Source organism: Staurois parvus, unplaced genomic scaffold (assembly GCF_062004578.1).
Source record: "Staurois parvus isolate SC_StPar_1 unplaced genomic scaffold, SC_StPar_1.0 ptg000172l, whole genome shotgun sequence".
In the NCBI taxonomy this organism is placed as follows: Eukaryota; Metazoa; Chordata; class Amphibia; order Anura; family Ranidae; genus Staurois; species Staurois parvus.
The window spans coordinates 2,758,716-3,890,227 of record NW_028317968.1 but is presented as its reverse complement, the minus strand read 5'-3'; the positions used below and the strand labels follow the sequence as shown (position 1 = coordinate 3,890,227).

The 1,131,512-nt window shown below is 41.6% G+C and overlaps 4 protein-coding genes and 1 long non-coding RNA gene across 5 annotated transcripts; 4 read left to right on the top strand and 1 right to left on the bottom strand.

Annotated features, from left to right (window-relative positions):
* Positions 1-6,431: 6,431 nt before the first annotated feature.
* On the bottom strand, positions 6,432-55,052 carry STYXL1 (serine/threonine/tyrosine interacting like 1). Its single transcript, XM_089676586.1, has 9 exons — positions 54,745-55,052; positions 41,320-41,426; positions 38,433-38,494; positions 32,434-32,533; positions 32,213-32,346; positions 26,358-26,503; positions 21,064-21,149; positions 13,440-13,552; positions 6,432-8,306 (listed from the first exon to the last, which is right to left on the bottom strand). Exons 2-9 carry the CDS (start codon positions 41,420-41,422, stop codon positions 8,175-8,177), a joined length of 876 nt encoding a protein of 291 aa, XP_089532712.1. The 5' UTR covers positions 41,423-41,426; positions 54,745-55,052; the 3' UTR covers positions 6,432-8,174.
* Positions 27,046-32,004, top strand: LOC149462595 (uncharacterized). Its single transcript, XR_016312636.1, has 2 exons — positions 27,046-27,106; positions 31,792-32,004. It is a non-coding gene; the product is annotated as an uncharacterized LOC149462595 (long non-coding RNA).
* A 125-nt stretch (positions 55,053-55,177) lies between the features above and the next one.
* On the top strand, positions 55,178-80,289 carry MDH2 (malate dehydrogenase 2). Its single transcript, XM_089676585.1, has 9 exons — positions 55,178-55,344; positions 63,257-63,425; positions 65,164-65,247; positions 65,914-66,023; positions 67,787-67,912; positions 69,998-70,075; positions 73,323-73,422; positions 79,151-79,302; positions 79,891-80,289. The coding sequence occupies exons 1-9, from the start codon at positions 55,279-55,281 to the stop codon at positions 80,020-80,022; spliced, it is 1,017 nt and encodes a 338-aa protein (XP_089532711.1). The 5' UTR covers positions 55,178-55,278; the 3' UTR covers positions 80,023-80,289.
* Positions 80,290-106,322: 26,033 nt separating this feature from the next.
* Positions 106,323-137,706, top strand: LOC149462592 (N-acyl-aromatic-L-amino acid amidohydrolase (carboxylate-forming)-like). The gene is made up of 7 exons (XM_089676584.1): positions 106,323-106,481; positions 122,144-122,405; positions 124,370-124,559; positions 125,581-125,680; positions 126,776-126,883; positions 133,560-133,669; positions 137,294-137,706. Exons 2-7 carry the CDS (start codon positions 122,173-122,175, stop codon positions 137,486-137,488), a joined length of 936 nt encoding a protein of 311 aa, XP_089532710.1. The 5' UTR covers positions 106,323-106,481; positions 122,144-122,172; the 3' UTR covers positions 137,489-137,706.
* A 369,334-nt stretch (positions 137,707-507,040) lies between these two features.
* SRRM3 (serine/arginine repetitive matrix 3) lies at positions 507,041-1,078,052 on the top strand. Its single transcript, XM_089676583.1, has 16 exons — positions 507,041-507,262; positions 552,167-552,363; positions 684,834-684,922; positions 747,694-747,947; positions 889,270-889,371; positions 912,506-912,640; positions 968,096-968,176; positions 996,697-996,765; positions 1,006,851-1,006,886; positions 1,025,244-1,025,294; positions 1,027,918-1,028,022; positions 1,028,397-1,028,580; positions 1,057,851-1,058,182; positions 1,058,365-1,058,586; positions 1,059,894-1,060,031; positions 1,069,856-1,078,052. Exons 4-16 carry the CDS (start codon positions 747,724-747,726, stop codon positions 1,070,049-1,070,051), a joined length of 1,875 nt encoding a protein of 624 aa, XP_089532709.1. The 5' UTR covers positions 507,041-507,262; positions 552,167-552,363; positions 684,834-684,922; positions 747,694-747,723; the 3' UTR covers positions 1,070,052-1,078,052.
* The last annotated feature ends 53,460 nt before the right edge of the window (positions 1,078,053-1,131,512 follow it).

Below are 1,131,512 nucleotides of genomic sequence, written 5' to 3'. Positions count from 1 at the left end.
GAGAGTGAGAGAGAGAAAGGGAGAGAAAGAAAAAAAAGAGAGAGCAAGAGAAAAAAGAGAGAAGAAAAAGCGAAATAAAGAATGAGAGAAAAAAAGAGAGAAAGAATGAGAGAAAAATAAAGACAGAAAAAGAGAGACAGAAAAAAAGAGAGAGAAAATGTGAGAAAAAGAGAAAGAATGAGAGAGAGAGAGAAAAAGAGAAATAGAGAAAAAGAAAGAGAGAGAAAGAGAGCAAGAGAGAGAAAGAAAATAGAGAAAGAAGAGAGAAAGAAAGAACGAGAGAAAGAAAGCAAGAGAAAAAGAAAGAGAATGAAAGAGGGAGAGAAATAAAGAAAGAGAAGGAAGGAAAGAAAGAAAGAAAGAAAGAAAGAAGGGGGAGAGAAGACACAAGACTTCCGGGAGTGTGGGTGGGGCAGACACAGGAGGAGAGGGCAGAACTAGCTTTCTCTTTCCTCTTCCGTCTGTGGGGGGGGGGGGGGGGGGACCGTCAGCATTGGCTCTGGGCTGTGGGAGAGATACTCTCTCAGCTCAGAGCCCCAGGGGACAGTCCATCCTGACATATCCCCCGTAGCAGCTGCAGGGAGGGGGGAACCCAGCAGAGCTGATAGGGATGGGGAGGGCCGGCCACCTGGGGAGTATACCCAGGAGCTGGGGCAGCAGGAGATAGATAGGAGGGGCAGCCAGGCAGCATATAGAGGAACCAATCTGTGCCGTCACTGAATGCCTGCAGGTGGAAGAGGAGGAGGAGCGGACATTCAGTGGCAGCAGGAGAGAAATGCATGGACCGATTCCTCTATGTGCCACCCAGCTGCTCCTCCTATCCAGGCGGCCCCGGCCCACCGGGCAAATGCCTGGTGTGCCCTATGGCCAGTCCAAGTCTGATAAGATTAATTTTCTGCATTCTGAAAAAAAAACCTGACTGATCTTGCTGTTCTCTATCGCCACTTTCTGTTCATGTCCCCAATCCAGCTAGGGATTTTGCAGCTGAAATGGCAACTCCTGCTCAGTTTTCAGTGAGTTTCTATGCTGAGCATTTCCTCCCTATCACATCAGAGCAGCCCATGTACAGTAACTATAGAGTCACACATGTGGGCGTATACTCAGTGGTACATGACAGCCCACTCCTCCTCCTCCATGCCCACTAACCAGCTAAACACAATGGGGGTAGGATATTACATGTAGATTGATGGAGGCTTCATCTCCGTTATTCACAGTCTGGAGGGGTGTGACACAGGCTCTGACTCGCAGAAATCTGCAAAATAATACAGATTTTATTTAAAATCCAGTATGCCAGTTTAAAATAGTTTGATATAATTTATTTTTACTCAGTATTCCAAAGGCTGTTTTTCTTTTTTTCTTGGATAATTTTGAACATGTGACCAGCAGCAGAGGACTAGAAACTTGTCCTGCTTATGTTTCCCTGCAGACAGGCTGGGAAAAAGCTGGGTCATGTGACAGCTGTACATCGATTTTATTTAATATTACAAATAATTACAGTGCCATCATGCACATACAGAAATAGAAGGGACAATATAAATTAAACAGTGCACATTTAAAATCATTTTAATAGGAAGTCAGTGCTAAAGTAACTAAGTCTGCTTGTAATAGGTCAGTATACAAAATCCACACATGTGATGTGAATAATGGTGCAGTGCCTAAATAACGGCAAATAATCTCTAACTAATGGTTACAAAAATATATTTTTTTTTAATCCAATAAGTAAATAACATGAATCAAATGCAAGAAATAAATTAAATAAACTGAAGTGAATAAAGTCCACTAATATCAAACGTGTCCTCTGATGTCACAAAGTTTCCACCTTTCAAAGGTCCACACCACCAGCTGTGAACACCACCACTTCCTCACTCACCAGCTCCAAAGCTGCCAAGGATTAGCAGCAGACAATGCATTTGTTCTGAGAATCCCCAGCTCTTCACACCTGGTCATAAATCTCCACCAATACATTAAAGTTGCCTGACAATACCACCTCTCTCCACCAGAGACAGTCACATAGCCCATTCAATGCTGTATGGGAGAGAAGCGCTAACCACATGGATCCAGACCAGGGAAGAAAAAGGCTGCCAGTACTAGTGTCCCCTGAAGACGTGCAGGCACGAAACGTGTTGGGGCAGACCTATATGCTGACGTCACACTACCACTTCTGGTATCAGAAGTGGCAACCATTTTTCTCACTAGAGTGGCTGTATGCGGTGAGCACATAAAGCATTGAATAGGCTATGTGACTGTCTCTGGTGGTGAGAGGTTGTATAGCTAGGCAACTTCAACGTAGTGGTGGAGCTGTAAGATCGGGTGTGAAGAGCTGGGTACCATGACATGTACCATGACTCCGTACAATTGCATTGTCTACTGCTAATCCTTGGCAGTTTTGGAGCTGGTGAGTGCAGCAGTGGTAAGAACCTTCTAAGGGTGGAAGCTTTTTTAAAAGAATTGTTTGATATTAGTGGACTTTACTCGCTTTACTTTATTTCATTTACTTGTATTTGATTCATGTTATTCACTTATTGGAATTTTATTTAATTTTTTCTTCGTAACCATTGGTTAGAGATTATTTGCTGTTATTTAGGCACTGCACAATTATTTACAATAAAATAAATAATACAATAAAAAACTGGTATTGGATGTTAATTGTATATAGAACTGCAGCCTATGATTTGCTGATTTATATGGGAAAACTGATCCTCTTTACAATAAAATCCAGTTAAATCGTAATTAAAGGCAAAAAATAAAGAATTATGACTATTTACTGTAGAAGAGACATGCAGTGCATGTGCAGCTCTGTTTACAATTCTTGCACAGAGCACGCGAGTAACGTTATCCCACACAAGCCAATCAGGACTGGCACCTGGAAGAAACCCTTTGAGAAGTTGCTGGCTAGGGGACCTCATAGGCATCGCACCGTTGGAGCATAGGTGAGTATTTCTAGCCTCTAGTTCCACTTTAACCTTGCATCAATTTTTTTATTTGCATATACAGTACTGTGCAAACGTTTTATGCAGGTGTGAAGTAATGCTGTAAAGTACGAATGCTTTAAAAAAAATATATTTAATTGTTTATTTTTTCAATTTACAAAAGGCAAAGTGAGCAAACAGAAGAAAAATCTAAATTAAATCAATATTTGGTGTGACTAACCTTTATCTTCAAACCAGCGAGGTTTCAAAATGTGCGGTTCAAGCTCTTTTGAAGAAGCACAAAGCAACGGGCAATGACACATCATGCTTACTTCCCTTTGACATCATAGGATGTCGAGCAGTGCCATCAGCACAGAACTGGTGGAAACCAGTGGGACCCAGGTACACCCATCTGCTTTCTGGAGAAGTCTGGCCAGAAGTGGTCTTCAAGGAAGCGTTGCAGCCAAAAAGCCATACCTCCAACATAACAACAAGGCTAAGTGGATCAAGTATGCACAAAACCAGCAATGGCAGCAGGTGCTCTGAACTGATAAGTCAAAATGTGAAATATTAGGCTTTATCAGGAGGCAGTTTGTTCGCCGAAGGGCTGGATAGCAGTACAATAATGAGTGTCTGCAGGCAACAGTGAAGCATGGTGGAGGTTCCTTGCAAGTTTAGGGCTGCATTTCAGCAAATGGAGTTGGAGGTTTGGCCAGGATCAATGGTGTCCACAATGCTGAGAAATACAGGCAGATACTTATACTGTACATCATGCCATACCACAAGGGAGGTGTGTGATTGGCCTCAAATTTATTCAGCAGCAGGACAACAACCACAAACATGCGGCCAATATCATTAAGAACTATCTTCAGTGTAAAGAAGAACAAGGAGTCCTGGAAGTAATGGTTTGACCCCCACAGAACCCTGATTTTAACATTAACAAGTCTGGGATTACATGAAGAGACAAAAGGATCTGAGGTAGCCTACATCCACAGAAGATCTGTTCTCCAAGATGTTTGGAATTAACTACCTGCCAAGTTCCTTCAAAAACTGTGTGCAAGTGTACCTAGAAGATTTGATGCTGTTTTGAAGGAAAAGGGTGATCATACCAAATATTGATTTGATTTGGATTCATCTTCTGTTCATTTATTTTCTATTTTGCAATGAATAAAAATAAACTATTTACACTTCTATTTCTGAAAGCATTCTTAATTTACAGCATTTTTCATACCTGCCAAAAACCTTTGCGCAGCAGTGTATGTCAAAGCTGAAATATAAGGAGATATAAAGAGACAAATTAATCTGACCTGGTATCAGCCTCTTGTATCCTGTACAACCAGGCTGGAGTGTGGGAGGAGAAGACAGTGGAGAGAGCCAATCAGTGCATGTACTGACAAAGAAGCATGCTGACAGAGAAGAAAACAGGGTAACAGAGAGTTCAACTCATCACTGTGCTGCTTTTAATTTCACGGTCACAGGTTGGGGTGGATGAAGGATAATGTGGGCTCAGAGGAAGTAGTTTACATACTAGTCATCAGACTGAGGATATCTAAAAAAGTATTGTGGGGGAAATATAGCGGTTCAAACTGAATATGCAGCGAAAGTTAGTTGTGTTATTTTTATATCTTTTAATAAGCTATTCTTTTTTAACTTTTTTTTTTTTGCTAAAGTTCCGCTTTGAGGAAAACTCAAGTTTATTATATTGAAAGTTCATTTTGCAGAGACTTTCATATTTACTTCTTTTCTGTTTCATATTCTGTAAATGTTTTTCTTTTACAGACCAGTAATTCCCTTATCTAGTGGCTATCTATATATCAGCCAAAGAGGTTAGTACTTTGTACAAAAACATATGCAGCACATCTTTACAATACAATACATGCACATTCACCCATGTTTTATTCCTTTAAAGATGCTGCATATACAGAAAAATACATGTTGATCATGGCAAAAATGTATTCAGACACTCATTTTTTGTTGTGGGATAAAATTGCAAGGAATGTTGTCAGACCTGCCCAGTTCTGTTTTACTGATCTACAGCAAAATACCCCACCCCTTATCTCCACAACATTGGATGAGGTGTTCTGTAGTCCATGGGAAGAAGTAGAGGGGTAATTAGATTCTGGATAACACAGACAAGAGTGAACATTTCACAATTTTCATTTCTGACAGGATTAACAGATATTTTTATGCACCTACTGAACAGATATAACCAAAAGCCTTTCAACAGTGTAATATACACAAAACAGGAAATATGATGGAGCTACTCCTATATGTGCTGCAAACCAACAAACCTAAATAAACTGAGGAGGTGTCTCCAAAATATAATCTGATAGCAACTGAAAAATTAATAATATTAAAACATATCACATGTGGAAATCTGGACATATGCCCAGGTTTCCACACTGGATAGGTTATATTATTATTAATAAACAATTTATTGTATTAGCCATAAGTAGGTGTCACATCTGCTTTTTTTTCAGTTGATATAATTTCAGTGGTAATCCAGCCTTTTTCAACCAGGGTGCCTGGGAACTCTGGGGTGCCTTCAGGTGTGCCTTGAAAAAATGCCTAAAAATTACCCAAAAATTGTATACAAGCCAGTGAGTTAATCAAGCCTGCCTTTTAGTGATACAAAGCCACAGGTTTTCATTGTGCACCATTATAACCTTCTAGCCACCAGCGTCTTAACAACCAATGATATAGTTGGTTGATAAGGAGGACGTTGGGTGTCTGCACACCATCTTTGTTTGCCCCTCCTCTGCCCCTCTCCATCAACACTGGGGTCACATTAGCTGAGTGAGGGAAAGAAACTGAGGGGGAGTAGAAACAATGCAATATTAGTCAGTACCAGTGTGCAAAGGTGCAGGATTAATTTACCTCTAATGTTGGGTGGCCCACATGTGTGGATGTTGCTGCATTGTGCAAACCTATTAGTTTCATTCTTTACATTTTAGAATGGTCTGCTTCGAGATTGTGCAGAATTTTAAAGGGTAGCTTAACTGAAGCAAGGTTGAGAAACACTGGTCTAATCCAGTGTTTTTCAAACTTTTTTCAGTCAAGGCACCCTTTAAAAATATGGACACCCTCGAAACACCCTTTAAAATTATGGACAGTCTTGAGGCACCCCATTCTAAAATCTAGACTGTCCATAATTTTAAAAGAGCACCCCATTCTAAAATGTAAAAAACTATTCTAATAGTTTTATATAACACAGCAAATTCCACGCACGTAGGACTTCCAACATTAGAGGTGGTTTATTCTTCCAAAGCAAATACACCTTTGCACACAGGTACTGACTAGTACTCCAATGTTTCTCTTCTCACTCAGTTTTTCTCCATCACTGAGATGCTGTGTAGGCAACTAACATCCTCCTTATCAATGGAAGATATCATTGGTTGTCAGGATGCCAGTGGCTAGAAGGCCATAATGGCGCACAATGAAAACCTGTGGCTTTGTGTAACTAAACGGCGGGCTTGTTTTACCTGCTGGCTTGTATACAAGTTTTGGGCAATTTTTAGACATTTTACCAAGGCACCCCTTAAGAAACCTGGGGGCAGTACAGCGGCTAAATGGTTAGCACTTCCACCTGGCAGTACTAGGGTCGTTGGTTCGAATCCCAGCCAGGGCAACTCCTGCCTGGAGTTTGCATGTTCTCCCTGTGCCTGTGTGGGTTTCCCCCGGGTACTCCGGTTTCCTCCCACACTCCAAGGACATGCTGGTAGGTTAATTGGATCCTGTCTAAATTGGCCCTTGTATATCAATGTAAGTTAGGGACCTTAGATTGTACGCCCCTTGAGGGTTAGGGACTGATGTGAATGTACAATATATATGTAAAGCGCTGTGTAAATTGACAGCGCTATATAAGTACCTGAAATAAATAAATAAATAAGGCACCCCAGGGTGCCTGGGCACCCTGATTGAGAAAGGCTGGTCTAATCTAACAGACCAAAAAGGGAGCAAATAAGAGACATTGGGGGGAATTTACTAAAAGCGGTGCACTCAGAATCCGATGCAGCTGTGCATGGTAGCCAATCAGCTTCTAACTTCACCTTGTTCAATTAAGCTTTGGCAATACAACCTGGAAGGTGATTCTATGCAGAGCGACACCAGATTTTTCACTCTCCAGTTTTAGTAAATAACCCCCATTATTTTAGGGGTTTACATAGCCTTTAATAATGTCAATCATCTACCTTAACAATTTTTAAATGCACTCTTATAAAAGTCTGTTAAAGTGGAACTAGTGTTCCGCTGTTACATACTGTGAGCAGGTAGTTTTTTATTGCAATACACTACATCTACAGTACCTGCCTGCTCACAGTGATCCCAGTGTAAACTGAGATGCGCATCAGCAGCTCAGCTCACAGCGGCTGGCCCGATCCCTGTGTGCCAGAATGGCTAGCTCCTGTGCATGCGTTAGTGAGGGACCATTGAAATGGTCAGTATTTACCCCTTTAGTTCTTTTTGAATACATGTGTTTTTTAAATGTGGATGTCACTGACATTAAAGTGTTACTAAACCCAGGACCCTGCATTCACCACATCTGGTCTCCCACAGTACACAGAACACGGAAATGCAATTATTTTAGTAAATATAAACTGCTAAATACCTTTTCTCATCAGCAGTTAGAGCAGTCTTGTGACTTATATCAGTGTTCAGCAGAGCACTGGTTAAAGCTTCTAGGAGTTTTCATTTTGCTCTAGGATGATGCAGAATCCCTGGCCTCTGTCTGGACAGTGCTGATTGGCCCTGTGCTGATCACATGCACTCTCCCAAAAAAGCAAAAAACTATCTAGCAATACACACCAAACTAAGCATGTGCAGTTTACCCTAAGGCTCTGTTCTATCAGATTAGTCGGGGACAGTGAAAGAAGGGGAGGAACAGAGAAGACAAGATCAAACATGCTGATCACATGCATTCTCCCAAAATTAAAAAAAAAACTCTATCACAATACACATCAAACTGAGCATGTGCAGAATAGCTCCACATGATATGTCTTATCAGGAAATAAGAGGGGGACACTGGAAGAAGGGGAGGATCAGAGAAGTCAGGATCACACAGCATTTTTACACAATGCAAAGGATTAACCCCTTAGGTTCCACAGTGAGTATAACTAGAATGCTTTACTGCATATACAGACTGATTTTACTGTTGTGGGTTTACTAACACTCTAACTCCTGTCTGGTGGTTGAAATCTCATGGTGAATAATATACTACAGTGACTAAATGTTTAGAGTTGTTGATGATTATAAATAACACTTTGGCCGTTAAAACTTTGGATCTGCTATATCTGTAAACTGATGTCCTAGAATTGTCTTTTCCCATTCTGAGAGCTGCTGCACAAATCCTCTGTTTGGTCTCATGTTGTTTTTACATTTATGAACATGGTTCCAAGCTTCCTGCAAAGAGAAACAAATGAAATTAGTTCATTGGGGTAGATCAACTAATGATAATGCAGTTTGCACTTGGTAAGAATATTAAATACAATGTGCATGTCAGAATATATAATATTTATGCATTTAAAATAAGAAAAGGTTCCTGGAATGTCATTCAACAGTATGATAAAGCAACATAAGTCCATAGCTTTGGGTAATGTTAGTGCCATGCCCCAGATTTTGTTTGGACTCAGAAAGCTGGAATGACAGTATTTAAGGATCACTGCAGCAGCACTGACAGCCATGGCTGAACCTCTCTTTATGAAAGTCACTGGCTGGCACACAGCTTTTTAACATGCACCTCTGTCATGATCTGTCCCAAAACAAAAGCAAGCAACAGGCATACTGCACAATGTCCATGGGCACGGGCACCTACATAAATGGGCAGATTTACTAAAGGAGTTGAAAATCTTCATGCAAAGAAAACACTTAAATCATCAAATCTTTGAAAAGCAAATTTCTGTTTAAAGTGAACAGATGTTTTCTTTTTACACAACTGGATAATTCGAAGTGAATATTCACAACATTTTGTGAGTGAAGATTCTCAACTCCTTAAGTAAATCTGCCTCAAAGTCTTTATTTTCCAGCAAAATATACAGTTTCCACTTGGTCTGTCCCTCTGCTATTCTTTAAAGCTTTTAACAACATTCCAGTGGCACATTGGCAAATGCTATGTACTTATTTTAAATCAAAGACAATAGCCTGTGATATTAAAATGAACTCTATTGGAAAATCTAAAGTTTGCCAAATTTGTTGGGTTCAACAGCGGTCAGATGAATTTTGATCTATCTATGACCATTCCCGCTAGAGAGAAGTCAATCTAATGATCAGTTTCTCTTAAATGGGAATGTTGGAAAGGCAGTCAATCAGCTGCAGCACTGATCAGTGTATTCTGACAGAGTCCCTGCTGTTAGAATACAATAGTGCAGAGGATTCCTCCATTCACCTCAAATGTGGATGGAGAAATAAGCTCTTTTTTTTTTGGCTGCCTGATAAAAAAAAAAAGATCCATCTAAGGCCATGCTTTAAACAAAGCCAGCCAGTAGGTGTCAGTATCTTACAGAGGTGATTGTAGCCATATTAGTGCACTTGCAGCAGAAACAATTGAGTACTGTCTGTGATACTTTTTTTTAATTTGTACTAACATACAATTTTCAGGACAAGCGTTCGGGGTATGTCCCCTTCTTCAAGGTCTAAGCAGTACTCCTGATTGGACCTTGAAGAAGGAGACATACCCAAAAGCTTGTCCTGAAAATTGTATGTTAGTGCAAATAAAAAAGTATCACAGACAGTACTCAATTGTTTCTGTATCTTACAGAAATGCTGGCTGTTTAGACATATTTGTCCATTTTGTATATAGCCATTTTCTGCTTTTTGGAACTTCTTTTTACACAAAAAAACATACTTTTATGCCTTTTTAAATTCTCACTAAGACTTCATGTACACGGGACACTTCTGAACGATGGAAACTGACTGCTGGAAAACGTAGCTTAAAAAATGTCTGCTTAGCCGCGTTTGCATACCGCGTTTATGAGCGTTTGCGTTTAGAAGAGTTTTTTAAAGATAACCTCAGGAGACCTTCCAAATGCCCAGCATGCACTGAAAAATAGTAAAAAATTAACTATTTCCGACATTTTGAGAGAAATAGAGATAGCAGAAACAGGGAGAGCAGTATTTGTTGGGATTAGCTGTCTTTTTTTTGTGGTGTTTGGATGTGTTCCAGCTCATTTCTGTGCAGAAATGATTGCAGCAGTGTCTAACATATTTTCTTTCATGCAAAACCTCAAAGTATGGTGTACCAGGTCCATTTGAGTACCAGGAAAATGCTTTGCATGCATTTTTCATAATGAAAAAAGGCTCTGGACAGCATCTGGAAATGGAAGAGTTAAAAAAATGTTCCAAACGCAAACACTTCTAAATGCGGTTAGCCGCGTTTACAAGCGGTTGGAGTTTGAAACGCTGATAAAATCTACTCCTGAACGCAAGTTTGGTGCGTTCAAAAAAAGACTGTAAACTCAACTGCCTGTAAACGACTGTAAACGACATAGTGTACATGGACACATAGGAAAACATTAGGGAGAGTTCAGGGGCTGCTGAAAAAAATGCTGAACAGCTCCTAAACGTGAGTTTATCAGCTGTAGTGTACATGGTGCAGAAGCAAGTAGTCATCAAAATGCTATCATTTGTGACCCAACATCCTCATGACCTCCTCTACTAACATTGTCACTGTTATGGATTGGAGAGCCTCAAATTTGTTTTACTGCTACAGACTTTAATTTCAGAGAGGAAATTATAGAAAGGGAATGAAGGAGTATCTATAGATAGATATGATAGACAGATAGATAGATAGATAGATAATGTCAACAGTGCACAGCCCTGTATTGCTGGCCAAATACACTCACAGCAGTTTGCAATGTTCTAGACCAGTGGTCGGCAAGCCATGGCTCGTGAGCCACATGCGGCTCTTTACACACATTAATGCGGCTCTTCTGTGTGCCGGGCGCCCGCTCCCCTCCCTCCTCTCGGGCGGCCGCCCCAAAAGTCAGGACTCTGCAGCTAGCCCAGCAATGGGCAAACTACGGCCCGCATACGGCCCGGCGGACCTTTTAATCCGGCCCGCGGAGCGTGGCAAACATTGGCTGTCAGAATGTAGGCGGGGCAGCGTGACGAACTCCTCTCCTCTCACAGTCCGCCCTGAAGACCGGAACGGCGCGGGAACACGGCGAGAGGAACGCGCGGAGCAAAGGTAAGTGAATTGACACAATATGGGGAATGGATTACTATAGGGGGGATGAATTACTATAGGGGGGATGAATTACTATATGGGGGATGAATTACTATATGGGGGATGAATTACTATATGGGGGATGAATTACTATGGGGGATGAATTACTATATGAGGGATTAATTACTATATAAGGGATGAATTACTATGGGGGATGAATTACTATATGGGGGATGAATTACTATATGGGGGATGAATTACTATGGGGAATGAATTACTATATGGGGGATGAATTACTATGGGAGATGAATTACTATATGGGGGATGAATTACTATGGGGGATGAATTACTATGGGGGATAAATTACTATATGGGGGATGAATTACTATATGGGGGATGAATTGCTATGGGGGATGAATTACTATATGGGGGATGAATTACTATGGGGGATGAATTACTATATGGGGGATGAATTACTATGGGGGATGAATTACTATATGGGGGATGAATTACTATGGGGGATGAATTACTATATGGGGGATGAATTACTATATGGGGGATGAATTACTATATGGGGGATGTATTTTCAGTTTTAAAAATGTGGCTCTCAAAATAAATTTCAATCGTGGTTTTGGCGAGATTTGGCTCAGTTGAAAAAAAAGGTTGCCCACCACTGTTCTAGACCACATGAATCTGCCACCCATAGTTTCATCTGTATCCAAGTTTTGATTATCCAAATGTTTACAACTGATTAAAGTAATATTAAACCCTCATTGCCTTACTTACTATATGCAGCTTATTTTTCTTTTAATCACTAGTTTTCTGTTTCATGGTGGCACCTTTCTCTTGCAGCATCCTATGGAGCCACCCCAGTGTGCAGGGAATAAAACTATGGATGCACCAATACTTGTTTCTACCAGTGAGTATGAGTACCGATACAATAATTGTGCTCAAGTACTCGCTGATACTAATTACCAATACAATTGCAGCATGATTTGAGCCCATACAAAATGAATGGGCTCAAATCACATTGCTAAGAATCACATGTGGTTTGAACACCGCTCCTGTGTGTACCCAGGCTGAAGTCACTATGATAAGCCTGGGTTCACACAGCAGCGGTGGGGAAATCGCATGTGATTCGGACATTCCTTTCACATCCCATGCGATTCTTTGCAGTGCAATTTGAGCCCATTCATTTTGTATGGGCTCAAGTCGCACTGCAAAGGTATCAGAAATTGGTATCAGGGAGTATTTGAGCACATGTATTCTCATACTCGTACTCATTTTAGGTATCGGAGCATTTGCACGAGTACAAGTACTCATACAAATGCTTATTATCAGCAACGATATGATACCGGTATGGGTGCAACCCTAACTAAGGGCTAGTTCGCACTACAAAAATGCACTCTGGATGCATTCTGGATACATTTTTGCCTACAGTTCACACCACACGCAGTTCCGGTGCGTTTTTGATCCAGTTTGTCATGTTCCAGTATGGTTCTGTGCAGAAAAAATGCAGCATGTTCTACTTTTTTTTCTGCACCAGAAACTGACCGGAACTGATTGCACTAGTGTGAACCAGGGCCATTGGAATACATGGAAAACACTGTGCATGCATTTTTGATGCAGAAAAAAAAGCGCACTGAACTGCATCTAGTGTGAACTAGCCCTTAAACTGTCTCCTTAAGCTGTGTGCATTAATAGAAACACAGCCCCTGTAGCCTAGGTTGCTAAGGCACCCCCCTGTTCTTCCCTCCCCCTCTATTCTCCAAGCTAGCACACCAACTCTAGATTGCACTGACCACTGTGAACTATTTTCTGTGAAGACCAGAAGTTCAGGAAAGCAGCACTGAGAGAGTAGAAGCCAACAGCACTGAAATTGTAAACTGCAGGTGCTGGGGTAAGACTTTTACAAAATAGTTTACTGGAAAATGTTTATTTATTTTGCTCAATGTGTTAAACTAAAAAAACCCTGAGGGTTTAATACTATTATAACTGAAACCATGAAAGTGCTGGTAGAAAGTACTATTGGTCATTTGGTCACTCAAAACTGGGAAGGAACTGAAACCAGCAAGAGATTACTGTGGCTGAAGACTGAGAGAAAGAGCCAAGATTGCCTGTTGAAGGGGAGATTGTGGGTAGAGAAATTTAGTACCAGCTTTGCAACGTATCTCACAATCCCTGTGATCCCTGTTGCCATAGGCACTTGTGCAGCCAGACAAGCTTTTGCCCAGAGTTCAGAGATCCTGTCAAAAAGTGCAAGTTTTACCTACAAGAAATCATGATGACAGTAAGCAGAACACAGAGTTACACAAAGATCCTACATACCCTGACTGTCTTGAGGACCAATTCAACAATCATTTCCATATTACCTGCAGTGTCCATTTTCTGGCATGTATAAGATATGCTATGATCACAGTACTGCATCGACTGATCCCCAGTGTAGAGGAAACAAGAACAGCACAGTTTGGAGCCATGTAAGAATCTAGAAAAAAGAAAATGGGTAGCCTTCAGTCAATGAAACCATAATATTGCAACAATTTACATTATTTGTTATTTATAAATGTAACATCATCATTATACGTAAGGCCACATTCACACTGGGCATTTAGCCCGAGTGCATAAGGTTCTGGCATTTAGGTGTTGGTGGAAGGCACAGGCATTCTGCATTTTGCAGGGCAGTCGTCCCTGGGCACATATTGTAATACACGTATGTACTGCTAGGTGCACTATCCTGCCCCAATCAGCCGCAGCAGCTGTCAGCCTTTCATAGAGTTTGATGGACTGCCGACTGTGGGGCTGGACACTGTACCCATGCCCTCTGCCCACAGATAAATGTCAGAGCCTTATGCACTACAGCTAAATGCCCAGAGTATCTGGGGCCTAAACAAACTATATTTAAGACAGAACAGGGCCACAAAAAATACTAGTGGCCAGGAGGACCATGGCCACAAGAACCTGGTAATAGCTTCCCAAAGACGTCCCTTCCAGACAAAACACATAGAGGCTGGGTTACTGGACGCACACATCACTTCTGGTGGCGTCACATCCTGTTGGTGGAGTACACATCGGTTCCAGGTGCATGGTGCGACGTCATTGTCATTTGCCAAACTCTGGATAAACTGAGCGCTGTGATGTAACTGGCATACTTATTTTGTTATCTTGCTTTAAAGGATAAGTACAGCTACAGCTCCTTTGGCTGTACTTCTGCTGTGGATCACAGGATTGCAGTTCGTTCTGCAACCTGTGACCCATTTTCAGCTGACGGCAGGCTAAAGCCCACTGTTGGCAGATGTCACAGAGCTGGTGCAGGCTGGGGAAAGATCTCAACCATATGGTGGAGTGGCACCTGGCTCAGCCTCTCAGCAAGCAACTGAGAGCCTGAGCCAGCCGCTCCCTCCCCTCAACAGCCCAGTGGGGGCAGAGCAGACAGTCATCACTCTCTGCTCAGAGCAGCTGGGAGAGCTGAGCAATCAGCGTTGTTTGATTGCTCAGTTCTCACCCATAGAGCCAGTGGGAGACAAATGCAGCATCAGACCGATGCTACATCCACCTAGGTAAGTATGATTTAAAAAACATAAAAAAAAACAATACTTCTCTTTGAAGAAACCTGTTGGGCAATAATTTCTGCCTTACCGTCTTTCTACTCTCTTTCTGGAGTTGCATAACTAGGGCCCATTCAAGAACTGAGAGCCCCTTAGTGACTGAAGGGGAGACGTGATGGAGCCTTTATAGTGTACAGAGCACATCTGACCCATTCATTTACAAACGAGTCAAATTGTTTTGGTGAGTGCATAACTATATGTGGCATTGTGGAGAACAGCACTGGTTATTAAAGGTGGAGAGAAATGGCACCTGTATTCACCAGTTGGGAGCATTGACACTTTTGTCTATGGAAAAAATAAAATTTGTACAGCGAGTGCTCAACGAAAGATGTAAAAATGACAGTAATTATATAACCAGCTGCAAATGCACCGACATAGGAACCCTAAAACCTAGTAAAAATTCATCAATATAAAAGTGCAGAGCTAAAACATGCGAGATAACTTAATAGTTCAATAAATTAATAAATGATAAAGAACAGTATAATAAATTAAATACAAATTTCCAGGTGGGTATGGCGCTTAATCAGGCGCAAAAATGAAAAGTGATATTGCACAGTCTAGTGAATAAGAAGTGTTCAGAAGTGGTGCAGACTTGACTTGGTCAGGTCAGCAATAAAGTGCTTAACTTTCAAACTTCATAAGTGCTTCTTATAAAGAAATCCTCGTGATAAGAATCCGTGCAGCAATTTATAAAATGCGCACTCACCAGATGCACATAGGTTATGCGTATTAAACCAATATGACTCTGTATGGGCCCCGTTAAATGGAACAGGCAGCCAGCCTGGAGCAAGGATCCCTCATCTGGACACCAGCTTCATATGCAGCCACACTTCCTCTGGGGGTCTCTGTGAGCTTAGCTCAGAGCCTTGCAGCTCTCACCGACTTGTTTGTTCCCCAGGCTCAGACTTAGCTGCTGGGGTTGTTATTTAACATTTCGCCCATAGGGTACGTAACTACTTTGTCAATACCAAAGTCATGGCACTTCCTATTTTAAGATAACAACACTGATACGATGCTGTCACAAAGGATCGGATTGTAGTTATTGTGGATAAAAATGCATTGATTTGTTCTGTACAAATACAACCCCCTTGTAGAAAATAGGCTGATTTGACTTCTCTTTGAATAAAAGCATGGAGTGGCTATTGGAAATGATCAAGCTCACATTACTTCACAGAAAGACCAAAGGTTAGAAATGAATGTAGCAATTCCTTATCATATAAAGCAACATTATCTTTGTGAACATTTTATGACCTAATATATTTCCACTTTGAGAGGCAAAGTTTGTTTGACTAAACATTTTCTTTAAAAATGGTAGCTGATTACTTCTTCAAGTAGAAATCCAGCAAAATCTCCTTTAGCTTTGGGTTTTGCTGTCTGTATTTCAGTTAAAGAAACAGTTCTTTCCTGATATGTCACAGAGAGAGGAGCTGAAGAGAACCTGTTCAGCAGGGACACAGACTGCAATACACAATTCTTTTCGAAGTTTAGGGTAGGGTTTTTCGCTGTCTTTGTCCTCAGTAAAGACATTTCCCTATTTCTTGTTGTGCTACAAAGGCAGTAAGTAAGGAGAGACCTCCCCAACAGGAACAGAGACAGTTTTCCATTGCAGTGGGTTGAATGGCACCCCAAAGCACCTTGCTGCCAGATGTGCACTGCAGCAAGCAGTAACACACTAACATATATTGGGGTGCACTGTCAAAAATGTTACATGCACCTTTTTTGGTGCCTCTGAATGGGCAGTCTTACTGCAACGCATGGTAAAGTATGGCATAACGTGCGCTAACATGCTTGTGCTAATGCAACACATACACTATATTGGCAAAAGTATTGGGACGCCCTTCCAAATCATTGGATTCAGGTGTTCCAATCACCTCCATGGCCACATGTGTATAAAATCAAGCACTTAGGCATGCAGCTTCTAAAAACATTTGTGAAAGAATGGGTCGCTATCAGGAGCTAAGAGAATTCAAGCGTGGTACCGTGATAGGTTGCTAAGTCCATCCGTGAAATTTCCTTGCTACTAAATATTCCACAGTCAACTGTTAGTGGTATTATAACAAAGTGGAAGCAAATGGGAACAATAGCAACTCAGCCACGAAAAATGACAGAGTGGAGTCAGCGCATGCTGAAGCGCACAGTATGCATAAGTCGCCAACTCTGTACAGTGTCAATAGCTAAAGACCTCCAAACTTTGGGCGGCTTTCAGATTAGCACAACAACAGTGTGTAGAGAGCTTCATGGAATGGGTTTCCATGGTGGAGCAGCTGCATCCAAGCCTTACATCATCAAATGCAATGCAAAGCGTCAGATACAGTGCTGTAGAGCACGCTGCCACTGGACTCTAGAGCAGTGGAGACATGTTCTCTGGATTGATGAATCACGCTTCTTTGTCTGGCAATCCGATGGACGCGTCTGGGTTTGGCAGTTGCCAGGAGAACAATACTTGCCTGACTGCATTGTGCCAAGTGTAAAGTTTGGTGGAAGGGGGATTATGGTATGGGGTTGTTTTTCAGGGGTTGGGCTTGGCCCCTAAGTTCCAGTGAAGGGAACTCTTAAGGCATCAGCATACCAAGACATTTTGGACAATTTCATGCTCCCAACTTTGTGGGAACAGTTTGGGGATGGACTCTTCTTGTTCCAACATGACTGTGCACCAGTGCACAAAGCAAGGTCCATAAAGACAAAGATGAGCAAGTTTGGGGTGGAGGAACTTGAATGGCCTGCACCTTTGTGATAAATTAAGAGCAGAGACTGCGAGCCAGGCCTTCTCGTCTGACATCAGTGCCTGACCTCACAAATGCACTTCTGGAAGAATGGTCAAACATTCCCATAGACACACTCCTAAACTTTGTTGACAGCCTTCCCCGAAGAGTTGAAGCTGTTATAGCTGCAAAGAGTGGACCTACTCAATATTGAACCCTACGGGTGAAGGCTGGGATGCCATTAAAGTTCATGTGTGTTATGGCAGGTGCCCCAATACGTTTGGCAATATAATGTATGTGTGAATGGGCCCTTTAGGATGTCATTCTTTGTTTGATAAATCAGACAGAAGGGGGTGCCAATCTCAGTGTAGAGAGTTAACAATTTACAGGTAACAAACGGTGTAAAAACTACTCACAAACGTAAGAAGTAATGAGGCATGGTAAAAGAATTCCTTTAGTAAGCCATCAGTCTGCCAGCGATGTGTAAGTTGGTCCTGGTCATACAGGAAGAGATGCAGCCATCAGCTGTCAGCAGTGCAGAAAGTTTTGAAAATGGCGTTGAAACCAGCGTGGACCACGAGGAAGTCAGGACCCCGGCGGGCGACCAATGGCAATGCAGGAACAAGATCAGGTGATGCTTTTTGAAGAGCTTGCTTCTTCTTCTTCTTCATTGTATTTTTCTATATACTTATATATCCTCTGCTATATCCGCATTTTGTCTCTAACCTTATTTCGATTTTTACAAGTGTGGTCCCCTCCCAGCGCCGATTTGTTCTTTCTGTACATAGTTTGTTTGACAATTCCTAGTAATTTAGTACCTACCTAACCATACTTATGCAGGACAATTAGGACTTACTTCTGGCATCACATATAGCCCAGTCTGTAAAAGACTTTTAAAAAGACTTTTACACAGGCACAGCTACAGGAGGGGACTCTTATTATAGAGCTGTGTACAGCCAGTGTTGTGCTCGCCCTCTACCCAACAGGAAGGCACACAGGATTTGAACTGCAAGGATTGTGGGAGATGTAGTTCTGACAGACTGAGCTGGCTTGGTAACTTTGTAGGAGTAAACTGCAAATCACACAAGGCAGGTAAAGAGGAGAGGTGGTTTCCTGCTGTTTTTATAGACTGAGAAGAGGAAGTGTGGATTCTGTTCTGAAAGACTGAGTGCACATCAGGCTACTAACAGACTGCTTACCCCTGCACCTAAGAGGGAGAGGCGCAAAGTGGCAGACATAGAATATTGGAGAGTACCATATATGCTGTCAGAGCTTGCTGCCTAATCAACAGGGCAGGTCACTGTAGACACAGACCAGCTGTGTCCATTGACAGTATTGTCTGCAAGTATCACAGAGCCAGTGACTTTATTAGTACTTAAAAATAGCAGAGTCATTGTCATCCTCAGTACTTAAAGTTACATTATCCTGAGTGCTCCAACATAAAAGTTGGGCCCCAACCAGCAGGCTAGATGATGAAAGTATAGTAGAGACTGCTGAATTGTTAGAGTGGCGTAATTCTCCTTAGGATTTCCCCAGTATAGGGTTTAGGAGAAGATGCTCTCCACACCAATTGCTTGTTCTTACAGTATATTTCTTTCTACTGATCACCTAATTGCAAAATATTCCTTGTTACAGTTTGCTGTAGTATTGCTATTGTTTTTTATCTCTTTTGCTACCAGCATACTGCATATACGTTGTACATCTGCAATAGATATTCCCCACCCAGCCAGGTGTGTCAGAGTGTGTGGAATTTTTTTTTAGAGTTTTGGGCACATGAACAGAGACCCAATACATCCAGTGGCTCCTTTCAGGGTACATGCTACACATACAAATACAGATAATAGTTTTTTGTACAGAAAAGTATAGCCATATTTGTTAGAAATTATATTTTTCTAATAATCTATATAACATAAATAAATATATAACATAAAAAATAATTTGGCAAATGGAAGAAGGGTTCTAATTATATAGACTAGTTTTATTTATAAAGATCTTTCTGACTGAAGCTGTGCTTAGTAGCTAACACAGCGAGCACATGATCAAAAGCCATACGGATTTCCTCCTAGCCAATACTTCAATGATCAAAAGTTTTAAGTGTATACTTAAAAGATATTATATTTATGATCTATGAGAGGTATTAGCATCTTTTGTAGTTTGAGATCAAGGAAATAAACTCGCAGTATTTTTAGATTTTTATGCAAGCTGCTGTTTTGCAAGTGCAAGTTCCAGAGCTGTCAACTTTGTCCTTGTTTCACTGATGGGTACGTGACTCACTAAGGCTGTATTCACACCTGAGCATCGCGTTTTATTGGGCGTTTTGTCGTGCATTTGTATGCATGTTTTTTACAGCTTTTTTAAAGCGTTTTTGAGCTTTGGCATTTTTTTTAATATCCAATAAAGAAAAATATAATCTGTTTCATCATTTGTTGCTATTTGTTGTTCTATGAGAGGTATTAGCATTGTTTGTAGTTTGAGATCAAGCAAAAAAACTTGCTTGCAGTATTTTTTCGATTTTTATGCAAGCCGCTTGTTAAAGGTACAAGTTCCAGAGCTGTCAACTTCATCCTTGTTTCACTGATGGGTCAGTAACTCACTAAGGCTGCATTCACACCTGAGCATCGCGTTTTATCAGGTGTTTTATTGTGAATTTGTATGCGCGTTTTTGTACAGCGTTTTTAAAGCGTTTTTTTAATAGCCAATAAAGAAAAATGTCATCTGTTTCATCATTTGTTGCTAGATTTTTCAACTTTTCCATTAGCTTTTATTTTATATTATTATTCATTTACTATTATTATTTTTTTTGTTAGGGTAAAGGGGTTAGAGTTAGGTTAGGTGTTAAGGTTAAGATTAGGAGTCGAGGTTAGGGGTTAATATTTTATTTATTGTCTTCTTATTTATTTATTGTTAGAGTTAGGGTGTTATTATTATTATTATTATTAATAATAAAAATATTATTATTAATAATAATAATAATAATAATAATAATAATAATGTATTTATTTTTATTGGTGTTAATTTATGTATTATTGTATTATTATTATTATTATTATTATTATTAATAATAATAATAATAATAATAATAATAATAATAATAATAATTTACTTTTATTTATTTTTTATTTTTTAGGGTTAAGGGGTTAAGGTTAAGGGTTAATTATTATTCATTTATGTATTTATTATTACATATTACTTATTTATTTTATTTAACATTTGTTTATGATTATATTTATATACTTGTGCATTTATTTTATTTCACTTTTATTTATTCATTTAGTATTATTATTAATAATAATAATAATTAATGTATTTATTTATTTTAATTTTGTTTTCATTTGCGCAGAAAAACTTGCAAAAATCATGCATTTCCATTAATTTCTATTGAATCAAAAACACACAAATCTGCTCAATTGAATGACTTAAAAAGCTTCAGAACCTGTTTGAGCTTCAGGCAATTGGCTTCAGGGGACTTGGAGTGGAGATGTGAACCATCTCCATTAGGAATGATTGATTTTCTCTCCTAATAAGGCCTAAGAGTGTATGTATATTGGAATCCTTACTTCCCTGGCTGAAAAGATGGCAGTTAGAAATTGCGGCATCCATACTTCTGTTCTAAAAGATTTTCTTGTGTGTAGATGACCTATTTTAGTTTGAAGCTTGTGGGACATCAATCAAAAATTAGTAACACTTACCTATAAACTGACAAGCAGTTGGGAAGAATTGTAGAAGATCAGAATCCAATGAATCTGGCACTGCAGTGTGCAATATGGGCACAGACCTGATGATAAAATATTTATTAAAGTAAACTTGCTAAAGCATTTTGGGATTTTGTAATGACTTTGCTTTTTTTTCATTGCAATCCCCCTAGTATTGTCCTTTGTAGCATGTTGTTAAAGTGCATGTAAACACATTATCTTGTTTGCTCCCTTTTGGTCTGTTTAATATACTGTACCTTCCTCTTCTAGTGTGACAACGCTTTTTCTACATAGATACAGTGCAGTGAGTGAACTTTGTCGCCCTGGGCCAGGCACTATGTTACTGGCAGGATGATTGGGTATAAATAAAAGCAAAAAAGCCTGAAAAAGAAAACCAATGCAGCCACCACATCTAAGGAATGGCAATCTGCAATATATTACATTTTACTACAAAAAACGAGCAGCTGAGCTGCCCACCCAAGCTGTAAAATAACATCCAAGATTATTCACTTAGGGAACAGACTTTTGACAAGGAGGCCAGGAACGGCCAAAGGTCTGGATGGTCTGTTGTACAAGGTAAGGTAGTAAGGGACTAGGAAAGAACTTATCTTAACTAAATTCACAGAGTTCACAGAAAAAAGAGAGATCCTCAGAGTAGCAACGCAATGCACAAAGTTTTATTAACCTCCCTAGCGGTCTGATTATGTCAATATTTCTGTACATTTTTTTGCATGGAAATATGTAGTTTTTTATTGTAGGCCTGTAATTTTTAGGAATAACTCACTGAAATCTGTCCGAACAAGAGTCTAGTAAACATCACGCATATGTTAAAATTTGAAACACAAAATCATAAATTATAATTGAATAAATAATCATACAAAATAATAATATAATAATAATAAAAATTTTTATTAAATAATATAATCAAACCAAAAACACTGAAATTTGAAATATAGCGCCAAGTTCGCACATCACTGAGCAAAGTCGTAAAATCGTTTTCAGTGTCTGATGACGAATTTCCCCCACGAATCATTATCACTCAATTCTGCAAGTAGTTCTAATATACTATCGCTGTTCTCTAGCTGGTCTAAAACCGCTTTTGACCTAAAGGGACACTTTTTGGATGCCATGGACATTTCTCAGTTTCCAGGCAGAAAGAACAGTAAAAATGCAGGCAGGGCACAGGACAAAGCACTAGGGACAAAATGTATGTGAAATGGTTTGATACAGTAATGTTTTACTATGTGATTTTAGTGTATTTAGTGAATGTCACTTTTTGTCATTTTTTAATTTTCCGCCGTTCCATCCCCCGTACGTCCCGACATCGCAGGGGACGGAATCCAGAAGACAGATGCCGGCATCCGCCGGAGGACATTTCCGGGGACACTGCAGGGAGGGGACATCGCGGGAGCGCAGGACAAGGTAAGTGAAGAACAGATCCTGGAGCAACGCTGCAGTGTATTCCCGAGTGTAACTCAGGGTTACCGCTTGTGGTGCTGAAACTTTACCCAGAACTACACTCGGGAATGCCGCCAGGAAGGTTAAAGTATGAAGCACAAATACATTGGGTAACAGCAGCTAATAGGTTGATGTGATTCACACCAACAAGCAACTTAAACATATTACCTATTTGTGCTTTAGTGGCCGGTCACATCGGTGCGATTTGCGAATTGAAATCGCATCTAATGAATGTGAATGTCAGTGTCTTAACGTGTGATTTGCTGCAACGCGATTTCTAAAGTAGTTTTTACATTACTTTTTCTACAGTTTATTGTGATTTCACATACTGTAATGGAAATCGCAATGCAAATCGCAAGAAATAGTTGAAATCTTCACAAGTCGCAATGAAGCCTTGAGAAATCGCACCTCAAATCACGCTGAAATCGCACACAAATCGCAGCGGTGTAACTGATGACTCAATACGTACATCTCTGTGAACTACATTGCTGTTACTTTCCTTTATCTCTGGGTTGCCACATTTCCTTTTGCCTCTACTAGTTTGAAAAAGACAAAATTGTATTTTGACATAGGATCCAATATATTTATGTTGATGAAATATGTTTTGTTACCATCATATGCCTTTGAAGGATTTGGACATTTTTAACCATTTGGCTCATTATTTTGTAAACAAGTTCCAACACAAAACAACATTTCCCAGCTTGCTGGTATGTTCTGTGGATGTTGCCCCTCCCAACCATTATTGACATTTATATGCTTTATTTCATCCCTTACACATCTTACATTAGGCCTCTTTCACACAGGCGTTACGTTTTTTTCATCAGTTCAGTCACGCTTTTTCTAAGAAAAAAACGGATCAGTTCAAATTAGTTTTCATCAGTTCATGTTAGCTTTTCATCAGTTTACATCCATTTGTGGTCCATTTACATCTGTTTTCATCCATTTACATCTGTTTTTTGTCCGTTTACATCTGTTTTTGGCCGTTTACATCTGTTTTTCGTGCGTTTCGTTTTTTTTAACAGAAGAAAAAAAGGGTTTTCTTCCGTTCCAAAAAATTGATGCTAACGTATGTGGACATTAACGGATGTAAACAGATAATCATCCGTTTACATCCGCTAGTCCATAGAAATACATGGATGTTCATTTTTCATCTGTAAAGACAGATGAAAAACAGACATATGGATAGCCTGTGTGAAAGGGGCCTTAGTCTTTTTTTTTTTTTTTGCAGCTATGTAATCAGTGAAGTGATGGGCCTATTCATAATTTTATATTCTGATTTTTGTTCTTCTTTAAATCTATAGGGACTTCAGCAGAGGGAGGTCTGCATCTGACTTTCCAGCTTTCGTCATCTATTCTGATCATTGCAATGTGGCCTTTGTTCATCACCAGTGCCAGATTTATAAGGGGAAAAAGGCAAAAAAGCCCTGGGTCCCTTGACAGAGGGGGCCCTCCTCTTTACAAAAATAATATAAAACAATATAAAAAAGTATATAAATAATAAAATATAAATAATAATAATATTAATAAATAATAATAAAATATTATAAAATATATAATAAAAATTAGTTTTATTAAATGTAGCTAGGAAAGTAATATTTTGCCAGCTATCATCTGTTGAACTGTTTACTCTGGACTGGTATATTGTATTGTTTTCTAAAAACGAATTTTGGCAGCTCAAGCAAACCACACAATGGGGTTGATTTACTAAAGGCAAATATCCTGTGCACTTTGCGCACTGTACTGTGTCTGTAGTCTCTGGTCATCTCCTGTACTGTGTCTGTAGTCTCTGGTCATCGTGTGCTGTGTCCGCAGTCTCTGGTCATCTCTACTGTGTCTTCAGTCTCTGGTCATCTCCTGTACTATGTCCGCAGTCTCTGGTCATCTCCTGTACTATGTCCACAGTCTCTGGTCATCTCCTGTACTATGTCTGCAGTCTCTGGTCATCTCCTGTACTGTGTCCGCAGTCTCTGGTCATCTCCTGTACTGTGTCCACAGTCTCTGGTCATCTCCTGTACTGTGTCTGCAGTCTCTGGTCATCTCCTGTACTATGTCCGCAGTCTCTGGTCATATCCTGTACTGTGTCCGCAGTCTCTGGTCATCTCCTGTACTATGTCCGCAGTCTCTGGTCATATCCTGTACTGTGTCCGCAGTCTCTGGTCATCTCCTGTACTGTGTCCGCAGTCTCTGGTCATCTCCTGTACTGTGTCTGCAGTCTCTGGTCATCTCCTGTACTATGTCCGCAGTCTCTGGTCATATCCTGTACTGTGTCCGCAGTCTCTGGTCATCTCCTGTACTATGTCTGCAGTCTCTGGTCATCACCTGTACTGTGTCCGCAGTCTCTGGTCATCTCCTGTACTATGTCCGCAGTCACTGGTTATCTCCTGTACTATGTCTGCAGTCTCTGTTCATCTCCTGTACTTCGTCTGCAGTCTCTGGTCATCTCCTGTACTATGTCCGCAGTCTCTGGTCATCTCCTGTACTATGTCCGCAGTCTCTGGTCATCTCTTGTACTATGTCCGCAGTCTCTGGTCATCTCTTGTACTATGTCCGCAGTCTCTTGTCATCTCCTGTACTATGTCCGTAGTCTCTGTTCATATCCTGTACTATGTCCGCAGTCTCTGGTCATCTCCTGTACTATGTCCGCAGTCTCTGGTCATATCCTGTACTGTGTCCGCAGTCTCTGGTCATCTCCTGTACTATGTCTGCAGTCTCTGGTCATCACCTGTACTGTGTCCGCAGTCTCTGGTCATCTCCTGTACTATGTCCGCAGTCACTGGTTATCTCCTGTACTATGTCCGCAGTCTCTGTTCATCTCCTGTACTTCGTCTGCAGTCTCTGGTCATCTCCTGTACTATGTCCGCAGTCTCTGGTCATCTCCTGTACTATGTCCGCAGTCTCTGGTCATCTCTTGTACTATGTCCGCAGTCTCTGGTCATCTCTTGTACTATGTCCGCAGTCTCTTGTCATCTCCTGTACTATGTCCGTAGTCTCTGTTCATATCCTGTACTATGTTCACAGTCTCTGGTCATCTCCTGTACTATGTCTGTAGTCTCTGGTCATCTCCTGTACTATGTCTGCAGTCTATGGTCGTCTCCTGTACTATGTCCGTAGTCTCTGTTCATATCCTGTACTATGTCCGCAGTCTCTGGTCATCTCCTGTACTATGTCCGCAATCTCTGGTCATCTCCTGTAGTATGTCCACAGTCTCTGGTCATCCCCTGTACTATGTCTGCAGTCTCTGGTCATCTCCTGTACTATGTCTGCAGTCTCTGGTCATCTCCTGTAGTATGTCTGTAGTCTTGGTTCAGAATATTTTTTTTCTTGTTTTCCCCCTCTAAAACCTAGGTGCGTCTTATGGTCAAGTGTGTCTTATGGAGCAAAAAATACGGTAAAACTCAAGTGCTAAACGCACCCAGTGGCACTTTTACATGCATCAAGTGTTTTTTCTGCCAAAACGGTGCTGCTCCTGGATGAGTTGGCTGTGGGGTTTTTTTCTACCTCCAAATGCCCCTGCCTCTAAACTCCTATTTGTGCATGTGCATGAGCCCTTAACATTTAGGAAACCTGAGGGCAATTGATCTCAGTAGTGTCCACCCAAAATTGACATACCAATTGCCAGATCAACCTTTTAACATGCTGCAGCGGGCTCGTAAATGTACAAGTTTTACTGTACACTAAAACATTCTAAAACTGTTCTTCAGTGCCACATGATGTATATTCTGATGCAGAAGCTGCATAATCTGCTACATAATCAGTTCAGTTGAAGAACTGGTGAAATGAATTCAACATTGACAAATGGAGGTCCGCTAAATTTAGTGGGAATCTGTACTTACAGTTGTGTAGGCTCTAAAGAAACATTAACCTCAGACTTAATCTTAAGGTCCTTCTGAATGTGATGGTCAGTTGCTTGGCGATGATCTCCCATGTACAATAAACCTGGTATGATTTCAATGGGATGTGGCTGAAAGTCATCTATTTCCTAGAAGAAAACCAAATAATCTTACGCTGGTTCTACACATACATCCTTCATATCCACTGAAAGATTGATCATTTGGGATGGAAAATCAAATTACACAATGACTAGCTTACACACATATGCAGCAACTGCAAAAGCTTACTTTTTTGGGAGGAAGTTTAGCAGGCATATTGAAAAATTGGATCAATCAATGTTTTCTACATAAGTGTATGGCCACATATGCTATAGGATAACTGCACATTTAAAACATAGTAGCTCGATTAATACACACATACCAAGCAACACTGCAAGTATGACCTTCTCCCTGTATTTTGAGAGCAGTTATCATAAGCCCAGTGTCACTGAAAATGATTTATGGTGAATAATTTTTCCAGTCTCATTTCCTCCAGTTGTAAATAGGGCTGTTGCAAGAATTCAACAACTTACAAAATAAAGGGCAGCAGCAGGGGTTGGGCTGCTTGCGACAGCATATGTACACAGAGCAAAGGTCACTAAGGCTACAGTATGTGAACTGGGTTTTTAATGACTATCTTCTTTGGGTCAGGATCTAATTCCAGACAGTAGATGCTGTGTGGTGCCTGAACAAAGGGGACTGATCTTGGTGAGGTAACAAATACCTGTGTTATGCTTACAAATATCGCATGAATGCATGTCACATGCAAAGATTTTGTGGGTATTTATGTCCACTTTGGCACAAGTTTGTTTACAACTTAAAAAAAACCTATAAAGCATGTCTATCCACTCTTTATTCTAACCTTGGCTCAACCGTTCGATCTATACTATACTGGGCTCAACTGTTCAATATATTTTGATGTTCACGGCTGAAATGTTCAAACTAATTTTAGCTCCTGTGTCTCAGCTGTTCAATCTATCTTTAGATCCTGGGCTCAACCATTCAATTTATTTTTAAATCTTGGGCTCAACAGTTTGATATGTTGTTAACCACCTGCCCTCCAGAGTATTTACCCCCCTTCCTGACCAGGCCATTGTTTGCGCCACGGCGCTGCATTACTTTAACTGACAATTGCGCGGTCATGCACCGCTGCACCCAAATAAAATTGACATCCATTTTTTTCCCCACGAATAGAGCTTTATTTTGGTTGTAGTTGATCACCTGTGAGGTTTTTGTTTTTTTCACTATAAAAAAAAAGACTGACAATTTTGAGAAAAAAATATTATTTTTGGCTTTTTGCTATTAAACATGTCCAATAAAAAAATTTAAAAAATCAAATTTCATCATAAATTTAGGCCAAAATGTATTCTGCTACATGTCTTTGCTAAAAAAAATACCAATATGTGTAAATTAATTGGTTTATGTGAAAGTTATAGCGTTATTAATGGTGGTATATATACTGGGATTTTTTTTTTTTTTACTAGTAATGGCAGCGATCAGCAACTTATACTGGGACTGCAGGGGGGCATTCTGACACTGGGGGGAACTGATTTGGTGTCACTGACATCCCCAGTGACACCAATACAGTGATCAGTGCTAATAAAAAGCACTGACACTGTACTAATGGCACTGGGCAGGAAGGGGATAACATGTGGGGTGATCAATGGGTTAACTGTGTGCTATTTTACTGTGTGCTGTGTTAGTGCTTTCAACTGTAAGCACACTGCTTTGTATGGCTGTGCATAGCACAGCCATACAAAGCAGTGTGCAGGAGCTCACAGGGGAGAGAACTGTATTGTTTACATACAGTTCTCTCCCTTCATCAGTAATGCTCGACGATCACCAGGTGCTAGCGAGTAATCACCAGCCGGGACCCAATAATTGACAGCCAAGGCTGCGCCCCCTACCCGGAATGGAAAATCAAGTATATATACGTAATTTTGCACACCCCTGCAACCATGTAGCAGTATATCTGCTATATGGCGTTTGGAAAGCGGTTAAATTATGGGCACAACTGTTTGACCTATTTTTAGATCCTGGGTTCAACAGTCTGCTTTATTTTTAAATCCTGGGCTCAACTGTTTTATCTATTCTTAGATCCTGGATTCAACTAATCAGTCAATTTTTAGATCCAGGGTTCAACAGTTTGATCTGTTTTTAAATCCTGGGCTCAACTATTCAATCTATTTTTAGTTCTTGGACTTCACTGTTCCTTCTATTTTTAGATCCTGGGATCAACTGTTCGATCTATTTTCAGATGCTGGGTTCATCTGTTCAATCTATTTTTAGATTCTAAGTTCAACCATTCAATCTATTTTTAGATCCTGGGTTCAACAGGTCAATTTATTTTTAAATTCTGGGCTCAACTGTTTGATCTAATTTTAGATCTTGGATTCAACAGTTCAATTTATTTTTAATTCTTGGGCTCCACTGTTTGATCTATTTTTAGATCCTGGACTCAACAGTTTGATATTTTTTTTAAATTGTGGGCTCAACTGTTTGATCTATTTTTACAGCCTGGGTTCAAATGTTCGATCTGTTTTGTAATCCAGGGCTCAGTTGTTCAATCCATTTTTAGATCCTGGGCTCAACTGTTTGATCTATTTCTAGATCCTGAGCTCAACTATTCAATCTATTTTTTGATTCCTGGCTCAGCTGTTCAATCAATTTTAGATTCTGGGCTCATCTGTTCAATCTGTTTTTAGATCCTGAGCTAAACTGTTAGATTTATTTTAGTTTGTGGACTAAACTGTTCGATCTACTTTTACAGCGTGTGCTTAACAGTTCGATCAATTTTGTGATCCTTGGCAAAATAGTTTGATCTATTTTTAGATCCTGGGCTCAACAGTTTGATCAATTTTTAGATCCTGGGTTCAATAGTTTGATCTGCTTTTAAATTCTGTCTGTTTGATCTATTTTTAGATATTGAACTTAGCTGTTCGATATACTTTTAGACCTTGGGCTCAACAGTTTGATCAGTTTGTAGATCCTGGGCTCGACAGACCGATCTATTTTTAAATTCTGGGCTCAAATGTTTGATCTTTTGATCTATTTTTAGACCCTGAGTTCAACTGTTCAATCTACTTTTTGATCCTGGGCTCAATGTTTCGATTAATTTTTAAATCATTGACTCAATAGTTTGATCTATTTTCAGATCCTGCTTCCAAGGTTCAATCTATTTAAAAATTTTGAGCTCAACTGTTTAATCTATTTTTAGATCCTGAGCTCAACTATTCAATCTATTTTTAGATCCTGGGTTCAACAATTTGATCTATTTTTAAATCCTGGGCTCAACTGTCTGATGTATTCAAAATACTAACAACATACAAATGTATTCACAACTCTCGACAAAGTTATGTCTCCAATCTTGTTTCAAAATATCACCCAACCATAGCCCCCTCGTCTCCTCCTACCATATTTGTTTCCAGGACTTTTCCAGAGCCTCCATCATCCTCTGGAACTACTTACTACAATTTTTCCAGTTATCCCCTACTCTATCCACCTTTAGGCAGTTCCTGAAAACTCATCTCTTCAGGAAAACCTACATACAGGTATTAATTTGTTATACCACTTACCCCTCCCTTGTAAATTGTAAGCTCTCATGAGAAAGTCCCTTACCCTCTTTTTTTTTATCTGTACTTGCTCACTTTATATTGTAAGGTGCTGTGTAATCTGTGCTATACTATATAGGTCCTGTATAATAAAAATATTACCAATATAACCCTTCAAGCATATAATGCTTTGGCATTAATTAGTGGTGTCCACTGGATGTGGTACACATGACATTTTAAAAAAGTCAGCAAATTACACAGGGAATGTGTAGTACACCCAGTTCCTCTGCTTTGCTGCTATGCCCCCCAAACTCATCGGCATGCACACTGAGCATTAAAAACGCTACTTTTAGAGCAAATGGTGTGTTTTTTTTCTTTGTCTCTAAATGCGGCTACGTTAGCCTAGGGGGGTTATTTACTAAAACTGTATGGCGCAAAATCTGGTGCAGCTCTGCATAGAAACCAATCAGCTTGCAGGTTTTATTGTCATAGCTTCATTGAACAAGATTGAACAAGCTGAAGATAAAAGCTGATTGGCTACCATACACAGCTGCACCTATTTCTGAGTGCATAAATACAGAAGCTTTTTTTTACAGCAGTGTTGTTAACACTGTCAACACTGTTCAAAACAAAAAAGAGAGCTACAAAGTAACATTGTTACTTTGTATTTACACTACTTCATTTATCTTTAGATGAAACAAAGGAGCTTCAGCCTAAAGGTGATGTCAGTTAAAGCAGCCTGACAAGCATAAATAAAAGTTTGTTTCTTTTTGCTAAAAATTGTCTGTATTTCACTTAATATTAGAATTATATTAAAGTCATTTTTTTTCATAAATCTGATAATAATAGAACTTGGTAGTGACTCAGGAGCTGCTGTCAATCACCACTGTCAAGGAGCAGAGGTATGGATTGAGCTCCGTGTCCCTCATGTACTGCCCATGTATATGACGCTCTGAACAGCTGCATGTACAGTAATAGTTCCCAGTGGGAGCATGCACATACAGGTGCCTCCTACAGTACTCTATAAGTCCTGGTGGGCACCGGGTCACCAACACAACAGGAGTATGATAGCATGGTCAGGGGAAAGTTACAGAAACAAGCTCAGAGAAGAAAACTTAAATAAAGAAAAACAGCCTGTGGGTAATCTATGTAACATGGGACCCGCAGTGTTCTGCATATAGGTTTCCTCTTACAGTCACCTACGGATCACTTCTTTTGATATTTTTGTTAATTCTTCATTTTCCAAGCTTATTTATGAAGAATAAAGTTAGTTTACGCTCATTAGCCTCAATTAACTCCTTCCCCTTCTCTCTTCAACTATTATTTCCCTAATTATATATTTTTTATATCTATGGTATTAACCATTAATATTTAAACTTTTTTTGTTTTTACTTGGTTTGTCACATTAAAAAAAATTATGCAAAACTGGACCCAAAAATGTTTTTGATCTGTACATAACTTTGCAACGCTTTGTACTAGAATCACAATTATAGCGTCATTTTAAACAGGAAAAAAATATAGAATAAAATGTATACTTTTTATCTAAAGTAATCAATGCTGGTCACAAAAAGAAAAAAAAGTGGCTTTTTTTGGTTTGTTACTTTTTTGTATTAAAAATAATTTTTGCAAGACAATATTATGAAAGAAAGAATTGTGTGTCCTTTAAAAAAATATTTTATGTATTACTTGTTATCTTAAAGCAGAACTTCACTCTCTCAATCAACATGGACTATTTTTAATCCTTATGCTGCTAACATCAGTAAATGGATAGGAAAGTATATCATATTTAATTGTTTTAAACTTTTTTTTATACATTTCTTCAGTTACTTCCTGTTTTTTTTGCCTAGGCAAATGATGTCATACAACCCAGCAGTCTTCAGGGGAAGAGGGAAGGTTCTCAGCTCAGCCAATGCCTGTGCTAAGGGCAGATGGATTCCAGGAAGTAAATATCATCAAAAAGTAAAGAATCATCTGCCCTTACTCAAGATGGTCACTGCTAGAAATGCTAGGGGGTGTTTTTCAAAATGATTTCTCAGCAAAATAAAGCTTGCAGACATGGACTGATAGGTGAGTTTTCTTTGAATATTAACAATGAAATAAATAGAATTTTTTGTTTGTGGTGCTGAGATGCAGTGCAGTTCTACTTTAAGTAATGACAAAGTTACCGCTGAATAAACCAGTCAATATCAAAAATTTAAAAACTGATCTGGTTCATAGAGGGTATATATGTGTGAAAGCTGAAGTGGTTAAAGTTTGTTTGATATTTACCTGTGGCATCCAAAAGACCTTCTGTGATCTGAAGAAATTGTAGTATCCAGAGAATTCCTCATAGCCTCCTTTGAGCACCAGTACAGGGTTATGACAAACTTGTGAAATCAGCTTTGCACACTCTAAAGCTGGGCCTGTGGAAGGTTTGGAAGTTGACCCTTTAGCTTGAATATAACAATAGCAATACAACTAATCTAATTTAAATAGTTATATTTTCCTACCTTCTCCATCCAAGGAATTAGTCCGACTATCATACACAACACAGTGCTTCATGCAAGCCAGCTCAATAGACTCAGGTAATAAGAAATGCATGTCTTCATCCTATGAGAAATCAGATATAAAAATATAGAATTAGGCCAGCCATAGATGGATCTCTGCCGATTCAGCAGGGACCAGCCAAGATTCAATCCATCTATGGCTAGGCTGGTTGTACTGACGTCGATCCATTGAACGACTTCAGTATAACCAGCCAGTCAGATATTTTACATGCAATTACTGGTGATGGCATAGCCGCTAGCAATAATCACTGTGTTCTGCCAGCAGGGAAAGCTCCCTGCCGGGAGAACACAATAGCACTGTGAGAGGGATACCCCCATCAACACTGACTGTGTTGATGGGGGAATCGAGTGATTTTCTGCCCTGCAACGCATGGTTGCAGGAAAGAAAATCGCATCTTCTATGACTTGCATTACTTACAAAGGCCTTTGGTGTCAAAAGAACAAAACACAACTGATTGGGTAATTGAAGTGAATATTCAGATGGTTTACTGTATGAACATTGTCAACTCCTTTAGTAAATCGGCCTCACTGTCTACTGGGCAGACTGGAGGCATAGGAGTGACACAGGAAGCTGAAAAACATGACGGGGAAAGAAGGGCTGTCACTATCTTAGCTGTGCATGATGGTAGAAGTGTATGAATAAAAAGAATGGGTAGCCAGATTTAAACATTTTTTGGCAAGGTAAAAGCATTAATATACATGTAATCCAACTGTGCATTTAGTTATTTTACTGGAGATCATTTTTAGAATAGGGATGAGCAGAGTAATTTATTACTTCACTCTTTTTTCCCTTTTTTGACACAAGAGGTCCTGGAAAGTTAACCATATTTGGTCAATAACAATGCCAAGGTTCCTTGGCTGTTTGTTTATAGCAGCTTGGGATTGGGCAGTGTGTTCTGGCCAATTAAAACTTGTTTGGTGAAATGCAAATATGCTGTGTTAAGACTGAATGCAGGGGTCAAAACCAAATCTCATCCCTACTTTCAATTAGACCAATGAAACAGAAGCATTGTCTAAAAATAAGTTAACCACATATCTGATTCAATAAACCCCCACCAAAGTTCTGTAAAGTCGTACGTTCCTAAAGATTTGTATGAAACCAATGGAGTGTTTTAAGCAGCTATTGGATGATTCACTTTTTTTCATTCAACCCGCTGGTTGGACACAATTTCCAAAGTAACTCCCGCTGAGCTATTGTATTCTGACAAGGACACTTCCCCACCATCAGAACAAAGTGATCAGGCCTGCCAGCTATAGCCAATGGTACTAATCGAGTACTATTTATCTGACAGACTGGTTGTACAGAAGTCGAATGGTAGACCACCTTCTATACAACCACTGCCCCCATACATGGATCAAATTTATCCAGTCCCTGCCGAACTGGCCAGATTTCATGTATGGGTGGCTTTAGAGAAATGGTAGTCAAGAAACTAGTTTCACTATTTAATAAGAGTATATCTGTTATCTACAGTTATCAAATTTGGCTCTCAACATCAAACTATCTACAGTTTTTTACTGAAGCAATTAAAATGGTTGTAAAAGTTCAAGGTATACGTGAAGGTAAAAAACCTGTGTACAGCAGCCCCCCCCCTTAACTGGGCTCCCTCTTGATCCAGTGATGTGCACAAAGAGCTCCGGTTGCCTGGGTCTCTACCTCCTCATTTGCCAAGACAGCAGCAGGAGCCATTGGCTCCCACTACTGTCAATCACAGCTAGTAAGCCAATGAGGAGAGAGCGGGGAGTGGGGCTGAGCCACACTTTGTGTGAATGGTCACTCAGAACAGTGCCTATCGGGTACCCCCATAGCAAGTTGCTTGCACTGGAAGCACTCAGCAGGAGAGAGGGGCCAGGAGTGTCGATGTGGGACTCGAGAAAAGGACAATGCACAGAGCAGGTATGACATGGTTGTTATTTAAAAAACAAAATTGCCTTTAATATCATTTTAATTGTTGTCAGAAAAATTACCATGTTTTCTCTTGATGGTATTATCTATTTATGAACGAATAAGTTCACCTTTTGGACAAAAATAATATATGTACATTTTTTTGCAGGTAAAGTAGCGGGCGTGGCTGCGGCTATAGGAACATGTTACATCTTCCACCCTAAAAATGGGTGGAACATGTAACATGTTCCAAAAGTGAACTTATCTTTTAAGGAACATTACCTGCATTGCTAACCCCTACTAAGGACGTATTACAAAAGAGAACAAACAGTCTTCCAACTAAAGCTGACAATAGACTGACATTCAGCTGGTTCAGCAGGGACCTGTTCGATAGAACTTCATCGTCAGATTGACTTCTGTTGAACGTGAATGTTGGAAAACCTTTGCAGGTTAAAGGATAAGTTCACCTTTGGCACATATTACATGTTCCACCCGTTTTTAGGGTGGAGCATGTAAAGTGTTCACATAGCCGCAGCCGTGCATGCCACCCCCGCACTATCTGTCAGATTTGAAAACAGCGTGGCCATGCAAGGCTCCGCCCACACAGGCGTGTCAATCATTCACAGAGTTCTGTGAATGAGTGCCTACAAGTCCTGGCAACCTTAGCGGCTGTCAGCTTGTAGTTGTCAATGAACTACCACGGTACTGCGGAGCACTATGGTAGTTCATTCAAGCTTCCTGTCAGAATATCTGCTTGACTGGACATCCCGTACGGCTAGCAGATATTCTGACAGGTCTGCAGGAGACCTGCATGGCATCAGCGATCTACTGATCACTGGTGCAATGCTTTCCAGGCTCCTTTGGACAAAAATAATGAATGCACATGTCTTTACCTGCAAATAAATGTGGAGTTATTATTTTTTTGTCCAAAAGATGAACAGCTGCAGCTGCTGATCAGTGTATTCTGACAGTGGGGAATCCTGTTCTGGTGGGGGGATTCCACTAACCAACTTGTTTATGTGGATGAAGGAATCAATTTGCTTGTTTTTTTCATTCAGCCTGCTGTATGAACAAAAAAAAAAGAATCATCTATGGCCAGCTTTAAAACTGATATCCAAACAATCAGCCTAATAGACAGCTGAAATACAACACATGGGAGCTGTGCAAACAACTGTCCAAACCTTCCAAAGGGTTTTTACCGTATTTCTGTCCTGTCTGGACTTGACATATGCACAGCCTTGTCAGTTAGCAGAGCCAAGCTGATGACCTACCATTTTTCGACTGTAGTCAAAGTGTTACTAAACCCACAACAGTAAAATCAGTCTGTATATGCAGTAAAACATGCTTGTTATACTCACTGTGGAACCTAAGGGATTAATCCTCTGCACTGTTTAAAAATGCTGTTTGATCCTGACTTCTCTGATCCTCCCCTTCTTCCAGTGCCCCCCTCTTATCTCCTGATAAAACATGTGTAGAGACATGCTCAGTTTAGTGTGTATTGCTAGAGAGTTTTTTTTTCTTGGGAGACTGCATGTGATCAGCAAAGGGCCAATCATCACTGTCCAGACAGAGGGTTTGCACCCTCCTAGAGCAGAAAGAAAACTCCTCCTACAAGATTTAACCAGTGCTCTGCTGGACACTGATAGAAGTCACAAGACTGCTCTAACTGCTGATGAGAAAAGGTATTTAGTAGTTTATATTTATACTAAAATAATTGCATTTCCATGTAGTGTGTACTGTGGGAGACCAGACAGAGTAAATGCAGGGTCCTGGGTTTAGTAACACTTTAAGCAAAAAAAGCCTTGTTGCCTCCCCCCCCCCCCCAGGCTGTGACTGGACAATAAAGGCACAGCCTGGGGGGACGGGGAGGTGACACACTGTTACCTCTCTGCTTTCACCACCTGTTAGAATGTGCCAATGTATGTGCACTGCAGGACAACTGATGGTCCAGTAGTGCTGCCTCTCCCTCTGTCAGTCTGAGCATTGTACAATGGATTACAAGAGAATTATTCCAAGTAAAAATCAGGTACTTACACAAGTTACATTTAAAAGAATGATTTAGTCATTGGTAATAAACACATAGCAGCATTTTTTTTTATCTTCCAGGAATTTGGTTTTACACAGTAAATGTACAGTTATCTACATATACTGTATGTAAGATGGTGGACCAATATTTAGGACGGGAAAGGTAGTAGAGGGTTCCCATTTGACAAAAAAAAAAATTCTGACTACAGAATACATAATTACCAAACTGTAAGCCAGCAAAAAGTATGTAGAAAGAGCAGGTATGCCGGAATGTGACTGAGCTAGAATTGTGACTAGGAAGTGTTTGATCGACATTGGACAAATGTCTAACACATGTCCTTCACATTCTTCAAGCAGTTTAGAGGTCATATGGTGTTTTTATGAAGACTACTGTCAATGTTCTCTGCTACTGTCTCAAGCCACGTACTGTCAATAAACTCTAGTTGTGAACATATTACACATGTACTCTTTTGAAAATTTATAACGTTTTGGTTATTAAACTTTATGGGCTTGTGCATACTGCAGCTGTCAAACGCCTGTTTTACAGGTTTTGATGAGTATTTTTTCATTTCAACAGCTAAAATAAATTAATATTCTGGTCAAAGAAATGAACAAACGCCCATTCACTTGATGCACCTAAACACGCCTAAATGCATTTGAAAAAATGTGGTTTTTGTATCTGCTTTTCTGCTGCTATGAGAAAAGTGTTTAGAAAAGCCCCAGTGTGCATGAAGTCTATGTCTTTCCTTATCTCTTTTGTACCTTTTCCCATAATTGTGTGCAGTCTGATCGTAAACGGTGCTTGAGTACAGGACTGCAGTCTCCTGCCAGTAATTCTCACTCAGGTTGTGCTCTATGTGTGTAGCTCTATTAAACATTTTAGAGAATCCAAAGAACAATGTGTGGTCAAACTGTGGTCACCCACAACACCAAATCTGAATTTGACATTTTTCACCAAAACAAATTCTGTAATGTGAAGCCTTGTTACTAATGGATAGTGTACTTTGCTCTTACATTACATTACTGTACATTACTCTTACATTGGTCTTACATTATTATTACATTATTAAGTGTTCTTGCATGGCAAGACCACTTACTGTTATCTCACATATATATTATTATTATTATAGCCAAATTTACCACCCTAACTCCTCCCACTGTTTTTACACTACATAGACAGTAATATACCGAAACGTGCGGATTGTTCCCGATTGGTGTGCTGTTACTTTGTGGAACGTTTTGCCGAATGGTTCACAAAATATCGCCGTTTTTGTGGTGAAATTGGTCCCATAGGAATGAATGGTCGAATGTTCAAAACTAGAGTTGGAGCTGAAAAAAGCTAGAGTGTGAGCTGAAAAATCAGGACATGATTTCTAAACTGCCATCACTCCCTCATTTTCAAGCCCACCTACACAAATCTTAAATCAAAACGTTCAACTATCCCTGCTGCCACTTCAAATGTCCACGGCTAAGCCATAGTCCTGATAGTTTTCACAATATGACCATTTGTTTGCAACTCACGTCGCCCATTGACATTCATTGAAACTGTACTCTAGCCACCTCAAATTTGAAGGGCAATTTCTAAACTGCAACTATGCCTTCATTTTTAATATTTCAGAGACATACTATGCATCCAAATGTAGGTCTGGGTCTTGTGATTCTCACAATATAAAGTTCTTCGGTGTAGGATTTATAATTTTTTAACTACAACCGTTTGAAGATGGCAACCGCCAGTGAAGTGAGCAAGTTTGAGCAGTTTGTTTTTAACTGCTCTTCTCTGCCCTTGCTGTAGAGTGAGTTGCCATAGGAACCCAGGTGTGTGAGCAGGCAGCAGAGTGACAAAAGCTAGAGTGTGAGCTGTAGACTACTGGTGGAGGCAAGAACACTTCACACAATTTCCCCAGAAAATGTAGATTTTCTAGTTATTACATTGCTCTTACACTGTCTTTGTAAATTGGATCACATGATACAAATTCTGTAAAGACTATAAAATTGTAAACAGCATATTGTATGAATTATCATTTACTATCATTACCTGCTTCACTCTTCTTGCAGTTATAATGTGACTTTCATTATACTCTCGTTTAGAACGGGCATCTAGAAGGAAACAATGCACAATTATAAGTACGGGGTGTAAAAGTCAAGCCAGGACTTTTACTTTTACAGGTATAGAAAGGGATGCTAGCATGGCGGTACTACACACAGTAGTAAGTGGCAAGTGTGTCCTATTACTGATAGGTGGCACACATCACTCGCCAGTCCAGAGGCCGATAATCAAGATGGCACACAACAGTGTTAGTGCATGCATGGAACAGTGTGTGGGGATGAAGTTTCTTGTGAATGAAGGTGTAAAACCCACGGATATCTACAGAAGACTTCAAGCACACTATGGTGATGAGACGCTCAGCTGCAGTAAGACATTTGAATGGTGTAAACATTTCAAAGATGGCCGTACGTAAGTCAGTCATGACCCGGCCGTGGTGGTTCCCAGCCCAGAGCAGTCATTCCTGTGGACATTCATCGCGTGGAATGCCTGATCCTGGATAATCAATGCATAACCTGTTGTGAAATTGCACAAGAGAAGAATCTTTCTTTGGGAACAGTGAACACAATGATGACGAAGTGAAGCAGGTTGTCCTAGGATGGTTCAGGCGTACTGACAAATATTTCTATGCCGAAACTTTCCTGGCATTAGCTAAACTTTGCGCTAAGTGTATAAATGTAGCAGGGGAGTATGTAAAAAAAATAAATGCAGTTTCCACTCCGTGAAATTTGTTCTTTTATTATATAAACTCAAAAGTTCTGGTTTGACTTGAACGCCCCTCGTACAATGAAAGCAAAAGGTATTTCAGACTTCCTAAACATTTGCTCTCATCCAGGAATTTTTAAAACAGCATTCACGGCTAATAAATTGGACAGCTGTAAACATAAGGAGAGGGCAATTCAGAAATTTTTAACTGCATGTCTCAAGACCCTATCATTTCTATAAGTCACGTTGGCTGTGCTTTTTTCACTTTAAGGCCCCATGCAGACAGGGTGTTTGCCAACAATCTTAGATTGTAAGCTTCAAGGAACATGGCCCTCCTAACCATATTGTATTGAACTGTATTGTTGCTGTATTGTCTCCCGTTACATTGTAAAGTGCTGAGCAAACTGTTGGTGCTATATAAATCCTGTATAATAATAATAATAATCCTAAATGCCTTCCCCCCTGGCAGCAGCGTTTGGCAGAAAAAACTCTTACGTGCATCAAGTGCTTGAGCAATAATTCATTTCATTGGCCAGAATAATAATTTATCATTATTAAAATGAATTAACGCTCAAGCACTTGACATGCCTAGTGTTAATGTGCCTTTACAAATGTTAAGCTGTTTTTCTACCAAAACGCTGCTGCTCCTGGAGGCGCCATCAGAGAGTTTTGTTTCCTGCCTCTAAACAACTATCTCTGCACGGACACATAGGCTGAAATGGTAGGGCATTTAGAGGCAGAAAACAAAAATGCCATACTCCCCTAAAAGCACTGTTTTTAATGCTCACTGTGCATGAGACCTAAAATACCATCTGGGCCTTCTTTCCCATAATAAACCGCCACTATGATTAAATTCAATATAGAAAAATATGTAATTTTATACTTTTATTATTTTTTTACTTGTCTCATTTATTTTTTATATTCCAATATCTTAATGCTCCTTACACCCTGCCAGGAAGCCCACGCCAATATTTTAAAAGACCTCATTAGTGGTTGGTTTCTTCATTTATCTTTCTTTGCTGGCCCACCGATGACATCGGCATCAGATCCCACGTATGTTCTATACAAGATCTGCCGTTTCTTATTATTTATACATGGTGTTAGCAACACAAGTGTCATCACACCAGCTGACACTCACATTGCTGAAGCCACAGCATTGTATAAACAAAAAAATAAGGCCTTTCCCTGATATCTCATGAGACTTCAGAAATCTTGTTATCTCACAGTTTATACACAAGATCTCAGTGGAAGGCATGTAGTGACATCCCAGGAGGAAGCTGTGAGGCACTGACTATGTCACTAGTGCCTCAGAAGACAGAAAGTAATAAAAAAAAATTGTAATTTTTTGCTAAAAATCATATCTTTTATATTTGACTCTAAAGTGTTTATAGATGTGTCTGCACCTGTGATTTTTTTTTTTTAGCTGGGGGAGGTTTTTTTTTTTTTTAAAGTGTATGGAAAGGCAATTTTTTTTTGTTTTGTATAAAGTTGTTAGGCTCCATGCACACTGGGCATTTTTATAGCACTGGTAACATTAGCTGTGTAAAGTCACATTAAAAACGTGAGTTTTTCAACTTTTTTGTATTTTTGCATTAGCGTTTAGTGGTGTTTTGCCATATTTAGTGGTGTTTTTCTGCGTTTTAAAAAAAATATAATTTTTTTGGTCAAAAAAAGTCCAAAAACGCTGGTTTGCGGCATTTTACCGCGTTAGAACATTTTTTTTGTTAAAAAACTCCTTTAGAAGCCCACTTGTCCTGGGGCTTTTTTCCCAGCCAAAAAATGTCCCTGCCAATAAACACCGATTACAGTCTATGTGTGCATGGACACATAGGATAACATGTTGGGGGGTTTACTGGCTGTAGGAGAAAACATCAAAAGCCAAAAACAGTAGCTGTAAAAACATCCAGTGTGCACGAGGACCTAATGCAGTCTCCCCTCTACTTATCCTGTGGCCCATTGTCTCAGAAAGAGAAAATGATTGGAAATTAAACATTTTACAGTTGTCACCAAAAAGTGAGGTTATGTCTTCCAATGGGGACACCTATTCTGGTGACTGTAAAAGAAGGGATCTCTATTCCCTTCCTGTTGCGTCTCCAGAAAGTGTCTTTATCCAAAACTAAAAAAGAGTTTTGGCTATACATACACTTTAATAATAAACACATACAGTACTTACCCAAAAGACATAAATAGTTTGGTTCAGCAAGTCTAGAGAACTTGGTTGATTGGTTCAAGATGTTGTATAATTCTGTTGATGTACATAATACCAATTCGCCCATGTTTCTGGAACAGAGAAAAAAAGATTTCAGATTTTGTAAAGAGGTCTAAACTCTAATTTGCCCTGTGAAAGCACTGTGTATCATTAAGAACCCATTTACACTGTTGGGTTTTGAAGTTTTCTGTGTTTCAGTGCATTGGGAGGCCCATAGAAGTCAATACTGTATAACATATGTTTTAATGCATTGGCAACAGGAATTAACAAGTCTTTATAAATGGCTGTGAACACAATCGACTCCAAATTCTAAATAAAAAAAAATATTGAAAACACGCAACGGTGTTCATCAAAACACGTCAATGTCCAAAAAGACAAACATGCGTTGACGCATTACAATGCACCTATATAATGGTGCCAAAAATTGCATCTCTATGCACTTGCATAGATTTAAATAGACTCTAAACGATCACAAAACCAAAAAACATTTAAAATATTGCAGATTACCAGTTTTTAGATATGGAGGCTGTGTTTTCTTTTGCAGACTAAAACATTTTCTGCAAGTACAGAAACATCTGTTGAACTTGCCAGAAATTCTATGTACTCTTCATTTCCTGTGAGCTGAACTGGAAGAATAAAACAATGCTATTGTCCTTTTGTAGACTACTCATCTCCTCCTTCCCCCCATGTACTGGAGCTGAACAAATGCAGATATGTTTGAAGTCCAGCCTAGGAGATATCCATGGCTCTCTCCAGAGATACAATGGAGGAGTGAGCGTAGCCACCCAAGGACAGATGATATGTCACATTTAAAAATAAAGCAAAAATCCTGAAAAAAGGAAAATGAATGCAGTCTTAGATAGGTGGTAAGCTGCAATATATTATTGTTTTGTTTTGGGGTTTACATATGCTCTAACAATTGCCATGTTTTTTATTATTTTCATTTTTGTTTCCATCTCCTCTCCTCCAGACTTTTTACGGTGGTTCCAAAGCATAAACAATTTTTACCCTAATGCATTCCCTGCATCACCCCCCCCCCCCCCTTACTTACCTGAGCCTAACCTGTCTTGATCCAGCACTATGCCCGTCTCTAGTGGCTCTCTCCACTCTCACAGGTTTTGATGAGGCAGCAGGAGCCATTGGCCCCTGCTGCTGTCAGTCAAACCCTGTGACAAAGGAGCGGGGCCGAGCCGCGCTGCCTGTGTCTATAGACGCAGGCAGTGTAGCTCGAGATCGAGTCTGCAGGTGTGCCACGATAGGAGTCTGCTTCATATGGTGGCACAATGAAAAGAGGAGCCAGATGCACTGATGGGAGACCCCAGAAGAGGAGGATTGCAGCTGCTCTGTGCAATTTATTTGTATATATATATATATATATATATATATATATACAGTCATGGCCGAAATTGTTGGCACCCTTGATATTTTTCCTGAAAATCAAGTATTTCACACAAAAAAGGTATTGCATTAACACATGTTTTGCTATACACATGTTTATTCCCTTTGTATGTATTGGAACAAATATAAAACAGAGGCAGAAAAGCAAATATGACATAATGTCACACAAAACCCCAAAAATGGGCTGGACAAAAGTATTGGCACCCTTAACTTAATATTTGGTTGCACACCCTTTGGAAAACATAACTGAAATCAGTCGCTTCCTATAACCATCAATAAGCTTCTGACACCTCTCACCCGGAATTTTGGACCACTCTTCCTTTGCAAACAGCTCCAGGTCTCTCTTATTGGAAGGACACCTTTTCCCAACAGCAATTTTAAGATCTCTCCACAGGTGTTCAATGGGATTTAGATCTGGGCTCATTGCTGGCCACTTCAGAACTCTCCAGCGCTTCTTTGCCATCCATTTCTGAGTGCTTTTTGACGTATGTTTGGGGTCATTGTCCTGCTGGAAGACCCAGGATCTTGGACGCAAACCCAGCTTTCTGACACTGGGCCCTACAGTGCGACCCAAAATCCTTTGGTAATCCTCAGATTTCATGATGCCTTGCACACAGTCAAGGCACCCAGTGCCAGAGGCAGCAAAACAACCCCAAAACATCATTGAACCTCCACCATATTTTACCGTAGGTACTGTGTTTTGTTCTTTGTAGGCCTCATTCCGTTTTCGGTAAACAGTAGAATGATGTGCTTTACCGAAAAGCTCTATCTTGGTCTCATCTGTCCACAAGACGTTTTCCCAGAAGGCTTTTGGCTTACTCAAGTACATTTTGGCAAACTGTAGTCTTGCTTTTTTATGTCTCTGTGTCAGCAGTGGGGTCCTCCTGGGTCTCCTGCCATAGCGTTTCATTTCATTTAAATGTCGACGGATAGTTCGCGCTGACACTGATGCTCCCTGAGCCTGCAGGACAGCTTGAATGTCTTTGGAACATGTTTGGGGCTGCTTATCCACCATCCGGACTATTCTGCGTTGCAATCTTTCATCAATTTTCCTCATCCGTCCACGACCAGGGAGATTAGCTACAGTGCCATGGGTTGCAAACTTCTTGATAATGTTGCGCACTGTGGACAAAGGCAAATCTAGTTCTCTGGAGATGGACTTGTAACCTTGAGATTGTTGATATTTTGCCACAATTTTGGTTCTCAGGTCCTCAGACAGTTCTCGTCTCCTCTTTCTGTTGTCCATGCTTAGTGTGGCACAGACAGACACACAATGCAAAGGTTAAGTGAACGTCTCTCCTTTTTATCTGCTTTCAGGTGTGATTTCTATATTGCCCACACCTGTTACTTGCCCCAGGTGAGTTTACAGGAGCATCACATGCTTGTAACATTCTTATTTATCCGCAGTTGTGAAAGGGTGCCAATACTTTTGTCCAGCCCATTTTTGGAGGTTTGTGTGACATTATGTCGAATTTGCTTTCTTTCCTCCCTTTTTTTGTTTTGTCCCAATACACACAAAGGGAATAAACATGTGTATAGCAAAACATGTGTTAATGCAATACGTTTCGTGAGAAATACATGATTTCCTGGAGAAATATCAAGGGTGCCAACAATTTCGGCCATGACTGTATATATATATATATCTTGTTTGTTATGTAAATAAAAAAATTAAATTTTACTATCACTTTAAACCCTTACATATACCCAGAGAAATGCCTGACCTCAGGTGATACACAGAGATGAAACAAATTCTCCTACAGAAGTTGTACCTGTTTATCTGCAGCCACCTGCACCCTACATTCATTCAAACTGCAACATTTTCACAGGATCTCTCAGCTCTGAAAATTAGGGGGTTTGGAGCTAACGCTACATCAGTGAGGAGAGCTCTGAGAGTTGATGAGACGGAAGAGACACTCCCTCCTCCCTCCCTTCACACAGTTCACAGGAACATAGCTATGGCTGTCAATCACAGGCTATGCCCTATCCATCACCATTTTTCTCTCGGTGTCAGGAAAATGTCAGAAGTGACTGATGTTTATAGCAGAGGAATAAGGCAGCAGACAGAAATGACACTTAGTACTCTAGATTGAGACAAGCACACACTATAGAGGGATATACTTTGTTCATATTTTATGTCTGAGGTTTACAACCACTTCAAGCTACTTTCTGTATACATACACTAGCTAGAGTCAGTTGCACATTATTGCTTATCACTGACTACCCAATATCCATAAAAATGAATAAAGCTGCAGGAGACGTGCAAAGTAGTTGCCAGGCCCAACCAGGCCTTTGTGCATAGGCTGCGCAGTACTGGGCAGGCATGCATAGTAAAGATCTCTTGAGCATGACTAAAGGTAAGCACTACCTATGTACACCAGTGAGGGAAGCTTTGAATGACAACACCACTAAAGGTGAAATTCTCCTTTAAGGCTCAACTTCTTTCTTCTGGAAAGAAACTCGGTCTCCTTGCTGAAAAAAAAATGACAACCTGTAAAACAGAAACGATTACAGGCCCGTGTACATGGGAGTTTTTTTAACGGCATCAATCGTGTGCTTGAAAAGTACCGTATTTTCCGGCGTATAAGATGACTTATTATACTAAAAAAAATCCCCCAAAAATCGGGGATCGTCTTATACGCCGGGTATATGCCGGAAAACTGTCCATCCCGGGAGCTGAGGTAATATGGAGGGCATATCTTCAACTTTTTGTGTTCCAGCTTGTACATTCCAGGAGGTCCCTGACATATACTGGGAACACACCCACTGAATATACGGTTCACACAAATATTAAGCAGGAAACCTACGGAAATCCAGGATAACTATTCCATCATTACACTACTCTGCCTTATATGGTGCTCTGTTGGCTAAGATGACCCTAAATTGAAGACGCTAAGTGTTTTTAAACATGATTTTATTTTTTTCATATGTACACCGTGCTCATGTTTAACCTCCCCATGATCTATGTGATCAAATAAAGTATTGTTAAATTCATTTGAATTCATTCTACTCCGCGTGGATCCTTTAGAAACCTTCTTTTTCAGATAGGCGTGTTCTTGTCACACTATCATATTGTTTAGTATGCTGTCCCCTGGGTTTATGTATCCACACTTGTATAAGTGAGTCGGAGAGGTGCTTATGACATTAACAATTAGTGTCATTTTTGGTGGCTTGCTCTTGCTTTATTGTTGTGATATACTTCCTTAAAGGTTCTTATAACCTGTTCTGCCACCTTTGGAGGTCTGGACTCAGTCTTAAACATCTGCATGGTGTACAGTGATTGCTGGATTATTGATATTTTTTGACTATATCTATATGATACTGTGTAATTCCCTCCCCCTTTTGTGGAAGGGAAAATACCTAAGGAGGTAATGGCCTGCTTGATCAATGAGGAGATGGATGCGGAAATTAGATCTGCATTTACTAAGAACTTAGACCCCCAAGGAGAGGGAAATGAGGGAGACATCAAGACCAAGTTTAAGCTACATAAGAAACTAACTACTAAATATTTGAATAGAAAGTGGGATATAACATCCCTTGAATCATATATAGAGAGAGGGATTGTTCCCAGGGGATTAAGAGAAAGGGTAATTCCAGCAGAACATCTTCACACCCCCAGATTTCTGGAAAGGTGGAAAGAGGTCTGTATAAAACATGGCATAGAGATTATGCGATTAATTGTGGAAGAAGAGAAGGTTCAATTAAATGAACTCTCTAATGAAATTAATGAGAGCGCAAAATCACTTGATCCTCTGAAGAATGATCCTGAGTTTGATAAACATAATGATTTCCTTAGAAAAGAGATAGAAAAAATACAAAAAAATCTGAAATTTACGAAACAACAAAAATTTAGAAGAGACCTAGAGGACTGGGAGAAAGGTGAGATATTTGACCTAACTAATAGTAGAGGAAGGAGTCGATCAAAACGTAAAAAACATTTTTCTAGAAATAATAGAGGATATTCATCAATGAGTGAGGATGATGATGAAAGTAATAAGAGATCTGTCAGTTTTTTAGAGGAAAAAACAGATGGCGAGAACCATGGAATACTAAAACAAACAAACAAACAAATGAATGGGACAAAGGAAGAAAGAAACACCCCAATTGCCCTCAAACCATCCAATCAAAATCGAACCAGAAGTCACAAGAGATAAAAACTAACCAAGAGGGGGGAACGAATGACCTTAAGGTAATAAATCTATCTAACTTTGTATTGAAAAAAAGACACTATGATTTACTGCGGAAAGGTCTAACTTTTTCTCCTACGGACAAAATGGACTTGTTTGAGGTCTATAAAGACTTAAACTTGTTTCTGAGAAAGATCCTTTTAAGAATTCCATATGTATCTAGAGAAGAACAAAATCCCTGTGATCTGAATTCAGAGAGAGAACAACAGGCATTAAGAGATCTCATTAGTCTCCTTGATGAGACTCCCACAGACAGTGAATTTGGGGAGGGAGATGTTTCTAACAAGTGGAAAAGACATACTAGACTTAAAACTCCTTCCAGAAGAATGCCTAATATCAGGGAAAATAAATGGCTAAGTACTTTTTTAGATCTAGTACATGATGACCTTGGAAAAATAGACTGGACAATGAGGAATGCTGATAACCTCACTAGGGGTGAAAGAATAGCCCTTAGGGAACTTAGAAATGCTAAAAACATTGTGATTAAAAAGAGTGATAAAGGGGGGAATGTAGTACTACTAGAGAGTGTGGAATATGAGAAGGAGGTGTTTAGACAGCTGAGGAGTCTGGATACATATCGCAAACTACATAATAACCCGTTCCCAAAACTGGTGGTTGATCTAAATAAAAAAGTGGGATTGGCACGTGAAGCAAACCTATTAACCAAACGGGAATGTGATATGTTGACAGTTGATACATATAATATCCCCACCTTCTACGTAATCCCAAAAATACATAAAAATCCCTCTCAACCACCGGGACGCCCTATAGTATCTGCTATTGGTGGCCCTTTGGAACCAATAGGTAAATTTGTAGACGACTTGATCAAGGACTTGGTCTTGGAGCTCAAATCTTATGTAAGAGATACGGGGGATGTACTTAAAAAGATTCTAAATGTAAAAGTACCAGAAGGTGCACTCCTGGTGGGCATCGATGTGGAATCACTTTATACCTCCATACCACACGTTTGGGGACAAAAAGCGGTGGCCCATTTTCTCGAGATATATTTTCCTGAAATGGAGGCCCAAAATGAATTTATATTGGATTTGCTTGAGTTTATGTTGACCCATAACTGTTTTCAGTTTCTGGGCTTCTTCTATCAGCAAATATGTGGTACCTCCATGGGAGCACCTTGGGCCCCGGCATTCGCATGTCTACATCTAGGTATGTGGGAAGAGGAGCTAGTATATCCCTCCACTCCCTATAAACAATATGCAATAACCTGGTTGCGATACATTGATGATGTCCTAATGGTATGGGATGGAGGTATGGATGAGCTTAAAAGCTTTATGGAATTTTTGAACAAGAATGATAGAAATATCAAACTTACTTATACAGTGGATAGAGAGGTGATAACGTTTTTGGATTTGTCAATCTCTGTCCACGAAAATAAACTGGTCACTAAAACATTTAGAAAGGAAACAGCGGCCAATACACTTCTACATGCTAATAGCTACCATCCAAAGAGTCTAAAACAGGGAATCCCTATTGGTCAGTTCCAGAGAATAAAAAGAAACTGTACAGAAGAATTAGAATATAGACATGAATCTATCCAGCTCTACAAAAGGTTCAGAGAGAGGGGCTATTCACATAGAACCCTAAGAAGAGCAAAAAGAAGAGCCCTCGGTAAATCAAGAGAGGAACTAATTAATAAATCAAAACCAAAGGCAGCTGCGAATACTGAAAACCAACCGGTAAGATTCATAACTAAATTCGGACAACAATGGGATGAAGTCAAGAAGGCCCTGGACTCCCATTGGCATTTACTAATTCAAAATCCGCAGATAGCGAAAGTGGTAGGAGAGAGCCCCCATATGGTGGCAAAACGAACTCGGAATCTAAATGATATATTAGTACAATCAGAATTTCAGAGGGTACCACAGAGAAACTGGCTAACTAGGAAGACTGGTGTATATGGTATGTTTCCATGTGGTCATTGTCAGATTTGTCCATTTGTACATAAGTCTAATCAGTTCTTCAACAATGATAACTCTAGGATATTTCAAATACGAAGCTTCATTAACTGTTCTAGTAGTAAAATGATATACATGATAGAATGCCCATGTAAAAAGATTTATATAGGTAAAACCAAAAGAAGCCTTAGGACTAGGATTGGTGAACATCTGAGAGACATTAGAAATGAAAATAGGAATGTAAGAAAGGGAGAAAAAGTGAACCCATTGGCGCAACACTTTAAAGAAGTACACGGGGGCAAAACAGATGGTCTAAAAGTAAAAGGGATCTTTCTGCTGAACATTTCGGCTCGTCGGGGTGATTTTGATAAAGTCCTCCTACAAAAAGAAAAATTCTGGATTTATACCCTAGGGGCACTTGTCCCATCTGGACTAAACACAGAACTTAACTTTGGGGTGTTTTTGAAATAAATTCCCTTGAACTCTCTATATACCCTGAGTTATAATCTACATTGCGATACCTTATATATGAACTAAATATGGGCCTCTGTGGACAAAATATGAACCTAATGGTTCAATTCTTTCTACTCTTATTAGGTGGTGAGCATATAGAACAATAGGACTGTTTTTGAAATCTTGGTAGCTGGACTTGGTTTTGATGTTTCCCTATGTGAAAGTGAAATATGCTAATAATAATCTCCTGTTTATCATTCTCTTGGAAGATGATTTGATCCATAGTAATTAGGCTCCTCTTCCACATCCAGCAATCATTTTAAAATTCAAGATATATGTTTTAATTCACTTTTGGATATTCCCAATGTAGTGATATTCTTTCAACACAAGATGGCGAGGTGGAGACCTTTTGGTATGCAATTAGTGCACCATATAAGGCAAAGGATTGAAGTCCCCTCCCAGTTCTGACGAAGTCTGCGGTGATTGGCGGACGAAACGCGTCAACGTATTGACGTCACTACGCTCGGCGTCTTCACAGGGTGCGGCGCCCACGAGGCGGGAAGGAACGGCGGTGTCACAGCTCCCTGTTAGGTAGGCCCAAGACCTTTTGAGAACTACCAGTGGGCTATTATCACAGCGGTTCGCAAACGGCAATCCCTCAGGGAAACATATCTTCCACCGGTGGCAAGTTATTTAAAAGCTTACGGCTGTTGAGATTTACAGAGCCTACATGGTGTTCATAGGGCATGTTGTATGGGCCTAATTTACCCTGTATACTCGGGGAATTTTTTGGAAATCCTCTCAGGAGGAGAATCTACATATATATATATATATATATATACGCTATCCTATTCAGGTATTTTTTTGCTGTGACATAGCCACATCCCTATAAAACCGCAAATAACCTTCTCAAATTGAGCAATTTTTGGAAACCCTTTACTGGGTATATTAAACTCAGGTATCTACGGCCTGCTATATGCTATATACACACTATATGTGTTTGAAATCCATGCATCGTGTATACCTGGTCCCTCACCCCCATATGCATTTTTGGAAAAGCATCAAGGACCTGATCTTAGTTCAAGTCGACAGGAGTCTTCTTGATCCTCATTGATGGTAATATATCCACATCTCTATGTGTGTTTTGTTTTCGGGGTTACCTGATGCCCATGATCTACACATTTATTATCTTTTTCTATGTATATCCTCAGAATCATTTGGTACTGTGGACCTTGTTCCATTTGGGGTGGCTATCCAGGAAGTCCCTACATTTGAGAGGCGGGTATGATAGTCTCACCTCTGAGAAGGTAACAGCAGTATCCATTGACTATTGTGGAGGGAGGCCTGGTAAATTTTGGATGTGATTTGGTTTCCATATTGCTAGATACATACCATGTATTTTTGTGTTCCAGCTTGTACATTCCAGGAGGTCCCTGACATATACTGGGAACACACCCACTGAATATACGGTTCACACAAATATTAAGCAGGAAACCTACTGAAATCCAGGATAACTATTCCATCATTACACTACTCTGCCTTATATGGTGCTCTGTTGGCTAAGATGACCCTAAATTGAAGACGCTAAGTGTTTTTAAACATGATTTTATTTTTTTCATATGTACACCGTGCTCATGTTTAACCTCCCCATGATCTATGTGATCAAATAAAGTATTGTTAAATTCATTTGAATTCATACTACTCCGCGTGGATCCTTTAGAAACCTTCTTTTTCAGATAGGCGTGTTCTTGTCACACTATCATATTGTTTAGTATGCTGTCCCCTGGGTTTATGTATCCACACTTGTACAAGTGAGTCGGAGAGGTGCTTATGACATTAACAATTAGTGTCATTTTTGGTGGCTTGCTCTTGCTTTATTGTTGTCATATCTTCAACATCCCCAAGTGAAAGACTGCCAATAATTAATTTATTTAATCAATAAATAATTTACCCCGCTGGATGTAGCTTCTTTATCTTCAGCTGGATGTGCCGCTGGAAGCCCTATGTAGCTTCAGCTTCAGAACGTCTCTGTGCTGACACTGTCCTGCACTGAGCCAATCACGGCAAGCCTGCTCGGATTGGCAAAGGTTGAATAGACCGCCTCTCTAACTCAGCCAATCCGAGCAGTCTTTTTATGCATACGAATTATGAATACACCGCTTGCCGTGATTGGCTCAGCGCAGTTCATACAGTGTCAGCACAGGGACGTTCTGTAGCCGAAGCCACAGTATTATAGAGCACATTCAGCGGCTTCAAAAGGTAAATACGATCTTATATTCTGTATGTATCTGAATCTACAAGCATATCCAGTGGGTTAAAATGTAATAATGGGGACATTATGTACAGTATGTTTATACACTGTATTCTAGTAAAAAGCCTGCTCAGATTGGCCAGAGTCAGAGAGGCAGTCTATTACAACCTTTGCCAATCCAAGCAGGCTTGTTGTGATTGGCCTTCCATTTATCAATGTATGTTATGTTCGAAAAATGTCATTCAATAAAAATTTATTTAAAAAAAAAAACAACTGGTGTTGCCTCGGACGTGGGGGGGTAGTCTTATACAGCGAGTATAGGCCAAAACCTATGTTTTAACTGTAAAATTAGGGGGTCGTCTTATACACCCAGTCGCCGGAAAATACGGTACATAAAAACACAGGTTAGCAGATTCACATTACATTGTGTTTAGCAGTTCTGAGACTGTGTTTAATCTGCTTTGCATTGCATTTCTCTGGAGAAAACATGTTCAATAGTGGTGATGTTTTCACATTGTGGGCAAAGCAGGTCAAACACTCCCTTTTGTGCTAGAACACATGCATTTGAGATGTATTGCAATTGACTGTAAAAGCCAGTATTTTACAGCATTTACACAAGCCCTAATACTCGTTCTCTTTTCTTCAAAAGATCTCAATGCTGCTTTTAAAGACTTCTGGGTGTGTCGGGAACTGTGTCACTTGCTGCCTAATGTGGTTCCTTCCACTGGCCACAACATAAGTTCACTGTTCTGCAGCACTGCCTGCATTGCTTGAAGAAAACAAAGATTGACACGGTTGATTACAATTCAGCTTTTATCTGCAGATAGAGGAACTTACCGCAGCTAAATGCAGACAGTGCATTCCTATAGCCCCCTTCAGCAATTATTACAAAACAAATGGTTTTGTGCATTTTGAAAAAAATAGTTGACAGTGTCCAGGAGCGATGTATCACAACTCTCTGTCTAAACTGAACAGTTGAGCCCAGCATCAAAAAATAGATTGAATGTTTGAGCCTGCCATCTAAGCATAGATTGAACAGCTGAGCCCAGGATCTAAAAATGGATTGACCAGTTGAGTCCAGCACTTAAAAATAGATTAAACAATTGACCCCAGGATCTAAAAATAGATCGAACTGTTGAGCCCAGAATCTAAAAATAGACCAAACAGTTGAACCCATAATCTAAAAATAGATCGAACTGTTGAGCCCAGGATCTAAAAATAGATCATACTGTTGAGCCCAGCAATTAAACATAGATCAAACAGTTGAACTTGCCAGAAATTCTGTGCCCTTGTCATTTTCTGTGAGCTGAACTGGGAGAATAAAACAATGCTATCTTCATTTGTAGACTACTCATCTCTCCTTTCCCTATGCCCAGGATGTGAAAATAGATTGAACTGTTGAGCCCAGGATCTAAAAATAGATTAAACAATTGAGCCCAGGATTTAAAAATAGATCAAACTGTTGAACCCATATTCTAAAAATAGATCAAGCTGTTGTGCTCAGGATGTAAAAATAGATCAAACAGTTGAGCCTAAGATCAAAAAATAGATCAAAGAGTTGAGCTCAGGATCTAAAAATAAATCGAACAGTTGAGCCCAAGATTTAAAAATATATCAAACAGTTGAGCCCAGGATGAAAAAACAGATCGAACAGTTTGGCCTAGGATCTAAAAATAGATCGAACAGTTGAACGTAGGATCTAAAAATAGATTAAACAGTTGAGCCCAGGATTTAAAAATAGACTGAACTGTTGAACCCATGTTCTAAAAATAGATTAAACTGTTGAGCTCAGGATGTAAAAATAGATCAAACAGTTGAGCCTAGTTTCAAACAATGTTCTAAATGTTCTAAAAATAGATCAAACTGTTGAGCTCAGGATCTAAAAATAGATCAAACAGTTGAGCCCAGGATTTAAAAATAGATCAAACAGCTGAGCCCTGGATGAAAAAATAGATTGAACAGTTCAGCCTAGGATCTAAAAATAGATTGAACAGTTGAGCTTAGGATCTAAAAACAGATCAAGCAGTTGAACCCAGGATTTAAAAATTGATTGAACAGTTGAGCCCAGGATCTAAAATTAGATTGAACAGTTAGTTGAGCCCATGATTTAAAAATTGATCAAACAGTTGAACCCAGGATGAAAAAAAAAGATTGAACAGTTGAGTCCAGGATCCAAAAAACAGATCGAAACGTTGAGTCCAGGATCCAAAAATCAATCAACAGTTGAGCCCCGGATTTAAAAATTGATTGAACTGTTGAACCCAGGATCTAAAAATAGATCAAACAGTTGAGTCAAGAATTTAAGAATAGATTGAACAGTTGAACACAGGATCTAAAAACAGATCAAACAGTTGAGCCCAGGATTTAAAAATAGATTGAACAGTTGGGCCTAGAATCTAAAAATAGATTGAACACTTGAGCCCAGGATCTGAAAATAGATTGAACACTTGAGACCAGGATCTAAAAACAAATCCAACTATTCAACCCACCTAGGATCTAAAAATAGATTGAACAGTTGAACCTGGGATCTAAAAATAGATTGAACAGTTGAACTCAGGATTTTAAATAGATCAAACAGTTGAGGCCAGAATGTAAAAATAGATCAAACAGTTGAGGCTAGAATTTAAAAGTAGATCGGACAGCTGAGCCTAGGATCTAAAAATAGATTGCACAGTTGAGCCCAGTATCTATAAATAGATTGTACAAGGTTAATCACAAGACAATTGAATTGCTATATAAAATGCAAGTTGCAGAACAACTGAAAGAGGCCTTACAAGCTGCCTGATTTACTATTTTCATTAGAGAGGTGTGGGGGGGGGGGGCTAGAAAAGCTCATGGCTCATGACCAGGGGCGAACTGACAACTCATGGGGCCCCTGGGCAATAGGGGATCATGGGGCCCCTGTGTCCTCGCCCACACTCAAATCACACCCAAAAAACCCTATGAAAAGTACCAGGGACATCTCATGGGGCCCCCTACTGACCCCGGGCCCTTGGGCAGTGCCCGAGTTCCCCAATGGTCAGTCAGTTCCCCTGCTCATGACTGTGGACATATGTTGGGCAGATCAAACTGAGAGACACCCTGAGTGTAGATGAGTGTTGTGTAGGATGAGTGCTGTATACAGTGGATCTATGTCCTGATGTCTGTGACACAGACAGGGAACGTGGATGTGATGGTGGAGCGTACTTACTAGTGTAGGTGACAGGCTCCGAAAGACAAACACCACCAAGGCCGGGCTGCCTGCCCTGTTACTAGGGACGCTCTACTGGTATCCATGGAGACCCATTCTCCTCTACTCCGCCCCCTGTGCTCATCACTAGCTATTACACCCTACTACACGTCATACGTCTGTCTTCTATATACAGAGCGATTCCAAAATAGAACCCGATGTACTAAACAGGGCAGATTTCACTAACACGTAACCACAGCTGATTGTGCAGCCATCATAGGCTCCCTGCTCAGAAAAGAACTGGTGATAGAACACAAGGATCGCAGTAACCAACATCATTAATTCTACAACCCGTCCAAATTAGAAAGCCCGTCACCAATCAGCTCTGAGGCCGTGCGCATGTGCGGAGCCGGCCTTTATCCCTGACGGAGGAAGGTCACGGCAGACGTCTGACGCTCCAGGAAGCTCCGCCCCGTCGCATTGGCTCTATCTGTGCTGCTGGAGGTCGTTGGAGTCACCGCAAGGCTTGTGTAGTGTGTGAGCCCGTCATCCGAAATGTTCTCCCGTATCGCCAGACCCGCCGCCTGCGGCCTCGTCCGGGGACTGTCTACCAGCGCTCAGGTGTCTGTCCGGGGACGTGAGGCGGGTGGAGGGGGCTTGGGGCCGGGGTAGTGCCGAGCACAGGGAAGGCTTGCTGGCTGCTCGTCCTACCTTCACATACTACCAATAGTAATCTCAGGCTTGTCCATGACCGGCCATGGGAGAGTCAGGCTGCTGCATTCCCTGCACGTGCAAAGCCAAGCATCCACGAGGTTCCATTTATTATATTACTGCATGGGAACGGTGTATTCGTCTCTGTACGGTCCTATAGAAAACCCGACCGGGCCGTGCATTATATTACTGCACGGGAACAAGGTATTCGTCTCTGTATGGTCCTATAGAAACCACGACCGGGCCCTGCGTTATATTACTGCACGGGGACAGCGGATTCATCTCTGTACGATCCTATAGAAAATGCGACTGGGCCCTGCGTTATATTACTGCACGGGAACGGCGTATTCGTCTCTGTATGGTCCTATAGAAAATGCGACTGGGCCCTGCGTTATATTACTGCACGGGAACGGCGTATTCGTCTCTGTATGGTCCTATAGAAAATGCGACTGGGCCCTGCGTTATATTACTGCAGGGGAACGGCGTATTCGTCTCTGTATGGTCCTATAGAAAATGCGACTGGGCCCTGCGTTATATTACTGCACGGGAACGGCGTATTCGTCTCTGTATGGTCCTATAGAAAATGCGACTGGGCCCTGCGTTATATTACTGCAGGGGAACGGCGTATTCGTCTCTGTATGGTCCTATAGAAAACACGACCGGGCCGTGTGTTATATTACTGCACGGGAACGGCGTATTCGTCTCTGTATGGTCCTATAGAAAACCCGACCGGGCCGTGCATTATATTACTGCAGGGGAACGGTGTATTCGTCTCTGTACGGTCCTATAGAAAACCCGACCGGGCCGTGCATTATATTACTGCAGGGGAAAGGTGTATTCGTCTCTGTACGGTCCTATAGAAAACCCGACCGGGCCGTGCATTATATTACTGCACGGGAACAAGGTATTCGTCTCTGTACGGTCCTATAGAAACCACGACCGGGCCCTGCGTTATATTACTGCACGGGGACAGCGGATTCATCTCTGTACGATCCTATAGAAAATGCGACTGGGCCCTGCGTTATATTACTGCAGGGGAACGGCGTATTCGTCTCTGTATGGTCCTATAGAAAATGCGACTGGACCCTGCGTTATATTACTGCAGGGGAATGGCGTATTCGTCTCTGTATGGTCCTATAGAAAACCCGACCGGGCCGTGTGTTATATTACTGCACGGGAATGGCGTATTCGTCTCTGTATGGGTCTATAGAAAATGCGACTGGGCCGTGTGTTATATTACTGCACGGGAACGGCGTATTCGTCTCTGTATGGTCCTATAGAAAATGCGACTGGGCCCTGCGTTATATTACTGCACGGGAACGGCGTATTCGTCTCTGTATGGTCCTATAGAAAATGCGACTGGGCCCTGCGTTATATTACTACACGGGAACGACGTATTCGTCTCTGTATGGTCCTATAGAAAATGCGACTGGGCCCTGCGTTATATTACTGCAGGGGAACGGCGTATTCGTCTCTGTATGGTCCTATAGAAAACCCGACCGGGCCGTGCGTTATATTACTGCACGGGAACGGCGTATTCGTCTCTGTATGGTCCTATAGAAAACCCGACCGGGCCGTGTGTTATATTACTGCACGGGAACGGCGTATTCGTCTCTGTATGGTCCTATAGAAAACCCGACCGGGCCGTGTGTTATATTACTGCACGGGAACGGCGTATTCGTCTCTGTGTGGTCCTATAGAAAACCTGACTGGGCCATGCATCCAGCAAGAGGCTTCATCTCCAGCCTTGTCCCAGGAAACCCAGCTCAGAAAAATCAAGCAATTACCTCTGCATGACAGCCAGGCAGCTAGCATTTTTCGTAACACCCTCCATGTTTCTGTCAGCACAGTTTAGGTTCACACCTATGCACTTTGTGTTTGACCTGCTTCTGCAGTGTGTTTTTGATGTGGGTTTTTTTTTTTTTTTTTTTTTTTTTTTTTTTTTTTTATTTGTTAGGCAGATTAACCCCTTGGTGCCGTTGCCTCCTGGCCCTTTAAGGGTTTCAGAAGCCGGGAGGTGCGGTTTAGGATCATGTGACTGCTGTGACATGCGGTCACATGATCGGGAAAGGTCGCGATCGAAAGAGGAGATCGGGACCTTTTCGTGAGTACCAAACGTGTGGTGGGAGCGGGCAGGGCACGCGCTCTCAGCACATGATTTTTTTTTTTTTTTTATAGAACACAAATGTGCGGCCGCTCAGCATCTAGGCCCAGATGCCAAGAGGCCGCACATTCGCATTTGGCCAGCACGAAGCGGTTAAAAAGCAAAAAAAAACCGCACTACATGCTTTTCTACAGTGTCTCCATTGAAGTCTATAGAACCAAAGCTGTGACATTTCACTAGACCTAAAAGCAAATCTTTTTCATTGTGGATAGAGTAAGGGCCAGTTCACTCTATATGTGTTTTTTTTTTTTCAGTCTTTTTTTTTTTTTTTTCTTCATCCAAAACGCACAGAAAGTAGGTGATATGGTTGTCAATGTCATCGTTCATGTCAGTGCTTGCAGTTTCAGTGTGTTCTGGTTGCAGAAATAAGGCTGCATTTTTTTTCCTGCACAGAACTGTACTGGAATGCAGTAAAATGCATCAAAACCGTACTGGAACACACATGTATTTATTTAGATTGAAGACAGAGGGTAAAAATTAACTGGAACTAGTCAAACGCACATGTGCAAACGCATCTATACTGCGTTTCTATAGTGTAAATTGGCCTAAGGGAAGCTTATAGGACCATGTGTGTGTTTGGGTTTTTTTTTTCTTTGCCTTCTGTGTCTCATTGTGAAGATTTCCCTTTACTTCCTGAAACAGGAAGTGAGGACATCCATACACAATCCTTTAGGCTGCCATCACACTGATCTGTTTTCTTTCCTTTTTGCATTTAAAAAAAAAAAACACATGGCCATTCAATCCTATGGAACTCTTAAAGCAGAGTTCTAAACCCCCCCCCCCTTCCCCCCAAAAAAAATAAAAATTAAGCCAGCAGCTGCAGATACTGTAGCTGCTAACTTTTAATATTGGGGCACTTTACCTGTCCAGGGATGCAGCAGCGTCCTCACCCTGAGCTGATTCTTCAGTCGGCTATAAGCTGCTGGCGCTGCCATCTTAACTAAGCCTTTTGGCTTCACAGCTGATCTCCCACTGCACATGTGCGATGCCTGCTGCACTTTGTGAATGGGTTGCAGTCTTCTGAGACCTGTGATGTGTCATTGTTGTGTTATGGGAACTTAGAGAAGCTTTTGCTGGAACCAGTAAGCATCCTGACCTATACTTCCCTATGTTCAAATGCAGGACCAATCAGAAAATAAGGGGGGAAGCGATTATTAGGGTTTGACTCCAAATGACAAAAAAAAAAAATCAGACAAGTATCACTTGTTCCATGTTCTCCATGTGGAAGAGTTAGCGCTCATTCAATAGCAGTTGAAAGGTGAAAAAAAATCCTGCACTTGCGCTGCTTCCCCGTGCTCCCCTTTTAGCCACAGTATTATGGGGCTGCCCTGTGGTAGCATGGCGATTGAGGGGTTAAAGCAGGCAGTAAGGAAGCTGTACGCCTTCTCACCAACCGTCAAGTGTTCTCTGAAGTGCAAACTTCAGAGACCAAAGCATGTGTAAGAGCCCTTAGTGTATCTAATGTCTAATCACCTCCCCCCCCCCCCCCCCTCTCCCAACATGACGTCATCGTCTGGTTGGTTCACTTGAAGGATGGCTCCTCCACCTGCAGCGAGCCCTCCAGTAGCTCTTGTAACTCCTGCATGCATACTTCTGCATGGATCTGTTTGTTTCCTTAGGTGGTTTTTCTCGAGTTGGCAGAACCTAATGTGATTGGGGCATTGAGGGTCATGGGTTAAAGTCAAAGGGGGATGGTGAGGGTGCCACAACTTCCTTCCTCCATTTATGGTAGTGACTTCCAACCAGGTATTGGTGCTCTCCTTTCTCATGCTTCCTGGTCGAGGGAGCCCCTTCCTTCCGTACAGTGCAGGACTAATGGCCTTTCCTTGTCCTTGATGACCTCAGCACGTCTAGGAGCTGGTTCTACAGATGGAGGGAGACACATGGAGTGAGAAATAAGGTATTGCACCTTACTGCTCTACTGACTTAACCCTTGCACCCCCCCCCCCAAATCCCCATTCTAAAGGTATTTTTATTTTTTTGGGTTGTGATTTTCCTGATTTTTGGGCTTTAAGAGGTCCTATTGGGGAGATTCTTTGTGTCCAGCTCTGAAGACTGTACTGGAAGCTAGAGGGTATTGCTCTAAAGTGTAGAGTCCTCTTGGTTGCCCTTGAAACTGTTCCCACATTGAGAAACTTGTCATCCTGAATTGGATTTCCCATCATTTTTCTGTTCCCTATCACCAGGGAAGAGAGAGTAACAGTGACTGAATTCATTATGTCACACAAATGAAGCTAGTAAAACTTCGAAAAGTACTAGTTATGCTTGTGTTGGATCAACTAGTGTCAGTATAAAACGTAACTTTTTGTACGATGCCATTTAGTATCATTTGCCTGTGCTTTCTTTTCTGAGCGGCACAGCCATATCCGTGTACCACATACAAGATTTTATTTATAAAAAAAAAAAACCCCCAAATGCTTTATCTAGGGATGCACCAAAATTTCGGTGGCCGAAACGTTTCAGCTGAAAACACCCCTTTCGGCCTATTTGAAAAATAGCACCAATACAGGTACCGAGAAAACTCCGCCACCGGCCGCTGCTCGGTAGTTCTCAGCCTTGCCTGAGAAACCATTGAACGGTCCTGGCGCTGGGCATAGATTAGTGAAGGAAAGATGGCCTCCACTCATCTCTATGCCCTTGGAGGACTGGAGCGATGTCACTTTCGGTTCCAGTCATATTTTTTTTTTTTTTTTCTCAGCACTAGATCAATGCTTTTTTGATCTAATGCTTTACATTGCAGCGGAGAGATGTGGAGTCTTATTGACCCCATATCTCTCCATAAATAGGACCTGTCACTAATTATTTATATCACAAGGGATGCAGCATTTGTTGTGATGTGGTTAAACTTTTTTTTTTTTTTTTTTTTAAAAAGGGACAGTGCAAAAAACATTACCTACACTTTAACCTTTTTTTTTTTTTTTTTTTTTTTTTTAAGTGTAGTTAATGTTTTTTGCACTGTCCCTTATTTTTAAAAAAAAAAAAACTTTTTTTAAAGTTCTCTTTCCCCCCCCCTCGCACGTAGTGGTGAACACATACGTAGGCCATGTCCACATATATAAACGGTGTTTAAACCACACACGTGAGATATCGCCACGAATGTCAGAGCAATAATTCTCACACTAGACCTCCTCTGTAATGTTACACTACTAACCTGTAGAAGTTTTTAAAACCTCACCCATGGAGATTTTTAAGTACCGCAGTTGCACGCCATTCTACGAGCGTGCGTAATTTTAAAGTGTGACATGTTGGGTTTCTATTTACTTGCCATAACATCCTCTTTCATATTTTACAAAAACATTGGGGTATATATTGTGGGGTTTTTTTTTTTTTTCTTTTACAAAAAATATATATTCATTTTTAAAAACTGCACATTTGGGTTTTTGGCAAATTGCATTTTGAATTTTTGTTTTCGGCACAAGAATTTTTTCATTTCGGTTCAGGACTAGCTTTATCTATGTTGTACTGAAAATGGCAGCGTCAAGTTAGTGTGATGGGGTATGGGAAAATACCCTGTCGTGCCTACAGATGGGCATTTTTCCAAGAATGCTGCATGACTCCTGTTCTGTGGAAGATCACCTTTCATAAGCTAGAAGTTTCACAGCTTGCCATCAGGAAAGCCTGTCGTCCTGTTAGGGTCTATAAGTGTCTGCCTAGTTTGCCCACACTGAGATCTGTTCCTGTTCAGTGATCAATATATTTATTAATCCTTGTTAAATAACAGGGTTTTTTAAAATCTTTGTCAGTAGTTATCTGTAGTGAATTGTTCATGTGGTCAAATACTAAATGGGAAATCTGTTCTCTGAATCGTGCAAGGGTATAGCTTTCCTATTTGTTGGGTAGTGAGAATTGCTTCATCCACTTCTTCCTGCATAGAACATTGGTAAAGCCCCACCTGGCTTACCGTTTTGATGTTTTTCAAATAATGCCTCTAGTGGTCAGCTTTCTTTTATATTGAGGAAAAGTTGATTGACTGTGCAGTGGCATGGTAAATAATGATGGTAGGGTTGATAAGTGGGTTTTTTCTTTTTTTTTCTGGACAGAATCCAAGAGTGTCTGTACACCTGTGCATGTTTACATACGTACTGGGGCATGCATTGATTTCTTTGGCCAGCTGTACACAGCACCCATGGCTCCTGGGTGCAGAAACATGCCTGTATTTTACATAACAGGCCCCAAGCTCTTATCTGCACAAGGGCAGGGCAGAAATCTTGTTCTCTTGTCAAAGTCAATCAGATTCTTCCTGTCCTTTTTTAGATATGGTACTAGAATGATTTTAACTGGGGCATTTTGGAGTTGCTTTGGGTAAAAGGCTCCAAAAAGAGTATTTTCAGCCAAGTCAATTTTCATACATCCACCTAAATGTCAATTCTTGTGCTAAAGCTTTGTGAAGTCAGTATTAATAAAATGTGTACAAAAGGTTCATTTTAGCTAAGCTGTACAATGTCTACTTTTGGAAAGTTTTTGGGCCCTTACAAAAGTGTGAAACTGTAGTATACTGGCAACCTTGTGGTTACACTCTGGCCTCACGTTTGTTTTCATCATGGCAGTCAGAACACTGTATTGCTGCAAAAACGGATATGGCAGCATTCATTGTGTGGTCATTGATCCCGGTCACATGAATTTATGAATCGTGTAGTCTCTTGAAGCCAATTGGTGATAGTCAGGAAAAGTAGGTGTGGATACGGTGTGCTTTGGTATGACAAATGATCTGACCTTTATGGTGGCCAGATGTGAAATCTCCAATTGAATAGGTTTAATTTTCCTTCTGATCTATTCAGACTCTTTTTAGATTGGTATCACTATTGAGTCTATCAGCTAGGGTGGAAAAGGTATTGATCTTGTTGCTTCAGCAAGCAACGCTAAGATGCTTTGTTCATGAATTCGAACCTATTTGGATCGATCAGCATCTACCAAATATAGATCAAAATCCACTTCTTGGGTGGCACATGTTGACTATAATTAGACCATTCCTCTTGGAAAAGATCAATTGGAAAAGAAATTCAAAAATGTATCAAAGCCTGTATGGCCACTATTGGGCTGCATTCACACTAGCCTTGTTAGCAAGCAGCAGACAGGCATTTGGGAAGCGTGTTTACCGTTTTCCAGACGCCTTGGAAAATTCTGCACATTGCAGCACATAGTGCTGTTCAAACGGGAGTGTTAGCGTTGCGACAAAACTGACACCTCTGGTCCAGTCAGGAGGAGTTGAAGCCTCCTATTCAAGTCTATGGTGCCACTCCGCAAACGGCTGGCGTGTGCGGTTGTGACGCATTTGCAGGGCGTTAATACCATTCAAACTTCATTATAGGCGTTTGTGGGGCGTTTTTAATGCTTGGCAACCGCCGCTAAATCGCGCATGGGGTGTTTGTGGAGTGTTAAAACCGCTCCACAAACACTGGACCAACGCTTTTCAAGCGCTATAGAGTTGGAAAAAAAATTCAAGTGTGAACGAGCCCTTAAACAGATATAATGTCAGTCATATTCAGAACTGTAACGACAAAATTGAGAAACTTTTCTACACCTCCTAGGGGTGTGTGTCCGTCCGTCCGCCTCCCCATTGTGAGTCACTTTAAATGTGTAGTATTGGTCATGGTAGTTTTTATTACTTTTATCTTCGCTGTTTGAGTAGTATATTATTATGTTTTCTTATCTCCTTAGAACAATGCCAGGGTGGCAGTGCTTGGAGCTTCTGGGGGCATTGGCCAACCTCTTTCCTTGCTGCTGAAGAACAGTCCTTTAATCAGCAACCTTTCTCTCTATGATATTGCTCACACACCAGGGGTCGCTGCAGATCTGAGCCACATTGAAACCAGAGCCAAAGTGACAGGTAAAAGGAATCGGTTATGAACAATATCCATTTTTCTTTACTTCTAGCAATTAATTTGGGGCAGAACCTACTAATTTGCTATGGCACATGCTCTGTCCAATTTTTTGGAGAAGAAAAGTGAGAGGGTGCAAACACACAAAGCAAAATGCCTGGTGAGCTAGAAACACAGGGCAAACCCCTTTTTTTTTTTTTTTTTTTTTTTTTTATTCTCCCCTCTGTTCTGAAGTCATTTTTGTGTTTTTATATCCTCTCAAACTGATTTTATGAATTTTAGGGAGGCTGCCCTCATTACTAGTCAATCTTGTGTGTCTGTGTGTGTGTCTGTGTCTAGTGGGTTGAAGGAACAAATAAAATGATGTGGATGTGATCTCCACCACTGCGCTATTGGATTCTGATAGCAGGGACTTCCCCACCCTGTCTGAATACTCTAATTGGTGGTTTTTTCAACAGGACCATTTGATCTGTTAAGCAGAGGGGGTACATACATACCGAAATACCTAACCTTAAGAAAGGTGTCTCACTCAGAATAGAACTTCTGTTTCTGTAACTTGACCTCCTGTGCACTTCCCAGTTCAGAATGTTTGAGAAATTCAGTGAGCCAATCATGCAAGCAGGAAATCACACTTATGAAGTGAGTCTTGTATTCCTTTTGAGTTGCCATATTGCAAGGAATTGGAACCTTCCTTTAACCACTTCAAGTCCGGACACTTTCTCCCCCTTTCCTGTCCAGGCCAATTTTCAGCTTTCGGTGCTATCACACTTTGAATGATAATTGCGCAGTCATGCAACACTGTACCCATATGAATTTTTTTAGCATTTGTTTGCGACAGATGAAACTTTATTTTGGTGGTATTTATTCACCACTGGGATTTTTATTTTTTTGCTATATAAATGAAAAAGTCCAAACCTTTTGAAAAAAGTGTTTTTTCTTATAATGTTGCAAATAAAAAATCTTTCTTCATAAATCTTGCCCAAAATGTATTCTATCTTTTTAGTAAAATTTTTTTAACATACTGTCACCCTAGCAATACAGTGTTACCATAGTGACACTGTACTACTTGTGGGGGGTGATGGAAGATTTTTTTTTTTTTTTTTAACACTGATTGCTTTTACAGCCTTTATGGGTGTAAAATCAATCCTTTCTCCTTCTCTCTGGCTGCATTCTTGCAGCCATTGAGAAATACTGTGAGCTGTGATTGGTCACAGCTTGTCATATGGTACAAGGCTATTGTGAATAGCCTTGTACCTTGTGACCTCTGTGATTATTCACAGCTTTCAGAAGTAGTAAGCAATGTCAGAAGTGACGTCTTGCTTATTACTATTCATGTGATCACTGATTGGCATCGTGTGCACAGGCAGTGAATGTGGAGGCAGTTTATAAATGGCCACCTGCTCTGGTCGTTTATGTACATGAGCTGGACGGAAAGTGGTTAATGCATTCTTTGCCTTGAAGCCTGTATGTGATCTCTTCTCTTTGCCACCATGTATTCCTCTTATGCATTTCATTGTTCCCTGTATGTTAGACTTGGGTTGCCCTTACAAAATATTGATTCACTTGCTATTGGTTACTGTATGTGATCTCACCCCACCCCACTATGCAAAGTCAAATTTGTGGAACTCTTGTGTACAGCAGACTGTACTGTACACTGTATAGAAAAAGTATTTACAATAGGATGTCATTTTCTTTATGTCCCTCTGCATGCTTTTAACTACTTCAAATATATTGCACTTAATACAGGATACATTGGAACAGAGCAACTTCCAGAGAGCCTGAAAGGTGCTGATGTTGTAGTAATCCCTGCTGGTGTTCCCAGAAAACCTGGTATGTTCTTACGAATCTATTCTAAAATGTGACCAATATGATCTTAATTGCAAAGTGGTATGTTTAAAGTGTTCCTAAACCCACAACAGTAAAATCAGCCTGTATATGCAGTAAAGCATGTTTGTTATACTCACTGTGGATCCTTTGTGGTTAATCCTCTGCATTCTGTAAAAAGGCTGTTTTGATCCTTCTGTTACTCCCCTTTTTTAAGTGTTCACCTCTTTATCTCCTGATAAGACAGACTGAACCATAGGCATTTGCACATGCTCAGTTTGGGGTGTATTGCTAGAGAGATGGTGTGGTTTTGTTTTTTTTTGGTCTCCCCCCCCCCCCCCCCCCCCCCTTTCCCTTCCCTCTTGGGAGAGTGCATGTGATCAGCACATGGACAGTCAGTGTCCAGACAGAGGGTCAGGGGTTTTGCATCCTCCTAGAGCAGAAAGAAAACTTCTACAAGCTAGTGGTGGGCTGGACACAGAGCAGTCTTGTGACTTCTAACTGTTGATGAGAAAAGGTATTTAGCAGTCTATATTTACTAAAATAATTGCACTTCCATGTTGCGTGTACTGTGGGAGACCAGATACAGTGGATGCAGGGTCCTGGGTTTGGTAACATTTTAATATCACTTTAATATATTATTTATTTTTATTTTCTTTCTTTTGGTGACAGGCATGACCCGTGATGATCTGTTTAATACAAATGCATCTATTGTCGCCACACTGACTGATGCCTGTGCTAAACACTGCCCAGAAGCCATGATTTGCATCATCGCCAATCCTGTGAGTTTAGTGTTAATATTAATACAGTTCTGTGTAGGCAATCTTACTAGTGTTAAAGTGGTTGTAAAGCCTAAAAGTTTGGTGTGTTTTTCCTTCATGTATTCTATACTAATACGTACCTGCGCTCGATCCAGCAGTGTGCACATGAATAGAAGAGTAGCTGCTTTTCCATCTCTCTGCCTCCCCATTGGCACAGAGACTGCAGTGGGAGCCATTGGCTTTCCAGTCACGGCCAGTGAGGAGGGAGTGGGATCGATGCCCATTCTGTGGGTCTTATAGACAAACAAAGCGAGGCTTGGGAGCACATAAGTGCCCGAAGGTGGCTTGCTGTGGGGGGAGGAGCCCAGAGCACCAGTGGGGGACCCGAGGAGAGGAGCTGTTGCTCAGAGCAGGTATGTAAACGTGTGTTGCTTCAGAGGCAACCTGCATGCCCCCCTCTTCCTTTTTTTTTTTTTTTTTTTTTTTTTTTTTTTTTTTTCCACTTTGGGTGATTTTATTTCCTGTGTTTTTTGTTCTGGGGAGGAAGAAGTAATCTCCTTTTTATTTGGAGGGGGGGCTGTTTAGGAAGGTTTTAATGCTAGTTTTCCTGCTGGAGGGATTATCCTCACTTCCTGTCCTGGTGCTGCAACATGTGAAATTGCAGCAGGGGCACAGATGGTGATAACATTTGAAAGTGGTTGTATCCTTTCCCATTTTAACCAAAACTGAAGTGTATCTAAGCCAACATTTTATACAAAACTTAAAAAAAAACTGGATGCTTTGTTTGTTTTATTTATTTTTAAGCTGTCACCAGGAACAGAAGGGACGTTTTTCCAATGGGGAAATGTTAACATTAAAACACAAAATCAAAAATTGTCAGTTTACCTCATCTCATGTTCAAGAGAATTGGTGTTGTATCTACTAAGACTGGAAAGTGAAAGGAAATATCCTGAATGGGACACAAACTACATTTAAAACCTAACGGGGGGGGGGGGAAGTAACCATTTCATACGCTCTCCAAAATGGTTCTAAATCTAGGTGTATACCCAGTGTTTTGTTAATAACCAATCCATTTAGGGATGCACCTGTATGTGTTTAACGTATGTCACGCGGTTTATTCCATATGTGGGCTTTCCTTAGTGACCTGTTTAAAATGATCCTTTTTTTTTTTTTTTTTTTTTTTTTTTTTTTCTTCACCATATGCTCACTGTTGCCCAGATAAGTATACATGGTATGACAGATTTCCGTTGTCCTGATAAGTTATTTGCCTAGCTTATGGATTGCTTTTGGATTACCCAAGTAAAAGAAGCACTGTGTGCTACTTTCTATAGACTTTACAAAAATTCTCTTTTCAGCAGTCTTTGTCCAACCTGTTTCATGGGTTGTCACATAACTGTTTAATACATTTTATACCAGGGTCAGGTTTTCTCATTTGTTTCGGAGCCGTGTTCCTTCCCAGTATACAACTGTGCTGAGTCACTGCCTGTAGTTCCTTCTATGAAAATCAATTCACTAGCCAGTGTCTCTAGCAGCATGTTAGCAGATCAAAGTTTACTCTTTAGCAAAAAGCTTGGCTAAGAGTAAAAACACTTGCTTAAGATTCTGCACAATAGCCAAGAAAAGATATATTTTTCTTTTAGGTTGATCTATTGATATCATGTGTGGGTTCTGTAGAGTAGCACCCTTCTGCTGTCTAGAATTAACTATGATTGTAGCTTTTGCAAATTAAAAGTTTAATAAAGAAATTCACAAAGGACTTTTTTTTTTTTTTTTTTTTTTGTTAGGTAAACTCAACTATTCCTATTACTTCTGAAGTTTTCAAGAAACATGGTGTTTACAATCCTAACCGTATTTTTGGTGTTACTACCCTGGACATTGTTCGAGCCAACACATTTGTAGCTGAGCTGAAGGTAAGTGAAGCTTTTGTATGCAAACTTTTTGGCAGAATAGTTCAGCTCAGATTTTTTTAGGTTGCGTGTGCACTTGTGGACACAGTGCAAGAGATGACCAGAGACTGGACAGCACAAGAGATGACTGCTGACCTTTGGGGGGGGGGGGGGGGAGTGGGTACCTGAATTTGACAGGTACCCGCTCTTCCGCGGAGTTGTTCTTTGATCTTACCTGTTCCTCAATCCAGCTGTGCGCTGTCTTCCCAGCTTCTGTAGTGTGGGCACTCGGCATGACAGCCGGGTGCCCAGTGCGCATGAGCAAGAAGCACTTGCGCTTTGTGATTGGTCCGGTGGCTTCTGGGATCTGTCATGTGTCCCAAGTACCGCCTTACCATTCACAAAAAGCACCGCTTCTTGCACATGCGCACTTGGCACCCAGCTGTCAAGCCCAGTGCCCACTCTACTGAAGCACGGAAGACAGCGCGCCTCTGGATAGAGGAACTCCGCGGAAGTAAGAGCGGGTATCTGTCAAATTCAGGTACCCGCTCCCTACCTCCCCAAAGGTCAGCAGTCATCTCCATAAGGTCCCGCTGCAGAGCTGAGCGGCCGGCCCGGTATTCTGACACGGCGGCGCTGGAAATACCGGACCGGCCGCTCCATAAGACGCACTGACATTCCCCCCCCCCCCCCCCTTTTTTTGGGGGGAAAAAAAAGTCCATCTTATGGAGCGAAAAAGTGTGTGTGTGTGTGTGTGTGTGTGTGTGTGTGTGTGTGTGTGTGTGTGTGTGTGTGTGTGTGTGTGTGTGTGTGTGTGTGTGTACTGATATATTTGTGTGTTGGTAGCTTCATATGGGTTTAACTAATTTGGGAATGCTTTTGATGGACCCGGTTTCCATTGGCTTGAATGACCGAATTCAGGTCTTTGTACCCATAATGCAGCATATGAACCGTATTTCTGTTAATTTGCGGTGAGTTACACCTACCAAAAATCATGTATTTTATCTCTGCATGGTAGTGTATCTGGCGTGAACAAACCCTTAGTCATATTGCTTTAAAACATGGTGAGGGGTGCTTCTTATATTTCACATGCTAGTTACTTGGCAGGCATGGTGACCTGCCAGCTTAAAAAGTGGAATTTCACTCAATCAACATTGACTATTTTCAATGCTTATGCTGCTAGCCTTAGTAAATGGGTAGGGATGTATAGTCTATTTACTTATAAACTGTTTTTTACATTTCTTAGTTGGTTCCTACTTCTGTGCCTAAGCAAATGAATATGTACATTTCAGGAGGGAAGTAGGGGCTTTCTCAGCCAAGCACACCCTCCTGTCTGCATGCCTGAGCTAAGGGTAGATTGATTCCAGAAAGTGTTGCGTGAATCATTTTCCCTAGGGAATGTCTTGTTTTTCAGCAAAATAAAGCAAGGAGACATAGATTGGATGAATGAGATTTCTTTGAATATTTTAAAAATAAATTAAATGGCGCTTTTTGGTTTGTGGTGCTCAGATGCAGTGTAGCTCTGCTTTTAACCGCTTCCGTGCCGCCATATATAAACACAGATCTCTCCCCTGTCAGCTCCATACAAGAAAGTGTGCTTACAATGAAACGCAGCCTCATAGTAAAACAGCACTCCGTTAACCCTGCAGCCCTGTCTCTGAAGGGAGGGAATCATGCTCTGCTTCAGTATGTCACAGTACATGTTGGCATTTATGGTTCCCTCAACGAACTGTAGCTCCCCAGTGCCGGCAGACCCTGACACTCCCACCACTATGCTTGACTGTAGGCAAGACCCACTTGTCTTTGTATTCCTTACCTGGTTGCCGCCACGCACAATTGACACCATCTGAACCAAATACGTTTTATCTTGGTTTCATCATACCACAGGATATGGTTCCAGTAATCCATGTCCTTAGTCTGCTTGTCTTCAGCAAACTGTTTGCGGGCTTTCTTGTGCATAATCTTTAAAAGAGGCTTCCTTCACAAGCCAATTGTTCAGATACTTCTGGGTAGCGTTATGACGTCACTAGGCTCTGCGAATAGCCTATTAAGATGAATGAAAAAACAAAATTTATATATATAATATATATTTATTTTTTTTCCGCCCAGGGTCTGGATCCAGCACGTGTGAATGTTCCTGTAGTTGGCGGACATGCTGGCAAAACTATTATACCTCTGATTTCTCAGGTATCTTCTGCATCTGTCATACACCATCCTTTATGTGCATAAGGTTGTGGGTCTTTTTATTTTTTTTATTTATCTTTTTGTCTCCCCCACCGAGACTTGCTAGGTTAAATAATTCTGGCTGCCTGTTTTCAGTATGGTGGTACAAGACTAGCCTTTGTCTAGTAAAGGGTTAGACTTGCGCATTCTACATACTGTAGGGGATTATGCCATTACAAAGGGTTATACATTCTACTTTGCGTTTTTGTAAAGATCTTTTTATGTTTAGCTGTACAAAAGTAAGGAATATGGTAAGATCCCACCATTCAAAATTTTTTTTTTTTTTTTTTTTTCCCCAATATGTAAACCAAAGAGAACTGGAAATATTCCCCTGGGACTTTGGCAAAAAACACAATCCGTATACAAAAAAATATATAAAACAGTAATGTTTTTATTACAAAAAAATTTACATAAAACAAATCAGGAGATTTGGAGTGGTGTATATAAAATCAAATAATTGATGCATTACATATTAAACATATGCTATGTGCATATAACCTGACAGTCTGTATTACATCAACTGGCAAGTGGGTTCAAGGCCCAAAGAAGTTTGTACAGTTGTGATGTTCAGACAAATCCAATGTGTTGTTGGATTCCATGTTTCCTTCTTCAGGGACTAAATGTCAGGTCTAAAACATAACATCATATTGAGTAAGTAGACAATGTCATATCTTATATTATTATTATATTTTTTTTTTGGAAAAATGTGTAACAGAGCTAGTTACTCAAACACTTACAGATTGCACCACATTGAATGATCGAAAACCGACAATATTGAAGGATTAACCAAGGATGCTCCAAATGACATTTCAAGGAAAGGTCAATTGCAGGAACACCAGCGAGCCGTCCACTAGTAAGGACCACATTGCAGCAACCACTGAGGGGATCTGGCAAATGCAATAAAGGTCAACCGTGACAGAAGTATATAAGAATGAATATTATGGCACAAAAAAGGATGTGTGGCTAAAATAAGCAGGTTGTCCATATCGAGATTAAAAAAATATATATTGGTATGAAATAAGGTAGCAAAACAAATACAAAGAAAGGGTAATGATAGCGCCAATACATATATGGGCCCCATTTAAGAACATAACAGGTCCCCCATAAAGGAGGAGGGTGTAAAAAGTTAAATCAATATGAAATGCTTACTAGCCTTTGTATGTCTCACATGCAGTCACCTCAAGAGTCTCCAAGAGTAGTAGGAGTGCCAAAAAAAACTGATATAAATAATGGTGATCCAATACTAGGGAGCCAATCCACAACTGTCCCAGTTTGGATGCAGTTATCCTGGACACCTAGTGTCAGACGCGTACATCCCACCCCTGGTCACACTGAATCTCTTGATTCATTTTTTATTGTAATTTTTTGTAATAAAAATTTGTTTTTTTTGTATACTGATTGTGTTTATTTATTTATTTTTTTATTTGCCATTCAAAGTCCCTTGGGGAATATTTCCACTTTTCTTTGGTCTTTATGTTTTAGCTGTTGCCTTTTTTGAAATTGGTTCTAAATTTTGATATTTATTTTTTTTGCATGTTCATACATTAAAGGATAAGTTAACCTTTTTTAAGAAAAAATGAATGCATGTTTTTGCAGGAAGAAGTTGTGTAGCATTTTTTTTTCCTGCAAGAACCCAGGAAGCCTTGCACTTGTGAACAGGGGTGCAACCTCCGACTTCTGCAGGAAAGCCCTGCAGCTTTCAGTCTGAACCGTCATACAGGCTAAGTGCTTACAAGCTGCGAGGAATGTGAATGAACAAAGTGCTCACCAGTGCCCTTGCAGAACTACAAGCTGACGGTAGTTGTAGTTCATTTATTCATTCACAGGATTCTGTGAATGAATGATGTGGTTGCAGCCCTGCATGGCCATGCTGTCTTTGAATTGTGACCACAGGTGCAGAAAGGTGGTCTCTCACCCGCTGTCACATTGTGAGCAGCAACGTGGGAAATGGAACATGTTACATGTTCCACCCTAAATATGAGTGTAACATGTTCCAAAGGTGAATTTTATCCTTCAGGTTAAAAACCTTCTACTGCCTGTATGCTGCCCTAAACAGCCACCCTAACCACTTACCTCTTACTTAGTCCTGTCTCAATCCAGCAATGTCCCCACTGGCAGCCCTGCTCTCCTCTCTTCCTGTTTTCACAGGACACAGAGAAGCAGGAGTAATATGTTCCCTCTGCTATCCGTCAAATCCTGTGAGGAGGTAGCAGGGAGTACCCAGCTTGAGACCTCACCTGCATTTGTACCCCCCCCCCCCCCCCCCCAGCAGCCAGCTTGCTGAGAGGGCGCACGCATAGAGCATCAGCAGGGGACTCCATATGCGGTAAGGCAGGGCTTAAAATTTCGATTCTAGACCACCTAGCCAGGCACAAACCTTACTCTCCACCAGTTGCCCCACCCAACCATGCCCCCTTAAAGCTTATGACATTACATTTTTCTTTAGAATAAAGAGTCCAAAATAATCTGTACACAGTATGTATATCCCAGCTCCCCTGTAATCCATTATAGTGATTACATGTATACAGTAATCATTGCTGTATACATGTCGTCACTATAATGGAGTACAGGGGAGCTGGGATATACATTACCGAGTAATGTATATCCTAGCTCCCCTGTACTCAATTATAGTGATATGACATGGTGTCTACAGTACTTACTGCTAGTCCCTCCGAGTCCCCCATGGCGGTGGAGAGGGTGTCTCCTCTCCGGAGGAGAGCGGACCTCTCCTGCACCTGTCCCCTCAGCGGTGGTGCCGCAGAAGCCAGAAACCGGAAGTTGTAAACCGGAACTTGGCTTCACAATGAGGCTTGGAGCGCAAGGTGAAGTCACTCCATGCTTCATCTGTGCTCGCCACAGAGGAATTTCTCCTCGCATTTGGCGAGCAGCTTTTTCAAGCCCTGAGGTACCACTCTGCAATACCATTGCACAGAGCTTGTAAGTATAGTGTGGTGGGGTTTTCACTTGCCTGTTTGTGTGGTGTGGGTTTTTTTTTTTTCTTCCTCCCCCCCCCCCCCCCCCATATCTTGCTTTTGAGGCCCATAATGTTTACATCCTTCTGACACCTATCAGTCCCATAGAAGGTGTGTGTGTGTCAGAAAACATAGTAGCTGGCGAATGACTTGCCCAGTAGAAAACTGAAATCACATAACTTGTAAAGCTGAAATGGAACTTTTGCTTAACTGGTCCTTTTTTGTATTCCTTGTTTTAGTCTACCCCCAAAATAGAATTTCCTCAAAAAGAGTTGGAACCCCTTGTTCTTAGAATTCAAGAAGCAGGGACAGAAGTGGTTAAAGCCAAAGCTGGAGCAGGTACGTACTGATGTGTCACAAGGATTTCTTGTATGAACTGGTTTTATAGCGCATAAGCATAACTGTATGACTGATTTGTGTGATTCTGCAGCAACAATGGAAAGGACTATGCGTCTACTTTTTTTTTTTTTTTTTTTTTTTTTTTTTTTTTTTTTTTTCCCCCTACCGTCTTTCAGGCCAGCACTCTGAGAGACCTCGGCTCCTCCCCATCTGAGGAAACACCTCCACCTACAATAAAAAAGCTCCACTCCCCTCTGACCTCAGTTCAGGTGTTTCCCCCGGTGGGGAGACACGAGGAGGCGCAGGAGGACGATAGGGGAGCCGAGGGCCGGATAGCCGGCTGTGAGGCCCGACGCAGCCGGGAGTGAAGGCCGGAGTGTCCGGCTGCATATCCTCCCAGGGCAGGCTGCCAGCAGTGAGAGTGCATCCCGGGGGACGGGACAGGGCACTTACCTGCTCTTCGCCCCCCGACCCCCTCCGGCGAGGGGGAGTGTCGGGGTGGCCGTGGTGAGGTCTGGGGAGGATCGGGGGGAGTTCCGCTCCTTCCCATGCTGGCGGTCTGAGGGCTTTGCCGGGCCGGACGTCGGGAGACGGCGGTTTCCGGCGGAAGGGGCGGGGCTTCGCCCAGGGCCGCGACTTCCGCTTCCGGTCGCGGCCTTCACACCACGGCGGCGCGAAATTCGAATATGGCGGTGCGGTGCACAGCGGTCTGGGGGACAGACCTGCACCAGGCGACCACCCTCCGGTTCGGGATGTCGGAGGCACCGGGACCAGGAGATGCCAGCACCAGCCAGTCGCAGGTAAGGTGCCTCAGTGGAGGCCTCCCCTACCTGTGGGCCCCTAGCAGAAGGTAGGGCAAGGGGTCTGCGGTTTTTCAGGCCCTTGTTGCTCTGCCGGGAAGCGGGGGGGGGGGGGGGGGGGGGGGGGGGGTTTAGTGTCGGACTGATTGGGCTTCCCTCCTCCCCCCTTTTCTTTTGTGTCTTGCAGGGCAAGGCCCGAGCTAAACTTAGGCACCAGGAGCCCAAGCGGAGATGCCCTTCCTGTAAGGAAGTTCTAAAAGAATCTTGGCGAAAGGTTCTTTGTGGCCCATGTATACAGGGGTTGGTGAGGGAGGAGAAGCCGGAACAGGGGGACCTAGCTAGGTCAGTGAAGGAGTTGGCTACCACCTTCGACTCCTTCAAGTCCCTCATGGAGAGGTTTGCCCTCCCATTACCTACACTTCCCCCCCCCCCCAGGTGGCTTCGGTGAGTCGTCGGGAACCCCTTATGACTGGGGAGGAACCAGTGGGGGACTCCCAGTCTGAGGAGGAATCAGCGGGTGAGGGTCCCTCAGAGGAAGGGAGGGGCCCCTCCCGGTATAAGTTGAACCTAGAGGAGGTTGATGAGCTCCTGGGGGCTATATACGAAACCCTGGACATTAAGGAGGAGGTTAAGGCCTTATCTCTCCACGACCAAATGTATCAGGGATTGGAGGAGCACCAGCACAGAATGTTTCCTGTGCATGACATTTTGGTAGACACGATTAAGAAGGAGTGGCAAGACCCGGAAAGGAAACCGTTCTTCTCAAAAGCATTGAGGAGGAGGTTTCCGTTTTCGGAAGACCCGGAGGCGGTCTGGAACAAGAGCCCCAGGCTAGACGCGGCCTTTTCCCAAACAACCAGGAGAACTGACCTAGCGTTTGAGGACATGGGGGTCTTACCAGACTTATTGGACAGAAGGGCAGAGTCTCTCCTTAGGAAGGCCTGGGACTCGACCCTGTACAACCTGAAGCCGGCCATGGCTACGACAGTGGTGGCCAGGAACTTAGAGTATTGGCTTACGCAATTACAGGCCCATATTGTGGCAGACTCTCCCAAGGAAAAAATCTTGGCCTCTTTTGAGACCCTTTTGCAAGGAGTGGGGTATATTGCGGATGCTTCCGCAGAGTCGGTGAGATTGGGGGCCAGGTCTGCTGCCCTGACCAATTCAGCCAGAAGGGCGCTGTGGCTAAAGACATGGCAGGGGGACATCACTTCAAAAGTTAGGTTATGCGGCATCCCCCTCACAGGAGACTGTCTGTTCGGCCCGGGGTTGGAGGAATTATTGGACCGGACAGCTGATAGGAAAAAGTCCTTCCCCCTCAAGAGGAAAATGCAGGAGGGGGGGACACGGAAGGCCCGCCCGGCAAAGAGGCTGAGCCTGCGACCGCCTGGTCAGGGTAGGTCGGCGGGACAGAGAGGTAGGGGAAGAGGGGGAGCGATTTTTCGCCCTCCTGAGCAGCCCCAAAAACCAAGGTGACTTGGTTCCTCCTGTGGGGGGAAGATTGGCGGCATTCCTCCCACAGTGGGAAGCCGTGGTCACCAGCCCCTTCATTTTGGATGTCATCCGAAGGGGTTACCGGTTGGAATTTCTGAGACCGCCACCCGAGACTTTTTTGGTGACGACCCGTCCAAGGGATCCGACGAAGGACGCGGCTCTGGTGGGCGCTTTGGAGATTCTGGAGTCCCAGGGGGTCATCTCCAGGGTTCCGGTAGCGGAGCGAGGGAAGGGAGTTTATTCCCATGTGTTTGTGGTTCAAAAGCCGTCTGGGGCGTTCAGACTGATTTTGAACCTGAAACCCTTGAACAAGTCGGTGCGTTACCGGAGGTTCCGCATGGATTCCATTTTTACGATCAGGTCCCTAATCCCACCAGGTGCATTCATGGCATCCATAGACTTGAAGGACGCCTACCTGCACGTGCCCGTGGCGGAAGCCTCTCAGAGGTTCCTCAGGTTGGCAGTGGGGGGGGAGGAAGGGGTTCGACACTGGCAGTTCAGGGCTCTTCCATTCGGCCTTTCCTCCTCGCCAAGAGTATTCACCAAGGTTCTGTCGGAGGCACTGATTTCTATCCGCTTGAGGGGGATTTCAGTGGTGGCCTATCTGGACGATTTGCTGCTCTTCGCGGATTCAGAGGCTCACTTACGGCAAGACCTGGTTATAGTGAGGAACCATCTGGAAAGCTTGGGGTGGATTTTGAATCTGGAGAAGTCCTGCCTGGTGCCTTCTCAGAAGGTGATTTACTTGGGCTACACTCTAGACTCGGTAGACCAAAAGACCAGCCTGACTTTGGAAAAAGTCACCAAGTTGGAGGCCGGAGTCAGATTACTGCAGGGGAGCAGGTCAATGTCCATAAGACAGGCCATGTCGGTACTTGGATTGCTGACAGCGTCCATTCCGGCAGTTCAGTGGGCAGGTCTGCATATGCGTCCCCTCCAGTTGTGGATCCTGAGGGTTTGGGACAGGAAGGGTCACTCCCTAGAACGCAGGGTCTTGGTGCCCCCCAGTGTGAAAAGGTCTCTATGGTGGTGGAGGAGATCGTCCAGCATAACTCGGGCTGTTGTGGTGCTTTCCGATTTCCGCGGAGGTCACTACGGATGCCAGCGCCAGGGGCTGGGGTGCCCACCTGGGAAATTTGGTGACTCAGGGGGAATGGTCCTTAGGGCAGAAGGACAAATCCTCGAATTGGAAGGAATTGAGAGCAGTGTGGGAGGCTCTGCACTCCTTCCAGGCGGAGGTCACGGGCCAGCACGTGCGTGTCCTGACGGACAATGCCACGGCAGTGGCTTATATAAACAGGCAGGGAGGGACGCGGAGCAAGGCCCTCGGGGCCTTAGCGGCGACACTGTTGTCCTGGGCAGAGCTGAATTTGGCGTCCCTGTCTGCAATACACTTAAAGGGGGAGCGGAACCAGAAGGCAGACTTCCTGAGCAGGACTCGGCTCAGGGAGTCGGAATGGGCCTTGAACCCCGATGTCTTTCAGGAGATTGTGCGAAGGTGGGGATCCCCGGATGTGGACCTTTTTGCCTCCGGAAGGAACAACAAGGTCCCAAATTTCTTCTCTCTATCCCGCTGGGACGGGTCCAGAGCGGTGGACGCATTGGGTCAGAGGTGGGACTACCGGCTTTGTTACGCCTTTCCCCCGGTTCCTTTGCTCCCCCTGGTCCTGAGGAAATTCAGGACAGAGGGGACCTCGTTAATCCTGATAGCTCCCTTCTGGCCGCGGCGGGCGTGGTTTGCGACCCTGAAGAGTTTGGCCTCTCGTCCACCCTGGGAGCTGCCTCCAAGAGTGGATTTGTTAACACAGGGGCCGGTTCTTTGCCCCAGCGTAGGAAGATTGCGGTTAACGGCCTGGTTTCTGAGCAGCAGCTCCTCTTAGAAAAGGGGTTCTCGCCTAGGGTGGTGGCGACATTACTGGCCAGTAGGAAGGAGGAGACCCAGGCCATTTATGGTAGGGTCTGGGGTTGCTTTACAGCCTGGTGTGACCGGACAGCTGTGGCAACCCATAGTTTGGTTTCTGTGTTGGAATTCCTGCAGGCGGGAGCGGACAAGGGATTGTCTGTCAGCACGCTCAAGGGCCAGGTCTCGGCCCTCAGTGTGTTCTTGGAGACGCCCCTGGCCAGGGAGGCGTTGGTGAGTAGGTTTTTCAAAGCTCTGGTGAGGCAGAGGCCTCCGAGGTCCAGACCATTTCCAGTGTGGGATTTGGCCAAGGTGCTCGGGGGGATGACTAGGGCTCCGTTCGAGCCCTTGGAGTCCTGTCCGATAGGTGAGCTCACCATTAAGACTGCTTTTCTGGTGGCGATTACCACGGCGAGGAGGGTGTGTGAGATGGAGGCCCTCTCGATCAGAACACCCTATCTCCGTATTTTTTCAGACAGGATCGTTTTCAGACCAGACCCGTCCTTCATTCCGAAGGTAGCTCGGAGTTTCCAGAGGGAACAGGACATTGTCCTTCCCTCATTTTTCCCTAACCCGGTGGGGGTAGATCAGGAGAGGTATCATTGTTTAGATGTCAGAAGGTGCGTTCTCCAGTATCTAGAGAAATCTAGGGAGTTCAGAAGCACCGAATCCCTTTTTGTTTTTTTTCAAGGGGGCTAGAAGAGGCAAGAAGGCGTCTAGAAGGACGCTGGCCAGCTGGCTGCGGCTGGCGATTACAGGAGCATATCAGGCAGAAGGCCTGGAGGTCCCGGAGGGTATCAAGGCACATTCCACCCGAGCTGTGGCGGCTACCCAGGCAGAGTTAGCAGGGGTTTCCCCAGGGCAGATTTGCAGAGCGGCAACATGGTCCAGCTATGACACATTTGCCAAGCATTACAGACTGGACCTGGTCTCGGTGCAGGAGCAGGACTTTGGTCGTAAGGTCTTACAAGCAGTTAGCCCGCCCGAAGGGTGAGTACTCGCTTATCCTCTCAGAGTGCTGGCCTGAAAGACGGTAGGGGAAAAACCAAGTTACACTTACGGTAACGTCTTTTCCAGGAGTCTTTCAGGCCAGCACCGGTTTCCCACCCACTGTTGATATTGGTTATGTGAAGATGGCTTATTGTGATTATGTTGTCTCGCATTGTGTCTCCCCAGATGACCGGAGGATGCTTGGAGAACTGAGGTCAGAGGGGAGTGGAGCTTTTTTATTGTAGGTGGTGTTTCCTCAGATGGGGAGGAGCCGAGGTCTCTCAGAGTGCTGGCCTGAAAGACTCCTGGAAAAGACGTTACCGTAAGTGTAACTTGGTTTTTTTTTTTTTTTTTTTTTTTTTTCCTAATTTTTATGTTAATTATTTTTTTTGAGGGCTAAATAGATTTTCAACCTCAAAAAGGGATATGGGTGTGGTGCACTTGCCTGTAAAAGAATAAGCAAACTGGTAAAAAAAAAAAAAAGATGTTGGCTTCCTCCTTATTGTGAACCTAGAAATTGCTCATCTTACCATTTTCATTCTAGGATCTGCAACACTGTCCATGGCCTATGCTGGAGCAAGATTCGTCTTTTCACTGCTGGATGCTATGAATGGGAAGGAGGGTGTCGTGGAATGCTCTTTTGTTAGATCTGAAGAGACTGAAAGCCCATATTTCTCAACTCCTCTGCTGCTGGGGGTATGCATATTCTAAAAGTTGTTAAATTCATGCTCTGGTTACTATAACTGTTGGCAGCTAAAACCATTCACCAACCAGCCATTTATAGCAGCTCATAGTTATTGATTTATGTGAGTCTGGTAGAACCTTGGCTGGATGATGGTCAATGGTGGGCCCTGTTCACTGAATCTTGAAAATGCTACAACAAAATGGCTGGAGGGAGCTGTGTTTTTCTACAGTTGAAATTAGAATTTTTAATGTCACTTGCTGACCCAAACTAGTTCTGTTACTGAACTGTATAATTCCGGCAGCAGGCAGGAAGTAGCTCGTACTGCAGCAGGAACACGTTGCCGTTTAATGTATGAAGCCAGTGCTACTATAGTCCATTACAGCACATCCAGTGGCCACATTGTTCTCAAGTAGTTTTAGTTGGGCCAAGCAAACTAATAAAGTTGAATTATGGAATTCTAATTTAAGCACACATTTCCTGCTTTACATGCCATGCTGAGGCTGTTGTAAATTTAACATGTCTAATTTGTATGTGTGTGGGGGTGTTTTTTGTGTGTGAATTTTAAATCTGTTTCTACTGTTTTTTTTTTCCTTCTACAGAAAAATGGCATTGAGAAGAACTTTGGCTTGGGAAAATTGTCTCCGTATGAAGAGAAGCTTGTAACTGAAGCTATGGGAGAGTTAAAGGCCTCTATTAAGAAGGGGGAGGAATTTGTGAAGAGCTTCAAGTGAATGTAAAGTTTTTAGCTTGGAAGTTGGCTTCCCTAATTTATTGAAGCAAGGTGACACTTTAGAAATGGAGCCCTCAAAATATGCTGTGAAGAGACCTGTATTGCAAAGGCTTTGGCGGAATGTCTTTTGCAGTAAACCAGATATCCTTACAGCATATACAACGGGAACTCAGTAACAGCATCAATTACATTAATTGCTTTTCCCAGTGAAAGGCAAATTACTGTTGAGATTTAAGTCATGAATTAAACATCCTATTTTTCTTTCTAATGTCTGGGGTTTTTTTTTTTTTTTTTTTTTTTTTTTTTTTCCTTCTATTTCTTTCCCATTGTGGAGATTTCCCTTCACTTCCTGTCCCATAGCCAAACAGTAAGTGAGATTAAGGTAATTCCTTGTATCCCCCAGGTCACCAGAACTAGTGTCTTGATTGGAAGATTTCCCCTCCTATTGGGGACCCAAAATTTGGGTTTTACTTTCAAAGATGATGGTAAACATGACAAATACGGTGACTCAGACAACAGTAACAATCTGACAGGTGTTCTAATCAGTCTCCACCCCACCCAAAACAGAAATTTTTGCCTTTTAGTTATAGCTCATATTTTGATATAAAGGCCAAGATTTTCTAAATCGAATGCAGATGCATGACATGTTGACTGGTTTGGGTGACCTTCGTAGCAACTTTTAGCTGTGTTAGAGGGCCACATTTGGCTACTGGCCTGGGTTATGTAACCTCAGAGATGACCAGTAGTTTTTAAACACACAGATGGGAACTGGTCCCTCTCAAAACCACAGCTATTGGGACCCACTCCTCCTTTAGACTAGGTTCACCCTAGCCTGTGGGCTGATTGCAGATGTGCTTCTCTTGCGAGATGTGTGGGGCTGCTATTCATTTTGATTGGCACCCCCACACATCTCGGCCTGCAGCGTGATCATGGGTGTTAACTGCAGGCACAGTAGCACATTCAAATTAATGGATCACTGCCAATGCAATGTGGGTAGGGGGATTGGGTTTTGTGTAATGCCTTTAGGCACATTACCATTGAATGCTATAATTTTTTTTTTTTTTTTTGGCATAACCTTTTCCATCCATTTGAAGTGTACTGCAATAAGGCAGCTTATTAATTTTGAATTAATGCAGCGCAACACATGAAAATGCACCTGCACTATTTTTGCCATGAGTATTAAAAAAAAAAAAAACCAAAACATTTATTTCCCCAAAATTAAACCACAGTGGTACATCCACTCCAAACTAGCAGCAGTTAGACACTTGAAATACAGAGGTTGAACTAGGTGTGACCATAAGCATTGGGCAAAAACTGAGGCGGCAGGTGTGCAAAAGAATGCGTACACACTCAAAATGTGGTAACAGTGTACCCTTAACCCTGCCCAGTAACAGGGCTGAGAGCTGAAAAATCCTTAACCCACTATTGGCCTAGTTGGCAGGTTAGAGAAGGAAAGGGAGGGGGGGGGGGGATAGGCCTACTAAGGCAGCAAAGGGAATAAGCATAATAAGTGACCTTTTGGAAAGGGCAAAATCCACATACACTACATGGTCAACTGTCATGCCCTCACCAATTTTTGCCCATATTTATTTTTTAAATAAACTGGACAATTACATTCCAGATGGTCAATTTTATCAAGGGACAGGGCTGTAATAAAACAATACCCTCTATTGCTGTACAGTCAGTGGGCCATCCTTTTTTTTTTTTTTTTTTTAAGGATGGGAGGCCTCAACAGTATCGCATAATGACAGTAATAGGACAGGGTCTCGAATGACCTGTAGTTTCCCAATCAAATTAATATCAACACTGCATTTCAGAACTCCTATACTTGTGGGTATGACCAGATCATATGTATGAATGTGCCTGGGTCAGTGTTGTTTGGGGGGAAAACTACTTCCCTGGAGGCAAATGTTCTGGGTAACTGAACAGGGGAATAAGAAACTAGGTGTAAAAACTTTTTATGTTGGATAAATCTGTCTCTTGTGGAAATCATCAATGGTAAATATTGCTGGATGCTCTCTTCCCAGTTGTTGTCATCAACCAAGGTAGGAATATCAGTTTGCCAAATGGAAAAGAGCTGCACTGTAGAGGTGTTCAGCTAAGTGGGAGGGCTAAGAGGCTTATCCCCATCAGCAGACCCTGGGAGGCCTTCATGGACTGCCAGAGCTATGGTGGGGGCAATTGAGCCCCAAGGGTGTGGTGCAGCTGGAGAAATGTAAAATCATTGAATTGGGCAGGCTCAGTTGATTGTTTAAAGGTCATCAAAGTTGAGCACCTGTATGTGGGCTATAATATCTAGGCCATTTGACATGATCTGGAATGGATCTAAAATGTGGTAGATGGGTTGCCCCACAGTAGGGTATATGGGGACCAACAGTCAGCCATTGTTACATAGCACTAACCATTGCCAAAACCTAAAGGGTTGCCTTCATAGGAAGAGTAATATTGGGGTTGGAGGGTGGACTAAATTGCATAACTCAGAATAGGAGCCAAGCAAAGCCACCCCCCAAAGTAACCGCAGGGTTAGCTGGTGATGTCGAGAGCCACCATCAGACTGTAACTAGGACTGCGGCATAGTAATATTAATAAAGCGTGGAAGTGCAAGGCTTCCAACAGTCATTGATTGGTAATTGCAAAGCAGTTTTAGCTATTTTGGGCATAGTACCTGCCCATATAAATGAGGTAATGATGACACTATCCAGTTTATGGAAAAAATGCATTTGGTAAAGGTACTGGAGTGTCTAAACAAGTACAAAACTTGGGTAAGATGGTTGTATTAACCTTGTTAAAATGACAAATGGGTCAAGGGTAACCACTTCCACACAGCACCTCTTTGAGTCTGGAGGGTCACTGCCGGCTGTAAGTTTAGAGAGATACTGAGATGACTTTCAATACCCAAGTACCCTTGTAATTGGGTTGGCTGTAACCAGTGGGACAGCTAAGGGGTGAAGAGGAAAAAAGAATAGATGATGCGAATCCCTGAGTAGTCTCTAAAGTTACCAGTAACAGACAAGGCCACTAAGAGTTGTCTGCATCCCTGAGATATAACAAGGTATCGTCGGCATATGAGGAGACCTTTTTTCCTCTAGTGCAACCTTTCTTAACCAGGGTGCCTTGGAAAAATGTCTAAAAATTGCCCAAAACTTGTATAAAAGTCAGTAGGTGGAACAAGCCTGCCTTTTTAGTTATACAAAATCACAGGTTTTCATTGTGCATCATTACGACCTTCTAACCACCGGTGTTCTGACAACCAATGACATCATCACTTGATAAGGAGGATGTCAGCTGCCTGCACATCATCTTTGTTTGACCCTCCCCTGCCCCTCTCCGTCAGTGCTGGGTCCACATTAGCTCTGTGATGGAGTAAAACTGAGGGAGAAGAGAAACACTGGAAAACTAGTCAGTACCAGTGTGAAAAAGTATTTGCTTTGGAAGAATTAATCACCTCTAATGTTGGGTGTCCTACATGTGTGGAAGTTGCGGCATTATAATAACACTATTAGATTAGTTTTTCACATTTTAGAATGGGGTGCCTTAGGACTGTCCATAATATTAAAGGGTGCCTTGACTGAAAAAAGGGTGAGAAACACTGCTCTAGTGCACCTATAGCTATCCCATGAACATCTGGAGCAGAACAAGTCTCTGGAGGTTAATATCTGTGCTCTTACTAATAACTGCCATTCAATCACTTGGCAAGGACTTTGGTCAGTATCTTTACATCTGCATAAGGCAGGGAGATGAGTCCATAAGAAGCACACAGTTCTGGGTCCTTTCTGGGCTTGGGGACTAATTATTACAGTTACTTGTATAGCTCCGGCACTTTACGCAGCGCTTTACATGTTGCATTCACATCGGTCCCTAACCCTCAAGGGGTCTAAGGTCCCTAACTCACATTCATACATACACATACTAGAGCCAGTTTAGACAGGATCCAATTAACCTACCAGCATGTCTTTGGAGAGTGGGAGGAAACCCATGCAAGTACAGGGAGAACATGGAAACTCCAGGCAGGTGGTGCCATGGTTGGAATTCAAAGCAACGACCCTAGTGTTACCAGGTGGAAGTGCTAACCATTTAGCCACTGTGCTCACTAATGCAATGATTACCTGGGTCATAGTAGCTGGAAGGCTGATGTTCTCCAGGCCCTGAGCTAGCATATCATGGAGCTTAGGTGCCAGGATTTGCCCATGTTGCTTATAAAATTCGTAGGTATAGGCTTTCCATTCCTGGTGTTTTCCCAGATTGGAAAGCACAGATAGCCTGTTGGACCTCCCCTAGGGTAATTGGGGCATTTATCTGTTCCGTAAAGTGTTACTAAACCTGCAACAGTAAAATCAGTCTGTATAAGACGTAAAGCATGCTTGTTATACTCACTGTGGAACCTAAAGGGTGAATCCTCTGCATTGTATAAAAAGGCTGTTTGATCCTGACTTCTCTGCCCCTCCTCTTGTTCAAATGTCCACGCTGATAAGACGGACTGAACCTGTGCCCTTCTGCACATGCTCCGTTTAATGTGTATTGCTAGAGAGGGTTTTTTTTTCTTTTTTGGCAGAGTGCATGTGATCAGCACAGGGCCAATCAGCACTATCCAGACAGAGGTCAGGATTTGCATCCTCCTAGAGCAGAAAGAAGAAAACTCCTACAAGCTTTAACCAGTGCTCAGCTGAAGTCACAAGACTGCTCTAAGTACTGATGAGAAAATGTATTTAGCAGTTTATATTTACTAAACTAAAAGCACATCCATGTTCTGTGGGAGATCAGATATAGTGAATGCAGGGTCTTGGGTTTAGTTACACTTTAACTGCTCCCCCGACTGCCCTATAGCAGAAATACTGCTACAGTGCGGCATTGGTGTGCAAAAGCATGTATGTGTATATATACGTGATTAATTCTCCCAAGGTTTTTGCAGGCTGGAGGGGCTCACGGTGCCTCTGCCGACCCGCGGGTGCCGTGATTTGATCCCCAAGGGATTAATCATCCGATTTAGGCCAGTGATGGATGGCCTATCGGGGATCTTCCTGTACGTGTGTTTACAGTTACACAGGTACAGGAAATGATGGCATCTCTTTCTGGGCACATTCCATCCCAGAGTACAGTGTACATATTTTTTGCTGATCACTGTATTAGTGTCACTGGCTTCAGATAATGTTAGCATCAGTTAGAGCCCCTCCCAGATAGTGCCCGATTGCCTGTCAGTACACCTGTAATCATATTTAACCCTTTGATTGCCAGGGACACACAAACCTCCATTGTTAGTAAAGTGTCTGAACAGATCAATATTTTTGATCAGATCAGCACTATACCAGCATTAACATTAGTATAGCGTCCCCAAAAATGCAGCGTTGGTGGGATCAGCCCCGGCACCTGCCAGCACCTGTGTTTTAGCCCCTACACTTACCCCCCCCCCCCTTCTCCCCCAGCAAGTGCAGTGTCAGTAGATCACTGTCACTTGATACATTGCACACAAAACAGCAGTGTTCACAGATTCAGGCCTGATGTCTGTTAGCACTTGCAGGTAAATTTTTTTTTGTAGCGGTTCAAGCAGTCCCTGACAGCCAGATGCTGGGTTTTTTTTTTTTCTTCCACCCCATGAGTTGCACTAGGTACCTATAAATTTAGTTGCCAAATTGTCAAAGGAAAGGTACACTAGGGAAGAGGCCTACAGGATTCTGAGCATGTCAGGTAAGAGCAAAGGGTAAGACTCTGACACAATCAGCCTCAGAATACGAACCTGTAGCCAGCAGCTGCACCCTGACAGATAGCTCAGATGATGGAAAAGAGGTCCCTGCTAAGATCAGACCTACCTGACCTCATTCCCAGGTTTCTGAGATGTTCCAAATGTATGATGACTCTCATATGCAGCAGAGTGCCAGTACTAGTGCCGCTCTACCTTTTGGTGAATGGGCGAGCACCAGTGGCCTAGTACATCCTGGTCTTTCACATACCAGCACTGCAGTATCACTTGGTGATGTGGTGAGTCCCATAAGTTTAGTACAAGCTGGTGCGGTGGCGAACATAAGTAGTGTCCTGCAGCCACCAAGAATTTGCACACAGGTCCGTAGAGCCCATAGTATCCTTCCAGATGTGCTTGCAAATCCCGATTGGCAGCCCACAAATTCTGCAGCACCTGTTCTTCCCCCATTCACTGGCCAACCTGAAATTCAGGTGGAAACAGCAAATTTAATTACTCCCCTTGATTTTTTTGAGCTGTTTTTCACAGAAGATCTGTATGCATTGATTGCGGGTCAAAGCAATTTATATGCACAACAGTTTATCGCCGCTAACCCAAATTCAAACCTTGCCAGACCATTGGCATGGAAACCCATTACGGCTTCTGAATTAAAATTTTTTTTTTTTTTTTTTTTTTGGGCCTAACCCTCAACATTACTAAAAAAAATTTGTATTGGTCCACAGACCCGATTCATCATATGCCCATGTTCTCGGCTGCCATGGCCAGGCATAGATATGAGAGTATAATGTGTTTTTATGCATTTCAATGACAACACACTCTCTCGTCTTTGAGGTGACCCCTGAATTTGACCGGCTCCTTGTAAAACACCTTAACCAAAAATTTGCAGATGTCTATACTCCCCAGCAAAACATCTGCATTGATGAGTCCCTCATTAATTTTCTAGTCGCCTTGCATTCAAACAATTTCTCCCTAGCAAGCATGCCAGATATGGGGTCAAGATGTATAAGACCTGTGAGAGGGGAACAGGCTATACATATAAGTTTCGGATTTACAAGGGAAAAGATAGTCACCTGGAGCCCCCCCAGATGCCCAGAATACATGGGGAGCAGTGGCAAGATAGTTTGAGACTTGGGCCATGATTTACGAAGAATTAAGTCTACCAGCAGACACTGAACATTCAGGCAGACTCATTTCAATCAATTAAGACCTGTCAGTCTTCAGAAAAGAGTCTACTTTCTAGGCACAATTCCTTTAGTAAATACACAGTCCGGTTAGACACATTTCTAGGAGCAATGCTGGATATGGTCGCTAGATGGCTCACAAGCACAGGCTTTGTCCCGTTAGTGGTTGTATGTGCCAATATAATGATATAATCTTCATTCTCTTTAATTATGTAACTATATTCTACATTCCAGCTCAAACTGCTACAGTGGCTTAGTGGTTAGTACTCAGGACTTACAGCACTTGGGTCATGGGTTCTAATCCCAGTCATGGTTGCACCTGTCTGGAGTTTGCATGCTTTCTCTGCACAGGTGTGTTTCTGCCAACATTCCAAAGACATGCTGTTAGGTTAATTGGGCCTAGTATATGTCTGAGATTCTGGCCTTAGATTGTAAACTCCTTGACATTACAGACTTGTGAATAGACAAAATATGGAGGTCAATTTCCAGAGTTCTGTCAGTGCCAGGAATATTGATCAATCGGTTAAGATTTTGGCTACTGACTAGAAAATGGAAAGGGAATGAATCTTACCTGCGTCCTGTTCTTCTGACATGTTTGAAACTTTCAATTTTCCTTCTGTTTATATTTCATTGCAATTTTGTTTCTCTTCTCTTAAGCCTCTCTCCTTATACAACTTGACACCCCCCCCCCCCCCCCATATCACCTGTTCCCTCTGCAAATCTATGTATCACCGCCCCACTCTTTTTATTTAACTATTTACTGATCAAGTTAATGTGTCTCAATTCCTATCACCTACAGCTCAGATCTGGCATTATTATATGATTCCTGATTGTATCTCACCACTAGTCTGATTGAATTTACAATTCCTGGTCAGTCCCGTTCCCTTACCTATAGTAACCTTTAGGGCCAGTTCACACTACATGTGTTTCAGTTGCTTTTTTTTCTGCATCCAAAACGCACAGAAGGTTATATAGTTGTCAATGTCATAGTTCACATCAGTGCTTGCAGTTCCAGTACGTTGCAGGTGCTGCCACAAAAGTCGAAAAGGCTGCATTGTTTATGCACAGAACTGTACTGGAACGTGGTAAAACGCCCTGGAACACACTAAAACACACATGTCCCTAATTGAAGAAAAAGAGGGGAAAAAATTAACTAGAATGCATAAAAAAATGTACTGGAACACGTCAAAAATACATCCAAAATGCACTGGAACACGCTAAACATGCATCAAAAAAGTGCATGCAAAAACGCATCTGGAACACATCTAGACCGTGTTTTTATAGTGTGAACTGGCCCTTAGGACTTGTTCCCACCATTTGTGGTGCAGAAACGCATGCAAGAGCACACATTTTCCTGCACAGCAAAGAAATGCAATGCCCTCTGCAGATGTGTGCAGGTACCATGATGCAAACTTAATTGCACCGCCACACGTCTAGTAAACACAGATGCACTCACAGCCACCAAAACGCATGGCACCACACTACTGTGTGGTTAGGTGCAACACACTTTTATAATAATATGCCTGCAGTATTTTTGCATGTTACCACACGTTAGGCAGCCCATTGAAATTAATGAGCTGAGGGAAAAAAGTAAAAAATTTCACATTCACAGAGGTCCTCTGACCTGTACAGCATGAATGAGTGGGGTGTTCATGTGGCTTTAGCCATCTGTTACACTATAGGGACACAGCAGCTGTATGAACACAGGTTTTAATCTGACAGGTGTGCAGGCGTGGGGAAGTGGCCCTGAATGCTCACTGTCTGTGTTCACGGCTGTACATCTGCACCCATATGCTTGTCAATTAGGACCTGCAGCATTTCCATAGTGTAACATAGGTTGTCCGCAAACAGCGACAGCCACAAAAACAAACCACTGATTCACACTTTACAGGCCACAGCACCCATATGAATGAGCCCCAAGACCTCAATTACACACACAGCTTTATTTATTCACTCAGTACAGTTTTATCATTTAGATTTAACAGGAATTTGGTCGGGATTGTGTCCATTAATAATGTTTTTAGTGTATTTTTTCCATAAATATAATTTGGATATTTTCTCTGGCGGTGGGAGGCTGTCAGGTAGGCTGTACGGGGCTCCGTGATATCTAACAGTGGCCCTGGGTGTATGCTTGTGTATGTGCCACCTGTATAGTTAGTAGAAACAATAACTTCTTCTATAGAATACCTTGTACCTCTGCTATGTACCTCAATGTATCTAGGAATCGGACATGTTTTCAACTGTAAATACAACAATTATTAGTAATGTTTCCCCTGCAAATGAGGATCAGCTCCTCGGTCGAGAACAGCGATCACGCCATGTCCAGATGTGTTCTGGAATTCCACAAAAGGGAGATTCGCAAAGCCAAAAAATAGATTTGCAAATTACCACTAAACTCTAACTACACTCCCATCCACTAACCCTCCCCACTACCACTTCCAGGTGTGCGTGAACGTCCTTCCCCAAATGTGATGATGTATTTCCGGTATGACAGCTGCTCTAGCGCCTCCTCCAACAGCTGTCTTGGCGTTTATTTGTGCACCATAGCAATTTTCCACACGGCTCCATTGTGTATATGACATTCGCGACTATATGTTTGCAGCTCTATTGTGTATTTGGGATTTGCGAATATATGTTTGCTGGTAAAGGCCCAAAGTCAACATAAATTGGGGGCTTACTTTTACTGTTAAGAGGATTGTAGAAAAAGAATAGCTAGCTGCACATTGAATACGACCTATTCATTGGTACATAACATGGTCTTGTGGTGCAATAGGGGGCTTTTGGTTTTTTAGTTTGGACATACTTGCATATGTGCTCTCTTAACAAGCTAGATTTGGGCATATTATATAGATAGCAAAAAAAAGTGTTAAGGGTGCTAGTATATTGAACATGAAATAACCCCCCCAAAAAATATAGTTCAAACATTTATTGATCAAATATATATTCCACGTTTATTTGGACAGAAGCAACAAGTAGGTACAGTCAACTTCTTGGTGGGAAAAAAAAAAAAAAGCAGGATTGATGTTGCTAAAATAGAACAGTCCTGCTCATAAGAGTTTATAATCTAAAAGATGATACTTCTAATAAACAGTGCGTTCACAGGTTACAGCAGGAAACGAACGGTTAATATGAATCAAGCAACATTTTCAGGGCCATGAAATGAACGCACACCATCACTTTGTAGGATTATCTATCCACAAAACAGGCTCCAGATCAAAATATCAATCAAAAAATACATAAAGTACCAAAATAATAAATGCCTCCCACCTCCCCAAATCCCCCACACATACATTTCTGATCAGGTTTGTCCAAAAACTGTCTTTTAGTCTAAATAAGCAAGCAAACTATAGCCAAGTGCAGATTTGGAAGAGCAGAGCAATTGACAGGTGTTAGGATTACAATGCAGAGATAATAAACACACGATCATTGTACAATAATACACAAACACACCTTAGAAGGAAAAAAATGCAAAACATTTACAGCCCACATCAAAACACAGCCTGAGTGGGGTCTGGGACAATTTAGCACATTATCTCTTCTTCTTCCTCCCGCAAACCACCACAAGCAAGGACTTGCTGAAAATAACCCGGCCTATTACCAGGCCAAACCACCCACTACTGCAGGTCTTTAAATGACATAGGTTGGATTTGGAGCACTACAAACAAGGCCCCACCCACCACTGCCATTCATTTGGTCAGAGAAAGTGATTGCACCTGATTATCCGGCACCAATCCTCTTCCCACCTGCGTTAACCCTTGGTATACAGGCCCCACAAATCAGAGTCAGAAAAAAAGCAACAGTGAAGTGTACCTGTGCAGCATACAACAGAACATTGAACAGGGATGTGAAGGGGAACCCCATGGCAACATTTATTAGCACTATGGACACAATTCACTCTAGATTATCGCATGAGTTAAGGCAGTCACATGACCATATCTCGCATGCAATACTGAAAATGTCAATCCACTTTTGCTAGTATGCGGGATTTCCCATAAATTGGAAAAACACTCAGGAAATCAAAAGACTTTACACCCCGGTCACATCAAAGCCGATTTGGAAATCGTGTGACTTACAGTGAAATTGCTCATTTCCTTGTGATTTGCAAGACATCTGTGTCAGATGTCTATACAAATCACCACAAAAGTAGTACATGTACTACTTTAGAAATCGGTGTCGGAAACGCACCCATGTGACCACTCTAATAGCGGACAATAGGGTGACACTTGGCATACCATTTGCAAGTCGCATGTCATGCAAATTGCATGCCAAGTTGCACTCGATGTGACTGCTATTAGAGCGTTCATATTGGTGTGGTTCAAACTTGGTCAGAGCCACAACGATTTTAAAGTAGCAAATACACTACTTTTGGTGCGATTTGCAGAGAGATCTGTATCAGATGTCTTGCAAATCGCACTTGAAATCGGCATGTCCCCCAACTTTGAAATCATGCGACTTCACTGTAAGTCACATGTTTTAAAAGTTGGGCTTGATGTGACCATGGTGTAAGTCGCATGATTTCAAAATCCACTTTGATGTGACAAGGGTGGCCCCCAGTCACATTGGGTGCGATTTGGCATTCAAGTTGCATGCCAGACGACTTGCAAATTGTAGGCCAAGTCGCAACCTATTGTCCACTATAGGCTTTTTGTACATCCAATCTGATTTTAAAATTGTACGACTTCACTGCAAGTTGCCCGATTTCCAAATCGGATTAGATGTGACTGTGGTGTTAGCCCCCGGTCACATCGGGTGCAATTTGGCATGCGATTTGCAAGTCGCAGGGTATGCAAATCGCATGCCAAGTCGCATCCAGGGTGCGCAATTTCAGGTGCAATTTTGGAATTGAAATCGTACCTGATATCGGATCTAATGAATGTGGATGTGACTGTCTTAACATATGCGATTTGCTGCAGGACAATTTCAAAAGTAGTTCTTGTCTAACTTTTTCTGCATTTTGTAGTGATTTCACAAATAGACTACAATAGAAATCGCAATGCAAAACACAATTGAAAACTCAATAACTTGTTGGGAAAGCTACAGAAAACAAGGTGAAATTGCCAACAAAAAGCGCAATGTTAAATCGCATCTAGTGTGAACCAAGCAGGAAATTCAGCAAAGGAAATAAATCTTTGAAGGCATGTGGTATCTGCATGCACGGATAAGGGTCTGTCATGAATTTGGGCGGGGGACTCCACACCATTGTTTTATAAAATTTTGGTGTGGAGATTCCCCTTCAAATCCTTTTTCTCTTTCTCTCTCCCCCCTCCCCCATCGTTTGACATTAACATAAGGTGCAGCTTTGAAGGCCTCATTCTAATTCACATTCTAGGGATCATTTAGACAGAAAGTGAGGGCATGTGGCCTGGTATGGTTCAGGAGGGGGGGCACTCGCTGGTCCCCCCCCCCTTTCCTGACCTGCTGGGTTGCATGCTCGGATAAGGGTCTGGTATGGATTTTGGTAGGGACCCAACGCCATTTTTTTTTCATTTTGGCGTGGGGCTTCCCCTCTAAATCCATACCAGACCCGAAGGGCTTGGTGTGGATGGGAGGGGGGTCCCCACGCCATTTTTTAAAGTATTTTTTTAATTGCCAGTACTTTTTTTACATTCAGCTGTCAGTGGGGAACCCTCTGACAGCTAAAACATTAACACATGGTTGTCACTACTAAAATACAGCATGAGTTATTTTATCAAGTCATGCGGCCTTTTAATAGTGAAAACCAATGCAGCGTTCATGTTTCAGCTGTCAGCGGAGTTCCCCACTGACAGCTGAATGTAAAAGAATTGCCGGCAATTAAAAAAAATAATTAAAAACGTGTGGGGTCCCCCCTCCCATCCACACCAAGCCCTTCAGGTCTGGTATGGATTTAGAGGGGAACTTCCACACCAAAATAAAAAAAAATGGCGTGGGGTCCCCCCAAAATCCATGGTACTCAACTCATTCACAAAAAACAAAAAGTATAGTGTAAAAAAAGACAGGACATGGTCTTTGACAAGTCCTTTATTAAAAGAAAAATCTAAAAGAATGTCCCCTAAAGTAGATCCAACGTCAATCATGATGTAAGCCGCTGCCGACTCAAAAAAAGAAAGAGAAAAAAAAATGGTCATGTTCCTGACACTGGCTCCTGCAGTTTGACAGCTCCAGTGGTTTGACAGTTCTTAAATATGTAAGGGGCGGGGCCACCCAGGGACATCGTCCAAGTGACCCCGCCCCATGTGACATCATTGATGTCACATGGGGTAGGGTCACAAGTGTGATGTCCCCGGGTGGCCCCGCCCCGGAGGGGTTATAGTTAGTAGACTAAACATCATGGGTGACTAGATATACACTATATTGCCAAAAGTATTGTGAGACCTGTCCAATCATTGGATTCAGGTGCTCCAATCACCTCCATGGCCATGGGTGTATAAAATCAAGCACCTAGGCATGCAGACTGCTTCTACAAACATTTGTGAAAGAATGGGTCGCTCTCAGGAGCTCAGTGAATTCAAGCGTGCAACCGGGATAGATTGCCACCTGTGCAATAGGTCCATCTGTGAAATTTCCTTGAAACTAAATATTCCACGGTCAATTGCTAGTGGTATTATAACAAAGTGGAAGCAACTGGGAACAACAGCAACTCAGCCGCGTAAGGTAGGCCTAGTGGTAGGCCACGTAAAATAACAGAGCGAATGCTGGAGCCCACAGTGCGCAGAAGTCGCCAACTGTCTGCAGAGTAAATGGCTAAAGACCTCCAAACTTCATGTGCCCTTCAGGTAAGCATGACAACAGTGCATAGAGAGCTTCATGGAATGGGTTTCCATGACCGAGCAGCTACATCCAAGCCTTACATCACCAAGTGCAATGCAAAATGTTGGATGCAGTGGTGTAAAGCACGCCACCACTGAACTCTTGAGCACTGGAGACAAGTTCTCTGGAGTGACAAATCATACTTCTCTGTCTGGCACTCAATGGACATGCCTGGGTTTGGTACTTGCCTGACTGCATTGTGCCAAGTGTAAGGTTTGGTGGAGGGGGGATTATGATGTGGGGTTATTTTTATCAGGGGTTGGGCTTGGCCCCTTAGTTCCAGTGAAGGGAACTCTTAAGGCATCAGCATACCAAGACATTTTGGACAATTTCATGATCCCAACTTTGTGGGAACAGTTTGGGAATGGCCCCTTTCTGTTCCAACATGACTGTGCACCAGTGCATAAAGCAACATCCATAAAGACATGGATGAGTGAGTTTGGGGTGGAGGAACTTGACTGGCAATAGAACACCTTTGGGATGAATTAGAGCGGAGACTGCAAAGCGGGCTTTTCCCATCTGACATCAGTGCCTGACCTCACAAATGTGCTTCTAGAAGAATGGTTAAATATTTCCATAAATACACTCCTAACCCTTGTGGACAGCCTTCCCAAAAGAGTTGAAGCTGTTATAGTTGCAAAGGTTTGGCCAACTCAATATTGAACCCTACGGACTAAGACTGGGATACCATTAAAGTTCAATACTTTTGGCAATATAGTGTACCTCTGAGGAGCATGGATACCTCTTGGATCCTGGGAAGCAAACTGCCCCTAACATAAATCAGGTCTATTCAAGACATTACATTATAGGTGGTAGAATGGTAATTAAGGTCTAATATCCAGGTGTTTCCACCTCCATATATTGAATAGCCAGTAAAGATAGGCTCACCTAGAATTTGTAGCAACACCAGGATTCAATATATCCAAAGAAGGGTTCGGTAGCATATTGAAATCCCACACTATAACTAGATTATCATTAGGATATCCAGAGAGAAGGGAAGTCGATATATGTAAGTGGGAGGCAGTAGCTGGTGTATTTAAACCCAAGACAATAATTTCAACAGTGTCAATTAGTGCGTGTAACAGCACATACTTTCCTCTGGGTCCAACTTAAGATCTAACAAAGTATAGATGAGAGACCTATGGATTAACACACTAACCCCTTGAACATAAGCTGAATAAGTTGCCTGGTAATAGTGACCCACCAAGGGCTTCATTAAACTCAGGACCAGGGGCGGACTGACCATTTGGAAACTCGGGCACTGCCCGAGGGCCCGGGGTCAGTAGGGGGCCCCATGAGATGCCCCTGGAACCTTTTTCATAGACTTTTTTGAGTTTGGGCAAGGACACAGGGGCCCCATGATCCCCTATTGCCCGGGGGCCCCATGAGTTGTCAGTCCACCTCTGCTCAGGACCTTCCTGCCCTCCAAGTGGGTTTCTTGAAGTATACATGTGTGAGGGTTGTATTTCTTAAGATAAGCAAACACTAAAGAACACTTAACTTTAGCATTCAACCCTCTCACATTCCAGGATAGGAGCTTCAAAGAGGCCATAGTAGGAGATAGGACTATATATTGACCAGGGGGGAGTACCCCCTGAGGACCCAAGGGAAAGTACATCCCAGACAAAGCAGGTATACATAAAACACTCCCACCCACAAACCAGCACCCGAATATAGAAGAGAGAAACCCCAGCCCCTGAACCCCTGCAAAAAACATTCCCCAACATAGAACAGAAAATAACAAAACCCATCCCAAGTTCTCCCCACACATCCATCTATATCTTGGAGTGCTTACTATCCAAAACTCGATAATAGACATAGCTCCTATCGGAGCGATGCACAAAAGGTAGTGAAAAAAACCCCAAACAATTCCACTTAGTTTGACCATTCATAGTTTGCAAACAGTCCCTGAAGCAGCCTGAAGTATAAAGAGGTCCACAAAAAAATGCTTAGCCATGGCTAAGGGCACTGACTTGGTTGCACAGAAAACAAGACTCCAACTAATGGCAAACATTAACAAAAAGAGGTAAGGTGGAAAAGTCTCACTGATCCATCCTGCTGGAAATCTCTGACGATGGCCGCCTGGAAGCCCCATTGAATGAAGGGGCAGGTGCCCAATTGCAGGCTTACCCCCAGTCCATATAATCAATCAAGGCACAGTGGAAAGAAAAGGCAGCAACAGGTTAAGCCTTAATCATGCAGCATGCAGTAAAAGACAGCGAGGCAATTCCAGCAGGAATAATGGTGGAAGTCAAGCATGCAGGCCTGATCAATGAGCACGTGGTAAAGTATCAGGCATCCTCCAGCGAGGTGAAGTAGTGGGTAGACCATCCTACTCTCTTAGCTGGAGAGGGAATAACATCCTGTTCTTTATTCCCTGGTTACACAGTTGGGCTTCACGTTGTCAAATGTTCTGCGGAGCCTCTGAGTTTCCACTTAGTGGACAGGGAAAAACATAAATTGGTGTTCTCATAGTGCATCACCTCCAGCTTCTGTTCCTCTCGCAGCACCAGGTCCTGATCACGGAAGTTCAGCAGGTGGAAGATGAAGGTGTGCAGCGGAGCTCCTGCAGGGCCTCTGGTTGGCAGCATCCTGTGAGCCCACTCCACCATGAAGAATGAAGAAAGTAGCATCTGTGGGATGAGCATGCACAGTAATGCGCTCCGTGAAGCAATAAAAACTGACACTCCATCCAAATCTAAAAAAAAAGTTTTTCCTTTAGGTATACTTTAAACAGTTGAGCTCTATTATTTTGTATTTCAATGTTATTAGTTATAAGGTGCGCCCATGTAGGGGCTATCAACGGCACATAAATGACAAAAACATTGGTATAACATCGACAGTAACTCAAACCAAAGGCTGCTATCCACTGCCACACCAAAAACAAACAGAAATAGAAAAGGAAGGAGGAATATAAAAGGAAAAAAGATGACAAGACCATGAGCAGGGGTTCGGGAACATCAGTACCGAGCAACATCACAACCCCAGACTAGCCAGGGGGAGTGTGGGAAAGGTATATTGCAACCACGGCTCCCATATTTTAAATTTCCGTTGGGAGTTGTTACAAATACTCGACATCTGTGGTCATACGGTCCCGCAACCCCTGAAGAGAGACAAACGGGCGCTTCCATGCCTGAGCAATTGTTCTAGTGGCCGACAAAAAAAATAGGAAGCCAACTTCTGCTGGTGAGCCAAAAGGCCCAGTATGGGACAATGAAGCAAAGCGTACCGAGCATCCTGGCGTATGGGGAGATGGAACAAGGTAAAAAGGAGGCCAAACACACGAGACCAAAAAACAATCAGTCTTGGGCATGACCACCAGATATGCAGTACATCACCATGATGGCCACAACCCCAAAAGCATCAATCACTGCAGGCAGGTTTTGCCTGAGCCAAACGAGCCTGAACCCAATACTAGCGAAACAATACTTTGTATGCTGCCTCCACTGTGGTCGTATTAAAGGAATATTTAGCTATAAACAACCAGGTCCTCCAGATCCATGACTGCCCCCAGGTCGCGCTCTCATTGAACGACTTATGAGAGAAGTATGTGTCGAGCGTCTGTTCAAAGCTGCATAAAGAAGGGAAATAAAGCCCAGGGCGCCTGGACGCTGTTGGCAAAGCTGTTCAAAGGCAGATACAGGAAAGCGGAAGTGCCCCGCAGTGAGGTCAGCCAATGCCGCAGTTGAAGGTAATGAAAAAACTCCACCGGAAGTACATCCCGTGACTCGCGAAGAAAAATCCAGGTGGGAAAGAACCGAGAAGTCAAAAAGTGGCACACCTGCGAAAAACCTTGGCTACCCACCAAGAAAACGCCCTTGGTTGATCTAAACTTGGTGGGAAAAGAGGGTTGTTAACAATTGGGAGCAAAGGTAGGAAAAGTGACATCAGGTCACTGGAGTAGCGTAATGAGTCCTACACATGTAAACCATAGAGCAAAATCGGACTGAGTGTCATAGGGCGTAAGGCAGGTGGAAGCCATAGAAGTGTTGATGTTGCAATAGGGGCACAATTAGGTAGTTCCAGAAGAACCCAGAGAGGAACATCAGAGGAAGTGTGCAACATAGACAGTAGGGCAATTTGGCTTACCTGATAATACTTAGTTACATTAGGCACCCCAAGACCACCCTGGAGTCTATGAACAAAAAGCGTATTTCTGGAGACTCTGGGGTGCTTATTGGCCCAGATAAAATGTATAATCTTTGCCTGAATCAGCTGAAGGAAATGGGGAGGAACCCGCACTGGGAGTGTGCGAAAATAGTATAACAATTTCGGCAAGATGGTCATTTTCACTGAATTAACCCGTCCTATCCACGACAGGTGAGTGCATAAGAGAGGACACAGAGCGAAGCAATGCATAATAATTTGCAGCAAACAACGAGCCATAGGTAGGGGTCAAGCGAATGCCTAGGTATTCAAGAGAAGAGGAAGCCCATTTGTAAGGAAAGTGGGATTGTAGGCGTGAAATCAAATCTGAGGCCAAAGCAATATTGAGAGCGACAGTCTTATCCAAATTAATACAGAGACCCGAAATCAAGGCGAAGCGCACAAGAACCTGTTGCAAATTTGGAAGCGTTGTCAGGAGATTAGTGAGAGTCAAGAGGGCATCGTCCGCAAAAAGATTCAACTTAAACTCCTGCCCCGCGTATGGAACACTCAATACATTACAATCGGCCCAGAGCACTAAAGTCAGCGGCTCAAGCACCAGGACAAAGAGCGCCGGGCACAGGGGGCAGCCCTGTCTCGTCCCTCGCCAAATAGAAAAGGGATCTGAAAAATACCCAGTGTATTTAATGGAAGCTGAGGGGGAAGAATACAAGGCTTGAATCCAAGAAGGAATGGAATCCCCAAAACCCCAACGAGACAGCACAAACCGCAGATATTCCCAGGATAGAGAATCAAAGGCTTTATATATGTCTAAGGTCAGTAAGAATCCTGTGATTTTCCGCAGTTGTAGAAAGTGTATAAGATGGACCACCTTACGAACGTTATCACCCGCCTGCCTCCCAGGGACGAAACCTACTTGGTCCCTGTGGACCAGACTACGTAAGTATTTATTGATACGAAGACTAAGGATCTTGCCCAATACCTTCAGGTCTTCATTAAGAAGAGAAATGGGCCGAAAGGCTTGCGGTTCCTGCACATCATCGGTCGTCTTAGGAATCATGGAGATATGAGCTCTAAGCGCGTCCAGAGAGGGCAAAGAGCCCTGCCGTAACTTGTTGAAATAATCAGCCAAGAGGGGCGCCAACAGGGTTGCAAATTTCTTACAATAGAGACCGGAAAATCCATTGGGACCTGAGGCCGCGGTGGACCGTAGAGATTTGATACCTTGAAGCACTTCCGATATGGTGACTTCGGCGTTGAGGGCCATCTGCGCTACCTTGGATAATCCAGGAAGTCGGAGATCTTGGAAGAATGCCTCTGTCTGAGCCACAGGGAAGGGATCTGGTTTAGCATAAATGCGCGAAAGGAAGTCTGCGAAATGGGAAACAATCTGCTGGGGATTAGAAGTACAGCCACCCACGGGAAGTAGCAATCGGATCGGTTTGTGGGGTTTCCCCAGAGAATTGAGTTTCATGGTCAGCATCGAACCTGACTTATTGGCACATAAAATTTATATTTGGTCCAACGCAGGGCCCGTTCCGCCTCCGAAGAAGCAAGTAGGTCCAACTCTGCAGCCAGAGTGTCCAGTGCGCGTTTATGTGCAGCGGACGGAGATGACTTCCAACAAGCATCCACAGAGGCCAGTAGAGAATGAAGATCCAAAAGTCGGAACTCTCGCTCAAGCTTCTGAGCCTCCTCCAGCTGTATAACGTGTTCCCGTACCGTGGCTTTATGCGCCGAAGAGACAGATCCCACGTTTTCCGTAAAGTATGTACGTAAGAAAGATTCTATTTGCTGGCAGGTAACCTGAGTGGTCAATAAAGATTTATTAATGTGCCAGTGAAAGACCCAGAGAGGGCAAGGAGGAGTACCAGGGGATCGTGGTCCAACCAGGGCGAGGAGGGAATAGATATCCGCCTGACCAAGGGAAGCTGCTGGACATGCATGAATAAATGGTCAATTCTATAAAAACTGTATTGGAATAGAATGGTTGTAAAGTATCAAATTGTAAAGTATCAAATTGTTTACAATAATTTGGTTGCATCAGGTATATTGATATATATATATGTTTGTTATAGACGTCATGCCTTCTTGAGCACTTCTGAAGAAGAGATTTTTGTTGATCTCGAAACACGTCAAGTGAGAACCATGCATCTGAGGACACAGCCGCAATATGTATTGCAGCTTTATATTTATTTTTGAAGATTGTAAAAATAAAATTTCATACTGTTTTTATAAAAAATCTCTTTTGAATTGTTGAAATTTATCATACCATTAAATTGTGCTGTTAAAGTCCCACCAAAAAAGAGGATTCCCCCCCCCCCCCAGGATTAAAGGATAAATTCACCTTTTGGACAAAAATAATAAATGCACATTTTTTTGTAGGTAAAAAAATGTGCATTTATTATTTTTGTCCAAAGGAGCCTGGAAAGCATTGCACCAGCGATCAGTAGATCACAGATGCCATGCAGGTCTCCTGCAGACCTGTCAGAATATCTGCTTGCTGTATAGGATGTATGGCCAAGCAGATATACTGAGAGGAAGCTGTAATGAACTACCACGGCGCTCCACAGCGGTAGTGGTAGTTCATTGAAAACTATAAGGCCACAGCCACTAAGGCTGTCGGGACTTGCCGTTCATTCATTCACGGAAGTCCGTGAATGAATGACGTGGCCATGTGGGCAGAGCCCTGCACGGCCATGCTGTTTTCAAATCTGACAGATAGTATGGGGAAACTTCTCCCCGTACAATCCGCCAGAAGGAGGGGGCGGCAGGTGTAGCTGCAGCTATGGGAACATGTTACATGTTCCACCCTAAAAATGGGTGGAACATGTAACATGTTTCCAAAGGTGCACTAAGCCGGGGCCATACACATGCACATTTACATGCAGATAGTATGGGGGAAACTTCTCCCCGTACAATCCGCCAGAAGGAGGGGGCGGCAGGTGTAGCTGCAGCTATGGGAACATGTTACATGTTCCACCCTAAAAATGGGTGGAACATGTAACATGTTTCCAAAGGTGCACTAAGCCGGGGCCATACACTATACAATTGTCTGTCCAATTCCTGCCCAATTTCCTTTAGATTTACCTTCAACTATGTAGTGCAAGAGCCTGCCTAATTGGATACAAGTGAAAGTAATGTTAGGTTTAACCTCATATTATATGTTTTTTGGTAAATCTAAACCAAAAATCTCAAGAAAATTGTATAATGTATGGCCAGCCTTATCCTTTAAAAGTACAATTTCTTTTTTTGAGGATGACACCAAGCTATGCAGTGATTTAATATCCTTACAGGATGTCTCCAATTTAGAAGCTGATCTCAATGCACTGTTTAATTGGGCAACTATGTGGCAACTGAGGTTTAATATTGATAAATGTAAAGTTATGCACTTTGGGGGTAAAAAACATGCATGCATCATACATTCTAGGACAGTGGTTCTCAACCTTTCTAATGCCGCGACCCCTTAATACAGTTCCTCATGTTGTGGTGACCCCCAACCATAAAATTATTTTCGTTGCTACTTCATAACTGTAATTTTGCAGTGGGAGGAGTAGTGCCATGTCATTGGTGTCAGTGGAAGGAGTAGTGCCCCATCACTGATGTCAGTGGGATGAATAGTGCCCCATCGTTGGTATCAGTGGGAGGAATAGTGCCCCATCACTGATGTCAGTGGGATGAATAGTGCCCCATCATTGGTATCAGTGGGAGGAATAGTGCCCCATCGTTGGTATCAGTGGGAGGAATAGTGCCCCATCACTGATGTCAGTGGGAGGAATAGTGCCCCATCACTGGTGTCAGTGGGAGGAATAGTGCCCCATCATTGGTGTCAGTGGGAGGAATAGTGCCCCATCACTGATGTCAGTGGGATGCATAGTGCCCCATCGTTGGTATCAGTGGGAGGAATAGTGCCCCATCACTGATGTCAGTGGGATGAATAGTGCCCCATCACTGGTGTCAGTGGGAGGAATAGTGCCCCATCACTGGTGTCAGTGGGAGGAATAGTGCCCCATCACTGGTGTCAGTGGGAGGAATAGTGCCCCATCACTGGTGTCAGTGGGAGGAATAGTGCCCCATCGTTGGTGTCAGTGGGAGGAATAGTGCCCCATCGTTGGTGTCAGTGGGAGGAATAGTGCCCCATCGTTGGTATCAGTGGGAGGAATAGTGCCCCATCGTTGGTATCAGTGGGAGGAATAGTGCCCCATCGTTGGTGTCAGTGGGAGGAACAGTGCCCCATCGTTGGTGTCAGTGGGAGGAATAGTGCCCCATCGTTGGTGTCAGTGGGAGGAATAGTGCCCCATCGTTGGTGTCAGTGGGAGGAATAGTGCCCCATCGTTGGAGTCAGTGGGAGGAATAGTGCCCCATCATTGGTGTCAGTGGGAGGAATAGTGCCCCATCATTGGTGTCAGTGGGAGGAGTAGTGCCCCATCATTGGTGTCAGTGGGGGGAGTAGTGCCCCATCATTGGTGTCAGTGGGAGGAATAGTGCTCCATCACTGGTGTCAGTGGGGGGAGTAGTGCCCCATCACTGGTGTCAGTGGGAGGAGTAGTGCTCCATCACTGGTGTCAGTGGGAGGAATAGTGCCACATCATTGGTGTCAGTGGGAGGAATAGTGCCCCATCATTGGTGTCAGTGGGGGGAGTAGTGCCCCATCATTGGTGTCAGTGGGGGGAGTAGTGCCCCATCATTGGTGTCAGTGGGAGGAATAGTGCCCCATCACTGGTGTCAGTGGGGGGAGTAGTGCCCCATCACTGGTGTCAGTGGGAGTAGTGCCCCATCACTGGTGTCAGTGGGAGGAATAGTGCCACATCATTGGTGTCAGTGGGAGGAATAGTGCCCCATCATTGGTGTCAGTGGGAGGAATAGTGCCCCATCATTGATGTCAGTGTGGTGGAGGGGAGAATAGTGCCCCATCATTGGGGTCGGGGGGGGGGGGAAATAGTGTCCCATCGTTGGTGTCAGTGGGGGGAGGAATAGTGCCCCATCATTGGTGTCAGTGGGAGGAATAGTGCCCCATCATTGATGTCAGTGTGGTGGAGGGGAGAATAGTGCCCCATCATTGGGGTCAGGGGGGGGGGAAATAGTGCCCCATCGTTGGTGTCAGTGGGGGGAGGAATAGTGCCCCATCGTTGGTGTCAGTGGGGGGAGGAATAGTGCCCCATCGTTGGTGTCAGTGGGGGGAGGAATAGTGCCCCATCGTTGGTGTCAGTGGGGGGAGGAATACTGCCCCATCGTTGGTGTCAGTGGGGGGAGGAATAGTGCCCCATCGTTGGTGTCAGTGGGAGGAGGAATAGTGCCCCATCGTTGGTGTCAGTGGGGGGAGGAATAGTGCCCCATCGTTGGTGTCAGTGGGGGGAGGAAAAGTGCCCCATCGTTGGTGTCAGTGGGGGGAGGAATAGTGCCCCATCGTTGGTGTCAGTGGGGGGAGGAATAGTGCCCCATCGTTGGTGTCAGTGGGGGGAGGAATAGTGCCCCATCGTTGGTATTAGTGACACAAATGATGGGGCACTATTCCTCCCACTGACACCAATGATACTTACCTTGCTGACCCCTGCTCCAGCCTGGGCTCGCTCTCTCACTTACCTGTCAGCTGTCTTCCTTCTCTGGCCGCTCTCCTCTTCACTCGCTCCGGCAGCTCCCTCGATCTTCTTTGATGTACGCGCGCTGCCGCTCGGCTCCTCCTCCAAGCTCCACCTCCTCGCCGGTGATTGGCCGCCTGTGTGCCTCTCCTGAGCTACAGTTCCGGTGGCCAATCAGCGGCGAGGAGGCGGAGCTGCTGAGCGATCCCGGAGGTGTGGCCAGGTGACAGGAGCAGCGTATCATCCCGCCCACACATCGCCTGAGACGGAGGAGCGGTGTCTCGGTTCCTAAGACCATCGGAAATATGTGTTTTCCGATGGTCTTAGGCGACCCCTGGGAAATGGTCGTTCGACCCCCAAAGGGGTCGCGACCCCCAGGTTGAGAACCGCTGTTCTAGGAGTTTAACTGGTGAGTCAGTGGAGGGATCTGGGTGTTCTGGTAGGTCATAGACATAACGATAGCATGCAATGCCAAGCTGAAGTTGCAAAAGCTACCAAAATAGTTTTTTGTAGTAAAAAAGGTATAGACTCCAGAATAGACATAATTATGCCCCTGTCATTAGTGAGAACTCACCTGGCATATGCAGTTCAGTTTTGGGCACCAGTTCACGAAATTAATATTGGAGAACTGGAGAGAGTAAAAAGAAGGGCAACCAAACTGATAGGAGCCATGAAGGAGCTCAGCTATGAGGAAAGATTAGCTGAACTGAGCTTTTTCTCTCTTGAGAAGAGACAATTAAGGGGACATTTGTACACCATGTATATATAAGTGGTTCATATAGTGAATTTGGTGTTATTCACTAAGGCAATTTTGAATGGCACCCCAACAAACTAAGACAAGGTAACGCACCACAACGTATAGCAGTGCAGTGTATTGCAACAGTGATGCATGCTTGTTTTTTTGGACTTTTTTTTAATGGTCTTAATGCATAACATGTTAAAGAGCAAAAAGGTATGGGCTAACATACCATGCCAGGATGTCAGGATCTGAAAAGGCCCTTATTTGCGTCAACTCTGGGTGGCAATGCCACTGTTCACACCATATTGGGTCATACAATAATAGATGCTCAAACAAAAGTTCAGTACATTTGATGACAATTTAAGTGTCATTTGAATATACTTAAAAAATAATTCCTTTCAGCAATTGATTTTGGAGTGAATGGACTTTCTGGATCAAAAATCATATTCACGAAAAACAGTGGCCTTTTCCAGGCTAGACACTTTATCTCAGACAGATTTTGGGTTCCATGACAGGATCCTTCTGTTCACTTAAGACTGTACGCGGTAAACTGTCACTGAACCTCTGAATGAACATGCTGTTATTTTTAATGATTGTGTTGTATGATGTCTGAACTGCTGCTGTGTGATGAAAATACAGAATTGGAAAAAAAAAGAGAATTGAACATTCTTGAAAGAAAAATATTCTACCGTAATCCCGTAATCCCATTAGTGTATGGTTAGCTGTAGAATGTAAAAGTTGGCCATAAACTAGTGGAATTTCAGGAGAAAATGTTTGTTTTAAAAATGTTGATTTATTTTTTTTTTAATCATTAGTAGGAACAATGACCTCAAAGATGAGAACATTTGAAGGAGCAGAATGGAAATTTTTTTCTTGAACTAACAAGATTGAACATGGGTTTCATTTGGGAAGGTTCTTTCACTCTGAAAGTGAGTGTGAAAAGCAAACATTTGTTCAGAAATCTATTGAGGTATGGCCACCTTAAAAGTAACCCATTCCCTGGTACAGCCTACAGTGAAGTCTGACACAGGTGAAGTGATGGGATGAAGTTACTTTGTTAGTCCTTCCTTTAGCCCAGGGGTCTCCAAACTTTCTAAACAAAGGGCCTGTTCACTGTCTTTCAGACTTTAGAAAGGCCGGAGTGGCCAGTGGGAGTAGAAAATGTCCCAGGCTCAGTAGGAGTTAAAATAAACAAATTACATAGGAATAGTGTCCAGTCATTGGTATTAGCTGGAGGAATAGTGCCCTATCATTGGTATTAATAAAAGGAATATTGCTCCATCATTGGTGTCAGTGGAATGAATTGTGCCCCATCATTGGTGTCAGAGGAAGGAATAGTGCCCCATCATTGGTATCAAAAGAAGGAATAGTGCCCCATCCTTGATATTAGTTGGAGGAATAGTGCCCCATCCTCGGTATTAGTTGGAGGAATAGTGCCCCATCCTCGGTATTAGTTGGAGGAATAGTGCCCCATCCTCGGTATTAGTTGGAGGAATAGTGCCCCATCCTCGGTATTAGTTGGAGGAATAGTACCTAATTGTTTATATCAGTGGAAGGAATTGTTCCCCATCATTGGTGTAATTGGAAGGAAAAATGCCCCATAGTTGGGGCTAGTGGAAGAAATGGTGCCTCCTTGTTGGTATCAGTGGGAGGAAGAGTACTCTGAGGGCTGGATAGAGGAAAGCAAAGGACCTCATTTGGCCCACGGACCACAGTTTGGAGACCACTGCTTTAGCCCTATAAAGGTAAAGTAGGTTCAAGTGCACATATCAGTCATTTAGTCTGGTTTGGATTGGAAAGGTAGCAGCCTACATTGCTTTTACAACACATTGTGCGCAGTTATCACTGGAATAACCATTTTTTCTAATATTCCGGGGAGTGTGTTAAAGCAGGATTTTCCAACACAATACAAGTATGCCTCATAAATATACATTGTGTGTCCAGAAGACTGCTTTAATATGTTACATATTTACATTTAGTGCTGTAAACAGTTCCTTATTTTACAATAAAGTCCTTTTCTATTAGACACTTAGAATGAATGTGACTGGACCAAGGCCATAGCTGATTATTGATTGGTTTTCACATACACATAGCAGCCTACTGGCAGCAGGCTGCACTTGGAGGAACCCATTACTCCTCTGGCAGTAAGCATATGTGCATTACATAAACTGCAGTACTGACTCAGCATGTTTCAGCTTAGACGAAATGTGACCAAGGTTTAAAGGGGTGGGATGAGGAAGGCTAAAGCAGGAAGCTGTGTTCTTGAGCTAATCAGTTGTGTTGCTTTCATACAGACGGAAAGACCCTATAGCTCTAAAAGCACAGAAAACGCCGGCTGAAATGTAATCTTTGCAAGGGCTTGTAAAGTATTAGGTAAGTGAAATACATACTACAGGATCACATTAAAATACTTGGTCAATGCAGCATTGTAAAATGATTTGTGGCTGCAAATGAAACTGAGGTTTACAGCCTAAAGGCACACCGGCTCAAAGGTTATATTGCTAAGGAACTGTTATGATTATATAAAGTTGATTTTTTGAGCTTCACAATTTTGCTATGCTGAAAATTTTAGAGGGTTCCATTTAAATAGTTTACACACAGACTTATTATAGAGGTAAATGCAGTTATGATTTATTATGCACAGCAGCTTCTTTGCACATATCCCTGCTCAGTAGAGCAGAAGCTGCTATTTATGTCAAGGAGCACACTTCCCTGTGCTTGCAGCCTGCATTTACATCTGTGGTTAATTCAAGAGGGACGGGGGTCAGTAACGCCCTGGATTTACAGTGAAGGACTCTTTCATACCATACTGCACATAAAAGCTCACTGAAACACATCAAAATGAATGTGCCTTGATGAACACTAGGTGCAGAAAAAATGCCAGAACCTCTGGTGGAAAAATCAGCGTAAAAATGCTCATAGTGGCTCATATTGCAAAAAAGTTTATGAGCGTTTATGGGCATTTGCTTTTACAAGTATTTTTTTCCCAAAACATTCCCCTCTCCTCAATTTTCAATATAGAAGTGAAAACATAGAACTCCCCTAAATGACACGTTTAACCCCTTCACACCAAAGGGTAAAACAAATCTTAATGCCTAAGCACAATTTTGCAATGATGACATGTGTTAGTAAATCCGCCGTACATATCGTCACAACTACTTTGTACATCCAGGTGAATTATACCTTGTTTTTTTCAGGACAAATTGGGCTTTCATTTGGTAGTAAATGGTAATAGATATCTCCTGATTTCTTTTTTATTATCAAAGGAAAACTGACCCAAAATAGTAAAATAATTTTTTTTTATTTAGCTGTGTGTTTCTTGTTACTACTATAACCTACCACCAAAGAACAACCCAAAATAAATTCTCCAGCTCTTGATGATTGCAGCGATACCATATATGTGTACAGGGGCGGACTGACAACTCATGGGGCCCCTGGGCAATAGGGACTCATGGGGCCCCTGTGTCCTTGCCCAAACTCAAAAAAACCTATGAAAAAGGTACCAGGGGCATCTCATGGGTCCCCCTAATGACCTCGGGCCCTCGGGCAGTGCCCGAGTTTCCAAATGGTCAGTCCGTCCCTGTATGTGTATGTTATTTGTTGTTTGTACCCGTAGTACAGCCCAGAAACAATAGTGCACATTTTGTTTTTATCTTTCTTTTTTTTTTTACCTAAAACACACTGACACTGATACCATCTTTTTTTAAATCCTGACCTTTGACCCTGACCTTTTGACCATGACCTTTGACCCTGACCTTGACCCAGACACTTAACCTGGCACTAAACTAGATCAAACCTTGATCTAGGTAGTTTATCTTTATCTTTTCTTTTCTTTTTTAATATTTACTTATCTTTTTTTTTACAAAATGTTTTCCCCCTCTATGCCAGGAGTTAGAGATACAATGTATCTATCTCCTCCATTCATAGAGAGAAAAAAAAACAAGAGGGCTGGGCTGTACAGTGACTGATCACTGTGATAGCCAATCAGAGGCTATCACAGTGATCATGTGACCCAAAATCGGGAATCCCTGGTCCCGATTGTTAGAACGGGACCCGGTGCTCTCAGCTCAGTGACACCATGGTCTGTGCTGGGAGCATGCTGTGCAGCGTGCTCCCAGCTGAAAGACAGGTACGTTAATATGCGGCCCCACAGAAAAAAGCCCTGTTCTGTGAGGCCGCATATTTGTGTTACGTCGGCATCAGAGGTTAATCATATTAAGAGTTTTTTCTGAAGGGTTTTTTTTCTGCCTCTAAACATTTCTTTAAAAATATGCCTGTAAACTCTCTAATATACATGGAAACAAGGCTATCATAGAGCTACTTCTATAGGCTGAAGAAAAAAACGCAAAATGCCTATATAGGCAGCATTTTTGTGCCCAGTGTATATGGACCCTTAAGCTACATTTTCATGCCCATTGTGTTGCACTACATTATGTTTTTATGTGTGTTGGCCTGCATTTTCTTGTCATGTGTCCCTGTAATGCATGTAATGCACTGCATTGCATATGTACATATGTATGGTGTGAACGAGGCACATAGAAAACCACTGAATTTTACATGCCCTTGCATTGACCTGCATTGATCCAGTGCAGAAAAATGCACATCACTTCACATGAACAAGCCCTAAGTGGTTTAACAGTGAGCATCATTCAACCTGTAGGAGGACCAGTTCTACACTGTTCTAGACCAGTTCTAGACCAGTTTTAAGGGCAAAAAAGAGAAGGATTGCGGTGAGAGCTGGACAAATTATTTTTTAACTAGCATTAGGCTTTAAAATATATCTAAAACCAAGAACTGAAAAATTAAATATTGCAATTTACGAGTCCTTAGATGTGGTGGATGAATTTTTTTTTCTTAATCTATTCACCGCTTGCCCTCCAGAGAATTTACCCCCCCTTCCTGACCAGGCAATTTTTTGCGATACGGCACTGTGTTACTTTAACTGACAATTGCGTGGTCATGCAACGCTGTACATAAATTAAATTTATGTCCTTATTCTCCCCACAAATAGAGCTTTCTTTCGAGGGTATTTGATCACCTGTGCATTTTTATTTTTTGCGCTATAAACAAAAAAGAGGCAGACAATTTTTTTAAAAAGAAACAATATTTTTGACTTTTTGCTATAAAACATATCCAGTAGAAAATTTAAAAAAATCAAGTTAAGCCATAATTTAGGCCAAAATCCCAATACATATAGCATCTACAAATGGCGATATATATAGATATACTGCAAATTTTTTTTATACTAGTAATGGTGGCGATCAGCGACTTATAGCAGGACTGCGGCGGGCATTCTGACACTGGGTGGGAACTGACTGCCACTGACATCCCAATGACACTAATACAGTGATCAGTGCTGAAAAAAAAAGCACAGGCACTGTACTAATGACACTGGGCAGGAAGGGGTTAACATCTGGGGTGATCAAAGGGTGTGCTGTGCTGTGTGTGTGTTTTACTTGGGAAACATGCTGCTGTGTATTTCTCTGCTGTGCAGGGAAACATGCTGCTGTGTATTTCTCTGCTGTGCAGAGAAACACGCTGCTGTGTATTACTCTGCTGTGCAGGGATACATGCTGCTGTGTATTTCTCTGCTGTGCAGAGAAACACGCTGCTGTGTATTACTCTGCTGTGCAGGGATACATGCTGCTGTGTATTTCTCCGCTGTGCAGAGAAACACGCTGCTGTGTATTTCTCTGCACAGCAATACAGAAATACACAGCAGCATGTTATTGCTGGCAGGAGAGAGACCTGTGTTGTTTGCACACACGTCTCAACCCTGTCAGTGTTACTTGGCGATCGCCATGTGCTGGCGGGGAATCTCTGGCCGGGACCTGATGATTGACATCTGTAGCCTCCAATGGCGACGCAGGTAGGGCTACCCGGAAATGCAAATCACGTATATATATAAACGTGATTTTGCACAGTCCTGACACCCTGTAGCAGTAGTTCTACTATAGGGCAGCAGGGAGGTGGTCAAAGGATACAGGAAATCTTTAACCTTCAGGTTATACTGTCACCTACAGGAGAAATGGACATTGGAAACAAGGGAACTGTTAGCCAGCACATTATAATTCCGCCTACATATTTTTTGCTTGTGTCCTCAGGAGAGTGGGCATGTCTTCTTCTTCTTTTTTGTTCTCTGAATCCCTTCCATTGACATGTTAGAGCTCTCTGGCTCATTCTGGAACCTTCTGCAATTATCAGATGTGGTTTCTACACCCTCTTTGAAAGAAACATTTTTCTGATCAATTTCAAATTTCTTTCAGTCTTCGACTATCACATCCAATTCAGCGAAGTTGTTTTATCCTTGTGTAGCACTACCCCCTTATGATTCGCTAGAAGATTTGGATCCCCCTATAGTCCTGAGCAGCCAGGCAACACACATTTCCACATAGGCTTGCATCCACAGTCAGAAATCAGTCCTTGAACTTTGTTTTTTTTTTTGGGAAGGCCGCTCCTTCCTTGCCGTATAGGCAGGCCTCGCTCTGGGGGCCAGTGAGTTCTGAGCTTTCCTCCTTCCCAGCTCCAGGACTGAAGGTAGTTCCCTTCCCACTGGGCCTCCTTGCACCCTCCTGCCTTCTGCCTCATATCTTCCACACTATCCTCCACCTGAACTTTCCTAGAACTGAGCAGGCTCCAAAACGTTTAAGGGTGTTCCAGCCCCTTGCCAAGTCTTCTGTTGGGGATTGGCTAGGATCCCTCAAGAGTGCAAGCCAGCCACTCCTCAGATCCACCCACTGTCTCTAGGTCTTCGTCCAAAAACCTAGAGCAGAGGGAAATTCCAGAGGGGCTCGCCTGCAGCGTCTCTCAGCTCCTAACCACAATTTTACCCTCTGACTATCACACCCAGGCTGCTACTCAGCCCTCCTTGCTATCAATTGAACATTAGCTCCCCCTAGCTAACTAGGAGGGCGCTACACTAGATTACAATGATTATCCTTAATTATTCCTTATTATCACTTAGCTGTGATGGACTGTTAAAGGCTGTCCAGATTAGATCTTGCATTTCTCTCATGTCAGTACACATGTGTGGACACGGTGCTGGGCTGAGGAATTCTTGCATATCATTCTGCATGATCTTTGAGGGACAATGTCTCTTTATATAATTTCTGGATATTATTTACCTAGGATGCTACTGGTGATAAAAGTCCTTTTTTGCTTAGGGGAAGTAGCTTATTATGTAGACTGTGACAGTCATCCCATTTAGGGATAAGCTTCGGTTTCAGGTATTCCATGCTTTCCACCAGATTCAAAGTTCTGAAAACAGATAAACTGGCCATGTATGGCCAGTTCGCCTGCCTGAACCTCTGGAAGCAGTCGGAAGTTATTAATTTAGAAGTGGTATTACCTCTAATTAACAGATTCCCACTGGCTTGTTTCAAGTTGTAAACAAGCTGGCAAGTATCTGGGGTGACATAACTGAACAAATATGGTCCCTATTAAAATAAAAGGCCTCCCAGATATTCACACATATTTAGTCAATGTCACCCAGGATCTCCGAATGCTTTGTTTACAAACAGAATGAAGCAGGTTGGGGAACTGTCATTTAGCAGCAGTAGTTTTTTTAATCATTTTAATTTTTTTTTGCGAAACGTCCCTTTTGCAGGAATGTATTCTATTAGTGCGCAACTTCACATGCAGATTTAAAGTGGTTGTAAACCTCAGACTTAAAAAAATTAACAAGAAACATCCTTCTATAGTGTGTACTAGCCTGCATCCAAACTACTGAATGTGATTCCTCTCTGATCTCTCCTCTCTCGCTATCTGCATGGGTCACTGCAAAGCTGACAAAACAGCCTCCCAAGAGACATCCCACCCCTTTCAGCACACAGCAGGTGGCTCATAGCCTCAGCTCTGTACGAAAGAGAGAGCCAAGGGAGCCACCGTGAACTAAGCTGCCCTTCCAGCCCCAGGACCGCGGGTTACCCCCCTCCCCGGGTCAGCTGCAAGGAGTTTAAACCCTTCAACGAAGCCACCGGGGATGTGGAGGGGTTCTTTCAGGAGTGCCAGCTCATGGAGGTGCCAAGCACGGATTGGATACGGCACCTCGTGGGTCTGTTAGAAGGGGGTGCGGCCGCAGCTTACCGCACTCTGGATTACTTGGACAGCCGAGATTACGCCTGGGTCAAACAGACTGTGTTGGAGTATTACGCGGTGACCCCAGAAGCGCATCGGGCGTGCTTCCGCAACCTTCCCTGCCATGCTGAGACATCCTATCAAATATATGCACACAAGATGTCACAGTCCTGTCGGCGGTGGCTAGAAGGGAAGCAGGCCTGCACCGCAGAAGAAATCATTCAGGCCTTCCTGAAGGAGCAATTCTTCAACCAATGCCCGGCGGAGCTGCGCAAATGGGTAAGAGAAAGAGCCCCTACCACCCTTGCGAAGGCCGCTGCCCTGGCCGATGAGATCCTGGCCATCAAGCCCCATTGGAAACGGCGGGCCCCTGAGCCTCCAAGAGCCCCATCCGGCTACCTCTCCATCCTGCCACCACCTCTGCTAAGACGGCCGCCCCACCTACCACTGCCAACCCCGCAGGGCCACCACCCAGAGCCCGGTTCACAGGGCCACCCATGGACCGCCACTGCTACGGATGCAACCAGCCGGGGCACCTCCAAGCCAACTGCCCCACCTCCCAAAGCCGTCGCTTCAACCGTCCGGTCCACTACCTGGAACTACCCTGCCCTCACCTCACGGTGAGTGGATGACCCCCCAGAAGCCAACGACCCCCGGGGAGTCTACAGTGTCCACCCCCCGGGGGCTACCTACCCCGCCCAGAAGCAACGCCACCTGCAGGCTGTGCAGGTGGACAGACACCTCGCCACCGGTTTTGGAGATAATGGGGCCTTTTTGACCCCCGAGTGATCCAGCCGGAAGCTATCCAACCCGGCCCTGGATTTGCCATCGAGCTGGCAGGAGGAGCCAGACATCATATCCAGGGCATTCGTACACCTCGACTATGGATTCGGGGAGCAACAGTGCCAGATCGGCATCATGGGCGGCTTCCCGGCGGATGTTCTGCTCTGAAATGACCTAGGGGAGCTGCGATGCCAGTACGTCGGGGCGGTGTCCCAGAGCCAAGCAGGTCGAGGTCCTCCTACAGACGAAACCACCACGGGACCTTCCTCCCCGCATGGACTCGGTGAGTGACCCCCCACCTGACCCAGACATTTCCCTGACCTGGGACCGGGAGACCTTTAAGAGGGAGGTAGCCACAGACCCCACCTTGACCAAGTTTAGGGTGCAGGCCACAGCAGGCGGCAGCAGGGGGGTGGAGACCGACTTTGGTGGGAGCAGGGGCTGTTGTACCTCCATGCAGGACCAAGCCGCCCGGGACAACCCCCTGCTTTCTCCAAACAACTGGTAGTGCCTAGACGGTTCAGCTTCCCGCTACTCCAGATAGCCCATGACATTCCGGTAGCTGGCCACCTGGGTAAGAGGAGAACAGAGCAGCGGCTGACCCAAGCCTTCTACTGGCCAGGCATCTCCCAGGCCATCGCCCACTTCTGTCAAACCTGTGACACCTGTCAGAGGAAGGGACGCCCAGGGGACCACCCCAAGGCCCCGCTCCGCCCCTTACCCATCATTGAGGAGCCATTTCAGTGGGTAGCTGTAGATATCCTGGGACCCCTGGCCCGCCCCCGTAAGTCTGGGAAGCGGTACATCCTCACGGTGGTGGATTACGCCACCCGCTACCCAGAGGCTGTCCCCCTGTGCAGCATCTCCGCTCCTAAGGTGGCCGAGGCCCTAGTCACAGTTTTTTCCCGGGTGGGTTTCCCCAGCGAGATCTTGACTGACCAGGGTACCCAGTTCATCTCTGATGCTGCCAATCCCTCTGGCGCACGTGCGGGGTACGGGCGATCCGCATCACTCCCTATCAACCCCAAACCAATGGCCTCTGCGAGCGCTTCAATGGAACACTGAAGAGCATGCTGAGGTCCTTCGTTGATGAGGAGGCAGACTGGGAGAAGCTGTTTGCATACTAGGAGGTACCGCAAGAGTCAACGGGGTTCTCCCCTTTTGAACTCCTGTACGGGTGGAAGGTCCACAGTCCCCTATCCCTGTTCTGGGAGCATTGGGAAGGGCAGATAGAGGACACAGGTACAACCGTCGTCTCCTACGTCCTCAAGCTGCGGGAGCGACTGACCCGCCTGGCTGCCATGGCCCGCGGCCACCTCCGGGCGGCCCAGATGCGCCAGAAGGTATGGTACGACCGCAAGGCACGCGGTCGCGAGTTCAATGAAGGGCAGCAGGTGCTCAATATAGTCCCCAACCCCCAGAACAAGCTCCAGCACACCTGGGGAGGACTCTACAAGGTCCTTCGCAAGTTAGATGAGACTAGTTACGTCATTAGTCTCGACGCCCGCGACCGCCAGCAGTGCACGGTTCACATCAACATGTTGAAAGGGTACCATGACTGGATTCTGCCCGTGCTAGCCGTCTGCCCCACCTCCACAGGTGAGGCAGATGAGGGAGCCCTGCCCGACCTCTTACAAGCCACCAAGGTCACCACCCCCCTAGATGAGCCCCCGTCAAACGGCCCAGATGCGGACTGTGCTAGCGGACCGAGCTGTCGCATTTTCGGCCACCCCGGGCTGCAGAAGCCCATCTAGCAGGCCCCATACCGAGTCTCCGAATCCGTGAAGGCGGCCAACTGGGCAGAGCTCTCAGCTGGGCATCATCCGACCCTCCCGCAGTCCCTGGGCCTCCCCGGTGGTGCTTGTTCCGAAGAAGGATGGGAGCATCCGCTTTTGCATGGACTACCGGAGGTTGAATGACTACACCATCAGTGACGCCTATCCCATGCCCCGCATAGACGACCTGCCGGATCTCTCCGCGGAGAGGTGCGAACCTCCTGCGGGGATGTTCAGGGCCAGGGCGTCAGACTGATGCCACCCGGTCCTGTCATCCGCAGCGAGGGGAACGGAGAGTTCCCACGTTTGCGGATGTCCCTGGACAAAGGTCGCGCTCACAAGAAGCGCGGCCCGTGTCCAGGGGGTGTGCCTCGTTGCCGGGCAACGAGGCACGCCGGCCCCGGCCCACCCACAGTTGCCAGAATGACCAGAGAGCGTCCTGCATCAGCTTAAGAAGGCTGATGCCAGGCTCCCCAATCGTCCATTCGGCTGTGCAGTCACGGAGGGAGCCCAGCTGCGGCAGGACCCTCATGACCAGACTCTGCCAAAGACCCCCAGCCAGAGGGAGAGATAGCATACGCCAGCCTGATACCTCCAGCCAAAAGGGGAGATCACACGTGCCAGCCTGAGACCCCCAGCCCAAAGGGGGAAATTGCACACACCAGCCTGAGACCCTCAGCCAGAGGGGGAGATCGCACACACCAGCCTGAGACCCCCAGCCCAGAGGGGGAGATCGCACACGCCAGCCTGAAACCTCCAGCCAAAGGGGGAGATCGCACACGCCAGCCTGAGACCTCCAGCCCAAAAAGGGGAGACCGCACATCAGTCCAAGGGAGAGACCCCACACATACTCCGGATTCCAGCAGGTACCTGTGTCACACTATTTTGTCCCTTGGGAGACTGGGCACTCTGTTGGATCCGTGAGTACCTACTTCCCTGAATTGCTCCTCTATCTCCCTGTGGGATTACAACTGCTGCAGAGACTTTAAATTGGCCCCCGGGGCTGGACTACAAGTGTTTTAGCCCCTCCTTGCTGTCCCCCTAGTGACGAGGGCACCCTCCTTGCAATTCCCCCTATTGAGTGGCTGTCATTTTGCCTCAATAAAGCTTTGTCTGTTTGCTATCCGCCTTGTATGTTCTGTCCTGCCTACCCTCCGTCACACTGCCCTTAAAAATGTCCAAGAAAAAATAACTTTCAGTTCTCACTGGCTTCAATACGGTTCACCATTATGTTCAGGGTTTGCAGATTTCTGTTGGGTTTGATAAAAATTTGTTTTGCCAAATTCACTCATCACTAATCCCATTCTCTGATCGTTATGAAATATTCTTTTTGTTTCCTCCTTCAACACTCTCATTGAGACCCTTCTTGCCTGGTTCCCTATCCACCTGCAAGCCTTGGTGCTTACTCAGACCAGCTTTCCTCTGCATGAAGGTATGCCCCCACTTTCCAGGTGGAGGGACTTTAATAACCTTTTATGGTTGCTCACACATATTGCAGCTTGAGTTCAGGAAGTGGGTTGCAAAGACTACTGACTGGAGTTTTGCTCCTGCCTCCTCCTCAGTTTCCATCCCTTCTTTGTCAGAACACACTTTAACAGATCTTTTTCAAAAATGAGAAAAAGGGCAACCACCCCATCTTGAATCTCAAAATCCTGAATGTCCTCTTTTGAGTCCAGAGTTTATGGAAAGAATCCACGAGGTCTGTCTTTGCCTCTCTGCATCAGGAAGACTTTCTGGCTTCTGTGGACATCAAGGGCTCATAGATACATGTCCTCATTTTTTCCAGTGCAGCAGTGTGTGCTATACATTTCCCTGCTTTACCAATTGTGGTTCCACCCTTTGGTCTATCGTTTGCACCCCAGTGTTCTCCATGGTAATGACCCCAGTATTACCCCTACTGCACACTTGTGGCATTCCCATTGTGGAATACTTAGATGACCTCTTGTTAAGGTACGTTCAGCATGAGCTCTATTGGACAACATGGTTTGTATGTCCACACATTACAACAGTTTGAATGGACTGTGAACCTTCATAAATTGTCGCTGGAACCGATTCATCATTTCATCAGTCCTGAACAATCACCACAGTGTTTCATTCACATGGGAAACATCATACTGAATTTTCAGCTGTCCAGTTCAGGAGCTCTCTGACTCTCTGCTTTGCATAACACTGTTAGGCCTGATGGTAGCCTCATCTATTTGACACCGAGGACCAGATTGCTTCTGGCCTGGTGGCTCAGAAATTCAGCTCCAGTATCTAGAAAGTGCTTCCTTCCCATGAAGACAGATGCCAGTCTGCTGGACTGGAAAGGAGTACTGGGAAACTTGTCGGGGTAGAGGAATTCGTAAGGCACAATGAAACAGAAAAAGTGCCTCTAAGTACAGTATAAGGACTTTTTTTTTGAGGAACAATAGAAAAAAACTCACGTGGTGAAGGTTAAAAAAGCTCATCCATGATAAAGTGTCAGGAGAAATCCTCGTTGGGTGGGCCGTGATCTGCGCTTAGGGAGACTGTGGATGGAGGGAGCTGGCCGGCTTGTGCATCTCAGTAGATGGGCAATGAAATGCACCTTGGAGCACAATGTCGGTGTCAGCGTGATGACGTGGAGAGGGCCAGGATGCAATGCGACGCGTTTTGAAGCATGCGCAAAGCCAGTGGACAGCAAGCGTGCTCCCTTCGCAAGCATAGGCTGATATAATGGGAAGGGTATGTGCATATACAGTATATAGGTAGATTACTAATGAGCACTACAGATTAAGTAATAAAGCTTATGAATGAGGACATAAAACTATTGAGGAGATGAAATTAAAAAAAACTAGGAAAAATGTATATGAAAAATAAATGAAAAATAGAAAAATAGAAAAAATAAATAAAGATAAAATAATAATAATAATAATAATAATAATAATGATGAATACAAATAAAGATTGAAAAAAAAAACTTTTTAAAAAATGAAAAAAATGAAAAAATTTAAATAAAAATCTAAAATAAAAAAATAATAGAAATAGTAATAATAAAAATAAAAAAATATATAAAGAATAATAGTGGTTATTATAAAATGGTAGAAAATTGAAGAATTATGATAGGGATGTGCAAGCATATACATACATAAGATTATATAAATACATACATATATATATGTATAAAAAAGTATAAAAATATATGTAAATATATGTTTACATATTGAAGAAATTTGTTACCACATTTACATCATTTACAACAAATGCTAATGGTAAAAGTAACTATAATTAAAATAAATAGATTGGTTTTAATAATAATGAATAGTAGAATAACAAGAGTAATAAAATAATAATAAATCTGTACTAGTAATAAATCAGGTTGTAGTGATTCGTTAAACGAAGGATAATTAAAAATGAAAAATGAAAACAAGAGCATATTGCAAATAGCTCATTATAAGAAGATACTAACATCTAATTCTTCATTGAGTCCACCCGGGGATAATGTGTCTAACATAAAGATCCAGTATGTTTCTTGGGAACATAACTTTAGAAAACGTTCAGATTCAGAAAGATGTTTAGGTATAGCTTCTATAATCCAAACTTTTAACCACTTGCCTACCGGGCACTTATATCCCCTTTCGTGCTCAGGCAAATTTTCAGCTTTCAGCACTATCGCATTTTGAATGACAATTGCATGGTCATGCAACACTGTAACCATATGACATTTTTATAATTTTTTTTACACAAATAGAGCTTTCTTTTGGTGGTATTTAGTCACCACTGGGTGTTTAATTTTTTGCGCTATAAACAAAAAAAGAGCAAAAAAATTGGGAAACTTTTTTTTTTCTTTGTTTCTATTATAAAATTTAGCAAACAGGTAATTTGTCGCCTTCACTGATGTGCGTTGATGAGGCTGCACTGATAGGCAGCACTGATGAGGTGGCACTCATGATGCTGCACTGATATGCAACACTGATAGGTGGCACTGACTGACGGCACTGACTGGTGGCACTGCTGGGCACTGACTGGCGGCACTGCTGGGCAGCACTGATGGATGGCACTTATGGGGTCACTGCTGGGTGGCACTTATGGGGGCACTGGTGGGTGCCACTACTGGGCACAGGTGGGTGGCACTACTAGGCACTGATGGGCACAGGTGGGTGGCACTAATGAGCACAAGTGGGTGGCACTGCTGGGCACAGGTGGGCGGCACTGTTGGGTGGCACTGCTGGGCACTGATCATCAGGGCACTGATGGTCAGTGCCCTGATGATCAGTGCCAATCCATCCTCTGACAATTGCTGGTTATCGGCAGTACTTTCCTCATGCTGTGACAGCATGAGGAAAGTGCAGCCGATAACCGGCAACTGTATTTATCGGTGATCTGCTGTGTCACTGGACACAGTTGATCACGTGGTAAAAGGCCGCTGTGATTGGCCCTTTACCACATCACGTGATCAGCTGTGTTCTCCTGTTCTCTTTGTATCTCTTCCTTTGTGTGAAATCCCTGGTGTACCTGTAAGTCCCTCTGCTTTCCTATTAAACCTGACCACAGTAAGTAAGCCTTTCACTGGGAAGTCAGTGTGCTGCTGCTTCTCCTCCCCTAGCTCATATGCAGCTGAGAATAGAGGGAATGTGATCACTTATAAAAGGGGAGGGAAAGGTTGTTTTAATGTTTTTCATATCTATATACAAATGTTTTGCTTTTAATTTCTATTTTAAATTTAATGGGTTGTTTTACAAGGTGAGAGTTTCCAATCAGCTTTTTGATCTGTTGTGGCTATTCCTTCCACCAGTCAATTCAGGCCCATTATTGCTTCTGGAAAAATTATGTGTCGCATGAACACTTTTTCCAAGTTTAATGAATCACACTGGGTGGCTGCTGCTGTATTGAAGTCAATCTAAATAATAAAAAAATTATTTACACATTCAAAAAATGTGATTCCAGCATACGGTGCTGCTGACAATGACCGTGAAAATCATACTATTCTGTAATGTAAAGGATTGGTGTTTATTTGCTTTGTTCAACGTCTCCATAGCCCTTTTTTGACGGTAGTTTGCCTGTTGGCTCCATAAATGGACAGAATTTAGTAGAAGATTTTGACCCCACAGTCTTCAGTGGGATTTGCTGCAAAGTTCAGGTCCACTGAATTTCAAACCAGATTCGCTGAACCCTCGATGACTCAAACTCGTTTCGCCCCTCACTTCCAGTGACTTGTTTGCTTTACTTCTTTTTAGATTCCTTTTGGGGTGCAGGGCTAGAGGTGAAAGGAAACTTCCCTAATATGCACACACAAACGTAAAACACATTTTTTTAGAAATCCTTTGGAATATAAGACAGTTCACATATACAGTGGGGATCGAAAGTTTGGGCACCCCAGCTAAAAATTTGTATTAATGTGCATAAAGAAGCCAAGGAAAGATGGAAAAATCTCCAAAAGGCATCAAATTACAGATTAGACATTCTTATAATATGTCAACAAAAGTTAGATTTTATTTCCATCATTTACACTTTCAAAATAACAGAAAACAAAAAAATGGCGTCTGCAAAAGTTTGGGCACCCTGCAGAATTTATAGCATGCACTGCCCCCTTTGGCAAGTATCACAGCTTGTAAACGCTTTTTGTAGCCAGCCAAGAGTCTTTCAATTCTTGTTTGAGGTATCTTTGCCCATTCTTCCTTACAAAAGTCTTCCAGTTCTTTGAGATTTCTGGGCTGTCTGTCACGCACTGCTCTTTTAAGGTCTATCCATAGATTTTCAATTATGTTGAGGTCAGGAGATTGTGAAGGCCATGGCAAAACCTTCAGTTTACGCCTCTTGATGTAATCCCCCGTGGATTTCGAGGTGTGTTTAGGATCATGATCCATTTGTAGAAGCCATCCTCTCTTTAACTTCAGCTTTTTCACAGATGGCATCAAGTTACCATCCAAAATTTGCTGAAATTTTATTGAATCCATTTTTCCTTCTACTCGTGAGATGTTCCCTGTGCCACTGGCTGCAACACAACCCCAAAGCATGATTGATCCAACCCCATGGTTAACAGTTGGACAGAGGTTCTTTTCATTAAATTCTGTGCCCCTTCTTCTTCAAACGTACCTTTGCTCATTCCTGCCAAAAAGTTCAATTTTAACCTCATCGGTCCACAGAACTTGTTTCCAAAATGCATCAGGCTTGTCTATATGTTCATTTGCAAAGTTCAAACGATGATTTTTGTGGTGAGGACGTAGAAGAGGTTTTCTTCTGATGACTCTTCCATGAAGACCATATTTGTACAAGTATCTCTTTATAGTGGAATAGTGTACCACAACTCCAGAGTCTGCCAGATCTTTCTGGAGGGATCGTGCAGTCAAACGTGGGTTTTGAATTGTTTTTCTCACAATCCTGCGAGCTGTTCTGTCTGATATTTTTCTTGGTCTTCCAGATCTTGCTTTAACTTCCACTGTTCCTGATGACTGCCATTTCTTAATTACATTCCGAACAGAGGATATTGACATCTGAAAATGCTTTGCTATCTTCTTATAGTCTTCTCCAGCTTTGTGAGCGTCAACTATTTTCAGTTTCAGTTTTCTAGACAACTGCTTAGAAGAACCCATGGTGCTGATTGTTGGGGCAAGGTCAGATGAGTCTGGGCATTTAAAACCTTTGAGATTGACATAACCTGGTCTTCCCAGACGATGATTGAGAACAATCCATAACACTGGCAGGTCTCAGCTTTGCAAAGGGGGCAGTGCATGCTATAAATTCTGCAGGGTGCCCAAACTTTTGCAGATGCCATTTTTTTGTTTTCTGTTATTTTGAAAGTGTAAATGATGGAAATAAAATCTAACTTTTGTTGACATATTATAAGAATGTCTAATCTGTAATTTGATGCCTTTTGGAGATTTTTCCATCTTTCCTTGGCTTCTTTATGCACATTAATACAAATTTTTAGCTGGGGTGCCCAAACTTTCGATCCGCACTGTATGTATTTTACTTGTGTGTTTACTTGTTTGCCTCGAGTTCAGCTTAAATTTATGGTAGCACAAACATCTTAATAAAGAACTACTGTAAAACAGTTGTTGTGTCTGTTATATCTGTTTTCATGACAGGCCTCTTGCTTTTCCAGTGTATCTACTGTAGTTTAAAACACATTTTGTGATTGTTTTCAGGTTATGCTGGGAATCTTTTAAGGGTATGATGTGAATCAGTGTAACACATTCTTGACTTCGACCTCTTACATTTAGGATTTAATTATTTTTTAACACACTCATTTTCTCATTGAGCAAAATTTGTAAAATTGTAATATCCTGAATACTTTAAAAAATCTTAGTTAACTAGATGCATCCTAAAGCTGACCACATATTTTAATCCCATTTAAATTAATTTACTTACAATATTCTATGGAAGAAATGATCATGCATGTTGCAATATAAAGTGCATTTTCATGTTTTGTGAATTTCAGTGTCTTATGCTAAGCTGCTATAGGAAATCATGGGCTCAATTGTTCACTATGCACCTATTTCAAGAGTGGTGGTTTTTGGAGGTACTCATGGAAATGAGATGTCTGGAGTCACACTTGCTAAACACTGGCTGAAAGACCCTTCAGAGATACAGAGACAGACATTTACAACAGAGTCCTGCATAGCCAATCCATTAGCTGTGGAGAAATGTGTCCGATACTTAGACCAAGACCTCAATCGCTGTTTTTCAAATGAAATACTAAGGTAATGTTATGTATTTTATTACACTTTTTTTTTTACATGAATAGGGTACTATTTACTGAACATTTCAGCTGTACTCCTGCTTAGTTTTATAATGGCTGTAATCAGTTCCTTAAATCACTATCCTCCACATAGCAGTGTTCATATTGTGAAAGATAGAAAAATATGAGAATAGATATATCTGAAATAAATCTACTAAAATCGTAAGGTTTCTATTACATTTCACAATTTTGGAAAGATGAACTTGAGTCTATATGGAAGGTGAAATCAAGATGGTTTTTGGTAATTTTTAAGGGCAAAATTAGCTTTATAGGGCTCCTGAGCATTGCAGAAGTTCTGTTTAACTCTTCTGGACCTGTTCATGAAACAACCCTGATTAGCCTTATTTAATTTTTGTAACATAAAGTGAAAAAAAGAAACTACCCCTAGAAAAAAGAGTAAATTTCACCTAAACAGTTCAGTGAGCGAAATTTATATTTCCAGGATTTAAATTGACAATTTATCCCCAATCATTTTGCTTTTCTCTGGTTATTAGTTTGAAAATGAACTGACAGTTCTGCAGCCATGATGCTCCAATGCAGGGATCTTCAAACTTTATAAACAAAGGGCCAGTTTATTGTCCTTCAGACTGTAGGGGGGGCAGTATTTGGCCAACAGGAGTGGAAATTTTCCTGGTATTAGTGGGAGTAAACATTGACACATTTGGTATTGGGGGGACAGTGCCCTATCACTAGTATCATTGGGAAAAATTAGGCCTCTTTGTTGACTTTAGTTGGCAGAATAGTGTCTCATATCAGTGTTAGAAATAGTGCTCCAAGGGCTGGATAAAGGCAAGCAAAGGGCCGCATCCAGCCCAAGGGCTGACGTTTGGACACCACTGCTCTGACTTGTTCCTGATCTATTAAAAACATGTTTTGTCTGTGTTCTCATTAGGCAGATTACTGATCAATAAGGACATACAGTAGACAGCAATAAAAACTTGCAGGCAATAACTGTTCCCTGCTCTATCCAAAACAAAAAATGTTGGGGCTGGAGTTGGGCTTAAATGAACCTGAAAACCCATGAGTGCTTGATACTTGCAAATGAATAGTTTTTTCTGAGTGGTTATGTACTCCATTGGGGTAGACTAATGAATTGCAGCACTACTGTAAGGGATTTACTATTGTATGGTGCTGTATACGATAACAATATTGCATCGAGATGTGTTCATTTTGCCAATTAAGGCAACTAAAAAAAATATAAGGAGGTCCATCAAAGACATAACTAATTAAACATTGTATAAAAAAATTGCATGGCAAAAGCCCATGAACCAAGATAACATAGCTTGTATGTTTATGCTTAAAGCGTATGGGTAGGACAAAATAAAAAACAAAAGTACATATGCAGTATATCAATGCATTACATACTGTAAATACAGATGTTTTATTTCTTTTAAAAGGTCGCAAAAGCAAAAAAATACTTGTTAATCTCTCAAGATATAAATAGGTAAAATCCCATCCAACCAGTACCACTCAAATACCTATTTTTAGACAACATACTTTATCAATATTATTTCCCAGAAGAGGAAAAATAATGAGTGTTTCATAGCTATGCCTAGCTTTATGTTACACAGCTATCCCCATTCTAATATCAAATTGAAAATATTTGTCAAAATGTACAAAAACTGAAATGCCAGCTTTACTCTCCCACTGTGTTGACCCTGGGAACTCATATTTGTCTTGTGCAGAGATAAAGTAAAGGGCTTGTCTTTTCTGTCTGCCTTGCTACTGAATGCTCAACTGCTGTGGCAGATGTATGGACAAAAATGATCATAAGATAAGTGAAGTGCAAAAATAAATTGTGCATAAGTTGGAAAAAAGCCTGTTTTACAAGAAAAATAGTGACTACTCTAGGGGGTGGATATAACCCAAAATGAATGCCACTTGTCTGACATTACCCCGTCAACAACTTGTTTAATCTTGTTTCAGATCTCCGGAATCTGAAGGTGATCCATATGAAGTGAAACGAGCAAGAGAAATTAATCAGCAATATGTATCTGGAGTTCCTTCTTTTGATTTTGCTTTTGATCTACACAACACCACTTCAAACATGGGAGCCACATTGCTCCGCTGCTCAAAGGATGACCTCCTCTCACTGCACTTAGCAAACTATTTGCAGGTGAGTATACATATGCATTAAAACAGCAAGGACAATGCAATTTTTTTTTAGTATTAGTAGAGAATACCTGATCACTAGGTGTTACCATAAAAGAAATACCAGCATGCAGTGTCTGAAAATAAAAGCCATTTAAGAAACAGGTACAACTCTAGAGCTGCTCATACACATTATTGTTATTATTATTCTTGTTCTTCAGTAGTAACTGAGTATTGTACAAATTATTCAGCTATCACATTTGGTCATTTCCTATGACTATATTTGGTGGTACACACACATTAACAGCCTCCAGCTGCATTTTACACTTTTTGGGCCTTCCTTTTCTACAAACTTGCAGGAGATTTTTAGTTATTCCCACACAAACCTGATCTTAATCTATGTATTTTTGTATTATACTGTATATCCCAATGAGTTGCTGTCACTTCAACTAGTGTTCATTTCCCATAGATATTTGCAAATGTACAGTATGCAACTGAGACCAAGTAGACAGGTTTTCTTTGGTAAAGGTGCAGCTAAGTGTTGGGAAATTTTATGTTGTGTGTGTTTTTAATGGGCAGAACCTCTAAGCATCCATCGTCTACTGTGTGAAAACTTTAGATTGATTGAATGGTTGCCATTTTTTCTTTTTCTTTCTTTCCATTATTGTCCATGAGGGGACGATCACATTCAAATTTGTTCTACAGCTGTTATTGAATATTTAATTTCATATGGAGCACATTTATATATGATGCCCACTGTTAAAACAATGAATACATAGGATTGGATTCACATTACCTCTGTTTTTTATGATTTATTACTGTAATTTCTATTTAAGCTCCAACCCTATTAGACAGCAACTTTTAGAATAGTTTTAATAAATGTGGGACTTTTGAAGGGAAATATGAAGCTGGCTCCACTATGGAACAACTGATTCCTTGTACAGCTATTTGTGTGAATAACATACTAATGGAATACTGAACATTTACAGTAAATGCTGTGCTGCTGTGCAGAATAAATACAGAGTGTGTTCAATTGTCTGTTTTAGAGCAACAGTGAGGATCAGTCTATGCCATGCTACAACTACCTCATCGACATACCAGAGAAGGATAATGCATACCTGCAACATATAACAAAGCATGCACTGTGTAAGCCTTCTTCAACTACATCTTATATCCAGTCAGAAACAGCACTTATTAGGTTAATGAAATTAGACTGCTAAAGATGGATGTTTAGTTCACTAAATCAGCCTTTCTCATTCTTTTTTACCTCAGAGGAACCCATAAAATAATGTTTAGGTCTTAGGGAACCCCTACTAAAACCATTTTTTGAGTAAGTGGAAAATATGCCCCTTTTGATCTTCTACAGTGGTGATCAAAATGCCACCCTTTAAGGCAGAAAAAGAGTTTATTGGTGTCATGGCACTAGTTTGGTTCTGAAATGAAGTAGACACTATTGAACAGGGAGTCAGTCAACACAACTCAAGGAACCCTTAGCAACCTCTGAAGAAGCCATAGGGTTCCACCAAACCTTGGTTCAGAATGGCTGCTCTAAACACTGTCATCTTGCATAAATATTTGTAAAGTATAAGTGGTGTTAAAAGACATTTTGTAAAAGGCAGTTTGTGCAGGTTGACACATGTGCAGGTTAGGTTTTTCCACTGCTGGTAGCTGTTGCAGTCAGTGTGCCTTGCCTTACAACAAAAAAGACCCTTTTTTTCACCTCTACCGACAACCGAAGCTTTTAACTCATAGTAGACATGCCTCACAGGCCAGGCACTTGCTAAAACAGATTAGAAGTAAGTAATGATTTGCAGAGTTTTTAAATTGAATCCCTCTAATGTTGTCCTTTTGTAACATGTTGTTACATTTAAACCTCCAGTATGGTTTGTCTTTAGCCTTTCCTTTAAAGATGATTTACTGGCTAGTAACAATGTACATGTTTCTTGCCTCTCTGAATAATTATAGACACAGAAAAAAGAGCTTTATATGTCTGCTTTTGTACTGCTGGGCAAACTCAGGTCTTTTACTTTTGGATAGTGCACTATGATTTCTGAGAAGTCGCTTACAATAAGAAATTTCAGCTGCAGATTGGGTTGACGTATGGGAAAGGGACCCATCTGTGCTAGTAAATGGAAGTCAGAAGAAGAAAATTTATTTTAATGCTAGAAATCCTTCAGTTTCATTTATTTGTGTTCCAATGTAATACAACACATGTAGATGGTTATATGCAATTTCTTTTAGGTTTAGAACTTGGGCCACAGCCTCAAGGAGTGATCAGATCAGACATGCTTTCCAGAATGCGAGAGCTTGTAAACCAAGCTTTGGACTTCATCAATCTTTTCAATAAGGGTAAGTCAATCCCAAATTAGAACTAGAATGTATAGTCCCCACATTTTTCTCTAAAACAAAGCCTACTTAAAGCTGAGTTCCAGCCGTTTTTGTGTTTATTAAAAGTCAGCAGCTACAAAAACTGTCTGGGTGCCCACTGCGCATGCGTGAGTCATGCTGCGCATCCTGATTGGTCCAGCAGTCTTCTGGGACCTGTGAAGGTTCCCAGGAGACTGCGAGAGGAAGGAATGGGCTGAACTTCCGGCTCACTTTGCCGCGGCAAGTAAAAAAAAAAAGGTGCCAAGTATGGCAGTGTAGGGGGGGAGGAGGCAAACAAGCACTTCCACTTTTGGGTGTAACTCTGCTTTAATCAAACTTTCAGTATGCCCATGCAGTGCTAAGTAACAAACAAACTTTAGAGTAGTGAAGTTAGGGGGAGCAATTACCTCTCACATCCCTGTTCACCTGGCAGAGCTGAAGAAAAACACAGTACTTCCAAGTATTAGGCAATTGTGGCTACCCCAACCCAAACAACACAGCACTGGGTGCCTGGGCAACCAATTCCTAAGCCTACGATCTATATTGTGGGGATGGGGAAAGGGTACACTTTGATTCTGCAAGTGAATGGGAAGAAATATGAAGGTGAATATACAGTGGGGAAAATAATTATTTGATCCCCTGCAGATTTTGTAAGTTTGCCCACTTACAAAGAAATGAAGGGTCTATAATTTTTATTATAGGTGTATTTTAAATGATAGAGAGAGAATATCAACCAAAAATCCAGAAAAAACACATGTTATAAATTGAGTTGCAGTTCAGTGAGTAAAATAAATATTTGATTCCCAAGCAAAGCATGACTTAGTACTTGGTGGAGAAGCTCTTGTTGGCAAGCACAGAGGTAAGATGTTTCTTGTAGTTGGTTACCAGGTTTGCACACATGTCAGGTGGGATTTTGGTCCACTCTTCTTTACAGATCTTCTCTAAATCCTTAAGGTTTTTTTGGCTGTTGCTTGGCAACTCGAAGTTTCAGCTCCCTTCATAAATTTTCTATAGGATTAAGGTTTGGAGACTGGCTAGGCCATTCCATGACCTTAATGTGCTTCTTCTTGAACCACTCCTTTTTTGCCTTGGTGGTATGTTTTGGGTCATTGCCATGCTGGAAGACCCATCCACGACTCATTTTCAGTGTTCTGGCTGAGGGAAGAAGGTTCTCATCCAAGATTTTATATTACATAGCCCTGTCCATTGGTCCCTCAATACGGCAAAGTCGGCTTGTACTTTTAGCAGGGAAACAGCCCCAAATGTTTTCACCTCCATGCTTGACTTTAGAGATGGTGTTCTTAGGGTCATAGTCAGCATTTTTCTTCCTCCAAATACGGTGATTTCCGTTAATGCCAAAGAACTTAATTTTGGTCTCATCTGACCACAGAGCTTTCTCCTAATCCTTTCCTGAATCATTTAGATGTTCATTGGCAAACTTCAGACGGGCCTGTGCATGTGCCTTCTTGAGGAGGGGGACCTTGTGGGTGCTGCAGGATTTCAGTCCATGGTGGTGTATTGTGTTACCAATGGTTTATTTGGTGACTGTGGTCCCAACTGCCTTGAGATCATTCACAAGCTCCTCCTGTGTAATTCTGGGCTGATTCCTCACTTTTCGCATGATCATCCTTACCCCATGAGGTGAAATCTTGCATGGAGCTCCAGACCAAGGGCGTACGATGGTTATTTTGTCTTTCTTCCATTTGTGAATAATCGCTCCAACAGTTGTCTCCTCAACAAGTTTCTTGCTGATGGTCTTGTAAACCATTCCAGCCTTGTGCGGGTCTACAATCTTGTCCTTGATGTCCTTTGACAGCTCTTTGGACTTGCCCATGGTGGTGAGGTTTGAATCGAAGAAAGAGATTCTGTGGACAGGTGTCTGTTATACACATAACGGGTTATTGTTAGGAGCACCTTCTTAAATTGACAGGACTAATCTGTGTACCACATGAGCATATAGCCAGTCTGTGGGAACCAGAATTACCGTATTTTTCGCTCCATAAATCGCACCTGACCATAAGACGCACCTAGGTTTTAGAGGAGGAAAACAAGAAAAAAAATATTCTGAACCAATGGACTGCAGACATAGTACAGGAGATGACCAGAGACTGCAAACATAGTACAGGAGATGACCAGAGACTGCGGACATAGTACAGGAGATGACCAGAGACTGTGGACATAGTACAGGAGATGTCCAGAGACTGCGGACATAGTACAGGAGATGTCCAGAGACTGCGGACATAGTACAGGAGATGACCAGAGACTGCGGACATAGTACAGGAGATGATCAGAGACTGCGGACATAGTACAGGAGATGATCAGAGACTGCAGACATAGTACAGGAAATGACCAGAGACTGCGGATACAGTACAGGAGATGACCAGAGACTGCGGACACAGTACAGGAAATGACCAGAGACTGCGGACACAGTACAGGAAATGACCAGAGACTGCGGACATAGTGCAGGAAATGACCAGAGACTGCGGACACAGTGCAGGAAATGACCAGAGACTGCGGACACAGTACAGGAAATGACCAGAGACTGCGGACACAGTACAGGAGATGACCAGAGACTGCGGACATAGTACAGGAAATGACCAGAGACTGTGAACATAGTACAGGAGATGACCAGAGACTGTGGACATAGTACAGGAGATGATCAGAGACTGCAGACATAGTACAGGAGATGACCAGAGACTGTGGACAGAACAAAGGAGATGACCAGGGACTGCGGACACAGTACAGGAGATGACCAGAGACTGCGGACACAGTACATGAGATGACCAGGGACTGCGGACATAGTACAGGAGATGACCAGAAACTGAAGACATAGTACAGGAGATGACCAGAGACTGCGGACACAGTACAGGAGATGACCAGAGACTGCGGACATTGCACAGGAGATGACCAAGGACTGCGGACAAACTTTATAAGCCTTTACACAATTCTCACAGCTCTGAAAATGAGAAAGGGGAGGGCAGGAAAAACTGGGGGGGGAGAAAAAAAAAGGGGGAAACAATATAGACAGGTACAATTAGTCACAGAAAATACTTGTAAGATAGTACTTCATTCAGTCCTGGAGGTTTAGTCATATTGGTTCTTTCTATCCATAAAGTTTCTTTCTGTATGGTTTTCTTATCCCAATTTCCCGCTCTGGCGTTTTTCGGGATAACTTCCAACGTCCAAAAAGGATACTACCACAGTGTCAAAGCCATGGTAGAGATCTAAATGTCGGCTAACCGGAGTAATCATCTTCCCATTAGAGGAATAGTAAAAATTATAATTTATCTTTGCTAAGGTGTCGTATTGTTTTTCCTATATAAAATGCCCCACATTGGCATAACATTAGATATACAAGCCCTTTTGCATCTGCATAAAAATGGGGAATACATTTTTGACCATTTGGAAGCAGAAATTAATGTCCAGTAGCTATCCAAGGGCAAAAATTGCATTTTCCACATTGATGTATCCCCTTGGGATGTCTCACTCTTTGAGTATTTGGTAAATAGTGGCTAGTGATTAGGGTATCCCATGTGGAATTGGCCCTTCAGAATCTTAAATCTGGATATTCCCTTATATACTTAGAGATGATAGCATCGTCTCGTAGTTTATGCCAATGTTTCTGTAGTAAATCCTGTAAATCCAGGTGTTGTGAGGAGAGTTTAGTAATACATTTTACCATTGTAAAACTATTATCATCCTGTTTGTTTTTGAATAATAAGGCAGTCCTATCCGATATGAGTACCTTGTTATAGGTCTTGCGTAACAGTGATCGCCATAACGCATGATCTAAGTTGTGCGGCCTGTGTCTTAAAATCACAAAGTTGGGTACAATTGCACCTAAGGTGTATATATATTGTGTGTATGGAATACTGTGGTGTTCTTTGCCTGCAACTGCATCCGCAGAACTTTGCCCAAAAGGATTATGGACTCTGGCGGGAACGCAATGTCACGCTTCTTCCTGTTGCCTCTCTGGAGGTCCCTCAGATGGGACAATTGGGACAGTTCCATCCCCTACAACTGGGACACCCCTTGGTACTACTTGGATACCTTCAAGTTTATCAGGGGCTGCAGGGAGTCAAGCCTGACTTGTGGAAACCAAAGACCATTTACAAGCTCATCAGAGCAAGTGACATTTTGGAGTCGGTTCCAGGCCTGCCTTCAGACACCTGCAAGGTGGTCTGGAGGAATGTTTCTTCAAACATTCTCACCAACAGGCACAAAGACCTGGCATGGATGGCAATCCAAGGGGGGTTGCCTCTCAGGACATTTATGCATGCCAGGAACCTGAGCAGATACAGACACTGCCCCTTCTGCATCATCCATGAGGAAACGTCTCATCACGTTTTCTGGGAGTGCTCTTTTGCTCAGGCCCTGTTGAGGGCCCTGGAACCTGAACTCAAGGACTTTGTACCACAGACAGTCATCACACACTTTGGGGTGCTGAATGGACTATTCTGTGGAACTTTTTCTCTGGAGGACATTGACAGCGCCTGGCGGGTGCTGTGTTGTTTTAAGGACGCTTTATGGTGCGCCAGGAAGTGCCTCATCCACCAGCGGGAGAGGATGTCCATTGAGGACTGCCGCAGACTGATCCTCAGTCTGCTCAGAGACTATACCTTGATGGACTTTAAGGAGGAAGAGGACGTCTGAAGATCTCCCCTTCCCCCTACTCCCCCTTGCGTGTCTTTGTCCCTTCAATAAAGCTTCGGGCCTGTGTCCCCCTCTTTTTCCCCTTTCCCCCCCTCACACACCCGATGCTTATTGTAAAATGTAACATCCGGTTTTGTATTGCATGACTTAGTAACGTTGAGAAATGTACTTTGTTTTAGGATGCTATGGTCTCGGGGTAAGCGGCGTTATGCATGACGTGTTGGTCTGGGGATTTGTCCGCCACGCACATTCAGTCAGGCATCATACCGCTGAGTGAATGTATTTATTTATTGAATGTATTTATCGTATGCTTGGAACTGTATTGCAATGTGGTGCGCTGCGTCGCAGTATAGGGTGAGATGTACCCCGACAACAAGTATCATGTGTTTTTTATACTTATGTAATAAAGTATTTTTTCAATCAAAAATACTGTGGACCAGTGCCTATGGGTGTGCACTATCTGCGTGTAGTAGTGTGTTTTTACAATACAAGTTAGTGGCCAGACAACCATTATCATCCAGGAAAATTTATAAGTCCAAAAATGTAATGAGATATGGGTTAAGATTAACTGTAAATTTGAGGTTGTAGATGTTTATATTGATTTGGGCAACAATCTCGTTTAGGGCTGATACGGTGCCCCCCAAATTAGGAAGATATCATCAATATAGCAAAACCATCACAGCACAAATTCCTCCAACTCTGGGGATCGGTTTTGAGCGGCATCTGCTTCTTCAAATACTGCATCAGTTTCTGGAATAATCTGGGTTGCTGCTCCCCTCTTCTTTCTCTGCTGGTGAGGTGACTTTTACCTGTAGTGATCCTTGAGCGGCATTACAAGTCTCCCACTTGTAATTCTTTATGTTTAAAAGGAAAAAAAGTTTGCTGTACTCTTTGGTACTGGTGATTTGGTAAGTCCAAATCCATTGCACCAGGCTGTCCAAGCTCTCCTCATACAAATGAGCCTATCTCTGATGATCAGGGCTGGGACAAGGGATGGGCAGGAAGGACGGCTGCCCTGCGTGCAATGATGAAAGAGTTCCTTCTGTTACAAGGCTAACAGGAGTAGAGACAGCAGGATTGCTACTCTTGTCAGCCCAGCACTGGGAGTAGTGAGGAGAGAGCTAGAAGGAAGTTTAAGATGCGCCCTCCCAAGCAGATCCCCTTGCACATCATGAACGGGAAAAAGAGGGCACAGTTTGGCATCTTTGCCTTGGTTGATGGATTACCTTGTCCCTGCACTGCTGATGATCTTAGCTATCTGACCCATGTGAACTGTTATTTCATGTAAAGTGAAAGATCAAAGATAGCTTTTTGGCAAATTTAGGACTAGTATGTTTGTGAATAACCTTGACAGGAATACATTTTTCTTACTTGTTTCTCTTGTTACCCACTAATTTATAACTAATAAAGTCCCACAATTTCGCTTCATCTAACCCAGGAGTATTAAACTCAATTTCATCACAGGCCGCATCAGCATTATGGTTGCCCCTAAAGGAACGGTTGTATGTGTAAGACTATATGAATGTATCCAGGGCTTTTTTCTCATGGAATATGTGAAGGAATTCAACTGCTCTCCTCCTCATCAACCACATTAAATGGTCGGTGTAGCAAAATTGCAACAGTTGGAGCATCTTAAAGGGGCAAGAAATACCAGGAGTGCATTATGTGCAGAGTTCAGGGGTGCGTTATATACAGAGTGCAATTTCAGGGGCGTGCTACGTACAAAGTGCACCTTCTCCAGGTCTTCTTCAAAAGTTTTCCATGCTTAGCACGAGATGGCGGTTGAGGAAAAAACCCTGGATGCGAGGGCCTCTTGAAATGGCCTAGTGGGATGGATTTGGCCTGTGGGCCTTGTGTTTGACACGTGATCTAATCACTGCCATGTTGAGACACAATTATGTGTCTTTTTGTGTTATAAAATATTTTTGCATCTAATACTATAGTAACATAGCATTTCAACCCTTTTTCTTGCAAATCATAATCCTGTTTTCCGTCTCTTTTGCAGGTAAAGAGTTTCCAAGTTTTGAGACTGATATATACAAGTTTGTATCCAGAGTGGACTTTCCTCGAGACTCTACAGGAGAAATAGCAGCAGTCATCCATGCTGAGCTGCAGGTAGATTCACACATTTTCTAAACCAGCTGAATTTAGTAGAACCTTCTTCTACATTCACCCTTCCTCCAGTGGTTGAATCACCATATTTGTATTTTTTCTCCATGAATGAAAACTGCATATAGAGTTAAGCAAACCGTAAAATAGACTTTTTGCCTCAATGATTTATTATTATGTGGATCATTAGCCTTAAAGATGAAATACAGTTGCAAGAAAAAGTATGTGAACCCCTTGGGATTACGTGGAGTTTTGCATGAATTGGGCATAAAATGTGCTCTGAACGTCATCTAAGTCACAACAATAGAAGAACACAGTCTGCTGAACATAATACTACACAAACATTAGATGTTGCCATGGTTTAATTGCACATAACATGTAAACATTCACAGTGCAGGGAGGAAAAAGTATGTGAACCTTTGGACTTAATAACTGGTTGACCCTCCTTTGGCAGCAATAACCTCAACCAAACGTTTCCTGTAGTTGCAGATCAGACCTGCACAACGATCTGGAGTAATTTTGGACCACTCCTCTTCACAAAACTGTTTCAGTGTAGCAATATTCTTGGGATGTCTGGTGTGAATTCGATTTCTTAAGGTCATGCCGCAGCATTTCAATCAGGTTGAGGTCAGGACTCTGACTGGGCCACTCCAGAAGGCGTATTCTGTGCTGTTGCAGCCATTGTTTTGTTGAATTACTTGTATGCTTTGGGTCATTGTCTTCTTGCATCACCCATCCTCTGCGGAGCTTCAGTTGGCGGACAGATGGTCGTACGTTTTCCTGCAAAATGTCTTGATAAACTCTGGAATTCATTTTCCCATCAATGACAACAATCCGTCCAGGCCCTGAGGCAGCAAAGCAGCCCCAAACCATGATGCTCCCTCCGCCATGTTTTACAGTGGGGATGAGGTTTTGATGTTGGTGTGCTGTGCCTTTTTTTCTCCACACATAGTGTTGTGTGTTCTTCCCAAACAACTCAATCTTGGTTTCATCTGTCCACAGTATATTTTGCCAGTAGTGCTGTGGAACATCCAGGTGCTCTTTTGCAAACTTCAAACGTGCTGCAATATTCTTTTTGGACAGCAATGGCTTCCTCCGTGGTGTCCTCCCATGTACTCCATTCTTGTTTAATGTTTTCCTTATTGCAGATGTGTCAACAAAAGTGTTAGCATGTGGCAGATATTTCTGTAGGTCTTTAGCTGACACTCTGGGATTCTTCTTTACCTCATGCAGCATTCTGCGCTGTACTCTTGCAGTCATTTTTACAGGACGACCATGCCTAGGGAGAGTAGCAACAGTGCTAAACTTTCTCCATTTGTAGACAGTCTGTCTTACCGTGGACACATGAACATTAAGGCTTTTGGAGATACTTTTGTAACCCTTTCCAGCTTCATGCAAGTCAACAATTCTTGATCATAGGTCTTCTGAGAGCTCTTTTCTGCGAGGCATGGTTCACATTAGACAGTGCTTCTTGAAACCAGTAAATCCAAAACAGGTGTGTGTTTTTTAAGGGCAGGACAGCTGTCAGCAACACATCCAATATCATCACACTGATTGGAGTCAAGGTTGGCTCACTCCTGGCTCCAATTAGCTCTGGGAGAAGTCATTAAGCTAGGGCCTCACATACTTTTTCCTCCCTGCACTGTAAATGTTTACATGTTATGTGCAATGAAACCATGGCAACATCTAATGTTTGTGTAGTATTATGTTCAGCAGACTGTGTTCTTCTATTGTTGTGACTTCAGAGCACATTTTATGCCCAATTCATGCAAAACTCCACGTAATCCCAAGGGGTTCACATACTTTTTCTTGCAAATGTATGCTCACACTCTAGCAATGCAACATTCAAATGCCTCCTCATTGGCACTAACATCTTCTGCTGTACTTTTTCTGGGTTTGGGATCTTTGCACATTTTGATTGGCCAGTATGACATCACGTGTATGTATGTGGGAGTTCATTAAAGTGAATGTAAAGTAATTTTTTGAATATGAAATTAATACAAATGTAATACTTACTGGCTCTGTGCATTGGTATTGCATAGAATGGCCCTTTATCTCCTCTTTGGAGACCCCTGCTGGCGCTGTCCTCTCCTCTTCTCCTGTGCTTGCTCCCATAGCACTCCCAAGCTGAGCTTTATGTGTCTTTGAACACACAGCTCAGCTCGGTCCAGGGGCGGACGGACAACTCATGGGGCCCCCAGGCAATAGGGGATCATAGGGCCCCTGTGTCCTTGCCCACACTCAAAGCACACCCAAAAAAGCCTATAAAAGGTACCAGGAGCATTTCATGGGGCCCCCTACTGACTCCAAGCCCTCGGGCAGTGCCCGAGTGCTCAAATGGTCAGTCCGCCCCTGGCTCGGTTCCACTCCTGGCTCCTTCCCCACATGATTTGGCTGACAGTAGTGGGACCCAATGTCTCCTGCTGCTCTCAGTGTACCCTGTGAGAGTGAAAGTGAGGGAGTGGGAGAGAAGATCTGCAGCTAGGCACAGCACTGGATTGATAGAGGGTGTTTAGAGAGAACGGGGAAGGAACATCTAGTTAGCAAAGTTAGCATTAGGGTAAAAAGCCTAATGACTTTAGAACCACTTTAATCCGGACACCAAAGCACACTGGGATTTAACATTGAGTTGCACCTGCCCAGCTCATTGTACATTTTATAGAAGTTTTTTCAACCAACCAGGTAAGAATGTTTTATTGTAAAAGAGACATACTGCAGTACAGTACAGTACGTGTCTTCTGCAAAGAAAAAAAAAGCCGCCTGCACAAAAACCCTTTAATTTTAAATTCTACTCTAAATTGGAATCTTTGGACATATTTATATGCTGTTAATGATAATTTAACTTGGGCACATCATTCACTGTAGTTATAATGGGCAGCATAGTTGAGTTGCATTCAGAGGTGTTTAGCTATTATTTTCTGTATTGATAATATGGTGATTGTTACAGCCACCAGTTTCTAACGTGTTATTTGGAGGTAGCATATAATTGATCTTTAAGTGATTAGTATTAAATTTATGTGATTGTTCAAAACTATAAACATTCAGGGCCTGCTCACACCAGAATGCAGTGCAGGAAACCTGTGTTCCATGTGCGTTTCCTGCACCGTGTTAAAAACTTACTGACCTTACGATCTGCAGCGACAATCCAAACACCACCCACAAACACAGTGTGTTTTCTTACACCAAATCGCATGGTAGAGAGGTACGATGTGATCAAGATGCGGTGCATTTTTTCTAAAGTCTTTGTTTTTGGACTTGATGTCAACTGCCAATATTCCTTATGTGCATGAGATTCACCACCAAAGTTATATGCACTACTTTTGGTGCTGTGCAGTATGATTTTAGTGCATTCAAATCACTGGGCAAAAAATGCACTGCAATCAAATCAAATAGGATTGCAATTGCGTTCCTGTGCAATTCCTAGTGTGATTCGCCCCTCACTGTTTATTCGACATCCTACAAAGCAGGATTTCAGACTAAAACCTATATTTGGAGCTATCAGGATTCTGCAGTGTAAATGCCAGCAAAGGGCCAACTAATTCTGATGAATATGCCTTGGTCGGTCTGATGTTTATTAATATAATCAATGTGCTTGTTGGTAACTTGATGCTACATTTGTATTTTTTTCAGGACAAAGATTATATTCCTTTGAAGTGTGGAGATCCAATCTTTAAGACTTTGAGTGGAAAAGATGTGTATTATGAAGATGAGAAAGTCTTGTACCCCACATTTATCAATGAGGCAGCATATTATGAGAAAAAAGTGGCCTTCATATTAACTGAAAAAGTCAACTGGAAAGTCCCTGCTTTGAAAGTAGAACAGTAACTTGGATGTCTTTGGACTTGATGTCAACTGCCAATATTCCTTATGTGCCTGAGATTCAGCACCAAAGTTATTTAAAGTTTTATTTTTTTTCTCTTGAAAGAAAAGATCTAAAATAAACTGTAAAATGATATGTGTATCAAACCAGGGTACAGTTTAAGTTAACAAATATTATTTGGAGTTTTTACTACATTACGGGTAATAAAGTATTAAATATCTGATATGGCTGTTGTAAATTATGAAAATATATTTCCTCAGTCCCTATTCACTTCCAAACATTCATTAGCTTGGAAGTACATCATGGGCCTGGGATCCAAGAAAGCTCCTCAAAGACACAGGGATTTATTTGAAGGCTAAAAAGGTAACTTGTATGTATGATAAGGTGCCTGCACTTCAGCACTGTTTGAAATGTTTTAGACCAAGTCAGTTTGTGGCCTGTCTGTTAGTGATCTCTCTTCATGCAGTGAGTGGTCAACAGGTCAGCCATCGGAAATTTTGTTGCCCCTTATACAGCTTTAGGCCTTCCCCCCCTCCCGGGTTGACTATCAACATTCTTCAAGGCTTGCCCACTGGCTATCCCACCGAATCCACCCACTGGCTATCACACTGAGTCTTTCAGTGCAGCCACTTTTATTTTAACACTCTTACAACTTAATATATGCAAAAGAAAATTGTATTCCAAATCATCAGTGCTTTCAAGATTTAACCGTAAGAAATTATATTTTGGCAAAAAGAGCAGCAAAGAGACAGCCCAATATATTCAGCAAAGAGATGGCCCAATCCAGCAAAGAGACAGCCCCATATATTCAGCAAAGAGACATCCCCATATATTTATCAAAGAGATGGCCCAATCCAGTAAAGTGACATCCCCATATATTCAGCAAAGAGATGGCCCAATCCAGTAAAGAGACATCCAGATATATTCAGCAAAAAGACAGCCCAATCCTGCAAACAGACATCCCCATATATTCAGCAAAGAGACAGACCAATCCAGCAAACAGACATCCCCATATTCAGCAAAGAGACAGCCAAATCCACCAAAGAGACATTCCCATATATTCAGCAATGAGACCCTTCTCTTCTAGCACAAATCCTCTCCCCTTTCATATTGCCCTCAACCTTTCATATCCTCTTACTCCCCTGGCCAGATTACTCTTCTCTGCACAAATTTTTGTTACCTGCCCCCTCCCAAGGCCACTGTGACCCTCCAGTATGCTACTTCATTCCAGAATGTACTCTTCCCGAATATAATCCCCCAGTATAGATTCCCACAGTGTAAACTCTGCAGTGTACTCCCTCCAGTGTAATCCCTCTAGTGTAAATCTCCCCCAATGTGAATCTCCCTAGCATACTCCCACAAGTATAATTCTCCCAGTGTAAATCCCCTTCTCCCTATGTAAATCCCCTCAGTGTAACACTGTAATCCCCCGTATGTAAAATCCTCATAGTTTAATCCCCTAATGTTAATTCCTCTAGAGTAATCCCCCATGTTCTCCCAGCAGTGTAATCCCCCCACATAACTCCCCCCAGTGTAATCCCCCGTTTGTAATCCTCACAGTGTACTCTTTGCAGTGTACTCCCTCCAGTGTAATCCCATAATACTCCCAGTGTAAATCCCCTACGTAAACCCCCCCCCCAGTGTAATCCCATAATCCTCCCAGTGTAAATCCCCTATGTAAATCACCCCCAGTGTAACTCTGTAACTCACTCCTTGTAAATCCTACATAGTGTAACCCCCTAGTGTAAATTCCCCCATGTAAATCCTCCCAGTGTAATTCCCCTCTGTGTAACCCCCCCTCCCAGTGTACTCTCAGCAGTGTAATCCTTTTAGTGTAAATACCCCCATAACTCCCCCCAGTGTAATCCCCCCTGTGTAAATCCCCCAATGTAAATTCCCCCCTCCCCGTAACTCCCCCCCAGTGTAATCCCCCCCAGTGTATTTGCCCCTGCAGTAGGAGGTGAATTAGCAGAGCCAAGTGTCGGCACTGGGCTCTGGGACTCCAGCATGGTTCTGAAGGATGCTGGCAAAGGGGCCCCCTACTGGCCCTGGGCCCTTGGTCAGTGGCCAAGTGGTTTGTCTGCCCTTGCCCCCAGCCTGTCCTGATCCCCCCTCCCTCCCCTGTATACTCTCATTATCCAATGAATGACCCCATTAAACCCATCATCATTACTGATTAGTTTAATGGGGATGGATTTTACTGTCAATGAAATTGGGTAGTATATTCCAGCTTGGGTGAGGACTGGGAGCCTTTGGTCTGGAGGGCAGCGGTTACAGATTTCATTTTTATATCTACAGAAAAAAATGTATCTTTAAATAATCAGCAGTAAAGTTGAATAAGTTGTTTTGTGTTGTCAAGTAATGTTTCTTTCATCATGGCAATACAAAAATGCACATTGTTAGCCCTGGTTCACACTAGCATGTAAAGTTGCAGGTCAAGTGAGAACACATAGAATTGCTGCATCTTGGGTCGCTGCAACAAATAAAATACTTTTTGCTCTACTTTTGGGCAATTCTTGTGTGGCAGGACTCCCATAGACTGTAATGAGAAATCGCCAACAAGTCAGCCTATGTAATTATCAGCAGTGATTTCTAAGGCATTTTTTAACCCTATATTCTACTTACATTCATTTGTATGATGTATACCTCTGTACCTGGCCATCCCTGCTGTTGAATTCTCTTCCCAAGTGTCCCATTGTCAGCTACTATTGTCACCTCCTAACCATATGGGCACAGTATGCGCAGTGTGGCAGAAATGGCATCTAGATGCATGTGTAAAGCTCAGGACCATGAGCTACTAATCAGCCTAGTACATGAAAGTCTGCTGAATTATGATACATGAGACTTCACCTACAAGGACCAGGTAAAGATAGATTCTTCATGGTTGCAGGTGGTAAAACTGTACCATGACCAGTGGGACACCTTTTCAGCCGCTGAGTAATCCACAAAAAAAAAAACATTTTACAATACACCTCCCTCCTTTACAATATTTTTCAGTGCATGTGCTATGCAACCAATATCATACAGTACATGTATTCTGTAATGCCAATCAATGTGCAATTTGTAAAAAATTATAAAAAGCACTCAGTACTACAATATTGTAAAGGAGGGAGGTGTCTTGTAGCATTTTTTTTAACAGGTTTTAACATTTGATGACACTTTGCACAGTATTTCCAAATGTAGGTTATTGTGGTCCATGTGAAAAAGAGGGAGGTGCATTGTAGCCCCATACCAATAAAAGTTTGAATACCTTAGCGCAGTAACATCTATACATTATTCCAAATTTTTATATTTGCATTTCTTTGTGTTTGTTTGGCAGCTTCACGCAGCTTTCCCTGCGTTAATAGGGGTTGGACACACACAAAGAGTCCAGGTCACCCTGCATAAGCACATTTGTGAAAAATACATTTGTTGCATGTGTAAAGTAGGGTTATTATTATTATATAGGATTTATATAGCGCCAACAGTTTGCTCAGCGCTTCACAATATAACAGGAGACAATACAGCAACAATACAGTTCAATACAAAAGGGTTAGGAGGGCCCTGCTCCTTGGAGCTTACAATCTAAGAGGGAGCGGCTGGTGGTACAAAAGGTAGTAACTGTAGGGGATGAACTAGTAGGAGGAGTAGAAGATTCCATTATTAGCTGAGGGCAGGATAGGCTTCCCTGAAGAGATAGGTTTTTAGAGATCGCCTAAAAGTGAGCAGAGTAGGCAATAGTCTGATAAATTGGGGTAGAGAGTTCCAGAGGATGGGGTAAACTCTGGAGAAGTCCTGGAGACGAGCATGGTAGGAGGAGACGAGGGAGCTAGAGAGCAGGAGTTGCCATCTCATCCCTTTAAATCGGAACACATATTAATGACACAGGTTCTGTGGCTGATTAAGGCGGTAATTAAACTCACTTAGCGCCTTATCTGCATTAAATTAGACTCAGAACCTGTGGAATTAATATGCGTTTGGTTTTACAGGGATGAAGTGGCAACCCTATGTGTATGTTGATATACTGTCAGAACTGTCCTCTGTCTTTCCTATTGGCGATGACTGGATGGATCCAGTACCTATGCCTTCTCCTCCTCCTCTGCTGCTTCTGCTCTTCTTTATATATGGCTGCGACTACAGCCATAAGGACTGCTGCCGTGACATAGCATGCAGAGAACATAACTGCTAAGCTCCATACAGGGCTGATAAACTAGGAATTGAAAAGGAACAGGAAATCAGTGTACAAGGAAAAGGAATTGTGTTACACTCTGTATTGCCAAGATTGGCCACAACCAAAGTCTCAAAACATCATAGTTACATTGAAATTGCTTTAAAGTCACTTTGAAGTTGCACCTGGTTGCTAGGAAGTCATACAGTAAAATCGTGGTGGAAGTCGTGCAACTTTCATGTTGCTCTAGTGTGAACCAAGGCTTGGGCTGCCTGTTGTATCTCATGTATCACTAGATGGAAAATAAACTGTGCTTACATCATATATACTGCAGAATTAAACACTGCAAACGAAAATTTCACATTCGCTAAAACGTTATATAACACAAAAAATACAGCATGTGCCATTTTTTATTACAAATGGCCTTCCTTTTTCCAATCTGTGACCAGCTACAATTTAAGTGTCACTTCTTTGCAAGTATGGCAACTGGATGCACCTTGTACACTGTTTATATACAGGACACTTAGAGATCTTCTGTTTCCTGTAATTGGCTCACCTCTTTTCCCAGACTACAAATGCAAGTTACAGACATTCCCTGCAATTTAACTTTCTGGATTGAGACTTTGAAATAGTAAAGTGTATGTTGCCTGAAATATTTTTTTTTTTTTTATGCGCATGTTCACATATGTGTGCTTTATAAATCAAAATCTCTATCATTTTCATTTAATTCTGCCATCTGAAACAGCTTCCTTTGGTCATGCATGGAGAAGAGGTGGAACAGATAGCGCCGTTGAGGGATCCCAGAAGAGGAGGTTTGGAGCTACTTTGTGCAATACTGTTCCACAGAGCAGGTAACCATGACATCTTTTTTTATTTTAGTTTAAAAAATGTTTGACTTTAGAACCTCTTTAAGGCATACGTAAATAGGTGTATAGGTTGCAGGATTTCCCAACAGGTGGTTAAGATGAAAATCAATCCTTAATAAAAGTGTTGGCAATGGTTGCATCAATATCTCAAGAACTGCTGTGCAGAGAAATACACAGCAGCATGTTACTGCTGGCAGGAGAGAGACCTGTGCTGTATCATTACAAAAACATTTTCCTATACATATTTTACCCAATACCCTCCCTTCATGACCCCAACCTCCCTCACCCCCTCCCAAACCCCCCTTATCAACTCATATTTCCTTTTCCCTTTTCTTCCTATTCCTCCTGTCCCTCCTATACTCCCTGTGACTTCCTTCTCCTCCTTCCTTTCCTCCTACCTTTCGTTTCCCTACCTTTTAATATATTATTCTTTCTTCTCTTCATTCCCTATTCCTACCAGTTCAACGTATCTTTTTGAACTTTTAAACTCATTCCATCTTTCCCATGTTTTTTAAAATGTATCCATTTTATCTTCTACAATATGGTAGAGTTCCTCCATCCTATATGTGTAATCCACCCTATTTATCCAATATTTTATTTTTGGTGCCTCTTGAACTTGCTGAAATTTAGGTATCAATCCCTTTGCTGCGTTTATTAAATGGAATAGCATCATATTCCTATATTTTTCCACTGAAAACACATTATTATGGAATAAGCATACACATGGATCTTTCGCAATATTAGTCCCCATAATCTCCTGTATTTGATTAATTATTTCCTCCCACTACTCCCGTATCTTGGGGCAATCCCACCATATATGTGCCATTGTGCCCTTAATCCCATACCCCCTCCAATACATAGGTGATTTCTCTACTTGTTGCTTATGTGCTACATTAGGTGTAATATACCATCTTGCTAAACATTTATAATTCATTTCCACTACCTTCATGTCTACAGCCCCATGTGTTAATCTACAGTCAGGTCCATAAATATTGGGACATCGACACAAATCTAACATTTTTGGCTCTATACACCACCACAATGGATTTGAAATGAAACAAACAAGATGTGCTTTAACTGCAGACTGTCAGCTTTAATTTGAGGGTATTTACAGTTGCAAGAAAAAGTATGTGAACCCCTTGGGATTACGTGGAGTTTTGCATGAATTGGGCATAAAATGTGCTCTGAACGTCATCTAAGTTCAGCAATAGAAGAACACAGTCTGCTGAACATAATACTACACAAACATTAGATGTTGCCATGGTTTAATTGCACATAACATGTAAACATTCACAGTGCAGGGAGGAAAAGTATGTGAGGCCCTAGCTTAATGACTTCTCCCAGAGCTAATTGGAGCCAGGAGTGAGCCAACCTTGACTCCAATCAGTGTGATGATATTGGATGTGTTGCTGACAGCTGTCCTGCCCTTAAAAAACACACACCTGTTTTGGGTTTACTGGTTTCAAGAAGCACTGTCTGATGTGAACCATGCCTCACAGAAAAGAGCTCTCAGAAGACCTACGATCAAGAATTGTTGACTTGCATGAAGCTGGAAAGGGTTACAAAAGTATCTCCAAAAGCCTTGATGTTCATGTGTCCATGCTAAGACAGACTTTCTACAAATGGAGAAAGTTTAGCACTGTTGCTACTCTCCCTAGGCATGGTCGTCCTGTAAAAATGACTGCAAGAGCACAGCGCAGAATGCTGCATGAGGTAAAGAAGAATCCCAGAGTGTCAGCTAAAGACCTACAGAAATCTCTGGCACATGCTAACATTTTTGTTGACACATCTACAATAAGGAAAACATTAAACAAGAATGGAGTACATGGGAGGACACCACGGAGGAAGCCATTGCTGTCCAAAAAGAATATTGCAGCACGTTTGAAGTTTGCAAAAGAGCACCTGGATGTTCCACAGCACTACTGGCAAAATATACTGTGGACAGATGAAACCAAGATTGAGTTGTCTGGGAAGAACACACAACACTATCTGTGGAGAAAAAAAGGCACAGCACACCAACATCAAAACCTCATCCCCACTGTAAAACATGGCGGAGGGAGCATCATGGTTTGGGGCTGCTTTGCTGCCTCAGGGCCTGGACGGATTGTTGTCATTGATGGGAAAATGAATTCCAGAGTTTATCAAGACATTTTGCAGGAAAACATACGACCATCTGTCCGCCAACTGAAGCTCCGCAGAGGATGAGTTATGCAACAGGACAATGACCCAAAGCATACAAGTAATTCAACAAAACAATGGCTGCAACAGCACAGAATACGCCTTCTGGAGTGGCCCAGTCAGAGTCCTGACCTCAACCCGATTGAAATGCTGTGGCATGACCTTAAGAGAGCGATTCACACCAGACATCCCAAGAATATTGCTACACTGAAACAGTTTTGTGAAGAGGAGTGGTCCAAAATTACTCCAGATCGTTGTGCAGGTCTGATCTGCAACTACAGGAAACGTTTGGTTAAGGTTATTGCTGCCAAAGGAGGGTCAACCAGTTATTAAGTCCAAAGGTTCACATACTTTTTCCTCCCTGCACTGTGAATGTTTACATGTTATGTGCAATTAAACCATGGCAACATGTAATGTTTGTGTAGTATTATGTTCAGCAGACTGTGTTCTTCTATTGTTGTGACTTAGATGACGTTCAGAGCACATTTTATGCCCAATTCATGCAAAACTCCACTTAATCCCAAGGGGTTCACATACTTTTTCTTGCAACTGTACATCCAAATCAGGTCAACAGTGTAGGAATTACAACAGTTTGCATATGTACCTCCCACTTGTTAAGGGACCAAAAGTAATGGGACAATTGGCTTCTCAGCTGTTCCATGGCCAGGTGTGTGTTATTCCCTCATTATCCCAATTACAATGAGCAGATAAAAGGCCCAGAGTTCATTTCAAGTGTGATATTTGCATTTGGAATCTGTTGCTGTCAACTCTCAAGATGAGATCCAAAGAGCTGTCACTATCAGTGAAGCAAGCCATCATTAGGCTGAAAAAAAAAACCAAACCCATAAAAGAGATAGCAAAAATATTAGACGTGGCCAAAAACAACTGTTTGGAACATTCTTAAAAAGATGGAACGCACCGGTGAGCTCAGCAACACCAAAAGACCCGGAAGACCATGGAAAACAACTGTGGTGGATCACCGAAGAATTCTTTCCCTGGTGAAGAAAACACCCTTCACAACAGTTGGCCAGATCAAGAACACTCTCTAGGAGGTAGGTGTATGTGTGTCAAAGTCAACAATCAAGAGACGACTTCACCAGAGTGAATACAGAGGGTTCACCACAAGATGTAAACCATTGGTGAGCCTCAAAAACAGGAAGGCCAGATTAGAGTTTGCCAAACGACATCTAAGAAAGCCTTCACAGTTCTGGAACAACATCCTATGGACAGATGAGACCAAGATCAACTTGTACCAGAGTGATGGGAAGAGAAGAGTATGGAGAAGGAAAGGAACTGCTCATGATCCTAAGCATACCACCTCATCAGTGAAGCATGGTGGTGGTAGTGTCATGGCGTGGGCATGTATGGCTGCCAATGGAACTGGTTCTCTTGTATTTATTGATGATGTGACTGCTGACAAATGCAGCAGGATGAATTCTGAAGTGTTTCGGGCAATATTATCTGCTCATATTCAGCCAAATGCTTCAGAACTCATTAAACGCTGCTTCACAGTGCAGATGGACAATAACCCAAAGCATACTGCAAAAGCAACCAAAAAATTTTTTAAGGGAAAGAAGTGGAATGTTATGCAATGGCCAAGTCAATCACCTGACCTGAATCCGATTGAGCATGCATTTCACTTGCTGAAGACAAAACTGAAGGGAAAATGCCCCAAGAACAAGCCGGAACTGAAGACAGTTGCAGTAGAGGCCTGGCAGAGCATCACCAGGGATGAAACCCAGCGTCTGGTGATGTCTATGCGTTCCAGACTTCAGGCTGTAATTGACTGCAAAGGATTTGCAACCAAGTATTAAAAAGTGAAAGTTTGATTTATGATTATTATTCTGTCCCATAACTTTTGTTCCCTTAACAAGTGGGAGGCACATATGCAAACTGTTGTAATTCCTACACCATTCACCTGATTTGGATGTAAATACCCTCAAATTAAAGCTGACAGTCTGCAGTTAAAGCACATCTTGTTCGTTTCATTTCAAATCCATTGTGGTGGTGTATAGAGCCAAAAATGTTAGAATTGTGTCGATGTCCCAATATTTATGGACCTGACTGTAAATATTTTCTTTGCTGCTCATATGATATTTCAAGCTCCATTTCACACTTCTCCATATACGGTAGAGAAGTGGGTCCTACTAATGCAGTGAGGATCTTATAAATACAGGAAGTACTATGTTTCAGTGTCTTTCTTACACTAAACAATTGTTCGAATGGATTCAAATCCTCCATTATCCTTAGTGGCTGTGGGAGCATTGCAGCAAAGTGTCTTAGTTGAAAATATTGCCAATCATCTAACATAAAAAACAACTTTTTATTTTTTAATTCCGGAAAGGAGCATATTTCTCCTTTTTTTATTATATCTCTTATCTTTTCCCATTTTTTTTCCATTTACCAAAAATATTCTCTTTCCCTGGTGGGAAAAAATTTGTTCCCACCAGTGGTATTAATGGTGAATTATGCTCCCTTCTCATTTGTTTATAAATTACATCCCATATCCTAATTACGTTTTGTGTATAAGTGCTTGTGTTTTCAGCCAACATATGGTGCTGTTGTGGAAGCCAAATAATCTTATCTAATTGTGTCTCACGTAATGTGTTTTCTATTTAACCCAACTTTTCCCCAGTGCATTACATATCCAATCAAATATATTCATGACAATAAATAATAAAGTAATAATGTCTCTTAAATTTCAGGACATTTAGACACCTATTTTCTTTATCTCTACACAGCACTTCATATTTTATTCTCGGTTTTTTATTTCCCCATATATACCTCAGTATCATTTTTTAAACTATTTTAAAATAAGTTCCCGGTAGATATATTGGTAGCATATGAAATTTATATAGGATTTTTGGAACTATTAACATCTTTGCCTTATTAATACGTCCTATCCAAGAAAGTGATACTATAGAAATTCTCCTCAATTCATCTTTTAATCTTATTAATGGAATGTAGTTTATTATATAAACGCTTAAGGGATGGGGTCAGTTTTATTCCCAGATATTTTTGTATTTTTTCCCTCCATGTGAAAGAGAATTCTCTCTGTAAGGCCTTTTTTTCTATTATCGGACATTAATATTTAAAATCTCTGATTTTGACAGGTTAATTTTTAAATTTGATAGATCTCCAGAATATTTGAATATTCTCATTAAATTGCAACTTTGTGTTCTGTCTCTCCTATCTGTATTCCTCTTACATCAAGATTATTCCATACTGTCGCAAGAAGGGGCTCTAAGGATAAAACAAACAACAGGGGCAAAAGCGAGCACCCCGTCTTGTCTTATACATTTTAAAGAACTTTGATAATGAGCCATTAACTTTACCGCTGCTGAAGGCTGACTATAAAGCTTTCATATCCACTTTCTCATCTTGGGTCCAATTCCCAGGGCCTCTAATGTATCTATCATAAATTCCCAGTCTACCCTGTCAAAAGCTTTCTCAGCATCTATCGATAGAACCAATGTGGGGGATTTCTCTCCCTTACTTTTTTTTGTAGAAGGAGTAATGATCTTAACCCAGTATCTCTTTCTTCTCTCCCAGGGATGAACCCCACTTGATATAAATTAATCCATTCCGGCATTAAGTCTTTTACCCTAATTGCCAAGACCTTCACATATAGTTTCGTATTGATATTTAGCAGTGATATAGGCCTATAACTAGAACATTGGGACCTATCTTTCCCATCTTTACGTATGATTATAATGTGTTTTTGTAATGACTCCTCCCTCATTTCCATCTCATCTCCTAGTGCGTTCAGGTGAAAGATGTGAGGAAGTTGAGATGCAGGAGCCTTGTTAGGGGGCCCAGTGGGAAGAGGCCTACCTACAGGCAGGGTGCTGGAAAGGAGGATTGCTCAGCCTCACCGGGCCCCAGAGTGAGGACCACCTGTAGAGCCAGGAAAGGAGCCAGTCCAGTGGAAGGCCAGAAGGCAGCCACCTACCTAAATCTGCTCACAGGACTGAGACTGAGTGAGTAGTCTTACTCCCCTTTGGCCAGATAAGGGAAAAAGAGCACTCTGGTGGGAAACCTGATTAGTTCCTTACCTGGGACTGTTTTATTTAAGGTGGCAGGCACTGGATTCCCTTGCCCAGGGAGTCTCTCAGGCAGCTGGATAAGTAGAGGGTTATCTGGGGTCTGGGGTGGTTCACCAGGGGAGGCTGGAGAGCTCTACAAGAAGAGTTTCTGTTGTGTAAAGACTTGTACATAGTTCATCCTCGGTTTGAAGTTCCATTGGACAACCCTTACACCCCTTACCCCATCCAAGTTTAACAGCCCTTAATAAAACATAAAACCAAGCTCAAGGACACTCTGAATGAAAGTCTGTGGAAAATGCGTGATGCCTGGCTGTGCAGGACTATAGGGGGACCCAAATCTGCAGCAACTCCTACGGAGGTAGTGCTACACTTGGTTATATATTTTTTAAATGTGCAAATACCCAATCTGTGATGTGTTGCACCTTATGCTGTATACACTGAGCCATTCATGTATGTAGGAACCTATATTCACCAGTACAAATTGTTAGTACCTGAAAACAAACACATCTCTTCCAGCATGGTAAGCCCTGGTAATAGCTCTCAACTTCAGAGCACTAGACTGGGAGACCCTGGGATTGTGGGATATTCTTCCCAGGAAATGTTGGTTCTCCGATTACAGACAGAGATCACTCATTAACCTCCCTAGCGGTCTGATTATGTCCATATTTCTGTGCTCAAAGCGGTACATTTTTTTGCATGGAAATATGTATTTTTTTTATTGTAGGCCTGTAATTTTTAGGAATAACTCACTGAAATCTGTCCGAACAAGAGTCTAGTAAACATCCCGGGTAGGATAAAACTTGAAACACGAAATCATAAATTATAATTTAATAAATAATCATAAAAAATAATATAATAAATTTAATTCAATGATATAATCAAACAAAAAACACTGAAATTTGAAATAGAGCGCCAAGTTCGCACATCACTGAGCAAAGTCGCAAAATCGTTTTCAGTATCTGATGACGAATTTCCCCACAAATCATTATCACTCAATTCTGCAAGTGGTTCTAATTTACTATCGCTGTTCTCTAGCTGGTCTAAAACCGCTTTTGACCTAAAGGGACGCTTTTTGGATGCCATGGACATTTCTCAGTTTCCAGGCAGAAAGAACAGTAAAAATGCAGGCAGGGCACAGGACATAGCACTAGGGACAAAATGTATGTGAAATGGTTTGATACAGTAATGTTTTACTATGTGATTTTAGTGATTTTAGTGAATGTCACTTTTTGTCATTTTCAAATTTCCTGCCGTTCCGTCCCCTGTACGTCCCGACGCTCGCAGGGGACGGAACCCAGATGACAGATGCCGGCATCCACCGGATTACATTGCCGGGGACACTGCAGGAGGGACATTGCAGGAGCGCAGGACAAGGTAAGTGATCGAGGGATCGCAGAGCAGCGCCGCATGGTATTCCCGAGTGTAGCTCGGGGTTACCGCTTGTGGTACTGAAACTTTACCCCGAGCTACACTCGGGAGTACGGCCAGGGAGGGTAATCTGTGCAGTGACATGCCGCATGCCTCATTTCTCAAACAAACAGAAATTTCTGACACAGAGATTATAGTATTTACTTTACTATAGGCTGTGTGTTCAGGGCAACAAACAACACCTGAAACTATATGGTTAATGAACATCCTTTGCAGGTGAAAAACACAAGATACTTGGGAAGATTAATAATGCCTTTCAGGTGGTTTGCAGCAGTTTTTCTACAGTTTGTCTTTCCATAGTTATTTAAAGCTGAGCTCCAAGCAAACACATATACCAATAAAATACATTTTAAAAGATGTGTTATCTTCTAGAGCAGGGGTCTCCAAACTTTCCAAGCAAGGGGCCAGTTTACTGACTTTCTGGCTTTAGGAGTGCCGGACTGTGTCCAGTGGGAGTAGAAAATGCCCTGGCATCAGTGCCCCATAATTGATTTTAATGGGAAGAATAGTGTCCCATTGTTGATATCAGTGAGTTGGATAGTGCCCGATGATGGTGTCAGTAGGAGGAATGATGTCCCATGATTGGTGTCAGTTGGTGGAATAGTGCTGCAAGTGCCAGATAAAGGCAAGCAAAGGGCCACATCTAGCCCCCGGGCTGCAGTTGGAAGACCGCTGTGCTAGAGGATTTGCACGTCTGCCCATCCAATTTTGAAATTTTCAGAGCCCTTCCAGAAAGCCAAGTCAGGTTGGTGACCTACCTTTTCTTTGCCTCCCACCCAGCCAAGGTCACTCATTCACAGTATTAGTTCCTACAGCCTTTGTGGCTGTTGGCCTTTAGTTCTCAATAAACTACCAAAGGTTCTGTGGAGCACCATGGTAGTTCATTGAGTCTTCCTGTCAGTAAGTATCTGCCTGCCCGCGCGAGATGTACAGGCACACAGATACACTGACAGGTCTGCAGGAGATCTACATGGCACCAGCGATTTGCTGATTGCTGGTGCAATGCTTTAGATGCACAAGAAACAACAAATAATAAATGCACATTTTTTTACCTGCAAAATGCATTTAATATTTTGTGTTAAAATGAGAACTTATCCTTTAACTGCATATAAAAATAAAGTTAAACTTTTAAAGAATACATCACTGAATTATTCAGTGTTTTTTATATTTTTCTGGATGTTAAAAATATATAGAGCATAGAGTCATATTAAACAACTTTGGAACTTGCTTTGATATGGAAACATTTATAAATAGTTTATTTAACAAGAATAAAAAATTATCCTAAGCGTGAGAATAGCTAACGAGAATAACTAATTATGCACATTAACATTTGAGATGTATGGATTATGGTTTCTAGATAGGTATGTGTCCAGCTGTGCGTTCCATTTTGATGGGAGTTTCTTGATTGGATGGAATCTTTTGGTGTGTTCCTATTCTGTTTTTACTCCAGAGGCATGACTCCATATGTGCTTGTGTTATAGATATAGTCCATGCTAGAAACCAATGAAGTGACTTCAGGATTCTCATAGTCACATGACAATAGATCTGATGGAAGATATGGCAGTGAAAAACCCTGTTCATAAGACTTTGCCAAATTCTCTTTTATGTTACTACTGGAAAAGTCGTAAATAGTTTTGTACTGTACTTCTGTCTGTTGTATGAACACATTTTCAGAAGATTCAGATCTGTTCAGATCCACTAGATTCTCTAGTAAATTACCATTTAAAGTGGAACATTTCATTCTGATGTTATCTTCGGAGCAAATCCAAGAACTGTTTTCTTCACCACTGTTATCCCAATTAAAAAAGCTTTTTGTGTCAATGCCAGCATGAGACTCTTGAAAACTGGAAGATTGCTTGGTGATGCATGGGAACATTGTTTCATGGGTTTCTTGCATGGTAGCAGAATAGTGAAGCTCATTGGGATTCACTTGACCTTGTGGTGTTTGGTACCAGCAAGGAGGTTCTTGCAGTTGCATATCATAATAATAGCATTGGCATACATTCTGCTGGGTTGGTAAGTATATTGTGTGAAAGTGCCCATTTGTACATGCAAAGTCTTGAACCTGGTAATATGAACATATACAGTAAGGACATTCATAGATGCTGGAGTAACTGATCCCTAAAGGCTCCCCTGTTATGGAAAAAAATTAAGGAACGATAACTGGACTGCATGCAAAACAATATATAGGACAATGTATAGGATCAAATTAAAGGCATTTTATTAACAGTATAAACACTCATAGTAAAACAAATACAAATCAAATAGCTAAACTTACTGTATTAGGGTCAATACACAAAGCTGCATGAATTATTTTAACTGTGTTCTTTATGCTGTGTTATTATAATTTTCTCTTTAAAACACATAATTATTGCATGGTGTGGAATTATTAATTTCACATGAAGTAACAGTTATCTAAACAGTAAAAGCCTTTTTTTTTCTAATGGATTATGATTTTATTTTCAGCTTAAACATCTGAATTTTATGCTTTCATGATATATAAATTCAGGTAATGCCAGCCAGAAGTAAGCGGTATTTTTACATCTAAAAATCAACAATATATTTTAAAAAAAGGATAACAAATATGGTAGATAAAGTTGTTATACTAAACCTAAAATCTTTACTGTATTGAAAATATAATTTTGAATAGTGAAACTTAGTAAATAAAACATGTTAATGAAAACACTGCAGGTGCAGCTTTATTGAATTGACCCCTGTGGCATTACAATTTCTTGTCTTATAGACAACGTTTTAAAATAATTTCCAAGAATGCAACATGCTGTTTCAGAAAAACAGTAATTACTATGTATAGTTATGGCAGAATAAAAAATAATGAGTATGAATACTTTAGCATTCCATATTATGCTCTTCAATTAACTTCAACAGAATAAAACAATAATATGATTAACAGTACATTATTAAAATGCACATGAATGTGGGATATAAGATAGCTAAATTGGCATCATAAAGTGGTTGTAAACCCTTGCATATTCCCAACGAAATGACTGGCCTCAGGTGATACACAGGAATTAATCAAATCCTTCTACACAAGTTGTACCTGTTTATCTGTAGTCTTCTTTTCTCTACATCCGTTCATAGTCTAGAATTTATAACACTTATCTGAGAGTTCAGAAAAAGGGGGCGGGGAGCTGAAATTACACACTGTAGAGCTCAGTGAGGAGAACTCTAAGAGCTGATTGGAGGGAAGAGACACACCCTCCCTCCACACAGCATAAAGGAACAGAGCTGAAGATATAAATCTGTTGGAGTTCCCTTCCCTGTCACCATTTTTCTGTTGGTGTCAAGAAAACAGCAGCAGACATAAATGACACTTAATACCCTGGATTAAGCCAAGTACACACTAGAGAGGGATATGCTTTGTTCGTATTTCATGTCTGAAGTTTACAACCACTTAAGTGAAATGTGGGCACAAGAGTTAGCTACATATACTCCCACATAGCTTTTTCGTACCTCAAGAAAGCTGACATCTGGTTGGCCACTTCCTATAGCTTCCTGCTTTTGGTTAGCATGACACGGTCTCAATGACCAATAGGGAATTGCAGGAGTCAGGAAGGGTCAGGCACCTCTAAACATTTGAGATCTGCATATTAGAATGCCCAGAGGCTTCATAAGTTGAGAAGCTGTTTGAAGATTCATTTCATTTTTTATGCGAATATAGCTCATTTTTATCTGCCAATAGGTTTACCTAAAAGAAAGCCAGTCTACACCTTCCTAATGTAAGAATCTGAATATTGTAGCTTTACATATACAGATTTATTTTGCCTTCATACTTAAATGTACATACTTGCTTGTGCAGACAGGCCTTGTCAAATGTTGCCTCTTTGCATTTGAACACAATGCTGCTGAAATGCACGCTTTGAAATGTGAAATGCAGCAAAAGGCTGTGCCTGTTTTTTTTTGCGGAAAGCGTGTTGTGTCCAAAGAATGCAATGCAAAGCCAGGCATGCCAGTGCAGCCTCAGAATTATCATTCCACGCTACACCATGAAAGCGAATAGAAATCTGATGACCTGCGTTTGACAGGCCGTTCAAACTCACAGGAAATGCAGTAAAACAATACCCATCTACACAACCCTTACTTACTGTATTTAAAACTCATACTTTAGCATGGGTGCTCAACCTGTGGCCCTCCTGGTGTTGCAGAACTACAAATCCAATGAGGCATTGCAAGGCTGACAGTTACAACCATGACTCCTAAAGGCAGAGGCATGATGGGAGTTGTAGTTTCCAACAGATGGAGGGCCACAGGTTGAGCACCAATAAGAGGTTTGAGATCCCCTTACCCTAGGTTCACATCTGTGCGGGTGGTACTGCTGTGGATCCGCATGAAAATCACCCACACAGAGAAATGCGGACCCGCGGGCAGGTGCCATTAGTTCTAATGGCATGCCGCCCGCACTGGAAAACGCAACCGTACTGGGAACCGAGGTTCCTGTGTGGGCTGCGTTTTCCAAAGAAGTGCAGGAACTTCTTCCATGCGTGTCACAGGCACGGGAGTCCATTCAAATGAATGGGTTCTCGTTCCCACACAAAACGCGGCCCGCATGGCTGCATATATGTGAACCGGGGGTTAAATATGACAGCTAAAGAGCTGTCAACTGTGAAACAAATGAGACTACATAATGGCATCAAAATATGTCCTTAATTTTGTAGAAGTGTTGACAACTAAACAACTCTCAGGAGCTGCAAGACTGTGGGGTTGATTTACTAAAACTGGAGAGTGCAAAATCTGGTGTAGCTTTGCATAGAAACCAATCAGCTTCCAGGTTTCATTGTCAAAGCTTAACTGAACAAGCTAAAGTTAGAAGCTGATTGGCTACCATGCCTAACTGCACCGGATTTTGCACCCTCCAGTTTTAGTAAATCAAACTTTGTGTGTCATCCGTTCACCGGATAGCAACCATCACACTTCAGGTGACCTCTGACTCCTGAATCCTAAGCTGAATTATCAGGTTTTGATAAAGTAAATAAAGTTTTAAAAGGGGCAAATATATACATATATTTATCAGTAGAGGCATATATAAATTTAATCTAAGGCAATGCATTCCAATTGTTTGCATAGGCCTAAGTGCAACTGGTTCTCTTTAAAATTAGTATGTATTGCATTGATAGTGCTGACATTTCAGTAAACCCGCTGGGCTTTATTCATAAAAGTGTCTGAAATAAATATAAAAATAGACACGTGATACTTCATTCACTGATTATATTTAAGCTTGCATAACAGAAATTTAACATTGTAAATCTGGCTGCTGTGGGGTAAATAGGGGTATTTATTATTGAAGGTATTTAAAAAATTGGGCAGCACAGTTGCTAAATGGTTAGCACTCCCACCTGGCAGTACTAGGGTCGTGGGTTCAAATCCCAACCACGGCACTACCTGCCTGGAGTTTGCATGTTCTCCCTGTGCCTGCGTGGGTTTCCTCTGGGTACTCTGGTTTTCTCCCACACTCCAAAGGAATGCTGGTAGGTGAATTGGCTTCTGTCTAAACTGGCCCTAGTATGTGTATGAATATACATTAGGGACCTTAGATTGTATGCCCCTTGAGGGTTAGGAAGTGATGTGACTGTACAATATATACATAAAGGGTACCTCTAATAAATAAATAAATTGTAAGCCATTATTTTTATCCTGAAATTTAGTTTACTCCAGCCCAACATACCAATTGAGTGGTCCATCCTTATTTAGGGTTGACTCAAACTAACCCTTTTGATTTCCAAAAGCCTGAGGTCTAACGTGAGTCAGAGCAGGTCCAGCATTCATCTAGAGGAAAATATTGGCACATTATAGTAAAATAATTACCATAGAAAAGGAGAAATAGCAGAGCTTGAAACAAAGCAACTCACAAGAGACTCTAATGGGGCTGCAGCCAAACCACTGTCTCAATGGTCAGTTAAGCTCAACTGCCAACTGAAGGAGCTTACATGGCAGGCGGAACTGTTGTTAATTGAGAGGCAGTGGTATTATCAATCTGAATTATTAGCAGGGTGTCCAGGTAATATGAGATTCATAAAAAAAATATTTGCTTCAGAAAACAGTGATGTATGATGCCAAACATATTAAAATAGAATTTGAGTTTACATACACTTTGAAGGAAACCTGCCATGAGGGAAACTTAAAAGCTGACTTTTATTTTTTTTTAATGCTAGCCACATGGCTGTCATGTTGAACCTCTTGCTTCACCCTGAGTTACTGACCTGAAACAAATGTGCAGTTTAGGACATCTGACCATATTCTGACTGGGCCCATTAGCATAACAACCAACCTACTATAATTTTCAGACTGACATGCCCTAAATTTCCTTTATGACAGGTTTACTTTAAATAGAACCACTCATGGCTCAGATTATGCAGGAGTCTAAATATTCAGGGCTGAAATCAATGTAATTGTGTAGACTTACTGCTGCGTGCATGTTGGGCTTTTACCATAAAGTGCAGGTACGCATAGTGCAAAATTTAACTAACCCAGTGCCCTCCACCAGTAATGACAGGTCCAAGCTCCAGAAGCTGCTCTCATCTACTCCACTACTTTTTCTGGGTTCTGCAATGCACCTCTCGGCCCATCATTTATTTATTTATTTATTACAGGTACTTATATAGTGCCGTCAATTTATGCAGCACTTTACAGATATATTGTACATTCACATCGGTCCCTAACCCTCAAGGGGTGTACAATCTAAGGTCCCTAACTTCCATTCATACATACACATACTAGGGCCAATTTAGACAGGATCCAATTAACCTACCAGCATGTCTTTGTAGTGTGGGAGGAAACTGGAATACCCAGAGGAAACCCACGAAGGCACAGGGAGAACATGCAAACTCCAGGCAGGGGTTTCCGTGGTTGGGATTCAAACCAACGACCCTAGTACTGGCATTGGGTAGCCATGGGTGGAGAGAGTGCCTTTTATATGCCAGCTGTTGGTGGGGCACATGGGGTATGGGAGCAGGATACCCTCGAGCTGCAGAGATGTAGAGCTGAGTTGGAGCCTAAATAAAAGAGCCCTTTGCAGGGCTGAACTGGAAAGCTGAAAAAGGAACTTGTTCCCCCCATCCCTTCGCTTAGTGGCTCCCATGGCTTAGTTTAGTGTGGCCCCTGGCCTATGGAGGATCTCCACTGTGTGTGAGGGAGGAACACTGTGTGAGTAATATCTTGGCTAAGTAGATTGTAACATCTGGGGAAGATGGCTTTCCTGGTGTGGGTGACATTATGTGCTCTACACTGACCACTGCATAGTAAGGTATGAGAAAGAGGAGAGTGTTCTGCACTGTGGACTTCTATCAATGAGACATGTAATATGAACTGTACTGCAAAGTGTGTGTAACCGAAGAATTGCGCTGGAGTGATGTTTGTGTAATAAAGCAGTCTGGATCTTTGTAACAGGCCTCAGGCTGGGAATATGTGGGGGAGCAGGCTTCAGACCAACTGCAGGTGGCACAATATGGAGGAGTTTCTCTAAAACAACAGATGGGTGACTCCAGTGTAAGAAGAAGTGGGGTGGGTCCTGTGTCCACTTCTCCAATATGGGCCCTCATTACATATAAAAACTTAAAGTGTTACTAAACCCACAACAGTAAAATCAGTCTGTATATGTAGTAAAGCATGCTTGTTATACTCACTGTGGAACCTAAGGGGTTAATCCTCTGCATTGTTTAAAAAGGCTGTTTGATCCTTTCTTCTCTGCCCCTCCTCTTGTTGAAATGATCACCTGATACAGACTAAACCCGTGGTCACATGCACATGCTCAGTTTGGTGTGTATTGCAAAAGGGTTTTTTTTTTCTCTTCTAGGGAAGGTGCATGTGATCAGCACAGGGCCAATCAGCACTGTCCAGACAGAGGGTCAGAGGTTTCACATCCTCCTAGAGCAGAAAGAAAACTCCTCTTACTAGCTTTAACCAGAGCTCTGCTAAAGTCACAAGACTGCTCTAACTGCTGATGAGAAAAGGTATTTGGCAGTTTATATTTACTAAAATAATTACATTTCCATGTTGTGTGTACTGTGGGAGACCAGATACAGTGAATGCAGGGCCCTGATTTTAGTATCACTTTATAAACTGCCAGGAGTCGTGGGAAACTGTTTATTGGCAAATACAACTTAGCAGGTCTCTTCTTCCAAAAACCTCTCATTCTTAGCATTTTTATTGGGGGTCCTTAGTTCTTTTTTTAAGAGACTCTGTTATCAAAACATTTATTTCAGTAAAAATCTTCTAATATAATGTTATACAATTTTAATTTATTTTAGGTATATTATTTACCTGTAAAAGCCTGCCTTGTGTGATCCCATGCCAAATTCCTGAGGCTACTGCTGGGCAGTGCCATCTTGGATGTTCACCTTTACTTTAGCCTTGTCTGGTACTCAAAATGTCATGTTGGATAATGAGGGGTGCAGGAGCTGGGCCAACACATACATTAATTAGACACACACACAGATAAAGAAAGGTAATGATGTAGAAGGAGGGAGGGGCTGGGGCTGTGCTAGGAAACTGACTCTTACTGCAGTAACCAACTTTGCTAGCATGTTCAGAGGCATATTTCAAGTCAATAAAAAATATTTTATTGAAATCAAAAATTATGCAGAATTTAATATATGTATTACTACCCCCTTGAGGGCAACTGAGTTGTTTTTGGGTGCCCTGTCTCCCTGAGCCTGCTTTGGAAGCCCAACCCCTGCTGACACCACCATAAACCTTTGGCTGGGAGAACCGTCTGGCTTTTTATCATAAAAGAGACACACACAATAAAGCAGTCTGGATCTTTGTAACAGGCCTCAGGCTGGGAATATGTGGGGGAGCAGGCTTCAGACCAACTGCAGGTGGCACAATATGGAGGAGTTTCTCTAAAACAACAGATGGGTGACTCCAGTGTAAGAAGAAGTGGGGTGGGTCCTGTGTCCACTTCTCCAATATGGGCCCTCATTACATATAAAAACTTAAAGTGTTACTAAACCCACAACAGTAAAATCAGTCTGTATATGTAGTAAAGCATGCTTGTTATACTCACTGTGGAACCTAAGGGGTTAATCCTCTGCATTGTTTAAAAAGGCTGTTTGATCCTTTCTTCTCTGCCCCTCCTCTTGTTGAAATGATCACCTGATACAGACTAAACCCGTGGTCACATGCACATGCTCAGTTTGGTGTGTATTGCAAAAGGGTTTTTTTTTTCTCTTCTAGGGAAGGTGCATGTGATCAGCACAGGGCCAATCAGCACTGTCCAGACAGAGGGTCAGAGGTTTCACATCCTCCTAGAGCAGAAAGAAAACTCCTCTTACTAGCTTTAACCAGAGCTCTGCTAAAGTCACAAGACTGCTCTAACTGCTGATGAGAAAAGGTATTTGGCAGTTTATATTTACTAAAATAATTACATTTCCATGTTGTGTGTACTGTGGGAGACCAGATACAGTGAATGCAGGGCCCTGATTTTAGTATCACTTTATAAACTGCCAGGAGTCGTGGGAAACTGTTTATTGGCAAATACAACTTAGCAGGTCTCTTCTTCCAAAAACCTCTCATTCTTAGCATTTTTATTGGGGGTCCTTAGTTCTTTTTTTAAGAGACTCTGTTATCAAAACATTTATTTCAGTAAAAATCTTCTAATATAATGTTATACAATTTTAATTTATTTTAGGTATATTATTTACCTGTAAAAGCCTGCCTTGTGTGATCCCATGCCAAATTCCTGAGGCTACTGCTGGGCAGTGCCATCTTGGATGTTCACCTTTACTTTAGCCTTGTCTGGTACTCAAAATGTCATGTTGGATAATGAGGGGTGCAGGAGCTGGGCCAACACATACATTAATTAGACACACACACAGATAAAGAAAGGTAATGATGTAGAAGGAGGGAGGGGCTGGGGCTGTGCTAGGAAACTGACTCTTACTGCAGTAACCAACTTTGCTAGCATGTTCAGAGGCATATTTCAAGTCAATAAAAAATATTTTATTGAAATCAAAAATTATGCAGAATTTAATATATGTATTACTACCCCCTTGAGGGCAACTGAGTTGTTTTTGGGTGCCCTGTCTCCCTGAGCCTGCTTTGGAAGCCCAACCCCTGCTGACACCACCATAAACCTTTGGCTGGGAGAACCGTCTGGCTTTTTATCATAAAAGAGACACACACAAGTTAGAGTGAACTGGCACTTTGATGAATTTTTAGTTCAAATGGTTAGCACAGCAAAATTAAGCACATTAAGATGACAAGAAGGTATATGCAAGAGAAAGGGAGGCCCAGAGTAGAAGAAAAGAAGAAGACATGAACGAAGGACCTGCATGACAATGGTTAAAGGGGATTGGAAGGAGTCATCAGCGGATCCAGTAGAGAAATTTGTCTCTAAATGCGCAGTTACACTGTGCATCTGGTGAGTGCACAGCCTTCACTTTTTTTACTATCACGGCTTGGAAGAAGCACTCTGATGGAGAGGGAATTTCATCTCCCACGTTTTCACTAAGACTGCTATTTTGCAGTGCTTGTCACTCTGTTAGTGACGGAATACATGTGATCACACAAGTCACTTGATTTATGCTCACCATATATTTGTATTGACTATATTGGCACTTTTGTCATTAGACACTTTGTGATATGGTTTATAATTATTAATATTTTAGAATTTAGCGCCGCATCTTTTATGTACTCTGAGTCTTGTAAGGTTATTTGGTATCCTTTTTGATGCTGTGGCTGCTTTTTTGTTTTTAGCGCTCACAATTTTTATTAGAATCTTATGTTATACTGTGTTTTCGTTATTTAAATGTTACTTATTGATGGTTGTAATAAAAGGCTGTTTGGGCCATTAACTCCAGTTTTGTTGTCTGTGTGGTTACTTAAGGTAAAAGGGGGTAGGTAATGGTCAGGAGGGACTGGGACAAGCCATCTTTAGTCCCCTGGTCATGACAGTTAACACTTTTAACAAACTCAAACAAAGGGGTTGCAACATAGCACACTCAATTCAGTTCTTTTATATGTCCTGCAGTTCAGAATTCAGACAGTATCATCAGCCTGAGACGTTTTCTTTCAAAGGAGAAGAAGGAGAAGCAATCAGATTATTATTATTATACAGGATTTATATAGCGCCAACAGTTTATGCAGCACTTTACAACATAAGGGTGACCAGTACAAATACAATACAAATTACTACAGGAGGGATCAGAGAGCCCTGCTCCTTAGAGCTTACAATCAAAGAGGGAAGGTCAAAAGATATAAAAGGTAATAACTGTGGGGGATGGGCTGATGAATAAAATACATGTACAGTTGTTTTAGTGGGGGCAGGATAGGCCTCTCTGAAGAGGTGAGTTTTAGATAGACGGACTAGCTCACTTTGGGCACTTCGGTAACGGTGGCTGGGTTCAATTCTGAAAGATGAAGAGCTTTGTAGAAGGATGAATGAATGTCCTTTAAAACTTCAATGTTCAATCTTCTTCATGCTCAATGGGGACGTGGTTGGTGCACATAAAGATTCAAATTTCGATTGATGCAAAGGATGGAGTGTCCCTTTAATACTTCTGGGCAAAACCATAGAATTTGTCTGAGATTGAGAAAAAGGGGGGGGGGGGGGGGCAGAACACACTTCTGTAGTAGAATTGGAAGGTTTCCTGGTGAATGGTGTAAGCTGGCTCTGAGGCACCAAGGGAGCCTGCAGGGAGCAGATATTGCAGTAGGCTCTTGTGATTCAGTATGTTGAGAGTGTGTAATGATTAGTAGGCCATAAGGATAGATGGGCCAAACAATCTAGGCTGTAACACCTGTAACTTGTAGAAAGGTGAATGCTAAGTTGAGAAAAGAGTAACTGAGTTTAGCAATGTCTTTTGCAACTTAAATAATTTGGGGTATGGAGCTCTCTCACCCTATCCGTGGCTATGGTCAGGTAGCAGATTGTCTCTCTGCAGATGGGGTCCCCTATCCTCTCTGGATGTCTTCAACACAGATCACTCAAGATGACAGCACTCTGGTCCGTCTGCTTGTTCGCTAGGTTGCCAGCGGTCTCCAGTTCTTCACTCTCTCTCTCTCTCTCTCTCTCTCTCTCTCTCTCTCTCTCTGCAGTTCTGGCCCAGCCCAGACCTCACAGCATTCCTCTCCAACCCTCACTGTCCACCTCCCTTTCTGATTCCCAGGCGTCTGTATTTATCTGCCCCGCCCATCAGCTAGCTCCTCTGGTAAATGTAGTTTGTCATTTCCACAATAGACAATGAACTCCTGCTAGCAACCTACATGTCCCACAAAGCTTTTCTTTGGCTGAGCCTGTCTAACTGGGCTGCAGAACTCTGCCATCTTGTGTCCATTTGACATTCTGCACCCAATATTTCTGCAGGGTGTTACGATCATTGCAGCAGCAGATCCACGCAGCTCTGCGGAAGGATTTGCATGGGAGTGTCTTGTCATCTGGGCCGGTGCTAGACTATTTTGCACCCTGGGCAAGACCAGCTACTTGTGCCCCCCCCCCCCCAAAAAAAATGTTTTTCTTAATACAGTAGAAACTATTAAATAAAAGCATGAATCTGCTAAATTTCTTTTAATTTGCCAAAATAAGTGCCATAATATGCTTCCAGCACCAAATATTAAAGACAAAATCAGTGTCACAAATGGGCTGTTTCTGTGGCTGGCAGTGGCAGTGTGACAGGTGACTGGCAGTTTCAGAGTGGAGGATGATGGATCCACGCTCTGACAGATCCCAGGCTGGAATTCCCCAGGCAATAGTGGGAGATAAAACGCTGTGACAACAGGCAGCCCAGGCCATGTACACACAGAGAGGACACCTGAACTGAGTGATCCCACAGTGTGACAGATCTGACAGAACACACCAACACTGACACAGATCAGCAGTCCCAGCAGGTACTAGAAGAGCAGGCTGTGGGATCATGATGATGTCATCACTCACTGACACATTGCACATGTGATGGATGGCCGGCCGAGTCACACTCACACAGACATGAGACATCAGAATCAGACATCAGAATCAGGCACACCTCCGCCTCTACTGATGAATAGGAAGAAAAGGGATGAAACTCCACAGTGATCAGCAGCTGCCAGATGGCTTGCAGTAAGGGACTGAGTCTGAGAGGAACACTAGAAGGAGAGGCAGCTAAGCTGCTACACTGACCCTAGCCCCCCCTAGCATCTTCCTCTGTCCTTTCTTCCTCCCCTCTGCCACCCCTGTCCTCAGCTGAAGGATCTTTCAAGACATAGTGGTGTCCTGAACAGAGAGAGTGCCGGCCTGTGCTGTACCCAGGTGCCCCTAAGTGGCAATACGCCCTAGGTGGCTGCCTAGTTTGCCTGGTGGAAGCACCGGCCCTGCTTGTCATCCTAAGCTATGGGGCTTATATTAAAGCACACAGTGTAGGAATACACAACTCTAGTCTCCAATTGCAAGGGTGGCTCTATAGGAAGCTGCAAGCGAAAGGAACTAGAGAAATCTGTGGCAGCAGTCATGGCACCAGCTTAAACTGGAACACAGACAAGGAATAGAAGATTAATAAACTATATTCGATGAGAGATTACCTTTTCTACAATGTTACATGCTACACCCACATTCAGGGTGTAACATGTAACATGTTGCGAATAGACCAGCCTCAGCACCCCCCCACCCCGATCCCCATTGTGACAGCTAGCTGGGGATCTTCTCCTCCCCTCTAGTTGTCACAATTGTTTTAAAAAGTGACTGTGCGGTGCTCAGTCCGCCTGGCTGCATCACTCATTCACAGTATTTTGTGAATGAGAACACTAGAAGTCCCGACAGCTTTATTGGCTGTTGGCTTTTAGTTCTCAATGAACTACCAAAGCGCTGTGGAGCACTGTGGTAGTCCATTGAATCTTCCTATCTGTATATATGCTTGCTCGTACATCTTGTACAAACAAGCAGATATACCAACAGGTTTGCAGGAAACCTGCATTGCACCAGCAATCTGCTGATCAGTGGTGCAATGGTTTACAGGCTCCTGCAACAAAAAGTAATAAATGCACATTTTGTACCTACAAAACCTGTGCATTTATTATTTTTTGTTAAAAGGTGAACTTATCCTTATCAGTTGCCAAAGTGCTTAAAAACTGAAGGTTTAATTACTTAAAGCGTAGCTCCACCCAAAAGGGGAAGTTCCGCTTTAAGGACTGCTCCCCCGCACCCCATTAAGGATTGGCACCTTTGGGGGGGCGGGGGGGGGCTTAACGGGTACCCAAATTTGACAGGTACCCGCTCCCACTTTTGGTCCGATCACCTAGGCGATCAGAAATGGAAGATGTCCTCTCTCCCTCCCTATAGTCTTTTGGGACACGTGACAGATCCCAGAAGACTACAGGACCATTCAGAAAGCGCAGTACTACTCGCGCATGCGCAGGGGGTACCCAGCTGTGAAGCCGCAAGCTATCACACCCGGGTGCCCACACTGAAGATGCCGGCATCCTGGAATACAGGACAGCCGGGGAAACGGACTGTGGGGGACACACCACGGGGCCGAGGGACAGGTAAATGGCTGTTTTTTAAAAGTCAGCAGCTACAGTTTTTGTAGCTGCTGACTTTTATTTTTTGACAGGTGAGTGGAACTCCTTTTTAAGCTCCGGCAGATTTTACTCCCTTCATGACCATGCCCTTTTTTGCTATTCGGCACTGCACACTCACAAAAACCACCCAGTGATGTTGCTGAGCTCTGAGATGTTGGACCCTGTGTGTGATCCTGGGAGTCACAATCACTGGCGGGAGTGGAGGTCCATCATTTCTTTAAATCAGAAATGTGTATATCATGTTTAAACAACCTCAGTGGTTTAAAGTCAGTTTAAACATTTAAGCTCTGGAAAATTGTATACCCTTCTTGACCAGGCCATTTTTTTACTACTTTAACTGGCAATTGCGTGGTCATGCAAGTGAAATTTATATAGGCGGTCTGTTTCTATCCGACACCCCATAGAGGTCAGCAGGCTGTGTTTGTGTCCACTCTGCATAAGAGGAGTGAACACAGACCTGTCATCCACTTGCTCAGCAGGGAGCAGCGGGCAGATCCCTCGCTGGGTAAGCGGATCCACTGACGGGTCCTTACTGGCTGGTTCACTAGATGAAAATAGAAGGAAGAAATCCTAAAAAAGGAAACTAATGCAGCCATCACATCTAAGAATTGGTAAGCTGCAATATAATAAATCTTTTAATATTGCTTTAAGTTGGGAACACTCTGATACTGTAAGTGACTGCTATATGTATGCATTAAACATTGAAGTACCCTTCTGTAGACATTACAGTTCATGGAAGAACCCTGCAAGATGGCAGCTAAAGCTGCTTCATTTGTAGCTTCTCTGAAATTCTAGCAGCAGATCACCAGTTTAGAGATACATGCTGTATTTGTGGCAATACCAGGGACCTACTAGAAGAAGTAAAGGTAAGGGGCCATATTCAGTTGAGAAGTAAGATAAAAAGTGCGGTGAAAAGTGAGTGTGTCTTATCAGAAATGGGCTTAGTTACATAGACATGTATTAATGATGTAGCCTATTTTCTATGAGCATAATAAATATAGACTGTGAATTTTGTAATCCCCATAATTTTTTTTCTTGTTTTCTAGTAATGGGACATTTGACCCTGATGTTTCAAGACACTGCTAAAAAGTGTTCCAATATTCTGTAAGAGTATAAATGATAACAGACTGTTGGAGCCTGCTGATGTCACAAGATAAAACTTCCAAATGCACCGTGCTTCACTTGCACCTAGGCAAGACTGCCTATGTTTGCAAGCATCCGAGGTCCATATAGCTGAGCATGATAATAGGTCTTGATCAGGGGCGGACTGACAACTCATGGGGTCCCCGGGCAATAGGGGATCATGGGGCCCCTGTGTCCTTGCCCAAACTCAAAAAAGCCTATGAAAAAGGTACCAGGGGCATTTCATGGGGCCCTCTACTGACCCAGGGCCCTCGTACAGTGCCCGAGTTTCCAAATGGTCAGTCTGCCCCTTGTCCTGACCTTATTGTAAGTGCAGTGTTATCTTTTTATTCAATCGTTAAATTATTAAAACTTATGCGGCTGAAAAAAAAAATTGGCCGATTTTTGCACCGTTAATGGGTTAATTGGTCAGCCGTTTTTCGGGGTTTTGGCACATTTTTTTATCGGTAAAGTTGGAAATCGGCCGATCGTTTTACCGATAAAAAATCTGCGCATGAGCTGTGACCTGCAAGAAGAAGAAAAAGAAGAAAAAGAAGAAGAAGAAGAAAAAAAAGAATAATTTCAGTCCGCTATTATATTTGACATGAAAAAGTATTGTGGTTGCAACAATGTATCTATTTGTATCCGAATAAAAACATCTGTATCTGAAATGGATACAAATAGATACATTGTTGCAACCACAAGAGCTCTCTCCAAGGGACAAAAGTAATTAAATGTCGGCCATAGATGGCACGAAAATCAGCCGATTTTTTTTACCGTTGGTGGTCGGCCTATTGAACGACCGATTTTTCATTTCGTTTTCAACCCGTCTATGGCCTGCATAAAGAGAGTAAAATCTGGTGCAGCTCTGCCTAGGAGCCAATCAGCTTCCAGGTTTTTTTGTCAATGCTTAATTGAACAAGCTGAAGTTAGTAGCTGATTACTTTCACTACCTGGTGAACCCTGTCCTGCTTTTTCTTGACACTTCTCAAGAGAGCTTTACAAATTGCTCACATGTGCCTATTAAAATTTTTATATATTAACATATGCAATATTAATTTAAAATTGCCACAGTTTATAAAAAAATTAACTCTGTATTTATACTTGGTCTATTATAAAAACTGCAACCATTTATTTAAAAGCATTAAAGGGTACATAGCTAAGGCAAGTTATTATCATCAAAATATAATTTACCAGCATGCACCACACTAAAGAACTGATGAAACTCACTCTGGATATCATAAACATTCGCTCTGAAAGCACTGAAGGATGTGCACTTTGTTTATCGCAATTTAAATCTAAAGCAGATATTGAACTCCATAACATAATGCAGTATGATATAACCTGCCTATAAAAACAACTACAAACCTTAATTTAAAAGCATTAGCACTCTATAGCTCAATTGAAATATTACCACCAATATAATTCTTAGCATGCACCACATGAAAAACTGATTTAAACTCACTGCAGATATTGTAAATTATATTTGCTGTGGACCCATTAAATGCGTATTTTGTCCTTATTATTCTAAAGCAGACTCCATATAATGAAGCTGTGTGATACAACTGATTATTTACCTTTGTGTATTAATAAGGTATCCTTCACTTATTGGATTTGCTGGCTGATACACATTTATTGTGTTAGATGATTGCTATAAAGATTCAGGAGTCTTTACTGGACAAAAGCAACAGTTGTAGTGGGCAGTATACATTGTGTATGGGTAGCAGTGGGCAGTATACAGTGTGGGGGTGAGAAGTGAGCAGTATACAGTGGGGGGAGCAGTACGTATTATACAGTCGGGGGCAGTATACAGTAGGGGGGAGCAGTGAGCAGTATACAGGAGGGGTGGTGGGGGGGGGGCAGTAGGCAGCATACAGTCTGGGGGGGGGCAGTGAGCAGTATACAGTGGGGGGGAGCGGTGAGCAATATACAGGGGGATCAGTGAGGAGTATATGGGGGGGGCAGTGAGCAGTTTACAGTGGGGGGGAGTAGTATACGGGGGGCAGCAGTGACAGTATTTAGTGTGTGGAGGCAGTGGGCAGTATACAGTGGGGGGAGCAGTGGGCAGTATCCAGTGTGGGGGGAGCAGTATATGGGGGGCAGCAGTGGGCAGTATACAGTGGGGGGAGCGGTTTACAGTGGGGGGGAGCAGTATACGAGGTGCAGCAGTGGGCAGTAGGCAGTATGCAGTGTGGGGGGGGGTGCAGTAAGCAGTATACAGTTGGGGGGAGCAGTGAGCAGTATATAGAGTGGGGAGAGCAGTGAGCAGTTACGGGGGGGGGGGGGCAGTATGAAGGGAATTGCTGCAGGAGTCACTCACCATATGACTGGAGGTGAATACTCCCAGGGTTGCTAACTACAGTGAGGAACAGAAGTATTTGAACACCCTGCAATTTTGCAAGTTCTCCTACTTAGAAATCATGGACGGGGTCTGAAATTCACATTGTAGGTGCATTCCCACTCTGGAGACAGAATTTGAAAAAAAAATTCAGGAAATCACATTGTATGATTTTTAAAGAATTTATTTGTCCTGCACTGCTGAACATAAGTATTTGAACACCTGAGAAAATCAGTGTTAATATTTGGTACAGAAGCCTTTGTTTGCAATTACAGAGGTCAAACGTTTCCTGTAGTTCTTGACCACGTTTGCACACACTGCAACAGGGATTTTGGCCCACTCCTTCACATAGATCTACTCTAGATCTGTCAGGTTTTGGGGCTGTCGCTGAGCATGGAGTTTCAGCTCCCTCCAAAGATGTTCTATTGGATTTAGGTCTGGAGATTGGCTAGGCCACTCCATAACCTTGATATGCTTCTTACGGAGCCACTCCTTGGTTATCCTGGCTGTGTGCTTTGGGTCGTCATGTTGGAAGACCCAGCCACGACCCATCTTCAATGCTCTGACTGAGGGAAGGAGGTTGTTGCTCAAAATCTCACAATAATTGGCCCCATTCATCCTCTCCTTAATACAGTGCAGTCGTCCTGTCCCCTTCGCAGAAAAGCACCCCCAAAGCATGATGTTACCACCCCAATGCTTCACAGTAGGGATGGTGTTCTTAGGATGCGACTCATCCTTCTTTTTCCTCCAAACACGACGGGTGAAGTTTAGACCAAAAAGTTCTACTTTGGTCTCATCTGACCACATGACTTTCTCCCGTGCCTCCTCTGGATCATCCAGATGGTCATTGGCAAACTTCAGACGGGCCTGGACATGTGATGACTTGAGCAGGGGAACCTTCCGTGCAATGCATGATTTGAAACCATGAGGGCGTAGTGTTCTACCGACAGTGACCTTTGAAACTGTGGTTCCAGCTCTCTTCGTGTCATTGACCAGCTCCTCCCTTGTAGTTCTGGGCTGATTCCTCACCTTTCTTATCATCAGTGATACCCCATGAGGTGAGATCTTGCATGGAGCCCCAGTCTGAGGGAGACTGACAGTCGTCTTTAGCCTCTTCCATTTTCTAACAATTGCTTCAACAGTTGATCTATTTTCACCAAGCTGCTTGGCAATTGCCCCGTAGCCCTTTCCAGCCTTGTGGAGGTCCACAATTTTGTCTCTGGTGTCTTTTGACAGCTCTTTGGTCTTGCCCATGATAGTAGTTGGCGTCTGACTGACTGTGGGGTGGACAGGTGTCTTTAACCTCCTTGGCGGTATTCCCGAGTGTAGCTCGGGGTAACATTTCAGTACCAAAAGCGGTAACCCCGAGCTACACTCGGGCTTACCCTGCGGCACTGCTCCGGCAAGTGTTCTTCACTTACCTTACCCTGCGCTCCCACGATGTGTCCCCTGCAGCGTCCCCGGCCATCTCCTTCGGCCGATGCCGGCATCCGGCTTCTGTGTCCTGTCCCTGTGACGTCGGGACGTACGGGCGCCGCCGCCGGCGGCGGGAAATTTAAAAATTTTAAAAAATGTCATTTTTTTTTTTTACATTTTACATAGTAAAACATTGCTGTCTCAACCAATTTCACATACATATTGTCCCTAGTGCTTTGTCCTGCGCCCTGCCTGCATTTTGTCTGTTCTTTCTGCCTGGAAACTGAGAAATGTCCACGGCGTCCAAAAAGTGTCCCTTTAGGTCAAAAGCGGTTTAGATCAGCTAGAGAACAGCGATAGTAAATCAGAACCACTTGCAGAATTGAGTGATAATGATTTGTGGGGGAAATTTGTCATCAGACACTGAAAACGATTTTGCGACTGAGCTCAGCAATGTGCGAACTTGGCGCTCTATTTCACATTTCAGTGTTTTTGGTTTGATTATATTATTGAATTAAATTTTTTATTATTTTTATATTATTTTTATGATTATTTATTAAATTATAATTTATGATTTTGTGTTTCAAATTTTATCATACCCGGGATGCTTACTAGACTCTTGTTCGGACAGATTTCAGTGAGTTTTTCCTAAAAATTACAGCCTACAATAAAAAAAATACATATTTCCATGCAAAAAAATGGTACCGCTTTCAGCACCAAAAATCTGAAATAATCATACCGCCAGGGAGGTTAAAGAGCTCAGACAGGTGCTACTAAGTTAGATTAATGAGTGGAGTAGAGGTGGACTTTTTATAGGCACAGTAACAGGTTTTTGAGAGCCAGAATTCTTGCTGTTTCTTAGGTGTTCAAATACTTATGTTCAGCAGTGCAAGACAAATAAATTCTTTAAAAATCATACAATGTGATTTCCTGATTTTTTTTTAAATTCTGTCTCTCAGAGTGGGAATGCACCTACAATGTAAATTTCAGACCCCTCCATGATTTCTAAGTGGGAGAACTTGCAAAATCACAGGGTGTTCAAATACTTCTGTTCCTCACTGTATGCTGCTCTTCCCAGTCCTCTACCATCTTCAGCAAGAGCAGTCACTTGTGCATGTAAGTGAAGATGGCCACACTCCCGCCTCACCAACCAGCTCGGTCAGCCCGTGGAGAAGTTGCCGGCTGGGAGAGAGACCTTCGGGTCTGTCAGCCAGAGGAGGAGGAATAAAGCTGTACTGCAACGGACCCAGGGAAGAAACCACAGGCAGCTTGTAGCTCCCTATAGGCAGCCCTGGTTGCAGAGATAGATGTGCCCACTCGGGCCCTCTGCTGCATGGGCAGGGTCATAATTGCGACCCTTGAAAGTCTTCCAGTGGGTAGGGAGGACAGCATATAGAGGAACCAATCCTTCTGCTAAATGTAGGAGGGAAGGGAGGAGAAGCGAGCATTCAGTGGCTGCAGGAGAAAAATGGACTGAGTGGGCAGTATACAGTGTTGGGGGTAGCAGTGAGCAGTATGTAATGGGGGGGAGCAGCAAGCAGTATACATTGGGGGTTCCTTAGCGCCCCCACTGGTGCCGCCCCTAGTGATAAGGAGGTCGCACAGGCCCCCTGCAGTATGGACGGGGTTGCAATTACGACCCCGGAAGTTCTGCCAGTGAAGCATTATACAGTGAGGGGAGAGCAGTGAGCAGTATACAGTGTTTGGGGGCAATACACGGGGGGGAAGCAGTGAGCAGTATACGGGTAGAGCAGTGGGTAGTATACAGTCAGGGGGAGCAGTATGCAGTGGAGGAGCAGTGAGAAGTATATGGGGGGTGTGCAATGGGTAATATACAGTGTGCGGGAGAGCAGTGACCAGTATACGAGGGGGGGGGGGTGAGAAGTGAGCAGTATACAGTGGGGGGAGCAGTAAGCAGTACACAGTGGGGGGCAGTATACAGTAAGGGGGAGCAGTGAGCAGTATACAGGAGGGGTGGCAGGGGGGCAGTTGTCAGTATACAGGGGGAAGCAGTGAGCAGTAAACAGTGGGGGGGAGTGGTGAGCAGTATACAGGGGGAGCAGTGAGGAGTATATGGGCGGGCAGTGGGCAGTATACAGTGGGGGGGGAGCAGTGAGCAGTTTACTATGGGGGAGCAGTGAGCAGTTTTCCAGTGTGGGGGGGAGCAGTATATGGGGGGCAGCAGTGGGCAGTATTCAGTTTGAAGGGCAGTAGGCAGTATACAGTGTGGGGGGGGGGAGCAGTGAGCAGTATACAGTTGGGGGGAGCAGTGAGCAGTATATAGGGTGGGGAGAGCAATGAGCAGTTTACGGGGGGGGAGGGCAGTATGAAGGGAATTGCTGCAGGAGTCACTCACCATATGACTGGAGGTGAATACTCTCGGGATCGCTAACAATACTCCTCCTCCCAGTCCTCTACCATCTTCAGCAAGAGCAGCCTCCTGAAGATGGCCACACTCCTGCCCTGCCAACCAGCTCGGTCAGCCCGTGGAGAAGTTGCCGGCTGGGAGAGAGACCATTGGGTCTGTCAGTCAGAGGAGGGGAAATAAGGCTGTACTGCAACACACACAGGGAAGATACCACAGGCAGCTTGTGCCCACTCGGGCCCTCTGCTGCATGGGTAGGGTCATGATTGCAACCCTTGAAAGTCTCCAGTGGGTAGGGAGGACAGCATATAGAGGAACCAATCCTGCTGCTAAATGCCTGTAGGAGGGAAGGGAGGAGAAGCGGGCATTCAGTGGCTGCAGGAGAGAAATGGATGGATTGGCTCCTCTATATGCCGACCCTCCTACCCAGACAGCCCAGGCCCACCAAGCAAATGCCCAGTGTGCCCTATGGCCAGTGTGCAAGTATGCTACAACATACAGTATTTGCACATTATAACATATAAATAGTGCAATACTCCCTTATATCATAAATATACTAAAATGACAGTGACGTTTTGGCTCAGATTGCTGGAATTAAATGTAGCACCCTCCTATTTTAACTAGGGGTAGCTAGACCCTAATGGTTAGACAGGAGCTGAATAGCAGCTCAGGTAAGAGAGTCAGAGGGGTTGAATTCTGGTCAGAACTGAGAGATTCTGTGGGTCGGCTGCTCTGGAATTTTCCCTTGCTCTGAGGCTTTTGGAAGAGGGCCTTGGAGGCAGTGCATGGATCTGATGAGTGATTTGTTGCACTTTTAAGGGACCTCAGTCAATTATCAACAGGAAGCTTGGCAAGGGGCTGGACTCCCTTTAAAGTCTGCTCAGTAGCAGGAGTTGGAGTGTGGTGTGGGAGAGGAGTGTAAAGCAGGAAGATGTGAGGCTGGAGGAGGAAGGCTGCCAGGAGGCTTGGTGGTATGGGGCCTGCCTACGAGCCTGGAGCTGGAAAGGAGAAAAACTCAGGACTCACTGGTCCCCTGAGAGAGGACCACCTGTATGGCAGGAAAGGATCAGCCTAGCTGATAGGCCTAGTAGCAGCAGCCATCCCACAAGCGGTACAGGAGAGGATCTGAGTGAGAACATCTGCACCCCCTGGGTGGATAGGGGAAGGAACACTCTGGTGGGAAACCAGATTATCCCTCTGCTAGTGACTCTGCACCTTATTAAGGGAACAAGAGACAGATCTCCTGTTCAGGAAGAAAACCTGCAGATTGCTGGGTGAAAAGAGTACATCTAGAGTCTGTAAATGGAGTTGTTGGCTAGCACTCCAACAGAGACTGTGTTAGAGAGGAGAAGCTGTGAATAGTTCAAGAAGTTGTCCTCAGATTTCATCTCCCTTGGGCATCCTGTACATCCCTAAATCCTATCCAAGTTTAATCCCCTCAAGAAAAAAACAAAACCAACGCTCAAGGCCTGATTTCTGTCTGCGGATGAAAGCTGTGTGGAAAATGCTAACTGGCTGGCTGTGCAGGACTATAGGGGGCAGGGGCTGACTGACCATTTGGAAACTCGGGCACTGCCCGAGGGCCCGGGGTCAGTAGGGGGCCCCATGAGATGCCCCTGGTACCTTTTTCATAGGCTTTTTTGAGTTTGGGCAAGGATACAGGGGCCCCATGATCCCCTATTGCCCGGGAGCCTCATGAGTTGTCAGTCTGCCCCTGATATGGGGACCCAACTTCATCTGCAATCCCTTAGGGAGTAGTGCTACATAAAGAATATGTAAACCAAACATTTCATATTCCTGATATGTGCCTGCTGTACCATGTACACAGTACATATATGCTGCTGTTCCAAGTAACAGTACTTGTATGAAAAGTATCCTGTTTTCTTTGTGTTGCTTTCTTTGTGTGAAATCCCTGGTGTTCCTGCCAGTCCCTCTGCTTTCTTATTAAAAACTGACCACACTAGGAATGAGGGCACAGGGGTTTATTTACTAAAGCTGGACAGTGCAAAATCAGGTTCACTTCTGCATAGAAACCAATTAGCTTCCAGGTTTTTTTTGCCAAAGGCTAATTGAACAAGCTGAGGTTAGAAACCTGATTTTGCACTCTCCAGCTTTAGTAAATAAACCCCTAAGCATGGTCAGTTCTCTAGCTGTGCTTCTAGCTAATCCAATGATCATACTTATGTTGACATGTACAGCCATTCATTGGGAAGATCAGTGTGCTGCTTTGTTGCCTCCCCTAGCTCTCTGAGCTCTTTTTGCAGCTGAGAACAGAGGGTATGTGATCATTTATAAAAAGGGGAAAAAAGATATTTATATTTTTTTATACACTGTATAAGTACACAAATGTACCTCTTTAAGGGTCTGCTGACACCACCGTGCTTTGGTGACCCAAATAATTTACACCTGTAAAATGGACTCACACACAGAGTAGTATAAACCAAACTGAAGTTTGTATTGGAATTGGAGGTAACTAAGTCAAGGATAACAAAATAACACTAATATAGACAGCAAATATCACTCTTGGCAATTGTGAGCAAAAGTAACGGCATTCACAATGAAGCAACGGTGAATATATAGCAGGCCTGCTTTCAGAAATAATCCACTGCCTCCAATCTGAGGGGACTGTTGAATCCCCTGTGTGCAGGAATGACTATCAATCACAGATAAGCTCACTGTGGGTCCTCAGAGCTGGATAACAAGGATTACATGTGAAATAAAGAGAATTATCAGTCATAATTGGCAGTGTCCCATTTAAGAGCTCTATAAAGTCTTCTGTGTGCTTGTTGGGGCCCTATTGATCTGAAGTTGCGTCAAGGGGTGGATGGTAGTTCCTTAGGGTGGTCACATCAAAGATAGTGAAGAAAAAGGAGAAAATGTAACACTTCCCTGATTGATGGTAAAGAATTAGTGCAAGGTTCCCCTTAAGTAACCATGAATTTAGCTTGATGTAGTAAATATCGACGACTGGCATAGATGTCTACGGACAAAAGCAAAGGATGGACAGTAGTAAGAATCCTGTGCTGCAAAAAAGGGAAAAGGACTGGTTGATTCAGATGGCACTTCTGTATCTTGTAACTGTATATCCTGTGGTCAGCTAACTGTACTGCAGATGTATTCCAACAATGGCTCGGGTATAACTAGGCTGCAAACTAGGGCAACTGTATGTAATGTTCACCACTGTGTGCAGGTAGATAACTGAGGTGATGAACTATCAATGTTCACTTTGTTAGTGATGCATGGGTCTCTCTCCCCCGATCAATGTGGTTCGGCACATTGCCGCAATCCGTCTTTCACAATGGATAGGAAAAGTCCACATGCCCTCTGGTTCATACTTGGCGTTCCGCGTCTCCTGTTGTCAGAGTGGCCTGCTTGGTAGCGTGGTAGGCCGGGCGGTCAGTAAGTTCTTCTATCTCTCCAATCTTGGCTCCGTGGCCTAGTTTAGCACTTCAGCCATCGGCACACCTCCTTCTCCTTCAATATTCCTCCGCACTCTCCTCTCCAATCTATGGGGCTATTATATTTTTATGGCCTTTGCCTACATGCTACCTCTCCTGGGAAATGTAGTCCCAGGCACTCTGCTTATCAGCCAAGTCCTGCTGTTCAGAAATACAAGTTCCAGAGGGCTGTTCTGTCAATGTGAGTAACCCTGAATAGCAGGCCACCACCATCTAATGTCCACTTTAATGTATTGCAAGTAATAACATTTCAATGGGTGAAACAAATCTTTTGCCTTTCACTTCTATTTTAAACCAATAGGTTGTTTTACAAGGTGAAGTTTCTTTTATCTCTCGTTATTTCCCATTGGGAATAATAAAGTATTCTGGATCTTCAATAGATTAAACACTTATTCACTTTATTTTTGCATTGTTTTAGATACTAGTTAAAAAGTTTGGATTTGCAGCATACTGTATATACATATTTATATATAAATTAATAATAATATAAATAAATAGATATATATCTGTCTCCCCTGCGGACATCTTCACCCCGTCTCTGAGGTTCAGTAACTTTGGCCATCTTGATTAAGGCTAGGATCACATAACTCCTATACATACACAAACAATTTTCTTCATGGGTATGCCAAGAATGTACAGCGAGCTGCGCATGCTGGCATGTAAGGCAGATGTGTTTACAGCAGAAAAGACAGTCTCTTCTGCAGTAAAAGCTTTTTTGCCAGCAATGTTTTTCTTTTTTTAGTTAGACTTTAACACAGGGGTGTTCGAGCCAAGGGCGAACTGACCATTCGAGCACTCGGGCACTGCCCAAGGGCCCGGGGTCAGTAGGGGGCCCCATGAAATGCCCCTGGTACCTTTTTTATAGGTTTTTTTGAGTGTGGGCAAGGACACAGGGGCCCCATGATCCTTTATTGCCCGGGGCCCCATGAGTTGTCAGTCCGGCCCTGGTTCGAGCTTTATTTACCTGGGCCACATTGGAAGGAGAGGAATTGCCATGGCCCACACATAGAAGACACTGACAATAAGGGTAGCTGTTGAGCAGAAAAGGTCGGCAGATCACAAGTTAACGATCACTGATATAGGTAATGTACCTATCAGAGTAATAAGCCTTCATTTTATTAATATTTTTTATTGCAAGGGCCAATTCACACTGACTTGTGCTAAAATGTATGGAAAATAGATGTACATTTCCATCCATTTTAGTTGTGCGCTGACGTCTGTTGACACAAATTTTGACGTCCGTTGACATGCATTTTGACATCTGTTGGCATACATTTTGATGTCCGTTGATGTGTATTTTAGTGCACAATAAAACATACTGCAGTTTCAAAGAATATCCTGTGCATTGCATGGACATCCATTTACGTCTGCTTACATCCACTTATGTCCATTGCTTTGCGCTAAAATGCAAACATGTTGCATTTTAGTGCAACGCAGGTCAACAGAGTTATGGTGTGAATAGGACACATTGGAAATTATTGTTTTTCTGATGTCCTTCCATTGATCTGCATTTAATTGCAGTGCTAAAATGCAGATCAATGCACTGGTGTGAATTAGCCCTAAGGGCCAATTCACACTGTCTTGCGCTAAAATGTATAGAAAATGTATGTGCATTTCCATCCATTTTAGTCATGCGCTAACACCTGTTGACATACATTTTTTACATCGGATGACATGCATTTTAGCGTGCGTTAAAATGTACTGCATGTTCACAGGGTATTCTGTGCATTTTGTTGACATCCACTTATATCCATTGCATTGCGCTAAAATGCATGCATGTTACATTTTGTCATAACGCAGCTCAACGCAGCGTTATGGTGTAAATAGGACACATTGGAAATTAATGTTTTTCTGATGTCCTTCTGCTGATCTGTGTTTTACAGCTACGCTAAAATGCAGATCAAGGCAATGGTGTTAATTGGCCCTAGAGCAACATAAATCCAGTGTGATATTTGACACTGTTTTTGATAAACTAGCGCATCAATATCTGGTTTTACGGATGTAGTAGCAATTCTCACTGAATTCTCAAGGTGCTCATCAGATATTTGGTTCTAATTTTGCACTTCGTGTTCTTCATCCTTGAAAGTATTTGCTCACAAATCACACCTTTATCCTCATTGTACACAGCGCAATTAGTATGGGTTACTTTGGAAGCGTTCTCCCTCCACCCGATCTCCCTGACTTTGCTTTTGTGGCTTCCCCCAAAATCCAGACCCACATCTATCAGCCCCCTTATGGCCCATTCATTGTGAATATGGGACTCCACAAAATATACTAGCGGCTTAATTTCTCTTCATTTACCACTCCTTCCCCTCATGGGTATGTTCCCACCTGGTCTCGAATCTCCTACTGCATTCCAGTGGTGGATCTCTCACAATTTCCATTGTATCCATTTGTTTCTTACGGGTTGCTCAGTTTACACTTGGGCAGAGCTAAGAGACAAACATCAAGTCCCTCCCTCAGAACTTTTCTGATACTTACAAATTAAGAATTGGGTAAAGATAAAGCCCCGACCATACAATTTTCTATATTTGAACCAGGGGCGGACTGACAACTCATGGGGCCCCCGGGCAATAAGGGATCATGGGGCCCCTGTGTCCTTGCCCACATTCGAAGCACACCCAAAAAACCTATAAAAAAGGTAACAGGGGCATTTCATGGGGCCTCCTACTGACCCTGGGCCCTCGGGCAGTGTCCGAGTGCTCGAATGGTCAGTCCGCCCCTGATTTGAACACATCTGCCACCGGACACCTCTCTGTCCTAAACATATCTCTATCCTGTACTCACAATTAACTAACCTACAGAACCCTAACAATCACGCTTACATCTCCAGATGGGAAAGAGATCTTAACAGCACCAAAGATCGCGCATGCTGGTCACAAATATGGTTAATCCTGACTTCATGCTCTATCAATGTCCTCACCATGGAATCTGCATTTAAAACGGTCACACGGTGGTATCTGGTCTCATCTCGCTTAGCACTTCTTCATCCATCAGCCCCTAATATTTGTTTCCGAGGGTTTAACACACCAGGAGATGTTCTACACGTATGGTGGACATGCCCTATACTTTCCCGGTTGTGGTCAAGGGTTCTCAAACTACTGCAATCATTATTCATGAGCCCCTTCCCAAGAGATCCTTGGTATACTCTCTTACTCTTAAAGAATTGGTGTTTGTCTAAACACCAATTCATACTTACCATACATGTATTACTGGCGGCTAAACAAATCATAGCGAAAGCATGGAAACAGCAGTTCATGTCCAATACAGAAGTTCACAGCTGTCTTGATTTTTTCTTGATCAACAAAAAACTGTCCAGCATCCTCATAGACACCCATGAGAGATTCCTTAAAATTTGGACTTCATGGATCCAACATGCCCACCCCAAGACCTCAGCAGTGAGCTTCACCACGCTATAGCCGTATTATCTCTTACAATTTGAACCCAGGCTTTTCAGATGTTCACCACCTGATCTGTATCTTCTTTTTTACTGTCCTTCTTTTACTAGATTTTCTTCTTTTGGCCCTTCCACAGGGATGCCATATGAACCATGAGGTGTCCTATACACCTCCCGTTTGGATCACAAATTTACGTATCCTCCAATACGCACTTTATACCAATGTCTGCTGATGAATCATGAATACATAGTATCTTTTGTGCATCAGCTAACTAACCGACACATATAGTATGTTTTATTTCTGGTCATTTGACAATTTGTTTATAATGTTAATTATTTCAATTTTGTTCTACTCACATACGACCGCCATTAACAGCTGTTTACTTTTGTAACTTTGGGTTTATGTACTAGTATGCAGTCTCGTTTGATCTCTATTTAAAATGATCAAAAAACCTAATAAAAATTATTGAAAGGAAAATATTTGCTCACAAATATAGGTGTTGGCTTCAGGTTGGACACCCCTGCTTAGACATTTTTATTCAGTACTCACAGATTTTAGCTGGCACCAATATTGTCATGTAAATCTGGATAAAAACAGAAATAAAGAACTAGAATACTGCATTGTGTCATGGCAAATACCAACCACATAGTTATCAGAATACAATATTTTTCACTTTATTTTAAAAACTTGTTAACCACTTTGTAAAGGTTTGCTAAAACTGCTGTTAGCCTTTGCAAACTAAGGTTAAACATAGGGCCTTGGATGATCACTTTTTTTTTACTGTTGCAATTACACAATTACACACAATTGCACAAAATACCTATTAGGATCTGCAGTTTTATGTAGCCACCATTAGGAGGCATTATTGTCTTTTTTAAAGTATTTTGCAGAGTACAATCTCTCCATGTTAGGTATTAAGATGTGTAGAAACATATGTGAACTCAGTATTTCATGATTAGTCTTTTTTTACTTTGAAGAACTAAAACTGTTTTTAGGGACCCTTTTAGGTTTTGCTGCTTTGTGCATTTTTTTAAAACACAAAAAATAAAATGCTTTTATTCCTGCAGCTATAGTCTGCCAAAAGAGAAAATACAGACACATTTGTTTGAAAATAACTGAAGAGATCTACTTTGTAGAAAAATAAGACTACTGTGGCAAAAATACAGGTTTATCTGAAAAAGAATACTTATAGTGGAATAGTTCTGGATTATCCAGTATCATGTTCGGCAATACTGAAAGTAGAAGGATACAGACATATCAGATTGGATGTCACACCACTTCCTGAAAATCAATCTATCCAAAACCGAGCTCCTATTTCCTCCCCTATGTGCCCCTTCCCCTGACTTTGCTGTCAAGATAAATGGCTCAACCATCAACCCATCCCCGCAAGCCAAGGTTCTAGGTGTAATCCTGGACTCTGAACTACCCTTCCTGCCCCACATCCAATCGCTGTCCAAAGCTTGCTGCCACAACCTCCACAACATCTCCAAGATACGCCCCTTCCTAACCAATGACACCATAAAGCTTCTAACTCACTCTCTGGCCATCTCTTGCCTTGACTACTACAACTCCCTTCTCGCTGGCTTGCCTTTACATAGGCTATCCCCCCTCCAGTCTATCATGAATGCTGCTGCCAGACTTATCCACCTTACCAACCGCTCAGTGTCTGCCACCCCTCTCTGCCAATCGCTCCACTGGCTTCCGCTCACCCAACAAATAAAATTTCAACATACTTACAACATCTTATAAAGCAATCCACAACTCAGACCCTAGCTACATTAACACTAACCTGGTCTCAAAATACCAACCAAATTGTTCTCTTTATTCCTACCAAGACCTCCTGCTCTCTTAACTCCCTTGTCACGTCCTCCCATGCTCACATCCAGGACATCTCCAGAGCAGTTCCCATCCTCTGGAATTCCCTTCTCCAATGTGTCCGACTATCTCCATCTCTGTCCACTTTTAGACGATCCCTAAAAACTCATCTCTTCAGAGAGGCCTATCCTGCCCCCATCTAGCAACTGTACATGTATTTTCGGTCCATCCCCTACAGTTATTAATTTTTGTATCTCTTGACCCTCCCTCTTAGATTGTAAGCTCCAACAAGCAGGGCCATCTGATCCCTCCTGTATTCATTTGTATTGTAAATGTACTTATGTTGTAAAGCACTACATAAACTGTTGGCGCTATATAAATCCTGTATAATAATAATAATAATACAGATTAGGCAATATGGAGATGGTAGTCTCCTCTCCAGCCTGAACGAAATGTGCAGTGCCCCTGTCCAGGGCTCTGTTTACTATATGGCCCATTCACACCAGTAGGTGAACGCCAGCTGGTGTGTGCTGTGAAGGGGCGGTGCATTTACAACACATTGCACAGTTTACGATTATTTCTTTATTAAAATGCCACAAAATTACATTTCAGTAATCTTTTTTTGCACTGCTGCATGTTGGGATGTGGTGTAATGCATTGAAACACTGTGTAAAAATGCAGCAAGTCGTACTTTTTTCAGCACACACTACTATGGGCGCATTGGTGTGAACTGAACTAATAGGACATAAGAATAAATTGGCTTGTCTATGCATTGCCTATGCATTGGGACTGTGTTGGGCAAGTCGGCCCTGTGAAGACCAATGAATGGGCCTTAAGACAGTTATGTGCCAGGGCAGCAGCTAGAAGAGGCAACAGCAAATCTGATTGTCAGTACAGCTCAGGGGCGGACTGACAACTCATGGGGCCCCCGGGCAATAGGGGATCATGGGGCCCCTGTGTCCTTGCCCAAACTCCAAAAAACCTATGAAAAAGGTACCAGGGGCATCTCATGTGGCCCCCTACTGACCCCGGCCCTCGGGCAGTGCCCGAGTTTCCAAATGGTCAGTCTGCCCCTGGTACAGCTATAATATGGCTCATGCTTTCTGATGGCGCATTCTAACATCCAAGTGAATATGGCTGCTCTGCAACTTCATGCCATGCACATGGCTACAGTACGGTGCTGCTACATTTTCAGGTTTAAAACAGGCAGTGAGGAGGTGACATATCACTTCCTCACCACCTGTCATGTGCTCGGTGAATTGCTTTTCAGAGGATGAGTAAAAGAGTCCTAAAAGAAGAAAGTCCTGTTATGTTCTAATTGCTGCCAATTTTTCACGTTTCAGAGTGGCTCCTTTCTCTTGCAGTGTCCTATGGAGCCACCCTTGCATGCAGGGACTAGAGCTGTATACATCAATAGCAACACATAGCCCCATAGCCTAGGATGGCAGGACACTCTCTTGCTCGTCTCTCTTCCTCCTCCCTACGCCTAACCTAACAGTCTGAAGACTGCATTGTCAGCTGGTAATTCTTTCCTGCAAAGACCAAAAGTTCAGGGAAGCAGCACTGAGAGAACAGAAGGCAGCAGCACTGAAAGTTGTAAATTTCAAGTGCTGGGGTAAGATTTTTTACCAGCTTAAAGGAGAATGTTTTCTTTATGTTTTGAGCTAAAAAGCACTAAGAGTTTAAAATGATTCTAAAGGTTCTTTTTTTTTTTTTAATAACAAACATGTCTATATTTACCTGCTGTGTGTAGTGGTTTTGCACAGAGCAGCCTGGATCCACCTCTTCTTGGGTCCTCCACAGGCTCTCCTGGCTCCTCTTGTCTGTCGGGTGCCCCCAAAGCAAGCAGCTTGCTATGCGAGACACCTGCTGCTCTGTGTGTTCATTCACACACAGAGCCGCGGCTTGGCCCCACCCCTTCTCTCCTCATTGGCTGACTGGCTGTGATTGACAGCAGTGGGAGCCAATGGCTCCTGCTTGCTGTCTTAGCCAATGAGGAGGCAGAGACCTGGGACAGCTGAGGCTGTCATTCACATCGCTGGATCTCGATGGGGCTCAAGTAAGTATTGAGGGGTCTGGGGGCACTGCTGCACACAGAAGGTTTTTTACCTTCATGCATAGAATGTATGAAGGTAAAAAACCTTCAGTCTTTACAACCATTTAATACTAATTTAATCTTGATTCATTTTCCTGGCTTTCTTTTGCTCTTCTATTTGTTCTCTCTTTTTCCCCTGTTTATTCATAGTTCTCTTTGATGCACACATTTTCTGGAATGCTCCAGAAATGATAATTCAGGTAATGTACTCACCCCAGGTCTCATGAATTTCTAATTTGCTTTCATTAATATATACCATAAGGGAATATATATGCATCAATTTTTCTATGTAACACTTTATATATAAGTACATGGCCCGAAGGTCTGCATTTAGTTTGCTCACTATCCTGCCAGAACTCATATAGAAATGTTGATTTGTGGTTCATGGGCATGTGTGCCCTGTGTATTCTTAATGATCTTCTTACGAAAATCTGTGTTGTACATTTACATGTATGACAGTTTGTGTGTACCTTTTCTATTTGTATCAAAAATGTTGGTATATATACCACTGAACAAGAAAAATTTGGATCTTGCAGGCTCCTCAAGGACAGGGGCTAAGTGAGACTGCAGCAACACCTGTTCCGTAGGTCTGCAGAGAGGAAGAGACAAGGAAAGAACATTCTTGAGACTATGCAGCAAAGGCACATAACTGTTATCTGATCAATGGCTTGTGGGTGGGGCAGACTTGCCTGGAGCACATGGGGGCTTTTGCTCTCTCTGTTGCATACAGGTGCCTCCCAGTTCAACTTTACATATACCTGCTCAGAATGCAACATTTTGAAGGAGACACCACATTGCAGTGTCCCGTTCCACCAGTCCAGCTAGACTCCACTGCCCATCTCCCAATGACAGAGCGGGTCCCCTGGAAACCAGCGTGCACCCTATAATTAACTCTTCTATACCATACAGCTAGGTCCCTAGGGTCTCCGCAATACAGATCCGGTCCCGGTTGCTGGAGCACAAACCTCTTGGGAGGTAGGCTCTGAACCACTCCCCTCACTACACATGAGAACCATCACCGGTACTGTTCTTCTGCTTTCTGGCTGTCATATCCTCCCTCCCTTAGGCTTGTTGCCACTCCCAACGTCAGGCCGCCACTTCACCCTCATGTGCAATACAGCCATGTTCTTCATTATGCCAGTACCACCATGCACAATAATGCGAGATAACAGTTCAACATAAAGTGTAGTCTTTCAATACCATCCTTAGTCCCTAACTACAGGCTTGTGTACTGCCCCGGCATACCTGCTTAGGAAAGAGCCCATGGCTAACATCTTCTGGGAGGAATGCAAGTCCCAGCAATCTATGTGGAATGGTCCAGGACACAGATTTGTAGCAACTGTACTGGAATTGGGAACAGAAGCACTCTCCTACATGTTGATGACTGTATCTTTCCTTCCCATGCTGCAGGCTGTATATTGTGGGACTACAGGTCTCAGCAGCCCCAGGCATATCAGCAGGCTCCTCAGGTAGACAATCTCCAGTGAGGACAGTCAGAATGAGAAAGTAACCGAAGGAGAGCCAAGCAAGGGCCCTCCGGGTGGATGGTGTGCTGGAGGATCAGGTTACATGGTAGCTGTCAGCCTTCCTTGCTCCCATGTGGCTAGTCTCGTCTGGGAAGAGCTCTCTCCTGACTTTATATGCACAGGGAGCAGGAGAGAGCCCAGCAGCACGCTAAGTTAACAGATTGGGAAATAAGTTAACTCTTTCACTCCCTGTCGAGCCGCAGCTAACTAGCACTTTCCAACCTGCTTACAGGTTTACTGTAATTTCTGATGTATGCAACACTTTTTTTTTAAAGCTTAACTCAAAGCAACTTTCAAAACAAACAGCTACTGTAAATACAAAGTCAAAATTCATATACAGGAGCTGTTTTAACAAGCCCTACATTTACACAGCCCTTCCAATGTGGAGCTAGGCTTGTGCTATGATTTTTTCCTACTGCAGTTTGGTCAACTCCCCTACCCCCAACCTGTGATTGGACAATAACGGAGCAGCAGCATTCTGATGAGGTCATCCCTTTGCTCACACTGCTGTCCTCTTTTATCAGTATGTATTTTGTCATCAGATATGCACTGCAGCTTACCTGATTGACTCCTGGTGCTGCCCCTTCATCTTCCAGTCAGAGGTCTACTGTACAGGGGATTACAAGAGCCTAATACCAAGTTAAATGTAGATGCTTCCATTTAAAAATATATCTAAGGATTTTTATGGTTATATGACCATGTTATTTGCTGTTTTTTTTTTTATTTCGGCGTTACATTTTAAGATCGGTTTCTATGTAATTGTTTTATTTCTCTTAGGCAATTGCATTTTTCCACTGGATCAAAGAAAATGTGTACCAAGACCAAGATATTATGTTTGCTTATGAACTAAAGCAGAATTTCAGTCTGCAGAAAATGATGTATGCACTATATGTACCCCCCTTTCCTGCTTTGCAGCTTTCTGGCCTTATTTTGACTGGTATCTATACCTTCAAACTGGAAAGAGAAAATGGGCCACATGCTCATCCATTCTTCTTCTATTTTAATATATTAATTGGGATTGATTTACTAAAGACAAATAGGCTGTTCACGTTGCAAGGGAAGTTGCACTTTGCAAGAGAATTTTACCCAGAACTTAGAACTGAATGAAATGAAACTACTGAATTCCATCATCTAATCATGTGCAAGCGAAAATGCAGTTTCTTTTAAATTCTCTTTGCATGTGTGTGCGTATTGAGATATTACAGACATCTTGTTTATCTAAGCCAGCCTTTTTCAACCAGGGTACCATGCCACCCTTGGGTGCCTTCTGGGTTCTGCAAGGGTGCCTTGGCAAAATACATCAAGACACAGATTTGTCTTGTACAACCAACTACGTCAGTGTCACCGGGCTCATGCTAGCAGAGAGATGAGAGAAGCTGAGGGTGAAGAAAAACAGTGGAATACTGTTCAGGTACTATTCTGTTATAATATACTATACCAGACCACAGATGTTAGCCTCTATAAATGACACTTCATCCTCATTGGTTGCTTGATTGACTTTCAAATTTCGTTCCTAAGCTTTTTTGTTTTTGTTTTTTAAACTGCCCAGCATCAAGGTCAAGGACCTTCTGGCAATAGCTGTCTTCATGGTTGTAGGGGGTGACAAGTCCCATGGGGACATTTGGTTAGCCCTGTGTCCTTAGCAGTACCAGTTTGCGAAGGAGGATGAATAAATCATCTATAATGTTGGGTGGCCCAAGTGTGTGGATGCTGCTGTGTTATGTAAAACTTTTATTTTAGATTTTTTACATTTTAGAATGGGGTAGCTTGAGATTGTGCATAATTTTAAAGGGTGCCTTGAGTCAAAAAAGATTGAGAAACACTGATCTAAGCTGGTGAGAAAAGCCTTGCTTAAAAGTGAACAATAGAAGACAGTAAACCAAATGCTGTATGTTACATGTTTACAGCATTGATCACACTGCACACTAAAAGACACAATTCTGAGAAAAATGCCAACTGCTTCAGAGAAATTCGGAGGGTGGGGAGAAAATTTAAGAGTCATAGTTTTTCAATAAGCACTAATGAGAGAAACAGATAGGGCACAAAAAAGGTGAGGCTGGGGTTCTGCTTTAAACTTTTGTCCAACTTCTGCTGCTGACCTTTAGCTTGATCCTGTCAATCCTTACCTAGTAGTTTGATGCTATTTCCTGACCGGTGCTGATGAATTTAGCCCTGACTTATTACTGTGCTACTGTTCTAGTTCCACAAGCCCCACTAGCCTACCAGTGATGACTCTTCTTGTTTGGTGACTTCTTTTCCTGCCTGCTGCTTGATACCCTACTCACGGGTGTCAATTTGGCGGCCCTTCAGCTGTTGCCAAACTACAAGTCCCATGAGGCATTGCAAGATTGACAGTTACAAAGATGACTCCCAAAGGTAGAGGCATGATGGGACTTTTAGTTTTGCAACAGCTGGAGGGCCGCCAGTTTGACAGCCCTGCACCTGATAAGCATGCTCTGTTGTACTCCAAGCCACTCCATCATCTATGTAAGCATTTTCAATTCTTGGGTTTACTCAGTTTGAGGAGGTGTAATAGAAAGCGACTTCTTCGAAGCACTCTCCATGCCAGGTATACAATGATGTGTAGTGCTCTGAATGGCTTATTGACTGCAGCAAATACATCATTCTTCCAGTGTTTTTGTTGAAGCTCCCATTTTCTGTGCACAAGGGGAACTGCTGGGTTTGGGCATGTAATACAGATGTGCAGCAAGTACAGAAGCAAGAGCTTATCAGGAGCCTAGGGGCTTGTGCTCAGAATAGTCAAGATGCTATTCAGGAGATTACGCAGAGGTGCTCTTGTGGGTGAAATATAAGTACAGCATATATCCCTACACAGGGACATCATTTATCTTGATCTTTCTTGTGTATATTCAATTTATTTTCTGTAGAAGGTAGAAATAAAATTATGTTAGAATTATGGAGTAATACACATGCACAGCTCAATCTGATGATAAGGCTTACATTTTCTATCATTGCCTTGCTGCTGGAAGCCTACATATTTAACCATGTCAACTGTTTACCCCTTATAGACCAAATCAATTTTTACAGTTAGGCTAAGCTAGGGAAAAAATAAACTATGATGTAAAAAATGTGTGTGTAAATAGAGAAAGGTGATTAAAAAGAAATGGTTTTATGGAAAAAAAAATATTTTTTCCACTTAACAAGTCTGCTGCAGGTGAAAGAGCAGATTGCAAGACAAGCCTTTTATTAAAGTAGTATTAACCCCTCAGTGTGTATTGTTGTTATACACTGAGCACAATAAAGTAAATATTCTCCAGTAAACTATTTGTTAACATACCCCAGCACTTGTAGTTTACAACCTTCTTCTTTTTATACTTGCTGCTGGCTACTGCTCACTCAGTGCTCCTTCTCTTAACTTCTGGTCTTTGCAGGAAAGAGTTAATGGTAATTGCTTGGAGAAGTGAGGGGGAGAATGAGGGAGCAGCAGGGGTGAGCCTTGCCATTCTAGGCTACAGGGCTGTGTTTCTTTTGATGCACACAGCATAGTGAGACACAACTCTAGTCCCTGTATGCAAGTGTGGCTCGATAGTAAACTGCAAGAAAAAAAGCCACCCTGAAACAGGAAATCTGGAGCAGTAGTCATGGCACCAGCTTAAAGAGGAATATAGGTAAGAATTAAAAAATAAAGAAGCTGCATGCTCATAGCAAGGGGTTTAATATCATTCTAACTACTAACAGCAGCAGCTAATTACAGTGTAACAAAACAGAGTCTAGAGACATCCCGTGGGTTGGGCATCAGCTGGGAGTTTCTGGTGATGTCACATCTGGCCAGTGGAACGCACGTCGGTGCGCCAGTTCCGATCCGGCGAGTATAATATTATACATTACAGTTCACCTCCACTAGAGTGGTGCTGAGTATTCCCTTGTACACCATGATTGACAACTGTGTCCACTCTTCTTCTATTGTCTCACCAAGGTCTGACTCCTAAGCTGTTTGATTGGATGGTTTGGTGTGTTGGCTATTATCAATAAATCTTTCTAACATTTATGATGTATTTGGCGTGCAGCACTTTATGGAATTAAAGGACTGGCACATGTTCCTTCCTCTGGATCAACTGTGGGTATAAGATTATAACTAGTTTTTTTTAATGGTTGAAATGGATGGACTTTTGTCTTTTTTCAGCCATACTAACTATGTAACTATGTAACTATGTTCTCATCAAGTGAACCTAAATTCACGTGCCCTTTTCACCCAGCTGCTCCATTCATAGAAGCTGTACTACAACGTCTATGGATGAAACTGGATCTAGATCACATTTCATTCATAGAAGATGTAGTTACGGTTTCTATGAATGGAGCCACTCTGCAGAATGGGCGGGCATAGTCAGGCTCTCTTGATGAGATCCCGCAACAGCCCCCTGAATGTATTAACCTCGCAACACTGGGAGATTACAGCAGTGTGGGCAGGGTGACATTGATGGATGATTTCTATTAACAGAAGAGGCATCACAACAAGGGATATATCCTACTGACTGTAAGTTATGACCCTTGTGCTGATTTTTCCTTTTTTTAAAAATGATTTTGACTGCACTTATGCTTTAAGTATCTAGTACATTGTTGGACTTTATGTGGTAAATTATGATTTAATTGTTTAATAAACCATCATCACAAGTGTTGTCATAAAGTTTGCAAGATTATGATATTTTATGCCTTGTAGATCCATTGTTCAGTAATCCTATTAAAATATCTGCACAATAACTCACAGCATGTATACTCCGCTGTAATAAATATGATGAAACAGTATCGTGTCACATACTCTCTAAGATTTGATCAATAAACAGTAAATATATATGCAAATATAAAGATATATGCAATATGGTATGAAGCAATAGCAAAATATTAAGTCAACAAATTTTCTTTTTCCTAACCCAATCTATCATTTGTTTTCAGCTGACTGCTTTCTATTTTGGCAGGTTGGTGCTTTCAACTTTTGTGTCTGCTTTAGTGTAAAAATCCTATGAGACATAGTGTGCAACCCCTAGTTCTTCTAGGTGTGGGGAATTATAAATGACAAGTTCCCTAGTGGACCTGCTGTTGAGTGAACTTTTAGAGTTCTGCTGTGACAGCAAGGAGTTCTTGCTAAGGGTGAATAACGATAATGAAGTAAGAGCTAGGGAACAATGGTCTGGAATGAGGTGATGTGAACTAGATATTTTCTGGTCTCAGGAACTAAATATGTGAAATGGATTGGGTGTTAGAATTAAGGTAGAAAGCAAGCCTGAACGCTTTTTGTGGAAGCTGAAAATCACTGTAGCAGTCGGCGTTACTACAGCGACAGCAGCAGTCATCTTGGTGCAGTGCCGAGTGACTGCCTGACTGCTTGGTAACTACAGGGTTACTACTGCAATTTACGGAATTTTTTTTTTTCAATAAATACAAGGCGTTTTCTGTTTGAACAAGGTGGAGAAAGTGATGTTATGTCTCCTCTTTTTAACCTTATCCAGTCAGAAAATGCCTTTTATTCTGTGACAAAAATACAAGGAGTTCTGGAAATGTTGGCAGTGCTGATTAAACGACACCCCTGAGGTTACTATACAGAAGGGTAGTCACTCAGCACTGGACCCAGAAGACTGCTACTATTACTGAGTTTGCAGTTTTCATTAAAATATTACCTGGAGGTTCTGCCATGAAGGTTCTTTTTCAGGCATTTGTGTGATAGGGTGAAAGCACTCTATCCCTGTTTCCAAATTATGCTTCTGCATGGTTATCTCAAGCCTCCAAAGGAGTGTATTGGGGGCTTGTGGCAGGCGCAGCACCCTTTGGTGCCTAGTGCGCTGTGGCATTAGAAAAATTATGCAATTGCTGTTTCTTTGTTTGATTAGACTGACTTTACTCTGTAATTCCTCCAATGCCGCTCTATGGATGCAGTAGGTTTAAAGAGCACACCGAATACTTTAGTTAACTTCTTTAATAACTTCAATCTTCTTCATAAAACACTGCTTACAATGGCTTATTTCTTTCATATTACAATTACAATTCGTTCTGTATATTTCGATAGATTGATAAATTGACTTGGATTTATAAATTCGTTAGATTACTCTACAGTGACTTGATTCGTAAGTTCGTAAGTTCGTTATATTCGGTGGAACTATTTGGCTTTCTCTGCCTCCATAAAGCTTCTCTGATTGGAACCTTGCCTGTTTCCTCTTCTGTCTGGTGAGCATGTGTCTCTAGAAAATCCTAGCAGGGAGTTTTACACAGGCACAAATGTGAAACTGGCTGGGATTGGTTAAGGCTCTGTACAGTATGAGGCTGTCTGTGATTGGCTCATCTTTAACTAACTCTTAAAGGCATATTTTCCTTTTCTGCTTCTGCTAACACAATAAATATATAAATGTCATATAACAATCAAAGACATAAATTACAGCAATGATTTTGCTTTTGGCTTTAACATATGCACATATATACTATACTGAGGTTATTGGCAGGTTTGGTATACACATATTAACAACCTAGGACTGGTCTTAGCTGGCCAGCTACAGGGCTGTCTTAACAATAAATACATAAACGGTTCATATAGTGAACGTGGTGCAGTTATTCACTTTATCTCTAGACTAAATTAAGTTTAACCTCCACATACAGAAAGGCTTCTTCACAGTAAGAGCTGTGAAAATGTGGGCTAGACTCCTTCAGGAACTAGTTCTGGCCAGCTTAGTTGTTGTTTTTTTTAACCACTTGCCTACAGGGCACTTATACTCCCTTCCTGCACAGGCCAATTTTCAGCTTTCAGTGCTGCCACACTTTGAAATGAAATTTGTATCATTTTTTTGAGACAGAGCTTTCTTTTGGTCATATTTAATCACCTCTGGGTTTTTATTTTTTGCTAAACAAACCAAAAACAATCAAATTTTGTAAAAAATTGATTTCTCTCTTTCACTGATGTGCACTAATGAGGCTGCAGTGATGGGCACTGATAGGCTGCACCAGGGGCGGACTGACCATTTGGAAACTTGGGCACTGCCCGAGGGCCCGGGGTCAGTAGGGGGCCCCATGAGATGCCCCTGGTACCTTTTTCATAGGCTTTTTTGAGTTTGGGCAAGGACACAGGGGCCCCATGATCCCCTATTGCCCGGGGGCCCCATGAGTTGTCAGTCCACCCCTGGGCTGCACTGATGGTCACTGATAGGTGGCACTGATGGGCAGTGATGAGGAGGCACTGGTAGGTGGCACTGATGGGCATTGACAGGCATCACTAATGGGCACTGAAAGGCAGCTCTCATATATGGCACTGATAGGTGGCAATGATAGGCAGTACTGACTGGCACTGTTAAGTGGCACTGGCTGGCACTGTTAGGCGGCACTGATAGGCAGCACTGATAGGTGGCACTGACTGGCATTGATAGGTAGCACTGACTGGCACTGATAGGTGACATTGAAAGGCAGCTCAGATGGGCACTGATATGTTGCATTGATGTGGCACTGATGGGCACTGGCAGGTGGCATCGATGAGCACTTACAGCTGGCATTGATGGACACTGACAGGTGGAACTGCTGGGGCTACACTGATCATCGGGGCACACTGATCATCAGTGCCCTGATGATCAGTGTACATGTCCCCTCTGAGGAATGCCGATTAACGGCTCTCCCCTCCTCACAAGCTATCAGCGTGACAGCTCATGAGGAGAGAAATGCCGATAAACGGCATTTCCTTATTTACATGCGATCAGTTGTGCTTGGACACAGCTGATCACATGACCGAGCTGACCTCTTTCCATTGATCGGTGATCCGCTGTGTCCGAGGGACACAGTGCACCACCGATCGATTGCGCCCCCAGAGCTGCGCATTCACGGTTAGAGTTGGAGGACGTCATGTGACGTCCTCCCAGAACAAGAGAACCGCCTTGCGCCCATCATTTTCTTATATGGCTGGCGGGAGGCGGTTAAAAAAGGGCAGGATGCACTCCTAAATGCACAAAATATAACTGGATTTTAGCTTTTATAATTAACAACATCATAGAATGTTGATTCAGGGAAAATCCAATTACCTTTGGGAATCAGGAAGAATTTTTCTATCCTACTGTAGAAAATAATAACTTATCGCAACTTATTTATTTATTTATGATCCCATTTGCAAGTGTGAACGGGTCCTAAGACTGAGTAATTTAGTGCAGAATAATAACGGAATCGTTTACACTGGAAACTGTTGCACAGTGGCTCTGAGAGTATAACCAGCTAATGTCCATTAGTTAAATAAATTATTTTCAGTGAACTTAGAGAATGGTCTCAGTTAGACGCCCAATTGTTGCAGGCATATTAGATCCAATAGCTTCTTTCTGTGAACCGAAGAGTTTTGAATACATCATAATGTACAATCCACTAACCATGTCCCCAGATAAACAGACTGGTATTCAAAAAAATGTCATGTGCATGTCATAATATAAATTTAACTATTTTAAATGCTAATTATTTTGTTTGAAAAGGTTGTATAAACCCTTACAAATTCATTTGCCGTATTGTCACATGATCTGTGTTGTTTTAATTAGTCTTTGGAGATGTGGATCCCTGCAGTATTAGCTGTTTAACATAACATGCATAAATAAATGGTAAAAGAATTGTTCTGCAACATTTTAATATGGCATGTGCTAGCAGGTGGAATTTACACACAGGTGGTATGTCAAAGTTATGAAGTTTATTCATGCTGCAGTGGCATGCAAATGCAGAATCCTAAAGGAGTTTTCTAGTTTTTTTTTTTGTAAAGGACTTCTGAGTGTCAATGCTGCAGATTTAAGGGAAACATCCTTCCGTTATGATAAAAATAATAGAAAAACATATTGAAACAACTTGGTATTGCTTTATTTCTTTGGTAGTTGAAGAAGTCCATGCGTTGGTGAAAAAAAGCAGCACCTGCAGTTCCCAGCTGCTATAGTAATTAGCATCATTGGAGGTAGATGTGCCCACATTTCTCTCAGATAGCACAGTGTGCCCAAATCTGACATGCACCATTAATTTTATGTTTTGCCTATAGGCCCCATTTAGCATGAATCATTATGTTATTAAATAGTCCACAGTTGCATATTAAAATTTAAATTTTAATAGGTTCATGCACAAAATACTGTGTATCGAAAACTGACTATCCAGCATCCTCAAGAGGTCACAACCAAAATTTCACCCAAAACCCTCCTGCAGTCCAAAACTAGTCCTTCTGTCATGCTATTCTCATGTTTAGGAAGATAATAACATTTCCAGGTTGCTTCTGACAGCCTGCTGTCAGCTACTGTTGTTGTGAAATTTTTAACCTTCATTTTATCTTAAGTATTATTTGATTGCCATTTTGTGGGCAGATCTGGTATTAATACTTTGCTTTAAAAATAAATACAAATTATTGCTATGGAAAACTGACTTCCCATTGATTAATGTATGTAATTGTTAGAGCTGTGTTATGACATAATTAGACCACGGGCAAAGATTGCTCTATTGGGATCCTTCCATCTCAATCAATCACATTTTAAAGAACTAGCCTACTCAAAACTAATTTTTTTTTCATTTTGTCAGAATTTGAAATAAAAAGATTTCCACAAAGCAGTCTATGCCATAATAAAGGTATGGCTCTTGTTATTTTTTCTACATTTTGGCAAATTTATTGGTAAAGGGTAACAGGATTTGTTGCTATAAAAGGTATGGGAGAATTTAAAATTAGGCTGCAAAAGAACAGAAGAAGAATGTAATATTAGGACTAATAAAACATTTTTTATTTTTATTTCTGGTCCCCATTGTTAGCAAATGGTGCTGGTCATGATAATAATGGGTCAATGAAGCAAGAGCGGCAGGCTTGAGTGTTTAACCACAGGAGCTTATTAAAATTTGTGTAACAGGACATATTCCCTGATGCAGACATATTTTCTGAAAGTGCCTCTCATGAGTTCTAAAAGTGGTGAAGAATGCACCAAATTCACATACCTGTCCAAAACTTGTGCTTGAATTTGGCTCATGCTGCAATACTTTTAGAATGCACAAGAGACAGTTTTGCAAAACCTGTCTCCGCCAGTTTCGCTCTCTGTACATCAAAAGTGAGTTGGTTTTAATTAGCTCATCCTATACAATGTAAAAGTGGCACATTGTAGAACTAGCTGAATTTGGTGCACAAGTCACATATGCTTCATGAATTTTCCGCAATATATATTCACAAGTGAAATTAACTCCAGAAAAGTGGTGCAGCAGCTTTATTGAATTCACCCCATTGAGTGTTGGAGCTCTGAGCATAATCTACAAGGCAATTCATTGTCTAGTGATTCCATAAAATATGTAAATGGAACACAGGCCCACTTTAATAGAAAAAGACACGTATTTGAATGTAGCACATTTTTAAAAAGTTTTTTTTTTAATGTGCAAAACTCAGTGGGCGGACATCTCATGTTACAGAGATACCATAGAGGTACCACCAAATAACAGTCTAAGAACTTTCCATTTAACCTGATTTCTAAAAGTCTTCTAAATATGATGCCAATTCCGACTTTCTGTAATGTTGATACTCTGTGAAATGTCTGTTTGACTGTTCTAACTGTACTTCTGCAACCTGTTAATAAAAACATTGAAATAAATATGATGCCAACTTTAGTGTCTGTATTAACAAGAGTTACTGTAGTTATTCCCACAATACTGGATGACTTTCTATGTTTTAAGATCCTTTCAGGTAAGCTCTAATATCTGTAATATGTCAGTTGCCAAAAATATGCAGGTTCCAAAAATTACTTGTAGAAAATAAATACTTAGGTGAATACATTGTTATATTACCCTACTTTTGATTAAAGGAATTTAGTTGTAAATTGTAGGATTTTAGTCTAGCTATTCTCAACCAACAGCATTCTAAATTTGGGTATTGTATTTCTTCTTACCTGAGTAATTCTGTACAATCTCAGACATGTGACAATGGTAAAATGGAAAGGCCACATAAGACACCAAGGCCATGTCTATGAATAGATAGAATTTTTAACTGTGAAGCTCTAAGTGACCTGAAAGATATTGTCTAATACACTCCACCCCCATTTACCTCTATATTTGTGATTTTTTTTATATATACAGTATGATCATGCCATCTGGTATTAAGTCAATTTCTGCTGAAACACTGCCCAAGCAGGTTTATTTCCAAATGTTACCTCGTTAAACTTATGTGATTCCAAGCTGTAATAGGAGTACATGGTAGCGATGAGTGTTTATTGAGACTATCCTGCTATTAGTCATCTTTATCATCTGAGAATGTGACAAGTTCATAATGGGCTGTATATCCTTGGCCATGAGAACTGCTGTTGCCTAATTTTTTAAGATCTCTAGAGTTAAAGCAGATTTTCAGACAGTTTACCCTAGAGGTAGATACAATGAAAGAGTTCACATCTCTAGTCTCTTTGAGTACTATAAATATTTGTTTAAAGTGATTCTATCTTGAGGGTAGTGGCTGTCATTGTTGAGCTCCTTAAAATGTTTGATGCTTGACTCTTTCTAACTTAAGTACTTTTAAGTGACAGGCCTGCAACAATCATGCTGTAATTGAACTGTAGTGCCCTCTGGTGTACCTAGGTTTTGAGAGTAATTAGAGGCTTGCTGGAAGCCTAGGTTTAGATAGTGACTTCAGGCAAGCTGGATGGCTCTACAGGTCAGTCCTCTGGTAACACCCCCTTCTCTAGAAACAGGGAGAAGCTTCTAGAAGCCAGTAGGCGAAGGTGAGGAGGGGCTGATCTGCATATTTATGGGAGTCTGACCAATCCCAGGCTGAGGGGCCTGGCAGTGTGGCAGACCAACCCATAAATATGACAGAACCCAGCCAGAAGGGGAGTCAGGTGGAAGATAGAGTGCTGAGAGGTGCTGCTGCATAGCCTGGGAGGGGATCCCAGAGAAGGGGGCTGGAGGTTGAAAGCTGAAAGAGGAGAGCTGAAGGATGGAGCTCCACTGCCCTGCAGACCATCGGGGAAGGACAGCCTGCATAACTTGGAGAGGAACCAGACCAGCTACAAGGCCTGAAAGCAGTTCTACTCACACCTGACGGACAAGGGTTTTAATAGATCCACACCAGCAACAATTGATCTCCCAGCAGCCAGCAACAATAGACTCCTTCCTCAAAAGTAGATCCTTTCCAGCAACAATTGACCCCCCCAGCAACATAAGACCCCCCTAGCAAAAAATAAATCGACTACAAGCAACAATAGAGCCCCCAGCAGCCAGCAGCAATATACTCTCCCCACCCCAGCACCCCTTGCCATTACATACATTCAGTGCTGGAGGTGCCGGAACTGCGCTCACCTACGTTCCCACTGACAAAAATTCCTGCTCACATGCAATAAAAAGCTTAGCTATCTATATGATTCTTTGCTATTTTTTGAGCAAATTTGGAGCTAATGGCAAATTTTTCTTCTCTCTCGTCAGTTTTTCAGTGTTTCCTACCATACATGTTGATTACTATAAGGGATATAAATTATATTCCCTCTCTCCTAACATTATTAAAGTACTGTGACACTTGTACCCAATCTGTTTTATGCACTTTCAGTTTGTGATTTTGTTAACTCCAGCAGCCGACCAAGGCTACCGTCCTACTATGAAGCCTATGAAGAGACTGTGACACTTGTACCCAATCTGTTTTATGCACTTACCATGTCTGCTTGGATTACTGTTTGCAATGAGATTGCGTACGTTTCTATCATTCATCAAAAAAATGTCTTAAAAACAGGATAAAAACTCACTGAAACAGAAAAATGTATGCCGTCTTCTCTGCTATACTTTGGTCTGTATGACTTTGTTACCCCAATTGTTAGTCTGTTTTCCAAAGATTTCAACATGTACTTACTGAACTTTGGTTTGTCTCATCGTTACGAACATATGATTTTCAAAACCATTGTAGATTCTAGGATACCAATAATAATTAAAATGCATATGGCTGACATTTTTGCTGTTTTACATTATGGTATTAAGTTCACTGTTCAAAGGAGTAGACAGTGAATTAACGTAGATGTCATTTTAACAGTCTATACTGTATGTAATAGTTTTAGTCTTTTTATGCTCTCAACAGATACTTGTAATACAGCCTTGTATGTTATCTGCACTTCCTTTTCTTTGTCTCATCCGTCGCATACACTCTCAAATTGCACCAAAATTTAAAAAAACCCATATAGTGTAGTACGTTCAACACTTATATAAATATACAATAAATTATTGTGCTTACATCATAAGTGAAAAGACGTGGCAAAATTCATCACCACGTGATACCACAAATGATCCACTTTCTTTATTATGTACTCTTACCCTCAATAGAAAAATGCTTCACCTCAATGTATATCTATATACTGTATGTATGTCTCCTCACAGGTTCAACATATCAGTATCCTCTTCTTCCAAGATTTTTCTCCCCAAAAAGAAAAAACTATAGTGTAACACGTCTTTAACATTCACAAACTCCCCTTTGAAATGCCATTCACACGACCCTAAACCCTGCCTTCCGGTATCAGAAACCCCTTGAAGGGTTGGGAGGCTCCGGCATGAAGAGGTTAAATGTCATTCAAATCCACAGATTACAGAATAAAAATTACTTTTTGGTTTACAGAAGATACACTTGGACGCTCCAAACATCCCCTGAATACACTGTGTAACAGTCTGTCTACGTGTTTCGTGGATGTGCTGCTTCTTCAGGACTGGAAACGTCCTTTCACATTAATTCCTTTAATACAATGTGATCCATCTAAAAAAAATAAATAAACAATCAGATTACAAACAATATACAATAACCCGCTAATAATAAATCAGAAAAACAAATAACAAACTTATCAACATAATGCATGTCAAATTAGCTGTCCACCACACATTACTGTGAAAGAAAAAAGAAAGAAAAAGAAAAAAAATTTTTACTCACACATCCGAACATACTCTTACCTAAATGCAACACTATTAGCATGAATACAGCCATCCAATGGTTGGTCAAACTTCTCCTGGCCTGTGTGGAAGCTCTGAGGGAACAATACAGGGGTAAACTGACCTATTATACATAATATAAAGAATGTGCATATAAATATCCCAGGGCCAACTTCCAAAATTCAAAGAAAAAGGTGAAAAAACTCACTTAATTTGATAGAGATTTCACAAAGTGTGCTAAGCACCATATGGGTGCATTAAAGCTAAATAAATAGCCAAAGGTAATAAAACACATCACGCAAAGAACAGCCTCCCAAGTATTATCATCTAACTACAAATATTATACAAATAGTATATACATGTAATCCTCTAATTAATATACAACCCATAAATCCAAAGATTGTAGCCCAAAAAGGGGAGAGCATAAAGGGTCCATTTCTTACCAGCGTGAAGCCTCTTTGGAGCCTAGCACATCATGTGTGCCATAATGAGAGAGTCATCCCCATCCTATATATCCTGCTGTACATCCCAAGGTCTTCCCCCTAATACACCAAAACAGCAGGGTCTTACCACCAAAATCAGGGCCTAAAAAAGATCCCCAAGTAAAAGAAGGGGTCCCCTTCACACTGGTGTCAGGTCGAATTTAAACAAAATACCGGTGTCCTCCATCCTGGAACAAAGCCAGAAGAGACATGATCGCTGAGCCAGAACCTGTCACCCATCCAAAAAAGAGCGCAAGTGGAAATGCATATCCCCAACCGCTCCCCAGCATCAGATAAGAGTTTGAGGACAACTACAGTCAGTCACATGAGTGAGGACATAGGCCAGGAAGAAACCACACAAAATCAAGACAAACAACACACCCCAATCACCTCACCAACTACAATACAGACAATAACCACTTAAATCAGCCAAACAACACAACACGGTTATGGGCTCTTGCTATCTCAATTGCTGGTCCACAAGCCTGGAACAACAAGGGAGGAGAGAGCTAACATGCCTAATTACTGCTGTCCTATCAGTCATGGTATTTTTGAGCATCTGAGGATGTAAAAATGTGGGATTTATATCCTCTGCATGTGTCCAGGAACCCTGGGGATGGTGGGAGCACAGTGGTTTTTGGGAAAAGGAATAAGAGGGGCCTCTACTCACTGATGAACAAGGTCAGTAAAGAGGAACTCCACTACATTTCTACTTTGAACTGCAAACTTTATGTTCATTTGAAGATAAATGCAATGTGATGGAGAATATAGCAAAATGCAATCCAGCTAAGAACCATTTGCCTTGCGTCCATACATTTCTGTTGAGCACAGTGTCATTTTATACAGAAATGTGTTTTCAACCTGTACCAGAGATTCTGATAGAAATAAGTATAGTATAAAGTGAAATTTGTTTTTGTCATGCAGGGCAAAACAATAGTTTCATTTAAAGTCTAATTTCAAGCAGCAGAAAAAAAGTATCCTTGCAGGAAAAAATACCACCCCGGCACTGTACGGTTAAATCCTTGTTTAGTCTAGGGCAGTGTTTCTAAATCTTTTTTCAGTAAAGGCACCCTTTAAAATTATGGACAATCTGAAGGCACCCTCTGAAATTATGGTCAGTTTCCAGGCACCCCATTTTAAAATGTAAAAAACTATAATAGTTTTACATAATGAGCCAACATCCATACACGTAGGACACCCATAGTTAGAGGAGATTTATTCTTCCAAATCAAATACACTTTTGCACTGGTAGACTAGCATTTCAATGTTTTTCTCCATCACTCAGCAAAAGGTGACCCCATTGCTGACGGAGAGTGTCAGGGGAGGTTCATTCAAGAATGCTGTGCAGATGACCAACATCCTCCTTATCAACTGATGATGTCATTGGTTGCTATGTTGGCGGTGGCTAGAAAGATGTAATGATGCACAATGAAAACCCATGGCTTTGTGTAACTAAAAGGCAGGCTTTATCCATCTCTGGCTTGTACATAATTTTTGGGCAATTTTTAGGCATTTTGCCAAGGCACCTCTGAAGAAACCTCAGGGGACCCTGGTTGAAAAAGGCTGGTAATAGTTGCCTCTTCCTCTCTCCTACAGACTTCCTCCCAGCTGCACATCTGCTCCCCAAAACTACTCTTCTGGTTGCAGTAGTGCTGCATGGTACATAAAGACAGCAATGGCACTCCCATGTCTGAGGGAAACAAAAAACATTTTAAGAACTCCTTGAATGAGATTCATGTAAACACTTACTTTGGCCTAGCTCGGCTCAAATTCATATTGAGATGCCACCCTCGTTGGAGCTGTAATTGGCATCCTCTTCTGGCATTCTCTTATTGGCTTATATGGAGATCGATCATGATGTGATCTGCCCCTCCTTTGCATCTCAGCCAATCAAAAATGCATTGTATTCACTGAAAGAAATACAAAGCTTCTGCTGTGTGGTGGAAGTGCAGAATAAAGCCAAGCAACCTGTTCAGTGCACATAAGAGAAGTAACTCAAGCACGCACTGGAATAGAACAGCACTTACTGTATGTACGTATGTAGTATGTAGCATAGGCTGCCATGGTGCATAACAGCTTCACCATTAGCTACACCAAGGTGGCATCTAGATAAATCATTTGAGCGATGCTGGCCCAATGCAAGTGTTTGAACTAATCTCATTCTTGGAGGTCACCTTTAGGTATTACTGAATATTCCAATTCCCAGGACAACACAAGCGACACTGTCAGGGTGGTCTTAGCACTAGATGCATACCTGCCCCCCTGCACCTTGGAAAAATGCATCCTACTGCTCGTTCTTTAGTTTTTCCTTTACTTTTTGTCTAATTATAAACCAATGTTTGTCCCAAATTTGATTAAATTGACCCACTGTCAACTGACCTACATGTCAGTACATGTGCATGAAGCACACGTGTTTTGCCAATCTCGCTCTCGGAGTCTGAAGTGTACTTTACAGTGGATCACAAGAAGATGACACCAAACTAAATTCCTATATTTACAGTAGTTTAATGATTTTTAATGAATATCCCACTGCATTGATTGCTGTTACTTTATAGTTTTCATGCCAAGCTAATAAAAGTAGCTTTGGTTCAAATTAGGTTTCAAAGAAGGTGTCCCGGTCCATCACATGATAGGGAGAAGGTGAAAGGGTGTTGAACAGGACTTCTAGAGCTGGTATTACATGAAAGAATTATTCTCATTAAGAACTTTGTTTAACTGGAATCACTTACATCAGCTCAGCTTTGGGAATGCACTCTTTGATTTTTGATGCAAAAATCTACTGGGTAAGCAAATATTTCTAATAGCATTGATGATTCATGTATTAAAAAAATGCTTAAAACAACATTCTCCCTGTTATGGTTAAAAATATAAGGATTAGGCATTTAAAGGATTGCACTACATCAATTTTCAGGGCATTGTCTATAACTCTGTGTTCAACATATCATCGGTGTCAAAGCTTGCACAATAAATACTGCTGTATATTTTAGATACATGTATTTTTGCCTTGCGGTAAATAAATGACTGACATGATTTATTGATTTTTGTTGCTCTGTTTTCATTCAAGTTGGACACAAAATGATTTTTTGATTGTTTGGCCTTTGTGCAATGTTGCTGAGAGGGATTATATATTTTACAAGGATCATGCCAACATGATGCTAGTTCAGCGCAGATGTGTAGACCTTGAGGATGTTAATTCCTATGAGAGATTAATAATTTATCAGTAGCATCAGCTGAGTTATTTTATTTGGGAATTCATTTTTATGCAACAAGCTTTAGCATATTTTTTTCTTAGCAGAGCAAATGTTAGCTTTCTTTTACCACAACAATGTCACAGACCTGTGTATAGATGACTTTGGGGTTAATTCACTAAAGGTTACCGCATGTGATATGATGGTCTCATTTTTCAGAAATATCGCATGAGATAATATGAGTCAATTCATCAAAGTAAAATATTGAATGTAAGGTAAATACTGCACATTTGTTAAAATAATGAGATAACTACCGCAAAAAAACATGAAATAAATCATTATAGTCAATTAATTAAAAAACACACACATTTGTTATTTATCATCTGGTGTTTGCTGGCGGAATTTTAGAAATGTACAAATAACAATGAGAGGAACACTGCACTGGCCAGAAAGTGAAACGTACACAATGCATCAATTTAAAAATGTTCCCCTTTGAGCTCAGGTATGAAAGATAAATTGTAACATTTCATCAGAGGGAGATCATTTTGTGAATGAAAGCACACTAGAATGTTTTCATAGTGTCACATAATTGCTGTGTGCCTTCTGGTGCAGTGTTAGCTTGCTAAAAAAAATTGTGAAAAAATAGCACCAAAAATAACGCAAAATTTAAGTGCTACATATCGCAAAACATAAATATTTAACACATTCAGTAAATATTTTATTTATTTCAGGTACTTATGTAGCGCTGTCAATTTACACAGCACTTTACATATATATTGTACATTCACAGCAGTCCCTAACCCTCAAGGGGTGTACAAGCTAAGGTTCCTAACTTACAGTGGGGATCGAATGTTTGGGCACCCCAGCTAAAAATGTGTATTAATCTGCATAAAGAAGCCAAGGAAAGATGGAAAAATCTCCAAAAGGCATCAAATTACAGATTAGACATTCTTATAATATGTCAACAAAAGTTAGATTTTATTTCCATCATTTACACTTTCAAAATAACAAAACAAAAAAATGGCATCTGCAAAAGTTTGGACACCCTGCAGAGTTAATATCTTGTACTGTCCCCTTTGGCAAGTATCACAGCTTCTAAACGCTTTTTGTAGCCAGCCAAGAGTCTTTCAATTCTTGTTTGAGGTATCTTTGCCCATTCTTCCTTACAAAAGTCTTCCAGTTCTTTGAGATTTCTGGGCTGTCTGTCATGCACTGCTCTTTTAAGGTCTATCCATAGATTTTCAATTATGTTGAGGTCAGGAGATTGTGAAGGCCATGGCAAAACCTTCAGTTTACGCCTCTTGATGTAATACCCCACGTGGATTTCGAGGTGTGTTTAGGATCATTATCCATTTGTAGAAGCCATCCTCTTTAACTTCAGCTTTTTCACAGATGGCATCAAGTTACCATCCAAAATTTACTGAAATTTTATTGAATCCATTTTTCCTTCTACTCGTGAGATGTTCCCTGTGCCACTGGCTGCAACACAACCCCAAAGCATGATTGATCCAACCCCATGCTTAACAGTTGGACAGAGGTTCTTTTCATTAACTTCTGTGCACCTTCTTCTTCAAACGTACCTTTGCTCATTCCGGCCAAAAAGTTCAATTTTAACCTCATCGGTCCACAGAACTTGTTTCCAAAATGCATCAGGCTTGTCTATATGTTCATTTGCAAACTTCAAACGATGATTTTTGTGGTGAGGACGTAGAAGAGGTTTTCTTCTGATGACTCTTCCATGAAGACCATATTTGTACAAGTATCTCTTTATAGTGGAATAGTGTACCACAACTCCAGTGTCTGCCAGATCTTTCTGTAGGGATCGTGCACTCAAACGTGGGTTTTGAATTGTTTTTCTCACAATCCTGCGAGCTGTTCTGTCTGATATTTTTCTTGGTCTTCCAGATCTTGTTTTAACTTCCACTGTTCCTGATGACTGCCATTTCTTAATTACATTCCGAACAGAGGATATTGACATCTGAAAACGCTTTGCTATCTTCGTATAGCTTTCTCCAGCTTTGTGAGCGTCAACTATTTTCAGTTTCAGTTTTCTAGACAACTGCTTAGAAGAACCCATGGTGCTGATTGTTGGGGCAAGGTCAGATGAGTCTGGGCATTTAAAACCTTTGAGATTGACATCACCTGGTCTGCCCAGACGATGATTGAGAATAGAGATGAGCGAATCGAACCAGGCGAACTGGAATTCGATACGAATTTCAGGAAAAATTCGATTCGCGGCGAATCCGAATATTTGCCTACTTCGGGTGCGCGAATCGGATTTTTCCCGATCAGCCGGCAAAAGTGTCCCTGCAGAGAGCTCCGCTATTTCTGACAGTTCTCTGACAGAAGGAACACATGTACAGCGGTTGAAACATTGTATCTATTAGTTTCCATTTAGGATACAGATGTTTCAACCGCTGTACATGTGAAGAAGCTGTCAGAGAACTGTCAGAAATAGAGGAACTCTGCACATACACTTTTTGCCGCTTTGGAATTCTTATTTTCATCCTACTTCTTCTTCTTCTTCTTCTTCATCCTCATCCTCATCCTCAGAAGAAGAAGAAGAGGATGAGGATGAGGATGAAGAAGAAGAAGAAGAAGTAGGATGAAAATAAGAATAATTCCAAGCCGGCAAAAAGTGTATGTGCAGAGTTCCTCTATTCTGCAGATACACTTAGAGGAGCTCTGCAGATACACTTAGAGGAGCTCTGCAGATACACTTTTTGCCGGCTTGGAATTAATCTTATTTTCATCCTACTTCTTCTTCTTCTTCTTCTTCTTCATCCTCATCCTCAGAAGAAGAGGATGAGGATGAGGATGAAGAAGAAGAGGAAGAAGAAGAAGTAGGATGAAAATAAGAATAATTCCAAGCCGGCAAAAAGTGTATGTGCAGAGTTCCTCTATTCTGCAGATACACTTAGAGGAGCTCTGCAGATACACTTAGAGGAGCTCTGCAGATACACTTTTTGCCGGCTTGGAATTAATCTTATTTTCATCCTACTTCTTCTTCTTCTTCTTCATCCTCATCCTCAGAAGAAGAAGAAGAGGATGAGGATGAAGAAGAAGAAGAAGAAGTAGGATGAAAATAAGAATAATTCCAAGCCGGCAAAAAGTGTATGTGCAGAGTTCCTCTATTCTGCAGATACACTTAGAGGAGCTCTGCAGATACACTTAGAGGAGCTCTGCAGATACACTTTTTGCCGGCTTGGAATTAATCTTATTTTCATCCTATTTCTTCTTCTTCTTCTTCTTCTTCATCCTCATCCTCATCCTCAGAAGAAGAAGAAGAGGATGAGGATGAAGAAGAAGAAGAAGAAGTAGGATGAAAATAAGAATAATTCCAAGCCGGCAAAAAGTGTATGTGCAGAGTTCCTCTATTCTGCAGATACACTTAGAGGAGCTCTGCAGATACACTTAGAGGAGCTCTGCAGATACACTTTTTGCCGGCTTGGAATTAATCTTATTTTCATCCTACTTCTTCTTCTTCTTCTTCTTCTTCACCCTCATCCTCAGAAGAAGAGGATGAGGATGAGGATGAAGAAGAAGAGGAAGAAGAAGAAGAAGTAGGATGAAAATAAGAATAATTCCAAGCCGGCAAAAAGTGTATGTGCAGAGTTCCTCTATTCTGCAGATACACTTAGAGGAGCTCTGCAGATACACTTAGAGGAGCTCTGCAGATACACTTTTTGCCGGCTTGGAATTAATCTTATTTTCATCCTACTTCTTCTTCTTCTTCTTCATCCTCATCCTCATCCTCAGAAGAAGAAGAAGAGGATGAGGATGAAGAAGAAGAAGAAGAAGTAGGATGAAAATAAGAATAATTCCAAGCCGGCAAAAAGTGTATGTGCAGAGTTCCTCTATTCTGCAGATACACTTAGAGGAGCTCTGCACATACACTTAGAGGAGCTCTGCAGATACACTTTTTGCCGGCTTGGAATTAATCTTATTTTCATCCTACTTCTTCTTCTTCTTCTTCTTCTTCATCCTCATCCTCAGAAGAAGAAGAAGAGGATGAGGATGAGGATGAAGAAGAAGAAGAAGAAGAAGAAGTAGGATGAAAATAAGAATAATTCCAAGCCGGCAAAAAGTGTATGTGCAGAGCTCCTCTAAGTGTATCTGCAGAATGTCATTTATGGAAACAAATAGATACAATGTTTCAACCGCTGTATGGAGGGAATGTCCCAGAACTGTCAGAAATAGACTATTTATGACAGTTCTGGGACATTCCCTCCATACAGCGGTTGAAACATTGTATCTATTTGTTTCCATAAATGGATCCATTTATGGAAACAAATAGATACAATGTTTCAACCGCTGTATGGAGTGAATGTCCCAGAACTGTCAGAAATAGACTATTTATGACAGTTCTGGGACATTCCCTCCATACAGCGGTTGAAACCGCTGTATGGAGTGAATGTCCCAGAACTGTCAGAAATAGACTATTTCTGACAGTTCTGGGACATTCACTCCATACATGTCCCAGAACTGTCAGAAATAGACTATTTCTGACAGTTCTGGGACATTCCCTCCATACAGCGGTTGAAACCGCTGTATGGAGTGAATGTCCCAGAACTGTCAAAAATAGACTATTTCTGACAGTTCTGGGACATTCCCTCCATACAGCGGTTGAAACATTGTATCTATTTGTTTCCATAAATGGATCCATTTATGGAAACAAATAGATACAATGTTTCAACCGCTGTATGGAGGGAATGTCCCAGAACTGTCAGAAATAGACTATTTATGACAGTTCTGGGACATTCACTCCATACATGTCCCAGAACTGTCAGAAATAGACTATTTCTGACAGTTCTGGGACATTCCCTCCATACAGCGGTTGAAACCGCTGTATGGAGTGAATGTCACAGAACTGTCAGAAATAGACAGAAACTGTCACAGAACTGTCCTTCTTCTCATCCTTCTCCTTCTTCTCATCCTTCTTCTCATCCTTCTTCTCATCCTTCTCCTTCTTCTCATCCTTCTCCTTCTTCTCATCCTTCTCCTTCTTCTCATCCTTCTTCTCATCCTTCTCCTTCTTCTCATCCTTCTTCTCATCCTTCTCCTTCTTCTCATCCTTCTTCTCATCCTTCTCCTTCTTCTCATCCTTCTTCTCATCCTTCTCCTTCTTCTCATCCTTCTCCTTCTTATCCTTCTCCTTCTTCTCATCCTTCTCCTTCTTCTCATCCTTCTCCTTCTTCTCATCCTTCTCCTTCTCCTTCTCCTTCTTCTCATCCTTCTCCTTCTCCATCTTCTCATCCTTCTCCTTCTTCTCATCCTTCTCCTTCTCCTTCTTCTCATCCTTCTCCTTCTTCTCATCCTTCTCCTTCTTCTCATCCTTCTCCTTCTCCTTCTCCTTCCTCATCTCCAAGGGCATTTAAATTAAAGGTACAGTGTTCTGCACTAATTTAAAGGCTCTCTGAAGCCTAGAAACCCTTTTTATAAGTTAACTTCGTAGCGAATTAATTCGCATCGAATCGAATTTCTTCCTGGAATTCGCCGAATCAGCCGAATCGAATTTTTGAAAAATTCGCTCATCTCTAATTGAGAACAATCCATGACACTGGCAGGTCCCAGCTTGGCAAAGGGGGCAGTACATGCTATAAATTCTGCAGGGTGCCCAAACTTTTGCAGACGCCATTTTTATGTTTTCTGTTATTTTGAAAGTGTAAATGATGGAAATAAAATCTAACTTTTGTTGACATAATATAAAAATGTCTAATCTGTAATTTGATGCCTTTTGTTGATTTTTCCATCTTTCCTTGGCTTCTTTATGCACATTAATACAAATTTTTAGCTGGGGTGCCCAAACTTTCGATCCCCACTGTACATTCATACATATACATACTAGGGTCAATTTAGACAGGAGCCAATGAAACTACCAGCATGTCTTTGGAGTGTGGAAGGAAACTACCCGAAGGAAACCCACACAGGTACAGGGAGAACATGCAAGCTCCAGGCAGGTGATGCCAGGAACCAATGATCCTAGTACTGCCAGGGGGAAGTGCTAACCATTTAGCCACTGTGCTGACCCAAAATAACTCAAGTTTTTTAGTGAATTGACTACTTTTGAAGAGGTGGGTACCTTTCGCCTAAAGCTCCAGGTACAGTACTGATCACGGAGAAAGAGACACCAGAGGTTGCTGTTTAGGGACTGTGACTGCTCACATAGGGTCTCCGGTTGACTGGCTGTCCCCCCTTACTTCAGCATCATTTTGTGGCTGCTACTATAGGCCCATTACTGATGGAACAAAGATTTTCCAGAAAGCTGTCCTCCAGGTTTTTGTGTAACTGCCTTTGGGTATCCTGCACCCTTAACACTCCTCCATGCACTTGTTCAAGATCTCAAATAAATCTTCCAAAGACAGCCCTAGACTGAGACTGAATTTGTATTCTCTGGCCCCGGTGAAGGGTGAACTTGATTAATTTAGGTTCAGCCATTTTGCCAGACAAGGCCATTTACCAAGCATGTTCACATCTTGAGCCTTGGCCAATGTTGAAGCAATTTTAAGCTTTGTTTGTCCCATTATTCTCCTGTTTATCAGGCCATTCTTGCTTGCACATGGCTTTCCTCAGTGGTGGTTTTCATGACCCTAATACTCAGTAGAAGTTTTTAATGAATAACATTTTTGTAGCTTTAACTTTAGTCCATGCTTTACTAATCTCAAAAGGATGTTCTCTAAATTCTAAATGTGTTCTTGAAATGAATTGAAGAAGAGATTATTATGCCAAATAGATAAGTAAATATTGAAAATACATTTCACCCAGACAGTATTCTATAGCACAGCGGTTCTCAACCTGGGGGTCGCCACCCCTTTGGGGGTCGAACGACACTTTGCCAGGGGTCGCCTAAGACCATCGGAAAACACATATTTCCGATGGCCTTAGGAACCGAGACACCGCTCCTCTATCCGACTCCAGGTGTGGGCGGGATGACATGCCGTCCCTGTCATCTGGACACACCCCCGGGATCAATCCTCGTCGGTGATTGGCCGCCGGAACTGTAGCTCAGGAGATGCACACAGGCGGCCAATCACCGGCGAGGAGGTGGAGCTTGGAAAGGAGGAGCCGAGCGGCACCGCGAAGATCGAGCGAGTGAAGAGGAGGAGAGCGGCCGGAGAAGGAAGACATCTGACCGGTAAGTGTCTGTACCATGGGAGAGGGAGGGAGCGAGCGAGCCCAGGCTGGAGCAGGGGTCAGCAAGGTAAGTATCATTGGTGTCAGTGGGAGGAATAGTGCCCAATCATTGGTGTCACTAATACCAACGATAGGGCACTATTCCTCCCCCCACTGACACCAACGATGGGGCACTATTCCTCCCACTGACACCAACGATGGGGCACTATTCCTCCCACTGATACCAACGATGGGGCACTATTCCTCCCACTGACACCAATGTTGGGGCACTATTGCTCCCCCTGATACCAACGGAGGGGCACTATTCCTCCCACTGACACCAACGATGGGGCACTATTCCTCCCACTGACACCAACGATGGGGCACTATTCCTCCCACTGACACCAACGATGGGGTACTATTCCTCCCATTGACACCAACGATGGGGCACTATACTTCCCACTGATACCAACGATGGGGCACTATTCCTCCCACTGACACCAATGTTGGGGCACTATTGCTCCCCCTGATACCAATGATGGGGCACTATTCCTCCCACTGACACCAATGATGGGGGCACTATTCCTCCCACTGATACCAATGATGGGGCACTATTCCTCCCACTGACACCAATGATGGGGCACTATTCCTCCCACTGACACCAATGATGGGGCACTATTCCTCCCACTGACACCAGTGTTGGGGCACTATTCCTTCCACTGATACCAGTGATGGGACACTTTTCCTCCCACTGACACCAGTGATGGGGCACTATTCCTCCCACTGACACCAATGATGGGGCACTATTCCCCCCACTGACACCAATGATGGGGCACTATTCCCCCCACTGACACCAACGATGGGGCACTATTCCCCCCACTGACACCAATGATGGGGCACTATTCCCCCCACTGACACCTATGATGGGGCACTATTCCTCCCACTGACACTAATGATGGGGCACTATTCCTCCCACTGACACCTATGATGGGGCACTATTCCTCCCACTGACACCAATGATGGGGCACTATTCCTCCCACTGACACCAATGATGGGGCACTATTCCTCCCACTGACACCAATGATGGGGCACTATTCCCCCCACTGACACCTATGATGGGGAACTATTCCTCCCACTGACACCAATGATGGGGCACTATTCCTACCACTGACACCAATGATGGGGCACTATTCCTACCACTGATACCAATGATGGGGCACTATTCCTCCCGTTGGCATCAGTGATGGGACACTATTCCTCCCACTGACACCAATGACGTGGCACTACTCCTCCCACTGACACCAATGACGTGGCACTACTCCTCCCACTGCAAAATTACAGTTATGAAGTAGCAACGAAAATAATTTTATGGTTGGGGGTCACCACAACATGAGGAACTGTATTAAGGGGTCGCGGCATTAGAAAGGTTGAGAACCACTGCTATAGCATATTGAAAGGCGGTGGCTGTGGGGAAATCATTTAAAATGAAAGAATCCCATGAGGGTTATAGAAAGTGTTTTTGGCTGATATTTTTCTGCCACTGAGGCTTGCCCATACTAGGGTTAAGAAGAGCTGTGCCTTGCCTTCCCAAACACTGGCAGTGATTCTTTAATCTCCTGTGACAGATAAATATCACATGTTGTTGTTGCATTCAGCCTTCTAAAAACTACACAAAATTTGATAGTGCCATCTTTCTTTTTTTTCTTTTAACAGTATAGGGGTGGCCTGAGGACTCTCTGATGCTCTCTTTATAGTTAAAGCTGGGGAACTAATATCCATCAGTATAATATTCCCTGTACTGCTCTGTAATTTTTGATGCAAAAACGAAGAGGCCTTTGCAGAGGTATTGTAATGTGATTTGGAGAGAAGCTGGATGCACCTACTTGTTGGTGGGTGATGGGCTGTCTCACACAAGGCAATAGAGAGCTTCCAAGTTGACCCCCAATGTAAGATGGACCCCTGGAAGTGAGGGAGTGGAGCTGTACAGCCAAGAGGGTGATCCACCCTCCTAGCTGTGCGGCTTTGCTCCCTCATTCAGGGATTCTTCACTCTCACTCTATTCAGAGCAGCATCATGACCCAATAAAGGCACCATAAGGCTGGATGTTGTTAAGGTCTGAAATAAATTTCGGGGTGGTTTTTGGATTCCCCTTACTTAAATGATAAATGTGTACCAACTTGTCTGTTCCTATAATTAGTCTATCAAAGCTCTGATAATATTAATGGTGATAATATAATAACAATATTAGCTATAAAAATAAACACAATGCTCAAAGAAGCAAAGGTCTTATTTATTTATAAAGAAAGTAGAACTCTAACACATAAATCTAAAAGAATATTATAGAGCTTATAGAAATAAATGAGCAGAGATGATACACTACCTAAGTCCGTCCTCTATGTTCTGTATCATGGCTGGGCTCAAAGAAGATAAGGAGAAAAGCCTGATTGGGCCTTGCATCTTAAAGCACTCACAATCACCATTCATTTGATGCCCTCTGTCCAATGAACAACAATTCATAACTGTCTTTTAGAATTACCAGGAAGTACGATGAAAGTATGGTACTGTGCTCCCCCAGGGGGCACTGCTATATTGCCTTCCGGCACCTTGACCCAGGCTAACATTCCAGTTTACTTCTGGCCCCTTTCTTCTTGCTAGAAGCCATAAAATAAGTCATTTTACTCTCCGCATCACCAGGAAAACTGAGCTGAGGCTTTCTTATCTCCATGCCCCACCGCTATTGGGTATGCGTGAACTTCAAGGATCAGGATTTTGGTATGAATTATTTTGGTTAATGCTTTCAAAGTCCTCTCCCGGGGCATGCACTGGCGTTCTGCAACTGTCTCTCCTTCTCTCATAGGGCTAGGAGTGGGTACACCCAGGACTTTGAGTGGTTACTAGGTTGATGCCTGCAGCTGCAGCTACAAGCAGCAGGAGGGGACATCCCCTCCGTCTCCATTTACAGCTTTCTCTGGCTCTCCTGTTCCACCAGAGAACCCAAGAATGCAGCCGGTCGTTTTCCCTGCTGACCATAGAGCTGATCAAAGAATAGAATTGCTCCAATCGTCTCTATGGTCTAAGAAACCAGAAGCATTTCATCACTTTAGTTTCATGGGATAAAAACAGCACCATTTTTAACCTCCTTGGCGGTATTCCCGAGTGTAGCTCGGGGTAACATTTCAGTACCAAGAGCGGTAACCCCGAGCTACACTCGGGAATACCATGCGGCACTGCTCCGGCATTTGTTCTTCACTACCTTACCCTGCGCTCCCACAATGTGTCCCCTGCAGTGTCCCCGGCCATCTCCTTCGGCCGATGCCGGCATCCGGCTTCTGTGTCCTGTCCCTGTGACGTCGGGACGTACGGGCGCCGCCGGCGGCGGGAAATTTAAAAATTTTAAATAATGTCATTTTTTTTTTTTACATTTTACATAGTAAAACATTGCTGTCTCAACCAATTTTACATACATTTTGTCCCTAGTGCTTTGTCCTGTGCCCCGCCTGCATTTTGACTGTTCTTTTTGCCTGGAAACTGAGAAACGTCCATGGCGTCCAAAAAGTGTCCCTTTAGGTCAAAAGCGGTTTAGATCAGCTAGAGAACAGCGATAGTAAATCAGAACCACTTGCAGAATTGAGTGATAATGATTTGTGGGGAAATTCGTCATCAGACACTGAAAACGATTTTGTGACTTTGCTCAGCAATGTGCGAACTTATTATGGCTCTATATTTCAAATTTCAGTGTTTTTGGTTTGATTATATTATTGAATTAAATGTATTATTATTATATTATTATTTTTTATGATTATTTATTAAATTATAATTTATGATTTTGTGTTTCAAATTTTATCATACCCGGGATGTTTAATAGACTCTTGTTCGGACAGATTTCAGTGAGTTATTCCTAAATATTACAGCCTACAATAAAAAAAACGACATATTTCCATGCAAAATAATGGTACCGCTTTCAGCACCAAAAATCTGAAATAATCATACCGCCAGGGAGGTTAAATTAGGAAAGCATCTGATCACACCGATCTTGGTGTGATCAGATGCTTTAAGCGCAGGGGAGAGATCCAGAGTCTAACAGACCCCAGATTTCTCAGAAAAGAGTATTTGTCACTGCCTAATGCAATCACAGACCATATTTGGGTTCCCTGTAATAACAATAAAAGTGATTAAAAGAATTAAAGGAACAGTGTAAATATAATTGAAAAATAAATAATAATAATAAAATTAAAGCAACCCCATCCTACCCAATCTCTCACGCGCAAAGGCAAATGCAAGCGTCGGTCCCATGTTGATATGTAATCGCAGCATGCATGTGAATTATCACAGTAAACATTAGATCAAGAGCAGTAATTCTAGCACTAGACTTCCTGTGTAAATCTACATTGGTAACCTGTAAGGGCTTTTAAAGCATCATCTCTGGATGTTAAAAATGTACGTAGTTTGTCACCGTTATATAGGCATACACAATTGTAAAGCATGTCATGTTTGGTATCTATTTACTCTGTGTAACATTACATTTTTATACCTCACCAAGCAATTGGGCAATATATTGTGTTTTTGAGCATTAAAATTCAAAAAAGTGTATTTTTTCCCCAAAAAATGCTTTGAAAAATAGCTGTTCAAATATATGACATAAAAAATTGCAACACGCACCATTTTATTCTCTAGGGCCTCTGCTTTAAAAGAATAATGTTTGGGGGTTCAAAGTAATTTTCTGCCAAAAACTAGTTATTTTCTTCATATTAAAAAATAGGGTCAGAAAAATCTTGGTCTTTAAGTGCTTAGAAGAGTGGGTGATGTGTGGCAAGAGCTTCTAATGTTGGGCATAAAATGCCAGGACAGTTCAAATACCCCCAAATGATCCCTTCTGAGAAAGTAGACACCCAAAGGTATTTGCTGAGAGGTGTACTGAATGCACACAAGTTGCCATGAGTTTTTGGAAAATTACAGTTTTGTTTTTATTCACAAAGTTATCACTTACACATGCTATGAGTATATGTGGAATTACATCCCAAAACACATGCCGATACATCTAGCGAGCATGGGGATACCACAAGTGAGAGACTTTTTGGCACCCTACTTACATACAAGCCCTCAAAATCCAATGGCCACCTTCAGGCTTTTAACCACTTGAGCCCCAGAGGATTTACCCCCCTTAATGACCAGGCCTTTTTTTGCTGTTTGGCGCTGCACTAATTCAAATGATAATTGCGCGGTCATGCAATGCTGTACCCAAACGAAATTTACGTCCTTTTTTTCACACAAATAGAGCTTTCTTTTGGTGGTATTTTATCACCTGTGCGCTTTTTATTTTTTGCGCTATAAACAAAAATACCACGAAAATTTTGAAAAAAAACAATCTGGCGCTATCTGGGAGGGGCGCTAACACTATCGGAAGTCGCCAGCGACACTGATACAGTGATCAGTAAAAATCGGTTCACTGATCAGTGACACTGGTGACAGGGCAGTGAAGGGGTTAACTGGGGGGGCGATCAAGGGGTTAAACGGGATTACTGGTGTACTAGCGGGCAATCTGGCGCTAGCTGGGAGGAGCGCTAACACTATCGGAAGTCGCCAGCGACACTGATGCAGTGATCAGTAAAAATTGGTTCACTGATCAGTGACACTGGTGACAGGGCAGTGAATCGGTTAACTGGGGGGGAGATTAAGGGGTTAAATGGGATTACTGGTGTACTAGCGGGCAATCTGGCGCTATCTGGGAGGAGCGCTAACACTATCGGAAGTCGCCAGCGACACTGATGCAGTGATCAGTAAAAATTGGTTCACTGATCAGTGACACTGGTGACAGGGCAGTGAAGGGGTTAACTGGGGGGGCGATCAAGGGGTTAAACGGGATTACTGGTGTACTGGCGGGCAAACTGGCGCTATCTGGGAGGGGAGTTAACTCTATCGGAAGTCGCCAGCGACACTGATACAGTGACCAATAAAAATTGGTTCACTAATCAGTGACACTGGTGACAGGGCAGTGAAGGGGTCAACTGGGGGGGGGCGATCAAGGGGTTAAACGGGATTACTGGTGTACTGGCGGGCAGTCTGGCGCTATCTGGGAGGGGCGCTAACACTATCGGAAGTCGCCAGCGACACTGATACAGTGATCAGTAAAAATAGGTTCACTGATCAGTGACACTGGTGACAGGGCAGTGAAGGGGTTAACTGGGGGGGGCGATCAAGGGGTTAAACGGGATTACTGGTGTACTGGCGGGCAAACTGGCCCTATCTGGGAGGGGCGCTAACACTATCGGAAGTCGCCAGCGACACTGATACAGTGATCAGTAAAAATTGGTTCACTGATCAGTGACACTGGTGACAGGGCAGTGAAGGGGTTAACTGGGGGGGCGATCAAGGGGTTAAATGGGATTACTGGTGTACTGGCGGGCAAACTGGCGCTATCTGGGAGGGGCGCTAACTCTATCGGAAGTCGCCAGCGACACTGATACAGTGATCAGTAAAAATTGGTTCACTGATCAGTGACACTGGTGACGGCAGTGCAGGGGTTAACTGGGGGGGGCGATCAAGGGGTTAAACGGGATTACTGGTGTACTGGCGGGAAAACTGGCGCTATCTGGGAGGGGCGCTAACTCTATCGGAAGTCGCCAGCGACACTGATACAGTGATCAGTAAAAATTGGTTCACTGATCAGTGACACTGGTGACAGGGCAGTGAAGGGGTTAACTGGAGGGGGGGGGCGATCAAGGGGTTAAACGGGATTACTGGTGTACTGGCGGGCAATCTGGCGCTATCTGGGAGGGGCACTAACTCTATCGGAAGTCGCCAGCGACACTGATCAGTAAAAATCGCTTCACTGATCAGTGACACTGGTGACAGGGCAGTGAAGGGTTAACTGGGGGGGGGTGCGATCAGGGGGTTAAATGTGTCCGAGAGTGTTCTAACTGTAGTGTAGTGCTTGTGTACTCACTTTTTGGATGTCTTCTTCTCTGTCTGGAACGGAATGTGTCCAGGCAGAGAAGAATGACATCATATCCTGCCCTGTGTATTTGTCAACACAGGACAGGATAGGACAGGGACCGATCATGTGATTTCAGCCAGAAATCACTGGCTGAAATCTAATGATTGATCCCTCCTGGATCAAATCGTGTCACCCGCGGTTCCGCGGGAGCGCGCGCGCGCGCCCCCTGCCGGCGAAAGTGTCGGGAGCGCCGAACCCGTTTTAAAATGTGGTTTTGCGCTCCACTGCCGCCCTGCACACGTATATACACAGTGGCAGGGCGGCAAAGCGGTTAAAATGCTTTATTTCCTCAGTACAATTCCTGACTACGTATCACAGTTTTGAAAGCTCTGAAATTTCAGGATAGTACAAACACTCCCAAATGACCCCTTTTTGAAAAGTAGACACCCCACGGTTTTTGCTCAGAGGTATAATGAGTATTTTGCAGGTCTCATTTGTTGCCACAAGTTTTTGGAAAATTAAGAAAGAAAACAAAAATGGATTTTTTAAATTTTTTTTATTTTTCAAAACCTTGTGACAAAAATTAGATCTGCAAAATACTCACCATGCCTCTTATCAAATTCCTACTACTTTCCAAAAAAAGATCATTTGGGGGGTGTTTGTACTATCCTGACATTTCAGGGCCGCTGAAACTGTGATAGGCAGTGTAGTGAGGAAGTGACATGAGGAAATATGCCCTTTGAAAGCCTGAAGGTGCTCACTGGATTATGGGGGGCCAATACATGGCTAGGCTAGCAAAAAGTCTCTCACCTGTGGTATCCCATACTCGGGAGAAGTAGCAGAATGTGTTTTGGGGTGTTATTTCACATATAACCATGGCATATGTGAGCAATATATCATTTAAAAGAGAAGTAGGGCTCCCCCCATTTATACTTACCTAGGTGGATGCAGCATCGGTCTGCTCCAAGTGTGAGAACTCAGCAATCACATGACCACTGATCGCTGAATTCTCATAGTCACCCTGAGCAGAGAGCATTGACTGTCAGTCACAGCTGTCTGCTCTGCCTCCCCAGCGCTCACTGGAGCACTGGGCTGTGCAGGGGGAGAGCGGCTAACTCAGGCTCTCAGCACCTTGCTGATAGGCTGATAGGCTGAGCCAGGTGCCACTCCAGATTCTGGGGTAGATTCTGGGGTGGATCCTGACTTTAGAGTCAGGATCTTTCCCCAGCCTGGACTTCAGTCTGTGGTTGGCTGAAAATGGGTCACAGGAGTACAGAACAAACTGCACTCCTGTGATCCACAGGAGAAATACAGCCAAAAGAGCTTTTACAACTTTGTGTAAAAAAAAAAAAGTTGTAATTTTCCAGAAATTTGTGGCAAAAAAATAAAATCTTCCATGGATTCAACATGTCTCTCAGAAAGTAGCTTAGGGTATCTACTTTCCGAAAAGGGGTCATTTGGGGGGTGATCGTGCTATTCTAGCAAATCAGGGCCTCTGAAACTGTGATAAGTAGCAAGGAAATGAAATGAGGAAATTACACCCTTTGAAAGCCTGAAGCTAGTCATTGCTTTTTGCTTTTTTGGGCCCTGTACGCGAATAGGCTCTCAAAAATTCTCATGACAACTTTGTGAAAAAATAAAAAGCAAATCTTTTCTTGTCATCTTTTAAAAACTTGTGACAAAAAATAAAATCTTCTATGGGCTCAGCAAATTCCTGGGGGTGTCTTGTTTCCAAAAAGGGGTTATTTGGGGAGGGGGTGTGTTGTACTGCCCTGGCATTTTAGCACCTCTAGAAATGTGATAGGCAGTCAGAAAGAAAAAGCTGCGTAAGTTGCAGTATATAGACCATAGTTCACATAAACCAATAATATACACTTATTGGAATTTGTTTTACCAACGACATGTAGCAGAATACATTTTTAACCTAAATGTATGACTACATTTGAGTTTATTGGATATTTTTTATAACAAAAAGTAGAAAATAACATTTTTTTCAAAACTTTTGGACTTTTTTTGTTTATATTGCAAAAAATAAAAAACCCAGTGGTGATCGAATACCACCAAAAGAAAGCTCTATTTGTGTGAAAAAAGGATACACATTTTGTTTGGGTACAGCATTGCATAACTGCGCAATTACCAGTTGAAATAGCGCAGTGCTGAAAGCAAAAAATGGCTTAGTCAGAAAGGGGGTAAAACCTTCTGGAGCTTGAGTGGCTTGGTATACTAGCACTTAATGTCACTAACAGTTTTCTCCTTGAAATGCTGAATGGTTGCTGGGTCCCCGACAATCCTTGTGGCATTTGATTGAACTCAAAGAACCCCACAGGGCAAGTTAACGGTTTCCTCTCTTAATCGTCAGGATGCATCAGGATCTGATTGTACTCACTTCTCAGATCCAACACGCTGAACCACTAAGCCCAGGGTCAGTGCTAGACTACTATGTGCCCTGTGCAAAACAGCTACTTATGCCCCCCCCCCAATAAATAAATAAAAAAAAACCAGTAGAAAATATTAAATCAACAAAACAGGAAACTGCTAAATTTCTTTTATTTGCAATAATAGGTGCCACAAGCTGCCACCAGCACTAATATTAACCATTAGCCGCCCGGCCAATGGCCGTTTGGCAGCTTCAAAAGTGCATCGGCATTCCGGGTGCACGCCATTTGGCGTGCACCCGCACATGCGCAGTTTGCGGTAATGCAGAGCCTCGCAGCGGCGCGATCTGTCCCCCGTTGCTGGTACCATGTGACCAATCACAGCAGGTCACATGACAGTTGTATACAATGGATGGCTTCATTCATGCCATCCATTGTATACTAGTGCCTAGCTGTGAATGGTCACAGCTAATCACATGCACATGTCATGTGATTAGCTGTGACCAAATCACAGCTAAGCACAAAAAAAAAAAAAACCTGAATGAATCAATTTCATTCAGGTAAATGCTTGCTTATAGCAAAGTAATTCTTTGCTATAAGCAAATTTTGTAAAAAAAAAAAAAAAAAATACTGATCACTTCCCCAAAGTAGTACAATGTTACTATGGTAACATTGTACTACTTTGGTCATAGTAAAATATGAAAAAAAATCTTAAAAAAAAATAAAAAAAATGTAATAAAAAATTAAAAAAAATAAAAAAATATATATATATATATATATTGTTTTTTTTTTTCATACTGTCACCAGTCAGTGTCCCTGTTCACCGCCATGCCAGTTATATGATGACGCTGTACTGCATGGGTGACAGTATGTAAAAAAAAAAATAGTGAAAGTTATTTTTTAAATTTTTTCATTTTCCGAAAAATTATGACAAAAAAAATACAACTTCAAAAATCTCGCCATTCCTCTTATGAAGTACGTCGGACTGTCTACTCTGCAAAAAGGGGTCATTTGGGGGATATCTGTACTGTTCTGACATTCTTGGACCTCAAGAAATTAGATTGGCTGTCAGTACTTCAGGATTGATCAATTTTCAGATCTATACCATAGTTTGTAAACGCTATAACTTTCCTACAGACTAAATAATACATCCTAATTTGGGTTTTTTTCACCAAAGACATGTAGCAGAATACATCTCGGCCTAAATTTATGAAGAACAATTATTTATTTGTAAACTTTTATAACAGAAACAAAGAAAAACGTGTTTTTTTTCAAAATGTTTGGTCTTTTTTTGTTAATTTAGCAAAAAATAAAAACCCCAGCGGTGATTAAATACCACCAGAAGAAAGCTCAAGTTGTGTGAAGAAAATGATAAAATCTTAGTTTGGGTACAATGTTGTATGACCGCGCAATTGTCATTCAAAGTGTGAGAGCGCTGAAACGTGAAAAATGGCCTGGGCAGGAAGGTGTAAAATTGCACGGTATTGAAATGGTTAAAGACAAAATCAGTGTCACAGATGGACTGTATCTGTGGCTGGCAGTGGCAAGGTGACAGTTGCAGTGAGTGGAGGATGATGGATCCACACTCTGACAGATCCCAGGCTGGAATTCCCGAGGCAATGGGGGGAGATAAAATGCTGTGACAGCAGGCAGCCCAGCCCACACACACTAACAGAACCCCTGAACTGAGCGATCCCACACAGTGACAGATCCGACACAACACACCACCACCAACACTGACACAGATCAGCAGGCACTAGAAGAGCAGGCTGTGGGATCATGATGATGTCATCACTCACTGACACTTTGCACATGTGATGGATGGGCAGCCAGCCGGGTCACACTCACACAGACATGAGACATCAGAGTCAAACATTACCTTCCTCCGCAGGCGCAACTGATGAATGGGAAGAGAAGGGCTGGAACTTCACAGTGATCAGCAGCTGCCAGCTGGCGTGAAGTAAGGGACTGAGTTTGAGAGGAACACTGGAAAGAGCGGCAGCTCAGCTGCTACACTGGCCCCAAACACCTGGCATCTTTCTCTGTCCTTTCTTCCTTCCCTCTGCTGCCCCCCCCTCTCAGCTGAAGGATCATTTATGATGTGGCAACATCCTACACAGAGGGAGTGCCATTGTGTGCTGCACCAAGGTGCTCCTAGGTGGCAGTGTGCCCTAGGTGGTTGTCTAGTGGAAACACCAGCCCTGACTAAGCCCCGTATAGACATTGCAGAGCATCTTCAATGTGAGGGTGTGTATTGATCTGGAATAGTTTTTTTGTGGACACTGTGTTAGTCAATACGCATTCTTAAAGACCCATTCTTCTTCCTCATTACCACAATGGGGGAGGCATAGGGGCTTCTGAACTCTCATATTACTCCTGTAAATTTCAGCTCTGCTATTTGTTCACTGAGGTCATCTAAGTCATATGTTGATTCTGCTGTCTTCTAGACTGGCGGTCTGGAATTTGATAGCATTGATCTCCCTTGAGCTGGGGCCTGAGCCTGATGGTAATTTGGGCAACCTAACTGAGGCTTTAGACATGATTTGTTGTAAAGGAAGGAGCCTCATCTGCCCTCTGTTTTGATTCTGGGAACTGGAGCAAACTGATTTTGCTGGGCACCCGATTGGCTCCTTTACTGGCCCCCCCTTGAGTTTTTTTCTTTTAAGCTTTACGTCAGGAGCAATCCTGAGTCAGAAAACCACTAGAAAGACTAGCAAATGGAGTCAGGTTTGGGAACTTAGAAGTGTATTATATTCAGGAGAGCACGTAAAGGCTGTCCAATATAATCATGTTTTATTAAAGCATTCTTCAGTATGACTGGCTGTGGCCATGAATTTCTCCATAAAGTCTAATGTTGGCAACCTTTGTAAACCACTGTTTCAGGGAGGGGGCAGTCATTTGTTTCCAACAGATGGGTATGCATGCCTTCGTGGCAGTAAACCTCGTTTGAAAAAAAAAAAAACGGGGGTAAAGTCATATTGTGCTAGTATGCACCACGTACTAGCACATTGTGACAGACTTACCTGTACAATGGATCCTTCCAACAGCGCCCTGTTAGCGTTGATACATTTTCACCTGGTCTTCCTTTTGGGTTTGCCAGCTCTGGCCACTTGAATGGCTGAGCCACGATGATGTCACTCCTGTGTATGCACAGGGGAGTCATGGCTGCGGCCCAGTTCTCTCAGTGGACAGCATGCTGTCCATTGAGAGTGCAGTGTGCATGTGCTAGTGCTTCACACATATATATCTCCTAAACAGTGCACATTTAGGAGATATTCATGGTACCTTCAGGTAAGCCTTATTATAGGATTATCTTTAGGTATAAAGCAAAGACTCCCACTTTATGGAGGTGTAACAAGAGGCAGTGTTTATAGCATTTCAGTGACATAGCAGTTAAATGTAAGAGAAATACAGCTGGATCATTAGGCATCAAGATGTTGGTAAATCTGAAAATCCAGTGTTTCACTTGAGACCACAAAATCTGTAAGTTTGGGCATGGCCAGAAGACATGAAGCATGGTGTCCTCCTCTCCCTGGCAACTCCAACATATTTACAAATTCTAGGGGAACAGTTTGTGTAGGGTCTTAGAGACCTGGTACCATCTATATAGGATTTTGTATCCCGTCTCTTGAACACTGCATGAGATGGATGCTTTGTGTGTCATCGTTAAGATTCTGTCTCAATGTTGGTTAGTAAAGTTAGTTGCCAGCTTGTTTTCCAGTTGTCAGAAATTTGAGTGGTGACAAATTAAGTGGGTAAGACAAAATATGATAAGAATGGGAGAGACGATGTGGAGTTGGCCATCATTAAGACATAGTTGTTTGAATTCGGTGTGCTAAGGGAGATAAATGACTTCTCCCCAGGTGTTTGAGAAAGTGCCACAACTGCATTGACTTCCAGAGGGGAAAAGTTGGCTTAAACATGAATACGAATGTTATAGAGAGACTGCCAGTGACCATTCTGAAAATAATGTGCGACAAAAAATTTACATACCTGTAAAGAGGAAAGAAATAGATGTTTCCTGGTGTGAAATTAGGATGTTTAATCACAGGATTCATGCTCAAAGGGGATGAATCTGAGTGGATCGTCCCTTTAAGGGTTATAGCCACCTCCAATGTTGCCCCAATAGTCAGATGAGGGACGGCTGACTCTGTCCAGTGGAGACCTCCCAAAAGACAGTCTAAGATGGACTGTTCAAAATTTACCCACTGGTCACACCAGCTCAGGATCCTGGCCATATGTGATGCCCTATGGTATTTAAAATGTCTAGTAGGCCACATCGGCAGGGGCTTATCTGCTGTGAGGCAAACAAGGCATTTGCCCTGGATACTTTTCAAGGGGGGTGGCACTGACCCCAGGCAGAAGGGACCAGTAGTAACGTCTCAGCACTGCTTGGAAGGGGGGCAGGCTCGGCAGAATTTGGGCTGGGGGCCTGCAGTGCTCAGGCGGGGGAGGTGAGCTCAGTAGTGCTCGGGTGGGGAAGGCGGGCTCAGCAGTGTTCTGGCAGGGGAGCCAGTGCTTAGGCAGGCTCAGCAGTGCTAAGGCGGGAGAGGCAGGCTCAGAAGTGTTCAGGTGGGGGAGGCGGGGAGGCAGTGTTCTGGCAGGGGAGGCAGGCTCGGGTGGGGGAGGCGGATTGGCAATGTTTGGGCAGGCATGGCAGGACTCTGCAGAACATTTCCTGTATTCTGTCCTTAGTCTACTGTATCCTGTCCACTGTCACCTGTATCCTGTCCACAGTCTCAGACCGTAATCTGTATCCTGTCTGCAGTCTCCTGTATCCTGCCTGCAGTCTCTGACCATATCCTGTATTCTTTCCACAGTCTCCTGTATCCTGTCCTCAGTCTCCTGTATCCTGTCTGCAGTCTCTGACCGTAACCTGTCCGCAGTCACCTGTATACTGTCTGCAGTCTCTTGTATCCTGTCCACAGCCTCCTGGGTCCTGTCCACAGTCTCTGATCATATCCTGTATCCTGTCTGCAGTCTCTGACCATATCCTGTATTCTGTCCACAGTCTCCTGTATCCTGTCCTCAGTCTCCTGTATCCTGTCTGCAGTCTCTGACCGTAACCTGTCCGCAGTCATCTGTATCCTGTCTGCAGTCTCTTGTATCCTGTCCACAGTCTATGATCGTATCCTGTATCCTGTATCCTGTCCACAGTCTCCTGTATCCTGTCCACAGTCTCTGATCATATCCTGTATCCTGTCCATAGTCTCTAACCATATCCTGTCCACAGTCACCCGTATCCTGTCTGCAGTCTCCCGTATCCTGTCCGCAATCTCCTATCCACAGTCACCTGTATTTTGTCCGCAGTCTCCTGTATCTTGTCCACAGTGTCTGCCCATCTCCTGTACTATGTTCGCAGTCTCTGACCAATTCTTTTAACTTGCCGGGTCAGTGCATGTATATTTGTTTATATATATTTTTATCTCTTTAATCTGTCTGCTTGAATGCTGACAGTATTTGTATATGCACGAAACCCTGGTTAGTATGTTACTTTTGATCAAATAAATCAGCCTGAACCTACTACACTATCGGCATTCCCTCTCTGTTTTTGACCCTCTTTTTGGAGGGTTCCAGATCCACAGCAGCCAATCCCTAGGGCATCCACAGCAGCCAATTTTTTCTGTATGTTCCAGTCACTTATCTAATGCTGAGGAGGTCTTCACAGCACTCTTGCTTGCAACCGTTTATACTGTATAAAGAACTTTATGAACTTTCATTTACCCTGTTTTATTTACCTATTTGGATTTGTACATCAGTATTACAGCGCTGCACTATATTATTTATTATTTATGCTATGGGGTCCAGTGATTCCTTGGAGTGTTCCAGCAGCTGATTTTTTGAGCGCTCGCTTTACCCATCCCACAATACTTTAGAATGTGTTAGACTAATGGAAGGGGATACTATCCTCAAACATGGCAATTAAACTAGTTCACAATAAGGCTGAGTCAAACTAAACTTATATAACCAGATTAATAAGATCAGCATAAAAAGTCACACTGTAACTCAAAAACTTCAAAAACTAGTTGAAAATGTATCCTTGAAGACATTCTGTGCCAGGGGTGGACTGACCATTTGGAAACTCGGGCACTGCCCGAGGGCTCGAGGTCAGTAGGAGACCCCATGAGATGCCCCTGGTACCTTTTTCATAGGCTTTTTTGAGTTTGGGCAAGGACACAGGGGCCCCATGATCCCCTATTGCCCAGGGGCCCCATGAGTTGTCAGTCCGCCCCTGTTCTGTGCATACATTCCTAAGAGTGGGTTTCTGAGAGGGTTACGCCTGGGGATGGCTGTAAAGTACCTAGTGCTTAATTAGAAAATTTAGGCCAGCTAACATTGGAGCCAGTCTGTGTCACTATGTACTTTTTGCTTTCTCCTTAAACCTGCACACAATGGATGACTGTTGGGCTCCTAAATACAGAGCAGTCTCTACTGGCACTTACTGTAGATAGTAATGGGATAAGCACAGTTGGTTCTACTCACCGTTCCTGGTACACAATGGATTCTGTCCAGAATGCTTGGCGGTCTGTTGTTCCCGGTGGCTTGGTCCTCACAATAGGGTTATCACAAGCCTCTGTTCTCTCTGGTGTAGGTACTCACTTGGCAACAGATCTCTCCAGCTCTGGTCCCAGCACAGAAAAAGACCTTTCTGTGGCTTAGTCCTCAAGTTTTCTCAGGTTCATTTTCTGTGAATGTGTGTACAGACACCCCAGCAACAGGTCTGTATACTATCCCACACCACTCTGGTTCCACAACAGGTTTGTTTTCTCTGTTTCCTCACACATGAGAGAGCAAATTTCCTTCTCAGAGCCCAGGAAAAGTTTCTCATTTCTTCACCTGGTGTGCAGGGATTCCTGGGGAGTAAAGTCCACAGCCCACTTGCCTCCATTGTACAGAAGAAGGGGAGCAGGAGCAAGGGGATTTCACACACAGCCCTCAGCTGCTCCTCTCCCTGATGTCAGCACAGCTGCTCTTTTGCTCTGTGGTGGAGGGATGAAGGAGGAGAGCGGGCCCAGAGAGGTCATCCCGCTTCTGTAGCCGGCAGGCAGCACCCAGCTACAATTGTATTGGCTATTTCCTTTACAGATACAGAAATTATATTTTTCACCAAACAATACTGAGGGTTCAAACAGTTTTTTTCACTCAACAGGAAAATGTAAAGAGTATTCTGGTAATTAGGTTATCCACCTGCTTCCAAAAAGAGCACAATGAAAAATTGTACATCTATCGCCATTGCATGTCTTATACATGTACAACTATGGCAAAACATAGTAATTATCTATTACAAATCTACCTAACAGAGACACAGGCAATAATAAACACTTGAAAGGGGTTCCATTTCTTTCCTAACATCCAACCCCCCCCCCCACAAACTTTTGGCTGTACATTTACTTTAAGAGACCCTGTCAATCAAAAGTAAGTGAAACAACCTTTAAATATCTGGAATACAAAACTGTCAACCTTTGAATGGAATGTTGCCCTGCTTTGGACTATTGCTTGGCTCCCAGTCAAGGGCTATTACGCTGCACAGAACTGATTAATCACCACTTCCCATCTGTGATTCGATTGTACACAGAGGGGAGTCTTCTGTAGGAATAGAGACTGTGCTTTGAAAAGATGCTGTACGTCTGTGAAGTTGCTCTGGCTTTCTTTGAAGGTCTGCAGTAAATACCTGTCAACAAATTTAAAAACCTGTATCTGAGTGGGTGTCTTTCATCTTCACCCAATTATCGAGGCAGAAAAACATACTGTAAACAAAACACAGTTTTTAGGTTTGTATATAATGTAGTGATAAGTGCACATATGCTGTCTGTAGCTTGTGTGAAACTGTAGTGGGTGCAAAAGGTGCAATTACCCTTGAGGTCAGACAATGCGAGTCATGACTGTGCCTCTCCCTCATTTACTAGCTGTGTGCTCAGATTCTATCAGAGAGCTATTTCCCTTTCCTGCATATACCATTTTCCTTTTGGTTAACAACTATGTGAGGCTCTAGCAGACAAACTTGGCTACATGAGATAATGGAGAACTCGTAGTCAGATTTTGTACCAGGGCTCTATGACACCTCTGTGCTAGTCCAGTGTTATAAAAAAATATGTGCCAAATCACTTGATACTTTTATTATGCCTAGATTAGCTACAGCAAATTGTATATTTGTCTTTTTTTTTTAAATAGCTGAGCCAATCCTTTTTTCCATGTCCCAATCTTACTAGTCACTAGTCATACAGTGTATTACTGCTCTTGTGCCAGATGGTAATATTCTGTGCTGTAATAACTCTTGTATTGTAGTAGCAATTTTGGAAAACCAGAAAACTCTGGACACGAACCTTGAGGAAAACAAGGGATTTATTAAACACAGCACTGTTTGACCCAGCTGGGCTCATGCCTGCAAAGCTGAGTGAGTTGTATCCACTTCTCACAAGCGTATATACTAATAATCATGTCATAATGCATATTTTTCCTTTTTCACTTTCTATACATTCAAAGGACATTCTAAACTCTGCAGAATATAGCCTTGAATTCCAGCTACAGATAAGGGTGCTAGCTATAGGCTGGTACACATTACTTTACAGGAAATAAGGGAGGGGGGAAGTGAGCTAAAAACCTTGCTTTGCAAGCAGATACTGTTAGAAATGTTAAAATGTAAAGGGGAACTCTGCAATATATGGGTGCTGCCACAGTATGTGCTGTATGTGTGAATTTTTAGAATATTTATTTCAAAGACTAGTGTGGACTACTGCACATACAGTACTGTATATTAAGCTCTTATCTCTTAGATTGTAAGCTCCAAGGAGCAGGGACCTCCTAACCCTCTTGTATTGAACTGTTTTGTTGCTGTATTGTCTCTCTTTATACTGTAAAGCACTGAGCAAACTGTTGGCACTATATAACTCTTGTATAATAATAATAATAATATTATTATAATTAGGCAATATATAATATACAGTATATAATATACAGATTACTAGTGTAATTTCATTTTTATTGTAGTTGATTAAATATTATTTTACTATAGTAACATATAATACTGCTGTTCTGCCCCACTTTTATGTAATTGTTTGTGTTTTATTGAAATGCTTGAGACTATTATTGTTCTGTAGTATTGTTCTGCCACCACAACTAGTTTACTTGGCATTTTTGGTTTCTTCCTTTTTCCTTCCCTCCTGTTAGTGCTAGTTAGTTCATTCCTAGCTAGACCCTATCCCATGTCTTCCATGTTTCCTTTGTCAGTGTTAGTGCAGGGACAAGGCTTAGGAAAGTCGATGTCTTCTTACACCTAAAACGGCAGGGAAAACATCCTCTATACTGCAATTATGTGATGCAAAATTGTGCTGAATTAATTTTTTGTATGTTAGTTAAGCTGTCTGTGGGTGGTGCCAGGTCAGCAATCTAAACAGACTGGAACTAAGAAGGTATATCAATGTATATACGAGCTTTGAAACAGAACAACTGCACATAACTAATATGGACAACTGCAGTCTATATTGGACTACTACACAGTGAGTTGTAATATGCTTTACTAGTGTTTGCATGTAATATATTGGTGTACATACAGTATTTTGAGTGTTTACCTATGGAGGAAACTCTGAATCCTTCAGAAGAGCACATCCATATCATTTATCAATAGTTTCATCAGGGAGCTAGGTCAAAGTAAGCAGCTTTTTCAGTTTTAATTAGATTACATACATACAAGGAACATCATTTATAGCCACGCAGGTACTGCAGTCATCTTACTCCAATCTCCATGGAATGTTTGAAGGCAGATGCCGGTTGTCTAAAGCTGGCCATAGATGGGTAGAATTTTGAATTAATTCTGATAATTAGAGGGTCATATTGACATCCATCTATGGCCAGCTTTAGTGTTTTATTTTGCTTTTGGACAATCAGCGTATTCCTGACACATTCCATGGTGATTGGATTGAGGTTACCCAAGAGGCTGTAAATAGTGGTCTATGTTCCTGACACTCATTAGAATTAAATAAGCTGCTTGGATGAGTAGTGAAATGTCTTCAAACTTACCAAATAAGTCCAGTAGAATGTGACTAACCGCTACTAGCTATACCATAACCTGGAAAAATTGGGAACCTTTACATACACTCAGCTCTGGAAAAGACATGAAGGAGTTCAACTGATAACAAGTTGATAGCTAGTAGAGGAGGCCTTGGCAGCTACAGTATGTAAGTGGCTTCAGATCTGTGAAAGTTGCATATCCGTGTGCTTTCTTGTAGGAAGTTTTTGTAAATTTGAGGCTTTGTTTGGATGTGTTTTTCTTTTTCATGTAACCTTTTGTTTTTCAGCTGGATAGTTCTGTTTTTGATATAGGTTATGCTTGTTTATTTTTCAATATTAGCATTTTATTTTCATTAAGTCAGGGTTTTTATCTTCATATTCTATTTTCTTTAATACTTTTATTGTTCTTTGTTGACCTCTCCCAGAACTGGAAGAACTTTATTAATAATTATATTTATATTATTTTACGTTTGTACTGTCAAAAACATTTTCTTACCAGAAAAACTTTCTTCCAATGTAAAACTGCATTTGCAGCAGTATGAAGAGTGAGGACCCTTTATCCTCTCTGGTAAGAGCACTTGATAACAAAATCAAAGTTACCGGTATTTGTTATTTTCATATACTTTTGAGGTTCACACTATAAAGATGTTGTGTTGTACACAACTGATACACAATTACATTCTAAATGGCAATTCATTTTACTGTCTGCGAGGTATTTATTTGTGGGAAAGCATTCTTAAAACTGAAGAAAATACTTTCTGTGAATTTTGGCAGTACCGGGTTAATGTCCTTTCTAAACTCAGAACTCCTGATTTGCTAAAAAAGGAAACTCATTAAATGAATACCCTGTATGCATCACTTTATGATAATGCTTCACCCAGGGGACTGTCTCTTCAGCTAATGCAAGATAATGAAATACATCTGTCAGAGGAAAAGACTGCCTACCAGTGTGAAAGGAAGCGCATCTAAGACACCAATTTGCAGATACAGCTCTTACAGCTAGCTTACTTTTTATAATTGATAAGGCAAGCAACTTATTTTAGCTCACTTTGTCACCTATTCATGCATAGACCAAGTGGGGAAATGTTTATCTAACTTATTGCATTCATGATTTCACAACACAGGCCACTTAACCACTGTATAAAGCCATGCATAAAATGAGGATATGAGTTCTTTATCTTTGATATAGAACAAACTATTGGTTTTAAGACAAATGGCAGATCTGGTTTCTAGTAATTGTTTAAAGGAACCTGTACTTACTTAGTAAAGTAGCAGGCTTTCTGCATAAGAAACACACCACACTACACAGTCATTCACTGGGAAGATCAGTGCTCTGCTTTTTCTCTGCCTCCTGCTAACACATAGTCTCCACCCCACCTTTTTAAGTCCCTTATGGAAAACAGAGATAATACAATCTCTTATAAGAAAAAAAGGTTTAAATTAATGTTAAAATATGTATTACCTTTCTTTTAGCTTCTTTGAAACAATTTTATACAGAAAACTCTATAAACAACCTTTGTTGTTTGAAAAGATGGCAGAAGAAATTATATTAACATTCCAAGCAAAATCCAAGCCCTGAGGTCTTTAACCCTTTTTTTAAGTACAGGCAGTGTACAAATCTAGTTAAAATCTAAGCTGAGGAGATTTGGAAGCACAGTACAGACAGGATTAATCCTTTCCAAAAAGTTTTTTATTGAAGTTTACAGATGAAAAGCAAGAACAGAAACAAGGTGACATAAAACATGTCTAGTACAGCGGATAAACAGAGCGTATGGTAACATCACAACATCATTGGATAGATTCAGTGAGATTACAATGAACAGGTATGTACAACCTGGTTACCTGAGCATATTAAATTTGCCTCATTAGAAGTAAACACAGTGACAACCAACATGCATGTCTTCAGTTAACGCCACTACCTAATCATAACTAAGAATATTCATGTAACCTATCTAAGCAATGGGTAGTAGGGTGAGAGATGGTATACACTTCATCGTAGGTCTTGTGTTTGACCCCAGGAAAAGAAGATCCCATCTCTCTGGACAGATTTTGCAACTGTGAGAGAGAGTCAGGAAGGAAAAAAAGTAAGAAGACGAAAGCATTGGAAAAAAGGGGACTAGAATAAAGGAATTATAAGGGAATTATATTTTTACAGAAAAAAAGGAAGAGGGAAGAGAAAAAAAATTAAAAAATAAAATGGGTGGGGGAAATGCGCAGTGAGGGAAAAGAGGAGGGGAATTTGGAAACCAAAATAGTAAAGGAGAGGGGCAGGGGCAGACTGACCATTTGGGAACTCGGGCACTGTCCGAGGGCCCGGGGTCAGTAGGGGACCCCATGAGATGCCCCTGGTACCTTTTCATTGGCTTTTTTGGGTGTGGTTTGAGTGTGGGTGAGGACACAGGCCCCATGATCCCCTGTTGCCCGGGGACCCCATGAGTTGTCAGTCCACCCCTGGAGAGGGGGAACATCTTTCTTGCCTTTGGCCACTTCCCTCAGCTCGGAAGTACGAACCTTTTGGTGCCACCTTGTATTAGGACACCACAGATTGGTATGCTGCAGATCAGGCATAACCAGATATGTAAAGCTACACAGTGACAACCAGATTCAAAACTAAGTGAAGCAATGAAATTTATAAATAATATGGGTGGAGAACCAAGTGTAAAAATTATACTGGTACCTTCCCCATAAATACAGTTAAATCAAAGAGTAGAAGCAACCCATCATACCACAAGTGAGACAATGGGATAAGGAGAGTTATATGTGCCACAAAAACACAACATGAAATTTATATGAAAACACTATACAATGTTATTAAATCTCATATTGTAAAAAAACATATGTCCACTACCATTCAAGCAGCAAAGGGGAAATATATCTATAATATTCAATACAGTGAAGAAGACGAGTAGATTGACGTGTTTCACTGGAAAGGGGGGGGGGTGGAGGAAAAAGAAAAAGAGAAAAAAAAACCACACAACCATCTATGTTGACCTCCTCCAGAGGGATGGGGTATAGCAATAAGGGGGGACCAAAGGCAGGAGGAAAATGGCAGGGTAATACCTACTTCTAAGGTTGGCTAGGTATCAGTAATAATGTTGGTCCATCTAGATATCTGTAAGCTGGATATGGATATATAGGTTAAATGGGAATGTCACACCAATCCTCGGAAATGGACCTATGGCTGAAAAACAATATAAATAAAGAGTAGTACCAATTGATATATATGCATAACCAAAAGCATCTGCAAAACCATTGAACAGAAAATAACCCCAAAAGTGGAGAGCATACCTCAATAATATCATCTTGCTGTAAGCTCACCCGATACCAGATTGAAAATAAATGGATTTGTTACATCAAACAAAACAGTGTCACGCCGAATCTGGGTAATCCCCCCGAATATATCATTCACTATTGGGTGTAATGGCCAAACTGTCCAGGCTATCACAGGCTTATTATACTAAAAAAGAAAAAAATTAATTGGAAGAAACACTATAGCAACCATCAAAAGTATACACAAAGCCCAGCCTGTCCATTCTAAGGAGACATATCCATGATACAATATTATTCTCTAAGACTGTACAGCCAGATATATAAGGCATCTAAAAAGATACATAAATGATGTTAACTCAAGGAAAGTGTCACGTACCGGATAGGAAACTGAAAAGACAAGGTCGGCCTCACTTGTGTCACTAGTGCTGACCCCGCTAGAGTAGGAACAGAGTGAGTCTAGGACCCAGGGGAACAAGAGTGCCAGTAGTTGTTGTTTGCAGCTCTTGCTGATGAAAACCTTGGAAGGCTGATGATCCTCTGATCTTGGCACAGTAGTAGTAGGCAGAGCAGGTTTTGCAGATTGCCAGGTGTGCACCACAGCAAGGCAGGTAGTGAGGACAAGAGACAGGAGCAGTGTCATGAAATAGCCAGGGTCATCAACAGTCGGGCAGCACGGTACAGAATCAGAAGGAAAAGCCAAGGTCAGGAGCAGAGCCAAAGTCAGGAACCAGTATCAGGAGAGCAATCAGAGTCAGGTAAGGAACAAGCCGGGTCAGCAACAAAGGAATCATACAGGAACAAGCAGTACACGGGGGAGCTGAAAAGCAGTCAGCACTGAACATGAGCAGAGACACTCCTTAAACAGGCCGTCTGGTGCCAATCTTTGCCGTGTGTGTGCGTGATCGCGCATTTCCAGTCACGATTCGTCTTGCCGGAAATCCCTTACAGAAAGTCAATTCCAAAACTTTCTGAGCAAGGTATACTAAGTTGTATGTTCAAGGCAGAAAATTGGGTAAAGCAGGGTCATGCAGGGGATACAAGGAACAGCTGGTAGAAGGGTCAAGAAGGGGGCCAGAACAGGGTCATGGGAAGTAGGTACAGGCAGCAGGATCAGGATAATTGGTACACGGAGCAAAAAAAAAAAAGACAGTATGAGTACACAGGTAAAAATTCAAAGACATTGAGAGATTTTTGAGGAGAAGCTAAATACACTCCCAACAGCCAGCATCGGTTAAAGACTGACTTTGGATTTATACATGTGCTGTGTGAATTGAAGCTCTATTTTCACAACTAATTGACAAAGTAGTTGTTCAGATCTAGGTCAGGTTCAGATCAGGTTTAGATCAGGATCAGGTCAGGAATTTATCCTGCTCACAACTGATGACATGTGCAATTCATAAGCGTTCCCATAGAAGTCAATGAGCCTGACTGCACTGCTCAAAAAACTGACAGTAATCTTTTTCAATTCACAGTAAATCTACACTCAGGTTGCACTGCATGTATTGTATGTGAACAGGCACAATAGAAACCACATATCATTTCACATGTCATGCAAATTGGATGCAGTTCACAATGCATCTAACTCGCATATATGTGAACCAACTCTAATTCCTGGGACCCACTGCCTGCTGGGAGATACCTGCTGGTGGGCGCTGCAACTGAAGTCTTCAGGCAAATGGACAAAAGTTCCACAAACTAGTGCTCTTGCTGTTAACATCTAGTGTTTGTCTAAGTATGTTACAGTGACATTATTTATACAAGTCATACTTTAATAGAATTGAGAAATAGTGCTCTATACAACATCTTATTTTGGAAGGTAACTCCATCCAAAACAGTGAATAGAGTCTCTTGTTTATAACTACCAAAAGATTAGTAAAGTAGTGAACATACATTTGTAATCCATCCACCATGCTCTTCTTTAAGACTGTACAGCTTGATGAGGATGAGAACATTGTTCGGAGCATGCACTTCCACAGATCTTCAGACACTCTATATTTCAAATTTCACATCCAAACGCTCTAGGATATGGAGTGGATTTAGAGGCAAGCCATACAATAATACACAAAAGAACAAAGTTAAAGGCAAACCACAGAGAAATATTTTTGGTGATCTTGCCAACATAGGCCGTGGCCTATGGCAATAGTGTTACCGTGGGTGCACAGACACCATATTACTAGCAGCTAGTAACACATTTCCAGGTACAGTAAAATTATCAAGACTAGTTGTGATGGGAGTTACTTTGGGTGGGGGCTCGTGGAACCAAGCTCACTTTGGAGAGGTGGGGAGACCCCTGTTTCAGCTCCCCATATCCCTCTTGTGTGTAAATCACCCTGTGCCTGTTAGGGGTACAGGGTGATCTGTCCTAATATTGTGTGGGCTTTGTCTCAGACTGTGTAGACATGTTGAGGAGATAGGTGGGGTGGGGGTTGTTGATTGTTTAATTTTATGTGGCTGCATCCCATTGTTCTATTGTTTGTCTGGCTTGGGAGCAAACTATTATGGGATGTATGTGTTTATGTGTATTAGCTTAATTGGGGGGTGTCTCCAGCAGCCCTCCCTCCTGATGGGACTGTCTGCTGGTGTGAAGTTTGAATACCTGTGTGTCTCTTGTTACTAAATGTAGATTGCCCTGCCCTGTGTCATTATGCAGGGAGGAGAGATTGTCCCCTGAGTATCTTCTATCTGTGTTCAAAAAAACTAGTCTACCTCCTGGTTTACTTCAAGACTGGCGTCGTCTAGTCTTGTATGGTCGGCTGTGGTGTCTGTTGTCGGTGTTCAGACGGGGAAGCGGTATTCTAATGGAAGTACTCAAGCACAATCTGGGTCGGTTCTGTTATACTAGTGTCCTATCTTCTTCACTGCTGCTTTTTAGCACATTTAATGCATGTTTGTAAATGAAATAGCATACAGTTCTCTCACTCTTGGTCCATACACCTAGAACTGAACTGCTAGTGGATTAGTCCTGTAGTCGTTTGTTCTAGGTGTACTGTTGCACAGTGGGCAAACCGTTTACATTCCCAGCCTAATTATGTCTTGTGTGCCTATGACATCTTAGTTTGTTAGTGTGATACTGCAACATGATACTAAATGTGATACTAAGGTTAGCCAATACACTGGTGTAGGAGGGTGGTAGCACAAGACAGTGGCCATGAAGCAGTAGCCAGTATAACTCTGAACCTGCATGTTATATGAAAAAAAGACTCCTAACTGAAAAAAATGTGAATAAGATAGGGAAAACCTCCGAGATAGGAAAAAAAATAAAAACGTGGACATAAATAGATTGGTGAAAACTGTAGTAATTTTTATATTGTATTTAACACTGATAAATTACATAAAGCTGCAGTTGCATTTGAAAAAAGTAAAATGATGTCCTGGCTGGCTGGCTGCTTTTGGTACAAATCCATGTGATTGAATGTGGCCTTCGCTATTATGTAGCAGATTATTCATTTTATGTATATGGATATGTGATCTTTAGTGCGAATCCACTGATTACATTTCTGTGGGCCATATCTCGACTGGGATCCATTCTTTAAGACACAGACAGAGCAAATCAGATGCTCTTCTATTAGATCTGTGCTCACTAGACCATGAAGAAAGTAAAGTAGGTTAAAGACGGAAACCATGGACAATACATGCATTACGCAAGATGTTTTCTGCTCTCAAACGAAATAGAAAACGTTAAAATGTTGGAAGTAATAAAAGAGAAATGTGTATTCTGTCATGTGTACAGAGACAGAAATTCTCTCCTTTGTGATTTCTTTTTAATCAGTCAAACTTCTACCATCAATTTGCCAGGAAGCAAAAGCTAGATGAAAATATTTTGATCTCTTGTGGCCTGGGGTATGAGCAGCACTCACAGACCTACAACACGTAACCCCTTCCCCTCTAATGCCGTGAGGTTAAATCTATATTTTAGCACTGGTTTACACAGCTGAGCCGATGATAATTTATGACTTTTTAAGTATTTTATCTTAATTACTGTGATGATTTCTCCTGCACTTTGCATATTGATGGCAGATTCTCTAGTTTTTTTTTAATTTCCATGTATTTTACATTTTAAGTCGATTCAGTGTTTTACTGTTCAGAAATTGCAAAATCACTTGAGGACGTAAACTCAATTAGTTTGAGTACACTTGCTAATTCAATGTGACATTTGTTAAAGCATGGCAAGCTAATTAGTTAATTAAATAAAATTGATCATGCTACCAAAGACAACATTTTTATTTTCATTCAGATCAGTATGTATTTATGTATGTTTTAAATTAAGTTGGCTTAAAGTATATAATGCTTGCAGTCTAAACACAAAGGTTGATTGTCAGATGTACTGCTTGATACAATAAAAGCCATATAATGAATCAAACACAGAACCCATGGCAGAGAAGCAGTAGAGATTGGTAGAAAAAAAATCACAAAAATGCATCTTTGTACCTGCCGATGTGTGCTGTAGTGCTGCATTGGATTTGAATGACAGCTCCATCCATCATCGATATGAATGGAGGCTGTAATGCATGTAATGGTGCAAGTAAAGGGCCAGGCAATGAGCAATACAAATTAGAAACCTGTCATGTGATACCTGCCATTTTTAGTTGATTATTCTGATTTTGTATGAAGCTTTAATTGTTTCGTTATGTGCCCCAGGGACTATCAGCAGGATAACTGTGTATGTATATGAGGATGTAGGAGAGAAGACAATTATTACACTGCTTTTTTAAAGGTACACTTCATTCAAGCATGAAAATGTTGCATTTAAATTAATTTGAGCTATATCATATCTGCTTTTTACCCTTATATCTCAACCTAGAATTATTTTGGACCTAGATACCCTGCATGATGAATCCCTGTAGGTGACACTGGGCTCAATTCATGAACTAGTATTTTTGCCATTCATCAAAAACCACTCATAAAATAAGGTATGCTTTATTCCATCGAAATGTGTGGTATTTATCTCAAAAAACCAATTGGTATTTTGTTGCATGACATCATATCCAGTGGGATGGATACAGCAGAGAGGGATTAGAACACATGCCAGTTTTTGTTGCTGTCTGTGCCCCTGTTAGGAAGATTCATTCTCTCTATTTCTACTGTTTCTCCTTACCATTGAAAGTGAAAGGAAAAGAAAATCCCACATTTTGGGTTGACATCGGAACACTAATAACACTAATCAGAACACTTATTAACTGTCCCTTACACTATTCAAAATGAAAATGAAAAAAGTTTTGTCTTTACGCTTTAAAGTCATTTTTGGTGCGATATTTGGCAAAGTCATTGCTATCTATATCTTTGGACAAATCTGTTTTGTCTTGCTGGAGAATAGCTATTGTCATTCTCTGATGTTCTTCATAGTGTCACTCTGGTATCCATCTGTCAATCCTTCAAACTGATGACACCCCTCTTCTAAAAGCTCAAGTTTCATACCTTTGTAAGAATACTTTTCTATTCCTATTCTACCATCTGTGCTAGTGATGTACCCTTTATCAGACAGATACAGCCACTTGTAAACAGCATTATAAACTCCTTTTTGTGCACAGAAGCCTTCATGCTACTCATATGCTTCTTGACCATGCATTGTGGTTGCTTGTGGAGATAACTCACCTCACAGTCCTGGAGTGGTTATTCTATCAGGTAACTATTCTCACACAGGATAGTTAGAATAGGTGTTAGAAAAGGGGGTTATGGGTCTGTTCAGTTTGATGGCTATTGTGATATATACCGGGTTTCAAGACTACAACAACCACAACATTACTAAGGAGCAGTGTAGTGAAGAACTATATTTCCCTGAGGAGCTGGCATGTGGGCGAAGGTGTATATATATATATATATATATATATATATATGTGTGTGTGTGTATATATATATATATATATATATAAAAGCTCGGGAGATGAGACAGGAAGCAAGAGGGGAGAGATCTGGAGAGAGGAGTGTGCTGACTGCAGGAGGACCAGACCAGGCCATGGAAAGAGAGAAAGAGAGGCAGCAAGGAGAGTCTGCTGATCACTGACCTCTCCGCATTGTGGAGAAAGCTAATCTGCTAGCAGGTGACCAGACAGTAGATGACAGCTTGTGATGAGCAGCAAGATGGCTTCAGCAGTTTCCAGGACCAGCAAGACATCACGCTGCCTCCATTCTTAAGTACAAGTCGTAACTTGGAGAATGCCTGTACATGGATTCTCTCATATCATTCCCTAGCCCAAAAGATATCTTAGAATTTGATCTCCCCTGCCACTCTCATACAGGCTCAATGATTGATGTTTTGGTCTGATAATTTGACGATTTTGTCTTTGGTTTATTTGGTCTTTCCCCACTCCATGCCAAACTGTATGTTCCATGCTCTTCCCCCTCAAAAGCTCCCCACACCCCCTTGTGTTCCCAGACATTTGTATTTTATGATTTTTTTTAAAGAATATACTTACCTATTTCCAGTGTTTTTTGGCTGATCATGTGACACACTGGACCTCTTCCTCTTCTGATCTTCTCCAGTAGAGAAATGCCCGCAGCGATAAAAGAAGAAAAGAATTAGCGAAGGGCAGGCATGACTAGGCCCAGAGTGGGAAGGAAGACGTGTAAGGGGTTAATGATTGTTTAGAGTTGGTAAAGGATAGCTGGGGGATCTGGTTGGTAGAGGAGAGTGTAGGTGGGGTCTCCTGCACTTTAGAGTGGGGTGTTTTGGGGAGGGGCGTCAGTTGGGAGCTGGACGTGGGAGAGAGAGCTTCCCTCCCCCCCGCCCTGTTTGGTGAATATTGTGTTCCTCCTGGGGGGGGGGGGTTAATTTGGTTCCTGGGCGGTGGTTGGTCTTTGGAGGCGGTTCTTATCTTGGAGGTACAAAATGGTGTGGGACCCATCGTTGGTATGGTGTGCCCGGGAACATTCCCAGTTAACCGAGGTTTAACTGGAAGGTGGTGGTGCTGCACTGCGGACGGTATGGTTGTCTCCGAGCTGGTTGGTTGCGGCTGGAGGCCTAGTGGAATATGGTTGTCCGCAGGTGCATTTCGGATCGTTTTGGGGGTGCCTTCAAAGACCAACGACAACTCTTTATGTTTTCTGTTATAAGGAATGGTTGATGTGTTTAAACTTGATTTGTTAATAAAAGGCCGTGCTGGCCATTTTACTCCAAAATTGGTGTTGTGTTTTCTGTAAGTATAGTAAGTAAAGGGGATTGGTATGGAAGGGTAAAGGGTAACGGTGGTGTAGTGGGGTCTGGATGAACCTATTGTAGCTGGCCAGCTAAGACCAGTCCTAGGTTGTTAATATGGTTCACATATATGTGTATACCAAACCTGCCAATAACCTCAGTACAGTGTATATGTGCATATCTTAAAGCCAAAAGCAGAATCATTGCTGTGATTTATGTCTTTGATTGTTATATGACATTTATATATTCATTGTGTTAGCAGAAGCAGAAAAGGAAAATATGCCTTTAAGAGTTAGTATAAGGTGAGCCAATCACAGACAGCCTCACACTGTACAGAGTCTTAACCAATCCCAGCCAGTTTCACATTTATGCCTGTGTAAAACTCCCTGCTAGGATTTTCTAGAGACACATGCTCACCAGACAGAAGAGGAAACAGACAGTTCCAATCAGAAAAGCTTTATGGAAGCAGAGAAGGCCAAATAGGTATTTAATGCACTTGTGTGTTCCTCTGTTGTTTAGTAATGCAGGTAGATCTGTATGTAAAAACTGTTGTATGTGTTTACTTGTAGTTCCATCGAATTTACGAACTTACGAATCAAGTCACTGTAGAGTAATCATAATCGATACAATCTACCGAATTTAACTAACTTACGAATCCAAGCGAATTTATCAATCTATCGAAATATACAGAACAAATTTATTGAATCTATTGAACCTATCGAGATAACCTATCAAATCAAACCACTGTAATATGAAAGAAATAAGCTACTGTATGATAAATGAAACAAGCCATTGTAAGCAGTGTTATATGAAGAAGATTGAAGTTACTAAAGAAGTTAACTAAAGTATTCGGTGTGCTCTTTAAACCTACTGCATCCATAGAGCGGCATTGGAGGAATTACAGAGTAAAGTCAGTCTAATCAAACAAAGAAACAACAATTGCATAATTTTTCTAATGCCACAGCGCACTAGGCACCAAAGGGTGCTGTGCCTGCCACACCTATCTCGGGTGCACTAGTCATGAGTTGGCCTCAGTGATGCAGACTGAAGACATTAACAGGAAAAACTGTGGGAGACAGCTCTGGATTAAAGGTGAATATTGCCTGCTAAGAAGTTCAGTTCCTTATCCAGACATAGCTCTATTGTCCACACAACACCCTTCTGTTGCAATCTGGAGAACCTGGAACACACCTGCTAGTGATGCTGGATTAACCCTTTGCTATATTGTACACACAAAAAAGCTTAATGTAAAAAAAGGTAGTACTAAAACTTTTTACAGAGCTAACAATTATATGTAAACATGCCTTGGAAGTGACATACAGTCATGGCCGAAATTGTTGGCACCCTTGATATTTCTCCAGGAAATCATGTATTTCTCACGAAACGTATTGCATTAACACATGTTTTGCTATACACATGTTTATTCCCTTTGTGTGTATTGGGACAAAACAAAAAAAGGGAGGAAAGAAAGCAAATTCGACATAATGTCACACAAACCTCCAAAAATGGGCTGGACAAAAGTATTGGCACCCTTTCACAACTGCGGATAAATAAGAATGTTACAAGCATGTGATGCTCCTGTAAACTCACCTGGGGCAAGTAACAGGTGTGGGCAATATAGAAATCACACCTGAAAGCAGATAAAAAGGAGAGACGTTCACTTAACCTTTGCATTGTGTGTCTGTCTGTGCCACACTAAGCATGGACAACAGAAAGAGGAGACGAGAACTGTCTGAGGACCTGAGAACCAAAATTGTGGCAAAATATCAACAATCTCAAGGTTACAAGTCCATCTCCAGAGAACTAGATTTGCCTTTGTCCACAGTGCGCAACATTATCAAGAAGTTTGCAACCCATGGCACTGTAGCTAATCTCCCTGGTCGTGGACGGATGAGGAAAATTGATGAAAGATTGCAACGCAGAATAGTCCGGATGGTGGATAAGCAGCCCCAAACATGTTCCAAAGACATTCAAGCTGTCCTGCAGGCTCAGGGAGCATCAGTGTCAGCGCGAACTATCCGTCGACATTTAAATGAAATGAAACGCTATGGCAGGAGACCCAGGAGGACCCCACTGCTGACACAGAGACATAAAAAAGCAAGACTACAGTTTGCCAAAATGTACTTGAGTAAGCCAAAAGCCTTCTGGGAAAACGTCTTGTGGACAGATGAGACCAAGATAGAGCTTTTCGGTAAAGCACATCATTCTACTGTTTACCGAAAACGGAATGAGGCCTACAAAGAACAAAACACAGTACCTACGGTAAAATATGGTGGAGGTTCAATGATGTTTTGGGGTTGTTTTGCTGCCTCTGGCACTGGGTGCCTTGACTGTGTGCAAGGCATCATGAAATCTGAGGATTACCAAAGGATTTTGGGTCGCACTGTAGGGCCCAGTGTCAGAAAGCTGGGTTTGCGTCCAAGATCCTGGGTCTTCCAGCAGGACAATGACCCCAAACATACGTCAAAAAGCACTCAGAAATGGATGGCAAAGAAGCGCTGGAGAGTTCTGAAGTGGCCAGCAATGAGCCCAGATCTAAATCCCATTGAACACCTGTGGAGAGATCTTAAAATTGCTGTTGGGAAAAGGTGTCCTTCCAATAAGAGAGACCTGGAGCTGTTTGCAAAGGAAGAGTGGTCCAAAATTCCGGGTGAGAGGTGTCAGAAGCTTATTGATGGTTATAGGAAGCGACTGATTTCAGTTATGTTTTCCAAAGGGTGTGCAACCAAATATTAAGTTAAGGGTGCCAATACTTTTGTCCAGCCCATTTTTGGGGTTTTGTGTGACATTATGTCATATTTGCTTTTCTGCCTCTGTTTTATATTTGTTCCAATACATACAAAGGGAATAAACATGTGTATAGCAAAACATGTGTTAATGCAATACCTTTTTTGTGTGAAATACTTGATTTTCAGGAAAAATATCAAGGGTGCCAACAATTTCGGCCATGACTGTATAAAGACTACCATATCATTCAGTTAGGGATTTTTTGAACAGTTATCAGATTTTGCATACATCTGTCAAATGTACCTAAATCTGTCTCGCCTGTATATTTGCCTCTTATACAGCAGCACTCAAACTGGAGGAGTAAGGGATGGCATGTGAGCCACTTGGAGCTTTACCACACTTCACATTGTCAATCTAACAGTGCAAGCTTCTTTACAGGTGGGGTTAGCAGAGTTTTGAGTTACTCAACATGTTAATACTTCTTCATTGTCTAATCAGACTGTAGTGAGTTCTAGATTGGAATGTACTCAATGTTACTCAACTGTAGTACATACAGGGGATAATTGTTCTGTCTGGCAGAGGTACATTAAACACAATGCAGGCTAAACACACACAAATACTGTACATTGGCAGATAAAACCACTCCAATGTATTAATTTTAACCCTGTAAGAAAGATATTAGTGACTTATTTGGCATGTAGACTTTATTCATTGAATACATTTGAGGTAAAAATAACTATTATGAAGATAAAGAATGCAAATATTACTTTACAAAAATATATAGCGCTACCTTTTGCAGTCGTATCCATATTTCTTGTGAAATATTGTGGATATTACAAAATAAAAACCTGGCTGTGCTATAAACAACATTAAAGTGATTAAAAAAGTAGACAGTAATAAAATGCCTACATTTTAGCCTTGGTTTGCTCCATAAAAGTCTACCTTTGTGTTGTAAATACAGCAATCTGGAGAACACTAGCCAATGGCTAAGCTTTGTACTTCTAGCCTAGCAATTAGTTTGGCCCTCACAGGGAACTTTGCAGACGCTACAATTTTTCAGCTACACAAATTAAAACATGGCAGTGAGAAAAAGTAATAGTTCATGCCTTTAATTAAAGTTTAGCTTTCACAGTAGTTAGCTGAATTATATTGTAGTTATTTCTATTTTGCTTTTATAATTTAGTTTAATTTCTCATGGTAATACATAGCAATATATCTTTCTGATTTACTTCTGGGTAACTGAATTTGTCTGGTAAATATATTAGTCATTTACCAGAAAATTAATTTACAATTCTGTTTATTGTTGAATGGTAGTGTTTAGGACCAACTGACTTTTTCTTATGGGAATCCACTTATGAAAATCACTCAAATCCTAAAACAATGTCTCCATGGTATAACATTGCTGAATATACTACTGCATAACCTTGAGCAATAAGGACTTGGGTATGTTATTTGAAACATTAAGGTCCTAGAGTTGTTTGTGCTGAGCAAAATAAGCAAAATAGAAAAAATAACAGCTTTTTGTAGGTATTTAAGTGTTCTTGCATGGCAAGACCACTTACTGTTATCTCACATATATATTCTTATTATTATAGCCAAATTTACCACCCTAACTCCTCCCACAGTTTTTACACTACATAGACAGTAATAAATCGAAACATGCGGATTGTTCCCAATTGGTGTGCTATTACTTTGTGGAACGTTTTGCCGAATGGTTCACGAAATATCAGCGTTTTTGTGGTGAAATTGGTCCCATAGGAATGAATGGCGGAATGTTCAAAACTAGAGTGGGAGCTGACAAAAGCTAGAGTGTGAGCTGAAAAATCAGGACATGATTTTTAAACTGCCATCACTCCCTCATTTTCAAGCCCACCTACACAAATCTTATATCAAAACGTTCAGCTATCCCTGCTGCCACTAAAAATGTCCACAGCTAAGCCATAGTGCTGATAGTTTTGACAATATGACCATTTGTTTGCAACTCACGCTGCCCATTGACATTCATTGAAACTCCACTCTAGCCACCTCAAATTTGAAGGGCAATTTCTAAACTGCGACTGTGCCTTCATTTATAATATTTCAGAGACATACTATGCATCAAAATGTAGGTCTGGGTCTTCTGATTCTCACAATATAAAGCTCTTCAGTGTAGGATTCATAATTTTTAAACTACAACCGTTTGAAGATGGCAACCGCCAGTGAAGTGAGCAAGTTGGAGCAGTTTGTTTTTAACCGCTCTTCTCTGCCCTTGCTGTAGAGTGAGTTGCCATAGGAACCCAGGTGTGTAAGCAGGCAGCAGAGTGACAAAAGCTAGAGTGTGAGTTGTAGACTACTGGTGGAGGCAAGAACACTTCACACAATTTCCCCAGAAATTGTAGCTTTTCTAGTTCCAATATATTGTCTTTTACTTTTGAGATTTATGTTGTGCAGTGTACAAGAGAATATCTTATTATAAAATTTTATTTACTATGATTTTCTAATGCAGTTGAGCACCAAGAAAACATAAAATTTAGTTTCTTCTTCATTACCATTATTGTTATTTTCAGTCTTCGTAACTAGTATTCTGAGGCAGCTGTATGAACATGATAGTATAGGCTTCCTGGGTGATTTCGACACATTCCCAGGATTGCAATGAGATTTGACATCGCCTTCTTCTTCTTCAACTTCTTCAGAAGTTTTGTCCAAGAGCTGTAGTACACCGACATTGCTACAAAATGCTGGCTTATGCATTCCACCATAGCACTACTCAAACACATGAATTCCATAGCAAAAAGCTGCATATGACCTAATTTGCCTTCACTGCAAATACATCTCAAATTAGACATACTATGTGTCAATGGAAATGCAATGGAAAGGACATCAAATGCAGTCTCAGAACTGTCATCCAGACTGTACTCTGGGGGAAATGTGAATTTTCTGAGGAGTGTTTCAACACACATCAAACACGGTTAAACAAAGTCCTTGTGCACAGGCCCTAACTGTTGACCAGCAATGTATCTTCCTTCAGCTTCATAGATACATACAGTATCTCACAGAAGTGAGTACACCCCTCATGTTTTTGTAAATATTTTATTATACCTTTTCATGTGACAACACTGAAGAAATTACACTTTGCTACAATGTAAAGTAGTGAGTGTACAGCTTGTATAACACTGTAAATTTGCTGTCCCCTCAAAATAACTCAACACACAGCCATTAATGTCTAAACCACTGGCAACAAAAGTGAGTATGTCCAAATTGGGCCCAAAGTGTCAATATTTTGTGTGGCAACCATTATTTTCCAGCACTGCCTTAACCCTCTTGGGCATGGAGTTCACCAGAGCTTCACAGGTTGCCACTGGAGTCCTCTTTCACTGCACCATGATGACATCACAAAGCTGGTGGATGTTAGAGACCTTGCACTCCTCCACCTTTACCCTCAGCTTCTTTAGCAAGGCAGTGGTTGTCTTGGAGGTGTGTTTGGGGTCCTTATCATGTTGGAATAGTGCCCTGAGGCCCAGTCTCTGAAGGGAGGGGATCATTCTCTGCTTCAGTATGTCACAGTACATGTTGGCATTCATGGTTCCCTCAATGAACTGTAGCTCCCCAGTGCCAGCAGCACTCATGCAGCCCCAGACCATGACACTCCCACCACCATGCTTGACTGTATGCAAGACACTTGTCTTTGTACTCCTCACCTGGTTGCCACCACACACTTGACACCATCTGAACCAAATAAGTTTATCTTGGTCTCATCAGACCACAGGACATGGTTCCAGTAATCCATGTCCTTAGTCTGCTTGTCTTCAGCAAACTGTTTGTTTCTTGTGCATTGTCTTTAGAAGAGGCTTCCTTCTGGGACAACAGTCATGCAGACCAATTTGATGCAGTGTGCAGCGTATGGTCTGAGCACTGACAGGCTGACCCCCCCACCCCTTCAACCTCTGCAGCAATGCTTGCAGCACTCATACGTCTGTTTCCCAAAGACAAGCTCTGGATATGATGCTGAGCACGTGCACTCAACTTCTTTGATGAACCATGGTGAGGCCTGTTCTGAGTGGAACTTCTCCTGTTAAACCGCTGTAGGGTCTTGGCCACTGTGCTGCACCTCAGTTTCATGGTCTTGGCAATCTTCTTATAGCCTAGGCCATCTTTATGTAGAGCAACAATTCTTTTTTTTCAGATCCTCAGAGAGTTCTTTGTCATGAGGTGCCATGTTGAACTTCCAGTGACCAGTATGAGAGAGTGAGAGCGATAACACCAAATTTAATACACCTGCTCCCCATTCACACCTGAGACCTTGTAACACTATGGAGTCACAGGGAAAATGATTAATTGGGCCCAATTTGAACATTTTCACTTAGGGGTGTACTCACTTTTGTTACCAGTGGTTTAGACATTAATGGCTGTGTTGAGTTATTTTGAGGGGACAGCAAATTTACACTGTTATACAAGCTGTACACTCACTACTTTACTTTATAGCAAAATGTCATTTCTTCAGTGTTGTCATATGAAAAGATATAATAAAATATTTACAAAAATGTTAGGGGTGTACTCACTTCCTTGAGATACTGTAAGTCCCTTTGCTGCTTTGTACTTCAGTTTCTCCTGGCCTCATTCTAATTCTGGAGCCTAACAAATCTAACAATTCATTCTGCAGTCTATGATCTGGGTAAGGTCATAAAACAACCTTCTAATAACTATTGATAGTCTGCCTAGTGTCCTCTCCAAGCTGAACTTGGCTGAAGCAGCTCTATATAGATCTTTTCTAGGTTAATCTGGCTTTTCAGAAATTAAAGGGGCTACTGCTGTTTAAAGCATAACTTTGGGCAGTGTCTTTTAGATTTTATAGTGAGGAAGAATTGGAATTTTTGCCAGGTTTTTATTTGTCATGTAGAATAAATTTAATATAACATGAGTTAGTACACTTGGAGCCAATGTATAGGCAATATAACAACGATTCCTTGAACACCAGAGATGAGAACATATAGAAGTCATTACTGGTTTGGCAGTAGATAGAACAGCCTAACACACTGCAGTTAAAAAACTACAGCAGATTAGGTCTTAGAGTCTCTAGTATAAGAAAAGTATACAGGGATACATTGGTATGTATAAGAAGGTGGCCAAATCATAAAAAGGTACTCAAAACCAACTAGTGGTTTTGAGGAGCCTAATTAAAATCGCATCCAAGCAAAGGATCAAGAAGGAAGAAAACAAGGGAAGTCAGTAGAACGTAAGTGGAAGAAGATAGTAGGGATCCAGGAGGTAACCTGAGGTTAGGGGACGCCGCCTAGAGTCTTTGTCCCCATTGAGGATATTTTGCTTCACTTCTTGTCCATGTGATTCCAATAGAAGAAATAGGTAGAGTGTTTGTCACCAGGACAGGAAGGCACAGACAATAACAAACACATTGTCAGAAGTTCTAACCATTCTAACTCTACTACATATGTTATTTGCCTGTGTTTTGGAGATATTTCCCATCACTTCTTGATCAAATTACCTGAAAGGACATAGGTATATGAACAGCAATGATAATCTAACAAAGGATCTGACCCTTACCAATGTGATCGAAAATTAAATGACGTTTTAGGTGGAATTGATATTTAATATATCCAAACTGTATTATTGTCATACATGAAAGGTAATGAAAAATAATAGCAGTATCACCAATAATATTTGTAATTTGTTTTTCTTTCAACCACCCTGCAATACTTCATGGCCAGCAAGGTGACACCACTATTGACTATTGCATCTTTGCCCTTGTGGTATCACAAGCTCATTGTACAATGAATTAAAATTATCACATGCACGCCAAGATGCCTAAACACCTTCCTCCTCCAGCTTTTATTGTCTGATAAGAACGTGATATTGTCAGCAATGTACAGTGCAGCAGAGCCTATTGCATTGTCTTTATCTCTTGATTTGCAAAAATGTGAAATGACATGCAGTGAAGTGAAATAAACATGAACATCTTTACAAAGTTTCGTAATCAGGCCTGCTATCTATGTCCTTTCTGCAGGATTGTAGTAAAGATAACATAAGGTCACGTTCAGGTAGGTATACTAGTAAAGCACATACTTTTTTGAATGAATAGGCATGTCTGCTAAAGGTTTTCTTTTAATATTTAAATTACAATTTTTTATATAAAGCTGGAAACTGTAACAGTTTTCACAATGAATTGTATAGTGAATCTGTGTTTTGCCCTTGAACAGCAAAGCAATGAGTTCAGCTTAAGGCAGATCGCCACAGAAACCCTCACCCTTCCTTTCTGGTCTCTACCTATCCATTCAGAAAAAAAAATGACCTGTGCAAGCTACTAGTTACCAAAATCATAGCTAACACAAGGTTATGGACTCCCCATGTGACAGCTCTGATTGGTCGAATGCTGTCATGTGGAGTGACTCAGCACCCGAGCAAAGCCACAAGTGCCTCTGAGAACTTAGATGAAGGGGCATGAGACCTGAAACATGTAAGTGAAAATACTTTAGCCCAGGCTGCAAACTTGGTTCTCCTTCAGTGCTTACCATTCTTGCATTTTTTCCATAGGTAATAGTGGTTGTATCTGTATGGTGAAATAAAATTTGATGGGGGTTGGTTTGCCTGGTTACTAAGTCATTATGTTTTAAAGTGCAAGTTATCTTTATTTTATCAACTAAAGGGGTTATCTGCACTATCTAGTGTGCTTTGTCCTGTTTTAAAAAAAAAAAAAAACAAAAAAAAACAAAAATAAAAATGCAATTGGCGGAAGAGAATTTGTAGTGGACATAACGTTCACTCAGCAAACCTTAAACAAAATAATCCAGTAAACAGAAATTAAGATATATAATCGTACATGCCAGTAATAAAGGGGCAACAAGTAGATGATGCAGCTTTAGTGGTGAGGAAAGGGAAGGGGAGGGGGGTAGGGAAAGGAGGGGAAAAAAGGCCTTGTGATGCAAACAGTACTGGATTGAGATAGATGGTATATATATGTGTATACATATATATACAACGCTGCAATGTAGACACCGTCGTGAGGCTTGCACTTTCTAGAGTAAACCGGACTCTGTGGTAAATGGAGAAGAAAGAGAAGTGCGCCAGACTAAGTGCAGTATGAATATAAAAGTTTATTGCACACAAGATTATAAAAACTCACAAGACTTGGGTAGATATCAGGCATCAATATATAAGGAGGAGGATGTCATCTGTGCTGCACCTCACAAATGGATGGCTGTAATGCCAAGGTGTTGCGTGGCTGGCGCTCTAGGCGGGTCCCACAGGAGGAAGCGAGGATGGCAGGCGCAGTAACCGGGAGTCGCGGCGCAGATAAGAACCGGGATCCAGGGCAGGCACTGCTGATCTCTCACATCAGCGTGGGTACAGTAGCCAGCTTGAGGCACATCCAAGATGGCCACCGGGCAGGAAATGAAAGATAGGAAGAATAGAAGGAAAGGAAAGAAATGGGAAAAAAAAAAAAAACGCATGTGGAAGATAAAAGATTACACAGGAAATATTTAGTTATAAACGTTTTAACTAAATAATAACGTTATTATTTAGTTAAAACGTTATTTACAATCCACATCATAGTAATAACGTTTATAACTAAATATTTCCTGTGTAATCTTTTATCTTCCACATGCGTTTTTTTTTTTTTTTTTTCCCCCATTTCTTTCCTTTCCTTCTATTCTTCCTATCTTTCACATGTTCTACAGAAAGCAGCTGCTCACTGTTTATTTCTTATGTTTTCCACCACTGCTTGTTAAGCCTGTATGCATTATACATTTTTTTTAATTTCACTACCCCGCCCTCAGTTGCCCCACCCCTTCCTCCTCTCCTTATTTATTGGCTCATTCCACTAGCCAATCAGGTCTGATGAAAAGGCAGGTTGCCTAGAAACGCGTCACCGCCCCCTTGGAGGATTCCCAGCAACGTTCTGATGTCATTTCCTGCCCGGTGGCCATCTTGGATGTGCCTCAAGCTGGCTACTGTACCCACGCTGATGTGAGAGATCAGCAGTGCCTGCCCTGGATCCCGGTTCTTATCTGCGCCGCGACTCCCGGTTACTGCGCCTGCCATCCTCGCTTCCTCCTGTGGGACCCGCCTAGAGCGCCAGCCACGCAACACCTTGGCATTACAGCCATCCATTTGTGAGGTGCAGCACAGATGACATCCTCCTCCTTATATATTGATGCCTGATATCTACCCACGTCTTGTGAGTTTTTATAATCTTGTGTGCAATAAACTTTTATATTCATACTGCACTTAGTCTGGCGCACTTCTCTTTCTTCTCCATTTACCACAGAGTCCGGTTTACTCTAGAAAGTGCAAGCCTCACGACGGTGTCTACATTGCAGCGTTGTATATATATGTATACACATATATATACCATCTATCTCAATCCAGTACTGTTTGCATCACAAGGCCTTTTTTCCCCTCCTTTCCCTACCCCCCTCCCCTCCCCCCTTCCCTTTCCTCACCACTAAAGCTGCATCATCTACTTGTTGCCCCTTTATTACTGGCATGTACGATTATATATCTTAATTTCTGTTTACTGGATTATTTTGTTTAAGGTTTGCTGAGTGAACGTTATGTCCACTACAAATTCTCTTGCGCCAATTGCATTTTTATTTTTGTCTTTTATACTAAACCTTTATTGTGCTGCAGAGAACTTCCCTTTTTTCCATTCAAATTTATTGATTTGTTTTTCTTGATTGTGATTGTTATTGCTGGTGTTTTTATTTGTTCAATTGATGCATTTGTTCACTCGTTTTTATTATAGACCATTTAATTAATGCTGTGCTTTCTCTAATACCAATTTAATTGATGATTGCCATTTATGTTTTATATATAATTTTTATTTTTTTTTTATTTTTTTTATTTTTTATTTTTTTGTGCTGCTTTCTGACTAACATGTTTTCCTTATACACTGTATAATTTAATTCCATTACCTTAAACAACCCCTTCCTTTTTCCCATCATTTCCAATATAGTATATATTTCTGCCCATGTCCATAATGATATCCCCAACATTATCTTCATTTCCACATAGTACTACTAATCCTACTATCCTTTCGGATATAGAATCATCTAAGTACTCTACTCTAGAGGAGTTATACGATCTTTTTCCTGCTTCCTTTTTTCAACAATCTTTTTCACTATCAAAACCTCTAGTTCAAAAATGTACCCTTGTTATGAAGAAAATAGAAGATTCTATTAATCGTACCAACCAACAATGGTGGGACAGTTTCTTTCTAAAACGCTATTCCCTGGCCATGATTTCCCCCCGGGGCCTACGTATTCTTAATACCTGTTCCTTTAAGGATCCTGATCTTTGCTCTGAATGGGCCCAAATTGCAGAATTTTGTACACAAAAATGGATCAAACTTTTAATCATGTATAGAGACGATAGGTTCCAGATACTCAAAAATACTACCTTACAACTTATTTATCAACTTCAGTCTCTTACACCCACACTTCCACTAATCTGGCTTAAAACACTTAAACGCAATACTAAATATAGGGAGGACTCGCTCCTAGGTACCAAATTAGGTAAACTTAGGAGAGACCTGGATGATTATAACCTTAATAGAGTCTTCAATTGGAAGAAACCTAAAACTGTCATTCCCATTTCTCCTCCTTCTTCCCTTCCCCCCATCCCCAGTTTACTACATATATCTTTACCTCCCAAACATATACCATCCCTTTTAAAAAATACCACTACTCGTAACCATCCACCATTTCGTTCCCCTGGCATTATTAGTAATAAACCTACCTCCTCCTCCAGATGGCATAGTAGGCCAGTCCATCCAAAATCATTACTCCCTAGGTACAGCCATTCCATCACAGTACCTACTAAACATCATTTATCTGTTCGGCCCCACTCATCACTTCATACCCACCACATCCCCCATCCTATACCCCAACACACCACACACCGCACTACCCATACCACCAACCATATTAGTCATATATCTACAGTTAATGCTACCATCAATTATTCCCCTGAACAGCCCAGCAACATTGAGGTCCCTTTTTTAGATCAGACCCCCCGCTCCAGCCTATTAAAAAGAAAACACGACGAAGAGGCAGGAGAGGGGGTCGACACAAACCCAAAAAAACCTGTCAAAATCAGGAAACTATAAAAGTTTATAACCTTTCATCCATCACATTAACAGATAGTGAACTGTCACTACTAAAAAGAGGCCTCAATTTTGCACCGACTACTACACCTAATCCTTTTACCCTATTCAAAGACCTCAATAAATTCACCCGCAATCTTACTCTCAAAAGACATTTTCAGCTACAGGCCCTTAAGAACGCCAAAACATCATCTCTATCCCCTAACACCACCATTGTGGAAACAGATCCTTCAATTGACCCTCAGGGCCTAGACTTACTAATGGAACTCTGGGATGACGGAGACCCAGATGACACCTTTCTTCTGTCTCAATATCCTCCAGATTCTCCCCGTATTAGACATACAAATCTAAAACCTCCATCCACATTCAACCCAACTTATAATAAGGGTCCCTACATAGAGACTTTTTTTCAAATGGTACACTCTGATCTCAAAATCCTCTGTTCTGAAAACACTAAATTTACATCTAACCTCAACCACTCTGAATTCTTAGCCCTCAAAACCCTTAGCAATAACTCTGATATTATCATTAAGACAGCTGACAAGGGGGGAGGGATAGTCATCCAAGATAAGGTCGATTATTTTAATGAAGCCAATCGTCTGTTGTCTGATTCCAACACCTACCTTAAATTAGCCTCGGACCCTCTTCCTAAATACATTCTAGAATCGAATGATATCATCAAAATTGCCACCCAGGAAGGAATTCTCTCTAAATCAGAGGCTTCTTTTTTCCGGAGAGACATATTCAAAACTCCATATTTTTATCATCTCCCAAAAATCCATAAAGACCTTGATCATCCACCTGGCCGCCCTATAGTTGCAGCTATGGAGAGCATTACCACCAGCTATTCGCTCTATATTGATAGCTTTCTCCAACCTCTAGCCCAATCACTTCCCTCCTATATTCGGGATGGTGTACATCTATTGGAAATTCTTGAGGCGTACTCCTGGGAACCTTCTTACATCTGGGTCTCCCTTGACGTTAGTTCCCTATACACCTCTATCCCTCACGATGTAGGACTAGAAGCTGTTCTACACTTCCTGTCTTTGGATGCTTCCCTCCACCCTAGCCAGATTAATTTCATCCTCACTGCTACAAAATTCTGCCTCCAGCACAACTATTTTTTGTTTAATGATAGTTTCTATTTACAAAAAACGGGCACAGCCATGGGCGCTAATTTTGCACCTAGCTATGCCAATCTCACCATGGGCCTCTGGGAAGATCGCTATGTCTGGAGTAATAACATCTTTGCTGCCCATTTGGTGTTCTATGGTCGTTATATAGATGACATTATCATCATCTGGGACGGCCCTGTCACTTCTCTTGCATCTTTTATTCAACACTGTAACAATAACCCATTCAACCTTTCTTTTACCCACGTTATGGACCCTACCTCACTAAGTTTTCTTGACCTGGAACTTAGCCACTCGGACTCTAATATTATAGCTAAAAATTACACCAAACCAACCGCTGGTAATTCCTTTCTTCATTATACTAGCTCTCATCATCCGAGATGGCTCAAAAATATACCCAAAGGGCAGTTTTGCAGACTTCGACGCAACTGTACCTTACTTAAGGACTACAAAGCCCAAAGCATTGAATTAAAACAAAAATTTACAGAAAAAGGATATCCCTCTGAGTTAGTGGAACAAGCATATCTCAGCTACTTATCAGACACGATCCCCCCACCTAAGCCGCAATCATCGAACAACAACAATATCCGTTTCATTACACAGTTCCATTCTAAACATCACAAAATGGAATCCATCCTGAAGAAACACTGGCCTATCTTACATCAAGATCCACACCTTAAAATGATTATGCCTCCTACCCCCACATTTGTATATAGAAGAGCAATTAACATTAAGAATAAAATTGCACCTAGTAAAATTCCCCCCCTGAAATCCCCTCCTATTCACAATAGACCGGTACTAATCCCACTTATTGGGATGTTCCGCTGCAACAAACCGCTCTGCCTCAGGTGTGCCCATGTGAAGCATGGCCAACAAAATTTTACAATTAATGGAAAAGTCTATCCCCTCCAAGCCTTTTATAATTGCTCTTCCACATATGTAATTTATTGTTTGTCCTGCCCGTGCGGCCTTTTATATGTGGGACGTACCATTAGAACACTGCGAAAAAGATTTGGAGAGCACCGGAGGTCAGTTGATGATGGCATTACTAAATATAGTGTTCCCCGCCATTTTTCAGAGTTTAATTCTAAATCCTCTCTCCATCTACAAGTATGGGTCATTGAGGCTATACCAGACCATCTCCCCCCAGTTGAACGTTTCAAATTATTATGCCAACAGGAGACCTATTGGATTTTTACTTTAGATACCCTTGCACCTAGGGGCCTCAATGAAGAGATTGAGATACACACGATTATTTAATTTTTTTTTAAAAATTTATTTTAAAAAATTATTTTAATTTATTCTTTATATCTTTTTTTATTACTTATTATTTTTTATCGTATATACTTAAATTCCCACCACTTCCCTTTTTTTTTTTTTTTTTTTCCCCCTGATTGTCTCCCCCCCCCCCTTCATATTCCACCTTCTTACCTGCCCATCTTACCCTTTACAATCCACATCATAGTAATAACGTTTATAACTAAATATTTCCTGTGTAATCTTTTATCTTCCACATGCGGTTTTTTTTTTTTTTTTTCCCCCATTTCTTTCCTTTCCTTCTATTCTTCCTATCTTTCACATGTTCTACAGAAAGCAGCTGCTCACCGTTTATTTCTTATGTTTTCCACCACTGCTTGTTAAGCCTGTATGCATTATACATTTTTTTTAATTTCACTGCCCCGCCCTCAGTTGCCCCACCCCTTCCTCCTCTCCTTATTTATTGGCTCATTCCACTAGCCAATCAGGTCTGATGAAAAGGCAGGTTGCCTAGAAACGCGTCACCGCCCCCTTGGAGGATTCCCAGCAACGTTCTGATGTCATTTCCTGCCCGGTGGCCATCTTGGATGTGCCTCAAGCTGGCTACTGTACCCACGCTGATGTGAGAGATCAGCAGTGCCTGCCCTGGATCCCGGTTCTTATCTGCGCCGCGACTCCCGGTTACTGCGCCTGCCATCCTCGCTTCCTCCTGTGGGACCCGCCTAGAGCGCCAGCCACGCAACACCTTGGCATTACAGCCATCCATTTGTGAGGTGCAGCACAGATGACATCCTCCTCCTTATATATTGATGCCTGATATCTACCCACGTCTTGTGAGTTTTTATAATCTTGTGTGCAATAAACTTTTATATTCATACTGCACTTAGTCTGGCGCACTTCTCTTTCTTCTCCATTTACCACAGAGTCCGGTTTACTCTAGAAAGTGCAAGCCTCACGACGGTGTCTACATTGCAGCGTTGTATATATATGTATACACATATATATAACATCTATCTCAATCCAGTACTGTTTGCATCACAAGGCCTTTTTTCCCCTCCTTTCCCTACCCCCCTCCCCTCCCCCCTTCACTTTCCTCACCACTAAAGCTGCATCATCTACTTGTTGCCCCTTTATTACTGGCATGTACGATTATATATCTTAATTTCTGTTTACTGGATTATTTTGTTTAAGGTTTGCTGAGTGAACGTTATGTCCACTACAAATTCTCTTGCGCCAATTGCATTTTTATTTTTGTCTTTTATACTAAACCTTTATTGTGCTGCAGAGAACTTCCCTTTTTTCCATTCAAATTTATTGATTTGTTTTTCTTGATTGTGATTGTTATTGCTGGTGTTTTTATTTGTTCAATTGATGCATTTGTTCACTCGTTTTTATTATAGACCATTTAATTAATGCTGTGCTTTCTCTAATACCAATTTAATTGATGATTGCCATTTATGTTTTATATATAATTTTTATTTTTTTTTTATTTTTTTTATTTTTTATTTTTTGTGCTGCTTTCTGATGAACATGTTTTCCTTATACACTGTATAATTTAATTCCATTACCTTAAACAACCCCTTCCTTTTTCCCATCATTTCCAATATAGTATATATTTCTGCCCATGTCCATAATGATATCCCCAACATTATCTTCATTTCCACATAGTACTACTAATCCTACTATCCTTTCAGATATAGAATCATCAAAGTACTCTACTCTAGAGGAGTTATACGATCTTTTTCCTGCTTCCTTTTTTCAACAATCTTTTTCACTATCAAAACCTCTAGTTCAAAAATGTACCCTTGTTATGAAGAAAATAGAAGATTCTATTAATCGTACCAACCAACAATGGTGGGACAGTTTCTTTCTAAAACGCTATTCCCTGGCCATGATTTCCCCCCGGGGCCTACGTATTCTTAATACCTGTTCCTTTAAGGATCCTGATCTTTGCTCTGAATGGGCCCAAATTGCAGAATTTTGTACACAAAAATGGATCAAACTTTTAATCATGTATAGAGACGATAGGTTCCAGATACTCAAAAATACTACCTTACAACTTATTTATCAACTTCAGTCTCTTACACCCACACTTCCACTAATCTGGCTTAAAACACTTAAACGCAATACTAAATATAGGGAGGACTCGCTCCTAGGTACCAAATTAGGTAAACTTAGGAGAGGCCTGGATGATTATAACCTTAATAGAGTCTTCAATTGGAAGAAACCTAAAACTGTCATTCCCATTTCTCCTCCTTCTTCCCTTCCCCCCATCCCCAGTTTACTACATATATCTTTACCTCCCAAACATATACCATCCCTTTTAAAAAATACCACTACTCGTAACCATCCACCATTTCGTTCCCCTGGCATTATTAGTAATAAACCTACCTCCTCCTCCAGATGGCATAGTAGGCCAGTCCATCCAAAATCATTACTCCCTAGGTACAGCCATTCCATCACAGTACCTACTAAACATCATTTATCTGTTCGGCCCCACTCATCACTTCATACCCACCACATCCCCCATCCTATACCCCAACACACCACACACCGCACTACCCATACCACCAACCATATTAGTCATATATCTACAGTTAATGCTACCATCAATTATTCCCCTGAACAGCCCAGCAACATTGAGGTCCCTTTTTTAGATCAGACCCCCCGCTCCAGCCTATTAAAAAGAAAACACGACGAAGAGGCAGGAGAGGGGGTCGACACAAACCCAAAAAAACCTGTCAAAATCAGGAAACTATAAAAGTTTATAACCTTTCATCCATCACATTAACAGATAGTGAACTGTCACTACTAAAAAGAGGCCTCAATTTTGCACCGACTACTACACCTAATCCTTTTACCCTATTCAAAGACCTCAATAAATTCACCCGCAATCTTACTCTCAAAAGACATTTTCAGCTACAGGCCCTTAAGAACGCCAAAACATCATCTCTATCCCCTAACACCACCATTGTGGAAACAGATCCTTCAATTGACCCTCAGGGCCTAGACTTACTAATGGAACTCTGGGATGACGGAGACCCAGATGACACCTTTCTTCTGTCTCAATATCCTCCAGATTCTCCCCGTATTAGACATACAAATCTAAAACCTCCATCCACATTCAACCCAACTTATAATAAGGGTCCCTACATAGAGACTTTTTTTCAAATGGTACACTCTGATCTCAAAATCCTCTGTTCTGAAAACACTAAATTTACATCTAACCTCAACCACTCTGAATTCTTAGCCCTCAAAACCCTTAGCAATAACTCTGATATTATCATTAAGACAGCTGACAAGGGGGGAGGGATAGTCATCCAAGATAAGGTCGATTATTTTAATGAAGCCAATCGTCTGTTGTCTGATTCCAACACCTACCTTAAATTAGCCTCGGACCCTCTTCCTAAATACATTCTAGAATCGAATGATATCATCAAAATTGCCACCCAGGAAGGAATTCTCTCTAAATCAGAGGCTTCTTTTTTCCGGAGAGACATATTCAAAACTCCATATTTTTATCATCTCCCAAAAATCCATAAAGACCTTGATCATCCGCCTGGCCGCCCTATAGTTGCAGCTATGGAGAGCATTACCACCAGCTATTCGCTCTATATTGATAGCTTTCTCCAACCTCTAGCCCAATCACTTCCCTCCTATATTCGGGATGGTGTACATCTATTGGAAATTCTTGAGGCGTACTCCTGGGAACCTTCTTACATCTGGGTCTCCCTTGACGTTAGTTCCCTATACACCTCTATCCCTCACGATGTAGGACTAGAAGCTGTTCTACACTTCCTGTCTTTGGATGCTTCCCTCCACCCTAGCCAGATTAATTTCATCCTCACTGCTACAAAATTCTGCCTCCAGCACAACTATTTTTTGTTTAATGATAGTTTCTATTTACAAAAAACGGGCACAGCCATGGGCGCTAATTTTGCACCTAGCTATGCCAATCTCACCATGGGCCTCTGGGAAGATCGCTATGTCTGGAGTAATAACATCTTTGCTGCCCATTTGGTGTTCTATGGTCGTTATATAGATGACATTATCATCATCTGGGACGGCCCTGTCACTTCTCTTGCATCTTTTATTCAACACTGTAACAATAACCCATTCAACCTTTCTTTTACCCACGTTATGGACCCTACCTCACTAAGTTTTCTTGACCTGGAACTTAGCCACTCGGACTCTAATATTATAGCTAAAAATTACACCAAACCAACCGCTGGTAATTCCTTTCTTCATTATACTAGCTCTCATCATCCGAGATGGCTCAAAAATATACCCAAAGGGCAGTTTTGCAGACTTCGACGCAACTGTACCTTACTTAAGGACTACAAAGCCCAAAGCATTGAATTAAAACAAAAATTTACAGAAAAAGGATATCCCTCTGAGTTAGTGGAACAAGCATATCTCAGCTACTTATCAGACACGATCCCCCCACCTAAGCCGCAATCATCGAACAACAACAATATCCGTTTCATTACACAGTTCCATTCTAAACATCACAAAATGGAATCCATCCTGAAGAAACACTGGCCTATCTTACATCAAGATCCACACCTTAAAATGATTATGCCTCCTACCCCCACATTTGTATATAGAAGAGCAATTAACATTAAGAATAAAATTGCACCTAGTAAAATTCCCCCCCTGAAATCCCCTCCTATTCACAATAGACCGGTACTAATCCCACTTATTGGGATGTTCCGCTGCAACAAACCGCTCTGCCTCAGATGTGCCCATGTGAAGCATGGCCAACAAAATTTTACAATTAATGGAAAAGTCTATCCCCTCCAAGCCTTTTATAATTGCTCTTCCACATATGTAATTTATTGTTTGTCCTGCCCGTGCGGCCTTTTATATGTGGGACGTACCATTAGAACACTGCGAAAAAGATTTGGAGAGCACCGGAGGTCAGTTGATGATGGCATTACTAAATATAGTGTTCCCCGCCATTTTTCAGAGTTTCATTCTAAATCCTCTCTCCATCTACAAGTATGAGTCATTGAGGCTATACCAGACCATCTCCCCCCAGTTGAACGTTTCAAATTATTATGCCAACAGGAGACCTATTGGATTTTTACTTTAGATACCCTTGCACCTAGGGGCCTCAATGAAGAGATTGAGATACACACGATTATTTAATTTTTTTTAAAAAATTTATTTTAAAAAATTATTTTAATTTATTCTTTATATCTTTTTTTATTACTTATTATTTTTTATCGTATATACTTAAATTCCCACCACTTCCCTTTTTTTTTTTTCCCCTGATTGTCTCCCCCCCCCCTTCATATTCCACCTTCTTACCTGCCCATCTTACCCTTTACAATCCACATCATAGTAATAACGTTTATAACTAAATATTTCCTGTGTAATCTTTTATCTTCCACATGCGTTTTTTTTTTTTTTTTTTCCCCATTTCTTTCCTTTCCTTCTATTCTTCCTATCTTTCACATGTTCTACAGAAAGCAGCTGCTCACCGTTTATTTTTTATGTTTTCCACCACTGCTTGTTAAGCCTGTATGCATTATACATTTTTTTTAATTTCACTACCCCGCCCTCAGTTGCCCCACCCCTTCCTCCTCTCCTTATTTATTGGCTCATTCCACTAGCCAATCAGGTCTGATGAAAAGGCAGGTTGCCTAGAAACGCGTCACCGCCCCCTTGGAGGATTCCCAGCAACGTTCTGATGTCATTTCCTGCCCGGTGGCCATCTTGGATGTGCCTCAAGCTGGCTACTGTACCCACGCTGATGTGAGAGATCAGCAGTGCCTGCCCTGGATCCCGGTTCTTATCTGCGCCGCGACTCCCGGTTACTGCGCCTGCCATCCTCGCTTCCTCCTGTGGGACCCGCCTAGAGCGCCAGCCACGCAACACCTTGGCATTACAGCCATCCATTTGTGAGGTGCAGCACAGATGACATCCTCCTCCTTATATATTGATGCCTGATATCTACCCACGTCTTGTGAGTTTTTATAATCTTGTGTGCAATAAACTTTTATATTCATACTGCACTTAGTCTGGCGCACTTCTCTTTCTTCTCCATTTGTCCTGTTTTACATTTACATTCAGTTATATTTATAGAGCCTTTTGGATATACATGGAGCTTGCAAGGAGGTACCGGCTGCTTTGGTACCAGTGAGGCACATTGCATCTGAAGATATCTTTTTGCATGTTTTACTTCGATCTCAGGATTTGTCTCATTTACCATCACTTATGTTCTAATATTATGCTGTGATACTAATGTTTTCTGTAACTCCCTTTAAACATTTTCATAAAATAGATTTAACTATAAATGTCACAGCCACTTAAATAAAGGTCTTTAAATGACAGCATTATTTCTATTATGCCATTTTAAAATGAGTTTTGGGACTAGCATTCTGTTTAGAAGTTGAACTGATTGGAGCTGAGAAAGAAAGTTTTTAATTGACAGAAAGTTTAATGAGGTTGTCAGATCTGTCACCTATTGCTATGAAAATGTCTTTCAACATGTCTTAATGTATTTCTATTAAATTTCTGGAACATTAATTAGACTCATTATCATTCAAGTGGTTACATGTGTTGTATATCCTCAGAGTTCATATAAATGAATTATCTACTGGCTGCCCATAATCAGCTTGCAAATGGATTTAGCAACCTTATAATCCAAAAGATATTTGCTCTCAATGTTTTTCAAGGTATTTATTTTTTATGTGTACGTCTCTTATTAGCTGCAGATTAATCTAAAATTTGCAGCTATGTATTCTGACATTTCTGAGCAACATTTTTTAGTGATAATTAAATACAGTTATGAAGAGATACATAGAAATTAAGTGAAATTTCAAGTTACTTAAGGCCTAACTCTTAACTTTATTTGGATTTTTTGGAGTGGGCAAAAGTAAAAATTTATGTATGTTTTTAATTTCTGTCTGTGACCGCGTTTGGGTCCTTTCCTGACTAAGGCTAGGTTCACATCTGTGCGGGTGGTGCCACTTTGGATTCGTAAGAAAATCCATGCAGCCGCACCACCCGCACAGAGAAATGCGGACCCGTGGGCGGTTGCCATTAGTTCTATTGGCACACCACCCGCACTGCAAAAAGCAATCGTACTGGGAACAGAAGTTCCCGTGCGGGCCACGTTTTTGGAAGAAGTGCAGGGACTTCTTCTTTGTGTGTCACGGGGCATGGGAGTCCAAATGAATGGGCTCTCGTGTCCGCGCAGAACGCGGCTCGCACGACCACATATATGTGAACTGGGGTTTACTGTCCCTGTGACACAGGACAAAAATGGGGCATGTGGTTATCACCAGGATACAAAAGATATAGAAACATTGTCAAAAGTCCTAACCCTTCCCCTTTCTACTAAAATGTGTTTTTGTTTTTGCTGCCCCTACATTATTGTAACTACTAAGCAGGGACCATGGTGCTGTGACTTTTGGAATGTTTGCAAATGAGTGCCAAGGTGGAGATTCTGTACAAATATCCTTCATTCTAGAGCTGTATGAAAAACTACAGTACCCAGATTCCTGTTTATGTGAGCACTCTCTGCTTGTAATAGAGCAGGGGTGGGCAAACTTTTTGACTTGAGGGCCGCAATGGGTTCATATATTGGACCCGGGGGCCGGACCAAGAGTAGATGAATGATGTGTATGTGTCATCCATAGTAAGTATAGTAATATTCCCCCACAGTAAGCATAGTAATTAATCCCCAATATAGTAATTCATCCCCCATAGTAATTCATCCCCCATAGTAATTCATCCCCCATAGTAATTCATCCCCCATAGTAATTAATCCCCCATATAGTAATTCATCCCCCATAGTAATTCATCCCCCATAGTAATTAATCCCCCATATAGTAATTCATCCCCCACAGTAATTCATCCCCCATATAGTAATTCATCCCCCATAGTAATTCATCCCCCATAGTAATTCATCCCCCATAGTAATTAATCCCCCATATAGTAATTCATCCCCCCTATAGTAATTCATCCCCCCTATAGTAATTCATTCCCCATATTAATTCATCCCCCATATTAATTCATCCCTCATATAGTATTTCATCCCCCATAGTACTATTCCCCCCCAAGTAGTAAGCCAAGTCCCCCCTGTGTCAATTCACTTACCTTTGCTCCGCACGTTCCTCTCACCGTGTTCCCGCGCCGTTCCGGTCTTCAGGGCGGACTGTGAGAGGAGCCTAGCTCCCCTCACGTTCGTCACGCTGCCCCGCCTACACACATCCTGACAGCCATCCTGACAGTATCACGCTCCACGGGCTGGATTAAAAGGTCCGCCGGGCCGTATACGGCCCGCGGGCCATAGTTTGCCCATTGCTGTAATAGAGTGATATATATATGAACTTTATGAAAAACAATGCCAGTGTTTCCAGGTACAGCACATTTAATATACAGGTCCTTAGTCACTACCATTGACATTGTCACCAGTCACCACTAACAATCATCACTGGTGATAGCTGTTGAGAAAGAAAGAGCGTACGTCATAGCTAACCACTGCCACCATCACCTACACTATATTGTCAAATGTATTGGGAAGCCTGCCTATACACGCACATGAACTTTAATGGCATCCCAGTCTTAGTCTGTAGGATTCAATATTGAGTTGGCCCACCCTCTGCAACTATAACAGCTTCAACTCTTCTGGGAAGGCTGTCCACAAGGTTTAGGAGTGTGTCTATGGGAATGTCTGAGTATTCTTCCAGAAGTGCATTTGTGAGGTCAGGCACTGATATCAGATGCGAAGGCCTGGCTTGCAGTCTGCACGCTAATTCATCCCAAAGGTGTTCTATTGGGTTGAGGTGCAGGCCAGTCAAGTTCCTCCACCCCAAACTCACTCATCCATGTCTTAATGGACCTTGCTTTGGGCACTGGTGTGCAGTCATGTTGTAACAGGAAGGGGCCCTCCCCATAGTGTTCCCACAAAGTTGGGGGCATGAAATTGTCCTAAATGTCTTGGTATGCTGTTGCCTTAATAGTTCCCTTCACTGGAACTAAGGGGCCAAGCCAACCCCCGAAAAACAACCCCACACCATAATCCTCCCTCCACCAAACTTTACACTTGGCAGAAAGCAGTCAAGCAAGTACCGTTCTCCTGGTAATCGCCAAACCCAGACATGTCCATTGGATTGCCAGACAGAGAAGTGTGATTAGTCACTCCAGAGAACACATCTCCACTGCTCTAGAGTCCAGCGGCTGTGTGCTTTACACCACTGCATCCAATGCTTTGCCTTACACTTGGTGATGCAAAGCTTGGATGCAGTTACTTGGCCATGGAAACCCGTACCATGAAGCTCTCTACACACATTTGTTGTGCTAATCTGAAGGCCACATGGAATTGGTAGGTTTTTAGCTATCAACTCAGCAGACAGTTGGCGACCTCTGCACACTGTGTGCTTCAGCATGTGCTGACCCCGCTCTGTCATTTTACGTAGCCTACCACTTTGTGGCTGAGTTGCTGTTGTTCCCAGTTGCTTCCACTTTGTTATAATACCACTAACAGGTGACCCTGTAATATATGTTAGCAAGGAAATTTCATGGATGGATTGCACAGGTGACAACCTATCCCGGTACCACGCTTGAATTCGCTTAGCTCCTGAGAGCGACCCTTTCTTTCACAAATGTTTGTAGAAGCAGTCTGCATGCCTAGGTGCTTTATTTTATACACCTGTGTCCATGGAGGTGATTGGAACATGTGAATCCAATGATTTGGAGGGGTGTCCCAATATTTTTGGCAATATAGTGTTAATCTGCTTTGTTACCTAACTAGTATTACCGTTACAGCTTGCCACTATGCCCCATTATCAAAGGGTCTTTTCTCCTCTGTATTCAACATCTGCATTCTTTACTATAGCCAAGGCACATTATAAATACTGGAAAGCTTAAATAGAGCTTTTGCTAGAAAGCCTTTTATACACAACCATTAAAATGCCATATTTAATCACCCTGCTAATTTACTCATGTGGCAAATTTTTTACTCACAGAGTATGGCTGGGCTTAAATTTTAAAAGATTAATGAAGTCATATTTTAATACTATAGTAATTTCTGATAGGAACAATATTCATTGATTTTTTCATTGGACGTTAAAAATTTTTTTTAGAAAAAATAGGAAAAAGCTGCATATGATTATAGAAATTCTACAAAAATATTAATCTATAGTAAATGGTCCTTGAATACAATAGTACCATCTATTATCAGCAGATTCTGATAAACTGATTTATGCACTTACTTAAAGCTGCTCATGTGCAATACAATGTTTTTGTTGCTGCCAGTTAAGTTTTCCTGTTCTAGGTGTTTACTTTATGAGACTGGCATTGTTAGCCTTGGCGCTAACCAATCGTATTGTTGGTGTAAATCTTCCTAATTGTTTCAGACTAAGCCAGAACAGCCTGCTAGGAAACATAATAAATCTGAAAGCTGCAGATGGATTTCAGTATTTTAAACACACATTCTAATGTAGAATGCATGAAAATAAATATATGAAGATAGAAAATGTATTTAAAGTAAAATGACTCATATGTTCTAAAGTCTTGTTTTGATAATAATAAAACCAAATCAATATATGTGAACTGCGCAATTAGTGCCATTAGTTTGGATCACATACAGTATATTGGATTGGTCTTACATGTGCTTAACCACTTCAATACAGGGCGCTTATACCCCCTTCCTGCCCAGGCCAATTTTCAGCTTTCAGTGCTGTCGCACTTTTAATGATAATTGCGCGGTCATGCAACCTTGTACATATATGACATTTTTAGAGCTTTCTTTTGGTGTATTTAATCACCACTAAGTTTTTTGTTTTTTTTGATAAATAAAACAAAAAACACCTGAAACTTTTGAAAAAAAACCACACTTTTCTTCAATTCTGTTATAAAATTTTGCAAATAAATACCATTTCTTCATAAATTTAGGTCAGAATGTATTCTACTACATTTCTTTGGTGAACATAATAATAATTGAATTTGTATTTTTTTTTCAAGTGTTTCTATTATTTGTTTATTTTTTATTACATTTTTTCTTTTTTTTACTATTTTTTTTTTTCAGCACACTGTGACCAAAGCAATACAAGGTTACCAGAGTAACATTGAACTACTCTAGGCAAGTGATCAGGATTTTTTTTTCTTTTTTTTAACACATTATGATTGCTAATACCAATGTATTTCATTGATATTTGCAATCATTGTTACTGAATGAAACTGATTAATATTATTATACATTATTTATATAGTGCCAAAAGTTTGCTCAGCGCTGTACATTACAATGGGAGACAATACATGAGAAAGTACAATAACAATACAATACACAAGGGGTTCGAGGGCCCTGCTCCTTGGAGCTTACAATCTAGGAGGGAGGGGATAGTAGTACAGGAGGAAATGGCTGTGAGGGATGGAGTGGTAGGAGGAGTGGAGGAGATCGGCAGTTAGGTGAGGGCGGGGTAGGCTTCCCTGAAGAGATGGGTTTTCAGGGTGTGCCTAAATGTGAGGAGGGTAGGTGACAGTCTGATGGATTGGGGTAGTGAGTTCCAGAGGATGGGGGAAGCCCAGGAGAAGTCCTGGAGCCAGGCATGGGAGGAGGAGACCAGGGAGCTAGAGAGTAGGAGGTCTTGTGAGGAGTGAAGAGTATGTGTTGGGTGGTATTTGGATATCAGGTGATACTGATCTGATTCATTCAGTCTTTTGTTGTGATTAGCTGTGATTGGGCAAAACTGATCACATGATACAGATAGGCTCTGATTGACCCTGTTTGTATCATGTGACTGCCTTGACCAATCACAGCTAACATAATTGTATACAATGGATGGCATGACAGGAAGTCATCCATTGTATATAATTGACATGTGATCTGCTGTGATTGGTCATAGCAGTCACATGACACGGCAATGGACACAGCCGGTGACAGATCGCGCCGCTCCGTGGCCCCGTGGCCACGTGAGTGGCTCATTTTGACAGGACATCATATGACGCCCAGTAACAACGGCACGTGTCCCGCCTGGCCGTCAATCTGCTATAGGCCAGGCGGGAAGGTGTTAAACTACTCTCCTTATGAGTTTTTTTTAATCCTTATTATTGCTGAATAAAGCATTCAGCGAGCACTATGAGAGTTTTCTTTTCTCTTTCATTTGGATCCATATGTAGTTATTATTATGTAGAAGAATTTTTGTTCTGGAAGACCTAAAAACAAGTCTTGAGCTGAATGACTGAGCACTATTTCATCCCTGTGGGGATACACAGGTGTTAGACATCATTTCTTTGTAACCGTTATATTTTGAAGGAGAGCAGACTGCAGTGTCCCCGCTGATTGGGCTGCTATTCACAGTGTGTAATTTAAAGGGGTATGCGCACCTTGTGGACTCACCTGGACTGGGACAGTCCAGGTGAGTTGCTGTACACATATATTTGTGGATTGTTCACAGTATTTTGGTATCTAACACTTGATATGTGAACTTAGAGAAGTGTTTTATTAATTAACACATTTGTTTGATTTATTGTGATTTTGCTTTAGTTTTTCACAGTTTTGTTAGTAATAGGTACTGTTTTTTCACCATTGTTTTTAGATCACCTTGTTATTGAGAGCTTTTTTTCTATCAATTGAGTTTAGTGAGGGCAGCACTGCATTACATATTTTATTATTCATAAAGGTGCAGATGTCAGGGATTATACATGTAGTTTGAGTCCTGACAGATATTTTGAAGATGTTGTTGAGTACCAAGCACCAGCCCACCAGCTTGATTTCAGATAGAATGAACAAAAAATAAAGATAGAAGATGTGAGCCTCAGCTTAAGGCAAAATCCTCACTGCTAAAATTTGAGGATTCTTTAAGAAATAGTCAAGGCACTTTTTCTGCTTGTTCAAATCATATACACAGCATGCTGCCAAAGCATCAGGCCAGTATACTGTGTACCTTAGTTTGCACTACAGAGCCACAGCTTTTCCCAGCCAAAGAAAAACATTCCAGAGGGAAGAGAAAAGATTTGTACAATTACATTTGGGCTTCAAAGAGTTTGTTGCAACCAATTAACATGCATCAGCAGCAGAGGCGGCTCTAGGCTTTGTGAGGCCCTAGGCAAAACTTAGACGTGAGGTCCTACTCACGCCCATCCATCTGTTCATCCGTCGGCTATGCAGGAGGCCTTCCAAGATTGAGATGCTCATGCGGTGGATGGAAGGGGTGACATGCGTGGATGCAACGTCACCAGGGACAGACTGACCATTTGGAAACTGGGACACTGCCCAAGGGCCTGGGGTCAGTAGGGGGCCCCATGAGATGCCCCTGGTACCTTTTTCGTAGGCTTTTTTGAGTTTGGGCAAGGACACAGGGGCCCCATGATCCCCTATTGCCCTGGGGGCCCCATGAGTTGTCAGCCCACCCCTGAATGTCACTCCTCATTGGCTGGTGGGCAGAGCTCCAGAAGTCTTGCGTAAGAGGTGAGTGTGACAGGGCTCTTAATGCCGCCTGTGCACAGCAGCGGTGCCCGTCACCTCTAAGATAAAGTCATGCTGCAAAACAGCGAGACCCGCTTAAGGCTGATTTCACACTGAGTAGTTTTTCAAGCGTTTTTTCCTTAGAAAAAGAGCCTGAAAAGCTCAAGAAAACTGCTTCCCTGTGTATGTGAATGTATATCTATGTATGTTTTCACACTGAGGCATTGCGCTTGCAGTGCGGTGTAAAAACTCCTGTTTGCAGCATCTTTGGGCATATTTGGAGAGTTAAAAAAAGCCCCAAAAACACCTCTTCCCATTGAAATCAATGGAAAACGCCTCAAAAACGCCTCTGAGAAGCGTTATTGGTGCAGTTTTAAGTCAAATGTCCTTTAAAAAGTGTGGCAAAAACACGGTAAAAGCATGGTAAAATGCCTATGTGTTTTGAGGCGTTTTTGCAGCTGATCAGTGTGAAAGTAGCCTAAGTGAGACAGGGCTCCTAACGCTGCCTGTGCAGAGTAGCATTAACCAGTTCGGCTCCAGAGCAATTTTTTCCATGTAAAAATATTATTTTTTTGGCAATAAAATTACTTAAGCCCCCAGAACATTATATATTTTCTGAAAGCAGAGGCCCTGTAGAATAAAAATGGGATATTTGCATATTTTTATGTCATATGATATTTGCCAACTATTTATTAAACGTAAATTTTCAGGAAACAATATAATAAGATGAATGCAAAAACGCACAATAGAATACCCATTTTTGGCTAAAACATAAAAGATGAGATTGCATCGAGTAAATAGATACCAAATATTCCATGTCCTAAGATTGCATGCACCCACAATATTGCCAAAAACTACGGTGTCCAAAAATCACTATAAGGGACACTTTAAAAGCCTTTACAGCTCAGCAGTTGACTGTTAACTGGGAGCTCTTGTGCTAGAATTTATTGTTCTCACTCTGACATTCGCAGCGATGTCACAGATGTGGTACGATCGCGATTTACATACATGTGCACGCCCTGGGCTTACACTTGCGTTTGCACAGGTGTGCAGGGCAACGGGGTTTACGGCATTTTTAAAAATTTCTATATCATTTATTATAATTTTATTTTTTAAAACAGTTTTCTTTTTGTTTATTTATTTTACTTGATTACTATCACAAGAGGTTAATAAATCCCTACATGATAACATTTGGCAGGTAACAGGTAATCTTTATAGAGACATTAGGGGTCTAATAGATCCCAATGTCTCCCTTGCCCTTCACACCATCTAACCGGCACAGATTGGCTTGGTTAGATGTGTCTCCTGGCTGTACTTGCCAGGAAAGTGTGCATCTGAAAGTAGAAGTGAAATCACCTCTGGTTTCAGTGTTTGCATGAGTGATCGAGGCATGGATTTGCCTCGGTCTCACAGCGCTCTCCCTCTCTTATCCGGCGATAAGAGCAGAGATCTCGGGAACCACGGGAGAAAGGGTCCACCGGTGGGAGAAGGGAGGCACCGCATTGCTGGCTCCATGAAAGTGATTGGCAATCGCTTTCACTTTCAAGTTGGCTGCGCTAGGCAAATTTGGTGGTCATGAGGCCCATGTGAGCATGAGGCCTTAGGCGACTGCTTAATTTGCCTAATTAGAGAGCCGTCTCTGATCAGGGGTTATCACACAACGCCTTGCGCATGCATTTTACACCAAAGTGCTTATCTATAAAGCCAATTCTATGCAGCTGCTGGTCTGATTAAGTAGTATCATCTGACCAATGAAGCACTCATTTACTGATCGGGTAGCAGTTGATACAATAGTTTTAAAATATAGCAGTGTCCCAGGAACTTTAAAGTCAGATTCCTTTAGCCTGGATTTCAATTCTTTCAATCAGGAAGGCTCAGCATCACATGTGGGTGTTACCTAGGAAAGTCTAAATTACTAGAAACACCCTCTCCTCTTGACTGATATCTACCCATCAATGCATTCTGATATTTCTAATATATCTATCTGCTTACATCAGGGCTAAGGGTTTTTGGGAGGAGTACTGAGGCAGGGTGTTTTTTTTCCCTGAAGTTATGTACAGCACCATGTTGATCCTTCCCACCATATCTACCTGCAATGCATAGAGAAGCACAGGAACCCAGTGATGACGTTGTTGAGTCTGAAATAATGTATGTAATGAATACAGAAAGTTTTTTTTTTATTTCATTGACATGTTGATGAAGAGAATAATTAGAAACCAAGGGTGGCAAACTATAAGAAGATTAAACTTCAGCTTTGGGCTCATGCATACAGGTGGTTTGGCTCATACAATGTTCAGACATTTTGGGGTGCAAGTGTTGCCAGGGGCTGGGCTACAGCAATATGGAGGAGGAGACATTGCCTTTATTCTTCTCTCCATTTACTGAGATACTTATGTTATGCTGTGCAATTCTCTGGCCAACAGGAGAGCTAAAGCCAAGCAAGCCCATAGACTTCTATACAGAGCACTGAGAATGCTGGCAGTTGTAGTTTGAGACAGCAGCCATATAATGGGGTCAATGGACTTATTACACTACATATCCCAATAGGCACTGTGCAGTAGGAGGATGGGAGAAATGATTTTTAATAAACTACCTGGGAAACTCTTCCTCTGGGCACCGAGGGAGTGAGAAAGAACACCTCTGTCTGGATATTCACCTGCCAACGGGAAACAATACCAGAACAGATCTGAACCTGAGACTGGGAGTGAGGATATGGCACACCACTGCCACATCACAGAGCCTGCACCGCTGTTGCAGAGAATGGAGTATTCACTCATCCTTTGCTTTGCACCGCTGATCACCTTTCCCAGGCTTTCTGGGAAAGACCAAGGGGTCCCATACACCCTTAGCTTATACTGCCAGCAAGGACTGAGCTACTGAGAGCAGGACACCCCTATACCACACCTATTCTAAATCTAAACTGCACCTATACCTTTCTATTCTTTTTTACAAAGCGCTTGAAGAACCTACCTTTAAATATATTGTATAAAATAAAGTTGTGTATTATTATTATACCAATCCTATACTGCATTATACCAAACCTTTACTGCATTTGATACCTTGCATCTGTGCCAAGACTATACCAAACCTATACTGTACCTATACTGCATGCAGGTTATTGGGGCTCTCGTTAAGTGCAATAATAGCTGGCAGAAAAACATCTCACAGGACTTCCCCTCCTGATTTAACTTTTCAGCAAGTCCCCTTTGTTCCCCTGCCCCCACCTCTACCATCTTCCTTTTTTCTTTTGGACCATGCACACCCAGTCATTCTAGGAACAACATTGCCACCATAAATGTGCTTTAGCAGTATAGTTTCAGCACTTGGTAGTTTAAACTTTACTATTGCTCACTGATGCACTTGATGTGGCCTTGCTACTGTTTATGCTGATCTGGCCGCCAAATGTCATCTTATGCTTAGTCCTTACTGTTAAGCACTTTGTATGCCAAATAGTGTTATTACCATCGTTAATCCATTTTATGCTTGCCTTGTTACCAATCATATTGATATAGCACTACTACTGGGTACTAAGTATTATTTTCAGTTATTTTCTGTGGTATTGTATATTTGTACACTCAGCCCAGTGTATTAGAGGAGATGAGGTTCTTGAAAATGTTGAGGCAGAGAACAGAGGACCCATCCTAACCAGCGGTTTCTACAGGGTTAGCTCTATACAAGTGAGGCACAGGTGCAATGTACAGCCTGCTGCCAGCAGGCTGTCAAAATCAATTACAGGCTGAAATATGCGACGACTAGTAAGGAGTCTAGCAGCAGCATTCTTGATAGCCTGTGTAAAGGCAGGCCAACAAGAAGAGAGATAGATAACAAGTTAATTATTTGCTTTGTGGTGTCATTGGTTAAGAAGGAGTGAATTTTGGAAATGTTACAGGGCTTAACATAGCAGGATTTGGACAGTGACTGGATGTGAGGACCCAAGGAGAAGTCAGAGTCCAGAATTACACCTAACACCCTGGCATGAGTGACAGGACTGATAATTGTGATATTAATCTCAATGGAAAAATTGGAAGAGGGAACAAGGAGGATTATGAGCCCAGTTTTGAGGAAATGGTGTGACATTCATATTGATATGTCAGTCAGTGAATTAGTGATGCATTAGGAGACTGAAAGGGTTAGCTGAGGAGTATAGAGATAGCTTTGGGTGGTATGGGATGGTGTAAGGGATTTCCGGCCAGACGAATCGCGATCGGAAATGCTCATGTGCATAGGAATTCCCGCAGGAGAATTGCCGGTTGTGCGCATGCACGCAGAAATGCGCGATTGCGCACACGCACATGCACCTGCACGAGCACGGCGAAGATTGGTGCCAGACGGACTATTTAAGGAGTGTCTCTGCTCATGTTCAGTGCTGACTGGTCTTCAGCTCCCCCGTGTCCTGCTTGTTCCTGTGTGATTCCTTTTTTGCTGTTCCAGCTTGTTCCTCACCTGACTCTGATTGCTCTCCTGATTGATACTGGTTCCTGACTTCGGCTCTGCCCCTGACCTTGGCTTTTCCTTCTGATTCTGTACCGTGCTGCCCGACTGTTGATGACCCTGGCTATTCCATGACACTGCTTCTGTCTCTTGTCCTCACTACCTGCCTTGCTCTGGTGCACGCCTGGCAATCTACAAAACCTGCTCTGCCTACTACTACTGTGCCAAAATCAGAGGATCATCAGCCTTCCAAGGTCATCATCTGCATGAGCTGCAAACAACAACTACTGGCGCTCTTGTTCTCCTGGGTCCTAGACTCCCTCTGTTCCAACTCCAGCGACCTCGTCATTTCAGTCTCCCATCAGGTACGTGACAGATGGTATTGAAAGCTGTGGGAGGTTATTAACCAACCTAGGAGAGAGGTGTAGATAGAGAATAGAAGGGGTCTGAGGTCAGGGCCTTGGGGAACCCAAGAAAGAGGAGGAAGAGAGGAGGAGATAGAGTTTAGGTGACAATGAAGGTGCACTGAGACAGGTAGGAGTAGAACAAGGAGAGAGTAGAGTCTTGGAGGTCAAAGGAGTGACATTTTTGGAGGAAAAGCAGGTGGTCAACTATATCAATGGCAGAAAAAAGGGCTAAGACTATGGGTACAAAGTAATAGCCATTGTTTTCAATAGTTAGTAATTTGTTAGTGGTATTTAGAAGGGAAATTTCTGTGGAGAGTTGTGGAAGACAGACTGTAAGGGGTTGAGAGGGTTATTATCAGTGAGGCAACAGCTCATATAGTTGTAGAAAAGGCATTCAAGAAGTTTGGGGGAAAGTGAGAGCAAGGAGATGGGTCTTAAGTTGTTTAAATTGGTGAGGTCCAGTTAGGGGCGGAGAAGATGCCAGTAGAGAAGGAAAGATTGAAGATTGAAGTTAATTTTAGACCATAGAATAGAGCAAGAGGGTGATTGTAGTAGTTGTGAGGGAATAAGGTCCAGGGGGCAGGTGGTGAGGTGGGCCCCAGGAAAAGGTTTTTTAACTTCCTCTGGGTTGACAGGGTCAAAATGGTGGTAGCCACGGTATGGTAGATTAGGAATAATAAAATAATTTGCAATATTCTGGTTCACAGTGAGTAAGTTTGTGGGCAGAAGCCATGAGGGACAAAGTAGAAAGATACAAGTAGAATATAGTTGGCAAGGATTGGAAGAGAGAGAGAATGACTTCACTATTTCTTCTCTCAAACACTGGGTAATTGAAATCCCATACCTTCTACCAAGTCATGTAACTTATCAATTGCACTGTGTGACCTCTCCTAATTCATGTGGATCTTAATAGAAATTTGCACTCCCATTTGTTTGAATGATGAATAATCTTGTTTTAAGAATAAAAAGGATTTCACTGTACATCTATGATCATATTACATTCAAGCTGATCTGAGGCAACTGTCTAGGGCTCAGTGAGTATCCAGGGGTCAGTGTAACAGGTGATACTTTTGGGTTAAAGGTGATTTGCGTAAATGTGAATCCCCTCATTTCTTTTTAAATGTGGGCAAAATTTGGTCCCCCACCTTGACACTTGCACATTCTTAGTGCTTCTGTAACCTTAGGGACACTGCAAGACAGTTCACAATGAACAGCAGTTAAAAACTAATAAACCTATGAATGTAGGCAAAAGCCTATACATGCTCAATTCTGGCCAGGTAAACTGCAGATCAGGTACTTTCTTTTCCCAATCTGCATAGATTGAATAGCTGGGGACACTGGTATTTATTTATAAAAATCAATTATGAATTAGTATGTGAAGCAAAGCTTACACAAAATGAGGGCATGTAGTAGCTATACAGAAAGTGGAGAAACCTGCAATCTGTAAGGATGCAATGGAGGGATACAGATTATAGGAGAGCTTACTGTGTATTAGGCTGTGTCTATATAAAAGGTGGCAAAATTTACAGTCTACTAAGGAATAAGACAGTAATACAGATGTTAAAAGCAGTAATATAAAATAAGATCTCTTTCAGGTGAAACCATCTAGGCATTATTTTTTGTTATATTATTGAAATAGTTCATTTGTAGGGAATGTGACTTGGGAGAAAAGATAATATGCCTAGGGCCTTATTTGATTTTAATCTGGCTCTGTATAGACTTGTGCCATATATGATCCCAAGGAGCGTATTTATATAGACGTGCAAAGTTCTCATTTCATTGCTAGAAGCAGACTGGTAAAAAAATGGGTGTAAACATGGAGAAAAAAGTTATGCTACCTTGAGGAAGTTTAGTAAACTTTCAGTATAAAAAACTGACAGAATCTTAACCTAACTGCCACTTTTCAGAGTGAAAGGCATTCCTGCAAAGATAAGGCCTAATACTTACCTGTCCTGCTGCCCCTGTCATTGATTTCTTATGTCTTCATGGGCTACACTGGCTAAATATTGGAATGCCAGATAAATGGTTCCTTGCTTGCCCCTGTGGTTCCTGTAGCGACTTAGTGATCAAAGAAAGGAAGCACTGCATGCAGAGCAATGAACACTTATGGAAGTGAAAGATGTTGAAGATTTTTCATTCAATGTAGCTTGTGAATACAATGGAAAGCAGCAACTTGAACAGCAGAAGCATCATGTATTTACCCTTTACTTTGCAGGGATGCTTTTTTATCTGGAGATTTACTTTAGGCATTCCCTCAATGAACACTTATCAACCCAAACAATATACTGTATCCTAAAATGACTAAACACTTTTACTGCATACTTGCAGCACCCTTGGTGGGAGCTTTTCTGCTGGAACCTCACAGTGCCAATACCCTGCCACTGAAAGGAATTGCTTTATTAACAACATGAAAGAAGAATATTGTAAACATGCCTATTGAATTGTGCAAATTATTATAAGCAGTGTACAAAGCAGGAATTAAAGTCACCTCTGAATTTAAAGTTTTCTTCCATTCTGGGATTTGTAAGGAAGAACAAAATGAATTCTTAATCTTAATATTCTTTTCAGTAGTATGGATGATTGTGACTTTTCCGCAATTGTGACTTTTCTGCAATCCACTGTCACACCTACACATGTAGTTCTACTGCCCCATTAACCCACAAGTGACCAGTGAAACATCCAATAAAAAGTGTGCTGAAAGTAGTGATGTCTTGATGAAGACAATATCTATTTATAAAGTGACAACTTTACCAGGTAAACACATTAAATTAATAAATAAATGTATAAATGTCCATAAAGGTGCGTCAGTATTCCCAGATCAGGAAATATCAATTAGTCCCCGTCAGCTTCCATCACAGATTATGGTGCTCGTGACTTTCGTGATAGGCAAAAAAGGGGTGTGCTTGCACTCACCAGACATAAAATGGTTAAACGCATTAATTATTAATTTAATGTGTTTACATGGTAAAGTTGTCACTTTATAAATAGATACTGTCTTCATCAAGACATCACTACTTTCAGCATTTATGATAATTTAATTGAGCATGTTCATCACTTTGTCACTTTAGCAATATTTGAGCGCTGCATTTTTGATTATATATATGTTCAAGGATTTTAGGGGTTGCCTTATGCAAGCTGCTTTTGTTATATATTGAGAAGCGCTCGCTTTATTATTTATTTTTTAATATATTTCGACTGGTTTGCTGTCTTCAGCACTTGTGTATAAGTATTACGTGCTTATATTCCCAACACAGAAAAGTTACATTATTCATTATCTGAAAGAGCTGAACATTTATCAGAAGATGAATTGTATTTAAAAAGTACATTCTTCATATGTATTTGCTCGTACATTCACGTGCTGTAGTCACATTTTTTCTGCATGGCCAACATCTGGACTTTCCCAAGTCCAGATGCTGGGTCTAATTAACATTTGCCCTCTAATAGAAAATTCAATATTGAGTCCTAATGAGATCTACTATGGGTCATTTCACTCATTAGCACACATTCTACCCCATGCAAATAAAAGAGTTAGCTTAAAATCCTTATTTACATCTGCCAGATGTACCCCCTTCGTTCACTGCAAATTCACATATATTTGGAGAGTGCTTCTTAGAGAACAAGCAGTGAATGTAGTAGACTTGGGCCTTAACTCAACTATTGTATATAAACCCTAATATGCTTAATCAATAAATAGATCTTACACCTAAGCACCAATACTAAAGTGCAGTAAGCCAAAACAACCAGTAAAAATGCATCTTGGTCTCATTTAAAGTGTTACTAAAACCACAACAGTAAAATTAGTCTGTCTGTGCAGTAAAGCATGCTAGTTATACTCACTGTGGAACCTAAGGGGTTAATTCTCTGCATTGTGTAAAAAGGTTGTTTGATTCTTTCTTCTCTGTTCCTCCCCTTTTTCAAGCGACCACCTCTTATCTCCAGACTGAACCGTAGGCATGCACATGCTCAGTTTGGTGTGTATTGCTAGAGAGGTTTTTTTTTTTGGTTTTTTTTTCCTTGGGAGAGTGTATGTGATTAGCACAGGGCCAATCAGCACTGTCCAGACAGAGGTCAGTGAATTTCCATCCTCCTAGGGCAGAAAGAAAACTCCTCCTACAAGCTTTAGCTAGAGGTGGGCTGGACACAGATAGAAGTCACAAGACCAGGGGCGGACTGACCATTTTGAAACTCGGGCACTGCCCGAGGGCCTGGGGTCAGTAGGGGGCCCCATGAGATGCCCCTGGTACCTTTTTCATAGGCTTACAAGGATACAGGGGCCCCATGATCCCCTATTGCCCGGGGGCCCCATGAGTTGTCAGTCTGCCCCTGCACAAGACTGCTCTAGCTGCTGATGAGAAAAGGTATTTAGCAGTTTATATTTACTAAAATAATGTACTGTGTACTTCCATGTTCTGTGTACTGTGGGAGACCTGATATAGTGAATGCAGGGTCCTGGGTTTAGTAAGACTTTAACTTCAGTAGAGTGAATTCTTGGTTACTATACTCTATGTTGCCGCTGCAGAATAAAACTCTTTATAGAATGCATTTATTTTGAAATTAAAACTGAGTAAGAGTGAACACCAGTTGATGCCTGCTGCCCGCACACATGGAACAACCGCATGTTTTACATGTACAGATTTTTACATTATCTTAGCTCTTGATGAAGGCAAAGTTCTTTCATTTCAATTTAGAGAATTCAGAGAATGGACTTAAGAGTTTGTAAATGTGTTATTACAAAGCACAATAAATTGTTAAAGAAAAGCAACAGTAAGAAATAAAACCGATTTACCACTAAAAAAATATTCAATGAAGTTTTCCAGATCTTTGATTCAGTGCAGGGTTTGATCTGCATGCAGAGTCCAATGTGATATGGCCCTGACCCTTCTAAATTACTCATCATTCCATCCTAATTTCAATAATAAATAGGAGCTACAGCCTGCTGGGGCAGATATCTTTTCTTGTTGCCTTGATCAGTGTTGTAGAACCATTCAAAAAGCATAAGGTGGGTGATGTAGGTGTAATGGAGTTTTTACTATGCTCAAGCAGACAAACCCTTGATGTTAATTATCCTAAATGCATCTAAATTTCAATCTGGCAAGATTTCACAATCCAACAACCAACATGTTAGTTAACAGAATGAAATTACACTTAGTTAAATATAATACATGATATACAGTATTTCTGATATATATTTCTCCTAAGTAGTCCAATGTGCCTTACTAGCCTTTTAAACCTCGCAATATAGGCATATTTGTTGTCTATCTTCTCTCACATTAATGTGACCAATTTTTATGAAGTGAACTGCTGGAGTGTTTTTTTACTTAAGCAGATACAACCTTGATACCAACTATCCTAAATAAACTCAAATTTCCTTTTGGCAAAGTCTCACAATCCAACAACCAACTTATTATTTACCAGAATGAAAATACAATTTGTCAGATATAAAACTTGATATAAATCTGATATATGTTTCTCCTAAGAAGTCTGATGTATCTTATTATTCTTTTGGACCCTGTAATATAGGCATGTTTGGTGTCTATCTTCTACTACCTTAATGTGACCTGTTTTTATGAGGGTAACTGTTGGGGTGTTATTATGCTTAAACAAGCAAACACTTAATGCAAACTATCCTAAATACATCTAAATTTCTATCAGGCAGGGTTTTACAAACCAGCAACCAACATATTATTTACCAGAATGCAATAATAAATTGTTAGATATAAAACATGATATATGTTTCTCCTAAGAGGATTAATGTGTCTTATTTGCCTTCTGGATCTTGTAACAAAGGCATGTTTGGTGTCTATCTTCTCCCACATGTTACCACTTTTTTTGAAGGTAACTCCTTCTCGTCTCTGATCCACTGAAGTGAAGAAGTATGGTGTTCACGTTATAATCTCCACCTCATCCAATCAGAGAATGCTTTGTATACCTTGAGAAATGGCAAAGTGTGCTTTGAATGTTGCCAGTGCCAAGCGAACAACCCCTTTTACTCACTAAGCAGCAGGGCAGCTACTTGGCATGGTGGAGATCAGTATAGTAAGGTTGCGTTCTACAGTGATTTCCAGTTTCAAGAGGGATAGGCCAGGTATAGTATATAAGCTGAACTAATGTAACTATGTAAAAATATCCATGCCTGGAATTCATATTTAAGGCAGATTATTAATTTGAATAGGTTGCCAATGCTCCACAAATGAGGAAAAAAAAGTAAAACCTGCAAAAATATTGGTAACACAGTTTAATGAAATGCACAGTGTATTCCCTTGGTATGTTGGGTTATCATTAAAGTTAAATGGCGCCCCAATGGGGTAATTTGTTTGTGGCGTGTTTGAACACATTACCACAATATTTAGGTGTATATGGGCCCTTAGAGGCACCCTCACAGGACAGGTTTTACTGGGTAGATAAACTCATTTACATGCTAGTAAAGCTGTACTACAGAAGTAACAGTGACAGGGATTGGGACAAACACTGCAACAGTTATTTTAAAGCAATATTTATACAATTTAAATAAAAGATGCCCATTGAAAGCACCTCTGATGATATTTTAAATTGTTCTAACAACCCTAACTGTCATTTTTGCCATGTAAAAAAATAAAAAGTCATGTGAAACAAGTAATTCATATACTGTATGCTATTATTATATTATCTTTTATGATAGTGGTCTTTCAACATGGCCTTGCCTGACTAATGACAAGTATTTTGCAAGGAATTTCTATGCATTTTTTGAACATTTTCTCAGGTGTTGTAGGGCCCAGTATTTTCTAGAACTAGGGCACTGTAAACACATCAGCACGTGTAGCAAGCATATCTGTATGTTTTGTGTTTTATAAGCATTACCTTAGAGAAAGTAATGGGAGGCAAGTCCACCCATTTGATGTAATTTAATGTTTAGTTAATGTAAAGAATGTAAGGATTTTTCAGAGAGAAATAAAAACCCTTTGGTAGGTAAAACAGCTTCTATATACAGTATGCAGTTAGGTCCATATACAGTCAGGTCTATAAATAATGGGACATTCGACACAATTCTAACATTTTGGATTTGAAATGAAACAAACAAGACGTGCTTTAACTGCAGGCAATTCTGGATTTGAAATGAAACAAACAAGACGTGCTTTAACTGCAGACTGTCAGCTTTAATTTGAGGGTATTTACATCCAAATCAGGTGAACGGTGTAGGAATTACAACAGTTTGCATATGTTCCTCCCACATTTTAAGGGACCATAAGTAATGGGACAATTGGCTTCTCAGCTGTTCCATGACAAGGTGTGTGTTATTCCCTCATTATCCCAATTACAATGAGCAGATAGAAGGTCCAGAGTTCATTTCAAGTGTGCTATTTGCATTTGGAATCTGTTGCTGTCAACTCTCAAGATGAGATCCAAAGAGCTGTCACTATCAGTGAAGCAAGCCATCATTAGGCTGAAAAAACAAAACAAACCCATCAGAGAGATAACAAAAACATTAGGCGTGGCCAAAACAACTGTTTGGAACATTCTTAAAAAGAAGGAACGCACCGGTGAGCTCAGCAACACCAAAAGACCCGGAAGACCACGGAAAACAACTGTGGTGGATGACCGAAGAATTCTTTCCCTGGTGAAGAAAACACCCTTCACAACAGTTGGCCAGATCAAGAACACTCTCCAGGAGGTAGGTGTATGTGTGTCAAAGTCAACAATCAAGAGAAGACTTCACCAGAGTGAATACAGAGGGTTCACCACAAGATGTAAACCATTGGTGAGCCTCAAAAACAGGAAGGCCAGATTAGAATTTACCAAACGACATCTAAAAAAGCCTTCACAGTTCTGGAACAACATCCTATGGACAGATGAGACCAAGATCAAGTTGTACCAGAGTGATGGGAAGAGAAGAGTATGGAGAAGGAAAGGAACTGCTCATGATCCTAAGCATACCACCTCATCAGTGAAGCATGGTGGTGGTAGTGTCATGGTGTGGGCATGTATGGCTGCCAATGGAACTGGTTCTCTTGTATTTATTGATGATGTGACTGCTGACAAAAGCAGCCGGATGAATTCTGAAGTGTTTTGGGCAATATTATCTGCTCATATTCAGCCAAATGCTTCAGAACTCATTGGACGCCGCTTCACAGTGCAGATGGACACTGACCCAAAGCATACTGCAAAAGCAACCAAAGAGTTCTTTAAGGGAAAGAAGTGGAATGTTATGCAATGGCCAAGTCAATCACCTGAACTGTACCCGATTGAGCATGCATTTCACTTGCTGAAGACAAAACTGAAGGGAAAATGCCGCAAGAACAAGCAGAAACTGAAGACAGTTGCAGTAGAGGCCTGACAGAGCATCACCAGGGATGAAACCTAGCGTCTGGTGATGTCTATGCGTTCCAGACTTCAGGCTGTAATTGACTGCAAAGGATTTGCAACCAAATGTTAAAAAGTGAAAGTTTGATTTATGATTATTATTCTGTCCCATTACTTTTGGTCCCTTAACAAGTGGGAGGCACATATGCAAACTACTGTAATTCCTACACCGTTCACCTGATTTGGATGTAAATACCCTCAAATTAAAGCTGACAGTCTGCAGTTAAAGCACATCTTGTTCGTTTCATTTCAAATCCATTGTGGTGGTGTATAGAGCCATAAATGTTAGAATTGTGTCGATGTCCCAATATCTATGGACCTGACTGTATATTTGGACACAAGCACAATTTTAGATTTTTTAAGGTATTTACCAAAACATATTCAAGCTATAGTTATATAATGGATAAGGGTAATTTGAGGGTATGTAAATCCAAATTGGAGGAAGGGTTTAGGAATTACATCCTTAAAAGTAGCCATCGCCCCTTTTTTAAATGTTCATTTGTAATATTTTGTTGAGAATCCTTTACTGGCAATGACTGCCTGAAGTCTGGAACCCATGGACATTACCAAAGACTGGGTTTCCTCCTTTCTGATGCTTTGACAGGCTCTAACCGCAGCTGTCCTCAGTTGTTCTTTGTTTGGGGGTCTTTCTTACTTTAGTTTTGCCTTTAGCAAGTGAAATCAGGTGATTGACTCAGCCATTGCAGAATATTCCACTTATTTTCCTTCAAAAGCTCCTGGGTTGCTTTTGCAGTGTGTTGTGGATCAGTGTCCATCTGTACTGTGAAAAGCCGTCCAATCAACTTTGCTGCATTTGGCTGAATCTGGGCCGACAGTAGATCTCTAAACACTGCAGAATTCATCCGGCTGCTTCTGTCTTCTCTCACATCATCAATAAACACCAATGACCCAGTACCACTGGAAGCCATGCATGCCCATGCCATCACACTGCCTCCACCATGTTTTACAGATGATGTTGTGTGCTTTGGATCATGAGCTGTTCCAAGCCTTCTCCACACTTCTTTCTTCCCGTCATTCTGGTACAGATTAATCTGTTTCATCCGTCCAAAGAATGCTTTTCCAGAACTGGTCAGGCTTTTTTAAATGATTTTGGCAATGTCTAATCTGGGTTTTCTATTCTTCAGGCTTATGAATGGTTTGCACCTTGTGGTGAACCCTCTGTATTTGCTCTCGTGAAGTCTTCTCTTGATTGTAGACTTTGACAATGATACGCCCACCTCCTGGAGAGTGTCCTTCACTGGTCTGGATGTTGTGAATAGGTTTTTCTTTACCATAGAGAGGATCTTGCGATCATCCACCACTGTTGTCTTCCATGAATGTCCATGCCTTTTTATGTTGCTGAGCTCACTAGTGCATTCTTCTTTCCTCAGAATGTACCAAACTGTTGATTTGGCCACTCCTAATGTTGCTGATATCTCTCTGATGGATTTGTTTCATTTTTGAAGCCTTACAATGGCCTGTTTCACTTCCATAGACAGCTCCTCTGAACACATGATGTAGGCTCACAGCAATAGATTCCAAATGCAAATACTTATGCAGATGTATATAACTATAGCTTGAATGTTTAGGTAGATACCTGAAAAAACTAAAATTGTGCCTGTCTCCAAATATATATGGACCTAACTGTATGTAATTCAATTGTGTTTTTAGCTGTTTGTTGGTGCCCAGCTTTAGCTATACAAATGTGTCTGCCAGATATTCCTAAATAGTCCCTTCATTATAGACTTTGCACAAAGTTGTATAGTGAATCACATGTCAAGAAGCTTCCCATTCAAAAGCACATATGGGAGCTTCATCAAATGTAGATTTACTGGACATTTGTAGTGTGTCTGGGATAACCTTAGTCATTCACTGCTTGATTTTGCTAGATTTGTTCTTTAAATGTAGATACAGTGTTCTTAGTGATTAGTTGTTTCTTGAAAACTAGTATTTGCTTATTCCATTCAGAAAGCATTTCATTCAAATTATAGTAAAAAAACAATCAATTCTCAGAACAATTTTAATGAATGAGTTGCTGAAAAGCATGCTATCTTTGTGTAACAATCAATAACCACTTCCAGGTAGCACTGAAGTCTCAGCAGTGATTGGTCTTTCCAGTAATACAGCTACTCTGAAATAACTGTTGATTAAATAAATGTGTCTGAGAATTTCCATAATGTTGTATTCCACTTTTTATAATCTTGAATTTATTAAGATCAAGACTTTCTTTTAAATTGTTTCCAAACGGATTGCATTTTAACATTGCTTTCAGCAATTTTATTTCTAAAAGCGTCTGAACTGCATGTTTTATTTATGAAATCCATTCTGAAAATACATTTTGTACAATAGGACAATGTTGCAACCCTGTATTTCAGAGTCATACACATTTTGTAATGTATGTGGTTCTTAAGTGCTTAGGCTACAGGCATGTGTTGTGAGACTTCAGTAATGGCTTGAAACTCTTTCCTTTGCAGTGGGCACATTTTACAAAAGGAAACTCTAGTCTTGATTAAAGACTAAAGATTGGAATCTGAAGTCAGTGGGGGGAGTCTGTAAGCTACATTTATCCTCTCCTTGTTCCTTTTCCATGATCTGGGGATTCCCATGAAACCCCATAACGGATTGCCCCTTCTGCTACTAATTGCTAAGCTGATATATATGTCTATGAGGAAATCTGCAACACTTAGGAAAACAATAAAGGTCAACTGTAAGCCTTGGAAGTGCATCAGTGTCAGACTGGATACCTGACCCACCGGAGGGAGTGAGAAGTAAGACTTACCACAAAGTGGCCCACCCATGGTTAAAAAGGCATAGGTTAACAGCTGTAGCTTTTTCTAAATCTGTCTTAAAAAGCAGGGCCAGTCTAAGGAAAGTATTTTTTTTTCAATAGCAGGATAACAAACCGATTTGCAGTCCACTATTACTATTCATATGTTACCAAAACTGGTAGAGCCTGCTCACATGTTACAAAAGATGTCACAGAACATTTGCATGGACCAAAAACTGATCTAGACAAAATGTTGTCAGAGACTGCTTGCATGTTCTCTGCTATTGTTCTTCACTGACATATAAGCTGCTCTGTAGACAGCAAAACCTACAATAATTTACCTTAGTCAAACCTATAGTTAATTTCACTTTTGCAAAAGCACAGTTTGGGAGTTTAGAAGAAACCATTACTACACATGACTATTTATGTGACACTATCACCCAAAAAAACACAACTCAACAAGATGCACAATATGCTTTAAATGTCATTAATTGGAAGAGCGCATGCACGGGCGGCCGGAGCGAATGACTCACTGACCGCTTCGCACAATCCAGGCACTCCAGGGGGGATATTGGCGGCCACCGCTCACCAGCAGCCAGGTCTGTACAGTTAGAGGAGGTGGTGGGGGCTCTTCTTATGCCCACACAACCGTCCGAAACGTCCGCAGGTGGACCCCGCACTGCGATGAAGGGGGCAGGCAGGGGAAACAAGATGGCGCCCGTGCCTCCTTGGCTGTGGAGGGGTCACAGTGTTGGCCACAGGAGACAGTGCTTCCCTCTTCTGCTCCTGATTGTTGGGCTGGACATCCCTCAGGATCCGTGGAGCATGTGAGTGACCCCCTGTATCTCCTGGCTCTCTCCCTAGTTCTCCTGGGTCTCCCTCACAGGCTGCAGGCCTATCACCAGGCCGTGATTCCTAAGCTTTTTCCCAGCTGGATAGCAAATTCTGGATATCTTTATTAGTCAAACCGGTAGTCAGGATTCCACACACGATGGCCCAGTGGATTCTCCTGCCCTTTTTCCGGCACCCCCACGCTATTCGGGGGATTCCATACTCATCGCACGTTTTACTGATTTGTTACAGTGGGAACTGGAAAAAGCTACCACTAAATTGGCCTCTGACTTAAAACAGGATTTTCGGGAATTGGGGGATCGTCTCGAGAGGATTGAATCTAAAGTTGATGATACAGTTCACAGAGTGACCCAAAATTCTAGCATGATTGCCAACTTACAAGACTGCCTGGATGAGGCATACAATAAAATAGATGATCTTGAGAATTGTGCCCAGTGATGCAATTTTCGAATCAGAGGATTGTCTGAAACGGTAAAGGATATTTCATCTATTGCCCATTCTCTGATCCATGCTGCAGTACTGACGATTGATGAAATTCATCTGGAAATTGATCGTATACACAGGGCTTTGGTCCCTCTGCGGCCGGATGACCCTTCTCGGGACATAATAGTGAAGCCTCACTTTTTCAGAGTTAAAGAGTCAGTGATGCGTTAAGCTAGAGAACATCCAGATTTGGAGGTCGATGGATACTGGATTTAGATCTTCGCGGACATCTCCCAAGCCACCATCCAAAAGAGGAGGGCCTTTAAACTGCTACTCTGGTCGTTAATTCAGAGGGATATCTGCTACCAATGGAACTATCCGTTTCAGCTACAGTTTGTTTATAACTGCAAATCCTACTCTTTCTCTACATTCCTTGAGGGGGAAAGACTCTTGCTGAACTTGGGCTTTATTTCTCTTAGCCCCCTCCTCTCAAAACCAGCCTAAAGTTGATGGACCCCCTCCTCCACTCTCACCTCTATGATCTCTCGCTTCCCGGAAGACATCTGCTACTGCGACACCACATTGGGTGTCTTGAAAACTCCATTTGCTCCTGATACAAACATGTTTTCCTTTTTTTTTCTTTATGGGGGCCTCTCCATGGCCCCACGCTGGGGCATTGACCTCTGTATATGCATACTGCCTTATGGTCTTGATTATTATTCTTTGGTAAAATAATATGGTGGCTTTGACAGTTTTATCTATGTTTCATGTGGACCCCAGGGTGCCGGGAAGAGTTTATGTGCTCTCCCTATTTAAAAGACTCTCCCCATTGTTTGACTTTGTGGAGACTCTTTTGGTCCTTGACCTAGTGTCTATTATATTGACATTTTGTTATCTTCCATTACATACTACTGTTTAGTATGTTGTTGGATGTGAGCCGTTTCTTGGCCTTGGAGTCTTTGGTCTCTTTCTCTTTTCTTTTCTTACTTTTCTAATTTTTTTTGTTTTCCTGTTTGAGGGTCAACTCAGGAATTTTAAACTGTTTTTGGATAATCAATGTTCTGCACGGCTGGATGAGATTGTCTGATGATAGCTATACGACTTGTTTTCCATGTCTATTTCAAAACAATGCTCTGCCATGATACGTTTGCCTTCCCATAATGTCCAAGGATTAGGCTCCCTTTCTAAGCAACTTAAAATATTTTCCCATTATAAATCTTTGGGAGCCAACATTGTGGCTTTACAGGAAACACATTTTGCCCCTTCTTTTACTCCCAGATATATTCATAGGGATTTCCCGATTTGTTTTTTTGCCAACACCTCTGAAAAAAAGAGGGGTGGTGCTTTGCTTTTCCAAACGGCTGTTATTTACAGAAACTAAAGTTTTAAAGGATAGGGAGGGATGGTATCTTCTGGTCAAGGGTCATTTGGAAGGCAGTATGGTGTTTTTTCTTATTTACTATGCCCCTAATATGAATCAAGTGGCCTTCTTTTGTTCCTTTTTTAAATCTTTGTGTACAGAACTGGAAGGCAATGCGATTTTGCCGGGAGACTCTACTCTGGCCTTAGATCATGTACTTGACAAGTCCGATGCAACCAAACTTAAATCATGCTCTAAACAGAGCTGTGATTTTGCGAAGATTTTACATCACCATGACCTAATTGATGCGTGGAGGGAGGCCATTCCCACCTCTAGAGACTACTCCCACTTCTCTAGGGCCCATAACCATTATTCTCGTATTGATCATGTTTTTCTCCCCTCAGAAATGATAGCTAAGCTTTGTTCGGCTAAAATTATGTCGACACCTTGGTCGGACCACAATCGTGTAATTCTGACGTTCTCAGATTTGACAGTTAGAGTGGTTAAACCACATTGGCGATTAAACGAGTCTTTACTGAGTGATGAGTCATGCTGCCTGGCAGTGGGCGACCATCTCAAGTCCTACTTTGCAATTAATAGGGCGGAGGATGCGAATCCCTCTATTAATTGGGCAGCCCACAAAGCCTCAGTTAGAAGCTTCGTTATCCAGCTGTTCTCCAGAATAAAAAAAGACTTGCGAGAATTTGATCTCTGCCAAATCTAGTTGCCTGACATAAACTTACCCCGACCTCGGATCTCTTGTCTAAGGTGGAGCAAGCCTGGTTGGAACTTAACCTCTGCCTCACCACAAAAGCGGAAAAACAATTACACTGGAAGAATCATACGGTTTTTACATGGCAGTACAGACCAGGTTCTCTTCTAGTGCATAAGCTTATCCCCAAATTCGCTCATTCAGCACTGCCAAAACTCCGGCTAAAGGGGGTACTATCATGCAAGATCCTCAGAAGATCCTTGGGGAATTTCATGATTTTTATGCCTCTCTGAATGGCCATCTTGGCTACTGGAACTTTCCTCTATTCGATCTTTTCTAGAGTCTTTACCTATTCCCTCCCTCACTGAGGCCTATAGAGAGTTAATGGAACAACCTATTACTTCTGAGGAGCTGCAAAACGTTCTTAAATTACTATCGTTGCATAAATCCCCAGGCACCGATGGCCTTCTTAATAAGTACTATAAAACTTTTTATGCTCATCTTCTTCCACATATGACACTATAGTTCAATTCCTTGAAGAAAGAGGGAGGGGTCCCGTTAGATGAAAATAGGGCATATATTAGTGTTATTCCCAAACCCAATAAAGATTCTTCTGATGTCCGCAATTATCACCCTATTTCCTTAATTAATTGTGACTTAAAAGTTTTAACAAAACTTCTAGCCATACATCTTAATTTCTTTCTGGCACAATATATTCATAAAGACCAGTCGGGGTTCATATTGGGTTGTCAAACGTTAGACCAGATTCGCAGATCTATTACTCTGATCTTAGCTGTATATTCTAATTGGGATGCTCCCCTTTCTTGGGCACTCTTGCTTCTTTCTCTGGACCTTCAGAAGGCTTTTGATAGTCTGACATTGGAATACTTGCTTACTACCCTGAAGGTCTTTGGATTCGTCCCGTCGTTTTTGGCTTTGCTGCTCTTGTTATATGATAATCCCTTGGCTCGGGTCTCCATTAAAGGCTACAAATCTTCAGTATTTCCAGTCTGAAGAAGTACTAGACAGGGCGGTCCATTGTCTCCACTCCTTTTTGCGTTGGCAATTGAGCCTCTGGCTATGGCAGTTAGCTCCGTTCCCCAAATCTATAGAGTTCATTGCGGATAACAAAAACATAAATGTACCCTGGTCTCTGATGACGTTCTTATGTATATTACTTCCCCTATTATAACTATCCCTAATTTACTGTCACTATTACGTCAATTTTCCACTCTTTCTGGGCTTTCTCTTAATTCCCAAAAAACAACAGCCCTTAATATTTCCTTATCCATGCTTGAGGAACAACAACTTTGCGCTTCCTATGATTTTCAATGGGCGAGTAAGTCGTTACCTTATTTAGGGATACATCTCACCGCTTCAATTGAGATGCTATATCAGGCTAACTACCCTCCCCTCTTTAAGACGCTCAAACACGATCTTCGCCATTGGGCGGAATATTCTTTATCATGGTTTGGCAGAGTTAATTCCATCAAAATGGCGTTTTTACCCAGATTGTTATATTATTTACGGACTTTACCGGTGTTAATTCCTAGATGAGAATTACGGCATTTACAAGCTGAGGTCCTCCGTTTTATTTGGAATAATAGACGGCCACGGATGAATCAAAAGACGCTGTATGCTCCCAGACCACAGGGGGGTATTAGCCTCCCTAATCTCCACGCGTACTTCCAATCGCCCAATTGGCGTACACCACCGCTGGGGAAATATTCCCCTTTGGGTCTCTATCGTAGCTCTCTCTTGTCACCCTCTAGCTGTCAGGGTGTTGCTTTGGCTTCCTAATTGCTTGCGCCCTCCTATACTGTGTCCCACTCTGTCATTTTTTTTGGCAGTTTGGGACAGGGTGCATCATCGTAAATCATTGTTATCGCCACATACGCCTGTAGCTCCGTTTTTTTGTAACCCTGAATTTGTGCCTGGTTTAAAGCCAGCCCCTTTTCAATGGAGGATCAATAAAGGCTTGTTGCAGATAGGAGACTATCTTAATGGTGCTTGCTTATATTCTTTACAATATTTTAAGGACAAATTGTGTATGCCTGCCTCTGAAATTTTCAGATAGAACCAGATTGTCTCATTTCTCTACTTGAAGCTTGCTTTATTGGATGAATCGCCTTTGCTTACAGCCTTTGAACTTTCTTGCTGGAATAGGGCTTCTCCAAAAGGCCTTATCTCCGTAATATATGCTCTCCTCTCTGATCCGCATTGTAACCTTCCTTATATGGAGCACTGGGAAAGTGATTTAGCTGTCAATGATGATTTATCAGATTGGCAAGATATCATTTTTGCACTATCAAAAATTTCTATCAATACTACCCTAATTGAAACAAATTATAAAAGTTTGTTGAGATGGTATTTGGTTCCTACTCGGATTGTGAGGATGCATCCGTCTGCTTCTGCGATGTGTTTTAGGCACTATGGCCAGGTGGGGTCTATGTATTACATCTGGTGGCAGTGTCCACTTGCAATTAGATTTTGGATTCGCATGTTTAGCTTGGTAAATTCAGTAATGGGAGTACATATGCGCAGATCCCCAGGGACAGCGCTCTTTCATAAATTCTCTGGTAATGTTCCCAAGGAACCCCCTAAGCTGATCTCTTACATGTTTTTGGCAGCAAGAATTGCCATAGCTAGACATTGGAAGCAATCGGCTATTTCACTTGATTATGTTAAAAAGAAACTAAATTGGATTATGGTTAATGACAAGCTCATCTGTATCCTGCACAATACTTCAAAGAAATTTGATAGCGTATGGAATCCGTGGATTCAATACATCTCTGTGCCTTAAAGCAGAGCTCCACCCAAAAGGGGAAGTTCTGCTTAAAGGACTGCTGCCCATTAAGGATTGACACCTTTGGGAGGCGGGGGGAAACGGGTATCCAAATTTGACAGGTACCCGCTCCCACTTCCGGTCCGATCACCTAGGCGATCAGAAGTGGAAGGTGTCATGACAGGTCCCAGAAGACTACAGGACCATTCATGAAGTGCAGTGCTACTCGCACATGCACAGTGGGCACCCGGCTGTGAAGCCGCAAGCTATCACACTGCCCACACTGAAGATGCTGGCCTCCTGGAATACAGGACGGCCGGTAAAACGGGCTGCAGGGGACACACCGCTGGACCAAGGGACAGGTAAGTGGCTGTTTTTTAAAAGTCAGCAGTTACAGTTTTTGTAGCTGCTGACTTTTATTTTTTGACAGCGTGAGTGGAACTCCGCTTTATTATCTCCCATCTTGACCCTCTCTTACACTCTTTTCTTTGCTTTCTCTTTTGCTTTCCCTGTCCTGTGTTGTTTTTATATATTGATGAGGCGAAAGACACCTGCTCTCGTTTTGGTTATACTAAGTGTTTAGCCTTAAACCGTCAGTTGCTCATGGTACACCTTGTTGTTTCTAGTGCCTTATGTTTGTACATATGATGGTACACTGTTTGATTGTACTATCTGTTGTTGTTGTAAAAATGACTTAATAAAAACCATTCTAAACTAAATGTCATTAATTGAAGGTAGGCCATGTTGGCTTCTATACACAGCATGTATATAGTTATAATGCTGCCATGACCAGAGTTGAGCTCCAGACAATTCCAATGAAGGTTACTGTCCCGTAGCAACATATAAGTTGCTAAAAACAACCAGTGAGCACAGTGGGGGGCACTGGAAGTGTAATTTTCTGAATAGGAAATTACTTTAGATTGAAGCAGTGTTTACAGATGCATGCAGCAGGATGGGTAAGAATTACATTTTTTTTACACATACAACTTTATTTAAAATTGAAGTTTTGATGTTGGTATTTTTGAATAGTTACATTGAACAGCTTGTAAGTATACATATGCCAACCCTGGCCAATCTCCATAGAAGCTACAAATCACTGTCATAGGTACTGCTACTACAGTGATTGCAGCTAGCAGGTCCCAGGTATTATTATGTAAAAGTTTCAGCCTTAAGTTTTTCTAATTTTGCTTTTAACAATCCATTATGTTTTTCTATCTTTCCACTAGCAGTAGGATTATATGGTGTATTCAGATGCTGCTCAGTGTGAAAGCCAATCAACACATCATTATCTGACCTGTGAAATGTTTTCTCCTATGACTTTCTATACATTATGGGACCCCCTATCTGCACACTACCTTCCTGTATTACATTTTTAGCCATAGCTGTAGCTGTAGCTTTTTGTAATAGCCATGCCTCTAACCAGCCAGTCAAGCAATCTACACGTCATGTCAATAGTCTTTGAAATGGGTATAAGGTCTTGGAATATGGTCAGATCCTGTTTGTACCTTCTTCCCTGGATTATACTGTGCACAAATTAAACAGGCCTGACAGAATTGTTTTGCAGCTGTTTCAATGCCTGGTGCAAACCACACTTTCAAAATTGTATCAACCAAGGCCCTTTAAGCTGTATGACTAGGGAGATGTGCCATGGAGCATAGGTAAGGATACATAGAAATAGGGGCACAAGGTCTCCCATCCTCATGGAGTCAAACACTTTTTTCTTGAGGCACCAAACACTTTTATCATTCTGATAACCCCGAGTCTTCTTACATCTACTCATTTCCTTTTGGGATGCTGAAGCTTGTAGTTTTCTCAGAATTTCTGTATCAGGTATACCTTGTAGGAAACACACTCTTTCATTTTCCTCTATTTCTGTCACCCCAACGGGTAACAATGCAGCCTCTTTAGCAGCTTCATCTGTTCTCTGGATAGGATAGGATCAATCCCTCTAGTGTGGGCTTTCACCTTCATTACAGCAATAGCAGCTGGTAAAGTATTGGTTTCTAACAATGTCTTTACTTGAGCAGAATTTTTTAAAGGTTTCCCCCGAGATGTCAGAAAGTTCCTACTTTTCCATAGAGCTCCAAAGTCATGTACAACACCATAGGCATAACGAGAGTCAGTATATATATATATATATATTTACAGACTGATTTTCTGCCATGTGACATGCCTTTGTCAATGCTTCCAATTTTGCCACTTGTATTGAACAATGACTAGGTAGAGCATGGAACACAATTTTATCCTGATCTACTATAGCCATTCTCATGACAGGTTAGCCCTTGTCCATATAGTATCGTGAATTATCCACCCACAGTTCCATATCTGGATTTTTAAGAGCAACATCTGTAACTGTCCATGGAAGCTTCTAATATGCTTCTACAATACCGTAACAATCCATCCGGAGGGTCAGGCATGACAGACAGCAGAGTGGCAGAGTTTAACACATTACACCTTTTGATAATAACATTGCTAGATGTGAGTAAAGTCAGTTCATACATGGTTTTGGTTGCAGAGAGATGCTTAGTATTAATGTGATTAATCACCTGCTCTGCCGCATGAGGAACCATAAGAATTAAAGTATTTTCCAACACTATATCTACAGTTTTTTCCATCATAATGGCTGCCACAGCTCTAGCCTTGACACAAGGTGCTGCTGTACAGATGACAGGATCTAGAGGTTGAGAATAGTACCCCACAGACTTGTATTTGTCTGCATGCTTCTACGTCAACACTCCTGACGCCCGATTGTTTGCCTCATGACAAAACAGGTAGAAATCCTTTTTGTACTTAGGCAAGACTAAACGTGGGCATGTCATTATAACCTATATTAGGGTTTCTACAGCCTGTTTCTGTTCATCTGTCAGTTCAAAGTGTGTAACCTTGCTAGATGCCAATGCATACAAAGGCCAAGCAATCTGTGACATGTTTGGGATCCAAGTTCTGCAATAACCCACAAAGCCCAAAAATGCCCTCAGTGCCTTTTGATTTTGAGGCAGGGGATATGCCTTTATCACAACCTTTCACTCTGTTGTAAGATGTTTACCCCCCTTAAAGATACAATGTCCCAGGAAAATCACTTTTTCCTGGCACCATTGTAGCTTTTCTTTTGATATCTTACATCCCTGTTCTGCTAGGAATCATAAAAGACTCAAAGAGGCTTTCTCACTCAGTGCAGGAGTGTCTACAGCCAAACAGAGATCATCCACATATTGCAGTAGGGTGACCCCTGGCAGTGCCTGCCACTGATCCAACACCTATATATAAAAAATTAGGTGCAGCGCTAATATTAAAAGTATAAAGCATAAATACTGTGCAAAGAAATAAATGATAAAAATAATAACCAGCATTATAAATCAATATTAATCAATTGATATTTTTAAAGTGAAGGTAGTGCTGATTAAGGTGACCAACAAATTAGTGTTAGTAAATTTATAAAGTGACAAAGTATTCAATAAGGTGAATAATGTTGTAGAAAGTGTAAAAAGTCCACAAATATCAGTAGACGTGAAGTCCCAATACAGGATCTCAGGTTAGGAGTAATCCCCTTTTATCTTCTGGTGATAAATCAAATAATAGAATTGCGCACTCACCAGATGCTCAATAACATCACGCATTTGAGAACACAATAGCTCAGAACATCAGCTGGATCCTCTTACAGGGCGTCTACAACCTGGTATGGATTCCTCCCTGAACTAACCGTGGGTAGCAGCAACTCCCATCTCCTCATCAAGTGGCTCTGTGGGTGGTTAGACTCATCAAGAGCCCAAGAAGGGATGCCAGAATAGAGTGATACTGCTTTAAGAGGGTTTATTATCCAATCACAGGTATAGGTAACAACAAAGTAAAAAAACAGAAATTACTGGTCCCATCATTAGTGTCAGTGTGTGAGGAATAGTGCCCCATCATTGGTATCAGTGGGAGGAATAGTGCCCCATCATTGGTTTCAGTGGGAGGAATAGTGCCTCATCATTAGTGTCAGTGGGAAGAATCGTGCCCCATCATTGGTGTCAGTGCGAGGAATCGTGCCCCATCATTGGTGTCAGTGGGAGGAATCGTGCCCCATCATTGGTGTCAGTGGGAGGAATCGTGCCCCATCATTGATTTCAGTGGGGGAGGAATTGTGCCCCATTGTTGGTGTCAGTGGGGGGAGGAATAGTGCCCCATCATTGATGTCAGTGTGGGGGGGGAATAGTGCCCCATCATTGGTATCAGTGGGAGGAATAATGCCCCATCATTAGTATCAGTGAAACCAATGATGGGGCACTATTCCTCCCACTGACACCAATGACAGCTAACTTGATGCCTAGGTGCTGCTGCAGCCAGCATACCTGGTTGCAGCAGCACCATCTGCATGACACACTTACCTCCTTCATTCATTCCGGGCCGGCCGCTCCCTCACTCGATGTCCGCGCTGCCGCTCATCTCCGCCTGCTCTCCGGTGATTGGCCGCCTGTGTTACTTTCCTGAGCTACAGTTCTGGCGCCCAATCACCGATGAGGAGGTGGAGCTTGCAGAGGGTGTCATCCCGCCCACACATCGCGCCCCAGCACCGGACCTGTGGACCTCTCTACCCCTCCTCCAGCAGTGCTTCCTGGACTGGATCGTCATGGGACTGGGGCCGGAGCCAGGTAAGACACAGCAGCCCCCTGCCGCCCCTGTACTAAATGTCCCTTTCGTTGGAAGGGGGGGCCGCCCCTAAAAAGTGCCGCTCTAGGCAAATGCCTTGTTTGCCTCACGGCAAATACGCCCCTGCATTCACCATATCGAGCCCTCAGCTCTTGAGTCCCCTAATTTTAGTGCCTCCACCCAGCTGATTCCTCATATTGGCAAATCCCTGGATATTCTCCTTTCCTCTCTTTTGAAGTTGAGTAGGCAGAAGACTGGCCAAAAGCTTCTCCTTTCTATTTTTACACCTTTCTTCTACAAAGGTGTTTCCCTTCTGGCCCAAGGACAGAACACTCAGCTTCCCTCATACCTCCTTCACTTCCCACTTGAAAGAGGCACTTTCCCATCCCCAGTTGGTGAAACAAAAAGGATTATTTTGATTTCCCACATTTTGTCTGCCAGGTGTACTCCTTCCTACATGTTGCAGAACCATATGGGTTCACAATGAACCTTACCCTCCTGCTGCTGCTACCACTCTTCAGTTAGTGTAGTCAGCTACAGTTATGCAGGCCATAGACGGGTCGTTTATCGGACAAATTTTTGTCCGCACGAAAAATCGGCCAATATTCACGCTGTTAGTGGGGCCAGCCTGTCGGCCGTTTTTCATGGATCTTCACATTTATTTTTATTGGTCATGCTGGAAAATCCATGAAAAACAGCCGTTTTTCGTGGACATTGGTGGCAGCATCGGCAACGGGGCTGACCGATTTTTCGTCTATGGCCTGCCAAAGTCACTCACCCAGTGCACTGTAGTTTTACAAAGATTAGAGAGATGAGCCTTTCCTTCACTACTGAGACACCTATTACCCTACAGTTTTGTTCTCCCCCCTTCTCCTAACTGGCACAGACATCACTCACCATTTTACCAGGATGTTGTTAACATCACAAATGGAAAAGCCTCTTTGTCTCTCCAGACTTTAACCTCTTGCCGACCGCGCATAGCCGAATGACGGCTTCACCGCGGCCGGCCAGTTCTGAGTGGACGTCATATGACGTCCTCCCAGAACGCGCTCTCCTGCGCGCCCCAGGGGGCGCGCACCCGGCGATCTCCGTGATCGCTGTGTCCTACGGACACAGCTGATCACGTGATGTGGTGAAAGGCCGATCCCACCGGCCTTTTACCACGTGATCAGCGGTGTCCAATGACACGCTGATCACAGGGAAATGCAAGTGCCGGTTCTCGGCTGCACTTTCCTCACGCTGTCAGATCGTGAGGAAAGTACTGCCGAGAACCGGCAGTTGTCAGAGCGGGGATCGGCACCGATCATCAGGGCACTGATGATCAGTGCCCTGATGATCGGTGCCCAGCAGTGACACCCGCAAGTTCCGCCCAGCAGTGCGCCCACTAGCCCCGCCCACCCGTTCCCAGCAGTGCCCCCACCTGTGCCCAGCAGTGCCCCCACCTGTGCCCAGCAGTGCACCCACCTGTGCCACTCTGCAGTGCCACCTACCTGTGCCCAGAAGTGCCACCTACATGTGCCCAGCAGTGCCACCCACCTGTGCCCACCCACCTGTGCCCACCAGTGCCACCCACCTGTGCCCACCAGTGCCACCCACCTGTGCCCACCCACCAGTGCTGCCCACCAGTGCTGCCCACCAGTGCCACCCACCAGTGCAGCCCAGCAGTGCTGCCAGTCAGTGCCACCAGTCAGTGCCCAGGGGTTGTGCCAGTCAGTGCCGCCAGTCAGTGCCCAGAAGTGATTCCAGTCAGTGCCGTCTATCAGTACCCATCATCAGTGTCACCTATCAGTGCCGCCTATCAGTGCTGCATATCAGTGCCGCCTATCCGTGACCCCTAATTAGTGCTGTCTATCAGTGCCGCCTATCCGTGCCACCTCATTAGTACTGCCTATCAGTGCCCTTTAGTGCTGCCTATCAGTGCCCATCAGTGCCGCCTATCAGTGCCCATCAGTGCCGCCTCATCAACGCAAATCAGTGAAGGAGAAAAAATACCTGTTTGAAAAATTTTATAAAAGAAACAAACTTTTTTTTTTCAAATTTTTTGCACATTTTTTAATTTATAGCGCAAAAAGTAAATTGCCCAGTGGCGATTAAATACCACCAAAAGAAAGCTCTATTTGTGAGAAAAAAATGATCAAAATTTCATATGGGTACAATGTTGCATGACCGCGCAATTGTCAATCAAAGTGCGGCAGCGCTGAAAGCTGAAAATTGGCCTGGTAAGGAAGGGGGTATAAGTGCCTGGTAGGCAAGTGGTTAAACACCACAGTTAGAGCAAATAATACACAGTAGTAGAAGGTGTCAACTATTACTCCTAATCCGGAGATCTGTCACCGGGTGTGTACCTCGGACATGGCCTGCTGTGACCCCTGGATGATAGTACCTCCTGCCAAGTTCCTCTGCTTTAAAGGAGACTTGAATAATTAACTTCAGACAAGATAAGGCTCCGAATTATATTTATTGCTGCATATACGTACATAGGGAATACAGCATCCCTGCGTTCCACTGTCCATTGAGTCCTTCTCAGCTTATATAGCCCTTTTCATCAATGGCAACAGATCACATTAAAGGACCACATTGGAAGGCACTTCTAAAATATCGCACACACCTAATGGCACTATGACAATCCAGATATGTGTTCTGCAACAACTTGAAATATATGAAGTTATGAATAGAAGCATAAAATATACATAGCCATCATATATATATATATATATATATATATATTTCAGTAAGGATCATAGTTATCCCTATACATAACCACATCATCACATGCTGCACATAGCTTGTGCAGAGAGCAGAGCTGTTGAGGAGATCCAGCAGGCCCACTCGCTACAGGCAGCAGGGCCAGCACCAGCACAAGGCAGTTTAGTCAGCTGCCTTAGGGTGCCAGGATTGGGGCGCACTAAAGCCAAGGTCCCTCATGAAGTGTTTTTGCTGGCGCTGACTCTGCTCACACCTTCACCCAGCTGAGCACAGGTCAAGCATGGCGCACAGTGACAGCCATGTGAACACTTTGAACTCCAGCTGCTTCATCCATACTAACCTCCACCTGCTCTTCCAGCCCCTCCTCATCCTCCTGTCTCCTAGATGAAGGGCAAGCAAAGGTCTTTGGTTTCGAAACACTCAAATCCACCCACTTCTCTCCTTTCAGCTCACACAATGAATAACAACCTGGGCATAGAAGAAGCACTAGTGTAACATGAAGACAAAGGAGTGGGAATGGCACAATGGTATCCATCAGCCTCAGAGGAAGGTATGGCAAGGTGCTTTATTTACCACCTGTCTGACTGAACTTATTATATAGGCTGCTGTCATGTATATCATGGGGACAGAGCAGGAGAGATAAACAGATGAGGACAAAAATGGGGACTTAGATTTGGACATAAGGGCAGAGTAAGGGACATAAGGGGACATGATGGGGGCAGTCAGAGAAGAGGAGATGGGGACAAAGGAAAGAAGATGGAGACAAAACAGAACACATGGTTAGATGTGGACAGAGCAAGGAGATGGGAACAAAGCAGGGGACATGAGCAGAATGGGGCAGATGGGGCATTTAGAGCAGGAAGCATTGGGATAGTCACAGTCTAGATTGCCAATCTGTAAATTTATGTACAGTTTGTAAGAAAAGGGTGCTTTTCTCCTGTCCATAAATGTCCATAGATGGGAGAAGAGTACCCATACATTTTCCAGCTTTAACCTGGTTCTATTCTGTGCATGTGAAGTTCTGGAGCTGGCCGATTATTAGATAGCTGGGCTCGTCCTGACTTGAGCAGTGGAATAGGAACGGGAGGGTGCATATGGCATCAATACGCTTGGCACCTCTTTTTAGTAATTTGAAGAAGATGGGAGGGAGGGGGAGGAAGGACCAACAGCCTGCCTGCACTTGAACCAGCCTGCAGTGCCCTACAGCCCTCTTTCTGCTTGGTCTTTTTCTTTTTTCTGTAAGTTAAACAAATACTCCGACCAGAACCACTAGACAAAAATCCTTCTACCAGTCCTGACAGGCTGCCTGCAGGAAACCACAGGAGGTGGAGGAGACAAGGCCAGTCAACCTGCAAAAGCAGAGATAGCAGCAGGGACTGGACTTTATTACAGGAAGCACCTACACCGAGGCAAAGATGACTGCACAGATCTGGGAGTAATACAAAAAGCACATCAAGATTCAAGTGAGGATAAAATGCCTCTTGTACTTAGAGAATATTCTCTTATCCCTGAGTTCAGATTTAATACCTACTTCAGAGCAGTACCATGATTAATGAATAGGTGGATTAGAAACTGTAAGTACTGCAAAGACATGTTTCCACAGCAGATGGTTCATTAATGCCCAGTGTGGAGTTATACCAGCTGCCTATAAATGTACAGAAGAAAACCCAAACTAAAAAAAATGTTCTTTATTCTCAGAACAGATAGGTTGTTCCCAGGAAATCTTACTGTAATGCACCATCTGATGTAATCAATCAAACAATGTGATCATTATTATAATGAAATGACTTTTATTATACTTTTTACAGCACCATGCTGTAGTATCTGGGGTTATTGCTATAGAATACATAAAATATTAATCAGACCACAAAACCTTATATGTAGAATCTCTATGGATATTTGTAATGATATCTAGCTTGTTATAGAAATTTAGGTCTGGTTTTTATGACATATAAATCTATGCTATATAGCCACACGGAGCAAAGTAAAAATAGACAATGGAAGGAACACTTTGCAGTAGCAATATTTTTTCTCCAATTTTACAAATGCTCTCTATCAAGACACTATGCCATAAATCTTGACAGTTTCCTTTATGATAATGTTGCTTATTAATATTTCAGGAAACATTTTTTAATACCTTTTAAATGTGGAACTAGAAAGTAAAGAAAGTAAAAACTTGCCAGCAGGACAGAAGTCCTTTATGTTGGTATCAGCTCCTTGGTGATTCTAAATAACACAGTTAAAGTGAATCTCAAAAAGTGAAGATATGCTCTATTGTAGGAAACTTAAAAGTGAATTGTACCTAGGAAGTATCATGAAAAGTATACTTTTTGTTTCATAAAAATAACAGTGAACTTCCTGCAGCTTAGCACTTCTGTGCCTAGGCTATCCTCTGCGTTCAATCTCATAACTGTATATGTGCAGTGTGAAACATCTGGGACTGGGAGTGATTGTCTGCTGTGCACTGTTCTCCTTGCTGGAGTGAAAGCTGCAGAATAAGTTCTCATTTTGAGGACCTGTACTTTCTCCACCTCTCCTACTGTTGCAGCTTGATTATCTCTCCATCAGATCACCAGTAATCAGGGGCGACAACTCTAATATATTGAAGGAAAGACCTGCCTTGTACAAAGATGACTGCCACTACACAAAGACACAGTGCAAAACCAGGAATGGTAAGCCAGTAATGGGGAAAAGATAAGCTGAAGGGAGAGGACAGGAAATATTGGTGCACTACTAGAAATGTTACATTTTTGGGCACATAGAATGGGCTGCATTAATGCAAAACATGTTGACATTCAGCATAACACGTATCAACGTACACTGTCAACCAGGGGCAGACTGACCATTTGGGAACTCGGGCACTGCCCCAGGGCCTGGGGTTAGTGGGTGGGTATCCACTGGTACCTTTCATAGGCTTTTTGGGTGTGGTTTAAATGCAGGCAATTACACAGGGGCCCCATGATACCCTATTGCCCGGGGGCCCCATGAGGTGTCAGTCCACCCCTGCTGTCAACATACAGTGGTGTGCATGGGATCTAACAGTTTAGAAATTCCTTCTGGATGTTTACATAGTACATACCTCCTTCTGGCAGGGTACCAAGCTCTGTGTCTCACAGAAAAGCAAACAGACTGTTTTGTGAATTTTGAAAATTAACTACTTCAAAATACATGTGGATACAGAGATAAATGAAGGTATTTTACAATGCCTTTACTGGAAAAACAAACACAGCCCCAATAGAAGTAAGATTACTCTTAGAACATGATTTAACTCTTACAAAGGCTATTACAATTTCAAGCCAAAATGGGACTGCTGTGTACTTACTTTTTACGTATTTGTAGAGAATTTTTTTTTGCTGTCTCTTCTCATCTTCCTCGCCTGTTGAGTCCCTTGATGCTTCCCTATAGCCTGGGATCACACAGTCATTTCACCCTGCCCGATGTTTATATTGAGTAAAATTTGTTTGTATGTACTATGTGTCTCTCTCGTTTTTTTCCTTCCTCTCTTTGGTGAACTTTTTTTTCTTTTTTGTTATTTATATGTAGTGTTTATTTTTTATATATACTGTATGTTCACTATCAGTTACTATTCATTTATATCACCCAACGCTGACCACTCGGCGTTACGGATACCATCACCACACTTATCAGTATATTAATTATTGCTATATTAATAATTCACGAACTCTCACACTTTAGACTGGTAGCGGTGATCAGAGCGCCTCACTGTGTCTGCTTTTTAATATTGCTGCTATTCATTCTATTGCTGCTTCAATTCACCTTATCATCATTTATTATTTATTTGTGTATATACACATGTTTTAGAAGTATTTCATTTGATTCATTCATTACTTTAGCGCTGCACCTTTTATATTTCATTCACTAGTGAGGATACAAAGGGTGGTCCTTTATTGCCAGCAGCTTATACCTTTCTACACACCCATAGCGCTAACTGACACTCCATGTACAATAGTTGTAATACTGTTTATCAAATGTATATTTTCAGTAAAATTGTACAAATATTTGTAAAATATAAACCCCAATTTTTGGAAAAATATAAAAGATGGTATTGCTTTGAATAAATAGATACTAAATATGTCAAGCCTTAAAATTGCACACACCTGTGAAATAGATATAAAAATTGCGGCTCCCAATATAAGCTTATCAATTTCGAGCTATCCATTAATAATGACCCTAAAATTATTGCTCTCATTCCATTTGTGGCGATACTTCAAATGTTGCACTATTGCTGTTTGCCTACCAGGGGCGGACTGACCATTTGGGAACTCGGTCACTGCCCGAGGATCCGGGGTCAGTAGGGGGCCCCATGAGATGCCCCTGGTATCTTTCATAGGCTTTTTTCGGTGTGGTTTAAGCGTGGGTGAGGACACAGGAGCCCCATGATCCCCTATTGCCCAGGGGCCCCATGAGTTGTCAGTCCGCCCCTGTTGCCTACACGCACACTCCCTAAAAATGTGTCCGCCTCCGCGAGTGTGCACACAGCAAAAATTAATATATATTTATTATAATTTAACACTTATTTTCACGTAACTTTATTGCTATCACAATGGGGATAACACATGTGGTGAAAGGAGGTGCAGCTGAAAAATCTGCCGTGATGAAGCCATGAGCTTGTTTTAACCATCTGAAGTCCATAGTGCTGATAAACTGCGGATAGCAAGTTAGAAATCTGATTTGAGAGCTACCATTGCTGATGACGTTTGAGTAAGTTATCTTTCTATCTAGTTGACCTTCTTGAATAAAACATAATTCCAGTTGTTTTTTGTAGTTATGGATAGCCTTGGAAAGGATAAATTGTTTTTTCAAGTTTGTATTTCTGTCCATGACCCCACTAGAAAAATGTCACTTCACTGCCTATGCCTGTGACAGCAGGACAATATTAGGGGAATGGTTTCCATTGGGATAAAAATGCACAAGAAAGTAATAATAACTGAACAGAGATTCTAGCCCTTCACCATTTTACTGAAAAAGTATTTTGTGTCCTCACTGCAGGGATTTTCAATCATTCTTGACAGGAAGTTTAGAGAAATTCCCATAATTGGGTCAAAGACCACAAATAAAAACAATACAAATGTTCTATCTGCCCAAAGATAATGAAAAGTTTTGCCTGGAGTTGTCCTAGTGTTACAATGTGTCTTTGTTGCTGTAATTTCGGGTGTCAGCCTAATACAGGATATAGGATCTAAAGCTGAAGTTTAATATTGCTTATTGCTCCTTTGTTGCTTATATTTTGCTCCTTTATCAACATGCTAAAGAAATGTTTTAATTAAATCTTTCCAAGTTCAGTACATATCCTTTTTTAGATTGTTATTTTAGATCCAATGACTTCATCAATCTTTGTCTTTATGCTTCTCTATGCAATGGAGGTAGATCATGGCTGGTGGGGTGATGTAAATAGCTTCCTGAAAACATCACAGCAAGCAGTAGACTGGTTCTTGCAAGAGGTTATGTATATAACAAAATATCTTAATGGGTGGATGTCTATTTGGAGGAGTGATGTCCGCCTTAGATAATGTTATGCTGAGCCTCCATAATTGCAAGAACTGGAATCCAATCAAAGAAAGGAGCAAGCCAAGGACAGTAAGACGGAGGATGAAAGGGCTAGATGATGCTGGATGCCCTCCTGCCAGAAATGAGACAGGCTCTATTTGATTTGCTGCAACATTTACTACCACCATTTTTACAGTGCATTTAGTAACAAGACATTGTGGTCTATAATGAGATGTTTTTTTCTGTATCTATGATGACATTTCAGCTAAAATTTATACCTAGCAGCAGGAAATTGATAGCTTACCATCTGAAACACTTGACAGATATTTATAATATCAGGTATATACATATAGAACAGTATATAGTAACAAAACTCATAAAACAGCTGCACATATTAGCAAAAAAACACAAACCATAAAATGCCAGGCAGATATATATATCATATATGAATATATGTGTGTGCTATCTTTGGAAAACTGGGAATTGCTTTTTCCTCATCTTGCATTTCCATGCTGTGTATATATGTCATACATATGAAATGTCCTGTAGAGTTTTCTGGTAATGCAAATGCACGCCTCTTATGACAGAACTGGGACCTGATAATTTATGACTGTTGGCTACAATCAGTTCCTGTTTTTAATGTGATACTTCAGTATATGGTATTACATCTTACATTCACACACATTAAGGTATAATGGTTTCTAAAAGTTAGCATTAAGTTAAATTCTAAACCTCTTAGTGATTGTTGGCAATTAGAACAGTTGGAGTAACTGGCACAATATTAAAAAAAGGTAGATGTGGATATTCCCACTACATGCCCAGGCCTAGAAATAACTCCAGATTCTGGTCTAAACATTTATTGATCACAGTCCATGAAAATGGTTCCATAACAGGGGCGGACTGACCATTTGGAAACTCGGGCACTGCCCGAGGGCCTGGGGTCAGTAGGGGGCCCATGAGATGCCCCGGTACCTTTTTCATAGGCTTTTTTGAGTTTGGGCAAGGACACAGGGGCCCCATGATCCCCTATTGCCCGGGGGCCCCATGAGTTGTCAGTCCGCCCCTGTTCTATAGTATGCATAGTAATTGCTTACAGCTACAGACATAAACTGTAAGTAAATTACCAGAAAAATACTGTAAACTTGTTTGTATTCTAGGCTTTGACAGGTAACTATTACTCTGAAGTATGGTGGTTAATGATATTGGGCTTCACTCAGTTTTCATATACTTTAGAATTAGGATCACAGATTGTAGTGACCTGCACCAGGACGTTTAAAAGGCAGTTGGCTGAATTTAACACTGGCAGGAGACATTAGTCTTCATCAAGCCTTAACATAGGTCCCCTAGAGCATTCTGTCATGATTTTATTAACATCGATTGCTCAAGCCTGAAGAAGAGGCTTTTTTTTTTCACTGAAAACACATTGGCACATATTTGATGCTCTTAATCCTTAAATGTTTCGAAAAGTCCTTCAAGTGAGATGAACTTTTGGACCAGGCTTTCCTCATTAGATATCTACGATGCTAGTTGGCTAGATGTCATACTGTTACTATCACTTGAATATTTTCTGAATTACTGATGGTGTGCATATAATGTATACAGACGATAAAGTCACTGTGCAGTCTGAACCCCTAACATGAACAAATGAAACTAGTGCTGAAATCTTCATGCAGACTAGGATAACTGAAACTGTCATTCATAGAGGTGCAGCCCTTATAGATCGGGAAATCGTGATACTGGTGAACAAAAGCAAAACAGTTTGCAGTGTCTTTGTGCATTAACGTAGCAAACAAGGAGCTTTTTTTTAGAAAGCATAAAAATGCATACTCACAAACCAAAGGGGGATAAAAACAGACAAGAAAAGTCCATAATGACAGTCCAAAGTGACGGTAGACCCTTGGTGAGGTGGGCTAACCGTCACTTTGGACTGTCATTGCTTGTGAACCCCTAACATGTTGACTTGTTCAAGGTCAAAAGCCAGAGAATCACCCCAACAACCAGGTAGCTTGTATTCATCAGAAGAACAGTCCCTACAAACCTTCTTGATCCCTGTGATTTTTTTAAGATGTCCTGGCACAGACACTTCCGGACGCCAGAAAGTTCATAATTAGAGTTAGTACAAATGGGCTTTAGGTGTAAAGCCAAATGCAGAAAAATGGCTCACATTTAGTCTGAGATCACTTTGAGGCCAAGCTGAGGGCAGTTGCATTTAGGGTACTGTACATTCATATGTTTAGTGGAATAAAAGCAAGGAAATGCAATACATATAAAAAAGCAACAATAAAATTAAATGTACACTACTCCATTGTGGAAATTCCACCACTGAATTGTACATACTTTACATCAAAATGCTTCACAAACTTATAGCAGAATCAAAATACAATAATCACCCATGTACACTGGCTATTAAAGCAATGCTGTTGGAGGCTCTCATCTCCTGAAGCAATTTTCAATCTATCCTGGTGTCCCAGAGTGCATTTGGTGAGTACAACTTCATGGTCACATTCTTGATCACATCTTTTCATTTCCATTAGACAACCAGTGTGATAGACATAAGTGTAAAACCACCATAAACAGCGCTCACTAATGAGGTGCAATCCACAAATAAGTGTGAAATATAAAACATTAAAAATTCATACATAAATATAAATAATAGAATTAGAAAATGAACAATAAATAATAAATAAAACTTCCACCAAAATAGTGCAAAAAGTGAAAAAAAATCAGTTCATATCATAAAGTAAAGTCCAAATCTTTCTTTCCATAAATATGCACCAAAACCATGATCTCTGATGTTCTCAACACCCCACCAAAGTGCAAACTCACCAGATGCTGGTGATTAATCAGCATTGGATCAGACACCAATAGATGTGGAGATTAATTAAACCAGATCGGCTCAGATGTACAGTAATAATGGTCACTCATCAAATGGTTAATCCAGCTCAGGCTCCATAAAGGTAAGTATTATTCAAATTCCTTATGTGGGTAAATGAAGAACACTCGCCATTGCATGATACCATTTAGAAACTTATTAGACTAAAACTCACAAAAAAGCATTCAGTAATAGGTATAGCTACAGTGAAACCGCTAGCTGATTTAGTGTGCGTCTCACCACCCACTCTGTAGATTACAAGACTCGTAATAGCAGTCACATGGTCCAGCCACGTGGTCGAGGCGTGTGTGTTGTCGTCACTACTGATCAAACCCTTACGCGTTTCGTCATACGATTTCCTCTGAGGGTCTCCTTGATGGAGCCTGAGCTGGATTAACCATTTGATGAGTGACCATTATTACATCTGAGCCAATCTGGTTTAAATAATCTCCACAGCTATTGGTTTCAGTGTGATAGACAGCCTCACTGAGTAATAGGAAAGCACTGTGGCTAGAAAGAGGGGATGTGCACAGACTGACAAGATATCTGTGGTTGCAATTTGTTCCCTTGGTATTCTGTATTGTGGGTATGCTAGGTTATGGGAACTTCCCTCAGGTTAACTTTAAATCGATTTTACCTAGAGTGAAGTGATATTGACATGCAGAACAGTAAACTTATGTCATATGGGCAATACATTTGATGCTATTGAACAGTATAGAACGGGGATGCTCAATCTGTAGGCCTCGGAGCCCTCTGATGTGGCTCTCGACTTCAAACCAGGGAAACGCAAGCCCAGGATCGACAACCAGTTGATCTCAATCTGGGCTTGCGGACCCACCAACCTGGAGTAGAGGAAGCAGGCAGCCGCAAAGGGAGCAGAAACCATATAAGCCAATGCTTCCTCTGTAGGCAAGAATAATAGAAGTCTATGGCAAAGTGCAGCTAACCCACAGGAAAGCCACAGGTGCATTGTGCAGGTATACTGCAGTGCAACAGTGTGAAAGCAGCCTTATAGGGGGCTCAGGACAGTAAGGGCTTGTGTACATTTGCAGTTTGAGGGGTGGTAAAACCCCATAGCTGAGATGTGTTTTTAGCAATCAGTGGTGCAGTGTCAATGGTTGCAATGGTGACTCCTCACCACTATATATATATATATATATATATATATATATATATATATATATTAGAGAGGGCATTCATACATAAGTATATTTTTATTTACATCTTTATATATTTTGGTGACACTTGTAATAAGTGTATTTATAGCTATACAAATACACTTGGTTACAAGTATCCAAGGTATATTTTTTATTTAGTAAATAAAAGTATTTTCATGAATAGTCGTAGATTTTTTATTTAATTTTAATTTTATTTTTTAACTCTTGTCAAGTTTTATTTTTCATTCATTAGCTCAAATGCCCATGATCTTGAGAAATCATGGCTCAAATCTCACTTCTACTACACGTCACAGCCATTCATTCATATTTCATATTTCATTTACTTCTCTTCTAAGTCAGTGAGGTCTAAATGTTAATAAACCAGCTTTATTCTGAGAGCTTTTTACACAGTGGAGGGCCACGATGTGCAAAGGCTCTCCACATAACACTTTCAGAAATGCACACCTATGTACATTACCCATCCCGAACCCCTGTGCTATGTATGTTACCCAAACCCCGCACTATGTATACTTCTCAAACTGGACCTCCCCCCATGTATTTTCCATACCTTTGACTCCTGCGCTCTGTACGTAGGTGCACGTTTTAAGCCCCTCCCACTGTTAGTCCAATTTTGCCACTTCTGCTATCCAGCACTGTATGCTACATGCATCTCTATTAGCTCCACCCACCACTCCGTCTCATTCTTAGGAATTAAGTTTTTCAAAAGTTCTCAGGTATGTTCATTTTAATAAAAATAACAGTAGGAGAACACCACATCTAGTGTGCTGTCTAAAGCTACAAGGAGATATTACCCCCCCCCCCCCCAAACTCCACTGAGTATTAAAGTGATTCTTAACCTTAACCCAAATTTTTTTTACATAATACATTTGTCACACATACCTGGTCTGTGCAATGGTTTTGCGCACAGCAGTCCTGAACCTCCTCCTCTGGGGTCCTGTCTCCTCCTCTTCAGCCAGAGCCCCAATGGGAAGCTGCTAACTATGAGGGCAAACATATGGGCTCAATCCCGAGTCATGCAGCCTGCGTCCATACACAAGGGCAGAGTGTCTCGGCCCCCTCCCAATGGTGCCCACTGCTGCCTCTCTGTCCTGTGAGGAGAGAGAGCAGAATAAACCGTGTCTCTTGGGCACAGTGCTAGATCAAATTCAGGCTCAGGTAAGTAGTTGGGGGAGGGGGTTGAGGAGCCAAATAACTGAAGGTTTGTACCTTAATGCAGAGAATGCATTAAGCTAGGGGTGTCCAAAATATGGTCCTCCAGCTGTTGAAGTACTTCAAGTCCCATCATGTCTCTGCCTCTGGGTGTCTTGCCTGTGGATGTCAGAGTCTTGCATGGTCTCTTGAGACTTGCAGTTCCTCAACACCTGGAGGGCCATAGTTTGGACACCCCCGCTTAAGGTAAAAAGCCTTAAGCCTTTAGACACACTTTAATACTTCCTGAGCAGAGGGGGGCACAAAAACCTTGTGGCTTTGCTACAGTAGTAGTACAGTACACAATACTGGGCACTACATACTGATGATAGTATGAGAAGTCCACTTCAAGTAAAGTGAACCTGTCAAACATGATTGAAGTTTGGCTATTGACAAAAAACCCTAATGCATAAAGGAGTCAGTAAATCATGTTCCTAATTTGTAATGGGACAACACAGACTAATTGACAGAGTTTAGTAAACTGACACATGATTCTGTTTGTATCTGTTCTATATTCTTATTTAGAATAATCAGTGCCCAAATACCTCAGCATAGCATTTATATTTATTCTCTAAATAGGTTGGGATCATCAAACCTTTTCAATATTTGTGCCAAACTTTGTATTATCTCTGATAATGAGTTCTTGCTACTGACAGCTGCAATATAAAGGATTGCAAGTATCTTTATATTTTTAGCACTCAGAATTTTCTCATTTGCGATGGTGGGTGTAATGTACTATTTCTGTGCTCGCATCTGTCAGGTTTTCCCTTGGAGGATTCTGTCTGGATTTCAGGGAGTATGTGAATATTATGTGCTTAATTGCTATCATTATTACATGTCAATATTTTTGGGCATCTGAACATCCTAACCATATGTGAGCTATACCAAAGAGATCCCCTTCCTTCAAGAAAAAAAGCAAAGTAGAATTGAAAACAGCCAAGTGAGCACTGTGTAGACTGTTGTTAGGTGACGGTGCTGAGAAGTATGTGGCTAGACTGGACATTTCTGTGTAGGACTAGATGTGGCATTTGGGGATGAATCCTTATACTGCTACTCAGCTAATAATGTATCCCATGAAGAATATTTTTGCTTTGTTCTTTGCTTCTAGATCAGTGGTCGGCAAGCCGCGGCTCGCAAGCCACATGCGGCTCTTTACACGCTTTAATGCGGCTCTTGTGTGCCGGGCGCCCACTCCCCTCCCTCCTCTCGGGCGACAGGGACTCTGCAGCGTGATCCAAAAAAAAAACAGCCAGGGCAGCGCGCTCAAATGCAATGATTGGCCAGTCTCGCTGCCACTCACATCCTGATAGCCAGTGATTGGCTGTCAGGATGTGTGTAGGCGGGGCAGCGTGACGAACGTGAGAGGAGCTAGGCTCCTCTGACAGTCCGCCCTGAAGACCGGAACGGCGCGGGAACACGGCGAGAGGAACGCGCGGAGCAAAGGTAAGTGAATTGACACAGGGGGGACTTGGCTCACTACTTGCTACTTACTTACTACTACTATATGAGGGATGAATTAATATGGGGGATGAATTACTATGGGGGATGAATTACTATATGGGGGATGAATTACTATATGGGGGATGAATTACTATGGGGGATGAATTACTATATGGGGGATGAATTACTATGGGGGATGAATTACTATAGGGGGGATGAATTACTATATGAGGGATAAATTAATATGGGGGATGAATTACTATGGGGGATGAATTACTATATGGGGGATGAATTACTATGGGGGATGAATTACTATGGGGGATGAATTACTATATGGGGGATGAATTACTATGGGGGATGAATTACTATATGGGGGATGAATTACTATGGGGGATAAATTACTATATGGGGGATGAATTACTATGGGGGATGAATTACTATATGGGGGATGAATTACTATACGGGGGATGAATTACTATACGGGGGATGAATTACTATGGGGGATGAATTACTATATGGGGGATGAATTACTATGGGGGATGAATTACTATGGGGGATGAATTACTATATGGGGGATGAATTACTATGGGGGATGAATTACTATAAAAACTTATTGAAACTAAAAACAGTGTACCATCCTATGTATTTTCAGTTTTAAAAATGTGGCTCTCAAAATAAATTTCAATCGTGGTTTTGGCGAGATTTGGCTCAGTTGAAAAAAAGGTTGCCCACCACTGTTCTAGATATTTACAGGGACAATGTCATTTAAACACTTGAGTACCAGTCTGAAATACGCATTCATTACTAGGTAATTTTTCAGTTTTCAGTGCTATGATAATTTGACCGACAATTACTTGGTCATGCAACGCTGAACCCAAATGAAATTTATATACAGTATATATTTTTTGTGGCAGATAGAGCTTTCTTTTGGTGCTGTTTAATAAGCACTGTTTTTTATTATATATAGGAAAAAAGACCAAACCTAAAAAAAACAGTTTCCCTTACTTTCTGTTAAAATAAATATGTTGAGACGGCGCAAACATCCATCACATAACTCCTTTTTGGAAAGTAGACACCCCAGATGATCTAATTTGTTTGCTACAATTTGGGAATTAAACAATATGCTGGTATTAACCCCTTGCTCTCCAAGAGGATTTCCCCCCCTTCCTGACCAGGCCATTTTGTGTGATACGGCTCTGCATTACTTTAACTGACAATTGCGCAGTCGTGCAACGCTGTACATAAATGAAATGTATGTCCTTTTTTTAACCACAAATAGAGCTTTCTTTTGGTGGTATTTGATCACCTCTGCGTTTTTTAATTTTTGCACTATAAACAAAAAAAAACAACAATTTTGAAAAAAAACAATATTTGTGACTTTTTGCTATAAAACATATATAATAAAATTTTTTTTACATTTTAAAGATTTAAAAATCAAATTTCATCATAAATTTAGGTCAAAATGCATTCTGATACATGTCTTTGCTAGAAAAAAATCGCAATACATGTAAATTAATTGATTTACAGGAAAGTTATAGCATCTGCAAATGGCAGTATATATAGTGGAATTTACATTTTTTTTATACTAGTAATGGTGGCAATCAGTGACTTGTAGCGGGACTGCGGCTGGCATTCTAACACTGGGTGGGAACTAACTAACTGCCACTGATATCCCCAGTGACACTAATACAGTGATCAGTGCTAATAAAAAACACTGACACTGTACTAATGACACTGGGTAGGAAGGGGTTAACATCTGGGGCAAACAAAGGGTTAACTGTGTGCTGTGCAGAGAAGTACAAAACAGCATGTCCATGCTGACAGGTTGTTTATACACAGGTCTCTGTCCTGTCAGCTCTCCCCAACGCTCCCACTGGCCTATTTAAACTGGTCTGTCACTACCGGCAGTTGCTGAATGGTCTTCAGCTTGTTCTTGTGTTCCTGAGACCTGATCCTCTGTACCTGCTTATCTGTGCATGACTTGGCTTTCCTTTGGACTCCTCTTCTGCTCCGCTTCAGCTTTGTTCACCTGATTAGTCTGACCCCAGCCTGTTTACTGGACTTTGCCTGCCGATTCTGTACTGCTTCACCTGGCTGTTACTGACCTTGGCCTGCCTCCTGGACTCTGCCTGCTGATTCAGTCCCTCACTGTGTGGTTGTTGCCAACCGCTGCCTGTCTTCCTTGCCCTTACAATCTCTGTCTCCACCTTGTGTTGGGCAGGAGACACAAGAGAGGCCTCAGCAACATTCCAGTCATCACAAAGTACGTGATAATCTATCAGGCCCTGGATCACCAGCTGGTGGCACTGTGGATCCCTGGGCGCAGGGTTGTAATTCCAGGGTCCACCAATGGGTGTTTCCCAGCAGCCAGAAGATCCCAGTAATCAGTTTCCACCTGATGCTGGCTGCTGGCAGGGTATTTAGATCCTCCCCTATTTGTGCCTCTCACTCCAGTGTTTTGCTTGCTGCCAGATACTGCTAGTCATGATCCTGATTTTGCTCTTGCCTTGCATCCTGTAATCTGCTGCCTCTTTCCTGCTCTCCTTGTATCTGTTTCCAGTCCTGGTTCCCCCTTCCCATCTGTTCCCTGCATCTCCAGTTGACCCTGTTTAAACATGTTCCCAATTTTTTTTATATTTTGTAAATAGTCAGTTTGTAGTTAGGCATTCTGTTTGTTATTAGCCAGATATTCTGTCATTTGGTTTTTGGTCCACTTATATGTTTATGTTTACTATGTGCTGGTGTTTGGATGGATTTTGTTGCACTGTAAAGCTCACTTAAAGCATACACAGTCTGGTCCCAGTTTCCTGAGTGTAGCCACGCAGATCTGGTCATCCCTGCTACTGATTCCTGACAGAATCTCTATCCTATTGTTATTATCTCACTTGCACAGTGCCAGATAGCTAGGTCTGTGCTACTGTATGTATATAGTGGTCACCTTCCAGTATATCAGAAGGTGAACCTGTTTATTGCAAGAGAGTCTGCCCTTTTGTTGTAAAGCGCTGCGTAAACTCTTGGCGCTATATAAATCCTGTATAATAATAATCTGGCATCTGTATAAATTGGCCTTGTGTCACTCTTCCTTTTTCTTGCTTCAAAAACGACTCCTCCAAAAAAAAAAAAACACTCACATAGTGTAACATTGTTAAACACAGTGGAAAAAGTTTAAAGTTTGTGTACTCACATTCTTTCCAACTCTATAATAACCCCAAACTTGTGTTCCATCCACCAATAGTGTTATGGCACCTTACAAGTAATTTACCTTACCAAACTATCCTATTGTATAGAGCATAATAGTCCCATAAACCGCCACTCCGACTCCTATAGTTCCCTATGTCGCTGGTTTTCTGATAAGCAGTCATCCATGTGGAACCAAACAAAATTGACCATAGTTTAGTATATTAAAAACAGAGCTCTTTATTTGCTAAAAAAAATGCTTACAGTGTATAAAAAAAAGCCAGCATACAACACCTGGTCCAACACCTTCTCCAAAATGGCTGCCGCTGTACTTCACCTATACATCGAAACCAGACTAGACTCTACTATATATGGTATGAAGTTGAGTTGAGGTGTGTAATACAGTTCATTGGGATGGTGACACAGAGATTGTGAAGGAACAAAGGGAGACTTAACACCTTTCCTCTTTTGATGGTAGCGAATTAAGGCAGGGTCCCCTTTAAAGCACTAAATATGGGGCAGGATTGAAGTGATGAATAGCAACAATTGGCACAAATGTCTATGGAGAAAGACAGCTCCCTTTATACATCAAAGGCAACAGTAATGGGAATTCTGCTTTGTTGAGGAAGGGAAACTTCTTTCAGTAGACACTGCTGTATCCTGACCTGCAACTGTATGTCCTGCAATCTTCTTGTACAAGCAACTGTAATGTAAATGTATCTCAAGGATGGCAGCTGTAAGAACTAGGCTGCAAACTGAAGCAACTGTAAGTAATGTTCACGACTATGTGTAGGTAGATATCTGAAGTGGCAAACTGTCAGTATTCACTTGTTTAGTGGATGCATGGGTCTCTCTCACCCTATTAAGTAGTCCGGCAGATCATAGCAGTCTGCTTCTCTCTCTGCAAACAGGGTCTTTTCACACACTCTACAGCTCAGACTCAGCATTCCGTCTCGTCTCCTGCTGTCAGATTGGCCTGCTGGGTAGCGTGACAGACTGGGTGGTCAGTCGGCTCCTTCGGTTCTTCCTATCTCTCCAACTCCTGCTATGCAACCTAGCTTAGCACTTCAGCCGTCAGCACACCTCCATCTCTTTCAGTCTCTCCTCGCACTCTCCTGGCTAATCTCCTGGCTTTATTATTTATATGCCTTCACCCACACGCTACCTCTTTTGGGAAATGTAGTCTCTGACTGCCCTTCTCACCAGCTAAGTCCTGCTATACAGCATACAAGTTCCAGAGAGCTGTTCTGCCCATGCGAGTGGTCCTGAACGGCAGATCAACTCCATCGAATGTCCATTTTAATGTACTGCAAGAAATCACATTTCAGTGGGTGGGTTACATATTGAACTTGGATGGGGTAAGGGGTATATGGAATGCCAAGGAACAGTAAACTGAGGACAAGTTCCTGGCAACTATGTACAGGTCTCTGTACAGCAAAATATGTTCTAGGAGAGCTCTCCAGCCTCTCCGGGTATACCACCCCAGACCCCAGATAAATCCTCTTTATCCAGTTATCTGGAGGAATCCCTGGGCAAGGGGATCCAAAGCTGACACTTTTAAATTTAACAGTCCGGGGTATAGAGCTAGTCAGGGTTTCCATTAGAATGCTCCCTTCCCCTTAACTGGCCCAGGTGGTGTAGGATTACTTACTAAGTACTTGCCTGTGAGCTGGGTGGGTTGGTGACTGCCTTCTGGCCTTCTGCTGGGCTGGCTCCTTCCCTGGATCCACAGGTGGTTCTTCCTCCGGGGACCGATGAGGCTGAGTGATCTTCCTTTCCAGGCCCCAGCCTGTAGGTAGGCCCCTTCCCACTGGGCCCCCTTCCAGGCTCCTGCATCTCAGCCTTGCTCACATCTTCCACCCGAACTCTCCTGCTGCTGAGCAGGCTCAGTCACACTTAAAGGCTGTCCTCCTTCTAGGGGACCGGCCAGAGTCCTCTAAGTGTGCAGGCCAGCTCTTCCTCACCCCCGCCCCCTGCTTCTAGAATCTTTTCCAAAGTTCTAGAGCAGGGGGAGGTGTCAGAGAACTGACCTGCAGAGCCTCTCAGCCCTGACCCAAATATGACCTTCTCACTCATTCCCAGGCTTCTGCTCATCCTTTCTAACTAACAATTAGTATCTAGCTCCCCCTGGCAATCTAGAGGGGCTCTATATTGGAATATGTTTTAATAAAAGGTCTTATAATAATGCACTAGGCCAGTATGCCTTCCTCTTTTTGCTTTTGTTTTAGTTTGGCTTTCACCAACCTGAAGTGGGCAGCAAGGCTGAAATGGGGTCTGGGCTCCCTGTGGTGTCTCATATCTGATTCGACAAGATCTGCATCATTGATGGTCCTTCCACCTGTAGTGCTGACAGGAGTATTTTGTGTGACTATTCGTTGTTTCTAATCAGACTAAAAAGCGACACCCAATATTTGGCATAATTTAGCCACAAACATTTTTTCCTGAGTCGCACTATGCACGCTGCAGGTCACCACCTCCCTGGTGGAGTAGTAGTGCATTTCTTTGCCCAGGGACCCATGATGCTATTAAGAAGGCCCTAACTGCACAAAAAGGCTGATTGACTGGGTCCTGAAAGGCACAACCCATTTATTTCTCTTTCGTGTTGAAAACAAGACCCCCTTTAATTCCACAAAGGTGGTGAAGGAAATAGTTGTAGTGTCTCTTTTGAATATGCCAAAATTGTATATATTTATGTTATAATTTATCTGTGTGAATTTAAGATTTGTGTTTTAATTGGCTTGGTGTCTGGCCGTTTCTTCCTGCCTGTACCCTCATCATTAAATTAATACTGCAGCAGTACTGGTGATTCACAGGTTGTTTGACCTTCACATGTATAATAAATTACACAATGGCTAAGAGTAATGCATGTTTTTCTTTTTTGCAGAAGTGCACTTCCCACTGGCATTGTAGCTTAATGTCATGCCAGGACAAGTTGTGGAAAAAAACACATTGCTCTCCTATAAATGCTCAGAATTAAAGAGGCTCTGTCACCAAGTTTTCCTGCTGGAAAAAAAAAACCTATGTGTGTGTGTACCCAATATGTGTGTGCTTTACAATCCACCTTTCATTTTTTTGATAGGAAAATGTACCAATCCAAGAGGAGTAAACCATACCCCTCTTCATCTTTGTACTTACTAGATACTTCCTTCCCTGGGAGCTGGTCCAGCATCTTCGCCTCTCCACTCACCTCCCTAATATACTGTAGATGAACTGGCAGTTCTGAACAAATTTTGTTTGTTTGGAAGTTACACTAATGGCCAAACTAAATTAACTGCGTGACTTTCCTCCGGGTACTCCGGTTTCCTCCCACACTCCAAAGACATACTGGTAGGTTATTTGGCTCCTGTCTAAAATTGTCCCTAGTATGTGTATGTTTGAATGTGAGTTAGGGACTTTAGATTGTACACCCCTTGAGGGTTAGGGACTGATGTAAATGTACAACATATGTATGTAAAGTGCTGCATAAATTGACGGCGCTATATAAGTACCTGAAATAAATAAATAAATAAATAAATAATGTTTGGCTGAGTCAGACCTCCAGTGGCAATGGGAACCTTCAGCAGTGGTATTACTACCTTTGCATAATGTAATAGCATTCCCTATGGATAGCAGCTGCCGGCATCCTAACAATCATAACTTATCCTTGCCCAGCCCATGATTCCCAGCTGACAGTAGAATGTAAACAAAGGGCTGGGTATTGTGTAAAAAAAAAAACATCATGGGATTCTCCCATTGTTCATACAGACATTTCAGGTCTGGTATGCAAAAAGAAAACAAAAATGTCATGTGCTCCCCTCCAAAATTCCTAACAGACCCTCTATTTTGGTCAAAGATATCACTTGGGACATCCTGGTCCCTTTGTTTAATTTTAGCAACAAGGATCTGGAGATGTCATTTTGGTCTTGTTCATATGGGCTGATGCCATCTATGCCCTATGCAGGGCCATGATTTCCCAACACGGGGATGCACAGATGTTGCATTCATTCCTGTGCTTGCAGTCCCATTGTTGTCCCAATGTGACATTTGTGCGGGAGTGGATCCGCAAACTCACCCTGTGTGCATTTGGGGACCTGCCTTAATGGAAAATTAGTGATAGGAGCAAATTGTGTTGATAGTCGTCAGGGTTTTTTTCTGTTGGCAAGTGTTAGGTGTCATTCAATGACATGGTTCTGAATCACAGAACAATGTGAATGATTACGAATTTACATCATGGGACTTTTTTTGTAAACATACCCTTACCCTAACCCTATAGAACATGTCAAAAAATGTAAGTGTGTTTATTTACTATTTATTATTATTATACAGTATTTATAAAGCGCCAATAGTTTGCTCAGCGCTGTACATTACAAAGGGGGACAGAACATGTGACAGAACAATACCAATACAATGGAAAACATGAGGGGATTGAGGGCCCTGCTTTTTCAAGCTTACAATCTAGGAGGGAGGGGATGGTGGCACAGGAGGAGAAAGCTGTGGGGGATGGAGTGGTGGGAAGAGGGGAGGTCGTCGGCAAGTTAGCAGGGGGTGGAGTAGGCTTCCCTGAAGAGGTGGGTTTTCAGGGTGTGCCTAAAGGAGAGGAGAGTAGGTGATATTCTGATGGGTTGGGGCAGGGAGTTCCAGAGGATGGGTGACACCCTGGAGAAGTCCTGGAGGCGGGCATGGGAGGAGGAGACCAGGGAACTAGAGAGAAGGAGGTCTTGTGAGGAGCGTAATGTGCGAGTTGGGTGGTACTTGGATATTAGGGCGGTGATGTAGTTCGGAGCAGTATGGTGGACGGCTTTTTACTTCAGTGTTAGGAATTTGAATTTGATCCATTGCGCAATCGGAAGCCAGTGGAGGGATTGGCAGAGGGGGGTGGTGGAAACAGAGTGGTTGGAAAGGTGAATGAGTCTGGCAGGCGTATTCAGGATCGACTGAAGCGGGGATACCCAGCGGCGAGGCAGGCCAGTAAGGAGGGAGTTGCAGTAATCGAGTCGTGATATGATGAGGGAGTGGATGAGCTGCTTAGTAGTTTCTGGGGTTAGGAACGTGCGTATTTTGGCGATATTGCGGAGGTGGAGTCTGCATGAGTTTGTTAAAGATTGGACTTGGGGCTGGAAGGATAGGTTGGAGTCCAGAATGACACCAAGTACTCTGGCCTGTGGGGCGGGTTTGATGGTGGCGTTGTTGGACATGATGGAGAAGTCAATGGGGGGTGGGGTCCGGGCTGAGGGGAAGACAAGAAACTCGGTTTTGGAGAGGTTCAATTTAAGTAAGTGGAGCGACATCCAGTCTGATATGTCGCTCAGTAGGTGTGTGATTCGGGCGGAGACTGAAGGGGTGAGGTGGGGGGTTGAGAGATAGATTTGTGTGTCGTCGGCATATAGGTGGTAGTTAAAGCCGTGAGAGTGAATGAGTTGGCCAAGGGAGGAGGTGTAGATGGAGAAGAGAAGGGGCCCGAGGACGGAGCCTTGAGGGACCCCAACAGAGAGGGGGAGTGAGGGGGAGGTGGTAGCATTATAGGTAACGCTGAAAGAGCGTTGTGACAGGTAGGATGAGAGCCAGGAGAGAGCAGAATCTCTGAGGCCGAGGGAGTGTAGTTTCTTGAGGAGGAGGGGGTTGTAAGGGACCGCCCGGCGGTACCACTAGCACTCCACTAAATAGGTGTTTCCAGAGCACGGAGTCTAAGTCCCAGGGGGCTTGTTCACCAGGGCCCCTGATGGTGGGGATGGACTTGGAGCCCCCCGAGACCAGGTCGTGGATACTGGGCAAACCCGTTAGTGGTAGTGGTATTCGCCGAGGGCTCCTGCGGGGAAGAGCCTGATATGAGGAGGTCAGGAGACCCCACTGGGAGGGATGGACGGATGGATGGATGGATGGCTGAGCAGGTGCGGGGTCAGACAAGCCGGGTCGGTAACAGGGAGGACGGTATGGTACAAGGCAGCGGGCAGAGAATAGTCGGGTCACACGCCAGGTCAGCAACAGCAGGTCAGATCCAATAGGGGGCATTCAAGAGAGAGGTCAGGCAAAGCAAGGGTCAGGGCAGGAGAAATACAGCAAGGTCAAGCACAATCCGGGTCAGCAACTTACTATTCACAGGTTCGCAGATACAGGATACAGGTAAGACCAGAAGGCACTGAATGACAGCTCAGGGCCATTTAAATATCCCGCCCTGCGCTGCCATTGGTGCCCAGCGGGCGGCCGCGGCTTCTACTGCGCATGCGCGAACTCGAACGCCGCGGCCGGCCCGGACCTAATGCTCGAGTCCCAGCACAAGGCGGCACACTGCGCCTGCGCCGGGACCATCGCGGTGGAGACCGAGGGGATCCCTGACAGGGGTGGTCGACTGCGTCGAAGGCCGCGGAGAGGTCAAGGAGTAGGAGCGCTGAATAGTGGCCATTAGCTTTGGCGGTTAGCAGGTCGTTGGAGAGTTTGAGTAAGGCAGTTTCGGTGGAGTGTAGGGGACGGAAGCCGGACTGTAGGGGATCGAGGAGGTTGTTGTCGTTGAGGTGAGAGCTTAGGCGGGTGTAGACTAGGCGCTCGAGGCGTTTAGATGTGAATGGGAGCAGGGAGATGGGTCTGAGGTTGTTCGGGTCATTGAGGTCCAGGGAGGGCTTTTTAAGTATGGGGGTGTTGTGTGCATGCTTCAGAGGGGAGGGGAAAGTGCCGGAGGAGAGGGAGAGATTAAAGATGTAGGTGAGGGAGCATAGGATGGAGGGGGAAGGAGGTTGTAGGAGTTGTGAGGGGATAGGGTCGAGGTGGCAGGTGGTGAGGCAGGCATCAGAGAGGACCTTGGAGACTTCCTCGATGGTAGTAAGGTCAAAGCTGCGGAGTGTTGAGGGGGCTTCAGTATGAGGAATGTAGAGTGGGGTGGAAGTGGAGGTCAGAGCAGTGGTGGGGCCGTGGGAGAGGGGTGATGAGGGGGTAGCTGAGTGAGGGGGAACGGGGTTGGAGGGAGTTAGAGCAGTGACGAAGTCCCTGCGGGTTATGTCGAGGGAGAGGGGGGATGAGGGGGTGGCTGTGTGAGAGGGGACGGGTTGAGAGGGAGTGTGAGTTGCGGCGATGTCCTTGCGAATTGTGTCAATCTTGTTTTTGAAGTGATTGGCAATCTCAAGGGCCGTGAGTGAGGTGCTGGGTGGAGGTGGGGGTGGAGAGAGTAGAGAGTTGAAGGTGGAGAACAGTCGGCGAGGATTGGAGGAGAGGGCCTTGATGAGGGTCAGGAAGTAGGCTTGTTTGGCTGCATGGAGGGAGGTGTAGGTGTGGAAGGCAGATTTGTAGTGGGTGAAGGCCTGTTGGGATTTGGTTTTGCACCATAGTTGCTCCAGGGCATGGCTGAGTCGTTTGAGGGTTTTGGTGTGACCAGTCTGCCAGGGCTGGAGCGGTCGGGGTCTGATGTTGCATGTGGTTAAAGGTGCTAGTGAGTCAAGGGCTGTTGACAGTGCGTTGTTATAGGCAGTCATAGCCAAGTCGGGGAAGGACAGGGGGAGGATGCGGTCATGGAGTTGATCAGCTGCAGAGTAGAGGGGGGCAGGGTTAAGGTTGCGGAGGTTACGGCTGGTAGTAGTGTGACATTTGGAGGGGTAGGCGTATGAGGACGAGGAGACAGAGAAGGTAATCAGGTTGTGGTCAGAGAGAGGGAAGGGGGTGTTAGTGAGGTTGTGGGGAGCTCAGTGGTTGGAGAAGACGAGATCAAGGATATTACCGTCAGAGTGGGTGGTGGATTGTATGCACTATTTACACTTTGTTTGTGCAAATGATTAGGGGTGCTATGTACACCCCACTCATTCATATAGGGGAGACGTTATCTAGGTGCCCGCTTATTATTAAAGAGGGTTTCTAGATTCTGAAAAGCCCCCCACCTGCAGATGCCCACAACCACTAGGTAAGGGTTGTGAGGAACAGGCCGTTGTCCTCATCAACATGGGGACAAATTACTTTGATAGGGCGACCCTAACTGTCATGGGGTAATCCTTCATGTGCCCTCCTCAGTTACTAAACCATGAGGCCTGGCATGGTTCATTAACTGAGGGGGGGTACATCCATCCTTTTTTCTTCCTGGCACTTGTGAGAGGAGCTCATGTTGGTTTTTTTTTTTTTTTCAATGTGGGGTTTTTTTCTACAGGAGCTCCCCATGGTGTTTTTTTTTTTTTTTGCATGGTCCCCTTTTAATATCTATACCAGTTCCTCACCTACAATAAAGGTCTAGTATAGGTGAAGACATATCCCTACTGCCTTGTTTGCAAACAGAGATAAGCAGCTGAGAGCTGTCATTTACTGACAGTTTAAATGGCATTTTTTTTTTTTGTAAATGTCAGTTTTGCTGCAGAAAGTTGTATACATCGAACAGGTGCACCACTTCACAGACAAGTGAAGAACACCCACCAGGTATGTTATTTATAGGAATTTAGCATTTAAATTTTTCCCTGCAAGCATTTTTAAAATCGCTGCTCCCCACCAAAAATTGTTTTTGGTTTGGTACATGTTTCTGAGGACAGTGCCTAGCCCCCCATGCCCTTTGTTTGGCAATATGTCAACTAGAAAATGTCCATTACTCTTTTTACCATTCAGTTTCAATTGAGTTTTTGAATTAGTCAACTGAACTTTAGTCATGTTCTGCAAACCTGCCACATACAGAACCCAGATACATTTGGCTCATTCCTACTCTCTCCATATAGCTCCCTGGCATGGACATATTCACCACAAGGCAAACAAAGGGTTTGCCTAGGGTGGCATTTTTCAAGGGGTGGCGGAGGAAGGGACAGAGGAAGCCACACACACTGTGGCATTGGGACCAGGTGTGGTCTGTGAGAGGCTGTGGGTTGCTTGACTGTGTGTGCAGAGCCCAGATCGTGTTCCCGACCATGTTCTGAGCTGTGAAGGTGCATGTCTCTCTCTTTCTCTTGCTGGGTGGGGGGGGTGGTGGTGGGTGTATGGGGGCAGTGGAAGGCTCTCTTGGCCGGAAGTAGGGGGGGTGGAGGTTAGTTTGTATTGGCCGTTGGCAGGCTCCCACCATGGGGGGAGAGTCTTAGAGCATTGTGGGGGCCAGTTAACCTCTTTCTGCCGGCGGTATACATATACGCTGGCTCTTGGGTGAGCTTTGATGTTGAGAGACCACATATATGCTTACCAGAATTTAAACAAAGAGGTGCTGAGAGCGGGTGCCATGCGCGCTCGTGGCACAGTTACCAGCTGCTAACTAAACATTCCCGATCTCTACTTGCGATTGGAAGCTGTCCGATCATGTGACCACTGTAAAAGCCAATCACAGAGGTCACATGATCAGAAATCCCACCCTGCCTCCCAGTATCAGAAACCTCTTAAAGGGATGGGAGGCGCCAGCTTTAAGGGGTTAATAACTCCTGATGTAATAAGATTGGTACTGGGGAAAGGATCTTTTGTGAATCTGGCCTGGTTTACCAAGCGTGCCCCCAGTTGTAGGCAGGCTCTCCCTTAGTGTTAATCTCTTTTTGGTAAACATGGGGCTGTATTTGTCTGATTAATGGCAGAGAAGCACAAGCAGCTCCCAATAATGTGCTTCCCAGGGGTGCCAATAAAAACAGTAAGGGGTGGATTTACTAAAACTGGAGAGTGCAAAATTAGGTGCAGTTGTGCATGATAGCCAATTAGTTTCTAACTTCAGCTTGTTCAGTTAAGCTTTGACAAAAAAACTAGAAGGTGATTGGTTTCTATGTAGAGCTGCACCAGATTTTGCACTCTACAGTTTTAGTAAATCAATCTTTACGGGTCTGAGATCCCACTGAGTTTCACTAGCACCTGGTCATGTCACTAACTGCTTTTCTTGCACATGCTTTTTGGGCAAGCCACTTTGCTAACCTAGAGCAATTTGTATACCAGCCAAAAGGCCTGTCTTGTATCCTAAACCTGGCCCTTTTTATTTATTTTATGCACTTATTTTATTCATGAGTACTTGCAAGTGTGGGTTTATTTTTTGTTTTTTTTACTCACAGAGACAGAGGGTGCAGGTTTTTCCTGGCCTGTCCTGATGTTAGGGAGATTATCTATGACTTTTGAGTCTTTTTCCTCTTCTCATTCTGAGTCTTTTTCCTCTTCTCATTCTGGGTCTTTCTCGGGGAGAGCCCTTACCGAGTACTTAGAAGACTCTCAGACTGTCAGGTTCCCTGCACCCGGAGGATTCAGAGATTGGGGCCCTTCATGTTTGGTCGTTGGTCCACTATATAGCCTCGTGCACTTTTTCTGTGCACTGTTTTATTTATTTATTGCAGGTACTTATAAACTGCCATCAATTTACACAGTGCTTTCATATATTGTACATTAACATCAGTCCCTGCCCTCAAGGAGCTTGCAATCTATGGTTTCATGGTTCACTGTTTTTATTCACAGGTATTCTACAAGCACAGCACCATTGAGCTCAGTAAAAAAATAAGGAAAAAAGCAGCGGTAAAGTCACAAATTTACTCTACCTTAAAGAGAAAATGTCACTTTGCCCATTAAGGGCAAAGAAAAATATTTCCTGGGAGCTCTACCCCTACAGCAAGATACAGTCCCACTGCACCACAGCAGAAATCCACCCTGGTGTCAGGGTGGATGATGTCAATGCCCTCATGCAGTTCATTGAGGGTGTACTTACCAAAGCATGTACACTGCTTTACTTTCTTAATGCTTCCTATATCACTGAAAGCATTCAAACTTTAACAGCAAAGTTGAATCTGATTTCTAGCTGGGAAAATTATTGTGCTGACATTTTCACACAAAAGGTTTTCTATATAGGAAAGACAATAAAGATGCTGCAATGGAGCTCCTGCCTCACTGGAACGTGTTCTCAGATCACCAGATTACCGAAAAAGACAGTTGGTTAAACTGATACCTTTACAGCAATGATTGGATGAACATCTATAGTACTGCACTTTTCATTTTCTCAGTATTGCCTAAAATGGCCATTTAATATGTTAATGTTTTGTAATTGAATCTATTTTTAGGTTTGCCATATGTGCTGTAAATTGAAACAGATTCTGTATATGGTCATTTACATAGACAGTAGGGAGAATTAAAAAAATGATTTATGATGCTTTTCTGGCAGTATGGTCCCTTTAAAATGGCCTGCAACAGATTCATAAGTCCCTGACTCCAGTGTAGCTCTGCCCTCTCAAGGGCCGCTGAGTTTTTGGGTCCCTAAACTCTGCACAGGCAGGCAACACCCATTTTTCACATTTTCATCCAAAGCCAGTAAACAGTCAATGAGCTTTTTTTTTGTTGTTTTATTAGGGGTTACCAACTTGGATGGGGTCTAGGGGTATATGGGATGCCCAATGGAACTGAACAACTTGGAGGACAAACTTCTTAGGCAAAATGGACAAAAATCAGCACACAATCTTTGCAAGGAGCACTTGGTCCCCTAAATAAACCTCCTCAGACCCCAGATGAATATCTCTTCATCTACCTGGCTGTCTTGAGAGTATTCTAGGGCAAGGGATTCCGAGACAGATAGAATGCTGTCCCAGGGAGAACTAGTTGACTATTGCACCTGACCACTAACTCCCTTCTTTGGCCCAGGGTGTGCAGAAGTACTCACACTGTCTTGTGCCGGTAGCTTAATGGTTGAAGCTAAGATTCAAAAAGAATGCCGCGCTCCCTATTTGATATTAAATCTTAAGTGTTATGTACCAACATACACTCTAATATTAAATATTAATTACCAATTTATGGTTAATGTGAATCATTCAATAAAAATATATACGTGCCAACTAATTTGCAACTGACAATAAATGACTAAACTCAGAATTAATAAAAATTATTATAAATAAAAATTATTATAAATAGTAAGTACATTTCTGGTAATAAATCAATAATGACAGTTCCCAAATCAACAATAATGTGATCCAAAAGTGATAGTTGTGACTTCCTGTGAAATAAAAGTCTCTGGTGATAAATCAATATTGACAGTCCCCAAATCAACGAAAATTTGATCCAAAAGAAATAATTGTGACTTCCTGTGAATCCTTAATGTGATAAGGTTATGCGCTCACCTCCTTTCCAGCCTAATATATAGGCATACTCCGCTTTTTGTTCCCATTATTGCACTCACATCACATAAAATGTTAAAACGCCTTTGTGTAGTACAATCTTTAGCTGTGTGCGTTTTAACATTTTATGTGATGTGAGTGAAATAATGGGCACATAATAAAGGTAATTTATAAAAGGATAAGGCACTATATTCTTATTTTTTCCATACATCCTGGATACGGAGGAAATACCCAGGACAGGATTGGGGAGAAGGAGGAGAAAAACAGCAGCAGAAGGAGGGAGAGATCCAACCAGGGATACAGGTTCATAAGGAGAGGATCATTGGGAAGCTCATAAGGGATACGCACCATCCATCAGACGGTGCAACCAAATTTTCACATCAGGTTCCATTTTGTGAACAAAAAGCGGAGTATGCCTATATATTAGGCTGGCAAGGAGGTGAGCGCATAACCTTATCACATTAAGGATTCACAGGAAGTTAAAATTATTTCTTTTGGATCACATTATCGTTGATTGGGGACTGTCAATATTGATTTATCACCAGAGACTTTTATTTCACAGGAAGTCACAATTATCACTTTTGGATCACATTATTGTTGATTTGGGAACTGTCATTATTGATTTATTACCAGAAATTTACTTATTATTTATAATAATTTTTATCAATTCTGAGTTTAGTAATTTATTATCAGTTGCAAATTAGTTGGCACGTATATATTTTTATTGAATGATTCACATTAACCATAAATTGGTAATTAATATTTAATATTAGAGCGTATGCTGGCACATAACACTTAAGATTTAATATCAAATTGGGAGCGCGGCATTCTTTTTGAATCTTTGATTATTACATACACACATTGGATGAGGATGTAATTAATGTCAGTCAACCTTTTCACTTATTTCTATATACACTAAGTGGCTCAGAAGTAATAATAAACGCATTGTTAATGGTTGAAGCTGCTTTCAGGCCTTGTGGCTGGTCTTCCCTGCTGACTGACTGTCTTTCCTAGGTAGACTGTGTGACAGTGGAGGTCCTTCTGTCCAGCTTCACTCCATCTTTTAACCGACTCTACCCTCAGTACCAAGCTCTCTCATATTTAGGGATTGACCTAGCCACTATGCCAGGCCTCCTGCTTGGGGATTGGCCAGATTTCCGTACACAGATCAGCCCTTCCTCACCCCCAGCCACTTTTTCTAGAAACTTCTATAAGTTTCTAGAGCAGGGGGAGGTATCAGAGAACTGACCTGCAGAGCCCTCCAGCCTAACCTGAAGTAATCTCGCTGACTCACTCCCAGGCTGACTCATACCCAGGCTTCTAGCAAGCCTCTAACTAAACACAGAAAACCTATGTACACTAGAGGGCGTTACACCAGCTTTGTTAGTATTACCAAAATGAGCATCAGATTCAGATAGTTCTTAATACCACCACTTTTAGAAAGTGACACTATGGCTATATTACATTAAAAAAGAATTACCTTTTTGGAGGTAATTAAGACCATTTCTAAGCTGGCATACAGAGACAGACAGAGTGCCTGTCTCTGTACGCTTCTGTGCAGCAGGCTCTCAAGGATGCTGTTGGCTTCACAGTCAACAGACTCCTAGCTACCAAAGACAATGACAGTTGTTGGAGCCTGATGGAGAGGCTGAAGGACTTGTTTCCTATCAGATCTGGTTTCAACTTGTGATTGACAGCAGGCAGTAGGCATATTCTATGACCAAAAGCAGGCTGTCTATTGGCTATGCAATCCACTGACTGCCTGCTGTCAATCATAAGGAGAGCGAACCTGATGGGAAGCTAGCTTCTCTCCCAGCTACAAAACTCCTCTGCCACTGCGCTGTCTGTGTGAACTCAGTCGCGCCTAGGACACATCAACTTAACTACATGAACAGGTACAGTGGGGCAAAAAAGTATTTAGTCAGCCACCAATTGTGCAAGTTCTCCCACTTAAAAAGATGAGAGAGGCCTGTAATTGGAATCATAGGTAGACCTCATCTATGAGAGACAAAATGAGAAAAAAAATCCAGACAATCACATTGGCTGATTTGGAGAGAATTTATTTGCAAATTATGGTGGAAAATAAGTACCGTATTTTCCGGCGTATAAGACGACCCCCTACTTTTCCTGTTAAAATATGGGGTTTGAGCTATACTCGCCGTATAAGACTACCCCTCTTCTAACGCACACCAAATAAAAAAACATCAGATTTGATTTCAATATGGTATGCTATTTCAGTATGGTATTCCAATGATGGGGCACTATTCCTCCCACTGATACCAATGATGGGACACTATTCCTCCCACTGACACCAATGATTGTGCCCCATCATTAGTGTCAGTGTGTGAGGAATAGTGCCCCATCATTAGTCAGTGGGAGGAATAGTGCCCCATCATTAGTCAGTGGGAGGAATAGTGCCCCATCATTGGTGTCAGTGGGAAGAATCGTGCCCCATCATTGGTGTCAGTGGGAAGAATAGTGTCCCATCATTAGTGTCAGTGGGAGGAATAGTGTCCCATCATTGGTGTCAGTGGGAGGAATAGTGTCCCATCATTGGTGTCAGTGGGAGGAATAGTGCTCCATCATTGGTGTCAGTGGGAGGAATAGTGGCCCATCATTGGTGTCAGTGGGAGGAATAGCGCCCCATCATTGGTGTCAGTGGGAGGAATAGCGCCCCATCATTGGTGTCAGTGGGAGGAATAGCGCCCCATCATTGGTATCAGTGGCAGGAATTGCGCCCCATCATTGGTGTCAGTGGGAGGAATAGCGCCCCATCATTGGTATCAGTGGCAGGAATTGCGCCCCATCATTGGTGTCAGTGGGAGGAATTGCGCCCCATCATTGGTATCAGTGGGGAGAATAGTGCCCCATCATTGGTGTCAGTGGGGAGAATAGTGCCCCATCATTGGTGTCAGTGGGGAGGAGGAATAGTGCCCCATCATTGGTATCAGTGGGGAGAACAGTGCCTCATCGTTGGTATCAGTGGGGAGAACAGTGCCTCATCGTTGGTATCAGTGGGGAGAACAGTGCCTCATCGTTGGTGTCAGTGGGGGAGGAACAGTGCCTCATCGTTGGTGTCAGTGGGGGAGGAACAGTGCCTCATCGTTGGTGTCAGTGTGGAGGAGGAATAGTGCCCCATCGTTAGTGTCAGTGGGGGAGAGAAGCGGCTGCTCCTTCTTCCAGTTCGGCCGCTCGATTTTCGCGGGGCCGCTCGGCTCCGCCTCCTCGCCGGTGATTGGTCGCCTGTGTGCCTTTCCAGTGCTGGCGCCCAATCATCGGTGAGGAGGTGGAGCCGAGCGGCCGCGTGACCATCGAACGGCCGAACTGAAAGAAGGAGCAGCCGCGCTTCCTGGACCGGATCGTCGTGGGACCGGAGCCAGGTAAGGTACAGCAGCCCCTCTGCCCACCCCTGTACTTAGTGTCCGTTGGAGGAGGAGGGGGGGCGGCGCCGCGCCGCCCCTCAAAAAAGTGCCTCCCTGACACCGGCTCGCACCGGCGTATAAGACGACCCCCGACTTTTCAGAAGATTTTCAGGGGTTGAAAAGTCGTCTTATACGCCGGAATATACGGTATTTGGTCAATATCAAAAGTTCATCTCAATACTTTGTTATAAATCCTTTGTTGGCAATGACAGAGGTCAAACGTTTCCTGTAAGTCTTCACAAGGTTGGCACACGCTGTTGCTGGTATGTTGGCCCATTCCTCCATGCAGATCTCCTCTAGAGCAGTGATGTTTTGGGGCTGTTGCTGGGCAACACGGACTTTCAACTCCCTCCAAAGGTTTTCTATGGGGTTGAGATCTGGAGACTTACCTTACCATATAGTGATCACGAGTGTTTTTGTGTGAATCACATGCGTTATGGAATGAATAATTCAAGTTGTTAAGGATAATACACTATGTGCTTTTTCCTTTGTTTTTTTTTTTTTTGAGGTTTTTTTGGTTTCAGAAATCACTTTGGAGGCTGTCTTCACCTGGAAAACATAAAAAAGAAAGAAAGCGCCAATCAACAATATCAATCCTCTACAGCAGCAAACCTTCAACCCAAAACATTGGTGAAACACAAAAAATCAGCAATTGGAATGCGCTAAATACATCAAAATTAACATCACAAATAATATGTGTATAAAAGTCCCAACATCTTAAATACAAAAAAATCTCCAGTGAAAATAATCCATAAATTTCGTGCATATAAGTGTATAGAAAAAATATGTCCAACACCCCAAACAAAAATTCTTCTTTAAACATATAAATCCACCGTGCTTTATCCACCACCAAATGAATGGAATAAACTCACCAGAGCTCAATGCTGATTAGATTATAAATCAGCACAAGCGTGTTTGCTCTGGGAGCGATGAGAGTAGGTAGATCATGAAGCAGCACTCTATAGTATAGACACTTCCAGATATCAGGAACAATACTCTGCAGTGACTTTTGAGGTATGGCCAAGACTCCTTATATAACGATCCTCCTCCAAATATATAGTAATATCACTCAAAAATAAAGAAAAGGCATGATGGTGCAGCAAGTAAGAACCATTAAAACTTTTTTATTGCAATTTCATCTTACTCACAAAATAAAGTGTCCACCTGACACTGGTATAGCAAGCGATCAGATACACGGAATGGACGAGCCCCGTTCACCGCGGACACCTCGCCGACAGCTCCAGGGAACGTCCTGACGTCATCCAATAGGCTCCGCGTTTTACAGGTGGACCCGATAGCAACCTCTATTCTACTCTATGGAGCTCAGGTGTAAACGGATATGTGTCCATTTACACATGCCAACATCCAATCCAATCCGATCAGCCAAAAAGAGATGGATGAGGATTCATTCCCCCTTCCATCCATTGGATTGGATGGGATGGCTAGTTTCCATCCAGCCACCCATTGAGGACAGCGGGCTGTGTCTGTGTCTGCTCTGCAATAGTGGAGTGGTCACAGAGCTGTCATCTGCTTGCTCAGCAGGGATCAGCGGAGAGATTCCCCAATGAGTAAGTGGATCCACTGATGGATCCTCCCCAGGGCCGGACTGACAACTCATGGGGCCCCCGGGCAATAGGGGATCATGGGCCCCTGTGTCCTTGCCCAAACTCAAAAAAGCCTATGAAAAAGGTACCAGGGGCATCTCATGGGGCCCCCTACTTACTCTGGGCCCTCGGGCAGTGGCCGAGTTTCCAAATGGTCAGTCCGCCCCTGATCCGCCCCGTGTGAAAGGAGCCTTTATCTCTCTCTCTCTCTCTCTCTTTCTCTTTTATCTATCTTTATATATCGCTCTCTCTTTTTACCCACTGGTTAACACCAATGCCATGCGATGCGATTCAGGTACAAATTTAAAAAAGGGTCCTGCACCTTTTTGGTGTGGATGCAATGTGATTTTAGCCATACAAAATGTATGGCTCAAATCGCAACGCACAGACATTTGCATGTAATTTTTACAGGGTTGCGGTGCAATTCCTGTGCGAATTACATGCAGCGTCCCGCACCGTATAGTGTGAACCCAGGCTGCCTTTCTCTTTATCTCTCTCTCTTGATCTCTCTTTCTTTTTCTGCCTCGCTCTTTATCTTTCTCTCTCCCTATCTCTTTATATCTCTCTATTTCTATCTCTTTATATCTCTCTATTTCTATCTCTCTTTATCTTTCTATTTCTTTCTTTCTTTCTCTCCCTCCCTCTTTATCTCTAGCTCTCGATTTCTCTCTCCCCTCCAATTTAGATCGGGGTGGGGGGTGCCAGACTTTAGTGTTGCCTAGGGCAGCACAAAATCAAAATACAGCACTGTCAGTAAGACATTTGAATTATATAAATGTTTCAAAAATGACCGTATATCCGTCAGTAATGATCCCGGCCATGGTGGTTCCCAGCCCACAGCAATCATTCCTGTGAACATTCAGCGTGTGGAACGCTTGATCCTGGATAATCAACGCATAACCTGTCATGAAATTGCGCAAGAGATTAATCTTTCTGTGGGAACAGTGTACACAATGATGACGAAGTGAAACAGGCTGTCCTAGGATGGTTCAGCCATACTGACAAATCTTTCTATGCTGAAACTTTCCAGGCATTAGTTAAATGCTGGGTGAAGTGTATACATGTAACAGGGGAGTATATTGTAAAATAATAAATGCAGTTTCCACTCCTTGAAATATGTTCTTTTATTATATAAACTCAAAAGTCCCAGTTTGACTTGAACGCCCCTCGTATTATGACCCATTGATGGTCAATTATGCACTATTTGGTTCCCAACGTAACTAATAATGTATGTCCTGATAACTAAGAAACAAGAACTGAAATAAATGATGATGGTGTTCCCAGATAGCTGCTAAGTTATTTACACCGTGTTTCTTCTGCTTTGTGAATTTGGCAGCTTGTGAGTGAATAACCACGCAAACAACTCAGTCATAGAGAGTGGGTCTCTTTCCTAAGAGGACCTGCTGAATCACAGATGTTAGAGTAATATGCTGAAAGATAGCCAGAACCATCCTACAGCTGCTGATGCTCAAATAAACGACACATTTGATTTTAGTGAAACAATACACAAAATCTCAAGTAAGCAGAGGTGTAACAATAGATATAACACCCCACTTAGCTGCTCTGGGGCCTGGGTTAGGAATGGGGACCTATTAGAGAGGATGTTAAGAAAAATTTAACTCTGAGGCTTGCAGTAAAGCAGGGCTAAAACCAAACCTGGGGATTGCTGGTTGTCAGAGAAGCATATGCTTAGCAGCCTTAGCAATGTAGATTTGTTGTCCTGTGAATGTCTACTACAGACTGAATTTAACCCTGTATCCCTAATGCAGTCATAAATCGCAGGGTTTCTCCTAGACAAGGGGTTGCCAAACTTTATAAACAAAGGGTCAGTTTACTGTCCTTCAGACTATAGGGTGGGACAGACTGTGGCCAGTGGGAGTAGAAAATGCCCGGCTTTAGTGAGAGTAGACAATGCCTCAGGATTGGTGGTCAGTGGGAGTAAAAAAAACCAGCACCTGTGATCAATAGGAAGAACAGTGCCTCATCATTGGTATTAGTGGGAGGAATAGTGCCCCGTCATTGGTATTGGTGGGGGGAATAGTGCCTCATCTTTGGTGTCACTGGGAAGACCAGTACCCTATTGTTGATGTCAGTAAGAGAAATTGTGCCCCATCGTTGATGTCAGTGGGAGGACTAGTTCTCCATTGCTGGTGTCAATGGGAGGAATAGTGCCCGATCATTGGTATCAATAAGAGGAATAGTCCCTCGTTTCAGTGGGAGGTATTATGCCCCAGGGTTGGTGTCCATGGAAGGAATGGTGCCTCATCATTGGTGTAACTGGGAGGAATAGTACCTTGTAACAGTGGGAGGAACAATGCCCCAAGGGCTAGATAACGACAAGTAACAGGTCGCACCTAGCCCACAGGCCGCAGTTTGGAGATTAATGTCCTTGACTAACATCTATCAGGACAGCTGACACTTGCAGTTCTACAGAAAGTTTAAAGAAGCTAGGGTTTAAAGAAGAAAGAAATTTGTATTAGGGTTACAGAGTAAATGTGTGAAAGAGTATTACTAATTTTGTTAAATCATAAAATATCATAATGTTTTTTACTACTATTATTAAAAACATTTTTCCCCCAAACTTGGGACTTTAAAGGCACTTCATTACAAGCACTAGGTAAAAAACAGAATGGCTTTCAAATTGTAACAGATAAATTGCAAGGAATTCTCGATAATTGATACAAGCTTATGATGTGTCCCCATTCTCCCGACACGTTTCAGAGATATAACACTTTTTCCTCAGGGGTTTGAAGGATATCACATCTCTAAAGTGTAATGAATATAGTTAGACCCAAATACATAAATTATATAGTTGTACATATTATCATCTCTGATTTTTTTTATATATACAACTTACAGTTAAGAGAACAGTATGAATTAAAAATGTGGGATCTTTGCCATCCCGCCTATCAACCTCAATGGCCATGGATCCCCCACCTTACTCCCAGATGGGAAGTTATTTTGGAGTGCACAGGCAGCCACTGGGACCCACAGATGTCAGTACTGCAACAAATGTGTCAGGACCTATTTCAAGAGAGTATAACAAATATATATAAAAGGATCTTAGTCAATATAATCCTACCCTTAGGTGTGATAGACTTGATAATGACAGCTTCAAGGGAATATATGAATTATCTGCACATAACAATGTACACAAAGATGAATTTAGAAATAATAGTATATGTTTGCATATATACAGTTGCAAGAAAAAGTATGTGAACCCCTTGGGATTACGTGGAGTTCTGCATGAATTGGGCATAAAATGTGCTCTGAACGTCATCTAAGTCACAACAATGGAAGAACACAGTCTGCTGAACATAATACTACACAAACATTAGATGTTGCCATGGTTTAATTGCACATAACATATAAACATTCACAGTGCAGGGAGGAAAAAGTATGTGAACCTTTGGACTTAATAACTGGTTGACCCTCCTTTGGCAGCAATAACCTCAACCAAACGTTTCCTGTAGTTGCAGATCAGACCTGCACAACAATCTGGAGTAATTTTGGACCACTCCTCTTCACAAAACGGTTTCAGTGTAGCAATATTCTTGGGATGTCTGGTGTGAATCGCTCTCTTAAGGTCATGTCACAGCATTTCAATCGGGTTGAGGTCAGGACTCTGACTGGGCCACTCCAGAAGGCGTATTCTGTTCTGTTGCAGCCATTGTTTTGTTGAATTACTTGTATGCTTTGGGTCATTGTCCTGTTGCATCACCCATCCTCTGCGGAGCTTCAGTTGGCGGACAGATGGTCGTACGTTTTCCTGCAAAATGTCTTGATAAACTCTGGAATTCATTTTCCCATCAATGACAACAATCCGTCCAGGCCCTGAGGCAGTAAAGCAGCCCCAAACCATGATGCTCCCTCCGCCATGTTTTACAGTGGGGATGAGGTTTTGATGTTGGTGTGCTGTGCCTTTTTTTCTCCACACATAGTGTTGTGTGTTCTTCCCAAACAACTCAATCTTGGTTTCATCTGTCCACAGTATATTTTGCCAGTAGTGCTGTGGAACATCCAGGTGCTCTTTTGCAAACTTCAAACGTGCTGCAATATTCTTTTTGAACAGCAATGGCTTCCTCCGTGGTGTCCTCCCATCTCCTCCATTCTTGTTTAATGTTTTCCTTATTGTAGATGTGTCAATAAAAATGTTAGCATGTGCCAGAGATTTCTGTAGGTCTTTAGCTGACACTCTGGGATTCTTCTTTACCTCATGCAGCATTCTGCGCTGTGCTCTTGCCATCATTTTTACAGGACGACCACGCCTAGGGAGAGTAGCAACAGTGCTAAACTTTCTCCATTTGTAGACAGTCTGTCTTACCGTGGACACATGAACATCAAGGCTTTTGGAGATACTTTTGTAACCCTTTCCAGCTTCATGCAAGTCAACAATTCTTGATCGTAGGTCTTCTGAGAGCTCTTTTCTGTGAGGCATGGTTCACATCAGACAGTGCTTCTTGAAACCAGTAAACCCAAAAGAGGTGTGTGTTTTTTAAGGGCAGGACAGCTGTCAGCAACACATCCAATATCATCACACTGATTGGAGTCAAGGTTGGCTCACTCCTGGCTCCAATTAGCTCTGGGAGAAGTCATTAAGCTAGGGCCTCACATACCTTTTCCTCCCTGCACTGTGAATGTTTACATGTTATATGCAATTAAACCATGGCAACATCTAATGTTTGTATAGTATTATGTTCAGCAGACTGTGTTCTTCTATTGTTGTGACTTAGATGACGTTCAGAGCACATGTTATGCCCAATTCATGCAAAACTCCACGTAATCCCAAGGGGTTCACATACTTTTTCTTGCAACTGTATATAGTAAAGGATCAGCAAATTGTATAGGCAAAGGTAACTACCTATGTAGGAGAGGAAAAGAAAGGGAAAATTCCTATATAAAATATCAAAGCTGCCCCTATGGCTCACCAAGTTGGGAAGATATCAACAACTCATCATATTGAGTTAGCGGCAAGAAGACAATGCAAAGGGAGCACTCAGCAAGCGTATTAGATATGTGAAGGTATTTGCCCTTAATCTCAAACACCTGGGCTGTAAAGTTGCAGAATGGGGCATCAAAATCACCCCCCTGAGTTCTTGTGCACAGTGCCATCCCGTCTTTGTGCAGGGAACGATGTAAAGATGTCATTATGCCCAAGATGCGGAGTGACGTCACGTGCAAAGAACCCACAGGCACACAGAGCGTCCACTTGTTAATATGATGCAGCGGATGGGAAGCAGGAGGGGCATGGACTGCAGGCCAAGCAAGGGCCCACCCCTGCTAGTATTCCCAGAGTGACTGCTGGGAAAAACAGAGCAACTAGGTGGCCTGTGCATGCCCGGTGGCTGCCATATGCCCCCATCAAGATAGAGAGGATGTAAAAATCAGCAGAAAAAAAGTAAAAACCAACAAGAAAACAAAAACAACAAACCATGCCACCATGAGAAGAATGCATGGGTGAAAATACCCACACATGTACACTCACAGGATACTTTATTAGGTACACCTGTTCAATTACTTGGTAACACATTGCTAATCAGCCAATCACATGACAGCAACTCAATGCATTTAGGCATATAGACGTGGTGAAGACAACTTGGTGAAGTTCAAACTGAGCATCAGAATGGGGAAGAAAGGGAATTTAAGTGACTTTGAATGTGGCATGGTTGTTGGTGCCTAAATGTGGCCAATAGGTCTGGGTGTATAATTAATTCATTGTGTCCATTTTGGATATTATCCTTCATCACAATGTTTTTTCATTTCATGGTTCCGACTATGAGCATTGGGGGCATGTTGTGCTCCATCCTATGCCAACCTGTACCTGGGGCAGTGGGAACGAATGTTCATGACTGATGAATCCTTGTCGATGTATATTGACCATATTCAATTATGGCATAGATACATGGACGTTTTCATCGTCTGAGATGGCCCCCAAGACCTACTTTTGAAATGTATAGATAGAATGAACAGAAACTATTTTAATCTCACATTCACCATGACATATGATAGAAAATTAGTTACATTTCTGGATGTAGAGATCTATAATGACAAAGATGGGGCCCTTTGTAGCAATCATTATCAGAAACCTATGGCTGGGAATGTGATTTTACATGTCTCCAATTTTCACTCCAAGGCCCTCATTAACTCCATACCTTATGAGCAATACTTAAGAGCCAGACCAAATTGTTCCAATGACTCTTCTTTTGTTATTGACACTAAAAACTCAAACAAAGACTGTTAGAGATTATTCTCGTACTGCTTTAAATAAAGCATATAAATGAGCCATAACTAAAAACAGAAATCAACACTTATATAACATTAAAACAAGGGCAGACACAAATAAGAATCATCACAAAATTTTCTAACCAACATCAACAAGTCCAAAAAATCATAAAAAAGTATTGGCATATGCTCACAATGAATCTCATTGTTGGTAAATTTGTTCCAGAAAATCCATTATTTACATATAAGGAGCCACCTCCTTTAGAGATTGTGTAGTCAAGAGTGAATATAGGGGAGAACTACAAGGGGACCCTGTAAATATAAAGGCATCTTTATTTGTGGATTTTGCAAATATTGTAAATACATGTGCACTGATAAAAAAAATTGTACTACCCAATGGCTTACTGTTTTATCCTAAACACTATGCCAACTGAAGAACGTTTGGTGTTATATTCCCTGCTCAAAAAATTAAAGGAACACTTTGAAAACACATCAGATCTCAATGGGGAAAAATATCATGCTGGATATCTATACTGATATGGACTGGATAAATTGTTAGAAATGTAAGGTTGCCCCATCGTTTGATGGAAATGAAAATGATCAACCTACAGAGGACTGAATTCAAAGACGCCCTGAAAATCAAGGCGAAAAAATGATGCAGCAGGCTGGTCCATTGTGCTGAAATTTCATTGTAGCAACTCAAAATGGTACTCAGTAGTTTGTATAGCCCCCACCTGCTTGTGTGCATGCCTGACAATGTTGGGTCATGCTCCTAATGAGACGACAGATGGTGTCCTGGGGTATTTCCTCCCAGATCTGGACCAGAGCTTCTGGACAGTCTGAGGTGCAACCTGGCGGCATTGGATGGACCAACACATGATATCCCAGAGGTGTTTTATTGGATTTAGATCAGGTGAGCATGGGGGCCATTCAGTGGTATCAATTCCTTCATCCTCCAGGAACTGCCTGCATGCTCTCGCCACATTAGGCCAGGCATTGTCATGCACCAGGAGGAATCCAGGACCCACTGCACCAGCATAGGGTCTGACAATGGGTCCAATGATTTCATCCCGATACCTAATGGCAGTCATGGTGCCATTGTCTAGCCTGTAGAGATCTGTGCGTCCCTCCATGGATATGGCTCCCCAGACCATCACTGACCCACCACCAATACGGTCATGCTAAACGATGTTACAGGCAGCATAATGTTCTCCACGGCTTCTCCTTTTCACATCTGTCACATGTGCTCAGGGTGAATCTGCTCTCATCTGTAAAAAGCACAGGGTGCCAGTGGCGGACCTGTAAATTCTGGTGTTCAATGGCAAATGCCTATTGAACTCTGTGGTGCTGGGCAGTGAGCACAGGGCCAACTAGAGGATGTCGGGCCCTCAGGCCACCCTCATGAAGTCTGTTTCTGAATGTTTGGTCAGAGACATTCACACCAGTGACCTGCTGGAGGTCATTTTGTAGGGCTCTGGCAGTGCTCATCCTGTTTCTCCTTGCGCAAGGGAGCATTACCAGTCCTGTTAATGGATTAAGGACCATCTATGACTCTCTCCAGCTCTCCTAGAGTAACTGCCTGTCTCCTGGAATCTCCTCCATGCTCTTGAGACTGTGCTGGGAGGCACATAAAACCTTCTGGCATTGGCACGTATTGATGTGCCATCCTGGAGGAGTTGTATTGCCTGTGCAGCCTCTGTAGGGTCCAGGTATCATCTCATGCTACCAGTAGTGACACTAACCCTAGCCAAATGCAAAACTAGTGAAAAACAGTCAGAAAAGAGGAGCAGGGAAAAAATGTCAGTGGCCTCCACCTGTAAAACCATTCCTGTTTTGGGGGTCCTCTCATTGGTGCCCATCTAGTGCACCTGTTGTTAATTTCATTAACACCAAAGCAGCTGAAACTGATTAACAACCCCCTCTGCTACTTAACTGACCAGATCAATATCCCAGGAGTTTAACTGACTTGATGCTATTCTCTGATTAAAAGGTTTTCCTTTTATTTTTTTGAGTAGTGTATATGCTACTCTGTGATTGTGGTTGCTACCATGTCAGTAGGCCAAAGCTGGAATTTTGGAAACATGCATAACGACACATTAGAAGTATGCAGACATGTAACCCTGATCTCCCCTTGGGCGACATGTCACGATTGTACATGACAGAATTTTCCCTAAAATTAAATTTCTCATTTTGGATCAGATTCACCCTAACAAAAGAGCAGATGAGTGGAACAAAAAATTCCTGCAAATGGAATTAAAATGGATCTATAAATTAAGGGCCACACAGCCCCCAGGGCTGAATGAAGCTGTCAGCTTCAAACTGTTCCTGGAGGGTTTTGTGTCAGGGAGATGGAAAAATAATCATGTCTTTGTCCTGTCGACATAATAAATTCACATTTTGTAGAATTTCCTGTACATATTAAGTGTCTCTAAACGATTATTATAAAACCTCTGTGCTTAGTTCTCTTCTTTATTATTATCTGGGCTTCTGTATATGTCTATAAGTGTGACCATTTGTATTGATTTGGATTTTTTGGTGTGCTTTTTGTCTGTTGTGTTTTGCATTGCTAATACACACTATATTGCCAAAAGTATTGGGACACCCCTCCAAATCATTGGATTCAGGTGTTCCAATCATCTCCGTGGCCTCAGGTGTATAAAATCAAGCACTTAAGCATACAGACTACTTCTACAAACATTTGTGAAAGAATGGGTCGCTCTCAGTAGCTAGGTGAATTCAAGCGTGGTACCGTGATAGGTTGTCACCTGTGCAATAAATCCATCCGTGAAATTTCCTTGCTACTAAATATTCCACGGTCAACTGTTAGTGGCTTTATAATGAAGTGGAAGCAACTGGGAACAAAAGCAAAAAAAGCTTAAAATGACAGAGCGGGGTCAGCATGTGCTGAAGCGCGCAGTGCGCAAAAGTCGCCACCTGTCTGCAGAGTCAATAGCTAAAGACCTCCAAACTTTCTGTGGCCTTCAGATTAGCACAACAGTGCGTAGAGAGCTTCATGGAATGGGTTTCCATGGCCGAGCAGCTGTATCCAAGCCTTACATCACCAAGTGTAAGGCAAAGCGTTGGATGCAGTGGTGTAAAGCACGCCACCACTGGACTCTAGAGATTGATGAATCACGCTTCTGTATCTGGCAATATGGTGGATGTGTCTGGGTTTGGCGGTTGCCAGGAGAACAGTACTTGCCTGACTGTATTGTACCAAGTGTAAAGTTTGGTGGAGGGGGGATTTTGGTGTGGAGTTGTTTTTCAAAGGCTGGGCTTGACTCCTTAGTTCCAGTGAAGGGAACTCTTAAGGCATCAGCATAACAAAACATTTTGGACAATTTCATGCTCCCAACGTTGTGGGAACAGTTTGGGGATGGCCCCTTTCTGTTCCAACATGACTGCACACCAGTGCCCAAAGCAAGGTCCTTAAAGACATGGATCAGCGAGTCTGGGGTGGAGGAACTTGACTGGCCTGCACAGAGTCCTGACCTCAACCCAACAGAATACCTTTGGGATGAATTAAAGCGGAGACTGTGAGCCAGGCCTTCTCGTCCGACACTAGTGCCTGACCTCACAAATGCGCTTCTGGAAGAATGGTCAAACATTCCCATAGACACACTCCTAAACCTTGTGGACAGCCTTCCCAGAAGAGTTGAAGCTGTTATAGCTGCAAAGGGTGGACCAACTCAATATTGAACCCTACGGACCAAGAACGGGATGCCATTAAAGTTCATGTGCGTATAAAGGCAGGCATCCCAATACTTTTGGCAATATAGTTTATGTTAGTTTTTTACCTGATGCTTGTAATGAAGTGTCTTTAAAATCCCAAGTTTGTTGAAAAATATTTTGGTTATATCTTAGGGATATGGCACATATGAGAGTATACCCACCATTATATACTATTTCTTACTATTATTATTATTTTTTTGTTACTGCATTCTATTTTTTCCAAAGCACGGGTCCCTTGTACTGTACCAGGTGGGAGGAGTCCCATCAAAGTTTTGCTACGGGTCCAATGATGCATAGTTACACCTCTGCATATAAGCTTGAATATGTTCATGTAATTTAGAGTCATTATTTTTAAATGTGCAGCTTGCATAAAAAACAATTCCTTTCTGCTATAGAGTGACAATGCACTGTCCCTGTGTACCAGTCATGCTCCTGTCCTACAAAGACCACAAGTGGCAATTGAAACACATATTGCACAGCTGTGGCCCACTATTGTCAACATCAGGAGTACAACATCACCTGTGCGCACGCATGTAGACAGAAAGTGGCTGTATGGAGACCACAGGAGAACGGTAACACGGGATGAAAAAAAGGCAAATCACTAATATTTTCAGTTTATTTTGCTCTAGTTGATGAATATTCATACTTGAACTTGATTAGTGTGGGGGAGGTGCAGCATAAAGTAAATATGCAGTCTAAAACTTGGAACTTGTATTAAATAACTTGTATTAAATAGAATGCCAACATTACAAACAACCAGGCAGAAGATCACAGATCATCACTGCCTGGCTGGTCTGGTCCCAAGAGGGAAGCTCCTTTCCAGGATAGGAACCCCTAATCTTTCCCTCCTCATCAGGAACCTATCGCTAATTACTTTCCCTAGCAAGCGGGGTCTCTCTCCCTACACTAGCCACATGTCAGAAGAACACCAAAACCCGGGAGATGGGACTTAAAGATGGCCACCAAGGGTCATATGGGCACAATGTAGTCAACTGGAATGCTGCTCCATTTTACCCAGTCACTTGGTAAAAGTTCATCCTAGGGCAGCGACTCTGGGTCACAGGTGGAAAGGGGTCATTGACATCCTCTGGCTGCTTTTCACATGGGCCCCATGTGGGATTTTCCCCTGGACTAGTACAGTCTGTGGCACTAGTCAGGGTGGCCAGTTCAGCTGGATTCTCAGCTCCAGATCCTTTGGGCTCACGGTCACTGGAGGCTGGAAGTTCAAGTTAAAGGGGTGGCAAGAACCAGTTCAGGAGTGCCTCTTGTGTCAGAAGGAGGTCGGCAGGGTCGAAAGCTTTGAGGTCCTCAAAAGACTCCTTGGAGCACTTGCCACCCAGTAATAAAGGCCTCAGCATATTGCAATGTAACTGCTTCTTGGCAGGGTTGGGCCCCTCAGAGACCAGGTCATAGACGGGTAGAGAGGTTGCCCCACCACCCGGTATGGGGTGCGTTCCGACTTAGGCTCCAGCTTACTACCCCTGGTGTGTTTTGTATTCTTCCCTAGAACCCTGTCCAAATGTTTGATTTGGTCCTTAAAGGTCTTGGAGAGAATGATGATATCATCGAGATAGATCAGTACAGTCTTGAAGCTGAAATCTCCCAGACATCTTTCCATCAGGTGTTGTAAGGTACTGGGGGCATTGCTGAAGCCAAGGGGCATTTGGTTGAATTCTAACAGTCCCATGGGTGTTATGAATTTGGTTTTTCTCAGTCCTGGTCCAGACCAAGACCTGCCAGTAGCCACTGGCCAGGTTTAGTGTGGAGAAGAATCGGGGACTCTTCTACTAGAGGCAGAGGGTAAGCATCCCTATGGGTGCAGGCATTAAGTTTACAATAGCACACACAGAACTGCAACACACCATCTTTCTTGCACTAGGACAATGGGGACATCCCAAGGACTGCGACACTCCCGGATCACACACCCCTGCAACATGCTACAGAGCAAGTCCTTGACCTCTGGACAGAGCTGGGGGAATGTGCCTGTACTGTTCTCGGATGGACGGTGTGTCTCCGGTGTGAATTGGGTGGTCAATTGCTTCGGTAAACCTGTAATCTTCCAGACTAGTGGAGAACACTAAAGGTTGTTTTTCCAGTAGTTGGTGGAGTAGTTTCTGTTGAGATAGGGGAAAATCTTTGAACATGATATCCAGTTGTTCTTGACTTGTATTGGGCTTTGTCATATGATGTCATAGTTGCCTGTAGGTGAGCAAACACAGCCTCCACCCCTGGTTTGACCTCAGAAATGCAGTTGTGGAGGAATACATACAAGTCAGCAAGGATGGTGTGCCTGGGTAGTGTGATGGGTGTATCCCCCAAGTTGATGAACTGCACTAAGATTTGTCCCCAAGTGGACCTTGGATAAGATTCAGTGGCGGAACTACTAGGGTCACAAAGGTCGCACTTGCGTCTGGGTCCTGGAGTTCCACCACTGTGGGGGGCCCCAAGAACACGGACTGTAGCTCTCCAGCAGCTGCAGGGCTCTTAGCTGAGAGAGTCTCTCTAACAACCCAGAGCCAGCACTGAAAGTCCCCCCCCCCACATGGACGGGAGAGGAAAGATAGCTGGTTCTGCGCCTCCTCCTCTGGCACTCTTCTTCTGTGTTTGCCCCACTTACACTCCCCAGCAGTGTTGTGCCTCATAAAAAGGGGATGTGTGGGTGGGAAGCGTGAAGCCCAGCTGCTAGAAGTTTAAAGGTACCCACAGCCAATACCCTAGCTTTCATTATGGGTGAGTGAGCTCACCCTCCATACCATGTCTGTGAATGAAGTGTCCTCTCTAAGGGGAACTCAGATGTAAGGGGTGCTCTTTGGACTTTGATTTCAGAGGGGGCTTTGGTGAGCAGAGACCCCCTTACATCAGTGTTCCCCTTTACATTCCAAAGTCCACAGACACCCCCCTTATAGTGTAAGTGGAAATTCTACTGACTCTGGTATAAAGGGGCTCTGCGGACTCTGATGTAAGGGGCGCTCTGCAGACTCTGATGTAAGAAGCACTCTGAGGACTCTGATGAAAGGTGGCTCTATGGACACTGATGTAAGGGGGCTCTTTGGACTCTGATGTAAGGGTTCTTTGTAAACTCTGATGTAAGGGGTACTCTGCGGACTCTGATGTAAGGGGGGCTTTGCGGACCTTGACGTAAGGGGTGCTCTGCAGACTCTGATGTAAGGGGTGCTGTCAGGGCTCCCAGGTATGACCAGAGGTGTGTGACTGAAGCAGGGAAACGCAGACTTCAGATATGTGATTAACAATGTAATTTATTAACACTAACAATACAAACATAAACGCAGTGCAATACTAAACATAATACAGTGCAAACAAACCAAACCAACCACCCACAGATAACAGTACATACAAGCAAGCGTCGTCAGGCAGGCCGAGTCAATATCAATAGGGCAGGTAGGTACAGGGGGAGCAAGCGGAGAATGGTCGGGGTCACAGGCCAGGTTCAGCAGGTAGCAAGCAGCGTAGTACAGAGGGTCAGGCAGAGGGATGGTCAGGGTCACAAGCCAGGGATCAGAACAGGTAGCAAGCAGCGTAGTACAGAGGGTCAGGCAGAGGGATGGTCAGGGTCACAAGCCAGGGATCAGAACAGGTAGCAAAGGAACAGAAACAGGATGCAGGACAGATACAGGGCCCAGGACAAACACAACACCAAGGCAGAGTCTGCAAGTCTGGCCATCCCTTAAATACCCCAGCATAATCAGTTCCAGGTGTTAGCTGGCTGCAAAGTTGAGTCTCTGATTGCTGGGAGCACCCGCTGGCCAGCCCTGGTACTGCAGATCAAAAGGCAGGTGAGTCCCACCATTGCTGGCTAGTCCATTCCTGACAGTACCCCCCCCTCAAGGAGCGGCCTCAGGACGCTCCAAACAGTCCTAGCTGGGCAAAATGTTCCACCGCCCTGGTCTGGTAACTGGCGGGATATCAAAGACTGGCACACCGGGCAGGACTCCGGGCAGCGGCACACCGGGCAGGGGCACACCGGGCAGAGGCACATCGGGCAGGACTCCGGGCAGAGGCACATCGGGCAGGACTCCGGGCAGAGGCACTTCGGGCTGGACTCCGGGCAGAGGCACATCGGGCTGGACTCCGGGCAGAGGCACATCGGGCTGGACTCCGGGCAGAGGCACATCGGGCTGGACTCCGGGCAGAGGCACATCGGGCTGGACTCCGGGCAGAGGCACATCGGGCTGGACTCCGGGCAGAGGCACATCGGGCAGGACTCCGGGCAGAGGCACATCGGGCAGGACTCCGGGCAGAGGCACATCGGGCTGGACTCCGGGCAGAGGCACATCGGGCAGGACTCCGGGCAGAGTCACATCGGATTACCAGGCGAAGCAGCAGGCACCGGGCCCCCGGGCGGAGCAGCAGGCACCAGGCCCCCGGGCGGAGCAGCAGGCACCGGGCCCCCGGGCGGAGCAGCAGGAACCGGGCCCCCGGGCGGGGCAGCAGGCGGGGCGACAGGCATCGGGCCCCCAGGCGGGGCGACAGGCATCGGGCCCCCAGGCGGGGCGACAGGCATCGGGCCCCCAGGCGGGGCGACAGGTCTCGGGCCCTCAGGCGGAGCGGCGGGCGCCGGACCCCCAGATGGAGTGACAGGTCTCGGGCCCTCAGGCGGAGCGGCGGGCGCTGGACCCCCAGATGGAGCGACAGGTCTCGGGCCCTCAGGCGGAGCGGCAGGTCTCGGGCCCCCAGGCGAAGCGGCGGGCACCGAGTCACCAGGCACGACAGTGGGCACCGAGTCGTCTGGCAAGACTGCGGGCACCGAGTCAACTGGCGGAACAGCGGGCATCGAGTCAACTGGCGGAAATGCGGGCACCGAGTCGTCTGGCAAGACTGAGGGCATCGAGTCAACTGGCGGAACAGCGGGCACCGAGTCGTCTGGCAAGACTGCGGGCACCGAGTCGTCTGGCAAGACTGCGGGCACCGAGTCGTCTGGCAAGACTGCGGGCACCGAGTCAACTGGCAAGACTGCGGGCATCGAGTCAACTGGCGGAACTGCGGGCACCGAGTTGTCTGGCAACACTGCGGGCACCGAGTCGTCTGGCAACACTGCGGGCACCGAGTCGTCTGGCAAGACTGCGGGCACCGAGTCGTCTGGCAAGACTGCGGGCACCGAGTCGTCTGGCAAGACTGCGGGCACCGAGTCGTCTGGCAAGACTGCGGGCACCGAGTCGTCTGGCAAGACTGCGGGCACCGAGTCGACTGGCGAAACAGCGGGCACCGAGTCATCTGGCAAGACAGTGGGCTCCGAGTCAACAGGCACGACAGTGGGCACCGGGTCATCAGGTATCGGATTGTCTGGCTCGACAGCGGGCATCGGGTCACCAGGTATGACAGCGGGCACTGGGTCACCAGGCATCAGGTCATTTGGCTTGCCAGCAGGCACCGCGTCATCTGGCAAGGCAGTGGGCACCGGGTCACCAGGTACGACAGCGGGCTCTGAGTCAATTGGCACGACAGCGGGCACTGGATCAGGTACCGGATCATCTGGATCAACAGCGGGCATCGAGTCAACTGGCCTAATAGGATCGTCGGGCTGGATCAGTTCATCATGCTGAGTAGCGGCATCAGGCTGAATGCAGGCATCAGGCTGAGTAGAGGCTTCAGGCTGAGTAGAGGCTTCAGGCTGAGTAGAGGCTTCAGGCTGAGTAGAGGCATCCGGCTGAAGAGAGGCATCCGGCTGAAGAGAGGCATCCGGCTGAAGAGAGGCTTCAGGCCGAGTAGAGGCATCAGGCTGAGTAGAGGCATCAGGCTGAGTAGAGGCTTCCGGCTGAGTAGAGGCTTCCGGCTGAGTAGAGGCTTCCGGCTGAGTAGAGGCTTCGGGCTGAGTAGAGGCTTCGGGCTGAGTAGAGGCTTCGGGCTGAGTCACGGAAGGCAGGTTCACCGGTTTGGATACTGGCAGGATGGTATTGGTTGGAAAGAATTTTCGCTTTTTTCTGGTTTTAACTACTGGAGCACTGCAAGTAAACGCAGGTCTGCAAACGAATGGAGCAGCTGGAGACAGAGAAAAACTGGAGGATGGAACAGGAGAGGGAGCAGTTGCTACAGAGGGCTTTTTTACAGGGTTAAAGGCTGGATAGGTGCAGCGAGTGGGAACAGGGTACTGACATGCGGTAGATAGCCAAGTATACTGGGCTGTAACTGGAGGAGCTGGTGGGAATACAGGAGTAGAGTTAGAAGCAGGACTGGGTTTTTGTAAGCTGACTGAGGCTGGGTGCAACAAGTCTGTCCATGTCTGCAGTATGGGTTGAACAAAGCTGAGCTTACACAAAGCCTGTCTGGTCAATGACTGCACTGCGTTTATACAATCTCTTAGTGTCTGTGGTGAACATGTGGAATAACGCTCCAGAAAGTAACCCACATCATCCTCTAATAACCACACCAGGGACTCTACCTGGTCTGCACTAAATGGTGGCAAAAATTCATCCCTGCATTCAGGGGAACCAGATGAAACCAACTCAGCACAAACCTCAATCAAAGGCTGCACCTCAGAGAACTCTGTGCCCTGATCTACTAGAACATGAGCGAGGCGTATACATTCTAGCAGTTCATCCCGGGTATACTCCTTCAGAGTTTGATAAGCATACTCCCTGTCATCAAACACTAGCAGATATAAATACGCAACCTCATCCAGATCCATCCTTCCCATCAACAAGCCAAGATGGCTTCCCTGTGCAGCCACTTCTGGTCAGGATTGGCCTTGGTGTAATGTCAGGGCTCCCAGGTATGACCAGAGGTGTGTGACTGAAGCAGGGAAACGCAGACTTCAGATATGTGATTAACAATGTAATTTATTAACACTAACAATACAAACATAAACGCAGTGCAATACTAAACATAATACAGTGCAAACAAACCCAACCAACCACCCACAGATAACAGTACATACAAGCAAGCGTCGTCAGGCAGGCCGAGTCAATATCAATTGGGCAGGTAGGTACAGGGGGAGCAAGCGGAGAATGGTCGGGGTCACAGGCCAGGTTCAGCAGGTAGCAAGCAGCGTAGTACAGAGGGTCAGGCAGAGGGATGGTCAGGGTCACAAGCCAGGGATCAGAACAGGTAGCAAGCAGAGTAGTACAGAGGGTCAGGCAGAGGGATGGTCAGGGTCACAAGCCAGGGATCAGAACAGGTAGCAAAGGAACAGAAACAGGATGCAGGACAGATACAGGGCCCAGGACAAACACAACACCAAGGCAGAGTCTGCAAGTCTGGCCATCCCTTAAATACCCCAGCATAATCAGTTCCAGGTGTTAGCTGGCTGCAAAGTTGAGTCTCTGATTGCTGGGAGCACCCGCTGGCCAGCCCTGGTACTGCAGATCAAAAGGCAGGTGAGTCCCACCATTGCTGGCTAGTCCATTCCTGACAGGTGCACTGCAGACTCTGATTTAAGGGGGGCTCTGCAGATTCTGTTGTTACTCTTGTAACCCTGATTAAAGGGGAATTCTGGGAACTCTGATATAAGTGGGGGCTCTGGTTACCCCCTTTAAATCATGGTCTCCAGAGTCCCCCCACCTTATGAGCATCAGGGTCTCCATAGCCCATCCCCTTAAATCAGGGTCCCCCAGAGCCACCTCCTTAAATTAGGTTTCCCAGAGTCCTCCCTCCTTACATCAGGATCTCAAAAGTCCCCCCCAAATACATCAGGGTCAATCCTTTACATCGTCGTCTCCAGAGTCCCCACCACTTTACATCAGGGTCCCCATAGGCCCTCCCTTTATATCATGGTCCCCCAGAGCCCCCCTCCTTAAATCCGGGTCCCCATAGTCCCTACCACTTACATTAGGGTCCCAAGAGTCCCCCACAATACATCAGGGTTCACCTTTACATCATGGTCTCCAGAGTCCCCCCACCTATAGACCCTCCCCATACATCAGGGTCCCCCAGAGATCCAGATTCCCCTCCTTAAATAAGGGTCTCTAGAGTTCCGAACACACACGAGCCCGTCCCCCTGCCGAACACAGCCAAGCCTGCCCCCCCTTCCCTAGCACACATAAGCCCACCTAAGCACAGCTCTTTGTAGATGGCACTGGTTCCTTCTGCCTGGCGGCGATGCCACCCCCCCCTGAAAAATGCCATCCGAGGCAGGTGCCTTGTTTGTGTTGCGGCAGATACACCCCTGGTGGTATCAATAACTTCTGTCTAGGGGTAGTACGTACCACCCCTACCTGTTCTGATTGTTTCTTTGTTGTCTTCCATTGGGCTTCAAAGACCTGAGGCACTCCGAGCAACACTGCTTGCAAGCCCAAGCTATGGGCTCATCTGCCTGAGCATTCAAACTTGGCTAGTGAGGTAAGTCCAGGTCTTTCAATATATTAATTCCCAGCCCAACAGGCACTGCCGGGTTTATGGGGCCATGGGTCATTACCACTCCCACTCGCTCCATCACCAGGTTTTCAATTTTGATATTCAGCCAGGTGAAGCCTTCCACCAGGATAGGTAGGTTGTTGGCTGCTCGGAAGGAGAGACAGCAAGGGTCTAGCTGTTCCCATGCAAATCTTTGTACATAGAAGTCATATTCCATAACAGTGGCCTCTGACCCTGTGATAGTCATGCATGGGACTTCCTGTCCATTGACCAGGGAGGATACCACTGAACTGGGGGTGGCCACGGCTTTTGGCCTAGTGGGACTTTGACAAGCCAGTCCCAGGGGTTTTCCCTCTGCCCCGGGAAATACAGTTGCAAGAAAAAGTATGTGAACCCCTTGGGATTACGTGGAGTTTTGCATGAATTGGGCATAACATGTGCTCTGAACGTCATCTAAGTCACAACAATAGAAGAACACAGTCTGCTGAACATAATACTATACAAACATTAGATGTTGCCATGGTTTAATTGCATATAACATGTAAACATTCACAGTGCAGGGAGGAAAAGGTATGTGAGGCCCTAGCTTAATGACTTCTCCCAGAGCTAATTGGAGCCAGGAGTGAGCCAACCTTGACTCCAATCAGTGTGATGATATTGGATGTGTTGCTGACAGCTGTCCTGCCCTTAAAAAACACACACCTCTTTTGGGTTTACTGGTTTCAAGAAGCACTGTCTGATGTGAACCATGCCTCGCAGAAAAGAGCTCTCAGAAGACCTACGATCAAGAATTGTTGACTTGCATGAAGCTGGAAAGGGTTACAAAAGTATCTCCAAAAGCCTTGATGTTCATGTGTCCACGGTAAGACAGACTGTCTACAAATGGAGAAAGTTTAGCACTGTTGCTACTCTCCCTAGGCGTGGTCGTCCTGTAAAAATGATGGCAAGAGCACAGCGCAGAATGCTGCATGAGGTAAAGAAGAATCCCAGAGTGTCAGCTAAAGACCTACAGAAATTTCTGGCACATGCTAACATTTTTATTGACACATCTACAATAAGGAAAACATTAAACAAGAATGGAGGAGATGGGAGGACACCACGGAGGAAGCCATTGCTGTTCAAAAAGAATATTGCAGCACGTTTGAAGTTTGCAAAAGAGCACCTGGATGTTCCACAGCACTACTGGCAAAATATACTGTGGACAGATGAAACCAAGATTGAGTTGTTTGGGAAGAACACACAACACTATGTGTGGAGAAAAAAAGGCACAGCACACCAACATCAAAACCTCATCCCCACTGTAAAACATGGCGGAGGGAGCATCATGGTTTGGGGCTGCTTTACTGCCTCAGGGCCTGGACGGATTGTTGTCATTGATGGGAAAATGAATTCCAGAGTTTATCAAGACATTTTGCAGGAAAACGTACGACCATCTGTCCGCCAACTGAAGCTCCGCAGAGGATGGGTGATGCAACAGGACAATGACCCAAAGCATACAAGTAATTCAACAAAACAATGGCTGCAACAGAACAGAATACGCCTTCTGGAGTGGCCCAGTCAGAGTCCTGACCTCAACCCGATTGAAATGCTGTGACATGACCTTAAGAGAGCGATTCACACCAGACATCCCAAGAATATTGCTACACTGAAACCGTTTTGTGAAGAGGAGTGGTCCAAAATTACTCCAGATTGTTGTGCAGGTCTGATCTGCAACTACAGGAAACGTTTGGTTGAGGTTATTGCTGCCAAAGGAGGGTCAACCAGTTATTAAGTCCAAAGGTTCACATACTTTTTCCTCCCTGCACTGTGAATGTTTATATGTTATGTGCAATTAAACCATGGCAACATCTAATGTTTGTGTAGTATTATGTTCAGCAGACTGTGTTCTTCCATTGTTGTGACTTAGATGACGTTCAGAGCACATTTTATGCCCAATTCATGCAGAACTCCACGTAATCCCAAGGGGTTCACATACTTTTTCTTGCAACTGTACTAGTTTAATGTTGACCTGGAGAAATTTTTGGATTCAGACCGTCCACAGTTCCTGGAAATGTTTCCATTCCTGCTGCACCATCAGTGACTGTGATCTTCCTCGAGGTCCCTGTGCAGCTGGTTCTCAGCCCTCTGGGTTTGGGGAGAATCCTTTTTATTGTAGAAGGCCCTGTCTTGCTTTAAAGCAGCTACACCTTGAGCCAATTCCTTCAATGCAGATTGCAGAGCTAAAAGTGCTGAGGGTGCCAAGGCCTCCTCCTGGATTTACACTGATTCATACCTTTTGGTCACTGCTAGAATTACATCTGTCTGCTCTTGCTCTCGGGCAACCACATTCACTACCACCTCATGGAAGGTTCTTGCAGGCTGTGCTTTAACCTTTTCATGTAACTCTGAGCCATGCTTCAGGACTGCACTAAACTGATCACTTAGTATGTAATCAGAGTCAATTATGTCAACGTAGCTGCACACATTCCTCTTCTCTAGACATCTGTAGAGGTGCTGCATAGCCACTGTGTAGTGGGTGATGTTTTCATCCTCCTGTTGCCTCCTGTTGAAGAACCTCTGCCTCAGCTCCAGCAGTGGTATCTTTCACCCCAATGAGGCCCTCCAGATGTGTTACAATCTGTTCTATGGTGGCCCGCTCCTTCTCTGGTAGCGACATCACCACCTTGCTGGCATCCTTCTCTAAAGTGTTAGTACCCAGCTCCATCCTCTCTTCCCATTCTGCCACGGGGATGTTAAAGCCATTGAACTTAGGTTTCAGGACCAAAACTGACCCAAGAGGAGCTATGCTGGAGCCCAGTCTTCCTACTGCACCCACTGCAAGGGACATATTTATTTATTTCAGGTATTTATATAGTGCCATCAGTTTTACACAACGCTTTACATTACATATGTTGTACATTCTCATAAGTCCCTAACCCTCAAAAGGTGTACAATCTAAGGTCCTTAACTCACATTCATACGTATACTAGGGCCAATTTAGACAGGAGCCAATTAACCTACCAGCATGTCTTTGAAGTGTGGGAGGAAACTGGAGTACCTGGAGGCACAAGGAGGACATGCAAACTCCAGGCAGGTGGTGCTGTTGTTGGGATTTGAACCAGTGACCCTAGTACTTCCCAGTGGAAGGTGCTGCCAACTGCTGTCAATTGTGGAGAGGTGTAGCGTGGTGTGGGAAGTAAATTCGCAGTCCGGTTGCTGCTGATTTTTCTTTCTCAGGAGTTCAGCTTCAAGAATAAACAGGCATATATATTTTTAAATGCGCATGCATGTACTGAAGTATGCACTTTTGCGTGCATTTTCATGTGTATTTGTCATACGCAGGCTATTACTAACTGTCCTGGGCACAGTAAAATTATAAAGAGCAGAGTACATCTGTGAGTGTTGTCAATTTGACAGTGATCACCTGACAAAGTAATGTTGTAACACCCCCACTTCTTGTCATAAAATGTTATCCTCTGTATATTTCTGTCATCTGAGAAGAAAATACATATCATGACTGCTATTACTTTAATCATTAAGGCATGAACAATCAGCAGTCATGAACTAGTTAAGGTCTTATTAATTATTAAAGCTGCTCTTCCCCCTCTAAGCCTAGAAAAACACAAACTGCTGCCAGCTAATGAGAATTGGAGCTGTAAGCACTGTACTAAATGAAGATCATGGTGATGATGATGTTGTTAATTACGATTATTTACATTCCCTGTTTATTGCTCAAATATAATATTCTTAAAAATCTATAGTACGGCAATAGTATAATCAGCAGCAGAATAAAAATGACTCATGGAGGGCATGAAAGGCAAATCCATTGAATGTGCAATAGGCAGGTGTATAACAAGCGCTTAATGGAGAAACATGAAACCATAGAAACGGCTAAAGAAAGGACAGGTAATATGCCAGTAAGGGTATCATTATGACTATATAAACTACAGGGAAGCTGCAACTATAAAGTGAGAAGGCAAAGTATTGACAAATCAGTGCAATGACCAACTGGCATACTCACAGTGCCGTCATCCTGACAACAGACTGAGGATATATTGGATACCACAGACATCAGTAGTAGTAGGTAGAGGAAATATCTCTGCTTGGTGAGTTTTAGTTTCATGTTTAGGAGGTTTAACTCTGACCTTCAAATAAAGTGCTCTACTTATAATAAATTAGCAGCAACTAATATTTAGCATATAAGTGAAATAAACCTATGCCAAAAGAAAAATATAAATATTTTATGAAAGGAAAAGCCAACCAAATATAAATGTAATCACTCCACAGCGCACACAAATATCTATTATTTTATAAAACAATAAATAAAATCATAGGTGTAAAAGGTCCAAAAAAATGGTGATTGCCGAGTATCTCTGATGGGGGAGAGACCTGTGTATAAACAACACAGATCTCTTCCCTGTCAGCTCCTGCACACTGCTTTGTATGGCTCTGCATACAGTGAAGCACACACACAGCCAACATAGTGAAACAGCACACAGTTAATCCTTTGATCGCCCCAGATGTTAACCCCTTCCTGCTCAGTGCCATTAGTACAGTGTCAGTACTTTTTGTTAGTCAATGACTCCAAGTCAGTTCCCCCCTAGTATCAGAATGCCCGCTGCAGCCACACAGTCCAGCTATAAGTCGCTGATCTCCGTCCATTACTAGTAAACATGGAGCAGAATACATTTTGGCCTAAATTTATGCTGAAATTTGATTTTTGATTTTTTTTACTGGACATGTTTAATATTAAAAAATAAAGCACAAAAAATAAAAAATGCACAGGCGTTCAAATACCACTGAAAGAAATCTCTATTTGTGGGGAAAAAAGGATGTAAATTTAATTTGAGTGCAGCGCTGCATGACCACACAATTGTCAGTTAAAGTAATGCAGCGCCATATCGCAAACAAGCGATAAATAAATGCTGCTGTTCATGAAAGGAAAAGCCAACCAAATATAAATGTAATCACTCCACAGCGCAAACAAATATTTATTATTTTATAAAACAATAAAAAAAATCATAGGTGTAAAAGGTCCAAAAATAAAGTCCCAAAATTAAGTTGTGCTCCAGTCCCAGAAATAGTGCAAATAAACAAACGATATTGCATTGTGAATGGTGTCCTTAAGATTGTGATCGCGAGGTGGATTGGAGGTAGGAGGGGATATAGGGTTAATATGAATAAGGGTTAGCTTAATGGTGAAGTGGGAGGAGCAGTGGGGAAGTATAAAGCAAGAGAGGAGCCGGAAAGTATTGTCTTTGATAACGCACTGGAGGAGGGGCGAAACGCATCAACGTATTTCCGGTGGATGAGTGTTCTTTATTTGTTTTTTATTGCCATCAATACGTGGGGATCGCTTTTGGAGGATATCAAGTACAGATATATCTGGGGGGGATGCACCCCATCTTTATAGCTTGTTTGACTCTTTAGCCATACCAGCAAAGAGACCACTCCATCTGGTGAGTGGGGATTGGATTGTCAATCACGGATTGTGTGAGCATTTTTGGAAGATTTTGTTGAGCACTATTTCTGGGATTGGAGCACATCTTAATTTTGGGACTTTCTTTTTGGAATCTTTCCACATATGATTTTTTTAATTGTTTTATAAAATAATAGATTTTTTTTGCTCTGTGGAGTGATTACATTAATATTTAGCATATATACAAGGGTTCTTCAAAATGTCTCTACATTTTTTTTTTAACAAATCTATGGATAAAAGTGCGGAAATGTTTTGAAGACCGCTTGTATAATTACAATTTTTTTAATATTAAAACAACAACAGTGTATATTTGAGGCTGCTCTATACACTACCTAGTGCAGTATAAATCAGTAAAAGTTGAATGTTCTCTGTAAAAATAAGTGTTAAATTAGAAAAAGCAATCTCAGCGGTAATACACTTCCTAAAAATACACATTCTTATCTCCAAGAGAGTAACCAGAAAGAATGGTTCACAGATTTTGTCATTAACAGCCTTTTTAGTATAAGGTGTGATATACTGTTGAATGGCATAAGGAGTCATTCATGCTAACAAGACATTTCTGTACCCCATTGGACTCTTACGATTCCAGCAAAGACCAAAGAATCCCGACATGTGAACTAAACTAGAAATAGAATAATACCAATATCTATATACCTCTATACAAAAAACTGAATAATAAAACTATTATCTAGTTATTTATTTTAACTGGTTCTGCGCCGCCACCAATAGCAGAAATATTGCTACAGGGTAGCACAGCTGAGCAAAATCACGTATGTATACGTGATTTTGCAGTTTCGATTAGGGGGCGCGTGGCCTACCTGTGCCGCCATTTGCGGCGTCGGCTGTCAATCACCGGCTCCCAGGTGGTGATTACTTACTTGCCGGTACCTAGTGATTGCCGAGTATCTCCGTTGGGGGAGAGACCTCTGTATAAACAACACAGATCTCTCCCTTGTCAGCTCCTGCACACTGCTTTGTATGGCTCTGCATACAGTGAAGCACACACACAGCCAACATAGTGAAACAGCACACAGTTAATCCTTTGATCGCCCCAGATGTTAACCCCTTCCTGCTCAGTGCCATTAGTACAGTGTCAGTACTTTTTGTTAGTCAATGACTCCAAGTCAGTTCCCCCCAGTGTCAGAATGCCCGCTGCAGCCCCACAGTCCAGATATAAGTCGCCGATCTCCGCCATTACTAGTAAACATGGAGCAGAATACATTTTGGCCTAAATTTATGATGAAATTTGATTTTTAAAATTTTTTTACTGGACATGTTTAATAGTAAAAAATAAAGCACAAAAAATAAAAAACGCACAGGCATTCAAATATGACTGAAAGAAATCTCTATTTGTGGGGAAAAAAGGATGTAAATTTAATTTGAGTGCAGCGCTGCATGACCACACAATTGTCAGTTAAAGTAATGCAGCGCCGTATCGCAAACAATGGCCTGGTCAGGAAGGGGGGTAAATCCTTCGGAGGGCAAGTGGTTAAAAAGTATTTTTCTTAAAGTGGTAAAAAAGGCAGAAGCTTATTTACTTTAATGCATTCTATGTATTAAGGTAAAATACCTTCTGCATGCAGTCCCCCTTCCCAAATACTTATGTAGCGCCCTCCTAGTGCTAGGATTTGTATAGATAGGATAAGTATAGCTGCGTTTCTCTGCTTAACAGAGAGACTTTTAGGAAAATCTAGTTGGGCTCTCCGCTTAACAGAGTGCTGTAATGGATTAGTCAGGTCTGCTCATGATGCTCTGGTGCTGCTGAGTTTTGTTTGAGTTCTGTCCACCTTCAGGAAGTTATGAGAGTCTTCCAGAACCTGGGAGTGAACCAGGCAAATGAGCAGCATGAATATGGATACAGCCCTGGCCAATTGCATGGGAGGGGGGCCCCATTGCATACTGGGAGTAGTATTTATGTTCTGTGAGTACATGGATTCAGTGTCTTTCCCTGGAGATGATTGCACAAAGCCAGGCTGGAGGCAGGCTGCCTCGCCTGGCACTTGCTGCCATGCGGGACTCGAAGTGGACGACCTGAGGGCCTGAAGTTAGAGTGACCCTGGTTCTACAGTAAGCTGACTGAGGGGAGCTGTCTGCCAAAACTCTGTCTGGTATCACTGGACAGAGTCGCTTGGAAGATTGGAAGGAGGCAACCATTCTGTCCTTGGACTTGTGAGTACAGACACTGAGAGATTTTGGGGAGTCTGTGTGCTTCACTACCCCTCTGGTGCTTGTTAGTTAGCATGGGTCTGAGAAAAGGGAACACTGGCTAGTGTTCTTAAGAGCTTGTCCAACGGATGGTACTGCAAAGGACTTTGCTCATTTTTTATTACTTTTGGATTGCCACAGTCTGCCGTATCAAGCCTGAACCTGATGAGCTCAGCTCTGCTACTACTACTAACACTAAAGGGACTTTGCTCATTCCTAAACTACTTGTTACTACAATTTAAAGAGAAGTCTGCTTTAGTCAGGACTTCAAACGTGCTCAACTAAGGGATCAGCTAGATGTCCTCAATGTGAATAGTTCTAATTTTGGAGTATCCTACTGAATTCCTAATCCCTATCCCCAGTTCTGCAATAAAACTCCAAAAACAAACATCCTCTAGACTGGTCATAGAAGACAACAAGCAAAGGTGTGTGTGTGCCTGGCTGTGGAAAATACTTTGGCTGCAGGGCGAAAAAAGGGGGAAACCTGGGCAAAAATACAAGCGGCTCCTCTGGGGGTAGCGCTGAACTTACCTTAGCCTGATCTCAATCCAACAATGTGCACGAGATCAGTGGCTCTCTCTCCTCATTGGACATAGGGGCAACAGCAGGAGTCATTGGCTCCTGCTACTGTCCATCACAGCAAGTGAGGAGGTGGGACGGGGCTGAGCCATGCTCTTTGTGTAAATGGAGCAAGCATATGTGAGTGCCTCCATAGCAAGTGGCACTCAGCGGGGGTAGTGGCCAGGAGCACCGGCAAGGGACCTGAGAACACAGAGCAGGTAAGTATGACGAGTTTGCTATTTTAAAAAAAGAAAAATTTTGCCTTTAGAATCACTTTAAATTCTTGCTGGTGTTAAAATGTAAAGTGTATCTATATTCTTTTTTTTTTCTTTTATAGAATGTGGAAAGGTTAGGACCTCTGTCAGATTTTACTGCTACCTGGGGCTTTGTTAGATAGATTTCTCTGCACTTTCTGTTCTGGGAATAACCTTTTACCAGACAGAAAGCAAGGTAATCTTTTTAATGAAGCATCCAATGGCAGTAAAACCTGACAGGAGTTCTTATCTTCCCTTGCACTATCCAAAATGAAAACATGGTGCAAAGGTGAAAGATGGAAATGTTCAATGCATGTGGTTATAGTAGCCCTAGCATCAGATACAGTCATTATGTTAAAGAACTGCACTGCATCTGAGCACCACAAACCAAAAATGCTATTTAATGCATTTTTTTTATTTAAAGCAAACTCATCCATCCATCCATGTCTCCATGCTTTATTTTGATGAGAAATCACCTTGAAAACACCCCCTAGCATTTCTGGCCGTGTCCATCTTGAGTAAGGGTAGATGATTCATGTAGCATTTACTTCCTGGAATCCATCTTCCCTTAGCTCAGGACTGCAGGCAGGAGGGTGTGCTTAGCTGGGAAAATCACTTCTCCACTCCTGAAAACTCCTGGGATATATGACATAATTTGCCTAGGCCTGGACACCAGAAAGTAACTGAAGAAAAAGTTTAAAACAAGTAAATCTGATCTACCTTCCTATCTATTTACTAATGCTAGCAGCATAAGGATTACAATTAGTCAATAGTGATTGAGATAGAGAAGTTCTGCTTTAAGTGCATGCATGCTAAGTATTGTTTAAGTGTAGCACAAAAGATTTTTTTTAACCACTTGCCCTCTAGAGGATTTACCCCCCTTCCTGACCAGGCCATATTTTGTGACACGGAGCTGCATTACTGTAACTGACAATTGCACAGTCATGCAATGCTGCACCCAAATGCAATTTATGTCCTTTTTTTCCCACAAATAGAACTTTCTATCGGTGGTATTTGACCGCCTCTGTTTTTTTTATTTTTGCGCTATAAACAAAAAAAAAATGACAATTTTGAGAAAAAAACAATATTTTTGACTTTTTGCTATTAAACATGTCCAGTAAAAAAATTTGCTAACAAAAAATCCCAATACGTGTAAATTAATTGGTTTACTTGAAAGTTATAGAGTTTACAAACGGCATTATGTATACTGGAATTTTTTTTTTTTACTAGTAATGGTGGCAATCAGTGACTTATAGCGGAATGTGGGACTACGGCGGGCATTCTGACACTGGGTGGGAACTGACTTGTCACTGACATTCCCAGTGACGCCAATACTGTGATCAGAGCTAATAAAAACCACTGACACGGTACTAATGGGACTGGGCAAGAAGGGGTTAACATCTGGGGCGATCAAAAGGTTAAATGTGTGCTGTGTGTGTGCTTTACACTGTAAGCACACTGCTTTGTATGGCTCTGCTATGCAGAGCCATACAAAGCAGTGTGCAGGAGCTGACAGGGGAGAGATCTGTGTTGTTTATAAACAGGTCCCTCCCTCCTCAGTGAAATTCGGCGATTGCCGGGTGCAGGCGGGAAATTACCAGCCAGGACCCGATGATTAACAGCCAAGGCCACAAATGGCGGCGCGGGTGTGCGCGCCCCCTACCCGAAATATACCCATACATATATACATGATTTCGCGCAGCCGTGCCACCCTGTAGCAGTATTTCTGCTATAGGGTGGTGCGGAAATGGTTAATTCTCAGAGATCACAGTAGTTTTCCTGACAATGCAATCATCTGCATATCAACCCAGAAGTATGGCACCATTATTGTGACTTTGTTCGGTCATCATCCATGGTGAACTTTTACCTTCTGAATTGAAATGTTGGCCCAAAGACGATGCAATAATGTAAAGCCTGATACCTGTCAAGTTCTTTATTGTGCTTTCAAATTTCTGGTGCAGATCAGTCCCTGCAACATCCTCTCACCTTGCAATAACAAAGTTACAATGTTGCAATATGATCATTGATGCAGGCCATAGACGGTTCGTTTATCGGCCGATTTTTCGTCCGAAAGAATAATCGGCCGATTTTCACACTGTTAGTGGGGCAATGGCATTGGCCGATTTTCCTCCTCATTTCTTTTATCAGTCATGCTGGAAAATTTGCGAAAAATGGCCAATTTTCGCAATCATTGGTGGCAACAGAACGACCGATGTTTCGTTTTTCGGACGAAAAATCGGCCGATAAATGAACTGTCTATGGCCTGCATAAGAGAGAGATGAGACTGAGGAAATGCCTCCTTCTCTCTGCAACAGACTGTTAACATGAACTCAACCTAGGCAGAGTCACTGACTGGATCTCAAGGTCTGCTTTTTGATGATAATAGGTACAATTTTTATGGAAATGATACTAAGACAATTTTGACATCTGGCATGTTACCATTTATTCCTTAAAAACCCTTGCAGTATTACTACATCTTCATCTTCAGTGGAAGAAGCCTTCATTGTAATAAACCACCCTATTGCTTATCAGCAAACTAGTACACCACTCATTTGCTCTGTAATCAGGTTTATACTGTTCAACCCTCTTTTCTGGTTCATGCCCATATCTGGTACCACACCACTATTTTCTGGACTATAGATATAGCTTCACATATCATATGTAGCAGAGTGCCCATTTACTCACAATGCTCAGATGCAGGGGGCAGCCCCTTTAACTCCATTTCCCACAGCTCACGTCCAGAGAGCATAAATTCCTCAGATTTCCTTTCTCGGCAGCTCAGATATGCCACACCTGATGAGACTGAGGTAGCAGGGCAAGTGATCTGCAGCTATGTGAATGGCCCTCCATTGTCAGAACTGGCAGGCAGATAGATGGAACAGAGCATAATAGTAATATTATTATTACACAGGATTTATATAGCGCCAACAGTTTGCTCAGCGCTTTACAATATAACGGGAGACAATACAGCAACAATACAGTTCAATACAAGAGGGTTAGGAGGGTCCTGCTCCTTGGAGCTTACAATCTAAGAGGGTGGGGCTGGTGGTACAAAAGGTAATAACTGTGGGGGATGAACTGATAGAAGGAATAGAAGATTCTGTTTTAGCTGAAGGAGGGATAGGCTTCCCTGAAGAGATAGGTTTTCAGAGACCGCCTAAAAGTGGGCAGAGCAGGCGATCGTCGGATAGATTGGGGTAGAGAGTTCCAGAAGATGGGGAAGGCTCTGGAGAAGTCCTGGAGACAAGCATGGGAGGAGGAGACAAGGGAGCTAGAGCACAGGAGGTGCGTTATAGTATTGTTTTTTTCCTGTTTTTTGCACTACAAATAAGATATATGCAGTGTGCATAGGAATTTGTTTTTTTCAAACATTAGTCCAGCCCCCCAACAGTGTGAAGGTCTGTGTAGTGGCCCCCTGTTTAAAAAGTTTGAGGACCTCTGATTTAGATCTTCTCTACCAAAAATTCTCACTGCCTTTAACTATACAAATGGCTAGGATCACCCATTGAAGTCACATGATCTAATGATGCAACACATTGGGAGGAGCCTGTGAGGTCATGCCACAAAAAGGGGAAGTGTATGGTCAGCCATTTTGTTGGATGGTTTACCAATACATGCCTATATACTGCTGTGCACCATGAAAGTGCACAAAAAAAGCTGAGTATAGAAGTTTTTTAAATAAAAAATATTACATTTTATACTGTGAGCACTACATTTCCTTCTTTATTTTCAGTGTTTTACTAAGATCCACCAAAGGATTCTGGAGGATGGAGATGGATTAAGAAGCATCAGTAAGTACTGCATGGTACACATTAGATATATTTTTCTATATTTATATATAGAGAGGGAACCACAAAAGCCCCCTTTTAATATAGTTAAGACACCAGGAATTGGAACATAATGCATTCCAGCGCTGCTGCTTCCTAACTGTATGCACATATTTAACTCCTGGCTGTCACTCTATATAGATTCCTGAAAAAGGAGATTATGGGGTGGATTTGCTAAAGGCAAATAGAATTTTCAATTTGCAATGGAATTTTCAGCTCTGCTGACCTCCATCATCCAGCCATGTGCAAGCAAAAATGCTGCTGTCTGATTGAGTATTCTTTACAATGTGAAATTTCACCACATGCATTTTGCAAGTTCTGGGAAAATTTCCCTTGCAAAATGCAACTTCCCTTGCAAAATGAACAGCCTATCTGCCTTTAGTAAACCACCCCCCATGTCTCCAAGTTGGCAATCTAACCTACTATAATTTTTGGCCATAAAAAAGGAACCAAATGTTTTTTACTGTTGAACCATACTATATAAAACAAGAGTCAGTTCTTTGAAGGTTAGTGTATTTTATCCAGAATGTTCTACAGTGCCTTCATTCAGGATTACCAGAGCATGATAATGCTATATGATATGTAATAATTACATACAGCTTATGGAACCACACTTGTCACCAAATCATAAGATCCCCTCTCTAAAGTGTTTATGGTATCTAGTCCAGCAGCTATGATAAAAAAAAAAATCCAGAGGGTCTATCTGGGGAGGAAAGTTTCCCCAGCTCCACATGGGAACAGGCTCATTTCTGCTGATGAGCCCAGAGCACCTAATGCTGCTGTTGGAGAAGGAGATAATGACTACAGGCAGTGCTGGGAGCTAGATTACAGAGACCCTGAAGGAGACTTCTGTTGGCCAGACCTGGAAGCTTGTGTGCTAGGAGACACTGAAACATCAGCTGGTCTGCTGGCAAATATTCTACTGGACCACGTGCAGCATAGAGTTGTGGGTACTGATGCATATGCTAGTGTGATCTGTGCTAAGATAGCTGAGTGTGTCAGGACCTTTAGCAACCACCAGTTGGAGACTGAGAACTACGGGCAGAACCTGAAGACCAGAAAGAGTCTTTCTCTGCTTGTGTACCCAGAATATGGTCAGAGAACCCAGGCTCAGCCCTGGAATAGGGCATGTGCCTGTACATGTGAGATGCATGTGCTGCAAATTCCCAAAGAACATATGGGCTATCCCTGTCCTTTTGCCACAGTGCTGCTGTTGATAAAATATGCCAGGAAGCTGGCTTGAGAGATGAGCCCGGGAATAGGGACAAGACCCTTTCACTAGCCATTGTGAAATAACTGGAGCTCTGAAACTGACTGCCACCATTGTATGACAGCTTTTACTGCTTGCTTCTGTCTGAGCACTCTAAAGCTACAAAACATGGGCCCATTGCCAGCAAGACTTTGACATAAAGTTCACTGGCCAGTCATTGAGCAGGGTCAGAGCACTAGATAGCCCAGGTATTTGTCAGGGATATAGGATACTTTAAGTTGGAAGTGTCTATTGCATTATGTTAAGCAATCTTGCTCTCTAACCCATTTTTTCCTGCAGGGTTTGCAGTCCAGTAAAGCCCACTGAAAAGTTCTCAAGTGTGCTTTGGTGTCATTCAGGTTTTGGTAGGTGGGTCATCACTAGTGCAGGGCAGAAGGGACACTAAACATCCAGCAACCCCTTTGGGGTAAGAGCTACAATAAATCTCATTACATTTGTTTACTAAAATAGGATTAAAGATAAACAACAGAAAACTTTGTAGCTATGTCCTTTTCAGCCAAAGTGTTTCTGGGAAGTATTTATTTCCATGTTGTCATTAGGGAGTAGAATATGGTTTCTCTTTTCATTGTTTCACTGACACTATCCATTTTATATTGCAGACTTTTTAGTTTCCCCTTTGTCGTCCTTGTCTTTCAGCATAATTTATGTAATATTTATCAAGATCTTCTTTTAAAGAAGACCACATGATAAGCCCATGCCTCTATAATGTAAAGGGATTAGTGCATTCTCAGCAGTGGCTCACCTGAAATTTCAATGTATACTGTGTATGCCTCTAGTGCAGAGAATAGAACAAAGCCCGATATATAGGTAGGGTATAGATCCCTTTGAAGGCACTATTTTACCCAAATGCTGTGCCTGCTTCAAACACAACCTTGTAATTTGTGAGTTAAAAGTTCAAAGGAGTATATTTTTAGAGTTGACTTCAGCAGGGGATCATTCAAAAAAAGGCACCTCATTAAATATATGCTTTACAATAAAACATTAACATTAATAAAATGTAATATTTTATGATCAATAAAGATGATAAAGAATATATAGAGAAAGAGAGATAGGACACTGTACACTTGGTGGTGTGCCTTCTTACATACAATAATGTGGCAATGTGGGGGGTTGGGATGTACCCCAAACTCTGCCCTAGTTTACTGCTGACTGGACCAGTAAGACCTACAGTAAGTGCAATTTAAGTGAGCAGGTTGTTAGCCAGAAGCTCACTGAGTGGAAACAGGACCCAGCACCTACGTATATATGATACAGAAAAAAGTATTGGTTTTATGAAGATATAAAAGCTACCCAAAGTATTTTTTATATAGATAGTACAGAAGCATTCATAATTAGTGCAACATGATCTGACGTTTCACCTTCACAGAAATTAGTTGGATGGAAGAAAATATTTATAAAACAACCAGGAGACTATCACACTGGTACTGGCTACTTGAATATTACCTTGTATGTAAAACCCTAAGTGAGGATTAGTATCCTGCGAATTCCAGAAAGGAAACAAAATGGGGAAAAAAAGCACATTTTTAGTGTTAGTGCTTTCTTCTTTTAAACTGACCTCATTTTGTAAAGCAAATACTCCAATGTATATTCTATGAGGCATAATTAGTCTTTTGACCATGTCATTTATTTCCACAAGTTTTTGTAAAATGTGGAAAGAAAATGAAAATGTATTTTTTTTACACAAAGGTGTCCATTTATAAGATATTTCTAACACATAGCATGTACATACCAAAAATCACACCCCAAAATACATTCTGCTGCTCCTCCTGAGTATGGGGATACCACATGTGTAAGACTTTTCCACAGCCTAGCCACATACAGAGGCCCAACATCCAAGTAGCACCTACAGGCGTTCTAGAGGCATATATTACACATCTCATTTCCTGACTACCCATCACATTTTTTAAGGCCCTGGAGCACCAGGACAATGGAATTACCCACAAAATGACCCAATTTTTTTTAAAGCAAACACCACAATGTATATTCTATGAGGCATAATGAGTCCTTTGAACAAGTCATTTTTTCCCACAAGTTTTCACAAAATGCGAAAAGAAAATGAAAATGTATTTTTTTTTACACAAAGTTGTCCATTTATAAGATATTCCTAACACATAGCATGTACATACCAAAAATTACACCCCGAAACACATTCTGCTGCTATCTTCTGGAAGTGCTGCTCTGCTTGTACTCACCACTGTGCTACTGGTGGATGCCTGCTCCTCCTCAGATCTCCTGAACCTATTTGTTTGGACTCTCCTCAGAATCTGTTGCTGACCCACTACTTTCAACTGGCTCATACTCAGAACCTGAGTCTGACAGAGAGAGTTCCCTGCTACTCTAGTCCGTCATACTCAGTATCTGGAAAGCCTCCTTGCTGGTCTATATTTTTTTGGACATGTTTATGCTGCACTGCTGATATTGCTGATGTTGATTTTGATGTTCACTGGTACAGATGCTTATCACTGATACAGATGTGGATTTGACACTGAAACTCTGTCACAGATATTGATCACTGGTACTGATGTGGATTTGAGACTGGTACTCTGTGACAGATATTGATCACTGGTACAAATGTGGATTTGACACTGGTACATTGTGACAGATATTGATCACTAGTACAGGTGTGGATTTTACTCTGGTACACTGTGAAAGATGTTATTCACTGGTACAGATGTGGATTTTACACTAGTACTGTGTTACAGATATTGAGCACTGGTAAACTGTGACAGATGTGGATTTGACACTGGTAGGCCGTGACAGATGTTGATTACTGGTACACAAGTGGATGACCACTGGTACACTGTGACAGATGTGGATCACTGGTATAGATGTGAATTTTAGACTGGTACACTGTGACAGATGTGGATCGCTGGTACAGATGTGAATTTTACACTGGTACACTGTGACATATGTGGATCACTGATACAGATGTGAATTTTACACTGGTAGACTGTGACAGATGTGGATCACTGGTACAGATGTGAATTTTACACTGGTACAATGTGACAGCTATTGAGCACTGGTAAACTGTGACATACGTGGATTTGACACTGGTAGGCCGTGACAGATGTTGATCACTGGCACACAAATGCATGACCACTGGTATACTGGAACAGATGTGTATCGCTGGTACAGATGTGAATTTTACACTGGTACACCATGACAGATGTGGATCACTGGTACAGATGTGATATTTATGTTGGTACACTGTGACAGATGTGGATCACTGGTACAGATATGGAGGAACACTGGTATACCGCAACAGATGTGGATCACTGGTACATATGTGGAATTTACACTGGTACACTGTGACAGATGTGGATCACTGGTACTACACTGGCACACCATGACAGATGTGGATCACTGGTACAGATGTGAATTTTACACTGGCACGCTGTGACAGGTGTGGATCACTGGTACAGATGTGGAATTTACACTGGTACACCATGACAGATGTGGATCACTGGTAGAGATGTGGATTTTACTTTGGTATGCTGTGACAGATGTGGATCACTGGTACAGATGTGGATTTTACACTGGTACGCCATGACAGATGTGGATCACTGGCAGAGATGTGGAATTTACACTGGTATGTCATGACAGATGTGGATTACTGGTTCAGGTGCGGATTTTATGCTGGTACGCCTTGACAGATGTTTATCACTGGTACAGATGTGGAATTTACACTGGTATGCCAAGACAGATGTGGATCACTGGTACATATGTGGATTTTACACTGGTACCCCATGACAGAAGTGGATCACTGGTACAGATGTGGAATTTACACTGGTACACCGTGGCAGATGTGGATCACTGGTACAGATGTGGATTTTACACTGGTACGCCATGACAGATGTGGATCACTGGTACAGATGTGGATTTTAAACTGGTACTGTGTGACAGATGTGGATCACTGGTACAGATGTGGATGACCACTGGTACTGTGTGACAGATGTGGATCACTGGTACAGATGTGGATGATCACTGGTACTGTGTGACAGATGTGGATCACTGGTACTGTGTGACAGATGTGGATCACTGGTACAGATGTGGAACTTTACGCTGGTACATCATGACAGATGTGGATCACTGGTACAGATGTGGATTTTACACTGGTACCCCATGACAGATGTGGATCACTGGTACAGATGTGGAATTTACACTGGTACTGTGTGACAGATGTGGATTACTGGTACAGATGTGGATGACCACTGATACTGTGTGATAGATGTGGATCACTGGTACTGTGTGACAGATGTGGATCACTGGTGCACTGACAGCTGTGTGTGGGTCACTACCGGGTGATCAGTGAGTGTGTTTTACACAAATCAGCTCTGCTTCTTCTCACTAGTGGGCTCTGTGTGAGGAAAGGCAGAGCCGATCAACAGACTGGCGGCTTTGTTGACATCACATGATGGCTGTGATTGGACACAGCCATCATGTGATCAGAAGGGCCAATTAGACAGCCCTTCTGCCGTGCAGCGTTGTGCTGTGTCGATGGGACACAGGAACACTGAGAGCACGCAGCTGCTTGGTCACATTCTGAAGGACGTCCAGGAACGTGCATTCACAACTGTGAAGATCCCACCTGGCCGTTTATGTGCAGTGGCAAGGTGGGAAGTGGTTAATGCATAATATTTTAATACCTAACACTACTGAAGTAAACCCCTATTCAATTAGCACAATATACCCTAAAATAATATGATAGTGCTCTAAATAGTTGCTGCTAAAACACTGTTAGTGACTTCACAGTGCCTGTACCAAAATGAATAACTATAAAGTGTAGCGCAACAGACTAATATCTCATATAAAAATTAATAATAAACAATAATTAAAGTCCCATGAAAAAATCTCATATAACACCACTGTGCAATGTGTATAAGATAAATCTTCTCTCTTCTTTAGTGCCAAACGTGCCACCACCGTTACTTTATGACCTCATCAATAGGTCATTATGCGCTCAACATGTAGACAGACCTCTACACCCTCTGTGGTTATCCTCCAGCTCATCTCCCGGCACCGCCACAGTATACACTTCTTCAGCTGACGGTCTCATATAATATGTATTATGGAAAACAGAAAAGTGGAACCATAGTGCTCTCGATTTATAAAATAATGTAAGAAACAAGCCAGCATATAATGTATATTTCGTTATATGGCTCACCACCCCGCTCTCCCGGATGGTCATCAGTATAAAATGTCTAGGGCTCTCTCCTTCCACCTGTATGCATTATGCCCCAGATTCGGGCTTTCTCAGTAGGCACTGATGAAGTACCGAGGAAGCCTGAATCTGGGGCGTTACACGTATAGGTAGGAACTGAGCCCTAGACGTTTTGTACTGATGACCATCCAGGAGAGCGGGATGGCGAGCCATGTAATGAAATAAACATTACAGTGAGGAATGGAAGTATCTGAACATCCTGCAATTTTGCAAGTTCTCCCACTTAGAAATCATGGAGGGGTCTGAAATTCACATTGTAGGTGCATTCCCACTCTGAGAGACAGAATTTAAAAAAAATTTCAGGAAATCACATTGTATGATTTTTGTATTTCAATGGTTTTTATTAATTTTAAACAGTATAAAACAGAGGCAACAAAACACACCCACGCAGGGGCTATCAATTGCACCAATAAAAAAGGCATAATAGAGCAGACAACGCTCTAATTCCAATAAGGCAAAACGTATGCCCACGCAGGGGCTATCAATGGCACATAGGTTACAATAACATCAGTGAAACGCTGACTAACGCAACTAAAGGCAGCTGTCCACTGTCACACCAAAATAAACAAAAGAGAGAGAAGAAGAGCAGAGAGGAAAGAAAAAAAAGAAAAAAAAAAAAAACCACACACACCAAAGAGCAGGGGTCCACAAACGCCAATACCAAACTCCATTACCTCCCCACACTGGCCAGGGGGAGCGTGGGAAAGGCGTATTGCAACCACGGCTCCCATATTTTCAAAAATGTATGTTGAAAGTCGTTGCATATACTCGACATCTGCTCGTTGAGCATCATAGTAGTCATACGATCCCGCACCCCCTGAAAAAGTACAAACGGACTCTTCCAGGCCTGAGCAATTGTCCTAGTGGCCGATAAAAACAAATAGGAAGCCAACCGCTGCTGACGAGCCAAGAGGCCCGGTATGGGGCAATGAAGCAAAGCATACCGAGCATCCCGGCGTATGGAGAGATGGAACAAAGTGAAAACATTGTATGATTTTTAAAGAATTTATTTGTCTTGCCCTGCTGAACATAAGTATTTGAACACATAAGAAACAGCAAGAATTCTGGCTCTCAAGGACCTGTTACTGTGCCTTTAAAAAGTCCACCTCTACTCCACTCATTAATCTAACTTAGTAGCACCTGTCTGAGCTCTTTAAAGACACCTGTCCACCCCACAGTCAGTCAGATGCCAACTACTACCATGGGCAAGACCAAAGAGCTGTCAAAAGACACCAGAGACAAAATTGTGGACCTCCACAAGGCTGGAAAGGGCTACGGGGCAATTACCAAGCAGCTTGGTAAAAATAGATCAACTGTTGGAGCAATTGTTAAAAAATGTAAGAGGCAAAAGACGACTGTCAGTCTCCCTCGGACTGGGGCTCCATGCAAGATCTCACTTCGTGGTATAAATAATAAAGGTGAGGAATCAGCCCGGATCTACAAGGGAGGAGCTGATCAATGACATGAGGAGAGCTGGGACCACAATTTCAAAGGTCACTGTCGGTAGAGCACTACCCGTCATGGTTTAAAATCATGCCTTGCACGGAAGGTTCCCCTGCTCAAGTCATCACATGTCCAGGCCCGTCTGAAGTTTGCCAATGACCATCTGGATGATCCAGAGGAGGCACGGGAGAAAGTCATGTGGTCAGATGAGACCAATGTAGAACTTTTTGGTCTAAACTTCACTCGTCGTGTTTGGAGGAAAAAGGATGAGTTGCATCCCAAGAACACCATCCCTACTGTGAAGCATGGGGGTGGTAACATCATACTTTGGGGGTACTTTTCTGCAAAGGGGACAGGATGACTGCACTGTATTAAAGAGAGGATGAATGGGGCCATTTATTGTGAGATTTTGAGCAACAACCTCCTTCCCTCAGTCAGAGCATTGAAGATGGGTCATGGCTGGGTCTACCAACATGACAACGACCCGAAGCACACAGCCAGGATAACCTGCAGTGCCAGACGTGTCCCCCTGCTTAAGCCAGTACATGCCTGTGCCTGTCTGAAGTTTGCTAGAGAGCATTTGGATGATCCAGAAGAGGATTGGGAGAATGTCATATGGTCAGATGAAACCAAAATAGAACTGTTTGGTAGAAACACAACTCGTCATGTTTGGAGGAGAGAGAATGCTGAGTTGCATCCAAAGAACACCATACCTACTGTGAAGCATGGGGGTGGCAACATCATGCTTTGGGGCTGTTTCTCCGCAATGGGACCAGGACAACTGATCCATGTACAGGACAGAATGAATGGGGCCATGTATCGTGAGATTTTGAGTGCAAACCTCCTTCCATCAGCAAGGGCATTGAAGATGAAACGTGGCTGGGTCTTCCAACATGACAATGATCCCAAACATACCTCCCGGGCAACAAAGGAGTGGCTCCGTAAGAGGCATATCAAGGTTCTGGAGTGGCCTAACCAGTCTCCAGACCTAAATCCAATAGAACATCTTTGGAGGGAGCTGAAACTCCATGTTGCTCAGCGACAGCCCCGAAACCTGACACATCTAGAGGAGATCTGGGTGGAGGAGTGGGCCAAAATTCCTGTTGCAGTGTGTGCAAACCTGGTCAAGAACTACAGGAAACATTTGACCTCTGTAATTGCAAACAAAGGCTTCTGTACCAAATATTAACACTGATTTTCTCAGGTGTTCAAATACTTATGTTCAGCAGTGCAAGACAAATAAATTCTTTAAAAATCATACAATGTGATTTCCTGATTTTTTTTTAAATTCTGTCTCTCAGAGTGGGAATACACCTACAATGTGAATTTCAGACCCCTCCATGATTTCTAAGTGGGAGAACTTGCAAAATCGCAGGGTGTTCAAATACTTCTGTTCCTCACTGTATATAATGTACCTCACGTACACATTATTTTATTCCTGTCTGTGATATCCTGTCACTTCCTGACCCAGTGAAAAACACAGTTGTATCCATAAATGAGGGGATATGAAAAATAAAATCAAACTACTAAGGGTCCTAACCTTTCTCTGCTTTATCAATAACTGAAAAAACATGTTGGCTACAGATACACCGTAAGACATAATGTGCTTTCCACTGCTTTCTTTAATAAGGCACTTTGGTCCTGCAAACTAAAACCTCTTCTATTACTATATCTTCAGCTGACTGCCTGATCTGTGCAAATTATATTGATTAGTCCAAACATTAATTTTCTCTCTATGCAAAAAATCATAAAGTAGTAAAAAAAAGAAATTGTAAAATGTCCAAAGCAGACAAAGACTTGAAATATGGATTTTTTTTCTGTGTCTCCTCTTTTCCCTGGCTGTGCTTAATAACAAAGCAGACAGTGCGAACTATAATAATTGGACAGACATACTCAGGAAGTTTTCACAATTTTTATCTTAGTCATTTTGTAAACAATAAAAAACTGTAATTATTGTAAAAGCATGTAGTAAAATTGGAAACATGGGGTTAAATTAAATTAAATTAAATGTGTTTTTAGAGATTGAAGACCAATTTAATATTAAATTATTACAAAAAACAAGATACGCTTGCCATTCCACACAATACTAAATGTTATAGATTACTGCTTCATAATTTTTTAAGAATATGTGCACTTATTATACACCTAAGCTATTTTATTGTCACCACTATAACTTTCAAGGTGGATCAATAACAGTGACCCACCCCCTCCATATGTCCCAGGCTTACATACCCATCATCCTGGTTGCCTGGGACATCCTTGACAGGTGTCATGATGGAGAGCAATGGGATATCAGTGAACATCTGTTCTCTGATCTCCATTTTGTAATATCATTAAATAAATGTAAAGTGTATATAAGCAATGAATAATAATTATTTCAATAAACAATCATTTAGAGCTTTATATTGTGATTTGATACCTGATGATCATAAATTACAAAAATATATACAAAACACAACAGTTTTGCTTTAAAGTTATATAAGCAGGGTAAAAGCAGTATAGAAAAAGAAGGAATTGAGACATGGCAAAAAAAAAAAGATTTTAGACATCTTATTATAGCTCTTAGTAGTAATGTGCTCGTAATGGTAATAAGTACTATTAAATTCATCACTTAAATGGTTTTGAATTAATGAAGCAGTATTCTTAAAAGTATGAAGGCACAACAATTAAACATTTTTAATTGCTGCACACAGCAGCAATTATAACAAAGTTAGTAAAGAAAAATGTGTAGCAAATTTCAAGGTGTATTAAAGCAGAGCTAAACTTACTTTTCCTTCAGCGGTCCTAGCCCCTCGCAATGCAGGTGCCTTCTTATCAGTGCCGGTCTTCAGCCATCTTCATTGGCCAGTGCAGGCTGATGTAAAACCTGCGCAAGAGTCAGTCATCCCATGCTGGCAATGTAAACTAAGCTGCACATGAGCAGTGCTGTTTATGTGCTGAAAAATGCTGCAAGCAGATAGGTAGGTGTATTTTATCACAGAAGAGACTTTGCGTGCAATAAAGAGCTACCTGCTTGAAGTTTGTGACAAAGGAATTTAGTTCTGCATTACAATGACTGAAATTAACAGCACAGTGGCTAAGTGGCTAGCACTTCCATCTAGCAGCGCTATGGTCATTGGTTCAAATCCCAACCATGACACTCCAAAGACATGCTGGTAGGTTATTTGGCTCATGTCTAAACTGGCCCTAGTGTGAGTTAGGGATCTTAGATTGTAAGCTCCCTTAGGGCAGGCAATAATGTAAATGTACAATATATATGTAAAGCACTGTGAACATTGAAAGTACTATATACTTTAAGTACCTGTAATAAATAAAAAAGAATTGATGGCCACACAATGTAGCTTTCTCATCTGTTTTACAAAGTCCAATGGGTGTGTTTTCAATGTTTTTTGTTACAACCACCCACTTTAGTAATCCTGCCCATTAATCCCTCAGTTCAATTGTTTTTTTTGTTTACACTCTGCAGGGAATTTATAGTTACCTTAGTCTGGTTAAAAAAAAGACACAAATCCATCTAGTCCAACCAAGAAAGGGAGACATTTTTTTTTTATATACAATACTATATACACAATCTTATACCCACAGTTGATCGAGAGGAAGGCAAAAAACCCCAGTCAAACATGATCCAGTTTGCTCCAGCAGGGGAAAAAATTCCCTGGATCAATTTTACCAATACATATTAGTATCCAGTTATATTGTGTTAATTTAGGAAAGAATCCAGGCCTTTTTCAAAACAATCTACTGAGCTGGCAAGCACCAGCTCTTGAGGGAGTCATTGAAAACTACAAGCCCACAGGGAGGTAGTTCCCACTAAGGCTGTTGGGACTTGCAGTTCATTAATTCACAGAAGTTTGTGATTGAATGACGTGGCCGCGTGGGCAGAGCCACGCACGGCCACGCTGTTTTCTAATTTGACAGTACAAGAAGACTTCTCCATGTATTATCTGTCAGCGCAGCTGCAGCTATGGGAACATGTTACATGTTCCACCCTAAAAACGGGTGGAACATGTAACATGTTCCCGAAGGTGAATTTATCCTTTAATGTGAATAACTCTACACCAAGTTCACTATATGGACCACATATGTATCTACACCAAGTTCATTATATGGACCACTTATGTATTGATACATGTTGATCATATCCCCATTAATCTTCTCTTCTCAAGAGAGAATAAATTCAGTTAATCTTATCGTTGCTCATAGCTGAGTTCCTCCATGCCATTATCAGTTTGGTTGCCATTCTCTGTACTTTCTCCAGTTCCCCGATATCCTTTTTGTGAATTGATGGCCAAAACGGAACTGCATATGCCAGATGAGGTCTTACTAATGATTTGTACAGGGGTAATATGATATCTCTCTCTCTGGAGTCTATACCTCTTTTAATACAAGAGAGGATTTTGCTCGCTTTAGAAACTGCAGCTTGGCATTGTATGCCATTATTAAGCTTGTGATCTACCAGAAATCCCAGATCCTTCTCCACCATTGATTCATCCAGTTGTACCCCCCCCCCCCAGTATGTATGATGCATGCATATTTTTAGCCCCCAAGTGCATAACTTTACATTTAGCAACATTAAACCTCATTTGCCACACAGTTGCCAATTAAACAGTGCATTGCGGTCGGCTTAAAAATTGGAGACATCCTATGCCACTGCAAAGCTTGGTGTCATCTGCAAAGACTGAAATGGTATTTTTAATCCCACACTCTATATCATTTATAAATGTATTAAAAACTAAGGGTCCCAACACTGAAACTTGGGGTTCCGCTGACAACCCTAGACCATTCAGAGTATGAATCATTAATCACTACTCCCTGAATTCGGTCTTTTGCCAGTTTTCTATCCATTTGCAAACCGATTTTTCCAAGCCCATAGACTTTACCTTACACATTAGTTGTGTGTGGGGAACTGTGTCAAACGCTTTTGCAAAATCCAAGTATACTACATCCACAGCCACTCCTTTGTCTAAGGTTTTGCTCACCTCCTCATACAATGAAATCAATTTTGTTTGACAACTTCTGTCTTTCATGAATCCATACTGTCTGTTGCTTAAAATATTTTTTCTAGTAAGAAGTCATCTATGTGGTCTTTTATTAAACTCTCCAGTATCTTCCCAACTATAAAAGTTAAACTAACAGGTCTATAGTTACTTGGTAAAGACTTTGACCTCTTTTTAAATATAGGCACCACATTGGCCTTACATCAGTCCAGTGATACTATGCCAGTCATTAAAGTGTCCCTAAAAATTAGAAACAATGGCTTTGAAATGACAGAGCTCAGTTCTTTTAGGACCTGTGCCATCTGGTCCAGGTCCAGGTCCAGGACCATATCAATTTTGAGCTATTGTGGATCATTTGGAGCTGTGTCAATATAATCCCCATTATGGACATGAGCACCCCCATCCTCATTTGTATACACAGAGCTGAAGAAGGTATATAATAAATTTTCCTTCTCTTTGTCCCCAATCACCCACTCTAGATTATTTTGTAAAGGGCCTACAAGCTCAGACCTGATCTTTTTACTATTAATATATTTGAACAATTTTGGGGGGGTTTGTTCTACTTTCTTTTGCAATCTGTCATTCAGTTTGAATTTTTTACTTCCTTGATTTCCTTTTGACATATTTTGTTATATTCTTTGTAACATTTAAATGATGATAGTATTCCTTCATTTTTATATTTATTAAAAGCTATTTTCCTATTATTTATAGCAACTTTGTGTGTGAGTCACGTAGATTTTATTTTGAGCCTTTTGTACTATGCTATTTAACATGGATGGGAAATGGATTGACTTTGCAGGCAAAATGAGAGAAAATCGAGCTAGCTTTATTTCCCTTACAACTGATTACTTTCTATGCTACTTTCCTCCGATAGCTTAGGTACTCCATCCAAAGGTATATACTGATAACATTACTATTTATTACTTTAAAGGCCAACTGAAATTGCAAAAATACAGTAAATAAGCAGTAAAACAATGCTCAGACACACCCCTTCTATTCTTCTGCAAAGCAGATCTCTGTGAGGACACTTTTGATGAGGGGTGTGGCTGTTACTCAGCTCTGTCATCTCAGAGGTAGTAGACTTAAGCCTAACTCCAGGTTTTTATTACTTTAAAAAGCTTGTTTGGGCTAAACTGGCACAAACTAACTATTTCCATCACTAAGAAATGTGGCCACTGTTAGTACTGTGTAAACTGTATATAGCATTAGCTACAGTATTCAGCTCTGTGTTCCGGCAGGGACTTCCTGTTTCTGAACCATTCACAGGAAACCTTGTATATTTATACAGGAATACAAGACTTCCTTTGATGTGTTGAGGTGAAGATTGTGACATCATTAACATCCATATAATGGCAAAAGAAAGACTGCACCTCTCCAAGCTCCTAAAATGGCCTCTCAGGAGGGAGCCCTAGGAGGGCCGAAACATGACAGTGGGATGCGGCCTAAGAGTGAGGACTGTGTCTACAGCCAGCTACACACAATAAACTTGCGGCCTCCTTTTTCAATTTAGTATCATCCACATCCAGCACATCCACCTTCGCCAATGAGAGGAAGCCTAGAGCTCATTTATAAAAATACAAAGCTTTCTGTAAATGGCTGAGAAGCTCTCAGCCTGACTTGATTTTGTTTTAGCGGCAGACAGGATGTCCTCTTATCACTGATCGAACACAACGATGTATACTGTATGTATATTGTAGTTGATGCCTGACCATTTGGAAACTCGGGCACTGCCCGAGGGCCTGGGGTCAGTAGGGGCCCCATGAGATGCCCCTGGTACCTTTTTCATAGGCTTTTTTGAGTTTGGGCAAGGACACAGGGGCCCCATAATTTCCTATTGCCCGGGGGCCCCATGAGTTGTCAGTCCACCCCTGGTTGATGCTACATATAGATATTACAGTGATGACAGCAACCACATTTCTTAGTGAAGGAAATAGTTCATTTTGCTTTATATTGGACTGTAATGCAGTTCATGGACAGCAGAAAAAAAAACAATAGATGAGACAGGTTACAACAGTGCTTGAAGCAGGATGGCTTTGTAGAAATTTGGTGAAGTGTCAATCAATTTTTATCACACAAAGACATTTTGCAACATATTGAAAAACCACTTTGTGACCAGTAGCAGATCATTCCTTTGCCTATGGAGAAAAATGAAATAAAGCTTTTACCTTACATGAAGAACATCCATTTATCAGCTGAAATGAAAAGACCATTATGGCAAGTCCTGGTGGTGCACAATGCCAGGGATGTTTGAATGATTAACTTAGTCAGCTATATTAATTGGTTAATAGCTTGATGAATAACAGTGCCCCCAAATACAAAAATAATTTATTAAAAAGTATTAAGCTAACTATTTAATTTGTCCTGAGATACCTCGCCCTATGCAAATATTCTTTAACACCTTCCCGCCTGGCCTATAGCAGATTGACTGGGCGTCATATGACATCCTGTCAAAACGAGCCGCTCACATGGGACACAGCCGATGACATATCACTACACCAGCCCGTGTCATGTGACTGCTGTGACCAATCACAGCAGATCACATATCAATTGTATACAATGGATGGCTTCCTGTCATGCCATCCATTGTATACAGTTATGTTGTTAGCTTTGACTAGTCAAGGCAGTCACATGATACAGACAGGGCCAATAACAGCCCATCTGTATCATGTGAGCAGTTCAGCTTTGCCCAATTACAGCTAATCACAACAAAAGACTGAATGAATCAATTCAGTAACAATGATTGCAAATATCAATGAAATACATTGGTATTAGCAATCATAATGTGTTAACAAAAAAAAAATAACCTGATCACTTGCCCAGAGTAGTTCAATGTTACTATGGTAACATTGTATCGCTTTGGTCACATAGTGCTAAAAAAAAAATAGTAAAAAAAAGAAAAAAATTTATAAAAAATTAAAAAAATTATAGAAACATTTGAAAAAAAAATACAAATTCAATTATTATTATTATTTTCACCAAAGAAATGTAGCAGAATACATTTTGACCTAAATTTATGAAGAAATGTTATTTATTTGCAAAATGTTATAACAGAAAGGAAGAGAAGTGCATTTTTTTCAAAAGTTTCAGGTGTTATTTGTTTTATTTAGCAAAAAATAAAAAAGTGGTGATTAAATATCACCAAAAGAAGCTCTATTTGTGTGAAAAAAAATGATAAAAATTTCAGATGGGTACAGTGTTGCATGGTCGGCAATTGTCATTCAAAGTGTGACAGCACTGAAAGCTGAAAATTGGCCTTGGCAGGAAGGGGGTATAAGTGCCCGGTATTGAAGTGGTTAAACACAATAAAATTGGGTGAAAGTATGGACTGCAAAGCTATACAAAAATAAATTACATTTATTTTATAGAAATCACTTTACAACATAAATATCAGTGAAATTGGGATGTGACACACAGTTCACTTGCAATGAATTTCTACATTATACTGTATGTTACCATATATGTATACTATTTGATCAAACAATTATTTCCCCCTCATAGATACCCTAACTAATTGTACTAAATTGACAGACAATAATTTGCAGTTGACCAACTTGGCCTGTTAACCTGCTGCAGTCAAATTCCCAGGTGGAGTCAGTCTGTAAATTACGGCTTTTGTAGTAAATACGGCTAAAAAACGTAATCACCATGTGTTAGGATATCTGAAGGGGTAGCAAATCAGCCAGCACAAAACTATGGCAAAAAAAACAAATACAATCTTCAAGAAAATCAGAATCTTTAGTTACTCTTCAAGCAGAGAAAAGGGATCGTTTGGCTGAAAATGACAGGGTCATAGGATGGCTGCTGACCAAACCCACAAATATGCATTTGACCAATGGGTGGAAATAGGCTGAGCTTTATGGGGAATCTACCCTCCAAATTTTAAACTGGAAGCTGGGTGACAATGTTGTGTGTTGTGTCTATTCCTGTAGATGATAGATGTGATTGATCTTCAATGAAGTGTGTCCCCTGTGTCTCCCTCAGCTCCCTATTTATTAATTGAAAATAATACAACTCAAAAACCTTCCCAGAGGGTGTAGACTTACTTCTTATTGGTGGTTTAGATCATTGATTAACATTTTGCACATATAATCAGTAACTGACTAGACCACTAGATGGCACTCTAGGACTAGAAAGGTCTATTCTCTGGGTTTTTGGGAGAGCCTGAAAATATCTTTGAGGGTTTGGTGGCCTCATTTATGGTCATTAACCTTTTGGATATATTTCCGTGAGCCTTTGCTACAGGGATGGCAATACATAGCGATCCATAATTAAATTATTAATTACACACACAATAATTAGACCTTATGGCTTCTTCAGTTTAACTCCAAGAAAGCAATGACCAGCTGTGTACACAGAAACTTAGTGAACAGAACCATAGCTTTTTAGTTTTTCTCATTGCCCAAACAATGCAAGGCCAGCTATACTACCGGTATAATATTTGAGTACAACCAGTAATAAACTGGTAGGCTAACCTGTTTGAATGATCATTAACTCCATTGTCCGTAGATTGACTGTGACCTTGCTTCAATTTGTTCTGTATGCAAACTTGTTAGAGAACAAACTATTCAGTTTCTGTTTCTTTGGGATAATTAAATGTTAAGGTGACATTGCAACCTGGCCTATTTGAAGTCTTGTTTCATAGTTCACATTAGAGAAATTATAAAATCATCATTTTAATTCATAGAGGCTCTGAAAGTAAAAACAATAAAACATATTTGTGCATTTGTTACAGAAAGTATAGATATCCTAAAAAGAGCTTGCACCATACAAAATCAAACCGTCTATCATTTTATTGTCTAAGTCCTCTGCTTTTAGAAAATATATCAATTTGGGGGGCTTTAGTTAGTTTACAGTCTATAGTGGAAAAAAGAAAAAAAATGGTCCAAAAATAAAAAGGTTAGCACTGAATCTTGGCCCATTACCTTCTTTAGGTGATGTTGCTCACACCTGATACATTTGACTGTAATTTCCCTTTAAAATAAAATTACCTTTATTTTTTTAACACCAATGATCCCAGCCTTCTTTGATCCAGATCCTGAATCCTTATATCCATACGTACCATTAATAGCAGTAATTCTACATTTGTAAAGTATACATACTTTTGTGTGTTTCTATCCCTAAAGAGATTAGATTCCTTGAACATTCCTATGAGCCATGAGAAAGCAGTTTCATTTAATAATTAAAATTGTCTACCCTGCATTATTTGGTTCAAGTATTTTATTGGATTTGAATGCCACTGTGACAGCAAGTGGGGACACATTTTCTTTTCATTTCATACATACTTAAGTTAATAATATTATTTTGTGGTGAAAATTACTTATAATCTAGCCTTTCAATATGTCCATTTACAGTTGTGACCAAAATTATTCAACCCCCAATGCTGTAAAGGGGTTTAGGGACTATAGTGTACATTTGGAATTGTATTCAGAATCAAATCCTACAAGGACGTTGTAACTACCCAAATGCAACTAAAATGACATCAATTGTTTATGTAATACAGTAGTAAATGGTTCTTATGTGGTTTCTTCATTGCCACAATTATTCAACCCCTTAAAGACTACCACTCTGAAGAACAGAGGTTCATACAGGTGCTTTCCATCAGGTATTGAAAACACCTGTGGATGTCACCGAGCAGCAATCAAGCATAATAAGCACCAATTAGGCAGCTTTAAAATGACTGTGATACTCAGCTCCTTCTAGACATTTACTGGTGTGGTTACAAACATGGTGAAGGCAAGAGAATGGTCCAGGAAGACAAGAGAAGAGGTGATTTCTCTTCACAGGAAGGGCAATGGCTATAAGAAGATTGCAAAGATGTTAAACATACCAAGAGACACCTTAGGAAGCATCATTCGCAAATTCAAGGCAAAGGGCACTGTTGAAACGCTACCTGGTCGTGGCAGAAAGAAGATGCTGACTTCGACTGCTGTGCGCTACCTGAAGCGTAGAGTGGAGAGAAGTCCCCGTGTGACTGCTGAGGAACTGAGAAAAGATTTGTCAGATGTGGGTACAGAAGTTTCAGCCCAGACAATAAGACGCACACTGCGTAATGAAGGCCTCCGTGCCAGAACTCCCAGGCGTACCCCCTTGCTGTCTCCAAAGAATAAGAAGAGTCGACTGCAGTATGCCAAAAGCCATGTGGACAAACCACAAAAGTTGTGGGATAGTGTTCTGTGGACTGATGAAACAAAATTAGAACTGTTTGGGCCCATGGATCAACGCTATGTTTGGAGGAGGAAGAACAAGGCCTATGATGAAAAGAACACCTTGCCTACTGTGAAGCATGGTGGAGGGTCAATCATGCTTTGGGGCTGTTTTGCTTCTGCAGGTACAGGGAAGCTTCAGCGTGTGCAAGGTACCATGAATTCTCTTCAGTACCAGGAGATATTGGATGGAAACGTGATGCAGTCCGTCACACACCTGAGGCTTGGGAGACGTTGGACCTTTCAACAGGACAATGATCCCAAGCATACCTCCAAGTCCACTAGAGCATGGTTGCAGAGGAAAGGCTGGAACATTTTGGAGTGGCCATCGCAGTCACCAGACTTAAATCCGATTGAGAACCTCTGGTGGGACTTAAAGAAAGCAGTTGCAGTGCGCAAGCCTAAGAATGTGACTGAACTGGAGGCCTTTGCCCATGAAGAATGGGCGAAGATACCCGTAGATCGCTGCAAGACACTTGTGTCAAGCTATGCTTCACGTTTAAAAGCTGTTATAACTGTAAAAGGATGCTGTACTAAGTACTAAGATTGAATGTCACTTGGGGGTTGAATAAAACTGATAATGCTGTGAGCACAGAAAAGACATTTGTGGTTATTTCATTATAACTGTTATGTTATATTTGTCTGACCTACAAGTGCCTCTTTAATGTAAATGTAAGCAAGATGACTGAATGATCAAAAGCAATGTCAAACTGGCCAAAACACTCAATTTCAGTGGGGGTTGAATAATTTTGGTCACAACTGTATCTTTTGCGTTTTTCTGCAATGTACATGTAAAAAGAGAGATTAGACGAAAGCGATTCTAAAGCAAAGCTTATTCATTCCAGCACCCCCTGCCTGGACAATGGAACATAATGCGCTCTGATGTAAATTACGGGTTTGTATATTAAAAAAAGTACAGTCTGTTTCATTAGCCCTCAATTTTATATTGTTCTTCAAACTTTAGTCCATCAGACTGCCAAGAATCATAAATATGTGTAAAAGCCATTACACCCTAAGGATAATACACCATTTTGCAAGCATGAAATATCTAGCTCCCACTGCTAAATGACATTGGAAAACAGCAAGCAGGGTTCTAATTACTAGAGTATGTCTTCCTGGCATTCTCCTATAAAAGATTACAGGCTAATTTTTATCAGTTACATATAAATATATCTTTTTTTCCTTCATCAGAGACTGTGCTTTTGTTGCTGAAGGTTTGATATAATTAGTTACACAAAAAACAAAATACAGATAGAGTAGTTGATAAAGTCAGCAGAGATTCCCAAAAATGTATGTTCTATCTCAATCTGATTTTTCAGATACAGTGATAGGTTGACTTTTCCAAGTCAGTAGAGCAAGTTCTCCAGCAGGTTTCCTGATCTGGCTGTCATCTCATCCATTATGAAGCCAAATTGTAGAGTCTCCCTTCTGTCGCAGAATAAAGGAAGAAACCAGCAGCAAGAGTAAAACTCACTCATAATGGCTATGGCAGTTGAGTACAACGCTACAGAAATCTTGTGGTTACAGTCTCTGAAAGAACCCTCAGTCATCATGCCTTGCTTTCAAATACTATTGGATTTATCTAAATAGCATGTGTAGGCTTTTATACATGTAAAATTTGGGCATTTATGTAACAACCTAGGTGTCAGTGAACACATAAATCTGACATGAGAGAATATAAAGATAACTTCAATGAACTTTGGTGAATTGCAATAGTATCAACACAAGCAAAGAGAAGTTTAAAGCGGACCTTTCCTCCTTTCACCAAAAATCACATCAGCATACAGTTCTGCGTGCTGAAATGAAACCACCATTCAAAAAACATTGTTTTCTTTCACTTTGCAATTTACTTGCAATCACTTCCTGGTTGAGTGAGGCACTGGTGATGTATCCAGAGCCTCACAGATGCAACCTGGGAAGTTCCTGCCACATGTTCCAGGAGGCAGACCCAGATGTCCAAGAAGTGAAGGGAGATGGTGAAAATGGCCACCATGAGAAGAATGAGCAGAGAAGAAAAATAATGTAGTAGAAAAAAAAAAACAGCACAAGGGACAATACTTATGATGAATGTTATAGTTCATTTGTAGATGGCTGGAGATTTAGTTGAAATCTTCAGTTTTCCAATGCCCCAACTACCCCTGCTGCTACAATCTACCCATGTGAGCGGGGTTACTAGAGCCATTATGTACTATAGCTTCTATCAATGAAACATAATCTCTGAATGGAGGACAGGCAGTTGAATGAAAGGTCCACCTGCTCCATTCATAGATCGCTTTTCATTCACAGAGGCTATTGTACAACTTCTATGAATGGGGGGGGGGATTTGAATAAACTTAGGGTTTAAGTATTTGCTTGTATATTGGCATTACCAAACATGAATAAAGGTTCCTTTGTTGTAATTTTATTATAAAGTTGAAGTTCCCCTTTTTGTATACATATAATGAAATATTCCCACCAGGAAGTGCTCTGCTCCACTTTTAAGCATTTTTGTCTGTGTTTTATGGAACGGCATGAGATTGTTTTTGTTCTGTATTATGCTGACATCTGGTGGTGGTTTTATGACCACTATAACTTGTTTAGTATGTGATTTTGTTTCTCCCTCTACATATGTGGCTGAATGTACATAGGTGTATAAAACGCCACTTTTAGGGGTGTCTGGCTTTTTTTTTTTTACACTTCTAAACACAGCTACATGTTAGCTAATGTGCTCATGCACATACAGGTATTTGTGTAATGTATGCACATATTTGTGCGCATCACTCAGGGGTATGGAAATTTCATAAACGTATGTAAACACGCACAATTGCATGTAAACAAGAGTTAACTCATTTTAGTGGGTAAAATAACTGAATATTCTAGTCAATAGAATGAGTTTTCAAGCATACGCCCTTAACCCCTAAGCGGCTAAGGGTAAAACAAATGTTAATGCCTAAGCACAATTTTGCTACTTTGACATGTGTTTCTAAAACCATACATATCATCTCAACTATTTTGTGCATCCAGTTGGATTAAACCTAGTTTTTTCAGGACAAATTTGACTTTCATTTGGAGGTAAATGGTAATGGATATCTCCTGATTTTTTTTTATTATCAAAGGAAACCTGGCCCAAAATACTAAAGAAAAAAAAAATATTTTTTCAAATTTAGCTGTATATTTCTTGCTGCTATCATAACCTACCACCAAATAACAACCCAAAATAAAGTCTCCTGCTCCTGACGATGACAGCAACACCTCATATGAGCATGTTGGTAGTACAGCCCAGAAACAATAATGCACATTTTTTATATCCTACCTAAAATACACTGACACTGGTATTATTGATCTAGGTTTTTCTTAAATTATTATTTTTTTTTTACACACTGTTGTTTTTTTCTCTATGCAGGGGGGGGGGGGGGGAGGAGGAGGAGGAGGAGGAGGAGGAGGAGGAGGAGGAGGAGGAGAGAGAGAGAGAGAGAGAGAGAGAGGAAAATGAATGTATCTCTTTCCTCCATTCAGAAAGAGAAAACACTGGGGCAAACCTCACAGTGACTTATCACTATGAGGCTATCACAGAGATCAGGTAACCGAGAATCGCTCTTGGTGAGACCCTGATCTCTGTGCTGGGAGCGCACTACACAAATATGCGGCCCCACGGAAAAAAGCCCAGTCAAGTGGGTCTGCATATTTGCATACGCTCTGCAGAAAGGGGTTAAACACTATGCACATATAAGCATGCCATGAACATGCATTTTTTTTAAAGCTAGACTTCTAGAGGATTCAAGAAGTATAGTGGGAGAAAGGACAGATCAAGCAGCCTGAATATTTATGGAACTACGGCCAATCCCTGGGGAGGTGTGCCCTGAAGGCTAGGGAGAGCCCACAAATAGTCTGGACAGCAGTGTGCAGTATTCCTGGGTCCAGTCCTGCAGGATCAGACCCCTGTGCAAGGGCTCTGCCTCTGGGGCAGGAGTGTTAGAGAAACCTTTGTAAAGATACCGAGCTCCCAGCTAGGTTTAGGTGGGGGGCCTATTCGCAAGTTCAAGTCCAAGGGATCAAGTTGGGTCTGGAGAAGCAGGAAGAAGTTGGTGGGAAAAAGTCCTATGGTGGTGTGAGTCTACATCAGGGGTGGACTGACAACTCATGGGGCCCCCGGGCAACAGGAAATCATTGGGCCCCTATGTCCTCGCCCACACCCAAACCACACCCCAAAAAGCCTATGAAAGGTACCAGGGGCATCTCATGGGGCCCCCTACTGACCCTGGCAGTGCCCCGAGTGGCTAAATGATCAGTCCGCCCCTGGTCTACATCTCCCTTACTAGAAAGAGCTTAGATATCAGCAGGAGGCAACCAATGATTATGTGGCTGTGTGAGTAGATGTCACCTAGTGCTGAAGAAAACTGACTGTGTATAGCTTTTAACTCAGGAAGGAGTACAAGTCACCAACAGCATAGAAGATTTTGTGGGACGTTTAGCAGTTTTTGCAGTGCAGCCAGAAATTAAGAAGTTCTCAAGTTATCCAAATTCATCATTCCTAATTTAAAAGAAAAAACACAAATCCTTAGACTGTTCTTTGAAGCCAGTGGAAGAGTGCAGAAAATGCAGTGTGCCTGGCTGTGTGTGCTGTAAGGGGCAAATGGGACCAAATTCATCAGCTACATTTGCAAACTTAATGGAATTACTGCAGGAAAAATGGTGGTTATGCCTCAACAGATTTGATGTTGTCAGTAGGGTCTATCATTAATCCAGTATGTTTGTACTCCATGCATGTCTTTAATGGTCTTTATGTGGGCCAAACATGAGTTAGCACTGTAAAAATTGGAAAGGTTTTTTATCAACATTTGCTAAAAAAAAAACCTCTCAAAAAAAAGTTTGATAGGTCCACATGAATCTGGCACCCATGATTTTGTTTAAAGTGATTCTAAAGGTTGTAAATATATATTAAAAAAATAACAAACATGTTATACTACTCTGTTTAAAGATTTTGCACAGAGCAGCCCTGATCTTCTTTTTATGTCCCCCCACTGATGGTCCTGGCTCCTCCCCCCTGCAGAGCGCCCTCTTTAGCAAGCCTTTTACTATGGGGGTACTTGTGCAGGCTCACTCCTGAGTAGTGCTTCTGTGAATGGACATTGTCTATTCAAACACAGAACATGACTTGGCCCCACCCCCCACTCTCTCCTCATTGGCTCACTGGCTGAGATTGGGAGCAGCAGGAGCCAATGGCTCCACTGATGTATGAGCCACTGAGGAGCGAGAGACCTGGGAGAGCCACGGCACTCATTCACATTGCTGGTTTGAGATTGAGCTCAGGTAAGTAAAAGGAGGGGCTAGAAGGGAGATGTACCCAGAAGGTTTTTTACTATAACCTCTTCCCTACCGTGCTATACCTGCTATACCTGAAAGATGGCTACAGCGTGGTTGTCTAGTTCTGGGAGGACGTCCATGGACCTCATTCCAGAACACACCCCCTGCACCCCCAGCGGCAAGCACCCGGCACCGTCAGTGATCGCTGTGTCCTACACGTGATATGGTAAACGGCCAATCACAGCGGCCTTTTTTCACGTGATCAGCTGTGTCCAATGACACAGCAGATCACCGGGTAAGTACAGTTGCCGGTTATTGGCTGCACTTTCCTCACACTGTCACAGGCAATTGTCAGAGAAGTGATCGGCACTGATGATCAGGGCCCAGCAGTGTCGCCCACCTGTGCCCATCAGTGCCGCCCACCTGTACCCATCAGTGCCACCCACATGTGCCCTGAAGTTCCACCCACCTGTACCCTGCAGTGCCACCACCCATGCCCCTTAGTGCCACCCACCTGTGCCCAGCAATGCATAGCAGCGCCAGTAACCTGCGCCCAGCAGTGCCACCCATCAGTGCTGCCCAGCAGTGCCATCCATCAGTGCTTATCATCAGTGCCCAGCAGTGCCGTCAGTAAGTGCCACCCATCAGTGCCCATCAGTGCTGCCTATCAGTGCCCATCAGTGCTGCCCATCTGTGCTGCCTATCAGTGCCCATCAGTGCCACCTATCAGTGCAGCATCATCAGTGCTAGCTTATCAGTGCCGTCTATCAATGCCACCTATCAGTGCTTCCTATAAGTGCTGCCTATCCGTGCCACCTCATCAGTACCCATCAGTGTTGCCTGTCAGTGCTGCCTATTAGTGCTGCCTCATCAACGCACATCAGTAAAGGAGAAAAATTACCTGTTTGCAAAATTTTATAATAGAGATAAAGAAAAACTTTTTTTTTTCACATTTTTTGCTTTTTTTTTGTTTATAGCTCAAAAAATAAAAACACAGGGGCGATTAAATACCACCAAACGAAAGCTCTATTTGTGTGAAAAAAATGATAAAAATTTCATATGGGTACAGAGTTGCATGACCGCGCAATTGTCATTCAAAATGCGACAGCACTGAAAGCTAAAAATTAGCCTGGACAGGAAGGGGGTATAAGTGCCTGGTAGGCAAGTAGTTAATTAATAGAATGCACAAAGGAAAAAAAAAACCTTCTCCCTTTAGAACCACTTGAAGGCCTCATGCACACTGGATGATTGTAACACTGCTCTTAGGGGTGTCTGGTGTTGTTTTTCTGCCTCTGAATGCCCCTACATGTTAGCCTATGTGTCCATGCACACATAGACATTAAGAGGGGTTTAGGGGCAGAAAAAAACCCATAACATGTGCAGGAGCAGTAGTGTTAGGCACATTTAGCACTTGAGTATTAATCCATTTCAATGGCCAGAATAAATAGCTTGACATGCCTAAACGCATTTATAAATGTCAATCGTTTTTTTTTTTTACCAAAACACCACTGCCAGGAAACGTGTCTAAGAGAGATAGCAAAACATCCAGTGTGCATGATGCCAAAAACCCATGGTCAGCACCAACTGGAATGGAAACCAGTCAGAAATGCTTTGCAACTGGTATTGCAGTATTTTCAATTTGTACAATACTTTCAATAGTTTGGCTGTTCGGTGTTCGGGGTCGCATATTTGCATACCTGTCTTTGTGCTGGGAGCGTGTCTAACAAACACGACTCGGGACTCCCATTTCCAGGTCACGTGATCGCTGTGATAGCCTCTGATTGGCTATCACAGTGATCAGTCACTGTGCAGCCCGGCCCCCTTGTTTTTTCTCTCTCTATGAATGGAGAAGAGAGATACATTGTATCTCTCTAACTCCTGACATAGAGAGATAACAAAAAAATGTTTGTAAAAAAAAAAAAGAAGATAAATAAATATTAAAAAATAAAAGAAAAAATAAAGAAAAATACCTAGATCAAGGTTTGATCTAGTTCAATGCCAGGGTTAGTGTTTGGGTCAAGGTCAGGGTCAAAGGTCAAAGATTAGGATAAAAAAAATTGGTGTCAGTTAGCATTAATGTCAGTGTCAGTGTCTTTTAGGTAAAAAATAAAAAGACAAAAACAAAATGCGCACTATTGTTTCTGGGCTGTACTACGGGTACAAACAACAAATAACATACACAGATATGGTATCGCTGCGATCGTCAAAGGCTGGAGAATTTATTTTGGGTTGTTCTATGGAGGTAGGTTATGATCATAACAAGAAACACACAGCTAAATAAAAAATAACAATTTTTTTTTTACTATTTTGGGCCAGTTTTCCTTTGATAATAAAAAAAAATTAGGAGCTATCCATTACCATTTACCACCAAATGAAAGCCCAATTTGTCCTGAAAAAAACAAGGTATAATCCAGCTGGATGTACAAAGTAGTTGTGATGATATGTACGGTTTTACTAACACATGTCAGCGTTGCAGAATTGTTCTTAGGCATTTAGATTTGTTTTACCCTTAGGCGTGAAGGGGTTAAATTCCATTTGGACTGTTATTAAATGTTCACTGCAATTTGACTGCAGGAACACATCACATACTGTATGTCTGCAGCAACACATCACATATGTATGCAGGAGCGCATCACATATGTATGCAGGGGCGCATCACATATGTATGCAGGGGCGCATCACATATGTATGCAGGGGCGCATCACATATGTATGCAGGGGCGCATCACAAATGTATGCAGGGGCGCATCACAAATGTATGCAGGGGCGCATCACAAATGTATGCAGGGGCGCATCACAAATGTATGCAGGGGCGCATCACAAATGTATGCAGGGGCGCATCACAAATGTATGCAGGGGCGCATCACAAATGTATGCAGGGGCGCATCACAAATGTATGCAGGGACGCATCACAAATGTATGCAGGGACGCATCACAAATGTATGCAGGGGCGCATCACAAATGTATGCAGGGGCGCATCACAAATGTATGCAGGGGCGCATCACAAATGTATGCAGGGGCGCATCACATATGTATGCAGGGGCGCATCACATATGTATGCAGGGGCGCATCACAAATGTATGCAGGGGCGCATCACATATGTATGCAGGGGCGCATCACAAATGTATGCAGGGGCGCATAACATATGTATGCAGGGGCGCATCACATATCTATGCAGGAACACATCACAAATGTATGCAGGGGCACATCACATATGTATGCAGGAGCACATCACATATGTATGCAGGAGCACATCACATATGTATGCAGGGGCGCACCACATATCTATGCAGGAACACATCACAAATGAATGCACCAATACATTGCAGTTTTGGAATATGCCATCTGGTGGTGATGCTTATTATTGCACTTTACCCTCAGCATAGACAGTAAATGTACATAACTCAGATTATATGCTCTATATTTAACTAGCAAAACATAAATCCACACTTGTCATAGGAGTGTTTATGTTTGCTAGAATTCAACAACAACTCTGCAATGGTATACAGTGCACAAATGAAATTTCCTGAATAAGCAAATGACCTTTTCTGTTCTGAGACGGTTGGTGAGCTGTCCAATGTGCTGCAGACATAAGAGGCTGCACTGCTTCTACAAACTGCTGGGCCATGAGTGTGATGGCGTATTTGAAGGGATTCTCTATCATTGTCTAGTGTGTTGAAATGACCTGTTTCACATGCTCACAAGAATGTTGGTTTTGGCAGCTGACAAGACACTTGCACCATCTCTAAAGCACATTTAGCCACTGGCTGTTTAGGTGAGCTGTTTAAAGCATGGCTCTTTTAATGCAAAAGCTGTAGGTTTGATCTTTAAGTAAGTCATTTAAAAAAAATAATAATTTGACTTTACACTGCAATTGTTGAAAAAGCTGTTTTTAAATGTGTTTTTATGATTGCAGATAGGAAAGTAATTTGAAAAGAAAACAGCCAACCCAGGGACTGACTTTGAAACTATTGTGCTATACCATCTGAAGGTAATGGGATACCCACAACTTACAAATGCTTAACCTGTACCCCCCCCCCCAAAAAAAAAAAACCCCATAAAATTAAACTATACAATTCAGCTTTATTTTCTATTGGCAAAACATGATTTTCACTAAATTTAGGCACACACAGTGAAATATCAGGTGATTTGTAGTTGTCAAACTAAATTTCTAGACAGCACAAGGCAAAGAATAAAAAAACAACTAACCAGCATATAAATTATACTTTCTGAAGGTACTTTTCTCAAAAACTGGAAATAGCTCTCTTCAATCCCTTCATTTTTAAAGTACAAAACATTTTTATAATATGTCTAGATCAAGATGAAACATTAACTCCACTGTGTTATTTAGAGTCTTAATTAGATACTATAAACCATTATAAACTTTGTAGCTTGTGCATAAAGAAGAAATAATAGTTGAATCTGCTAAAACTTGAGTTTCAAATTGAAGCTCTCTGCTACTTTCTGTGAGATTCCATGTCAGATAATGGTAATTTAGAGCCCGAGGCACACTGAAAAAAACAGGATTATTTTTATGGGAAGCTTGTAGAGGTGTCCGCTGCTGCTATATCTGACTGACGGATAGTGCCATAAATACATCACTTGCTTCATTCCCGCTGTCCCTTGAGATGCTGTGTGCAGCTTATTGCTGTAATGCTCTAAGCTGCTTTTTTCTGGCCTTTACACAAATATAAATGGTGGATTTTAGGGGACCATTAACCTATTCCTAACTATAAAGCATCGATATGCTCTTCTCTCCTGTTATTGATTTGTTGTCCATTGTGCCTGTAGTGTTCAAAAATCTTTGCTAGATGCGGAATATTTATTATCAATAATATTGTAATCATTGTTTAAGAATGCACTTGCTATGAGTTTTTTTCAGTAGAGCTGTACAGAAAATACAGCCTCCATTTCTTCCACAAACACACATATATACAGTGGGGCAAAAAAGTATTTAGTCAGCCACCAATTGTGCAAGTTCTCCCACTTAAAAAGATGAGAGAGGCCTGTAATTGGCATCATAGGTAGACCTCAACTATGAGAGACAAAATGAGAAAAAAAATCCAGACAATCACATTGGCTGATTTGGAAAGAATTTATTTGCAAATTATGGTGGAAAATAAGTATTTGGTCACCTACAAACAAGCAAGATTTCTGGCTCTGATAGACCTGCACCTTCTTCTTTAAGAGGCTCCTCTGTCCTGCACTCATTACCTGTATCAATGGCACCTGTTTGAACTTGTTGTTATCAGTATAGAAGACACCTGTCCACAACCTCAAACAGTCACACTCCAAACTCCACTATGGTGAAGACTAAAGAGCTGTTGAAGGACACCAGAAACAAAATTGTAGACCTGCACGAGGCTGGGAAGACTGAATCTGCAATAGGCAAGCAGCTTGGTGTGAACAAATCAACTGTGGGAGCAATAATTAGAAAATGGAAGACATACAAGACCACTGATAATCTCCCTCAATCTGGGGCTCCACGCAAGATCTCACCCCGTGGGGTCAAAATGATCACAAGAACAGTGAGCAAAAATCCCAGGACCACATAGGGGGACCTAGTGAATGACCTGCGGAGAGCTGGGACCAACGTAACAAAGGCTACCATCAGTAACACACTACGCCACAAGGGACTCAGATCCTGCAGTGCCAGATGTGTCCCCCTGCTTAAGCCAGTACATGTCCGGGCCCGTCTGAAGTTTTCTAGAGAGCATTTGGATGATCCAGAAGAGGATTGGGAGAAGGTCATATGGTCAGATGAAACCAAAATAGAACTGTTTGGTAGAAACACAACTCGTCGTGTTTGGAGGAGAGAGAATGCTGAGTTGCATCCAAAGAACACCATACCTACTGTGAAGCATGGGGGTGGCAACATCATGCTTTGGGGCTGTTTCTCCGCAAAGGGACCAGGACAACTGATCCATGTACAGGACAGAATGAATGTGGCCATGTATTGTGAGATTTGTGAGTGCAAGGGCATCAGCAAGGGCATTGAAGATGAAACTTGGCTGGGTCTTCCAACATGACAATGATTCCAAACATACCGCCCGGGCAACGAAGGAGTGGCTTCGTAAGAAACATTTCAAGGTCCTGGAGTGCCTAGCCAGTCTCCAGATCTCAACCCCATAGAAAACCTTTGAAGGGAGTTGAAAGTCTGTGTTGCCCAGCGACAGCCCCAAAAGGAATGGGCCAACATACCAGCAACAGTGTGTGCCAACCTTGTGAAGACTTACAAGAAACGTTTGACCTCTGTCATTGCCAACAAAGGATATATAACAAAGTATTGAGATGAACTTTTGATATTGACCAAATACTTATTTTCCACCATAATTTGCAAATAAATTCTTTCCAAATCAGCAAATGTGATTGTCTGGATTTTTTTTCTCATTTTGTCTGAGGTCTACCTATGATGCCAATTACAGGCCTCTGTCATCTTTTTAAGTGGGAGAACTTGCACAATTGGTGGCTGACTAAATACTTTTTTGCCCCACTGTATGCACACATGTACCCATAAACAGCAACCATTTTTTGTGCTGCAGATGACGTGGCGGCAGCAAAAAAAATCCATCACAGTAATGTGCATAGACTCAAGTCCTGGTTACACTTGTGCAATTTTGCTGCAGTGTGCAAAACTGCTTACAAAAAAGGCCCACTGATGAATGTTCCACTGACCACTAGCACAAGGGGGCAAAGTTCCACTGACCACCAGCACAAGGGGGCAAAGTTCCACTGACCACCAGCACAAGGGGGCAAAGTTCCACTGACCACCAGCACAAGGGGGCAAAGTTCCACTGACCACCAGCACAGAGAGGCAATGTTTCACTGACCACCAGCACAAGGGGGCAAAATTCCACTGACCACCAGCACAAGGGGGCAAAGTTCCACTGACCACCAGCACAAGGGGGCAAAGTTCCACTGACCACCAGCACAAGGGGGCAAAGTTCCACTGACCACCAGCACAAGGGGGCAAAGTTCCACTGACCACCAGCACAAGTGGGCAAAGTTCCACTGACCACCAGCACAAGTGGGCAAAGTTCCACTGACCACCAGCACAAGTGGGCAAAGTTCCACTGACCACCAGCACAGAGGGGCAATGTTTCACTGACCACCAGCACAAGGGGGCAAAGTTCCACTGACCACCAGCACAAGGGGGCAAAGTTCCACTGACCACCAGCACAAGGGGGCAAAGTTCCACTGACCACCAGCACAAGGGGGCAAAGTTCCACTGACCACCAGCACAAGGGGGCAAAGTTCCACTGACCACCAGCACAAGCTAAAATCTTGTGTTAATAAAAACAGATGTATTAAAACTCACAGCCAGTCCAATATATATATCCTCGGCCATGTGAAAGCTCGGATGAGTCTGGATGAGTCTCGAGATGTCATCGAATGGTACCACTACTCCTTTCCGAACATGTGCTTGGCCTCTATGTGCGCTGTTATCAGATGCTCGGCTGCTGGGGTGACTTGGCTCGCATGTCAACAGAGAGGGCTCTGCGTGCCCGCTGCAGCACGCATGCCATAGGTTCGCCACCACTGACCTATACCCTTCTCTGCTGTGTTGTGCTTTTGAAAATTGTCATTTTTGCATTCATTGATGGTCATGCCAATACCATTACTTATGTCCATATTCTCCTCCCACGAGCTTGTGCTCTCTAGCACCCTTGGCGTTATCTTTATGCCTCTGGTGTTAGAAGTGTGAAAGTGCCTTCTTTAATCAATATATCTTTTTACCCCCACAACCACTTTATAACCTTATACAATATATTAAGATCATCTTATGGGGGGGGGGGGGGCACTTGCATTTCTAGTTATATAATTTTCACATTGGTGTTCTACTAGCAGTTTAGCATGACAGTTAAGTTAAGACAGGAATAAAAAGGAATCTACAAACCACATTGCTAAACAGCCAACAGACTGCAAATAAATGTGTATTTTCCCTATCCAGCCCTTTCTATCCAAGTACTGTATGATTGCTACTCTCTCTTCTTGTAATATGCTTTCAATACCTTTCCTTTTCACAATAGTGTCCTCTCTCTGTAAATTCTCATTCCCTTTCTTCTCCACCCCACAGCTTATACAAATAACCTTCACTCCTGCCCTCCCTCTTACTACACTCATCATCTCCTGCTAATTCTGAACTCACATGACATAGGGGCATGTGTATGCATAAAAATCTTGCTTTCATCTGTAACACCCTTGCTGTAATGGCAACTGCAGGATGTTAAAACCAACACAATATGGCAGTGTCCTGCAAATCCAGTGGCATTCACATTCTGCAGACCAGCCCCATGGATCTTGTATGTCTGAGCTGCAGGACTGGGGAGCAGTGTATCAGAGCACTACTTTTCCCAGAAGAACTGACGTGTGGGCAGGGGGCAGATATATACAGGAACCTGGGAGACTGGCCAGGAAATGAGAGGGGAGAGAGCTCAAGAGAAGAAGCAGAGAGAGAGAGAGTTGTGCTGACTGCCAGAGAACCAGACCATGCCAGAACCAGAGTCAGAAGAGAGAGGAGAAGCAAGGAGAGCTGCTGACCGTTGATCTTGCTACCTTGTTTAGCGAGACAGTCTGCAGGTGACCCGTGTGGAATGCTACAAGTGAGGCTGGAGAACCTGTGGGGGCCCCCATCCGCCAAGAGAGAGACAGCCAGGACCTGCTAGAATCCACCGATTGGATGACAGTGTCCCATACACCAGTTAAGCAAGAGAATACGGACATTCTCCTCATTCCTGTTACTTTACCTTCACACAGTTGTGGGCATTACATTCAGTTAACATGTGTTTTGCGGTTCAGTTCCCATAGCCGCTACTGTTGAACACATTTGCAGCACAGTCAAATCAGAGCTGCTTGCAGTACACACCTTCTGCAGGCCAGATCACATCAGTGCTCCCTGAACCATTGGCCTATCCTCCTAAAGTTACTTCTTGCCATTGGTCACCACATCCCAGAGTGAAGTTGCTCTTTTGCCATCTCACATTTTATTTGCCTAAAATATGCTTTTTCCACCTATATAACTGTCTATTTGTGCACCAACTGGGCCCCAGCCCACGAGCACGCAGAGGAATCTTCACTTCATTTAAAGGGACATTGGTTACCTTGGTCAAAGAGCTCTTTTAGCTCAGATTTTAGCCTTACCATCAGATTCTGAAGGCCCAAAGTGAGCTAGTTCCATTGTTGCTAGTTCTTATTGCTCACTGGGGTTGACACCACCTCAGGTTGAAGGTATTGGGTTAACTTCTGAAAAGCAGGCCTGCTAACTTTGATTGAGATCCTGCTGTTTGTGTTGTTCTTTGCTTAGAGTTGCTAGGAGTAATCATTGCCACTCCAAATATCAATGCCATGTTGTACTGTTCAATGAAGCTTACATTGAAGTTTAATATAAACCTCATATCAGTTTACTCTAAGCTGTGCATTCATCTACTTTATGGGAGTAATTTACTCTGTTCAAAAAAATCTGTGGTGTCAGTAGGGCTTGGGCTTTCAAACAAGGGTCCAGACCAACAGGGAACCCGAAAATAACTTCAGCGACTCCTAAGGGGGTAGTGCTACACATCTTACTGCCCTCACTCTCCTGCCGGCCTAATGGAGGAGAGAGGTATAGCTGAAATCCTTCTATCCCCACAAAGTACTTTCCAAGTCCTTTCTTCACCTTCCTCTCTTTTTCTCCTTTTGTTTAAATCTCACCATATTCATCTTTTTTCTAGTTTCTCTGAGGACTGTTATGATTTATTACCCTCCTGAACTGGTGTCAATCTTCCTTGACAACTTCTGTACCTGGTTACTCTTCTCTCTTTCCTCTGTCCTCTTTCCTCTCTCCTCTGAAATACCCACTATCATTCTTAGTGATGTTAGCAACCCTGTTAATGGTTATACCACTTTTTCCTCTCAGCTTCTTAACCTAACCTAATCTCTTCACCTATCACAATGGACACACACTCCTCACTCTGATGGTAACACCCTTGATCTAGTTTTTTCTTGTCTCTGCACTCTTTGCAAGCTTTCTAACACCCTCTCATTTTCAACCCTCATCCCTCCAAGCAGCCAATGGTTACCCATAGAAACCTTTGCTATTTCAACCCTTCGATTCCCTTTTCCCCTATGGACATCCTCTATGACAAAATCTCTCCATTGTCCTGCTCTGACATGGCCACTTTTATTTATAACATGTTGTTCTCATCCTTCCTGGACACATTTGTTCTCCTCACTACACAAAGAATTAGGTCCCGACACCAAAAACCTCAAAAGACATACCGATGTTCTTGGGCAAATGTGGTCTAAATCTAAATCCCTTCTGCCCTTCTAAAAATATGATTCCTCCCCCCATGCTGCCAAACAGATCTATTTCATCATTCACATTATCACCCTCTCATTCAATCCTTGTCAACTATTTTCTGTCTTTAACTCACTACTACATCCCACACTGCCCCTACTGACTAACTCATTCACTGCCCAGGACATTGCCTGTCATTTCAAAAACATGAAAGATGCAAATTGTGAAGAAACTGACACCGTCTAGACATTTCCTATATTTAAAATACCATGTCAACTCAATTCTTTCCTCTTTTAACCAGGTTACTACAAGGAAGGTTGCTAAACTGTGCTCTGACACCCACCTAACCACCTGCCTCCTGAACCTCATCCCCTCACAATTACTCCGGTCACCTTGTTGGTCCATTCTGCATTCTCCCACATCTGCAATTCTTCCCTCTCTGTTGGCATCTTCCCCTCCTTTCCAAAACATGCACTGGTCACTCCCATACAAATTAAGAGCCATTTTCTTACCTCCTTCTTGAAGGTTTGGTCTACAACCATCTGACCTGATAGCTCATCGGCAAAAAACTTTCTCAACCCATAACACTTCATAGAATCTGCCCCTCTGAACCCCACTAACTACTTACTGACTGTTAACACCAATGGCCACTACCCCATACTCATGCTATTAGACCTTACAGCTGCCTTAGATAAGTTGTTCACTTGCTATTCCTCAGAAAACTTTACTTGGCTTCCAGGGCTCTTTCCTGGTTTCCCTCCTACCTCAGTCTCCTCTTCCTCCTCTTTATGTAGGGGTCCCCCAAGGCGCTGTCCTTGGGCACCTTTTCTCTACACATTATCCCTTTTTCAGTTGATTGCCTTCCAGTGCTTCCAATGCCATACCTATGCTCATGACACCCAAATCTGTCTGCTTCTGAGCTCAGCCCTTCAGTTTCCTTGTGCATTACTAATTGTCATATTAGTATTAATATCACACTACTCCCTAAAACTCAGTTTTTTTAAGGGAAGTTATTGAGTGGCCATCTGGACTCTGCTTACTGACTTGTGCTTTGTTTGCATAACTGTTACTAACTTTGGCTTGTTTCCTGTATTCTGTTTTTGATTCCTGATCCGGTACTACACTGCGCTGCTGGTATTGACCTTGGTTTGTGCTCTTACCTTCTGTCTCCTGATCTGGTATCCCTCTGCCTGTCTGGTTCTGTCCTTGGTGAGGGCATAAACCTAGATCCTGTGACCTGTTTAGGTACCATGCAGTTCCTGCATTTGGATTCTGCTCCATGATCTTCAATCCTTTGCTTCATCTATCATCAACAGAGATCTATGACTTTCTGCCACTCCAGGACTCATGGAATTCCATCAGAGCAGGATCTAAATGGGGTTTGCTTTGCCCCCCCTCCCATCCCATATTTCAGTGGTGCCCCCTTGCACTAGTGACATTGGTATCAGGAAGCAGAAGGGGTGGGGGGCAGTGCACAGTCTGTGCCAAGTTGGCATGGTTGCACAGCTCTGCCCCTATCCACTGCACCAATTAAATGCTGATGTCAATAGTGAACTCATGTGGCGCCAAGGAGTGGGTGACATCATTATCCAATGTCAGTGTCCTTCAGCCCAATAAATAAAGTTCAGGACTGGGGTATCTTGGGATGTTGTAAGCTTTTAAAGAGTGCCATGACTAAAAAAGGTTGAGAAACATTTGCAGCCACATAGAGATGTAGGGAACTAGCAGAGTAGAGGATAAAAATGATAGTGTGTTGACATTATGCCCCTCTGCCTTTTTTTTTACTGCAGCCCAGATCAGACAGGCGTAATTCAGCCCTGAAATCCATGCACTCACACTTTCTGTCGCTACCTTCAGGAGTGTCAGGTAGGAGGCATAAGACACGCCCTTTCACCTATTCAGCCTTTACTGAGTAGGTAATGACCAAGTCAGGCAGACAGTCATAGCTGGGAACTGGACAGAAGATCATGAAGGTACCAGACAGTGACAAGTGAATATACAAGGATAATCCAGGATAAACCAGAACAACAGTTAGGATAATCGGGAAGAATACTGATGCTCACACAATCTGACAGAAGTTGATATGAACTTCTGCTTAACTTCTTGCCGACCAGCCACTGTAGAAATATGGTGGCAGGTCGGCATGGCTGGGCAAAACCACGTTTTAAAATGTGCGTTTGCAAAACAGGTACGTGCGTGCCCGCCCTACCCATCCCGCCGATCCCCTCCGCGGGTGTCAATTGCCGAGTCATGGCCGATCATTACCTACCGTGTCCCGGCAATTAGTGGCAATCACTGACAGAGAGGACGGCTGCAGTCTTTACACTGCAGCCGTGCTTTCTGTCAGTTCCCTGTCAGCTCCTGACATGCTGATCCGGAGAGAAGAGTTTATCTCTCCGGATCAGCGTGTCCCCATGCAGTACACTTTCCCGCCCCCTAGTAAAACACTCCCCTCACACAGTTAACCCTTTCAGTAAATAAAAAAGTTAACCCCTTCCTCCCCAGTGCCATTAGTACAGTGTCAGTGGGTTTTTTTGCACTGATCACTGTATTGGTGTCACTGGGGATGTCAGTGACCCCAAGTCAGTTCCCCCCAGTGTCAGAATGTGCGCCGCAGTCCTGCAGTCCTGCCATAAGTCGCTGATCGCCGCCATAAGTCACTAATCGCCGCCGTAAGTTGCTGATTGCCGCCATTATTAGTATAAAAAAAAAATAAAAATCCCAGTATCTTTCCCGCCATTTGTAAATGCTATAACTTTCATGTAAACCAATTAATTTACACGTATTGGGGTTTTTTTTAAGCAAAGACATGTCGCAGAATACATTTTGGCAGAAATTTATGACTAAATTTGATTTTTTCCTTTTTCTTTTACTGGACATGTTTTATAGCAAAAAGTCCAAAATATTGTTTTTTTTCCTCAAAATTGTCAGCTTTTTTTTTATATCGCAAAAAATAAAAAACGCACAGGCGATCAAATAACACCAAAAGAAAGATCAATTTGTGGGAAAAAAAGAATGTAAATTTAATTTATGTACCGTATTGCATGACCGTGTAATTGTCCGTTAAACTAGCGCAGCGCAGTATAGCAAAAAAATGGCGTAAATTGCAGTATTAATACCATAGTTTATAGACGCTATAACTTTCACACAAAGCAATCAATATACACTTATTGGGATTTTTTTACCAAAAACATGCAGCAGAATACATTTTGGCCTAAATCTATAACCAACTTTGAATTTACTATATATTTTTTATAGCTGAAAGTAAAAAATATTGTTTTTCTTCAAAATTTTTGGTCTTTTTTTGTTTATAGCGTGAAAAATAAAAAGCGCACAGGTGATCAAATACCACCAAAAGAAAGCTCTATTAGTGTGAAAAAATGAACGTACCGTATTTGCCGGCGTATAAGACGACTTTTTACCCCTTAAAAATCTTCTCAAAAGTCGGGGGTCGTCTTATACGCCGGTATACGGCATACTGACACTTTTTAGGGGGGCGGCGCATTGCCGCCGCCGCCCCCCCCTTCTCCCAATGGAAGGGACACTAAGTACAGGGGTGGGCAGCGGCTGTTTCTTACCTGGTTCCAGTCCCACGACGATCCGGTCCAGGAAGCGCGGCTGCGCCTTCAGTTCGGCCACTGGATGTTCGTGCGGCTGCTCGGCTCCGCCTCCTCACCAGTGATTGGCCGCCAGAACTGTAGCTCAGGAAAGGCACACAGGCGGCCAATCACCGGCGAGGGGGTGGAGCCGAGCAGCCCCGCGAAAATCGAGTGCAGGACCAGCAGGTAAGTGGTCAGTGTAGAGGTGCTGCTGCAACCACATATGCTGGCTGCAGCAGCACCATACGAGAACAGGGTCAGCAAGTGTCAGTGGGAGGAATAGTGCCCCATCATTGGTGTCACTGATATCAATGATGGAGCACTATTCCTCCCACTGATACCAATGATGGGGCACTATTCCTCCCACTGACACCAACGATGGGGCACTATTCCTCCCACTGACACCAACGATGGGGCACTATTCCTCCCCCCCACTGACACCAACGATAGGGCACTATTCCTCCCCCCCACTGACATCAACGATGGGGCACTATTCCCCCCCCCCCCACTGACACCAATGATGGGGCACTATTCCACACCCCACTGACACCAATGATGGGACACCATTCCTCCCACTGACACCAATGTTGGGACACCATTCCTCCCACTGACACCAATGATGGGGCACTATTCCCCCCACTGATACCAATGATGGGGCACTATTCCCCCCACTGATACTAATGATGGGGCACTATTCCTGCCACTGATACCAATGATGGGGCACTATTCCCCCCACTGATACTAATGATGGGGCACTATTCCTGCCACTAATGCCAATGATGGGGCACTATTCCTGCCACTGATACCAATGATGGGGCACTATTCCTGCCACTGATACCAATGATGGGGCACTATTCCTGCCACTGATACCAATGATGGGGCACTATTCCTGCCACTGATACCAATGATGGGGCACTATTCCTGCCACTGATACCAATGATGGGGCACTATTCCTCCCACTGATACCAATGATGGGGCACTATTCCTGCCACTGATACCAATGATGGGGCACTATTCCTGCCACTGACACCAATGATGGGGCACTATTCCTCCCACTGATACCAATGATGGGGCACTATTCCTCCCACTGATACCAATGATGGGGCACTATTCCTCCCACTGATACCAATGATGGGGCACTATTCCTGCCACTGATACCAATGATGGGGCACTATTCCTGCCACTGATACCAATGATGGGGCACTATTCCTCCCACTGATACCAATGATGGGGCACTATTCCTGCCACTGATACCAATGATGGGGCACTATTCCTGCCACTGGTGTGCATTGGAAGAGGGGTAGTCTTATACGGCGAGTATAGCTCAAACACTAAATTTTAGCAGGAAAAGTAGGGGGGTCGTCTTATATGCCCAGTCGTCTTATACGCCGGCAAATACGGTACATTTCATTTGGGTGCAGCATTGTATGACCGCGCAATTATCAGTTGAATTAGTGCAGCGCCGAGTAGCAATAAGAGGCCTGGTCATTAAGGGGGGTAAATCCTCAGGAGGGCAAGTGGTTAAGCACAGTGTACAAGGTAAATTTAAAGTCGTTGTAACTCTCAGCTAATAAATAAGAACCAAGCACATCTATCTCTACTGTGTACTTGCCCCAATCCAAGAGCCATTTCTCTGTGTTTCTTCGTTCCTGTACTATCTGCATAAGTCATTTATGACAGCTGTGAGGTGGGGGGCGTTTCCCTTCCCTCCAATCAGCTCTCAGAACTCTCCTCACAGTGTGTAACTTGAGATCCTTGCCCCCTGCAAGTAGCTGAGAAAAAAATAATTTGATCTGTGTGTTTTTAGAACAATCTACAGGACTGGTGGAAGCAAAAAACCAGGTACAATTTATGTAGGAGGATTTGTTTAATCTCTGTGTATCAACTAAAGCAGGCCATAGACGGGGAGAAAACCAGCGTTTTTTTTTTGAAAATCGAAAAATCGGTCGTTCAATCAGCCGACATTACCACTATTGGTAAAAAAGGTCGGCTAATAAAATATATGCAGAAGAGAAGAAATAGAATATGCAGAAGTAGAAGAAATAGAATATGAAGAAGAAGAAAATAGAATATGAAGGAGAAGAAGAAATAGAATATGCAGAAGAGTAAGAAATAGAACATGAAGAAGAAGAAGAAATTGAATACGAATAAAAAGAAGAAATAGAATATGCAGAAGAAGAAAAAGTTGAAACATTGTATCTATTTGTATCCATTTCAGATACAGATGTTTCTATTCGGATACAAATAGATACAATGTTGCTATACGTTTAAATGTCAAATATAATAAAATTCTTTTTTTTTCTTCTTCATATTCTATTTCTTCTTTTTCTGCTTCTTCTTCATATTCTATTTCTTCTTCTCATTCATATTCTATTTTTTTCCTTTTCTTCTTCTCCTGCTTCTTTCATGTCACTGCTCATGCGCATTTTTAAATATCGGAAAAAGATTGGCAAATTTGTCCATCATTGCCGCGAAAATCGGCAGAACGACAAATCTGGCCAATTATTTTCCAGCAGGACCAATAATCTAAAAGGTCAAAAATCATGAAAATCGGCGACCGATTACCGCACTAACAATCCGAAAATCGGCCGTTTTTTTTTTCGGCCGATTTTCGGTCATTTTTTATCTCGTCTATGGCCCGGATAAGTCTAGTCACTTCACTGTGTATTTGAAAGGGTTTACAACCACTTTAAATTCCTCTGCTTGGGTGATGTTTTAGGCCTTATATGCAGAGCAAATTACAGTCAGCAGAGGGAGCAAGCATGCATCTGTAATCGGTGGCTCCAATTGAGAGAGGAGGATGCCAGTTAAATGTGGTCTCAATATTGTGCGTGCAAAACATGAAGCTACCAAAATGCATTATGCACATATCCCTATTGTTCATATCCATATTTTATTTCCTACTACTTTATTCCATTTTTAAATTATAATGATGTACCATTTAAAAATAAGTTGTTTTTGCGTGGTAGTGAGTTGTATCTTGAGGGGTTGCAAAAAATGTACAAATTAAGATTCAAACTGACAGTGTGGGATTCCCTTCAGCACTGCATCTGTTTAATTAGCACAAGAGTACATGATCATTGTACAAAGAACCTACATGTAAGGGGCTCTTATCCCCTTTCTTCCACCAGAGTGTACAACTAAAGTCCTATTCTTTGATCAGAGGAGGTAATCAGGAGAAAAAGTGTCAGTTGCTGTGTTAAGAGATTCAACAGCTGTAATACGGAGAAGACTCTTTTCAGCTTGTCTGAGATTTTAAGCGAAGTGCAACTATATATACTGTATATTATAGTGTGTGAAACTCATTTAAACGGCTCAGTTTTTCTCTATTATTATTTGGCAACAAAGCTGGCACACTTGTGGAACCCAAAATCTGAGAAAAAAACTATAATATTATCTAAGACTCTAGTATTAAACTAGTCCTAATGCTGTTGTAATCTATTTTAAAACCATAGTTGTCTGCAAATCATTTGTCATGTGTTCAGTGGTTATTTGGAAAAACAAGACTGTCTATTGATCCCCACTGGTGAGATTTATGCTCTCTACCTCTCTGTCACTGATGTCATCAGGAATGAAAGTGAGGGTAGATCCAATATTTTGAGTTCCATTAGAAAAGGAATAGAGGAGAAATCTTCCAAAGGTGACAACCATCCAAGAGGGGATTTCTGTAAAGGACAAGAAGTATATGGACATTTCCCTATTGAGACTAAGATGGCAAACAAAATGGCAACAGTTTTAACATTCCCCTACTCTGTCAAAATAACAAAGATTTTAGCTTTGGGATGTATTTTATATGCCATATTTAGAATCCATTTTTTGGAAATCAGTGTAATATACTGTTATATCATTCCTATATATTGGAATTACATTAACTAATATTTTGTACTATCTTTCTATATATATAATTTTTTTGCTATGATATACTATTTGATAGACTTCAGTTTTTACATAGTTTGTTGTTACTTGAAAGCAAAACAAAATTTAGTGAAAAAGAATACTTTTTAGCTTTTTTGTAGGGGAGAGGGGTGGGAGATGGAACTACAGAAGGTTGTTATACTAGTTAGGGTTTCTGGTGAGAGGAAGCTGTTTGTTGTAAAAATATGCTACTGAGACAATTGCCAGAGCCTGGAAGAGGCCCTTTGGGTGACAGTGACAAAAAAATCACTCAGGTGATGATACACATTCAAGATTGAGGCAACACTTCAGGATAGAGTGCACAGGTACACCATATTTTGGCAACCCTGGGTCAACACGTACTTAACCTGGGATATCTACACCGCCCTTTTGGAGCCCTAACTAAATCCATTCTTTTGTCATTGGTTTGAGCTATTGGGACCACTGCCGATGCAGATGCTAGAACCACTCCCCCTCCTCTGCCACGTCTTTCATCATTCTCTACCTTCTTCCTTGATTACCAGATGTTTTTTCTATGACTTCTTGTCACTGCCTGGTTCTTGCTACCCTCCTGGCTAGTGTCGGTTGTTTTTGCTTTCTCTAACTCAGCAATACTCAAAATGATGTGAACAGCCATTGCCTGCTGGATTCTCTCAGTTGAAGAAAAGCTAGTATCCTGATCTGTACTGTCAACAGTGTTCTTTTTTGTTTTTTTCCCTGTGTGAAGAACTTTACCATAGTGGTTCTCCAGTTTATAAAAGGTCTCAAATGGATTCAAGTAAAACATTTAAACTATGCCGATAATGGATAAAACATTCAAAGAGATGGAAACAAAATAAAGAGTCTATAACTAATCAAATTGTGAACAAATTAAAAGGAGCATTAGAAAACTTCCAGAAAGAACAGGGGGAGATTAAAGAGAGTATCACCTTTCATTAGTTGGTTACAGGAAACATTGATTGTATTTCAGAATCAGAAGACTCCACTAGCCAGTATGAGGAATTATAACTTAGCGTCAGCTAGATAACCCATGGTTACAAGAAAAGGTAGATGACCTAGAAAATAGGTGAAGAAGAAATAATGTAAAGTGATTCTAAAGGCTTTTTTTTTTAACAAACATGTTTATACTGACCTGTTGTGTGCAGTGGTTTTGCACAGAGCAGTCCTGATTCTCCTCTTCTCTGGTCTCCCGCCGGCTCTCCACGCCCCTCCCTCCTATTGTGTGCCCCCATGGCAAGCAGCTTGCTATGGGGGCACCCGCTGCTCCGTGTATCCATTCACACACAAAGCTGTCGCTTACTCAATTTTGCTTTATAAAAATAATCAAACCCCCCGCCGCCTTGCATTCAACAGAATTTCATAAATACATCTTGGTGGACATGTATTAATGTAATTACTTCATTTATCTTTAAAGGGAGTTTTTCAAAATTAGATGGTGGTCTGGGTTTCTATTTCTATTTTTCCTAGATCACTATTAATCTAATTTTGAAAAACTTCCTTAAAGACAAATTAAGTAATTACATTAGTACATGTCCACCAAGATGTATTTATGAAATTCTGTTGAAGGCAAGGGGGGGGGGGGGGGGGTTGATGATTTTTCTAAAGCAAAATTGAGTAAGTTTTATCTGCATGCAGAAAAAATGGGAAACTTAGTGTCGGGAGGGTTACACAAGGATTTGTGAGATTACAATAACCACTGATGTGAGAGAGCTTTAGTAAAAAAAACATGAATAGAGCTTACATTTCCATTGAAAGATACAACAAAATACACAATAGGCGGTTATCAGGTGCTTAAATTGTAGTTCAGCATTTCCAGCCCTAGGTCATATGTTTTATAAATATGGTTTGATTAGGATGCTGTAAATTGAATAGCATGGTGACATAGGAATCTGGATGAAGAATGGTTTAAATTAAATAGGGGTTTTTTCACTTTTAATGGACTAGGTAATTACCCAAATCATCAAACAAAGAGTAACTGTGACTTCTAGTTTTTAAACAGGTGCAAAACAGGTTTAGGATTGCCAAAAACATGCATACACTGCAGAATAATGAAAGCTACACAAACATGGGCTTTTCTCAGCAATGTCAGGGTAACACATCTGAGCATGGTGAGTCAATGGGTACTTTGCTACACTCTGCCCCACATGAACTTGTTGTTCATGACAAGTTTGCAGACCATTCAAATTCATCTGGTGCAAAGTATAAATAGAGTCAAAGTTAGGTCTCTGGAAATACCTCAGGGTTGGAGTCTTGGTTCCATCATCCAGGAAAAGAGGTGACACACCTCTGTCCTCAGACAGTGGTTCAAGGGGGCTTCTCCTGGAAGTCTTGGAGATAATGGTTGAAGAGCAGGAAGCATCCACCACTGAACCTCTGGTTGAAGAGATGTTTGTGGCTCACAAATTTGGACAGGTTCCTCTTAAACCCATCTATGAGCCTCCCTGTAAGACCAGAGGGGTTTGCAAAGTTTACTAGTAGGCATTTAGGTTTTTTTTTAGGTTGCTTCTCGCTGGATGTCTTAGTCTGGTAAACCTGGAATGAGATGTTATAGGACAGCTGCAAGGACTTCCTCCCAGGGAGTAAGCAATTGTCAGGTTTATCATATACACACTCATCTGCAAAACTATACACATAGCACAGTTTATACATCTAGAGTGAAAACTGTATGTGCCTTAGCATGCATGGACATTTTGGGACCTATTTGTCTAGCTGTGCAGGAGTCTAGAAGATTGATGAGTGCTCCTCAGCCCATATTACATCTGCTTCTGTGTTCTGACCCAGCTTGTTTGACTCCACTAGCTCCTAAAACCCTGTTGCTGAGTCCAGCTTGTACCCGAACTTCACTCCTGCCTGCTTTACCAGTACCTTCTCTGCTCGCCCCAGGTAGAAGGCAGCATCAGCATATCCAAACAACCACCAACCAGAGACCACTCCAAAGTCCTCTTAGTAGAAAGCCCCCCCAGAATTGATGTCACAGGAATGCATTTCTGTGAGAACCTCCCCTTCCTGAGGAGGCTGAGGAAGGAGAGGTTCTCCCCAAAACACATTCTTGTGCAACTGTGATGTAATTTTCTTTCTGGTCAAGGCTCCCCACCAAGCAGACTTTTGAGTGATCTCTGGATGGCAGACACACTCCCAGCAGAAGCTGTTTGACAGGCATTACTCTGTTCACTGGCCAGATGGCGAACTCCATACTGGGACATCAGATTCCTCCAAACTCTGCTGTTATGCAGATAGCCTTCTGATGTTTGTGATATTTAATACTTTCTAATATTAACATTTTTAACAACTACTACACTATTGGCCCTTCTCCACTGCTAATTTTCTGTTTGTCTTTTGAACATTTTGTGGACGTTCCAGTGTCTCACTTCTATGTGGATTCTTTCTGCCACAGAGAGGGCCCAGGCCCTTGAAAGTACAATCTGCCAGGAAACTGACTCATTGGAGAACATTTTTCTGTGGTACAGTGTGGCATCCCTTGGGATGAGACAGGACCACTTTGTAAGTAGTTTGTTAGCTTTTGGTGTAGGGATCTGCTGCCCTCTACTGTCTGTATTTGTAAATGCTTGTAAATACCTGTAAATATATTATGCATGCACTTCCTGTCCCTGGGTTGTGGGGTAGACATGTTTACGCCTAAAATGTTTGATTTGTTTCAGATGCATTCATTCACTGAAGAATTTTGTTCATTATAGTCGTAATGTTGAACTGATTAATTTTTGGGATTCATTTAGTTATATATGACATTTTGCAGTTTTTAGGAGATTGGTATATATTCAGGTGTTTGATATTCAAATATCAAAACAATTCGGAAGGATTTGATATTTTCTTATGCAAGGGAAGCAATAATGCAAAATTGTAAATAGAATTTTTCAAACCTAAGATTTACGTTAGATTGTGCAACTGAACTGACTGTGACAATTACAAATTCAATTTAAATCACAAATTTACTCAAATCTGATTTCTTGAAAATGGAATTCATTCATTGGGCCTGAACTACTATCAAATCAAGTGACATCATTCAAATGAAACAAATGCATTAGTTAAATTCATTATAACATTATTTTTTTTTCATTTACATTCGTTACTTTGTTCATTTTGAGATTGGTGTAAATCCGAATCTTCACAATTTGTGCGGTAAAAAAAACCTCAGAAGGAGGAAGTGGAGAGAAAGGGACAAAGCCTTAGACACATGTCCTGTCCAGGGGAGTTGCTGGTGTTGTATTTTCACCCAGACCAGAAGCAGAGACTATATGCAAGTATTCCTATGTTGTGATGGTATAACTGCAGCTGCCCACAGTTTCTTGAGTGGGTATCTGAATCCGTTTGATAGACAGAGACATCTCTATCCTATTGTTATTATCTCACAAGCATGGTGCCAGATAGCTAGGTTTGTGCTACTGTATGTGTGTAGGTCACCTTCCTGTATATTAATGAGCTTGTTTATCACATAGAGTTTATATGCAGCTCCTATTATTTTAGTTAACCCTATCCTTTCTGGTCAAGGATTCTATAGTTAATTTTAGCTTAGGGTTCAACAACCAGCATAGACTAGAGCCACGTTAGGTAACCGATGGCCACTTCTGGTAGTTAGAGGTAGTTAGATGTCAGTTTAGATACTACTAGGGACTAAAGCGGAGAATAGACTGACTCTGAGTTCCAATGCCACACCACAGTTTCTGCGTGTGAGAAGCTTCATTCCAGGCTGGTGGACAATGGCTGGAAGATTTCCCCATCACTGCTGATCTTGTCTTCAGGTCTCCAACACAAAGATGGATGCCACATCACCATCATCCTCAGGGGCCCCTGCAACTGAACTTTGTTGCAACAGTCATCTGGAGATACTGTTATTAAAAACTATATTGTATATACCAAGGTATAGGTGCACAATTCCACTAGGAATCTTGTTGGGCCCTTTCTGATATGACCTGTTTATACATTTAATGTATGTATTATTATTAACATTGTCTTATATTATACTAGTGTGAATTTATATACTTTTGGTTAATATTATAAGCTGGGTGCAGTAGTTCCTCTGTTGCCAATTCCTTTGATTAGAATATTGGTTGATTTCCTAGGAAGGGAATCCCCTCTGTTCACAAAAGCCATGTGCGGGGTGGAAGAACTGCCAACTTTATTATCAATCCCACTCTTCCAGTTAGGGAAGGTTCTGGCTCTCTTGTCTACCTAGAGGTTTAGTGCAATATCTTGTTTGGGGATGACCAAAAAGAAGGATACTTTGGAAATAGCTTTCATCTTTCTCTGGGACTGGGCCACCACTGCAACTGTCTCACTTCTATTAGGCGACCAACCACTGGATCCTCTCTTTGATTCTCCACACAAATATACTGTACTCTTCCTTTACATAAATGAGGTTCACTTGAGGCCAGGGGCGGACTGACTATTTGGAAACTCGAGCACTGCCCGAGGGCCCGGGGGTCAGTAGGGGGCCCCATGAGATGCCCCTGGTACCTTTTTCATAGGCTTTTTTGAGTTTGGGCAAGGACATAGGGACCCCATAATCCCCTATTGCCCAGGGGCCCCATGAGTTGTCAGTCCGCCCCTGCTTGAGGCCTACTCTTAGGCCTCCTTTCAGTCAAGTCAGGGATTTCTATCTCTTCAGCTTCTTCATCCACATCTCAGCGGGGCCTGGCTAGTGGGTACGTTGACACGAAGTGTGCACCTTGTTGCAGGGTGATCATTCAAGGAGAATGATATTGAGCAAGTGTTTGTAAAGAGATTTTCTAAGGGTCATGGACATACAGAGTTATCTGACCCAATATAATATTTTGGAATGTTATGATGATATGTGTGAAGGCCAGTCAAGTAATATGGTATTCATCTAATTTCAAAAAAAAAAATGTATAAAACATTAAAATCAAAGTAGATAAAAACTATTTGTTTCTAGTTTTAGATAGTGTGTAGATGGGTTTGAACCCCTGTCTGATTTGTCCCTGTTAGAGAGATTCCATTCTTAACTAGTCTTGGAGACCACTTTCAATGAAACAGAAAATGTGGCAACATCCTAAATTTTGAGTTGTTACCAGAACAGGAATAGAAGGAAAATCTTCTAATGGGGAAACTTGTTTCTGTAACAGCTATATGAATTATCTTACTTTGGATAGATTTTAGCTTTAGATATACTTTAAGCATGAATAAGTGCTGAGACAAGATTTTGAAGGTATGTCTTTAAAGCGCCATTAAGTCCAAAAGCAAAACATTTATTATATTGAAGCTTAGCATTTCTTAGATGGGGTGGCTGCATTAATTTTCTTTTCAGGCTTTGTTTCTTCTATTTTCAGCTGGTGATTCAGCCAGTAAGTCTATTGTTTTTCAAAAGAGCAAGCTCTCCAGCAGTTACAGATAAAATAACAATTGGCCAAAAGTGCAGAATCCCTATCAATATCTAGACAAAAAGGAATTGGGCTTTTTGAGGCACAAACCTTCTGTTTTAAAATACATCTTCTTTTATTGTATTACTGTATTTCTACCATATAAAAAGAGTGTAAAATCACTCATCTTTTACAAAACACATGCAAAACAATAAAGTAGAATTAAATAAAACACCTACCGTATTTTCGCTCCATAAGACGCACTTTTTTTCCCCCCAAAAAAGGGGGGAAAATATCAGTGAATCTTATGGAGCGGATATGCAGCGGCTGGTCTGATATTTCCACCTTGTCAGAATACTGGGCTGGCCGCTCAGCTCTTCTTTGTAGTAGGACCTTACTTGTTCCTCGTTCCAGCGCTGTACAGTCTTCCCGCACAGGCATCTTCAGTGTGGGCACCTGGCTGTGACAGCCGGGTGCCCACTACACATGACAGGTCCCAGAAGATGCCAGGCCATTCACAAAGCGCAGCGCTTCTCGCACATGTGCAGTGGGCACCCTGCTGTCAGCTGGGTGCCCACACTAAAGGGAGGACAACTCTACAGAAGTGGGAGCGGGTACCTGTAAAATTCAGGCACCCGCATCCCCTCCCTCCCCAAAGGTCTGCAGTCTCTTGGTCATCCCCCGTACTGTCTGCAGTCTCTTGGTCATCCCCCGTACTGTGTCTGCAGTCTCTGGTCATCCCCCGTACTGTGTCTGCAGTCTCTGGTCATCCCCCGTACTGTGTCTGCAGTCTCTGGTCATCCCCCGTACTGTGTCTGCAGTCTCTGGTCATCCCCCGTACTGTGTCTGCAGTCTCTGGTCATCCCCCGTACTGTGTCTGCAGTCTCTGGTCATCCCCCGTACTGTGTCTGCAGTCTCTGGTCATCCCCCGTACTGTGTCTGCAGTCTCTGGTCATCTCCAGCACTGTGTCTGCAGTCTCTGGTCATCTCCAGCACTGTGTCCGCAGTCTCTGGTCATCTCCTGTACTATGTCCGCAGTCTCTGGTCATCCCCTGTACTGTGTCCGCAGTCTCTGGTCATCCCCTGTACTGTGTCCGCAGTCTCTGGTCATCCCCTGTACTGTGTCTGCAGTCTCTGGTCACTGGTCATCCCCTGTACTGTGTCCACAGTCTCTGGTCATCCCTTGTACTGCATCCGCAGTCTCTGGTCATCTCCTGTACTATGTCCGCAGTCTCTGGTCATCTCTTGTACTGTCTGCAGTCTCTGGTCATCCCCTGTACTGTGTCCACAGTTTCTGGTCATCTCCTGTACTGTGTCTGCAGTCTCTGGTCTTCTGTACTGTATCCGCAGTCTCTGATCATCTCCTGTACTATGTCCGCAGTCTCTGGTCATCTCCTGTACTATGTCCGCAGTCTCTGGTCATCTCCTGTACTATGTCCGCAGTCTCTGGTCATCTCCTGTACTATGTCCGCAGTCTCTGGTCATCTCCTGTACTATGTCCGCAGTCTCTGGTCATCTCCTGTACTATGTCCGCAGTCTCTGGTCATCTCCTGTACTATGTCCGCAGTCTCTGGTCATCCCCTGTACTATGTCTGCAGTCTCTGGTCATCTCCTGTACTGTCCACAGTCTCTGGTCATCTCCTGTACTGTCCACAGTCTCTGGTCATCTCCTGTACTGTCCACAGTCTCTGGTCATCTCCTGTACTGTCCACAGTCTCTGGTCATCTCCTGTACTGTCCACAGTCTCTGGTCATCTCCTGTACTATGTCCGCAGTCTCTGGTCATCTCCTGTACTATGTCCGCAGTCTCTGGTCATCTCCTGTACTATGTCCGCAGTCTCTGGTCATCTCCTGTACTATGTCCGCAGTCTCTGGTCATCTCCTGTACTATGTCCGCAGTCTCTGGTCATCCCCTGTACTATGTCCGCAGTCTCTGGTCATCTCCTGTACTGTCCACAGTCTCTGGTCATCTCCTGTACTATGTCCGCAGTCTCTTGTCATCCCCTGTACTATGTCCGCAGTCTCTTGTCATCCCCTGTACTATGTCCGCAGTCTCTTGTCATCCCCTGTACTATGTCCGCAGTCTCTGGTCATCTCCTGTACTATGTCCGCAGTCTCTGGTCATCTCCTGTACTATGTCCGCAGTCTCTGGTCATCTCCTGTACTATGTCTGCAGTCTCTGGTCATCTCCTGTACTAGGTCTGCAGTCTCTGGTCATTTTCTGTACTATGTCTGCAGTCCATTGGTTCAGAATATTTTTTTTCTTGTTTTTCACCTCTAAAACTAGGTGCGTCTTATGGTCAGGTGTGTCTTATGGAGCAAAAAATACGGTATATTACACACCAAAAGGATGACCCATCTCCAACATCATGTTTCGTTTCAGAAATATAAGGCTCAGTGTGTTTGCTGGATGTAGTCCATTCATTACTTTTTAGAATGACATTCTCCCAGGCTAGGCAAGGGGAGAGAGAGACCAGAATGAAGACCCAAATGGAGAACCAAACTAGCAAGGACAACCCCTGCCCCGACACATCAGCACCTCCAAAATCAGTAACTTCAAACAATAATAGATCGCAATAGTCTTCAAAAACAGTCCAAACCCAATGAACCCAATGAAAGTTCCCCTTACTTCTGGCGCAGAAGATATTGCTATCCCGACACATGTGGTATTTGGTGAAGTTCGTGCACATGTTATCCCAGAGTGTTGTGCTTTGGAGGAGCTGATGTGTTGTGGTGGGGCTTGTCTATGCTAGTTTGGTTCCCCATTTGGATCTTTGTTCTGGGGTTTCTCTCCCACCCTTGCTTAGCCTGGGAGAATGTAATTTTAAAAAGTAATGCACGTATTGCTCCTGACATTATAGTCCTGAAATTAAACATTTGATGATGGAGATGCATCATCCCCTTGTTTAACCACTTGCACTCCTGAGGATTTACCCCCCTTAATGACCAGGCCTCTTTTTGCTAGTCGGCGCTGCACTAATTCAACTGATAATTGCGCGGTCATCCAATGCTGCACCCAAACTAAATTTACGGCCTTTTTTTCACACAAATAGAGCTTTCTTTTGGTGGTATTTGATCACTTGTGCGCTTTTTATTTTTCACGCAATTTGAAGAAAAACTATTTTTTACTTTCAGCTATAAAAAATATATAGCAAACTCAAAGTTAGTTATAAATTGTATTCTGCTACATGGATTTTGGGGTCCTGTACTAGACTGCCAAAACGTCTCTCATATGTGGTACCCCCATACTCAGGAGAAGTAGCAGAATGTATTTTGGGGAGTAATTCCACATATACCCATGGCATGTGTGACCAATAAATCAAGTGACAATTTTGTGTAAAAAAAATAAATACATATTTTTTTGTCATTTTCCAAAAACTTGTGGTAAAAAAAATAAATTCTTCTATTGATTCAACATGCCTCTCAGCAAATAATTTGGGGTGTCTACTTTCCAAAAAGGGGTCATTTTGGGGGGGGGTGGGGGCATTTTATGCCCAGCATTAGAAGTTTATGCCACACATCACTCACTCTTCTAACCACCTGAAGATCAAGCCTTTTCTGACACTTTTTGTTCACATGAAAAAAATTTGTATTTTTTGCTAGGAAATTAATTTAAACCCCCAAACATTATATATTTTTTAAATCAGACACCCTAGTGAATAAAATGGTTGGTACCACAATTTTTTATGTCACATGGTACTCGCGCAGCAATTTTTCAAAAGCAATTTTTTTTTTTAAAATACCCTTTTTTTACTTTGAATGCAGAAAAACAATATATTGGCCAATTATTTGGTAAGATACAAAAGATGATGGTATGCCACGTAAATAGATACCAAACATGACATGCTTTAAAACTGCGCATGCCCCGAGAAATGACGACAAACTGCATACATTTTTAATATCCATAGGCAATTCTTTAAAAGCCTTTAAAAGCTACCATTAAAGATTTACAGAGGAGGTCTAGTGTTAGAATTACTGCCCTTGATCTGATGTTCACGGCGATACCTCACATGTATGGTGCATTCGCTGTTTACATACTGCCACAGGATCAACGCTTGTACACACAGGTGTGCGTGCATGGGAGGGGCGAGGTTGTTTTTTTTTTTTTTGTCATTTTGATTTTTTAAATTATTTTTACACTGTACCTTTCATTTATTTTTTTTTATCACTTTTAATGCTATAACAGGGAATGCAAATATTCCCTATAACTTCAATGGGCATTGTCATGTATTCTTTTTTGAGAAATCTGGGTTCTATCAGATTCTAGATATCTCCTCTGCCCTTACATTATCTAATCAAACCAAAATCGGTGTGATCAGATGCTTTGCCAGTTTACAAATGGCGCTGTCTATATCGTGCGAAACTGAAGTGATGAAATGCTCGTAGCTTCCAAATTCTTAGACTATAGAGATGATTGGCACCACTCTGGTCTCCAATCAGCTCTATGATCAGCTGGCAGAAACACCGGCTGCATTCTCAGGTTCCCCCGATGGCACGAGACTGTCCGAGAAGGCCGTGGAAGGCAGCAGGGGAGGGGGGCATCATCTCCCGCTGCTTGTAAAAGAAATCCTGCAGCTAATTGGCCACTAGGATTGCTTTTACATGAAAGCTGATCGCCGGCTGAAAAAAACAATACCAGGATGATGCCTGCAGCTGTAGGCATCATCCTGGTATAACCAGTCAAAGTCCAATGATGTACCAGTACGTCGCTGGTCCTTGTTGGGTGTGGGCTGAATGAAAAAAAAGAGAAGAAATTTCTGTCAGATAAAGTGTGTGGTATGCCCACCATTAGAATATACCACCCTGCATCCACCCACTTCTAATGGTGGGCACACATTAGGTCACACTTTGCCACATGCACCAGTTCCAAGATTGTGCAAATGTCTAAATAGTGGAACACTTGAATAAAAATTGTCCACGTATAAGTGGTACCCCATATGGAAAAAGGATGACACCAAGTCCCAAACTGTCTTGCCACTGCTCCCCATGTAGTCTGGGCATCCGGGGGGCTCCACGTGACTATCATTTCCCTCGTAAATCCGAAACTTATAAGTATAGCCTGTTGTCCTCTCACAGGTCTTTACATCTTGACCCCATATCTGGCACGCTTCCTGGGGAGAAATTATTTGAATGCAAGGCGGCCAGGAAAATTAATGAGGGACTCATCAATGCAGATGTTTTGCTGGGGAGTATAGACATCTGCAAATGTTTAGCTAAGGTGATTTGCGAGGGGCTAAATTTTGTGGAGCCGGTCAAATTCAGGGTTACCCCGAGGATGACAGAGTGTGTTGTTGAAATGCATAAAACATGTTATACTCTCATATTTATGCCTGGCCATAGCAGCAGAGAACACGGCATTTGATGAATTGGGTCTGTGGACCAATACAACTGGAATTCATTTCTTTTAGTAATGCCCATGTTGAGGGTTTGGCCCCAAAAAAATGTAAATTCGGAAACCGTAATGAGTTTTCATGCGACTGGTCTGGCAAGGTTTGAATTTTGGTTGGCGGTGATAAAATGTTGTGCATATAAATTGCTTTGATCCACAATCAACGCATACAGTAATTCTGTGAAAAACAGCTCCAAAAATCAAGGGGAGTAGTTAAATTTGCTATTTCCACTTGAATTCCAGGTTGGGCAGTGAATGGGGGAAGTACGGGTGCTGCAGAATTTGTGGGCTGCCAATTGGGATTTGCAAGCACATCCGGAAGGATACTAGGAGCTCTATGGGCCTGTGTACGAATGTTTGGTGGCTGCGGGACAATACTTGTGCTTGCCACCGCACCGGCTTGTACTGGACGTATGGGACTCGCCACGTCACCAGGTCATACTGCAGTGCTGGTATTATTATTATTATACAGGATTTATGGCGCCAACAGTTTGCTCAGCGCTTTACAATATAACGGGAGACAATACAGAACAATACAGTTCAATACAAGAGGGTTAGGAGGGCCTGATCCTGGGAGCTTACAATCTAAGAGATATGTGAAAGACCAAGATGTACTAGACCGCTGGTGCTCGCCAGTTCACCAAAAGGTAGCGCGGCACTAGTACTGGCATTCTGCTGCATATGAGAGTCCTCAAAATTTACTGACAAGTGCTAACAGAGATCAGGCCTGATTCTGCGAACACTGCGGTTTTGTGTGCAATGTATCAAGTGACAGGGACCTACTGACACTGCACTTGCTGGGGCAGAAGGGGGGGGGGGGGTTATGCGTAGGGGCTAAATGCAGATGCTGGCAGGTGCCGGGGCTGATCCTACTAACGCTGCATTTTTGGGGACGCTATATTAATGTGAACGCTGGTATAGTGCTGACCTGATCAAAGATATTGATCCGTTCAGACACTATACTAGCAATGGAGGATTATTGTGCATGAGCATGTTCCTGGCAATCAAGGGGTTAAATGTGATGACTGGTGTACTAACGGGCGGGTGTGAAAACCATGGGAGCGCAAATAATGTATGTATATATATATATATATATATATATATATATATGTGATTTTGTGCACCCGTGCCACCCTGTAGCAGTATTTCTGCTATAGGGTGGTCAGGAAGCCGTTACAGAAGAGGTTTGTGTTACGGCGCTGTGTTACTTTAACTGACAATTGCGCGGCCATGCAACACTGCACCCAAATTAAATTTACGTTCTTTTTTTCCCACAAATTGAGCTTTCTTTGGGTGGTATTTGATCGCCTGTGCGTTTTTAATTTTTTGCGCTATAAAAAAAAATGCCGACAATTTTGAGGAAAAAAACAATATTTTGGACTTTTTGCTATAAAACATGTCCAGTAAAAAAATGTAAAAATAAAATTTCGTCATAAATTTCGGCCAAAATGCATTCTGCGACATGTCTTTACTAAAAAAAAATACCAATATGTGTAAATTAATTGGTTTCCGTGAAAGTTCTAGCGTCTACAAATGGCGGGAAAGATACTGGGATTTTTAATTTTTTTTTATACTAATAATGCAGCGATCAGTGACTTATGGCAGGACTGCGGGACTGCGGCAGACATTCTGACACTGGGGGGGAACTGACTTGGGGTCACTGACATCCCCAGTGACATCAATACAGTGATCAGTGCAAACAAAAAAAACACTGACACTGTACTAATGGCACTGGGGAGGAAGGGGTTAACTTTTTTATTCAATGAAAGGGTTAACTGTGTGAGGGGAGTGTTTTACTAGGGGACAGGTGTGTGTACTGCATGGGAACATGCTGATCTGGAGAGATAAACTCTTCCCTCTGGATCAGCATGTCAGGAGCTGACAGGGAACTGGCAGAAAGTAGAGGTGCAGTGTAAACATTGCAGCCGTGCTCTCTGTCAGTGATTGCCGCTAATCACCGGGACATGGCAGGTAATGACTGGCAGTGACCCGGCGACTGACACCCACGGCCACGATCGCGGCGCAGGGAGGGTGGTGGCGCGCCTCGCACGCGCCCCCTGTTTTGCAGAAGCACGTTTTAAACCGTGGTTTTGCGCAGCCGTGCCACCCTGCCACCGTTTCTACAGTGGCTGGTCGGCAAGTGGTTAAAATTGTGTAATAACGTTGTATTGTTCCATTCTATGTATTGTTTTTTGTTTTGTATGTTTTGTAAAAGATGAGTGATGATGTGATAGAAATAATACAATAAAAGAAGAAGTATGTATTTTTAAACAGAAGTGTTGTGCCTCAAAAATCACACTTACTATTAAATAGTAATTTTTGTATCAGTTACAGAGATAAAACAAACCATTTAACACCAGCAGGGGTGCTTGCAATGATGAGATTTTATTTATTTATGTAAAACCTTTATAAAGTGTGAGCTGGAGTCCAGTTCAATTTAAATCTGCTAATACATCTAACACTCCCTTCCCCCAAATAGATGATGCTGCTGTCCAAAGGTGCTCCCTGTGCTCCTTCATCCAGAGTGGGGGCACTCTAATACAGGAGATGTGTTGCTGGCCAGATCACCAGGTGAAAACAGAGGGGAAAAGCCCAAGAAGAGAAAACTGATGCAGCCATCACATCTAATGACTGGTAAGCTGCAATGTAGTACATTTTCAGTTTTGGGTTTTATAGTGCTTTAAGTGCTAAGATTTAGGCAGGGGGAGGAATCAGTGTCTGTGTTGCTTTAGTGTTAGTGACTCTGCAACACAAGGGCATTAAGCTGAGCTTCAAGATGTACACATTTTCTTAACACTAAGTGCCTTGCACCAAAAACCAATAGTGCTTGCAAACCTTTAAAAAATTTTCAAAAGTTTAAAATCTTTTATCTGGCATCAGCTCCGGTATTAACCTATATCTAAACACCCAAAGAAAACTGAAAATATATATAAACAATATTTTCAAACTCAAATTGAAGTCCAAACATTTATGGTCACAAATGTACAATGTAACTTCAAAGCAGACAAAAAAGCAGGTGGGTGTAATATTGAAAATAGGGGATGGGAAACAGAAAGAAAAAAATGCAGTGGAAAAAGGAGAAGGGTCCAGTCCTGTTAAATTTAAAATACCTGAAAGGTTAGACCAGTGGGTAGGAAAAATGTTTTTGTGGTATACTCATGCCAGAGTCTTAAATTCTGGAGAATCCATTAATACCATTCATGGTGGAATGCTGCCTGGTCGGTCCAACCCAAAAAAGAACTTGTAGAAGTGTAGTCCCTAAGTTTTCCTACTCTTCCAAAACCCTACCATTAGTGCTGTGCCTGACAGGCGGGTATTCACTCCCTTCACAAATGTGCACCAAAAACCTTGGGGTATGAGCTTAAAAAGACTCTGAGTGACCCAAGATGAGTCACCTGGATGCAGCACAGCCAACCAGAATGTCACTCCAGGGGACCAAGGGAACCAGAGAAAGACCAAGTTTCTCTTGACTTATCCTCCAACTGCAGAACTGAGCACCACCTACAGTGAAGAAAAGAGACTGCACCTGCCTACAAGCTTTTAGATTAGACATAGGCAGTTATTCTCAGTATCCTCTGAGACAGTAACACTGAATTCCTGTTCCCACTCTTCAAGGAATTACAGGTCATGTGTGCTTACGTAGAAAAAAAGGGTCCTGCATAAATAAAATAAAGTTTGGTCAGGTATTTCACTAGAAATACAGCTGTTCTAAACAAAGAATGGTCAGAGGGTCAATCATCTGCTGAGATATAGATTGTACAAAATGCTTACAGGCTAAGTTCTTTGTATATGAACTGGCACATGCAAACAAGAGGCCTCAGTTTAAATGTACAGTGTCATTTCTGTAGCACAACCCCCTTAAGAGTTGCAGAAATTTTAGGTCCCCCTATGGTCCTGTACAGCCAGGCAACACACATGTTCCATTCAGACTTACATCCAAGAGTCAACAACCAGTCCTTGAGCTTGTTTTAAAGTTTTATTAGGGGAATTAAAGTTGGATAGGATAAGGGGTGTACGGGATGCCCAATGGAACTGTAACTGAGGAAAATCTTCCTGAACTATATATAAGAAGTTTTTACAGCAAACATTTTTCTAGAGAGCTAGCCAGCATCTCCCACAGTACCACCCCAGACGAATCTTCTCCTCATCCAGGTGTACTAGGTGAATCCCTGGGCAGAGAATCCAGTGCATGCCCCCGCAATGTGAACCATCCCAGGTAAAAAGCTAAACCAGTTTCCCACCAGAGTGCCACTTTCCCCTTTCTGGCCCAGGGGTGCAAGTCTACTCACTTGGTCGTTTTCCTGTGTTGCTTGCGGGTCGGTTGCTGCTACCAGGCCTTCTAGTTGGGCCACTCCTTCCCTGCCACACAGGTGGTCCTCTCTCAGGGTGAAATCCCAAGGTCTCTCTGCCTGGAGGTGAGCCCCTTTGCCACCTGGACCCTTCTCCCAGGCTCCTGCCTTCGGCCTCACATCCTCTCTGTTTTCCACCCAAACTCTCCTGCAGCTGAGCAGGCTCAGCTAGTAGTTGTCCTAGCCCCTTACCAAACCTTCTGTTGGGGATTGGTCGGGATCCTCTAAGAGTACAGACCAGCCATTCCTCAGATCCATCCACTGCTTCTAGACCTTTCTCCAAAGTTCCAGAGCAGGGGGAAATTCCAGAGGGCTGGTCTGCGGAGCCTCTCAGCTCCTAAATTTTGACCCCTGCTAGCTATCACACCCAGGCTGCTACTCAGCCCTAACTAACAATTGGAATCTGGCTCCCCATAGCTAACTAGGAGGGTGCTACATTTTTAAATAAAACTTTAATGTAAATGTCATACCTGTAAGCCTTTTCTGTCATCCATGAAGCCTGGCCGAAATACTCCCAATATTTAAATTTCTACTCCTAAAACAATAAATGACCAAGATCGTGCTTCCTACAAACCAAATTTAAAATGTGGAGCTGCTCGTTGGCAAGCTTAAAAAGCCTGAAACATATAAACAAAGAATAATGTGCTCCCTAAATCCCTTACAATTAGATTAACAGTGCTAAAAATCAGTTGCCAACACAATCTATGTGCAATATATTATATAAACACAGATAATAAAGTGCATCTTGCGAGTCTTTATTTTGCACACTGGGAATATGGATGTTGGATACGAAGCACTGTAAAATGGACTTTTATTTATAATTGTATAAAATATTCACTTTGTTATTTATTTTTGCACACAATTTACTGTATATAGGTATCAGGTGTTTGTGATGCGGATGCACTTTATTATCTGTGTTTATATAATATATAATGCACATAGATTGTGTTAGCAACTGATTTTTAGCACTGTTATTTAGGGAGCGCGGTATTCTTTATTTATGCATTTTTACTCCTGACTAATTTTCGAGTCTCCATCTTTGAGGAAAACTAAAGAGGTTATCACTTTAGTTATCCTCAAAAAAGAAGGTTCAGAGTCCATTTTGTTGTAGTTCATATTCTGGACATAATCCAGGAATGTATGACAATATCTTTGATGAACTTCCAAAACTTAAGAATACTTAGAATGAAGAATGGCAATTCAGATGTGGAGGGGAAAAATATGGTGGATAACTATCACGTGACTGTGAAATAAAGTATTATGTTCTATTTCAATCCGAAGGTAAACCTATAACAATTTTTAATAAACTGAGAACATTTAAGAAATGTATATTTTAAAAACAAGATTGAGTTGTCTACTGTCTTTGTTTGGCACTGTCCACAGTGGATATTGACAGTGCATTCTGACTCTATAATATCTACAATTTTAAATGTGAACTCAAAATTTCTTAGGTCAATTACAGTGCAGCACATTCTAACAAAAAAGAAAAGAATCACAATGAATATATTTTCTGTGTGAATATATGCATAACATAAAATATGTAGATGAAGAGGAATTGTACTATCTTCTGAAATTTTTGCTGTACTTATCTCACACTATTACCACCCTTCCAGCCTGTGCAGGCTTTGGAAACAGAATCTTTAAACACTATAGCATTTAGATTACCTATATCATTTTTTGCTATACAATGAGAGCTGTACTCATTTTTTTATTGGAACATAGGGGTCCTCTTGGCAGACTGTTTTGGATTTCCAGCTTTTTCTGGAATCCAACCTTTTCTTTCAAAACAGTTAAAACATCTGGTTGGCTTACAGAAAATCACCCACTACAAAATACATTCTAGCTTTTGTGAAAATGTAGTGCCTGTCTGAAATAATTCCACCAGATTAGTTTTGGCTCTACTTTTTAAAAGCCCCTTACATAGAATTTTACTGCTTTTGCTGTGTCCTTGCCTTTAAAAGGCTAATCGGCTATCAAGCTTGATATATGCTATTGGGTTTAAAGTTACAATCTGATTATACAATCCATATAGAACCTACTTTAGATTTGCCAAACATGGGCAGTTTTATTTTGTTTAACCAGCTGATTTAACAGAAAAAGATCCTGACAGACCCCCACATCCACACATGCAATGTGGATGCATTGATCTCCCCTGCTGCTATATTGTACTCTGATAGTGACACTGATCAGCGCTGCACCTATTGGCTGCAAGTGCTGATCAAATGCTGGTTTTCCAGCAGGACCGGTTCCTACTGACGCATTTTGGTACGAGTATATCTAGCTTAAACTATGACACAGTGAATTTTTTATTAATTTATTCAAGCCTATTCATAAATATTGGACTGGAGCTGAAATAACAACTGTTACAACTGTGCTTACTCTACTACTGTTTAATAGTTCAGTACCTAGTTGCCTAGTAGCCCTCAAAACAAATTACTGCATGCAGATTTAAAGGAACAGTAATTAAGTGCACCACCATACAGATTAGGCCTCAACCTTATTCAGCTGAAGTTTGCAGGACAGGTGCCACATACTGAACAACTGCCTCCCAGGGGTACCCTTCTCATACATATTCACTATGAGACACCTGTTGGTCTTTTATTGCAAATGAGTTAGTGGGAGACTTTTCATTGCTGGTGTGACTGTTCATTGTTAATAATGTTCACTGCGTATGCTGCTTATTACTAGTGCTGCTGTTACTAGGTTAATCTTGCTTAGTACCATGGTAATATAAACGATCTGCTGTGCTATAGCCTAATGTTTACATCAATTATCGTTCTGTGTGTAAACAAATTATTTGCCTGATATTTGTGCATTGCCATTTATTTTGCCTTGTCATAATATATTTATTTTATTTACAATTAAGTAGCCTGGTACCTATTTCATATATGTGAATATAGTTGTAAGTAGTAGTCTAATACTTGAGCTCATATAGGTATTTGCAGTATCTCATTACTTAAACAGCTGTGAGAGATGGGACAAAGCAATGCTCAGAGATGTGGCAAAAAATAGAGAACCTGTCACACCAAGCGGCTCCTCTGGAAGTAAGCACTACATACACATTTTATTCCAGAGTTAATTTTTAACTTTATTTTTCCCACAGGCCACAAGCACCTTCCAGTAAATTTTCTGCATGTAAGACAACAGGAAAGGAAAGTAGCAAGAGATAATGGATAACTGGCAAATATCAGCAAAGGAACTTTTGAAAAATGCAGTAAAAAAAGATTTATGGTGAAGGGTTTACTTTTTCTCTCAGTTATGGAAGACCTGAAGAATGGATATTTTTTTTTGAAAAGTATGACACAACACACTAGGGCAGTGGAGCAGAGATTTTGCCAAGCGCTATAACTTTTCTAATTTTGTAAGCTGTAGACACTAGTCCAGGCTCTATAACAATTACTATTTTTGTCCCTTTTAGCAGCCACCTTTATGCATATGTGCTTATTTTAGGTTCCCTTAGGAATTATACAACAGATTGTAGAGTCTGGACAGGTTAGTCATCACCCATCAAGGAATAAGCAAGTACTTGAGGGTGGTCAAACAGAACTATGCCAGAGGTTGCCCTGAGATATTATATAATAAAGCCCATCTGGCATAGATGGTGCCAAATAATGCCACAGGAATGGTATTGGCTGTCCTTTTTAGGGGTAACATGCATCAAAATGTGGGGCATAGTCAATGTCAAAGATCCCAACATGCTCAACCAGGTAGAGTTCAAGCAAGGGTATGATAAGCAGAGTCAGCTACAAGATTACAAGATCAATCTGAAAACAGCCAAAAGAGTCTCATCCACAAATCTGTGAATGTTACTACTGACAACCTGACTGTAATATAAGATGTCCTTAAAAAGGATCTAAAATCCTATAAATTAACCCAGTGAGCATTACGATGCGAGTCAAAATGCCCTTACTCAATGGTGCACATCTAATTGCATGAATGGAGTGCTGGTTTATGTACTGGGGCATTGGAAGGTTGCTAACTAAAATGAAACAGATTTACTTTCCTACATGTCTCTGTGCACCTGTTTTTGTAAGTCAACATAAGCTTTGTTTTTATCATAAGAAACAAAATTCCTATATTTACCCAGGGCCGCTTATCAGTTCTAAATATTCTGAAATGGACATTTTCTAGTTTGGTGTAGTGCTACCCTCTTGAGAGCCGGTGACTTTGTGTCCCCCTTATTTCCTACAGAGCCAGGCAACACGCATTTTCCAACTTGTATTCAAATACCAAGTAACAGTCTATGCGTTTGGTTTTTAGGATTTATTAAGGAATTCAACTAGGATAGGGTGAATGGATTTTTAGCAAAGCCCCAGCTTGTAGGACCTTTAAGTCCTCTAAGTGAACAAAATACCAGCTCACCTGACTATGGTATCTAATTCCAGGTCAAGGGATTAGGTAAGCTACGAACTGCCCCTGAAGACTTGCCAAGAACTTGCATCTAGCAGACTTCTCCCTTATAGGTCATGGAGGTGTAGAGAGGTACTCACTTTGTCCTTGTCCTGCAGCTGTGGACAGAACTGCTTTCAGGCCTTCCTCTGGGCTGGTTCATTTCCATGCAGGCTGTCCTTCCCTGGAGGACTGCAGAGCAGTGGAGCTTCATCCTTCAGCTCTCCTCTTTCTTCTTCCAGCCTCCAGCCTAAAGGCAGAACCCACCTTCTCTGGGACCCTCTCCCAGGTTACACAGCAGCACCTCTCAATACTCAATCTTCCACCCGACTACCCTACTGAGCAGGCTCTGTCACATTTATGGGCTGGTCTGCCACTCTACCAGGCCTCCTCACCTCCACCTACTGGTTTCTAGAAGCTTCTCCAAGTTTCTAGAGCAGAGGGAGGTACCAGAGGACTGACCTTCACAGTCCCCCAGCTTGTCCTGAAATAAACCCTCTGACTAAACCTGGTCTTCTAGCAAGCCCCAAACTACTCTGAACAAACCAGAGGGCGCTACATTGGACTGAATTAATAACTTTCAGTAAAGAACAGTTTGTGACCCATTACAAGGTATGTTTGGAAACAACAAATGTGCCAGATAAGTTCAGAGTTTAGAATTTGAAAAATTTGCCGATGTTTAATCACATTTCAAAAACCAAATCCATGTTTTAGTCACAACAACGCTTTGCGCACTATCATTTTTTTACCACCTTGATGTTTCAAGGTGCTTTGGATAATTGAAAACAAGCAATGCCCTGCTTTTCCACGTGATGCTTGACATTGAGTGGTGCTGGAATAGCACAAATACAGGTACCTAAAATGTCAGATATTAGAGTGACATCATTAAATGCATGTGTACCTATACCTGGACAATTAGATTTTTATCACTGAGAGGACTAATGCAGACACATTGAGATACTTGATGTACAATGTGGCTATTTATTGACTTACTTTAAACATAATGTGGGTTTATTTTAAAGTCAGATAAAAGTCACATAAATGACTAGAAATACGTCCCTAATCAGAATGACAAATTGCTTTGTCAAGGAGCACCCTGCAGATCGACGTGTTCCAATAAGATAATTCTGATTGATTTAATTTGTCCACTTCAACCTTGAACAAAGTCTGTGAGGAGATTGTTGTATAAATAAGAATTTTTTTACAAGGATGACACCTATCTGTACAAAATTACTTTGCAAAGTGCTTTGAGAATCTTAGATGTTTATCAGTACACCAACTAAATAAGATGTAGGAGACAAGCATGTGCCTGGAATTAAGGGAACAGTCAACATGCTGCAAACTATAGTATGTGGCATACTGTGTAAAATATTGCCTACTTTAGATGCATTTTAGTATTATAACAGTAAAAAATAAATGTATAAATAGATATAGGGCTCTTTCACACTGGACGGACATGTTTAGCGTATCCGCTTGCTCAGCGGGGGATCTCTCCGCTGATCCTCGCTGAGCAAGCAGATGATAGCTCTGTGTCCTCTCCGCTGCTAGCCCTCCTCAATGGGCGGTCGGATAAAAGTGGACTGCCTGTCCGTTTCATCTGATCCGACCCGACGTACAAAAGGGGAATTGAATCCCCATCTGTCCCTTTTTGGCAGATCGGTGTAAACAGACACCAACCGCTCCATAGAGGAGAATGGAGGTTCCGATTGGGTCCGTCTGAAAAATGGGCAGACGGACCCGATCGGAACGTTTGTGTGAAAGAGCCCATAAATGAATGTATCCTTTGAATACAACACTGACATTAAAGAACTTTGCCCCAAATGTGAACTTTCATGCAGGGCTTCAGTCTTCTACTTGGGCACTGCAGCAGCAAGCAAGCTAATGCTGCTCTTAACCACTTCAGCCCTGGAAGGTTTTCCCCCTTCCTGACCAGGCCATTTTTTGTTACTCAGCACAGCGCAATTTCAGCTGGTAACTGCATGGTCATGCAACGCTTTACCAAAACAAAGTTTATGTCCTTTTTCACACAAATAGAGCTTTTTTTGGTGGTATTTGATCAGCACTGGGTTTTTAATTTTTTGTGATATAAACGAAAAAAGTACTGAGAAAAAAACAATATTTTCTACTTTCTGTTATAAAACATATCCAATAAGCACAAATGTAGCGATAAATTTTCGCCCTTCCATGTGGTCCCTGCTGTGAAGGCCAGTTATAGACTGGGGCAGCGGCCATATTTTGTACTGTTGAATTGTTGGTGAGGGGGCGCACAGGACACCTTAGCTGCCATTGTGCTACATGCTGCGTATCCAGTGCGCTCCTGTACCTTTAAGGAGGTGTGGGCTCCTTCAGGTCTACCTGCCCTTGGTCTATCCATTAAATACATGCGCCTCTACTATGAGGGCACTTAAAATTTGTAGAGTTAGGAACTACAGAATATTGGGGTGCCGTGACAAGGCTCTGTAGCTTACATACAGGTGAAACTCGAAAAATTAGAATATCGTGCAAAAGTTCATTTATTTCAGTAATGCAACTTAAAAGGTGAAACTAATATATGTGAGACTCATTTCATGCAAAGCAAGATAGTTCAAGCTGTGATTTGTCATAATTGTGATGATTATGGCTTACAGCTCATGAAAACCCCAAATCCACAATCTCAGAAAATTAGAATATTACATGCAATCAATAAAACAAGGATTGTACATAGAACAATATCGGACCTCTGAAAAGTATAAGCATGCATATGTACTCAGTACTTGGTTTGGGCCCCTTTTGCAGCAATTACTGCCTCAATGCGGCGTGGCATGGAAACTATCAGCCTGTGGCACTGCTGAGGTGTTATAGAAGACCAGGATGCTTCAATAGCGGCCTTCAGCTCTTCTGTATTGTTCGGTCTCTTGTCTTTCTCTTGGCAATGCCCCATATATTTTCTATGGGTTTCAGGTCAGGAGAGTTTGCTGGCTAATCAAGCACAGTAATTCCACGGTCATTGAACCAGATTTTGGTGCTTTTGGCAGTGTGGGCAGGTTCCACGTCTTGCTGGAAAATGAAGTCAGCATCCCCATAAAGCTCGTCTGTGGAAGGAAGCATGAAGTGCTCCAAAATCTCCTGGTAGACGGCTGCGTTAACCCTGGACTTAATGAAGCACAGTGGACCAACACCAGCAGATGACATGGCTCCCCAAATCAACACAGACTGTGGAAACATCACACTGGACTTCAAGCATCTTGCAGTGTGTGCCTCTCCATTCTTCCTCCATACTCTGGGTCCTTGGTTTCCAAATGAGATGCAAAAGTTGCTCTCATCAGAAAACAGGACTTTGGACCACTAAGCAACAGACCAGGTCTGTTTTTCTTTAGCCCAGGTAAGATGCTTCTGACGTTGTTTGTTGTTCAGGAGCAGCTTGACAAGAGGAATATGAAATTTGAAGCCCATGTCCAGGATCCGTCTGTGTGTGGTGGCTCTTGATGCACTGACTCCAGACTCAGTCCACTCCTTGTGAAAGTCCCCAACACTTTTGAATGGCCTTTTCCTGACAATCCTCTCCAGGTTGTGGTCATCCCTGCTGCTTGTGCACCTTTTTCTTCCACACTTTTCCCTTCCACACAACTTTCTATTAATGTGCTTTGATACAGTACTTTGGGAACATCCAACTTCTTTTGCAATTACCTTTTGAGGCTTTCCCTCCTTATGGAGGGGGTCAATGATGGTTTTCTGCACAACGGTCAGGTCAGCAGTCTTTCCCATGATTGTTATTCCTTCTGAACCAGACTGAGAGACCATTTAAAGGCTCAGGAACCCTTTGCAGGTGTTATGGCTTAATTAGCTGATTAGAGTGGGACACTTTGAGCCTAGAATATTGCACCTTTTCACAATAATCTAATTTTCTGAGATTGTGGATTTGGGTTTTTCATGAGCTGTAAACCATAATCATCACAATTATGACAAATCACGGCTTGAACTATCTTGCTTTGCATGTAATGAGTCTCATATTAGTTTCACCTTTTATGTTGCATTACTGAAATAAATGAACTTTTGCACGATATTCTAATTTTTTGAGTTTCACCTGTAGTTACATAGTTAATCTGGCTGAAAAAAGACAAAAGTCCATCCAGTTCAACCATTATGCATGTATTTGCAAATGTGTGCTAACTAAACCCCTGTTTTTAACACATATTATTAAACAGGTTAATTCAGTTTGTTTCAAACTGAAGTCCTTATTTTCCCAAAAGGATTTTCAAACCAATGTTTCAAAATGTGCTTCCACCTAATCACCATGTGAAGAATAATATTGACCGCACTCACCAGATGGAGGTGAGTAATAAGCCTCATAGGATATAAGGGATCCTATAGCCCCTCAGGAGGAACTCAAATCGCCTTCACCCTGCGTAGATACAGCAATCGACTCCACTCTACTTCTCCATGGAATCCTCAATAGTGTGCAAGGAAAGAAAGGCTACATAGTGTAATACTGCCACTCAATACCATATAAATCCATAGAATAAGGACACTCACATGTTTCAATAAAATAACAGGCCTTGTTTAATAGCCTCAAAGGCTTCAAAGGAACAAGTTTCCAAATTGTAAATATAGGGATCTCACGCTTTAAGGATCACTGTAGAGGATGACCAGCTTTCCACCTCAAAAATGGCTGCTTTAACCGCAAAAGTCGGCGTGCGTTCCAAATACTGGAAGTGACGTAGGCCAAGAAGCCAGCAGACCAGAAGTGCATCAATGCATTTCGCCCCACCCACAGGGCGTTTTCAAGACACGACCTTCAGTATCTGGCCGTCTTTTATACCCATTAGGGAGAGCTCTCATCCATCTCCTATGCAAATTACTAGAAACTACCTCCCACTACCACACCTGATCATTAAACCATTATAATTACCATACAAAGTACCCACCCTCTGATCTTACCTCATCCTCTATATACTCAGCGTGAGAACCCTTCACAACTTAAATACAAGACAATGATCCGCAATTAAAACAATGAAATAAAATTCCTCATAAATATAAATACAAATCACCATATATTCCAATTATCTTTAATACTCTCTGGGAAATAATAAAAGAATAAAAATAAAAATGTATTATAAATTCAAAAAAAAAAAAAAAAATTATAAGAAAAGTAAAACAATGAAAAAAATGTTATAAAGCAAATATAAAAAAAAAATAAATAAAAAATAATAAGAGAAGTAAAACAATGAAAAAAATGTTATAAAGCAAATATAAAAAAATATAAAAAAATATTTAAAAAAATAAAAGAAATATAAAAAAAATATAAAAAAAACAAAAAAACCCCAAAAAAACCAAAAAAAAACCAAATAAAAAATAATAAGAAAAGTAAAACAATGAAAAAAATTTATAAAGCAAATATAAAAAAATAAAAAAATGTTAAAAAAAAAAATATAAAACAAATGTACATATGTAGATCACAATTCCTTAAAAATCTCTGAAATATTTTGAAGCTATAGCACCACAAAACTCTATTGGATACAACCATTAACTTTCCACTAAGTAGAGTGTCTGAAACCACCCACAACTACACTATTAATGGCCTCAGTCAATCCACTCACCAACTGGATAAGAAACAATTAATGTCAATCTCTGCATTTAAACCTTTGGGGGCCAATGTCCCCATACTAAGTGGATTTATAATATGGGGACATTGGCCCCCAAAGATTTAAATGCAGAGATTGACATTAATTGTTTCTTATCCAGTTGGTGAGTGGATTGACTGAGGCCATTAATAGTGTAGTTGTGGGTGGTTTCAGACACTCTACTTAGTGGAAAGTTAATGGTTGTATCTAATAGAGTTTTGTGGTGCTATAGCTTCAAAATATTTCAGAGATTTTTAAGGAATTGTGATCTACATATGTACATTTGTTTTATATTTTTTTTTTATTATTATTATTTTTTTTTTATATTTGCTTTATAACATTTTTTTCATTGTTTTACTTCTCTTATTATTATTTTTTTTTTTTTTAATTTTTTTTTATATTTCTTTTATATTTTTTTATATTTGCTTTATAACATTTTTTTCATTGTTTTACTTCTCTTATTATTTTTATTTTTTTTTTTTTTTTATATCTGCTTTATAACATTTTTTTCATTGTTTTACTTTTCTTATAATTTTTTTTTTTTCTTTCCTTGCACACTATTGAGGATTCCATGGAGAAGGAGAGTGGAGTCGATTGCTGTATCTAAACAGGGTGAAGGCAATTTGAGTTCCTCCTGAGGGGCTATAGGATCCCTTATATCCTATGAGGCTTATTACTCACCTCCATCTGGTGAGTGCGGTCAATATTATTCTTCACATGGTGATTAGGTGGAAGCACATTTTGAAACATTGGTTTGAAAATCCTTTTGGGAAAATAAGGACTTATGTTTGAAATATTATATATATATTTTTGCAAGGACATTTATTTATTTGTGATTATTTTTATGTATTTAATTTTTGCGCTGTTTTTTGTGTTATTTATTATTGGTGGTTTTCACTGGTGCACAGCTGCATAATTGTATACTTTCTTTGATTGGCACTGGGATTTTTTTAGTTAATTCAGTTTGTTTGCAGGCTGGCTGGCAAGTTGAGCTGGAAATATTTCTTTTTTGTTGTTTGACATGCGTCACCCTTCCATGTGCTCCTTGCTGTGAAGGCCAGTTATAGACCAAGGCAGTGACCATTTTGTATCATCCGGGTACAACCACTCAAAGTCCAGCGACGTACCAGTACATTACTGGTCCTTGTTGGGCATGTATGTTACAGCAGAGAACATGGGCATTGGGTCTGTAGACCAATATGACTGCAAACGTACATATTCACCAGGACACCGTGGATCTCCAATATGGTCCAATATGGACTATACAGAATATATATATATATATACCACCAATCAAAACCAAGAACATATCACCACCCTCATCATCTGACATTTCATGATATCACAATCCCACCAAAATATACAAAATATGGTTATAAAGAGTCCCAGTGCTGTGTGTATACACCTTTATGTGCCAAAGATGAACTTATGCCAAGCGCAGCAGTCGTGGTACTAATATATGTTGTCGATCGGGCACACTAGCCAGATGTGGGATCGGGGATCACTAATGGGGCTCAGCGTTGCTGTTGCTAAGCAAAGGATGGCTGCCACCAATTGGGGTATGCCTCGAGTGGCGCATGCGCACACAGCTGCTTAGCAAATTGACCGCAATTCATTCTTTCTTTGTAATTCCCATGTTGAGGTTTAGGCCCAAAAAAGTTTTAAATTCAGAAACCATGATAGGTTTCCATGTGAATTGTCTGGCAAGAGCTGAATTTGGGTGGGCGGCGATATATTGCTGTGCGTATAAATTGCTTTGGCCCACAATCAATTGATATAAATATTCAGTGAAAACAGTGGAGGGACCAAACACTGGTGCTGACAGTGAACGGGTCTAAATCTGCTAACACTGCAGTAATACTATAGTAGCACTATACTAGTATAGGGGGTGACCATCGACCTATAGCATGATCAGTGCTGCTGATAAGGGGGTACCACGGAGCATCCTGTAGGGGGCCCGGTCCTCATCACTTAACAGGAGGACCTGGCCAGCTGGCAACTTCAAGCATCATATAGTACATCACATGTTTGTGCATAGTGTCAGCAGAATGTTGTTCCCTGTGGCTCCCAGGTGGTAAATCCAGGGGGTGTATTTACCACAAGGCAAACAAGGCAGTTGCTTAGGGTGGCATTTTTAAGGGAGGCAGCACTGCCCCCTGGAAGAAGGGACACTTGGAGCATGGGGACCAGGTGGGAGCTGAGAGAGGCTGTGGACTGCTTGATGGTGTATGAAGAGTCTGATTCTTGTTCCCAGGGATGTACAGAGCTGTAAAGGTGAGTGACTTTGGGGGGGGGGGGGGCAGGAGTGTTGTTGGTCACGTTCAGGTGGGGGGGGGTGCAGAGTCCGATTTTTGTGTTTGTTGCCTAGGGCAGCACAATACCTAAATACACCACTGGGTAAATCATATTCCCTGGACTGGGGGAGGGGGGCCATCAGCTCATCCAGAGATCCCTGGAGACTTGAAAACCCCAAATCCACAATCTCAGAAAATTAGAATATTACATGCAACTTTTTTTTCTTTTTTTGGCGTACATGCGGATTCACGCAACAACCTGTGCCGCATTTGCCGATAGTGAGATTAAAGTCCCAGCTGTCTCAGTCCCTGTGTTGCTGGAAGAGCAATTGGTCTTGCACACTGCCTGCCTCTTTCAGCAAGTAAGTGCTGAGGGGATCATCGGCCGAAGAAGTAGGGTGGCAGACTGGCATCCTCAGGGCCAGTTGGAAGCAATCGGTCTGTGCAGCAGACAGAGACAAAGACAGCAGTCTGTGTTCATCCATCTCCCTCTGACACAGACTCGGCAGCCAGCAATGAACACAGAGGGATCACTCACAAAAAAGTCAAGGTCAGAATCAGACAATCACACTCGCCCACCCCCCTTCACTCCCCCCACCTCACATCTACCTGCACTGCTCTCATCCCTCTGCTCTCAGATCTGACCAGCAGCTCACTACATTCTCAGCTGTCCTTTAATGTAGCCATAGTAGGAATGAAAAAGAGAAATCATCTGTGGCCATGTTAAAGGACAGTAGAGAATGTACTGAGCTGCTGGACAGTTGGAAGAGATGAAAAGTAAGCTGGGATGGAAAGGGTGTCAGGCAGACAGTCAGCATGTGACTCCTAAAGAGGAATGCCCAGATCTCAGACCACACTTGTGAACAAGGCCTTAGGGACTCATTCACTCAGGTGGGTAGGGCAGTACAAGTAGGCAGTTGAGCTGAAGTTTTACCACCCCTGACCACCCCACCTGAACAAGGAGACACGGCCACTCAGTGCTGTTAAATGGCATGTCACCATGAATGGGGTGCACCACAACTACCCTGCAAGGTTGAGGTCAGGACTCTGTGCAGGCCAGCCAAGTTCCTCCACCCCAAACTCGCTCATCCATGTCTTTGTGGACCTTACTCTGTGCACTGGTGCGCAGTCATGTTGGAACAAAGTTGGGGGCATGAAATTGTCCAAAATGTCTTGGTATGCTGACGTCTTAAGAGTTACCTTCACTGGAACTAGGGGACCAAGCCAACCCCCTGAAAAACAACCCCACACCGTAATCCCCTCTACACCATATTTTACACTTGGTACAATGAAGTCAAGTAAGTACCGCTTTCCTGGCAACCGCCAAACCCAGACACGGATTGCAAGACAGAGAAGTGTGATTCGTCACTCAAGAGAACACGTGTCCACTGCTCTAGAATGCACTGCATCCTATGCTTTGCATTGCACTTGGTGATGTAAGGCTTGGATGTAGCTGCTGGGCCATGGAAACCCATTCCATGAAGCTCTCTACACACTGTTGTTGTGTTAATCTGAAGGTTTTTAGCTATTGGCTCTGCAGACAGTTGGCGACTTCTGCGCACCATGCGCTTCAGCATGCGCTGACCCCACTCTCTCATTTTACGTGGCCTACCACTTTGTGGCTGAGTTGCAGTTGTTCCCAGTTGTTTCTACTTTGTTATAATACCACTAACAGTTGACCGTGGGATATTTAGTAGCAAGGAAATTTCACAGATGGACTTATTGCACAGGTGGCAACCTATCACGATACCACGGTTCAATTTACTATGCTACTGAGGGCGACCCATTCTTTCACAAATGTTTGTAGAAGCAGTCTGCATGCCTAGGTGCTTGATTTTATACACCTGTGGTCATGGAGGTGATTGGAACACCTGAATCCAATAATTTGGAGAGGTGTCCCAATACTTTTGGCAATATAGTGTATGAACGTACAGTATATTATTCTTTTGAAACAGCAGGTGTACCTTTAGGCTTTTTTTCACGTTTTCTAGTGACCACTTCACCCCACTTTCTTAGCTGTTTACAAAACTCAAAAGCTCAAAGAGAAATTTACACATACCAGTTAATGAGTCAGAGGAATGGCTCATAACAGTGTCTCATACTCCACCCAAAGTGAGCCTTAAAATGATAATAAATAGTGTTTTTAACACTTCCAGCAACTGATTTATTTGCTTACTGTGTATTCAGCTTCTTTATTTTTAATCCTTGCCTTTATTCCAGTTTAGGCTAGTGCCATAATCACTGTCCCAAGTTTTCCTTTCTCTTACAGCATCCTATGGAGCCACAGTTGTACTCTGTTCATCAATAGAAACACAGAGCCCCATTTCCTAGGATGGTAAAACACTCATTAGCTCCTCCCTCCTCCCTTCTCCAAGCTAACAGATGGCTGTAGACCAGGGGTAGGCAACCTCTGAGAGGTGTAGATCTACCAGAACAACATGAAAGAGATCAAAAATCACCGGGGTTTAGCATAATTTAAAAAAAAAATAACTAGCAAGGCCTAACTAAATAGCAAGGAAAATGTAGAAAAATATAATAAAGCAAATGTCACTGTAAAAATACAAACTTAGGCTACCTTAAAAATGGACTGTGTCAGTCAGCAGGGCAGTGGATGTGTCAGTAGGGCAGATGTTGTTGTCACTCAGTAGAGCAGTGGATGGGGTCAGTAGAGAAATGGATGGTGTCAGTCAGCAGGGCAGTGGAAGGTATCAGTAGGGCAGAGATTGGTGTCAGTCACTAGAGCAGTGGATGGTGTCAGTAGAGCAGTGGATGGTGTCAGTAGAGCTGTGGACAGTGTCAGTAGGGCAAGGGCTGGTGTCAGTAGGGCAATGGATGGTGTCAGTAGTTTTTTTTTTTTTTATATTTTAATATTTTTCATAATTTTTTTTAGGAGCCCCATTAAAAGGGGAGCACTTGGAGGAAGGGCCAGGCAGCAGATAAAAGGAGGAACAAGGATGGGAGGAGCAGTGGGGGAGGCGTTTACTAGAATTGATCCGTTGGATTTCCCTCCTGCAGCAGCTGTACGCTGGGAGATGGGAGGGAGGTGGGAGATGCAAGCTTTCACCTGCTCTGGGAGGACAATAAAGGGGATCATTGGAAGGCAAGTATTTTAAAAATCTGAACTCCCAGCAAGTGGCTGGGGATTGGGAATTTTCTGCACTCCAGCTACCCTGGTGCCCTAAGGCAGCTGCCACCATAAGGCTGCTTAGGCAGCTGCCTTAGGGCACCAGGGTAGTGGGGGGGCAGAAAAATTCCAATCCCCAGCCACATGCTGGGAACTCAGATTTTTAAAATACCTGTCTTCCAATGATCCACTTTATTGTCCTCCCAGAGGAGGGAGGGAAGGGGGGGAAGGACACTGCTGGTAGGGGGGATGGGGGGCTAGAGGTCACTGCTGTGGGGGAAAGGGGAGCAGAGAACATTGCGGGGGGGAGAAGGGTGCCATGGGTGAAATGGGTGGCGGAGGACACTACTGTGGGGGGGGGGATATGAAGGGCAGTATAGGACACTGCTATGGGGGTGGCCCTGCCCATAGCAGTGTCCTCTGCACATCACCTCCCCCACCCCAGTAGTGTCCTCTTCCCCCCTTTCCCCAATAACAATGACCTCTGGCCCCCTTCCCCTCCCCCCAGAAATGTCTTCTGCCCCCTTTCCCCCAGCCCCCTCCACTGCTGCTGACATTCTCAGTGCACAGCGGAGAGTGTTAGACAGCACGGCTCAGGACAGAGGGTGGGAGGAGGAGCTGGCCAAATTAACTTTCATATTTACAAGCTGGACCAACCTGGCAACCAATCACCTGTAGGTTAATATGAAAAGTTCATAACTTAAGTACTAGTATACAAAAAATAGGCCACAGACTGCCTGATGTTAGATGCGGCAGTGTATTGGTGCAGGGAAAGATAAATGCAATGTGCAAAATAATAGTCAGTGAATACTTTCAATGTGTTAGATTACCTGACAGGAATACCAGCTTCAACTATGGCAATTACCTTAGACTGCAATAAGGCTAAACCAAATGAACCTGGTATACACAGCAATAATAAGATCAGTATAAATAGTCCCACTGTAACTCTCAGCAATAACTAGTATAAAGTATCCTCAAGTGCACTCTGTGCATACACCCCTAAGAGCTGGTGGGTGTACACGTTCCTGAAAGGGGTATCCCTGGGGATGACAGTAAACTACCTGGTGCCTGATTAGCAAATTTAAACCAGCTAATGTGGGGGCTTGTCTGCACGGTGGTGCATGTGTTATCGTCTCATTAGACTGTATGTACTGGAAGACTTTTGGGCTGACAAGTAATGGGAAGTCTCTGGGAGCAATAAACTGTGGACAGTGATGGGATAAGCACAGTTGATTCTACTCACCAGTCCACATATAGAAATCTGGTCCAGAGCACTTGGCTGTCTGTTGTCAAGAATCTGCTCTACAGTAGCTAATGCAGGCCATAGATGGGGAGAAAACCAGACGATTTTTCTTTAAAAAAAGAAAAATCGGTCGTTCAATCGGCCGACGTTACCAGGAACGGTAAAAAAAAACGGCCGATTTTCATCCCGACTACAGCCTGCAAAAAGTGTCTCTGCAGAGAGCTCCGCTATTTCTTTGACAGTTCTTTGACATTTATAGCTGCTGCAACATTGTATCTATTTGTATCCATTTCCGATACAGATGTCGTTATTTGGAAGCAAATAGATACATTGTTGCAGCCTCTATAAATGTCAAAGAACTGTCAAAGAAATAGTGGAGCTCTCTGCAGGGACACTTTTTGCTGGACTGGAATTCTTCTTCTTCATCCTCTTCTTCTTCATCCTCTTCTTCTTCTTCTTCCTCTTCTCCTTCTTCTTCTTTTTGTCTTCCTCTTGCAGGTCACTGCTCATGCGCAGATTTTTTTATCTGTAAAAAGATCGGCCGATTTGCCCATCGTTGCCACGAAAATCGGCCGATCGGCAAAATCAGCCGATTTTTTTTCAAACTTTACCGATAAAAAAAATCTGCCAAAATACCCCAAAACGGCTGACCTATTAACCCACTAACGATCCAAAAATCGGCCGATTTTATTTTCGACCCATCTATGGCCTGCATTAGTCCTCATGAAGAGATCCTCACAGCATAGCTCCAGCAGGCTCAGCAATGGCACCCTGGTCTGCACCCCAACACAGGTTTCTCCTACTCAGGTCCTTAGATAGTCTTAGTCTCCCTGGTGTAGGAACAGACAGGTACAGCAGCAAATCTATAACACTCTATGTCCTAGCACACAGGAGGCTCTTCATGGCTCAGTCTGCTGGCTCTGAGAACACAGAGCACAGCAACAGGTCCTCACACTCTCTGGTCCCCCAGACCTCCACACATTTGCCTGTGAAAACGAACTCCTCCCCATTTGCAGGGCTTTGCCCGACTCCTGTAGTTCACTGCCCCATTTACTTATATTCTGTAGCGCTCCTTGCATGACTGCGTCCCATGATCCAATATGTTAAATAAAGATAGGCACTTGTTAAATTCCTAATAATGCATCAAACATACATAAATATAAATTTGTGCAGAGTAGAAAACAAAAAAATGAGAAAAAAAAAATCAAAAATCAAAATAAAAGTCAGCCAGAGTGTGTAACCCAACACCACAGAATGATGTAAGTCCTTCAATGGATGTGAGATGAAACCAATCTCCCCAACTCTTCACCATTTCTGTCCAAAAAAAATGCGCACCCACCAGAAGGGTTTGACCTCTTTTTACAGGTAGGCCAAACAACGTATGATCTCCCAAGGGTGCTTTAGGTCAAGGAGTGGATTCCATGCCCTTCTTCAAATGATCAGGTTAATATGGTATACTCAGTAATGAAGCAGGGAACATCCATTAAAAGCATCCAAGTGTAGTATTTATTTAAAGTATTGCACATAAAAAAGTAAAAAATTGCACTCACATGTCAAGGTGCACAAGAGTATACTGCTTATAATGAATGTTAGTCACTGCACCGCCTCCGTTGGCCGTCATGTGTTCCAAGTCTCCATCCCAACCTATAACCAGCCTAGCAGAAAGGTGCACATGAAAGGGCAATGCACATCACAAACAAAGGATTTTCCAGCAACACCAGCCAGCCTGCAAAACAACCAAGTTTGCATTAAAAACAGAGGGTTTTGTTTGCACACATTTGCAAATACATGTAGTCCCGCTTCAAGGGTCCTCTGTATATTGTGGACCTAAGGCTGGCCATACACTATACAATTTTCTGTCTAATTTCTGCCCAATTTCCTTTAGATTTACCTTCAACTTTGTAGTGAAAGAGACTGCCTAATTGGATACAATTGAAAGTGTTGTTAGGTTTGACCTCCTATTATATGGTTTTTGGTAAATCTAAACCAAAAATCTGAAGAAAATTGTATAATGTATGGCCAGCCTAACTCTAAAATTTTCAGAGCCTCCATAGTAGGAGCACATATATCAATGGATAGGCTAAGGGTAGGTGTTCCTGGAGAAGCCCATCCCTCCTTAAAGGTACAGGGACGCACGTGACACCCAGCTATAACAAAATGACAGCAAGACATCCAGTGTGTCCCTGCATCCAAATTAGCCAACTGCACAAAAAAATGGAAACCATCCCAACCTTTTTTTTTTAATTTCCTAATTTTCCAAAAAATTATGACAAAAAAATTACAACTTCAAAAAACTCGCCACTGTTGAAATATGTTGGACTGTCTACTTTGCAAAAAGGGGTCATTTGGGGGAAATCTGTACTGTTCTGACATTTTTGGGACTCAAGAAATTAGATTGGCTGTCAGTACTTCAGGATTGATCAATTTTCAGATATATCCCATAGTTTGTGAACTCTATAACTTTTATACAGACTAAATAATAAATACTGATTTAGGTTATTTTCACCAAAGAAATGTATCAGAATACATCTTGGCCTAAATTTATGAAGAACAATTATTTATTTGCAAACTTTTATAAACAGAAACAAAGAAAAATGTGGATTTTTTTTCAAAATTTTCAGTCTTTTCTTGTTAATTTAGCAATACATATAAACCCCAGTGGTGATTAAATACCACCAAAAGAAAGCTCTAGTTGTGTGAACAAAATGATAAAAATGTAGTTTGGGTACAGTGTTGCATGACCGCGCAATTGTCATTCAAAGTGTGAGAGTGCTGAAACCTGAAAATTGGCCTGGGCAGGAAGGGGGCAAAAGTGCCCGGTATTGAAGTTTTTAAAATGTGGTTTAAATGTCAACACCCAAAACATTGCAGTGTTTTGTTCAGCTGCATACCTCAAAATTTCTGCCTGGAGCCATTGGGCTTATTGTATTTGTTGTCATTAGTATTATTGTTTTTAATGTTTACATGGCAGGATGGCTGCTGGGAGAGAACAGCACATATCCACATATTTGAAAGCAGCGGGATACATATTCCTCCAGCAGGGGACAAGAAGGAAGCTGTGTATTTTGTGATTACGCGCAACAGGGGATTGGACCAGTTGATTACAATTGCTCACTCATATTTTCTTGCACTTCTCAGACTCATAGCAAACATTTATATCTTGTTTAGCACAAATTCATTATTCATTAATAAGGTATTAAAAGGTTGAATTATTAGTGTTAGTAAACATGGGATATTCATTAACGTACTGCCTGATAATTTCCTGCTTGTATTTCAGATCTACAGCTCAAACCTGGTAGTGTAAGTTTTTTATTACCAATAAAGATGCTGCATTTATTTGTTTTTACCACATCCTTTCAGAGCAATGGATATCAGTAGCATGGGGGCTAGAATTAATTCTTTTTTTCCAATATTTGTGCATTTTCTATAATAGGAATCATGGTAATCACCCCATTAGAGGTACAGTAAATGCTTTCCTTGTGCTACATATATTATTACAAGTATCTCAGCACCATATCTAGCTTAAAGCAGTATTAAACCCAAAGCGAAAAATATATTATATTGTGGCTTATCAATGATTGGATGTGATGGCTGCATTAGTTTTAGGCTTTTTTTTCTCTGTATTCACCCAGCAATCTGACTAGTAACACAATCCCTCTTAGGGTGAATCCACTCTGGTTAAAGTATGTAAAGGAAATTTGTAAATTCTGTATAAAATTGTATTCTATTTCTATTATATTTGCCTATGTATTGTATATGTATTACGTTTTCATTCAAACGCATTCTTTCAAATCCTGGTTAGAAATTAGCCTGCCCCTTGTTACCATAATCGTACAATTGTAATATTAATGTGATACTTACGTATTCATGTATATAAAAAAACTTCAATTGCGCCAAATAAACAGAACAGTGATTTGGAAAGATGCTGAGTGTATCTTTTTGTGTCTGTTCCCTACTGCAGTAGCTATTATTAATTTGGAATCAATATGAGGATAGGAGCTGCCTGTCTACAAAATTTCAGTATTAATGTCCAGAACAAAGTAACAACAGAGACACCTCTTTGTACAGCAGTATTGTCAGTCTCGGGGAGGGGGGGGGGGATATGTGGGGGTAATGTTAGATGCAAGACAAGGGATATACAGAAGCACCTCTAAATGTAGACTGTAAAATTTATTGTAATGGAAATGTGTTGAAGGCAACTCACATAACAGGCACATAAGAAGTCCATCCACGGTGAGGCAGGAACGGTCTTTCACACTGTAAACGTGTCAGCTGCCACTCAAGTTGCCACTCATCTTTGTCTTGGGAGCCGGCTGTGTGTAGAAAGGAGTGCTGGAATGCTCTTGAGCACGGTGTCAGCCATGATGACATCACCGGGTGTGTCTCAGTGCGGTTTTGAGCATGCATACTGAAAATGACCTGTCAGGCGCTGTCCTTTGTTAAGCTATGTGTGCCGGGCTATGGTGCCTCTTATTTAAGGTGTTATCTAGATTGTAAGCTTCAAGGAGCAAGGCCCTCTAATCCCTCTTGTATTGAACTGTATTGTTACTGTATTGTCTCCCACTATAATGTAAAGCACTGCGCAAACTGTTGGCACTATTTAAAACCTGTATAATAATAATAATAATCTAGTGGTGACAAGTGGAAATGCATAATATAACAATACATAAGAGCAATAAAAGGGACAGAAAGAATAAACAAATTACAGATACAGAGAATTTAAAGTACAGTAATACTGTCAATAAAAAAATGGGGCAGGAAGTGAAGACAAATCTCCAGAGCAGGACATAGACAATAAAAATAAATCCCGAGATCTTAACCATTCCTTACTGTATGCAAAACCAAAAGAGATTAGTTTTACATACACTTCAACAAAAAGTGTACCACATTTAATACAATATATTCTGTAGCTGGACCCCCGTGAGGGTCGCTGACTAATGCTGATTGTGCAGAGGCTGTCAACATGCACACTTTAACAATTCCATGCACATTGACCCAGTGACCAGTCTGTGACTTTTAACTTGAAACAGAGGATTTATATAGGGCTTGGGATACTCTGGTAAGTACAGGTTTTATTGAAGAAGACTAACATCAATGTTCTGAAAATCTTACTGATAAGGCCAGAAAATAGCCACCGAGACCTAGCTTCCAGATGTCTTCTAGTGAGGTGGTAGTTGACTGGATCCTCAAAGTTGAAGTCTCAGAGGGGATTCTGTAATTGCAAGTAGGCTCTGGCACAGCTAGGATCCTGCTGAACAGCAATTGGACTAGTAGTACTGCCTTCAGAGATGCCAGTTTTCTCAGATGGTGAATCTCCTAGGCTAGGCTTCTAGGATTGTTCTCCAAAAGATGCTAGACCCTAATGAGGCTCCTGGCCTAGCAGCATAACAGTCCAGCAGCAACTTCCCAGGCCTCAGTTTGAGGCAAGAAAGTTAACACATGGTTTTCCCAAATATTTACACAATTCCCCATCGTCTCCCAATGGCTCGAACACCCTACTAGGATGACCAAAAGAAAGATGAATATTCATAACTTAGCCAAGCAGGAACCCTCATACTATGCCCAGTGAAGCAATGACCCCTCAACAACTCATAACAATGGGACACCACAAACTTACTGAGCTTAGGGAGAAACAAAGTGCATGCCTACACAAATCAAACTGGGTTGACTACTGCCTAGCCAAAAATGAAAATTTCCTATTACTTAGTAACCTAACTAAGAGGGTGCTACAATTCGATTAACAAAAAAATAACATTTCAGCACTGGCAGGGTACTGTGCATGTTTTGCCATTTTTCTACAAAAGTGGAGGGGCCATCTAGTTGCAAGCATATAGTAGGATCAGTAGAGAAATGGGCACACTTTAAAGGAGACGGATGAGCTACCAAATCCAGCATATCTCAAGGCAGTTTGAAAGATGTCTCCAGCATATCAGAAGTCTGTACTTGATGATATGCATGGGACAAGGAGGGAGAGTGGGAGCAGTTTGTTAAGGAAATTATTTTACGAGTACTCTATTGAAGCATTACCTTTTCATAGGATTGAATGGAGATTCCAGCATGTATGTGCAGGCTCAGCAGAGGAGATTAGAAAAGGAGGCTGTGAAGCACTGAGGAGGTTGCATAGCCAAGACAGGCAAGTACAAGACTGGTACACTAACTGAACAAGACTGGTAACTGCACTGAAAAGCAGTGGCACAATTATCTCTATAGAGAGCCTCATGGAAAACTATTAACTTTTACGTCTGAAAATAAATGACCTTCTCATTAGGGTCTACAGGAAAATAGCAGCATGTGGATGAGGAAAAATGGAGGGTAAGGCACATGCCTGGGCTTCATGGAAAAGGTTTTGACTTGGGACTGTGCTGTGCCAAAGATGCCTCATGGCTTCTGATCGGGGGTTTTATCCTATTAAACCAATATTGTTCATCATTCATTGGGGTACTTTGTATGCCATACGTTATCATTATAACAGTGAAATCAGAACTCCTAATCTGCATATTTATTTCTAGTCAGTGAATAAGAAAGTCCTAGGAAACTGGATCAGCATGACAATCGGGGAATTCAGACAGTGAGAGGTCAGCAATGACTACCAAATTTCTTTCAGCAAAGATTTCCTTCCATTGCTGAATGCAGCAATAAATCAGCAACAATTGTAGGTTAATGCCCTAAATGAAGCACATACATTAAAGTTGACCTTGTTGTTGTTTTTATTCATTTTATTTATTTATTTTGCAAACTGGACCGTTATGGACCTGAAAAACTGCAAATCACAATGGGCCCCTTATATGAAATTGTCAGAAGAATTAGTTCACTATTTGTTATCTCAAGAATCTTTCTTTGCTGAGGAAGAATTAAAAGGAGAATCTAAATAACCATTTGTTATGTTATTGTTGTTGCCAGGGACAACACAGGGTACCTAACACAATTCTCCCTCTGTATATTGCCTAGTTTGTAAAGGCCAAGGATTACAGCTGGCTGTGAAAGAAATCTGAGATCTATAATGATCACTATGGCTACAAGGTTTTATGCAGGGCTACTTGTTTCAAGTTGGGCAGCAGACACCAATTATAGTCACTTGCTTTTTATAGGCAGTGCTGCTTTACTTATCAACTGCTTATATCCTGAGCATATTATTTGTTTGTCTTTATAAGGTTATAAATTGTAATTGAACACACATATCAGGCCGCATGTCCTTGGTATGTTGTATGTTCTTGGTATGCCTATTTTTAATGGCTATGTAGGTGGGTAGGATTTACACAGTCATGTGAGACTATAATCAATTCCATAAGCTACAACATACTCTGCCCCTGGACTTCTCTACAAGAACTCCTGCAAACAGTTATTTCCTTAAATGGAACTGCAGGTGATTTATAAAAGAATTCTCGGACATAGAGCTTTTTTTCAAGAAGAGTCATTGCATGTCTATTCTGCTAAAGAATCCTTTCTACTCTCTTTGAGCAGTTTTAAAATGGTAAATTTGAATATAACCACAGCGCAAAAGAATTAATAAAAATAATGCATAATATCAATAATAAAAAAATATCAGTGGAAAAATTTGATTGGTGAAACAAATATAAATATACTGTAAGTGAAAATATATGAAAAAAAGTCCACTGTCCCAAATCAATTGTGAAGAAAAAGTGCTTGAATAAAAAAAAACAGTGCTAAAGGAAATCCAACGTGCCCACACCATCTGTGACTTCCAATATGGCCCGCACTCACCAAATAGAATGGACTCCTAGCTGATAAGGCTCAAGAGTCAAACAAGCTTTTGAGGTAAGATGTGTCCTACAAATGAATCCCAATCAGGGAGAGAAAATTCCTGCTTGACAATCTCCAAACGACCACCCACAGGGTAGATGAAATGCAAAGAGACAATAGGGACACTGGTGGTGGCTGGGCGGCTGCAGTAGGCGTGCTCCTCCCTACAGGTATATGCAGGTTCGGTCTTTGATGGTGTGGACCATCCTTTAGCACCGTTTTTTTATTGGAGCACTTTTTCTTCACCACTGATTTGGACAGTGGATTTTTTTTTCACATATTTTCACTTATATTTATTTCACCGATCAAATATGAATTTTTCCACTGATAATGTTTTATTATTGATATTCTGCATTATTTTTATACATTTGTTGTGCTCTGGTTGTATTCAAATTTATGTATTGATATTTTTAATCTATGAACAGCAGCACTAATTAATTATTTGGTTGGGTTCAGGCGCTGGTTTATTTTACAATGATTTTAAAAGGGTGCATGCATGCTCTCTAAGATGCCTGCAGTGCAGCCCGGTGCTGGGAATTATGTAACTCCTGTGTCCAAGCAACTGCCCAGTGGGAGGAGATGAGAGATTTTGGCAGATGGAGCAGCAATAGACGGCTGTAACTTGTTACCGTGAGAGGTGAGTACAGTTCAATGTATATTAGTAAGGTAAAAATGAGCCATGTTGAAGGGACTCCAATGTTATACACAAAGTTCACATCAGCATCACTGCCATATTTTACTACATTTTAGGTAAGGAACTGCATTAAAGCGACCCTATCGCCCTGTCACTCCTGTAAGAACAGGAGTGGACTAACCATTTGGAAACTCGGGCACTGCTCGAGGGCCCGGGGTCAGTAGGGGGCCCATGAGATGCCCCTGGTACCTTTTTCATAGGCTTTTTTGAGTTTGGGCAAGGACACAGGGGCCCCATGATCCCATATTGCCCGGGGACCCATGAGTTGTCAGTCCGCCCCTGTGTAAGAATATCCATCCAGCTGCTCCCTGCAATAGAATAGCTGAATAATTAAGCCTCGTACACATGATGAGAATATCTGACAAATGGTCATCTGTTTTTATATCGAAAATAAAGATGGTACTAAAGTTACGAAAGTTCTTGTACAACAGAATACAACTTCAGAAATGATGCATTGTATTGTATTGTATTGTAATGTACTCTTTTGTTTCCAAGCATGCACAGCCTTGGTTACTTGATTTTTTTTAATGAATATTGTTCTAATTAAACAAAAATCATTTGAGAAACATTTTCATGCTTGTCCCCTCAGATAATTTCGCATGAACTGCCATGATCGGCTATGAAAGTGGTATTTTTCATTAGATTTTTCTCATGTCTCCCTCAACTCCAGCTCCTTGGATTGCATGCCTTCCACTGGGCTCTGTGGTTCCTACTTCCCCCTGTTATTTGACTCATTAGGGCTCATGTACACTGCAGCTGATAAACTGATGTTCAGGAGCTGTTCAGCGTTTTTTTCAGCAGCCCCTGAACTCTCCCTAATGTTTTCCTATGTGTCCATGTACACAATGTAATTTACAGTCGTTTACAGGCAGTTGAGTTTACGGTTGTTTTTTTGAATGCACCAAACTTGCGTTCAGAAGTAGATTTTACTGGCGTTTCAAACGCCAAATGCTTGTAAACATGGTTAACCGCGTTTAGAAGTGGTTTTTAACCGTTCCATATCCAGATGCTATACGTTCTGACATTTTTTCCTTCACGCGAAACATGGAACGGACTGCACTGGTGTACTAGGTCCATTTGAATACATGAAAAACGCTTTGAATGCATTTCTGATGATGAAAAAATCAGAATTGCATGCAAAGTGTTTTCCATGTATTCAAATGGACCTAGTACACTAGCACAGTCAGTTCCAGGTTTTGTGTGAAGGAAAGAATGGTAGAACGTGCCACATTATGCTCATGATGGGATCCATAATGAATACAACCAGAAAAGACAGGTCATCTCTACACATACTGCTCTCCCTGCTTCTGCTCACTCTATTCCTCTCAAAATGTCTGAAATAGTTAATTATTTACTATTTTTCAATGCATTCTGGGCATTTGGGAAGGTCTCCTGAGGTTATCTTTTAAAAACGCTTCCAAACGCAAACGCACATCATTCACATAAACGCACATAAACACGGTATGCAAACGCGGCTAAACTGACATTTTTTAACCTACATATTCCAGCAGTCAGTTTCCATTGTTCAGAAGGGTTTTCCAAACGCCATGTGTACATGAGCCCTGAGACGTTTTGTATAACAACGGCTCCCAGGGCTGATAGAGAAAGGAAAGATTTGACCTGCCACCTGCTGGAGAGGTAAGTTTTCAACTTTTTTAAAAGCATTTTTATGCATTCTTTATTTTTTTAAGAAATCAGGTGCTGTATAATATGAATGGTACCGATCAAAGCAAATTACAGTTTACATAGAGATATGCATACAGTGTACATGTATCTTAACCACTTTCCGTACACATGTACATAAACGGCCGGCCGGGAGCAGTGCAGGAGCGGGTTGCCGTTCATAAACGGCGCTTGCATTTTCAGCCTGTGCATGCTCCCTGGGAGCGCGCGGCCCCGCGATCCGGTGTGAGGTCCCGATCATGTCATCACTGATTGGCCAACCACTTCTGACACACATTTTTCAGTATATTGAAAAAAAAAAACATAAATAATATAAAAAAGTTAAATACAATTTTTTTTAAAAATTTGAAAAATTATAATTTTTGGTTATAAACTAATTTGGGTTATTTTTTATTTTTACTAAAAAAGATAGCTGAATACATTTTGGCCAAGATTTCTGAAGAAAGATAATTTATTTGCAAACTTTTATAAAAAAAACACTTTTTTTTTTAATTTTTGGACTTTCATTTATATAGCAAAAAAAAATAAAAACCCTAGTGGTGAACAAATACCACCAAAATAAGGTTTTATCTGTCTAAAAAAAAAATTCATATGGGTACAGTGTTACATGACCGCGCAATTGTCATTTAAAGTGTGACAGCGCTGAAAGCTGAAAATTGGCCTGGGCAGGAAGGGGGTAAAAGTGTCCGGACTTGAAGTGGTTAAGCAGATAATATACAGTACATGAAGTAAAAGCAGGTATAGTGCATAAAACAACAACCTGAATATATCGGTAACAATACCATTCTTGTGAGTAATGGTATTTTACGTAAACAGAATACCTGATATTCAAGTTTTTTTTATTTTATGCATTTTTTTCTAGTATGCATTAGCTAAGTGAATAATAACTGCGTTTTTGGGGAACTGTGTTTTGGTGAAGGAGAAAGTATTAATTTGTTTCTATTGCAGGGAGCCGCTGGATGTATTTTCTTAGAGAGGGTCACTTTAAAGTGAACCTATTGGTTGCCCTGCATGGACAAAGTGGTCACACTTTAATGTGCGCTACCGCAAAAAAAATTAGACAGTAGCATTTTCTTTTTACTTCAGTGCAACATAGCTTTGTGATGTGAACATCCCACGCACTCACCTGTTCACTTTAACTGTCGCTACCTGCAGCAAAAAACATTACGTTGTAACATACGTAAACTGGCCCCTCACTGTTTAGATAGTATTTCATTTATTATATAGTATTTCATTTAATGGTTGGAATGCTGTCAGGAACCCATAGCATCATTATCCAAGACAGGCTTCATTTCCGAAAGCTTAATGGAACACTATTTTTCCTTCCAAACTACATTCCAAAACAAAACAGACTCAGGTGAATAGCTTTTCACTTTACATATTTATTATTGAGTTCTCTGGTTTGCCTGCAGTTTTTTAAACTGCTCATTGGGGTGAGAAAGAAACATTATTTTAATTTGACAGCTGTTGTCAGCAGCAAGATAATTCTTGAAACAAATATGCAGCTTTTGATCAAGCTGTTTTGTATCTCAGGTGCCACCCCTAACAAAGGTGTCCGTTTATGACACAGAGAATAGCTGCGATTCAACGGATCTCAGCTATTCTCTGGTCATTCACAGTTTATAACACTCAGGAGATCATTTCAGCCCTTCACTGGAGATCTGTGTTCTCCCTCCAGATTCTCCAGCCCAGAGCTGGAGAATCGGAGGGACCACAAACTAAGCAGAGATAATTTACCTCTGCTTAGTAAACTGATCTTTTACTGTACTCTCGCGAGATTATAGTAAAATCAGCCGTTTTCCAGAGTTTGTAGACCGTTCTCCAGCGTTTGGAGACCGTTCTCCCTTCGTTCAGAGAACTGCTTCATAAACTGCATTCACAGGAGAACTGTGTTCTCCGAGAATGCCGGAGAACTGAGCAGCGATCTATTACCGCTGGTTCATAAACGGACACCATAGTACTTAAAGAAATTTGAACTGGGAGAAATACAATTGTCATTGCTGACTTTCTTCTGAAATCACTGACTGCCTAGCTGGACTTATCAGGCACCCATTAATTCTAATAGAAAAAAAAATAAAATCAATTTTATTTGATACAAATATATTATAAAATCAACCCTCATACATCATTAAAAAAAACAAACAAAACCTGTATACAGTTGTGCTTAAAAGTTTACATACCCTGGCAGAAAATCGTGAAATTTTGGCATTTATATTGAAAATATGACTGATTATGCCCAAAAAACTGTATTTTATTTAAGAATAGTGATCATATGAAGCCATTTATTATCAAATAGTTGTTTGGCTCCTTTTTAAATCATAATGATAACAGAAATCACCCAAATGGCCATGATCAAAAGTTTACATACCCTGGTATGCATTAGTACAGATGCACAAGATGACACACACAGGTTAAAATGGCAATTAAAGATTAATTTCTTACATCTGTGAGTTTTTGAATTACAATTAGTGTCTGTGTATAGTCAATGAGTTTGTTAGCTATCACGTGGATGAACTGAGCAGGCTAGATACCGAGCCTTGAGGAGCAGAAAACAACGGTCAAAAGACCTATGTAACAATGTAATGGAAGTTTATAAAGATGGAAAAGGATATAAAATGATATCCAAAGCCTTGAATATGTCAGCCAGTAATGCTCAATCCCTTATTAAGAAGTGAAAGTTTAGCGATCTCTTGATACCAAGCCAAGGTCAGATAGACTAGAAAGATTGCAGCCACAATTGTTCAGCATACAAAGAAAACCCCCGCAGGTAACCCCAGGAGAAATACAGGCTGTTATCAGTGGTTTATTTTGGTTTTGTGCTGCCCTAGGCAAGACTAAAATCGGGCACCCCCCCCGCATCTAAATTTGTCCCACCCTTTCATTTGCAAACTCCACCCCATCCTCTTTAGGCTCCACCTCTTCCTATTAGAGTTCCACCCACTGACAACGGTGGGGTGCTATTCCTCCCACTGACACCAATGATGGGGCACGATTCCTCCCACTGACACTAATGATGGGGCACTATTCATACCACTGACACCAATGATGGGGCACGATTCCTCCCACTGACACTAATGATGGGGCACTATTCATCCCACTGCACCAATGATGGCGCCCCATCATTAGCGTCAGTGTGTGAGGAATAGCGCCCCATCATTGGTATCAGTGGGAGGAATAGTACTCCATCATTAGTGTCAGTGGGAAGAATCGTGCCCCATCATTGTTGTAAGTGGGAGGAATTGTGCCCCATCATTGGTGTCAGTGGGAGGAATCGTGCCCCATCATTGGTGTCAGTGGGAGGAATCGTGCCCCATCATTGGTGTCAGTGGGAGGAATCGTGCCCCATCATTGGTGTCAGTGGGAGGAATCGTGCCCCATCATTGGTGTCAGGGGGAGGAATAGTGCCCCATCATTGGTATCAGTGGGAGGAAGTGCTAAATCATTAGTGTCAGTGGGAGGAATCGTGCCCCATCATTGGTATCAGTTGGGGGAATAGTGCCCCATCATTGGTATCAGTGGGAGGAAGTGCCCCATCATTAGTGTCAGTGGGAGGAATAGTGCCCCATCATTGGTGTCAGTGGAAGGAATAGTGCCCCATCTTTGGTGTCAGTGGGAGGAAGTGCCCCATCATTGGTGTCATTGGAAGGAATAGTGTCCCATAATTGGTATCAGTGGAAGAAATAGTGCCGCATCATTGGTATCAGTGAGAGGAAGTGCCCCATCATTAGTGTCAGTAGGAGGAATAGTGCCCCATCATTGGTGTCAGTGGGAGGAAGTGCCCCATCATTGGTATCAGTGGGAGGAATAGTGTCCCATCATTGGTGTATTGGGGCAGTGGGACAGGAGGAGCGCAAAGGGACAGGTGAGGGGCAGTGGGACAGGAGGAGAGCAGAGGGACAGGTGAGGGGCAGTGGGACAGGAGGAGCGCAGAGGGACAGGTGAGGGGCAGCTGGACAGGAGAAGCATAGTGGGACAGGTGAGGGGCAGTGGGACAGGAGAAGTAGCACAGAGGGACAGGAAGAGCCAGAAGGATAGGTGAGGGGCAGTGGGACAGGAGAAGCGCAGAGGGATAGGTGAGGGGCAGTAGGACAGGAGGAGGGCAGAGGGACAGGTAGGGGGCAGCGTGACGGGGGGCATGGGACAGGATTGGGGCAGCAGGACAGGAGAAGCACAGTGGGACAGGAGAAGCGCAGAAGAATAGGTGAGGGGCAGTGGGACAGGAGGAGCGCAAAGGGACAGGTGGGGAGCAGCGTGACAGGGGGCATGGGACAGGATCGGGGCAGTGGGACAGGAGGAGCGTAAAGGGACAGGATCAGGGCAGTGGGACAGGAGTAGCGCAGAGGGACAGGATCGGGGCAGTGGGACAGGAGGAGCACAGAGGGACAGGTGAGGGGCAGTGGGACAGGAGAAGATCAGAAGGATAAGTGAGGGGCAGTGGGACAGGAGGAATGCAGAGGGACAGGTGGGGGGCAGCGTGACAGGGGGCATGGGACAGGATCGGGGCAGTGGGACAGGAGGAGCGCAAAGGGACAGGTGAGGGGCAGTGGGACAGGAGGAGCGCAAAGGGACAGGTGAGGGGCAGTGGGACAGGAGGAGCGCAGAGGGACAGGTAGGGGGCAGCGTGACGGGGGGCATGGGACAGGATCGGGGCAGCGGGACAGGAGGAGCGCAGTGGGACAGGAGAAGTGCAGAAGGATAGGTGAGGGGCAGTGGGACAGGAGGAGCACAGAGGGACAGGTAGGGGGCAGCGTGACGGGGGGCATGGGACAGGATCGGGGCAGCGGGACAGGAGGAGCGCAGTGGGACAGGAGAAGCGCAGAAGGATAGGTGAGGGGCAGTGGGACAGGAGGAGCGCAGAGGGACAGGTGGGGGGCAGCGTGACAGGGGGCATGGGACAGGATCGGGGCAGTGGGACAGGAGGAGTGCAAAGGGACAGGATCGGGGCAGTGGGACAGGAGGAGCGCAAAGAGACAGGATCGGGGCAGTGGGACAGGAGGAGCACGGAGGGACAGGTGAGGGGCAGTGGGACAGGAGGAGCGCAGAGGGACAGGTGAGGGGTAGTGGGACAGGAGGAGCGTAGAGGGACAGGTGGGGGGCAGCGTGCCAGGGGGACATTGGACAGGATCGGGGCAGCAGGACAGGAGAATCACAGTGGGACAGGTGAGGGGCAGTGGGACAGGAGGAGCGCAATGGGACAGGAGTAGCGCAGTGGGACAGCTGAGGGGCAGTGGGACAGGAGGAGCGCAGTGGGACAGGTGAGGTGAAGTGGGACAGGAGGAGCGTAGTGGGATAGGTGAAGCAGCACAGAGGGACAGGAGGAGCGCAGCAGGATAGGTGAGGGGCAGTGGACAGGAGGCGCGAAGAGGGATAGGCAGGGGGCAGCGTGACAGGGAGCGTGGGACAGGATTGGGGCAGCTGGACAGGAGGAGTGCAGAGGGACAGGTGAGTAGCAGCTGGACAGGAGGAGTGCAGAGGGACAGGTGAGGGGCAGCTGGACAGGAGGAGTGCAGAGGGACAGGTGGCAGGCAGCGTGACAGGGGGCATGGGACAGGATCGGGGCAGTGGGACAGGAGGAACGCAAAGGGACAGGTGAGAGGCAGTGGGACAGGAGGAGCGCAAAGGGGCAGGTGAGGGGCAGTGAGACAGGAGGAGCACAGAGGGACAGGTAGGGGGCAGCGTGATGGGGGCATGGGACAGGATCGGGGCAGCGGGACAGGAGGAGCGCAGTGGGACAGGAGAAGTGCAGAAGGATAGGTGAGGGTCAGTGGGACAGGAGGAGCACAGAGGGACAGGTGGGGGGCAGCGTGACAGGGGGCATGGGACAGGATCGGGGCAGTGGGACAGGAGGAGCGCAAAGGGACAGGATTGGGGCAGTGGGACAGGAGAAGCACAGAGGGACAGGATCGGGGCAGTGGGACAGGAGGAGCACAGTGTGACAGGTGAGAGGCAGTGGGACAGGAAGAGTGTAGAGGGACAGATGGGGGGCAGCGTGCCGGGGGGGCATTGGACAGGATCAGGGCAGTGGGACAGGAGAATCACAGTGGGACAGGTGAGGGGCAGTGGGACAGGAGGAGCGCAATGGGACAGGAGTAGCGCAGTGGGACAGGATCGGGGCAGCGGGACAGGAGGAGCGCAGTGGGACAGGTGAGGGGCAGTGGGACAGGAGGAGCGCAATGGGACAGGAGTAGCGCAGTGGGACAGATGAGGAGCAGTGGGACAGGAGGAGCGAAGTGGGATAGGTGAAGCATCACAGAGGGACAGGAGGAGCGCAGCAGGATAGGTGAGGGGCAGTGGACAGGAGGAGCGCAGAGGGATAGGCGGGGGGCAGCGTGACAGGGGGCGTGGGACAGGATTGGGGCAGCTGGACAGGAGGAGTGAAGAGGGACAGGTGAGTAGCAGCTGGACAGGAGGAGTGCAGAGGGACAGGTGAGGGGCAGCTGGACAGGAGGAGTGCAGAGGGACAGGTGGGGGGCAGTGGGGACAGATGTGGTGTAGTGGGATAATGTGGGGGATAGGAGGGGGGAAGTGGAACAGGTGGGGGGCAGTGTATCAGGGGACAGTGAGACAGGAGTAGCGCAGTGGGACAGGTGAGGGGCAGTGGGACAGGAGGAGCGCAGTGGGACAGGTGAGGGGCAGTGGGACAGGAGGAGCGCAGTGGGATAGGTGAAGCAGCACAGAGGGACAGGAGGAGCGCAGCAGGATAGGTGAGGGGCAGTGGACAGGAGGAGCGCAGAGGGATAGGCGGGGGGCAGCGTGACAGGGGGCGTGGGACAGGATTGGGGCAGCTGGACAGGAGGAGTGCAGAGGGACAGGTGAGGGGCAGCTGGACAGGAGGAGTACAGAGGGACAGGTGGGGGGCAGTGGGGACAGATGTGGTGTAGTGGGATAATGTGGGGGATAGGAGGGGGGAAGTGGAACAGGTGGGGGGCAGTGTATCAGACAACATGTGAGACAGGAGTGGGGAAGCAGCAGTCCTCCAAGTACTTACCTGTCCAGCAGTGGCTCCTCCAGATGGTGTCAACATCACTCCAGGACGGCTGCTTGTGTCCCTTCTTCCCCAGGATCTCCAACGGCAAAAGAGCAGGTTGCTCCTCCACCCTGACCCCGTCCTCTTCTGCTTCCTCCTTCGCTGGCACCTTCCTGCACATCCCGGCTCACTCATGCGCTCTGAGCGCTCACCGCTGATCCGCCCACCACTCCGCTCTTCTCTGCAGCTGGTCCCTTGGCCCGGGTGACCCTCCTTGCTGTACCCTCAGCCATGGCGGCCCTGCCCTTGTCCCTTTCCCACGGAAGACTCGCTTCCGTGGGAAAGGGGGGGGGCGGCAGTGCTGCCGTGCCGCCCCCCCCTGAAAAAGTGCCGCCCTAGGCAAATGCCTTGTTTGCCTCGCGGCAAATACGCCCCTGGCTGTTATGGAGAAAGACGATGTGGCACAATACAACCATACTTAAACAAAAATGAGCTGCATGGTCAAGTTGCCAGAAAGAAGCCTTTACTGCGCCAATACCACAAAAAAGCCCTGTGATGTTTGTCAAGATGTCAGGCATATTGTAACCGGGCTTTTTTGTGGCATTGGTACAATAAGTAGTGTCTATATGTCTTTTGTCACTGTATGCAAACTCTTGAGCACAACTGTAAACAGACTTTTTGCCTCATCACCCCCTATATGGACATTAGTGGTTTATCTTTGGTTTAGTTGGCTAATAGTCAACTGATTCCATCATTATCATTTAAGCAGTAGAAGATGGGCAATCCAGCTCAATGCGTTTCTCAGACAACTGATCTGCTTCTTCAGGAGTGTGTAGCAATTCAGGTAAGTACTACAATAGGTAATAAAAGGAATGAAATACAATTTCCACTTTATAATACAAATACAAACTAGCTGTAATTTAAGATATCATTGTAACTAGGCTCTGTCCTAACAGGATAAAATAGTCAGTGTCACTGCCCAAAATCCTGCAAAAGGGGCAAGGAGACAGATTATGGCCTCCAAATCAAATGAGGAGAGTCCAAAACTTCACAGCCAAGACCCGCACCACATGTATACCTGAAAAGAATTGTTTTTCTAGATCTTCAGAATAAACAAAATCCAAATAATATATGGTCACAATAATAATGTCTGTCAACCAGAAAAATAAATTAAATAACCTGAATGTGGCACCATCCCTTCAGCCAAAATATAGTCCCCTTTTTCTATAATGATTGCCTCTTATGTTGACCCTGTGGCTTTAATACTTTGAACTACAAGGGGAGTTGAAGTCAAACCAGGACTTTTTGTTTTACATGTATAAAAAGGGATGTTAGCGTGGCGGTACTACTCGCAGTAGTAAGTAGGTGATAGGTGGCACATGTCACGGGCAAGTCCTGAGACCATTAATCAAGATGGCAGACAACAGTGCCTGCATGGAACAGCGTGTGATGATTCATTTTCTTACGAACGAAGGCGTAAACCCACATATATCTACAGAAGACTTCAAGCACAGTATGGTGATGAAGACATTTGATTGGTGTAAATTTTTCAAAGATGGCCACACGTCCAACAGTGACGATCCCAGTCATGGTGGTTCCCAGCCCACAGCAGTCATTCCTGTGAATATTCAGTGCATGGAACGCCTGATCCTGCATAATCGATACATAGCATGTTGTGAAATTGCACAAGAGACAAATGTTTCTGTGGGAACGGTGAACACAATGATAACGAAGTGAAGCAGGCTGTCTTACAATGGTTAAGGTGTACTGACAAATATTTCTATGCCAAAGCTTACCAGGCATTACTTAAACACTTGGATAAGTGTATAAATGTAGAGTGACGAAAAATAAATGCAGTTTCCACTCCTTGAAATTTGTTTTTTAACTATATAAACTCAAAAGTCCCGGTTTGACTTGAATGTCCCTCATATTCACCTAGAACAAGTATGCATGATAAAGACTTCTGACTTTTCTCTGCTTTTCCTGATCTACAGTATATAATTACTGCAGGTCAGTGGCTCAAATACTGAAGACAGATGGTAAACATAATTAGCCAAGAAATAGTGTTTCCAGAAGAAAGGACAGCTCCCGCCTGCCCGCCCACAATGTACCGCAGCCGGGCAGCAGCTACAGTCAAAGCGCCGTACATCGTTCTAGCTGTACTAATACAGGGCTGCGCAGAGCTCCCCCTGCTACTACTGTGTCTGGTGGACACAGCAGAATGAAGATCCCGGTGAACAGGACCCGGTGATCATGTAAGCAAAGCTGTTATGAATCAATCTAATTCACAACAGCTCTGCTTCTCTTCCTAGTGAGCTGTGATTGACTCACAGCTGTCACATGATACATGGGGCCAATTACAGCACCCTGTACCATTTGACCAGCTCCAGCCAATCACAGTTCACTATCTTTGGCTGTCAAAAACCTAACTCATTCACGACAGTTCATTAATGAGTTAGATGCATGACAGCAAGGTTTGCATTGCAGGATCAATGATCTTTATTTCTACAAAGCAAAGTGTAAAAAAAAAAAGAAAAAATCCCTGATCACCTCCCACAGTAGTACAATGTTACTATGGTAATATTGTACTATTCTGATAAAAGTATAAAAAAAAAAAAAAGTAAAAAAATTAAAATACAATAAAAAATACCATATTGAGAATTTAAAAAAAAATTTTTTAAGGGTTTTTTTTAACTACATGCCGACTGCTTACCCGCATTTTGCGAGAGAGCAGCAGCTCTGGGCAAAGCAACGCAATCTTTTTGATCCTTTGATTGCCCCGTCACTCAGCCAGTGCCATTAGTACAGTGTCAATATATAGAATTTTTCACTGATCACTGTATTACTGCCACTAGTGACATCAGATAGTGTCAGGGTCAGTTAGTACCCCTCCCAGCCAGGGTCAGCTAGCGTTAGATTGCCCGCACACTATCGCACTCATGCTATAGGTTGCAGATCACTGCCATTACTAGTATAGTGTTGGTACAGATCAATATATTGATCACGAACAGAACTAAACTAGTGCCTCCTTAGTATAGTGTCCCCAAAAACGCGGTGTTAGCCGGATCAGACCCAGTCACTGTCAGCAATAGTGTTTAGCTCTTTCCCTGTTTTTCACAGAAGATTTGTACCAATTGATTGTGGGCCAAAGCAATTTATACGCAAAACAATACATGGCCGCCCACCCAAAAACAGCTCTTGCCATACAATTTGCATGGAAACCTATCATGGTTTCTGAATTTAAAACTTTTTTGGGCCTAACCTTTAGCATGGGCATTACAAAAAAGAAAGAATTGCAATCATATTGATCCACAGACCCAATTCATCATATGCCCGTGTTCCCTACTGTTGCATATATGCTCACTATTGACCAGCAATGTACTGGTACGTCACTGAACTTTGAGTGGTTATACCGGGATAATTCCTGCAACTACAGGCATCATCTTGGTATCGTTTTTTTCAGCTGGCAGTCGGGTTTCATGTAAAAGCAATCCTAGTGGCCAATTAGTTGCTGAATCATTTTCACAAGCAGTGGGAAGGGACATTCCCCCCCACTTTCCACAGTTTTCCACAGTTTTCTTGGGCTCTCCTGTCCCGCGAATGCAGCCGGCAGTTCCACTGGCTGACTATAGAGCTGATCAGAGACCGGAATAGCTTCAATCATCTCTATGGTGTAAGAGACCAGAAGCTGCAAACATTTCATAATTTCTGTTTCACCGGACATTAACAGCGCCATTTGTAAATTTGGAAAGCATCTGATCACATCGATCTTGATGAGATCAGACGATGTAAGGGCAGAAGAGATATATAGAGTCTAATAGACCCCAGATTTCTAAAAAAAAATACCTGTCAATGCCTATTGCAGTCACAGGGGATATTTACATTCCCTGTGATAGCAATAAAATGATTAAAAAAATTAAAGGGACAGTGTAAAAATAATAATACAAATAAATAATAATTAAAAAAAGCACCCTCACCCCCCGCGCACATCTGCGTGCACAAGCTTTGACCCCGTACCAGTATGTAAACCATACATGTGAGGTATCGCCACTAACATCAGATCGAGAGCAGTAATTCTAGTACTAGAACTCTTGTGTAAATATAAATTGGTGACCTGTAAAGGCTTTTAAAACATTGCCTATCGACATTAAAAATGTATGCATGCGCAATTTTAAAACATGTCATGTTTGATATCAATTTAATTGGCGTAATATCATCCTTTATACCTTATCAAATAATTGGGTGATATATTGTGTTTTGTACATAAAAATTCTAAAAAGTGTATTTTTCCCATAACATTTGAATGTGAAAAATCGCTGTGCAAATACTGTTTGACGTAAAAAATATCAAAACTCACTGTGTTTGGGGGTTCAAAGTAATTTTCTAGCAAAATTGTCTTCAAGAGTGGGTGATGTGTGGCATAAGCTTCTAATGTTGGCCCTGAAATGCCAAGATAGTAGAAGCAACCCCTCCAAAGATCCCTTTTTTGGAAATTCGACACTCCAAGGTATTTGCTAAGAGACGTGGTGAGCATGTTGCAGACCTCATTTGTTGCCACATGTTTTTGGAAAATGAAGAAAGAACACAAAAATGTATTTTTACTTTTCTTTTTTTCTTTTTCAAAACCCTGTGACAAAAATGATATCTGTAAAATACTCACCATGCCTCTTATCAAATTCTGTGGGCTGTTTACTTTCCAAAAAGGGGAAATTTGGGGCAGGGGTTTGTATTATCCTGGCATTTAAGGGCCTCCGAAACTGTGATAGGTAGTGGGGAAGTGATATGAGGAAATATGCCCTTTGAAAGCCTGGAGGTGGTCATTGGATTTGGGGGGCCTGTATGTAGCTAGTCTGCCAAAAATCCTCTCACATGTGGTATCTCTATACTTGGGAGAAGTAAGAGAATGTGTTACTTAGCAGAACTTCACTCCTCCATCTTCCACCCAACTCCCCTGCTGGCTAGGATCTGTCATATCTATGGGTCAAGCTGCCACACTGCAAGGCCTCCTGCCTGGGCTTGGTCAGACTCCCACAAATATGCATATCAGACCCTCCTTACTTCCACCTACTGACTTCTAGAAGCTTCTCTAAGCTTCTAGAGCAGGGGGAAGTACCAGAGGACTGACCTGTAGAGACCTCCAGCTTAACCTGAAGTAACCCTCTCACTCACACCCAGGCTTCTAGCAAGCCTCTAACTACACTCAATAAACTATGTACACTGGAGGGCGCTACATGAGTATTGTTAACATAGTTAAAGCATTTGTCTTTCTTTTAAATAACAAACATGTCATACTTGAGGTACAATGGTTATGCACAGTGCAGCCCCCCTCCCCCCGCCACACACTCCCTCCTCACTGGCTGTGATTGACAGCAGCAGAGCTCCCTCTTCTGTGTCTCTGCCAATGAGGAGGTAGAGATGCAGGAGAGCTTCTGCTCTCATGTACAGCACTGGATTGGTATTGGGCTCAGGTGAGTATAAAGCAGAGACTGAGGGGAGAAGCTGCACACTGAATATTTTGCATGAATGCATGAAGGTAAAAAACTTCAGCCTTTAGAGCCACTTTAATGTTTAAATATTGTCCGTACTGTTTAAAGACCATGGAACATGTTACACTCTGCACCTGTATCCCCCCCTCCACCCTCACCCCCTGTGAGAGCTAGTGGGGATTCCTTTCCCCCACTGTACAAGAAGGCTTGTAGTTCTCAATAGACTGCAAGTGCACCGATCAGTGCACTCGTAGTCCACTGAGATTTCCTTCATCTTTTTCTGCCTGAAAGTTCATACAGAGGTACAAGCAGAAAGCTGGAGGAAGTGCCTACAGGAGCCTTTGCTCCCACAATCCACTTATCTACTGATCGCAGATGGAATGCTTTCCAGGTTACAATGGGAAAATACAATAAATGCATTTTATTTCTGTAAAATTACAGTATGTGCATTTATTATTTTCCCTTAAAGGTAAATTTAGTCTTCAAATATCGATTGTCTTAGCTTATAATAGGATGTGCTCCGTCACTAAATTTCCTAAGTTTTGTAAGTAAAAAAAGTAACCAGGGGTTAGCAAACCTGAGAGGGCTGCATGTGGTCCAAAAACAGCAGTCTGACCTGCCTGCTTTAATCAGTTCCCAACCGCGCTATAGCCAAAGGACGGCTACAACAAGGTTTTCTGGTTCTGGAACGACGTCCCCAGAGGCGCTCACCTGGCGCTGCTATGATCTGGCTATGATCAGTGCCCAGCAGTGCCACCCACATGTGCCACCCACCTGTACCCAGCAGTGCCACCCATCTGTGCCTAGCAGTGCCACCCACCTGTGCCCAGCAGTGCCACCCATCAGTGCTGCCCAGCAGTGCCACCCATCAGTGCTGCCCAGCAGTGCCACCCATCAGTGCTGCCTATCAGTGCAGCATCATTAGTGCCAGCTCATCAGTGTCGCCTATCAATGCCGCCTATCAATGCCTCCTATCAGTGCCCATCAGTGCTGCCTATCCGTGCCACCTCATCAGTGCCCATCAGTGCTGCCTATCAGTGCAGCCTCATCAACACACATCAGCTAAGGAGAAAAATTACCTGTTTGCAAAATTTTATAGTAAAAACACAGAAAAACTTTTTTTTTTTTTAATTTTTTGCTCTTTTTTTGTTTATAGAGCAAAAAATAAAACACCCAGTGGCGAATAACTCCATGACCCGGCCCTTTAAGGATTCCAGAAGCCGGAAGGCGGGGCGGGGTTTTAGGGAATGTGACCATCGTGATTCGCTGTCACGGCGGTCACATGATCGGGAAAGGTCTCGATCTCATGAGGAGATTGGGACCTCTCTGTGAGTACCAAACGTGTGTGCTGGGAGCAAGCAGGGCATGCGCTCTAAGCACATATGTTTTTTTTAATAGAACTCAAATGTACGGCCACTCATCGTCTAGGCCCAGATGCCAGGAGGCCGCACATTTGCATTCGGCCAGTGCCAAGAGGTTAAATACCACCAAAAGAAAGCTCTATTTGTGTGAAAAAAATTATAAAAAATGTCATATGGGTACAGTGCCATTGAAAGTGCGACAGCGCTGAAAGCTGAAAATTGGCCTTGGCAGGAAGGGGGTATAAATGTCCAGTAGGCAAGTGGTTAAACAAAATTTTGGCAGGCTTCGGTACTCTTTGGGACAGATGTGTCAAACTCAATTTCATTGCGGGCCGCATCAATATTATGGCTGTCATCAAAGGGTCAGTTGCACCTGTAAGAATATATAAATGTATCTACTCTTTATCTTTTTAAATAATTGCCTCTTCATTTGATTATTGCTGGTTTTAGTAATAGCTTAAGAATTAAGCTGTGAAGGGCAGGTGCAGACCGGCACAGAGCTCACTCCCATTCCTGTAGCAGATGATGCAGACAGAACATGGTTCTTTTGAGCAATCTCCAGTAATGTTTCTTGGGGATTATACCAACGTTGTGCGCCTCTCCTTTTCAACTGGCATAGAATTGTATTATTCTCATAATAATTATAGGCAGATGTCAAGAGCCCCTCCACCATCAGAAATCAAGAGCCCCCCACCCACCATTACATACAGTACACCCCCTTTACCTGATGCTGCTGCCAGGCAGAAGCTTGGCAGAGCTGGGAAGCAGAATGTGCAGGGTCTGGAGGAGAACCAGAGGAGATCTGGAGTCAGCTTCTGGTGTCTACTGAATGCTGAGACCTGGGAAGCACAGAGAGGTGCAGGATCTATAAGGTCCTCTTGTCTGCTGCCAACTTCTGAGACAGGGTCAAAGACAAGCCTCTCTGCGTCTGCGTAGAGAAGTTCTGTCCTCCTCTCTGCTGCCGACTGCTGAGACAAGGGGGGTGCCTCTGCTGCAGAAAAAGTGTAAGGGTCACGTGAGATAACCTGGTGGGCCAGATTTTGCTCGCGGGCCTTGTGTTTGACAAATGTGCTTTAGGAAACCTGAAAATTGGTAAAGCCTGCTATCTGCCAAAAGACTGTTTAACCACCTGCCAAGTGCCTACAGTTCTTTTACTGAGGGTGGGTGGCATGTACTGGTACGTCACTTTGGCTGTACTGACAAAGGGGGCATGCTGCACCCCCCCTCCACAACTGTTGTGTCCACTGGACACAGCAGAATGTGGATCCCAGTAATCACGACCCAGTGACCACGTGATTGCTATGCGTTTATATGATCACAATGTCAACAAAGCTGTTATGATCAATCTGATTCATAACAGCTTTGCTTCCCTTCCTAGTGAGCTGTTATTGGCCCAAAGCTCTCACAAGGTACATGGGCTAATCACAGCACCCTGTACCATGTGATTAGCTGTAGCCAATCACAGATCACTAGTATTATGAACTGTCATGAACTTAACCCATTCATCACAGTTCAAAGCAAGTTTTGCATCGCAGGAGCAATAATCTTTATTGCCTCTGCAAAGCAAAGTGTAAAAAAAAAAAATCACCCCCCCAGAGTTACTATGGTAACATTGTACTACTGTGATAACAGTATTTAAAAAAATAATAATAATAAAAGTTAAAAAAATAATAAAAATACTGTATTGAGAATGAAAAACATTTTTTTTAAATGCTTTTACTGCTTGCCAACCACCTGCTCACAATGTGCGGGAGTGCAGCAGGGTGTGAATGCGCCTGCACAAATCCCCCCCCCCCCCCCCCGCTGCCCCCTTGTCAGTCCAGGGAGAAGAGAGAGAACACTGCACTGTGAGTAAAAGCACTACTCTTTATACACACACAGTAGATTATAAAATTTAACCCTTTAATTGCCCCTATTAACCCTTTGATCACCCCGTCACCCAGCCAGTGCCATTAGTACAATGTCAGTATATAGAATTTTTCACTGATCACTGTATTACTGCCTCTAGTGACATCAGATAATGTGAGGGTCTGTAAGCTCTCCTCCCAGCAAAATGCAAATGTTTATGTGTTCTTTTATCATTCTTAGTATTATTTTTTCTTAACCTTACCTTCATGTGTTTGTTTTTTTGTTTGTTTTTCCCTATCCAAAGGGTTTGTAGTAAGCATATTTGATATATGATTTCATTTATTATTGTGTAAAAAAAGATCTTTGTTTTTAATATTTTTTTTTTTAGATTTAGAGTTGTCTCGCTATAGAGGGGCTAATATCTGTGGGTGGCTATTAAGGATGACACACTTCCCCAGCCCCTCCTATATATATTTTGATTGCTGGTTCCCAATCACATGATCTGAGGAAAGAACAAGTTCCTGAAACATGTTATCATGATGACCGACTTCTCTCCTTTGGTTTGAGTGCTCCCCTAGGCTTCCAGTTTGCCCTCACTAACCTTTGTTTTGGTGGACTCTCGCCAGGTGTATGACATTACAAATGGATCTGTGACATGTGACTTCTGGTGGATGTGCCATAATAGTGATTCTGACGGCTGCCATTAACACACCCTTCCCACTGTCCTGAGGTTCCTGTACTGAGCAACCTACTGTTAGATCCAGAATCATGTGTCATCCTCCAGCTTCTGGGAATGTGTTTCTCCTCTCCACTGGCTTGGTGATGTATCAGTCTGGGCACTCCTACATGCTATGCTTTTTAACCCAATATTAAAGTGGATTTTGATTTTAACTTTTCCTGTGCTTGTGACATTATTGGCTTCCACAGGGTTGGGAGCACTCCTTTATTTGTTGTTTTGAGCTCATGTCTCATTGCTGGTTGGATGAGTTGCTGGAGCTGCCCATATTAATATTATCTACATATCCCCTGGAACCTCATTGTGCATGGTATTTGCACCTTTTTTTTAACCCATTCATGACAGTTATCCCCATATATTCAGCAAAGAGATGGCCCAATCCAGCAAAAAGACATCCCCATATATTCAGCAAAGAGACAGCCCAATTTGGCAAAGAGATATCCCCATATAGCAAAGAGACATCCCAATCCAGCAGAGAGAAATCCCAATCCAGCAAAGAGATATTCCCATCCAGCAGAGAGACATTCCCATCCAGCAGAGAGACGTAACAATCCAGCAAATAGACATCCTAATCCAGCAAACAGACATCAACATCCATCAAAGAGACAGCCCTATCCAGCAAAGAGACAGCCCCATATAGCAAAGAGACAGCCCTATTCAGAAAAGAGACATCCAAATGCAGCAAAGAGACATCTCCATGTAGCAAACAGACAGCCCCATCCAGTAAAGAGACATCCCAATCTAGCAAAGAGACATCTCCATATAGCAAAGAGACAGCCCAATCCAGCAAAGAGACAGTCCCATATAGCAAAGAGACAGCCCCATATAGAAAAGAGATGGCCCAATCCAGCAAAGAGACAGTCCCATCCAGCAAAAAGACATTCCAAACTGGAAAAGAGACATCTCCATATAGTAAAGAGACAGACCAATCCAGCAAATAGACAGCCCCATCCAGGGCTTTAAGGTATTTGCTAAGGGGCATGTTATTTTTCAGATCTCATTTGATGTCACACATTTTTGAAAATGAAGAAACAAATCGAAAATGTATTTTTACTTTTCTTTTTTTTTCTATTTCAAAACCTTGTGACAAACAATTATGTTTGAAAAATACTCACCTTGGCTCTTATCAAATTCCTTGGGGTGTGTACTTTCCATAAAGGGAATCCTGTACTATCCTTGCATTTTAGGGCCTTCAAAACAGTGGTAGATAGCAAGGAAGTGACATGAGGAAATATTACCCTGGAAAACCTGACGGTCGTCTTTGCATTTTGGGGGCCTTTTGGTGGTTAGGCTGTCAAAAAGTCTCTCACATGTGGTATATCCATACTCAATAGAAGTAGCAGAATGTGGTTTGGGGTGTTATTCCTCATATGCCCATGGCTGGGGTGAGCAATATATCATTTAAGTAACAAGTTCATTTTTTTGTCATTTTCTAAAAATTTGTGGCAAAAAATAAAATCTTCCATGGTCTCAACATACCTCTCAGCAAATTCCCTGGAGTATCTACTTTCCAAAAAGGGGCCATTTGGGGTTTTTTGTACTGCCCTGGCATTTCAGCACCTCAAGAAATATGATAGCCCGTCAGAAAGCAAAAGCTGTGTAAATTCAAATATATACAGCATAGTTTGTAGACGCTATAACTTTCACACAGACCAATTAATGTATTGTGATTTCTTTTTACCAAAGGCATGTAGCCAGGGGCGGACTGACAACTCATGGGGCCCCCGGGCAATAGGGGATCATGGGACCCCTGTGTCTTGCCCAAACTCAAAAAAGCCTATGAAAAAGGTACCAGGGGCATCTCATGGGGCCCCCTACTGACCCCGGGCCCTCGGGCAGTGCCCGAGTTTCCAAATGGTCAGTCTGCCCCTGCATGTAGCAGAATACATGTTGGCCCACATTTCTGATTACATTTGATTTTATTAGATATTTTTTATAACGGAAAGTAGAAAATATTGGTGGGTGGGGGGGTTAAAAATTGTCAGCCTATTCTCATTTATATTTGAAAGAATAAAAAACCCAGTGGTGATCAAATACCACCAAAAGAAATCTCTATTTGTGTGAAAAAAAGGATATTTGTATGGGTACAGCGTTGCATGGCCACGTAATTACCAGTTGAAATAGCGCAGTGCCTAATAGCAATAAGTGGCCTGGTCTCGAAGGGGGTAAAACCTTCCGGATCTGAGAAACCAATGCCAAAGAAAAATTTTAATTTCTATGGAGTTTTTGCAAAATCTCTAGAACAAAATGTGCATTAATGCAAACCTTTAAAGTAGTTTCCCCTGTGGCCACATGTATAGGTGTCTGGTGAGGTGTGCAGGTGAAACAGCAGGGCACTGAAATCTCTATGACCTCTGCCTTGATTTGTTCTAACTGCCTACCTTAGAGGTCATAATGAACATTCCTCTGCATCCTCCTGAGTACTTCAGGACACTAAAATCTCTACATAAGAGGCAATGCATGATGAAGTATAGTTTGATGTAGGTCAATCCAGTTCCTGTCCTGCATTTTCCCTATTATGATTTTACTTCTCATATTTTTCAATCATTCCCACTAGCAGGAAGCAAGGGAGATGAAAAGGGCCTATGCTTTTATTTACAAGGATGCTTTCAACTAGCGTAGTTCACTCTACTCTATACTCTGAAATAGACACACATCAGCTAAAGTGTGCTTTAAAGCTCAATTCATTTCCATGCACCACAATACATGGTACTGTGTTGCTGTGCATTGTGGTACGCTGGTAAGGTGCATTTGACACCATCGCACTTAAGCCACTAAAATGTGTTGTGGTAACACACATTAAGCACAACAGTAACAGTATAAACATAGCCATATGCTATGTCCACATGGATGCTAGATGCAGATGTCCTTCTGTCTGTGTGGCTAATAACATAACAGCATCTCATCAACTATTTGGCAGGGATGATCACTTCACTTTCTGATATACGGAACATGTTGCACATACCCCCCACTTGACTATTGGTATACCAAACGCTATGTTAGCACACAGGAAATAGACCACAAGCTACTTGATGGTAGACAAAGTGAATGTATTGTTGCAAGGAAGGTAAATGCAATGCACAAAGCAGTAAGAATGTAACTGAATATGACTGAATGTGTTAAACTAAATATCATAAATATTAGACTATGATATGGCAATTTAAATTCTCAGTCAATTAAAGCTAACTCTCTGCAATAACCAAAAAAAAAAGTGTCTCAGAGTGTACACTAAGATCATACCCCTGGATGTGGTTATGTGTAAGTGTTCCTGAACAGGGTACCCCTATAAGGTGTTTTTATAATATCCGGTGCTCAATTTTTGATCTTAAGCCATCTAAGTTTGGGCCCTATCTGTATGGTGGTGCAGTTGTTGCTGTCTCTTTAAAACTGAATGCAGTGAATGACTGTTGGGCTTCTAAAGACTGGGCAGTCTCTGCTTGCTAACTGTTGACAATGATTGGATTAGCAGAGTTGGTTTCTGCTCACCTATCCTGGCACAGATAATTTTTTCCTGAACTCTTGGCAGTCAACTGTCCTGAGCAATTCGGACCCTGGTACTTCAGTCTTCACAAGGTTTAGTCCCAGTGACAGACTTTCACTGGTACTTCCTTGATGCAGGGGCACACAAAAGGTCCCTCCGCCTTTGGTCCCAGCACAGCACAAGACCTTTCAGTGGCTCAGTCCTCTGACTCCCTGGCGTGGGCACTGACAGGTTTGCACTCTCAGCCTCCCCATCCCTAGAAAAAAAAACAGATTTTCTTCTCAGAGCCTGGGAAATTCACACTGCTCTCCTACTCTGTGTGCAGTGAATCTTGGCCCTTGTAGTTTTCTAGACCTACTATCCTGCATTGTACAGCCATCTTTACAATCTACATTTCCCAGTGTCCGTAGCAGCTGCATCCTCATCTCCCTGCTACTGATTGGCTCAAACTACTGCTGCTAAGAACAAGTGGGAGCATAAGTAAGGGGAATTTCACACATAGCCCTCTGTGACAGCCATCAGCGCGGCGAGGGCTGTAAAGGGGGTGGGGGGAGAATGAGAGCGGCACAGGAGCTCTCTCTTCCAGCTGCTACAAACAGATAACCTGGATATACCTGCTAACATTTCATCATGAGATGGTCTCCCATGTGTCTTGTTCCTGCTGCAATTAGGCTTCACTATGTGCTGGAGATAAGCAGTTTCTGATAATACCACATATTAAATGTAACGTGTTTGTGATTAACTTGCGTTTCACTGTAATGCTCTAGAGGCTGAACTGGGAAGCCCATCGTGCTTTACCTGATATAAATCATTATTGAAGTACTAGTTAGGTTGTTTTATTGGTTGACTGAGACATTTGTATTTAAAAAAGAAAATGTTTTTAAGACTACAAGATATTACTAGAAATCTTTTTCTTTGATTAAGAAATTTTCAGCATAACTGACCTTTCCATGGCTATTATTTTTTGGGCCAAAGCAAGTTTCACTGGTTGGCATTCTTCAGCAGAGGATAAAGTGGATGCAGCACCTGTGGTATGAAATTTTGCTTTTCTTTATATACAGGGACACCTATCTGATTAATTTATCCTAGTACTGGGACAATGCCCTTTAGCACCAAAGGCAGAAATGCCAAAGTAGATGCCCATTCACCACCAACACCATTTTGTCCAGGACCCAGCATAAACAATTCCCTGGGGGTGTGTTTCCTTTCTACCAATCCCTCTTATATAGTCACTTTAGATGTTCCTTAAAAATTCCAAGATAGGGTCATGGGTCTAGTGGTAGGGTAGCAGAGACTGAAAGTAGCAGAGGCAGCAAGAGACATAGAAAGGATACAACCACCTTGTGCTGCTTTATACTCAACTTGCAGCTATTGACTTTAAAAGAAATTAGGTTAAAAAATTATTAAAAGCAAGAGGACTTCCTAATTGCGATCACTGCTTAAGATTAGCAGGCCATTTCATTATTAAAAGGGTGGACACTTTGCTTCTAACTCTGAGGTGTGAACTACATCAGCAGCATAGATTGCAGATCAAGGACCTTTTGCTGAAACACCCAAGGCAGCTGCTTTGTCTGCCTACCTATTGGCCCATCTCTTTTCTATCCAAAGCAAGAGTAAGTGTACTGGCTGTTGCTAAAGGAATGAGACTTTATTTCCAACTTACCTGAAGGCAGAAACAAACCCTGCGGTGAATGAGAATAAGACAAAATTATAAGGCTCATGCTAAAAGCTATAAGACTTTCTTGCAAAAATTTAAATCATGCAGTTTGAATATAATTATAAAAAGTAATGTATTTTCTGATTGTTTAGCTACACAATATATGGTGGCCAGAAGGACAATTTAAAACTCTAACAATTTTCATATTATCAGGCTAGTCAATCATATAGAATTACTGTTTTTGTGAAGCTAGGTTCTCGTCGTACCTGTACATTGTCCTAAATTCTCTTCTGCGTACACCAGTTATGTGAATATAACGCCATTATTAATCATTATATTAATGTCATGACAGACTCACATATTTTGCAAGAACTGAGGGAGTAGAAGCGAGAAGAATGTCAGGTACTTATTAGAGTCCATTTATCAAAGTCTCCCTACTCCTGAAGAATAATTTAAAAATACAGTAAGTTCTTTTTATTCCTTTCAGGACTGGTTGTATTATACCATTAGTGTAATGGATTATTCTCTCAATAATTACATGTAATGTTGCATCATACACGTTTGTGAGGAATTAAAGGTATTATCAGAACTATCAGATCCCAGACAGATTTGAATGCCATACCTGATGATCAGGAGTGGATCAGTCTGTACAGGGTTCTATAGGGGGATACAATAAGTACTTCTGACCAAAGAAAGCACATTTTATCACACAAGAGATTTTCCCAACTTTATAAAAAATATCTATTTTAGGAAGGAACTTACAGTATTTTTAAATATTATAATAAAAAAGGAGAAGGAAATGTCAACTGCCTGGGCAATGCTACTCCACATGTGCAAAGTCCTGAAGGTCCTTTGGTGAGACATTTACCCTTCCTAAAACCATTTTTGCTGTCCAAACTTACACTGTACTGGCTTTGGAATTGCTTACCTGCAGCTATAGAAGCCCATGTTATTGCTATCAACAATTAGATAGTAAGCTTGTAGAAACAATCCTTACCCTTTTTGGTACTGCTATATTTTATATTCTAATCTTTGGAAGATATTATTTATTGTATCACCTCTATATCCCTATATGTGTTATATGGAGATGTGCACGATGAAAACATTTGTTTCATTTCAGATTCATTTGTTAAGTAAATCATTTCATTTCATCATATTCATTATGTTAGGATGATTCGTTTTCAGAATTTGTTTACCCTGATTCATTAAGTTTATATGTTCTTCCAAATTGATTCGTATTTTCAGAAATTATTTCGGAAGATGAGCAATATTCTGTTTAACATGTTAATTTGTCATTTGTCACAGATTACTTTTGCACTGTGAGTCATTCCTGCTAGTCCAACCCACAAAGAGAAATGGAATTAGCTGATTGGACGATATTGACTGAAGTAATGAAAGAAACAAATGGAACAAAATTGATTTCAGATAGATTCATTATGTTGTGATTCGGAGATTCTGATGGATCCACCTCCATCCAACCTTAAAACAATATAATAATAATAATACATTTTATTTATAGGCACCTTTCAAAACACCCATGGTCACCTTACAAAGATAGCAACAGAGCAACAAACAAAGTAAATATATAAAATAAATTTACACTACATAAAACATTAATTACAAAACAAATCAATTAAGTCAGACAGAGTACGCTAGTTTGAAAAGATGAGTTTTGAGATTTGAAGGTGGGTAGGAAGTCAATATTGCGGAAGCCAGGTGGCAAGGTGGTCCAACGTTGAGGGGCAGAGCAGCTAAAGGCAGTCCTATAGTGGTCAGGCAGGCAGATGGAACATAGAAGTGGATGGAAAAAGACAAACTGAGAGCGCGGGAGGATCTGTTGATATGCAGGAGTTCAGAAAGATATGAAGGCATGAGATTGTGGATGACCATAAAGATAAGTAACAGAATCTCTTACATCAATACAATATCTGACTGGAAGCCAGTAGAGAAGCTGAAGAACACGAGTGATGTGATTAAAGGAGTGGGTTTTGGTGATGATGCAATCAGCAGAGTTCTGAACCAGTTGCAATTTATGGAGGGACTTGAAAGGGAGACAAAAAAAGGGGAATTGCAGTAATCTATGCGGGAAGTTACCAGATTGTAAACCAGAATGGCAATACTGTTGGGTTTGAGAAACAGGTAGAGGCGATTAAGCCTACGTAGATGGAAATATACTGACCGAGTGACATTATTCTTACCAAGTGATATTATTGTTGTGGGCTTGAAAAGACAGTGTACAGTCAAGGATGACATCCAGACTGTTAACCTAAGGGAAGGGAAAGACTGTGGAGTTATCAATATTAGTTGAAAAACTGTTAAGCTTTGTCTAGGTGGATTTTGTGTCAAATAAGAGAACCTGTTATGTCAATATTTAATTTGAAAAAGTTGGAAGAGAGCCAAGATTTGATTTCCTGTAAGCAGTTGGTAACTGATTTGCGTGGAAGGGTGGTAGTAGGTTTAATGGGAAAGTAGAGCTGGGTGTCATCCGTATAGCAATGGAAGTGGATATTAAATTTACAAAATATAAGACCAAGAGGAAGAAGATTATAAACAGAAGGGGCCCCAGGACAGAACCCTGGGGCATACCAGTAGAGATGATTGGGATTTAAACAATTTGATTTGGATTAATTGAGTACGGCCAGAGAGATAAGATTTAAACCAGTTCAGAGGTGTGTCAGTGAATCCAATGGAGGCTAATGTATCAAGGAGGATGTTATAAGAAATTGTATGAAAGGCTGCATTCAGATTGCAAAGGATGAGGATAGTTATGAGACCAGAGTCAGCTGCCATGAGGAGATCATTTGTGATTTTTACCAGGGATTTTGGGACGTTTCAGTGCTATGTAAGGGACCGAAATCAGACTGAAATTGATTGAATAGGTTAGAGTCAGAGAGGTAAGTATACAATAGACCTGAGAAGCAACTGTTTTTTCAAGGATTTGAAATAAGTAGGAATCATCACTTCTATACCTTACTGTATTTATGGCAAAATGTTTCTATTTCATGTAGCGCAGTTTTATAATGAAAAATGTTAATGCAAAAAGAATAGGCTGATTATCAAACAGACAAAGACGACTGTGCCTCTTTCATCCAATTAAAATGAAAGGATCCAAATAAACTTGAATAATTCTTTATGTCATTGCGATACAGTATTTTGGATGCTTCAAATATTAACAAAAGGTCCAAACTATTGCATCATGTCATCCAAATTAAACAAATGAATATGAATTAATTCATTGCGCTCATTATAATTTATTTTGGAATCATTGGAATTTGTTACTATTGTGAATCGGAGATTCGGATACATCTAAATCTGCAAATGATGAAAATTTTGTCAGAATTTTGATTTGTAATGAAACAAATCGCATATGTCTATTAGTATACAAATGCAGGTGATTCTATGTACATAAATAATAACCAATTTAGCCTTGATTTTCAGTAATTGTCTATAAGGGTCATTTAAAGCAGGGCTTGAAAAAGCCACTTGCCCACTAGCGAAATGTGAGGAGAAATTCTTCTGTGGCGAGCAGCGAGCGGCTGCGAGTGGTGAGCACAGATGAAGCATGGAGCGACTGCACCTGCACTCCAAGCCTCATTGTGAAGCCGAGTTCTGGTTTACAACTTCCGGTTTCCGGCTTCTGCAGCACCGCCACCGAGGGGACAAGTGCAGGACAGGTCCGCTCTCCTCCGCTGAGAAAAGACACCCTCTCCACCACCGCGGGGGACTCGGGGGGACAGTAAGTACTGTATACAACATGTCCTATCACTCAGTAATGTATATCCCAGCTCCCCTGTACTCCATTATAGTGATATGACATGTATACAGTAATGTATATCCCAGCTCCCGTGTACTCCATTATAGTGATATGACATGTATACAGTAATGTATATCCCAGCTCCCCTGTACTCCATTATAGTGATATGACATGTATACAGTAATGTATATCCCAGCTCCCCTGTACTCCATTATAGTGACATGACATGTATACAGTATGTATATCCCAGCTCCCCTGTACTCCATTATAGTGATATGACATGTATACAGTAATGTATATCCCAGCTCCCCTGTACTCCATTATAGTGATATGACATGTATACAGTAATGTATATCCCAGCTTCCCTGTACTCTATTATAGTGACATGACATGTATACAGTATGTATATCCCTGCTCCCCTGTACTCCATTATAGTGACATGACATGTATACAGTATGTATATCCCTGCTCCCCTGTACTCCATTATAGTGATATGACATGTGTACAGTAATGTATATCCCAGCTCCCCTGTACTCCATTATAGTGATGACATGTATACAGTAATGTATATCCCTGCGCCCCTGTACTCCTTTATAGTGATATGACATGTATACAGTAATGTATATCCCAGCTCCCCTGTACTCCATTATAGTGATATGACATGTATACAGTAATGTATATCCCAGCTCCCCTGTACTCCATTATAGTGACATGACATGTATACAGTATGTATATCCCAGCTCCCCTGTACTCCATTATAGTGATATGACATGTATACAGTAATGTATATCCCAGCTCCCCTGTACTCCATTATAGTGATATGACATGTATACAGTAATGTATATCCCAGCTTCCCTGTACTCTATTATAGTGACATGACATGTATACAGTATGTATATCCCTGCTCCCCTGTACTCCATTATAGTGACATGACATGTATACAGTATGTATATCCCTGCTCCCCTGTACTCCATTATAGTGATATGACATGTGTACAGTAATGTATATCCCAGCTCCCCTGTACTCCATTATAGTGATATGACATGTGTACAGTAATGTATATCCCAGCTCCCCTGTACTCCATTATAGTGATGACATGTATACAGTAATGTATATCCCTGCGCCCCTGTACTCCTTTATAGTGATATGACATGTATACAGTAATGTATATCCCAGCTCCCCTGTACTCCATTATAGTGATGACATGTATACAGTAATGTATATCCCAGCTACCCTGAACTCCATTATAGTGATATGACATGTATACAGTAATATATATCCCAGCTCCCCTGTACTCCATTATAGTGATGACATGTATACAGTAATGATTGATATATACATGCCATATCACTATAATGGAGTACAGGGGAGCTGGGATATACATTACTGTATACATGTCATATCACTATAATGGAGTACAGGGTAGCTGGGATATACATTACTGTGTACAGTTTTATATTTCGGACTATTTATTCTAAAGAAAAATGTAATTTCATAGAGCTTTAAGGGGGCGTGGTTGGGGGCGGGCTGGTGTGGGGTTGGGGGCAGGCCTGGGCAAGGTTGGGTGGGGCAACTGGTGGCTAGTAAGGTCTGGACTTGAAATTTTAACCCCTGATTTAAAGGATGACTAGTCAAGCTTTACCAAATACAGAATAGCTGTTTATCTTGACGGAAATGTAGTGTCCTTGTCACTTCTTGTGTACACTACATATCTAGCAATCCACCATGTAATGGAAATAAACAAAGGCAGATATGTTTGAAGTCCAACCTAGACTGGATACCTTAGCTCCTTCAGTAGATACTCTAAACGAGTGAACATAGCTACCTAGAAGTATGTGAAAATAGGTGAAAATAAAAATGCCTGAAAATAGAAAACTAATGCAGATACATTATCCAAGGGCTGTTAATCTGCAATATAACATTTTATTTTTAGGTTTAGATAGGTTTCGAGTGACTCTACTATGTTCAAAAAAGAAGCTGTTGAAAGGTTCCTGCAAGAGAAGTATACTTGCCTCACCAGCAGTCTGTGCCTCCTACCTTTCCTCCATTTCAGCAGTGCTGCCTCCATCAGATTGTTTAGCTTTCAACACTTTCAGGTGTGTTGAATGTGTTCCTTGTCAAGTACTGTGTTTCCATCATTTGATCCCTATGCCCCTACATTTCTGCTGAGTCTCATAATCGCATAGCAGCTGGAGGATGGAGTAATGGCATGCAGAGGGGTAAACAGGCATCATCAAGTCCAGCGTAATGCTAAAGAAACTGCTGGAGGCAAGAGAGCTGAAATGGAGGGAAAGTAGGAGACCTGGGCTGTGGAAAATACTACTTTTCCTCTTCCAGGAACCTTTTGTCAGGTTTTTGCTCAACATGACAGGATGACTGTAGCACAAACCTGTTCTAAAGGTTTCTGTAATAGCCACCTTGCAGTCCAAAAACCTTCCCTTAGTGCTGCTCCCCTAATGTTCTGAAATCTACTGCCACTTAAAGACCCTAGTAATTTCAGTTATAGGAGAGCATCCTACAATATGGCATTCAAGATTAGAGAGGACAGTTGCCAGGTCTAGTGCTGTCAAATGAGGCTAAAGACAAGACTCTCCTCATGGTGCTTCCCCACCACACTTCATTTCTTTTGCCGGAGAAAGATTCTATATTTTATACATGCTTTATGGTTGGTGGGCAAGTTATGATTTGTACTGCTAATCAACTGTTATTTTTCGAAAGGTGTTTTTTTTATTGCAGATATATTCTTTTTGGTGTGCTTACTATAGTATACTAATAACATGGTTCCTCTGCAGATATCCTATTGATTACTATCTCCTGAAGAAGTGAACATTGCTTCATGAAACATGTTGAGTTTTAGGATACCAACTTATAATTCTTATATGAATATATGCTATCATACAACTGTTCACTATTTTTGGATATACTCTATGCAATTTTAATATGATTTTACTTATGTATGCAAATAAAAACTTGGATTTTTTAAGAATGTATTGAACTGTTTTTATGTGGTGCAACTCTTTCAAAGTCCCTTGGGCAATTTTTGTGTTTGAGGGCTGAAGATAAAACCCTGTGATTATGGTGAAGTGGATCCGCAGAAGAGCAGTTAACTGGAAAATTGAAAAGAAACTGGAAAATTGAAAAGAATTCCAATATTTGGAAATATGTAACATGTAAATAGAAGTCTAGAAATACTATTAGAAGGTACTGGCAACTGCTGATCTATTGCAGAATATTGAAAAGGAGCAGGCAGTTAGGTAGCTTATGTCATGAATTGCTGCTGGAATCAGTCAAGAGCTATCTCATGAACAGTTGTTTGAAGAAAATCCAGTCTTTTATTTTCATGTGACATTGTAAGCAGCCATGCACAACATTTTGCTGGCTATAGAAATATTGAATTCTGTCAATTCCCTGGACTTCCTATTCATCTCATGGGTAGCCCTGCAAGCACCAACTGGCTTGAAAAAATTTGATTTATTAAACGACTGAGCAGGGTGGAAAATTATTGTCACACTGCGTGCTATTAGATATAGTTAGGCCTCATTCACATGGGTGATAAATCCAGTCCTTGTGTCAGTAATTCAAGTGGACCCAATCAGATGGTCCATGCATCTTTATGGACCGGCAGGTGTAAATGTACTTGTGTCCATTTACACCCGCCTACCTCCAATCCGATCTGCTAAAAAGAAAATGGAAGTGGATCTGCTCCCATCCATTGGATCAGATCAGATTGGAGGGCAGTCGGGTGTAAACGGACAGCCAGTCCATTTACACCCGACTTCCCATAGAGCAAAGCAGGCTGTGTCCGTGTCCGCTCTGCATAAACAAAGCAGACACAGAACCCGCCTGCTCTGCTCTGCTCAGCAGGGGATCAGCGGACAGATCCCCCACTGAGCAAAGCAGATCCGCCCCGTGTGAAAGCAGCCTTACTGCTCAGGTATGCAGGCAGCTGTAGGTGCTGCGGCTGCCTAAATACAGTAGCCAGCATGGATAGGAGTTAATTGATTGATTCTCATTCAGCCTGTGCGATGAAAAAGAGAAAATGTAGCCATGTATACTTAACTTTAACCCCTTCCTACTGTCTCCCAGCCGCCCTTTAAGTGAGTAAAAATGCTAGGAGGTGTAGATGGGCATTCCAATCGTGTGACCGCTGTGATTGGCTGTCACAGTGGTCACATGATTGGAAAGCTCCCAACTGCAAGTATGCATTGGGAGCATTCCGTAACCCGTTTGTTACTGTGCTGGGAGTATGCAGGGAGTGCATTCTCAGCACAGCAAACTGTTTACCTAGGGACGCACACATGTGGCTGCTCGGCGTTAAAGCCCACCCACCTAGAGGCTTCATATAAGCACCAGGTCGGCAGGAAGTAGTTTAAAGGTTTTTGACACGTATACAAACCAAAACCTAAGCAGTCTAAAATGATTCTGAATTAAAGAAGGATATCTTGTTTTCCAATAAGTGCTCCATGAACAACAATTTCATAGGGATTGCCCTCTTCCTACATCTTTCTATCTACAAGATGACATCATATTTATCCAATGGGAGCCACAGGAACAAGACCAACCATTTATTGATCAATGGCACCTGCAGACCTACATTCCCTGCTTGATGTATTAGATCGTGTGAAACTGAGGTGCGCTTGGCAGATATCTAAACACAGAGTCACTTTGATGTTGGTAATTCAAAGGACTCGAAAGTAAAGAATGCATTTGCTCCTCAGGTGTAGAAAATGTTTCACGCCTTTCAGAACCTTGAGGGTGAAGTACATGACACCAATAATAACAACAAAAAGTGCCAGAAAAATAGTGTTGGTGTACACCAAGAGAGGTAAAGAACATTAGGTTATAAAGAGAAAAAAGAACAAAAGGAATGGATGAAAGCAAAAAAATGGAAGTCTAGATGAAACTAAAGAATGCAATGTTTTCCAGAATACATGAAAGAATACAGCAGTTAAGCAATGCACAGTAAGTTGTGAAGAAAATCATGAGTTGGAATGGGCACAGATGGGTCAAAAGTAATGCTTACCAGTTCACTTGTGGAACAAGCAAAATGGTAGGAAGTCACCTGTTCCACTCACACACTCCCTGCCCTCTTGGGATCCTGTGGTGATCCCACTTCTGTAGTGCCTGGTTGTACACCCCCTTATTAGATGTTATAATATAGTATAGTTCTTCTAAATTAGGGCAGTGATGTCACAACATGTCATACAATAAATGCTAAATGTAATTGTTAAACAAAACTAAATCAGCTCAGGACAAAAATAGACTGTGTACACCTTCTTTCAGCCACAAAAATCTGGAACACTAAGGGGTCTATGTATTAAAAATTAATTACACCAATGTCACAAGTAATCACCAAGCTCCTAAAGTTGCATTAAAGTGGTTCAAAAGGCTCAAGGTTTTTTTACCTTCATGCATTCTATGCATGAAGGTAAAAAAACCTTCTCTGTGCTGCAACGCTCCCATCCCCCCTAATACTCACCTAAGCCCCCTCTCGATCCAGCAATGTGCACTGGAGTCTTGGCCATCCTGGGGCTCCCTCTTCTCATTGGCTGGGACAGCAGCTGGAGCCATTGGCTCCCGCTGCTGTCAATCACAGCCAGTGAGCCAATAAGAAAAGAGAGGAGGCGGGGCCATATGAACACATGGAGCTGCTTGCTGTGGGGGCACCCGACAGGAGGGAGGGGCCAGGAGTGCTGCCATGGGACCCAAGAGGAGGAGAATCCAGGCTACTCTGTGCAAAACCTTTGCACACAGCAGGTAAGTATAGACATGTTTGCAATTTTTTATTTAAAATGTAAACCTTTAAAATCACTTTAAGGTTTGACATGCTGGATATCTATCTACTCAGTGCAACCTCCTCTTTAATATTTTACCAAAATGTGGGTAATTTATTGCATTTGTTTCCCCCAAAAAGTTTTTAACTGAAATTTTGGATCAGACTGCTCTTTGCAAAACCACTGGATAGAGCAAGTAAGTATGATGTATTTATTTATTTTTCCTAATTAAGCCTTTAGTATCCCTTTAAACCGGAAAACAAAAATGTATGAAATTGCAGCACACCAATTCTTAGATTTGGTGGCTGCATTCGTTTTCTTGTTTCTTTTATCTTCACCTGGTGATCCAGCCAGTAAGTCTGTAATTTTTCATCTTACTTTAATAAAGCAAGCTGTATAGACAAAGTGGAAGTTAGACAAACCATTTAACACTGATAAGGGTGCTTACAATGACCAGCTTTTATTAATTTATGTAAAACCTTTATCTCAAAAGGATGTGTAAACTTCATATTGTGTATCTCCATATTATTTTTAATATTTTGAGTAAAATAAAATATGGTTCTATAAAAGTTCCTATAAATGTAATGGGCCTACCTGTTTTGTTTGTGCATTAAAAATCCCTCAAAAAGAGGGTTTTTCCATATATTATCCCAAAAGGAAAAACTGCTGTAACTGCTTATAAAGTGTTAACTGGAGTTCAGCTTCATTTTTTTTGTCAGGTCCATCTAAATCTGCTAGTCTAACACTACCCTCTCCCCAGACTGACAATGCTGCTGTCCAAAAATGGCTGCTTTTCTGCTTCATCCAGAATGCAGATACCCTTAGACAGGAAGGTGTTACTGGCAGAATCACCAGGTGAAATAAAGGAAAAAAGGCTAAAAAAGAAAAATAATGCAGCCACTACATCTAAGGATTCACAAGCTGCAATATATTAATTATTTTTAATACTTCTTTAAGGATTCTGGCTATATTTAGCTTACTCAGGGGCGGACTGACCATTTGGAAACTTGGGCACTGCCCGTTGGCCCGGGGTCAATAGGGGGCCCTATGAGATGCCCCTGGTATCTTTTGCATAGGCTTTTTTGAGTTTAGGCATGGACACAGGGGCCCCATGATCCCCTATTGCCCGGGGGCCCCATGAGTTGTCAGTCCGCCCCTGAGCTTAATACACTGATTTTAAAAGATCAACAGATTTATCTAGTGGTCATACTGTGGTATTTGCCTCACTGAGGTAGTTCAAGAAATTATATATATTATGGTCATTAGATGGAGCTGACGATCATAGGAACTCAACCTATTAGGTAAAATACAGGCAGAATTTATGATTGCTTGTGACATTCATCCAACATATTTGTTATACATAGGCCACCTAATTGTCACAGTGCCACCAGAAATATTAAGCCTACTCGTTCCTTCCTTCTTTTCAGAGTCACCTAGTGCCTGTAGCTCAAGAGTTAAGTTTTGCAATATTGCAGTAAAGTCTCAACACATAAACTCTTTACAACTTACCAAAATATCCTTAAATGTCATTATTAATATGATTGAATTTAAAATAGAAAAAAATAGAAAATTGCTGATTACACATTCTTTAACCCTTTGCTGTCAATATAAAAGATTTGCTAGCTTGATATTGCTTCTGTCTTAATCTATCTCTTTCTGTTCTAATGAAAATAGTTTTAGCAGACAGGAAGTAAGGGACATGTCCAGAAATACAAATCTGGGAGGGGTTCTAGCCTTCCTCTACTCTACAAAAAATGTATTACTGTTAGAGAGTTCCCCTTTCTTCCAGTCTTGTGAGATCATTGTCAGCAGGACAGTAAAGTAAAAGGACAGAAAACCTCTATAATGGAATCCCAGGTGCAGTAAAAATCCCACAAGATTTCTAACCCTTACACACTCATTCATCAGAAAAATATTACGTTTTGGCTTGAAATATACTTTTTAGCATTTACTGATGTTTAGTTTCCTTTTTTAACAGAAATGCTTTATTTGGGTAAACTATACACATTCACAAGTTATAGGACATAGCTATGTCCAAACTTAGGTATTTTAGGGGTTAACAGTCACAAGCCACTTTGTCAAAATCTAACTTAGCCTGAACTTTGTATGGTGCCACATCCTGAGCTCTGGTGTAGACATGGTACCACTATTTGAGATCAGATCTTAACTAGTGGGCAGCTCAAATAATTTTCAAATCTAAAAGAAGAGCTTTTATTTGGTGAATTCTATGTTTTTTTATACTTTCAGCTTAGACATGAAGTCATTAGACAATTTGGGCTTGTATTACCTGTACTTGTAGATAATCATCCCCCTTCCACTATGGTTAGAGCTGCTCCCAAACAAATAATTTTGGAATTCTATGCAGCCTTCCAGGACCCCAAGGCACGAACCCTGGCTTTAAATAGAAAGATTTTACGGAAGGCTACGTTAGCATCTATCTAACCAGCCACTGATTAGTTTCCCTGAAACCTGCTAATAAGCTCACTTATTTATTTTTACTTCATCATACCTATTTGACACAAGTTAGCAAGATATAAACCTTCTTATAAACAATTATACCCTACCAGTCAAAGGGCCTCTGGCTCTTTTTAGAATCTGCTCTGTTTCTGCCTTACTGGAAGAAAATAATAACCTTTTTACATGATGTTCCCCGGGAAAACTAGACCCTCGGCTATGTCTGCTGTGTCCTCCTGAGTTATTACAATTAAACATAAGGTATTGCTTACTGCAAAGGTGTGGGTCCAAGCTGAGGTGCCTTCCTTACAGCACTAGAAAGTGGAAATTAACTCCTTGGTGCCAAGCGCACACAAATATGCAGCCTCTTGATGGCTGGGGCTTGGTGCCGAGGTCCCACATACAATATATGCGTATCCAATGAAAACAAAACATGTGCCGAGAGCGTGTGTCCTGCGCTATCTTGCATGAGTCAGATGAGGACATAGACCCCAGTGATCCATGGAAAAGACAGGCAAGCGTAATAATAAAATCCACCAGGATGCCCCAGATCCGAAAAAATCACTGGTTGTGTGTTTTCTTGGATCTGGTCCAACAAGATTTATCTAAACTTGACTGGAGATTGACTGATACAGATAACCTCTCAAAGGGGAAAGGCACCCAAGGGACTCAATACCGAATTGAGTTTACAGGTATTCCTAGAACCTTAATCTTCATGTCCTTTTTACTTACCCACTGAAGAATTGTGTTGCCTTTCTTTCGATTAGTTTGTTTTCAAGATATATGGGCAGCATTGTAAATTCAATATTTGTTACTCTTAATGGCAACAATTGGTTTGCTGACATAATTTGAAAATTAGATACTGCCTGATTGTGTGTGAGTGATGTGATATTATACTTTATATCATTTAAACTGGTTCACTTTCTATATATTTATAACTGACATTGCAACAGTATGAGATGCATTAAGTGGCAAAAAAGGCTGCGGTTATCTTCGGACAAATCCGGAAGTGACATGTTGGTCCTTTCATAAGGCCTTGACATTATGGCTGCAGCATCCTGAAGGAGCTCACGTGACTCGGTGAGTGAAACGCGGTAATGTCATAACGTCATGACGCCCACGTTCCAGACACTCAGCTACCTCCACACGGCTTTGCCAACTTGCCGCGCCAAACCAGCCACACACCTGCATCCACATGGTTATTCATGGACTGTGAATTCAGCAGAGTCACACAGCGGTTTGAGATCCTTCGAAGCTAGCAACCATACCTGGAGGGGTGAGGGTGATTACTTCTGGACCGGGTTGTGACTATATTGGGGGTTATACCCTGGACCTGCTACTCATCATTGTCTGTATGCAGCGAATGGCTGTGGTTAAGCACAATCTTCACTCATATATTGGTCACCCATTTCCAGATTGGTGTTTACACACGACCATAATTGCTGTGTTGTTTCATGCTAGACTACCATTCCCATTGACGCCATTTTGGTACTTGGCATATCCTGTCTGCATGTGGGAATCACCCATCACAGGACTGCATTTATCAGCATTGACTGAATAAATCTTCTCTGGATTGATGGACTATCACTACTATTCATGACTACACATTCTGATACATGGTATACCTTAGGGTACTTGTCGAGGGGCCAACTAGACTGCCATCTCTATTCATACCACTGTGATATCTAGCATATCCTGTCTGCATGTGGGAATCACTTATTACAGAACTGCACTTATCAGCATTGATTGAATATTCTTTCTGGATTGATGGACTATCACTATCATCCATGATCATATATGCTGATACATGGTATACCTTGGTATTTGTTGAGGGGCCTTATCAATATTCATTATAGTGCCCCATGGTATCCATGCATTCATTCCCATTGTGTTCACCTGTGTGTGTGGGGAGAGTATGCTTGTGTGCCTGGGTGGGTGTTTTTTATGATATGACAACGTTGTCATTTTGTTTTATCACTGTGTAGGGTGGAGGAGTTATTGTATCATTCATATTTTTTATATCTGTCAATAAATATTAACTTTTTTCAAGCTGCAGTCTGGTTCTCTTTGGGGCCTTTCCTTGTGGGTTCTATACTCATGAGTTCCCCTCCTTTTTGCATGTGCCTTATTGGCCCCGAGGACCCCACCCCAATTTAGTGGCTGAGTCGGCTACGTAATTTGTGTATACATACTTTGCAGTGGATCCTGATTCTGTTTTATCTTAGTATGACTGCCATATACCATTAGGATACTATAAATCATTAAAAAATCATAAAGCATTGAGGGATGACAGATATTTAAGAGCATATTACATATCATTGAGGAATCTCAGATATTAAAGAGCAATAGCAGATCTTATTGATTCTATGACATTATAAGGGTGCCATATATCACATGACATTTATCGTAGCCGAATGTCAGATACTACAGGGTGAATACCAAATATCATAGTAGCTACAGCCTGCATCCCCATGCCTGAAAACATAGCACTTTGTAAGCACATTGTATGCTGTCTGATACCTATTGCCTCTGAAATTTTTTCTGTAATGGCATATTTTGTGTAATGTTTTGGAGGAAAAGTATACCAGTATGGCAGAGTCAGAATATTTCTCCACTGTGTTTTTGAACACAGTGAAGGAAAATGTATCTGTTCATAGTGGAGATTATACAAAAAATAAAATCAGTAGCAAAAAATCATTGATCTATCCATAGGACTTTAACCATTTTGTTGCCACCAACATGCATCGTACAGAAGTGGCAGCAGGGAAAGGGGTTTACAAATACTCCCAGCAGCTGCAGCCACCGGTAGTATGTGTATATCTAACAAGTTTACTGCTGGTTGTCAGATGGAAGCAATCGCAGCTGTACAACCACTGGATTGCTTACTTACACACACCAGTCACTATGTTCCTCCCGCAATTCCAGTATGTATCCGGGGCTCCACAATCACCACACCAAGGACCGACATGGCAGGTGTCACCAGGTAAAGGGGAACAGCCCAATGATCACACATTCACTGTCCTGCCCATCCACTTACTGACCTCGGCAGCGACATGTAAAATGTCACTTCTGGGTTCCTGTGTCACTTTCCCCAGCCAGTATGCTGGGGAAGAAGTTGATGGAAAGCAATTTATGGTCCAACACCTTCATGAGAGGACATGTGTGATATCAGGGGTCTTTTAGACCCTTGGGGGTTTATTTACTAAAGCTGGAGAGTCCAAAATCAGACTCCCTTCTGCATAGAAACCAATCAGCTTCTAACCTCAGCTTGTTCAATGAAGCTTTGGCAATGAAACCTGGAAGCTGATTGGTTTCTATGCAGAAGGGAGTCTGATTTTGGACTCTCCAGCTTTAGTAAATAAACCCCTAGATGTCTTAATGAAGAGAACTTGTCACCAAAAAAATCATTACATCAGGTGTCTTTTTGTCCCCTATTTGATGAAAAAAAAACAGTTTAGTGTAAGAAAAAAGTGTAAAAACTAAAAAATTAAAGTTTCACCCAAGCACTTAAAATCACAACCCCAAACATTTTTGAGCTCTCCACTCCCACATGCATGCACATACAAACATAAATTCACATGTTCGGGAGCATATGCACAAAAGCGTTGATTGCGCTACACATGTTACACATTACATGCACTCCAGAGTGAGAGCAATAATTCTAGGCTTGTTATTTATGGTTAACTTTAAACTGATAACCTATAGGGGCTTTTAAAGTGTCATCAATGGAAAATAAAGGGTACTGAGGTTTGTTGCCATTTCATGGGTGTACGTAACTTTAAGGTTTTACATTGTGAGTATCTCCAATGGATATAAAAAGTCTACACACCTGTTAGGTTTCTGTGATGTAAAAAAATGAGACAAAGATAAATCATTTCAGAACTTTTTCCACCTTTAATGTAATCTATAAACTGTACAACTCAGTTGAACGACAGACTGAAATCTTTAAGGTGTAGAGAAGTAAAAATAAAAAAACTAAAATAATATGGTTGCATAAGTGTGCACACCCTTAAACTAATACTTTGTTGAAGCACCTTTTGATTTTATTACAGCACTCAGTCTTTTTGGGTATTTTGACTTGGCAATATTTGCCACTCTTCCTTGTAAAAACACTCCAAATCTGTCAGATTGTGAGGCATCTCCTGTGCACAGCCCTCTCCAGATCACCCCACAGATTTTCGATCGGATTCAGGTCTGGGCTCTGGCTGGGCCATTCCAAAACTTTAATATTCTTTTGGTGAAACCATTCCTTTGCTGATTTGGATGTATGCTTTGGGTCATTGTCATGCTGAAAGATGAAGTTCCTCTTCATGTTCAGCTTTCTATCAGAAGCCTGAAGGTTTTGTGCCAATATTGACTGGTATTTGGTACTGTTCATAATTCCCTCTACCTTGACTAAGACCCCATTCCACCTGAAGAAAAACACCTCAAAGCATGATGCTGCCACCACCATGCTTCACTGTGAGTATGGTGTTCTTTTGGTGATGTGCAGAGTTGTTTTTGCTCCAAACATATCTTTTGGAATTATGGACAAAGAGTTCAACCTTGGTTTCATCAGACCATAACACATTTTCCCACATACTTTTGGGAGACTTCAGATGTGTTTTTGCAAAATTTAGCCGGGCTTGGATGTTTTTCTTGGTAAGAAAAGTCTTCCGTCTTTCCAATCTACCCCATAGCCCAAACATATGAAGAATATGGGAGATTGTTGTCACATGTATCACACAGCCAGTACTTGAACAACTGAACTTTATTTGGGATTAATCAGAGGCACTAGACTCATACCCAAAAAAGACTGAGTGCTGTAATAAAATCAAAAGGTGCTTTAACAAAGTATTAGTTTAAGGGTGTGCACACTTATGCAACCATATTATTTTAGTTTTTTATTTTTTACTTCCTTCCACCTAAAGGATTTCAGTTTGTTGTTCAACTGAGTTGTACAGTTTATAGGTTACATTAAGGGTGTTTTTTGTTTTACAACACAGTAACCTGACATTTTAGCAGGGGTGTGTAGACTTTTTATATCCACTGTATATAAGAGGAGGTGTCAAAACGTTTTGAGTTTTGTTACATGCAGCACAAGGCTGCAGGCACAGTTACAGGGAGCACTGACCTTCATATGTCATTGTGCCAAAAGACATCGTCCTGTATACATCGGGAGCTCTGCAACTGGTGCCATTCTGACTACATGCGTTACCACATCTGCTATTTCATCATGGACAACAAGATAGAACAAAGAGCAAACTTGAAATTCTGCATGAAACTGGGCAAATCTACCACAGAGACATTTGACAATGAGTCGTTCAAGGTGTTTTGAGTGGCACGTGTGCTTCAAGAGCATAAGAACTAGAAGATGGCAAAAGATCAGGAAGACTTTCAACGAGCTCAACCCCCGAAAATGTTGAAACCATTCGGCAACTTGTGCATGATGATCAGTGGAGAACAATCCACAACATTTTAAGGGGATAACGTTATCTTACCTTATTTTAAAGTGAATGGAGGATTTCTGGCCTATTGGCCTTACTACCTACTTGTAATCTCAAAAAAGCTGTTAATCTTATTTGCACCACTGTTGGTTCTCATTTAAACCTTTTCTTTAGCGGTTCTATTGATCTCCTGTTTTTGGCTCTAGTCTGGTTTTTGAGGACCCCAACTTAGTATCTAAAGGTGAGTCAGTGATTTAATCAGTAACTTGTGATTCGGTTTCCCATTAAGGGAGAGGTAATTTGTTGCAATTGCTTTTATTATTATATTATCTAACAATCCACAACATTGCTGCCATTGTCAGTGTGTCATATGGAACAATCCAGGCAATCCTCACGTGTGATTTCAACAAGCGCCCTGTTGCTGTCAAGTTGGACCCCAGGCTGCTGACCCAGGAGCAGAAAGAACACTGCGTCAAAGTCTGCCAAGAACTCTGTCAGTGTGCCATGGATGACCCATCCTTCATGTTGAGGGTCATTACCAGTGACAAAACTTGGGTGTATGGGTTTCATGCAGAATTTCACATCTTTTGGGACACTGACTTATGAAGGTCGGTGATCCCTGTGACTGTGTGTGCAGCCTTGTGCTGCCATCTGTTGGCACGTTGCAAAACTAGTCTTGAAACATTTTGATACCACATTGTACTCAGCATAATCTAATTTTTTATAATAGTTTAAAATTGAGTACGGTAGTTTATTGTGTTTATGTGCCTTAAAACTAACTTTAGTGCATGTTTCCTGTGTAAACATTTTAAAAAACATTCATTTTATTGCACACAAATACAATATATTACCCATCTTTTTGGTAAAATATAAAAGATGAGGTTGTGTGGAGTAAATAGATACCCAACATGTCAAACCCTAAAATGGTAAGCTCCTGTGAAATGACAACAAACTTTGGTACCATAGTTGGAATCCTCAGATGTCTGTAAGCCATATTTTCATGGCAACAAAGGGGTTTCGGAGTCTAGCTATACCTTTTTTTGTTTTGTAACATTATTCTGCCTTGTGCTGTGCTGTGCTGTGCTGTGTGATCAACTCATCCTTCCCCAGACAAGGAAGTGATCCCTTAAAGCTGATCTCCAGCTTTTGTTACACTTTACATAGTTTGTTTGGGCCAAGCTGGCCCAAACGAACCATGTTCCTCACTAACGTGAGGATGTGCTATATAAGCTGTATGTAGAGGAGGCTAAATAAAGTATACAGCCCTGTGTTTCAGGTGTGAGCTGATGTGAACGTCTGTCTGAAGCCATTCATAGAAGAGGATGTATTCTGTCAATGAATGCAAAGCTTCCTCTGATTGTCTGAGTCAGAAAGGTGGGTTGATGGTGTCACAACCTCTGACTCAGCCAATCAGAGGAAGTTTTGTTTTCATTGATAGAATACATCACTTTCTATTAATGGCGCCGCTCAGACAGATGCTATCATGTTCCGGGTATGAGACAGGAAGGTCTCGGCTCGTACCTGCAAACCAGTGCCGTATGTTGTACAGTTGTGTTCAAAATAATATCAAATTTGTGCTGTTCCTCTAAAAAAATTGAAGAAAAGTGAATATTAGACTGTTCAAAAAAATAGCAGTGTTTGTACTCTTCTTTACAAACTCAAACATTCACTATATAAACTGAAAAATGTTTGAAGATTTTGCTTTCCTTTGAATCACTTAATGAATATTTAGTTGTATAAGCACTGTTTCTGAGAACTGCTGTACATCTGTGTTGCATGGAGTCAACCAACTTCTGGCACCTGTGAACAGGTATTCCAGCCCAGGATGATTGGACTACATTCCACAGTTCTTCTCTATTTCTTGGTTTTGCCTCAGAAACTGCATTTTTGATGTCACCCCACAAGTTTTCTATTGGATTAAGATCCGGGGATTGGGTTGGCCACTCCATAACGTCAATCTTGTTGGTCTGGAACCAAGATGTTGCACATTTACTGGTGTGTTTGGGGTCGGTGTCTTGTTGGAACACCCATTTCAAGGGCATTTCCTCTTCAGCATAAGGCACGTGACCTCTTCAAGTATTCTGATGTATTCAAACTGATCCATGATCCCTGGTATGCAATAAATAGGCCCAACACCGTAGTATGAGAAACATCCCCATATCATGATTAGAGATGAGCGAATCGAACATGGCGAAGTGGAATTCGTTTCGAAGGTCAGGAAAAATTAGATTCGCGCCGAATCCGAAAATTAGCAAACTTCGGATGCACGAATCGAATTTTCCCAAAAATGGCGACGACATGTGTGGCGACGGAGCGGGGATCTCTGGGAAGGCGCGCAGACAAGGCGCGCTGACCCATAATGCATTCATTCATGACATGTGATCGCATTAGCCAATCAGCAGCCAGCCAGCCAGCACTGTTTAATGGTGGAGCTATAAATTGCGGCCATCTTAGAATTCTCCATTAGCCTCCGGTCATTCAAGAGAGACAGACCTGTCTGTATTAGGGACAGAGTTAGGGCCACAGAGACTTTAGGGCCACAGAATCGTTACTTAGGGACACAGAATCGTTACTTAGGGACACAGAATCGTTACTTAGGGACACAGAATCGTTACTCAGGGACACAGAATTGTTACTCAGGGACACAGAATCGTTACTGAGGGACACAGATTTGTTACTCAGGGACACAGAATTGTTACTCAGGGACACAGAATTGTTACTCAGGGACAGACACAGAATTGTTACTCAGGGACACAGAATTGTTACTCAGGGACACAGAATTGTTACTGAGGGACACAGAATCGTTACTGAGGGACACAGAATTGTTACTCAGGGACACAGAATTGTTACTCAGGGACACAGAATTGTTACTCAGGGACAGACACAGAATTGTTACTCAGGGACACAGAATTGTTACTCAGGGACACAGAATTGTTACTGAGGGACACAGAATCGTTACTCAGGGACACAGAATTGTTACTCAGGGACACAGAATTGTTACTCAGCGACAGACACAGAATTGTTACTCAGGGACACAGAATTGTTACTCAGGGACACAGAATCGTTACTGAGGGACACAGAATCGTTACTGAGGGACACAGAATCGTTACTCAGGGACACAGAATCGTTACTGAGGGACACAGAATCGTTACTGAGGGACACAGAATCGTTACTCAGGGACACAGAATCGTTACTCAGGGACACAGAATCGTTACTGAGGGACACAGAATCGTTACTCAGGGACACAGAATCGTTACTCAGGGACACAGAATCGTTACTCAGGGACACAGAATCGTTACTGAGGGACACAGAATCGTTACTCAGGGACACAGAATCGTTACTCAGGGACACAGAATCGTTACTCAGGGACACAGAATCGTTGAATTAAAGAGTATGTCAGACAACACGCAGAGGAGTGGCAGAGGAGGCAATGTTTCAGGAGCGAGCAGACGTGGCAGCAGAGGAAGGGGTCGAGGCAGCACTAGTCGCAGCCAGAGGCCATTGCTCCCGGTGTCATCCAGCGGTCGTGTCTCCACCGGCAACCCTGCCGTCATCGATTGGTTGGCTCGGTCGTCTTCCTCTTCCCAGGTCACCTCTGACACCTACAGCCAACGGTCGGTAGGTACGTCAGACACAACCGTTAGTTGGCATGGCCCGGGAGCAAGCCCACTGAAATCACGTGTCCTCTACCTGCCCCTGTCCTTTGGTGTTCCCTCACCAAGCGAAGTATCGCATGCTGTGTGCTCAGCCACACTGTACAGTGAGGAAGAGCTAACAGAGGGCGGTCAGGAACGGGGGGAGACATCCGCCTCTTCAGCAGCCAGGCGAAGAAGTACTGGCGAGGAGAGTGGCTCGGTAGCCGGTCTAGAGACAGGTCTGTCTCCTGACCCACACGCAGCCGAGGGGCTAGTAGTGAGGCGGAGACCCTAATTGATGATGATGAGGCTGATCGCACTTGGCAGCCTCGTTGTCATCAGGCTATTGCTTCCGCATCATCAGGAGAAGAGGGTGCCAGCTTGGCAGCGAGCAAAACAGTCGGTGGGTTGCCCAGGAGGCAGCAGGGTCGCAGCAGTGTCAGTGGAGGCAAACGGCCACGGAGTAGAGCACCAGCTCCACTGCAGCCAGTAGTGGTGCCGGTGTGCACGGAGGAAGTAGCAGTCAGCCAGTGAGGAGTATCGGGGGCAAAGTTTCCTACTCGGCGGTGTGGCAATTTTTCGTCAAGCCGCCCGAGGAAGTAAACGTAGCCGTATGTCGACTATGTGGCCAGAAAGTCAAGCGTGGCCAGGGGGCCCATGTTGGGACTACAGCGTTGCGTCAGCATATGCAGCGTCGCCATTCGGTGGCCTGAGAAAACCGTAATAAAGATACGGCGGTTCTGCCTGCCCCAGCCCCCGCTCCATCACCCGCTCCGTTACTTGCTCCGTCACCCGACGTCAATCGCCCTCTATCAGCCAGTCAAGGCTCCAACACCTCTGTTGAAGGGAGTTGTCGCTCGTTGGCATCTTCCGCTCGTTCAGATGCTCCTTCTCCTGCTACTCCTCTTCACGGATTCCGTCAGCAGTCTTTCTTGCAATCCGTTTCCAAGAGACAACAGTTTGCGAGCACGCACCCGACGGTGCAGAAGCTGAACATCCTCCTGTCCAAGTTGCTGGTGCTGCAGTCCCTCCCTTTCCAAGTGGTAGACTCAGCACCTTTCCGAGAAATGATGGCTTGTGCCGAGCCGCGGTGGAGAGTGCCAAGCCGGCATTTCTTCGCCAAAAAGGCAGTGCCAGCCCTGCATTCACATGTAGAAGAGATGGTGGGCCAGTCTTTGAGCATGTCGGTCTCTGCCAAAGTGCACGGCAGCGCCGACGTGTGGAGCTGTAACTACGGTCAGGGACAGTAAATGTCATTTACGGCCCACTGGGTGAACGTGGTGCCGGCACAGCCGCACCAGCAACTTGGACAGGTCACGCCGCTTTTGCCTCCACGTTTGCACGTCCTTGGTCCAGCAAAGATGTCCGCCTCTACCACCTCTTCTTCCGCCGTGTCCTCAGCCGCCACCCCCGTGCCAAGTCCCATTACCCGACCGGCATATCACATGTGCAGGGCGCAACGGTGTCACGCTGTGCTGCACCTGGTATGCCTTGGCGAACGTAGTCACACAGGGGAGGAACTTCTGAGTGTAATGAACAGAGAAATCGACAGATGGCTGTCTCCGCGCAAACTGAAAATCGGAACCATGTTGACCGACAACGGAAAGAACATGGTGTCTGCTCTGCGTCAAGGAAGGTTGTGCCATGCGCCATGCATGACTCACGTGTTCAATCTGGTTGTCAAGCGGTTCCTAAAATCCACCATCCCACTGCAAGACATCCTTAAAATGTCACGTAAACTTTGCATGCATTTCAGCCATTCCTACACCGCAAAGCACACCCTCCTTGAGCTGCAGCGGCAGAACGGAATTCCACAGCATCGCCTGATCTGCGACGTTGCAACAAGGTGGAATTCAACCCTACATATGTTAGACCGCCTTTACGAACAGCGAAAGGCCATCACCGATTTCCTGATGTTACAAGCGGATAAAGGTACTCCCCTGTGTAACTTAGATGTCAGCCATTGGCAGCTCATGCGTGACACCTGCCGCTTGCTCAGGCCCTTTGAGGAGGCCACGCTATTCGTGAGTCGGCAGGACTATGGGATGAATGACGTCATTCCTCTGTTGCACGTCCTGGAACAAATGCTGTTAACAATGGCTGGTCAGGGTGCGGTAGACGTGGCGCACAGATCTCAACGCCACATGACCCCTGTGGGGGCAGGACAGGAAGAAGAGGAGGAGGTAGAGGAGGACATTGGTGCTCAGGAATTATTGAGTGAAATGGGTGGTTTTTCCACTCAGCGGACAGGAGTGGAGGAGCAGGAGCATCTGGTAGAGGAGGAGGAGGAGGAGACAGAGGACCCAGACGCACCGTGGCAGTATGCTGTGGAGATGGAGGCAGGGAGTCCCTCGCATTCCTTGGCACAAATGGCCCATAGCATGCTCGGTTGCTTGCGTAGCGACAGCCGAATAATAACCATCAGACAGAGGGATGACTTTTGGCTGTCCACCTTGTTGGACCCTCGCTACCGTTCAAAAATGGTGGCCTTTTTCACACCTGCTGAGAGGGAGGCCAAAATAACGTACTATAAAAACCACCTATGTAGTCAGTTGGTCTCTGCCTTTCTGCGCCAACGTCCATCCTCAGACACTGTGGGCCCTGTGCGCTTGCGTTCCACTGCCATGGCAGCAGGGGAGGGGTGGGGTGGTAGGAGCAGTGGCAGCTCCACCAGCAGCGGCTGCCTCAGTCTGCAGTCGATGATGAGTAGCTTTCTTCACCAGCGCAGTGAGGAAACTACTAACCAGCCGCAGCAGCAGCAGCATCAGGTGGACCTGGAGCAGGACCTCAAACAACAGGCTTAGGCCTACTTGGACAGCACCCTGCCAACCGAGGTAGACAATCCCCTTGACTACTGGGCAACGAAACTTGACCTTTGGCCCCAACTAGCTGAATTTGCCCTTGAAAGGCTGTCATGCCCGGCCAGTAGCGTGGCATCGGAGCGCGTGTTTAGTGCGGCAGGAGGTATTGTAACTCCGCGGAGGACACGACTGTCCACCCAAAGTGTGGAGAGACTCACGTTTGTGAAAATGAATCGGGCGTGGATTAGTCTGGATTTCAAACCACCAGTTCCTGACACAACTGACTAAATCCGCCATGAATCATGCCCCAAACATGTTATTATTTTTAACATAGGCCTCTGTATGGCCTTCAATTTAAGCTGCTTACGCTTCGCCACTCTGCCATGGGCCCCTGTACCGCCTCCTCTTGCTGCTGCCAGGTCCAGAGTGTGTCATGGGTCCCTGTACGGCCTCCCATTGCTGCTGTCTCCATCGCCACACTCTGCCATGTGCCACTTTCAGGTCTCCTCACACTGCTGGTGGGTTCCATTTTGTCATAGGGTGCTGGCAGATTACGGGCCTCCCATTGCTGCTGCCAGGCCCGTAACCTGCCATGGGCCCCCGTACCGACTCCTCATGCTGCTGCCAGGCCCGTAATCTGTCATGGGCCCCTGTACCACCTCCTCATGCTGCTGCCAGGTCCAGAGTGTGTCATGGGTCCCTGTACGGCCTCCCATTGCTGCTGCCAGGCCCGTAATCTGCCATGGGCCCCCGTACCGACTCCTCATGCTGCTGCCAGGCCCGTAATCTGTCATGGGCCCCTGTACCGCCTCCTCATGCTGCTGCCAGGTCCAGAGTGTGTCATGGGTCCCTGTACGGCCTCCCAATGCTGCTGCCAGGCCCGTAATCTGCCATGGGCCCCCGTACCGACTCCTCATGCTGCTGCCAGGCCCGTAATCTGTCATGGGCCCCTGTACCACCTCCTCATGCTGCTGCCAGGTCCAGAGTGTGTCATGGGTCCCTGTACGGCCTCCCATTGCTGCTGTCTCCATCGCCACACTCTGCCATGTGCCACTTTCAGGTCTCCTCACACTGCTGGTGGGTTCCATTTTTTCATAGGGTGCTGGCAGATTACGGGCCTCCCATTGCTGCTGCCAGGCCCGTAATCTGCCATGGGCCCCTGTACCGACTCCTCATGCTGCTGCCAGGCCCGTAATCTGTCATGAGCCCCTGTACCGCCTCCTCATGCTGCTGCCAGGTCCAGAGTGTGTCATGGGTCCCTGTACGGCCTCCCATTGCTGCTGTCTCCATCGCCACACTCTGCCATGTGCCACTTTCAGGTCTCCTCACACTGCTGGTGGGTTCCATTTTGTCATAGGGTGCTGTATGGCCTCCCATTGCTGCTGCCAGGCCCGTAATCTGCCATGGGCCCCCGTACCGACTCCTCATGCTGCTGCCAGGCCCGTAATCTGTCATGGGCCCCTGTACCGCCTCCTCATGCTGCTGCCAGGTCCAGAGTGTGTCATGGGTCCCTGTACGGCCTCCCATTGCTGCTGTCTCCATCGCCACACTCTGCCATGAGCCACTTTCAGGTCTCCTCACACTGCTGGTGGGTTCCATTTTTTCATAGGGTGCTGTATGGCCTCCCATTGCTGCTGCCTCCACCGCCACACTGTGGCTCCACACTCTGGTTTTGGCCCCGTGACTGCCCAAATGAGTGAAGTGTGCGGTGATTCTAAGATCGACGGCACTCATCTGCATGTCATACTGACTGACAGTATTATTTCTCTTCCCCAGCAGACTCCAAGGGCATTTAAATTAAAGGTACAGTGTTCTGCACTAATATAAAGGCTCTCTGAAGCCTAGAAACACCCTTTTTATAAGTTAAATTCGCAGCGAATATATTCGACTCGAATTGAATTTATTCCGCGAATTCGCCGAATCAGCCGAATCGAATTTTTGAATAATTCACTCATCTCTAATCATGATGCTTGCGCAACCATGCTTCACTGTCTCCACAGTGTACTGTGGCTTGAATTCAGTGTTTGGGGGTCATCTGACAAACTGTCTCCGGTCACTAGACCCAAAAAGAACAATCTTACTTTCATCAGTCCACAAAATGTTGTGCCATTTCTCTTTAGGCCAGTCAATGTGCTCTTTGGCAAATTGCAACCTCTTCAGCACACATCTTTTTTTCAACAGTGGGACTTTGCGGGGGCTTCTTGCAGATAGTTTGGCTTCACATAGGCGTCTTCTAATTGTAACAGTACTCACAGGTAACTTTACACCTTCTTTGATCCTCCTGGAGCTGATTGGCTATTCTTCTATCCATTCGAATGGTACGTTTTCGCTTTCTTCCACGTCTTTGGTTGCCATTTTAAAGCTTTTGCGATCATTTTAGCTGAGCAGCCTATCATTTTCTGCATTTCCTTATACAGTGAGGAACAGAAGTATTTGAACACCCTGCAATTTTGCAAGTTTTCCACTTGGAAATCATGGAGGGGTCTGAAATTCACACTGTAGGTGCATTCCCACTCTGAGAGACAGCATTTAAAAATTTCAGGAAATCACATTGTATGATTTTTAAAGAATTTATTTGTCTTGCACTGCTGAACATAAGTATTTGAACACCTAAGAAACAGCAAGAATTCAGGCTCTCAAAGACCTGTTACTGTGCATTTAAAAAGTCCACCTCTACTCCACTCATTAATCTAACTTAGTAGCACCTGTCTGAGCTCTTTAAAGACACCTGTCCACCCCACAGTCAGTCAGACGCCAACTACTACCATGGGCAAGACCAAAGAGCTGTCAAGACACCAGAGACAAAATCCATAAAGCTGGAAAGGGCTACGGGGCAATTGCCAAACAGCTTGGTGAAAATAGATCAACTGTTGGAGCAATTGTTAGAAAATGGAAGAGGCAAAAGACGACTGTCAGTCTCCCTCGGACTGGGGCTCCATGCAAGATCTCACCTCGTGGGGTATCACTGATGATAAGAAAGGTGAGGAATCAGCCCAGAACTACAAGGGAGGAGCTGATCAATGACATGAAGAGAGCTGGGACCACAGTTTCAAAGGTCACTGTCGGTAGAACACTACCCATCATGGTTTCAAATCATGCATTGCATGGAAGGTTCCCCTGCTCAAGTCATCACATGTCCAGGCCCGTCTGAAGTTTGCCAATGACCATCTGGATGATCCAGAGGAGGCACGGGAGAAAGTCATGTGGTCAGATGAGACCAAAGTAGAACTTTTTGGTCTAAACTTCACTCGTCGTGTTTGGAGGAAAAAGAAGGATGAGTTGCATCCCAAGAACACCATCCCTACTGTGAAGCATGGGGGTGGTAACGTCATACTTTGGGGGTGCTTTTCTGCAAAGGGGACAGGACGACTGCACTGTATTAAGGAGAGGATGAATGGGGCCATTTATTGTGAGATTTTGAGCAACAACCTCCTTCCCTCAGTCAGAGCATTGAAGATGGGTCGTGGCTGGGTCTTCCAACATGACAACGACCCGAAGCACACAGCCAGGATAACCAAGGAGTGGCTCTGTAAGAAGCATATCAAGGTTCTGGAGTGGCCTAGCCAGTCTCCAGACCTAAATCCAATAGAACATCTTTGGAGGGAGCTGAAACTCTGTGTTGCTCAGCGACAGCCCCGAAACCTGACAGATCTAGAGGAGATTTGTGTGGAGGAGTGGGCCAAAATCCCTGTTGCAGAGTGTGCAAACCTGGTCAAGAACTACAGAAAACGTTTGACCTCTGTAATTGAAAACAAAGGCTTCTGTACCAAATATTAACATGAATGTGATTTTCTTAGGTGTTCAAATACTTATTATGTTCAGCAGTGCAAGACAAATAAATTATTTAAAAATCATACAATGTGATTTCCTGAATTTTTTTTTAAATTTTGTCTCTCAGAGTGGGAATGCACCTACAATGTGACCCCTCCATGATTTCTAAGTGGGAGAACTTGCAAAATCGCAGGGTGTTCAAATACTTCTGTTCCTCACTGTATGTTTTCCCCTCTCCAATCAACTTTTTAATCAAGGTACGCTGTTCTTCTGAACAATGTCTGGAACAACCCATTTTCCTCAGAATTTCAGAGAGAAATGCACTGTAACCAGCATGTACAACATTTGCTGCCTTCCTTCCTTAAATAAGGGCAATAATTGCCACCTGTTTTTCAAAGAATGAATGACCTCACTAATAGAACTCCACACTGCTATTATTTTGAACATGCCCCTTTCAATTAGTGATTCAATTACACAGAATCAGCAGCATGCATGTCATGACTGTTGTGTCTGTTGGATTTCTATTACTCTACTACACCTGCTAGTAAATTATTTGCCATGTAGAAATATAATTTCTACCAAAAACAGTGATTGATCAGGTTAGTGATGTCTGACTGCTATTATTTTGAACACAACTGTATGTAGCCTCAGCTAGTAATTCATCCCCCATAGTAATTCATCCCCCATATAGTAATTCATCCCCCATAGTAATTCATCCCCATATAGTAATTCATCCCCCATATAGTAATTCATCCCCCATAGTAATTCATCCCCCATATAGTAATTCATCCCCCATATAGTAATTCATCCCCCATAGTAATTCATCCCCCATATAGTAATTCATCCCCCATAGTAATTCATCCCCCATATAGTAATTCATCCCCCATAGTAATTCATCCCCCATATAGTAATTCATCCCCCATAGTAATTCATCCCCCATATAGTAATTCATCCCCCCTATAGTAATTCATCCCCCCTATAGTAATTCATCCCCCATATTAATTCATCCCTCATATAGTAATTCATCCCCCATATTAATTCATCCCTCATATAGTAGTAGTGAGTAAGTAGCAAGTAGTAAGCCAAGTCCCCCCTGTGTCAATTCACTTACCTTTGCTCCGCACGTTCCTCTCGCCGTGTTCCCGCGCCGTTCCGGTCTTCAGGGCGGACTGTGAGAGGAGCCTAGCTCCTCTCACGTTCGTCACGCTGCCCCGCCTACACACATCCTGACAGCCAATCACTGGCTATCAGGATTTGAGTGGCAGCGAGACTGGCCAATCATTGCATTTGAGCGTGCTGCCCTGGCTGTTTTTTTTTTGGATCACGCTGCAGAGTCCCTGCCTCCCGAGAGGAGGGAGGGGAGCGAGCGCCCGGCACACAAGAGTCGCATTAAAGCGTTTAAAGAGCCGCATGTGGCTCGCGACCGCGGCTTGCCGGCCACTGCCCTAGCTAATGAGGAGGGTGCTACACCTACACGCCACATTCTTGCTTGCTGATCCCTGCCTTCTCCTGTACCTTGTATTCAATACCCTGTATCCTGTTACTCCCATCTCTGCTCCCCTTGTTTCCAGTCAAAGTCCAGCTTATGCCCCATTTTTGTCAGCTCCCCTCCATTTGTATATCAGTTATACACAGTAGCTAGGTTGTTGGTTTGATTTTGCTTTACTGTCATGTTTATTTCTCACTTTTGCTTTGCATATGGTCTGTTGGTGTTAAATTGGTGTTATGTGCATTAATGTATCCTACTTTAATCTTACACAGTCTGATTCAGTCTTCTAAGTGCAGCTACACTGATCTGGTCATCCTGCTGCGTGATGCCTGCATTCGGTATCCCTTACACCTGGCCTGATCTGTGTTGCCTTCTCCAGCTGTGTTTCCACATTCCCACTACAGGCCTTACAGTAATATGTCCCTATGGCAGCCTGCAATTGGAAGTTTTGTTACCAGGAGACGGTCCCAGTAGGTTAGGATGTGGAAGATTTCAGGATCAGAAAGCCTTTTCAATGCTTTTCTGAAGCAGTCTGCCAGTAACAACTTCAGTTATCTTGATCCACAGAGATGATACACATCTTTGACTACAAACAGCAGTTAATAGAGATAGAGTGTGTCGAGGAGTAGCCCGTACCTTACAGTGGTTGCCCAGATTGTTGCATCCCTGGCCAGGGAGGTGCATAATCCATAAAGTCCTAATACTCTCTTTGTCTGCTTCCCCCCATAATGGTGAACTAAGACGTAGATCCTTACAGCCTAAATCCTGCTGAAGCTTGGTCTTTAGTGCTTCCCATAACTAAAAGATAGAGGTGGCTCCCTTCCTAAACTATTGATATCTTCTATCCAGGGTGCTCCCTGCTGACAGGGACAGGGTTGGAATCAATTCTCAGAGCCTACTGCCTACCATTGGCACCCTATCTATGGGGACTTCAGGTGGCTCCCAAAACACCTACACTGCCTATCAATCCAAGTGGTCCTGGACCTACCCTGTTCTATTAACTCTGGGGACATCTTGTGTCCAAATGGGGGAAGTAGATCTCTACATTTTTACAGAAAATTCACACATATCTTCCAACTGAATTCATTTATAAATATCTGTGAATCACTGGTGAAAGCTGTGAGAATCCTGTGTGAAAACCCCCCCTAGGGGGTTATTTACTAATACTGGAGAGTGCAAAATCTGGTTCAACTCTGCATGGAAACCAATCAGCTTCCAGGTTTTTTTGGTTGACTAAATTAAAACTATTTTAGTCAACTAAAATGCAACTAAAACAATTCAGATAGCTAAAATACGACTAAAACTAAAATCGCATTTTAGTCAAAAGACATTGACTAAAACTAAAGCGAAACTTGACGTAAAAATTAACACTGCTATAGCCTTTTTAATTCCCACATGTGAACAAATAAACAGTGCTTCAAACTATTTAACCACTTGCTTCCTGAACAAAGTACATTTACTACAAGCGGGTGTCAGCTGCAGGCACTACGATGTACTGGTATGTCGTGGTACACATGTGCACTGGCACACCCACTAGGGTGTGCAGTGGTGCGATCCCACGACAGACACGGTGGATCAGGGCACTCTGTACATGGGTATCATGTGATCAGTATAACCAATCATAGCGGTCACATGATAGCAATTTAAGCCAACTTTCATGAATGGCTTTCATTCATGACATTTTTCTTACTATTGTGATGCTGTGATTGGTCACAAGTGATCACATGGCAACTGCACCAATCACAGAACCATTTACCATGTGATCACTTTTGACCAATCACTGCATTGCAATAGTAAACACATTCATGACAGTTAAAACTATTACTTATAACAGTGATCATCACTGTTCTAAGCAATAATAGTGTAAAAAAATATCCCTGATAACCTCCCCCCCTCCAGGGTGTCACTATGGTAATGCTGTACTACTCTGAAAAAAAGAAAAACAAAGTTAAAAAATGACTGTGTTCAGGGGTGTGTACTGGCAAGGGAGTCTGGACTGAGGGGTTTATACTGGTGGGGTGACTTTCCTGAGTGGTCTGTACTGGGAGGATTGACTGTCCTGAGGGCTCTGTATTGGGGAGGAGTGACTGTCATTAGGGGCTTGTACAGGGGAGGGTGTTCTTTACTGGGTACAGGTGATTATTTTTAGGTGTCTGTACTAGGGAGGGGGTCTGTACTCAACTGTCTATATGTCTATACTGGGGAGTGAGGTGTGTTCTGAAGCATGACTGTCCTCAGGGGCCTGTACTGATGGGGGTGTAGATGACTGTACTGAGAGATCTGCACTGCAGGGGTTTTCTGTACTGAAATGTTGGTACTGGGAATGAGAGTCTGTACTGAGGGGTTAGTACTGGGGAGGCGTGCTTGGCTTTAGGGGTTTGTACTAGAGAGGGGGTATGTACTCAGGGTGATACAGCGAAGGGGGGGGGGTGGTACTAGGGTTTGGGATGAGGTTCTGCCCTGAGGGGTCTGTACTGGGGAGGGGGGTCTCTACTGAGGTGTGACTGTGCTGTGGGGGGTGACTGTTCTGAAGGGTTTTTACTGTGGTGGAGTTACTGTCCTGAGGGGTCTGTACTGGGGAAGGAGGTCTGTACTGAGGGATCTGTATTGGAGAGGGGTGACTATCCTTAGGGATCTGTACTGAAGAGGGGGTGTGTACTAACAGGTGACTGTACTGAGGGGTCTGTCCTGGGGAGGAGGGGGTCTGTAGTGAGGGGTATGTACTGAAGAGGGGGGATTTTCATTATGGGCCTATAATGGGGAGGGTGCATGTACTGAGAGGTAACTATACTGGGGAGGGGGTTTGTACTGAGGCGTCTCTACTGGAGAGGAGTGATTGTCTTTAGAGATCTGTACTGAAGAGTCTGTATTGGGGAGAGGTGATTGTCCCTAGGGATTTGTACTAAAGGGTCTGTACTGGGGAGGGGTGATTGTCCTTAGGGGTCTGTATTGGAGAAGGGATATGTAGTGAGGGGTAGCTGTCCTGAATGGTCTCTACTGGGGAGGAGGTCTGTATTGAGGAGTCTGTACTGGGGATGGGAGCTGTACTGAGGGGTCTGTATAAGGGGGGAGTATACTTAAGGGTCTGTACTGGGGAGGGGTGGTTGTCCTTAGGGGTCTTTATTAAAGAGAATGTATGTACTGACCCTTGACTGTGCTGAGGGGTCTGTATTGGAGGGGGGGCATGTATTGAGGGTGACTGTACTAAAGGGTCTGTACTGGGTAGGGGGTCTGTACAGAGGGATCTGTACTGGTGTGCTGTGTGAGGGGTCAGTCTGTTCTAAGGGGTCTGTACTGGGGGTGTCTGCACTAATCGGGGGAATTTAGGGAGTCTAGGGGAGATCAGTATTGTTGGGATGTTGGCGTGGGGAAGGTAGGGGATGACTGTGTCATATGTATGCTGGGTATACGGGCAGTAGGTTCAGGTTCTATTTAACCACCTCCTGCTCGCCATATAGTACAATGACGGGCGCAAGGCAGTTCTCTCGTTCTGGGAGGACGTCATATGACATCCTTCCTATCTAACTGCACCAAGCGTGGCTCTGGGAGTGCGCAGCGCAGCGATCAGAGGTGCGCTGTGTCCCTCGGACACAGTGGATCACCGATCAACGGAAAGATCCGAAGATGTCGGCTCAGTCATGTGATCAGCTGTGTCCAATCAAAGCTGATCGCATGTAAATAGGGAGATGCCGGTTATCGGCATTTCTCTCCTCACGAGCTGTCAAGCTGACAGCTTGAGAGGAGAGAAGAGCCGGTAATCAGCATCCCTCAGAGGAAACATCTACACTGATCATCAGGGCACTGATGATCAGTGTAGCCCCAGCAGCGCCACCTGTCAGTGTCTATCAGTGCCAGCTGTCAGTGCTCATCCATACCACCTGCTAGTGCCCATCAGTGCCACATAAATGCCACATTTCAGTGCCAACCAGTGCACATCAATGTCACATATCAGTGCCCATATGAGCTGCCTTTCAGTGTCACCTACCAGTGCCAGTCAGTGCTGCCTATCAGTGCCAGTCAGTGCCACCTATCAGTGTGCATCAGTGCTGCCTATCAGTGCCGCCCATCAGTGCCAGTCAGTGCCACCTAACAGTGCCCGTCAGTGTTGCCTATCAGTGCCGCCTATCAGTGCCACCTATCAGTGCCATATATGAGTGCTGCCTTTCAGTGCCCATCAGTGATGCCTGCCAATGCCTATCAGTGCCACCTACCAGTGCCTCCTCATCAGTGCCCATCAGTGCCACCTATCAGTGTCCATCAGTGCAGCCTATCAGTTCCCATCACTGCAGCCTCATTAGCGCACATCAGTGAAGGAGAAAAATCACTTATTTACAAAATTGTATAACAAAAACTAAGAAAAAAACTTTTTTTTTTTAAATTTTCAGTGGTTTTCGGTTTATTCAAAAAAAAATAAAAAATCCCAGAGGTGATTAAATACCACCAAAATAAAGCTCTATCTGTCACAAAAAAAATGATAAAAATTTCTTATGGATACGGTGTTGCATGACCGCACAATTGTCATTCAAAGTGCAACAGCGCTGAAAGCTGGAAATTGGCCTGGGCAGAAAGGGAGTATAAGTGCCCTGTAGGCTAGTGGTTAAGAATGCCCTTTTTTTAGTCCCTTCCATTGTTAGCACAATTTGGCCACATCAGAACATTTTGCGGTGTTCAAAAAAAAAGCAGGATATCCTATGTATGCCACTGCACATAGTTGCTAAAGTTGGCCATTGATGAGCCTGTTTTTTTCATTCATCCAGTTATGATTTGTTTCCCCATCCACACATTCAGTGTGTATGAGGGAATCCTCTCACCGTGTCTTTGCATTCTGATAGTGGAGAGACTTCCTCCTCTGTCAGAATACACTGATCAGCACTGCCAGCTATAGCCTGCAGAACTGATCAAGCAGACATTTTCTAACAGGGCAGTTGTGCACCCACAACTTCAGTCAAACCACAATGCCCATATGTGGTTCACAATTTGGTGGGTCCCTGCTGAACTGGCCGAATTTTGATCCATGTATGACCAGCTTTACATTGAGGGCTGGAGTACGCCATGAATCAGTTGAAATTGCGCCGGGCCGAACCAAAAGTAATGCATGTACTAGTTTGAAAACACACAGGAACTGGATTGCACTGCACTTGCAAAATCCATTTGGGGTGTCGTTAGCACTGACACCTACTGCAGATTGGAAGTGCAGGCTGTTTTGAATGCGGTGTGGATAAAGCACATGCAGAGTGATTTTGCCGCACCGCTTTTTGGTGTGAACTGACCCGTACATGAAATGAATCTTTAACCCTAAAGCTGGGTGCACACTATATGAAAATTTGGAAAACGATTGTCTGGTTTTCCTTGATGTTTCACTGCAAATCAGACCCGAAGATGGTACTAATTGTGCGAAAATTCTCGAACGACAAAGGTTTTTTTTTTTGTTTGACATAGAAACATTGTAGCGTACACTATTTTTGTTTGTTGTTTCTGATCAAGTGTAGTCTTTTGTATCTGATTTTTCTTGTGCGAAAACAGTACACATTATGCCTAGTACGCACGATCAGATAATCAGATGACTTATCGTCTGTTTTGTTGTTACATGCTAGTCCAATATAGAAAATTAAGAGATTAATAAAGTTACAAAAATTCTCGTACAACAGAATACAACTTCAGAAGAGATGTATTTCAATGTAATGTATACTTTCATTTCTGAGCATGTACGGTCTTGGTCTCTTGTTTTTTTTTCAGACAAATACTGTACTGATTAACCACTTCCATGTTGCCCTATAGCAGAAATACTGCTACAGGGCGGCATGTATATGCAAAATCACATATATATAAGTGATTTTGCATTTCCAGGTAGGGGGAGCACACTGATCGCTGAGTATCTCCGACGGGGAGAGACCTGTATGTAAACAATACAGATCTCTCCCCTGTCAGCTCCTGCACACTGCTTTGTATGGCTCTACATAGCAGAGCCATACAAAGCAGTGTGCTTTCAGTGGAAAGCACACACAGCATACTGTGAAACAGCACAGAGATAACCCTATGATCGCCCCACATGTTAACCCCTTCCTGCCTAGTGCCATTAGTACAGTGTCGATGCTTTTTATTAGCACAGTCAGTGACACCAAGTCAGTTCCCTCCCCGCCCCGTGTCAGAATGCCAGCTGCAGTCCCGCAATAAGTCGCTGATCGCCGCCATTACTGGTAAAAAAAATTTTTTTAAAAAAGATTCTAGTATCTATATTGCCATTTGTAGACGCTATAACTTTCACGTTATAATTAATTTACACATATTGGTTTTTTTTTTTTTTAGCAAAGACATGTAGCAGCAGGGGCGGACTGACAACTCATGGGGCCCCCGGGCAATAGGGGATCATGGGGCTCATGGGGCCCCCTACTGACCCCGGGCCCTTGGGCAGTGCCCGAGTTTCCAAATGGTCAGTCCGCCCCTGTGTAGCAGAATACATTTTGGCCTAAATTTATGACAAAATTTGATTGTTAAAAAATTTTTACTGGACATGTTTAATAGCAAAAAGTAAAAAATATTTTTTTTTCTCAAAATTGTCAGTCTTTTTTTATTTATAGCGCAACAAAATAAAAACTGCACAGGTGATCAAATACCACCAAAAGAAAGCTCTATTTGTGGGAAAAAAAGGACGTACATTTAACTTGGGTGCAGCGTTGTATGACTGCACAATTGTCAGTTAAAATAACGCAGCGCCGTATCGCAAAAAATGACCTGGGTCAGAAAGGGGGGTAAATCCTCTGGAGGGCAAGTGGTTAAATGAAAATCATTTGCGCTGTTATCGTATGAGAAAATAGTTTGTGCTTGTTCCTTGTCACATGAACTGTCGTGATTGCCTGTTGAAAGCTGTGTGCTAACAATCAGATTATGGTACAATCCCTCCGAAAGGGGTTTATGCCATTATTATTATACAGGATTTATATAGCATATATACAGTTTACACTGCGCTTTACAACATAAGGGTGGACAGTACAATTACAATACGAATGAATACAGGAGGATTCAGAGGGCCCTGACATCCAATTTGCTGACTGTATCTATGGGGCGTTAAATGAAAAGATTAGTCCTGCTCATGTACGAGAAATATGTTTTCATTCGGAAAGTCTGAATCAGAAGACGAATGCTGTGTATGCACGATATGAAAATCAAACGATCGTTCCTCGTGCAGAATTTATCTTCCGGTTTTCATATACAGCTCGTTCATACTTGACTTATTTCTAACTCTTGCCAAATGCCCCTATAGCGTTTGACAGGCGATAGACAGGCGTTTGGGAAGCGTTTTTAACACTCCTCAAACACTCTTCAAACGCTCCCCAAACGCCCTATGCGCGGTTTTGAGGCGTTTGATAGGCATTTGCCAAGCATTAAAACTGCACCACAAACTCCTATTATGAAGCTAAATGGTATTAAGGCTCCACAAACGCCTCGAAAATACCCCGTAAACGCCTGCCAGGCATTTCAGGAGCGGCACCATAGACTTGAATAGGAGGCTCAACTCCTCCTGACTCGACATGAGGCGTCAGTTTTGCCACAACGCAACACTAACGCTTCAGTGTGAACAGCACTGTGTGCTGCCATGTGCAGAATTTTCATAGACGTTTGAGAAGCGTTAAAAACGCTTCCCAAACGCCTGTCTGACGCCTGCTGACAAAGCTAGTGTGAACGTAACCTTAGGTTCAATGTTCACGGGACACTTCTGAACGATGGAAACTGACTGCTGAAAAACGTAGGTTAAAAACCGTCTGTTTAGCAGCGTTTGCATACCACGTTTCTGCGCGTTTGCGTTTAGAAGCGTTTTTTAAAGATAGCTTTTAAAATGCCCAGAATGCACTGAAAAACAGTAAAAAAATAACTATTTCAGACATTTTGAGAGAAATAGAGTAAGCAGAAGCAGAGAGAGCAGTATTTGTTGAGATTAGCTGGTTTTTTTGTGGTGTTTGGATGTGTTCCAGCTCATTTCTATGCAGAAATGATTGCAGCAGTGTCTAACATATTTTCTTTCATGTGAAACCTCAAAGTATGGTGTGCCAGGTCCATTTAAGTACCGGGAAAACGCTTTGCATGCATTTTTCATGATGAAAAAAAGCTCTGGACAGCATCTGGAAATGGAAGAGTTAAAAAAAATTTCCAAATGCTTATAAACGTGGTTAGCTACGTTTAGCCGCGTTTACACGCGTTTGGCATTTGAAACGCTGATAAAATCTACTCCTGAAAGCAAGTTTTCTGTGTTAAAAAAAATGACTGTAAACTCAACTGCCTGTAAACGACGATGTCTGCATGGACACATAGGAAAACATTAGGGAGAGTTCAGGGGCTGCTGTAAAAAACGTGAGTTTATCAGCTGCAGTGTACATGAGCCCTAAGGCCCCATTTACACAGGACACTTTTGAACGATGGAAACTGACTGCTGGAAAACGTACAGTAAAAAATGCCTGTTTAGCCACGTTTGCATACTGCGTTTATGCGCGTTTATGAGCGTTTGCGTTCCAAAATGCCCAGCCTGCACTGAAAAACAGTAAATAATTAACTATTTCAGACATTTTGAGAGAAATAGAGAGAGCAGACGCAGAGAGAAGTATTTGTTGAGATTAACTGTCTGCTGGAAAACGTAGGTTAAAAACGTCTGTTTAGCCGCGTTTGCATAATGCGTTTATGCGCGTTTATGCGTGCTTATATGCGTTTGCGTTTAGAAGCGTTTTTTATAGATAAGCAGAGGAAAACCTCCCAAATGCCCAGAATGCAGTGAAAAGTGGTAAATTATTAACTATTTCAGACTGTTTCAGAGAAATACAGAGAGTAGAAGAAGAGACAGCAGTATGTGTTGACTTTAGCTAAGGTGTGAGTTGCTCATTAACATTTCTTTTGTTTCCAAGGGTGGGAAAGGTGTCTGGTGGAGTGAGTCATTAAGGTCACCTGGCAGAGGGTCTTCATGAGGAATTTGAGGTGTGAATGGTCATTAACATATCTTTTGTTTCCAAGGGTGGGAGACTTCTGAGGTGTGAATTGTCATTACAATGTGTGACAAGCTTGGAAGGAACATCCTGTGTTAAGTGTTTTGTCCATTTGAGTACCTTGAAAACGCTTTGCATGCATTTTTGCTGATAAAAAAAGGCACTGGACAGAATTGGGAACTGAAAGAGTTAAAAAAAAATTCGAACGCAAACGCTTATAAATGCAATTTGCCGCTTTTACAAGCGTTTTGCGTTTGAAATGCTGATAAATTCAACTGCTGTACACAAGTTTTCTGCGTTCAAAAAAAATACTGTAAAGTCAAATGCCTGTAAACGACTGTAAACGAAGATGTGTACATGGACATACAGGAAAACATTGGGGTGAGTTCAGGGGCTGCTGAAAAAAAACTCTGAACAGCTCCTAAAAGTGAGTTTAGCAGCTGCAGTGTACATGAGCCCTAAGTCCCAACAACGGCACCACCTGCCTGGAGTTTGCATGTTCTCCCTGTGCCTGCGTGGGTTTCCTCTGAGTACTCCGGTTTCCTTCCACACTCAAAAGAAATGCTGGTAGGTTAATTGACTTCTGTCTAAAGTTGCCCTAGTATGTGTATGTATGAATGTAAGTTAAGGACCTTTGCCTTGTATGTACCTGTAATAAATAAATAAATAAATGTGTACCCAGCTTTACCTATACTATCCGAAACAACAGAAATCCTTCGGGTGTTGATCCATTGCCGTGTACATACCTGTAATAAATAAATAAATAAATGTGTGCCCAGCTTTACCTACACTATCCGAAACAACAGAAATCCTTCGGGTGTTGATCCATTGCCGTGTACATACCTGTAATAAATAAATGTGTGCCCAGCTTTACCTATACTATCCGAAACAACAGAAATCCTTCGGGTGTTGTTCCATTGCCTTGTACGTACCTGTAATAAATAAATAAATAAGTGTGTACCCAGCTTTACCTATACTATGCCCAGCTTTACCTATACTATCCGAAACAACAGAAATCCTTCGGGTGTTGATCCACTGCCTTGTATGTACCTGTAATAAATAAATAAATAAGTGTGTACCCAGCTTTACCTATACTATGCCCAGCTTTACCTATACTATCCGAAACAACGGAAATCCTTCGGGTGTTGATCCATTGCCGTGTACATACCTGTAATAAATAAATAAATAAATGTGTGCCCAGCTTTACCTACACTATCCGAAACAACAGAAATCCTTCGGGTGTTGATCCATTGCCTTGTACGTACCTGTAATAAATAAATGTGTGTCCAGCTTTACCTATACTTTCCGAAACAACAGAAATCCTTCGGGTGTTGATCCATTGCCTTGTATGTACCTGTAATAAATAAATACGTAAATAAATAAATGTGTACCCAGCTTTACCTACAATATCCGAAACAACAGAAATCCTTCGGGTGTTGATCCATTGCCTTGTATGTACCTGTAATAAATAAATACGTAAATAAATAAATGTGTACCCAGCTTTACCTACAATATCCGAAACAACAGAAATCCTTGGGGTGTTGATCCATTGCCTTGTATGTACCTGTAATAAATAAATACGTAAATAAATAAATGTGTACCCAGCTTTACCTACAATATCCGAAACAACAGAAATCCTTCGGGTGTTGATCCATTGCCTTGTATGTACCTGTAATAAATCAATCAATCAATCAATAAGTGTGTGCCCAGCTTTACCTACACTATCCGAAACAACAGAAATCCTTCGGGTGTTGATCCATTGCCTTGTATGTACCTGTAATAAATAAACAAACAAGTGTGTGCCCACCTTTACCTACACTATCCGAAACAACAGAAATCCTTCGGGTGGTGATCCATTGCCATGTATGTACCTGTAATAAATAAATAAATGTGTACCCAGCTTTACCTACACTATCCGAAACAACAGAAATCCTTCGGGTGGTGATCCATTGCCATGTATGTACCTGTAATAAATAAATAAATAAATGTGTACCCAGTTTTACCTACACTATCTGAAACAACAGAAATCCTTCGGGTGGTGATCCATTGCCTTGTATGTACCTGTAATAAATAAATGTGTGTCCAGCTTTACCTACACTACCCGAAACAACAGAAATCCTTCAGGTGTTGATCCATTGCCTTGTATGTACCTGTAATAAATAAATAAATAAATAAATAAATAAATAAGTGTGTACCCAGCTTTACCTCCACTATCCGAAACAACAGAAATCCTTCAGGTGTTGATCCATTGCCTTGTATGTACCTGTAATAAATAAATATGTAAATAAATAAACAAACAAGTGTGTGCCCACCTTTACCTACACTATCCGAAACAACAGAAATCCTTCGGGTGTTGATCCATTGCCTTGTATGTACCTGTAATCAATCAATCAATCAATCAATCAATCAATCAATCAGTGTGTACCCACCTTTACCTACACTATCCGAAACAACAGAAATCCTTGGGGTGTTGATCCATTGCCTTGTATGTACCTGTAATAAATCAATCAATCAATCAATCAATCAATCAATCAGTGTGTACCCACCTTTACCTACACTATCCGAAACAACAGAAATCCTTGGGGTGTTGATCCATTGCCTTGTATGCAGTAATGGCTGTGAACGTGCGTGTAGACGATGCCTAGACAAGGAACTATTCCTTCCAGCTTCAGCTCTGGCAGCCCCGCTGTTGCTGATGAGATTGGCAGATGTACAGCCGGCAGAGAAGGGATAATTCTCTCTCCTAGGGATACACGAGATTAGTAGAAGGCTGCATATCATGGCGTGCGCACTCCTCGCTTCTAGGTGGCGCTGTGAGCGGCAGGCAGCGCTGGAGGCGTTCAGTTCTGCTCGAGTGTGTCTATGGCAATGAGCTGTCCAGCACTTCAGCAGCGACAAGGGCTTTTCTAGAGCTTTGGAGGAGAGCGGTCCTGACAGATGCACATAGACCTGCATGCAGTGACAGCTTGACGAGCCGAGCCGAGCACCTGACAGCCTCACCCCCAGCATCACACACACACAGGAAGAAGCTGGGACAATAGCACTGCTGAGCTGAGCATCTTCAGGGTGCAGCAAAGAGCCAGGAGCCTGCCTGAAGGTAAGCCAGCACACTGCTATGGGGAGGAGTAGGAGGAGATGTGTGTTTACACAATGCTTTCATGTGGAAGGCATGCTGCAATCTCTATTGTGTACCCAGGCTCCTGCTGCAGTTTGAACACAAAAGGCTGGCCAGATACACAGGGGTTCGTCAGCAACCCCTATGGATATCTTAGCCATGTGACTGTCATTTCTGCATCTCAGCTGAAAATAACTGCCACTTTTTTTTTTTTTAAATAAGGATCCTTATTCTGGTGTGTGAAGCAACAGAGAAAGCTGGGCTGGGTGATCCCCTTCTGGACAGACTTAAGCCCTGCTTAACTCCATTAAAATAGAGATTCCACGCAGCGTCCTACGGACTGAGCTGGCCAGCTGCGTCAAAGCCTTTTCCCCTGGTTGGTCCTACACCAAGCAAAGCAGAGGGTAGCGTAATACTTTTTGTAAGCTGACACCATTAGGGCTGGGTTGTTTGGGGTAGGGTGACACACTAGGTTTGCTCATTGACAAATAGAAAGGACCAGGTTTACTTCTCATCCCCTGGCTGATCAGCTCACCTCCTGGGGCTACCGTCTAGGCACAGGTGCTCCCTACTCACATGTCTGCCTACATGCATGGAAGGAGACTTGCTGCTCTTTAATCACTTCCAGGGGGAGTAGGTTCCTTGACCTTATGGATGCATTGAGAGAACAGATGGCTCCAGAGAGGGGAGGGGGTCATATATCAGCCTAAATAATTTAAACAACCTTTTTTTATGTGTGTAGACACAAACAAAATAAAACTGAGGTTTTAAAACAATAAAAAAACGAGGGCTTCATTTAGGATGGAGGAAAAGTTGAATTGTGCCTCTCTGTGAAATGAATGTGCAGAAGCAAGCGCTCTGTTGTTGACTGATACTTTCCTGTTTGCTTGGTAGGCTTTGTAATTCCAGCTTTCGTCACAACTTAAACAGGTCACTAGTCTTAAGGAGCTGCTGGCTATGTTAGAAATGTGCTTTAATGATGCCAGAAAGATGTTTATTTAATGAAATGCTTTCAAAGCCATGATTCTACAGAAATGCTACTCTCGGTTCTGAAATCCAGTGCAATATTTATTTGGTTTGCAGTAAATTACTTAACAGATGTTAAGGTTCAGTTCTTACAAGCTATAGTAACATTTCAGTGAATGCCAGCGTTGCACGCTTTCAGGATTAAAGTTACCATAGGTATGACCTTTTATTAACCGTCTGTTATCTATAAATAGAATGGGCTGATGTGGACATAATTAGCTTTACATCATACTCATAACCTCTTGCCCCAGGCAAAAGTGGCAGTCCAGTATTATTTATTGCATATTATAGTTATGACTTTCTAGCTGGTGTAAAACGTGTGTATCTTATTGAAAATTTCAATTATTCAGACACTTTTCATCTTGTACTGACTAGTTACTCAATGTAATATAAATCATGTAATATAAAATATAGTATATTTTATAGTTTTAGTAGTTATAGTAAATATCTCATATCTACGTTTCTGTGAACAAAACCACGTGTCTGTAATAAAGAGGCACAATTTTCAAAAGTATTGTAGCTTTTCTGTTTGGACAATTCACAGATTTTGACCCAGGTTAGGGAATACTAAAGTTTGATATAGGTAAGGTTAGATATATATTTACACACACACACTATATATATATATATATATATATACACACACACACACACTATATATATATACATATATACACAGTGTGTGTCTATAAATAAATATATATTTTAAATGTATATATATTTATAGACACATTGTATATATATATATATATATATATATATATATATATATATATACAGTGTGTGTATGAATATATATATATATGCAGTGTGTATATATATATATATATACTCATACACACACACACACTGCATATATATATGTCTATAAATATATATATGTATATATATTTATAGACACACTATATATATATATATATATATATATATATTTATATATATATATAAAACAGTGTGTGTGTGTGTATATACATATATATATATATATATATAGTATATTTTGATCAAATTGTATGTTCCAACCTTACCTATATCAAACTTTAGTATCCTCTAACCTGGGTCAAAATCTGTGAATTGTTCAAACAGAAAAGCTACAATACTTTTGATAATTGTGCCTCTTTATTAAAGGCACGTGGTTTTGTTCACAGGAACATAGATATGAGATATTTACTATAACTGCTAAAACTGAAGTGTGCAAAATCTGGTACATCTCTGCAAAGAAAGAAATCAGCTTCCAGGTTTTATTGTCAAAGCTTAATTGAACAAGATGAAGTTAGAAGCTGATGGGCTACCATGTACAGCTGCACCAGATTCTGAGTGCACCAGTTTTAGTAAATCTCTTGCATTGCATACCATGGTTGGTCATGCCAGGCACACTGCAATCACAACAGTAATACTGAGCAAGGTAATGATACTGAGCAAGATAATGACATCACTTATAAACACTACATATTATTTAGCATTACATATAAACATATAATTATATGTAAATATTATACTGTGTGTTTGCAAATAAACATATAATGATATGTAGGTTTTGATGCATATGCATGCATTGCTGAATAGTAGAAGACTGTGATTGAGTTCTGCAGTCACTTTTGCAGCAGTTGTTTTCTTATTCTGGGTCATAATCCTGCGCAATGAACTTTTTTCTCTTTCGGTCAGTTGACCATGTCGACCACGCTTATGCTTATCAGACAACATTTTCCCGGAAACTGTATAAGCCGTCATAACCTTTGATATTGTACCTCGCGACATGGCAAATAAATTGGCAACCTCAGTCACAAAGGCACCAGCTAATTGGGTGCCAACAATTTGCTCTTTGAAGCTCAGTAAGCTCTGACATGACTCCATATTACTACCAGCACACAGTGAATGACAGAAGTGAGGCTTCCCACCTATTAGCTAGGTGCCTCATCTGGGCTTGATTTACTAAAACTGGAGCACTCAGAATCTGGTGCAGCTATACATGGTAGCCAATCAGCTTCTAATAAAAGAAAAACAAATGGTGATTGGTTTCTATGCAGAGCTGCACCAGAATTAGTAAATCAACCCCAATGTGCATATTTAAATTGGTTAATGTTTTTATTTTTACACATTACATTCACTTTCATCATTGGGCAGATTTTACAATCCTGTGTCCTTTCTAGGATAATGTGGTCTCATAACTTCATGGACAGCGTAGCCAAAAGCCAGTTATTCCACTGGTATATATGACGTTTCTAAAAAGTGAAACCAAGAGTCCAGCACCATTTTGTTCTATATATATATATATATATATATATATATATATATATATAATACTTCAAGAACTCTCCTTTTAGCAAGGTAAGAAAAAAACAGCAACACAGAACATTGGCAAATTGCACATAAAGATTTCAGTTTCAGATTGTCTTAGCCACCTTTATTTTCTATCTGCTTCAAGTAACCAAAGTTATCCATTGCAAGGCATACATCTCAGGTTTTCTTTGTATTCTAACTCGCAGCAACCATCTCTGTTAGACAAACACAAATGTATATGCTAGAGCTGGCCTTTACATACACTATATTGCCAAAAGTATTGGGATGCCTGCCTTTACACGCACATTAACTTTAATGGCATCCCAGTCTTAGTCGGTAGTGTTCAATATTGAGGTTGCCCATGCTTTGAAACTATAACAACTTCAACTCTTCTGGAAAGGCTCTACACAAGCTTTAGAAGCGTGTCTATGGGAATGTTTGACCATTCTTCTAGAAGTGCATTTGTGAGGTCAGGCACTGATGTCGGAGGAGAAGGCCTGGCTCGCCATCTCCACTCTAATTCATCCAAAAGGTGTTCTATCAAGTTGAGGTCAGGACTCCTAACAGGCCAGCCAAGTTCCTCCACCCCAAACTCACTCATCCATGTCTTTATGGACTTTGCTTTGTGCACTGGTGCGCAGTGATGTTGGAACAGGAAGGGGCCATCCCCAAAGAGTTGGGAGCATGAAATTGTCCAAAATGTCTTGGTATGCTGACGCCTTAAGAGTTCCCTTCATTGGAACTAAGAGGCCAAGTCCAACCCTTGAAAAACAACCCCACACCATAAGCCCCCCTCCACCAAACTCTACACTTGGCACAATGCAGTCAGGCAAGTACCTTTCTCCTGGCAACCGGCAAACCTAGACACGTCCATCGGATTGCCAGACAGAGAGGCGTGATTTGGCACTACAGAGAACGTGTCTCCACTGCTCTAGAGTCAAGTGGCAGTCTGCGTTACACCACTGCATCCAATGCTTTGCATTGCACTTGGTGATGTAAGGCTTGGATGCAGCTGCTTGGCCATGGAAACCCATTCTATGAAGTTCTCTATGCACTGCTGTGCTAATTTGAAGGCCGCACAAAGTTTGGAAGTCTTAAGCTATTGATGCTGCAGACAGTTGGTGACTTCTGTGCAGTGTGCGCTTCAGCATGCGGTGACCCTGCTCTGTCATATTATGTGTCCTACCACTTTGTGGCTGAGTTGCTGTTGTTCCCAGTTGCTTCCACTTTGTTATAACACCACTAACAGTTGACTGTGGAATATTTAGTAGCAATGAAATGTTACATATGGACTTATTGCACACGTGGCAACCTATCACGGTACCATGCTTGAATTCACTGAGCTCCTGAGAGCGACCCATTCTTTCACAAATGTTTGTAGAAGCAGTCTGCATGCCTAGGTGCTTGATTTTATACACCTGTGGCCATTGAAGTGATTGGAACACCTGAATGCAATGATTTGGAGGGGTGTCCCAATACTTTGGGCAATATAGTGTACATATTCCCAGGAAGAGGAGATACAGGTAGGGCTTTCAGCTCCATAGACTTTGCTGTAAATCAGGAGGGTACCCAAGTTGCTGCCGATCCCCTTTTTTCAATCATGCTGCCCTAGGTAACTATTCTGCATCCAGGCTACTGAGCCGACACCAGTTATGACAGACCCAACAAAAAATATACATTTCTTTATTTGATTATATAATTTTCAGCCTATATGTGCGCAGATGTTCATTCCCTCGTGCTTTAAGGTGACCACTTTTTTTACCAACATCCAACCTCATCTATAAAGAGTGTATTTCACAGTATACTGCTTTGTTTGTATTTTTGATTATACCCTTTTCGCAGTGACTACATTTTATGTGACCATGGATCTGTTCTGTGTCTAGTAAACAGAAATAAAAGTTATTTTCATTGCCTACATAAATGTTTATTGTTGCAGACTTTGTTTTTCTGTATCTGGATGAGTTGGAAAAAATGACTTTTCACTATTTATTGTGGCTAATATGAACACATTAGTGTTGATTTACTAAAACTGTTCCATGGAAAATCTGGTGCAGCTCTGCATAGAAACCAATCAGCTTCCAGGTTTTATTGCCAAAGCTTAATTGAACAAGCTGAAATTAGAAGCTGATTGGCTACCATGCACAGCTGCACCAGATTTTGCACTCTCCAGTTTTAGTAAATCAACCCCATAGTAACGAAATGCTTTTTTTTAATCAACAAGCAGATGTGTACATGCCTACAGAGGATATCAGAGCTTTTTATTTATTAGAATGCATTTATTATTCTTAGTAACAGTAGTAGTATATGGCTACCGTAAGATGATGATGCTTACAGATCATGCATATTACTATCATAATTGGCCAACTCAGGTAATTGACTTAGGTCGATTCAAGAAACACTGCAAAGGGCAATGATGATTTTCCATGTGCAGAATGACATAGAAACACACCAGTTTACAATTTTCTGTAGCCAGGTCAGTGGCTGTGATATACTGCACCACGCTTTGCTGTCTGCTGTAGTAGATAAGCACATATAACATTTGCAAGCGATTCAACAAAACTGAGCATTGCTAGAGATAGTTGCTTATTTCATGGGGCACAGTATGATTGAACAAGGACTCAGTCAAAGCCTTATCTAGGGTTCCAATTCCATGGAAACCAGCGACAATTCTTTAACTATGCACGTTGCAAAGAAAGTAGCAACAACCTAGCAATGGCTATGTCTGTTAATGGGTTTCCAAATCTCGTTGTTTTCTATGGGTATACCAAATAGACAGCCTTAGGAGAATGCCTGCCTTTTACCTATCATTCCACTTATCTGTCCATCTTTCTCACCTCTATCCTACTGTCTGCCTTTGTGCCGCTCAGCACTGCTGCTCCCTTTTGTCATAAAGAACGAGGATTATGCATTTTTAATGATCCTTTAAATAATAAATGACAGGTATTTCTATTTTCGCCCTGGTTGTTTGTCCTTTATGCTTTCCTGCAAACAACACAGAGGCCTATGTTTATTTAATTTTATGTTTTAATATTTTGTCAGGTTAACCTTCCTCTATAAAATAAAGTGATAAAGTCATTGACTGGCACACCATATTGTGCTTGGCGAGTTACCAAAATGTTATGATATGGACAAACATCTATGTGTACTACATATATATTTACAACCACCTTTGTGTGCCTAGAATTATATAATGATGTCACCATGCTTATGTAGAAATTTATATTTGATTTGTTGTCCAGATTAACCAGTTATTCCTTATTTTATACACATGAGCAATTGTGAAATATTAAAATAAATTAGCAATAAAAATGTTACTGGGATCTAACTTTATGGCTAAGTGACCCCCAAATGGTATTTCACTATCAAATGGTCCAATGAGAATGTTTTAGTGGCCAGTTAGGGCACACTTATTGGACAGAGGGATAGCAGATGGCAGTGCTTAGCCATAAAGTCAGGCCTCAATAACAACAGAAACTGCATCAGAGACTTTTCTGGCTAATGAAGGTAAAATCAGACATTGTATGATGTCTGCTCTTTTTTTTTAAAATCCAAACAACTTTTATTGTCAAGATAATAGAGAAAATGGAGCAGTACTTACAGAATCCACAATGACATTACTGCAACAGCAGGATTACACATAAATGGAACAACGTGGATATGCAGATACCGTAATAAACAGAATAACAGAAATGGTAACCAAACAAAACAGAGACCACAAGAATCTAAAACTTTCTTGACAATATCTTGCTTTTTCCTTTTTACGTCTTATTCCTTCTCGACCGGATGTAAACAGAAATGGGGGAAAGGAACAAAGCCCAAAACATGTCTTCAAACAATTAAAAAAAAACAAAACACATCAACAGCAACCTCTAGTTCACCTGAGACGTATCATCAAACTGAATAGGAGATGCACATGAACTCCCCCAGGGGAAGGAGTGGAGCCACACACCTGCTATAAAATATCACACCTGCAGAAGTTGGTCCACTTTCAATTGAGGAGGGGCGGGCCCACGTGTATCCAGCCAACTCTGCCATACCTGCTGGAACTTACGGTAAGCATTGCGATGTTGGTACGTGAGTTTCTCCTGTGGGAGTAAAGAATTAACAATCTATCCATTGCTTACTAGTCGGAGGAGACGATGATAACCAGTACCTTGCTATCAACTTCCTAGCCAGATATAAACGTGTAGATACCATGATATACCCTCCTGGTTGGAACAGTTCTTGGTCCAGTGCCCCCAACAGACAATGCAAGTATCCTGGGGAACAGTATATTGCGATACTAGAGAAATAAATTGGAGAACCTCACTCCAATATCTATGTAACTTGGGGCAACGCCAGAGCATATGAATGAAATCACCGTGTTGGACCCTACACCTCGACAATCAGGTGAATCCTGCCTGCCCCACCGATACAGTTGCACAGGGTTCCTATATGCTCGATGGAGACTAAACAATTGAGACACTTTTTGAGAGGGAGAAAGAGAAATTCCCGGAACAGAATCCAGGGCAGCATCCCAGACATCTCCAGCAAACTCTAAAATATCTCGGGACCACTGCGTCCTGCTCCGGAGACTAGCTTGATCCTGTACTGTGGACAATAGCTGGGAGTATACCCAAGAAATCATGTCCTTCTTGTGGGTTGCCTGATTGACATCCTTAAGAAAAACTGAGTCTGTCAATGTGAGATTAGAGAGCGAAGACTGAGCCTGTATTGCATGGCGTAGCTGAAGATAACAATAAAAATGCTTATGTGTAAATGTAAATTCCATTTGCAGTTGAGAAAAGGACTTTAGGATTGCCCCTAAATACATCTGAGATACAAATTTCAGGCCACGATCCCCCCAGTCGTGAAAAATCTCCAGTTTAGCCAGTTCTACATATTGCGGATTATTCCACAAGGGAGTACAGGAAAGAAAGCCAGTAATATGAAAGGATGCTTTTACTGTACTCCATATGCGCTTCAAGAGGTCCGCAGTTGGAGCTGTGGATGGAAGGACCAGTAGAGCCATTTCAAGATGAGAAGGAGCCGAAATAGTGGGATCAGGAAGGGAAATCAATCTGATAATGGGATCAGTATTATCAGGCCAACCAGTTGCTGCAATTGGGCCGCCAGAAAATAACGTCTGGGCTCAGGAACTGAGCCCTTGACTCCTTGCTATATTGCAATGTGGACAGTTTTATCCTAGCTACTTGATCCTAGCTACTTTTTTTTTCCAAATAAGACTCCTAAACTGGGTCTCTATGCGATGAAACCATTTCTTAGGAATCCATATGGGAGAATTATGAGATGTCTGCTCTTTAAAAGTTTTGCATTATACATTTAAAACAGTATTAAACCCAAAAGCATGCATTTATTATATTGTAGCTTGCCAATTTTAGATGTCATGGCTGAATTTGTTTTATTTTTTAGGATTGCTTGCTTTCTTTTTTACCTGTTGATCTAGCTAGTAAGTCTGTTGTTTTACAACGGAACAAACTGTCCTGCAGATGTGGCAGTTAGTGGGTTGAGACAAACCGTTAAACACTGACAGAGGGTGTTTACAACGATTAGCTTTTCATTGTTTATGTAAAACCTCTATCCTAAATGGAGATAACTGTGGCTGTAACTGCTTATAAAGTGTTAGCTGGAGTTTGACTTTAATTTGTTTAGTGTATCTAGTTCATCTAACACTCCCCTCCACCCAGAATGACAATGCTACTGTCCAAAGGTGTCCCCTGTGCTCCTTCCCCCAGAAAGGAGGGGTGTTAGTGACTAGATCACCAGGTGAAAACAGAAGGAGAAAGAGAAAAAAAAGAAAGCTAATGCAGCCACCACATCTAAAGACTAGTAAGCTGCAATATATTTCATATTGACTTTTGGGTTTACTAGCTTTAATAGTTTAAAATAGCTTAGAACAGTTTTACTGGGAATTATTTACTCAACCTGCATGGTGCAAACCTGGTACACCTCTGCATAGAAACCAATCAGCATCCATGTTTTATTGTCAAAGCTTAATTGAACAAGCTGGAGTTAGAAGCTGATTGGCTACCATGCACAGCTGCACCAAATTCTGAGTGTACCAGTTTTAGTAAATCGCCCCCATTGTGTCACTGCCAAAAGTGTCTGTAAAGCTCATAACCATCGACTCTTGGCTGTTGGAGGCAAATTGATTAATATAAATGTCTGCCATTGACATTTGAAGACAGATTATATATAGCTTATTTGTTTTGATCTACTAAAAATAAATGAAATCTATTATTAGTTAAGTCATGTTGGCATACTTCTGCTACTCTATGCTATGTGAAGATATGAATAAATACAGAGATAATATAGTATAAATATGTCTGTAATGAAAGCTATCAAAGCTTCCTTTTTCATTAGGCAGCCTCTGCTTGTCAGGAAGTGATCAGACCAGCAAAGCCTTTTTTTCCTGTTCCCTGTCATACAAATACGCGATATGGTAAGGCTTTAAATAGCAGAGCTGTGAACAGTTGTTTGTGGTCTGAAACGTTCCATCTATGCTGGTAGGCCATTGTCCTGTTGAATTGTGCCCTGAGATCACCTTTTGTTGTGCCTAATGAGCAGAAAATGTACACTTGGCAAAGTGAATGTTCCTTCAAGGATTTGGAAGTTATTGACATGAACACAGCTACATTTTGTTAAGGCAGTCCATAGATGATTTGATTTGCCTTCCTTCAACCACGGGTGGAAGAAAACAAAATCACTTCATTCCCCCGTCAGCACAGTCAACACAGTCAGGAAGCCGCTAGCAGTAATCGCATTTTAAAAAATCCGACAGACTAGTTATACCCTAGTTGATCAATGCAGCGACTTGGGTACAATCAGCCTGCCCAAGCATGGATGTATTCTTGGATGGTTCATCAGGGTCTGGCCAAATTTCAATCTGTGTATAGTTGGTTTTAGTGAACATTCTTCCCTATAAGAACAGGAGTTTTAAGTCTTGTACTAGCACTGTTTATTATTGATATAATCAGTTCCTGCTCTGTATAGAATGGCTGAATTTTGAAGAATAACCTAATCCAAGTTAATCTGATGCCACCATAACACTACACTGGTTGTATCCAGGGCCAAGAGAAATAAGCCATGCTTCTAAAGACTACTGAATCTAAATATATCCAGGCAGAGTTTGAATTTTGGCATGGCAACAGATGTACAGTAATACATTTTTGCTAATAATATAAACACATGCTGTTTAAAGTAGCTGTAAACTCTAACTAAATGACATTTAGATTGCTGAAGGACTGTGTATCCCTAGTACCAACTAGTTTTTTATTGCTACTTGGGCCACTGATATTACTCCTGTCTGCTTACACTGGGGCCATGTTGACAGGCATCTTTTTTTTTTTTTTTTTACTTTGTTCAGCCACTTAGTCGGCTTACACATGGGACACAAATCAACACACAGATGACTACTCCATTCACTGGACTGTATCCATTATTGATGTGCCTGTGTATTTAGTACCAAATGTGAATTTGCCGATTTTACTTTCTATTATCAGCCACTTAGTCGGCTTACACATGGGACACAAATCAACACACAGATGACTACTCCATTCACTGGACTGTATCCATTATTGATGTGCCTGTGTATTTAGTACCAAATGTGAATTTGCCGATTTTACTTTCTATTATCTAGCAACAAGTAACCGCGCTAGGGTCTGCACTTACTTTTCTTTTCTTTTTTTTTAGGTAAAATACTTGTTTTCAACTTTTTTTATCCTTTGTTTAACCACTTGCCCTCCAGAGGATTTACCCCCTTTCCTGACCAGGCCATTCTTTGCGCTGCGTTTCTATAACTGACAATTGCGCGGTCATGCAACGCTTCACCCTAATGAAATTTACGTTCTTTTTTTACCACGAATTGAGCTTTCTTTCGGTGGTATTTGATTGCCTGTGTGTTTTTTATTTTTTGCACTATAAAAAAAAGAATAGATGACCAGAGACTGCGGACAGTACAGGGGATGACCAGAGACTGCGGACACAGTACAGGAGATGACCAGAGACTGCGGACAGTACAGGGGATGACCAGAGACTGCGGACAGTACAGGAGATGACCAGAGACTGCGGACACAGTACAGGAGATGACCAGAGACTGCAGACAGTATAGGAGATGACCAGAGACTGCGGACAGTACAGGGGATGATCAGAGACTGCGGACATAGTACAGGAGATGACCAGAGACTGCAGACGCAGTACAGATGACCAGAGACTGCAGACAGTACAGGAGATGACCAGAGACTGCAGATATAGTACAGGAGATAACCAGAGACTGCGGACACAGTACAGGAGATGACCAGAGACTGTGGACACAGTACAGGGATGACCAGAGACTGCGGACACAGTACAGGGATGACCAGAGACTGCAGACACAGTACAGGAGATGACCAGAGACTGCGGACATAGTACAGGAGATAACCAGAGACTGCGGACACAGTACAGATGACCAGACGGTAAATATGGCTTTTGAGCGAGCACGCACGTGTGGGCACTCGGCAGGGGGTAGGAGCAAGGAGGATCGGGGCTGCTTGTGCAAAAGCATTGCACAGAACAGGTAAGTAAAGTATGACATTATTATTATTTAAAAAAAAAGTGAACCTCTTGTATCACTTTAAGTATCAGCTGTATACATACATGATTGGGGAATGTTGACCATTGCTCAATATGCAATGCATACTAGCATATTATGCCTTTACCTTGTACCAGGAAACCTTTTTTTTCCCGAAGTTTACTACCGCTTTAAGCAACCAGTACCCCACCTCCCCAACACCTCTTCTTTCAACTTCACCCCACCTGGAGCATGAAGACCTGGACAGATGATGTCAAGCTCCACCACTCTACCCACATTCTCAGGTGACCACATACATACTTTGCATATAGGCCGAGGGCTTTTAGGACATGTACTTCTGTGTGCTATGCCTATATCAGTATGATGTGACCAGCAGAAGCCTCCCCCTGGTGGCTGGGCATCACTGTAATTTGATAGATGTGCTCCACTATTCTACCTACGTTCTCAGATGACCACCTACACACATTGAGTATAGACTGAGGGCTTTTATGACATGTAGTTCTGCGAGCCATGGCTATATAAATAGGATGTGACCTAGGGTGACCTGCAGAAGCCTCCCCCTGGTGGCTGGGCATCACTGTGAGTTGATAGATGTGCTCCACTATTCTACCTACGTTCTCAGGTGACCACCTACACACATTGGGTATAGACTGAGGGCTTTTATGACATGTAGTTCTGCGAGCCATGGCTATATAAATAGGATGTGACCTAGGGTGACCTGCAGAAGCCTTCCCCTGGTGGCCAGGCATCACTGTGAGTTGATGGATGTGATGTCATCACAAGGTTAATAGAAGATTTTATGGGCAAAAAAGTGAGGTATTGAAAAAAATATTTTCTAGTGGCAGCTGTACTTGGAGATATGAATGTATGGGGGCATGGTTGTCAAGCAAGTTTCATTGGAATTTGTGCTGCTGGTAATACTAATTTCAGTGGCACACACATGCATGTGTGCTCTGTGTTCTGTTCACGTGTTTCTACTTTGCTTTCTACAGATTCATCAAGAAAGGACTTGGGGGCATGCATGTGCAGGAACAGTAAGTAATAAGCCTGGCACATGCATGCACACTTAATGGGAGGAAGCTCTACTCATTGGCTGAGATAGCAGCGGGAGTCATTGTCTCCTGCTGCCGTCAATCACAGCCAGTGAGCCAATGAGTAGAGAGAGAGGGTGGGGCCAAGCCATGGCTCCTTGTGTGAATGGACACAAGGAGCAGCGGGTGCCCCCATAACAAGCTGTTTTCTGTGCGGGCACCCGACAGAAGGTAGGGGCCAGGAGCCCCGGCAGGAGACCTGAGAAGGGGAGGATCCAGGCTGCTCTGTGAAAAACCACTACACACAGCAGGTAAGCATAGGCATGTTTGTTTGTTTGTTTTTTAATTATGTATGACAGAATCACTTTAAACTGGTTTTAAATGTCTCTACTGGGTAGATTTTTGTATTAGATTTTGAAAGCTGTATTTCCATTAAGAAGCTTTCTCTATTCTTTGAGGGAAATTAATAAAAATAATAATAAATGAATTAATAATGTCTGAGACTAGTTCTATCTCAACTGGCTCTGTTGCCTGTAGCAATAAATTCATTTCTATCTTTCATTTTTTTTCTACATAGCTTAGAAAATTAAAATTTAAAATCTGATTGTCTACGCTTCAGTTGAGATAAAGTTTGTCTCAGACACTTTTTATTAATTCCCACCTTTGTGTTATGCCTGAAAGTAACAGAAAATATGTGTTTATTGCTGCCTCTATATCTGTTGTGGGATTTCTCCTCATTGCTTGCACAGTTGACCAGTTTCAGAGGAAAAACTAAAAAAATTACAGAAAGCCAAGAGGAATCTCTCAAACTGGGCCACAGCCAGACACTTAAAAACAGACAGACGTTCTAACTCTTCAGCATCCCCCTTCCCACCCCCTCTCTTGCTGCACCCATGCACCTTTTTTAATGTGCATACATACCATTTTTCCATGGTTCTTTGATCCAGTCGTGTGATGTCCCTGACTGTATTTCCATGGTGTACAGGTCCTGAGTGCTGCAGAGAGTGGCACCATGTAATAATGTCTCTCTGTTGCATTCTCGGGAGGGGCTGATGACTTGTCCCCAGAGGGCTGGTTCTTGACAGCTTGGGATCAAAGGAAGGGGGTTAAAATGGTGGGTATTACAGTGAGAGCTGATTTTTTTTTTACAGACAAATATTAAAAATGTATATGCTAGATTTGGCCTTTACATACACTATATTGCCAAAAGTATTGGGACATCTGCCTTTACACGCACATGAACTTTAATGGCATCCCAGTCTTAGTCTATAGGGTTCAGTATTGAGTTGGCCCACCCTTTGCAGCTATAGCAGCTTCAACTCATCTGAGAAGGCTGTCCACAAGGTTGGGGAGTGTGTCTATGGGAATGTTTGACCATTCTTCCAGTAGCGCATTTGTGAAGTCAGGCACTGATGTCGGATGAGAAGGCCTGGCTCGCAGTCTCCACTCTAATTCATCCCAAAGGTGTTCTGTCGGGATGAGGTCAGGACTCTGTGCAGGCCAGCCAAGTTCCTCCACCCCAAACTCGCTCATCCATGTCTTTATGGACCTTGCTTTGTGCACTGGTGCACAGTCTTGTTGGTACAGGAAGAGGCCATCCCCAAACTGTTCCCACAAAGTTGGGAGCATGAAATTGTCCAAAATGTCTTGGTATGCTGGCGCCTTAAGAGTTCCCTTCCCTGAAACTAAGGGGCCAAGTCCCACCCCTGAAAAACAATCCCATACCATAATCCCCCTCCACCAAACTGTACACTTGGCACACTGCAGTCAGGCAAGTACTGTTCTCCTGGCAACTGCCAAACCAGATACATCCATCGGATTGCCAGACAGAGAAGTGTGATTTGTCACTCCAGAGAACACGCCTCCACTGCTCTAGAGTCTAGTGGCAGAGTGCTTTATGCCACTGCATCCGATGCTTTGCATTGCACTTGGTGATGTAAGGCTTGGATGCAGCTGCTCGGCCATGGAAACCCCTTCCATGAAGCTCTCTATGCTCTGTTAAGCTAATCTGAAGGCCACATTAAGTTTGGAGGTCTTTAGCTATTGACTCTGCAGACAGTTGGTGACTTCTGTGCACTGTTTGGCTCAGCATTCGCTGATCCCGCTCTGTCATTTTACATGGCCTACCACTTCGTGGCTGAGTTGCTGTTGTTCCCAGTTGCTTCCACTTCTTCATAATATCACCAACAGTTGACCATGAAATATTTAGTAGCAAGGAAATTTCATGGATGGATATAGTGCCCAGGTGGAAACCTATCACAGTACCACGATTGAATTCACTGAGCTCCTTAGAGCGACCCATTCTTTCACAAATGTTTGCGGAAGCAGTCTGCATACCTAGGTGCTTGATTTTATACACCTGTGGCTATGGAGTTTGGAGTTTGGAACACCTGAATCCAATGATTTGGAGGGGTGCCCCAACATTCAGTTGTATTACCAAATGTCTAAAGTGTATGCAGAGGAAAAATGTTTTTTTTCTTAGTTTTAGAGTGGGGAAGGGTTAGAAACTCCTGTCAAGTTTGTATTCCTGTTCATGTCCTTATTCAGTAGATTTCTCATCTCTATTTGTCCTACCGACCATTGTTACTGAGCCAGAAAGTGATGGTAAATCCAATATTTTAGAGAGGTGCGGGGAATTCTTCCAATAGGGACACCATTTGAATAACTGTCTGCAGTGTCCACGTATTGGCAGCTCCCAAGTCTGCAGCTTTATGCTTATGTCATTTAAGGTAGAGTGCAATAACAGATTGTATACTGTTGATTACTTGACAGTGGCAGAATTTCCAAATATTTTTAAGTTTTACTTTTCTCTGCAACACCACAGTCTTGCTTCATGATACAGATTTAGTTTGTCTTTAGTAATATGGCTAGACAACTTGAAGTAAGAAGAAGATTTGGATTTTTGTTTTAGGTGAATATGTCTCATACTTAATGCCTTATTATCAGAGCTGCTGCAGTTTTATTGATGTAATAGTGCTGAACTAGCAGCCATGGAGAATAGGCTCAGCACTAAAGCTACAACATGTTCTAGATATTGTCCATTGTCATTTTACCTCTTTATGAAGTGAAAGCTTTGCATAATATGATATAACAAAGGTTCATTTCTCCTTCTCATTAAACTTGTAAATGTCCTTTTCTCTTTCAGCCTGCCATTGTTAGTGGACAGGGTATAAGTTGCTAATTAAATAAAAGACTTATTTAGAGTTGGCTTACAAGTATGCCTGCAAATGGATAGAACACAAGACATTCACTTTATACAGCACAGTATTAATTGTGATATCCAATCTTAGAGTGGGCTGTTTTGATCGCGGAAGAATGGGCTGACCTTTTATTAATCTAATCGAACAGGAATATTGTGGATTGCAGTGTAATCATTGTATTACTATTTTGACATATATATATATATATATATATATATATATATATATCTTTATATGAAAATGAATACATTTTGCTACTGCTCGTTTGCACAGTTCCTGTTTATTTGCTGAAGCCAATTAAAACAACATGATTCAAATACAAAATAAGAAGATGGTCACCTTTTAATTAGAGTATACCTGTAATGGATATTCCCCAGGGTACTAATTGTAATTCAACACAAATGGAGCATATCTGCTTTTTTATTACTTCTTGTGGCATCAGAGTTGATGTGGGTTGAACGTCGGAAATTGTTGATTTGTCATTTGCAGTACTTCTAGAACCCATATTTAATTACATTGACAAGTAGTAGAAAGATTGCTAACTAATAAATATGCATTTGTGGAAACTTTCCAATCCCCCAAATAAAATACAGTGGCTATTGTTTACTTACTAAGCCCTTTTACTATGTAACATTGTGAAGTTGATTTACTAAAACTGGAGAGTGCAAAAGCTGGTGCAGCTCTGCATACAAACCAATCAACTTCCAGTTTTTTTTTTGTCAAAACTTATTTGAACAAGCTGAAGTTAGAAGCTGATTGGCTTCCAGACTTTCCACACTCCAGTGAATCAACTCCTTTGCGTCATAACCTATTGTGTCCAAGTACATTCTCCAAAGTCTGATGCAACCTATTGATTAAAGTGGTAGTACACTCTTTTTTTTATACTTTTACCTACAGGTAAGCTTATAATAAAGCTTGCTTATAGGTAAAATGAATATCTCCTAAACATGCACCGTTTAGGAGATATTCACTCTTTTTGAGAGCCAGCGAATGCGCTCTGAAGGAACGGCATACCCATGCCATTTCTTCTGAGGTCTGTGCTGTGGCCTGGGACTCCTGTGTGTGCGGGAGTAAAGTCATCGCGGCTCAGTCAGATGGACGGCACACGGAAACCTGGGAGGAAGACCGAGTGAAGATGGAAGCCCAGTCAGCGGTGACAGCGCCCTGCTGGATGGCTTCGTTTTAAGGTAAGTCCTTCATAATGTGTTAGTATGCAATGCATCATAGCACATTATGACATTACCTTGCAGGGGAATTCTTTTTTTGTTAAGATGTAGTTTACTACCATTTCAAAGTTTATGTGGCCCAAAACTTTCTAATTTTGCTTTTGTATAGAGTGATAAGCCATACAAACCTCTGCCAGGTTTATTTTGCTGTCTGTGCCCTTGTTAGGTACAGTCACCTTCTCTGTTGGTTCTGCTGTCTCGGACACAGAAAGTGATGGGAAATCAAGAATTTTTGAGTTGTCTCTATAAAAGAAAGGAAGAGTATATCTTCCATTGGGTGAATGTTCCCGATGGGATGCAGACATCAAAAACTAAGATTTTGACTTTTGATACACGTTACCTCTGTATTCAACAACACGCATTGAAACCCTCTGAAGCTTCTCTTCTTTGAACTTGGCTCCTAATTATTTACCTGATACATTTAGTGCAGCAATACTTTGTATGTGGGTGATGATGGGGTATTGTGTAGCAGCTTTTGGGATCAGGTAGTTGGGAATAATGCTCTGTAATTTTTTTGTTTTCCAAAGTAAAAGTAAGTAATACAAATCTACTTGTGGAGAAATAAATGAGAAATAATAACATAGTGTAAGCTCTTAAAAAAGGTTGTCAGTTGAACTCCTAAACAAAAAAGACTTTGTGGTGTAAAGGAGCTGTCAGTAATGGACTCGCCAATGGTGGTGGGACTCACCTGCCTTGTGGGCTGCAGTACCAAGGCTGGCCAGCGGGTGCTCTCAGCAGCCAGAATCTCACTCCTGCAATCAGGCCATCACCTGAGGCTGATTGCAGGAGGTGTATTTAAGCAGGACCAGGCCTGTGATCAGTGCCTTGGTGTTGTTTCCCATGAGCCAATGTACCTTGTATCCTGTGTTCCAGTTCCTCTGACTATCTGATTTGTTGCTGACCCTGCCTGATCCTGACCTCTGCTGACTTCTCCTGCTCTGACTCCTGGCTCGTCCCTGACTATTCTTCTGCCTACTCCTATGCTGTTTGACCTCCTGTTGCTGTACCTTGGCTCGTGACCCGTTTACTCTTTGCCTGCTGCTTTGTACTGATCTGCCTCCACCGTTACCGACCCGGCTTGTCTGACTACGCTAGACTCCATACTGTCATCCATCCATCCCGCACGGATCCAGTCACTACTGTCCGAACCTGCCAGCCCCTTCACATCAGGTTTTCCCCCGGTACATGCCCTCAGCAGACCCCTCTACCACAGTTGGGTGCACTCAGGGGCCGCGACCTGGTCTCAGTCCTGCGCCAAGTCCATCCCCACCATCGGGCTCTGGTGAAAAGGCAGACTGGGGCTTAGACTCCGCGCTCTGGGGAATCCTGTTCTGTGGGTCACTAGAGATCCCGCCGGGTGGTGCCTGACAGTACCTTACGGCCTGCCTGACCATTCCACCTCTCCAGCCTGACTACGCCTGTGTTCCAGAAGCCTGCTGTTTCCCTGTGTCAGTCCACACATCTCTGGTCATACCCGGATCCCTGACAGGAGCATTCTATCAAAAACTTACATGATTTTAGCTATGTGTCCATGCATATGGGATGAATTGGCCACTAGTTTCTTATATTTCCAAAGGACCCAGTAGTTTCCAGTTCTAATCATATAGTATGAAGCCTGCTTTCATAATGGGACTAATTCTTCTTATTAATTTTTGTATAGCGTATGGTTAATAGAAAAAAATCAATTGGGGACATTGAGCCCCCATTTTAATGGCTACAGCAGGAAAGAATAGATGAAAATCAGTTTTCTGTAAAATAATCAATGTTGCAGTAACTAAGATCAGCTTAGAACAGTGTTTTTCTTAAAACTTGAGTTGGAACTCAAGTTGAGTCAAGGACTTGTTTTGGATGGGTCACCACTGGACTTTGTGTTCAACAAGCAGATCATTGAGTGATAGCTAGAGTATGTGCACAGTAGAGGTAGAAGGCAGTTACACAGACAAGATTATGAGTTGAAGAGGTCAATGCTGGTTGGAAATGTCTGCTACTAAAAAAAATTACAGTAAATATTTAATTTTTTCTAGCTTTACTAAAGCATGCATTATTGCAAAAGAGGGAGCCTATAATGTGTTCTTTATTGTATGTCCATTGTTATTTGACTTTGTATGGCTTTTCTGCCATCTTGGTATCACTTCTTAGGTCCCAGCATGGTAACAATATATTTATTTGGGTCTTTTGATTTAAAATTGTAGGAACCCCTGGCTTAGATGATCTGTAATTATTGTTCATTTGTATAGGAGATTGCGTTGTTTATAAAAATGCTATGACATCCGGAATTGTCCCACTTATTGTAATTAAGAATGTTTAAGTAGACAGTTGTTTTAAATGAACATAAGAACATTTTCATTTTACTTGATTTCAAAATTCACAGTAAAAGGGAAATTAAAGCACATCTAACCCAATCACTAAAATATCATATAAGCTTTAACAAGTTAATGTAAGTTAAGTTGTTTTCTATCTTTTTAATACTATTGCTTTCATTAAGGAAATACAAGGTGATCCTTCCATAAAGGTCCCTGTTAAGGCACATCTTGGTGGCAACTGTCTCACAATTGTGCTTCTGCATTGTCATCCTGTTACATGCGCTCCCGATGGAGACTACAAGCTGCCTTGCTGACACACATTCTGCAAACATGGTCCAATGTTGTCACTATCAAGAATCTTGCCCTAAGAAATCATGTGCAACATTTGCTGGAAAGCACAGACAATTGCTTTAAAGGGTTAGAATAGATCAGAAGCCCTGAAATGCACAGAAGGATGGAAAAAAGGTGAATAAAGTATTTTATGTGGCAGTTACCGTTATTTATGTTGAAAGGCACTTTTAGTAAGCTAAATATTATCCAAAAAGCATGTACATTCTATTTTAACAGTAAAATGACCAGCAGTCTATAAAGTGTATTTAATAGGTGTGTACTTGTCGCTCCAGCGTTCTTTGATAATTGAGGATGAACATCCAGTGGCTCAGACAAGCATTGGTAGGACAGAGCATGGCATGAGTGGCCTGGGTAATTTAAAGCATAATGAGTAGTTTTTCTCACACACTACCAACTGAAGTTGAAGTTTTAATGGTGGCTGAGATTTTTCATTTCTTTTTTTTCTTTAAACTGTCACTGCTGAAAGCTTAAGTGAAAGATGTTGTTTTCGAGATCTCTATAGTCATGTCAACCCTCCCATACCAGAATAGTCATGCTTGCTGTACTTCAAAAATCACATCAAAGCATGTGTAACGAGTACAGCAAAATGGATAGCAAAGGGCGGTTGGCTGGCCATCCAGTATTATCAGTGTCAGAATTTTGGTTTGAATGTAGCCTTATGCTGTTATTAGTATATCGCAGTGTCTGAAAATTTTGCATAGCAAAACTAAAAGTATTACAAAAACCCATTCTGAGTTGGCCCTTTATCATACAGCTTTAAATATTGTTGAAATAATCCAGAAAAAGTAGAAATGAGGAATACCTACAAAGGAAATGTCTTGCTGGTAAATTGTAGCTGCCTATTTTTTCTATCTTTTCTTCTCCTATAAATAGGAGCTTATTTATAATGACATTTAATGTGCAGATGTAGTTTGCATGTAAACCATATCTCAATTAACTCAGCTGGGTCTAATAGCTGACAGTCTAACCTTTATTTGATTTTTTTCCTTTGTGATTTTAAGTGAGAAAGCTGTCTTTCTAATTGTACGATAGAACTTTCAGAAAGATACGCAGGAAGAGGCAGCCAGAGAAGTGACTTTACCTGCAACAATGCATTGGTCACATATGAAACGTGACAAATAACTGGGAGTTCATAATGTAGCTAAGCGATATTTCTCAAGCTTTACGACAGATCTGTGAAATTACATTTTTGATAAAGGACTTTATGATCCAAAGCAGAGCACATTTTCTTTCCTTTTTTTTTTACGAAGCGTCCCTCTCATTTTTTCCTGTCTGCTGCTTATGCATGTCTTAGATCTGTGTTGTTCCTGCAGCAGTAATTGGTGAAGGAACAGATGGTGAATGTTAAGCCTCTGCCGCTCTTTCTGTTAAAGAAGCAGAGATGCATTTTTAAGAAGGTTCAAGTAAGAGCGCAAGATTATACCAAAGACTTTTAAATCTAAATATCTTTATAATTAAACTTTTCTTTTTAAAACAAATAATTAAAAATGAGACCGCAAATATGTTACTGTGCAATATTTACATTTATTACATTTATTGGTTTCTCTGTAAACATTCTCATTCTCTCTGAACATTTATCAAGGTAATGGTATATCTAGTGGTAGTTAGTCACAGTTAGTTGCATTTGACTGGACTTGTTCTGTAATGTTGAAGACGTCTTGTAGCCTACCAGGTTATCTCTTCAGTTCCTGGAGTGTGAGGAACTCCCCAGCATGCAGTAATATAGTTATCTCCTAGGTAGCTGGAGTGTTAGAAAAACTCAGTAGGATCTTTAACCACTTCAAGTCCAGACACTTTCACCCCCTTCCTGTCCAGGCCAATTTTCAGCTTTCAGCGCTATCACACTTTGAATGACAATTGGGCGGTCATGCAACACTGTACCCATATGAACTTTTTAGCATTTTTTGAGACAGATAAAGCTTTATTTTGGTGGTATTTATTCACCACTGGGATTTTTTTTGCTATATAAATGAAAAAATCCCCAAATTTTTGAAAAAAAAGTGTTTTTCTTATACAATTTTGCAACTAAGCTTTCTTCATAAATCTTGGCCAAAATTTATTCAGTTATTTGTTTAGTAAAAAAAAAAATAACCCAAATTAGTTTATAACCAAAAATTATAATTTTTCAAAACTTTTTTTACAGTTTTATTTTTTTTTTTATATTATCATTTGTTTTTTTTTTTTTTTTTACATACTGTCACCCTAGCAGTACAGTGTCACCATAGTGACACTGTACTACTTGTGGGGGGTTATGAAGATTTTTTTTTTTTTTCTACACTGATTGCTTTTACACCCATTAAGGCTGTAAAAGCAATAATTTTCCCTTCTCTCTTGCAGCCATTGAGATATACTGTGTGAGCTGTGATTGGTCACAGCTTGTCACATGGTACAAGGCTGTTGTGAATAGCCTTGTGATCTCTGTGATCATTCACATATTTCACACGTAGTAAGCAATGCTGTCATAAGTGACATCTTGCTTACTACTCTTCATGTGAAGAGTGGCCAATCAGTGATTACATGATTGGGACCTCACACAGAGGTCCCGTACAACGATCGGTGTTCCACTGTGTCCGGATTGCTGTGCTCCCAGGGAGCGCGCACAAGCAGGGGGCAGGGAGGCCATTTATAAACGGCCACCCGACTCTGCACTGCTTCCGTCCGGCCCATGTATATAAGAGTGGTTAACAAGCATTGCATCCTTGTGTCCTTAACAAGCAATACATTGAGACCGAAGCTTGTACATCCCAAAGACCCAATGCTCAAACACAGGTAAAGTGACTTAGTATATGCAATTCAGTGTAGTGAGAATAGCAAAGACATTGGAAAGACAAAACAACCTTTCAGCAAAATGAATGGCCCAGCATAGGAGAGCAAATTCTACAGACTAAGACTCAGAAGTCTTCCAACCCCTTAAAGAAAAGGGCCATGAGAATTCATCTTGAGTTTAATTCCATATACTAATATGAACACTTTCATGTGAGTGAATATTTCTGTTTATTTAAACATTGAAACCTTTATTATACAAACACTTCCTTTGTACACTGTGTTTACCTGCTTTCTATGTGATAAATGCTAAGTGTCCTATGCTGACGTTTCTTTACTGGAGTACCTAAAAAGCAGAAGGAGTCTCTTGCATAACTTTAGTCACAGTAACCTTCCTAAGAGCAATAGGGCCCATCTATACAATCTATGGTATGTACAGAAATAAAATCTTCACCAGTAGGTGCAAAAAAATGTACAGGTAGAGGCTGGTATAGTAAAAGATCGTAAAGTTTGAAGCAATTCAAATGTAATTTTGCTTTTAGTTAGGGCTATTAACGTGTACTCCTAAGAGGTGATATTAAGCAAATCCAAAAAAGGAAGTGTATGCTAATGTACACCTAAATTTTATAACTTGCTGACATGTGCCTTTGCTAATCCTTTACTCGAAAGGGAATGAAGGAGATAGAGATGCGTGTGCTGTATCAGTCTATTAGGCAAGTTAAACAGGAACCACCAGTGTGTCTTGGCTCTATAAACAAGCAGATGTCTTTCTGCCCATCACGATAAGGCTTCATATACACAAGTCTACCCTGACCGCCGGCCGCAGGAAAACGCAAATCACTACAAAAACGCGGTACCGCGGTTGCCACGATTTTGCCACATTCTCCCACGGTCGTCGGACAAAACGTTCCTATCCTGAATGCGATTCTGACGCGTTCCTATCCTGATTGCGAAACTGACGCGTTCCTATCCTGAACGCGATTCTGCCACGTTCAAGAGAGGGAGGTTTAACCTCACCTAAACAGGGCAGCTCCTAAACTCTGGTAAAAGCCCATGTGTACATGGACACATAGGCTTTTATATACATGGACACATAGGCTTTTAAGGAGTTGAGTTTAGGAGCTTTGGCAAAAAAATGCCAAAAGCTCCTAAACTCGAGTTTAGGAGCCGCTCGTGTACATGAAGCCTAAAACCTCATGCACACATGAACTGCCCTAGACGTTTAGCTCTCCTGGCAGCAGAAAAGCTGTAAACGTGGCAAAAACACATGTAACCGCAGTCCCGCTTTTAGCTGTGTTTGCCTGCGTTTAGTGCTTGGACTTTTTTTGATTGGGCAGAGTATTTTCCAATGAATAAACACCCAAGCGCTAAACACTGCTTGCGTTTAGATGCGTTTCCACGTGTTTTTATCGCATTTTTGGCCAAAACATTCCTATCCTGAACACTATTCTGCATTCAGGAGAGGAACGTTTAACTGCCCTTAAACTCATGGACACATAGGCTTTTATTAAGTTGATTTCAGGGGCTTTGGCAAAAAAACGCCAAAAACTCCTAAACTCATGTTTAGGAGCAGCAGTGTACATGAGGCCTAAGGGAACCATCTGTCCCTAAGGCTAGCTTTAATGGACAGTGGCACTTTTCACATTTTCACATTGTGCTCCCTTCTAGCCACTTCTTCAGTAAACAGCATTGCAATCATCTGTGTTGGCAATCCAGGGGTGCAGGGGTGTGGTGCCATCACTTCTTCAGTTGGCAGCTAGGGCGGAGAACCATTACAGAAGAGCAATTCTCATGTTTCCCCATACCCAGATGTGGACGGTATTCCTATACTCTTGTTCTTTGGTTGTGGAGGAGCAAGGAACTGAAAGAGAGTACAGTAAAATGAGTATATGGGTGATGGAGGATGCCCTTTGCATAGACTTTGTCACTTTTTCCTGTGTGGGCAAGGTGACAGTGGAGACTTTGTCACTCTGCAAAATAAGTATCTTTAGAGTCAGACTCTTGAACCACTTAAAATATACCTTTATATCCTAAAAATGGTTTCCAAAGGTGAACTTATCCTTTAGTCTTGGTTCACACTACTTACATTGTGACTTTGCCAGGCAACTTGAGTACTACTTTGAAGCGACTTTGAAGTAACTCTGAAGCAACACAGAAGCAACTTTCAGGGAATGCCTGGGTAATCTTCCTGTAATGTTGGATTATTATTATTATTATTACATCGAGTTTATATAGCGCCAAAGGGTTTGCTCAGCGCTGGGGGGGACAATACATGGCACAGTACAACAATAACAAACAACGTACGAGGGGTAAGAGAGCCCTACTCTTTCGAGCTTACAATCTAGGAGATCCAAATCAGATCAATATAGATGAGGATCTGACTTGAAGGAGACTTCCATAAAAGTCTCAAGTAGGATAAACGTCGCCTTGAAGTAGTACAGGAACCTTTTCTAAAGTTGGAGCGACTTCATAGTGCTAATTAAAGCGGCTCTCATTGACATGTCATGTAATGTCACTTGGGGTCTCACAAGTCGGATCCCAAGTCTCAGTCGTGACTAAAGCTTCTTTCTGCGTTCTTCAGCGTATTTGTAAAATCTAAACTTATGATTGGATAGCATTGTATTTGAAAGCTATTTAACCACGCAAATACAGAAATATGAATATATCAGTACGGTTCTCATCTGGGAAGCACTGTGACTCGAACAATCCATTGAAGTGTAAGAAGTAAATTTCTTATAGACATAAACAGACAAATATTCACTGGTTATTACCTATTAACTAGATATATAGTACCTCTGACATGACATTAAATATGTGCATGGCATTAATTAAGGAGGTAAATGAATTAAAGTTAGCTGCACAGTTCAAGTGAAATGATCTGAAATCTTCATAGAGCTTTTTCATATCATGCCATTGAATGATTTAAACTTGTAATAAATGAATTTGCAAAATAATAATTTTATTGTGTTGAACATAGGATAATTGTACCAAGGGGTTAAATGTCCCAGTAGTTTCTGATGCTAATCTCTAGTGTAGTTTAGCCTAAAAATAGATGTGTGGTTGCCAGTATTTGTTTGCAGGAGACATGTGTTCATTAATTAATTCATTATTACATGGGTTAAAGCTGCCTCTGAACGTTATGCCTCAAACTAATGTGTTAATTGTTGTTGTATCTCTTCATAATAGTGAGATGTTGCAACAGCATAGCTGTTCTGGATCCATAAAGTAAAAAATGTTAACTCAAAAAATAATTTCTTATAGACTGTTCAATAAAGTCATCATATCTTCATATTTATTAAATGCATGTAGTATATTTTTTGTTTGCCAGGTTTAGGAAGTGTGGTTTATGTGTTGAAGAGAACAAAAATGGGTCTGTAAGTTTGTGGGTATGTTTTTTGTTTGTTTCTGATTAGTAACGTTCAGCATATGCAAATCCAAGGAAATATGTGCATTAAAATAGAAAATCATTCTCAAATGTTACCTGCTATGGTGTTTGACTAAAATGGTTTTGTAAGGCTGCTTTCACACTGATGCGGTGTAGTTTGATTGAACCCTCGGGTGCAGCACAGCTTACTCACATGTTTGGAGAAGGTATGCTGCGCTTTCCAATAGAGTTACAGTGCATTTTGTCCTGTGGTTTTAGCACACTTTCTGAAAGCGCAGAAAAAATCCTGCATGCTGCATCTTTGGTGCGGTTTCAAAAAGCCAACAAACATGCAGATCATAATACAACTCTATGGGGAAGCGCAGCTGACCTAACCCATTTTGAATATGTGGGTAAAACATGTGCGGTGGTCATACTGCACTGCATCAGCCTGAAAGCAGCCTTACTGGTATATTATTACCCCTTGGGGTATAGGAAATAAATAATAGGGATATAGGCCTGGATCTGGACTGGATAATAAAAAAGAAACAGGATTCTTTGCATCACTGAACCTGAAATCAAAGTAAGAAAACTGACTTGATGTAAATGATGACATGCAGGTAATATTGTTAGTAGCTAGTTTGTGTATTTGTAATATGCAATTTGTATATATACATAATTATGATAAATTCCCTAAGATGCTCAGCTGTTCTGTGCCCAATGTGAACAAAAAACAAACTGTTACCATCTTTTGCTGTCATGCCGGTGCAGTATGTTATAGTAGCCTCCCTGGCGGCATTCCTGAGTGTAGCTCGGGGTAAAGTTTCAGTACCACAAGCGGTAACCCCGAGCTACACTCAGGAATACCCTGCAGCGTTGCTCTGCGATCCCTCGATCACTTACCTTGTTCTGCGCTCCTGCGATGTCCCTCCTGCAGTGTCCCCGGCAATGTAATCCGGTCATCTGGGTTCCGTCCTCTGCGAGCGTCGGGACGTACGGGGGACGGAACGGCGGGAAATTTGAAAATGACAAAAAGTGACATTCACAAAAATCACTAAAATCACATAGTAAAACATTACTGTATCAAACCATTTCACATACATTTTGTCCCTACTGCTTTGTCCTGTGCCCTGCCTGCATTTTTACTGTTCTTTCTGCCTGGAAACTGAAAAACGTCCATGGCGTCCAAAAAGCGTCCCTTTAGGTCAAAAGCAGTTTTAGACCAGCTAGAGAACAGCGATAGTAAATCAGAACCACTTGCAGAATTGAATGATAATGATTTGTGGGGAAATTCGTCATCAGACACTGAAAACGATTCTGCGACTTTGCTCAGTGATGTGCGAACTTGGCGCTATATTTCAAATTTCAGTGTTTTTGGTTTGATTATATTATTATATTAAATTTATTATTATTATATTATTATTTTTTATGATTATTTATTAAATAATAATTGATGATTTCGTGTTTCAAGTTTTATCCTACCCGGGATGTTTACTATACTCTTGTTTGGACAGATTTCAGTGAGTTATTCCTAAGAATTACAGGCCTACAATATAAAACGCCAAATTTCCATGCAAAATAATGGTACCGCTTTCAGCACCAAAAATCTGAAATAATCATACCGCCAGGGAGGTTAACTCTCAAATAATAATAACTCCCCAGTCATTTTTATATATGTAATAATAACTCCCAAACAGAAAAAGGCATAACTTATCTAAAATAAATTCAATTTTTTAATTAAATGTTTATTATTAAACAAATAAGTGCATTTATAACTTGGAATTTGGTGTTTTAAAGAATTTGGCGCTTTAAAGAATTGATCCTCCAAATAATTAATGATAACTTTCAATAATCAAAACCTGTTAACACTCTTATGTATATATTAACCTCCTTAGCGGTGTTCCCGAGTGTAGCTCGGGGTAAAATTTCTATACCAAGAGCGGTAACCCCGAGCTACACTCGGGCTTACCATGCGGCGTTCTCCGGGGGTCCCTGCAGCACTTACCTTGTCCTTTGCTCCCACGATGTGTCCCCTGCAGCGTCCCCGGCCATCTCCTCTGGCCGATGCCGGCATCCAGCTTCTGTGTTCCGGTCCCTGTGACATTGGGACGTACGGGCGCTGGAACCGGCGGGAGATTTGAATTTTTTTAAAAATTTAATTTTTGCTGTCATTGCTATTTCAATGCATTTCACATACATTTTGTCCCTACTGCTTTGTCCTGTGCCCTGCCTGCATTTTGAATGTTCTTTCTGCCTGGAAACTTAGAAAAGTCCATGGCGTCCAAAAGCGGTTTTAGAACAGCGATAGTAAATCAGAACCACTTGCAGAATTTGGTGATAATGATTCGTGGGGAAATTCGTCATCAGACACTGAAAACGATTTTGCGAATTTGCCTCTGTATTTCAAATTTCAGTGTTTTTGGTTTGATTATATTATTGAATTAAATTTATTATTATTATATTATTAATTTTTATGATTATTTATTAAATTATAATTTATGATTTAGTGTTTCAAATTTTATCATATCCGGAATGTTTAATAGACTCTTGTTCGGACAGATTTCAGTGAGTTATTCCTAAAAATTACAGCCTACAATAAAAAACTACATATTTCCATGCAAAAAAATGGTACCACTTTCAGCAAAAAAATCGGAAAGAATCATACCGCCGAGGAGGTTAACAGATAAGGCATATTAATTTAAGCTCTTACTTTCAACTTTTATGTCATTTAGCGTCTTCAAAACTAGGGGAGTTATTATTACATATATAAAAATGATTGTGGAGTTTTAATATTTGGGAGTTAATATAACATACTACACCGATACCTAATAGGAATGGTGATGAGAATAATTTTGACAGTCTGGAGAAGCGGAGAGATGTATTGGGCAATCCACTGGGGCTCTATAATCATACAAATGTTAAGGCTGGATTCACACCAGTGTGTTTTTACTTGATGCATTTTATATTGAAAACAATAGAAACAAATGGTAAAAAGCTTGTTAGTTCATATGTTAAAATGCATGTCAGCCTGCACATCGTCGCATCATGATGCAGGTCTACCCATCATAATGTGCATTATGATGTTACAGAAAAGTGGTGACCAATCTCCCACACAGCACTCCTACTCACTGTGACCAAACTTTAACGTAAGATGGCTTCAGCTCTGCTCTCCACCCACAGGAGAGGTCATTCAGATGCATTTTACCTCCTAGTGGGCTTAATCATTGAGTGCATTACCTTGTTTTGTTTTGGTCACAGTGAGTCAGCGTCCTGTGTGCAATCGGTTGCCATTTTTCTGTAGCCTAATACAGCCTGACAAGCAGTTTTATACAATCTGCACCAGTTCATTACTTGTCATGTTAGCTAATAGTGATAGGAGCATTAGAGTAGTACTTTTTTATGTCTATATGTGCATTATGATGTGTTGACATTCAGTACAAATTGCATTGCAACACTTGGTAATAATGTGTGACAATGCATCTTAATATGTGTCAGTGCATGGTGACATGCGTTTTGATGCATTTCCATTCATTTAAATGGAAAACATATTGGGGTTAAAAACATAGATGTGAATCTTATGTATTTTTAGACTAATAGAATAGCGGTAGGAACTAATTGACAAACGTTTGTTATTAAATCAGCAATTCTGGCTGCTATGAGCTCTTGGACATCTTCACCTTGTTGGTAAATAACCTTCAGAGACAGGTACAAAGGTCAAAGTGTTCTGCCATGTTTTTAAGAGATTCCATCTTACTTTTTCAAAGAGGATCTCAAGAGACAGAAGTCACAGCAAAAAAAGAAATCCTCAGGGCTGTAATATTCCTTCTTATCTGTGAAGGGAAATCATATAAAAGAAACGTTGCTTGTCTCGGCCACTTCACTTTGTTGACAGAGTTTCATGCTTGCAATCTCTACGCACCTTCAAAGAGTAAATCAGACACTTCATAGAACTGTTTGACAATGTTATAACGATGTGGTATGCACGGCAAAGGACGCTGCAAATACTTTCATAACAATGCAATAGCAAAATCATTTTATGACTGTTTTTAATGTTTTGATGTGGAGTGCTTTGCATGATTACTATCAAAATACTGTTCTGGGTAAAAGCATACTGAGAATTATAGTTTTTATATGACTATATAGCCAAATATTTAGCTGCTACGATTCTTGAAAAAATAGGACAAATAATGCTCTTTTGGCCATAGTTCTCTTGTGGCTCACAGAAGTGAACTTACTTGTTCTCTCCTGTGACCCAGAATCAGCTGACAGCGGGCTAAAGCCCACTGTTGGCTGACGTCACCAAGCCACTCCAGTCTTTGTTGGGATCCACCCAGATCCACTCAGATGTCTGATCAGCGGTCCTGTGATTGCTCAGTTCTCGGGTTTAGAGCCATTGAGGGACATCTACATATATCAAGAATATCAAGTTATTTTAGTATTATGGCCCAGAACTGTTCTGACTACCTCATCTTTTTTCCATCTTTCCACTTGCCTTGACTTTTAAATGATTGGTGAAAATGTGTGTGATACCTACAGAACTGAAATTAGTAATAATCTGCAATGAAGTCTGCCCAAACGTGTAGTAGAACTTTACTCTTTTAATAAAGCTGATGTTTTACTTGAAATAAATGCATGCAGGGGGCGGCATGTTACAGCAGTGGTGGAAATGGTCCAGTGGCTTCATAGTCACTGATATCACCTCTATGTGAAATCTGACAGCTGGGTTAACTTGCGCATGCACACTGGGGTAGATTTACTACAACTGTTGCACTGAGAATCTGGTGCAGCTGTGCATGGCAGCCAATCAGCTTCTAACTTCAACTTGTTAAGTTTTGGCAATAAAACCTGGAAGTTGATTGGTTTCCATGTAGAGCTGCACTCTCCAGTGGTTGTAAATACCCCCCCCCGTGTTTAACCACTTGCCTAAAGGGCACTTTTACCCCCTTCCTGCCCAGTTGAATGACAATTGCACGGTCATGCAACACTGTATGGCATGGCATAAACAAATGAAAAAAGACCAATACTTTTGAAAAAAAAAGTTTTTCTTAGTTTTTATTGTAAAATTTTGCCAACAGGTAGTTTTTCTCCTTCACTGATGTGTGTTAGCAAGGCTGCACTGATGAGCACCGATAGGCAGCATTGATGCGCACTGGTAGGTAGCACTGATGGGCACTGAAAAGCTGTACTGATGAGGCGACACTGGTGGGCATTGATGAGGATGCACTGATGAGGCTGCACCGATATGCGGTACTGATGGGCACTGATAGGTGGCACTGATGGGCATTATTAGGCAGCATTGATAGGCACTGACTGGTGGCACTGATGGGCACAGATTGGCAGCACTGCTGGGCACACATTAGCAGCACTGTTGTCTACTGATTGGCACTTTTGGGGCTGCACTGATAATCAGGGAACTGATAATCAGTGCCTGTTTTTAGTGTAGATGTCTCCTTTCACAGTTGCTGGTTATTTGCAGTACTATCCTCACGCTGTGACAGTGTGGGGTTTATTTACTAAAGCTGGAGAGTCCAAAATCAGACTCCCTTCTGCATAGAAACCAATCAGCTTCTAACCTCAGCTTGTTCAATGAAGCTTTGGCAATGAAACCTGTAAGCTGATTGGTTTCTATGCAGAAGGGAGTCTGATTTTGGACTCTCCAGCTTTAGTAAATAAACCCCTGTGTGTTCACATGGTGATCAGCTGTGATTGGACAAAGATAATCATGTGATAAAAGTCTACTGTGTGCACTATACCATATCATGTGATTACCTGTATCCAAAGGACTCAACAATCACAGAGAGTGCTGGGTGCACGCCGCAGGGGGAGTGCATGGAGCAGGAGTCCTGCATGGCACCCATGAACTGCTGATCTTGGGTGCAATGCTTTATAGGGTCCAAGTAAAAAAAAAAAAATAAATGAACATTTTATTACCTGAAAAAAGATGTGCATTTATTTATTTTTTTTTAAAAAGGTTAGCTTATCCTTTAAAAGTGTTAGCTGGAGTTTGGCTTTAATTTGTTAGTCAAGAACATCTATATCTACTAGTGCAACCAACACTACCCTCTCCCAGATTGACAATGCTGTTGTCCAAATTGTCTCCATTGCATCTCCAAAGTGGAGACCGTAATAGGACTAGTTCAGATGCAGTCCAGTGCATTTTTGTATGCATCAAAAATGCATGCGCAGTGTTTTCCATGCATTCCAATAACCCTAGTTCACACCAGTGCAGTCAGTTCCAGTCAGTTTCTGATACAGAAAAAAAAGTACAACATGCTGATTTTTTTCTGCACAGAACTGTACTGGAACATGCATCAAAACTGCTCCGGAACGGAGTGTGGTGTGAACTGTGAGCAAAAACGTATCCAGAATGCATCCGGAGAGCATTTTTGTGTGTGAACTGGCCCTAAGATAGGAAGTGTGTTAATGGCTGGACCACCAAGAGAAAAAAAGCCTAAAAAAGAAACATCTACAGCCAACACGTTCAAGGATTAGTAAGCTGCAGTATATTACATTTTTGTTTTTGAACTTAATACTGCTTTAACTATGTCTATAAAGACATTTCAGACTTTGGTACATTAGCCACAAGTGTATAGCTCTTTTAAGAAATTAGAAAATGATGGAGGCTAATGATTTTGCAGAAAAGGCAATGCAAGATCAGCTCTTCTCCATATCTCTGTAGACACATGTTTATTCTGTTGCAGTACTAAAAACTGCATTGCTGTCTTCTAATTCACTTTCCCTCGCTTTGAATACCCACTCCATTGCCGCACTGAATATAATGCTATCACTAAGTACTAAGTAGTCTGCAGTCTCAAAGAAGGTACTCTGTAAAGTTGCATGTGATTGTAAAATGTTTATGCATAACAACCAATCATCTTCTTCCCTTCGTTTTTGAGCCTGAATTGAAAACATATCAAAATATACAATGTATAAAATTAAAGGATTACTTGACCCAATAAAGAAAATATTGCAGCATAGATATATTGCCTTTAGATTTGATGGCTATATTTGTTTTCATTTTTCAAGAACATTCTCGGAAAGTACAGAACATACCTGTTATTTTTGCTTGATTCTTAGTGTACTTCTTTTGAGATGAACAAAAAGGAAAGAAAATGTTATTTCTTTTTCTAAACTTCTCTAAAGTACTAATCACCTCATCCGCCATGTTTTTTTTTTTTTGAAGCTTTGTAGTGCAATGATCACTCACAAAGCTAAATACCAGCTGCATAAAATAGCGAGCACATAAAAAGTACAGCACACAAAAAAGTGCACAGGGTGAGTGCTGTGTGGTAGGAGGAGCTTCCCATCCAAAGCACCTTGTTCCAATGTTGATGGGGACAAGGGCCTCTTCCCCACAACCCTGGGCTGTGGTTGTGGGGGTCTGCAGGTGGGGGGGCTTATCGGAAAAAGTGTGAAAAAAGACAGGAGACATTCTTTGACAAGTCCTTTATTAAAACAAGGAAAATAAAAGAGTGTCCCCCGAAATAGATCCAACGTCAATCACGAGGCCCGTCGCCACTCTGAAAAAAAAAAAAAAAGGCTCTGCTCCCGACGCTGGCCTCTGGCCATCTGCCACTGAGCTGGTTCGACAGTTCTTAAATATGTAAGGGGCGGGGCCACCCGTTGACATCACCCATGTGACATCATCAACCAGGACATTCTGGTCACTGACATAACGTGGGGGCTGGGGTCACATATGTGATGGCCCCACCCCTTACATATTTAAGAATTGGCAAACCAGCTCAGAGGCAGATGGATGGAGGCCAGCGTTGGAAGTGGAGCCTTTTTTATGGAGCGGCGGTGACAGCGGGCATCATGATTGACATTGCATCTACTTCGGGGACATTCTTTTATTTTCCTTCTTGTAATAAAGAATTAAAGAATGTCTCCTGTCTTTTTTCACACTACAACCACAGCTTGTGGGGAACAGACCCTTGTCCCCATCAACATGGGGACAAGGTGCTTTGGGGTGGGCTCCGCCACAAAGCACCCCCCCATGTTAAGGGCATGTGGCCTGGTATGGTACAGGAGGGGGGGGGCGCTCGCTCCCCCCCTCCTTTCCTGACCTGCCAGGCTGCATGCTTGCATAAGGGTCTGGTATGGATTTTGGGGGGGGAACCCCACTCCATTTTTTTTTTTAATTTTGGCGTGGGGCTTCCCCTCAAAATCCATTCCAGACCCAAAGAGCTTGGTATGGATGGGAAGGGGGACCCCACGCCATTTTTTAAATGATTTTTTAATTGCTGACAATTCTTTGTTTTACATTCAGCTGTCAGTGGGGAATCCCGCTGACAGCTGAAACATTGCTGCGTGGTTTTCACTACTAAAATACCGCATGACTTGATAAAATAACTCATGCAATATTTTAGCAGCCTTTTTTAGGGAATTTACTATTTTTCCGTGCATTCTGGGCATTTGGGAGGGTCTCCTGAGGTTATCTTTTAAAAACGCTTCTAAACGCAAATGTACATAAATGGGACTAAACGCAGTAGGTAAACACGGCTAAACTGATGTTTTAACCTACGTTTTCTAGCAGTTAGTTTGAGTGTAGCCACCCAGGGAGAGGAATTCACAGGATTACCATTTTAAAATAAAGGAAACAGTCCTGTAAAAAAGAAACTAATACTGCCACCACATCTAAAGCCTAAACTGCAAAATATTACATTTTTGCTTCTGGGTTCAGGTATCCTTTAAGCTTCTCTAATAGTCATTTGATATTCAAGAGGACTTTGGCTGAGTAGTTATTAGCATATACAGTTTACATTCAGAACTAAAAACAATCTGTTAAAGAAAACCTGTGCTGGGAACAATATGGAGATTGCTGTTGTTAACCTCCTGGCTGTCACTAGCTTCACTATTTTCTGAGTCACTGATTTGTAACGAACATGCAAGCAGTGAAGTCAGAACTCCTGATCTGCATACTTGTTCCAGACCACTGGCTTAGAAATGATTGAAGACAATGAAGTTTTTTAAAGGAGCAGAGACCATTTACCTAGTAAAGTGAATATACTAACAAAAATCAATTTTTTGTTTATTGATATACATGATTAGTTATTTTTAATGAACCTATGTATGTTATTTACTAACATTCACTTTGCTAAGTGAACAGCTTCTGTTCTTTTAGTATACTAGGTCAGTACGTATGATTGGAAGATGCTGTAAGTAGCATTTTCCAGAGAGGTCCACAATTGAAGCCTCCATATTTCTATCCTCACAGGTTTACTTTAAAGTGATATTAAAGGCAATATTAGCATTTGATTGGCTATCACAGTGATCAATCACTGTGAAGCCCGCCCCCGTGTTTTTCTTTCTCTCTGAATGGAGGAGAGAGATACATTGTATTTCTCTCTCTCCTTGCAGAGAGAAAAAACAAGCAACAGTGTGTTAGAAAAAAGAAAGAAAGAAATATTAAAAAAAAAAAAGAAAAAATACCTAGATCAAGGTTTGATCTAGGTCAGGGGCAAAGGTCAGTATTTTAAAAAATTTTTAAAATTAGTATCAGTGTCAGTTAGTGCCAGTGTTGCAGGTGGGACAAGAAAAAAACAAAATGTGCACTATTGTTTCTGGGTTGTGCTATGGATACAAACAACAAATAACATACACATATGTGGTATCACTATGATTGTCAGGAGCTGAACAATTTATTTTGGGTTGTTCTTTGGTGGTAGGTTATGGTAGTAACAAGAAACACACAGCTACATTTAAAAAAAATATTTTTTTACTATTTGAGACCAGTTTTTCTTTGATAATGAAAAAAAAATCAGAAGATATCAGTTACCGTTTACCTCCAAATGAAAGTCCAGTATGTCCTGAAAAAAACAAGGTATACAGTGCCTTAAAAAAGCATTCATACCCATTGACATTTTCCACATGTCATGTTACAACCAAAAACATAAATGTATTTTATTGGGATTTTATGTGATAGATCAACACGAAGTGGCACATAATTGCGAAGTGGAAGAAAACTGCTAAATGTTTTTCAAAATGTTTTGAAAATAAATATCTGAATCTGAAAAGTGTGCCATGGATTTGTATTCAGCCCCCTTTACTCTGATAATCCTAACTAAAATCTAGTGGAACCAATTGCCTTCAGAAGTCACCTAAGTAGTAAATAGAGTCCACCTGTGTGTAATTTAATCTCAGTATAAATACAGCTGTTCTGTGAAGCCCTCAGAGGTTTGTTAGAGAACATTAGTGAACAAACAGAATCATGAAGGCCAAGGAACACACCAGACAGGTCAGGTATAAAAATGTGGAGAAGTTTAAAGCAGGGTTAGGTTATAAAAAATATCCCAAACTTTGAACATCTCACGGAGCACTGTTCAATCCATCATCCAAAAATGGAAAGAGTATGGCACAACTGCAAACCTACCAAGACATGGTCGTCAACCTACACTGACATGTCGGGCAGAGAAGCAACCAAGAAGCCCATGGTCTATCACATAAAATCCCAATAAAATACATTTACATTTTTGGTTGTAACGTGACAAAATTTGGAAAATTTCAAAGGATATGAATACTTTTTCAAGGCACTATAATTCACCTGGATGTACAAAGTGAAGGCGTGAAGGAGTTAATTTATGTTTTTCAACTTTTTGAAGTGAGAAAGAGGAACACCTTGAAGTCCAAAGTATGTAGAAAAAGGACTCACCCTGCCGCATACAAAGTACAACGATTCAGAGGTTGAATGAAGTGCAGTATAACAATATTGGTAGGCGAATATATTTTTTTCTATAGCTGTATATACACTAGACCAATAGAGGAGGGAGGTAGGATTTAGTCCTGAAGGAGGGGTAGTTCCTCCAAACGAGAGAGAGTCGGGAGCTTTGATTAGGACCTGTGATGCATTTGGTTTCTTGATAAAAAGCATTGTTAACTTTTATTGATTAACACATTTAAAATTGTAATCCTTCAATAATACATAATCATCTTTTTCATCATCATAACCATAATTACTGATTATTTGTCTAGAATGATTAGTTGGTTTTATTATACTGTAGAAATAAGTATACACATTGGATAAGATAAACAAGGATAAGATAAACAATTTTCAGAATTACAGAAGCTTTTTATTTTAGGAACAGAACTACCCTTTCTCTTTGTGACTTCTAAACAGTTGTCATGTATCTCAGTGATATGGAGTATTAGATGGTCTTTATCTCACAAGTGTATATTCAGATTTCTGCTGAGATTCTTTGCAAGTCCCAAAATCATAAATATATTATTATATGTACCTGAATGAAAGGATAGAAAAAGACTGATAGCTCTTTGAAGATCTAGCTAGAGAGAATACAAGGTACCTCGTGGTATAGCTGAACATATGTTCTTTTGAAATCCAAACAGCATTTCACACTATGAAGTCCGGTTATTACTCACTTTGAGTTACTGATTATTTTGCTAACAGAAGAACTTGTTATTTGTTGGTAAATACAGTAGAGCTTGTTTTATAAAATATTTACAGGCTTAAAGCTGAGCTCTAGGATAATCTAGATACAAAAGCCATGTGTATACTTACTTAAATCTTGGTGTGCTTTGTGTATTTTTTCCAGATAAGTGTAATAATCAAACATGAAACCTTGCCTTTGTGCAGGAGCTTTCTGTAATTAAGACCAGTCAGTACTACTCTCTTGCCTTGTGCAAGATGACTGGTCTTGTCCCCGTCTTCTCCTAAAGTTTTCTACAGGCAGCCTACAGTGGGTGGGTCTGCTGGGTCCCTCCCTCAGCTCAGCTCTATGCACAAGTTATGTACAGCACGATGATGTCACTGCTTTTGTATGCTAATATCTTGGTCATTGGATGCACACAAAGTGTATATATACACTATATTGCCAAAGGTATTAGGACGCCTGCCTTTAAATGCACATGAACTTTAATGGCATCCCAGTCTTAGCCCGTAGGATTCAATATTGAGTTGGCCCACCCTTTGCAGCTATAACAGCTTCAACTCTTCTGGGAAGGCTTTCCACAAGGTTTGGGAGTTTCTATGGGAGTGTTTGACCATTCTTCCAGAAGCGCATTTGCTTGGTCAGGCACTGGTGTTGGACGAGAAGGCCTGGCTCACAGTCCTCGCTCTAATTTATCCCAAAGCTGTTCTATTGGGTTGAGGTCAGGACTCTGTGCAGGCCAGTCAAGTTCCTTCACCCCAAACCCGCTCATCTATGTCTTTATGGACCGTGCACTGGTGTGCAGTCATGTTGGAACAGGAAGGGGCCACCCCCAAACTGTTCCCACAAAGTTGGGAGCATGAAATTGTCCAAAATGTCTTGATATGCTGATGCCCTAAGTGTTCCCTTCACTGGAAGTAAGGGGCCAAGCCCAACCCCTGAAAAACAACCTTTACACCATAATCCCCCTCCACCAAACATTACACTTGGCACAAAGCAGTAAGGCAAGTACCATTCTCTTGGCAAGCGCCAAACCCAGACATGTCCATCAGATTGCCAGACAGAGAAGCATGATTTGTCACTCTGGAGAACACTTCTCCACTGCTCTAGAGTCCAATGGCGGCGTGATTTACACCACTACATCCAACGCTTTGCTTTGCACTTTGTGATGTAATTCTTGGATGCAGCTGCTTGGCCATGGAAACCCATTCCGTAAATCTCTTTACACACTGTTGTTGTGCTAATCTGAAGGCCACACAAAGTTTGGAGGTCTTTAGCTATTAACTCTGCAGACAGTTGGCGACTTCTGAGAACTGTGCGCTTCAGCATGCGCTGACCCCCGCTCTGTCATTTTATGTGGACGTGGCTGAGTTGTTGTTCCCAGTTGTTTCCACTTTGTTATAGTACCACTAACATTCTTTCACAAATATTTGTAGAAGCAGTCTGCATACCTAGGTGCTTGATTTTGTACACCTGTGGCCATGGAGGTGATTGGAACACCTGAATCCAATGATTTGAAGAGGTGTCCCAAAACGTTTGGCGATATAGTGTATCCTTTGTTGTTTTTTAGAAATATGCTTAAATGAAAGTTATCATGCCTGGAGTTGAGCTTTAAAGCATAATAAAATAATTGCTAGAGGGTAGAGGTTTTTTTGTACAAGAGAATTTGTATTTCTGTTCTGCTCAAAAAAACTAATTTACTGTACCTGCTGGCAAGCGATTATTTTTAAATTGTACACTGCCTGCTAAAAATAAAGGTCCTCCCTGTAAAGAAGTTAGTAAATACATATCTCTTTTGCTACCCTCACCACCAAACACTGCCCATTTTAGGAGAACTTGTGACCTAAAGTCTTTTGAGAAACCCACTGGTCCCCTTGGTGTGATCAAGAGATTCTCTTACCAAACCCTACAGTAACGTGACAGGAGTCAGCTGGAGGAACCAGTGGTTGCAGCAAGGACTAGAATTGCTTTAAAAATTGAAAAATGTAAAAGTGGAAAAAAAAGTCTCCTTTAGTATATTAAATGAAAGTGCTATTAAATTATATATTTTTAGCTTTAAAATTAAGAAGATTTTACACTTTCCTGCTCTGTGCATATTGCACAGAGCTGTTCCTTTTCAACTCTTCTGGAGTTCCCCGCTGTTGCTGTTATCTCCTCCTTCCTGCGGGTGCTCCCTCATCAAGCAATGTGCTGAGGGGGCACCTATGCAGGTGCATTCCTGAGCCGGGGTATATAGCGCCACTTCTGTGGTCCCTACTGGTGCTCCTGACTCCTCCCCCCACTGAGTGCCCCCATTGAAAGCCACTTGCTATGGGGGCACTCGTGTGGGTTGGCCCCTTGACCCAGCTCCCCACTTCTTCCTCACTGCCTATGATTGACAGCAGCAGGAGTCAATGGCTCTCACTGCTGTCTCTGAGCCAATGAGGAGGGAGAAAGCCAATAGAGCCTCTGCTCTCGTGCACATCACTTGATCGCTGAGGGGGAGAGCTGCATGCAGAATGTTTTTTTACCTTAATGCATCGAATACATAAAAAACCTGCCTTTAGAACCACTTTAATGAATACCATGCATTAAGGTCAAAAACATTTTGATTGTTATAACCATTTTAAGTCTTTAAACGGATTTAGATATACCCATATTTATCGCAATATTATTATTCTCATTAAACTGCGAGGGGGAAGGGGGGTATGACTATAAGCTGCTGTGGCGGCCACCTTCATAGTGACCTTACTTTTCCCCGCATGGGCAAACCACAATTTAAAAAAAAAACCAAAACATAGATATCACAAATAAATAGATGAATGCCACTGTGATTAGCACTGGGGGGGAAAAAATAGTGAGATTTGTTAAGTAGATTACATAAGATAGTGACATGTAGACTGAGATTTAGCTGTGACCTGGAGCAATAAAGATGCTTTATAGTTCATTTAGTAAGAAGCACAGTTGGTTGATGTTTGGAAGAATCAATATATTACATTGTTCAGATAACTACAGGGTTGTAGGTCAAAGAGCAACCGAATGTATTGCCTCCAGTAGTTATATATGGGAAATTTTTGTCACTAAGTGTAGTGTAAAATAACACAACGGGAGGAAAGAAGAGAAGAAAAATGACACAGGCAGGTTTTAATAAATAGAAATGTCTTTATGTACTGTCTTTTATGTCTTTTTTCAATACATCTTCAGTGTGTATGCATATCTGTCGACTTCATTGGATAGAAATGTGCTATTCCTATGAATGTTAAACAGAAATTAAGCACATTTCAGTCAAACACCATTTACACTACAGACAGGAAGATAGATATATGGCCTTGAGCTGTTTTTACAGCATGTAGACAAATAATATATTAATTACTAGATGTAACGTGAGATAACATTGTAAATGCTTGTTTTATTTGTGTAATATATTGACAACGTTGCAGCATACAGAATAACGTAAGATGACAGATGGCCTACACTTGTGCTGGGTCTAAGGATACAATTTTGAAGCACTGGGCTATTTTGGTGCTGACCCATATCTTTCCATGGTGGCTCAGTCCCCATAGATGTCCTAAACATGTAACGAACTGAATGAAAACAAAATACAAAAACAACACTGACTATTTTTAATCCTTATGTTGCTAGAATTAGTAAATAGATAGGAAAGTATATTATATTTACTTGTTTTAAACTTTTTTTTACATTTCTTCAGTTACTTCCTGGTTTCCTTGCCTAGGCAAATGATGTCATACATCCCAGGAGTCTTCAGGAGGGAAGGAGGGGTTTTCTTAGCTAAGCACACCCTCTCGCTTGCATGCCTGAGCTATGGGCAGATGAATTCCAGGAAGTAATTGCTACATGAATCTTCTGCTTTTACTCAAGATAACCACTGCCAGAAATGCTAGGGGGTGTTTTTCACAATGATTTTTCAGCAAACTAAAGCATGGAGACATGAATGGATGGGGGGAGTTTGCTTTGAATGTTAAAAATGTATTAATAACCATTTTTTGTTTATGGTGCTCAGATACCTCTTTAAATTAAATTAAGTTCCTCTTTAAATTAAATGTTATTCACATACAAAAAGTAATAATCATAAATACATTGTTCTAATGAACAGTCTGGTATTCCTGCACTTTTGCCCAGTGTTATATGGGGGTTGTTTAGCTTAGTAGTAGATGTGTTTTGCTAAGTCCATGCCAGTCCAAACTGTAGTTAAAGCTTGAAACAAAATGAAATGTAATGCAAGTCAAGTTTACAGACATAGTTGACCACAAATGGGAATTTCACTATCAAAATGGTAACAAAAATGCCAAGCCGCCTGGCTTTCTCTTCAGCAGCATCGCTGCTCTTGTCAAAGTCTTACAGACCCAGCTTTCCCAACACTCCTGGCCTTTAGTTACAGAATCCAGCTGCATGGACCCACTCCCTGACCTCTCCGTATGGCATCTCTTCTGGCACCATGGACTCCCTACACAGAGACTCATAGATTCCCCCAGTTCCCTGGACCCACTTCATCACCTCAGCTCTACCAGTCCTCCAGACTCACTTAGCTGTCTCGACTCTCACAGTACTGTGGGTAAGGAATCTCTCCAACATGGAGTGCAGTCTCTGGAGTAGATCACCTTTCCTAATGGGAGTACACCTATCTCCTGGATGGCTTATACTGAGTGTTCACACCTGCACATTCACACAACCTGCATGCCCTTAATAAGACCTCTATGCAGGATTGGAGACTTCTTCCCATCCATATCACTTTGAAATCCCCAAGCTCCAGACCTAATCTGGGATTACCAAACCCAGAGAACACTGACAAGTCAGTCTTCTCCACCCGGAAACAATACTCCGGAGCCCCTGAAACTGTAACTTTGAGAATCCTGTGTGCCTTTTGCCTTTACTCATACAGTGGCAAGGGCTAGCATTGTCACACAAGGCAGAACTAGGCACCTGATTTGAGCTTTTGGTGGGTAGATTGTTCTCAAATTTAACAATATAGATTTTTGGCCAAATCTGAAAACTAATGAACTTTGCATTCAAACTGGGGGATCAAGATACTGTAAGTAAATGTATATACTAAAGCTGGACATACACATCTTTTGCTTAGCCTGAACAAAAGAAGTCTAACAGGTTCCTCCAGCCATGCTAACAAGCATGGTCTGTTGAATCTTTCCTGCTGGCTATTGTATTCTGACAGCTGGCAAGCTTTATTTGCAGCCATGCTACTATTTCCCCATTTAACCTGTGTTCAGCCAGCTGATATATATTGTGTGTGTATTTGAACTGTACATTTAATGAAGTTCTATGGTCACAGCACATACTTTTGTTTAATAACATCAGCATTGTAATAGCAATACAAACAATAGTTATTTACGAACAATGTAATAGAAATGTATGTACAAATATGGACAGAATATGCAGCCATGGACTTTGTGTTGACATATAGAAGAGAAACTGAGTACAGTAAAAACAACTTTATTATGTGCTATTAAAAATCTATTACCCAACATTAAAAAACAGGTTGGATTGATGTTAACTGAGTTGTTTCTAAGATACCTATCAAGAGCCCCCTCTTTGGAATATACACTCACAGGCCATTTTATTAGGTACACCTGTTCAACTGCTTGGTAACACAAGCTGCTAATCAGCCAATCACATGACAGCAACTCAATGCATTTAGGCATCTAGACACGGTAAAGATAACTTGCTGAAGTTCAAACCGAGCATCAGAATGGGGAAGAAAGGGGTTTGAAGTGACTTTGCATGTGGCATGGTTGTTGGTGCCAGACGGGCTGATCTGAGTATTTCAAAAACTGCTGATCTACTGGGACAACCGTCTCTAGGGTTTACCTCTGCACCTCTGGTCTGGGAAAGATCCAGTGAGCTGCAGTTGTGTGGACAAAAATGCCTTGTTGATGTCAGAGGTCAGAGGAGAATGGGCAGACTGGTTTGAGATGATAGAAAGGCAACAGTAACTCAAATAACCACTGATTACAACAAAGGTATGCAGAATACCATCTCTGAATGCACATGTCAAACTTTGAAGCAGATGGGCTAGAGCAGCAGAAGACCACACCAGGTGCCACTTCTGTTAGCTAAGAACAGAAAACAGAGGCTACAAATTGCACAGACTCACCAAATCTGGACAATAGAAGATTGGCAAAACGTTGTCTGGTCTGATGAGTATCGATTTCAGCTGCGTCATTCAGGCATGGATCCATCTTGCCTTGTATCAACAGTTCAGGCTGGTGGTGATGGTGTAATGGTGTGGGGGATATTTTCTTGGCATATTTTGGGCCCCTTAGTACCAATTGAGCATCATTTAAATGCCATGGCCTACTTGAGTGTGGTTTCTGATTATGTCCATCCCTTTATGACTACAGTGTACCCATCTTCTGATGGCTACTTCCAGCAGGATAATGCACCATGTCACAAAGCTCAATCATCTCAAACTGGTTTCTTATAATGACAATGAGTTCATTATACTCCAGTGGCCTCCACAGTCACCAGATCTCAATCCAATAGAGCACCTTTGGGATGTAATGGAATGGGAGATTCGCATCATGGATGTGCAGCCGACAAATCTGCAGCAACTGCAAGATGCTGTTATGTCAATATGGACCAAAATCTCGGATGAATGATTCCAATACCTTGTTGAATCTTTGCCATGATGAATTAAGGCAGTTCTAATAAAAAGGGGGTACAATCTGGTTCTAACAAGGTGTACGTAATAAAGTGGCCGTTGAGTGTATGTGACTTGACTACTTTGACTACCATGCTATGTTTATGGTGACTTACTTACATTAGGTCTAGATGGTTCCCCATTGGGAAGTTGGTCCTTCTGTTTTAAGTTTATGTGTACAAGGCCATTGGCTGTTTACTGAATGTACCTGAATTTTCCACCCAAGAGGCTGTGACTTCAACTTGGCTTACTCATTTCCACCTTTACATGCTATGAATTCCAGTCTACCCTACTGGCTGATATTGCTCTATTAAAGTTTAGGAGTGGGTTCCAGTGTACTGATTATGTCACATTTCTCCTGAAGAAGGATTCCCAAAACGTGCTCACATGTGAATTGTAATCAGAATATTTTCATGTTGTGAACCCCTCATGTGGAGAATCATTTTTAATGTTGTGTAATAGATTTTTAATGGTACATAATAAAGTTGTTTTACGGTACTCAGTTTCTCTTCTATATGTCCATACAAAGTCCATGACTACATAATCTGTTCCTAGTTTGCTGGGATGTGGACATATAGCATACACAATCTAGATTTCTTTCCTGCTACTAATATAACTTACTTGAAAAATCTCCTTTCTTGAGTGCTGCCTGTCTGCTGGCCATCTCATTCCACAACTTCCATGATTCCGTGCATGCTTTGCAGCTTCACCTCTACTGTTTAATTTCCTTTTCTAAGGACTAAGAATCCCATGGTACCTTGCTGCCTGAAATCAGTGATCCCTGACTCCGCCTCCTGAAACCCCTCCGCTCAGCACCTCTGCAGTTTTGAAGACGGGCTCTGTGAAATGTGTGACACAGCAGTTCCTATCAACAGGACATTGTGAATATATGTTACAGAATTCAAGGAAATAAATGAGAGGGAATCTTCACAAAGTAAGTCTACAAACTTCAAGATCATTCAGAGTAATAAGAGCAGGGCAGGGACTAGGGGTGGGCAAAAGGGGTGGAAGGGGTGGCTTCCCTGGGTGGGGTGGAACATGAAGAATTGCTAAAATCTGACATGTTTATGCTGTGCTCTCTCTCCCCTCCAGGTTCTTACTCCTGCCACTACCGTGCTCCTCGATCGGGACTGTCACATCTGACTGAGCAGGGTTTGCTTACCTGCCGCCTACCCATATTCTTTGCTGTGAGGAGATGGGGCCAGGTAAGCAAACCCTGCTCAGTCCAATGTGACAGTCCTGATCGAGGAGAACAGCAGTGACAGGAGGAAAAATAAGCAGAACTGACAGCTGCTGCAATCCCTGTTGTGAGTCTCTGCGGCCACTATCCCATACCCTCATACTTCCTCCTGCTGGCTGACTGGTAAAAGTTAAAAGCAGCGTCCCCCATGCTCCTCCTGAAATGTGAAGGGCCAAGAAGAGGAGGAGCCTGGGGTGGAGAACATCCCACAGACATCTGCAACAGTATTGTATGTGAGGTCTGTGTGTGAGGGAGGAGGAATTGAACTGGATACACAACTGGATGGAGTGGGGGGGGATGGAGCGAAGTATCATATATTTGTGTTGGAGAGGGGAGAGAAGTGGATTAGTGGTAGGAAGAGGGGTTTGGTGGGGTGAGATGTGATATGAGGGGGGACTGGGGGGATTTGTGCTGGAAGAGGGGTAGAGAGGGAAATTTGTGCTAGAAGAGCGTGACTGGTAAAGAGGATTTATGCAGAAAAGAGGAATTTGAGGGGTGGGGTTAAGGGCAAGAATTTTTCTAGAATAAAAAATAGAATTTTGTTTATTGTGTGGGAGAGATTTGTGCTGCCGGGAGATTGGGGCGGCAGAGCTACGAGGGGGGATTTGTGCTGGAAGGCAGACTTTTTTTTTGGGGGGGGGTCATGATGGTGGGGTGATATGTGCTAGGGGGAGTTTGGGAGGACTTGTGCTGGCAGAGAAGGGGGACTTGTGCTGGAAGGGAAGATGAGGGGAGATTTGTATTGGGAGGGGGAATTCGGGGAGTGGTGGTGGTAGGGGGGAGGGGTAAGGTTTGTTCTAAGAGAGGAGATTTGAGAGGGAGAGAATTAGTGCTGGGGTGATTTGGGCTGTGTGCTAGAAGGGGTAATTTAGAGGGATGTGTGCTGGGGGGGTGTTATGCTAGTAGGGATGATTGAGGGAGATTTGTGCTTATAGGGAAAATTTGAGGAGTAGAGGATATGTGCTAGGAGGGAGGAATTTGGGGAAGGAGAGGATTTGGGCTGGGAGGAGGGGATGGGGGGGCATAGGTGTATGCAGGTTTGGGGATTGCAATGAGGGGGTGGAAATTTTACTGGGAAGAGGGGGAATTTTTGTTTTGTAGAATTATGCTTTCAAAGGGAATTTATGCTTTGGGGGTAAGCGTGCAGATTATCAAATTTTTCAGGGGGGAGGGGGGAATTTGTGCTGACACACAATGCTCATACATCTAATAGGGGGGGGGGCTGCCGTTTGGCATCTTCGCCCTGGGTGCTAGATGGCCTTGTCCCGACACTAGGGTAGTTAGGCTAGCAATAATTGAAATTCAATGTGGAAATGAAGATATGACTTTTAATTTTGACCATAGATACACTTTGTTGACTGCTGGTTTACCTATCTATTATGCCATGCATGTTTGTAAAAATAGATTATGTAGTAGCAAAGATGACAGTGCAAATGAAAGAGCTAATGTTTATATACCTTAAAGCTGAAAGTTCATTGCATAGCTGTCTTGCAGCGTTTGACTGTGCAGCATAACTAAGCAGGGCTTCTTTAACGTGGGGGAAAAGGGGCAGCTGCCCTGGGCCCAGTCATTATTGTGGGGCCCGAGGCAGCTGCTCTTTGAGCCCCTTGTCATGGAGAGTCTGCTGGAGGCGGGAAGCAGGGCAGCTTACCTAAATCTGGTGCTGACAGCGGTGTCCTCGGGGCGCAGGCAGGATGATTGCACCTTGCTCTACAAGGCGATCAGGCGGCCCCAGAGGCCACGGGGAAGGCAAGCAGCACAAGGGTGGCTAGGACCGAAAGCCTGGGAGGGAGAAGACCTTCACCACCTCCCTGACCGAGGCGAGCAGCAGCGGGTGCAGCATCCCCAAAACCTCCCAAAGACAACCTCCTCTCTACTCCCAGCTCTGACATCAACTGGAGGACAGGCTGATTGGTTGCCCTGTACAGAGGACGAGGACGGGCAGGAGGTAGGTACTAGGCATCACACTCACCTACCCATAGACTGGGAATGGGACAGGGGGTGACAGGGGGACACAGGAGGGACTGCAGACAGGGGCAGGGCTAGGGGTCTCTCTCTCACCCCCCTTTCTCTCTCCCAACCCCCCTCTCTTTCTTACCCTACTCCCTCTCTCTCACCCCTCTGTCTTTCTCACTCCCCTTCTTTGTTGCCCCCCACACCCCTCTGTCTCCCTCCCTCCCTCCTTTCTCTCACACCCCCCTCCCTCACCCATCTCTCTCACACGTCTCCCTCTTTCTCACTCCCCTCTCTCTCACCCCTCTTTCTTTCTCACTCCCCTTCTTTGTCACCCCCCACACCCCTCTCTCTACTTCCCTCCTTTCTCACACCCCCTCTCTCACCCCACCTCTCTCTCCTATCCTCCTCTCTCTCATCCCTCTTCTCTCTCATCCCCCCTCTCATCCCTCCCTCTCTCTCTCTCATCCCCCCTTCTCTCTCTCACTCCACTCCCTCTCTTCCACCCCTCTCTCTTTCTCGCTCCCCCTGTCACCACCCCACATCCCTCACTCTCCCTCCATCCTTTCTCTCTCACACCCCCCTCTCTCACCCCTTCTCTCACCCCTCTCTCTTTCTCACTCCCCCTCTCTCTCACCCCACCTCTCTCCTCCCTCTCTCACCCCACTCCCACTCTCTCATCCCCACTTCCTCTCTCTCATCCCCACTCTCTCTCATCCCTCCCTCTCTCTCATCCCCCCTCTCTCTCATCCCCCCTCTCTCTTCCCCTCCCACATTTTTCTCTCTCACACCCCCTCTCTCAACCTCTCTCTCTGTCACACCCTTTCTTTCTCACTCTGGCTCTCTCTCACCCCACCTCTCTCTCCCATCCCCTTCTCTCTCCTTCTTTTCTCACCCCACTCCCTCTATCTCGCCTCACTATCACTCCTCTCTCTGTCATCCCCCTCTCTTTCTCACTCCCCCTTTCTGTCACCCCCCCACACCCCTCTCTCTCCCTACCTCCTTTCTCTCTCTCACACCCCCCTCTCTCAACTCTTCTCTCTCACACACCCCTTTCTCTTTCTCACTCCCCCTCTCTCTCACCCCACCTTTCTCTCCCACCCTCTTTCTCTACCCCTTCTCTCACCCCACTCCCTCTCTCTCACCCCTCCTCTCTATCACCCTGCTCTCCCTTACCCCATTCTTTCACCCCTCTCTTTCTCATTCCCCCTCTCTCTTACCCCCGATCTCTCTCTAACCCCCACTCCCCCCCCCTCGCATGAAGGAAGGGGAAACCAAGTGGACACTGATTGACAGGTGACAGAAAGTGAGTGGTATTGATCCGATCCCCCCAAGCACTGCCACTCATCCCATCAACCGCTCAGCACTGTCACTGATTACACCCTTCCCCAGCATTGCCATTGATCCCACCCCCTCATCACTGCCACACATCCCATTCCTCCCCCCAGCACTGCCACTAATCACACCTTCTCCCTTCGCAGCCCTAGCAAACAATGGGTGAGCAGTAATGATGTGCAGTAACCTCTAGCAGCCAATCAACAAGCAGAAATGATGTGTTCTAACCTCTAACAACTAATCAGTAAGTTGTGTGCTGTAACCTCCAGCAACCAGTCAACAAGATGTAATGATGTGCTGTAACCCCTGGCAAGCAATCACAATTGCTGCTTGATCTGCTGCAGTAAACTGATTTTGAGTCTAGCTGCTATTCATTGTATGTCCTAGAGCAAGTGGAGAGCGAAATTGCAAGTGAGCAGGGAGAGGGGGTGGGGGGCCAAGAAAATGTTTGCCCAGGGTCCAATCAATATTAAAGATGGCCTTGTAACTAAGCAATATTAAAGAATTCTCATTCTGTTTAGGGCAGTTTATTATCCATGAAGTCATAGCTTCCAAAACAGCCATATTGTTGGTTGGCTGTACATCGTTAAAACTACATGTTGGAATTCTGCTTTGTCAGACAATTGATACTGCTAGTGACATAGATAAAGAAAATCTCATAGCACATATGATTTTCACTCATGCATACAGTATTTGTTAAATAACTGTGCTCTCTAGTTTGCAATAAAATTGATTGCATCTCAGATAAAGCCATCAAAAACTCATTTTTATGAGATATTTAAAGATTGTTTCCATGAAATGCTTTTAGCAGGTATATACAGAAGCAAAACTTGCTATGACCTTTATGAAGAGATCCATGAAAATGAAAAATTGCTGAAAATGTCTACTGAGTACCTTTCTGTTGACACTACTTCAGGTTCTAGTGTCTGATCAAATGCAGTCACAACTTACTAGTTAAGGAGTAGAGGCCATACAGTAAGCTGCCATATCAGAACAAAACTGCATCACTTTCCTCTCATTTTTTTAAAGCAGACTTTGAAAATACAAGGTCCCCTATTAGACCACTGTGTAAAAATGTGTGAAAAAAAAAATCACATTGTAAAAACAAATCTTATACTCAGTCTTCAGCTCACAGAGTGAAGGCGAGGATGACATCATGGATCTTTCAGCACTGGTCTACCTTGCAATGCTGAGGATCCCACATCTTTCAAGAAAACATTTCAACACAGCACTGGATCATTTTTTTATTAAGATGTGAGATTCTCAGTATTTCCAGAATCTCACGGGAAGGTCGGTTATGTCATCCTTGCATTGGCACTGTTAGTTAAAGCTTAGGTGTAAGGTAGGTATATATTTTTTTTAAATATTACCTAAAGTGTTTTTTTTTCTGTTTCATGCAGCCTTACAATGGGGGGGGGGGGGGGGGGGGGGCATGGGGTCCAACTAAGTAAATTAACAATTGCATTTTGATACACGGTGCATTTTAACAGCGTCCCTAAGCTTCTAACTGACAAGTTTTTGTGCTTTCAGTCATCCCACTCTTCCAATGTGAGGAAATTAGGTAAAGTTGTTTGGTTATAGTTAATGAAATATATCAAGGTTAACTGCTTATTTAATATGGGGGCTGGGGAATATGAAGAAATTCGTTCCTTACTTACTTTCGGCTTCCTCCCTGCCATACAACTGGTCCTACGAAGTAACTCCTCTTCTCCACTCACCTAGTCATGGCCTTTCCGACATCATAAAGTACAATGCAGGACCAGAGGTTTCCGTATTGTATGCGAATATGTTAAAGGGACCACCCCCAGAGAGTGGGTTGGGAGGGATATGGTAAGGATGTCTTTTTATTCACTATCCCTAAACTAAATGAACAGTTAACCTGTGCTGTGCAAGGCAATAGCAACTGGATAGCACATTTAAATGCTGACTGGAGAAGAGCTTTTATGTAATAGCCTACTTTATAATTTAATTAGCATTCTTTTTTTCAATTACCTAAAACTACACAAGAGGTTAAAAAAACTTCATTTGCCATGCAAGAGTAATCACAACTGGTTACAAGCTTAATTGTTATGACTCGTATAAAAGCATTCAGTTATGATGAGATATTATGCATATTCCCAATTGCCATGACATACATTATAATGCCAAAAGTATTGGGACACTCCTACAAGTCATTCAGGTGTTCCAACCTCCATGGCCACAGGTATATAAAATGAAGCACCTAGGCAGGCAGTCTGCTTCTACAAAGATTTGTGAAAGAATGGGTCACTCTCAGGAGCTGAGTAAATTCAAGTGTGGCACCGTGATAGGTTTCCACCTGTGCAATAAATCCATTTGTGAAATTTCCTTGCTACTAAATATACCACGGTCAACTGTAGGTAGGCCATGTCAAATGACAGAGCGGGGTCAGTGCATGCTGAAGTGCGCAGAAATCTCCAACTGTCTGCAGAGTCAGTAGCTAAAGACCTCCAAACTTCGTGTGGTCTTCAGATTAGCACAACAGTGCATAGAGAGCTTCATGGAATGGGTTTCCATGGCTGAGCAGCTGCATCCAAGCCTTAGATCGCCAAGTGCAATGCAAAACATCGGATGCAGTGTAAAGCACGCCACCACTGGACTCTAGAGCAGTGGAGACGTGTTCTCTGGAGTGATGAATCACAGTTCTCTGTCTGGCAGTCTGATGGACGTGTCTGGGTTTGGCGGTTGTCAGGAGAATGGTACGTGCCTGACTGCATTGTGCTAAGTGTAAAGTTTGGTGGAGGGAGATTATGCTGTGGGGTTGTTTTTCAGGGGTTGGGCGTGGCCCTTTAGTTCCAGTGAAGGAAACTTTTAAGGTGTCAGCATACCAAGACATTTTGCACAATTTCATGCTCCCAACTTTGTGGGAACAGTTTGGGGATGGCCCTTCCTGTTCCAACATGACTGCACACCAGTGCACAAAGCAAGGTCCATAAGGACATGGCCAAGTTTGGGGTGAAGGAACTTGACTGGCCTACATAGAGTCCTGTCCTCTACCCAATAGAACACTTTTGGGATGAATAAGAGCAGAGACTGTGAGCCAGGCCTTCTCGTCCAACATCAGTGCCTGACCTAGCAAATACACTTCTAGAAGAATGGTCAAACATTCCCATAGACACACTCCTAAACCTTGTAGACAGCCTTCCCAGAAGAGTTGAAGCTGTTATATCTGCAAAAGGTGGGCCAACTCAATATTGAACACTATGGACTAAGACTGGGATGCCATTAAAGTTCATGTGCGTGTAGGCAGGTGTCCCAATACTTTTGGCAATATAGTATATCACTGTAATTCTTGGATATTTTACATCCAGTAACTTTTAAAAGGTTCTCTCCCTTGTGTATACTGTACATTGTCTCTTGTTTCTGTAGTAGTAAACTTCAGTAAGCTTTGCTTGCTGGCAGACGTTGTGTGGGCAGCTGTTGAGTAAGTTCCTCCTACTCATATGAATCTGTCTATAGTACCCTGATAGTCCTAAATCTGCACTTGTTTTTCTTTATGCTGCTGTGCCAACAACATTAATTGGTGTTAACGCTAGTTGAAGGAACTAACATTCATTAATCATTAAACCAGCCTAGTCATCAAACAAATATGTTGGTTGCCATTGCTTAACTTCTGAAAATGCTTGTTTCCTGGCTGGTATTCTGACCCAATACCTTCAATAATAGAACAAGTCTATATCACACTGACATTGTAAGCCTCCAAAATTTAGAATTTCTTAAACTTGAAGTCCTTTTGAAACCTAATTGTGCACAATAGTCTGGGAAGCCTTGCCTGACGAGATGATGGAGACAAAATTTTAAAACTGGAACACAGGATGGGGAAATCAGAAATATCAACAGTACTGCTTCAAGGAGCCCTGAAAGCCTAAGACAATTATACCATGGATACTAAGAAGGGTGGGACCTGTTGGTACAGGCAGTCAAGCTAAGGGTACTCAGAAAACAGCAAAAGCAGCCTGGGCTAGTAGGAAATGTTACCTGGCAGAAAATAAACTGAAATCCAGCTTTTTAAATTAATTTTCATTTATTGAGCCCAGCCATTGAATGGTACAATACAAAAATATTCCAGTACAAAAATTTGTAGGCAGACAGCAGCCTTCTCCAATGCAGAACACATGTGGTGTCATAAAAACAAAAATCATTGATGGATAAAGATGCAGTGAAATTCTTCAAAACACATATCAAACAGACCATAAGCACAGCCGTACAGTAAAGTGAAAAGCTATATTCGACAAAAGCCTCCTGGATCCAGAATTGATTCATCTTGATCAAAATACCATCAAAATTTTGAGATCAACTCTAGTCAAAAATCCTATCTGCTTGTTTCATGTCAATGACTCCAGTAATTCAAGAAACAGGGTTAGAATGTCAGTCAGGCAGCTAGCATTTTGAGATTAAGAGGTCAACATTGAGATTCAGAGTTTGACAATATCGGCATGCATGTTTTTCTATTAACATGTTTCCTATATCCAATAGATACTGGTATACTTAAATTTAAGTCCCCTTTTCTGGTTCCACCTCTGGATTTATACAATTGTCCAGTAGCGTTATGACATGAAGAAACTGCACAGGTGAAATATATCTCTAGTGCTACTTAATGCACTTGTAACTCCTTTCATAAAAAAGGACAAAAATCCTTCTACACCTGTAACTTTGGTCACTCAATATAGGATTTTCATGAAAACACAGCATCTACTAATTTGCATGTGGAGGTGAGGGCCCCGGGAAACTGTGGAGACACCTCTACTATTCTCTACTGCCCCCTTTGCCTTTCTCCCCTTTTCTCTCTTTTAGTGCATCTACTCTCTGACACCTACTCTTGTTTTTCTATCTGTATCCCTTGGATATCTTCTCCTTTCTGATCTACATAATATTTTAGTTTATTTCCCCTCCCTATACTGTAGTTAGGGATACTCACACCATTTATATTAATTTTTGAATATATTTAAAGTGGAAGGAAATGTCAAAACCAAGAAACTGTGAACAGGCAGGCTTTTTATTGCAGAGGAGACATGCAATGTCACTTCTGCAATTAAGTACACTTACCTGCCTGTTCACAGTCCTCTGTAAAATGTACACTGAGCTATGCATGTGTAGCTCAGTTTACAGTCTGGCACATTGCCTGTGTGGCCATGAAATCTAACCCCCCCCCCTCCCCTTTGTATTGGTGGTCAGTGGTTACTTACCTGATCACATGTTTCCACACCACTCTCTCTCCCAGAGCAGGCTGGGACTAGGTCACTCTGCCTTATAGTACTGTCTGTGTTGCTCCTCTGTGTGGGCTGCATGCGGTCCACGAGCCTTGTGTTGGGCACTAGGACATTAGTTGTATGTTGTATTACCCTATCATGATTGTTAAAGGAGAAGTCTTAGGTGAGTGGCATGCTATTAAAGCATTCTTCTACTATATCTTTTCCTGATCACCAGGATACTTTTGTGACAAGTGTCAAAAAGAAGTAGAAATTTACAATTCTGTAGTGGAGAAATTTAAAGTGATATTAAATGCAGATTTAGAAAAAAAGAAACAAATATGTCTGTACTTACCTGCTATGTGCAGTGGTTTTGCACAGAGCAGCCTCGATCCTCCTCTTCTCGGGTCCTCCGCCAGCACTCCTGGCCTCTCTCTCCTTCCAAGGCACCCAAACAGGTTTGCTCCCAAGCCACTGTACTTTGCATCCATTCACACACTAGCCCGAGCCCGGCCCCTGCTCTTTCCTCATTGGCTCACTGGCTGTGATTGCGGCTTGTGGGGAGCCAATGTTTCCTGCTGCTGCTGTCTGAGCCAATGACGAGGAAGAGCCACTGGAGTGCCACTGCTCTCACACACACTGCTGGGTCGAGATTGCGCCCAGGTAAGTATTAGTTGGGGCTGCTGCACTCAGAAGCACACAGAGGGGAAAAAAAGGGCAAAAAGAAGGCCTTAAGACATCCGGATGGCAACAAGGTAGGAAGTCATGCATTCCACATTTGAATAAATCTTCAGTTTTACCACTGGCAAACTTCGCCTCCCTGACTTTGACAAATATATTGCTGAGACTCTAGTGTGGGGGATATAAAGCAAGGAAGATCTATTCAAATGTGGAATGCATGACTTCCTACCTTGTTGCCATCTGGATGTCTTAAGGCCTCCTTTTTGCCCTTTTCCCCCCCTCCCTCTCTTTTCATCTATTAGGCGATCCCAGCGGCTGCTTGCAGGTGACTTTTATGGGGAATTCTCTTCATTTCCCCCCATTTTTAATCTAGGAGGGGTATGGGAATATGGTGATATATGGCCACATTGGTTCCGACAACCCTCTCTCACTCCAATGGTGCTATCTTATCATATTGTATGCAGAGTTATCCCTGAAGAAGGAGCATTGTCTCCGAAACGCGCCAGTACTCGGTCTAGAGTCTCTGCTTGCATAATACAATATTGTACATCTGTTTTCTGTAACAATTGACTTATATGTGGAAATTATTGTGTTATCTTTTAAATATTATGTAATAAATGTTATTTTTAATTGCTTTTTAAGAAAAATTTTGTCCTTATATTGCCTAAAAAATCCCAATCCCAGGAGGAGTGTTTGTCGTAAGCGAATCTGGTAATATGGATGTTGGCAATCATGTGGAACACCTCCTATAACGTTCTTAAAATCACATATATACATAAATTTGCATTTCCAGGTAGGGTGCTCGGTTACGCAGGCACTCCCTACCCAGGGGCGGACTGACCATTTGGAAACTCGGGCACTGCCCGAGGGCCCGGGGTCAGTAGGGGGCCCCATGAGATGCCCCTGGTACCTTTTTTCATAGGCTTTTTTGAGTTTGGGCAAGGACACAGGGGCCCCATGATCCCCTATTGCCCGGGGGCCCCATGAGTTGTCAGTCCGCCCCTGTCCCTACCCATGCCTTTATTGGCTCCTCGGCATGTCAATCAAGAGGCCCTGGCCGCAGATTCTTGGTCGGGACTCAGTGATCGTCGGTGGAGCTGACAGGAGAGATCTGTATGTAAACAACCCAGATCTCTCCCCTGTCAGCACGAACAGGCTGCTTTGTATTGCTCTGCATAGCAGAGCAATACAAAGCAGCTTTTCTACATAGTCAAACACACACAGCACACTATGTAAAACACAACACATCACACTGTTAACCCTTTGATCGCCCCAGATGTTAACCCCTTCCTGCCCAGTGTCATTAGTACAGTGACAGTGCTTTTTATTAGCACTGATCACTGTATTAGTGTCACTGAGGATGTCAGTGGCAGTTAGTCAATTCCCTCCCAGTGTCAGAATGCCCGCCGCAGTTCCACAGTAAGTCGCTGATCGCCGCCATTATTAGTAAAAAAATAAATAAATAAAATGCCAGTATATATCCCGCCATTTGTAGATGCTATAACTTTCACATAAACCAATTAATATACAATTATTGGGATTTTTTTTTAGCAAAGACATATATTTTGGCTTAAATTTATCAAGAAATTTTATTTTTAAATTTTTTTTACTGGATATGTTTTATAGCAAAAAGTCGAAAATATTGCTTTTCTTCACAATTGTTGGTCTTTTTTGTTTATAGCGCACAAAATAAAAAATGCACAGGTGATTGAATATCACCGAAAGAAACCTCTATTAGTAGGAAAAAAAGGACATAAATTTCATTTATGTACAACGTTGCGTGACCGCCCAATTGTCAGTTAAAGTAATGCAGTGCTGTATCGCAAAAAATGGCCTGGTCAGGAAGGAGGGTAAATCTTCTGGAGGTCAAGTGGTTAAGTCCTTTGTGACAAGGGTAAAGCTAAAGCCTAATGCCTGAATGCCTTTGCAACTTTGACAGTGTATCCAGGTGAATTAAACCTTGTTTTTTTCAGGACAACTTGGGTTTTTATTTGGTGGTAAATGGTAATGGCTATCTCCTAAATAATTTTTTATTAATGGAAAACTGGCACAAAATAGTAAAAAACATTTTTTTTAAATGTAGCTGTCTATTTCTTGCTATTACCATACACTACCACCAAAGAACCAACCAAACTGAATTCTCCTAATCTTGATGATTGCATCGATACCACATGTGTATGTTATTTATTGTTTGTATCTGTAGGGCCAGGAAACACTAGTGCCCATTTTGCTGTTTTTATACTACCTAAAACATACTGACACACACACTGACACTGATACTAAATTAAAAATGCATTTTTTAATACTACTTAAAATATACTGACCCTGACCTTTGACCCCAGCCCTTGACCCTGATCTTTGACCCTAACCTCAACACTGATCTAGCTCAAACCCTGATCTACTTATTTTTACTTTACTTTTTATTTATATATTTTTTTTGTACACACATTTGTTTTTGTTTACAATTTTATCTAGCAAGGGAAAAAGATACAATGTAGAGGAGGAAAAAAACATGGGGCAGGCTGTACAGTGACAGATCATAGCAATCAGGTGCTTGGGAACTGGGTTTCCCAGTTCCTGATCATTAGTATGGGGCCCGTGGCTCTCCAGAGCAAACACATGTGGTCATATATGGAGCATCGCGGAAGAAGACTGGTTTCTGTGAGGCTGCATATATATGTACATGTAGCGGGAAAGAGTTAAGCTGGAAAATATCAACGTAATGGCATCTCTTTATGCATATTTTGTTTTTTTGGGGTTTGTTTGTTTTTTTAGCAATGCAATTATTCAAAATTACATCTCTGTCATTAGTTCGGATACAGATAAAAGTAGGAAATGGCTAATTCATCCAAAAACAATAATATACTTTACACAGTGAATATCATTATAAGAAAATCTATGAGTGGCGTTTTAAATACATTAGGCTTTTAGCTATTTCTAGACTTGCCTTACTTATCTGTCTAGATACAAAATACAACCCCCTAAGGATTTGTAATGTATTCTCAATGCAAGTAGCTCTTCTACCTCTGAAGCATAAGTTAGATTGATGAGTTTCTGGTAGACATCTGTCTGCAAAAGAATGTCCTACTTTCTAATTGGCAGTGAGACACAAGAGGAAAGCTTGGGTCCACCTCATGTTACCACACGCTGGCTTTTTCAAATTAAAGTCTGTTTGTACATATAATAAATTCTAAAATAGAAAATAGATGACATACAAGAAGGAGAAAAAAAAATCAACCTCCAAAAATGGAAAACAAACGCTATATCTAGAACAGCTGGTCTCCCTCTCGAAAATGATGATATAAATATTTAAAATTTCAGCAGTGTCAGCAACACAATTTAAGCTCCCCAATTATTTCAAATGTATTACAGCTCTCTTACTTTTCTACACGTAATAAAGGATTCAGAAATTTGCAAACATAGATTGCACCTTGAGTTGTTATCGAATATCGTGATTACTTAGCAAATTTGCCAAGTATTGGTTAGTGTATTCATTATAGTGCCAGACAGATAAATCTGTGGTTGGTTTAATCAGTAAGCCTTTCACTTAGAGAAGCATGCCTAGCACAGTAGGCTCAAATTAAATTATACTCATTTATTTATTTCAGGTACTTATATAGCACCGTCAATTTATGCAGTGCTTTACATTCACATAAGTCCCTAACCCTTAGGAGCGTACAATCTAAGGTCCCTAACTTACATTCATACATACACATACTTAGGCCAATTTAGACAGGAGCCAATTAAACTCCCAGCATGTCTTTGGGGTGTGGGAGGAAACTGGAGTACCTGGAGGAAACCCACGCAGGCACTGGGAAAACATGCAAACTCCAGGCAGGTGGTGCCATGGTTGGGATTCAAACCAGGGACCCTAGTACTGCCAGGTGGAAGTGCTAACCATTTAGCCACTGTGCTGCCCACATCTTATTTTGACATGCTGGTATTCATAAAGAATAAGAGCTAAAAGATAAATATTACTTAAGCTGGACATTCATGGATCAAAATTTGTCCTGTTCAGCGAGAACTGGGTGAATTTTGATCCATGCATAGCCACTGTAGTTGAACAGAAGTTGATCTACTGATCGACTTCTGTTCAACTGTCCTGATTTTCTGCTCGATCAGTGCTGCAGGCTATAGACTGTAGCACTGATCTGTGTAATCTGACAGTGGAAAACTCTCCCCGCTGTCAGAATACAATGACACAGCATGAAGGATCCCCCTATCCACCTTGAATATATGGATGGGGGAATCAGGTCAGTTTTTTATGCTCAACCCACTGGCTTATCTATGGTCAGCCTTTGCTGGTTGCAGTTGTGCATGTTTGCAAACAAAATATACCCTCAACTAATTGAAGATTGCAAATGACATTTATAGTTTGCGTACAAAATATGGATATTATATCTAGCATATATAGTAAACATGATATGTACACCCCGCAGTACTGTGGGTCATGCTGTCCAGCAACATGTATGCTGCATTGCAGTTTTACAGTTCTAATTACTTCAAAGAGATCATAGTGTGGCCAGGTATATACAGAAACATATCGGTCCAAAGTCTTTGCCATTCAAAAGCCTCAATCCACATCTACTATGTGCATATTGTTTACATGGAGTATTTCCCTTTTCTAGCCCTGCCATGGGAATTGTAACCTTCTTTGAATAAGATTATTAGTTTATTTTACTATTTTCAATATGGGTTAAAGAAACAAAATAATGTATTAACTTGGCTGTAAAAAAATATTAATTTGTACTGCACCTCTCAACATCCCTAATATGCGTAAAGTGATTGTAAACCCTCACATTGTAAAACAACCCCTTCAGTTTAAAATAGAAATTAAAGGCAAAACATCTGTGTATAGATATAAAAAAAACGTTATAAATATATTTTTTCTTTTTTCTTCAGTGATCGCATACCCTCTGTTTTCTAGGGTAGAGAACTAGGGGAGGAGAAACAGCAGTACACTAATCTTTCTACTGGCTGTGAAAAAAAGGTGTCAGCACAAGTCTGATCATTGAAAGAGAGCAGGAGTTCGAGCACAGCCAGAAAACTGACCATGGTGTGTTCTCCTGCTTAGTGTGGTCAGTTTTTAATTAGAAATGTTAAGTTTACATATGTATTGTAAATCTTGCACTTTCCACTCTACCCCTTTTGTTGCTGGGGTCTTGTCTAACACCACAGACAATGCTGGGAACAGGAGTAAAAGGCACCAATATTATAAAGTCATAATAGTATACAAATTCTATTAAATGCTAAAATATAATTGCAACCTATTGAGCTGTTTGTAAACTCTTTAGTCCAAAACAAGACTAAAATGTCTAAATATGACAAAGATGAATATAAAAAATTAAACAAAAATCAATATTAAAAGTAACAATATTAAAATGTAAAGATATTTCTCATGGGTAGTCATTTTGGACTGAGAATATTTGTGTTACTTGTGATACTTTATACTCTATTTTTAATGTGAATAAAGCTGTGTAGGAAAATATTGATGTTCTAAATGGAAAAGGCACTTTTCCTTCAAAGCACCAGGGAGTTACAGTAGGAGCTCAGTTTCTCAGTTTATGCTGTTTAAATCCCATGCCATAAAATGTTCTTTTTCCCCAGTAACACTTACCGTATCTTTAATTTCTAACCTGCCCTGCTCTGTCTAAACATAAGGGGATATCATTGTATACCCACCATAGTTTTATTTTCCTATTGGAGAAATTCATCCTCTATTTGATGCATTTATCTGCCTTTGTCCGTGCAGTAATTAAACATTTTCTCTCATTTTTCCATGTCACATGAAACTATCATAATGGCTATTCCCATGGACATTTTGCTACCTTAGTAATGAAAAAATCAACTAAATCCCAAGCAGCTGCTTTCTGTCCCTAGTAACATGAGTAGTACAGAAGATTACCTGTTCAGGCACAGTATGTTTCTTGTCTATCACTCCTTGCAGTCTGATGGACAAGATATATAGATCTTTTCTCTTATGTAGACCTTATCTAAAGTAATCTGTAACAGCACCAATAGTGACAAAAAATACTATTTTAGCTATGAAAAAGAATGCTCAAGATGAAAAAAGCAATGATCTTGCATGCCAACTTGCAAAGCAATTTTAGTATATGGTAACATTTGTTTCAATACAGAATACAAATTTACTGGGAGCAGAGCGATGGGTAACAGATACAAACATATTCAATTCAATGTGCAGTAAGCCACAATAGCTATAACTAAACTTTATTTTACTTAGAAACATGAACGGTTTGTTTGGTGCTTTTATTCATTCATTTTAACATAAAGTTTAAGCTGCTTATACTATCCTTTCTTGGTTGTTTCCTCTCACCTTCTTCAACATGTTAATGAGATTTTTAAATAAAGCCTCTCTGTTTTCATTGCATATTTTATTTTCGATCTAGTGATGTTCAAATTCAGATAATTAAAGGGACAAGCCAGAGACAGTAAGCCCCCGTTCGCACCAATGTGATTTGTCATGCAATTTCACAGCTCAAAATCACATGGCAAGTCGCACCTATGGAACCATTCAAATCAAGGCAACTCTGACTTTTAGGTGTAGCACCGATTTTGAAAAAAAGGTTCCTGCACTATTTTTGTCAATTTCATGTGCGACTTGCACAGACATCTGTGCATGAAGTCGCACAGATGTCAGGCAAGCTGCACAAGAAATCTCACTGACCAACGGCATTGAAATTGCACTACTTCAAGTGATTTCAAAGCCAAACTAGTGTGAACTAGGGCTTAGGCACTTCCTTCATCCAGGAAATGAGGTGGCTTTATCTGACTTGATGCACCTTCTAATGCAAACCGTGAGAAGCTCACCATGTAAGGTAATCCTGGAGTTCAGCTTTAACAAAAATGCCTTTTTAACTACTTGCCTACCAGGCACTTTTACCCCCTTTCTGCCCCGGCCAATTTTCAGCTTTCAGTGCTGTCGCATTTTGAATGACAATTCCATGGTCATGCAGCACTGTACCCAAACAAAATATGTATCTTTTTTTTTTAAGACATAGAGCTTTCTTTTGGTGGTATTTAATCACCACTGGGTTTTTTTTTTTGCTAAACAAACTAAAAAAACTGAACATTTTGAAAAAAATAAGTTTTTTCTTAGTTTCTGTAATAAAATTATGTAAATAAGTAATTTTTCTCCTTCACTGATGTGCGCTAATGAGGCTGCGGTGATGGGCACTGATAAGTGGCACTGATGAGGAGGCACTGATGGGCATTGACAGACATCACTGGTGGGCATTGACAGGCATCACTGATGGGCACTGAAAGGCAACACCCATATATGGCACTGATAGGCGGCACTGACTGGCACTGATAGGCGGCACTGATTGGAACTGTTAGGCAGCACTGATGGGCACTGATAGGTAGCACTGATGGGCACTGATAGGTGGCACTGACTGGCACTGATAGGCGACACTGACTGGCACTGATTGGAACTGTTAGGCAGCACTGATGGGCACTGATAGGTAGCACTGATGGGCACAGATAAGCGGCACTGACCAGCACTGATAGTTGGCACTGAAAGGCAGCTGATATGTGGCACTGATGTGCACTGGTAGGCACTGATATGTGACATTGATGTGCACTGATGGGCACTGGTATGTGGCAGTGATGGACACTGACAGGTGGCATTGATGAGCACTGACAGGTGGCACTGATGGAGCTACACTGATCATCAGGCACTGATCATCAGTGCCCCGATGATCAGTGTAGATGTCCCCTCTGAGGAATGCCGCTTACCAGCTCTCTTCTCCTCATGTGTTGTCAGCTTGAGGAGAGGACTGCTGATAACTGGCATTTCCTTGTTTACATGCGATCAGCTGTGATTGGACACAGCTGATCACATGATAGAGCCTGTGTCATTGGATCTTTAATGTGATCGGTGATCTACTATGTCCCAGGGACACAGCGCACCACCGTTCGCCGCTCCGTGCACAGTGGGGTTACGCATGAACAGTTAGAGTGGGAGGACATCATATGACATCCTCCCAGAATGAGAAAGCTACCACCCGCCCATCATTTCTTTAAATGGCTGGCAGGGGGTGGTTAAGGGAACCTGTACCTTAACTACTTAAAGCAAAACGTCACCTAAAAAGGGAAGTTACACTTTTCCTAATTCTCCGCCCCCTCCTCTGGCTGTATTAGATGGGGTTTTTTTTCCCAGGGAGGGGGTACATAGTTTTGACAAGTACCCACTTATGCTCAGGTCATCTAGGTGACCTAAGTGGAAGCTTGGCTGCCCTCCCCCCTTCTTTCCCACAACCCCCTGGAACACATAACAGGTCTCAATAGGCTGTGGGTCCATTAAGAAAGAGCAGTACTACTTGCACATGTGCGGTGCGAAGTCGACTGTGAAGCTGTAGGGAGTCACAGCCGGCTTCCCACCTCCAAGATGGTGGCACCAGGACCCAAAGATTATTAAAAGTCAGTAGCTACAGTATTTGTACTCTTTTTTCCCACAGTGAAGTTTCACTTTAAGGTAAACCTAGCTATTATGCTGACTCATTGGCTTTAGTATTTTCTGAGGCTGCCTAGAAATGGGTTGTTTTTTTTACAAGCCAGCAGGCTAATAAAAAAAAAATAACAGATTCCCCCATCCACACAAGTGAAGTGGATGGAGGAATCCTCCCCTCTGTGCTCTTGTATTCTGACAGTGGGGGCTTCAGAATACACTAATCAGCTGCTGATCTAATGAAAAATTTCCAACATTTCCATTTGACATAATTTGATCGATTTCTGTTGAATGGTAAAGGCCATAGATGGATCAAAATTTGGCTGGTCACTGCTGAACTGGAAGAATTTTGACCCATCTATGGCCAGCTTTATTTACAGATTTAGAGAAAGTATACATATCAGTAAAAATAATTTCCTATTGGCATTGTTTGTTTGGTTCAGGTATGTACTGAAACAAGAGAGTCAGAATACCAGTCTGACAGTTGGCATTTTAGGAGTGAGAGGTAAGTAATGGTAGCTTCCATGTTTCTCAATAATAATATAGAGAAATATCGCACACCATGAGCCATGCCATTCATAAAAATCAGATGGCCACATGTACCTGGCAGAACTCCATAGAGTTCTTTCTGCTTAACGCATTTGAAAGAGAAACAAGAGAAGAAAGCACATCGATGGTGGAAATCTGCAAGGGTACAGAACATACAATGTCACAAAATAACAGTGAAGAAGCAGTTAAATCCATACATTTTGGGCAGGTTGAGAAGAAATAAAGACATCCCATGGGTTCCATACTGCCTCAAACACAGCAATCGAACAAGCATTTAAAGCGGTCAAATATTCCATCCGTCTTACATCAGCAATAATTTTAAACAAAGTCGGCGTCGACGGAGGTATGGAGGATAGCCAACACATAGGAATGCTTCTGGCCGCAGTCAGAACATGCGCAGAGAGTTTCCTCGACGATTTGAAGAGGCCCGGAAATGGCAGGCTCAATAAAAAGTATAGAGGCTCAAACTTCTGGCTTTTTTTAAACAGAACTTTCAGTTTTGTTGTATCCTGCAGCCATCAGAGAGCAGAGCACCTTGCTATGCTATATAAATGTTATTTTTTTCAGCATAGCTGCAGTGTGCCCATATTTCTACTTTTTAAATGAACCCCTTAGTGAAAGTTTGTTTTTAATTATCAAACATTATTTTTCTACTCTGGTGCTGCTTCTTGATAATTTGCCCACCAATCACTAGATCACAAGTCATCAGGGGGCAACCCTGTCATGAGAAAGCAAACCCTGCTCCTCTCTCAAAATTATTACCAAATGATCTTTATACAAACACATAAGGGTTTATTTACTAAAGTTGGTTCACTCAGAATCTTGTGCACTTCTGCATAGGAACCAATCAGCTTCCAGGTTTTATTGCTAAAGTTTAATTGAACAATCTGAAGTTTGAAGCTGATTGGCTGCCATGCACAGCTTCTTGAGATTCAAAGTGAGCCATTTTTAGTAAATAAACCCCATAGGGTCAAACAAGGTATGGTAAATTAGTAATGTGAAAAAGATCAGGTCCACAGAGCCCACAGGCAACACTGGTGATAGCCTTTGCATTGTGCTTGCTTTTTTTAAGGCATATGTTCCAGAGTCCAGTTCCTTTTTGAAAACTATGGGGGTCATTAATAAAGGGTGGTGCAGGCATTTTGTCTGCACAGCTCTTCTAAGTTGAGAATTGGAGCAGATCCTGCTCCTAAGTAACCAAATGTGCCCTTTGTTAATTAGGAGAGATCTGATTTCTGTTCTATGCAGTGTCTGTGACAGAGACAATACAGACAGCAGTTCGACTAGAACTGAATACTCAGATCCCCCTCCCCACCCTGCTGAGCTGAGTGCAGGAGTGAGGAGGAGACTTGTTAACCCTGCATGCGCTGCTCATGCAGTGCGATCACTTCACAAGCAGAGAGAGGAATGTGATCTGTATGCAGTAGATACTGAAGTGGGTGGCACAGATAGACCTGAAAAAGGTCAATCTGGTTAATGAATGTGGCGCAAATCACACTTGCCAGTTTTCTGCACCATTATAATGGCACAGGAGCTTTTGTTAGTTATCCAGTATATTTTTAAGACAGGGTTGTGAGAGAAATGCTGACTTAGGGGTAATGTTTGAGCAGTAGTCTTTGGTAATATTATGGTAATTGATAATCATATGATTAAAAACCATGTGAATCCTGTGTTGTCCTTTTCTCTCCTGCTGTTCCTCTGCAACACATACCATTTTGTGCAGGTGTCTTCGTTGTCTTCATCATTGGAGGCCGCTGTCCCTGCTGATGGCCCCCCGATGATGTGACAGCAGGTCCTTCCTCCTCCAGTGCTGCCTCTATGCCTGGAGCCTCTCTGAATATGTAACATCGATATCCCAGGAGGCTCCAGGAAGAACCTTCACATCATTCATGCCTAGGCAGGGGGCAGCTCGAACAAGAGAAAAATAGGTAAATAACATGGTTTTAAAAGAAAAAAATTCACTTTTTTGAGTGTGGTGGGGGAGAGTTAGACTGCTACAAAGTTTAATTTTGGTGTGAAAGGTTAGTTCTGGAGGCACAGAAGCAAAAAGGATTGTTTGCATAGCAAAACTATACTGCGTAGATGAGTATTTCAGTTTAGAACAGTTTTAATTTTACAAATACAGTGTATTGTGCGATGAAACAGGTAATCCACATAGTAAAGAGCTTCATGAGCCAGAATAAAATATGTGCAATAAGATTTCCAGTTAATAGAATCGCTGTACATGGAAACGCTTGTGTGACCTTACCCTAAGAAAAGTAATTATGCAGCATATATTCTATCCATTTACTGGGAGACAGCTGATATTATACATTTTAATGTTCCCTTTTACTTTTCTGAAGAGAAAAAATATATGGCTCCTTTTGAATTAGACTGGAGGTACTGATCGTCACATTTGTGTATATTAATGTATGTGTACTGAATTTTAAGTGCACTTGACTACAAGAAGAGTCGGTTTCCTTAGGGGTCCATAACACTGGTACAAATCCCTGCAGAGGGTGATCATTGCTGTGTTGCAGCACATATTCTTTTATTATTACTTTAGAAGAAGCAGTGCACATCGCAGCACTGAGTCGTCTCTTGCTAGTTATGCTGAAAATGCCCTTTCAGAAGTTGAGTCTCACAGCTTGTCTGCAGGATGTCTTTGTACCTTCAGAATCCAGGTGCAGGGACCAGTCGTGCTGTTTCAATCACGGAACGTCCAGGGAATTCTGCTCTGTCATAAATAATCTTGAAAAGAAAATATCTGAGAGTTCTTTGTTAAGAATTGCCCCAGTGATGATTTTCCATGGTAACTTACAAAGCAGATGTTTTTTTTTTTAAACTAATGAAAAAAATAAAAAAGATTAAAACATTTTCAGTTCATATTTGTTTTTTTAGCTGTTGTTGACATTTCATATCTTTATTTCCTCTGTGGTTTATCCCACTTGTCAATTCTGCTGTCAGTGATTTTTTTGATCTTGTTGCTCATAGTTTTATTTGCCAATTTTGCAGTCTTGAATTTAGATAAGTCTTCAGTATGATCCTACTTTTTATATGCGCCTAAACTTTCAATCACATATAAGACTTTATTTCCATATAAAAACAAGTGTGAAGCACAGTAGGTATTATGCAAATCTCACTTTCATCACAAATGCAAAAAGAAGGGATATTTTCTCACCTTTGGGTAGTAGGTGTTGCTATGCAAACAATGCTTTTTGCCTCTAGGCTCTCTGTGCCTCCAGTACTAACCATAAAGTGGACTTTCACATCAAAATAAAATGTTTGAGCAGTCTAACCCTCTTCCCACCACAGTCAAATTTTTTTTTTTTAATCCATGTTATTTACCTTTTGTTCTCATGGTCAACCTGCCCCCTGCCTCCAATCTCACCTAGGCGTGAATGATGTAAAGCCTCTTTATGGTGTCTTCTGGGATGCTAACATTACATATTCAGGAGGCTAGAGGCTTACAGACAGCACTGGAAGAGGAAGGACCTGCATCCACATTGGTAGGGGGCCATCAGGATAGACTGCTGCTTCTGACGATTATGCAACAAAAAAAGGGCCTGGAATGGAATAGTGGAATGGAACGGAATAGTGGAGAATAGAAGACAATGCAGGATTTGCAGAGCTTGTATGTTTTTCCTGTATAAAAGGGCATCAACGTTAAGTTGTATTTAGAGATGACTGTATAGGGGCATAGGTAAAGTGTCTCTTTAACTTAAAGGAGTGTATTATCACTTATTGGACTAGATTTGCCCAAATGCACCCGATATTTGCCCAATTTTCAACTAAGATTTGATTTTCCACATTCACTCTATTTATCACATTGTTTTTCACACTTTTTCAAAAGGTTGCCTGTAGAAAGCTGTATCAAACAAGATTAAACAAGATTCGCTCAACATCTGTTCTTCAGTTGGAAAGTGCTTTACTGTACAATTTCTCATTTAGTGAATGTAGACTCATTCTGAAATTTGCCACTCTGCACAATATTCAAACTGTTCTCTGATTTGGAGTAAGGAACGTGTATTGGAGAAGTGTTTCTTTGCTATGGAGCTGTTTTTTTAGTTTATGGAGATTGCTGTCCCTGTTATGGTTATGTAAAAATGCCTGGGTGTAGCAGTGTTTCCTATGTATACATAAGAATTATCCCATTATAATGGCTGTTTGTGGGGTAAAATTAAAACCATATTTACATAATTATTGGTTTGCCTGTGCTTCTTAAACTGGACCTTAATGCAAAAGGTGAAGATTTGCTTTCTTATTGGGAGTATCTAGAAATGTTGATTGTGCCTAAGCAGTATCCTAAATAAATTTCCTTTTGTCTGGAAAAAAGTGGTACACTTCCTTTGTCTAGGCACCCCAGTGCCCTTAGCTTCATAGCTGTATATCTACAGTGTGAGATCATCTAAGGCACCACGCCTTTGACTTCTAGTTTCATAAGTGATATTTGGTGATGTCAGTATCATGCTGCTCCCTGTCCTCCTTGCTGGAGGGATAGCTGCAATGTAAGGACATGCCTGTTCTGTTTTATAGAGCTGTATTTTCTCTACCTCCTCTATACTGCATGATTATTACCTTATCATTCATCAGATCATAGCCCTGCCTCTACCAAGGTAGCTGTCTCCACACAGAGACACAGGCATGGTAAGTCAGTAATGGGGAAAACACACTTACAGGGAGCCTATTGGCGACATTGGTTATTAGCCCTTTGACATGTTTTTATGGGTGCAGTTTTCTTAGTTCAGAACCTTCTTAGGTATATTTTAAGGTGCCCATTGACATGAGATATTCCAAACCCTATCAAGAACCAACCTTATGTCACAATATGCTATCTTTACAGGCACCCTATGATAAACTAGTAGGAACTGGATTTTCCCAGATGATGACTATCTTCTTCCTAAATTCAGGCCTGAACCAGGGTCTTTGGTCAGTATATAAAATGCAGATGCTAGCCTGCATATATCTATTACGAACAGTTGTTTGGTGTCCCAATCCTCCACTGCCATACTATGTCTAATGATATTTTCACCAGACCGCTGAGAGTTAACTTCCTACATTCATATTTGCTTGCATCAGCAGTCTATCCTTCTATCCGCAGCCTTCATTTATATTGTTTTCTAGCAGTCAGATATAATTGCTAGCAACATCCCTCCCCTGCTCCCAATTAGATTTCTATCCTGTGTTCTTCCTGTACAATGGAAACAGCTCAGCATAAAGTCACCTGACCAATGTAAACTGGGGAATTAGAAGACAGTGAAATAAGGAGGCTCTGCTAACAGCAAGCCTGATGAGACAAGCAGTTCATAGGAATCTTTGCTTTTCATCCTTCATGTCCCAGTCGCGTTTAAAAGTGCTTCTGGCAGACACTGTAACAATAACGGTGCTTTGAAAGGAAATGCTCTATTTACTATTTGCGAAACATTTAAATCTTTTCTGAGGTTGCCATTGTTGAATTTTCATTCTGAAAGTTGCCTGGCTGTCATGCTGATCCTCTTGCTTTAACAGTTTGATTCATTGATCTTGAATATGTTTACAGATAATTATGTTATCTGACTTCACTCAGGCTTTCCGACTTTCCTGATTTGCATACTTTTACCAGGTAATAGACTCGATGGGGTTGATTTACTAAAACTGGAGAGTGCAAAATTTAGTACCGCTGTACATGGTAGCTAATCAGCTTCTTACGTCTGCTTGTTCAATTAATCTTTGACAATAAAACCTGGAAGCTGATTGGTTTCTATTCAGAGGTGCACCAGATTTTGCACTCTTTTTTTTTTACAGACTGGCAATTATCATTTTTAGGAGCTCAACAATGGTAGCCCCCATATTTCTCTCAGGAAATGTTTCCATTAAATGTTCGAATTGTCAATGAAAGAATAGTGTAACTAACACAGAATGTGTAGAGAGAATTAAAATAATATACCCTGATCTCTGTTGGCATTGTCATGCTGCACCTGCTGTCTACTTCATGTCTGGTGGGAGTGTACCCCTATCCATGCCTACTGGGATCTTATTCTGCATATTTACACTGCAGTTATACACCAGACGGTCCCCAATACGCCATGGGTTGTCCTGCTTTCTATTCTGCCTGGCTCCTTCAAACGTATTAAATGCAGACTTCCCCCCCATTGTCTGATGGCTGCTAGACTGACTATCCCTCACCATTGGAGAGTGCACTGTGTTCTGACCCTTCTAGAGTGGGTTGAGGAGACGGACCATATTGCACACATGGAGTTGCTCTTGGTGCAGCAAGAACTGGGCACCTCCGAATGCTGTCACCAGATATGGCTCTCCTGGAATATCTGCAGAGAGTCCTCTGTACTTCATGACCTTTTGGCTGCTTGAACGGGAGTTTTCCCCTCCCCATGGTCCCCGCTGGTTTGTTGAACCTTTGGGTGTCTTTCCTCATGCAGATCTACTATGTTCCCTCAATCCTTCTTTCTCCCCCCCTTCTTACCTTTTTATCCCCCCCTTTTTTTTTCTTTCCCCTCTCCTCATCTGGGCACTGCACTGACAAGGAGACTGAGGCGGTGGCTATCACTGGTCTGCCATATCACTTTCCCCGTTTCTATTTTTATGTATGGTGAAACCTCCCTCACGTCTGTTATTATTTTGCTGTTCTTTGTGCCTCTGTGGCCTTGTTTATATTGTATAGACTACTTGAACTTTAACCTTGGGTTTTGTACTTGCCGTTATCCAGCTTCAGAAATTTTTTTTTAGAGTCGCATTAAAAAAGTGTAAAATTAAAAAAAAAAATCCTCCAAAGCCCCAGCTTGTGAACAGGCCCGCAGGATCCTCACTTACAATTCAGGACTGATGGTCCTGCATTATATATATACATCACCCACTGCACGGTGGAGCACTGAAGACAAGAGGTTTTGGGGGGCCGCTTTCATGGAAGGAGAAGCATGCAAGAGCAAGGGATAAGGTTGTATATATGCTTTTTACTGGCACCTTATGCAAAAATAAGTATTAATCCCTTTCAGTACGAGGAGAGCTCCATCTATGACACTCATACCATTACTGTGGAGCTGTATTTGTTCAATGTTATAGGTTTTGGCTTCCAGGCAAGTATTTATAGTGATGTTACAGGTTCAGCGAACTATTTATTGATGAGATTCTCACACCAGAAAAAAAGAACTATATAATATGGTCTACATTCTCCACATCATTACAGGATAGTTAGCAAAATGTGTTCACCTGTGCCATCCTTTGTTACAACAAAGCTGCCTGATATACATGCATCAGATTCTTTTATTCCAAACAGAGAACCTCCTATACAGTTCTCAGAAATACTGTACGTTACACATATAGGTTGCGTAGGACTTGGAGACATTACCTTTATGCAGCACCAGCACTGGGCACACTTTCCTAGAACCTGTGCTAAACAGATTCAAGATGGTGCTGCCTACTGTGAAATCATCACATCACACTACCCATCTTCCTGAGCTCAGCCAATTTTGGATTTAAAATTTTGAATTTTGGGAGTGAACATATGCTGAGACTGTGATTCTTCTGTAAAAATTATTCTTTCTATCATGTTTAGTGGGAATTGTCACCCACTGAATGGAGCCCATTTCAAATGAATGGGGCTGCACTGCAGCCACCCTACAACCATGATATGCTAGTGTAAATTAGCCTTTACCATAACTTCGTAGTGCAAGGACTTACCTGACTGGATATAAACTGATTGTTTGGGTAAGCCCTTGTATTTCTACATAGTTGTTTCCAAATGTATAGGATATTGCGAAATCAGGTTACAGCATGTGTGGTCAGCTTTAATTGGATATTCACTGCCACCTGTGTATAGTAATAATCATAATGTTTGTTTGCAAAATTATAAATTCTTCTCACCTAAGTTTAGCAAATGTGGATATTGTTGTCCACATTATTATTGACTAATATGTGTCATGGCTGCTTTTAAGTCCTAGAGCTTCAGTGTTGCACGGTTACCAATATGTCATCCTATTTTAGGAACACAAAACAATATACATTACAAAGTCCCCTGAACTTTACTGGATTAGTCTGAACTCTCAACTAGAAGATCAAACAATACTTATTTATAGAACATTCTAGTTTTTGGGGCTCCTGAGGAGCTCTACAAAGTCCTTGAATTTACACACAGCATCTCTAGAATTAGTGATTGTGGACAGGTCCTCAGGCTCATCATGAGAGACACATATGGGCTGCCATTGCTAACTTCCTTCTAAAAATGCAAGTGGACTGGGCTGTGTCTGTCTTTAGTACTTTTAAATCACTGGTCTAGATCAGCTTTTTTCACCCAGGGTGCCTAATCACCCTGGGGTGCCTTCTGAGTTCCTTAGGGGTGTCTTGACAAAATGCCTAAAAATTGTCCCAAATTTCCCAAAATTTGTGTACAAGCCAGTAGGAGGATCAAGCCTGTCTTTTTGATACACAAAACAATAGGTTTTAATTCTGCAACATTAAAACTTTGGGCACCAGGTGGGTCAGCCATCAGTGTCCTAACAACTGCTGATGTCATCAGTTGATGAGGACCTCTGGCACTTCCATAGCATCCTAGTTTGACCCCACCCCTCTCTGTCAACACTGGGTTCATGTTAGCTATGTGCTCAAGAGAAATGAGGGAAAACAAAAGATGGAATAGAAGTCAGTACCAGTGTGCAAAAGTGTATTTGCTTTTGAAGAATAAATCACTTCTGATGTTGGGTGCCCTGTGTGTGTGTGTGGATGGTGCTGCTATATGTAAAACTATTAGGAGTGCCTTGAAACTGTGCATAATTGTAAAGGGCGCCTTGCCTGGAAAAAAGGTTGAGAAACACTGGTCTAGATCACACATGCAGCAAATGAAAGTTAGATAAAAGTTGGAATTCTTTACCTCTGTACTTTTGTTTCTGGGTCAGTGACTACATACCATAAGAATTAAAGCCAAAACATCATGACAGCCAGGGAACTAGTGTTTTCAGTAGGACTGAGCAACAAAGGTAACATTTTCCTCTCATGACAGGTTTCCTTTCAAAAAAAAAAAATAGCGCTACATGAAATCAGCATCATACATTCAACAGTCTTGCCAACTGAAAGCAGAACTTCAAAATACAATTTTTAACAATCTTGCATAAATGGTTATATTTGATACTGTTAGCCTGATTGAAAAGCTTCCTTTTTCTGGATCCTTTTCTTCCTCAAGGGAGTTTACAGCCAAAATACTTCATGGATAATTTATGATTGCTTATTAAGAAATCTAAAAAGAAGTGTAGAAAGTGAGGAAAAACTAAATTGTTTAAAATTCATGGTGAGCTGAGCTGAAAAAGCATGATCATGTATTTTCCGTTTATTAGTGTTCATTGATTTTAAAGTGCTGGAAATAAGCTTAGAATATTAAGCTGCTGTTATTACAGTAGTTTGCATAACAACACCACTCTCAGAAAAGCAAACATAAAAGTTATATGGAATTATATCCTGAAACGGTGTGAAAAATTATGCTTTGAAATACTCATAACAACAAATCAGTTTACTTTCTGTATACATGAGCCGACGCTTTTGGCTGGATCGAGTGATAACAGTCTCATGCCTGGGGCAGTGCCAGAGATCTCAGAGGAAATAATTATTGCCCCTCTTGGAAATGTTAATATTGTTTACTATTTTAATATGCCAAATGGGGATGTCAAGCAGCAGATACCAACTGGTACCCACATCTCTATAGCTGGTCTTAGAATGGGCAATCTGATATAATAATGTAAAAAAAAGTGTAGTAGTTTTTATCATTAAGTGTTCTTGCATGGCAAGACCACTTACTGTTATCTCACATATATATTCTTATTATTATAGCCAAATTTACCACCCTAACTCCTCCCACAGTTTACACTACATAGACAGTAATATACCGAAACGTGCGGATTGTTCCCGATTGGTGTGCTAATACTTTGTGGAACGTTTCGCCGAATGGTTCACGAAATATTGGCGTTTTTGTGGTAAAATTGGTCCCATAGGAATGAATGGAGGAATGTTCAAAACTAGAGTGGGAGCTGACAAAAGCTAGAGTGTGAGCTGAAAAATCAGGACATGATTTTTAAACTGCCATCACTCCCTCATTTTCAAGCCCACCTACACAAATCTTATATCAAAACGATCAGCTATCCCTGCTGCCATTAAAAATGTCCATGGCTAAGCCATAGTCCTGATAGTTTTCACAATATGACCATTTGTTTGCAACTCACGCCGCCCATTGACATTCATTGAAACTCCACTCTAGCCACCTCAATTTTGAAGGACAATTTCTAAACTGCGACTGTGCCTTCATTTTTAATATTTCAGAGACATATGCATCAAAATGTAGGTCTGGGTCTTGTTTTATACAATCCATATTTGACACTTAAAAAAATATTACATATATATCTAATTATAATGTTTCTGTGCTTCTTTGTCTGCAGTGCACCTTTGGCTGTCTAGGAGTCCAGCAGATCCTTGAGCTTGTTCACTATTGAGGAGGAGGGATGTCTCTCCTCTGAGTCAATCATCTTACTCATTCAGCTGAGTTTCTAGGGAACTATACAGAAGTAAAAAAAAACTGCAAAACTGCAACCAGTAGTATCCAACTCTCTTTCTCCACCTACTGACTGCAAAAGGGAAATACTGCCTATTTATAGGCAGTATTTTATAATTACCCCACTGTGTTAATTTTTACTACAAATCATATGTGATAAATAAGGAAAATTCATGGAAACACACTATACATTCCCTTTAGCTATCCGCACATCATACTGAGTCAAGCTGCCTGCTTGCTGTGCTCCTTTGTCAAATCCTCAAATAGATTCTGGATAAAGTCCTGGACTGCTTCTGTGTAATTTGATGAATTACCCTTTAAAGCACTAGATTAAGCTTTAGACAGATTACTTTTGATTCCATCCTTTAACTCAGCAGGCAAAGCACAGAAAGGATTAATGGTAACAGATATGACAGTCAGCAGTATTTATGATATTCAATTCCCCTTGTTAAGACAAACACATAACTATATATGGTACCGCACCTTAATATTTCTTTAAAGGGAATGCATATTTTTCACAATATTTTTTTATTATGTTCAATGCTACAAAAATATTTACATTTTGTCTTTTTATTCAGGTAAATGTGAATTATTGATTATTGATAATTTATATGTACTACTTGCAACAAGTAGGCAGACCTTTAAGCAAGAAGCCCAAGCTGTGTGATATCTCTGTGTGCAGCTGCAATCCTAACAGTACATCTGAGAAGTCAACCCTTAACACTCCTTAACCAGTCATCTCACAGAGCTAGCCAAAAAGCATACTGTCAATGCTGGGCTTTCTTAGAAAGTCTAGCATGTTTGCAAGTTTAGCATAATTAATCATAAATCTGTATTTGTAAAGATGCCATCTAAATATTTAAATATATAAAACATAATTTCCAATCATGCATTACATAATTTCCAAAAATGTGATGAAATTTACTGAAAACTGCCTAACATCATTAGTTTCCTTTCCCTCCATATAGCTGGAGGCAGTGTGAGAGCCATTCTTCAGCTGATAGGTAGTACTGTTAGGGTTTTGGATCATGTGAGGTCCTGGGTATTGCTGTGGGTGTGATGATGGTGGGACATCCTCAGACAAAGTGATTGAATACCTTGCAGTGTATTCTGTTGAGGCTTCTAACGATGGGCAGGTAAAAAGGCTGGAGAATATTCAGGATTGAGATTAGAGCATTGTAAACCATTCACAGGAAGACTAGCCATGGCAGTGGCGTGGTCAGATTTAAAAGGCATACTCTCTGTGATGAGGGGCCTAAACAGTAGAAGTGGAATTTTTCTGGACAGTTTATTTCTAAATAGAAAGCCCCCTTCCCGTTTATACTCACATTATCAGCAGTGAAGCATAGCTTCTGCCCTCACTGCATGGAATTCAATGAGTCTCCTATGTCGGGAGGCTAGGAACTGCGGTGATAACACCCCCTACTTCATGTGACAGTGCTAAGCGATTGGCTGCTAGACCAGTGCACTGTCAATGGGAGAAGGTTACATGTTCCCCCATACGTGGAAGCAACAGTGTTTCTCTTGGGCAGCAGCTGAAGCAGGTAATGTAAGCATAACCTGGGCTGGGGGACTTTAGAAAAACACTGGGGTTGATTTATTAAAACTAGAGAGTGCACAATCTGGTGCAACTCTGCATAGTAGCCAAACAACTTCCAGTTGTTTGTTTTTTGGGGTTTTTTTTTTTGTTGTTAAAGCTTAATTGAACAAACTGAAGTTAGAAGCTGATTGGCTACCATGCACAGCTGACCAGATTTTGCACTCTCCCGTTTTAGCTAATCAACCCCTCTGTCACATTGCTCTTTCTAATATTTTGTATATCATTTTTCATTATTTTCACAGATACTTTTACACAGACCAAATTTTGTTTCTTTTTACACACTTGCTAAAATACACATTTTTGCCCTGAAAAACATCCTTAACCAAAACACTTTATACAGCGCCTTGAAAAAGTATTCATACCCCTTGAAATTTTCCACATTTTGTCATGTTACAACCAAAAATGTGAATGTATTTTATTGGGATTTAAAATGATAGCTCAACACAAAGTGGCACATAATGTGAAGTGGAGGGAAAATGATAAATGGTTTTCAAAATTTTTTACAAATAAATATCTGAAAAGTGTGGCGGGCAGTTGTATTCAGCTCCCCGGAGTCAATACTTTGTAGAACCACCTTTCGCTGCAGTTACAACTGCAAGTCTTTTTGGGTATGTCTCTACCAGCTTTGCACATCTAGAGAGTGGAATGTTTGCTCATTCTTCTTTGCAAAATAGCTCAAGCTTTGTCATATTGTATGGAGAGCATCTGTGAAGAGCAAATTTCAAGTCTTGCTACAGATTCTCAATTGGATTTAGGTCTGTACTTTGACTGGGCCATTCTAATGCATGAATATGCTTTGATCTAAACCATTCCATTGTAGCTCTGGCTGTATGTTTAGGGTCATTGTCCTTCTGGAAGGTGAACCTCCGCCCCAATCTCAAGTCTTTTGCAAACTCTTAACAGGTTTTCTTCTAAGATTGCCCTATATTTGGCTCCATCCGTCTTCCCATCAACTCTGACCAGCTTCCCTGTTCCTGCTGCAGGAAAGCATCCTCACAACATGATGCTACCACCACCATGTTTCACGGTGGGGATGGTGTGTTCAGGGCGATGTGCAGTGTAAGTTTTCTGCCACACATAGCGTTTTGCTTTTAGGCCAGAAAGGTTAATTTTGGTCTCATCTGAGCAGAGCACCTTGTTCCACATGTTTGCTGTGTCCCCCACATGGCTTCTCGCAAACTGCAAATGGGACTTCTTATGGTTTTCTTTCAACAATGACTTTCTTCTTGCCACTCTTCCATAAAGGCCAGATTTGTAGAGTGCACGACTAATAGTTATCCTGTGGACAGATTCTCCCACCTGAGCTGTGGATTTCTGCAGCTCCTCCAGAGTTACCGTGGTTCTTTTAGCTGCTTCTCTGATTAATGCTCTCCTTGCCCGGCCTGTTGGTTTAGGTGGGCAGCCATGTCTTGGTAGGTTTGCAGTTACTGTACTCTTTCCATTTTCAGATGATGGATTGAACAGTGCTCCATGAGAGGTTCAAAGCTTGGAATATTTTTTTAGAACCTAACCCTGCTTTAAACTTATCCACAACTTTATTCCTGAACTGTCTGGTGTGTTCCTTGGCCTTCATGATGCTGTTTGTTCACTAATGTTCTCTAATAAACCTCTGAGGGCTTCACAGAACAGCTGTATTTATACTGAGATTAAATTACACACAGGTGGACTTTATTTACTAATTGGATGACTTCTGAAGGCAATTGGTTCCACTAGATTTTTGTTAGGGGTATCAGACTAAAGGGGGCTGAATGCAAATTTACGCTACACTTTTCAGATATGTATTTATAAAAAATGTTGAAAACCATTTACCATTTTCCTTCCACGTCACAATTATGTGCCACTTTGTGTTTGTCACATAAAATCCCAATAAAATACATTTACATTTTTGATTGTAAGATGAAAATAAGGGGAAAATTTCAAGGGGTGTGAATACTTTTTTAAGGCACTGTATTTTCTGAAAGCAGGGAAGCTGTAGAACAAGCAGATGGCAGTTGCAAATATTTATGTTGCAAAATAATGCCACAGCTGTTTATCAAACCTATCTTTTTTAGCTAAAAAAATATAAACATTTTAGTGCACACCAAAATACCATTTTACAGACACTATGATCACAATTCACATTAAAGATCTAAACCCTACAGATAAATTTTACAATGGGCTGCCATTGCAACCATGAACTTGTCTTACCTTTTTCAATGCTTTGACATGTGGTGCATGCCATGGGCAGTGACACTCTTTCATGGGAAAAATCTCCAACCTGCTACTTAGAGGTGCCTTACATACCTACAGCTGTCTCACAAACCCTCCTGCCACTTCCAGATTCTTTGGCATTCTGTTGGCATGCCTATGCCTACCAGTCTCCCTCATATTCCTAGGAATGTGTTCGAGGTGGGACTTAGCTGCAAACTCATCTCTTTCTCCTTAAAAACTCATGCCTCCTCCTTTGTTTGCTTTACAGTAGAATCACACGTTGCATAAGTAGTGTGTCCACCCCCGAAGAAGTGATGCTCTTGGGAAGGATGTTGTATAATGGCCAGTCAACTAATTCTTTTGCTATCGTTGTAAAGATCTTTCGAAATTGTAACCTATAGTACAGTTATATCATTCCAAGGTCAAAATACTCTTCAATGTAAACATTGCATACAGAATAGTTATTTGTATCACAATATAATTTTTGACATTTATTGATTTCTTCTTTATGATAGACTTTGCACAGCATGTGCTAGTACAGTGTGTAAACAGATTGATGATAAGAAGGCATGACATTCTTCAGTCTAGACCCTTACAAAGTAAAGAAAGTCAGAAAGGTGGGTACAGCTTTAAGTACAGTTGTTTCCCTGCAGCCTCTAATTTACACTTGCACCTGTCTCTACTCCCATATCTGTCATTGCATACTAAGTAATGTGAAAAGAGAGGAGATAACAAATGAGTTGTGAGAGGAAAGTGAGAAAAGCGACAGGAGTTCAGGGAAAATAATAGAGTGATATGCAGAGGCCAAGACAAAGCCAACTGAAAGTAGGAAATTAATGTATAATATGCAGCCTGTGAAAAGCCATCTTTACAGTATATCTGAAAAGGAAAAGCTAGCTGAGGTACAGTAGTTATAACTGGATGTTTGTTACAGAAAGTGGAAGAAGAACACTGAGAAAGCCAGAAGCACATAGTATTCTTGAACAAATTATTTTTGTCAATACATATAAGCAGTTTGTAATATGATATTACAAGGTAAAGATTTTCAAAATGCTAACCGTATGTAAAAATGTTTTTTTTTTATAAATATAAAGCATCATTTACATGATTAGAACCCATTTTTTAAATACTTCAGGGGTTATTTACTAAAACTGGAGAGTGCAAAATCTAGTGCAGCTCTGCACAGAAACCAGTCAGCTTCCAGGATTTATTGGTACGAGCACACAGATACACTGACAGATCTGTAGGAGTCCTGTATGGCACCCGCAATATTCTGATCACAGGTCTAAGGCTTTCTAGGCTCCTAGTAAAAAAAAAATCAATGCACATTTATTAACCTTCAAAACGATGTGCATGTATTATTATTTTTTTTTAAAGGTGAACTTATCCTTTAAGTCTGCTGGAATATCTTGAAGGACACAATGCTAAGGCTGAATGATAGATGGGTAAAGGGCTTGACTGCTATGTAAAAATGTGAGAATGCATAAAATGGTGTGCTTTTGCTGTGTTACTAACTAGCATTTTTTAGTAGTTTAGGAAATTATTATTATTATTATACAGTATTTATAAAGCGCCAATAGTTCGCTCAGCGCTGTACATTACAAAGGGGGACAGAACATGTGACAGAACAATACCAATACAATGCAAAACATGAGGGGATTGAGGGTCCTGCTCTTTCGCACTTACAATCTAGGAGGGAGGGGATGGTGGCACAGGAGGAGAGTGGGGGATGGAGTGGTAGGAAGAGTGGAGGAGGTCGGCAAGTTAGCAGGGGGTGGGGTAGGCTTCCCTGAAGAGATGGGTTTTCAGGGTGCACCTAAAGGAGAGGAGAGTAGGTGATAATCTGATGGGTTGGGGCAGGGAGTTCCAGAGGATGAGTGACACCCTGGAGAAGTCCTGGAGGCGGGCATGGGAGGAGGAGACCAGGGAACTAGAGAGAAGGGGGTCTTGTGAGGAGCGGAGTGTGCGTGCTGGGCGGTACTTGGATATTAGGTCAGTGATGTAGTTCGGGGCAGTATGGTGGACAGCTTTGTACGTCAGTGTTAGGATTTTGAATTTGATCCGTTGCGCAATCGGAAGCCAGTGGAGGGATTGGCAGAGGGGGGTGGCGGAAACGGAGTGGTTGGAAAGGTGAATGAGTCTGGCAGCCGTATTCAGGATCGACTGATGCGGGGATAGCCAGCGGCGAGGCAGGCTAGTGAGGAGGGAGTTGCAGTAGTCGAGTCGTGATATGATGAGGGAGAGGATAAGCTGTTTAGTGGTTTCTGGAGTTAGGAACGCGCATATTTTGGCGATGTTGCGGAGGTGGAGTCTGCACGAGTTTGTTAAAGATTGGACTTGGGGCTGGAAGGATAGGTTGGAGTCCAGAATGACACCAAGTACTCTGGCCTGCGGGGCGGGTTTGATGGTAGCGTTGTTGGATGTGATGGAGAAGTCAATGGGGGGTGGTGTCCGGGCTGTGGGAAAGACAAGAAACTCGGTTTTGGAGAGGTTCACTTTAAGGAAATGTATGTACAGTGGGGATCGAAAGTTTGGGCACCCCAGCTAAAAATTTGTATTAATGTGCATAAAGAAGCCAAGGAAAGATGGAAAAATCTCCAAAAGGCATCAAATTACAGATTAGACATTCTTATAATATGTCAACAAAAGTTAGATTTTATTTCCATCATTTACACTTTCAAAATAACAGAAAACAAAAAAATGGCGTCTGCAAAAGTTTGGGCACCCTGCAGAATTTATAGCATGCATTGCCCCCTTTGCAAAGCTGAGACCTGCCAGTGGCATGGATTGTTCTCAATCATCGTCTGGGAAGACCAGGTGATGTCAATCTCAAAGGTTTTAAATGCCCAGACTCATCTGACCTTGCCCCAACAATCAGCACCATGGGTTCTTCTAAGCAGTTGTCTAGAAAACTGAAACTGAAAATAGTTGATGCTCACAAAGCTGGAGAAGGCTATAAGAAGATAGCAAAGCGTTTTCAGATGTCAGTATCCTCTGTTTGGAATGTAATTAAGAAATGGCAGTCATCAGGAACAGTGGAATTTAAAGCAAGATCTGGAAGACAAAGAAAAATATCAGACAGAATAGCTCGCAGGATTGTGAGAAAAACAATTCAAAACCCACGTTTGACTGCACGATCCCTCCAGAAAGATCTGGCAGACACTGGAGTTGTGGTACACTATTCCACTATAAAGAGATACTTGTACAAATATGGTCTTCATGGAAGAGTCATCAGAAGAAAACCTCTTCTACATCCTCACCACAAAAATCATCGTTTGAACTTTGAAAATGAACATTTAGACAAGCCTGATGCATTTTGGAAACAAGTTCTGTGGACCGATGAGGTTAAAATGGAACTTTTTGGCCGGAATGAGCAAAGGTACGTTTGGAGAAGAAGGGGCACAGAATTTAATGAAAAGAACCTCTGTCCAACTGTTAAGCATGGGGTTGGATCAATCATGCTTTGGGGTTGTGTTGCAGCCAGTGGCACAGGGAACATCTCACGAGTAGAAGGAAAAATGGATTCAATAAAATTTCAGCAAATTTTGGATGGTAACTTGATGCCATCTGTGAAAAAGCTGAAGTTAAAGAGAGGATGGCTTCTACAAATGGATAATGATCCTAAACACACCTCGAAATCCACGGGGGATTACATCAAGAGGCGTAAACTGAAGGTTTTGCCATGGCCTTCACAATCTTCTGACCTCAACATAATTGAAAATCTATGGATAGACCTTAAAAGAGCAGTGCGTGACAGACAGCCCAGAAATCTCAAAGAACTGGAAGACTTTTGTAAGGAAGAATGGGCAAAGATACCTTAAACCAGAATTGAAAGACTCTTGGCTGGCTACAAAAAGCGTTTACAAGCTGTGATACTTGCCAAAGGGGGCAGTACAAGATATTAACTCTGTAGGGTGCCCAAACTTTTGCAGACAACATTTTTTTGTTTTCTGTTATTTTGAAAGTGTAAATGATGGAAATAAAATCTAACTTTTGTTGACATATTATAAGAATGTCTAATCTGTAATTTGATGCCTTTTGGAGATTTTTCCATCTTTCCTTGGCTTCTTTATGCACATTAATACAAATTTTTAGCTGGGGTGCTCAAACTTTCGATCCCCACTGTATATGTGTTCTTTGTCCAATATGACCTTCAAGTTAGTTCTAAAAAAAAAAGCAAAAATGAAACCGGCAAAGATATTTTACCTCAAAATAAAGCAGGATTCCAATTTTACACCAGTATGGCCTTCTGAACAATCACATTCATTCTTCTGTTTCCAACATCTCCAGTGCTCCTCCATGACCTTTGTTACTGAATTTTTAACTCCAGGCAGATATAAAAAAAACATTAATACAGTTATGTATTTAAAAAAAAACCAAACAAACTAATGAATGTGTCTTGGATTTAGCACCTTGCAATCATACAGTAGAACAGTGGGCAGCACAGTGACTAAATGTTTAGCACTTCCGCCTGGCAGCACTAGGGTCGTTGGTTCAAATCCTAGCCACAGCACCTCCTGCCTGGAGTTTGCATGTCCTCCCTGTGCCTGCGTGGGTTTCCTCTGGGTACTCTGGTTTCCTCCCACACTCCAAAGACATGCTGGTAGGTTAATTGGATCCTGTCTAAATTGGCCTTGTATACAAATGTGAGTTAGGGACCTTAGATTGTACACTCCTTGAGGGTTAGGGACTGATGTGAATGTACAATATATATGTAAAGCACTGCGTAAATTTACGGTGCTATATAAGTACCTGAAATAAATAAATGAACTTCAAATAGAAGGGAGAGCAATAAGAACCAGTCAGGCTCTACTGCCAAGGTACAAGCTAACAAGAGGCAAGGGCAGAGCAAACAAAGGGATGTGGGATGTGCTATTTCTTCTTCATTGTCTAGTCATAGACATGGTGGCAGGGAGGTGACCAAGCTTTATTCCTCATTAGAAAAATAGTGAGGTCACAAACTTGGGTGTACTATCTAGCCAAGCTATGTAAAAATATTGATTTTGGAACATTTGATTTTCTAATCATTGGGAAGTATGGCAGGGAGATCTCACAGTTAGAACATCTAAGATTTATAAAATGTCAGGGGATGAGTCAGCCCACCAGGCTCTGTCTATAACGTTTATGTCCTTTTTGGGTGGACTGATGCCTCAAATAGAGACTGAGACTTAATTGAGCTGCAGTACTCACATTCCAAACAAGGCTTTCACCCTTCAATTGTAGTTAAAGCAGAACTAAACCACCCAGTATACTCACCTCCACTTTCCAGTAGTACAGCTTGTACATCCCCTTTTTTCCTACTGTCATCTTCTCCCAAGTGCTGTTTATTTTTGGCCTCTTGATCAGCTGGCGGGGGGGATAATGTCATCTCACACATGTGCACTGGAGTCAGACAGTTGAAGTATGCCAGGAATGCATGCTGAACTGCACATGTGCAGCTCATTGTACATGTGGAAAAAAAACTGAGAGCAGGCAGGTAAGTTTGTGTTATTGCAGAAGAGACATAGCATATCTCTTCTGCAATAAAAGGCTGCCTGCTCGCCGTTTTGCAAATGTTTGGTATAGTTCCACTTTACCAAGGTAGTCTGAGCCCTTGTTACTTGTTACCTTTAGGTTGCTCACTGTCCCACACTGCCACATTTACCCCCTAAACAAAACATATAAAAGAGAACTTTTGGTTGGGGCAATTTTTTTCCAGCCTTTCCCAGTGCAGTGTGCCATATCTGAGCACCCTATATCACCAGTCTTAGAGCTGTCTCATACATAGGCCTATGTCAATACAAACTTTGTGAAGGTCAGTATTTGTATAGGAATTGGTTAGAATGGGAGGGAAGGGGGTGGTGTAGTGGATTTAGGCAGCAGGTGCTCAGTCTAAAGGTACTAGAATGTGTCTTCTGTGCAACCAACCCCTTCCCACTGATGCCTCTCAGCCCTTCAAGAGCTTCTAGATGCCGGGAGGGGGAGGTGGGCATTCAGGTTATGTAATCACTGTAATTGGCTGTCATAGCAGTCATATGACTGGAAAGCTTCAATGGCAAGTATGCATTGAGAGCTGATTGATCCCTGCTGGTTACTGTGCTTGGAGTGTGCAGGGAGCACGCTCTCATCGTGGTAAGTTGTTTATACAGGACCGCTTATATGCTTGATGGTTTAGGCGTGCAGCTGGTGCAAAGTGGTTAAGAATGTTAATGTTACATACAAGTTTACTTTTTATAAGATTGGCTGTGTATGTAACAATGACAAAGTGAATTTCATTGTTGCATTTTTACATTGATATGACATTTTAATGTATAATTATTATAGTGAAGTAAAATACTAAATGAAATGCATGAAAAATACTGGCAATGGGTTTGGTACTAACATTTTAAACTTAAATCTATTAGATATTTTGCTCCTAAATTTTTCCTAAGAACAGGAAGATTTTGTTGAAATAAGCCTCTTACAGATGGAAAAAAACTTCCATAAGCCTTGAGAGCCATTTAAAGCCCATTGCATCTGTGCACCCTTTTTTTCCTCTGTTTTTGATGGATGATCTGGCCAGTAACACACCTCTTGTATTAGAGTGCCCCCACTCTGGATGAAGGAGCACAAGGGGCACCTTTGGACAGCAGCATTTTCAGTCTAGGGGGAGGGTAATGGTAGTGTACTATCAGAATTAGATACACTAACAACATGATGTCAAACTCCAGCTAATTTTCAGCATTAGCTTTTTAGTGAAATGATGGTATTGTGCTGTTCCCCTCATATTTATTATTTAACTGTGCATTGTATCACCAATTCTTATTTCATCATGTTTGTTTCTATGTATTGATCTGTTGCTGCCATCTGCTGGCCAGAATTTCCATGCTGCATGCCCCTGTTATAGCTAGTAAGTTTTTTCTCTGCTGGGCGTGGTTTTAGGCAAGCCTTGGTTCTGGTCACTTCCTGCAGCCATTTTTATGTGCTTTATAGCTGTGTGACAGGACATTCAATACCCTGGGCTTGTGAAGGCATCAGTTTTTGACCAGCAGTTAGCCTCAAGAAAGATATCACAGGACTGCATCAATATCTCTACTACCTTACAGTATTGTATCACTGTTTGTCGCTGTATTTGGACCAAATAAACCCACGCTGATTTCATTCCCGTGTATACGTTTGGATCCGTCTAACCTGAGCATCTGCCGGTCCGGTCTGCTCCACTGCTTGGATACGAAGGTAGGAAGTTACACAGCCATTATCAGTTATACCTTCATTCGCCTTCATGTGGGGACAGAACAGGTATTTGAGGGGTCGATGCCAATACCGACAATGCAATTGAGAAAGCTTCTCTGTGCCTTATAAAACCTTGGTTCAATGTCAGCTGAAGGACTGGACTGGAGAGGCAAAGCTTCCTACCTTGCCTATTGCCCCATTTTACATTACTCCATTCCTCATCCCTTAAAAGGAATAAGAGCAGGAAGCCTGGTCTAAAAAGGAAGGGTAAATGCCATTCACTTTGGTCAAAATGGGATGCACTGGCAATTAGTGCTGTTCATAATTTAATACATTTCTAACCATGAAATACTACAAGCTTGAATGTGGAGATTTGGCTTCAGGCAGAATAGAGAATAAGAAGCAAAGTTGCTATGTAAATATAAGAGACTTTTATGCATTGTCAGCCATTTCCTGAAAAAGCTTTTTATTCTTATGTGTCACTGGTTTGGAAAAAATATAATTAGACTTACTGTCTTGGTTGCGCTGCCAGAATCCATTTACTATGTATTGATTCTTACCTCTGATAGGTATGGATCAATGACTGTTCACTTGCTGTCATCTTAGATGAAGTTGCTGATCATTAGTAAATGCCCTGTTGCGACTGTACAGTCTTACTGTCAGATGTAGCTATATATTTTGATTGTCATTAGTAACATAGATTTGACATGTTTTGTGAGAATATACGGATGAGGAGACACAGAACTACATTCTGTGTTTCTATAAAGCTATTAACTGTGCAGTTTCATTCAATTTCAGGCTAATTTCCGAATGTTTCATGGTGCCAATGCAATCTTAGCAAAGCTTGCATGAAAATCAAGTCTTTAAATCCATACTGTGAATGCTATACTTGAATACACATTCAAGACAAAACAACGCAGCCAAACACCAACTCTATAATAAATATATAACATGGGCAGTTATATATCTGTGTTATATATTAGAATAGATTTATGAAAATAGAACTGCTGCTTTTACAAACAATATGGTACCTATATGATGAAACCTGGTTGTTGGATATAAACAACTCTTCCAGCTAATTTTCTTTACCCCAGTTTTAAAAAATTACACCCTCTTTGGCCAGCAAAGTAATGTTTCACAGACTTTACAACTATGTACCAACAGCAAAAGTGTTTTACGTTCAAACTGTCTGTATCACAGTTGTCAGTTACTGCTTATTACACACAATGCCACAAAAACCAGGCCAAGCTACTGTATGTTAGTTACATCAATATGATTTTGTGTTATTGCTTCATAATCAAAAACATATCAAATTCTCGGGCTAAAGTGAAACTTTGTAAATGTTGTCAGTATGCTTGGAAGCGTTGTGTTACAGTAGGTGCACTTGTCCATTTTTTTGTAAGAAGTTTTGTTTTGGGGCTTAGGATTTTTTGTTGGATGGAATTGCCTTACAAGTAATGGAGTTAAAACAACTAAAAATCTTTTTTTTTTAATCCAAGCTTTTTTTGATTAACATGCAATAGTATAACAAACAGCCACCCATAGTTTACAGAATGGTGTTGTTACACAATATATGACCAGTCCAGGCTACAACATGCCCATTAAGATTTGCAGAATTAGCCACATCAAACCGTAAACATTAGTAACAAACCTTTATATATAAAAAAAAATAGTATATCATATCCAAGGATATAAAGATAATCTGAGCTGTTAAACGCCAGATGGAAACAAACGTTTCAACACTACTCATAAAAACCTTTTTAGTGTTTCCTCTTTATACTTGTAGTAGCCTAGTCATTACTAGCTGTGGCGGGGCCAATCCTGGGATTTCTAGCCGATCCCGACAGTTTAACTCAAATTTGCACAAGAGTATTTCTGTGGTGATAAGTAAGTTATTCTCGTAGCAAGAGAGAATTAACATAGTCTACCCATTGTTTCTTAGTTGGTGTCATGGAAGACATCCAATATCTAGCAAATAATTTCCTGGCCAGGTAGAGGAGGCAGGCAACCATAATAAAAACCTCAGGTTGCAACAGTTTGGCATCTATAGCGGACAGTAAACCTATTAGGCGATCATTAGGGATGGGAACCTGAGCAATCAAGGATATAGTCTGCAATACCTCCACCCAATACTGTGTTTTGGACATTGCCAGATCATATGGATGAAATCCGCCCTATGCATATTACATTTGGCACACATGGGTGTATCTCTTCTACCCCACTCAAACAGTTTAGCAGGTGTCTGGTAAGCCCGGTGAAGGATAAATATACAAATCTTATCTATTCTGTGCAAAGAAAATGTGCATTGCTAGTTATGCTGGCTGCTCCAAATTCTTCTATCAGCATGCATGTCATAGCAGTGGACACTAAAAAGGTTGGTAGCTGGTTCCACATATGGGTCAATGCTCAGCCAATCAGTAGTCCATAACATCTTAGGGTGACATTCTTACACTAGAAAAATTAAGTAGCGGTGATGGCTGTTGTAGGTAGAATTAACAAGTGAAAATAATGGAAAAGCAAGCTCATGGGAATTAACTCACTGCACCCATTGGAGGATAAGCTACCATTTGTGCATTTCCATGTACTTAAATTTCAAAAATTGTAATATTATGTTCTCTTACAAATGGTATAACAGATCTAGTTATAAATAGCTAATACATTTGTAGATCTGTGACTTTTTGACTGGAGTTCTCCTTTAATACATTTACAAATCTGCAAAATTTGAAAAATATAATAGAAAGGGTACTAAATTAGACATGCAGAATTTGGCACGTATGTTTTATATGTGGTTGATACCATATTTATAGTTTGATTGACTTGGCTTAGGCTACTTTGGGGAGCTCTTTTCAAATTCATGTGTTCCAAGTGTATACAATTAATTTCTGGGAAAAGTTCCAGAAACAGAAAATGATTTTATCCCTGACACCTTACTGTTGCTGTATTTCACAACATCACAAAGCAGACAAATATTAAAGTATATTTCCTTTTATACCACACCATTAGCATGATTTATATTTTAATGAACAAGCAATTAAGCTATTTATTGAACTGTACATATCAAAGAAATTATCTGAAATATTGTCGTAGAATGGTACCTGACCCAGTAAAGAATTTGAAGGCTACAGATTTTCAGTCAACGTCTGGGTATTTCTCGTGGGATTTTCTGGGGCAGGGATAAGATCACTCTATTAGAATAAATAATTTAGACAGATAGCTTTATTACTCCCCTCCTATTTTGTTAGCTAATGGCAGTCATACATGTCAGCTGAACCATCTGCCGCTAGCCAGATCCACTTTAACCCTTGAGATATGAAACCTGGCACTTTGATTAGCATGCTCATAAAAAGTGCGCAAATAGCAGTGACTGTAATCAAGCAAGTAAATCCCATTTATATAGTGGTGAAAAACACAGCCATAAATAAAAAATAAGCCAGAACAGTACACAATGAATACACCTGGATGCAGTGTAGGTATTACAAAACTGGCAAAAACAAAAGGGAAAATGTGGGAGGTGCAATACTAGTGTCTGGCATTTGATTGTTTGCTATACATACAATTTCCTTCTCCAGTTTTTGAGGTCAGACCTAGTGAAAATGTCACTCCACTGAGAGCTAGACATAATAATGCAGTCCCTCCCTCCATGCTGAATCAAGTGAATTTGAAACAACCTCAAAACTTGACCAGTATTTTGAATTTCACCTGGAAAAAAGCAGTGCTTAGAGTCTCTTAGTTATATATCTAAAGCGAGAGAAGGTTGAAAGCAGTGTGCCTCTGATTGATAATCTCACAAGATTTGGAGTGAGACCTGGTGATGTTATTACTGTGCTACTCACTGTTCTCCATGCTGGAGAAAAAGCTGTATCCTGAGCAGGAGCGGACTGACAACTCATGGGGCCGCCGGGCAATAGGGGATCATGGGACCCCTGTGTCCTTGCCCACACTCAAAGCACACCCCAAAAAAGCCTATAAAAGGTACCAGGGGCATTTCATAGGGCCCCCTACTGACCCCTGGCCCGCGAGCAGTGCCCGAGTGCTCGAATGGTCAGTCCGCCCCTGATCGTGAGGACCTGTAGTGCAAAGATCCCCCTGCTCTTTCCTAATTTTTTGTGGATCTGTACTTTCCAAACTTCTCTTTCTGTTTTTGCTTGATTTTTACTTCTTCAGTTCAGATTTCCAGTCTTTAGAAGGGCATCTCTGACATGAGGAAGAAAATCCCTGATCCTCTCCAAAGATGGCTGCCTCCACAAAGATTAACAGCGTGGAACAAGCATTTGTAAGTAATCATAGGTCAGTAATGAGGAAAGATCATCTGCAGGAAGAACAATACTGGTGACTAGTCCTTTTAATTGCACCTGCCTTCATTTGGGTACAGCTTCTACAATTCAGGTCCTCCTTAAGATGGATTGTAGAATACTGATGTTAAATCACCTAAGGGCATCTTACCCAGTCCAGGAATCCTTTACTCCTGCTACTCTCTTTACATGCTTCAGGGTGTGAGCACTTTAATTATCAAAAGTTCACCTATTCCTTAAAAAGCAAAAATGTAGTAAGAAACATTATCTGTGTGCCAAAAAATCAGTACTGTATACCTGGAGTTTAGAACTACATACTATACTTTGTCTTCTTCTGCCTTTTTATAAAATCAGTAATGTAGGCTTTAGAGGTCACTGACCACTGGTATCAGTGTCCATTGGTATGGTGGGAGTATCCATTTCTCCTACCCAGAATGGGGGGAGGGTAAATGAAGTCACAATGATGGACATGGATGCCATCTGTATGGAGAGAGCAACACAGTGACGTTGGGATGGTGGGGGTACATAGGTGTTTCCCATGGGTGTGGATAATAAGAAACTAGATCATACATTAGATGCTTATGTAGCATTATGTGCTGGTAGAGCATACCTTACAGTAGGCAGGTTCAGAGAGGCTTGAGGCGAGGTATTGGCAAATGTATGGTATATGATACAATTTGTAATGAGATCTCCACTGTACAGATATCTCCCTCACCTTACACTCCTTGTCCACTTGCACAATCAATACATCCCTTGTTTAACCTAACTACTATAGAGGATAGTCACTAAACTTTTTTCTAATGCCCACCTAGCCCCCTGGACCCTGTTCCCTCATAAATACTATGGTCACCCTCTGGCTCTATCCTATACTCTTTATCTCATATCTTAAATCTCTCCCTTTCTACTGTCATCATCCCCAACCCTCTAAAACATGCACTAGTCACCCCATACTTAAAAAGTTCTCACTGGACCCCATCAATCTTAACAACCTAAAACCATTCTCTTTACTCCCTTTTGCCTCCAGACTCCTGGAATGTCTAGTCTATAACTGGCTGAGCTGCCACCTCATTGAGAATAACCTTCTTGATCCCCTTCAGTCTGGATTTCGCCACAATACTCCACAAAATCTGCTCTCCTAAAACTCACAAATGACTTCCTAGCAGCTAAAACCAATGGTCACTATTCAACACTCTTACTCTTCGACCTCTCCGCTGCCTTTGATAGAGTTGAGCACCCCCTCCTCCTAAAAAAACTCTATTTCCTTGGTCTCCGTGACTGTACTCTCCAATGGTTCGCATCTTACCTGTCTCACTGAACCTTCAGTGCCACTTACAACTTTACTTCCTCCTTCCTCCTATTCCCCTTACCATCAGGGTCCCTCAAGGTTCTGTCCTTGGACCTCTCCTATTCTTGATCTTCCCTGGGTTAGCTGATATCTTTCCATAGTTTCCAATGCCATTTTCCACTATAATCAATGTACACTTGAAACTGCCGAACACTCTAAACTCCGCATTTATGCACCTCAAACATTTTTTCTGCCTGAAAGCATCTCTCAAAAATGAACTTGAGATTTTTTTTTTCCAGCCTGAAAACTCTCCTTTGCAAATATGCCTGTAAATGCCCAAATGTGCATAGATACATTGGCTAACATAGAGTTGCTTATACAGGCTGAAGAAAAAAAAACCCACTAAAAGCCTGTATAAGCAATTTTGTTATGCTCAGTGTGCATGCGGCCCAATGATGTGGGGTAGAGAAAAAAGTCAAGTAATAGATTGCTTATGAAATAGGGATTGCTTTTATTAAAAAAGAGATAGGCAATGAAACTGAATTATGAATGTTTCTGCATAATACTAAAATTGGCCAGCATAACAAAAAAAAATTGAATTAGACACTGATAGAAGCATCTGTACTAATCTGAAACCCCACATTTAAATTTTTATATTAGTGCAACTTTACTTCTCAGGGTATACAGTACTTAATTTTTCGATTATTTCCTTGTATTCTTCTCCCCTAAGAGCCGAAGTGTTACATTGAATTTAAGGCTGATCTATCCACTGCCTGAGCTCAGTGCTTAGTTGAACTGAACTTAAAAATATAAAAAAAAAAATAAAAATAAAAAGAACAAAATAGGAACAAAAGTGTATTTGTTGCCCACAGTGACCATTGAAATTCTAACAACGTCTGTTTCCAATGGTCTTTTTTTCTTGTTATAAATGCCCTGTTAGGCTTCTAAGCCTTTTCATCCTTTTTTCCTGCAATGCATATATTACCAAGTTGATCATTTAGATGACTGTATTTATTATGACCTGATACCAGCATCTTCCACTGCACTCGCATTTGATGTGTAAAATGACTAAACATATTCAGGACACCAGAGGAAATAAAACAACAAAAAAATCTAACAAATGTGAGATTGTTAAGAGGTTCATCTATTATGCATGAGCTTGATATCGAAAATATGTACTGCGTTTCAACATTTGTTAAACAGAACGTAATATTTGCTTAATTATTTAAATGCCGGATATTCCTTTTCAAGGGCAACACAATGTACGAAAGGCAAAGGAGCGAAATGCCATTAGAAGCACAAATGTCCAAATAAAATTGTTTGGCAATGTTCTTTTTACAGTTAGAAATATATATTAGACTGTGGCAGCACATTTATATTGTAAGGGTTTATTTATATGTTCTAACTTTAATACAATGTAATTCTGCTGAAATAGGAGGGAATTATACCCATAAAATAAAAAAATAAATAAGAATTTTGAGAATCTTTTGCAAGCACCTCTTGGTAACGAGCATTTGGGTGTCATTCACCACAAGTTTGTTTCATATAAATTTAAAAGAAGTGGGGGTTGCGAAGACTCGCAAAAGTTCGCAAAAAATAATTTTTAATTCAGAACACAACAGCAGTTCTAGTTAGCTACATTGTGAAACAACATTAAATATGTGTAGTCCCCAAATAATTATAATCCACAAATCCCAAGCAGCAAATCTTTAGCAATTTTTTTTTACTCTCTTCTTCTATGTGCTTTCACAAAAACAAAGAATATTGAGCTCCTCTAGTAATCTGCACTACACAGAAAGAACTTCTTCAGGGAGAAAATATTTTTTATTACTAGAGTATTTCATTGCTTCATTTGTTCCATTTGGGCTATGTGACGAACCGTCTCTTTGTGATAACATTTTGCCCTGTTTCAGTTTTCTCCCCTTTTGTAAAGCACTGTTATGTAGACAGACATTGTACACTGTTTGTTTAGGGAAATGTGACCTTGTAGTCTTTCACTTCTAATAGAGTTCCTACTGTATTGTTGTATTGTAGGGTTTGTTGTGGGTGGGGAAAACCCCATGCCAGGCTGTCTGGTGGGGGTGACGTTGTATATACTGAGCTGTGTTTAATAAAGATTGAGTCATTTTCACCCTACACGAAGTTCCAACTCGTGGTTTGGGGAAGGATTGGTTTTGAGCTCTAATATCTGCCTTGGCAGAGCACTGGAAGACTTGCAAGACAAGGGGACCATTGGCTGAGACACATTGCTCCACACGAGGAAGCCCAGCCAGAACGGTTCTGCCACAGGCTACATGCACATAAGCACATTTGCCCATACTACAAAATGACACACATTCACAGACCTGATGCACCAAATGCACCTTAGGTATCTAAGTATTCTTGCCTTTCCTGCACTTCATGTGTTGAGCTGACAGTGCTACCAGCCCATCCTTGCCTTGGGGAGTTTGCAGTCTCATGGCTGCAGATTAAGGCCATTTCAAAAAGGTATTTATCTGTCTTTTTTAATAAACTTAATAAAGATATTTGTGTTTTTGGGGTCTTTGAAAAGTAACTTCTTAATATGGACTTTAAGGTGTGCTTAGCCTTTGAAAATCACCCACTAAAACTAAGTGCTAGTCTTCCATTATGAGCGGAAGATAGTTTTCTGGAGGATGATATTGTGTGCAATAGCTATATGTCATGGATAAACCAAAACATTTTGAATCACCAATACTTGATTGGATGCAAGGAAGACTTTGGACTTTTACAAAGAACTTGCTTTGTTTATTAAAGTCGGTATCTTATATTTTTTTTCACTGGAAGACTTGTTTGTATCAAAGATTTCTGATTTATGGGAAGTGTTACTTTTGTTTCTAGTTAAAGTGTTTCATTTTTATGTTGTTTACATTTTCTTAAGAGGGTTTAACACATTTGTATGTAGCAGCCGGATTTTGTGATGTACATTTGATGGTCTTCAATTGCATTTAGTGGGTGGTTTGTATTATATAATTGGCTATTTGATACATACATTTGTCCACAATCATACCAGCTAGTGCCTCACAATATATACAACATATACCGTATATATATATGCATGTTTGACATTTTTAAGCACTCCAGTATATATATATATATATATATATTTATTTTTTTTATTTTTTTAAAGTCAGTCAGCTTGATTGATATCCTTTGAGCCAAAGTATCTGTAAATAACAAATTTAAAAAGTGTGATGTGCTCTTATGTCTAGTGTGAATAGCAGCAGATGCCAAGTGCTTAGCAACCCATCAGATGAGCAGAAGTTATTTTAATACAGCCCCTCACAAGCCAATCACTGTATTTAGGCATCTGGCATAAGGCACTTTGAGATAGTGAATACTGAAGCTGAACCACATGAAAATTGAATTGAATTCAAAGCAGTTGGGCATTGAATAATATTAAAAGAAACTACAAACTTTTTCAAAAGTACAACAAAGTAAACTTCCTGCTTTGAAATTCCTCTGATTTGTTCGTTTGTTGTAATTACTGAACATTTCTCCTTGAAGGTCAGGTATGTAATAAGGAAAAATTAAACATTAAGCATCCGAAATGTTTTCTAACCATCAGGACCATGTGGAATAATTTAAAGTGCCCCTGTCACTGTACCAACTTTTTTCAACCAAGTCATGCTTGCTGACTGCCTTGATAAAACCATCTCCAATGCTGAGGAATCTTCTCCGTACTGAAACTGACACTTCCAAGAGAGTTAATCTCATAACCCACATGGAAGAAAAATATATTTGAAATATATTTTAAAAATATTCTTCCCAAATATATTGCCATATATTTGAAATGCTACAATTTTGGCCATATTCAATATATTTCAAAATATATTTCAATAAAAATATATATACTGCATGTTGAAATGAGTTTCTATTACAAAATATATGAAAAATATTTTTAAAAATACATTTCAAATATACTGTATGTGTTTAAAAATACTAATCTACATTTTTGGAATGCATTTACAAATATATGTACAAATATATGTTAAAATTACCTTTTTATATGTTAACAAAATCTGAAGAATATATGTAAAAAATTTATTTTTAAAAATATATATTTTTTATATATATTCTTCATATTTTTTTAACATATAAAAAAGCAATTTTAACATATATGTTAACATATATTTGTAAATGCATTCCAAAAATGTAGATTTGTATTTTTAAAGACATACAGTATATTTGAAATGTATGTTTAAAAATATTTTCCTATATATATATGGCAATATATTTGGGAAGAATATTTTTAAAATATATTTCTAATATATATTTCTTCCATATGGGGAGCAAGTCATAAAGGTATCCTCTGTTTATCAGTGTTCAAAAGGTTTTATGCCAGAAATACTATCACTATTGGGACCTTTACCAAAAAGTCTACCTGTAAAAGAAGCTTTTTTATTTCCTTTTTTATGGTGGCCATGTAAAGAAAGGCTGCCACATCAGCTTCCAGCTGTTGCAAGCATTCCACCATTGAATGAGTTAAATTCTTGCTACCACTTCCAGCCACTGTGGTCCCTCCCACTATCCCACTATCTCATACATCACTACAAGATGTACAGGGCAGTGGGAAAAACTACAGCAGACAGTGGGGACAGCGAGCATTCATCTTGTCAGTTGATCCAATACTTGCAGCAGCTGGGTGGCCAGAAGAAGAAGCAATCATTCCATTCATTGGATGTTTTAATGCTTGCAGCAGGTAGGGATCAGAGTAACAGCAGCTTTTCCTTACATTCCATGGGATGCCAGAACAATAATGTCACACTTACCCCTAATGCAGGTGGTCAGGCACTATAGCTAGCTTCTTTGTTCTTCACCTATAGCAGCCCCAGTTCCCATAAGGCAGCAGACCTACTGGTACTCGGTATTTGAAGTTGGCAGACAAAGTGGTTCAATGACAGTCCAGGTATAAGGCAGGCAAGGTTCAGGGTACTCAGGGTCAGATCCGTATTCAAAAGGAATGCAGAGTTCAGAGAGTAGTTGATATCATATCTGAGTTTGTCATAAAGGGAATCCAAACTATTGGAGCAAGCAGACAGGCAGTTTGAGTACATGGATCCAGTGCTATCATAAGCATGAGACCACAGGCTTGGCTGGCTTAAATCAGGTTTGGTCTCCACCCAGAGACTGGTCACATCAATCACCTTGCAGGTGGACAGACAGCCATGGATGCTTCATAGCTAAAACCAGGATGCTGGAATAGAACCAGCAGCTGTCAAAAAACAGGAGTGTTTACACACTCCTGACAAGTAAATAAATGCTTCCTCTTCAGACAAGTTTTTGTAGATGTGACCTTTTAGTGACAGGGTCACCTTAGCATTTTATGAGTGTTACAGTTTTGTATGCAATTTCTTCATGCATTTTGGGAGTGACACATCCACCTTTTTTGTCCTACAGCAATGAAAAGTCCTGAATTTTACATGCTTTACCATTCTCTATCTGCCTAAATGCCAAAGTACAAATGAGTTTTTACAATTCACACCACATAAATTTGCATGTGATTATTTTATTAAATTACAAGAAACCATGTGAAGCTATCTATCTTTCTTGTCCTTTTGTTTCTCATTTCCAATCCTCTTTGGAGTGCTATGTCCCTTCATTAAATATTAATAGAAAGTCAATTATAATGTACAGTGACTTTACTATTAATAAGTTTATGAAATGGAACAATTGAGGACCTTAGCAGAAACAAGCATTGAGATTCTGCTACGTGTTCCTGACAGATGTTAACAGGAAAACTAAAGTCACGTTTGGTCAGTTTTATTTAATATATTAAAACATTTTTACTATAAAAAACTGATATTTATTTATTTTTTCATTTGGAAAAAAAAATCCACATTTTACAAATAAACATTTAAAACAGGGAGTTTCTATTCTTCAGTGTGTGCAGTGCACAATGAGCTATGTAAGAAAAGAGTCGAGTATTACCTGACTGTTCCTGCAAAGTGAAGATCTAGAGGAGAGTAGGATGAGTGTGACCTTCCTCTGAGTCCTTCAGGAATGTGTTTGTATAGGTGAATTTCTATGTGTAACCTGAGATATTGATACTGAGATCTGTTGCTACAACGTAGCAGTAAACCAGCAACATGAAGTTCTGCTTGCAGTTAACATCTGCAAAGTAAAAAATATAAACCTGGTCTTGGTGCAGGAACACATTTTATCATTTGCCATACTTATCTTATAGAGTACCCTCCTGTGGTACTGATGGGTCCATGCTTGCTGTTACCACTCTACAACAGATGCTGAAAATAGGCCAAACAGGTACACTGCACCGTGAGTGGAGGCAATGTACACAATGAAAAACATTTCTATAAAAAAAAGGAAGCTTTTTTTTAAACTTTATTACAGGTACTTATGTATCGCCATCAATTTATGCAGCTCTCTCTCTCTCTCGTACAGTCACATCAGTCCCTAACCCTCAAGGAGCATAACGCACATTCTTACATACACATACTAGTGCCAATTTAGACAGGAGCCAGTTAACCTACCAGTATGTCTTTGGAGCGTTGAAGGACACTGGAGTACCCGGAGGAAACTGGAGTACCCGCAGGAAATCCACACAGTCACAGGGAGAAAATGCAAACTCCAGGCAGGTGGTGCCGTGGCTGGGATTCGAACCAATGACCCTAATGCACTGTCTTTTCAGCAAAAAAAAAACCCTCTTGCTAACATATTTTTATTCAACCTTATCCAATGCTGCAGTTTTCTTTAATAACAAAGCAATAAAATATGAATAACACAATAGATTGGGAAATGCTATACATTCCCTTAAAAGATGCCTTTATATTGATTCTACATGTTATAAGTGGTAAAGACAACATAGGGTCAGACATACCCTTTCATTCTCTTGATATCCCCCCATGAAATGTTCCTTGGATTTGTAGTCTTGTCCAACAAGGTCTCTTGCTGTCTTTGTATTCAGCTATGGTTTGATAACTTGTAAAACTTCAAAAAAAATTAATGAAGCAAAATTTTCCTTGAACTGGCTTTAAAAAGAGACTAGTATTATGGAATTCTAAATGTAGGCAAATTTGTTCAGAGCTTTATCAAGACATAAAACATGACTAAAACTTCAGAGACTGGATTAAACAGCATCAGAAAGTAGAGTTCACTGCATCAGATGTTCAAGTAAATATTTGCTGAAGTGATTTTATTAGATGTGCAATAATCTGCAAAGAAAGAAGATCATGAAAGTATCCAGCAATCGTTTTAATAAATGATAAATGCTGTCTTTTTGAAACGTATTCTGTATAACAATTTGTTACTGGGTAGACTTACACTGGACTTGGCACATCAAGTTATAGTCTTAAAAGAGAAGTACATCTTTATGACCATAATACATATTATTCCATATTTAGGGAGTAACATGAATGGTCACAGTCTGCAGCCCACCCCCAAGCTGCGCAACTTAACATGTTACTAAGACAAGTAGAAAAATGAATATACCCAGCGGAGACATCAACAGCACTATAAACTTGACAGGGGTTCTAATGCTTTCCTACTCTATCCGAAACAAAAGAAAATTGGGGGTATACATGCACTTTAACCACCTTGAAACCATTCACATACTAAACTCAGGACCCTGCATTCACTATATCTGGTTTCCCACAGTACATAGAACATGGAATTGCAATTATTTTAGTAAATATAAACTGCTAAATACCTTTTCTCATCAGCAGTCAGAGCAGTCTTGTGACTTCAGTTGAACACTTAAAGTTTGTAGGAGGAGTTTTCTTTCTGCTCTAGGAGGATGCAGAACCCCTGACCTCTGTCTGGACAGCCCTGATTAGCCTTGTGCTAATCACATTCCCTCTCCCAAGAAAAAAAACTTCTCTAGCATACACACCAAACTGAGCATGTGCAAAGTGTCTCCACACAATATGTCTTATCAGGAGATAAGAGGGGGCACTGGAAGACAGGATCAAACAGCATTTCTACACAATGCAGTGGATAAACCCCTTAGGTTCCACAGTGAGTATAAAAAACATGCTTTACTGCATATACAGACTGATTGTACTGTTGTGGGTTTACTGACACTTTAAATATGTCAGCAGTATAAGAAATAGATATTGGTGTGTATGATGATTATCCCCCCCAGTATTTAAAGCGGAACTAAACCCTCCTGTACTTTTCAGCCAACTGCAACTGTCATGGTACTGCACCTGTAATCAGTTATGACATCAACAGGGGCGGACTGACAACTCATGGGGCCCCCGGGCAATAGGGGATCATGGGGCCCCTATATCCTCACCCACACTAAAAAAAAGCCTATAAAATGTACCAGGGGCATTTCATGGGGCCCCTTACTGACCCCGGGTCCTCGGGCAGTGTCCGAGTGCTCAAATGGTCAGTCCGCCCCTGGACACCAGCCATTTGATGGTTTGAGAGTTTGGTGTAGAGTTCAAACGTAAATGTGACAGTTACATTCCCTGCATGCTGGAAAGCAACTGTTTTTTTTCTAATTATTAAACTGATGGGTTTAGTTCCACTTTAAAGAGGATCTTCACCCTAGAATGAAAAAGTCAGCAGTTACAAATACTGCTGCTGACTTTTAGGGCTCGTTCACATCATGGTGCAGAGACGTCAGTTTTTCTGCATGCATTCTTCAAGAGCACAACAAAATCAATTGTTCTCTATGTGCTCTGTTCACACCACAATAATAGTATCACATGCAGATTTTTTTTCTGCACTGGAATCTGGAACGTGTATAAAAAGAATTGAAGCACGCATGAAAACTGGTGTAAAGGAATGTCTCTGCAAGTGAAATCTTGGCATCAGTTTCCATCAGTTTTTTTGCACCTATGGTGTGAATGAGGCCTTAACCATTTCAAGTCTAGACACTTCCACCCCTTTCCAGTCCAGGCCAATTTTCAGCTTTCAACACTATAACACTTTGAGTGACAATTACTCAGTCATGCAACAGTGTACCCAAATTAAATTTTTATCCTTTTTTTGCGACAGATAGTGCTTTATTTTGGTGGTATTTGATCACCACTGGGTTTTTAACACTTTAAAGAATCCAGGGGCTCTTCTTCCTGTCTGTACCTGTCATCATTTGAATTTGGGTGGCTGTAGATGGCTCTGCATACACAACCGCATCATTTCTTCACAGGAATATCTGTGAATGGAAAACATCAAATCCCATCAGAGGGTATTGTAGTTTTCAGTGGAGCACATGTGCATTGATGTCACCACACTTGTAATCCTTCCTATAGCCCTATAAACAACAGAGACCTGCAGTTGGATTCATAATGGGGTTGATTTACTAAAACTAGAGAGTGCAAAATCTGCTGAAACTGTGATGGTAGCCGATCAGCATCTAACTTCAGCTTGTTTAATTAAGCTTTGACAATAATACCTGGAAGCTGATTGGTTTCTATGCAGAGCTGCACCAGATTTTGCACTCTCCAGTTTTAGTAAATCACCCAATAGTTTGCAGGAGCCAAAGCATTGCATTGGCAATCCACTGATTGCAATGATTAGCAGGCTCAAATGCAAAAAAGATAACATATGCACGTTTTATTAATTAATATGGGTGCATTTTTTTAAAATGTGTTAGCCATTAAAGTGATACTAAAGACTTGTTTTTTTCCCTAAAAATAACAAACGTCTTTACTTACCTGCTCTGTGCAGTGGTTTTGCATAGAACAACCCGGATCCTCTTCTTCTCGGGTTCCCCATCGGCGCACCTGGCCCCTCTCTCCTGTCGGGTGCCCCCTTAGCAAACAGTTTGCTTTGGGGGCACCCGAGCAGGCACAATCCCGAACCGCTGCTCTGCATGTCCATTCACACACAGAGCTGTGGCTCAGCCCTACCCCTCCCTCTCCTGATTGTCTCACTGGCTGTGACTGACAACAGTGGGAGCCAATGGCTCCCGCTGTTGCCTTAGCCATTTAGGAGTGAGAGTCCCCCTGGAACCAAGGCTCTCATGGACATCGTTGGATCAAGCAGGAGCTCAGGTAAGTGTTGGGGCTGGGGGGGGGCTGCTTCACACCTTCATTAATAGAATGCATGAAGGTAAAAACCCTTGAGACTTTAGAACCACTTTAAGTCATCAAATAAAGAGTGGTATGCCATTGTGTATATTGTTATTTATTTTCTTTTGTCTTCACTGTTGCCATCAGACTCAAGCCTTAGTTGTGTGGTCTCTTGAAGATTGATCAGTTCAGGTTAGTTAATCCTTCTCTTTAGCAGGGACCAAATGAACAAGTGCCTAGGCATTCAGATATGTGGTCAGTATTGAATGGGACTTGGAGGGGCATTTCCTAAAGATAGGTTATAGTTCATAAAAACCTTAAACTTATATAAGATTTAGATGTCTGTTTATGACACAGAGAATAGCTGCGATTCAGAGGATCGCGGCTATTCTCTGGTCATTCACAGTTTATGACACTCAGGAGATCAGCGGAGAACATGTTCAGCCCTTCACCGTAGATCTGTTTTCTCCCTCCAGATTCTCCAGCCCAGAGCTGGAGAATCGGAGGGACCGCAAACTAAGCAGCGATAATTTACCTCTGTTTAGTAAACTGATCATTTACTGTAATCTCGCGAGATTATAGTAAAATCAGCCATTTTCCAGCGTTTGTAGACCATTCTCCAGCGCTTGTAGACTGTTCTCCCTTCGTTAGGAGAACTGCTTCATAAAAGGTATTCACAGGAGAACTGTGTTCTCCGAGAATGCCGAAGAACTGAGCAGCGATTATTTATCGCTGGTTCATAAACGGACACCTTAATGTGTTAAAGCAAATTTCAAACATAATTTTCAATATTTTTATTTCTTCAACTTTCATTAACTAATACCTGGTGATCCTGCTATGACCAGGCATTTCCTGTTATAGGGTAACGACTTGTTCCTTTCTCCCAACTGTTCTTCTTTAATATAACCCTGTCACACACTCTCCTTTAAATTTAAACTAAAAGTGGCTGTGCCAGCGCACATTATACAGACGTGATTCACTCTTGTCACCTTTCGGAATCCCATCCTGAGAAATTACTTGCAGCTGTTGCTGGAGTGCATTCATGTTGCCACAGTGAATGGCTACAAAGAGGTTGGAGGAATCAGCAGTTATGGTATGTAACAATGGGTGAATAATTGTTTACAATACACAAGGTTTCATTTTCTAAAACTGGATAGTGTAAAATCTGGTGCAGCTCTGCATAGACACCAATCAGCTCCCCGTTTTTTTTTTGTCAAAGTGTAATTGAAAAAGCTGAAATTAAAAGCTGATTGGCTACCATGTACAGCTGAACTAGAAGTTGCACTCTTCAGTTTGAGTAAATCAACCCTACAGTGTTTTACTATATGTCATTACTAAATGTCAGCCTGTTACTGTTTACATATTCATCGCAGTAAGACTGTTAACAGAACTAGTATTAAGTGCAGATACCTAGAGTTGCATGTGCCTTCAGCAGCCTCCCAAACCTTCTTGCCATGGCATAATGGCTGGTCTTGAAAGATGGTGTACGAGCTTCCCACATACCCTTACCCCCACATCCATCTTTATGCTGGACCATCACTGTGATGGGAGGCTTCACTGGCCAAGAGGAAGATGCAGCATGTAGAAAATGAAGGAAAATGTCGGAGCTTTGCCTGTTAGAATGACGATCAATTATTAATGACAGTAGGGTTTAGAAGGCTGCTGCATTAATATGTAGGCACCTTTAGCTGTCTTCTTTGCACCCATAGTCTTTTTTCTTTATTTTATAACCAAAGCAAAACCTCTTTAAATCCATTCCCAGGACTGGTGTAACAGGCAACCAGATGTTTCTTTTTTTATATTTCTCACTAGGTTTGAAAAGAGACTACAAAACAAACAATACTGATCACTGGAGCTAATGAGAATAGAATTATTTACCTATTAAAATACAGGCTGTTTTAAAATGAGAATCTGGTGAAATGACTAAATGCAAACTGTTTTTTTTTGTCTTTATTTCTACCGATCTTAAAATCTGAGCACAGATTATCAGCAAATCAGTAGATAACACCATACTTTGTGTTGTTATCCACCCATACCATTACATCAACTTGACTGACAGCTCACTATTATTATTATACAGGACTTATATAGCGCCGACAGTTTGCTCAGCACTTTACATTATGGAGGGAGACAGTACAGTAACAATACAGTTCAATACAAGAGGGATTAGAGGGTCCTGCTCCTTGGAGCTTACAATCTAGGAGGGAGAGGATAGTGGTACAAAAGGTAATTAGCTGTGGGGGATGAAGTGGTAGGAAGAGTAGAGGATTCAAGTACTAGCTGGGGTCGGGGTAGGCTTCCCTGAAGAGATGGGTTTCAGACTGCGCCTAAAAGTGAGCAAAGTAGTCGATAGTCTGATAGATTGGGGTAGGGAGTTCCAGAGGATGGGTGAAGCCCTTGAGAAATTCTGGAGACGAGCATGGGAGGAGGAGACAAGGGAGCTAGAGAGTAGGAGGTCTTGCGAGGAGTGGAGAGTACGGTTTGGGTGGTATTTAGAGACAAGGTCGGTGATGTAATTTGGGGCAGTGTTATGAACGGCTTTATACAGTGTTAGTGTTTTGAATTTTATTCGTTGGGCAATTGGAAGCCAGTGGAGGGATTGGCTAAGAGTGTTCAACACTTTGATCAGGTCGTGCAGATAGACTTTCCATTTTCTCATTCATACCTGTACAGCTGTGCATTGCTATAGATGAAGAATTGAAACTGCATATGGACTCCAACAGGGAAATGGGGACACAATGAAAATTAACTTTCAATTATGGGTGTGATTTTAATTGGATTGGAACTGCTGTAAGTGACAATTTTCATGTAAACAATACCTGGTGGGAAGTGTCAGAGCATCCTTATAAAATTGCCTATGGAAAACATTTTTGATATTCCTCTTGGCCCTGTTTGCTTGTCGTCATCATTTAAGGAATCCTGAGAACCACATCAAGGGCATGTCTTGCAGTGAAATCAGTTTCCATCATCAGGTGCTCTAAAGATAAGGCATCCTATGTCTTTCAAAACTAGATTATACTGTATATCAATATTGGTGTGTATGTGCTAATACAGTAAAGTTCAAAATTCATCATATGTTATAGTAATAAAATGTACATTTCAAAACTCCAGTACCTATTATAAATCATAGACAAATCTTCAAAATGTAATGAGAGCTATTTTTCATTGACAATTAAACTTGTTGCTTCAGTCACTGTGAAGTAACTCATGGGCACTTTGTGAACACAAAAAGAAAAAGTACACTGCTGTAATGGGATAGCTCTGTCAAACCTAAATGTATCAAACTAATAAATGAAATTAATTGAATGTGCTCTTATGCATATAACAGATATTGATACATTCTTTATCTTTTTTAACCTTATGATCCCAGATGGCATAGGAAGTTAAGCATTTGGATATATAAACATATAAAACATAGGTTAGCAATCCGCTAACAATATCCTAATAAATATTAAAGACATGCATTAAACATAATATAAAAATGCAAATCATTATAAGAGAAAAATGCATACGTTTAACATGTAGCACTTCATCATTCCCAAAAAACACTACGTATTCATGCTGGCACTATGAAAAAAAAATTGCCATTACATAAACATGTATGTAACGCATTGATTTATTAAAGCAACAGAAAGGAAAATAAGGACAAATCTAGAGTTGCTACCAATAGCAACCAATTAACAGCAATTCTAAGTGGCTGCTGTGGGCAACAAATAAACCTTTTCTCTCATTTTTTCCCAAAACTAGACCCTAAGGGGTCTATCTAAAAATTTGCTATGCAAATGTCTCAAGCATTTGCACAGCTGTCCCACAAATAATCTTAATTTGTGTAATTTATTTACTTCCTATAATTGTCAGCTCCATCTAGAGGCCATACTGCAGTATCTGGTTGATTGATATATTCCAGTAAAGTCTTGCAATGTGGCACTAGATGGAACTGGCAGTCATAGGAAGTAAACATATTACACAAATTACAGTATTGCTCAGTTGTTTATGAAATGTATTTTCAGGAAAATACGCTAAAACAGATTTTAGTGCAAACACAATATTATACCCAGCTTTTTGATAAAATATAAAAGGCATGGTTGCATCCAGTAAATAGATAGCAGACATGTCAAGTCTTAAAATTACATGCGTCCTGAAATCGTAAAAGCCTAAAATTACCCATAGCAAATGCTTTAAAAGCCTTTACAGGTTGTCATTTTAGAGTAAACCATAAATTATGATTTTAGAATTATTCTCATTCTGAATTTGTGGTGATATCTCACATGTTCATGTTTACATACAAGTTCGCACCCTATGCTGCATGTTTGCATTGGGGTGTGTACAGGGGGTAATAACGGTGCTTTTAAATTATTTCTATTTATTTTATTACTATTATTTCTACACTTTTTTTTGCATTTTGTTTTCTTTGTTTACCTTTACTGCTATCACAGGGGGGCAGACAAGATCCCATTGTGATAGCTTGGGCAGGTGACAGGTCCTCTTTATGGGGACATCAGGGGTCTTTAGACCCTAATGTCTCCCTGCCCTCCACTGCAACTAATCAAACACAGATAGTTTCTAATTAGCTGCTACCCCGGCTACTGTATCTGCGGAATGACATCTCTAAACCCTAAAGTGATCTAATACATGTTGCTTCCAGGTTCAATATTTGCAGGGGGTATCGGGGAATGGATGATCTCAATATTTGAATAGTTTACCATTTGTTGGGGAATTCCACATCTTCAGAGTCCTGTAAAAGTGATCTCCAGAGCTGCCCGGATCATTGTACCTGGAAGCCCAATACCAGCTCTAAAAAGCCATACCAAGCTCACTATTGCAGCAACAGCCATGAGCTTACTTTAATCCATTGAATACCAAAACAACTATAAATGTACCTTGGTAGACAAAGGGCTTACCAGAGCAGTAAGGTGGAGGAAGAAAGGGCTAGATGACCTTGAATGTCCTCCAGCCAGAAAAAGAGGCACGCTTTCTGCTACTCACTGCAGCTTCTGATATACACTGAGAGTACCTTACAATGTGCAGTAAAATCAGAATAAACGAGAATACAGGAGAGGAGCCTGTGCAAATGAGCAGGATTAAAGGTAAAGCTTTACTTTAATATTCCATGATGTCTTGCAGATAACCCTTGGTTTTTCAGGCAAAGTCAATCCAAGGACAGTCTTCCAGCAGTATTCGCAAGTTTCTCCTTATATTTTTTACAATGCTAAAGCATTTTTGTTATACTCTTTAAAAAATCCAGGTTTCTCCCTATCAAATAGTTGTTTTCTGTCTTTTGTTAAACCGTCACTCAATAAGATCCTTATTTCTCAAGGACATACAGTACAACGTATACAAGCATACATGCATCTTTTACCTTATCTACAAATTTTGTTTTGTAATCTCCCCATTTGTCATAGCCAGTGATTATCAAACCAGGCAAAGCTTGGTTCAAAGGTAGTTCAGCCGAACATGGAAACATTCTGCGAAGGTATCACTACTGCCTCTAAATTATTAAGTGTTCTTCCATGGCAAGACCACTTACTGTTATCTCACATATATATTCTTATTATTATAGCCAAATTTACCACCCTAACTCCTCCCACAGTTTTTACACTACATAGACAGTAATATACCGAAACGTGTGGATTGTTCTTGATTGGTCTGCTATTACTTTGTGGAACGTTTCGCCGAATGGTTCACAAAATATCTGCGTTTTTTTGATGAAAGTGGTCCCATAGGAATGAATGGCGGAATGTTCAAAACTAGAGTGGGAGCTGACAAAAGCTGGAGTGTGAGCAGTAAAATCAGGACATCATTTCTAAACTGCCACCACTCCCTCATTTTCAAGCCCACCTACACAAATCTTACATCAAAACGTTCAGCTATCCCTGCTGCCACTAAAAATGTCCACCGCTAAGCCATAGTCCTGATAGTTTTCACAATATGACCATTTGTTTGCAACTCACGCCGCCCATTGACATTCATTGAAACTCCACTCTAGCCACCTCAAATTTGAAGGGCAATATCTAATCTGCGACTGTACCTTCATTTTTAATATTTCAGAGACATACTATGCATCAAAATGTAGGTTCTCACAATATAAAGCTCTTCGGTGTAGGATTTATAATTTTTAAACTACAAGCATTTGAAGATGGCAACTGCCAGTTAAGTGAGCAAGTTGGAGCAGTTTGTTTTTAACCGCTCTTCTCTGCCCTTGCTGTAGAGTGAGTTGCCATAGGAACCCAGGTGTGTGAGCAGGCAGCAGAGTGACAAGCCACTCCACCCAGTTACTCCACCCACTCCAGTTGTAGACTACTGGTGGAGGCAAGAACACTTCACACAATTTCCCCAGAAATTGTAGCTTTTCTAGTTATTATTATTATACAGGATTTATATAGCGCCAACAGTTTGCTCAGCACTTTACAATATAACGGGAGACAATACAGCAACAATACAGTTCAATACAAGGGGGATTTGAGGGCCCTGCTTCTTGGAGTTTACAATTTAGGAGGGAGGGGCTAGTGGTACAAAAGGTAATAACTGTGGGGGATGGACTGGTTGGAAGAGTAGAAGATTCCAGTATTATCTGAGGGCAGGATAGGCTTCCCTGAAGAGACAGGTTTTCAGAGATCGCCTAAAAGTGAGCAGAGTAGGTAATAGTCTGATAAATTGGGGTAGAAAGTTCCAGAGGATGGTGGAAGCTCTGGAGAAGTCCTGGAGACGAGCATGGGAGGAGGAGACAAGGGAGCTAGAGAGTAGGAGGTCTTGCGAGGAGCGGAGAGTATGGTTTGGGTGATATTTAGAGATAAGATCGGTGATGTAATTTGGGGCAGAGTTATGAATGGCTTTATACGTTATTGTTAGTGTTTTGAATTTTATCCGTTGGGCAACGGGCAGCCAGTGGAGGGATTGGCAGAGAGGGGTGGCAGATACAGAACGGTTAGTAAGGTGGATGAGTCTGGCAGCAGCATTCATGATAGACTGATAAATGACAAACCTTCCTTGACTTCTGTTTCTAAATAAAGGTGCTGAGGATCCTGGGTGACATATTTGAATAAATAGGATCATGGCCATATATTGTCAATGATGTTATCTTTAATCTCCAATCACAGTGTTTACAATCAAGCCAAGCTGGTAATTTTTCATTTGTGATGGGAGTAGCAGCGGATAAAGATCACTGAGCATTGCTCATTATGTTTGAAGTGGATCTGCATAGTTGAATGATGTGATTGATGTATTTAAATTGGGGCATTATTTTAAAAAAGGACTTTTTTTTACCTAGGTGCTATTTGCTATTTTTTTTTTTTGTTTAAATGAGTAACAAGCGGTAATCACTCCCCTGGGGAAGCAGATACACTATATTGCTAAAGGTACTGGGACAACAAATCATTGGATTCAGGTGTTCCCATCACCTCCATTATACAGGTATATAAAATCAAGCACCTAGGCATGCAGACTGCTTCTACAAACATTTGTGAAAAGAATGGGTCGCTATCAGGAGCTCAATGAACTCCAGCGTGGTACCGTGATAGGTTGCCACCTGTGCAATAAGTCCATCCATGAAATTTCCTTGCTACTCAATATTCCACAGTCAACTGTTAGTGGTATTATAACAAAGTGGAAGCAACTGGGAATAAGAGCAACTCAGCCATGAAGTAGTAGGCCACATAAAATGACAGAGCGGGGTCAACGCATGCTGAAGCACACAGTGTGCAGAAGTCGCCAACTTCGTGTGGCCTTCAGATTAGCACAACAGTGTGTAGAGAGCTTCATGGAAAGGGTTTGCATGGCCGAGCAGCTGCACACAAGCATGCAAAGCATCGGATGCAGTGGTGTAAAGCCACTGGACTCTAGAGCAGTAGAGACATGTTCTCTGAGTGAGTGATGAATCACTCTTCTCTGGCAATCCGATGGATGTGTCTGGGTTTGGCGGTTGCCAGGAGAACAGTACTTGGACACAGCTGATCACGGTAAAGGGACAATCACAGCAATCCTTTACCACATGAACAGCTGTGTCCAATGACACAGCTTATCACGATGTAAACACAGTTTCTGGTTATCGGCTGCTGTTTTCTCATGCTGTCACAGCATGAGGAGAGGAGAGCTGGTAACCGGCAACTGTGAAAGAAATCATCAGTGCAGCCCCAAGGGGACATAAGTGCAGCCCCAACAGTGTTCATCAGTGCTGCCAGTCACTGTCCATCAGTGCTGCCAATCAGTGTCCAACAGTGCTTCAATCAGTGTCCATCAGTGCCGCCAGTCAGTATCCATCAGTGCCGCCAGTCAGTATCCATCAGTGCCGCCAGTCAGTTCCGATCAGTGCCGCAAGTCAGTGCCACCTATCAGTGACCTTCAGTGCCCATCAGTGCCACATACCATTGCAGCCTCATCAGTGCCTCCTCGTCAGTGCCCATCATTGCAGTCTATCAGTGCCCATTAATGCTACATATCAGTGCCCATCAGTGTAGCCTCATCAGTGCACATCAGTGAAGGAGAAAAATTAGCTGTTTGCAAAGTGTTTTTCAAGATTTTTGGTCTTTTCAAATTTTCTTTAGCAAAAAAATAAAAAACCCAGCAGTGATTAAATACCACCAAAAGAAAGCCTTGTCTGTCTCAAAAAAATATACAAATTTCATTTGGGCACAGTGTTGCATGACTGTGCAATTGTCATTCAAAGTGCGATAGCGCTGAAAGCTGAAAATTGGCCTGGGTAAGAAGGGGGTGAAAGTGCCCTGTAGGCAAGTGTTAAAACAGAAACCAGCAGGAATCTGTCATTTATAGGCAGTAGTGATACCACCACTTAATAGAGTCATCTAGCTACATAAGTCACAAGTTTGGGCTAACTGACCAAGTATGGCAAGAAGTTTTTTTACTCATTTACCAAACTGCAAACAGTTTGGGTTCTAGACAAGCTCATGTTCCATTCCCATACCTGAAGCTCATCTCTAGTCATAGTCCTCCAACATAACAGGTTTGGCTGCAGTTTTCCTACTACGTCCAAATGCCATGCCATTCAGATCAGGCAAAGCTGGCCCTCCCGTACCAGATTCTCACACATTTCTATTGCTCCTTTTATATGGTCATTATTAGTCTATTAGGGGCAGGATGGGGTGGGCACACCTTCTGGTATTGGGAAGAAGGATGCAGCAGGCTGCTGCTAGTATGTGCATTTTATGCCTTGCAATTGTTTACTTCAATATATCAGTTCATGTGATGTGGAGGTTAAACAAGACACTAGGTTTGAATGAGCTTATTTTTCTTTCTCTATCATGAAAACAACAGGCTGCTGATTTTGATTGGTCTATATGGTCACGAACAGTATTGTGTGCACTAGGCAATAGCCACATCATAGTAATTGTTTTTGCACCTGAGTTAGGTGGCATTCTTAGCTATAATATCCAATGTGCTATTTCCTCCTTGATAATAACTTACTTCCATTATTATTGTTATCATTGTTATCATTCAGATGTCTTTAGGTAACATACAATATGTAAATGAATAACAGCCAAAAATACTGTTTGGCATGTACACAGAGTATACATATTATTTCTGTTTTGCAATGCCCTACTTCTTCCTTCTATAGAGATCACAAAGCAAAAAATCAATAGACTAGGCTCTTCACATTTCTGATGATGTCAGACAGGTGTAATTAATCTCTATTCTTTAGATTAGACATGTCTGAAGTACCCAAGATATGCGAATGTGGCTCCAGGCAGCACTGTGTACTGAAATGGTCAAGGAGAGGTCACAAATGACAGTGTAGATCTAAAGTAGATATAATCTTGGGCTGTTTCCATTGGTGCCATAGAGTGATTTTGAACTATATTTTTGAATTACATTGGGTTTATAAAGGGTTAGAACAGTAGAGCAACAGAGCAGTAGGTGAGTGCAAGGAAGGCGACTATGAGTGGGTCAGGGTTGGCCTGTAATGAAGTAGTCATGTCATTTGCCGTTGGCTGTAGCCAATCACATGACAGAATCCTGTGTTTACAAACACACATGGCTCTGTAAACAGATTAGCGATCTGGCTGTTTCTTGCAGGGAGAAAAAACAGTAAGATCTGTAAGTAAAAGCAGCACAAATTATACACATTACACTTGATAGGCAAACAGTTAACACTTTGATTGCCCCTTGATGTTAACCCCTTCCCAGCCAGTGTCATTAATACAGTGGCAGTGTACACTATTATATCTAATCACAGTATTAGTGTCACTATTTATGTTAGTGTCAGTTAGTCAGTTAGTGTACCTCCCAGTAATTGTTAGCACCAGATTGCCAGACACACTATCACAGTCCCATTATAAGTCGCTGATCACCGCCATTACCAGCATAGTGTCATAATCACGTAAATTCCACTATATATATGTATATATATATATACACACACGCACATTTTATTGCCAGAAGTACTGGGACACCCCTCCAAACACTGATGTGTGGGAGGTGTCCCAGGTTTCCCTCGCTTGCCACCATGAATATGGCAGTATGCCGTATATGGCACGCATGCCGGGGGTTGCTGACCCCTGCTATACATCCTAGCAACCTATCTGGGAGGGTGCTCCATGCCTATTGTGTATGTGGCATAACTATAACCTTCAATTTACTAAACAGGTGCACTATATTGCAAAAAGTACTTGATTGCCCCTCCAAATCATTGGATTCAGGTGTTGCAATCACTTTCATGGCCACAGGTGTATAAAATCAAGCACCTAGGCATGCAGACTGTTTCTTCAAACATTTGTGAAAGAATGGGTCGCTCTCAGGAGCTCATGAATTCAAGCGTGGTACCGTGATAGTTTGCCACCTGTGCAATATGTCCATCCCTGAAATTTCCTTGCTACTAAATATTCCATGGTCAAATATATATAACCCTTAGTGTTCAGTACTGAGTTGGCCCACCCTTCAACTCTTCTGGTACTACTGTCCACAAGGTTTAGGAGTGTGTTTGACCATTCTTCTGGAAGCTCATTTGTGAGGTCAGGCACTGATGTCGGATGAGAAAGCTTGGCTTGCAGTCTCTTCTCCAATTCACTGCACTTGGTGAAGCAAGGCTTGGATGAAGCTGCTTGGCCATGGAAACCCATTCTGTAAAGCTTTCTATGCACTGTTGTGCTAATCTGAGAGCCACATGACATTTGGAGGTCTTTAGCTATTGACTCTGCAGACAGTTGGTGACTTCTGCACACTATGCGGTTCAGCATGTGTTGACCCGCTCTGTCAACTTGTGGCTGAGTTGCCACAGTACCATGCTTGAATTCACTGAGCTCCTTAGAGTGACCCGTTCTTTCACAAATGTTTGTAGAAGCAGTCTGCATGCCTAGGTGCTTGATTTTATACATCTGTGGCCATGGAGGTGATTGGAACACCTGAATCCAATGATTTGGAGGGTAGTCCCAATACTTTTGGCAATGTATATATGTCATTGTTTATAGATGCCATGACTAGAGATGAGCGAAGAAATGAAAAATTCGATTCGACTGATTCGGCGAATTCGTGGACAATATTCGATTCGAGTCGAATAAATTCGCTGTGAATTTAACTTAAAAAAGGGTGTTTCTAGGCTTCAGAGAGACTTAATATTAGTGCAGAACACTGTACCTTTAATTTAAATGCCCTTGGAGTCTGCTGGGGAAGAGAAATAATACTGTCAGTCAGTATGACATGCAGATGAGTGCCGTCGATCTTAGAATCACCGCACACTTCACTCATTTGGGCAGTCACGGGGCCAAAACCAGAGTGTGGAGCCACAGTGTGGCGGTGGAGGCAGCAGCAATGGGAGGCCATACAGCACCCTATGACAAAAATGGAAACCACCAGCAGTGTGAGGAGACCTGAAAGTGGCACATGGCAGAGTGTGGCGATAGAGACAGCAGCAATGGGAGGCCGTACAGGGACCCATGACACACTCTGGACCTGGCAGCAGCATGAGGAGGCGGTACAGGGGCCCATGACAGATTACGGGCCTGGCAGCAGCATGAGGAGTCGGTACAGGGGCCCATGGCAGATTACGGGCCTGGCAGCAGCAATGGGAGGCCGTACAGGGACCCATGACACACTCTGGACCTGGCAGCAGCATGGGGAGGCGGTACAGGGGCCCATGACAGATTACGGGCCTGGCAGCAGCATGAGGAGTCGGTACGGGGGCCCATGACACACTCTGGACCTGGCAGCAGCATGAGGAGGCGGTACAGGGGCGCATGACAGATTACGAGCCTGGCAGCAGCAACTTGGACAGGAGGACGTTCAGCTTCTGCACCGTCGGGTGCGTGCTCGCAAACTGTTGTCTCTTGGAAACGGATTCCAAGAAAGACTGCTGACGGAATCCGTGAAGAGGAGTAGCAGGAGAAGGAGCATCTGAACGAGCGGAATATGCCAACAAGCGACAACAGTGGCCCATGACAGATTACGGGCCTGGCAGCAGCATGAGGAGTCGGTACGGGGGCCCATGGCAGATTACGGGCCTGGCAGCAGCTATGGGAGGCCCGTAATCTGCCAGCACCCTATGACAAAAAATGGAACCCACCAGCAGTGTGAGGAGACCTGAAAGTGGCACATGGCAGAGTGTGGCGATGGAGACAGCAGCAATGGGAGGCCGTACAGGGACCCATGAGAGACTCTGGACCTGGCAGCAGCATGAGGAGGCGGTATAGGGGCCCATGGCAGATTAGGGGCCTGGCAGCAGCTATGGGAGGCCCGTAATCTGCCAGCACCCTATGACAAAAAATGGAACACACCAGCAGTGTGAGGAGACCTGAAAGTGGCACATGGCAGAGTGTGGCGATGGAGGCAGCAGCAATGGGAGGCCGTACAGGGACCCATGAGAGACTCTGGACTTGGCAGCAGCATGAGGAGGCGGTATAGGGGCCCATGGCAGATTAGGGGCCTGGCAGCAGCTATGGGAGGCCCGTAATCTGCCAGCACCCTATGACAAAAAATGGAACACACCAGCAGTGTGAGGAGACCTGAAAGTGGCACATGTTTGGGGCATGATTCATGGCGGATTTAGTCAGTTGTGTCAGGAACTGGTGGTTTGAAATCCAGACTAATCCACGCCTGATTCATTTTCACAAACGTGAGTCTCTCCACACTTTGGGTGGACAGTCGTGTCCTCCGCGGAGTTGCAATACCTCCTGCCGCACTAAACACGCGCTCCGATGCCACGCTACTGGCCGGGCATGACAGCCTTTCAAGGGCAAATTCAGCTAGTTGGGGCCAAAGGTCAAGTTTCGTTGCCCAGTAGTCAAGGGGATTGTCTACCTCGGTTGGCAGGGTGCTGTCCAAGTAGGCCTAAGCCTGTTGTTTGAGGTCCTGCTCCAGGTCCACCTGATGCTGCTGCTGCTGCTGCGGCTGGTTAGTAGTTTCCTCACTGCGCTGGTGAAGAAAGCTACTCATCATCGACTGCAGACTGAGGCAGCCGCTGCTGGTGGAGCTGCCACTGCTCCTACCACCCCACCCCTCCCCTGCTGCCATGGCAGCGGAACACGAGCGCACAGGGCCCACAGTGTCTGAGGATGGACGTTGGCGCAGACAGGCAGAGACCAGCTGACTACATAGGTGTTTTTTATAGTACGTTATTTTGGCCTCCCTCTCAGCAGGTGTGAAAAAGGCCACCATTTTTGAACGGTAGCGAGGGTCCAACAAGGTGGACAGCCAAAAGTCATCCCTCTGTCTGATGGTTATTATTCGGCTGTCGCTACGCAAGCAACCGAGCATGCTATGGGCCATTTGTGCCAAGGAATGCGAGGGACTCCCTGCCTCCATCTCCACAGCATACTGCCACGGTGCGTCTAGGTCCTCTGTCTCCTCTTCCTCCTCCTCTACCAGATGCTCCTGCTCCTCCACTCCTGTCCGCTGAGTGGAAAAACCACCCATTTCACTCAATAATTCCTGAGCACCAATGTCCTCCTCTACCTCCTCCTCTTCTTCCAGTCCTGCCCCCACAGGGGCCATGTGGCGTTGAGATCTGTGCGCCACGTCTACCGCACCCTGACCAGCCATTGTTAACAGCATTTGTTCCAGGACGTGCAACAGAGGAATGACGTCGTTCATCCCATAGTCCTGCTCTCTCACGAATAGCGTGGCCTCCTCAAAGGGCCTGAGCAAGCGCAGGTGTCACGCATGAGCTGCCAATGGCTGACATCTAAGTTACACAGGGAGTACCTTTATCTGCTTTTAACATCAGGAAATCTGTGATGGCCTTTTGCTGTTCGTAAAGGCGGTCTAACATATGTAGGGTTGAATTCCACCTTGTTGCAACGTCACAGCATGAGGAGTCGGTATAGGGGCCCATGGCAGATTAGGGGCCTGGCAGCAGTTATGGGAGGCCCATAATCTGCCAGCACCCTATGACAAAAAATGGAACACACCAGCAGTGTGAGGAGACCTGAAAGTGGCACATGGCAGAGTGTGGCGATGGAGACAGCAGCAATGGGAGGCCGTACAGGGACCCATGAGAGACTCTGGACCTGGCAGCAGCATGAGGAGGCGGTATATAGGGGCCTACGGCAGATTAGGGGCCTGGCAGCAGCTATAGGAGGCCCGTAATCTGCCAGCACCCTATGTCAAAAAATTCAACACACCAGCAGTGTGTGAGGAGACCTGAAAGTGGCACATGGCAGAGTGTGGCGATGGAGACAGCAGCAATGGGAGGCCGTACAGGGACCCATGACAGACTCTGGACTTGGCAGCAGCATGAGGAGGCGGTATATAGGGGCTTATGGCAGATTAGGGGCCTGGCAGCAGCTATAGGAGGCCCGTAATCTGCCAGCACCCTATGTCAAAAAATTCAACACACCAGCAGTGTGAGGAGACCTGAAAGTGGCACATGGCAGAGTGTGGCGATGGAGACAGCAGCAATGGGAGGCCGTACAGGGACCCATGACAGACTCTGAACTTGGCAGCAGCATGAGGAGGCGGTATATAGGGGCCCATGGCAGATTAGGGGCCTGGCAGCAGCTATAGGAGGCCCGTAATCTGCCAGCACCCTATGTCAAAAAATTTAACACACCAGCAGTGTGAAGAGACCTGAAAGTGGCACATGGCAGCAGAGTGTGGCGATGGAGACAGCAGCAATGGGAGGCCGTACAGGGACCCATGAGAGACTCTAGACTTGGCAGCAGCATGAGGAGGCGGTATATAGGGGCCCATGGCAGATTAGGGGCCTGGCAGCAGCTATGTGAGGCCCGTAATCTGCCTGCACCCTATGTCAAAAAATTAAACACACCAGCAGTGTGAAGAGACCTGAAAGTGGCACATGGCATGAGAGACTCTGGACCTGGCAGCAGCAGGAGGAGGCGGTATAGGGGCCCATGGCTGATTAGGGGCCTGGCAGCAGCTATGTGAGGCCCGTTATCTTGCAGCACCCTATGTCAAAAAATTTAACACACCAGCAGTGTGAAGAGACCTGAAAGTGGCACATGGCAGCAGAGTGTGGCGATGGAGACAGCAGCAATGGGAGGCCGTACAGGGACCATGACAGACTCTGGACTTGGCAGCAGCATGAGGAGGCGGTATATAGGGGCCCATGGCAGATTAGGGGCCTGGCAGCAGCTATGTGAGGCCCGTTATCTTGCAGCACCCTATGTCAAAAAATTTTACACACCAGCAGTGTGAAGAGACCTGAAAGTGGCACATGGCAGCAGAGTGTGGCGATGGAGACAGCAGCAATGGGAGGCCGTACAGGGACCCATGAGAGACTCTGGACCTGGCAGCAGCAGGAGGAGGTGGTATATAGGGGCCCATGGCAGATTAGGGGCCTGGCAGCAGCTATGTGAGGCCCGTAATCTGCCTGCACCCTATGTCAAAAAATTTAACACACCAGCAGTGTGAAGAGACCTGAAAGTGGCACATGGCAGCAGAGTGTGGCGATGGAGACAGCAGCAATGGGAGGCCGTACAGGGACCCATGAGAGACTCTGGACCTGGCAGCAGCAGGAGGAGGCGGTATATAGGGGCCCATGGCAGATTAGGGGCCTGGCAGCAGCTATGTGAGGCCCGTAATCTGCCTGCACCCTATGTCAAAAAATTTAACACACCAGCAGTGTGAAGAGACCTGAAAGTGGCACATGGCAGCAGAGTGTGGCGATGGAGACAGCAGCAATGGGAGGCCGTACAGGGACCCATGACAGACTCTGAACTTGGCAGCAGCATGAGGAGGCGGTATATAGGGGCCCATGGCAGATTAGGGGCCTGGCAGCAGCTATAGGAGGCCCGTAATCTGCCAGCACCCTATGTCAAAAAATTTAACACACCAGCAGTGTGAAGAGACCTGAAAGTGGCACATGGCAGCAGAGTGTGGCGATGGAGACAGCAGCAATGGGAGGCCGTACAGGGACCATGACAGACTCTGGACTTGGCAGCAGCATGAGGAGGCGGTATATAGGGGCCCATGGCAGATTAGGGGCCTGGCAGCAGCTATGTGAGGCCCGTTATCTTGCAGCACCCTATGTCAAAAAATTTTACACACCAGCAGTGTGAAGAGACCTGAAAGTGGCACATGGCAGCAGAGTGTGGCGATGGAGACAGCAGCAATGGGAGGCCGTACAGGGACCCATGAGAGACTCTGGACCTGGCAGCAGCAGGAGGAGGTGGTATATAGGGGCCCATGGCAGATTAGGGGCCTGGCAGCAGCTATGTGAGGCCCGTAATCTGCCTGCACCCTATGTCAAAAAATTTAACACACCAGCAGTGTGAAGAGACCTGAAAGTGGCACATGGCAGCAGAGTGTGGCGATGGAGACAGCAGCAATGGGAGGCCGTACAGGGACCCATGAGAGACTCTGGACCTGGCAGCAGCAGGAGGAGGCGGTATATAGGGGCCCATGGCAGATTAGGGGCCTGGCAGCAGCTATGTGAGGCCCGTAATCTGCCTGCACCCTATGTCAAAAAATTTAACACACCAGCAGTGTGAAGAGACCTGAAAGTGGCACATGGCAGCAGAGTGTGGCGATGGAGACAGCAGCAATGGGAGGCCGTACAGGGACCATGACAGACTCTGGACTTGGCAGCAGCATGAGGAGGCGGTATATAGGGGCCCATGGCAGATTAGGGGCCTGGCAGCAGCTATGTGAGGCCCGTTATCTTGCAGCACCCTATGTCAAAAAATTTTACACACCAGCAGTGTGAAGAGACCTGAAAGTGGCACATGGCAGCAGAGTGTGGCGATGGAGACAGCAGCAATGGGAGGCCGTACAGGGACCCATGAGAGACTCTGGACCTGGCAGCAGCAGGAGGAGGTGGTATATAGGGGCCCATGGCAGATTAGGGGCCTGGCAGCAGCTATGTGAGGCCCGTAATCTGCCTGCACCCTATGTCAAAAAATTTAACACACCAGCAGTGTGAAGAGACCTGAAAGTGGCACATGGCAGCAGAGTGTGGCGATGGAGACAGCAGCAATGGGAGGCCGTACAGGGACCCATGAGAGACTCTGGACCTGGCAGCAGCAGGAGGAGGCGGTATATAGGGGCCCATGGCAGATTAGGGGCCTGGCAGCAGCTATGTGAGGCCCGTAATCTGCCTGCACCCTATGTCAAAAAATTTAACACACCAGCAGTGTGAAGAGACCTGAAAGTGGCACATGGCAGCAGAGTGTGGCGATGGAGACAGCAGCAATGGGAGGCCGTACAGGGACCATGACAGACTCTGGACTTGGCAGCAGCATGAGGAGGCGGTATATAGGGGCCCATGGCAGATTAGGGGCCTGGCAGCAGCTATGTGAGGCCCGTTATCTTGCAGCACCCTATGTCAAAAAATTTAACACACCAGCAGTGTGAAGAGACCTGAAAGTGGCACATGGCAGCAGAGTGTGGCGATGGAGACAGCAGCAATGGGAGGCCGTACAGGGACCCATGAGAGACTCTGGACCTGGCAGCAGCATGAGGAGGCGGTATATTGGGGCCCATGGCAGATTAGGGGCCTGGCAGCAGCTATGTGAGGCCCGTTATCTTGCAGCACCCTATGTCAAAAAATTTTACACACCAGCAGTGTGAAGAGACCTGAAAGTGGCACATGGCAGCAGAGTGTGGCGATGGAGACAGCAGCAATGGGAGGCCGTACAGGGACCCATGAGAGACTCTGGACCTGGCAGCAGCAGGAGGAGGTGGTATATAGGGGCCCATGGCAGATTAGGGGCCTGGCAGCAGCTATGTGAGGCCCGTAATCTGCCTGCACCCTATGTCAAAAAATTTAACACACCAGCAGTGTGAAGAGACCTGAAAGTGGCACATGGCAGCAGAGTGTGGCGATGGAGACAGCAGCAATGGGAGGCCGTACAGGGACCATGACAGACTCTGGACTTGGCAGCAGCATGAGGAGGCGGTATATAGGGGCCCATGGCAGATTAGGGGCCTGGCAGCAGCTATGTGAGGCCCGTTATCTTGCAGCACCCTATGTCAAAAAATTTTACACACCAGCAGTGTGAAGAGACCTGAAAGTGGCACATGGCAGCAGAGTGTGGCGATGGAGACAGCAGCAATGGGAGGCCGTACAGGGACCCATGAGAGACTCTGGACCTGGCAGCAGCAGGAGGAGGTGGTATATAGGGGCCCATGGCAGATTAGGGGCCTGGCAGCAGCTATGTGAGGCCCGTAATCTGCCTGCACCCTATGTCAAAAAATTTAACACACCAGCAGTGTGAAGAGACCTGAAAGTGGCACATGGCAGCAGAGTGTGGCGATGGAGACAGCAGCAATGGGAGGCCGTACAGGGACCCATGAGAGACTCTGGACCTGGCAGCAGCAGGAGGAGGCGGTATATAGGGGCCCATGGCAGATTAGGGGCCTGGCAGCAGCTATGTGAGGCCCGTAATCTGCCTGCACCCTATGTCAAAAAATTTAACACACCAGCAGTGTGAAGAGACCTGAAAGTGGCACATGGCAGCAGAGTGTGGCGATGGAGACAGCAGCAATGGGAGGCCGTACAGGGACCCATGACAGACTCTGAACTTGGCAGCAGCATGAGGAGGCGGTATATAGGGGCCCATGGCAGATTAGGGGCCTGGCAGCAGCTATAGGAGGCCCGTAATCTGCCAGCACCCTATGTCAAAAAATTTAACACACCAGCAGTGTGAAGAGACCTGAAAGTGGCACATGGCAGCAGAGTGTGGCGATGGAGACAGCAGCAATGGGAGGCCGTACAGGGACCATGACAGACTCTGGACTTGGCAGCAGCATGAGGAGGCGGTATATAGGGGCCCATGGCAGATTAGGGGCCTGGCAGCAGCTATGTGAGGCCCGTTATCTTGCAGCACCCTATGTCAAAAAATTTTACACACCAGCAGTGTGAAGAGACCTGAAAGTGGCACATGGCAGCAGAGTGTGGCGATGGAGACAGCAGCAATGGGAGGCCGTACAGGGACCCATGAGAGACTCTGGACCTGGCAGCAGCAGGAGGAGGTGGTATATAGGGGCCCATGGCAGATTAGGGGCCTGGCAGCAGCTATGTGAGGCCCGTAATCTGCCTGCACCCTATGTCAAAAAATTTAACACACCAGCAGTGTGAAGAGACCTGAAAGTGGCACATGGCAGCAGAGTGTGGCGATGGAGACAGCAGCAATGGGAGGCCGTACAGGGACCATGACAGACTCTGGACTTGGCAGCAGCATGAGGAGGCGGTATATAGGGGCCCATGGCAGATTAGGGGCCTGGCAGCAGCTATGTGAGGCCCGTTATCTTGCAGCACCCTATGTCAAAAAATTTTACACACCAGCAGTGTGAAGAGACCTGAAAGTGGCACATGGCAGCAGAGTGTGGCGATGGAGACAGCAGCAATGGGAGGCCGTACAGGGACCCATGAGAGACTCTGGACCTGGCAGCAGCATGAGGAGGCGGTATATTGGGGCCCATGGCAGATTAGGGGCCTGGCAGCAGCTATGTGAGGCCCGTTATCTTGCAGCACCCTATGTCAAAAAATTTTACACACCAGCAGTGTGAAGAGACCTGAAAGTGGCACATGGCAGCAGAGTGTGGCGATGGAGACAGCAGCAATGGGAGGCCGTACAGGGACCCATGAGAGACTCTGGACCTGGCAGCAGCAGGAGGAGGTGGTATATAGGGGCCCATGGCAGATTAGGGGCCTGGCAGCAGCTATGTGAGGCCCGTAATCTGCCTGCACCCTATGTCAAAAAATTTAACACACCAGCAGTGTGAAGAGACCTGAAAGTGGCACATGGCAGCAGAGTGTGGCGATGGAGACAGCAGCAATGGGAGGCCGTACAGGGACCCATGACAGACTCTGAACTTGGCAGCAGCATGAGGAGGCGGTATATAGGGGCCCATGGCAGATTAGGGGCCTGGCAGCAGCTATAGGAGGCCCGTAATCTGCCAGCACCCTATGTCAAAAAATTTAACACACCAGCAGTGTGAAGAGACCTGAAAGTGGCACATGGCAGCAGAGTGTGGCGATGGAGACAGCAGCAATGGGAGGCCGTACAGGGACCATGACAGACTCTGGACTTGGCAGCAGCATGAGGAGGCGGTATATAGGGGCCCATGGCAGATTAGGGGCCTGGCAGCAGCTATGTGAGGCCCGTTATCTTGCAGCACCCTATGTCAAAAAATTTTACACACCAGCAGTGTGAAGAGACCTGAAAGTGGCACATGGCAGCAGAGTGTGGCGATGGAGACAGCAGCAATGGGAGGCCGTACAGGGACCCATGAGAGACTCTGGACCTGGCAGCAGCAGGAGGAGGCGGTATATAGGGGCCCATGGCAGATTAGGGGCCTGGCAGCAGCTATGTGAGGCCCGTAATCTGCCTGCACCCTATGTCAAAAAATTTAACACACCAGCAGTGTGAAGAGACCTGAAAGTGGCACATGGCAGCAGAGTGTGGCGATGGAGACAGCAGCAATGGGAGGCCGTACAGGGACCATGACAGACTCTGGACTTGGCAGCAGCATGAGGAGGCGGTATATAGGGGCCCATGGCAGATTAGGGGCCTGGCAGCAGCTATGTGAGGCCCGTTATCTTGCAGCACCCTATGTCAAAAAATTTTACACACCAGCAGTGTGAAGAGACCTGAAAGTGGCACATGGCAGCAGAGTGTGGCGATGGAGACAGCAGCAATGGGAGGCCGTACAGGGACCCATGAGAGACTCTGGACCTGGCAGCAGCAGGAGGAGGCGGTATATAGGGGCCCATGGCAGATTAGGGGCCTGGCAGCAGCTATGTGAGGCCCGTAATCTGCCTGCACCCTATGTCAAAAAATTTAACACACCAGCAGTGTGAAGAGACCTGAAAGTGGCACATGGCAGCAGAGTGTGGCGATGGAGACAGCAGCAATGGGAGGCCGTACAGGGACCCATGACAGACTCTGAACTTGGCAGCAGCATGAGGAGGCGGTATATAGGGGCCCATGGCAGATTAGGGGCCTGGCAGCAGCTATAGGAGGCCCGTAATCTGCCAGCACCCTATGTCAAAAAATTTAACACACCAGCAGTGTGAAGAGACCTGAAAGTGGCACATGGCAGCAGAGTGTGGCGATGGAGACAGCAGCAATGGGAGGCCGTACAGGGACCATGACAGACTCTGGACTTGGCAGCAGCATGAGGAGGCGGTATATAGGGGCCCATGGCAGATTAGGGGCCTGGCAGCAGCTATGTGAGGCCCGTTATCTTGCAGCACCCTATGTCAAAAAATTTTACACACCAGCAGTGTGAAGAGACCTGAAAGTGGCACATGGCAGCAGAGTGTGGCGATGGAGACAGCAGCAATGGGAGGCCGTACAGGGACCCATGAGAGACTCTGGACCTGGCAGCAGCAGGAGGAGGTGGTATATAGGGGCCCATGGCAGATTAGGGGCCTGGCAGCAGCTATGTGAGGCCCGTAATCTGCCTGCACCCTATGTCAAAAAATTTAACACACCAGCAGTGTGAAGAGACCTGAAAGTGGCACATGGCAGCAGAGTGTGGCGATGGAGACAGCAGCAATGGGAGGCCGTACAGGGACCATGACAGACTCTGGACTTGGCAGCAGCATGAGGAGGCGGTATATAGGGGCCCATGGCAGATTAGGGGCCTGGCAGCAGCTATGTGAGGCCCGTTATCTTGCAGCACCCTATGTCAAAAAATTTAACACACCAGCAGTGTGAAGAGACCTGAAAGTGGCACATGGCAGCAGAGTGTGGCGATGGAGACAGCAGCAATGGGAGGCCGTACAGGGACCCATGAGAGACTCTGGACCTGGCAGCAGCATGAGGAGGCGGTATATTGGGGCCCATGGCAGATTAGGGGCCTGGCAGCAGCTATGTGAGGCCCGTTATCTTGCAGCACCCTATGTCAAAAAATTTTACACACCAGCAGTGTGAAGAGACCTGAAAGTGGCACATGGCAGCAGAGTGTGGCGATGGAGACAGCAGCAATGGGAGGCCGTACAGGGACCCATGAGAGACTCTGGACCTGGCAGCAGCAGGAGGAGGTGGTATATAGGGGCCCATGGCAGATTAGGGGCCTGGCAGCAGCTATGTGAGGCCCGTAATCTGCCTGCACCCTATGTCAAAAAATTTAACACACCAGCAGTGTGAAGAGACCTGAAAGTGGCACATGGCAGCAGAGTGTGGCGATGGAGACAGCAGCAATGGGAGGCCGTACAGGGACCCATGAGAGACTCTGGACCTGGCAGCAGCAGGAGGAGGTGGTATATAGGGGCCCATGGCAGATTAGGGGCCTGGCAGCAGCTATGTGAGGCCCGTAATCTGCCTGCACCCTATGTCAAAAAATTTAACACACCAGCAGTGTGAAGAGACCTGAAAGTGGCACATGGCAGCAGAGTGTGGCGATGGAGACAGCAGCAATGGGAGGCCGTACAGGGACCCATGAGAGACTCTGGACCTGGCAGCAGCAGGAGGAGGCGGTATATAGGGGCCTATGGCAGATTAGGGGCCTGGCAGCAGCTATAGGAGGCCCGTAATCTGCCAGCACCCTATGTCAAAAAATTCAACACACCAGCAGTGTGAGGAGACCTGAAAGTGGCACATGTTTGAGGCATGATTCATGGCGGATTTAGTCAGTTGTGTCAGGAACTGGTGGTTTGAAATCCAGACTAATCCACGCCTGATTCATTTTCACAAACGTGAGTCTCTCCACACTTTGGGTGGACAGTCGTGTCCTCCGCGGAGTTACAATACCTCCTGCCGCACTAAACACGCGCTCCGATGCCACGCTACTGGCCGGGCATGACAGCCTTTCAAGGGCAAATTCAGCTAGTTGGGGCCAAAGGTCAAGTTTCGTTGCCCAGTAGTCAAGGGGATTGTCTACCTCGGTTGGCAGGGTGCTGTCCAAGTAGGCCCAAGCCTGTTGTTTGAGCTCCTGCTCCAGGTCCACCTGATGCTGCTGCTGCTGCTGCGGCTGGTTAGTAGTTTCCTCACTGCGCTGGTGAAGAAAGCTACTCATCATCGACTGCAGACTGAGGCAGCCGCTGCTGGTGGAGCTGCCACTGCTCCTACCACCCCACCCCTCCCCTGCTGCCATGCCAGCGGAACGCGAGCGCACAGGGCCCACAGTGTCTGAGGATGGACGTTGGCGCACAAAGGCAGAGACCAACTGACTACATAGGTGGTTTTTATAGTACGTAATTTTGGCCTCCCTCTCAGCAGGTGTGAAAAAGGCCACCATTTTGGACCGGTAGCGAGGGTCCAACAAGGTGGACAGCCAAAAGTCATCCCTCTGTCTGATGGTTATTATTCGGCTGTCGCTACGCAAGCAACCGAGCATGCTATGGGCCATTTGTGCCAAGGAATGCGAGGGACTCCCTGCCTCCATCTCCACAGCATACTGCCACGGTGCGTCTGGGTCCTCTGTCTCCTCCTCCTCCTCCTCTACCAGATGCTCCTGCTCCTCCACTCCTGTCCGCTGAGTGGAAAAACCACCCATTTCACTCAATAATTCCTGAGCACAAATGTCCTCCTCTACCTCCTCCTCTTCTTCCTGTCCTGCCCCCACAGGGGTCATGTGGCGTTGAGATCTGTGCGCCACGTCTACCGCACCCTGACCAGCCATTGTTAACAGCATTTGTTCCAGGACGTGCAACAGAGGAATGACGTCGTTCATCCCATAGTCCTGCCGACTCACGAATAGCGTGGCCTCCTCAAAGGGCCTGAGCAAGCGGCAGGTGTCACGCATGAGCTGCCAATGGCTGACATCTAAGTTACACAGGGGAGTACCTTTATCCGCTTGTAACATCAGGAAATCGGTGATGGCCTTTCGCTGCTCGTAAAGGCGGTCTAACATGTGTAGGGTTGAATTCCACCTTGTTGCAACGTCGCAGATCAGGCGATGCTGTGGAATTCCGTTCTGCCGCTGCAGCTCAATGAGGGTGTTCTTTGCGGTGTAGGAATGGCTGAAATGCATGCACAGTTTACGTGACATTTTAAGGATGTCTTGCAGTGGGATGGTGGATTTTAGGAACCGCTTGACAACCAGATTGAACACGTGAGCCATGCATGGCGCATGGCACAACCTTCCTTGACGCAGAGCAGACACCATGTTCTTTCCGTTGTCAGTCAACATGGTTCCGATTTTTAGTTTGCGCGGAGACAGCCATCTGTCGATTTCTCTGTTCATTACACTCAGCAGTTCCTCCCCTGTGTGACTACGTTCGCCAAGGCATACCAGGTGCAGCACAGCGTGACACCGTTGCGCCCTGCACATGTGATATGCCGGTCGGGTAATGGGACTTGGCACGGGGGTGGCGGCTGAGGACACGGCGGAAAAAGAGGTGGTAGAGGCGGACATGCTTGCTGGACCAAGGACGTGCAAACGTGGAGGCAAAAGCGTCGTGACCTGTCCAAGTTGCTGGTGCGGCTGTGCCGGCACCACGTTCACCCAGTGGGCCGTAAATGACATGTACTGTCCCTGACCGTAGTTACAGCTCCACACGTCGGCGCTGCCGTGCACTTTGGCAGAGACCGACATGCTCAAAGACTGGCCCACCATCTCTTCTACATGTGAATGCAGGGCTGGCACTGCCTTTTGGGCAAAGAAATGACGGCTTGGCACTCTCCACCGCGGCGCGGCACAAGCCATCATTTCTCGGAAAGGTGCTGAGTCCACCAGTTGGAAAGGGAGGGACTGCAGCACCAGCAACTTGGACAGGAGGACGTTCAGCTTTTGCACCGTCGGGTGCGTGCTCGCAAACTGTTGTCTCTTGGATACGGATTCCAAGAAAGACTGTTGACGGAATCCGAGAAGAGGAGTAGCAGGAGAAGGAGCATCTGAACGAGCGGAAGATGCCAATGAGCGACAACTCCCCTCAGCAGAGGTGTTGGAGCCTTGACTGGCTGATAGAGGGCGATTGACGACGTCGGGTGACGGAGCAAGTAACGGAGCGGGTGATGGAGCGGGGGCTGGGGCAGGCAGAACCGCCGTATGTTTATCACGGTTTTCCCAGGCCACCGAATGGTGACGCTGCATATGCTGACGCAACGCTGTAGTCCCAACATGGGCCCCCTGGCCACGCTTGCATTTCTGGCCACATAGTCGACATACGGCTACGTTTACTTCCTCGGGCGGCTTGAGGAAAAATTGCCACACCACCGAGTAGGAAACTTTGCCCCCGCTACTCTTCACTGGCTGACTGCTACTTCCTCCGTGCGCACCGGCACCACTACTGGCCGTGGTGGTAGGCTGCAGTGGAGCTGGTGCTCTACTCCGTGGACGTTTGGCTCCACTGACACTGATGCGACCCTGCTGCTGTCTCCTGGGCAACCCACCGACTGTTTTGCTCGCTGCCAAGCTGCCACCCTCTTCTCCTGATGATGCGGAAGAAATTGCCTGATGACGACGAGGCTGCCAAGTGCGATCAACCTCCTCATCATCAAGTAGGGTCTCCGCCTCACTACTAGCCCCCTCGGCTGCGTCTGGGTCAGGAGACAGACCTGTCTCTAGACCGGCTACCGAGCCACTCTCCTCGCCAGTACTTGTTCGCTTGGCTGCTGAAAAGGCCGATGTCTCCCCCCGTTCCTGACCGCCCTCTGTTAGCTCTTCCTCACTGTACAGTGGGGCTGAGCCCACAGCATGCGATACTTCGCTTGGTGAGGGAACAGCAAAGGACAGGGGCAGGTAGAGGACACGTGATTTCAGTGGGCTTGGTCCCGGGCCATGCCAACTAACGGTTGTGTCTGACGTACCCACCGACCGTTGGCTGTAGGTGTCAGAGGTGACCTGGGAAGAGGAAGACGACCGAGCCAACCAATCAATGACGGCAGGGTTGTCGGTGGAGACACGACCGCTGGATGACACCGGGAGCACTGGCCTCTGGCTGCGAATACTGCTGCCTCGACCCCTTCCTCTGCTGCCACGTCTGCTCGCTCCTAAAACATTGCCTCCTCTGCCACTCCTCTGCATGTTGTCTGACATACTATTTAATTCAACGATTAGGTGTCCCTGAGTAACAATTCTCTGGCACTCAGTAACAATTCTGTCTGTCCCTGAGTATGAATTCTGTGGCCCTGAGTAACAATTGTGTGTCTGTGCAAGTAACAATTCTGTGTCTGTGCAAGTAACAATTTTGTGTCTGTGAGAGTAACAATTCTCTGGCACTCAGTAAAAATTCTGTCTGTCCCTGAGTAACAATTCTCTGGCACTCAGTAACAATTCTGTCTGTCCCTGAGTAACAATTCTGTCTGTCCCTGAGTATGAATTCTGTGGCCCTGAGTAAGAATTCTCTGGCACTCAGTAACAATTCTGTCTGTCCCTGAGTATGAATTCTGTGGCCCTGAGTAACAATTGTGTGTCTGTGCAAGTAACAATTCTGTGTCTGTGCAAGTAACAATTTTGTGTCTGTGAGAGTAACAATTCTCTGGCACTCAGTAACAATTCTGTCTGTCCCTGAGTAACAATTCTCTGGCACTCAGTAACAATTCTGTCTGTCCCTGAGTATGAATTCTGTGGCCCTGAGTAACAATTCTGTCTCTGTGCGAGTAACAATTCTGTGTCTGTGCAAGTAACAATTTTGTGTCTGTGAGAGTAACAATTCTCTGGCACTCAGTAACAATTCTGTCTGTCCCTGAGTAACAATTCTCTGGCACTCAGTAACAATTCTGTCTGTCCCTGAGTAACAATTCTCTGGCACTCAGTAACAATTCTGTCTGTCCCTGAGTAACAATTCTCTGGCACTCAGTAACAATTGTGTGTCTGTGCAAGTAACAATTCTGTGTCTGTGCAAGTAACAATTTTGTGTCTGTGAGAGTAACAATTCTCTGGCACTCAGTAACAATTCTGTCTGTCCCTGAGTAACAATTCTCTGGCACTCAGTAACAATTCTGTCTGTCCCTGAGTATGAATTCTGTGGCCCTGAGTAACAATTCTGTCTCTGTGCGAGTAACAATTCTGTGTCTGTGCAAGTAACAATTTTGTGTCTGTGAGAGTAACAATTCTCTGGCACTCAGTAACAATTCTGTCTGTCCCTGAGTAACAATTCTCTGGCACTCAGTAACAATTCTGTCTGTCCCTGAGTAACAATTCTCTGGCACTCAGTAACAATTCTGTCTGTCCCTGAGTAACAATTCTCTGGCACTCAGTAACAATTGTGTGTCTGTGCAAGTAACAATTCTGTGTCTGTGCAAGTAACAATTTTGTGTCTGTGAGAGTAACAATTCTCTGGCACTCAGTAACAATTCTGTCTGTCCCTGAGTAACAATTCTCTGGCACTCAGTAACAATTCTGTCTGTCCCTGAGTATGAATTCTGTGGCCCTGAGTAACAATTCTGTCTCTGTGCGAGTAACAATTCTGTGTCTGTGCAAGTAACAATTTTGTGTCTGTGAGAGTAACAATTCTCTGGCACTCAGTAACAATTCTGTCTGTCCCTGAGTAACAATTCTCTGGCACTCAGTAACAATTCTGTCTGTCCCTGAGTAACAATTCTCTGGCACTCAGTAACAATTCTGTCTGTCCCTGAGTAACAATTCTCTGGCACTCAGTAACAATTGTGTGTCTGTGCAAGTAACAATTCTGTGTCTGTGCAAGTAACAATTTTGTGTCTGTGAGAGTAACAATTCTCTGGCACTCAGTAACAATTCTGTCTGTCCCTGAGTAACAATTCTCTGGCACTCAGTAACAATTCTGTCTGTCCCTGAGTATGAATTCTGTGGCCCTGAGTAACAATTCTGTCTCTGTGCGAGTAACAATTCTGTGTCTGTGCAAGTAACAATTTTGTGTCTGTGAGAGTAACAATTCTCTGGCACTCAGTAACAATTCTGTCTGTCCCTGAGTAACAATTCTATGGCACTCAGTAACAATTCTGTCTTCCCTGAGTAACAATTCTCTGGCACTCAGTAACAATTCTGTCTGTCCCTGAGTATGAATTCTGTGGCCCTGAGTAACAATTCTGTCTCTGTGCGAGTAACAATTCTGTGTCTGTGCAAGTAACAATTTTGTGTCTGTGAGAGTAACAATTCTCTGGCACTCAGTAACAATTCTGTCTGTCCCTGAGTAACAATTCTCTGGCACTCAGTAACAATTCTGTCTGTCCCTGAGTAACAATTCTCTGGCACTCAGTAACAATTGTGTGTCTGTGCAAGTAACAATTCTGTGTCTGTGCAAGTAACAATTTTGTGTCTGTGAGAGTAACAATTCTCTGGCACTCAGTAACAATTCTGTCTGTCCCTGAGTAACAATTCTCTGGCACTCAGTAACAATTCTGTCTGTCCCTGAGTATGAATTCTGTGGCCCTGAGTAACAATTCTGTCTCTGTGCGAGTAACAATTCTGTGTCTGTGCAAGTAACAATTTTGTGTCTGTGAGAGTAACAATTCTCTGGCACTCAGTAACAATTCTGTCTGTCCCTGAGTAACAATTCTCTGGCACTCAGTAACAATTCTGTCTGTCCCTGAGTAACAATTCTCTGGCACTCAGTAACAATTCTGTCTGTCCCTGAGTAACAATTCTCTGGCACTCAGTAACAATTGTGTGTCTGTGCAAGTAACAATTCTGTGTCTGTGCAAGTAACAATTTTGTGTCTGTGAGAGTAACAATTCTCTGGCACTCAGTAACAATTCTGTCTGTCCCTGAGTAACAATTCTCTGGCACTCAGTAACAATTCTGTCTGTCCCTGAGTATGAATTCTGTGGCCCTGAGTAACAATTGTGTGTCTGTGCAAGTAACAATTCTGTGTCTGTGCAAGTAACAATTTTGTGTCTGTGAGAGTAACAATTCTCTGGCACTCAGTAACAATTCTGTCTGTCCCTGAGTAACAATTCTCTGGCACTCAGTAACAATTCTGTCTGTCCCTGAGTAACAATTCTGTCTGTCCCTGAGTATGAATTCTGTGGACCTGAGTAAGAATTCTCTGGCACTCAGTAACAATTCTGTCTGTCCCTGAGTATGAATTCTGTGGCCCTGAGTAACAATTGTGTGTCTGTGCAAGTAACAATTCTGTGTCTGTGCAAGTAACAATTTTGTGTCTGTGAGAGTAACAATTCTCTGGCACTCAGTAACAATTCTGTCTGTCCCTGAGTAACAATTCTCTGGCACTCAGTAACAATTCTGTCTGTCCCTGAGTAACAATTCTCTGGCACTCAGTAACAATTCTGTCTGTCCCTGAGTAACAATTCTGTCTGTCCCTGAGAATGAATTCTGTGGCCCTGAGTAAGAATTCTCTGGCACTCAGTAACAATTCTGTCTGTCCCTGAGTAACAATTCTCTGGCACTCAGTAACAATTCTGTCTGTCCCTGAGTAAAAATTCTGTGGCCCTAATAACGTTTCTGTGGCCCTAAGTAACAATTCTCTGGCACTGAGTAACAATTCTGTCTGTCCCTGAGTATGAATTCTGTGGCCCTAACTAGCGTTTCTTTGTCCCTAAAGAACGATTCTGTGGCCCTCATTAACAAGTCTGTGTCCCTGAGTAATGGTTCTCTGTCCCTAAGTAACTTCTCTCTGTCCCCAATTCTCGTTTCTGTGGCCCTAACTCTGTCCCTGTCCCTAGTACAGAGCGGTCTGCCTCTGTTCAATGACTGCAGGCAAATGAAGATTTCCAAAATGGCCGCTATATATACCTCGACCATTACACAGTGCTGGCTGGCTGGCTGCTGATTGGCTGATGCGATCACATGTCGTTGAGGAATGCATTATGGGGCAGCGCGCCTTGTCTGCGCGCCTTCCCCGACATCCCCGCTCCGTCGCCGCACATGTCAGCCGCCATTTTCGGAAAAATTTCGATTCGCGCGTCCGAATTAGGCTGTTTTTCGGATTCGGCACGAATCGAAATTTTTCCGAAATTCGACTCGAATTCCACTTCGGATACTTCGATTCGCTCATCTCTAGCCATGACATTCACACAAACAATTAATATACACTTATTGGATTTTTTTTTGCCAAAGGCATGTAACAGAATACATTTTGGCCTAAATTTATGAAGAATTTTTATTTTTTTAATTGGATATGTTTTATAATATAAAGTAGAAACACATTTTTTTTCAGAATTATCTGTTTTTTTTTGTTTATATAATAAAAAAGAAAAAAAATTGTGATCAAATACCACCAAAAGAAAGCTCTATTTCTGTGAGAAAAATTATATAAATTTGATTTGGGTACAGTGTTGCAAGATCGAGCAATTGCCAGTTAAAATAGTACAGTACTGAATAACAAAAAATGCTGTGGTCACAAAGGGGGTAAAACCTTCCAGAGGTCCAGTGGTAAAATAAGTTTTCATATAAATTAGTACATTTCAAAATAGTGCACTGAGTTTTAACCCTTTAACCTACCAGATGTTCTCCTGAGTGTAGATGTATTACATGTTGAGAGCTGACAGTCATCTTCTATTACTCTCCTGTACATCCTGCATGCCTCCCAGTTCACACTGTACCATTTTAGGTTGATCCATCATGCAGATTATTGTGTGCTTTGTATTATAGCTTGTCTTCTCTGATAATGTTATGTCACCTTCAAAAAAGATTAGACTGACAACTAGAAAAAAAAAACACGACATTCCCTAATTCAAGTGTCCAGGTGCAGGCATTTAATTAATTGGTAGTTATCTCTATGATACATTCCAAAGTGGTATAAATGTAATGTGATATAAGGAAGTTTCAAAAACACATGCACAGAACACACTTGCATGCATACATTTCTTCAGAGCCAGTAATCATAGCAATATGGTCCGAGGTATAATTGTTAGAGATAAGCGAATTATTCAAACATTCGATTCGGCTGATTCGCCGAATTTGAGGAAGAAATTTGATTCGATGCGAATTTGATTCGATGCGAATTTATTCGCTGCGAATTTAACTTATAAAAAGGGTTTCTAGGCTTCAGAGAGCCTTTATATTAGTGCAGAACACTGTACCTTTAATTTAAATGCCCTTGGAGATGAGGAAGGAGAAGGAGAAGGAGAAGGATGAGAAGAAGGAGAAGGATGAGAAGAAGGAGAAGGATGAGAAGAAGGAGAAGGAGAAGGATGAGAAGAAGGAGAAGGATGAGAAGAAGGAGAAGAAGGAGAAGGATGAGAAGAAGGAGAAGGATGAGAAGAAGGAGAAGGATGAGAAGAAGGAGAAGGATGAGAAGAAGGAGAAGGATGAGAAGAAGGAGAAGGATGAGAAGAAGGAGAAGGATGAAAAGAAGGATGAGAAGAAGGAGAAGGATGAGAAGAAGGATGAGAAGAAGGAGAAGGATGAGAAGAAGGATGAGAAGAAGGAGAAGGATGAGAAGAAGGATGAGAAGAAGGAGAAGGATGAGAAGAAGAAGGATGAGAAGAAGAAGAAGGATGAGAAGAAGGAGAAGGATGAGAAGAAGGAGAAGGATGAGAAGAAGAAGAAGGATGAGAAGAAGGAGAAGGATGAGAAGAAGGAGAAGGATGAGAAGAAGAAGAAGGATGAGAAGAAGAAGAAGGATGAGAAGAAGGAGAAGCAGGATGAGAAGAAGAAGAAGGATGAGAAGAAGGAGAATTCCAAGCCGGCAAAAAGTGTATCTGCAGAGCTCCGCTATTTCTTAGCGGAGCTCTGCAGATACACTTAGCGGAGCTCTGCAGATACACTTTTTGCCGGCTTGGAATTCTTCTTATTTTCATCCTACTTCTTCTTCTTCTTCATCCTCATCCTCAGAAGAAGAAGAAGAGGATGAGGATGAGGATGAAGAAGAAGAAGAAGAAGAAGTAGGATGAAAATAAGAAGAATTCCAAGCCGGCAAAAAGTGTATCTGCAGAGCTCCTCTATTTCTGACAGATACACTTTTTCCCGGCTTGGAATTCCTCTTATTTTCATCCTACTTCTTCTTCTTCATCCTCATCCTCATCCTCTTCTTCTGAGGATGAGGATGAAGAAGAAGAAGAAGTAGGATGAAAATAAGAAGAATTCCAAGCCGGCAAAAAGTGTATCTGCAGAGCTCCGCTAAGTGTATCTGCAGAGCTCCGCTATTTCTGACAGTTCTCTGACATTCACATTTTACAGCGGTTGAAACATTGTATCTATTTGTTTCCATTTATCGCCTGGTTCGATTCGCTCATCTCTAATAATTGTATCACCTGTACTTTAATTAATTTCAAACCAGAAAAATCAGTTTCTCATTGTCATAAACCTTAACATCTAACATAATTATTAATAGTATTTTCTCTGCAAAACTGTTTTTTTTAAAAGGTCATTCTACCAAAAACTGACATTTCAGTGGGCTTTGAAAGGTAGAATTACCACTGGCATCTTATCACTCACAGGGACTCCTAAACCAAAATCTTCCCACGAGGTTTACCGACCTGTCTAATATGAAGTGGTCTTACTCTTTCTTTTTGACAATTTTGTTTTAGAGAATACGGAGGACTAGGTTGACTCCTTCAGCAAGAAAAGCAAGATCAGAGTTTTTGGAGTCATTTCCCGTGATATAAAAAGCTTTAAAAACATCTGCTATAGTTTCACATTAACTGACTAAGGATACTTTCTTTTATAGCAAATAAAGAGTTCTCCTATTCTCTCACATTTAGGAGAATGCCCTGTAATTTCCTAAGCTATTACAATTTTTGCACATTTAAATAATTGTTTCTTAACCTCCTTGGCGGTATTCCCGAGTGTAGCTCGGGGTAACATTTCAGTACCAAAAGCGGTAACCCCGGCTACACTCGGGAATACCATGCGGCGCTGCTCCGGCATGTGTTCTTCACTTACCTTTCCCTGCGCTCCCAAGATGTGTCCCCTGCAGCGTCCTCGACCATCTCATCCGGCTTCTGTGTCCTGTCCCTGTGACGTCGGGACGTACGGGCGCCGCCGCCGGCGGCGGCGGGAAATTTAAAAATTTTAAAAAATGTCATTTTTTTTTTTTTTCATTTTACACAGTAAAACATTGCTGTTTCAACCTATTTCACATACATATTGTCCCTAGTGCTTTGTCCTGCGCCCTGCCTGCATTTTGTCTGTTCTTTCTGCCTGGAAACTGAGAAATGTCCATGGCGTCCAAAAAGTGTCCCTTTAGGTCAAAAGCAGTTTAGATCAGCTAGAGAACAGCGATAGTAAATCAGAACCACTTACAGAATTGAGTGATAATGATTCGTGGGGGAAATTCGTCATCAGAAACTGAAAACGATTTTGCGACTGAGCTCAGCAATGTGCGAACTTGGCGCTCTATTTCACATTTCAGTGTTTTTGGTTTGATTATATTATTGAATTAAATTTTTTATTATTTTTATATTATTTTTATGATTATTTATTAAATTATAATTTATGATTTTGTGTTTCAAATTTTATCATACCCGGGATGTTTACTAGACTCTTGTTCGGACAGATTTCAGTGAGTTTTTCCTAAAAATTACAGCCTACAATAAAAAAAATACATATTTCCATGCAAAAAAATGGTACCGCTTTCAGCACCAAAAATCTGAAATAATCATACCGCCAGGGAGGTTAAGATACTATATTTTAATATGTAAGCTTATCTTGTATCTATACATACAGTATATGTGATCTTATATTTCTTATGAAATGGTTACTTTTTAACCACCTATTCTTAATCTTCCATGTTTATGTTTAAATAGCATAGATGGACTTATTAGTTCACCCTGGAGAGTGAATTTTCTGAAGGTCCCTATGACCTTTATTGATGAGCAGTATTTTCTACTGCTGATCATGACAAATGTGGTAGAGAGATCCAACCACAGAAGCGTGCTGATTTCTCAATCGTCTTCACATCACAGTACTCTTTGAATAAAGGTTAAGACAGTCTGGTGTAACTTGTTCAATTCAGCCTTTAGACCATCTTAAATAACCAAACTATTGGATTTATTTTCCTTTTAACTCAGTGGACAGATGCTTTAGATGGATATATTAGAGCAATCTAAGGCAATTGCTCTAGGTGCTGAAGTTGGCTCTTCATTATCACACAATATGAAAGTTTTGGGGAAAAATAGGTAGTGATTATATGTATATGCAAATAACTGAAATGGATATTGCCAGGTCAGCATTAGCAAGCTGGGCATTGCAATAACAAAGCAACCATGAACAGATACCTGAATAGTAGATGTGTATAATAGGTGAAACAGTGATGATCTGAGGCTTAGTTGCTTCCAAATAATCTGCTATTTCAGTGTACATCCAGTCATTACACATTACACAATACAAGTTTATTAAGTGCAATCATTTAGTTGCTTTGTATTAGGGTAAAGGGATGTTAAAAAAACATTTAACATGTATTACCTTTTACAGTGTCCATGGTTTAAAAGCCTGACCTAAGTTTAACCTTCAGGCTTCATCTTTATTATTTGCGTGATGACAGCTTGTATTATGCTAGTATAATAAAGTATTGACTTTAAATGAATAGCTTGTCAGCCTGCACTATTGGTCTGTACTATATGTTGGCAGCGCCAATTTGTACCTAATGTATTTTTGCTGTTGTTGGGAGGAGTCTACTCATTGTGGCGAACACAGTTGTTTGGATATTGTAAAAAATGGTAGATGTGTTGAAAATCTTAAGGCGAATCACTCCACTGCGGCGGTCAGGACTACATAAGTATTGTAGTAATGGCATTCTCAGAAATTGCACAATGGTGTTGGGTGTTAGTGTGTCATATTTATATTTATTTGCATCATTGATCCTGACATTAGTAGATTGACTTATTTCAGTTTATAGTGTGGTGTGCTCCTTAAAGTGTAACAAGTCAAAAAACAGAAATTACATACATGCTTCAGGTTTCAATTCTCAATAGTTTCATCCTGTTTTTGTTATCAGTGATAATACTACAGTCAGGTCCATAAAAAAAGGGACATCAACACAATTCTAACATGTTTGGCTCTATACACCACCACAATGGATTTGAAATGAAACGAACAAGATGTGCTTTAACTGCAGACTGTCAGCTTTAATTTGAGGGTATTTACATCCAAATCAGGTGAACGGTGTAGGAATTACAACAGTTTGCATATGTGCCTCCCACTTGTTAAGGGACCAAAAGTAATGGGACAGAATAATAATCATAAATCAAACTTTCACTTTTTAATACTTGGTTGCAAATCCTTTGCAGTCAATTACAGCCTGAAGTCTGGAACGCATAGACATCACCAGATGCTGGGTTTCATCCCTGGTGATGCTCTGCCAGGCCTCTACTGCAACTGTCTTCAGTTCCTGCTTGTTCTTGCGGCATTTTCCCTTCAGGTTTGTCTTCAGCAAGTGAAATGGATCCTCAATCGAATTCAGGTCAGGTGATTGACTTGGCCATTGCATAACATTCCACTTCTTTCCCTTAAAAAACTTTGGTTGCTTTTGCAGTATGCTTTGGGTCATTGTCCATCTGCACTGTGAAGCGGCGTCCAATGAGTTCTGAAGCATTTGGCTGAATATGAGCAGATAATATTGCCGGAAACACTTCAGAATTCATCCTGCTGCTTTTGTCAGCAGTCACATCATCAATAAATACAAGAGAACCAGTTCCATTGGCAGCCATACATGCCCACGCCATGACACTACCACCACCATGCTTCACTGATGAGGTGGTATGCTTAGGATCATGAGCAGTTCCTTTCCTTCTCCATACTCTTCTCTTCCCATCACTCTGGTACAAGTTGATCTTGGTCTCATCTGTCCATAGGATGTTGTTCCAAAACTGTGAAGGCTTTTTTAGATGTCGTTTGGCAAACTCTAATCTGGCCTTCCTGTTTTTGAGGCTCACCATTGGTTTACATCTTGTGGTGAACCCTCTGTATTCATTATGGTGAAGTCTTCTCTTGATTGTTGACTTTGACACACATACACCTACCTCCTGGAGAGTGTTCTTGATCTGGCCAACTGTTGTGAAGGGTGTTTTCTTCACCAGGGAAAGAATTCTTCAGTCATCCACCTCAGTTGTTTTCCGTAGTCTTCCAGGTCTTTTGGTGTTGCTGAGCTCACCGATGCGTTCCTTCTTTTTAAGAATGTTCCAAACAGTTGTTTTGGCCACGCCTAATGTTTTTGCTATTTCTCTGATGGGTTTGTTTTGTTTTTTCAGCCTAATGATGGCTTGCTTCACTGATAGTGACAGCTCTTTGGATCTCATCTTGAGAGTTGACAGCAACAGATTCCAAATGCAAATAGCACACTTGAAATGAACTCTGGACCTTTTATCTGCTCATTGTAATTGGGATAATGAGGGAATAACACACACCTGGCCATGGAACAGCTGAGAAGCAAATTGTCCCATTACTTTTGGTCCTTTAACAAGTGGGAGGCACATATGCAAAATGTTGTAATTCCTACACCGTTCACCTGATTTGGGTGTAAATACCCTCAACTTAAAGCTGACAGTCTGCAGTTAAAGCACATCTTGTTTGTTTCATTTCAAATCCATTGTGTTGGTGTATAGAGCCAAAAATGTTAGAATTGTGTCGATGTCCCAATATTTATGGACCTGACTGTGTACACTGTCACTGTACTAATGACACTGGCTGGGAAGAGGTTAACATCTCAGGGTAATCAAGGGGTTAGGTGTGTGCCTAACAAATGTTAATATGTGTAATATGTGCTGCTTTTTACTAAATATCTGTTAGTTCTTTCTCTCTGCTTTGCAGGTAAAATAAACAGATTGTTCCCTTTGTACAAAGCCCTGTGTACTTGCCAACACAAGGCTCTGGGCTATGATTGGACACAGCAGGTCTCAGCCATGGATTATTGGCTGAAACCTGTTGACAAAATCCTGCTGAGTCCGCTCAAAGTGGGAGATGGCCAGGGGGCCAATGCTTGCTCCCTGGACCTGGAAGAAGGTGCCGATGTACAGGTTTGTGATTGTGCCTGTTCAAGCAGGCCACCCACTGAAAAATAACAGTGGATGATCAGCAAGTGGTTAATAATAATGAAAAAACAAATCTTTTGGTCCTGAGAATTAGTGCAATTTTGCTTTGCCTCTGTGTCATCAACTGAAATGTGTCTTTGGTGGTAAGCTAATAGAACATGAGCATTGCCATGAATTTATCTGTGAATGCTTGCAGATTTGTGGCATGACCCCCCAGAGTACAGGTTCTATCCCTTCCTTATGCTAACGAGAGCTAAACAAATGTTTTTGCTAGAGTTCTAGCTTAAGGCTATATAAAATGTTTAAAAGCTGAATACCATTGTGTGTTCTCTATAAAAGTAATATTTTGCCAAGGTTACTGTGTTCCAGTATTTTTTAGTTGCTTGTTGTTAAAATAGATATGCATTTGATACACAATGTAGACATGATTAATAAATATATGGCTTAGAACTTTAAAAAAAAAAAAAAATCAATGATTTTAAAATAATTCAAACAAGAATGCAAGCCTTGCATTCTTCTATATATAACCTTCATTCAAGGCCATATATTCTTGCAGTGTTACAGCGCGCTTCTATGCACATTGTTTTGATAATGTATTGTCGTTGCTTTTGACCAGCTCAATAGAAAAAAATCAATTCAACTCAACAGCCTGCACACTCAATTTTCCTGGCATTACTAGGAAACGGAAATGCTTACACTTTATGGATAGTAGCCGCTGATGGCAGTGTTCTTCCTGGAACATCAAATAAAGTAGATAAGCCATGGTATGCTGTTTAATTAAAACAAAAAAGGAGGCACTAATGTATTAAGAAAGCGCTTTAAATTGAATTGGCCTATCTTTGTAATTTGCGTTATTGTTAAAGAGAGCTATTAAGGTTAACACAGAAATAGAAGATAATCATCGGTGCCTTCCTCCTGCTGAGATCCAAGAAGATTTGTTGAGCCATTTTGTGACCCATCTCAGCAGCAGATTGTGCTAGTGTTAGGAAATGCTAGAGAACAATAATAACTCTGAGTGATGCAGATTAGTTGTAGAGGTCAATCACAAATTCACTAAGAATAAGATCTCTCACAGCAGAATCATCTTGGGCAGTCACACATGGATGGTTAGACTTCTTGTAGTAGACTTCACAGCTTTGATTAGAAACAAGATGGATTTATTTAGACTGTACAGCAGCCTTTATAGTTACAAGTTCCTGAAAGTTTTCACCATTTTTATTTAGCATTTAAAATACAAGGGAAATTACTTACAAATGAGAAGAGAATATTAACTTGGCAAAGTGAATTAAGTAAAATTAGGTGCACATTAATCATCAATCATGTAAATTAAACATTTAAAATATTACCTATTTTACCAAATTTTCAGTCCTATAGAGATCAGCTGTGAAAGAGACCTTGAAAAAAATAACGTAGAATAGTTTCATGCGAAGGTCCCTGCTTCTGGTCATGTGAAATTGTTACAAGGAAAGTCAGGAACGGAAGTTTCTTACTCTGCACCACACCAGATGAATGGCATGCATGAACATGCAGGAGACAGAAGATGTTGCGGCCATACCTTGACACTATAAAGTGTCAGAACTTGCTGGGCATTGTAGTCTTGGATTGAGGGAGCCAAATTGCAGTAAAATGCATGAAAAGGTACATGTCTGCATTGTAGTGTTGGAACTACACATACACACTCACACAGTGATGTGCAAAAGTTAGTACACCCCATTAAAACTTTGACTTTTTTCTTTTACAAAAAAGTTTTATTGTAGATGAAGCAGAGATAAACAAACATTCGGATCACATATTCAGTGACCTACTTTTTTTAATATATTTGACCAGGCAAACATTAGATTTACTATCAAGCAATGCTTACAGGTAAAGGAAATACATTTGAAAAAATGACGCATAAAATTGACAAGGTGTATGTTCATATTCTAAATTAATGAAAATGCTGATGTGCCACGTGGAATGAAGTAAGTACACTTTGATATTTATAATCACTTCAAATCCATGAAATTAGACTTAGGTGTTCCAAAAGAGGTGCCAATTATTAGAACCTCCTTTGGGAGTATACTAGTGGGACCTGTCCTGTCTTATTTAAACTTCATATATCTAGGGTCTGGTGTTCTCTTGTGTGTTGTGTGAATGTGTGGTTGGTCCTCACAAAGAAGGTTAGGGATGCCTATAACTCTGGCAAGGGATAATTGCCAGATTATTTGAAATCAGTCATTTCACTGAATGGAAAATCTGTAAGGGGCATAGATTTGAAAAAATGGATAATTTGTGCAAGACGGTCTGGCTTAGCAAGCCTACTGTTTGATGGTAAAAGACGTCTGCAAGAACCCTACAATTTCATCAGTAGGTAACTCTTATAACACTTGGGGGAGATATATTAAACGGCGCACACAGAATCTGGTGCAGCTGTGCATAGTAACCAGTCAGCTTCCAAGTTTTATTGCCAAAGGATAATTGAACAAGCTGAATTTAGAAGCCAATTGGTTACTATGCACATCTGCATCTGATTCTGTGTGCTTTAGGAAATCTCCCTTTTGCGTCAATCTGCATGCATCTTCAATTAGAGAAAGAATGCCTCAATTTAACTGGTATAGGAGGTGTGTTAGGAAAAAGCTTTTGCTGTCCAAAAGAATATAAGAGCAAGACTCTAATTTGCCATTAAATACATAGACATAGACCAGGCATCCTGGAACAATGTGCTGTGGACTAATGAATTAAAGATTCATTCAGATTAAATAATTATTTAGCCATAGTAACATTAAACATGTTTGGTACAAACTGAAGACAGCATTTCATAAGAAGAACGTCATACCAACTGTGAAGCATGGAAATATGCTTTGGGGTTTCTTTGCTTCCTCAGGAACTTGGCAGCTTGCAGTCATCGAGTCAACTATAAAATCTTAATCATATCAACATTTGCTAGATGGGAGTGTGAGGCCATATCTTTGAAAGTTTACATTAAAGCAAAAATAGATCTTTCAGCACAATAATGATCCAAAGTACACTAGCAAATGCAGGTAGGAATAGGAGAAAGGAGGCATGAAGGTTTATACAAGGGGCAATATAAGCTTCTGAGGTCAAGGGTATAGTTACTTTTTTACACAATGTACCATTACACCTATTGATATTTTTTATATAAATGGTTAAAAAGGCAAATTGTCTTTATGTTTTATTATAGTATATTTTTATTATCTTTAGGCACTACTTGAGTGAACACCTAATTTTTGTCTTTTCAATTATGTGTAAAAAGCCGGCAACGTCCATGGGATGTACTTATTTTTTCACATGACTGTGTGTGTATATACAGTATATTTTACTAATATTATGCTGTAAACAATCAGATGTCAAAAAGCAATTGATTCAACAAAAGCGAATTTGAAGCCCCTGGCTCTTCTAAAAATTATCATTTTATCATTAAATAATTGCTTTAAATGGAAGTTAGAATAATATCATTTAAAATTGGTTGAATCACTGGGACAAACAATCAAACAGTGGGAATTTAATAACCAATCTGATAGTTGTAAACTATACTTTGATGCTGTAAAATTTGTCAAAAGGGATTGGAATAATGGTAAACAACAATCCATGTCAGAGTTAATAAAAAAATCTAAATGCTCAGTATATCAAAAGGATCTGATCGATACATCAATGACCATCATTATATGGGTGGGTGGTGTGTTGTTTGCTGAACGATTTTAACACACTAGATTTTCTTTGACACAGAGGATCTAAGCTGTGAAAGCTGTGCATGAAAAAAAGGCAAGTAGAGGGCAAAGGGATAGTCATTAGTATTGCCTCTGGCCTGAAGCTGATCTTTTTCTGTTAATGATTTACTATTCATTGTTCTGCACTGTATCTCTCTGTGTGGAGGCAGTCATCTTGGTAGAGGTAGGGCTTTTCTTCCTTGTGTAATAGCTACCCCCTGTTGATGTGATGACAAGTGGAGGGGAGGTTCAGAAACCACTTATCCACAGAACAGATAAAGCAAGAGCAGGAAGATGCTTGCACTGTAGGTTCATTAGATACTTCAGCAATACCAGTGAGTAGCACATCAGTGCCATGACCAATTCTCACTCCAAATCTTGTAACACTACTCTTTAGAGGTACATAGTTACATAGTTAGTCTGGCTGAAAAAAAGACAAAAGTCCATCCAGTTCAACCATAGGAAAAAAAAAGTTATAATCCTACACTCACAGTTGATCCAGAGGAAGGCAAAAAAAACCTGCAAAGCATGATCCAATTTGCTCCTGCTGGGAAAAACATTCCTTCCTGATCCGCAGAGAGGCAATCAGATATTCCCTGGATCAACTTTACCTATAAATGTTCGTATTCAGTTATATTCTGTGTATCTAAGAAAGAATCCAGGTCTTTTTTGAAGCAATCCACTGAGCTGGCCAGAACCAACTCTTGTGGGAGTTTATTCCACATTTTCACAGCTCTCACTGTGAAGAAACCTTTCCGTGTTTGAAGATTAAATTTCCTTTCCTCCAGACGTAAAGAGTGCCCCCTTGTCCTCTGTGATGACCTCAGGGTGAATAGCTCTACACCGAGTTCACTATATGAACCACTGATGTATTTATACATGTTGATCATATCCCCCCTTAATCTCCTCTTCTCAAGAGAGAATAAATTCAGTTCCTCTAATCTTTCCTCATAGCTGATCTCCTCCATGCCTCACATCAGTTTAGTTGCCCTTCTCTGTACTTTCTCAAGTTCCCCAATGTTCTTTTTGTGAATTGGTGCCCAAAACTGAACTGCATATTCCAGATGAGGTCTTACTAATGATTTGTACCGGGGTAACATGTTACCTCTCTCTGGAGTCTATACCTCTTTTAATACAAGAGAGGATTTTGCTCGCTTTAGAAACCGCAGCTTGGCATTGCATGCCATTATTAAGCTTGTGATCTACCAGAACTCCCAGATCCTTCTCCACCATTGAGGTAGCAGCTCTTTAGATGATTTCTAACTGAAGATATACAGCTATGAGGCTGTAGGCACAGGAGTGTCTAGGCCAGGCAAGTTCTCTGCAAAAGGTGACATTTTCAGGGTACTGCTTAGGCATAATTAACATGTCTGGATGCTCCTTGTAGATAATGAAATCTTATTTTTTAGTTCTTGTCCACTTTAATAAGCAAGAAGTATTTTATAATATCTTTGTTAGGTGCAGCAGTGCATCCTCTTATTTAACCTGCTAGTGAAATGACCAAATAGCTGTGCAATTTATATGAAATTGAATTTATCTCCAAATACTGTAACACTTATTTATTTCTTACAGGTACTTATATAGCGCCATCAATTTACACAGCTCTTTACGTATATTGTACATTCACTTCAGTCCCTAACCCTCAAGGGGTGTACAATCCAAGGTCCCTAACTTACATTCATAGATACACATACTAGGACCAATTTTAGATAGGATGCAGTTAACCTACCAGCATGTCTTTGGAGTGTGGGAGGAAACTGGAATATCTGGAGGAAACCCATGTAGGCACAGGGAGAACATGCAAACTCCAGGCAGGTGGTGCTGTGGCTGGGATTCAAACCAATAATCTTACTACTGCCAGGCCGAAGTGCTAACCATTTAGCCACTGTGCTGCCCACTTATATAGAAAATGTGTAAAAATCCTAACTACTTTTGCAAATTCAATAAATAACCAATTCAATTGAATTTCTACAATATAAAAGGCCGTATAATAACGTACAAAATCATGATGTTGGTGCCTGTGCAAGTGCTTCTTCCAATATCCAACGATTGTGCAGATCCACAAAAACATCTCTGTGGGGCTTGATGCAGCTCTACCCTGACTAGGCAGCCCTAAGTATTAGATAATGTGATAACAGACTTTCCCTACACAGAGATTAATAATACTATTGTCCAATAGAGGTAGAATATAAAAAATCCCATAGTGGTTTCCTTTTAACCTCCTTAGCGGTTTTCCCGAGTGTAGCTCGGGGTAAAATTTGAGTACCAAGAGCGGTAACCCCGAGCTACACTTGGGCTTACCATGCAGCATTGCTCAGGGGGTCCCTGCAGCACTTTCCTTGTCCTTCACTCCCGCGATGTGTCCCCTGCAGCGTCCCCGGCCATCTCCTCCGGCCGATGCCGGCATCCGGCTTCCGTGTTCCGGGCCCTGCAACGTCAGGACGTACGGGCATCGGAACCGGTGGGAAATTTGACATTTTTTAAAAATGTCATTTTTGCTGTCATTGCTGTTTCAATGCATTTCACATATATTTTGTCCCTACTGCTTTGTCCTGTGCCCTGCCTGCATTTTGACTGTTCTTTCTGCCTGGAAACTTAGAAAAATCCATGGCGTCCAAAAAGTGTCCCTTTACGTCAAAAGCGGTTTTAGAACAGCGATAGTAAATCAGAACCACTTGCAGAATTGAGTGATAATCATTCGTGGGGAAATTCGTCATCAGACACTGAAAACGATTTTGCGACTTTGCTCGGCGATGTGCGAATTTGCCTCTGTATTTCAAATTTCAGTGTTTTTGGTTTGATTATATTATTGAATTAAATTTATTATTATTATATTATTATTTTTCATGATTATTTATTAAATTATAATTTATGATTTCGTGTTTCAAGTTTTATCATATCCGGAATGTTTAATAGACTCTTGTTCGGTCAGATTTCAGTGAGTTATTCCTAAAAATTACAGCCTACAACAAAAAAAAACTACATATTTCCATGCAAAAAAATGATACCGCTTTCAGCACAAAAAATCGGAAAGAATCATACCGCCTAGGAGGTTAAATAAAGTTGCATTAATAAAACAAACTAAAATCACTGATTTTAAAGAATACACATACCCAGTCACTATACACAACTTTTAGAACACCGATACCAGACTTGCTCAAAAGCTATCACTGCACTTCCCAAGCGCATGCCTGAGCTTCACAGTACTTGTTTGCATTACTTCATCTCTGCCCTACATGTTACGCCTTTTGACTTCTACAAGGGGGCATCAGCTGTTTGTTCTCTCATTTCACTAGAAGTGCAGTGCCGCAAAGAAATAGTTAAATGGATGGTGTATAACACTAGAGTGAATATTAGGTTTTCATTCATCTCTAGGATTGCAGATGTTTTATCCATTATTGTTCTTAAGGAGTATTTTGCCTTACGTCTAACATCGAGAGCTCTGTGGATGGAAGGGAAGGATGGTTAGGGTTGTTTATAAAGATCTGAAGTTTTTTACAGTGATTATACATATAGTGACAAGGTCACACACACCTATCGTGACTGGTATTTTTTACTAGAAAACATGATAACACTATTTTCAGAGCAATTATCTTATGAATTTTCTAATTGTTTTTAATGCCCTGATTTTTCAGAAGTAGCGGTGGAAAAAAATAGTGGTTAGGGATACTTTCTTGCTTGAAAATATGTCCAGCAGAAATTGTTCTGCGAGCATAATATAACAACATAATAACTAAAGACACTTGTGAAATACTGCATATGAGGTTGCATAATGTGCACTTAGATTTGTCTAATCCTCTTTGCAGTTGATCCTTGGATGGCTGTGCTCGGTTTTGCTGTATTTGCTTCTTGTTCTATTACTAAAACTCCATTTAGACTTAGACAGCATTTCCTGCAGGAAAGGTCATTAAATAGGCTGTCCAATATGGGTTATTGCTGTGATAAGCTAAACTGTGTTTATTTTAAGGAGTTTTTCCACTATCATTACAAGTAATGAAATATATGTCTCCTTGAAAGAAGGGTATTATGTGAAAAATCAATAATCACAATTTAAGATGCTTGCCCTAAAAGAATAAAAAGAGATATTAGGTAAACATGTGCCTATTTTTCATTAGAATACTATTGCTATTTCTTCCAGCTAACTTTGCCAATCTGCAAAGCAAGAAAATGGGTTATACTTTTGTACTTAGCCAATGAACTGTAGGAGAAAGAGACAGTATTGTCGAGTACATGTTATAGAGAACAACATTTTCGTATTAAAAATAAAACTGGGGTTTCCTTTTAATGGGTCAGTTCACACAAAACCATTGCTTTGACTTTGAGTAGATAATTGTAGCATGTATTATTAATAACTTTTTCTACTGTTTGGAGACTCTAAAGGCAATATCCCTGCAATGTTTTTGCACTGGAGGTCCCAGCTCTGCCTAAGACATGTGGAATGAATCTGAAATATTAGGAAGCGGGCTCACCATCAAATCTCACAGTAATATAAGTGCCACTCACACACATTTTTTCATAAGTCAAATATCAATATTGAGTGGACTGACCCACTAAGAAAAGTTGCACTTATTTTTATTGCTTTCCGTATGCCTTACAACATGTAATGCTTTGCTTTTGTGTAGGAGTTCTAAAACTGCTACTAAATTGTAAGCTTCAGGGATTATTAACAAGGTTAATACGTTAGTAATTTATGTTATACTTTATTTGGTCTTACCCCTTTGCGGTCCACTTTTTATTCACACATATAATAATAAAATCTCCCTTCCCTTTGGAAAATCAAAAGATGGAGTGTACAATTTTAATAATGTACTGAATGTTGTAACTCCCTCCTCATTGCCTACCAAATTGCAGGCTATCTCCTCTTCAGTCTATCATGCATGCTGTTGCCAGACTCATCCACCTTACTAACCGTTCCATATCTGCCACCCCTCTCTGCCAATCCCTCCACTGGCTTCCCATTGCCCAAAGAGTAAAATTCAAAACCTTAACAATAACATTTAAAGCCATTTATAACTCTGCCCCAAATGACATCACCAATCTTGTCTCCAAATATCACCCAAACCGTCCTCTCCACTCCTCGCACAACCTCCTGCTCTCTAGCTTCCTTGTCTCCTCCTACCATTCTCGTCTCCAAGACTTCTCCAGAGCCTCCTCCATCCTCTGGAACTCTCTACCCCAATCTTTCTGACTATAGCCTACTCTGCCCACTTTTAGGCGATCTCTGAAAACGTATCTCTTCAGGGAAGCATATTCCACCTTCAGTTAATAACGGAATCTTCTATTCCTCCTATCAGTTCATCCTCCACAGTTATTACCTTTTGTACCACCAGCCCCTCCCTCTTAGATTGTAAGCTCCAAGGAGCAGGGCCCTCCTAACTCTCTTGTATTGAACTGTATTGTTGCTGTATTGTCTCCCGTTATATTGTAACGCGCTGAGCAAACTGTTGGTGCTATATAAATCCTGTATAATAATAAAAATAATATCTGCTGTGAATTTACAGTATACAGGCCAGGTTGTCTCCATGGCATTTTTCTGATAATTTTTAAAGGTCTTTTTTTAAAGACATATTCAGACCCTATGAAATTAGCAAAGTGCCAGACACTGACATATTGTCAGCACACTTGGCTTGAACCAAGGTCACTGCAGTCAGCACAAGATGGTACTATGCAAACAATATGTCTGAATATTAGAGCTGTGGTACATCAACAAAGTGAATTTGTAGAGGGCAATTTTATGGAAGAGAAGTTTTTTTTAAACCTAATTCTGTTCTTTCCTTGGTCTGCTGCTGAAGAGTAAGCCTGGTAAGCCTTGTGCACTGTTACCAGTGAAAGCATAATAGGCACAACTCGTTAGTTGGCTTTTCTGATATTATTGAGGGTCTCAGTACATTATTACTATGTGGATGGGGTATTCTGTAACCTTCTCAAGCAATGGTTCTGTAAGGCTGTGTTTAAGCATAGACACTGTATGTGGAGGCCTCTTAAGGTAAGTGTAAACACTTGCAGTTGGGGGGTGCTAAATAGACATGGTTGAGCCAAGTCTTCTCCACCCCTCCTTAACGCTAGTGTAAATGACTGTGATGAGGGCTTGCTGCTGTGTAAGGTTTCCCGGTGCCGACTCGTCCGATCTGGCGAGCACTGAATCCTAGGTGATCACGGCGGCGGCCGCGCATGCGCACTAGCAATTGCGGCCGCACCAATGAGAGCACAGAGCGGCCTATTTAAACGTGCCCTGTGCATCTCCAAATCGCCTTATGGTCTTGTCCTGTTCCTGTGTTCCTAATTACTCCTGTGTTCCTGATACCTTGTTGCCGACCCAGCCTGTTCCTGATACTGCTGCCTTCACCTGCTCTGACCCCTGGCTAGTCCTGACTATTCTCTGCCTGTTCCTGATTGCCTGACCTCCTGTCACTGAACCCGGCTTGTGACCTGTTATTCTTCTGCCTGCCGCTCTGCACTGTCTGCTCTGCTGTTACTGACCCGGCCTGTCTGACCACGCATACCTCTTCACGTCTGGCTCTCACCTGCTCTATGCCTTGGCTTCCGCCTCTACCACAGCTGGTGTTCCTCGGGGGTAGCGACCTAGTCTCAGACTGCTTCAAGTCCATCCCCACCATCAGGGGCTCTGGTGAACCAGCAGACTGAGGCTTAGACTCTGCGCCCTGAGGGATTCCGGCCAGTGGGCTGCTAGAGGCTACCGCCAGTCGGTCGCTGACATGCTGTGTGGACATCATCCAACCTTACAGTTCTTACAGCTGTACCTTATGTGCCAGAAGGAGTCTGACCAGTTCTACTCCTTGTCTCTAAATCCATACATGGAACAATTGAATGTCTCAAAAGCCCATTTCATGTAGTCAAAGGCATCTATGTCAATTGGTCTAACAATAATTAGCCATTGTTGCACTTGTACTAATTGTCCAATGAAGCATAGGAGATAAGGAAGTAAACAAAGAGTGATTATTATCATTAGATAGAGAATCAAGAGAGTGACATTTGAATGATAAGGTAGTCAATCTGCATTGTGACCAATGAAAAAGAAAGTAAGGTGTGAGATTGTCAGCAAGATATTCTCTGCAGACATTTTTAAAGTGATGCAAAAAGGTTGATTTTTAAAAAAAAAATAACAAACGTTATATTTATTTTCTCTGTGCAATGGTTTTGCATAGAGCAGCCCCGATCCTCTTCTCTTTGGGTCCCCCACCAGCGGTCCTAGTACCTCCCCCTGCTGAGTACCCCCAATAATAAGCATGGATCCTGTGAATGGACATTGTGCATTAATTCACAGAGCATGACTCTCCCTCCCCCCCCACTCTCTTCATTGGCTCACTCTCTGTGATTGACAGCAGCAGTAGCCAATGGCCGCTGCTGTGTGAGCCAATGAGGAGGCAGAGACCCGCCTCTCATGCACATCACTCGATAGAGATTGGGCTCAGATAAGTATAAGGGAGGCTGAGGGGGAAGCTGCACCCAGATTGTTTTTTACTTTCATGGATTGTATGTATGAAGGTAAGAAACCTTTTGCCGTTAGAACCACTTTAATTTATAAACCAGACTACTTAGGTAAACCCAGCAATATTAACATTATTATGGGTTAAAATAGCTAGCTGCTTAAGAGCTAGTATAACTAAAATTGGGAAGAGGGAGCAGTCCTGTTTTATGCTGCATACAGTATAGAAAGGGACAAAGATATCCAGCATTATGTGCATGGATTGACAGGGAATGATAAAGTGTTTTAATCCAATTATAGAAATTGTTTCTGAATCCCCACTTAGATAAAATGTAATCCCCTGAAAGCATATCAAACAGCTATTGTATATAAAGCAATAGAAGGAGACCCCGGAGCCTCTTCTCGCACATTATATGGATAAATTGTATTACTTTGCAAATATTATCTCTTACCTTTATTTAAGAACAAATCCCACCTGGCTATGACAGATTAATGAGTTTAAAGCGTTAACATATGCATTGTAATAATTGTGACCAACATTTTGAGATGTGCATTCAGCAGGGTAATCAGCTAAAGGTTTTATGAAATTGCATTGTCTTTAGCATATTTTGGAAGCATAGTTAAATAAACTTTAACTAGAATATTTACATGCTTTTTTAACTTAGCGCAAGGAATCCATTATGCCTAGGAGTCTTATATGGACACTGTCACCACAAAACAAAAAAATTCAAATGCTGCCCACTGCAAAGGAAGAATTATGAAACTTAGATGTGAAGCCCTAACCTTGTTGTATTCAAATGCTAAATCCACGGAAGAATCTTCAGTATCTGAAGATTTTGGGTGTGTTGGATGTTTTGTTCCCTGCTGTGTGCTGCAGGTCCATCACTGCTCTGACCTTGTGACCGATTGTGGTTGGGAACCTTGAACTCTTAGGTTGGGAAGAAAGAGAGCCTGAGTGGAGGCTGTATACAGAAGAAGCAGCAGGAGACTGTAACAGGCACAGGAGCATGCCATACAGCGGCTGTGTATAACAGCAGCTGCAGAAATCTTATGAGCGCATCTAGTGCTCCCAACAGGCACGTGCTAAAGAGGTAAGTATACCACTTCATTTTCAAGGGACAGCATTTGATTATTTTTTCTGCAATGACCATGTTGATTTAATAGAATATTGGCCTGAATAAAGTATTTTTCTGTGTGTTCAGAAAGTAGGTAAGGTATTTTAGAGAGACTGATAGAGCTAAATGTCAGATCTGCTACAGTACTTAGGAAAGGTGGCATAGAATAGAGGGAAGATAAGTTAAACCTAAATCAGGCATTCATTTTATGTAGATTTTTGGTAGGGAATCCATTATGTTGGTGATACTGTATAAGAGTAAATTAGTTTGTGTTTCTCAATTTGTCGAACAAGATTAATAGTATTGTAGTCTAGGTATTACATTTTTATATGGCTGTTTTTTACCACTTGTGTTCAGAAGGAAGCTTAATTTTATTTTAATACTATCTCTTAGCTTTTAAATTAAGTCAGCTTAAGATTCCAATTTTTTTCACTTTGTGTGAGCTGGGTTTCAAATTCCATTATATTCTCTTCTTTATTGAGGTTTGTTTTAATATAATGTACAGCACTGAGCAAACCGTTGGCGCTATATAAATACTGTATAATAATAATAATAATAATAATAGTATTATGCCCCATAAGTGAGTCTAAATTTGAAAGGTAGCATTTTTGCTAGATAACTGCCATGACATAGACAAAATGGGTTTGATTTGATAAAGGGAAGTTGTAGTGAATGTGTGGTGAATGTACTTTTCAAGGAACACCTACTCGTGTTAAAAATAAATAAATAAATATATATATATATATATATTGCCTGCACACATGACTGGATGATGGAAGTCAACAGAGTTTTACCTTGCAGTGTGAGCAGGCTATTTGCCTTTAGTAAATCAGTACCAGTATGGTTTTCAGGAGAAGGCATTGTTGTATTAATGTTTTCTTTCCTTCAAAAGGAATTATGCAGATATGACCAGGAAGCGTAATATTTTGTGATGGGGTTACAGCTAGCAGTTCCCATGCCATGTTTCTAAGATCTAAGCAGCTGCCAAAAGCCAGTTTTAACTTAGCACTGTGGCTGACAGCAGCTGTTGCCATTTTAAAATGGTGCATTGGTTAAAGTGATAAAAGTGTATCTAAAGCCAATTTTTTGGTGATTTTGGAGTGGTTTGGGGTTGTCAGGTTACTGTTGCTATCTTTGCCCCAGCTAGAGAAATTCACTCTCTCTATTTTTCTCCTGGTGGCCATTCTCACTGGGACTAAAAATAAGGGAAAATCCAAGGGCTGTCAACTGAATAGTAATAAAGGGGATACCTGTTCCAAGGACAACTGTCAAAAAAGAGATATTAGTTACTTTGGAGAGATTTCCACTTACTGTCGTATCTGTGGGCCAGAAAGTAAAAATAATCCCCTCCCCCCACCAAATGACAAAAAAACCGGTATGCTTTATGAAAAATATGTGTCTCTATACCTAAAATGTTTTTATTTATTTTGTCATAAATTATGGAAGGGTTAGAACCACTATCAACTATTGCTGCTATCTGGGCCACCATTAGAGAGATTTTACCTTACTTTGTCTCCTGGGGACAACTTTTTAGCAGGCAGGAGGTGTGGACAAATCTGCAACAAGGAAAACAGACAACAACAAAAAGCTGACAGAGGTTCTTGCATTTCCTGACTTAAAATATAACGAATGGCAAAACTCAGTTTTTCTAGTTTTGAATAAAGTGGAAAGGGATTAGAACACCTGTCAGTTTTTATTGCTCTATATGATAAAAAAATGGTCCTGAGAATCCCTAAAATATATGATACTCACAGTGTCCAATCACAAATATGATATAATAGTGGGTGTCACCAAGCATAAACTATACTAAAAAAAGAATAGGTACTGACACCAACTTACAGGCTACTGTAATTCTATGCAAATGTATAAAAATAGTAATAGAAAATGACACATATAAAACCAGTGCCAGCCCCCAAGATATTGGATTCTTCCTGAATTGCTCCTCAAGATTGGTGGTTTATCAAATTACATGCCCTTGAGAAAAAGTTTATGTGGGTAAGACCAGGAGGGAATTTAGGAAAAGGATGGGGGAACATCTCTCCAGTATTTCAATGAAGGATGATAAATCCTTGCTATACATTTTAGAGATACCTATGAGGCTTCACCTAGGGGTCTGAAGTGTAGCACAATTTACCAACTGGACTAACCTGATATGAGGGGTGATAGGAACAAAGTGCTGTTGCAAAGGAAGACAAAACAGATCTTCGTGCTCAGTTCCATGTCCACCAGGGGTTTGAATAAAGAATTGTCTCTGCAATTCTTCATTTAAGCCCCTTAAGTGATTGGGGTCCACATGGATGAAAAAGGGTCAGGTGGATTACTATAAAGGAGTCTTCCACCTGAGCCTCTTTGCATGCTATTCCTGTTTTTTTACTTTTCTGGGGGTCTTTGCCACCATCGTTGTTTGTTAGCTTTCTCCTTCACTTTTTTTCAACAAATGTTGTTTTGACGTTTTGTCTAATTTTATGGTGCAGTGTTTGCGGAATCCTAGAGTAAGGTGCATGCACAGTCGGCTGTTAAACAGGTAGGCAGCTTTAACAAGGGCGGGTAAATAGGAGGAGCACAGGTCTGTACATAATTGGCTAGCTCACAGCCTATTTTCACAGACGTCTTGAAAACGTTCCAGTGTGGGTGGAACGAAACATGTCAAAGTTGGGTTGTGCTCCCCTCCAGCATGTCTGCCTCAGTACACTACAGGCTGAAGTGCACGGCAGTCTAGACCCTACAGCCCATCCCGCTTATCGCTCCAGGAGTAAATGTAGCCAATGAGGCCATATGTGGCTCTGCATCCTTAGACAACCACACAGGAATGGATAGCATCCCATTTTTGAATCACAGCTTTATTTGATACCACAGGGTTTGTGAACTCTACTAACAATGAGTACTGATTTGTCCCGCACCATTACACATATTGCTCACACCAACTGAGCCATCTACTTGCAGTAATCTGCTAAGGACTCACGTTGGTACACAGGCTGGACTGTGTTTGCAGCAGTGAGCCAATATACCCAGCATACACATACAGGGGAATTGTCCCTTGGTTGCACAAATATTTCTTCTTGGATTATTTGCGTGCATGCACCCAGCTGTTGACTGATGGGATCTTTTTTCATAGGACTCATATATAGGGCTTTAGTCATCTATGCCCACTCATATTGCAATCACCCAGCTGTGGATGGACAATCGTTTATAGACCAGTTGTACATCTTCTTGGGCAATAGGCTTTTCTGGGATTATCATAATCCATCATGGTGCCGAGTGTGGGCTGTAGTCCCTGGGAGACTGGATGCTATTGGTGGAAAATGGATACCTTCTTCCCATTGTTTCTATTACATTTACATTTGAGTGCCATTGTCTCCATATTCTCCCGTGGGGGTAAGGTTTCATTTTATTGGATTAGGCAGACTAATTTGGGGGACCAGTGAGGAGAGGGGGGGAGAGAGATGGTATTTTCCAGGTGAGTAGTGAGGGGGACTGTGGGTGGAAGGGTTTTGGGGGCTGTGTGGGGCAGTCAGGAGGATGGGGAGGGGCACTGGTTTTATGTGTCATATAGTATTAATCTTATAAATAGTATAAATCTGATACATTTGAATAAAATTACTTTAGCCTAAGTTGTCAGTACCTACTTCTTGTTCTTTTTATAGTACAGCTTTTATTGCTGTCTGCTCCCCTGTTAAGGAGATTCACCTTCTCTATATGCCCTGTTTACTGTTATCACTGAAAGTAAAAGAAAATCCCAAATTTTGGGTTACTAGAACAGGAGTAGAGGGAAAATCTTCCAATGAGGGACACTAGTTCTGGCGACCCTGGTGACAACTAGGGATTCTCTTACTTTGGAGAGATTTCCTCCCACTTTTGTTTTGGTTATGAAACAGGAAGTGAAGGAAAATCCCCCCCAATGGGACACATGGCAAAAAAATCCCCAAAAATGACAGAGGTTATAATCTTCCTTACACAGTGCAAAGTTAAAAAAAAGTTTTACCTATAGTTTTACTTATACTTAAAAATAAAGCATTTTTTCTGTTTGTCCATACTTCACTTACCTATTCTCAGGGCTCCAGTCTGGTCACTTCAAGGGAGAGGAGGAAGAGCCGACATTGGATTCCCCATAGTAAGCCTATGGGTGATGTCACTGCCCAGGCATTGCAGCTGTTGTCACTGCTCTATCTTCTCCCCTGAAGTCAGCCCTGGGGAGATCACGGGACTCAACCGGACTGGACCGCTTTGAGAATAGGTAAGTATAAGCATCTTCCTTCTACAGGGTAGTTGGAATAGGAGTTAGAAGGGGGGCCTGGAATTCCACTGTAAGGACTAAACATAAACACGATACTTGACTTCCTTCTTTGACATCATTCAAAACATCTTGTAAGTCTACAGAGGGAGCATAGGGTTGCATTTCACAGGTATATAATCTACTAACCAATCTTAATCATAAGCTCTCATATGTGATACAATGGGAGCAAAACCTGAATGCAACTTTGGACCTCTAAGGCTGGCAAGAAGTAGCCAGTGACTTGTCGAAGGTTTCTATTAACACAATTACAACTACAAAATGCTTTTACAAAGGTACATGGTACCCACCATAATAACTATGTTTGTCCTCATGCTTCACCTAAATACTACAGGAACTGTGGTCAAATGGTCAACATGATCCATATTTAGTGACAATACTCCAAAATAATCAGATTCTGATTCAGATTCAGATTTCATTTAGTCTACCGTGTCACATGGATAAACTTACCAAGATAACCAAAATATACCTTATTCCAGAAATTCAATATTAACATTAAATAATACTTGAGAAGTTTAATGTTGTATATACTCCTGGCTGCCAGAATCACAGTTGCAAGAAGTTGGACACAGTCAACCATTTCCATTGTCAACACAAGCTGAACTGGATTATGGACAAGCTCACATGTACATTCAATACTCAAGCTAAATTTCATAAAAAGTAGGATCCATGGATGCAATGTATGTCACTGGACTTATAAGGCCCAGAGAGGATAGACCTCTTCCCTCTGTAGCCCTGACTTCTTCTCCCCCTGCTTCTTCAGCCCCCTTTCCTTTCTTTTCGCTCTCCTATCATTTACACTACAATTGTCTTCTTAGCTCCTTAAAGTGATTGTTTTAAAATAATAAACGTCATACTTTCCTGCTGTGTTCAATGGTTTTGCACAGAGCAGTACCAATCCTTCTCTTCTCGGGTACCCCACTGGCTCTCCTAGCCCCTCCCTCCTGCCAAGTGCCCCAGAGCAAGCAGCTTGCAATGGGGGCACCCAAGCAGGGTCACTCCCAAGCCACTGCTCTGCATGTACATTCACACACAGAGCTGCAGCTTGGCTCGGCCCGGCCTGTCTCTCTCCTCATTGGCTAACTGGCTGTGATTGATAGCATCGGGAGCCAATGGCTCCCAATGTTGCCTCAGCCAATAAGGAGGGAGAGTCCCCAGAGTGCCAAGACTCTCGTGCACATCGCTGAATCGAGATGGGGCTCAGGTAACTATTAAGGGGGCTGCTGTACACCTTCAGCCTCTACAACCACTTTAACCTTCTTTATTTTCTTAATACATGCCTATGAGTATGGGGAATAGAAGAGCAAGCCAGCCAGTTGTATACACTAGTATATGATATTGCAATATTAATTTTTTGTTAGTGCGTAAAGTGCTGCCAAAGCCCTGTTTTGATGTTGCTAAAGAACCAATGGTTTACTATTTAATGTTTATGGTAAAGTCGAGGTCCACTGTAGGAAATTGTATGTTTTAGACATGCAATTGTTGGTAATTTTCATAAATGACCTTAATATACAGATTGAAATGTAAAAATGCATAACACTTTAAAGTATAAGTTTAGATATGACTTTTTTGTCAGAGTACTATGTCCCAGCGGGGGGGGGATTCCTCTATCCACCTTGTTTGTGTTGATGGTGGAATTTGTTCATTTTTTTCTGTTTAATTGCCTTGTTGAATAGGAATGAGGAAATACATCACCTATGGCCAACTTATGTACAGTATGCATGTGCCATACCTGGCTGATCCCTGTGGAAGCTGGAAATCATTGTAGTAGGCACCACTACTACAGTAATTGCCACTAACTTTTGAGTCCTTTGCCAAGCAACTGTCCTACTGCATAGTGAACACAGGGAATTTCTCACTTGGCATGCTCTCCATTAAGAAAACAGATTGCATTTTTCTCATGGGAGCTGTAAGCTAGGGGCGATCACTGTAGTAGCTGTGAAAAAAAGGCATACCTAAACTTCGACTTAATACAAGAGGTGACCCTATTAATACTGCTCTGTAGAAACTAAGAAAGAAGCTGCTCAATTTCAGTGACTACCTTTGCTGTGTCTTTTACTAATCAGTGAAAAGAATACATCTTTTGGACAGGATTGCAAAATTCATACCCAGTACACAACTCTTTGTAGAGGTATTGTTTTAATTAGAGCAGTAAATTAGTCTCTTGTTACCCGTATGCATCCAAAAATTTCAAAGCGGATGTCTACTAAGTTTCATTAAACCTTTCAACATTGAGCTAAGACCTGCTCTTCGTGTGCACAGGGGGCTGTTCATCAAAGATTACTGCCTCTGTCTTTCTTTCACATGTTCTAAATGATTCCATAATGACTTCTTAATCATTACAGATTCAGTTTGTGAGGGTGAAAGGAAGAATTTACATGCACGCTTCATGAACAAAATGCTGCTCCCTACTCATTACTCAATCTGACTTCTCATTGAACTGATTGAAAATTAGATTCTACTTTGTGCTTTAATATTTGACAAAGGGATTTGAGTCTAATGCTGGTTAATTACAACTTTAATACAAGACCTTTATTACATGTATTACAAATAGCAAGATGGCAAAGACAATAAAAACATTACAGCTTTGATATTTTTAAGAAACAAAGATACAGTAAACGTATGTTTTGTTGCTTGGTCTGCTTAAATTATGTACTTACCTTTGTGTGTGTGTTGGTATAAAACTTATATTCTTTGGGTCTATGTTTTTATCAGATTGAGTAGAAATAAGACTGGGTCAGCATGCTCCCTGAGAACATCAGTGCTATACATCCTATATGGACTTCAGCTTGTATAACAGCAGCACTTGTAGCATTTTCTGCACTTTCAGCAAGCTTTGTTGAAGTGTTTAAAATTCCATTTAACTTCAGTTTGTAAGTCTTGATCACAGATCTTAATGGGAGTGCTGATTGCAGGCTAGCAGGCTTCAACACTACTTGACTCTTGTTGATAGACTGCTGATGTATGCTAGCAGCTTGTTTAAAGTGACAATCAGCACTCCTATTAGGACCTTGTGTATAATATTTCCAAACAGAAGCTGATGGGCCCTTTGAAGGCTTAGAGATAGCTGCTCAAAGCTTGCCAAAAGCTTTGCAAAAGCTTGTTGAAAGTTGCATAAAGGATTGCTGTTCACACTGCTTTTATACAAGCTGGTGCCCTTGTGAAACAAGTTATTCTTCAAATGCAGAGGGAGTGCTGGCCACTACATATTATTTGGCTGACATTTCCTTCTAAGCATCGTTTGATTTTATTTGGCAAAATGTTAAATATTATGTTTAATGTGAAGGGTCTGGGGTTGGCCAGGCAGTAGGACAAGGACACAGTTATAGTTTGCAAGTATGTATTAAGGGGTAGCTGTATTTTTTCATTACATATGCACTCATAAGTGAAACAGGACTGCTGTTGTTGCCCATCTTCTAAAAATGCCAACTATTTGGCTGTTATGCTTACACGTAGCCTTAATGCTTTTAAAGATCTTGCCCAAGAGCAAGTATGCAGATCAAAAAAAATAATAATCTCAGAACTCCCAGTTTGTATACTTGTTAGTGAAATGACTTGGCATTGAAGCAGGTCAGAACAATCAATGCAAGTAACATTTTCAGAAGTAGAACCTAGCAGTGGCACCCTCCATAATTGTCGTGACAGTACCCTGTTAGGCAGAATGGCTGGAATGCATTGAAAAACAGAGCTCCATCCAGTGGTTAATGTATAAATCTCTATGTTATCTCTATGTTATATCTTAATAAAATAACAAAAATATGGAAGAGAAGACATGTACAATGTGAAAGTCACATTAACATTATACTAGCCTAGGTGGATGCAGCATCGATTTGATGTTGTATCAGTCCCCTGCCGGCTCTGCATTGAAAACTGAGTGATCAAACACCACTGATCTCTCAGTTCTTCCCCTCCGCTCTAAGCGGAGAGCTGTGACTGTCAGTCCCCAGCTTTCTGCTCTCCCCTCCACTGCTCAATGGAGTGCCGGGCTGTGAGGGAGCAGAAGCAACTGGCTTAGCCTCTCAGCAGATTGCTGAGAGGCTAAACCAGTTGCCGGTCCAGGCTCCTGACCATATGGTTGGGATCTCTCACGGTACTTCCAAATGTATAAAAGGGTTATAGTAGTAGAGTTTTACTGCTTTTAGTTAAGAACAGAACAATGCCGCTACAGTGGCTACAGCACCATTACTACTGGGTGATTAAAGACTAAAAACATTTTCATGGTTTAATGAATCTTGAATTTTGTTGTATCATGCTTGTAATCTGTGCACGCACCATCGATTACCTCTTTCATGTGCCTTTCAGTTTGTGGTGTTTGGTACATATTAGACCTCTTAACAGCATTATTTTTTTGTTTATTTATTACAGGTACTTATATAGTGCTGTCAATTTAAACATATATTGTACATTCACATCAGTCCCTGCCCTCAAGGAGCTTGCAATCCTAAGTCCCAGCACACATGCAAATTCTAGGACCAATTTAGACAAGAGCCAATAAAAACTACAAGCATATCTTTGGAGTTTGGGAGGAAACCCACAGAGGAACAGGGAGAACATGTAACTCCAGGCATGTAATGCTGCAGTTGAGATTTGAACCAATGACCCGAATGCTGTTAGGCTGAAGTGCTAACCACTTAGCCACTGTGCTAAGTGCCTCTATAGACATGTACTTAAATCATATATCAGGCCAACACCTTTTATTTAATTTGGTTTGAGTAAGAAATGGTAAAAAGCTTGTCAGATGTTTATTTGCCATCTTCAATTTCTGTCCTCTAAACACAACAGAAAGTAAGAGGAAATCTTACCAAAAGTGAGAGAAATAACCTTTGAGATAGTTGTCATCAAACCAGATGTTCCCATTGCAACATTTTTGCTCACTTTTAGTCCTAATGACAATGATCCTAGGACATGTAAAGAGTCTTCCTGGCAGGGACAACGAGATAGTTTTTGGCTTTGGAAACACTTTATTAAACTGAAAAATGAGCGTATATTTTTAGGATTTTAGAATAGCTTGTAGAAGTCTTGCCCCACTGATTTGTCATTTGGTTTATTATGAATTTGTTGCTGGTAATAGATTGTACATGCAAAACTCTTCCAGCCGGACACGTAGCAAAGTATTTGTGCTGTAACAAATGATTTAGGGCCTGAAGGCCTGTTTACTAATACCACATTGTGCTTTATGTTGTGTACATAGATGATTCAGTATATTAATTTATCATTCTGCTCTATACAGGCCATTTAAGGTGACTTGCTGCATTTTTTTTTAATATTTAACAATGCTGCACAGTAGATGTACTTTTATTATGGAATACTGTTTTTCATCTTTTCAGCTTTGCTGTTGGTCTTGATATTTAAGAATATGCTCATTGACATATACAGTTTGTGTGCCCTTTATGCATGACATAGAAATTACTCATTGTATCCATGCCATTTGCATGGAACAAAACTTGGAACAGAATCTCAGATGTAGGCAGGAAAAAAAAAGCTGAATAAGCTTGTGATGGTCAGGAATGGATGTAGGCGTTGCTATTAAACTCAAAGCAGCAATTTACACTGACCTTTAAAAAAGAAGATTGAAACTAGCGCCTGAATTGCAGCAAGGAAATGATGAGTATAAATCCTTTTAGATTCAGACTTATGTAATGGATCATAGGGTAATGCAGAATCCTATAAATCAAGTAATGACTTGCTGCAAAGCTTGCAATTTGTTGCATTTCCCTGTTCCGGTATTACGTTCTGTAGTTCTAAAGAAAGCGCCATGACAGTGGACAGATAATGGTTAGACATTCATTGAAATATATATTTTTGTTATATAATTATTACTTTTCATTTTGAAGCACCATTCTGTAAGTTTCTCATACATTGGTCCATAATCAACATCTTGACTATGCCTTTAGCCAGACCTAATTTGATGTTTTCAGGCATACTACTACAAGATGTTGGGATTGGCGGTTTAAAGTAGAACTAATTTTTTTAAGGTTCTTACCATGTTAAAAAAATTCAGAGATTTCCACTTTAATGCAACAGATTTTCCTTTTTGATGTTTATGATTGGTTATAGTCTCAGTGGGTTTGCAAAATGATAAACTAAGCTTGGAAAAAGGTAATGGATAAAGCAATAGGGCTGAGCCAGTGCTGTCTGAAGGAAGTCACATTAATTAGGGTCTAGAAGTTCATGGATGACTGCAAGCTGCTGTAATTGAAAACAGAGTGACAGAGATGCACAGAGCAGAGATGAATGCATAGTGGCATCCTGGCCATCATCCATCACATCAGTAAATAGATGCTAAAATTGAAATTCTGGCTGTTTTGCCATTTTTGCCTAAGTGGATTTAGTTTATTTCAAATAGGTGATTAATTCCCAAAGTGTTTAATTCTTAATGCTCATAATAATTATCTCATTAAGGTTGTGTACGCATTAATTTGATGTGTATAAACATATATAAATACCAATAAATAGATTGTATATGAATGTTCTGATAACATGTTAAAATGTATAATTACATTCATTAACATTAAAATTCATTTTTACAGGTGTCTTTGATATCTAGAGCTTTAAAAATTGTGGTGGTGGCAATAACGTCTTGCTTCCAGGGGCGGACTGACCATTTAGAAACTCGGGCACTACCCAAGGGCCCGGGGTCAGTAGGGGGCCCCATGAGATGCCCCTGGTACCTTTTTCATAGGCTTTTTTGAGTTTGGGCAAGGACACAGGGGCCCCATGATCCCCTATTGCCCGGGGGCCCCATGAGTTGTCAGTCCGCCCCTGCCTGCTTCTTATGTTTCTTGGCATTGGGACAATGCATGAGACATGTGCAGATGACAGTGTTCAAATTAATGTATACGATTTGCTGGAACTGTTCTGCATTTCTAGTCCTGCACAGCAGTGTTGTGATTTTTAAAACTGGATTGATAACTGTGTTCTTCATAGTCTGCCTAAATTTGATCCTTTAGTTATAGATGGATGCTAGTGGACTGACAGATTCCTATTGACTGCTGGGATGCTGATTTGGAGGTGTGCACTGTGGATTTCCAGGCTCTGCCCCATGCTATATTCATAATTAAATAATTCACAGACTTTGCTGAATGGAATGAGAATTTAGTGGGGCTGGGGGTTTACTGTCTTGTTCAACAAGAAGTCAGAGAAGGTCATTGTGTCAGAAAATAACAAAAGCAAGACGAGCCAGTGGGAACCGGAGTCCAACTTCGCCTCTTTGAAAACAAAAGACTTGGCATAAAAGTAAGTCTCCTTTCACAGGGGTGGACTGGTCAGGTCCCCATGTCCGTTTTTCAGATGGACCTTGCCGGACTCTACATTCTCCTTTATTGCAGTCGAATGGAAATGCACTTGCATCCATTTACACTCGGATACCTCCAACCCAATCCAGCAAAAACAAACGGAAGGGGAATCCATTCCCCTCCATCTAGCCGCATTAGAGGGCATTTTGGGTATAAATGAACAGCTGGAGAGGGGACTGTGTCTGTGTCTACCCTGCATAAGCAGAACAGACACGGACCTGTCTCCCAGCCAGGGGCGGACTGACCATTTGGAAACTCGGGCACTGCCTGAGGGCTCGGGGTCAGTAGGGGGCCCCATGAGATGCCCCTGGTACCTTTTTCATAGGTTTTTTTTGAGTTCGGGCAGGGACACAGGGGCCCCATGATTTCCTATTGCCCGGGGGTCCCATTAGTTGTCAGTCCGCCCCTGCTTCCAGCAACTTCTGTCAGCTCAGCAGGGGATCAGCGGACAGATACCCTGCTAAGCAAAATTGGATCCGGCCCTTGTGAAAGGGGCATTAAAGTGTATCTAATGCCAAAACTTTTTTTTTTTTAAATAGTTTTAGATAGAGTAGGGAAGAGTCAGGACCTGTTTTAGGTGTTTATTGCTGTGTGTCCACTGGGAAGATTCACCCTCTCTATTTATCTTGATCACCACTGTCTATTTACTCTATCCAAAATGAAAAAATAAGTTTTGTCTTTAGATATACTTTGAAACATTGGTCACACTAAGAATTCCATAATATTTCCTTAGTTAAAGCACTCTTATATTGCAAAATACCCTCTGTTTTCTAGAGACAGAAGGATTTGATTTGCTTAATTTAGGATGTAATCAATACAGTTCTATCGACACCATAATAATTGACTAGCTCAGTTCTCAGGGAACAAGTCATCTAATCCTTGTGTCATGCAACAGCAGGTTTCAGGATTTATCAACTGTATTGATCTACGCTGCAGTGAAAAAAATAAATGCACCAGTACACAAAGTGCCAAAAACTTTGCTGCAGTGGCACAGTAGACCAATCAATTCATGCTAGTCAACTTATACCCATTTCTCACTTTGACATCTCTTGGTTTCTATTTTTTTTCTTTTTATCTTTTCTGGGAGTGTCAGTAAAATTGATCTCACAGCAAGAAGGATTGGATGTTAATATGTACACACATCTTGCGACAGAAAGGCATGTTGCTCAAGCACTTTGCAGAGGCATTTAAGTTAGCTGGCATTCAGAAGCAGAGGCTCTCATGGCATCATTCCACAAATACTCGCTAAGGCTTTTAGATAATTCAACCTATTCTATTAAAGTTCAAAATGCCACAGAAGGTCAATACCTTGATGGAGATGAAAATGGAATTTAACAGGCTCAGTGCAGAGAATGAATAAAACTGTGACCCTTATTAAACTATATTAATAATATGTCTGTATTTTCTTACTGGAGAGTCTAGACAAGTGGTGTGATGTGCTGTAATTGCTGTCTGCACAATACACTTCAGGCAGCACTGGCATTGGAGGGTTACATCAGATCCTAAGCTTAGCTGGAAGTGCACAAAGACAAGTGTCCAGTTTCTATTGATGATTGACTGATGTACTGTGCATCAATCAGAACCTGACTATTTTACAGGATTTGGTTCCATACCTTATGGTAATGGCAAAACTGTTAATTACCAATCTGGACAAAATTACATAATAAACCCCTTGTATGGATGTTATTTGATAATGCTATACTAGAAGCAGATGTGCAGTAACCTATAACAGGTGATCAAAAAATTTTAGTTTCCCCCCGGAAAAAGAGGTAAGGGGAAATCTTTAAATGAGGACACCTGTTTCAGGGACAACTGTCTAAGATGGGGAATTCTCCTCGCTTTGTGAGATTTGCTCTTATTTCCTGTTGCCTTTCATTGCATTTCTGGGACAGGAAGTGAGGACAAATTTCCACAATGGTACACTGGTGTGCAGGTTTCAGATGTTGGACGATATTTGCTGCTGTACCACTAGGGGGTGCTTGTCCTAACTGCTACTTTGTCCTGGACAGAAGAGAGCTTTGAAAACTGTTAGGCTCCATGTACACGAGCCTATCCTGGCGTGGGAAATCGCAAATCGCGGCAAAACGCGGAAACCGCGTTGCCACAATTTTTTTGTGTTTTTACCACATTTTGTGTTTTCCCACAGTCGGTGGTCAAAACTTTCCTATCCTGAACGCGATTCTTCCGTGTTCAAGAGAGGGAGGTTTAATCTCACTTAAACACAGCAGCTCCTAAATTCTGCTAAAAGACTAAAAGTGTACATGGACACATAGGCTTTTAGGGAGTTGAGTTTAGGAGCTTTGACAAAAAAATGCCCAAAAAAAACAAACTCGAGTTTAGGAGCTTCTTGTGTACATGAAGCCTTAGATGGTTTCAAATCAGGCTTCATTATTGTGAAAATGACCTACAGATATGAAAATTGTATTAAACTATATATATTTTTAAAGCTGATGTAGCATTACATAATGGTATTTTGGGACTGCATAGCGTATTTATTTATTTTTTTTATAAAGATGGATTAACCCTCTAAAGTCTTCAGTGGAAACACTTGTGACAATGCAGGGCAGCATGTGAGCTAGGGACAGAGCATTTTTACCTTGTAACAGGAAGTGTCTGAACAATCAACTTCATGGCAGGATTACCAGGTATTATTTTAATAATAGCTGCAGATTTTAAATGGTTGAAAAGGCTGTTCAATGAACATTAACATGTTAATACGTATCTCAGATTTTAATGACTGGGTATAAACATACTTTAAGGTTTGGTACAACCTCCCCAGGCATAATAGTATTATATATAGATATACAGTAGTATTGGAAATTATAAACCCACTCAGCACTGAAAATCAGTATTAGAAGGAAAATATCATGTTACGTTGATAGATTTAGTTTAGAGCTCCACAGCTCTGGTAAAGCATTAACAAGATCTTTCCGCTGAAGATTTCCCTCTTTACTCCCTCCCATCATTACTATTGTTGGGTTTCAGGCTGAACACAGCCATCAAGTTCCACCTCCAAAGGTACTTTTAAAATATTGAATGGGTCTTTAACTAAAATTATCCCAGCAGTTTAGGCTGCAAGATAACATTAGTGAAGCCTTGGGAATAGAGAGGAGAGCCCCATGTGAACTTGTGGGATTACAAACAGTGATTTTTTTTTTTACAAATACAGATTTCCTGTAAATGTATGTATAGTTGTTTTACATTTATTTTCCTAACTTATTATAGCTAGGGCTAAAAAAAAAAAAATAATAAAAATTTATTTTTCAAAATGTTCTTTATGAATATTTTGTAGTCTTGACAGCAGGCAGGGCTTTCGGCTCCTTTTGTATGGATTCCTTTTTTCCTCCTTACAACCTCTTTTAAATTGATTTTGTATACACAGCTCAGTAGCTCAAGCTGAAATTTACACTAACAAGTGAATGCCTTAGAGCTTTGCATGTGTACAATCCAACGCACCCGTTCCTGTGTTAAAAATGGCTGTGTGGATAAGTGGGTGCTGCAGCGACTGTTGGCTGGAACCGAACAGAATCAGCAAGGGAGAATGTCAGCAGCACATCGAGGATCACCAATATGGGTCCAAAAGTTTTAATAAGCGATCGCATAGTTACAGCAAGGCAATGTCTTGGAGTTTCGCAGGACCCCTTCGTCAGGCATGTAATCAGGTGATGAGGGGGTCCTGTGAGACTCCGAAACGTTGCCTTGCTGTAATTATGTGATTGTTCATTAAAACTTTTTGTCCCATATTGGTGATCCTCGGTGTGCTGGTGACATTCTTCCTTGCCTTAGAGCTTTGACTCATCGCTTACAAAGCCAAAGTGAACCTGGTACTCTGTTGTCTCTTTAAATAACTCATAATTTTCTGGGAACCTTTTATCACATATTAATTTTTTATTTTTAAGACACAATTGTTTACAAGCTGTAAAGAAAAAAAGTAAATACAGATATAAAACATGAGTTATATTAAGGTTATAAAGAAACAAAAAAATAAAGAAATACAGATTCCCAAAGCATTATTATTTCTCTTTAAATATTGTGTTGTGTCATTCTACTATGTACACAAGCATGACCCTTCTAAGCCTCTTGTATTGCATTGTATTGTAGCTGTACTGTCTCCCTTTATTTTGTACAGCATGTACAAACTAAATAAAATAAACATAGTATGGGAATATATAAATCCAAATGTTATCAAATCATATTGCTGGTCTTATTAAGCACATTGACTGCAGTTTTTCAGAATTGAATGTCCTTGTACGCAGGCAGGTACACTATTATACATACAACTTGACATTTAACTGTATTGCTATAGATTTGGTATTGTAACATAATGCAACTTAAAGCCATGTACAGAATTTTGCTTAGGTTCCACTGGTCACGTCATGCCATTTCTTCTACATGCAGTGTTAAGCAGAACAAGATATCTCCATATATTGCAGACTAATATGATTTAGTACCTGTCCTTGGTTTTGCTTGGCACTCTGTGTGCTTCTTTGCTGCAGTATCAGCTAACACCTTGATGGTTATTCAAAGTTGCCAATCTGACAGAAATTATTTAATGTCCTACAGCCTGGCACAAAACATTGCTAACTGCAAATCCATCAATGTCAGGAAGACATTGCTAGCAAAACAAACAGTTGCCAAATGCAACACAGTTCACAGGTATTTGGAAGCAATTCATACCCTTTTTTACAGACCTTTAAAATAGCATTTCTAGAGAGCTGGCTAGTAAGTTTATTATCTACCAGTTTTAAGTGCATTAAAGCAAATGTACAATACAAATGTACAAATGATAAAAAATGCAGAGTTTGCCACTGCTACTTAAAATGCTATTTTCTTCGTTTTCCTTGCTTCAATACTTTTTGGGTCATTGACACGGAACAGGTATGCAGATTAGAAACAGGTATGCAGATTAGAAAGAGTAAAGTTAATTTGCATACTTGTTCTGGGTTAGTGATGACAAAAATACTGAAGCCTTTGGATAAGCATGACAGCAAGCAAACTGGTATTTTTAAAAGTAACGGCAACGGGGCCAATACTCAGATCTGTCATTGGCCGTGTCCGAGGTACACGGCCGGTGACATATTGCGCCGCTGGGCGGCTCTGCAGGAGCGCAGTCTGCACATGTTCGGGAGGACACCATATGGCATCCACCCGGAACGCTGATGACATTTGCCGGCCGCCATTCGGCCATAGGGCGGGTGCCAAATGGTTAAAAATATATTTAATATTTGGTTTTTTTTTGCACTGTTCCTTTAAAAAAAAATGTAATCACTTTCATTCTTATCACAAGAAATGCATGCATCCCTTGTGATAGAAATAATTAGTGACAGGTCCTCTTTATGGAGAGATATAGGGTCAATAAGACCCCACATCTCTCCTCTGTAATGTAAAGTATTGGATGAAAAAAAGCATTGATCTAGTGCTTTACTGAAAAAAAAAATGGCTGGAACATTTGGAACATCGCTCCAGTCCTCCAAGGGCATAGAGATGTGTGGCGGCCATCTTTCCTTCACTCATCTCTTTGCCCAGTGCCAGGATTGATGGTTTGTCAGGTAAGGCTGAAGTACCAAGTGGTGGCCGGTGGTGGCAGTGGCCGGTTTGCGAGTGGTGGCGGCGGGCGGGGTTTTTTCAGCACCTGTATCGGTGCTTTTTTTTTTTTTCATTTCGGCCAAAGGCCAGAAGGGGTGTTTTCGGCCGAAATACCTCGTCCTCCAAAATTTTGGTGCATCCCTATTTATAATGCACCTTAACAATTTTTAGATGTGCTGGCTGCATTACTTTTCAGGCTTTTTTCCCCTAGATTTGCATGTGTTGACTGCCAGGAATACACTTTCTGCCCTAGAGTGACAATACTCACTCACAGTACTGTGTCTTCGGAGCAGCAGTGGTGTCACCCTAGGACAGGAAATTTTTGCTAGGATTCCAGAACACTTCCCCGTATTCATCTTTATTAAATAAGGAGGAGGGGTTTTGTAGTTTACAAACATTAGCTGGAAAGGCTGGAAAAATTGGGTGAGATTTAATTTCAGTGCACAGAGTGTTACAAGGATATTTTTTAAAAAGATCAAAAGCTATTTTTCTTTATTTTTAGAAAATATGATTAACCTTGAAAATTAAAATCATTGCAGCCACCACATTTAAAGGATTCAGCACGTGATGGCGGAGCTTTGTGAGTGTTGTCATCACACCTATCCGCTCGTTGGTAGCGAGTAGCAGTTACTGGATCAAGTGTTTACTGTTTTCGATGCTTTGGAGACTGTTGTTGCTTTTCTTTACATGCTGGTTGCTTTATTTATTTTATGTGAGTAGAAATGCTTGATTAAAATTAATAAAATTAATAACATTTTTCAAATGGAGAGCAATAGAGATGATTTTATTGTTATGAGTAGCACTAGGGCATTTCCATCAAGTCGATTGTGGTTGCTTTTTGGGGGAGAGCATTGATTGGAACCCCCCTTTCCCTGACATACGATACTGCCTATTTAGACCTCTTATAACTTTGAGGTGATTCCAGAGGTGAGCAGATCTGCATTCTTTTGTCACAGTGGCTTTGGAGACGGTGATCACAAGTTTACATAAGTACATAACATCACCATTTCACATTCGGCCCTTTTTTTGAAGATAAATTAAATTTTGCACAAATGTATTATTTATTTCACTAAGATTTATTTAGTTCACTAAATGTTAGGATAATTTTATGTACCACCTTAATTTTATGTATATTTATACACTTTGAGATACATAAATTGATCGTATTGTGGCACATATTTTGAAATATTAATTGTTTAGTATTGTGAGTGATACATGGAGAATGCTGGCTTGCTACACACCAATAGTATAAATATTAATTTCTTTCTCTTGCATGGACATGTTTTCTAGTATAGTTTATGCTTTATTTAAACTGACGTGTATCAAATGATACTTGGCAATCAGACATTATAAGGAGGTGTGACAGATAGCCCTGGATGAAACCAGGGTTAATCATGGACAGGATGAATTTTCCAGCCTGGTGTGGAATTGTTAATATGTGGTCTAGCACATGCAAATGCTCTTGGGAGCATTTGCACAAGTGATTGGAGCTGAAAGCTGGTAGGCTGAAGTTTTTCATTACATTTACCATTAATTAAAAGATAAATAAAAATTCATATAGTGAGTCACTAGTTGAAGGAGAACACGAAGAAGGCTTAACAGATTAAAACCACACAAATAAAAAAATCAAGGACAGGTGCAAGCCACAGGACAGAAGGAACAAAAATGACCAACAGGGAGTACTTAGCTGCTTGGAACAGCAGGGGTTTACTGAGGCATGTAGCTGCTGAGGTTCCACACGTAGCATGGTATAAAGCCATTTCCCCTGGAGCTTAGGAGTTTAGGCTGTTATTCAGTAAACCTTTGCTTTCTCCCTGACAAATTGTTGATAATATCCCACAAAAGGTACAAAATATGATGATTTTGAGAAAAACTAACCTACACTGTTCAGTTGTTGCTACTTGCTCTTGGATCACTTGAATCACTAAAGACAACTAAATTGTGTATAGTATGCTTCTTTATTCCAAAGGTGAAAGACCAGTTAGATAGGAATAGTTACATCAAAATATGTGTCTACATTTTTGATTTACTGAAAATTGTATGTATTTAGTGTTGTGAAAAAGCTAAAAATACAGTCCTGAATTTTTTGACTGATAGACAGCTACATTATACCATATGTCAAAATTTGACTTCAGCAATAATAAATTATTGTATAAAGTGTTCCTAGTCTGAACATAAATATCAACTCAATTAATTTACTTTCATGCAGCAAACCACATTACTGGAATAGTTATTCATATGTGACTAATCTTTACATATTGTAGGCATGAGTTAATCTACTTTGAACACATCAGCTGGTGTTATATGATTATTAATCTTGGACAAATAATTGCCTGCACAGTAGCTCTAGTATTATATTTATTATGTTATGATCACATGCTGATCTTCAGACATGTTCCATGATCATTGTATACTGGCGCTGTGCATTAAAAAAAAATGAGTCTTCACCAATATTATGTCACCCACAAAGCTCCAATCTTGCTACCACAGTAGGAATAGTGTTTGGTTCCTCCATAGACATCTTAATAGTGTATACAAGCTCTCACTAAACAACACCACTTACCATTCACTTACAACATTCAAGATCTCTTTTTTGTACCAGCATCTCTTACATAGAAAGCCACACGTTCCAATGCACTGTCAACTGTTTTAGGTGAACAACTGCAAAACACATAAAGTAACTCTGTGTAGCAATCACAGAAAGCATTTTTACTTACCCACTCCTTCTCTCTTTTCTGTAATGCACAGGAACGCAATTACAAAAGCCTCATGAGATGGTAGTACTGTTCTTCAGAACTTCACAGGTTTTGTAGAAAGCTGTTGGCATTGCCTCCAAGACCAAGGTTCTTATTATTCACACTTGCTCCCAAATCAAGCTGTCCTGGGACACAGTGTTCAGATTCTACAATGAATTCTATCTTACTAATTTTAGAATACCCCAAAATAACTTTACTGGCTAATATTCCAAGTACTTACAAAATATGTAAAGCTTTGAGATTTTTTCTTTATAGCCACCAGACAAGTTATCTCCAAAACATTTGAAATTGAAACCGGTCCCCACCTTGATGGAATGGCTGGAATCACTAAACAACATTATGCACATGGGCAAGATTGAACAGTTTTGTGCCATCTGGACTGCATGAATAACATATAAGAAAACGCGTAAATTCCGAGCCCACTTTTCAAATTGATCTTGCTTTACCACAAAATTATAACTCCTGGATATACAAATTCATAGAACTTCTAGTTTATAAAATCATGATTTAATATTTATTTTTTCAAAAAGGTACAGTATGTCCCATTTATACGTAGCTGCTGTTATGGAATATGCATCTGTCTCTAAATACACTAAATATTTGATTAAGAGAATAAAAACAGGAAATTACTGTTCCAAGTGTGTCTCTGGTCCTAGTATAAGAGGTGATACTTTGGAATGAGTTGGAGGATTGCTATCTCAGATGTGCCTTCAGTCCTTTTGCAAGAAAATATACTTAGGATTGAAGCAATATTTTTTTTTGTCTCTGGTTTACAACATTAAATTATACCTATGATTAGAGCAATAGTTTTGTTGCTGTGTCTCTGGTCCTTCTATAGGAAATTATTATAAGGGATTGGATCAGTATTATTTAAGGTATGTCTCTGGTCCTTCTACAAGATGTTATGCATAGGATTACAGCACTACTATTTCAGGTGTAACTATGACTGATCCTTTTACAAGAAATAATATTTAGGATTGAGGCATTACTATCTCTGGAGTGCCTCTGGTCTACAAGAAGGTATACCTAGGACTGGAACAATAATTTCTCAGCTGTGTCTCTGGTCCTCTGGTCCTTTTACAAGGAATTATATTTAGAATTGGAGCATTACTATCTCAAATATTTCTCTGTTCCTTCTACAAGAAGTTATATTCAGGATTTAGCACTACTATTCCAGTTGCATCGCTGATCTTTTTACAAGAAACAATACTTAGGAATAGAGCAGTACTATCTCGGGAGTGTCTTTGGTTATTCCTCAAGATTTTTTATTTTGGATTGGAGCAGTACTATCTGTATCTCTGGTCCTTAAACAAGTAATTATACTTTAGGATTTGAGCAGTACTATGGTAGGTGTGTCTCTAATCCTTCTAGAAGAAATTATATTTTGGATTGGTGCATTACAATCTCAAGTATGTCTCTGCTCCTTCTACATGAGTTTATATTCAGGATTTAGCACTGCTTTTTCAGGTACTTAGGAATACTTAGGAATAGAACAGTACTATCTTGGGAGTGTCTTTGGTCCTTCTGCAATTGGATTGGAGTAGTACTATCTCATATGTATCTCTGGTCCTTCAACAAGAAATTGTACTTTAGGATTTGAGCAGTACTATGTCAGAGGTGTCTCTGGTCCTTCTACAAGAAATTATAATTAGGATTGGATTAGTACTATCTCAGGTGTGTTTCTAGTTCTTCTACAAGAAATTGTATTTAGGATTGGAATGTTACTATCTTAATTGTGTCTCCGGTCCTTCTACAAGAAATTATCATTAGGATTGGATTATTACTATCTCAGGTGTGTTTCTAGTTCTTCTACAAGAAATTGTATTTAGGATTGGAATGTTACTATCTTAATTGTGTCTCTGGTCCTTCTACAAGAAATGATATTAAGGATAAGAACATTTTTATCTCAGGTATGTTTCTGGTCCTTCTACAAGAAGTTATAGTTAAGATTAGAGGACTATGACTTCAGGTGTGTCTCTGATCATTTTACAAGAAATAATACTTAGGACTGGAGCATTCCTATCCCAGGAATGTTTCTGGTTCCTCTACAAGAAATTATGTTTTAGAACATCCACTGATAGCTTAAATTTGTGTCATGACATTTATATTCTTGTATTGTAGCTAGCATGTCTGACATTGGAAGTTTACTGCTGTGCTAGATATTTTTTGAGTGAATGCTGGATGTAGCTAGTGCTTTCAAGTACATAGCCATATCAAGTTCCTGCTCTGACCCAACTTTACCAAACATTGTCCGTGTTGGGACAAGCCATACCCTTTCACCTTGAAAAGCTATACACCTTTTGGTACCTGATAATTGGGGCTGTTTGAGGTATGCACATAGTAATATTTGTATTTTTGGAAAACTGTGCAATCTTACAAAAATCTCCTGAATTTACATTTTCCTATACTTTATTTTGGCAGCTGTGAAATAATGGCAAAAAGTATTTAACCACAGCAAAGCAAATTGATCATCCTGGTTCAATACCAGGAGAACGAAATAAAACATGTTCACACATCATATGCAGTCTCTTTGTTTTACTTGATTTTAGCTGGGTGTAGGATGTGATGCTTTGAATGACACAGAGGTAGTCATGCATTTGAATTGCTTGCCGACATCTGAAAGTGCAATCACATCCAACACCCCCTTATCTCTGCAAAGCTCAGTGGAGAAATCAAGAATCAGTCAAAGTAGACAAGGCATTTAGAAAAGCTTTAGTGTTCCCTCTGTCATCAGTATACTAGTGTCATACAAGTTTAAATAGATTGAAGGAGAACATTGCAAACTTTGTGAGATTAGATGGCAACCTGCTGAACTCATTTTTAGATTCTGACAACCTAAGACACATATAACATGCTGGTAATGATGAACGGGATCTAGGATGCTTGCCAGCTCATTTCTAACTTGTTTCTCACTGCTGTTTGTCTATGTTTTTTAAATGTACTGTACTCTGGTATACCGTATAATATCAGCATTGAAGCTAATGCACAAATAGAGAAGACTTGACAAGTGGAATTTAGCATGCATTCTTAAAAAAACTGATATTTACATTTTCCTCTAGTTAAATATCTAGCACAAGATTACAAAAAGTGAATTATGATATGCAAGGTTCGCAACAGATTAGGGGCTGGCAAAATGTAGTAATTCAATTATAGCTGTTCCATACATAATGTCATTTCTCATATCATTTTTTGAGCATGTGAAAATCTAGTGCATTGGTAAAATCTAGATTAAAGTAGTAAAGATATATATATATATATATATATATATACAGTTGCAAGAAAAAGTATGTGAACCCCTTGGGATTATGTGGAGTTTTGCATGAATTGGGCATAAAATGTGCTCTGAACGTCTTCTAACTCACAACAATAGAAGAACACGGTCTGCTGAACATAATACTACACAAACATTAGATGTTGCCATGGTTTAATTGCACATAACATGTAAACATTCACAGTGCAGGGAGGAAAAAGTATGTGAGGCCCTAGCTTAATGACTTCTCCCAGAGCTAATTGGAGCCAGGAGTGAGCCAACCTTGACTCCAATCAGTGTGATGATATTGGATGTGTTGCTGACAGCTGTCCTGCCCTTAAAAAATACACACCTGTTTTGGGTTTACTGGTTTCAAGAAGCACTGTCTGATGTGAACCATGCCTCGCAGAAAAGAGCTCTCAGAAGACCTACGATCAAGAATTGTTGACTTACATGAAGCTGGAAAGGGTTACAAAAGTATCTCCAAAAGCCTTGATGTTCATGTGTCCACGGTAAGACAGACTGTCTACAAATGGAGAAAGTTTAGCACTGTTGCTACTCTCCCTAGGCGTGGTCGTCCTGTAAAAATGACTTCAAGAGCACAGCGCAGAATGCTGCATGAGGTAAAGAAGAATCCCAGAGTGTCAGCTAAAGACCTACAGAAATCTCTGGCACATGCTAACATTTTTGTTGACACATCTACAATAAGGAAAACATTAAACAAGAATGGAGTACATGGGAGGACACCACGGAGGAAGCCATTGCTGCCCAAAAAGAATATTGCAGCACGTTTGAAGTTTTCAAAAGAGCACCTGGATGTTCCACAGCACTACTGGCAAAATATACTGTGGACAGATGAAACCAAGATTGAGTTGTCTGGGAAGAACACACAACACTATGTGTGGAGAAAAAAAGGCACAGCACACCAACATCAAAACCTCATCCCCACTGTGAAACATGGCGGAGGGAGCATCATGGTTTGGGGCTGCTTTGCTGCCTCAGGGCCTGGACGGATTGTTGTCATTGATGGGAAAATGAATTCCAGAGTTTATCAAGACATTTTGCAGGAAAACGTACGACCATCTGTCCGCCAACTGAAGCTCCGCAGAGGATGGGTGATGCAACAGGACAATGACCCAAAGCATACAAGTAATTCAACAAAACAATGGCTGCAACAGCACAGAATACGCCTTCTGGAGTGGCCCAGTCAGAGTCCTGACCTCAACCCCATTGAAATGCTGTGGCATGACCTTAAGAGAGCGATTCACACCAGACATCCCAAGAATATTGCTACACTGAAACAGTTTTGTGAAGAGGAGTGGTCCAAAATGACTCCAGATCGTTGTGCAGGTCTGATCTGCAACTACAGGAAACGTTTGGTTGAGGTTATTGCTGCCAAAGGAGGGTCAACCAGTTATTAAGTCCAAAGGTTCACATACTTTTTCCTCCCTGCACTGTGAATGTTTACATGTTATGTGCAATTAAACCATGGCAACATCTAATGTTTGTGTAGTATTATGTTCAGCAGACTGTGTTCTTCTATTGTTGTGACTTAGATGATGTTCAGAGCTCATTTTATGCCCAATTCATGCAAAACTCCACGTAATCCCAAGAGGTTCACATACTTTTTCTTGCAACTGTATATATATATTTATATACACACACACACACAGGATTGCAAATACATTTGTAAGCCACATGCTGCATCAGGGCATCTCTGTTATGTGTGGTCCCTAACTTTAACCTATCTGAGCTCCAAATACGACTTGAGAGCAGGTTCCTTTAAAGTACCGCAACACACTAGATGCCCAATAGTGCTAAATATATGCATTGTATAGTATTATAGGGTGAATTAATTAAACAGTAATGCATAGGTAATTTTATCACCATGGGTTACACATGAAAATGTTAATTGAAGATTATTCTTAGTTCGCAAAAGTTATATTTTGCATTCTGTTTATTATTCTATGTACATTTCTTGGTATATTATCAGTTTTTGGAGTGTTTGTTTATGAAGACAAATACAGCAGTACTGCACAGATTTTTGTTCTTTATAGTCGTAGCTGTAGCTTTAAATAAAACGTAGGAGGTGATAGTAAAGACAGAAGGTAGCTACAGACTACCTTGTGAAAAGTGAATAAGATGTGTGATAGCAAGAGTATCCATGCAGCATACAGCCTGCACACACTGCAATAATACAGACAGGGCTAGTTATAGGAGCAGTTCTGCATTGAGGGCTAGTTCACACTAGATGCAGTCCACTGAATTTTTTTTTTCTGCATCAAAAATACATGCACAGTGTTTTCCATGTATTCCAACGGCCCTAGCTCTCACTAGTACAGGGGTGGGCAACTGTGGCCCTTCAGCTGTTGGTGAACTACAAGTCCCATCATGCCTCTGCCTTTGGGAGTCATGCTTGTAACTGCCAGTTTTGCAATGCCTCATGGGACTTGTAGTTCTACAACAGCTGGAGGGCCACAGTTACCCACCCCTGCACTAGTGCAATCAGTTCCAGTCAGTTTCCGGTGCAGAAAAAAAATAGAACATGCTGCATTTTGTCTGCACAGAACCGTACTGGAACATAGCAAACTGCATCAGGACTGCACCAGAACTGCATGTGGTGTGAACTGTAAGCAAAAATGTATCTGGAGTGCATTTTTGTACTGTGAACTGGCCCTAAGACTAACAGGGTGCACAGGGTAGACTTGTCAGATCCTACCCCCAAGGAGTTTTACTTCTAGACTGGTGTTTATTGTTAAGCTGTATGATGTAGCCATGAAAAGAGCAGAAAATGGAGATACGTTAGTACTGTGAACTGTTTACAAGAAAACGGAAAAACATAAATGAAAAAGTCTAAACCAGGGGTGGACTGACCATTAGAGCACTCGGGCACTGCCCGAGGGCCCAGGATCAGTAGGGGGCCCCATGAAATGCCCCTGGTACCTTTTATAGGCTCTTTTGGGTGTGATTTGAGTGTGGTCAAGGACACAGGGCCCCATGATCCCCTATTGCCCGTGGGCCCATGAGTTGTCAGTCCTCCCCTGGTCTAAACATTTTAGTGAATTGGGCTTTAATAAAGCACAGAAGCCACAGTACCGCAGGTGGGAAGTCAATTACTGGCATCAGTACTGTAAACATTTGCATTTAACACCTTCCCGCCCTGTCTATAACATATTAACCACTGGGCGGGACACTCCTTCTTGTGACTGGGTGTCCTATGACATCCTGTCAAAACCAGCGGCGCGATCTGTCCACAGGGACACAGCCATTGACATATCACTACAACTGCCTGTTGCCAGTGTCATGTGACCGCTGCGACCAATCACAGCAGATCACATGTTAATTGTATACAATGGATGGCTTTCTGTCATGCCATCCATTCTATACAATTATGTTAGCTGTGACTGGTCAAGGCAGTCACATGATACAGACAGGGCCAATCACAGCCCATCTGTACCATGTGATCAGCTTTGCCCAATTACAGCTAATCAAAACAAAAGACTGAATGAATCAGTTTCATTCAGTAACAATGATTGCAAATATCAATGAAATACATTAGTATTAGCAATCATAATGTGTTAAAAAAAATCCTGATCACTTGGTAACATTTTATTGCTTTGGTCACAGTGTTCTGATAAATAAAATAGCAACAAAAAGAAAAAATGTAATAAAAAATAAAAAAATAATAGAAATATTTAAAAAAAAATACAAATTCAATTATTATTATTATTATTTTCACCAAAGAAATGTAGCAGAATACATTTTGACCAAAATTTATGAAGAAATGTTATTTATTTGCAAAATTTTATAACATTTTATAACAGAAACAAAGAAAAGTGCATTTTTTTTTCAAAAGTTTCAGGATTTTTTGTTATATTTAGCAAAAAATAAAAAACACAGTGATGTTTAAATACCACCAAAAGAAAGATCTATTTGTGTGAAAAAAAGATAAAAATTTCATGTGGGTACAGTGTTGTATGACCGCGCAATTGTCATTCAAAGTAAAAGTGCCCGGTATTGAAGTGGTTAACAGCTTATAGTTGTGCCCATTGCTGTGTCATATTACATATAATAATGGCTAGTTGTGTCTAAAAGTTACATAGAGAGTCTTGGATCTTGAAAGGTGTTTTTTTGTTTTACTGCCTAAAACCAGCTTGGAAACAACAAACAGATATAGACGTTAAGATCCACATATTATACATGTTCCTGGCTTTTTTGTTTCGTAAACACTTTTTCTTAAACAGTGATCTAAATGTACAACTATTTAAAAGATGTTTTAAGAATGTGTTTTAAGAAGATGTTTCCTTTTCATACCCATAGGTTTTTGAAGAATATGAAGAACCCAACCCAGAAAGCATGAACTAACAAGAAAGTCATTGTAAAATTGCAGCCTCCATCATCTCTGCAAGGTAATAAGTGCCTTGACACATTACATTTTGGAAAACACTTATCTGAAGCCAAACTGACATTCATTTCCACAAGATATATCTCCAAATTGTTTTTGAAGTATGCTACAATGCAAAATAATCACGTAATGCCACATTTTTTACATCTGTATTGCAATTCTTGACCTTTTCTTCACACAATAGTTCTCAATGTCAGAAGACACTCTGCTGTTTATTTTAAGCAATATTAATTACTTTTTTCTGATGTTGTTACCATTCACAGTGTAATTTAAAATTGGTACAATAAAGCTAATAAAAAAAAAGTATATAAAAATAATATAGAGCAACAGAAAAAAGTAATCTGGTTATATTTTGGTTTTGTTGATTTACCGGTCAGGACAGAGATTGATCCATCGTATGTCCCAGACTGCCTAAAGACTGCAGAAACTCTAATCAGGCACTGCAACTCCCTTTGCCATTATACTTGTTAAAATTGCCATTACTCTGACAGAGTTGCTGGTTGAACAAAAAAAACTCAACCTGTGTACTCTGCTTAAAGTGAAACTTTTGTCAGAAAAGCAAGTCCTGCTAGATGACTTCAGGCTAGCCCCTTTTGCAGGTATAGCAATATAAAACATTAAAATAAGTGCCTATACAGTTTAAAATCCAGTAATACACTGCCTCCTTGCTCTGCACATGCTCAGTTGCTCTTTATTGTTCGGCACTATGTTGCAAATGTAGAGGCCCATCTGCTGACAGCCTAATGAACTACTGCTGCCCAGGGGCTCTGGGCTTCAGCAAAATGGCAGCCTCCAGCAAGAAGAAACAGACAATTGTAAGACAATTTACAACACACACTAATGTTGGCGGCATAATTAATAATGTATAATGTATGCTCCTTGCTAAAGAACATTATTTTGTATCAAGTTGTTATGGGTAAAGTTCCACTTTAAGGCATGACCTCTTATATAGTTCATTTTAGACTTCTGTATGTATGTGCTAATGCAAACATGTATTAAGGTATTTATGCAAAAATGCATGCTAAAAAGATAATTTCTTGCTTCCCTCCTCAATCAATCAACTTACATCTGTCATTTTTTTGCAGGTCAGAGTTTTCAACTCTGAATTGCAAAAAGAAAATGACAGATGTAAGTTGATTGGTTGAATGGGTAAAAATTTTGATTGTTTGGGATGTGGATGGGTAACAACAAATTTATTTGTTGGCACATGTTTTATCCATAAACCCTTAGGTGCTCAAATGCTAATTTTCAGAACAAAAAAGAGATCCTGAAAGTTCCCATAACATTGACCTGTGATTCATGTTGCTTTATTGAAAAAGGACAAGATTATTACTTTACCAAGGTATGCTGGGGAAGATCCTTATTTTCCTATGATTGCATGGTGGTGGCATGCGGTAACTCAGTACAGCACCCTGCACGAACTGTGGGCGAGATCACCAGCTAAGATTAAAATGATTTGTTTAGTAAATTAGCATTTGAGCATCTAAGGGAAAATTTGTTGTTACCCATTGTTCCCTAGTTCAAATACCCAGTCTGGTTTCAGGGAGAAATGTTCTCTGTCTGAAGTTGATTGGTTACTGTGAGCACAGTCTAAGGCAGCCTTTCTCAACCAGGGTGCCCAGGCACCCTGGGGTGCCTTGAGGTTTCTTCAGGGGTGCCTTGGCAAAATGCCAAAAAATGCCCAAAACTTGAATACAAGCCAGAGGGTGGAACAAGCCTGCCTTTTAGTTACACAAAGCCACAGGTTTTCATTGTGCACCATTATGATCTTTTAGCCGCCGGCATCCTGACAACCAGTGTCATCCTCAGTTTATAAGGAGGACGTCAGCTGCCTGCACAGCATCCTAGTTTGACCCTCCCCTGCTCCTCTCCATCAGTGCTGGGGTCACATTAGCTCAGTGATGGAGAAAAACGGAGGGAGATGAGAAACACTGGAATACTAGTCTGTACCAGTGTGCAAAGGTGTATTTGCTTTGGAAGAATAAATCACCTCTAATGTTGGGTATCCTACATATGTGAATGTTGCTGCATTATATAATTATATATTTTATATAATATTATATTAGAATAGTTTTTCACATTTTAGAATGAGGTGTCTCAAGACTGTTTATAATTTTAAAGGGTGCCTCGGGACTGTCCATAATTTTAAAGGGTGTCTTTACTGAAAAAAGGTTGAGAAACACTGATCTAAGGTAATGCCTAAAAACATTAGTGATCAATAAGCCAATATCTGATCATATAAACATTACTCATGGGTATTTAATATGTCTTCATAAGCAAATATCCGGAGGTTTGCAGTACTAGTGACAGTGTGTGACTGAGGGGAAATAAGCTCTCAAGATGCAAAAAAGGACTTAGCGGAGGGGACTTAGGGGACTAGGGGTCTCTGACAGATTTGCAGTGCTGCTACCTGGATATGGAAATGATAAGATACTTGGATGACTTAGGTCAGAATATCTTGCTTCATCATCTAAGAAAAATAAAAAGCCTGTGAGGATGGGTTAAAGTGGATGGGAGTGAGGGTTTTAGAATTAGTTCATATTTTTCCCACAGTAGGGCTTTAAAATATTATTTGAAAAAACTATAAAACATCAATTTCTTGAAAGCAACAAATGCTTAAAGTAGAAGTGTGCTCACCTTCTCTCCAGTGCTGCAATGACCCGGATCTCCTGGCTGGCCACTGATATCTTCAGCGCAACGGCTTCCGTGTATTGATCTCCGGCCACGTTCATTGGCTAGGCCATGATGACATCACTCCCACACATGCATGGGGGTCCCGTCATATTGACTTTGCCAAAATTCTTACACTGAGCTGCACATGCGCAGCTCAGTATACAGTGAAGACTGGCAGGTAAGTAACTTTAATGCAGATGAGACCTAGCATGTCTCTTCTGAATTATAAATCCTGCCTATTCACATTTTTTTTCTTTAGGTAAAGTTTCACTTTAAAACTTTCTTTTGTACAAGCAAATCATTTATAGGCATAGTTCACATACAATTTAATGTTTACTTATGATATTCTGAATTTATAAAACTTTGAAGAAGTGCAGACAAAGTTTAGATAATGACATGCTAAGCATCTCTTCTGCCATTTCCTGCGGTTACACCTGCTTCTGGCCCTATGGATGTCCCCTATTTTACATGAAATGTAGATATCTGATACACAGATCTTTTTTAAAAATATACTGGGGTGCTAGCCCTGTTTGTTATTATTTGTAATATTAAGTTTTTTTTGACAATTCATTAGGATGTGAATATACACATGTAAATAACATAAAACCTCCTTGAAGAAGATGCACATTGTGGGAATTCAGGATCAGATCAAATGAACACCATCTTATCTTAGGAGTCAGCAACATGGGAGATGTCAACCTAATTTCCAGTAAACTTCATGTGACTTCATGTGACTTGCTGTACAGGTGACAGAAACCTGTTATGAGTCTTCGGAGATCAGTGGCTATTACCAGTTCAAAAATCTAAGTCCACTAAACTCAGAACATATCAAATTGGCAGTGGTCCTGGAGGGGGCTCATATAGGACCATGCATACCATAGGAATATATAGGATGTACTGTGTATGCCCTGGAACCAATTTAAAGCTTTATTTCAGAAGTTTTAAAGTTTAATATTCTATCCCTAATATTAAAAATGACTATGTGCTGAGGGCATGGGGAGTTATCCATGGCCATCTTGGTAGTGTAGCAGAGAATCAGAAAGGTATCTTCCATAGATTTGTCTTCTGGTAGACAATCTTGGGCAGTGTTTTCAAAGTGTGTTCTCATAGGTGGTACTCACCTCACTGTGGAACACTGCAGGGCACAGGACATCTTTACTTTAGTATCATTTGTGGCTACTGCAGGGAGTATGAAACAGTATGGGTTTGTATGGTTACCAGTGGACATTTGGAGATGACAAGTCCAGCAAAAAACTGTCAGTGCAGATGATTGATACATACATGATTGATACAGTTTTTAATACTAAAAATGGTACTTATATGCTCCATTGGCTTTATATGTGTTACACAATCAAGAAAAGTTTGGGAATGGTGGGATGAAATATATTGGAAATACTGGAAGAACTTAAAGTGTTACTAAACCCACAACAGTAAAATCAGTCTGTTTATGCAGTAAAGCATGCCTGTGGAAGGGTTTAATCCTCTGCATTGTGCAAAAATGCTGTTTGATCCTGTCATCGCTGATCCTTCCCTTCTTTTACTGTCCCCAATCCATCTGCCATAGTACAGAGCAGCAGTGGCAAGTCTGCACATGCTCAGTTTGGTGTTTATTGCTGAATAGTTTTTTTTTTGGGGGGGGGGTGCAGGTGCAATTAGCGCTGTCCAGACAGAGGGTCAGGGGTCATGGAACCTCATAGGACAGCCAGAGGTGAATGGAAAGTTCTCTTACATGCTTTAACCAGTGCTGGGCCCAACAAGATTGATATATACTGCTGATGAGAAAAGCTATTTAGCAGTTTATATTTACTAAAATAATTACATTTCCATGTTCTGTGTACTGTGGGAGACTGGATATAGTGAATGCAGGGTCCTGGGTTTAGTGGCATTTTAAAGCGTACAGTTTTTTTTTTTGGGGGGGGGGGCATGACTGAATCATTTAAATACACTAAGAGTGTGAATAAGGCTCGGAGGTCAGTATTCTCAAGTTGAAGCTCAAGAACACAGGGGCATGACCTTTCACTAGCAGGAGAAAAGTTCAGAGCTAACCTTAGGAAGCATTATTTTACTAAGGGAGTAGTGAACACTTGTAGAAGACTTCTATTAAAGGTAATGCATCATTTAACCACTTCAAGTCCGGACACTTTCACCCCCTTCCTGCCCAGGCCAATTTTCAGCTTTCAGTGCTATCACACTTTCAATGACAATTGCGCGGTCATGCAACACTGTACCCATATGAATATTTTAGCATTTTTTAAAACTTTATTTTGGTAATATTTATTCACCACTGGTAATTTTATTTTTTTGCTATATAAATGAAAAAGTCCACAAATTTTGAAAAAAAAAGTGTTTTTCTTTTAAAATTTTGCAAGTAAATAATCTTTCTTCATAAATCTTGGACAAAATGTATTCATCTATCTTTTTAGTAAAAAAAAAACCTAAATTAGTTAATAACCAAAAATTTTTATTATACTTTTTTTTTACATTTTCATTTTATTTTTTTTTATATTATTATTTATGTTGTTTAACATACTGTCACCCTAGCACAGTAGTGGGCAACCTTTTTTTTCAACTGAGCCAAATCTCGCCAAAACCACGATTGAAATTTATTTTGAGAGCCACATTTTTAAAACTGAAAATACATCCCCCATATAGTAATTCATCCCCCATAGTAATTCATCCCCCATAGTAATTCATCCCCCATATAGTAATTCATCCCCCATAGTAATTCATCCCCCATATAGTAATTCATCCCCCATATAGTAATTCATCCCCCATAGTAATTCATCCCCCATATAGTAATTCATCCCCCATATAGTAATTCATCCCCCATAGTAATTCATCCCCCATATAGTAATTCATCCCCCATAGTAATTCATCCCCCATATAGTAATTCATCCCCCATAGTAATTCATCCCCCCTATAGTAATTCATCCCCCATAGTAATTCATCCCTCCTATAGTAATTCATCCCCCCTATAGTAATTCATCCCCCATATAGTAATTCATCCCCCATAGTAATTCATCCCCCATAGTAATTCATCCCCCATATAGTAATTCATCCCCCATATAGTAATTCATCCCCCATAGTAATTCATCCCCCATATAGTAATTCATCCCACCTATAGTAATTCATCCCCCATATAGTAATTCATCCCCCATAGTAATTCATCCCCCATAGTAATTCATCCCCCATATAGTAATGCATCCCCCATATAGTAATTCATCCCCCATAGTAATTCATCCCCCATATAGTAATTCATCCCCCATAGTAATTCATCCCCCCTATAGTAATTCATCCCCCATATAGTAATTCATCCCCCATATAGTAATTCATCCCCCATATAGTAATTCATCCACCATAGTAATTCATCCCCCATAGTAATTCATCCCCCATATAGTAATTCATCCCCCATAGTAATTCATCCCCCATATAGTAATTCATCCCCCATATAGTAATTCAACCCCCATATAGTAATTCATCCCCCATAGTAATTCATCCCCCATATAGTAATTCATCCCCCATAGTAATTCATCCCCCATATAGTAATTCATCCCCCATAGTAATTCATCCCCCATATAGTAATTCATCCCCCATAGTAATTCATCCCCCATATAGTAATTCATCCCCCCTATAGTAATTCATCCCCCATATAGTAATTCATCCCCCATAGTAATTCATCCCCCATAGTAATTCATCCCCCATATAGTAATTCATCCCCCATAGTAATTCATCCCCCATATAGTAATTCATCCCCTATAGTAATTCATCCCCCATATAGTAATTCATCCCCCCTATAGTAATTCATCCCCCCTATAGTAATTCATTCCCCATATTGTGTCAATTCACTTACCTTTGCTCCGCGCGTTCCTCTCGCCGTGTTCCCTCACCGTTCCGGTCTTCAGGGCGGACTTTGAGAGGAGAGGAGTTCGTCACGCTGCCCCGCCTACATCCTGACAGCCAATGTTTGCCACGCTCCGCGGGCCGGATTGAAAGGTCCGCCGAGCCGTAGTTTGCCCATTGCTGGGCTAGCTGCAGAGTCCTGACTTTTGGGGCGGCCGCCCGAGAGGAGGGAGGGGAGCGGGCGCCCGGCACACAGAAGAGCCGCATTAAAGTGTGGAAAGAGCCGCATGTGGCTTGCGAGCCGCGGCTTGCTGACCACTGCCCTAGCAGTACAGTGTCACCATAGAGACACTGTACTACTTGTGGGGGTGATGAAGATGTTTTTTTCTTTTTTTACACTGATTGATTTTACACCCATAAAGGCTGTAAAAGCAATCATTTCTCCTTCTTTCTAGCTGCATTCCTGCAGCCGTTGAGAAATACTGTGAGAACTGTGATTGGTCACAGCTTGTCACATGGTACAAGGCTGTTGTGAATAGCCTTGTACCATGTGACCTCTGTAACCATTCACAGAGTTCACAAGTAGTAAGCAATGATGTCAGGAAGTGACATCTTGTTTGCTAATATTTATGTGATCACTGATTAGCCAATCAGTGATCACATGAATTGGGACCTCACACAGAGGTCCTGTACAGGGATCTGTGTTCCGCTGTGTCCTCCGGACACAGCAGGCAACAATCGTGGTGCTCCGCGCTGCCAGGGAGCACGCACAGGCAATGGATGCGGAGGGACATTTAGAAACATCCACCGCAGCGGCAGCGCTCCCGTCCGGCCATTTATCTACATGGGCCGAACGGGAAGTGGATAACAGTAAGTGCTCTTTCAGACAGGTGGTAAGCTGTCAGTCTGATGCAGCGGCTGATAGGCTTTCAGGAGGTGTTACTGCTGTATGTTTTTATAGGAATTACTTTATATTATTTTTTTGTAGTTGCCGAATGGCAATCTTACGTTGCTGGACCACATTGCAACTATGAGCCAAAGGTGCTGCCTGCTGCCTGTCTAACTCTGCAGCCTGAGTTAAAATTGCTATTGCTATGGCCGCAAAACCACAACATTGTGACCATGCCATGCATTGTTAGGATCTCGGTAATCTCAGTGGGCAGTCAGGGGGCGGTAAAATTTGTCCACTACTGCGAAAGAGTCCTAAGACAAGTTAAACATGTTTACCATAAAGATAGGTATATCCTCAGACAAGAAATGTACAAAAAAGAGCAGACTCAAAGGACAAATCAGTCTTTTTCTGTTGTCAATCTTTGATGTTTCTTTTACATTGTGTTGAAAATACAGTTCAAAAAGATACTGAAGTCTGCAGCTAATGCTGCATTTGAATTGCTTGCTAAATCACGAATATGCTTCTTTAGCAGATTTCTATTAATTTCCTGTCCTTTGTATGAATGGTTAGGTTTCAGTAAAATTAGATGGGCACTTCATTTCTCATTTGTACATATCGATTTTCTTTTAGGATAGATGGCTTAAAGCAGCTATAAACTAGACGATAAGCTGAGTTTGCTTCCAGTTTAAAATGTATGTATCTATCTATAGACCTATGAAATGTATAAATTACCTTTACTAAAGCAGCATATAATATCATCGGGCTCATAGTGGTATCACTATATTACCTTTTTCTAATTCTTTTTACCGTACCATAAAAACACATATAGCAAAAATAATACAATTATAGATTCTAGAAAAGCACATATTATTAGTTTTAAATTGGTGCTTAACCTCTTTGCAACAGCGCCTCCCGGCCCTTTAAGAGTTTCAGAAGCCGGGAGACAGTGCGGGGTTTTAGGGTCATCATGTGACTGCCGTGATTCGCCGTCACGGCGGTCACATGATTGGAAAAGGTCCCGATCAAAAGGGGAAATCGGGACCTTTCCGGGAGTCATGGACATATGTCTGGGAGCACGCAGGGCGTGCGCTCTCAGCACATATGTAATTTCTAATTGCGCGCAAATATGCGGCAGAACAATGTCAAGGCCCAGACGCCGAGAGGCCGCATATTTGCGTGCGATCGGCGTCAAGGGGTTAAAGTGTTTCTATGGTCGAAATGTAAAATCCCACATCTCCACATTGTATTTCCATTATTCTAGCCTACTCCTATTACTCTGAATGATCTTGAAGTTTGTAAACTTACTTGTGAAGATCCCCACACATTTATTTCCATGAATTCTGTGACACGTGTTCAATATGTCCTGTGGGTTGGCACTGCGGTGTCACACATTTCACAGATGAGAAGTTGAGAATTCATGTAGAGAATCCAGGAAGTTGTGGGAAGAGATGACCAGCAGACAGGCAGAACTCATGAAAGAAAATTTTTCAAGTAAACTCATATTGGATTGCAATAATAACTATTGTTTGTATTGGTATTACAATGCCAATGTTATAAAATGGAAGTGCGTGGCTTAATTTTCCTTTAAAGTGTTACTAAACCCAGGACCCTGCATTCACTATATCTGGTCTCCCACAGTACACACAACATTGAAGTGCAATTATTTTAGTAAATATAAACTGCTAAATACCTTTTCTCCTCAGCAGTTAGAGCAATCTTGTGACTTCTATCTGTGTCCAGCCCACCGCTAGCTAAAGCTTGTAGGAGGAGTTTTCTTTCTGCTCTAGGAGGATGCAGGACCCCTGACCTCTGTCTGGACTGTGCTAATTGGCCCTGTGCTAATCACATGCACTCTCCCAAGAATAAAAAAAAACCTCTCTAGCAATACACACCAATGCATGCCTACAGTTTAATCTGGAGATAAGAGGTGGTCACTTGAAAAAGGGGAGGAACAGAGAAGAAAGGATCAAACAGCCTTTTTACACAATGCGGAGGATTAACCCCTTAGGTTCCACAGTAAGTATAACAAGCATGCTTTACTACATATACAGACTGATTTTACTGCTGTGGGTTTAGTAACACTTTAAGTACATTTCTTGTATCTGTATTATCAATATTTATTATTCCAGCTGCCAGTAATATAGCATTGTGATCCAAATGGAGCATGCATTATTCTGTCATAATTTTGTGGACCTTATCCAAAAGATTTTTTGTACATTATTATTGCAGTCTTAAAAGAGAATTCCTGGTCTGTTCAGTTTCTTTAGATGTCCATTACCAATATCATGCTAGGAATAGTTTCTACTTGCAATCTTTGTAAGTCCACAATGTATTCAGCATGAATACAAGATCAATAAAAGCTTTTCCAGGCTAAATGTAAATGTGTCAGTTATTTGTGAACCTCGGCTGTGCCTCCCAACAGTTTTTAAGTCTAGAAGCCACAATTTAAAACTGCAGTCTGACTAATGAATATAAAGGCATGCAAAGGGTCTATTCACACCATTTCAGTGTGTTAGTGCATGCACATAAATGCACATTATGACACACAAAGGCAGCCTACTTATTTGAATGGGCTGCATAAGGTATCAAAACGCATCAAAAAAGGTGCATGTAACATTTCTGGCATTAATAAGTGGCACCAAATTCAGCAGACTAAATAACAGTGCTTCGCTTCAGTGCATGTACATTACTGCAACGCAATGGAGTAAGTGGGCCTTAAATGTTTCATTAGCATAATGAATAAAGTAAATCTGTGTTCACTACAGTCATTTAATCATGTGCAAGTGAAAATCCTGCTTTTTTTATCCTTTCCATCATACAAGATTGGACACTTAAAGGGAACACCTTCACGTTGCAAAGTGAACCGTCTCTTTTCTTATAGTAAATGAGGTGTACGTTTATTAAGCAGAGATAATTTATCTCATTTCAGTTCTCTGCAGTTCTCAGGGAAAAATCTTCTCTGTCCCCTCTGTTTCTTGGCTGGAGAATCTGGGATGGAGATATTTTAAAGAGATGGCCAGGGAGATCTTCAGATCTCACCTTCATAAACTGGCCACCTCTGTAAAAGTGAATGACAGAAGGGTGTGTCCTGTGATGAGAAGTGAAGAAAATGTTCTCCGCTCCTCACCTCGGCTTCATAAACTGGCACACCTGAGAGATCAGATGTGATCTTCAGGATCTCGGCTTTTCTCTCTTTCTTAAACAGATACCTAAATCCCAATGAATGAAAATGCATAATAATCACTTGAGCTCCAAAAGGTTTTACCCCCTTCACAACCAGACCATTTTTTGCTATTCAGCACTTTGCTACTTTAACTGGCAATTGCGCAGTCATGCAACACTGTAAGCAAATGATATTTTTATCTTTGTTTTCACATAAATAGAGCTTTCTTTTGGTAGTATTTGATCACTACTGGGTTTTTTTTATATTTTATGATATAGATGAAAAAAGACTGAAAATTTTGGGGAAAAAACAATATTTTCTACTTTCTGGTATAAAACATATCCGCTAAAAAATGTAAAAAAAATCAAATTTCTTCATAGATTTAGGCCAAAATATATTTTGCTACATGTCTTTGGTAAAACAAAATCCCACTAAGTGTATATTAATTGGTTTGTGCAAACGTTATAGTGTCTACATACTATGGTATAAATACTTGATTTTACGCAGCTATGACACTATACAAGTAATGGCGGTGATCGGTGACTTTTAGTGGGACTGTGATAGTGGTGTGAGCAATATGGCACTAGCGGACGCTGACTGGGAGGTACACTAACTGACTGACACTGACATCAATAGTGACACTAATACAGTGACCAGTGCTAATACTGCACACTGTCACTGTGCTAACGACACTGGCTAGAAAAGGGTTAACATCTAGGGCAGGGGTGGACTGACAACTCATGGGGCCCCCATGCAGTAAGAGATAATGGGGCCCCCTGTGTCCCCGCCTACACCCACACAACACCCTACCTACATATTGCAGCTCAGCTGCATAGAAGGGGCATTTAAATATTTACTGCAGCAAAGACTGCATGAATGTTCTTTCTGTAGAAGCCACTAGTCACTTTCAGGTTTAAAGATGAGGGTTAAATAGTGTCTGAGATGACTTATATAGTGCAGAATGAGGTAATGTTAAATAGATAATGTACAAAGTAGAGTGTATGACAGTGGGTAGTGTATACAGGGAGAGGAATGCGGAATGTATGGCTGTGGGTAGTATGTGTAGGATGGTGTCAGCGAGTGGTGTCAGTAGTTCTTAATTTTTTTTACAATTTTATGATATTTTTTAAAAATAATGTTTTATTATTTTTATCATTTTTTTCAAAATGCTTTTGGGTGGTCAGTGGATGGTGTCATTAGAGCTATGGTGTAGGTGTCAGAATTTTTTTTATTTTTATTATCTTAATTTTTTTATTATTTTTTACAATTTATTTCTGTATTATTTTTTTCACAATGATTTTGTGGGGGCATTGGACAGTGTTAGTGGGGAGTGAACAGGGAGCACTAGTATATGTTGGGCTGTCATTAGATTAGGATGATAAACAGAACCTGTACCCCCTTATATCGGAAGGAAGGGAATGGATGGAGGGAAGGAAGGAAGGAAGAAAGAAAAGGGAGAGAGAGAAAGAATGGAGGAAGGAAGGGGAGGGAAGGAAGGAGGGGTGGGAGGAAAGAATGAAGGGAGGGGATGAAGGAAGGAAGGGAAGGAAGAAAAGGGAGGGAATGGATGGAGGAAGGAAGGAATGAAGGAAAGAAAGAACATGGATGGAGGAAGCAATGAAGGAAAAGAAAGGAAGGGGCGGGAGGAATAAAAAGGGAGAGAGGGAATGAAGAAAGAGGAGGGAAGGAATGGAGGGGTAGGAGGAAGTAATGAAGGGAGGGGATGGAGGAAGGAAGGGAAAGAAGAAAAGGGAGGGAGGGAATGGATGAAGGAAGGAAGGAAAGAAAATGGATGGAGGAAGGAAAAGGAAGGAAGGGAGGAAGTTAGGAACGGAGGGAGGGAATGGATGGAGGAAGATAGGGGAGGGGAGGAAGGAAGGAAGGAAGGAAGGAAGGAAGGAAGGAAGGAAGGAAGAAAAGGGAAGTAGGGAATGGATGGAGAAAGGAAGGAATGAAGGAAGGAAAGAAAATGGATGGACGAAGTAATGAAGGTAGGAATGGAGGAAGGAAGGACGAAAAGGGAGGGAGGGAATGGATGGAGGAAGGAAGGAAAGAAAATGGATGAAGGAAGGAAAAGGAAGGGAGGAAGTTAGGAAGGGAGAGAGGGAGGGAGGGAATGGATGGAGAAAGAAAGGGGAGGAAGGAAGGAAGGAAGGAAATAGATGGAGGGAGGAAGAAAAGGGAGAGAATAGATGGAGGGAGGAACAAAGGGGAGGGAAAGAAGGAAGGGGAGGGAAGGAAGAGAGGAAGGAAGGAAGGAAGGAAGGAAGGAAGAAAGAAAGAAAGAAAGAGAAAAAGGAAGAAAGAAAGAAAAAAAAGAAAGAAAGAAAGAAAGAAAGAGAAAAAGGAAGAAAGAAAGAAAGAAAGAAAGAAAGAAAGAAAGAAAGAGAAAAAGGAAGAAAGAAAGAGAAAGAAAAAGGAAGAAAGAAAGAAAGAAAGAAGGGAGGGAATGGGTGGAGGAAGGAAGGGGAAGGAAGGAAGGGAAGGAAGAAAAGGGAGGTAGGGAATGGATGCAGAAAGGAAGGAATGAAGGAAGGAAAGAAAATGGATGGACGAAGTAATGAAGGTGGGAAAGGAGGAAGGAAGGAAGAAAAGGGAGGGAATAGATGGAGGGAGGAAGGAAGGAAATGGATGGAGGAAGGAATGAAGGAAAGGGAGGGAAGGAAGCAGGGGAGGGAGGGAGGAAGGAAGGAAGGACATGAAAGGAGGGGAGGGAAGAAAGAATGAAGGGAGGGGATGGAGGAAGGAAGGATTGAAGGAAGGGGAAGGAGGGGGGAAGGAATGATTGAAGGCCGAGGAGGGAGGGAATGAAAAAATGAAGGGAGGGGATAGAGGAAGGAATGAAGGTAAGGAAGAAAAGGGAGGGAGGGAGGGAGGGAGGGAATGGAGGAAGGAAGAAAATGTTTGGAGGAAGGAATGAAGGAAGGGGAGGGAAGGAAGGAGGGGAGGGAGGAAGGAAGGAAGAAAAAGGAGGGAGGAAATGGATGAAGGAAGGAAGGAAAAAAAAGAAGGAAGGAAAAAAGGGGAGGGAGGGAGAGCAAGAGGAAGCAAGGAAGGAAGGAAGGAAGGAAGGAAGGAAGGAAGGGAAATAATAAAGGGAGGGGATGAAGGAAGGGAGGGAGGGAGGAAGGGAAGGAAGGAAAGAAGGGAGGGAAGGAAGTAAGAAAAGAGAGGGAGGGAAGGGAAGGAAGGAATGAAGGAAGATGAGGGAAGGAAAGAAGGAAGGAAGGGAGGAAGGAAGGAAATTAAAGGAGGGGAGGGAGAGAGGGAGGAAAGAATGAAGGGAGGGGATGGAGGAAGGAAGAAAAGGGAGGGAGGGAGGGAATGGATGGAGGAAGCAAGGAATGGATGGAGGAAGGGATGAAGGAAGAGGAGGTAATGAAGGAATGAAGGAAGGATGGAAGAAATGAAGGAGGGGAGGGAGGAAGTAAGGTAGAAAAGGGAATGGATAGAGAAAGGAAGGAAGGGAAGAAGAAAAGGGAGGGAGGGAGGGAGGGAGGGAGGGAGGGAATGGATGGAGGAAGGAAGGAAATTGATAGAGGAAAGAATGAAGGAAAGGGAGGGAAGGAGGGAGGAAGGAAATGAAAGGAAGAAGGGGGACAGGAAGGAAGGAAGGAAATGAAAGGAGGCGATGGAGGAAGGAATGAAGGATTGAAGGAAGTGGAGGGAAGGGGGAAAGAAGGAAAGAATGATTGAAGGACGAGGAGGGAGGGAATGAAAAAATAAAGGGAGGGGATAGAGGAAGTAATAAAGGTAAGGAAGAAAAGGGAGGGAGGGAGGGAGGGAATGGAGGAAGGAAGGAAGGAAGAAAATGGATGGAGGAAGGAATGAAGGAAAGGGAGAAAGGGAGGGAAGGAAGGAGGGGAGGGAGAAAGGAGGAAGAAAAAGGAGGGATGAAATGGATGAAGGAAGAAACGAAGGAAAGAATGGGTTGGATGGAGGAAGGAAAGGAAGGAGAGAGAGAGAGGGGGAGAGAGGGAGGGAGGGAGTGAGGGAGAGAGAGAGAGAACTGACTTGGTACATGCAGAAGCATCATAGAGCTGCCGGCTGATCTGGACAGGGGAGGCAGAGCAGATCTTCTCTCCTCTGCTCTGCCGTGGAGGATGGGGGGAGGGGCTGGACACTGTCAGAAAAGACAAGACATCAGAGACCTGTGAGGGGGGGGGGCTGAGGAGCACAGAGGGGGGGGGGCACAGGAGGAAAATCCGATGCACAGTCAGGGATGATCAGTGCAGGGGAGGGACAGTGACAGCAACGGTCTCCCTGGTTGGATTTCAGCAAGGCAGCTGGAAGTCTCTCTCTCCCTCGGCTTTCAGCTGCTTCATTGAAATCCATTCAGGGAGATCGGTGCTGTCACTGTCCCTCCCACTGCACCGATTACCTCTGACTTTGTTCCTGATACATATCATCCAAGGAGGGGGGGGGGTGCAGGGTGTGTGCAGTGAACATCCCACACCTATGGATGATATGCCTCTCACCTTCCCACTGCCCACCGTCTCCATCACCAGCACAGTGTCCAGACCCTTCATCCGACTCACTGCTACCACCCAAAGTGACAGGTGAGCTACTTCTGGGTCGGGATTTGAGACTGCCTCCTCCTCCGCTCCCCACACTGTCACTGGACAGTGTTCCTCTCACGAGCCCCCTACTGACCCCGGGCCCTCGGGCAATGCCTGAGTGCCCGAATGGTCAGTCCACCACTAATCTAGGGGCAATCAAAGGGTTTACTGTGTGCCTAACAATGTGTAATGTGTGCTGCTTTTGCTTTGCTATCTCAATGCTTTTCAGAGAGAAAAAACAGCCAGATCGCTCTTCCCTGTGTTTTTGTAACTCTGTGTGTGATTGGACAGATTTGATCAGTTGACTTCAGCCAAAATCCTTGGCTGAAATCAGCTGCCAAACTTGTGCTGTTGTTGAATCACATGCTTGGGAAGGCAGGGGGCACACGCATGCACTCTTCCAAACCCATAAGAAACAGCCGATGTACAGGTACATGATTGTGCCTGTATCTGCCGCCCACTCGCAGCACATTTACTGAGCGGTCAGCAGATGGTTAAGCTGTACCAACAAATTAAAAAGGGGACTAAGATTGGGTTATTTTTTACAGTATACGAACAAAGTGGGCTGCTTTTCTACATGGAAGAGATGGAAATAGCAATCAATTTTAATGTATGCTGCAAACCGTTTTTTATTGGATTTTCAACTCTACCAAGTTACCTAGAAGGACAACACCTATGTAGACAGCACTATAGAAGAGGCATACTAATTATTTTCCCCGCTGTAAACACATGGAAAATATACTGTGTAAGTGGCATCTAAAAACCAGATGGAGAAAAAAAATCTGTATTATCCATGTCAGTGTGTCCACAAGGTGCTGTCTACGAATCTTTAAACATGTTCCTAAATCATGCCACTTTCCTTATCTGGTTGGATCAAATGTGACGTTAGAATTAACTCTGCTGTCTATCAATTTAGTCACACATACTGCAATTTTAATTAGTCAGTCTTGCTTCCAGTGCTTGCTTTTATTTGGCTAGTAAAGGTTTTCAAGAAATTGTGTTCTTGTAGTTTTCCACAGAATCCTAACATAATTATGTATTACTTTGCTAAAACAGAAAAGGCTGAATTTAAAGGAGTTATTTTTTTATTTGAAAGTTTGTGAACACCTTCAAGAGAACCTGAACTGTTGAAGCTTTATACAAAAAAAAAACAGAGGACACAGAACTGATCATCATTGTCTGGAAGCTTCCTGCATCTGATTTTTTTCCCCATTATTTCAATAAGAAAGAAAACAGTGGACTGCATTCCATGGACTTTATAGGCACCACACCAAATAATCATAAAATTTTATATTTTCTTTCCAATTGAATTGATTTAAGGACGTGGCATCTTTATATCTGTTAGGGTAACAAGCACTTAATACATCTCCACCCATTGTGATCTTGTTTCCATTTGATACAACGATTCTCCCCATTACTGATTTACCATGCATTGCTCTGGTCTACTTCCCATTACTGACTTACCATGAATTGCTCCGAACTTCTCATTTTTGACTTATTAAGAATTGCTCTGGTCTTCTCTTCATTACTTACTTAACATGCATTGCTCTTATCTTCTCCCCATTACTGACTTAACATGTATTGCTCTTATGCAGGCCATACACGGTTCGTTTATCGGCCGAATTTTCGGCAGAAAAACGAAAAATCGGTCGTTCTGTTGCCATTATTGCTTACGAAAATTGGCCGTTTTTCGTAAATTTTCCAGCATAACCGATAAAAGAAACGAGGAGGAACCGCGAAAATCGGCCCCACTAACGGTGCGAATATCGGCCGATTATTCTTTCTATAAACTAACTGTCTATGGCCTGCATTATCTTCTCCCCATTACTGACTTAACATGCATTGCTCTTATCTTCTCCCCACTACTGACTTAACATGCATTGCTCTTATCTTCTCCCCATTGCTTCCTTAACATGCATTGCTCTGCTGGTGTCTCTTTGAAGGCGGCCATCTTTATAGAGTGCCGCTTTGCTTCCTCACGTCACAGTTTTCCACTGGATTGGTGACCTTATGACTGCTGGGGCAGTTATTGCATTGCTCTGATCTTCTTCACATTACTGATTTACCATGAATTGCTCTGATCTTCTTCTCAATACTGGCTTACCATGAATTGCTCGTCTTCTTCCCATTACTTACTTACCATGAATTGCTCCAGTCTTCTTCCCATTACTGACTTACCATGAATTGCTATGGTCTTCTTCCCATTACTGACTTACCATGAATTGCTCCAGTCTTCTTCCTATTACTGACTTACCTTGAATTACTTTGGTCTTCTTCCCATTACTGACTTACCATGAATTGCTCCAGTCTTCTTCCCATTACTGACTTACCATGAATTGCACCGGTCTTCTTCCCATTACTGACTTACCATGAATTGCTCCGCTCTTCTTCCCATTACTGACTTACCATGAATTACTCCAGTCTTCTTCCCATTACTTACCATGCATTGCTCTGATCTTCTCTCCATTACTGACTTACCATGCATTGCTCTTATCTTCTCCCCATTGTTGACTTAACATGCATTGCTCCGCTGCTGTCTCTGTGGAGGTGGCCATCTTTATAGAGTAGCGCTTTGCTTCCTCATGTCAGAGTTTTCCACTGGATTGGTGATCTAATGGCTAGTGGGGCAGTTATTAAAAAGCAGCAGGAGAGGTGCAGAAAACATAAATCTACAAAATGAATAAAGCAAAAACAGGGAGAATCTTGCACTGCAGCTTTCCCTCCACCAAGGAAATAAAAGTCTTGTGAGACTAGCTGTCAGTGGTAGCAGTTCTTTAGGTGATCTCACACTGGAGAGCTATTACCGTAAAGAACAGGTATGGCTAGACACAGTAATAAGTCAGAAAGTACACTGCTATTTTTCAGGCGGAATTTCAAAAATATTTTTTTTTCAGCATACGGCTTAGCCAAAATTAACAGTTCAGATGTTCCCTAAGGGATAGATAATCCTACATTTTTGAATACTGGTCCACTTTAATAAAACAGATTTGTAGAATATACTTGATCTGGTGATACCAACCCATATGCCTTGTATGTGGCAGGCTGAATTTGATTTTAATTGACTCAGATCTGCAATTTGTCACTGGCAGTCAGATGTTAAAAGGGAAAGGGTATTAAAATGTTTTTCTATTCTTTTGTTCAGTAAATATGAAATTTGGTATATTTATATTTTTTTTATTTATTTGTCTCCATCAAACAGATTGAGCTCTAGTCTTTATTTCACATTGTTATCATTGTATTCGTTTCAGTTGTACTGAACAAAGCTCATTGTAGACAGAATTCATAGGGGGAGATTTACTAAAATAATAAAACCTAGAAGCTGATTGGTTACTTTACACAGCCGCACCAGCTGTAGTATATTTTCCGCATAGATTTTGATTTACTAGCATAGAGATTTTTCACTTTATAAAGTGAATATGCACTGAATTTAGTAAATAAGGTGAAATTGTCTTTCTTTTTGAATATACAGTCATGTCCAAAGGTATACAACAATGATTTTTCTTGTACATGATAAGATGATTAACTGCAGCATTTTAGGTGGCCAGTATCTACTACTTTATTAAGACAGCCACAGAGAGTTATCAGAACAGTGGCTTATCCTTATCAGATGGTCAAGGCTTAAAACAACTAATCAAAGCAAAAATATATAAAACTTAACTCTGGGCAGTTTTGTGTATTCCTCCAAGTATTCTCCAGACTATTAACGACAAGGCATTTATGACACAACTACAGTAAGAGGCTTCCCAGACTTTGCTAAGTACTGTTTATGAGGGTGTTAGATGTTTTACTATCTTCTGCTATCAGAGTTTAATGACTAATAATATGTTCTCTTAACTGACTATGTCCAGTCAATAGTATTTAAATGGAATGTTTTTATGGGATTTTAGATGGCTCTGTTGTGTGTTTTAAGCTGTCTGTATTGTTTTTTTGGTTTTCCATGGGTGACCCCAACTGGTCTGTACCTTTTTAAGGGAGATTTAAAGTCACAGCATACAATTTATTTTATAACATTAGCATTGTAATATCAGTACAAATGGTATTTTTGACAATCCTAATTAAGATAGATTTTCTTTTCATGCTATGATTGCTGCCTGTCTGCTGGCCATCTCTTTCAACAACTTCCTGGATTCCATGCATGTTTTGCAGCTTTTCCTCTGCTCATTCCTTTGGTTAATTTTGATTTTTAATCTTCTTTTTGTACCAATATTTCATACGACTGTTCAGTTGTTTCCTCTTAATTTCTCCAAAGAAGAACATATTGTATATACAGCTGTTTCACTTTCCCTACTGGCAAGTCCCACTGGATATTGCTCATTACAGCCAAGAAGACAATGGTGAGTGATTTCACTGTAATAAGAAATGAAATCACACTAATTAAGTAATCAGCTGCTCGGAAGGAAGCAGAACCATTATCCAAAGACTAGCGTCAGTTGTGAAGAGGCCTGCGGTACACAGAGTTAGCTTTGTACATCAAAAGACTAGCTATAAACACCATTCTTCCTGAAGTGCTCATGGAAAGAATTATGAAGTGGACTAAAAAAAGAGACATTAAATCTATATGTAATACTGTTTTGTAGTTAAAGAATAATGATTAGATATAATGTAAATATGTTAAATAACAACCAGTAAGAAGTGTACATAATTTCTGTTGATTCAATATTGGCATCAATTGCATTAAAATATAAGGATCCATATTAATCAAATTGCTGTGTATGCATGGAATTCTTGGAAATCTTAGTGATTCTTAACAATGTTATAGCACATTTTAAACTCTCCATCATCGATTCTGCAGTAAAATAGTATATAGCTGTTTATTTGTTAATATTCTTTGCCTGCAAAAAAACATTTTTTCTATCAAGGTAATTAGGGTATACACTTTTTTTTGTATCTCCTGGTCATAAAGGTTTAGTACTTTTTCCAGGTATCCTGCTACCATGGCAGCACTAGCAGTTTAGCATGTTCAAGAAATAGAAATGATCTAAACTACATATGTAAAGTTTCTGGAAATGTTGAAGCCATGAGGAAAAAAACATTTTTCTCTGTTTTTTCCAGAAAATATGGAAATTTTCAGAAAAATTGAAACAAATTCAGTGTGGAGTAGTTTTACAAAGTCATTTTGTTATAATGAGAACATGAAATGCAATGTGCTGTATATAAAAGTATTGAAAAAACATGCAGCTTATTCAGTAAATAAACTAAACTTTCTTGGAATGAGAACTTGCTCTTTTATTATGGCCTCGCTCATTGAATTTTGTAAAGTTTTTTTTAATGTCTTTGGGGCACCTCTGGCATGCAAGGATGTGTTTTGTCATCCATGTAGCATTTGGAAAAGAATATTTCTTCTCACAGTATTTGCAAATTGCAGCTTTGCTCTCAGCAGAAATTCCACTTTGGAAATTATTACAAACTGTTGATGTTGGACTCATCATTTTACTGAGAGGAGGAAAAAAACAATTTACTGACCAAACTATTTTAAACATTATGCTGTGATGATGGATAACATTAATAGGAATAATGTAAAGACTCTAAAGATAAAATAATATGTCAGACAAATTTACCATCTTTCCTGTCAATTAGGGTCTGAGAGGAGGACAGAAACTATCATCAACTTTATGCCAACAGTCACCCAACTGTAGGAGGTACAAGATGGAGCCCACAAGTAAACTAAACTAGAGCCTTTCGCCTGCAGTGCCCCCTAGTGGCAGAAATGTATATTTCTCTTTTTGGAGAAATACATTGAGAAGCACAGTGTTATTTGAATTTTATTCCAGGATTTGCTTGTCTTCAGCTGTGGGAATAATTTATAATACTTAAAGTCTTAGAAATCTTTCATTAAGGTATTCATGTTATATACTGTAGTTTGAATACCATACCCTAGATATAATAGTTATCATTGTAAAAGAACATATTCCACACTTTTTTTTCAGTTTTTCTGGGAAAAAAAGAAAAAAACGACTGTGGTAAGAAAACAGAAAAAAAACTTTTTTCCCCAGGCCTTCCCATTTCTAGTCTCAGCTATGATTCATCTCTTCAGAAATTCACTGCAATCAAACTATTCAAGAATTAATCTTTCCCACAGGTGAATTATACAAAGTTGGTGAAACTTAAAGTAGGTGTTTAAACGCAATCACTAAATTACACTATATTGCCAAAAGTATTGGGACACCCCTCCAAATCATGGGATTCCGATGTTTCAATCACCTCCGTGGCCACAGGTGTATAAAATCAAGCACCTAGGCACGCAGACTGCTTTTACAAACATTTGTGAAAGAATGGGTCGTTCTCAGGAGCTCAGTGAATTCAAGCGTGGTACCATGATAGGTTGCCACCTGTGCAGTAAGTCCATCTGTGAAATTTCCTTTCTATTAAATATTCCACAGTCAACTTTTAGTGGTATTATAACAAAGTGGAAGCAACTGGGAACAACAGTAACTCAGCCACGAAGTGGTAGGCCACTTAAAATGAGAGAGCGGGGTCAGCACATGCTGAAGCACACAGTGCACAGAAGTCACCAACTGTCTGCAGAGTCAATAGCTAAAGACCTCCAAACTTTGTGTGGCCTTCAGATTAGCACAATAGAGCATAGAGAGCTTGGCCTTAACCCGATAGAACACCGTTGGAATGAATTAGAGCGGAGACTGCGAGCCAGGCCTTTTCGTCCAGCCTGACCTAACAAATTAACTTCTGGAAGAATGGTCAAACATTCCCATAGACACTCCTAAACGTTGTGGACAGCCTTCCCTGAAGAGTTGAAGCTGGTATAGCTGCAAAGGGTGGGCCAACTTAATATTGAACCCTACAGACTAAGACTGGGATGTCATTAAGTTCATGTGCATGTAAAGGCAGGCGTCCCAATACTTTTGCCAATATAGTGTATCATATAAGCTTTACCATCATCGATTAATTGAAATATTTTTAAATATGGATTTTTCTTAAAAGAATTTCTGGTGATCTTGCCATGGGGGGGGGCTTGTTTAGGCACTTCCTGTTATGAGCTGAGAACTGTCTCTGACTCATGCTCTTGCGTTTCCACCTTGTCACATGCAGTGCCTTGTAGACATGCATCATACAGACATAATTCACACTTTCAGGAAGCCAGACCAGAGCATTAAAGTGCAGTCAATGCTGCATAGATGTAGACTGGAAGTAGCGGAAAGAGGCTAGAGAACGAGAGCATTAAGGTACAGCTAATCTTGCATGCATGTAAACAAGAAGTACCCACAGTGGTTGGAGGAGATCACAAGGACTGAAATACGAAAAATAATGAAAAATTGCAAATTTGTATAATATACTGTGCTTTATTAAACTAAATCATCAGTACATAATTAAGTCAGTGCAGTCAAAACATAATTACATCAGTGCCATGCTTTGCAGCAGTAAATATGGGTCAGCCTAGAGAAGATGCAGAGGGGAAGAGAAGACTGCCTGAAGAGTTCGGCAAACACTAGTATTATAACTAAAGTGGTCCAAAGGAGATGAGGGAGCACAGAGCTCAGAGTTGGGTTTTAAAAATATTCTTATTTTTTTCAAGTCAAACATGCCTCTATACCCCCACTTTTCCTTTATAACTATCAATAAAAAGTTACTAACAGACCTTTGCTTTACATACTGTACTTGTTGTTTAATAATAATACAGTTGGACACTAAAACTATTATTGACATGAAAAGTCTTAAATGGTGTGTCTCCAAAATACGTAGTTTTTGTACTGCAATGGGATGTGCATTTTGTGCTCTTTTATTTTCACTAATGTTATAAATATTATAGACCTGCACCTGGGGCACATTTCCATATGTGGTATGCAGCTTAAGGGATGATATTGCCATCTCCACCTTATCTCTGATATCAAAGGTTAGAATAATGATTCCAAGTCATGCCTGCTCAGCACAAACTAGAACTGTGACTTTATTACATTTTTAAACTCAGCTTGTGTCACTAGCATAAGACTTTAATATTATTTCCTAGTCATTTAAAAGGCATATCATAGAGAGTACCTATCATTCATTTTTATTCCGCCATATAACAAACTACATATCTTGCTTTTTATGTTACAAAAGTGCTTGCTCAACATTTTTATGATTATGATAATAAAAAAAAAATTTCCCTTTGTCCTGTAGGGTTTTTTGCATTTAAGGTTCAACTGGGCCTAGTACAAGAAGTGCTTAAAAGAAAAATGTTGACTTCACCCACAGTATTATTTCCCTTTTAGACCCCAGGAAAAAAAAGTTCTTTTTATGATATACTATTTCCCAGACTTTCTGACCAGCAGTGGAGTTAAAGTGTTACTAAACTCAGGACCCTGCATTCAGTATATCTGGTCTCCCACAGTACACATGACATGGAAATGCAATTGTTTTAGTAAATATAAACTGCTAAATACCTTTTCTCATCAGCAGTACATAGCAGTCTTGCGACTTCTAGCAGTGTCCAGCAGAGCACTGGTTAAAACTTGTAGGAGGAGTTTACTTTCTGCTAGGAGGATGCAGAACCCCAGACCTTTGGACAGTGATTGGCCCTGTGCTGATCACATTCACTCTCCCAAGAAAAAAAACACTCTCTAGCAATACACACCAAACTGAGCATATGCAGAGTGTCTCCAGATGATATGTCTTATCAGGAGATGAGGGGAGCACTGGAAGAAGGGGAGGGTCAGAGAAGTCAGGATCAAAAAACATTTTTACACAGTTCACAGGATTAACCCCTTAGGTTCCACAGTGAGTATAACAAGCATGCTTTACTGCATATACAGACTGATTTTACTGTTGTGGGTTTAGTAACACTTTAAGGGAAATAATCTGAAACCTTACTTCTTTTTAAGGGGAGTCAAGGGAGAGTGTGGGTTTACTTTCTCCCTGTGTTAGGCCTAACGGGTCATAAGTTCTGAAAATAGGCACTTTACAGGAGTAAGAGTGAAGCCAGTTGCACTCCATTGCACCATTGATAATGCACATATTTCCACAACACATGGTGCCCCAGCATGCATTTGTATGTTGTGGTGGCATTCATTCTCAATGTTACCTCAGTCCACTAACTGATTTTTATATTGGCACAATCTGAAATGCATAGTAATGCGCTACCGTATGTTGTGTTGTGCTGCATTGCCAAAAAAGAGACAGGTCTGGTTTTCGGTGCACTGGAATCTGTTGACAGCCCTCTCATAATAAATAGGATGCCTTTACATAACAGATGTTAATGCACAGCATAATGTGTGTTACAGTGCATGCGGTAATTCCTTCATGGTCTGTAACAACGTGTTGTAGTGACATTCATTCAGCTGTCATATGCTAGTGCATTGGCCAAGGCACTGGCATTTGGTATTTGAAGGACAGGAGAGAAATTTGTCCAAGACCATATCAGGGCCTAAGGAGCTGGGCCTTTAGAGACACAGCAATGTGAATCCAAGGGGGCTACAGTCCTAAAGCTGTACCCTGGGTAACCCCCTCCCCCTTCCTCCATCCCAGGTGCCCCACTGAATCAGCATATGGTAGGCTATACTATTTTAAATAATTACAGGTGCAGGTGGAGGTGAATAGGTTCTTGGTTTAGGTTTAGTTCTTAAGTCTTTAAGGGAGTTCAGTGGGGAATGCTAGGAATGCCAAGGAATGCCTAGACAGATAGGGGTTTATTTACTAAAGCTGGTTCACTCAGAATCTGGTGCACCTGTACATGGTAGCCAATCAGCTTCTAACCTCAGCTTACTCAACTAAGCTTTAGCAATAAAACCTGGAAGCTGATTGGTTTCTATGAGGAAGTGCATGAGATTCTAAGTGAACCATTTTTAGTAAATAAACCCCATAGTTCTCTGTTGCTTTCAGTTGCTGGCTGTTCCTCTACCCAGTTTTATATAATAGCAAATTGTGTAGTAATGTGGAAAAGATCATTGATTACATTAACTCCGATCTTCATAAGCAGATTCATTTTTACCAATATGAGAAGCAGTTGTTTGGAAATGCATTGTAGAATCAATATGTACATTATTGGTTGATATTCACCTGAACTGTTTAAGAAGGAAGGTTTAAGCGGAAATGAAAGGAAAGGCCCAATTATCACTGCATGCTTTGTTTTATAAAAAGCTTTACTAGTTACTGTATACCGAATCTCCATCTTATTGTGCAGCAAAATTATATTTGTCTGTTGCTGAAATGCAAAGTCATCATTGTCTGCATTTCTTCCCACTCCTTCCATCTGCCAAGATCCATGGTAATAACAGTCAATGAAATGCTGCAATTCAGTATAACATAATTTATAATACTGACTATGATGGTTGCAGATATTGCATTTATTTCATGAAATTACTTAAAGCAGATCTGTACTAAACAAATTAAATCAACTATTTTAAACAGGCCAGATACAATATATTCCACTGCTGAAAACTGGACTCGTGACATGTATTTGCATGTACGAAGCATTCCTTAGTAAGGCAAAAAATGTCATTAGTATAATCCATAACACCTAGAAAATATAAGTTGCCACTTTGAAGAAAAAAGTGTGCAGAGGAACAAACCGCTATATACACAGATGCAATATAAATGTAAGTTTTAACTGCTATATAATTTTGTTTCTGTATCCAGTTCTAAGATGTACACTGCTCTGCCAAAAAGCACTGCCTTTTTCTGCTGCAACTCAAAAACTCTTAATTCTTTACACTCAAAAATACATTTAAGGTTTTATTACTCAATATACAGCTATAATAAAGATGTTCTTTTTTATCTATCTGGTGTTCAGCTTTTTAACTAAATAGTTATACTTACAGTTGTAGTTTTGGATTAAAAGGGAAAGGGTTAAAACTATTCTAAGGTTTTTATTGCTTGTTACCTCCAGGGCATACCATCCCTCTTGTAGTTATTGAAATCCAAATTTTTACATTTGTAAAAAGAACATGAATAACTCTTCTAATCGGGATGCCTGTTGCTGTTTTTATTTATGCTTTAAAGACATTTTTTCACTTCTTTTGTATCTTGGACAGAGAGTATAATGAAACCTATCCAATAGGTCAGAGTGAAAAAAAACCCTGAAATTAAATTTTGGAATTTACCAGTCTCTTCACTATGCAAAATAGAGTAAGGTTTTAGATTTAGATATACAGTACTACAGTATGTACTTTTTTTATAACTTCTTGTCTGACACAACATACAAAATATAGAAAAAAACACTCACTTTGATGCGAGTTCATACAAAGTAGAGAGAGGACAAAAAAAATGTCTCACTGGCTCAGATTAGGCTGCTCACAAGGGACAGGGCTACCCTCCTGTGGGTACCCAACAGGTTACCAGAAAAAACATGGACCAGTGGAGTAAGTGCCAGACCAACTGAATAAAGAGTCCAAAATAATATATTGGTTTACAACATAAAGCAGCAACGTTTGGGGGCCAGAAGAGACACCACCTTCATCAGGGCTTCAGTTAAAATAGGGTCCTTCAGTGGACTCAAAATAAGGCTTTCCTCTGTGACTCTATGTAGGGAAGCTATTTTCCGAACTAGCCAGCAGTATTTGAGTAAGCAACCAAGATAAGTTTCACATAGAACATAAAATGTACCATTTTCCTTGAGGTTCCTTTGAAGATGACCTTATCTCAGTCTACATTCTTGTTATTGGAGATAAATTCAGTGTTCTCCAATAAATGTAGTGTTGCAATGGATTGCATGGTTCACAGATTCAGAGGACAAGTTCCCTAATATGCAGTTAAATATCCGTGCATTATGAAATGACTATGCATGCATGCATGTCTTTCCAGGAATGCTACATTTTACATAATATCTTAGCTCTGGGCACTCTCCCATTAATAAGTCTGGAAAATTTTGGTCAACTCAGGTATTAAATGACATATGATCCAATCAGATAAACACATGGTTCTCTGTTCTTAGTTCATATTAGGGACTGTCCCAGCTAGTTCCACAGGTGAAAGCCAGAAAAAGATTAGTTACTGAATCTGGCCATATATAGATTGAAATTCAGCTGGCTCAGCAGGAACTGGCCACATTTCAATTCATGCGTGGCTGTTCCCATTCATGAGAAGTTGATCTGTCAATCACTGGAAAATTTGAACTCCATCACTTCTGCATCCCATAGGCAGCAATGCTGATCTGTGTATTCTGTCAGTGGGGGATTCTACGTGCTGTCAGAATACAATGATGCAGCGGGGAGGATTCCCACATCCACACTGACTGTGAGGATAAGGGAACCAGTTCAATATTTTTCGTTTAACCAGTTGACTGAATGAAAAAAAAAATGAACCATGTGTGGGCAGTTTAGAGTTGGAGTTTTTTCTTATCTCCCATTAACTATTATGTCACATCTTGCCCTGAAATGAAATCTGGGAAATCTAAAATTGTTCCCTTGCAGTGGAGCTGTGCCTCCATTGCAAGGTTTGACTGCTTGTTTAGGTCTAGGGGACTTGGTAAAGCAGTGTTTTTAAATCCTTTCTTTTAAGTTTTTTTTTTTAAGTTACAGTACATAGATGCAAATAACACAATAAAACAGATGACATCAAGACATGTTTATGACAATTCCATCGGTGTGTATACAAGTCATAACTTTTCTGGGTAGAGAGGAAAGCTTTACTGAAATAATTCTCTGCAAAAAAAACTGTCACCCACTGATATAGACTAAAGGTATCAAAAATAGGATTTGACCTTAAATATACTCTTATTTTTGCTGATGATGGGGGTGAAGGATCCCAATCAGAGCACCCCCTAGAGTATATCCTCATAAAGCCCAAATGCTCAAATTGCTTCCTCTAAGGGCTCATGTACACTGCAGCTGATAAACTCACATTTAGGAGCTGTTCAGTGTTTTTTTTAGCAGCCCCTGAACTCACCATAATGTTTTCCTATGTGTCCATGTACACATCATTGTTTACAGCCATTTACAGGCATTTGAGTTTACAGTTGTTTTTTTGAACGCAGAAAACTTGCGTTCAGCAGTCGATTTTATCAGCGTTTCAAACGCGAAATGCTTGTAAACATGGATAAACGCAGCAAATCACATTTATAAGAATTTGCGTTTGAAATTTTTTTTTAACTCTTCCAGTTCCCAATGCTATCCAGAGCCTTTTTTCATCATGAAAAATGCATGGAAAGCAATTTCAAGGTACTCAAATGGACAAAACACTGAACACAGGATGTTCCTACCAAGTTTGTCACACATTGAAATGACCAATTCACACCTCAGACCTCTCCCACCCTTGGAAACAAAAGATATGTTAATGCACATTCACACCTCAAATTCCTCATGAAGACCCCCTGCCAGGTGGCCTTAATGACTCACTTCACCAGCCAAATTTCCCACCCTTGGAAACAAAAGAAATGAGCAACTCTCACCTAAGCTAATCTCAACACATACTGCTCTCTCTGCTTCTACTCTCTGTATTTCTCTGAAATAGCCTGACATAGTTAATAATTTACCACTTTCTGGGCAATTGGGAGGTTCTCCTGTGCTTATCTTTAAAAAACTCTTCTAAATGCAAACGCACATAAACGCGTTATGCAAACACGGCTAAACAGACATTTTTTAACCTATGTTTTCCAGCAATCAGTTTCCATCATTCAGAAGTGTCCTGTGTACATGGGGCCTAAGAACCATCAACATGAATACTCTGATGGGGCCTCTCTCCTGCTGAGCTGAATATGAACTCTGGGTGTCAAGAAGAAGAGACATTAGATCCCCAAAAAATAGAGCTGAAAAAACGAAGGAGGTGGGAGGGTTGGTAAAGTATTTTTATTTACCAAATCCTCTGCTCCACCAGGCTTCTTTCCACTGCTAAAAAAACCATATCCAGTCCCTCAAAACAGATTCCACTCAATACAAATGTTTCTGTCCTGTTATCTCCTGCCTTACCACCCGACATTGACTTGAACTAAGATATCCTTCTTATACTCCAACAACTTCATGATGATAACCAAGATTTTGAACTCGATCTGCTAACCCAATTTTTAGCCACTTCCCCACTCATTAAATACACAACTTTGAGACCAAAGTCAACTTTTTGTCCCTCCCACTCCAAGGGTCCCTTTTTAGAGACCTTCTATAAAGTTGTGTATTCCGATCTACTTACATTATGTAACAAAAAAACCTTTCTATCTGACAACCTCAAACCCTCAGAAAAAACAGTCTTAAACAACCTTATGGATAACACTAATATTATAATTAAACCTGCAGACAAGGGAGGTGGTATAGTTATTAAAGACAGAATTGAATATATAACTGAAGCTATCAGACTACTTTCAGATTAAGCCACTTCACTTACACCAAACTTTAAAAATACCCCTTACCTGGGTTCCAATCACTAGCCAAATCCCTGGTTGATTCAACACTCTCCCAAGGTATTACTACCAAACTAGAAGCCTCTTTTTTACACTTTCCATAAGACTCTCTATTTTTACCACCTCCCAAAAGTACACAAAAGCCTTATCTACCCACCGGGTAGACCAATAGTTGCCTCCATTGACAGTGACATTGGCACTAAACTAACTGACTACAAGCAACTAAGTGTCACCCTTAAGAAACAAATTGCAGAAAAAGGATATCCCGATAAACTTGTAGATGAAGCCTACACCTTCTATTTGTCTGACAAACCCAATAGCAATAGATCTTTTAGAGGAACCTCATCATCTAGTAAGATTCACCACCAGATTCCATGGTAAACACCAAAAAATTAAAAACATTTTAAGTAAACACTGGAATATCCTTCTACAAGACCCCCACCTGAGGGATATTATTCCTTCTAAATCAATCATCACCTATAGAAAAGCCCCCAGTCTAAAGAATAAAGTAGTTTCTAGTAAATTAAAATCTGTTTGGCCGAAAAATGCACCCTCTCTATTCTCCACTCCTATCATAGGCATGTATCAGTGCCGAAAAGCCCGCTGCAAAACATGCCATTTTGTCCAACATGGCCAAAAGGGTTTCCACCATAAAGGAAAATACCATAAATTCACAGATTTTCATAATTGCTCATTCACCTTTGTTATCTATTGCCTCAGTTGCTCTTGCGAGGTAAGGATGAGCACAGTGTCCCTCGACACTTTTTGGACACCCACAATAAATCCACTGCTGGACTCCAGGTCTGGGTTGTTGAGATCATGCCCCATGATCTCCCTGAGGTGGAGTGCATTTATAGGCTCTACCACAGGGAAACATTCTGCATACATGGCCTCAACACCCTGTCTCCAACTGGCCTCAATGAGGAGCTGGAGATAGCCACCATTATATAATCATACCCCGAGATAAAATTTTTATTGTAGAAATATCACTCCCTTGGGGTACTCCATACCCCAATATCCCAGGGTGGTTATGTTCCTTTACAAACACTGTGACAGATAGCTAGTACACTTATTACAATTGCTCTGATCACGCTAGGCTTCACAGTCACACATGCTTGTATGGACGGATAGTACTGATCCTCTTTATATAGATATACATACTTGTATTTCTATTTATTACGCTGAATGTGAAAAATATCTTATTGCCAATATTGTCTGTATGTCCGTCAATGTACACATACACATACATACGTGCATAAACAAAAGTATTGAAACTAGTGACAATCATAAAATCATATGAACCATAAGAAGTGTGCACAGTTAAAAATAAATAAATGGAAAGTTACACATATATATAAAAAATAATAAAAATCCTTCCCTGGTGATGCACTGCACTGCTCGCCTTTAAATAAATGGATGGATGGATGAGCAACGCTACGAAGCTGCCTAGTGCTCTGCTTGCCATAGACAACCATGAAACATGGATTTAATATAGAGAGTAGATCTGAAACCCAGCAGAGACACATATTAATTCATAGAGATGCAGCCTACAGGGTGTGTGCTTATCATTCTAGTATAGTCATATGATGATACGTAGGCATGTGTGGCAATGTAGTGCACAATGGATGGATATGCATATGCGATGCTATATACAAGAACAAAGGAGATAAATCACTAGTAAAACATAAATGTTGATATAAAACGTTACAAAAAACTTCTTAATATGGTTCACAAAGTTTAAATTAAATAAAATTAAATAAGTATTGTTACAATATAGTATAATATCTGGTAAAATTGGTATAGTGTATGGTATATGTGTGTATGCATAGACATGGAAGCATAAGAAATATAAATATATAGAAAATAACAGAAAAAAAAAAAATTTATAATAATAAAAAAAATAAAATAAAAAAATAAAAATGAATAATTATATAAAAAATGTATAAAAGATGTATATGTGTGTTATATATAAGAATTATATAAAAATGTCAACGGTGTTATGGAACAAGCTCTTGCAGGATGAGAAAGCAGTGCTCGAAGAGAGCTCACTGAACAACATGCGTGCGCACATGTGTGTGTAACACGTCCACATGAGCAACTGCTTTTTAGTAAAAAACATGTTTATACATGTACATGTTAACGCGTCAGCCTTTTGGATGTCTAAACTCCCTATTACGGACTGTTACTCAGCGCGGTGTTGACCCAGCTGTTCTTTATGATGTGCCTTGACTATATTGTCGTTTGTGAGTACAACACCTACTTTATTTTTTTATTAAACATTTTTTATGGTAATGCACTAGGCCTGTGCGCCCTCTGTTTTGTCTTTCCTCATTCAGTATATTTGGATTTCCCCGGTCCATTTGAGGGCAGCAAGGTGTGCATGTTCCAGGACATTCTTAATGTGGTTGTAGCCTGCATCGAGTCCATCCCCAAGCGCAGGAGCATTTGTGTTTGCTGGTTCTTTATGCTCCATCTATGCCTGATGAAAGAGCGTGCCGACCCATATCCGTTCTTGCACATCCACACATGCTCAGAAACGCGTCACAACCTGATGACGTCAGACGCCCAAAGCCACTAGCTCTGCACATATTGGAGACCTGACCAGGATTTACCATCCATGCCTTACCTGTTGCAGCGCCTTCTGCTGACGGAACAGGGTACCTCCTCTCCAGAGCCATTTCTACATTTGTCGACAGACGTACTACACTTATCCCTAAGAACCTGTTTACTGTTTGAAGATGTGAGTTGTTATACTTACCTTTTTATTAAAATTGTCATACAGTTTACACTTAGAGGCGCTGTATCCTTTGTTTATTCTTCCACTCCAGAGTTTGCTCCACTCTATCGCAGCCTGCTCTGGTGCTTACTGGATTGCCTGTGCCCTAACTGGAACTTTATCCATTTATTAATCATTACATGGACTGCAACATTATGCGCCTGCTTTTTCCTTTGTACGTCCTTTCCACTGCTAGACTGGTCTATGCAGCCTCTTTTCCCCTTCACTCTGGTGGTCTAGGGTAATTTTCCTACATCAGCACCAATATACAAACTGAAATCCTGCATTGGACTTGAGGATGCTGAGGAACACTCCATCACTGGAGCATGGGGAAGCACTGTCTGCCAGGGCTGTAGAGGATCAGGTTAGTAAAGGTTCTTTTTGCAGGCTCTAGAGAAAAAAAGAGCAAGTGTCCCTTGCAGATTTTTAGGTTTCCTAGATTTGGACCAGTCATACACCTGATACATCACTGGAATTCAGGTGGTTATACCAGGTTGATGCCTGCAGCTGCTAACTAACCACTTAGTTGCTATTACAAGCAATGGGAGGGGACATCCCCCCCTACTGCTGCCTTCCCCAACTTTACCAGGATCTCCCATCCCACTGGGTGTCCCGATCGACCAGCCAGCGCTTCTGCTGGCTGATTACACAGCTGAACAAAGACTGGATCAGCTTTGTTCGGCTCTATGATATGGTAACTCCAAATCTATGACCTTACATCCTTCCGGTTTACAAACGGCACCAACTTTTAAAAAAGAAAAGCATTTGATCACACCAAGTATGACTAAATGCTTGTAATGACAGAGAAGGGATTTGAGATCCTATTGACCCCAGATCTCTCCATAAAGTGTATCTGTCACATGACTATTGGTGTCACAAGTGATGTTTACATTCCTTGAGACTGCAATAAAAGTCATGAAAATTTTTTTTTAAACAGACAGTGTAAAAATTAAAAATATTAAATAAATATTATTATAAAATTAAAGTGCCCCTGCCCCCCTGCTGTCACACAAAGGTGAACTCACACGTCGGTCCTGCACACATGCAAACAGCGATCATCCCACACATCTGAGGTATCATTGCGGACATCAGAACATGGGCAGTAATTCTAGCACCAGACCCCTCTGTAAATCTAAAGTGGTAACCTGTGAAGGCTTTAAAGTTTTGCCTCTGGACAGTAAAATTTACGTTGTTCGTCGCTGTTGCAATTTTAATGCGTGACCTGTTTGGTATCTATTTACTCGGCGTAACATCATCTTTTATATTTTATCAAAAATATAACATATGGCCCCTCCTCCTCTCCCCCCTCTCCTCTTTCCCCCTTTTGAATCATGTTTATTGTTGTTTTTATTATTATCATTTTTTTCTATGTCTATATTCTTGTGCATTATCATGATCCTTTATCAAAATCTTTTATCATGTTATTTCAATTTTAACATCTTCACTGTGACCTGCCATCATTGGATTTACTATGACCTGTTTGGTATCTATTTACTCGGCGTAACATCATCTTTTATATTTTACCAAAAATTGGGTTATGTGTTGTGTTTTTTTGCATTAAAATTCAAAAAAGTGTATTTTTCCCAAAAAATTGCATTTGAAAAACCGCTGCACAAATACCATGTGGCATGAACAATTGAAAAACCCACCAATTTATTCTCTAGGGCCTCTGCTTTAGGAAATAGATAATGTTTGTGAATTTTAAGAAATTTTCTAGCAAAAAGTACAGATTTTTACATGTAAACAAAAAGTGCCAGAAAAGGCTAGATCTTCAAGTGGTTATTAGAAGAACTGGGCAAGTATACCTAACTTTTGAAGGTGTCAAGTACTTCTCAGCCTTGCAGTTGAGAAACATTCCAGTGTGAGAGGAAAATTATGCTGTTTTGTGGCTGTCTAGTACAAGTTCAGGGGTGGCATGAATGAACAGAATACATTGATTTCCATAACTTAATTCTCAAGGAAATCAATAAAGTTGCAGATATCTTTCAGTAGGAAGTGCTAGAACCTGTCAACAGTGGCCTAATGACATGCTAATGTATTTTGGCACACACAGATGCTCTCACATATACAAATGCACTGTCTGCTTTCCAGCATGACCTAGATCTAATATTACATTTTGGGCTTGTGTCTGCAGTCATCATAATTAAGAGCGTATTTGGAAGCGTGTTTCTTCTTTCCATAATAATGTGACCTAATGTACATATAGAATTGACAGAATAATTCTTTGCGGTATCACTTATATTTTTTTTCATATATACAGTTATTGATGAGAAAACAATCTTAAGATGATTGACATGAAACAGGTAAAGCATTTCACTGATACAATTGTTATTTGTAAGCATTAACAAGACTCTTTACTGTGCTTAGCAGTTCTGTGCATGCATTCTACAAGCTGTGGACAAATATGACAGTCAGCGCATGAATTGTAACCATGAAATTCCGAGTGAGCAACAGAGTAAAGTTAACAATAAGTAGTAAGATTTTTTAGTTCCACAAAATTGAAGCTGTGACTTGCTAAAACGACTGTTAGTGTCTGATAAGCTCAGTATAACTATACTATGTTCAGTATGAGAATCTAAGCTAGCATGTGTTTGTTATAGCCTTCTTTTTGATTTCTAATAGTTACTATTACTAGTCCAATGAACCTGCACTAAACAGTGTGAAACCTAAAAATTCTCCTACATGTATAAATCAGTGATAACATAAAATATAACATGGAACGTTCAATATTCTTATGTGCTTCTGAACGTCTTCAAATATACACTCACTGGCCACTTTATTAGGCACACCTGTTCAATTGCTTGGTAACACAAATTGCTAATCAGCCAATCACATGGCAGCAAATGGTGAATGCGACTGGCTGAAGTTGAAACCGAGCATCAGAATGGGAGGAAAGGGGATTTAAGTGACTTTGAACATGGCATGGTCATTGGTGCCAGATGGGCTGATCTGAGTATTTCAAAAACTGCTGATCTACTGGGATTTTCATGCACAACCATCTCTAGGGTATACAGAGAATAGTCCAAAAAAGAGAAAATATTCAGTGAGCGGCAGTTGTGTTGACAGAAATGCCTTGTTGAAGTCAGAGGAGAATGGGCAGACTTGTTGCAACATTCAGATGGTAGGGTCAGAATTTGGCGTAAACAACATGAAGGCATTGGTCCATCCTACCTTGTATCAATGGTTCAGGCTGGTGGTGTAATGGTGTGGGGAATATTTTTTTTACACTATCAAGGTGTACCTAATAAAGTGTCTGGTCAGTGTATGTATTGCTTTACCATGTGCCCATATCCTCCAAGTGAAAGGAAGGCTTACAAAAACTAATTGGCCTCTTATGGAAAGTGACTCATACAATGCCTTCTACAATATAGTTTCAACCACGACAGGAATACCACATCTCCATTTGCACTCCCTGTCTCTTATTCCGCTTTAACACAGTATGATGTTTTTATAGGAAGAAAGAGGATCTCATAGTGTAGTATATTACTTTTAACATATTTAAATTATTGTACAAATTACTGACAAACAGTGCTCATAGCCTTCAGTTTCCTTAAATATGTAGATAGAACTATCACTAGAGAACCTTGACCCACTAAAAATGCATAGTTGTCCACAGGTAGTGCCACATTAACAAGAGTTATTGTCAGACATGTGTATTCAGAATGAATACCCAAAATTGGATGGGCCAAGATAATACACCTATTATCTCTACTAAGGTAGCTCTGGCAGCCAGCTCACATTGGTAGCCACCTGGGTTAGTTTATTGTGATCTCAGTGACTCAGTGATTATAAACTAAGACAAGGGCTTTGTTGGGATTGTGAAAGACCTGGGGCACCCCGAAGACAAAAAAGCCATGGCATGCAGCAGCAAGCAGTGTGCATAGCCTTTACACTAAGCAGTGGCTTTGGCATGAAGGGGCATAGTTAAAAAGAACCTGAGCCTATTGGCTATATGTACAGACATATGCTGTGTCTCAAAACGAGTCTCACAGACACACATAAACCTCGAGACAAAGTATAATTGTTAGAAAAAAAAATAAATTCTTCTATTTTGTATGCTTTTTTGCACATAGAAGATAGGGAGTTTCACAAAGTATATTTACACACTTTTAGATCATTCAGATTAATAGGAATAGGCTAGAAATAGTTTAAATACAATGTAAAAGTTAAGACTGTATATAATTTTACATTTTGACCAATGATATGTTTTAAAGCAGTCTTAAAAAAAAATTATGAAAAACTTACCTTAAAACGAAGCGCTCCCGCAGCGCACAGTCAACGCTGACAGAACTTTCAGTCGGTCTTTCTTCCTGGCCGAGCCGCGATGACGTCACTCCCGTGCATGCTTGCAGGAGCCCCGGGCATGGCACAAATCTCTGAAGGAACGGCACGGTTATGCCGTTCCTTCTGTGTGCACGCACCTGTGACATCACCGGTCCTGCTGGATGGAATATCACCTAAACGGTACACGTTTAGAAGATATTCATTTTACATACAGGTAAGATTTATTATAAGCTTACCTGTAGGTAAAAATCAGAAAAACTAGTTTACTACCACTTTAACAACCAGAAAGTACTGAGACAGTAAACACTTTCATCAGAATACTGACCACTGAACTTTGTATTACAGTCTACAGAACACTAAACTCTGCGTTACAAACCACTGACCTTTGAACTGTATGCTACAAACTACTGACCTCTGAACTCTGTGCTACAGTCTACTGACCTCAGAACTCTGCATTGCAAACTACTGACCTCTGAGCTCTGTGTTACAAACTACTGAATTCTGTGTTACAAACAAATGACCACTGAACTCTGCGCTTCAAACTACTGACCTCAGAACTCTGTGTTATAAACTAGTTGAACTTTGCGTTACAGACTACTGACCACCAAGTCTTTCTATACATTTTAGACTGGTGTGCCCCAAGATTGTGCTGATTTTAACCACTTGCCGACCGCAGGTAGCCAAATGACGGCTTCACTGCGGCCGGCCAGTTCTGGGAGGTCGTCATATGACATCCTCCCTGAATGCGCTCTCCTGCGCGCCCCTGGCGATCTCCGTGATCACGGACACAGCTGATCACATGATGTGGTAAAAGGCCAATCACAGCGGCCTTTTACCACGTGATAAGCCATGTCCAATGACACACTGATCACAGGGAAATGCAATTGCTGGTTTTTGGCTGCATTTTCCTCACGCTGTCACAGTGTGAGGAAAGTACTGCTGTGAATTGGCAGTTGTCAGAGGGATCGGCACCGATCATCAGGGCACTGATGATCAGTGCCCTGATGATCGGTGCCCAGCAGTGCCACCCACAAGTGCCCAGCAGTGCCGCCAGTCAGTGCCCAGCAGTGCCACCAGTCAGTGCCGTCAGTCAGTGCCAAGCAGTGCCCATCATCAGTGCCACCTCATCATTGCCAGCTCATCAGTGTCAGCTCATCAGTGCCGCCTATCAGTGCCCATCAGTGCCGCCTATCAGTGCCCGTCAGTGCCGCCTATCCGTGCCACCTCATCAGTGCCGCCTATCAGTGCCCATCATTGCCGCCTCATCAGTGCCCATCAGTGCTGCCTATCAGTGTCCATCAGTGCTGCCTATCATAGCACATCAGTGCTACCTATCAGTGCAGCCTCATCAACGCACATCAGTGAAGGAGAAAAATTACCTGTTTGCAAAATTTTATAATAGAAACAAAGAAAAACTTTTTTTTTTATTTTTTTGCTCTTTTTTGTTTATAGCCTAAAAAATAAAACACCCAGCGGCAAGTAAATACCACCATAAGAATGCTCTATTTGTGTGAAAAAAACTACAAAAATTTCATATGGGTACAATATTGAATGACTGCGCAATTGTCATTCAAAGTGCAATAGCACTGAAAGCTGAAAATTGGCCTGGGCAGGAAAGGGGTATAAGTGCCCAGTAGGCAAGTGGTTAAAGGGTGTTTAGAACAAAAAAAGATTGAGAAGCATGGTTCATACACTAAAATTATATATACAATATACAAATATATAACAACGCTTGGTATTTTAAAAGAGTATAGTATAATTTAGATACAATGTACCTTTCACCTTGATCAGTGATTGGGTAAGTAGATGTATTTGACATTACTGTTTTAATTTCTTGCATTAAAAACCCTTTAGCCTAGGTTCATGCTATGAATTGCCTATGAATGCACACCACATTCCTGTACAATTCACATGCAATTCAGTGCAGTGAAATTTGAGCCCATTGATTCTGAATGGGGTCAAATCACACTGCATTACAACAAAAGTAGTGCCTGCGCAACTTTCAGAAATGCAATGCAACCAGATTGTATGGTAGTTTTGTACCATGCGAACTGATGCAGGAAAACACACTTCATTCGTGACCTGCGCTTGAGGTGTTGTAAACATTGCAATGACATCTGCTGCAGATCGTAAGGGCAGTGCATTTGAATGTGGGGCTTAGAGTCTTGATCATATGGAAAGAATGCACTTTTAGTTTCCATGCACACTGGGTACAAAAATGCTGCTTATACAGGTGTTTCAGTTTTTTTTCATACAGTATAAGCTGCTGTATGTTAGCCTATATGTCCATGCATATTAGGGAGTTTACAAGCACATTTTCAGGACTATTTAGATGCAGAAAAAAGTATCCCTCAGAATCATTTTTTGAGCATTCAGTCAGAAAAAATGCACCTAACTGCATCGTTTAGAAGCGTTCATCGTTTTTAAGAGTCATTGAAAAATGAGCAGAGAGGAATGTTTTGGAAAAAAATGTTTATAAAAACAAATGCCCATAAACTCTTGAGCAATACAAGCCACTATGAACATTTTTTGTGCCGCTTTTTCTGCAAGAGGTTCTGGCATTTTTTCTGCCCCCAGTGTGCATGGACCCTTAAGCCATGCTTTCACAATTCTAGAAACACTGGGTTTTTGTCCTGTAATATATGCTTTACTAATCTAACAATTATCAGTAAGTTACAGAAAGGGATTTGATAAGCATACCTAATAATAACACGGCAATTTTTATTAACACGGCTACTGATTTGTTTTATGGCTGCTCATATTTTAGCTTTTCTATGTTTTAAATGAGGTGAAAATTCTCACAATAAACTGATATTATGTTACTTAGATTATTTTTTTACTGCATCCGAAAAATTAGAAAAATTCTCAACTGATTCTAAAATAAACGCTAATATGGTCTATTGCACTGTGTTAGAGATGGGTTTTATACCTTTTTTTTTAAATGTATGTTGGGTTTCCATTAGTTTTGTACCAGGCCAAAATGAATGGCCCAAACTTCTTTTACCTTATTTTCATTGAAAAAAACAGGTAAAATTTACAACCAATATGCAGTAGATTTTGTAGACAGTATTACCAGTACGATAAAAGCTGTATACAAGTGAAATTATGAGCAAAACCACATTGAGAATGACTGCTCGCTGGCTTATAAGACCAGAAGCATAGAGACAACCCTGAGAAAAGAATTAATTAAATATTGGAGTGTGATGTATTCATACTAGCCAGAGAACATTATGTGTTAAGAGATACACATAAAGGAATATCACAAGAAAGGTTGCAGGCATAATTAGCAGTTGGAAACGTAATGGGTTATAGGCTCGAATGTTGAGTTATGAAGGATGGGATCATATGTGTACATATTTGAGGTTATTATAAAGGAACTCCCCAGCCCGGCAAAGGGAGTGTATGGTGGTCAGCAAGAAAGAAAAGGAGACAACAGAAAAGGAGAGAGAGAAGAAATAGAAACGAAGGAGGACAAGATAGAGGAAGGGTGAGGGGAAAAAAGAGGGAAGAGGAACCCCAGGGGCTTGTATCATAAGTAGCAAGGTTTATGGCATATAGTTCAAAGTTCCAGAAAAAGCTGGAAGTGTAAAAAGTGATGAAGCCAAGGTTGCCAGTTATGTAAAAATGTATAATACGTATCATTGAGAATTGCCGTGAGTTTTAATAATCATTGTACTTGGTATGTGGTTCTTTACCGCATCGAAGCTAAGGGTTGGAAATTTCGATGCCTTCGCTATCATCTGCTTTGTTGCCATAAAAATATGAGTGATGAGTGTGCACTCTCAGTGAGTAAAGTGTTTGGTTGACGCAGAAGCGCTTCCCAGGGTTTTTTTTGTAGATTAATATGGAGTATCATATAACCATGGTGTTTACCAGTGTTCACAAACTCCAAACTTTGGGGCATGTCCACAGATATGTTTCATGTCCTTCAGTTCCAAGCAACCTTAAAAGCAAGAGAAAGGGTATGTTGGGAGACAGTGTTCTATCCAGGCAGGGATGTAATTCCACTGGGGCATAACTTTAAAAGAGTTCTCCAAAGCCAGTATGTTATGTGAAGATTTAAACAAACCTTCCCACATTATAGTCCAAGTTTCAGCAGGCAAAGTAACATTGAGGTCTCGCTCCCAATGCGAACAATATATCGGAACTTGGACATAGAATAGAAGAAAATAGTAAGGATGTTAAGCCCTGAGTCCTCAGATTTGATCTACATCTACACTTGAACATCTTGAAGGTCGAGTCCAAATGTAGTTTTTAAGCAAGGATTTCACAAAGTGAGGGAGGTATCAAAATCTTTCAGAATCCAGTATGTCGTAGGTGGCCCAGACATCTTAGGACACTGGTACACAGCTCCAGTCATTAAAAGCCAGGATTTTGGAGTTTTCTGTATAACAAAAGAAAAAAGAATTAAAGCTGGATTGCAGACAAATATAACAGATACAAATTAATGCAGCTGTGTATTCATTTACTCATGTATTCAGTATTCAATATATATTTTTAAATGTGTGCTGTGTAAGTATGTGTATTTGAGCTGGCATCCGCCTCTTGCAATCCCCTGTTCAGCAGAGCTTAAACTGGAAGAGGGAGAAGCAGCAGAAGGAGACAGTCATTTGCGCTGCAGTGCTCCTGCTACCAAAGACCATGCTGAAAGGATGAGAGAACAGAGTGACAGAGAAATTAGCTCATTGGTATACTACTTCTCCTTTCAATGTCAAATCACAGGCTGGAAGAAGGAAGATACCTTTGGGTGTTACTGAACTACAGCAGACAAAAATCAGGTCTTCTGTCCTGCCAGATACGGCTGTGCTGTATGGTAGGGCTGTGTAAAGCTTGAGACGGGATGAACATAAATACAAATAGTTGAGCAGGTAAAACAAACCTATATACACTATATTGCCCAAAGTATTGGCACGCCTGCCTTTACATGCACATGAATTTTAACCACTTGAACTCCAGAGGATTTACCCCCCTTAATGACCAGGCCTCTTTTTGCTACTCAGCGCTGCACTAATTCAACTGATAATTGCGCGGTCATGCAATGCTGCACCCAAACAAAATTTACGTCCTTTTTTTCACACAAATAGAGCTTTCTTTCGGTGGTATTTGATCACCTGTGCGCTTTTTATTTTTCACGCTATAAATAAAAAAAGGCCAAAAATTTTGAAGAAAACAATATTTTTTACTTTCAGCTATAAAAAATATATAGTAAACTCAAAGTTATAAATTTAGGCCAAAATGTATTCTGCTACATGTTTTTGGTAAAAAAAATCCCAATAAGTGTATATTGATTGCTTTGTTTGAGCTTTCTTTCGGTGGTATTTGATCGCCTGTGCAGTTTTTATTTTTTGCGCTATAAAAAAAAAGGCTGACAATTTTGAGGCAAAAAACCTATATTTTGGACTTTTTGCTATAAAACATGTCCAGTAAAAAAAAATTTAAAAATCAAATTTAGTCATAAATTTCTGCCAAAATGCATTCTGCGACATGTCTTTGCTAAAAAAAAAACCCAATACGTTTAAATTAATTGGTTTACGTGAAAGTTATAGCGTTTACAAATGGCGGGAAAGATACTGGGATTTTTTATACTAATAATGGTGGCGATCAGCAACTTATGGCGGCGATCAGTGACTTATGGCGGTAATCAGCGACTTATGGCGGGACTGTGGAGGACATTCTGACATTGGGGGGGTACTGACTTGGGGTCACTGACATCCCCAGTGACACCAATACAGTGATCAGTGCAAAAAAAAAAAAACAGTGACACTGTACTAATGGCACTGGGGAGGAAGGGGTTAAGTTTATTTTTCAGGGAAAGGGTTAACTGTGTGAGGGGAGTGTTTTACTAGGGAGCGGGGGGGTGTACTGCAGGGAACACCGCTGATCAGGAGAGAGAAACTCTTCTGTCTCGATCAGCTTGTCCTGGAGCTGTCAGGGAACTGACAGAAAGCACAGCTACTGCAGCTGTGCTCTCTGTCAGCGATTGTTGCCGATCACCGGGACATAGCCGGTAACGACCGGCTGTGACCTGGCGACTGACATCGGCGGCTGTGATCGGTGGGACAGGTAGGGCGGCGGCGCGCCTCGCGCGTGCCCCCTACCTGTTTACAAAACACACGTTTTAAAACGTGCTTTTGCCCAGCCGTGCCACCCTGCCGCCGTATTTATACAGTGGCTGGGCGGCATGTGGTTAAGGGCATCCCAGTCTTAGTTCGCAGGGTTCAGTATTGAATTGGCCCACCCTTTGCAGCTGTAACAGCTTCAACTCTTTTGAGAAGGCTGTCCACAATGTTTAGGAGTGTATCTATGGGAATGTTTGACCATTCTTCTAGAAGCACATTTGTGAGGTCAGGCACCGATGTCAGACAAGAAGGTCTGGCTCACAGTCTTTGCTCTAATTTATCCCAAAGGTATTCTATCAGGTTGAGGTTCCTCCAACCCAAACGCGTTCATCCATGTCTTTGTAGACCTTGCTTTGTGCACTGGTGGGCAGTCATGTTGCAACAGGGTAGGGCCATCACTAAACTGTTCCCACAAAGTTGGGAGCATGAAATTGTACAACATGTCTTGGTATACTTATGCCTTAAGAGTTCCCTTCACAGGAACCAAGGGGCCAAGCCCAACCCCCGAAAAACAACCCCACACCATAATCCCCCCTCCACCAAACTTTACACTTGGCACAATGCATTCAAGCAAGTACTGTTCTCCTGGCAACCGCCAAACCCAGATACATCCATCAGATTGCCAGACAGAGAAGCATGATTGGTCACTCCAGAGAGCACATCTCCACTGCTCTTGAATGCAGTGGCGGCTTGCTTTACACCACTGCATCCGACCCTTTGCATTGCACTTGGTGATGTAAGGCTTGGATGCAGCTGCTCAGCCATGGAAACCCATTCCATGAAACTCTCTACACACTATTGTTGTGCTAATCTGAAGGCCACACAAAGTTTGGAGGTCTTTAGCTATTGACTCTGCAGACAATTGGCGACTTCTACGCACTATGCACTTCAGCATGCGCTGTCATGTTACATGGCCTACCACTTTGTCGCTGACTTGCTGTTCCCAGTTGCTTCCAGTTTGTTATAATACCACTAACAGTTGACCGTGGAATGTTCAGTAGCAAGGAAATTTCATGGATGGACTTGCATAGGTGGCAACCTATCACAGTACTATGCTTGAAATCACTGAGCTCTTTAAAGTGACCCATTCTTTCGCAAATGTTTGTAGAAATAATTTGCATGTCTAGGTGCTTGATTTTATACACCTGTGGCCATGGAGGTGATTGGAACACCTGAATCCAATGATTTGGAGGGGTGTCCCAATACTTTTGGCAATATAGTGTATGTAGTGCATATATGTATTTAAATGTTTGCCTGGGTTTTAGCTATAAAGTGAGTCACAAAGTAAAAGGAACTTGCCAGTCCTACACTATATGCAGTCCTCACATACTGAAATTGTGCACTTCTTATTTACTGAAATCCCACTATTACAAGGGAGATTGGAAGCTATGGTATGTAAATCAAAAAGAAAAACTACAATGCTGAGTATTTGCCATGTGCTGGTTTACATTTATAGCCCATAATAATTCAGCAGATTTCTGAAAGAAAATAAGCCCATGAGACAACAGGCAACAATAATATACACAGTCGAGATAAAATATGGAAAACTCTGAACCTAGCTGCATTATGCAGGTTACAGCACACAGACTCAAAAGGAAAATGTTAAAAATGAAATAGATTAATGTATAACAGAAAGGAAGAATAAAAAGTGTTTAAGTGGACCTGTCAGTAATTTTACAAGTTTGCATCAATACAATCCTGACATATCACAATATACAGCAACAGAATAGTTTTTCAGAAATGCTGGGAAAAAAGAAAGATGTGCATACTATCTGGAGGAAGTCAATACATAATACCTAGTATTATGCTTACGCACTATTTATCATGCATATATGAAAAAATATATTTGGGCTATGTCTATTTTAAAATTGTAGATTTTTCGCTATCCAAGCTGCAGAGACTTGAACTATTAATATTGAAATACACATGGTTCAGCCTGTAGGCTGAAAAAAGTAGCAAATTCCTCCATCCAGCTACACACAGCAGATAGATAAATCTTCCATTATGGCTATTGTATTTTGACAGTCAGCCAGCCAGCATTCAAAGTACTCCCACTTATCTCTAAAGCTGCAGCCACTGTGGAGAAACATATCCTCAAAGCTTGCAACTGAAGCTTTACTTTCACTTTCTCTCAGTAGATCAGTTTCTCTCTGCCTGCCTTCTAATCTTTAAGATAAACACAGAGTAGGTACAGTACATCGATATAGAGGAGAGAGGAATACACAAGAGTGATTACAGAACAAAAGACCAAGTGGTCCATCGAGTCTGCCCAATTTTTTTTTACTTGGTAAATACATGGTACATGATTTTTATTTATTTTTTTGTTATTTTTTTGTTTGTTTGTTTGTTTTTTAATTTTTTGTCTGAATATAGTTCCAAACTTGTTTAAATCCACAGTTAACTGACTCCCTACCTCTGCTTGGAGGCTATACTAAGCATCAACTGCTCTTTCAGTAAAATAATACTTTCTAATATTAGTTTGGAACTTTCCTTCTGAGGGTTTGAGGTCAAGTCCCTATGTTTTTGATCTTGGCCTAAAATTGAAAATGCTGCCCTCCTGGACCATATTCATCCCTTTGTATGTATTTAAAGGTTTTTGTCATGTCACCCCTTTCCCTTCTTTTCTCCAAATTGTACATATTACTACCTTTCACCATTTTTGTTGCCTACCTCTAGACCTGCTCTATCTTAAAAATATCCTTTTGTAAGTGAGGTCTCCAGACCCTCTAGACACAGTATTCTAAATGGAATCTAACTAAACATCTCAACAGGGAAATCAGGACCTCCGTCCTCCTGCTGTTTGCCCATCTAGTTCCTAGAATTCTATTTGCTTTTCCCAATGCATTGCCACACTCTTCGCTCATTTTGCAATCATCTGAAGTAAGTACTTCCAAATCTATTTCATCTGTAATGTTGGCCAACACTGTAACCTGTGTTCCCCTAGGCACATTATTTTACATTTAGAAACACTGAACTGCAGTTTTCACTGCTTTGACCAATCTTCGCACAATGCCAAGTCATGTTACATGCTATCAACTCCCTTCCTCTCAAAGTCAGTAACCATTCCATGAGCTTGTTTTTGAAGTTGTATTGAGGGGAAAACAACTTGGATGGGGATAAGGAAATATGGGATGCCAAACTTGACTTGGTAGAACAATTTGAGAACAAACTTCCTTCTCACAAAGATGTAGATTCTGGACTGTACTCCATCTGGAATAACATCAGCCTCTAAAAGATCAATAGCAAAGGTTCCTCTTGTAGTAGCTCTATGTCACCTGAGTGAAACTCACAAAGTCCTAATACTTTGTGGAAAATACCAGCCCACATGGCTGCCTGGTAAAGTGTCCCAGAGCAAGGGATTTTGGTTAGCTGTGGCACTGTCCCAATGAAAGCAGTATCAATAGGTGAAAAACTGGATATTGCATCTGGCAGCCTTCTCCCTTGTAGGCCCTGGAGGTGTAGAGGCATACAAGGGAGAAGGCTGCCAGATGCTGCTCTGAATAAGACTGCTTTCAGGGCTTTTGCTGTGCTAGTCTTCCCATGCTAGACAGGGTGTCTCTTAAATGAGACTTTAAGGAAGCAAAGATTCTTCTCTCTAGGTTTCTCTCCTTCCTTCCTCATGCCCAGCCTAGAAGCAGAGCCCCCCTTCCCCGGGGTCCCTTCCCAGGCCTCACGATCCTCAGTACTCCATCTTCCATCTTCCATCTGACCTCAGACCACTAACCGGCCAGGCTCTTCAATATTTATGAGCCCATCTTACCACTTTGCCAGGCCTCCTGCCTGGGGATTAGTCAAACTCCCATAAATATTCAGGTCCTTGCCTCTGTACCTCCGCTACATGGACCTCCAGAACCAGGGAGAGGCGATAGAGGCCTGATCTGCTTAGCCTTCCAGCTTGATCTAAAACTGAACCCACAATAATCACCTAAACTCACATGACTACTGTGAGTCAGCATAAATTTACCTAACCTAACTACACTAGAGGGTGCTACAGTTATATCACTTACAAATAAACAGAACAGGACCTAGTACAGAGCCCTAGGGTACACCACTAGTGATGGGTCAAAGAAACATGCTGAGACTTGACTTGAACAACTTCACTGCTACTATGGTGAATTTTGAGTATGAATCTCTCCACAGTACCTGCAGAAACAAAGGATGTTAAGGACTTTTTAGCTAATCTACTGCTTGTTAAGATTATGCTAATATTAGAATGTCCATAGCCTGGCCACATTTAAATTTTAAAGTGTGTTGTCTGTAAGTGTGTATAATATGTTATTCAATTCAATTAGCTAGGCCGGTATAGTGTTAAATTGCCAGCCAAAGAAAATGTAATTCTACATCCAGTACTTGGAACCAATTACCCCTTCTTTTTCACCTATTGATACTGGAAGCAAAGCACTTGTCTAGAAAGTGTAGAAGAATGCTGGAGGCCTACTCTAATCCCGCTGACTAAGGTTTGTGCCAAAAGGTGTTAGTGTCATGTGGATGTACTGGATGCTTTGGATATTTTAAACTTTAATCAATAAAGAACAATAAGAATTAAAGCTGGACTCCAACATTCCTCTACATCAGTGGTCTCCATAATAGTAATCGGGCATTGTTTATTCCCACTGATGCCGGTACATTTTCTACTCCCATTGGCCACAGTCCGGCCCCCCTAAACTCTGAAGGACAGTAAACTGGCTGTTTGTTTAGGAAGTTTGGAAACCCATGCTCTACATATTCTGATTATAAGGAGAGTTAACAGGAGTTCTGCTTTTGAGACTGAGGTCCCTTGATCTAGAGTGGTGGGGAGGTATAGCTTTACTTTATTTATTAGGTGAACCTGACTATGAAGAACTGATTATTTGCTTGTTCATATCATAGAAAAGATAGAGTATATACTGCATACTGAAAATGTAAACAATAAAGATAATTACAAAGAGGAAAAGCAAATAATAGAATTATATTAGATATTCAGAATGTTTCAGTTTATATCTGCTATCAGGTCCTATTTCCATGTATTATTTATTTTTAATGACAGCCACCATGACAGCTTTTTGACAAAGCCACTCTAGAATTATATGTTTATATTGTATGTGACTTCAAATTGTATAACTTGTCAACACATGGCACATATAATTTGCCAAATATCTTCCTTTCTCATGTGCCAATACGTTTTACAGTTTATATTCAGATATATGAAATCAGAGTAATCTGGAAACCTGTATAGCAACTTATGGTATCTTGAGTCTGGCAGTGTACGCTAAAACCGATTGCCATTTTGAAGAATTTAGTCAGCAAGATAGCATATGTCAATATCTTATCCTAAAAGCAAGAAATCATTTTACCAGTAAATAGACAACCACTAATTGTGTTAATATATGCAGGAACAGCCCATGTAAGTAAAGTTTTTTTATATCACCCACATTTCTTCATGTGATCATTTACATACATTTACAAGCAAAGAACTAGAACACAAATGAATGCTATGCATGACTTCCTTTCACAGTGCAATATGTATTAACTCAATGTTTCTCACTCTATGGTGAATGTTTCAGCAAGTGCTGAATTGTAACACATGTATAGGTCCTATAAAAAGTATTCACCCTCTAGGGAATGTTCAAGTTTTATCGGCATGTAACACTGAACTACGGTGAATTCAATTGCTTTATTTGACAAAATTGAACAAAAGAAATAGACTTGTTCATGTCAAAGTAAAAACAGACCTCTGCAAATCGATTTAAATTATGAATGAAAAAACACAATATAACTGATTGCATAAGTACATACCCCCTTTAAAGTGGACATTCCCTCCCCAAACAAAAATTCACTGCAGCATGAAATTCTGCTTGTTGTTCTCAAATCATCTGGGAGCAATTTATAAAATAATGCTGTGTGCTGCTGTAAAAACCTCCACCTGGTCGCCTCCCCAATTAGCACTGCCCAGGCACAAAATGATATGTCTGTAAGATGGGAAAATACAGGTGTGTATCAAAGCTCAGGGCTGGTTTCACAGTGAGACAAGGATTGCTTTACTAAATGCATTTTGCAGTCAGTGCTGTTTAGTTAGGAGTGATATTGAAGGTTGTTTTAATATGTACAATGACCCTCTGTCCATCAAACCAAATGAACCAGGAGTGCAGGTGATTAACCCTTCACAGTGGCAGGTACAGAGGCACCCAGGGAGCCAGGGGTCTAAGGGCTATTATGGTCAAATACAGGGATGCTGTTATAAATAATGGGGCCCCATACAGCCAACCTGACAGGATAAAGAAAATAAAATGACAAACAAAAAGGAATCAGAAAGAAAACACGGAGGAAAGGGAAACTAGAAGAATCACTGATCCAGGGCTAGCACAGGCAGCGACTATAAGAGGCCATAACAAGTAGGAGGCAGGGATGGCACGGAATAATGTATCCAAGGTTCCAAAACCTTAAGGAATCTCGGATGAGAATCATGAAGAATGCTAGACATCATGCATTCATCCGGGTCTTCACCCCTTGGAAGACAACCAAAGGGGTTCTCCAAGCTTGAGCTATAGCACGTTTGGCCGAAATAAATAGGTAGGATGCCAATTTCTGCTGAAACCTAGACAGACCCAAAATTGGGCAATGCAGGAGGGCCACCCTTGCATCCCTACAGACCGTAATATGAAATAGCGTTTGTAGCAAACCAAGAACCCTAGGCCAGAAGCCTATCAATCGTGGGCACGACCACCAAATGTGCAAGACATCCCCACGTAGACCACAGTTCCGGAAACACCTATCTCCGCCAGTCGGATTAAAGTGAGCAGTCTGAGCCGGGACCCAGTACCACTGCAGGAGAACTTTGTAGGCTGCCTCAAGAGTGACTGTATTGAATGAACATTTCACCACCATCCCCCAGGACCTACGCCAATCCTCCTCCACAATTGAGACACCCAGATCTCGCTCCCATTGAGAGACATAACTTTTTTTTTTCAACAGATGAGAGATCCTTTATAGTGCAGTGTCTTTTTTTCACTCATCATGGTTCATGGTGAGTGATATATCTAGCTGGTAAAACTGTCCTGAGAGGTCTTGAGTGTTGATCACTAACCTGAGAAGGGATCCACGGAAGTAGCACTGAGGATACTTACCATTACTGGAGAAAGATCTAGGAATGATCTTGGAGGCTTAGTGGCCCTTTGGGTCGCAGATTGAAGGTGAGGGGGTATTTTAGCCACAAGAGGAGTGTGCTAACACCATCACAGAAAATCGTCACTTTGCATCACTTTGCATGAGCTATTTATGCGTGAAGCACTAGTGTAGAGGATTTATGAACTTTTATTTGTTAATGGAAAGCTATTTGAAATAATTTTTTTGAATTTAAGTTGATTACTTTACTGTGTTCACTGAGCACGTTTTAGTGTGTGGTTTATGCTATCTATGGGGGTTAGTTTATATTTATGCACGTTGAAAGATTATTAAGGCACAGGTCCTGAAGTTTATATCAGGACCGCTGGTCACTTATTAATTGAACACTTGGATTTGGAGCACATTGTGGCACTTTGTGTACTCATATATTAATTATATTTAGTGGGTTAATATTTTATTTAGTACGTGTGGATTATTTATTTGAACATTTTTATGAATTGATGTTGGGGTATTCCTATAGCAAGCGCTGCACTATATGATTTGTTTAGTTTGGTGAACTGTATAAGGTATCAGTATAGAGTGTGAGCGGCTTTCATCTCTAGGCACTCCATATCTCGATAAGCCTTCTCCAACACCCCTTGAAATGTAGGTTTGATTGGGGGTTTATATAGAGTGCCCTCCCTCTCCTGCTTATAGAAAACAAGAACCTGATGCAAACATGATACAGCACTTCTGTAATGCTAGTAATCTAGATCTTGTGTGACATTATGGCCAATTGTTAATATATATAGGCATCTCTAAGTACAACAAAATGCATCAAAGGGAAGAAATTGCACCAACCTAAAAATTGCACTAAAGATGTATAGAAAAAGGAGAGAGTTCTCTAAGCACAGTACATACATTTACAAAAACAAAACATTTTCATAAGTAATTTATAAAAAAAATACCCTCAAAATTACAGTGACAAGATTGGCTTTTATGTACAACCGCTGTAATTTGTAGATATTTGTTTACAGGTTACTAATTAAAAAACTAGGGTTTTTTTGTATTTATGCATTGTCCTCTGAGATCTCTTCCTTTTTCTATGTCTCTTCTGTGCATGTTTAAGTATGCCATCAAGTAGTTGAAAATTCTGCTGAAATTTGCCCTGCAGAGAGAAACTGTGAGACAGTTTACTCATTTTACAATATATAAGCAGCAATATACATTATTCCACTTGCAGGCTTTACAATGGTAATGCAATCCATTGTGATCACAGCACATTCTTTTCTTCAAATAAAAGATAAAAGTACCGAATGATTCATCTTTCCAAAATAGTGAAACGCTTTGCACAGTAAAATGATTTAAATAAGCAAATCAAATCTCTTCAAGTTTTGGGTGAAACCTTAGTAAGAAAACAGATTTTCATTCTAGTGAAAGGAAGAAAAAATATGGTGTATCAGCATTTCTAAAAATATTTCCAAGATGTCACCAGTTTACATTCTGTGACAGTTTTCTTCTTCCTGCCAATATGTCAGTTTCCCCATTTCTTCCTTTATGATAATTTATTGATACATTTAAAGCTGAATTCTGGGCAGATATAAAAGGCACAAATTAATGCAGCTCTGTAATCATTAATAAATCATAAATGTGTTTTTTTTAAAATGCAAGCAGTGTAAGTACTTGAATATAACCTGTTTTCCGCCTCATGCACTACTTGTGCAACAGGGTTCAGGTGTGAGAGATGGAAGCAATGCACAAGAAGTAAATAGGTTTTAATTATGCCAAGGAGCATGCTGACAGAAGTAGAAAGTAGAGTGACAGAGAGATGAGCTCATCACTGATGGTTCTCCTCTCATTGTCTATTCATTGGCCAGAGACTGGTCTGTGGTAGCCCGGGCTCATAGGAAGTGGATTAAATGAAGTCTTATGTCAAACTGAGGACATCTAGTGGTAGAAGAGAAGTACCACGGGCACAGCTCTGGATTAAAGCTGAATATTACCGCAAAAGCTGTTTTTTTTTATTTACATTTTTTATCAGTTTTTTTTATTTAAAAATTAATTTGACAAATGTCAGCAGCTGTACCAGCAAGGAGTACATACAGTTAAACCATAGCTGAAGATACAAGTGTATATATAGAAGATTTAAATAAACAGAAGTTCAAGAGAAGAACAAGAGAACAGTTTTGATCACTTATGGACAGCTGCATGGCATTAAGAAGAGCCATGGGAAATAATAGAACTCTATGGGAAAGCACAGCTAACCTGCACCAAACCTGCCGGTACACTTCGCTGCACCCGTGGTGCAGTCAGACGGCACTGCATCAATGTGAAAGGGCTCTTTCATTGAAATACTGTATGTAGTTAATATAAAATATAAATGTATGATACCACAGACATAAGTAAACTAAATATAGTATTAAGCTCATCCCCTTTAGGTATCAAAGGCATATACAAAGGGCAGAAATGTGGAAGTAATTCCACTGTAGTAGTTTGTCTAGGATGTAAGTAGATGGGGCCAAAGTGGGGAAATCCAACCAGCATTCTGATAGAATTGTGGTGTGCCTCTGGTATATGGTGTGCAGCCCTCAGATCTCAGCAGTCTGTAGAACATTAGTTAGGGTAATAGCAGTGATGACTACTAGTCTCATGTGGCATATTCTCCAGTTGCGTATTGTTTTCTGTAGCATATCCCCAGCCAAAAATGGAGCATGTCCACACTCTCTGACCCTCATTTCCTCTATTAGGAATCCATTTTCTGACAGTCCTCTCAAGCATTACATATATTGAACATTATGTGCTGCCCTTTGGTGATGTCAGGGGACACATTTGAGGTCCCCTTTAGCTCATAGGTTGGCAACCAGAGCCGTAGAGTATAACATTTGTGAGGGTGACCTCCTTGTTGGTATCCTAAATTATCATTTTCCAAGGTATAGTTAGCTGAATTTTTCCATTGGAGGAAGGTTGAGGGGGAGGAAGACATCAATTTTTCTGCTATTATTTTATGGGTGACAAAGAGCAGTCTTGCAGTGGTGATCAGCAAGTTTTCCCAAAGGCCAATAATCAGGTCTATTATTTTATCTTTTTATGCGCTATTCATTTGTGTCTTTTTATTTTTACCTGGAATTCTACTTAATTCTGAATATACAAGACATGACTAACAGGACATGTTAGAAGTGAATAAAGCAATATGAAAGCAAATGCAACATTTTTTTTATCACAAAAATAGTGTTAAAAGGAAATTTAGATATACTGTGTTGTCAAACAATATTGACAAGGAAAAACTTTCCTTCACTGTGCTGCAACATTACACGTTATTGAGTTATATCAGAGTGTCTTTGTAGAAGAGAGTATTGATTGATTGATGCCCTGTAAGAGATGACATCAAAGCTGCATCCAAAAGTACAGTATGTATCTGTGGTAGCTATCAGCATCTGTTCTGTATGACAATGATCTGTGGTATACCTACCAATAGAGCTTTTTTTGGGGGGGGGGGGGGCAGGTGCAGGTACTTTCTCCACCCCACCATATATCTTTAGATTTTTTTGTCACCATAAGCTGACCATGAAGAGTGTGGAACAGATGGACTCTTTTAATTGCAATTATTTTAACAAAAATGGAAGATGCTGAAAAATGTTGATTTTGTAATGCAGAACAGTGTATAAAGCATGTCAAACAACAACAAAGAAAAATTCCCAGCTCAATTTATCAACCAGCCTGCAACCAACCGAAATGTCCTGTCTAACAGTTCATGTTAAAAACAGGGGTTTAGTTTGCACAGATTTGCAAATACATGCTTAAGCTACAGAGCCACTTCATGATACCCCAGTATTTTTTGCAGTCCTAAGTTTATAGATTTTGAGAACCTCTAATAGAGGCACAATATATAATGTATAATAATGGATAGATTGAGTGCAGGAAAGCCTAGAGGGAGCCAACTCCTCCTTAAAGGCACAATGGCACACTGCACACCCAGTCTATAGCACAATAGCAGCCAAGGTTTCCAGTGCGTCCCCTCACCAATATACCAACTGTACAAACGGCAACTGCCCCAAACTATAACTGGCCTTTGGAGCAAGGAGCACATGAAAGGGTGACGCATGTCAAACAACATGTCAAACAACAACAATGAAAAATCCCCAGCTCAGCCTGCAACCAACCGAATTGTCCTGTCTAACGATACACATTAAAAACAGGGGTGTTTGAAACATTGCTTGCATTTTAACCATTAGCCGCCCGGCCTATAGCCGTTTGGCGGCGGCAAAAATGCTTCACCATTCCGGGTGCACGCCATTTGGCGTGCTCCCGCACATGCGCAGTTCGCGCAGTTGAAGAGCCGTGCAGCGGCGCGATCTGTCACCGGCCGTGTACCTCGGACACGGCTGATGACAGATCTGAGTACCGGCCCCCGTTGCCGGTACCACGTGACCTGCTGTGACCAATCACAGCAGGTCACATGACAGTTGTATACAGTGGATGGCTTCATTCATGCCATCCATTGTATACTAGTGCCTAGCTGTGAATGGTCACAGCAGGTCACATACACATGTCATGTGATTAGCTGTGGCCAAATCACAGCTAAGCACAAAAAAAACAAACAAAAAAAAAACAAAAACTGAATGAATCGATTTCATTCTGGTAAATGCTTGCTTATAGCAAAGTAATTCTTTGCTATAAGTAAATTGTGTAAAAAAAAAAAAATACTGATCACTTCCCCAAAGTAGTACAATGTTACTATGGTAACATTGTACTACTTTGGTCATAGTAAAATATGAAAAGAAAATCTTAAAAAATTTTTTAAAAAATGTAAGAAAAAAAAAAAAAAAAAAAAAAAATATATATATATTTTTTTTTTCATACTGTCACCAGTCAGTGTCCCTGTTCACCGCCATGCCAGTTATATGATTACACTGTACTGCACTGGTGACAGTATGTAAAAAAAAAATAGGGAAAATAATTTTTTTAATTTTTAAATTTTCCGAAAAATTATGACAAAAAAAATACAACTTCAAAAAACGCGCCATTCCTCTTATGAAGTACGTCCGACTGTCTACTCTGCAAAAAGGGGTCATTTGGGGGATATCTGTACTGTTCTGACATTCTTGGACCTCAAGAAATTAGATTGGCTGTCAGTACTTCAGGATTGATCAATTTTCAGATCTATACCATAGTTTGTGAACTCTATAACTTTCCTACAAACTAAAAAATACATCCTAATTTGGGTTATTTTCACCAAAGACATGTAGCAGAATACATCTCGGCCTAAATTTATGAAGAACACTTATTTATTTACAAACTTTTATAACAGAAACAAAGAAAAACGTGTTTTTTTTCAAAATTTTCGGTCTTTTTTTGTTAATTTAGCAAAAAATAAAAACCCCAGTGGTGATTAAATACCACCAAAAGAAAGCTCTAGCTGTGGGAAGAAAATGATAAAATTTTAGTTTGGGTACAATGTTGCATGACCGCGCAATTGTCATTCAAAGTGTGAGAGCGCTGAAACGTGAAAAATGGCCTGGGCAGGAAGGTGTAAAATTGCCCGGTATTGAAGTGAATATTGCATGCAAAAAGAAGGGCAAGACATATTTTACCCTGGCTGGTTAGTGATAATGAAAGATTTTATTTGAACTTATTATATTATTATTATTAACATATTATATTATATTATATTATATAAGATGTATCAATGATTACTTGCCATTCCCAAATATTAGATGATTTATGGTTTAAACTTTTTCAGTCATGTTGCCATTACAGGTGATCCAAACATTTCAAAGTTGTTATAGTTAAAGCCTAAACATTCCTTTGGAGAGGTGCTTCCATTGTCATCAGCTTCACTTTTTAGGTAGTCATTGACCTAGATCAAATATACAGGTCAGGAGTTTTAACATCACTGGCTTCTTATTTGTTTCAGGTCTGTGATTCTAGCCATTCTAACCATGCCTGTAAATATTGTATTTACAGTGCTTTTAATGGTTTTAAGGGAAACATAACTGTATTAGAACATATTTCTTCTGGAGCTGAGCTTTAAAGTGAACCTGTGCCCAGAGTATGCACATACAAATGTTTACATATTATGAACAAGCATTAAAAGCACTTTAAAACAATTACCTCTGTAGCTATAGGCATTCTGGGGAAATTCACCTTCAAAATACACTGCAATCAAAATTCCCTATCTCCTTTACCTGCTTTGGGAACAGAATTTTGACACCTTGTCAGTCATCTAAGTAATTACGAAGAAGGTGTTTCTAAGCTGTTAGAATCCAACTGAGACCTGACTTCAGAGTCTCTGTGCTGATCTTAAAGGATGAATTACTTCACAAAACACACAGCTAGAGAACTCATTGCTGAATTGCCTTGATTTACCTGTACAGGGCATAGAAAAGGGTTTACTTAACGTACTTCCTCACCATACAACCTCACCTTGCCTTAACTCTCCTACTGCTCTATCTAGCTGCAAGTGAAAAGAGAAAGCCCCATTTAAACTCCAAGTCACAACTTATAGCTTACATAGGTCAGAGTATTCCCTTCCTGCTCCTCTGTGATTGGAAGGGACTTAAGTTATATGCTCCATGTACCAAATGGAACTGTGGAGCAAAGGCAAGGTGGTAAATAAACAATTATTTTCTTCTCCCAGTAGATTGATTTCCAGCTAACACTTGAACCATTCACATTTTACACTAATTTTATTGTGTGCCGATAGCCAATAGTATATATACAGTGCATCCAGAAAGTATTCACAGCGCTTAACTTTCGCCACATTTTGTTATGTTACAGCCTTATTCTAAAATGGATTAAATTCATTTTTTCCTCAACATTCTACAAACAATACCCCATAATGACAACGTGAAATAAGTTCATTTTGAAATCTTTGTAATTTATTGAAAAAAAAAACACATGTACATAAGTATTCACAGCCTTTGCTCAGTACTTTGTTGAAGCACCTTGAGCACCAATTACAGTCTCAAGTCATTTTTAGTATGATGCTACAAGCTTGGCACACCTATTTTTGGGCAATTCCTCCCATTCTTCTTTGCAGTACCTCTCTAGCTCCATCAGGTTGGATGGGGAGCATCGGTTCACATCCATTTTCAGATCTCTCCAGAGATGTTCAATCGGGTTCAAGTCTGGGCTCTGGCTGGGCCACTCCAGGATATTCACTGCGTTGGCCCGTAGCCACTCCTTTGTTATGTGGGCTGTGTGCTTAGGGTTGTTGTCCTGCTGAAAGATGAATTGTCGCCCCAGTCTAATGTCCAGAGCGGTCTTGAACAGGTTTTCATCAAGGATGTCTCTGTATATTGCTACATTCATCTTTCCTTCAATCCTGACTAGTCTCCCAGTTCCTGCCGCTGAAAAACATCCCCACAACATGATGCTGCCACCACCATGCCTCACTGTAGGGGTGGTATTGGCCAGGCAGTGAGCGATGCCTGGTTTTCTCCAGACATGACGTTTGGCATTCAGGCCAAAGAGTTCAATCAGACCAAAGAGTTTTGTTTCTCATGGTCTGAGAGTCCCCCATGTGCCGTTTGGCAAACTCCAGGTGGGCTGCCATTTGCCTTTTACTAAGGAGTGGCTTCCGTCTGGCCACTCTACCATATAGGCCTGATTGGTGGAGTGCTGCAGAGATGGTTGTTCTTCTGAAAGGTTCTCCTCTCTCTGCAGAGAAACGCTGGAGCTCTTTCAGAGTGACCATCAGATGCTTGGTTACCTCCCTGACTAAGGCCCTTCTCCCTCGATCGCTCACTCTAGGAAGATTCCTGGTGGTTCCAAACTTCTTCCATGTACAGATGATGGAGGCCACTGTGCTCACTGGTACCTCCAATGCTGCAGAAATTTTTCTCTATCCTTCCCCAGATCTGTGCCTTGATATAATCCTGTCTCAGAGGTCTACAGACAATTCCTTGGACTTCATGGCTTGGTTTTGCTCTGATATGCAGTGTTAACTGCAGGATCTTATATAGACAGGTTTATGCCTTTCCTAATCATGTCCAATCAACCGAATTTCCCACAGGTGGACTCCAATCAAGTTGTGGAAACATCTCAATGATGATCAGTGTAAACAAGATGCACCAGAACTCAATTTTGAGTGTCACGGCAAGGGCTGTGAATATTTATGTACATGTTTTTTTTTTTTTTTTTAATAAATTGAAAGATTTTAAAACGAACTTCTCTCATGTTGTCATTATGGGGTATTGTTTGTAGAATGTTGAGGAAAAAAATGAATTTAATCCACTTTGGAATAAGGCTGTAACATAAAATGTGGTGAAAGTTAAGCGTTGTGAATACTTTCTGGATGCACTATATATATATATATATATATATATATATATATATATATATATATATAGTAACTTAATTCCTTCTTACTTTGAGGTATTTTATTTGCTGAGCTTTGGCAACTGCAAAAGGTTCACTAACAATAAAAGTGGGAAGAGAAAATGTAACTTGTGGTGTGTAACCATCTCAGTTCTCTGTATATTACTTAATGAGCATTCTCAGAGCTTTCAATAGGTTAAGAATTTCAGGGAAGAGAAGAACACAGATCTGGATATCCCTAGGGAACATTGCTAGTATTGGATCTGACATCACAGCCCGTGGTTTAGGTCAGTCAGAGACTGTTTCCATGGCAATGGTAATTGCATTTTTGAACGAGCAGCATTTGGGGACACTCATATTGCTTTCTTTTGCCCATGCTCTAGAAAGTAGAAAAGTCTGAGCAGCAATTTATTGCATTTATCCTGTGTCCACCTAATCACTTCTTCAGTTGGCATTTTATGCTTATTTTATTCAAATTAGGAGACCATGAAAATTATATAATAAAGCGATTATCTACAATATATTTTAGTGTGCAACACTCTGTTGTGTCCCTCTGTCTAACATATCAGGAAAGTGTTCTGTTTTTTATTCATATTTGTTGTATAATTCAAAATGTATTTATATGCTAAAATATGCATTTGAACTCTGAATATTATTGTCTAATAAAGTGATGGATCTCTGGGGATAAATTAACTTTTTTTAAGGTTTTTTTTTAAATTAGGGATATTTTGATATAGTGGTACATTCCAGTCCAGTGGCATTGTATATGATGGCGTCTGCAAGAGAGGCAGCACCAAGACCAGTCAGAAACTTTCAAGAAGAGTGATTTTGGGGTGCTGGTTGTTACAGTGGGAACTGGCAAGGAAGAAGACTTCAGGGCCATCAATTAAGAAAGCATTCTTCTCTATTAGATCCTTAGAAGAACTATCATTATATTTAGCATCAGCTGGGGTGGGGTGGGGGGCACAATTAAGTATTTTTTTTATGTTTGTAGTTAGGCTTTTAGTAATATAAATAAAATATTAATTGTAATCACAGACTAAAGTATTATTTTCGTTGAGAGGTCCCTTTGTAATTAATGAAATATAAGACTTACTTATCTGACATCTACACCTTAAATCCGATCTTGCATTCTCCTGGAAGATTATGAAAAGGCTGTAAACATCATTTTCTACTAGTTGAATTGTTTCTTGCAAGATGTGTAAGTTCCCCCAGGAGAAGTGTGTTCTTGCTGACTTCATTAGACTGGTTACTTTTTTGCAAGAGTAGTGTGCTGAGACCAAATCAGTTAAGCTTAACTAATTTACTGTTGGTTGGACAATTTGTGCTTCATTCAGTCGTCAAAACAACAGATTGGATAGTTTGATTTTAACACATGCAACAGATTAAGGAAAAAGAAGAAAGATATTGACCAGGGCTGACCAATAAATTTGAGAAATATAAATATATTTAAAGGTTAAAGTTCACCTTTGCAGTAGGGGAGCTATTAAGTAAAAAAATAAATATGTATCTTTAAAAAAGTTGAATACCAATCCCTGTATGGTCATTTGCGCATCCCCAGAAGCATGGCTAAAACACTGCCATAGCTAGCTGTGCTCCATTCTGTTCTGTTGCTAGGGCACTCCATTGGATGCTTGCCGCCAGCATCATAAAAGCAAGCACGGTTCCTTGATCAAATCCCTGTGTATTTGGAGCATGCGCTATCTCGCCACAACAGAGCTAAGCTGAGCTTTTGTGAAGATCATTGCTCAGTAGGCTAGGGCTTTTTACAATCTGCCTCACAAAATGAGTAAGTGTTTTTCCCAGTCAATACAATGGAGGTGAATGCATTTTAAAATAATTTAAATTGTGAATTTGCATACTGTTTATATAAAATGTATTTTATTTATTACAGGTATATATCAATTTACGCAGCGCTTTACATATATACTGTGTTAGGGATCCGGGTATGACCAGAAATGTGTGGACTGATACCGGGAAGTAACAGGCTTCAGGAATGATATAATAATATAATTTATTATTAGCTACCCAAATATACAACGCACAGTAAATAAACAAACCTTCCACTAATCTTAGTATGTGCAGGAACACAGGCGCAGTTAGGGCTGGAGAGGCGGAAGGGTCAGGCCGGCCATATGGTTCTGTTAACGACCGTCTGGTGATACCCTTCGCAGTCCTCAGGACAGGATTCCCCAGGGCAGGATTCGCAGTCCTCAGGACAGGATTCCCCAGTCTAAGTCCCAGTCTGCTTATTCACCAGGGCCCCTGATGGTGGGGATGGACTTGGAGCAGACAGAAACCAGGTCGCGGTCCCTGAGTACACCTGCTCGTGGTAGAGGGATCCGCCAGAGGTATATGCAGGTAGGAAGCCTGATGTGAAGAGGCAGAAGGTGTGAGCAGTGATGGCTGGATCCGTGCAGGATGGATGGATCGTCTGGGTAGCATAAGGCGTAGTCAGGCAGGCCAGGTCAGCAATGTGTGGGCAGCGAGGTACCAAAGGAGCAGGCAGAGAATAGTCAGGGTCACAAGCCGAGTTCAGTAACTCATGGGCAGCGCGGTACAGAGGATCAGGCAGAGAATGGTCAGGGTCACAAGCCGGGTTCAGTAACTCACGGGCAGCACGGTACAGAGGATTAGGCAGAAGGATGATCAGGCAAGCCAGGGGCTAAACAGGAGACGGTCAGCAGGGTCAGGAACAATGCAGAGTCGGCAACAAATCAGATAGGCAGAGGAACAGGAACACAGGATACAAGGTACAGGGGCTCATGGGAAACATACACCAAGGCCCTGACTGCAGGTCTGGCCATTCCTTAACCTCCTTGGCGGTTTTCCCGAGTGTAGCTCGGGGTAGAATTTCTATACCAAGAACGGTAACCCCGAGCTACACTCGGGCTTACTATGCAGCGTTCTCTGGGGGTCCCTGCAGCACTTACCTTGTCCTTCGCTCCCACGATGTGTCCCCTGCAGCGTCCCCGTCCATCTCCTCCGGCGGATGCCGGCATCTGACTTCTGTGTTCCGGTCCCCGTGACGTCGGAACGTTCGGGCGGCGGAACCGGCGGGAAATTTGAAATTTTTAAAAAATGACATTTTTGCTGTCATTGCTCTTTCACTGCATTTCACATACATTTTGTCCCCACTGCTTTGTCCTGTGCCCTGCCTGCATTTTGACTGTTCTTTCTGCCTGGAAACTTAGAAAAGTCCATGGCGGCCAAAAAGCGTCCCTTTACATCAAAAGCGGTTTTAGAACAGCGATAGTAAATCAGAACCACTTGCAGAATTGAGTGATAATGATTTGTGGGGAAATTCGTCATCAGACACTGAAAACGATTTTGCGACTTTGCTCAGCGATGTGCGAATTTGCCTCTGTATTTCAAATTTCAGTGTTTTTGGTTTGATTATATTATTGAATTAAATTTATTATTATTATATTATTATTTTTTATGATTATTTATTAAATTATAATTTATGATTTCGTGTTTCAAGTTTTATCATATCCGGAATGTTTAATAGACTCTTTTTCGGATAGATTTCAGTGAGTTATTCCTAAAAATTACAGCCTACAATTAAAAACTACATATTTCCATGCAAAAAAATGGTACCGCTTTCAGCACAAAATTCCTGACATGATCATACCGCCAGGGAGGTTAAATACACCTCCTGCAATCAGCCCCAGGTGTTGGCTGACTGCAGGACTGAGCTTCTGGCTGCTGAGAGCACCCGCTGGTCAGCCCTGGTACTGCAGCCCACACGGCAGGTGAGTCCCACCACCAGTGCTGAGTCCATTCCTGACATACTGTATGTCCACATCAGTCCCTAACCCTCAAGAGGTGTACAATCTAAGGTCCCTAACTTACATTTATTCACATACTAGGACCAATTTATACAGGATCCAATTAACCTACCAGCATATCTTTGGAGTGTGGAAGGAAACCGGAGTTCCCCGAGGAAACCCACACAGGCACAAGGAGATCATGCAAACTCAAGGCAGGTGGTGTTGTGGTTGGGATTTGAACCAACGACCCACTGTGCTGTGAATATATATATATATACGAGCACACATCTGATTTTTCCAATGCTTGAGATTCAAAGAAACTTGTCTTGAGAGAAAAATGTGGTCTGCTGTTTCTGACCTCTTCTAAAACGCTAGTTGCCTGGCTGTCATGCTGATGATTTGGCTCCAATACTCTAAGTACTTGAATTTCACATGCTTTTTATTGTATATTATCCAGGAGTTAAAAAGATTTTCAAAGCAGTTTTTATCATTTTTATAATCCAGCTGTTTTCTCACATAATAATTATTCATTTGTTTATATTTTGCTTATGTTCAGGAAAGAAAATTAATGTTGTCTGTGCTGTTTAATAATACATTTATTGGCGGCTTACTATCAGCAGTACACCTAAAGTGTGTCTGTAATTACATTACAATGTGCATAATAGCTTCTAACACTGCCCATGCTTCCTTTCCAATTAGCTGTTACAATTTGTTCCCACTGGGGTGCAAGGCAATCTCTTCTTGCGTTGTGTTACGCGTGGTCAGCGCTCCGAAATCTCTAATATATGAGAATTGACTTCTCTGTCTACAATGGAAGCTTTCATAATGTTTCTAGTACTGCTTGGTTGGCAGTGCTGGTCCCTGTCTTGCAGAAAAGCAGATTAGTACAGCTCTTTCCCCATTAAGCCGTCAGTTTTAATTTAACAGAGCGGCTCAGAGCATGGAGACTATTTCCTTTTGCCATTCTTATTTCAAAGGTGTGGAAGAGATAAGGAATTCAAGTTAGCTCAAATGAGTCTGTTTGCATTTTTTTACAGGAAGAAAAAGAACAGAGAGACGGCACTGCAATGTCTGTGTGCAACAATGGTACCAGGATTCCATCTCCACAGGATACTGCCAATGGCTTCTCTCAGCCCACTGCTTCAGGTACATGGCATAGACCTGAAGAAGAAGCAAGAGCCACTGAACCTCATCTTGTCAAGAAAGCCCACAGAGAGATCCTAGACCATGAGCGGAAACGACGAGTAGAACTAAAGTGTATGGAGCTGCAGGAAATGATGGAGGAGCAGGGGTGAGTAAAACATTGGCAAAAAGCATTATAAATATGTAAAATAATGACAAGGTACAAAACAAAATGTTTAACACTCTTAGAAACAACTGTAAATAAGTCAATCATTTTTACATATACAATGTAGTAGTGGACCAGCCACTCATTAAGGGCCAGATCTAACTATGAGCGGTGACAGATGTTTTACCAAAGTGTAAAAAGCCTGTCATCGCAGGGACACACAGAAAACAAAATAGCTTCCTATGTGTCCCATTCACAGTGCAGCACAGCCTAGCGCTGCTTCAGTGTGCTGCAATAAAATGCAGACATGCTTCATTTTTTCGCAGTGCACCAGTCAGAGGCGTAGCTAGGATATTTTGCGCCCGGGGACGAACAGCCACCTCATGAACCCCCCGCTTCATATGGTCCCTGTAGACATCCCCCATCCTGATCACATTGCCCCCCTCCCTTCATCTATGGCACTACTCACCATCTCCCCTCGTCCCCTCCGGCTCACTGCCCTCCTCTCCGCTCCTCTCCCGGCCAGCTCTCCTCTCCTCTCATAACTCACTGTGGATGGCAGACTTATCAGATGACACGGCTGCTGCAGCCGCTGCAGTGATCTTGTGACCTCATTTTGGCACCTCTGTACCTTGGCGCCTGGGTACATATGTACCCCCTTGCCCCCCCCCCCAGCTACGCCTCTGGCACCAGTCCAAAAAAAGCACTGCAATGTCGGGCATCACACTGCCGGACATTGCAGTGAATGAAGTGTATGTTTTGAACACTTTAAAAAATGTTCATACAAAACAAAACAAAATAACAGGAGAACGGTGGTGCATGATTCGGTGCATATTTTACCCGGCAATGGAGAGTATAACTTTCTTTATTTTTTTGTGTATTTTGTGTCACTGAGGTTATATACATATGAAACTACATACCTCCAATGAGCTATTTATAGGCGGTTTTTCATCCATTAAAAGATTGTCAGACACTTTCAGTGCAGATGTGGAGCAATATGACAGTTATTACAAAACAAACCCTTGGAATTCATAAAGACTGGCACAGGCAGCTTTTGAAAAAGTGTTTTCCATTCATTCATAAAGTGTAATTCATCTTCCTGTCTAGGACTGGTTCTTGAATTTAGCTCATGCTGTGCCACTTTTAGAATGCATGTGAGACACTTTCGCAAAATGTGTATGAGCCAGTTTTTCTCTTTGTACACTTAAAGAGAGTTGGTCTTAATTAGCTCCACTTTTACATTTGGTGCATTCAGTACGACACAATGTAAAAGTGGCACATTCAATGCAACACAAAGTAAAAGTGGCACATATTAGAATTTGAATTTAGTGCACGAGACACTGTCAGAACCAATACACTAACAAGAGGCATTAATGCCAGAAAAGTGGCGCAGCAGATTTTATGAATTCCACTAAAATGTAAAACAAGTAATAGTATCAAGAGGTAAACATTGCGTTGAAAAAAAACCTATTTAACTGCAGGTTGTTCACTATTTATAGTGCAGAAAACTGGCGTGTTGGTACATGCTCTCTTGGAAGCTTTCTAAACAGAACAGAAATGATCAAGTTGGTTAGGAAACAATTATATAGTCTGTTTTCAAATTACTGTTGTAAATGATCAGGTATGACCAATCTTTCATCTATCCAATTATTTTTTTTTAATGCACTTACATTCAAGTTGAGTCTGGATCATAGACCTTACTGGAATTGGTTTCTCTGTGTTGGGCCTCCATAGGCCTGCTTGTTAGAGGAAGATACCCTTTCACTGTACCACTGTTTTCAAATTTAAGTGTATTAAAATATGAAAGAATCTGAAGATAAATGGTGAGGATGAAGATGCCTCTCAATATAATAATGCAAGACTAGGGCTTTTGTTGATGAATTTCCCATCCCCTGAAGTATAAGTATTTCTATCGGAGGATGAGCTGCAGCCAAGGTTTGAACTGCAGTCTCCAGAGGTTCAAAGATTTAGGCTCAGTTCACACTATTGCAACTTGAAAGTCACACGACTTAGGGGATGATTTTCTGGCAACTTCCTGGCAATTTGCTGGTGACTTGATGAGAATTAAGTACGACCTTGATGAGTGACTTTCATGCCTGACTAATCTTTCTGTAATGTCGAATCCAAATCACATCAGTATAGATGAGGATCCAACTTGGAGGCAACTTTCATTAAAGTCGGATAGAAGTCTCTTTGGAGTAGTACAGGAACCTTTTCTAAAGTCGGAGTGACTTCATTAGTGCTAATTAAGACAGCTCTCATTGACTAACATGGGATTTCACATGTCATGAGACTTGAGGTCTCAAAAGTCGGATCCCAAGTCCTGGTAGTGTGAACTGAGCCTCAAAGTCATATTAACAAGGAAGTGTTTGTATTACTGTATTTAACCATTTTCAAATACTGATGTAAGGAAATTAAAAGAACAAGGTAATTCTCAATAGCATAAAATTACACTCTGGCCATAGAAAATAAAAGAATATAAGCCAGTGAGATAGGGATTTAATATTCAGTATGGGCAGACCTATCCTTAAACCCATCAAATATTCAAGACTCTAAGGTAGCTGGGAGAAAATAAACACTGCTCCAGCCCTGAGGAGGTGAGGTAGTGCCCTTGATCACAGTGTTAAAAGTCTTATGTATTATTCTGCTACAGATGCAGACACATGGAATTCTGGGGTTTTTTTTGTAAGTAGGAAGCAGAACAAGTCTTACATTTCAGTTATATGTCTATTGACTCGGTGATAACTGTATTACTTATAGCCTTAATAACATATACACTATATTTTTGGGGACAAATAAACTTTTGTTGGTATTGTCTTCAAGTCTGATTTTATTTTGCATATTCTATATATTTTAAAGGGCAAGAAATTAAAATCAAGATGAAATTTGTAATGAAAGCTATGTAATAAATTTTCAGTTCTATTAAATTTACCACTAGCATTCGCTTCATGGTAATTACCGTATTTTTCGCTCCATAAGATGCACTTTTTTCCCCCCAAAAAAGGGGGGAAAATGTAAGTACGTCTTATGGAGCGAATATGGTGTGGTCCGGTATTTATCATCGCCGCCGGGTCAGAATATCGGGCCGGCTGCTTAGCTCTGTAGCAGGACCTTACCTGTTCCTCAGTCCAGCGCTGAGCAGTCTTCCCGCGCCGGCTTCTTTAGTGTGGGCTTTTGGCTTGACAGCCGGGTGCACAGTGCGTATGCGCGAGTAGCGCTGCGCTTTGTGAATGGTATGGCATCTTCTGGGACACATGACAGGTCCCAGAAGACGCCGGGCCAATCACAAAGCGCAGCGCTTCTCATGCATGCGCACTGGGCACCTGGCTGTCAGCCGGGTGCCCACACTAAAGGTAGGACAACTCCGCAGAAGTGGGAGCAGGTACCTGTCAAATTCAGGTACCGCTCCCCCTCCCTCCCCAAAGGTCAGCAGTCATCTCCTGTACTGTCTGCAGTCTCTGGTCATCTCCTGTACTGTCCGCAGTCTCTGGTCATCTCCTGTACTGTCCGCAGTCTCTGGTCATCTCCTGTACTGTCCGCAATCTCTGGTCATCTCCCATACTGTCCGCAGTCTCTGGTCATCTCCTGTACTATCCGCAGTCTCTGGTCATCTCCTGTGCTATGTCCGCAGTCTCTGGTCATCTCCTGTACTGTCCGTAGTCTCTGGTCATCTCCTGTACTGTGTCCGCAGTCTCTGCTCATCCCCTGCACTGTCCGCAGTCTCTGGTCATCTCCTGTACTGTCCGCAGTCTCTTGGTCATCCCCTGCACTGTCCACAGTCTCTGGTCATCCCCTGCACTGTCCGCAGTCTCTGGTCATCCCCTGTACTGTGTCTGCAGTCTCTGCTCATCTCCTGTACTATGTCTGCAGTCTCTGCTCATCTCCTGTACTATGTCTGCAGTCTCTGCTCATCTCCTGTACTGTGTCCGCAGTCTCTGCTCATCTCCTGTACTATGTCTGCAGTCCATTGGTTCAGAATATTTTTTTTCTTGTTTTCTGCCTCTAAAACCTAGGTGCGTCTTATGGTCAGGTGCATCTTATGGAGCGAAAAATATGGTACTCACCAATGAGGTACTTAAAATGTTTGCTAAACATTGTAAAACTAATGTAACAAAAGCACGTAGAAGAATAAAATGTTGGTATAGTAGCATTAAATATAAAATGCAATAAAAATTAGTTAAGTCATATGGGGGAAGCATGGACTTTTTGTGTTGATTATAGAATAAATAGAAAACCCACCTTTAAAAATAAAACTCTTTTTTCAGAGGTTTGTTGCAGCCAGTTAGGTTCATATCACAGAAAAGCCTATAATTTGCAGTAACAAGGCAGTAACAGTTTTACAGAGTTACACTGAATGATCAGTGCAGCTGGCTGCCGAAGTAATTATTCACAAAGGGGGCTTTTTTGGCTCCTGCTCACAGTCTGGGACTGAGGCTTCGTGTACACGAGCAGCTGGCATTTTTTTGCCAAAGCTCTTAAACTCAACTCCATAAAAGCCTATGTGTTCATGTTCACATAGGCTTTTAGCAGAGTTTAGGAGCTGCCGCGTTTAGGTGAGGTTATACCTCCCTCTTCTGAACGTGAAAGAATCACATTCAGGATAGGAACGTTTTGACTGCTGACCACAGGAAAATGCAAAATGCAATAAAAATATGGCAAAACACCACAATCGCGGTACCACATTTTTGTTGTGATTTGCATTTCCCAACAGCCGGTGGTCAGAGTAGGCTCGTGTACATGAAGCCTTAAGCTGTCAAGTCGACAGCAGCCTGATGGGGATGTTCAAGGACTTGCACAATAGGGGGAAACAGCTACTGGAAGTTTTAAGGGGTACATAAACCCTAACAATGAGCATCTCTTATAGTATATGCTCTTTTTGGTCCAGTAAATATACAGTTGCAAGAAAAAGTATGTGAACCCCTTGGGATTACGTGGAGTTTTGCATGAATTGGGCATAAAATGTGCTCTGAACGTCATATAAGTCACAATAAAAGAACACAGTCTGCTGAACATAATACTACACAAACATTAGATGTTGCCATGGTTTAATTGCACATAACATGTAAACATTCACAGTGCAGGGAGGAAAAAGTATGTGAACCTTTGGACTTAATAACTGGCTGACCCTCCTTTGGCAGCAATAACCTCAACCAAACGTTTCCTGTAGTTGCAGATCAGACCTGCACAACGATCTGGAGTAATTTTGGACCACTCCTCTTCACAAAGCTGTTTCAGTGTAGCAATATTCTTGGGATGTCTGGTGTGAATCGCTCTCTTAAAGTCATGCCTCAGCATTTCAATCGGGTTGAGGTCAGGACTCTGACTGGGCCACTCCAGAAGGCGTATTCTGTGCTGTTGCAGCCATTGTTTTGTTGAATTACTTGTATGCTTTGGGTCATTGTCCTGTTGCATCACCCATCCTCTGCAGAGCTTCAGTTGGTGGACAGATGGTCGTACGTTTTCCTCCAAAATGTCTTGATAAACTCTGGAATTCATTTTCTCAGCAATGACAACAATCCGTCCAGGCCCTGAGGCAGCAAAGCAGCCCCAGACCATGATGCTCCCTCCGCCATGTTTTACAGTGGGGATGAGGTTTTGAAGTTGGTGTGCTGTGCCTTTTTTTCTCCACACATAGTGTTGTGTGTTCTTCCCAAACAACTCAATCTTGGTTTCATCTGTCCACAGTATATTTTGCCAGTAGTGCTGTGGAACATCCAGGTGCTCTTTTGCAAACTTCAAACGTGCTGCAATATTCTTTTTGGACAGCAATGGCTTCCTCCGAGGTGTCCTCCCATGTACTCCATACTTGTTTAATGTTTTCCTTATTGTAGATGTGTCAACAAAAATGTTAGCATGTGCCAGAGATTTCTGTAGGTCTTTAGCTGACACTTCGGGATTCTTCTTTACCTCATGCGGCATTCTGCGCTGTGCTCTTGCAGTCATTTTTACAGGATGACCTCGCCTAGGGAGAGTAGCAACAGTGCTAAACTTTCTCCATTTGTAGACAGTCTGTCTTACTGTGGACACATGAACATCAAGGTTTTTGGAGATACTTTTGTAACCCTTTCCAGCTTCATGCAAGTCAACAATTCTTGATCGTAGGTCTTCTGAGAGCTCTTTTCTGCGAGGCATGGTTCACATCAGACAGTGCTTCTTGAAACCAGTAAACCCAAAACAGGTGTGTGTTTTTTAAGGGCAGGACAGCTGTCAGCAACACATCCAATATCATCACACTGATTGGAGTCAAGGTTGGCTCACTCCTGGCTCCAATTAGCTCTGGGAGAAGTCATTAAGCTAGGGCCTCACATACTTTTTCTTCCATGCACTGTGAATGTTTACATGTTATGTGCAATTAAACCATGGCAACATCTAATGTTTGTGTAGTATTATGTTCAGCAGACTGTGTTCTATTGTTGTGACTTAGATGACGTTCAGAGCACATTTTATGCCCAATTCATGCAAAACTCCACGTAATCCCAAGGGGTGCACATACTTTTTCTTGCAACTGTACCATCAAAAGGTTTTTGTTAAATTTATGCTCTCTGCTGGGGTTGTATTCTTATCAGTTAAATTTTTTTCTGAGGACTAGATATCCCTGCCGATCTATGATATAGAGAAGAGGAGAGGGGGAAGTTTTAGTAGTCCTGTTGTTGTCTTCCTGATACAGTATGGTGAAAGAGGGTTGTCACACAAGTACACAAAGTGTGCTACTAACAGAATTACCAGGTGAAAATTAAAAAAAAAGCCTGAAAAAAGGCAACCACCTCAAGGACTGATAATCTGTTATATAATGTATGATTTTTTGTTTTGATTTTACATATGATTTAGGTATAGACCAGGAAATGTAAGTCTTGATAAGCCATGAACACAGCCTAGTTCTGGAAATAACCACTCTCTCACATTTTGAAAAAACAGCCATGTATTTCTAACCTCTTCCACTGAAGTGCTCTATGTCTGCATGGCGGGATTGGGGAATATGTGTTTTTGCAATAATGATATCTTCTGGGAACCTTTATGCTGCCACAGTTTACTCCACGTTCATCTCTGGTTAACCTTTTACTTTTTGTGGCCACCATTTGCCATTTACCCCTTCTTATTTTTATGGTCTCGTTAATTTTGTGCAATGATTTTGTGCAATCGTTTGGTGCTCTTTGCTGTGTTCCCGGTCAGCTTCACTGTGACCATGGCATAGAAAAGACAGCTCCTATTATTTCCTGGGAACAGAGCTTTTTTCATAGATCAGTTTTGCTCAGTTATGACATGAATAATGGGAATGGAGACACACAAGCTCTAATTATTTGATTTCTTCCCCATCTGTTAACTCAGCGTTTCTCAACCGAGGTGCTGCGGCACCCTGAAGAGTCCCCAGGGGTGTCGCAGCAAAATGGCCCAAAAATTCCCCAACCCATCCAAAAACTTTTTCGTCACCAGTTACCCTATTTTCTGTACAGTGCCAGTCCGCTGTGTCAAATGAGCAGTGAGATGTCACAGGCACTCAGGAAGTGTCCTGCCAGCCGATGACGTCATAGGTTTTTAAGGGCCGTCCCACATGGCTTTCTGGGAGGTGCATGGGGCTAGCGGTCTGCTCTCTACTATGCAGTGGTGGAAGGTGCTCTTCTATCAACAGCTGGGGCAGTGTCAAGGTCCTACCTTTTCCCAGAGGTTATGCTGCTCCATGTGCTGGCATCCATCTTGGATTTCTGCAGAGCATGGTGGGAGTCTTTTATGCCTTCTGGCCTCTGCGGTCCATCCCCCAGAGGGGTGTGGTTGATCACATATAAGCCTGTTGTCCACACGTGCCCTTTGCATTCGTGTCTTGTGTGTTAGTGTTGTAACAGCTCTGTTTATACTCTCGTGACTCTCCTGGAATCTGACTCGGCCTGTGACTTGACCATTCTCTGCGTTTTCCTTTGATCTGACCTCCCGTTGCTGAACCAGGCCTGTGACCTGTGATTCTTGTCTACTGTTCTGTACCGTTTGTCCCGTTGTTATCGACCTGGCCCGCCCGACTACGCTATTGTCTGATCTGATTCCTCCCAGCTACACGCCATTGGCGGCGGCCATTACCGCAGCTGGGGTGTCTCAGGGGCCGCGACCTGGTTCCTGTCTGCGTCAAGTCCATCCCCACCATCAGGGGCCCTGGTGAAGGGTAGCCTGGGACTTAGGCTCCGCGCCCTGAGGAACTCCGGTCTGTGGGTGGTGGTTGTCATCAGTCAGTGCGGGACCCTGCCACTAGGCCTGCCTGTCCGTTCCACAGCTCCTGCCCTGACAGGCGGCACATGCTGGCGTGAGAGGGTAGAAAGAGACACAGGGAGAAGGTTTCTTCAACATGCTTCATATGAGCTCTGGGAGGTTCAAAATGTTTGTGATAATAGCAGACTTGGTAATTGCAAACATGGTGATTGTTTTTCATTTAATCGAGATTATATATAATCTTTTTTTGGTTTGTTTGCTATGTGGTTTTCATTACGTTCTACATCTTGTGCTGCAAGATGGCTTGGCCAGTGTGGGTGCAGTACAGAGTACCCCTGTTTATTTAAGGGTTGCCTTGGTTGAAAAAAGGTTGAAGAACACTGTTAACTATTATAAGCATTGGAAATAAAATAACACTAAGTATTTTTACAGACAGTTTTTGTTTCTGATTCTTTTTAAATAAATACTCCCCCTTTGCCCTGAAAGTGGTAGTGTCTGTGTAAAGGGAGGTGGATTTATGTAGACATGTCACTGAATAGCTAGCTATACTGTATGCTACATTACAGCTTTATGATGCATTACTAATGTTAGATTTTACAGGTCTGCATGATAAATATATTTCAAGACATGATTTTGTTTTGTTTGTGTACTAGTTTGCACAACTGAGTTGCTCTATTTTGACAGAATTGTGATGAACCTGAGAGGTTAACCGTTAAATGAAAAATCTTTTCTGGCATGCCTTTTCTTTAGAGATTCTAAATGAACATGTTAGTCCTAAAGGACAATGTTCATCGAGTTTTCTGTGCAAGCCAGTAGAGTGTATAAATTGGTTTAACGTCTACAGGAAGTCTGCAAACAAGTCTAAAATAAAGATTCAAGATAGCTGTTTTTTTTTCATCAGATATTTTCATAAGATATTCCATCATAAATGATACACAGGAGTACTCTTAGTAGACACAACTTTTCCTTGAGAATGAAGGTATGCCAAAGACTCAGTTCAATGAATAAGACATAGCAGTATTCCAGAGTAAGAAATTATCTCATTCAAAGCATAACTAGCACACAGTGGTTACATAGACTGACAAATCTATGAACTGTTTCTATCATACAAAAAGGAATTCCAAGCTTACTAAACCCAGGACCAAGGGCGGACTGACCATTCTAGCACTCAGGCACTGCCCAAGGGCCCGGGGTCAGTAGGGGGCCCAATGAGATGCCCCTGGTACCTTTCATTGGCTTTTTCATAGGCTTTTTTGGGTGTGGGCGAGAACACAGGGGCCCCATGATCCCCTATTGCCCGGGTGCCCCATGAATTGTCAGTCCACCCCTGCCCAGGACCCTGCATTCACTATATCTGGTCTCCCACAATACACAGAACATGGAAATCCTATTATTTTAGTAAATATAAACTGCTAAATACCTTCTCCCATCAGCAGTTATAGCAGTTTTTTGACTTCTATCAGTGTCTAGCAGAGTATTGTTAAAGCTTGTAGGAGAAGTTTTCATTCTGCATAACCCCTGACCCGCTGTCTGGACAGTGCTGGTTGACCCTGTGCTGATCACATGCACTCTTCCCCCCCAAAAAAAAAACTCTCTAGCAATACACACCAAACTGAGCATGTGCAGTTGCCCGCAAGTCTCTGTTCTATCAGGTGTTATATTGGGGACATTAGAAGAAGGGGAGGATCAGAGAAGAGAGGATCAAACATCCTTTTTTCACAATGCGGATGATTAACCCCTTAGATTCCACAGTGAGTATAACAAGCATGCTGTAGTGCATATACAGCCTGATTTTACTGTTGTGGGTTTAGTAACACTTTAAGTAATGCTCTACTTCAGTGATCAGTGAGATTAGTATCATAATGAACAAACCATATTATGGTATTGATTAAAGTGAAAACATGGTATGCAGCTCATGTCATAGCAACCCAAACAGGTGTTATGTAGTAAAGTGGCATGAAGATTTCAGCACAAGATTGACACCCCCAACACCCCATCTATTGGAACTATATCAAAGTAACTGCTACAACTTTCTGTTATGCTACACATAAAGCAGAACTAAACCCTCCTATCTAGTAAAGCTAATAAAGCCACCATCCTAGCCTCTCTTTCATCTGTAGTTGCCAAGGGTGCTGTATATGTGCTCAAATATGGCACTAGAAATTTGTTGGCTTGACCGTTTGTCTAAGAGCAAATGCAACTGTGACAGCTGCCATTCTCTCTGTGCCTCTCTTTTGTGTTCACACTTGTGGGGTGCGGGACACTGCATGTGATTCGCACAGGAATCGCACCGCATTCCGGTTGCACATGCGATGCCTGTACGGTGCGATTTGAGCCATATATTTTGTATGGCTTAAATAGCATTGCATCTGCACCAAAATGGTTTACAATGCTTTTTTTCCGCACCTGAATAGCATCACACGGGTGTTTACAGGGGCGGACTGACAACTCATGGGGCCCTTGGGCAATAGGGGATCATGGGGCCCCTGGGTCCTTGCCCAAACTCAAAAAAGCCTATGAAAAAGGTACCAGGGGCATCTCATGGGGCCCCCTACTGACCCAGGGCCTTCGGGCAGTGCCCGAGTTTCCAAATGGTCAGTCCGCCCCTGGGTGTTTACATCCACGCAATCTGATTTCTGGCAATCGCACTGCATTTTGCAATCTGTTTTGAGGTGTCATTAATCAACATTGATACCTGCAGCAGATCGTACTGACGCAGTGCGATTGCAATGCTGTGTGCACAGGATTCACTGCATTTCTCGCACCGCATCAGTGTGATTCAGGTCTAAAAGTGATATTAAACCCAAAAGCTAACATTTATTATATTGCAGCTTACTAATTCATAGATGTGATGGCTGCATTCATTTTCTTTTTTTAGGCTTTCTTCTATTTTCATTTGGTGATCCAGCCAGTAAGTCTGTTGTTTTGTAGCCTCCCTGACGGTATTCCCGAGTGTAGCTCAGGGTAAAGTTTCAGTACCAAAAGTGGTAACCCCGAGCTACACTCGGACTTACCATGCGGCGCTGCTCTGGCATCTGTTCTTCACTTACCTTGTCCTGCGCTCCCGCGATGTCCCTCCTGCAGTGTCCAAAAAGTGTCCCTTTAGGTCAAAACCTGTTTTAGACCAGCTAGAGACCAGCGATAGTAAATCAGAACCACTTGCAGAAATGAGTGATAATGATTCGTGGGGAAATTCGTCATCAGACACTGAAAACGGTTTTGCGACTTTGCTCAGCGATGTGCGAACTTGGCGCTATATTTCAAATTTCAGTGTTTTTGGTTTGATTATATTATTGAATTAAATGTATTATTATTATATTATTTTTTATGATTATTTATTAAATTATAATTTATGATTTCGTGTTTCAAATTTTATCCTACCCGGGATGTTTACTGGACTCTTGTTCGGACAGATTTCAGTGAGTTATTCCTAAAAATTACAGCCTACAATTAAAAACTACATATTTCCATGCAAAAAAATGGTACCGCTTTCAGCACAAAATTCCTGACATGATCATACCGCCAGGGAGGTTAAATACACCTCCTGCAATCAGCCCCAGGTGTTATAATACATATTTCCATGCAAAAAAAATGTACTGCTTTGAGCACAGAAATATGGACATAATCAGACCGCTAGGGAGGTTAAAAGCACACACTGTCCAGCAGAATGTATCAATTTATATGGATGAGTTGCACCAGTTAACATTGGCAGGGGTATATATTTAAATCTGATAATGCAGTTAACACTCCCCTCCCCCACAGACTGACAATGCTTTAGCCTACTGTGCCTCCTGTTCTCATTCATCCAGTGTGGAGTCTCACTAATACAGAAGGTGTTACTGGCCAGATCACCAGGTGAAAACAGAGAGCAAAAAGGGCAAAAGAGAAGAAAACTGATGCAACCACAATATCTAATGATTGGTAAGCAGCAATATAATACATTTTTGGTTTTGGGTTTATTTCTGCGTTAAATTCATGGGTTTAGTTCAGCTTTAAAGCATTTACAGGGTTAATACTTACACGTGTGTGTGTGTGTGTGTGTGTGTGTGTGTGTGTGTGTGTGTGTGTGTGTGTGTGCCAGCAACAACTCCTTGGGTACATTAAGTAACAACACTGTGGGGTTTATTTACTAAAGCTGGAGAGTGCCAAATCAGGCTCACTTCTGCATAGAAACCAATCAGCTTCTAACTTCAGCTTGTTCAATGAAGCTTTGGCAATAAAACCTGGAAGCTGATTGGTTTCTATGCAGAAGTGAGCCTGATTTGGCACTCTCCAGCTTTAGTAAATAAACCCCATTGTGAATTAAACACAGGAGGCAAAAAGGCAAAACACCATAATTACTCTTTTCAGATATTTACAAATAAATATACTTATTGTAATTCTCCTGAAACACCTCAGACTATCAAATAATGGAGAGCCAATATGATTTGCTCATCATATAGGTGTATCCATATTACCATTTTGTCCACATCTCTAATTTTCCTGCTTAGTATATTTTAACGCTATTCAGTTTTTAGATAACAGTAAAGTAATTAAAAAGAGAAATGTTATTAAATTGTGGAACAGTAGGTTGTAAAGCAGACTTGTGCTTGGCTGTGGATGAAAATACTAATAATATCACTCCTAGCTGAATTGTCGGTGCTTTATGACTTTTATTATTATTAATATTATTATTATGCAAATACAGACAGGGTAAATTCAATTCACTAGACTTGAAAAGTCCGTCAAGTACTGTAATTAAAGTAATTGCAGATACATCAGACATTGAACTAAGGAATTCAAGGCAGAGAAATACATGTCCAGATAAAGATATGTGACTTCATGATCTTACATTTGTCAGTGGATCACAGCCTGAAACCAATGTCACTGAATAGATAAGATATGTTGCAGATCTTTGGAAACCAATAGAGGAAAGTCTGCAGTTTATTTTTTAACCTTGGTTGATACAGAGTTGACTGTTTGCTGTTGATTTTTCCTATATATGTAAGTTATGGACTCCTTTGCCAACATGAATCTATTATGTAAATCACAACATTGCAATACTTAAATATGCAGGAAATATTAACAGCAAAGCCAGTTCTTCTAATAAAATAAATGTAATAACCTGAATCTTTATTGGTCCCTATTAAAATATAGAGATTGTCAGGCTTGCAAGGTTAATATATATATATATATATATATATATATACAGTGGGGATCGAAAGTTTGGGCACCCCAGCTAAAAATTTGTATTAATGTGCATAAAGAAGCCAAGGAAAGATGGAAAAATCTCCAAAAGGCATCAAATTACAGATTAGACTACTTATAATATGTCAACAAAAGTTAGATTTTATTTCCATCATTTACACTTTCAAAATAACAGAAAACAAAAAAATGGCGTCTGCAAAAGTTTGGGCACCCTGCAGCGTTAATATCTTGTACTGCCCCCTTTGGCAAGTATCACAGCCTGTAAACGCTTTTTGTAGCCAGCCAAGAGTCTTTCAATTCTTGTTTGAGGTATCTTTGCCCATTCTTCCTTACAAAAGTCTTCCAGTTCTTTGAGATTTCTGGGCTGTCTGTCACGCACTGCTCTTTTAAGGTCTATCCATAGATTTTCAATTATGTTGAGGTCAGGAGATTGTGAAGGCCATGGCAAAACCTTCAGTTTACGCCTCTTGATGTAATCCCCCGTGGATTTCGAGGTGTGTTTAGGATCATTATCCATTTGTAGAAGCCAGTCTCTCTTTAACTTCAGCTTTTTCACAGATGGCATCAAGTTACCATCCAAAATTTGCTGAAATTTTATTGAATCCATTTTTCATTCTACTCGTGAGATGTTCCCTGTGCCACTGGCTGCAACACAACACCAAAGCATGATTGATCCAACCCCATGCTTAACAGTTGGACAGAGGTTCTTTTCATTAAATTCTGTGCCCCTTCTTCTCCAAACGTACCTTTGCTCATTCCGGCCAAAAAGTTCAATTTTAACCTCATCGGTCCACAGAACTTGTTTCCAAAATGCATCAGGCTTGTCTATATGTTCATTTGCAAAGTTTAAACGGTGATTTTTGTGGTGAGGACGTAGAAGAGGTTTTCTTCTGATGACTCTTCCATGAAGACCATATTTGTACAAGTATCTCTTTATAGTGGAATAGTGTACCACAACTCCAGTGTCTGCCAGATCTTTCTGGAGGGATCGTGCAGTCAAACGTGGGTTTTGAATTGTTTTTCTCACAATCCTGTGAGCTGTTCTGTCTGATATTTTTCTTGGTCTTCCAGATCTTGCTTTAACTTTCACTGTTCCTGATGACTGCCATTTCTTAATTACATTCCGAACAGAGGATATTGACATCTGAAAACGCTTTGCTATCTTCTTATAGCCTTCTCCAGCTTTGTGAGCGTCAGCTATTTTCAGTTTCAGTTTTCTAGACAACTGCTTAGAAGAACCCATGGTGCTGATTGTTGGGGCAAGGGCAGATGAGTCTGGGCATTTAAAACCTTTGAGATTGATATCACCTGGTCTTCCCAGATGATGATTGAGAACAATCCATGACACTGGCAGGTCTCAGCTTTGCAAAGGGGGCAGTGCATGCTATAAATTCTGCAGGGTGCCCAAACTTTTGCAGACGCCATTTTTTTGTGTTCTGTTATTTTGAAAGTGTAAATGATGGAAATAAAATCTAACTTTTGTTGACATATTATAAGAATGTCTAATCTGTAATTTGATGCCTTTTGGAGATTTTTCCATCTTTCCTTGGCTTCTTTATGCACAATAATACAAAGTTTTAGCTGGGGTGCCCAAACTTTCGATCCCCACTGTATATATATATACACACACACACTATATTGCCAAAAGTATTAGGACGCCTGCCTTTACACTTTTGAGTTGGGTCACGCATTGCAGCAATAACAGCTTAAGCTGTTCTGGGAAGGCTGTCCACAAGGTTTAGGAGTGTGTCTATGTTAATGTTTTTCCAGAAGTGCATTTGTCAGGTCAGGCACTGATGTCGTACAAGAAGGCCTGGCTCACAGTCTCCACTCTTCATCCCCAAGGTGTTCTATCAGATTGAGGTCAGGACTCTATGCAGGCCAGTCAAGTTCCTCCACCCCAAACTCGCTCATCCATGTCTTTATGAGCCTTGCTTTGTGCACTGGTGCGCAGTCATGTGGGAACAGGAAGGGGCCATCCCCAAACTGTTACCACAAAGTTGGGAGCATGAAATTGTCCAAAATATCTTGGTATACTGACGCCTTAAGAATTCCCTTCATTGGAACTAAGGGGCCAAGCTCAACCACTGAAAAACAACCCCACACCATAGTACCCCCTCCACCAAGCTTTACACTTGGCACAGTGCAGTCAGGCAAGCACCATTCTCCTGGCAACCGGCAAACCCAAACACGTTCATTGGATTGCCAGACAGAGAAGCGTGATTCATCACTCCAGAGAACACATCTGCACTTCTGTAGAGTCCAGGGGTGGCGTGCCCTAAACCATTGCATCTGATGCTTTGCATTGCACTTGGTGATGTACGGCTTGGATGCTGCTCGGCCATGGAAACCCATTCTATGAAGCTCTCTACGCACTGTTGTTGTGCTAATCTGGAGGCCACATGAAGTTTGGAAGTCTTTAGCTATTGACTCTGCTGACAGTTGGTGATTTCTGCACACTACATTTCAGTATGCGCTGACCCCGTTCTGTCATTTTACGTGGCCTACCACTTCATGGCTGAGTTGCTGTTGTTCCCAGTTGCTTCCACTTTGTTATAATACCACTAACAGTTGACTGTGGAATATTTAGTAGCAAGGAAATTTCACGGATGTACTTATTGCACAGGTGGCAACCTATCACTGTCCAACGCTTGAATTCACTGAGCTCCTGAGAGTGACCCATTCTTTCACAAATGTTTGTAGAAGCAGTCTACGTGCCTAGGTGCTTGATTTTATACACCTGTGGCCATGGAGGTGATTGGAACACCTAAATCCAGTGATTTGGAGGGGTGGACCAATACTTTTGGCAACATTATATATATATATATATATATATATATAATATATATATATATATATATCCATTAACTAATTGAGCTCTAACCTGTAACAATACTTCATTACCAGGCCATTGCTCAGGTTTCATTGCTGTGTTAGTTTGAATGATAATTACTAAGTCATGCGGTAGAGTATCTAAATTAATTGTCTGTAATTATTTTTAAACAGATTTCTATTAGTATTTAATAACAACTTTTTATTTACTATTTACTTTATAAAAAAGGCAAAACATATGAACATGAATTTACTAAGGCTAGAGCAGCCAGAATCTGGAGCTGTTGTGCATGGCAACCCATCAGCTTCTATTTTTAATGTCAAAGCTCAACTGAACAAGCTGAAGATAGAAGCTGATTGGTTAATATGCACTGCTGCTCCAGATTCTGATTCCCCCAATTTTAATTAATTCCCTCCAGTGCCATTTAAAAACAGTGCTCCAGTACACTATGACTACCGCTCCATCAATTTAAAATGGACAGCACTGTTCTCCCCCCCCCCCCCGTCCTTTCTCTCTTTGTCCACTCTGCTCTCGTTACATTCCTTTTTTCATGGTGTTTAATGTGCAAAATGCAACATGGGATACAGAGACATCCACATATCTGGTCTCCCACAGTGTTCTTGAACACGTACACTATTTTTCTTGCATTGGACCTGAGTATTCTGTTTTATCTAGGGCAATATTATGATGTGTCCGGTACTGTACGACCATTGTTTTTGTACATGCTCCTCTGTGCACATGCTTTTCTCTTGGAGATGTGTTTGTTTTCTTTGGTCTCTGTACTGTTACTGTATGCTGTATAAAAATAAAGAATTTATAAAATGGACAGCACTGTGAAGTGGTTACGGTAAGCTTGTTGTTGGTCCAGAACGAGGCAAAAGAAGCCTTAAACATGAGGTTGCTGCCAATTTTTCCTACCAGTGGGGAAAACTATTCTGTTTAGATACTGCCAGTGGCAGTTAGATTAATTCTGTGGATCCAGCTTTTGCTTATTGAAACCTACCATCTAGAATGTTACACCACATTATCTATCGATAAAAGCATGCAGGCAGCCATTGCAAGTGAATGTTTGATGCACTGACTGTAGGGGCTCACCCACACAGCTGAGTTTAACAGACAAGCAGGGGCGGGTGCACAGCTTTGACCCCAGACAGTGTGCACCAGGGGTGTATTTACCACAAGGCAAACAAGGCATTTGCCTAGGGCGGCATTTTTCAGGGGGGCTGCACCACCCCCATGAGAGAAGGGATGGAAGAGGGGACACATGCAGGTGGGATCTGAGAGAGGCTGGGGGCTTGACACTTGTTCCCGGGGATGTCTAGAACTCTGAAGGTGAGTGTCTTTCTCTCTCTCGCCGGGAGGGGAGTTGCCGGTGTATGGGGGCGATGGTAGTTCTTGCTGGGAGGGGAGTTGCCGGTGTATGGGGGCGATGGTAGTTCTTGCTGGGAGGGGAGTTGCCGGTGTATGGGGGCGATGGTAGTGGAAGGCTCTCTCAGGTGGAGAGGGGGTGGGGGGGGGATTTGGTGTTGCCTAGGGCAGCACAAAACCTAAATACGCCACTGGTGTGCACATCTGTCAAACTTGACTGTGTAAGTGAGCCTGTACAGCTGCTGCATCTGCATTCACTTACATAGACTGCCGGCACACAGCTTCAGGAAGTGGACGGCGCATAAACAAATGGCACATACTTGTGGGTATGGGCATGAGCATCCTTCTGAATGAGGCCTTACTAAGAACAATTAAAGCTTTCAAAATGTGTTAGATTAGCCAATAGAGAATATCATTTTAACCCCAAACTTTCTACCCTATTTCATATTAAAATATAAAAATGATGAGAAGAAATGTTACCTATTAAACAATTCAAACGCTCTCAAGAAGAATGTTTTCATTGCTTGAGGTATAACATTGTTCATTAGTACTCCACAGGGTTCAGCTATTTCATACATCATTCTTTATTTAATTATGTTGTGGTATCCTATATGGCATATATTTATTTCTAAAGTCAATACTATAGTAAATTGCTAAAAGAATATGATTGCTCTGATTTTTTTTTTTGGTTCTTTTAAAAGGTTATCAGAAGGTGGCTGGATAGGCTGTTGAGAACATTTCAAAAATTATGAATCTGTGGTAGTTTTAGATATCTGGCATTATTTCTCACTTCACCTTTACCCACTGAGGTTCTTTGATTGCGCAGCTGAGACAGGAACCCATACTTTCAGTATTTTAGCTCAGCAAAAATCTTAAATATTAACAGAATAGGATCTTTTGAAAATGCATTTTCTTTTTTTCATTTACTGAGGCTAGGTGATCCAATGACCTAATATTGGCTTCCCCTACTCCCACCAACTATAGGGATAGATGGGAGGCCAAAGGAAAGATGATTATGTGCTCCTGGATAAAGATGAGCTTGGGTGTCCTTCAAACTCATCTCTAGCCGAACTCTGAATTTGCGCTCTTTTTTTACTCCAGTGAGCCGCGGGTCACGTCATTCCCACACCAGAGCCCACCTCTTTGTTTACTTGAGCTATGGGTTGGGAATGCCTCAGCCTGTAGCTCTTTGGAGTAAATAAGAGTGCAAGTTTGAAGTTCAACTAAAGATAGATTCAGAGGACATTCAAGCTCATCTATACTGCTGGGGAAGGGGTGTTCATTTTGTTTATTTTATAACCAGTTATTCCTCTGTTGGTCTCTGCCATCTTGAATCTTGCACAATTTAGACAAGGGGACATCAGGCCTTGATTTCCATTAAACTCTGTATTAAAAAAGAAGTCCACTACTGTATGTGCTCATTATTGTACAATAATTTGCTTAATAAAAGAATATAGTAGAATGTGCAAAAGGTCAGATTTCCAAATCAGTAGCGTTTAGCTGGTCCTTAATGTGCAGCTATACCATGTTCCTAAAAGTGTAGCCACATATTAAAAGTACAAAAGACAGCATTTTTCCTAAAAAGGATGGCAGCATTAATTGTTGTAATTAGTCTTTCCTCATTATAAAAATTATTAAATATGTTTTAAGAGCTACAGCTAGGTGGAAATGTTAGCCAATTACCTAATTATTCTGTCTATATTTAGTGAGAATGTATAACTATACTGTATAATAAATTAATTTACAATGGTTAGTTTTCAGTGTTAATGTATAACTAAAGGCAAAACATTTTTTAGTTTTGGATAGAGTGGAGATGGACTAGAACACCTGTCAGGGTTTTATTGCTGTCTGTGCTCCCATTAGGGAGATTCACCCTCTCTATTTGTCCTGTGTACCATTGTCATTGAAAGTGAAAGTAAAAGAAAATCCCACATTTTGGTTTGCCCCTGAAAAGTAATAGAGGGGAAATCTTCCAATGGTTACATTAGTTCTGGTGACCTGGGGGTTAATTTGTAGGGATTTTCTCTCACTTCCTGTTTTGGCCATTGGGCAGAAAATAAAGGGAAATCTCTCCAATCGGAAACAATTTTAGTTAAAATAGTTATAAACCTCCCTAACTCTATCCAAAATGAAAAAAAAAAAGTTTTGCCTCTAGTTCTTCTTTAACCTCCCTAGCGGTCTGATTATGTCAGTATTTCTGTGCTCAAAGCGGTACATTTTTTTGCATGGAAATATTTTTTTTTTTTCTATTGCAGGCCTGTATATTTTAGGAATAACTCACTGAAATCTGTCCGAGCAAGAGTCTACTAAACATCCTGGGTATGATAAAATTTGAAACACGAAATCATAAATTATAATTTAATAAATAATCATAAAAAAAATAATATGATAATAATAAATTTAATTCAATAATATAATCAAACCAAAAACACTGAAATGTGAAATATAGCGCCAAGTTCGCACATCACTGAGCAAAGTCGCAAAATTGTTTTCAGTGTCTGATGATGAATTTCCCCACGAATCATTATCACTCAATTCTGCAAGTGGTTCTAATTTACTATCGCTGTTTTCTAGCCGATCTAAAACCGCTTTTGACCTAAAGGGACGCTTTTTGGACGCCATGGACGTTTCTCAGTTTCCAGGCAGAAAGAACAGTAAAAATGCAGGCAGGGCACAGGACAAAACACTAGGGACAAAATGTATGTGAAATGCTTTGATACAGTAATGTTTTACTATGTGATTTTAGTGATTTTAGTGAATGTCACTTTTTGTCATTTTTGAATTTCCCGCCGTTCCATCCCCCGTACGTCCCGACGCTTGCAGGGGACGGAACCCAGATGACAGATGCCGTCATCCGCCGGATTACATTGCCGGGGACACTGCAGGAGGGACATCGCGGGAGCACAGGACAAGGTAAGTGATCGAGGGATTGCGGAGCAACGCTGCATGGTAAGCCCGAGTGTAGCTCGGGGTTACCGCTTGTGGTACTGAAACTTTACACCGAGCTACACTCGGGAATACCGCCAGGGAGGTTAATGTTTATTTTTCTAATTCTGAATGTATGTACTTTGTCATAATATTACAGTTATGATTAGCAGTTTATTCTCAGTTGCCTGTTGGACATATAGCTAAATAAAAGATGGTTCAAGGATAAAGAAGTCTATAATATATATTTAACCTCCCTGGTGGTATTCCCGGGTGTTGCTCGGGGTAAAGTTTCAGCACCACAAGCGGTAACCCCGAGCTACACTCAGGAATACCTTGCAGCGCTGCTCCGGGATCTCTTCTTCACTTACCTTGTCCTGCGCTCCCGCGATGTCCCTCCTGCAGTGTGCCTGGCCATCTCCTCCGGCCCATTGCCGGCATCTGTCTTCTGGGTTCCATTCCCTGCAACGTCGGGACGTACAGGGGACAGAACTGGTGGGAAATTTAAAAATGTGAAAAAGTGACATTCACTAAATACACTAAAATCACATAGTATAACATTACTGTATCAAACCATTTCACATACATTTTGTCCCTAGTGCTTTGTCCTGTGCCCTGCCTGCATTTTTACTGTTCTTTCTGCCTGGAAACTGAGAAATGTCCATGGCATCCAAAAAGCATCCCTTTAGGTCAAAAGCGGTTTTTGACCAGCTAGAGAACAGCGATAGTAAATTAGAACCACTTGCAGAATTGAGTGATAATGATTCGTGGGGAAATTCGTCATCAGACACTGAAAACGATTTTGCGACTTTGCTCAGTGATGTGCGAACTTGGCGCTCTTTTTCAAATTTCAGTGTTTTTGGTTTGATTATATTATTGAATTAAATTTATTATTATTATATTATTATTTTTTATGATTATTTATCAAATTATAATTTATGATATCGTGTTTCAAGTTTTATCCTACCAGGGATGTTTACTAGACTCTTGTTCGGACAGATTTCAGTGAGTTATTCCTAAAAATTACAGGCCTACAATAAAAAAACGACATATTTCCATGTAAAATTTACCGCTTTGAGCACAGAAATACTGGCATAATCAGACTGGTAGGGAGGCTACGGTGGACCTAAACTCAAAAACTGAAGATTTGCTGTGTTATAGGGAATATCTAGAAATGTTAATCGTGCCTCTGCAGTACCATGATAAATGTAGTCTTGGACTTTGCACTGTGCCTACAGCAACATAGATCTGCAGTGTAAGATTATCAAGACACAGTGGGGCAAATTTACTAAAACCGGAGCACTCAGAATCTGATGCAGCTGTGCATGGTAGCCAATCAGCTTCTAACTTCAGCTTGTTCAGTTAAGCTTTGGCAATGAAACCTGGAAGCTGATTGGTTTCTATGCAGAAATGCATCAGATTTTACACTCTCCAGTTTTAAGAACTTAACCCCTGTCTGTGAGGTTTGGTGATGGCACTACTGCTTTGCTTGCTATAGAGAAAGCTGCATTACAAGAATCTTCCTGCTTCAGCATTATTTATTCTGTGGATCTGTGATTTCTCTACCTCTCATGCTGATCTTTGATTATTCCTTCATCAGTCATCAGATCACAGGTCCTGCATCTACCAAGATGGCCACATACTGTATATACAGGGGTTTAATTACTAAAGGAAAATAGGCTGTTCACATTGCAAGAAAATGTTCGATTAGCTTAATGAATGAACTGAAGCTCTACTAACTTCCCTTATCCAATCAAGTGCAGCAAAAATACAGCTGCTTAAGCTTTTGAACTGAAAACACATTTCTGAGCCTGACACTTGCTTTGTATTGGAATGCCAAAAAAATGTTTTTAGAGCACTTTAACATGTTGTGAATCATTACTTAACAAAACTGATGGTATATTACTGCGCAGTGCCTGAATTTGTGTTATAATATCAGCTTTCACTTGTAGTTATACTGTGGCTGAAATTTGTGATTGCAGAATTAGACTAAGGGCTCGTTCACACTTGACTTTATTTCTAACTTTTGTCAAACGCCCCTATAGCATTTGACAGGCGTTAGACAGGCATTTGGGAAGCGTTTTTAACGCTCCTCAAACACTCCTCAATCGCTCCCCAAATGCCCTATGCAGCGTTTTGAGGCGTTTAACCTCCTTGGCGGTATTCCCGAGTGTAGCTCGGGGTAACATTTCAGTACCAAAAGCGGTAACCCCGAGCTACACTCGGGAATACCATGCGGCGCTGCTCCGGCATGTGTTCTTCACTTACCTTACCCTGCGCTCCCGCGATGTGTCCCCTGCAGCGTCCCCGGCCATCTCCTCCGGCCGATGCCGGCATCCGGCTTCTGTGTCCTGTCCCTGTGACGTCGGGACGTACGGGCGCCGCCGCCGGCGGGAAATTTAAAAATTTTAAAAAATGTCATTTTTTTTTTTTTCATTTTACACAGTAAAACATTGCTGTTTCAACCTATTTCACATACATATTGTCCCTAGTACTTTGTCCTGTGCCCTGCCTGCATTTTGTCTGTTCTTTCTGCCTGGAAACTGAGAAATGTCCATGGCGTCCAAAAAGTGTCCCTTTAGGTCAAAAGCGGTTTAGACCAGCTAGAGAACAGCGATAGTAAATCAGAACCACTTACAGAATTGAGTGATAATGATTCGTGGGGGAAATTCGTCATCAGAAACTGAAAACGATTTTGCGACTGAGCTCAGCAATGTGCGAACTTGGCGCTCTATTTCACATTTCAGTGTTTTTGGTTTGATTATATTATTGAATTAAATTTTTTATTATTTTTATATTATTTTTATGATTATTTATTAAATTATAATTTATGATTTTGTGTTTCAAATTTTATCCTACCCGGGATGTTTACTAGACTCTTGTTCGGACAGATTTCAGTGAGTTTTTCCTAAAAATTACAGCCTACAATAAAAAAAATACATATTTCCATGCAAAAAAATGGTACCGCTTTCAGCACCAAAAATCTGAAATAATCATACCGCCAGGGAGGTTAAGCATTAAAACCACCTCACAAACGCCTATAATGAAGTTAAATGGTATTAATGCTCCGCAAACGCCTTGCAACCTGTAGCAATATGTTATATGCTGTGTATGGCCTCTAGGGGTCTCACTACTTAGATACTGGTACAACTGTGTTATTGCCTCTCTTTGGTTGTAGTTCTAAAAGCAGTCACATGTTTAATGGCAGCTATGAGCACCTAATAAAATGCCTGCTATTAACTACAGTGTGTGAGCATCTGAGCAGGATCGACTAACAGAACACAACCGTCCCGCAAACGCCTGCCAAAGACTTGAATGGGAGGCTTCAACTCATGCTGACTGGACATGAGGAGTTAGTTTTGGCGCAATGCAACACGACGCAACACAATGCTAACGCTTCACTGTGAATAGCACTGTGTGCTGTCATGTGCAGAATTTTCATAGGCATTTGAGAAGCGTTAAAAAACGCTTCCCAAACGCCTGTCTGATAATTGCTGACAAAGCTAGTGTGAGCCTTAAAGTGGTTCTAAAGGCAGGAGTTGTTTCTTACCTTAATGCATTCTATGCATTAACTTAAAAAACCTTATATTCTCAGTCCCCTCATCTCCACCTCCCAGGTTAATTTACTAAAACCCAATAGATGTTCACTTTGCAGGAGAATTTTCACTTTGAAAGGGAATTTTCCCCTAGCTTAGTGAATAAGGCGATGCTTTGTTGAATTTCATCATTCCAGCTAGTTCAAGCAAGAATACAGGTTTTTTTTCATGTGATTGGATGTACTCTACAAAGTGAATTTTCATCATATGCACTACACTAAGGGAAAATGCCCTTGCAGAGTGAACAGCCTATTTGCCTTTAATAAATCCACTGTGAGGATTAAATCATATTAAGTCAGTAATAGGGAAAGATCAGTCGTAGTGAAATCTGGTAACTAGACCTTTTCCCTTCGCTTTCCTTTTCTGGGTTCAGCTCTTTAAAGATCACAGAACCTCCTAATTTCAGTGTGATCAATAGTATACACATTGTCCTGTGTTGAGATATTACTGTATTTTCTTTTTTGAGAATTTGTGCCAGTTTATGCATAAATATCCCTGATGAATGCATGCGAATGTCAGCACAAATGTAAAAGATGCTTAGAAATGTACTCCATCTAGTGAAACAAGCTGAATAACCCCAGCTTTTTTAGGCCCTTCCATGCTCACCGAATAAAAATGAAATATGTGTCTATCAGGTCTGAAAATTAAAATGAAGTTTAACAGAGGAGAATGCAGATAAATGGCAGAGGCAATTTGCATCTGTCTAAGTATTTTATGGGTTCTTTGGAGGTGCTTGCGATCAACACTGATCCTAGACAGTTATACATCATACTCAAGGGTGCATTTAAATGTTTTGCTGTGCTAAGCAAATGTGAGTACTGAAGGTCTATATTTCAATAATGAATCATTGGTTACATATCTTTAAACCTCAATGCAATCATTACAATGTATAGTTAGTGTGCACTCTTGTATTTAGTGTGCATCCATATATTTGTACCTAAATTAAACAAAATGACATGTCAACATTGTCTAAATAATATACAAACAACAGCAATATAGTTATTATGTCATTCTAGATTATACAAAGCAAACTTAAATTAGAACTTCTCTATTTGGAAGTTGTTTTTAAACTTATTTATGTTTTCAATTCCTTTCTTCCTGCTTGGTCTGCTGTTTCTTGTCCCTTGCATGCTTTAAAGCAGGGGTAGGCAACCTTAAAGAGATGGAGATCTATCTGAACAACATGGGAGAAGTGAAAGATCACGGGGCACCGTGTCGCCTCCTCACACCTGATTTTAACCTCTAATTGCCGTACTAGCGTGTTACAATTGCGTGCATTGAACAGCAATCATCGGTTTAAATCAGGTGGTGAGGAGGCAACATATCGCCACCTCCTCACCACTTGTCAAATGCACTGGGATTGCTTTGCAGAGGAGCAGCGGTGCCTACTGCACCTGTGAATAAGCCCTTAGTTAATCAGCAGCGGCATCCTGAGGGCTTGTTCACATGTAAAGTTGGGGGGTGGTAAAACCCTGCGGATAAATCACGGGTTTACCCCCCCAGTCCCTACCCCTTTAGTTGCTGGGGCAGAAGCCATAGGTGTACACATGCTGCAGCAGTAATTACACCCCCTGTTGCTTTTGATGGGTTCTACCACCTGTCAAACAAGACCCATTCAAATAAATGGACCGCTCTGCAAGTGCCCCACAAATGCATGCTTCTGCGGGGTCCAAGGGTTTGAAGCAGGTGGTAAGAAAGCAACACGCTGCTGCCTGTTTAACCCCTTGTATGCTGTACTGCTCAAGGTTGCAGGGCAATTGCAGAGCAGCCTCATTCACTTGAATGGGCCCTGTTTGGCTGGTGCTACACCCACCAACCATTGCATTGCACTCTGTTTGATGCTGTGGGATGGTCGGTCAGCAAGCCCTGACCGCGATCTACCAGTCACCTGGCCAGTAGATCACGATCTACTGGTTGCTGACCCCATCTTTTAAATATTATCTGTCTGCATATACACATATGAAGGTGACTTTGGTTTAGTTTGTTTACTTGTTTCCACATTTATTGACAGCCAGTGTATTTTATGTGCAGCATTTTAGTTTAATATCTTCTTTCATATAAAACCTGCTCATGGAAACTGTCCTTTGTAGTTGCTCTTTTTCTTTCAATATTAAAACTATTATTATTGTAAATGATGCCAGGAATGGGTCCTGGAGAGTAGATATATGTCTCAGTTGTTTGGGTTGTGGTCCTTTTAAGGGGGGCAACAAGTGAAGCAATCTTGAGTACCTGCCAGAGTGGCCTGATAAAGGCAGGAACAGGTCAATGAGTTGTTCTATGAAATAGAACACAGTGAGGTTGATTTACTAAAGCCAAATGGACTGTGCACTTCGCAAACTGCAGTTGCTCCCGAGCTTATTAAACGAAGTGAAGTTTCACTTTGCAAAGAATTCCTAATCACATGTAAGGAAAATTTTTTTAAAAATAGCATTTTTGCGTGCACATGATTGGATGATAGAAGTCAGCAGAGCTTCCCCTCATTTACTAAGCTCTGGAGCAGCTGCTTTTGCAGAGTGCAACTGCACTTTACAAAGTGCACATTCTATTTGCCTTTAGTAAATCAGCCTCAGTGTGAGAGGACTGTAAGCTGTTTGGTCTGCTGACATGCTGATAGACTTCTGTGATCCTTTTCTAGACCACTGGAGCAGGAGGTAATTTTTAGCCGTGTGGGGGGAAGTTTTTGCAGCCAGTAAGCTAAAACTTTTTTTATGGATGTTTTGTTGGTTTATGCAAAAAATAGCCTTTTTGTTTTCTCTGTTTTTGAAGAAATAAAGAATTTTTTTTTACCAACATACAGTTTGTTAGTGATCCAGACTCCTAAATATTACAGTATATATGGAGGATTTTAAAGTGATTGGAAGGTATCACTTTTTATTTAAATAAAAAAAACAAGCATGTCATACTTGCCTGCTCTGTTCAGTGGTTTTGCACACAGCAGCCCCAGTTATCGGATCCTCCTCTGGCACTTCTGGCTTCTCCCCCCAACAGAGTGCACCCATATCAAAGCACTTGCTATGGGGGCAATTGTGCATGCTCAGTCCTGAGCCAGCTCAATGTGTCCATTGACACAAAGAGTGTGGCTTGGCCCCACCCCCCTTTCCTCCTCACTAGCTGTAATTGTTAGCAGTGGGAGCCATGTCAGCCAGCCAAACTTTGGCCTTGTATAACCGCAGGAAATGGCAGCAAACTTTTCTGGCCTGCTGCAAAAGATCTTGTAAGCCTGTGTACCTGTTTAACCTCCTTGGCGGTATTTCCGAGTGTAGCTCGGGATAACATTTCAGTACCACAAACGGTAACCCCGAGCTACACTCGGGAATACCATGCGGCACTGCTCCGGCATTTGTTCTTCACTTACCTTTCCCTGCGCTCCCGCGATGTGTCCCCTGCAGCGTCCCCGGCCATCTCCTCCGGCCGATGCCGGCATCCGGCTTCTGTGTCCTGTCCCTGTGACGTCGGGACGTACGGGCGCCGCTGGCGGCGGGAAATTTAAAAATTTTAAAAATGTCTTTTTTTTTTTTACATTTTACATAGTAAAACATTGCTGTCTCAACCAATTTCACATACATCTTGTCCCTAATGCTTTGTCCTGCGCCCCGCCTGCATTTTGTCTGTTCTTTCTGCCTGGAAACTGAGAAATGTCCATGGCGTCCAAAAAGTGTCCCTTTAGGTCAAAAGCGGTTTAGATCAGCTAGGAGAACAGCGATAGTAAATCAGAACCACTTGCAGAATTGAGTGATAATGATTTGTGGGGAAATTCGTCATCAGACACTGAAAATGATTTTGCGACTTTGCTCAGCAATGTGCTAACTTGGCGCTATATTTCACATTTCAGTGTTTTTGGTTTGATTATATTATTGAATTAACTGTATTATTATTATTTTTTATGATTATTTATTAAATTATAATTTATGATTACGTGTTTCAAATTTTATCCTACCCGGGATGTTTACTAGACTCTTGTTCGGACAGATTTCAGTGAGTTATTCCTAAGAATTACAGGCCTGCAATAAAAAAACTACATATTTCCATGCAAAAAAATGGTACCGCTTTCAGCACCAAAAATCGGAAAGAATCATACCGCCAAGGAGGTTAAGAAATGCTGCACTACCAAATTCATGACATGTGCCAAGCATGGAACATGTGTCAAGGTCCCTGCCAGAGGGCGGAGAGAAGGTTGGTGTCATTCCTGGCTCAAGCTGCCATGGCCTCTGAGCATGCCCCTGCAGAGCTGACAGAATCTCTGGCCAGGTGTGGCTCCTGTCCCCTAGACAGACCAGCTGAAGCACCGCATGGCATCTTTTAGCCTGACTGCTTGTGTAGCCCCTTGAACACTTACGGAGCACAGCTGGTTTAGAGGACAATGCAACAGAAGAGGCCATAGAGGAAGAGAAGGGAGTGGAGCAGACAGATGTGACAGAATCACCACCAGCTTTTTGGAGGCGTGGTGGTGGAACAAGCTCCAGCACTATCCTGCTTCCTTCCCAGCTGCCAGCAGAGTTAGTCAGTGTGCCGTGAAGGAAATGTAACATCCCTAACCATACCTGCTGGACCACTTGTCAGCAGTAATGTGAACCCTGCTGCTGACTGCCCTGTCCAATGAGGCCAAAGCATTGCCTTCCACATGATGGTACATGCTCAATAACATGGTTGTGGCTCAACAACACGACCAGCACTGGAAAAAAAGGACAAGCATGCAATGCCTGCAGAGGATACACCATGTCCACGATCATCGCTTTTCACTGTGGACACAAAGGCTGCTTGCTCTCTTTTAGCTGCCTGCGAGCGGCTGCCTCTCCTTGTTGGCCTTTCGGACATGATGGGGATTTTTCTTCATGGCGATAATGAAAACAATTATGGAAGCTGTAAATAAATAAATAACTGTAAAAAAATTAGGAGAAGCCAAAAAAAAGAGGGAACCACTGCTGACACAGACGAAGGAACAGTTATTGTGCCCAATATATTTTTGCTGCTGCAGCAAAAAAAAATGAAATTAGATTTGCCTACCGGGCACTTTTTCCCCCTTCCTGTCCAGACCAATTTCAAGCTTTCAGCGCTGTTGCACTTTGAATGACAATTGCGCTGTCATGCTACACTGCACCCAAACAAAATTGTTATCTTGTTTTTAGAAAGAGCTTTCTTTTGGTGGTATTTAATCACCACTGGGGTTTTATTGTTTGCCAAACAAACTAAAAAAGACTGAAATTTTTGATTAAAAAAGTTTTTTCTTAGTTCCTGTTATAAATTTTGTAAATAAGTAATTTTTCTCCTTCACTGATGTGCACTAATGAGGCTGCAGTGATGGGCACTGATAGGCGGCACTGATGGGCACTGATAGGTGGCACTGATGATGAGGCACTGATGGGCAATGGCAGGCATCACTTGTGGGTATTGACAGGCATCACTGATGGGCACTGAAAGGCAGCACTCATATTTGGCACTGATAGGCAACACTGATGGGCACTGATAGGTGGCACTGATTGGAACTGTTAGGCGGCACTGATTGGAACTGTTAGGTGGCACTTATTGTAACTGCTAGGCGGCACCGACAGGCACTGATAGGCGGCCCTGACGGGCACTGATATGCAGCACTGACGGGCATTAATAGGTGGCACTGACTGGCACTGATTGGTGGCACTGATAGCGACACTGACTGGCACTGACAGGTGGCACTGACTGGCACTGATAGGCAGCACTGATAGGCAGCTCTGATGGGCACTAATATGTGGCATTGATGTGCACTGGTAGGCACTGATATGTGGCATTGTTGTGCACTGATGTGCACTGGTATGTGGCATTGATGGGCACTTACAGTTGGCATTGATGGGCACTGACAGGTGACACAGATGGAGCTACACTGATCATCAGGGCACTGGTCATCAGTGCTCTGATGATCAGTGTAGATGTTCGCTCTGAGTAATGCCGATTACCGGCTCTCCTCTCCTCACGAGCTGTCAGCGGGAGGAGAGGACTGCCAATAACCAGCATTTCCTATTTACATGTGATCAGCTGTGATTAGACACAGCTGATCACATAACAGAGCTGACATCATCGGCTCTTTACAGTGATTGGTGATCTGCTGTGTCCCAGGGACACAGAGCACCGCCGATCACCACACTGCATGCCCCTGAGGGTGCGCACGCACAGTGGGAGTGGGAGGACGTCATATGACGTCCTCCCAGAACAAGAGAACAGCTGCCTTCCCATCATTACCTTATATGGCGGGCGGGAGGCGGTTAAATTAAATAAAAAAAAAAATTCAGAGCGCCAAAAAAATGGAACCACTGCTGATGCAGAAGGAGGAATGCATGCAACGCACAAGGGGAACAGCAATTATGCCGTAAATAGTTTTAGTGCGGGGAAAAAAATTTTTTAATAAATGAAAATAAATATATAAATAAGCAAAAACAAAAAAGAAAACAACTGCTGATGCAGAAGGAGGAACAGTAATGATGCAGCAACAGCAAAAAACAACACAAAAAAAATGTAAAACAAAAATTAACAAAGAAAATAAAATAAATGGAATCAGCGGTGAGGCAGAAGTGCTTTAAAAACACTGACACTGACTCTTCAATGACACCTCTACACTAAATACTACAGCTAAATACATTTCAAATGCATCAAAACAAAAGGTGTGCAAAATCTTACAGCCACAGTTGAGTAGAAAAGTCTGTTCCCTGCCTGCATGCTTTAGAGAAGGGTCCTTGCTCTTTGTGTAGCAATGGTTTCTCTGAAGTGGTTCAACATGCGCCATGCTGAGCAAGACATATAGCTCTGAAAGAAGCAAAGCTCATCCTTCCTGCTATTGGAGAGCTTTGGGTCTGACTTAGATGGGGTGTGTTGGACTCTGCAAAGAAATCACTTCTTCCACCCAGATAGAAGAGATTCTTTTCTGTAACATGCTGGCAGTGAACAGATTTTTACTTTAGGATATGGCCGTTTTCTAAAGAAGATTCACTGTAAGGCTTTATGCACATTTTGCTTTTATGCACCTGGAATGCACTTAGCTGATTTAAACTAAATGTTCAACTGGGCCTTCATTTTTTTTAAAAGCAAGTGGTACATAGTAACCCATAACAACTAATTGGATTTCAAATGTCATCAGTTAGTAGTCAGAGCTACAGGAGGTACAATATATTATACTTGTTTTCCATAGGAAGCTGCAAATTACTTATTGCTTCCTATTTTTTATTTTCAATAAAGTCATCGCTTTTATTTCCAAGCCTTAAACCAGAATGCATGGCTGCTAAAAAATGGCTGTTCTGGGACAACAGCCAAATTAGTGGACTTCACTGCTCTTGATGGCAGTGTCAGTGACCACCTGCTTTTAAATGCCATAATTCCATCATAAATCTGGAATTCAAGATTCAGTAAAAAGCTTGTTCAGCAAAAAAATGTGCCTTCAATACGTTTACTGGTTATGTATCTGCACATCTTTAGTGCAATGTACTATGCTAATTTTATGTTTATGCAAGCATAAATCAATTCAATAAAAATACAAACTTAGATATATTGTTCTACCACTAGCTTGAAATTAACTGTGAAACTCACTTGATCTGGGCCCACAGCAATAATAGGAATACAATCTCACTTTTAATTTGTCAGCCAAAATCTGCTGTCAGCAATGATAAAATTATGTTATATTCACACCATAACCACATTAACTGGCACCTATACCAAATATATTTATAGTCAATAAGTAATTAACTATCAGCAAAATGTTAATGTAAACATAATATAACAGAAAACAACACATAATGATTAATTAAATATTGCTCCTTACACATTTAAGTATCCAGTAAATAGAATTCCTATGTGGGTATGCACAATAAGTCTGATGCATACATGTGTTTTGTTTGACCAATAACGCCCTACAGGCTAATAGCCCATCCAAGCTAAAACCATAGCCAAATTATTGGGCTTGAGTGGCCTTGCTGTGGCAGGGAACACCTGCTCGTAAATGCCGTAATCCCATTATAAATCTGAAAGGTAATGTATTGTGTTTGACCGGTAGAGCCCTACAGATGAAGAACCCACAGCCAACTTAACACTACAGCCACACTAATGGACTTGATTGCCCTTGCTGTGGCAGTAACTGCCTGCTTTTAAATGCCACAATTCCATTATAAATATGGAATCACTGAAAAGTCGGTTCAACAAAAAATCTTATTTTCAATACTTTTGCTGGTTTTGGATTTGCACATCCTTAGCTCAATGCACTATACTAATTCTATGTTTATGCAACATACAAAGAAATATTTAAATAACCATTGGACAATGATAGTTTTTTTTTAAATTGGAACCTTTGCTAATTTTATTTGTAATATTTAAATGCTAGTCCATCACTACTTTTTCACAATTTAAACATAGAAGTAGTTTTTGTTTTACATAGTTGTGTGCAAATGTTTGAGCACATTCAGACAAATGACATGTTGTGTTAATTGTGTTGAATTACAATACAGAAGCAGAAAAATTACCGAAGTGTAGGTAGTTATGACCCTCACCAAACTCAGATGTATGCTTATTTTTTTTAAATCTGTCTTTGCATGAGCCCTCTTGTTGATGGCAGAAATCAGACACACTGTATTTCTACAAATAAAAATTTAAATATGTAAAATGCGGCATGTGAACATTTTTTTTGCCATCCTTGCTTCTGATTCGTTGATATTAAACAGTTTTTTTGCAAAGTTTCTAAACATAGCATGACAGCCAGTTAGATTTAGGTAAAGTTATTCCAGATATTAGTAAATTCTCTTTGAGTTGCACTAACCGTGTTGTGTTCACAGCCTGTAACAATGGTCTCTGAGTAACTCTGAGGAAAAACTGAAATATTAATATTGGGTGGCTGACTCTTTAAAAAACCGTTAGACATTACATTGTGATGTGTTTGTTGCATGTTTTTAGGTGTAATAAATCTGTAAGAAATGTGTTTTGCTAAAAGCCAATACACAGAATCTGAATCAGTGCTACGAACACATAGTTCAAGTTTCCTTTAGTCTTTATAGGCTATTTACTTCACGTTAAACACTTAAGCAAAGTAAATGTGTTTTATTTGTCCTTGTTTTATTTGTTCTATTAGTCTGATGTAATTATGTGTTTTTAGTATGCGAAACATATCCTTCAGTAAGCCAACTGTTGCTAAACCACATGCCCAATGAGTCTTAGCAAAGATGTTTGTCCTTGAGTCTTATGGCCACAGGCTGGTATTTGGAGAAAACTGCAAGTAATAATTGTTGAGAATTCTCAGATAAAACATTTTAGCAATTTGACATATAAACTAGAAAAAGTACTAAAGTTCTGTGTGAATCTATATGTCAAGTATATGTCAACTGTAAAATTCCAGTAATCAAAATTTGAAACATCAACAAAAAAATATGAATGGCGAACAATTTTTTCGGAAGAAATTGTACTTTCTAATTGTACTTTCTAAATTACACTGTAGTTTCTTTTCAAAACACTACAAAGTAGTAATTTTAATCACATTAGTAGTTGAAAAATCAGTAAAGGTTTATTGGGCACAAGTCTTGACCTCTGGAGACAAGAATGCACATTTTCTGGTGATTTTAGCCAGCAATGGGTGTCAGTTCTGTACAAAAAAAGAACAAGCAATACGAAGACACTTTGTCAGTATTTTTAAAATATTATATTGACCGGCATTGTTTAGCTCGCATGAGATGACTGAGCTCTTGAAATTTGAAAAGACGCTCTGCTCTGTTTCCTAAAGCTTTGATTTGGTTCTGTGGTTGTTATTTGTGTGTAATAAACTTCAACTACAGATTTTCAGACTATCCTATCCTCCCATGACATGTTCCCCTATTTTCTGCTAAAGGCCTGAGTTAGCTTCCTTTCTCTACCAAGAGTGGTACACCATAAGAGGCTTGTGTAGTAGAATTATGATAGCTAAAGCTTCTTTAAAACCAATGTCTAGGTAGATATAAAATATACAAATGAAGACATCTAGGTAGTCATTAATCACTTGCTGCTGCCCTATAGCCGAAATACTGCTACAGGGCGGCAGGGCTGTTCAAAATCACACACACATATATATATATATATATATATATATATATATATACACGTGATTTGCTTTTCTGGGTAGGAGTGCGCATGCACCGCCCTACCTGTGCTGCCATTGGCGGCTAGGGATGTCAATCACTGGGTCCCGGCCCACGATTCTCCGCTGGCACCCGGCAGTCATTGGGGAAAGCTGACGGGAGAGACCTGTGTAGCTCCAGATGTTAACCCCTTCCTGCCCAGCTCCATTAGTACAGTGTCAGTGCTTTTTATTAACACTGATCACTGTATTAGTGACACTGGGGATGTCAGTGGCAGTTAAACAGTTCCCACTCAGTGTCAGAATGCCCGCCGCAGTCCCACTGTCCTGCTATAAGTCACTGATCACTGCCATTACTAGTATAAACAAATAAAAATGCCAGTATATATACCACCATTTGTAGACGCTATAATGTTCAGGTAAACCATTTAATTTACATGTATTGGGATTTATTTTAGCAAAGACGTGTAGCAGAATACATTTCGGCCTAAATTTATGATGAAATTTGATTTTTTTAAATGGACATGTTTTATAGCAAAAAGTCAAATATATATATATATATATATATATATATATATATTTTTTTTTTAATTTATTTTATTTTTAAATTGTCAGTATTTTTTTGTTTATAACGCAAAAAATAAAGAATGCAGAGGTGATCAAATACCACCAAAAGAAAGCTCTATTTATGGAAAAAGATTACATTAATTTATGTACAGCATTGCATGACCACGCAATTGTCAGTTTTGTGCTGTATCACAAAAAATGGCCTGGTCAGGAAGGGGGGTAATTCCTCTGGAGGGCAAGTGGTTAAAGAAGAACTGTATTGTGCAAAGGACTACTCACTAGCATTGTGTCTGCTGTCCCAGCGGACAATCTTTACCCCATTACTGACTTACCCTGTCTTGTTCTGTCTTGTCTCTGTGTGGTAGCAGTGGTCATCTTGGTAAATGTGGGGTAAGCAGACTTCTTCATGTCAGAGCCTCTAGGAGGGAGAACAGTAAACAGCACAGTGGGTTTGATTTACTAAAGGCAAATGGATGTTCACTCTGCAAGAGAAGTTGCAATTTGCAGGGGGATTTTCCCCAGAGCTAAGTGAATGTGGTGAAATTTCACATTGCAAAGAATATCTAATCATGTGCAAGGGACATTTGTTTCCACTTGATTGAATGTTGGAAGTCAGCAGAGTTTCACATCACTCACTAAGCTCTAGGGAACATTCCCCTGCAAAGTACAAAGAAGCGTATTTTGCCTTTAGTAAATCAACCTCCAAATCTCAGAGGCAGCAGAGCTTTAGATTTTCCCTACAGATATACAGCTATGAGACCGTAGACACAGGAAAGTTTAGGCACAGTCACATATCAGGAGGTGCACTGCCATTACTCCAGTGGACTCCAAATAAAAGGTATGTTTTTCAAGGTACCATTCATTAGAACCTAGAATTAGATGGTCCCTGTAACAAAGCAATTCTTCATGTTTTAAAATGTTCAGTTTCACCTTAATACATTATTAAATGTATTTTATTTCTCCTAGATGGTAAGCTCTAACGAGCAGGGCCCTCTGTTTCCTCTTGTACCAAATTGTATTGTAACAGTAATGTCTACCTTCATTATGTAAAGTGCTGCACAAACTGTTGGCGCTATATAAATCCTGTATAATAATAATAATAATTATTATTTTGTAATGCATGCAGTGTAAGTATCCAAATCTGACCTGGTATAACCTTCTTATAATCCACTGCACAACAGCGCTTAGACTGAAAAAAACCGGAGTTGTATTTCTCATGTGGTAATAATGGGCATGCTGATAGGAGGAGCGACCAGCATTACTTTCCTCTCTTACTGTTCAGTCACTGGCTAGGGGAGGATCAAGACCAGTAAGGGCTCGTGTACATGGAGCGTTTGGAAAACTCTTCTGAACGATGGAAACTGACTGCTGGAAAATGTAGGTTAAAAACGTCAGTTTAGCCTCGTTTGCATACTGCGTTTATGTGCGTTTATGTGCGTTTGCGTTTAGAAGCGTTTTTAAAAGATAACCTCAGGAAACTCTCCCAAATGCCCAAAATGCACTGGAAAATAATAACAAATTTACTATTTCAGACATTTTGAGAGGAATAGAGAGAGCAGAGAGAGCAGTATGTGTTGAGATGACCTGTCTTTTCTGGTTCTACTCACTATGGATCCCATCATAACCATAATGCAGCACGTTCTACCATTTTTTCCTTCACACAAAACCTGGAACTGACTGCGCTGGTGTGCTGGGTCCATTTGAATATGGAAAACGCTTTGCATGCATTTCTGATGATGAAAAAAGGCTCTGGACAGCATCTGGATATGGGACAGCTAAAAAACGCTTATAAACGCAAACTCTTATAAACACTGTTAACCGGGTTTACAAGCATTTGGCGTTTGAAACGCTGGTAATATCTACTCCTGAACACAAGTTTGGTGCGTTAAAAAACCGACTGTAAACTCAACTGCCTGTAAACAACGATGTGTACATGGACACATAGGAAAACATTACGGTGAGTTCAGGGGCTGCTGAAAAAAACGTTGAAAAGCTCCTAAATGTCAGTTTAGGAGCTGCAGTGTACATGAGCCCTAAGTGTTAGTTAGCTGCAGCAGAAACAAAAAAAGTCTGTTCTCTTGTCCTTCTATACAAGGCTGTACTGTATTCAGAGCTGTGTAAATCTCAAAACTGGATGGACAGAAATACAAATCCTTTGGTATGTAAATGGCTCACGTTTGTATATTTTATCTGTGTATGTAATTGTTTAACTGGCTCAGCTTTACACAAATACTTTGTTTCTGTAGGTAAAATAGCTACCCTTATAAACTATATTTCTTTTAGTGTTTACTGGAACCTAGAAATGTCTAACATTCATCTTTTTTATTTCTATTTGTTAGCTTTTTGGTTAATGCAATCATACTCTAGGACTGGTTGACTCAAATGTTTTCAGTGAACATTGAGTGCTGATGTGTATGACCTTTTTTAAGAGACTATTGTGTTCAGTTTACTGAAGTTTCCCTCCCTTTAGCAGCCTGGTGGTGGCTGCGATTCCAATCCATTAGTCTTTACTGCTTTTGGCATTATTGATCACAGTTTTTCTTTTGCTAACTCTTCCCCCTCCCTAATTCAGTGAGTGACAGGACCTTTTCATAATGATCATTTTAGCTATGTCACTTCTTTTTGCAGACTACCACATACTGTGTGCTGCAATTTGTGATTGTAGGAACAATTGTGTGGAAAATGTTAAGAAATACACTGTTACAATATGTGGGCTACAAACACACAATTGTTGCAGTGCAGACAACAAACAGTTGAGTATTGAAGCTGATGCCACTACACCAAATTGGTGGTTAAGCTGGAGGAAAGTCACGGTGGCCGATGACACCATAATGAAACTCAGTCAAAGCCAGAGAGTTCTAACCTATGTACATCATAGCTGACCAACTACTCTAATCAGCTTGGTAAAAAAACTGGAAACCTGGGTAGGCTTCCATTGCTGACCTCCTGATATTGCTGAAAAAAATCCTAAGACATGCTTGGAGATTTGAAACTGTAAAGGCAAAACAGTTTGTATAGTTTCATATAAAATGGAGGAGGATTGGATGCTCTGCCAACTTTTTTATTGCAGTCCGTGTCCCTGCAGGGGAGATTTAGCCTCTTTATTTGTCCCAGTGACCATTGTATCTGAGGCAGAAAGTTATGTGTACTTTTGTCATGAGAGCAAGAAATGTGGGGAAATCATACAGTGGGGAAAAATGTACTGGTAACAAACAGTTGGGAATTCCTTTCACTTTGGAGAGATTTCATCTCACTTCCTGCTGTGTTTCCAATACAGGAATTGAAGGGAACTCTCCAAAGCAGGACACAAACAGCAGTGATTAGCCTGATATGAGTGTTAACCCTTCCCTACTCTATCCAAAGCTATAAAAAGGTTTGGCTTTACATATAGTACACTTTTTTTCAATAGTCATTTTTATTAAGCATTTCCCATATAAGACAAAATACTGTATAGATACAGTTCCAGAAGAAATATCAGTCACAGCACATGGATAAATGAGAGGATACATCATTATTGGGGTAAAGCAGCAGCAACTTAGAAGTTTCTGTATGAGGGGGTGAATGTGCTAGTATTCTGGGACTAAGAAGAATAGACCTAGTAGGAGATGTAACAGAAAAGGAACCTGAGTGAAAGAGGAGACCTTGTCTAGGTACACCTTAAAGAAGAAAGAGGAAGATGGAGGGATGATTGGGTAACCACTGAGGGGGTCAGCCTCCGCACCCTTTCAATGGCCTGGCAGTCTGTAATATAATATTGATACAGAAGAATAGCATACAGTTGAGAAATGAGGTGATTAGGGATCTGGGACTGTAAGCAGAAAGCTTCAAATGATGTAAACGTTTTGTAGATGAGAAATTAAGCCTTTCAAGTGGAGAGTGTAACTAATGTCTCGGGTGGAGGGCTTGCTAAAGAGTTACAGATGACTCACTTGCAGTGCCCTGTATATTGGGGAAGAGTTCCCTTATTACCACTTCAAGAATGTGGTCTCATCAAGGCCTTGGGAGGATACTGGGTTTCCCACAACAGTCATAGGGCCTGCGTAAGAGGAGATTTGAGATGCATCTTACACTCTTAAAAGCAATGAATTTCAGATTGGAAGGGTGACAGGAGGAGGGCGATGTTGCAAGGACCCATGGTAGGGAAGTTACAGGGAAAGTAGCCAAGGTGGCCCACAGTTTGTCTTTAGGATGTAATCGTCATTGCTTTGTAGTACATTTCTTTTTTTTGTTTACAAATGATTTTATTGTATAAGGATAGACTGTAAAACAACAGTACATTGTCGCAAAGAACTTACAACAAAAACAAGGCACTTTTGAATAGTACAATACAGAAAAGTATATTAGTGTAAGAAAGAGAAGAAATAGAAAAAAGATAGATTGCAAGAACATGAAATGTGTAATGATAAGGTAGGTTAAATGATACATCTGTCAATAGTGTATGCCTTTCAACTTTCACTGGGAATGTTATCAATCATGCAATAAATGTCTATAATCCCTCCCATTTTTTATCAAATAAGTGCATCTTATCCAGTAGGGTATAATGAATGCATTCCATGAGCATTACAGTATCAATTCTGTGTAAAACGGAGGTCAAGGGTACAACATTGGACTTCCAATGTACGGCAATAGACCATAAAGTGGCAATACATATAGTATGTATCAATCTCATAATGGCATCAGGGACCCCTGGGATATGAGCCCCCAATAAATAAGTCTGCATGGACAATTGTATCTGGGTACCCGCCAGTGAGGTAGCTACCTCAGATATCTTATACCAGATCGAAGATATGATCGGGCAATCCCAAAATATATCTTTGTAGTACATTTCTAAAAGAGGAAGACCCAATCTACCTGACTGTTCGCCACAGACTAGTATATCAAAGAGCAAATGGGGGAAATACTATGTACCATATTAAAGCAGTTCGTAATGTGAAAAAAAAGATTTAGTAATGGGAATGGGGAGAGTTTGGAAGAGGTATAGGAAATGCAGCAGAATGTCCATTCTGAAGAGAGTGACTTGTTCCAACCAGGAGTGTTTCATTAAAGTCTTTTAAATGGGATGTAGTTTAGGATATAGAGCCTAGAAAGATCTTTTGATATGTGTACCCCAAGATATTTAATCGATTCCTGCACTGAAATGGGAATATGGAGCATAGGTGTTGTTGGTCTGCTCAAATGAAGATCACATTTATTGCTGCTGGTATTCATTTTGAAATGGCATCAATTGCCAGATTCATGTAATATAGAGTGAAATGCTAATCTGGGATTCAACACATATAGCAGCATATCATCCACAAAAATCATTGTTTTATGATGTCCTCGCACATTGACATATACAGTAGTACACTTTTATCCTGATGTTCTATTGTGTTAGCTCTAAAGACTGGTGTGGGTTCTCTACTCAGGCCCCTCCCTGTAAAGCTCCCAGAATGATCTATTTGGTTTTTACACCACATTTTATAGCAGCCAAACTTGACTTCTCCTTTTCTCCTCATGTAGCAATGGCAGTGAGGTATAGGAAGATGTTTCTCCCTGTTACCTAAACAGATTGGTGGAATACCTCTCAAGTGATATTAATACTTGTGAGCTAATATGGTAAAATATAAGTGATCAATTAATCAAATAATTTACTAATACATGCAAATGTGGTTCGCTAGCTCCTTACACCAACTCATAAATAGTGCCACAGCATACAAAATAAAAATTATATTATTAATGAATAATAATATTTAGTGCTGCGCTCCCGTGCTAAATTAAAAGCAATCAGAGCAGGAGAGGTGGAATACCTCTCCTGCTCTGATTAGCAAAACTGGTTACATTTTTTTCTCTATGCAACACAAAATATGCACAATAGCTTTTATTTTCACAATGATATGAATTCCTTTTGCATATATTTTAGTAGTAATGTAATTTCCCTGGCACAAAAGTTCACTTACAAGAGATTTTTCGGTATGGTGGAAAATCTGTTAGCTGTTTCACCTCCTCTTTCCCCAGTATTGGTTATACAGAATGCAACAGATGGCATCAGTATCTTCAGAAATGCTTGAACCAGTCAAAAGGATTGTCTATAGTTTTATCGGACTTAGACTTTCCTGTATCATTTGCTCAGGTTTATAGTACATGCATGATTACCAAAGACTTAGCCAGTCCCTGACTAAATCAGAAAACCTGTAGTGCATGCAGATTACTGTTTTAAGATATTTCATTTACTCACACAGTCAGTTGCTCTTGTAATTGAATGTTTTATGTTATAAATCCTATGTCCACTAATATAACTATGCATGTACCAATACAATTGTAATTTAAAATGTGTGTGTATATATCACACAAATAAAAGGGTCCAGATTGCTTTGGAGTTACAATGACTTGTAAACTGCAGGCTTAAAGGATCAGGCCTCAGAAACTGACATGTAATTACAGCCCCTGATTTCAAGCTTCAGTACACCTTACTAGGTATTATATAAGGCAGCATGACTCCTAACCCTTAACTTTATCTGTACGTTCAGATTTTTTAATGTAATTATTCGTCTGGTTATCTTCAGTGTGCAGCAGGTGCTGTTCATGTATTGTAAACTGCCTGTTATTACCCTATAAAATGTATTTGTATATTCATCCATAGTAAACTGATGCCAATATTTTTGTGAACTGTCTGCTATATTTATTTATTTCAGGTACTTGTATAACGCTGTCAATTTACACAGCACTTTACATATATATTCACATCAGTCCCTAACCCTCAAGGGGCATACAATCTAAGGTCCCTAGCTCACATTCATATACAAGGGCCAATTTAGACAGGATCCAATTAACCCACCAGCATGTCTTTGGAGTGTGGAAGGAAACTGTAGTACCTGGAGGAAACCCACAAAGTCACAGAGAGAACATGCAAACTCCAGGCAGGAGGTGCCGTGGTTGGGATTCGAACCAACGACCCTAGTACTGCCAGGCAGAAGTGCTAACCATTTAGCCACTGTGCTGCCCATGTCTTCATATGTAAAAATAAGCAAACATAAAGCTTCATACCACCCCGCATAGGGAAGTGATGTCAGGAAGAGGCTGGACTGAACAGACAGAACATCTGCTAGTGTCTCTGGGAAAACATTTTTTTTATTTTCATAGAGTGGGGAAAGGTATGAATCTTCATCAGGTTGTACGTGCTATCTGTGACCCCATAAAGGAGATTTTCCATCACTTTCTGTTCTTTCTATCATCCACCCCCTGGGCAGAAAATGTGGAGCAATATTAAGGAGGACCTACACTGTATCCGAGCACCACAAACCAAAAGTGCTATTTAATTTATTTTTAATAGTAAAAGAAAATTCGCTCATCCATCCATGTCTCCATGCTTTATTTTGCTGAGAAATCACATTGAAAGACACCCCCTAGCATTTCTGGCCATAGCTATCTTGGGAAAGGGCAGATAATTTATGTAGCATTTATTTCCTGGAGTCCATCCACCCATAGCTCAGGCATGCAGGCAGGAGGGTGTGCTTAGCTGAGAAAACCCCTTCTCCCCTCCTGAAGGCTCCTGGGATGTATTACATTATTTGCATAGGCATGGAAACTAGGAAGTAACTAAAAGAAATGTAAAAAAAAAGTTTAAAATAAGTAAATATGATATACTCTCTTCTCTATTTACTAATGTTAGCAACATAAGGATTCAAAATAGTCAATGCTGACTGAGAGAGTACAGATCCATTTTAAAGGACCTTCCCTACTCTTTTAGAAAAATATTTTTTATTGCGGTTTGTGTTCTCGTTGTGGAAATTTTAGTTGCTTTTTAATTTGTCTGAAACTTGTGTAACTACTTCCCGTCCGGCCTATGTACATACACGGCCGGATGGGAGCAGTGCAGGAGCGGGTTGCCATTTATAAATGGCGCCCGCATTCACAGCCTGTGCGCATTCCCTGGGAGTCGCGCTGCACCACGATCCGGTGCCCGCTGTACAGGACCTCTGTGTAAGGTCCCAATTCATGTGATCACTGATTGGCCAATCAGTGATCACATGAATAGTAGTACACAAGATGTCACTTCCTGACATCATTGCTTACTACTAGTGAAATCTGTGAATGATCACAGAGGTCACATGGTACAAGACTATTAACCAATTACAGCTCTCACAGTATTTCTCAATGGCTGCAAGAATGCAGCCAGAGAGAAGGAGAAATGATTGCTTTTACAGCCTTTGTAGGTGTAAAAGCAATCAGTGTAAAAAAAAAAAAAAATCTACATCACCCCTCACAAGTAGTACAGTGTCACTATGGTAACACTGTACTGCTAGGGTGACCATATGTTAAAAAAATAATATCAAAATGTAAAACACATTTTTGAAAAATTATAATTTTTGGTTATAAACTAATTTGGGTTATTTTTTTTTACTAAAAATATAACTGAATAAATTTTGGCCAAGATTTATAAAGAATTTATTTGCAAAATTGTATAAGAAAAACACTTTTTTTTTCTAAATCTTTTCATTTATATAGCAAAAAAAAAAAAATACCAGTGGTGAATAAATACCACCAAAATAAAGTTTTATCTACCTCAAAAAATAAAAGCTGAAAATTGGCTTGGACAGGAAGGGGGTGAAAGTGTCCGGACTTGAAGTGGTTAATAGACAGGAGCAGGGGCGGACTGACAATTCATGGGGCCCCCGGGCAATAGGGGATCATGGGGCCCCTGTGTCCTTGCCCAAACTGAAAAAAGCCTATGAAAAAGGTACCAGGGGCATCTCATGGGGCCCCCTACTGACCCTGGGCCCTCGGGCAGTGCCCAAGTTTCCAAATGGTCAGTCCGCCCCTGGACAGGAGTTTTCAAATCCTGTCAGCGATAAAAAAAGATTGACAGACATTCTAATCCTAACCCTATTACAAAGTTGGACAAGGCCTGGAGTATAGAGAAAGTAATCACTAATTTAGAAACAGGTATAGTTAGGTTGAGGATAATATAAATTACGCCACATATTTTACACTATCCTCAACCTAACTATATGTGTATCTGAATTAGTGTTTACTTTCTCTATATTCCAGTATCGGTGTTTATCTAATCTAGTTGTAACTTGTATTGCTTTTACTGCTCTATATGAACAGAAGCTCAAAAACCTTCTCAGAGGCAAACTAAAATGTGCCCAGCAGTTCATTGTGCTTTATCTTTTCTGATCAGAATGCTGTAAGCTGAAATCTGATTGATTCCCATGGGTTATTGTCGTTTGCATATTGCTATTAGCCTTCCTGCTACCTGATTGAATAAGTCTGTTCCGTGTTCCATTTCTACATGGATGCAAATGGAATATGTGTACATCATTAACTGACTAGCATTTTGGCGTACCTCTATCAAGAACAATTTTCCTGAACGTTTTTATCTCATTACCTAATAAGTGTATAATGATCTTTTCAATGCCTTTAAACATGCAATTATAATTAAGTCACTTAAACCAATAATTGCTGAATGATTTTAGACAGATCATTATTAAATGATCCTAAAATGGGTATTTTTTTCAAATTCTGGTATTATAGGAGGCATAATTCTTAAATATCCAGTTATTAATTGTTTAAAAATACCAAGCACTAAGCATAGCTAGATTAGTCACTTCCGGTTTCAGATCCACCATTTCCTGTCTGGTACAGCCAGAGAATACATCTATCCAAGCAGATCTCTGCTGAGTTAAGCCCTGTACACTCGATGAGAATATTGGACGAATGATCAACCATTTTTTTTGCATGCTAGTCTCAAATCGAAAGTGAAGAGGTTACTAAAGTAATGAAAATTCTTGTATGACAGAAAGAAAATTCGGAAGCGATGTAATGTTTTTTATTTGCATTTTCGAACAAAAACTGTACTGATTAAATGAAAATCATATGATCTGGTATCGGGCAAGAAAACTGTTCGTGCTTGTCCCTTCAAATAATTTTTGACGTAAACTGTGCACAACGATCAGATTATCGTATGATCACTTCGAAAGAGGTATTTTTCACTTGATTTTCTGATCGTATGTACTAGGCTTTAGATGGTGTGAAGGACAGGTTAGACATTGGGTCTATTAGACCCCTAATGTCTCCAAAAAGAGTACCTGTCACCTGCCTAATGCTATCACATAGGGCTTTATTAGCCAAAATTAATAAATAAAAGAAAGGAAAAATACTACAATAAAATGTATTTTTAAAAAATGCAGTAACCCCCATTGACCCGCACACATGCGCAAACACAAACGAATGCCCAGGGTGCACATGCGTATGTAAACCACGGTCGCACCACACATATGACATATTGCTTTAAATTTCAGAGTGAGAGCAATTTTTGTTAGAGCTCCTGGTTAACTCTAAACTAATAAGCTGCAAAGGCTTCTAAAGCTATGGAGATTTTTGGGTACCGTAGTTTTTTGTGATATCACGGGTGTATGCAATTTTTGGACTTGCAATGTTTGGTATCTATTTACTCAATGCAAACTATTTTTTCATATTTTACCAAATGTAAAAACATGGGTATTAGATTGTGTGTGTGTTTGCACTATAATTCATTTCTTTATATTCTTCCTAAACATTTTCATTTAATAAACAATTGTGCAAAGATCAAAATTTGCAACTATCATCTTTTTTTTCGACAGGGCCTCTGCTTTTAGAAACGGTATAATGTTCTGGGGGGGAGGGGGTTAGTAATTTTATTGCCAAAATGAAGATTTTTACATGTGTGCAAAAAAAATGAAAAAAATGTGCTCTAGAACCGAACTAGTTAAACAATTAATATACAGTATGCATGTGTGTGCAGTCACAAGGTTTATGAAAAAATAGCATGCTTGTGCTTTTCAGTCTAATCAGGTCAAGGAGATAAATAATAAAACAATTCAGGGAGAAATTCCTAGTAAATTCCACGTTGCAACATGCTGAACACCAGAATACAGCCAGTTACCAAGCAACTGTCACATGGGAGGAAAGGGGTGACTCACTATCTCCCTTATCCCCCAAAGTAATGGAAGCAAAGGGAAGGTAAGTAATTAAAGTGAACATATTGCTATACTATGCAATAGCAAAGTACATGTTCATTTTACGGCATCACAGACCTAAATCACAGATCTATGCATAGCATTTTTTTCAGCCTTCTGGATCTCATCAGAGTGGGGCAGGTAGATATGGTTAGCATGTGAAGTGCCACAGGAGAGTAAGTGAGAAGCAGAAAATACTTTTGTCTGAATGCTATTTTTGATTACCTGGCTTTAAGTCAGCGGTTCTCAACCTGTGGGTCGCGACCCCTTTGGGGGTCGAATGACCCTTTCACAGGGGTCGCCTAAGACCATCGGAAAACACATATTTCCGATGGTCTTAGGAACCGAGACACCGCTCCTCTATCCGACTCCAGGCGGGTCTGCCCACATGCAGATATGCCCACATACGAGAAAGAGAAGAGTCAGCAGTGATGACACCTGACCCCTCTGGCCCTAGCCTATCATCTCCCACAACATCCGCCCCGCCCATTGTCTGAACTGCTCCCCCAATCATCACTGAGCGGTGACATCATCCCCAGCTCTAAATGCGGGGCGGGGCTTATCTGGATTAAACTAGAACTTGACCAACCAGACTCCTCCTCCTGTGTGTAGCTGGGGGTTTCTAGTGCTAGTCCAGTCCCAGGGAAGATCTCAGTGGGTGTGTTGGGAATACCTGTCCTATGTGTACGAAGGCCTCATTTATAGGGGGGTTCCTCAGTGTACCCCTGTGTGAGGGCCATGGATCGTGTAGAGAAGAACAGTAAGAAAAGAAAATATAGTGAGGACTTTTTACAGTATGGTTTTACCTCAGTAATTACAGCAGGAATGGAGAAACCGCATATCAGATATTTACATTACGATTCATAATAGTAGAAAAATTACAGTTATGAAGTAGCACTGAAAATAGTTTTATAGTTGGGGGTCACCACAACATGAGGAACTGTCATAAAGGGTCGCGGCATTAGGAAGGTTAAGAACCACTGCTTTAAGTGAATGTTCTACCCATTGGGTTTTCAAGCAATACTGGTATTGGGTAAATTTGTCACTTAAAGTGTTACTAAATCCAGGACCCTGCATTCACTATATCTGGTCTCCCACAGTACACACAACACGGAAATTTAATTATTTTAGTAAATATGAACTGCACAATACCTTTTCTCATCAGCAGTTAAGAGCAGTCTTGTGACTTCAGCTGAGCACTGGTTAAAGTTTGTAGGAGGAGCTTTCTTTCTGCTCCAGGAGGATGCAGAACCCCTGGCCTCTGTCAGGACAGCGCTGATTGGCCCTGTGCTGATCACATGCACCCTGTCAAGAAAAACAAATCTCTGGCAATACACACTAAACTGAGCATGTGCAAAAGGGCTACGGGTTCAGTCTGTCTTATCAGTGAACATTTGAACAAGAGGAGGGGCAGAGAAGAAAGGATCAAACAGCCTTTTTACACAATGCAGAGGATTAACCCCTTAGGTTCCACAGTGAGTATATCAAGCATGCTTTACTGCATATACAGACTGATTTTACTGCTGTGGGTTTAGTAACACTTTAAGCTTACCAGTTTGTAAAAATATGTTTTTCATATGTTTTTACTATATGTATACTGTCTTTGTTTTACAAATACTTAATGTATGACAAAGAAGATCTGTGGGTTAGCTAAAGAAATAGCATAGCAGATACTGCCTCCCTTTTTCCTTGCTTTGTCTAACTGAAACCTTTGGTAAAGCCATATAATAAGAAATGAGTCCTAGTAATAATTAATTAACTTGTGTGTGTAAATTGTTGCATTTGATAACAAAAATGCTTTGTAAACAAACTTCTTGGTCAAAAGTAACTTTGAGAAAATAAGCCATGAATGGTACTGTTGTGACCTGCTGAGTCTTATCCATAATGAGGTCAGTGGTTCTGGTCTCTATTCAAAGCTCCATAGGATTGAGTTTACTTGATTGATGTGTTGTACATGGAAAATGCCTAAAGAGTAGCTCCTCATTTATTAAGGAAACAAATATCTCCTCAGAGTGACCAATGTACATTGCAAAGATATTAACACATTTTGTTGTAAATTCCTACTTGTTTTTGTTCTAAAGAAATATCTATTTGTTGTACTTTGTGTCTTTGAATACTAATTCTAAATGGGAGTGATGTTTTCATTGTTAATCAAGTGATGCACTTGCAGTGTTCTAATGAGGAAAGTTGCAGCATCAGCATCTCTTTAAAATAATTAGCCCTTTGGCAGCATCTCACCAAAAACTAAACTTATGTTGCAGAGGGTACCTAAAATTTGACCTACAATCAGTGAGCCAATCACACAACCAAGAATTGACATTTCCAGGGAAGTTCTGTACAACAACTGTGTACATACAGAAGGCCTTCAAGTAACCATATTGTAGTGCATTTTACAGAAAATTACAGCACTGCAGACTGAAAAGGAAAAGTCATTTTTTTTTTAATTTCCGTAGTTTTTATTGAAAAAGAAATTTGTGGTACAGAGAAACTAAAATTCAGTACAAGGTAGAAATAACCATAACAAACTAGCAAAACTCTTTGTTTGTAAGTACTATAAATTGTACATCTGTGGTAACAAAGTTTGGTAACAACATGGGCAGTAATACATGAGACACTGCAAAATACTGATGTAATGCGAACGTGACAGAGAGAGAGTTAAAGACAAGCAAAACCATAACCCAAGATTAAGGAATAGCCCTAATAGTGGTGAGGAAACAAAAAGATATATGGGGCATTCAGACATTCCCAAAATGATATTTGCAGTCATAAATTGCCGATTGATAGCTCTCCCTGGTTTGGGACCAAGAATAGTGGGATCCTGGTGAAGTGACTGTACATCTGATGTAGGTATTCAGTCTCTGAATGTGGTAAAGACTCTATACCAAAGATCAGGGGTTGTTTGAATGTGAAGGATTGAGTCCCAGAGGGCCATATTAGGTGAATTCTTGTCCGGCTTATGTCTGGATAGCAGATTATAAATGCGTGATATCTTTCTGTTATTGGTAGTTTTCGACTTGTACAGTAGGAGAATGTCTTTGGTGATAGTATTGTTGGCCATGGTAAGGATAGAGAGAATATGTCTAACTCGAAGATAAATATAGAAGTCCTTGCTAGACAATTGGAAGATAGTAGAGAGCTGTTGGAAGGATTGGAGTCCATGGGTATAAAATAGATCTCTGTTTGTATGAATGCCCGCTGACATCCATTTTTGCAGTGGAAGATCAGGAGACAGGAGTTGCATCGTGAGAAGTGGTAATTGGAGTATAGCTTGATGGTGAATTCCTGTTGAGGATTGTTGTACAACTTTCCATGCCTTGAAGGTGGCACGTATAGTTGGCATGAAAGAGCAGGATGGGTGATGAGTGAGCCATATAGTTGAAAGCAGCAAATTTGGGGAGAATGGAAGTGCAGCTGCCTCAATTTGTAGCCAAGGGATTTTAAAGTCTGAAGACCACCAGTGTTTAGCTTGATCTAGGAGTGCTGCTTTGTAATAAAGCCTGACGTTGGAGACCAGGAAAATCATTTTTATTAACATTCAAATACAACAAGGCTTGTGTAGCAATTGTATATGCTATATTGTTTTTTTTTATTTACAATTTTTCCCTACAAAAGTAGAGTTACCCTTTAAGTGAATGCTAACCAAATGGCAAGTAAAAAGAATCAGATGTTTTAACTTTATTTTGTTTGTCATTGTTAAGTTACTATATTAAAGCACACAGTTTATTCTTCTTACATTTTCTTCTTCTGAATGCAGACCTCACACACCAGTGAAGATTTCAATGTATTCACATTGTACATTTATAATTAGATTCATATGTATGTAAATTGCATGAAAGAATTGCTTAACACACAATTAGCATATTTAGGAGAGCTTTATCTAGGATAGAAATTGACAACTTATACAGTATAATGTAAGGTGGCTTAGTGTGTTCTTGGTATTTGTGGGCTACAGTGGCACTTGGGTGTACACTATATTGCGAAAAGTATTGGGATGCCTGCCTTTACACGCACATGAACTTTAATGGCATCCCAGTCTTAGTCTGTACAATAATGTTCAATATTGAGTTGGCCCACCCTTTGCAGCTATAACAGCTTCAAGTCTTCTGGGAAGGCTGTCCACAAGGTTTAGGAGTGTGTATATGGGAATGATTGACCATTCTTCCAGAAGCACATTTGTGAGGTGAGGCACTGATGTTGGACGAGAAGGCCTGGCTCACAGTCTGTGTTCTAATTCATCCCAAATGTGTTCTATTGGGTTGAGGTCAGGACTTTGTGCAGGCCAGTCAAGTTCCTCCACCCCAACTTGCTCATCCATGTCTTTATGGACCTTGCTTTGTGCACTGGTGCGCAGTTATGTTGGAACAGAAATGGGCCATCCCCAAATTGTTCCCACAAAGTTGGGAGCATGAAATTGTCCAAAATGTCTTGGTATGCTGGCTCCTTAAGAGTTCCCTTCACTGAAACTAAGGGGCCAAGCCCAACCCCTAAAAAACAACCCCATACCATAATCCCCCCCTCCACTTTACAAGTACTGTTCTCTTGGCAATGGCCAAACCCAGACGTCCATTGGATTGCCAGACAGAGAAGCATGATTTGTCGCTCCAGAGAACATGTCTCCACTGCTCTAAAGTCCAGTGGTGGCGTGCTTTACACCACTGCATCCGACGCTCTTGGTGATGTAAAGCTTGGTGATGTAAAGCTTGGATGCAGCTGCTCAGCTGTGGAAACCCATTCCATGAAGCTCTCTGCGCAGTGCTGTTGCTAATCTGAAGGCCACATGAAGGAGGTCTTGGAGGTCTTTAGCTATTGACTCTGCGCACTGTGCTTACCCCGCTCTGTCATTTTACGTGGCCTTCCACTTTGTGGCTGAGTTGCTGTTGTTCCCAGTTGCTTCCACTTTGTTACAATCCCACTAACAGTTGACCGTGGAATATTTAGTAGCAAGGAAATTTCACGGATGGACTTGTTGCACAGGTGGCAGCCGATCACGGTACCACGCTTGAATTCACTGAGCTTCTGAGAGCGACCTGTTCTTTAAGAAATATTTGTGGAAGCAGTCTGTATGCCTAGGTGCTTGATTTTTTATACCTGTGACCATAGATGTGATTGGAACACCTGAATCCAATGATTTGGAAGTCTCAATACTTTTGGCAATATAGTGTATGTTTAATTGGATGAAATTAAACAGGAGCACATTTACCAAGATGGGTAATGGAAGACAGTGCTAGATTTTCCCCCTAGCCAATGTATACATCAAGCCGACAAATGAAAAGCAATTAAGTAGATACTGTATTTACTCATTTTCCTCTCTTCCTTCTGCTTGGTAATCATGTTGCCACTGAAGGAAAGCACAAAGTTGCGTTACAAAAACAGACTCTCCCAAAATAACCATTAGATGGAGCCAGCAGTTGAGAATTTTTTGTGTAGATGTTGTTACTCTGAAATTCTATTAGAGTTGAGAATTCTTTATGTGCATGTTGTTACTGTTAGAGCGATACCCTGCACAATCTTGCCCTGTTTTGAACTTCTGGGGAAAAAAAAATAATCCTGTTGAACTCTCAAGAGTCTGATATTACAAAATCATTTACTTTCTCTCATACTGGCAGTTGAGTCTGAGCAGCTATAGGCCTCATATACTGTGCATATAAACTCTCCTAGATGTTTAGCTCTCCTATTCATTTGATTGGCTAGAATATTTTCCATTGACATGAATGACCCAAATGTTTACACACGTTTTTGCCACGTTTACCTTTTTTTGGGGCCAAAACATTCCTCTCCTGAACGTGATTCTTCTGCGTTCAGGAGAGGAATGTTTAATTGCTCCTAAACTCAGTAAAAGCCTATGTGTATTGAGCTAAGTTCAGGTGCTTTGGCAATAAAACGCATAAGCTCCTAAACAGTTTACATGGGGCCCTAAAATAGATCACTGAATGGCAGTAAAGTCTACAGCATGCTGTGAGTCAGTGTAAATAAGAGAAAGCCATATGTTAATAGCATGTCAAAGTTTAAAGGGAACTCACAAAGTCTCCTGTGAAATTTCCGCCTTTATATGTTAACCTAATAATTAAATGTAAACAATAGAATACAACCACAATTCCAAAAAAGTTGGGATGCTGTAACACATCTACATAAAAACAGAATTCAATGATTTGCAAATCTCATAAATCCATTGTTTACTTACAATAGAAAATAGAAAACATATCAAATGTTTAAACTGAGAAAATGTACAATTTTACACAAAAAAAGGTAATTTTGAAGTTGATGAGCAAAACGTCTCAAAAAAGTTGGGACAGGGCCATGTTTACCACAGTGTAGCATCCCCTCTACTTTTAACATTTTAACAACTCTCTCTAAATGTCGGGCAAATGAGGAAACCAGTTGCTGAAGTTATGGGAGAGGAATGTTGCCCCTTTCTTGCATGATATAGGATACTACCTGCTCAACAGTCTTGGGTCGTCTTTGTTGTATTTTTTGTTTCAAGATGCATCAAATATTTTTTTTTGGTGAGAGGTCTGGACTGCAAGCAGGCCAGCTAAGCATCCAGACTCTTCTATGAAGCTTTGCTGTTGTCATAGATGCAGTATGCAGTTTTGCATTGTCCTGCTGAAATATGCAAGGCCTTCTTGAAAATGACATTGGATGAGAGCATATGCTGCTCAAAAACCTGGATATATCTTTTATCACTGATGGTGCCTTTCGATATGTACAAGATGCCCATTCCATAGGCACTAATGTACCCCTTTACCATCAGAGATGCAAGCTTTTGAACTGAGCACTAATATCAAGCCAGAAGGTCCCTCTCCTCTTTAGTCTGGACGATGCGATGCCCAAGGTTGCCAAAAATGAATGTCAAATTTTGATTCATCTGACCAGAGAACCGTTTTCTACTTTTCAACAGGCAATTTTAAAAGTATTTTGGCTCAAAGAAGACAGTGGCATTTCTGGATCCTGTTCAGATATTTTTTTATTACAGTTAATTATATAGCGCTGTCAATTTATGCAGCACTTTAACTATATATAGTACCTTCACATCAGTCCCTAACCCTCAAGGAGCATACAGTCTAAGGTCCCTAATATTCATACTTGTACATACTAGGGCAAATTTATACAGGAGCTAATTAACCTATCAGCATGTTTTTGGAGTGTGGGAAGAAACCCACAGAGGCACAGGGAGAACATGCAAACTTGAGGCACGTGGTGCCTTGGTTGGGATTTGAACCAACGCCCCTAGTGCTGCAAGGTGGAAGTGCTAACCATTTAGCCACTGCACTGCCCATGGTTTATGGATTTGGCTCGGTCATTGCATGATAGAGCTTTACTTGCATTTCTGGATGGCACAGCAAACTGTGTTCAAAGACAGTGATTTTGGAAGTATTTCTGAGCCCATGCAGTTATCAAAGAGCCATGCCTGTTTTAATGCTGTGCTCTCTGAGGACCAGAACATCATGGGCAACCAATATTGCCTTGTTCCTTGCACACAGAGATTTCTTCAAATTCTCTGAATTTTTAAATGAATCTCTTGATGATATACTTAAAGTCTTTGCAATTTTACTTTGAGGAACATTATTCTGAAATTGTTCAACAATTTTTAGATGCAACTTTTCACAGTTTGATGAACCTGTGCCCATCGTTACTTCTACTCTGAATCTCTAAGATGCTCTTTTACCCAGTCATGTTACTGACTTGTTGCCAATTAATCTAATTAGTTGAACAGTGTTCTTCTAGCGCTTCCTTGTTAGTAACACTTACTTTGCCATTTTTTTGTTGTCCTTTTCCAACTTTTTTGAGATGTGCTTCTGCCATCAATTAAAAAATTACCTTTTTTTCTTTGAATGATACATTTTCTCAGTTTAAATATTTGAAATGTTTTCTTTTTTTTAATGTGAATATAATACAGATTTATGAGATTTGCAAATCATTGTATTCTCTTTTTATGTAGATTTTATACTGTGCCCCACCCTTTTTTAAAATTGATGTTTAACCATTTCAATACCGTGCAATTTTACACCTTCCTGCCCAGGCCAGTTTTCACGTTTCAGCGCTCTCACACTTTGAATGACAATTGCGCGGTCATACAACATTGTACCCAAACTAAAATTGTATAATTTTCTTCACACAACTAGAGCTTTCTTTTGGTGGTATTTAATCACCGCTGGGGTTTTTATTTTTTGGTAAATTAACAAAAAAAGACCAAAAATTATGAAAAAAAACACGTTTTTCTTTGTTTCTGTTATAAAAGTTTACAAATAAATAATTGTTCTTCATAAATTTAGGCCGAGATGTATTCTACTACATGTCTTTGGTGAAAATAACCCAAATTAGGATGTATTTTTTAGTTTGTAGGAAAGTTATAGAGTTCACAAACTATGGTATAGATCTGAATATTGATCAGTCCTGAAGTACTGACGGCCAATCTAATTTCTTGAGGTCCAAGAATGTCAGAATAGTACAGATATCCCCAAATGACCCCTTTTTGCAGAGTAGACAGTCCGACGTACTTCATAAGAGGCATGGCGAGTTTTTGAAGTTGTATTTTTTTTGTCATAATTTTTTGGAAAATTAAAAAATTAAAAAAATTATTTTCACAATTATTTTTTTTACATACTGTCACCAGTGCAGTACAGCATCATCATATAACTGGCATGGCGGTGAAAAGGGACACTGACTGGTGACAGTATGAAAAAAAAAAATATATATATATATTTTTTTTATTATTTTTAATTTTTTATTACATTTTTTTTAAGATTTTTTTTTCATATTTTACTATGACCAAAGTAGTACAATGTTACCATAGTAACATTGTACTACTTTGGGGAAGTGATCAGTATTTTTTTTATTTATTTTTTTTTACACAATTTGCTTATAGCAAAGAATTACTTTGCTATAAGCAAGCATTTACCAGAATGAAATCAATTCATTCAGTTTTTTTTTTTTTGTGCTTAGCTGTGATTTGGTCACAGCTAATCACATGACATGTGCATGTGACCTGCTGTGACCATTCACAGCTAGCCACTAGTATACAATGGATGGCATGAATGAAGCCATCCATTGTATACAACTGTCATGTGACCTGCTGTGATTGGTCACAGCAGGTCACATGGTACCAGCAACGGGAGCCGGTACTCGGATCTGTCATCGGCCGTGTCCGAGGTACACGGCCGGTGACAGATCGCGCTGCTGCGCCGCTCTGCAGTTGTGCCGCTCTGCAGTTGCGCCGCTCTGCAGTTGCGCGAACTGAGCATGTGCGGGAGCACGCCAAATGGCATGCACCCGGAATGCAGAAGCACTTTTGCCGCCGCCAAACGGCCATTGGCCGGGCGGCAAATGGTTAATATTTGTGTGTGAATACATTTTTAAAGCATGTTTTAAAAATATTAGTATTTAAACTCTGCTCACTATTAATATATCCTTACTGGCTATAAAATTAACTTTGCAAGAATTCAGGCAAGTGTGCTGCCTGGTTCTGGGTGCCAGTCTCAGAAATTCTCCAAGAGTTAGGTAAATACCACACGTTAACTTCAGAAAAACGTGTGCGCCCATCCACAACCTGTGAAAAAACACATTGAACAAGGCTTCTAAGTTCTATATATAATTTCAGTAAAATGTGGCTTTATGTAGTGCTTCCTGGACAGAGTTAATAGTTTATTAGTTACTTGTGCTTATTAAGCTAAATTTACTTTATCATAGTATTTTCTGGTACTATGTTATGTAGTGTCTTCTGCAAGTGACAGATTGTAGTTCAGCAAAATATAACCTAGGTGAATACTTTTGACTAAATGTTGGAGTATTTAGGGTTATATACTTCAAAAAAAGCAACAATTCCTTATCTTTCTTTTTTGTTTCTTCATTCCTTTACCCGTTTATCACCCTGCTGCTTACAATAGGCCAACGATAGTAGTTGCCTAGTAAAGCCAACAGCAAGTAAAAACTAGTAATTACACCCACTCACATTTTTAAGCTATAGATATTTCCAGACATTGACAAAGTATTTTACACAAATCATAGTTTTACTAATTTGAGCAGCAAACAGTAATACAAAAATTGTATTAAAAAAAATTATAGTCATAAGCACAAACTCATGAATGATTTCCTAAATGGCAATAAAAGAATTGATTCCGTTATCACAGCACAAAATTTTAGTTGTTTAGTTAAAATAAATACATTGGATTACATATGGTATTAAAGTTTCAAGCTGAACTCGGGATATAAATGAAAAACTATCCATTTTGCTTAGTATTCATTTTTTCTAAGGGTACCAGTAAAAAATAAATTTTAACATATATCCCCCACTCCCTCAGGCTCCTCTTTCTAAGTGACCAATCCCTGAGACCTCTTCCTATTGGCACTCTGGCCGTCAGTTGCAGCTGTGTCATCACATATAATGCAGGACCATCAATTCTGCATTGTAAGTGAAGATGCAGAGTGTTGGAGAGAAGAAGTGAGTGCTGGCTTCCAGGGGAGTAAGAAATAACGTCAGTAAAAGTGCTTTCTACTGGTACCCTAGGCAAAAACAAGTATATATCTCTTGCAGTGTGGGAGGAACCCTGCAGCAAGGGTAGTTTTTTCATAGTCATGGAGTTCAGCTTTAAATCTGAGCTCCAGGCAACCAGAGAAATACACAGAAGAGATACATATAGGAGTCATTTTATCTGCCCAAAGATTTTTATTTCTACCCATTCATTCCTGAGATTTACACACTCCTGACAAACGGCAGAGCCAGCCTGGAGATCCAACTTGTCTCTTCTAGAATTCATCAGTACAACTAGGTCTTTGATCTGAAAGACTGTGACTGGACAGTGAAAGATAAGCAGCAGACTACCAAACTCAGCTCTCAGTAGTTGTTCTTTCTCCTTCTGTCAACAAGTTCTTTGTTAACACATGAACACAGTATCCTGATTGATTGGCCTCTTGTGCTGATTCTCAATCTCCTTCCTGAGCTCAGCTGTACATGGAACCACATATAATTGGAATTCAAATCCAGGTACTTACACTAGTTACTCTTAGCAATACACTTTAACAATTATTTTTTATGAACGCATATGTGCATGAAATTATGTTTTTATCTTCTTAGCTAGTTTTATAACTACAGGCAGATGTTAGCTATGTTAACATAATTATACAGCATTTGTCATTGTTATCTGCCCAAGCCAAAGTCAGCTAATAACACTGTTTTGTCATGGCAGCATGAGATGGTATGGTATAAAAGCCATGCTATTGAATAATTGATATGTGAGACTTAAAGCTGACCTTACACTAAATTGCAAGGTCTACCTATTACTTATTGCCTCTCCTCTATCTCAAATTGCTATATTATGGGCTGTATGTGAACCAGGTGATCATGTGACCTCTTTGGCATTGAACACCAGAACTAATAAAAATACCAATGTAGCTAGGCACTTAATTGATAAATATACTTCCAATACTAATTTTATGAAAATACAAATCAATGAAAAGATTGACAACCCAGTGAGAGAAGCAGACAGATTTTCTCATTTAAGTAGATGAATTGTTCTTTACGCTTATTTATAGAATCCCCAAGGCTTGAGTTATGAATTGGATGTTACCAATTACTACAAATAGATTTACTCTTTCCATTTTCATAATTTTACATTTTTTTCCTTTCTTCTCTCTCCCTTCGCTTTCGCCTTTCATTATTATTATTTTTCTCCTTCCCCTTTTACTGCACCTCTCTTTTGGTTATACTAAGAAAGGGGGGCATGGTATTTTTAATCGGTGAGATGATTCATTCACATTAACGTTTGAAATGTTGGTGATAGGTACTGTATATAATGTATGTATCATTTATCAGCAATCACAATGCTATGTAATTATATTGTTCCTGCCCTCTTCACTACTATGATTAAGCCAAGGCATGTGGGAGAAATCAGAGGAGGAAATCGCAAGTAGAAAATATGGAGTGTGAACATTTTGTCCCCTTTCCTGGATGTGAACATGGGACAAGACCCAGCCTGGTGTTTGGCACGCAGTATTCTCGGAGGGTGGCCTAGACATGGGTTTGAGAGCAGCGCATTTTATCTTCTTATGAACACATTCTGAGTTTCAGAGTAGGGATGGTTTAGGGTGATGTAGCAAGAATAGAAATCCTTCACAAACCACCATGCTTATCTTTTAACTACCAGTTATCTATATAACTATCTGTTGTATAAATTACTTTTTCCATTTGAGACTGAACAAAGGGCTTCAGTCAGATTGAACATTTTACAAATAATATAGCATTTGTGTGAGGTCAAATCAGTATTTTTAAAGCTTGAGGAAATAGACAGGGACAGTGAAATTTATTTTTAGAAAAAATTGTTTTCTCATATTTGTCCGTTTATACAAATAAACACGAGTAGAAAACATCTATTAATTCATAAGGGAATGTTTGTTTTTTGTGTTAGTTGGCCATTTCAAGAACAAAATATTGAATTACCTCAGCAGATAACTAAGTGCTATGTATTTACCTTTCACTGGCCCATTTGTTTTGAAATTGAACTGTTATTTTGTAAAGCTCTCTTTGCTGTGAACAAAGAGATAGCAAGATGGTGAAGAAATGAATGGGCACTGCAGTACACAGTGAGGCCAATTTACTAAGGGATTTAAGAATGTCTACGCAATGAATGTGTGAAAACGCACTTTAATTATCCAATAATCTGTAGATTAAATAAGTTAGCAAGGATTTTCTTTCCATATGATTGAATAACTGTAGTGCATCTTCACACATGTGATGTGAATATCCTCAAATCCTTTAGAAAATCTGTCTTGTGTTGCATATTTTACTTTGTGCTCTTCTCAAAATGAACAAATTGGACCTGTGTTGAATTTTTAATGCTGTTTTATACCTGGTACGCATGATGTACCATGCAAAAATAATGCATTCGGAGTGATCATTCAATATTCTATTAGTTAGTATACAACTTTGGAGAGCTGATCACAAAAATTAATGTGAAAATATCTGAAGCGACAAGCACGAACATTTTTCTCATACGATAACAGAACAAGCGATTTTCGTGTAATTAGTATAGTATTTGTACGAAAGAAAAAATTGAGTGACCAAGACCACGTATGTTCGAAAATGAAAGAATACATTTTAATACAATACAATATATTATATCACTTCTGCAGTTGTACTCTGTTTTACAAGAATATTTGTAACTTTAGTAAACTATTCATTTTCAATATGAGACTAGCATGCAAAAAAAGGACCATCATTTGTCAGATGTTCTCATCATCTGTACTAGGCATTAGTCCCCACTGGGGCGTTACACCCTGGGGTCTCCAAGACAGGAAGTGTTGAGAAATACAAAATGTTTAGTTGTCACTAGAACATAAATGGAAGGAAATCTGCTAATGGAGACGCATGTCTTAACGTGACACGCTTCGTGTGAAAACTTAATGTGAAATACTTCATGTTTAAAACATTGCTTATTCCCTGATATATAAGGAAGTTACCATGTAGAAATATGTACACGGTCTTATGCCAGCTTATGATGTTGCTGTATACAGTAAATGTTCTTAGCATACTGTATGTTCCCTCTTTTTGGAATATACCATAACCTTTGTACATGAGCAGTATGTTAAATGTAGGCATTAGAATTGCTCTAGAATGTTGAGGTCATGATATTTCTTCAAGCAGTTTTTGGCTTATAATATTTAATAAACTGTACAATAAAAGATTTGGCACCCATGTACACCAAAATATTGGCATAAATAAAGCAGCATTTGAACACCAAAATTAGATAATCTGATATTAAGCACTTAGGGTCCAGATGAAAGTTCATAGTCATTTAACTTTCAAAATATTATGCTTGAAATATAAATAGGTTTAAAAAATGATTCTCTAAATAACAGTGGTTTCCATGTGTCTAATATTATAACAAATTCAAAACTTTGTAAACTTCCTTTTATTTTCATTACCTGCCCATCTAAGCATTATAAAAAGATTATAACTTTAGAACACACGTGGACTAAAGCAAAGCATCTTCAAAGCCTTCTTCATTCTATGCTTCCCCTACAGAGTGAATCTCACACAAATCCAAATGGTTTTATGTGACCATAAGATGGTTGAGAACAGGCTTTATGCAGCTTAATTGGGTCACCAGAGGGAGCTTGCTTCTAACGGAAGCTTCTCTATATTCTAGACATGCTTTCTCCTACCCAGTGCATCCATGCTGACAGATTAACAGAAAAAGAATTTACGGAACTGACTGTAAAATGAAAAGGAAACTTTGAAGGCATGTTTAAATAAATCATAAAGCCAGTAAGCAAAATGAAAGCCAGCCTATGCATCCTTTGTACAAATTCATGTCTAAAGGGTTCTCTTTTTCAAAAGAACTTTGCTTTAGTCTTTCTTTGGGGAATTGACCATAAAATAAGGGTCGGAAAATTCTAATATATTCTAGAACTTTAAAGTTCCTATTTGGATTAAGTTTGAACGTGGAATGCATTTTTGAGTTTAAATCAGCCTTTCTTAACCTTCTTACCCCGGAGGCCCCTTCAAAAAAGTTTGAGGTTCCTCAAATTATTTTTTGATCTACAGTACACAGCCCGCTAGCAATATTTGAAGAAATTTGCAAATACATAGTAAAAGTGCTACTGACAATTGTTGCCCACAGTCCAGGCTATCAAGCAGTACATTATGCATAATTACAGTTTCCCATATAGAAGAAAAATGAATCATTACTTCTTTATTTTTTTCTTCACTTGCATCATTGCACAGGCCTGTTACGATTAAGTGAGTCTTTTTTTTTTTTTTTTTTACCTGGATGTTTTTGCTGTTTTGTGAAGGGTTCTGTCCAGTAATGTTCTTAAAATGGTCGGAGTTGGTTATATAAACAGAAATCCCTAAAATGAACTCAAACCAGAAGTAGAACTTTACTGGGCAGATCCATTTAGGAAATAGCACAACTATCAAGTTAATGAGAATTGAGTCACCTACCGTATTTGCCGGCGTATAAGACGACTGGGCGTATAAGACGACCCCCCTACTTTTCCTGCTAAAATGTAGTGTTTGGGCTATACTCGCCGTATAAGACTACCCCTCTTCCAATGCACACCAGTGGGAGGAATAGTGCCCCATCATTGATGTCAGTGGGAGGAATAGTGCCCCATCATTGATGTCAGTGGGAGGAATAGTGCCCCATCATTGGTATTAGTGGCAGGAATAGTGCCCCATCATTGGCATTAGTGGCAGGAATAGTGCCCTATCATTAGTATCAGTGGAGGAATAGTGCTCCATCATTGGTGTCAGTGGGAGGAACAGTGCCCCATCATTGGTGTCAGTGGGAGGAATAGTGCCCCATCATTGGTATCAGTGGCAGGAATAGTGCCCCATCATTGGTGTCAGTGGGAGGAATGGTGTCCCATCATTGGTGTCAGTGAGGGGTGGAATAGTGCCCCATCGTTGGTGTCAGTGGGGGGGGGAATAGTGCCCCATCATTGGTGTCAGTGGGGGGGAGGAATAGTGCCCCATCGTTGGTGTCAGTGGGAGGAATAGTGCCCCATCATTGGTATCAGTGACACCAATGATGGGGCACTATTCCTCCCACTGAGACTTGCTGACCCTGTTCTCGTATGGTGCTGCTGCAGCCAGCATATGTGGTTGCAGCAGCACCTCTACACAGAACACTTACCTGCTGCTCCGGCACTCAATTTTCGCGGGGCCGCTCGGCTCCGCCCCCTCGCCGGTGATTGGCCGCCTGTGTGCCTTTCCTGAGCTACAGTTCTGGCGGCCAATCACCGGTGAGGAGGCGGAGCCGAGCAGCCGCACGAACATCCAGTGGCCGAACTGAAGGAGACGCCGCGCTTCCTGGACCGGATCGTCGTGGGACTGGATCCAGGTAAGAGACATCAGCCCCTGCAAACCCCTGTACTTAATGCCGCAGCCCCCCTAAACATGTGTACCGGCGTATAAGACGACCCCCGACTTTTGAGAAGATTTTCAAGGGTCAAAAAGTCGTCTTATACGCCGGCAAATACAGTAATTACATCAGACCTGTTTAATAATGGGTGTTAAGCGAAAAGCGAAAATAAGTAATGATTTATTTTTCATGAGCAGCTCTGGGACCTAGAGTATTCTATCTAGCTACTTCAGATTTAGGTCATTGAGTACTTATATGAAAACATGAGCAGTCCTTTTGTCCTGCGCTGCCGACTGTGTGCAGAATGCTCCATTTCTCCATGTCTGTTTATTTATGTGAGTAGCTTGAACTTTAAGAGTACCATTGGGTGAATATCAGTCCACCCTGCGTTACTCAACAATACTGGCATTAAGCAGATATAAATTCACTGCAATGGTTGACCCCTCTCGCACATCTGACTGAGAAAACTTAGATTCATTTTTCACCTAAAAAATGCACTGACAAAGTTTTCTCTATAATTCACAATTCTTTACAATTTTCAGAATGGTAAACTGCTGTAAATTATATCTTTTTCTGTATGTGTTTTCTAAAAAACTCATACAGCTGCTTTGCTTGCCCAGATCAGAGTAACTGTAGAGGTTTTTCACTTTTAAAAGAAGATGGGGAAAAATTGCTATGAATAAACATACTGTATATGGCTATTGAGGATTGTACGCTCAGAACCTCATCTTAATATAATATGTCTTGATAGCTGCACTAGATTGTTGGAATTGAAGGCTTCCTAAGGCTGAATCTGAATTTCAACATAATATAGCCAGAAGTTCTGTGGTCTTGGACAGCCTCAAGTATCCGTGAATTTACATAGAGCCAGTGATGGCCAGTTAGTAATTATTTAATCTGACTGTGAGTTAATTTTTTGACAAATATCAGTCCCGTTTGTGTTTAAGAGATTGTACTTCATCTGCAAAACAGGTTGAAAAAAATGGTGATGTCCACAAAGCAGTGGATTTGATTATTGCCTTGCAACACTGACTAGTTTGGTGTGTTTGATGTGCCCTTCCTCTGGTGGTAAACACCTTCTAAATAGTATATTGTCTTTAAACGAAAGAGTGTTTTGCCTTACTTTACATTGACCATTGCAAAGTTTCATTGTGTTCCGTGCCTTCACTCTAACAGCTCTACACTGACACTTAAAGTATATTTCAACTTTTACAGCCAAATTGGGAAAACACCTACTTAGTATTTGTTACATGTTCTCTTTCACATAGCGTAACTTAAAAAATTAAAAAATTACAGCTTACCTTTTGAAATTCTCCTTTCTAGAAAGTCCAGCACTATAAAGTCCTACTGATTCTCTTTGTTAATAAGGGAGCTGGGAAGCTGTGTTTGCCATAATTAACCTTGTCTGTACTGTGCAGGCAGATATTGACCTTTGTAACACCATAGGACATACCTATATTCCCTCTGTTTGAAATGCGTATAGCGGGGCCATGGCTGAAGCTGGGGTCAAATAGAAACCAGATCTTTCCATAAAGAGGGCATGTCATGGCCAATGCTATCACAAAGGATGTTGTTTAAAACACCCCCAACCCCCCCCCCCATGCTCATGTGCAAAGGCAAATAGTGTTTTTGCACCACACATGTAAGATATTGCCACGAACATTATAGTGAGAGCAATAATTCTAGCACCAGACCTCCTGTGTAACTCTAAACTTGTAACCTGTAAAGGCTTTTAAAATGTCACCTATAGAGATTTTTACTGCAGTTTGTCGCCATTCCACAAATGTGTGCAATTTTAAAGCGTGACATGTTTGGTATGTATTTACTCGGCATAACATCATCCTTTATATTTTAATTAAAAAATTAATATTTTATTGTGTTTTTGTGTATTAAAATTTGTTAAAGTGTATTTTTTCCCAAAATATTGCACTTGAAAACTGCTCAAATACCATGTGACATAAAAATTGCACAAACCACCATTTTATTGTCTAGGGCAGGGGTGGGCAAACTTTTTGACTTGAAGGCCGCAATGGGTTCATATATTGGACCCGGGGGCCGGACCAAGAGTAGATGAATGATGTGTATGTGTCATCCATAGTAAGTATAGTAATATTCCCCCATAGTAAGCATAGTAATTAATCCCCCATATAGTAATTCATCCCCCATAGTAATTCATCCCCCATATAGTAATTCATCCCCCATAGTAATTCATCCCCCCATATAGTAATTCATCCCCCATAGTAATTCATCCCCCATAGTAATTCATCCCCCATAGTAATTCTTCCCCCATATAGTAATTCATCCCCCATAGTAATTCATCCCCCATATAGTAATTCATTCCCCATATTAATTCATCCCCCATATTAAGTCCCCAAGTCCCCCCTGTGTCAATTCACTTACCTTTGCTCCGTGCGTTCCTCTCGCCGTGTTCCCGCGCCGTTCCGGTGTAGCATGAAAATCTGTCTCCTATGAGGATCTGTCCCCCTCGACGTATCTGCGCATGTGCCAGTTTCAGGCATTAGCAGCCGATCGGCTATCTCCGGCACATGCGCAGATACGTCGAGGGGGACAGATCCTCATAGGAGACAGATTTTCATGCTACAACGGTCTTCAGGGCAGACTGTGAGAGGAGCCTAGCGGGAGCCTAGCTCCGCGGGCCGGATTAAAAGGTCCGCCGGGCCGTAGTTTGCCCATTGCTGGTCTAGGGCCTCTGGTTAAAAATATATATATAATGTTTGGGGTAACAAAAAATGCTGATTTTCACATGTAGGAGAGGTATGTTAGAATTGGCTCAATAGGCAAGTGGTTAGTTATCATTATGTTTTTTTTTCTTTGCATGTCATTGGGTATTCTTTCCAGAGTGAAGCTTCACCTCATTCATAACTAAACTCTGGAGCAAATGCCTTTGCAAAATGCCACTGCACTTGCAAAGTGCACATTCAATTTGCTTTTAGTAAATCAACCCCTATGGGTCTGGTTGCAGCTCAAAGTGAATGTTACAAAAGTGAATTGCAGGTTGTAAGTACTCTTTTGGTATACAGTATATCTACTTGAAACAGACCCACACAGATCTTAGAGTTATACCAGCTACTTGGCAACCCATACTTCTTGTCGTAAGTCCTCCAAATACAGATTTCTACTTTTTATTGAATAGTTTCCCCTGCTATAGTCAGTTTCAGTATGGCCATAATTTTGACACTGGGGATGGCATGGTTGTTGTAGCTATGTTTTTTTCGAATGTTATTTAGCTACCATTTTATGTTTTTATGTAAACACTAGATAATTAAAACATTAGCATATTGATTGCTTCCTCAGTTTAAATTTAATGTTACAGCTTTTTTACTTACGTACATTTTTAAACATCAGTGAATAATAGTCTGCTTTATCTTTACTATACCCATATTGCCATTTCTGATAGCACTGTGACAGCAATTCCATGGTTAATTTGTTCAGAGCTTGCAAAATAATGATCTTCATGTTTATTTGTGTTAATGGAATTACACTGAAATTAGGAACTATAGGTAAATGCTTTCTCTTATTCTTACCTTGAGCTCAGCTTTTTTGCAGTATTTGTCTGTGATACATTTCAGAATAAACATTTCACCATCTGTTTGTGTCTTGGTAACATTTGCAGAAAGTAAAATCTCAGTAAGATGATTACAAGAAAAAATGTTTGTGTCTGCAGTCAAACCTCAAGGTCATCAGCATTTCAAAGTCAATTGGAATAGCTATTTGTACACAAAATACCCGCTTGGATTTGTTAGCAATGGATTGTTTTCTTCCAAATTGTTCAAAATGTTGAGTCTCTTGAAATCACTTTAGTGAGAAATACCAACTCTTCTGACAATTTATTAGCAGTGACATTCATCAACACTGATTGCATGGATTGGCAGGGCTGCCAGTGGAATTGCTCTAGGCAGTTATTGAGAGATCCACCAACAATCCATTTCTTTCCTCTAGCCATCAGGAAACTGACAAAAATGGCACAAGTAATGGAAATGATAGCTTACTGGTGGGGTAGAATTGCAAGGAAAAGCCTATTTAAAGGCAGTAAGCCTGCAATACTAACTGCTTTCTGGAAAAAAAAGACCAGCTAACAAACTCATTATTATGCTTCTGTTTTGTTTTCTGCATGTTAGCTGGATATTTTTATATTGAATTTACACATGCTATTTGGGTATGAAATATAAATACACTCGAGACAAATGTCGCTTGTTTGGACTAAAGTTTGACTGTAATCCTAATAAACATTCAGTCAAATGACATTCGTTTTCTTGACCATCTATAGCCTCAACTATGCCAAAGTTTAGCAGTAAAGTAGATGTACTGTAGGCTCAATTGCTAAAATCTCAGTTAACCTGTCCCATGTTAAGGTAATTTTAAATATATACAGTGCATCCAGAAAATATTCACAGCTCTTAACTTTTGCCAAATTTTGTTATATTACAGCCTTATTCCAAAATGGATTAAATTCATTTTTTTCCCTCAAAATTCTACAAACAATATCCCATAATCACAGCTTGAAAGAAGTTTAGTTTTGAAATCTTTGCAATGTATTAAAAATAAAAAGTAATTAAAAAAAACACATGTACATAAGTATTTATAGCCTTTGCTCAATACTTTGTTGAAGCACCTTTAGCAGCAATTACAGCCTCAAGTTGTTTTGAGTATGATGCTACAAGCTTGGCACACCTATTTTTGGGAAATTTCTCCCATCCTTCTTTGCAGTACCTCTCAAGCTCCATCAGGTTCGATGGGGAGCATTGGTTCACAGCCATTTTCAGTTCTCTCCAGAGATGTTCATTTGGGTTCAAGTCTGGGCTCTGGCTGGGCCACTCCAGGACATTCACTGCGTTGGCCCGTAGCCACTCCTTTGTTATGTGGGCTGTGTGCTTAGGGTTGTTGTCCTGTTGAAAGATGAACTGTCGCCCCAGTCTAAAGTCCAGAGCGCTCTGGAACAGGTTTTCATTAAAGATGTCTCTATACATTGCTGTATTCATCTTTCCTTTGATCCTGACTAGTCTCCCAGTACCTGCCACTGAAAAACATCCCCACAGCATCATGCTGCCACCACCATGCTTCACTGTAGGGATGGTATTGGCCAGGTGGTGAGCAATGCTTGGTTTCCTCCAGACATGATGCTTGGCAGTCAGGCCAAAGAGTTTAATCTTTGTTTCACCAGATAGTTTTGTTTCTCATGGTCTGAGAGTCCCTCAGGTGCCTTTTGGCAAACTCCAGGCGGGCTGCCATTTGCCTTTTACTGAGGAGTGGCTTCCATCTGGCCACTCTACCATACAGGCCTGATTGGTGGAGCGCTGCAGAGATGGTTGTTCTTCTGGAAGGTTCTACTTTCTCCACAGAGAAATGCTGGAGCTCTTTCAGAGTGACCATCGGGTGCTTGGTTACCTCCCTGGCTAAGGCCCTTCTCCCATGATCACACTGTTCTTCATTATTTGTAAACCTGCAGCACTCAGTAAAATAATACGATTTCAAAACAAACTTCTTTCAAGTTGTCATTATGGGGTATTGTTTGTAGAATGTTGAGGAAAAAAATTAGTTTAATCCATTTTGGAATAAGGCTGTATCATAACAAAATGTGGCAAAAATTATGCACTGTGAATACTTTCTGGATGCACTGTACTTCATTATTTTTAAACCTGCAGCACTCAGTAAAATAATACCTAAAATAAATAAACTTGTTCATGAAATTTCTGGTTGGGGGGGACATCGCTCTGTCCCTATCTCTCAGTTGCTCTCCAGCAGACTATAAGTGACTGTGCTAACTCTCACAGTGCAGAAATGTTCCTGTTTTCACTATCAGGGAGTCCACCTTGAGCAATGACAAGCAGTAAGTACAGGAATGAGTGCATGTAGACAGAAAGTGGCTGAAATAAGCTGAAGGAGATCAGTAATGCTGAGATGCAAAGTAGGCAAAACAGTATTTTCTAAAAGAAAAGAAAATGCCAATAGCTTGATATGCATTGATTAGTTCTAGGTTCCCCAGTAATGAAAAGTCAGTGTAGTTGGTACAGAGGCCGCTAGTAGGCAAAACAGTGTTTTCGAAAAGAAAAGAAAATGCCAATAGTTTGATATGCATTGATTAGTTCTAGGTTCCCCAGTAATGAAAAGTCAGTGTAGTTGGTACAGAGGCCGCTGAACATTTTTAATACTCTATAAACACACAGTCATGAAGAAGGGACTGTGTGAATTTACACTTGGTGTTAGATCTGCCAAATCATGGCTTTGTGGTACTTTACGTTGGAGCAAATGGAAGGGATTAGAATCTGTTTTCTATGCTCCAGTAACAGACCTAGTATAATGAGCAATGGCCTACCCTCTGAATGGGGAATCAACCAAACAAAATGTTCACATGTCCTGGTCTGCTAAATAAGTGACTGCGTTGATGGACTTTTCTTTTACTTTAAGTGTTTTTTGCATTCTTGTAAAAGCCTATGGGAATACAAAATACACTTGTAGGAGGTCAAAAGGAGGTCAACTGCAGGTCAAATTCATCTGTCAGTTCAGAATAATCTTAGAGGAATCTCAAACTGATGCTATTGACACAAGCCCAAAGTCAATCGACACAGGCTGTAAGAGTGGAGAGATAAATGTCTGCATTGCTGCTGTATACAGTGTTGGGGAATCCTTACTGCTGCTGTAGAGGTAAAGTGAGAGAGATGATACATGAGGGGAGAGGGGATGTGTAAACTAATGTTAAATATAATATACAGTCATGGCCGAAATTGTTGGCACCCTTGATATTTCTCCAGGAAATCATGTATTTCTCACGAAACGTATTGCATTAACACATGTTTTGCTATACACATGTTTATTCCCTTTGTGTGTATTGGGACAAAACAAAAAAAGGGAGGAAAGAAAGCAAATTCGACATAATGTCACACAAACCTCCAAAAATGGGCTGGACAAAAGTATTGGCACCCTTTCACAACTGCGGATAAATAAGAATGTTACAAGCATGTGATGCTCCTGTAAACTCACCTGGGGCAAGTAACAGGTGTGGGCAATATAGAAATCACACCTGAAAGCAGATAAAAAGGAGAGACGTTCACTTAACCTTTGCATTGTGTGTCTGTCTGTGCCACACTAAGCATGGACAACAGAAAGAGGAGACGAGAACTGTCTGAGGACCTGAGAACCAAAATTGTGGCAAAATATCAACAATCTCAAGGTTACAAGTCCATCTCCAGAGAACTAGATTTGCCTTTGTCCACAGTGCGCAACATTATCAAGAAGTTTGCAACCCATGGCACTGTAGCTAATCTCCCTGGTCGTGGACGGATGAGGAAAATTGATGAAAGATTGCAACGCAGAATAGTCCGGATGGTGGATAAGCAGCCCCAAACATGTTCCAAAGACATTCAAGCTGTCCTGCAGGCTCAGGGAGCATCAGTGTCAGCGCGAACTATCCGTCGACATTTAAATGAAATGAAACGCTATGGCAGGAGACCCAGGAGGACCCCACTGCTGACACAGAGACATAAAAAAGCAAGACTACAGTTTGCCAAAATGTACTTGAGTAAGCCAAAAGCCTTCTGGGAAAACGTCTTGTGGACAGATGAGACCAAGATAGAGCTTTTCGGTAAAGCACATCATTCTACTGTTTACCGAAAACGGAATGAGGCCTACAAAGAACAAAACACAGTACCTACGGTAAAATATGGTGGAGGTTCAATGATGTTTTGGGGTTGTTTTGCTGCCTCTGGCACTGGGTGCCTTGACTGTGTGCAAGGCATCATGAAATCTGAGGATTACCAAAGGATTTTGGGTCGCACTGTAGGGCCCAGTGTCAGAAAGCTGGGTTTGCGTCCAAGATCCTGGGTCTTCCAGCAGGACAATGACCCCAAACATACGTCAAAAAGCACTCAGAAATGGATGGCAAAGAAGCGCTGGAGAGTTCTGAAGTGGCCAGCAATGAGCCCAGATCTAAATCCCATTGAACACCTGTGGAGAGATCTTAAAATTGCTGTTGGGAAAAGGTGTCCTTCCAATAAGAGAGACCTGGAGCTGTTTGCAAAGGAAGAGTGGTCCAAAATTCCGGGTGAGAGGTGTCAGAAGCTTATTGATGGTTATAGGAAGCGACTGATTTCAGTTATGTTTTCCAAAGGGTGTGCAACCAAATATTAAGTTAAGGGTGCCAATACTTTTGTCCAGCCCATTTTTGGGGTTTTGTGTGACATTATGTCATATTTGCTTTTCTGCCTCTGTTTTATATTTGTTCCAATACATACAAAGGGAATAAACATGTGTATAGCAAAACATGTGTTAATGCAATACCTTTTTTGTGTGAAATACTTGATTTTCAGGAAAAATATCAAGGGTGCCAACAATTTCGGCCATGACTGTAGATTGTGTATAGTCTCCTTAACTGTGGCGAAGGAACATGAAATAGATATTACCATGTAACCAATGATTTCTACATATTCAAGAGAGTAAAATTAATTAGCCAGCTTCTTTTAAAGGCATGGGCCAGGAGATTGGCTACTAACACGTGAGTACTCCTATTAAATCCTCATCCAGTCAACCGATGTGTTCCTGCTTCCTTATGAATTCTGGCCCTATTTTTTCTAATTGCCATATCTTTTTTTGTAGGGTTTACTTTGCTAGCACTCATGTGGTCTATGACTGATGCCCTCAGTGGACCTTTGTAAATCATAAATCTGTCCTGAAATGGTGGTTAGGACAGGTCCTTGAGCCACGTTATGCTGAGCGCCAACAGTTCTTCTGTAACTGGCGCTGGTTACACTGTTCAACAGGTAAAAAGTTTTGGGCATAAAATTAGCTAATCTTACATAATTTTGGGGTGCTGAAAACGAAAATGACCCTAAAAAATGTTGATTGGCTCTAGTTTCCATGATATATTCACCCATCTAATGACGTAAGCCATTCAAAATTATGATGCAACTTCAGCTGCATATTGCGCAATTGATACTGGTGACCAATAGAAAATTGCATGTATACTGAGATGATGCAATATTAGCCTTTAATTGCATCACTTCACTGCATAAAAGCTGCAGTATCTGTAGCTGATTGTAGTTCGACAGCGTCTTTACATTTCGTTTTATGCTTATATAGGCTACTCAGTAATGCCTCGAACTTGTGTGAATAAAGCAGATAATTTCTGCTATATCTGCGGTGAAATAACTTTTATCTCACAAAAAAGGAGGATAACAGGAATGATTAAGAAAGCCTACAACTTGTATTTTGGCTGCAAGATAGGAGACCAGGACAAGAGCTGGGCACCACATATATGCTGCAATTCTTGTGGGACGGCACTGGAGCAATGGTTGAATGGAAAAAAGTAATCTATGCCTTTCGCTGTGCCAATGATTTGGAGAGAGCCAACAGATCATGTTAGTAATTGTTACTTTTGTATGGTGCCTCCAATTGTAAAAGGGCTAAATAAGAAGAAAAAGTTATCTGTGCACTATCCAAATATTCCATCGGCAATACGTCCAGTTCCTCATGGAGAGGGGCTACCAATTCCTAAAGCACCAGAATCCTTCGTGGTTGAGTCAAGTGAGGAAGAACCTGAAGCGTGTAGTCACGTGCAGTTGTAAGAGATAACCCTTTCCTCGAATACAAGAGAAAAGCCAAGAGAAGCAAAACCGACACAAACTGAAGACAAAACTAGTGAGAATCCTAAGTATTAAAATGATTCAACTTAGCTTATGGCTATAATTTTTCTTGGTAATCCTATGCAATATATTATGCCATTTAGGCTTTGTTATGTAGTCAATATCACTTGCTTTATATTTGTGGAAAGACATCTATCTATATAATTATTGTGCATTATGTAGTCATTACGCCTATAGTAGAAAACTTTCCGTTTACAGAAAAACTAGAGCCAATTGACAAATTTCATTGTTATATTTGAACTCAGAATGTAAAATTCATTAAGAAATGGATCCTTTTGTTTCCAAAACTGGCAAAAAATAAAAATTTGTTGAACAGTGTTATTATTGTCAACCGTAAAATGGTTTGCCATTATTTTGGACAATTATGGTTTAATATCTACAAAAGCCTTGCTCTTCCAACCACAGTTGTTTAGTGTTTTTATAGGGTGGGTGACAAGCAAAATATATTGGTTGGTATGTAATAGGTTATTATGCCTATGTTTATCAACAGTCATGGCAGATGCTCTGATAATCTTTTTGCAGCTGTCAAGGTTCATATGTCAATAGACTGACATTTTTACTTTATGATTTTGAAGAAATTGACATCCTTTTAGAGTGTGGAATGAGGGAGTTGAAAGCTATAGACCTGTGTTGATATCAAGGGCTGCACTGAGGTGCCCAATATCTAGCAGACTGACTTCCATTAGTTTAGCCATTTTTTTCCCAGTACTTCAAAGCTACATAGTTTATTATGAGCAGGACCATATATAGATATTTTAATGCCCTAGGCATGCCTGAATAAGGACACCATTTTGTAACATGAGCTGTTACTTGCAGTTATTTTACTAGAAATTACTGTTGAATGTTGGTGACAGCTTGCTGCCTATGCTATTTTCCCAGCTGCCTGTATAGAAAACCAAATGAGAAGACAGTAGGGTTTATGTTATTTGAACCATAGTGACATTCCTGATTTACCTCATCCTTACCTGCTCTCCCTTAATTCTATTGTTCTCTTTAGTCTAGTTTAGACAAAAGTATCTAGAAGTTTTGCGACTTGGGGGTTACTAAAAGCAAATAGGCTGTTCACTTCCAGTGAATTCCCAATCACTTGCACAGATGATAAAAAATAGCATTTTTTCTTACTTATGATTCGTTAATGGAAGTCAGTAGAGTTTCACCTTATTCACTAAGCTTTTTGGCAAATTTGCTTGCAAAATGCAAAGTGAACAGCATGTTTGCTTTTGTAAATCAATCCCTTGGTGTTGCCTCACCTTAACTTGCTGCCCTTGGCACTGGCCCATTGTGGTAAGTACAATTTTGCCTATGAGCAGTATCTTATTTCAAATGTGAAACGTGTACAGGAAACATTCACACTTTTACTGACTCATTCAGATTTATTTTCAAGATCGAGCCAGGCAAGAAATTGAACTTAAATTAAATTGAAATGTGTAATGATTTCCTGATCTGTATACTCCATCACTTTATATGCAAATCTAGAGGTCAACTCAAGGTATATCATTCTACTTGGGATAGTTGATTATACACCCTCCACTTTCCTTTTGCAGTCTTCTCCCTACTAGGATAATCCTTGATATTGATTTTGTGCAGTGCCAGTCATCTTACTTTACTTTAATTAAAGTGCGTATACTTGCCAACTTGTAATCATCTGCTTAATCACTCTGTATTGGTGCACGGTTGCATTATTCTGTTGTACCATGGTGAATTGTGTGTTTGACATGTTCAAGGATCTTTGTAGCCACGTTTTTTTTTTTGGTTTGAACATGCAAAAATGCATCCCATAAACTTTATTGAATAACAATAAAAAAAACTTTTTGATCAATGTGATGGGCTAATTATGAGAAAATCCATTTGATTAATACAGTTTGGATTGGATTTGTTCTCAGGCTATAACCAATTTTGGGGGATTATTTAAATAAAAAAAATTTCTGTCAATTTGGTCACTCATATATAAAGCATGTAAAGCCTTACAGTGGTATACAAATAATTTAACAAATATTTTAATATTTGAAGTAAATATCCAAATCCAAAAAAACAACCCTCTCTAGACCTGTCTGTATTCAATAGATTTCAGCAAGCTTCTTATCAGATTTCTACCTGCTTCTGTTCTGAAGATACTAAGGGGCAAATTCATAAAGCAGTGAATGTGGCTTTTACCAAATATTCAGAGGGGACAGTTAATTCACTTTAAATTTAAATATACTCACCAGGAAGATTCACCCTTGGCGATTGTCTTCTTTTTACACCCCACACTCTCCCTGTCAGTTGGCGCTTTGAATTTGCCAAGCATGGCCATGGTAATTCTCTCTCTGGTGATGTCACACCAAGTGTCCCTGTAGTCTTTGCAGCCACCAGCTTTACTGCTGCATATGGTCTCTGGCTAATGCGCAGTGGGAGCCCTTTTTCTTTCTGGACCTGGGAAGGGGGGAGAACAGTGCGGGAGGTGTGCCCTGCTCTTCCCCTCCAGCACTCACTTGAGTCCCAGACTTGAGAGAGGGTGGCTTCAGCTTTCAGCTGTGCAATGAGAGCAAGAGCCAGCTGTCAATCAGACAGCTGGGTGGGACCCAACAATATGATTGGGGTCTTTCCAGAGCCCGGAGCGGCTCTGTGGTGTCAGTTGTTAGTGGGTGATTACCCACTATAAGCTGCCTCTTGGTCACAGGAGCACAAAAGCAAGTGCACTCCTGTGACCCAGAAGAAAAGTATGACCAAAAAAGCTCTGGCCATACTTCTCTTTTAATGAAGTTATAATCTGAGAATAATTTTCAGTATTTGAAAATTTAGAATTTTGTCAAATAATTTCAAGTAACAGATTTCCACTGGCTATTTTGCAACTGTCTTTGGAAAACTGTGTCTCACATGAAAGCCTAAAGTGAAGTATAGACACGTACCCCAGGAAGTAAGTGCCTTTGAAAGCTATCATTGAAAAAGGTAACTCTCTTAGACAGACTGCTGAGCATGCACAATGCTATTTATGAGAAACATAGATTTTCACAGTAGACAAGGCTGATTAGCTGTATTTTCTCAAGACTGACTTTGCTTTGTAAATGTAAATCCTATATAATCTCTAGAGAGCCAAGGAAAAAGTCTCAGATCCACGAAAGAAGCACACAAAGAGCAAAAGACTGTTAAATGAGCCAATGGGAAGGGCGTTATTGTTAAAGAACAGTTTTTCCTTTATATTAAAGCCCAGGTTAATTGTTTTAGTAACACAGAAAGCCTGTAAATGAATAAAACAGTTTGCTGTGCTACATTCTCAGGTTAAAAAGCTTTTTAGCTAAACATTGAGACACAAGTATATCTCATGAACTCCGCTTGCCTATTAGGAAACCTTTGCATTCCTATTAGAATGTTGACTTGCAAGAAATGAAAAAGAAATTCAAGAAAGCCGTCTCTCAAAACATGATGTGCAACTTTTAACTTCCTTAACTGCATAACCCAGAATGAGGTTACAGCTTTGAACCGAGAATCAATTGAACACCAAAGCCAGATAAATTAAAAACAGCAAAGCAATCTGGTTCTAGTCATGTTGAAATGATTTAACTGTTGTGCAGATCCTAGTAATGCTTATTGAGCACCTTTCCAGCACATATATAATGACAATGCATACTACAGACATAATAAATCTTTACCTTATATTGCATTAACAATTCCAGTATTACATATATCTTAAAATAAAAGTGTCAAAGTACTCATGACCAATTTTGCTCTGAAATGATGATCAGATTGGTCCATATTTATAAGTCATACCTGCAGTGGAAAACAGTTTTTAAAAAAGAAAAGTTTAAATTTGTTTGCTTGCTAACACTGTATGCCATATATACAGTCAGGTCCATAAATATTGGGACATCGACACAATTCTAAAATTTTTGGCTCTATACACCACCACAATGGATTTGAAATGAAACGAACAAGATGTGCTTTAACTGCAGACTGTCAGCTTTAATTTGGGGGTATTTACATCCAAATCAGGTTAACGGTGTAGGAATTTGGAACTAAATGGATTGTAGTGGAAGCTTTCGAAGCATGGTGGCATGTTCTTAAGGCAAAAACTTTATAAGAAGCCAGCATTTTTCAAAAGCTTGCAGTACAATCTGTTTAGTTTGTCAACAAGTGCTATCACCCTAAATCCAAACTTCTACTAATGAGCATGGAATTTTACTGTTAGTTCAAAAAAATGTCATTATCTATGATTCATTGAGAGACACAGCCCTGTAGACACCATCAGATAAACTATATTGCTATATGGTATGGAATCTTCAGAGTTAAGTCCCTCAATGGACATCAGAATAAAAGGTTTGATATTGTACACAAAAAAAATGTGCTTTCTCATGATCACCTTGGTGATTTATATTTTATTACTGTGTAAAATATTTGATATTGGCTTTATGGTTTTAGTACACAGTATTGTCTACAGACACAAATTACTGAAAAAACAATCCCGTCCACAGCTTTCAGTTTAAACAAACCCAAAATATACAATAACAAAGTTCTGGGTGATAGGAGCAGATGGTAAATGTAGCACAGGTTATCTGTAATTGAAATCTGTCAATGATTGTCCGTTGCTCTAAAACTTAGCATTGATTTATGAAGTTCTTATATCTTTTAAGGAACTTGATCTTAGTACCTGTCAAAATTAAATGAAATGTAGGACAAGTAGAGCATGTTTGGCACAAGCAGCCTTTGTTATTGTACCTTCTGCCTTTAATAATATGTTACACTGTGAGGGATTTACTAAAACTGGACCACACAGAATCTGGTGTAGCTGTGAATGGTAGCCAATCAGCTTCCAATTTCTGCTTGCTCAGTTAAGCTTTGACAATGCTGAACTGTACCAAATTTTGCACTCTCCAGTTTTGGTAAATGACTCCCTGTATGTCTATTACAGAAACATTCTACTTGTTGACAATGTAAAAACAGAATGGTATGTGTGCCGAAGTTTAAACCAAAAAGAATGAAATAAATGGCTCGGTAAATCTAATTCATAAATTTTGAGATGTAATTAATGCCATCCTGGGTGAAATTGTTGTCCCGTTTTATACAATAAATATACTTATTGCAGAGCACAGCAGACCAATAAGCACTTACTGAATAAAACTTTAAGCCATAACATACATAATTCAAGTGATTTATTGTTACTGCTCTGAACGCTCAAGTGAAGAGATAAATCCCTCAGTTGTTATATTCTGATCTTATATTTTTTATATTTCCAATGCTTATCTTGCACAGGGAAAATGTGGGAAAATATTAAGTTGTTTTATTCCTATTTACACTTGTACACATAGTTTTTATATTTAATATATCTAAATAACATGTTCTCCCATGAGTTAAAATAGCTAACCATGCTGTCTGAAAATAGTTTGACACACATTTTGTAGCTGCAATACATTTAGTCTTCCGTAATTAAGAGAATCGTTTTAAAGAATTGTTATCCAAAAAAAAAACATCCATTTGCTTGGGGCTTATCAAAACACACTAAGGAGAAGCTGCAGAATGGGAATAAGAATATTTCAAATTTATTCAGGTGCAACATTTCAGCTACTGACAGTTAAGGCTACTGGAAATGTGTTACAGATGTATTAGATTTTTTGGGGAAAAAGGAAGTCAAGTGAAGCAACTATATACTGAAATGAAAAATCAGATTGATATTGATTTTGAATATAAACCTAAAATCTGTTCTGCACCACTCAATTTATGTCTGGGATAGTTTAAAGTACTACGTGGGCCTAATATCTCCCCATTTTCTACTAAAGTCATTCCTGGGTAACCCTTCATTCTTAACAGATACGAAGTCTCCATCAAGCTTTTGTCAATAGATCACCATCTTACACACATTCATAAATGAATTATTTTTAGTTTTTTGAAAATGACTGCAAAGTTAAAGAATTGCTTTGGTAAATCTTCAATCAGATTTTGACCTCTGACTATCCCTATACAATGATGGTCCATTAAATGGAAATTCACCTAACCGCCGTAACCACTATTTCCCCTGATTCCCCCATCCCGCCACTGCACCCCCCTCATATTCCTTCAATTAACACTATTTTCCCCCTACCTTCGTTCAGTGTTTTCTTTTTTCCTGCTTTCTACTAGGATTTGATTAGCAGTGCAGACAGATGATCCTAAAATTCTTCATCTTATTAGCTGAGAATGCCTATTCTCTTCTGAGGTGATTTGCAGATGTTATTAATATTACATGCTTGATCCTCTTACAAGCATTGCTAAGCGGTTCTTCTGAAAATTACCTGCCTTTTTGTTAAATTTGTTTCCCTTTCTTTAAAGCCATTGGTAAGAATTGTTTAAAAGAATTAAAATTAATTTCTAAAAATTCTGTGTTTTTATTTAAACAAAGAAATAAAAGTGGTATAATACAAGTTGAATACTGTAGGACCACTAAAAGCTAAATTAGGAAATATAATTGTAGAGCAAAGAGCAAACATTCTGGTCTGAAATGGAATTTGTATCTGTATTTGCCAGTGCTAGATAATATGGTGGAGAGATGCACCTTTTGTTCCCCATTCAGTAATACTTGCCTAATACAATAACAGGTTCAGTTATAATTAAGCAAAATTAATATGGCATATGATATAAATAATAATAAAGTGCAGCGCTAAATAAATCAGTGAAAATAAAGTCCCAATATAATTCAGTATATAATCGATATTATGAATCGTGCCAGTAAGCGTATCCTTATTAGGTGGTGCTCCGTATAAGTGATAAAGTTATGCGCTTACCAGAAGCGCATAGATTATGCACATTGATAAATCAAAGTAGTGAGGTATGCGTCTGGGACATCCGTCTCCAATTGGGCAGCTCCGCAGTAAGTGGGTAATGTCTTCTCCAGAGGTCTCCTTAGGGATCAGCAGGGTCAGCCACCTGATTACAGGAATTCCCCCTCTCTGGATATTGAAGAACTTCCCATGTTCTGCATACTTCAAAAGGCGGCTCACACGTGCCCAGCCGATCATTCAGTTCCTAGTCGCTGACGCAATCCACGACGACTAGGAACTGGATGATCGGCTGGGCACACGTGAGCTGCCTTTTAAGTACCTATATAAGACATCATATACAAATATATATATATATATATATATATATATATATATATATTGCTCAGCAACCCTCAGCAATACATATACAGTACACCCTTTTGAAATTAAAGATTTTAATCAATATCTCAATGAACACAGGAACAATTTTAAAAATTTTGACAAAACTGAGTTTTATAGAACATTTGTTTAGCTCTTTACATGAAAGTAAGGTTTATAATATAACTTAGATTACAAATTCTTCAGTTTTACTCAAATCAGTTGATGCAAAAATGAATACACTCCACAACAAAAACTACTACATCTAGTATTTTGTATGACCTCCATAATTTGTAAGGACAGCACCAAGTCTTCTAGGCATGGAATGAACAAGTTGGCAACATATTGCATCATTTATCTTTTTCCATTCTTCAAGAAAACCTCTTTTAGAGCCTGGATGCTGGATGAAGAATGATATTCAACTTGTCTCTTCAGAATTCCCCATAGGTGTTCGATTGGGTTCAGATCCTGAGACAAACTTGAATCTCTTTCACCCTGCTCTTCTTCAGACATGCAACAGTGGCCTTAGATGTGTGTTTTGGATCATTGTCTTGTTGGAAAAGTGCATGGCGACCAAGGGCATGGAGTGATGGTAGCATCTTCTCTTTCAATAAAGAGCAGTACATCTGTGAATTAATGATACCATCAATGAAATGCAGCTCCCCAACACCAGCAGCACTCATGCAGCCTCACAGAGGGGCACTGCCACCACCATGTTTCACTGTAGGCACCATGCATTTTTCTTTGTACTCCTCACCTTTGCAACGCCATATAGTTTTGAAGCCATCAGTTCAGAATACATTTATCTTGGTCTCATCAGTCTAGAGTACAGAGTCCTAGTAGTCTTCTGCTTTTTCAGCATGGGCCCTGGCAAATTCTAGATGGGCTTTTTTGTGCATGGGCTTTAGGATAGGCTTCCTTTGTGGATGATACCCATGCATGCCATTCCTCTGCAGTGTATGCCTTTCTACAATTTTAGTTAACTGTAGTGAACTTGCATGGCGATTTTCTTCAACCCTCTTCATCAGAAAATGTTCCTGTTGAGGTGTTAACTTCCATGGACAGAATGGACGACTCTGTGAGATGGTTGCAGTTTCATCTTTGTTAAATTTTTGTAGCACTTTTGCTGCAGTATTCTGACTGATAAGATATTTGCTGATCTTCTTGTAGCCTTCACCTTTCTTGTGTAAAGAAACTATTTTCTTTCTCAGGCCTTGTGACATTTCTCTTCCATGTGGTGCCATTGCTGACAGCATGAAATGGGAAGGAGTTTTTCTTTGTTAAGTAATGCCCTTTTATAACCAACTGTCTGCTGGACACCTGTTTAATGAATAATTAAACTCACCTGTAGTTGAATTCTTGTTAATTAGGATTTTGTTGTCTAAACTTTAGCTTTGTTCCTAAGACTTTCATTGGAGTGTATTCACTTTTGCAACATGGTCTTGAATGAATTTGTAAGGAAAAATACTTTTTTGTGTGTGCAAATTAACAAATTTTGTTTGTAATCAATGGCCCGCATTTGTTGGAGTATTTTCTAGTAGTGTCCCATAGAAAATGTTGATTCTGAAAGGAAAGTAAAGGTTTTCTGACAAATCTGTTGGTGTGTACTCATTTATGCTGAGCACTGTATATATAGGAAGCTCAGCCTGAATTTATAAAAGGTGGGTCAAATATCACTATATAATCAGACTTTATTGAAAGATACATTTTTCAAATACTGGAAATGCTACTTATATTATATGTTTGGATTTTGCTGCAGCATTTGATACTGACCTCATATTAGTGTGGAATTGAGTCCGATGATGCAAGGTCCACAGAAAAATGTGACTAAAAATGTGGCAAGGGACAGAAAAAAAAATGGTAGCTTTAAATAAAGTTATTAGTGGTATCTGTAAAAATCAGCAGTGGGCCTAGTTCATTTCAGTATCTTAGTTTATGAGCTGATAGACAGAATTTTAAATATGCAATTTTTCCCGATTGCACAAAATCATGTAGAATTTATTTCCTATTCCAAAGGAATTTAAAGCTGACCTTCAAGTAAATGGCTAAATTCATAGGCACTCATTACAGTTGAGGAATACAGTGGTATCCTCTCTTCTAACTGAAGAGTAAAAATGTAGAAGCAGACATCTCACGTCTACTTTCTCCTCATATCATCATGTTCTCATTTTCTTCTGCTAGTTCCGAGTGCTGCCCCTCCCTCTCCCAGTTTGAGTGTTCCAGTATAGGAGATTATAAGAGGCTCAAATTCAGATACTTAAACCAGTTGCATATAAAAATACATTTACCAGCTTATGAACAAATACAGAGCTGCATTAATTTCTGTCTTTTTATCTATTTGCAGCTTTAAACAAAATGGCAACACGAAGAGTTAAATGTCAGCTGAAGTTTGTTGTTGAGGTGTATTGCTATGCATGTACAGTAGGTCATGGTAATACCATTGTACTGGGAAAATAACTTACTTAAATATTGGTTAACAAAAAGTTGAATAGCAGCTCTCAATGCCAAACAGCAGATGCAAATGCAAATGGAATCTTGGGATGTATACCTGTGAGCTAAAAATACATGATACATACATAGTATTGCCTCTGTAGGAATCACTTGTAAGGTCATATCCCGATTAAGCAGCACAGTGGCAAGCACAATATTTTAAGTATCACACAGGAAATGTACAGATTGTTCAAATTAATAAAAAGGGGTGGGATGTCTTCCTTATTATAAATGGTTAGATTAATTGGACTTGTTCATTTAAGAAAAAGGATGTCTTAGGAATGATGTATACATTGCCAAGGTCAGCATAAATATTTGGAAAACTATTTTTTATTTCAGGAACAGTACAAAAGGACTGTTGCATATAAAATATAGATGATTTTAACAAGAGAATAGGATGGTTTATTTACAGTAAGTAGATTTCTTTTTTGGAGCTTACTATGTACATAGATAAAATCAGTCGAATATATTATAGAAAATGATCTAACTACATTTTGAAGGCCGTTAAATAGCATTTAATAGACACAGTTTACCAGCAGGTTTTATTGTTCCTTCATATGGACTGGAACTGCCATTTCTTTCAGCTTATGTGTAACGTATGAGACTGGAAGCACATTACAGGAGCTGTGAAGATAACTGTTTCCTGCTACTACTGATCACCTGTTGCTGTATGGGAGTGCTTCTTTACTCATCATGTTCAGATGCAAGCACAGGCCCCTTTAACTCCATTTCCCACACCTTCCTGGGTTCCTGAACACATCCTAGAAAGATAAGTCCTTCAGTAAGCAGCTAAGAGTGAACACAGCTAATGAAGGTAGCTGGGCAAGTGATTTGCAGCAAGATGACAGGACCTCCACTGTCAGAAATGGGGTGTGGGCATTTGGGCCAGAGCTTTACAGCTTCACAAGAAGACCAAGCTACATTGGGAAGGCCTTCCCCGATTGCTCCCAGGGTACTTCAGCTCCAATGGGGTAGCCCTCAGTCCTTGGATACCTAAAACTGTTAACCTGTGTTACCAGAACTACCCTGGACTTCACTGTGAGGGATGCTGTTTACATGGAATATTGAAAATAGCTGTTTGTACTCTGGTCTGTTTAAGTGAAGTAGTTATTCCCATTTAGACTCTCTCTAAGGGATTTAGTAAAGCACATCAACAGTTTTCTGGTGGTATCTTCATTTAGAAATACCTCACCTAATTCAGGCAAACATTTGCACCAGTTTTGGTAACAATACTGAAACACGCAACAAATTCAAGTAGTTCTAACTGCTTCCAGAGATGTGCCAGTACTCAGAGTGGGCCATGTCTGTGCTGGGAAGCTCATTTATGTGACAGCTTCCTGCACAGGGTTCTATCTCCAGTCCAATTCAGCAGTTGGCTGAGAGATTTACCAGCCCAAAAGCCAAATGTTAACAAAGGGGCCAGGAATAATGGTGATGTCATTACCCAAATATAGCAATGACCATATTTAGAGCACTGGTCTATCATTTTCCCATCAGGTCGGCCTTGCTTTTGATTGATAGGGCATGGCAGTGGGCAAATTTGAAAACCGCTTCTGGACTGAATAGCGGTTATGGATCCTTCCACTGCCGTGCAATGTCAATCACCAGCAAGGAGTACCTGATCCGGAAATAGTTTCTCAATTCCCCATCAAGCTCCTCCACTGTACTCCCTCGACATGTCAATGTGATGGGCACAGTAACCATGGAAGGAGCGCACTGGTTCCAAAAACATCATAGCAACCAATGCTGCTCCACAGCAGGAAAGAGCGGTTCAGAGCTACATCATGCCTGCATACAACAAATTAATTTACCTGCTTCCAAATGATACATGGATTTGTCAGAAGGACCAACATTTGTGGTGTAGAGACATAACAACATTCTAAAGAGAGTGTATGACACTGTATGAATTCAAAAGAATGTGCTTATAACTGCGTGTTATCATGGTAGGCATGGTGGGTACTGTCTATTTTAGAACAATTTAGAAATTCTGGACAATTTCAAGGACAATGTAATTTCAACAGTAAGGCAGATGCATTAGGCTACAACAAAGGCAGGCAGTAACTATTTACATAAACCAGAGGCCATCTTTTATGCCAAACATTTCATATTTATTTTAGTCCTAACATTTTATCAAGGCAACCCTGGTATAGAAGAAGGGACACAATAAAGCTGACCAAACAGCAGGGACTAGCCAAATTTCGATCCATGTATGGCACCCTGCTTGTACACAAGTAGATCTATTGATCGATTTGTATACAACCAGCCTGTTGTGTTTTTCCTGAATGTTTATAGCCGGCAACACTAATCATTGTGTTCTGCTGGCAGGGAAAGCGCCCCACCAGCAGAGCACAGAAGCACTGCGGGAGGGATTGCCCATCAACACAGTCAGTGCTGATGGGGGAATCAAGCAATTTTCTTTCCCTCCTTCTGTGGTGGAAGGAAAAAAATTGTATATGCTATGGCCTGCCTAAGTGGAAAGAAGTAATAAGCGTTAATTATAGTTTTGCTTCATTAGTGATTAGGCCAATCAAGTCCTATGCTCTGTTGCCAGATTATTTACTGCACTGATAAAAGAAAAGAAATTGTAAAAAGGCATCCACCCACTCAGAGAATGAAAGGGAAAAGGATATATGTATATATATATACAGGGTGCAGCAACATAACTTCCTTTTTTCAAAACCCAATAAAACCAATTTTATGAATCAGAATTGTTTTTATTGTCTTTAATAATGTAGGTACATATCTAAAGTTATGTTTTACACAGTTCTGAAAATCAAATCAGGTAGGTGACGCCCCCCATTGTCCATACACTGAATAAGGCCGATTTCTGGCGTTTTTCATGACCCTTACCAGCATAGCAGCGGGTATGTTGCCAATTTCTGCGCGGATGTTGGCCTTCAGGTCTTGTAGGGTCCTTGGACGGTTTACATAAACGCGCAATTTCAAAAAACCCCACACAAAAAAGTCGCAAGGGGCCAAATCGGGGGAGCTGGCTGGCCACTCCAAATCGCCCCTTATTGAGATGAGGCGCTCCGGGAAGTGTTCCCTTAAAACAGCCATTGATGCTCTTGAAGTGTGAGCCGTTGCTCCGTCCTGTTGGAACCAAATGTCCCCTAAGTCCAATTCATCAAGTCGTAGAAAAACAAATTCCTCCAACATGTTCACATACAGGTCTGAATTCACTTATTCAGTGTATGGACAATGGGGGGCGTCACCTACCTGATATGATTTTCAAAACTGTGTTAAACAGAACTTTAGATATGTACCTACATTATTAAAGACAATAAAAACAATTCTGATTCATAAAATGGGTTTTATTGCGTTTTGAAAAAAGGAGTTTTGTTGCTGCACCCTGTATATATATGAGTTTATTTGTGACCACATTGCACCACAGTCTTATGGGTGCTCTTCATAATCTGTACATAATTGCCCTGTTTTGGACAATGCTAATTCCTTATTTTTAAATCTCCAGTGGTCTAATATTTTTCTGAGAAGAGCTGGAACTACTGTAATAATACTGTTTATATTATAGTGAATAATGGTTGTACATATGGCTCATCCCTATTCAATATTTTCTGCAATGTTATAGCCCATTTTTAATGGTTGCATACAATGTGACTTTTGATAACAAGTACTTTTCTACAATATGTCATTTTTACACCCAATGTAGCAAGAACAGTGAGCTAGAAATTATAACAGTAGTATTATGCTTAACGGTCACAGCAATCACTGGTATCTATTAATACTGTAATTGAAGCCTCTACAGACTGGATGGCAGGCACTGAGAGAATAGGAGTTGAATGCAATCAAAACTTGTAGCCACTTAATAAAATCTTCATGCTCTCATAACATATAGTATTTATCCCACACTATATCCATCAGTCTCTCTGGCATTTTCTCATTTTGTCATTTAATGATTGATTACTCACCTGAAATGTCTATAAAACCCAGTTGGAATAAATGAAGGGGGATCAACGAGAAATAGGGTCCACAAACATTATTGATTGTCTACAGTTTTAACTTTGAAAAAAAGGTACAATTTGGACTGTGTGGGTGTAGGGAAATTGCCTTTTTAACAAGTTCAAATGAAACGATAGAAATGTAGTTTTGTGCAATGAATGAGCATAGGAAACTGCCAAACAACTATATTCCTTGACTGCTGTTATAAATCATTTTAACTGCCTTTGACAAAACAGACTCTATTGTCATATACTGCTCAGCTCTATGGAAATAAAATTTAACATGAAATACTAGCAGTGGGCATAGAGTGCATAGGGCCACAGTGCAGAAATGTTGTGTGTTCTCCTATATTTCATAGGTGCGTAAAAAGATATATGACTTTTTGACATGTTGCCACCAAGCAGATGTGTATGTCTTTTACTAGAACTGGTATAGCGTATGACCTGTGTACAGTATGCTGTGTATACAGCAGGGGCGGACTGACAACTCATGGGGCCCCCGGGCAATAGGGGATTATGGGGCCCCTGTGTCCTTGCCCAAACTCAAAAAAGCCTATGAAAAAGGTACCAGGGGCATCTCATCTCTACTGACCCCGTGCCCTCGGGCAGTGCCCGAGTTTCCAAATGGTCAGTCCGCCTCTGGTATACAGTTCCAGTATAAGAGTTCCAGCATCGGTACATGCAACTTTGCGTCTTCTGACGAAATTAATGAAAGTTGGGCTGAGTGCTTCTCCATCAATGAAACCTATTTTTTTTCCATTGGATACAAGACTTCCTCCAATTGTTAGAGGTAGAGAGGTGGGAGGGTGAAATCACAATTTTCACCTAGGCCAACCAGGATAAGTCTGGTATTCACTGATAAAAATACAAAGCTTCTTCTGAATGGTGGAGTGTAGTACTGGACCCAACTCTCTTTAGTTCCAACAGCAGACAGGAGGTAACAAAAACAGGGTGAGACAGTGTAATACTGGATTTTAACCACTTGCCTATCAGGCACTTATACCCCCTTCCTGCCCAGGCTAATTTTCAGCCTTCAGTGCTGTCGCACTTTAAGTAACAATTGCGCGGTCATGCAACACTACACCCATATGAAATTTTTTATCATTTTTTTTGCACAAATAGAGCTTTCTTTTAGTGGTATGTACTCACCGCTGGGTGTTTTTTTTTGCGCTACAAACAAAAAAAGAGCAAAGAAAAATATTTATTTTCTTTGTTTCTATTATAAAATTTAGCAAACAGGTAATTTTTCAGTTCACTGATGTGCGTTGATGAGGCTGCACTGATAGGCAGCACTGATGGGCACTGATAGGCAGCACTGATGGGCACTATGGGCACTTATAGGTGGCACTGATGGGTGGCACTGATATGCAACAATGATGGGCACTAATAGGTGGCACTGATGAGCTGGCACTGATATGCAACAATGATGGGCACTGATAGGCGGCACTGATGGGTGGCACTGGCTGACTGCACTGACTGGCGGCACTGCTGTGCACTGACTGGCGGCACTGCTGGGCAACACTGATGTGTGGCACTGATGGGCACAGGTGGGTGGCACTGATGGGCACTTGTGGGTGGCACTGCTGGGTGGCAGTGCTGGGCACCGATCATCAGGGCACTGATCATCACTGCCTAGTAACAGGCTGGGGCAGGTTCAAGATGTGGATTAAGGCTAGGTTCACACCTATGCAGTTTGAGTTTTACCCATTTCTGCATTGCGTTTTGTGGTGCATTTTGCACTTTTTGATGCTTTTTTGTGTTTTATTTCTTGTTGCTAGGCAGATTTAAAACGCATAAAAAACGTGGTAACACTACATGCTTTTCTGCAGCATTTTCACTGAAGGCTATAGAACCAAAAATGCACCTTTTTGTATTAAAAAAATTCCCTGACCCACCGGGTGAAAACGTGGAGATGTGAACGTGTCCCATAGGAAATCATGTTAAATGGATTGTAGTGTGTTTCTGCAAAATGCTGCGGGAAAACACTTAGGTGTGAACCTAGGGTAAGTGCTGCCAAGCATTAAACTGAGCACATCTAGTGGCAGGATAACATACTGCAGGGGAAATCTTTAGACAGAAACTGAATATTGCAGCAAACGCTGATTGTGTTATTTTGTTAATCTTTTAATGGGGTATTTATTTTCATGTCTTTCATTTTGTCTGCAATTCTGCTTTAACAAGAACCAATAGCAGAAACTGGAAAAACCCAGGAATTGTGCCCTTTTCTTCTGTACTGCATGTGTGTTCATTAAAGAAAGCACACTGGAGAGAGTCTTCACTACATGGGGTGCCAAAAATTGTTTGTGTTCAGCCTGGAGATACTAGGAAAGAAAACAGCAGTGATCCACAACCAATTTACTGCACACTAATAGCAAAGCTGCATTCAAGTGCAAAGATAAATCATAACTATTATGTTCATCTTAATGTAGTAGACTTTTTTCTTGCATTTATATTACACGTAATTTATTAGATAAATACATTTCTGAAAACACCCTAGGGTCATCTGTAATTTTTCAACTTAAATCTAAACTTTAAAAGTCTTTGCATACTTTTAATTTTTTCTGACTCCTATTTTATTTGTAAAAAAGATTGGTTCAAAAGACAAAGTGTTTCATTAAATCAATTCCCTTAATAAGAAAACTTGTAATGTGCTGTAATAAGAAATGTACTAACAATGCAGATAGCTTAGAATGCAGTGTTATCATCTTGCAGGGATTATTCAAATTACATATTAACCCTTTTGCCGCCAAAACCATTTTTGTTTTTTTGTTTATTTTGCACACCTGTTTAAAAATATATTTTAGGCCTAAAGAATAGCTAAAACCCCCAAACACTATATATCTTCTGAAAGCAGAGACCCCAGAGAATAAAATGCTGGTAGTTCCAGATTTTTATGGTACACAATATTACAGCAATGGTTTATTAAGTGTACATTTTAAGTTAAAAAAATACATTTAATTTTATGGCACACACAAACACAGTGTATTATCCATGTTCTTGTAAAATATAAAACATAATGTGGCAATGAGTAAATAGATACCAAACATGCCAAGTGTTAACATTGTGCATTATGTCCGTCACTTTTCCTGGCCTCTGCGGCCAGCGATGAAGTTAATGGAGCATGAGCTGCACTCTCTTAGTTTCAGTTGAAGGCAGATGAGACATCAGAGGTTGAATAGACCTCTAATGTGTTATTAAAGAGAACCTATGGAAACAAAATTGATATAACATCAAGGACCTTTGGTCCACAAATGACAGCCGAACCTAGAAATGATGTAATGCACATTGCTTCTGTGTTCATTCTACCTAGTTGAAGTCAGTGAATGGATGTTTGCTGGTCTCCCTGCCCTCTACCCACTGACACCCACCATGGGGGTCCCGAGCCTGCAGGTGGGATAGCAGTGCCCAGAAAACATGGTTTGGGGGTTGCATTACCAGATATCTGTGGAAACAATTGGGCAACTGTACACCCAACCAAATGCCTCCATATGCCAGTTGTCAGATTTAAATCAGTTGTAAATGCTAAAAAAGTTATTTCTAACATAACAAACGTGTTATACTTGCCTTCCCTGTACAGTGGAATTGCTTTTGGAGTACCCCGCAGCAGCAGGAGCCAATGGCTCCCACTGCTTTCTCTGTGAGGAGAAGAAGAGATACCAGTGATGCTGCAGACAGGAGCTGCACTGGATCAAGGTTGGACTCAGGGAAGCATACTGTATATGGAGGTGAGGTGGTAATAAATTACTGGGACATATCATAATTTACCACCAGGAATGCATTACGGTATAAAATAACTTGCCTTCACAACCAAGGCAAAAGGTTAAAGTGTATGTCAGGGCAAAAAAAATAAAATAAAATATATATATATATATATATATATATATTTACCATGTTTTATTTCTTTAAAAATGCTACAAGTACAGAAAAAGACTATTCTTCTTTCAGAAATCCAGTTTACTCCTAATTTGCTGTTTGGGCTGACAGCACAATGACTTTTGTGCACTGAAATTCCAACCAGTATTGCCATCTCTGCCTATTGTAGTATGACACCCTGCCTATTCCCTACCCTTTGTGACATTTATACATTGGCAAAAGGGCCCTTGGGAGACAGTGTTCAGTAGGAACTGAGGTCCCAACAGCTGCACTTGTAGGAACTGTGCTCCCAACAGCTGCCCCTGCAATAATTTAAAAGCCTGGCGATGATGTCACAGGAAGCATTTTATTGCTACAAGAACAAGGAAAATAATATGTTGTGATTAGGGATGAGCTTCAAGTTAGGGTCAAGCACCTAACGCATTTGTAGCTTGAGAATATTGAGCAACCACTATAGCAACCAGTTGCCAATAAACACTTCTTGACCTCTGAACTGTAGTCAGGTGGCTTAGGAGGGCAAATAATGGGGAGTTTCCTATGTCTCAGCACCTTCTTTATAAAAGACAGCTGCCTTTTGTCAGTGTGTGTGTTGGAGTAGATAAGGTGAGCTGACAGGGCTTTCAGGGAGATATAGTTGTGCTATACAGTGCTCTACATAGTGGTGTATTGTGCTACATCACTTTAAATTTCAGTGTGGTGGGCTACATGGTTAGGGTGTGTGCCACTCTGTGTCCACAGTGCTGCATTATGCTACACTACTGTGAATTGCAGTGTGGTGGGCTACATATTAATGTGCACCCTCCCTTTGCAAAGTCTCAACAGTCTTTTTCAGACCTCATAGGTATTGTCTATAATAACAAATCAGATGTTTGCTCTAATTTTCTGACTTGTACTAGAAAGATTCATACAGCTTGCCCAGGCAATATAAGCACTTTACTGTCCTTTAGATTTTTAAATCAGCTGTAGTATTGTGGAAAAGTTCTTGCTGCTTTTGTGTATATATATCTAAGTAACATATGCTTTGTGCTGCACATTTCATAGTTGTGAAATATGCAGGTTCTTTTTTTTTCTTAATGTGTTACTAAAGACTAAATAAAAAAAAAAATAAAATAAAATAACAAACATGTTATACTCACCTGCTCTGTGCAATGGTACTGCACAGAGCAGCCCCGATCTTCCTCTAATCGTGTCCCTCAATCTTAGCTCTTCCTCTTCTTACTGTGTCCCCATAGCAAACTGTTTCCTATAGAGGCACATGGTGTCTGCTCGCTCCCGAGCTGTGTGTCTCTGGGACATCTCTCCCACTTCCTCCTCACTGTATTAGATTGACAGCAGCAGGAGTCAAGGTCTCCCATTGCTGCTCAAATCCTGTGTAGAGAGGAAGAGAGGGGAGAAGAGATGCAGCTGTGCACATCACTGGGTATATTCACCCCTCTCTTCCCCTTCGCACAAGCATTGTATGAAGGTAAAGAAATGTTTTTAGCTTTAGTACATTAAAGTACAATAAAACCCAGGAAATGAAGCTGGAGATTTCGGGCAGACAGACAATTGACAAAATATTTTCAATGTAAATTAAAAGCTGCTAGTGCTATTCTCTGCCATTTTACTAGTACTGAAATGTTTGCCTATATTTTCTATCTTTGTATATTTTCTGTCTTTGGTATTTTCATTTTTTTTTCTGTTTCCCTCATGCCTTCATTGCGTATGCATCTGAAAAAAGATGAATTGCTTCAGGGAAATGCCTGAAAGCAAAGATTATCAGAAATGGTTATCTTAAAGGTTATTGATTTTCTTTCATTTGATTTTAGCTAAATTAATGCATCAAAGGCAGTACTTGTATATTATTATGCTTTGATTATGTCAGTGGATTATGAAAGTTTCCTCTGGAATAGTAATGTACAATGAGTGAGCTCAGCAAGGGTGCCCACCAAGCCACTTAAGCAGGTTCTGTGCCCTCCGTCAGTTATTTCTTTTTACAAACCACTGATATGATATTTTAAAAAATTTCTACCAATGTTGTCTTGTTTGTCCGAGGTTATGTAATGCAGAAGCATGTGCTTTAGAAACCTTTCCCATAGAAGGGTATGCTGTTGTGGTGGGTTACAGAATTGCATATTCATTACACTGCACCTTATCTATAAAAGTGTCTAAGGGAGGACTTGTCTCAAGCAGTCTGCATTGCCTTGTAGCAGCAAGATTTAGAGCTTATTCACACATGTGCGGTGCGGATTGAAGTTCAGGTTTCACAGCTGGATGTGCATAGGTTCATCTTTTTTTTTCTTGGAGTAGGAACGTGCTGAAATCTTGCAAATGTTACTTAACATGCAAAACAAGCTTATTGGATACACATTTTTTTGCTTAGTTAAAAAACTCCCAAGTTCTTGATGACGTGTTAGAATTTGCTAATTAGATCATCCATAAAGAAAAATATGTTATTAAAGGCTTTTATAATGTGTTTGAACAAGCTTCAGGCTGTGGTGAAAAGTTGGATTGATATCTGGGTTCAGCCGCTAGATGCCAAGTAATTTTGTCATTTTTTGGGGGGGATTCTTGGATACACTACTGAATTTATGGCTCCCCAAACGTGAGACTATCCAACTGCTTTACTGTGAGGGGTGTCCAAGTCAAACTTTTAATTTTACAGGTATAAAAAGGGATACTAGCGTGGTGGTACTACACGCAGTAGTAAGTGGCAAGTTTGTCATATTACTGATAGGCGACGCACATGTCATGGGCCAGTCCAGAGACCATTACTCAAGATGGCAGACAGCAGTTTTAGTGCATGCATGGAACAGCATGTGGTGTCAAAGTTTCTTGTGAAGGAAGGTGTAAAACCCACAGATATCTGCAGAAGACTTCAAGTACAGTACGGTGATGAGATGCTCAGCCGCAGTAAGAGATCTGAATGATGTAAATGTTTCAAAGATGGCCGTACATCCATCAGGGACGATCCCAGCCATGGTGGTTCCCAGCTCACAGCAGTCACTCCTGTGAACATTCAGTGCGTGGAACGCCCGATCCTGGATAATCGATGCATAACCTGTTGTGAAATTGCAGAAGAGACACATCTTTCTATGGGAACAGTGAACACAATGATGACGAACTAAAACATGCTCTCCTAGGATGGTTCAGGCGTACTGACATATGTTTCTATGCTGAAGCTTTCCAGGCATTAGTTAAATACTGGAATACATAATTAAATGTAGCAGGGGAGTATGTAGAAAAATAAATGCAGTTTCCACTCCTTGAAATTTGTTCTTTTATTCTATAAACTCAAACGTCCTGCTTCGACCAGAACGCTTTTTGTATATCCACTATACAATTGACCATATTCAACCATATACAATCATTACAATGCCAAAAAATACTTATAGCAATTTTTTTAAATTAGAGGTTAACCCTAGCTAAATTATATTGAGTTTGTTAATGCACTGTGTACCATCAACAATTTTCAGTTGTAATTAAAATACTAATCTCACCTTTTTTCAATCCTTTGTTGTATCTCAGTGCCCTTGATGTCTCTAGCAGTGGCTGCATGTCATATCTCAAGGTGGGTTTCCTGATGGTGACAGCAGTGAACCTGTGCTATGTGTGTTAAAATGGCCACTTGTACTCTCCATTGGCAGATCATTAGACAGGGTGACAATGCAGAGGAACAGTTGTGAGACAGGGATATAACACTGTCACCACATACCAGGAAATGCTTTAACAATGACCTTCATAGCAGGATCACCTGCTAATACTTTAATGAGAGCTGCAGATTTAAAAATATTAAAAAGAACTGTTGAAATTGAATTAGCATAATAAAGCTTCTATAAGATTTTTATTGATTAAGTTTACGTAAGCTTTAAGAAATGGTAATGGAAAGTGTAATGGCTAGGGCAAACATTCCAGCCTGCCCCTATTTCATAGGCGTATCCCTCTGCTCCTCCCAAACATTTGTATATCGTGTCCTCACTGCTTCCTTCGCCCCTCTACGGCACCCACCACCTCCTCCTATTACTCCACTCTCCCACTGACCCGAACACCTCCACTAGTAGTTTCTCACGCTCCTGCACATCCCGCTCCCATGCCACCTTTCTCACCCTTCTCCTCCTCCTAACCACGGGGGACATCTCCCCGAATCCTGGCCCTCCACCACCTCCCTCACCCGCACAACACCCTCCCGCCTCCACCTCCCGCCTCAACCCCCGCAACTTAGTATCTGTCCCCCTGCTCCCTAAAATCTCCCCCCCGTTTTCATGTGCACTCCTGAACGCCCAATCGGTGTGCAACAAGCTTACCGCCATCCACGACCTCTTTGTTTCCCACTCCCTCAACCTCCTAGCGATCACAGAAACCTGGATCAAGGCCACTGACTCTACCTCCCCTACTGCACTCTCCTACGGAGGTCTCACCTGGACCCTCTCACCCAGGCCCAACGGTCGTAAAGGTGGTGGGGTTGGTCTGCTCCTGTCACCGCAGAGCACCTTCCGAGTCCTCCCAAACCCCCCCTCTCTATCCTTCTCCTCCTTCGAGGCCCACTGCGTCCGACTATTCTCCCCAACCCCCCTGAAGATTGCTGTGATATACCGGCCTCCTGGATCCATACCCCACTTCCTGGATGACTTCTCCTCCTGGCTACCCTTCTTCCTCTCCTCTGAGCTACCCACCATCATCCTTGGGGATTTCAACATCCCTGTCAACCTCGACAACCCGGACACAGCCCGTCTCCTCCACTTAACCTCCTCCTTTACACTTGCACAGTGCATACAATCCACCACCCACTCCGACGGTAATATCCTTGATCTCGTCTTCTCCAACTGCTGCGCTCCCCACAACCTCACTAACACCCCCTTCCCTCTCTCTGACCACAACCTGATCACCTTCTCTATCTCCTCGTCCTCCAATGCCTACCCCTCCAAATGTCACACTACTACCAGCCGTAACCTCCGCAACCTTAACCCTGCCTCCCTCCACTCTGCAGCTGATCAACTCCACGACCGCATCCTCCCCCTGTCCTGCCCTGACTTGTCTATGACCGCCTACAACAACGCGCTCTCAACAGCCCTTGACTCACTAGCGCCTTTAACCACACGCACATCAGACCCCGACCGCTCCAGCCTTGGCAGACTGATCACACCAAAACCCTCAAACGACACAGTCGTGCCCTGGAGTGACTATGGCGCAAAACCAAATCCCAACAAGCCTTCACCCGCTACAAATCTGCCTTCCACACCTACACCTCCTCCCTCCATGCTGCCAAACAGGCCTACTTCTTGACTCTCATCAAGGCCCTCTCCTCCAATCCTCGGCGACTCTTCTCCTCCTTCAACTCTCTACTCTCTCCACCCCCACCTCCACCCAGCACCTCACTCACTGCCCTTGAGATTGCCAATCACTTCAAAAACAAGATTGACACAATTCGCAAGGACATTGCTGCAACTCACACGCCCTCTCAACCCTTCCCCTCTCACACAGCTACCCCCTTATCCCCCCTTCCCCTCGACATAACCCGCAGGGACTTCGTCGCTGCTCAAACTCTCTCCAACCCCCTTCACCCTCTCTCAGCTACCCCCTCATCACCCCTCTCCCACGGCCCCACCACTGCTCTGACCTCCTCTTCCACCCCACCCTACATTCCTCATACTGAAGTTCCCCCAACACTCCGCACCTTTGACCTTACTACCATCGAGGAAGTCTCCAAGATCCTCTCTGATGCCCGCCTCACCACCTGCCCCCTCGACCCTATCCCCTTACAACTCCTACGACCTCCTTCCCCCTCCATCCTACGCTCCCTCACCCACATCTTCAATCTCTCCCTCTCCTCCGGCACTTTCCCCTCCCCTCTGAAACATGCACACATCACCCCCATACTTAAAAACCCCTCCCTGAACCCTAATGACCCGAACAACCTCAGACCCATCTCCCTGCTCCCATTTACATCTAAACTCCTCGAGCACCTAGTCTACACCCGCCTATGCTCTCACCTCAACGACAACAACCTCCTCGATCCCCTACAGTCCGGCTTCCGTCCCCTACACTCCACTGAAACTGCCTTACTCAAACTCTCCAACGATCTGCTAACCGCCAAAGCTAATGGCCACTATTCAGTGCTCCTACTCCTTGACCTCTCTGCGGCCTTCGACACAGTCGACCACCCCCTCCTCCTCAAAAAACTACACTCCCTCGGCCTCAGAGATTCTGCTCTCTCCTGGCTCTCATCCTACCTGTCACAACGCTCCTTCAGCGTTACCTATAAAGCAACCACCTCCCCCTCACTCCCCCTCTCTGTTGGGGTCCCTCAAGGCTCTGTCCTCGGGCCCTTTCTCTTCTCCATCTATACCTCCTCCCTTGGCCAACTCATACACTCTCACGGCTTCAACTACCACCTCTATGCCGACGACACACAAATCTATCTCTCAACCCCCCACCTCACCCCCTTGGTCTCAGCCCAAATCACACACCTACTGAGCGACATATCAGACTGGATGTCACTCCAGTTCCTTAAATTGAACCTCTCCAAAACCGAGTTTCTTGTCTTCCCCCCAGCCCTGACACCACCCCCCATTGACTTCTCCGTCACATCCAACAACACTACCATCAAACCCGCCCTGCAGGCCAGAGTACTTGGTGTCATTCTGGACTCCAACCTATCCTTTCAACCCCAAGTCCAATCTTTAACAAACTTGTGCAGACTCCACCTCCGCAACATCGCCAAAATACGCACGTTCATAACCCCAGAAACCACTAAACAGCTCATCCACTCCCTCATCATATCATGACTCGACTACTGCAACTCCCTCCTCACTGGCCTGCCTCGCCGCTGGCTATCCCCGCTTCAGTCGATCCAGAATACGGCTGCCAGACTCATTCACCTTTCCAACCGCTCTGTCTCCGCCACCCCCCTCTGCCAATCCCTCCACTGGCTTCCGATTACGCAACGGATCAAATTCAAAATCCTAACGCTGACGTACAAAGCTGTCCACCATACTGCCCCGAACTACATCACTGACCTAATATCCAAGTAACGCCCAGCACGCACACTCCGCTCCTCACAAGACCTCCTTCTCTCTAGTTCCCTGGTCTCCTCCTCCCATGCCCACCTCCAGGACTTCTCCAGGGTGTCACCCATCCTCTGGAACTCCCTGTCCCAACCCATCAGATTATCACCTACTCTCCTCTCCTTTAGGCGCACCCTGAAAACCCATCTCTTCAGGGAAGCCTACCCCACCCCCTGCTAACTTGCCGACCTCCTCCACTCTTCCTACCACTCCATCTCCCACAGCTATCTCCTCCTGTGCCACCATCCCCTCCCTCCTAGATTGTAAGCTCGAAAGAGCAGGGCCCTCACTCCCCTCATGTTTTGCATTGTATTGGTATTGTTCTGTCACATGTTCTGTCCCCCTTTGTAATGTACAGCGCTGAGCGAACTATTGGCGCTTTATAAATACTGTATAATAATAAAAATAATAATTTAAGAAACAGCAAAAGGTATGTGGCAGTGCCACTGCCATCCAAAAAACTTCTGTGAGAGTAGTTTTCTAGCCCAGACAGCCTCTGACTTTCTAAGATGGATTCTTTTTACCCTTCCTTAGCATTAGCTGTAGACCTTAAGTGTTCTTCTTTTAAAAGTAGGCTTTCTTGTCTATTTATCATTGTATGGGTTAAAGTTGGACACCCAATTTACGTATTTTAAAAATCCCATCAAAAGCTGTACATTTTTTAACAGTCCATACTCCCTTTATTATTCCTTTCATCTAACAGCGCGAAGCAGAACATCAAGCCAGAGAATGTTTCTATTCTCCTCACGTCGTTCAGTCATGCTGATCTTCAAAGAGAGCTTTAAAATTTTACCTTCAGGCCATATTTATGCGAGCATGAATCAGAGCTGCACCAAATGAAATAATCCTTTCCTCCCTGTTACTTGTCACCGAGCTTTACTGGAGAACGTTCATTCCAGTTCTCCATAAAAGTTCATGTGACATGTGACTACAAATATTTGGTCATTTTTCCATAGGTAAATAAAGTGATTGAACTAATGCCTTTTGTTCCCGGGGCTAAATTTTTTGCACTGTGGGTAATAATGTAGATTTAAAAGTGCCAGTAAACATAAAACACACCAAAATGTATAACATAGATATAAATAACATTTGCAAAAAAATCTGAATATGTTTCAGCAGATCATGGGTTGAGAAAAGATTTGTGAATGGAAGCTATTATATTGTATTTTAGCTATGATATTTTGTTTCCTGCCGAAAAATACTGTTGAAGGACATTGCTCAAGTTTGAAATGGAATTTTAGTGAAAGTATATCTCAAAGTGGAATTAAACCCTCCTATCCTTTACAGCCAAGAAAACTGCCATCTTAGCCTTGGTTTGGTCTGCAGCTACCATGATGCTGCACATGTGATTAGCTATGGCACCAGTTATTTGATGGCTTGACAGTTTGGTGGAGAAGCACAACAGATATCAATCATGGAATTCCTTGAGTGTAACTGTTTTGAGAACCCGTTAAATCGATTAATTTAATTTAAGCCCAAACTTGTTTTTTTTAGTGAGAATAAAGATTGTAAATAGTTTTGGGGGTTATTTTGTTTTTCTCTGCTGTGTCTCATTGGGGAGATTCCCCTTAATATCATGTGCTGGAGAAACACCAAGAAGTGGCAGGAACTCTGTCCAAAGTGAAGGAAAGTCTTAAACAGCTGTCAGCGGAACAGGTGACTCCTGGGCAGTTTTCCCCTCATCTCCTGTTTCAAAGATAACTGTAAAACCTTGGAATCATATCACTTTCTATCTTGATGACAGTGGTCACAAGGACAAATACAGAGTTTGAATTTCAACAGTGGAGTCATAGACATTAGCATAAATCTGACAGATTATAACATGTCCTCACTTTGCCTTTTGAGATACTTAACGCTACAATCCTACCAAAGGGATAAGACAAATCAGCCAATAATAGATTACTGCACTAAAATTTGACTTCTGTTTTGCCAAACTATGTAATAAGGGCCAGTATAAAGGCAATATAAAAGATCACCATTCAATCTAGTTATCATGTATCATCTAAAAAAATAAATGTATGCATTTATACATGCTTCTAATATATTAACCTGAGTCTATCTTTATATTAACTTCCATATTCCACATCCACCTGACTATGATGTCTCTTGGGTATCTTAAACCAATACAAAAAATTTGTTTGCATGCATTTTAGCTTTTAGGCACATCTTTAAGTGCCTTCATGGCACCAAACAGGCTGTAGCTGCAAAAGTAGACTTATTCTTGAAGGACCTAGATGCCCTATATTTATGTTCTATTATGAAGATTTTCACACTTCTTTTTTGTGTCAAAATCCATTGCTCCCACCTTCCGCTTCTTCATAGTGACCTATCACTATGGTGGGTGACTTTACTGGGCAAAAGGAAATTGTGGGTGGTAGGAGAGGGGTGACAGCTCTCAACACTCCCAAAAATATAAAAATTTTCATTATAGAGTGGTTGCATTCCAAGCACTTTGACTAATCTATATGCTGTCTCTGTTTGGTACTTTAAGGTAGTAAAAGCTTTATTGATAAGTTTACTTTAAGGGTAACATCACTAAAAATTCATGTCGAATAAAACATATTAGAAACGATGGAGCTTTTTAACACATACCGTATTTTCGCCGTATAAGACGCACTTTTTCTTCCCCAAAACTGGGGGGGAAATGTCAGTGCGTCTTATAAGGCGAATATGGAGCGGCCGGTCCGTTATTTCCACCGCCGCCGTGTCAGAATACCGGGCCGGCCGCTCAGCTCTGCAGCGGGACCTTACCTGTTCCTCTATCCAGCGGCGTGCTGTCTTCCCGGCTTCTGTATTGTGGGCACTGGGCATGGCAGCCGGGTGCCCAGTGCGCATGCGCAAGAAGCGGTGCATTTTGTGAATGGTAAGGCGGTACCTGGGACACATGACAGATCCCAGAAGCCGCCGGACCAATCACAAAGCGCAAGTGCTTCTCGCTCATGCGCACTGGGCACCCGGCTGTCATGCCGAGCGCCATTACAGAAGCCGGGAAGACAGCGCGCGGCTGGATCAAGGAACAGGTAAGATCAAACAAAAACTCAGCGGAAGTAAGAGCGGGTACCTGTCAAATTCAGGTACCCACTCCCCACCTCCCCAAAGGTCAGCAGTCATCTGTACTGTCCGCAGTCTCTGGTCATCCCTGTGCTGTCCGCAGTCTCTGGTCATCCCTGTGCTGTCCGCAGTCTCTGGTCATCCCTGTGCTGTCCGCAGTCTCTGGTCATCTCCTGTACTGTGTCTGCAGTCTCTGGTCATCCCTGTGCTGTCCACAGTCTCTGGTCATCTCCTGTACTGTGTCTGCAGTCCATTAGTTCAGAATTTTTTTTTTCTGTTTTCTGCCTCTAAAACCTAGGTGCGTCTTATGGTCAGGTGCGTCTTATACGGCGAAAAATACGGTAGATCTTGCACGCTAAATAGGTTTGAATATGGTACAGCATTTGTGGGATCTAATGGTTTTAAATATAAATTCCCTAAGTGTTAAAGTTGATAGAGAATATAAATCCACTTTGTTTTGCATCAAACACCTTTCCAACGATTACCATATAAAGATAGCAGTAAAAGCATCACTGTGCTGTAGTCTGTGCAGAGAAGAGAGCTGTGTGAGAGACCCAGCAGGCCACAACCACAATATGATGCCTGTAGAAACTAAAGGAGGGGGCAATTACAAGACCCGCCACCCTGTACATGGAGAGCGAGCAGCAGTCACTGGTCATTATTACAGGAAGGGGTACATTTTCACACTGCACAGATCTGTAGAGAAAACATATCAAGATCCAATTAAAATACACATGCCTCTTGCATTTAGACAATATTTGCCCATCCTGGAGCTCAACTTTAATGTAGATTTCAGCAAGTATAAAAGCTTTGTGAATCCTTGTAGCTCAATGCCAGAATATTTTTCCCATCAAGTGCACTTATTGGGATTAGTAATGTTCACTATGCAATAACAAAACTCTTAGCACTGTCATATTAAATAGGCCTGAGAACATACTAAAACATTTTACAGAGCTTTTATACTATAACATGGCTACAATTCAAAGTGTTACAGTTTTATGTAGTTTTCTTTAGCTGGATCAGATGCAGGAAGCAGTATGATATTGAATAAACTACTATTTCGGGTAAACTAAAAGTATTTAGGTAAAGTATGAGATAATAAAGCAGCTACCTATTTATGACACTTGAGAAACTTTCAGAATTTAATACAAGGTTGTTCTCTTACTACACTGGGAGCAAATCATGATTGATATGACTGCTTTAAAATCACAAGATAAGTTTGATGCAGCTCATCATTCTGCTCATGGCACTGTGTTTTGTCCTCAAGTTAAGCTCGGCAATCAAAGCAATGTCGAGTGCTGTCATTTCCTGAAGTAAGGTATATCCTAATGTAATTGCTACATAATTGAGTTTAATTTCGAAACCTTAGCAGGTATTTAAACTTCAATTTATGTTTTACATGAAGACAAACACTTCACAGTTGTAGAGGTAATGAGTAAGACTGACTTGCCATTGAGCTTTTTATGGGCTCATTAAGATGCAATGAGGAGTTTTTACCAAAAAGAAAATATGTGACTTCTTTTCGGCAAGCTGACACTAATAGGATTAATTAGACTTGGAATGCAAAACAAGTACTTGTGTCAGTTTTGTTTCACCACATATGTTGTAGGAGTTCTAGTGTCTTTACAGCTAAAAGTGAAGTCTAATTTTACAGACATTTGCAGAGAGAATAAAGTAGTAGGATGATAGTGGAATATACTGTATATCTTCATGACCAAATTATTAACAAAGCAACGCATAGCTTACGTATAATAGCACTAGGGTTAAGAAGGGCCTGGCATAGGGAATGTTCATTTCTACTCCTATTCTTTATTGGATGTCCCTTTCCTATTATTACCTGATAGATATATATATATATATATATATATATATATACAGTCAGGTCCATAAATATTGGGACATCGACACAATTCTAACATTTTTGGCTCTATACACCACCACAATGGATTTGAAATGAAACAAACAAGATGTGCTTTAACTGCAGACTGTCAGCTTTAATTTGAGGGTATTTACATCCAAATCAGGTGAACGGTGTAGGAATTACAACAGTTTGCATATGTGCCTCCCACTTCTTAAGGGACCAAAAGTAATGGGACAGAATAATAATCCTAAATCAAACTTTCACTTTTTAATACTTTGTTGCAAATCCTTTGCAGTCAATTACAGCCTGAAGTCTGGAACGCATAGACATCACCAGACGCTGGGTTTCATCCCTGGTGATGCTCTGCCAGGCCTCTACTGCAACTGTCTTCAGTTCCTGCTTGTTCTTGGGGCATTTTCCCTTCAGTTTTGTCTTCAGCAAGTGAAATGCATGCTCAATTGGATTCAGGTCAGGTGATTGACTTGGCCATTGCATAACATTCCACTTCTTTCCCTTAAAAAACTCTTTGGTTGCTTTTGCAGTATGCTTTGGGTCATTGTCCATCTGCACTGTGAAGCGGCGTCCAATGAGTTGTGAAGCATTTGGCTGAATATGAGCAGATAATATTGCCTGAAACACTTCAGAATTCATCCTGCTGCTTTTGTCAGCAGTCACATCATCAATAAATACAAGAGAACCAGTTCCATTGGCAGCCATACATGCCCACGCCATGACACTACCACCACCATGCTTCACTGATGAGGTGGTATGCTTAGGATCATAAGCAGTTCCTTTCCTTCTCCATACTCTTCTCTTCCCATCACTCTGGTACAAGTTGATCTTGGTCTCATCTGTCCATAGGATGTTGTTCCAGAACTGTGAATGCTGTTTTAGATGTCATTTGGCAAACTCTAATCTGGCCTTCCTGTTTTTGAGGCTCACCAATGGTTTCCATCTTGTGGTGAACCCTCTGTATTCACTCTGGTGAAGTCTTCTCTTGATTGTTGACTTTGACACACATACACCTACCTCCTGGAGAGTGTTCTTGATCTGGCCAACTGTTGTGAAGGGTGTTTTCTTTACCAGGGAAAGAATTCTTCGGTCATCCACCACAGTTGTTTTCCGTGGTCTTCCGGGTCTTTTGGTGTTGCTGAGCTCACCGGTGCGTTCCTTCTTTTTAAGAATGTTCCAAACAGTTGTTTTGGCCACGCCTAATGTTTTTGCTATCTCTCTGATGGGTTTGATTTGTTTTTTCAGCCTAATGATGGCTTGCTTCACTGATAGTGACAGCTCTTTGGATCTCATCTTCAGAGTTGACAGCAACAGATTCCAAATGCAAATAGCACACTTGAAATGAACTCTGGACCTTTTATCTGTAATTGGGATAATGAAGGAATAACACACACCTGGCCATGGAACAGCTGAGAAGCCAATTGTCCCATTACTTTTGGTCCCTTAAGAAGTGGGAGGCACATATGCAAACTGTTGTAATTCCTACACCGTTCACCTGATTTGGATGTAAATACCCTCAAATTAAAGCTGACAGTCTGCAGTTAAAGCACATCTTGTTTGTTTCATTTCAAATCCATTGTGGTGGTGTATAGAGCCAAAAATGTTAGAATTGTGTTGATGTCCCAATATTTATGGACCTGACTGTATATATATACTGTATATATATATATATATGTGTAATTACATGTAGGGACCCATTTTTGGAGAGTGGGAAACATCCATGTCCAGCCCAGAGGACCTTAAGTGAAGTGAAGTGGGAAGTGTGGCACCATTGAGAGCTTCTGGCTGCCCAGTTAACCATTTCCACAGGCTACATCCTACGGGATCCTGCAGTGGACTGTAAAGGTCTGATGTTCATCCCCATTGATCTCATTACTTATCATGGGAGTCTCTTGCTCCTTGTATGCCTCCTCTTGCCAGGCTCCAGATCTAAGATGCACCGTGTGCACAGTGCCATCTGGTAGTATGACTTATGTTTGATTTTCATACCATTCTTACCCACTTTTACCACCAATCATCACTCTTCAAGGGAGAGAGGGAAGGAGGTGCCACTAAGTGCAGTATGGTAAAAAAAAACGTTAGAAATGCACTCACAGGAGTAAATAAAGGTAAAGCATATCTGCATATCTGGTAGGGGGGTCTCTCTTGTCCATCTCGTAGGGAACTGCCAGTGGAAAAAATCCGATGGTAGTACTGGACGTGAAGTCCAGGGAAGCAATCTGAAGTGGAGCAGGAATCCGTCCTGCTGACCAGCGTGGAACACACAGGCGGATGTGACATCACCAGAGGAACACAGAAGACTGGAAGGGGATAGCAGTAATCACGGCTATGCGCTCGGAGACTCTAGCTCCTTCTACAGGCCTAACAGAGCATTCCTGGAGCTGTTATTTATATAGAGGGCAGTGAAAAAGAGGCTGTAGCCATGGGACAACAAGGTCCAGTCGTTTTATCCAGCCATCCCATAGGGGACCTTGTTGTCCCATGGCTGCAGCCTCTTTTTCACTGCCCTCTATATAAATAACAGCTCCAAGAATACTCTGTAGGGCCTGTAGAAGGAGCTAGAGGCTCAGTGGGTATCTCCAGCAACAGAAAGGGATCTCTCACTTTTGCCTCTGCAGAATGTTGTTCTTCACCCAACATTCAGAGCCCTTTCTAACGATTGAAAGAGTATTTCCTCTTTATTGCACAGGGCTTCTGTGGAATTACTAAATTAGGAGGCATGAGGAGTTATGTAATCACCTCTTACATAACTAAGGTCAATATTTATACTTTCTGACTTCCTAGGTCAACGGTCTTCTGCTGTCCTGTTTCATATTCCTAATCTACTGGCTAGTGGAGGTATCGGACACAACACAGGGCACAGGGCTCAGCTGTAATAGGAGGGCTATTCAACCACACTGCTCTGTAGATAGACCCCTAAATTAATTGTCACCTTACTTTGATAGCAGTTCATTCTAGGTGTATGGCTCTGGATGGCCAAACTGCAAATACACAGTACACCATTCTGCCAGTGGAAACATACAGGGTTTGCAGGGACAGCCACAATGAGTCTGAATACCAATGGCAAGCAGGGTGGCACCCTCAGCATTTTGACAATACTTGAAAATTTGTTAGTGGCTGTCATAAGCATAATACCATCCTTTCCTTTACTACTATCTATCAATAAGTATTGAAGTTCCTGAGTCTCTTGGATTTATCCCTTTGAACCATAAACATGATGTCTGGCCAGCTTGGTACCACCTCTGGCAACCCAGTCACTAAGTAAAAGGCTTGTGTGGCTTGTGGAAAAAATCATCCCTAATAGAGCCTGTCCATCTCTCAGAATTTCATAGATCAACTGCAGTTCAATGGTGTAATCATCATTAATCAACTGAAGGGCAGAGAGAAAGGTGAGCTAGAAAATTAATGGACGCAAAATCCCATAGGATTATTTCTGTGTTCAAACACTTTCTGGCTGCAAACAGTAATAGCTGTTCTGTGCATCATTCATTCATCTTCAAATATTTTATATAACACATTGGGGATGATTTTTTTAAAGCATGATGATTTTTTTAAAGCAGTACTCAAAGAAGTGTGGAAGTACAAAAAAAAATACTCACCTCCATGCTGCTATATCAGTCTGATGCTGCAGCGATCCCCCACCAGCTCTAAGCCTGAGAACTGAGAGATCACATGAGTGATCAGTCCACTCTGAGCAGAGGGCAGTGACTGTCAGTAACCACTCTGTTTTGCTTCTCCAGCACTCACTGGAGTGCCAGGCTGGGGAGGGAGTGGATGCAGCTAGCTCAGGCTCTCAAAGGTGCTCTTAGCCACCTACCAATCACACATCTGGGTGGATCCGGATATTATTTTCTGGATCCTTCCAGAGCCTGGTTAGGCTCTGTGAAGTCAGCCGATAACAGGTTTTAGCCCACTGTTGATTGATTCTGGGTAGCAGGAGAACACAATTAAGTGCACTCCTGTGATCCACAAGGGAGATATGGCCAACAAACACTTTGGTCATACTTCTTTTTCAACCACTTCACACTTTTTTCCCCTCTTACCTGTATTCTTGGGTTCTTTTCAAAACACATACTCACCTGCACAATGAATCAAGTGCTATGCTGCTGCAATCTGCTGTTCTGGTGCCATACAGCAGGACACTCACTTCCATTTTGGTCCTCTGCAGCTGGCTGGGTCTTTTGGTTGCAAACAGCCAGGTCTGATGATCCACAGGGCCCATCCACCCTCCAGCCCACCCACAGACCACTCTGTGTGCTGATCCTGCAGCCTCCTTGAAGATGTGATGTAAGTATCCCCAGAGGTTGTAGGACTAGCAACAAGTCACTCTGGCCTAGGCTGGAATGGTAGGGGGCAGGGCCAAAAAACAAAGAGAAATAAAGATTTCTGTTAAGGGGGTGGGGTATTAAAATGTAAATACATTCCTTTTAAGAGTTAAGTTCTTCTTTAATGGTTTCACTATTAGATTTATCCAGTTCCATGATTTAATGATTTAGGGTGCCCGTGCATGTTCCAATATGATCTTGTGTGAGAAGGTGACTGAAAGTGTTATGACAGAAATGTGTACTTCTTTTGTGTGTCATACTGACTAAGCTGTCTGTTAGAGGTCAAGTTGTCAGTAACACAGTTGTTTAGACTGGAGCACCACAATTAAAAGTGGGAATATCTGATACACAGGGCTTTGTGTTCAATGAAGTTTCTCTGTGGGAAGCTGAGTGGTGAGTGCTGCGATGCTGGCTTAGATATCTGTCTGGCTTTGCAGATGAACCTAAGTTTGCCTCTGTAGGAGGATACTCAATGGTGGCACACAACATGTGTGCTGCATCTTTGGAGATTTGTGATTATGTACTCTGTAGTACCAACCAAAGAACATATAATTCTTGGAGAGTCATTGGTGAATATCTAACAACTAACATATTATTTGATTTGTGAATAGGTTAAGAAGCCTCTCTTTCTTAGGATGCTAGGGTGTTTATTGTGTCTTACATGGAGTATAGTTGGTAAATTGATCACTTTTACTTCTCTTCTGAAAAGTTATGAATGATGATTATATTATTATACTGTTAAATGAGCTGTCATAGACCTCTCTAAAACTTCTAGGTGCAACACAGCATTTTTTATTGATGAACTTCTTAAACTACAATTTTATTGATTTATTAAAGGTAAATAGACTGTGCACTCATTTTCCCCAGAGCTTAACCACTTGAGCTCCTGAGGATTTACCCCCCTTAATGACCAGGCCTCTTTTTGCTACTCGGCGCTGCACTAATTCAACTGATAATTGCGCGGTCATGCAATGCTGCACCCTAATGAAATTTACGTCCTTTTTTTCACACAAATAGAGCTTTCTTTCGGTGTAATTTGATCACCTGTGTGCTTTTTATTTTTCAAAAAAAACAAAAAAAGGCCACAAATTTTGAAGAAAAACAATATTTTTTACTTTCAGCTATAAAAAATATATAGTAAACTCAAAGTTGGTTTTAAATTTAGGCCAAAATGTATTCTGCTACATGTTTTTGGTAAAAAAAATCCCAATAAGTGTATATTGATTGCTTTGTGTGGAAGTTATAGCGTCTACAAACTATGGTATAAATACTGCAATTTACGCCATTTTTCTGCTATACAGCTCTGCGCTAGTTTAACGGACAATTGCGCGGTCATGCAATACGGTACATAAATGAAATTTACATCCTTTTTTTCCCCACAAATTGAGCTTTCTTTTGGTGGTATTTGATCGCCTGTGCGGTTTTTATTTTTTGCGCTATAAAAAAAAAGGCTGACAATTTTGAGGAAAAAAAACAATATTTTGGACTTTTTGCTATAAAACATGTCCAGTAAAAAAAAATGCAAAAATCAAATTTAGTCATAAATTTCTGCCAAAATGCATTCTGCGACATGTCTTTGCTAAAAAAAATCCCAATACGTGTAAATTAATTGGTTTACGTGAAAGTTATAGCATTTACAAATGGCGGGAAAGATACTGGAATTTTTAATTTTTATTTATACTAATAATGGTGCCGATCAGCGACTTTTGGCGGCAATCAGCGACATATGGCGGCGACCAGCGACTTATGGCAGGACTGCGGGACTGCGGCGGACATTTTGACACTGGGGGGGGAACTGACTTGGGGTCACTGACATCCCCAGTGACACCAATACAGTGATCAGTGAAAAAAAAACACTGAAACTGTACTAATGTCACTGGGGAGGAAGGGGTTAACATTTTTAGAATTTGCTGTGTAAGGGGAGTGTTTTACTAGGGGGCGGGGGTGTGTACTGGACGGGGGGAGGGAGGGGGGAGCTGATCCAGGGAGAGAAACTCTGCAGCTTCTCACAAGCTGTCAGAGAACTGACACAGAACAGGGCTGTGTGTAAACAATGCAGCCCTGCTCTGTGTCAGCGATCACCGTCAATCGCGGGAAAACGTCCGGTAAAAACCGGCCGTGACCCGTCGGCTGACACCCGCTGTTTACACACGCGCGCCCCCTACCTGTTTTGAAGGCAGCCATTTTAAAACGTGCTTTTGCCTACGAGTGCCGCCCTGCCATTGTTTATATGCGGTGGCTGGGCGGCAAGTGGTTAATAAATGAGGTAAAGCTCTGCTGATTTCCATCATCCAATCATGTGGAAGCAAAAATGATTTTATTTTTCTTGCACCTGATAGGGTATTCCTTACAAAGTGATGCTTTACCATATTGGCATTTACTAATAAAAAAGAGCACAACTGCTCTAGCAAAGTGCATAAACTATTTGCCTTTAGTAAATCCATCCCGGTGTGTACCTTTACATGTGCCTTTCAAGAGCAGTCATATTCATTTCCATGGAGATAAACCTGCTCTTGCTTTGCAATTTTGATAACATTTTGTGTGTTCTTATGTTTTCCAACAGAAAAATACAGCTGTAGATCAGGTAATAAAGGATGTAAAAAAAGAGCAAAATGTGCTTGAATATGTATGGGAGCTACAGTGCTCACACTGATAAAACTGCCAAGTTCTTGTGGATTTGGCCAAATGTTTGCAGCATCTGGCATGCTGTCCTGAGATTCTGCAGAGATAATATGATGTGTTGGCATTCCAATAAATCCCTGGATTGAACTATTTCCATCTTTCCAACCTAGTCATTTCAAAATATTAAAATTTCTACATCAGTGGACAGATTTCAAACACATTATCTTTGGTTCAAGGTCACTGCTGGCATACTGGCTCTCTCTTCTTCTATGATCTATGTCTGCTCAACATTTGTTTGTAGTTATGTATACTACCTATTAAGAAACTGGGTTGAGGATGAGCCTCGTTTCTGGCATCAACAGCTGCTTTGGGGATAGTAAACTTTAGCCCATTTTCTTCAAATGCATTCTACAAGTTTTTAAAGTTTTTTTCATGTCACTAAACCCAACGCCTGATGCATACTTTGTATTTTTTTCTGATGCATATACTGCAATCCTATTGCATCACAAACAAGCACTAAATAATGTAGTATTTGGAGGATAATGGGAGAATCCTTCACAGATATAAGGTTTTATGTAGGCAAGACTGAAAAGCTTATCATAGACTATCATGAATAATTCCAGGGACATGTTTTACAGGGAGCAAAAACCTCAAGCAATGAGCAAGTGTCCATCATTCAGGGACATCTATTTGACCATCTATATTAAATTATAATCAGTTCAATAATAGAAAAGTATGACAGACAAAAAGAACTGCTGTCAAGTGAACGTACGCAATATTAGTTATACGTACTTGCTGTTTCATTTTGATTATGAATGTCGTTAAAATCAAAAGTAAGATCTGCCCTCTGGACTTCCTTGGGCCCAATTCTTAATTTAGCAACCAAAAGTTATATATAAAGCTGAAGCATGAGTCCTAGAAAATACTTTTTTTTACACAAAATTAAAATCACATCCCATGGTACATAAAACATGGTTGGTTGGTTGGTTGGTTGGTTGGCTAAACGGTTATGCATACTCATACTGACTTAATAGAACAGCCTGCTGAAAGAGCTCATATCCTCAATGTATATAAATGATCAACATAAATAATATGAACCATAAATCAGTGACATACAGAAAGGTGCATTTAGAACTTGTATCTCTGCATGATACCCCAGCACCTGCCCCCTTTTCATTTACAGGCACATGTCTTGATGCGCTTGATAAAACCTTAATTGAAGGATTATATGATGTAAAGATGTACCACAGACACCTCCTAACTCCTGCAAAAGTATGAGAAAAGATCTTAAAAAATTGGGTACTATATGTTCACAAAGTGGGTAACAGTTTCTTCTCCAATGATGACTATTCCAAGGGCTACCTCTCCATAAGAGATTTTACTACAAAATATTAGCTCCAGCTCACAGGAATGGTGGGAGCCCCCCATATAAATACAGGTTGACCAATGGCCATATATTCATAGATTAAACCACTGTAAGCAGTGCAGTTCTCTGAGTAGCAATAGTGGTGTGACCCTCCTGCGCTCCAAATGTGTGTTTAAAACAAACTAAATTAATATATGAACCCCAAACAGCTGCTAGCATTAAATCATATACCAGTGATCAAGTAAATATAAACCATATAAATGCTGCGCTACATTCAAACTTATTTAAGTGAATGTGGAATCCAATAACTCAAATCAAAAATAGTGACAATAATAATGAAAATAAATAATATGTGCTTAATGATAACAAAATTACCAAATAAACCACCCAAACTAATGAAAAAGCACAAACTTAAATCTATACGTATGTGCATGAGAAATACACATACATATATTACATCACATGTGCACAATGTGAAGTGAAATGATGACTAAATAATAAACGCAAACTCAAAGTCCAATAATGAAATGTTGAAGGTGAACAAAACTGTAAACGGTGTTTCCAATAATACTGTAAGGTGACCACAAGTGAAACAAATCTTGCAGATATCTGGGTGTAGATAGAGCTTATGAATCCAACCACCTTCTGGATTAGCCTCTCACCTCATCACTTCGACCCTTGCGGGTCAAAGAGCAGTAATGGATCCCTCTCACAGATCCTCCAGGCACCACAGCACTCCAAAACCACTTTTCAGGATTTAGTATTCCCACTCAGGCTCTTCTCCAAGTATAGTATGTTACCAGGACATGGGTTAGATGGGTTGATGGGTTAGATTCCCTATGAAATTGTTATTGCGATCTGTGTTTCCCCTGGGGAGATTCACCTTCTATGTCCTGGATGGGTTAGATTCCCTATGAAATTGTTATTGCGATCTGTGTTTCCCCTGGGGAGATTCACCTTCTATGTCCTGGTAACATACTATACTTGGAGAAGAGCCTGAGTGGGAATACTAAATCCTGAAAAGTGGTTTTGGAGTGCTGTGGTGCCTGGAGGATCTGTGAGAGGGATCCATTACTGCTCTTTGACCCGCAAGGGTCGAAGTGATGAGGTGAGAGGCTAATCCAGAAGGTGGTTGGATTCATAAGCTCTATCTACACCCAGATATCTGCAAGATTTGTTTCACTTGTGGTCACCTTACAGTATTATTGGAAACACCGTTTACAGTTTTTTTCACCTTCAACATTTCATTATTGGACTTTGAGTTTGCGTTTATTATTTAGTCATCATTTCACTTCACATTGTGCACGTGTGATGTAATATATGTATGTGTATTTCTCATGCACATACGTATAGATTTAAGTTTGTGCTTTTTCATTAGTTTGGGTGGTTTATTTGGTAATTTTGTTATCATTAAGCACATATTATTTATTTTCATTATTATTGTCACTATTTTTGATTTGAGTTATTGGATTCCACATTCACTTAAATAAGTTTGAATGTAGCGCAGCATTTATATGGTTTATAGTGCAGTTCTCTGACTTCAGAGCAATTCCTACAGGTGGAGCATGAACAATCTTTGTGAAAGTGGGTATTATGTTGCCTTGGTAACAACTTTTTTTTTCTCTCCAAAGAAAGCAGTTCCAAGAGTTATTACTTTATGATAGACTGCTCATAGAAGTGGTGGAAACCTCTTAAACAAGCACAAGATAATTTGTGACCATGCATTCTTTGCCATAAACATGCCTCTCTTATTCAGAGGTATCCATTTCCTGTAAAAAAAATAAAAAAATCACAGGAGTAGAGGGAATCCCCCATTGACCAATGTTCATATATTCATAGTTGAAACCACAGGTCTTACTTTTGATGGTTATAGCTGAGTTGCACGAAGGTCTCCGGACTCTAAGGGGGTTGATCTACCATGTAGTAGAGATCTGGGAATGCCATTATAACATGTACAAAGAAGGTTACAATTTACAAATGAAGGTAAATTTTTATTTAGATGATTCAGTGATGGACAGGGTTGTATTGTATGTAATGGCAATGTTGTTGTACAGAACCAAGAGAAGCAATTCAATAGAATTTAGAAAGTCACCAGTACTGCAGTTAGTTTTTTTTAACCATTTTATTATGAAACTTTCCTGTAACAAGGTCAGTGCCAGTGTTTTGTGGCCTGGAAGAGTCCTTGGAAAAAGGGACTTTATGAAATACATTCCACTGTACCTCCCAATTACATAATTTGTTATGTAATTTTAAGCACTCACCACTTGGATTGGAGTTGGCTGAATGGAGTGCACTTCACATAAGTACTTGTAGAAGCAGGCCAGTATCTGACACGGACTCCTGGTTCAAGCTTTAAAATGTATGGATCATTATTTTTCCATATTGTGCAAAACAAATAACAAAAGTTAAAGTGATCTAGCTACACTAGCTCACTGTGTACTTTCAGTAGTCCACTTCCAAAACAAAGATGCTGCAGATAAAGATTGCACAAGTGTTTTTTTTTTGTTTTTTTACTGAGCAGTATTTTGAATGCATTAGGAACAAAAGAAAAAATGTTTTGTTCAAAATCCATGGGAACATGGCAATTTAACAAAATACTGGAGCTGTTAACAAGTATGATTCATGAAGTATCTCCAATTCCGTTCATGGTAACCTTGTCCTGTTTTTGTAGCAAATCTGTTTCATAGATTTTTAATTACACTGCACAATTGCTAAGAGATGTTTTTCACATAAAGGCAAACCTTCACTGGGGAAAAACAACTATAAACTTTTAGGTAGTGAACACTGTAAAATGCAAGAAAATGTATTTAGCACATACTGTACTGGTATATTTTATCAATAAAAATACTTTTTTACCATTTTGTTGCAGATAATTGCCCCACCCTTAATCTGGTATGTTATATTATTTTTATTATATGCTACAGAAAATCATTCTTCAAAATGGCTTATTTTTCATTATTTTTTATATTGAAAAGTAATGTTATATTCATGCTTCAAACATTTCTAAAAACAAATAAGAGTGGTCCAAATTTAGCAGCAATATCAACAAAATATAGCAAAATGAGGCCTTTCATTGATCAATTGGGGAATTGGCAATAAAAAACGAAGGAATGCAAAAGCACTTTTAACCTGGATATACCTTTTTAAATTAGAACTAATTTGTGATCAAAATTTGCAAAAATATTTTCGTTTTCTCTCAGTAGCTCAGTAGCTCATTCTTCTCTTTCCACCCAGCAGTAAGTTGACAGCCTGCAAGACTTTAAATCTTTCATATAAAATTTAGAGCAGGTGTACAGGAAAAGGGTAGAGCAGAGTGCTAAGCCTTGAGTACATTTATTGCGTCTCTTGTGAATCTTGAGTATGAATTGCTTCACTATGCCTCCAATTACAGAGGTCACTGAGTGCTTGTTATAAAGTTTATTACTGATTGTTACAAATATTTGCATATGGCAATTCAAAGTAAAACATGTGGAAATTCAATGTACAATTCTGTGTTGTGTAAGAGGCTACACTGTGATAGATAAAATAAATAATTGGGGGCACTTTTTGCACTAGAGCCCAGATGATTTAAGGTTTACATCCTCCATAGTATGCATTTGAGAGACCTGCTGTATACTGTACTTAAAGATAGCACCAGCTGACTTATGTTTGTAAAGGAAACATGCACAAATTCAGCTACTTATAAAGTCAGACGCACAAGTACATGTTTATTGCCACAGAAGAAACTATATTTACACATTTTACCAATTGTGTAAATTAGGTCTGCATGCACACAGTATTTTGATATTTCCCACTGTAGATAAGTTTAAAGGCATCTCTTCCAGACGAACACAGCCAATCAGCTTTTATTAAAGTGATCCTGTACATAAAATGAAAAGTTTGGTTGTCCAACAGGAAATCATTAGAACAATTTTGTGAGATAAAACAATCAGTAACAAGTGGTCTCAGGTGGGAAACAAGCAAAAGTATAGTCAAGGAACAAGCCAAGGGTCGGTAAAGAGTGGTAAAGAAGATATGGATGGCAGCAGCACTGAAAAGAGTGAGATATTGGGTGGAGAGAACACAATAATCTGGCAAACAGGAAGTATAGAGGCATGGCTTTAATAGGAAGTTCAATATATAAAAAAAAGTTGGAGCAAAGGAATTGGAACTTTACAGGCACCAATATCAGTAAAACCACACAAATGTAAAAAAAGTCAATTTTATTTTCAATTGTTAAAAAATGGATACAATACTGTACATATTAGGATACATAATCAATAGCTTCATGAAGCGATCAACATTAGATACTGCATCATTCTAATAGAGAGAGATAAATATTCCCCTCAAATGTAAGGCCACAATGCATTTCAATTCATTAAGAATCTTCTTCAGGGAGATATGATGCAGAAAGAATACATCATACCATATATCACTGTAGAGCCTGATTTGTACAGGACACTCACAGGGGTTTTGAGACAAAAGGAGGCTGCGGAAGTTCAATTACTGTTTGTCCTTGGAGAATATTCTGTTGTTAGTAGACCCATTAAGCTTTTGAAAAGATGGAACAGATTGCCTGAGATTTGTAGCAAATCGGTCAGGGGCCACCACAGGAGGAGACCCCTCAGTCAATCAACCCTCCACACCAGAGTTAAGAGACCCACTACACCAGCGCCAAGAAACACTGCTATACAACCTGGTTCTTTAACCTCCCTGGTGGTATGATTATTTCAGATTTTTGGTGCTGAAAGCGGTACCATTATTTTGCATGGAAATTTTTCATTTTATATTGTAGGCCTGTAATTCTTAGGAATAACTCACTGAAATCTGTCCGAACAAGAGTCTAGGAAACATCACGGGTATGATAAAACTTGAAACACGAAATCATAAATTATAATTTAATAAATAATCATAAAAAATAATATTATAATAATAATAAATTTAATTCAATAATATAATCAAACCAAAAACACTGATATTTGAAATAGAGCGCCAAGTTCACACATCACTGATCAAAGTCGCAAAATCGTTTTCAGTGTCTGATGACGAATTTCCCCACGAATCGTTATCACTCAATTCTGCAAGTAGTTCTGATTTACTATCGCTGTTCTCTAGCTGGTCTAAAACCGCTTTTGACCTAAAGGGACGCTTTTTGGACGCCATGGACGTTTCTCAGTTTCCAGGCAGAAAGAACAGTAAAAATTAAGGCAGGGCACAGGACGAAGCACTCGGGACAAAATGTATGTGAAATGGTTTGGTACAGTAATGTTTTACTATGATTTTAATGATTTTTCTGAATGTCACTTTTTGTAATTTTCAAATTTCCCGCCGTTCCGTCCCTTGTACGTCCTGATGCTTGCAGAGGACGGAACCCAGAAGACAGATGCCGGCATCCGCCGGAGGACACTGCAGGAGGGACATCGCGGGAGCGCAGGACAAGGTAAGTGACCGAGGGATCACGGAGCAGCGCCGCATGGTAAGCTCGAGTGTAGCTCGGGGTTACCACTTGTTGTACTGAAACTTTACCCTGAGCTACACTCGGGAATACCGCCAGGGAGGTTAATATACCAGATATGGAGGAAATATTCAATCTGCACTGTATCACTCAACACTGCAACAGCAAACCAACCAGCTTCCTGCCATCAAACCAACTCCCAAGAGATTCAGTTAATAGGAAGTTTATGGGAGGAGCAAAGGGTTCAAGACAAACATGGTTCAAGGCAGGATCATTCAAGGAATTGTCCAGGGAGCTGTCCAGCATTCCAGGCTCATCAAGAAGAGAACCTGCAGGGTTTGCAGGTTCAGATCTATGCCCTTACAGTATGCATATTTTGTAATACTCTGTAGGTCATGTATCATTTTCCTAAAATTGTACTTAGTTTGCATAAGTACAGCACTTTTGTTTAGTAAAGCAAACATTAATACACTGCAGATGTTTTTTATGCTTCCTTGCTTTTACCGCAAATAACCGTAAAAGACACAAAGCAAATCAGTCTTCTAATCCCTCTCCATTCGGTCTAAAACTAAAAAAAGGTTTTGCCATTAGTTATACTTTAAAGTTTACTTATTTTTTTTAAGTTGCACTCAATTTTTAAATTTTAAATAACAATTACACGCAGTCAAGTCCACCTTTTTATAGTTTTCTTTCAGCAGAATCTGAACCACTATTATACATTTTATAGTGCATTACCTTATCCCGTTAGCATGACAAATTGCCATGGCACTGCTCTACAGCTCCCTCACAGAGAGCCCAATTAACTACCCATGAGCATTATAGTTTTATAGGTCAGGACACAAAATGTTAAATGAATTACCATATAAGATTTTCAAAATAACCAAAGCAAAAGCTAAGTTACATTTTGAAAGATATGTGATACTCTGAACAATTTAATCAATTTACTATGTACTGCTCAAGTCTCATAAAGTAAACAAAAACAATTACTTTACTTTTTCCTACTGAGCCCAACCCTCCTTCATTTGTGTCTTAAATGTTCCCCTCCCATTCATTACAGCTCACATTGGCAGGGTTACAGTGATAGAGACAGTGCTCTCAATCCAGAATGCAGTGGGCAGAACTAGGTATTGCCAGGTGCTGATTGACAATCTACAGGCTTGTGAATCGGGAGGGAAGGGAGGCTAAAAGAAAACTGTAAATGCAGATGCATAAAGGGTTGTGAAAAAGTATTTGCCTCATTCCTGGGGGTTTTTTTTGTCTCACTTAAGTGATTCAGATCATCAAATACATTTTAATATTGCAAAGAAAACCTTGAGTACATACAAAATGAGTTTTAAATGATTATTTAATTTATTGCAGGAAAAAAGCTGTCCAAATCTGCCTGTTTCTATGTGAAAAAGGAATTGCCCTTCTTGCTAAATCATGAATGAACTGTGATTAACCACATTTTTTTGGAAAGCTTGGTTAAATTTCACTTGCCACACCCAGGCCTGATTACCGCCAGACCTGTTGAATCAAATGATCACTTAAATAGAAGCTGTCTGACAAAGCAGAGAATGCTAAAAGATCTCAAAAAGCAACACATCATGCCACAATCTAAAGAAATGCAAGAACAGATGAGAAACAAAGTAACTGCCATGTATCAGTCTGGAAAGGGTTACAAAGGCTTTGGGTCTCCAGCCAACCATGGTGAGAGCCATTATCTACAAATGGAGAAAACGTAGAACAGTGGTGAACCTTCCCAGGAGTGGCCGGCCTACCAAAATTATTCCAAGAACACAGTGACAACTCATCCAGGAGGTCATAAAAGAACCCAGAACAACATCTAAAGAACTGCAGTTCCCATTTGCCTCAGTTACTGCTGAACAAATAGAACAGAAAGGCTCGTTTCACATTTGCCAAAAAAAGTCTTGATTATGCCCAAGACTTGTGGGCAAATATTCTGTGAACTGATGAGACAAAATTTTAACTTTCTGAGGCGTGTGCTTCCGGTTACATCTGGCATAAAACTAAAACAGCATTTCATAAAAAGAACATCATACCAACAGTCAAACATGGTGGTGGTAGTGTGATGGTCTGGGATGCTTTGTAGCTTCAAGACCTGGACGACTTGCCATAATTGATGAAACCATGAATTCTGTGCTCTATCAGAAAATCCTGAAGGAGAATGGCCATCAGTTCATGACCATAAGCTAAAGCACACTTGAGTTATGCAGCAGGACAATGATCTGAAACACACCAGCAAGTCCACCTCTGAATGGCTCAAGAAAAACAAAATTAAGGTTTTGTAGTGGTCTAGTCAAAATCTTGACTTAATTGATTGAGAGGCTGTGGTGTGACCTTTATTAGGCCGGTAATGCTCAAAAACCCCCTAATGTGGCTTAATTAAAACAATTCTGCAAAGAAGAGTGGGAAAAAATGTGAAAGGCTCATTGCCAGTTATTGCAGATACTTGATTGCAGTTGTTGCCACCAAGGGTGGCACAACCAGTTATTAGGTTTAGGGGGCAATTACTTTTTCACATAGGGCCAGGCAGGTTTGGACAGCTTTTTTCCCTTAATAAATTAAATCATCGTATAAAAAAATGCATTTTGCATTTACTCTGATTATGTTTGTGTAATTCTATTTTTTTTGATGATCTTAATCATTTAAGTGTGACAAATATGCAAAAAAAACAAAAATCAGGAAAGGGACAAATACTTTTTCACAGTACTGTATATTTAAGTAGTAGAGCACATCTTTTGAAAGGGAGGGCATTGTTCAGCTTTAAGGCTATACAGTGAAAGATGCTGTTTTTCTAAAATGATGTACTTTCAATGTTTTTACTTGAATTTGAAAGTACTGGGTTTTGTATAAAATGTAATATGTTACACCAGTGTATTAAAAGTAGTAAGACCCCATGGATCACATTTAATAACATAAAGAGAAATAATGTAATATGCCCACATCATGAATCTTTTTTTTTTATTTTAATGGAACAAAAATCAAAAATGACATTATGTGAATGAGCTACTAATGGCAACCGCAACCATGCATGTAATATGTTTTATTTCTGTGCAAAAACATAGTTATTTAACATATACAGTACAATATGTATGCTTGCTCTGCTACCATTTACATATGTTAGTTGACATGTTAAGCAAAAGGTGGTACCAAACCCACTCTAGATTTTTCTAATGGTGTTTTGTTGTAATAATCCCTTCAAACCTTAACATAGTTACCCATGAATAATACTGAAATATTTAACATGAAATGGCTTGTAATTTAATTCTAGAAGACCTTTAAGTTGCTTAGACTGTTAAAGGCTGGTTTATGATGGGTTAATAAACAGATTAGTTTCTTCCTATAACTGCTGTTTTTTATTTAATAGTTCATAACACTTTTCATGTAATTTTATATAACCAGGTACATTGTGGTAGTTACATTTTAATATGATCATAATATTTGAAATTGTTTAACTTATCTCATATAGCAGAATTTTAAAGTAATTTTTGCCCTGAAGTGGGAGGGTGATTATTGACAAACGCTGTCATCTCTGACTGCATACTAAACAAGAACATTATGATCTGGCACATTATTCAAAATGTATTACATTATTTGAAGTCATTACATTATAGGAGACAGAAGTGCTGAATCTCAGTGTTTCTGTGCATTATTACAAAGCATCCAGCAGTACAGAATATGTATATTGTATAACCTTCATATAGCCCTTGGCACTGAAAGCTTATTATCCTTGTTTTCCACAAGCTATGAATACTTGGAGCTTGAAAATGTTACTAACATTTTCTGTTTTTGAGTTGTAGTTTCTGGGCTATGTGAACTAAAATTACCTGCCAACTCACTCTGTACTAATAATTCCCTTTCAGCAGTAAGTACAAATGCCAGTAAATACTGTAAGATCCAATCTGCCGAGTGTAGCTCGCAGGAAGTTATTGACTTGCATTAAATAATGTGACAGAGGGCTGACAGGATATCTACTTTATGATCTTGTCTGTGCATATTATCTGTTATTTCATAAAAAAATACTCTACGTTCCTTGTCAATATTTGTTTTTGTTTCTGTATCATATAACTGGGAGCTGTCTTATATTTGACTGGTCTCTCTAAACAACTATTTATTTATGTCCCTCTCTCTATCTTACATAGTTACATAGTTAGTCTGGCTAAGACAAAAGTCCATCCAGTTCAACCATAAAAAAAAAAACGTTATAATCCTACACCCACAGTTGATGCAGAGGAAGGCAAAAAACCCAGCAAAGCATGATTAAATTTGCTCCTGCAGGGGAAAAAATGTTTCCTGATCCACCGAGAGGCAATTGGATATTCCATGAATCAACTTTACCTATAACTAGTAACCAGTTATATTCTGTGTATCCAAAAAAGAATCCAGGCTTTTTTTAAAGCAATCCACTGAGCTGGCCAGAACCAACTCTTGAGGGAGTCTATTCCACATTTTCTCAGCTCTTACTGATGTATTTATACATGTTGATTATATCCCTCCTTAATCTCCTCTTCTCAAAAGAGAATAAATTCAGTTCCTCTAATCTTTCCTCATAGCTGAGCTCCTCCATGCCTCTTATTAGTTTGGTTGCCCTTCTCTGTACTTTCTCCAGTTCCCCAATGTTTTTTTTTGTGAATTGGTGCCCAGAATTGAACTGCATATTCCAGATGAGGTCTTACTAATGATTTGTACAGGGGTAATATGATATCTCTCTCTCTGGAGTCTATACCTCTTTTGATACAAGAGAGGATTTTGCTCACTTTAGAAACCGCAGCTTGGCATTGCATGCCATTATTAAGCTTGTGATCTACCAGAACCCCCAGATCCTTCTCCACCATTGATTCCCCCAGTTGTACTCCCCCTAGTATGTATGATGCATGCATATTCTTAGCCCCCAAGTGCATAACCTTACATTTATCAACATTAAACCTCATTTTCCACATAGTTGCCCAATTAAAGGAGACATCCTGTAAGGACGTTATTCCATTGCACAGCTTGGTGTCATCTGCATCTATTTATCTATCTATCTATCTATCTATCTATCTATCTATCTATCTATCTCTATAGCATTTTTCTGCTGAACTATTAATATATCTGTTCATTGTCTTCTTCCAGCTTGCTGAAGCTGCCACTTATGTTTTTATTCCATTTGTGCCCACCTAAAGTGAGACATGTAGTAGCATAAATATAAAAATAAATTTGCTCAATAATTCAACAGTGCACTTCTGCTTTTGGATTGCATCCAGCTGCAGATGTTGCAATGTTGAATACTTAATAGGTACATCATTGAAGCATCCCATCACTCAGTTTAAAAGATAGTCAATTGATTAAAGATTAATTTGTTCTGAAACACTGCTTGAATGACCTCAGTCAGGGTTCCATTTTTCTGAACAGTCTTTTAGTTTTTTTGTCAAATAATCCGAGAATTTATGTACATGGTGCAGCAGTAGTAATGCTTCTGCTGTGATCGACAACCCTTGTAGAAGAAAGGAAATTCTTGTTATTTTCACAAAGATGTGTCTCGACTTCCTTTTTTACATGATGAGTCCTAAACATTTCTGTGTTGTTTAGGTTTTTCTTTTTTGTGTTGTTTTGTCTGAAGATACTTTGGAGGACATGTCATTGTAAGGACTCTACTTATTATTCTTGTTTTTTTCTGACTTACATTACACCTAGTGCAATATGCGTAGTGAAGTGACTTACACTACACCCAGTGTAATAAGTGCAATGTGTGTGGTGAAGTGTATACTGGTAAAATCAGTATTGTCAAACATGTAAGAAGAAAAAATAAATAAATAACAGACATGGGATGAGGAGTACTGAAGGATAATGGTTGTTTAGATGAATATACAGGTAAATATAAAGTTGTAAGAAGTTTGTGAAACATTAACAACTTCCTTATTGTTGGTTTTGTCTACATCTATAGTTGAGCTTGCTGTTTCACGGGTGTGCTTCTTTGACTTTAGCTTTCAAGTGGTAATTTTTCTTCTATGATCGACAACCCCTGTTGAAGAATAAAGAAAAAGCTTGTTATTTTCACAGAGATGTGTCTCCACTTCCTTTTTTACATGATGAGTCCTAAACATTTCTGTGTTGTCTAGGTTTTCCTTTTTTGTGTTGGTTTGTTCTGAAGATTCTTTGGAGGACATGACATTGCAAAGACTACTTATTATTCTTGCTTTTTGTCTGAGTTACATTACATCTAGTATATGTGTGATGTGTGATACGTGTAGTAAAGTGTATACTGGTAAAATGAGTACTGTCAAATATGTAAGAACAAAGAAAAACGAATAACAGGTACAGAATGAGAAGTACAGCCAAGCTGTATAGACATCACTATCACTTCAGATGTCTGTGCCCAAGGATTTACCATAAAATAAATTAAAGAAAAATAACAAAGAAAACCAAAACAAAAAACAATGTTGTCCCTTTGCTTAGCACTTGTACACACTAGCCCACATGCAATGACATTTCATTCAAGTCTACTCAGTGCAACATGTTGTGCTGCACTGCAGCACACCTCAATCATTATAGTCATCATTATAGATCATTATAGTGTGATTGGGGCACATAGAAAACAATTCTGTCCTTGTGTGAAATCTGCCTTGATCTCAGCAAACATGGTGTGAACAAACCTTGTTACACAGCATAAGTTGAACAATGCGATGAGGAAACCATAGAATTTTCTTGTAAATGTATGCTGCATTATGGTTGAAGAAAACATTATCCAAACCGTGTAGCACAATGGCAGGAGTATAATAGCGTGGGGCTGCTTTGCCTCAGTCACAGAGGGACAGTGAACTTAATGTTTTATCAGAATTTCTGCATATCTGTCTCTGATAAAAAGCTCACAAGAAATTGGGTCATGGAAGTCATGACTGTGATTCATAACATACAAACAATTCTAATTATTCATAACAAAATACCTCCAAATCACTGTATAGATCTGATCAGCAGCTGCAGAAAGTATTTGGTTGAATGTATTGTCAATGAAAGAGGAATAATTACTAAATAAAAGGATTAATTTACTTTTTCTCGAAATCAGCAACAATATGAGTACATATGAGAGTGAGTTTTGGGCTGTTCTTCAGTAATGCTCTTGCCTGCCAATGGCAAGATCGGTGAAAGTGTGCTGTGGCATTAATTTCTCTCTATGCTGGCATGCTCTGCATAAGCAAGACCATTTGGCTGATTGTGATTTGCATCATGATGAGGGATTTTTTGGATGCATATATTTTAAGGTGTACTTTTGCACTTTTCTATATATATTTCTTTATTGTTTTGCAAAATATGATGTCATTATGACATCATTTGAGATTTGTCAATTGAGTTGCCATAGATTTTCACTGGGGTGTATACAGTATGTGTAGCAATGACTCCCAAAGGAATTACTGGATTTTTTGAAGGAACTCCAGCTTTTCTATCAGCGACCTGCCCTGTCGTTGCACGCAAAAGCACTCACTGAACAGCAATTAGTGACAATCAAACAGACTTCAAGGATTCCAATATACTTTTAAACATATAGGTTTAAACATCAGAGAGAGAGGCTTGGGGTACAGGATACCCCAATATAGCAGAAATAGACTAGGCCTTCTCAAGCCAGCAACCAAAAATGGCAGACGCCTTCCTGGTTCTCAAGTTCTAATACAGGGCAGTGCAGATATATTGTGATATCTTTTTCAGGCAAGGCCTTGGAGGGTAGAACCCTTCTAGAAACTCTCTCAAAATATGTATCCTCTTCCCCATAACGTCCTCTGGTATTGACTAGGGCAGAGTAAATATTTTAAACCGAATACATTGTATCTTCCCACTTTAACTAATGTAGAGCACTCAAAAGAAGCAAGCAGACACAATGTCCCTGGGATCAGGAAAAACCTAACAAACTCAAATAACATAAACCAAGCTTAACCTCCCTGGCGGTATGATTATTTCAGATGTTTGGTGCTGAAAGCGGTACCATTATTTTGCATGGAAATATGTAGTTTTTTTATTGTAGGCCTGTAATTTTTAGGAATACCTCATTGAAATCTGTCCGAACAAGAGTCTAGTAAACATCCCGGATATGATAAAACTTGAAACACAAAATCATAAATTATAATTTAATAAATAATCATACAAAATAATAATATAATAATACATTTAATTCAATAATATAATCAAACCAAAAACACTGAAATTTGAAATATAGCGCCAAGTTCGCACATCACTGAACAAAGTCGCAAAATCGTTTTCAGTATCTGATGACGAATTTCCCCACAAATCATTATTACTCAATTCTGCAAGTGGTTCTGATTTACTATTGCTGTTCTAGCTGGTCTAAAACCGCTTTTGACCTGAAAGGACGCTTTTTGGACGCCATGGACTTTTCTAAGTTTCCAGGCAGAAAGAACAGTCAAAATGCAGGCAGGGCGCAGGACAAAGCACTAGGGACAAAATGTATGTGAAATGCTTTGAAACAGCAATGTTTTCCTATGTAATATTCGTTTACAAAAAAAATGACAGTTTTTAAAATGTTTAAATTTGCTGCCGGTTCCGGCCCCCGTACGTCCCGACGTCACAGGGACCGGAACACGGAAGCCGGATGTCAGCATTGGCCAGAGGAGATGGCCGGTGATGCTGCAGGGGACACATCGCAGGAGCGAAGGACAAGGTAAGCGCTGCAGGGAATCCCTGAGCAACGCCGCATGGTAAGCCTGAGTGTAGCTCGGGGTTACCGCTTTTGGTACTGAAACTCTATCTCGAGCTACACTCAGGAATACCGCCAGGGAGCTTAAGCTAGCTACAGTTTAGTTGCAGAAATCAATTATACACTAGGGACAATCCAGCTTAGGGCATGGTCCCTACATACAGTCAGGTCCATAAATATTGGGATATCGGCACAATTCTAAAATTTTTGGCTCTATACGACACCAAAATGGATTTGAAATGAAACAAACAAGATGTGCTTTAACTGCAGACTGTCAGCTTTAATTTGAGGGTATTTACATCCAAATCAGGTAAACGGTGTAGGAATTACAACAGTTTGCATATGTGCCTCCCACTTGTTAAGGGACCAAAAGTAATGGGACAGAATAATAATCATAAATCAAACTTTCACTTTTTAATACTTGGTTGCAAATCCTTTGCAGTCAATTACAGCCTGTGGTGTGGAACGCATAGACATCACCAGACGCTGGGTTTCATCCCTGGTGATGCTCTGCCAGCCCTCTACTGCAACGGTCTTCAGTTCCTGCTTGTTCTTGGGGCATTTTCCCTTCAGTTTTGTCTTCAGCAAGTGAAATGCATGCTCAATCGGATTCAGGTCAGGTGATGGACTTGGCCATTGCATAACATTCCACTTCTTTCCCTTAAAAAACTCTTTGGTTGCTTTTGCAGTATGCTTTGGGTCATTGTCCATCTGCACTGTGAAGCGGCGTCCAATGAGTTGTGAAGCATTTGGCTGAATATGAGCAGATAATATTCCCGAAACACTTCAGAATTCATCCTGCTGCTTTTGTCAGCAGTCACATCATCAATAAATACAAGAGAACCAGTTCCATTGGCAGCCATACATGCCCACGCCATGACACTACCACCACCATGCTTCACTGATGAGGTGGTATGCTTAGGATCATGAGCAGTTCCTTTCCTTCTCCATACTCTTCTCTTCCCATCACTCTGGTACAAGTTGATCTTGGTCTCATCTGTCCATAGGATGTTGTTCCAGAACTGTGATGGCTTTTTTAGATGTCGTTTGGCAAACTCTAATCTGGCCTTCCTGTTTTTGAGGCTCACCAATGGTTTCCATCTTGTGGTGAACCCTCTGTATTCACTCTGGTGAAGTCTTCTCTTGATTGTTGACTTTGACACACATACACCTACCTCCTGGAGAGTGTTCTTGATCTGGCCAACTGTTGTGAAGGGGGTTTTCTTCACCAGGGAAATAATTCTTCGCTCATCCACCACAGTTGTTTTCCGTGGTCTTCCGGGTCTTTTGGTGTTGCTGAGCTCACCGGTGCGTTCCTTCTTTTTAAGAATGTTCCAAACAGTTGTTTTGGCCACGCCTAATGTTTTTGCTATTTCTCTGATGGGTTTGTTTTTTCAGCCTAATGATGGCTTGCTTCACTGATCGTGACAGCTCTTTGGATTTCATCTTGAGAGTTGACAGCAACAGATTCCAAATGCAAATAGCACACTTGAAATGAACTCTGGACCTTTTATCTGCTCATTGTAATTGGGATAATGAGGGAATAACACACACCTTGGCCATGGAACAGCTGAGAAGCCAATTGTCCCATTACTTTTGGTCCTTTAACAAGTGGGAGGCACATATGCAAACTGTTGTAATTCCTACACCGTTCTCCTGATTTGGATGTAAATACCCTCAAATTAAAGCTGAGAGTCTGCAATTAAAGCACATCTTGCTCATTTCATCTCAAATCCATTGTGGTGGTGTATAGAGCCAAAAATGTTAGAATTGTGTCGATGTCCCAATATTTGTGGACCTGACTGTATGTATGTATGTTTATTATGTTTGTTTATTGTCACTATGTAGTCTTGAGGTTATGTACAAGATGTGTCTGTTTAAGAGAGCCTCTATCTCTTTATAGTGCCCATGTGAGAACGCAGTTTGATCTTTCAGCAAGCACTTACACGGCTTTGCTTTCTGCAGCTAACTCTGGATTCTGATTCTAGCTGATTCTAGCTGCCTGTCTTGACTCCTAACTCATTCTCTCCTAAACCCTTGTATGTGTTTCATTTTTAAAGACTCAGTTCTGCTTTCCCCTGGCTTGCTCTTTCTAGCATGTTCTGGTTTTGTCCCCATTTCTAATCTGGTAACATGCACAAATAATTTATTGTTGCACATAGGTCCTAAGAGAATCTGTTCGATCAGAAAGGCAACTTGCTTTAGTCACAGGGCACTGTAGAGAGATAATTATACCTGAACAGTGATTGAACCCTTATGGAAGAAATTAAAACATTGGCTTTTTAGGGATCAAGTTGAGTATCACAGAGGCAAAAAAGCTAGATGATACGAGTGACTTTTTCAGAACCTCTCTTAATCTATAACGGATCTGGCCACACCCTAGTAACTATTTGTGCCTATGGTTAAGGAATAAAGGACAGAATATACTGTATTTGCTCTAGTTAGTTAAACAGCTATCTGTAGAGAGCAACTGTGCTACCTCACCACTTAGTGTAGGGTCACACTAGTGCTGCTGCATAATCATGTGTTTATGCATTTTTGTAGCACATTTTTACATGCATTTTCATGCTTTATGTGTTTTTGTAGGAGGAGACTGGTTATTAAACACAAAACCCTGCCAAATATGCAAAAAAATGCATGTGCATGCATTTTCTGTAATCTTTTTATGCACTTTTATTGACGTCTATGGGGTCAAAAATGCACTATGCTGCACCAAAAGAAACACCTACACCTTTTAAAAAATTGCACTGCACCATGTTGTATTGATGTGAATGTGAACCATAGAGAATAATGTGGTTTACATTGTCAAGCATTGCAGCACAACACATTGCAGATGCAGGAGAATCACTGTATTGTGAGCTGAACCTTAAAGGATAAGTTCACCTTGGGAACATGTTACATGTTCCCCCCGTTTTTAGTGTGGAACATGTAACATGTTCCCATAGCTGCAGCTGCCCACCCTCCCACTGACAGATAGTACGGGGAGAAGCTTCCCTGTACTATCTGTCAGATTGAAAAGAGCGTGGCCGTGCAGGACTCTGCACATACGGCTGCGTCACTCATTCACAGAGTTCTTTGAATGAGTGCCTACAAGCCCCAAGAGCCTTAGCGGCTGTTGGCTTGCAGTTTTCAATGAACTACCATGGCACTGTGGAGCACCGTGGTCGTTTATTGAAACTTCCTGTCAGAATATCTACTTGCTCGTACATACCGTACATCCCGTACGGCTAGCAGATATTCTGACAGGTCTGCAGGAGACCTGCATGGCATCAACGATCTCCTGATCGCTGGTGCAATGCTTCACAAGGCTCCTTTGGACAAAAATAATAAATGCACATTTTTTTTACCTGCAAAAAAATTAGCATTTATTATTTTTGTTCAAAAGGTGAACTTATCCTTTAAAGTGTTATTAAATCCATAAGCAAATATTTATTATATTGTCTTTTACCAATTCTTCGATGTGATGGATGCATTCTTTGATATGATGAATGCATTCGTTTTCTTTTTTTGGCTTTCATTCCTTTTCATCTGGTGATCCTGCCATTAAGTCCGTAATTTTTCACCAGAACAAGCTCTTCTGCAGTTAGAGTGCTGAGACAAATCATTTGCCACTGTGTGTACAATTATCCACTTTTATTTATCCATGTAAAACCTTTGTCTCAAATGGAAATAGCTGTTGCTGTAACTGCTTGTGTAAAATGCTGTGCACAAATATTAGAGTATGACTGACTGTAAAATGTACAATAAATGTTGAAATTATTTGAGAAAAGCATACCATAGTAACCCATGTAGAAGCAAAAGCTTGGAGTGTTGGACTTTTCATTACTAAGTTAGAGTTACCAGTGAGAAAAGTTGACAATTGATGTCAAAGTCATAGCTGGCGGGTGATTCTTCCTCCTGGCGCGGTAAGCGTTACATATCCACGGGAACACTGTAGCAATATGCTCTCATTAAACCCTACTCTTTAGAGAGCACCTTTTTTAATCCCAGACTCAGTTATCTCCAGTCAGGAGTAAATGACTCTCTTTGCTGCAGCATGCTGAGGGAATAATTGAATATATGTCATATCAATCAATTTCAGAGGGAGATTTACACAGTTATCAACCTTGCATCACTTGTCCATAAATGATGGGAGGTGTCATTGTCACTAGGGGATCTGCCAAATGAAAGAAACCCACCGTTATTCTTTTAGTCAGGGAAATGAGACATGGGATTAAGGATTTAGTGCCTTAATAACAAATCACTCTGCTGTATATGTGCAGCAAAATAGCCAAGAAAACCAGGGGTGGCTATGCTAGAAAAGACATACTGTGATTAAATACAGTGTTAAAAACTTAGTTTGTGAGCATTGTGATCAAAGATTTTCCACATGTGCCTTGTTGATATACAGTAGATACTGTAGATTCAGAAGTAATGCATGCTAAAAAGGTAGAAAAAACAGACAAAAAATATAAAACATTCTAATTATTATTATGGGTACTTATATATCACCTTCAGTTTATACAGCGTTTTACATATATGTTATACAGTCACATGAATTGATGGACTGTTTGAATGTGAGTTAGCAATCTTCAGGAATCAGGGCCATCCATTCCATATTTGAGAAGCTATTGGTAAGCTATCATTGGTGAACTGAAAAAATAAGTATACCTGTAGTGTGTGGAAATTGAATAATCTAATATGCCTATTGAATGGTATGTAGCAGAAAGACATCATTTGGTACAGTAAATGTCCTGATAATATTTTCAAAATCCCCTAGGATATACTGTATCAACTTCTAGAATATGGTTAGAATGGGTATTTTCCTTCCCTATCCATCCAACCTATTGTCAGGCCCACGTATGTCACATGGTGGGGCATGTCTATGTGTAAAGAAATAACTTATTCGCAGTATTTTAATAGGAACTTTAGGAGTGTTTTGGGACATGCAAATTGTTTATAATTTTGGATTCCTACAGTCATTTGGAAGTTTTTGCTGCCTGCGCATCATAAACATATACAACACATAGCTTGGTTAAATCCCATACAACCACCATCGATAACCTCCAGTATTCCAATTTGCAGCAAATTAAATGATATTTTAACTTTGTTTTATTATATGTAATTACCATAATTAGCACACAATGGAAAATAGAGCCTTTAATTTCAGTCTTTAATTTCAGTATGCTGAGCTAGCAACTATAGTCAAATGGTCTGAATAAGTTGTTTAATAGTCTATAAACAATCTACAGCAGTTTGACTTTCTAAATAATTTCTAATAATACATCAAATGTGGGTGGATGCAGTACTTTGTCTACAACTTAACACATTATTTTTCTTGTCAATCAATTAATTAAATGGAATATGTCACAAAGCAAACTACGTGTCTCAGAAGCCTCTGATGAAAGCTGCTCTTCATCAGCCGACAGATGAAAGATTCCATCAAAAAAGTGGAAGGCTGAATTGTATGTATCGTTTGTTTACTCTGGTGACAACATTTCTCAGATGTTTTCACTTTTTTTAATATTGTTGTAGGAAACATGACAAAGCCAATATCAAGTACTCAGCTATAACTAAAAGGACTATAAATGATTCAATACATTGACTGTATAATATTACATTTTCATTTTGCATGTCTGTTGCCATGTGAACACTACTGTGCCTTCTTGGTGTGTATTTTAAAGCAGTTCTCCATGAAACAATGAAATACACAGTTGAAATACCTCTGTGTGAACTGTCAGTGGACTTATAATGCTATTGAGTAGCATGTCTTATGATTAATACACCTCTGCTATACTTAAAGCCCAGTTAAGTCTCTGTCCACCAGTCCTCTCCCCAGGGATTCAAACAGTGTCTGAAGATATTACGCAGCCTCTGTTCCAGCATCAGCAGATCAGCAGATTTTAAGCCAGTTTATTTATTGACTTTTCTTCCCCAAACTCATTGTGAACTAGTTGCAGTCCACGAGATCCATAAACTGATTCACAATGGGGTGGATGACCACAGCTTACCCCTCCTGTGGTGGACAGGTAGCTGGAACATAAGTAAAAAAGATGCAGGCATTGGTACTTTGGAAGGGAGATGGCAATTTTATTGAGAGAGACCCTTTTTCGAAGGACCCTATGAATACTAAAGGATGGGTGAGCTGTATTCAGAATAGCAGAGGGGTTGCACTCTCTCTGCTCTCTTGCTATTTGGATACTAGCCTGCATAATTGGTGTGCTGGGCTGGTTAGTCTTGGGAGGGAAAGGTCTATGCTATTTTTTTTTATTTGTTTATATAAACAAAATATAACCATAGAGTTACAGAACCTGTATTTTCAGGTGAAAATGCAATAATACAGTAGCTCAGCCAGGTGAATTTAGTTAAACATAGGTTGCGTAAAGTCAAGGAATGTAGTTTTCACTGGGCAAATCTTGGGCAAATTTCCATTAGTTTGGCTTGTTACATAAGGTAAATGTTTACCAAACAGTTTGGGGCAAATTTCAGCTGAAAAGGCAATCAAATCATGGATTGTTGCTGCACTCACAGCTTTTCAAAAAAATGGACAATAGAAAATTCAGTTGGAGACTGTTCACTATCATTTTCTTGAACTTATAGTAGGCTGTGTGCAGTAAGAGGCTTTTTTTGCTATGCCAACCTACTCTAAATTTGTGTCGGATATCTGGTTGTTGTTTTTTTTGGCAGAAACTAGAGAAAGGAAAAACAGTGCAAACCAGTTACACGTGGTCATATATCAGATGAACAAGGCTCAGTATGCTCTTGTGTATCCTGAACACAGACATTTATATAAAACTTTATTCAGCAGTCCCTGAGGATGGTGCAATTTTGTGTCTGGCTCTATCGCCACCATTAACCTAGGTTCTTTTGAGTATATAACATTTGCAGCATTACCCTTGTGTGTTTATATTGTTTCATAAAACTATGTCACTGTGCTATATCAATAGTAATCTTGTGCAGATACATGAAGCGTCACACAGTACATTCATTCGTATTAATCATTACTTCTGGTGAGGTGTGGAGTTTTATTTCTTGTTACTGCTGCACAGTTTCTATGGCAGCATCAACCATCCATTTCAGTCCATCATTTTAAAAGTCTTGTGTTTGATATTTAAAGAAAAAAGAAGAAAATTACACATTTATGGAAAGCACAGGAGATATATTTGAATTGCTTTTGAGGGGCTTATATTTGTCTTGCTGCAAATTTACAGACAAATAGCTATATTTCATGTTTACTAAGAGTCTACTTTTACAGAGAGAAAAAAAAAGATTGCACATTTTATACTGCTGACTGCAACTATGATAGCAGTGTGCTATGGAATGTATAAGATGTGGAGAGGACAAACAGCCAGAAAGATAGATATAGTTGGCAAGAAGAGGGAAAACAAGGGTATTGTGATGGCAGCAGTCTCAAAATCCACCTCTGCCATCAGAATGTGACAGTGGCACTCACCATGCGCATAGATTTCAAACTCACAGGACAACAATAGCTACCAGCACATGTTTTCATGGAAACACATCACATTCACAGTATTTGCTGTAGCAATTCTGACTTTTAACCTCCCTGGCAGTATTCCCGAGTGTAGCTCGGGGTAAGGTTTCAGTACCACAAGCGGTAACCCCGAGCTACACTCGGGCTTACCATGCAGCGCTGCTCCGGGATCCCTCGATCACTTACCTTGTCCTGCGCTCCCGTGATGTCCCTCCTGCAGTGTCCCTGGCAATGTAATCTGGTGGATGCCGGCATCTGTCTTCTGGGTTCCGTCCCCTGCGAGCGTTGGGACGCACGGGGGATGGAACGGCGGGAAATTTGAAAATGACAAAAAGTGACATTCACTAAAATCACTAAAATCACATAGTAAAACATTACTGTATCAAACCATTTCACATACATTTTGTCCCTAGTGCTTTGTCCTGTGCCCTGCCTGCATTTTTACTGTTCTTATTGCCTGGAAACTGAGAAACGTCCATGGCGTCCAAAAAGCGTCCGTTTAGGTCAAAATCGGTTTTAGACCAGCTAGAGAACAGCGATAGTCAATCAGAACCACTTGCAGAATTGAGTGATAATGATTCGTGGGGAAATTCGTCATCAGACACTGAAAACAATTTTGCAACTTTGCTCAGTGATGTGCGAACTTGGCGCTCTATTTCAAATTTCAGTGTTTTTGGTTTGATTATATTATTGAATTAAATTTATTATTATTATATTATTATTTTTTATGATTATTTATTAAATTATAATTTATTATTTCGTGTTTCAAGTTTTATCCTACCCGGGATGTTTACTAGACTCTTGTTCGGACAGATTTCAGTGAGTTATTCCTAAGAATATAAAACGCCAATTTTCCATGCAAAATAATGGTACCGCTTTCAGCACCAAAAATCTGAAATAATCATACCGCCAGGGAGGTTAAGAAACATCTGTGATATACATTGTCATGTCAGACAAGGATATGACAGAGGTTGAAATATAGTACACTCTTCAAAGTTATGGTTAAGAACATTTAGAGATAAAGCTTGACATTTTCTAGATATTGTTTAATGAAAACAATAAACTATTAATGTAAACTATTTACAGTAAAATATAATACAAAAAACCTTAAAGAATTGAGCTCTTTCATTTCAAAGCCATTATTTCTAATTTTTAGGGACACTTTAATGACAGGCATAGTACCACTGGATTGGTGTAAGGCCAATGTGGTGCCAATATTTAAAAAGGGATCAACATCTTTACCAAGTAATTATAGACCTGTTAGTTTAACTTCTTCAGTTGGGAAGACACTGGAGAGTTTAATAAAAGATTCATGAAAGACATAAGTTGTCAAACAAATCTGATTTCTTTTTATGAGGGGGGGAGCAAAACCTTGGACAGAGGGGTGGCTGTGGATGTGGTATACTTGAATTTTTCAAAAGCATTTGACACAGTTCCCCACACTGCTAATGTGTAAGGTAAAGTCTACAGGCTTGGAAAAATCTGTATGTAAATGGATAGAAAACTGGCTAAAAGTTCATATTCAGAGAGCAGTGGTTATTGATTCATACTCTGAATGGTCAAGGGTTGTCAGTGGTATACCCCAAGGTTCAGTGTTGGGACCCTTACTTATTAATATATTTATAAACGATATAGGACCTCACTGTTGTAAGCAGGGGTGGACTGACAACTCATGGGGCCCCCGGGCAATAGGGGATCATGGGGCTCCTGTGTCCTCGCCCACACTCAAACCACACCCAAAAAAGCATATGAAAGGAACCAGGGGCATCTCATGGGGCCCCCTACTGACCCCAGGCCCTCGGGCAGCGCTTGAGTGCCCAAATGGTCGGTCCACCCCTGGTTGTAAGGTTTCTTACCTGGAAATCCTGCTAGGAACAATGCTTCCTGTTAGAGACTGACAACATGAAAGGTTTGCCTTACAGTTAAATGCAGTATTTTCAACCTGTTGTAAACACTCATTCAGTTAGCCCTTGAGCTGATCAGATAGGAAGCTCATCAGTCAACTAATCAAATGTGCATACACAGGCTGACAACACTGTTGCTAATTGTGACTCAGTGGTTTTGCAGTGTCAGCCTGTAAGAGGAAAAACTGTTGCTAGCACAATCTCCAGGTAAAAAAAAACCCACAAAATGTTATAAATGATTCCCAAAACTATATTTGATTAAGAAATAACACAATGCTAAATATACTGGGGTTGTTTTACTAAAAGAGTAGAGAATTTTCACATTCAAAGTGAATTTTATCTGCACAGTGAATTTTTACTTAGCTTAATAAAGGAAGTAAAAATTTTGCTAAGAATACCCAATCACGTTAGAATTCCCTTGCAAAATGAAATGTCAATTTACAAACTAAACATGTCCTAATCCTTTAGGAAATCAGTCTCGGTAAGAAATAGATCTAGGGTTATTTTACACTTTATGCAGAAAAAAAGTACTGTGACAATAGGTATATGTAAACCCTTTACTTATTTATAACAAAGTCTAGTATTAACATTATTATTAACATTAACATTAAGTATTAAGTCTAGTAAAGTCTAGTATTAACATGGTAATACTTAAAAAGGCCTTTACTGCAGTGTATTTGTTCCAGCATTATAAAATAATGGGAGATAAATGAGTTCCATCATTTGGACCAGACAGGGTCTATATGGTTAGTAAAGTACATATATCAATAACTCACATAAAACAGAAACAAAATATACATATTGCCAATATATGATCCTTAATGAGAGGCAGTAAGTGGCTTGGAAATATCCAGGGAGTTCTGTCGGGATTAATAGAGAGAGAGGACAGCCTGAATGTAGACCTTGCAGATAAAATGAAAAGGTGAACTAATACTCTTCACCATCCCCACTGCCCCACCCCAGCTCCACTTACCTACAGTACATTGGTGATTCAGTTTCACTGTCCACTGCTGTCTCCGGTGAAGGGGGGGGAATGGGTATAGGGTATTATTTCACTGTTTCAGTTTTTCTGAAAAGGTGAAATATTACTGTAAAGTACAGGTCAAAACAGCAGGTTTGCTTTAATGCCTCCTTCCCTTGCAGCACATACTTACCCTTCAGTCTCTCCCCTGCCACACTGGCCAGCCTCTGGGAATGAGGATAGGAAAGTTTGTATTGTTCTAGCCAGAGCTAACACATGGCTGAGGACTCTTCTTGCCCCTTGATGATAGCGAAGCAGCAACCACACACAAAAACACCATGTGGTTTGGTTTGGAGTGATTTTACAAAAAAGGTTGGGAACATATTTTCCTGCATTTCTCGCAGGTAGGTCAACCCAATGAAATGGATGGGTTGCCCTACACACAACACACACAGACATGAATCAGGGCTTATATTGTTTAGTAGGCCTTTACTATGTAGTAGAAAAGTTAGGGCAAAAGTGTATTTTTTTGTTTAGAATTTACTTTTTTAATGCAGTAACAATGTAAGACTACACATTGATTCCTAATAATATATTCATTGATTGAATGCTTTCCATTGTAGCTGCCACTGCCAGTATAACAAAGCACACAGCTATTCTTGTATATAGCATTTGAAGCTTTGAGGAAAAAAGCATACAAAAAGAAGCATACTGTATTTCTTTTAGATGTCTTTTCTCCTTTACAGATTGATTGCTGCAATTGCATAAAAAAATGGCTTTGTTGGAGGGAGTACTGTTATAGTTTATCCAAGTCATCAGGCCTTCTAAGTCAAAAGCAGAATGGGCAGTTCTTTTTATATCCCTTGTATTTTCATATTATTATATTGTTGGAAACCTTGACTAAGGCTAATGGCCTACTGACCATATAGAAGAAGACATACCAAAGAAGTCAATTTTATTTAAGTGCTTTCATCAAAGAGACTAGTACATCTGTCAGTTTCGATAAAAACAAGTAGCTATAACAATATGTCAGGTGGACAGTAAGTAGGTAGTTATCTGCTCCACTCTTGATTGGGTTATTGTTCATCTCATGGCAGCAGGCTGAAATTTTGTTGGGTAGATAAAAGTGATTATGTGTTAGGTATGTAACCTGCCTGAAGAACATCAAGAGGCCATTCTTCACAGTTCTGTTATATATAACTTCTAATATAAAGCAATACCATGTACAACATCTAATACAGTATATACACTAGTATGAATAGTGTTATGTATTCACTCATAAATTACTTTTCTTCTTTGCACTGACAATACCATGCTTATTGACTTTGATTAAAGCAATGTAATGAGTAATAAGGATAATAATGATGATGTACACATTAACCCCAAACTCATCAACCCTTAGCAACCAGTCATCGTGTAGTCTAAGGTTACAAATCATCCTAGTTTCCAAGGGACAGATCCCATTTTTCCCTGGGAGTCAGGCATCGTAGTGATTTGCAGTGCAAAGGCTCAAACTTACCGTATTTTCCGGCGTATAAGACGACTGGGTGTATAAGACGACCCCCTACTTTTACTGTTAAAATGTAGTGTTTGGGCTATACTCACCGTATAAGACTACCCATCTTCCAGTGCACACCAGTGGGAAGAATCGTGCCCCATCATTGGTGTCAGTGGGAGGAATAGTGTCCCATCATTGGTATTAGTGGGAGGAATAGTGCCCCATCATTGGTATTAGTGAGAGGAATAGTGCCCCATCATTGGTATCAGTGGGAGGAATAGTGCCCCATCATTGGTATCAGTGGGAGGAATAGTGCCCCATCATTGGTGTCAGTGGGAGGAATAGCACCCCATCATTGGTGTCAGTGGGAGGAATAGTGCCCCATCATTGGTATCAGTGGCAGGAATAGTGCCCCATCATTAGTATCAGTGGGGGGAATAGTGCCCCATCTTTGGTGTCAGTGGGAGGAATCGTGCCCCATCATTGGTGTCAGTGGGAGGAATAGTATCCCAACATTGGTGTCAGTGGGAGGAATAGTATCCCATCATTGGTGTCAGTGGGGGGTGGAGGAATAGTGCCCCATCATTGGTGTCAGTGGGGGGGGGGAATAGTGCCCCATCATTGGTGTTAGTGGGGGGGGAGGAATAGTGCCCCATCGTTGGTGTCAGTGGGGGGGAGGAAAAGTGCCCCATCGTTGGTGTCAGTGGGAGGAATAATGCCCCAATGATGGGGCACTATTCCTCCCACTGACACCAATGACACTTGCTGACCCCTGTTCCAGTATGGTGCTGCTGCAGCCAGCATATGTGGTTGCAGCAGCACCTCTGTACGGCACACTTACCGGCCGCTCCTTCACTCGATTTTCGCGGGGCCGCTCAGCTCCGCCTCTTCGCCAGTGATTGGCCGCCTGTGTGCCTGGCGGCCAATCACCGGTGAGGAGGCGGAGCTGAGCAGCTGCGCGAACATCCAGTAACCGAACCGAATGAAGGAGCAGCCGCGCTACCTGGACCGGATCGTCGTGGGACCGGAGCCAGGTAAGAAACAGTAGCCCCTGCCCACCCCTGTACTTAGTGTCCCTTGGAAGGGGGGGCGGCGGCACCACACCACCGCGCCGCCCCCCTAAAAAGTGTCAGCATGCCGTATACCGGCGTATAAGACGACCCCCGACTTTTGAGAAGATTTTCAAGGGGGAAAAAGTCGTCTTATACGCCGGAAAATACGGTAAGTCACACTGCACAAGCATTAGTCCACATATCACCCTTCCATACTACGTGATCTAAACCCCATTAACTTCACACACCTCAGCCCTACCTCCTCTGGTCCCATTTCTTGCTGGTGCTTGCTGTTATACAGCATCTCCATCAATCACAACACTTCCCTAGTCTGCGCCAGTGACATCTGAGGAGATGGTAGGCTCGACTTATTAGTAAGCATCGGAGAGGATGAGGGTGTCCCGCCAGGCAGATGCAGGGCTCCAGTATAGCATGCATGTGGATGTGGCAGGTGGAAGGAAGAATGTGCATTTACAAAACAGTGCTAGTCATTCAGAGTGAAACAGAGCTTTAGGAAGGGGAGTGTACCACCTAAAGGTATCAACTAAGCTGTATTTCAATGCACAGACTCCAACTTGAGCCACGTTGTGGCAGTCTGAAATAGTGCCTCTAAAGCAGCCTGTGTGGCTTTATGTTGACACACAGTCCACTCCAACCATGCCATTTTCAGTTGATATTTTCAGCTGCTTGGTGTAACTTCAGTTGCAGCCTGCTCTTTGCATGGAAAATGATTTTTTCATATTATCATTGCTCACTGTACTGCCTTGTGACTAAGATTTCAGTCTGAAATCTGTGGTGAGAAGACTCAGAATATAGCCTACCACTGCACTGCATTTAAAATGTAACCCAGACTGCTGCATGGTTGAATTTGGGAGCACTCTGTCAGGGCACAATGCATATAATTGCATAGATTTGAACTGAACCACTGAATAAAAAAGATCTATGTTTAGTAATCATACGGTACTGCTGCACTAAACTGGTGTTAACAAGCTCTTATTGATAAACCAGTTAACATGTATTGTGATCATTGAAAAGGACAATATTAATTTAATACTGAACAATAGGTCCTCGGCTGAAAAATCTAATAACAAACTTACTGAAAAATTGTAAGGTTTGGTTTGCTATTAACATGGCATTCTAGATTAACTAAAGTGTGGTTCGATGCATTGTACCTCTTTTTATATCTACCTGCTTCCTAAACGACAGTGGAACTATCCTTATACCTTTATTTGTCCACTGTTGGATTGTTTCTGTATAGCAGCAAGAAGGGCTGAGAAGTGCAATTGCTGTGCTTTTTACTACAGTTGGTCCCATGGGAGTTGTCCCTTTATGGACTAACCTGTCCAAAGTGCAATAGTCAAGACTTTTTTTTATTTTATTTTGGATAGAGTACCCTGTTTTATTAATGTCTGTTCGCCCTGGGTATGCTTTCTTTCAGTTCCTTGAGACAAAACAGAAAGGGAAAGGAAATCTCTCCAAAGTGATGCTAAAATGCTATCAAATGAACAAGTTATCCTATTGAAATGCCTCATTCCCTCCTGTTTCAGCGAGAATTTGGTCACTAGGACAGACAGAAAGGGTGACTCCCCCTCCCCCAACTGGATACAGCACTAAAAACCCAACAAGGTTGCAGCTCATCTGCATGATATAGAATTTAAAAAAAACTTTTAGATTCACTGTAAAAAGCATGATCTTCCTGCTTTGATTTCTGGCTCTGCTTCTGCCCCAGCTTTTTGGGTATCTCCACCCACCACCCCCTGGTCTTTGCAGTGGCAAGGACAAGTATGCAGATATTGAAAAAACATTCCTGAAGTCTATATATTGTGTAATATAAGACACCATTAGATAGTTTAAATGTCCAACATTCACCAAAAACTGAAATATCAGTTATGGCTAGACCAGGGGTGGGCAAACTTTTTGACTTGAGGGCCGCAATGGGTTCATATATTGGACCCGGGGGCCGGACCAAGAGTAGATGAATGTTGTGTATGTGTCATCCATAGTAAGTATAGTAATATTCCCCCATAGTAAGCATAGTAATTAATCCCCCATATAGTAATTCATCCCCCATAGTAATTCATCCCCCATATAGTAATTCATCCCCCATATAGTAATTCATCTCCCATAGTAATTCATCTCCCATATAGTAATTCATCCCCCATATAGTAATTCATCCCCCATAGTAATTCATCCCCCATATAGTAATTCATCCCCCATAGTAATTCATCCCCCATATAGTAATTCATCCCCCATAGTAATTCATCCCCCATATAGTAATTCATCCCCCATAGTAATTCATCCCCCATATAGTAATTCATCCCTCATAGTAATTCATCCCCCATATAGTAATTCATCCCCCATATAGTAATTCATCCCCCATATAGTAATTCATCCCCCATATAGTAATTCGTCCCCCCTATAGTAATTCATTCCCCATATTAATTCATCCCCCATATTAATTCATCCCTCATATAGTATTTCATCCCCCACAGTACTATTCCCCCCCAAGTAGTAAGCCAAGTCCCCCCTGTGTCAATTCACTTACCTTTGCTCCGCGCGTTCCTCTCGCCGTGTTCCTGCGCCGTTCCGGTCTTCAGGACGGACTGTGAGAGGAGCCTAGCTCCCCTCACGTTCCTCACGCTGCCCCGCCTACACACATTCTGACAGGCAATGTTTGCCACTCTCCGCGGGCCGGATTAAAAGGTCTGCCGGGCCGTAGTTTGCCCATTGCTGGGCTAGACAGAGTTTTTAGAGCCTTTGTGAAATTTACCTTTCTTTGGTCAGTTTTCTTTCTTTTAAAATCAGATCTGCTCTTTTGAAATTTGGTAATTTTTTTCATTCTTAAGTTCTAATAAATTCAAGTTATAGTACATGAATGGAGGAAGTAAACAGACAGGGCATGCATAGTTGGGACTCTTGATGACAAGGTCCATTGGTCCCAATAACCTCTGCCCTCTTCTGCACTGGACGTTTACAGCAGTCGGGAGAGTTCCTTTTCATCTAATGCAGGAGACAGCAGCACAAGGGACTGATCTTAATGACTGTAAATAATGTCCCTTGTGCTTATTTTTGTTTTTTCATTTGTGACTTAAATTGGGCTTTAAATAGTAGTAGTGTACCAACTGTGCAGTAAATTAAAAGCTTGGCTTTGTGAAACAAGGGTAGAACTGGGTAGTAGTACTTTTTGTGGTGGCTTGGCATAATGTGGAATAAATATTTAGACTGTTTAGGTTGCAGAAATACCTAAATTCATTACTAAAAAATAACATCTGTACATATGTATGCCAGAACATGACAGCAGTAGAACCAGTAGATAAATGGTCAAGAGTGATCATTTGCCAAACATGATATTAGTAGCAAAATGTCAACAAAAAGTAAAGCATCATGTGTAGTGGTAAAATAAATCATTAAAAAAAGGCTTCATGGAGCAAAATCAGTGGTAGACTTGGTGGTAGAAGCAGTTTGTGCGAATTATGGGAAATGTGGAATATTTGCTTTGGTGGGAAAAACATTTTGGGTTTAATAAGTCTTAAAAAAATAAGTCCAGAACAAGACAGCAATACCTTTCACTGGTAATAGAGGATTCTTAAGGCCAGTTAATTTGTTAAATATCTGCATTTACTCAAACTGTTTGCACTGCTTGGGCTTAACAAACACCAGAGATGTATGATTTTTTTTTGTTTTTGTGCCAAATTATATTTCAGAAAAAAAACTGTGGGGTTGATTTACTAAAACTGGAACGTGCAAAATCTGGTGCAGCTCTGCATAGAAACCAATCACCTTCCATGTTTTATTGTCAAAGCCTAATTAAACAAGCTGAAGTTAGAAGCTGATTGGCTACCATGCAGAGCTGCACCAGAGTTTGCACGCTTCAGTTTTAGTAAATCAACCCTTGTATAAATCACTTGAAACCTGTTGCTGTAGAAACAAGAGAACTGCCATTGTTGAGTTGCTTTTAAAAGAAAACTGTAGTGATAAAGTATAAAGGCTGACATTGGTACTATTTATAAAAATATTTGCTACTTGGCTATTAAATCAATCTAACAGTGTCTATGATTTCCAAGTCACTGACACTGAGAAACCAGGTTCTATCTTTGTAATCGGCATTTCTCTAAGTCACTAACTTAGAAAGTATGAAAGACATGAAGAGCCAGGTATCCAGCATTCTTAGGATGGAGTCGGTATTGACAGTCTTTGTATTTCATCCAATACAGGTTTCCTTTAAAACATGCATGATCAAGTTCTGTTATTCTGATCCCAGCCTCGCTACCTAGGAGGACATATATCAGGAACAAGTATACTGTATAGGAGTTCATATTTATTGAACGTCATTGACTGCGGGTTTGTTTCAGGATTGTTACTTACTAGGTGATGAAGCAAGGAATGCATGACTGTCATGGAACCTGCAAATGTATTAACAAGTCAGCGATGGCAGCTCCTATGTTTTGATTCAGAAAGGATCACTTTAAAACTTGCATTAACAAATACAGTATTTATATATAGTGTACATTGAAGATTTACAGCTCAATGAACACAGTAAACTAGCACTTGTAGAGGCATATCTCAAACCTTGAATAATATTTTTTTTTTAGCTGTGGCTCATGGCCTAAACGTTGATGATTGTCATTCTTGACAGATAACTGAAATGTCCTTCATAAGAAATGTCATTAAAAACTAAGATAGACACTGCAGATAAAGTGTACCATTCTTTAAAAAAAAAAAACACAGCTTAAAATAAGGTCTGAAAAGCTGTATGTTTTGTTATGCTAGGTTTTCACATTTTTTTTAAATAAAAAGAAAAATAATTATTCTACAATACAATATTATCAATTATACTAAACCTGGCATTGCAGTCCCTGAAAGGAAACTTAGGGAGAAACCCTGCCCCATCAACCATTAAGGTCCCCCCCCAGTTAACATCTGGAAGCTGGAAAGTGAGGAAGCTTGTGTTTCCTGCTTGTGTACCCTGGCCACAGATCAAGCAGGATGAAATGTTTCTTATCATAATTTAGGATTATTTTTTTAAACATATGTTTTCCTAAATCCTTCAATGTTTCATGTAGCATGACGAAACCATTGCTATACTGGACACTAAGTAGATTTTCATTTGTTAGCAGGTGAAAAGCTGAAGTGATCTTGACCTCAAAAATTGTTATTTCACCTAGCCAAAAGGTGTCAGATATTAAAATTGTGAAAGTAAAATTGCATGAAAAATAGCATGTAAAAGTTTTCCTCTTTCTCAAAATAATCTAACAATATCTGTGCTATGTTGTTAGCAATGTAAGTACATTGTATTCACTATACACCCTACTTTAAAGTGCTATTGAATATAATGGTATATATGAAGTTAAGATAACAATAAAACATAAAACAGTATCTGGACAACCGGCTATAACCATAATCACTGCATTTTTTGTTAGGTACTCAGAAGAGGAAATACGCCAGAAAGTAGGAACTTTTCGCCAGATGCTCATGGAGAAAGAAGGAGTACTGACCAGAGAAGATCAACATGGACGACAAATGTAAGTATACATTTCCCATAAAATGAGTTGGATACTTGATTACAAATAAACTCCTTGACTATGGACAATGTTACATAGAATTCCAGAAAGGACAAGGTCGACCAGGATTATATGATGTTCTGAATGAAAAATGTAGAGAATTTGTTTTTCAAATGTGGGCTCTAAAATGACAGGGATTGGGCCCTTAAAAGGAAAACATATAAGGCTACTTACTACCTCCCTTCCTCCCAGACACAGTAGCTCACATTGGGAGGATTTCAGAAGTAAAGGCACTACTGGTAATCCAGAAAGCTGTGACGAGAGCTAAGTGTGGCCAGTGTTTTATTGACAAACCGCAGGCTTGTGATACAACAGAGAATATGCTGATAACCACCAACAGGATCAATGGGTATTTGTGAGACTTTGCAGGGAGACTAAGGGAAAACTGAAGTACAGATGCACTTACATTCAGCAAATTTAGTAAATGGGAGGCCAAAGTTATTCTGTAACACCATAATGCCTGAAGATAAAATAGATCCTAATGCCTGAATGCTTTTGCAACTATGACACGTGTTAGTAAAACTGTGCATATCATCACAACTACAGTACTTAGTGTATCCAGGTAAATAATACCTCGTTTTCTTTTAAAGTAATTTAGGCCTTTATTTGATGGTAAATGGATTCCTGTATTTATTATCAAAGGAAAACTGGCCCAAAATAGTAACAAAAATATATTTTTTAAAATGTTAGCTATTACCATAATCTCCAACCACCGCAAACACCCCCAAACAAAATTATCCTTTTCTTACCATTTGTGGCAATACCATATATGTGTATTATTTGTTGTTGATACCTGTAGTAGGGCCAAATGCATGCTAAATAAAGTTTGTTTTAAATTCTACCTAAAATTGACCTTTAACTCTGACCTTTGACCCCAACCCAGACATTTGGAGCCCTGATTTTTGACTCGAACACTAACCTAGATTAAGTCCTGATTTAGCTACTTTATATTTATTTCTTTTTTTTACACGCTTTCTTTTTTGTTGTTACAATCGTTTTCTCAGTCCAGTAGACAAATATTGTCACAATCATGCAGACAGAGATGCGCGGTCACCCATTGTGCTCCAAACAACTACATTTTGGTATTTCTCTTAAACTCCCAAATCAGTCTCCCTCCTCTGATTTCCCTCCTCTCTCAGGAATGCGTTCAGCGTACCTTGCTAGTCCCTGCCTTTAAACAATCCTCTTGCCAAATAGGGTATTGGCTTGTCCGTGGTAGGGAGACACCCAATTGATTTTGTAGAAAAAGATGCTGTTAGGCTTTGTGTGTAGTCAGAGAAGTGAGGACCGTCTGTGATATAACATCTATCAAACAAAAAGCAAAGGAGAATCTCGCTGCAACAACAAAACCGAGTGCGAGACCAGAAATCCCTTTTTAGCTCATCAGACTTGAAACTGCTTAACCCCAGGCATTTATTTGGCAAGTACTTATTTACCTAAACTTCTTTCTGTTATCTGTTTGCTGTGCTGTTGTGCTCTGTATATTTATATATATATATATATATTGGTTACATCTTCTTTCTGTAAATATTTTTACTGCACCCTTTCGACCTTTTGGTAATAAATCTTACTTTCTAAAAGTGTTGAACTGTTTCTATAGCTCCTGAATGTAACTTACGAATCCCTGCCACTGAATAGCGCTGCTATGAGTATTTAACCCTCTGTATAACTGGTCTGTAGAGATAGCGGGATACTGACGGTTAACCAATCATCCTAGTGTATTGCTGAGTTTCCTCTTTCTCTGTATAAAAAGGAGGTGGTGGCAGTGTGAAAGGTTAATTGCGTAATTAACCTAACCCAGTAACAAGTGCATTCAGGCTGTCGGTACATCAATTGTGGTTCAATTAGCTGGAAAATCGTTGTGCAGGGTGCAGCTGTGTGTGGCATTGTTACGCACGTGACATCGCGGTTTTAGATTGGCTAGTCCTTCGGTCGCGAGTTTGGTGAGAAGGGCTGAGATCTGATGCCACGCCTGTCACAAATATATCATTTATTTTTTTTACCACTCAGAGGAGAATGAGTACAGGGGCAAGTTTTACACTAGCCAACCTTGACCTCTGGTTGCGGGAAAATGCAAAAGGAGATAAAAGAGCGCACTAACCTTGCGCATTACCTTAGTAAACAATGAGTAATTTTATTAAAGAAATATACTCACAAGAGTAGTGATAAAACAGGCATAAAATAACCATAGTCCACACAGGGTTACAGGTCACAAGTCACATGCAAATTCCATCCAAAGGGGAGATAAAAGCTAACGCGTTTCAAAGGGTGATCCCTTCTTCATCAGAGCTGATCAAACAAAACACACATAATCCCCTCAAAAAGTTACATAAAATACTAATATTAAACTTGGCATAAACTGTGGTAGTGCTATAAATGAGTATAGAAATGCTGGAAAATACAAAACACGGCAAAAACACGCATAAATGCTATACTGTGTTTTTGCTGCACTTTGCGTTTTCCCATGGCCGTCGTTCAAAACATTTCTATCCTGAATGCAACTCTTCTGCGTTCATGAGAGAGAGATTTAACCTAAACACTGCACCTTCTAAACTCTGCTAAAAGGGAGGGAGTGGCTTGTCGCATGGAGCTGTAGAATGTGTTCCTCGGTAGCTCCTGGTCCTCATTCCTCCTGCAGGGCTATTTACCCTCATAAGGGATCTCTAAACCCCACACATGGGCAAGAACCAGCACAGGGACCTCAAGAAGTCAGGAGGGGAGTGCTCTGGAGACAATTTCGGCCGCTTATTCATGAGATCCGCGGTTGCAGCCTTGCATACCCCAACCAACAAGATGGCGCTGGTGCCTCCTTCTGCTCCTGGAACGGAGCCTTCAGCCGACCTACAGGTGAGTTCCTGCAGCCACCTCTCCTCCCCGGGAGACTCAGAGCCTCTCCCAAGCCTCACTGTGTTCAGGGGATGGCTGGGACCTGCAGTCCCACATCAGATTTTTGCATTCCTATATTAAATCCCTATAGTAAAAAACAAGTAACTCTGGCGCACAGGAGTAAAGTAGTGTAAGGGTGAAAAGGATAAAAATGATAACATTTATAAAGTAAAAGATGATAATAGCAATAATGGCATACAAGTACTAAAAACAGGGTATGTAAATGCTTTGGTGTACAGTAAGTCCTTATAAGAGTCTCTCAGGCAATTTGCCTGGAATCTTTTTAACACAAAAAGACAGCAGCTATCCTCGGAGCAAGCCAGCTCTGTATGCAGGGACAGAAGAAAAGAGACAGGAAGCACCTGTCTGAGTGTAATAATAACACTGTATTTAATAGCAAAGGATTAAAAACACTCACAAAGGAAGTAATAAAACAAGCTCATCTGTGTATATGAAAGATGACTGTTCCTCAAAACGTCCTGCAGGCGCCACCGGTGGTTGGTGCAATAGCAGCTGGGCTGATGGAGATGGTGAGAGACTCTATAGTGGTTAATCCTACAGAGTGGTGGTGTTGTAGAGCCAATCCAGCGGTGCTTGTGCAGGAAGGAGCCTAGTAACCAGCATGGAACACTCCGGCAGGATTTGACATCACAGGAAGAGGGTCAGGTACTAGGCTCCTTCCTACAACACCACCACTCTGTAGGATTGACCACTACAGTGTTTCTCTCCATCAGCCCAGCTGCTATTGCACCAACCACCAGTGGCGCCTGCAGGACGTTTTGAGGTACGGTCATCTCTCATGTATTACTTCCTTTGTGAGTGTTTTTAATCCTTTGCTATTAAATACAGGGTTATTACTACACTCAGATGGGCGCCTCCTGTCTCTTTTCTTCTGTCCCTATATTATATCACTACCTACCAAGGATGATTTTGAGCATTGTGTAAAGCACATTGAAAAGACATATAAACAGGAGATATCAGAACTTAAGAAAAATATATGTGTCCACATGGAAGAAATTGAAAACACTTCTGATGGACTTTGTAATGCCTTGCAATCCCATGAAGAGACTCTTAACTCTCACACGGCACTATTACAGCAACTTATGTACCAACAGGATGACATAGAAAACAGGAATAGTTGCAACAATATCAGAATCTGGGGCATTCCGGGATCAGTGGAACCTAAGGATTTAGTAGCAGCAGCTACTGCTATTTTCAATCAACTAATGCAGCAGCCCAAAGATGTGCCCATCAAATTGGATCGGGTACGTAGGACCTTAGGCCCAAGAAATCCCGACCCCTCATTCATGCGCCACATGCTGTGCAGAGTTCATTATTACAAGGTCAAAAATGCCATCATCGTGCAGCCAGTATGCAAAACACCATACTCTTTAATGAGACACTCATCATTCTCCTTCCAGACCTCTCCCATCAGACCCTGAATAACCCTGGTTTGGGTGCATTAACACCCTAAAAATGGATACTCTTCCAAAATTGTTCTATGTTTTCCAGACGGTCCCCGTTTTAGTGCCTAGGAGTTTCTTCCTCACGTTATATTCCCTGTCGATCCATTTTATTTGGCACCATGGTTTTTCAAGACTAAAACACAAATTACTTACCTATCCGAAACTTCAAGGCGGGGTCAGACTGCCAGCTTTTGAACTTTATCATAAAGCCGCCTTGATGGCACGCATGCGCGACTGGTTCCCCCGACCGTTCAGGAAGGCATCTACTAAGGTGGAACAGGACCTTTCTCCTGTTGACCTTAGGGCCCTTCCTTGAGGATACAGGCGGGACTTGCATTGTTTCGATTCCGTTTCTCTCTTAACGATGGTTGTCCTGTGTCTGTGGTATAAGCACAGACTTAATGGTCTTCCTCAGACCCATCCCCCTTGCCTTGACACCTTTATTTGATAACCCAGCTTTTCCACAAGGCTTGGTGTCTTCTGCAGTTGGTCTCCTCTCTCACACTACATGGCTGGTGACCCATTCTTTCATTCATTCTCACTCAGGCCTACCTAACTTTCCTGGTGGTTCGACTGACTGGCTTACTGCTCTGCATCTGTCCTCGTTCTTTAGATACTTGCACACTATCTCTCAAGTCCATCGTCCACTCACTGAATATGAGCAGTTGTGCTCCCTTTCTGTGTTACCCAGACATCTACTAGCCTCCCTCTATAAAATACTACACTCCTCGATTCATGTTGACCTTCCACCCTACACCAGAGTTTGGTCTGTGGATATGGGTAAAGATTTGTCAGATGCCGAGTGGCAGACTTTGTTCTATTTTACACATAACTCTTCCATCGCCTACTATGCACAGGAGAACTTTTTTAAGCTTCTCTCATGATAGTATAGGGATCCCTCCTCCTTACATAAGATATTCCCTTCCACATCCAACATTTGTTGGTGGTGTGGTGCTGAGGAGGTGTAATGCAAGGCTGGACACGAAAATCAAGAGCAAGTCACACACACACACAATACACAGGTATGTTTAGCCAGCACTTACACCATTATTCTAAGCAGGTAAGAGACACTCTACCAAATGTACAGCTGCTCTGGCATGCAGCATTCACTCAGCACTCCAAGAAATAACAGAATCCAACTGCAATATTCTTGCACTGTCAAAACCTCCACTTTTATTATCACACAGCACACAGGAAGATATATCTGATAGTTGTCACAATCTGCATAATAACACACACTATTAGTAATGTGAGTATCACAGCATGAAATAAACACATCTTATAACAGCGTCACAGCATAGAATTAATACATTACCAAAGCTATGGGAAGGCGGGAAGGAAAATACCCCATCCCATCGGAACCATAATGCACAGGAGATTGTGGAGAAGCCTAGGTCACGATCGAGACTGATGAGTCCATGCAGTCTTGGCAAATGTCCCAGCGTCAGAGCGTCCCCTTTCGCATGGGGAGGCTTCTGGTCTCACCGTGTCCAAGCCTCTCTTTAAATACCCTGGTTTGGTGTTCCTGGCTACTTTGCCAAACTGGGCGGGCGCCACACCCATGTCAGGAAGCGCTTACTCGAAAACACCAAAAGGTCCCATGAGGTAACAAGTGTCACACCTAGCCACTTTACTGGACAAACAACTTCTTATCTTATGCCCCCAATCCTAATGAAACATCTCTTTCTACACAAACAACTTCTTATCTACTCTTAACTTAAAGATTTCTAACTTCTCAAACAAGTAAACATTTTTAAATGCACAAACAAGTTCTTAAAGTGCGCAAACAACTCTTATCTATTCTAAGCAGTTCTAATGTCTTGTGACTCTGTAATTTTCCTTTAGCCTAGAGAAATGACATGAATGTCATTTCTTGTGCTTATGGCATATGGACAGCGATGCTTTATTGCAAAAATTCCCCAAGAAACAAAGGGTCAAAGGCCAACACATTTCAAAGGCATTACAGGAGGGTACTCACTTACATATCTGATGGGGTTGCGACTGAATCCGGCCCTTCAAGTCCCAGGTTTTTGACATATATGACAAAATCTATGATGAGACCTTGACCCCCTTTCCAGAAATCGCTCTTCTGTTCATGCTGCCAGGCTCATTAACTGTCCAGAGAAAATGCTTTTTGCGTTTTTTCCTTTCTGCTGCACAACAACTGATACCCAGTTTTTGGAAGACTACTACCACCCCACCCCTGTCTTTGTGGGTCTAAACGATCAACAATATCATGCGCATGGAAGAGATGTTGGGGCTTGATAATGATACTTATGAGAAATATAAAATGCTATGGTTTATGTGGTTCCACTTTTCCTCCTTAAGGAGATGTTACCACCTGAAGTACACAGTTGAGGCCCACCTCCTGCTAGTTGCAGAAAGTTTCTTGGCACATCTCTCCACTCCTCACATGGTCTCATCCTGTTCCACCCCTCTAACATCCATGCCTGCTTAAAACCCTTATTTCGATTCTCCTCATTTTGATGCTCCCCGTTTCGGTCCTGACCCTCGCCCCCCTCCATCCCTTCCCAACCCACTACCTTCACTCCCTCCACACATACACCCCTTTTTTTTCTCTCTCTCTTCTCTCTCCTCCTCTTTAGCTTTCTCAGACTACCTTTCTTATTCCTGCTCTGCTTTTTTTCTCTGCATTATCTGATTTTATCATTGTGCCATCTGATGTTCCTAGCCAGTGGATTCTTACAGACGCACCCTGCTGTTTTTGCTCACAGAGAGCTCATACGGACTTCACGCGTTATATTCCCTGTTTTTGCTGCTGAGTCATGTAGACTTTAATTATACATATTGTTTGTGCTCTTTTACATTGGCTTGGCATAACATATATGTACCTTTCTTTTCTTTTATGATGCATCTACTAAAATAAAATATATATTTGCCTCAAAACTCTGCTAAAAGCCTATGTGTATATAGACACATAGGCTTTTATGGAGCTGAGTTTAGGAGCTTTGCAAAAAAAACCCCAAAAGCTCCTAAATTCAAATTTAAGAACTGCCAATGTACATGAAGCCTTACTGATTGAGTATTGTGATAGGCAATCAGAGGTGATCATGTGATCAGGAGCCAGGTCTACCAGCTTCTCAAGGTTAGTATGAGACTTGGAGCTTTTGGTGACAGCTTGGTTTCCATGCTGAGCTACGGATTGAACTTCCAGCAGAAATGCAAGAGCATATATATGTGGCACATCAGAAGAAGACCGGCTTCTGTGACATTGCATATACAGTATGTGTGGGGAGACATCAATGGGTTAAGAAACTTTATACAAGCAAAATGTTTTGTTCATTTTGTTGCTATGTACTAAAAACTTCTAGCAGGCTGTTATTGGCAGCACTGCCACTTTACTGGGGAACAATATTTCCTAATTGTCCATGGGCACCCATTGCTGTCCTGCTGAGAGATGAATATTACATTATTGCATGATTTACCATTAAGAGAAACATTTCCGCTTTTCTTTATAGTCACTTGGATGGCAGAATCTATCTAGCGTTATCCAGGTACAATATAGTCTTGGATTGCTTTACATTTTCTCTTTTGTTTTCTTTAAAATTAACTGTCCTAAATCATTCAGTGCTAGGCCTGAAGTCCCCTAGTATCACTGCAGTACACTCCCATAGCAAAGAGAATTATTTATACTTTGATGTATTAGTTAATTAAAAGTATCTCAATTCACTGGCTTTTCCAAAACAAATTTTGCCAGTAAATCTTTAGAGTAGAATAAAATGGCTTGCATTTCAAGCTTTATTCTACATAGCTGAAGGCTAGTCTTACTGAAATGTGCCATTACATCTTTTTGGTATACTGCATTTTAAACTAAAACGGCGTCTAAATTATATAAAGAACATATCTGTGCATTTGCAGGTCTAACATAAGATTAAAAATTCTGCATTATTTCTGTCTACAACAAGGCACATTTTGGGCTGTGATGGCTAGATTATGTGTGCAAATGATAATTATTATTGATATGTTACTAGTTTTTTCAGGATGTTTTACTGTCTCTCAGCTTCTGTATTGAAGATGACTGCAATTTATTATAACCACTTATCAAACTGTTGGTATGCTAATTAGCTGCAGTATGAATGACGCAAGGAGGAGCCTTCACTGTAAATATTATATATTTTTGGGAAGCTATGTACAGCACCCCTGCTGGCAGCTTCCAACAGCCATGATTGGCCTGCATTAGCATGCTAATAAGGGAGGAAATGAGAAATAAGGGGATGCAAAATATAAGCAGAATAAACTTCAGCTTTAATAAAATATTTTTTAAACATTGTAATGACTGAGTATTTTTTTAAAACGTTCTGTAGTTTTCTGCCTGTATATGTTCCACTAATTCCTTCCGAAGTGGGCAGTGTTTATCCTCACCATATACTGTACTTGTTTGGATCATTTGCACTATCATACTGGATAATAGCTTGGTATATATGATATAATTTCACCATTTGCTTATTGTTATGCCTGGTCCACAGTACGTCTGCTTACAAGCTGGTTGCACACGACATATACAGATTGTAGCAGTAGATAGATTTTCTTGCTCTTTTTCTTAGTGCATTTCACGTGTATCTGTCCATGGTATCTGACTACCCTACATCATCAGTGGGTTCAGCACCTCACAAATAGCTCAGCAAACATGGAATTGCATTGCAGAGAAACTATGCAATACAGAACAGATCAAGGGATTTTCTAAGCTTGTTTGCTGTAGTACGTATACATGTATGACATCCAAGCTCTAAGGTGAGCAATGTCTTATCTGTGGATTGAATTGGCATCTGTTAGGTGAAGTACTTCTCTTTTTTGTATTTTAAAAACGGTTGACTGTTTGCTAGGCATCAGGAGAAGCTGCTTGCAGAACACCACTGCTATTATGCACATAACGATTTTCCTCCAAGACATTGATTAAGCACCCCGCTCCTGATATGAGATACATGTACCAATTGAAATATGTTCCTTGGAGGTTGTCTAATTAAAGCAATGAGACTTTAAGGTTGTTGAGTAATGCAATGCTTTTCAGTGATTTTTTTCTTTTCCAGTGGCATTTGGATCAAATACCAGGTATGCCAAATCTGAATATTATGGATGTTTCTGTTAATCACTTCAAGTCCGACACTTTCACCCCCTTCCAGTCCAGGCCAATTTTCAGCTTTCGGCTTTATCACACCTTGAGTGACAATTACCCAGTCATGCAACACTGTACCCATATGAAATTTTTATCTTTTTTTTTTTTTTGAGAGAGATAGAGCTTCCTTTGGTCTTTGATCACCACTGGGTTTTTTTTTTTTTTGCTATATAAATGAAAAAATACCGAAAATTTTGAAAAAAATTATTTTTTGCTTAGTTTTTGTTACAAAATTTTGCAAATAGATAATTTTTCTTCATAAATTTGGGTCACAATTTATTCTGCTACATTTTTGGGTAAAAATAACCCAAAACAGTTTATATTATTATAGACTATAGATTCTACAAACTATAGGATATATATTTGAAAATTGATCAGTTGAGATCCTAAAATACAGGATGCTGGTATGGGGTATGACGGTGATCAGGACATTAGCATGATGTATGGTGGCGATCAGGACGCTGGTATGGCAGTAGCCAGGATGCTGTTATGGGGTATGGGGGTGATCAGGTGCTGGTATGGGCTGTGGCTGTGATCAGGACGCTGGTATGGGGTATCACAGTGATCAGGATATTAGCATGAGGTATGGCGGTGATCAGGACGCTGGTATGGCAGTAGCCAGGATGCTGTTATGGGGTATGGGGGTGATCAGGATGCTGGTACGGGGTATGGCTGTGATCAGGATGCTGGTATAGGGTATGGCAGTCATCAAAATGCTGGTATGGGGTATTGCAGTGATAAGAACGCTGATATGGGGTATGGTGGTGATCACGTGATGGTATGGTGGTGATCAGGACGCTGGTATGAGATATGGCAGTGATCAGGATGCTGGTATGGGGCATGGTGGTGATCAGGATGCTGGTATGGGATATGGCAGTGATCAGGGTGCTGCTATGGGGTGTGGCAGTGATCAAGATGCTGGTATGGGGTATGGCGCTGATCAGGGTGCTGGTATGGTGTATGGAGGTGATCAGGGTGCTGGTATGGTGTATGGAGGTGATCAGAGTTCTGGTACGGCATATGGCAGTGATCAGGGTGTTGGTTTGGAGTATGGCGGTCATCAAGACACTGGTATGGCGGTGATTAGGACATGTGTGTATGGTGTATGGGGGTTTTTGTGTGCACTGGTGGCAGGGTCTCCCTGCATTATCTATTATGTAAATACTGGGGCAGTGATCAGGGACACGGGGCACTAAACTGGGGCACTGACAGGCTGCTGTACACTCCCACACTGCAGGATTGCTTCTGTCTGCTAAGCAGAGAGAAGCGATCTTTACTTTCAGTTTCATTGTTACTATGTGAGTACTGTGATTAGTTACAACAGTCACATGGTAAAATACCACGTGATCGCCTGAACACAGCGGTAATATGATCCACTGTGTGCAAGTGACATATTGAGCACCGTGCTCCAGGGTGCACGCTCTGTGAGCCGCGCATGAGCCATTGATGTGGGCTGACATACAGGAATGTTAGCCCGCATCGGCGCTGCTTCCTGTACGCCATCTATGTAGAATGGGTGGACGGGAAGAGGTTAATCTTTTCTATTGGTTCTGTGGAATCACAATGAGCTTGTATTCTTTTGGGGCACTGTAATAACCCCTTATGTGGATACCAGTCTAGATCTGAACTAAAATGAGAATCTTTTGGATGTAACATAAAAGTAGGGTTCCTCTGAAATCATTGGCTTCAGTAAACTTATAGCCATGACACCAATCCCATTGTAATGTTTTTAAAATGTGACTCCTACTATTCATCAATGCAGGAATTCCATTTTGCAGTAGAAGCATTGCTTGCTGTAAACTGTGTCTCCTAATATTGGTGACCAGATATATTTCTTTTTACAAACATTATAGAGAAAATGCATTATTAAGCCCTGCCCATGCCACATCTCTGTAGGTATGTGTTTATGTCTTGTGCCACATTATTGAATTATTTTTATCAGAAATATTTAACCTGGTATTATAAATTAATCACCTTAAGTTTTCTGGCAATTGTAAATATACTACCAGTAAAATGATGATGAAGCTAATAAGAATTACATTGCCAGTTGTATTTGCCCTATCAGTAGTATGTTTAGTTACACAAATTGCATCCTTCAAAATGGTAAAGTGGTACGCTTGTGGATTTGTGCTTTGTTGACATCTGACGTCTTCCGGGGAATGATGAAATGCATAGGGCGGAGCAGACATTCGTGCCATCATTACGCATCCTGACATCCAGAAGTTGCCCACTAGAGCTTTGGGACAGGCTGTATTGTATTATTAGTGCTTATGTTTTTATCCTTGTGAGCATATTTTAAAAAATTTCACTTTAGAGGTTTTACACTATGTGTTTCCTTAGTTCTTTCCCTGTAATATGGGGAATTTTCTCTTACCTGTAGAGTCATACATTCTGGTAAGCGTGTTTGGCAAAGCACATGGTGGTTGAACACTGTGGTGGCTAAGTGAAAGAGGAAGAATTGTATTCTTTGGATGAATACACTTTTGAAGTCAGTTTTTATATTTTGGGACTTTGCATTTACATGTTTGAGTTTATGGACTCACTTATTTACTTTTGATGATGGGTATTCTTATATTTAGCACTGCATTTTTTATGTTAAATCATTGGTGTGGAATGTGTCTTTGCTATACTACTTGTACTACTGAACTATTATATTGCTGTATTCTCTGTTATATTTTGTAGTAAAATTCCATTTTGAGTTACAATTTGCCTCCACATCTTCTGGGCATACTGCTGAGCATGCATTTTTGTGTTAATTCATATGAAACAAATAGGTTGTTTTCATTGGTAACTTGATCAGTAAACTGTAACAAAGTTCTGGGTAGTGTTTTTTTACCAAATCAAGCTCATTTTAGTCTGAAGATAATATTTTACAATGATAATTTATTCTACATAAGTGCTTAGAATAAATACATAAAGTATAGTGGTTCTGAAAATTTCTTGTACGTCAGATATCTCTAGCAAATTACTCACCTTTGTTATAATAATTTCTTTTATAAGAATCTCTTAAAGCACTAATCAATATATTGGGACCTTATCAGCTCTTTTTATAGCAGTGTTGCCTGTACTGATGCAGAATGTTATAAAACATGTTTTTTTACTAATAATCATCCCCACTTATGCAATATGTTATGCAGCTAATGTCTTTAATAGGAAACATTAGGTTGGATCTTTGCAGTTTCGAGATTAATAACACCTTGGGAGCATTAGGCATAACCTACTCATGCACACAAAATATAAAATAAATCTGATGTGAATTAGGTGGGTGAACATTACTCATCTAGCATTCAGTAACAATGCCCTTAAATTGTTCACCAAATTTACACTACCAAAAATATAATTTGTCAGTATTTGAAGTTAGCGGATGCACTTCTAGCACAAACCAAAACTATTACTTGAAAGGCATTTACTAACCATTTATGGATTCAGTTTAGCTGCATAAAATCAAAATGCATATGCAGAACTTTTGATTGTGAATGTCTACATATCCCATATTCACCAGAAATAAATAGGCCAGGGATGTTCTCTTCACAGGGGAACAATAGAATGATATGGATCAAATCATTCTGAATGAACAATTATGAATCCTTTTAAATCAGACTTAAAGATAAAGGCAATCCTGTTTATCTTTACCTAGGATTTTGGTACCCCTACAAATCTAAAATGGAATTGGCGGACTCACTATTATGTAATAGATGCTGGAGAGACTCTGGAGACCTGCTGTGTATGTTGTGAAAACATCCATAATATTACTCATGATTAACCATTTGCCCTACAGAGATTTACCCCCCTTCCTGACCATTTTTTGCAATACGGTGCTGCGCTACTTTAACTGACAATTACACAGTCATGCAACACTGTACCCAAAGGAAATGTATGTCCTTTTTTCCCACAAATGGAGCTTTCTTTTGGTGGTAATCTACAAATGCACTGGGCAAGAAGGGGTTAACATCTGGGGTGATCAAAGGGTTAACTGTGTGCTGTGCGCTGTTGTACTGTGCGCTGTGTGTGTGTTTTACTGTGTAAGCACATTGCTTTGTATTGCTCTGTTATGCAGAGCAATACAAAGCAGTGTGCAGGAGTTGACAGGGAAAAGATTCTTTATTGTTTACATACAGACTTCTCCCCCATCAGTGATACTCGGCGATTGCTGGATGCCGGCGGGAAATCACCATCCTGGGGATCGACAGCTGAAGCCTCCAATGACGACAGCTGAGGCCACAAATGGCGGCACATATTCATGTGTTAGAATGGCCCAATCAATGTCCAGAACTAAATCCAATTAACCTCCCTGATGGTATTCCCGAGTGTAGCTCGGGGTAAAGTTTCAGTACCACAAGCGGTAACCCCGAGCTACACTCGGGAATACCATGCGGCGCTGCTCCGCGATCCCTCGATCACTTACCTTGTCCTGCGCTCCCGCGATGTCCCTCCTGCAGTGTCCCTGGCAATGTAATCCGGCGGATGCCGGCATCTGTCTTCTGGGTTCCGTCCCCTGCGAGCGTCGGGACGTACAGGAGACGGAACGCCGGGAAATTTGAAAATGACAAAAAGTGACATTCACTAAAATCACTAGTAAAACATTACTGTATCAAACCATTTCACATACATTTTGTCCCTACTGCTTTGTCCTGTGCCCTGCCTGCATTTTTACCGTTCTTATTGCCTGGAAACTGAGAAACGTCCATGGCGTCCAAAAAGCGTCCCTTTAGGTTAAAAGTGGTTTTAGACCAGCTAGATAACAGCGATAGTAAATTAGAACTACTTGCAGAATTGAGTGATAATGATTCGTGGGAAAATTCATCATCAGACACTGAAAACGATATTGCGACTTTGCTCAGTGATGTGCGAACTTGGCGCTATATTTCAAATTTCAGTGTTTTTGGTTTGATTATATTATTGAATTAAATTTATTATTATATTATTATTTTTTATGATTATTTATTAAATTATAATTTATGATTTCGTGTTTCAAGTTTTATCCTACCCGGGATGTTTACTAGACTCTTGTTCGGACAGATTTCAGTGAGTTATTCCTAAGAATTACAGGCCTACAATATAAAACACCAAATTTCCATGCAAAATAATGGTACCGCTTTCGGCACCAAAAATCTAAAATAATCATACCGCTAGGGAGGTTAAGAATTTGTGGCAAGACTCGAAAATTGCTGTTTACAAACACTCTCCATCCAATTTGCCAGAGCTTGAGCTATTTTGCAAAGAAGAATGAGCAAAAATGTCACTCTCTAGATGTGCAAAGCTGGTAGAGACATCCCCAAAAAGACTTGCAGCTGTAATTGCAGGGAAAGGTGGTTCTACAAAGTATTGTCTCAGTGGGGCTGAATACAACTGCACACCACACTTTTACAATTATGTGCCACTTTGTGTTGGTCTATCCCGTAAAATCCCAATAATAACACATTTATGTTTTTGGTTGTAACATGACAAAATATGGAAAATTTCAAGGGGAATGGATACTTTTTCAAGGCACTGTTGAAGGTCTTGAATCATAATTTGTTCCTTAGTATTACAGTATAACTAAAGGCAAGTTTTTTTTTTTTTGTTTTAGATAGATTGGAGAGGGATTAGAACTCCTGTCAGTTGGTATAGCTGTCTGTGTCCCCATTAGGGAGATTCACCCTTTCTATTTGTCCTGTTTACCATTATCATTGAAAGTGAAAGTAAAAGAAAATCCCAAATTTTGGATTGTCCCCAGAAAAGTAATAGAGGGAAATCTTCCAATGGGGACACTAGTTTTGGTGAACTGGGGGTCCCCAAGGGATTCACTTAAGTTGCAGGTATTTCTTCTCACTTCCTGTTTGGTTATGGGACAGGAAGTGAAGGGAAACCGCCGCAATGGGACACAAATGGTGTAAAAAGATCTTTTTTACACTTCCTTCCTCCCTTGCTCTATCCAATATGAAAAAAAAAATCATTTTAATATACGCAGAATAATAAAAAAACAGCACAAGCCACACTGAGCCAAAGTTACGTGATTAAAGTGCAATATTATGCATTACTTTGTTTTCTTTAATTTAGTTGGGGTGGTAAATGGTTACACATATCTCGTGTTTCAATGGTGTGCGTGTTGGGGAGAACAATCCAATAAACGCACAAACCCTTCTTTCTCTCTAAAAAGTGTTTTTATTACTGGCTATGTCCCCATTGACATGACAAGTAATTGCAGGCCCCTCCCAAATGGGACACATGTAGCAATAAAAAAAGTAATAGGTTTTACCCTTTCCCCACTCTATCCAGAATGTGGATTTCCACATTAAACCTTTTGTGATTGGCATGTAATGCAATTCTGGAATTTATTAAAGCAAATCAACATCTGTTTTCTTGGTCTGGACCACCTTCACACTCCTCTTGCACCTTTCTATTGGTTACATTGCCTTTCACAATGACGGAAAGATACACTGGTAAGACACTGGAGAAAATGGCTGTTGTTTAATAAAGTACCCAGTTTTGTTGTTTGCCTGCTCTATGCAGAAAGTGTAAGTGTATGAAGTAAGCTGTAAGTGGCAACTAATGATGACTGTTAATGAAAGATTGCATGCCCTATTCTGCTTCTTTATTTTGTGGTTCTTTCAAATGCCACAAGTTGACATTATTATAATTAGTATTAATTATGTTATTTCACAACTTCGAACCCACAGCTGTAAAATAATGATCAGATATCTTCTTTTCCATGTCATTAATGTGTTTTTGAACTTCAATCCAGTGTGCAGCATTAATACTTAAGCAGACCCAGTCACCCCAATGTATACCATAAGAAGATTTTAGCATAAAAGCATAATAATGTCCTTATGAACTCTCATAAGGATACAGCTTGTAATGAAAGATTATCTTTTTCATAGTCTCCCTTTTTATACCAAAAAGCCATAATGTATTGCTGCCAAAGGGAGTTAGCATTAATCTAGTGCAGATTTGAGTAAAACCTGTCTAAAGGTTTATAGGCCTGAGATTGAATGTCGCCTGGCAGTTTTTTGATCTGGAGTTGTATAAGAAATGTCACTTTGGTGGATTACACATTACTACCACATAAATGTAGATTTCTTGTGTATAGCTACATTAGTTGGCAGTCAGTGTCTGGTAAAGAGGTGTGTGCCATGCTGGCTACAGGGGTGGACTGACCATTTTGAAACTCGGGCACTGCCCGAGGGACCGAGGTCAGTAGGGGCCCCATGAGATGCCCCTGCTATCTTTTTCATAGGCTTTTTTGAGCTTGGGCAAGGACACAGGGTCCCATGATCCCCTATTGCCCGGGGCCCCATGAGTTGTCAGTCCGCCCCTGGCTGGCTATGTGCAGAATAAGAATGTCTGTTCACAGCTGGTAGGTTTTTGGTTCTTGGGCTATGCACATTGGTCAACTGTGGAGCAAAGTTTCCACCTTTGCTAGATGTCTGCTACTCTGAGAGAAAGCTGGAGAACTCTTTCCGATGCAAACTAGAGTATTGCGTTGTTTCCAAGTGAATTAAACCAGCAGCAGTAAAGCAGATGACCTGGCACAGCTCAAAACAATGTGGGTTGGGTGCAAAATGGCCATACTTGTGAGAACAGTGAAGCGGAAAAATTTTAAACAGCAAGAGCATTATCAAATACACACTGGTAAAACATCCTTCTGCTTCCAGCACTGGCTGGTAGATTTTCTATGCAAGGATTATTATAAATAGCCAAGATTTAAGTTATGAGCAGTACCTGAAAGGTTGCAATGGAGACTGCTTATGCTTAAGTTGATTCTAGTTACAATACAGCATCCTTTTTCAACCAGGGTGCCCAGGCATCCAGGGGTGCCTTCAGGGTTCTTCAGGGGTGCCTTGGCAAAATGCTTAAAAATTGACCAAAAATTGTATACAAGCCAGCAGGTGGAGCAAGCCTGCCTTTTAGTTACACAAAGTCACAAGTGTTAATTGATTCACCATTACAGCCCTCTACTTGCCAGTGCCCTAACAATCAATTACATCATCGATTAACCACTTGTCCTCCAGAGGATGTACCCCCCTTCCTGACCAAGCCATTCCTTGTGATGGGGCGCTGCATTACTTTACATGAAATGCTGTACATAAATGAAATGTATGTCCTTTTTCCCCACAAATAAAGCTTTCTTTCAATGGTATTTGATCACCTTTTTTGACATTTTACTATAAAACATATCGAATAAAAAAAAATTTGCTAATAAAATCCCAATGCGTGCAAATTAATTGGTTTACGTGAAAGTTACAAATGGCGGTATATACACTGGAATTTTTTTTTTATACTAGTAATGGCAGCGATCAGCGACTTATAGCGGGACTGCGGCGGGCATTCTGACACTGGGTGCGAACTGACTAACTGGCACTGACATCCCCAGTACACTGATACAGTGATGAATGCTAACAAAAAGCACTGACACTGTAATAATGACACTAAGCAGGAAGGGGTTAACATCTGGGGCGATCAAAGGGTTAACTGTATGTTGTGTGTATTTTACTGTGTGCTGTGTTTTACTAGGGAGACATGCTGTTTTGTATCTCTCTGCTGTGCATGTCCATGCTGACAGGAGAGAGACCTGTGCTGTTTACACACAGGTCTCTCCCCTTTAAGCTTTCTCCGACGAATTGCCGGCCAGGACCCGGTGATTGACATCTCTATCCGCCAATAGCAGCGCAGGCAGGTTGGCGCGTGCCCCCTCCCCAGAAATGCAAATCACGTATATGTACATGATTTTGCACAGCCCTGTAGCAGTACTTCTGCTTTAGAGTGGAGGGCAAGCAGTTATTAGGAAGGATGTCTCGCATCTACAAAGCATCTTTGTTTGGCTCTCCCCTAACCCCTCTCCATCAGCACTGGGGTCACAGGAAGAAGAGAAGCAATGGAATACTACTCAGTACCGGTGTGCAAAAGTATGTTTGCTTTTGAACAATAAATCACCTCTAATGATAGGTGTCCTACACATGTGGATGTGGCTGCATTATGTAAAACTGTTCATTTTTACATTTTAGAATAGGATGCCTCAAGATTGTGCAGAACTTGAAAGGGTGCCTAGAGTGGAAATTGACTGAAATAATGGAACTGCAGGAAAAGTTAAGGGCAAAAATGTATAAACCTACTACAGAACAATTTTAATGTACAGTTCATAGGAGGCCCCAACTAGGAATGATGCTCTGCTGGACCTGGTAATCTCAAAACTATGCAGAGCTTATTACTAATGTCAATATAAAAGAACATCTGGGTAGCAGTGACCATAACATGATTTCATTTACTGTCAGCTGTAAACAAAATTCACATATGGGGAAAATAAAAACACTCAACTTTAAGAGAGCTAATTTTCCAAGGCTGAGAGCTGTTCTCCAAGACTTATATTGGCATCGATGCCGCCAGGTGAAACGTACGTTAAAGAAACGTGATTCTGTCATATCCGGTGATATCACGTCCGGCCGGAGCAGAAGCGAGGCTTGGAGCGCATGTCGGCCATTTTAATTGATTACACAGGCAATACATGCTGGTGCCAGCTACATAGGCACTTCTATATTGGTATGGCATAACCAGCAAGGATCATCTGTCATAATACCTTTATACATCTTTTGGTGAATCTATTGGCAATTTTACATCAGTCTTCCTGGCTATACAACTATGAAGTGTGGGTGATGGAGTCCATGTTTGGAGGAACCTTTAGAGAATGTCTTGGCTTATAAAACACAATGCGATATATGACCACCGGAATGGGGTCATATAGGTCTGGTGAGTGAGCCCTTCGTTTGTCTTTGCACCGAGGTGTGGATATACGGATCTTCTTGTCATCATTATTAAACCTTAAAAAAGGACTGTTACACTTTATGTTTATTTAGCACGTAGTGAAAGCACAAGGACTTTTTATGGAAATAGGATTAGTATATGGTTATTGCTTATATAGTTTGATGAACAGTTCACCAACAGGTTGTCCACCCACAGATTACAAATATCTAGCAATTACATTGGGTTCACTTGGGTGAACTCTTGTTCTTTTTATGCATAGCGCCTACCTATTCATTATTAGTTTATCAGAATTTTGTTCAGTGTGTGGGATTTTGGGCTCCTTTTTAATCAAATAATAGGGAATATGATCCATTCTGATCCAGTTACTTGTGTTCTGGTATTATAATTTATTGGTGGATATTTGATAAAGTCTCAACCTCCAGTTTGCATTTGAATGACTCAATGGGGGAGATTTACTAAAACCCGACCATGAAAAATCTGGAGCATTTCTGCAAAGAAACCAGTCAGCTTCCAGATTTTATTGTCTAAGTTTAATTGAGCAAGCTAAAGTGCAAAGTTGATTGGTTACCATGCACAACTGCACCAGATTCTGAGTGCTACAGTTTTAGTAAATCCCCCCCAATCTACTTGATGTTCATCATAGATGCTGGACATACTGTATATGGATGCTCTTGCCATGGCTCTGCTTGGCCAATATGTCTCTATCACAGCTGTACAAGTCTTTAGCAGCTTATTTTGCATGCAAGACCAGCTGCCCACCTTCTGACTACTGTACTGCATCTCACTATTGATATCCCCTTTGCTGTAGTATCACTACCACAGGCCTAATAACATTGTTTTCAGTAATATGAAAAGCATCTCTGAATGCTGTCTCTTAAACAGTGAAGCCTTCTTATTAGGGTGTGGTATTTTTCCACAGACAAGATTACCTGTCTTACCACCTGCCATTTCAGGTGGCTCCTCTACTGCATGCCTCAATGGGATCTCTTTTTTTTTTTGTTTCTCTGGACAGCAGCAAAAGCTGTCCAAGCAGCAGTGTCAGCTCTGTAGTAATGACTGTTTAATTTCATTGACTCTACTTCAACATAAAATGTAACAGTTGGAGGTGGACTATCAACACAATAGTAATAACTAATGATCTGTGATTTTGTTTGAGATCCAAGAATAGTTAACTATGCATATAAAAGTTCTTAAAAGGTATGTTTTCTAAGAAAATGTTTTATTTAAAGTGCAAAAACACAAATCTATGCAGGTGTCATTAAAATGAGTGGTTTGATGGATTTTACTCACAAAGCTTTCAGGGTGAGAGCAAATTGCTCTAAAAATAATGCAATAATGATATATGCTAATACCATCAGGTATTTTAGAAAGTGACATTCCCTCTGTGTTCAAATTTTGAAGGTAGCTTTAGGAAATTTCTGAGAATGCTTCTGTGAACAATAATGCAAGAGTTCCTGGATTGTCAATAGTGCTCTTTTTTACCATATTCGAGTTAAAGTGGACATCCAGTTTTGCTAGAGAAACTATACACATTACAAGGACTTTAGAAAACTTTATAAGAGATCCATATCTGATACTGTCTTGTAGGTATCGGTGTTGGCTTTGTCTGCACTCTCTTAAACTTACGTCACAAAAACAAATGTTGAGACGTGTCACTAATTAAAAAAAACACTGCAATTCATTTACCACAAAATCATAATAAAGTTACTGTAAAGATGTGCAACATGCTACCAAGTTATAGCAAGAATATGGTGTGAAAATGAGGCTCCACGGGTCAACGCGTTTCTTATTTATGCTTCTTCAGGAGACTAGCAGTGGTGACTAAAGAAAAAAGAAGACATTAACATTTTGCATTTATCAATTCTTCATAATTACAATGACCTAATAAATGCCCCACCATAAGCATGGACGTATGGATGACCAGGGAACTCTCTGAGGGGGCACCAGGATAGCAAAGAGGAGCAGGCTGAAGAGCAATAAAACAAAAATCCATTACCATCGAGGTATGACAAGCTTGGACATAATAAACTTAAATAATATTACATGAGCCCTCCATTATGATATTCCATAATACTTATAACACAGTGACGTCAAAGCACAAAAACTCTGCAGGAGGGGTCACCTACACTTTTTGAGAAGTCTATGTATACAGATATAAACAAACAGTTACTTCCTATTTATATCATTAGATTGACTACCTAATGCATAATCCTACTAAAATGCTTACCCTCACATATGATACAACGTGAAGGGAATAAAGATGAGTGGGTAACTCACACTAAGTGTGTTTACTACCAAGAAATCTAGCATATATTTTTGTACACCCAATCGTGTGCCACATCTATATAGATAAATTAACCATAACAAATATCAATATTCATTGAACTTTATAGGCACTGACACAAAAACCATATGTACATATATACAAGCAATTACTTCCAACTTATATAATTAGACCTAATACATAAACCTACTCAAAAGCTTACTCTTACAGATATATCACAAATGTGGTAAATTCACTGCAGTGGATTTTGTAATCAGTGACATGTCTCAATGGATATAAGACAGGGTCCTCCTGCGCTTTCAAAAAGGAAGTGTACCCTCACTTGAAGCTGCCAACACTCAAAACTGATACCTAAACAGTGTTAGAATAATTAACAAATAATAGTGCAGCGCTCATTCCAAATATAAATTCTAAACAAATAGGTACAAATAAATACACTAAAAAGTGCAAGGATTACATAATACAGTGCTAAAATAATGATGAATATATATGAACATATAGTGCCACTGGTATTAAAGTGACTAAACCGTGTACACACAACGGATTACAATGACCCCTTAGGATAGCGGATAAACAAAAGTGCTAAGTGCAAAATAAGTGTCCACACTTCAAAACTACAGAACACTTAAATAATCAGAAAAGTCCATATCGCAAACAATATGTAATGAATACGTTCATGCAATGTGCAATGGTGTTTTACAAATCCATGTCAACACACTTCTATTGCAGCTACAATGCCTCCTCACCTCCTTCTGATGACCCCCAGGAGCCAAACAGCTTTCAGGATCACCCTGGATCCTGTATTATAAGGGCTTGTACCAATCATCATGCAGTGGGTCTCCTGTAGGGCCCCCGTTTCCCCAGACAGGAAGTTTCTGTAGGACAATAGCTCACCAACACAGTGAGACAAAAAAGATCCTATATAGTGCAGTATTTCTTTGTACCAAAACTCCTTTATTCAATGTAAAAGAATACCACTCACATGTCCAGCAGTTCCCCTTCCTCACCGATGTGTGGGTGTACTGCATATGCATGGGACTTCCTGGGTATACCATGGCGACCGACTCCAGAAGTGCGTCACCATGCACCGGAAGCTGCGTATTTAGCGTACCTATGCGTTATGTCACAGACAGCTCGTGACTTCCTCGGGGTGTCTCAATGCTTGTTTTTATGACTTGTCTTAGGTCTTTTGATGTTTTTATGTATATTTTGTAATAAAGAAATTTTGTAAACATTTTACATATAGTGTTCATGTACGTGCCTATAAAGTCCAATGAATACTGATATTTGTTTTTGCTAATTGATTTAAAAAATTAACTTGAATCAAGGGTTTTTTGAGAACTTTTTAGGTTACAGTATATGCTCTGCTGTGGTTTTTCCTGTTTTAAAGTAAAGTAGCAAACACAAGAAAAAAAGTAATGGAGTGATGTTAATTGGTAATGTGTGTCAACATGTTTTATGTAATTTACATTTATCACAAAATATTTGGAAAGCTGTAGACCTGAAGTTTGGAAAGCTGAAGTATAAGTGGACTTTGCATATTTGTGTGTTCAGTTGAAATATTAAATGACAAAACATTTTTTTCAGAATAATTGAAAACCATTATATGGTTCCTGGAGATGAAAATGCAACAGAATATTCGGTGTATGGAGAAGGCTACACCCTGGAATGTGACTGTCACAGTGAATGGTATCATGATGACTGTAAACATAGAGACTACAGGTAATGACCAATATGCAATCAATGGTTAAATCCAATTATGATTCATTTATTTCCTTTATTTATATAGCACTGTCATGCAGCAACACAATACTTTATAACATAGCAATATTACTTCTCTGCACCTGTGAGAGGTTACACACTAATATCCTTAACACACTCTTACACACGCACATATGCACATACGTACACACTCTATGGCTCTTATGATCAGAAATTCTACCAGTTACTAGGAATGAGAAGAGGGGTTTTACTACATAATTACCAAACATAAACTCACAGTTTCACTCATTAAGCTGCATAGATGAAATTTAGGGAGGCCAGTGACGTCAGACCGCACGAGCCACGAGGGAGGCCGGCGGCCATCTTTGTTACTGAGCTGCATTCCGGTATACAAGATGTGAGTGCTTCTGTGAATATTGTTTTTGCCAAAAATTAATAAACATACTACACTATCTAGCACTTCTCTTTCTGGCTCATTTGTTATGAGCTATTAAGGTGGACGCCTGTAGTGCCTATTTTGGGTACATACACACTTGGAGCAGAGTTATCCTGGAATTCCGGAGAGTAGAAGTGGATGATAAGCTGATGTGCAATATGCAGACATATGCCAGATGATCCCCGAGGTTACCCCTAGGATGATGACCAGGAGTGGTCTATGTTACTCAAAGGCACTTTAAATTGCGCTATCTGGTTAGTGCAATATATTCTTATTCCTACACTCACTTGAAGTACAGAGTTTCACCTACCTGTTTATTGGACTGCACACTTTCTGTTATATTTACATTTATACACAGGTTGTCACCACTGCATTGTGTGCGTTATACTTAGATGCTTTTTCTATTGAGTGTTCATTCTATCTCATTTATCGGCTGTTGTTCTTATTCATTGTTTTATTAGTTTTACATTTTTCTAGAGCACTGCATTTTTTTATATACTTTTTATGAGGGTTGGAGGTTAACCTCTTATGCCAGGTGCTTTTACTATTATTGTTGTTTCCTTCTAGCGCTCGTATACGCACCTTTATCTCTGCATAGATGAACTTTGTGTGTTTTTGGGAGGATGTGTTTAGGGTAGTTTAGTTCATTTCATATAGTGCTGTTACATCTGCTTTAACCACTTCCATACCGGGCACTTTTACCCCCTTCCTGCCCAGGCCATTTTTCAGGTTTCAGAGCTGTCACAATTTGAATGACAATTGTGCGGTCATACAACATTGTACCCAAACTAAAATGTTATCATTTTCTTCACACAACTAGAGCTTTCTTTTGGTGGTATTTATTCACCGCTGGGGTTTTTATTTTTTGCTAAATTAACAAAAAAATATAAAAAATTTTGAAATAAAAACTTGTTTTTCTTTGTTTCTGTTATAAAAGTTTGCAAATAAATAATTGTATAACTGGCATGGCAGTGATCAGGGACACTGACTGGTGACAGTACGAAAAAAAAAATTGTTAATTTTTTTTAAATTTTGTTTTAATTTTTTTTATTATTTTTTATATCACTGTGCTATAAGCAAGCATTTACCTGAATGAAATTGATTCATTCAGGATTTTTTTTCTTTTTCTTAACTGTGATTTGGCCACAGCTAATCAAATGACACAGCTGGGCTGTGATTGGCCCAGCTTGTGCATGTGAACGCTGTGACCATTCACAGCTAGCCACACTTGTATACAATGGATGGCATGACAGGAAGGCATCCATTGTATACAATTGTCATGTGACCTGCTGTGATTGGTCACAGCAGGTCACATGGTACCTGCAACGGGGCCGTTACTCAGATCTGTCATCGGCCGTGTCCGAGGTACACGGCCGGTGACAGATCGCGTGGTGCCCACTCGTTCCAACTCCTGGTGCTTACTCTGGACATTGAGGATGGTCATGAACACTGCTGCTGGGTTGTCATCTGGCAGATCCGGCTCTCCATGCTGTCAGCAGCTTGCTTATAGCAGTTCAACTTAGAAAGCAATAATGCTAAACCATATTAAACTGGTGTACACAGACTTAATAAAACCCACCTAAACAGTGAGAAATATAAGCAGTAATGAGCAAACTTCTACAGTGAACTCTCTGCATTAAGCACTGCACTGCAAAAAAACTGTCCCAAAGTGCACTCTGAAATGTTACGCCTTGATGTGAGTAGAGTACCTGGCACCTAACTTGCCTTTACCTAACCTATTCCAGTTAACTCTGGGGCCCAATTTTTACAGTGGTGCACATGTTATCATCCCTTTAAGACTGCACATAGCAAAAGTTTTTGGGGCCGCTAAATAAAAAGACAGTCTCCTCTAGGAAAGAAGCTGCTAAACAGTGGTGAAGTAAGTATAGTTAAATCCGCTCACCAGCCTAGGCATACACTGAACCTTATCCAGGATGGTTGGCAGCCTGTTGTCCTCTGTAATCAGGTCCCAGTAGGTCAGTCCTCATGAACAGGTCCTCACAATGCTCAGTCTCTCATCTCTGGTCCTCACAGACTCTTTCCTCTCTGGTTTAGGCACACATAGCCCTAATGTATGCACAGCTCCGACCTGGCACACTGACATTGTCAGTGGATCAGTCACAGCATTCAGCTAGTGGCAAGCGATCCGTCCTCTCTTGTTTTCCTGCAGATAAGACCCCAATACTTTCTCATAGCCCAGGAAACTTATCCTGATCTCCTTCTCTGTGTTGTAGGGAATTGTGGGCATTGAACTTTGCAGCCCTTTCAGCCTCCACTATGCAGTGCTCCTCTCAGGACTACATGTCCATTATTCCAGTGTGGCCACATCTGGATCTCCCTACTCTGCTGATTGGCTCAAAGATGCTGCTGCCAGAAGGGAAAGGAGCAAGAAGCAGAGGGGCAATGACACTTAGCTTGCTGTGCTCACAGCTTGAAGCATTGTCATACCTTCTGGCACTCCAGTCAGGCACATAATGCCCATTGTCATGCCCCCCGCACTCTCCTCTCTGTGCACAAACTGTCCAAATTCATACACTATGCAATCCTGTCCAGCACATATTTTCCACTCTCATATCCTATGTATTTCTCTCAAGTGCATGCTGTTATACCCTTTCCCACTGCATTTACCATATGTACTGCCCACTGTCATATCTTCCCACCACTCCACTCCTACACAATGTGTCTACTGTCATAAACTCTGCCATGTTGCTGCTATGATTCCTTGTGGCACATTACCCCTGTACATAGAAAACCTTAATTTCCTCAATCATTAGAATGTGTACACATTGTAGCTGATTTACTAAAAGAGCAGAGACTATTCACTTATAAAAGTGAATGGTCGCTAAGCTTAGTGAATATGCTGAAGTAAACTTACATCACCAAATCAGGTGCAAGGAAAAATCCACACAGCTTTACCTTATTCACTAAACCTAGTGAACATTCATTTTTCAGAGTAATCATTTATTTGTTCGTAAAATCTCCATTTGTGTCTGTTATGGAATATGTACATTTTTGATATTATAATTACTTTTTAACCAGCTGAAGCAAAAATCTTAAAAAAAAAAGTATACTGTATCATGGGTGTTTTTGTATATGAGTAGCAGCTAGGATTCTTTGGCTTGGTAAAGCTTGGACTTCTGTGAAAAACATTTCCCGCACTCAGGACAGAGATACGGCTTTTCCCCCGTGTGCAATCTCTGATGTGTGTAAAGATTGGACTACGCTGAAAAACATTTCCCGCACTCATGACTTAAGAGATACAGTATCAAAGCATGTATAGGGTAAAGCATGGAAGGGATCTGGCTTTATCTTGCATATTAGAATATCAGCTAAACCCAAAAAATTGTATGCAGTGGAGCCACACTACCATAAGTAGAGAGGTCCTATTACCATTACAACCCCATAAGCTGTTCATTTGCAGCTAAAACTAGAGTGATGGAGAGAAGAGATAAAGTTAATGAAAATATTTTTAGGGACCCCATAACCAAGTATATTGATTAAGATTTTAAACTTTTTCCAGATCAATACATACCGTATTTACTTTATTAAACTCAGTTAATTGCAACTACTAGAATGGAAAGCAGTTCAGCTAGGTCAGTGGTCGGCAAGCCGCGGCTCGCGAGCCACATGCGGCTCTTTACCCACTCTAATGCGGCTCTTCTGTGTGCCGGGCGCCTGCTCCCCTCCCTCCTCTCGGTCGGCCGCTCCCCTGCCTCCTCTCGGTTGGCCGCCCCAAAAGTCCGCGCGGACCTTTTAATCCGGCCCGCGGATGTGGCTGTCAGGATGTGTGTAGGCGGGGCAGCGTGCCGAACGTGAGGGGAGGGGAGCTAGGCTCCTCTCACAGTCCGCCCTGAAGACCCGAACGGCGCGGGAAGACAGCGAGAGGAACGCGCGGAGCAAAGGTAAGTGAATTGACACGGGGGACTTGGCTTACTAGAAGGGGGGGGGGAATAGTACTGTGGGGGATGAAATACTATATGAGGGATGAAATACTATATGAGGGATGAATTACTATATGAGGGATGAAATACTATATGAGTGATGAAATACTATATGAGGGATGAAATACTATATGAGGGATGAATTACTATATGAGGGATGAATTACTATATGAGGGATGAAATACTATATGAGGGATGAAATACTATATGAGGGATGAATTACTATATGAGGGATGAATTACTATATGAGGGATGAAATACTATATGAGGGATGAAATACTATATGAGGGATGAATTACTATATGAGGGATGAAATACTATATGGGGGGATGAAATACTATATGAGGGATGAAATACTATATGAGGGATGAAATACTATATGGGGGGATGAAATACTATATGAGGGATGAAATACTATATGAGGGATGAAATACTATATGGGGGGATGAAATACTATATGGGGGGATGAAATACTATATGAGGGATGAAATACTATATGAGGGATGAAATACTATATGAGGGATGAATTACTATATGGGGGATGAAATACTATATGAGGGATGAAATACTATATGAGGGATGAAATACTATACGAGGGATGAAATACTATACGGGGGATGAATTACTATACGGGGGATGAATTACTATGGGGGATGAATTACTATATGGGGGATGAATTACTATGGGGGATGAATTACTATGGGGGATGAATTACTATATGGGGGATGAATTACTATGGGGGATGAATTACTATATGGGGGATGAATTACTATATGGGGGATGAATTACTATATGGGGGATGAATTACTATGGGGGATGAATTACGATGGGGGATGAATTACTATATGGGGGATGAATTACTATGGGGGATGAATTACACTATGGGGGATGAATTACTATATGGGGGATGAATTACTATGGGGGATGAATTACTATATGGGAGATGTATTTTCAGTTTTAAAAATGTGGCTCTCAAAATAAATTTCAATCATGGTTTTGGCGAGATTTGGCTCAGTTGAAAAAAAAGGTTGCCCACCACTGAGCTAGGTTATAATGGACTGTATAAGAGGAGGAATACAACTGTCTTCACATGAAAATATGGTCTTATGCCCCAGTGATTTCCACTACTTGTATAAGGAATATTTTTGCCACATTAGAAAATTGAATCAGAGAATCAAGAAGGTTTTGATAACTACCATCTAGAGCTACAATTTAGTGCATTGGTAATTAGTACCTGGGACTAACTTCTGTACATGTATCTGTACATGATTTGCTTTAACCTCCCTAGCGGTCTGATTATTAGGCCTGTAATTTTTAGGAATAACTCACTGAAATCTGTCCGAACAAGAGTCTAGTAAACATCCTGGGTATGTTACAATTTGAAACACTAAATCATAAATTATACTTTAATAAATAATCATAAAAAATAATAATATAATAATAATACATTTAATTCAATAATATAATGAAACCAAAAACACTGAAATTTGAAATAAGGCGCCAAGTTCACACATCACTGTGCAAAGTCACAAAATCATTTTCAGTGTCTGATGATAAATTTCCCCACGAATCATTATCACTCAATTCTTAGTTTCAAGGCAGAAAGAACAGTAAAAATGCAGGCAGGGCACAGGACAAAGCACTAGGGACAAAATGTATGTGAAATGGTTTTATACAGTAATGTTATACTATGTGATTTTAGTGAATTTAGTGAATGTCACTTTTTGTCATTTTTCAAATTTCCCGCCGTTCCGTCCCCCGTATGTCCCGACACTCGCAGGGGACGGAACCCAGATGACAGATGCCGGCATCCGCCGGAGGACATTGCCGGGGACACTGCAGGAGGGACATCGCGGGAGCACAGGACAAGGTAAGTGAAGAAGAGATCCCGGAGCAGCGCCACATGGTAAGCCCCAGTGTGGCTCGGGGTTACCGCTTGGGGCACTGAAACTTTACCCCAAGCTACACTCGGGAATACCGCCAGGGAGGCTATGAATTCTAGGTTTCTTGTTCTATTCTATTCTATTAAAACATGAAATATATTTTTGAAGGTTGCCCATTACTCTATAACTGAAACTCAAAGCTACCTATACAGATAAATAACAATCTGAAGCAACGTCACCTGGCCCCATTCATTTATTGGCCAGGTAGGTTACATTGTACAGATGTGCCACTTCACAGGCAGTGTAAGGGCAGCCCTGTGTCTGTTTAAAGGTATTCAGTGGGGTTCAGATTCAGCAGCCAAACTTCAGTAAACCTCACCGAATACACCTCAAACCAAACCCAGGTATAATTGGTTCTTCTGTGCTTCCAGGTATTTAAGATATGTTTTTACACATCTATTTGGTAATCTAATTGAAGTATCTAGGACGATAGGGTGGTAATACATTTTCCTTGTTGCATGTGACAATAGACATAGTGCCAAAGATTTCAAGGAGACAGTATGCAAATTTGGATTTATATTTCTTGCAGTTTTTATTGCTTAAGATTTCTTGCTGTTACCATATTTCTGAGATACTGAGCCCATGCTGTGCCCATGTTGGATTGGAAGCTAAGTTACTTATCACAATTTTCGTGGTAAATTTTATGTTAGGATAATGAGCATTGCAAAAGGAAATATCATCTTTTAATCTTTAAAGTATAACTAAAGGCAAAACTTTTTATTTAGTTTTGTATACATAGGAGAGGAATTAGATCACCTGTCATCACTGCTGTCTCTTTCTCCTGTTAGGAAGATCCACTGTTTCTATTCGTTATTTTACTGTTACCACCAAAAGTGAAAGTAACAGAAAATGCCAAATTCTGGGTTGATTAGATGGGAATCTTCCAGTGGGGACACTAGTTCTGGTGACCCTAGTGACAAGATAGCAAAAACAAACAAGCAAAGATTATAACCTTCCTCTATCCATCCAAAATGGAAAAAGGTTTTGCTTTTAGTTGGGCTTTAAAGATTTGGGTTTTATGGTCTCTGATGCTTCATGAACCCACTCTCTTATCCATAGAAAGGACTCTGTCTCTCATCTCAGCATTATGTATTTTTATGAAAATGCTGTCAGAAGAAAGCAGGTCAGGTTGAACCCATATTAGAAGTCTCTGTGAGAAAACAATTCTGCCATGTCTGTGTGTTCATCCTAATAATGCAAATATGGCAACTTACCTGATCTGTTTGAAACTAGCAAACACAGAAGGGTATTTGTTGGCAGGGCAATATACAAAACCATACAAAAGGGGTCTCCAGCATACTTTCAAAGTAGCCAGCAAAAAAAAAGAAAAGAAACATCTGTTTAACATATTTGCTGTTTGTGTATTTGCTTTTTTATTTGGTGCAGACCCACACCATCTCCAGTTGCCTTGCAAAGGAGATGTCTGGACTTCAGGTGTGTTTCTGTACCTTTTAGAAGGTTGGAGCTGACTCCAAGTAAGCATGCTTTCTGTTTGTGCATTGCTATTCAATGTTCCACAGTTGGGAAAGTTTGGAGTTGGAGATCACACTTGCCAGTGCCTTGACACAGCAGTTTGGTGTCTACTAGTCTGGAGAACCCCAGACCCTCTGTCTGGACAGTGCTGATTGGCCCTGTGCTGATCACATGCACTCTCCCCAAGAAAAAAAAACTCTCTAGCAATACACACCAAACTGAACATGTGCAGCTTGCCCCTAAGGCACTGTTCTATCAGCAGATGGATTGGGGACATTAGAAGAAGGGAGGATCAGATAAGACAGGATCAAACAGCCTTTTTACATGATACAGAGGATAAACTCCTTAGGTTTCACAGTGAATGTACAATGCATGCTTTAGTGCATATACAGTCTGATTTTACTGTTGTGGGTTTAGTAACACTTTAAGCAAAGTATGATAATAATGATTATGATGATGATGGATATTTTTTTTTTTTTCGTTTGCTGGCTAGCTTCACAGTGAGATGATGACCCCTTTTGTACTGTTTTATATGGTCTTACAGGGCACTAATCTTCTTTCCTGTTCTTAGATCTGAAAGGTCATTTATTCCACTAATTCCTGAAGTTCAGATCCAAACATGTTTATATTTTTGAGCATGTGTGTTTCTTATTGACTGTAGTAACTTTATGCTAGATTCCAGGCTAAGGCTGGGACTCCAGGCAGATATAAAAATACTAATTGCAAAATGCAGTTCTGAAATTATTAATGCAATGAGGTTTGAAAAACCACAAACTGTGTGGGGAAAATAGGGAAATTGTACTGAACACAGTGCCATCCTCATTTTTCCAAAAATTGAGAAGTTGTTAGCAAAAATGGTAAGATTTAAATCTCATATCTATGCTAGACAGTCATGAGAGGTGACACATCTGAGAAAACACAGTCCAGTTCAGAGAGAATGCAGAGTAGTTAGGCACCAACTCCAAAAAAGCGCTCTGAGCTCTGCACTGAACCAAATACCAGGTGCACTCCATTTAGGCATTTTTTTTTCACTTTTAAACCCTTTTATTTTACTGTGTAGTATGTATGTTTTATAAAATCTATTCTGCAACTATTTATTTCACCATTTTTGTTTTAATTAATTCAAATGTATAAGCTTAATCTCTGAATGCTTTAACTTGAAATCAAAAACTTTTCCTCTCTGAAGAAGCCACCGAAGTATAGATTCTTTTACATTCCTGCCTGTGGGTGGCAATGAGCGATACAGACATTTTGTAAAGTTCAACCAATACAATAAATAGATAAATAAATAGAAAACCTCCATATACAGAACTCTATGCCCACAGCTGATCCAAAGGAAGCTAAAAAAACCACCCTATAAAGCATGATCCAATTTGCTCAAGTAGGTGAAAAAAAATCCTGATCAAGCCAATTCTCCCTGGATCTACAATCTCTGGTGCTATTACACATGTTATTATTTAGTTATATTTAAGAAATGCATCCAGCTCTTTTTTAAAACAATCAGCTGAGCTGGCCAGAACTAGTTCCTGAGTGAATCTATTCCACATTTTACCTGCTGTTACTGTGAAATAAGCCTTTCCATACGTGCAGGTTAAATCTCTTTTCCTCCAACGTAAAGAGTGCCCCCTTGTCCTAATGACTTTAACCACTAGCCTACCAGTCACTTATACCCCCTTCCTGCCCAGGCCAATTTCCAGCTTTCAGCGCTGTCGCACTTTGAATGAAAATTGCGCGGTCATACAACACTGTACCCATATGAAATTTTTATCTTTTTTTTGACAGATAGAGCTTTCTTTTTGTGGTATTTAATCACCTCGGGGTTTTTTATTTTTTCTTAAACAAACCAAAAACCACTGAAAATTTTGAAAAAAAAAGTTTTTTCTTAGTTTCACATTTTAGAATGGGGTGCCTCAATATTATCCATAATTTTAAAGGGTGCCTTGAGACTGTCCATAATTTTAAAAGGTGCCTTGACTGAAAAAAGGTTGAGAAACACTGGTGTTTGTTACAGATATTTGCTGCAGATGGAGGACACATGGGCAAAAAACAATATCGTATTATTCTGATCTTTCATAAAAGTAAGTCATAGGTCAGAAGTCCTGGATGGTCACAAGAATGGGTGTCCACCAGAAACTGGCATGAAAGGGGCAGGGTTCTATGCATCACCGCAGCAATTGAGCAAACTTATCAAAGGGAGTCAGTTCTTTAATATCAAATTAGGATCAGTTGGTAAATGGGTACCTACTGTAGATACTGTATTTGAGGTATTAGGCCACAAAACGTTTTTTTTTCCACTTGTGGATATAGTGGAAAGGGATTAGAACACGTAATTTTTTTGTCCTCTGTGGCTTTTTACCCTGTTCCAATGGGGGCACACATTCTGGTGACAAGGGAGTCAACCACTTTGGAGGGATTTCATCTAACTTCCTTTATTTCTACTTTAAAGGAAAAAAACTTTGTTCTTTATATGGACCATTCATGCATTTACTGTACACATGGTTATGTCTCCCTTAATCACCTCTTCTCATGGGATAATAAATTCAGTTAAGCTAACCTTTCTTCTTAGCTGATCTTAGTCCTCCATGCCTCTTATCAGTTTGGTTGTCCTTCTCTGCAATCTCTCCTGATCTTCAATATTCTTTTTTTGGACTGGTGACCAAAACTGACCTGCATATTGCAGATGAGGTCTTACTGATGCTTTCTGCAGCAAAGTATGTTGCTTGCTTTAGAAACTGCAGCTTGGCATTCTGTGTTATTAAGTCCATGATCTACCAGAACACCCAGATCCTTCCCAACCATTGACTTCCCCAGGTGTACTCACCTTAGATGCTCCCCAGGATGCATGCATGCTTTTATCCTCAAATGTATAACTTTACATTTATCAGTATTAAACCTCATTTGCCACATAGTTGCCCAATCAAAAGGGGTTGCTTGTAAGTTGAGACATTATTCAACTACATAGTATTGTGTCATCTGCAAATGCAGAAATTGTACTTTAAATCACAAACTATAAATTGTTTATATATAGGTTAAAAAGTAATGGTCCCAACACTGGACCTTTGACCATTCAGAATATGAATCATTAATCACTATTCTCTGGATACAGTCTTTGATATAGTTTTCTATTCATTTACAGACTGAGTCTTCAGAGCCTATAGCTATATAGGCTATATCCACCGCCACTCCTTTGGTTGCATTTTTGCTTTATTATTATTAAGTGCCATCAACTCGATTCAGAGTCCTAGTAACTTGCAGTCCAAGTCTTTTAGCGTCTATATGTGCAAATGTCCTAAAAACAGTGGATATGATCATTGTCTTCTTTAATATTCTTCATCCAAAATGTAAGAATTCTTCTTATTCAAATAAACCTCAAAAGAAAAAATTATATTCGCACATAGTTCATTATTTCCAACATGTGATATGTTTCACAAAACGCACTTCCAAACTCGTGATAAATCGTGCAAATTCCACCTTGTGACCTTGTGACCACTTCTAAATAACTGTCATCCTTACTCTTACCCTATGTAAACTTGAAAAAAGCTTTAATCAATTCCACTTTTAAATCACTCCGTGATTTCACTTCTCAATCCGTCCACCTCAGCGTAGGAGATGCACCTCCAAAAAATTTGAATATAGTGTAATATCTTTAAAGCAATATACACTCGTGTGCTCCCCTCAGGTCTCCACAAATTGCGTCAGGACGTAGCGTCGGCCATAAACCGGAAGTTGCGGAGCAGCCATTTTAGAGAAGGTTTTACACATCATGCTTTTTTTTTTAATGAATACATGCTGAGATACAAGAATTTTGTTTGTAAGCGCAATTTTAGCGAAATAAATTGTCACATTTCTACTATTGCCTACTACACTATACTACTTTGTTCTGATATATGTTATAATGCCATCGAAGATCATATATACTCTGGGATGAGAAGAACTTATATTTATTCAATGTTGGTTGATTCTTACCATCTGGTAAGGTGCATGATATATGAGGTTTATGTGTTCACATACACTGGTGAGTTATGGAGACATGAGGGGAGCACAAGAGTGTATATGTTGCTTTAAGGATATTACACTATATTAAAATTTTAGAGTGGAATTGATTAAAGCTTTTTTCAAGTTTACATAGGGTAAGCGTAAGGATGACAGTTGTTTAGAAGTGGTCACAAGGTAGAATTTGCACGATTTCTCACGAGTTTGGAAGTGCGTTTTGTGAAACATATCACATGTTGGGAATAATGCAATATGTGCGAATATGATTTTTTCTTTTGAGGTTTATTTGAATAAGACGAAATCTTACAATTTTGGAGGAAGAATATTAACCACTTCCTGTCCGGACACTTTTACCCCCTTCCTGTCCAGGCCAATTTTCAGCTTTCGGCGCTCTCACATTGTGAATGACAATTACTCAGGCATACAACACTGTATCTAAATGAAATTATTATCATTTTTTTCAAACAAATAGAGCTTTAATTTGGTGGTATTTAATCATCACTGGGGTTTTTATTTTTTGCTAGAAAAATGAAAAAAGGCTGAAAATTTTGAAAAAAAACATGTTTTTCTTAGTATTTGATACTAAATTTTGCAAATAAATATACTTTCTTCATAAATTTAGGCCAAAATCCATTGTGCTACATTTTGTTGGTAGACATAACCCAAATCAGTGTGTATTATTTAGTCTTTGTGAAAGTTATAGAGTCCACAGACCACGGTATATATATTTGATATATTTTAAAATGTATCAATCCTGATGCACGGACTACCTATATAATTTCTTGGGGCCCTAAAATGCCAGGACAGTACAAATACCCCCCAATGACCCCTTTTTGGAAAGTAGACAGTCTGAGGTATTTAATGAGAGGCATGGGGAGTTTTTTGAAGTTGTCATTTTTTGCCAATTTTTTAAGGAAATGATGAAAGTAAAAAAAATTCTTTTTTTTTTTCCCACAAAGTTGTCATTTAACAAGTTCTTTCTCTCACACGGCATAGGCATACTTGCAATTACACCCCAAAACACATTCTGCTACTCATCCTGAGTATGGCGATACCACATGTGTAAAACTTTTTCACAGCCTAACCACATAGAAGGGTCCCACATCCAATAAGCACCCTTAGGCGTTCTAGGGGCAAAAATTACACATCTAATTTCTTGACTGTCTATCACAGTTTTGGAGGTCCTGGAGCACCAGGACAATTGAATTACCCACAAAATGACCCCATTTTCAAAAGAAAACACCTCAAGGTATGTTTTAAGAGGCACGGGGAGTCCCCTGAAGACTTCATTTTTTGCCACATGTTTTTGGAAAATGTGAAAAGAAAATGAAAATGTATTTTTTTTTACGCAAAGTTGTCAATCTATGAGATATTTCTATTACACAGCATAGGCATACTTAAAATGATACCTCAAAACGCATTCTTTAACTCCTGCTGAATATGGCGATACCAAATGTGTGAGACTTTTTCACAGTCTGGCCACATAGAGGGGTTCCACATCCAATAAGCACCTGTTAGTGTTCTAAGGGCAAAAATTACACATCTAATTTCTTGACTACCTATTGCCGTTTTGGAGGTCCTGGAGCATCAGGGCAATAGAATTATCCACAAAATGACCCCATTTTGGAAAGCAAACACCCCAAGGTATGTTTTAAGAGGCATGCAGAGTCTTCTGAAGACTTCATTTTTTGCCACAAGTTTTTGGAAAATGCGAAAAGAAAATGAAAATGTATTTTTTTCTACACAAAGTTGTCAATCTATGAGATATTTCTAATACACTGCATAGGCATACTTAAAATTACACCCCAAAACACATTCTCTAACTCTTCCTGAATATGGTGATACCAAATGTGTGAGACTTTTTCACAGTCTGGCCACATAGAGGGGTTCCACATCCAATAAGCACCTGTTAGCGTTCTAAGGGCAAAAATCACACATCTAACTTCTTACCTACCTATTGCTGTTTTGGAGGTCCTGGAGCATCAGGACAATGAAATTATCCACAAAAAGACCCCATTTTGGAAAGCAAACACCCCAAGGTATGTTTTAAGATGCATGGGGAGTCTTCTGAAGACTTCATTTTTTGCCATATGTTTTTGGAAAATGTGAAAAGAAAATGAAAATATATTTTTTTTTATGCAAAGTTCTCAATCTATGAGATATTTCTATTACACAGCATAGGCATACTTAAAATTACACCTCAAAATGCATTCTTTAACTCCTGCTGAATATGGCGATACCAAATGTGTGAGACTTTTTCACAGTCTGGCCACATAGAAGGGTTCCACATCCAATAAGCACCTGTTAGCGTTCTAAGGGCAAAAATTACACATCTAATTTCTTGACTACCTATTGCCGTTTTGGAGGTCCTGGAGCATCAGGGCAATGGAATTATCCACAAAATGACCCCATTTTGGAAAGCAAACACCCCAAGGTATGTTTTAAGAGGCATGGGGAGTCTTCTGAAGACTTCATTTTTTGCCAAAAGTTTTTGGAATATGTTAAAAGAAAATGAAAATGTATTTTTTTCTATGCAAAGTTGTCAATATAGAAGATATTTCTAATACACTGCATAGGTATACTTAAAATTACACCCCAAAACACATTCTCTAACTCTTCCTGAGTATAACGATACCACACGTGCAAGACTTTTTCACAGCCTAACCAAATGGAGGGGCCCCACATGCAATAAGCACCGTTAGGCATACTAAGGGCAAAAATTACACATCTAATTTATTGACTACGTATCACAATTTTGGAGGTCCTGGAGCAGCAAAGTCTTCTGAAGACTTAATTTTTTACACAGATTTTTAGAAAATGTGAAAAAAAGTAGTTATTTTTTTCTTTAATGCAATGTTACCAATAATAACATATTTCTAACACACTGCATAGGTATTCTTAGAATAACACTTTAAAACACATTCTGCTACTTTTCATGAGTATGGGGATACCACATGTGTAAGACATTTTCAGTGTTTGGACTGATTACTGGTCATTGCAACCTGTTTATCACAAAAATTAGCAAACATTATATATCAATAAAGCATAGTGTAGCTTCACCTACAGCCTGTTCCTAAAAGCTTAACCTATTAGTACGTGGCTGTCCACATAGCACTATGTTCATTCACCAAGAAGTTGAACAAAAGATAAACCAAAGAGTACCTGTTGTTTCAGTGCAGAGGGTGGGTGGCACCAGTGTCTTGCAGGAAGGTAGCCAGTGGGATGTGCAGATGGGTCAGTACCGGTGTCATGCATAGACGTGGTGAGCAAACAGGCAAAGTAGTGGTCCAGGAAGAAGACAGGAACATGGTCCATAAAAAGGCCACAGTCAATACAGACAGCAAGCAAAGACGTGGTAAAAGGATTGGTCCAGGCAGAAACATTAAGCTTAGGGCCTTGGTTAGGTAAGACTGGACAAAGGGGTAGAGGCTTCATCCCACCCAAATCTCTTCGAAGCCTCTGGTCTCCAGACCCTGATCCGGGAATTAAAAAACCCAAAGAAAACAAAAAAGTTTTCTCTGCTCGGAAACACTACTCTGGATCCCCTCACATACGTGAGACCCCTGTGTTGTCTTGAATCCCACTACTAAAGTGGGAGGGCAAAAGATCAGTCCAGGAGGCAGGCAGAGGCATGGTCGATTAACAGGCCGAGGTCAGTTCAGGCAGCAGGCAGAGGCATGGTCGATTAACAGGCTGAGGTCAGTTCAGGCAGCAGGCAGAGGCATGGTCGATTAACAGGCCGAGGTCAGTTCAGGCAGTAAGCAGAGGCATGGTCGATTAACAGGCTGAGGTCAGTTCAGGCAGCAGGCAGAGGCATGGTCCATTAACACACCGAGGTCAGTTCAGGCAGCAAGCAGAGGCATGGTCAATAAACAGGCCGAGGTCAGTTCAGATGGAAGGCAGGAAAATGAATTCAGGCAACAGGCAGAAACGTGGCAGGGAAATAGCAAACAGAGGACAAAGAAATATATCTTCACCGTACTTCACTAATAATGTAGTGCGGTATGGTAGATACGGAAGCACTCTTCTATACAGAGACCAGGCTTTGAGGGACACTGGGGACAGTAGTATCGGGTGTCAGATCGAATTCTATGTTTGGAGCATACCCGACATCTCTTTTGAGGATTGCGGTCTGTTTCGGTAGGGGGGACGATATTGGGGAAATGTCTTTCATGCAATCGGCTCACTGCATCAGACCGAATTTGTTCAGGTACGGGTCTTCCTTGATAGATGAGGGATGTGATAATCTCTTCCTGATATTGTAAGAAGGTGACAGGTCTTTGTGTGGACTTCTGGAAAACGATGTAGGAATTGTACAGGGCCATATGGAAAAGGTAGAAGGATACTTTTTTATACCAGTAGATTGATCTTCTGTTGGGTATGTAGGGCTGTAACATTTGATCATTTAAATCCACTCCCCCCATGAACAGGTTGTATTCGTGTATGCATTGGGGTTTTCGGATGGGACCGCGACTTCCTTGAATTTCCAATGAGCTGCTGTTATGGATAGATGAAAGGACATACACATCCCGTTTGTCTCGCCACTTAAGGGCCAGGATCTCTTCATTTCTCAAGCTAGCTGACTCCCCCCTGTTTAGCTTGGTGGCAACCAATTGTTGTGGAAATCCCTTCCGATTGGGTCGAGCTGTGCCACAGGCAACAGTGTCCTTGAGATAAAGGTGGCGGAAAAGGGGCAGGCTTGTGTAGAAATTGTCCACGTAAAGATGGTACCCCTGATTGAAGAGGGGGTATACCAGGTCCCAGACAATTTTTCCACTAATCCCCATATAGGCTGGGCATTCAGGGGGCTCTAGCTGACTGTCCTTTCCCTCGTAGATACGGAACTTGTGCACGTATCCTGTGGACCTTTCGCAGAGTTTGTTCATCTTCACCCCGTATCTGGCCCGTTTACTTGGAATGTACTGTTTTATGATCAGCCTCCCAGTGAAATGGATTAGGGATTCATCGACACAGATGTTTTTTTCAGGACAATATATTTCTGAAAATTTTTGGTTGAAATAATTGATTAGTGGACGAATTTTATAAAGTTTGTCGTACTCGGGGTGATCTCTGGGGGGGAACAGGGAATTATCGTTGAAATGTAGAAAGTGCAGAATTGTTTTATAGCGGGTCCTGGACATAGTGGCAGAAAAGAGCGGCATGTGTTGAATGGGATTTGTCGACCAATAAGCATGCAGTTCATTTTTTTTTGTTAGTCCCATATTAAATGTAAGGCCAAGAAAAACTTTAAATTCTTCAACTGTGAGGCATTTCCACTCAAATGTTCGAGCATAACAGGAGTTGGGATTTTGAGTGATTAATTGCTGGGCGAAAATATTGCATTGGTGCACAACTGAATTCAAAAACTCTTCAGTGAAAAATAAATGGAAATAATCAATGGCTGTAAAATTTTGGGTTTCTGCCTGAATGCCTGACTGGGCTATGAATGGGGGAATTATAGGTGCTCCTGATCCTGAAGGTAGCCACACAGGGTTTAAAAGAGCATCTGGTACAGCAGTATGGGCCCTAATCCTTGGTGGCGGATGTGACACCTGAATACTAGAACTTGCACTTACAGTGCTGGTAGTAGCCATATCAGAAGAACGTATTGAGCTGCTGGTGGTTGCTTGCTGCTCCTTGGAGTTCCTCATTCTTTTTGTTGGAACACCTTCTTCTGATTCAGAGAGTGAACCGCTGCTGTGTTCTGGTTCATATACAGAATCAGAGTTTGACAGTGAGAGTTCTCCGTCACTCTCATCTGTCATACTCAGAATTTGAAATGCCTCCTCGCTTGTATATGATCTTTTGGCCATATTTTTGACACTGATCAGGACCCACTGGTATGGCAGTGATCAGGATGGTGTTGCAGTGAGGGACAGATATCTGGCTGCAGTTGGTTCACACTAGTCACTGTTGGGCAAAAATCAGAGATACAGTGAGGTGGCTGGCAATGTTTTGTGAGTGTGTGTAAACTCTGTGCAAAGGCTGAAAATTACTCACAGTTAGCTGTACTGGATCTCTCTCCTCACAGACGATGGCAGTGAACAGGATCCACTGGTGTGGCAGAGATCAGGGACACTTTATGAACAGGTACACTGTAAGGTGATCAGGGACACTGATTGGGCCACTGTATGGTGATCAGGGACACTGCTGGGCCACTGCGGTGATCAGGGACACTGCTGGGCCACTTGTGTGGCGATCAGGGACACTGTGGCAATCAGGGACACTGTGGCGATCAGGGACACTGCTGGACCACTTGTGCGGCGACCATGGACACTGCTGGGCCACTGCGATGAGCAGGACACTGCTGGGCCACTTGTGTGGCGATCAGAAACACTGCTGGGCAACTGCGGTGATCAGGGACACTGCGGTGATCAGGAGCACTGCTGGACCACTTGTCCGGCGATCAGGGACACTGCTGGCCACTTGTGTGGTGATCAGGGACACTGCTGGGCCACTTGTGTGGTGATCTGGGCCACTGCGGCAATCAGGGACACTGCGGTGATCAGGGACACTGCTGGACCACTTGTGCAGCAATCGGGGACACTGCGGTGATCAGGGACACTGCTGGGACACTGCAGCGATCAGGGACACTGCTGGACCACTTCTGCGGCGATCAGGGCCACTGCTGGGCCACTGCGATGATCAGGACACTGCTGGGCCACTTGTGTGGCAATCAGAAACACTGCTGGACTACTGCGGTGATCAGGGACACTTCGGTGATCAGGGGCACTGCTGGACCACTTGTCCGGCGATCAGGGATACTGCTGGGCCACTTGTGTGGTGATCAGGAACACTGCTGGGCCAATGTGGGGATCAGGGACACTGCTGGGCCAATTGTGTGGTGATCAGGAACACTGCTGGGCCAATGCGGTGATCAGGGACACTGCTGGGCCACTTGTGTGGTGATCAGGAACACTACTGGGCCAATGCGGTGATCAGGGACACTGCTGGGCCACTTGTGTGGTGTTCAGGGACACTGCTGGGCCACTGCGGCAATCAGGGCCACTGCGGCGATCAGGGACACTGCTGGACCACTTGTGCGGCAATCAGGGACACTGCGGTGATCAGGGACACTGCTGGGCCACTGCGGTGATCAGGGACACTGCTGGACCACTTGTGTGGCGATCAGGGACACTGCTGGGCCACTGCGGCAATCAGGGACACTGCGGCAATCAGGGACACTGCTGGACCACTTGTGCGGCAATCAGGGACACTGTGGCGATCAGGAACACTGCTGGACCACTTGTGCGGCAATCAGGGACACTGCGGTGATCAGGGACACTGCTGGGCCACTGCGGCGATCAGGGACACTGCTGGACCACTTGTGTGGCAATTAGGGACACTGTGGTGATCAGGGACACTGCTGGGCCACTGCGGCAATCAGGGACACTTCTGGGCCACTTGTGTGGCAATCAGGGACACTGCTTGGCCACTGCGGCGATACTGCTGGGCCACTTGTGTGACAATCAGGGACACTGCTTGGCCACTGCGGCGATCAGGGACACTGCTTGGCCACTTGTGTGGCGATCAGGAACACTGTGACGATCAGGGACACTCTGGAGATCAGGAACACTGCTGGGCCACTATGTGGCGATCAGGGACACTGACAATCAGGGACACTGCTGGGCCACTTGTTGGGCGATCAGGGCCACTTGTGGGCGATCAGGGCCACTTGGGGCAATCAGGGCCACTTGGGGCAATCAGGGACACTTGTGGGGGCAATCAGGGACACTTGTGGGGGCAATCAGGGCCACTTATGGGCAAAGCCACTTGTTGGGGCAATCAGGGCCACTTGTGGGGGCAATCAGGGACACTTGTGGGGGCAATCAGGGCCACTTATGGGCAAAGCCACTTGTTGGGGCAATCAGGGCCACTTATTGGGGTGATCAGGGCCACTTTAGGGGCGATCAGGGACACTTTAGGGGTGATCAGGTGTCTACTACCTCCTCTTGGCTGTTTCTCCTCTCACAGACAACTCCGTGAGAGGAGAAGGAGGCGGAAGCCGCACCATGCGGCTTTTGTTTACACTTATGCTGTGTCCTTATTGGACACAGCTGATCACATGGTATGGGACCGATTTCATTGGTCCCATACCATGTCACGTAATCTACCGAGTCCGTCGGACTCGGCGATCATCGGGCTCGCGGGTGCGCGCTCTAGGAGCCGCGCACGAGCCTCAGACACAAGGTGCCGTTTAGAGACGGCAACCCGCTCCTGTAGATGTCCCGTCCTGCCGTTTATAAACAGCGGCCGGACGGGAAGTGGTTAAAGAAGAAAATTATCATACCCACTGTTTTTAGGACATTTGCACATTTAGATGCTAAAAGACTTGGACTGTATATTTTGGACTTTCGGGGGAGAAAGTGTATTATTTTGGCATTTGGGGTTTTGTAGACAGTATTGGCACACCGATACATTCACTTATAGTCCTATTAAACTTGATGAATAAGAGCTCTAAAAAGAAGTCGACGGTGTGGTAGTCTGGCGAGATCCACCAGTGTCATCCCCACAGCTTAAGTTAATTTGTCCAACCACTTAGTAGTCTGTCTCCTTCTTCACCTGGTTCCTTCACTCTACCCAAACATCTCCAGTGATCTCTCTCTTCTGACAGTGTGACCAAAATAGGACAGTCACCATTTGGGCTTCTAGTGACATAACCGGTTTGATCTCAACCAAAAGTGATCTATTAGTTCTTTCCACAGCACACATAAAATTATTCTCCAGCATCAAAGCTCAAATGATTCTATCTATTTTCTAAATTGTTTCCGTAGTGTTTTTGCTTACTTCTACAAAAAAAAAATATTTGTTTAACAACTTCGGTCTTTGGGAATTTACTACTCTCTGAATATGGTCTTTTAGCCATTCTCTATCCAATTACATACTGAATTTTCCAAGCCTATAAACTATAACTTACACATTAGTCATGTATTTCTTTGTTTACAGCAGGAGGTGTGGTGCACCCCTTCCCCAGCCAGCAGGTTCTCCGGAGCTTTCCGTGCTCTCCCGCTCTTACTGGGACCACAACTGCCTGCTGCAGGATAGAGAGTGGTGTCAGAGTGGGGCAAATCCATGCCTCAATCTCCCATGTAATCAAACAAACTGGAAGCGACTATGATTTGTCACTTCCTGTTCCAGATTACCCTGGTACAGCAAGGGCACACATCCAACCAAGTCGATCTGTGCTCGGCTAGATGCTGTGAGGGGCAGGGGAGACATTGTTGTCTCTTAGACCCCTAATGTCTCCATAAAGAGTACCTGTCACCTTCCCAATGCTGTCACAAGGGGATTTATTAACCCTTTGTGATAACACTCAATAAAAAAATGAATAAATATTTTTTTTTTAAATTAGAATAAAATGTATTTTTAAAAATTGACATAATCCCCCTTGTCCCACATGTATACACAAACACAGCCCAGGGTGCTCACACATATGTAAACCACAGTCGTATCACACATGTGACATATCGCCGTGAATGTCAGAGTGAGCAATAATTCTAGCACAAGCAAGAGCTCACAATTAACTCTAAACCTATGAGCTTTTAAAGCATCACCTATAGAGATTTTTGGGTAGCGAATTTTATTTTTTTTGCGATATCACAGGCGCACACAATTTTAAGACTTGGTTCGTTCGGTATATATTTACGTGGTGCAACCTTGTCTTTTATATTTTACAAAAAATGCATGTTATGTTGTGTGTGTGTGCACTAAAATTCAATTTATTTCTTTGTGTACTACAGAGCCGGATTCTCAGTTTTATTTGGGCTCATAAACGTCCCAGAGTGCCTAGAGTCACTCTGTATACCCATAGACTACAGGGAGGTTTGCAAGTTCAACACGTTTCTAGATACTATTTGGCGGCTCAGATTTTCCAGTTGTCTATGCTTCATGCCACGACTGATATTCCATTGTGGGTACTCTTGGAATTACCCAACTGTTCTCTGCTTTCCTTAACTACATTGCTTTGGCTCCCGCCTAAGTTGCGCTCTCCGGATTTGATCCCTATTATGCTTCACAATTTGAGAATCTGGGATTCTGTTAAATATTCAGGGAATTTGATTTCGTCATTCCTACCCCTTTTGCCGATCACTCATAATCCTTTATTTCTGCCAGGCCTAGAACATCCCTCTTCTTTCTCTTGGTGGATCTCCCATGGCTTTGTTATTGTACACAATTTTCTGAGCACTCGTATGCTTCCATCTTGGGAGTCTCTTCGGGAATCCAGGGGGGTCCCGGCACGGGAATATTATTGGTATTTGCAATTGCGCCACTGGGTCCTATCCTTCCATCGTACCGCTACATATCCCTACCACAAAATGCCCTTTGAGCACACTTGTCAGCATTCCCCAGGGTCCCCTGGCCTTATCTCTGTAATATATGCCTCCTTTAACAGTAGGTCTTCCTCATCGCCCCTGTCTTATGTTTCTCAGAGGGAGCAAGATCTGGGTATTTCGATTGCGGCGGAGGATTGGCGTAAGGCCTAAGGGATGGTGGCGAAATGTTCATTTAATACAGTCACTCTTGAGGCAGCCTACAAAGTTCTACTACGGTGGTACTGGGTCCCGGCTCGGATTGCTCACTTTAATCTGACTGGCGGAGATAGGTGTTTCCGGAACTGTGGTCTACGTGGGGACGTCTTGCACATTTATTGGTCGTGCCCGCGATTGATAGGCTTCTGGTCTAGGGTTTTCGGTTTGCTTCAAACGCTATTTCATATTACGGTCCTTAGGGATACAAGGGTGGCCCTCCTGCATTGCCCAATTTTGGGTCTGTCTAGGTCTCAACAGAAATTGACATCCTACCTATTCATTTCGGCCAAATGTACTATAGCTCAAGCTTGGAGAACCCCTTCGGTAGTCTTCCAAGGGGTGAGGACTCGGATGAATGCTATGTTGTTCAATGAGCAGATGTCTAGCATTCTTCATGATTCTCATCCGAGATTCCTTAAGGTTTGGGAACCTTGGATATGCTATTCCTTACCATCCCTGCCTCCTACTAGTTATGGCCTCCTATAGTCGCTGCTGGTGTTAGCCCCGGATCTGTGCTCCCTTTAGTTTCCCTTCCTTCATGTATTCTTTCTGATTCCCTTTTGTTTTATTTTCTTTCTCTTTTCTTCTAACTTCTTTTCTTTTCTCTTTTTTCCAATATTATGTTGGATTACTGCTGCTATTTGGCTTGGCTGTTTACCGTCCCTTCTTGATGTCATCAGACTTTTTGTTATTTGACTAATACAAGTCAGCAGGATGTCCCTGTTTATATGTTATTGTTCTGCTCTGCCCCTGCAAGGGCGTATTTTAAGCTTGCTATATTCTTAAAAACCAAAACTTATCTAATAAAAATATTGAAACAGAAAACTCAATTTATTATATTTTTTTCCAGAAAAACTGTGTTTGATAAACAGTTGCACCAATACTATGTGACATAAAAATTTGCAACTATCCTCTTTTTATTCTACAGGGCCTCCACTTTCAGAAAATATATAATGTTTTGGGGGTTTAATGAACTGTATTGCCAAAAATGAAGATTTTTACATGTATGCAATTTGCATTAAAATTTGCTCTAGAGCCGAACTGGTTAAACAATTTAGTATTACCAGACTAATGACAGATGATTTGAGGTTACAGTAAATCAATATGAAAAAGCCAGCACTTCCAGCAGAATCTGCTCCATTAAAGAGTCCAACAGTTATTCATCCATTTAAAAGATTGCTATGTGCTTGTGCATTTCAGAATGGTATTCCTAATAACAGTAGTGATGATGATTCGAAGTTAGCTGCTATACAATGGGCACCAATTTACCTCTGTATAGCATAACCTTCTACAAAAATATTAATCCTTTTTTGCAAAAGTGGATCAAAACTAATCACTTGAGGGCAGGCATATTATACCACCTTCCTGTGCAGGCCATTTTTCAGTTTTCAGCACTGTGACAGTTTGACAATTACTCAGTCATGTGACTCTCTGCCTGAACAAATTTTATATCTTTTTTGAGATAGAACTTTCTTTTGGTTTTATTTATTAACAACTGAGACTTTTTATTTTTATTATGTCAAGAAAAAATTGCCAAAATGTTTCTCTTACTTCCTGTTATAAAATATAGCAAATAAAATTCATGTTATAAAACATAGCAAATTAAATGCCAGGACAGTACAAAAAAAACCCAAAATGTTCTCCTTTTGGAAAATAGACACCCCAAGGTGATCTATTTTTTTGCCTCTTTTTTTTTGTAAACAAAGAAACTTGCCAGTATTGAGCAGTTAGAGCTTGGTCATATACAGAGGAATCAGGAGGTGAAGGGGTTAATGTACAGGTCACATACATAGGAAGTATGGGCATGAAGAGAGTAAAGTGCAAGAGAGCAGAATAGGAGGGGTGAGGAATTAATTTGCAGACAAAAAGTGTAGAGTGGTGAATGACAGAAGATGGATAGATGACACTATTTCTGGTACTACTGGCATGGTACTGGATTTCACTGTGTCTGGCTGGTGCATGCAGAGCTTTCCAATTATTACGTGAGAGGAAAGTGAAAACCTGCTTCTGACCGCAGCAGTTGTGTACATTGTGTAATGCTGTGATTGGTCACAGGGATCATGTGGTACAGAACCAATTTAATTGTCTCCATACCTTCTGTTTGTGAACTGCACTGTTCATTTTATGTATACCAGGCAAGTAGTTAAAGCTGAACTCCAGGAATTGTCTTTTTTAAACTTCCATTGATCCAGCTTGGTTACATCTAATTCTTTATATCCCACATCCAGCAGGTCTCTGGGGTTACAGAAATTCACTTTAGCCTTTGTTACATACCGTCATTGCTGGCCTCTTTCAGGTACTAAACACAGGGGGTCAGGGGCTATGTATTTTTTCAGTGATTACAAGCCGTTCTTCAATTGGATGAGGTAGATAGGAGGAGCAGATGATGTCACAATCAATCAATAATCAGGAGATAAACTTTAAAGTAGGTCTTGACCTTTCCAATTTAAAATATCCTTAAGGGCAATGATAAATGTCCCATGAAATATGACAATTAAACATATGTATGTTCATCGAATCCAGCCCTGCTTTCATTTCAGTTGCCACTCTACTAGTGAAGGTTTTGTTCTGTGTGACTTTCTCTTCTAGGTTCTTGCAGCCAGCCCCTTTCATGATGCAGAAAGATTTCTGTTAGTGGAACTACTTCCTACTGGGATATGAAGTGGGTATCCCAGGAGGCTGAAGAAGTATACATCACCTTTTCCTAGGCAAGGAAGGTAGACATGGGATCCTGCAGCTATAAGAATGTAGAAAAGTTATTTTGCAATTATAAAATATAAAAACTGCATTTTAATAAGGGGGCAGAAGGACATGGGGGATTCTTTGATTGTTGATAAAAGCTCAACTTTTGGAGTGGGATCAAAGTCAAAACTTCTCTATTTTCAAAATTATCATGTTGAATTCACAGTATGTCTGGCAGAGCCAAATTTTCACTCCATATCACTTTATAGCTTCCTTTTGTGCTTTAGGATAGAAATGAAATAAAAAAGATTATTCCTGATGCTGTTTACTGGCAGTTCACAGGCAAAATGCTTTTAAAATGTACAGCTTCTCTGTACATAAAAGTAAGGTTGATCGACCACAGACTTGTAATCCCAGAGAACCTGTTTTCAAACACCAGACTAGCATAGGGAAATATAAAAAAAAATGCATGGCCTGATTGGATATTTGAACTGAATGCAGGTTTATGGAGTAAACCTAGGAAAGGAGAGTACAGATAAACTGTGGTTGCAATCTATGTAGTTAGGACTAAAAAAAAACAAACAAAAAACAGAAATTCAAATGACAGATTTCCGAAAACTGGTGCACACAGAATCTGGTGCAGCTGTGCATAGTGACCAATCAGCTTCTAGGTTTTATTGTCAAAGCTTAGTTGAGTAAGCTGAAGTTAGAACCTGATTGATTACTATGCACAGCTGCACCAGATTATGTGTGCACCAGATTTAGGAAATCTTCCCCATAATGTTATCTTTATTCTACAAAAATAATCCATACACATCCAGTTCTTAAGGGCCTTGTAATCTAATTTTCATGAAATTGTTTCTTACTGTGCTTTTCTGCCTCCTATTATTGTTCTCTGTTAGCTCCTGAACCTCTCCTGTTTCCCATTCACTTCCTTTTCTTTGCCACAAGCACTGCACACTAGTTGCGGTCATGCACACTATGGGGTTGATTTACTAAAGGCAAATAGTCTGTGTACTTTTGCAAATGCTGTTGCTCCAGAGTTTAGTAAATGAAAGGGATCTCTGCTGACTTCCATCATCTACTCATGGGCAAGCAAAAATGCTGTTTTTTTTTTCTTGCATGTGATTGGGTATTCTTTGTAAAGTGAAGCTTTACCTGATTTACTAAGCTTTGGAGCAACTGCATTCACAAAGTGCACAGTTTATTTGCCTTTAGTAAATCAACCCCAGTAAGTTCAATAGTCCTTAGTCCATCTCAGGAGTGAGCAGGAGGGGGTGGCTATATATCTAGATACAGTGAGACCATAGAGAACAAAAGTAGCCATCGGAAGTCAGATCACAGCAACAAAAAATAAGAACAAGAGGGTACTTTCTTGAGTTAGGCTACTTTCACACTAATCTGTTTTTCTTACGCTTTTGCATTAACCACTTCCCGTCCGGCCGCTGTTTATAAACGGCAGGACGGGACACCTACAGGAGCGGGTTGCCGTCTCTAAACGGCACCTTGTATGTGAGGCTCGTGCGCGGCTCCTAGAGCGCGCACCCGCGAGCCCGATGATCGCCGAGTCCGACGGACACGGTGGATTACGTGACATGGTATGGGACCAATGAAATCGGTCCCATACCATGTGATCAGCTGTGTCCAATAAGGACACAGCTTAAGTGTAAACAAAAGCCGCATGGTGCGACTTCCGCCTCCTTCTCCTCTCACGAAGTTGTCAGTGAGAGGAGAAACAGCGAAGAAGAGGATTGTAGCTAACTGCCCTCCACCTCAGTGACACCTGATCGCCCCTAAAGTGGCCCTGATCGCCCCTAAAGTGGCCCTGATTGCCCCACGTGTCCCTGATCACCCCAATAAGTGGCCCTGATTGCCCCCACAAGTGTCCCTGATTGCCCCCACAAGTGTCCCTGATTGCCCCAAGTGGCCCTGATTGCCCCAAGTGGCCCTGATCGCCAACAAGTGGCCCTGATCGCCCCCACATAGTGTCCCTGATTGCCCCCACAAGTGGCCCTGATTGCCCCAAGTGGCCCTGATTGCCCCAAGTGGCCCTGATCGCCCACAAGTGGCCCTGATCGCCCACAAGTGGCCCTGATTGCCCCCACAAGTGGCCCTGATTGCCCCAAGTGGCCCTGATCGCCCACAAGTGGTCCTGATCGCCCACAAGTGGCCCTGATTGCCCACAAGTGGCCCTGATCGCCCAACAAGTGGCCCAGCAGTGTCCCTGATTGTCAGTGTCCCTGATCACCACATAGTGGCCCAGCAGTGTTCCTGATCGCCACAGTGTCCCTGATCGTCACAGTATCCCTGATCGCCGCAGTGGCCAAGCAGTGTCCCTGATCGTCACACAAGTGGCCCAGCAGTATCGCCGCAGTGGCCAAGCAGTGTCCCTGATTGCCACACAAGTGGCCCAGAAGTGTCCCTGATTGCCGCAGTGGCCCAGCAGTGTCCCTGATCACCGCAGTGTCCCTGATTGCCGCACAAGTGGTCCAGCAGTGTCCCTGATCGCCGCAGTGTCCCTGATTGCCGCAGTGGCCCAGCAGTGTCCCTGATCGCCACACAAGTGGCCCAGCAGTGTCCCTGATCGCCGCACAAGTAACCCAGCATTGTCCCCGATTGCCGCACAAGTGGTCCAGCAGTATCCCTGATCACCACAGTGGCCCAGCAGTGTCCCTGATCACCGCAGTGTCCCTGATTGCCGCACAAGTGGTCCAGCAGTGTCCCTGATCGCCGCAGTGGCCCTGATTGACGCAGTGGCCCAGCAGTGTCCCTGACCACCACACAAGTGGCCCAGCAGTGTCCCTGATCACCGCATTGGCCCAGCAGTGTTCCTGATCACCACACAAGTGGCCTAGCAGTGTCCCTGATCACCGCATTGGCCCAGCAGTGTTCCTGATCACCACACAATTGGCCCAGCAGTGTCCCTGATCCCCACATTGGCCCAGCAGTGTTCCTGATCACCACACAAGTGGCCCAGCAGTGTCCCTGATCGCCGGATAAGTGGTCCAGCAGTGCCCCTGATCACCGAAGTGTCCCTGATCACCGCAGTAGTCCAGCAGTGTTTCTGATTGCCACACAAGTGGCCCAGCAGTGTCCTGATCATTGCAGTGGCCCAGCAGTGTCCCTGATCGCCGCAGAAGTGGTCCAGCAGTGTTCCTGATCGCAGCAGTGTCCCAGCAGTGCCCCTGATCACCGAAGTGTCCCTGATCACCGCAGTAGTCCAGCAGTGTTTCTGATTGCCACACAAGTGGCCCAGCAGTGTCCTGATCATCGCAGTGGCCCAGCAGTGTCCCTGATCGCCGCAGAAGTGGTCCAGCAGTGTTCCTGATCGCAGCAGTGTCCCAGCAGTGTCCCTGATCACCGCAGTGTCCCCGATTGCTGCACAAGTGGTCCAGCAGTGTCCCTGATCACCGCAGTGTCCCTGATTGCCGCAGTGGCCCAGCAGTGTCCCTGATCACCGCAGTGTCCCTGATTGCCGCACAAGTGGTCCAGCAGTGTCCCTGATCGCCGCAGTGTCCCTGATTGCCGCAGTGGCCCAGCAGTGTCCCTGATCGCCACACAAGTGGCCCAGCAGTGTCCCTGATCGCCGCACAAGTAACCCAGCATTGTCCCCGATTGCCGCACAAGTGGTCCAGCAGTATCCCTGATCACCACAGTGGCCCAGCAGTGTCCCTGATCACCGCAGTGTCCCTGATTGCCGCACAAGTGGTCCAGCAGTGTCCCTGATCGCCGCAGTGGCCCTGATTGACGCAGTGGCCCAGCAGTGTCCCTGACCACCACACAAGTGGCCCAGCAGTGTCCCTGATCACCGCATTGGCCCAGCAGTGTTCCTGATCACCACACAAGTGGCCTAGCAGTGTCCCTGATCACCGCATTGGCCCAGCAGTGTTCCTGATCACCACACAATTGGCCCAGCAGTGTCCCTGATCCCCACATTGGCCCAGCAGTGTTCCTGATCACCACACAAGTGGCCCAGCAGTGTCCCTGATCGTCGGATAAGTGGTCCAGCAGTGCCCCTGATCACCGAAGTGTCCCTGATCACCGCAGTAGTCCAGCAGTGTTTCTGATTGCCACACAAGTGGCCCAGCAGTGTCCTGATCATTGCAGTGGCCCAGCAGTGTCCCTGATCGCCGCAGAAGTGGTCCAGCAGTGTTCCTGATCGCAGCAGTGTCCCAGCAGTGCCCCTGATCACCGAAGTGTCCCTGATCACCGCAGTAGTCCAGCAGTGTTTCTGATTGCCACACAAGTGGCCCAGCAGTGTCCTGATCATCGCAGTGGCCCAGCAGTGTCCCTGATCGCCGCAGAAGTGGTCCAGCAGTGTTCCTGATCGCAGCAGTGTCCCAGCAGTGTCCCTGACCACCACACAAGTGGCCCAGCAGTGTCCCTGATCACCGCATTGGCCCAGCAGTGTTCCTGATCACCACACAAGTGGCCTAGCAGTGTCCCTGATCACCGCATTGGCCCAGCAGTGTTCCTGATCACCACACAATTGGCCCAGCAGTGTCCCTGATCCCCACATTGGCCCAGCAGTGTTCCTGATCACCACACAAGTGGCCCAGCAGTGTCCCTGATCGTCGGATAAGTGGTCCAGCAGTGCCCCTGATCACCGAAGTGTCCCTGATCACCGCAGTAGTCCAGCAGTGTTTCTGATTGCCACACAAGTGGCCCAGCAGTGTCCTGATCATTGCAGTGGCCCAGCAGTGTCCCTGATCGCCGCAGAAGTGGTCCAGCAGTGTTCCTGATCGCAGCAGTGTCCCAGCAGTGCCCCTGATCACCGAAGTGTCCCTGATCACCGCAGTAGTCCAGCAGTGTTTCTGATTGCCACACAAGTGGCCCAGCAGTGTCCTGATCATCGCAGTGGCCCAGCAGTGTCCCTGATCGCCGCAGAAGTGGTCCAGCAGTGTTCCTGATCGCAGCAGTGTCCCAGCAGTGTCCCTGATCACCGCAGTGTCCCCGATTGCTGCACAAGTGGTCCAGCAGTGTCCCTGATCACCGCAGTGTCCCTGATTGCCGCAGTGGCCCAGATCACCACACAAGTGGCCCAGCAGTGTCCCTGATCACCACACAAGTGGCCAGCAGTGTCCCTGATCGCCGGAGAAGTGGTCCAGCAGTGCTCCTGATCACTGCAGTGTCCCTGATCACCGCAGTTGCCCAGCAGTGTTTCTGATCGCCACACAAGTGGCCCAGCAGTGTCCTGATCATTGCAGTGGCCCAGCAGTGTCCATGGTCGCCGCACAAGTGGTCCAGCAGTGTCCCTGATCGCCACAGTGTCCCTGATTGCCACAGTGTCCCTGATCGCCACACAAGTGGCCCAGCAGTGTCCCTGATCACCGCAGTGGCCCAGCAGTGTCCCTGATCACCATACAGTGGCCCAATCAGTGTCCCTGATCACCTTACAGTGTGCCTGTTCATAAAGTGTCCCTGATCTCTGCCACACCAGTGGATCCTGTTCACTGCCATCGTCTGTGAGGAGAGAGATCCAGTACAGCTAACTGTGAGTAATTTTCAGCCTTTGCACAGAGTTTACACACACTCACAAAACATTGCCAGCCACCTCACTGTATCTCTGATTTTTGCCCAACAGTGACTAGTGTGAACCAACTGCAGCCAGATATCTGTCCCTCACTGCAACACCAGCCTGATCACTGCCATACCAGTGGGTCCTGATCAGTGTCAAAAATATGGCCAAAAGATCATATACAAGCGAGGAGGCATTTCAAATTCTGAGTATGACAGATGAGAGTGACGGAGAACTTAAAACATACCTTGGGGTGTTTGCTTTCCAAAATGGGGTCTTTTTATGGATAATTCCATTGTCCTGATGCTCCAGGACCTCCAAAACAGCAATAGGTAGTTAAGAAATTAGATGTGCGATCTTTGCCCTTAGAACGCTAACAGGTGCTTATTGGATGTGGAACCCCTCTATGTGGCCAGACTGTGAAAAAGTCTCACACATTTGGTATCACCATATTCAGGAAGAGTTAGAGAATGTGTTTTGGGGTGTAATTTTAAGTATGCCTATGCAGTGTATTAGAAATATCTCATAGAATGACAACTTTGTGTAGAAAAAAATATATTTTCATTTTCTTTTCGCATTTTCCAAAAACTTGTGGCAAAAAATTAAGTCTTCAGAAGACTCTGCATGCCTCTTAAAACATACCTTGGGGTGTTTGCTTTCCAAAATGGGGTCATTTTGTGGATAATTCCATTGCCCTGATGCTCCAGGACCTCCAAAACGGCAATAGGTAGTCAAGAAATTAGATGTGTAATTTTTGCCCTTAGAACGCTAACAGGTGCTTATTGGATGTGGAACCCCTCTATGTGGCCAGACTGTGAAAAAGTCTCACACATTTGGTATCGCCATATTCAGCAGGAGTTAAAGAATGCGTTTTGAGGTATCATTTTAAGTATGCCTATGCTGTGTAATAGAAATATCTCATAGATTGACAACTTTGCGTAAAAAAAAATACATTTTCATTTTCTTTTCACATTTTCCAAAAACATGTGGCAAAAAATGAAGTCTTCAGAGGACTCCCCATGCCTCTTAAAACATACCTTGAGGTGTTTTCTTTCGAAAATGGGGTCATTTTGTGGGTAATTCAATTGTCCTGGTGCTCCAGGACCTCCAAAACTGTGATAGACAGTCAAGAAATTAGATGTGTAATTTTTGCCCCTAGAACGCCTAAGGGTGCTTATTGGATGTGGGGGCCTTCTATGTGGTTAGGCTGTGAAAAAGTTTTACACATGTGGTATCGCCATACTCAGGATGAGTAGCAGAATGTGTTTTGGGGTGTAATTGCAAGTATGCCTATGCCGTGTGAGAGAAAGAACTTGTTAAATGACAACTTTGTGGGAAAAAAAAAAAGAATTTTTTTTACTTTCATCATTTCCTTAAAAAATTGGCAAAAAATGACAACTTCAAAAAACTTCCCATGCCTCTCATTAAATACCTCAGACTGTCTACTTTCCAAAAAGGGGTCGTTTGGGGGGTATTTGTACTGTCCTGGCATTTTAGGGCCCCAAGAAATTATATAGGTAGTCCGTGCATCAGGATTGATACATTTTCAAATATATCAAATATATATACCGTGGTCTGTGGACTCTATAACTTTCACAAAGACTAAATAATACACACTGATTTGGGTTATGTCTACCAACAAAATGTAGCACAATGGATTTTGGCCTAAATTTATGAAGAAAGTATATTTATTTGCAAAATTTAGTATCAAATACTAAGAAAAACATGTTTTTTTTCAAAATTTTCAGTCTTTTTTCATTTTTCTAGCAAAAAATAAAAACCCCAGTGATGATTAAATACCACCAAATTAAAGCTCTATTTGTTTGAAAAAAATGATAATAATTTCATTTAGATACAGTGTTGTATGCCTGAGTAATTGTCATTCACAATGTGAGAGCGCCGAAAGCTGAAAATTGGCCTGGACAGGAAGGGGGTAAAAGTGTCCGGACAGGAAGTGGTTAAAAAAGTAGAAGAACACCACATGATCATGAATTCCTATGAAACTTCACACTAATCCTTTGCAGGTCAGGTGCGTTTTTAAAAGTCCTTCTTGCTACATTTTTGGTGCAGTAAAAAAAATGCACCATAAACACACCTCCCCATTGAAGTCAATGGAAAATGCAGCAAAAACTAATAAAAGACGCACCATGTTTATATAAGTTATATAAATGGCTGTATTTAATGCCTGAACAGATTTAAGTGATGGATTCTTTAAACATGACTGATGCCTTGAAAATTATATATAGAAATTTGAGAGTTTTGTGTGAGAAAATAAAGTGACAAAGTGATAATGGTTACAAGTCATGGTGATGAAACAAAGGCAAAATATAGTGGCAATGGACAAAAAACACATGTGGACGTAAAGCAAAAGGTTGGAAAGCGTTGTTCTGTCAAGATGAGATCTTCCCTCTTGGAGGATAATGCTCTAAACTAGGTATTTTTGTTAATATTTCTGCTTTAGCTGTTTTTTTTTAAATTTTGCAGTTGAGATTTTCACAAGATGTCACTTGCCAAAACTAGCTAAATATTCATAGAAGGTGAAAGAGTGCCTATCATCTACTTCACACTTCAGAAAATTTGACCCATATCGGTATGTCATACATGAATAACAGTTTTGACACCGTACTTTCTCTTTTAATTATGGGCTGAAACAAACATGAAAGATGTTATATAATGGTACCTTTCAGATGTTTTGCTTGAGCAAACATTATCAGTCAAATGCTGTGCCATACCTTCATTCCTCTCTGTTATTCTATCATTTTTGCTGCATCTGGAGAGTTGCCTCTGACAGCAGCTCAAAAAAATTAAATTAATTCTAACAGAAAGAATCGGGCCACGTAAGAAGGCCACCTCTGCTGATCCTGCACTGATTGGTTCTTTCTACCAGTTACTTGAAATCATTAACTCCTAATCTCTTGGTGAGTGCTGGGCATGCAGAAGCAATCATTGTCGCTTTTCTCCAGCATTGAACGGGTAAAACATCCAGGGATTTTTTTGCACCAGCTACTACACAGCACACTACACATTAATCATCCAGATATTGGTAGAAAATGCTTTGAACTTATAAGCAGCTTGAACTATTCAGCTGCACAAGAGGCTTAGAGGGAAAACAGAGATGTGTCTTAAACACCCAAATTATAAATACAGTAAATAAAAACAACATCAAGAAAAACAGTTTATTTTCCTTCAAACTGAATTGATTGTTAGAATAAAAGATAAAAGTACAATAAGAGGTAGGCTATAACGTAATTTTAAAAGAATAGTAAAATCTAAATAACGTGATTGCCTTCAGCACATACCCAATGCATTTTAAAATGCCATGATTAGCGCTGCCTTGGAAATCAAATTTAAATGCAGCCTGATTTAAAGGGGTAGATTAGTGCATTTTTTCCCTGAAGGACAGTTATATGTTTGTTCTATTTCACTTTACATTTTTTCAACTGCATCATAATAATTATGGCTGTTTCTGGTAATGATTAGCCACAGCACGAGAAACTCTTTTTGTCTTTGTAGATAGCAAGGCTTCCTTTCCTTGCTTGCTGTTATGTTAACTACATCAAGGGGATTCACAGGTGTTTTGCGAGCCCCATACATCAACTTATTTAGCCGCCGTGTCTTTTTTGGGGCAATATTTTGATTTATTTGTTGGTCATGAATGAGCCTACACTTCCCAGCAGTTCTGAAGTCCTCCATTAGGGAAAGGGAGCCTTGATTGATGGAAACATGGCATTACAGTGGCTTTTACCCTGACGCAGGGAGGTTGAGTGGCTCCATCAGGGTTGGCTACAGGGATCTGAGCTAAAGGGTGGAGCCTGAACTCTAGAAAAGACTACACTGTGGCACACCCCAATGACCTGAGGAGATTCAGGCTCCACAACGGTTGCCCACCTGCCCACTATGGGATGTTTTGTTACAGCTTTATTAGCGGTTTTGACCTTTCTAGCAGTTGCTGTCACTTTGATTGGTTATGCCCGTAAGTTAATTTCTGAAATCAGTCTAATGCATATCTGGTACTGATGGTAAAGACAGGCCTTTAGACTATGTGAGTTTATGGTTTTACATGTGCTCACAATTATAACTGTAAGGGGCATTGGTTATTTGTTACATTTGGAAAGTTCAATAAAGTTGTGGTCTTGCCCTTTTCCAGCTTAATTAGCCCCAGTGTCTTTCATGGGGCAAGGTATTGGTTTATTATTTGGTCATGAATGAGCCTATGCTTCTCAGCAGATGTTCTGTGGTTGAAGGCTCCATCAAATCTTTCTTTCGCTTCATGTAATTCCAGACAGGATGTTGAGATCAGGGCTCTGTGGGAGCCAAACCATTACTTCCAGGACATCTTGTTCTTCTTTACACTGAAGATAGTTCTTGATGACATTGGCTGTATAGTTAGGGTTGTTGTCCTGCTGCAGAACAAATTTGGGGCCAATCACATGCCTCCTGGATGATATGGCATGATGGATATGTATCTGCCTGTATCTCTCAGCATTAGGGACACCACTGCTCCTGACCAAATTTTCAAATCCTTTTGCAGAAATGCAGCCCCAAACTTACAGAAAACCCCCACCATGCTTCACTTTTGCCTGCAGACACTCATTATTGTACCACTCTCCAGCCCTTTATGAACAAACTGCCTTTTGCTACAGCCAAATATTTAACATTTTGACACATTAGTACAAAGCACCTACTACCATTCTTCTGCACCCCAGTTTCTATGTTTTCATGCATAGGACATGGAAACAAGGCTAAGTGACTCAACTATGCATGAAAACATAGGAACTGGGGTGCAGAAAAATGGCAGCAGGTGCTCTGGACTGATGAGCCCTCATTTCAACATCATGGAGCCTGTCTGGGTTTGCATGAAGAGACATAAGGATTTAAGGCAGCCTACAACCACATAAGATCTGTGGTTAATTTTTCAAGATTTGTGGAACAATTGCATTGATTTGGATTTCTCTTCTGTTTACTTACTTTTCGTTTTGTTAATTGATAAAATTAAACTATGAACATTTCAGTTTCTAAAAGCATTCTTTATTTACAGCATTTTTCGCATCTGCCTAAGACTTTTGCACAGTATTGTACATTCATCAGTAATTGCCATCCTTGAGATCCCGTGCTTGCTTATTGAAATCTTCATGCTCCTGTACATAACCTGACACTCTTATCAGGAAGCTCAGCGAACCCATGATAATTAGTAGAGCACTTAGGAACACATAGGATGGTACATGGATTACACAATAACTGTCAGTTTGGAAAGCTTTGTTCAGTAAGAAATTTCTCTGGTCTCCATGTATCAAAATATATAAAAAATGAATCACTGTCTACCTCTCATGAACCCATGTGCTACTTTCACAGATTTTCCCTTCAGGCTGTAAACTGTACATAGAGGTGTCAAAGAACTGCTATGAGCTCTGCATATTAGCGTGGATGAATTGAAATCTTACTGGGCTCAATCACACCTTGCCTGTGAAGTGCGCAAACAAGTGCATACATGCAGATGTTGCTACAAAGTGCCATTGCTATTAATTTTCAGTGGCACTCAAGCATACTAACCCAGTGGACCTACCCACATGCCCTGTCTTGGAAATGATGCTGTATGTCTTTTTTTTGTCTGTTCTAGTACATTGTCAGGCGATTGGTGCCTTGATGCAACATCTTAACGTGCAACACAATGCACACAATTCACAAGTAAAAATGGGGAACTTCCTCCCTCAGGAAGTGGTACAAGCAAAGACAACTTCAAAAAAAGTCCAGATGTCTTCTTCAAAAAATACAGCAAAATATACAGAGCTATGGGAATTGTTAGAGAATACAAAACTCACACACACATAGGTTCAACTGAATGTACGTTTTTTTTTCAACCATACCTATAAACTCTGTAACTATGTAAACAGAATCAGAATGGCAACTTGCAAATGGGTCCTCAAGCTTTATAGATGGAAAAGGGCTAGGTTGGCCAGGTACCAAACAAAACTTGGTGGCGAAGAACAAGCCTCGCACTGTGGCTACCAAATTTAGGTTGATCCAGTAGTGTATGCAAATCCTGAATGTGTATCTAAAGTCAAAAAATTTCATTTTTGTCTGCAAGTTAAATGCATTCTTCCTATTTTTACTGGTGACCACTGTCCTGTGGGACAGGGAGTGAAAGCAATATTTCACCAGTGGGAGGACAATAAAAATCCTCATGGGTTCTAACAACTCCCTACTATCTCTTATTCAGAACAATGGCGCTTTTTTTAACTTGAAAATCACCTTAATTTTCCATCCATATATGGAAAAGATTTTCTGTCAGATTTTTTTTGTTGGTTTTAATTATACAGTATCACCATGGTAGAGAATTAGGATTATGGTTTGGTTTTTTTCACTAGCGCAAGATTAGGACTAGGTTTAGGCTGATGTCAGGGATAGAGTTATTGGATATCATTTCAAGGTCAAAGTAAAAAAAAGTGTAATGTTTCTATTGTTTGTTTAAAATTTTCTCTAGTAACATATTATTATTTAATAATAATATACTGTATTTAGAGCAAACCAATTTTTTGCTGAAAGAAAGTCAGAATTTGCCAGGATATCATTAGGTTTATAAAAGTCAGGAATATAAAATATTAGCTTATAAACTGATGCTGTATACAACCTGCACTGGACATTGAATTGCAACTAAGTCTGATAGATAAGGCATTAAAGTGTTACTAAACCCAGGACCATGCATTCACTATATCTGGTCTCCCACAGTACACAGAACATGGTAATGCAATTATTTTAGTAAATATAAACTACTAAATACCTTTTCTCATCAGCAATATATAGCAGTCTTGGGACTTCTATCAGTGTCCAGATGAGCACTAGTTAATCTTGTAGGAGGAGTTTTCATTCTCCTCTCACTGTCCTATGAGGCTGCATAACCCCTGACCCTCTGTCTGGACAGTGCTGATTGGCCCTGTGCTGATCACATGCACCCTCCCAAAGAATTCTAGTGATTCACACCAAACTGAGCATGTGCAGAGTGCCTCCTGGAGCTCTGTACTATGAGCAGACAGATTGGGGTGGATCAGAGAAGGTAGGAAAAAACAGCATTTTTACACAATGGGGAGGATTAACCCTTTAGGTTCCACAGTGAGTATAACAAGCATGCATTACTGCATACACAGATTGATTCGACTGTTGTGGGTTTACTAACATTTTAAGCTGATCATACATGTTTTTAAGACAATATACAAATTGTATCTTATATCTTATATATTTTATTGTATATATATATATATATAATCATTTGTTTGAGTGAGAGACTGTGGACTAAAGTTTACTTAAACAATAGATATGTTTTAATTAGAATGTGTTGAACTCTTTATATATCCAAGTGACAGCAGCCTAATTTATTAGGCAATTGGTATGGGGTTTGATGACATTGCTGACCTGTGAGTGAGCTCTGAGCCCTAAGGTTGTTTTTGTGTTCTTTGCTTTATTAGGTTGACTGAGTCTACATGAGCGTTAGAACTGTGTGCTTGTTACATGTTTCCAGTATTGCCTAATACCCCAACTGCTAGCGCTAAGAGAGTGTACTGAGCAAGAAGCAGGGTATATAAACAGCAATTAAACAGGGTATATAAACAGCAATTCGCATGTAGAACAATTAGGCTCATTTCAGTTAATATAAGAATGCTGTAGTTAATTAAGTTCAGTGTATATTTAACAGGTGCTCTGTGCTTTTTTAAGCAAATGGTAATTCTGAACCTATCCAATCACTAGTAATAAATAATCCATTATGGTCTTCAGATTTCTAGTAATTGTGGATTAATGAATCACTGCATTTCTCTGTTTTCAGAGCAATGTTAATTATTAGCTAAAAACATATATGCTATAATTGCAATAATTATCTTGTTATATTTATACATCCTGCCTAGGGTTAACTAAACTGCCTCGTGCCAGAGATCTATGCTGTAATCACATTTTTTATTTTCATTGCTGATAACAATTAAGAATAATAAAATGTTTGCCAGCTTCAGGCAGGTTGGCACCCTTTGCACCAGAGCATGGACTGTAAGTGATTTGTCGGAGTGTGAGGTGGATTTTTAGTTGTTTCTGCACAGATTTTTTTTATCGCTGGACTGTTTTCTTTGGATAACTGTGCTCCTAAAATAGGTACAGAGATTTTTGCATTTTGAAGTTTTGTTTTAGTGTTTAAGTCATAGGGTAGGTTAAATTTAAAGGATTTATTTTTAGGTTTGGATAAGGGTTTAAGTGTAAGTGCTTCAGGAAGGTTAACTAATAAGGGCAAAGTTTGAGGTTTTGACTAGGGGAGGGCAGAGGGTTTAAAGTGAGGGCGAAGATATGTTGGACAAAGGTGATACTTTGGGGACATTAGCATGAAATTGCTAATTACTCTTAACACCAGCAGATCAATGCCCAAGTGTCCTATGTCAGTGTATTTAAAGCAGAACTTCACTCTCCCAATCAACATTGAAAATGTTCATTCTTATGCTGCTTGAATTAGTAAATTGATAGGAAAGTAGATCATATTTACTTGTTTTAAACTTTTTTTCACTGCTTCAGTTACTTCCTGGCTTCCATGCCTAGGCAAATGATGTCATACATCCCATAAGCTTTCATAAGTGTAAGGAGAGGTTTACTTAAGTGAGCACACCCTCCTGCCTTCATGCCTAAGCAAAGAAAGATGGATTCCAGGATGTAAATGCTACTGCCCTTATTCAGGCTGGTCACCGTCAAAAAAACTAGGGTGTGTTTTTCAAAGTGATTTCTCAGCAAAACAAGCATGAAGACATGGATTGATGAGTTTGCTTTAAATTTTACAAATGAATTAAGTAGAGTTTTTGGTTTGTGGTGCCCAGATGCAGTGTAATTCATGTAGTCCTGGAAAGGAGGCATTCCATTTTTTAAATTCCCCTCTGCATGATTGTTTTTTTCAGTCCACAGTTTTACTTGACTTTGCTGCACAACACCTTACTTTAGTAAAACACTGCATGTGTGAAAAAAGTCACCCTGTTACAATACCACTATTGCAGATGTCCTATCCAATTGCTCAATATAAAACAAGCCTACCTTACTCTTATGGGCTATAACCTATAGCAGTGATGGCAAACCTTTTTGAGCCTGAGTGCCTAAACTGCAACACAAAACCAACTTATTTATTTCAAAGTACCAACATTGCAATTAAACCTGAATACGTTTTAGTTTAGAAAAAACAACTCATACAGTTGTCCAAACGAATTAACATCTTTTGTCTTAAAAGAAAAGTACAATAACAAAGCTTTCAATGATACAAACATTTTTTTATTGAAAAAAAACATAATTTCTACATGTCTATGTATTTATCCAAATGACTCTGTCCAGGCCTCTTGGAATGATCTTCCACTATCTGTTTTCAGTTTTGCTATTTTTGCTGTGCTCGCTTTTTGGTGTTCAACACTAGAGTCTAGAAAAGCACAAAAATAACAAAAATGATTTACTAACCCCACCCATATAAGATATGTCTGTAAATATTCTCAAAATATGTCTATATACAAGTCTGTACGTGAACAACTTACATTTTTGTAGACAGATATAGGCTTTGCCATGGTCCAACGTCCTGTGGAACATCAAGGCGCACTGTGCCCGGTTAAGAAGTCCTCATGGATACTGCTCTTCTGCAGGTGACACCACTCTGCTGGGTCTGGAATCTGGCTGTGTGTGTGAAGGATCCAGAAGAGAGGGCTGGAACACTCAGGAGCCAGGTGTCAGGCGCGATGATATCACTGGACGAGCTGCGACTTGGTTCCGAGAGTGCACTGGCGATGGCTGCAAGGGGGTAGCAATCCACTCGAGTGCCCACAGAGAGAGATCTACATGCCAGCTGTGGCATAGGTTCACCATCGCTGACCATAACAACTAATATAAATGTACTTTGTTGAAGCCGGACTGTAACAAAACAGTTTCTGCCAGGCTGCTATTGGTTATTTTACTTATGAATTAGCAGTAAAGAATATGCACCCTATATTAAACAAGGCCATTAGGCTCTGATATTTTACTCCTTCAATTACAACTGCTTCAAAGTTAACCACTCGACAGCAGTAATAGTAGCCATGTACATATGTGACATGGTATATATCTTTTATAACCAAGTGCTTCATTCTCTGCTCTATATCATTATGAGCATACAATGGAGGTAAACAGGTCACAAAGACAATTTACTCTTTTTGTGACCATTGAAGATGGCTTTTTTAATGTCTGCTGGTAAGATGCAGGAACTGAAGCAGCAAATTGCTGGTCACAGGGGAGATGAGATAAATCCGTTCACTATGTGCCACTGAAGATGATTGATTTTTAACGGGCTCTGATTAAATGCTTTAAATGCTGAAAAATGGCCGCCCTCTGCCGTGTAATAACTTTCATTATTAATGCAGCTCGTTAAAGGATAAGCAGAATAGAAAGGAGGGCTGGACTGGGAGTGGAAGAATTAGACTTTTGAAAAAATGAAAGAGAAAAACGAGATTGAGCAAAGGTATTGAAGAGGGAACCTTTTGGAAAAACAGAATGAAAAGCAGGTGCAGAATTTTTATTCCATGAAGATACCCATTTAGAAAATGCCTGACCATGGAAACATCTTAACCAGTGCACTGAATTGAATAGGTCATTAGTAGAAAACTCTTTTATGTTTGAAATGGAAATAGAAAAGAAGAATCTTCCAGCATTTGAAGATGCTATCATCTGGATGCTTACAGTGGCCTGCCATAACCTAAAATGGGGCAGATTTATCAAGAGTCTTGCATCAAAACAGTGCTAAAATGGTTATGAATGAATACTTAATGATTGTGTCTAGAGATGAGCGAAGTATTCAAAAATTCGATTCGGCTGATTCGGCGAATTCGAGGAATAAATTTGATTCGATGCGAATATATTCGCTGCGAATTTAACTTATAAAAGGGTGTTTCTAGGCTTCAGAGAGCCTTTATATTAGTGCAGAACACTGTACCTTTAATTTAAATGCCCTTGGAGTCTGCTGGGGAAGAGAAATAATACTGTCAGTCAGTATGACATGCAGATGAGTGCCGTCGATCTTAGAATCACAGCACACTTCACTCATTTGGGCAGTCACAGGGCCAAAACCAGAGTGTGGAGCCACAGTGTGGTGGTGGAGGCAGCAGCAATGGGAGGCCATACAGCACCCTATGACAAAAATGGAACCCACCAGCAGTGTGAGGAGACCTGAAAGTGGCACATGGCAGAGTGTGGCGATGGAGACAGCAGCAATGGGAGGCCGTACAGGGACCCATGACACACTCTGGACCTGGCAGCAGCATGAGGAGGCCCATGGCAGATTACGGGCCTGGCAGCAGAAATGGGAGGCCCGTAATCTGCCAGCACCCTATGACAAAAAATGGAACACACCAGCAGTGTGAGGAGACCTGAAAGTGGCACATGTTTGGGGCATGATTCATGGCGGATTTAGTCAGTTGTGTCAGGAACTGGTGGTTTGAAATCCAGACTAATCCACGCCTGATTCATTTTCACAAACGTGAGTCTCTCCACACTTTGGGTGGACAGTCGTGTCCTCCGCGGAGTTACAATACCTCCTGCCGCACTAAACACGCGCTCCGATGCCACGCTACTGGCCGGGCATGACAGCCTTTCAAGGGCAAATTCAGCTAGTTGGGGCCAAAGGTCAAGTTTCGTTGCCCAGTAGTCAAGGGGATTGTCTACCTCGGTTGGCAGGGTGCTGTCCAAGTAGGCCCAAGCCTGTTGTTTGAGGTCCTGCTCCAGGTCCACCTGATGCTGCTGCTGCTGCGGCTGGTTAGTAGTTTCCTCACTGCGCTGGTGAAGAAAGCTACTCATCATCGACTGCAGACTGAGGCAGCCGCTGCTGGTGGAGCTGCCACTGCTCCTACCACCCCACCCCTCCCCTGCTGCCATGGCAGCGGAACGCGAGCGCACAGGGCCCACAGTGTCTGAGGATGGACGTTGGCGCAGAAAGGCAGAAACCAACTGACTACATACAGTGGGGAAAAAAAGTATTTAGTCAGCCACCATTTGTTCAAGTTCTCCCACTTAAAAAGATGAGAGAGGCCTGTAATTGGCATCATAGGTAGACCTCAACTATGAGAGACAAAATGAGAAAAAAAATCCAGACAATCACATTGGCTGATTTGGAAAGAATTTATTTGCAAATTATGGTGGAAAATAAGTATTTGGTCACCTACAAACAAGCAAGATTTTTGGCTCTCACAGACCTGTACCTTCTTCTTTAAGAGGCTCCTCTGTATTGCACTCATTACCTGTATCAATGGCACCTGTTTGAACTTGTTTTCAGTATAAAAGACACCTGTCCACAACCTCAAACAGTCACACTCCAAACTCCACTATGGTGAAGACCAAAGAGCTGTCAAAGGACACCAGAAATAAAATTGTAGACCTGCACCAGGCTGGGAAGACTGAATCTGCAATAGGCAAGCAGCTTGGTGTGAACAAATCAACTGTGGGAGCAATAATTAGAAAATGAAGGACATACAAGACCACTGATAATCTCCCTCGATCTGGGGCTCCACGCAAGATCTCACCCCGTGGGGTCAAAATGATCACAAGAACGGTGAGCAAAAATCCCAGGACCACACGGGGGGGACCTAGTGAATGACCTGCAGAGAGCTGGGACCAACATAACAAAGGCTACCATCAGTAACACACTACACCGCCAGGGACTCAGATCCTGCAGTGCCAGATACGTCCCCCTGCTTAAGCCAGTACATGTCCAGGCCCGTCTGAAGTTTGCTAGAGAGCATTTGGATGATCCAGAAGAGGATTTGGAGAATGTCATATGGTCAGATGAAACCAAAATAGAACTGTTTGGTAGAAACACAACTCGTCATGTTTGGAGGAGAGAGAATGCTGAGTTGCATCCAAAGAACACCATACCTACTGTGAAGCATGGGGGTGGCAACATCATGCTTTGGGGCTGTTTCTCCGCAAAGGGACCAAGACGACTGATCCATGTACAGGACAGAATGAATGGGGCCACGTATCATGAGATTTTGAGTGCAAACCTCGTTCCATCAGCATGGGCATTGAAGATGAAACGTGGCTGGGTCTTCCAACATGACAATGATCCCAAACATACCACCCGGGGAACGAAGGAGTGGCTTCGTAAGAAGCATTTCAAGGTCCTGGAGTGGCCTAGCCAGTCTCCAGATCTCAACCCCATAGAAAACCTTTGGAGGGAGTTGAACGTCCGTGTTGCCCAGCAACAGCCCCAAAACATCACTGCTCTACAGGAGATCTGCATGGAGGAATGAGCCAACGTACCAGCAACAGTGTATACTAACCTTGTGAAGACTTACAGGAAACGTTTGACCTCTGTCATTGCCAACAAAGGATATATAACAAAGTATTGAGATGAACTTTTGATATTGACCAAATACTTATTTTCCACCATAATTTGCAAATAAATTCTTTCCAAATCAGCCAATGTGATTGTCTGGATTTTTTTTCTCATTTTGTCTCTCATAGTTGAGCTCTACCTATGATGCCAATTACAGGCCTCTCTCATCTTTTTAAGTGGGAGAACTTGCACAATTGGTGGCTGACTAAATACTTTTTTGCCCCACTGTAGGTGGTTTTTATAGTACGTTATTTTGGCCTCCCTCTCAGCAGGTGTGAAAAAGGCCACCATTTTTGAACGGTAGCGAGGGTCCAACAAGGTGGACAGCCAAAAGTCATCCCTCTGTCTGATGGTTATTATTCGGCTGTCGCTACGCAAGCAACCGAGCATGCTATGGGCCATTTGTGCCAAGGAATGCGAGGGACTCCCTGCCTCCATCTCCACAGCATACTGCCACGGTGCGTCTGGGTCCTCTGTCTCCTCCTCCTCCTCCTCTACCAGATGCTCCTGCTCCTCCACTCCTGTCCGCTGAGTGGAAAAACCACCCATTTCACTCAATAATTCCTGAGCACCAATGTCCTCCTCTACCTCCTCCTCTTCTTCCTGTCCTGCCCCCACAGGGGTCATGTGGCGTTGAGATCTGTGCGCCACGTCTACCGCACCCTGACCAGCCATTGTTAACAGCATTTGTTCCAGGACGTGCAACAGAGGAATGACGTCGTTCATCCCATAGTCCTGCCGACTCACGAATAGCGTGGCCTCCTCAAAGGGCCTGAGCAAGCGGCAGGTGTCACGCATGAGCTGCCAATGGCTGACATCTAAGTTACACAGGGGAGTACCTTTATCCGCTTGTAACATCAGGAAATCGGTGATGGCCTTTCGCTGTTCGTAAAGGTGGTCTAACATATGTAGGGTTGAATTCCACCTTGTTGCAACGTCGCAGATCAGGCGATGCTGTGGAATTCCGTTCTGCCGCTGCAGCTCAAGGAGGGTGTGCTTTGCGGTGTAGGAATGGCTGAAATGCATGCAAAGTGTACGTGACACTTTAAGGATGTCTTGCAGTGGGATGGTGGATTTTAGGAACCGCTTGACAACCAGATTGAACACGTGAGTCATGCATGGCGCATGGCACAACCTTCCTTGACGCAGAGCAGACACCATGTTCTTTCCGTTGTCGGTCAACATGGTTCCGATTTTCAGTTTGCGCGGAGACAGCCATCTGTCGATTTCTCTGTTCATTACACTCAGAAGTTCCTCCCCTGTGTGACTACGTTCGCCAAGGCATACCAGGTGCAGCACAGCGTGACACCGTTGCGCCCTGCACATGTGATATGCCGGTCGGGTAATGGGACTTGGCACGGGGGTGGCGGCTGAGGACACGGCGGAAGAAGAGGTGGTAGAGGCGGACATCTTTGCTGGATCAAGGACGTGCAAACGTGGAGGCAAAAGCGGCGTGACCTGTCCAAGTTGCTGGTGCGGCTGTGCCGGCACCACGTTCACCCAGTGGGCCGTAAATGACATTTACTGTCCCTGACCGTAGTTACAGCTCCACACGTCGGCGCTGCCGTGCACTTTGGCAGAGACCGACATGCTCAAAGACTGGCCCACCATCTCTTCTACATGTGAATGCAGGGCTGGCACTGCCTTTTTGGCGAAGAAATGCCGGCTTGGCACTCTCCACCGCGGCTCGGCACAAGCCATCATTTCTCGGAAAGGTGCTGAGTCCACCACTTGGAAAGGGAGGGACTGCAGCACCAGCAACTTGGACAGGAGGACGTTCAGCTTCTGCACCGTCGGGTGCGTGCTCGCAAACTGTTGTCTCTTGGAAACGGATTCCAAGAAAGACTGCTGACGGAATCCGTGAAGAGGAGTAGCAGGAGAAGGAGCATCTGAACGAGCGGAAGATGCCAACGAGCGACAGCTCCCCTCAGCAGAGGTGTTGGAGCCTTGACTGGCTGATAGAGGGCGATTGACGTCGGGTGACGGAGCAAGTAACGGAGCGGGTGATGGAGCGGGGGCTGGGGCAGGCAGAACCGCCGTATCTTTATCACGGTTTTCCCAGACCACCAAATGGCGACGCTGCATATGCTGACGCAACGCTGTAGTCCCAACATGGGCCCCCTGGCCACGCTTGACTTTCTGGCCACATAGTCGACATACGGCTACGTTTACTTCCTCGGGCGGCTTGATGAAAAATTGCCACACCGCCGAGTAGGAAACTTTGCCCCCGATACTCCTCACTGGCTGACTGCTACTTCCTCCGTGCACACCGGCACCACTACTGGCCGTGGTGGTAGGCTGCAGTGGAGCTGGTGCTGTACTCCGTGGCCGTTTGCCTCCACTGACACTGCTGCGACCCTGCTGCCTCCTGGGCAACCCACCGACTGTTTTGCTCGCTGCCAAGCTGCCACCCTCTTCTCCTGATGATGCGGAAGCAATAGCCTGATGACGACGAGGCTGCCAAGTGCGATCAGCCTCATCATCATCAATTAGGGTCTCCGCCTCACTACTAGCCCCCTCGGCTGCGTGTGGGTCAGGAGACAGACCTGTCTCTAGACCGGCTACCGAGCCACTCTCTTCGCCTGGCTGCTGAAGAGGCGGATGTCTCCCCCTGTTCCTGACCGCCCTCTGTTAGCTCTTCCTCACTGTACAGTGGGGCTGAGCCCACAGCATGCGATACTTCGCTTGGTGAGGGAACACCAAAGGACAGGGGCAGGTAGAGGACACGTGATTTCAGTGGGCTTGCTCCCGGGCCATGCCAACTAACGGTTGTGTCTGACGTACCCACCGACCGTTGGCTGTAGGTGTCAGAGGTGACCTGGGAAGAGGAAGACGACCGAGCCAACCAATCGATGACGGCAGGGTTGTCGGTGGAGACACGACCGCTGGATGACACCGGGAGCACTGGCCTCTGGCTGCGACTAGTGCTGCCTCGACCCCTTCCTCTGCTGCCACGTCTGCTCGCTCCTAAAACATTGCCTCCTCTGCCACTCCTCTGCATGTTGTCTGACATACTCTTTAATTCAACGATTCTGTGTCCCTGAGTAACAATTCTGTGTCCCTGAGTAACAATTCTGTGTCTGTCCCTGAGTAACAATTCTGTGTCCCTGAATAACAATTCTGTGTCCCTCAGTAACAATTCTGTGTCCCTCAGTAACAATTCTGTGTCTGTCCCTGAGTAACAATTCTGTGTCAATCCCTGAGTAACAATTCTGTGTCCCTCAGTAACAATTCTGTGTCCCTCAGTAACAATTCTGTGTCCCTCAGTAACAATTCTGTGTCTGTCCCTGAGTAACAATTATGTGTCCCCGAGTAACAATTCTGTGTCCCTCAGTAACAATTCTGTGTCCCTCAGTAACAATTCTGTGTCTGTCCCTGAGTAACAATTCTGTGTCCCTGAGTAACAATTCTGTGTCCCTGAGTAACAATTCTGTGTCCCTGAGTAACAATTCTGTGTCTGTCCCTGAGTAACAATTCTGTGTCCCTGAGTAACAATTCTGTGTCCCTCAGTAACAATTCTGTGTCCCTCAGTAACAATTCTGTGTCTGTCCCTGAGTAACAATTCTGTGTCCCTCAGTAACAATTCTGTGTCCCTCAGTAACAATTCTGTGTCTGTCCCTGAGTAACAATTCTGTGTCCCTGAGTAACAATTCTGTGTCCCTCAGTAACAATTCTGTGTCCCTCAGTAACAATTCTGTTTCTGTCCCTGAGTAACAATTCTGTGTCCCTCAGTAACAATTCTGTGTCCCTCAGTAACAATTCTGTGTCTGTCCCTGAGTAACAATTCTGTGTCTGTCCCTGAGTAACAATTCTGTGTCCCTCAGTAACAATTCTGTGTCTGTCCCTGAGTAACAATTCTGTGTCCCTCAGTAACAATTCTGTGTCCCTGAGTAACAATTCTGTGTCTGTCCCTGAGTAACAATTCTGTGTCCCTGAGTAACAATTCTGTGTCCCTGAGTAACAATTATGTGTCCCTCAGTAACAATTCTGTGTCTGTCCCTGAGTAACAATTCTGTGTCCCTGAGTAACAATTCTGTGTCCCTCAGTAACAATTCTGTGTCTGTCCCTGAGTAACAATTCTGTGTCCCTCAGTAACAATTCTGTGTCCCTCAGTAACAATTCTGTGTCCCTCAGTAACAATTCTGTGTCTGTCCCTGAGTAACAATTCTGTGTCCCTCAGTAACAATTCTGTGTCTGTCCCTGAGTAACAATTCTGTGTCTGTCCCTGAGTAACAATTCTGTGTCCCTCAGTAACAACTCTGTGTCCCTCAGTAACAATTCTGTGTCTGTCCCTGAGTAACAATTCTGTGTCGCTGAGTAACAATTCTGTGTCCCTGAGTAACAATTCTGTGTCCCTCAGTAACAATTCTGTGTCTGTCCCTCAGTAACAATTCTGTGTCCCTCAGTAACAATTCTGTGTCTGTCCCTGAGTAACAATTCTGTGTCCCTCAGTAACAATTCTGTGTCCCTCAGTAACAATTCTGTGTCTGTCCCTGAGTAACAATTCTGTGTCTGTCCCTGAGTAACAATTCTGTGTCTGTCCCTGAGTAACAATTCTGTGTCCCTCAGTAACAATTCTGTGTCCCTCAGTAACAATTCTGTGTCTGTCCCTGAGTAACAATTCTGTGTCCCTGAGTAACAATTCTGTGTCCCTCAGTAACAATTCTGTGTCCCTGAGTAACAATTCTGTGTCCCTCAGTAACAATTCTGTGTCTGTCCCTGAGTAACAATTCTGTGTCCCTCAGTAACAATTCTGTGTCCCTCAGTAACAATTCTGTGTCTGTCCCTGAGTAACAATTCTGTGTCCCTCAGTAACAATTCTGTGTCCCTCAGTAACAATTCTGTGTCCCTCAGTAACAAGTCTGTGTCTGTCCCTGAGTAACAATTCTGTGTCCCTCAGTAACAATTCTGTGTCCCTCAGTAACAATTCTGTGTCTGTCCCTGAGTAACAATTCTGTGTCCCTGAGTAACAATTCTGTGTCCCTCAGTAACAATTCTGTGTCTGTCCCTGAGTAACAATTCTGTGTCCCTGAGTAACAATTCTGTGTCCCTCAGTAACAATTCTGTGTCTGTCCCTGAGTAACAATTCTGTGTCTGTCCCTGAGTAACAATTCTGTGTCCCTGAGTAACAATTCTGTGTCCCTCAGTAACAATTCTGTGTCCCTCAGTAACAATTCTGTGTCTGTCCCTGAGTAACAATTCTGTGTCCCTGAGTAACAATTCTGTGTCCCTCAGTAACAATTCTGTGTCCCTGAGTAACAATTCTGTGTCTGTCCCTGAGTAACAATTCTGTGTCCCTCAGTAACAATTCTGTGTCCCTCAGTAACAATTCTGTGTCTGTCCCTGAGTAACAATTCTGTGTCCCTGAGTAACAATTCTGTGTCCCTGAGTAACAATTGTGTGTCCCTCAGTAACAATTCTTTGTCCCTCAGTAACAATTCTGTGTCCCTCAGTAACAATTCTGTGTCTGTCCCTGAGTAACAATTCTGTGTCCCTCAGTAACAATTCTGTGTCCCTCAGTAACAATTCTGTGTCTGTCCCTGAGTAACAATTCTGTGTCCCTCAGTAACAATTCTGTGTCCCTCAGTAACAATTCTGTGTCCCTGAGTAACAATTCTTTGTCCCTCAGTAACAATTCTGTGTCTGTCCCTGAGTAACAATTCTGTGTCCCTCAGTAACAATTCTGTGTCCCTCAGTAACAATTCTGTGTCTGTCCCTGAGTAACAATTCTGTGTCCCTGAGTAACAATTCTGTGTCCCTCAGTAACAATTCTGTGTCCCTCAGTAACAATTCTGTGTCCCTCAGTAACAATTCTGTGTCTGTCCATGAGTAACAATTCTGTGTCCCTCAGTAACAATTCTGTGTCCCTCAGTAACAATTCTGTGTCTGTCCCTGAGTAACAATTCTGTGTCTGTCCCTGAGTAACAATTCTGTGTCCCTCAGTAACAATTCTGTGTCCCTCAGTAACAATTCTGTGTCTGTCCCTGAGTAACAATTCTGTGTCCCTGAGTAACAATTCTGTGTCCCTGAGTAACAATTCTGCGTCCCTCAGTAACAATTCTGTGTCCCTCAGTAACAATTCTGTGTCTGTCCCTGAGTAACAATTCTGTGTCCCTGAGTAACAATTCTGTGTCCCTCAGTAACAATTCTGTGTCTGTCCCTGAGTAACAATTCTGTGTCTGTCCCTGAGTAACAATTCTGTGTCCCTGAGTAACAATTCTGTGTCCCTCAGTAACAATTCTGTTTCCCTCAGTAACAATTCTGTGTCCCTCAGTAACAATTCTGTGTCTGTCCCTGAGTAACAATTCTGTGTCCCTGAGTAACAATTCTGTGTCCCTCAGTAACAATTCTGTGTCCCTCAGTAACAATTCTGTGTCCCTCAGTAACAATTCTGTGTCTGTCCCTGACTAAAAATTCGGTGTCCCTGAGTAACAATTCTGTGTCCCTCAGTAACAATTCTGTGTCCCTGAGTAACAATTCTGTGTCCCTCAGTAACAATTCTGTGTCTGTCCCTGAGTAACAATTCTGTGTCCCTCAGTAACAATTCTGTGTCTGTCCCTGAGTAACAATTCTGTGTCCCTGAGTAACAATTCTGTGTCCCTGAGTAACAATTCTGTGTCCCTCAGTAACAATTCTTTGTCCCTCAGTAACAATTCTGTGTCCCTCAGTAACAATTCTGTGTCTGTCCCTGAGTAACAATTCTGTGTCCCTCAGTAACAATTCTGTGTCTGTCCCTCAGTAACAATTCTGTGTCTGTCCCTGAGTAACAATTCTGTGTCTGTCCCTGAGTTACAATTCTGTGTCCCTCAGTAACAATTCTGTGTCCCTCAGTAACAATTCTGTGTCCCTTAGTAACAATTCTGTGTCTGTCCCTGAGTAATAATTCTGTGTCCCTGAGTAACAATTCTGTGTCTTTCAGTAACAATTCTGTGTCCCTGAGTAACAATTCTGTGTCCCTCAGTAACAATTCTGTGTCCCTCAGTAACAATTCTTTGTCTGTCCCTGAGTAACAATTCTGTGTCCCTGAGTAACAATTCTGTGTCCCTCAGTAACAATTCTGTGTCCCTGAGTAACAATTCTGTGTCCCTCAGTAACAATTCTGTGTCTGTCCCTGAGTAACAATTCTGTGTCCCTGAGTAACAATTCTGTGTCCCTCAGTAACAATTCTGTGTCCCTGAGTAACAATTCTGTGTCCCTCAGTAACAATTCTGTGTCTGTCCCTGAGTAACAATTCTGTATCCCTCAGTAACAATTCTGTGTCCCTCAGTAACAATTCTGTGTCTGTCCCTGAGTAACAATTCTGTGTCCCTGAGTAACAATTCTGTGTCCCTGAGTAACAATTCTGTGTCCCTCAGTAACAATTCTGTGTCTGTCCCTGAGTAACAATTCTGTGTCCCTCAGTAACAATTCTGTGTCCCTCAGTAACAATTCTGTGTCTGTCCCTGAGTAACAATTCTGTGTCTGTCCCTGAGTAACAATTCTGTGTCCCTCAGTAACAATTCTGTGTCTGTCCCTGAGTAACAATTCTGTGTCCCTCAGTAACAATTCTGTGTCCCTCAGTAACAATTCTGTGTCTGTCCCTGAGTAACAATTCTGTGTCTGTCCCTGAGTAACAATTCTGTGTCTGTCCCTGAGTAACAATTCTTTGTCCCTCAGTAACAATTCTGTGTCCCTCAGTAACAATTCTGTGTCTGTCCCTGAGTAACAATTCTGTGTCTGTCCCTGAGTAACAATTCTGTGTCCCTCAGTAACAATTCTGTGTCCCTCAGTAACAATTCTGTGTCCCTCAGTAACAATTCTGTGTCTGTCCCTGAGTAACAATTCTGTGTCTGTCCCTGAGTAACAATTCTGTGTCCCTCAGTAACAATTCTGTGTCCCTCAGTAACAATTCTGTGTCTGTCCCTGAGTAACAATTCTGTGCCTGTCCCTGAGTAACAATTCTGTGTCTGTCCCTGAGTAACCATTCTGTGTCTGTCCCTGAGTAACAATTCTGTGTCCCTCAGTAACAATTCTGTGTCTGTCCCTGAGTAACAATTCTGTGTCCCCAAGTAACGTTTCTGTGGCCCTAAGTAACGGTTCTGTGTCCCTAAGTAACGATTCTGTGGCCCTAAGTAACGTTTCTGTGGCCCTAAGTAACGTTTCTGTGGCCCTAAGTAACGATTCTGTGGCCCTAAGTAACGTTTCTGTGGCCCTAAGTAACGTTTCTGTGGCTCTAAGTAACGTTTCTGTGGCCCTAAGTAACGATTCTGTGACCCTAAGTAACGTTTCTGTGGCCCTAAGTAACGTTTCTGTGGCCCTAAGTAACGTTTCTCTGGCCCTAAGTAACGTTTCTGTGTCCCGAACTCTCTCCCTCAATACAGCCAGGTCTGCCTCTCTTGAATGACTGGAGGCAAATGGAGAATTCTAAAATGGCCGCAATTTATAGCTCGACCATTACACAGTGCTGGCTGGCTGGCTGCTGATTGGCTAATGCGATCACATGTCATGAATGAATGCATTATGGGTCAGCGCGCCTTGTCTGCGCGCCTTCCCAGAGATCCCCGCTCCGTCGCCGCACATGTCGCCGCCATTTTTGGAAAAATTTCGATTCGCGCATCCGAAGTCTGCTAATTTTCGGATTCGTCGTGAATCGAGATTTTCCTAATATTCGAAACGAATTCCACTTCGCCTACTTCGATTCGCTCATCTCTAATTGTGTCCCATCCTCAAATGATGAGTAGAAATTAGCAAGCCATTGAAAATCTCCCATGCTAGCACTTAGCAGTTTTTTTGTGATTAAGGCTCCCTTTTTCTCTAACATTCTGCACCTTTTGGGGTAGGGTGAAATACTACAGTAATGAAAATGTGGGAGAGTGCATTTTTTAATGGGTTATTACAGAAGGATGATACAGCAACTATGCCTTAGGAATGAGGATGCTACAGATGGGTGGTATTGCATGGTGATGAATAACTAAAACAATTATTGTGACACTGTATATCTATCCTAGTGCATTATAATGTTTTGCAGAAGGTCTCCGCTTTTCCAGATCTCATTCATTTTTCTGGATCTTAATTGCTTGGGATTTGCAGGTAGCAGTCTGGTTTGCTTTTTGGAGGTGACATCACCCACTGCATTAAAGGGGCCCTATCATAAATTCCATAAGCAATCTTCTGTGACGAAAACAGCTTTATACTTGTCCAGAAGCCTGTTTGCAGTTACTTTGCTATGTAGGAATGATCCTATTTGACTCCCCTGGTGTGGTGAATAGCAGGTTCCCCCACTGGTTGCTGTGGTTCCACTTGCTGGCCCCCAGTCCCTGCAGGATATAAATGAAATGTAGGGGCCTTCAGAAGGAACCACAGCAGCCAGCAGAGGACATTCCATACACCTGGAAGTGTGAGATAGGATCAGTGCTTTGCTATAGAGTAATGTGTCTTCCAATAGGCTTCCAGATAGGTTAGTATAAATCAGTTTTCTACAAAAGGGACTGCGTATTACATGTTTTACTTCAGCTCCCTCCCCCTTAATAGGATTGCTTTAAATACTATGTTCAGGTGCTGAATAGTGTATAGAAGATCATCTGCATTGCAAAGTGGGCTAGTGTGAGCCATATGTCCAGTCTGAAGACCTAGTAAAGTGTGAGGCTTTCAGGGACCATGGAGCTGTCAAAATTGTCAGGACTCTAATTTACACAGAAAAGAAATGACATCCTTCCACAAATGTGAGTCATAACAAGGTTCAGTAGTATGTCAGAACCAGGGGTGGACTGAAAACTCATGGGGCCCCCGGGCAATAGGGGATCATGGGGCCCCTGTGTCCTTGCCCAAACTCAAAAAAGCCTATGAAAAAGGTACCAGGGGCATCTCATGGGGCCCCCTACTGACCCCGGGCCCTCAGGCAGTGCCCGAGTTTCCAAATGGTCAGTCCGCCCCTGGTCAGAACTTACATCCAAAAAATAGGTAAGCAACAAGCATGTGCTCATTATTATGGCAACACATCACCTGTAACATAGTTAGGCAACATTCCTATTTGACAGATCTCCCCAGGCATAACGTTAACTGCATGTGTTTCATATACAAACAGTATTTATTTTACTTTTTTTAAGCAGTTCTCAGAGAATAGCTTCCTGAATCTGATTTCAGTGACTTTAAACAGTAACAAGAGGTGGTCTCTAAAGATATCAATATCAGTGAGGGAAATATCATTTGTTCTTTCTTTTTAGAAAATAAATCATATTAAAAAGTAGTTGTGAAACAGAAAGTACTCTAGAATTACATATAGCCCATACAGATTATAACAAAACTTTGACTATCTCTGCAAAACCCACAGCCCTTCCCAGAAGCTAGGGATGATGTGGAGGTCCAGCAATATTACAAAAAATGCACACAAAATGCATAAAAATTGATGCTATGCTATGCACTATTTATTATGTAAGCACATTCACCTTTAGCTGAGTAACCTGGTCCCTGGCTCACAATGATCAGTTTGGACAAGTCTATGAGCAGCACAGGTTCTAAACGATCCACTGTGCTGCAGGAAAATAGTATGAATTAGTAAAATTAGTGCTTACTTCTTATGTATAAAAATATAAGAACTGGTTCAGGTCAGGTGCAAATGGTTGCTGCAGTTCTGCAAACTGTTTTAAAGATAATTTTTGTTTAAAACATGTAATATTTCTTAGCAAAAAATGAAATAGGAAGGTGGAATAATTAAGTGCTTTTTCACAAATGTATTAATGGAGATCGGTTAAGATTTTCCAAGCTGCTTGAGTCGTACTAGCACACTTCATCACGTTAGCATGTAGTAGAGTAGTTTTATAAATGAAGAATCATTTCTGGTTGGCTGTTAGGGCTTGCTGTGCTTTGCTTGGAATTATGATTCTAAGCCTTCAATACTTTCAGAATTAATGTCCCAGAACAAGAAAGTAACAAGTCAGAACTCCTGATCAGTATGCTTGTCCTTGGCCTTTGACTCAGAAAGTATTGAAGGCACTGGATCAGTATGATGGCTAGCAGGGCTGGATTTAGACTTTTGGCTTTCTAGCCCAACTTTTTTGTGGTGCCTCAGTCAACTGGCTAGCCATGACACTAACAAGATCATTTGTCATAGCCACCTTAAAAACATCAAGCCTAGGGGCAGAGACACTAAAATAGTCTGTCTACTCTTTGTCAGTAGACCTAAAGACAACAACTAGAAAAGTAGGAAAACTGTTTTACTTCTCAGCTAGCAGTTCATTTCTAGTTTACAGAATCAGGCAGAGTAAACTTTGGAACACCATAAAAAATATAAACTGTTCAGGGGCAGTAACAATTAGGACTCAGTGAGTTTGCTCTGGGAGTAAGGGTTGCAGTCTAGAACCTTTTATTTTAAACACAGTTGTGATACTGACTATCAACAATATGATCTGTGGATGGCTGTGTGCCATGTCTGACAACCCTGCCACCCTAGGCCACCTAGGTCCAAGTTAACTCTGCAGAAATCCAGCCCTGACAACTAGGCAGCTAACATTGTTATAGGTAAAGCAGCAATGGCAACTTATTTATATATTTAATGGCAAGTCACTGGGCTGCAGAAAGTACTTATGTATGTCTTTTATTTCTCAGGGCCCACAGAAGACTGAGCAGCTCAGTATCACCTCCCCCAAAGAAAAGGAAGAAGAAGAAATCTGGACATAAAAGGAGTCGGTGAGTAGAATTCGTATCCATCTCCCAGTGTTCTCTGTATGTCTGCACTTAATCAGGCTAACCTGCTGGACCAGAGCCACCAGGAGAAGCTAATGATAAATTGGCAACATTTAGAAGCTATTACTGCTTCACTGCAATGCAGTAGCCTGATTTTTTTCTAATTAGTTTTTTAGATGAGTGGTAGGACGCTATCTCTAGACATGAATAAGAAGTGACTGGGGATGTCAGTCAATAAACAGCTTTGCACATAAATCTTGCCATGAGGATATGCTAAAGCTTTCTACTTTTTTTTTTTTCTTCGTTTATCTTCAGTAAGCAAGCAAGGTGAATGTAATATATGTGACTTTTTCTTTTATATTAGGTAAGCACGTTATTGATATAAATTTGGTCATCAGTTATGAATGTGAATTGGATAATTATAATTTGTTTCTTTGCTTTTAAAGCAGTGTTAAACCCCAAACCAAAAATATACTATGTTCCCACTTACCAATCATTAGATGTGACAGGCTGCATTAGTTTTTTTATAGGCTTTTTTCCCTCTGTTTTCTTATGGTGATCTGACCAGTAACACACCGCCTGTATTAGAGTGCCCCCACTCTGAATGAAGGAGCACAGGGGCAGAGCAGACAGCAGCATTGTCAGTCTGGTGGGAGGATAGGGTTAAATATACTAGCAAATTTAACTTCACTAACAAATAAATTGAAGACAAACTCCAGCTCACACTGTAATATCAGTTACTGCAGTATTTTCCTTTTGGAATAAAGGTTTTTACATGAATAAATAAAAGCCGATCATTGTAAGCACCCCTGCCAGTGTTAATTGGTGTGTCTCATTCATGTAAACTGATACATCTGAAAGAGAGCTTGTTCTTTTGTAAAAACAACAGATGTACTGGCTGGATCACCAGATGAAATAGATGAAGGAAAGCTAATTCAGCCATCACATTTAAGAATTGGTAAGCCAAAATATATTAAATGTTTGTGTTTGGGTTTAATACTACTTTAAAGTGTAAGAAGCTTTGCAAGGTGTTTGTTGTTTTAGTGGGTTCTGATCCTTTACACTATATCACCATGAGCTGCAAAAAATGGCTGTATGGAAACAGCATTGAAGCGTAACTTTATTTCTGTTGATGGACAGAGTGGGGAAAGCGTTAGAACCTCTGTCAGGTTTTTATTGGTGTGCCTCCATGGAGGTGATGCCCCTTACATTTGGCCCAAGAGATACTTGTCACAGGGACAGAAGGTGAGGTCAAACCTCTCCAGTGGTGACACAGACAGCAATAACAGCCTGGTGAAATTCTAACCCCTACCATGTTTATTAGAAACATGTTTTAATGCTATCTGTGCCCCCTTTGTAGAGATTTACATTCATTAGCCCCCAGAGGAGCATAGGCAGGAGTAAAGTACTCCCAGACATGTTTGACATTGTAAGGCAGCTCTGGAAAATAATTATCTAGTGTATTGTGTCTGTTACCTTTCTTATTAGGTTATGCTTGTTCAGGGATGAATATGTTCTTACAGTATCTTTTATTTGACAGATAAAATACAAAATCTAAAGGTATAATGGAACATGATGATTGATGGTATCACTCACCAGCCTTAGACTACGAGTGTTTTAAGAAAGCTGAAGTTGTATGTTAAAGCTCAAATATTTGTGATAGACATTAAAAAGTGGCAAAACAACTTTCTTGGAGTAATTAAATGCTTAAGTAGAGCTATTCGTAAGGGGGTCTGCCATAGTTATTATGGTTTGGCAGTTTTTGAACATCTTGTGCATGTATAAACCTACCAGTTTAAACTAGTCGTTGGAATATTGCCACAGATAACAATTTTCTTCATTGCTAGCAGGTATTTTTTTTTTAATAGAGCCCTAAAAAAAAATGAATATGTCCAATATTCTCTATACTAGATTGACAGAGCAGGGTTTTTCCTATTCCTATTTATTCTGTGAACAGATTGACAGAGAAAAGTTATTATTATTATTTTACAGGATTTATATAGCGCCAACAGTTTGCTCAGCGCTTTACAATATAACGGGAGACAATACAGCAACAATACAGTTCAATACAAGAGGATTAGGAGGGCCCTGCTCCTTGGAGCTTACAATCTAAGAGGGAGGGGCTAGTGGTACAAAAGGCAGTAACTATGGGGGATGGACTTGACGGAGGAGTAGAAGATTCCATTATTAGCTGTGGGCAGGATAGGCTTCCCTGAAGATATAGGCTTTCTGAGATCGCCTAAAAGTGAGTAGAGTAGGCGATAGTCTGATAAATTGGGGTAGAGAGTTCCAGAGGATGGGGAAGCTCTGAAGAAGTCCTGGAGACGAGCATGGGAGGAGGAAACAAGGGAGCTAGAGAGCAGGAGGTTGTGCTAGGAGCGGAGAGTACGGTTTGGGTGATATTTGGAGACAAGATTGGTGATATAATTTGTGACAGAGTTATAAATGGCTATATATGTTATTGTTAATGTTTTGAATTTTATCCGTTGGGCAATGTGAAGCCAGTGGTGGGATTGGCAGAGAGGGGTGGCAGATACGGAACGGTTAGTAAGGTGGATGAGTCTGGCAGCAGCATTCATGATAGACTGAAGAGGGGATAGCCTGCGATGAGGTAGGCCAATGAGGAGGGAGTTATAATAGTCAAGGCGAGAGATAACAATGGAGTGAATAAGTTGCTTAGTACTTTCCGAGGTTAAAAACGTCCGTATCTTGGAGATGTTGCGGAGTTGAAGTCTACATAATTTGGACAGCGATTGGATTTGGGGCTGAAAGGACAGATGGGAGTCTAGGATTGCACCTAGTACACCTGGCATGAGGGGAGGGACTGATGGTTGTATTATTGGTCTTGATGGAGAAGTCGGGGAGAGGGCATGGGCTGGAGGGAATACTACGAGCTCAGTTTTGGAAAGATTGAGTTTGAGGAAGTGGAGTGACATCCATGCCGATATGTCACTTAGTAGGTTAGTAATGCGAGAGGAGACTGAAGGGATGAGGTGAGGAGTAGAAAGATAGATTTGTGTGTCATCAGCATAGAGATGGTACTTAAAACCATGGGAGTTTATCAAGTGACCAAGGGAGGAGGTGTAGATGGAGAAGAGAAAGAATCCAAGGACAGAACCTTGAGGGACCCCTACAGAAAGAGGGACTGGAGAGGAGGAGCCAGAGTTAAAGCGCTGCGATAAGTATGAGGAAAACCAGGAGAGAACAGAGTCTCGCAGGCATGGTCAACAGTATCAAAAGCCGCAGAGAGGTCAAGTAGTAGGAGTTTGGAGTAGTGGCCATTGGTTTTAGCAGTTAGCAGATCATTAGTGAGTTTTAGTAGGGCAGTTTCAGTGGAGTGTAGTGAGCGAAAGCCAGACTGTAAAGGGTCAAGAAGGTTGTTGTCGGTGAGGTGAGAGCTCAGGCAATTGTAGACTAAGCGTTCTAAGAGTTTAGAGGTAAATGGCAGCAGGGAGATGGGTCTTAAGTTGTTCAGGTTGGTGGGGTCCAGGGTGGGCTTTTTAAGTATGGGAGTGATGTGTGCATACTTTAGAGGGGTGGGGAAGGCACCATTGGAGAGGGAGAGATTGAAGATATGAGTGAGGGAGCATAGGATAGAAGAAGAGGGTGACCGTAGTAGTTGTGAGGGGACAGAATCCAAGGTGTAGGTAGTGAGATGGGCTTCTGAGAAAACCTTAGTGACCTCTTCAGTAGTAGCAAGGTCAAAAGAGGAAAGTGTTGGCGGAGGTTTAGTATAAGGTATGCTAAGTGGGATAGATGTCTGTGTAGTAGAGATGCCCCTACGAATTGCATCAATCTTGTTCTTGAAATGATGTGCAATCTCGTAAGCAGTGAGTGAGGTGCTGGGTGGAGGAGAAGGTGGAGAAAGTAGAGAGTTAAAAGTAGAGAAGAGACGACGAGGACTGGATGACAAGCTATTGATGAGAGTGACAAAGTAGGCTTGTTTGGCAGCATGGAGGGAGGAATTGTATGTTAAGAAAACAGATTTATTTAAAAGTTCATTGTGAACTACAACATATACAGTAGATTCCATTCTATACATGCCTACACAATATATGTTAGCTGGAAAAGAAGTGCTCAACAATTCCCAAATACAAACATAGGACAGAGAATACCAGAGAGATATAATTGTTTCATAAGTTAAGGAAAGTTGAACAGTAAATGTGTCACTGTGGTGAATATACTGTGCACATACTGTATATCACCAACTCTTCAAATCTAGTTTAATAGATTTACTATCTTGCATCAAAGTGACAAACAAGATTGCAAAGTTTCGGGAGCTAACAGTACCCTTTTATGGCTGAGATCAATATAACATTCTTGGTGTAAGATTGAAATTGAAGGGTGATTCATACAGCAGCGTAATAACAATGGAAGAATGGAGATCAGAGATCTGGGACACAACCTGTAGCTAGCAATAGCACCTAAACAGAGACTTTGAAAGATGAGGACACTCATGAACAACAAGTTGTTGTTGATATTAAAGTGGTTCTAAAGGTCCAAGATTTTTTACCTTCATGCATTTTATGCATGAAGGTAAAAAAACTTCTGTGTGCAGTGATACCCCCAGCCCCCCCAATCCTTACCCGATCCAACAATGTTCTCGTCAGCCTCTGTCTGGGAACTCTTCCTCCTCATTGGCTAAGACAGCAATGAGAGCCCATTTGCTCCCATTTCTGTCAATCACAGCAAGTGAGCCAATGAGGAGAGAGTGGGGGGTGGGGCCGAATTGAGAAGCAGCTCATGGACGAGCATGCAGAGATGCCCCCAGGGCGAGAGGCTTTCCCTGAGGGCACTTCTCGAGGAGGAGGAGCCATGAGCACCAAAGGGGCCTAATAAGAAGAGGATCAGGGCTGCTCTGTGTAAAATCACTGCACAGAGCAGGTAAATATAGACATGTTTGTTATTTCAGAAAAAACAAGCTTTAGTGTCACTTTAAGTTTCATAAACAAATAAATGTAAATTTAAGATAGCAACACAAAAAAAAATTAATATCAGCTGAAGGTTGTAAACCTAGACCTTTAGATACCAGATGTATACACTTTAATGGCAGATACATGTACATTGTCATATCTTATGTTTTTCACCAAAGCTGAGGAATGGTCACCATAGCAACACATTGGTGTATCACTACCCCTGTAGGAGCTGCTGGAGTATGATCCTACCGTTCCCTGTGGTGGCCCACCCTATAACTGAAGTCAACACAATATTTCACAGTATTTGGGCTTTATTTAAGCAGCAGTAAGCCCTGAGACAGAGTATTGATTAATTAATCGCTTAGCATCCACCCTATAGCAGTTTTACTGCTACAGGGCAGCATTCATGTAAATATCATATATATACATGATTTTGCACTTCCTCCACACGGGGACACGCACTTCCTTCACTGCAGGATGTGAAATGTCAAAGCACAATCTGATTTAAAAGTCCTGGAGAGCAAGTGCTGATCTCTGGTCATCTAGGAAGAACAAAGTTGTGTCTATGTTTACATAGATACAGTTTTGTTGTGACAGGGAGGAGTCATGAATCCAGAGTACACCAAGCACATAGCTAGGCACACACTTAACCCTTTGATCATCCTTGATCTTAACCCCTTCCCAACCAGTGTCATTAGTACAGTGAGTAGTGTATATTTTTATCGCTTTATTCCTATAAAGTGTCAGTTAGTTTATAAATGTCTGCTGCAATATCGCATTCCCGCTGCCATTACTGACATAAAAAAATAATTACAAAAATTCCAGTATATGTACCATAGTTTATAGACACTATAACTTTAGCTCAAACTAATCATTAAATAATTATTGGGATTTTTACCAAAAATAAGTATCAGAATACATTTTTACCTAAATTTTTAAAGAAATTTGATTTTTAATTTTTTTTTATTGGATATGTTTTATAGCAAAAATTAAAAATATTGTTTTTTTTTTCAAAATGTTTAGTCTTTTTTTGTCTATAGCACAAAAAGTAAAAACCACAGAGGTTATCAAATACCACCAAAAGAAAGCTCTATTTGTGGGAAAAAAAGGACATACATTTCATTTGGGTACAACGTTGAATGACCATGCAATTGTCCGTTAAAATAATGCAGCGTCATATCGCAAAAAATGGTCTGATCAGGAAGGGGGTAAATCTTCTGGAGGGCAAGTGGTTAGACAGGTTTGACAGTAGTAGATAGCAGTTCAACAACAGTGATGCCAATTCGATCATACACTGAAGTGTAGAGGACTGGAGTAGAGAATGATACTGAAAACAATAATGGTTATTAATCAATGCAATCAGTTATCCCCGATGTGAGAACATAAGAGGCATGCTACTAACTATTGGGGCCTAACTATAATCTGTAGAATGTAGCTAACCACTGGTCCATCGGTAAACCTGCCACAAAGTCTGCAAGCAGTGGTTTCTTGGTTTCTTTTTAACTCAACAGTGGAGCATTTAACCGTCAGTCAAAGATATTTGTAACCCACAAGGGTAAGTATAGCTTTACAAAAGGTCCTGAAGCAGCTCACAGTGAAAGGATAGGGTGGTCTCTCTTAAGGAAGTGCAAACAGAGATCAACACAATTAAGGCCACTCACTACTTCAACGTCTGAAGAATTTCCTGGATACAGTCTGCCTTCTATCAGTAGCACTTGAAAGCTGGTCCTTTGAAAAGTGGCATGGATCAGCATGGATCATACAGTTTTTGTTCTAATTCAGGGGCTTTGCTGGGGACCAGACACTCTATTTTCAGGTTCCCTGGTTACCTCTCTCTGGAGGTCTCTGTAGACCTGCAGAGGACAGAGCAAAATTTAGGGTGTAATAACTGGGTCTAACTTCTGCCTAGAAGGTTCCCCTTTCCCCCTCCTTCCAGTGTCTTGCATTTTCTCTTCCCATGGGTCTTCTTTGTGGGCTCACTTTCATTTGCTCATCCACTCCCTCATCATATCACGACTTGACTACTGCAACTCCCTCCTCACTGGCCTGCCTCGCCGCTGGCTATCCCCGCTTCAGTCAATCCTGAATACGGCTGCCAGACTCATTTACCTTTCCAACCGCTCCGTTTCCGCCACCCCCCTCTGCCAATCCCTCCACTGGCTTCCGATTGCACAACGGATCAAATTCAAAATCCTAACACTGACGTACAAAGCTGTCCACCATACTGCCCCGAACTACATCACCGACCTAATATCCAAGTATCGCCCAGCACGCACACTCCGCTCCTCACAAGACCTCCTTCTCTCTATTTCCCTGGTCTCCTCCTCCCATGCCCGCCTCCAGGACTTCTCCAGGGTGTCACCCATCCTCTGGAACTCCCTGCCCCAACCCATCAGATTATCACCTACTCTCCTCTCCTTTAGGCGCACCCTGAAAACCCATCTATTCACGGAAGCCTACCCCACCCCTGCTAACTTGCCGACCTCCTCCACTCTTCCTACCACTCCATCCCCCACAGCTATCTCCTCCTGTACCACTATCCCCTCTCCTTACTAGATTGTAAGCTCGAAGGAGCAGGGCCCTCAATCCCCTCATGTTTTGCATTGTATTGGTATTGTTCTGTCACATGTTCTGTCCCCCTTTGTAATGTACAGCGCTGAGCGAACTATTGGCACTTTATAAATACTGAATAATAATAATAATAATTTGCCAGCGTGGCCAATCACTGTCCTTTTCTCTCCTCCATCCCTGTGGTCTGTCAGTCACCGGCAGGGAAGAGAGATAACCTGCTGCTGACCATCAGAATGCCCAGGCTTTAAAGGGCCATCAGCCAGGGGAAACACACTCTCCTCACTGAAAGACTTTAACCCCAAACAAACAAAATTTGTAGTTACAACTTAACTAAATTTAACTTAGTATCTACATGGAGCCAGGTAACTGTTCCTAACTTAGGTTGAGGGCAAAGGAACTTCCCAGAATTGAGTGTCGAGTACAGAGTAGGGGGTAGTTCTAATGCCTTTCTGGTACAAATGGGGCTGTATTTGCCCTGCCAAGGGCTGGGAGGTATAATGAACTCCTGGTGATGTGCTCCTGGGAGTAGAAACCCAGGGGCACCAGAAAATCTCCATGGGTACGGGACCACACTGTGTTTTCATTGGCACTTGGTCATGTCACTTTATGCTTTACTTGCACAATGCCTTTTTAGCGACCCTTTTGGCCAGCAAAGGTAATTTTTTGTGTGTGTGGAAGGGCAGCTGTGAGTATTCCACATGGCACTTTTTATTTTTGCTGTTTATAACAGGCACTTTGCACTGCACATGTGTTTGAGACCCTTCCTCTTTGGTAATTTGGCTATATCTGTACCCTCTGTGCATATTTTTGTGTACTGTGATCTCACGGTTCACTTTTTCACAGGAGATTTGATAATGTACTGCACTGTTGAGCTCCTAAGTACAAAAAAATCACTCTTACAATGTTTTAAAGTGGTCTTAGGACTAGAGATGAGCGAATTATTCAAAAATTCGATTCGGCTGATTCGCCGAATTTGAGGAAGAAATTCGATTCGATGCGAATTAATTCGCTACGAATTTAACTTATTAAAAGGGTTTCTAGGCTTCAGAGAGCCTTTAAATTAGTGCAGAACACTGTACCTTTAATTTAAATGCCCTTGGAGATGAGGAAGGACAAGGAGAAGGAGAAGGATGAGAAGAAGGAGAAGGAGAAGGATGAGAAGAAGGAGAAGGAGAAGGATGAGAAGAAGGAGAAGGAAAAGGATGAGAAGAAGGAGAAGGAGAAGGATGAGAAGAAGGAGAAGGATGAGAAGAAGGAGAAGGAGAAGGATGAGAAGAAGGAGAAGGAGAAGGATGAGAAGATGGAGAAGGAGAAGGATGAGAAGAAGGAGAAGGAGAAGGATGAGAAGAAGGAGAAGGAGAAGGATGAGAAGAAGGAGAAGGAGAAGGATGAGAAGGATGAGAAGAAGGAGAAGGAGAAGGATGAGAAGAAGGAGAAGGATGAGAAGAAGGAGAAGGAGAAGGATGAGAAGAAGGAGAAGGATGAGAAGAAGGAGAAGGATGAGAAGAAGGATGAGAAGAAGGAGAAGGATGAGAAGAAGAAGGATGAGAAGAAGAAGAAGGATGAGAAGAAGGAGAAGGATGAGAAGAAGGAGAAGGATGAGAAGAAGGATGAGAAGAAGGAGAAGGATGAGAAGAAGGATGAGAAGAAGGAGAAGGATGAGAAGAAGGAGAAGGAGAAGGATGAGAAGAAGGAGAAGGAGAAGGATGAGAAGAAGGAGAAGGATGAGAAGAAGGAGAAGGATGAGAAGAAGGAGAAGGATGAGAAGAAGGAGAAGGAGAAGGATGAGAAGAAGGAGAAGGAGAAGGATGAGAAGAAGGAGAAGGATGAGAAGAAGGAGAAGGAGAAGGATGAGAAGAAGGAGAAGGATGAGAAGAAGGATGAGAAGAAGGAGAAGGAGAAGGATGAGAAAAAGGAGAAGGAAACAAATAGATACAATGTTTCAACCGCTGTATGGAGGGAATGTCACAGAACTGTCAGAAATAGCGGAGCTCTGCAGATACACTTAGCGGAGCTCTGCAGATACACTTTTTGCCGGCTTGGAATTCTTCTTATTTTCATCCTACTTCTTCTTCATCCTCATCCTCATCCTCTTCTTCTTCTTCTGAGGATGAGGATGATGCGGATGAAGAAGAAGAAGAAGAAGAAGAAGTAGGATGAAAATAAGAAGAATTCCAAGCCGGCAAAAAGTGTATCTGCAGAGCTCCTCTCAGTGTATCTGCAGAATAGAGGAGCTCTGCAGATACACTTTTTGCCGGCTTGGAATTCTTCTTATTTTCATCCTACTTCTTCTTCTTCTTCATCCTCATCCTCAGAAGAAGAAGAGGATGAGGATGAGGATGAAGAGAAAGAAGAAGAAGAAGAAGTAGGATGAAAATAAGAAGAATTCCAAGCCGGCAAAAAGTGTATCTGCAGAGCTCCTCTAAGTGTATCTGCAGAATAGAGGAGCTCTGCAGATACACTTTTTGCCGGCTTGGAATTCTTCTTATTTTCATCCTACTTCTTCTTCTTCTTCTTCTTCTTCATCCTCATCCTCAGAAGAAGAAGAAGAGGATGAGGATGAGGATGAAGAGGAAGAAGAAGAAGAAGTAGGATGAAAATAAGAAGAATTCCAAGCCGGCAAAAAGTTTTTTCCTGAAATTCGAATCGAATTCCACTTTGCCTGGTTCGATTCGCTCATCTCTACTTAGGACATTGTAGGTGTATTGGCATTCTGACATATTGACTAGAGATGAGCGAAGAAATGAAAAATTCGATTCGACTGATTCGGCGAATTCGTGGACAATATTCGATTCGAGTCGAATAAATTCGCTGTGAATTTAACTTAAAAAAGGGTGTTTCTAGGCTTCAGAGAGACTTAATATTAGTGCAGAACACTGTACCTTTAATTTAAATGCCCTTGGAGTCTGCTGGGGAAGAGAAATAATACTGTCAGTCAGTATGACATGCAGATGAGTGCCGTCGATCTTAGAATCACCGCACACTTCACTCATTTGGGCAGTCACGGGGCCAAAACCAGAGTGTGGAGCCACAGTGTGGCGGTGGAGGCAGCAGCAATGGGAGGCCATACAGCACCCTATGACAAAAATGGAAACCACCAGCAGTGTGAGGAGACCTGAAAGTGGCACATGGCAGAGTGTGGCGATAGAGACAGCAGCAATGGGAGGCCGTACAGGGACCCATGACACACTCTGGACCTGGCAGCAGCATGAGGAGGCGGTACAGGGGCCCATGACAGATTACGGGCCTGGCAGCAGCATGAGGAGTCGGTACAGGGGCCCATGGCAGATTACGGGCCTGGCAGCAGCAATGGGAGGCCGTACAGGGACCCATGACACACTCTGGACCTGGCAGCAGCATGGGGAGGCGGTACAGGGGCCCATGACAGATTACGGGCCTGGCAGCAGCATGAGGAGTCGGTACGGGGGCCCATGACACACTCTGGACCTGGCAGCAGCATGAGGAGGCGGTACAGGGGCGCATGACAGATTATGAGCCTGGCAGCAGCAACTTGGACAGGAGGACGTTCAGCTTCTGCACCGTCGGGTGCGTGCTCGCAAACTGTTGTCTCTTGGAAACGGATTCCAAGAAAGACTGCTGACGGAATCCGTGAAGAGGAGTAGCAGGAGAAGGAGCATCTGAACGAGCGGAATATGCCAACAAGCGACAACAGGGGCCCATGACAGATTACGGGCCTGGCAGCAGCATGAGGAGTCGGTACGGGGGCCCATGGCAGATTACGGGCCTGGCAGCAGCTATGGGAGGCCCGTAATCTGCCAGCACCCTATGACAAAAAATGGAACCCACCAGCAGTGTGAGGAGACCTGAAAGTGGCACATGGCAGAGTGTGGCGATGGAGACAGCAGCAATGGGAGGCCGTACAGGGACCCATGAGAGACTCTGGACCTGGCAGCAGCATGAGGAGGCGGTATAGGGGCCCATGGCAGATTAGGGGCCTGGCAGCAGCTATGGGAGGCCCGTAATCTGCCAGCACCCTATGACAAAAAATGGAACACACCAGCAGTGTGAGGAGACCTGAAAGTGGCACATGGCAGAGTGTGGCGATGGAGGCAGCAGCAATGGGAGGCCGTACAGGGACCCATGAGAGACTCTGGACTTGGCAGCAGCATGAGGAGGCGGTATAGGGGCCCATGGCAGATTAGGGGCCTGGCAGCAGCTATGGGAGGCCCGTAATCTGCCAGCACCCTATGACAAAAAATGGAACACACCAGCAGTGTGAGGAGACCTGAAAGTGGCACATGTTTGGGGCATGATTCATGGCGGATTTAGTCAGTTGTGTCAGGAACTGGTGGTTTGAAATCCAGACTAATCCACGCCTGATTCATTTTCACAAACGTGAGTCTCTCCACACTTTGGGTGGACAGTCGTGTCCTCCGCGGAGTTGCAATACCTCCTGCCGCACTAAACACGCGCTCCGATGCCACGCTACTGGCCGGGCATGACAGCCTTTCAAGGGCAAATTCAGCTAGTTGGGGCCAAAGGTCAAGTTTCGTTGCCCAGTAGTCAAGGGGATTGTCTACCTCGGTTGGCAGGGTGCTGTCCAAGTAGGCCTAAGCCTGTTGTTTGAGGTCCTGCTCCAGGTCCACCTGATGCTGCTGCTGCTGCTGCGGCTGGTTAGTAGTTTCCTCACTGCGCTGGTGAAGAAAGCTACTCATCATCGACTGCAGACTGAGGCAGCCGCTGCTGGTGGAGCTGCCACTGCTCCTACCACCCCACCCCTCCCCTGCTGCCATGGCAGCGGAACACGAGCGCACAGGGCCCACAGTGTCTGAGGATGGACGTTGGCGCAGACAGGCAGAGACCAGCTGACTACATAGGTGTTTTTTATAGTACGTTATTTTGGCCTCCCTCTCAGCAGGTGTGAAAAAGGCCACCATTTTTGAACAGTAGCGAGGGTCCAACAAGGTGGACAGCCAAAAGTCATCCCTCTGTCTGATGGTTATTATTCGGCTGTCGCTACGCAAGCAACCGAGCATGCTATGGGCCATTTGTGCCAAGGAATGCGAGGGACTCCCTGCCTCCATCTCCACAGCATACTGCCACGGTGCGTCTAGGTCCTCTGTCTCCTCTTCCTCCTCCTCTACCAGATGCTCCTGCTCCTCCACTCCTGTCCGCTGAGTGGAAAAACCACCCATTTCACTCAATAATTCCTGAGCACCAATGTCCTCCTCTACCTCCTCCTCTTCTTCCAGTCCTGCCCCCACAGGGGCCATGTGGCGTTGAGATCTGTGCGCCACGTCTACCGCACCCTGACCAGCCATTGTTAACAGCATTTGTTCCAGGACGTGCAACAGAGGAATGACGTCGTTCATCCCATAGTCCTGCCGACTCACGAATAGCGTGGCCTCCTCAAAGGGCCTGAGCAAGCGCAGGTGTCACGCATGAGCTGCCAATGGCTGACATCTAAGTTACACAGGGAGTACCTTTATCTGCTTTTAACCTCAGGAAATCTGTGATGGCCTTTTGCTGTTCGTAAAGGCGGTCTAACATATGTAGGGTTGAATTCCACCTTGTTGCAACGTCACAGCATGAGGAGGCGGTATATAGGGGCCCATGGCAGATTAGGGGCCTGGCAGCAGCTATAGGAGGCCCGTAATCTGCCAGCACCCTATGTCAAAAAATTCAACACACCAGCAGTGTGAGGAGACCTGAAAGTGGCACATGGCAGAGTGTGGCGATGGAGACAGCAGCAATGGGAGGCCGTACAGGGACCCATGACAGACTCTGGACTTGGCAGCAGCATGAGGAGGCGGTATATAGGGGCCCATGGCAGATTAGGGGCCTGGCAGCAGCTATGGGAGGCCCGTAATCTGCCAGCACCCTATGTCAAAAAATTCTACACACCAGCAGTGTGTGAGGAGACCTGAAAGTGGCACATGGCAGAGTGTGGCGATGGAGACAGCAGCAATGGGAGGCCGTACAGGGACCCATGACAGACTCTGGACTTGGCAGCAGCATGAGGAGGCGGTATATAGGGGCCCATGGCAGATTAGGGGCCTGGCAGCAGCTATGGGAGGCCCGTAATCTGCCAGCACCCTATGTCAAAAAATTCAACACACCAGCAGTGTGTGAGGAGACCTGAAAGTGGCACATGGCAGAGTGTGGCGATGGAGAAAGCAGCAATGGGAGGCCGTACAGGGACCCATGAGAGACTCTGGACCTGGCAGCAGCATGAGGAGGCGGTATATAGGGGCCTATGGCAGATTAGGGGCCTGGCAGCAGCTATAGGAGGCCCGTAATCTGCCAGCACCCTATGTCAAAAAATTGAACACACCAGCAGTGTGTGAGGAGACCTGAAAGTGGCACATGGCAGAGTGTGGCGATGGAGACAGCAGCAATGGGAGGCCGTACAGGGACCCATGAGAGACTCTGGACCTGGCAGCAGCATGAGGAGGCGGTATATAGGGGCCTATGGCAGATTAGGGGCCTGGCAGCAGCTATAGGAGGCCCGTAATCTGCCAGCACCCTATGTCAAAAAATTCAACACACCAGCAGTGTGAGGAGACCTGAAAGTGGCACATGGCAGAGTGTGGCGATGGAGACAGCAGCAATGGGAGGCCGTACAGGCACCCATGAGAGACTCTGGACCTGGCAGCAGCATGAGGAGGCGGTATATAGGGGCCCATGGCAGATTAGGGGCCTGGCAGCAGCTATGTGAGGCCCGTAATCTGCCTGCACCCTATGTCAAAAAATTTAACACACCAGCAGTGTGAAGAGACCTGAAAGTGGCACATGGCAGCAGAGTGTGGCGATGGAGACAGCAGCAATGGGAGGCCGTACAGGGACCCATGAGAGACTCTAGACTTGGCAGCAGCATGAGGAGGCGGTATATAGGGGCCCATGGCAGATTAGGGGCCTGGCAGCAGCTATGTGAGGCCCGTAATCTGCCTGCACCCTATGTCAAAAAATTTAACACACCAGCAGTGTGAAGAGACCTGAAAGTGGCACATGGCAGCAGAGTGTGGCGATGGAGACAGCAGCAATGGGAGGCCGTACAGGGACCCATGACAGACTCTGGACTTGGCAGCAGCATGAGGAGGCGGTATATAGGGGCCCATGGCAGATTAGGGGCCTGGCAGCAGCTATGTGAGGCCCGTAATCTGCCTGCACCCTATGTCAAAAAATTTAACACACCAGCAGTGTGAAGAGACCTGAAAGTGGCACATGGCAGCAGAGTGTGGCGATGGAGACAGCAGCAATGGGAGGCCGTACAGGGACCCATGAGAGACTCTGGACTTGGCAGCAGCATGAGGAGGCGGTATATAGGGGCCCATGGCAGATTAGGGGCCTGGCAGCAGCTATGTGAGGCCCGTAATCTGCCTGCACCCTATGTCAAAAAATTTAACACACCAGCAGTGTGAAGAGACCTGAAAGTGGCACATGGCAGCAGAGTGTGGCGATGGAGACAGCAGCAATGGGAGGCCGTACAGGGACCCATGACAGACTCTAGACTTGGCAGCAGCATGAGGAGGCGGTATATAGGGGCCCATGGCAGATTAGGGGCCTGGCAGCAGCTATGTGAGGCCCGTAATCTGCCTGCACCCTATGTCAAAAAATTTAACACACCAGCAGTGTGAAGAGACCTGAAAGTGGCACATGGCAGCAGAGTGTGGCGATGGAGACAGCAGCAATGGGAGGCCGTACAGGGACCCATGACAGACTCTAGACTTGGCAGCAGCATGAGGAGGCGGTATATAGGGGCCCATGGCAGATTAGGGGCCTGGCAGCAGCTATGTGAGGCCCGTAATCTGCCTGCACCCTATGTCAAAAAATTTAACACACCAGCAGTGTGAAGAGACCTGAAAGTGGCACATGGCAGCAGAGTGTGGCGATGGAGACAGCAGCAATGGGAGGCCGTACAGGGACCCATGACAGACTCTAGACTTGGCAGCAGCATGAGGAGGCGGTATATAGGGGCCCATGGCAGATTAGGGGCCTGGCAGCAGCTATGTGAGGCCCGTAATCTGCCTGCACCCTATGTCAAAAAATTTAACACACCAGCAGTGTGAAGAGACCTGAAAGTGGCACATGGCAGCAGAGTGTGGCGATGGAGACAGCAGCAATGGGAGGCCGTACAGGGACCCATGACAGACTCTAGACTTGGCAGCAGCATGAGGAGGCGGTATATAGGGGCCCATGGCAGATTAGGGGCCTGGCAGCAGCTATGTGAGGCCCGTAATCTGCCTGCACCCTATGTCAAAAAATTAAACACACCAGCAGTGTGAAGAGACCTGAAAGTGGCACATGGCAGCAGAGTGTGGCGATGGAGACAGCAGCAATGGGAGGCCGTACAGGGACCATGACAGACTCTGGACTTGGCAGCAGCATGAGGAGGCGGTATATAGGGGCCCATGGCAGATTAGGGGCCTGGCAGCAGCTATGTGAGGCCCGTAATCTGCCTGCACCCTATGTCAAAAAATTTAACACACCAGCAGTGTGAAGAGACCTGAAAGTGGCACATGGCAGAGTGTGGCGATGGAGACAGCAGCAATGGGAGGCCGTACAGGGACCCATGAGAGACTCTAGACTTGGCAGCAGCATGAGGAGGCGGTATATAGGGGCCCATGGCAGATTAGGGGCCTGGCAGCAGCTATGTGAGGCCCGTAATCTGCCTGCACCCTATGTCAAAAAATTTAACACACCAGCAGTGTGAAGAGACCTGAAAGTGGCACATGGCAGCAGAGTGTGGCGATGGAGACAGCAGCAATGGGAGGCCGTACAGGGACCATGACAGACTCTGGACTTGGCAGCAGCATGAGGAGGCGGTATATAGGGGCCCATGGCAGATTAGGGGCCTGGCAGCAGCTATGTGAGGCCCGTAATCTGCCTGCACCCTATGTCAAAAAATTTAACACACCAGCAGTGTGAAGAGACCTGAAAGTGGCACATGGCAGAGTGTGGCGATGGAGACAGCAGCAATGGGAGGCCGTACAGGGACCCATGAGAGACTCTAGACTTGGCAGCAGCATGAGGAGGCGGTATATAGGGGCCCATGGCAGATTAGGGGCCTGGCAGCAGCTATGTGAGGCCCGTAATCTGCCTGCACCCTATGTCAAAAAATTTAACACACCAGCAGTGTGAAGAGACCTGAAAGTGGCACATGGCAGCAGAGTGTGGCGATGGAGACAGCAGCAATGGGAGGCCGTACAGGGACCATGACAGACTCTGGACTTGGCAGCAGCATGAGGAGGCGGTATATAGGGGCCCATGGCAGATTAGGGGCCTGGCAGCAGCTATGTGAGGCCCGTAATCTGCCTGCACCCTATGTCAAAAAATTAAACACACCAGCAGTGTGAAGAGACCTGAAAGTGGCACATGGCAGCAGAGTGTGGCGATGGAGACAGCAGCAATGGGAGGCCGTACAGGGACCATGACAGACTCTGGACTTGGCAGCAGCATGAGGAGGCGGTATATAGGGGCCCATGGCAGATTAGGGGCCTGGCAGCAGCTATGTGAGGCCCGTAATCTGCCTGCACCCTATGTCAAAAAATTTAACACACCAGCAGTGTGAAGAGACCTGAAAGTGGCACATGGCAGCAGAGTGTGGCGATGGAGACAGCAGCAATGGGAGGCCGTACAGGGACCCATGAGAGACTCTGGACCTAGCAGCAGCATGAGGAGGCGGTATATAGGGGCCTATGGCAGATTAGGGGCCTGGCAGCAGCTATAGGAGGCCCGTAATCTGCCAGCACCCTATGTCAAAAAATTAAACACACCAGCAGTGTGAGGAGACCTGAAAGTGGCACATGTTTGAGGCATGATTCATGGCGGATTTAGTCAGTTGTGTCAGGAACTGGTGGTTTGAAATCCAGACTAATCCACGCCTGATTCATTTTCACAAACGTGAGTCTCTCCACACTTTGGGTGGACAGTCGTGTCCTCCGCGGAGTTACAATACCTCCTGCCGCACTAAACACGCGCTCCGATGCCACGCTACTGGCCGGGCATGACAGCCTTTCAAGGGCAAATTCAGCTAGTTGGGGCCAAAGGTCAAGTTTCGTTGCCCAGTAGTCAAGGGGATTGTCTACCTCGGTTGGCAGGGTGCTGTCCAAGTAGGCCCAAGCCTGTTGTTTGAGCTCCTGCTCCAGGTCCACCTGATGCTGCTGCTGCTGCTGCGGCTGGTTAGTAGTTTCCTCACTGCGCTGGTGAAGAAAGCTACTCATCATCGACTGCAGACTGAGGCAGCCGCTGCTGGTGGAGCTGCCACTGCTCCTACCACCCCACCCCTCCCCTGCTGCCATGCCAGCGGAACGCGAGCGCACAGGGCCCACAGTGTCTGAGGATGGACGTTGGCGCACAAAGGCAGAGACCAACTGACTACATAGGTGGTTTTTATAGTACGTAATTTTGGCCTCCCTCTCAGCAGGTGTGAAAAAGGCCACCATTTTGGACCGGTAGCGAGGGTCCAACAAGGTGGACAGCCAAAAGTCATCCCTCTGTCTGATGGTTATTATTCGGCTGTCGCTACGCAAGCAACCGAGCATGCTATGGGCCATTTGTGCCAAGGAATGCGAGGGACTCCCTGCCTCCATCTCCACAGCATACTGCCACGGTGCGTCTGGGTCCTCTGTCTCCTCCTCCTCCTCCTCTACCAGATGCTCCTGCTCCTCCACTCCTGTCCGCTGAGTGGAAAAACCACCCATTTCACTCAATAATTCCTGAGCACAAATGTCCTCCTCTACCTCCTCCTCTTCTTCCTGTCCTGCCCCCACAGGGGTCATGTGGCGTTGAGATCTGTGCGCCACGTCTACCGCACCCTGACCAGCCATTGTTAACAGCATTTGTTCCAGGACGTGCAACAGAGGAATGACGTCGTTCATCCCATAGTCCTGCCGACTCACGAATAGCGTGGCCTCCTCAAAGGGCCTGAGCAAGCGGCAGGTGTCACGCATGAGCTGCCAATGGCTGACATCTAAGTTACACAGGGGAGTACCTTTATCCGCTTGTAACATCAGGAAATCGGTGATGGCCTTTCGCTGCTCGTAAAGGCGGTCTAACATGTGTAGGGTTGAATTCCACCTTGTTGCAACGTCGCAGATCAGGCGATGCTGTGGAATTCCGTTCTGCCGCTGCAGCTCAATGAGGGTGTTCTTTGCGGTGTAGGAATGGCTGAAATGCATGCACAGTTTACGTGACATTTTAAGGATGTCTTGCAGTGGGATGGTGGATTTTAGGAACCGCTTGACAACCAGATTGAACACGTGAGCCATGCATGGCGCATGGCACAACCTTCCTTGACGCAGAGCAGACACCATGTTCTTTCCGTTGTCAGTCAACATGGTTCCGATTTTTAGTTTGCGCGGAGACAGCCATCTGTCGATTTCTCTGTTCATTACACTCAGCAGTTCCTCCCCTGTGTGACTACGTTCGCCAAGGCATACCAGGTGCAGCACAGCGTGACACCGTTGCGCCCTGCACATGTGATATGCCGGTCGGGTAATGGGACTTGGCACGGGGGTGGCGGCTGAGGACACGGCGGAAAAAGAGGTGGTAGAGGCGGACATGCTTGCTGGACCAAGGACGTGCAAACGTGGAGGCAAAAGCGTCGTGACCTGTCCAAGTTGCTGGTGCGGCTGTGCCGGCACCACGTTCACCCAGTGGGCCGTAAATGACATGTACTGTCCCTGACCGTAGTTACAGCTCCACACGTCGGCGCTGCCGTGCACTTTGGCAGAGACCGACATGCTCAAAGACTGGCCCACCATCTCTTCTACATGTGAATGCAGGGCTGGCACTGCCTTTTGGGCAAAGAAATGACGGCTTGGCACTCTCCACCGCGGCGCGGCACAAGCCATCATTTCTCGGAAAGGTGCTGAGTCCACCAGTTGGAAAGGGAGGGACTGCAGCACCAGCAACTTGGACAGGAGGACGTTCAGCTTTTGCACCGTCGGGTGCGTGCTCGCAAACTGTTGTCTCTTGGATACGGATTCCAAGAAAGACTGTTGACGGAATCCGAGAAGAGGAGTAGCAGGAGAAGGAGCATCTGAACGAGCGGAAGATGCCAATGAGCGACAACTCCCCTCAGCAGAGGTGTTGGAGCCTTGACTGGCTGATAGAGGGCGATTGACGACGTCGGGTGACGGAGCAAGTAACGGAGCGGGTGATGGAGCGGGGGCTGGGGCAGGCAGAACCGCCGTATGTTTATCACGGTTTTCCCAGGCCACCGAATGGTGACGCTGCATATGCTGACGCAACGCTGTAGTCCCAACATGGGCCCCCTGGCCACGCTTGCATTTCTGGCCACATAGTCGACATACGGCTACGTTTACTTCCTCGGGCGGCTTGAGGAAAAATTGCCACACCACCGAGTAGGAAACTTTGCCCCCGCTACTCTTCACTGGCTGACTGCTACTTCCTCCGTGCGCACCGGCACCACTACTGGCCGTGGTGGTAGGCTGCAGTGGAGCTGGTGCTCTACTCCGTGGACGTTTGGCTCCACTGACACTGATGCGACCCTGCTGCTGTCTCCTGGGCAACCCACCGACTGTTTTGCTCGCTGCCAAGCTGCCACCCTCTTCTCCTGATGATGCGGAAGAAATTGCCTGATGACGACGAGGCTGCCAAGTGCGATCAACCTCCTCATCATCAAGTAGGGTCTCCGCCTCACTACTAGCCCCCTCGGCTGCGTCTGGGTCAGGAGACAGACCTGTCTCTAGACCGGCTACCGAGCCACTCTCCTCGCCAGTACTTGTTCGCTTGGCTGCTGAAAAGGCCGATGTCTCCCCCCGTTCCTGACCGCCCTCTGTTAGCTCTTCCTCACTGTACAGTGGGGCTGAGCCCACAGCATGCGATACTTCGCTTGGTGAGGGAACAGCAAAGGACAGGGGCAGGTAGAGGACACGTGATTTCAGTGGGCTTGGTCCCGGGCCATGCCAACTAACGGTTGTGTCTGACGTACCCACCGACCGTTGGCTGTAGGTGTCAGAGGTGACCTGGGAAGAGGAAGACGACCGAGCCAACCAATCAATGACGGCAGGGTTGTCGGTGGAGACACGACCGCTGGATGACACCGGGAGCACTGGCCTCTGGCTGCGAATACTGCTGCCTCGACCCCTTCCTCTGCTGCCACGTCTGCTCGCTCCTAAAACATTGCCTCCTCTGCCACTCCTCTGCATGTTGTCTGACATACTATTTAATTCAACGATTAGGTGTCCCTGAGTAACAATTCTCTGGCACTCAGTAACAATTCTGTCTGTCCCTGAGTATGAATTCTGTGGCCCTGAGTAACAATTCTGTGTCTGTGCGAGTAACAATTCTGTGTCTGTGCGAGTAACAATTCTGTGTCTGTGCAAGTAACAATTTTGTGTCTGTGCGAGTAACAATTCTCTGGCACTCAGTAACAATTCTGTCTGTCCCTGAGTAACAATTCTCTGGCACTCAGTAACAATTCTGTCTGTCCCTGAGTAACAATTCTCTGGCACTCAGTAACAATTCTGTCTGTCCCTGAGTATGAATTCTGTGGCCCTGAGTAACAATTCTGTGTCTGCGCGAGTAACAATTCTGTGTCTGTGCAAGTAACAATTTTGTGTCTGTGCGAGTAACAATTCTCTGGCACTCAGTAACAATTCTGTCTGTCCCTGAGTAACAATTCTCTGGCACTCAGTAACAATTCTGTCTGTCCCTGAGTAACAATTCTCTGGCACTCAGTAACAATTCTGTCTGTCCCTGAGTAACAATTCTCTGGCACTCAGTAACAATTCTGTGTCTGTGCGAGTAACAATTCTGTGTCTGTGCAAGTAACAATTTTGTGTCTGTGCGAGTAACAATTCTCTGGCACTCAGTAACAATTCTGTCTGTCCCTGAGTAACAATTCTCTGGCACTCAGTAACAATTCTGTCTGTCCCTGAGTAACAATTCTCTGGCACTCAGTAACAATTCTGTCTGTCACTGAGTATGAATTCTGTGGCCCTGAGTAACAATTCTGTGTCTGTGCGAGTAACAATTCTGTGTCTGTGCAAGTAACAATTTTGTGTCTGTGCGAGTAACAATTCTCTGGCACTCAGTAACAATTCTGTCTGTCCCTGAGTAACAATTCTCTGGCACTCAGTAACAATTCTGTCTGTCCCTGAGTAACAATTCTCTGGCACTCAGTAACAATTCTGTCTGTCCCTGAGTATGAATTCTGTGGCCCTGAGTAACAATTCTGTGTCTGTGCGAGTAACAATTCTGTGTCTGTGCAAGTAACAATTTTGTGTCTGTGCGAGTAACAATTCTCTGGCACTCAGTAACAATTCTGTCTGTCCCTGAGTAACAATTCTCTGGCACTCAGTAACAATTCTGTCTGTCCCTGAGTAACAATTCTCTGGCACTCAGTAACAATTCTGTCTGTCCCTGAGTAACAATTCTCTGGCACTCAGTAACAATTCTGTCTGTCCCTGAGTAACAATTCTCTGGCGCTCAGTAACAATTCTGTCTGTCCCTGAGTATGAATTCTGTGGCCCTGAGTAACAATTCTGTGTCTGTGCGAGTAACAATTCTGTGTCTGTGCAAGTAACAATTTTGTGTCTGTGCGAGTAACAATTCTCTGGCACTCAGTAACAATTCTGTCTGTCCCTGAGTAACAATTCTCTGGCACTCAGTAACAATTCTGTCTGTCCCTGAGTAACAATTCTCTGGCACTCAGTAACAATTCTGTCTGTCCCTGAGTAACAATTCTCTGGCACTCAGTAACAATTCTGTCTGTCCCTGAGTAACAATTCTCTGGCGCTCAGTAACAATTCTGTCTGTCCCTGAGTATGAATTCTGTGGCCCTGAGTAACAATTCTGTGTCTGTGCGAGTAACAATTCTGTGTCTGTGCAAGTAACAATTTTGTGTCTGTGCGAGTAACAATTCTCTGGCACTCAGTAACAATTCTGTCTGTCCCTGAGTAACAATTCTCTGGCACTCAGTAACAATTCTGTCTGTCCCTGAGTAACAATTCTCTGGCACTCAGTAACAATTCTGTCTGTCCCTGAGTATGAATTCTGTGGCCCTGAGTAACAATTCTGTGTCTGCGCGAGTAACAATTCTGTGTCTGTGCAAGTAACAATTTTGTGTCTGTGCGAGTAACAATTCTCTGGCACTCAGTAACAATTCTGTCTGTCCCTGAGTAACAATTCTCTGGCACTCAGTAACAATTCTGTCTGTCCCTGAGTAACAATTCTCTGGCACTCAGTAACAATTCTGTCTGTCCCTGAGTAACAATTCTCTGGCACTCAGTAACAATTCTGTCTGTCCCTGAGTAACAATTCTCTGGCACTCAGTAACAATTCTGTCTGTCCCTGAGTAACAATTCTCTGGCACTCAGTAACAATTCTGTCTGTCCCTGAGTAACAATTCTCTGGCACTCAGTAACAATTCTGTCTGTCCCTGAGTAACAATTCTGTCTGTCCCTGAGAATGAATTCTGTGGCCCTGAGTAAGAATTCTCTGGCACTCAGTAACAATTCTGTCTGTCCCTGAGTAACAATTCTCTGGCACTCAGTAACAATTCTGTCTGTCCCTGAGTAAAAATTCTGTGGCCCTAATAACGTTTCTGTGGCCCTAAGTAACAATTCTCTGGCACTGAGTAACAATTCTGTCTGTCCCTGAGTATGAATTCTGTGGCCCTAACTAGCGTTTCTTTGTCCCTAAATAACGATTCTGTGGCCCTCATTAACAAGTCTGTGTCCCTGAGTAATGGTTCTCTGTCCCTAAGTAACTTCTCTCTGTCCCCAATTCTCGTTTCTGTGGCCCTAACTCTGTCCCTGTCCCTAGTACAGAGCGGTCTGCCTCTGTTCAATGACTGCAGGCAAATGAAGATTTCCAAAATGGCCGCTATATATACCTCGACCATTACACAGTGCTGGCTGGCTGGCTGCTGATTGGCTGATGCGATCACATGTCGTTGAGGAATGCATTATGGGGCAGCGCGCCTTGTCTGCGCGCCTTCCCCGACATCCCCGCTCCGTCGCCGCACATGTCAGCCGCCATTTTCGGAAAAATTTCGATTCGCGCGTCCGAATTAGGCTGTTTTTCGGATTCGGCACGAATCGAAATTTTTCCGATATTCGACTCGAATTCCACTTCGGATACTTCGATTCGCTCATCTCTAATATTGACATTAGGAGTATTGGCATGGTTCAGACTCATAAATGTGCTCTTGGTTGTAAGGTTTAAGCAGTTGTATAGCATAGAAGACTCCAAGAATTGTTGCACAGAAAAATGGTAGGCAATCTACCATCTAGGAAGATATCTGCTTCAAGGGACATGTTATTGTTTCTTGACTAGAGCTACTCTTTACATGTTAAACTGATATAATAAATGTGTTATATACAGAATGCATGTTACTTGTCTTACCAAATTCTTTTTTCTGTTATTAGGATGTAAATGTGTTTTTTATTCTTTCTTGCATACTGCAAGTAGCTGAAAAGGTTTCTGACTTTAGGTTGTAATGGAGAAATGCATCATACTCAAATCCATCATGCTTATGGAATACTTTTATGGCATCTGAAATGTAGAGAAAAGACAGAAAAGCATGAATATGCCATTTTAATTCCTTGAAAATGATGTGCTTGGTTTAATTTTCTTTTAGGAAACTTCATAGTTTAGCACCTGCCTGTAGATACACTGTGTGAATTACTTTTTACTACATCTTCAGTAGTTGAAATGATTTTAAAGCATACTTCTCTCAAAGCTAAGTCTGCCAAGGAGCTGACTTTTAATCCTTTATCTGTTGAAGCCATCATGAGGGTTACTAAACATCTGCCAATGAACAGCCAGACAGTGTAGAGAAAAAAAACCTGATGTCTAGTGATCACATGGAGATCAGCATAGCAGCTGAGCAGATGAGAAATTTAACTTACAAACAGTTCTGTAATTCATAAAAAGGGACTTTCTCTATGAGTGTATTTGTTGACCTTTGGACCTTGCATCTACACTTGTTTTGCGTAGTAGTAATAAGGCAAAAACAACTGCAGACTACAAGCATTTTGTACCTGGGTACTGCCAGTCTCAGCTAATAGCCATTTATCTCCCTGATTACAGAGCTTTCCCATACCTATAAATTTATATAAGCTCTCTTCCTGATGAAGGTAACCAAAGACACAAGCCAGTGGTGGCAAAGGTTGCATGGATATAGATGTAAATGTTAGTTACACAGGGTTCCCTCCCTATTCATGCCATTAATCTTTATTGTTAATTTTGTATATATTTTTTTTTTACTTTATTTATTGGAAGTGGATGGGTTATGTACAGTTGCAAGAAAAAGTATGTGAACCCCTTGGGATTACGTGGAGTTTTGCATGAATTGGGCATAAAATGTGCTCTGAACGTCATCTAAGTCACAACAATAGAAGAACACAGTCTGCTGAACATAATACTACACAAACATTAGATGTTGCCATGGTTTAATTGCACATAACATGTAAACATTCACAGTGCAGGGAGGAAAAAGTATGTGAACCTTTGGACTTAATAACTGGTTGACCCTCCTTTGGCAGCAATAACCTCAACCAAACGTTTCCTGTAGTTGCAGATCAGACCTGCACAACGATCTGGAGTCATTTTGGACCACTCCTCTTCACAAAACTGTTTCAGTGTAGCAATATTCTTGGGATGTCTGGTGTGAATCGCTCTCTTAAGGTCATGCCACAGCATTTCAATCGGGTTGAGGTCAGGACTCTGACTGGGCCACTCCAGAAGGCGTATTCTGTGCTGTTGCAGCCATTGTTTTGTTGAATTACTTGTATGCTTTGGGTCATTGTCCTGTTGTATCACCCATCCTCTGCGGAGCTTCAGTTGGCGGACAGATGGTCGTACGTTTTCCTGCAAAATGCCTTGATAAACTCTGGAATTCATTTTCCCATCAATGACAACAATCTGTCCAGGCATTGAGGCAGCAAAGCAGCCCCAAACCATGATGCTCCCTCCGCCATGTTTCACAGTGGGGATGAGGTTTTGATGTTGGTGTGCTGGGCCTTTTTTTCTCCACACATAGTGTTGTGTGTTCTTCCCAAACAACTCAATCTTGGTTTCATCTGTCCACAGTATATTTTGCCAGTAGTGCTGTGGAACATCCAGGTGCTCTTTTGCAAACTTCAAACGTGCTGCAATATTCTTTCTGGACAGCAATGGCTTCCTCCGTGGTGTCCTCCCATGTACTCCATTCTTGTTTAATGTTTTCCTTATTGTAGATGTGTCAACAAAAATGTTAGCATGTGCCAGAGATTTCTGTAGGTCTTTAGCTGACACTCTGGGATTCTTCTTTACCTCATGCAGCATTCTGCGCTGTGCTCTTGCAGTCATTTTTACAGGACGACCATGCCTAGGGAGAGTAGCAACAGTGCTAAACTTTCTCCATTTGTAGACAGTCTGTCTTACCGTGGACACATGAACATCAAGGCTTTTGGAGAAACTTTTGTAACCCTTTCCAGCTTCATGCAAGTCAACAATTCTTGATCGTAGGTCTTCTGAGAGCTCTTTTCTGTGAGGCATGGTTCACATCAGACAGTGCTTCTTGAAACCAGTAAACCAGTGTGTTTTTTAAGGGCAGTACAGCTGTCAGCAACACATCCAATATCATCACACTGATTGGAGTCAAGGTTGGCTCACTCCTGGCTCCAATTAGCTCTGGGAGAAGTCATTAAGCTAGGGCTTCACATACTTTTTCCTCCCTGCACTGTGAATGTTTACATGTTATGTGCAATTAAACCATGGCAACATCTAATGTTTGTGTAGTATTATGTTCAGCAGACTGTGTTCTTCTATTGTTGTGACTTAGATGACGTTCAGAGCACATTTTATGCCCGATTCATGCAAAACTCCACGTAATCCCACGGGGTTCACATACTTTTTCTTGCAACTGTAGCTTAGCAAAGCTGTAGAAAATAATTTTGAAATCATGTGATATTAAACATTGGAATATCTTTAGTGAATGGTGTAAATACCTCTCTTTGTTTAAATTATCCTACTGCTGTAAGTCACAGCTTGTCTTTTCATTTAAAGTGTTTTCTGGTCCGCTTGAGTTTTAGTTTTGTTATAAGAAGATCTGATTGGTAGTATTTTTAAGTATAGGACAGACATATCACTCAGCCATTACACAGGCATGAACAAAAAACTGTAAATTGGTTTCTGTGCTTAGAATGATCAAAGTGCTCTGCATTTTATGTCTGCATTGAGCCTAGAATTTTATGGGTGCTCAGAGAATATGAATAATAAGCCTTTGCCGTAAGTAGGACACACAGTAAAATATTTGTACATGTATATTTCTGACGTACTTGCATAAACAAACTGACAGGCACATTTATCAATACACTATAATAAAAAATACATTAGCAACTCATGCAATAGACACAGTCTCCTCCGTCTTAAGGTTATAACGGCAGCTGATGTCCATATGGTTAGACTAAGCTGTACACACTAGTCAAAATTTTAAAATTTGGCCTTGAATACATACAAGGAACACGCACTATGTGCTCAAGGCTTAAAGGCATAGTTCACCTCTACCAAAAAACTTCTGATACAGATGTCTGTAGATAAAAAAAACTGTACAGCTGTGACCAAAATTGAATAATGCCCTTGCAATAGGTGTAAGCCATTCACATACCTTACAAGGTTTGACTGGGAAGCTTCTAGTACATTGCACCATCACTGGAATGAGCTAATTTTTTTCTCTGAACTTGTGGTGGTATGCAAAAATAAAACACCTAAGTGTACTAAAAAATGCATGTGAAAAAAAACACACACACACAAAAGTGAACTTAAGGATGTGTCTCTAGTCCACCTCACGAGGAAGCAGGATTCTTCCCTGACCCCCCAGGGTGCAAGACTCTTGACAGGGGCAAAGCTCAACTTGGTCCACCTAGCCAAAAGGCCTGGTGGGCCTCTCTCCTCATAGTCAGACAAAGCCGACCACCGAGTACTAGGTGAGGGGCTCTCCCAAAGAGAAACCCCCGGTTTAGGGGAGGAAGGAGCATGATGGCCACATATCCTCCCGCTAGACTTCTGGGAAGGACCCACACCCTCTATCCAATTTAAAGAAAAACAAACAAAAGTGCAAAGTGACAAATGTGAAGAAAAAAAAAAATAATAAATAGTGTCAGTGTATAGTGCAGAGGCTAGGCCTTGTGGCCCTGGAAATAAGCTTAGGTTACATTTCATTGTGCTCTTTCTTACAGTGGGTTTCCCACACCCAGATGATACTACAAGCACCCCTGGGGTGACCAACTGCCAGGAGGCACTGACACCATGGGCCCTCTGCTTTCCCAGCCCATTGCCAGTGCAGGTAGCACCAGGAAGCACTGGGCCATTGAAACCCTCCAAGCCAAGGAAGTACTCCCAACTCACACCTTACATGGTACATGCTCATTCGGTTTCCTCTGGTATTGGGAAGCCTCCTCAGGACCCCCGTCATACCAGCAGAGGTAGTATACAGCCATTCCTACCATAAGACCAGAATGATAGCGTAGCACTTCTTTCTGGACACCGATAAGAACAGATACTACACTTGAGAAGCGACTGAGAAAGCCAAGAAGTTACTCCACCATCACAGGAGTGAGCTCTTTCTCTGAATCAACCCCCCTCAAATGAGCTGTCCCTCCCCTGATGCACAAGCTCTAACCTCAGTGTTTGAGAGTTCATTCCTGTGATGGTTATGGTGAGCAGTAACACTAAACCTGTCTTGGCAAAGCAATGTCATAAAGGTTTCCCAGTCAAGCTTCATGAGGTGCATAAATGACTTACACCTATAGCAAGGGCATAATTCAACTTTAGTCAAAGCTGCACAATCATTACAGTCACTACTTAATCACATTCACTGACCATATTAAAAATCATTTGGTGTTTGAATATGAATAATGGTACATTAAACAGAGAGGAAGGAAGCTTGAGAGTCCAGGCTTCAGGTCACAGAACACTCCAACCTGAATGTGAGATTGTTCATTAAAGTGGGTATTACTCTGATAGTTATGTTTTTATGTCATTTTTACTGAATGGAGGAAGTGTTCTTGTCTTTTCAGTACTGAGAAGTAAAAATTGAGTATCTGTTCTTATTTCTAGCTGTGATAGTTCATCCCCAGTGCGAAAAGAAAAGAAGAAGAAAAGTGGCAAAAAGCACAAAAGGGACAGGTAATGTTATTTTATTATTCATGATGTCTCCCAAATCTGTCTGTAACTACTGCATTACTACTCACACAAAAAAGTCACAAGATGACACTCATAACGATGCTTATATATAAAACTGTTTCTTTGTTTTAGGATTACATGTATGTACCTGATAATATTGTCACTATATAGCCTTGATGCAATATTAAAGTTTGGGACCAGACAGTTTATTTTCCAATGATGACAATCAGACCAAGTGATTACTGTCATAACTCTTTACAAGTAATACCTTTCTTCTTGTCAGGTTTTTCTGTGAAAAACAGATGTCTATTTTATTTTTGCAATATTTTTATAAGATGGATCACACATTTTCATATTCTGAAGTGAATCTGTGATTAAATGTTTACCTCTTCCTTACCAATCTTGTTGGAATGGTTAGCTCAAGGCTAATAGAATGGCCGAAATACATTCCTTTCCTGGAGAAAATACTGCTCTAGGTTTCCTCCAGTGTTGCTTATATATCAACAAGCCAATGCCTTTGTTCACATGATCTCTGTCAAAGGGGAGGATCAGCCAATGAACTCTGATCCTCCCTTATGGTAGAGATCACATGTTCCCGTGTTCAAATGTCTGGTCTTGTGGGAAGTAGGAAGACGGTAGTGACTGCATGTAGGGGAAGTTGTTTGCTTCCTTGCTGTGATTTCAGAAGTAAAGTTGAGGATTGAGTCAAGGGTTGAACCAAAGGAGTTAAATATGGAGATAAGTAGGATGACAGTGACTTTTAAAGTTAGAAAGACAGTAGGTTTGATGGGTGCCAGGGTAATAGAGTTCCTTTCCAAAGTCATAAAGTCATTACACCTTTCAAACATTGCCATGTTGAAGTGTACAAATGAATGAACCAGAAAAAGATACCTTACAAAATGCCAGAATTGTGAGAATAAGACCATGAAAGATGCACATGAGCAACTTCAAAGGACTTCTTCAAGTACAATTCTGAGATACAACAAGCAATGTTGAAACATACTGTACATTGCAGACTTGGTTGTATAGATATAACAACAGAATATCACATGGGAAACCTCTCCTGTCCATGGTAAGCTAAAAACAAAAAGCATAAGTGGTCTAAGAAATATTAGCACTGCACTGTCATGCGGTCTAATGAATTCTTGTGCTAACATGCTATAATACTTCTGGTATCTGTAAACAAGAGTGTCTGTCCATCAATCTTAGGTAATCAAGAATTTTCACATTCGGTGCATTTTTTGAGCTGGAATGTGCCAGTACTGAGTACCAGAACCTCTCAGCACTGGTCTTGTACTCAGGACTACAGGAAAGCAGTACCGTTTGCATGCATCTTCTCTCAAGGTAGGTGGATGATGCAACACAACTTCAGTGTCAAACAGCAAGCAGCAGTGCTATTACAGTATAGTACTAACCTATTGGTGACATGTTGCCTGGTTACTGTCATGCTGATCTCACACTTAGTTCCGCAGCCACGCAGGTATGGATTTCCAGCCAGTGTAGTAAGTAAGTACAATTTAGGGAAGGAGGGGGGAGTTTGTGCTGAAAGTTACTTTGCCATGTTGAGTCGGTGGGGTTGATTGTATTGGGAGCAGGGGAAATTCTTGCTTGGGAGACACTCTGTGAATTAGTTAATCTTGACCTCTGCACTCCTTGTGTTACTTACTTTTCACCCCTGCACACTAGTGACCCCTTCACTCTGTGCTTTGCGCACTACTGACCCCTACACTCTGCTCACTATGCACTCCTGACCAGTCCACATTGTTAAGCACTCCTGACCCCTGCACTCTGTGTTACTTCTGACCCTTACACTTTGTGTTTTACACACCCCTGACCCCTTACACTTGACCCAGTGCAGAGAAGGCTCATGTTTAATTTAACAATACTCCTTTAAGCCCCTCTCACTGTTAGCAGACTTTGGAAACACCAAACACTGTGGCATACCACATCATTGATAGAGAATGGAACGCAGAAGGGTGGCCCAGGGGAGGGGGGAGTACCTACATCTGTTCTCTGACAACAACAAAAAAATGTCACACATTCCTTTTGTATACATATACAGTCAGGTCCATAAATATTGGGACATCGGCACAATTATAACATTTTTGGCTCTATACACCACCACAATGGATTTGAAATGAAACAAACAAGATGTGCTTTAACTGCAGACTGTCAGCTTTAATTTGAGGGTATTTACATCCAAATCAGGTAAACGGTGTAGGAATTACAACAGTTTGCATATGTGCCTCCCACTTGTTAAGGGACCAAAAGTAATGGGGCAGAATAATAATCATAAATCAAACTTTCACTTTTTATTAATTGGTTGCAAATCCTTTGCAGTCAATTACAGCCTGAAGTCTGGAATGCATAGACATCACCAGACGCTGGGTTTCATCCCTGGTGATGCTCTGCCAGGCCTCTACTGCAACTGTCTTCAGTTCCTGCTTGTTCTTGGGGCATTTTCCCTTCAGTTTTGTCTTCAGCAAGTGAAATGCATGCTCAATCGGATTCAGGTCAGGTGATGGACTTGGCCATTGCATAACATTCCACTTCTTTCCCTTAAAAAACTCTTTGGTTGCTTTTGCAGCATGCTTTGGGTCATTGTCCATCTGCACTGTGAAGTGGCGTCCAATGAGTTCTGAAGCATTTGGCTGAATATGAGCAGATAATATTGCCCGAAACACTTCAGAATTCATCCTGCTGCTTTTGTCAGCAGTCACATCATCAATAAATACAAGAGAACCAGTTCCATTGGCAGCCCTACATGCCCACGCCATGACACTACCACCACCATGCTTCACTGATGAGGTGGTATGCTTAGGATCATGAGCAGTTCCTTTCCTTCTCCATACTCTTCTCTTCCCATCACTCTGGTACAAGTTGATCTTGGTCTCATCTGTCCATAGGATGTTGTTCCAGAACTGTGAAGGCTTTTTTAGATGTCGTTTGACAAACTCTAATCTGGCCTTCCTGTTTTTGAGGCTCACCAATGGTTTACATCTTGTGGTGAACCCTCTGTATTCACTCTGGTGAAGTCTTCTCTTGATTGTTGACTTTGACACACATACACCTACCTCCTGGAGAGTGTTCTTGATCTGGCCAACTGTTGTGAAGGGTGTTTTCTTCAACAGGGAAAGAATTCTTCGGTCATCCACAACAGTTGTTTTCCGTGGTCTTCCGGGTCTTTTGGTGTTGCTGAGCTCACCGATGTGTTCCTTCTTTTTAAGAATGTTCCAAACAGTTGTTTTGGCCACGCCTAATATTTTTGCTATCTCTCTGATTGGTTTGTTTTGTTTTTTCAGCCTAATGATGGCTTGCTTCACTGATAGTGACAGCTCTTTGGATTTCATCTTGAGAGCTGACAGCAACAGATTCCAAATGCAAATAGCACACTTGAAATGGACGCTGGACCTTTTCTCTGCTCATTGTAATTGGGATAATGAGGGAATAACACACACTTGGCCATGGAACAGCTGAGAAGCCAATTGTCCCATTACTTTTGGTCCCTTAACAAGTGGGAGGCACATATGCAAACTGTTGTAATTCCTACACTGTTCACCTGATTTGGATGTAAATACCCTCAAATTAAAGCTGACAGTCTGCAGTTAAAGCACATCTTGTTCGTTTTATTTCAAATCCATTGTGGTGGTGTATAGAGCCAAAAATGTTAGAATTGTGTTGATGTCCCAATATTTATGGACCTGACTGTATAAACCCTATTCGTCTTGAACATTAAACTTCAAATTCAAAACCAAAAAATTTGCCATTTAACTTAACAAACAATACTCAAACTACAAAATCTTTGAATATCATTACTTTATGCAATGAGTGCATGTTTTCCAGAAGTAAAGGAATTAATGTACTGCTTCTGAAACCACTGATATCTGGAAACTGTTAATAACAATTGGTGACTATGATAATATATCACTATATTGCCAAAAGTATTGGGACACCCCTCCAAATCATTGGATCCAGGTGTTCCAATCACCTCCAAGGCCACAGGTGTATAAAATCAAGCACCTAGGCATGCAGACTGCTTCTACAAACATTTATGAAAGAATGGGTCGCTCTCAGGATCTCAGTGAATTCAAGCATGGTACCGTGATAGGTTGCCACCTGTACAATAAGTCTATTCGTGAATATTCCTTGCTTCTAAATATTCCACGGTCACCTGTTAGTGATATTATAACAAAGTGGAAGCAACTGGGAACAGCAGCAACTCAGCCACGAAGTGGTAGGCCACGAAAAATGACAGAGCGAGGTCAGTGCATGCTGAAGTGCACAGTGTGCAGAAATTGCCAACTGTCTGCAAAGTCAATAGCTAAAAACCTCCAGATTTCATGTGGCCTTTAGATTAGAACAACAACAGTACATAGAGAGCTTCATGGATTGAGTTTCCATGCCCGAGCAGCTGCATCCAAGCCTTACATCACCAAGCGCAATGCAATGCGGCAGATGCAGTAGTGTAAAGCACGCCACCACTGGACTCTAGCACAGTGGAGACGTGTTCTCTGGAGTGACAAATCACGCTTCTCTGTCTAGCAATCTGATGGACGTGTCTCAGTGTGGCAGTTGCCAGGAGAATGGTACTTACCTGACTGCATTCTGCCAAGTGTAAAGTTTGGTGGAATGGGGTTGTTTTTCAGAGGTTGTGTTTGGCCCCTTAGTTCCAGTTAAGGCATCAGCATATCAAGACATTTTGAACAATTTTATGCTCCCAACTTTGTGGGAACAGTTTGGGGATGGCCCCTTCCTGTTCCAACATGACTGCGCACCATTGCACAAAGCAAGTTCCATAATGGCATGGATGAGCGAGTTTGGGGTGGAAAAAGTTGACTGGCCTGCACAGAGTCCTGACCTCAACCCGATAGAACACTTTTGGGTTGAATTAGAGCGTAGACTACGAGCCAGGCCTTCTTGTCCGACATCAGTGCCTAACCTCACAAATGCACTTCTGGAAGATTGGTCAAACATTCCCATGTACATACATTTAAACCTTGTGGACAGCTTTCCCAGAAGAGGTGAAGCTGTTATAGCTGCAAAGGGTGGGCTAACTCAATATTGAACCCCATGGACTAGGACTGGGATGCCTTTAAAGTTCATGTGAGTGTAAAGGCAGGCGTCCCAATACTTTATATATATAGTATATATATATATATATATATATATATATATATATATATATATATAAATATTTTTTTTGAGTCTTGTGTTATCAACTTTTAACAAATAGGATCCCCATTCCACTAAAACACCGAGAACCTACCCCCTTCATGCAGATGAACAATGAGGATCAAATATGTAGACTAACAGTAGAAATTGTTTGCTCTTTCAGCCCCAAAGCAACATTTATCAGCCCGATATGACGTGCGTAGAAAACATCAGAGTATAGGGCAATCCAAACCTAATGCTGAGTTATTTAGGTCACACTGTAGGTAACTAATATTTGTGTATTCCAGTTATACAGTGAATTTTTCTTATAATTTACTACTGTGTGCAATCATTTCTCATAAAATAAATTGGAGCAATGTGTTTATAGCAGACTGGAAAAATTGAGGAAAGTAGGCTAAGCTAAACCATATCTAGCAGAGAAGTTATTTTCCTACTAATGGTAATTTCTAGTAGTTTATATAAATATAAATTATGATAACCATATATGCTTTGATTCTTTCATCCAATCAATGTGTTATTCAATAAAAATAATCAAATGCACAAACAATCAAATAGCCATGACTTATCTTCAAAAGGGTCAAATCTGCAAACAACTGAATAGTCATGATTTCTCTTCCAATTGATTTAGACTCGATTTAGGTCAAACTGAGTTGATCGGCCAGGTTGAAATATTATTGATTGTTTTGCTTTGACTAGCAGCACTGTGATGCTTTGTTCATAAATGAAATCGTATTTCTATCCATCAGATTATGAGATTGCATGGTGGAAACAGAGATGTGATTGATCATTTACAGTATAATTGTAAGTTATGATCATACCATTACTATGGATTGAAATCCACTTGCCCGCGTGTTTCATATCGATCAGTTGTAAAATCGATCATTTATCGAAGCATATATGGAAATCATTAACCAAGGGATAAATGTCCTTTTTGTTTACAAACACAGCCCTGCCATAGTGGACAGGTATGCTGCCTACTGTAATACAGATTATATATAGGTACTAGATTTTATAACAAATCCTTGTTCCAGCTGTTGGATCCGTACGTGGCTTTTGCAGCAGTACTGCCCAAGGGGTGGGCAGTTTGCTCTGGAGGAAGATGGTGATATGGTCTCGGTGAAGTCAACCTGGTATAAAGCCTGTTCTCCTTTGTTCCTGCGGAGTACGTTGCCTGCCCTAAAGGCTAAGCAGTTGACAAATTATTTACATTATCATAACATACCTATTTATATTAATAGTTTGGCAATATATCGCTGCATGTTGCAGGGCTACATTTTTAACTCATGTATACTTTTTCAATTTAATAATGAATGAAAACTTAAAGTATAACTAAAGTATAACTAAAGGCAAAACCTTTTTTTAGTTTTGTGGGTGGAGTGGAAATGGAGTAGAACACCTGTTTTTATTGTATTCTGTGTCCCCCATTAGGGAGATCCACCCTCTCTATTTGTCCTGTTTACCATTATTATCAAAAGTGAAAAAAAAGAAAACCCCAAATGTTGGTGTTTCCCCCAGAAAGGTAATACAGTAGAGGGGAACTTTTCCAATAGGGACACTAGTTAAAAAAAGTTTTACCTGTAGTTCTGCTTTATGTTGACCATAGATGGTACAATCAGATTGCAGAATCTCTGGATGTACCAACAATTTTGTAGGTTGTCCCTCACACTACATATTTTTTTTACAATCAGATTGTAATATAATGGCTAGCTAGCACCAAAGTGAGTCTGGTAGGTGGCTAATTATAAAGACTTGAAATTGTTTTATTATCTTTTTTTGTATACAAGGTATCCAAATTATGCAAACACAAAATTCTGTCTTTTTAGGTGGCAGTGCAGTAAAATGACTTGGTACGGGGCATGGGTGTTTTATGTCTCATATGCTAAGGAATTAGCTTAACAATCTTTAAATGTTCAAATTAGTGACTTTTTGCACATTGTTTGACATACATTCAGATTCTAATTTAAGCAGTAGCATAACACATTGAAGGGCAGACCTATTTTCCCCTTATATACATGGTCTCTGCTTCCTGCTTTGCAGTGCTACACAATAGTCAACCTTTACTGCTTCTTCTCAAAATGCAAGAATCAGTTAATTTGTAGAAAGCCATGCACTACATATTCACTCATACCCCTACAACTCCTAAAAAAAAAAAGAGTAATTGCACCGAGATCCTGAGAGCTTCCACTAATGGTTAATTTACAAATCTCTATATTTAATACAACACCAGAAATATGGAAGAGCAAGTTTATAATACGAACTGTATCACTATAACCTTAGAGGATGCTAAGACATTTGGGTCCCCCTATAGTCCTTCACAGCCAGGCATCGCGTATCTTCACAAAGAGCTTGTTTTGAGGGTCAGAAAATCAGTTCTTGAGCTTTTGTTTTGTAGTTTTACTTAGGGGATTTGAACTGGGATAAGGGTAGGGGTGTACAGGATGCCCAATGGTACTGATAAACTGAGGCCAAATTCCTGTAACCATTCACAAGCCTTCTCTGCAGCACAGTCCTTGTTGGACAGCTAACCAGCGTCTCCTTATTGTACCACCTCAGACCCTAGATGAACGTCTCCTCTTCATCCAGCAATCTGGAGTTATCCCTGAGCAGGGGATACGGTTCCTGTCACTTTAAGTGGTAAACAGTCACTGGTAGGTGGCTAATCTGGTTTTCCACCAGAATGCTCCTTTCTTTATCTGCCCAGGGAGTGTAGGTGTACTCACTCAGATCCTCTCCTGTACCGCTTGTGGGTTGGTGGCTGCTATGAGGCCTATCAGCTGGGCCTATCCTTCCCTGCCATACAGGTGGTCCTCTCTCAGGATTCTGGTGAGTTCTGAGTTTTCCTCCTTTCTAGCTCCCGGAATGCAGGTAGGCCCCATCCCCCTGGGCCTCCTTACAGCCTCCATCCCTCAGCCTCACATCTTCCTTTTTATCTTCCACCTGAACTCTCCTGCTACTGAGTAGGCTCCAGCACTTTTAAGGGTGTCCAGCCCCTTGCCAACCTCCTATTGGAGATTGGCTAGGATCCCTCAAAAGTGCAGCCAGCCACTCCTCAGATCCACCCACTGCCTCTAGGGCCTTCCTCCAAAAGCCCCAGAACAGGGGGAAATTCCAGAGAGGCTGGCCTGCAGAGCCTCTCAGCCCTGACCACAATTTGACCTTCTTGCTATTATACCAAGGCTGCTACTCAGCCTCCCTCTCTGACAATCAGGACTCAAACTCCCTCTAGCTAGGAGGGTACTACAGAACATTTCGTAAAAATTACTTTTCTTATTTCTTATTTTTGTTTTAAAAATTGGTATAATATGCTTCGTACATATGTACAATATGACAAATGCACAAAATAATGAGTAGGCTGATGCTTCAAGTGTACAACACAAGGCTTCAATGTCAGGTTCCAAGCAGTATGCTTTTAACTTTGTAACCATGCTAAAACTAAAATCCGGTCTTTTTAATAGTCTGATAGAATAGGGATTCGGTTCTAGGAGGGTAGATTGAATGTCACACAATTATAATGATTCAAAGTAAAGAAGATAAGTAAGGCAAGAGATAGAGGAGTAGTGAGGGAGGGGAATAGGTAGAGAGCTCTGAGGGACTCTAAGCGTAGAGCTTTATTGGGCAGAGATAGTAATGATAAGTATTACATCAAGGTTCAAATAGAGACATGTCAAAGTTAGGAGGGAAGGAACAAGTGACCCATGGTTGCCATATTTTCCTATATATATAGTAACTTGGAATCCTATCTTGTAGGGTGGCTTCAATCTAGGCATGTATCATCATGGCTTGGGTAACCTTGTGCTTGGCCTCAAGTGTGCAAATTGAAAGTGTTTTCCAGTGGCTGTTGTGACCTGCAACAAAAACTTAAATTGGGACAAAGTGAACTCCAACTGATGTTTAATGATGAGCTATAAATGGGTCAGGCAACAATGTGGTCTGGAAGAGGGTTGACCCCAGGTCTCCACAGCCTTGAAAGGCACATGTGGGGAGATATTTTGGTACATATTTAGCAATTCTAACTAGGACAAGGTACTAGAGAGTCAGTACTTTAGAGTTTGTTTCTTTTGATAATTCATTTTAAGAGGGAGACTGACCAAATCTCTTTCCAATCATCTGCCTCAATAGAGACACTGAGGTCTGTCACCCATTGGTTCATGTATGCAGGTGGAGGTGTAATGGTGTTAGTTAGTAGATGTGCACACAGCTTAGGAGTGAGGCCCAGAGCATGGGAGTTAGGTGATTTGTGTTTGTCACAGAGTTTGAAAAGATTTTGAAGATTTGGCCAGGGACAGTTTATAAAAAATACTTTTACATAAATACTGCAATGATAACTAAATGTATACTAACCTAAACTACACTATGTTTACCTTTTAAATAACTTTCCATAGTTCTCCCATGGTAGCCTTCTGCATAATTGTAGTGGCTGTGTATAGCTCAGTTTTCCATTTCATTTTTATTCTTGTTGCTATTGATATAGAATTTGGAAAAAATATATTTGTTAAATGTCCAGTATCAGACAGGAATAGCAACTGTACCATAACCTTTGCACTTGTGCTGGGCGAATGAACAGGACTATCAAGCTCATTAGGCCTAGTTGATCTGCTTCTTGCTGTTAGAAAAGATGTCATACTTTCTTGAAATGTAAGGCCAAGATACCGTTATTTTCAAGGAATGCCTTGATAAGACATATTTGTACAGCATAACAAATGATGACATTAACATGCAAAATTTTATTCTTTTATTAATTGTTTGCTTTATTTGTTGAGCATGTACATTGTACTATGATTCAATAAATAGATTTTTATATGGTTTATATTATTATTCACACCCTTTTAAATACATTAAATTCCAAATGTAAAGAAAGACCATGCGTCATAACATAACTCTTTTTGAAAGATATTTTTTTCTGTTCTTTTATAAAGGTCAAATTCAGGGTCAAGGAAGAAGCGAAGACACAGGTAAGAGATTAAGGGTAAAAAGGTTGTCGTAATACTTATTAAAAGAATGTTCCATTCTCCATTAATAACATATGAAGTATGTAATTGTACACAATCTGTTTTGAAATGTAATGTTTTAGAAATCAACTTTACGTTTCAGCTTGCTGCCAACTTTGATATTTTAAAACTGTCATAATTTACCAAACCATAACAGAACTCAGTTTACATGCAGGATTTCCTAGAATTCTTGTCCTTTTGCTCCTACAACTTGCGCACTGGTTTTCACAGAACACTACAAATACTTTGAGGTCAACTTACGAGCATCTCTAGCAATGTTCTCTACTAGGAGTTTAATCATTGGTCAAACAATGCTTCAAATCTAATTGGATGTTGGAAGTAATCACACAATTATAGTAGACAACCTGTCAATTATCAGCAAGTGTACTGAAATGTTTTGTCTCACTATCTACTAAGCAAAAGATGGTAGAGATGTACAATGAGGACATTTAAGCCAGCAATACATGGATCACAATTTTGCCAGTTCAGCAGGGATTGTATGGACTTTGGTTAGACAATAGTCAATCTACTAGTCAAGTTCTGTGCAATCACCCTGTTGGATTTTCCCAGCTCAATCAGCACCGCAGTCTATAGCTGAAAGTGCTGATCAGTGTATTCTGACGTTGGGGAAGTCTCCGCGCTGTCAGGATATGAAGGCTCAGCAGGGAGGATTCCTCCATCCACTTCAAATGTGTGGGAATGGGAATTCAATATTTGTTTTTGTTCAACCTGCTCATATACTGTATGGATTAATTTAGACCTATGCATGTGTTCTTCAGCATGCATTCTGGTACCTGTGCCCATTCATTCTTATCGGTCCTTAACAAGCCTCACATTCCAAGAAATGTACCTGACCCTTTCTTCTAAATGCATCACAGAATGTGTTTTCACGTGTATGTTTTGTTGTGTGTTAAAGGGTTATGTGTGTTGTTTTTCTGTATAGATGTTCTTTGGGGATTGATTAGAAATCCATTAGCTTCCCCAAAACACAGGTGCGTCTATCCCATAGGTGTTAAACTGGCATTAAAATGTATATCAACTTTTGCAGTCAAATTTGTGCAAACTCCACAATAAGTTTGTTGCACAGCACAGCATACCTAAGAATAATATACAGGCGTACCTCGGTTTACAAATGCCTCGGTTAACGTAATTTTCAGTTTACGAATGAAAATCCATTGAAAATAATGCATCGGTTTACACATTTATTTCACAATACAAACGGATTAATTGGTTTCCAATGTATTTACGTTTTTTTTTTTATCATGTTCGTGTACAGTACTATGTCGTTAAAGTGCACTATATAAAGAGTTTTGAACAGATAAGACTTTTTTTTTAACTTTTTTCTGACCTCCAGAATGGATTAATTGGTTTTCAATGCATTTACGAATTCATTTTTAGTCATGTCCCTGTATAGTATTTATGCCTTTAAATTGCACTTTATAAAGAGTATTGAACAGATAAAATACTTTTTTTTTACTTTTTTCTGACCTCCGGAATTGAATAATTGGTTTTCAATGCATTCTTATGGGAATCCGCGATTCAGTTTACAAATTTTTCACAATACGAAAAGTCCCGCAGAATGCATTAAATCCGTAAACCAAGGTACACCTGGTAAAAAAAATTGTACCTTTCATTGGAGCTGACCTTCGGGCAGACTGCAAGCTATTCTGAACAATTTAAAAGTGAAAATGGAGGGGGACAAAGTGGGGACAGACTGCCCTCATGAACATACAATGCAGAACACAAACAATAAGATCTTTAACCCTTTGTTAGGACAGACAGTGTTCTGACTGATTATGAAACCAAAAGCTTTTCAATAGAGTATAGGATTGAAATTATTTTTTTTGCCAGACCTGTGTTTGTGTATAATGCCAAACCAGTTAAGAATTATTTTCATACTGTAACGTTTGATATATATGGTGATTTGACTGCATATACATGATTCTTCTGAGAATAGTGATTGTTGCACAGTTAAAATCATTTGGAATAATTATGAAAAAAAGTCTTATATAGAGCTATAAGAAAATTGAAAATTTTGTGCAATTCATTGAATAGCTTTCAACTGCCATAAAGTGGCCACTTGGGAAGCACCAGAAAATACCTATGCATGTATGACTCGCCTGTTTGTTATGTTCCTTATGGGCTTTCACACAAATGATCTAGAAGTGCAAGTGGGTTTGATCTGACAACTGTGAAATTCTCCTAACAACGAATGCTGGCCATACGCGTGGGAATTTTCTATTAACTGCAATTGTGTTCATAAAGTGTTTACTTCTAAAAACATTTGAACAGTTGAAGGAAAACTTCATCAGCATTTTATATTGTTACAAATTTATATTGACATCTATATACCAAGGATGTTAGTAGGATTCCTTGATTCAGTTGGTTGTATTAGCAATTAATCCTTTAGCTGACGGAGCCATTTTTACGTTTTTTACATGCATGTTTAAAAAATAATTTTAACCCTGAAGATTGCATAACCCCCCCAAAAATACTATATATTTTCTGAAAACAGAAACTCTAGAGCAGGGGTCTCCAAACTTTTCAAACAAAGGGCCGGTTTATGTTCCTTTAGACTTTAAGAGGGCCAGAGCGTGGCCAGTGGGGGTAGAAAATGTATCAGTTGGTGTCAGTGGGAGGGATACTGCTTCATATCATTGGGAATAATAGTGCCCCAAGGGCCAGATAAAGGCTAGCAAAGGGCCACATCCGGCCCTTGTGCCGCAGTTTGGAGACCCCTGCTCTAGAGAATAAAATGGTGGTAGTTCCATTTTGTTATGTTACATGCTATTAATGCAAAGGTCTTGGAAACACTAAATTTCAGTAAAAAATACACTAAAGTTACGTTTAGGGCAAAAAAAACCCACAATAAATTATAGAATTTATTGGTAAAAGATAAATGATGAGGTTGTGCCAAGTAAATTGATACCCAACATGTCAAAGCTTAAAATTGCAAGAGTCTGTGAAATAGCGACATAATTCAGTACCTTATATTTTCCATAGCCGATTCTTTAAAAGATCCTACAGGTCATGGGCTTAGGGCCAGTTCACACTACAAAAAAGCACTCTGAATGCAATCTGGCTAAGTTTTTGCTTACAGTTCACACCACATGCATTTTTGATCCAGTTTGCTATGTTCAAGTATGGTTCTGTGCAGAAAATATGCAGCATGTTCTACTTTTTTTTCTGCACCTGAAACTGACTGGAACTGACAGCACTGGTGTGAACTAGGGCCATTTGAATACATGGAAAACAGCATGGATGCATTTTTGATGCAGAAAAAAAGAGCACTGGACTGCATCTAGTGTGAACTAGCCCTTAATGTTACTCAGGAACTCTGGCGCTAGAATTATTGCTCTCACTCCGTCATGTGGTGGGTTGTGGTATGTGATATTTGTATCGTAATCAATGACCCGGGGACCTGGAAGTGACGTTTTATATGTCGTGTTTGGGTCATCACCTCTACCCAGTGGCACCTGATGGGTGCTCGGAATACATGGTGGGGGCAAGTGCCTTTACCAGGGATGTTGGAAGCAATTGGATGGCTGTTGCCAGATTGCTTCCATCTGCCAGTCAGCTGTCAGATATACGCACGCTGTGTGACCCCTGCTGTCAGGTCTATACAGCATACTTACAGTACCTGGCACTAAAAAAGATTAAAGGTTAAGTTAACCTTTTACATAAACTGCCCTATGCAGTCAAGGGGCAGTCAAGGGGCTGCAGAAGTTTAACCACTTGCCCTCCAGAGGTATTACCCCCCTTCCTGACTAGGCCATTTTTCGCGATACGGCGCTACATTACTTTTACTGACAATTGCGTGGTCATGCCACGCTACACCCAAATTAAATTACATTTACATCCTTTTTTTCCCACAAATAGAGCTTTCTTTCGGGGGTAAATATAAAACAAACTCTAAATATCCCTACGAAAAGTATCACTCTCACCCTTGAAAGTGTAAACAAAATATAAATAATATCTTTTCGATGCTCCCTCTACCACATCCCCAACAGTGCAACAACATATATCAACAAATGTCCACATAAAAGTCCAAATACAGTGCTTTTCAATATAAAGTGCTTTTTCAAATGTTGGGGACTAATCCACTTTGCTGATTTTCAATCCCGGACCCTCAAATCAGGATACCTCAAAAAAATATAAACTCAATATAGTGCATTATCATTACAACAAAAAAAACACTCGTGAAACTAAAAGTGATTCCTCCTAAACTCCCACCCGTGACACATCAACACTCCAAAAATGTGATTTAGTGCAACACTCCACAACCAGTGTCACCATCCAAATGTACTAAATACCATTACCCTCTCATAAAAGATCACATGCATCAAAAATGAAATAGTGCCATTTCTCTTGTGGTATAAAATACCATTACCCTCTTCCAATGCAGACCAAGCAAAAACTCCTTCCAGGCAATCCAAAAATTCCCCCTCTCCGGAAGCTTCCTGCTGCTTCCAATCCACCTTCCCCGTTCCTCAAAGGGGCAGATAATACATGACTCAGTGGAGTATATAAAAAGAAATACACAAATTTATTCACAGCTTACATAGAGAACGCCAGCGTCCATCCTCTCCCACAGTCCATATAGCTGAACTCCAGTATCCAAGATGGCCGTGCCGCTCCTTCCGGTTTGAAGTTGTAGTGTTACGTCCTTACTCCCTGACGCGTTTCGTCACTTCCGACTTTTTCACAAGGGTTCCGGACGTCTAATGTGCGGCTCCTCTTATCCTACTCTCAGCACTGGCAAAGAGAGCGAGCCTCCATCTTAACTAATGGCAACAACCACCACTTCCTATGCCTTCTAAATGCGGCTTCAATATACGGAAAGGCGGACTACAATCACATTACATACATTTAAAAAACAACTCTATATATAAAACCTTCACCTATTTTTCCAATAGAATACCTCTATAGATAACTGTACTTTAGTTCCCTAAAAAAGATAATAAGAATATAGGGAACACATCCACCAACCCTCCTACTCCACCTAGCTGTTAGAATGTCCTTGCAAATTGCAATATATAGGCAGGACAAAAAGGGCCCTATCTGAAAGATTGAAAGAACATGTAGGTAATATCGCTAAAGGGAAAAGTAATCACAACGTGGCTAGACATTTTAAAGAATTTCATAATTCTGACCCTAGTGGATTGAAGTTTTGTGGGATCGATACGGTAGAATCTCATTGGAGAGGGGGGAATAGAATCCAGATGCTCTCTCGGAATGAAACATTTTGGATCTACCAATTACGCACTTTAAAACCTAGAGGTTTGAATATAGAACTGGATCTTAATTGTTTTATTTCTGATTTTTAATATTGATATGGAAGGGGGTAGTTGGCTGGAGTTGGAGCTGCAGGAGGTAGTGTTATATTTCTTGGATAATTTTGGATTTATCATGGGATATATAAGAATTTTAAACTGCTTTGTGTCCATAATTTTTATATGGTGAGAGGGAATTATATATACATATATATAATTTTTAAACTTTATAATTTTAGTTTATGTAGGGGTTTCATCTTAGCAAGGTGACCTTAATATTTTAGTATAGGATTTTAATTTGATCCTGTTTGTGAGTGACAATATTAGGAAGTAATAAGGGTAATTAATATATATATATTTATGTTTATTAATAATGTCATCAGAAATGGAAGTTATGAGTAGTTAGTAGGATGTGATAATTTGTTGCTGTTAAATTCTTGAACAGTAGGGGGAGTAGGAGGGTTGGTGGATGTGTTCCCTATATTCTTATTATCTTTTTTAGGGAACTAAAGTACAGTTATCTATAGAGGTATTCTATTGGAAAAATAGGTGAAGGTTTTATATATAGAGTTGTTTTTTAAATGTATGTAATGTGATTGTAGTCCGCCTTTCCGTATATTGAAGCCGCATTTAGAAGGCATAGGAAGTGGTGGTTGTTGCCATTAGTTAAGATGGAGGCTCGCTCTCTTTGCCAGTGCTGAGAGTAGGATAAGAGGAGCCGCACATTAGACGTCCGGAACCCTTGTGAAAAAGTCGGAAGTGACGAAACGCGTCAGAGAAGTAAGGACGTAACACTACAACTTCAAACCGGAAGGAGCGGCACGGCCATCTTGGATACTGGAGTTCAGCTATATGGACTGTGGGAGAGGATGGACGCTGGCGTTCTCTATGTAAGCTGTGAATAAATTTGTGTATTTCTTTTTATATACTCCACTGAGTCATGTATTATCTGCCCCTTTGAGGAACGGGGAAGGTGGATTGGAAGCAGCAGGAAGCTTCCGGAGAGGGGGAATTTTTGGATTGCCTGGAAGGAGTTTTTGCTTGGTCTGCATTGGAAGAGGGTAATGGTATTTTATACCACAAGAGAAATGGCACTATTTCATTTTTGATGCATGTGATCTTTTTTGAGAGGGTAATGGTATTTAGTACATTTGGATGGTGACACTGGTTGTGGAGTGTTGCACTAAATCACATTTTTGGAGTGTTGATGTGTCACGGGTGGGAGTTTAGGAGGAATCACTTTTAGTTTCACGAGTGTTTTTTTTGTTGTAATGATAATGCACTATATTGAGTTTATATTTTTTTGAGGTATCCTGATTTGAGGGTCCGGGATTGAAAATCAGCAAAGTGGATTAGTCCCCAACGTTTGAAAAAGCACTTTATATTGAAAAGCACTGTATTTGGACTTTTATGTGGACATTTGTTGATATATGTTGTTGCACTGTTGGGGATGTGGTAGAGGGAGCATCGAAAAGATATTATTTATATTTCTTTCGGGGGTATTTGATTGCCTGTGTGTTTTTTTTATTTTTTTTACACTATAAACAAAAAAAGACCTACAATTTTGAGAAAAAAACAATATTTTTGAAATTTTGACATAGATTTAGGCCAAAATGTATTCTGCTACATGTCTTTGCAAAAAAAAAAAATCCAAATACATGTAAATTAATTGGTTGGTTATAGCGTGTATATATACTGGTTTTTTTTTTTACTAGTAATGGCGAAGATCAGCGACTTACAGCGGGACTGCGATGGGCATTCTGACACTAGGGGGAACTGACTTGGTGTCACTGACATCCCCAGTGACACCAATACAGTGGTCAGTGCTAATAAAAAGCACTGACACTATACTAATGGCACTGGGCAGGAAGAGTATTAACCATGTGCCCTCCAGAGGATTTACCCCCCCCCTTAATGACCAGGCCTCTTTTTGCTACTCGGCGCTGCACTCATTCAACTGATAATTGCCCGGTCATGCAATGCTGTACCTAAACAAAAATTTTGTCCTTTTTTCACACAATTGGAGCTTTCTTTCGGTGGTATTTGATCACCTGCGCGATTTTTATTTCTCGCGCTATAAACAAAAAAAGACCGAAAATTTTGAAGAAAAATTATATTTTTTACTTTCAGCTATAAAAAATGTATAGTAAACTCAAAGTTAGTTATAAATAAATAAATAAAAATAAATTAAATAAATAAATTTAGGCCAAAATGTATTTGCTACATGATTTTGGTAAAAAATATATAAAAATATAATTTCTAATAAGTGTATATGGATTGCTTTGTGTGAAAGTTATAGCGTCTACAAGCTATGGTATAGATACTGCAATTTATGCCATTTTTTGCTATACAGCGCTGCATTAGTTTAACTGACAATTGCGCAGTCATGCAATATGGTAGATAAATGAAATTTATGTCCTTTTTTCACACAAGTAGAGCTTTTGTTTAGTGGTATTTGATTACCTGTGCGCTTTTATTTTTGGCGCTATAAGCAAAACAAATTTTGAAGAAAAAAAGTTTTTGTTTTTTTTTAAATATATTTTCTCATTTCGGTCATAAAAAAATATCCAAAAAAACTAAAATTTTGTACTAAATTTAGGCCAAAATGTATTCTGCTACATTTTTTTGGTTAAAAAAATCACAATAAGTGTATATTGATTGCTTTGTGTGAAAGTTATAGCATCTACAAACTATGGTATAGAAGATGGAATTTACACAGGTTTTACTTTCTGACTGCTTATCACATTTCTTGAGGTGCTAAAATACTAAGATAGTACAAACACCCTCAAATGACCCCTTTTCGGAAAGTAGACACTGTAAGCTATCTGCTGAGAGGCATATTGAGTCCTTGGAAGATTTATTTTTTTACCACAAGTTTCTGGAAAATGACAAAAACATTTTTTTTACACAAAGTTGTCATTTAAATGATATATTTCTTGCACAAGCTATGGGTATATGTGGAATTACACCCCAAAATACATTCTGCTACTTCTACAAAGTATGAGGATACCACATGTGTGAGACTTTTTATGAGCCAAGCCACATACAGGAGCCTGAAATCCAATGACCACTTTGAAAGCCTGAAGGTGCGTAACTTCCTCATTTCACTTCCTCACTACCTATCACAGTTTCGGAGGCCCTGAAATGCCAGGATAGCACCAAGCCCACCCAAATGACCACTTTTTGGAAAGTAGACACCCCAAGGAATTTGATAAGAAGCATGGTGAGTATTTTGCAGATCTCGTTTGTTGCCACAAGTTTTTAGAAAATTAAGAAAAAAAACAGAAACATATCATCGATTAATTTAAAAAGAGACATGGTGAGTATTTTGCAGATCTCATTTTGTCTCACAAGGTTTTGAAATATAAAAAAAGAAAAGAAAAAATATGTTTCTGTTTTCTTTTCTTAATTTTCTAAAAACTTGTGGCAACAAATGAGATCTGCAAAATACTCACCATGCTTCTTATCAAATTCCTTGGGGTGTCTACTTTCCAAAAAGTGGTCATTTGGGGGGGGGGGGGGGGGGTTGGTGCTATCTTGGCATTTCAGGGCCTCCGAAACTGTGATAGGTAGTCAGGAAGTGTAATGAGGAAATAAAGCCCTTTAAAAGCCTGAAGGTGCTTATTGAATTTTGGGGTCCTGTACTTGGCTAGACTGCTAAAACGTCTCTCACATGTGGTACCCCCATACTTGGCAGAAGTAGCAGAGTGTATTTTGGGGAGTAATTCCACATATACCCATGGCATGTGTGAGCAATAAATCATTTAAGTGACAATTTTGTGTAGAAAAAAATTTTTTTTTTGTCATTTTCCAAAAACTTGTGGTAAAAAAATAAATTCTTCTATTGATTCAACATGCCTCTCAGCAAATAGTTTGGGGTGTCTACTTTCCAAAAAGGGGACATTTTGGTGGGTGGAAGCATTTTATGTCCAGCATTAGAAGTTTATGCCACACATCACTCACTCTTCTAACCATCTGAAGATCAAGCCTTTTCTGACACTTTGGGGTTTATTTACTAAAGCTGGAGAGTCCAAAATCAGACTCCCTTCTGCATAGAAACCAATCAGCTTCTAACCTCAGCTTGTTCAATGAAGCTTTGGCAATGAAACCTGGAAGCTGATTGGTTTCTATGCAGAAGTGAGTCTGATTTTGGACTCTCCAGCTTTAGTAAATAAACCCCATTTTGTTCACATGAAAAAAATCTGTATTTGCTGCTAGGAAATTAATTTAAACCCCCAAACATTATATCATTTTTTAAAACAAACACCCTAGTGAATACAATGGTGGGTGCTAAAATGTTTTATGTCACATAGTACTCGCGCCGCAATTTTTCAAACGCAAATTTAAATTTAAAAAATACACTTTTATTTACTTTTAATGCACAAAAACACAATATATCGGCCAATTATTTGGTGAAATATAAAAGATGATGGTATGCCGAGTAAATAGATACCAAACATGACATGACTTAAAACTGCGCATGCCCCATGCAATGGCGACAAACTGCATACGTTTTTAATATCCATAGGCAACGTTTTAAAAGCCTTTACAAGCTATCATATTAGAATTATAGAGGAGGTCTAGTGTTAGAATTACTACCCTTGATCTGACGTTCACGGCGATACCACACATGCATGGTGCAACCGCTGTTTACATACCAACACAGCGCCAACGCTTTTTTTTTCTTTTTTAAGTTATTTTGATATTTTTTTTTAATTTTTACACTGTCCCTTTCATTTTTCTTTTATAACTTTTAATGCTATCACAGGGAATGCAAATATCCCCTATAACTTCAATGGGCATTGTCTTATATTCTTTTTTGAGAAATCTGGGGTCTACCAGACTCTACTGTAGATCTCTCCTCTGCCTTTACATTATCTAATCAAACCAAGATCGGTGTGATCAGATTGCTTTCCCAATTTACAAGTGGCGTTGTTTATATCCTGCGAAATTGAAGTGATGAAAAGCTCGTAGCTTCTGATTTCTATAGAGATGATTGGCACCATTCTGGTCTCCAGTCAGCTCTATAGTCAGCTGGCAGGAACACCGGCTGCATTCTCAGGTTCCCCCAATGGTACGGGACTACCCAAGAAGGCCGTGGAAGGCAGCGGGGGAGGGGGCATCATCTCTCGCTGCTTGTAACAGCAATCCTGCAGCTAATTAGCCACTAGGATTGCTTTTACATGAAAGATGATTCCCGGCTGAAACAAATTATACCAGGATGATGCCTGCAGCTGTAGGCATCATCCTGGTATAACCATTCAAAGTCCAGTGATGTACCAGTATGTGGCTGGTCCTTGTTGGGTATATATGTTATGTTCTTTTTTTTTTTTCCGTATGCAGCCTGTGGACTGAATTAAAAAAAAAAGGGAAGAAATCTCTGTCAGAAAAAGTGTGTGGTGTGCCCACAATTAGAATATACTGCCCTGCATCCACTCACTTCTAATGGTGGGTACACATTAGGTCACACTGTGCCACATGCGCCAGTTCCAAGATAGTAAAATGTCTAAATAGTGGCACGCTTGAATAAAAATTGTCCACTTAAAAGTGGTACCCCATATGGAAAAAGGATGACACCAAGTCCCAAACTATCTTGCCACTATTCCCCATGTAGTCTGGGCATCCTGGGGGCTCCACGTGACTATCTTTTCCCTCGTAAATCCTAAACTTATATGTATAGCCTGTTGCCCTCTCACAGGTCTTATACATCTTGACCCAATATCCGGCACGCTTGCTGGGGAGAAATTGTTTGAATGCAAGGCGGCCAGAAAAACTAATGAGGGACTCATCAACGCAGATTTTTTTGCTGGGGAGTATAGACATCTGCAAATTTTTGGTTAAGGTGATTTACGAGGGGCTGAATTTTGTGGAGCCGGTCAAATTCAGGGTCACCTTGAGGTTGCAGATTATATTGCCATTGAAATGCATAAAACACATTATACTCTCATATCTATGCCTTGCCATGGCAACAGAGAACACAGGCATATGATGAATCGGCTCGTGGACCAATACAACCGCAATTAATTTTTTTTAGTAATGCCCAAATGTTGAGGGTTAGGCCCAAAAAAAATTTTAATTCGGAAACCGTAATGGGTTTCCATGTGAATGGTCTGGCAAGGTTTGAATTTGGGTTGGCGGCGATAAATTGTTTTTCATATAAATTGCTTTGATCCACAATCAATGCATACAGATATTCCGTGAAAAACAGCTCAAAAAATCAAGGGGAGTAGTTAAATTTGCTGTTTCCACCTGAATTCCAGGTTGGGCAGTGAATGGTGGAAGTATGGGTGCTGCAGAATTTGTGGGCTGCCAATCGGGATTTGCAAGCACATCCGGAAGGATACTAGGGGCTGTGTGCAAATTCTTGGAGGGTTACGGAACACTACTTGTGTTTGCCACCACACCAGCTTGTACTACACTTATGGGAATCTCCACATCACCAAGTGGTACTGCAGTGCTGGTTTGTGAAAGACCAGGATGTACTAGGCCGCTGGTGCTCGCCAGTTCACCAAAAGGTAGAGCGGCACTAGTACTGGCACTCTGCTGCATATGAGAGTCATCAAAATATACCGGCAAGTACTAACAGAGATCAGGCCTGATTCTGCGAACACTGCGGTTTTGTGTGCAATGTATCAAGTGACAGTGACCTACTGACACTGCACTTGCTGGGATAGAAGGGGGGGTGGGGGTGGTAAGCATAGGGGCTAAACGCAGGTGCTGGCAGGTTCCGAGGCTGATCCCGCTAATGCTGTGTTTTTGGGGACACTATACTAATGTGAACGCTGGTATAGTGCTGATCTGATCAAAGATATTGATCCGTTCAGACACTATGCTAGCAATGGAGTTTTATTGTGCATGAGCATGTTCCTGGCAATTAAGGGGTTAAATGTGATTACTGGTGTACTGGCACTATCTGGGAGGGACGTGAAAACCACGGGAGTGTGAATCACGTATATATATGAGATTTTGCTCACATGTGCCTCCCTGTAGCAGTATTTCTGCTATAGGGCGGTCAGGCAGCGGTTACAGAAGCGGTTTGTGTTACAGTGCTGCATTATTCTAACTGGCAATTGCGCAGTCATGCAACGCTGCACCAAAATTAAATTTACGTCCTTTTTTCTCCACAAATTGAGCTTTTTTTCAGTAGTATTTGATCGCCTGTGCATTTTTTATTTTTTGCGCTATAAGAAAAAAGGCCAACAATTTTGAGAAAAAAAACGAAACTTTGGATTTTTGCTATAAAGCATGTCCAGTAAAAGAAATAAAAAATCAAATTTCTTCATAAATTTAGGCCAAAATGTATTCTGCGACATGTCTTTGCTAAAAAAAATCCCAATACGTGTAAATGAATTGGTTTATGTGAAAGTTTTAGCGTCTACAAATGGCAGTATAGATACTGGAACTATTTTTTTGTATACTAATAATGGCGACTTATGACAGCAATCAGCAACTTATGGTGAGACTGCACCGGACTTTCTGACATTGGGGGGAACTGACTTGGGGTCACTTACATCCCCAGTGACACCAGTACAGTGATCAGTGCAAAATTAAAACACTGACACTGTACTAATGGCACTGGGGAGGAAGGGGTTAACATTTGAAGGCAATCAAAGGGTTAACTGTGTGAGGGGAGTATTTCACTAGCGGGCGGTGGGGTGTGTGCTTCACTGTAACACACTGAGCCAGAAGGCTTTGCTCAGCGATCCGGACCAGTGTGCTCAAACTGACAGGGAGAAGAGCTGCAGTGTAAACACTGTCAGTGTAATCGCCAGGCTCTGGCGGGAAATCACCGGCTGGGACTCGGTGATTGACACCCGTGGCCGCGATCGGCGGCGCGGGTAGGGTAGTCGCGCATGCCCCCTTTCCGAAATATATACATGATTTTGCGCAGTGGTGACGCCCTGCCGTAGTATATGTACTATGGCTGGTTGGCAAGCAGTTAACATCTGGGGCGATCAAAGGGTTAACCGTGTGATGTGTGCTGTTTCACATTATGTGCTCTGTCTGTGCTTCACTTTGTATGCTCTCTGCTTTGTATGGCTGTGCTATGCAGAGCAATATAAAGTAATGTGCAGGAGCTGACAGGGGAGAGAACTGTATTGTTTACATACAGGTCTCTCCCCCATCGCTAATACTTGGTGATCACTGGGACCCAGTGATTGACAGCTGAAGCGGCGCGGGTAGGAGTGTGCCCCCTGCCCAGAACTGCAAAATCATGTATATATATCCCTGCCGCCCTGTAGCAGTATTTCTGCTATAGGGCAGAGGGGAAGTGGTTAAAATACACCGTGACTTTTGTAAAAGTATTGTTTAGTGTAAATGCTGTGCCTGTAGGCCTTTTCTGTAACCCCTGAAGCCTGGCCGAATTAATCCCAATGTTTACATTCCTATGTTGTGGCTTATTTTCACAACATGGGTTACAACAAAATGGCCGATGAGGCTGCTTCTTTGAATACATTTCAGCTCTCATTCCTGTATACTCTTACGGGCCAGAGCAGTGTTTACGTTTGCACTATGGGCCTGTTTATTTGGTAATAAATTTGTCATCACTTTTGATAACAAAGTATTACATACATTTTTTTTAGTTGGGTAGGTGGGACTGGGATCTCTTTTGGCAAACTTTGTTTGCAAAATGTATTTTTTGTTTTATGGAATCTATAAAAAAAAAAGACATAAGCAATGTTTTCTGACCGGTGTTAGTTTTAAAAGTGGTTAATGTAATAAAAAGCATACATTTTATTCCCTAATTCTTTTCTGTGTCCCTTGCTTTTGGTACTTTGCACATTTTCCTGGTATGCGACACTGAAAAAAGTAACACACAAAATGAATGAATATGAAAAAAAATAAATATTAAAATTGAAATAAAAAAAATAGGGGAGAAAAAAGTTAATTAACCTCCTTAGCGGTTTTCCCGAGTGTAGCTCGGGGTAAAATTTCTATACCAAGAGCGGTAACCCCGAGCTACACTCGGGCTTACCATGCGGCGTTGCTCAGGGGGTCCCTGCAGCACTTACCTTGTCCTTCGCTCCCACAATGTGTCCCCTGCAGCGTCCCCGGCCATCTCCCCTGGCTGATGCCGGCATCCAGCTTCCGTGTTCCGGTCCCTGTGACGTTGGGACGTACGGGCGCCGGAACCGGCGGCAAATTTGAAATTTTTTAAAAATGTCATGTTTGCCGTCATTGCTGTTTCAATGCATTTCACATATATTTTGCCCTACTGCTTTGTCCTGTGCCCTGCCTGCATTTTGATTGTTCTTTCTGCCTGGAAACTTAGAAAAGTCCATGGCGTCCAAAAAGCGACCCTTTACATCAAAAGTGGTTTTAGAACAGCGATAGTAAATCAGAACCACTTGCAGAATTGAGTGATAATGATTCATGGGGAAATTCGTCATCAGACACTGAAAACGATTTTGCGACTTTGCTCAGCGATGTGCGAATTTGCCTCTGTATTTCAAATTTCAGTGTTTTTGGTTTGATTATATTATTGAATTCAATTTATTATTATTATATTATTATTTTTCATGATTATTTATTAAATTATAATTTATGATTTTGTGTTTCAAGTTTTATCATATCCGGAATGTTTACTAGACTCTTGTTCGTACAGATTTCAGTGAGTTATTCCTAAAAATTACAGCCTACAATAAAAAACTACATATTTCCATGCAAAAAAATGGTACCGTTTTAAGCACAAAAAATCGGAAAGAATCATACCGGTTGCTGAAAAGAAAATCGCTCAATTCTCCCATCAATGCAGTCAGTGTTGATGGGGGAATCCCTCCCATGCAGCCATTGTGTTCTCCCAGCAAAGGGTCACAGCTATAGCTGCTGGCAGTAATCACATGCTGAAAATCCATCATGCTGGTTGTACCTAAGTTGATCGATGGATCGGCTTGGATACAATCAGCCTTCCCATAGATTAATTGAATCTCAGCTGGTCCCTGCTGAAATGGCCAAGATTCGAACCATCTATGGCCAGCTTACGGATCAATACAGGGTTAAATAGGAATACATTTTAAGATTTCTTTAAGTGATGTCATATGCAGATCAAAGGTCACACCTTTGATCTACATATGACTGAAATGGTAGGTACAGTAAAAGGATATGTTGTTTAATTTTATTTACTCTGTGACACTTGTAGTTTATCTGCAAGCTTTATTTTAAACAGAAGCAGCTGCATTTTGAGGCATTTCAAACTTGGACCTGGGTACTTGTGTATCATTACTGCTTTATCAGTAATTGGTTTAATTATGGTATTATTAATATTATTATAAATATAATTTCCATTACATTATGGAAAAAGTCACTCCTCTGGATTACAATAACATAATTAACAGCACAGATTTTATGACTTTATATTCTTAGTTAATAAGATGAACAGTTTGTATAGTTCCTCTTGTTTCTTTGTGTGGTCTGTGCATCGTTGAGCTAATAGATAGGTTTTACACTTATAAGTATAGCTGTTCATTTTATGGTGCCAAGGTCATTGCCTGCAGTTTCCAGCACTTACTGAAGAACCATACAGGGAAGGAAAGGCAGCACAAATATAATGGTTAAACAATGGTCTAAAAAGAAATGGGTGGGAGCAATTGACAGAGGAGCTGATAACAAGTATAACAGAAAATTACCTCTAATTGGAAAATAGGGCACCTGCAAAGAAGAACAAAATAGCAGTATTCATTTGAAGATTGGACTAAGAAAGAAAATACGCTCTTAACTGCTTAGCTATTTTGCTGTCAAGTGCTTTCCTCTTCTGTGTTGTACACTGAGATTAGACTTTAGCTGTAACTGACAATAGACTAAAGAAATCAATGGTTTTAGTTTTAATTTAGATAAATTGATGAAAAAAGTCTACACTGATCGTTTGTGAGGACAACATAAATAAATTATAACCATAAAAACATACAGCTGGAAACATAGGGGGTCCCCACCATCTGTACAACCCAGGTTTATTCTGGAACTGCAGTATATTATAGCTTTGTAGTTCTAAAATTGAAATGTAACAAGGCTCTCTTGGGATTATTCAGTAGGAAGTACAATATACATTCCAGGAGTCTAATTGAATAATGGACTCTTTATTACTGTGAAAAATGAGTGAAAGTTGAATTTTATGATATCTTTGGAAAGCTTGTGACTTGTATATTTCAGTATGTCAAATCTCTTTCTTTTTAAGATGTTTAAAAGGCACCAGAACCAACTAGCGGTACTAATCTATAGTTGTTACACTTTAAAGAAAACCTTCAATCCCGCTCTTTACTGGCCCTGCCCCCCCCCCCCATCCAATATTATAGCGTGGCACAGACATTCCAAAGGGCTATTCCAGTCCTTCAGGGCCTGGCAGAGCCTTTCGGCACACCTGCGCATACACACGTGATTTCCCATGCATGTGCAAAAATGAGAGAGTTTCATGGCTTCTCTAATGGTCATGTTTGCACATGTGCGGAAAACCCTATGCGTGCGCAGATGGTGGTGGGAAACCCATGTGTCTTCAGATGTGCTGCAGGGCTCAATGGGGGGAAACACATAATTCTAGTCTAGCTTAAAAATAAGGAAGCAGTGCTTTGCAGCACAAATAAGTGTTACTAGTTTAAAAAAAAATGTTATCTAACTGTAAGATAGGAAGGAGGAATCAAGGCAACATGACTTATACTTTAGGATGAAGGTCAACTTTAACAACAGGGTAGCGTACTGCAGAGGCTTGGGGTCCCAATGGCATGCTATAGTATGCCTGAGAGTTGAAGTTCTAGTACTATGTGAAATCTAATATGATTTAGATTCCTTTCTGTTGATTTGTTTAATTTTACATTAAAGCCCAAATAAAAAACTGAAAAATCAGCACAAAAGGCATAGCTTACAGTCAGTAGAATGTGTCCCTTGTGCTGATGCCTCTTCTTTTAGCTGAAATCCTCCTCCATCCATGCCTTCCCCATCCATGCTCACATGATGTGCGGTGGGAGTTAGCAGAGCTAACAGGCTGTCTTAGGCTTCCATCAAGAACAGCCTGACTGTGCCATCACCCTGCCCATTTCTGTCCTTTATAGAAGCTGTGCTACAGCTTCTATGAATTAACTTATGAATTATCCTCCCCTTCCATTCATAGAAGCTGAAGTATGTCTTCTATGAGTGGCAGAGTTGGGTAGAAAGGGCAAGCATAGTCAGGCTTTCTTGATTACAGCTTGTGATAGCCTGCATCCCCACTTTCCTCCCAGTTCTAATATTCATTGAAGCCATACTACAGCGTCAATCAATGAACCTATGAATTATCCGCCCCTTCCATTCATAGAAGTTGAAGTATGGCTTCTAAGAATGGCGGAGATGGGCAAAAAAGCAAACATAGTTGGGTTCTGTTGATTACAGCATATGACAGCCTTTTAGTTCTATTAACATCTGCTTCAGCTGAAGATTATTATGGCAACCGGGTTTGTCGGGGCATGGACGGTGGATGCTTTCAGCTAACAGAAGAAACATCAGCACAAGGGACACTCCATACGAACTTTAAGTTATGTCTCTGTGCTCAATTTTCTTTCTTTTTTTTTTCTCTTTCTTTTACTTTGGCTGAACTTAGGCTTTAATGTTGTTTAGGATCAGCTCCTTTCTGTGATAGCAGCTCTGTCCATAGTGGCTCCCAGAGACAGCACTGAACCTAATGAAAGATTTATATGTTCATCTAGCAGAATCTGCTGATGTGTTATTTTATAGTTTTTGGCATGTACACTTCAGGGCTGATTTAGTAAAAAAAAAATCCTTTTCAGCTTTGTCTATGTCCAGTCAAATACCCAAAGACAATTCAATTATATAGGGTAACTTAAACAACAGAACTTTCTCTAGAACCCAACTCTGCGTTCTAGACAAACACAGGCTACCGTGAAGATTGTTCTATTAGTAATTAGCCTTTCTTGGCATGTGCATTTGTGCATCGGAACTCCTGTGAAGGGTTGGTAGGAAGGAAGAAGATACGTTATACACATTATACATACATTTGTATAACCAATTCAAACGTTTTATGATTCAGACTAACATAATTGCTTTTTTTTTCATTTCTGGACAGATCAAGAAGCCCCAAGAGCAAAAAGAAAGATAAAACTAAAGACAGGAAGAGGTATGTACAGTTGTGTCTGGTATTTTGGCGCAAAATATTTTTCATCGTAAAAATTATAATTTGAGCAGATGCTAAATCATGGTAACTATATTTTAACAATATTTTAACTGTATTTTAACATTATTGAGCCTTAATGCTCCTACAGAGAAGACAACTAATTTAAAGTAAACCCTAATTGGATCACATTGAGTTTTTACCTTTTTTTTTATTCTTTTTTGCATCTGAACACTACTGATCTCCTACAGCTTCTTTAAGCCACTTCTTGTCTACATACACTCTCTCCAGCCTCTAATACACATCATTGCCAAGGACTTACTTCCTAACAGTGACAACGGTGGACCATGCCTGTGCAATATGTGTTTTCCCAGCCGCTTGTAGTCTTTTGTAGTCATGTAGGCTTGTAGTCTTGTAGGAGAGGGTAACAACGCAGGAGAATAATAGAAGGACAATAGCCAATGAGGAGGAAGAGACCCAAGACTGTCCAGTACATCTCTGGATCAGAAGGGGCTCAGGTAAGGGTTGGGGGGGGGGGCTGTGGGGTGCTGCTGCACACAGAAGGTTTTTTACCTTCATGCATAGGATACACGAAGGTAAAAACCTTGAGCCTTTAGAACAACTTTAAGCAAGAAAAAGAAGAAAAGAGAAGAATTTGAGGGTTATGAGCTGCCATACTCAAAGCCCTGATTTTATTCCCATCAAAATTTTGTAGAGGGATTTTGTAACAGACAGTTCATGTATGGGGAACCCATAAACATTTTGCAACTAATGAAATTATACTTGGAGAAGTGGTGAAATATTTCCACTAAATCGATGTCAGAGACTAGTGTGCAGATATACAAAATCTAAACTAAAGAGGGTGATAGCAGTTTTTGAAAGGTAAATATACTAATAGTGCCGCGCTCCTGTGTATATTATCTCTGATGATTAGTGTTGTAATTTTCAAATCAATAAATAAATAAATAAGCATAAACAATTTAAATAAATGATCAGCTGTAAATCTGGTGCAAAAATAAAAAATAAAAATAAACCATCTATTGCCTATAACATCATATAAAAATAAAATATATTGTGCTAGTGATAATTGGTGAATTCTAATAGTGAGCAAAAATCAATATATATAAATGTGCTCATAAACAGTCATCTTTCAATATAAATTGCAATGGTGCAATGCCGCTCCCACAATCCAAATGCAGTGTGGTCTTAATATGCGCTCACCTTAAGTTTTGCCTTATAAAAAAGGCAAAACTAGCTTTTTGTCCTTATAGGACTGATGAGATGATCCTCCTGTGTGGGATTTTCCAAATAGCAAATGGATGGTTGTAATTAAATCTTAATCCACCTGGGGGCTCTGCAGTGAATATGACTGATGCTTGTCAGGAATGGATGGCTGGATGGATATCTCCCTTTTTTCCCCTCCAGGGGTCTCCTTCCTCCTGTATTGATCTCTAGTAACAGGTTGGTATTGCAACCAAAGTTCAAACGTCTTCACCTGTCTCAAAGAGGATAGCACAAACACTTGTTGCTCCCTTGCATTCTGAGTTTAAAGTTTAAAGTAAGGGAGCATACAAGTGTATGCTTATTTATTTATTAATTGATTTGAAAATTACAACACCCATCATCAGAGATAATATACACAGGAGCGCGACACTATTAGTATATTTACCATTCAATCACAGAACACTGTTTAATGAGTTGGTGTGAGTGCCAGCGAACCACAGGTGTATTATATATTTTGTTTGTCACTTTATTAAGATAAGCAATTGGAATATTTTAGGTAAACACCATAGTAGCTCACAAGTATATATATAAGTTTTATTGTTGTGATAGCAGTTTTTGATGTCAGTGGTGTTCTTATTTTTTCCACACTGCAAAATCAGTAGAAAAGCCAAATATTTATTGTGTTTTTTTTTCAGGTACAACACTTTACCTTTAGGCACCTTGTAATGTGTAATGTTTGCCTGTTCAGATATTTCAAGTTACACAATTGTAATGAGCTGTACTTAATTTTTCACATGACTGTATCTTGTTAGACACTAGGAAACAAATGTAAAAATAACTTGTAATAACATGTAATAAAATTACATGGCATTTCTGCCGTGCCTTTAACAGTCTGGTCAGAATCACAGTTTGATATTGAGAGACATTATTATCTTCACCACTCTCTGGAGAAACAAATCTGCCAGAGCAAGTGCGCTGCTGGCTTGGGCATGCACAGAGCAAACCCAACATCTCTATGTGATGAAATCTGCTACCATAGTGTAATTATTGTGGCTCCAGTAATGAATGCAGAGTGTCCACATCTAAAAAGCAATATTAATGAAGCAAAAGGTTTTAAAGTTGTTTTATTGTTGTCAGTGAGTTATTTTCCCTGGTTCATTCTGTCCAGACTACACAGTGGTATTTGGGTGGAAGAAATCTACCTACTGAAGACCAGTCTATCTATTAGGGATCCTGACAGTTATAAGAAGTCAATGGTTCATTTAAGTTGCCATTATCCGCCAAAGACTAAAATAACAATTTAGATAGCCATGTGTTAAAGAAATGGGTTTGTTAATAAGTAGCTTTCAAACTTGTTAAAATATTTTGTAACATTCTTTTCACTGCACTAATACTGTTTTGGCAGATCTCACAGTGGCTCGGTGGTGCGAAGAACACACAGACACAGCAGCTGCAGTTCCCACAGTCCATCGCCTTCCTCTGATTACAGCACCTCCAAATCACCATGCAGGTAGTGTCTTCACTTTACAATTTGCCAATGTTGCAGCTAGAAGACTGAACAAAGTAAAAGCACAGAAAAATTATTTTAGTACCTTCACTTCTCATGCCAGTGTGCCCCAACTTTCCTGATTTTAGAGTTTCTTTTGGCCCCTTAATGTGATAGACAACCACAATGTCAACAGGGAGTCTGAGGATGAAAAAGGGGCAGGACCAAGCTCTACATTTTCAAGCTAGGAAATGCCTTAAAATACCTTTACTGTCATATTTAGATACCCAGCATATTTGCTGTAACAGGAATGTGGAGGTAGGACTATAAAATACCTGACTTTACTAGACTGTGCATACCTTGGAAAGGTAATTGATTGTCTTTCTTATCATATGTAGACAAAGTCCCAAGCGTAGACAAGATGACCATAAAGCTTCTAGCCACAGATCCAGCCGTAGCCTGTCTTCTTCTTGTACCGGTCACAGTCGATCTGCCACACCACATCAGAATGGGCACAAAAGTGGCAGTCATAATGGTCACCACAGTCAAGGGCATGGCTCCATTATAGAGAAACATTTGGATGTAAGTATACATTTGTGAATGACAATTTGTGTCAAGTAACCTTTTACCACTTTCACCCTGTACTCTTTCCTGTACTATCTTATCTGGTGATCTATATTCCTCCATTGAGGTTTAATCATTTCACATATAGCTAGGAATGATACTTTAAAAAAGACTACAAAATTTACTATGATATTATGTGCAAATAATAAAATGTAAAAACCAAAACAGAAGAATAAGCTACATGGGCTGGCCAAGGGTGGTGTTTGGCTGATGGCCGATCCCCCATGCCCCCTTGCGTGCTCTCTACCCACATCATTAAGCTGAGATGCTTTACACAGAATATTCTTGGAAAAGTGACCTGTTTATGGATTAAAGGATATTTGTGGAACTGTGTTTTGAATGCATTTAATGCAGTTAGGTGTGAACTATGTATATCTAATTTGCTGTCTCCCTATAGCAAAGTGTTTTGTTTTTTAATCATAAGTTAAAAAGCCAACCAATTGTGCCAATTATGTAGAAGAGGTTGGGATATTTAAGGGGTGTCACAAACATACTTTATTATGCCCCTGTTACAGCTGTCATACAAAGATGATTTGATCAGACACTTGTATTGGATCAGTATTTTCTTTCAGTGGTATGTCATTCAGTCTGTATGGTTTAAGAGAAAACTGAAAATATAATTGATATGCAAGAAGCTCTTGTAACCTGTCTTGGAAAGTAAATCTTCTGTGAGGTCATAGTTTAAGATCTAGTTTCATGATATGTTTTTATTCATACTAGGGTAAAATGACTGACAGTTGAATAATATGAATTCAAATGTGAAATTCACTCCAAGTAATAAAGCATTAATGATTAAAAGAGGATATTTCTAGAGCTTACAAAATAATGTAAAGTACATTCAGAAAACGCAGGAATGTTATTTTATGAATTTCAGGAAATAATAATTTAATTCTGTGCTAGAAGACATTTAGCAGTACTGCACCTCTGAATATACATCAGTAACCCCGTTTCAATAAATTGCATTTAATTTTTCTCCATTAGTTTCCTATACATTATTATAGTCTTTTGTTAGTTATTATGTCTTAAGATACTGTTGCACAAGGCAGTTGTTTAGATAGGCAGTCAAATTAATCTAAAACAGTAGTTTTCCCAGTATATGACATCTATTCCAAATGATAATTCAGTATTACATTACTGATTTGATTTGATTAGATTGGAAATGTAATGACTGTTATATTTAAATTATACCTCTTAACTTCTCAGGGCTCTCTAGGAATTGAGAAATCTAGGACGTTATAAAATACCCTCCTGGCAAAGTCCAGACATTCAGACCACCTGTCGCAGTGATACACCAATAGTCATTTGAAGGATGGGTGGACTAGCTCTCATCTCAAGGTTTCAGAGTTGATTAGTGCACCCTGAAATGCAGGACTCCCATGACAGTTGGGAATATGTGTAAAGATATGGGTGCCTGAAATCTATTCAAAGTCATTTAGCATTTTGTTTACTACTAGTTTAGTAGTAATGCGTTGCTATATTTTAGCAATTGACAGATGTTCTTCATTCTCCGGGGGGTTATATGGGATGATAAGCACTCCTGACATTTTAGGTTAAACATCACAGACAGGGCACTAACATGGTGTCAGCTGGAATCTAAATGGTGTAAGATATTGTAACTAAAATGCCATTATTGACACACAATGGAAAAAAAAATAATACCTTTATTGATTTTAAGCCACATAACAGTTTTCATATGACTTTTAATCTCTAAATATTATTTAATCAGAAAACATTAGTGTTAAACTAACCACAAACATAAGCAGTGCAATCTAAGCATTGCCCCCTTTTAGGGAAAGCCATATGTCAAACTGACCAGTAGATCCAGAACCAGAGTGTTCTCTGGAGGGAACCTCTGCTTATGCATTTTATCATCATATACTCTGTTAGATTTGCCTAGGATTGTGAGAGATTATTTTTAGTTGTGTATATGGGATATTCTGATTGCTATTCTTTGCAGTGTTATAGGACAAATGTTCTTCTCTACAAACATATACATTTACTTGTTAATAAGACATACATAGACTAATTTAATACTGCACTCCAAAGGACAATGGTGGTTTACAAAGTCCAGTAACTTGACTAATTATTTTTGCTATTTGTAGGATCAGTGAAAGATTTATGCTGATTTGCTGTTATTTATTGCACTTTAGTCTTTGTTTTGGGTATGAAGCAAATATAGCAGAAATAGAAAACAGTGGTTTTGTAACCAACATAATGCATTTAATAAAACTTAATACATATTTATACCAGACAGCATTTCAACTACATTCATTTGTTCAAGGGTAAAGTATTTTATTTCTTTCTTCAGGCATAAATGACAAAGTTCAATCAAAGCACTTTTTTATGAAAGCTTTTGCTCCTTTTCTGTAGCTCTTTTTTTCTGTACTCTTTACATTTTTCAGAATTATGTTCCATTGAATCAACAGAATGCTCTTTGGTGGATATTGTAAAAATTCTCCTCAAAATAGGTATTCACATTCACAGTATATTAATCTTTTTAGAATTGTTTCCTAATCGGAATTTCTGCTATTTAGCAGTTTGAATTATTCAGAAAATTGTATAGTTTATTTGTAAAACACCAGTGTTTAATTAGGAAGCCCTAAACCTTAATAACATATTTATATAAAGTAAGAACCTTACTGTAAAAAGAAAACACTTCTCGCAGCAGTTAGTTTGTATGAATTAGTATTTATTACTTAGACAGTGTTGCAAAATCAGAACATTTAAAATGTTGACTATACATGGTTATATACTTCAGGCATCTTTATGTTCATCAATTCTGAAATTCTCGGTGCTTGTGATCAAGATTTCAGGATAGTCAAGGAAATTTCATTGGTATAGATCATACTACAAGCTTACCTGGTTATACAATATGCCAAGCCAATGCAACATGGCAACCTTCAAAGCAAAACTGTCACATATGAAAAAAAGGCTGCACTTGTGAAAGAAACACAGTGTATCTACGTATGTTAGGTCAAAATTCTTCCTTACTGGACCCCAAGAGCCTCCCAAATTCAGCTTTCAGGTTTACAGCTTGGCAGAGTATAGACATATCCCCGTTGCAATGCTAGTGCTTCATTGGTAGCCTTACTGTGGAAGGATGCAGGCATGTTTAGACTTCAGCATTGTAGAAAGTAAAACATGATAGCAATTTTGGGACTTTCAGGGCACATTGAGGAGGAATTTCAGCCTGAATAAGATATGTGCATGCCTGTGGCTTAAACCTTCATTTTTAAAACCATTAGATACTGTATTCCCTTTTCTTGCACTTGTTCCATGTCAACTATTTATTTTTCAATACTCCCCATGCTTTCCCTTATTTCAACCCATTCATCTTGACATATACAGCTTCTCTAGCTTCTCTTTTAACTTTATTTGTGATGGTGATAACATTTACCCATGCTGATCCACTGGATTGCGCACCCGTGTACCCACTGACTACTAGTAGTTGATGTGCCAATGCACAGTGTGTCAGTGCATTCAGCTTGTTATTGCACAATGGGTAAAAAGGGTATAACTATTACCTCAACAGTGCCCACACACCCTGTGAAAGACAGCTACACAAGCCCGCACAACCCTCAGCCTCAAAGTGACAGTGCTTCTCTTGCACCAGAGCAGAACCGAATTTTACACCGATCTCTACATCCAATTCTAGTTCTTTCTCAGGTATGCAACAAGCAGCCTATCTGACTAAGGCAGACTTTTCTGTAACTATGTCACATTTCATTGGACAACTAATGGCTTTAATACAGCGATCAATACCCCCCCCCCATGCTCCTATACAGCACAACAGAAAGTTAAAAAATCTACTTCCTTAAGAACCCTTACCTCCTTAAACCACAGACCACTTCAAAACCTAAGTTCAGCCCTTCTTTCAATATGCTTGTCAGTGTAAATATGCTCACATGGTTGCACTTGAATCTGCTAAATCTAAACAGACATTTCTCATTTATGAACGGATAGTATGGGTAATTTATGATAATTGGTTCCATCAAGAAAATATTTTCACCCCTTTATAAATCATTGCTGAGTTCTATCCAGTGGAAAAACATTCCACTAAAAAGTGGTCTGTTCTGATAGTAGATCCTTCTGCCTCAGACAAACATCTCACTGTACCAATTGAAGAGTTTTCTGCATTCAAAGATTCTGTGGATAGGAAGTTTGAGGCGCTCTTAAGGACTCTGTTTACACTTGCAGGCCCAGGTCTGTTTGTCAAACCGCAGGAAAGTGAATAAAGGGCAATGAACAACCAGCACAATCCTGTATTACAGGACTGTACATTTACTGAGCAATTACAGCAGTTACCTTCTGCTCTGCTCTTTTTTTGTGGATGCCTTAAAAAATGAATGGCACGAATTTCCAGAATGGCTGTAAACTCTATTTGCATGCACATAATCTCTTGGCTGAAAGCCTATTCAGCTGAAGCTGCCTGTAAAAGATGTCTAACATGTATGCCTTTTGAAGGTGGTCATCCCTTTGGTGAGGCATGAGGCATTTGAAAAATTCATCAAAGATGTCACAGGAGAAAGGTGTTTCTAGCATAACAGAAAGTTCAAAAATCTACTTCCTTAAGAACCCTTACCTCATTAAACCACAGACCACTTCAAAACCTAAGTTCAGCCCTTCTTTTTAGCATAAGACTTGGGACATGAAGCCCATCAAGTATTCCCCAAAATCTTTTCCCAATGAAGGGGTGCAATCACACCTAAGTGAGCACAGTTTTCTTCTCTATGGGTCACAGACATCCCAGACTTGTGGGTTCAATAGGTGATTTCAAAGGAGTACAAAACAGAGTCCAAAACTTTACCCCCTTACAACTTTCTTCTCTCAAATCAACCAAAATCTTCCTAAGAACAATCAGATTTGCCCTGAACCATCTTTTGTCACAGGGAGTAGTTGTACCAGTATCCCTACAGGACAATTTCAAAGAATCTTATTCAAACCTGTTCATGATGCCAAAGCCAAACAGGAGTATTAGTCCTATCCTGGTCCTAAAATTATGAAAGCAATTACCTTCAAATTCCACAATTTTGGAATCCGCAAGGTCAGTCATTGTCTTTCTGAGATAGGGGAATACTCAGCAGTTGGAGACATTCAAGATAACTGTCTGCATATTTCTGCACATTTATTCCCCTATTGCAGTGAGAGACAATTACTTCCTGTCTTTTGCACTCCCATTTGGAATATCCTTTGCCTCTCCTAGCCTCTGACACCCCCCCCTCCCCCCCCCTCAGGTCCCCTCACCTCTTTTGTCACTTTTATTAATTCAGGACATCCAGGTCACAGGGTATCTAGACGACCTTCTTTTTGAAGGAATAGTCTCACATCCAGCTATCTGGAAATGTCCAGAGCATAACTCAACATTGCCTACGTTGGGTGATCAACATCCAAAGGTCTGTTCTCCACCCTTTTCTTCAAACAAAATACTTGGACATATCCCAAGGAAAAGTCTTCCTAGCAGAGAAGCAGCACTCACACTTGGGACTTGAGATCAAAGAGACATTCCTCTGTGTGATTCTCGATGAGAGTTCTGGTACTCATGGTAGCCTCCTTCGAGTTTGTTCTATTTGCCCAATTTCATTCCATACCTCTCCAACACATCATCTTGTTGGCATGAAACAAGAAGGCTCCTTCTCTCAACCTATCCATGCTCCTGTTCAGCCAAGCAAGGAATTCTCTAGCTTGGTGGATCTCCAGTCTATCCTTAACAAGAGAGAAGTCTTTCCTTCCATATCACTGGAAAGTGATAACAACAGATGCCAGCCTGTCAGGCTGGGGAGCTGTGTTCCAGACCCTTACAGTTTTACAGTTCAGGGAACATGGTAATTGATGGAAGACAAGTCCTTAATCAACATCCTAGAGCTGAGAGCAATAAGGATGGTTCAGTAACACTGGACCTATTCTGAAAGGACATCAGGGCACAATCAGAAAATAAACCAGCTGTGGCCTACATCAGGCACCAAGGGGGAACTGCAGCCGTTTATCCAGCCTTGAAGGAAGCAAGCCAGATCATCTTTTTGACAGCGATATCTGTCCACATCCTAGCACTGGACAACTGGAAGGTGACAACTGGAAGCCTTATATGTCAGAGATGGGAAATCCCATTCGTGGATATCCTGTCCTGCAGATTCAACAACAAGCTGTTTCTGTTTGTTGCCAGGACCAATGATCTTATAGCACTGGCATCAGATTCCTTGATAATTCCATGGCCTTAGCTCAGAATGATTTATGCCATCCCTCCAATGAAAATTCTACCTCCCCTGGCCCACAAAATAGAGCAACAGGAGAAATTGATGATTCTTATTACACCAAACTGGCCCAGAAGAACCTGGTACACAGACATACTCAGACTACTAGGCTACAACCCCTAGCATCCTTCCAACAAGCCAAACCTGTTGTCTCAGGGCATCCTGCTTTTCATTCACTGGCTTTAACGGCATGGCTGTTGAAGTCCAGTTCTTGAGGGACAGAGGGGACTTTGAGGTTGTCATTCCCACTTTGCAAAAAGCAAGAAATACCTCTTCCAGAAACATCTGCTATCATACATAGAAATTCTTCTTTGCCTGCTGCACTTCAATCCCAGAGATATCATGTGCTTCGCAGTCTGTCCTTCCTACAATCAGGACTTCACCAGAACTTGGCCACTCTGAGAGGACAGGTTTCTGTCTTGTCCATTTTCTTTCAAGGGGGGGTTGGGTTATAGGAAGGGGGGGAGCACTCAGGGGTGTGTTCTTAAAAGCTTGCCTGTGTTCAATCACCTGAAGATACTAGCCTATAACCCAGGGTCTATAAACATTCAGTTTGTGTCCTGTACTGTAATCCAAGCTATGCAATTACAGGTAAGTCACGATTTATCTTTTTTTGAACAAACAAAACAAAAATAGTCATATTGTTTGATATGCAGTACATTATGACCTGTACATGAGTAATTTCTGTTCTAAAAGTATTGTTATACTTGAATGTTTTCATATGTGACAGAACTGTTTACTGGACCTTTACTGTTCTTTTAATTGCATATTGTCATAAAGGTTGGTAGAATAAAATTCACCAATGCAGATTTTGACTCTCTTTTTTTCCCTGAAGCCTTGCATTCCTGACAGTAGACAAATATTATTTTAAAGGGCATGACGCGTACACAGAACCTGAACAAAAAAAATGTGTATATTTATCTCAACAATAAGCTGTTATTTTTCCCAGTGGTTTTCAGTTTGAGATCCACCATAGATAAAGATCCCACTCTAATCAAATAATTTGATTTGACAAGAGTATTGCAGGGTGTAAAATTCTCTGCTTTTTTTCTTACATAGTAGAACCAGATTTTTGCTAACCAAAAAGGGTTGCTTGAATTGTTGTCATATACAAATGAGCAGAATGTTTCTTCCCTAAACATTTATTGTGGTGTATTCAAAAATGTTGTATAACGATTATCTTAGATATGCAGCTATTGTATGTTACTAGGAAGCTTGCAACAAAAACACAACTTGGAAGATATTTTACAATGTAAAAACCCTTGTCTATTTCTCAGTCATTGTTTATTTATAACACAGTTATTTTATTTTTTGTTTCTTAATTTTTTTTGTTACTTTTTTCTGATTCATGCTCTCTTTTTGGGTTTAGCAAAAGCTGAGTATCTTCACTGTATCATAGACTTCTCTGTCTCTCTTTTCTACCCCCCCACTTTCTCCTTTTTACTATCCTTAGTTGTCCTGGTGCCTACAGTGGTACTCAACAATCATTTGCTAGTTTCCACAGAAAACATTTCAAATTTCTAAGAAACTAAGTCTTAATAAAGCCCCTTATCAGTGTATGGGTTGTACTATGATAAAGTGCATGCTTGCTTAGTATATTTAGACAAATATAACTTAGATCAATTTATTTATATTTTTAATCTCATCTGTGTTTTTCTTTAGCCTCTCATTTGAAAATCGGTAAAACTTTGACTTTATTTTAGGGAGCAGTGGTCTCATTAGTGTATTTTCACTCATTTCTTCATTTTCTTTCTCATAACAGAATTGCAATTTTCCTTTTTTCTGTGATGTTCTAGAGTTTTGTTTTTCTTTTTGTGTGTCTGTCATTGTGGGCCTTTTTAGTAGTAATGGAGATTTTTTTTAACTATACATATTTATACTTTTGTAGCTGATTTAAAAGGGAAGATAACTGATAAAATATGAATGATAGGAATCTATTTAAGGAATATAAGTATAGTGTATTAACTAATTCATTTAATTTCAGGTTTGCTTTTTCAATTTTATAACCAGTATTTAGCAAAATAAGATTATGTTCACTAAAACTGCATAAACTGTGATAACCACATATATATAACAATTATAATAAGTTTAGGTAACTTTTTAAAGGACAAGTGGAGTCTTTAATAGTTTAAATTGATTCCCTTTATAAAAAGATCCCATTTATTCTTTCAACATTTTCCGACTAGTTTATTTGATGTTTTAGAAAAATGTGGCTTTCCTGATGGCTGTAAAATTGTTTCACTTATTCCCTGTGGCCTGTAAGTCCTTGTTATAATGTATTTGTCTCAAAAGGGTTTCTAAATTGGCTGTCATAACATTCTTATATAAAAAAAGAAAATCAATTAAAAAAATGGGTTGTCATATTCACTATTATTACACACTTTAATATTGCTAAAATTAACATATATACAGTGATAAAATGTTAATTGTTGACTTCAGTATGAAATGTGTCCTGTGCTTCTCAAGTTCCCTCTTCGCGGTAGTGAAGAACAACTACTTACTCGCAATGTTGATGCTTGCTGTTTATGTATAGTAGATAATTAGGTAGCTTAGCCTGTTTGTGCCAGTTTTTTATGCAAAATTGTAAATAATCACTTTGTTAAAGTGTCACTAAACCCACATAATTAAAAACTAAATAAATGTTGTATTACATGCTGTTCACAATCACTATGAGATTCATTTTCTTTATTCTGGAAAAAAATTGGTTGATCCTGCTGTTCTCTGGCTCCCCTTCTGTCTATATCTCCAATGCAGTTGGGTATTTTGCAGAGCAGTGTAGGCAGCTAGTGCACATGCTCAGTTTTCAGTGTATTTCTACCCTGAACATTTTCTTCCTATCATATCTGAGCAGCCCATTTGACTATAGAGTCACAAATGTGGGTGTATACACAGTGCTTAATGATAGCCCTTCTCCTTCATGCCCACTAACCAGCTAAACACAATAGGGGTGGGATATTATATCTTAATTGATGGAAGCCTCACCTCCCTGTTATTTGAAGATACAGGCTGGAAGAGTGTGATACAGTCTGAGACTGGCAGAAATCTGCCCCCACCATGTTATTGCCAAAAAATAAGAAAGATGTGATTTCAAATATATATTTGATTGACAATTGAAAACAGTTTATTGATAATAATTAGTTATTCTTACTCTATATGTGATCAACAGCAGAGGGCTAGAAACTCCTCCTGCTTATGGTTCCCTGCAGACAGGCTGGGAAAGAGCTGTATATCGTGTTTATTAAAATAATTACAGTGCCATCATCCTCATACAGAAAGAGAAGGGATAATGTAATTTAAACAGTGTTTAGTGTGTTGTGTTTAGTATCACTTTAAAAAAGTATTTTAGGGACCCCTTGTAAATGTAATATATACATATGTTAATATTCTAGATAAGCAGTTTGTTAATGGATTATAATCATAATAAAATTGGTGTACACCAAATTTGTATGCAACCCAGCCAGTCTACCAATGTACTTTAAGAAATATGAGATTTATTAAATTAAAAAAGGAAAAGTCTCCTGAGCACCATTTCAGAATGAGGGACTAGTTGACTTCCCTTTTAAATAGAGATTCAAGTTTCCATTTCATTCTGGTTGGCTTCCACTTCTGCTACTTTCTGTTTCACTCTTTTGATTTCTTTTTGAGGGCCTCAATATTAATAGGAGGCCTTTGACTCGTAACATACTTGTTTTGCTGGTGACACTGCATGCACATTATGTTTAATGAAACCAAAAAAAGTGTCATACCTGTTTCTTTTCACCTCCTCTTCCCTCCCTGAAAAATGGCTTAAACCTAATCAAAGAGAAACCTTAAAGATGGTGTATAGAATATTAGATATTATGTATGTAATTGGAACAACTACACTAATTATAGTGAAGGGATGTGAAACGCGTTACTAAGAGTCATTGTCTTTTTCCTCCATTCTGCACTCCTAATGTGGAGATTTTTCTTTTCTGTTATTGTTCCATTCCTGTCTCTGACAATTAAAGAAGGTAGGTATTTGTCTACCTCTGCACGTTCACAACTGAAGATGAGCTTGTTCAAGCACAATAGCTTATTTTTCATGTTAATTTTATATTTCTTTTAGTTTTTATTTTACATTATTTTAGTTCTTTCTCTGGTGTATCATTAAGCCTTCTGACTGACAAAAATTAAAATTGTAGATAAGGTTTCACTTAAATAATTTTGTAGTTTTACGCTATAGATATAGACATTTTAATGATATGCTGTTGTCTTTCTACGTGATTTTTTTCTATTTGTACTTTTTCAGAATGATATACTATTATGTTTTAGTAAGCAATAAACTTAAACACAGTGCATCTTGCAGTATCTTAAGAAACTCTCTTCGTTTGAGAGGAGTCTCTTATATAACACCCTAACTGTGGACAATCAAGAGTCCAGCAGGTCACTACTTTCTGTTTCAAAGCTTTTAAATTTTCACGGGTGGTGCAAAACATGTAATCCCTTTAGATGTAGTAGTTGAAGAAATATATATCACTACATGGAAGAAAAATAAAATGGCAATGATGGAGACTAAGCAGTGTGCTTGTGTATTTGAATATGCGCATGTATGAAAATTATATCTATTTAGTTTTCTTTTTTATTAAAGTGATACTAAACCTAAAAACATTTTTTACCTTAATGCATTGCTTACATTAAGGTAAAAAAACGTTTTTAGTTTCCCTGTGCTCCCCTTTCCCTGTGTGAAGGGGAAGAGAGGGGAGAAGAGATCAGTGTTGTGCATGGCTGCATCTATTCTCCCCTCACTTCCTCTTCACACAGGGACTCAAACAGCAGCAGGAGCCATTGGCTCTTGCTGCTGTTAATCAAATGCGGTTAAGAGAAAGTGGGGGGCAGGGCCAAGTCTCGTTGTGTGTGTCTAAAGAGCGTGGCTCCATAGACAAACAGGTTGGGAGCGAGCATGTAACGTGTGTCCCCATAGCAAATGGCTTGCTATGGGCACACACAAAGAAGAGGAGGAGCCAGGATTGCCGATGGGGGACCCAAGAACAGGAGGATCAGGACTGCTCTGTGCAATACCACTGCACAGAGCAGGTGAGTATAACATGTTTGTTATTTTAATTAAAAAAAAAACATTTTAAGACTAAATCTAAACACAATATTCAAACATGTAGGAGGACATTTCTCAATTCTGTTGCACAGAAAGGCAGCACTAAACAGGAACAAGACAGATTATTATACAGATTTACTACAAGGTTATAGCTTGAGTCATAATTTCCTTGCTCATTTGTACTAAAGTAGCACTGCAACAAAATGAAACCTAACCTTGACCACTTCTTAATTAGTTTAGAGTGAAAAACCTGTCTTATTTTCAGTGACAAATCTGTGTCGGAATTTTTCAAATGATTGCAATTGGATGTCCTGGAAACACAGGTCTGTAAACCTGCTGGAGAGACTTTGCTGAACAAGGGGCATTTGCAACCATTAATTTTCTTGAGAAATGTTCTCTGCAATGACTAATAATGTAGATTTTACACATTACTGTAATGTGTACTTTATGTTTACAGTAGTAATAGGAAGAGTTGTAACTAGCTATTATTCTACTATTTCAAAGTTATATATTCAGTGTTTAAATAATATCTATTTTCTGTTTCCAGTAAACCATAACTAAACCCAAGAGCAAAAATTAAATTTCTTAGTCTTTTTCACACGACTTTGCCAGGCAACTTAAGTACTACTTTAAAACAACTTTGAAGCAACTCTAAACCAACTTGCAGGGAATCTTCCTGTAGTGTTGGATCCAAATCACATCAATATAGATGAGGATCTGACTTGGAGGCGACCTCCATTAAAATCTTTGGGCACAAGTCGGATAGAAGTTGCCATGAAGTAGTACAGGAACCTTTTCTAAAGTTGGAGCAACTTCAGTAGTTCTAATTAAGACAGTTCTCATTGACTAACATGGGATTTCACATGTGATACGACTTGGCGTCTCACAAGTCAGATCCCAAGTCATGGCAGTGTGAACCGAGCCTTAGTTGTACAGTATTGGACACAGGCTCTTTATTCATTATTACTGAGTTTACACAGCTACCTTCAGCCTGGTTCACAGCTATGCAGTTTGCTTTTGATCCGTTTCTGCGGTGTGTTTTGCATTTTGCACACACATTTTATACATGTTTTTCATGTGTTCTTGATGTTTATTTTTTGAACAATTTGTTGTTGGGCAGATTAAAAAACACAAAATGTGTCAAAAATGCATAAAAAATGTGCTTTTCTGCAACATTTCCATTGAAGTCTTTTGAACCAAAAATGCACCATTTTGCATTTAAAAATGTCCCTGACCCTTTCCAAAAATGCAGCGCCTGACAAAAGCATAAATGTGAACATTCCTATAGGAAACCATGTTAAGTGGATTATGGGGCATTTCTCTAAAAAGCACCAAAAAAACAAGCGTTCAGGTGTGAACCAGGCCTTCAAGTGTGGACCAGGCCTTCAGGTGATTGGACACTGGCAAAAAAGGCTGCAGGGACATTGCTCCGACTTCAAGCTAGCCTCAGATTTTTGCTTGTGTCCATAGGTGAAGGACTTCTTCTCTTCAATGAAATAAGCTGGCGCTGAATAATCCCTGCACATAAAAACACTTAAAACAAATGTTCCCTTAGGAGAGGGGCTTATGAAATGGTAATAGTGTATATAGTCATAACTTCTCTGAAGCTCCCACACCCCTGATGAAGAAGGGTCATAACCTTCTAAACGCTTTGGGTTTTTGGTGGGAGCATTTGCAAAAGGAACGTCTACATTTGGTTTTCTGTCTACTTCTTTAAATGCTCAGAAAACTAATGGCTTTGTAAGTAGGATTTTATCTTTCCAATAAAAAGGCATTTTTTTATATTGCACAAGGAGAATGTTCTATTCCCTTTTTGTTTTTGTGGGGAAAGTGGTGACCCCGAGGGTTGAACAGCAGCATCAGCCTGCTGGTGGAATTAAGTTTGAGGGCAGAAGCTGATTGCAAGATGTAGCAGCCCTGTGAGAGAGAACCCTGTAAATCAAAAGGAAGTCACCACTACTGCTCATTGACAGCAAGGCTAGGAGAAAGATTGTTGAGTCTGTAGGAGTCCAGCATTGGCTATTACCCTGTCTGGTGTGGTATGTACTGCCTATCAGCCTACAGACCCCTGGAGTGCTATCAAAACAGTTAGCTATTTAACAGCGAATACACCTGACTAGCTGTGCTGTTGAACAACAGGACAATGACTGTTTAGTAGAGTTTTGATTTCACTTAGCAAAGGGGAATGACGGAGGTGTTCATCTCCATGAACGGAATGTGTAGCTGAGAATTACATGCGCTAAAAGTAGATCTACCTTTGTGTGATCTCAATAACTTTTTTGGCAGATTACAAATACATTATCTACATTGCCTGTATGCCCTGTTTCATTTATTTATTTATAATTATTTAAAAAGTCTAGACATTTGAGGGTTAATTTGTGTCCCCATGTATTCAGTTCCTGCTGATTTAGGTATTATTTGGTAAAATATTCACAAAAGTGATGTGATCTGGCTGGCTGCAAGGAGATCTACCACGTGGAGACATTGTTTACATTTAAATAAGCTTACCTTCTTATTATGGAGGTTTCTCTCTCTCTCGCTCTCTCTCTCTATCTCTATCTGTGATGGTGACTTTCCACCAAGATTCTTTTTTCTGCTGCACCAGGGCCACGATGGCTCCCAGTGCATCTTCTAGATTGATTGACTCCTCAGCGGAGCCTGAGGGGATCATACCCAGACCCTGCTGGACGGAAAATGCATGGCTAATCTGTAATGTTGCTGCCATGCACTGAATACTGTTGTAGGAATTCATCTTGGCATGTTGTACAACTCACAGTATTTGCTGCAGAGTGTCAGAGGCCCACGAGAGTCTATTACCATTGTAGAAAGTGAAAAGTCCTTTAAACACTTAGGCCAAGATGCTAACTCCAGTGGTCACAGCTAGGAGTCAAGAGTGCTGGGGGTTCTTTAAATTGGGCTCCATTTTTGTCCTAATGGCATCCCTGTACTGGCCCTACTGCACACAGTTTCTGTGTGGTACCTAGTGCATCTGCACAAACTGTGTGTTTATTGCACATGTGTGATTCAAGCGTATGCTGCATCTGTGCTCCTTGTTGTTTAAGTTAATAGGGTTTGCTAAATGTCCTGCCTATTCCTCTTTTTAGACAGGACTGTGGCTTGGCTGTCTCCTGCATACCTTCTGCTTGGCACCAAGGTATTCCCCCTCTCTCTTTACTGCTCTGTAGATCATACCCATCTCAGGATGATTTTTCACAAGAATGGCAGATCTTAAATGCATCAAAAAAGGGTCAGATGGACTTAATAGCTCAATAGTGCTGATATCTATTGGGGAGGATAATTACATGTTCAAAGACCCAGCAGACAAGAGGTTAGAGACCCTGTTTAAAGATCTCTTTTCCATGGTGGGCCTTGCCAAGCAGACTATGGCTATCTGCCAGACAATTGGGGGTTGATTTACTAAAGCTGGAGAGTCCAAAATCAGACTCCCTTCTGCATAGAAACCAATCAGCTTCCAGGTTTCATTGCCAAAGCTTCATTGAACAAGCTGAGGTTAGAAGCTGATTGGTTTCTATGCAGAAGGGAGTCTGATTTTGGACTCTCCAGCTTTAGTAAATAAACCCCTTGCAGTCTAAACTAAGAGCATGAGCTGAAATCCTAAATCCAGCCTTAGTGATAGACCTTTTACCTGTGGCCTTACACTATTGCAGGAATGGCCTGTGGATACAATTCATCAAACGTCCTGTATGAACCTTTTTTCAATCCACATGTGTAGAATCCTAAGGCCTAAACACTGGTCAGCTGAGCTCTCATACAAGAAACATCTTGAGCGGTTACCCTTCCCAGGTGAATGAACAAAGATGGTAAGAGTATTCTCCCCCCCCCCCCCCCAAAAAAAAAAACTGGCATGTTTACCAGCAGGACTTGCGAGGTTCAAAAGGGTTCTTTTCATCCTGCTCAGTCTTTCTCAGGTCTAAGGCTGGAAGGTACAGTACCTTCATAAGAAGACATGGTCTTCCTAATCAGCCAAGACTGGTTCCAAATCATCCTCCAGTGTTGTAAGAGTGGGGGAGATGTTTGTCAGCTTTCTGCTCCCAGAAAACCTCAGATGCTTGGGTCCAGAGTGATATTTCCAGAGGCTACAAACTGGAGTTTTGCACTCTGTCTCCTCCGTTTCCTGATTGCAATTTGTTTACTTCTCCATCACAGCAGTCAGATCTGCTTGCTGCTGTCCAGCAGCTCTAGTTTCATTACCCTTGTACCAACATAAAAACACTTTTTAAGGTTTCTTCTCAAACCTAGTTACTGTTCCCAAACCGAATGAAAGAGACTAGCCCATTCTGGATTTTTAAACTCTCAACTTGAGATGTTCTGCATAGTTACTGCCAGGTCAGTCATAGACTCTCTCCCTCCCAGCAGATTTTCTGGCCCCAGGAGACATTCAGAAGGCTTATTTACACATTTCAATCTTTCTGTCTCATCTAGCTGCATATTGCAGTGCACAATCAGCAGTACTAATTTGTCGTTCATCCCTTTGGCATGTCCAAGACATCTTGTTCCCCCTTGTTTTGCCAAAAATGCTTGCTCAAGTTTTGGTTTTGATTCATGCTCAGGGGTACTTGAATGATCCCCTGTTAAAGGGCCATCCCTCCCTGTCCCTGTCAGTCAACATTCAACAGACAGTGCAGACTCTGCAGAGCTTTGTTTGGATCCTCAATCTGAAAAAAGCATTGCTAGACCCATCTCACAGATTTTAGTGCCTGTGCTTTGTTCAGCTTCTTCCTGCCTCAGGAAAACTTTCTGTCCCTTTGGCCCACAGGAAGCCCTCATTTTGTGCCTGCATGAGGCTCTAGAGTCTGTTGGATGCCTCCTTTGAAGCTGTGCTGTATACCTGATTTAATTCCAAAGTGTTGCACCTAAACATTCTGGCTGCATGGGACAAGCTGAATTGGCCCTTGGACTGTCCCATGCATCTAACCTTCAAGGTCAGACTCTCCCTAGCCTGTTGGATTTCCAGCCTAGTGCTGGAGTCAGGGAAGTCCTTTCCTCCACAGATGTGAAAAGCTGTCATGGTGAATGCCAGCCTGTAGGGTTGGAGAGCAGTCCTAGATGCAATACAGGGTACTTAGTCTTAGGAGGAAGCTTGCTATCCTGTAAACATTCTAAAGATCGGAACAATTTGGTTATGTCTTTAGCACTGAACTTTATTGTGAGGATGAATGGAGGAGACTCCTGCCACACATGTGACAGCTGTGGCCTACATCATTCATCAAGGAGGCACCAAAAGTCTCAAAAGGAAGCAAACTTGCTCCTCTCTTGAGTAGATCTTCATGTTCCCACCCTGTCCACAATCCAAATCCTGGGCATGTAAAATTGGCAAGCAGATTTTCTCACCAGGGTCTGGATCCAGGTGAATGGACTTTCCATTCAGAACTGTTTCAAGCCCTTTGCCACAGGTGAGGGACATTGGATGTGGATCTGCTGGTGTCCACATGCAACAACTGAACAGGTTTGCTGCCATGTCCAAAGGACCCTCTATCCTTCATTATGGATGCACTGAGGATGCTGTTTGATCCGTTCAGCCTGGTCTATGTCTTTCTGCTCCTCCAGATTCTCCTTCATCTGCTATTCTCATTGCTTCAAATAGGTCCAGGAGGATGTGGCACTGGCAGAAGCTCTGTGGGCCCTTCTGGATTGTCTGGGCATTCTGTTCCACTTTCTGCAAGTGTTCCATTCTGTTTCTCTGTTTCTGGCTTTATTAGCATGGCTATTGAAGCCATGGTCCCAAGGGACAGGGACCTTTTGGACTGGGTCATCCCTACCCCCTTGAAGGCTAGAAAGTTGACATCTGTCAACTTTCTGCCATCACACTTGGAAGGTCTATTTTGCTTGGTGTCGAAGAGCTTTCTTTCCAGAAAGTACTCCGTGGGACATATTTTGTATTTCCTCCAGTCCAGACTGACTAGCATCTGGATTTGAATACTATCAAATGAGAAATTGTGGCATTGGCTGTTCTGTTTCAGAGACCTTTGGCTCATTCTTTAGTTAAGACCTTTTGCTCAGGACGTAGCTCACATTTCTCCCCCTGTATGCTCTCCTGTGTCCCCCTGGGACTTTATTCTGTATCTCTTAGCTCTGCAGAAGTCGCCTTTTGAACCTATTAGGTGTATTCCCTTCTCTGACATAACTCATAAAGTGGCTTTTCCTGTTGCTGTCCCATTTGCATGAAGGTTCTCTGAGTTAGTAGCCTTATGCTGTAAGGACCTATTCTTGGTAGTGCACAAGAACAAAGTTGTCTTACTCTGAAAGGTTATCTGTGCTTTCCACCTAAACCAGGACATTGTCCTTCCTCTCTTATGTCTGGCTTCAAAACATCTAAAGGACATTTTTCTCCCCTGGACATTGTGGGCCCTGTGAGAATTTACTTCTCAGCTACTGCATCTTTTACGCAATCAGATTTCCTCCTTGTATTTCCCAAGGGTTCCCACAGGGACCTTCCTCATTCTCATTCAACCATTTCTAGGCAGATCAAAGTTATCATTAGGACCTACAGTCAGAAGGAAAGGATTCCTCCCATCCCTGTTAAGAAATGCTCTACCTGACTTGCTAGTGCTTCTTGGACATTTCAGCATCAGTCATCTGTTGCTCAGATTTATTGCCACCTGGGCTTCGGCTCTCATGTTTGTTAAGTTCTATCACGTGGATTTTCAGGCTTCGTCTGATGTCACTTTCAGGCAAAAGAGGTTCAAGCTGCTTTCTGAATCTGTTAAGTCTTCTTGACCCATTTTTTAGATGGACCCATAGGCATTGTTTTCTGTGTTGCCTACCTTTCAGTTAAAATGCTTTTGTACATCCCAGTCATAATAATTAAAGACCCTGCAACCCATACTGTATAACAAAGAAAATTGATTTTTTTTTCATCAATTAAGTTTTTGAGTTGTCAAAAGGAAACAATAGTACAGAAAATTGGACCCACATATGCAAAGTGTACATGTGTAGAACAAGGTACATTAGAAGAAAACAGTATACAAAACACAGGGCTAACGAGTAACAGTAGTCCGATATAGAAAATAGGACTTTTGACTTTCCATTAAAATGTGTTTCTTGGAGTACAGTTATGGGTATATTTCCCTCTACTCGTTCTTATAATTGCTTGCTACAAAAATGGGGTTAGCTTGGAGTTAGAGGGATTATATAGGGGGATGTCAGCCAGTTGAGGGGATTTCCCTTCCTTCCTGGACAGCCAGTGAAATAAATTGCCTCACAGGGATCTAAATAGCAATAAAAGTCCCTGACATTTTAAGTTTTCCCCAATCTAAACTAAAACAAAGATGTTGTATCTAGAGTTGCACTTTAAACAATTGTTAGCAATTAAAGAGCCAGATGGCACTGTAGAAATGCAACACTAGAGGCATTGGGGCTTCTAGACCTCCCAAGGAACATGGGTCTATTTGTGGCTGTAGCTTCTACAGTCCTTGCACTTAAGTACCTTTAGAAAATTGTAGCTGTATTTTGTCAATACACCATTTATTTGATAATACTGTATATATAGTTATATACTAATATATATGTAAGTGTACTGTATATAATATACTTACAAGACATAATAAAAAGACCAAATTCTAAAAACTTCCAATTGTTTTGATACAAAAAAGAGCAAATTATTTACTAATCTAATTTTTGTTTCATTTAGCTTTCCTATCTTCCCAACATTGACATGATTAAATAACAAGAATAGGGAAATTAAAATTAGCTTTTCCTGCAAGTATGGCATATTTTTCACAGCACCATTCTGTGTATAAGATAGGATTAAATTTGAAGGTCATTTTTTTTTTGCTTAGAGGCATCTAAAATAAACTACGCTGTCTTTCTTTTTAATGGCGATTAGTAGAATTAGGAAATTAGAGTTCTGTTGTTATACATTTAATATATAGTGTACAAGACAGGCAATTTAGATTTTAGAGGTTATATACTAAAAGATCCCTAGGGCTCAGAAGCGTACATCAATTTCAGGCTGAAAATATATATTTTTTAACTGTTTATTTATTTCAATTTCTCCCAAATAAATTTTGAAAGCAAACAGAGGACATTCATGTATTTAGTAAATCAACTCCCTTAGTATGATCTAAATGTTAACTGAAAAGGCGTTTAACTGCTCTTGGCCAAATCTGAGTAGCATTTATACTTTGATAACTGTCTTATTTCCTTGCAAGAAAAATACTTTTTTTGAAACTGGTACATTATCAGTATAATTTTCCCTGAAAGAAAATAATGATGGAATTTGACATTTTGTTATTTTTATTTTTATTATGACCTCAAACCCCTTTTCTGAGTAACTAAATTTTCTTTTTAATATGGTTAATAAAATGAACAATTTTAAAAATATTGCATATATCATATTGCATAAGAATATTATGTAGTGCAATTTGTATTTGATTCTTTTAACTTATGTTCATGTTTTCCTTACCACCTGCTGTAAGAGGCACATTGTTTACAAAGCTCAGTAGCTTAAGCTGTTTAAGGTTTCAGTGCAATATCGTCAGCTTAAAGCAGTCAGCTACTATTGTGCTGTTTCTTAAAAAAAAGAAGAAAAGAAACCCCATAGTATTCTGGAAATCCTTTGTCATGTATTAAATGCTTATTTGAAAAAAAAAAACAGATAACAACAGAATGAAAACATATTGACTAAAAAATGAAACAATGTTTACTAAAAAACCTTTGTATTTTCCCTTTAGATATACATATTTTACCAAATTTAAACATAATTCTTTTAAAATTATATAGCCCTATTAATCCAGTTGCAGAATGCAAACCCTAGGTATTTTCATGCATCCTTTGAAGATCTGGATAATTGTAGATCAGAACAAGGGGGCCACATGCTGCTACCATTTTTGGTGAAAAAGTTTGTGGAACTGTTGAACAAGTTATTAATCTTATTAATAATATTATTTTGCCTTCCACAGTGCTTCAATGTGGTGTTTGCAGAAAATACTTGAAAGTTTGATGTATTATAAAACAGTCCTGTTGCACCCTAGGGACTGGTTTATCTGATACAAAAAAATCTGCTGCTGGCCAGCAACTTAAACAAAGCAATAATGTATTAGATAAATAGTTGCTATGTCTGTGACACGTCCAGATTTTTGTATGAACAGCAGTGGTGATTGCTCAAAGGTAAACAAAATAGAAGCTTGATAATGTGTGTGTGTGTGTTATAATACAGTACAGCCATGATTGTTTTGTGTGTGCCAGTTTTCCCCATTCAGGTGAACCTCAGTGTACAGAACAAAAAGTCAAAGAGCTCATCTGTTATTAGATCAGCCAACTCTCCTGGATTCACTGGCAAGCTTTCAAAAAAAGCCATCAGCTTTCATTTTCTATGTATTGATACATATCTTTTATCAATTAGTGCAATATAAAACGCAATGTCTGTTTTTAATCAAAATATAGTAAAGGATAATGTTACTATACAGTTAGGTCCATATATCTTTGGACACAGGAAGAATTTTAGTTTTTTTCAGGTATTTACAAAACATATTCAAGCTATAGTTATATAATGGATATGGGCTGAAAGTGCACACTCTCAGGTTTAAGTTGAGGGTATGTACATCCAAATTGGAGGAAGGTTTAGGAATTACAGCTCTTGAGAGTAGCCATCCCCCCTTTTTCAAGGGACCAAAAGTAATTGGACAATTGAATATAATCCTAAATAAAATGTTCATTTGTAATATTTTGTTGAGAATCCTTTACTGGCAATGACTGTCTGAAGTCTGGAGCCCATGGACATTACCAAAGACTGGGTTTACTCCTTTCTGATACTTTGCCAGGCTCTAACTTTACCTGTCTTCAGTTGTTCTTTGTTTGTGGATCTTTCTGCCTTTAGTTTTGCCTTCAGCAAGTGAAATACATGCTCAATTGGGTTGCGATCAGGTGATTGACTCAGCCATTGGAGAATATTCCACTTATTTTCCTTCAAAAGCTCCTGGGTTGCTTTTGCGGTGTGTTTTGGATCATTGTCCATCTGTACTGTGAAGCGCAGTCCAATCAACTTTGCAAAATTTGGCTGAATCTGGGCTGACAGTATATCTCTAAACACTACAGAATTCATCCGGCTGTTTCTGTCTTCTGTCACATCATCAATAAACACCAATGACCCAGTGCCACTGGAAGCCATACATGCCCATGCCATAACACTGCCTTCACCATATTTTACAGATGACATTGTGTGCTTTGGATCATGAGCTGTTCCAAGCCTTCTACACACTTTTTTCTTCCCGTCATTCTTGTACAGATTAATCTTAGTTTCATCCGTCCAAAGAATGCTTTTCCAAAACTGGTCTGGCTTTTTAAGATGTTTTTTTGGCAAACTCTAATCTGGCTTTTCTATTCTTCAGGCTTATGAATGGTTTGCGCTTTGTGGTGAATCCTCTGTATTTGCTCTCGTGAAGTCTTCTCTTGATTGTACACTTTGACAATGATATGCCCACCTCCTGGAGAGTGTCCTTCACTTGTCTGGATGATGTGAATGGGTTTTTCTTTACCATAGAGAGGATCCTGTGATCGTCCACCACTGTTGTCTTCCGTGGACATCCATGCCTTGTTATGTTGCTGAGCTCACCAGTGTGTTCTTCTTTCCTCAGAATGTACCAAACTGTTGATTTGGCTACTCCTAATGTTGCTGCTATCTCTCTGATGGATTTGTTTTGTTTTTGGAGCCTTACAATGGCCTGTTTCACTTGCATAGACAGCTCCTTTGAACGCATGATGTAGGTTCAGAGCGATAGATTCCAAGTGCAAAACTCCAGACCTTAATTGATGAAGAAATAACAAAGGAGTAGCCCACACCTGGCCATGAAACAGCGTTTTATTCAATTGTCCAATTACTTTTGGTCCCTTGAAAAAGGGGGATGGCTTCTCTTAAGAGCTGTAATTCCTAAACCATTCCTCCGATTTGAATGTACATACCCTCAAATTAAACCTGAGAGTGTGCACTTTCATCCCATATCCATTATATAACTATAGCTTGAATACGTTTTGGTAAATACCTGAAAAAATATAAAATTATGCCTGTGTCCAAATATATATGGACCTAACTGTATATGCTAGCATTGGTGATCAACTTTTTGACTATGGACCTGATATTGGTTTAATATGTGATTACATTTTGTTAATGTGATTATAAGGGAGCTAAGCGTTAGTGCTCCTAATTTAGTGTGTATAAAGGCCAACTATAATATCAACTTCCATGCCAAGCATTTTCTGGCATTTTTCTTTACATGTAACAATCAGTATTTTTTGTTAGAAAATTACTTGGTACCCCCAAACATTATATATTTTTTAAAGCCCTAGAGAATAAATTGGTGGGTTTTGCAACTTTTTTATGCGATACAGTATTTATGCAACAGTTTTTCAAATGCAATTTTTGGAAAATTCACTTTATGGAATTTTAATGCACAAAAACACAATACATAATCCGATTTTTTTGTAAAATATAAAAGATGATGTTACCCTGAGTAGAGAGGTTTTTGTAAAATATAAAAGATGATTTTACCTTGAGTAGATAGATACCAAACATGTCACTCCTAAAATAGTGTATGCCTGTGCAAGGGCGACAAACAATGTAAATTTTACTATCCATAGACAAGATTTAAAAGTGTTTACAGGTTACCACTTAGATTTACAGAGCAGGTCTAGTGCTAGAATTACTGCCCATGGTCTGATGTTCGCTCACACGTGAGCGACGATCGGTGTTTGCATGCGTGCGTGACTGATATGTGCATTTGTGGGACGAGGGCACTACTTTTTATTACACTGTTGCTTTATTTTTTTTTATCACTTTTATTGCTGTCACAAGGCAAGTAAATATACTTATGATAACAATAGGCATGTGACAGGTACTCTTTATGGAGGGATCTGGGGTCTTTAAGAGATCCAAGATTGGTGTTTTCAAAATGGCACCGTTGACATCCAGGTAAACCAGAAGTGATGCCAGGTCATTGCTCCAGGTTACCATAGCGGAGAGCCAATCAAAGCCAATCCAGGCTTTGTGTGGCTCTTCAACCATCCAGTGGGACAGGAGAGACAGAGCAAGCTGTAGTAATAGCAATTGAGTGGCTAGTTAGACACTCTGATTGCTATTACAAGAGAACTGACTGTCGGCTCTAAATAACTGTACCGGGGAGATGCCTGCAGCTGCAGGTATCACGCTGGTACAATGGCTCAAACTCCAGCAAAAATTAATATAACATGTAGAAATTATATACAAATAACAGTGTTGCATTTAAAAGGCATTTCTGATTATGGTCTCTGTATAGCAGCATGCAAGTCTTGTCTCCTTGCATGACTTCCTAACAAACAAAATTGAGATTCCCATTTTGAAGTGCAAACTGAAACCTAGTCATTATATTAAATTATGGTTGCACTACAGTAGCAGATTTCTGTCCCCACATCTTTAAAAATCCTTTAGAACTGCAGGAGTGGTTTCATGATTCTTAGCTGTTAAGCAGAAATTGCTATATATATATATATATATATATATATATATATATATATATATATATATATTTTTTACAAACAGAGCTTTAAAACAAACCTGCATCGACATCTCCTTCAGAAGCTGCAGGTACTGTGGGGAAATTCAACTTCAGAGATCATAGAAGAGACTCTAAAATGTGATTGTGTCAGTTTCTGAACAGTTTACAGTACCTGCTGTTTGTTTAAATATAGAGGTTTTCAGGCTGGCAGTTAGTACTTTGATGTGACATTTAAATTCTTTTTTTAATTCTGATTTGGTGCCACTTTTCTGCAAATGTATTAAATATACAGTCCTGATTTATGCTAAAGTTTTTATCCAAGGAGGAAGGTGCGTACTTTGGCGACTTTTGTAACATTTTTTGTCTTACCTTTGAAAAATTGCCAATCCCATATTTCCTTCTGTATTCCTCAAAAATAATTATCATCATGTTGTAGACAACAGCAGTAAGTTATTTTCCCCCTATGTGATGATAAATTGGCAGCTGCCTCAATAGAGACTTTGTTTCACCTTCTTTGGAATCAAGAGTATTAGAAAAGGCTGAATGTGAGACACCTTCAGTTTAACTATATTACTCTGTATTACAATCTGTATCTCTGTATATACCTTGCTGGCTTTAATGTTTCAGCTGATGTTCAAATGTAAGCAAGTGAGATCATTTACACATGCCAATGTAGAGAATGTTATTTTAGAGGAAATAAAAAAAACTGTCACATTTGGTTTGGAGGCTGAAGCATTTGCTACATTTGCTCCATGATAACCTAACAATAGAAAGGCAATTTGGCATGTCTTGTTACTAGATATTGCGGTTAAGTATTACTGCAATAGCTCAAATGTAGTAAATAAAGTAGCACGTTTTGATACTGTGAGTACATAGCACATGAGCACCATAGTACACTATCATTATAATATTTTCACTGGAAAATATGTAATGTCTCCGAAGCCAAACTCTAGAAGAGGATAGTGTTGCTAAAGTAATGGTTCATTGGAATTGAAATAGTTAATCTTAAGAGAATCTTTGGAAAGTTTCTAGCACATTCTATGCATATGTAGCGTTATCCCTTACACTTGTTTTGTATACCTTATCATTCCAAGAAGGACAAGGCTTCAGAAAAGGTTATAGAGTCATATTGTATGTCCATAGTGTATCACTATAGGATCACTATAGGATTATGGCATATTACTCACATTTACTAGGTTATTGACAACACCTGCTTTATTGATTTAATGTTTGATACATATGGGTTGATCTACTAAAGCCAAATAGACTGTTCAGTTTGCAAGCGGAGTTGAACTTTGAATGGAAATTATGCTAACAGCATAGTGAATGAGCTGAAGCTCTGCTGACTTCCATCATCTAACTGTGTGCAAGCAAGAGATCTGTTTTCTTATTTTCCTTGCACATCGTTGCGTATTCTTTGCAAACTGAAATGTCACCACATTTACTAAGCTCTGGAGAAAATGCCCTTGTAAAGTAAACAGCCTTTTTTCCTTTTAATAAATCAACCCCATAGACTTTTAACAATCAAACCCTACCCTCCATAGTCTTGTGTAAGACTGCAGAGACTAGAACCTGTGCAAAACCAGTTGACTTCAAGTGTAGGCGCCGGCTGGCAGTAGGGGCTAATTCAGATCAATATTTGATTAGCCCACCTATATCTCAATTTTGAACTGTCTTGTTGTATGGCTATGACCACATTTCATTTTTAATATAATTTTATATGCAAAAAATTGGAAACATCAGTAAGTTCAATAAAATAACTATTGGTACACCTTTTGTTTGTGCAAATACCTATTGACTTGAAGATTACTTTACAACTTGGGTTAAACATTGCACTTAGCACTACATTTCTGAATCTTTACAAAAGAAATCTATAGTGCTTTTATGTAAATATTTTCTTACAATGTTTTGGCCTAAAGAAAAAGAACAAAAATGTTTTAAAAAAAGTTTACTTTTACTCAAGTATATATGAAATATTAGATACAAATAGTTGTATCTATGGTTGGGGTTGAACACTGAATGAAATCCCAAGCAAGCAACCACGTGGATGTAATGGGCTCCTAATGGCCACCCATAGGCTTTTTTTTAATTCATTGTTCTTTACTCCTTTAACAAATGGTTTTACTCAAAATGTATATATTTTAATTTTGTTTAATGGTGGAGAGTAAAGAAAAGCTGTCTCTTTTTCCAAAATTCTTTTTGCTGTTTTGACTGAATTGGCTTGTGTTTATGAACTTCTCATTCAAAACAAAGGAGTTGTAAAAATGCCCTCTGCAAAACTGCTGGGAACATTTCTGGTCTCTGTACACCTTATGCTATTATGACCACATCTTATAAGTCCACCACCGCTAAGGATCTCTCAGATGGTGGTCAAATGCACAGGCAGGATCCAACCACCTGTGACATTAGTGTCTTCTGCTTTTCTTTAAATGAGTTTGGCCAATTGAACACATTTATCCTTTAGAAACAGAAGAGAATAGAGGAGGGGGTAGAAGCTCCTAGATCTACTTATTATTGGCTGGGAAAGGAATTCACAGTAATGGAGGGCATTGTTCTCAAATTGGCTTAATTGACACTCCCCCTACCCCCTGCCCCAAAAGAACAATAGGGTCATAGACATATGACATTGTCAGTCACTTCAGCTGAAAGTTTCTATCTATGGTGAGCAGGGAGTATGGAATCATCACATTGCTAGTTCATGATGTTCTGCTTGCAGACTTTAAAGCAATAGTAAACTGCAATAAATAAAAATAAAATATCTTCTCTCTGCAAGTTAAGAGCATAATGTGCTAGTATGCATTGCATACTAGCACAATATGAAAGACTTACCTGAAAATGAAGCCCTCCAGTGGAGCGTTGTCACGGCTCCCCAGGGCTTCCATCTTCACTCGATCTTCCTTCCGGGTTCACGGGCTGTGATTGTTTGACTGGCCAAGCCGTGATGACGTCACTCCCACGCATGCACGTAGGAGTATCGGCCACAGCACGGCTTTTTCAGTAGCCAGCATACCGTCCATTGCGCTGGTTACATCACCTGTGCTGCTAAAGTAAATATCTCCTAAACTGTGCACGTTTAGAAGATATTTTCTCTACCTACAGGTAAGCCTTAATATAGGCTTACCTGTAGGTATAAAAAAAGAAAAAAATGGGACATTACTACCACTTTAACATATTGATGCTTTGCTGTCATTGTTTCTATGAATGATACCGTTGAGACAAATGAGATCATTTACTGAAGGAGTTGAAAATCTTCACACAGTAAATATAAGTAAACAAGAATTTGCTTTTCACATAATTGGATAATTGAAGTGAATGATTTATTGTGTGAAGATTGTAATTTCCTTTAGTAAATCATCATATATATGGTAACTTTTTCAAAAAGTGACTGGTTCTCCATAAAGGGAGAGAAAAGAACCTTTGATAGCAACTCCTCTTTTTTCAGATTTATTTTTTTAGATTCAGGTTTCAGATTTTGTGATGGGATTTTCTGTAGCAGTCTGTTACTTCCCAGAAAATCATAAATTAATTGTCAGAGAAGGTTCTTTGTTTAACTTTGTAAACCCAACCATTGTTTTGTATTGCTTATTTTTCTTGTTTTTGTGTGCTTTTTGTAAGAACATATTTTATGTCACCAATATGACTGTTAATGCAGATAAAGGGGCGATGTTTCAAACTTGATATTAAAAAATGAATTAAAAGGGAGCAGAATATTCAGGCATGCAACATAATTGTACAAAGAAAACAAATGTTTGTCCCTAACACCTCCTTTGCCCATTGTGAGTAGCAGAAACACTTAGCATGTATAATTCTTTCTGTATGTTTATTAAAGAGGTATTACGTGTTAAACTGTGTAAAATAGTTGCATCTCTAAGCTTTCAAATATGATTAGTATTGTCCTGACAGGAAATATGTGACATCTTTTCTTTTCACAGCTAGGAAGAAAACATATGTTGGCTAGTGGTATTGAATATCTTGAGGCATAACTTCATATCTATGGTTACATTTGTTTGCTAATATTTGGTTAACATCCAAATTGAACCAAAATGAGGCAAGGAACAGCTCCCTTTCTTGCAGCATTGACACATCACCCCCAGAATCTTCGTCATGGGTGTGCGTAGCCATTTATCAATACTTTTACTGTTTTACACAGTTCTAGCCCCATTTAGTTAGGTTTACTATACCTATGTCTTAGATATGTGTCAACATGAGCTATACAAGTAAGCTAGTATTGACATGATTTATTGAAAATGAACACCGTATTGGACATGCATACATTTTTAGAAGTCTAACTCCTGTTCAAAAAATGAACAACTATTTTTTATTTATGTTTTCTTTTTTTATTTTTTGTTCATGATATGTAATGCAGAACCTGACTTACCATTCCTTGCATTTTAAAGCCACCATTGTTCAGTTCAAGTTTTGGATACTGATGTATGATCCAATACGTTCTTCAAGAAAATTATTTCAAATTTAGAATGCATACACTAGCTGGGCTTAAAGTTAAAACCTGAGTAGAGGTTCCTTACATAACTAACCAAGGTCACTCAAACCTCGTGATTGGCCTCTTCAAGCATTTTCAAAATACAAGGCCAGGAAAGTGGGTTTGTGTGTTTTTTTCTTTATTATTATTTTTTCTCTCTCTCTATCTCTCTTGCATTTTTGTGAATCTAATGATGCACTTATGTTGCCCCACTTTTCCCTTCTCTTCATACCTTACCTACTAAAGGAGGAAATGCCACTTTCTTGGTAAGTGGATGTTAACCAAGAGGGACTTAAAAAAAAAAAAAAAAAAATCACAGTGTGACAAAACTGAGAACATGGGGTGCTGATGAAAGCTCAACAGTACTCTACCGGCAAAATAAAGGAGTTCAGAAATACTAAAATGAATTTTTTAAAAAAGACAATTTATTTTTCTCAGTAACATTTGTGGATTTTATTTTATTATTTTATTTTTATACTTTCCCCTCTTCCCTCCTCAATCTCTCTACCAGTTTTTGTGCTGTTTTGTCCAGATGTCTACCTCACTCCTCACTTTTTATTAGTTTGATTTTACTTTCTCTTTTTTTTATCCAATTAATATTTAACCCATATTTTTGTAATCTACATACAATTATTTTTTTTTCTTTATTTCCTTTTTTTATGTGAGACCTTAATTTTAGATTTCTCTCTTCCCCCACCCGCTCTTTGAAATAATTTCTTGTTTTCTATTTTCTTTTTGTTGCGTTTTGCATGCAAAATTGCATGAGCTGCATTGTTGGGGTCAGAAGGCTAAGCAGAAAAAATAGTCTCAGTGTAGAATCTCTGTGTTAACGTGCTGTATGCAACTGTGAGTTAACATTTCTGTTCCTTGCTGATGAAGTAGTGCTAAAGCATCTCCCCACCTTTTCTTTTTCCCCCATTTCTATTTATTTTCCTCTGCAGCGGCTGAATTCAATATCTCCATCATCACGGACACATGCAAAAGTGGAAACCTCACCTAGCCATCACAAGGGCAACAATCGTAATGATGTAAGGAGCCCAAGATCTGTTTCGTCAAGCAAAGGTGGTCGTTGTTCATCAGATGATAAGCATCGAAGAGACTCTAGGTCACCATCATCAGACAGACACCATGGGCGGACCAGGGGCAGAACCAGGATACATAAGGAGTCTTCTGTAAACTCAGGAAGCCATACAAGCTACAGTAGTGATTCTGAAGGGTCATTATTGTCACATACCACTGGAATGGAAAAGAACCATGCTGCTGCAGCCAAAAAGTAAGGTCATATTTATATAGCATATATGATTTGTTGGACTTGAAACATAGTTTAGCTGAAACCATGGTGAATGAAAGTAAATGATCAGCTTTTATTCAGGTTGTGCTTATGTCAATAACTACAAAAGAAATAAAGCTCTAATGAGATTATGGATAGAAATAATTAGGGTTTGTATGTCACAGGCTAAAAATAAAGCATCATCGTGGTAGACAGAATAGCTGCTCTGAGTCTTCATTGAAGCATATTAGACAGAATGCTGACCGAAAAAAGAGTCCAGCGCGCAGCACTGGCCACAGAGGCAGCTCCTGGAGTTCCAGCCGATCGCCATCTCGCTCCAGGTCACGTGACAAGAGGATGGCCAGAAGCAGGTCTCGATCTGCCTCTCAAAAGAAAACTTTAAACAGGTAAAGACTGTATAAAGTTACAATGTGTTTTTAGTTTTGTGATTTCACTTTTTGACTTTCAAGATTTATTGAAAATAATCTATTTTTTTTTAATAATTCATCCTTTTTTTGTCATGTAGCTAAAGTTTATATATAAATAAACATTTTTTTAAAATTCATTTTGCATAGAAAACGAAAGGGACCGTAACCCCTCTCAGTTATATGCTGTCTGTACTTGGTTGAGGAGATTTCCTTCACTCTCTGTCCTGAGGGGAATTCCTCTGTTAGACAGCAGTCCCCAGTGGAATGTTGACCCTCAGCTCTTGTTCTGGTGACAACTATAAAATGTGCATTTCCCATCACAGTGACAGTGACACAGTGAGAGTGGTCACCAAAACAAATGGATAGGCTTATCCTATCCAACCAGAATTGGGAAAGCAATGAAATTACACCTTAAACAATGGGCTATTATCAAGATCCTTGGATATGTGACTCATAACCATACATGGCATTAGTCAAATGAAAATATTTGAAGTGTTTAGTGCCTGAGCTGAGCTTCCAGAAGACATGGGAGGGAAATGAGGAAATATGTTGTATAGTGTCCATATCCATGCTTAAATAAGGTAACTGTACTACCACATAGTCCATCCTGGCCATATGGATGGTTAATTGTTGGCTTTAAAAGTCACAGGCACCATTTAGGAGTTGATCATCTTTATAGTGCAGAACCACTAAAAATTTAGGATTTATATTTTGTAAAAGATCTGCTTACAATCAATGTACATGGAATTAAGCTCCTTTACCTTTATGTAGATTTTGTGTACAACCTTCTGTTTTGTGTTTGCTGCTAAGTTAACAAAAGGAGAATACAGATTTATGGTTTGTAGCTTTATTTTATTATAACACCTTACAGAGGTTTCCCAGTCAAAAAATTTGTGAAGTAAAGTTTGTCTGGATGACCAGTAATCTATGCTAATGTATTTTTGTTATAGAGCTTGCACCTATTACAGATTGCCTGTCTGCATTCTATTGCTTTATTATTCTAGAGGCAAGTGATCTCAAAGTCTGGTCAAACTCTTGTCATCAAGCAATATGGTCATTTGTGACCAGCCTGATTTTAGAATTAAATTTTCTGCTCAGTTAGAAAAGCAGCACTCTTAAATTTTTATTTGTGATTATTAGAGCTTTTTCACCAAAATCCAATTATTGAAAATTATACAATCTGTGCTTTGTAGTACCTTCATTTTATTCTGTTTGGTAATTGGGCAATCCTTACTCCTTTCATTAAAAGTGTTTATTAACTGCTTATGTGCTTCTGCCTACACTAGGGTGAAGGATGGTGAGAACCGAACGCGAGTTAATGACACAGAAGCAGCAAGACCCCGCAGACGCTCAAGAAGTTATTCACCTATTAGAAAGAGAAGGAGGGATTCCCCTAGCTTTATGGAGCCACGAAGAATTACAAGGTAAAATAATAAACTAACCCAGACTATTTAATACGTATGTTTGTATGCATCTTTATTATGCATTCATTAAACCATCTTTGTAAAAAGCACTGTACATTACATAGCAGGGTCCACAATTTTGTATACATCACCTGTAATTATACGTAAAATGCATAAATATAATTGTATTATCACTATGCACTTCCCCCAAGTCAATCACAAAGTCCACACAATTATTCTGTCTGCCTCAGTCACATTAATTTGTTTTTTTCACAATGACTGTCACATGGCTTTCATTGTCACTGGTACATGACCGTCCAAGTAAAGTGACAGCAAAGAACTTTTACAAATATTTGTATCTAAGTAAGAACCAAGCACAACATGGCATGAAAACAGCAAGACCAAGTAGTGTCTAAATAAGACCAATTAACAAGGCATTTTCTTGAAAATAAGAAGACCCAGCCATCAGGGGTAACATTCATCTCCGGTACTGCCAAGCAAAACATGGTCCTTAAAAATCAATTTCTGGACCATGCTTTTTATCAACTTTGGATATAGGTGTCCGTTTATGACACATAGAAAAAAGGCGATTCAGAGGATCACAGCTATTCTCTGGTTATTCACAGTTTATGATACTCAGGAGATCAACGGAGATAATGTTCAGCTCTTCACTGGAGATCTGAGTTCTCCCTCCAGATTCTCCAGCCCAGAGCTGGAGAATCGGAGGAGCTGAAAACTAAGCAGCGATAATTTACCTCTGCTTAGTAAACTGATCTCTTACTGTAATCTCACAAGATTATAGTAAAAGCAGCCATTTTCCAGCGTTTGTAGACTGTTCTCCCTGCGTTAGGAGAACTGATCTACACCGCTTCATAAACGGCATTCACAGGAGAACTGTGTTCTCCGAGAGTTCCAGAGAACTGAGCAGCGATCAGTCACCGCTGGTTCATAAATGGACACCATAGCGAGGAAGAGTTAAAACCTTCCATGTGGGCACGCAAACAGAAACAAAATCCTGGCAGAATTTATAAACAATGTTTAGTATACTGAAAATTTATTTTTATTGCTACCTATGTATATACTGAGAGTAATTCCTTTCACTTTTTGATGTGTTTGACACCCATGAAGTACACAGGAAGTAAGGAGAAACTTCTAAAATGAGGGCACTTGCAGCAATAAACAGTTGATGAAAGTTCAGCTCTCCCACACTCTGAAAACCTAGAACAAAGAGAGATTGTTGACCTTAAAGTGCTACTAAACCCAGGACCCTGCATTCACTATATTTGGTCTCCCACAGTACACAGAACATGGAAATGAAATTATTATAGTAAATATAAACTGCTAAATACCTTTTCTCATCAGCAGTTAGATCAGTCGTGTGACTTCTATCAGTGTTCAGCTGAGCACTAGTTAAAGCTTGTAGGAAGAGTTTTCTTTCTGCTCTAGGGGGATGCGGAACCCCTGACCTCTGTCTAGACAGTGCTGATTGGCCCTGTGCTGATCACATGCACTCTCCCAAGAAAAAATAAAAACCTCTCTAGCAATACCCACCAAACTGAGCATGTGCAGAGTGATTCCAGATGATATGTCTTATCAGGAGATAAGAGGGGGACACTGGAAGAAGGGGAGGATCAAACAGCGTTTTTACACAATGCAGATGATTAACCCCTTAGGTTCCACAGTGATTATAACAAGCATGCTTTACTGCATATACAGACTGATTTTACTGTTGTGGGTTTAGTAACACTTTGAAAGGCAACAGAGCTACTTAGATGCCCCTGTGTGCCAGTTTCTCAACCAGAAAATAAATTATTGCATAGACTCCAGTTGTGGAATATTAAATCCTCATCATATAACCTAACACAGAAATATTATATAATAAAACAAAGAACATAAAAAGCTTTTAATGCTAGACCCAGTTAGAAACATACAAAAAAAAATAACTATAATCTTGTTTTAGTAATTTAGTTCCTGACTGCCAATACTGGAAATGATTGTCATATAATTGCTCCTGTCAAATTTTTATTAACTATTTAAATGTATCTGAGAGTTATGTCAGCTAGGATAGAAAAATTAGTTTTATGTTCCAATGACACTTGTTTTTAGATCTGAAAGACAGATAAATATTTGCCAGTTATTATTTATTAGCAATTAATATATTTAATTAGCATTACACTTTCCAATGAAATTGATTATGCAGGTATACAGTCATAGTATAGTTAGATGTGAGTAGCAATACTTGGGCAGCACATTTGACTAGACTAGACACTATTAATTGTCAGCGGGGGAATTTTAGTGTCTAAAACCAGGAAAAAAATTGTATTGCCACATGGCCTAACCATTAACCTTACTTAGCCCTTAGGCTGACCCTAATAGTTTATTCTTTTCTCACTCAAACCCTAAAACATAACCTAACTCCTTATAATAACACTTAAAGGTATTGCTTACACTCAACTCTTAACCTAACCCTGAAATGTAACCCTTAAATCATATACTGACACAAACACTTACTTAATTTAACTTAAATCTTAACCTAAGGATTTATTTCCTAAATCTAAACCTTCACCTTAGCTCATGACCTTAACCTCTGACCCAAAACGTAACTATTAACTTGACCCTAAAAATTATACTTTATCTGAACCCTAAAACTTAACCTAACAACCTCCCGAATTGTAAACCTAACCTTTGCCCTTGACTTAACCCCTATCCCGTACCTTATTACTAACCTTACTTAATCTAATAATAATTTAAGAAATTTTCAGACATTAGGGAATATTTATCCAATCTGGCCAGTTTGGGCAATCTCTGACACCCTTGGATGAGCCTTCAATGCTGGGGAGTTGATCAGGCAGGATGGAATTTCTCAGTTAATTGCTGTTATTTTCCTTTAAGAAAAGCTGTCATCTGTGGTGTATACAAAGCTAGGAAGAGAGGGAAAAGGAGGTGCCACTAAGTGCAGTATTGGCTTAAACTTTCATCCTGCAGGAACCGCCAGTGGAAAGAGTCCGAGGATAGTGCTGGAAGTAGGTCCAGGGAGGCAATCTCCCTGTAGAGCAGGAAACTACCCAGCTGACCAGCATGGAATGCACGGGCCTGTAGAAGGAGCTAGAGGTTCCAAGCACGTAGCCTGTGATTACTGCTATCCCCTTGCGGTCCTCTGTGTTCCTCCGGTGACGTCACATCCGCACGTGCATTTCATGCTGGTCGGCCGGGTGGTTTTGTGCTCCCTTCACCTACTTCCAGCACTATCATCAGACTCTTTGCACTGGTGGTTCCTGCGGGATGGAGAGGAGTCCCCCCCCCCCTTGAATATGCAGATATGCCTGTTTTTTTTATCTATTCCTGTGAGTGCATTCCTACCATGTATCTTTAAAGTTTAACCCAATACTGTACTCAGCGGTGCCACCTTTTCCCTCTCTTTTTTCCACTATACAGAGCTGGCTTACTCTGCAGGATGGCAGCCACTTGTTAATTCTCAAGCATACTAAGCACCCATAAACTCACATTGATATACAGACTTTATAGGCAGCAATTTTAATTTATATTATTGTTTGTGTGCACATGTCCTTTACCTCTTTTTGCGCCAGAATTTCATCTTTTTGGTGTTTACAAACCTGTCTGCCTCCCTACTGTGTAATAACAATCTGATAGAACTGATGGTCAGCCCGGAGGCTAAATGAAGGAGGTCGCACAGCAGACTGACAACACTGCTGCCAGCTGGAAGGCAGTGGCTTAACATTGTCAGCCTGCAAGATCTAGTATCTGTTCATTAATATCTAAAAGTAGCCTTTCAGCTGGCTGCACACATTGCAATCTGATTGTAAAGTGTACCTTAGACTTATGAGCAATTATGTAGTAAAGGGGTATACGTGATTCAGTATTAAGTGAATACATTGTTTAGATAGATATTTGCATAATACAGTTATTGGTATATCTAAAGGAGTGTGTATGGAGATTGTACGCAACATTGTAATATATTTTCTTTGGTACTTTATCGAACGCCAAAAGTATCAGTCTGTCCTGTACCAAGATTAACAAAAATAGATCCTGTGCTGCATTTAGATCTAACATAGCAAGTTCTTGGAGCTGAAAACAACTGATTGATGGTTGGAAAATCTAGCATGTTTAATTCATACTAAAACAAATTTTCCTGATTGTACAGGACAAGACAGACTTTTTAAAACTTTTTTTAATTATTATTATGACTGGGTTATATGCAGCTACCTTTAGTTTAATAGACACTGGCAAAAATGTAAGGCTGCAGGGACATCACCCTACATAACTCCTGTCACTCTTAGCCCTCATTTATTTTGTTAGTGTCCTACGTGATGGGCCTCTTCTCTCTACCAAGAGAAGCCTACCTTCACCTAGGGAGTTTTTCTCTTCCACTGGATGAGTATAATCCTAGATGATGCACGATCATAGCTGCACCATAGACACTGCTGCTCTTCATACAGCTTCCAGATAAGTTGATTCCTTGGTAGAGCCTTGGGGGACCATACCTGGACCCCATCTGTTGGAAGATGTGGGGCTGGCCTTTAATGTTATTTTGTATTGGATCCTATTGCATTTGCTTCCCTTGGCATGTCGTGTGGAGTTAGCCACAAAGTGCTTTACAGGTTCAGAGCTGTGATCTGCCTTGTGCACATTCTTGACCCACATTTTGACTCTCTGCCTTCCTCTGGTCATCCAACCAGCCAATCAGCCATACCAGTCTCCTCCTTCATTTCTAGAGTGGAATTTTCTAGCACAATTTCAGAGTTCATGGCCAGAATGTCTGGCTTTATTGGAGTCATAGACAGAAAAAGATCACAGCTGTTCCCCCTCCAACCTATCCTCCTGAAACGGCTTTGACTTTTCCCTTGGGACAGGCACAGTACAAATAAAGGTGTCAACTGAGGAGACCCCTTGCCTCAAGGATCAGATCAGGAGGATACATCTGCTACAGACATTTCTCCTAAGCTAAAGGAAACTGTTGCTACACTTATTAAAGCTGCACACTTTAGATTAGCATTAGAGCAAGCACAATCTGCTCACATTAAGGTATCCAGTATGGGGGGGTCTCTAAAATTCCCAATACCAGGTCCATGTGCTGATTAAGCCTGTCCTGCCTCATGTGAAGAAGATCTTTCTTCTACTAAATATTTCATTCAACGGTATCCTATTGAGCAAAGTTTCCTTAGGGAAACGGCATTTCCTTTGGTGGATCCAGCCATTTTTTGCTTTAACAAGACCCTCACGGTCCCTGAGAAGGATTATCTTGTGTTCAAGGACCCAGTATATAGAAGTTTAGAGGTCCTTTTTTTGCTATGACAGGCCCTGTAATGCAACCTGTGGCTGTATCTGTGGCAGTCTAGCACATGATTGTTGTCTGGACCAAATGTATGGAGCAGAATTTCAGAACCACCCTTATGGAGTCCTCTGTCCATAGTCAGTTGGAACATTTGCTCACACCATTGTGCTACTGTATGACTGGCTTGATAGATACACTGCACCAGATTTCTAGGCTGAGCCTTCCCTCTGTACACATGAGCAGCATTTCCTGGCTTAAATGCTGGTCAGCAGGTCTCCCCTGCAAGAAACGCCTTGAGCGATTACCTTTTGAGGGCAAATGCCTGTTTGGTCCCTCCTTGCGTTAGTGTATCCAGAAGATCACAAGGGACAAGAGTACCCTCCTCTCCCAGAAGAAGAAGGCTTATGTGTCAGCCAGTAGATTCTCTACTTCAGAAGCTAGAAATAATTCCTTTAGTCCAAAACCTCCAAACCAAAATACAAAGTCATTTAGTCTACCAATACCAAGTCTAAGATAGGAGCATACTTTCATAAGATGATGTAGCTCTCCAAGTTAGCTCTGGAACCAAGTGATGTGGTGCTCCCAGTTCTCAAAGCGGGGGGAAGTCAGTCAGCATTCTCACCACACACTCCATGAGTCTGTCCAGATCATCCAGACTTCCTATCCAATAAGCCAGTGTACCATCCTGTTTCTCAGTCATGGCATGGCTGTTGAAACCATGGCCCAAAAAGAACAGGGGGCATTTTGGAGTCAGTCATCCCTACCTTCTTGAAAGCTAGAAAGTTGACTTCTTGCTAAATCTACCATCATACCTGGAAAGCCTACTTGCTTGAGTCATGCAAATGTTATCCTAAAACATACTCTGTCATCCGTGTTCCGTCTTTCCTTTAGTCTGGTATTGTTCCATCATTTGGCCTTGCGTACCATTTAGGGGACAAAATGGCTTTGGTCATTCTGTTTCAAAGACCTTTGAGCTCTCACTCCCTAGTTAAGGCCTTTGTTCAGAAAGTAGTTGTTAATGTGTCCCCTGGCTCTCTCTGCCCTTCAGAAGGCACCCCTTAAACCTATAGGCATATTCCCTTATCTGACCTTATACATACAGTAGCCTTTTTGGTGTCTCTCACCTCTGTGAGGAGAGTTTCTGAGTTAGCAGCCTTATCCAGTAAAGAGCCTTTCTTGGTGTTGCACAAGGACAAAGTTGTCTTCAGGCCCAAGGCCTTCCTCCTCCCAAAAGTGACCTCTGCCTTCCACCTTAAGCAGGATTATGTCCTTCCTCGCTTATGTCTGGCTCCAAAACATTCTATAACTTTTTTTCCACTGTCTGGCTTCTCAGCTACTGGCGTTTTTAAGACTCTGATTCAGGAAACTGTGTTTCCTAAAGCTGTGTCTTCCTGCCTCTCACTCCATCATTGCTAGGTAGATCAGCCTAATTATCACTAGAGCCTATAGTCTGAAGTATATGGTTCATCCCTTCCCTGTTATAATACACTCTACCAGATCTGTTTGTGCTTCTTCATATGTTCGGTATCAAGCTTCTGTTTCCTAGATTCCCTTCCAATCACCTGAATGTAGTTCCATATAACCCAGTCGTATTTACAGTATTTAAAGAAGCCTGAATCTTGTGCTTTACTCCAGGAAACAGATTTTAATGGTAAGTAAAAAAAAACTATTATCTTTAAAACTTTCAGCAAGTGAGACACATTTCTTTGAATTAAAGGCATGTATATTTTATTGTGTAACTGTTTATTTGTATGTCACATCATTTTATGCTATTCCATCCTACAAGGTTCCTTTTGAAGATCAGCTGCCAATGATGTACGTTACAGCAAGTCTTCTTGGTTACTGTGGTAACCTAATCACTATCAGGTGTTTACTGAAAAAAATGTAACTCTCTCCCATATACACTAATCACTGACAAAATATGTGTTTTCTTACAGTCTGTTGCAAATCTGGGATCTTGGTTTTCTGGCTTTGACCTCTTACCACCTATTTCTCTCTGTCTAATATATGTTGCACAGCTTTTGCCAAGCTTAAACATGTTTTCGAACAAAAGGGTACTGCAATTCAAATGCTGTTATAACCATTTTATGGTTTTGAAATTAGGCAGAACTATGTAGTCTTTTTTGGCAGTTTTTGTAGTCTCTTTGTAGTTTGTTTTTCAGTATTTCAGCATACAGCCTATGTCATAATCACTCAGTTTATAAAATAAAAATGGTGTCAGTATTCATAAAGTCAAAAAGGTGCTGAAGTAAGTTAGAGTGCTTTCTCCTGCCATCCTATCATTTATGGTTGGCTAAGCCCTGTCATATAAACAGTTGTGAGAGATGTGCAAATAGCTTTAGTGTTCATGGTTGCAATTTACATCATGTGTCAGACTGGTATACGACGCAACATACTAGGGCCAAATGAAAGAAAATAGCAGTTTTGTGATGCTCTTTAAATCCCAAAGTACTGTATGGGCTACAAAACATTCTGCATTTCTAAAGGTATGCTGTGTTGTAATGGATTGCAGTTCCTTTTTGTTTGACACTAACGTATTCATATTTAATGGTTCAGTTATCTACTAACTATTTGTCTCAACAATTTCAGCGTGTGTCTGAGGTGTGGATAATGTGGAGCAAACAAAGCAGAAAGGTCATTCAGTTTACTTTATTAGCCAACAATAATTTTAACAGATAACCTTATAATGTTTTTGAATTACAATTCCCAACATCCTCAGCCTTTTATGTTGTGAGCTGTGGTTCATAAAACACCATTTTTTTAGTGCTAGCAATGACTTTACCAGATACTTACATAATAAATACAAGATTATTTTTGATTTATACATACAGATGTAGCAGTATAGTTACCCTTTGGTATGTTCAGAAATAGTGAGCACACTGTGAACCACATTACCTTAATCCTTATAGTGACTCTGACCAGAGGTAACTAGAGATATAGAGATATTAGCATTTGCTTTTCTTAGTGATCTATCACCCTTTTGGTCCATTATTACACTACAAGCTTTTCATGGAAAAAAAAATAGCAAAACACTATCAACTCCATTCCCACACATCTCTAACCCCCTATTTGACTAGAGCACAAAGATGAAACATATTTGAGGGAAATTTGGTTTTTATAGGGAACTGTTAAATCATAATTTGTTGTCTTAATGCTGTGTCCTTTTTTCTGTTTTTTAAGTATAGTAGAGCTGACGTGCAAGGAGTTTTTAGTAATCTTATGTTATTTTTTGTGTTGTTGAAATAGCTAATGATGAAGAATGTAATGGAATTATATATATATATATATATATATATGTAGTCTTGCCACCTCATCCCTCTGCGAATATGAACCAGCCTTCATTACTGGAACCAGAGAGACATCTTTCCCTCTTCTGATGTGGCTAAACCCTATCTGCCTCTTCACACCGCATCCAGTGCCCAGTCTTCCATTCCCTTTATCCCACACTCATTTTCTTCCCATTTCACAGATTCTGTATTAGCTCCACTGAGTTTACAAACAAAACAACATCTTAATCCACAGATCAGGCACTCATTTCAACAGCAATAAAATTTTTCAATTGCTCTTAACAGAAGTCTTTTAACCTCTTAAGAACGCATATTCCTTGACTCTTAATTCCCCTAGAACAGCAGCATCACCCCCAACTCACATAGCTGCCTTTTTTCACTCCCCCTAATGCAGAATGAGGTCCTCCTCAGCTGCCAACAACACTGTATGATCCTCACATCTTAGCAAAGGATGCTCTTTTCTATGATTGAAGAACAGCATTTCCTCAGTTGGAAAACAGACTCTCTGTTACCATATTACAGTGAGTCATAGGATCAGATCCTTACTGCCTTACAGAGTCAGATCACACACCGAACAAAGCAGCAACTAATCATCTGTCACTCATTTAAAGTGACCTTGCCTCTCCATACTTTTTCTCCTTGTGTGACAAGTAACATGTTCGGTGCTGAGATTGTGACTAAGCATGTTGGGCACTGTGAACACTGAGTGAAAGTGAGCAGTAGCGTATGTATTGTGATAAATGCAATTTATGTTCTCTACAAAGGGTTTTAAAAAGAGATTTGCATATGATGGCTCAATGTGCTGTTGTAAAAGGCAGGCAGAGAGTAGAATAATAGGAAAATTGTGTGGAAAGCACAAATCTTAAAAGTAGACTGTTACATTCATGTTAACTCAATGTTCACACAAACCTGAAAAATTAGTTTATAGTTATCGCAGCTTTCAATAAATGTGTATTCGCTGTAGAGATCAACTGATTGCCTTTCATAGTGTGGTTTCAGCACAATGAATGCTTCCACTTGGTACCTGTACTGCTGCATCTGTCTGCATATATCATTATGGGGTAAGATTTGCACCCATTACCACCCTTTTCTTTTACAGTCTAAAAAACGTAACATCTATGGATAGAATGCTCAGAACTAACATATGTCTGTTAATGCAGTGAATTATTAACCAATAACAAGATTGTTTTCTTACTGCTCTGTCTTTCTGGTGGCAACTTATAATAAGCACAACAATGTAATTATTACTTATCTTTAATTTTCAGTGCCCGGAAGCGCCCAATTCCTTACTATAGACCTAGTCCATCTTCCAGCTCCTTGAGCAGCTACTCTCACAGCCGTAGTCGAAGCAGGAGCTATGACAGTTACAGCAGCTATAGCCGTAGCCGGACTCGGAGTCGTTCTCCCAGCCACAGTCGAAGCCCCAGCTACAGAAGCAGTTCTGAGAGTGCTGGATTTTAAGCCTTCTGTATCAAATGAACCCTGCTATTAATCACACCTACTACATAAAGTAGAGTGTTAGCGCAAGAAAATCCAGTGGGTTGGAATGTGAAATAGATCAATGTATGTACATATATAAATAAATATAAAGAAGATACACTATCTATAGCATCCATGATATCACACAGACATATTTCTGTAAAATGAACAGTGGTTCTAAAAAAAAAATCACACTTAAATAGGAAGTCTCACATGTAGTCAAAGCATTACATCTATAACATGAAGACTGTGATGATTGTAGTTTTAGTCCAGATCCAATGCCTCTAAGCACAGAAGCCATGGGCTTTGACTGTCTTGCAAAGAGTGGGTAAACACATTTGTATGAATGCGTAAAGACCTTTGAAAAGCTACATAATGAATACTAAAGATGTAGTCATGCACTATGACATTTATATCCCTCTCTTGGTTTCTTTACGCTATTGTTCTAATTAATTTATTGTGTATATAGCTGATAGGTAACTGGCAAGGATGTTAGATACCAGAATGGTGGGTAAGCATAGAGTCAGGATAGCATAAAACATGTCAAGTTTTCTTGTATAACTTAATTTAAAATCTGTTACTACTTACATGTTGATGTAAAGATATTTGTGCTCACACAGTGTAAATGATATAGGTCAAATCTGGACTTCTAAATTAAACAACCCAGAGCTGTGGTATCTACAGAATATAGGATGGTTTTATATGAACTTTTGCTCTGACTATGCAGGATAAACAACAGGTACACAATAATTCTAGACCCTACAGCTGCTTATACATACCTCCAATTTCTCCTTTGCCCCCATGAGCAAAGAGAAGAAACCCTGTGTAAGCCCCAATTGCAACTTACAGCATACGTAGGACAGATGACTCGCTGTTCACCACCATATGAAAATGTGAGGTGCCTGACTGGCCAACATCAAAAACCAGTTAAGGTACAAGCACTTTCAGAGGCTGAATACTGATTTTATCGTGTTGCGTTTCCTTGTATGGGCACAACAAAGGGTTTATTGGGCTTCTCAGCTGGCATTGTTAATAAAACCTCAGATTTCCATTACACGTGACCCCTATTACTGTACTTAGTTGGAAGTGGTACCAGTATGCAAACCTTACTGTGTCATTAGCAGTGACTGGTCCTTTGCATAAATGTGAACTGTGAACTTTAAAAGCCAGTTTTGTTTATCACTCCTAATCCAACAATAGCACAGGTTCAAGTGGCAAACTTTGCTATAATACATATAGTTATAGAAATCTGTAGCTTAGTATTGTGATACACTCTTCAATGATATTTCCCACCTTTGCTAAAATATGGTTGTCTCACGTGGCATGGCAAAACATCCCCATAGCACAAGATATCCTGTATGCCTGCAGTCTTATTCTCCACATGGATAGATTTTAGCATGGATTTGGTCAATATCATGGAATATTGACAGTTTTTTTTATCTAGGCATATTATCTGTTCTTTTGAAGCCAAAGAGACTAAACAGTTTTCCTTTGTTTTTTTTGACTGAGCCTGGGTGATCTCCTATATTATTATCCTATACAAGTACCTGAAATAAATCCTGAAGTACAGCAAATGTTACTTAATGAGACAGTAATGCATTATGGGCTGAAGTTATGGTTTTAAATAGTGTTAAGGTAAGTGTACTCAAAACTGTTAAAATGCTTCCTATCATGTAAACCGCAGTACCTATAACCTATTCTATCTGCTAGGCACATTGGTATTTCATTTGTCTAAAGTCAGTCACACAAATTGCAGTCTGTTAGATTTAACAACAAATATGGAGTTCGGTTGCTTACCTGAGTGGGCATAAAGTGAATCGTTTAGATAATTGGTAGATCTAAAGGGGATGTACAAAGACTGTACAATCAGATTGTAAACTGTGTGGACTGATTTAGATCTTCTGCATTTAAACTAAACAGCACATTAAAAAAAACAAACATTTTGTGTAATGTGTCTTGGACAAGTTCTCCTTGGTGCTGCAAACATTTCAGTATGTTTCTGGTTTAATCTTTATCTAGATGAATGTTATCGTAGGATTAGTTTTTAAAATGTGCAGGGCTGCAACAGTACAGTTTCTAATGCATTACCAAATGCACATCAGCAAATAATTCACTATAGCTGTATATTTATGGCAATGCAGCCCTCTTTAGTTTTAAAAACTGATCTTAGCTGCTCTATGATTAATTAGTTTGTATCTGAGACAGTGTCTAGGGAATATCAGCTGTCCACCTCCGAAAGCAGTGTTGCTAAGATGGCTTTGATTTCACCGACCTGCAGCACCTTACTCAGCTGCAGGTTCCAAAGCTTCTGAAACATTTTTGCATTACCATCTCTTCAGACTAATTTTAGTGATGTGTATTCTATTCTGTACCTTTTATTCAAGGATACAAAGTCCTTGTGGTCTGGTGATTTTTCTCTGTTTGGCTGACTCTGCAAATGAAACTCAATGCAAAGGCTGTGTTTACCATTCTGGAGTTTGATTTTATTAAGAGACCTGGTGTAAAATGGTAGTATTGTCTGCAAAAAAAGGAGCTTATGACCTGAACCTGAAAAGAGTTGGTGAGCAAGAAAGGCAGAGGCATGTGTGTAGACATTGTATCTCACTCAACGGTCAGAGACCACCAGTCTTTCATCTAACTGAGATTATCAGTGCTTCTCCAAAAGTTATTTATGCTTTTTTTCCCTTTAGAACTTATAGACTAGCTCATGGTAGCAGTAGATAATTGTGGATTGTAAAAAAAAAAAAATGTCTCATTTGGTTGACAGTATTCTCTTGCAAATATGGAATTTGGTTAGTGGTATCATTTCTTTGCATGGACCATTTCATAATATATTACATAAAAATAATAAGTTTCACATGCTAAGAATAGAGTAAAGGTTAATTAGCTAACATTGCAGTACATCCATCATTCTTTATTTTAAAGGGGATCACTAGCATTACCTTTCTGTCTTACGTACAGTTGTAGTTGTTCAGACTCCTCTCAAGTACTGAAAATGCTTAGCTGTACACTGTGAGCCTCTCACAGTTCATGCTAGTCAGATAGAGTCTGCCTCATTTCCAAGCTAGGAGACATCTAGCATCATTGTAGACCAGGGGTGTCCAACCTACGGCCCAAGACGGCTATGAATGTGGCCCAGCACAAAATCATAAACTTACTTAAAAATGTTCATTTCTTTCTTTTAGAGATTTTTGTAAAAATGTATTTACACTTAGCGAACACATTTGGCTGACGTTTTATCGTCCCAAAGAAAAATATCCCACTCTTCACAATCATGCCTTCACAATTCATGTCATCTGTTTTTGGCAGCACCTATATTTATGAGCAACTATTTTCAAGGATGAAACACACAAAGGGCAAAATTAGAACCAAAATATCTGATCAGCACCTTAGGAATTCATTGAGAATTTCTACTACATCCATCAAACCAGATATTGATGCATTCGTTTATCAAAAACAGTGCCAAATATCGCATTTGTTTTATGTTGCCCCTTTTACTGTATATTAGAAATATTACAAAAACATGACATTTTAATACTCATATAGGTATCTATATCAGTGATCTTTAACATGTGATCTGCCTGACTTTTTCTGCTCATGAGCTATCCTTATTGTTAGTGTATTTTATGTATGCTTCAGTACAATTCCTCTTCTTCCAATGTGGCCCAGGAAAGTCAAAAGGTTGGACACCGCTGTTCTAGTCTAATGTTTCTCGGCTTTCTTTTCAGTCAGGGCACTGTTTAAAATGATGCAAAAATCTCAGGACATCGCATTCTAAAATGTAACAAACTAAACTAATAGTTTTACATAATGCAGCTGCCTCTACACATGTAGGACACCCAACATTCGAGAGGTTTTTTAACAAAGTAATATGCCTTTGCACACTGGTACTGACTAGTATTTCGATGTTTCTCTTCTCCCTCAGTTTCTCTCCATCATTCAGCTAACGTGACCCCAGTGCTGAAGGAGGGGGGGAGACAAACAAGGTTGCTCTAAGGCACTCAACATCCTCCTTATCAGCTTATGATGGCATCAGTTGTTAGGAAACCGGTGGTTGGCTTGCTCAGTGCCCAAGGTTGTAATGCTGCACAATAAAACCTTTGCCTTGTGTAGCAAAAAAAAGGCAGGCTTGATCCACCTGCTGACTTGTTCACAATTTCGGGCACTTTGCCAAAGCAACCCTGAAGAACACAGAAGCCACCCCAGGGTGCCATGGCACCCTGGTTGATAAGGGCTGTTCTAGCCTTTTCATTTACAGCCTGACTGTCCCTGGCTGGCCCCTTTCATTAATGTGATTTTAGTTCTTTCAGTCATAAAGGCTCATGTAGGTGTTACCATGCATTTTTCCTAGACTGCCAACTCCTCCAGACTGACACTGAAAGAATTCTAATATCTGCATACCTCCTTCCAAGAGTTAGTCCACATGTTGTATCAGGGCTGAGGGCTCTTGAGAGGAGTATTGATGCAGAGTGCTGTGATATTTTTAGGGCATTATGTACAGCACCCTGTCACCCCACCCTCCCCTCCCAGTCAGCCACGATTTACGCCCATTACATAGAGAAGCACAGAGATCCAGCAATAAGGTATGTAACAAAATAGAAAGGTTTTATGTAAAAATTTAATTATTATGTTAATTGGGGTGGGGGAGAATCAGGGAAGGCATAATTCAAGCAGATTAAACCTCAGGTTTAAGATTGTCACTAAGTTGTCATATTGGTTTCACTGCCTGTAGTTTTCATCACATGTTCTCAGCTTCATTTTTCAGAGTGCAATAGGTACCTACATTTGTAGAAACTCTCCTTTATCCCCTGATTACCACCCTATTGTAATCAAATAACTAGATTGGTAGGTGTGATGGGTCAAGAGGGCTGTGTTGTGATATTTTGCTGAATACTCTGTTTAGTTGCACTAAAAACCTGCTGCCTATTATAGTAACATGCAATCATGCGCACAAAGAGTTATTTTCACCAAGAATACATTCACTTCAGCATTGCCAGTTGCCTTTTATGCAGTGCATGTATACAATGAATGTGTGCGCCATACATCGATCTTACTGGGTTTTTTTTTTTAACTTTTTGGAGTCTTGTAATACTGACAACAAACACTGACGAGGCTTAATTAATTTTTGTTTCTATTAAGCTCCAGAACCGCCATATCTTATCTGCTATACCGAGTATTGTATTATTTGCCCAGGTCAGCAATACCTTTCATCTTTCTGAACACACACAGAAACACTGAGCAGGCTTTTGGAGATATAGTAGGCCAAAATCTGATGTAGATCATTCAATTTTCTGTGAAACAGGACTTTAATACAAAACGCAGACAGAGAAAACCAAGTATTGTGAGAGCCTAATTATTTCAAAATATTCTGTTTTGTCTTACGTTCTCCTTTAAAGCAAACCTGTGTTCACTTCATAGTTCCTGAACAGCAGGCACATACAAAGGTGCCTATATGTACAGTATAGTTGTACCTCTTTTGGAGCCAGATACGCTCAAGCTCTGAAAACTCTAATATGCAAAAAGCAACTTGTGCTTGGATCTGCTCCCTCCAGCCCCATTATAGCTCACTACTAGTCCATGGGATGGGCATGACCATGCACCTCAAGTTCCTGCTGTACTTAAGTGGCCACAGTTTAGATCCTTAAAGTGAACACAGGATTTGACTGTTTTTGGCTAGCTTTAAGGCTTTGGTTGAACCAGAAAATTACATATTTCAAGGTTGGTCCAAATTTACTGAATAGAAACTGCACCAAAAGAGTATTCATTACACAAAATTTACCAGTAGAGGATTACTTTCCAAACTGTAGAACCAACAATACAAATTTCAACCAAGTGATGTATGTTTGTGGTAATAACTCTCTATACCAGGGCCATTAAATTCATGGAGGACCAGTAAGATTTTTGCCCTTCAGAGATGCAAAACTTATCTTTCTGTGAGGCCTCAGATTTTTCATATCACAGACCCTTTTTTTCATCACAGGCCCTCCTATGCATCATTGCCCTCAACCCCCACCTCACATCACAACCCCCCTTTGTCTCAGCCCCCCCCCCCTTTACACTACAGTCCCAACCTTTACATCTCAGTCCCCACTTTACATCAGTGTCTTCAGTACCCCCCGTCACATCACAGTCCCCTTTACATCACAGCCAAGCCTCTACATTAGTGTCCTCAGCCCTCCTTTCACATGACAATCTTCCCCCTTTATATCACAGCCCCCTCTTTACATGAGTGTCTTCAGTCCCTTCTTCACATCACAGCCCTCCCCACGTCAATGTCTTCAGCCCCCTTCAGATTACAGCCACCCCTTTACATTACAGTCCTCCCCCTTTACATCACAGTGCAGCAGATCTGGATAGGGGGAGGGAAATGCCTAACTTTTCATGGGTAAGTGGGTAATTGGTTGTTAGAGCCATCTTGCTTTCTAGCAGTCAATCATCCAATCAACTTTAAAACTTGGGCAGCTGCTGCGCTCTGTCTAAATCTGCTGGGCCTCCTGCCTTATGCCCAGCTCTGAGGATGACAGAGACATCAGCAGTAGCTGCTGTGGGGTGGTGGGGGAATCCAGAAGATTACAATCAAGCAGCCCGAATAGGACTGTCACTTGGTCCAGATCTGGATCTCTAACTGTCATTAAGCGATACCTGCTCCTTACGAATTACCCGACCCCATGCAAGAATTATACATTAAAACTTTGTTCCATGGATTCAAGTGAATATTTTACTGCACAAAGCCCTCAATTTAATTTAATAACACAGTTAATAGAGTTTAGTAAACCTTGTATTACCTCTACCATTAACTTATGTTTACAAAGTATAAAATGACTATAACTGTAATGAAAGTACTCCTTAATATATACCATGTAGAGCTAGTGGGTCTTAATTCAAGAAGTCACTCCCTGATTATCATGTATTTATTATTATTATTATTATTATTATTGCTATTATTATTATTGTTATTTATTTTGTATTTATTTATATTAAAATGTATTATGGAGTTATGAACAATTTTTGACCAGCTCAAGGTTTTGTGGATGTTAAAATGAATGAGAAAAAACAGTAAGTTAACTGACTTGATTTAAGAAGGAATTTAGAACATGGCTACAGAACATTGTGTTGAATTCTTCCTTTTAAGATTAATTCTTATCTATCTTGAAGCCGACATGAACAAAAAGACACTCCTAAATGCACTTATTGACCGATCACCAATGCTGCTTACCTTCTATACCTGGGAAGTGTGCACAACTCATTTCCTGTACCTAACGACATACACTATGGAAGAGAAAGGACATACAGTATAACAAAAGTGAAAATGGACATTTTTTTCTGGTCCAAATGAATATGCCACTAAGAATTAAAATAAAACAAACATCTTTTTATTGATGCTATTATAAAGCTGCAATACAGATGCATACTATTTAAAAAAAAACTTTAACAAATGACTTATGTTTAATTCTGTTGTGTTAGATGTATATATACAATATATATTTGTTGTATAGTTTCTCAAAGATAAATTAAGTTCAATACATGGGTTGTCTTCAAATTGTTGACTGATGCCAGTTTTACCTTTTATACTCAAAAAATAATGGGGAAAATTACAGATTGCTCTTTTAATGATGTATTTGCTTCTAGTAGAACATAGCTTCCTCTTGCAGTATATGAACATTAATCCATTTGATGACATTAATATGACTGGAAAATGTATGTAGACTGATATTAACTTACAAATTAATGATAACACACAATATCATTCTGATGAGCCCTCTTATCTATACTTGTATATGTTGCATTTTTATTGCATTGTAAATGCAGTTTAAATCTGCATACAACAGATGGCCATTATTAAATATCTCTGATTGAAATGTATTGTTTAAATTATTTGGAGTTATCTACCTTGTATTTGGTAACTGTCATAAAGTCCCAAAAGGTCTGAATGTGATGTGATTTTGGCATTTTCCATAAACTCCTCTATGTTTTAATATATAAGACTATTGGTTTTATTTCAACTTCATAAATAGATCCCTTCTGCTGCTAAGGAGACTGGACAAAATCTTGCCTGTTTCCACTAGATTATGATCATATTACACAAATGGGTCCTCAAAGGTGCTAGTAATGGATTGGCATGTTTATATAAATGAACGGGAAGCACTCACAAAGAGACATCAATGATCACCTTAGCAAGTTTTTCTAAGTGGTTACTCATGAGGCTATTGTTTTTCTCTTTACTTATTTATTTTTGCTTTTTAATATATGCTGGCTTATCTTGAGTTTATAATGTTAACATAAATTATTAAAAGAAAATTACACATTTTCTTTGTATTTTTAAAATAAAGCTAATCAGGCCGACTATTTAACAAAGCCTAAAAGCCAATCAGCAGGTGGAATTCTAGACTCTTTTCACATGTTTATCTACCTTTTTAAGCTGCTCTGCTGAAAATAAATTATATAGAGGAGTACTCCATCCCCTTCCTCTCTAGTCCTTCTTGCTCTGCTCAGACAGGTCAAATTGAGTTTCAGTCAAAGAGAGACTAGAGGCAAACCCCTTGTTCTACCTCTCCAATTTAAGCATTGAAAGTGTGATCTCTGTAAATTGCAGTTGTGATGAGATAGCAATAACTCCAATCTTCATTGAATAACACAGGCAGTGACTCGATCCAGATGACACCTTGTAGATCTTGTGAAGTTTATTCCATAAACTGAGAGAATCTTACAACAATGAACATCGGATAGGTCAAAAGATCATAATGTGATCTGCTTCCATAAGACATGAGGCTTGAAGCTGAAATGTATTACTGGGAAAAAGGGTGGGCTATCTATACAGCCTGAACTAAACCAAAGGAAAGGGAGGAGCAGAGACAAAATACAAAGAACACTTAAAGGCATATGACAGTCATGTGAAACATTACACCCCTCCTGTTAAGTTCTCCATTTAGAAAACTCATTATTCTGTGAAACAAATGTGCATTCATATTAAATATCTATTTCTAAAATGGATATTTTGTTGCTAAAAAATAAAACTTCCAAAAAAAATTTAAACATAGAATAAGAAAATGTGACTCAAAATTATTAAGGACTCCCCTAAAAATTCTGCAATAACTTTACATTAGATAAATATGTCCATAGCTCTCTTGTGAGGTATGTGCATATAAACTTGCTACAGTGAATACTTTTCTTACTGAGTACATTTGGCTTATTATGTCCATTATCTTACTTAATTGCTGAATTTAATTGTTTTATCCTACATTTACTCATTTTCTTTTTTTCTTATCAACCAGCAAGCTAATAGTGGATGATCAAAAAAAACCCCCAAAGGAATCCTCCCCGCTGAGACACTATATTCATATATGTATATATACACTGTATATATACCATATACAGGGGTAAACTGACAACTCATGGGGCCCTGGGCAATAGGGGATCATGGGGCCCCTGTGTCCTTGCCCAAACTCAAAAAAACCTATGAAAAAGGTACCAGGGGCATCTCATGGTGCCCCCTACTGACCCTGGGCCCTCGGGCAGTGCCCGAGTTTCCAAATGGTCATATATACACGTGTTATTGATGTTCAGTTAAAAGAAACACACTTGGTAGTTTGCAAAAGTATGTTTCTGAGATTGAAAAGTCTTTGTTGTTACACAGTTCTCTATATACTGTATACAACAGCTCTGTATTACCTTCTCCAAGTTGAAAGTTTGGGTGAAGTTTCTAAAATATAGAAAATGATTCTGCATTGTAGCCACGAACATGTAGGTCTCTCTCTCAGAGGACTGCTGTCAATAAAATCCTTTGAGTGGAGGTGAGCTCGTGCCTCACTGTGTGTGTCAATTGATGCACACAGCTCAGCTTGGGAGTGAGCCTGCTAATGTGCCAACATAGGAACCAGCTTCCTATGGTGCCACACAGAGAAGGGGAAGTTCCGGGCTGCTCTGTGCAATGCCATGTTTATTATGTTAATAAAAAAGACCCTTTACTAGCACTTTAAAATAAACATTACATTAGGTTGACGAGGGCATGAATTAGCACTCTAGTGACATTTTCACATGTTTGCAATTGCTAACAGTTTAAATAATATTGCATTCACTGCTCAAATGTGTGAGCATTTGCCATTTACACAGTAATTGCAAATGTCATCCAGGTCATCTGACATCATTGTAACCACCTGGGAAATAATTTGAGTAGGGAATTTATATGCAAACACACACTGTGCATTTACTTTATACATTCTTAACTTTTTTTTTACACTTTTTGTTCTTAAATCTGTAGTAAAGTCTTGGTAATTAATGAAAAAAATGGTCCCTCCTGCAGTTTTAAGTCGTAATGTACTAGTATGGATGGCATATTAGTACATTATGACAGACTTAGCTACAAATGGTGCCCTCCAGTGCTGAGCTTTCCCTCTTCCCCAGTGCTTCCATCTTTGCCTGGTCTTTCTTCTGGGTTTTGTATCTTCGGCAACTTGAATGGCCAGGCTGAGTCATAGCACCGTGGCCCGTAAATGTGTTCTGAGCTGCACATGTGCGGTTCAGATCACCTTACCCACTGATGGGCAGGGGGGACATTTATGACAGAAAACCTTTAGGATCACTTCTGTTAGAAGAACCCTGCCAGTCAGTGTTTTTTTGTAATTCTTACGTGTACTATATCACTTTAATAGGAGACCTGACCCAGAACTTGAACAATTTAGCTCCTGTGCTTAGCACTAGACCCTAACTGCACTGACAGTCGACAGTTCCAGTACTAGATGCCACTAAGCTTTGAGAATGTAAGACACAACTTGTTTGGGGCCATTTTAAGTACACTCAGACTATTTTAGAGGTTTTCATCCAGCACTATAAAACCTATATTCTTAAGCGCAATGAAGAACCAACCATAAGAACAATTTCATACAATGCATTAACCACTGCAGCTGTTAACATCATGTGAGTGAATCCAAAAAATGTGCGTACACGAAACATGTGGTCCTGGTGCCTCCACTCCTGCTTGCATCCACAGTGTTGGTTCCTCTCCTCTATCTTCATCGGGGATGCCGTGATCATGTGGTCCCTGTCTGACAGGCGTTTCCTACCACCATGCAGACTTCCATCAGAGCAGAAGGGCCGTCCATTCTGACCTAGGCTTTCCCTAAAGCCACAGGCTTGTGTACTTACGTTTTTGTCCATTGTCTTTCTTAATAAAGGTACACTTCTTGGTGAAGTTCTTTCATCATTACACTCTCCACAGCGCTGTGGTTTCTTTGGAATTTCATTCAGCACTGCAGACGTTTCAAAACAAATGCAAATCTGGGCTGAGCTGCATTGTAGCTGCTGAGCAGTTTGTGGCATAGGGCTCAATGGCACAGGCACAAGATGGGTGCTTAGGTATTTTACTGCAAGGTCTGCTTTAATGTTAAAGTCTAGGTATAGATATTTTTGAATAGTTACATTGGTCCCTCTTAGATGAATGTAAGTATGCATGATTCCATATATGCTCACCCCCCCCTCCTTAACCATACCAGGTCGCATGCCCTCAACATGGGTTGGGGGGAGCATTCCACTGACAAAGCAACTTGTCCCCCTGATAATTAGAACAAGGGCCTCTTCTCCACATACGTGGCTAGGATATGTGGGGGTCTGCGGGCCCCCAAAATCATCCTCCCCATGAGAATGAGTAAGAGATATAAAGTACCCCTCCTCATTCACACAAAAAAGACGTGCCTGACATAAAGGATCACTAAACTTCACAATTAAACAGTGTTCAGGGAAATAAAAATAAAACACTTACATAGGAATGGTGTCAGAGAACCGGTTCATATATACTGCTGTACTGGGGCTTGTGGATGCAAAATTGGCTGTGGAAGGAAGGTAAAATGTCAGCTAGAAGTAACAGGTGATGAGAGTGTAAAGCCACAGGCTCCAATGTACACTCTGGCAGAGATCCTACAAATTGGGCTATGTAAGGCTCTGCCAGAGTGAATCATGGCTTGCTGCAGAACAGGGATAAAGTGCAGGATGAACGCTCAATAGTGGGAAGCACTGGATGGAGAGGGTATAAAGCTGCAGTTTAACATGTTGCTGTACAACCTGTTAAACTCAGGATCCAGGATTGACTGCAAAGATCAGTTTGGGGCAAATGCACGTTGGCAGCCACAGTCTGAAGGCACTAGATATAGTGGAAGCACATAAAACACAGTCCGCAGTGTGCACTGAACACATTTTTTTTAAAACTCATTTTTATTGAGAATGCACAAATAAATACACATTCACAAAGAAATATTCTGTATATGTAAATAAAGGTGCCTTCACAGAGAAAAATTATGTAAATGGAAATAAAGGTACATTCACAGAGAAATATTCTGAATATACAAATAAAGGTACATTCACAGAGAAATATTCTGTATATACAAATAAAGGTACATTCACAGAGAAATATTCTGTATATACAAATAAAGGTACATTCACAGAGAAATATTCTGTATATACAAATAAAGGTAAATTCACGGAGAAATATTCTGTATATACAAATAAAGGTACATTCACAGAGAAATATTCTGTATATACAAATAAAGGTACATTCACGGAGAAAAATTCTGTATTTACAAATAAAGGTAAATTCACAGAGAAATATTCTATATATACAAATAAAGGCAAATTCACGGAGAAATATTCTGTATATACAAATAAAGGCACATTCACAGAGAAATATTCTGTATATACAAATAAAGGCACATTCACAGAGAAATATTCTGTATATACAAATAAATGTACATTCACAGAGAAATATTCTGTATATACAAATAAAGGCACATTCACAGAGAAATATTCTGTATATACAAATAAAGGCACATTCACGGAGAAATATTCTGTATATACAAATAAAGGTACATTCACGGAGAAATATTCTGTATATACAAATAAAGGTACATTCACAGAGAAATATTCTGTATATACAAATAAAGGTACATTCACGGAGAAATATTCTGTATATACAAATAAAGGTACATTCACGGAGAAATATTCTGTATATACAAATAAAGGTACATTCACTGAGAAATATTCTATATATACAAATAAAGGTACATTCACTGAGAAATATTTTGAATATACAAATAAAAGCACATTCACTGAGAAATATTCTGTATATACAAATAAAGGTACATTCACAGAGAAATATTCTATACAGTATATACAAATAAAGGTACATTCACAGAGAAATATTCTGTATATACAAATAAAGGTACATTCACAGAGAAATATTCTGTATTTACAAATAAAGGTACATTCACAGAGAAATATTCTATATATACAAATAAAGGTACATTCACGGAGAAATATTCTGTATATACAAATAAAGGTACATTCACAGAGAAATATTCTGTATATACAAATAAAGGTACATTCACAGAGAAATATTCTGTATATACAAATAAAGGTACATTCACAGAGAAATATTCTGTATATACAAATAAATGTACATTCACGGAGAAATATTCTTTATATACAAATAAAGGCACATTCACAGAGAAATATTCTTTATATACAAATAAAGGTACATTCACGGAGAAATATGCTGTATATACAAATAAAGGTACATTCACTGAGAAATATTCTATATATACAAATAAAGGTACATTCACGGGGAAATATTCTGTATATACAAATAAATGTACATTCACGGAGAAATATTCTATATATACAAATAAAGGTACATTCACAGAGAAATATTCTGTATATACAAATAAAGGTACATTCACGAAGCAATATTCTATATATACAAATAAATGTAAATTCACGGAGAAATATTCTGAATAATTTGGAAGTTTGGCAAGGAACAGATAACATAATGCCAGTTAACATGTAACCAAACGGTAAATAATACAACAGCTCGACCCCCTAGAGAAAAAGGGTCATTGCTGTGTTCACCCATGTTCTAAGCACAATAAGCTGGAAGGCCTGTGCCCGAAAAAAATTGTCAATCAAGTCCTGCCTGTGCTTATTAAACAGAGTGTTGGCAAAGTATTAAATATAGCCATCATGACAATACACAAATAAGGGAACAATGGTGTAGAATCCCTGATCTAGAATAGGAGAGAGTCTGTAGTGTCCTCTGCAGGGCTGCTTTTAGAAACCACGGGGCACCCTACAACCAACCTAACAGGGCCCCCCCTCCAAATAAACAGTTGACTATACTTTAATTATGAATGAACACAGTGAGTGATCGGTACTGACCACTCATTGTGTTCATTTAGAAAAGGAAGCGGCTGGTGAATGTAACATATTTATCGAATCATTCCCCTATTCTCTATCCTGAAGGATCCTTTTGTGTGCTTGCAGCTGCCGGAGGGAAGGAGAGGAGGGAAGCCGGCAGCACTGGGGGTTGGGGGCACACAGGGGAGCCTGGGCAGCAAGGAGAAACGCATGGTGCACAGGGAGGGTGATGGGTGTGGTGGGGGTATTACTGAAACCGATCCCCTGTATGGCTCTCTCTGCAGCAGTGAGATCTGTTCCATGGTGCACAGGGAGGGTGATGGGTGTGGTGGGGGTATTACTGAAACCGATCCCCTGTATGGTTCTCTCTGCAGCAGTGAGATCAGTTCCATGGTGTACAGGGAGGGTGATGGGTGTGGTGGGGGGTATTACTGGAACCGATCCCCTGTATGGCTCTCTCTGCAGCAGTGAGATCTGTTCCATGGTGCACAGGGAGGGTGATGGGTGTGGTGGGGGGTATTACTGAAACTGATCCCCTGTATGGTTCTCTCTGCAGCAGTAAGATCAGTTCCATGGTGTACAGGGAGGGTGATGGGTGTGGTGGGGGGTATTACTGGAACCGATCCCCTATATGGCTCTCTCTGCAGCAGGGGATCGGTTCCAGTAATTGCCCCCCCACCATACCAATCACTCTCCTTACCCACATTCACCCAGCTGCCTGGGCCCCTATGTTGGCCTGGGCCCCGTACAGGAGGACCGGTGGTGCTCCCTTATCCACAGCCCTGCTCCTGTGTATCTGGCCAGGGTCCCCAGAATTTATAAAACTTCTGTGGACGCCCTCTAGTCTCATATGTTAGCTTGTACATAGGCAAGGTTTGGTTAATTAATTTTTTCCAGAAGCCTATACGCAGAGGCTCAGAGGAAAGCCAGTGGAGAGCTATTCATTTCCTAGCATAGTATAGCATGAGCCTCAAGAACTGTTTGGATGTGGAAGAGATGTTTAGGTCCTCAAACACACCCAATAGGCACCATTTAGGGTTGCATATATTTGGAAAATCAAAGGTATCAGCTATAAAGGCTGTAATACTCGACCAAAAAAGGTCTAACTCTATCACAATATCACACCATATGCAGAAAGTCACCATTTTCTTTACCACATTTATGACAAAGAGGTGAGTCCCTCCATATACAATAAATATTGTGGGGTATAATATAGCATATGTAAATAGCATAACTGAACAATCTTATGCCAGGATGAGATCACTGTGGAAGGGTATGAATTAAACAGTTCTTGCCAGTTTTTGTCAAACATGTTAGGAATATTTACTAGCCAGCGTGTTTGATGGTTAGATAAATGAGGGGAAGGTTTACTCATTAGAAGAAGATAATATGTAGAGATAAGATGTGTATGAGCCAACCGGATTAGAGTCTTTTCAAGTTTAGAGTTTGAAAGTCGCACCTCTCGGAGCCGGAACTGTGTCTCTGCAGCATGTCTCGATTGTAAATATCTAAAGTGCCAGTGAGCGGGGATCCCCAGTTCCTGGCGCAGGATCAGAAAGGTTTTAAACATACCCTGGTGATATAATTGATATAGATAAGTAAGGCGCACTGAATACAATTTAGTGTATAAAATGACAAGAGTCACTGAGTAGTAGTATAGTAGTAGTACACTATGCAGAGTACAGAGTGGGGTTTTTCTGGGTAGCTGGGACAGCGTGGATGAAAGCCAGGCAATGCATTTCAGAGGATCATTCTTTTCTCAAGCCTGGCTACCACCCACATTATTCCAGATACCCAGATGTGTTTTGTTTTTTATGTCCCCTGGACACTGCATAATTATGAACTTTAGTGATACTTTGCACTGGGCACTGATGTTTTCATGGTAATCATAGAACTCCTTGGCTATAAGCATTGTGTTTCAGCTACCAGCTGCAAGTCGGTCGTTGTCTTCTCCCCATATTAACCCCTTCACGCCTAAAGGTAAAACAAAATTTTAAAGCTTAAGCACAATTTTGCAACTTTGAAATGTGTTAGCAAAACTGTACATATCATCACAACTACTTTGTCCATCCATATGAATTATACCTTGTTTTCTTCAGGATAAATTGGGCTTTCATTTGGTGGTAAATGGTAATGGATATCTCTTGATGTTTTTTATTACCAAATGAAAACTGACCCAAAACAGAAAAAAAAAAACATTTTTTTTATTTAGTTGTTTTTTTCTTGCTACTACCATAACCAACCACATATGTGTATGTTAGTTGTTTGTACAGCCCAGGAAAAATTGTGCACATTTTGCTTTTTTTTATCCTGCCACTAACTGTCACTGATACTAATTTAAAAATAAAAAAAAAAATTCTGACAAAAAAAAAAATACTGACCCTGATCTTGACCTTTTACCTGACCTTGACCCAAACACTAGCCTTGGCACTGACATAGATCAAACCTTGATCTAGGTTTTTTTTTTTTTTTTTAATTATTATTCTTATTTAATTATTTATTTTTATTTTTACAAATAATTTTTATTTCTCTTTGAAAGGACAGAGAGAGATACAATGTATCCTCCTCCATTCAGAGAGAGAAAACAAGAGGGGCGGGCTTCACATTGACTAATCAATGTGATATCTAATCAGAGGCTTTCACAGCAAATATCTGATCCGGAATCGGGAGTTTCGAGTCCCGATCGTTGGAACGGGACCCTCACTGACACACCGGTCTTTGTGCTGGGAGCACATTGTGCGGCATGCTCCCAGCACAAAGACAGGTACGGAAATTAGCGGCCCCACATAAAAAAAAGTCCAGTCCAGTCTAATTTGCATACACTTGGTGCCAAGGGGTTAACCAGCATTCTGCCTATACCATACACTTTTTCTCTCTCTCTTTTTACAAAGGAAAAAAATGAATGTACCATAAGAAAAAACACACTCAAAAGTTTGATAAGTCTTGTATTAAAAAAAAAGCCCCATAATGTACATCCATTGTCAGTAGTGTCTTCCTACAATGCAGGTCCACGTCAATCATGGTGAACAACGCCAGTTGACCTGCCAAAGAAAAAAGAAGTGGCTCTCAGATACCGCCTCCTCACATGAACGAGTGAGATGTATGTAGTATTCCTACTCAAATTTCCTTCACAAATTAAAAATGATGTAATTTAGAAATAAAGACACTCAAATGTTTGACAAGTCATTTTTTAAAATACCAAAAAAAGTCCCTCATTGTAAGTCCATCATCTATCATGATGCCCGCTGATTTGCCAACAAAATAAAAAAAAAATGATGTCCAGGTACACAAGACAAATCCCAATGGTACCACTAGCCTCCCCAAGCTGTCATCAGCTATATAAGGGAAGGGTTGGTGATAGTGGTGACATTACCCAAATATGGCAGCAGCCATTTAAGTGAATGGTGACATCAGTGGTTGATAAGGATGTGGCATGTGCAAGCTGATGAACAGCTGAAAATCACAAAGCTTGCTTAACAGAATAACAGATTCTTTGGCAGGTAATTACAGTTGACACACGTGTGTTTCCATGGTGCATACAACTGTTTTCCTACAGTTCAGGTTACACTGACAATAAAAAGTGAATCTCGCATTGTGAAAAACAGTGACAATGTTCATTTGCTTAATACAGAAAATCAAGAGCAAATTGTTAGAACCAGAAATGTGTAATATATGCATGCTGAAATACAAGTATTTACCCTTAAAGGAGAAGTATGGGATTTAAAAAAAATAAATCTACATACTAACTTACTTGCTGCAGAATCTGTGTGATGCTGCAGCTATCCCATCTTGGCTCTAAGACAGAGAACTGATCAATCACGTGACTGCTGATCACCCTGCTCTTGATCTGCTTGGAGCAGAGAGCGGTGACTGACAGTACACTGCTCCTCCAGCACCCACTGGAATGCTGGGCTGTCAATCAGGAAACTGGGTGAATCTCAACAATATTGTCAAGATTAGTACACAAGCATTGATAATGTCTTCCTCTACTTTCTGCTCAGTGATTACAGCAATCCACGCTGTCATTCAAGCTGGTCCCACCACCAATTCTCTAATGTGCTCACTTCCAATCATGGACCAATGACTTTTCTTATTTGGTCTAGATGAGTGTTTTCCCTATTGGGGTATGAATGAATTTCAAAAGCTCCTCTGATATAGATCTTCTCCCCTTTAATATTTCGCCTGGTGTATGCCCCTTTAAGTGACCACCCATGTCTGCCTTCTCCATTGCCAATATGCTCAAACAAATATGGGATAGTCTCTCATAGCGTAGTATAATCAAAACCAATCATTTATTAAAAGATTTTCACTTACATAATATATGTAATAAAAATGCCTTTAGAACATCTAAAACAGCCGTTTTAAAGCAATAGCAATTTTTTCACTAAGTACTTTTCCTTGTTAAGTATAGTTTGTGATAAGCGGTAGCGCGGAAGGTACACCAGTTTTCAATATTGTTAAGATGCTTCCTGAGCCTGGAGCGGTTCTGCCTCATCAGCTGATAGCAGCCAATAGCTCACTATCAGCTAACACTTGGTCACCACAGAAGAACAAAAGTAATTGTACTCCTGTAACCCACAAGAGAAGTATAACCAAAAAAAATTTTCCAAACTTCTCTTTTAAAATCACAAATATTACATAACTGTGGTCTGTGTTTAATTAGTACTTTGACATACTAACCAAAGCTCAATGACATTATATGATCACAGGAAAAATATAACTGCCCAGTCATGGTCATAACTACTCATCTTGAGCCCAGTCATTGGAAAACTGGAACTGTCTTCAGCAATGCATGAAACATTTTTGTTTTGTCTATTTCAGTAATGGAAAGCTGGAAAGATATTGATACAAAACTATTCATTAAAAAAAAATCATTCAAAGCAAAATGAATGGTGTATAGTTTGCATTCTGGAAAACGGAAAACATTAAAAAGCAGATAAGAACATTTACAGTCTCATACACACCCATCTTCAGCTCCTACCTGCCTATGTTCTCTCTCTCTATGATTACTTTTACTGCTGCACTCAAGTTCGGGGAATAGATGGTAATTTGTCATTGTATTTCACATAGAGACAGCATTTGGTGTGATCCCTCAATGAAACAAAAGGCCGAAAGGGTATTTTTCCACCCAGACTAGATCTTAAAGTGGAACTAACTCCCTCCCCCCCATCCTTAACAGCCATGGAAGCTGCCATCTTTGCCGCTGCTTGATCTGCAATTGCCATAGTGCTGCATATATGATCAATTATAACACCAGCCATTTGATGGCTTGACGGTTCAGTTGAGAGCACAAACAAATATTATACAGTAGTTATCCTTTATGGCATGCCAGGAATGTAACTGTTTTGGGAAACCGTTAAAATTATGGGTTTAGTTCGCTTTAACTACTCTGGCTCTTTTTTAGACTGAAATGCATGTTGCAATTTCCTTTATTCATTGCAAAGTTGAACAAAAAAAAATGAAAAGCTTGGGTGGATCACCATGCCAGAATGATGCCTATAGGCTGGCTCAAAGCTGTTGAAGTCCCCAAGACACTTTTTAAGGCAGCTCTATCCTTAGAAACCCATTGCTTTTTCACACAACATTGATTGGCATAGGTCTGAGTGGGGATACCCCTAATATACTAGACCTCCAATGGAGGGGTTTCCTGCTGAAAGTGTAATACACCCTTTACTTAACCACTTGCCCACCGCAGATAGCCAAATGATGGCTTCACTGTGGCCGGCCAGTTCTGGGAGGATGTCATATGTCCTACGGACACAGCTGATCACGTGATGTGGTAAACAGGCCAATCACAACAGCCTTTTACCACATGATTAGCCATGTCCAATGACACAGCAGATCACCAGTAAATGCAGTTGCCGATTCTCGGCTGCACTTTCATCATGCTGTCACAGCGTGAGTAAAGTACTGCCGAGAACTGGCAATTGTTAGAGGACAGATCAGCACCGATCATGAGGGCACTGATAATCAGTGCCCTGATGATCGGTGCCCAGCAGTGCCACCCACCAGTGCCCATCAATGCCCAGAAGTGCAACCCACCTGTGCCCAGCAGTGCCACCCACCAGAGCTCAGCAATGCCCAGCAGTGCCACCCACCTGTGCCCAGCAGTGCCAACCATCAGTGCCCAGCAGTGCCAACCATCAGTGCTGCCAGTCAGTGCTGCCCAGCAGTGCCACCCATCAGTGCCCAGCTGTGCCGCCAGTCAGTGCTCAGCAGTGCCGCCAGTCAGTGTCACCCATTAGTGCCACCTATCAGTGCCGCCCATCATTGTTGCATATCGGTGCCAGCTCATCAGTGCCGCCTATCAGTGCCACCTCATCAGTGCCACCTATCAGTGCCCATCAGTGTCCGTCAGTGCTGCCTATCAGTGCAGCCTCATCATCGAACATAAGTGAAGGACAAAAATTACTTGTTCGCAAAATTTTATAATAGAAACTAAGAAAAAATGTTTTTCCAAAGTTTTTGCTCTTTTTGGTTTACAGAGCAAAAAATAAAACACCCAGCAGCAAGCACATACCAACAAAAGAAAGCTCTATTTGTGTGAAAAAAATGATAACATTTTCATATGGGTGCAGTGCGGCATGACCACGCAATTGTCACTCAAAGTGCGACAGTGCTAACCCGAAGACTTGGTCAGCTATATTTTTTCTAAGAACTGTTTCCAAAGAGTAAAAGTATTATTTGGGAGAAAATATATAGAATAGGTTCCCAAACTGTCTGTGCTTTCTTGAAGGGCTGTATACATCACAGGACTAACTGAGCATATACATGTACTTAAACCATAATAGCTGTTTGCCTTGAGTTCTGCTTTTGTTTGCTAATTAACCTTGCCTACCGGGCACTTATACCCCCTTCCTGCCCAGGCCAATTTTCAGCTTGAATGACAATTACGTGGTCATCCAACACTGTACCCATATGACATTTTTATCATTTTTTTCAAACAAATAGAGCTTTCTTTTGGTGGTATTTTTTCGTGGCTTGCTGTTTTATTTCTTGCACTATAAACAAAAAAAGCAAAAAATTAAAAAAAAAAAAGTTTTTCTTTGTTTCTATTATAAACTTTAGCAAATAGGTAATTTTTCTCCTTCACTAATGTGCGTTGATGAGGCTGCACTGATAGGTAGCACTGATGGGCACTCATAGGCGGCACTGATGGACACTCATAGGCGGCAGTGATGAGGTGGCATGGATAGGCAGCACTGATGGGCACTGATAGGTGGCACTGATGAACTTGCACTGATGATGGCGCACTGATATGCAACAATGATGGGCACTGATAGGCTGCACTGATGGGCAGCACTGATGGGTGGCACTGACTGACGGCATTGCTGGGCACTGACTGGTGGCACTGCTGGGCACTGATGGGTGGTACTGCTGGGCAGCACTGATGGGTGGCACTATTGGGGGGCACTGCTGTGCACAGGTGGGTGGCACTACTAGGCACTGATGGGCACATGTGGGTGGCACTAATGGGTACATGTGGGAGGCACTGGTGGGTGGCACTGCTGGGCACTGATCATCAGGGCACTGATCATCAGGGCACTGATGATCAGTGCCCTGATGATCGTTACCGATATGTCCTCTGACAATTGCCGGTTATTGGCAGTACTTTCCTCACGCTGTTAGCATGAGGAAAGTGCAGCCGATAACCGGCAACTGCATTTTCCGGTGATTTGCTGTGTCATTGGACACAGCAGATCACGTGGTAAAAGGCCTCTGTGATTGGCCTTTTTACCACATCATGTGATCAGCTGTGTCGGTAGGATACAGCGGTAATGGAGATCACCGGGTGCACGCCCCCGGGGGTGCATGGGAGGGTGCATTCTGGGAGGACGTCACATGATGCCCTCCCAGAACTGGACAACCGTGCTGTAGCCATCATTCAGCTATTGTGCGATTGGCAAGTGGTTAAAACAGTATTAAACCTAAAAACTTAATTTTTAATATATTACAGCTTTTCAATTCTTAGATGTAGTGGCTGCATTCATTTCCCTTTTTTAAGCTTTTTTTTCTTTATTTTCACCTGGTGATCCAGCAAGTAACACACCTCCTGTCTTAGGTTGTCTGCATTCTGGATAGAGGAGCAACAGAGGCACCTTTGAATAGCAATATTGTCAGTCTGCAAAGAGGGTAGTGTTAGATGCCCCAGCAGATTTAGATGGACTTGACTAACAAATTATTATTATAACAAATTAACATTAAAATATCAAATAATTTTTTGCATTTGGCCTGGATTCTTTCTTAGATACACAGAATATAACTGGATACTAACATTTATAGGTAAAATTGATCCAGGGAATATCCGATTGCCTCTCAGGGGATCAGGAAGGAATACCAGGAGCAAATTGGATCATGCTTTGCTGGGTTTTTTTACCTTCCTCTGGATCAACTGTGCGTATAGGATTATAACTTTTTTTTTTCTATGGTTGAACTGGATGGACTTCTGTCTTTTTTTTCAGCCAGACTAACTATGTAACTACGTAATTCAGTTTTGCCAAAAAGTTGATTGTATATTGCCTAATTCTGTTTAATCAAAGCTACATTTTTTTGAAGAAAAAGAAATAGGCCTGTTTTTACAAAAGTACTTTGATGTTTTATTGCATGTTCTGACATTTCCATATTCACTGTATTAAATGTATATAGAAAATAGGTTTGTATTAGGGTCCCGGACCAGAGAATTTACCTTCTAGCGCAGTGTACTAAAGCTACACTTATTTAGAGAAAAACAGTTTGTTTCACAAAACAGGTTGTTGTTTCTGCCCCAGGTTCCAGCTATACTCACAGTTGTGCTAAATTTAAACGTATTTAGGAAGATTTGTTTAAAGCTGTTAAAATCCTCAAGAAAGTGTAATTTACAAAAATAATAGGCCTTTTTTTGCCAAAACCATGGTTAAGATAGTTGACAACAGGGACGGACTGACCATTTGGAAACTCGGGCACTGCCCGAGGGCCTGGGGTCAGTAGGGGGCCCCATGAGATGCCCCTGGTACCTTTTTCATAGGCTTTTTTGAGTTTGGGCAAGGACACAGGGGCCCCATGATCCCCTATTGCCCGGGGGCCCCATGAGTTGTCAGTCCGCCCCTGGTTGACAATCTAATTCCAGTCTGCATTGTGATGAAGCATCAAGGCCTGTTTTAAAAAAATGCTTGGCTGTTTTGCTTTTTTTAAAAAAAACAATCTAACCTGCACATAAAATAAAATGGAAGGTAGAGGATGCAGAAGAGGTGAGCAAATAGCCATTTGCAGTACAGAAGCTGTTTTCTCTGTTTTTTTAGAGGCCATTAATTCACAAGAGTTATCACTAGAGATGAGCGAAGAAATGAAAAATTCGATTCGACTGATTCGGCGAATTCGTGGACAATATTCGATTCGAGTCGAATAAATTCGCTGTGAATTTAACTTAAAAAAGGGTGTTTCTAGGCTTCAGAGAGACTTAATATTAGTGCAGAACACTGTACCTTTAATTTAAATGCCCTTGGAGTCTGCTGGGGAAGAGAAATAATACTGTCTGTCAGTATGACATGCAGATGAGTGCCGTCGATCTTAGAATCACTGCACACTTCACTCCTTTGGCCAGTCACGGGGCCAAAACCAGTGTTTGGAGCCACAGTGTGGCGGTGGAGGCAGCAGCAATGGGAGGCCATACAGCAACCTATGACAAAATGGAAACCAGCAGGAGCGTGAGGAGACCTGAAAGTGGCACATGGCAGAGTGGGAGCAATGGGAGGCGGTACAGGGACCCAGGTCACACTATGGGCCCAGCAGCAGCGTGACCAGGCGGTACGGGGGCCCATGGCCGATATGGGGCTTGGTGGCACCTATGGAAGGCCTGTAATCTGCCAGCAACCTATGACAAAATGGACAACCGCAGGAGTGTGAGGAGATTTCAAAGTGGCACATGGCAGAGTGGAAGCAATGGAAGGCCGTACAGGGACCCAGGTCACACTGTGGGACCAGCATCAGCGTGAACAGGCGGTACGGGGGCCCATGGCCGATTTGACCTCATTCATCCCATAGTCCTGCCGACTCACGAATAGCGTGGCCTCCTCAAAGGGCCTGAGCAAGCGCAGGTGTCACACATGAGCTGCCAATGGCTGACATCTAAGTTACACAGGGAGTACCTTTATCCGCTTTTAACATCAGGAAATCTGTGATGGCCTTTAGCTGTTCGTAAAGGCGGTCTAACATATGTAGGGTTGAATTCCACCTTGTTGCAACGTCACAGCATGAGGAGTCGGTACGGGGGCCCATGGCAGATTACATGTCTGGCAGCAGCTATGTGAGGCCCGTAATCTGCCTGCACCCTATGTCAAAAAATTTAACACACCAGCAGTGTGAAGAGACCTGAAAGTGGCACATGGCAGCAGAGTGTGGCGATGGAGACAGCAGCAATGGGAGGCCGTACAGGGACCCATGAGAGACTCTAGACTTGGCAGCAGCATGAGGAGGCGGTATATAGGGGCCCATGGCAGATTAGGGGCCTGGCAGCAGCTATGTGAGGCCCGTAATCTGCCTGCACCCTATGTCAAAAAATTTAACACACCAGCAGTGTGAAGAGACCTGAAAGTGGCACATGGCAGCAGAGTGTGGCGATGGAGACAGCAGCAATGGGAGGCCATACAGGGACCCATGACAGACTCTGGACTTGGCAGCAGCATGAGGAGGCGGTATATAGGGGCCCATGGCAGATTAGGGGCCTGGCAGCAGCTATGTGAGGCCCGTAATCTGCCTGCACCCTATGTCAAAAAATTTAACACACCAGCAGTGTGAAGAGACCTGAAAGTGGCACATGGCAGCAGAGTGTGGCGATGGAGACAGCAGCAATGGGAGGCCGTACAGGGACCCATGAGAGACTCTAGACTTGGCAGCAGCATGAGGAGGCGGTATATAGGGGCCCATGGCAGATTAGGGGCCTGGCAGCAGCTATGTGAGGCCCGTAATCTGCCTGCACCCTATGTCAAAAAATGTAACACACCAGCAGTGTGTGAGGAGACCTGAAAGTGGCACATGGCAGAGTGTGGCGATGGAGACAGCAGCAATGGGAGGCCGTACAGGGACCCATGAGAGACTCTGGACCTGGCAGCAGCATGAGGAAGCGGTATATAGGGGCCTATGGCAGATTAGGGGCCTGGCAGCAGCTATAGGAGGCCCATAATCTGCCAGCACCCTATGTCAAAAAATTCTACACACCAGCAGTGTGTGAGGAGACCTGAAAGTGGCACATGGCAGAGTGTGGCGATGGAGACAGCAGCAATGGGAGGCCGTACAGGGACCCATGAGAGACTCTGGACCTGGCAGCAGCATGAGGAGGCGGTATATAGGGGCCTATGGCAGATTAGGGGCCTGGCAGCAGCTATAGGAGGCCCATAATCTGCCAGCACCCTATGTCAAAAAATTCTACACACCAGCAGTGTGAGGAGACCTGAAAGTGGCACATGGCAGCAGAGTGTGGCGATGGAGACAGCAGCAATGGGAGGCCGTACAGGGACCCATGACAGACTCTGGACTTGGCAGCAGCATGAGGAGGCGGTATATAGGGGCCCATGGCAGATTAGGGGCCTGGCAGCAGCTATGTGAGGCCCGTAATCTGCCTGCACCCTATGTCAAAAAATTTAACACACCAGCAGTGTGAAGAGACCTGAAAGTGGCACATGGCAGCAGAGTGTGGCGATGGAGACAGCAGCAATGGGAGGCCATACAGGGACCCATGACAGACTCTGGACTTGGCAGCAGCATGAGGAGGCGGTATATAGGGGCCCATGGCAGATTAGGGGCCTGGCAGCAGCTATGTGAGGCCCGTAATCTGCCTGCACCCTATGTCAAAAAATTTAACACACCAGCAGTGTGAAGAGACCTGAAAGTGGCACATGGCAGCAGAGTGTGGCGATGGAGACAGCAGCAATGGGAGGCCGTACAGGGACCCATGAGAGACTCTAGACTTGGCAGCAGCATGAGGAGGCGGTATATAGGGGCCCATGGCAGATTAGGGGCCTGGCAGCAGCTATGTGAGGCCCGTAATCTGCCTGCACCCTATGTCAAAAAATTTAACACACCAGCAGTGTGAAGAGACCTGAAAGTGGCACATGGCAGCAGAGTGTGGCGATGGAGACAGCAGCAATGGGAGGCCGTACAGGGACCCATGAGAGACTCTGGACTTGGCAGCAGCATGAGGAGGCGGTATATAGGGGCCCATGGCAGATTAGGGGCCTGGCAGCAGCTATGTGAGGCCCGTAATCTGCCTGCACCCTATGTCAAAAAATTTAACACACCAGCAGTGTGAAGAGACCTGAAAGTGGCACATGGCAGCAGAGTGTGGCGATGGAGACAGCAGCAATGGGAGGCCGTACAGGGACCCATGAGAGACTCTGGACTTGGCAGCAGCATGAGGAGGCGGTATATAGGGGCCCATGGCAGATTAGGGGCCTGGCAGCAGCTATGTGAGGCCCGTAATCTGCCTGCACCCTATGTCAAAAAATTTAACACACCAGCAGTGTGAAGAGACCTGAAAGTGGCACATGGCAGCAGAGTGTGGCGATGGAGACAGCAGCAATGGGAGGCCGTACAGGGACCCATGAGAGACTCTAGACTTGGCAGCAGCATGAGGAGGCGGTATATAGGGGCCCATGGCAGATTAGGGGCCTGGCAGCAGCTATGTGAGGCCCGTAATCTGCCTGCACCCTATGTCAAAAAATGTAACACACCAGCAGTGTGTGAGGAGACCTGAAAGTGGCACATGGCAGAGTGTGGCGATGGAGACAGCAGCAATGGGAGGCCGTACAGGGACCCATGAGAGACTCTGGACCTGGCAGCAGCATGAGGAAGCGGTATATAGGGGCCTATGGCAGATTAGGGGCCTGGCAGCAGCTATAGGAGGCCCATAATCTGCCAGCACCCTATGTCAAAAAATTCTACACACCAGCAGTGTGTGAGGAGACCTGAAAGTGGCACATGGCAGAGTGTGGCGATGGAGACAGCAGCAATGGGAGGCCGTACAGGGACCCATGAGAGACTCTGGACCTGGCAGCAGCATGAGGAGGCGGTATATAGGGGCCTATGGCAGATTAGGGGCCTGGCAGCAGCTATAGGAGGCCCATAATCTGCCAGCACCCTATGTCAAAAAATTCTACACACCAGCAGTGTGAGGAGACCTGAAAGTGGCACATGGCAGCAGAGTGTGGCGATGGAGACAGCAGCAATGGGAGGCCGTACAGGGACCCATGACAGACTCTAGACTTGGCAGCAGCATGAGGAGGCGGTATATAGGGGCCCATGGCAGATTAGGGGCCTGGCAGCAGCTATGTGAGGCCCGTAATCTGCCTGCACCCTATGTCAAAAAATTTAACACACCAGCAGTGTGAAGAGACCTGAAAGTGGCACATGGCAGCAGAGTGTGGCGATGGAGACAGCAGCAATGGGAGGCCATACAGGGACCCATGACAGACTCTGGACTTGGCAGCAGCATGAGGAGGCGGTATATAGGGGCCCATGGCAGATTAGGGGCCTGGCAGCAGCTATGTGAGGCCCGTAATCTGCCTGCACCCTATGTCAAAAAATTTAACACACCAGCAGTGTGAAGAGACCTGAAAGTGGCACATGGCAGCAGAGTGTGGCGATGGAGACAGCAGCAATGGGAGGCCGTACAGGGACCCATGAGAGACTCTAGACTTGGCAGCAGCATGAGGAGGCGGTATATAGGGGCCCATGGCAGATTAGGGGCCTGGCAGCAGCTATGTGAGGCCCGTAATCTGCCTGCACCCTATGTCAAAAAATTTAACACACCAGCAGTGTGTGAGGAGACCTGAAAGTGGCACATGGCAGAGTGTGGCGATGGAGACAGCAGCAATGGGAGGCCGTACAGGGACCCATGAGAGACTCTGGACCTGGCAGCAGCATGAGGAAGCGGTATATAGGGGCCTATGGCAGATTAGGGGCCTGGCAGCAGCTATAGGAGGCCCATAATCTGCCAGCACCCTATGTCAAAAAATTCTACACACCAGCAGTGTGTGAGGAGACCTGAAAGTGGCACATGGCAGAGTGTGGCGATGGAGACAGCAGCAATGGGAGGCCGTACAGGGACCCATGAGAGACTCTGGACCTGGCAGCAGCATGAGGAGGCGGTATATAGGGGCCTATGGCAGATTAGGGGCCTGGCAGCAGCTATAGGAGGCCCATAATCTGCCAGCACCCTATGTCAAAAAATTCTACACACCAGCAGTGTGAGGAGACCTGAAAGTGGCACATGGCAGCAGAGTGTGGCGATGGAGACAGCAGCAATGGGAGGCCGTACAGGGACCCATGACAGACTCTAGACTTGGCAGCAGCATGAGGAGGCGGTATATAGGGGCCCATGGCAGATTAGGGGCCTGGCAGCAGCTATAGGAGGCACATAATCTGCCAGCACCCTATGTCAAAAAATTCTACACACCAGCAGTGTGAGGAGACCTGAAAGTGGCACATGGCAGAGTGTGGCGATGGAGACAGCAGCAATGGGAGGCCGTACAGGGACCCATGAGAGACTCTGGACCTGGCAGCAGCATGAGGAGGCGGTATATAGGGGCCTATGGCAGATTAGGGGCCTGGCAGCAGCTATAGGAGGCCCATAATCTGCCAGCACCCTATGTCAAAAAATTCTACACACCAGCAGTGTGAGGAGACCTGAAAGTGGCACATGGCAGAGTGTGGCGATGGAGACAGCAGCAATGGGAGGCCGTACAGGGACCCATGAGAGACTCTGGACCTGGCAGCAGCATGAGGAAGCGGTATATAGGGGCCTATGGCAGATTAGGGGCCTGGCAGCAGCTATAGGAGGCCCATAATCTGCCAGCACCCTATGTCAAAAAATTCTACACACCAGCAGTGTGTGAGGAGACCTGAAAGTGGCACATGGCAGAGTGTGGCGATGGAGACAGCAGCAATGGGAGGCCGTACAGGGACCCATGAGAGACTCTAGACTTGGCAGCAGCATGAGGAGGCGGTATATAGGGGCCCATGGCAGATTAGGGGCCTGGCAGCAGCTATGTGAGGCCCGTAATCTGCCTGCACCCTATGTCAAAAAATTTAACACACCAGCAGTGTGAAGAGACCTGAAAGTGGCACATGGCAGCAGAGTGTGGCGATGGAGACAGCAGCAATGGGAGGCCGTACAGGGACCCATGAGAGACTCTGGACTTGGCAGCAGCATGAGGAGGCGGTATATAGGGGCCCATGGCAGATTAGGGGCCTGGCAGCAGCTATGTGAGGCCCGTAATCTGCCTGCACCCTATGTCAAAAAATTTAACACACCAGCAGTGTGAAGAGACCTGAAAGTGGCACATGGCAGCAGAGTGTGGCGATGGAGACAGCAGCAATGGGAGGCCGTACAGGGACCCATGAGAGACTCTAGACTTGGCAGCAGCATGAGGAGGCGGTATATAGGGGCCCATGGCAGATTAGGGGCCTGGCAGCAGCTATAGGAGGCACATAATCTGCCAGCACCCTATGTCAAAAAATTCTACACACCAGCAGTGTGAGGAGACCTGAAAGTGGCACATGGCAGCAGAGTGTGGCGATGGAGACAGCAGCAATGGGAGGCCGTACAGGGACCCATGAGAGACTCTAGACTTGGCAGCAGCATGAGGAGGCGGTATATAGGGGCCCATGGCAGATTAGGGGCCTGGCAGCAGCTATGTGAGGCCCGTAATCTGCCTGCACCCTATGTCAAAAAATTTAACACACCAGCAGTGTGAAGAGACCTGAAAGTGGCACATGGCAGCAGAGTGTGGCGATGGAGACAGCAGCAATGGGAGGCCGTACAGGGACCCATGAGAGACTCTGGACTTGGCAGCAGCATGAGGAGGCGGTATATAGGGGCCCATGGCAGATTAGGGGCCTGGCAGCAGCTATGTGAGGCCCGTAATCTGCCTGCACCCTATGTCAAAAAATTTAACACACCAGCAGTGTGAAGAGACCTGAAAGTGGCACATGGCAGCAGAGTGTGGCGATGGAGACAGCAGCAATGGGAGGCCGTACAGGGACCCATGAGAGACTCTGGACCTAGCAGCAGCATGAGGAGGCGGTATATAGGGGCCTATGGCAGATTAGGGGCCTGGCAGCAGCTATGTGAGGCCCGTAATCTGCCAGCACCCTATGTCAAAAAATTAAACACACCAGCAGTGTGAGGAGACCTGAAAGTGGCACATGTTTGAGGCATGATTCATGGCGGATTTAGTCAGTTGTGTCAGGAACTGGTGGTTTGAAATCCAGACTAATCCACGCCTGATTCATTTTCACAAACGTGAGTCTCTCCACACTTTGGGTGGACAGTCGTGTCCTCCGCGGAGTTACAATACCTCCTGCCGCACTAAACACGCGCTCCGATGCCACGCTACTGGCCGGGCATGACAGCCTTTCAAGGGCAAATTCAGCTAGTTGGGGCCAAAGGTCAAGTTTCGTTGCCCAGTAGTCAAGGGGATTGTCTACCTCGGTTGGCAGGGTGCTGTCCAAGTAGGCCCAAGCCTGTTGTTTGAGCTCCTGCTCCAGGTCCACCTGATGCTGCTGCTGCGGCTGGTTAGTAGTTTCCTCACTGCGCTGGTGAAGAAAGCTACTCATCATCGACTGCAGACTGAGGCAGCCGCTGCTGGTGGAGCTGCCACTGCTCCTACCACCCCACCCCTCCCCTGCTGCCATGCCAGCGGAACGCGAGCGCACAGGGCCCACAGTGTCTGAGGATGGACGTTGGCGCACAAAGGCAGAGACCAACTGACTACATAGGTGGTTTTTATAGTACGTAATTTTGGCCTCCCTCTCAGCAGGTGTGAAAAAGGCCACCATTTTGGACCGGTAGCGAGGGTCCAACAAGGTGGACAGCCAAAAGTCATCCCTCTGTCTGATGGTTATTATTCGGCTGTCGCTACGCAAGCAACCGAGCATGCTATGGGCCATTTGTGCCAAGGAATGCGAGGGACTCCCTGCCTCCATCTCCACAGCATACTGCCACGGTGCGTCTGGGTCCTCTGTCTCCTCCTCCTCCTCCTCTACCAGATGCTCCTGCTCCTCCACTCCTGTCCGCTGAGTGGAAAAACCACCCATTTCACTCAATAATTCCTGAGCACAAATGTCCTCCTCTACCTCCTCCTCTTCTTCCTGTCCTGCCCCCACAGGGGTCATGTGGCGTTGAGATCTGTGCGCCACGTCTACCGCACCCTGACCAGCCATTGTTAACAGCATTTGTTCCAGGACGTGCAACAGAGGAATGACGTCGTTCATCCCATAGTCCTGCCGACTCACGAATAGCGTGGCCTCCTCAAAGGGCCTGAGCAAGCGGCAGGTGTCACGCATGAGCTGCCAATGGCTGACATCTAAGTTACACAGGGGAGTACCTTTATCCGCTTGTAACATCAGGAAATCGGTGATGGCCTTTCGCTGCTCGTAAAGGCGGTCTAACATGTGTAGGGTTGAATTCCACCTTGTTGCAACGTCGCAGATCAGGCGATGCTGTGGAATTCCGTTCTGCCGCTGCAGCTCAATGAGGGTGTTCTTTGCGGTGTAGGAATGGCTGAAATGCATGCACAGTTTACGTGACATTTTAAGGATGTCTTGCAGTGGGATGGTGGATTTTAGGAACCGCTTGACAACCAGATTGAACACGTGAGCCATGCATGGCGCATGGCACAACCTTCCTTGACGCAGAGCAGACACCATGTTCTTTCCGTTGTCAGTCAACATGGTTCCGATTTTTAGTTTGCGCGGAGACAGCCATCTGTCGATTTCTCTGTTCATTACACTCAGCAGTTCCTCCCCTGTGTGACTACGTTCGCCAAGGCATACCAGGTGCAGCACAGCGTGACACCGTTGCGCCCTGCACATGTGATATGCCGGTCGGGTAATGGGACTTGGCACGGGGGTGGCGGCTGAGGACACGGCGGAAAAAGAGGTGGTAGAGGCGGACATGCTTGCTGGACCAAGGACGTGCAAACGTGGAGGCAAAAGCGTCGTGACCTGTCCAAGTTGCTGGTGCGGCTGTGCCGGCACCACGTTCACCCAGTGGGCCGTAAATGACATGTACTGTCCCTGACCGTAGTTACAGCTCCACACGTCGGCGCTGCCGTGCACTTTGGCAGAGACCGACATGCTCAAAGACTGGCCCACCATCTCTTCTACATGTGAATGCAGGGCTGGCACTGCCTTTTGGGCAAAGAAATGACGGCTTGGCACTCTCCACCGCGGCGCGGCACAAGCCATCATTTCTCGGAAAGGTGCTGAGTCCACCAGTTGGAAAGGGAGGGACTGCAGCACCAGCAACTTGGACAGGAGGACGTTCAGCTTTTGCACCGTCGGGTGCGTGCTCGCAAACTGTTGTCTCTTGGATACGGATTCCAAGAAAGACTGTTGACGGAATCCGAGAAGAGGAGTAGCAGGAGAAGGAGCATCTGAACGAGCGGAAGATGCCAATGAGCGACAACTCCCCTCAGCAGAGGTGTTGGAGCCTTGACTGGCTGATAGAGGGCGATTGACGACGTCGGGTGACGGAGCAAGTAACGGAGCGGGTGATGGAGCGGGGGCTGGGGCAGGCAGAACCGCCGTATGTTTATCACGGTTTTCCCAGGCCACCGAATGGTGACGCTGCATATGCTGACGCAACGCTGTAGTCCCAACATGGGCCCCCTGGCCACGCTTGCATTTCTGGCCACATAGTCGACATACGGCTACGTTTACTTCCTCGGGCGGCTTGAGGAAAAATTGCCACACCACCGAGTAGGAAACTTTGCCCCCGCTACTCTTCACTGGCTGACTGCTACTTCCTCCGTGCGCAACGGCACCACTACTGGCCGTGGTGGTAGGCTGCAGTGGAGCTGGTGCTCTACTCCGTGGACGTTTGGCTCCACTGACACTGATGCGACCCTGCTGCTGTCTCCTGGGCAACCCACCGACTGTTTTGCTCGCTGCCAAGCTGCCACCCTCTTCTCCTGATGATGCGGAAGAAATTGCCTGATGACGACGAGGCTGCCAAGTGCGATCAACCTCCTCATCATCAAGTAGGGTCTCCGCCTCACTACTAGCCCCCTCGGCTGCGTCTGGGTCAGGAGACAGACCTGTCTCTAGACCGGCTACCGAGCCACTCTCCTCGCCAGTACTTGTTCGCTTGGCTGCTGAAAAGGCCGATGTCTCCCCCCGTTCCTGACCGCCCTCTGTTAGCTCTTCCTCACTGTACAGTGGGGCTGAGCCCACAGCATGCGATACTTCGCTTGGTGAGGGAACAGCAAAGGACAGGGGCAGGTAGAGGACACGTGATTTCAGTGGGCTTGGTCCCGGGCCATGCCAACTAACGGTTGTGTCTGACGTACCCACCGACCGTTGGCTGTAGGTGTCAGAGGTGACCTGGGAAGAGGAAGACGACCGAGCCAACCAATCAATGACGGCAGGGTTGTCGGTGGAGACACGACCGCTGGATGACACCGGGAGCACTGGCCTCTGGCTGCGAATACTGCTGCCTCGACCCCTTCCTCTGCTGCCACGTCTGCTCGCTCCTAAAACATTGCCTCCTCTGCCACTCCTCTGCATGTTGTCTGACATACTATTTAATTCAACGATTAGGTGTCCCTGAGTAACAATTCTCTGGCACTCAGTAACAATTCTGTCTGTCCCTGAGTATGAATTCTGTGGCCCTGAGTAACAATTATGTGTCTGTGCGAGTAACAATTCTGTGTCTGTGCGAGTAACAATTCTGTGTCTGTGCAAGTAACAATTTTGTGTCTGTGCGAGTAACAATTCTCTGGCACTCAGTAACAATTCTGTCTGTCCCTGAGTAACAATTCTCTGGCACTCAGTAACAATTCTGTCTGTCCCTGAGTATGAATTCTGTGGCCCTGAGTAACAATTCTGTGTCTGTGCGAGTAACAATTCTGTGTCTGTGCAAGTAACAATTTTGTGTCTGTGCGAGTAACAATTCTCTGGCACTCAGTAACAATTCTGTCTGTCCCTGAGTAACAATTCTCTGGCACTCAGTAACAATTCTGTCTGTCCCTGAGTAACAATTCTCTGGCACTCAGTAACAATTCTGTCTATCCCTGAGTATGAATTCTGTGGCCCTGAGTAACAATTCTGTGTCTGTGCGAGTAACAATTCTGTGTCTGTGCAAGTAACAATTTTGTGTCTGTGCGAGTAACAATTCTCTGGCACTCAGTAACAATTCTGTCTGTCCCTGAGTAACAATTCTCTGGCACTCAGTAACAATTCTGTCTGTCCCTGAGTAACAATTCTCTGGCACTCAGTAACAATTCTGTCTGTCCCTGAGTATGAATTCTGTGGCCCTGAGTAACAATTCTGTGTCTGTGCGAGTAACAATTCTGTGTCTGTGCAAGTAACAATTTTGTGTCTGTGCGAGTAACAATTCTCTGGCACTCAGTAACAATTCTGTCTGTCCCTGAGTAACAATTCTCTGGCACTCAGTAACAATTCTGTCTGTCCCTGAGTAACAATTCTCTGGCACTCAGTAACAATTCTGTCTATCCCTGAGTATGAATTCTGTGGCCCTGAGTAACAATTCTGTGTCTGTGCGAGTAACAATTCTGTGTCTGTGCAAGTAACAATTTTGTGTCTGTGCGAGTAACAATTCTCTGGCACTCAGTAACAATTCTGTCTGTCCCTGAGTAACAATTCTCTGGCACTCAGTAACAATTCTGTCTGTCCCTGAGTAACAATTCTCTGGCACTCAGTAACAATTCTGTCTATCCCTGAGTATGAATTCTGTGGCCCTGAGTAACAATTCTGTGTCTGTGCGAGTAACAATTCTGTGTCTGTGCAAGTAACAATTTTGTGTCTGTGCGAGTAACAATTCTCTGGCACTCAGTAACAATTCTGTCTGTCCCTGAGTAACAATTCTCTGGCACTCAGTAACAATTCTGTCTGTCCCTGAGTAACAATTCTCTGGCACTCAGTAACAATTCTGTCTGTCCCTGAGTAACAATTCTCTGGCACTCAGTAACAATTCTGTCTGTCCCTGAGTAACAATTCTCTGGCACTCAGTAACAATTCTGTCTGTCCCTGAGTATGAATTCTGTGGCCCTGAGTAACAATTCTGTGTCTGTGCGAGTAACAATTCTGTGTCTGTGCAAGTAACAATTTTGTGTCTGTGCGAGTAACAAATCTCTGGCACTCAGTAACAATTCTGTCTGTCCCTGAGTAACAATTCTCTGGCACTCAGTAACAATTCTGTCTGTCCCTGAGTAACAATTCTCTGGCACTCAGTAACAATTCTGTCTGTCCCTGAGTATGAATTCTGTGGCCCTGAGTAACAATTCTGTGTCTGTGCGAGTAACAATTCTGTGTCTGTGCAAGTAACAATTTTGTGTCTGTGCGAGTAACAATTCTCTGGCACTCAGTAACAATTCTGTCTGTCCCTGAGTAACAATTCTCTGGCACTCAGTAACAATTCTGTCTGTCCCTGAGTAACAATTCTCTGGCACTCAGTAACAATTCTGTCTATCCCTGAGTATGAATTCTGTGGCCCTGAGTAACAATTCTGTGTCTGTGCGAGTAACAATTCTGTGTCTGTGCAAGTAACAATTTTGTGTCTGTGCGAGTAACAATTCTCTGGCACTCAGTAACAATTCTGTCTGTCCCTGAGTAACAATTCTCTGGCACTCAGTAACAATTCTGTCTGTCCCTGAGTATGAATTCTGTGGCCCTGAGTAACAATTCTGTGTCTGTGCGAGTAACAATTCTGTGTCTGTGCAAGTAACAATTTTGTGTCTGTGCGAGTAACAATTCTCTGGCACTCAGTAACAATTCTGTCTGTCCCTGAGTAACAATTCTCTGGCACTCAGTAACAATTCTGTCTGTCCCTGAGTAACAATTCTCTGGCACTCAGTATCAATTCTGTCTATCCCTGAGTATGAATTCTGTGGCCCTGAGTAACAATTCTGTGTCTGTGCGAGTAACAATTCTGTGTCTGTGCAAGTAACAATTTTGTGTCTGTGCGAGTAACAATTCTCTGGCACTCAGTAACAATTCTGTCTGTCCCTGAGTAACAATTCTCTGGCACTCAGTAACAATTCTGTCTGTCCCTGAGTAACAATTCTCTGGCACTCAGTAACAATTCTGTCTATCCCTGAGTATGAATTCTGTGGCCCTGAGTAACAATTCTGTGTCTGTGCGAGTAACAATTCTGTGTCTGTGCAAGTAACAATTTTGTGTCTGTGCGAGTAACAATTCTCTGGCACTCAGTAACAATTCTGTCTGTCCCTGAGTAACAATTCTCTGGCACTCAGTAACAATTCTGTCTGTCCCTGAGTATGAATTCTGTGGCCCTGAGTAACAATTCTGTGTCTGTGCGAGTAACAATTCTGTGTCTGTGCAAGTAACAATTTTGTGTCTGTGCGAGTAACAATTCTCTGGCACTCAGTAACAATTCTGTCTGTCCCTGAGTAACAATTCTCTGGCACTCAGTAACAATTCTGTCTGTCCCTGAGTAACAATTCTCTGGCACTCAGTAACAATTCTGTCTGTCCCTGAGTATGAATTCTGTGGCCCTGAGTAACAATTCTGTGTCTGTGCGAGTAACAATTCTGTGTCTGTGCAAGTAACAATTTTGTGTCTGTGCGAGTAACAATTCTCTGGCACTCAGTAACAATTCTGTCTGTCCCTGAGTAACAATTCTCTGGCACTCAGTAACAATTCTGTCTGTCCCTGAGTAACAATTCTCTGGCACTCAGTAACAATTCTGTCTGTCCCTGAGTAACAATTCTCTGGCACTCAGTAACAATTCTGTCTGTCCCTGAGTAACAATTCTCTGGCACTCAGTAACAATTCTGTCTGTCCCTGAGTATGAATTCTGTGGCCCTGAGTAACAATTCTGTGTCTGTGCGAGTAACAATTCTGTGTCTGTGCAAGTAACAATTTTGTGTCTGTGCGAGTAACAATTCTCTGGCACTCAGTAACAATTCTGTCTGTCCCTGAGTAACAATTCTCTGGCACTCAGTAACAATTCTGTCTGTCCCTGAGTAACAATTCTGTCTGTCCCTGAGAATGAATTCTGTGGCCCTAAGAATTCTCTGGCACTCAGTAACAATTCTGTCTGTCCCTGAGTAACAATTCTCTGGCACTCAGTAACAATTCTGTCTGTCCCTGAGTAAAAATTCTGTGGCCCTAATAACGTTTCTGTGGCCCTAAGTAACAATTCTCTGGCACTGAGTAACAATTCTGTCTGTCCCTGAGTATGAATTCTGTGGCCCTAACTAGCGTTTCTTTGTCCCTAAATAACGATTCTGTGGCCCTCATTAACAAGTCTGTGTCCCTGAGTAATGGTTCTCTGTCCCTAAGTAACTTCTCTCTGTCCCCAATTCTCGTTTCTGTGGCCCTAACTCTGTCCCTGTCCCTAGTACAGAGCGGTCTGCCTCTGTTCAATGACTGCAGGCAAATGAAGATTTCCAAAATGGCCGCTATATATACCTCGACCATTACACAGTGCTGGCTGGCTGGCTGCTGATTGGCTGATGCGATCACATGTCGTTGAGGAATGCATTATGGGGCAGCGCGCCTTGTCTGCGCGCCTTCCCCGACATCCCCGCTCCGTCGCCGCACATGTCAGCCGCCATTTTCGGAAAAATTTCGATTCGCGCGTCCGAATTAGGCTGTTTTTCGGATTCGGCACGAATCGAAATTTTTCCGATATTCGACTCGAATTCCACTTCGGATACTTCGATTCGCTCATCTCTAGTTATCACATAGTCAGGTACTGTACATGATACCAGTACAAAGATGTCTTATATAACCAGCTGACTCTTTTCCTCCTCAGGTGATGCAGCTATGCTTTATATGTTGTCCAGCTTTTTCTATAAGTCCTCATGCACACTGGACATTTTTACAGCGGCTGTTTTTGGTTGTTGACCTTTTTTTTCTACAGCCAGGAAACTCCCCAGCATGTTATCCTATGTGTCCATGCACAAATAGACTGTAATCAACATTTTTTGGCAGGGACGTTTTTTGACTGGAAAAAAACACTAGGAATAGTGTGTTTCTAGAGGAGTTTTTTAGCTGTAAAAACGCTCTAATGCTGAAAAACGTGGAAAAACGCAGTAAACCACTGCAAACTGGAGTTTTGGGACTTTTTTTGACCAAAAAATAATTTTTTTGGGTTAAAAAAATGCAAACTCGGAAAAATGCAGAATAACGCTGCCAAACGCTAATGCGAAAATGCTAAATAAAAGCTGAAAAATGCACACAGCTAACGTTACCAGCGTTATCAAAACGCCCTGTGTGCATGGAGCCTAACTGATGATGTCAGTTCCCTAGTGAGAAAATGGTAGACTTTATATCAAACTATACTGGACAGCCAAATTCTCTTCATTCTCCACGGCACTGCTTGTATTGACTGCTTCACTCAGTTGTGTTGCTGAAGATCATAGAAAATGTTGGGGGCTGACTGCATCTGAACAAACAAGCTCACCTAATCAAGGTGAATCAGATCTGGGCTCTAATGATGCATCAAAAAAAAATCTCAATAAATTGGTTTTTATATTTCTCTTTAATCACTTGCTGCTGATATGCTTTATTGTCTTGCCTCCATTAAAAAGGTAAAACAGTACAATCTTCAGTTTTCATCAAGAAAATATTGGTCACAGAGATGAAAAAAGCAAACAAAGCTTTGAATTATTCACATTGCGGATTCACAGATTTTTAATTAATAGTACAGAGTTTTGCATCGGCAGGGTGGATTTGGGGTACAAAACGTCCAAACAGTAGAATACATTTTTCCTTTCTCAGGCATCTCTAATCATAAACTCATGTCCCTAAACCTTACCTGCAACCTACCATTTAACTTAAGAGCCCAAACAAGATCTAAACTCTAAAACTCATGGGACAGCACAAAGGATTAGTAATAAAACCTACAGACCAACACAAAACTAATTTAATGGGCTGTAAAGGCCACAGAGTTTATTAAGGGATAACCCAAAAGTAAATAATCGTATATAAACATCCAGTAAATATATTTTAACTTTAAAGTCACATAATAACTATAAATCATTTAATTTATTAATGATAATATCACATGGTCCATCCAGAACTGAACTGGATGACAAACCCCCACTAAACAACATTGTGATTAACCGCTTCCTGACTGCCCTATAGCAGATATACTGCTACAGGGCGGCACGGGTGCAATTTTGCATTTCCGGGTAGGGGGCATGCGCCTTACCCGTGCCACCATTTGCAGCCTCGGCTGTCAATCACCGGGTCTCAGCCGGTGATTACTCACTGGCGACTGTTGATTGCTGAGCATCTCCGACGGGGGGGGGGGAGAACTGTATGTAAACTATACAGTTCTCCTCCCTGTCAGCTCCTGCACAGTGCATTGGATGGCTGTGCACAGCACAACCATCCAAAGCAGTGTGATTACAATAAAGCACAAACACAGAGCTTACAGTGAAACAGTACACAGCACACAGTTATCCCTTTGATCACCCCTCATGTTAACCCCTTCCTGCCCAGTGACATTAGTACAGTGTCAGTGATTTTTAGTACTGATAACTATATTGGTGTCACAGGGGATGTCAGTTACACCAAGTCAGTTCCCCCCAGTGTCAGAATGCCCGCCGCAGCCCCGCAGTCCTGCTATAAGTTGCTGATCACCACCATTACTCGTAAAAATTAAAAAAAATTTAAAACTCTAGTATCTATACCACCATTTGTAAACACTATAACTTTCACGTAAACCAATTAATTTACACGTATTGGGATTTTTTTAGCAAAGATGTAGCAGAATACATTTTGGCCAAAATTTTTGAGGAAATTAGATTTTTTTAATTTTTTTACTGAACATGTTTAATAGCAAAAAGTCAAAAATATGTTTTTTCTCATCAAAATTGTTGGTCTGTTTTTTCTATAGCACAAAAAAAACGCATAGACAATCAAATACCACTGAAAGAAAGCTCAATTCGTGAGAAAAAAAAGGATGTAAATTTCATTTGGGTGCAGCATTGCCTGACCGCGCAATTGTCAGCCAAAGTAAAGCAGTACCATAACAAAAAAATGGTGGGTAAATCCTCTGGAAGGCAAGTGGTTAAATAACATTGAAATAAAGGAAGGGAGGGAGGGTGGGTGGAAGCAGCAGCGGCACTCCCTCCTGTGTAACGGCTCTCCTCAGATGGCTGCCAGAATGTGAAAACCACCGCATTTATATCCTCACTGTGGCTCCATCCCGCCCAAATTAGCCAAAGGGGCTCTGTTGCTGTGTCGCTTTGAACTCTGCCATCTCCCAGAGCAACCTGTAAAACAAGAGGGGAGGGGGGAGGAAAGCAGGCACCCTTTGTACTGTCCTATGGAGCTCCACTGAACGCTCTATCATGGGACAGCAAAAAGGATTAGTAATAAAACTCAAAGAAAGAGACCAACACAAAAATGAATTAAATGGGCTGTAAAGGCCACAGAGTGTATTCAGGGGTAACCCAAAATTAAATAATCGCCCAAAAACATCCAGCAAATATATTTTAACTTTAAAGACACATAACAACCATCAATCATTTAATTTATTAACAATAATATCACATGGTCCATTCAGAACTTAACTGGATGATAAACTCCCACCAGGTGAAAGCAATTCAGGAACTGAGAAGCCCCCCTCCATAGCCTGCTCAATGATATTTTTTAAACCTAAATTGAAAATGTCTAATACGACATCTGAAAGATGAACTAAATCAGACCTATAAAGACCAGGAAAGAAACCCTTCAAGTCCGAATGGCTGTAAGAAAAATCACCAAGGGAAGCTATTGAATCATGAATGGCCCTGTTCAAGCATTTTCTAATTCTTTCCAAATAACGAAGATTACTTGAAGCTGACCAAAGATGTCTAGGCACCATTTCAGAAAATACAATAAAAGTGAGTGGGATTAAATGAAGATAAATCTCTCTTAACTTCGCACAACAAATTTCAAGTCTTAATTTGCCCAGGTTGTTCTTCCCGGCATGAATAATGAGTACAGCTGGATAAGGCCATTGTCCCGACAGATAAAGTAAATGATCCCTAAGGTTTCTCCATCTTAAACCTCTTACTCCCCACCATAATACTTGAAATAGTCTTTCATCCACACCTAGATTGGTTTTGTAATTTCTTGTCACAGCTCTCCTTTAAATAAAGGAATGGCCAACTATCCTGAAGACACGCTTACCTGAAACTAAAGAAAAAGATTAAACAATGACAAGATCAGGTCGATCATACAACTTAAATCAGTTACTATCCTAATGGCCTAATTTCTTTAACTCATTAGTAGAAAAACCAAAAAGGCTAGCTTCCATTGCTGCACCTATCTTAATCCAGATAAACTAAGCTTTCTTACAGTGCCTTGAAAAAGTATTCATACACCTGGAAATTTTCCACATTTTGTCATGTTACAGCCAAAAATGTAAATGTATTTTATGGGACTTTATGTGATAGACCAACACAAAGGGCACAATTAGCTTATCCCATGAGTTTAGTCAGTCACATGACCACATATCACATGCAATACTGAAAATGTCAATTCACTATTGCTAGTATGCGGTATTTACCAAAAATAGCAAAAACAGTCAGTATATACCGCATAAAAAGACCTTAAAGTCAATTCAGAAAAGGAAATAAATAATTAAATGCATGCGGTAACTAAGTAGTGGTCCAGGCTTGCGGTAGGTACTGGAATCTGTCAGTACTGTCATGGGTAGTTAAGGAATGGGTGGCCGCCAAGTCCCTAACAACCTATGAGTCATCAGCTGTCAGTGGGGTCCACTATGTCCACTATACATATAAAGTAGCACAGACCTAGCTATCTGGCACTGTGTATGTGAGATAATAACAATATCACAGAGATAAGTCTGTCACAAGGATTTAGATACCCACTCAGGAATCTATGGGTTGCTGCAGTTAAACTAGCAGATCATAGGAATACTTGTATAATAGTCTCTGCTTTTGGTCTGAATGAAAATACAAAAGCAACAGCATCTCCTGTGTGTGTAAGGTCACCAGGCTTAGTTCAATATGCCTACTTCCTGAAAAACCTCCTTTATATAACATCACAATCCTTCAGTGAGGGTTTCTGACCCAATGAGTAGGGACAGAAATCACCTGTCTATAAGCAATTAACTCTGTGGTAATTAACAAACAAAAGTTATTTCCAAATTCAGTCAGTAGAGGCCATCAGATACCTACAGTTTTTGACTTGGATGCTGGATAGCTGGCATTCGGAAGGTTCAAATGTTGCAGCCGGTGACTCAGAACCAGGCTGCATTACCCCTATTTGGGCGCCCATTTCCTACCAGGGGAGGGCCATGGGCGGCACCTTACCAAATTCCTATGGTTACAGCAATATCTGATTCTGTCTAATCAAAGAGGACTATAGTTACCAGTTTCTTTACATTCCTGGGGGACGTTTTCTTAGGGAAGACTGCCAAAGTTAAGAAATGTAGGTGGACTGTGTGTTGGGGCATCTCTGAATGCCAGGAAATCTTCATCCATGCCAACCAGGACATGGCCCACAGTTTTAAGAGGTGCTCCTGTGAGTTGACCTGGATCACCATATACTGATGAACAAAATAATCTGGGTGCAGTTTGGTGAAAAAGGTTTGCATTCACATGTTCAACATCGTGGCCAGGGAAGTGAGTAATCTTCAAGACCCATGTTGATGTTAACGTCATCACGTGCTTTTCATTCCAGAATCGGCCTGCCTTTTTCCCTGGAATGGCTATAATTGAAGATAAGCTCTATTTTCCCTATCTTTCTGAGTAATTTGGTCATTTTAAAATAAATAATTTTAAATGGTTTTACGTCATGGAGTATTCCTGCCCTTGTTTTACATGAATGATTTGAAGCTATAGAGGACACTCATTTATGATCTATGTGGGATGTCAGTCAGTGCCATGAAGGATTCTTTTCACATAAGCCGTTATTGAGGGTAAAATTAGTTTAGGAAGCATATCCATTTGATGTATGGTGGAGGATCACCGTGGTGTGATTTTTTTTTTTTTGAGGATCTTCACCTATTTGTGGTCATAGGAGCCGCACATCTTCACATTATTTCTGCACTTGTATTGGTGGACTGATGTTACACTGTCCACTGTTCTTGGACTTTTTGACTTATATTTATTGATTACTAATTTAACCCCTTGATGACGACGTCACACAAATATGCGGCCTCACAAAACTGTTTTTTTTCGGTGGGGCCGCATATTTGCGTACCTGTCTTTGAGCTGGGAGTACGCCGCACAGCACGCTCCCAGCACAAAGACTGGGGTGTCACTGAGAGCCCTTGCTCCAGTTCTAATGATCAGGACCCAGGACTCCCGATTCCGTGTCACATGATCGCTGTGATAGCCTCTGATTGGCTATCACAGTGATCAGTCACTGTACAGCCCGGCCCCTTGTTTTTTTTTCTTTCAATGAATGAAAGAGAGAGATACACTGTATCTCTATAACTCCTGGCATAGAGGGGGAAAAAATGTTTGTTAAAAAAATAAAAGGCTAAATAAATAAATATATATTAAAAAATAAAATAGAACATAAAGAAAAAACACCTAGATCAAGGTTTCATCTAGTTCAGAGCCAGGGTAAGTGTTTGGGTCAAGGTCAGGGCCAAAGGTCAAGATCAAAAGGTCAGGGTCAAAGGATTTATTTTTTTTTAATTGGTATTAGTGTTAGTGTCTGTGTGTTTTAGGTAAACAAAAGACAAAAAACAAAATACGCATTATTATTTCTGGGCTGTACTATGGGTACAAACAACAAATGACATACACATATATGGTATCGCCAGGGGCGGACTGAAAACTCATGGGGCCCCCGGGCAATAGGGGATCATGGGGCCCCTGTGTCCTTGCCCAAACTCAAAAGAGCCTATGAAAAAGGTACCAGGGGTATCTCATGGGGCCCCCTACTGACCCCGGGCCCTCGGGCAGTGCCCGAGTTTCCAAATGGTCAGTCCGCCCCTGGGTATCGCTGTGATCGTTAAGAGCTGGAGAATTTATTTTGGGTTGTTCTTTGGTGGAAGGTTATGGAAGTAACAAAAAACACACAGCTACATTTAAAAAAAAATATTTTTTTTTTTACTATTTTGGGCCAGTTTTCCTTTGATAAAAAAAAAACAAAAAACAGGAGATATCCATTACCAATTTGTCCTGAAAAAAAATGGTATAATCCACCTGGATGTACAAAGTAGTTGTGATGATATGTACTGTTTTACTAACACATGTCTACATTGCAAAATTGTGCTTAGGCATTTAGATTTGTTTTATTCTTAGGCATGAAGGGGTTAAGGAGCACAGCATTTTGATTTCACTTGTTGATAATCAGCATTAAGGGTTCATGCACATGGAGCATTAACGGACATTTGTAATGCCCAGAATAGTCTTCCTCCGCTTTCCTATGCCCGGGGAGATGCATGTGCTGTGTATGGCCTGCCATGCAAATGAAGGGCTGTACATAGCCATGCTCCTGTAAACACAGATGCTTCTCTGCATTGGCATTTACCTATGCATGCGCATCCAACGTATTTTCTGAATGCACATATCTTACATGTTTAGATTTTTCTCTGGTCATTTTTATAGCTAAAGCAATAATGCAATTATAACGGCTTGATGAACATTTTAAAATATCAGTTCCCTAGTGGTCTGTGAAATGCCCCATTACATTGATGATCAGTGGAGAAGTGTGCACTAAGAGGTATGTACTTATATTATCTATTCACTGAAGCAGGTTTATTATATTCATTGGCAGTTGTGATGTGCATTGTTTTTACAAGTGTCACTATATGGTGCAAAAGGAAGGATTCATTCATTAGAACCAATGCAGATAAATATTTTGGGTATATATATTTTTCATGTTACTGCTACTGGTTTGCATTTCATCCTTCAGAAAATAATTTTTTTGAAATCAACAAAACAGTTATGAGCACACACAACAGCATAAAAGAAATCTTTACAGTTTACAGCTCTGTTAAAGGAGTGACATCTTATGGCCATCTTTAAAACTGCAGCATTATTTGTTAAACTGTATCTATGGTCCAGCTATAAAATCATATATTCATTTCACATTAATTTCAATTATTTCTAGCCTACTCCTATTAATTTGAATGGTCTTAGAGTTTGTAAACTTTTTCTGGGTTGATCCCCACACATTTATTTCCACCAATTCTGTGACACGTAGTCACTATGCCCTGTGTGTAGACACTTCCGAACTACAGGGATGCTGATAGGAGGAGTTTCAGGAGGCGGAGTCAGTATAGGAATCACAGCTTGCAGGCAGCATGGTACCATGGGATATGTAGTCCTCAGAAATTAAAAGTAAACAGCAGAGGAGAAGCTGCAACGCATGCAGGGAATCTGGGAAGTTGTGGAAAGAGATGGCCAGTAGACAGGCAGAACTTACAACATGAATAGAGATTTTTCAAGTCAGCTTGTGTTGGTTTGTTAAATTTAACTATTGTTTGTATTGTTATTACAATGCTGATGTTATCAAATGAAAGTATATGTTGTGGCCATAGAACTGCTTTAACCGCTTGCCGCCCTGCCACTGTGTATATACGTGTGCAGGGCGGCAGTGGAGCGCAAAACCACGTTTAAAAACGGGTTCCGCGCTCCCGACACTTTCGCCGGCAGGGGGCGCGCGCGCGCGCTCCCGCCGACCCGCGGGTGACACTATTTGATCCAGGAGGGATCAATCATTAGATTTCAGCCAGTGATTTCTGGCTGAAATCACATGATCGGCCCCTGTCCTATCCTGTCCTGTGTTGACATACACAGGGCAGGATATGATGTCATTCTTCTCTGCCTGGACACATTCCGTTCCAGACAGAGAAGAAGACATCCAAAAAGTGAGTACACAAGCACTACACTACAGTTAGAACACTCTAGGACACATTTAACCCCCTGATCGCCCCCCCCCCCTCCAGTTAACCCTTCACTGCCCTGTCACCAGTGTTACTGATCAGTGAAGCGATTTTTACTGATCAGTGTCGCTGGCGACTTCCGATAGAGTTAGCGCCCCTCCCAGATAGCGCCAGATTGCCCGCCAGTACACCAGTAATCCCGTTTAACCCCCTGATCGCCCCCCCCTCCAGTTAACCCCTTCACTGCCCTGTCACCCAGTGTCACTGATCAGTGAACCAATTTTTACTGATCACTGTATCAGTGTCGCTGGCGACTTCCGATAGAGTTAGCGCCCCTCCCAGATAGCGCCAGTTTGCCCGCCAGTACACCAGTAATCCCGTTTAACCCCTTGATCGCCCCCCCCCTCCAGTTAACCCCTTCACTGCCCTGTCACCCAGTGTCACTGATCAGTGAACCAATTTTTACAGATCACTGTATCAGTGTCGCTGGCGACTTCCGATAGAGTTAGCGCCCCTCCCAGATAGCGCCAGATTGCCCGCCAGTACACCAGTAATCCCGTTTAACCCCTTGATCGCCCCCCCCCCTCCAGTTAAACCCTTCACTGCCCTGTCACCAGTGTCACTGATCAGTGAACCAATTTTTACTGATCACTGTATCAGTGTCACTGGCGACTTCCGATAGAGTTAGCGCCCCTCCCAGATAGCGCCAGATTGCCCGCCAGTACACCAGTAATCCCGTTTAACCCCTTGATTGCCCCCCCCCCAGTTAAACCCTTCACTGCCCTGTCACCCAGTGTCACTGATCAGTGAACCAATTTTTACTGATCACTGTATCAGTGTCGCTGGCGACTTCCGATAGAGTTAGCGCCCCTCCCAGATAGCGCCAGTTTGCCCGCCAGTACACCAGTAATCCCGTTTAACCCCTTGATCGCCCCCCCCAGTTAACCCCTGCACTGCCCTGTCACCAGTGTCACTGATCAGTGAACCAATTTTTACTGATCACTGTATCAGTGTCGCTGGCGACTTCCGATAGTGTTAGCGCCCCTCCTAGATAGCGCCAGTTTGCCCGCTAATGCACGGGATTTTTTTTACCAAAAACATGTAGCAGAATACATTTTGGCTTAAATTTATGACTAACTTTGAGTTTACGATATATTTTTTATAGCTGAAAGTAGAAAATATTGTTTTTTTTCAAAATTTTTGTGTTTTTTTTGTTTATAGCGCAAAAAATAAAAAGCGCACAGGTGATCAAATACCACCAAAAGAAAGCTCTATTTGTGTGAAAAAAAGGACGTAATTTTCGTTTGGGTGCAGCATTGCATGACCGCGCAATTATCATTTGAGTTAGTGCAGCGCTGTATAGCAAAAAAAGGCATAAATTACAGTATCTATACCATAGTTTGTAGACGCTATAACTTTCACACAAAGCAATCAATATACACTTATTGGGATTTTTTTTACCAAAAACATGTAGCAGAATACATTTTGGCTTAAATTTATGACTAACTTTGAGTTTACGATATATTTTTTATAGCTGAAAGTAGAAAATATTGTTTTTTTTCAAAATTTTTTGTGGTTTTTTTGTTTATAGCGCAAAAAATAAAAAGCGCACAGGTGATCAAATACCACCAAAAGAAAGCTCTATTTGTGTGAAAAAAAGGATGTAATTTTCGTTTGGGTGCAGCATTGCATGACCGCGCAATTATCATTTGAGTTAGTGCAGCGCTGTATAGCAAAAAAAGGTATAAATATCAGTATCTATACCATAGTTTGTAGACGCTATAACTTTCACACAAAGCAATCAATATATACTTATTGGGATTTTTTTACCAAAAACATGTAGCAGAATACATTTTGGCTTAAATTTATGACTAACTTTGAGTTTACGATATATTTTTTATAGCTGAAAGTAGAAAATATTGTTTTTTTTCAAAATTTTTGTGGTTTTTTTGTTTATAGCGCAAAAAATAAAAAGCGCACAGGTGATCAAATACCACCAAAAGAAAGCTCTATTTGTGTGAAAAAAAGGACGTAATTTTCGTTTGGGTGCAGCATTGCATGACCGCGCAATTATCATTTGAGTTAGTGCAGCGCTGTATAGCAAAAAAAGGCATAAATTACAGTATCTATACCATAGTTTGTAGACGCTATAACTTTCACACAAAGCAATCAATATACACTTATTGGGATTTTTTTTACCAAAAACATGTAGCAGAATACATTTTGGCTTAAATTTATGACTAACTTTGAGTTTACGATATATTTTTTATAGCTGAAAGTAGAAAATATTGTTTTTTTTCAAAATTTTCGTGGTTTTTTTGTTTATAGCGCAAAAAATAAAAAGCGCACAGGTGATCAAATACCACCAAAAGAAAGCTCTATTTGTGTGAAAAAAAGGACGTAAATTTTGTTTGGGTATAGCATTGCATGACCGCGCAATTATCATTTGAATTAGTGCAGCGCCAAACAGCAAAAAAAGGCCTGGTCATTAAGGGGGGTAAATCCTCTGGGGCTCAAGTGGTTAAAGTGCCGCTAAACCCAAAACAGTAAAATCAGTCTGTATATGCAGTAAAGCATTCTGGCTATACTCATTGTGGAACCTAATGAGTTAATCCTCCGCATTGTGTAAAAAGGTTGTTTGTTCCTGTCTTCTCTGATCCTCCCCTTCTGCTGTCCCCAATCCATCCGCTGATAGTGCAGAGCTCTAGTAATCTAGAGATAGTACAGTCACTCTGCACATGCTCAGTTTGGTATGTATTGCTAGAGAGTTTATTTCTGTGGAAGGGTGCATGTGATCGGCACAGGGCCAATCAGCACTGTCAGGGTCAGGGGTTATGCAGCATCATAGGACAGTCAGAGCAGAATGAAAACTCCTCTAAAAGCTTTAACCAGTGCTCTGCTGAACACTGATAGAAGTCACACGACTGCTATATACTGCTGATGAGAAAAGGTATTTAGCTATTTACTACAATAACTGTGTTTCCATATTCTGTATACTGTGGGAGACCAGGTATAGTGAATGCAAGCTCCTGGGTTTAGTAATACTTTACGTAAAGCTTAAAGCTGAACTGCTGTCAAAACACAACATTCACAATAATAGTAATAGCTACCTGGGAACACATTGGGGGGCATTTACTAAAACTGGTGCACTCAGAATCTGGTGCAGCTGTACATGGTAACCAATCAGCTTCTCGCTTCAACATGTTCAATTAAGCTTTGACAATAAAACCTGGAAGCTGATTGGTTTCTATGCAGAGCTGCACCAGATTTTGCACTCTCCAGTTTTAGTTAATCTCCCCTATTGTCTTTTGGATGCACTGCTTGGCAATCAGATTTTTGTTTTTCGTGACTCCAAAGCCTACTTGCAGCACATGGATTTCTGAATATATTTTAGATTATAAAACTGTGGTCATATACATCAAGAAGGTTGATCTACTAAAACTGGAGAGTGCAAATTCTGGCGCAGCTCTGCATCCATCCATGACGTTCTGTAAATATAAAGGCAATTTTCAGTGTCAGAAACACAGCTTTTGAAGCAATGCTCATTTAAATGTCAGAGTAACTACACCTGGGGATAGGTAATTATACGTAAATATTAAACTGGTATTAAACCCTGAAGCAAACATTTATTATATTGCAGCTTACCAAATCTTAGATGTGATGGCTGCATTAGTTTTCAATTTTAGGTTTTCTTTCCTTTATTTTCATATGATGATGCAGCTAAGGCTGTTGTTTTTCAACAGAACAACAAGCTGTCCTGCAATTGTAGCAATTAGAGTGCTGAGATAAACCATTTACCACTTACAGGGGTGCTTTTATTTATTCATGTAAAAAAAAAAGGTTCACTGTAACTGCAGTGTGAGTTTGGCTTTAATTTGTTAGTGTCTCTAAATCTGCTAGTCCATCTAATACTCCCCTCTCCCCAGATGGATAATGTTGGTGTCCAAAGGTGCCCCCTGTGCTCCTTCCCCCAGAGTGGGAGCACTCTACTACAGATGGCGTGTCACTGGCCAGATCACCGGGTGAAAACAGAGGGGGAAAAAAGGAAGGAAGTCAGGTGCAGCCACCATATCAAATGATTGGTAAGCTGCATTATATGATATTTTTAGGTTTAATACCGCTTTAAGCAAATTGTAATACAGTACTATTTATTATGTGAACGTAATATGTATTACTTTGGAAAAAGAGAGAATATATGAGATCTTGGAATTTCAGATCCCTGGTGGCACACCACATGGTGACTAAACAGTGGAGCTGATTTACTAAAACTGGAGAGTACAAAATCTGGTGCAGCTCTGCATAGAAACCAATCAGCTTCCAGGTTTTATTGTCAAAGCTTAATTGAACAAGCAGAAGTTAGAAGCTGATTGGCTACCATGCACAGCTGTACCAGATGCTCACAAAAGCTCTGTCTTTGGAATAATTTAATAAATACCTAGCGATACTGCCAGTTTATAGTACTTCACCCTGTGGGCTGACAACCCTATTTTATTTACAGTGAATACACTGTAGTATTGTCACCCTGTGCCATGGCATCCTAATATCCTGAGAAAAATAATTATCAGTGTTGTCACCACTAATAACCCACCCAAACAATTAGTAACTGACCAATATCTACTAGAGCTGAGAGGTTGGGAAGCAGGGCAGCCCATTGGGTCCCTCTTTCCAGCTCTCATGGAGTAAAAACCTTGGTAGAAGAAGATTCTAGGACTCCTATAGGAAGATATATTAAAAAACACTGGGAATGCATCTTCAGAAGAAGGGGGAGTAATGATTTATTTATTTTTTTCGGCCAGAGAGGAGCTTTATCATTATTTTGAGAGATTTACCACAGGAAAGCTCTATCTGTATTGGCAGCAAAGTGGCAGTAAAAATACATGTGCTGGATTGTGAGAAGTGTGTTCAGAGCTCCTTGGACTGAAAAAGATCATATCTGTCTTTAAGGAAACAAATTCAGGTTGCTCATTGGAAGGACTGGCACTGAAACTGAAAACTGAAAACTGAAAACGTGAATATTTTGTACACATAATGTAAAGTCAGCACTTACTGGAGCAGACTCTGATACTGGGTGAGACTGGAGACAGAAAAGGGGAAGGCATGTATTAAAATCAAAGAGAAACATTGCTGGCAAACTTATGCTACTTATACTACTAATACTACAACTATATTTATACTAATAATAAGTCCATCAGAACAAATAAAACACATTAAGTACCTTTGTTTTTAGTTTTTTTCTTCAGTTGTTCAATATGCAAAGGTGTCTTTACAGATATATATATATATATATATATATATATATATATATATATATATCAGTCATTTTTTTTTTACTTTGTATTACTTATAGAGTGTATATAAGTATGCTGCTTCCTGCAATGTTGTTACTTTTGAGCAGGTTGGATTACTTTCTTTGACCTAGTGCCAGTGGAGAATAAAATTAATTTATTTGTATTGCATTTTACGAACCTTAAAGTGGAGCTCCACCCAAAAGGGAAAGTTCTGCTTTTAGCCTTTGTCCCCCCACTCCCCATTAAGGATTGGCACCTTTGGGGAGCGGGTACCCAAATTTGACAGGTACCCACTCCCACTTCCGCTGCGATCACCTAGGTGATCGGAAGCAAAAGTTGTCCTCCCTCCCCGTAGTCTTCTGGGATGCATGACAGGTCCCAGAAGACTACAGGGCCATTCACAAAGTGCAGTACTTCTCGCGCATGCGCAGTGGGCACCTGACTGTGAAGCCTCAAGCTGTCACAGCTGGGTGCCCACACTGAAGATGCCAGTGCCAGGGAGAGAAGACAGCCGGTGAAACCAGCGTTGGTGAAGACTGCAGCAGGCATTCTGACACTGTGGGGGAACTGACTAACTGGCACTGACATCCCCAGTGACACTAATACAGTGATCAGTACTAATACAAAGCAAATATAAAGCACTGACACTGTACTAATGGCACTGGGCAGGAAAGGGTGAACATCTGGGGCGATCAAAGGGTTAACTGTGTGCTGTTTTACTGTGTGCTGTGTGTGTTTCACTATGTAAGCACATTGATTTGTATTGCACTGCTATGCAAAGCAATATAAAGCAGCGTGCAGGAGCTGACACTGGAGAGATCTGTATTGTTTACATACAGACCTCTCCCCCCCGTCAGTGATGATTGGTCATCGGCCGGGACCCAATGATCAAATGCTGAGGCCACCAATGGCGGTGCGGGTAGGGCCCGCTCCCTACCCAGAAATGCAAAATCACATATATATACGTGATCTTGCTCAGCCCTGCCACCCTCTAGCAGTATTTCTGCTATAGACTGGCAGGAAAGCGGTTAATGTGTTAGTCAAGTCCATCTAAATCTGCTAGTGCATCTAACACTGCCCTTTCCTCAGATAGATAATACTGCTGAAGGATGGATATGACATGTGGGGCCAAAACATTGAACATTCTTGGTACTAGATAGTGAAAAGGCCGACAGATGCCCTCCTACTCTGACAAGTGGGGGTGTCCCCTTATTGGGAAGAGGGCCTGTCGCCAGACTTGATGGGTTTGAAGGTTCATGTCAACCTTCACTGAGAGGTAAGAGCAAAGTCTTCTGTACCATGTACTGTAGATGGCTGGGTCACAGAAAGCATTTAGGGATTGCTGTGATGTACCATGTAAGCAGCAGCTTTGCTAGCTATTAATATTTTTATTATTGATATTATTACACAGGATTTATAAATTGTGCCAAAAGTTTATGTGCTTTACAATCTAAAAGGAGACAGTACAGTTACAATCAAGTGTGTTAAGAGGGCCCTACCCAATCTCTATAAAAAGATACCATTTTTGGTGAGATGCTCCTTAAACCATTTGCCTAACGGGCACTTTTACACCCTTCCTTCCCAGGCCAATTTTCAGCTTTCAGCGTTGCCGCACTTTGAATGACAATTGCACGGTCATGCAACACTGTACCCAAACACATTTTGTAGCATTTTGTTAGATAGAGTTTTCTTGTGGTGGTATTTAATCACTACTGGGTTTTTTTATTTTTTGCTAAACAAACTAAAAAAGACTGAACATTTTGAAAAGAAAACGTTTTTTCTTAGTTTCTGTTATAAAATTTTGTAAATGAGTAATTTTTCTCCATCACTGATGTGCGCTAATGAGGCTGCAGTGATGGGCACTGATATGCGGCACTGATGAGGAGGCACTGATAGACATCACTGGTGGGCATTGACATGCATCACTGGTGGGCATTGACAGGCATCACAGATGGACACTGAAAGGCAGCAGTCATATATGGCACTGATAGGCAGCACTGATTGGCACTGATAGGTGACACTGATAGGCGGCACTGACTTGGACTGATAGGCGGCACTGATTGGGACTGTTAGGTGGCACTGATGGGCACTGATAGGCGGCACTGACGAACACTGATAGGCGGCACTGACTGGTACTGATAGACATCACTGACTGGCACTGATAGGCGGCACTGATAGATGTCACTGACTGCCAATGATAGGCAGCACTGACTGACACTGATAGGCATCACTTAAAGACAGCTCTGATGGGCACTGATAAGTGGCATTGATGTGCACTGACATGTGGTTTATGTGCACTGGTGGGCACTAATATGTCCCATTGATGGGCACTGACAAGTGGTAATTATGGGCACTGACAGGTGGCACTGATGGGGCTACACTGACCATCAAGTACCTTGCCGCCTGCAAGCTGTGATTCCTGTACTGAGTTAATGGAAGTAAATATGTGGGGATCTTCACCAGGTAAGCTTACAAACTTCAAAAATGTTCAGATTAATAGGAATAGGCTAGAAGTAACTGTCTTTTCCATATTCTTATAGCATGGTCAAAATGTAAAATCATGTAGTCTTTTTCATATTGTATTCATGAATTCAGATTTTGACCTTGCTATAAGAATCTATTTTATTAAAAACAATAATTGGCTTTGATATAACTGTAAAGTGTAACTAAACCCACAACAGTAAAATCAGTCTGTAATATATGCAGTAAAGCATGCTTGTTATACTCACTGTGGAACCTAAGGGGTTAATCCTCTGCATTGTGTAAAAAGGATGTTTGATCCTGACTGCTCTGATCTTTCCCTTCTTCCAGTGCCCCCCTCTTTTCATGCTCAGTGTTTTTAAAGGACACGTGACTTAAAAACTGCACCAAAAACACTTCTCAGAGGCGTTTTTAAGGCGATTTTTAGGCATTTTTCAGACTTTTTCCATTGATTTCAATGTGAACAGATGTTTTTGGGGCGTTTTTTTTTAACTCACCAAACATGCCCCAAAGATGCTGTAAGCAGCAGTTTTTACACCGCCCCGCAAGAACAACGCCTCAGTGTGAAAACATACATATATAGGCTACTTTCACTCTGAGGAGTTTTTGAAGTGTTTTTGCGTTAAAAAAAGCAACTGAAAAGCGCAAGAAAAATGTTTCCCTTTGTATGTGAATGTATATCTATGTATGTTTTCACAGTGCACCAAAAACACTTCTCAGAGTAGTTTTTCAGGTGTTTTTGGGACGCTTTTCAGGCGTTTTACATTTATTTAAATGGGAAGAGGCATTTTTGGGGCGTTTCCCTATGTATGTGAATGTATTTCACACTGAGGCATTGTGCTTGCAGTGCGGTGTAAAAACAGTTTGCAGCATCTTTGGGGCATGTTTGGTGAGTTAAAAAAACGCCCCAAAAATGCCTCTTCCCAATGAAATCAATGGAAAACGCTTTAAAAACACCTGAAAAGCATCTCAAAAACACCTAAAAAAAAGTCTCTGAGAAGTGTTTTTGGTGCAGTTTTTAAGTCACATGTCCTTTAAAAGCACAGTAAAAACACGATAAAACCGTCTCTGCATTTTTGCTGTGTTTTGGCGGCGGATCAGTGTGAAAGTAGCCTAAGGCTTTGGGACAGCGAACCCCGGTGAGAGCCATTATCCACAAATGGAGAAAACTTGGAACAGTGGTGAACCTTCCCAGGAGTGGCCGGCCTGCCAAAATTACTCCCAAAAGCTCAACGACGACTTATCCAGGAGGTCATAAAAGAACCCAGAACAACATCTAAAGAACTGCAGGCCTCACTTGCCTCAGTTAAGGTCAGTGTTCACTATTCAACAATAAGAAATTACCAGGTAGATGGGTAGATATTTCCCTGAGAATGACAAATCTTTTTAAAACAGATCACATATATGTATTTCAAGTCTATTAGCTGTTTAGCTGGATTTAAGAATCAATAAATATTTAAACGTACTGTAGGTTGTATACAGAGGCGGACTGACAACTCATGGTGCACCCGGGCAATAGGGGATCATGCGGCCCCTGTGTCCTTGCCCAAACTCAAAAACGCCTATGAAAAAGGTACCAGGGGCATCTCATGGGGCCCCCTACTGACCCCGGGTCCTCGGGCAGTGCCCGAGTTTCCAAATGGTCAGTCCGCCCCTGGTTGTATATCAGGAAATATAATCAATTGTAAACTGATAATAGCTAACTAATGATAACAATAATTTACTAATAGACTAATGTATATGTATATTGTAAAGTGCTGCGCTATATAAGTCCTGTATAATAATAATAATAATAATAATAATAGTAATCATAATAATAAAAGGAATAGAAATCTAGGAATGACAGTATGAAGAATGCCTTCTCTCCCCCACTAGATGGAGCTGATGCCTAGGATTTGATTGGGCCATCTAGAAGATTCCAGTAAGTTAGGGCTGGACAGTAACTTTACTTTCTATAAATAAACTGTCTTGGCAGCAGAGGGTAGAGCATTCTACATCAGTACATCCTAATGAGATTATTAATAGCCTGTCAAGGTTCACAGTGTACAGTATGTACATCTTACAGAGAACAATGATTTATAGCATGAGACCAGTGCTAATATTGGTATGGGATAGAGAATATTAGGTCATAAAATAACTTAGAATACTCCCACTAAAGCAACTACAAGAGAACAATCCTGGCAGATCGTAAAGAAGAAATATCTATACTTGTTATAACTGTGACTTCTATTCATATTCCACGATAATGACAAAATCACTACCTAGGGTGCCCATATACTGTACCAGGGCGGACTGACCATTTGGGAACTCAGGCACTGCCCGAGAGCCCGGGGTCATTAGGGGGCCCCATGACATGCCCCTGGTACCTTTCATAGGCTTTTTTGGGTCTGGTTTGAGTGTGGGAGAGGACACAGGGGCTCCATGATCCCCTATTGCCCGGGGGGCCCATGAGTTGTCAGCCCGCCCCTGTACTATACTGTATATACAGGTTCTCACATAGCAGATCACTTAGCAGATTTGAGTTCACTTAACTGTATGAAGACCCTTGTGAGCAACAATTGATGATCCTTTTCCTCTGTATATGTTACATACCAGGGGCAGACTAACAACTCATGGGGCCCCCGGGCAATAGAGGATCATGGGGCCCCTGTGTCCTTGCCCAAACTCAAAAAAGCCTATGAAAAAGGTACCAGGGGCATCTCATGGGGCCCCCTACTGACCCCGGGCCCTCGGGCAGTGCCCGAGTTTCCAAATGGTCAGTCCGCCCCTGTTACATACATAATGTGATTGTAAGGCTTCATGCACACTGGACATTTTTACAGCGGCTGTTCTTGGCTTTTGATGTTTTCTGACGGTTTTTTTCTACAGCTAGTAAACCCCCCAGCATGTTATCCTATGTGTCTATGCACACATAGGCTTTAATCAATGTTTTTTGGCTGGGACGGTTTTTGGCTGGAAAAAAAACCCAGAACTAGTGGGTTTCTAGAGGAGTTTTATAGCTGTAAGAACGCTCTAACGTTGCAAAATGCGGTAAAACGCTGCAAATCAGCATTTTTGACTAAAAATAAATTTTTTGTGGTAAAAAAATAATAACATGCAAACACGGGCATATTCTGCTAAACGCTAAAAAAAAGTTGGAAAAAAACGTTTTTAACGTGACTTTACACAACTAACGTTACCAGCGTTATAAAAACGTCAAGTGTGCATGAGGATTTAAGGATTTTTTTTTTAAATTTAAAATAAAAAAAGAGGTTACACTTACCTGCTCTGTACAATGGTAATGCCGGAGGGGTAAAAATGGCTGTTTCAACACAAATTCCATAGGCATGGTCCACTGATGCCTCCCTGAGAAATGCCATGCAGCCATTGCTGTAGTGTACATATGTAGATATTAAAGTGGCTGCAAACAGGCTGCGGGAGATCAGCACTGAAATGCAACAAAGGATAAAAATGAGCAATAGCCAGTGGTGTATTTAGGTTTTGCGCTGCCCTAGGCAACAAAAAAGTCGGAACCCCCCCCCCAGGCAGAGAGAGAGCCTGACACTGACCAACACCCCTGCCCCATCACCCCCCGCATGGCGATAGAGAGAAAGACACTCACAGCTCTGGACATCCCCGGGAACGATAGTTGAGCTCTGCATACACCATCAAGCAGCCCACAGCCTCTCTCGAATCCCACCTGGTCCCCATGCCGCATATGTCCCTTCTTCCAGGGGGCAGTGCTGCCCCCCTAAAAAATGCTGCCTTAGGCAAATGCCTTGTTTGCCTTGTAGTAAATAGGCTCCTGGCAATAGCAAGTATATAGACTGTACACATCACACCCTATGAATTTTTCGTTGGAAGAATTAGGGGTTTGGCACATTTTTTTTAAAGGACCGCTTTGCAATACTTTTATGTACTAAACAATGTATGCAATAATTCAACCGACATTCATATGACATTTATTTCAAATTTTATATAGTGAATTTCCCAATTGTAGTTTGTGACTGTCAGTCCAATGCGCGAGACAAATAAAAACGGGCAGACAGGTGGTTGTTCTTTTTTGTTTGCGATGTGCTTCCCAAGTACACATCGCCTCTTAAAATAACTCCACAGCAAGTCGCTATGAATATTCTTAGGCATTAGACTGGTTAAAAAAAGGCTTTCAATCCAGAAAGCAGACAGTAAAAGAAGTTGTACTGACGTAAGACCATTTGTATTATTAGCGTTACTATTATTAAGCATTTTAAGACACCCTGTTAGGTTTTTAGTGCTGTCCTCCACTTAGGGAGACCCCCTCCTTGTGACTTAGAGAGACCCCCCCTTGTCACTTAGAAAGACCCCCCCTTGTCACTTAGAGAGACACCCCCCTTGTCACTTAGAGACCCCCCCCCGCCTTGTCACTTAGACCCCACCACCACCACTACTTGTCACCAGAAGAGGAGTAAGGGAAAATGTGCCTAACAGGGTCACAGGCTGTCCCTATGTGCAAGTAATTGCTCTCTGTTCAAGTTCTTCCCAACACTGGACTCAAACTGCCCCAGTTATCCTATCACACGTGGAGAAGATCACTTGGAAACTTTCTTTAACTGTTGTTTCCCCTGAGATGTTCCCTACTCCATGTTTCATAGAAATAAACATGCATGCTCAGTAAACCCCAAATGTGCATGTTTTTGTCCTAAACTGCTGATGAGTTGTGTGGTCACTTTATGACCGCAGTTCACAGAAGACAGCTCAGTAAGATATAACTTTTTTTTATTTTTAACAACTGCATTTAATAAAATTGGTCAGCAGTATGAGCAAGACAAGGTACACATAAACCAAATCAAGCAATCAGTAAACAGCAAAATATACACCATAGATAAATGGTCTTAGGAGTCATGCAGTCATTAACCACTTGCCCTCCAGAGGATTTACCACCCTTCCTGACCAGGCCATTTTTTGAGATAAGGCACTGTGTTACTTTAACTGACAATTGGTGGGCAATGGTGGTGATCAGCGACTTATAGCGGGACTGCAGAGTTGCAGTAGGCATTCTGACACTGTGGGGGAACTGAGTAACTGTCACTGACATCTCCAGTGACACTAATACAGTGATCAGTGCTAATAAAAAACCAATGAAACTGTACTAATGATACTGGGCGACCAAAGGGTTAACTCTGTGCTGTTTTACTGTATTGTCTTTGTGTGTGTTTTATAGTGTAAGTGTACAATCCAAACACACACATTCCTGCATTAAAAATGGCTGTGTTTATAAGTGGGTGCTGCAGCACCCGTCGGCTGGAGCTGAACAGAATCAGCAAGGGAGAATGTCACCAGCACACTGAGGATCACCAATATGGGTCCAAAAGTTTTAATGATCGATCACTTGCTTAATTACAGCAAGACAATGTTTCGGAGTCTCGCAGGACCAGGTCACATGCCTGATGAAGGGGTTCTGCGAAACTCCGAAACGTTGCCTTGCTTTAACTATGTAATCATTCATTAAAACTTTTGGACCCATATTGGTGATCCTCTGTGTGCTGGTGACATTCTCCCTTGTTGTTTTATAGTGTAAGCACACTGTTTCGATAGCTCTGCTATGCACAAAGCAGCATGCAAGAGCTGAGAGGGGAGAGATCTGTATTGTTTACATACAGATGTCTCACCTGTCAGTGATACTCGGCCAATCCCGGGTGCCATCGGGGAATCTAGGTTTGGGACCAACAGCTGAAGCTGCCAATGGGGGTGCAGATAGGGCGCATGCGTGGCGCGTGTGTGCCCTCTACCCAGAAATGTGCATTCCTGCCCAGGGGCGGACTGACAGCTCATGGGGCCCCCCGGGCAATAGGGGATCATGGGGCCCCCCTGTCCTCGCCCACAACCAAAAAAACCTATAAAAAGGTACCAGGGGCATCTCATGGGGCCCCCTACAGTGCCCGAGCGCTGAAATGGTCAGTCCACCCCTGGTCCTGCTACCCTGTAGCAGTATTTCTGCTATAGGGTGGCAGGCAAGCGGTTAATCCAAAACAGTTTCAGTGAGTTGACTAAGAAACAGACTAGGGAAAAGTGGCAACCAAGAACCCGGCCTTACCATGGATCGGAGCAAAAAGAAGACGGACAAGGAGAATATAGGGGTATGGTGAGTAAGGGGAAAGGAAGGAAAGGGAAGAAGGGAGCGTGATAGATGGAAGGGGGGATAAAGGGGGGGGGGCAGTAGGAGAGGACTGTTGTGGTCAGGGTATAATACCCAAGGTACAATGCCTAACCCCCAGTTAGATATAACGTTACTTCCACTGTAGGAGGCTATAAGCTATATCTCTTCAAACCCCTCAAGCAGTTGTCAAACTATGTTTTTATTTTAATTTAGAAGGAGTGAATTACATCCCATGGTAATACTATTCAATTAAAATTTTTGATTTCCTACGTGTTCTCATGACATTGATTTTCCAATATAGTCTATTTAGTTGCTTGGTTCACACAGTAGACATGTGCACATTGGAAATTTCCATTTCGTTTAATTTTGGATGCTGTAGTTAATTGAAGAATTTTGTTTTGCCATACTTGTTATGTTGACCTGATTCGTTTTCAAAATTTGTTTCGTATCTTCGGCATTTGTGTAGCATATTTGTTGGTGTGAGTGGATTCGAAAAATTTTGCTGTTTTTTTCTGAAAATTGCTATATATTTCATATATCATCAATCAGACAAATTCAAATCAGAAGGATTTGATATTTTCGGACACTAGTCTATCCCACCAAGAGAAATGGCATGAGATGATTGGGGAATGTCGATTGGCATTATGTGCATCCAAATTAACGAATGGAATGAAATTCGGATCCATTTGTTATCCGAATCTGAATTATCGAACGAATTTGAAAATTGAATTAATTTCCCCATGGGTCCAAACTACTATTGCATCATGCTTCATTACATGTAATAATCGCTATGCTGTGTACTTGCTTGAATGCCTTTGCCATAAACAATATATAGGCCGCACCACAAGAAGGTTAAGGGACAGATTTCGAGAGCACGTGTACAACATTAAGAGGGGATTCAGAGAACACTCATTATCTAAACACTATAGGTACCACCATGGAAGAGATCCATCCTCTTTGAAATTTATAGGCATAGAGATTATAAAAAACCACTGGCGAGGATCCAATAAAAGGAGACTTGTTGCACAAACCGAAACAAAGTGGATATACAATATGAAAAAACTCTAACCCTTCGTTGACATTTGTTACTTTGTCCATTCGGAGATTCATATACAGTCAGGTCCATAAATATTGGGACATCGACACAATTCTAACATTTTTGGCTCTATACACCACCACAATGGATTTGAAATGAAACGAACAAGATGTGCTTTAACTGCAGACTGTCAGCTTTAATTTGAGGGTATTTACATCCAAATCAGGTGAACGGTGTAGGAATTACAACAGTTGGCATATGTGCCTCCCACTTGTTAAGGGACTAAAAGTAATGGGACAGAATAATAATCATACATCAAACTTTCACTTTTGAATACTTTGTTGCAAATCCTTTGCAGGCAATTACAGCCTGAAGTCTGGAACCCATAGACATCACCAGACGTTGGGTTTCATCCCTGGTGATGCTCTGCCAGGCCTCTACTGCAACTGTCTTCAGTTCCTGCTTGTTCTTGGGGCATTTTCCCTTCAGTTTTGTCTTCAGCAAGTGAAATGCATGC

What these genes read in the sequence shown, in the direction of transcription:
- MDH2 (XM_089676585.1), top strand. Translation starts at nt 55,279, where the DNA reads ATGTTCTCCCGTATCGCCAGACCCGCCGCCTGCGGCCTCGTCCGGGGA. An exon ending in TGGTGTTCCCAGAAAACCTG is followed by an intron (nt 65,248 to 65,913) that starts GTATGTTCTTAC and finishes TTTTGGTGACAG; the next exon opens with GCATGACCCGTGATGATCTG. An exon ending in TTATACCTCTGATTTCTCAG is followed by an intron (nt 70,076 to 73,322) that starts GTATCTTCTGCA and finishes TCCTTGTTTTAG; the next exon opens with TCTACCCCCAAAATAGAATT.
- STYXL1 (XM_089676586.1), bottom strand. Translation starts at nt 41,422, where the DNA reads ATGGGCGAATTGGTATTATGTACATCAACAGAATTATACAACATCTTG. An exon ending in AGGTCTTTTGGATGCCACAG is followed by an intron (nt 26,504 to 32,212) that starts GTAAATATCAAA and finishes GTTTTCTTCTAG; the next exon opens with GAAATAGATGACTTTCAGCC. An exon ending in CCAGAAAATGGACACTGCAG is followed by an intron (nt 8,307 to 13,439) that starts GTAATATGGAAA and finishes TTCTCTTTGCAG; the next exon opens with GAAGCTTGGAACCATGTTCA.
- SRRM3 (XM_089676583.1), top strand. Translation starts at nt 747,724, where the DNA reads ATGTCTGTGTGCAACAATGGTACCAGGATTCCATCTCCACAGGATACT. An exon ending in AGGAAGAAGCGAAGACACAG is followed by an intron (nt 1,006,887 to 1,025,243) that starts GTAAGAGATTAA and finishes ATTTCTGGACAG; the next exon opens with ATCAAGAAGCCCCAAGAGCA. An exon ending in CATGCTGCTGCAGCCAAAAA is followed by an intron (nt 1,058,183 to 1,058,364) that starts GTAAGGTCATAT and finishes TGTATGTCACAG; the next exon opens with GCTAAAAATAAAGCATCATC.
- LOC149462592 (XM_089676584.1), top strand. Translation starts at nt 122,173, where the DNA reads ATGGGCTCAATTGTTCACTATGCACCTATTTCAAGAGTGGTGGTTTTT. An exon ending in CATCAATCTTTTCAATAAGG is followed by an intron (nt 126,884 to 133,559) that starts GTAAGTCAATCC and finishes TCTCTTTTGCAG; the next exon opens with GTAAAGAGTTTCCAAGTTTT. An exon ending in TCATCCATGCTGAGCTGCAG is followed by an intron (nt 133,670 to 137,293) that starts GTAGATTCACAC and finishes TATTTTTTTCAG; the next exon opens with GACAAAGATTATATTCCTTT.